The sequence below is a fragment of the Podarcis pityusensis genome (assembly GCF_964106645.2).
Source record: "Podarcis pityusensis genome assembly, chromosome: 12".
In the NCBI taxonomy this organism is placed as follows: Eukaryota; Metazoa; Chordata; class Lepidosauria; order Squamata; family Lacertidae; genus Podarcis; species Podarcis pityusensis.
The window spans coordinates 26,584,309-27,726,962 of NC_138037.1; the positions used below are offsets into that span (position 1 = coordinate 26,584,309).

General features: G+C 41.3%; 20 protein-coding genes and 7 long non-coding RNA genes across 74 annotated transcripts; 13 read left to right on the forward strand and 14 right to left on the reverse strand.

Moving 5' to 3' along the window:
* Nucleotides 1–1,166: 1,166 nt before the first annotated feature.
* Nucleotides 1,167–18,060, forward strand: PTTG1IP2 (PTTG1IP family member 2). Its single transcript, XM_080975241.1, has 7 exons — nt 1,167–1,505; nt 3,140–3,192; nt 6,550–6,658; nt 8,691–8,796; nt 9,696–9,764; nt 11,891–11,937; nt 17,053–18,060. The coding sequence occupies exons 1-7, from the start codon at nt 1,355–1,357 to the stop codon at nt 17,100–17,102; spliced, it is 585 nt and encodes a 194-aa protein (XP_080831367.1). The 5' UTR covers nt 1,167–1,354; the 3' UTR covers nt 17,103–18,060.
* A 14,536-nt stretch (nt 18,061–32,596) lies between these two features.
* Nucleotides 32,597–249,910, forward strand: CDK14 (cyclin dependent kinase 14). 5 transcript variants are annotated; one of them, XM_080975366.1, is made up of 15 exons: nt 32,597–33,256; nt 42,478–42,509; nt 101,491–101,736; nt 108,647–108,741; nt 111,114–111,193; nt 119,842–119,936; nt 130,345–130,407; nt 139,585–139,708; nt 148,943–149,063; nt 159,389–159,482; nt 167,863–167,926; nt 176,867–176,915; nt 192,319–192,458; nt 199,628–199,774; nt 235,036–235,233. In XM_080975366.1, the coding sequence occupies exons 1-14, from the start codon at nt 33,157–33,159 to the stop codon at nt 199,741–199,743; spliced, it is 1,419 nt and encodes a 472-aa protein (XP_080831492.1). In that variant the 5' UTR covers nt 32,597–33,156; the 3' UTR covers nt 199,744–199,774; nt 235,036–235,233. The 5 variants fall into 5 exon arrangements, with proteins under 5 accessions (XP_080831492.1, XP_080831491.1, XP_080831493.1 ...); XM_080975365.1 differs by lacking the exon at nt 235,036–235,233 and adding an exon at nt 245,473–249,910 and having other exon boundaries at nt 32,599–33,256; XM_080975367.1 differs by lacking the exons at nt 32,597–33,256; nt 42,478–42,509; nt 235,036–235,233 and adding exons at nt 85,744–86,189; nt 245,473–249,910.
* On the reverse strand, nt 142,520–156,638 carry LOC308459757. Its single transcript, XR_013978311.1, has 2 exons — nt 155,579–156,638; nt 142,520–142,652 (listed from the first exon to the last, which is right to left on the reverse strand). It is a non-coding gene; the product is annotated as an uncharacterized lncRNA (long non-coding RNA).
* On the reverse strand, nt 225,688–464,722 carry LOC308459755. Of its 3 annotated transcripts, XR_013978305.1 has the most exons (13): nt 464,495–464,722; nt 463,439–463,531; nt 447,809–447,965; nt 413,795–414,023; nt 395,994–396,076; nt 347,707–347,821; nt 336,633–336,786; nt 333,957–334,146; nt 316,670–316,751; nt 315,670–315,771; nt 262,296–262,439; nt 228,833–230,841; nt 225,688–228,483 (listed from the first exon to the last, which is right to left on the reverse strand). It is a non-coding gene; the product is annotated as an uncharacterized lncRNA (long non-coding RNA). The 3 variants fall into 3 exon arrangements; XR_013978307.1 differs by lacking the exons at nt 316,670–316,751; nt 447,809–447,965 and having other exon boundaries at nt 464,495–464,721; XR_013978306.1 differs by lacking the exons at nt 315,670–315,771; nt 316,670–316,751; nt 447,809–447,965 and having other exon boundaries at nt 464,495–464,721.
* On the forward strand, nt 267,893–272,032 carry FZD1 (frizzled class receptor 1). Its single transcript, XM_080975333.1, has one exon. It carries the CDS (start codon nt 268,364–268,366, stop codon nt 270,137–270,139), a length of 1,776 nt encoding a protein of 591 aa, XP_080831459.1. The 5' UTR covers nt 267,893–268,363; the 3' UTR covers nt 270,140–272,032.
* On the forward strand, nt 368,983–371,321 carry LOC308458984. The gene is made up of 2 exons (XR_013977805.1): nt 368,983–369,179; nt 369,870–371,321. It is a non-coding gene; the product is annotated as an uncharacterized lncRNA (long non-coding RNA).
* LOC308459756 lies at nt 435,157–453,655 on the forward strand. 3 transcript variants are annotated; one of them, XR_013978309.1, is made up of 5 exons: nt 435,157–435,247; nt 449,483–449,648; nt 449,749–449,875; nt 452,327–452,969; nt 453,381–453,655. It is a non-coding gene; the product is annotated as an uncharacterized lncRNA (long non-coding RNA). The 3 variants fall into 3 exon arrangements; XR_013978308.1 differs by having other exon boundaries at nt 452,327–453,655; XR_013978310.1 differs by lacking the exons at nt 452,327–452,969; nt 453,381–453,655 and adding an exon at nt 451,813–451,936.
* Nucleotides 464,723–477,366: 12,644 nt separating the features above from the next.
* Nucleotides 477,367–483,575, reverse strand: MTERF1 (mitochondrial transcription termination factor 1). Of its 10 annotated transcripts, none has more exons than XM_080975376.1 (4): nt 483,287–483,575; nt 482,320–482,446; nt 481,316–481,439; nt 477,367–478,840 (listed from the first exon to the last, which is right to left on the reverse strand). In XM_080975376.1, the coding sequence occupies exons 3-4, from the start codon at nt 481,347–481,349 to the stop codon at nt 477,621–477,623; spliced, it is 1,254 nt and encodes a 417-aa protein (XP_080831502.1). In that variant the 5' UTR covers nt 481,350–481,439; nt 482,320–482,446; nt 483,287–483,575; the 3' UTR covers nt 477,367–477,620. The 10 variants fall into 10 exon arrangements, with proteins under 10 accessions (XP_080831502.1, XP_080831500.1, XP_080831499.1 ...); XM_080975374.1 differs by having other exon boundaries at nt 483,169–483,288; XM_080975373.1 differs by lacking the exon at nt 483,287–483,575 and adding an exon at nt 482,986–483,162.
* Nucleotides 483,576–491,578: 8,003 nt separating this feature from the next.
* On the forward strand, nt 491,579–594,858 carry AKAP9 (A-kinase anchoring protein 9). 12 transcript variants are annotated; one of them, XM_080975595.1, is made up of 51 exons: nt 491,579–491,884; nt 507,375–507,629; nt 512,512–512,556; nt 517,636–517,689; nt 518,058–518,228; nt 520,499–520,654; nt 521,304–521,501; nt 522,654–525,074; nt 525,584–525,794; nt 526,782–526,861; nt 527,122–527,227; nt 528,156–528,253; nt 528,941–529,043; nt 529,706–529,904; nt 531,986–532,076; nt 532,710–532,784; nt 533,785–534,138; nt 534,774–534,998; nt 536,320–536,460; nt 536,932–537,032; nt 538,260–538,468; nt 549,628–549,854; nt 556,798–556,960; nt 561,411–561,623; nt 563,326–563,364; nt 564,841–565,073; nt 566,260–566,379; nt 568,215–568,391; nt 568,497–568,595; nt 569,583–569,735; nt 569,957–570,136; nt 572,973–574,040; nt 575,368–575,514; nt 575,918–576,379; nt 577,213–577,270; nt 577,421–577,542; nt 578,091–578,282; nt 579,581–579,769; nt 580,507–580,651; nt 582,730–582,925; nt 583,738–583,888; nt 584,720–585,388; nt 586,121–586,326; nt 588,139–588,250; nt 588,714–588,890; nt 589,923–590,123; nt 590,822–591,054; nt 591,795–591,880; nt 592,888–593,011; nt 594,010–594,149; nt 594,295–594,858. In XM_080975595.1, the coding sequence occupies exons 1-51, from the start codon at nt 491,837–491,839 to the stop codon at nt 594,336–594,338; spliced, it is 11,667 nt and encodes a 3,888-aa protein (XP_080831721.1). In that variant the 5' UTR covers nt 491,579–491,836; the 3' UTR covers nt 594,339–594,858. The 12 variants fall into 12 exon arrangements, with proteins under 12 accessions (XP_080831721.1, XP_080831725.1, XP_080831727.1 ...); XM_080975599.1 differs by having other exon boundaries at nt 517,636–517,668; XM_080975600.1 differs by lacking the exon at nt 491,579–491,884 and adding an exon at nt 506,132–506,364.
* Nucleotides 594,852–606,225, reverse strand: CYP51A1 (cytochrome P450 family 51 subfamily A member 1). Its single transcript, XM_080975620.1, has 10 exons — nt 605,972–606,225; nt 605,386–605,484; nt 604,044–604,220; nt 602,924–603,050; nt 601,625–601,799; nt 600,348–600,467; nt 599,770–599,965; nt 598,229–598,324; nt 596,648–596,816; nt 594,852–596,209 (listed from the first exon to the last, which is right to left on the reverse strand). The coding sequence occupies exons 1-10, from the start codon at nt 606,134–606,136 to the stop codon at nt 596,022–596,024; spliced, it is 1,512 nt and encodes a 503-aa protein (XP_080831746.1). The 5' UTR covers nt 606,137–606,225; the 3' UTR covers nt 594,852–596,021.
* A 1,651-nt stretch (nt 606,226–607,876) lies between these two features.
* Nucleotides 607,877–614,622, reverse strand: LRRD1 (leucine rich repeats and death domain containing 1). Of its 3 annotated transcripts, none has more exons than XM_080975618.1 (6): nt 614,524–614,622; nt 612,028–614,362; nt 610,374–610,572; nt 609,675–609,836; nt 608,649–608,769; nt 607,877–608,142 (listed from the first exon to the last, which is right to left on the reverse strand). In XM_080975618.1, exons 2-6 carry the CDS (start codon nt 614,317–614,319, stop codon nt 607,962–607,964), a joined length of 2,955 nt encoding a protein of 984 aa, XP_080831744.1. In that variant the 5' UTR covers nt 614,320–614,362; nt 614,524–614,622; the 3' UTR covers nt 607,877–607,961. The 3 variants fall into 3 exon arrangements, 2 of the variants coding, with proteins under 2 accessions (XP_080831744.1, XP_080831743.1); XR_013978349.1 differs by lacking the exon at nt 614,524–614,622 and adding an exon at nt 609,305–609,401 and having other exon boundaries at nt 608,004–608,142; nt 612,028–614,505; XM_080975617.1 differs by lacking the exon at nt 614,524–614,622 and having other exon boundaries at nt 612,028–614,501.
* A 3,776-nt stretch (nt 614,623–618,398) lies between these two features.
* KRIT1 (KRIT1 ankyrin repeat containing) lies at nt 618,399–645,884 on the reverse strand. Its single transcript, XM_080975619.1, has 17 exons — nt 645,811–645,884; nt 643,041–643,157; nt 640,384–640,543; nt 638,917–639,009; nt 637,702–637,831; nt 637,160–637,403; nt 636,593–636,708; nt 635,663–635,806; nt 633,886–634,042; nt 633,063–633,170; nt 632,097–632,253; nt 630,762–630,913; nt 630,092–630,258; nt 629,692–629,779; nt 621,825–622,031; nt 621,453–621,569; nt 618,399–619,799 (listed from the first exon to the last, which is right to left on the reverse strand). Exons 2-17 carry the CDS (start codon nt 643,140–643,142, stop codon nt 619,731–619,733), a joined length of 2,211 nt encoding a protein of 736 aa, XP_080831745.1. The 5' UTR covers nt 643,143–643,157; nt 645,811–645,884; the 3' UTR covers nt 618,399–619,730.
* A 793-nt stretch (nt 645,885–646,677) lies between these two features.
* ANKIB1 (ankyrin repeat and IBR domain containing 1) lies at nt 646,678–702,701 on the forward strand. 5 transcript variants are annotated; one of them, XM_080975612.1, is made up of 20 exons: nt 646,678–646,833; nt 666,521–666,783; nt 668,462–668,762; nt 672,254–672,436; nt 674,375–674,492; nt 674,793–675,001; nt 679,202–679,290; nt 680,390–680,534; nt 681,742–681,908; nt 683,962–684,068; nt 685,223–685,353; nt 687,311–687,445; nt 689,338–689,424; nt 689,517–689,583; nt 690,772–690,917; nt 693,355–693,533; nt 694,226–694,277; nt 698,250–698,361; nt 698,601–698,734; nt 699,143–702,701. In XM_080975612.1, the coding sequence occupies exons 2-20, from the start codon at nt 666,596–666,598 to the stop codon at nt 699,890–699,892; spliced, it is 3,300 nt and encodes a 1,099-aa protein (XP_080831738.1). In that variant the 5' UTR covers nt 646,678–646,833; nt 666,521–666,595; the 3' UTR covers nt 699,893–702,701. The 5 variants fall into 5 exon arrangements, with proteins under 5 accessions (XP_080831738.1, XP_080831742.1, XP_080831741.1 ...); XM_080975616.1 differs by having other exon boundaries at nt 698,601–698,644; XM_080975615.1 differs by having other exon boundaries at nt 698,268–698,361.
* Nucleotides 702,702–704,606: 1,905 nt separating this feature from the next.
* On the reverse strand, nt 704,607–724,771 carry LOC308459877 (protein lifeguard 1-like). Of its 4 annotated transcripts, XM_080975631.1 has the most exons (12): nt 724,633–724,771; nt 723,042–723,212; nt 721,782–721,859; nt 719,671–719,880; nt 718,143–718,221; nt 715,774–715,827; nt 715,386–715,476; nt 710,467–710,504; nt 710,287–710,374; nt 707,708–707,797; nt 706,016–706,063; nt 704,607–704,791 (listed from the first exon to the last, which is right to left on the reverse strand). In XM_080975631.1, exons 3-12 carry the CDS (start codon nt 721,783–721,785, stop codon nt 704,642–704,644), a joined length of 852 nt encoding a protein of 283 aa, XP_080831757.1. In that variant the 5' UTR covers nt 721,786–721,859; nt 723,042–723,212; nt 724,633–724,771; the 3' UTR covers nt 704,607–704,641. The 4 variants fall into 4 exon arrangements, with proteins under 4 accessions (XP_080831757.1, XP_080831756.1, XP_080831755.1 ...); XM_080975630.1 differs by lacking the exon at nt 723,042–723,212 and having other exon boundaries at nt 724,633–724,739; XM_080975629.1 differs by lacking the exons at nt 723,042–723,212; nt 724,633–724,771 and adding an exon at nt 722,340–722,404 and having other exon boundaries at nt 719,671–719,765.
* GATAD1 (GATA zinc finger domain containing 1) lies at nt 722,468–731,411 on the forward strand (the record flags this gene model as incomplete). Of its 3 annotated transcripts, XM_080975633.1 has the most annotated exons (6): nt 722,468–722,822; nt 723,794–723,871; nt 726,985–727,110; nt 727,678–727,737; nt 729,073–729,256; nt 730,905–731,411. In XM_080975633.1, 6 exons carry the CDS (start codon nt 722,676–722,678, stop codon nt 731,093–731,095), a joined length of 786 nt encoding a protein of 261 aa, XP_080831759.1. In that variant the 3' UTR covers nt 731,096–731,411. The 3 variants fall into 3 exon arrangements, with proteins under 3 accessions (XP_080831759.1, XP_080831761.1, XP_080831760.1); XM_080975635.1 differs by lacking the exon at nt 723,794–723,871; XM_080975634.1 differs by lacking the exons at nt 722,468–722,822; nt 723,794–723,871 and adding an exon at nt 725,170–725,379.
* A 1,111-nt stretch (nt 731,412–732,522) lies between these two features.
* On the reverse strand, nt 732,523–751,990 carry LOC308459874 (1-aminocyclopropane-1-carboxylate synthase-like protein 1). Of its 2 annotated transcripts, none has more exons than XM_080975622.1 (14): nt 750,381–751,990; nt 747,438–747,497; nt 746,914–746,984; nt 746,264–746,333; nt 744,511–744,577; nt 743,693–743,790; nt 742,654–742,731; nt 741,516–741,616; nt 739,593–739,679; nt 738,169–738,214; nt 737,086–737,227; nt 735,914–736,056; nt 735,048–735,201; nt 732,523–734,291 (listed from the first exon to the last, which is right to left on the reverse strand). In XM_080975622.1, the coding sequence occupies exons 1-14, from the start codon at nt 750,384–750,386 to the stop codon at nt 734,116–734,118; spliced, it is 1,299 nt and encodes a 432-aa protein (XP_080831748.1). In that variant the 5' UTR covers nt 750,387–751,990; the 3' UTR covers nt 732,523–734,115. The 2 variants fall into 2 exon arrangements, with proteins under 2 accessions (XP_080831748.1, XP_080831747.1); XM_080975621.1 differs by lacking the exon at nt 750,381–751,990 and adding an exon at nt 749,607–749,902.
* Nucleotides 751,991–756,127: 4,137 nt separating this feature from the next.
* Nucleotides 756,128–776,956, reverse strand: PEX1 (peroxisomal biogenesis factor 1). Its single transcript, XM_080975611.1, is given in 26 exon segments — nt 756,128–756,428; nt 757,800–757,930; nt 758,593–758,790; nt 759,279–759,509; nt 760,646–760,822; nt 761,420–761,523; nt 761,605–761,747; nt 761,957–762,021; nt 762,674–762,808; nt 765,061–765,227; nt 765,335–765,524; nt 765,767–765,921; nt 766,764–766,934; nt 767,875–767,971; nt 768,392–768,524; nt 769,342–769,436; nt 770,246–770,346; nt 770,718–770,835; nt 771,545–771,664; nt 772,616–773,379; nt 773,466–773,580; nt 773,805–773,888; nt 774,850–774,993; nt 776,730–776,756; nt 776,758–776,856; nt 776,858–776,956. Coding segments are annotated over 26 exon segments (3,930 nt in total). The 5' UTR covers nt 776,942–776,956; the 3' UTR covers nt 756,128–756,346.
* On the forward strand, nt 757,939–773,919 carry LOC308459881. The gene is made up of 5 exons (XR_013978350.1): nt 757,939–758,410; nt 761,139–761,375; nt 762,911–763,062; nt 772,024–772,111; nt 773,808–773,919. It is a non-coding gene; the product is annotated as an uncharacterized lncRNA (long non-coding RNA).
* Nucleotides 776,957–777,478: 522 nt separating the features above from the next.
* On the forward strand, nt 777,479–782,935 carry RBM48 (RNA binding motif protein 48). 2 transcript variants are annotated; one of them, XM_080975623.1, is made up of 5 exons: nt 777,479–777,643; nt 779,890–780,080; nt 780,297–780,442; nt 781,666–782,213; nt 782,735–782,935. In XM_080975623.1, the coding sequence occupies exons 1-5, from the start codon at nt 777,518–777,520 to the stop codon at nt 782,837–782,839; spliced, it is 1,116 nt and encodes a 371-aa protein (XP_080831749.1). In that variant the 5' UTR covers nt 777,479–777,517; the 3' UTR covers nt 782,840–782,935. The 2 variants fall into 2 exon arrangements, with proteins under 2 accessions (XP_080831749.1, XP_080831750.1); XM_080975624.1 differs by having other exon boundaries at nt 777,503–777,643; nt 779,933–780,080.
* On the reverse strand, nt 782,874–789,893 carry CLXN (calaxin). Its single transcript, XM_080975637.1, has 6 exons — nt 789,531–789,893; nt 788,091–788,246; nt 786,395–786,499; nt 785,095–785,246; nt 784,539–784,643; nt 782,874–783,222 (listed from the first exon to the last, which is right to left on the reverse strand). The coding sequence occupies exons 1-6, from the start codon at nt 789,586–789,588 to the stop codon at nt 783,172–783,174; spliced, it is 627 nt and encodes a 208-aa protein (XP_080831763.1). The 5' UTR covers nt 789,589–789,893; the 3' UTR covers nt 782,874–783,171.
* A 1,601-nt stretch (nt 789,894–791,494) lies between these two features.
* On the reverse strand, nt 791,495–805,457 carry FAM133B (family with sequence similarity 133 member B). The gene is made up of 11 exons (XM_080975636.1): nt 805,301–805,457; nt 801,894–801,991; nt 800,923–801,001; nt 799,454–799,528; nt 799,235–799,267; nt 798,717–798,785; nt 796,243–796,338; nt 795,442–795,489; nt 794,394–794,489; nt 793,930–793,974; nt 791,495–793,413 (listed from the first exon to the last, which is right to left on the reverse strand). Exons 1-11 carry the CDS (start codon nt 805,322–805,324, stop codon nt 793,327–793,329), a joined length of 750 nt encoding a protein of 249 aa, XP_080831762.1. The 5' UTR covers nt 805,325–805,457; the 3' UTR covers nt 791,495–793,326.
* Nucleotides 805,458–805,560: 103 nt separating this feature from the next.
* Nucleotides 805,561–816,418, forward strand: LOC308459882. 2 transcript variants are annotated; one of them, XR_013978351.1, is made up of 3 exons: nt 805,561–805,709; nt 807,458–807,525; nt 816,324–816,418. It is a non-coding gene; the product is annotated as an uncharacterized lncRNA (long non-coding RNA). The 2 variants fall into 2 exon arrangements; XR_013978352.1 differs by having other exon boundaries at nt 805,561–805,703.
* On the reverse strand, nt 808,978–917,864 carry CDK6 (cyclin dependent kinase 6). Of its 4 annotated transcripts, none has more exons than XM_080975625.1 (8): nt 916,770–917,864; nt 907,113–907,607; nt 885,401–885,536; nt 866,923–867,090; nt 846,772–846,881; nt 828,985–829,035; nt 821,183–821,318; nt 808,978–820,555 (listed from the first exon to the last, which is right to left on the reverse strand). In XM_080975625.1, the coding sequence occupies exons 2-8, from the start codon at nt 907,343–907,345 to the stop codon at nt 820,409–820,411; spliced, it is 981 nt and encodes a 326-aa protein (XP_080831751.1). In that variant the 5' UTR covers nt 907,346–907,607; nt 916,770–917,864; the 3' UTR covers nt 808,978–820,408. The 4 variants fall into 4 exon arrangements, with proteins under 4 accessions (XP_080831751.1, XP_080831753.1, XP_080831752.1 ...); XM_080975627.1 differs by lacking the exon at nt 916,770–917,864 and adding an exon at nt 915,544–915,767; XM_080975626.1 differs by lacking the exon at nt 916,770–917,864 and adding an exon at nt 915,423–915,531.
* Nucleotides 917,865–977,736: 59,872 nt separating this feature from the next.
* LOC308459664 (sterile alpha motif domain-containing protein 9-like) lies at nt 977,737–990,689 on the reverse strand. Of its 2 annotated transcripts, none has more exons than XM_080975222.1 (4): nt 990,562–990,689; nt 989,974–990,027; nt 984,944–985,013; nt 977,737–984,411 (listed from the first exon to the last, which is right to left on the reverse strand). In XM_080975222.1, exons 3-4 carry the CDS (start codon nt 984,955–984,957, stop codon nt 979,599–979,601), a joined length of 4,827 nt encoding a protein of 1,608 aa, XP_080831348.1. In that variant the 5' UTR covers nt 984,958–985,013; nt 989,974–990,027; nt 990,562–990,689; the 3' UTR covers nt 977,737–979,598. The 2 variants fall into 2 exon arrangements, with proteins under 2 accessions (XP_080831348.1, XP_080831347.1); XM_080975221.1 differs by having other exon boundaries at nt 984,944–985,020.
* A 6,956-nt stretch (nt 990,690–997,645) lies between these two features.
* Nucleotides 997,646–1,029,445, reverse strand: HEPACAM2 (HEPACAM family member 2). The gene is given in 11 exon segments (XM_080975656.1): nt 997,646–999,258; nt 1,000,145–1,000,254; nt 1,001,703–1,001,776; nt 1,002,750–1,002,787; nt 1,002,912–1,002,936; nt 1,003,021–1,003,146; nt 1,012,282–1,012,581; nt 1,019,730–1,020,014; nt 1,022,324–1,022,677; nt 1,028,945–1,028,989; nt 1,028,992–1,029,445. Coding segments are annotated over 11 exon segments (1,389 nt in total). The 5' UTR covers nt 1,029,014–1,029,445; the 3' UTR covers nt 997,646–999,248.
* Nucleotides 1,029,446–1,030,731: 1,286 nt separating this feature from the next.
* VPS50 (VPS50 subunit of EARP/GARPII complex) lies at nt 1,030,732–1,117,017 on the forward strand. The gene is made up of 28 exons (XM_080975640.1): nt 1,030,732–1,030,885; nt 1,034,031–1,034,099; nt 1,046,050–1,046,172; nt 1,046,457–1,046,528; nt 1,048,580–1,048,633; nt 1,049,279–1,049,349; nt 1,050,883–1,051,000; nt 1,051,087–1,051,122; nt 1,051,899–1,051,981; nt 1,056,876–1,056,918; nt 1,057,099–1,057,197; nt 1,058,951–1,059,091; nt 1,060,361–1,060,493; nt 1,061,445–1,061,536; nt 1,062,501–1,062,595; nt 1,063,654–1,063,752; nt 1,068,005–1,068,095; nt 1,069,448–1,069,624; nt 1,078,992–1,079,110; nt 1,081,202–1,081,308; nt 1,087,181–1,087,302; nt 1,089,953–1,090,033; nt 1,109,036–1,109,184; nt 1,110,222–1,110,318; nt 1,110,496–1,110,654; nt 1,112,201–1,112,322; nt 1,113,336–1,113,525; nt 1,116,292–1,117,017. The coding sequence occupies exons 1-28, from the start codon at nt 1,030,853–1,030,855 to the stop codon at nt 1,116,409–1,116,411; spliced, it is 2,895 nt and encodes a 964-aa protein (XP_080831766.1). The 5' UTR covers nt 1,030,732–1,030,852; the 3' UTR covers nt 1,116,412–1,117,017.
* A 14,513-nt stretch (nt 1,117,018–1,131,530) lies between these two features.
* LOC308460133 lies at nt 1,131,531–1,134,529 on the forward strand. 2 transcript variants are annotated; one of them, XR_013978487.1, is made up of 4 exons: nt 1,131,533–1,131,604; nt 1,131,709–1,131,886; nt 1,132,451–1,132,536; nt 1,134,457–1,134,529. It is a non-coding gene; the product is annotated as an uncharacterized lncRNA (long non-coding RNA). The 2 variants fall into 2 exon arrangements; XR_013978486.1 differs by having other exon boundaries at nt 1,131,531–1,131,886.
* The last annotated feature ends 8,125 nt before the right edge of the window (nt 1,134,530–1,142,654 follow it).

A 1,142,654-nucleotide genomic window follows, 5' to 3' on the forward strand; every position in this document is an offset into this window, starting at 1 on the left:
ATTTGTGGGAAATGATGTGTCTGTGGGGGGAACTGTTTGGTCTCAGATCTCTAAAGTACACATAAGAACTGGCATCTATGAACCAACAGGGCTAGCTCTGCACACAAAGCATGTCCTACTCATTGGTCACTGGTGTCCAAATAATATACAGTAAGCCCGCAAGTTACGTGGGAGTTACATTCAGGGAATGTGCCTAAAGCCAAAACTGTGTATAGACGAAACACATTGGGTGCTATGGTGGGTGGGATTGCCAAAGCCTTTCCCCCCTGGACATCTACCTCCTTTCCACCCTTTATTATTTATGCCAAGCGCTGAATGCGCACAAGTTACCAGTAAGTGCACGTTAAGTTGCAACTTGGAAGTTAGTCATACAGTGTTCAGTGGATTTCAAGTATGCAAGGGATTTCAGCCTTCAAAAAAACTAGTAACACTCATCCTTCAATTTTATGAAATGCATGTGGCATTTCTTGTCAATGCTTCAAAGCAGACGAGGGCTCACTGGAAAGGAAAGTGGGGGTCCCATTGCACATTTGTACTATACTGTAGCTTGAGAAGCGATGGAGAATGGATGGGATTCTTTGCTTTGTACTGTAAGCTATAGTCCAGCCCCACAATGAGACAGCGTGTGGTGTTAATGGTTAGAGCGTTGGATTATGGCCCGAGAGACCAGGGTTCAAACCCCGACTCAGACATGATGGCTCACTAGGTGAGCGTGGGCCAGCCACTGCCTTTCAGCCTAATCTACCTCACAGGGTTGCTGCGAGGATAAAATTGGGAGACACCCACGTGCACCCCCTTGAGCTCCTTAGAAGAAAAGATGGCATATAGATATAATAAACAAAATGCGTCACAGCACTCCGCACACGCGCTCCACCGGGCAACCAAAAAACAAAATGGCAGCTGAAGGATTCCGGCCCTGCAAAAGCACTTGAGAAGAGCGCCGGGGAAGGGGCGTGGCCTAGGTCGTACTGAGGACCAGATGGACAGGCCTTCTCAACCAACCACATTCGCCCGAGCCAGGGCTGGCGAAAGTATTCGACAGGTGCCCTCGGTTATCCATGACCTGTTTGGGAAAGGGGCCGCATGAGGAGGCGGGCAGAAAGGGGCGGGCCTCGACTTCCGAGGGAGGAGCGCAAAAGCACGGAAGCGGGCGGGACTCCCAGCTTCACCCTCTCTATAGGTGCCCCAGAGGGAAGTGGGCGGAGCGAGGAAATCGTGCTCGAGACTGTGCCGTTGCTCGCCCTGAGGCGGCCGGTGGGAGTGCGCTTGCGCAAGAGAAGGACCGATCTGTTCCTTAAATCACCTGAGGAGGGGAGTGGACCGGGCCGCGCAGGCCCGCCGTGAGGGGAGGAAGATGATGGAGCGGGAGACGGCCGCGCTGTCTCGGCAACCGCGGCGGCGGCCGCGGCTTTGGGCCTTCTGCCTGCCGTGCTGCTTCTTGCTGTGGTGCCGCCCAGTGACAGGGATGGAGTCCACCGCGTCGCCTTCGCCATCTCCCGCTACGCGTAAGCGAGGAGGCCCTTCTGGGCTGCCCGGGACGGGTCGTGGCGGGTGAGGGGGGGCTCTGCTCTTGCTTCCTCCCTGGTCCTGGTCTTGGTTGGAGGCGGGGCCGGAGCGGCCTCTCCTTGGGCCCTTGGAGGGCTGGGCCGTTTCCCCCGTTTGTTTACCCCCCTCCCCCATGTCGGGCACCTTCAGGTACAAGTCGCGCGTCCCTTTTGCCCTCGCGAGGAAGCCCGACGGCAACTTCCCTTTCTCTGGCTCAAAGAAGGAACTGTTAAAATGGGCAGGTGTATTATAGTGCCAGTTTCCGGGGACTGAAAGTTCCCCTTCTCGGTCTTGTTTGCACTCATCCCAACCTAGATAGCCGTTTTGGACGTACCTGCCCTGTTAACTGCTGCCCCCTGGCCTCGATTCACCCCCCAACTGCCTCCTTTATCATGATGACATCTCCTCCGACATAACTGACCGCAGGACTTGGAAGCCCATTCCCCTTTTTTCAGTGACAAATAAGGGATAATGGCTAATAGTTTAAATAACCCAGAATTGGATTGTTGTGGGTGTATTTCCACTTAATTTTGTCTCCTGTTTCCTCCCTTCCTATCTCCCACCCCGTGCCAGTGTTCTGTTTCCATGCAAGGAGGCTTATCTTCGTTGTATGAGAGACTGGTACAGCTCAAACTGTGGCTGAAGCTAGCTGATTACTTACAGACCACAAGTGAAAAACGAAAGCTGTAAATCAGAAAGATTATCCTGGGGGCACCAAATAAGTCCTTCATGAGTACCATCCAGTGCTTTTTGTCTTTAAAAATGTTTAGGGGTACTCTCATTTTCCTACTCATATTGAAATAGGTAAAGGTAAAGGGACCCCTGACCATTAGGTCCAGTTGTGGCCGACTCTGGGGTTGCAGCACTCATCTCGCTTTATTGGCCAAGGGAGCCGGCGTACAGCTTCCGGGTCATGTGGCCAGCATGACTAAGCTGCTTCTGGTGAACCAGAGCAGCACTCGGAAACATGTTTACCTTCCCGCTGGAGCGGTACCTATTTATTTACTTGCACTTTGACGTGCTTTCGAACTGCTAGGTTGGCAGGAGCAGGGACCGAGCAACGGGAGCTCACCCCGTCGCGGGGATTTGAACCGCCGACCTTCTGATCGGCAAGTCCTAGACTCTGTGGTTTAACCCACAGCGCCACCCACGTCCTTCATATTGAAATACTGCCGCTCATTGTGGCCAAACTTAGATTTACAAAATATTTAGGGGTGTGCGCCCTCTGCGTCCCCCCAGAAAAAAGTCACTGGTACCATCACACCCATGGGAGCTGAGTTGGCAGCCCCTGAAATATGCCAACCCTAGTTCTTGTCTAGATGAATATAAGGCCAGACCTAAGATTCAGTATCCTGTTTCAAAATAGGGTGAAGTGTTTTGGGTGTGTTTGTGTGGTGCTGAATGTCTTGTTGACATCTCTAAGCAGAGTTTAGACTAGTACACAAATGGGTGGAAGTTGTTTTGGAGGATTTACAGTTCTTTAATGCATTCTAAAGTGTTTTAGCATAGTTCAGATTCAAATTTCATAGCTGTCAGAAAAATAATAGATTCAATTAAGTTCTTCATTTTTCATGCAAACTTTATTCCTTTCCAGCATGTGCTGCTTTTACTCAAAAGACATGTGAAGAATGTGTAAAAAATACCAAAGTAAGTTTAGTCACTTTTATATCTGGGGGGATTTTCTAGTGATAACATAAGTGGATATTTCATGCACAGGCAGAAGAAAATGTTTTACAAGTATTTGTTGCTGCACTTCAGTAGAAAATGGAAGTCCTTATTCTCTAATGGAAATTTACTGGACAAACTCTCACACAACTGACTCATTCACCATGGAAACTGGAACCGGTTGCTATTTTTTCAGGGAGCCTTGGAAAACTGTTCTTTATTTTTTGTGCTTTTGCAAGAAACTATATGCTCAAAGTGATGTGCTCTAATACCAAGTTGCTTTACACAGTAGACTTGAAGGGGAGAGCAGTGTTGCATTCAAGTTCTTCTTTTGGGCTTCTTGCGGATATCTGAGAACAGAGCTGCATTGATAGGCATTTGATCTGATCCACCAGTCTCTTGTGTACTTAAGACATGACTTGACTTTTATAGGATAAAACAGCTCCTCTTCATTTGATAATTACAACTCATAATTCTGTGCAGAGTTCAAATGTTTAAAAATCTACTTTAAATTAGTATAGAATAGAGTTCTTAAAATTATAAACATCTGGTTTGAAAACAACATAAGCATACATTGCAGCAACTTCTCAAAGTGCATCAGTTTTAAAAAATATATATCAATGTTAACAACACAAAAGGATATCAAAACTTTCTCTAATACTGAGCAGTTTGCCAAAGTTTTTAACATAGTATGTACAAAATGGTCAGAACTGTTTGCCAAGGCTTTTAACAGATATTGTGAGCAGGGTTGTCAACAATGGTCTGTGTTTACTCAACTGCCCCAACTCAACAAGTACTTCAAGCAGCACCAATGTAGATAGGAGCTGCTGTCTATTGGATTTCAGTCTCTCACCAGGAAACCAGTCTCCCTGAAATCTAGCTGTGAGAGGTTGTATTTGCTGCTGGGCTAGAGAAAGTAAGTAGGGATTCTGTCAGTATAATGACCATTCCGCTGACCAACAATTTCCTTCCCTGAGCGGATAGATTTGATGTTGGGGCTAGTGTTTGAAAACCCCCCAACTTTGGTTCTGGGGGATTTAAACATGCATGCTGAAACCATCTTAACAAGTCCAGCTGTCATGACTATTATGGAACTATCTCAGTATACATCATAGACCCAATGTATAGAGTACCTCATACCTGCAATCTGGTTCTCACAAATGGAAGACTTGTAGATGTGTCCGGAGAAAGTACAAATCACCCTGTTGTCATCAACCAACAATTTCCTTGTAGGATTTAGGCTATTGATAGTGTTGTCACCCTGCAAGGATGGATGACTCCTTAGAATGTTCTGTAGCAAGACACTAATGGAATCTAAGGGATTCCTGAATGCTCTAGGGAAGTTTCCAGTTGGCATGGCTGATCACATCTGAGGCCCTGATCTCACTGTGGAATGGTGAGATGGGAAGGGTCATAGATTGAGTCAGTCCTGAGCGCTCTCCTATGCTTGACTTCCTGGTTTTCAGATGAGCTCTGATCAGTGAAATAGGCTGCATGACTGTTGAAGCATAAGTGGAACAAATAGTGTACCAAGTACAACTGACCACCACTGTTAAGAGTGCATGTTTGCACCTACTGAGTGGTAGTGGTGGCAGTGAAGAAGGCTTACCGTTGCATCCTCATGTGGCCATTCAGCAGAGCTTTTCCAGGCAGTGATGGTGCTAAAGGGATCCTCCCATAAGGGAGAAGGCCTTGAACCTTTAGATGCTTGCTGTGACAGATCGGCCAGGTACTTTTAGAATAGCTTGTCCATTTGTGACCGATCCTTGGGATTTATGTTTCCCCTTCTGGTTATACTTGTGGGCTCCAATATCTTCCTTCTTTGTTGAAATATATAAACCAGGTCTACTTTGTTTTGAACAAATTAAGGATTGATTGGTTTGGATATAAAGGGAGACTAGTATGATTTGTTTGAAAAAACCAAGGAGGAAGTTGGGGAGAGTAGGAATCTGAGGATTAGTCATAACTGGCCAAACCATGGCTTTCTTTTGCATGCATACCATTACCAAGTCATGAAAACTATTTTTATAAGATGTCCATTTGTTTAAATAGTACATAATTCTTTTAAATAGTACATAATTCTTCTGTATTTAATAGCAATGAATGACTTTTGTGGTAACTGCAGATAGTGTGTTAGCACTGGCCTTGTGACTGTGAGACTGTTTACATTTTAATATCCGTTTTTGAAAGTTTTCTTCACTTTCCCTAATTTGGTTATACTGTTTACATTTTAATACCCATTTTTGAACGTTTTCTTCACTTTCCCTAATTTGGTTATGTACTCTTCAGAAGTAAAGACTGATTTAGTTGTATTGGTGTGGTACAATGGTCCCATATTTTTTTTAAGCTGTAGCTCAGATAGATAATATCCCTTTGTACTCAGTAGTTGTTTTGTCCGAAAGAATAGCCTAATTGTGTTAAACCAACATCTAACCCAGTATCTACTGTCCAACTGCTCTTGGACAGTTGGACAGTAACAATTTAGAGCAAGCATCTTTGGAAACCTTTTGCTGCGCCTTTCACAGCTATAGGTTCAGCAACGGGGCAGAAAAAAGGAGCAGAGCCAGGAAGCAGTGGAAGAATAAAAGTGTAGGAGAAAGTGTTGGAAAGATAGAATGAAGTGGAGGCAAGGAATAAGATTGGGCAATAACTGCTGAACATCTTACCTCTTCTGTAAATTCCTACTAGCACATTTACACCAACATTTCATTTAAAATCTTACTGTACAGTTCTTACAATGTGAACAAAGTAACTTCTGAGCTATTGTGAAGTTACTAAAGCAACATAAATAAATATATTGTAAACACTGACAAAGTTTAGAGTAGTTATGGTAACAGAATGATGAATGACATTCACAATGCTGCAGTGTTAGTCTCGTCCTTGAGGAAACATAAGCCTGACCTTCATTTACCTGGATCATATGTGATGCTAAGTCAAACCATTGCTTAATATATGTGAATTTGAGGGTTCCCAGAGAGAAGATGGCAGCTGCTTCTGCACATCTCTCCTACTGCAACCCAATTCATGGTCTGGCTTATTGTGTCATTTGAACCCAGGAAACATTGCCATTGGGAGAGGGCACCAGGAGCAGAGGAAGAAAAGTGTTGTAGTTTCTACTAACTGTAAAACTGTCATTGGCTTCTTTTAATACCTCAAAAATTGACATAGAGGGTGTGCTTCAATCACGACCTGCTCCCCACAGAAAATGTCAAGTTACAGCTCTGTTTTAGTTTAATTTCAGAATATGTTAACTTCTCAATAAGTGTAAGATTGAGTGGTTGACTTGCATACTTCCTGATAAGACTACTTCTGTTTATTTTTCACTTTTGTTCTGCTTAGTGTCTTTGGTGCCATGTCAATTCCACTTGTATGGACTATCCTGTGAGGAAACTCATTCCACCCTCTTCGCTGTGTAAACTTACAGACGCTTATTGGGCAATTTGCTGGGGTAGGTAATGATTGTGATTGTCTTTAATTTATTGTTACTTGTAATGGAAGCCATGAAATGATGTTCATAATTTTTCATGCAATAGTACTTAACTGGAGTTCTCCTACTAGTCAACATTTCATATATGCACCATTACCTTACATGGACTATTTATAAGCTTAAAAGTAGTCTTGCACACAGCACTAATCACCATTGGATTTCCTGAAGCTTCCATTTTAATGAGACTGTTTTTCTGGGAAGTTTGTTTCTGAATTGTTTACTGCTGATCTCTGATATTGAACAGAAAAAACACAGTTCTGCTAAGTGGTAGGCTTAAGAATAAAGTCAAGTTCTCTGGATAATGTTGTCCTCTTCTGAAGTTGTCTTCTCTGATTTGCGTTCAGTTAATCAACTCACTTAGCTTGCACAATTGTTGCATTCAGTTATAATACCACATCATGGTATAATGTTATGATAATGATCTTAGTTTCCCCTCAGATGGTCACAAGAAAGTGATAGGTTGTTGCTACGTTAATTTTAGATCAGGGTGGATAAAAATCAATGTTTTTTTAAAAAAGAAATTAAAAATTGAATTTTTAAATTTAAATCAGATTTTATTAAATTTAAATCAGATTTTTAAAATAAAATGCTTTTGGAGGAAAAATCTTTCTAGAGATAGTTTTCTGTTTAAGTTACATTGTAGTCCAAAGGCTATTCATCAGGAAATAAGGATTTCTTTTAAGTTTTTCATGTGTCCTAAGACTCAGTCTTAAGGTTTTTTTTAAAACAACAACCATTTAACCACATCAGTTAACAAACATGGATACATATGCTATAATGTTATTGTTTTAGTTAAATAATCATTTCCTTAATAACAATTAAACAATTTATTTTTCTCCTTCCAATAAAGTACAGCAGAAAAGTTGTCCAAATATAAACAGTTAACTTATTAAACCTCACAATAATTTCAGAATTATCTGTCTGTGTATTTCTAATAGTAATTTTTGAGATAACTGTAAAAACTACTCTGAAAATTTATTATTCCAAAAATGAAACCTTCATCTGGTTGTAAATATTAAGATTATACCAGCAAGAATGAGTCTTTCTGTAAAAAAAAAAGAAAAGATTTAAATCAAGTCTTACTGACTAGTGATTTAAATCATGATTTAAATAGATTTGATTTAAATCACATCTGCCCTGTTTTAGATTAAGTGTAGTTTAATGAACTGCTGTTTAGCATATCATCTAAATTCTAAACAAGCCACTCCATAATCATGGTTGGAAGTTAACTTCTTTTCAAGCAAACCATAGTTAAGATTAACAACAGTTTGTTTGGTTCTGACAAAACAGCAAACCACGGTTAATCAAAATGGAAATGAAAGCTGATTTCATGGGCTGGTCCGGGAGCAGTATGGGAGCCCAAAGCTTGCTGTAGCCTATTCCCATTGTTCTAAACTATGGATTAGCCTTGCATTCAATTTCTCTTTGTTTTAAATTGTTTATATGAGGGAAGAGTTCTTACAATACTTCAGATCCACTTGTGTATAGAGGGTTATCAAAAATAAATTTCACTGTTCACAAAGCTCTGTCGTAGTACGTGAGTTCTCTTTATATGTTACATGTGTAGAAGGAATGCAGATGGGTTTTTTGCCTAACCCCATGTGGAGTTTAAGTTGAAAATATCTGATTTTGCTACCCATGTAATTCTAATTCTCTCATTTTGAAATGTGACATTTTCTTTAGTGGTTGTTTTCTATTTTCTTCCAGGATATCTGCCTAATATTGTAGAAGACATACTTGAGAATGGATAAAATTGAAATTTGGATTCCATAGCATTCCACTTGCCCTTTTAAATAAACAGACCATGTGCTAATGTTCTGACTATCTTAATATGATTAGTTTTAAGTTTAATTACCAATTTTAAGATCTTTGATATAAGAACTAACCTATTAAAATGTGCAGGTCGCTTCCCTGCATGGAGCTCTTCTCTGTTACTGTATTTCCTTCCTTTGCTAACCTTTGCATGTACTAAAATTCTGCTTTTAATTTTCAGTCAACTTTGAGGCTATGATCATCAGCATTGCAGTTGTAGCAGGCTTCCTTCTCCTCCTTATAGGATGTTGCTGCTGTTACTGCTGTCGCAGACGTCGTTCTAGAGGGTAAATGGTTTTTCTTAGTAACTTTGCTTGATTTTTCTCCCCCTGACTTCGTCACCATTTATCTATAATAAAGTTGTCCTTGAAATTAAGGGTTATACAAATGTGATTTTAAGCACCTGATTGAAAAACATACATAGTATGGTTGTCTTTGTTTACAAAAATTACAGGGATCCCCAGTACAGAATGGGTCTGCTCTACATTGAGTGTAAACTTCATGTCAGAACTGGGTTTTTTAAAAATTTAATGTACAGTTTCCTGAAGAAGGTATTATACACTTGAAACACATTGGATATCTGAAACATAAATTCCATTAAATGCACTTTCATGACATGTTGGGGCTCATTCTTTAATGTCCATTACACATTGTGTCCACTGGGTGTCAGTGTTTTTTCCTCAATATGCTCATATGAAGTAGCAGATGAAAGATCTGTCTTTTAACCTAAATCAGTTTGATATGTCTTGTTATGATGCTGGTGAGTTAAAAGCTAGAAAGTTAAAAGCTAGAAAGAACCATGTTTTGGCCTCTGATTCCTATTTCACACTTCCTCAGGTGAATTCAAGAAGGGAATCAATAATCTACCGCTAGTCAGAGAAATGGTTCCCAGTCAACTAATCCCATACTGTGATATCCAAGATCATCATTTTTATCTTGAATTACCAACACTCTTATTTATTCTACAAAATATATGACACATAAGGTGCAGTCAATGAATCATGACTTTCAAGTGTGTGTTAATGTCAGCTTCAAATTCTTCAGTATAAGATACCACTTGAGATTAATTTGTAGAGAAAATGCTGCAAATTTGTGAATGTATGGGTAAATTAACAAACATAAATTCCTCATAAACTATATATCAGAAATTATAGTTTTTTGATACAAAAAGCACTTTATTTCTTAGACGACCATCTGAAGAAGAAGAAAGATTTATCAGAGATCGGGAAGAAAAAAGAATGCAGTCACTTCAGCGGTATGTTTCAAAGCTTTTCTTTTTTAAAAAACACACCTAAATACATAAGTTTTGCTCATAGATGTCATTAAAAAAGAGTCCAGCTAGGGATATGTTTAGTATAGCCTTGCTATAAAGCTTTGTAAGCATTAATTGCAGTAGTTCACTCTTAGTATTTATTAGGCAATATGCTTGTAAGCTGGCTCCTAAGGGTTTCAATAAATGCAACTCATGATGCTAGCTAGAGGCTTTGAAACCCTAAAAATAATAATTTGATGCTTGAGGGCAGTCACCTATCTTGTACAAGTAGATATACAGGTCTGCTTCCAGACAGTGGTGGAGGAAAGGCAGCATAATAGAATGAAGCAGTATTGGGTGAGTCATCAGATCTTCTGTTTACAGCTCCAGGATAGCAAGATGTTCTGCCTTGGTGCTGATCCATTTTGTTAGCTGTTCTCCTGAGGATCTTCAAAGCTAGAGTCTATTTGTGCTATATGTGAATAGTAATCATGGTAGTATTTTATATGAAATATAAAATGAATCACACTGTTTGCCTGATAGCACCCATAGTGATGTACATTTTAAAAAAACACTTTTTAACCCCTTGCCAAATTTCTAGAACACAGAATGCAGGCAGACAGGAACAGCAATAATTTCCAGTAAGGATGTCTGATTTCTTAGTTTTCTAAGTCAAAGAGAAATTAGACTATACATATATCTAGATTGTGCAGTTACCTTATTTTTCTGTGTATAAGATGCCACCATGTATAAGATGCCCCCTATTTTTGGGGACTCCAAATTAAGAAAACACCCCTCAGAACTACCTGTGCATAAGACGAGCCTACTTTAAACCTACTTTTTTGGTTAAAAAAACAACCCTAGTCTTATACATGGAAAATACGGCATTTGCATGTTTCTTCAGAAGTATTGATTATATATTCATTTAAGAAAACATATATCCCACTTTTTAGTGCTAAAGTACCACTCAGGGTAGCTTTCAACACCTGAAAATTGCAGTTACATAAAAGAATATAAAATGACCAGAAATAAACGTTCATCAGTTAAAACTAAAGCATTAAAATCATCTGCCACATACAACAGAAGCCTGCAGGAATAAAACCGTCTTCAACAACTGGTGAAAATTAGCACTGCGTAAATCAGGCCACACTTCACAGCAGGGCTTACCATAATCTGAGTGCAACCACCGAGAAGGCCCTTTCTCTGAAACATGCTTCCACCCTAGATAGGGCACAGAGAAGCTCAGATTCTTTGAAACGGAAATTAATATTTGCAGAATTCCTCTTGGGACAGCATGGGAAGTGGACTGCACAAGCCAGACACTTTGCTCAGGCTTGCTGATACTTGTTACTGTAGTGTTATACTGCAGTTTATCATTACATGTGAACCAGCATATAGTAAGTTGGTAGGACTGTGTTTCAATAGTAGAAGCTAGTCTTGTTTCTTATCTTTGTCCCAAATTTAGGGTGGGATGCAGTCTGCATATTAGTTGGATGAAACTAAGTCCTAACTCTTTTGCACTAAGTCAGTCCCAAGAACCCTGTAAGAATCATGCAAACGATACTGCAATGTTAGTCTTTTGTAGTTTGGTTCATGCCCCTCATGTCATGTTAAATTTATTGTTGGCTTTGGACTATTGAGCAGCAGAAGATCTCCCAGCATTCCATTTAACATCAGCTGCTAAGATGATCAGTCCTGGATTTTTTTGTAGACAACCTCTGGCTAGAAGAAAAGTTGTCTAAGCTAATATAGCATCTATCTGTCTACTGAAACCTCAAAAAATCTCCTTGTGTATTGCCACAATTTAGAAGTTAATTTTCTTAGCCATTAAAAAAACCTTTCATTTTACAAGCTGTTGCGTATGTTAGAATAAGAATATGCTTATTCAGTATGCATACATCATTTATTGGAAACCCATACATTTGCCTATTACACTGTGATAGGCATTGCATCACGGTGCAACATAATACATTGATGCAGTCCTCTATCTAGAGTTTATTTTGGGGCAAGATCTGTGTTCCACTTATCTTTGTGTTCTAATGTGTAAGCAGGAGTTAATTATATTGCTTTGTCGTATTTTGCTTAAAATTACTTCAAGTATTTGTTTTTTATGTTCATAAACTTTTCAGAAAACATGAAAGAAAAGTCAAGCATGATGAGATACGGAAGAAATATGGTATGTATAATTCACATTTAACACCCCCCCCCCAATATTTAGCCCCAGTAACCTATTCTTAATCATGAACTATTTGGAAAATACATCTTCATACCTTCCCTGTCCCAAAAAAAGAGTTTGGATGCTGCTGGAACCTATTTGTTATATGGTCTCCATATTATATGTGGTTTGCAGGGTAATTTATGATAAAAATATGATGTTAAAGCAGTTTCAGTGTCTTGCTGGTCTTTCTTATAAGATGGCAAGCCGGTCTTGCAGATGCCAGACCATGGTTCTGCAGTGAATTTGGGATCTTAACTCGCCTGCAGTATATCTGCCCTTACCCTGAACATTTGCCTAAGAGACTACGTTTAATTCTTAGCTTGTCTATGGAGCACAATCCCAACACCAGATTGTGAGTTTAATATTGCAATTTTGTTGAATTTTGAATGGTGGAGGCAAGAGAGGGTGAATGAGGGAAGCAAAAGCCTTCTTTAGCCCCTAATGGTTTATAGTGTCTTGGAGGTGAGGGAAAATACAGGCAGTGGTGGGAAATACTTTTTAATTAATTTGTTAATTTTAACCCTGCCTCCAGTAGAGCCAATGATGGCATGCACATAATCCATTCTAATAACAGAATAAAACATTAAAAACACTCCATTCAAAAATTACAGTAAACAGTACCAATCAACTACAACACATTGGTACTCTGCTGTTGCCTGCAGTTATGACACAAAGCTCAAGTTTATTTGTATCATATCACAAGAGTGAGGTATATTAAAACATATATTAAAACACTCAATAGTCAAACTCTCTTTGGCTATTAACCTACAGTAACATGTTTTGTAGTATATTGCTTCACCCTCTCTAAATCAAAAGTTATAGCTGCTTGAGTGCCTAGAGAGATCATGTAGATGGAAAGGTAGTGTGAAGTATAAGTCATTTGCAGGCTTTACTGCTGTAGAGTTTTCTTTTTAGTACTTTATTTTGCTCTTAATTCTAGTATCTTATGGATATTTGAATTACATGTTGAACTAAAGTGCTTGGAACACAATCCAGCCCAAGTTTTATAGACAGCTGCATCTATGATCTAGTCTTCTAATTATTGACAAGAAGAATTTATGCCATGGTGTAAAAGAGGAGACAGCGCCATATGTACAGTGTACTGGGATAAGTGAGGTGAGTCCTGTGCCCAGGATTAGAAATCGGAATTATTTACTGTGCATACAATTAAAAGCAATCTATTAATCTACAAAAAATCCTGCATATTTCTTATTCTGCACAATTCTGCTACACCCTAGCTAATATCTATTAAAGTGTTACTTAGTCTCCCTGGCTTCTGAAAGTTCACTGGGCACTGCTCCTAAATCTGAAAATCTTCACTACTGTAAGGACTAGAAACATTGTATACCCATACTCCTTTGCTTACGCAGCATGATCACAGAATACCCATCGCTTGAATTATTAATGTAAGCAGCTCCTTTCTATATCTTTGGACAGTAAGCATTTAATTGGGATGCTTTCATCATTTTTTGAAAATTAAGCACTACTAATTGCCTAGTTAGTATCTCTAGTTGGTATCCCTTCTCCGCAACAGTGCACCTCCTGTTTAATATAGATCTGGTCCATACATCATTGCAAACTTCACTCAACAAGGGCCTAATAAAGAATGTTGCAGAAAACTGTAAATGCACTAGATCTTCCCGTCTTCAGTGGTGTGCAGAGGAGTCTTCTCATTTAAATAGGCAAGAATGAATGGAGAGTAGCAAATGCTTTGCTAACCCATCACTAAATTAAGATAATATCAGAAATGTCAGCCTTGTTTGGCTTTGAGGGAATGTCTTTTTACCCCTATTTCACCCATCAGCTTTTCTTGCTCCATTTAAATGGTAATTATAAATTTATAATGCATTGCAGGTGTTGCTCACTCTAGCCACCGTCCTTTGGGAGCACTGGAAGCAATAGAGCTTTAATAAGTGGGACTACTCGGTTTGAGTAGTTTCTTTGTTACGCGATTTGCCACTTTTTTATAAGAAACCCTGGTATGAATACAGTTTGATTGCTTAAATTATAGGTTCATGGCTAAATGAGTTTGAGCAGCATTTAAATTATTTTTCACTGTGGTAACTTTCAAAGGAAATAGATGCAATTGTCGCATACGTGCTACAATTCTGTTTGTTATGCAAGTGAAACATTACAACATTTTATGCTATGCCTTTGTTTAGATTCTGAATACTCTTTCGTATAGTAGGGGAATCAACAGAAGGTAGATCGTGGTCCACTGGTTGACCAGTGGCCAGTTTCTGGTGGACTACCCGAGTATGTGTTTCTTTATCTGTCTATTGTGAAAACTGTTCATTTATTCCTACTCTGCTTTTTGTGCTTTAGCCAGTTACTGATCTGTAAGAGGACCTGCTATAAATTTGCTCAAGCGGCTTGGCCAAAAGCTTTTTGAAGCCCACAAGCTTATTAATGTTTCAAAAAAAAAAAAAATCTAAAAGGTTGCTGGCACAGGATTTACCTTTGCATAATCCATGTTGAGTCTTCTTAAGCATTCATGGATTTGCAGTGTGTTCCTGACACCTTCTGCTTCCCCACTCTGACTAGCCACATGCTTCTCAGTCATCTGCTGCTTAGCCATATTGCCAAGGACCCAAGAAGTTCCCAAACTACATGTAGTCATGGTCAGAATGAGCCAATATAATTAGCTGGAAGTGAAACCATTTTACCTATTGTTGCTGGCTTAATGTCTGAAGGCAGAGAAAACTGAAGAAGGTCCTTTAGATACTTAGCTTCGGGCCATACTGATCTGTAGATTAGGGATGGGGAACTTATGGCCCTCCAGGTATTGTTGAACCCTAACTGCCATCTGCCCTATCCAGCATGCCCAGTTGTCAGGGAATTAATTCCTTTTTCCCTGTTAGTGGATATAGTCTCAAACAAGAACTACTTTCCAGTAGGTGAAGACCTTTCCTGACTCTTTGGAATAATTTAAGGGCAGAGTCACCTTCATACATGCTACCTTCCCTTTAGATCTGCTGTAGTTCACAACATTATTGAAAGAGAGAATCTGCCACATCAGGTGGGGCTAACCTGCGACTGGTGGGAGTTGTAGTGCAACACCATCTGAAGGGCCACAGGTTGGCCACCAGGTGCTCCATGTGATAAGGCATTGCTTATAAAGTGGATAGACACAGTTGGCACACATAGGTTGCATGATCTTCTTGCTGTTTGGTCGTTTGGGTTGTTTCTATCAGGAAGTTATTTTAAAGCTTTGTGTTTGAAGCCTGAACCATGTCCATGTTTGAATGTCGACAATTCTGTATGATAACTTTTACTGTGCATATCAGTAGATTAGATTATAATTGCTTGTTATGTGATTTTGCTACTGTTGCCTACCTGTTTGTATGTGTCACTGTATGCATCTGATTGCTGGTCAACAAATAGTCATTGAAGGGCTGGGACTCCTTTTCTCTGTGAATAATGTTCTTTAAGTGTTGGCATATCAGCCTGTCTATACAGTTTCACATTGTCTTCTGCATCTGATTACCATGTAGCTATTCACTAAGCTCATATCTTTTGTCTGCTTTCTAATGTCTGTTGCCTCTCCACCCCTAATTCTATTTTTAAAATATATTTTATTTATAATTTTTGGGTTTATACATTTCAATAATTTTACAGTCATTTTAACATTTCACAACTTGACTTCCTTCCCCTTCTTTCTGCAGTTCCTTAAATTTATTTATTCATCTACTTAAAATATATACTCTTATGAAACTGCAGGTTATTACAATAATTCAGCCATTGTTCTTATCTGTTTACAATTTGTAAATACTCAATATACTATTTCTATTATTTTATAAAAAGTTTGTTATCTTGATTTCTTACTTTTCTGGTAAGTTTTGCCATTTCTGCTTATTCCATAAGTTTTTGTATCCATTCTTCTTTTGCTGGGACTTCTTTACATTTTTGAGCAAGTAACATTCTTGCCTCCCCACCCCTACTTTTAGATTCTGTTACTTGTCTTTGTACCAGAATGTCATACTTCATAACTCCAGTGTTAAGTACTCTCATAATGACACTTCCTGTGCTGTGCTTGTGCTATGAGTGTCTTTTGTTTATATATATCAGTGTACTCTTAAAATAGATAATGTCATTGTGTGTGGACACTACATGCCAGTTTTAATTGCTTCCTTAATTGGTGAGTAATCAGGTTAGACTAGACATGATGAAACTCCTTTGTGTCTGTGGGAACTAAGCCTTGATTAAAGTTCTTGATGGATGGTGAAGTGTGATTTGAAGCCTTCCAAGTTTTAATTATCTATTTAGAATTTGCCTTCACTTTATCTTTTCGCTCAGTGGCAAGTGTTTCTGGTTTCTTAGTCTGTGTGTTGAGCTGCTTTTCATCAGGTGTTGGAGTGTTGTCTACTTTTTCTAGGTGCTGCTCATCATATTTTTCCAGTAGCGCTATTATAAATGGAGATCATATAATCCTTAAAATTGGTCTTGGCTGCATTCTGCAGAACTTCAGTACCTTTTTTGTACTTGATGTTCATCCTGACACCCAAGCGACAACCTAGTTTGTTGTGATAACATGATATTATTCTATTTGCAATTTGGAAGCAGAGTTCACTTCATCAGCTCTGCTGTGAGAGGCCATCTCCATCAGGCCTTCTCTCCCCTCAGCTGCCATCTGCGGGCAGGCATTTGATCAGGCTGCCTGAATGGGAGGGATAAGAAGCAGGGCTCATTTCATCAGCTTTGCTGGAAGTGCAGCTTCATCAGCCACCTCCTGCCTCTGAATTATGCCAGCTGGTCACTATAGGAGCAACTGTTTAGAAATTGGAGTCTGACTTTTGATTTTCCTCTTCCATCTCTGTCCCTTTTCCCTTGTGGTTTGTGGGTAGGCTTGTTTTGCTTGTATGTAAGTGACTCTGGGATCCTTTTTGGCTGAAAAGCTGGGTACAGGTGTTCTAAATAAATAAATTTTGACATGGCAGAACAGGTTCAATGTACTGGTGCAGTATATTGGGCTGTACCATCTTTGGCAACATAGCTGGTTTGCTATGTTTTAGCTACCTGGTTGAAAAATATTTTCTTAAATATGTTATTTTAATTGTCCTGCTTTTTCCCCAGGTCTCCTTCAGGATTCTGACCATCCATATAGCAGATATGAGAATGAATGAAAACGGATGCTACTGTGTCTTCTTAAAGATGGCAAAAATGTGAAGTTAATTTTCTGGTTCCAGTTTAAATCACCAAATATGTGCATAAATGCTTAATAGAAAATGGTCTTTCCCCCCTTTGTAAACAGCATTCTGTTTGTGTATGTAATTTTTTTCTAATATAGAATGCAATTGTGGTTCCTTTTCTCTCTTCCCCCATCCCCTGTTCCTTTTCTAGACCTCTTATTTAATGGAATGTGAGTTGAGTACAGAAATAACAATCATGTCATTTCCCCTAACACTCTAACCTTTATAAAACAAAGATATCATCGTCTTTTCCACATAATGCTAAATAAAGACCTCCTTTAAATCTGTGTCAAGTAAGTGTTGGCAAGTATTTGACACTACAGACATGTGTGGTATCAAGTGATGACAAATAATTACAGCCTATGCCGCTTCCAAGACTGTTAATAGAATATGAGGGGTGTATGTGAGAGTATGCTGGTGTGAAATGGCCACCTTGGGCACAGCAACCAGACCTGGATAGCTTTTGGTGTTTCTAAGTCAATCAGTACTTTCTTGCTCTGCCCCAGCTCCTTGAATGTGGGTACCTAATGGATGCAAACATATCCTTGCCTCTAGCTTTTCAAATCTCTCTCTCTCTCTCTCTCTCTCTCTCTCTCTCACACACACACACACACACACACACGCATAAACACACACACCAGTTGGATTTACAGTGGCACATATCCTCTCCCAATATCTTGCCCCATTTGGGCCTTCACTGCAGTTTGAGCAGACAACTCCATTGCCACTTAGGGAGATAAGTGCCCTGCTTAGGTGTTGGGAGAGGGTTCTGATTTGTGATCATTATAGACCAACATTTGAATGACAATGGATATTCAACAATACCTGATAGCCTTGTTCCATTTTTCCACAACATGTAGAAAGCAAATAAATTTTTCTAATGTATAAAGAACATCTGTATGTAGTGCTTTTTTCTATATATCTTCACTTCTAATAATGAACTCAAGTTGTGGATGCTGACAGGTTTGTGGCCACTGAAAACAACAGGGGAGGTATTAACATGCTTGGGAGAACCAAAGAAATTGCAGAAGTAGAACACATTGCCAAAAGGTGGCATCTACCACAAAGCAGCCCAACGAGACCTGTGCATTCTCAGTAGCCAAAGAATATTGGGCACATTTGCAAACCAGAGAAACTACCACGAGCATCACACATACAAGTATGCATTGTGACCTCTTCTATTGGCTACAATAGAATATTATTTTCAAGCATAGATTCATTGGGAAATGGCCACCTTGGGCACAGCAACCAGACCTGGATAGCTCTTGGTGTTTCTAAGTCAATCAGTACTTTCTTGCTCTGCCCCAGCTCCTTGAATGTGGGTACCTACATTTCCTGAGGGTGCATGGGAAGACCTCTAGATGCATGTGCATTCACAGGAGCCACATTGGCAGCCCCTGGGATAGGTTGTAGATCAAATATAGAAACAGAAACTAGGAAAGTGAGGAGATGAAGAGTCAAATGCCCTGCTTGGAGAGCACAGTTATCTGGAACTCTGAATAGGCACTAACCTTGGAGTGATTATATATTGCTCATTTTGTTGTAGATCCCACAAACATTGTGTTGTCCTGCTATTACACAATTAAAAATGTCTGTTGAAAGTCACATAGGTGAACTTTTGTGAAAATCAGGTGCCATTTTCTGAATCCTTGATACCCGTCCTGCATTCAGTTAGAATTATATACAAAGTGATTTGTTTTCTGTTTCCTTTTAAGCAGCTACTCTCTAGGACTATCAAATTGTGCATGGATACTGTGGGATTTTTTTGTTCAAAATTTACTTTTGTAGCTATCTGAAGCTAGATTTTTATGATTTCCCAGGGTGTTTGTTGCAGCAAAAATAATGAGTCTTCAGAATCTTAAAAACCTGCTATGGTCCATGAAAGCTTATACCATAATAAATTCATTTTTAAGGTGCCACAAGAGTTTGCTGTAGATTTGAACACTACTTGGAGCAATTTATTAGATTGTGACATGCAAATAATTTTGATATAATAAACTATATAGTACATACATTAATAATATACTTCCATGTCACTGTGCAGCAGCCTGTTTAAGCAAAGCAAGACCTCATTGCTCTGGTTTGTCAATGGCTTTTGAATTCAGATATGCTTGACAACCCACAACATAGGCTGGTTTGCAAACCAGCCTCGAACCATTGATTTGGGCCCTTGTGACTCATGCTATGTGAGATCACATAGGTTTGGAATTGAAAACAAATGGATTTGGCTTGTCATCTGAATGCAGACATAAAGGCTGAGTAATGAGTTCTCATTGGAAATCCCTTGTGAAAGTAGGTTGAATGCAATGGAAAGTTTTCTTGCCCTTTTCCAATGGTGTCTGACATGACGGCTGATCCTCTTGTGATGGTTACATCACAACCATCCTGCAAGGTAAGAGGTTACAAGAGTGCAATGATCCAGTGACTGAGCAGGGACTTCAGATTAGGTCTCCCTACTTAAAGCTGTTGTCCATTATCTCGCACTTATTCTATTTTCCCTTGAGACATTCTCTTTCATAATAGAGTGTCTTTTATATTTGCTCCTTTGTAGTTCACACATTTTCCAATTCAATGTTTATGAAATACGAAGGCTGCAATCCTCAGTATACTTACCAGAAAACAGTGTGAGTGGCTTCTTGGTAAACCAAATGGGGACACTGCACTGAAAGTACTACTGTGATGATTCACCCTTCCCCCATTCATCTCGTAGCACATAGAAATACAAAATCATGTTGCTCATCCTTCCAACTCAGCATTGTAAAAATATTTACTTTTAGGAAAGATCTTAAGGTGAGCAATAAATTTTGTTTGTCCAACAGTAACTTCAGAAAAGGCAGCATAGACGCATTTCAAGTCCTGCTATTAATATTCTGAAAAACAGTTAATATGGTGGAACAAGGGCGCAAGACAATTTTGAATCAGCGTTAATAGTGCCTGCAAGTAGATTGTCCATGAATGGTTCTCTCTGAAAAATAAGCCATATAATGAGGAGCTCATGTGTGTAAGCTGTGGTTGCATAAGCTGTTGTTGCCTGGGGAAAGAGGGGGACTTGGAAAACCCAAAGTCAGACAAAAATAGCATGTGTAATTTTGGATATAGACACAGATTTGCCTCTTGATTTTGTCATCTACTGAGTTCTAGCAGCTAGATTTATTCTACATAGATGAATGAAGTGGGAAATATCAAAACATTGGTAATTTTTAAAACGTTCCAAAACCCCCCAAAAACCTTCAAATTTGCAAGCAGCTCACTGAACATTAACCATGTAGGGCAGTTTTACAGCCCTGTCATGATCCTAGAGAGAGGTCTGCTGTTTGCATCAATGCAAACTGGGCTAAGATCTGATCCTTGCCCAGCATCAACTTTGCATCATTCCTAACAACTTAAAGACAGGTAGATAGATACCAACCACTTTAATACATACCACTGTATCAGTTAAGCTGCCCACTAATCAATTCTAGCTCTCCTAGCAATTGCACAAATAAAGTAGCAATCTAGAGTTGTCTTTACTGCAGACTAACACAAGCAAATCCAATTGCATTATTTCCCTTCTGTTGATGCATGCCAGACTATAGAAGGAATTGCAAGCTAAGAGTTTAATGAGGCTCATGGTTTTGGTGGAGGTAGTAAGTTTTTGCCCAACCTGTCACTGCACGATACTGTTCTATCCCTTAGCCCAGAAGTGGAAAACCTGTGGCCTTCCAGATACTGTATTCCAACTCCCATCAATCCCAGCCAGCATAACAAATGGTCAGGGATAATGAAAGTTATAATCCAGTAATATCTGGAGGGCTGCAAGTTTCCAGGAGGGCACATACCAATATTTACACTGAACGACTAACTTTATCAGAAACTTACATTATATATGTGTTTTTGTTGTTGTTAGGTAGCAGTTGAAGTCACCGAGTTGGAATGTATTAAAAGGTCTACCTACCATCTAGTCTACCTGCTTGCTGTGACTGCAGACTATCCAGTGGCCTGCAGGCCTGCATACCCTTAACTGCAGAGCAAAGATCACTCCATATATATTAAGTGAAGCTTCATGTTGCAAGGCAAAGGTTGCTTGCTAGCCTTTCTTTCTAACTTGGAGGAAATAACACTGCTACCCTGAATAATGTACTAAAGTGCTGGAGTGGAAAGAGGCACAATTCTTGCCATTTGATAACATCTATTTGTAGCAATCTCAACAGCTCAAAGGAAGGGGAGAAACATTTTCAAGCTCCTACCAGAGTTTGGGTGGGGGAATACTATGTCCTCCTTGGTCCCAGCGATCCCTAGCTGTGGGGCTAAAGTAGAAACTACAATATGTTGTTGAGGAGAAGCCCTTGTGGAGTTTGCCTCCTATCACTGTGGCAGGAGGGTGTTTTGCCTCAAGTGCTGAAACACACTGGACAACCCCTGATTTCAAGTTCCTCATAAAAGCTATTCTAATTTTTCTAGACTTCTTATTTGGAGCTTGTTATCTGTCACATTTAGGTCTGAACAATTTTATTTGTATGCCCTTTGTAGAATAAATCATTTTTAAAATCCCATGTTTTGCCTGCCCAAAAATGGAGTTATTGATCTTTATTACTCTTTCATTCTCAACTTGACTGGTGGGGGTGTGTGCCTATAAATAGACAAGCAACTGGTCTTCCACGATCACTGCTTACAATCCTGATCACAGTGACTGACAGTGCCTCATCTCCATCTGTTGCAGGGCAGGCCCAAGACATTTTGGCACCTGAGGCAAACCAAAAAATGATGCCCCCACCACCAGGGAAGAAGGGTTGAAGATCTCCATCAGAAATAAGGGGGGGGGGGTAAAGATCTGCATAAGGTTCTCTAGAGGGTCAGTAAAGGTCTCCATCAGGAACAAGTGGGGGAATCAAATCAACCTCACCCAGTGGTTGAAATGGGAATCAAAGACAATCATGCAGGGGAAAGGGGCCCACTCTGAATCATGTTGGCAGGTGCAGAGCCCAGGAAACCCTAGAGGGCAGCGTCTGTTGTTTCCTCCCTCGGGTGTGGAAAGAGACAAGCAGCACCTATTTACGGTTGCCTTACCTTGCCTCGAGTGGGTGAACCCTGATCTGTTGTATACACCTGATGCCTTTTTGTCCCACTTTTAGAACAAATCTAGACATCAGACACGCTTATGGGCATGAAAGTGCAAGTGAATTCCACTTTCTTTCTCCACACTTGGTTTAAAATATCTGGAGCTAGGCCAGGTCATCTCTCTCTGTAGGGAGATGGGCTTGCACTCCACTGTGGAATTATCAAACCAATATTCCCACAAAGAAAGGGGTGTGGCCTCAATGCTGGACATTCAAAACAAAGGTAGGAATTGCAATTTCCTCCTACCCTTGTTTCATACACTTTGGCCCTGCATGGAACATTAATTTTCTAAGCATCGAGTAAGCAACAGATTGGTGGTGTATTCATCATGTGAGTTGTTTTTTGTTTGTTTGTTTTAAATGATAATCTTCCCCGAAGATCAGGGCCGGCCCAATACATTATGCTCAGGATGCTGATACCCCAGCTCAGTTCTACATAACAGAAGCTGATTAGACTGCCAGTTGAACTTTGCTTCAGTGCTAGGGATGTGATTACATCCTCCGTGAACACCTGGGAGAGCATACCTGATTAAGGGCCCAGGAGGGGCCATATGGCGACAGTGAAGCCTGGCTGGGGGCTCAGGAGGAAGAGCCAGGAGTTGCTACAGCTGCCCAAGGTGGGTGCTGCACTGCCTAATGGTAGGACTGGCCTAGCCTAAGAACAATAACAATGAACCTCATTGAAAAACGTACCCAAGTGCTCTCGCTCTTTTCCTAGAACAAATAAAACTTTCTGCCGGTGACACAGATGGTCTGTGAGTCGTTGAGGAGGCAAACGTTGGCAGGCTGATAAGCTCAGAAAAATATGCTGCAATCTGGAACAAATTGTCAATTTTAAAAAAATCTAAGTTAAGGTCAGAGAAACTGCTTTGAAAAATGTTGTGATGGTAGCGTCTTACACCTATCACAATCCTCCATATATTTTATCAATGAACTGCGAGAGGTGTTGTAACAATATATCTCACATTATGCAATTGTTTCTGTGGTCTCCTAAGAGGATCCAAAGCTCAGTGAGGAGCCAGAGCTCAGACCACATGTTTGGTATGCAGAAGGTCTCAGGTTCAATTTCCAGCATCCTCCAGGTAGGGCTTGAAAGAGGCCTGTCTGAAACCCTGAAGAGCCACTTTCAGCCATTGGTAATGCTGAGCCAGATAGATTTGAGTTGGTATCAGGCATCTTCCGGTATGGTTCCAAGTCTTCCACGAAATTAAGTACCGTTAGCAATAAATCCTGATGTGGTACTTCTGGGTATCATTCTTTATGAGCTCCAGCCAAGCAGCATTTTTTGCATAAATATTTAGCTATGTGAGTCTTTGGCCGGTCAGTGCAGCTTGTTCAGGACTTGTGCAGCCCTGAAAAATAAACCCGTGGCTGCTTGGTATTTATAAGCATGGGACTTTGTAACTGTGGAAAATTTGCTCATCAAGTTCAGCTTTCCAAGGGTTGGGCCGGACCGAAAACTTTCTGAGTCAAATGGCACCATTTTGTTTGTTTCCTTTTCAAGAAATCTCACTTGGTGCTGCAAGTTAATTATACATATTTTTTAATTGATCTGTACTACTGCTCTGTCTTCTGAGATTTGTTTTTCTTTATTGTCTTAAATGAAAAAAGTTAACTGCTTGACATGTAGCTGTATATATTTTGGAATACATGAAATTTTTCTGTGTCTATTTTATAAGTATGTAAGAAATAAGAATGTCAAATGGAATGCCAAACTAGACTCCCTTCTGTGGCTCTGTGATGTCTTGTTGCCACAGTAATAGAAATTACAGCTTTTAAAAGCACAACAAAAAATTCTGACCTAGAGAGCTACAAGTAGGTCCAGATCTATGTCCATAATTTTTGGATTTCATTTAGTAGTGATGATCATCAGTAAGACTTATGACCAGACTTACTGTTCTTCAGATTCACAGTCTTGGAAAGCTTCTAGATCCATCACAGTGCAAGCAATTGTAACTATCTTCCATGGTTGAGCTACCTCCTCACAGACCAAGGGTTATTGACTATTGTTAGTTTCAGGCGGGATTCAATCACATATCAGTGAGTTCAAGCTGTGCAATTGTAGCTGAGTAGGAGGCCTTGCACAGGAAGCTCACTTCCCCCAAAGATTGGACTTTTGCGATAAGGAAAGTGATTGCCAAATGCAGGAGGAAATGTTGGGTAACACTTGCTTTGATACAGTGTCATCTAACCTCCCTGCAAACAAATCAGGATAACTGCATGATAAACAGGTTGTCTGAAAACACTCCCAGTCCAGGCAGTGTAAGCTATTATGTATTCCTTACATTTTCATCCTGCCATTCCCCTAAATTGCTCAGTATGGCATAGGTTTCTGCCCCGTCACCACTCTTGTATCTTCACAAGCGCACTGTGAGGTAGTTTGGACTGAGAGAGTGTGACTGGTCCAAAGTCACCCAGTGAACTTCACAGATGAATGGGGATTTCTAGCAGTGTCTCCCTAAGTCATAGCTCAACAGTATAGCTGTCAGGCCATGCAGAGGCGGGGCGGGGAGGCGGGCAGCTGGGTACACTTGCCCCAGGCCTCAGAGGGCAAAGCCTGCCAGATTTATGTTGTCATGCCAATAACAAGACTCCTGCCCCGGGCTTCAGATGACGTGATGTGTGTGTGTGTAGTTACACACATATCAGGCGTGCCTAAAACAGTCACTGCCTGTAGAACATTATTATTGTCCTTAGTTTCCAGCATCCACACTGGTCCTGTTTAAAGGTGTCAAACCTGTCCTTTACAACTCTGCATCTCCATAGCGGTGGACACCTTTCTTGCATGCAGCGACAATCTTTAATAAAAGCTGCTTGTTGCCCTCAATTTTACATCACCTGTGCACAAAATATAATAAACACAGCAGGCAGGGAGATAATTATAGTGGCTGCCTGATGCTTGCAGTCCTTGGTTTCCCTTGAGGTACATAGAACTCTGAACCTGATTATTTCCAAAAAGTGCTGTAAGTACTTTTGCAGGGTAGAGGGTGATAGACTGGGATTTAGTGATTAGTGGATTTTTAATTTGTTTTGGTACACCGTGTTATGTTTTGCTTTTACTCATTTTGTTGGGTGTTTTAAAAGTGCTCTGATCGTTCCTCAGCTCTCGGAATAGTCAAGCAAAGGTCATGTTTTCTTTTTATGGCACAAGAATACTCACTGGCTGCCTGGGATTTTTGCAGAAACACTCATTTTATAGAATTTTTGCTTCTCAGAGACATAGTAGATGATACAGAAATTTAATTTAAGCTTTGATCTGCTGCAAATATATATATACTGTGCTTATTTATTTGGCACTGCCTTTGAGATTACATAGCCTTTGCAGAAAGACGTGATGTGAAAACCTTATAGGAGGGAATTAAAGAGTGTAATCCACATGGAGGATCTCCTGCCCTTAGAAGTTAACAGCCTGCATATTGTGCATTACAATGGGGCTTGCAAAAGAGAATGTCCTGGTGGATATGCTCAAAGTAATTGCATTTCTTTTATCTGTTTGATTAAAATGTTTAAACAGGAGTGAGGAACCTCTGGTCCAGGACACATGTGGCTTCCCAGACCTCTCTACATGGCCTAAGGCCATACCCTGAGAATATCTTGGCTGTCTCTTAGTGCAGACCCAGGTCACTGAGCCTGAGCTTCCACAGCCTCCAACCCATGGGTAGGCAAACTAAGACCCAGGGGCCAGATCCGGCCCAATCACCTTCTAAATCCGGCCCATGGACGGTCCAGGTATCAGCGTGTTTTTACATGAGTAGAATGTGTCCTTTTATTTAAAATGCATCTCTGGGTTATTTGTGGGGCCTGCCTGGTGTTTTTACGTGAGTGGAATGTGTGCTTTTATTTAAAATGCATCTGTAGGTTATTTGTGGGGCACAGGAATTCGTTCTTTTTTCTTTTCTTTTTTTCAAAATATAGTCCGGCCCACCACAAGGTCTGAGGGACAGTGGACCGGCCCCTTGCTGAAAAAGTTTGCTGACCCCTGTTTTAATGTGTTGTAAACTGCTTGGAATTTTAAAATTAAAAATATAAAGCGGTATATAAATGCAAATAATAATAATAATAATAATAATAATACCTCTCACTCGCTCTGCTCTGCACCCTCCTTGAGAGTTTGCCAGGCTGGAATGAGAACTTGAATTGCAACACCTCTTCTTTGCCTAAGTGGACAGATGTGGACACCTGCGGGAGCCTCTGACTTTGTGTGACTGGAATGTAGCTTCCTGTACAGAGGTAAGGGACAAACTCGCTGCTCCACTCACTTTTGCATCTGGACTTGTGGTGCCAGAGGGAAGGCAGCCCCATTGCTGCCTTAAACTAATACCAAGGCAGTGTACAATAGAACAATTCCAATGAAATAGCGATTCAGAAAGAATTCAATTTGGATCCAAATGAACGATTTCCATAGGATGCATTCTGTTTGGTAAATGGGCCTCCGTGTAGCTCATAATATATAATGAGCACACACAATCAATGTCAAATTATACACAATGTCATCCATGCAATAAACTCCACAACTCGACTCCTGTAAAGTACAGAGTCTTACAGCGTAAGTTATTATATAATTGGGTGCAACTATAACATGTAAACATATCTAACAACAACAGCTTCCTGAAAAGTTTGGGGGGTGGAGAATTACCTGAGCATTACCCATGTTTTGTTTTGGCTAAGGTGCTAGTAGGAGCAGACTCCAATGGACTGATCTGGCTGTCCTCCAATGGAACAGAGCACAGTCACATTGGGATGGGTTTTCCTGAGCACAGGGAAGTAGCATGTCCTGTGTAAGCATGGTGACAACCTTGTAAGCAGTGCTATTTTTATTGAAAAAAGAGGTGTTAGAACTCGTCATGAATGCCTCCTTTGTTCTCTTATAATGGCAATGGTGCCCACCTGAGAGGTGCTGCCAGAACTGAGTTCCGGCTGAAAAAAAGCCCTGCTCATAAGACAGATCAGCATTAATACTGTATCCCTATATTGCAGATAATGGGTTGAAACTGTGTAGTGGCTGGTTTTAGGGCCACCTATGAGTGCTTGGCTTATATTTTTAACTGAGTGCTTGTAACTGACTGTCCTTTCATAAAATCACTTTCCAATGACAATATTTCTCTTTGTATAATCAAACAAACATGTTGTGTTAAACGGTATAGGGCTTGGTGAGGGTGAGACTGATAGGGACTAGTAACTTAGTTTTACACAAATCAGTCACTGGAGCATTCCTGAATATTCACTGCCTCCTGTGCTAGTGAAAGAGCTTCAGCCGCCGTCTAATTCTCAAGCCAAACAGTCTGATCTTTTCAAGGTGAGCAAACTGACATAAACGTATTTTCCTTGGCTACGGGAGAGATTTATGAAGCGTTTACACTGAGCTGTCAGGTGGAGTCCTGACAAGGTTATGCCTTCCTGATCAGGTGCTATTCTTGGCAACTCTTCCCTTCTACAAAGGATATTTCAGGGAGCCCTCATTGAACAGTCACTCATCCTGAGTACAACTGCATTCCTAATGTAATATCTTTGAGCATTAGACTCAAAGCACTTGAATATGATGAATAAATATTTAATTCTATTTATGCTACTAACTTATGCACAAGAGACGCAGTCTATATATTTGAGCAGAATCAGAATGTAGCTTTAGTACATTGCTTTGAAAATAGCGAGACCTGCATCTTTTTCTTGGCTAAGGATATAGAATATCTAGTTTCTTGCTTGGAAATGTTTTTCCAAAGAGGCCAGGAGATAGGGTGGCCAATTTCTCTACTTTACGGGGGGCGGGGGGGGGGGAGGGATCCTCTGTTTGCAGGAGTCCTCCATTAAAGGGCTGTCTGATCCAATACCAGCTTAATGATAAAGAACCCAAATAAGAGAGAGCAGGAGCCTAGGAGCTGCCCATCAACAGTTAACCTCTGGACTGAGCACACATGCTACTTGTGCAGTCTTGCCCACTATGGTGACCTGCGCTTTATTTCTATTTAAGCAATAGTAAAGGTAAAGGGACCCCTGACCATTAGGTCCAGTCGTGACCGACTCTGGGGTTGCGGCACTCATCTCGCTTTATTGGCCAAGGGAGCCAGCGTACAGATTCCGGGTCATGTGGCCAGCATGACTAAGCCACTTCTGGCGAACCAGAGCAGCGCACGGAAATGCTGTTTACCTTCCCGCCGGAGCAGTACCTATTTATCTACTTGCACTTTGACGTGCTTTCGAACTGCTAGGTTGGCAGGACTAAGCAATACTAGTTGTTTCCAAATAAGCACCTGAATGCACACATTAGCATATGCTAATTTTATTCGAATTTGCACTCATTTTGTGGTGATGCGTTTCCTCTCTTGAGCCAATGACTAAGTGACCATCGTGAGGGCTGCCTTTGAATCTCACCACAACATGGGCAACAGGACAGTGTCCTGCACCCTACCAGAGGTCTTGGCACACACAGTTTTGTCTTCCAACTCCTCATGCTTTTCCCACCCACCAGCATCCGCCACCTGAAACATCCACACCTCACTCTACCAAACAGCAGGGCCAGTGTTGCTGTGACAATGTTGCATATATGTTGAGCATTTAACTGTGTTTTTGATTGTTGCATTTTCATTTGTTCTTGTATATTGATATATGCTTGTACGTATATTGTAAATCCCTTAGAGAAGATCAGTACGAGGTTATTATTATTATTATTATTATTATTAATCTATTTGCATTTCATTGCCAACAGCTACACTGAATTGTTATGCACCACGTGGTACCAAATAGCTTTTAAAAATCTCCCACCTCTGGGCTGACCTTTTCCGAGGTCCAGTCAGGCCTCTCCTAGGAGTCTTAGTGTATTCTGAAGAGGGTCCTGTGTTTTTGCTATGCTTGATAGGCTCTTCATTTTCAGAATGAGTCATCTTGACACAGTGGCAGGGCCTGACCTCAAGGTTTGCGCCAGGAGAATTCTTCCCCGAAAGTCAGTCAAGGAGATGCTGATGTTAACAGACAGGAGGATTTTTGCAATTCTCCTCTCTCTGCTCCTCAAGTATATACAGTACTTGGAAGTTGCACTGGGCATAGAGCTTGTAGCTAATTGTTTGTCCCTTGCTATAGTATAAAAAAACCCTTTCCTTGTGAACACATTGCTTTGGGGAATGCATGAATGCTGGTCTCTTTTAGCACAGTTTGAATGTACTGTATAGACACTGACGGATTTCCACATCTCATCAAATCTATAAGCGAGATGGATAAATTTTAAGATGCATGGGGGGAGGGTTGATTGACATCAACCCTTGTGATGCCAATTTATTGTAATATACAGATAAGACCATAGGACCCAACTCCTAGGGGTTGAGGTCCCTTTGCCCCCCCCTAAAATATGTGGGGGCTGCCCCCCAAGTTTATGGTCATTGCCTTTCAAATGGTGTGTGTGCACCTTGACTTGTTTATGTGGGGTGGGGCTTACCTGCCCCCCCAATATTTTATTTAAGTTGGCACCCCTGGATAAAACATTTAATAAATCTTAGATTTCTTATGAAGTTGCAATGCTGAAATTTTCAGAAAGTAGATAAAATGAAAGCTTCTTGTCAAAGGAGGCTTTCCAGGTGTGTTGATTGCATGACCCTGACAGTCACAAGCCAAAGTCAGTCATGGGAAGACAATTGTGCCCCCATGCTGATTCCTGCTAGTCTAACAGCCAAGTAGTAAGTGTCAGAAACAGTGTAGCTGGTGCAGGCAAAAAACCCCAAACAATTGCTATACAAAATCTGGGCATCCTCTTCCTGGGTATCTCCTACCTACCCCTGCCCACAGCTCCCCACAACATTTCTGGTTTAGTGCTAACCCACAACTATGGCAAGAGAAGACTGGTCAGCAAGACAGTGCAAGCACAAAAAGTTAAATCAAAATAAACTAGGAAGCTACATTGTCAATCATTTGGGTCTGCATTCATGCAGCCAACTTATTGCTCTATAAGCTGATTCCCCTAACATTCAGACACATTTTGGGGTGATTTTGACAGGGCTGGTCCGGGATATTTTGCTCATTGGGACAAAGGACAGCTCCTTCCTTCCACACCACCTAATTTGCATATAGAAGCCAACCAAGTTGGTAGTTTATTTCATTTATTTGGACAATCTCTTTACCACTTGCTAACTAAAAAATATTTCTAAGTGGTGTACAGCAAACTAAAACAATTTTACAGAAATACACAATAAAACCATTATTAATACAAATTACTAATAAACATCTGTGTTGCTATATCTTCCCCATACCTCTCCCACAGTAAAGGTAAAAAGTTCATAAAATGATAGCCTTAGTGGCCCTACAGCTTTGGGTTTTGTTTTCTCTGCAGATATTATCATAAAGCAAGATAAGGCTGCTCTGTTTCAGTGGCATTTGGCCATTGTGGGTTATATTAATAGCATACAATTCAGTCACTCACTGTGAAACTTTAGAACAGGCTGGAGATATCAGTATATTGAGCATGTACTGTGTGGACACCTGTAAGGCCTTCAAAGGCAGCTCCTTTTCTCAACGCTGTCCAACCTTGGGAGAGCTTGTGCTGCAAACCACACGATGAGGCAAAATGCTACAGTGTCCTCTTTTTGACCTGGTGTAGGAATCTTAAGTCTTCATTATGGAGACACTCCTGACATTTACAGTGTCTGTGCCAGCGCTATAGATAACGGAGGCAGTAAACCAGTTCTGTTCTATGTTACTGTTCCAGATGCAGCTTCTCAGTCCCACTGACCTTGCCTGGCCAGCGGTGATCCTGCTGTGTCACCCAAGCCTGAATCTGGGAAAATAGGAAGCTAAGATCATAAAAACATACCCTCCAACATGTCTCTGATGAAAATAGGGATGTGCTAGACAATAATAATAATAATAATAATAATGATACACACACAAATAAATATTTTAATTAAAATAACAAACTCACTGGTTGACCTTGGACCAGTCACTATCCAACCAACCTCTTCTACAGGGGGGTGGGGAAAGAGGTGAGGGGAAGGAACCAGATGAAGTACCCTCATTGGAGAAAAGATGGTATAAAAATGTAATTAATGACATCTCAGTCTGCAGGGTGGCATGAGGTAAGCCACTATTTATTTAGCATTAGCCCCTCATACAAATATAGATACAAAATGGGAACTGCAACAAAATGTTGCAGTGAGGAATGGCCTGTTCCAGCCTGCCAGCCAGTCTCTCTCCAAATATATTCCATTCCCCTTCACCCAAGTTTTCCATTCCTCTGTCTTTCTCCTTGCTTTTGTACCCTGTGCTAGACAGATAGAGCCAAATGGTTAAAATATAATTTGTGCTGCCAGTTAAACAGCAAAGGCGAACACATTTCCCCTAGTGCAGGATACCCTCTAGATTAATTCACCTTGGCCAACTGATGTGTTAAAATTCAACACTACCTGTGTACACTTTGCCTTTTATAAGTCTTTGTTATTGCAGAAACACTTGACCCAGTGTCATGTGGACATCATAAAGCAGAAGAGGAAGTCAACTGCTTGGGCATTCATCTGTTCTGAAAAGCGAGCAGGACTTTTTGCAGAGTGACATGCCAGTTTTGGCAGAAGTTGCTGGTGCAAAAGGCCAGCCCCCACAAACTGACAGCGCTTGCCGGACCACCCATCTGCTTATATACTTCACCCTACTTTTCACCCCTGAACATACCATAAAAGCCTAATTAAATCTGTTGGGTACTTGAGCATCCTTTCCCAACCTTGGGTCCTTAGCTGTTGTTGGACTACAACTCCCATCATCCATAGCCAGCAGTGGTCAGGGACGATGGGAGTCGTAGTACATCTGGGGACCCAAAGTTGGGAGAGCCTGTCCTAGAGAGCATCCTTACCAACTCCCATCAGCCCCAGCTAGCACAGGCAGAGATGGTAGGAGTTGCCGTCGAAAACATCTGGGAGGGGACCAAGTCAAAGAAGGCGGTACTGTCTCGCCAAATTTGGCGGGGCTTCTCTTGAGAGTAAACTTGCTTAAGGCTTGCGCTGGGGGGGGGGGGCGTTTTGACTCCAAGAGGCCGCCAAGTTTCCCGCGCGCAGTTTCCTCGGGAGCAAAAGTTCCCGCCTTATATATCCAGTGAGCCTCGCGCAAAGAACGGGGCTGGTTCGGGGCCTGACGACTGAGAGAGAGAGAGAAGAAAAGAAAAGAAAAGGAGCCCAATTGCATTGTGAGGGAAAGAAAGAGAATTGAACGCTGGCGAGGGAGAGGAAGAAAACTCCCCGACGAGCCGGCGTCCCTCGCCCGGGCCAATGAGCGGCGCGCCGAGCGGGGAGCGTGGGCGGGGCGCGGGCGGCCTCCGCCTCCAGGGGAGAGAGCGAGGGCGGCCGGGAGGGAGAGAGTTGCTCTCCGGGCCGCGGCTGGAGGAGCAGCAGCTGCTCGGCTGAGGGGCGGCAGCAGCAGCCTCCCTTTTTCTGGCCGCAGCCCCTGACAGGGCTTTGCCCCTCCTCGGCGCCTTACTCCTTCCCTCCCTCCTGCTTTTCTCTCTTACCCTCCCCATTCCTGGGGTCTCTTTCTTCCCCGCAGATATAACCCCCCCCGCCCTCGCCTCCTTTCTCCACCCCTCATTGTCTCGGGGAGCGCGTCGCCCAATTCCTCGAAGGGGCGGGCGGGAGAAACTTGGCTATGGGTGAGGACGGCGAAGTAGCGGCGGCTCCGGCGCTTGCTGCGTCTCGGGGCACTTCCGCGTAAAAAGAGCGAGAGGGCGCAGCGCTTCCCCTGCTCAGCCGGACGGAGCGGGGCTTTCCCTGGGGCGCCTTGTGCGCGTGCATAGCAGCACCGGCAAGCCGCCTCCTTTCGGGCTAAGGTTGCCTCTTCTTGCCCCGCTCCCGGGCGGGCGCTGGGTGACTTTCTCGCCGCCCCCTTCTCCTCCTCCTCCTCCTCTTTCTGCGCTCTCCCAGCGGAGCCAGATGTGCGACCTGCTCGACTCGCAGCCGCCGCCCGCCGAGAAGAAGCTCAGCAGGATGAAAAAGTTGCGGCGAACTTTGTCGGAGAGTTTCGGCCGAATCGGTGGGTGAGAGCGAGCGAGTTAAGCCGGGGGATGTTAGTGGGTTAGGCTCGCTCAGCTGCGCGTAGGGCGTCTGTCATCATTATTTTTGCGAGCCTTCCCGGCTGCGAGGGGCGGCATTGCTTACGTCAACGTTTTCCCTTTTTTTTAAGGGAAATTCTCTTATTCCGAATAGGATTCCTCGCAAGAAAAGGGAAAAGTTGATAGCTATGCTTAAGCCTCGCTTGCTCTCCTTGGGTGCCCTTGCCCCGCGAGGAAGCGCTGGGGGCGGGGAGAGCTCTTATTCTGGGTCGCTTTATGCGGATGAAGTCCTCTTTTTCTCTTTTGACGCCCCTCCCGCTTTCAGTTTTTTCTGCAACATATGGTCGAATACGCAAAAGTTGCTGCTAGATCAGATTCATTCCTCCCCCCCCCCCCGCGCTCCCAAACCCAGATAACAGTCTCATTTAGAAGTGATTCCCAATTCAATGTATTTGGGCTAACAGCCCTAAAATTTATTTTTAAAAACGTCGAGTATTAATCCTCGACACGTAACAAAACTTTACTCTGTGTTGAGTATATTTTACATCATAGGTTCGATGTTCGTGTATTGGAGATAATTTAAGATTAGTTATTCCTTTGCAAACCTGAACTAAGTTCTCTTTCGTTTAGTCAAGAGTGGTTAAAAGGTGGTGCCCCTAATTCCTCCCCTTCACAAAAGTGCATTGAAAGTGGAGTAGTGATTTGTAATTCTATGCTAATTACTGTCTCTGCTGGACTTGGGAGTAGAAGTTACCGTACTCTGTATTAACTGGACCCATGCATTCAAATAGCCTTTAGTTATGGATTTCAGTGTTATGCTTTGGGAGGGAGGGAATGAATAGGATCTCGTACGTGTGCCTGATGAACCACTTAATGCACTGCATCAGCTTTTGCCAACCTGGTGCCCTCCAGATGTTTTGGCCTGCGACTCCCATCAGCCCTGGCATGGCAGCTGAGCCTGATGGGAGTTGTAAATCCAAAACATTTGGAGGACTTCAGGTCTAGTGCAGGTTGCATTACACGTGCCTGAGGTTTGCACTGAAAAAAATGTGAACGAGATGAATGTGTATCATAGTAGCATACATTCACTGCTGCTTTGATTGACTGCAGCTGTCAAGTACATATATCATGGCAAACATGGATTTGATGCATGAGATGACCCAGTTAGAACATGCCCATTATGTTGTAGAAAGAGTCAGAGTAATGTGGGTCTGAATGGTTTATAACTTGAAACTACTCATATTGTATGTAGCCTGGCTGGACCTTTCAGAGGCACCCTCCTCTCCTATTATGAGAAGGAATGAGTCACAAATGTAAGCTAATCATCCCCGAAAGATGAAGGTAACAAAGTGTGCAATGAATGAGCAGCAGTATTTGGAAATTATTTTGAGCGGTAACCTCTTTTGTGGCGGGGGGGGGGGTGCTCCTACATATCCACTATTAATATTGTTGTTATAGCAAAAGGAACCTCTCTATTTTATTAGGCCCTGTTCTGTAATTAAAAACCAAAGAGGGACATGCAATGCCACTTAATTACCTAGTTTCTGCTGGTGGAGTATAACTAAGTGGGCGCTTAGTTTTCCAGATGGCTTAACTGTAAGGGAGGCAGTTGTTGGGATTGTGAATTAGCCGAACTGTCAGGTTCTGGTCCAACTTACGGATGCAAAGTTATTTCCTTTTCCTTTAAATCTTTGCTTAATACTGTTATGAATCTACAGTGCTGCTGGCTTGCTGACTCACAAAGGACTTGCAGGCTGACACACCATTGCGAGAGCCACACATATTTTAATTTCTGTTCTTGCATCTCCCAGCCTGATTGCCAATTGGAAGTGACATAGGAATAGAAAAACGATGCCCTGTCTTCTAAACTATTCCATTCGTTTCTGTTATCTTAAATCTTGTGACGACTGTTTTACTTCACTCAGCCCCGCCTGCCACAGAGTTCTTAGTCATTTTTTCGGTATTTCTTGCTTTGTCCTGAATATCCTTTCTAGAGTAGAGAGTGTGACTGTGTGGACAAAGGGAGGGGGGGTAAGGCTCTATGCTTGTGCAAGACACTTTACAGCCCTGTCTTGAACAATTCCAAGAACTCTCCCTACGTGCGTTTACTTGGGGTGAAGTCCCACTAATTCTCAAAGTGTGTACTGTATAGGATCGCAGCACAAACCCTCAAATTCTGAGCACATTTCTCTGAGAAAATTCCCCTGAACTCGGTGGGTGCTTGCTTCCAAGTCAGCTTAGGAGATGGGAGCCTCAGGCCTTAGGGAGCACCCTGTCTACAGCCGTACACTCCTTAGCAATCCTGCATTGTTCCCTTCTTGAGTGCTTTTGCCAGGGTGCAGTGTGAGGCTGATAATGCCTCTTGCTTCCTGGGATGTGGACAACAGAGACAAGGCTGTGTGTGTGTGTGTGTGTGTGTGTGTGTAAAAACCAGCCTGTTAGAATTTTAATTCATTGCCTCTGACCACTACTGCCCCATTGGCTGCCTAGAAAGGAATGCAGCCTGCAGGCTGAAAAAGGGCTGCCCACCTCTGTTCTGAACCCGCCATCCTCATTACTTATGGCTTTACTTTATTGTTTAAAAAAACAAACCGGATAACTTAACAGGGCGATCATCTGAGAAAGTTTGCTCTGAAAAAGAGACACGCCCACTTCAGTGTGCCGTCAGCCTGATAGGGAAGCGTCTGGGATCATTCAGCAGTGTCAGAAATTAAATGTAATAAATGGGGAAGGGCTGTAGGCAGGGGTGGATTTAGGGCTGTGCAAGTGGTGTGCATGCACTGGGCGCTCAGTCTGTGCACTGGGCTTTGGGAAGGAGGTATGAGGCTCTGATAGGGTCGCAGAGTCCTTCCTCTTTCCCAGAGCCTATGTAGTGCTTTCCAAGCTTTGAGAAGGAGGTAGGAAGGTTTTAAAGGTAAAGGGACCCCTGACCATTAGGTTCAGTCATGACCGACTCTGGGGTTGTGGCGCTCATCTCGCTTAATTGGCTGAGGGAGCCGGCGTACAGCTTCCGGGTCATGTGGCCAGCATGACTAAGCCGCTTCTGGCGAACCAGAGCAGTGCACGGAAACACCGTTTACCTTCCCGCCAGAGCGGTACCTATTTATCTACTTGCACTTTGAAGTGCCTTCGAACTGCTACGTTGGCAGGAGCAGGGACCAAGCAACGGGAGCTCACCCTGTTGCGGTGATTCGAACTGCTGACCTTGTGATCGGCAAGTCCTAGGCTCTGTGGTTTAACCCACAGCGCCACCCGCGTCCCCCATGGAAGGTTTTAGGACCCTATTAAGAGCCTCACACCTCCTTCCCAAAATCAGAGAGGTCTAGAGGAAATGGAAACTGTTGCTTTAGTTGTTGTTGTTTTTGATGCACTTTTAAAAAATAAGTTGGGGTAAACAAACAGGAAGGGTGTTTCTTGGTTTCAGGTGAGATGACTACTGATAGCTTTTGAGAAATCGCAGTCTATCATTTTCTACACGCTCCTCCTACTTATATTTATATTAAAGTATTTACTTGCTGCCCACATCCATATTTCTGATGTCACTAAATAGTTCTGGGGTTTGGGGTTTTGTTTTGTTTTTTTGGCCACCTGCCTTCTTGCCTGAAATGAAACCCTAGTTACAGCTTCTTTAGGCATAGGCTAACATTTTCCTGTAAAATTGTTTCCACTTTGCCCTATTAGCAAATGCTGAACTTAAAAAAAGTATGTTTGCTAGTCATTGCAAGCAGCAGTGACTTAGAAAAGGGGTGTAAAAGGATGTCTGATAGAAATATGCAATAAGCTTCTGTTGGGATTACTTGGGGTGTATGTAATTCCTTCAAATTAAGGTAAAATATAAGCCAAACTCATATTACCTGGCAACTCTGAATGCTTAAAATATTACCTTGTTTGGGATGGCACAAGGACCTTAGACCCCTTTGTTGAAGCTACAAAGTTAGATTAGCCATAGCAAGGAAGGATTTTATTTTTATTTATTTTTTGGTAGAGGGTGAATAATGCAGTTTGAGATAACAAACATGTAAGGTACAAAACTTCATCCGAGGCCTTTTGCAGATCTGGCACAAAGCAGATAATTTGGATCCTGTTTTTCTCTCTCTGTGTTTGGCAAGTTAGCTTTCACACATTCCCAATATCCCTTGCTGTTCTGCGGCTTGCTATCCACACTCTGGGGAGACCTTGAAAAGATTGTGTCTAGGCTGCATTTTTCAGTTTCTCCCCAATCACTTCTCCCTCCTCCAGTGATGGCCATTCAGAATGGCAGGGCAGGAGGGCCAACAGAGCAAAGCCAAGCCCAGTGACAGGCAGAGCTAACTATTTCTGATTTTGCTTCTGTCCTCTTCTCCAAAGGCAACACAGGGGCTAGGGAAGAGGAAGCTGGCAGCTGGCAGCCAGTTTAGCCACCTGAACTGGTTGTTAGTAAGAAGGCAGGAAGGGGGGGTGGGATGTTTGAGACTTGTGGGGCAATGCTCTTTTTGCTCTAATGGACCGGACACCACTGCCTCTGCCCTCGTCTGCCTTTTCCCATTCTGGGCATGTGTTCAAATATTTCTGAACCTGAGTACATATACATATACATATACATATATATTCTGGGAAGAGTGCAGGAGAAAATATTTATCAACCTTATCCAGCTAGTTACTATGTTTCACAATAGGCAAGAAGGATTTTTTGGGAGAGTTTAGAGAGCAATATCAATTTTCTTTTTTGTTGTTTTGCTTTCAATGAGGTCTTGTGTAAAGCTGCTGCTGCTGCTGCTGCTGCTGCTGCTGCTGCTAACGACGACACACATATAAAAGCCAAATGTAAGTGCAGTGGTTATAGTCTCCCAGGTAACCCCCCACATTTGCTTCGTGGTGTCCTTGAGCGAATAACTTCTCCAAACTGGGCACGAGGCAGTCAGTGGTATTGCATTTATTTGGTTCGGTGCTACCCAGAAACAAAAAGTTCAGAGTTGTGCTTGGGTGAGGAGAGAGCGGAGATAGGGTTTGGTGACAAGCAACCCACTGAAATGGTAGACTGTTGACCCCACAAAATGTGCTCATGTCTGCAGGATTGACTGGCTATGTACAATGGCTATATTTACTTATCAGATTTTCCACGGTAAGAGGAAATCCCGATTAGGCCCACATGTGGACATGTGCAATGCTAGTTTCAGGATAAACTCCTGCCTAGATTCCAATATATTGTGTTAGAATCCCTGATTTGTAGCAGTTCCTTCATTCTGAAGGGGCGGGCGGATTTGAGGCTATTTCTTGAATGTATTTGGTGCACCTATCCAGATGGATGATTTGGTTACACCTGTCCTTAAATTTGTTTTAGGTGCTTTATTGCTAAGCATTTGAGAACCAGAAACCCTTGTGGATCTACTGCAAATCATCTAGCAATCTGCTAGTAGATTCTGATCTACCTTCTGCTCACCCTTTTATGCAGTTCTTAATCGCTTGATTGCATGAGCGCACTGGAAATAAAAGTAGGCTGTAACTCTTAAGTTGTGACCACTGCATTGTGTTTAGGAGTGAGGTCCATTCATTAATTATAAGAAGTTGAGAAGAGTGCAGACCTTGTAGGCCAGTGCTGTATCTTGTTTCCCACATTGGCCCAGCCAGAGATCCCCAAGAAGCCACAGGCAAGACCTAAAGCCCTCTCAGGCTGTAGCTGGTATTTATTGCCTTTAATCCTGGAAATGCCATTTATCTGACATGGCTAATAGCCATGCCTTTTTAAAGTCAGTGACCAATGGCTATTGCCCTATCTTGTTCCAGTGACTTCCATAAACGAATTGTGCATTGCGCCTGTCTGTCACCTGAATATTATTCCTGATTCAGTTTCGTTGGTGGCTAGCCTACAGTTCCAACATTACTGGATAATGAAAGAAAAAGATATATTTAAAAAAGCAACACTATTCCCTCCCTCTCTAGTTATCTTTTTTTCTCAAGTAGAGATAGGCAGCCTGTGGCTTTTGAGGCATAAGTGGCCTTGGGGGTAATTTCTTGCATTCCTTTGCTTAGTTTGCAAAGGTGGAAAATACATTGTTAGCAGGGAGGATATAAAAATGGGATTAGGAATGGGAAACAAAGGCAGAAAAATGCAGAGATAACAAAACTCACTTTTGACTCTGGTTCTTACCCTCTACTAGTATGATCCCTCCATATTCTGAGGAAATGCAGCTCATGAAAGGTTGCCCCAGGCACACTATAGACACCAATGCTGCAATCCTATTTCCTGGGAGTAAGGTTAGGATCGCACTGTAAAGGCACCCAACTACATCACTGGTTGTTTTCAGAAGTAACTCTTCTGAAAGCTTGAACATCACTTTCTTGGGCTCCTAACAAAACCCATGGAAGCTGTTTTAAGAGCATTCTGAGTAACTGCCCTACGTAAATTCTAAATATTTCAGAGACCAAATGGAATTAATTGCAGACTTCACATTCTGCTTGCACTGGGAAATTTAAGCATTTTAGGATTTGATCCAACTTTTGTGCCAGTTTGTGTCACAATCTATTTAAATATAAGCCTGTCTTCAAGGAATTCGGAGCAGCTTGTGCATAGTTCTCAGGTACGTAGTTTCCACCCAGCAATTTACAAGGCTAAACCTGCTTGGTTTCGTTAGCAGAATTGCATCACATGTTATTGGACTGGAACACTTTGCTAAGTTTGCATGGAGGTCACATTTTAAGGATGATGATATTTGGCATGGTCTTGCCTGGGGTTTGAGGGCTGATGTTCAAAATCACCCAGTGATTAAAAATGCCACTTTGCCGGGTGGGTAGTGAACACATGGTAGGTAGTGCGATTGCCCCTTCTGCATGGTTGTGCTAGGATGGAGATGTGCGGTCGTGCTTAGTAGCATAAATGCAGAAGGATAGACAGCTGCTAGAGATAGACAACAGAAGATCTGTTATCCCCTCATGAACTTGCTAATATTTTTTAGATCTTCTTCAGAGGCCCTGGTCTGGCTGCTGCCTCCTTCAATGTTTAGGTGGGTGGCAATCGGGGGCAGGGCCTCTTCTGTGGTAGCTCTGTCTCTCCAGAGGTGTCTGCCTGCGGCTTGCTCCTCTGCATTTTAGGAGCTGGTTGAAACCCATCTGACTGCATTGCTATTGCTGCTGTTTTTTAATGCAGCTTTTTGGTTTATGTTTGTTTACTTCTCTTAAGACTGCGAGTTGGTCTGGGTGCATATGTGGAGAGGCAACATGTAAATGTTTTGAATAAATGCATCCTAAAGGCATTAAAGTGTGTACATAAAAATATTTGTGTTTAAGGAACTCTTTATCTTTTGTTATGTGCGTGTGTTAAAGATCATGTATTTTGGTAGGAAGCTGGGGTGAGGGGTGAGCCAAGAGTGCAGGGGTTAGTTTAAAACTCAAGAATTTGGCTAGAAGTTCAATCAGCAAGGTGGTAACAGCTATCTTGTAAAAGCTGAGCATTTTTCTTTTGTATGCTAGTAACTTTGTTTGCTACCATCTAATTCAGCTGCTGCAAGTTAGATGTTGAGCTACAGCTGTTCTCAATTTCTCTCCTGTTTCACTCCCGTTGTCTGGGTGTTTAAACATAATGTGATTTTCTCACTCCTTGGTGATAAGAGTCTCTAAGCTGCCTTTCTGTGGAAAAAGCTATAACGTATAGCTTGAACTGCAGAAAAAAAAGATGCATTTTGATGATTTTATTGTTAAACTGTGAGCAGAATTGTCCATTTGGTCTAATGTTTTAGCTACCTAATGTTTTAGTGCTAGTTATCATACTACTACTACTACTACTACTACTACTAAAATTTGTCAATGTTAAGTTTGCAAATGGTCATAGATGCCTTTTTAGCTATACTTTTGACATTTTTTTTAAAAAAATAGAAAATTAAAAGTTAGGGTGGCCCATCCTTTACCTGCTGAGATGGAAGGAGCAAAGCAATGCAATGTGCTCATGCATGCATGACTCCACATTACCCACCCCCCGTTGCACCTTGTACCTGGGACCTGGAAATGAATCCTCCATATGTAGTCATCTTCTGTGGAATGTTCCTTCAGCCACAACATAATCTAGGCATCTTCATCTGACAGCAGATGCATCTGGTGGCTTTCCATTTACAGGGCACTACCACAGAAAAGGCCCTGCCTCTGGTCGCCTGAAGTCCAACATTCTATAATGCCTCAAAGTCCTTGTCCCTGATATAAGTTAATGGATATATTCATATAGATCAGGCATGGCCAAACTTGGCCCTCCAGCTGTTTTGGGACTACAATTCCCATCATCCTTGACTACTGGTCCTGTTAGCTAGGGATGATGGGAGTTGTAGTCCCAAAACAGCTAGAGGGCCAAGTTTGGCCATGCCTGAAGATGAAGGCAGGCTTTCACCTATCCATTAGGCAGCTACCCATTCTTCTTCCTTGTTATTAATTTTGAACCATTTATGAGTGGGCCATAAATATGGGTGTAACTTAGACTTCACCATCTGGGTGTCCTCCACATGTTTTGGGCTTCAGCTCTCATCAGCCCTAGGCCATCTCCTCTGCATTTTAGCTGCCCAACTCCATGTGGATAGAAAGAGATGGAGATAAGTTATGGGGAAGTGTGGCAATACATTAAGCAAGGTATGTTATTGTGTAATTGTTGATTTCATACAGATGGAATACATTATAAGTAAACAATGGATGGCAAGGTGTTCACAATAGGCTTATTGAACAATCAACTTCTGCCATTTCACTTGCAAGCTCCCGTAGGTCTGCTTCAATGAAAGTAGAAACGTGCAGATTCAAGTCCTGCTGAGCTAGAGGAGACAACTGAATGTTGTATTATAACTTATTAAAGGATTTTTTTTCATGCTTGCTATACAGTTCTACTAACCTATGAACATTTCAATTTTTTGAGTAAAGTGTTATGCAAGTAAATACTCAATAAATACAACACGGGCAGGCAGTCCTTTTTTGTCAAGGGCTCCGTTCCTTTGGAGGTGATCTGTTGTGAGGTGCAAACAGGCAGTGGTAGGGGCTGGAGACAAAAGTGGGCAGAACCTTCTCTTTCTTTCTGTCCTCCTTTCTTCTATTTCCTATTATTCCTTGCTCCCTATATGAAACAGGGCCTGTAGATCAGAGGTTGCCTACTTGTGAAATGCAGATAAATATTTCCTCTAATTTCGCTCCGTCCCTGGCTCTTTGCTACTGATTGAAATACAGTGCAGATAACCAGTTTTCTTTTCTTTTTTTTGCAGCCTTGAAGAAAGATGACAACGGCTTTGATGAGGTAGGTGAAATATTTCAGGCTGTTTTATTTTACTACTAAAAGTTGCAGTCGTTTACTTCACTGTCTTTCATTTCCTTTCTCTTCAGATGTAGTTTCTGACAAAAGACACTGAGATGAGTACTGGATTCCAAACAGGAATGTTTATATATTTTGCCTTCAAATGAGAAAAGCCTAGTCCAACCTTTGCCAACCTGCGTGGCCTACAGGCGTGTTGGATTGCTGCTCACATCGACTGCAGCCAGCTGATGAGAGCTTCAGTCCAAAGCACCTAGGGCTTACCTGTTTGGCCAAGGTTGGCCTAGTGGTTCTTGTTGAAAACTAACATGAGAGAGATGTGCATGTATATATATCTCCATCTCCAATTTCTCCATGTTTGTTTATTTACAACATTTTCGTGCTCCCTATCAACCAAGTCCTCTGGGTGGTTTACAGAAGTTATGAATTGGTAAAATACAGAACCGCAATCAAATAACATCAGGACAAATGTTTATATAATTTATATTAATTTATATTCCAAACTTTGCTATTCCGCCTCTAAACTTCCCGAGGAGTTTACCTCACTTGCCAGTACAAGTTTGGATCACCAAAAGATAGTTGCATATGAGTAGAGTGTCCCAAGTATTACCTTTCAATTATGCATTTGTTTGGATCATCTGTTCATATGCATGGTCTTGTATCCTCCTTTTATGAAAACGAGCAGGGATTCTTAATTTACAAATCTATGTGTTTTGCTATGAGTTCCATTTATTTTTGTTACATTTATATCCTGCCTTTCCTCTGAGGAGCTGAAGGCAACACACATGGTTCCTCCCCCTCCATTTTATACTCACAAAACCCTGTGAGGCAGAGAGGAGAAAAAGAGAGAGAGAGAGAGAGAGAGAGAGAGACTGGCACAAGACCAACCTGTGACCTTTGTAGCCAAGTCGGGATTTGAACCCACATCTTTCCAGCTATAGCCAAACTCTCTAACCCCATTAAAGAGAGAGAATATTATTCATGGGGAAAGACTTATGTTGTGAACCGCCCTGAGATCTACGGGTTTAGAGCAGTATACCAATTTAATAATTTATTTGTTTTTTAAATGCCAACACATACCTCTGGTGCTTAAAAGCTTACATGACTGCCCATATATGACCTGGCCAGGCTCAATATTCATTTACAAGGCCCTTAATAACATAGGTCCAGGATATATTGAGGACCAAATGATCCCTTATATCACTGCCCAATCACTGAGTTCCTTTGGGCAGCCTTGGATGCATAAATCGTAACAACTAGAAGCCATGCATAAAATGCTGTGAGCCCAAGACTGTGCGACTCCCTCTCAACTGAGATCAGACAGGTGCAGTTCTTGCTGAACTTGAGGTGCCATGACACAGGCTTTAAAAAAATATTATTCCAGCAGGCATAGTAAGGTTGCATTCATGTGTGTGTGTGTGTTTTATGATTACAGTGGTACCTTGGGTTAAGTACTTAATTCGTTCCGGAGGTCTGTTCTTACCCTGAAACTGTTCTTAACCTGAAGCACCACTTTAGCTAATGGGGCCTCCTGCTGCTGCCACGCCGCCGGAGCATGATTTCTGTTCTCATCCTGAAGCAAAGTCTTAACCTGAAGCACTATTTCTGGGTTAGCGGAGTCTGTAACCTGAAGCGTATGTAACCCGAGGTACCACTGTATTTTGCTGTTTTATACTGTACGGTTTGCTTTATGTACACTGCTTAGAAATGCTAACTATTAAGTGGTATATGAATGCCCTCATTACTTAAGTAGAAAACCAGAAGTTCAGTCTAAAATGAGCAGATGAAACTTGTGCTAGTTGGCAAGGAGAACTTTCAGTTGACTGGTACTGTTGGTTTGGTAAAGGTAAAGGGTACCCCTGACCATTAGGTCCAGTCATGGACGACTCTGGGGTTGCGCGCTCATTTCGCTCTATAGGCCGAGGGAGCCAGCATTTGTCTGCAGACAGCTTTCGGGTCATGTAGCCAGCATGACTAAGCCACTTCTGGCGAACCAGAGCAGTGCACAGAAACACCATTTACCTTCCTGCCAGAGCAGTACCTATTTATCTGCTTGCACTTGACATGCTTTCGAACTGCTTGGTGAGCAGGAGCTGGGACCGAACAATGGGAGCTCACCCCGTTGCAGGGATTCGAACCATTGACCTTCTGATCAGCAAGCCCTAGGCTCTGTGGTTTAGACCACAGCGCCACCTGCAAATGCGTCTATTTTTCAGTTGATATTTCTTCTCCAGAAGAAAATGCACAGCAAGGCTCAAGACTGCTGTTGGTGAATCTGATAACTTGACCTCCTCAAAAATCTGGTCCTACAGGGCATTGAACCCTTTCACTTTTCCTAATGTTGTTCCTGATGAAATGGTTAGTGACCAGTGGATAATGGGTCCCAAGACTAGGTTTGCAGAACTGTAAGAATCGTTTTAGGCAAGGCAATCTTGACTCTCTGTCTGATTTAGGACTTTAAAATTTGAGCATCTGAGCTTTGAGAGTGATGGAAAGCGAAAGTATGTGGGCATGGCTGATGTGAATGTGAAATACAAAGAAATGGAATATGGTACTCAGGAAATGAAACGTACTCAAAGATTAGGAAGTCAGTGAGTCTCTTGCTCGCTGAGCTTGTGGGTCTGGACATGTAGCTTCCCAGAAAGCACCAGAAATGGTATCTGAGCACAAGCACTATAAGTGTTTTGTTAAAAGCCTAGATCATAAATCCTACAAATAAGCTTGTATCATACTGTTCTTTTTTATTGTATTAAAACACTTTCTCTCTCTCTCTCTCTCTCTCTCTCTCTCTCCTGTGTTCTTTGTTTCCCCTCTTTCGAGGAGACTAGATAATTTCAAACAAAACTGACAGGATGTTAGAATTACTTAAAATTTCACAATACAGGAAGAAAATATTAAAACACTTCATCAACTTCTTGTCTCAGACGGAATCTTATATTTTGAAATAAACAAAAGGTTTCGGAATCTTTTTGTGATTTTTTTATTTTTTTTTTAAGAATGCACTTGATACATTTAGTAGATGCTTTCTTAGGCATGCGTTGCCAGAGTCTGTAATGCTAATTGTGTAAATAAGAGCTTCTAAAAGCTCTGTTGCTCCTACAAGTGAAGTGGAAGATAATGAGAGGAAGGAAGCGCTTTAGGTGATATTTAACCTCTGTCCTCTCTCACGAAAACCGTGGTAAAGCGAAAGCCTCTTCATTTGTTCATGATTGTATATGGGCAGGGGTGTGGAACCTTGGGCTGTGACACCAATTCAGTCTCCCATAGTTTTCTGTTTGGCCTTTGGCATTCTCCCCAGGTCACCCCTGTCACTCACCCTCCTCTGCAGCCTCCTCCAAGTTCTTTTGCATGTCTGGAATGTGTTCTTGGACTGTGATTGGGCCTTTCTACTTGCCTGGATGTGGATATATGTGCAGGGGCAGGGATGTAGACATCTCTGGCCTCTGCATGGTTGGAATACAGCCTATTGTCCAAGGGAAAGTTGCCCACTATGGGACGCGGGTGGCGCTGTGGGTTAAACCACAGAGCCTAGGACTTGTCAATCAGAAGGTCGGCAGTTCGAATCCCATGACGGGGTGAGGTCCCGTTGTTCAGTCCCAGCTCCTGCCAACCTAGCAGTTCGAAAGCACGTCAAAGTGCAAGTAGATAAATAGGTACCACTCCAGCGGGAAGGTAAACGGCGTTTCCGTGTGCTGCTCTGGTTCGCCAGAAGCGGCTTAGTCATGCTGGCCACATGATCCGGAAGCTGTATGTGGACAAACGCCGGCTCCCTCAGCCAATAAAGCGAGATGAGAGCAGCAACCCCAGAGTCGGTCATGACTGGACCTAATGGTCAGGGGTCCCTTTACCTTTTTAAGTTGCCCACTCACTTCTGCACCTGGACCCACCTACCCTGGCATACTGCCCCAGACAGTTTGCCCACAAGGGAATGCAGCCCTTGGATTGAAAAAGGCTTTCCCATCTCTGACATCTGGTATTCATTTAATGATAGTAGTAATTCGCTCCCCCAAAGTGCTTTTGAGTGTTCAAAGGGCTTCACATGGATTATTTTAGCAATCCTAATAAAGTGTGAGGTGGGTGTTTTCCTTGTGCCCATTTTGTGGAATTTTGAGGAAGACCGAGGCTGAAAGAAACAGTCACTTGGTCAAGGTCACCTAGTAAGTTCTTTGTTAAGGTGAGATTTGAACTGGCTCTTGCTGCTGCAGTCACCATCATGGTATTCTGCCAGTGCATTGGCGTCTGTTTTTGTATTTCAATGGTGTGGGTTCAGGGCATACAGGTTATGTAAGATTGGCAGCCTTGTGCCCTGTGGAAGCTGTGTAGGGTTGCTGGATCGTGCAGCAGATGATTTCAATCTGCATAGCTGTGGGTTGTCTGAGAAACTGCTTAAGATAAGTGGCAACTCTTGATAGATTATTTTGCTAAAATGGAGTGGACTGTGTGTAGAGCATAATTACTTCTCTGCTTTCTTGACATCTTCCTTTCTTGCTAATGGGTTGTATTGGAGTGGGATCTCAAACAGCTGCTTTGAATGGGGCATGCATTACAGGCTAAGGGAGGGCAAATTATGTCCCCGTCTTCCCTGCCGCCCATCAACAATAAAGCAGGCAAGGCACTAAATTAAAAGTTTTTATCTGCCAGAAGATTCTGGGAACTGTCTTTTACTTATTCTGTTCCATCTCAGGTTTATTTTGCTTTGTTTTCAAAGTGGGGTCAGGAGAACCAGTCGCAGAGACTGGCTGACCTTTGTGATGGGGGGCGGCAGCGAAATAGCTGATCTCTTAACCTCTTCAGTGGAAGGCAAGATGGGCAGCAATGAACTTTTTTTGCTGTTTCTTGCTTTATATAGTAAGCTATTGATTTTTACAGACAAACAATGCTTCATCGGTGAAAAGGAGGTCGTTCTTCTGCCCCTGTGCACCAGGATGCCGATGTAGAGATTGAGTGTGTGGGGAGGAAATCAGTGAAGTGCAAAGGGATCTGATATGAATAGGAAGCACAGATTTTAGTGCAGTGTGTAGGAAATATAAAAAAGAATGATAAATGGGCCTGCGGGGGCTGGGGGACAGTGTTAAAACACAGAGGAAAGTTCTGAGCAATTCAGCTGTCTAGGTTCTCTGGAAGTGATATGTTTGGAGTGTATAGAATTTGTCTTCCATGCATGCAAGTTTGCTATCTTGAGGGCAGGAGTGGAGTTAGTACACATGGTCTGCAGGAAGTAGTAAGTGCATAGCTTACAGGTTCCTGCAGGGCTTTAAAATTATTATTATTATTATTATTTAAAAAAGGATTTCTGAACAAGTAACCGGCTTCTAATGGTAACAGATTATATCACACTTCCTGGAAATAATGTATTGAAAGGATGTGTTGGGAGGTGATGTGCACTTTGAAGTAGTTGGTAGAAAGACAAGTTCATGGAAGTAACTTATTTTACAGTCAAGTTAAATGACTTGAAGTTACTGTAATGACTTCTCACCTGATTGTGAGAGGCTAGGTAGTATAGAAGCTTGAAAAATAAATGTCCACTTGTGGCATGAAAATACCTGTTTACTTTAATGGATACTCCATTTATGAATAGTTTTTAAACAATAAACCAATGGGTAGGGTTTCTATAGACACAGATAAATCAGACCCCACATACTGGGCATGGTATACAGTTGTACCTTGGTTGACAAACGCCTTGCGACTCAAAGGTCTTGGCTCCCGAACGCCACAAACCTGGAAGTGAGTGTTCCGATTTGTGAATGTTCTTTGGAACCCGAACATCTGAGGCGGCTTCCGATTGGCTGCAGGAGCTTCCTGCAGCCAGTCAGAAGCTGTGCTATGGTTTTCAAACATTTTGGAGGTCAAATGGACTTCCGGAACAGATTCCATTCGTCAACCAAGGTATGACTGTATAGTGGTTGACTTTTGTGCTGTCACTGTGGCCACACCCACCACTGGAATGCAGGCCCCCCCCCAGAAGGTTTCCCAAGAGTAAATGTGCTTCTCAGGCTGAAAAGCGTTAGCTATTCCGATTTACTTGGATTTACAAATGCTGCTCTCTGGTGTGGTTTGCTGTTCAGCTTAGAACTGTCTTACTAGGCTTCACTATCTCTGATTGTTTCACTATCGCAACTACCTTTGTGGGCAGAAGTAATTGCTGCTCTTCATGTTTTACAAGGTTGGAACGGAGACTGAGAGAGTGATTGCCCAAGACTGCTGAAAGGGATGTGGTGTAGCATTTGAATTTCTGAGCTCAGAAATGTGTGTCTGGCTCTCTTGATGTTGTTATATACTTACTGATCTTCTGTGTATGCCTTGACTGTTCACGTTCGCTGATAAATAATATATTCAGTTACGGAAAACAAAGGTAGGAGGTGGTAGAATACTGCAGTAAATTTAGCAGCTGTGATAACACTGTTTGCTCTGCAGTTAACAGGTTTTTGCATGACTTGCTGGAATCCAGATTGCATTACAGTATTTGCATTGTCCTGGGATTGGATTCCAGTAGCTGCAGCATTCCATGGTATGGCAGCTAGGTTCTTGGTGCTGATGTCTGAAGTGCTTAGCATACATATTTGGAAGCAAATCCCACTGGAACGTTCGACAGAACCAGCTTCAAATTGTGCTCTAAAATGCAATCTCATTCAAACCTACTATTGAGTAAACGTTGGACTAAAACTACATTTAAATCAACCAGCCTTTCTTTCATGTTAGTGTAAGGATTGTCTTGAAATCTTAGTCAGAAGAAATATAATTCTTCTTTAATGAAGATTGAACGTTCTTCGGACACAGTTGCCAGAGTTGAAGACTGGGAGATAAACCTCCTGACTTACCTTTGGAATGTCTTCACACTGAGAGCATGGTCTTTGCTAACCTGATGCCCTCTAGATGTTTTGGATTACAACTCCCATCAGTTGTGCTGGTTGGGGCTGATGGAAGTTGTAGGCCAAAATATCTGGGCGATAGGAAGGCAGAAATAGCAGCTATAAAGCCATTGTCTTGGAAGTGACGTCTTATCAATAGCTGCTAGTCATGATGGCTCTACAAACATCTGGCTTTCAGAGGCAGTCTTGTATACCCCTCAGCACTTGTTGTGTTGCTTAGAAACTATGGGAGAGGGCCATAGTCATCATGTCCTGCTGTACTGGGATCTTTCCAACAGGGCAGTTAGTGGTGAGTTATCCTGTAGAGTGGAAGAGATCTTTGCCTCTCTCCTCTTATGTACTGTTGAAACAGTGAAGGGCCACTAAAGCCTGTTGACTCTGTCTCAACATGTTTTGTCATTCTCTTGGAATACAGGCAGACAGAGAAGAGGCACCCATGTTTTCCTGGTATGAGCAGATGGTCAGATAAAGACTGTTCTACTTCTCCTTCCCCAACCTTGTATGGTACTTTCCAGGAGCAGATAACAGAATGGATGTATTTTCTCTAAAATACTAAGTGCGGTGAAACCTGATTCCCAATTGTTCCCGAGCAGAAGTTTTATCAAAATAACGTGGATCTGTTTAGGCAAAACATCACAAGGTTTTCTTCTGTCTTGTGTAAAGCAAAGGCAAGAACAGAATGAAATGTCAATAGACGCCAACTCCATCATGGGAAAACACACGGCAGATGTTGAAATGGTTTCTAAAATGTTGTAAAGTTAACAATATAGTGGAAAATCCTAAGGACTGTGGAAATGCTAGCAAGAAATAAGCTGGGATGAAGCATGGTGACCTTTTCCTTGTTTGATCAGCTGGGTTGTGTGCATATTTCTGCATGGGAAGCTAAAATGGTATCAGAGTTGCAGATGTGTCTCTGTCTCTGCCCAGTGATTTAGTGACCTCTAATAGATTCACTTGAGAAAACTCTTGGGAGCCTTCAATAGGGACCTTTTATATGCTTTTTGAAAATTGAATTTACTCACATTTCTTCCTGTTGCCTGTGCAGTCAGGGATGCATAACAAAGGGACCACAACTTTGCATAGGATTACTTTTCCCTGCAGTATCTCTTAAGTCCCAGGACAGGGCTTCCCAAACTCTGGTCTGTCTGCCACCTCTGGTCGGCAAAGCTTCATTCAGATGATCTGCGGTGCCTGGGGAGAACAGCGGGAGCTATGCATCAAATAGTCATAATTTGTAATTGTATTTTTAATTGCTTCTTTTTGTTTCTTATATTGTGTTTTAAGATGGTGTTCTGTGGAATTCAGATTTCAATACAATAAAACACAATAAAGGAAGCGATAAAAATACAATTAAAAATGACAGCATCTTGCACAGCATAAGCTAACTCTTCTGTCTGAAGAGGTGAGACTTGTGTAAAACAAGTTCTGGGGAAAAAACATTTTCAGCAGAACTCAATTGGCAGTCACTTTTTTTCAGTGAGGTCACTTGCCTCATGAAGAACAGCTTGGTTCCTGTGTGGTTTCCTGGCATCAACTGTAAGCAGGGAGCAGAGGCCTGTAGAAGCCTGCATCTGGTTGGAGGCTTGGAACCACTAAATTAAGGGCAAAATCCTTTAGTGAAAACAGATGTGGATTGATAAATTTTATTTTGTAATGGCTGCGTTCACACATGTTAAACCCTAGTTAACGTTTAACTATGGTTTAATGCAACTAACATCTTGCAGTGCAGACTAGCAGTATGTATGCTAGTGTGCACTGTTTAATAGTCCCTGTTTTGCTTCTCCACTCCAGACTTTGCCAGGAGCAACACAGCCTTGGCTTGTTGTGTCATCTGTACCCAAGCTCATGCTTCCAAACAAACCATGAACAGTAGCCAGTATTTGTTCTTGGCTTGCTTCTAATGATTTGTTTTAGGGAACGGCATTACAATAATGTGTACTAGCATGCTGCTTCTTTGCATTAAACTATAGTTAAACCATTTGCATTAAACCATTGTTTAACATTAAAGCATGTATTAATGCGACATCCAAACACACCCACTGGATGCATTGAATACGGCGGTTTGGTACTCTTGTATCTGGGTGCATAAAAAGCAAAGACAGCTGTGCTGGCCCATAAGAAATGACCCACCAAAATAAAATAAAACAGTTAGCAAGGTTTTGAGTTCCTAAGAACTGTTCTTCAGGCTAAACATTACGCAAAGCAGTGGGTGGTGAGGGCGAAAAACAAAAGAAACACAACACCATCGTGGTTGTATGTTGCAGCCATGAGGTCTGTGTTAACACACTATCTCAAGATGGAAATTGCAGATGGAGGCAGTTTGCCTAGAAAACTGTTGGCACAAGAAACTGCTGTCAAAGCTGGGTCTATCTCAATATTTAATTCTAAAGATGCTTGTATTTTGACCTCCACCCCCCAATTCCAGAATCAAGCTTTGTACAGTCTGGCTGCCTTAACATTTATTTGGAAAGAATAAATGGCAAAAGCTACAAAATGAGCTTTCTTAGGTCAGTCCAGCTCTTCTCTGTCCCCCACCCCCCCGGGCAAATGCTCCTTAGGCCCTTGGGAGGCTGTGTTGCACTAAGACCTCTGATATTTGCCAATACCATATTTGCTTTCTTATTAAAGCAAATTCCACTGGCTTCAGCCTCATCACAAATCCTCACAGCTCAAAGTATTAATCAGGATATGATAGCTGAAGGTAGCCAAACATTCTTGGACAGGCTGCGATCTCTGTCCGGCTAGATCATGCACTTTGTTCAAACTGCACCATACTAAATTGTCTCAGCAGCATAGCTGCTAAAACCAGAACAAAACGGATAACAATTGCCATGTGTGGAAAATTATTAAGGCTCCTTCCTCAGTTATGCCTGAATACCGGTGAAAATTCATTATGGTCTATAATAGGGATGTATCTGGTAGTTAAATCTCAGACTGACCATAATGGTAATACAAGCACGAATCAATTGTAAACTTTTATTTTTTTGTGGTAGTAGTTTTCCCTGAGGGAAACTGATTATTTGTATTGGGAGCTTCACAACGGGCATACAGTCGTACCTTGGAAGTTGAACGGAATCCGTTCTGGAAGTCCGTTCGACTTCCCAAATGTTCAGAAACCAAAGCGTGGCTTCTGATTGGCTGCAGGAAGCCAATCGGAAGCTGCTCCTGCAGCCAATCAGAAGCTGCGGAAGCCCTGTCAGATGTTCAGCTTCCAAAAATAGTTCACAAACTGGAACACTCACTTCTGGGTTTGCGGCGTTCAGGAGCCAAAACCATCCGATAACTAAGCTGTTTGAAAACTAAGGTATGACTGTATTTGCAATCTGGTAACTGTTGGAAAATTAATTAGGGTGCAGCAAAAGTTTCTTCAGAAGTAGTATCTTGGCTACCTCTTTGGAGGCCTTTGGAACCACTACTCCTCTTCATGTAACGCACACATAGAACCTCCTGTACTCCCTTGGCAGAGTCTAATTAAGGTGTGTGTTAAACAAATGGAGGCTGCACATCTCAAAATCCTCTCTCAATTCCTCAGGCTGTAATACCTGGAATTCTTCTGGAACACATAGGAATACCATGACCAAGTTGTGGCATCCAAGTTAAGCATTTTCAGCATTTGCCATCATATCTCACAATGATTTATTTTTATATGCATTATATTGCTAGCTGTTTCTTTCCTTATAGAAATCACTTTAGGAACTGAGACCACTACTGGGGGGGGGGGAGAGAGTTGTGCTTCAGTTGTTGTTGTTTAGTCGTTTCCGACTCTTTGTGACCCCCTGGACCAGAGCACGCCAGGCACCTCCCGCAGTTTGGTCAGGCTCATGTTTGTAGCTTCGAGAACACTGTCCAACCATCTCGTCCTCTGTCGTCCCCTTCTCCTTGTGCCCTCCATCTTTCCCAACATCAGGGTCTTTTCCAGGGAGTCTTCTCTTCTCATGAGGTGGCCAAAGTATTGGAGTCTCAGCTTCAGGATCTGTCCTTCCAGTGAGCACTCAGGGCTGATTTCCTTCAGAATGGATACGTTTGATCTTCTTGCAGTGTGCTTCAGTTAGCATACCACCATTCCTTCCACCCCGAAATCCGCATAGTTCAGTTAGTTTCCTTTATGTGCTGCTATGGCTAGGTTCAATAAGGAGCACCCCAGGGAAGTTGGTGGTAATTGCACAAAGTGTATGACCTTCCTCGAAGCTCCAGAAATACCAAATGTTCCCTTCCTTTGAAATTAAAAATCTGCCTTGTTGGCTGTGGTGTTTGCTTTGTGTTGATCTTAACGGCTGTGTGCAGTTTTCATGCTAGCTCATGCAAAAAAGGAAAAGTTTCTACTGCCAAACACTGGAGCTGGTGAAATTAGATTTCTGGGGCTCCAGATTTCAGTAATCCCCTTATGGTGGGATGGAAAGAGGCAGTGCTTGCTTATGCTTAGAGAAGGAAATAAACACGGATGCTTTTTCATAAAAGCTATTTAATCAAATCTGCCTTTGTGCTGTGAGTTCATTAAAATGTTTTGGTGCATCTTTAGATAGGAGAACTTCAAAGGCAAAATCCAATTTCTACTGCTTTACCTTTTCAGAATAATAATAATAATATTAAAAATGCTGCCTGCAGTTTCAATTATGTTTAACCTCTTGCTAGCAACACCAGGGCTGATTGTAGCGGGCACATTTGCAAACAAAGGAAACCTCCTGCGCAGTTGTGACCTTGTTTGGAAATGGATGACCATGTAAAATTGGAGCAATGTTTTAAACAGTTGCAATTAGCAGTTCTTAATGCAATGCTCCCTGACCTGGATTGCAAATGGACTTAAAACTTTGCTGAAAATCATTATCCTAAACAAGGCAGGTATAGTCTACAACTTGTGTGATTCCTCCCATGGCCCCCCTTTCTTCATTCTAATGGACATGTTGCAAGGCTTCATTTTGCTTTGAGCTGTAGCTGCCTCATATGTACATTATAATGTCCTTAATATGATTGCTGCACTATTACCTAGCTGAGCTCTCATTTTCTTCCTTTAATGATCTTGGAATATCTCTCTGCAGTAATCTAAATTTTACACAATTGTTGTAAACGTAAGTAGCAAAAGCTTTGCTGTATGGATTCTGGACTGTCAAAATCATAATTTGAACAGTTGAAATATGGCGGGGGGGGGGGAAGGAATAAAAGTTCCATAGCCTTAATTTTAATGCAAATTGACAGAACATTGCAGGGTCCTCTGGAGTGTTCATTTTTGCCTATACATTTTATAATAGCATGAGGACTTCTAGGCTGACCAGTTGGGAGGCACGGTACGTGTTAACCAGTTTTTCTGCAGAGGAAAATGTATAATCTGAAATGCTACCTATACCTCCCCCCACAACTTTGGTATTTGGGGTGCTGCCATGTATTTTCCTCAAGGGAAATGCAAAACTCTTGCCCTTGACTTTGCATTGAAGTTCACCTTGGTCTCTCAAGTCAGGTTGATAAAATTATCTGTGCTTGATCCTTTCAGATTCACAATTTAATCTGATTTCTGAAGTTAATGTAATCAGGTGGCATATAAAGTAGTGCTTTCAAAAGCTTGCTGGGTCTGGTAGCAGTTAATTCCAGGAGGTAATATTTTAATGTGGTGCTAAATTCACAGCTGCCTTCTCAAGCTTTTATTTTAAACTTTGTTTTTAAGTAAAAAAATGCAGCTTGAAATGATTCCGACCCAGGCATGGGATGGAAACAACTTTGGTTGCCTTGGTGGATGCTGGGAGCTACACAGGGGAGAGTGTGTCCCTCTTGTTTCTGCTGGACCTCTCAGCAGCTTTTGATACCATTGACTACGGAATTCTTCTGGGTTGCCTTGATAGCATGGGATTTGGAGGCACTGCTTTAAACTGTCTCTCGTTTAGGCAAACCTTTCTGGTTTAGGCAGTATGGACTTGGCATGTTTGGCTGACTTAAAATCAGGCAAGTGGCTTTCCCTGTCTCTGTGGTCCTACCAGACAATCTGCGTGTTAATTAAAGCAAAGCTTAGTCCTTACACTATACAGGAACTTCATGTAGTGTTTTGCTTTGTTTTTGTGTGTGTAGGTGTGTGTGGCTGACTTTGAATTTTGATACTAATCAGAATTCATGGTGAACTTCCACACATTAGCCCTTCACCTATGTCTTTTTTGTCTACCCACTCTCCTTTCTGACTAGTTAATTCAAGTGTTGCTCTTGATGAAGAAAAACGACCTGTTTTCTTTTAAGGATGATACAGTTGGGGTGAATATCTGTTTCTTCCTTGAAACGAACTAGCTTGGAATCCAATGGCAAACACTGAATATTATTCTTAACAAATCTGGTAGGTAAACATCATTCTGCTCTCTGTGTGTTTTTTTTAAATAAAGAGTAGTAAATAGGGATCCATGTATGATGTATTTCATGCAATATTGAAATCAGGAACAAAGCCTTTGCTGATCTTAATAGAGTTAGATTGCACCTTTAGGGTACAATTCCCCCCCACCTCCTTTTATATAGAATATAATTAAATGTAGCTCACTCTGCCTGGAAGCTGCCCAAATGCTCTGAAGAGGAGCTTTAAAAATCTGGTAGATGCATCTGTTGAGTAATCTGTGTATATGAGTGTTGTGCAGATAGATGGTGCTAATGTGTATGAGATTAGAACTGTGTGCTGGAAGTACAATGGAGATCTGTCACCCAGTAGCTCAGTGTATTTTAAAATAAATTATTTATGGGTTTAAATGTTCCTCAGCAATCTTGTGCTTAAAAAGCTTTCCAGCTGTAGCTGCCTCTCTCTCTTTGATTAACAAGTGTCTTCTCCCCATAAGCAACCACATTAGTTTGGTGCTAGCAAGGACGGATTATAAAAGTACAGCTCTCTCTTCTTCTTCTTTTGTTTCTGCAGTGTTTGTCAAGAGTGTTCGAAAGAGTGATGTAAGTAGGAGCTATACAAATTGCAGAAAGTTTGAAACAGGATATGCTGTTGGCATAAAACAGTGTAATGCTTTGTATTGCTTATTTCTTTTTTAGCTTGCTTTTTTTTTTACTCGACTGTCAAAGCAATGATAGATAAGCATGCCTGAGAAAATATTAATAAATCTGAGACAAGGTGTGTTTTATATATACACACATGAGAAACTTGTGGAATACTAGTGATCCTAAATGGACTTGCTTTGCATTGTGCTTAGTCAAAACTTGACACAGCTTACAAATGTGCAAAGGCTTGAGATGCTAGATTGGCGATCCCACAACATGGGTCAGGAATGAAGGAATTGGTGCGTAGTCTGATGATCAGAGGTTTAAGCAGGACTCCTTTCTATCACCTTCAGCTGATGCAATGGTTGTGGTTGTTCCTATAGAAGGGTAACCTGGCCACATACATGTCTGCACTATTCTGATGAGTTGTTTGGAGGTGCTGCCTTTAGGCTGCCCCCCAAAATAGTTCAGAATCTGATACTCTGGCTTTCTGTTAACTTCTGAGCAAAACTTTAAATTTTTGGGGTCAGCTCACTTTGGGAAATGCCGTGTTTCTGGGCATTTTGATAGACCCTTTCTACAGATGCTCACCTAGTCCAGTGTAAGATTTGTTGGTCAAAGGAACGGGGCTGCCTTGGTGTTGGCACCCTTGTTATGCAATTTCTTCTTTCCCAAGCGGGTTCATTGCAGTATTGGGAGCTCTGCAAAGTTGGCTCTATTCCAGTGAGTTTTGGCTGCCTAAGTTCTTCAGAATTTAACAAGACTTTCATTGGATGTGTTTGCTTCTGTTACGGATTGTTAACTGTTGTGTGATGTGCTGTTCTGATTTTACTACCTAGTGTATTATTGATTTTGCACCGCATGCTACTCCAAGGGCTTGCCTGAGCTATGCTGACAGATTGCAGAAATAAAACTTAAATAGTGGCTACCCACTGGATGCCGTGTGATCTAACCAGACATGTTGACAGCTATAAAATGCTAGGTTAGGTTTTTAGTTACAAAATTGAAACTTCTTGCAGAGAGAGAAATCTCCCCATTCTCAAGCAATCAATTACCTGGAGTTTTGTGCCTTGTAAAAAAACCCAAACAACAGTGGCACAAGTGAGTCCAGGAGGGAGGGAACAAAAAGTTGTCTAAACCCTTTCCATCGGGTTGTGTTGCAGCTCAGATCGCCCTTCCCAGACTGCCCCCCCACTCCAGCTAAGAGTGAGTAAGTGAACTGCAAAAGAGGCAGAGGAGGGTGCCACCCTTATTTCTTGATCCAAATAGGTAAAGGGACCCCTGACCGTTAGGTCCAGTCGTGGCCAACTCTGGGGTTGTGGAGCTCATCTCGCTTTATTGGCCGAGGGAGCCGGCGTACAGCTTCCGGGTCATGTGGCCAGCATGACTAAGCTACTTCTGGCAAACCAGAGCAGCGCATGGAAACACCGTTTACCTTCTCGCTGGAACGGTACCTATTTATCTACTTGCACTTTGACGTGCTTTCGAACTGCTAGGTTGGCAGGAGCAGGGACCAAGCAACGGGAGTTCACCCCGTCGCGGGGATTCGAACCTGCCGACCTTCTGATCGGCAAGTCCTAGGCTCTGTGGTTTAACCCACAGCACCACCCGCGTCCCTTGAATCCAAATAGGAGAGAGTAAAATGTTTCTCCTCCAAAGCATACACCCTTGTGGAAGTGCAGCAACTGGGCACACTTCCCCCGAGGCTTACTAAAGTGACTGATCCTTCAGTCTTCTCCCTTTAAAGCATTCTGATAGTTTCCATAGTTATCCTTATAGTGCTAATGGGAGCGGGTGGTGCTATGGTCTAAACCACTGAGCCTCTTGGGTTTGGTGATCAGAAGGTCGGCAGTTTGAATCCGCGCTACGGGGTGAGCTTCCATTGCTCTATGCCAGCTTCTGCCAACCTAGCAGTTCAAAAGCATGCCAGTGCAAGTAGATAAATAGGTACTGCTGCGGTGGGAAGCTAAATGGCGTTTCCCTGCGCTCTAGTTTCTGTCATGGTGTTCCATTGTGCCACAAGTGGGTTAGTCATGCTGGCCACATGAACCGGAAAGTTGTCTGTGGACAAACGCTGGCTTCCTCTGCTGAAGTGATGTGAGCATCGTTACTCCGTAGTCTTAACTGTCCAGGAGTCCTTTACCTACTTTTTTTTTTACCTTTGATTATAGTGCTATACTTTAAGGTCCCTTCCAGATGACCTGTTTGTTGAATGAGCATTTATTCTGCTTTGTTTGTGTAGAGGCTAGGCAACTTAATTATTTCTTTAGTTAACAAAATTTATATGCCACTTGGTTGTAACAAAGCCAAAGTGGCTTACAGGAAATATTAAAAAGATATATAAAGGTAAAGGTACCCCTGCCCGTACGGGCCAGTCGTGACCGACTCTAGGGTTGCGCGCTCATCTCGCTCAAGAGGCTGGCGCCCTCCAAAGACACTTCCGGGTCATGTGGCCAGCGTGACGAAGCTGCTCTGGCGAGCCAGCACCAGCGCAGCTCACGGAAACACCGTTTACCTTCCCGCTATAAAGCGGTACCTATTTATCTACTTGCACTTAGGGGTGCTTTTGAAGTGCTAGGTGGACAGGAGCTGGGACCGAACGACGGGAGCTCACCCCGCCGCGGGGATTCGAACCGCCGACCTTACGATCAGCAAGTCCTAGGCACTGAGGTTTTACCCACAGTGCCACCCGCGTCCCACAAAAAAAAAAGTTATATAAATAACAGTTAAAAACAAGCAGTGACGATGCTGATTGCTTGTTGAGCATTTATTTATTCCAGTTTGCTTGAGGGGAGGTTATACAATGTTGCGTTGTTGTACTACAGTTTGATCTGTTGCTTTCCTTATGGCAAAAAATCCAGGGTTTCTTTAGGAGCGGGGAGCACTATACTGCATGCTGACTTATATATATTTTTAGTGGCATCCATCTCAATAAACTTATGTGTAGATCAGAGAGATCTTAAAAAGATACGTCAGATGGTACTATAGGTTGTAGTCGCAGCAGGGCTTAGGTCAACAGCAGATGTGCATTTACTACATGGAAAGAAAAATGACTCAGTGTGAAATGTGCCATTGCTCCCTATGGTGGCCCACATGAGATGTTTAGTTTTTCTTACATTGAGGCTATTTCTATAAAGTGCTTCTTATTCTATGCAAATATAAATCAACATGTCTAGAGAGAGAAGTTCCTATAATGTAGAAGAACATGTGCCACTTTATTAAGATGCTTGAGTGCAGTACAGCTGTGTGGCAACATGTGGCAAGGGACTTGCATAGCTTCTGTGATATAATGTCATTTGGCAGCAGAACTCTAAAGGGAAGAACTTTTCTCGACAGCAAATCCAGGCATTACAAAAATAATCAAACATGCAGGTAGGAAAAAAATGACATTTGTATATTTCTGACAAGTAACACATGTGAAATGCGTAATTTAGTATTAAGGTACTGGAACATTTTATGTGTATTAATATAAGCATTGTTTTACCTTTGAACTTTTACTTTATCTTAGTTGCCAGCTAGCTAGTATTTATTGGCAAGCAGGGTGGCTGAAAGCAAACACCACTTTCCTTGCATGTTAAGTTCCTCACTTTACAGTCGTAGTAAAGCTGTTGAATAAGATTCAGTCATCTAAGTGGAATAATGCCACACATTGAAAACCTATAGTTACCACAGCAGAGTTCACCTTTTGGACCCAGGGCACCAGTTGAAAAATGGCTGCCATGTTGGGGGTGGGTGGAGCATGGCAGAACACAGAGTGCAGTCATTGCTGTTCCCTGACTCATACAGTCTTGAACTTTTCATAGGAAATCAGCTATGTCTATTTCTGGTGGTGGAGCAATTGTTATTTCTCCCATTCACACACAATGGTGCTGCTGCTCTGTATTAACAGGGAGCATTTCCTCGTACTAGGAATATTATTATTATTATTATTATTATTATTATTATTATTAAATTTAAGAATACCACACCACAGACTCTCTCTTTCACACACTCATTGTGCACATTCAGATTATAGTGGTACCTCGGGTTAAGTACTTAATTCATTCCGGAGGTCCGTTCTTAACCTGAAACTGTTCTTAACCTGAAGCACCACTTTAGCTAATGGGGCCTCCTGCTGCTGCCGTGCCGCCGGAGCATGATTTCTGTTCTCATCCTGAAGCAAAGTTCTTAACCCAAGGTACTATTTCTGGGTTAGTGGAGTCTGTAACCTGAAGCGTATGTAACCTGAAGCGTATGTATCCCGAGGTACCACTGTACAGGTACACATGCATTTCTCAATCATTCATATGCACACTTCACATTTACCCCTCTCTCACACACACAAATCCACAGACCACATATTCACACACACCCTCTCTCACTCAGACACCTACATCCACCCACCAGGTACAGCTCTCCCTCTCTTTCCATGGCTTGGTGGTGTTGAATGGTTTCTTTAAATGTAAAGGTTCATCACTGTTCCACCCGATGTGTATGTCTTTAAGGGGCCAGAGCAAGGGCCAGAGCAAGATCATGAGACCCAGCTTTACAGCTGTGAAACATAGCAGGTGCTGCTGAGTTGTATTGATTAAGCTGTGTTGGCAATTGGGTGTAGTATATAAGGAGCAGCACCTAGCTCTCCCATTACCCTGGGGGATGGGTCGGTGGTTGGGTCATGTTTGTTTGTTGATGTATTTAGTGTATAAGGAGTTTTTGTTTTTGTAATTAAAACCTTGTTTAAGTTATTTCTGAGTCCCTCTTTAATGCATGGTCTCCCCAGCAAGCTCTCTGCAGCGCTACCATAGTGCAAATAGCCAACAGGTGGGGGGGGGAGTAAAGCCCTGAAGGGATTGAGTAGGCGGTTGGTTTGTTTTTAAACTATTTTTTTATTGCTTGCTTTAGATGTAGAAAATAGAATGTGAGAAAGAAAATCCAAGCCCCCTCCCCCCCTACAACTGTGGTCATCCTGAGAACATCATATTGTTTATCCCAACAGTGTCTGAATGCTCAGCAGGCAGAAGCCATGTCCCTTTGTTGCAACATATGTAATAAAGTTTGACCAAAATGGCGTAAAACTTGTCTACAGTGTGCTCATTCCTTTTCCAGAGCGAAGTTTGTGGGTTAGTTCCCCTCCCCCCCATTAAAGCCAGATTCTATATCTGGGCAGTCCATTCCACCATGAGATTTGTAACTCTGGTTTCTCCATTGTTTAGCTGTTGTCAGCCTAGCTGCTACCATTAGATAAATGATGAGGTCCTTAGAGAGAGCAAAGTTTCAGTTTCCGAGTTGAAAATAGAAATGAGAGCAAGCTTAGGGTAGGGCAGAAGTTGTTGCTTGGTAATTTGTTCAATTTCTTGAAGTTAAACCTGAGGGCAAGAACATTGAACAAAAAATTGAGAAACTTAAGGGGGCGGGAATGAAATCTGAGGGTTATACTGTAGTTCATCCTGGGAGCACCAAATAAAGCCATAGCATCTGTGGGTGCCAGAATGGCAAACCCCATACTCCTCCTCCTCCTCCTCCACCACCACCACCACCACCACCACCATAATAATAATAATAATAATAATAATAATAATAATAATAATTTATTATTTGTACCCCGCCCATCTGGCTGGGTTTCCCCAGCCACTCTGGGTGGCTTCCACAAAGACCAAAAATATACTAATATGTCATACTTCCCTGAACTTCCCTGAACAGGGCTGCAATTACTGGTTTAATCATTACAATTTAATTTTACTTACAATTCTTTCTTAATATCTTGTTTCTTTTTTGAACTCAATGAAAGATCAACCACAGAATCAGGAGAAAGCCAGTTGTGCTGCAGGGGCTCCAGGGATCTTTCCCCCAAATGACCTTGCAAATCTTCAGTGGCCTCCAATCCTGGCCAAGGTTATTCACATGCATGGGGACTTTTGTGGCACAGTCCTCTCATGACGACTGCACCAGAATGCCTGAAGGCCTTGGTTTTTTTCCTTTGTGTTTTCTTATGGACTAGACTGCTCATTGCTTTGAGCTCAGGAAATATGGGCTGTAAGAATTTTAATTAGAAACATACACACATGTAGCTAGGTTTGTTAGGACTGTGCCGCATGGGGGGCTCAGTGACTGAGCTGGCTGCAGTATATGTAGTGTGAAAAGGTACTTCACTTGTACACCTGTCTCGTAGTGGAGGACGTTCTTTGTTCAGTATCAAAAGAGAGAATCTCTGTCTTTGTCACTTGCCCTTACAAATGACTCTTTGGCAAGCATGCTGCACTAATTCTCATATTGTTGAACTGTGCCTGTTATTTCCCCCCTCTGTATTTTGTGGGTTGTGTGCTTATTGAGACCTTATGCCTGCCAGTATTTTCCTAAATGAGATTATGTGATTTATATGTTGATGGGCATTTTTAACAGGCTGTGATTGTGTAATAAGACTCATCGTCATTGGGGGTCTAATGAAAATGAGTTAATCTCTTGTTTGCCCTCTCGTATTCAGACAATCAGACACTTGCTGCTTTTACGGTGTATTTCAATGGTGCTGATTGCGCCATAATAAGTGCCCCATCTCTGTCTTAAGCACAATGTGAAATTAGGGCATTTTAAGTAGTCTTGACTCTTCCCCCCCCCATTTGCATGACATTTGGCACTATAAAAGACAGGGTAGTGGTGTTCCATGTGTTCAGTAAAATATGGGAAAATAGGTGCTAAATTATGGCAGTTGGACTGATACAATCTCTGTCATTGATGAACAATGTGTGTGAAGAAGGCACCCATGGTGTCTGGCTTCCTTCATGGCTTATTGGAAGCTGAGGACTGTTCAGAGCTGACATAAATAATTATTCCTCTCTGGGCTTCTCCATGCAAAGGTTTTGGAAGCATCAGCCAGTATAGCTGCAGGAGTTCATAATTACGGGAGTGAAAACAGTGAGTTATTGTGAGTGTGTTGTGCCAGTTTCCAGTGGTGTTCTGCAACTACCAATTTTCTTCTCTGCATGTGTGTGTTTAGCAATGTTAGCTTTAGTGTGTCAAAGCAGAGCTGGACCAAAGCAGGCAATATCATTTAGATAAGTATAAAATGCAAGATTTTGAGAACCAGCCCTTGAGGGAATGTTTTGCTCAAGAACCAATATTATCTTATCTAGCTTGTTTCAAACCTTGCTTGTGCAGCAAGGACATAGATATACCCATTTGCAACCTTTTTTTATTTTTAGGTTTGCTGTCTTCCCAATTAAGTGGGCTGCACAGTTTCGTCTGCAAGATTTATTAAAAAAAATGTTTGTTAGTTACAGCAAGGATGTACCATGCACATAATGGTAAACCAATAATCTGGGTTTGACCCTGAAAGCGCTAATGGGTTGACAGGTTTACACGGAAGATAATCTTGAGATATTGCTCGCCTTCCTATCCAGTCTTTGATCCTCCATTGGTGATTGGGAATGGATTGTTTGTCTTAGAACTCTTTATTTACTGCTACAACTCAAAAAAGCTTTCAAAATATTTTGCGCGTAAACTTTTTGCAGGGCTGATGTTGGCAGAGTGTCTCAGGGTAATGCTCTGGGTGTTTAGTAGGCAGAATTTTTCCCCCTATGTGCCAGCTGTGTAATGGAGAGCAGCTGCTGTGCGAGGGCAAAGACATCTGCAAAACTTGCAAGCTGGCAAGAAATGTAAGGAATCTCCTGCTTTTGAACTTGTTAGGAGCTGCACCTCTGAACCTGGGTTATTGTTTGATTAGGCAATAATGTAGCTACATCAACAGTTGCTGATGAGTACAGACATTTCATTTCATAGTATGTATGTTGGTGTGTTAAGTGAATTTGGTAAAACAGAAAAAAAATCATACTACTGATTTCAGCATTTTCATTACTGCTTGTGTGCTGGATATGTGGCAGAGAGGAATGTTTTCAGTTTTGAGAACCCCCCTCAGACAGAATATATTAAGTAGGTCATATAAAATGCTTTGTTGCTAATTTTGTTTACATTTTGTGATCCTTCTGGATGAGTATTTAATGTATTGTTGTTCAGCGTTTGGTAAATTATTGCTAGAAAATCAGTTAAACCGAACTTCCTGTTTCCATTTGTTACATAATTAAAATTGAAATGTACACAGATATGAAAATAAGGAGGCTTCTGAAGAGAGCACTTGTGACCTTGGCCTGCTTGAAATGACTACTTTCATTTTGCAGCTGTCCAAACTCCATTTTGGGAGCCCAGGATAACAAATGTCAGTCTGGGTGGGTATGTGTTGTTTCCTTCTGGGTAGTCTCATATGCAATTCCATTGAGGGGCCTGTCACAGCTCTTTCTTTGGCCAGGATATTTTGGAAAGTTACATATTCTGAGTGGAGTACATTTCTTTTCTGGGATTCTCAATTTAAATATTAGCAAGTTGATCGCAATGCATGGTATTTCTAATCTGACCAGTTCTAATTGCTTCCATGCCTTAAACCAGATGTGGAAGTTTCCTTTCTTCATAAACACAGCCACGTAGAATGGTATTTTCCTTCCCCCTGGTGGAAGATCAGTGGGTTTGGTAGGGAAACAATTGCTGCTTTCCAACACTGTCATGCACTAGGTGTGTGAACAGGTCAATGGGAACAGAACTGCAGCACATCCATTTTACAAATTCATTATATGTTAATGTTTTAAAGATAATGAAATGTTAAAGATTACATTGTTAATAGGTCTACATCCTATCAGTGTTTAGCGATCTAGGTCAGGCATAGGCAAACTCAGCCCTCCAGATGTTTTGGCACTACAACTTCCATCATCCCTAGCTAACAGGACCAGTGGACAGGGATGATGGGAATTGTAGTCCCAAAACATCTGGAGGGCCGAGTTTGCCTATGTCTGATCTAGGTCTTTAGCAACATTCAATATTACTAGATACAAGAGAGCATTTTCAACAGCTATGTTCAGTGCTTTGCCATCAGCAGTTACAGAAAGTCAATTTACTTAGCATTCTTGGACCTTTAGAGTTGTCTTTGTGAAAGTGGCTCAGTTGAAAAGCAAGCCAATGTTCCACTATGCCGTAATTTTTATAGGAGTGTAAGATTCCATTTTATTAGCCCCGTACTTTTTTTTTTTACACTTGGTTAACTCCAATGAAAACCATGTCTAAATTTGAATAGTAGTTTTCAATGTAGCCAAGTTCCTCGCTACAGCCATCAAAACTAGGTCACAATTATCAAATGGAAGAACTGAGTCAAAATTTAACTATTTCATTTTAAAAGGCACAGTTTGCATACATGCATATTGTCTTTTCTCTTTCTGTCCCTCTAACACCACAGTATTTGAAGTGTATGGCCTGTATACCACATAAACTGAAACCGGTCAATAAGTAGATGCACGTGCTTCGTGGCTAGCAAGCATCACCACTAAATGATTGTTACTGTCCTAGATCAGGTATGGGGAACTCCTGGCCTTCCAGGAGACGATGGGCCGGGGATGATGGGAGTTGTAGTTCAACAACGCTTGGTGGGACAAAGTCGCCCCCTCCCCACCAGCACAAGACTATTCTGTTACCTGTATGTTTGCTCTTACTATTAAATTAAAAGTTTCTCCCCTTCTTTCATAACACTAGTAAGTTTAGAACTCTGGGGCATTCAGTGGAGCTGAATGTTGGAAGGTTCAGGACAGACAAAATAAAATATTTCTTTACCCAGTACAGCTGCGGAAACTGCTCCCCCACTAGAGGCAGCTTTGACTATCAGGTTGTATGGTTTTGAAGAGGATTAGGAAAATTGATGAAGGATAAAGCTTTCAGCAGATACTGAGTATGATGGTTACATTCTGCCTCCACTGACAGAGTGAGTATGCTTCTGTTGTGCTCAGGTCCGGCTTTTTGGCTTCCCAAAGACACCTGGTGATAACAGGATTCTGGACTAGATGTGCCTCCCCCACGAGAGGTCTGGAGAGTAGCAACATGAGAATGGGCTTTTTCTTCAGGGGCTCCCTGTTTGTGGAATGCTTTCCCCAAGGAGGTTCAGCTGGCATCTTCATTATACACCTTTAGGTGCTAGCCTTTGGATGATTGACATCCAGTGCCCTTAAAAATGTGTTGGGAAGGGGGGTATTATTGGCTTGTTATTGTTTTTATTATGTATTATGTATTTTTATATTGTGAGTTTATGTTGTGAACCGCCCTGAGATCTGTGGGTAAAAGGCAGTATACTAATAATAATAATAATAATAATAATGGGCCATGGTCTGGTCCATCAGGCTGTTACTCTCATGAACATTTTCAGTACTGAATGTAGTTTGCAGGAAACAATAGTTACTTTACTAGGATAATGCAACCATACGCAAATATAGCACAATGCAGATAGGGATGTCCAATAAAGATGATTTAGGATCGTGCATATTTGACATTTCAGACACTGTCTATAATTTTTAAGGGTTTTCAAACCATGTGTTTTAGTAGGGGATATTCTCTTGCCTGTGAGTGTACATAGCATCAGTTTAAAAATTTGTCCAGGTCAGTACAGAGTATCTTGTTCAGGTGTTTGGTTCAGGTGGGAGCAGTAGTCTTTCCTTTTGCTTCTGTGTTGGTTGCTACATTATGTATGCCTAAGAAAACATCTGGAGGTCCAAGGATTCTCCATTGCTGACTCACAGAAGGAACTTAAATGTGGAAATCTGAAACCTTATTGATAATTCTGTGTCAAGCTGTGAGAAAATGCATATATATGTTCCTTTATTTTATCATTTAAATGTGTGCTCTGCGCCTTCTTTTATAATACTAGCAGGTTTCCCCCCATCCATAATATCTAAAAGGTTATCAAGTTTTGGACTCATGTCTGAAACTGGGGATTGCTTAAAGCTTGTTTACATTCCCCCTCCTTTTTCTTTAGAAAGAGCCTCTTCTGCTATTCTGTATCCAGCATTACCTATCTCCCTGATAAAATTAGAGGGAGGATTGTCTATGTAGGATTGAGGTGGTTAATTTCAGCTGTGCACTGTCCTGTTAAGTGATTCTTACAGAGAGAAAGAATGTCACTGCTTGTCTTTTAGGGAGAAAGTGTTAATGTCCTTGTTGTTTTGTATGCCATCTGGAAGTGAAATTGATTTTCATTTGTCTTGCTGGTTCTGGTGAAGGGAAGAAATAATTGCACTACCTAATTCATCCTGTGTCTGGCAGATGCTTGAAGTGTTCCAAGTACCAGAACTGGGTTTTGCCGCTAGTATCCTTGATAAATTGCACCAAATCCTAATCTAGATTTTGTTGACCCATGTCTTTTTTGTAGTTGATTTTTTAAAGCAAAAGTAGTGGGTTGTGGTCTTTGGTCTGGACTCAGAGAGCAGTAGTTGTAAATCTCTGGTTCTGCCTTGGAAATCTTGTTCCTTCTCCTGTAAGGGTATTACAAAACAAGTGCAGCAAACCCATCAAATGCAGCCGGGCACCTGCCATGTTCACGTAAGATGCAGTTTCTCTATCCAATGCGATTCTGTGTTAAAGAGGAGCACCTGATGTATTCATCAACATTGCCTTAATGAGCTACTTTAATATATTTATGATTCATGGTATCAAAAGCTCCTCTGCACTTGCCTTTGAAAATTCATTCTGAGTTCAATATAATAACAAATAAAGTAAGCAGAATCTTTTGAGACCTATACAGTGGACCCTTGCGTTACATACCGCTCTGGATATGTAATCTTCAGGTTGTGAAAGCGGCAAACCTGGAAGTGTATTCTTCTGGGTTTCACTGCTTGCGCATGTGCAGAAGCGGCGCCTCTGGTTACGGACCCCTGAAACGAATTAAATTCGTAACCAGAGGGTCCACTGTACCATCTTTAGAAGATACACTTTCTTGTTCCATAGCCACTGGCTACCCAGATCTGCAGTGCTATTCTGTTGGGCTCTACCATCATAAGCACATCACTATTAGGAGCCTTCCGTGCAGGCAGAATGTTACTGCCTGAGGAATGTCTCATCCTAGTCATCTGATTATGTTCATTGGATCAGTTTATACATGAACTGAGAATTGATTTAATAGTCCTTCATGTTATGCTGTGTTCTACTTAGAAAAAAGGTGCCTTTTTCTACATACTCCAATGAGATCAATATATAAATAAATTTATACATATAAAACATTGATTTTGCCCTGGTGCATTATATTGATCCAAAATGAAGCAATAAGGAAAGGAATAATAATCTCCCATGTTATGAGGTAGATGAAACCCTGGGGTTATACAACAAGGATTTCTGTTTTGCTTTGGCTCAAAAAGATGCTGTAGCATTCTGCAAATCTATATTTGGAGTATTAATCATCTTCTCTAATGCAAGTAGTTCTTTGTGACTGAAGGCAGTTGGTCGAAAGTCCCTTCATGCCACAAAGCCACAGTAACTTAAATTGATCACTACTGAGAACAGTCTCTTTTGTTGATCAAGTATAGCGTAGTATTTTTGGTATTTCCCCTCTGGAAGAAACAAAGGAAGAGATAAAGCAAACACATTTGCCGGTCTCAGAAGAAATACGCTGCCTATTGCAGCACAATATTCAATTGCACAAGGTGTTTAGCAACTAGGCCTTGAAAAGCTGGTAGTGGGCCTTTCGTTTTACATATTGGAGATGGGGATTAAGAGAAGACAAATGAGAATTGTTGTTTTGATACAGATGCGGACACTGGGATGCAATCTAGAGTGCTTCTTTAGACATGTCTGAAGGTTTGTATGTGCCCAGTGGGATTTTCTTTTTTTAAAAACCCTTTCCCTCATAAACGGAAAGCTACCATGTTGTGTCACACACTTGCTTTTGAAGCTTCCTTCATTGTCAAAAGTGGCTTGCTGTTTAGCCTGGGGGGCTACTTGAGAAACATGAGCACAAAGGGCCCTAGGAAGTGCAGACCTAGTTTCCTTTATGTCTGTGTTGGAATCCACAGTCCTTTGCCTGCAACCAGTAAGGTCAGTGTAGCACAGGCTATGTTGATTTGCGTATATTCGCTCTTCAGAAGGCTGTGGGAATATATTTACATTCTTTTCTTTTGAGACTTTTTATTTGGTAAATACATTAAAATGTACTCCCAAACCTGCCATTCCTTAAAGATCTGCCATTGCACTTTGTCCTTATGATGTATTTTCCGTTCGCCAGGGACCCGTTGGCACTTTTTGAAGTTGCGTTTAATGTCTTGGAAGGCGAGGTAGGAAAAATCTCTCGGTTGCCATACCTTGAGCAACTTCACAGTTGATTAACGGAGCAGAAAATGGTGCCATTTGGAACCTGAGATTCCTTTTACTTGCCACCATGTACATTAATCGATTGATCTTTCTGCCCTATTTAATTTTATCATATAAAATAAGGGACGTAAGAAGAGCCCCATGGAGCAGACCAAAGGCGTACGTCTTCTAGCATCTTGTTTCCACAGTGGCCCACTGGATGCTTATGGGAAGTTTACAAAGAGAAAGTGAGCACATAGAACTATGTGGTCCCAGTCACAGTGAGCCCAAGGTCACCGGGGTGTGGGAAGCAGCAGTAAATACATGATAACATGTTGGGATAGGGATAGCCACAACTTTATTGATTACAGATGTCAGTAGGCTTTGGCATAAGTGTTGGGTATGTATCCTGAATCAACCATCCTGATTGCTGGTTGATTATTTCTTCAGGGGCAATCCTGGGTTACGGATCACCCTGTGATGCACATCAAATATGGGTGATCCCTCCAGTGACTCCCTAGGGCAGGAGATATTCCAAGCTGTAATGTAATCTTCTGCATGCAAATCAGAAGCTACTCTCCCAGTCCTGTAAGGAGCTCAGGAAGGCTGCTCATTCAACTTCTCCCACCCCAGTTTTCCTTGCCCAATTAGCAGCATTCTGCAGTGCCTGGTGACAACTGAGCATGCTCAGTCTTCATTGGTCTGTTTCTTTGGGCTATGCTTTTTACTCCCCCAACTCTCAGCATTTCCTCCATGCATGATGGCTCCTCTTGTTTTCCAGCAGTCCCATTTTGACTCTTGAGAGTTCATTTTGAGGTGATTTAGTCATTAATGTGTGGGAAACTATGTTCCTTTTACCCATGTTGTTGTGCTGCGATTTCATTATATATTTCAGTAGTATGAATCATATGCGCTGTTACTGGGGACTTAATGGATTCTGGAATGACTTCATTATAAGGATGCCATACAGAAAAGATGTATATTACCACCTGTCAAATTTCAGTGACTGAGTTATATCTAACAAAACATGATTTTGTATATTAAAGGTGTAAAACAAAAACGTCTTTGAACATTTCCCCCGTCTGTGAATTAATAATTCACTGAAGTCTGCCAGAGTGACACGTTCTGACAAAGAACAGCAATATTGTGCCAAATCCTGAATGACCAACTATGCTTTGAGCAAATATCCTGTTTATATGAAAGTATATTAATCAGGTGAGGATTAAAAAGACGTGCTTCTGTGTGTAACTTACTCCTAGGGCGGGGATAAATGATAAAACTTTCCACCCCAGGGCCCACTTGAGAAGGCTAAAAATTACTCAGGCCTGGCTTCCGGTTTCTGTCCCCACGCCGTGGCGACGGCTCTCTCAAAATCGGAGAGACGCACAGGCTGAAAAAAGGGGAAGGGGTTAAACTATCCCCTATAAACCTCTTGGGGTACGGGAGGTACTGACAACCCGCTGTCGCCTCAATGGCTCGTCTCCGCACGGATCACAGATCAGTGCGAGGATGGTTGGAGGCACTGGGTGCCACACACTTCACCTGATGCGAAACCCCCCCCCCCATCGCCATGGGATGCGGAGGTTCTCCTTATAATTGGGTTTTAATTGGCATTAAGAATAGGCACGTACTGGAGGACAGGGACATTATAACTGCGAACAATCAGCTGCGTGGAACTGAAGTTTGAAACTGGGAGAAGATTCTATCTTGTGCTGGAGGTGGTTGGAGGAGAGCAGGGGCTCTCTGCTATATTTTATGGAAGTTTCTGCATTTATGATTCGGCGACCCTCTCCTAATATAGAATTTTAAGATATACAAGTGAGGATGGTTTGATGTACGATGTAACATTGTGATTTAAAAGAAGATGTAAAGCTGTGTGTAGCTTGAAAGGAGTAAAGCGGGGGAGGGAGCCTGGTTGTTTTGTTTGGGTGTCACTGGGAGTTAGAGCCTACCCCCCCCCCCCCAAGACTGAAAGAGGTCGTGGATATGTTGATATCTAACCTTTTTTTGTAATTAAAAAAAGCAGCGAAAGGAAAGTGGCGTGAGGGCTTTTTGTATGTTGGAAGAGGAATGGCAGTGCCTTTCCTCTCCCTTTCCAGCTGGAGGAAGAAAGGGCAAATCTCTGGAACTTGTTGATCTGTTTGGAACTGCTTGAGCATTATGGGATGGAGCTGAGCTGGAGAAAGAAGAGGGTTTAACCTTGAAGCTGCAGCTCCGTCCCAACCAGGCTGGAACACAACAACAGTGGGAGTAAGGAGATAGCCCCAAATGCCGCAGGAAAAAGGAACACGTCAAAGAGACATATAAGGCCAAGAGACCAACAACTGACGTTCGGATGTGGCGCACAGAGGATGAAAAGGAAAAAGCTACAGGTTCCTTACTTGAAGTCTTTTTTTGAAAGTTAAATAATATAATAACACGAATAGAAATCATTAAGACTGCAGCTGTTAATTACCATATTGGCCTGAATATAAGCCTCACTTTTCCCCCAAATTCCAACCATGAAAAGTTAAAAGTGCAGCTTATATTCGTGACCTTACGGTATGCAGCCAGAAGCGCAGGGCAAACAGCGCCAGGAGCGCGTCAAAGCAGCGTCCGCCCTGTGCGTAGTCCCCCGTCCTCTCCCCCAAGGCTGGGAAGGGACACAGTGCGGCGCCCCCCGCCAAGTATGCAGCCAGTAGCAGCGAGGAATGGAGCTGCTTATATTCGGGCATTTTTTCTTTTTCCTCCTCCAATTTTAAAGGTGCGGCTTATATTCGGACCAATACGGTATGTGATAATTTTGAAATTGGCAGCCAATGCAGTCAGGGGCAGGTTCAGTGTAATAAGCTCAAGCTATCTTGCCCCAGTGAGCAACCTGGCCACTAGATTCTGCAGCAGCTGAAGTTTCCAAACAGTCTTCAGAGGCAGCCTTCAAATTGCAGTAATTTAACTTAGAAGTTAACAGAGCATAGACAACAGAAGTTAGGCTATTCCTGTCCGGATAGGGACACAGCTGGGCCACGGGGCAAAGCTGTTGGAAGGCACTCTGTGCCACCGAGGCCACCTGAGCCTTAAGTGACAGCAAAGGATGCAGAACCCCCCCCCCCCAAAAGGGACAAAGCTTTGTGTTTTCTTTGCACTCAGCTTGGAAACCAAGTGGACTACCACATCAGAGGCTATCTTATACTGAACTAGACCATGGGTCCATAGGGCTCAGTATTGTTTACACCGATGGACTGTGGCTTCCCAGGGTTTCAGGCAGCAGTCTGCCCATGTGGTCTACCAACAGGAATGTGCATCTTTTCAGGAGATGCCCTGTCCCCTTCCTGCACAAACCTTTATTTGCAGCCTCCATAAGAAGAGTGCGGTGTTTGAACCTGCTGTTATCACAACTGCTTTCTTTTGAAACATTCATTGCTGAGAGTAATTTAGCTGTATCACTTACCTGTGGCACAGTTCCTGTTGTTGTTTTAACATGTGTTTTATGCTTTGAAGAACATGTCTCAAACAAAAGCATTTGCCTTTAAAAAGAATTACATCTCCTTGCTGAAAAGAAGTTGTTTTATATTAAAGTGATGCCGTAGTTTTTCATAGGATGGGGCATCCAGTTACGTACTTCTGCCCAATGTTGATCACATCAGCTTCCTCGTACAACTTTGTACAATGAAGTATTCAGTGGGTGATCCACCCTTTTCTTTGCCCTTTCATATCCTAGTTAAACAGAACAACAGTTTCTTTTGAGGGTAGACGTATTTAGTGCTTATGCAACAAATACTTGCAATAAAGTGATATCAATCATAATGTAGTTTAGTTTCCTTGAGGACTCAAAAGCTTGTTTCACAAAACCCTTAAAGACTTGCTCTTAACTATTTTTCTTTCTATAGACATGGAAGACACAAAGGACAGACTGCATAATGTCAGTCTGTTGTGCTTTACCAAAGTGCCATTGTTGATTCTTGTGTACCTCCTACCAGAAGCTCCAGGTTGCCACCAAAATTGAGGGGACCCGGTGTACGACTTGTGTGTGTGTGTATGATGTCACATGCATTGTGTGCATGTGATGTTGCTTTGTCTGGAGGAGGCTGAGTGCTCTGGATGAACCACCCAATGAACCTCTGAGGCGTGCTGTTCACTGTTCACTGCCCCCCTCAATGTTGGGGGGGGTTTGTTCCCTTTCCAACAAATATTGAGGGTACTGAGGTGTCTTTGGCCCCCTAGAGTTGGCGTGCCTGCCTCCTCCAAAAATTAAAGAGAAAAAGATTTTTTTCTTACTATTTGGGTCAAGCAATAACCAGCTTTCTCCAGCATCTACATGCTCCTAGACTATTCATTGTTCTCTTGCATTTATTTATTATTTTATTTTAAACATATATGGAACTTAGCACAGGTTATATGGAAATTGTGTTGTATTATATATTACATTTTAAATACTTTATTCATTTATTTACATGCTAAGGTGTATGGGGTGTTAGGTGGGGGTAGTACCACTGGTGGGGACGACAACACGTGTGCTCCTTCTGGGGTAGTTTGTCCACCTTTGGTCCCGATCCTGCGTTCAGCTCTCACCTGTGGCTCCTAGAAGCTGTCAGGATGCAACAGCAGCCACACTCCAGGAATGGCTAAAGTAGGTGAGGGTAGCTGATGGCTCTCCAGTCCTTGGTGAGTTAGGGACTGCCCTGCATGCAAAGACAGGCTCTGGCTGATTGAGTGGTCAAGACCAATGGTGGGTCCAACGGTCAAGAAGGTGGATTCTCTATATGCTTTAGAGGGAAGTGAGGGGCAGATGGGGCTCATCAAACTGGGAAGGTAGCAGAAGAAAAACTCTGATCCTAAGCCTCCACTGCAATGCGGGATATCTTCAGGAGAAAAGGCTGAGGAGTTTGGCACCAGCCAAGCTGGTGCCAAATATATTCCTCTGCTTTCCATTGGACTACATCAGCAAGGCCGAGAGGGGGGTATTTGTTACGATATGGATGCAACGCAGCTGCAAACTGGTAGCTTGAAAACATCACATGATGGGAATGATGGGACTGACTGTGGGAAAGAATGTTACAGTCAGTTCACAGGGCGATGCACCGGAATTTGCTCAGAGTGTAATTTGAGACCTTCCTCTTGCGTATGTACCAGAAGTCTTTGCCACTTGCTGGAAGGAGTCTGAAGTGAATGGACATGTTTTCTGTAGTGCTGAAAAGTCAAAACAAAAGCATGTAAATAGACGTTTCTGGCTATCTCCTTTCCCTGCTAGGGAAGCAGGAGGGAGTGGGTGTGTACTTCCCACGCTGGGAAGTATCGCCTATCGAGACCTAGCCTGGATCCTGCGGGGATTGCAGCCAGGGAGGTCACCGGAGACCAAGCCGGGAGCCTGGGAGAGTTGCCAGCTTCTCCCGAAGCAGGCTTGTTTTCCAACAGTATTGTCATCTGGGCAGCCTAGGACCTCCATATACACCGCCCGGCTTGCTCCTTGAGGAGGTTACTGCAGTGCTACTAATGCAGCAGTTTGACTTCACCCTTGTAGGCACACTCCATTGTCTCCATTGCCAACAAGGTGGTGTGCATGAGTTTGCCCTTTCATTTTTCCTCTTTGTGCCTCATGTTATACCTTTCTTTTGAGTAGGTAGAGCTTAGAGGTAAGTGGGGATTTCAAATATGGTCCCTCCCCAGTTATGCTCTAAAATTTTAACCATTATGCCATGCTGGCTTAGTGTCTTTTGAAAAACCTTAACTCTGCACAAGTGTCTATAACAGAAAGAACATATTTAATAACCCTGTTAGCTGTGGAACTTCCCCTCTGCAGTTCCTAGAGCTGTCTCTGGGGGAATGTTGCAGTTCTTCAAATAGGTTATATTTTATTTCATTCTGTATTTCTGTCTTCTACATGCCACTCATCAGGATGTGTTTTTGTAGGGCGAGGCCTGAGCAACCCATTGCTGTTCATTCTAAATGCTTTTAATATTTCTATTATTTTGTACCAGCTTCCAAAACTTGCATTTTAGTTTCTGCTCAGAGCATTGAACCTTCTGGGTATATGACACCCAAGTGTGTACATACCATCAGGTTCACCTACAGAATGCTTACAGACTGTGTGTGTGAGACCTGTCCTTCAGATGACCTGTTTTATGTTCCATATACCAGTGTAAAAACTGCTGCTGAGATTTATATACCTTTTTTTGTATTACATTGCCTTTGAACATCTTTATACACCTTTCTTTGGTGCTGTGTGGCTATAAATACAGCCTAGTCTTTGAATTTCTTTGAAAGAATCTGTATGCTGTGTGGGATCTAATCTCAAAGGTGCTAGTGCCTTTGCTTCAAACCTTTTCCTTTCTGCTAGGTTTCTCTGTGTTATATCCTGGGATGTTCAAAATGGCCTTCTGCATTAATTGAATTTGATTGTTTTGGATTCAAAGTTCTTTTCATTATCCACATTCTGAAAAGAAGCAAGTTTTCTCTCTGGTCGGGGACAGAGGGTGGCGCTTGGGAGGGAATTGTCATCGCACCACTCCTTGGTGTGTGGAGTGCCTCAGGGTGCGATACTCTCCCCGATGCTTTCTAACATCTTTATGCGCCCCCTCGCCCAGCTTGTCCAGAGTTTTGGGCTGGGCTGCCATCAGTATGCTGATGACACCCAACTCTATCTGTTGATGGATGGCCATCCTGACTCGGCCCCAGACATACTGATCAGATGTTTGGAAGCTGTGGCTGGATGGTTACATGGGAGCCGGTTGAAGCTAAATCCTTCGAAGACAGAGGTCCTCTGGCTGGGACGGGACGGGACGATATGGGATTGAGGGAGCAACTCCCATCTCTTGCGGGGGTGCAATTAGTGCCAGCACCGTCCGTTAAGAGTTTGGGTGTAATCTTCGATACCTCCCTCTCTATGGAGGCGCAGATTGCAGCTATAACAAAGGCAGCATTTTTTCATCTCCGCCAAGCTAAGCAGTTGGCTCCTTACCTCTCTCGCCCTGACCTAGCCACTGTGATCCATGTGACAGTCACCTCCAGACTGGATTATTGTAGCTCGCTCTACGTGGGGCTGCCCTTGAGACTGACCCAGAAACTCCAGCGGGTGCAGAATGCCGCGGCGAGACTCCTTATGGGGTCCTCGCTGCGAGATCATATTCACCCGGTGCTATACCGGCTGCACTGGCTCCTGGTGGAGTACAGGATCAGGTTTAAGGTGCTGGTTTTAACCTTCAAAGCCCTATACGGCCTAGGACCCTCGTACCTACGGGACCGCCTCTCCTGGTATGTCCCACAGAGGAACTTATGGTCTTCAAATAAAAACATCCTGAAGGTCCCAGGTCACAGAGAGGTTAGGCTGGCCTCAACTAGAGCCAGGGCTTTTTCGGCTGCAGCTCCAATTTGGTGGAACACTCTGTTGCAAGAGACTAGGGTCCTGCAGGACTTGACATCTTTCTGCAGGGCCTGCAAGACAGAGCTGTTCCACCAGGCCTTTGGCCAGGGCACAGCCTGACTCCCTCCTTTGGCAATCTTTACAGAACTTTAGTTGCCATCAATTTGATTTTAATTAATTTTTATAATGTTTTCAGAATGTTGCACTATTTTAGTGTTGTTAGCCGCCCTGAGCCCGGCTTCAGCTGGGGAGGGCGGGATATAAATAAAATTTATTATTATTATTATTACAGCTTGCAGTAACAGGTGCTGCTTCTTTTTTGTTTACTTTGCTGGGTGTTTTTTCGGAACTCTTTTTTCGGAAGTTGGTACCAGGGGCCAAGCCCTCTCCCCACCCTCTATATTTTTGGGGTGGGAGGATGGAGGTCCCCCAGGGTCCCAAAAGCACAGAGCTGACGCCTGGGGGACTGAAGGCAGCATGCATATGCCCCAACATTCTACTGATTAAAAATCGGGACAGGGGCCTTGCCTCTGTTTCCCTGGAAGCTTCTGCCTGGCTTAGTGAGGGAAGCGTGATACTCATGTCAGGATCCCCCCCCCCCCATCTTACTTGCAAGCTGGCGCCTCTGGTTGGTACCCTGTCTTGTGCCCCAGAGTTTGGAAGAACTACAAGTAAGTTTCAGCTGCAGTTGAAAAGGCAAACAATTACCGTATTTTTCCGTGTATAAGACTAGGTCCCCCCCCCCCTAAAAAATAATGTCAAAAATTTGGGGGCATCTTATACACGGATACATCTTCCTCCATTTTCTTAAATCAGAGCCCCCCAAAATAGGGGGCGTCTTATACATGGGGGCGTCTTATAGACAGAATAATACGGCACTTAAAGGTGTTTAGTGCTGTGCAGACCCTGAGGCTCTAAAGAAGGGTAAATTATGTGTAAACTACTCTTAAACAAACAAGCAGGCAAACAAACAAACAAACAAACAAACAAACAAACAAACAAACAAACTCTAATGTCACCCCCAGATTACAAGACCAGAAAAAGCTGTAAAGACCAAGACTAATTCCAGAATTAATGTAAATCCTGAGCATTACGTGTTTTAACTGTGGAGCATAACTTTGAAAAAATGATATTTTAAATAAAAAATTTAACAAAGAGAGGAAAAAGAGAGAGGGGGAAAGTAAGGGGGGAACCACACCCATTAGTTTACATTAAAAATGCAATAACCAAATCTTAATTTAAACCTGGAAGTACATGAATATCAAGGGTTTTTTTTTTGGCCAATGCAAAGTTGATATAGATAACAACCTCTGACCAAAAAGAAAATATAACTGGGCATGCCTTGGTTGACTTTTTCTACACTATAGTTCTGTCTTCAGTAACTTGTCTAAAATAGTGAGGGTTTGGGGGAATACTTTTATTTAAAAGAAATGAGGATATAAAATTAGGTGTGCTGAAATAATCGTTTTAGGAACGACACATTTGCCCCCCCCATCTAGTGACACTTTTTGCATCTGTATGTTCCAGCAGCTTTACTATGAGTGGTCAGAAGCAGCATGTAATGTAGTGTGGCAGCGCTAGTAAAGGTAAAGGGACCCCTGACCATTAGGTCCAGTCATGGACGACTCTGGGGTTGCGGTGCTCATCTCGCTTTATTGGCCGAGGCAGCCGGCGTACAGCTTCCGGGTCATGTGGCATTACTAAGCCGCTTCTGGCGAACCAGAGCAGCGCATGGAAACACTGTTTACCTTCCCGCCAGAGAGGTACCAATTTATCTACTTGCACTTTGACGTGCTTTCGAACTGCTAGGTTGGCAGGAGCAGGGACCGAGCAACGGGAGCTCACCTTGTCGCGGGGATTCGAACCACCGACCTTCTGATCGGCAAGCCCTAGGCTCTGTGGTTTAACCCACAGTGCCACCCGCGTCCTGTGGCTGCGCTACTATTACTTATTACGTTTATGTCCCACCTTCCCTCCAAGGAGCTCGATGTGTGGCATACATAATTCTCTTCCTCCCAATTTTATCCTCATAACAACCCTTTGAGGTAGGTTAGGTTGAGAGACCCAAGTCCACCCAGTGAGTTTCATGGCTATGTTGGGATTTGAACCCCTGGTCTCCCAGGTCCTAGTTGAATGCTCTAACCACTACACCACACTGGCTCTTTTGAGAGAGAGTGGCAGTCTTCCCTACAGCACAAGCTTAGGTTTTCCTGTAAAGAGTCTCTTGCACTGCATTGCCCTTAGTTAAGTGGCCTTGCTTTTTAAAACTTGAATTTAAATATCAGTGTGGGCTTTACAAGTGTTTGGTTAATTTTTTCATCATGTAAATGTTCTGCCCAGCTGTAAACAATAATAAAGACCAGCATTTTCTGTGTCACAACTACTACATCAAAATGTTTTCCAATTGCTAAAATGACTAAATAATCAAAATATGACCAGCTATGGTGCCACCAATTTAAAAAGCATAGCCGCCTTACAGTAAAGTGAATAAATATAAGAATAATGTACACTACTAGCCTCATTTTTTTTAAAAAAGGAAACCTTGCATTATTATTCATTATTCCATCTCAAGCTTTAAAATAAGAGCATTTTTCTAGTATAGAAATTGAATGATCCCACGTTTTGTTAGGACGATTAAAAACTCATATTGGTTTTAACTTATTTTAATTTCCTATTTCTTTATCTCTCCTTTCCAAAAAAGGACAGGGACTTCTGTTCAAATAAATAACATGCGCAAGGATGGTAAACGTTGTGAACATGGTGTTCTAATCTATGTGTACACAAATAACAGGGCGTGTTGAGTGTGAGATAAAGAACTAAAAAATTGTATCTTCTCTTGAGCTGTGTATAAATAAGGTTTTTTTGTCAGTAGTCCTGAATCTAAGAAAATTTATGCCTCTCTGTTTTCTTATCAGTGGATTACTCATTTAGCCAGACACTAAGAAACAAAATGGTTCACTGCCCAGGAATGGAAAGTGGGCATCTGAATTAAGTCTGGAGAATAGAAGGCTGCAAATAGGCTGAACAGTTAAGTGTCAGTATGAAAGGGGGCTTACAGCATGAAACGTGGTTAATGCAGTATTCCACAGGGGATGGCAATTTTGCCTTGATTATTCTTGTCTAGTAATCAAATGAAGGGAGCAGCTTAAAATGAGCCTAATAAAAAACAAGGGGAAAGTTACAGATAATATTAGTTCTTACCTAGACAGGCTGTTCCGTACACCCATCTTTTTCTCTCTTACAAACGCAAACCTCATGAAGATGTCTACATAATTAGGAGCCCTGTGCAGGTGAATAGGGAATGTAAACATGAGTAACTTGTGGGCTTCCCTTTGGCATAAGTGTGGCCACTATGAGAGCAGAATGCTGGAGTCAGTGCACCTTTTGCCTGATTCTGAGAGCTTGTGTTGCCTATCAAATAAAAAAGTCATTTTTTATCTTACTTTATTTACGTAGAACTTAGACAATACAATACCTACAATACAAAAAATTACATATATGCAAACTCAACATAAACACCCCGTGCATGTTTGGCTTCCAACTCTTCTCATTGTGTTTTTTTGTAATTTGTTAATCTGTACGCATTTCATTTTTGTTATTTTCTCTGTTATCAAGATTCATTCTACAGTCATACCTCATGTTACATCCGCTTCATGTTACGTTCTCTCAGGTTACTTCCCGCGGCGACCTAGAAGTATCAGAAAGGGTTACTTTCAGGTTTCGTGCATGCGCAGAAGCGCAAAATGACGTCACGTGCATGTGCAGAAGCGGCGAATCGCAACCCGCACGTGTGCAGACGCACCGCTGTGGGTTGCGTTCTTTTCATATTGCGAATGTGCCTCCAGAACGGATCCCGTTCGCAACCAGAGGTACCACTGTACATCTGTCAGGAGAATTTCATTATCCGTGTAGTTTTTAAGGTATTCTTTAAATGTTATCCATTCCTTATTGACTTTTTGAATTGTATTTCCTCTTATTCTCCCTGTTAATTTGGCAAGATGTGAAATATTCAACCATTTTCACTAACCAGTCTGTTTTTGTGGAGATGTTGCTTTTCCAATTCTTGGCTATTAAAATTCTCGCTGCTGTGGTTGCATACATGAATAAATTTCTGGAAGCTTTCTTGATTTCCACGGACATGATTCCAAGCAGGAAGGCTTCGGGGTTGTTTTTTTTAAAGGAGCACTTAAATATATTTTTGAGTTCATTATAAAAAATGTCCCCAAACTCCCTTAACCTCTTACACTTCCACCACATGTGTATGAAGGTGCCTATTCCATTTTTACACCTCCAACATAGCTTCATAGGATTTCATAGATAACTGCTGGAATTTGTTAGTTGTTGTTTTTTAAAGGCAACAAGTTTTAGAGCAATGTCTGTGTTGGCCAATGGGTCCTCACTGCAGCGTTCCTAGCCATTAATTTAGACAAGTCTTCATTCCTCAGCTCCACAATCAGGGGCGGTACATCCCATTTCACCACTTGAGGAAGTGCCGTTTTGCCTGCTGCTGCTGCTTCTACCATCACCTACCTGCTCCTGTGACCATTTTCCCTGCCTCATTTGCCAGTAGCAGAGAAGCGGCACTGCCATCGGTGCCAATTTTCAGAAAGACTAACACACATTTTGAGTGAGATCTCAAAAGGGTGGGGGGCTTCTGCCGCCTGAAGCAGTAGCCTCATCCTGCCTAATGGCTGGGCTGGCTCTGCCTGCAATATAGGGATGTTAGTACTGCCTGGTCTTACATGTCAAAATTGCTCGGTTGATGGTCTGGTTCACATGTCATGCCAAGCCCAATCTATGGCTTAGTGCTAATATGTGGACACCTGGAAAACAGCTCACTGCTGTTTTGTTTCTCCTGGGCCCTTTTTGTTGCTCATAAAACAGTGAATAAAACAGTATAAAATAACCAAGACTAGCAAAGGCAGTGTGATTAAAAATTAGTATTTATTACTGAAACATGAAGCATTAAAATCAGCTTAACATGGGTGGTTACACTTAAGTGAAAATGCATTTTTCTTGCAAAGATGGCATCACATGTAGTTCTGACTTCTGTAAGTCTACACCTTTTTGCAATGTGAGAATGGTTGCTCCATGGAATATGTGCCATTTATGAGGAGAAAGAATAATCCTGATTTTAAGGAACTTAAAAGTATGCTGCAAACATGCATAAAGCATTTTGTTTCATTTGATGTGTTTTTTTAAAAGGATAGGAAACGGCTGGTGTGAAAACCAGGACTTTGATGTACGCTTTTAGTGTGGGGAATTATGAAATTGAGAAACGTCGTTAAAAGATGGGTACATTCAATGCAGACGAAGCTTAAGGTGTAAATGAACCTCTCTCTTTTATTGTGTCAAGTTTCTATTCATTTGTGTTTGGTCTTTATTCTTTTCTGCTGTTGAAGTGATGTGACTGCTTTAGAACTTGGAGGCCCTTGAATTTAGTCCCTGCATGAGGCCAGCAGAAAGCTAGATATAATTTGAAGAATAAAAGTCCAGTAAGATGAGCTTTTGTTAGTAGCAAATGTATTGATGCATAGTGAGAGTGAGAGGGGTGGGGGAGAGACACTCTTTAGTCTAAAACTGTGTAGGATTGTTATGAGAAGAACACTTTTGAAAGTAAAGATAACGGCAATAAAACAGATGCACGTATTTGTGAAGTTGCTACTAGTAAAAATGTGTATGGCAGATGAAACATAACCTGCAGATTTTGGAATTATTAGTTAACACATTCAGGTTGCAACCTTATGAACAGGGAGACTTGGGGATGGCAGTATGCAAAATTCATCATGTGAAAGGCTGGGCTGGATGAATCCCAAGCCGGAATTAAGATTGCCGGAAGAAATATCAACCACCTCAGATATGCAGATGACACAACCTTGATGGCAGAAAGTGAGGAGGAATTAAAGAACCTTTTAATGAGAGTGAAAGAGGAGAGCGCAAAATATAGTCTGAAGCTCAACATCAAAAAAACGAAGATCATGGCCACTGGGCCCATCACCTCCTGGCAAATAGAAGGGGAAGAAATGGAGGCAGTGAAAGATTTAACACTCAAAGGCAGCAACATTAATCTTTTAATATTTGTGTTGAACTAGGGTGACTAAATTCTTCAAAAACAATGTATATCTGTATTATCCTTTTGTGAAAGAGGCTCCCACATGATCAAGAATTTCCATGTGTAATTGATCCAACTTCTCTGCAAATCTAATACAGGTGGATTGGTAAGGATTTGTTTAGCCCTTGTTTTTCTTATAAAGTCAAACCTGGTAACTCAAACATAATCCATTCTGGAAGACCGATCGACTTCCGAAATGTTTGAGTTGTGAGGCGAGGCTTCTGATTGACTGACAGCTAGGTGTTTGCATAGCGGAAGCTGCATCGGACGTTCGAGTTCTGAGGAACGTTCTAAAACCGAAACACTTACTTCTGCATTTTTGGTGTTTGGGAACTGAAACATTCAGCAGTGGAGTCATTCGAGTTCCGAAGTTTGACTGTATTCTTTCTATTGAAAGATAAAAAGTAATGTGTATATAATTGTAAGTGCACAGAGTAAAAGAATTGGGGGGGGGGGGGGAGATAGCCCTTGTAAGGTTACGGCCCAGATGCCATTCCCTCACATTTATTTCTTTTAAAGAAAGATTCTGAAAATAGCTCTTTGAAAATAAAGTGAAAATACAAGCTTGACCTAAAGTCAGTGGAAGTTTCCAACCATCTACTGAAGAATAAGTGAGACTTATTGCTTTGGTTTTTGACTGGTGGAGTCTTAAGGGCCAATGACTCCTCATGTGTCTGCAAAATCAAAATGCAGCTAAATAAGGATTTGCTTAACTGAAGGACATGAAATTTCTTCATCTATTTCTGCTAATCTATTGCTGAATAAATAACTCTTTCTTAATTCTCCTGGCTCTTAAAGTCAAGTCAAAGGCAGTGTTAGAAACTCAGATATATAACCTACTCACCAAATGGCTCCTTAAACCTGGGTTACGATTGCCGCAATGGAATGTCTAGGTGCCTTTTTTGCAATTAAATTCATTATTATTATTATTATTATACTGCTTTTTATGTTGAAGGAAAAAAAATCTGAAAGCGGTTTGCAACACATTAAAACATGAAGTAAAACAATCCAGAAGAAAACAAATTCAAATTTCAAGAAAAATATTTTAGATCCTGCTCTTAGTGTCATTTTGCTTTCCCCATATTTATTTATTTACCTACTTAATTTATATAGCTGCCTCATAGGAAGCCAGTGTGCTGTAGTGGTTAGGGTGTCAGACTAGGACCTGGGGGATAAGGGTTCAAATCCCTTTGGATGATGATATTGAGGTGACGCTCATCAAATGCCAATGCTAGTGAAGACAGAATCAGGAAAACCTTAATAGATTGGAGGACTAGGCCCAAACTAACAAAATGCATTTCAACATTGACAAATTTAAGGTTCTATACTTAGGCAGGCAGGAAGAACCAGATGCACAAATATAAGATGGGGGACATCTGGCTTGCCAGTGGTAGGTGTGAAAGGGAGCTAAGATCACAAGCTTAACATGAGTCAGTAGTGTGATGCAGCAACAAAAAACAGCTAATGCTATTCTAGGCTGCATCAGCAGAAGTATAGTGTCCAGATCAAGGAAAGTAATAGTACCATTCTATTCTGCTTTGGTCAGACCACACCTGGAGTACTGTGTCCAGTTCTGGGCACCTCCATTTAAGAAGCATGTTGACAAGTTGGAATGTGTGCAGAGGAAGGCGACCAAGATGATCAAGGGTCTGGAAACCAAGTCTTATGAGAAACGATTTGAGGGAGCTGGGTATGTTTAGCCTGGGAAAGAGGAAGTAGCCATCTTCGAATATCTAATAGGCTCTCGCAAGCTTGTTTTCTCCTGCTCCAGAGGGCAGGATCCAAACCAGTGGACTCAAGTTACAAGAAAGGAGATTTAGACTAAACTTTCTGAGTGCAAGAGCTGTTCAACGGTGCATCAGACTCCTATGAGAGGAGGTGGACTCTCTCCCCCTGGGGGTTTTTAAGAAGAGGTTGGATGGCCATCTGTCTTGAATGCTTTAGTTGAGGTTCCTGAATTGCAAGGGATTGGATTAGATGACTCTAGAAGTCACTTCTAACTCTGCAATTCTGTGATTCTGGTTTATAACCTAATAACTCTGTTTTTCTAGGTAAGTTAGTTCATAGTGCACTTCCCTTTGAGCAGTCTCTTTTACTGGATCTTACTAGGCTTTGCAGGATATATGCTCTTGGATCAAAAGCAGAGCTCTTTTGAGGGCCTTGGCAAATCATCCTTGCAGCTGAGTTGTTAGATTGTTTAGATGTAAGGTGTTGCAGGCATAATGTTGATGGAACTGAATGCACAGTTGTAAACTAGACCAGCTTTCCCCTACATGATGTCCTCCAGATCTTTTTTGAACCCCCTTCAGCCCCAGCCGAAATGGCCAATGATCAGGGATTGTGGGAATTGATATCCAAAACATCTGGAGAGCAGCAGACTAGGGAAGACTGAGTTAGACATGTATATTGTTCAGCCTTATTGATGGCAATAATTCAATCACTTAAACATTCTGGTGTCATTGGATTTGTTATGAGGATTAGCGAGGGCATTAATTCCCCATTAATTAAAGCTGTGGGGAAGAGCCTAAATTCTCTCTCTTTAAAATGGCCAGGCTTTAATTAACCTTGTGAAGTAGTTTCATACTACAAAGTTGAGGCACTGTGAACAAATGTCATCATATTCACTTCTTCCTCCTTCTCCCCCTCACACTTGGCAATTTTATTTTATTTTCGATGCTAGGGAATAACTGAATTGACCATAATTCGTTGTATCATTTAATTATTCTTCCCCACTGCCAGCCTCTTATAAGTTGTACATACATTGGCCTCAGTTCCTTAATCTACTGAAGCTCTTCCAAGGTGTACATTTACATGCGTACCCCCCCAAAAATCCATGATGCTGCAAACCACCTAGACTGCATGTGCATAGTTACATTGGCTGCAATACTGCTGCAGAGCCTGAGTAGAGTGCCTTCCCAGGAAACTCCACAGGCAAGTCCATCACATTTTCTTTAAAAAAGCAGCAACCAAAAACCTTCCTTCCCCTATCCGTGTGCTGTTGATGGCATTTAGACGGTGAAATCTCCTTCCTTGATGATCATCAGCACCTTCCACACAGCAACTCCGCAGAGAATATCCTTCCTTGAGGGATTTCTTTGTTTTTCTGCTTATAATTTCCCCCTTTCTTAGCTGTAGTACAGCCGCACCATTTCAGCTTGCTAGTGCAGAAAGATGTTGTGAATTCAGTTGCTGAGAATGAGGCTGGCCTGCCTGCAAACACTAATTCTCCTAGAGGCATGCTAAAGAGTCGTAGGTGAATCTAACCCGATCCTTTCTACAACAAAACGGTAAGGCTGTGTTTGTTTTTAAATAAGAGATGAATTGAATTCCTGTCGTCTTACTAAACCTGAGCCCCTCGTTTATCGCATGCTTGCAACTTGAGCAGGATTCATTCTGGATGCATGCTGGGCTTCCTATTTTCTTTTAAATCCTTTAAACGCAGACTGGTGGTAAATGTTACAGCTATCTCAGAATCACTCATGAGACTATGCACTCTCCTGAGATGCTTGGGAGGGGGTGGAAATTTTCACCTTTCTCTGTGGGGAAATAGGTGGGGAAGGTTTTAAAAGCTGTGCTTCTTTCTTGCTACAGCCCTTTCTCTCTCCTAGGCTGTTTTATTAAGAGTATAAAGAGGATGCTATGCACAATTTTACTCGTATATGCTTGGCTGTGTGCCCTCCGGGATGAGTGGATGAAGGACGTGACCAATCACTTTTCCATCACTGCAAACAAGTCTGTGTCATGCTGGACCTAGACGAAATAAATGGCTTCTGTAAATTAGAGGCTTTCCTTAATGTGGAAGGGAAGGAAGGCGTGTACTTTGCTGAAATGAACCTTTAAGGAAATACCAAAACATTGTGACTGAGGTCAGCGGATTTTTTTTGGGGGGGGCACATTACCTGTGTGTTGGCTCTGTATCAGTGTTCTAAGATATTTTAAACGGCTGGATGACAGCACTGGCAGCAGTTTTTGATCTGTGGAATAATTTAGCATGTAGGTAAGCTTGAGCAGGAGCATGCTACTACGTTAAAAGAGAAACATTTTAAAACCCAGCAATGATCAGTATAAAACAGTCAGCATGCAAAGCACGCATGAACACAGTAATAGACTAGCAAATGTGTAACAGCATGAGGTGAGCCATGAACTTCATTTTATCTGATCTGTGGTGGTCCTGCCTCTCATATCGTTCTCCCATATCCATGCTAGAGTTGATTCCATTGAGTAAATTAGAGGAGCTATGCTGGCATTGAGATATATTAAAGGAACCACAGATTTAAATTCATTATTTTTTCATTGAAATGTCAAACTGAGTTTGGTCTCTTTTGACATGAAGAACACTTTCTAAATATGTGATATATTAGGAGGTGATGGGTACTACTACCTGTAGGAGCAGGGTGATGAATTTAGAGCCATATATAATAATGTAGCAACATATTAATGCTTACTTGCTCCATAGATGTCTAGCAGATATATCTCTTGATTCTCCCTGCACCTTTGCATTAGCTAGCAGAAACTCCTATTGAAATCAGTAATACTTTCTCCCAAGGAATATATAGGATCATAGATAATAAATATATCTGTAGGAGCTTTTCTCATAGAAGAGGAAATTCAGACCTGTGTGAAATGTATTGCAAATGTGTTTTTTCCTTAAATGTGAGTGACAGGGAGCTGCCTTATTTCAACATACTTGAGCCACAAATTTACATTTTGATAGGAATGGAACCTCTGTTTTCACTTTGGACAGGAAGGCTAATCTCATGAATTTGTGGCAGAATAATTACTTCTGCTATATCTGGGTTCTGAGTGATAATTTTATTTGCTTATGGTACAAGATGTCTGTGCATTCATAACATCTACTTCAAGTTTCCTTAAGATTTCAGCCAACACTATCTATTTGCATTTACTTTCGTTCATTTAAATGTGGCTTTTGGATGTTTTTAACACCTGCTTTATTATAATCAGTATTTTAAAAACTGAAAGTACTTGTAGAATGGTGGATATTGCATCTTGGCTATAGAGATGGATAGATGAATCTTCAAGGTTTTCTTGGTTTCCTGAATTATCATGGCCGATCTTAATACGCACTTGCAGGGAATAAAAACAGAATTTCATTTGCCTGAAACATTATTGGTAAATGACAGTCCTGTGAATACTGATCATGCACAAAGAAAAGGTGAAACTTGATATTGCTATCCCCACCAAAAGTTCCCACACTTATTTAACGGAAATATTCTATTGGAGGGGCAGTCCTGAATGCTCATCGCAAGTTTTCTATAGGCTGTCTAGATGTGTTCTCTTATGCAGCTATAAAAGAGCTATTGGGCTCTGATTGCTGCTAGGGTTTGTAACCAGGTCCAGATCCCGTTTCAGCCACAAAACCCATGGGTTGGTCATAGGCAAATCAGTGGCATGTTGCAGAAATACACATAAGTGTATTTAGGTAATAGGGCATGTGCTGTGCGATCATGCATGCTGTGATTTCAGAGTCTAAGTACTCAAAGGAGATTTAGAAGCATCTGTGTTTAGTTTTGCCCAGGAGAGTCAGGAGGAATTCATGTGCAATGGGAAACAGTGCGTGCAACCTCAAGACCTCATCCCTGTCTCCAAACTGCAGTTTTATCATATGTATGCACCAGCATGGGGTCCTTCGCCAGCAGCCTAACCTACCTGGTAAGACTAAGATGTCAATCTGAGCTCCTGAAGGCAGAATAGGATACAAATGGAAATTTTAATTCTTCCATGTTGTCAAAAGGAAACACTGAACATAAATTGGGTGTATCTCATCTGGGCCATAGCAACATTAAAAAACAAAACAACTATTTTCTGGTTCTCGGTCAAGCTGCAGTTCTTCAGGTCCCTCCAGTCTTTTTTCTGTTGAAATCAAGACCCTCAAGACAACTCTCTTATCCAGCTAGGAGGAGATGGTTAAAGGAAGTGAATGACATTATTAATTCTTTTAGAAAAGAGATGGTTGACCTGTTTCAATTGCACTGAAGACAACATGGGGAATGTGCACCATTGCAGATTCCATAAAGGCTGGAAGTGTTCAGTTTGTTAATGAGAACTGCATTTCTTACAACTACCTGGAGACTGTGTTTATTGGATAAATTTGTAACCTATGCAATACAAGTTCTTTTTACTTGAAAAGCAGTATTTATTTTCACCTTCCTTGACATTTGGAAATGAGACCTATCAACAAAGGGTGTTTGTATATTTATTGTGTAGATTTCCAAGCGTTGGTTTCCACCAATGTTTTCAAGCAGGAATAACCAGTAATTTAATGGTTTTTTTAAAAAATGAAGTGCATAGAATTGTGCTTGAAAGCAGGTTCAGTAGTTCCTTCCATTCCATGAGAAAGTAATGCTTTTCTTAGACCTCCTGTAGTCCAGAAAATTGATAGTGCATTGAAAAGATTTTTTTTATTGTTCTGCGGTACAAATACTCGTGCTACTCAACCTGTGTTTGACTGAAGTATAGCAACAGTGATTCATGGCATGTCAGTGGATTCCAACTCTCACAGGTAGCAGATTACTGCTTTCAAAGAGAACCTTTTTGCTGAGTGCCAGCTGGCACTGCAGTTTCTGCATGGTGTGTAGCTCTCAACACACTTTGCCCTTTGTTAACCAGTTGCGATGTGTGAGTAGTTTCGTCATCCTGGTTCTAGGTCTACAGAGCATGCACACGTGCGCGCACATACACACACTCCTGCTGTTACATATGTATGTAACACCTGCAATTAAAGGGGGGGAGGCTCTTACTGAACATGGTGAGCATACAGTGGTACCTCAGGTTACATACGCTTCAGGTTACAGACTTGGCTAACCCAGAAATAGTGCTTCAGGTTAAGAACTTTGCTTCAGGATGAGAACAGAAATTGGGCTCCGGCGGCGCAGCAGCAGCAGGAGGCCCCATTAGCTAAAGTGGTGCTTCAGGTTAAGAACAGTTTCACATTAAGTACGGACCTCCGGAACGAATTAAGTACCTTACCTGAGGTACCACTGTATATTCATTTTCAGGTCACACTTTTAAAGTGCATATTCTATCATACTGTTCAAAATTAAATATAAGTATCTTGTTGACAAATTCTTGGATAGTTTTTCTTAACCTACATTGCAAAGAAATGAAACTAATTATCTGGTTCTCATTTAACATGCCAAAGTTCCTTCTAAACAATAGTATTTCTGTTGCTTTTTAATTGCAATATACCCTCGGAACCAGCTGTTCCAAACATTCATTGCATTAAAATCAGAGTGAAGATTTGCCTGTAGACTTCATATTAGAAATGTACCCTATTGTGATGTGCTACATGACAGAAACCTGGGCTACTGCAGTTCCTCTGAGAAAACATAGCCAGAATCAGTTGACATCGTTCTATGTTCTATGATTGTGCAAGAGTTAAGAAAAATAACAGCCTCCTAAAACTTAGATGCTTGTGCTCAAATATTTAAACATATGGATGATACAAGTGTTGGGCTCTTTCCTAAGAATATGAAGTAGTTTTCCAGCTGCTTGCTTCCAGTTCCAAAAATTCACAAACTATGACTCTCCAAGTATTTAGATGGATCTCCTCTGTCATTATCTCCCCACCCATTTCCCATTAGGAAGCTCTCTTCATAGTTGCTTTTTGCAATATGCTTCTCTCAGGAATGCCTAAGCATTTATACTCCTCTGGCATTGATCATGCCTACAAAATATAAACATAATGCTGACCTGTTTAAAGAAGAATGAGGATTGCCAATAGTACTTCAAATGACACCCTTATATTGAAAGAACTGTGTAAAAGATCAATTCTTTAAAGTGTGTTGTGCCAACATGTTGTACCTGGGAGTTTGTAGCTACTTGGCAGCTCATATTTAGGTGAAAGGATTCAGAACTTTGCACATTAGGTTTTCAGCACAGCTGTTCTGACTAGTTGTGGTCATTCATCTGCTACCATGGTAGAATATTACAACTCCTAGATAGGATGCAGTTCTACCCAACAATATAAATCCCCAATAGTTTTTGAGCAGCTGGGCAGACAGCGGCCTTTCTTACAGCAGATGCAATACCCAGTTGATGCAAAACCCGGATTCTTGCTGTGGGGAACACACACACACACACACACACACACACACACACACACTGTTTAACAAATGAATGAGCTTGATATCTTGCAAGATGGTGTATGAGTTGAGCTGTGAACTTGTGCTGGCTGCAACTCAAGATACTCGACCTCTGAAGCAAATTTAGGTGCTGCTGCTATCATCCTCCTGCTAAATTTCTGCTCGTAATACTGATGTGTCATCACGAAGTGTGAGGTAACATTGCCACGAAGCCCCAAGCACTTCCTCTCTTTTAAGATATAGGCACCGACCATTTTCCACAGTTTCCATTCCTAGCCCCCGAATGTGCCAGTGGAGTGTGCATAAACATTCCTTGCCCTGTTCCGCCCTATTCCACCCCCATTCTACCCTGCCCCCATTTTGCCTCCCGTTCTGCCCCTGTTCTTTCCTCTTCCGGGTCCAAAAGGACTTGGGCATTGGTGATTTGGACATGCCTGAAATGGTTGCTGCCTCTATATAAACTGCCTACCCTGGCTGGCAGTGATTCCCTAAGCTCTTTGGCAGTGGTCTTTTCCAATATGGCTACCTTAATTGTTATAATGGAAATGGCAGGGAAGAACTTGGGACCTTCTACATGTAAAGCATTTGCTCTGCCTAGAGCGCCATGTGTTGACATCGAACTGCTTTATGTTGTTTTGCTACTCGATAGATGTTTCCTGTGAAAGGGATTATTGTCTTAGTAAATCAGTCAAGTGTGCCTTGTAGGAAACTTATCCTAAACAACAAGTGAGAAAAAGGCTTCGCTGGGTTGCAGACACAGCAGAACTGCTCCAGATGGGGACAGAACGTGCACTTCTTCTGCTTAGTTCTCCCTTTCTATGATCGGTGCTCATTTCTTGCTATGTATGATGGTGCCTGTCTATAACAGCTGGCTTTGAAAGCCTGTTCAGTGTGACATTGAAGCTGCTGTTGTTGCTGCTGTGCCCTGTGAGCTCTAGGTGTGGTCTCCGTTCTGAGCAGGATAAAAGGCGCAAGTTCCTCGCTTTATTTTATTTCAAATAATTTCTTAACAGTTCTTCATCAAAAGTTTCCAGGGCGTATTAATTGTGAGACTTGTGCCACCTGCATTTTGTTCATTTCTGTGCTTGTTTTATATCCCTAGTATACCAAGAAGCCAGCCAAGCTCTTGCAATGCAGGAGAGGATGCTTGGGGGTGTGGATGATTGTGTCTAAGGCATTTTCTATCTCTCCGTTACAAAGTGAAACCAGAAGCCGGGACCATCAGCCATGTCAGCAGGGAAATCCTCAAGAGCATTCAGGAATCCATTGGTTTCTTTAAGCCTTATGGGGCAGGCACGCTTAATGGGCCCACCATCCCTGTAGAGAGAGAGAGATCTACTTCCAGTCCAAACCTCACCAATAAGAGATCTGATCACAACAACAGGGTTACTGATGAGATTCCCATTTTCAGACCACCAACTTCTCAAGTGGTCAGAAATGCCAGGTACAGTGGTACCTCGGGTTAAGTATTTAATTCGTTCCAGAGGTCCGTTCTTAACCTGAAACTGTTCTTAACCTGAAGCACCACTTTAGCTAATGGGGCCTCCTGCTGCTGCCGCGCCACCGGAACACAATTTCTTTTCTTATCCTGAAAGCAAAGTTCTTAACCTGAGGTAATATTTCTAGGTTAGCAGAGTCTGTAACCTGAAGTGTATGTAACCTGAAGCATATGCAACTCGAGGTACCACTGTATTAGCAAATGGTATTTTGATGGCCTCATAGTGGTCATGTGGTGAGGAAGTCCTGAGCTGCCTCTTTCCAAGTGAATATTGAAGCCCCCAATAACCAACATCCTGGGTTGTCCAGCAAACACCACAGCCAGCTCAATTGCCATCTATCTTACCTTACTGGATAATCTCACTTTCAAATCCGGCCACTTATTAAGTGCATGTGAACAGGGGGTGAGTTAGGTTTCCTTCAGTTCTGCTCCATTCTGCAGTTCTCTTCTATTTGTCTTTGGGCAAGAAAAGAGAACTTTGGAATGGTGATAACTGAATTTGTGTACTTTACTCCCTGCGCATTTTCTCACTCATAATTTTGTGTGTGTGTAAAAGCTGCTCATTAGACAGCTAAGGTTCTTCCTTCATTAATTAGCTGTTTTACAAGAGTACCCCAGAATAAAAATTAAAAATGCTTCGTCTGAGAGGTCATGACTTTCTCCATGACCTCAAAATTCAGCACAATGCAATAATTTCCTATTTACATGAATTCATCACTGTGAATAGCATTAATTCCAACAACTAAAATAGGCTGGATAGACCAATGCCTTGCCAAGCTTAAAATAATTTCCTGTATTCATCATTGCAGCATATCTATTACTAAAAAGTGGTTGGAAGCAAGCAAAAATAAAGTTGTGTATAACAACTGGCCTGTGAGCGGCATATTGTAATAAAGGATATTGGAGATGAGGAAGTCTGCTTTTTGGTACACATTAGTTGAAGGTATGCATTTAATTTGGCTTTGGTTCTTTTAAGTTTTGATGATGACAGTAAAGAACAGGAAACTAAAGAGTGAAGAACATACAAGTCAAAGTAAAAAAACCATTTCTCTTGGCCTTATACAAGGAATTAAACTACTGTGAATTATATTTTCTGAACATTATATTTGGTTAAATGCAGCATCTACTGCAAAGGCATGCAAGGAATTGAATTACACAAATTTAAAATACTAGCTATTCTAGGCTGCATCAACAGAAGTATAGTGTCCAGTTTAAGGGAAGCAGTAGTCCCACTCTATTATGCAGCAGCTCCCTCCCACCAGAAGCCAAGGTTATCTAGATCACTGGTTCAGGGGATCCTGCCTGCTGCTACAGGTCCTCAACCTGTGGAGTGTTTGGTTCATCCTCTGAGGACTCCACCTCTGTTGCTAGGTCAGGGCTAGGCATGACAGGTGATGATGATAAATACTGGAGTAGAAATTCTAAACTTTTTAAAAAGTTGCAAAGAATCAGTCTGGTTTTAAGGTAACTTTGGATATCATATTAACACTGTTTCCAAAGATGACGTTTTTGGTTGGAGTGGCAGCTGAGTGCTAGCATTGGTGGCTTACCATTAAAAGGTTGTATCCAACCAAGTTATACTTGGAGTAGACCCATTGAAATTAATGAACCTAAGTTACTCATGTCCATTAATTTCAGCTTGTGTACTCAGAATATGACTAACATTGGATACAGCACATCAACTCTTTATTTCACAGTTAGAGCTTTCTGACTCCCAAAGTATTATAGGATATAATTTTACAAGAAAACAACAAATCTCTAGTGCTAATTATGAAGTGTGTTAGGAGTATGATATTTCTTATGGTCTTGCCTTGTCTATGGACTGTGAAATAGCTAAATTTATTATTAGGATCAGTTTTGGTTCACTACTCAGCCATTCATTTTGCTCTTCTTTCTCTCCCTCTCCTGGAAAAAAAATATGTTTGCTGATACCCTTTCTTGAAATGAAATTTTGCTTTCTTCGCAACAGCCTTTAGGCAGCAGCTTTTTCATCTTTCTTTTGTGCTACTTCCAGCAGACATTTGAAAGCAGGAAGATTGCATAAAGATGAGTTAAAAGCCAGTGTGTTTAAGCAATCATATTGCTGTCTCCATTGTCCCAAGGCAGCAGGCCAATTCTTGAGTACGTAAAGTAGGAGAAGGATGGCCGGCTTTGAACCTGTCTAGGACCCAAAGAAAAAATTAGACACTGGGGTGGTTGTCTTGAAAGTAGGTCACAACCCTGCAAATACTATAAATCTTCCTACTGCTGGCAGCTACACTAAACTACATATTATTAATGGAAGTTGGATGAAAGCATTAACAGGAGTGTAGAGGCTTGGGTTTAAACTGTAAAAAAAGCCCAAGAACACTAGGATCTTTTTAAACAACAACAGTCTACCTTTAAAGACCAACGATAATCAGGATTCCTGTCTGTCATGACATTGATACCGCTGCTTTTCTGTCTGCTCCATTTAATTTATAGCCAGAAGGCCTGCTCCCCAAATACGAGGACAAAACAGTAACACTATATTGTGTGTTGTGTCATCATTACCCACAGGAACTTAAAACTTTTTTTCTTCCTGATTTAGGGAGCCTCTTATGATAATTCAACAATTCCTCCATTGCAATATTTAGATCTTGGATTCTTTTCTATTAGAAATACCTAACCAACTTTGGTTAGTTTTCATTTAATGGCTCAATACTTGCTTAAATGAATCAATAGTATTATACCTTCCTGCCTGAAAATATGTTCAGATAAAGTCTGAGTTTTGAAACGCTGCCCTGCTAAAAGAGGGCCTGATACGTTACTTGAAATTGATGGTTTTGAGAAAGATGGGTGGGGGGAAATGGCCATGCTCTTAATTCATTAATCTTGTAAAATAATGCATATAATCAAACCACCCGTTGCATCACAGGCATTTCCCATTTTAGTCTACCTGTGAATGTGGCTGTGCATTGGCCTCCCGTGCTACATTCAGTATTGATGCAGTGTTGAAACGTCTGTTATAGAAATCTGCCCAGGCACTCGAGATAAGGAAACTGTACAGACACACAGTGTGTGGTGGGGAAGGGTTGTTACCCACTGGTAGAGCATCTGCTCTGCATGTGAAAGGCCATAGGTTCAATCCCTGGCATCTCCACGTATGGCTGGGTGTGAAAGCTAGTCCGGGTAGATGATACTGAGCTACATAGACCAATGATCTGACAGAGTATAAGGCAGCTTCTTATGTTCTTTCAGCTGACTGTGCTTGAGCTTCTGCACAAGGTAATTTACAGGGAGTGCCTGCAGAAGATAATGGAAAACCAGAGGAGTATTTGCTTGCAAGAGATTTGTAGTTTATAGTTCAGAAAGTAAAGAAGCATCTAGGTAGCCTGTGCCTCTTATCTCGTGTACAAGCACAGGCTGCTAAGGAATACATTCACTATCAGTGTTCCTACCATGGTACAGACACTTCAGGTTACAGACTCCGTTAACCCAGAAATAGTACCTCGGGTTAAGAACTTTGCTTCAGGATGAGAACAGAAATCGCATGGCGGCGGCGCAGCAGCAGCAGGAGGCCCCATTAGCTAAAGTGGTACCTCAGGTTAAGAACAGTTTCAGGTTAAGAACGGACCTCCGGAACTAATTAAGTTCTTAACCCACGGTACCACTGTATTTAATGACACTACACTTTCTGGAAAAGGGTTCGTTCATGTGCTCCATCTCTACTTCAGATATCAGCATATTCCTTTCAGAGTTTTAACTTTTTGACATTTAATTTCTTCTGTAGTTGTTACAGCCGTTGCTCTGCATGGAATTTGAACTAGAGGCAACCTTAATGCAATGTGTGAATGCTGCAGAGAATTGTTTGGTTTCTATGGAGATAATTCTCTCTCCTTAAAATGTAATGGTCTATCAATACATTTGCTGGGAATGCAGAGACATGCTTCAAATACCAGGAGTACAGTGAATCACCCACTACTTATTAGAGGTCTGAAAGCATCTACTGTAGTTCCATTTGGGTTGAAGCATTGCCAAAACTTGTACAAGATATTACCTGGGAGGCCCTGGGCTCTTGAGACCTGGTTCATATCTGCAGGCATAACGACTGATCAGGGAATACTGAAGTCTGGTCTATATAGCACGGGGTGGTAGAATATTTATGTATTTATTGTTTATGATTATTAATAGGATGACTATTTTAGACTGTAGTGGGGAATCACATGTTTAATTGTCCCTTTCCCAAGCAAACTTTCCCTGTAATTAGAAAACTGGCACAACTAGGAAATGGTCTGTGATAAAAAACTTGCTCTGGTATTTCTTTTCCTTGAAGAGGCTTCTATATTCATTAAAAATAGAAAATAAAAATAAAATAAAAGCCCTACGGGATCAAACAAAATGCATGTTTACTCCGGGAAGATCTCTCATTGTTGTTACCCACCAGTTTATATAATCAGAGGCATATTATAAACTGCCCTGGGAACCTGTTGAATGGTGGGATACAAATCCTTAAGCAAATAATATTGCTTCCAGCTAGAGGTCCCTTGGTTTGTGATGACCAGTGGTTCCCAGTCTGTCTGTCTGTCTGTAGCTTTACATACCATCTTGCTGTGCTCCATGGACAGCTGGCAGTTGAATGTCTGAATTTACAGTATTGCACATGAGGTAACCTTAAAGATAAATATGGGATCACTTTCTGATCCATGATGTTGCACTCTTCAAGTGGTGAAAAGGTATGTATAGTCAATCACTCTTGATTTTTGTGGAAAATATCTGACAGTATTAACGTGTGTGTGTGTGTGTGTGTGTGTGTGTGTGTGTGAGAGAGAGAGAGAGAGAGAAGGGAAATGCCCTCATAAGTGAAATCTTTTTTCTATCATAACATGTCTCTGTTCTTCTAAAGGACAAAGGGTTGAACCAAATTCCTAGACTAGGAGATAGATATACCTCATGTGGCTTTCACTTCTCATGAAATTCTGAGTCTGTCTTTCTGACTCATCAGTCATTATCTTTAGCCCTCCCTGTCCACTGTTGTTCAACATGCTAACCCAGAATCCTAGTTAGGAACCTAGAAGAGTGGAATTTATTTTTTTAAGGCGTAAAAGACCTCGTAAACTATTCTAGCCCTAAATTCCAGCAATTTCATTCTTAAATTTTTTTAATGTGCTTTCTAAGGAAAATATAATATTTATTTCAAAGCAAGATGGTTCTGTTATATATACTATAGCATGCTATGAATTTAAAAAAATTATACACAAAAATACATAACAAAGTAAAATCAGTTACCCTCCCCACTGTTCAAGAGGCTATAAATTGGTTTAATTAGCTAAGGCTAATTAATGAAAAAATTTTTCTAGTACAGCAAAAAATTACCAAAATTATATTACAGATTTTGGGGTTTTGTAATGCATTTAAGGAATGATAATGTGGACATATCACTCACCCACCTTTAATCTTTAGAGCATAGAATTTAGCCCTGAATTGCTTTGTCCTAGAAGCTGAATAAGATGTCATATGCACTTTATTAGCTCTACTTCTGAACAACTCACTCAAAGGTTTTGCAAAAGATAACACTTTGCCCTTTGAAAGTAGGCAAGATAATGTCATGTGAAAAGTTCAAAAATAGAACGTGTCATTCCTCAAATATTTTGTTTGTTCCAGACATCAGAAAAAGAATCATCTTTTTATACATGCTAGTCTTGTGACCATTTAATTGAATTGTTTTTCCAGTTCAGTTATAAAATACAGTATTGGGCTAGTTGCCCAATCCATAGTTCTACATGCAAACACAGTAGTGTTTGCAGAGCTGTATAAATGGTTGTTGCCATACATCTGTCTTGAGAGAGAACAGAAGAATGTGCCATCTTGGGTAAAGCCAAATCATCAGAGAGTTGCAGCACCTGCTGTAGCTGTAGAGACCAGTACGAGAGAGACATGTTTTATTGCAGCTTGGGCAGATGAAGGGTGTCCAGATTCACTATTAAAGATACACCATGGTGTTTCTTCTCTCTGCCTCTGTTAAATGAATTCTTATACTCTTTCACTCTTCCTGATAGGGTATCATATGTGATTTCCATGAATGCAGCATCAAGACAAGCAGCCTGCCATTGTGAAGTGGAGATCTCTGTATTGAGACTCTCTTTGTACGGATCTTGACGGCAATGAATTTTGTACACCTGCAACAGACTTTTGTGTTTGCTTTCCTGTACTGAGGTTGGCGCTCTCTTGCCCAAGGGTTGTTGGCTATGGTTTGCCATTTATACAGTTAGGCATTTATTTATTTCTTAATTCTTAAATTAAATTTAATTCTTAAATTATTGAATAACTTCATTCAGATGTTTCTGTAGAGTGGTGGTGAGACTTGGTTTAGACTTTGTCTTAGTACAAATTTTTTTAAAAAAAATAATAGTTGCAATCAACATTGGATCATGGCTGCATTTTGCATGCAAGGAGATAACATCTTGCCTAGCATATCTCATCTTAAACTATTGCTTTTGCTGAGCCAGATAAAATTGATGGCAGCAGGTATTTTACAAAGTTATTTTCAATGTGAGGGAAGATGAATTCTCTAGAGTAAATTACAATCAGGATTCAGTGCACGGCTAATCATGGCAACCTTCTGTGTACTGCCTTTATCTGTTTTAAAGTATCTAACAATTAAGTTACATTTGCAACATAAACATTATAGCTCTCCATCTCATTTTGCATATATGCAAAAGGACTACCAGCATCTGTGAAGCTGTAGGATATTATGCACACAATGTGTATATATAATCTTGTCTTTGTTATCAAATATTGATATTTGATATTTGGGTCATAGTGGCAGGTTATAGTGACAGCAAAAACCTTACCTGTGCAATATAATAATTGATTTAGGTAGCCAGGGCAAGTAATTTTTGACTCTGCTCTTGCATCAACTATCATAACTGATGCAGAGTGATATGCGCCACAAAGTTGTAGCATTCAGATTTAATGATTAGATCTTCTAGCCATTCTGGTTGTAGAATTGTGTAAGGGCCTACCACATGCATCTTGGAGTTCATTGGATCATACATATTATTTAATTGTGTCTTTGAATTCAGCTTTTATACTAGAGGCATTGTCTGGAAAGAGGTCCTTTTAGTGTTACTTTCTATCTTGCTTTTTTGCAGAATTGTATTTCAAAGTAAGCTAGCCTTATTGTTTAAACTATTTTGAATTTGAAATGTTCATTGGTATACGGATCCATTGGTTTCCTGTTACACTGGAAAGGAAGCCTTTTTGGTGAGATATAGTCTTACTATTTTGGGGAAGCATTTTATGCTTGTATTATGGATCTATAATAGTCCTCACTTCCTAGGCTTCCTCCAGCGATGAGCACCACAGGTGATGGCAATACCATTTTCAAGGACTTGCTGAACACGTTTAGGCTTTAGAAGGTAGCTAATTGCTCTGAATCCATAAGTTAATAACATACTTAATTCACAAACAACTGAAAAGTAATAGCTGTTGACTTGGTCGTTCCTTTGAATATATTGGCTTTGGAGATCATTTCACAAATGTGAAGAACAACCTGGAGATTATTTTTGCAATTCCATTTTTAAAGTATTGCATTTAATGCACGGATAAAAATGCATACCTGTGTGCTTTGGAACCGGCTCCTCATCTTCCTTTTAGGAGCTCCTACCCAGATATACAAGGAGATTCTCCTTTCTGATAATTGCAAATCTAAGAGTCCCCTCTACTTCTGTGGAGTACTATTTGGAAACTTGAGAGGTTTGGAACAACCACTCTGTGCCTAGCATATTACATTTGAAAAAAGTCTGCTGTCTGAGAACAATTGAAATAAATTGGATTTGAAGTAATAAAATCAGGATATGCACTTTGAGGAATAATGTGCTTTTAGAAAGTGTTTATACCACTAGACTTATACATGAAGGCAACACTTTGAAGTGAATTATCCCAAGGCTAGATAGAGATTCTTTCGTGCTTCAACAACAAAAAATGGTGTTGGCCCACCATTTTGTAGATACTCACTTCCCAATGAAAATAATAATTTTGTGAATAAACTACGGTACATAGTTCATGGCCTTGGGATTGGATCATAACACTTAAGGAGGTAGCAAAATTCATGCTGATTGCTGGAAAAGTAAAGACCTGAGAAATGTTGTGTGTTATTGAACTACTGAATGTTTCCTCCACTGATTCAGGGATAGGGTATGGTTTTACCAATTGGATTTTCCAAGTCTTATAGTAATTCAGCTATATACACATTGTTCTATGAAACAATTATGTAAGGCATGCTACAGTAAGATGACTTAAATTGACATAAGTCAATATGTTTAATTTGGCCTCATCTAATTTTAAACAAAAGGAAATCAATACTTTGCAGCAGATATCAGTGACTGGACAGTAAGACTTAGTGATCTGGCATTTAAGCTGATAAAGTTTACATAAGGCTTTTATCAAGACTTCCAAATCTGTACTTTCCCCTTTAATTATTATTATTAATTTATTTATATTCTGCTGTTTATTTTTATTTAAATACAACAATGTAATTTGTGCCTTTTCACAATAAGTATATTCAATGTTTTAGAATTAATGGCATTTGAATACTTATTATTATTTAATTATAAAACACTAAGGAGTCAAAGTAAATGTTACTTGGTGAAACATGATTAAAGGTGGAAAGAGTGTTCAGAAAGGATTTGCAGGTAAAAGGGAGGATGCTTAATTTCTCCTATGCCCACTCATTCTTGTCAGCATACTTCTTCAGTTTGTACCTTAACTGGGTTCTCTTCTATTATTAGAGTGTAGCTGGAAACCTTTTAGTAATTTATATGGGAGAATTGGAGGGTTGGAGATGGTTAACCATGACCCATCTGCCTGCTGCTTTTTTTGTACCATATGCATCTCATGTCCTATGTTAGTAGTACAACTGGAGCTGGAAACACAGTCTACCCCCACCCTCTGGTAATGCTTTGTTTGGTCGTGAGCAATGGTACCTTATCAAGTTATTTAATACGTATTTTTCCTTTCCTCCCTTAGATATGTGTCACAAAGATGTCTACACGGAATTGCCAAGGAATGGATTCTGTGATCAAGCCCTTGGACACAATTCCAGAAGACAAAAAAGTCAGAGTTCAAAGGACACAGAGCACTTTTGATCCATTTGAAAAGCCAAATAATCAAGTGAAGAGGGTCCATTCAGAGAACAATGCCTGCATTAACTTCAAGACTTCGTCCACTGGGAAAGAATCTCCTAAAATCAGACGACATTCCAGTCCTAGCTCTGTAAGTCCAGACATGCCATATTTATCTCAACTAAATTCTCCATCCAAGTTCCAAATGTTTTGGTGCTTTTAATAGCAATGTCACTTAAAGCGGTATGCTGAGATTGTGTGTATTTTTAAAAGAGCCCTATCTCTCTGCTTTCATTATGTGCAATTTTAGTCTTAGATAAACATGATCCAGATTGGTTCAGTATCATTATATTGTCTTCCATTGAATGAGCTGTGTTCTCAGAAGGTTGTTATCCTTGTTTTACTATCCTCTGAAACTTATGAATTCTATCCGTCTAACATAAAAAGTAAATACTAGGAAACATCTAGTTTGAGGTGTTTCTAGTTAGTTTAGAAGATTAATAGAGATTTTTTATTAAATACTGTATATACCACATTTCAATTTTGTTGGGTGGCGGGCTAGTTTATTTTAAAACTGTGTGCTACCTTTTAATCAGAAATATTTCAGAACAAAATTAAAATTAAAAACTTACTATTCTTATCAGAAGCTGGAAATTTTGTTTGGGGAACACTGGATTGGCAACACTGAACCTTTGTCAAACAGTACATTATGACCGAGCAAACATTTCTCAAATCACAATACTTTGTGAAATCACGAAGCAGACAAAGCTCTCAGAACATGTTATGCTTTCCCCATGTGGTGTATTATCTTTTTAAAGTAGTGATAAATGAAATGTCATCCTTGCTTATGACTGGTGTGCCAGCAGTTGTCCCTGAGGTGTCCTGCCAAATTATTGTGTATGAAAACGACATTTTATTTCCCACTATTGCATAAATCTCTAGTAATGTGACCTTTGAGGTAAAGAATACAAATTCCAGAAAAATGAAAATGGTACCTATTTACTTACAGGTTACTAGTCAGTTAATAACAGAATATTTTCATTTTCTCGCTGAAAGAAAAAAGTGTTTAAGGTTGACTAGTATCACTAGAGACTTTTCAGAGAGTTGTTTCTGAGCCACATTGGATAAAGGTGCCTTCACTCTCTTGCCTAAATAGCCTTTCTGTCTAGAAAAGACATCAATTTACAGGTGTCCTTAGTGTTTATTCCAGACATCACGATGTTACTGTGATATGCAAGATAGCTTGTATTTTGCACACAGTCAAAGCCAAACAGGTGATCCCATGTACTTAACTCTTCAGTTGACCAGCTGTAAAAAAAGGCTTGCATGAATAGAACACAAAAGGTTGAATTTATTTGTCCTTTACTTTCGGATTTTCTTTTTATTGCTGTGAAATTAGTTCTCTTGAGGACACAAGATCTTCAGTATTGATACTGAAATTCTTCTACAGAAGCACTGTGAGCGTGTTTATTGCTCCATGGATAATTTTATATTGAGATTTAATATCCTGTGGACATGTCATATCCCTAGACACAGTTTCAGAACTAGGTATTTTAAGCATAACATTAGCATCCTGTTACTTTATGAAAAATGAATATGAATCTAGGAGCATGTGCAAATATAACCGCTAGAAGTATTTTTTTTCACAACAAAGCATTGTTTTTCCAAACTAGGAGGGGTAAAACCCGTAAGTGGCAACTGCATTCACACAATGGCTTTAAGTAAAACTGATGGAATTTTACTGACTTTTTGTACGCCCAAAGTGATGTGGTAATCTTATTTTTTAAATTCATGTTGAATCATTGAGGGTGGATTTTAATTAGTTTGACTGACAATGCAGTACCAGGAAATTGTATTCTGAATTAATATGTGGGAAGGGAAGTTGGCAGTGTCTCTGTAGGACTAGGATCCCCACCTGCTAGTCATGTATGTAACCAAGAAATGATCTGTATGTTGCACTAGCTATAGAGATGCCAATCCAATCTACCAACGTTCCAATGCTCTTTTTTAGTGCTGTGACAAAAAATTTCCTGCATTTTTTTGACCATTCGCCATTAGTTAATGAGAAAAAAAAATATTATTAATGGGAAGAGAAAGCTTCAGAAAATTATCCAGAAGTTGTCTGGGCCTAAGGATTTCTTCACAGGGAGTCCAACCCTATCCAGAACGGATACTCCCCAACTCCTGGACATGTCAGTCATTCACTCAAATAGTCTTTGACAGTTTTCAGATGTGGGGGGTTATTGTGTTGGTTTTACTAGTCGTAATAGTTTAAGCATGTTATTTTATGTGTGTGTGTGTGTGTGATTGGACAGACTAAAAGTAAATATTTAGGCTTTAAAGGTGGGACTTTGCTGCAAGGGCCTCTGTGCAGGACCAGAAAACCCATTAACAAGACTCATATTTTTATTTGTAATTAAAAGAAATAGTAGTTCGTAATTATTTTGTATTACTTGTTACAGCCTTCTTAGTTGGAAAACTTTATGTATTTGTATTTAACAGTTGTGTCTGTAACCTTGGACACTGACATTTATCTGAGAATTTTGCAGGCAAACTAGGTTTCTTCGACCACTGGGGAAACTGACTAATTTCTCATAAGGCTGTATGGAAAATACTTTAGATGTAGACAAAAGATTAATTGAAGATAAATTAATGGTGCCATTTTTGGAATCTAAGCAGGAATGCCCTCCCCTTGAGCTTTGGAGGCTGCTGAAAGATATCCATGTCAGAAGGCGGAGGGATTCAACATTATTTTCAGTCAGATTCTTTTGTCAAATACATTTTTATTAGTTTTCCAATATTTTCAGTCAGATTCTTGCCTGTGATAGAGAACAGCCTCTGCATGCATGGCTCTTCCCTCTTTCAAATTTGGAACTGTTTTTAAAATATCTTACTGCTAAACAAACAAGCTTTTCCTACCCGCTCATTTTATGATCTCCCTGGCTGTTAAGTTATTTTCTGAAGTGAAAGGTAAAGAGATGGGGCACTTCTTTAAAAGGCTTATTATGTACTCTAATTTTAGAGTAGAAAATAAATAATAGTGTTAGTTGTAGAGATGCACAGGCACTTAAATGTTGCCTTTGTTGACAAAATAAATAGGAGCGGAGGCCCAGATTTTTACAATTGTCCTTCGTGAACTTTACCCAGTGAAGGAAGCCATTTAAAAACATTTATAAATGTTTTTAATGATACGTAAATAAAATTAAATGTGCATTTAAGCTGACACAAGGCACATGTGGGGTTTGGGGTTTGTTTGTTTTTTAATTCATTGTTTTTAAAAAGGCTTTCTGAGGTGGTGTTATTTTACCCTCTTAAGGTGTTCTAATTTGTTCTTTGAAAAGCTTAAAAATACCCCAGAGGCTGTTTCTGAGGTAAAGTGCATAGGTGTGGGGGGAGGGGAGTTTACACACAAGTGTTGTCTCCTTTGTAATGGGAAACACCGCTCATGAATTCTCAGGACATGAAGCCCCCCCTCAGCCCTTCTGTTTCAGAAGAGGTATGTGATTCAAGGGCAGGGGAATCAGCCACCATCTTGAGTTCTGTAGCAGAGGGACCAGATGCCATTTTCAGCGAGGTGTCTGAACCCCCTGTTGGAAAACCTGAGGAATGCAGTAAAGAAATCAGCGTAAGTCTAGAGTACATAAATAAGACCCAGCCCTTTCCTGGTCATTTGAAGCAACTGCTGTTCTTTCGTCCTTTAATTCAAATTACAACCACTCATTCAGAAGCCTTGCATATCCTACAAGCATGGATTGAGATATTGGGGGGGGGGGATAATTTTTGCACCCTCTTCAGCCACCTTTAAAAAAATGAGAGTTGATTAAATATTGCGTGTGTCTCCTTCTGGGTTCTTCTTAGCATTATACAGTGCTTTGTAGAAGGGCTACGTCTTACCAAGTATATTGGGTGCTGAATAATGAATTCCACAGGTCCTTAGGCCTGTTTTCCTATTTATATATATGTACCTGTTTGAAAAAGTTGCATCAGGGAATTTTTTTTGCTGTATTGAATAATGTGCAGATCAAAACAGGGATTGCTTGATAAATAATATATACAAATGGTCAAACATATACAAATGGTCATGGGAATTAAGTAGTTAATTAATCAGTTAACAATTTAAAAAGTTTGAGAAACTTGACTAACTGGTTAACATTTTCAGCTGTCAACTTTTTGATGTATACTAGTGAAAAATTACAAGCAAAGTATTTGGTTGAAAATTAAAATCTGGCTTTCACAGAATTTTCCTTTCACAGTCGCTTTCTAGTGCTCTGGAACAACATTGTTTTTTTCAAACTCTAATACGTGTTTATGAGAAAGGTAGTGAGATACCTTAGTTCATCAATCTGGTGTTTCAGGGCAGCCAATAGTAGAGAAAAAAGCAGAACAGGAGTGGGAGCCATTTCTGCTACTAAATTGTTAGCTCCCATAAAATATTTGAGCAAATAAAGCAGACTTAATTTTCAAATGTATAAACCTCTGATTTATGCCAGTGGAATTTCATGATAAAGATTATTTCAGAATTCTGGACATTTTGGAGCAGTGCTACATTTCCTGAGATTAGTCATCATTGCAAAGCAAAATACACACATAGTGGTATTTGTTGAAATAAATGTGTTTTAAGAAATGTTTGCTAAAATGCCCCTTTGCATGCTATAAAAGTGCTCTTTTTAGAGTTGATCTGCCAGTGAAAATTGATCCTTTAAAAAATGTACTGTGTCCTTCTGGTACAGGCAGCCTAGTCCTCAAAAGCATCTCCTGCCCCATGTGATTCTGTGCCTTAATGGAAAAGAAACCCACTCACTGCATTTGGAAAAATATAATGCTGTTGGGCAAATTCAACATGCTTCATGCATTGCTCATGAATCAGCTTAACTTTTAGCTAGTTATTCTCTTTTTAGAACTTTCAGCTAGTTGAAAGTAGCAATTCTTAATTTACAGGTTAACTCAAATTAATCTAGGGAGTAACCATTGAGGAACCTTGTTATCTTTGGTTCCTATTTAAATCCTGGATTATGAGTACAGGATGAGATCATCATTCTGTAACAAACATTTCTGTTATTAAAACTAAAGGGCTAAATGTCATAAGCCACAAATGACATAGTGACTACCAGGCAACCCTGTGTCTGTTCACAGGGTTGCCATTGGCTCTCAAATCCAGCATTGAGACTCACAGTGTTCAGTAGCTAATTGGCATGTGGAACAGGACCTTAAAGAAAAATATTGAGTACTTTTTTAGTATTCTGTAGCTGTTGCTAACAGTCACTGTATTTCTTAGAACTAGTCTAATATGAGTAATTTCAGTGATAGACAAATAATAAATATTTAGTTGAACAAGCCAGCGTGCTTAGCAATTGGCCAGAGTTATTTGTAAACCAGAATACCTATTTCATATACAGTGCTAAGCCAGGATTATTTGAAATGTATCCCAGGACAGAAAATAATGTAAAATGTACAAAAATCTTATGTTTTTATCTCCTCGAAAGGACATGTAAAGTGAAAGGGATAGTAGGGAGACCCAAAGGCTAATTTTAGATGCATGGGGTGGTGTACTCATCTAGTCAATTAAGAGGAAAAGACAATCATATCAAAAGTCCAATGTTTCATGATGTTTTTCTTTGACAATCGGGAGTTGCTATATTGGTTAAGATTATGTTTTACTTTAAAAGGGTTAGGCCAAGAGGGAGGAGAAGTATGGTTTGAAAATGAAAGCAAGCAGACTAGGAGTTCACCGGCAACCAATGCCCAAGCGCCCACAGAAACCTAGATTTGGCCCTGGTTTTTATGCCCACATCTTTCTAGCCTGGCAAGCAAAATGTATTATTGCAGTAGAAGAACACATTGCAGTCCGTCAAAAGCACTTCAGAAGAGTGTAGAGCAGGGCTGCTAAACCTTAGGAAGGAAATATGGCCTAGGGCAAAGTAGAGTGGCTTGGACCATAGGTTCCCTTCCCCAACTTGTCGAGAAACATTTGAAATAAATGTTTAGAAATCAATCCATGCCCAAAAACTTGGCTTTGATTCTCCGCCCCGTTAAATGTATCAAAGCTTTTTGCAATGTTCTGGTTGCCTTGAGAACGAAGGACTTCATTGTTATATGACAAGGACAGTGATGTTGAATAAGTTCCATCTAAATATGAGCACTCCAGATGATCAATGCCGATTTTAACAGTATCACTGGAGATACTGGAAAGTGTTAGTTCATACAGTATGAAATTTGGATTTGCTGCCTACTGAGCAAGTTTATAGCATTTACATATACATTGCTAAATGGCTTGTGACCCAACTATCCGATGGAATGCTTGTCCCTGTACCAGCTAACCCAGACATAGAGGTCAGCGGAGTGGGCCCTAGTCAGTGATCTTTCAACAGGGATGGGTTTCTGTAGTGGTGCCTGATTGTGGTATTCGCTTCCCCTGGTGGAGTGGTTGGTTTCTTATTTTGTTGGGCTTCTGGCGCCAGATAAAAACACATCTGTCATCAAGACCTTTGGAGGAGCTGATTAGACTACTCAGGGCTGGAGTACAGGGATTATTGTGTCTGCTGGTATGCTTCTGTTTGTTTCCCTTTTTTCACATTTTGGTTTTACTGTTTGAAATGGTTAATTTATTTGTATTTTATAATTGTAAACTGGGACACACCTAGATGAAGAGTGGTTTAGAAGTTCAATGAATAATAAAAAAAATTACTTTGGTTATGCTGTCTAGTGAATAAAGCATGCTCAATTGGACATCTTGGTACAGCTGTTCGTTAATCTCATCTTTACAGAAATTCTGCAACAAATCCAAATTTCATTCTTCTGTATGGGCTAAGTCTTTCTGACAACTCTACTGACATAGGAATACTGTTGAAATAGGCAGTGACCATCTGGAGTGCTGAGTGATATTTAAATGGATATCGTTAGACATTGCCCTTGGTACCTGACAATGTCAGGCATTAAATATCCAAAGTATAATCTCATTAGTTTTGGTAATAACAGTTGTTCTTCATAGGGTTGGCTCAACACAGTTAATGGTAGTGTGTGAGTGCTGAAAATTTTATCTCTCCGTTTCTTTTCTTACTTAGCCAACAAGTCCCAAGTTTGGAAAAGCAGACTCTTATGAAAAACTGGAAAAACTGGGAGAAGGCTCATATGCCACAGTATATAAAGGGAAAAGCAAGTAAGTACATTTTTATCATGTACATTTATGTACTTGTGATGCAGACCAGATGCTTCATAAACAATTCCACTATTTTTAAATAAAATATATTGTGAGGTAGGAGTAGCAGGTAACCATTTTGAATTGTTTTTTAGCTTGAACTTTAATGTGTTTTTAGTATGTAGAGAGAATGAAGAAGAGTATTCGATACAAGCCTCTTCCCATTTCCCATTATTGTTGTGCTAAGTGTAGGATATTACTAAGTGCAGTAATGCCAAATGAGCAATATTGGCAGGCCTGTGACCTACAGTTATGTTTTGGAAGAAAATGCTTTTAGTTTTTTGAACCATTTATATAACACTTTCAGTTCCAGTTGTGTTGTATTGGTTTCTGGCTGCAGCCCATTATTTTTCATAACTAAGAGGTTATACACAAAGTAAATTTTCAAGAGAAAAGCCAATTATTGGAAAAGTTTTATGTTAACATTATTTTATCATAGTGAGGTGTTAGGTGTGCATCTGCCCACGTATATTATGTATATACATATGTGGGCCCATTTCATGCAGCTGTTTGCCCACCCACCGAAAAAGAAGGAAAACTTTGTAAAAAAAAAGTGTCTGCACATGTCCAACTATCGGCACGTAGGGCATGCCTCAGCCTTACTTGGTGTGTGTTCTCATCTGCTTGCTTGAAATGAGACCACATGCTAAATTGCAACATGCCTTTCCAAAGCCTTTCAGACCCATAAAACATAAAGGGAGGAAGCACTGCTCCAGCATGTTTTTTACATATGGCTTCTCTTGTCAGCCTGAAGTCAATAAAGAAACAGCATGGTTCTTTCCTTTTTAAATAAAAGGTTGCAAGTCAGCGTAAGCCTTTCCTCAGCTGAAGCTGGTGGAGTTGGAGAAGTGAAGGTCCTAGACAAGAATATATGGGGACAGAGACTGGTTGTGGGGAAACAGAGGAGGAAGGCCATGGAAGTTAAGGATGAAGAATATGTGTTTCATTTGACAGGAAGCCAGCATTGGGGCCTTTGGGAAAAGCATTGTCTGGTCTGAATTAATAGGGTGATGAAAGCTTTTTGTATCAGAGTTCTAGATAGAAGTAAGAAGACAAGAACAGACAATAGAGGAAAATATTGTAGTAATCAGGGTGGGTGATGTAACATTTCAACTATACACATCTTTTGTCTTGATTATATTAATTAGTCCAAAAGATTATAAGAACTGTTATTCTTCTCAGGTTCTTTCCACTAAAGTGGCCCTACAAACAATGGCTGTTTAATAATTAAATGCTCAAGAGGTACGCATCAAGTAAACTAGTCTGGATGGTGTCTGCTTATTAAACTTCTGTCCCACCCTCCCGATGGAGCCGAGGGTGGCATTCAAGGCAACAAAACAAAGCAATTGAAAATCAAGGAATCTAAAACATTTTTTTAAAAATTAAGAACATCCAAAAACATGGAAAAAACTATTGGGAAATACTGATCAGATTACATTCCAAATAAATGTACAAGCAGATTTTAATAGGCTGTGTAGTTCATTTTCAGCATCTCAAATTATCCTTTATTGGCTGTAAGGAAATACTGTGATAGCCACATCTGCACGTTTCACAAGGCATGAGGGGATTTAGAATTGCATCAGTAGAAACAGCTGGAAAAGCAAAATCATACCACTATTGCTTTTAACTGAATCAGGTTTTTTTCAACCACCTGAAAACCTGATTGAATTCACCCCACATCCCCCAAAGGTATTTTAAAAATCTTAACAAAATTATTAGGTCAGCTCTTAATTCATAATGATAGGTCATATAAATAATAACAAAGGTCAGTCCTCAAGTTATCCATGATCAGTTGAATCTTGAAGCCTCTCTCAAATTACAGCAAAATTGTTCTATCCAAAAAGCTATGGGGAGGTGAATCATATAGCAGAGATACTCAGTGTTGTGAAGTAACCCAAACTTATTTAGAACTTATCAATCACAACTCACAGAAACATTGACAACTAGGGAGCAAGCATGTCAGCACATTTCACCCAAAAGTAACAAAAACTGCTTATAAGGGCACCTGCAAATTTTGCTTCATAATTTTTTTTTTAATGAGGACTAGAGAGACCTACAATTTAAAAAATGAAAGCTCAGAATGTGGGGCGAATGAAGGTCATCAGTTCATTACTCTAACTGTGTAAAGCATTTTATTTTAATGCTATAATTTGGGATAAATACCTGAGATAAAGATTTGATAAGTTGAATATTTCAAGGCTGCTAGTATCTTGATTTTATGGATGGCAGAAGTTGGACCAGAGAAATAGGATGTTCTGTACATAGAAAAACCTATTATTGAAATGTGCTAAACCTAATTTTGTTTGTGTAATGTTTTGTTTGCATTACTCCAGGGTAAATGGAAAGTTGGTGGCGCTAAAGGTGATTAGACTTCAAGAGGAGGAAGGCACTCCGTTTACAGCCATCAGGGAAGGTACACTTGTTTCTTTATTTACTGCTCTTGGTTTTCTCTTCCTCCTTTGTAATTGCAACATACATCTTTTCAGCTTCTTGTTGCTGGAGAACCTTGGGTTTCTCAAATTATATGGTTATGTTTCTTGTAGGAGGAGGATTGCTACTTAAAAACCAAAAGCACCCTGTTGTGTGGGAGTTGACATGAAATAAAACAAATCTGTGCATCTTTATTGCTAGCTTATATAAGAACTGGTATCAGGTGTACATGACAGTATGTATGCATTTGCGGAGGTGCAGAAATGCCAGTGGGAGTTCACATTGTTGGTTAAGAGAACTGCTTGCTGTGAAGTAGCACCCTAACTGAGAATAAATTTAACTTGGCTGCAGTCCATTAATAATAGCTCATATGTTAAGTCACACAAAAGTATTGGAAAATATATAGAAATGCACGTTTCAAGAAGCAACCTCTGAAGTAGTGTGTATTGCTAGTTAGAAGATTAAAATGTGTGTTTAGAGGGTTTTACCATACATGTTCAGGAAATGTGTCTCTAACCATGTCTATAAGATACATCCCTGTGCTTGAGAAGTAAGTCCTTCTAGAACAGGAACGCTTGAGGGAATTTAGCTCAAATGTTGCTTTAGGGTAGGGGTGGGGAACCTTTTTGGTGCCTTTTTGGAGCACTTTGAAGTCCTGATTTTGAGACTGAAAGTACCACGTGTGCCTGAATCAGCAGGCTTCAAGCTCTACCGTCTATCAGCTGTGTAGAGCTGAAGCCTACTTTCTACATGCATTGGATGCATGAGGGTTGTGCACCCAATCCGGTAGGCTTTGGTTCTGCTGCTGAACATTTTGGCACAATAAGCAAATATTGTACCTTAAAAATAGATTTATGTGTTGTGTTCTGAATCAGCAACATTCCTTCTAGGGCTCAATTTTCAGTCTGATTTGCATAGTCAATTTGATAGCTTAATAGAAGTAGTAGTCGTTTTTTGAATAGTAGGGTGCTCCACTAGTAAGCATATGTCTGTAAATTAATATACATTAAAAAGGACTTCATGCTTGGTGGCTTCCAGGACAGACATAATGTTCGGGATGTCAACATTGATTTGGTATTCTTTTTTGACCCAAAGATTAACCCAAAGATTTTTTAATTCTGACCAGCATTTTTTTCTGGTGGAATTCTAATTTGCACACCCCCCCTTTTTATAAAAAACATACATACTTGTGAATAGTCTTGTATAGCATGGGCTGTAAATTGCTTTGAGTTCATGTGGACATACTCCCAAGTAAGTGGATATAAAATATATCCACTTATAAAAATGTATATAGAAATGTAGCCTTAAATGGCTTCAGTAGATATATTTTGTTTTACAACCCTAGAAGTTCAGCCTCTTTAGGGCTTTTGTATACTAAAAGCTAAGTATCAGTATTTGTTTCCCACACTTGTTTTACAAGCTTTCTGACTCTTTCTCGCCAAAGTTCAGACAGCAAAAAGTTGCTGCAGGCTAAATAGTTATAGTTCAAGAAACTTTTCATGTTGTCTGACAAAAAAACCCAACAGCACTTGTAAGCTGAAGCTTTGAGAATAAGAAAAAATTAATGAAAAATTGCCCACTCAGAATTTCAGTGCCATCGTTAGCTTGATGATACAAATCTCATGGAAGAGTGGGGATACTAAAATTATCTTTTTCTTTTTCATCAAAATTTTAATCAGCTTCCTCATACTCTCAGGATTCCTTTCCCAACCTATTTGCCATAACCTCTTCAGAGACAAAATGCAGAATGAAAAAATGCAGTACATGACAATTATCTATGTTCTTGTAAAAATGCTTCTTTCTCAGCCTTAGATAATTCAAAACTGAATTCCACATTGTATAAACTCTGGATAGAAAACACACCAAGCTTAACCTGCAAAGTTCCAAAATACTCCTTCTAAGAACATAAATAGGTAATCACCAGTCAAAGAGGTTCATACATATTAACATGCTAAAAATCTAAACATATTTCCTGGGATACTATAACAGTGTTCAATAGATATATTCTGTCACCAATGCGACACAAATGTCAGTCACAATGAGGATAAATGATGGGGATGCAGATGAAAATAGTTTGTTGAAATTGTATCTGTTACTTAATAGCAATTATTTGTTTCAAAAGGCAGTCACAGCTTAAAATAAGATGGAATTGCATAAAATTAAATATAATTTAGCTATTTTCTGTTTCCCTTTGCTCAAACAAAACTGGTGGGTGTTGCTTTTGCATGGCTTCATAGTTAGGCTTGGAATTACTGCCTTTTTGCTTTTTCCATTAAAATTTTGCATCACTGTATAACTAGATCCAAACATCTATACAGTGGTACCTCGGGTTAAGTACTTAATTCGTTCCGGAGGTCTGTTCTTAACCTGAAACTGTTTTTAACCTGAAGCACCACTTTAGCTAAAGGTGCCTCCTGCTGCTGCTGCACCACCAGAGCACGATTTCTGTTCTCATCCTGAAGCAAAGTTCTTAACCCGAGGTACTATTTCTGGGTTAGCGGAGTCTGTAACCTGAAGCGTATGTAACCTGAGGTACCACTATATATATATATATATATATATATATATATATATATATATAATAATTAAAAATTACCTTACATAACTATTACATAGAGCCTGATTCTTAAAGGGGGCAACACATTAATGGTGTTTATTATTCGCTTATTTAGAGCATTTTTATCCCACTCTTCAACAAAAGGGCTCTCAGAGTGATGTATATACAATGGTACCTTGGGTTACATACGCTTCAGGTTACATACGCTTCATGTTAAGACTCTGCTAACCCAGAAATATTACCTCGGGTTAAGAACTTTGCTTCAGGATGGGAACAGAAATCGTGCTCTGGCGGCGCGGCAGCAGCAGGAGGCCCCCATTAGCTAAAGTGGTGCTTCAGGTTAAGAACAGTTTCACGTTAAGTACGGACCTCCGGAACGCATTAAGTACTTAACCCGAGGTACCAATGTATAATCATTCACAACAAGACCACCCCTGTCCACAGACTCACAATCTAAGTCATGACACAAAAGGGAAAATAGGTTGGGAAGGAAGAGGGAAATAGAAAATTTAGTTGCCAGTTTTTGAAGTAAAAAACTGTACTTCTTATAATAACCATCTGGAATGGAAAATATTCAGGAACTGGAGGAGCTCTAAGGAGTTAGTCTTTCAGTAGAACTGATGGAATAGTCCTGTTCCCATATATCCCATAACTGCAGGCAAATTGAATGGCAACCCCCCTCAAATAATAATATGGTTAATGATAATGATGTTGAAGTACTGGAAGGGATGCAAAACAAACATTGCTCAGGAATTGCCTTTGGCTTGATTTTGGCATATTCAGCCCTTTTGCCTTCTACCCTTCACATGTTATTTGGCATTCAATGTTGCTAAAGTGTAGGTAACCTCCAGAATATAGACTTAGCTATAATAACATAATCCTTATTGAGTGATAACGATTCCTTCAGAAGCACAGAGAAAATTGGTATTCAGCGTAGTTTTACTCAGAGTAGTTTTACTCAATTGCAATTAAGAAGAATAAATTAGTTCCATTAATTTTAGTGGGTCTTCTTGGTTGAATACCACCCAATATGTTAGTGTAATACTGTCTTTGGAATGATTGCATGAACCTGGGTAATCCAAACTTGATGCAAGACTAATTTGTTTCCTCTAACCAAGCTCCTAATTCTTGTTACAGTTCTGTGTGTAATGTGCTGTGACCTTACTGTCAAACTGCATTCATTAAGATGAAGAAGATAAGCTTTTGAAGTTGTATGAGCTTTGATTTGATGATAAGATGTGCAGTGCAAAAGTGGGAAATGCTTTTCTCTAAAAGGACAGCTGGGGTAGAGGGAAAAATTTGGATTTTTGCCAGTCTATCTTTCCATAGTTTCATTACTTTTGCAAGTGAATATTGACTTGGCTATTATTGACAATTGTAACTGCAACATGTGTTTGTGCGGGGGGGGGGGCAAGGGAGAACATGTGAACCTCCCACTTAGAGTGATGTTTAGAATGGAGAAATTGACTTCTTGCCTTTTGCTGTAACTTCTTTATTCCTCTGTTTCCTCTAGCTATCCTAACATCTAATAGCTGAAATTGTACAATATTGAAATAAACAACGACTTATCGTCCTATAGAAACATGCATCTAGATTCTAGACAAACAATAAGGGCATTCATCCCAATGTTAGATTCTTGCATCATATGCTAGAATGCTTGCTCAAAACTCTTTGGGAATTGAATTAAAATGAAGCCATCTGTTTATCTTTACATTTGCTGCAAGAACAAAAACGCCATGTCAGATTAGCATTACATAACAAGTTTGCTAATGGGGTGTACGTGTTTGTGCTGTTTTTAAACTTTGTTAAAAATAATTTATCCAGTAATATTTCATTTTACATAGCGTAGCTGTGCCTATTAAGTTGGTTTCTGTACTGCTTGTGCTTTCCAGTTTATTTCACTCTTGTTTTTTATGTGATGGAAAATATCTGTTTCTTCTACCTGTCAGCTGCAGCAGCTACCTCTGACAGAAAACTCTTGCTAAATCAGCTCATTTATAGCTTCAAAACCTAATGGGTTTGTCTCTTGAATGATTTGTGTTGAAGTTTTTCACTTGGTTTCTGAACCAGAATACCATTGGCTTGTTGTTGTTTTTGATGTAGTGAAGTTAAGAAGTAGAGCAGTGGGTCGTCAGCATATTCCTGACAACATACTCCAAACAGTGGCGTAGTGTGGGGGATGCAGGGGGGCCGGCTGCACCGGGCGCAACATCTGGGGGGGACCCGCTCGCACCTCTCTGCCCCTACTAAAATCCACGGGTTAGGGGGCGCAAATTACTTGCCTTGCCCTGGGTGCTGACAACCCACGCTACGCCACTGACTCCAAAACTCTGACCCTGCTCAGGAGCTTCATGTAGATATTAAACAGCATAGAGGATTAAATCGAACCCAGAGGAATGCAGCATTGAAGTCTCCATGGGGCTGAAGTGCACACCCCAAGCACCACCCTCTGGAAACGATAATCCAAGTAGAAGCAGAATCACTGCAAAGTAGTTCCAGCCACCCCCAACTCTGACAGTCACTCCAGAAGGGTGAAATGGAAGTACTGGTAACCATAGGAGAAAGTGATCCTGTTCTCTTAGGGTTTGCTATACAAGAGGTAAGGGGAAGCAGAATGTAGTCAGACGTGCGCTCTAGACTTGAAGAAGGTTGATTTCAAAAAGCTTAAGGTGCTCCTGGGTGAGATTCCATGGTTAGAAATACTCGAAGAAAAAGGAGTCCGAGTTGGATGGGAATTTCTTAAAGGTGAAATATTTAAGGCACAAATGCAGACAATTCCAACAAGAAAGACCTCTAGTATGAGAGTTCCCTTAGCCTAAGAATTGATATGTCCCTGATTGAAATGTCCTGTCCATGATGGACTCAACTAGGTAGCCCTTGGCAAGCCTCTGTCTGATAGGTTCACCCCATCCCCAACTGCAATGTGGATATAATAATACTGACTTGCTTGACTATATGGAATACAGATTGCACAATAATATGCTTAGAATACCGTATTTTTCTCTCTATAATACGCAGATTTTTTCTCCTAAAAAGGAAGGGGAAATGTCTGTGCGTGTTATTGAGCGAATGTGTGGTCCCTGGAGCCGAATGGCACGAGTGGAGGCAAAAATCAGGCAAAAATCAAATCGTGTCTCGGAGAAGGGAAACCTGAAAAGAGGAAGCGGCTGCTTTCCTGCATTCTGCCTTCAGGGTCTTACTGCCCACCCTCTCTGTTTCGTTGCTGTGTTTGCTCAAACGGAACAAAGAGCAGGGAAAGCCCCTCCCCTCCAGGCAAGCAGAGGGGAAAGCAGAGCGTCCTTCCTTCTAATTCCTCTCCATGTTCCGGAGGGAACAATGTTTGTGAAGGGAAGACAGATTACAGGTTCAGCTTAAAATTCTGATTTGACTTCCTGCTTTTGTTTTTGAGGACACACAGCATTCAAATATGCTTTCTTCCATTTAAAAGGATGAAATCCTTAAACAGTGTTTTGCCTGTAAATTCATGCGATCTGGAAGATTACAGTGTCTGTACCTCTTAAGGGATGGCACAGCTTAGGTTTCGCTGCTAAATAGTTCTTAATGCAGTTAAAATGCTTTCTTCTATCAAGGCAATTAAAAAAAATATATATCAGGCAGCCGGAAAACATGCAGGTGGGAGAGAGAGAGAGCACGAACTGGCTGGCTTGAGTGGGTGGGGGAAAACTTTTGCCTTCCTTTCCTCCCTCCCGTTATACCCCTCGCCTGCATTCTTAGCCAGCTGCTTCTCTGCACACCCCTCTCATGCTCCTTGTCCCTTCTGTGTTTTTCCTTCCCTCCCCACTTAAAATGTGGTTACAAAGCATGGATCCACATGGATCCTCAGGATCTTTGCATTGGGTCACCCCAAATTCATCATCAGATCACATAGCATGTCCATGGCTACAGCCTGCACCAAAAAAAATCATGCACCCACTGTTGCCTGGGGCTGCAATGGTGCAAAAACGTGGTTACAAAGCATGGCTCTACATGGATCCTCAGGATCTTTGCATTGGGTCACCCCAAATTCACCATCAGATCACATAGCATGTCCATGGCTACAGCCTGCACCAAAAAAATCACGCACCCACTGTTGCCTGGGGCTGCAATGGTGCAAAAACATGGTTACAAAGCATGGATCCATAGGGATTCTCAGGATTTTTGCATTGGGTCACCCCAAATTCACAATCAGATCACATGTCTGTGGCCGCAGCATGAAGCACAAAAATGATTCATCCACCGTTTCATTCAGAATGTTTCTTCCCTTGTTTTCCTCCTCTAAAAACGATGTGCATTTTATGGTCAGGTGCGTGTTATAGAGCGAAAAATACGGTAATTTGAAGCACTATATAAATGCTTCATTTGAATTTGTATTGATGTTGGGTTCTTTTTATAGTTGTAATCTTTTGTGTATGGCTGGCACTGAGTTTATATGGTGGAGGGTTTCCAGTAACTAATATACCGGTAGATACATAAAGTGATGAGGACAGATAATAAAAGATCAGGGGAAAGAAAGCCAGTAGACAGGCATCAGAGTGTGGTGTGCTCAGTGTGTTTAAGTTTTAATGACCTGTTTGAGGTTTTAGAGAGAAAATAACGATCACCAAGAAGAGGTAAGGGCCTGAGGTGATACTTTAACAGTGAAGAATAGAAAACTCATAAATAGGAAAGCATGCAGTTATGTTAAGCCTGTTGCCTGCTTTCTATTGAACATTTACTGGATTGATTTTATTGTACATCATTAGACATACAGTTTGAAGTGGGGTGTGCATGTGTGCGTGCATGTATGTATATGTATGGTTGGCATCCGTCTGTATCAGCAGACAATGGAAGACTGTGCCTTTGAGGGTGAAGTCAAACCGCTAGAGAGTTACAGCTCCTGCTGTGGCTGTAGAGACTGATATGGGAGAGGCATGTTTTGTTGTATCAAAGGCAGATGAAGACATCTGGTTGTGCTGATGTGTGTGTGTTTCATAAACACACACACACACCTCTCACTTCAAACTATATTATTAATCCATCCCTCAGTGTGAGACCTCCTGGAAATAATATATAGGAACATAGGAAGCTCCCTTAGACCATTGGCTCAGCTAGCTCAGTATCTGCTGCACTGACTGGCATACGAAAGCAGCAAAAGCATTTCCCCCCTTCCCCTTCCCCTTCCCCTTCCCCTTTATATAGCTGTTGTTTCTATCTTGTAATGTAAACATCGCTCTAGAAATTTTGACTTAAAGGATGGCCCTATCTTGAGCTAGGGGACAAAGTATATAAAAGAACAAGAACCAGAAACGTATTACTTGGATATGACTGTACAGTTGCACATTATTGTCTTTGGATATACATTTATATTATGAGGGATGTTGTTCGTTTTCTGATGTATGTGTGAGTTGACAAGTTACCACTGGCATTTTGGCTTCTGTAGTGACACATGGCTTGTCATGTCACATTGGTTAAATATACCATATCTTAGGAATATTAAATGTGCACATTAAATATGCATTACAGTGTGAGCATTAAATATAGATTACAGAGAAAAATAAAATATGTGCAAAACCTTTTACAGGTTTAATAGGAAAAGGTTTTTCTGTTACTTTTCCACAGACTTAATATAATTTTTATATGAAGTGACTGATTTGGATAATCCAGTGTTAAAACACTTAATAAAGTACTTGCATTATTAAGGGTTAATGTAGCAAACTGAATCAACTGATGGTATGCAGGGCAGATAATATTACATTAACATATTAAACATGTTCTAATAATACACATTAATTTATTTGAAAAAATTATTCACACAGGAGAAAAAAGTTAGAAAGAACAACATTTTCCTTTTTTTATACTTTACTCATGGGGTAGGGGGGAAGGTGAAATGCAGTGAACTCTATAATTCTGTGTGGGTTCAGGTGAAATAAGTATAGGTTGTATGTGGAGACAGATTATGCGTCATTCAGAGCACCTACAAAATATTACTAGTATTGAAATCATTTTTGGGTGACTTTATTGGTTAACTATATTTTCCTTTAATTGTTAACTATGGTTAACTATATTTTCCTTTAATTGTGCCTTTTTTCTTTCAGCTTCTCTTTTGAAGGGCCTAAAACATTCTAATATTGTGCTGCTTCATGATATTATTCACACAAAGGAGACATTGACACTGGTATTTGAGTTTGTGGTAAGTTAACATTTTTATGTACTGTGATCTAAACCAGGGCCTCAAAAAGCAAAATGGGTGCCATTTATTTAAAAAATACCCAGATTATTTAAATAATAGTTCCTTGCTGCCCATCGAGAGAGACTAGAATGTAATCTAGTGCGCTGAGTCGGGAAACCTGTGAGCCTGTCTAAATCTTGCTCCCAGTCCATCATTAAGTTTGGTTGGCTAGGATGTGGACCAGACCTTTTTAAGATCTAATTTTCAGTTCAATTGGATAAAATAGACAGAAATAGTATAATGGACAAAAATTCAAAGATGAAAAACAAAACTATAAAATAGGCACATAAAGTGAGTAGTTGCATATGACTTAAAATAACGAAGTTCATACTTACTAACTTTATCAGATTATCAAGTATAGTTCCAGATTTGCCAGGCTTGTGTTGAGTTGTCTTGAAAATGATACTTGCTATTGCTTTTGATTGTCTGCAAACATTGTATACATGAATATCGCTTCAGTGTATGTTATGAATTGTGTTAGGGCCCATGAGAAGCCAAAAGGCAGGATGTAAATATTTTAAGTAAACTGTTACAGAAGTATTGACAGTAGCAGACACTATTGTAATGTTATTGATTCTTCAGTAATTTTTGATAAGTGATAGCCTGCCAAATGATCATAGACCATTTTTATTTGAGCTTATCGGGCTCATGGCTATTGTAAGACTTAAAAGGGAATGGGAGGGAAGCAGTATACAGGATTAAATTCTCCCCAAGTGACTTTTGTTTCACCTGGCAGTTTGTATTTTAATAAGCAGTGTCAGAAAAAGTCTGAGGAATGTAATTTATACTTCATAGCATATACTCTCTAACTTGCATTTCAGCTATTAATTAAAACTTCAATTTGCACAATGTAATGATCTAATTTTGTGTGGAAAATTGCTTTGTGAAGTCTTGGATCTGAACTTCTAATTAATCATTCTGCGTTTTCCTAAGACAAACATATGGTATTTGTGTAGAACCACTTCAGCATTTAACTGGTGTATTGTAGAATGTACAGTCACAATTAACCCCAAATTTCCACAAATTGAGTTCAGGATATTATAAGAAGCAAATGAATCTCAAATAGGGTTGGTTTCTAGATAGTATGTTATGAAAAGTCCATTTACCTTGCCTATTTACATATAAATGATACATTTTAATAATACGGTTATTTCTCTGTAAAACAACTGGTGCAGAACAGTTGCAAGAATGACACTGGAGACATTGACATAGCTAAATGCTTTTGTCTAATGTATAAATAAATGGGAATTTTACTGTTATTTAATTTCAAACTGAGTAACCAATGACAAGTCATAGCTCTTAATCTTATGTAACAGTAAACACACTTTGCATAACTTTTAAATGAATAAAATGTCTTGCCGTATGTCACTGTATATCTATTGGACAGCCAAAAAGTAATAATAATTGCATAATTATCCATTGGTGCAATGTAAATGCAAATGCCTCTTGCTGGCTTCCATCCTGTGCTTATGTTTTGCTGGTAGAACAGTGAGCCTTCATTTTCTCTAGAAAAGTACATACACTGGAAGCCCTGGGTAGGCAGAAGGATGAAGAGGCAACATTTCTTTGAGACAGGAGCATTCAAAAAAGCATTTCCTGTAGCAAAGACATGTTCATGGCTACAACATCCCTTTGCATATGGCCTTTCTGCCTGTAATCAAAGGGAGACAAGCTGAGATATACCAGAGAAAATTGATGCCTCTTTTTCTCCTTTACTGATTTCTCTTCCCTGATTTTTGGCCTCCCTGAACTATCCTTTAGCTGGAAAACTGTAGTGACAAATAAAAAAGAAATGTAAAATTTCCCTATATGCTGATATAACTTATGCGAGGAATCAAACAAAAAACCCTGACTATATCTCCCCATCCTCTATAAAACTCTTTTGAATTATAGTACTTAAAATGTTTTAGCCAGGATCCTGAACAAAGAGGATCTACTTAAATCTCACTGAAGACAATGGGCTAGTTTGCATGTTGGCATTATGAGTTACTTTTGGGTTTACATGTTACCCATTCCCCATTCTCTTGTGCTGTCACTGACTTCTGATTTTATGACAAATCACAGTTTGCTCTTGGACCTGGGCAAGACAAATTATAGTTTTTGTAAATTAGCCTTGTAAGAAAGGCCACAAATACTAGGAAAACAATAAAATAGGATGGAGTAGAAATAAAGGAAATTATTTATTGTACAAAGCATTTTGGACTACTCTGGTCTTTTATCAGGGAAAGCTGCAGTTTAAAAATATATATAATTACAAAACTGAATATTATATAAACTCTTCATAAAACAATACATTAACACCATGAAGCATTCCAAAAGCAAGTTTAGAAAAAATACACCTGCCAAATAAAAGTATGAATGTTTAAACATTTTTAAGTTCTCATGGATTAATATTTTGAAAATGTAATAAATACTTGTATATACAAGTTACGAAGATGGGTTACTTAGTTAGATAGATAGAAGTTCAGTATTTTGTGGTACCATCTCCTCTTTCATTGTACTATACCAACAACTGAAACCAGATTTATCTTTCAACCCATCCTGTTTTCAAATAGCTGTGTCTTAAGATTAGGTCTTAGAAGACACACAAAAACAGTGTGTTGCTTTGAATCATTTGGAGAGGCAGTCCTTAGATAATTTGGCAAAGAATACAATTGCTACTAAACCGGCAGACAAAGTTGGGGCCATCGTGCTGGCATTTTGGATTATAAAAAAGCAGTGATAAGGATACAAATATTACAGTTCACATGATAAGAATCCTGTTCACAATATACAATGAGAAATTAGATTTCTGTTGGAAGAAGGTTTTGCCTTAGGTTATTTAATTCAGAGAGAACACGATGATTCTCTGTAGAACAAGGACTCCCTACACTGCACCGTTCTATATACTTCTTAATACCTACTGCACAGGAGATCTGTAGTTTCAGGATGTAATTCAATTTTAGAACCACTTTCTAAGAAAGAAAGATTCTTTTTGGCTCCTTTTGTGGTCCAGTTGAAATCCTATATTAGAGATTTCATGGATTTAATAATAAACTTGGAAATTTAATCAACTCAAATTATCTGTTAGTGACTTTGGATGTGTTGTAAATAAAAATATGCCCTTTTCCCTTATGGGGTATCCAAGAGCCCATATAGAGTCCTTACATAGGTTCCCTATTGGTAGGAGAAAATAACAGAGGCCAACCAGAGAATATTGAGAAGCAAAGCAGCTAGTAAGCTTGATCTTTATTGAGCTGTTGCAACAGGGTACTCCCCTCAAACGCAGGAGAGGAGGAGGACCCCCAAAAATGCTATGCAAGGGCTTATAAAGACTTTTTAAATTCCCATCCTCTAGATCAAGACCACCCCCAGAAACATTATGCATTCATCACAGAAGGGGTGTAACCTAAGGCGGTCTAAAACAGAACATTTGCATGTTGTTTTCTCCTGTCTCTTTGTTTATTTCCTGTCTGGCAGGTTACTTGATTGGATTTCTTGGGGAGCCTTGGCAGTCTTTTGTAATGATAAGGCTCACACCCTTATTCAAACACAGATTAAGACAGGATTTGTGAAGGAAGAGACAATGGGGAGGCTTTTCCATTTTTACCATGCAGAGAAACATTTGCTCAGTTTAGGAATCAAAATGGTTCCAGGTTGGCTTTCCTGTGCTGATCTATGTACGTGTGGTTATGAACGTTGCCATATATCTAAAACCATAAAATTCCTATCACAGATGTTTGCTGCAATGTAATGAGGATGAGGATGATTTTATTGTTTATATGCCACTCACCTGACTGGGTTGCCACAGCCACTATGGGCGGCTTCCAACAAATTATAAAACCACAGTAAAACACCAAATATTAAAAACTTCCCTATATAGGGCTGTCTTCAGATGTCTTCTAAAAGTTTATTTCCTTGACATCTGATGGAAGGGCGTTCCACAGAGCGAGCGTGACTAATGAGAATGATCTCAGAGCTGGATCTCAGTGTCTGGGCTGAACATTTGGGGTGGAAACATTCCTTCAGATACACAGTTTTACCAAAAGAGAAAGCAATGTAGAGCAAGTTTTAGATTTGCAAGAAAATAAATTTACTACCCCATTATATTGTAGCCCTTACAGAATTAGTTTTCTCTAGAAATTACTTGCCTTCCATCAGAAATATTACTGGCAGGAGTCAGGCACATACCCAGTTCGAAAGGTTGACCCAGGGGTGGGTGGGTGTGCAAAAATCACACCTCTCCACTCTGACTCTGAGTGGCTATTAGCCCGTCTGCACATGCCCCAGACCACCCCTCCACACAGTGGAGGTTGAGGCACGCCGGCTCCTCGGGGTTCCTCAGCAGACGAATCCAGTTGCTGGCATGGGCCATGACAGCAGCCTGCAGGTGCCCCTCCCCAGTCTGCCAGCGGCACTATTAGAAGTGTGAGTTCTCCACCCACCAGCTGGGCTCTGAGGTAAGAAAGACTGAGAGAGTGGGTAAAAGTTGCAAGAGGAGGAAAAAGGAAGGAAGGGGAGGAAGGAGGCAGAAGGGAAAGCAGCGAGCGGAGGGAGGGAAGAAGACAGGCAGGCAGACGGATTGACAGAGGAGAAAGAGAACGAGGGCTTCCAATGGCCATGGTGGAAGTCACTGGCAGAGTGTGAAAGGCAACAAAAAGCAAGTTTCTGGTCTCTCCTGGCTTTGGAGGTGCTGATACATCTCCTTGCCAAGGGTGCAAGGAAACCTAGGTGCACCTCTGCAAGGATTAGGCCTAGGGCTGTCCATTGCATCAGAACTGGCTAATATGTAAGTGGGACAATTGAGAAAAATAAGGAAGTGGGCTTAGAGGGGTACACTACAGTACAGAAACTAGGTTTTTTATATCACCTTTTTCATACCTCAGAAGTATACCTTGTAAAAAGATTTGACAAGTTTTTCAGAATTGGTAGCATAAGGCAATGTAAGCAGGGATGATGTAGTGATATTTTGAGCTTCAACATCTACCCACGGGCGGGGTAGAAAGGCATGAAAGTAAGATGATAAATATGGAATTCCCCACTCTCCCATTTTAGATGATAAGAATGAAGCAGTGATCTGGCACTTTCGGCTTGAAAAACTAGTTTGTTAAAAAGCTGTTACCAGGAGGCAAGCATTTTTCATAGGATCGAAAGAGGAAGGACCTGAAAGAGAAACAGGAGTCTCATTCTAAATGAGATAAGTAGACTAGTTCTATGTGCAGTGTTACTATAGGACAATCTGAGGATGGAGTTAGCTTAAAGTGTGTTAGTTTTGGAATCAACCCAGGGACTTTCAGCAATATGAGGCAATGCAGTTATACAAAGAATAATTTTCGCACCAGTTGTGGCATAGTTGTACTATACATGTATAAGAATCATAGAATTGTAGAGGGTCATCTAGTTCAACCTCCTGCAATGCAGAAATCTCAAGTAAAGCATCCATAACAGATGGCCATCCAACCTCTGCATGGAATCACAGAAATATATGAAGTGGGGGATATGGAAGGAATGGAATGGCAAACTTTAGTGTCACTTTTCTGCATGGAATAGTTTAGGCATTTTGGTCAGCACGAAGTCAGACATGCCCTTAATGGCTCTGTCACTTGATTTAATATCCTATTCTAGTGGGACTGAAGCTAACAGGCAACATAGCAAGATGGACTTGCCCCAGACTGGATGCTGCTACAATTCTATGTGCAAATGTTTTATGTGATATTTTGGCTATATATAGTTAAAAGGATCTGGGTAGAAGTATCATAATGCAAACAGATGGCTCAATGTTCATTCATTTATCAGTGTCATTATTTGATGGATGAGAATGCCATTCTCTTATTGTCCATATAATGGCAAAGATTCAGATAAGAGAATGATTGTCTCTTCTTGAACTTAATTCTGTTTTGGGGCTATTTGTTGGGAAAGGGGATATCCTTGTGCCCCTGAAACATGAAAATTTGAGACAGAAATCTGTCATCATTATGGGAAACTTTACAGGCCAAGGCCTTTCATTCTCTCTCTGGCTGTCTAACCCATTCCATTATAAAATACAGACTAGAGAACATCAGAGATAAAACATTTTATCTCCCCCTTCCCACCCATTACTCTTGGCTTCCTGAGTTAAAATAACATTTCTGTTCATCTTCTGTATGGAGGGATAGCAAAAATTATAGGAATTATCCTTCATTTTCAGAGAATTATGTGGTTGGTCATGATTAAGGGCAGCAAGGAAGCTGATAGGGCCAACCAAAGCTTCCTAGGATAGAGGTTACATCCACAATGAAAGGATGTTCAAAGAGTAGTGTTGACATTCAGGCCTCTAAACCTAGCTGTAACCGTTTCTGAGGACAACCTGCTATCTTCTCAGTAGTGCTCCACATTCACAAATTGCTAAATTTCTTAGGGTCTTATTGTGCATGACTCTTAAAAAGTAGGACTGGCTATGGTCAGTGCCTGAATGGGACTTGAGCTCAGCCTTGAGCTGAGGTGATGAAAGAAAGGTGAAATGCAACTATAACAAATAACTTAGCATTTTGTGTTCCTTGCTTCTGTAATTTAAAGGCAAACTTCATTAGCTAGAATTATTTTAAAAGCTTTAAAATGTTTCATATTTTGCATTCATATAAATGGTACAAGTAGATAACACTGATGTTCTTGTAAAAGAGTGGAAAGGTCAGTACCAAAATGCATAAATATTGACTAAGACTTCAATCACATGCACATTTTGAGGAGAATAAGCACCCTTGAATTCAGAAAGACTTGACTTGTTAAACAAATTTACTATAAGTTTCTATAACTATTGTGTCATTCAAATGTGTACATTTCCAAGTACATAAAAGTAATAGATAAAACAAGAAAACAATCTTTAAAAAGCAAGAAAATGATGGTTATGAATGACAATTTTAAGGGTAAGAATGGAATGCTTTTTAAAAAACGCTGTGGAATTAACATATTTAGTAGAATAAGGAATGCAAGGGACTTTCACACTGACATACTTGTGAACTTTGGACAGGTTTATACATGATGCTAAATTATAATTTAGGATTACAAGAATGAACTAATTGTATAAATACAATAATTTGGATGCTTATTTCTAGCGAATAAAATCTAAAATCTAAGTGTTTACTGAGTGATCATTTTAATACTATGATGAAGCCATATCACATCAGGGCTGAGCCAAAATTGATTTCAATCCATGCAAGGATGATGCTAAAATGTTACTGGTTAATTTAAAACACCATAATTGGATACTTTAATATTTTATGTAAATTTTAATTATTACTTTAAATTGCAATTTATTTCATAAATGAGAATGACTACAAATAATCCTAAAAATGTTGGATTCTGTCTTGTTATATTTTTACTTAGAGTAACTTCTTTGTAGAGTATGGTTGCATGCAATTGTTGCAAACATGTTACTTCAGCTATATCTTTTATTGTTCTTTGCATTGTATTGTCTGCTTAAGAATTTCTTAGTGACAATAGGGAAACTATTCTTGTCAGAAGAACCTCCGGAGCATAACTAATGTGTGCAATCTCTTTAGCAGAAAAGAATGGCTTGCAACAGTCTTGCTGCCTCAGTGAAACAATACATTCTGTCTGCTGCATGATGTCATTGCCAGAAGCTAAATAGTACAGTTTTTGTTTTAATGGAAGAGCTCTTTCACATTGCTGGTTTGACATGATGGGAATGTGGTTGGAAATGCTTCCTGTTCATTCACAGGCCCCAGGCTGTCCATGCATTTCAGCTTCAGAAATGACAGCTGAAACCAATTAGGTACAACTATGGGACAGCTAAGTCACATGTAGATTTATCATTGCTGCGAAAGAGAGGAGGAGTGAAGAATATTTCATTGAAAACATAAGTGGCTAATTAATAGTGAATGATTACTGAGTAAGAAGGAGGCTGGGTATGAGCTCCTTTTGTGAGATTTGTCCCTGAAGTAATGAAATCTAGCTATCTATATATCCAAATATCTCTCCCTCTCCCCTGCCCCTCTTTCTAAAGGTAGACATGTTTGTTTTTTATTGCAACTGTTGAACCTATACTCAATGATATATGCATTACCGTATTTTTCGCCCCATAGGACGCACCGGCCCATAGGACGCACCTAGTTTTTTTGGGGGGGAATAAAGGGGAAAAAATTTATTTCCCCCCCAGGTGTGCTGCGCTAAGCCCAAAGCTTGGGGCGTGCTGAGCTCAGCGCGCCCCAAGCTTCTGGGTGCAGGCAAGGTCTCCGCTAGCCGCGGGAGAGCCGCACGGCTCTCCCACGGCTAGCGGAGCGCTGCGCTAATCCCTAAGCTTGGGGCGTGCGGAGCTCAGCGCGCCCCAAGCTTCTGGGTGCAGGCAAGGTCTCCGCTAGCCCTGGGAGAGCTGGGTCTCCCACGGCTAGCAGATAGCTTCCTGAAGCCTGGAGAGTGAGATGGGTCAGTGCACACCGACCCCCCTCGCTCTCCAGGCTTCAGCGAAAGCCTGCATTCGCCCCATAGGACGCACACACATTTCCCCTTCATTTTTGGAGGGGAAAAAGTGCGTCCTATAGGGCGAAAAATACGGTAATTAATTATAAATAAGCATTTTCAGTATAGAGATATAGTGTCATCTAAAGGGAACTTTAGAAAACGGGTTTCAAACTCTTCATCCCCATGAACTTTTGGGGGTTGGAACTATACAGTGTGGAGAAATTGTGGCTACTGTGAAAAGCAGAGAGTCTATATCACCTTTTCATCCATCTCCATTGACAAAACAAAACAAATCCTGCTCCACTTAATTTGCTATAGTTTACAAGGGCAAGGAAGCTCTTAAGACAATAGTTATGCTGCATTATGCTATATATTTCCTTGTCATACTTGGACCATTATCTGGTAAAGTTTGGATTGGTGGCAATAATTATTGACACCCCCCCCCCAAGGGTGGAGGAACTGTTTGAATTGCCCACCCTTGGAGACTGGTGAAACCCAATGGCTTCCTAAATGTCCTGGGGCATTTTCCAGTAGAGAAAACTGTTGAAGCCCTAGTCTCACTATGGAATGGTGTGATGAAATGGGCTGTTGACACAATCACTCCCAAACATTCTCTCTAGCATTGTAGAGCCCAAGTGGCTCCTTGGTATTCTGGGAAGTATGGGTTATGAAGCAAGCTGATAAAGATAAGCTGTGGGTGATAGGCGAGGGTGTGAGTGAGGTATAAAAGTGTAGGGGAAGGGCAGTTGGCAAAGAGGTGGGTGAGCAGGCAAACAGGGAAGGAGTCTCTATTCAGTAATATCAGGAAGCAAATGATACAAACCAGGAAATGTATTGGGCGGCTTTGTAAAGGAAACAAAACATTCAAAATATTGATTGTGTTTTCTTTTTACCAATGAAACTGAAACCCAAACATGTTGGGCAGCATGGTGATAGATGTAGAATAATTAACTTGGTTTTTATTGAACGAGCAGATGAAAGTACTAAACTTCCTTTCAGTGTTTAGGCACTATTTCACAACTTACACAGAATTTCTATGAACGACATAGGTTTCTCTAGAATGGCAGTTGTTAAATCATTTCTCTTTGGAAGCAACTTCATTTATATTTAACATTAAGTAGAGCTTCTTATGTTGCCCTTAATAGCATATATATTTTTCTAGTAGAATGTAGGTTCGCAAATTTCATTCTGCATTCCAACTACTATAGGCATATCTTTCCTTTTATGGTTTTAATGTACGTACAATTTCTACTGCAGACAGGAATGTGTGACATATAAGACTACAGAGAAATATGTGATTTTGACCTCCTGTTGGAACACACATTTCACTGCAGTGCATTTAGAAATGTAAATAAGGAAATAGAGGTTTTTATAACTACAACATTGTTTTAATAGAGACTGCATTGAATGAAAAAATAATATTACAATAAGATAGTGATGAGTATGTACATAGAATAATACAATGGTAGAGTTGGAAGGGACCACAAGGATCATCTTGTCCGTCCCCCTGCATTGCAGGAATCTTTTGCCCCATGTGGGCCTTGAACCATTTGGGATGCGTCTAGTCTGCTGTAACTGTAATTGACTTTCAACACTGGAGCAGACCTATCTAGCCTATCTAGTCCAGCATCCTGTTCACACAGTGGCCACCTGGATGCCTGTGGGAAACCCTAAGCAGAACCTGAGCACAAGACCGCTCTCCCCTCCTGTGGTTTCCAGCTAGAAAATGAGATGCATTTAAGAGTTTTATAAGCAATATTATTAGCTCTATAATGAGATGGAACCTGAAGGTCATGTTAGCATAGCATGTATTCCCCTTATTTGCTGCATCTGGTGGAAATAGTGGGTTTTGAGTAGAAAATTTGTTACATTTCTGTAGCAATAGTAGTAATTAATCCCCCCTTCTTCCCTTTCTTGGATTTCTCTTTTCAAGCACACAGATTTATGTCAGTACATGGACAAACATCCTGGAGGACTTCATCCAGACAATGTGAAGGTAGGATACCACTTTCCAAATAAGCATTATTATATTAGGATTGTTTGTGGTAAGAAATGTTACAGTGATAATGCAAGCAGACTCGTAATTGAAGAAAGTAAACTGGCCCTTTAAAAATATTGCTTTTACTGCTGCTTGTAAGCTGGATGTTAGCAGGCACAGCTGACATTAGTTTTTGTTATTTGGATATGAGCTGGAAACTTGATCTGGCTACCTACTGGGAAATCAGCCAAATTATTTCAGCGTAAAGTAGAATCCAGTTAGTCAATCGTCTTAGAGACCACCCAGGTAATATTTGTTCAGCGGCCTTGCTTTTTGATTATTTTCATCAGTGAAATAATCAGAAACACACTGTATCATAGAATATATACTTCAAATTGTTAAATTTAGGATTGTGATTTATTTCTCTATGTTAGGGTCCTACATGTACGTTTTTTAAGAATGAGAAAAAGCTGTGGTCCTAACAGATTGATTGCATTATATAGATGTATTCATATTTAAATAAAAAGAAAGTGCGTGTGTGTTGTAATGCCCCAGGATTAATTTCTGCAACACAATACTTGTGGGATTTCTGGAGGCAATCAAGTGAGTTCGTGCATGTGGAAACATTAACACTGGAATATAACCCTTGTGAGAACATTCAGCATTATGCTGCAGAAATCTGTGATCCTGCTCCAGCTTATATCCCTGAATGTTACATTTATTTATTTTATTTGAGAAATTTGTACTCTGCCTTTCACTGAAGAGACCCAGGGTGATGAACAGTAACACTACAATCACAATAAACAATAAAACTTGTAAAACAAAATCGATCAGGATCATATAATTAAGGATAAATAACACCACAAAAGCAAAAATAGGGTATCATGATGCAATACATTCCTCTCCGAAAGCTTGGACCAAAAGGTGCATCTTTGCTTGTCATGACATGTAAACAGCGTGACACATCTCAGAGGGGAGTTTTCCCCCAAAGCTGCAGGGCCAGTACAGAAGAAAGCTCCCTTCTGGGCTCCGGATCACCAAGATGACTTCCTCTGCAAAACCTAACATGGACGTGTTAACATGGATATCTTAAACTGGATAATCAAGTTTTAAAATGTGTACGTGCACTTGAAGGATCACTGTGAGTGTCAGATGGTTATACAAGAGTTTTCAGCTGTCTGGCATCTCGCAATACGACCAAGACATTCTACCAAAAAAAAGTGTGCATTGCCTAAGAAATAAGTGTTGATGTGGACGCACAAGATCTTGCCTATTTTACTTTATTTTATTCCTTGTTTGTCATTGTACCACCCAGGGGAGGTAACAATAAATGTTTCAAAATAAACATTGTGCACTCCTTGTTAAAGGCCTCAAGTTGTTGTTTTTTGTAGACCTTCAGAAGATGCACTAGAAATTTATACTGATACTTTTAGTGTATTCAAGCAACACATTTTCACTTCTAGTTTGGCTACTTTGAAGATTTTTATAACCATGTCTATTTATTTTTGCGTAAAAATAAACAACGTGGTTTTTTTCTTTTGGCATTGTGTAGTAAGAACACTGAATACACAGAAACATAAACTTCCTTTATTAGTAGCCTTAGTGTCTCGGGAAAACCTCTGTTCTAATTAGGAATCCATTTTTATTTCTCATTTTCCATCTGAAAGTAATGGATTCCTCTAGGGTTTACTTGCAGAAAAATAATTGCAGGTGAAATTTCCTTCTGACATAACTGCCTTTCATCACATGTCTGCTGTAATAACTGAAACGATTCTGAGTTGTTTGCTCTTTGTATATCAATCTAATATATATAATAATAATAATAAGCATTTAAAAATACTGTAGCTTAAAAAAATTATGCTAGTTTTCTTGGTGTTCATTTTTAATAACCTCAAAACCATAACATAAATTGTTATGGGACAGATTGGAGTTTGGTTGATGCTTTGTTATACTATGCATTATAATACCATGATACACTGTAAAAACAAACAAAAAAGGGATAATAAATAAATAAATTGCTGGGTTGTACAATACACACATACTCCAATTATTACCATTTAGGTTGTGTCACCGTAGGTGTATAATAATGAAATATCTGGGCCTAGTTGAGACGTAATGGGAAAGCATTTTTCCTGCTATGTGAATAAGCGACAGCAAGCCCCTCTCCTCTTTCACACACCTGAGAAGCATCTGCTTCCATTCTTAATCAGTTCTCTTCATGGTCTGCAGTTGGGAAAAGCTTGTAATACCCTTCTGTCCTAAGATTAAAAGAGGTGAGACTGTGGTTTCCTGTTACCTCTAAACTAGGCCAGTGTGTGTATATGTAGAGAATCTTTGTACTTGTTTTTTTGAACCATTCTTTGGGCATTTCCTTTCAAAACCAAAAGCACAATTACATCATAAGAAAAGATTAAGACATCTTTGTAGAAGTGTTCCAAATGCTAGTTCCATGTTGGAAGGTAGAACGTGCATTCATGAGTGGCTACAATTAAAGAGCTCAGTTTTGGAATTAAAAAAAATTTTTTTTTTGAAAGATAAGACTTTCAACTTCTTGGTCAAGAAAAGCAGAAGCAGCATTTCAACCAGCACAGAATCCATTTGAGGGAATTTCAGCTTTCCCCTTGACTTAGGAATGGTATCGCTGTGAAACTCTTGAGGGCTGTTAGAACCTTACTTCCTAATGCATATCCATATATCTATATCTATATCTATTGAGATAGATATAAAGACATAGATATAGATATATTGCTTCCTAATATTGATCTATATATCTGTGCTGCAGCTAAGAATTGGCTAGATAGTTCATGTCAATATTTATTCATAAAACTTTTTCTATTTCTAGGATAATAGGGAAATTGCAATGAAGTTGTGAAATTTTACATAAAAAGCTTTTTTATTTGGTGAATGTTATCAAAATTCTAAAGTCCCACATGTTTCTCTGTCATGAACATTATCCTTTAACTCCGTTGCCTAAGTAATATCTGTTCTTGAAAAATGGATAAGTTAATGACCAATTTGGAAATTAACAACCAGAGTGAAAGCCTTAGGGTATTTGCCATCTTATAAATATTTATATTTTTATAGGCATAAGTAATTATGCTTGAAATTACCCAAAAGCAATGAGGGGAAATTACCCAAAAGCAATGAGTATTCAGAACAAGCGAGTAATTCATTAACATTTATTATACATCATTTTCATTTAAATAAAAAGAAGTATTTTAATATGCCTGTGTAAATACATGTGGAGTATAATCTTTCTGAGCAGCAGTTTTTCAATGTATCCTGCAATTCAAATTAATGCATTAATGGAGGTTTTACTAATATACCTGCTTGCTTTATTGTATCAAGAGTTACCCTCGCCCCCTTTGTTTAGAATGTGTATGTTTTCCTTCCTGAAATCTCCCTAAGGTATATTCATGCATAACACTGCCAAGATGATTGACACATAGCAGCACAATATGTATTGCTCTTCATATTTTGGGAGCCATAGAAGAAAAAAGAAAGTAATTGTCCTGCATAAAAAGGAATTTGGAGAATATTTAATATGCTATATACTGGGTATGCTGTATCCTGTGTGTGTGTCTTACAGTGCATGTGTAGACAGTAAAATAAACAGATGTTATTCTATACTGGTTATTCTATACATACAGTTTAACCTGTGTTTGTTAATAGACTTTAAAAATCAGATCAGTTTGAATGCATGCAGGTGAAATTCTTACATCAGCAACACACTTTTTCAGACCTACATCAATGAACAGGATTGAACAGAAATCTACGATCCATTCTGGAAATATTCATGATTCTATATGATTTCTTTATAATTTTATCCATTTACACACCTTTGAAATGTCTGTTTTTGTCTCAGAAGGTGTGATGTCTGTGGCGCATGGCTGGGTTTTTCCATTAATTACAGTGGATATACTAAACAGGATTATTTGGCATTTAATGTAGTTGATAAATTGCAGTTTTCCATTACTCTTTAGAGGGTAAGCAGGTGCAGAAAAGGGTAGGATAATGTTATGCTAAATTAAGGCTGTCTCTTTCAGATGGCATTGAGAATCGATTTTTTAAAATAAGCTTTTCTGGTGATCAGTCATCAACTAAATCATCATGATTTTACACTGATTATTTTATCTCTTCCACTTAGACATTAATGAACTATGCATGATCATTAAATAAAAATGCTTCCCCCTAAGTTTTTAAGCATAACTACCTGAATCATCCTTACAGTATATTTCCATAACTGAACCCTCATCCCTCATGATGCATATACTGTATATATGCAAGGTTTTTTTAAAAAGAAATGCGATCAAGAATTGTCTGTGCAAGTTTTTTCCCTTTAGCATTTTCATTAAATTTTGAAAGAGCCATTGATTGTGATGATGTGTGAAGGAGCCTTTTAACCTCATTGATCAAGGAGGACAGTTTCTTCCTTCTATTAACATTAAGCTAGCAGATCAGGAAGGTGTATTATTTTGCTCAGTTAATTAATCATACATCAAACATCAGCATTGTGAAGGAAGCGGGAAAGATTGATAAGCACAGTAAATAAAGGTATAAATGTGTACTTTTTGAAATATAAAGATCTTAGTGGTGTGGTCTTACTGTAGGATGTTTCCATATGGAAAAGTCCTGAAAGGAATTGGTTGGAAGGAAGCCTTTTTTGTGAAAGCAAGTGTGATATCTGTCCCTTGTAAGAATGTAGTTATGCTACAGAGTTCAAAAGCTGTAAATTCTGCCCCTGAAATGTCCACTATCTTAGAAGGCCCCAAATGCTGTTGTTCCAAGGATTGTTAACATATTTCATGTCCTTTCAAAGGCTAATTGGGCTGTAAGAATATGTTTTCCTTAAGACAAACTAGAATGCACCCTGGTCAAGTAGGGATGTGCACCTAGGTCTCTTCAGGGATGTGGTGGTAAGCTAGTTTTGTCATTGGAGATCACCACAATCATCATCGTCATTTGACACTTGGGCTAAAAATCAGTTTTTAGAAGTTGTCTATCAGAATTTGTCTTTTTATTTTTCTTTCCTTTTTTGGTGAAAGTTGGAAATGTCATCCAGCAGTTATGAATCTAGTCTTACCTCTGTGTTTGAAGGCATGTCATCCTCTTTTGGGGTATTACAGCAGCTCCACTGCTCTCTTGGCATCTGTAGGTCTAGATGTTGCTGCTAGAATGTGAACCAATGAAGTCAAATGTGACTGTTCGGTTTTCTTGGCAATTGTCCACATAAATATATGTTGAATTTGATAGCATAGTGGTCACTGTTCTGAGTCTATTCAGCAAAACTTTCATCCTGCACTGGGTCCCAGGTACCACTAAAGATTAAGCCCAGGGTCACTGCCCTCTACTTAGTTCCATGACCATCTGTTTTAGGATATAGTTTTTTTGGGGGGGGGGGCGTAAGGGTTTATGTATGTAGTGTTTAAGGTGACCACTTAACCCATCACCAAAAAGAGGACAAAATATTATAGATCTGAAAAACAAAACAAAACAGACATGCATGTTTATATGTATAGATGCACATTTAAAATTATTGTGTGCTTGCTCAGTCTTCTGTCCAGGTGCTAACTGTTAAGGGCAACTTCAAGATCCTCTGCTCTCTCTACTTATCATTCATTATCTTTAAACTTAACTTTAAATTTATAATTTATTTTACTGAGGCCTTTACATAGAGGATTCTTTCAAAGGCAAGCCTGTCCCTAATGGTGTTCCATATTAAATTTACAATTTCAGTGCTCAAACTATTTCCAGTGGCACACTTTAAAATATTAACCCACTTCCACATTTCAGTTTTCCATTTTCTGTCACCTTTCTTATGTACGCACTTACTCTGAGTATAATAAGTAAGTCTCAAAATTGTTGGAAATCTCTTAAGTCATACACTGGAGAATTTTGTAGTTTGTAGTCTGAACGAGTGGAAAGAACCTTTGCTGAGAGAGCTGATACGTCTTTATTGGAGAAATTGTTGGTTTTAATGTGTTTGCCCTTACATTTTAATCATTGCTAACACATTGATATCACACTCCATAAACCTCTAAATTGATTTGACCTTCCAATGGCACCATCGCTCCCAGGACTCATTATTGGAAAGCAGTACCTCAGTTAAAGTGTGATTGTCAAGGCAAAACAGCAAAAGCATGCTTTTTGCATGGCCATCAAGTGTGGTGTTTCAGTACTTTAGATTGTTTTACAGATTAACTAAACAGTTTGATTGCACTTCAAAATGCAACAAAGCTAACATTATGTGAATCTGTTTTTTATTTTCCCCATGATATATATCTGTTCAGCTAGACCTTTGGAGGCAATTACTGTCATTAATGTTATATAAAGTTTTTAGTTTTTTCCGCAAGCTGTATTTTATTAATGAATGGTTTAAATATGGTATATTGTTATTCAATGTTGAATGTATATGTTGAAAAGCATTATAAGATCACTATGTGTGTGATATTTGGTAGTCTAGAAATTTTGTCAATAAATATAAAAGCAAGTAGGCTTCTATATGTGATGTGTAGCATCTCTTCCAATGTTGTCTGAATTGTCTGTGTGTTTCCCTTTTTGGAACTCCTTTGACCTTCCTTTCCCTTACCAGTGGGACATCCTGATTATTTTCAGAGTTTCCCATAAAATTGTGTTGGAGGCATCCTAAGCCACTTTGTCATTGCTCTAAATACCAAACTTACTGGTGATTTGAACCTCACTTTGTCCAGGCATACCAGCGGTGCCTTACTTGAGTTCAACTCAACATTTATAAGATTTCTCACTGATGATCACACAGAAACAAGGCCACTTCACTAAATGAATAACTGGAATTTGGCAACAACATAATATTCTCACAGTATTGAAGTTAACATTAAAATGGCGGGTACAAGGTGTACAGTGGTGTATTCTAACATAACATTGTACAATATTTGTTCTATATAAATAGTGTTCCACCAAACAGGAAGTTTTGTTCGTTTGTCTTTAAATGTGTGGCTTGCCATTTTTTCAGACTGATGAAATAAAAAAAAATCTAGGTGTGACATAATTGAAATTTTACAACTTTGCTTCAGTACTGCAGAGCACTTCACATATGTACTCCTGCACAGGTGGAGTAGGTTTTTAGTGGATATGGTTAAGCTGCTTTGTGGAAAAGTTCCTCAAAAAGTGATCTATGTATAAATAAATATGGCCTATTATGTTCTCAGTCAAAAGAAACTTTGCTGATTCCTAGGATCCAGAGCAACCTCCCTGTACTGGGAAGTGAGAAAGCTATTTTTATAATGTATAATCTAAAATTTAAGATTTATACTAGCCAGCTTCATTGTTTAAAAATACAGTGTGTCAAAAATGCCACCTGAAGCGTTATTTTTTCCTAATTTATTTCTGTACTTCTTACCCTTGTATTTCCTCAGTTTCTTTCAGAAATTAACAATATACTATACATGTGAACAGGCAGAGAGGAAAGGACATTTAATTAAATATTCAGCTTCAGTAACATGACATTTCTGTACTTTCATGTTGCCCTTTGGTTTATTCAGTAATCATATTCCATAAATTCATACAGGTGCTATGTTGATAGCTACCGTATTTTTTGCCCCATAGGACGCACCGGCCCATAGGACGCACCTAGTTTTTTGGGGGGGAAATAAAGGGAAAATTTTTTATTTCCCCCCCAGGTGCGCTGCGCTAATTCCGAAGCTTGGGGTGTGCTGAGCTCAGCACGCCCCAAGTTTCTGGGTGCCGGAAAGGTCTCTGCTAGCCGCGGGAGAGCTGCGGGGCTCTCCCACGGCTAGCAGAGCGCTGCACTAATCCCGAAGCTTGGAACGTGCGGAGCTCAGTGCGCCCCAAGCTTCTGGGTGCCGGCAAGGTCTCCGCTAGCCACGGGAGAGCCGCGTGGCTCTCCCACGGCTAGCGGAGCGCTGCGCCAATCCCAAAGCTTGGGACGTGCGGAGCTCAGCACACCCCAAGCTTCGGAATTAGCGCAGTGCACCTGGGGGGAAAATAATTTTTCCCCCTTTATTCCCCCCCCCAAAAAAAACTAGGTCTCCGCTAGCCCTGGGAGAGCTGGGTCTCCCACGGCTAGCGGATAGCTTCCTGAAGCCTGGAGAGCGAGAGGGGTCGGTGCGCACCGACTCCTCTCGCTCTCCAGGCTTCAGTGAAAGCCTGCATTCGCCCCATAGGACGCACACACATTTCCCCTTCATTTTTGGAGGGGAAAAAGTGCGTCCTATAGGGAGAAAAATATGGTAATTAGGAACTACTTCATGCCGGTATATTGATTCTGAGAATTTTTAATGGTCTAATATTCCTACACAAACAAGAGGACATCACTGTTTGCAAATAGCTTAACGGCTGGGTGAAGTAAAATGTTTGTGTTATGTCTATGATATATTGCAATTATCTTGTCATGTAATAATAACTTTACGACTGTTTTTACAAAAGATTTGCTACTGAAGAGTAGCCTTAATATCTGGCATGCTGAGGTGAAATCAGTAAAAAGAAACTCACAATTTTGCCAGCATGCAAACCTAATATTTGATGTAGTTCTCTGACAAGTGACTTTCATATGAGATTTGAAATTATAAGAAAATACAAAGTGCACAGTGAGTTCCTGTATATATTAGCATACTGAGAACATATCTAATCCCACAGTTAGCCTATCTTTAGAAGTATTGTGAATAAGTTAAAATTCCCTCTTTGGTCACATTTTGAGTTTTTAAAAATAAACTCTTGTATCAAATATTTGAGAATAAAAGCCTTTGGGATTTATATATTTTTGATATCCTTTTTCACTACTTTCGTATACATTTTTTGTCCCAGCAATGTGTTCTTCTCCTTTCCTCTTCTCCATATGCTGTTGTTTTCTTTAATTAGTGACGATACACATCTGTCTTCAGGCTACCACCTAATCTCTAAGGCCATATGGGTAAACAGAATATAATTGTGGCTTGATAGGGATTGACTCTACTCTTTGTAGTTATTGTTAAGGATTGTTAAAGCAGGTGAATAGAGTTGGATGCAGGGAAATGGATGTTTCTTACCTCTACATATTAAACATTGCTTAAAAATAAATTCTGGTATTTTAAAATCACACCTGTAGCAAAGCTGCCAAGGAAGTGTTTTACCCATATGCAGACACCCTGCTTTTTTGTGAAGGAAGCCACTGCTCTGCATGCAAGTATTAATAAAAATGTTTCCCCCCCTCTCTTTCAGTTATTTTTATTTCAATTGCTGCGAGGACTTTCGTACATCCACCAGCGTTACATTTTGCACAGGGACCTGAAACCCCAAAATCTTCTGATCAGTGACACTGGGGAGTTGAAGCTGGCAGATTTTGGTAGGAAAGCTATTAATTAAAAGATTATCTTATAATGATGTGGGAAATGTTTCAGCTGTCTTACTCTTAGTCACAAGCTGACTCTGGACACAGTGATGATTGATAAAATAAAATTCATAGAAATACTTCATATCCTACTGAATGACAAGAGTATGGAAAGAAGTAACCTGTCTCAGTACTAGGTAGAAAGTTTGAAATCCTACAGTTTACAGCTGAGTACAGTTTTTCTTATTAACATGGTATTTAACTTGAAGGAAATTATTTGTTATTGCAAATAAGTAATATTTTCTCCATACAGTTATGGGCTCAGGAAGACACTGAAGCATTTTAAGCATATCTAGGATGTTTCTTGGTCGCTTCTTAATTGAAAGACTAGTCTCTAGCAACATACTTTCATGCTGTCAATGGAGTGTTGAGTCTTCCCATTATTATTTTACATTGTGTTTAATGAAAATCTGTAGTTAGATTTGGGTGGAAAAGAGAAGATAAATGTTTTTAATTGAAGTTATATTTGCTGCTCTTGGCATATATTGCTCTCATGTTTCTATTTTCTTAGAAGGTTGTTGCACAAGGATTATTGTGAAGCTATTATCCTTATTATGCACACAAGAAATAGAAATGTAAATGTAGATTTCATCAGATAGGATGTCAGTAAAGAATCTGCTTTTCTTCTGGAGAAGGCTTATTTTTTCAGAGTAATAAATATGAAATCACTAAAGACCTTTCAAACCTGAAGAGATGGCCTTCGATCTGGTATCACAAGTTTATAAAACTCAACAGTGCAACTCACAGTTTTAATTCAGTGTCCCAGGGACACTTCATCTCCTCTGAGCAAAAAAATAAAATAAATAATAATAATAATAATAATAATAAAAAAATCATACTCAAGAGCTTAGACCTTTGGAAAACCATTTTTTTTGTATTAAAAAATTACAAAATTCTCATGTTTGCTGGCATATTGTGTTGTAGCTGATGGATTTGTAAATATAGATAATAATCTCCCACCAAAGAAACAGTTCAGGGCTGTGTTTACTACCATACAGCAGCACTCTAAAATAGCATTTATGAAGATGAATCTATTTATCAAAGACAATGAAAATACAGATGGGATTTTTAATAAAATTAAAAATTGAAGAAAGCATGAGAAAAATTGAAGGCCATGTTTGGTGTGCTTTTTGGAAATAATTGTTGCACAAAGGAGAGCAGTCGTGTGTGTGTAGAATCCCATCACTGATCTACCACCAAAGTCCTGTGGGATAGGGTAGAAGATTCTGGAAGTGGTCTTTTCCTCTCTCCCTGCCCTCACTGAAGTGTTTTTATTTTCCCTGCTACTACTATGCCATCTTCAGTGATGGAGTTGTTCAGAGCCATTTGGGGAGATATGTCTGGAAAACAAAGGGACTTGGGATCCCGCAACTTGCAGCTTCCTCTGACGTGTCACCAACACGCCCCATATCTGGGCCCATCACCAGCAGAGCACCTCTGGCTGACCAGTGATTGGTAGATCTTTCCAGCACTTCAGCAAGGAAAGCTCCAGGGGTGAGCCTCCCTGCCCACCCACACCCCAACAGTGGGATGTTGGCAACTTCCATTGGCCATCCATCTGCCTTTCCCAGAAGATTAGGATTGCTTGCTAAGACAAGTGGTATTTTTCCCTTTTTATAACAAGGCAAGTTGAAATTATAAAGGTTCTTAAAATACGGCACGAGTTCTACCTGTTACACAGTTAAATGAGAAGTAAATTGAGCTGATTTGGGTGTGAATTTGATATACTTTATCTATTTCCGAAATCAAAGCTAATGTGCTGGCTGTAGCCAGCAAATAAAACTAATATTTTAAGTTACTAATCACACAGTGAAACTTGAACTGCAGAGCTAACTGCCTTTGACCTTTCTTCACATTTTTTTACATGATTGTTTATAGATTTAAAGTCTCCAGTGCTTTTACATAAGGTTGCTATTTTGGATCGTAGAGCAGATAGAGAATTATAAACATTTTTGAGATCTTTTGTTGGAATGGGGGCATGATGGAATGTTGCAGTAAAGGAAGTTGCTCATTTTTGTTTCAGTACAGTGTATTTAAAATTATGCTGAGTAAGAGGAGAATGTAAAATGCAACATGTATCCATGAAGGTAGTGGTTTTTAAAAAATAGATTACAGCATTCTTGATCCTAACAAGCTACATGACTAGTAACTTTGCAGTAAATATTTATATAAAATATGGTGTTTTCTTATGAAGCAATTTTAACAAGCCACCCCAACTGCTTTTCTGGTAGAAGTATGCATCTAATTCCAGTCACATCTGGCCATAAGTTTCATGTGGTGACTTAATATTTGTTTATTCATTCATATAAAATCTTCAGTCCTACCCTTTTGGTGCCTTTGTGCCACTCAAGGTGAGCTGCAATAATATAAAATCACAGTGCAATAAAAATATATTAAACTATAAAGAATCAAGCAATATATTAAACTATAAAGAATCAAGCAATAAAAATACATAAAATATACACCAGGTAAAACACGCATCAAAGTCAAGTTAAAAGCAACAGCTGCAGGTAAAAATGACCTTAACTGGTTAAAGCTGGCCAAAATAAAATAATAAATTAATGCACCATTAGCAAACTATTCCCGTTCCCCCCCAAAACATAAAAAACACTCCTGTTGCAATATGTCAGTGTACTTAAGAATTCCACTGGGCAAGGGTGTAGGAAGAAGGAAGTTGGACTTGGTTGTCCTGACACAAAATGATTGTTTTATTGATGTGTGTATATGAGTGTTTGTGGCTGAAGTGAGCCAAAACACGAGGGCGGCTTACATTTTCCATTGTTTATTTAGATTAATAGATTGGCTGGCTGGTATTTCTTGAGCCTGGCAATTCCCAGTTGTTCTTTCTCCTCCAGACATGTCATGTAGAGGAACAGCAACTTGTCATGCTGATAGAATTCTGATGAAAAGAAACACAGATGAGAAGGAAAAAGAGGTTGAAGCTCTGGAAGCCAGACCTGCATTTTGGATTTGTGCAGTTATTGTTGAGCACAGATGCCTGCTGTGTAGGCGCTACTTGTAACTGGTACTTTATTTTATTTTGTAAAAGATGGTTGTACTAGTTATTTTAGGCCTTGGCTGCAAGCTCAGTAGCAGTTTGTGGCTGCAAATAATATACAGGCACTTGAAAAACAGGCTCTACAAAGCAGAAGTACATCAGTGAGAAACTGGGACTGTACCCAAAGAATATTGTTGGCCTCGCTGTAATAGCTAGAAAGGGTAGAGTTTTAACATTGCCACAGATAATTTAAGCTCTGTATTTAAGAGATTTTTCTACAGTGTTCATGCTCTGCTAGTTTTCCTTTAGCCTTTTAAACTGAGATTATTTAGCAGCATCACCTTTAACCCTCAGTCAGACTTCCAGGTATGAATACAACTTGAGAAGATTTCGTAAAGCTCTTCAAACATTTCTACTGAGATGAGGAACTTGGACAGGAAGCTGTGTTAACAAAATGCCTATCTTGTATTAAGGATTGATTGATTGATTGATTGATTGATTGATTGCTGAAGGTGGTAAACACGGTTCTTCTCCCCATTTCATCCGCACAACAACCCTGTGAGCTAGGTTGGGCTAAGTAAGAGATGGTGACTGGCACAAGGTCACCCAGTGAGTTTCATGGCTGAGTGGGGATTCGAACCCTGGTCTCCCAGGTCATAGTCCAGCACTCTAACTGTTACATAATAATTCTTATATTGTATATCGCATGAGCACCTTTTCTGTTTCTGTTCTTCAGATAGTAGTAAACAAGGATCAAAACCTACACTGTGCCTTAAAATTGCAAACTAGTTCTGCTTTGAACTCCACACAGAAAAGACAATGGCCTAACCTTTTTAAAGTCAAATATCACATTCACAGCTTTCCCCTGTAATTTTTCCTTTTTAATGACAAATATGTTTCCTAAATGTTACAATGTTGATTCTTGTTACCTGATGTATTGCTCATTTTCCATATTAAGACTAAAATGGCCTTTAGTATTTCATTGCATTAGTAAAGGCCCTCTGGAGAACTAATGAACTATTACTATTACTTGATTTATTTTAGTCCAATTGTTCCCAAACTTTCACTCCAGTTGGTTATGGTCCTATGTATTTAAATAATTAGCTTCTGGCCCATATGCATTCTCCTTATTTTTTTGCCTATAATTCCTTTTGTTTCATACCCAGTCATGCTGTTACTCAACTGTTTGCAATTCAGAGTTGTCTTTAAATTATTTGTTATTACTCTGAAATACTAATCAGAATGTATTTACTGTTTCACTGCATCACACTCACATATTTGTTGCGTAATTAGCAGAAGTTATCTTCATAGAGAATATATACATGGTAACAAAGTTAGGTTCATTAAATGAAAAACTAGGAACAGGAAAGCAAAGTGAAAATCAGCCAGCTGTTAAATTGTATACATATACAATTTCATGATGATTCCAGTTTTACAATAACATTGATAGGATATTAGTTTTGCTGAGGAAGAGCGGCTTTTTAGTATTAAACTCTGTACTATAATGTGTGGTTTATATTTTAAGGACAGAATTGTTATTTAGTGGAGTTTTCAAACATTGCCTCCAGAGCAAAAGGTTGACAGAATGTATTTAAAGTATAAGAGGTGTTTTGTTTTGTTTTTTTAAAAAGTATGGTGCTATCATTGTGAATAAATTGCATGCATTTTTTAAAAAAAAATCCAAACCACTGATTTTTAGCTTCTAATTAATAATGGGGAAATATGCTGAAACACCTTGGGCCCCCCCGCAAGCGGGAAATCTCTAACCATGGTCTCCATTTAGTCTGAGCAGGAAAAGTAGCAGATTTAGAACAAGCTGGGATCCAAAATCATGGTTTGAAGATTCTAGTTTCTTCCAAAGCTGGTAACCATAGTTCTAGTTTCCTCTAAACTGGCATTAGAGGCTTCCTGGTTTGATTTCTCTTGCTGCAAAGGCGTGTCATGCATGGATTAAGTCCCATTAATATCTTAGTTTATAGAGCTGAGATAAGATTGTCAGAACATTGCCACTGTAAACTTCAGCATGTGGAACATGGGCTTTTGGTCTGAGTTTCTTCTAGCCTTGTGGTCAGTCTAACGAAGCCCACTTTATCAGGCAAGTCTGCATGTTACTCCACTCAAATTATGAATTAGTGAATTTTTGGAATTTTGAACCTCCTGAAAGAGTATTCTCCAATATAGCCCCCCTAATCAGCTGTCAATACAGTTATCGTATTCAAGCTATGCATGCTTGTATAATATAATAACACACTTTTACAGAGAGTATGTTACAGCCTCTTCTGAGTATTTAGGAATATAAATCATTTGAGAAATACAGATGTGTGGTCCTTTCTAATCTCGTGTCTTCATACAGAATGAGCCACCATTTGAAACACTTAAGTAATCAGAATTTTAAAACTGCAGTTGTGTACATCATGAGGGCGGAAGGGGATTCCACTTGATTTTTGAATCACTAGGAAATCTGGATATTAGAGATGAAAGATTCTGCTGAGTGTTGTGCCCTTTCTTGTAACATGCATCGATTGCAGCATGAATATTTGAAAATTAGTACACAAAGGTGGATGGCAAGCATTCGTAATTGATTAATTCTGAATAATGAGTATCCCTTGCATTCTGTGCTTACATTCATTAGCACAGATTAGAATCACTACTCAACATGTAAAGTTATGTTGAAGGTGTGGAGAATAGCACACATGCTTTAAACTGCATTATTTATGTTCACAAAGGACTGTTTAAAGTGATTAAGAAGAATTTAATTGGCATTAAATTATCTTGGGTATGCATTGTATGTAGAATTTATTTCATGGCAGAAGTACACAAAGCAAAACATAAACAGCACAGCTGCTTCACCTATAACTTTATCAGTTTTGTGTTGTGTTAATGATAGCCATGGCGATTAGGTGATGTGCCTTGACTTCTGACAACTGCCTCATCTTCTTACTGTCTTCTTACTGTAGAGAATTGACATGGGCAGGGTGCTGTTTTGGTGACTTTTTTTTAATCTGGCAAAAAGAGCAAGATATGAAATTCACCTTACTGGATTGTCATGAAACTATCCCTATAGATCTTCAGGCCAAAACAGAATAAGTAATAATATGCAAATATTATATGCTCACCTGGCTATCTTTCCCATTACCTTTTTACTTTATGTTCGCTTCATAAAAGTTATAATGATCGCTAATACAAGCAGCACTGACTTTTGGAAGAGCGTGTGGCTTCCTGTAGTGTAACCATGGAAACAGACAAGGAATCCTTAAACAAAGTGATCACACATGCTGTGCTAATTAATCCTGTCCTACAGCTTTTCCTCAGCTGGAGGAAGCAGTTAGATAAATTTTGCATGAGTTAGCATGTTTGGATGTACAAACAATATGAAATATGTTGCCATGTCTAGGTTATCATTCAAAAGATGGGGAAAGCCAACAGTGCTGTAACTTATCATTCATTTGTAACTTGTGCTGTGCCCCAGAAGATGTGGGGTTTTAAAAAGATTTCTGAGAGGAATAGTGTATCTTAAAGGTTGAACTGCCAGTGTTTGATGTTCTGCATAACTACTGAAGGATGCACAATTATTTTAAACATGTAGGCCCAACCTTATTATTATTAAACATGTTGTTATTAAGCATGTTGCAATGAAATAGAAGAAAAGCTTACAGTATTAAAATATAGAATCAATAAAGTAAACTTAATTGATAGCATGAAACTGATAAAACCAAGAAAAAGAAACAAAGCATAATCAGTTCTTTAGAATTCAGAACATCTCAAAGTCACATTGTATCTTTTGAAGAAGGAGCATTTTTTTAATATTTGGGGAATCACATTTGCTGCAAAAGTATTTTGTCTTTGCCTTGTTTGTTTTGACCTTAGGAAGGGTGTCAGTTTAGACATTAAGGTGTATCCCCACATTCTATCTATCCATTGATTAATGCTGGCTGTTTCCTGAGACCTTCAGTTATTTGCATGCAATATTCTGGTGGCAGCTGCTAGATAGGAAAATAATTCTATGCAGTTTTTTATTAATTCATCCATATAATTTAATAGGCTCAGCCTTTATAACTGCTGAGCAGTTACGCCTTTCTAGAATATTTCATGCTCAGTTCATCATAGAGAGCCAGTGTGGTGTACTGGTTAAGAGTGGTAGACTCATAATCTGGTGAACCGGGTTCGCGTCTCCGCTCCTCCACATGCAGCTGCTGGGTGACCTTGGGCTGGTCACACTTCTCTGAAGTCTCTCAGCCTCACTCACCTCACAGAATGTTTGTTGTGGGGGAGGAAGGGAAAGGAGATTGTTGGCTGCTTTGAGACTCCTTCGGGTAGTGATAAAGCGGGATATCAAATCCAAACTTCTGCTCTTCTTCTTCATCCTACCTGGTCATCTGCATGCTCTGGTATCTTTCTTTCTTTCTTTCTTTCTTTCTTTCTTTCTTTCTTTCTTTCTTTCTTTCTTTCTTTTTGCTATTTTCAAAACATGTTACCAGACATAGCATAAATATAAACTACAGTAGTAAAAACACATCTTCAAATTTACAGCAGATAAAGTAGCTTTCAGGTTTTTTTCTAAACAGAATTCATATTCAGCAACTGGTTCCATAAGCCTGTGCTCTTACTCTGAGAAAATAACTTTCGAATTTTCATTATGAACCACACAACACACTAAGCAGAGCATGGCAGCAAAAAGGACTGGTGAGGAGCAAAGCTACTGGGATTTCGTTCTGTATGCACACGCTTTTTGGCTTAGCATGTCATGTGAACAGGCCATTCTCCATCCCTTAAACTGGTGGCTTTTAATTTTTGTCACAATTTTTAACCATATTCTATGAAATTCTAAATCTGTACCAATACCTTCTTGTAATATAAAAGAGGGAAATTATTCCTGGAATAATTTGTATAATCTTGATCACTCTTTGCCAACTATTAAAGATCCTTTAACTTAAGATGCCAGGGGTTGAACCTGGAACCCTTTGCATGCAGGTATTTTAATTATCACAGTGCTTTTGAAATTATAGTGGCTGTGCTGCTGTTAAAATACATTTGAGCCTAGTAAATACCTTTCGAAGAGAATCACAATGACTTGGGTTGCACATCATGCTAAACCAAACCACGCTCCTGTGCCACACTGAGCTAAGCCATAATTTTACATAACATGCTGTCCAAACCCAGGCTTGTAGTTTAGCTCTCTCCAGACTAACCACAAACTATAACCAAGGTTTGTTCCGTGGCTTCAGCTTGTGGTTTGTCCAGAAGAGCTAAACCACAACCCTGGGTTCAGATCGCACACTAAGCCAAACTACGACTTATCTCAGTGTGACATAGCAGCAAAACAATCAAGGAAGAATTAAGCACTGGGATCTCTTCTGTGCTATGTCATGATTTGGCTTAGTGTGAAACAGGTCAATGTGAGCGGGGGGGGGGGGGGATTACTTCAGTTTACTTCCAAGCTGATAGTTACTCAGCCACCTCTGTTTACTATTAGAATAAAAGATTTTAGAAGGAATGATGTTGCTCTTCTCAGATATGCCTAGAGTGGAATTTTAGCTTCACAAGTCCTATGAGGTAGATTTTGCTGCAGTATAGTGACTTGCTGTTCTGTTTGTTTCATAGTTGAAAAGGAATTTGAATTATTTCATCCAAGACCAGCAGTCTTACTCTTAGCATAGAGCAGTATGTTAAATGTTCAAGGTTAAGGGCAGATGGCATATATTTTTTTTAGCAGTATGCAGATATACAGCATGTGCCTGAAGCTTTAAATGTTACTCAGTGTATGAGCTATTTAGCTCTCTGTTTAATCCACTAGTTGTCTTGAGTTACACAGGTTATGTCCCCTGCTCCAAATGCTAACATTTAAGGATTCATCTCTGAGTTTTTTATTAAATAGTAAAAAAAAATTGTGCCTAATACTTTCTCTTTTTAAACATGAAAAACTAGATCCTAAAAAACAACATGACAGCCCTATAATGACTGAAACAATAATGCAGTCATTTGATATTTCATGATCTGTAGCTTTGTTTTGTGATGTGTTGAATGATAGAAATGGATATGTTTTTTCTCTGATTAACTTAACGCATGGCCAGAAGAAACACAATCTACTTTTTTCAAGCAGACTCATATTACACATACCTTTTAAAGATCTAACATGACCTTTATTTCTTTATATGCTGATTTTCTTTGTTGTGCTTGTATTTTCTCTTTAGGACTTGCAAGAGCCAAATCTGTCCCTAGTCATACGTACTCTAATGAAGTGGTTACCCTGTGGTACAGACCTCCAGATGTCCTCTTAGGCTCAACAGAATATTCCACCTGCCTTGATATGTGGTAAGAATACAGCATGTTTACAGGATCCATATGTTCTAGCTTGCTGTGACTTTGATTTGTTAGACACACAGTGGACTTGACAAGCAAGGATTGCAATCTTGTTCATGCTGACCTAGGAATAAGTCCCATTGAACTCAGTGGAACTTATTTTGGAGTACATGTACATAGGAGTTCTCTGTAAGATAAAGCAGTACACTGTTTGTAGACTAAAGTTTCCAGATACTGTTTCTGTAAGAAACCTCTATGTTCTCTCTCCAATGGTTATCGTATCTTAGTCTCATACTTCAACCAAAAAAGGCTCTCAGATGGACTTACAGTTAAAAATAATAAAAAAATTAGATAATCCCTGCCCTCAGGTTTACAATCTAAAAGATGTAGCACAAAAGGAAAAAAAGACTGGGTAAACTCAGGTACCGGTTCTTAGAGTTAGAAACTTCTATATGACCAGCTTGGATGGGAGCAGTTTAGGTAGCTTGATTGCGTAACTCCTGCTAGGTGGCAGATGAAGAAGAAGTAGCCAAAGACAGCTGTTTACAGATGGAATAAGCCTGCTCATCTTTATTCCCTCCACTCCTGCCCCATGGAATGGCTGCTGTCAGGTCAGGTTGCAGTTGAGAAGGAGCCAAAGTTAGTTGATATCATCACAGAACGAATGGAACAGCCATGCTTCCCTTCTCCTTTATTGGTGTATATGTTTATAAGTAGTCACAGATTTCAGACAAGTAATGTGACTGCTTTCAGTCTTCCTTTACATCTTTTTTAAAAAACTGATTTCCTGGATAATTTTGCAGCACAGCAAATACTTGAAGGGAATTAGACAGAATACATGTAATCCAAGATCCAGTAACATTGGCAGGGCCAGCCCAATACATTTTTCTGCCTGAGGAAAAAGACAAAATGGTGTCTGCCTCATCCCACATATAGAAGCTGACCAGACTGGCAGATTAATCTTATTTCAGCATGGAACACAGTAGTCTAGCTCTGTCCTCCAGCGCTTTGCTGCCACTCCTTGTCCCACACCACCTTCCACCTGAGACAAGTTTCTCACTCTACCTAATGACAGGGCTGGTTGGTCCTAAACATTGGTACACAATTGTGTGAAAACAATGAGCATTAAGACAAAACAGTGTTACCTGGGACATTGAGCATATCATCAAGCAAAAACAATGCCCATTTCTAATATTTCAACTGTACAGGGATTTTTTTTTTAGTAAGTATGTAGTATGGGAATTAGTTGCACTTTGCCTCCACCTGCAGCTTCTCTGTTGGAAGGAGGGAGGATATTGGTTACACTGCCTAGCACTGGTGTGCTATCTTCTGTTCCTTCCTGATGACAGATGCTGCATCAGCTCTGTTTTCATGTGTGACTTGAGGGAAAAGGCAAAGGTCATGCTTATCTGCCCTGTGGCCAGGATCCTCCAGTGGCTTGGTTGTAGAGTAGCAGTGCCTCTCACTTTTTCCTGTAATTCAACAAAGCAAGGCATAATACCCCTTAATAATAATAATAATAATAATTTATTATTTATACCCCGCCCATCTGGCTGGGTTTCCCCAGCCACTCTGGGCGGCTTCCAAAAGAATATTAAAATACTATGATACATCAAACATTAAAAGCTTCCCTAAACAGGGCTGCCTTCAGATGTCTTCTAAAAGTCTGGTAGTTGTTGTTCTCTTTGACATCTGGTGGGAGGGCGTTCCACAGGGAGGGCGCCACTACCTTCCACCACTGGCTGAATGAAGCAGTGGCCCTTACCTGTCGAAAGAAAGGCTGAAGCATAAAGGGCAGACTTATTGCAACAGCAGTAGATCTCCCCCCCCCCCACCCATGTATAATGTAAGAGTAGAATTTAACAGCAAAAGGGTCTCATGAATGAGGGCTACTGAAGACTGGTGTGCTACTGAAGCCTACTATAAGTTACCACCTGTGTCCAGGCACTCTTATCAGAGCTGAGCATGCTTCTGGTATTCAAAGCTCATCTGAAAATAAAGGTGACTGGGAAGATAGAGTTCTGTACTCCAAAATGGCACATCTTGGTGTTAAAACTGCCCCCCGCCCCCCCCACCCCGCTTTCTACAGATAGGGTCATGGATAGCGTTTGCTGCCATCACATCTAGTTTGGCTCTAATGTTTTTGCTACTAGGAGTAGGGGGCTGTGTGTGATCCCCAGGTTCCTTAGGAGGAAGGTTCAGGATATAAATTTAATAAATAATAATTTTGAAAATTCATATTAATGGATGTGTAAATTCTGATTTTATACTCAGGAAGAAGATGCTCTTTTGGGGTGGTGTGAAAGATATTAAGGATTTAATTTGACTGTGTAGCATTATTCAGATAAAAATGATCATCAAATTAAAATTTTATTATATAAATGCAAAGGTCATGGTTCTGACAGGAATGCAGCAGTAATTTTGAAACATTAATAGAGATGCTCTAATTTAGTACAGAATTGATGTCTTTCTAATACCAAATGGAGACTTCCCCTTCAACCGCTATGTATTACTATTGCCAAGGTGAAAACTGGTCCTAGCAGGGGAACACAAAAATAATGTATTTAATAACGGTCATGAAATATTGATGTTCCCTGATGTAGGACCTTTAACACAAGTCAAAAAGATATATAAAGGGTGCTTTTCAATAAGAATGCTTTGTTCCAGATGAAAAATGAGGCAGTACTGATTGCATCTATCAAATATATGAATCCAATAAAATGACAAATAATTCATCTTCTGGAAAATACTGAGCAAATCACAAGCTGAGGTTGCAGTGAAGAGCAGACAGATCAAATAGCTGACAGATGAAAAGTCTTCCTTTTCTGAGTGTCTTTGGAGAGTAAAAGTATTATTCTGTGTTCATCTAATGTTAGCACCCAGATCTGAAACACTTCATGGAAGTGTTCATTGATTTCAACAGAATCTATTATATTGGATTCTGAAGATTATACTAATGCTACAAGTACTTCATATTTGTTGTCATAAATGTATATTGTTCCACATATAGATTGCCGTGTATACATTGTGTATTGGATGAGATTCACTCTATGCTTGGAGAATAACTGATATACCTCAGTTGGGAAATTTCTTATTGTGTCAGATTGGCTAGTGGACCTAGGCCCAGGTCATACTTTTCCTGTAGCATGTGACTACCCCCTTTAATTAGAGTTTTCTACTTTGAAAGTTTCAAGATATGGGGCACTGTACGGCTGTGAGATGTTATTTGTGAGGTTCAGGTTACAGACTCCGCTAACCCAGAAATAGTACCTCAGGTTAAGAACTTTGCTTCAGGATGAGAACAGAAATTGTGCTCTGGCGGCGCAGCGGCAGTGGGAGGCCCCATTAGCTAAAGTGGTGCTTCAGGTTAAGAACAGTTTCAGGTTAAGAACGGACCTCGGGAACGAATTAAGTTCTTAAGCCGAGGTACCACTGTACCCATTTCTGGTCATTCTCAGATTAGACCAACTGAAATTAATGGACATGATTAATTTAGGTCCCTTAATTTCAGTGGATCTACTCTGCATAGAACTTAGTTGGATACAACCCTTTGGTTTGAAATTGATTGGAATTCTTACTTTATTTAAAATATTTATAACCCATTCTTCATCATAATGTGGTATTGGAAAGTCAAAAGATTTAAAAATAATTTCCAATCCAGCCTGTAACACAGTAAAAGAACAAATAAAATAACCATAGAGTCAAAAGCAGGAGGAGCATCAAGCTTATGACAGCTGATTCAAGTCCCCATAAAGGCCTGTTGAAATAGCCCTTTAACGGATGCTGAAACTCATTAAGAGTTCGTGCCAATCGTATATAGAGTGGCAGGATATTCTGCATATGGTGCCATCACAGAATAGACCCTTTAGCTTATTGCTGCATAATAAATGTCCTTAGGCTGCAGAACAACCAAGTGGGTTTCAGCTGCTGATCTTGAAACTTGGCCAAATGTATACAGAAGAAAAGAAGCTCCTCCACGGATCTAGCTTTGTAAGTCTTTACTAACACCCTGAATTTGGCTTGGAAGCAGATTGGTAGCCAGTTCTATCAGGATCAGAGTGACATGATTCCAAAGAGCCAACCTAGTCAGCAGTCAAAGCTGCTGCATTTAGCACTGACTGAAGTTTTTGAAACAGCATCAATGACAGCCCTACATAGAATACATTACAGTGGTGCCCCGCAAGACGAATGCCTCGCAAGACGAAAAACTCGCTAGACGAAAGGGTTTTCCGTTTTTTGAGTCGTTCCGCAAGACAAATTTCCCTATGGGCTTGCTTCGCAAGACAAAACGTCTTGCGAGTTCTTGCGAGTTTGTTTCCTTTTTCTTAAAGCCGCTAAGCCGTTAATAGCCGCTAAGCCGCTAAGCCGTTAATAGCCGTGCTTCGCAAGACGAAAAAACCGCAAGACGAAGAGACTCGCGGAACGGATTAATTTCGTCTTGCGAGACACCACTGTACAAAACTCCAGTAAGAATATTAAAATTTGACCGGGGTTGTGTTGGTGTTGTATGTATGTCCATAAGGGAGGGAAATGGTGAAGGGATGAAATTTACATTGTACATTTTCATATTGCAAACATGCAAATGATAGTGTGGGGTAGGGTGGGGGAGGAAGTGACAGTACAATGCCTATAGAAAGACGGGGCTATTTTCTGTTGGTGGGAAGAAGTTTAGCTAGTAAGGGAATAAACAAAACTGCACAAAATTGCACAACATTGCTACCTAGTTCCTGGGTGGCTGGGGTTATGTGAATGTAATGTGAGTTGTTTGTATAATATGATCACTTGTATGGAAGTTTTGATAGGGAAAGAAAGCATGTCTCCCCCTCACATATTTATGCAGATCTCGGCTGGTTTTGCATAAAAAGAAAAAAAAAGTTGTCAGCTATTAGATTACAGTGACACTGTTGGATTACAGTGAAATGCTTCTAGTTATATGCCTTGATGAGTTGAAAAGGAGGCATAGGGACAAGTATTGAAATGTAATACAAATATTAACTACTGGGCAGTTTCTGGGAAGCAGGTGGCAGTGGTTGTAAGCTATTTATGCACTTCATTTGTCATTGGAGGGCATTGGGAGAGTAACCAAAAACTAATGATTCATGTACAGTATTAACATTCTCCACTTTTTTCTGCAAATAGCCACTGGCAATTTTAATAATATTAATGAAGACATACATGCATTAGTGGTTGTGGCTAGCAGTAAGAATCAATGGGGAATGTTCTGCAATTTACTACTGTCAGCATGTAGAGTGGTAATATGCTGGATGAATTGTGTGACATAAGACAGCATCAAGCATTGCTGTAGGCACAGTATTCCCCCTCCCCTTTGTTCAGGCAATTAGTATGTTTTATTTAGCATAATCTCAGGTGTAACATTTGAAAACTTGGATGTTTTATGTCAACAAATCCTGATGTTTTAATACTTTGAAGCTAAAAGACATTGGTGGGAACTAATACTTGATCTCAATTTTCCCCCCAATTTTACCTCTACTAGCACTTTCCTTCCTACAATCCTGAGCACTTGCCATGTTTCCAAGCTGGCATTTGTGACAAGGGTTGCTCTGTCTGGTTTCTGTCTTGCCTTCTCTGTCCCGTGGTAAGAAGATAGAGAGTGATATGGGAAAGACATGTTTTGTTGGGGCAGATGCACCGTAGTGTTTCTCTTCTCTGCGCTCCTCCCAAAAGTCATTCTTCCTTTGGTCATTGCTTTGGGTACGGGACTACGCATAAAGATGCACTTATATACACAGCTGCATTCAGTTCAATTCCCTGTTACGTTTGTTGGCTCTTGAAAGTGCCAGCACCACTCATCCCCAAAATTAGTTTAACACAGAAATATGTGTTAGTAATAATGGATATTTGCAAAACTTGCAAAAAAATTATTAAGTATTTCCGGTAAACAGTCAGTTAAGAAATTTATACTTGGGAAATTACTTCTTAGTCCAAAAACTAATATTTGAGCTGAGGAGATTTCTCTTTACCTTCAGTACTCACCCTAAAGAATTGCTAATCCATAAGAGGTCAGGATTTTATGATAACTATCAAGCTATTCTTAATTAAACTTCTGGAAAGATGCTGACACTGAACTCTTATCAGCTGTAATCAGCTGAATTAACTTTCAGCAGAATGATCTTCTGAGATTAGGTAGAGGCATTTTATCTCAAGAAGCATCCTTTGTTCCCAGATTTTGGATGGGCAATTAATCCTGTATTATTGAAGAACATTTTCTAAAGTCTATGAAGAAACCAGTCTCTGGTTTTTCTTCAGATCGTATAAATCTTTTGCCTTCTACTATGGCCTGAGAATATATTAAGGCCCTTTTTAAAAAAAAAGTATTTGGAATGTAAGATTGCTTAGAGTTGTATCTTTATCCTGAAGCAAACCTTTACAGAATTAAAGGTTTCCAAACAAGTGGCTTAATAGCTTTGAGTAGTGACTGTTGGGAGAGAATGCACTGTAGTCCATAGGATTTCCATCTAACTTAGCACAAGACCTGTCTATCTCAGGGCATAATTGAAGGACCTTACCTTGGACCTTAGAGACACACTGGGGATGCTGCTTGTGAACTGCCTATCAACTTCCTTAACTGAGCTGCCTGAGGTTGTCTTTAAGCATGGTGCTTGAGCTTCTCTGGATCTGTAGAACGGTTTTCTGGGAACCTCCTTGCAATGAAATTGTTTGGGAGAAAGTTAGATAGATGATGGAGGAAGACTCACAATAAATTTGGTCAAATACGGGCTAGAGGCCACTTTCAGATCTACTCTCACCTGCAGCTGCTTATTCAGTACCTTGAATTTCTTTTCAGTTTGTACAACTAGACAGTGTAAACAGGATTCTTGAATCAGTGAAGTTGTCCATATATGTGCACTTTGGGTTGTAGCCAACTAAAGTCTACTCAGATTAGACCCATTGAAATTAATGAACTAAAGTTACTTATGTCCATTATTTCAGTGAGTGAACTCTGAATATGACTGGCATTGGATACAACTCAATTCATGTTGGCTTAGAAGGCAGTGGGAGGTGGAATGACTGATTTGGTGGAAGTTGTCAACTCTTTTTGTTGCAAGGGTTCTTGTCTATTCTGCCAAAAATAGTGGAGTTCAGTAACCCACATCTTTCCAAGCCCTATCTGACTGTTTAATGGTCAGGTTTATTTTTTAACTTTCCATTGCCTACTGATCGCTCGACACTCTCCCCAACCCTGATTAACTTCAGGGGCCTTGGAAGGATGATTCAAGGTCCATGTGTCACAGCCAGTGGTTAGGGATGGTGGAAGTTGTGGTCCAACAATGTCTGGAGGGACAGCTTAACAACTCCTGCTTTAAATCTTTCGTGCCAAAGTTTCCCAACACCCCCTGCTTTAAAAAAAACCCAACAACCACTGGAGGATTTTAGAGAGTAAAATTTCACAGAAGCTAAAGTCTTTCCTCTTGTTGTTGCATCACATGACATCTTTTCTGAAACAATTTACATAAGCGTTGTTAGTAGAGAGTGCATCCTGTTGTCCAGTAGTTCCACAATCAAAATTCTCATTTAAACACCGTCCATTGTGTTGATGTTAGTTTCAGTTCCATCATTGCTGTGGTAAATGCAAGGCTTCTAGAAAATTAAGAGGAACAGTGGAACCACAGTATTAAGATAGTATGACCATATGTTCCCACCAGCACATGTAATAGGCTTAGTTATGCTTGCTGTCATGAGACAGCAAGGCACACATTTCTGCATCATATGGTTGTCACTCCAGCTTCAGTTGTTTTGTTGTTTTGTTTTTAAGGCAAGGGTTCTATTACGTTCTGCCAAAAAACAGTATTAAGATAGCTGCTTGTGATATTAGTTTGAGGTTAATTCAACAACAACAACAAAAACATTGGACAGTAGCATGTTTTAAGAGCCTGAGGATACTGCTTTCTGGCAAGTTAGGAAGGTGCAGGCAGCTATAGACAGATTTGGCACACCTCGTTTCAGGTTGCCCAGTTGTAGGGCCTTTTTGCGGGGAGATAAGTATCAAAACTTGGTTCTGGACCACTCTTTGTATGTCGGAGACATCAGTGCTATAATTGGCTATATACCTGTCAATGGAGGTTGGCAAAAAAGGTGATCCTCAAGACCACATTAACAGCATAATGAACAATCCTCCAAAATTAGGAGATTTCCCCCTTCCACTGTATTACAGTGTTGGGCTTTTAGATTTTTATTTTCTGCTATTTTTTTGTAAAGCCCCCTTGTGAAACACCAGTGATCTACTTTCAGCCAATATAGACAACATTGAAGTAGATGAGACAATGACAAGGCAACTTTCTATGTAAAGTTATTTGCCCTCTTTTAGTAAACCTTATATTTGATCACTGATCATTGAACACAGCCTGTAATGTCTGACCAGGCCTTAGGACAGGATTGGAGAACCTATGGCACTCAGGATGTTGTTGGATGTCAGCTCCAGTCAGTGTCACTAATGGTCAAGGGTGATGGGAGTTGTAATCCAGCAACAACTGGAGAACAATAGGTTCTCTACCCCTACTTTAACAACTACTTATTTTTGGCTCATCATTCAAGAAATTTGCAATCTGAATTTACATTTTCAAGAATTGCCATTTTACGAAGAGTCAGTTTACTAAATGATTCACACACAAAAACCACCTTTACATTTCTCTATCAATGAAGTTTACCATTTGACATTCATAGATATTTATAAGTTCCTAGGATCACTCTAATATTTAAAATGAATTAAATGGCCAGTGTTGGGATGCATGAACAGAATTTGAACTACCTGCTTTCAGGATACCTATGTCTGCAAGATGTCTGTCTGTCTGTCTGTCTGTCTCTCTCATATATGAATACATTATTAAATCACAGTTTAAAATATTGTCTGTGTTTGACAAAGATACATTGGGTTTAATGAAGCATTTACTGAAGTAGGTGACGAATGGCAGCTTCATCAATTCAATTCCTTCCGTATGCCCTAGCCAGTTACAGAGAATAATGTCAATCCCATTTTTTAAGCACAAGGAACGTAACTAGGGATTAGTTGTGTGCTCTTTGTCATACTTTAACAATATGCTTCTTTTCAATCTCAGATATCTTAAACAATCTTTTTTAAGACTGCAGTTGATGAAACTAGATTGTGCACTAAAATTTAGCTATATATTCTGGGTTAAAAAACAAGTCACCTATATCACTAAATGAGTTTTAATTAAAGGGCTCTTTGCCAAATGTGACTTATAAATATTCAGTTAGGATCTCTTAATTAATGAAAGCAGATTGCATGTTTTAAAGAGATGGTGTTTCACTACTTTGGCACACTTAAAATGTGTTACTTTCTAAGTATATCATTGCCATTTGAAAATACTTTTGAGAATTATTTTCATTCTAGCAATTATGTCACGAACTATTCAAATGTTGTTGGAGTACTGATATGCATATTTACTTTTGGTTGTAATGATACATATTCAGCCCACATGGAGATGTAGAAAAACTTTTAGCTGAGGCATATCTTATCCAAATGTCGAATCCTATTGTGTAAGAACATCAATGCTGAGGTCAAATCAGGAACAGTACAGTGAAACACAACACAATGCTGCTGTTATAGGTAAATAAAGTTGTGTTCAAGGATAACTATGATGGCATGCACAGCAATAATAAACATGCTGCCTCTTTTGTTGCTTTTGCTTTCATTATTTGCAAAGAGGGCATCAGAAACTATATACTCAGTGGTAAATATCTTTACTGTTCAGTGGTAAAACAGAACATGCAGACTGTGCTGTATAGTCAGAAGTAACCATCTGGTTTGTTCAGAACTAAAACTGTGGCTGGTATCTAAAGCAATGTTTTAGACATAGCCAGTGAAATTCTGACTTAGGTGTAAAAAGCAAAACAAAAACCCCTTCATACACAAACAGCTTTGAAACAGTTTACCGTGTGACATGAAAGGCTATTTGAGAAGCATCAGCACAAACCCTTTGGGCACATGTAACTGGTTGAGCAGTTCTTTGAATCATGTCCTAGGCCCTATTAGGGATTTCCTGTTTATATGTTGTGCATGTGCTCCTGTACTGCAGGGTGACTGCATTTCATTTTATTTAAGATGTTAAAAACCATGGGGTGTTTCTTCCATTGTGCAATCAAAGAAACCCCCAGAACAGCTTTTTAACATTGCAGTTCACACTGAAACAATCTGTTTTCAAAGAGACAGTTCTGAGTCAATATCAGGCATTCAATGTAATCTGTCTTACATCTTTTTGCAGCAAGGAAAAAAATCTCTTGAAAACCAATGTACAGACTGTGTATCAGTTTCTAATATGAGATTTCCCCCAAAATATTTTAAACTTCTTTCTTTCCAGGGGAGTTGGTTGTATCTTTGTCGAAATGATTCAAGGTGTTGCTGCTTTTCCAGGAATGAAAGACATTCAAGATCAACTTGAAAGAATATTTCTGGTAAGTCTCTTTCCCACTTCCCCTGCATTTGATTACTGCATGCTGACAACTGCCTCCTCTACCCAAATATAAATACCAGGAACCTTATATAAACCACACTGAAATGAATGGAGTTTCCATGGTGGAAGTGGCTGGAGCATTATGTCAGAATCCCTTGAAATCCAGAGTTTGTTTAAATTAGTCAGCCACTTCAAACAAAAATACTGTCAATAATTATCTAGCTAGATACATTGTGTGCATCATTAGAATTATCCATTTGACAGTTTCTAAAAACGGGACTACTCTGCTTAAAAAGGATTACTTCCTTCCCCCATGCTTTAGTGAATTGTGTACATGAAGTTGGTTAATCATTTTTGAAATACGTGTAGGTGTTTGGATGATATCCGAAGAGCCAAATGTTTGCCTCCTTCCTTACTTGTTTGTGTTTTGCTTGTCGGAGGCAGAAATCATTTTGGGCAGAAATGGAGAGAGAGAGAGATTGGACAAATCAGAGAGAAGGAAAGATTGGATAAATTAGTTTCCCCTTTGTTTGGCTTTTGCTGATTTGCCACAGCACTTTGGGGCAGAAACCAGGGAGGGAAGGAGCATGGACAAATCACAGATTCTAAATGTTTCCATGGGAAATAATGGAAATCATCAGCTTATTGTGAGAATGCTTGCCTAACAATTCCTGGGTTCGCATTGTGTGGAACCTGTGTGTACAAAGGTGGTTGTTTAAGATAACCAATACAAATTAATTCCTTCACAGTGAGACCATACACAGCTGTAGAGGCTGAACCAGTAGCTGCATTTCCCCTGAATTCTGAACATTACCAGCAATAATTATTTTTCCAAAAACTTGAGTTCAGACCATTATAATTTTGGTGACACTACTTGCCCCCTAGGGATAGCTCTGTATACTAAAACAGTGGTTCTCAAGTTTTTCCTTTTTTATCTACTGTGGTTCTCAATAAACTTTTTTTGATCAACACATCAGAGTATAACTCATATTTTAATAACATTTCTTAAGCATTTGCATGGTTGTCAAAACCAATACTGTGTTATAAAAATCACAGGCCACAGGCTAAGAAGCCCCCTTCAACTGGAAAACTAGTTGACTGCACCAGTGTCATATTTTGAAACTCAGAATATGAGTTTCTGAGGGATCTAAGGGTTCTGAGCCAGACCCTTGTTAGAATGGTCAGTAATCAGACTGTGATCAAAATGGTCTCCATTTCCATTATCAGAAGAAGAAAAATCAAATGCCGAGCCAAAGTAAAGATATTCTCAACTGTTCCGTAGCCTTTCCATAGGCCACCTGCATAGAGTTCATGGACCAAATGTCTGTACAGTGGTACCTCGGGTTACATACGCTTCAGGTTACAGACTCCGCTAACCCAGAAATAGTACCTTGGGTTAAGAACTTTGCTTCAGGATGAGAACAGAAATTGTGCTCTGGCGGCGCGGCGGCAGCAGGAGGCCCCATTAGCTAAAGTGGTGCTTCAGGTTAAGAACAGTTTCAGGTTAAGAATAGACCTCCGGAACGAATTAAGTACTTAACATGAGGTACCACTGTACTAGAAAAAATACCTAGTTACTCCAGTCTATGATTATGAATAAGACTTGCTCTTACACTGTTCATCTCTTCCACTGTTTTCATAAGAAGTGACGAGTACAGTGATTTGTACAATTAATAGCATCCTTATTTACATTTTCAGCTACCCTGGTTTATCTTATACTTTTTCTTTCCCTTTCAGGTCTAGATCAAACTAGATCACTCTTTCTCCCTTTTGAGTCTAGATCAAACTGAGAATGTTTCTGGTATATGGAGTATGCCAAAATAGCATGATATAATGTGATGTACATCACAGGTTTTGTTTTTTTGTTTAAAGAACGAATTTCATTGGAGGTGAATTATCAAATAAACTGTCTATAACTACTTGGTTTAATCTTTTATGAGCTCATTTACATTTGTAAATCTGGAAAAACTCTTGTTTTCACTATGACATGTTGGAGTTTAAAACACTTTGTTCTGTGGGATTGATCCAGATAACTGTTTAAGCATTATTGAGTCACCATAGTCCTGTTTAATTTAGTTTTGGCACACTTGTTTCAGCATATAAACAGAGTTGGTTTAATATTGAAAGAAATGTGAACGACTCCAATGGCCAATTAATACTTCTTTTTTCAATAGGAAGATTCACAGTGGAATCATCACTCTGTTCAAAGAACCTTGCTTTGGTTACTGTTGCTTTCTCTCTGCAATATATTGCCAGTGAAGCAGGCATCAAGGACCTTAGTGGCCCTTCTATATTTCCAGTGCCAGTAACAGTTCACTATCAGATTACCTAGTGTCAGCCAAACTCACATTAAGGTTAATTTAAAAGCACTAAAAGCACCCTGTGTGGTTGTTTATTCTTAGTGGCTTAGAAGCTATTGTTTCAGCTTAGTGTGGCCCCTCAGCTGGGGAGAAATAAGAGGCCCTGCATCTAATCTCAATTCAACATAAATGAAGAGGAATGTTACTAACACTCTCTCCACTTAGTGTCGTGAATCTGGTGGAGGAAAACCTCAATGAGGATGTAGTCTCTAGGATAAAATTTTAGAACCATAGACATAGCCAATACAGAAGGACTAAACGAAATAGAACTGTTCACTAAATAACTTGGGGAGTATGTATAAAATGTAAAAATAAAATAAGACCTGAGATGTATACGTATGCAGCATTTACACTGTGGTAATTGGTTGCAGTCTATTTGATCTTAGCATGATGAAATACAAAGCATTATGCTAAGCGTTACTCACATCTTCATTTCCTTTATTGCGCCACCAACTGTTCTTTTTTCTCTTGTTACCTGGAACAAGTGACTATCTCTATTAAAGCTGTGCATGCTAGTAAAGAGTTTTAAGAATAAATGTTACATTATTTGCTTAACTTCAACAGAGCTAAAGCAACTTAGCTATTACTGCAGGTTTTCAAAATCTTGAAGGCAAGAAAGCTTACCTTAATACATGTTTATTTGGAGAGAACAAATGAAAATTACTCAATAGATTCCCAGTGCTCACTGCAAATCAGTATATTTTTATTACAAGTTGTCAGTTTAGAAATATTCTTATGAATAAAATAAATTAAAAAAAACATGACTAATCATGGAAGAATTAAAAAGGTCACCTACTAGTCTTCCCGAGAGTGCTAATGATTTATGATTATATCCAAGCAATCATTTCAGAGAAAAATATATATTACATTGTTCCTAATGCTGAATAGGAATATGACAAGTCTTTATTCATTTTGTCAGCGGTAAGTAGTGATGGGCATTTTAAACCCAATTTGATGTGTTGTTTCTTCATTTTGATATTTTCAAGGTGAGTATTCAATAAAAGCACAGGTGTCTTTCAGGAGTTCTCTCCAAGTTTTTATTCTTGGCATATCTCTTCACTTGTTGGCATCCGTCTGTCTCGGGAGACAATGGAAGAGTGTGCCTTTGTAGGTAAAGTCAAACTGCTGGAGAGTTATAGCACCTGCTGTGACTGTAGAGACAGATGCAGAAGAGGCATGCTTTATTGCAGGTGGGGCACATGAAGGCATCCGGTTTTGCTGCGACATACATATTTAGTTTCTTCAATTTCTCTTCTGCTTTTCTTTCAAGAAGCTAAACGCCAGATTTCATGGTTCCTCCCCATTTTATCCTCACTGAAACCCTGTGAGATAGATTAGTCTGAGAGAAGGTTAATGGCCCAAGGTTTCCAGTGACTTCCATGACTAAGATGGGAAGTGACCAGGCTCTTCCCAGCCCTATCCAATAGTCACTCCGGCATCACTGCATAGCTTAGGTTTTTCATGTATGAACATTATCACATTGCTGTCCTAGGTTTGGTTGCTATAGCGCATATAATGAATGTGATTAGTTGATTCAGTCATATAGCACAATATTGAGTATAAATTAAATGTAGATTTTTTTTGCAACTGACATGCATTTCAGTGATTAAAGGCTTAATAGCGACTGTCTTCTACTGTTTTGTATTTTTTGTAGTTAGTTTACAACTAACTTCATTTATAAAATGTACTCCACAGATCCTCAATGAGTTAACATTACCTGCAATTCTGCGTAATTTCCCCTTCTACGCAGAACAAAATGTACTCTTAATACATTTTCTAGAAGGCACTACTACATTGCTAGATGTATGCCTTTCTGTCTTTTATAGTCCTGAAATTGTGCTTAAAACCTTACCAGTTTTCAACACATGTGGTTACATGTGGTTCAGTGGCTCACTTTATGAAAAAATTAACAACTGGGCATATTACCAAAATGCATATTTTATAGACTATGGCATTGGAAATGGAGCCTACTGGATTTTCTGTTCCCTTGTTATCTTGTATTAGACAAATGAATGTTTAATTACGAAGATAGAATTCCATATTGATAGAAATCTGAAATAAAAATAACCCACCATCAAGCCTGCTTATACGCAACCATTAACAGGCAGGGCTTTAAAGACTTTAAGTATCTTATTACAGCCCATCATTCTTACTGTTCTATTTCTCTCACACATATGAAAATAAGAATTTTGATGACTGAAAATAAAAAGCGTACATTATAGTAATATTTGCAGTAATAGTGTTTCATCCATAGAAATAATACCTTCCCTAGACAAAATGCAGACATGGACATTGTAAAGACTTACTAACATAATTAATCAGATGGGCAGAAATGTCATGATTTTTGCTGCTGTTTTATATGCCCTATTTATTTGTTCTACAGATGTATACAAATAATGCAGATTAGTTATCATGGATCCTTATGAAGTCATTTTTATAATTGATAGATTCTTTGCGGTGTCTCAGTTGGGTGCATTTGTGTTTGTTAGTGTGCGTGTCTTGCCAAATACCCAAGTGGGACCTTTGTAGATAGTTGTGCGTTCTCTGGAATGCTGTGCTGTAATTGTCTAGTCTCCTTGCCCCAGAATCGCAACATACTAGAATATATTTCTTGGCCTTAAATTCATTTTCTCTTCCTTCATGAATGTAAAGAATATCAAAGAGCCTGATTTATTATCTCTTATGGAAACTAATGCTTATAGTGGCAGAAATGTTCATGCATTTTCTCTCGAATATTGAGCTTGACAATAAGCTATCATATTGTGCCTTGCAAAGAGGGTTGATGAGGCATAGACGGAATTGTCACTCAAAATACTGAGTCAACATACATAATATATGCTGCTGGTAGTTACATCTGTCTCTTTTGCCTTTTTAAGCTTTTCATATAAGCCAAGAATTAATCTGAAGAATGCAATTTCTTCGTGATCTTTACTGTCACTTAAGTATCTAGTTTATGGCCTCTGTTATGCCATTGGTAAATAGAAAACAGTGATAATTCGCTGTAATTATTGCAACAATACTCATATGTTCTGTGTATAAATTTTCTAAAACAACACCTTAAAAATCACAATAAAAATTACATTGACAATAAATAACTTTCAAATCTCAACCAATTAGCACTAAAGTAACCCAGTACAGTAAACGTCTGAGGAAACAGGTTTTTAATTGACAGCAAAAGGCATAGAGTAAAGGGATTACAGTAAACTTACTGGGAGAACTTTCAAACATTGGAGAAAGCTTCTTCCAGAGGTAGAAGACATTAGTAATGGAAGCAGCATGGGGCACATTGCTATTTCTTATAAGGTTTGTTTATTTTCTTGTGGTCCTGTTCAGAACTATCTTTTGAGGAGAAAAAAACCTATTGGTCAGTTTCTTAAAGAACCTCTACAAGCACTAAATTACAGTTTTTCTTTTCATATTGTTCTCTCATTACTGCTATTCCCAACCATGTTCAAGACATTACTGCCTTTCTCGCTGGGTCTAAAGCAGTGTGAAATATTGCAGAAATTGGGGAACTACCTTTACCCAAAGAAACTGCTGTATATTTGAAGTAGTGTCATGTAAACGATTAATTGTCACAGGATTTAATTGAAGATACTCTGTGAATCCACATATGGCTGTCTGAACTTGGCTCGCTTCTTGAAGGTTGCAACTGCACATTTATTTTAAATAAATAATCTAAATTTCCATGCCCACTTTAAACTATCTTGCTTTGTTCTCCTAATTGAAGAAAATTATGGGAAGATTACTAACTGAGAGAGTTGCTGATAATCTGTAGTTTTGAAACAAATAGGTTCTTATAGAACCATAGAATTGTAGAGTTGGAAGGGACTCCAAGGGCATCTAGTCCAGCCGCCTACAATGCAGGAATTTCAGCTAAAGCATGCATGACAGATGACCATCCAACCTCTGTTTCAAAACCTCTTGTGGGAGTCCGTTCCACTGTCGAACAGCTCTTACTGTCCTGATGTTTAGCCAGAATCTACTTGATTCCATTGGTTCAATTCCCAGCCTCCAGAGCAGGAGAAAACAAGCTTTCTCCATCTTCCATGTGACAGCCCTTTAGATATTTGAAGATGGCTAACACATCTTCTTTCAGTCTCCTCTTTACCAGGCTAAACATACCCAGCTCCTTCAACCGTTCCTCATAAGGCTTGGTTTCCAAACCCTTGATCATCTTGGTTGATGCAGCCTAGAATAGCATTAGCTTCTTTTGCTGCTACATTATGTATCTCCACGCAGAGGACCTACTACTCGCTTGTTCTTCCTCTTGCCTTGAACATAGCTGAAGAAAACTTTTAAATTATTTTTGGCCTCTCTTGGTAGACTGAACTCATTCTGACCTTTGGCTCTCCTGATCTTCCTCCTGCAACTGTTGGCTAGTTGTGTATACCCTTCCTTCTTGATTTTCCCATTCTTCCATTTCTTATACATGCCCTTCTTAAATCTCAGTTCATCTGTAAGTATATGCAGCCATGCAGTATATGATTTCTTTAGATGCTTCCCATTTTTCTTTGATTTTTTTGCATTTGTGCTTTCAAATTTCACCTTTAAGAAATTCTCATCCGTCTTCGACTCCCTTCTCTTTCAGTATTTATGACAATGTGATCTCACCCAGTATGTTGAAACCAACCTTCCTTATGAAAAGCTCTTGCAATAATATGCCTTTTAAACTTTTGATAGTGCTGCACTACCCTGTGTGCCGTGCTCCCCTTCCCTCCCCCTGTTAGTTTTAGTGGTTTCCATTGTGGTGTTGTCTGATGGCATGCTACTGTAAGAATAATGTGCCTTTCTAATTTCAATTCTCTGCCTCCCTCTCCTGGTCAAAGTGAAATATTGCATGGTTGCTGTTATATACTGCAGAGTGTGTATGGGGGGGGATGCATACAACATATTTGCAATTCTTCTGTACTTTCACTTTCATGTGAGGTAGCTTTGGCTAATGTAGAGCTACTGCTGAGCAGAAATTTGGAAATTGCATTCAAACTCTACAGTCTTTGCACACTGATCACTAGCCATATCTTCCACAAACACTACTTTAATAATTATCAGACTCTTCAAGGCTACTTGCTATTATAATACCCAGTCTGTCTTTAATGTGAAAGGTGATGATTAAGGAGTAAAAGTCATGGTGTTGCTGATACATTAATATGTTTTAAAATGCAAACGTTAGGGCTTCTTTTGCAAATTAAGTAAGAAAAATATCTGTTCAGGGTAGCCATCTATTTTGTATACAAAACACAGTTCTCTGTCTGAAGGAGTTGTTTGTTTTAAGGGCTATCCTCTCCAAGTGCAGTTTAAAGATTAAAGAACTGTAAGAAGGGAGAACAGGACCATTGAAGGGACCCAAACTTTGGCAAAAAAGAAAAGAAAAAATGCAAACTGCAAATAAGGCATACTAAAAAAAGAATTTGTGGAATGTATTGCTACAAACATACAGACACATTGTGGCTTAGATGCTGAAGTCTCCCACTGCAGTGCTCCCCATGGTTATTGATGCTGATTTTGATTTCTTTAATAATGTAGTTTTCAGTGTTGAATTAATTAACAGTAAGCCTCTTTGTATCAGGTAGTACATAAATAATGACTTGGTATTCTGGTTATAAATGACCTGATGAACATGGAGTTTAAATGATTAGTTCTTGTTCTTTTGTAGTAAATCCTGAAATAGTAAATCTTTTAAAACCTTGGGCAAATCAATACATTACAGTGGTACCTCAGGTTAAGTACTTAATTCGTTCCAGAGGTACGTACTTAACCTGAAACTGTTCTTAACCTGAAGCACCACTTTAGCTAATGGGGCCTCCTGTTGCTGCCGCGCCGCCAGCACAATTTCTGTTCTCATCCTGAAGCAAAGTTCTTAACCTGAAGCTCTATTTCTGGGTTAGCGGTGTCTGTAACCTGAAGCGTATGTAACCTGAGGTACCACTGTATTCTTAAGTTAAATCAATCATAAAATATTTTACATGAAGTGGCCATCTGTATTTTAAACTAAATGTATTTGGCTCTGTTTACTTGTAGGTGCTTGGAACCCCAAATGAAGATTCATGGCCTGGAGTTCATTCTCTGCCCCATTTCAAGCCAGGTAGGTTTCAAGACCTTGCCATCCGATTTCATATTTAAATACCATTTCTATTGCGAAAATATTCTGGCATTATAAACAAAGGTGCCCTTTCAGATTTCAGCTGATGAGTATGCTGCAACCTGCTTCTAGCTATATAGGAAGCTGTTCTTGGTTTGTCTGGTTCAGTATTGTCTGCATTGATTAGCAATGATTCTCCTGGGTTTCATACAGGAATCTTTCCCAGCCTGGAGATGCCAGGGATTGACCTTGGCACCTTCTGTGTGCCCAGTAGTTGCTCTGTCACTGAGCTCTGACCCTTTCCAAGTTACTGTGTGCTTTGTCTTGGCCATTCTTTCCCCAAGCTTCAACCAGAGAAGTGAGGCTGTTTACATTACCTTCTTTCCATTCTCTCTATAGGCTTTGCTCAGGTTAGTGGTGCTACTCCCTACAGGATCTCAGGAAAGTCAACATCACCCTGTCAGTTTATAAATCCTAGTGGCAAACATCACAATTATATGCCCCTCTGAGATATCTTACTTCTGCAGAGATACCCTGGCACCGTCAGGGTGACATAGCGCTAACCTAGCCATTGGCCAGTTGGCATCTGAACTGCATACTGAAAATTTATCTCAATAAAATTGACTTGCATTTTTTAGTTTCAACTGTTCTTTGTATAAATGACGTAATGTAATGCCTGATGTCCAATCATTTACTCTCCAGAATTTCACTGGGTTTAGTTTAATGTCATCTTAGTCATTTGTTTTTATCTGAATGCCGATAACTTCCTGAAGAGGAGCCCCTGTTTTGCTGAAGACTGCGCAAACTCCCTTTATTACTAGGTACATGTGATCATGGTTTCAACTAAGCACACAGAAAGTGAAAGTTGGTATAGAATCCCACTTCCTAAGAATCTCAACCTTCTAAGTTAAAATGTTTGATAAGCTGTTATCCCTGCTCTTGTCCCTAAATATCATCTTGGAAATGTTGTAAGCCATAATACATTTTCATTTCCCTGTTTTTTTAAAAAATTCCACTCTCTTACCCACTCTCCCAATTTTGCTATAAAATTGACAGTCTTCTACACTTTATAAATATAAATTTAAAGTATTTGGTCTTCCAACCCCCTGGAAATACAAAGTAGCTAATATTTCAGAAAATATGATTTAAAAATAAATGTATAAATTTAAGAATACAAGCTGAGTTACTTTGAAAGGCACTCATTTTAGTACATTGCTAAGGCTGCTACTGTTGTTTAATTCTGTAAAAATGTGGTGGTGTTTTTCCAGTGAAGAATTTGAGTTTAGAATAGTTTACTTCAGAGGTAGTTGACTACGGCTCCCATAATTCCTTACCATTAACCATGCTGGTTGAGGCTGATAGAGTTGGAGTCCAGCAGCATCTGAAAAGCATCACAGTGGCTAGCATACTTGAAAAATGGGGTTGTTTTGCCAGTAGGTGGCAGTCAAGAAACCTTTCTGAGCTGGTTAATTCTGTTTGATTTGATTTTAATTTGTGTATATGTGTCGTGTGTTTGTAATTTTTCTTAATAGAGCGGATTCAGGGAAATAAACTGAAAAGGGAATGTTATATAGGCTATATTTTAAGATAGCCATTGTGTTAGATTTATGTTTCTCTGGTTAAATGCTATATGCTTTGCCAGTTGTGATTTAAAACACTAGCTTTAAAACACTGTACTTGGAAAGGTACAGATGATTGTCAGCTGGAAAAAGCCAGCTGAACGTTATCATTCTTTTTCTGTGAGTAATAATTTTTTAGACCTTTGTTCTTTCAAACTTGATCTAATTCTATACAAATTTGTAATCCAAAATATTATCCTTTACTAGCAATTATTATTTGTAGGCTTCATGACTTCTCAGAAGCGCCAAGTACTCTGAATTCCCTTTGGCAGAAACAAATTAGATGTGGTTGCAATAGATGTAAACATGGATGTAAACATTCTTAACAGCAAAAAGAATAGGTGGATGAGTCTGGGAGAAGTTGAACAGTCTTCACCCACAGTCCAGCAGTCTCGCCACACCTGGTGATTTTCTCTTCAATACTAGAAGTGCGTGAGGAAAGAGAGAGTGGGAAAACCTCTTTCCCAGGTTTCCATGTGATTTGGTCAAATTTGTATTTTAAATACATGGATTTGCTGCCATTATATTTGGCTGCTAGATAAGCATCTTATTGATGCTCTTAGTTTAACACTTTGGCATTAATGTGGGAGGAAAGTTGCTTGGTTCTTTTTATAAGGTTAAAAAAAATTGTTTCTGCGTTTGCTTTATAATGGAATCTAAGAACCTTAAGGCTGATTTAAACTGCATGGCTCCCACACAGAAGCTGCAAAAATCCTTTTCACACACTGACAGGTGTGATCCAAAAGAACTCACAAATGTGCTGCTTCTTCACTCGTACAGTATTTCTCTCCACATGAAATTCTGCATTCCTTTGATGATAATAGTGCCTTCATATAACAGGTAAAATGCATATTGACAAAAGCTATCAAATTGTGTGCTCACTGCACTGTAATCATGCATTTCTGCCTAGTGTGTCTATCAATGCAGAAGTTTGTCTATTTTTTTCTTCCAATTCTAATTGACTTAGGGAAAAAGTATGCAGAAAACACTGATGAAGAGAAAGTTAGCATCTGCTAAAAGGCTTTGATGTCTAAGCCTAGCTAGGTTTTCAGCAGAAAACAAGATTTTGAGCAGAAGGAAGAAAGTCATTAACAGCTACTAAGTTTAAAATGGCTGGTGACAATTAAATATCTACAACTTTTTACATTTCATTGATTATTTAATTTCTATACTGCTTAATATATTAAAAATAACTCTTAAGCAATGTATAAAAACAAATTTGACAGTTCAAAATCCATGTCATCTTAAACTATTATTAGCACCCTAATTTAAGAAACTCCCCCTGCCTTTCCATGGTGTGATTTGGTATAACATAATGTTGAGACAGTATTCCTTCCTGGGATGATTGCATAATAATCTATTCTGGGCAGAAACTGTGGCAGTACTGGCCCAAGATACAGACTGAACTGGTATCAAAGGATGTACTTACCATATTTTTCCGTGTGTAAGCCGAGCTTTTTTGACCCAAAAATAAGGTTCAAAATTTAGGCTCGTCTTATACACGGGTAGTGCTGAGGGGGAGATGCGCGAACGGTTTTTTGGCATGATCCCGTATCATAAGCAGCAATTGGCCACTTGATTGATCGGGGGGGGGGGGGGGAGATGCCATCCGCCGGAATGAAGTGCAAGCCCAAGATTGTAAGTGGCGATTGAAAGTGACGCGAGTGGTTGTGTGCTGCGTTCTGGCGGGTGAGTGATTTTCGGCATTCCCCCCAAATAATCCTCCCCGAAAGCTCAATCCCCCCCATTTTCTAAATTTTGAGGCCCCCAAAATAGGGAGCATCTTATAGACAGGGGCATCTTAGAGACAGAAAAATGCGGTATATTATTGCTGTGTCATGTTTTGCGCTCTTATACAAGTGTTTAACAAAAAGATTTTAAAGATATTTCAGAGAACTAATCCTTGCTCAAGTTCTCATCTGAGCCAAAAGCAAAACACCACAAAACCTCCCATTTTATTCAGCTTCTTGCAACCTTCCAGGCAAGATAATGAGCACTTACTCATTATTGCAGAACACAGTGCTCTTCTTTCTAGGACAAAACTATGAACATCGGTACTTTTCCTCTCTCACACTCCTTGTTGTGCTGCCTTAGGAGCCAAGCACACAAAATCAAATGGATAAAAAGCATGCTTCTGTTTCCTTCTCTGTGATATATGAGGACCAGTAGAGGGATGCTGGGATCCAGGCCCCTAAAGCAGTATGTGGGATTAATTAGTAACTTTATTAAGGAGCTGCTCTGAACAGTAAAATATCCCTGTTAGACATTTCTGGTGCAAACTGAAGTAGGAACTCAAATCAGTGAGAGAGTAGGAGATATCAGGTGAACATGGGGAAAAATAGTAGGCAAATATGCACACTTAATCAGATAAAATGTAATAAAACAAATAAATGCATGCACTGCCTCTTTTCTGCCCTGCTTTGAGCTTGTACTTTTCCTTTCCGCCCAGAGTGGCTAGGGAAACTCAGCCAGATGGGTGGGGCATAAATAAATTATTATTATTATTATTATTATTATTATTATTATTACTACTACTACTACTACTACTATTACTATTATTTCCTCAGGGTGCCTCCCCCACATTTCTTTCCCTCGGAGTCAAGGCAGTTTAGCTGTTTAGTTCATCAATGCTATTAGGCATGAGCATACTAGATAATAAATGTGCTTTCGGAAACAGCTCCAAAGTGTTATTAAAAAGTCAAAATTAATGGAATAGGTGTGTGTACCAAAAACAACACAGTTTAATAGGCTTTTTATGCTGTAGAGCAGGGGTCCTCAAACTTTTTAAACAGGAGGCCAGTTCACTGTCCCTCAAACACTGTTGGGGGCCGGACTATAGTTTGAAAAAAATATGAACGAATTCCTATGCACACTGCACATATTTTATTTGTAGTGCACAAAAAACAGGAAAAAACAATACAATATTTAAAATGAACGATTTTAATCAACATAAACTTGTAAGTATTTCAGTGGGAAGTATGGGCCTGCTTTTGGCTAATGAGATGGTCAATATCTGGTTCCATATTTCTCACTGCTAGTCACAGCACTGTCAGGACAGTCGTATACTTTTGCAAACAGTGCAGTCATTTTCCGTTTATTACAAAGGTCCTTCCTCCTCAATGGGAGGGCAGAGAGAGCTTTAGAATAACTTGCTTTCCAGAAATAATTTCCAATGCCACCCCTGAGGTCCAAGCTCGGTGCGGATCCTTCCCCATTCCAACTCTAGAACACTTACATGACTCGCAGGGAATTCTGTGAAGATCAATGGCCACCTCCAGCGCTCAGTGCAGCAGGAAGGATAGCAAGCCGGCTCTCTTTCTCTCTCCTTCCCGCTCTTCCTCAGGCAGCATCCCACTCAAGTTGGCCATGGCGATCAAAGATATCTCTCCCCTCATCCCATGAGTAACCGGGTGCAGACTCCTTGCGGCACAAACAGACCAGCAACCTCACCCCCAGCTCTGGCACTCATGCTGATCCTGGGGTTTGAGGAGCTCCCTGGCAAAGGGAGAGGCGGGGAGAGGAACCAACTTTAAAATAGCAACGCCGCTTGATCTCCCAGCCGGACTCTCCCTGCTGTTACCACCGCTGAGACCAAAGGCAGCAGGAAAGAGGCAGCCCGCCACAAGACTCCTGCTGGTGAGGAAGAGCAGCAGCGACAGCAGCAGCGGGCGAGCGCCAAGCTGGAGGTAGAAGCGGTGCAGCTGCTGCCTTCTCCCTTGGCCAGGGGTGCGAGGAGCGCTTCTTATAGGATGCTTGCCAAGGCCAGCGTTGCGAACTCTTTGCTTAAGATGGGAGGGTGGGGAAGGGAAGGGTGGAGACGGCGGTGGCCGGCACGGGTTTAGGACCCTGGCGGGCCGGAGGCAGGCCACGGAACGTACTTTGAGGACCCCTGCTGTAGAGAATGGCAAGTCAGAGAAGGTGTTTTGTTTTTAAAGAAAAGACATCAAACTTTTAAAATTTACTCCTGAAAATACATCCAGTGGTAATGGATGTATACCTGAACCTTAAATTAGGTTCTCAGGATTAGGTAAATCCAAGTTTTACATGATTTTGTTGTCACTTCTTTATTAAAGTTAGGTATTAATATTCTGAATATTATCTGGAAATCAAAATTTCATCCTGTGTTTTGGGTAACCAAATTGGAAGACTACATTTGACTCTCATAAATGCCAAATGCTGTATTTTGAATGAAAGGTTATCATGGATTTTTTTGCCTTAATATAAAAGTTACCAGTGATAAGTCAAAACACCATACAGGTATATTTATTTAAAAAAATAAAAATAAAGTAGGCCAGCAGTTGTTATCCAAAAGCTTTATTTGCCTAGAAAGTTTATGAAGTAATTTATAGGCGTCTTGGAGAGCAAGATGAGTAAATAAGGTACTCAGGAGATTTGGGGCAATAATTAGGCAACCAGAGACCATAATTGTGCTGCAAGTGATGTAGTTTGAAATTCAGGAGCAATAAAATTCTATTTTTCCTCTAAAAGGATTATTTTCTCCCCTGAGATTTGTAAATGTGGTGCTTACTGAATTGCTTTAAGAAAGGTTTAGAGCAGAGCATAAGGCTTTTAAGAATTTTGAACAGAAAAAATGCAAATAAGAGGTATGTAGTCTCATAGTTCCCAACATATTTTGGTCCATAATAAGTTTGAAATAACATTTGGGCAGCAAAATAATTTAGATTCATAAAACGGTCCATAAATTGCTCCACTTCCTGCAAAGTCCTTACATGCTACTAACTATATGTTCCAAACAATGACTGCTGTTATCCTTTTATACTGTAACAGTGGTGAAGTTGTATTCTAGCCTCCTTACATTCTAGCCTCCCTACAGCTCTCTAGCTTACTTTACACACACACACACACACACACACACACACACACACACACACATATATAATTTTATATGGTGAAGGGTGAATAAGAAATATTATAAAATTGCACCAGCCATGTGTAGTATGTGTAGTAGTAGTAGTAGTAGTAGTAGTAGTAGTCCACCAGCCCCTTCTCTCAGCCAATTTCACTTGAAACTCTTCTTACCAATCCTGGGTAATTTGCAAGCTAAGTTTGTATTCAGAACGTTCGTGGTAGGAGTGAAAGCAACTTGAAAGGGAAAGTTGCAGAGGGAAAGAGTTTTCTGTAAGTCATCTTAGAAAAAGTTGTATCCTGAAAGGTGTGGGAAATAGTACATAATAATTAAATAAATGTTAGTCCTACGCAATGTTTTCAAAAGACATTTCATTTTCTTGCAACGTGCCCATGGATCTCTCTGTCCTTTTATATCCTGAATCACAAGGGGATGGTATTTCTAATCCATATTCCCTTTACTGGGGATTCCCCTTTTTAGTCTATTGCAGGAAAAACAGCACAGCATTCTGTGGCACCTTAAAAGACTTAGCACATTTTATTGTGGTATGAGCTTTTATGAACTAGTGTCCTTTTTATTAGATGCAAGATTACAGCTGATAAGGTTATGCCTCAATAAAAAATGTTCGTCTTTTTGTTTTCATTTTAGTTTGAGTTGGAACCTGACAATATCTCTTAGTAAACCCAAAATCAGCTGGTATGGCCTTCTGTTGGTATCTAGGGACAGTCCAAAATAAAACCATACAACACACAGTTCCAGTTGGCAAGTTGGAAAGGGCAAGGAAGCAAGATTTGGCAAGAATTTCAGATATTTTCAGTTCATACTCTACACTGCATGTTTGAGAATGAAGTTAATTTTAGAGATTTTGTTTCTTGTCCAGATTTGCTCCCATTGGCACTTTAAAAAATGTTAGGGGCTTTGAGTCTTTGTTTACATTATTTTGTAAATTCTGTTTTATTTTTTCACATTTAACAAGTGAAACATTTTAGTGCTGCCACTTCCATCTGTTTTGTTACACTAAACAAAGCATATTGATTGTCACTTATGCTTCAGTATCTTTGTCAGGCTATATCGTTGATTTGTCTGTCGCTTCATCTCTTCTCTCAAACCTGCTGCTCTGTCACTGAATGTTTTTTTTCAAGCTCAGTGTACAGTAGATATAGCCAATGTGGTGCCCTCCAGATGCTGTTGGACTAAAACTCCCATCATCCCTGACCATGTTTGCTGGAACTTACGGGAGTCCAACAACATCTCGAAGGCACCATGTGGGTTATTTTCTCTCTTGTTTTTGTATCCGGCCCAGGACCCAGACATGAAGGAGGGAGAAGCTAGGCATGCTTTACTGCAGAGATAGGGAAACTCAGGCTAATAATCATGGAATAATTCCATCCCTTACTCCTGCAAAACAGGAAGAAAGTAAAATTAGTACTTCTTTCCCTTCGCTGATGGTTGAGGAATTGTGAACAATAAAGAACTTTTGTTTCTTGAGCTACTATTATGGGCAAAGGAACAAGTAATTACTGTAATTGTGGGACTGTGGTTATTCTTATCCAAGTAGAGGTTTATATGAGTTGCATACCTCCCAGCTTGTCTCTACACAAGAGCCTGTGTTTCAGTTCATTTTTCTTCCTGTTGCTGTTATAGATTACTTCATCAGGGATATGGAGCCATGAAAGAAATGCTCAAGTGGATGTGTTTGTGTACAAGAAATATAATCCGACTGTATAAAGTTTCCTGCTGTACTGTTCTTCAACCCGGCGCCCCCAGATATTGTTGGGTTAGAACTCTTTACCTGGATGGTAGCCCAATGGATTCATGGGAGTTGTAGTCCAACAATATCTGTGAACACAAGGTTGAAGAACACGGTCCTGGTTCATAATGTTATTAAACCGGATTATTGACTGGTATTTGCATTTAAGACCTCACCAGTATTAAAAAATCAGTGGTCTTCATGCACAATTCAGGGTGCTGGTTTTTCCCTATAAAGCTCTGGAAGGCTTGCAGCCAAATTTCTGAAGGACCAGAGGCTCTCCTAGGAACCTGTTTGGTTTTAAAAAATTCTCTAGGATGTCACCACAGTCAGCAGTTAATGGCAATCAGAAACAAGGCCTTTTCAGTGGTGGTTTCCAGTTGTGGAATAGTATCTCCCAGAGGCATTCAGCTGGTGCCTACATGAATAAATATTAGGCATCATGTGAATTTAATTCTATTTTCTTGAGCTTTTTTTGTTACTCCTTTTACTGTTGATGTTGCAGTTTGTTCTCAGCTTTTGGGGTAGGTGGGTGTTAAATTTAGCTTGGAAACTTGTGTTGAATAGCAGTATTAAAAATAGTTTACATTATTTTTAATGCGACTGAGCTACACAATAAGTTGTATTTGTTGTATTTATTAGACTATTTTAAGTATGTTTCCTATATAGGTTCATACAAAACAGGAGATCTTTATTTTTTGTTACAGATCGGTTTACACAGTACAGTGCAAAAAACCTTAGGCAAGCCTGGAATAAGTAAGTCTTTTATTACCATGTTCTATCAATGTTGCTGATTTCTTGCCAATTGTCCTTCCTAATTAAGAATATATATCCCTTCACATTTTGGAATATTGTGTGTATTTCATATATCAGAAGCTACCCAGATTGCTTTTTGCTTCAAATGTTAGAAGTATATTTTTGTGCTTGAGGATATACTGTAGGAAATTAACAATGCACAAAGGCAAGTTATACTGGTTATGAACCTGTAGGTTAGTTGTAGATGGGTGAGTAAGTGGATTAAGAACAGAATAACTGGAAATACTCATTTGCCTAAAGGTGATTCTGCTACTTCTAGGCTCTATTCTGGCTGACAATACAATCCATAGGCTGCATAAACTGATATACTGGGATGTATTTAGTCCCACTGTGTTCTTATTCGTATCATGGGGCAAATAAAGTCAATAATAGCATTGGATTAAAAAGTATAATTTGCATAAGGTATACATTTCTGGTAAGCTCTTACTGAAAATTATTCTGATTAAACTTAGTACCTTTTATTTCCCAATGTCCTGATATGATCACAATAAAAGCCAAAAGAATATCCTTATTAAAAATTATCTTAACATATTCCGAGCTCTTTGTGTGCCTTTGCAAAAGGATTGTTCTTCAGTTTAAATGATGTGATGAATAAATGCATGAAAGTTATCACAATAGTACAGTAGTTCAAAATGGAAAAGATTTAGTTTGCCAATTTTACATAAACATTCATGAAATATGGAAGGGATTTCCACCTTTTCTGATGCAAACATTTCAGTGTTGTATTACTGATTATGAATATCTCTGTGGATAATGATGTTTATATTAACATTTTAATTGAAAACATCCTGTTGTTGTTTTGAAATTGACTTGGTTTCAAACATTTGTCAACTGTTTGTTTAATGCATTTGTTTAAGTGCAAATAAACAGTATGAGGGCTTGGTTACATTTAGATATAGCAAGTGGGACTAGAAAAATGTTTCAGTGGGGAGTACTTCAGTTTAGTATTTCAGCTGGCCCAGCCATTTCTTCTTTTACAATGTTCCATTCTATTCTTCTTCCCCCTGGTTTTCTGTCCTCCCCCCCCCCCCACAGCCAAACAGATCCTCTGCAGTGTGTGGCCACTGTATGTCATTTGGGGGGGTGTACCTGGGTGCCCCCCCCCCGCAATTTTCCCTTGTAATCTAGGGGTTCTCTATAATATCTCTCTCCCCTGTGCATAGGTGGTGCGATTTTGGCTATGTGAAGATAGACACTCAGACAAAGAGGTTTCTATTAATATTTGTATGACTAGTCCTATGAGAAGTTCCAGTTTTATGCCCGTGAAATGTGAATTGACTCTGAAAGGTGGTAATTTCTGAAAACTGGAGAGTATACAAGGGTGAGCCTCGTTGGCAGACCTCTGGGATTTGTTTGATGAAGATGTTTGACAAGCCATGTGTCTAGCTGGACTTGGTGAAAAGGGATGCACATTTTCAAACTTGAGTTGAATTACATGAAAAAGATTTACATCCCCTTAGACCTAACAAGTTGTGCCAAACTTTCCATTTAACTGTTGAAGTTCTAAAGGAAAATATAATAGTAACTAAGATAATGTGATTGGGAGTTGGTTTTAAAATCTTTGATTTGCAGAGTTGGGGAACAAACCACAACCATGGACATTAAAGGGCAGGATGTACACAGTTATACAACACATTATTTTAATCTTTTCCTGAAATTTAAAAGGAGATTGAAACCTTTTCAGAATAAGACAAAATCAAAACTTTGCATTTGAATCTGTAGAGGAAACACTTTAATCTCCTTAAAACACTATGACTTTATGCCATGTGTTGATTTCAGCTGTGTTTTAATCAGTGTTTATCTACGGGTTGGGTTCTTAACTATAGAGTCTATATCAGTTTTTCCTCCAGGAGAAAAGGCAATACTCATATCTGTTCACCATAATCCTAGTTTAAAGTATGAATGTTCACATATGTGGATAAAAGGTATCTCTTCCTATCCAGAACCAACACTGAAGAAGCCTTGAACACCATGGGCAAAAGTCTATGTTTGCTTTGGCTTTTCATAATGAAAAGCTATTGGGGCTGATAATACAAGTGACCCATATTTTACTTGGCAGCATAAAATTGTATCCAGAGTATTAAGCTGTTAAATATATTTTATATACTTTATATATAAAACATAAAGCTGTTAGCACAACATCCAGATGTATTTAGACCTCTAACTTGTTAGGTACTGAATAATTATCTCATAGGCAGTATATAACTTGAGGTAGCTGTGTCTTTCAAACTAAATTCTGGTACCTGGCATTATGAGCTCTATTATCAGGCGATACAACAGGAATTTTCTTGTTTGCAACTGTGTCAAAATTAAAGGAACACTTTGGACACTTGGGGGAGCACTTGGGTTAGTTCAGTAGGCAACACTTTGAAAATTGCAAACAGTGAATAATCCTATTTGCCATCATTTAATGTCACTATTTTTATTTTAGTAATAAAGAATAGCCTTTCCAGCCACCCATAATCAGTTTTGTTTAATAAATACCATATAATAAGTAATTTTTAAAAATAAAATCATGATTACTTGAGATAATCATCACTTCAGAGATTATCTGTGACTTTTCTGTTGCTTGAACTCCAACTCTCAGCCTCAGCCAGCATGGGCAGTGGTCATGGATTATGGGAGTTGTAGTCTAATAACATCTAGAGAGCAATAAGTTGGCAACTCCTGTTTTAGAGCAAGTACCCCAACACATGAGAAAAGGTAGATGTGCTTACTCAAAATCTCTTTTGAACAATTCTGCATATAAAGTGATCCAGACAGATGTAAATGAAAATCATAGTCTCACATGTATGCAGAGAAATATATGGGTGTATATGGTATAGTCATTGATATTACTTAAATATATTTTATTTTTGCTCTTTAGTGTTTGCTGAGTATGTATTGTAGTCTGGACAAACCATTGTATTGAATAAACTGCAGAATAGGGACCCAGCCAAAGTCAGGACCCTCCTGTGAACTATAGAAGAGGCCGATGCCAGGAGATAGAATATCTGAGCAAGCTTCTGGGTGGAAGAGAAGGCGTGGCTTATGAAAATAGGACCAAACAATACTTTAAAAATTTGTTCTTAGTTATTCAGCACTTTAAAGTATACTGACCGCTGTGAATCAGCATATAGGACTAAGGATGTAAGAAGACATCGTTTTACCTTCCAGCTGTTTCTGTTCTGCTGCAGTTTGTCTTCTACCCAATCTGACATTAATCATCTTGGTGTCCACTGTGGTAAAATTACATAACTTAATTCATGTAAGTTTTTTCATGTCATTATGTTATTCCATTCCATTCCTTTCAGTGCAAATTGGGGGAATGTAATGAATCACATACCATTTTCAGATTGAAAGCAGCAGCAAATAGCAATAATTTTTGCTGGATTTCTTTCTGTTCTGGACATGGGGCAAATATCCAAACACAGGCAATTTCCCCTTCCATTTCCATTAGAATTCTCTGACATCCCTGCAAAGGACAGCCATTTCAACAAAGTCTGGAGGGCTGAAGTTTCCCCATTTGTGCTTTATATATTTTGACTAGCTGTCATTCAGTGAACCTTGAATTTGGGAGATTCAGACTGGGCAAAAGGAAGTACTTCACACAACACATAGTTAAACCAAGGAATTTGCTAGCACAATATGAAGTCATGGCCACCAACCTGCTTTAAAAGGAGATTCAGTAAAACTAAAGGACAATAAAGCCTCCAGCATGCCCCTGAATAAAAATTGCTGGGATCACAAGCAGGAGTGCAACTGTCTTCATGTTCTCCTTGGGATTTTCCATAACATCTGGTTGGCTGCTGTGAGAACAGAATGCTGGACTGCATGGGCCTTTGATCTGATCCAGCTGGGTGGTTCTTACGCTTTTAAGCTGAATATGCTTATCTCCTATATCACTTTATCACCATCATCACTAACAGTCTATATGTATTTTTAGCTGTCTCATCACAGCTGACGACCATCCATGCCACTTTTTTGCTGTCTTTGTTCATGACATGCTGTTGAAGATTCTTTCCCAGTTCTCCTTTTTCTATGTTTGAATGTTGTAAATTACTATTTCTTGATATCTTCCATTGAAATATCTGTTTTGATGGTTCTGAATTTTCTCTATACTGAATCTAATTTCCCCTCTTCCTCTCTATCTTCTATAGGCCTATTTGTTATATCCTTAGTGAGGTTCTGCAGTGCCTTCTACTTTAGGGTAACCATTGCTGTGAGTTCATGTACTGTTTAGATTTTTGCCAGGTTATTAATAAAGATGTTAAATAAAACTGGATAACACTAATCCCTGTAACACACAGCTGGATATTTCCCCTCTGAATCAAGAGATTCTCTTTATCTTTACCCTTCATTTATGGTTGTCAGCCAGTTTCCAGCCTGTGTGACATATCCAAGTTAATTTGAGTTATTCTGGAAAAGCAAGATTATTTAGCAACATTCTAAACATACAATTACTGGAAAAAATTGCATGAGATTCACCACTTTTTGCATGCTTTTAGCCTTGAGTTTAGATTCCCCCCTCCCCCTGCTTGTATTCTATTATTTATGTGGGGAGACCTGGCTCCTCAAAGTGGCAAAAACTACTCTTTTCAGAAAAGCAAATTAGAACAGAACCCATTGTTTGCATGACTGCAGCTTAATAATAGTCTATGAAAATCAGTCCCCCAACCATGGACAATATATTTAGAACCTAAGAAAATAATACTCCTGCTCTGTCCAATATTATTATTAATTTCCGCCCCCTTTTCATCCTAAGGTGCCAGGGTGGCTTACAACAATTAAAACACTTTAAAAACAGTTGACAGCTTACAGCCCCAGAAATACAGTGGGTCTGAAAACCACACATCTCAAAAGCTATGGTAAAAAGATGTGTCCTCAGCATTACCCAGAAGCTGTATAATGAAGGTATAAGATACACCTCTGTGGGGAGGGAATCCCACAGTTTAGGGGCTGTCCCAGAGAATGCCCTCTAGTGGTGTGCTACCACCCTGAACTTCTAAGAAAGGTGGAACAACTTTCTGCTGATCTTAATACACAATGGGGTCTGTTGTGACCTTTCTGGCATGAGCCTGGAAATGAACTGGCGACCAGTGCAGCTGTTTCAAAACAGTGGTTATATGAGCTCTAAACAGAACCACAGCCAGTAATCTGGACACTTTATTTTGGGCTCTTTGAAGTTTCCTAGTATTTTGAAGGGCAGGCCTATGTGGAGCATATTGAAATAATCTAATCTGGAGGTTACCAGAACATGGAGTACAGTGGCCAAATCATCTCTGTCCAGATGGAGTAATAGCTGGTGAACCAGATGGAGCTGGAAAATAGCAGTCCTAAACACTGAACTCATATGACAATGTTGAATCCAGGCGCACCCCCAAACTGCACACCTGCTCCTTCCAGAGGAGTGGGATTCCAACCAGGACATCTATCTCCCCACCTCCTATACATGAGAATTTAAGACACCCAATACACATGTCTTTTCAGGATTCCGCTTCAGTTTATTGGCCCACAGCCAGCCAATCACAGCATAGACACTGGTCTATGGAATAAGAGCAGAATAATCATCAATATTCCGTTTCCTATATTGATTACAATAATTTTTGTCACATATGGACCCTATTTTGACTGCCAGTACAATCCATGGCCTGTGTAAAGTGATATGCTGGGACTTCTTTAGTCTCATCAAGTTCTCATCCATATCACAGAATAAATATCCATATAATACGCAGAAGGTATACATTTTTTATACACTCCCTTACCAAAAAGGGTTCTTAAACATCTTAATAAAATATGCTGTACAATGACTTGTAGAAAATGCAAGGTTTTATGTTTATGTTTGAGCAACACTTCTAGTCAAGATCCATATGCCATCATAGTTTTCAGATCTTCTATGTACCCCTACCTTTTGGTATGATTATTTTTTTATACTGTTCACTGGTGTCCCTGTGTTTTTTTTAATAAAAAAAACAAAAACAAAAAACAATTGGGCATGTTGTTTTTGTTACTCTGTTGCAGCCTATAGGCAAGTTCGCCATTGGTTTTTAAATGTTCTTAGGTGTTCATTATCCTTTTAGGTGCTGTTAACTGTTTAAAATGTTTTACATGTGTTTTTATTTTGAATGCATTGTTTATACCTAGTTGCTTGTCACCTTGGGCTCATTTGGGAAGAAGAGTAGGATAGAAATGGATAAAGAACAGGAGTATCATTTTTAAAGTGTATAATAATTACTTTTAATAATCAGGATGTCCACTGGAGCTGCTTGATGAAATGTAAGGTTGTATTTTTACCACTGCATTGTCCATTTAGTTGTGTCCATTTACCACTGTTGTCCATTTCGTTGTGTACTATGAATAAATAAATTTACAATAGTATTGGTGCACCTGTCATTGCTGGAGGGCAGATAAGCGAGTGATTCCAAAGGGAGCTGACCTTTTTCTTTTAGGCACTGAGTCACTTTCATATCCTAAGGCACAAATTCTATGTGAAAGCTGTTATATTCCTCACTGTATTGTGCTTTAAAGTGTCTCGTTCTGTGGCCATAACATGAACCCCATAAAAATACTTAAAATCATTAAGCCTTTGTAGATAGTAACCTAATTTTTAAGATGGTTATGTAAGGTCAGTTATGGTGTGATTACATTCAGATTTAGTTTAAAGCCAAGCCTGTGGTGCAATTTTCTGATAGGTCAGTTGCCAGGTTCAAGTACGACTGTCTAAACAGTAGAGTCACCTGGCTGCACACTGTGTTTTTACAAAAAATAAATAAATAAATCTTTCAAATTAGGTATGGAGAATCATCATGACTATCAATTATAATCAGGTAGTTGACAGTCACTGCAAAATGCAATGTTTTATCTTTAATGCTGTACTGTTTTTAACACTTGATTGGGAGCCGCCCAGAGTGGCTGGGGAAACTCAGCCAGATGGGCGGGGTATAAATAATAAATTATTATTATTATTATTAATTAAATACTTGCTTCTCAGACTATTGATTCTACAGCATTTCCACATTGCAGAAATACTCGGTCATAAATTCAGTGAAACCAACCACATTTTTTGTTTGTGAATCTTAAATCCTTCAATGCATAAACCAAGATAAGATGTCAGCCATATGCCTTCTTATGCCTTTTTATTTCCCTTTAATGAGGAATCTTCAAGCCTAGAAGCAACCTACTTCAGAGTAATCTCACCAAATGCAGTACATTTGTTTATAGCCCTCAGCAGCTTTTTTTGTCCTCAGGCTGAGTTATAAAATAAATGTTGACAGCTTCCTAATTACTCTCATATCTGAAATATTTATTATCAGATTCCTTGTTGATGGCATAAGATTTTGTCAAGATGAATATTATGTTGTCTGTTCTCAGTGAAATTAGACTCCCCCTTAAGAACTAGGTTTGTAGTTTGAGCATACGCCTGAACCTGGATTCACTGCTTTAATCAGGTGGCAATGGGGGCCTGGAGTGCTTTTTTAATTGCCTATGTTGATTTGGTAGCTGTATCCCTTTCTGGGAGTCAGATACCTGGCTACTGTGGATTAGTTAGTTACCTTCAAACTGGATTTCTGCAGATAGGGACGCGGATGGCGCTGTGGTCTAAACCACTGAGCTTCTCGGGCTTGCCGATCGGAAGGTTGGCGGTTCAAATCCCTGCAACGGAGTGAGCTCCCATTGCTCTGTCCCAGCTCCTGCCAACCTAGCAGTTCGAAAGCATGCCAGTGCAAGTAGATAAATAGGTACTGCTGTGGCAGGAAGGCAAATGGTGTTTCCATGCGCTCTTTCTTTCACGGTGTTCCATTGCGCCAGAAGCGGTTAAGTCATGCTGGCCAAATTACCCGGAAAGTTGTCTGTGGACAAACACCAGCTCCCTTGGCCTGAAAGCGAGATGAGCACCTCAACCCCATAGTCGCCTTTGACTGGACTTAACCGTCCAGGGGTCCTTTACCTTTACCTTTTACTGCAATGGCTTTTGGCGACTGTGAGAGACCGCAGTGGAGATGTGGGGTACTACAACCCGCACTATGGAAGCACATTGAACTGTCCTGGTAGTGAGCACAAGCTACTGACACAATGCATTGGCACTCCACCACTGCTTCCCAGCACTTAAAGATAATAACGTGAAGTTCTCTCCTCCTATGCTGCCACTCTGTGACAGTCAGCACCAACTGGTTGCCACCACTGGTGTCTAATGACATTGCCAATTGTCCTTGAGATTTTTGAAGAGTATTTTATTGTAGCATGTTAATGCTTGGCTTTTTTTCTGGTATACTCTATTGCCAGATGTCACAGGGCCTTGCTAGCTAGTGAGCAGCCTGCAAATCTTAAATAAAATTGTATAAATAGCCTAGTCTGAACCCAATATACCTACTTCTCACTATACTATGTTCCATTACAACTCTTAAAATTACTGCATCCTATTGAGTTTGCCCATCTATGCAAAGTAGGCTGCAAGGCATGCTTCTTACTGGAGCTGAAATAAGAATGCCTTCTGGACACAGCAGAGTAGCTGTTTTTTGTGACCACGGATATGATTATAAGACTTGCATGTTGCTAACAGCTTTGAAACTTTGGGATAGATGATACAAATCAAATGAAGTGCCATGTATGTTAAATAAAGAATGCGAAGTAATAAGGAATACTCCTATTTTTCTATATCATTAAACTTTCCTCATTAGCCTGACTTGATAGCAAATAAAAGAAATAAAAAAGATTAATGTGGCAGGGACAAGAACCCCCTTCCAAGTGTGACAGACCTAAATCCCCTGCTGGAAAGATTTGTAGCTAACAATGATGAATGCTCACTGGCTGCAGTGACTGCAGAGGTTCACCCTTTTAGGGCAGAAGCTCTTGCTGGAGTTGCTGAACACACACACCAGTTCTTATTTACATTATAATGAAATTAAGAGTTTTCAAGTTCTGTATGTTAAGAAAGGAGACAGGGAATGAGATTTATGAGTTCTAATGTTTCTTTAGTAAGAGCAGAGCTGATTTTAAAGATGAAAACCTGGACAGCTCGTAACAGCAGCCACACTTTCATTTAGAGTGATTTAATAGGATAACTTTGCTAGAGACACAGCGTTTTCACCGGTAAGAAATTTAAAATCCAATGTTCTCCTTTAGTTTCTTTTGAAGACCAACAATTGAAGTTACTGAAGAGCAAATGTGTGTGCATTGGAAGGGAGGGGGGGATCTGCAGTGAATGATGTGCTAAGACTATTTCAGATATTCCTGTGGAGTTTTTATTTCCCCCTTTTTTGCTCCTCCTTGGCTCATGTCCAGTCACTGAGGAAATAAATATGTGAAGAAAGTGCACTATGGAATGGTAACTGCAGTGTTATTTCCCCCCCCCCCCCCTTTTATCATGCCCAAGATTCAGTGAAGTTGATATAAATTCACCATGCCTTCTTTAAAAAGCATAACAAAAAGGCATTCTTCCTTTAAGAGTCGGACTGTAAAAGGTGATTTTCTTTTACTCAGTTTAGTTTAAGCCTGTAAAAAGCATTAACTGAAAAATCTGATATATTTGTTAGGGCATTTATTGCATTAGTAACATATATTTTAAATTCTCAGTGAAAGGTTTATAGAGAACATAAACCTTGAAGAGTTTTTGCTCAGGATTAAAGATTCATTCTCTCTTTACTGGAGAAATAATAGCCTATAAAATGATGTTTTTAGTAATTATTTTAGCTCTGTTTATTTTTTAAAGCTGTTCTATTCAGTTTGCTGCAATGGACAAAGGAGGACTTTAAAGCCCTCTCCAGGTTAGAAGATATGTACCCTTTAATGCCTATTTATTTATTTATTGAAAAGAGCAGCTTCTAATTAAGAGAAGCCACAGTTGTAGTGTTCCATTCAAATTTTGTTCATAGCTAGCCTGCAACCTTCAAACACACTACAAATCTTGCACATTTTCCAAAAAAAATCTGTAATGGTGTAAGTAATCTTTCCCCCCTCATATGCTATAATGAATAATATTAGAAGAACTGGACTGCTGAAAGAATTAAGATAAATGACTGACTGGTGTGCAAATTGAAAGGAAGTCATTGCTGAAATCTTTCTAGATCCCAAAGTGGTGAGGGGCTGGAGGATGCTATAATTAAAGTATCTTGAAAAACACATTTTTCTCTCAGATATATTTTTTTAAATGTAAAATTTGAAATGGCATTGTTCTCACAGTCCAAATCCTTAAATGTGAACTATGTCCCTTCTTTAAGCTTTGACAAATACCACCATATTTTTGTGCTTCACAGTTCCAGTTTACACAATAAAGGCTATTCAGAAAGCATCAGGAGGAAGAGCAGCAAAATTGTGACAAATATTGACAAGAGACAAGAGAGGATATTAGTTCCCCAGCACTTTCATTTAATACATGGTTGCTTGATGTCAGAGGCTTATTTCCATATGATAGACTTTTGATTTATAGGCAGCAAGAATTGTATATTTTACCATGGTGTTCATTGTTATTTAATCACTTGAATGTACTCAAAATAGTCCATGGTCAGTGGCCAACATGATGAAACAAGCTCCTTAAGATCATGTACCAGGAAAGGTACAACAACTATCAAGAACATCATTGAATGTTACCACTTTTTAAAATGTTGTGGACTTCACACACACACACACACACACACACACACTCAATTATACATTACAAATACTTAAAACATGTGCTGAGAATCTTCCATAAGAAGATTCTTATGGAAGAATATCCGGTATCCTCTCCACAGTGGCCAGTCAGAAGCCACTCCCAGTTGCTTAGAGCATGGGGCTGATAACGCCATGATTGCAGGTTTGATTCCCGTATGGGCCAGCTACATATTCCTGCATCGCAAGGGACTGAACTCAGTGATCCTTGGGATCTCTTCCAACTCTACAATTCTATGATTCTATTAAGCCCTAAAGGAAGCCCACAAGGAAGAAATGGGGGCAATATCTCATTCTCCATTTTATTCCTGAGCAACTGTTATTCAGACGCATGCTGTGCTGATCCTGGAAGTAGTATGTATATAACCTTATCCTCCACGTCTAATCCTCTTTTACAGGCATCTAAGATACTGACCATCACCACATTTTATAGTAGAAAAGTCCTAACTACATGCTATGTCCTTCTGTATGTTCTGAATCTCACAACGGTCATTAGTTGATCCCAGGTTCTAGTATAATGAGAGGAGAATAGCGCATCTCTAGTCACTTTCCCCCACTGATAATTTTATAAATCTCCTTCATATCCCCTTTTCCTTGTGGGGCCACAATACAAAATTGGATAAGTTGTAAGTAAACTCTTTAAAAATGTGAAATACTTATTGAATAACTCCATACCAGTAACATTTACTGTTTACACTAACATAGTTAAAATACTGTGGGCTCAGAGCATCTAATAGATCAACAGAGCATGATAGTTTTATTTACTATATCTTAAACCGCTTCACAACAGTATCTCAAGGACATTCTATACTGATTTTATAATAAAAATAAACTATGGTACTAATACTGGCCCAATACATTTTGGCACTTGAGGCAAACCACAAAATTGTGCCCCTTCCCAGGAAGAAGGGGTGAGTGAATACATCAGAAACGAGGGGGAATAAAAATTTACAGGAGACCAGCAGCTCCTATTTTCCAAGAGGCCATTGTAGAGGTGGCATGAGGAGATTTGACCACCTGTGGTAGCAGCAGCAGTGGGTGATGCATTCCTTGGAGGCTGGCTCTGCTGCCCCTGTGGATCCTCACCTTGCCTCATGGGTATTCCCTGTATGGTACAATAGTTTAAGAGCTGTACCACATGGTTTCTGATTCTGCTTGAGTAAGATACTTAAAATCTTAATGGCAAAGTAGACTCTTTTTCCTAAGTGCTGAAAGCAACAGATTTTCTGAACAGGACATTGGTTGTTGTGGTAAGATGGAGATGGCTACCCTGTGGCCCTTCATCTTCCCTTGTCATTGGCCCTCCTGGCTGTGACTCATTAGTGTCGAACAATAATTGGAGTATCATAGGGTAGTATCACCTCTGGTAAGAGAACCTTTTGTTCCTAGAAACTTCTGCCATTGCTTTCTAGTTTGGACTAGTCATTTTATTTCAGTGGAGCTATGCATAGTGTACTCTTTCTGGTGGCATAATTTTACAGATTTTAGATCTTTACCTTGATGCATTCAAATTGTGCTGATACTCTAAACAGAAAACTGCTGAAGACTAAAATTCTTGGAATTGAGTATATTAGCTGGTTGCCATTCAAGTCTTCCCATTGGTATAGCTACTTTTTTGTCTCAAGCAGGGATAATGCCAAACTAAGGAAATTTTGAAGTCAGACATAGTGATATTTTGTAATTGAACAACCAGTATTTCAAAGTGTTCTGAATATGTTGCTCTGAGTTTCACCTGCAAAGGAGTGGGTTGTAGTACTTGTTGAATCAGAAAATGCTGGCATGTTGTGGGTAACCTTCAGAAGTGCTCTCCTGATTTGCTGTCAAAAATATATACAGGATTAATCTTTGTTTTTTAATCAGGCCTTGATTTTGAAAGTGAACTTGACCTCTGTCCCTCATTTAATTTAACCAGCAAAGCACCATAAGTTCAGAGGTTCAGTGCACATGCCCAAATCTTTTTTTCCCTTTGAGGGCTTCAGTAATCCTAGTCATGTTCAGCTTGACCAAGAATTGACCCTCTTTGCAATAGGAAGAAACCCAGTGTGCTCTCTATGAAATTAAATCAAATGCTTGTGATCAAGAATTTTGTAAGGGGGGGGGGGAGTAATGCAATAATAAGCCAACAGCTTATGTGATTTGCAAATTGTGTTAAGGAACAGTTGCAGTTAACTTCCAATTCAGCCAAACATGCTCTTAAGACATTTTAAATGGCATTGGTCATTTTTCAGATACCTGCAGATTAGGTTGTTCTAAAGATCATTCCGGTAGTGCTAATTACATTATTGAATGGTCACAACTGTAGTACTTGATTGTACTCATCTGTAAAAGCACTCCATTGCAATTACGCTATCATGGCCAACCACTATTGCTTTCTAATTAGTGCGGAAGCAAGTGAAGCATCAGCACTGAAGCTTACTGTATCACACATGCCAGTATAGACTGCTGAAAAATGAAACATGCTGCAGTGCCTTAGACACACAATTATATTCTATTAAATTCTACTCTGACACCAAGTAGAGCAAGGTGCATGTTAGATTCAGTAGCTAGTTTCTTTGGTGGTTTGTCAGTTTCTCAACCTTGGGAGATGTTGTTGGACTGTAACTCCCACCATTCCTGGTCATTTGTCAGGTAGGATAGAAATTGTAGCTCAAGAACATCTGAGGACACAAAGTTGAGAAAGGCAGCTCTAGAGGGTAGGACCCAAACCAACAGGTTCAAAATACAATAAATGCATTTTTGAATAATGCTGTTGTTGTTGAATAAACATTAAGAACCTTCTGACAGTGTGACCTGTTCATCAGTGGAATTGACGCCTTTGAAATTTGTATACTCTCCTTTATTAGAGACTTTTAAGCACAAGCTGAATGCTGCTTGTTCAGGGTGCTATAGCAGTGGTTTCCCTGCATTGGCAGGGGTTGGACTACTAGAGGAACTTAGAAGTCCCTTCCAGTTCTATGATGCAATGAATCAATTTTTTCCCTGATTCCACTCCCCCGTGGTTGACTTTCCTTTAGTATGCATAAAAGATCTGCTCATTTGAAATACATTGTACACATTTTATCCTTTCTATATCCATTCTGCGACAGAAGCATTACTGGTGGGAAGAAATTTGAAGACTAATCTTTTAATAAAAATGTAATTGTTTTATTTCAGCAATGAACACCTAATAGCTCTTGTTGAAAATCAGATAACTTCTGCATATAGCTTTACTAACTTATATTTGGAAATATACTTTGGTGCTTTAAAGCCATGCAGTTGAATTTGAGATGGGTGTTTGGCTTAATCCTACAAGGATACTGTGCCAAGTTACTTAGATTTATATTATAATTATTTTATGAGCCCATATATGTGGACATTTGAATATGCTTTTCTCTACCTTTGTCTGCCAACTGTGTCTTTGTGAGCAATCTATGTACTGACATTTACTAGTGCCCTTCACTCTGAAGTGTTTTCTTGTAAATGTCAAGAATAGCTGAATGGAACCATTCCCACCATTTGAATACAAATTCTTGCAGAACTGGAGTCTAGTTGGTAGGTGACACTGTGGCCTGTGTTTGTATTTCAAACTGAAAATGCAGAAAAGAACAGCAGTTGATTTTGAAATACTGTATATGTCCTCTACAACAATTCAGTTAAACTCAGTGGCACTTAATTTGTGAGTAAATATTTACAGGACCAACCTATAAATAAATTGCATTGAGATCCCATTGAAATCGACATGAAAGCTGATTATTATCCCATTTATTTTGGTGGGAACTAAGTACAATAACGTAGCCAGATTCCAACATGCAGATACAGAAACTCATGGCTTGACTGTAGCCTACATAGAAATACCAACAGATTCAAGAGCAGGCTAACAAAATGTCGGTCTGTGTCGTAAAAACCAAAACAAAAGCCTATCTTGGTGTAAAACCAATCTCATAAGAAAACTAAAATTATTTCTTGCCACATCAAGTGCAAATAGACTTACTTGAAAAGGTATTCCACAGTTTTTTCAGAATTAATGTTTATTTCACAATTTGAGAGATCGAGAGGTATGAATCTATTTTATCTGTTTCAGAGCACTGCGTTCCATAGGGTGATCTCCCATCACTTCATTGGTGGCCATAAATCAGTAGGCATCCCTCGCTTCAGGGGAAATCTGGAGCAAATAAAATGAACAGTTGGCAGGGTTTTGATGTGTTATGCTTTGGGAAAACATGATGATAGAAGAATTGGAGGGGGGGGTCTGTAAAGGTTAGGGCATTTATATGCTTTCCCCTCCATTCACCAGAAAGCACAGATGATGAGATGCCCTTCCTTTTGCAGTCAGGGTCTTCCACAAAGATTTCTGCTTAGAAATGTGAGATGTTGGGTGGGAAATGTTGAGAGGACACTGAATTTCTACAGTAACTGTAGCAGAGAGGTGAAGGTCCTTGGCTTTGTAGCATCTTGAAAGGCAAGGAGCCACTGTCTCTGCACTCTGCTTACTTCAAAAATGTCTGCTAACAACTAAAAGGACAGTAACTAAAGTGTAACGATAAATTTTAATGTTTGTAAGTACTGCCAATGGCTGTGAATAAGCCATGTAAGTTACAGCGGTGAAATTTGGCTAGGTACATGGACCTGGCTCTATATTTCTGCTTTCCTTGATATCGTTATATACGGCATAACCAGTGAGAGTAGTTTCTCTTTTTTTCTTTGTTGTCTCACTAATTTTTCTCTGCTTATGTTTAAGGCTAAGCTATGTGAATCATGCAGAGGATCTGGCCTCCAAATTACTCCAGTGTTTCCCAAAGAACAGATTGTCAGCACAGGCAGCTCTCAGCCATGAGTATTTCAGTGACCTGCCCCCACGGCTATGGGAACTAACTGACAGTGAGTATAACAAAACATCCACATAGAATAAAGGCAAGGAAGTGTGTGTGTGTGTGTGTGTGTGTGTGTGTGTGTGTGATTCTGCAGTTCAAATTCCATACTTTGCTTGACACAGGAAAAATGGACTCTCCCTTGCTATCTCTACTGTGCAGTATGTAGCTATCTATCTTTGTATTTGATTATATGTGCAGTAAAGAGAATTATTTGAAATGCCATAAAGAAAGGAAGGGAGAGGGAAATATAATTTACATATTTAGTGCTTTTTACTTCATAATATGCACCACTTTTTAACATGCTGCAGTTCACGGGACAATAATCCAGTGATATTCTCAAACATTATATATGCCAAAATAATAACAATTTAAAAAAGATTTTTGTATTTAAAAGATTGAAGAACACAAAGCACACAATTGATTAATGTGCAGGATTTAAACATATGAAAGATAAACTTGAGTTCATTTTCTTATAGCTTGAGGATGCTTTCAACATTCAAACACTGTCCTTTGTTTTTTCATTTTAAACAAAATGTATTAACGTTATTATAAGTAATATGATCCCAACAAGATGCTGCCAATTTTCTTTTTAACTAGCAAGGATTTTTATTGACTTTAGTGTTCTTAAAAAGTCATTGCAGCACATCCAGACAAAGGCATATTTACATTGGATGAGGTGGCAGGGATAATTTTACCAATATAAAATTGGTGTAAATCAATTTCACTTTCAGGTGATACTCATTTCTGCCAGCACAATGAACAAAAATGCTCTTGAGGACACATCTTTTTAACTGGTCACGTTTGCTTAGTGAATTACGTTTCTCTTTCAACCCCATTGCACTATACTATCTGGATTTCTCAGGCCCATTTGGAGAAATAACGAGGCTTGGTCAGACCTGTTGCAGTTAGATATGTGAGGGCCTGGGTGATGGAATGGACATTTCCCCCCAGAATCCTCTTTGTTCTCCCCCCCCCCCAAAAAAGGGAAAAGTGTTGGACTATGAAATGTGAAAGGGTAGATAAGCTTGTTTCAGTCTGGGTAAAACTTCAGTTTTTAGAAGTACATGATAAATATGATGACAAATATGAAAAAGTAGGAACTGGTAGTCATAGCTCAGGAAATCAGACTGATTAAATTTTATGTAGTACTCACTGAGTCTTGGTCCCTTCCCCCAATTTTCCAACTCTGTTAATGGAAATGAGTGCTTAACATTGTGGAGGACTGAAAGAAACATGGGTGGTATTCAGTGCTAGTCCTACTCATAGACCTACTGAAGCTAGTAGACTTTACCAGCTTAGGTTCATTAATTTCAATTAATTAATTTCAATGACTTAGTTGAATAGAATACATACTAATTTTCTCCTTTTTTTACTGTAATGCTGATGGTTTCTCCTGCTTTTATTGCTTTTGCCTGCTCATAAACTGGCAGAATGCTAGGTTCCTTAAATAACAACAACAACAACAACAATAATAATAATAATAATAATTTATTATTTATACCCCGCCCATCTGGCTGAGCTTCCCCAGCCACTCTGGGCAGCTCCCAATTGAGTGTTAAAAACAATACAGCATTAAATATTAAAAACTTCCCTAAACAGGGCTGCCTTCAGATGTCTTTTAAAAATAGGATAGCTGCTTATTTCCTTCACATCTGAAGGGAGGGCATTCCACAGGGTGGGCGCCACTACCAAGAAGGCCCTCTGTCTGGTTCCCTGTAACCTCACTTCTTGCAATGAGGGAACCGCCAGAAGGCCCTTGGCACTGGATCTCAGTGACCAGGCTGAATGATGGGGGTGGAGATGCTCCTTCAGGTATACTGGACCAAGGCCGTTTAGGGCTTTAAAGGTCAGCACCAACACTTTGAATCGGAAAACGTACTGGGAGCCAACATACTTTGCTCGGAAACTTACTGGGAGCCAATGCAGATCTCTCAGGACTGGTGTTATGTGGTCCTGGCGGCCACTCCCAGTCACCAGTCTAGCTGCCACATTCTGGATTAATTGCAGTTTCCAGGTCACCTTCAAAGGTAGCCCCACGTAGAGCGCATTGCAGTAGTCCAAGCGGGAGATAACTAGAGCTTGCACCACTCTGGCGAGACAGTCTGCAGGCAGGTAGGGTCTTAGCCTGCGTACCAGGTGGAGCTGGTAGACAGCCGCCCTGGACACAGAATTAACCTGCGCCTCCATGGACAGCTGTGAGTCCAAAGTGACTCCCAGGCTGCGCACCTGGTCCTCCAGGGGCACAGTTACCCAATTCAGGACCAGGGAATCCCCCACACCCGCCCGCCCCCTGTCCCCCCAAAACAGTACTTCTGTCTTGTCAGGATTCAACCTCAATTAGCCTCCATCCATCCTCCCTCTGCCTCCAGGCACTCACACAGGACCTTCACCGCCATCACTGGTTCTGATTTAAAAGAGAGGTAGAGCTGGGTGCCATCTGCATTCTGATAAACACTTCATATAGATATTAAAAAGCATGGGGGAGAGGACGGAACCCTGAGGCACCCCACAAGTGAGAGCCCAGGGGTCTGAACACTCATCCCCCAACACCACTTTCTGGTCACGGCCCAGGAGAAAGGAGCGGAACCTCCATATAACAGTGCCCCCAGCTTACCGTTCAGCAGCTTGTAGCTCTATGTGTAACAACTTCTTTTTCAAAAAGCAAATTCAATTTGTAATTAACAACTGAATAAATTTAGGAACATCTTATATTTCTAAAGCAACAAAGTGACATTCGATCTGCTAAAAAAATAAGAATTGCATATTTTGGGGTGGGGCTGGGGAACAGGAAACAAAACAGGTTCCCTCCACCATGACTTCAGTTTTTTCAGAAATTCTACATCTCTAGTTGCAAAGCTTTTTAGACATTTACAGATATAATGTGTGTGCTAAACAGCAAATATCTTGGTTTACAGAAAGTTCTGTGATCATGGAGGCATGACAATTGCTGTGAAAAACTAACTACCCGGTTCTTGTATTAACATTTGTATGCATAAGTGTGTACTTGAGAACAGCCAGCGCAACTTGTTGAAATGATATGTGTACGAAATCAGCCCTTGGGCACTGTGGAATGTGGTGCTTATGGGACCCAATTGCTCCAATAGGGAAGGGCCATGCCCATGGCTTAGTGGTAGAGCATGTGCCTTACATACAAATGTGGGAATGTTAAGGATAGTAGGAAAGGATATATTGAATAAGCATTATCCTTCCTTCACTCACGCTAGTAAGTGATGTAGCAGAGCAAATTCCCCACAATATACCGTATTTTTCGCCCTATAGGACGCACTTTTTCCCCTCCAAAAATGAAGGGGAAATGTGTGTGCGTCCTATGGGGCGAATGCAGGCTTTTGCTGAAGCCTGGAGAGCCCCACCGCCAGCCCCACAAGCTCGGGGGACAGTGGGGAGGCGCAGCGCGCCCAGGCTTAGCTTCAGCCCTGGGAGCGCGGCGCTGGGCTCCCATGGCTTGCAGAGAGCTGCATGTTCTGGGGGCTAGGGTCAGGGGAAGCTCGGGCTTCCCCCATCCCAGCCCCGCGCCTGGGGGGGGGAATAATTTTTCCCCCTTTATTCCCCCCCCCAAATTAGGTGCGTCCTATGGGCCGGTGCGTCCTATAGGGCGAAAAATACGGTAGCTGGAAGCTAGTTTGCAGATTCGTTTGAATCTCTTAGGTAAGTTTATTTCCTGGTGTCCCCTTTGATCCCACTTAAAAAAGTAAAGACACATGACTCTTTCTGAGTAAAGTAACAAAATGTTTACCCACATTTTCAGTTCATGATTTTGATCCCTGAAAGGCAGACTTTACTTGGTAGTTACACAAAGAAACTGTGAGCTTATCTCGTATGGACATGGAACTCATGGGCTGCTGGCTAAGAGCCCATGAGACAAAAAAAATGGCTGCAAGAGAGCAGCATGGCAGCAAAAGAACAGCAAGACAATAGAAAGACAAAACAGATGACCTGAGAAAATGGCTGCATGACTTGGCTCTTTTATGGAGTCAGCCAGAGGCACGCCCATCTCCCAGGTCACATGCAGTAGGAGGAAGCTCCAGTGGAACAGGAAGTTACACTGACTGGATGTCCCCCTGTCTGTGCCCACTCTAGGGAAATAAGGAATGTTGCATTTGACTGCACGAGTGGATTACATCCCACAACAAAAGCTCCCAGGTTCAGTACTGGCATCTCCAGGCGCATCTAAGAAAAACTCCTATCTGAAAGCCCAGAGAGCCACTGTCAGTCAGTGAACTAGTTAAACCAGTACTCTTGACTCAGTAAGCATGACAGCTTCCTATGTTCCCTTAACCCTGCAGCTAATCAGCTGTCATTTAATTACTTAAACACTGTTGTGTTCCTATGCCTATGTGTTCCTACGCCTCAGCCTACCTCACAGGTTTTCTATGATGGCAGTGATACACACACACACACACACACACACACACACACAGTCCATTTATGTTGCCCCTGGATACCAAAAGAGATTTTCTGGAAAATAAAGTCAGAGAAGGATCTCAGAAGTCGATGGGCTTTAGGTACTCTCAATCCCTGGCATCTCCAGGTAGGCATAGGCCTGTGTCTGAAATTCTGGAGATATGCTAGATGAACTAATAGTATGTATAAGGCAGCTTCCAATTTTCCTGTGTTCCCAAAGTGTCCTCTTAGAGATGCAGCTAAGAACTACCGGTATAAAGGATCTCATTAAGATTTAGTTTTTCTAATTCATATAAACATACTATTCTTCCCCTCCCTCCTCCAAAAAACACGCACATCTACTCTAATAGAAGCTCATATTTTCAGGAACTGAAAAATTTTCATCCAGTAATTAGACATTGCATTTTGCCTTATTTCAGACAAATGCTACATTCTTCAGCCCGCCCCAGTTTGAGGGAGTAAGTACACCCTCTTCTTGACTCATAGGGTCTTTTGCCTATTGCATGATTTAATCAGAATTTTCCAAAGTACCCAGGTGCAATTTAATGATGCTTGTTGAGAAGTCTGCTATCTTGTTGGAAGTCTAATTTGTTAGTTTATGAGTACTTAGACAACAAAAATACCAATGGTTTTTTTTTTTTGTCAATTTAAAAGATGATAACTTAATATCGCTCTACATTGGTGACATCTCAATCCTTTCTGACTGTACATTTTAGTCTAGCCAGGATTTTGATAGTCTATGAATTCTGAATTCTGTAGTAATACTTTTCAGTTAATATGGACTTATTACCCACTTGCCACTTAGTTTATCAGTTGGTGGTTAAATCCGGTTCTATCTGTGAAGTAAATGCCTACACATTATCACTGTGCAGCAGGCTGCCAACAGAGACAGTCTTGTCCTAGTCATTAACAAGCACAATGTATGCAGAACACCAGAGGGGAATTAAAACCACAAAAAATACCTCAGGGTGGTATTTTTAATATGAGAATTTAATTTGTAATTTCACAGATTAAGAATTTTGGCAGCATTAATCCTTTTATCAGCTCACAGCAGGTTATTTGCAGAAGCATAACCATAAGGCGATATTCATTGGCAGAAACACGTCTTTGCATAACGTTAAACATCAGGAGCAGTGAAACCTTTTGAAGGAGGAGAATAAAGATGAAAAATCATTATATTTTAAGGCAAGGTTTTGCTAAATGCCTCCAGTAAAATTTTTGAGTTACAGAAACACTATTTCTGTGTCTAGCAGATAATCATTATGGAGCATAAATAAAGATGCAAGAAAGGACAATCCCTGTATCAAATACTATAATTGTTTTCATTTGGTATGCATGGATAGAAATTGCCATCATATTTTTAAAAAAACAATGGAAGTTGTATATTTTGGCAAAAAAAGGGTTACACTGTGAATTGATGGAATTTTGGTGGCTAGAGCCTAGGTGATTTTGGTAACTAGGAGTGATGCTTTCTCTATGCACCTGAAAATATTTCCCACTTAAATGTTACATTAATTTTAATTGTGGGCACAGTATACCCAGTATAATACTAGTAAGGAACCACAAACATTTTTCAATGTTAAAGGTAACGATGATGACCTTTCATCGTGGAATTCATCTGCACATACACTCAGTTCCTTCTAACCCAGAGACCTTGTGAAGAACTCGGCAAGTGGGCAATCCTTTTTTATAGTTAGAGATATCCAATATGTAAATCCTGTAATGAATTTGCAAACACATTTTAGAACTGATTATTTAATGTGAACTAAGCCCATAGTCACTGGAGCCAGTGTAAACATTATGGCATTTACAACCACATTGCTAAAAAGAATCCCATCCTTTTGGTGACACTCCATAAATCAGCTGTAATGTTTACTGTGGCCACTCTTATTAATTTAATCCATGGCCTGAGGGCTGGATTTTAATGTCCAAGTTCCATGTTCCAAAGGTGGAAGTGGGTGGGGCCAGAGACTGAAGTGGGCAGAGCCAAAGAGAAAACCAAACAATAAATAAAACGGGTCAATGCAGGCCCATGCAAGCAGACAGAGAGCCCCACCCCAGTACTGAGTTGAGTGGAAATGCTGACTTTTGCTCCTAAGATCAGGCAGCATTTATCTTCTCTGCAATCTTAAGGCTGTGGCACCTCAGCATGAAGATTGTATATGTGCCTGTTGCCTTTTGCTATCAAAGGTGGTTCTACCACCTTATTAAGAACCCTGCCATTTGGGGCTTAGATTTTTTTATTTTTAGAAAGAGATTAAAAATGAAGAAACAAATAACACGGCTAGGTCCTACTCCAAGAGAATCTAAGTCAGGCAAGCACTGTTAGTAGGTCCTGAATGGCAGCAGCCAATAAAACAGAAATAGTATATTCTCTCTTATTATTGGCAGTGTAATCAGGAGCTGGTTGCATAAGGTGTCCTGAATTCTCCTCTTCTGCCTTTTCCTTATGCCACACAGGTCTTTAAGTAGCTCCTGAAAAGCAGGGGGAGGGGCTGTCCCAACAGTTCTTTCAAGCCATTAGTAAGTGTCTTTAGGGGCTGATTGCAAGAACTCCCTGGCCTGGGATGAAAGAATAGCACGGGAACTTGTCTTGTTTTCATAAGAATGTTGCATCACAATTTTCCATTAAAAAATAAGTTGCTGGCTTTTTCTTGCTTGCTTTTAAGTTTGTGGGGGGAGTGAATATCTTAGTGCCTTGAAACTTTAAAAACTTTAAAAGTTAAATGCCTGGATTCTATCTTTCCCCTGCAGTGTCTTCAATTTTTTCCGTACCTAATGTAAGATTACAAGCAGAGGGTGGAGAAAGCATGAAAGTCTTTGGAAAAAACAATATTTATGGCAAAGGTCTATCAAACATGAAGCACTGAGGAACATGTTGATTTCCCACAAATAATTCAGGTAAGAGAAGCTTGTCAAAAAGTGGTTGTTGTTTTTAAGTAAAACTTTCTCTCTCCCCCCCCCCCACTACCTTGTACAGTATGAAACCCCCTTTTTAAATGGAATAATTTATTCATCTAACTGTGGACTTTGTATGGCAAATCTGTTTCGTGGAAAAAATATGATAGAACACCCTGTGGCATTTTGAGGTCCCACAACTAGCTCTAAGCATGATTAGATTTATCCTCCCTCCCCATCCATGTCAGCGCACCTCACACATGGGAAAAGAGAGTTCCATGCTTTCCCATTACAGTGATCCTTATGACAAAATAGATCAACAGCGATTGCACAGTGTTTTTACATAGTAAAACAGCGGTAGCAGGAGAGGCAGCACCCATAGGTTCTTACGATGGTAGGCTGCTGATAGCATAAGGAGATATAATGTTGTGTGGGGAAAGGATATAAAGGCAATGTGAGGTTTATAGGAGCAGAGGACATAGTATGAAATGTTAAGGTTGGTTAAGGACTTGGTGTAACGAAATGGGCTAGGTCTCCAATAAAAATTAGTTTGAGGGGTCCTGAAGTAGGCCCATAAGAAAACTTGCAAACAGGAAACTGTCTAGAGGCTTAATGAAAATATGATCATTAAATACAGAAATCTTTGCTTGTTATGAGTTAAAATATGAGAGAGAGCACGTGGGTTTGCTTGGCAAGACTTGAGTGAGAAGTGTTGGGATAATTGCTTGCAATTGTGGAGGCTGAACATTGCAATCTTTCACCTTGACAAAAGAAGTTGATGTTGGGACACCGGCTTGTTCTGGTGCTATTGCATTCTATCAAAGATAGTTGTTCCTCATTACATAGTATCTAAACATCTGCTGCCAGGATACGCTTCAATTTCAGGGATATTGCATCCAGCACAAAAAAACCAGAGTATGTATTCTCCAGCCAGCTGATCCATTGCAGTTTCAAAGTGCTATGTGGAATGTGCCTGAATGTCAATTATTGCAATAAGACGCCTGGAATAAGGATTTGGGATACTCAGTTCTCAGATACTCATTTTACATCTTCAGTTGTTGAAGAATTAAGGATGCCCTAAAACGTACCCATGTTTCTCTAACCCAGTGTATCTAACAGCTCTTTAAACTCCTTGTGTTATGTGAATTCAATCCTTTTTTTGGTTGTTATTAGATGAGTACTGTTGGTATGCCTTCTCAAAGGTACCCAAAGTTGTCATGTTGCCACTTCCTTTTGACAATTGTCATTGTTCATAAGGGGAACGAGTTGTTGGTTTGTTCTTGTTTTTGTTGTGTATTTGGGTTTTCATTTTGTATTACTGTGTTGTACGCCACACCCCTGTAGATCACCCCTGTGATCATAGGATAAGGGTGATATACAAATTTAATAATAATAATAATAATAATAATACCACCTTCAACATTTTGGAACAAGCATTCCTGCTATCGTATCTTTTCTTACAAAAAAAGAGACTTTTGTAAACTGTTTCATACTGATAACACAGAATAACCTAGTTAAGTACATCTAATTGAAAGAGTACTTAATTCTGCTATACTCAGTTAAAAAGAAACAATTAATTGCATCATAATTGCAACAATTTCTATTGGATATACTTATTTATGAAAGTATAAATAAATCTTGCCAGCTAGTTGCAGCTCCATGAACTGTATCTGAAACTGATACCAGCACTGGGTTGTTTTCAAAGTGGTGGTGATGTAAAAGCAGTCTACAAAATAATGACAATAGCTTTCTGGAGGAATATCAGCTAGTGTAAACTGCCCCAATTATGTCACATGTTTCTCTACAGCGAAAGGTTTAAGATTCTACAGTATCAGAAATCAGGCTGCCTGGCTTGTTTACAAGTTTGTTGCCTAGTTAATTTTTACTTTTCCTCCAAGTGGCATCCGTATAGACATTTCTTCAACTTTACCTGTTCTAATATGAAACATCAACCCTTGCAAGTACATTTTAAATGTGGATGTTTGAAAGGTTTGCAAATACAACACAAAATGGTCAGAATGAATATAGGGTTTTGATGACCAAAACACCTATTTTTCTGTGATAAAGCACATTTGGAACCTGGTGTCACTAAATTACTTATATTTTCAAAATAAAAAATCCATACAGCAACTACTGCACCCAGATGGAATAAACTGCTGCTGATGGAGCTCCACACTTGCGTATGAAACCCAACAGATTTCCAAACATCAAGTCATGGTTTTTTTAAGTTGCCTAATTTGAGGTGGAGGGAATTTGATCTTAGGAACAAAGGCAATGACAAAGGAAAACTGTTGCCAAATATATGTCTATGTGATTTTTCACATATGACAGCATGCATGTTTTGTACCTGTTTTTCCCACATCCCATAGCGGGGTAGTGTTGTGTTTGAACAGGAAGCACCCTGAATTTCTACAGATGACAAGATTATCTCCTGGTAGCAGCAGCATGAATCCCTAAATAACCTTTACTTTACTTTCTGGGTCATTAAAATGACATCCTCAATGAGTATACCTAATAAAGGACAGGTTAGTAACTATTAAAAGGAGCAACTGCATGCATCTTAAAAACAATGGATAAAGTAAACACAAAGGGAATCTTGTCACTTTGTAGACTAATTGATTTATTGTGATGTAAGCTTTTATGGATTAAAGCCAAAAGCATGAAAGTTTATTTTTAGTTGGCAGATAAATATATATCCACAGACATAGAGAAAATAATAATAAAGAGTAGGACTAACAGAAAAGCAAGCAAACAAATAAAATAAAATAAAATAGAGTGGGACTAAAAGATAATCCTGCAATCTTTGATCTCCTATCTTCCATAGGTATGTTAGAAACCTAGGTTAAAACTGTCAGATACAAGCCAAAGATTGTACAGCACCCTTTATATGAAAACTCTATATAAATTAGTGTTTAATTTGTAAATAGAGGGGGGGGTGAGGGGGCTTAAGCCCATTGGAAAGCTAGACTCCTGAACCTGAAATCCTAGATGTATATAGGCAGGCAGCAATTACTCAGATGTGAGAAAAAGTCACTCTTTGAAACATGTTCAGAGGGACTCTGCTCAACCCAAGAGCTGGAGCTTTCTCCTAGCAGAATTCCACTCAAGTGATGTACTGTTGCAGGCATATTTTTGCCACTCCACAACCCCCAGTGCCATTTCCCACACTGTTCCAGAGGGTTGGTGGAGGTTGTATGGAGAGGGGAAATCAACAAAGTCACCTCACACAACAGTGGGAACCTCCACCGAATCAAAAGTCTTTGACCCTGGATCCAACCCACTAATTATTAAGTCACAGATTCCACGGTTTCTATTATTACTTCATGAATAATTATTTTTATATAGTATAGCCGTATTATGATCTCATTATAGAAACTGCATTTCTGAGCAAAGCTGTGTCTTTCAGCTTCACTGTGGAGCATAGCTGTAAACTTACAGATTTGAAAATAAGGGATCAGCAGCCTTGAAAATAAGGGACCAGCAGCCAAAATAAGGGACCTGCAGCCTCACCTATTCCAGGCACTCCAGTCTTCCTGTCCTCCTGCAGTCTGGTCAAACTCATGTTGGTAGCTTCGAGAACACTGTCCAACCAACTTTGTAACCAGAGGTTCAACTGAATAGAATCTGAATCAAATGCACCACAAGGCCTATGCAGCCTCAACTTAAGATGGCTCTCCCTGGCCTGGCTTTGCACTGCAATGTTTGCAGCAGCACGTGCAACAAAATGGCGTCCAGCATTCAAAAACCCCCTCAGCTTGCATTAACTAGCCACACACAAGGCATGCAAGCTCCACCCCCCAGTCGTTCTTAGACTTCTTATTGGGTGAGCAACACAGCCAAGCATCACAGTTGGAGCCTCCCTCCTCCCTGGCCGGCAGGGAGGGAGGGAGAGGAGCTGCTTCCTTTGAAATTTAAGGGACATCATTTAAGGGACATCTATCAATAAGGGACAGCAGTGGGACATGGCGCTGGAATAAGGGACTGTCCCTTCAAATAAGGGACACTTGACAGCTATGTTGTGGAGTTGTGTCTTTTACTTCTCCCACAGGCACTCAATGCAATTTTGAATGCAATTTCTAGATTGCATTCAAGCAATCTAGAAATTTACTTTCAGAATTCTGCCATTCTTCCTCACAAAGTGACATAAGTGTGGGCAGAGAGATTTTGTGGTTCTGCAAATAAGCTCTGTTTTCTATTATTGCTTACATTTAGTGAGCAGTATGATTATCACTATGATAGCAAAAGCACTAAAGAAGTAGCATGGTGATATCCAAACACTGGGAATGTCCTGTTAAAAGAATTTTCTTAACTGACCACTTTGCATATGTGATTAATTGTGTTTTCACAAGCTGAATTCTCCCCCCACCCCACCCCCATTCCCTCAGTAGCATTTACTAGCATGCCTGTTCACCTCTGGCTTTTGCAAACTGTGTAAGGCACTCTTCCCAGCAGTCTTGTGTAGCTACATTATTTTTGCAGGATTTCCTTTAGTCAAGCTGTGGGGGTGCCATAGTCCAGCAGTGTCTGTGTCAGAGAGTATTGAGAAGTCATTCTAATTCCTCACCTCCTTGTTTCTTTCTAACCTCTGTGCCTCATCACCGCTGAATCGCCAGGAACAGCTTAAACATTGTGTAATTTGTTCCCAATTTGACCAACACTGGGTCATAGCACTTCAGTCATTATAGTGAAGTCAGCTGCATGAACATGTTTTATTAGACTGACCCTTGGTACCAGTGACCTGCACTTCTATACTGTATTTTTAATATAATTAAACATTGTAGTCAGGCTATAGCATTTTCTCTTCTTCAGGTTCCCAAGGTTAGTGTAAAAGTAAGCATTTAGACATAGGGGGAAATAGCAATTATATACTGCAAAATGTAGTGTGTGTGTGTGTGTGTGTGTGTGTGTGTAAATTAGAGTGAGGCAAACACCACTGTATGTGTGTGCATGTACACACACACACACACACACACACACACACTGTAATTAAGAAGAACATGTATTGAACATGTATTGTACCAATCCTAATTTCTCATGCATCTTCTTTCCAAATAATGTCTACTCATGAATGTTTAATTATTTCACTAATACTGCATCTGCATTAATTGGAGCTAGTGAAAAGGCTTATGTGATATAGTTGTGGTGGGCAGCTGAAAGCAATCTGAGTCTTAGAATCCAATGACAGCAATGTTAAATGTAGCTGAAATTGTTGCATTCATTTTGTAAAATGTTAAATTAGAGAGGCGGACATAAAGCGGACTGTGAGATCCTAGATTATTTTGGCTGCTATTAGCATTTTTAGAGCCCTAATTTCAAACTGTCAGCAACATAATGCTTTCAGGGATGTTTTACTACTGTCTTTTTTGTTAGCATCAAAGGCATTAAATTGGTAGAAAATATCCTAATTACTATGCATATCAAATACAGCAATACCCTCATCTTGAATTGCAAGATTTATATTAGTTGCTGTGGTTAAATGTAATGGAAGCAAGAGGTGAAATTTCACTTTGTGTCAACCCACACAGATGTGATACCCTTATTGGGACCAATATCCTTATGTCACATGAAATTTATGCACAGTTTGCAGACCATTGCAAGGGTTTCTGCTGGCATAACCCTATGCCTTGGAATAAATTGGTGCAATTGATTGGGGAGTGCTTTTTTAACACCTTCACTCCCATAGCCCTTACCCACATGGTATTTTAGTCCCAACTGACTATTGCATATAGTCCAATGTTCAAGCATAGCCCCAGGTTCAACCTCTAGTATCATCAGTTATAGAATTGTTCTGGTACTGGAGTTAGCAAAGACTTCAGCCTGATACCTTAGAGAATTATTGTCAGAGAAAATAGTACTGAGTGTTTAAATACGGAATGCACGTGTTTGCACATGAGAAATTCATTCTCAAGCCTATATGCTATGAAGGTTAGTAAAAGGACCCCTGGATGATTAAGTCCCGTTAAAGGCGACTATGAGGTTGTGTCGCTCTTCTCGCTTCAGGCTGAGGGAACAGGCATTTGTCCGCAGACAGCTTTCTAGGTCATGTGGCCAGCATGACTAAACTGCTTCTGACACAACAGGACACCATGACGAGTGCTAGAGTGCACAGAAACGCTGTTTTACCTTCCCTCCTCGGCGGTACCAGTTTATCTACTTGTGCTGGTATGCTTTCAAACTGCTAGGTTGGCAGAAGCAGGGACAGAGCAATGGGAGTTCACCCTTTTGCAGGCGTTCATACTGCCGACCTGATTGGCAAGCCCAAGAGGCTCAGTGGTTTTAGACCACAGTGCCACCCGCTTCCATGAAGGTTAGTGGGTTGCTTGGGCAAGTCACTCTCTGGTCCAAACTGCATATGACCTTAACTGTACTATTGCCCTTGAGTGGGAGGATTCTTTTCCACAGATTGGCAGCACAGAGATACAAATGCAGATCAGAATTCTAGCATGGGGGTTAAGGGGCTTTATCTCTTTGCCCTTCATTGTGGTTCTGATCCAGATGCATCTCCCAGCTCCTGCAATTTGCATTGGAAAAAAAGAGGTCACATTCATTTCTGTGGGAGCATTTTTTCCAAAGCAACTTACAAGTATGGGCCCTCTGATCCAGGTCAGGAATGCAGTAAGGGGCAAAGTGTTAAAGCACCCCTGTTCCCAACACTGGGGACATCATCATCATCACCATCATCACCATCATTAGAATTTATATACCCGGAGGTCTTGGGGTTGTTCACAGAAGAAAATCACATTTTACAAGGGCATAGGATGTCAATCAAGGTTATAAAGGAACGTTTCTGCCTGGCATCTAAAGGTGGATAATGAAGGCGCCATGCATACTTTGCTGGGGAGTGCATTCCACAGATGGGGAGCCATTACAGGGAAGGCCCGTTCTCGTGTTTCCACCCTCTGGACCTCTTGAGGAGGAGGCACACAAAGAAGGGCCTCAGAGGATGATCTCGGGGTCCAGGGAGGTTCACATGGAAAGAGGAGATCCTTGAGTTATGCGACCCTGAGACGTTTAAGGCTTTATAGGTCAAAACCAGCACAACAGAACTGGAACTGGCTGAGGGTTGTTGCCCTCTGAACTCCCATTGAGGTATGGGCTACTGCTAAGAGAACAAAGTAGTGAGGACGTCAGAAATTACCCAGCAGCCAGTCTTGCAAGGGCCTTTACGCCAAGTGCTTGAAAAGTAGGAACAAGTAAACAGTTCTTTTGTCACTCCTATTGTAAATTCATGAGTCACAATCTTAAAGAAGATCCAAGAGAGCTGGGAGCAGGCCAAAAACATGTCTCTTGGTAGAGAAAAGCTAGATGTCAAAGAGGCTTTCCCTTCAAAAATTGACAAGCTTTTTGACATCCTCAATTGCAAGTGTATATTTTTTTCCCTCTGCCCTGAATTTGGCTGTCCTGCAGATGCTGGTTGCAAAAAGGAAGTTCACATTAACTGTACGTGCCCTAAGGAGATGAAGATCCCTATGAAGCAACTTGCTTTATTAAAGGACAGAGGAGAGAAGACTGGTTCTGTTGGACCACATCAGATTGGCTTGCTCAATCTGCCAGAGCATAACAGACAAGTCAAAAAGTGGAAGCGGCAAAAAGACTAAAGAAGGCTTGCGGAATATAAGCAGGGAAGTAAGCAGGAGGCTTCAATACCATCAAATGAAATTATTTTCACTGCTGATGAAAATGAAGAACAAATAGCTAATGGCCTTGATGGAAATGATGAATTTACATTATAAAAACCAAGTATGCATTCCACTTCCAATGAAAAGACAGAATACAACACATTAGAAATACATAATGTTGCTATGCCACGCATCAGATGTGGTGTTGGCCTGTGTGCTGGCTTGATCACTGAAGAAGAGACTTGTAGTTGATCACAATGTTCTGAAGGCAGCCCTGTTCAGGGAAGTTTTTAATATTTAATGCTGTACTGTTTTTAACACTTGATTGGGAGCCGCCCAGAGTGGCAGTGGCTGGGGAAACTCAGCCAGATGGGCGGGATATAAATAAATTGTTGTTGTTGTTGTTATTTATTATTAAAATCAAGAGGGCTCAAGAAAAAGTTATGAAATCCCTGGATTGGGTATTTGATTATCTTTGTCAGAAGAGTGAAATTGACTGCATCTTCTTTTACAGTTGCGAAGATATAACTAAAGTTATGCTGAAAGCAGACGATTCAGATCAGTAGATCCCCAGCATCATCACAGAACAGCATTTTGTGTGCAGTGAGCCAGGTAGAATAAATCTCTACCACTTCCATCTAGAGAGGCTCAAAGAGAGAAAAACTAGCTGAAGTTACTGCTAATAATCTTGTAGATTCCATAAAGAAGAAGGGCATTCATAAGAGGCTGCAGGCCATTAGAGGTGATTCTACAAATGTTAACACTGGCTGGGAGGATAGTACCATGCATTGGGTAGAGGTCAAGCTTCATTATAAGCTGATCTTGTTAGTTGTGCCCTCCACACCAATGAGTTACCCCTGTAACACTTGATCACAGTACTCAGTAGGAGTGGACAGCAACTGGACAGGTAACATTGGCAAGATTCTAGACACTGCTACAGAACTTGACATTGATCCTTCATTCACCAAACACTCAGTTGGAGAACCTCTTACTCCACTGAGTGACAGTGTCATAAAGGATTTGCCTGCTGATCAGGCATACAGGTATCAAGTCACACAGGCCATAAGGACAAGAAAGCTTCTCATGGATCTGGCCTGTCTTGAAATTGGTCCCGTGAGCCATTCAAGGTGGATAACAACTGTTTGTCACAGGTGGGTTTCAAGACATGATGCTAAAGGCAAAACCCTCAACAGCTTAAGAACAATAGTGGAATACATCATTTGCATGTACTATCTCTGCTTGTTCAACATCAGAGTAAAGCACTTGGGGGTGAAAGGCCCATAGAACTTTTCAGCTGCAAAAGAAGGCTGTATGGGATGCTGTTTTGCCACCCAGCGCTCACCATGGTATGCATTTAGCAAAATGATAATCCAGACACTCATGTGCTCAGATGACAGTGAGGAGAGGAAAGCTGGTTCCAAAAGATTGTTGACTTGAAGAGCAGAGATGATGACACACTGGGAGACCTTTCTGTACATCCAAGGAAGACACCTTCCATCAACCTCAGTGCTTTGTCCCTGTTGGAGCTGATAGTCTGGTCTGATGGAGTATATGAACCTCCTTTGCCATGTAAACTTATTACAGCAGAAGTAAAGAAGTTCATTGATGAGCTCATGCAAGTTCCACAGTGGCCCTGTTATTCTCATTCTATAGAGGTGTAGGTGAAACAAGTCACAAAGGCAGCAGGAAGGGTGCATACACACAAAACATGTGAGGGCTACATCAGAGGCCAAGAAGCAAGTAGGTGGCTGATGTCTGAGAATGAATAAAAGCAAGATTTGATGAAACTTGTTTAAATTTATTATTAGCTGATGTCATTACTTTCTGATGTTGTTTTATGATTACAAGGTAATGTTGTGAGAAACTAAGATTAGTATAGCATTACCTGACATTTTCAGAAGGTGAAATAAAAACCAGAGAGCAGTTTATGTGCTTTTTAATCAAATGTCGATTTACGAAACTAAATGTTGTCCAAGCGCAAGACCCCTCATTGAAGAAATTTGCAAAAATTAAGTTTCACGCCCTAAAATGACACACCCTACTGCTCCAGGCAACAGGAGGTGAGGGGTCGTTGACAATAGAAGGGAAGGACTTTTGGTGACAGGAATTCAAATGAGATTTTCCTTATGTTTGCTTTATGAAATATGCAGTTAAGGTTTGCTAATCTAACCATGTGGAGCTGACTAAAAGCAAAATATCCTCAATTTTGTGGATGATTGTTTTAACGGATAATACTTTGATTTAAATATATATCTTAATACAGGCTACTAGATTCTGATAGTGTTAAGATTCTTACCAGGCACAATTTGTGGAGTTTTTTTGTTTCATGTATGCTCCTGAATTTGTGTTGCAGAAGATAGAACTTTCCTTGCTCTGTGCTCACTGTATGATTAGGATAAGCAGCAGATTTCCACTGAACAATCATTTTGGTCTGCCAGTGGTCTGCCTGGACATAAAAGGCTGTTTGAGTTGAAGTGGGCTGAAGGTTTGGAATGACATTTGAATACATGGAGGACAATGTCTTAATGACAATGACTAAAAGGAGAAGCAAAAGAAATTCTAAACCATCCCATTTATCCCATAGACCGTTACCTCTTTTTTAGGATTACTGTGTCACGTGACCCATTGGCTAGGCTTTGTCTAGGGCAGGGGAAAGAGGTGGGACCACTGAAGGGGAGAAACTGAGGTTTCCAGACAAAGCTTTAGTTGTGGCACATGGCCTGTAACCTACAGAGACAGCAAAACCAACGAAAGGCATTGTCTCGAAGGCATAATCTACAGCATTTGAAAATTCAGAAATCATTTTTACTTTTTGTGGAATTCTGAAATAAAATACATTGTTAATTATAAGTCCTCTAAAACTATATGCATGGATTGTTTCTATGAACAAGAGCTTCTAAAAGAATTACAGCTAAAATATTGATACTGAGTGTAAAGAGACTGAAGCAGTCCGAGAAACAAAGAAAGCTAAATACCCTAAAGACTGACTCAGTTCAGCTGTCCAATACCAACACCCACTGAGGTTAATGGGGAATTAAACATTCCCAGTTTCAGAGGGAATCCTGCCTATTAGTGCAGAGATTTTTAAGCATGATTTTGATCAAATTGTATGACTTTGTTGTACCAGTCTATAATAGGCTCCTTCTATCTTCATATAGAAATAGAATAGTGTTAATGGTCTAATGAAGGGTAGTAGAGAGGGAGAGATTTGAAATTCAGAATCATTAATTAAAACATATTTGCACAACAAAATGTGTTTATGCATTCTTCATCTTCAGTATCTAGTGATCCTGAAACAGGCATTTGCAAAGTTTGAACAAAATTTGAGATATGTACAGAGCTTTTAAATAAACACAGGCATATCACTGGATAACCATTGTTGTTAAAAAACAGTTTTGCCTATATTAAAGCTTTCTAAACCAAAAATACGTAAGACACAATTAATGCACAAATTCTGTGCAAAAACATATTTCTGGTTGAATACAGTGTTACAGGGTAAAAATGATGTTCTTAGGATATAGTTACAGCCCTACTGCCACCAAATCCACATAATCAATTTTAGCTGCAAACATTCATTTTAACAAGCTTATAGCTCTTAATTAATTTTGAAAGAATTCTGTTTGATAAAGTAGCCTTGTGAGAATTACATATTCATGGTGGCAGAGGAAAGAAATTATTTTCATAGCTATATGGTGAAATTTACTTGTCTAGGTTTTAAAAAACAAAGCTCAGAGGTGCTGCTCTTGACATGATCTCAAGATGGAGAGAAATCAGTAATTACAGGGCCAGGCATTCAGTTCTATCCTAATTTTCCCACCAGTTTTTCAATGTTTCTGCTGCCTCTGAGACTTAAAATATTCTCATTAGGTAGCTGCAGAGGCAGCTTGCTTGCCTACTCCCTCATTCTCTCGCTGGCTTTTCCTTTCTTTCTGTTTCTTTCTTTTTTTCCTCCTGCCTTGGGAGTGACTGTGAAGATCATTTGCTGGAATGATTGGCAGGTTAGAGGATTCAATGAGATGAGTTCCTCTTAGCGCAGGTCAAAAAGGCTAGTTAGCAGGAGCTGCTGAAAAATGCCAGCAGCATTCGAAATGGGAAATGTCATGACTTCGAGGCAGGGGGTGCCACCTGGAACAGAGAGCCCCCAGCTCATTAGCAAGTTACAGGATGCACGCTTAACTGGAGGGAGCAGAGGAGGAAAGATAATGCCCAATAGGGAGAATTATTGTGAAGTGGAATTGATTTCATGTATAATTTGTTTATCACTAGAGGGGACAAATGCTGCCCATCTGACATGTGCGGAGGAGTGTGGACTGTGAATGAAGCAACTTAGCATAATCTCTAGGTTGAGCTCTGGATTTAAAGAATGCAAACTTCTTTCTTCCTAACTGTGCAAATGATCAGGTCATGTTGTATTAATTAAACCTGACATACTCTCAAATGGTTTATCTCTGCAATTGTAGCAATTCAGCAGAAGCTTGTATATATGAGTTGCATTCATTATAAAGCAGGGCAGGATTTCTGGATGTGATTTTCTCTCTACACACACCCCATTTAGCTTCTGCTGGAAGGCGAAAAAACCCCGTCTCCAACACAGACTGAATTATAAAGCAGCTCATGTTTATTTTCAGTGGGTAGGCAGACTGCATGAGATCAGAACACCATTCCTAGTTTACAATGCAATGTTATTTGAATGACTTCAAACTACCATTTCCCCCCCAAATTTAGGGTTTGGAACAGACAATTCAATTTAACCTTCCCCCATCTTGTAATACAAGCAGCTCATAAGTTATTCTTACTCATGCACAAGCACAGTGGTCTCTAAGATTTTCTGAGAATATTTTATCTTGCAAAGAACCTTCTGGGGGCCACATAGCAATGTTGAACATGGCCATAGGCAGACCAATAGACGTGATTCTTACCATTGTACAGTAGACACCATTCAACCATGCAAAATTATAGGTTTATACGGACACATCTCTCCATTCAGGCAAGCAAAAGATGACATCACACTTCAAGGACACATTCTAGTCAGGCAAAACACTCGAGGAGGGGATAGAGCAGGTCTGGGGAGGAGGTGGAGTGTGCCTCAGGTGTGTCCCTGGGGCCAAATAGAGAGCACTTGGACTAGACCTCAGGTTCCCTATTGAGTTAAGCCTACTTTAGTTGAACTCTAAAATAAATTCTACTTATTCCCTGATAGGTACATAAGATAATTGGTGTGGGAAAAAATATTTGTGCATAATATTGAATAGCAGGAAGATAATATATAGTACATGCAATGTAGGTTTCAGGCCCTCTTATTCCAAACAACACAGTATTGTCACTGACTAAAATAGGATTAGGATTGGGTGAATTTTATAAACTATAACTGAGGTTTATATACAACATGGGAGACAAGCAAACTTGCAAGTTGGCTTATCACTTGAGCTGACTAAAAGTGAAGTATTCTGATGAATACTGCCACAGAGAAGGAGTCATGGTTTGGCCTCCATCCCTGGTCACCCTTTCCTGCGCTCTGTTCCTCAACCCCAGCACAGTGAAAGAGCTGATAGAACAGATTGGAGTGGGGACTGATTCATGTAGTCTACCCCCTCAATTCTAACAAAACAGATGGTCTGTGAGAGATGAGTACTACCTCCATTTTAGGCACATATGAAGTTTATACGACTTAGATCAATACTTAATCCAGTATTTCTACTCAGACTGGCAGAAGCTTTCTGGAGTCTAAGGGAGAGGAAAGTCTTTCTCAGCCTTGCTGTCCAAATTGCTTTTAACTGGAGGTTGAATTGGACCTGGGACTTCCTGCATGAAAACATATGCTATACCAGTGAGCTGTATCACCTTGCAGAATTTCTGATCTAGAACTTTCTTAATAGCAACCTTGTACATATTAAGCGCAGTCCTGGATGCCATAGGTAGAAACAAATTGAACACAGATAAGTAGTTTCATTTGGTGAGCTGAATTGCAGAGGAGGATGAGAGTATTCCATGTCTACTCAGTAGCCGGCAGAGAACAAGTGGCAGTCCCCAGCAGACTAGCAAAAAAATTGCAGGCTATTAACTTATGTGGACTTATTTACAAGACTGCTTTATAGGGCATTAACAACTGTGAGTGAGAACTTGGCAGCAAATTAATTTATGTTGGTTCAGGACTTCATTAGTGTTTGGAGACACTGATCAATAGACACAGCTTTCTCTTGAGCATACTGTGGTGTTTGACAATAAGTGATGCCAAATGTAGGAAGATGCAAAAGAAAATGACACCACACACTACAGAGAACAGCAGAGTTCATTTTACCTCTTAAGGTAATTTGATTTCTACAGACATATTTCCCTTATGGTGCCACGCTGCTATAGTCAGCATGTAGCTGCAAGTAAAGATGACATGGTATAGATATAATATGTTGCTGACATCCGTCTGCCTCGGGAAACAATGAAGGAGTGCGCCTTTGGGGGTGAAGTTAAACTGTCAGAAGGTTGTAGCACCTGCTGTGGCTGTAGAGACCAATATGTGAGAGACGTGCTTTGTTGCAGCTGGGGCAGATGAAGGCATCCAGTTGTGCTGCTGCAGATGCACCTTGGTGTTTCTTCTCTCTGGATTTCTCCCACTGGTCATTCGTCAGCTGGTCACTGCTATGGATGCATGACCTGACTGTGTCTCCAGGTACTGCATTCGTCTGCAAAGTGTTCCCACATGGCAGGGTTGATTTTGCCAACCTTCATGTCACCTTTGCAGACACCTTTGTAATGCAGCGTCGGTCTGGCAATGGGCCTGGTGCTCCCCACATCCTTGGGGATCCTGCCATCTTCCAATCTGTGGACATGACCAAGCCAGCGTAGATGTTGCTGAGACAGGAGTGCAAACATGCTGGGAATGTGGCTGTGTCTTTGTTTGAGACTCTGTCCTCCCATGTGATACCCAAAATCTTCATGACACAGCACATGTGGAAGGCGTTGAGACGTGTTAGGGGAGGGGAACTATCTCTGGTGAGGGACACATTGTGTTCCTTCTGTGTAGGATTTGGGCAAGACCCCACAGGCAACCTCTGCCAACCTTGGCAGTAACTTTCAAACTGAAACTTCTTTAGGACTTGGTGACTGATGCACTTTTCTCTGTACAATCACTGCCCTCAGGCTTGATTCCTCAAAGCTTGGTGGCCACACCTTCCTTTGTGAAAGCTGTTTAGAAATAGATTAGTTTGCTATATAGGATTTGGGCATAATGCTTCTATTTTTTGTTCCAGGTCTTTGTCCAGCATCTTGTTGAGCTTTGTTATGTGATCCTGTACCCTCCTAAATAGCACATACACTGTATATAAAATTTCATTGTGAGTAGACATGGGTTTTGTTCCAGGATGTAAATTAGAACTGTGAGTGTTTAGCCTATGAATATATTTAATGATGGTTGAAAATTAAATTGTACAGTTAGAATATATAAAAGCAAAACATTCTAGCCAGTTAGAAATACCAAGGCTTAAGTGAGTGGATATAGAGTTTAGAGAACCATCAGACTTCTTGAAAAGCTTACAAGGCAGGTAGAGACTAGTGCATCCCAAGGTGCCAAGGTGGCAGTGTAGGAAGTAATTACTTTATTTTATTAAAATGGTCTAGCCCCACCAAAAGTGCTTACCTTGACATCTTCAATTTTATCATTTTTAGGGTCGTTCCCCCCCCCTTTTTTTACTTCAGTATAGAATCTGTGATTCATCCTTCTGACCTTTAAGAAAGGGAAGGCGGGGAGGAAATCTAAACAGTGCTGATACTTACTGTTAATAATAAGCAACCTTGATTGTGTTGGGAAATGGCTTTAATTATTTCTAAGCCAATTTGCATTCAACCACTCCTGTGCAGTTTGTTTCTGCAGTTTACTGGTCTACATCAGGAGAAGGAAAGAGGCTCGCCCTGAAGACTCATGGGCTGAGGGCAGCAAGCGGTAATCCAAAAACTCATAGGGAGGAACAAACAGCAACTCACTGCTGAAGACACTTTGAAAAAAGTACCATTGGTGATGGGTTGCTGTTTAGAATCAGGAGACATTTTCAGGGCTGCAGTATCATTCTGTCTATCAAGGAAATAAAATTGTTCTACTAGATTGCAGAAACAAGGTACACAGGAAAGTCAGGAAAGTACAACCTCATTCAGGGAAGGCTCTTGCCCACCTCCCAACACGAGAACCTGAGACACGTAACATCTCTGTCTTTTAAGGATTCATCTTCAGTTTATTGGCCCACATCCGTCCCATCACTGCCTCTAAGCACTGATCTCACACCTCAACTGTCTCTCCAGAGTCAGATGGAACAGAATGATAGAGGTGGATGTCATCTGCATATTGATGACATTTGACTCCAAATCTCCTGGTGACAGCTTCCAGAGACTTCGTATGAATGTTAAATAGCATGGGTGACAAGATCATCCTGTGGGGATACCACAAGATAATTTCCATGGTGCTGAACAGAAACCTCCCATGACTACTTTATGGAAGTGGCCCTGGAAGTATAGGAGCGGAACCACTGAACAGTGCTTGAAAAAAATCTAAAATGCATTTTTCAAGCCTAAATGCTGTGGGAAGGTATTTGTCTCTGTATCTATATGGAGTGACCACACCCACTTTTGCCTTGGCCACACCCATCACTGGCATGTGGTGCCCAGAAGGTTGACAAAGACAAAACTTTGCCATCAGGCCAGAACAGTTTCCCAACCCTTGGACTTAGGGAAATATACACTTGCTTTTTCTGCCATGATTTTCAAACCTTTGGTTTTAGCATTGAAGGGGTCAATCAACAGCACACAAAGCTGTCATATGAATGAGTGTTTCTTCTAATGATGATATTTCATTCAGCTTTGACTGTTACAAATGCTACACTCTTTTACCATCTATTTTTCTTCTTAATGGAATCTAGATGGTGAGCTTCTAATGCTGTGGTATGCCATTTACTGTTACATTGAAAATGCCTAGTGCATTTGGGAGGAAATGAAAATGTAGTAGCAGAATAGGTAGAGAGGAAGTTCCCTTTTTTTTTGGCAGATCCTAGACATCCAAGAATTGAATTTTATTTTTCAGGAGAAAATGCTTCTAACATTCTCCAATTTATACTCCAGCTTGCAACATCACTGAAGATTTTATTCCCTCTTTAGAACCAATCTTTAATTATATGTTTGTGAGGATTAAAAATAAATAAATCTGAGGGGTTTTTTGTATCTGCACAATAAAAGAAAAATAAATAAACACCCCTGAACTCTGTGGATATGTTGATCTGTTCAAACACAAGTGTTTGAAATGGCCTGGCCTGAACTCATATAATTTCCAACTAATTTTGGGTTTGGTCAGTAAGAGCAGATGGATAAGAACAAATGCATTTATCATATAAATATGTAGTAAGTTAGATACAATTTATTCCCCAACTATGCAGACAGGTTGGCTTGCCAGTCCTTTGAATATTAATACCAGTTGTTTCCTGTTCATATTCTCCACTCTGTGATACAAAACAATTATATAATGGGTAAAATTTGGCAATCTCTGCTTTTTTTTAAAGCAACCTTTCCCCCCCTCCTCCCCCCTCCTCTACGTACCTCTTTCTGTCTAGTTTCTCTGAAGGTTACCAAGGAGGAGGCCAATAATAAGAAAAAAGGGGAAAGGAGCTTAAAAAAAATGCTGTGGAAAAGAAAATTAAAAGAAAACTGGAATGAATGCTTCACTTGTTGGCTATTACCACAATTACCATACCTTAGAAAATATGCAAGGAATAGTTAATTATGACTAAATGAGCTCTTTTTAAAGTCCATGGCAGGCCCCAGGATCCAACTGTCAGTACTGTGAAACATATTGAATTGGAAGGCTGGTCTCCCTGTCAGCCAGTAGGATGGTCTGCCTGAATAAAACAGACAGTGAAAAGATATCTGGTTTAGAGTAGCCTCAGACAAGGGAAACACGTACAGCATTTGCATACTTTTCCTGCAAAGGGGTTTAATCCTAAGAAAGAAGGAGATTTCTGTATTGTCAGCCAGGGCTTTGTTCGGAATGAAGAGTAGAAGGAAATCTGATGAAGGGGTCTTTCTGAAAGCTTTGCTCTCAGCCTTGAGGTTGTCCTAGCAAAGTTATATATTTGCAGATTGTTTACATACTATTGTCTGCTTTAAGGTCTCCTATATTCAAAAGGCTCAAAGTATTCCCTTCTGCTTGCACAAAAACAGGGGTTTTGTATGGTAAAAATGACTTGCACTCCAAAGCTGAAACAAGTTCTTTTTTACTATGTATGCAAAACACCCTCATTCTCATCAGTCAAACTCAAACAACCCAAAATATTTGAAAGACTGGAAAAAGAAAGCAGAAACCACATCCTGTATCATATATCTGCTATAGAAGTCTATACTTAATATGTTTTATAGTTTGTAGCTTTTGGCAAAAATCGGCAAACTAAAATTAATCTCTCTGTGTGAGAAATGCATGTGAGAAAAACATTTTTTAAAGTTTAACTGCATTGCAACTAGAGTGCCTGGCTCCAAAATTTTAGCTGTGAAGACATTGTTCAGTTGCTTGCTGTGATTCTTAAATTAACGATACACTTTCAATATTTTGGATACCAGATTGGACAAATAACCCTTATTCTTCATATTATAATGAAATACAGTGGTGCCTCGCAAGACGAAATTAATTCGTTCCACAAGTTTTGTCTTGCGATTTTTTTCGTCTTTCGAAGCACAGTGTCGGGAAAGTTTTGGAAAAGCTTCAAAAATCACCAAAGTCTTTAAAAACCTCAAAAAAGGCTACCACACCGCATTCTATGAGTTGCTCCTTGAAGTCAAGTCGCAACTGTATTAACGGTGTTAAGAAAAAGGAAACAAACTTGCAAGACGTTTCCGTCTTGCGAAGCAAGCCCATAGCGAAAATCGTCTTGCGAAGCAGCTCAAAAAACAAAAAACCCTTTCGTCTAGCGAGTTTTTTGTCTTGCGAGGCATTCGTCTTGTGAGGTACCACTGTATAACTCAGATCCTTCCCCCACATGTACCACAAAAACTGCAAATAGTCTTAATGGTCTAAATTTTTATAGTCTGTGGCCCTCTCCATCAGATACTTTGTATTATCCTTGAATGAAGGCAATATTGCAAACAGTGAGACAAAAAAAAGGCTTGAAATGCAAGAGGTGTATGTATGTAGAGATACCTGTAAGCAAAGACTGTACTTCTTGCATATCATAAAATCATAGAATTTTAGAGTTGGAAGGGACCCCAAAGTCCATCTAGTCCAACCCCCTGCAATGCTTGAATCTCAACTAAAGCATCCATTATAAGTGATCATTCAATCTCTGCTTAAAAACCTCCAATAAAGGAAAGTCACCACCTTCCAAGGGAGGTCATTCCACAGTTCTTAGTGTCAGAAAGTTATTCCTGATGCTTAGTCAGAATTTCCTTTCTTGAATCCATTGGGTTTGGATTCTACCCTCTGGAGCAGGAAAAAACAAGCTTGCTCTATCTTTCCCATGTGACAGCCATTTGGATATTTGAAGATTGCTATTGTGCTTGGTTTCCAGACCCTTTATCACCTTGGCCACCCTCTCTGCCTATGTTCCAGCTTGTTAATATCCTTCTTAAATTGAACTGGACACAGTACTCTAGTTGTGGTCTGACCAAGGCAGAATAGAGCAGGGCTATTACTTCCCTTGAACTGGACACAAAGCACTCCCTCTCTCCATAAACTATACTGTAACTAAGATTTTAAAACTTGTTTGTTTGGTACTAGCGTTAAACACATTATTAAGCTGTTATCTAGTATTTATGTGGATTTATAATAAACATTTATATTTATGTAATAATGCTTAATACATAAGTCAGCGTAATAACAAATACAACATACATTTGGGGAGATGTTAAACATCTGTGTTTGTTTCCAGCAGCTAGTAAGTACATTTAATATAGATTAGTTTTTTTGCAGAGAGTAGTTAAAAAATATGGCTACAAACTGGTTGCTCCATTACGTGGATAAAATATATCGATTCAGTAGGGATCTTGTGTCAGGAAATAGGGTTCATAAATCTAATGAGAATGTCAATAAAAACCCAAATAATGTTTGATCTGTATTGCCTGAATTTTCAGAGGGGGTTCTACAAAATTGTTTTCTATATACCCCAGCAATAAAGAGAATGCCCTCTTGTAAATCAGCACATGCCTTTAAAGCTAGTATTCAGAAGACAGATACAAAATAGTTGGTTCTCAAGGGGGATGGGATGGCATGCCAAAATGACCCAACTTGAAACATCTGTTTTAATGGTTTGGAGAAAGCTTGTGGATGAAGTTATATTAAATGTTTGAAGAAGTAGTTAGACTAGCATCTATGGTTTGAATGATCCTTAAAAACTGTTGAGGTTTTCTTCATTATTTTTTTTGTGCAGGGCTAGAAACCTAGACATATTTACCTAGAATAAGTTCCATAGAATTCAGTGGGACTACCTTCTGAGTAGGCATGTATTGGATGGTGGTGTTAATCACTGTTTAGAAATTATCCCTTGCTAGATGAGATGAACTTTCCCCTCATCCCTAAGCACATTTTTACTGTGAGAAGCATGTCAGAATATGGGGGGACTAAATATACTTCTTTTGTTGCTGAGCTTGTCAAGCACACCACTGTGTTCTCTTTCCCACCAGGAAGGTCAAACCGCTGGGGGCCATTCTATTTTCTGACATGATCCCTACTGTCTGTCCATGCTGTCTGACAGATTGAAACAGTTGTCTGTGTCACTGTGCTTTCAATGCTTTCTAAATGCTTCATTTTCTATGAAAGAAGTAAAATATGTAAGCGACAAGAGGAGAAAATGGCAGAGGAGCCACAGCCTCTCCTATATTTTCCCATTTTTGTACTTAACCAGTCAAAACCTTACTTTTTCAGTGTCCAAGATGATGATAAATAGTTCACGTGCATTAGGTTGAGTCTTTTGAAAGATATGGTAATAAAACGATTAAATATGCAGTGTTTCAATAGTTAAAGTGAAATAGGGGGCTTCTTTTGTTCACTTACATTTCAGTTTTATATATTTTGATTTGAGGTATGTCTAAAGCCTGAAGAAATTAGTGCTGTGCTGAGCCTTGAATACTCTCTAGATAATTGAACTAATTAAATCTTTACCAACATTAACACAACTCCAGCATTCCTCGGACAGTGGTTAATTATTGCAGGAACATGGCAAGCTTCAGCTAAACAGATGAAAATAGAGTCCTGTGGAATGGTTATTGAGTTTATTCTTTATTCATCTTTTGATAAGGTTTAATTAAAACTGCCTCTCTCCATTGTGGTAAGAATGAATGTGCTTGTTTTCTTAGTGAAAGCCGAATTATTCCCTTCAACCATGGTTCAGCAATCAAAGCTGCTTCAAAGTTTTGGGTTATACTGTAGCTGTGGAGATATAATTGCTGAAACTCTCTATGAAGGCTTTATTCTTTCTTGTGTTTCTTTATTTTTATTTTTATTTAATTTACTTTCAAGAATTACAACATCCTTTTCCAGCTGCAGTTAAATTTTCCAAATGTTGATTATATATACATGGTGAAAGCTCAGAAAGGAGTAATTAAAAAACAAACATACAAAATATTTATTTAAGCTCTCCCCTGACAAAATAGTAAGAGGTCATTATTTTAAAATTGTAGTTGCAACTGGTATTTTTTTTTAACTTGGCATCATTTAAGCAAAAATCCTACACTTGTTCAGAAGCTAGACTTTAAGATAAAAAAAAATAATGACTGTGTTTTTAGTGGCAATGAAGGACAGGAATAGTGACTCTTTACATAGGCATACCAGGCAATGATTCATTTTAAAGCAAAAGTGCTAAAAGTATTGATGCCTTGCCAGTTTATAAGAAAAGCAAAACTCACTACCTCTCCAGATATGCAGCTCCATTTGCTACCCACAGATACACAACTTCATTTTTGAAAACTTATTTTATTGTGTGTTTTTCGAAAAACAGTACAATAAAGCTAATTAGATACCCAGAGGCTTTTTTCTAATGTAATTTTCTATTTTTGTAAAGATTGTTTTTCCTCCTGGATACCAAAAAAGACAAGCCCTTTGCTGTAATTATATTGAACACTTGCTAGAGAGGTTAAAAGCAACAAAAAAGGCTTTTATGGGTATGTTCGTAGCAAAAGGAAGAACAAAGAAACAGTGGGGTCACTCAGAGGAGAAGATGGTGAAATGCAAACTGGGACACAAAAAGGGCTGAACTCCTCAATGCCTTCTTTGCCTCAGTCTTCTCCGATAAAGAAAACAATGCCCGACCTGAAGAATTTGGAGCAAATGATTCAGCAGAGGAAACACAGCCCAGAATAACTAAGGAGATAGTACAAGAATACTTGGCTAGTTTAGATGTATTCAAGTCTCCAGGGCCAGATGAACTGCATCCAAGAGTATTAAAAGAACTGGCAGATGTGATCTCAGAACCACTGGCAGTCATCTTTGAGAATTCCTGGAGAACAGGTGAAGTCCCGGCAGACTGGAGGAGGGCAAATGTTGTCCCTATTTTCAAAAAGGGGAAAAGAGAGGACCCAAATAATTACCGCCCAGTCAGTCTGACATCAATACCAGGGAAGATTCTGGAGCAGATCATTAAGCAAACAGTCTGTGAGCACCTAGAAAGGAATGCTGTGATCCCCAATAGTCAGCATGGATTTCTGAAAAATAAGTCATGTCAGACTAACCTGATCTCGTTTTTTGACAGAATTACAAGCCTGGTAGATGAAGGGAACGCAATGGATGTAGCCTACCTTGATTTCAGCAAGGCATTTGACAAGGTGCCCCATGATATTCTTGTAAAGAAGCTGGTAAAATGCGGTCTTGACTATGCTACCACTCAGTGGATTTGTAACTGGCTGACTGACCGAACCCAAAGGGTGCTCATCAATGGGTCCTCTTCATCCTGGAGAAGAGTGACTAGTGGGGTGCCACACGGTTCTGTCTTGGGCCCGGTCTTATTCAACATCTTTATCAACGACTTGGATGATGGACTCAAGGGCATCCTGATCAAATTTGCAGATGACACCAAACTGGGAGGGGTGGCTAACACCCCAGAGGACAGGATCACACTTCAAAACGACCTTGACAGATTAGAGAACTGGGCAAAAACAAACAAGATGAATTTTAACAGGGAGAAATGTAAAGTATTGCACTTGGGCAAAAAAAATGAGAGGCACAAATACAAGATGGGTGACACCTGGCTTGAGAGCAGTACATGTGAAAAGGATCTAGGAGTCTTGGTTGACCACACACTTGACATGAGCCAACAGTGTGACGCGACAGCTAAAAAAGCCAATGCAATTCTGGGCTGCATCAATAGGAGTATAGCATCTAGATCAAGGGAAGTAATAGTGCCACTGTATTCTGCTCTGGTCAGACCTCACCTGGAGTACTGTGTCCAGTTCTGGGCACCACAGTTCAAGAAGGACACTGACAAACTGGAACGTGTCCAGAGTAGGGCAACCAAAATGGTCAAAGGCCTGGAAACGATGCCTTATGAGGAACGGCTCAGGGAGCTGGGCATGTTTAGCCTGGAGAAGAGGAGGTTAAGGGGTGATATGATAGCCATGTTCAAATATATCAAAGGATGTCACATAGAGGAGGGAGAAAGGTTGTTTTCTGCTGCTCCAGAGAAGCAGACACGGAGCAATGGATCCAAGCTAGAAGAAAGAAGATTCCACCTAAACATTAGGAAGAACTTCCTGACAGTAAGAGCTGTTCGACAGTGGAATTTGCTGCCAAGGAGTGTGGTGGAGTCTCCTTCTTTGGAGGTCTTTAAGCAGAGGCTTGACAACCATATGTCAGGAGTGCTCTGATGGTGTTTCCTGCTTGGCAGGGGGTTGGACTCGATGGCCCTTGTGGTCTCTTCCAATTCTATGATTCTATGATTCTATGAAAGCTATTATTAAGAAACTTACTATTCATGTCCTATTATGTCAAGATGATTTTTGATACCATGGGGGGAGGAACCATATTTCTACCTTAAAAGTGAGCAACAGAATGTGTAGATGTGCCCAACACCTGTAAGTGTGCAAGTAGTTGGTTATATGAACAGTTTGTGAATCACTGTCCATGCTAGGCTGTGGGAATCAGGCTAGAGTGAGTTAGGAGCCCAGACCTGAGAGTTAGGGCTGAAGAACAATTTGAAAAGATGGCAAACCAGAAGGCAGAACTGGTAGAATATGACAGGAGTTGGCATCAAGAAGCAGTCTGGATTGGGAGGCAAACCAAAAGGCAGGGCCAGTGGACAAGCCCAGAGTCATAAAGAACAAGGCAAGAAACAGAAGTCACACTAGAGTTTAGATAGGACTTGTTGCTTGACTAAATCACCACTGAGTCAGGAAATCCTCTTATATTCTGTCTTGCCCTTAGTAGCCAATGACCAGCCTGGGAAAGATCAGTCTGGAAAATTTGTCCCTGAGACGCTAGAGTGACACTGCTTTTCAGGAGTAGTTCCTGACAATCATACAGGTAGCCATTCCTTTGTGTGCTAACACTTCACCGGATCCTCCAAGCTGGAAGGCAAGAAGATGGGAAGTAATGCTTCTTCCTGACCCAATACTACCTTTCATGCCAGTGAGCATTCTGATAACCTGGTGTAGTGAATGCATCACCTATGATGGTTCTTGCCCTTTGGAAGTAGTTCTTCAGTATTCTGGCCCACACAAGCTCAAGTGATAGGACTATAGCATTATGTAAACTTCTAGGCACAGCATATTGGAGCTGTAATTTTGGTGCAGCAAATCTATATTCCTCTAGTGACTGACTGACTGACTATTCCTCTAGGCCTCCAAGCAGTGCGTAATGGCATTTGACTGCAGCCTTGGTCTAGTTATAAAAATTTAAATATCTGCTTCTAAACGTGTCAGGCAGCCTGATTGGAAGGTTGTCCCATCTCCAAGTCTTGTTTGTGATGTCTGAGCTTCAATGACCTATTTAGGTATGTGTGGTGTTACTGGTCCTGTGTAACCTTTTTAAGGTACACATAGGTTTTCCTAAAGGGGAAGATCATGTCTCTCACAGACTTGCATCAGGAGAAGGATGCGAGAGGGAGATAGGTTGAACACCCTCATGCTGCAGTTCTGATCTGGATCGGAGCCCTCACAACTTTCCTATAGTGCTATATTAGTTGATCATGAGCAGGTATCATGAGCAGCTTGTTACATTTCTATATTATGTGAAGCAAAATCACTGGAAAGAGAAAAGCCAAGTACAGTAAATAGAAATGTTCAGCTGGGGTAGAGGGGTTGATACTCTAATCAGTATTAGATACCCAGAGGCTTTTTTCTAATGTAATTTTCTATTTTTGTAAAGATTGTTTTTCCTCCTGGATACCAAAAAAGACAAGCCCTTTGCTGTAATTATATTGAACACTTAAACAGGGAGAAAAGAGCAGATGTAGCATTTTTTCTTGGTAAGTTCTCAGTAACCTTGCATCTTAAAGAAACCCTATTTTCTTATACTGGGGTGGGGAGGCTCTGTAGATGTATAGCTATCATAAAGAAGAAATATCCTTCCACCAGTTTTTATCCTTCTAATAGTACTGACACTAGCTCAGTTTGCGCATAATGCTAAGCCAGACCTTGACTTAGTGTAAGCATGTGGGTTCTGGAGAGGAAACCACAACTGCTTTGCTTCTTGTCTGGTCCTGCTGCTGCTGTGCTGCAGTGAGCTAAACCATGGTTTGGCTTGGCCCTGTCATCTGAAACAAGTCTGGCAAATCATGAACTGTAAGCCATGGTTTGGCTTAGCATTGCATGCGAACAGGGTCACTGGTTTCATTTGTCGTTTGTGTTGATTAATACCTGCTTGACTGATATGCCATCCTTGAGCAAAAACACTGCTGGACTGAAATTAAGAGGGAGAACTGCTGAACCATACAAGTATGTAGCTAATTCAATCAGAGAAGCATGAGAGAGGGTGAGAATGGCTAATTGTGTAGGACAGCTTTGTCATTATTTTTGCTCTGAAATGGTGGGAAGCAGCCTGGGTTTCTGATGCCATCTCTCTGGATTTGGCAACATTTGGCTTTAACCCAAAAGAGAAAATGGAGTGTATACGTTTCCAGCAGGGTCCTGTTGCTCTTGCACAGAATGGTTAACAGTGACATTAGTAGACAGAATGACCATTCCCCTAGTCTTCCTTTAAGCAGATCCTTTTAAATGTATTATTGGGTGGATGGCCCATTACTTTGGGGTGCTAACTACCTTCCCCCCCCCTTTGTTATATATACACTACATTGTTTTCACTGGAATTTCATTTCATCCCATTCCTTATTTTGTACTTATGTCCTGAATTAATTGTGTTGACCTTACCTAAAAGTGGCATGGCAGTTACAGCCCGGCATATCCATGCCGCCATCACCTAGCCTCTCCTTGCCAGGCTCCAACAGCCAACAGAAGACATAACAACTTCTCCCATTGGCTTTGGGAATTCAAATTGGCCCGTCTGCAAAATTGGCCAATTATAGGCAGGTGTGGAAGCAGGGATTCAGAAGGGTGGAGCTGATAGGGACTCCTAAAGGAGTCCTCACTGAAGGAGTCTTCACTGAGGTCCCCTCACCTGGCTTAAAGCAGACCCACCTCCTCGCCCTGCACCACAGTTGCCTTTTCGATCTCCCTCCATTCCTTAACTCATGGTTGCATCATTTCATTTGTGTGTGATATCTTGTTTGACTTTGCTATGGGTTGCTTCGGTATCAGTATTCAGTATATCACCCTCTGTTGGAAACAGCATAATACCAGGTAGATGTTTTCTGAAACTGAACCATATATATGTTTGTGTAGTGATTTTTAAATACTAAAAAGGGTCCAAGCAAGTAAATTTATAGTATATTTCAACATTGAATCCCCCCATCAAATTTACTTCAGAATTCAAGCTTATTAGGGCCCTAAGAAATATTGTTGCATAGTTGCTACAAAAAGAATGTGAAATTGGGACATGGAGCATGTGGTGTTCTTGATCATGTTAGGGCCTGTCTGCTTCATTTGCAAGCACAGCAGTTTAAAATATGTCTGTCGTAAAGCTCAGTTCTTCTCTCAAATGTAGCCTTGCATGCATCTAAGGGTTCTCCCTGCCCCCCCATGCAGTCCTTGCATGAATGTAGGTTAAGTCTGACCACCTATGCTGGATGTATATTACTATGAACATGGTTGCTATAGGCACTTGCTCCTTGAAACTCGGGACAGGCTGCATATTTCTCATGCAAGTAGCCAATATCTATGAATAAAATTAATCTATCCCACTTCACAACATATTTTTTCTTTTGAACTCCCAAACCTGGAATGCTCTGCTGCACACCAAGCAATAGACTATGCCTTTCAGATATTGTCTGTGAATTATCCCACCTCAAACTTTAGTGTTACTTCTCTGCAGAATTTGAATGTTGATGCATGTTCATAGAGGTGTTTGTGTTAAGAAGCAAGAACCTCAAGGTCTATGGCTGAGTCTTGCTCTGTGAGCTGCCTGTGTCTGTTTCTCCTGCACAGCCTTGTACATACACAGAAAGGAATGAGATTTGTAACATTAGTCCCTGCAATTGGCAGGCAGCATGGATCACCTGGACTGCCCAGAGCTGATATAAATACAGGTAAGGGATTTCTGCCCTTATCTGTTTAACAGACCAGTGCCCTCTGCCTGCTGTACTTCAGATTCATGCAAAAATCCCTTGCGCCTGCATCAAACCTTGGGACCCTAGAGCTGGAGAACATAACTATCAATAGGTTTGCATTTGGGTGTGACTTCCCATGATCCTGGAATGGCCCGATTCTTTGGACTTTTAAAAACATATATTAATTTACAAAAGCACTGTTAGCTTGCCCTTTCTGACAAGCTAGTTGCCTCCTCTTCAGTTGGTGTTTCAGCTACTAATACAAAAAGCCATCCACTGGGGGCTACCAATTGCATCTAGAGCATTGAGGGAGACGAGCGATGTTATCCCATTTTTTTCCTGCCCATATCCTCTCTTGCCACTCTTTGCAGCAGATATTGATTTACTTCTAAAACTGATTTACTTCTAAAACACCCTTCATCAGTAGAGATCCCAAAGTAGTCACAAGCTTAAAAAAACAAAACAGTAAAATAGTGTTTCAAACAGCAGCAATTCACAATAAGCCTGAGATCTTAGCAAATTTTAGTCCAGTAGTGGCCATCCATCTTTACTGGGGAAGGAAGATGGCATCAGAGGCAACCTTCAGTGGGAAATCAGTGCAGAGTTGGGTGGGGAGGTAGCTAATTGCAAGCATGTGCTTAAAAGAACATGTTTAATATAACATGTAGTTTGACCTTCTGAAGTTTACCCAGTAATACATGTGTTCATAATAACATATTCAGATTTTAGGATGCTGAATACACTAGTAACTCATATGTAATTCTTCTCGACTGATTGTACAAGAATTAGAATGCTTCAAATACAGTGTTGAACAATAAGCCCTTTTACATCTTTAACCGCTTTCAAATGTATTTTTAATCCATTAACAAACTTCCTAATACAGCATTAAATCTACATCTTCAAATAGATTTTCCTGCCTTTCACAATCTTTTGTATTCATTTTATTCCATACCTTCCATTTTTGGTTCCTTTCCTTGACCTTAGCATACAAATGTGTAATGGGAGAAAAAATGATTGACTCGCAGAACAGGGGTCTGCAGTGTAGTGATTTCATGCTCAGTTGTTGGCTAACAAGCTGCCATAGTTTCATTTAGTGAAGCCCAGTTGCAAAAGATGAAGGATTGTGTAAGGCCCAGCTGCCAAGGTTACAGAACAGACTGCTTAAAGGACTTCAAGGTTCCAAGTGTGAGGGGAATTGTCTCTGCCCAGCAGGTATGGAATAGATTTAGACAGAGTCTGTTGTGCACAAGATGCTGACTGGCCTAAGCAATTCATAAATCCCCACCAAAATTACAACATTCTCCTCCCATTTCGCTGTGTACATACTTAACCCTTGCACAGCTGTTCTGGAATAGCTTGTCTTTCAAAATAGGCATGAAATATAAAAAAGCTGCTTCTACATACTTTGTGGTAATAGGTTGAGGTAATGATCCATGATAGAACCTGGCGTAACCAAATGCATGCATGTACTACTCTACTGATATAGCTTTATACAGTGGTGCCTCGCAAGACGAAATTAATTCGTTCTGCGAGTTTTTTCGTCTTGCAAAGCACGGTTTCAATTTTTTCAAAAAAATCTTCAAAAACCTCAAAAAAGGCTACCACACCGCGTGCTATGAGTTGCTCCCCGAAGTCAAGTCGCAACTGCACCTCTTCAAGCAATGCACCCTGTATTACTGTAACGGTTTTAAGAAAAAGGAAACAAACTTGCAAGACGTTTCTGTCTTGCGAAGCAAGTCCATAGGGAAATTCGTCTCGCGAAGCAACTCAAAAAACGAAAAACTCTTTCGTCTTGCGAGTTTTTCGTCTTGAGAGGCATTCGTCTTGCGAGGTACCACTGTATTTGAAAAGAAAAAGGCATTCCTTTTAATTACCCAAATAGCTTGATAGTCAAGGGCTTCTCAAACTTTCTAAGCCCCAGGCTTGCTTGACAGGGCTAAACATTTCTGAGGCCCATGAATCATAATATGGTGGTGGAGGGGTAGAGCCAGTAATATATATAGGAGGAAATTGGCGTAATCAGTTGCTAATTACTGATATCCTTTTATATTGACAGTTAATAATTCTTGGGAAATTGTTAGATTCATTGCTAAATTTCATTGTGGCAGGGAATTCCATAGTTCAGCTTTTCTCAGGCTGAATACAGACATGCTCTCTGGAGGTATTGTGACTCAGCCTTCCCATTTTAGGCAAAATTTGCTGATTCGGAACATATCTCTCAGCCTCAGACCTGCTACCAGGTTTCAAATTTCCAGTGTTTCCAGCCTTTCTTTGTATTCTTTAGTCTTCTTTCCTCTACCACCACCTCTTTAAAAGCACATGGTGTTTTCAGCTGAAAAATCCATATCTGGGAAGATTTCAGTTAGTTATCTGCTTTTGTCATTTAAATCCAAGAGAAATATTGTTTATTTAAAATGTTTGAAAGGATTTCACAAACTTAAATCATCCATCCTTCCAATTCCTGAATTATATACTGTAATATAACTGGATGATGCAACTGGCATCTACTATTAAATTAAACATAGAGGATAGTTGAAGTAATAGGCTATTTCTATCTGTGTCAAAAAAGGTGTCATAGTGGTTAATTAAGTTGTTTTGCAGTTTTTAGCTTCAAGGTTTCTCTATGCATTTCATTAGCACTTATTATTACTTCATATACAGATCTGTCTTTAAGTAATATAGACTAAATTGTACAGTCTTTTCATATACCGTATTGGCCTGAATACAGTGGTACCTCGGGTTAAGAACTTAATTTGGTCCGTTCTTAACCTGAGGTACCACTTTAGCTAATGGGGCCTCCTGCCACCGCCGCGCAATTTCTGTTTTCATCCTGAAGCAAAGTTCTTAACCCAAGGTACTATTTCTGGGTTAGCGGAGTCTGTAACTTGAAGTGTCTGTAACCCGAGGTACCACTGTATAGGCCTCATTTTTTCCCCAAATTCCGACCATGAAAAGTGACCTTACAAAAATTGGTTTTTACGATATCTCTGCTGAAACAGACATACGGTAAAACGGAACAGGTGTGAGTGCCTGCGGAATTTTTAGAGAGCGGCTTATATTCAGGTATTGTCTTTTTTTCTTTCCCCCTCTTGAATTCTAAAGATGTGGCTTATATTCGGGCCAATACGGTAATCTTTCTCCTGCTGTGCATTAAATTCATCATAGCTGATACATTTTCCTTAATTTTGTGGAACTAGGTAACATTTTTGCTTTTATTCTGTTGTTGCCTTATAATTCCTATTCATAAGGAATTCCTGTTGTCTTCTCACTTTCCACTTCAAAATTTACTTTAGAATCATATCACTGCATTTACTAAAAAGGAAGACAGCAATATGAGGTAATAGTAATCAATGCATTCTTTCCCACAAAAATGCACTCCTTAAGGAATTATATGGTGCTTTTTATTTACTTCTTAAATTTTTCTTTCATGCTTTACATTTGTATAAGTTTACTGCATCCTAGATACTTGAGAAGTCAGCCTACTGCTCTGTTCCTTTACTGATTGCCCCGCCCCTTTTATAAGCTGCTGTGGCAACATTTCTTATCAAAGGACCTTGATGCTTGAATGTATGAAATCCCAGCTGTAGAGTTTGATACACTGAAGTAACTTCCACTTGACCAAATTCATCCTATATTTAACTCTATGGGTACAAACCTTTCTATAGGGCGTAAGTTGATTCAAGACCACAATGAGAGATAGCTGCTGATCACATTCTTCCAAATCTCAAATTTCAATCAATACTTAGAAATATTTAAAATGGGATAGTTCCTTCTCCTGGTCGTTAGATGAACAATTTGCAAATGACCCCCAGGGAAGTGATGTTCCACAATTTCCATATCATCCCTGTAGCAGAAGGCAAAACGTTGAGAGAACTGCTAAGCAAGCCCTGTGACATTAGAAGAAAACCCCAACAAAACACTCAAGCAACTTCTGTCCCCCAGCCAGGTTCCTCTGTCTTAAAATAAGAGGGCACTGAGTTACCTAACTTGGGAAGACTGTTTTCCTTCTAGTTTTACCTCAGAAATACATTCCCCTAGCATAAGGTATGTACCTCAATTCTGATGATAAAACTTTGTTCTGTACTCTAAAAAAGTAGTGAGCTAATTCCATTTTCAATGGGAGTTGACTTACAAGTGAGAAATGTGTTTGAAACTAAGGTATGAACTGGAAGTTCTAGAAAGCACCTTTCCTTACTGTCCGTATGCAAGTTGTCACTTGTCTGTATGCAAGAGGTTCCAATAATCAAGGCTGTTCCTTCCTGATAGTATTAAAAACCGGAAAACTCAAATTTCTCTTTGCCTACCCCTGAACTAAAGCATTGAAAACTTAAACTATGCTTATTATAGCATATATTTATCAATAGATTGCAAAGCAAATCTGCACTGAGAGTATAATGTGAATTGTTTTGAGATCATAATTATCGCAGGCCCCAGCATTTCTCTCTAACTTATCACACTGTCTTATCTCAAGTAATTCAGATCCTTGGAGACTCCTTTCTTCAAAGCTTTGGAGACGACTTTAGTGGGGTTAGATTGGTGAAAATGGACAGGTTTCAAAACTAAACTACATACCTCTGCTGTTACAGTTTTCTGTAATCCTTTTGGACACTAGCAGCTATAAAGCATGGGCCATGGGTGTTTCATTCTTTAGAAAGCCACGTGTCTCCCAATTCAGTCACTAAATTAAACTTTTCTGCTGACTTGTGTTTATTTAAACAGCTTTGATTAAGTAATTATACTAGTTTGGCTGTCATGGTTTCATTGGTCTCCTATAGCCCCTGGAGGGGGAAGGCAGAAAAAGACTGTTTATGGTCAGCTGGTGGTCTTGTCCAGAGCTGCTTGTACCTGCCTAACGTCAAGTACTATATTTATTAATTGAACTCTAACCTTTTCTTACCCTGAACTTTCATTATGAGCCCTTTCTTGAATGTTTTTTGCCTGTTTGCTTTAAAATATTTGTTTGTTTAAATATTTGTTATTCTCTTTACCCAAGTATTCAAAGGTGGCTTGAAGCTGCAGATTTAGAAAACGTCAGCAAACAATAAAATATATAATAGAAAGCATTAAAATAAAGGCAACAAACAAAAAACAGAATGGCAGGAATTAAAACAGAACTATAATAGCCACTAAGTATGTCTGATAAACACATAATTGATCCATAAATCCTTCAGTTTTACACATGTGAAGGTTCTGTAAACCAAAACTGATTCTGAGATATTGCTACTGCACTATCTCAATGCACAATATGTCAAATCTTTTGGATTTAAGCTGGTCTGGTCAGTACAGTGGTGCCTCGCAAGACGAAATTAATCCGTTCCGCGAGAGTCTTCGTCTAGCGGTTTTTTCGTCTTGCGAAGCAACCCTATTAGCGGCTTAACGGATTAGCGTTATTAGCGGTTTAGCAGCTATTAAAGGCTTAAAGGCTTAGGGGATTAGCTGCTAAAAGGCTATTAAAGGCTATTAAAGGCTTAGCAGATTAGATAAAGGGGGGGGAAAGCGAAAAAAAAATCTCAAGACTCGCAAGACATTTTCGTCTTGCGAAGCAAGCCCATAGGGAAATTCGTCCTGCGAAGCAACTCAAAAACGGAAAACCCTTTCGTCTAGCGGGTTTTCCGTCTTGCGAGGCATTCGTCTTGCGGGGCACCACTGTACTTCTATATGGGTGATCATGTGGGAACCCTATGTATGCTGTCTTTGAGTTTCGTTGTAGAAGGAAGGTGTGGTATTAATTAAATACGAATGCATTGCTTTGTGTAGATTTTCAAAAACATTATTAAATATGACTTAAGAAGATAAATGCCAAATCTCTTCCATTTGTCTTCATTACTTTTGCAGGTTGAATACAAACCTGCAAATAGAAGGAATCTTTGGATACAAAATCTGTATATAGATGGCATCTTCCACTTAACAGCAAATCTGTTTAACGTTTTCTTAGATCATGGGTGGATAACAGTTTTCAGCATGGGGCTGTACTCCTTTTTGGCCAAACTTTCAAGGACCACATGCCAGCTTTGTGTGAGGTCAGAGGTCAAAGTGAACCAGCCAATTAATATAATTTTTGCTTTTGTACAGTAGGCAAGCTTTCACACACACTAACAAACCCCTCTGTAGCCTCCATCCTGATGAGCAAGAGGCATTATCAGAATTCAAGGCAAAGATACTCAGGGATGGGATGTAGCCTAGGGAGAATTCCAAGAGTCATATAGAGAGACCTGGAGGGCTGCATCTGGTCCCCAGGTTTGATGCCCCCCACCCCTTCCCTAGAGCATTCCTCAAAAGTAAGAAGCTTTCCCACTTGTGCAAAAGCCTGTTGTACAAGCAGAAATATGAGAACCGTGATAGAGGACCTATTGTAGCACTGCATAACCTCTTGCAGAAGTTATTGACACAATCATTTATTAAACAATGCAAGCAACTCCCCCCCCCCCAAAAAAAACAACTTACCGTACTTATGGCTCAGTGCATCTTTTTAAAAGGCATTCACTACACTAAAAACCCAGAAGTCCTACACTTCTCAGTAGAATTTGTGAGACTCAAGGAATATGAAACCATAGTTTGTTTACCTGAAGCTAGCTAATGATCCTCTTTTGATATTTCTAAATTACTTACATTTGGGGCACAGTCTTTATGGAAGACAAACAGAATGGGGCCAATGAACACAAATTCTTAGATACCTAAAGGAGTCAAGTCTTTAAAAAAAAAGAAAAGGGGAAAAAAGACGGAACTTTTCTAGTCTCAAAACCACCTAGTGATCCGAGGTTGGTGGTCTCAAAACAAAACAAAACATTTTTGAGGAAACAGATACCAACCTGCCATAGATATACATAGAGTGAAGATGTTTTAGTTTAAAAGAACAGCAGCTGAGAAACAGTTATTTGATCCCTGCTGTTTGAGGGACAAAAGAAGAGCGTTTTTGCGATCACTCATCAGTGATCCCTGTGCAGCTTGATTCCAACAGCCGCAACAAAACCACAGATGTTATAACAACATTGCAGTAGGTGGTATTATGTTGCATAGTATGCATAGTAGTATCAGACAGATGTATTGTTCTGTTGCTTCCAGAACTATTGCCCAAGTTTGCTGCAACAGTTCAGCTAGTCTGTACATAATTTGTAAATTATGTGCCTGAGTCACCTACTCTATTTATCTGAAGTAGTGCCATAACTTGCAAGTTGTGTGTGTGCTTCACACAAACAGAAGTATGAAAACTTCCATAGGGCCCTTCTGTCAGAACTATTATAGAAGGTTGCATTATAGTGATTGTGTGTTTGTGAGAGACAGACAAAGACAGAGGACAGGATTCTACTACCTGTGTTTTGTTCAGATGTTGTGTGCACAAAATAAAAATAAGTACTCATGTCTAATGTGCAGACCAGTTACATACACACATTAACAGACCTTTTAGGGTCGTCCCCCCCAGAAAAATCAACTTTGAAATATTATGATTTGGAGTTAGGAAGAAGCACTTAACCCTTCCCTGCCTTCTGCTTCTCTGTTCCCAATTGCCCTATCCTCAAACCACCTTTTTTTACCTGTGGGTTTCAAATGCATGTTAACAGTTCTTTTTGGAAAAATTAAATAACAACACATTAAGCACTGCTTTGAAGCAAATCCATAGAACACAAATCATGTATGTATTGATTTATAGGTTTGCTGCATACAAAGCACCTGGTTTTTCTGTGACATTTTTCTCTTTCTTCCTCATAATCCCTCATACGAAGAATTATTTGATGTTGTTAGCACTTAACCTAGACTTTTTTATGAAATCGGTTGCTCAGTCAGCATGCCTGCCACCTATGTCCACACAGCCAACATATCTTTACAATATCTAGGTCCTTCTATCTGAAGGATTGTATGAAATTTTATGTTAAACGGTGGTCTGCTATCCACACATCCATTTTATTTTCTTTGAACATGGACCACAGTTAAGTGTATTGTACAACTAGGCAGCTTGATATCACTTTGATAGACACAAAGTGACCTTATATGTGCACTCCTGTGTACTCTAATCTGTGGTCTCCCATCTCCCACTCGACAGGAATTCTGAGATGTTGATGGAACCCTCCGTTTCAACAGAGCAGCTGTGCTGACCTTTAACCTTTCACACTGGTTCTGACAGCTGCCTGCCATGTGTAGAGGAAACCTCACAGACGAACATTTCTGTCCTGAAGTAAAGATTTTTAGATAAACATGCAAGCACTACTATGGATACTACTTTTAAAAATAAATAAGCTACTGAATATATAACAGCAGGATACGTTGTAGACTCTTAAAAAATATATACACACTATTGCTATCTCGTTTTCCTGAAGAACTTTTAAATAACGAAAATTATCATAAACTTAAAACTGCACACCAAATGTAACCAATCTGAAATTTATAAATTTTATTAAATGAAGTTAATTGGGCGCCGCAAATATAGGCTTATGGCATTACTGGCATATATGTCGGTGAGGTGATTCAGACACTTCTAAAGCAACTGAACTTGTGTGCAGTTTTTAAATTTTAATCCAAATAATACAACCTTTTCCCAGTTGTTGTTTTTTTTTGGGGGGGGATTAAAACACAACTTTAACCAAAAAGAAAACTGCTTTAAAAACCTTTGTTATGTGTTAAAACATGGTGACTTGAATGTCAGGTTCATCTTGCTCTTATTGAGAGTCCAGTGTTATGTGCTAATGTTTTCCTGCTGAGCTACTATTGCCTTTTTGCGCAGCTATCGTGGTATTAATATAATATACCTTCCCCATTTGTGTAGAGGTCACTATTCTGTTGCCCACTCACATTACGTCTGCTCAGATATTAACTGCTTGAGGTTTTTTTATCTCAATAAATATTCAATAGTACCTCAACAACATGAGGTACTGTTTTTTCTAAAATGAATGAATGAATGAATAAAAATACAGTAGAAGACTTTTTTTATTCATTTGTTTCTTAGCAGGAGAAGAAAGTCTCCTGGTTAAAATCACATTCTATTCAAATTCTTACCTTACCTTACAAAATAGTTGCCTCTTTTTTCTATTGGACAGTTTGACAGACTGTAATTTAGTGCTGTTAATTTTTTTGTCCATGTGTTTCCAAAAATAAAAAAAATTGGGTGGGGGGGGACCTCTCTCTCTGTGTAGGGTGTTAAGTGTTCATGTCCTTAATTAAGGCAAATGGATAATATATTTTCTACCTCTGTCCAGCTGGCAATTCTGTTAAATTGGCACATGAGTGCCTCTTTAGTTGAGTAGTGAAAACGTTTCCACCATTATAAGCCTTAAAATTCTATACTTTATAATAATGGCATCTCATGAGCTATCAACATGAAACCTGACATTACACGATCGACCTGATGAGGTCTACAAAATTTCAAACTGATCCAATGAAAATTGTTGGATTTACAGTAAGTTTAAAAGTGCTGAAATCTACACTTTTATTGGTTTAAAATTTTGGTTTGATGAAGTTCTGAGCAGCAATTCAAAGGTTATTAAGGTTTACCTGCCCCATTAAAGTCAAAGGTAGCAATTACTGGTAAAATAACTGTCAAAATACCATGGCACATGTGCATTTTACATTTTGGAGCAGAAATTTGCCTGGACTTCAGTGTCTGCACAGTGAGCCACCTAATGAATGCTATGTGCAGTTTGGCACAGTGGTTGGACAAACTTATTGGGCTCAATAGCATGTACAATTTGTGATGTTGCATAGCATCTTTACTGATCACAGGATACATTTCTTAAGGCATCTAGGGAGATTAAATTTGGAACTATTTAAAATGCAAGCATTAATGTTTTTCAATACCTGGTTAGACATTCAAGTCATTTAAGATGATACTGTGAAATACGCCACAGGGCCCACTTTCCAATACAGTGTCAAGAGACTGCATTTTCTATGTTTGTTCGATTTTAATAGTAGATGGGGTAATGATTTCATTAAGTTAGATAGTAGTGCAAGTTATACAGGAGGCTTGTTGACAAGGCTCTTGGGGTTATATCCCCCGTTGCAAACATATACTTTGCCTTCTAGAGCCTTCTTACATTGCTAGCAGCCTAACAATACACATATAGAAACTGTTTCTAAAAATGCTTCCCTTAGTACTGAAATAGGGTGTCATTTTTAAGCTTAAACTGTTACACAATTTCAAAGCAGACTTAAAGAAAAAATAATTACAATACACTGCAGAAATGTCCAGTTTGTTGTATATCAGAATGAACTACATTCCCATGCCTGTCACAGATATAACTGCTGGATGTCATTTTAACAGCACGGCTCCATTCCGCCCCCCACTCCACCCCCAGCAGATTTCCATGTAGCCTTTTAATCTGTCTCTTGTCTTTGGGTGTTTACACTTGATGCATTTAACCCAATGTTGTAGATATTCTACATATAAGGGCTTTAGGACTTGCTCAAGGGATTAACTAGCATTCTAGTGTCCTTCCTTTATCCACTTCAGTTCCTACATTCTTTTGCATCTGATACATGTTTTGACCAGATCATATTTCTCAAAATATTTAAGCCCACAGAAAGCAATTGACATAAAGAACTAAATTCTTCCATATACTTTTCTAGGCTTATTGGTTTACATTATACATTGGATTTCACAATTGAAATTTAATGTATGATTCAAAACAAATCACAATCCTTTCCGTACCAGGCAGCTCACACTGGTCAATTCTTCCTCACCTTGGCTGGTTCTCATCTTGTTAGCCAACCATGTGTCTCATTGGAGACTTCTGACCCTCTTGTGTTTTTCCAACACTTTGAAATTTCTTGATACTATCTTGTTTTGACTAAATGTTGTTTTTGCTATGTTGTTACTAAAGACACTTCTTCATCCTAAACATGTTTACTATTTCTTACTTTCAGCTGTTCACAAATGGTTATGCTTCCTCTATCTTAACTCATACCAACTGTGTCATCATCTATGTTTATATAATTTCATGTTCTTAGTTTACCTCATTAGCTTACCCAAAGGCCTCACACTAACCCTTTCCCATAGCTAGTATTTTTTCAAGTATCATTTCTATGGAGTTCCTATCAAAGTAGGTTTCTTTCTTCAAGTTTCCCCCCAATAACATGCATATGATGTATCACAAGTTAACAGCATTAGGCTGCATAGCAAGGATCTGTCATGTTGTTCTTGTTTCCCCTCAGCTCCTGGGAAAAGGAGTATGGGTTTTACAGAGCGATAGCTATCTTTAGCAAGTAGTTTAATGCAGCTCTCACAAAACAACAAATGTGGTTTGCTGTCCAAAGTTGGTAGCTGCTCGTGGCATGGGAGCAAGGAGCTATGTGTACATCTCTGAAAGTGAGGTTGACTAAGGATTGGGAAGCCACATCCTCCACTTGAAAGGCTTTGCAATAAGAATTTCCTGATCTCTTTCGTTTTCTCTAGCATTTGTGTAGATGGGCAAAGATTTTCTAGCTCCATGTAGTATATGGATAATTGTGAAGTGTATTATATACCTATTATATAAGCTTATGTTTTGGTTCCATTGACAGTGAATATCTCTAAAGTTAAGCGTGAGAGGTTTTCATTCCATTTAATAGTGTGTGTATAGTTAGTGGCTCCAGTACTTTAAGGAATTTGATTTACCGTAATTATTTTAATTGCAATGAGCTATCCTATAAAACAATACAGTAACAAGTGAACATAAAAAGTGGGTCATAAAAGTAATCTCTTCCCCCCACCCACAAGAAGTATTTTGTGCTGTAGGAACCGACATATTGCATTCCTTTATGGTTGTTTTTTTTTTAAATAAAATCTTCTCCCAACTCAGTATTACAGTCTTATTGAAAATGTATTGCTGGTCTTAGAAGAATTCTTTCTTTTGGATAGAAAATAGAAGAAAATGATTATTTTTGGCTCCTATTTGGTATTACCTTTTTCAATCCAAAAATATTTCAGTAAAGTGCAAAAAAGGCTACCTGGGCTGTGGACAAATATTGATAATAAACAACAATTAGGGTTTTCTTGTTTGAAAATAACTCTTGATTATGACATTCCCAGCTACGCTGGTTCTCTTAGATTTTCCTTCAACTTATCCTTAAGTCCTGTACTGTGTTCATTTGCCATGTTAAAAGTTGGAAAAGCCTGTCTGTAAACAATTCCATGAAGCCCTCCAGTCACTCTAATAGATAATATCCAGAGTTATATACAGTATTAGTTTCCATTGATCATTTGCAGCAAAAGTATAGTTGTACATATAATTTAAGGACTTTTCAGTGCCAGTGTAAGTGCTGTCATATGGTGGCCATCCTGGGACTGCACCACTTAATAATTCAGTTTTTTAGCTTGCAGTGCTAAAATCTTCCCTGTCCATGTAGCATTCCAGACCTAGCCTGCTTCTTGATGTTCTGTTTGTGTTTAGGGAGGCCTCTTTTTATGGGAGAGCAAGCATTCAAACTTGCAGTTCACTCATCTGCATTCTGAAGGTGTAAAATGCCAGGAGGGCTGTCTCATATGCTTTTTGTAGATCAAGTCTTTGGATAGAAGAACACTTTCTTAAGGGCCTTTCTGCACCTGTATTTTAAAGAACTACCCAAGTTTTTTCATCATCGTATATTTGCCATTCATAATATAGTACTTTTGAGAAAACATGGGTTTTCAGAATGATCCATCTGAATTGTGCTCAATGACCTATCTTCCTCCTGCCTGGAGCTATGGGGTTGTGATGTGGATGGTACAGATGCAAAAGGCGTTTGTACCCACTTCACCCAACTGAGCAGTCACTTTTTTCCCCTTTTCACTCACAGTTGCACAAAAAAGTTCATAGCTATGATAAATAGCCCTAAAAATGCAGTTAGGATGCAGATCCCCAACCGTAACCTCTGTGAGAAGCATGAAGAATCTAGGTACTAATCATGGAGGAGTAATTAAGAAAATGTAGGCATAGACCAAATTTGAAAAAATGCCACATACTATTGAAGAAATACTGTATTAATGCCCTGTTGATAATTACCATTTTTATTATTGAGGCAAGTGCAGGCAGGAGTAAATAACTAGGATTAATAGATTTTATTTCTTTAAGCTTCGGTGCATGTAATTCACTTGGGTATTTTAATAATAGAACAACAGGTAAAGCATACACTGAAATGCATTACATTCAGCACTAAGGTGGAAAATAATTGATTATGCAAAGTAGGCCTAGGTCCATGTAAAAGTTTAGGGATTTTACTTATCAAATGCATGCTGGTGTCTCAATCTTTTGGCACTTTTTAGTAACTAGAGCATGTCAAAATGTAATAATTGTTTGCTTTTTATTTTAGTACTTTCCCCCTACTTCTAAAATATATTACCTCTGCAACTTTTGAGCTATTTCTCCAAACTAAATATCCCGTGTAATTTCAAAACTAGAGTTCCTCATTTTTTTCTAGGAAAAGGTCTGTAATGCCCCGGCTGTTTAAAAAAATCTTAGTGGAACACAAAACCCACAAACCACTTTAATTGCCATTTATATAAGGCTGCACATGAAAATATCCAGGAAGGAATCTATTATACCTTTTCATTTCTCCTCTGTTAATGAAATGTGCCTTGATTCAGAACATGCTCACATATACTCCTCTCTAAAACATGACCACTTGCAAATCTACCTAAGCAGCTTTCCTAGCAGAGGTGTAGTGGGGGGCAGTGGGGCCATGGCCTCAGGCACACATTTTTGAGGGGGCACAATCAGGTGCCCCAATGACAGGCATGAAGCCCTGGCAGCTGAGGCGTGGCAGCAAGTGCTTTTTAGTGGGCAGGTGGATGGACGCAGTGGCTGAGGAGCCTGTTGGAGGCAGGTTCCATTCACCCTCCATGCGGACTTCACGTGTGCCTCCATCCCAGCTGCCCAGTCCACCAGGGGGGCACAACATTTGCCCCAACCCACGCTATACCGCTATTTCCTTGGAAATAATGGGTTTTCATTAGGAAAATATTATATCACAGTGATAGAGCACATGTTCTGCATTAAGTAGGTTCCAGGTTCAATCACTACTGTCTCCTGGGGCTGGACAAATCTGTCTGAAACTCAGAGCCACAATCAGTCAGTGTAGAGCTAGATTTGTCTGTTACAGAGCAGTGTAACTGTCTATCTGAGATCCTTGGAAGGAAAGGATAGTATATAAATGTAATAAATAGCTAAATAGTTAATACAACCTCAATTTGGGAATTGACATAGCTGTTCCTTCTTCCTTATAGGCCTCCCTCTTTTTTGCCTCTGCTGCTGGGGGAATATTCTTTGCTACGGTTCTCCCAGCTCCTCCCTCTAACAGAGAAAGGGAGGGAGGGAGGGAGAGAGAGTTCCCCAGGAAATAAGCTTACCGCAGTGTGCTACTTCTAACTACTAACTGGAAAGTCAAGAGATCACAATTTTTCCCAAACGTGCCCATGCAAAATAAGAAAAAGAAAAGCTATAATTCACTTCCTTCAATTATTACCCACTGGAACTCTATCATAATCAGTCTTAGTAACTTTCTCCCCAGTATATATTTTTTATTCAAAACTGAGCCTTACAAATTACCTCTATTTTAGTTTACGAATAGGAAGAATGGGAAAAAAGTAAGCCCGAACCTGTTTGCTTAAAATTAAACTCCAATTGAAATGTGTCCATAGTAGCTTTCTATTAATTCCTAATAAACAATGGAGCTCAATAAAATGCACGCATGGTTTAGCACAGGAACAGATTCCTTATAGCTATAAATCAAACTAGAATGGGTATTACCATCGCTAATACATCCATTAATTCAACCTCACTGTTAACGTTACTACAGCTACGAAGAAAAACTTGGCTAATAGGCAGCTGCCTGCAATGATCCTGGCCTGAGGAAAAATTGCAAAGTTGAGCTAACACTCCTTGTCTTACTGAGCACAATAGCATTTACTTTTAAATCCAGAAACAAGAAAAATGTGAGAAACCAAGGCAATATGTTTATAGTGCATTCATTTGCAGTCTGCTATGTATCAAATCATATATGTACACAAATGTACAAACAGGAATAATCTAGGTGTAGGTATAATTCATGTTGCATATGCATAAGCAGGAGGGGGAGGGGAATTTATGAGAGGCTGGCCAGGTTTAATTTGTGTCTGCTTGTATTTAGCACTTAAAGTTTCTTACATTCAGTTTGCTCAGAAGCGTGATGAAGTGCTTCTTGCTTCTGCCTCAAATCAGAAATGCATGAAGTGCAGCTGCAGAGATAATACATTCTCCCCAAAGGCTTTGGCTGAGCAAATTAGGTGTCAATGGGGTGCCTGCGCAGGCAGTACTCTCTCTAATTAGTCTCTTGAGCCTGGTTGGTGGCGAGAATAAGATGATCTAATCAATTGGTCTGTGTCTGATGGTACGTGTAAAAATCCTACCAGGCAGAGCTGTCTCCCACAGGTCACTCACCTGCACAGCAGGATTGCTCATTTTCATTTTTCATCTCTTCCATCACATGATGCTGACAGTTGGTTTTAAGAAAATTGAATTTAAAAAAAGAAAGAAAGAAAGAAATCTGGTTCATAGGGCATGTGGGTCAGAATTAAGTTGCATTATGGGTATTGGTGATCCAGGTCATTAACATGGGTAGCAGAATACAAGCATGAATTTGTTTGCCATATACATGGTTTTGTCAATAACATAAAATCTTTTTATTCTTGATTCACAAAAGATGATTTCAGTAAAAATGTAAGCAAGGAAAGAGTACTTGTTCAATGCATTCGAGGGAGTGGTAATCTATTGTTTAATATTATCAATGGAATTTACCGGTAATTGGGAATGGCACTTTGCATGCAGAAAAACAGGGCATCCTCTTCGTTATCGCTTCGCTTTTAAAAAAAAACCCATGTGATTGGAGGAACCAGTATTCTAAAGTGGTATCAAGCCAGCTGTGTGCATTGAGCCTTGAGTGTGTTCAGCATGCTAAGACACTGTGGGAGCCCTGCCGCATCCTTTTTCTCAGAATGTACCTCCAAATGGACTGCCCTTAAAAGTCATGGTGTGTATGCAAAAAGAAGCTAGCATGCCCTAAGTATTTTTTTTAATTGGGACAAATATTCTGGAAATAGTGATATCTTACCCCATGCCTTGAACTATAATTAATATTTTAAATCAAAGCTTTGTCTCACTTCTGTTCTCCTCAGACTAGCAGCAACAGTATTTTAAAGTTATTATTTGGCTTCTTTGTTCAAGTCAGAAATGGTTCTCTGATTTATGAGAGAAGCAGCTCTATATGGCACAGGATTTGTGGACAAGATGAAAACATGATTGTACTGATTCTTAAGCCCTTAAGTTGTATCCTAATCATGCTCATTTTTTCCTGTAAATATACTGTGAAGAAATCAAACCTACCCACACAACCTTTTGCGTTTCAAAATTAAAAGTGCAATTTTGTGGCAGTATGTTGTTCTACGTCAAAGGGATTTTTGAGGATCTCTGAAAGCAAGCCTTCCTTTGCTCTTGGGAAATCAGAGGTAGCAAATACTGGATTTTGCAGCAGTTGCTGTTATAAGCAAAGACGTGACCGGAGGCCATATCACCATCTGCAAAGATTCTAAGAGAAACTTTGATTTTTCCTGATCTGAAGAAAAAATAAAAATTAACTGGATTCTTTTCTAAAATAGCTTTAAAAATACTGCCGTGAAACCAAGGACTGGTCTATAATGTAAGAACGGACATTGTGTCTATAACACTTGTGCACTGAGTAAAACCCATTGTCTTGTCTCCTAGACTTTGTATTGGTTCATTCTCTCCCTCAGGCAAGTGGTTTCTCACTCTTCTGGCAATGCAAAATGTTGGATTTTTTTAAATGACGCCATAAGAATAAAGTACCATATTTACTCAAGTATAATGCACCATCAAATCTAATGTGCACCTTAATTTTCACAATGTAATTTGGCCAAAAAAGTTGAGCATTAGATTTGAGTAAATACGATAATCAGTCTCCAACTCTATTTTCTGCTAGTTCTGCACACTAGCATCAGCAAATGCTTGTTTGAAAGGATGAAATTTACCCATAGTGATTAAGAAAGCACTTCCCCACTTCCTATTTCAATTCTATGTACTTCATAAGGCACAAATTAATTCTACTGAAGGTGGCACCAACAGCACCCACTAAAAAATTTGTTAAGAGGAGTCAGTCAAACAGTTGAGCTAATCAGTCAGAAGGTATTAGGGAGGTATAGGCCGGTAAATAAACTAAAGTTAAGATATCTGAGAAACCATAAACTTGTTAATGTTTGTAAAATAAACTTGTTTTTTTGGTTCACTTTTAACAACTGACTGAACTCAGTGTTTTACCAGAGAGTAACTGGTTGGTGGCAGCGGGGAAGCGAGCACAGTGGTGGCACAGGGATCAATAGACCGTTAAATGTCCGGGGACCCTGTGTGATCGCCACAGTGGCGTCACCCAGAATCTCTGTCAGAAGCTGTTATCAGTCACTAGAACCCATTAATAAGGTGCCCTGCATTTTCTGTGCATGGAAATAGTACTCTAAAGCAAGAGTGGAGAACCTTTTCCAACCCAAGGACTTCATTGCCTTCTGGGCAAACTTCCAGGAGCCATGTGCCAGTGGTGGGTGGTCTCAGGCAAAACTGGGTGAACCATTAGCCTAGGACACATTCTAGCCGGCCAAAATTATTAGAATGCAAAGCAAGGCAAGTGAGAGGTGTGGCTGAAAAGGTGGTGTGGCCAGATAGAGAGGTCTGAAGGACCCATTCAAGCCCTATACCTGAGTTCCCCACTGCTTGCCTAAAGCATGTACAATCTAACTCCATTACTAAGTCATCACAGACACATACCCGCATACGCAAATTGGGGTCTGGGATTCAGGGCAATTTCACTACAGAGCAAATTTTGAAGGCCCAGCATACCTCTTTACTTAGGTGCAAGCTTAATTAAATTTTTTTTATTATTATTTAAATTCCTCATTCTTGGAAGTAGAGCTTCCATCTTATTTCATCATCCAACTATTCCTAACGTTACATGATATTATCTCTTTTATTCTAACAAGCCATCCTGTGTGTTAGGTTTAAGACTAAATTGCCTGCCCAAGATTATAGAGTGAGTTTCAAGACTGTTCATAGAACTCTGTTCTCCTCCCCCACATCTCTAATGTGGACCCACATACCTGGCTCCAAATCTAGAGCTGATTAAGGGAAGCTCACTTACAGGCCAGGGAGGTGGATGCGTCTTTGTAATTTCAGAAGAGCCAGCCAACTGGCGATCAACACAGCCAGTTTCTGTTGCACAACCAGTTGCTCCTGAGTTCAGTTGTTTTAGGAAGAAGGGGTGGTTGTGGATCTGCTCAAGCTATGTATTTTAGTACACACCATTCAAGGAAAACATTTAAGAGTGCCTACAGTTCAAGCCTTTCCTTCAGAATAGCTTAATATTTGAAAAAAAGGAACCCTATATTACCTTAAACCAAAATCAGGTTGCTGATACTTAAGCATTATAACAAGTTACTTTGTACTGTTATGTTCTTGGCCATGATCCTTATTGTACTTTCTGTTGCTTTTTATAGGAACTAAGATCACCAGACTGGAGGAGAACCAAAACCTAAAAAGAGAGCCAACACTATGAAGACACCATGGCCCTGCTTCCTTTCTCTCTCAGTGGTGGATTTCAGTCACAAGAAAAACAATGCTGGCAAGACCTTGTTCCCCTTCCCTCTCAGTTTATTTAAAACCTTGCACGCATTTTGATACCTTGTGATTTCAGAGACCTCTGTGAAGATTAAGCTTTTTTGCTTACTGATACATGGCATGTTCTTTCCCCCCCAGCCTTTTGTGTTGAGTTTATCTGGTTTTTCCACAGCAGCACAAAACCCTTGTGAAGATATTTATGCTTTCACCAGCAATGTCTTATTAAGACAACACATTTGGTGTTCACACTTCTTCAGTAATGTCTGTAGATAAAAGCCAGTCATGGCATGCCACAGTGTGTGTGCTCATCGAAATGTTCCACATATTTTGCAAATTGTCAGAAGGATACTTTAAGCTAAAGCAGAGCTTTCCAAGTTGGTTGTAACACAATCAGTATCTTACAACTATGCCCATTTATTACTGCTAGAGGACATCACGTTCCTTTCTTTAACCATGGCAATAAGTGCATCTTAGTCACCCTGAGTTTGGTTACTCTGCCTATGTTGCATAATTTGGCAGATTTTAAAACAGGCTTCCACTATATATATAGTATTGAGTACTTCAAATATTTGAGACCTATTTAGAAAAAAGGGGTTTTGGGGTTCTACATTTACTTTTTCCTGTAGCTTAGTTCATAATATATTCTAAAAAGTAAAATAAAAAAGATGAAGGGGGGGAAATGAGTTTACATTAGGATAAGCACTATGGTATAGAATCTGTAGTTGCTGAATGAGCCATTAAAAAGCCTAGTTTTTAATAGTAATCCGAACTCCAAATATTTGTTCTTCCAAACCAAAGCATCTTTCCAGTTATTTTTATAAGATGTTCAGATACCATTGGAAAATGCCTCTGTTACTGCATCTTCAAATGGAATTTTCCCCAATAATCGTTCAAATTTCTAAAGATTAAAGTAATTGGGAATTGAAGGGATTTCTATTCTTGTTTTGAGGGAGGATGGATGATGGAACCTATGGGAATCTTATGGACTGTAGCAGTTTCTGCCTACCATTCACCATCCCTAACATGATTAATAACACTTGTATTCTAGGAGATGGGGAGTGGGCAATCCAAAAAAATAAATTTGACATGCTTACAGTGGGGATTTCTCATCCATTTATTCCAACAAAGAAAGCATATTTGCCTTTCTAGTAAATCAGCTGCCTAAAAACACGTCTATTTTTGTAACACGTCGATTGTAGCATCTAATGCTATGTTAGAAAAAAAGGAGAAAACAGGGATATAGGACCCATTCTGTACTTTCATTTTGTAAGCCGATGTCTTGATATTGTTTGGAGTTGGCAAATTATTGATTTTGCAGAGGACTTGTTTTTAGCAAAAGGCAACAGTGGTAAATATTATTCTGTGATATTGATTCTAGTAGTTATACAATAAGTAAAATATGCACCTCCTAAATACCACCTAATTACTACTACTAAAACTCAAACCCTAAATATCTCAAACTTTGTTTCTGTATCTGTGGAAACAAATAATCACAAAATATAATAGAACACTTTGAACGTAACACAGATGCCTTAACTATGACTTGCTTTGAGTTTCGTATTCAACCTTTTGTACGTAATCTCCTTTTCCAAGTTAGGTCATATTTAGTTGGATGTTTCAAGATGAGGGTTTCTTTTAAAAAAAAAAAAAGTATCTGTGCTTGCAAAAATGTGAGGAATCTTTGAGAATGTAACAAAGGTTCAATTAGGAAAATGAGGGTAGATCTTTAGATGTAAATCTCTTGCTTTGGCAGCTTAAGGAGTGAGGGAGGCAATTACACTCCTTGTTGAGGCATCTGATGGTTTGATGTTGAGAGGAATTCTACTGAAGAGCTCTCATCTGTGGTTTAAATGCCTAGCACCTTACTGTCCTCAATTAATCAAAAGCTCAGAGCTTCTGCTTAGGTTTTGTGAATGTGCGTATGTATGCTTTCAGTGCTTCCTCTATTTAAAATAGCCATTAATGCAACTGAACATATTGGCCTATAATATTTGGTTATCAGCTATCAAAGTCTGAGAGTCAGCCCCACTCCACGCATATCACTTCAATTACATGTTTTTGGAGTGATTTCCCATGGAGGATTACATACATAAAAACACTGTGTGAAAACTGAAAATCCACACACTCCCCAAGAAGGATTTGTGGTCAGAATACTACGTCATTCCTAGATATTCCTGTTATAATCTGGCTTTTCAATTCCAGTGTTATTTTCCACTTATATCCTTTCATACAAATCATTCCAAAAGCATGCATGAGAACAATAGTTTTGGCAGAGGCCCTATATTTAGCTTCTTAAAGAAGTTACTTTTTTGTTCAAGGTGCTGAGATTCCAACAGAATTCCATGTACTTCAAGCAACTAAATTTTAAACCAGCTTGAACTTTATAGTTGTATTGGGGTGGGGAGGTAATTGTCACTGCAGTGTAAGAGGAATACACATAAGGGTTGTGTGATGGGTATGATCTGCTGTATGATCTGTGCAGTATGATCTGTATCCACATCATCAGGCTGGCCAAGAGAAAAATCCAGTGGAGTATAGTTAACCCATGCAAGTCCTCAACAAAGAGAGTAGTAATTATAAAACCATGCCCTCCTCGTTTTAGAGCATACTCCAACCCCAAAATATATTCCAATGTTCTATTTGTTTCTGCCAAGTCCCAAGGCTAGATAATTTTGTTCATAACTCCCTCTACGCCATTTTATCCCTCTAATGATTCTCTTAAGGGTCACTCAGGCAAAACCGCTAATTTCCGGAACTCTATTCTGGAGGTGTAAAGGCAATCCTGGAGAGCTTTGAACACTACATAACACAGGTTTTTAAATGTTACATCTACCTCCACCATCAGCTGCGCAAGCTTTTTCTGCATCTGAGCATTGTGCCCTTGACTGCAGCAGGAGATGGGAATCTTGCGCTCTGGGCACTCCGAAGTCCCTTGCACTGTTTCCCGTGTGTTATGAAGCCACTCTGAGCTTTGCAAGATTGCAACAAAAGCCAAAACTTGATACAGTTCCAGTCCTCCTTTCAGCTACTTGAAAAGAAACAATTCTTATTCTCATTTCCCCATGTATATAACAATTGTGGGCTGATTCATATGTTGCTGAAATGGAGGTTGTTGCTTTCCCATAATTGAATCCCGTACTTTTCCAGTAACAGTTGAATGAGCTTTATGACATGGGTAGATGTAAAGTCTACCTACAGGATCCAACTATTCCACATGATTCTGTGCTTCAAATGCATAGCCAGAGAACTAGCAATAGAGGACCAGAGGTGGGTAGAGCCACAACCGTGCTGTTTTGATAACATATAGATTGGGCCTATGTGATTGGTATTAGAAATGCGAGAGCTTTCCTTTTCCTTACAGTACTCCTGAATTGTGCCCCTTCTTGTTTTAGTGGGTTTACCAATGAGGAGACTCACAGTTCTGAAGCTGTGAAGAGCTTCAGCTTGCAGTCAACAATAAGAGTTTGCTGTAATGTTGATTTTTCTTCTCAGAGGAACCCTACCAAACATGCAGAACACCTAAACAGTGGAGTAGTATTGGCATTACTTGACTATACAGTACCCTTGGGGTTATCTTAAGAATAAAGTGGTTAAGTAGCAGTAGAAATTTTAATGCACAATGGCTAGAAAACTTTGGGGTTCAAGTCTTCCTTTCAACATTTGGAAGAGCTTTACGTAGACATTTCCTATTTATTCTGGTTTGGAAAAACCCTCACCACTCTTAGTGGTGAGGGCAATAGACCCTAAGTGTGATCTTTTATGTGTGTGCACAATGGACTACAAACTGTGTGCTCCATACAAAACATTATTTTTGTTTTTATAACCTAATAGGATAAATGGCATTTAGACTGTACAGACTGGCACCGAATATAGATGCCATATAAATAGATGTTCTGTTATTGGCCATAACTAAACCTTCTCTCTTGACATAAAGGTGTGGAGGTAATTATATTTGTTGTTGCCTTGCAATATTCTCAAAAGCAAAAACAAAGGATGCACTAAGAAATTCCCTAATCCCAGAAAACTGCCCTTCTGCAGTGCTATATTCAAAATCTTCCCTTGCTGGGGCTCTTTATATAAGGCACAAAAGTGCTCTTTTTAACAGGGGTTTGGTACTCAAACAATGTTAATATTAAATATGTATACATACATATAGCCACACAATTTAGAATGACAGCTTAGTAAGCAGTATGGTTAAGTAAATGTTACATTGTTTGTTTTCAATGTGTAATTTGTCTGTATTATGAAAGATGTAATGGTTCGTCAGGTGTTGACTGTTTTCATGTAATATTATATTGAATAAAGTATCAAAGGATTTCTATGCTTCTTGGTAGTTTTATGTACAGTTAGTACCACAATTCAAAAAATTTAAAAACGTATGGAGAACATATGAGAATGGGAAAGGAGAGCTTTTTGTTTAAGGGGTTTGAATTACTTCCATTGGCTTTATTGATAAATTTACTTTTTGAGAACAAATTGCTGCACAATATTGTCATTTGTTCATTCCCTCTGGGTTTAAACCAATGGTGGCAATGATATCTTGAATTAACAAGAAATGTCCTATTCCCCTGTGGTTATATTTCATTCAAGATACAGGACAAAAATACAAATTCAGAGGCTGTGCTTAAGGCAACCTTCTTTCTACACAGGATCAAAGTACCACCATTGGGGGGCGGGGAACCACTAACACTCTTCAAAACAATATAATTTGGTTATGTGGATATAGCTCATATTTCAAGTTGCTTCTTAGCTGTACCTCTTGCCAAGTTCAGCCTGGCTGTTACCACCAAGAAAGCTTTTGCTGTAATAGCTACTGCTCCCCAGAGGAAAGTAAAACCAGAGGGAAGGTGTTTGAGCAACCCTGTGCCACTAGGTTAATGCACAGCTTTTCAGAATAATGGCCGCCATTGTAAATCATAGCAGTGTGAACCCTACAGCAGCAAAACAGCCCGCTGCTACCAGTGGGGGGTGGTGTTATGGGCATTAGCTTTGAGAAGCTTATACTGCACAAGAGCGAGGAGGATAAAGGATACAAATCAGGAAACAACTGACAAGACTTTTTATTATTAAAAAAAAAAAAATCCAGGGCCTAGTATTTACTGTTCATTCCCCTTGTGAATAGTCGTATATATTGTCTGCAGTGAATCATGCTGAGAGTGTCAAGCACAATAGCTAAGAGCACACTAACAGTTCCACGGTTGTTCCTTCCAGTGGTGCTTGCTGAACAAGTAGAGCACACAATTGCTAAGCTCTGTTCTATTTCCAGAGAGTTAGAGAGAGATGAATTTGTGATTAATTCACAGTGCTAATATTCCTGTCTCTACAGACAGTGGGAACAGCAGCATATTTCAGAATGAAAAGCTTTCTCCTCGGCCAGTAGCCAGGGCCACAAAACACTGACAGGAAAGAGACCTTTCTCCGCATTGTCCAAACTTTGCTCCTGCTAGGTAAAATAAAGCTCTGCTTGTGCTGGACACTATCTTCTTAACCACTGATGGCCAGACCTAACACATCAAGCTTAGGAAATTTATCCTTTTTCTCCCTGTCCCAGTGACAGATATTACCATGAAGAGAAACAGCTTAGCAGTGGATTACCTTATTCCCTACTTTCAAAGCCTTGTGGAGTGAGAACAATTAGCAGGTGAAGGATGCTCAAAACTGGCTACCTCTTTGCCCATCTACCCGAGGGTCACAGAATGAATGGAAGAACTGTGTCTATAGGTGGCCATTTTAATGGCAGCAAATGCTTATGCAGTGGTTGTAAAGATAATCCGACCGCTAGCCAACCAAAGCACATTTCATGATCAGAGATGTCACTTCCTCAAGACTGTAATGGGTCAATTTTCTCTTGTTATCAGTGAAATAATTATTACACCCTGAACTTGCTGGGTGGCTTCTAAAGAGGGGTAAAGCTGGAGGCAAAATAGTAAGTAATGTCACATAGGGCTGTCATTTATTGAAATTAATTTTTTTGTTACCTTTGTGGGGTTTGAGGCTAGATCAGAGAACTCTGAGCACCTGTCATGGATTGTCTGGATGCAGAAGGGTGGTGGGAATCTCCAAGGGAAGGAGGCTCAGAGGCAGGGGATTGGTGGTGGGATGATAACGAGTGGTCAGAGGGAGAAGATGGAGAAGACTGGGAGAAGTTGTTGGAAGCTGAAGAGGTAACGGGGTTTAGTGAGGAGTAAGAGCCTGTGGCAGAGAGCAGACCAGAACCAGAGGCAGAAGAGGAGGATGGAGAGGAGTGGTGGCCAAGAAACAGCGATGCATCAGGCTGGTGAGGAAGCCAAGCTGTCTCCCCCTCCTGCTGTGACCAGCTCCCCTCCCCTGTGGTCTCCCAGAACCCAAAGAGGTATGATGAGGACAGAGCAAAAGCAGGCAAGATGATGAAAACTCAGATTGCTTGAGAAGGAACTGGGGGAGGATGGGGCTTTGCAAGTGGTGGAAAGGCGGGAACCTTCAGTCCTCACAAGTGTCTCATAGGGGCAAGTTCTACTGGGAAGAGTTGCTTGTGCTCACTAGGTCTGGCCTCCTAAGCTATCTCATTTCTTTGAATAAAGAGTTAGCTTCACTGAAGCAATATGAGTTACTGCTGACCTGCTCCTAGCACCTGCTCCTGACAGCACCTTTTGATAAGACCAAGACTGGAGCCCAGTTCAAAAGCTGTCTTGTTTGCCTAAGGCAGGGTTGGAGAACATGTAGTCCTCCAGATGTTGGGACTCCCATCTCCATCAGCCCCAGACAGCATGATCAATGGTCAGGGATGGTCGGAGCTGGATACCAAATAATCTATGGAGGATTATTATTATTTATGAGGTTTCTATACCATTCTTCATCAGAGGATCACAGGGCAGTTTACAATATAAAAGCACAAAAATACATGCCATAATAAACAATATGCACTTTCTATATTTCTTTGCCACTTTGTCTTTTCCAGTTAACACAACTTCCTAGTTCTTGTGACATTTTATCCTACTTCATTGTTGAGGTAACTGGCACACATTCAAACCATAAATAATAGCTTAGGGGATGCATTGCAACAGAACTGATTTGATTTGAGGGGGGGCAGGACTGAAATTTTGTTCTCTTTTTGCAACACCTACTTTTGTACTTTTTATTTTCTGGAAATTCTGCAAAGAGAAGGTGCTACATCGCTATCAGTATTTTGATAGTATCTTGGAACAAACCATTCTGGCTTGGAGGCCTAAAGGCAGCAATTCTTAGAATGTTTTTCCACAACCAAGACTGTGCTTCCAAGCTGGGAATTATCTCACGAAACACACACTACTTCAGAATCTAGACTGTCTTGCATTAATAGTGTGCGAACAAGCTGTGCATTCTAACAGCACCAAGAGAGACAACTGCTGATGCCCAGTCGGACATTTGGGAGCTGCCTGCTGTCTTGCATTTCCTGCTGAGAACCCTTGGGAAATATAAGGGCAGGGGAGAAAGATTTGATGTCTGAAAGAGAGAGAGAGAGGAATAGGAATGATGGCAGCTCAGAGAGATAGCAGTAAGTTGAAGGAAAGGAAGGGTAGGAGGAAATTCATCTTTGAGAAAGAAACACAAAGTTTGCAGCCGAGGAAAGTAAGAAATGTTAAAGGGTACAAGATTAATTAGCATGGAGATACTGGGACAAAAAAATTATTATAATGCACTAGTCGAGTTATCCAAGTCTACAGTCACTCAACTGCTTGATTATCCAATACTATGGAAACAAAAATGCAGAACTGTTGTGGTTGGGACGGATATTGTGTGTGTGTGTGTGTGTGTGTGTGCACTTCCCCCAAATGGTGAGAAGTTCCAGGAGCAATAATATAGAATATAAGAGGAGTTCTGATGGATCGGTTCAGTCCTATCCAACCCTACCCAGTATACAACTATGTTTCTACTCACAGCAGACCTATTGAAAATCAATTGAATTAATCTAGTCTTTTCAGTAGGTCTACACTGAGTACAACTACCACTGGATACAACCCAGAAGGAATCAGGCCCACTCCCAGTGTGTTCCTCATTCTTTCAATCCTCTGGTAGAATTCAGTGCTTTTTTAATGTAGCACCATGCAAGGGCACACATAGGGTTGGACCAAATTGGCTCCCGACAAGGCCGGTGTGTGTGTGTGTGCAAAAATTGTCACTCCTGCCCTGGCTCAGAGTGTCTAGGAGCCAGCCAGCCCGCCCATCTGGGGCTGCCCCTCCGTTACCTGGGTGGCCAGGCGAGGTGCACAGATTTCTCTGGGTGCCTCAGTGAAGGAATCCAGTCATTGGTGTGGGCTGTTGCCCTGTGGGGCCCCCTCCCTAGAAGCCCACCAGCCCTATCAGAAGAGTGAGAGCAGAGCTCAGAGGGAAGGAAGAGTCTAGGTACACTTCTGGTGGAGTGCAAAAGGCAACGAAAAGCCAAGTTTCTGGTCCAGCTTCAGAGGCGCCCATACAGCTCCTTGCCAAGGGAGCCTAGGTATGCCTCTGGAGCCATGCAGCAACAGAAGGCGGCACCACATTAAAACAAAAACACTGATTTACAGCTGAGAAGGAGAAATCAAGAGCTTTCTCCCAAACACACATCTTTGATTTCATTCTCAGTCTTATGAAAACATAAGAGCCCTGTTGGGTAAGACCCAAGGCCCCTCTAGCCCGGCATCCTATGCCCGACAAGCCAACCAGGTGCCAGTGGGACCTGGCATAAGCACAACCCGAGTGGAACAACACTCTCCCCTCTTGTGATTTTGAGCAACTGATATTCAGAGGCATACTGCCTCCTACACCAGACATAGTTTATAGCTGTCACAACAAGGAACCATTGATACCTTACACTCCATCAAGCTCATCCTCAATATTTTGCTCAAAAGAATGGAATAGACCCCCAATACTAAATTACTATTAAAAAGCAAATGTACCAGGTTTGTTTTATTGTGTGCAATGACAGTCCTGGGTTACCAGTCTTTAGTACAAGGGGTGTGGGTGGGTGTATACGTACATGTTTATTTGGCTTTGGTAAGTCTGATAATTTATAAAACAGCATTTTTAGCTATTTTTTAAAAGGCTTTTATATTATGCTGACACACAGTGATTATGCTCTTTGGATAGTTATTATATAATGTTTGTTTCTCCTCATTTTGCACTGCAAATTTAATGCAGTGGTACCTCAGGTTAAGTACTTAATTCGTTCCGGGGGTCCATTTTTAACCTGAAACTGTTCTTAACCTGAAGCACCGCTTTAGCTAATGGGGCCTCCTGCTGCTGCCGTCACGCTGCCCAAGCACGATTTCTGTTCTCATCCTGAAGCAAAGTTCTTAACCCAAGGTAATATTTCTGGGTTAGCGGAGTCTGTAACCTGAAGCGTATGTGACCTGAAGCGTATGTAACCCGAGGTACCACTGTATATTTATTGAAAAGTGGTAGTGTTGACTGACATTGATATTTACAGACGCCTGAAAAGACGCCATATTTTAATATGTCACTTACCGGTAGTTTGAGGTTCACACTCTTTTTTTTTGCTTTGTTGCTCACCAAGGTAAGGTAGGGTATAATATAAACTCAGAATTCAAAATAACATCCTAAGTCATCTTTTAAAAGCTTCCTCACAGACCAATAATGTATCTGCTTGAGAAAATTTACTTCTAAATTGAGATGCTAATATCTACAATCCTGAGAGGCCAATTGTTTTAGTTTGGAGGGATGCAAAGTCTGTTGACTTGCATCCCTTGAGAAGTTGTTCATATATTGAAGTGTTTCTTTTAACAGTAGCAAGCATTTCCCAGGCTTAGCCTGGTGTACATATAAAATAGTATACTCTGACCCAGACAAGGACAGCATCAGAGAGCATGACAATTCAGATTATAAATATGAATGAAATTATTCATATATGCATTATTTTGTTGGTCAATACAGAGTTGTGAAGCATGGGTGATATCCAACTTTAATGATACTCAAAACAAACCATTGAAAGCTGTAGAATTAAGGTACATTGATTTCAATGGGTGCTATTCAACACTGCACTCTTCCAATCATTCTGTCTGCACAAGCTTTTCAATTTGCTGAACCGAATGATTCCTCCCTCCTCCCCCTTGCATTCTTCTGGGGGTTCTCCTGAATCCCCTAGAGCCTATTTTTGGGGAAGCATGTGTGTGCACAAGAGGAAGTGGGGGAGCTCCGCTGGCAAAAGCAAAAAGTCTGTGTGGGTCTTCTGCCAACAAGGCTGGCCCAATGGGTCTACTCTAGAAGTGTGACTAACATTGAATATCACCCTGTGTTATCTTTTACTTTACTGGATATATTTCATTTTTAAAAAATTGTACATGGCTTGGAAACTGGTTATATTAAGCAGTTTGTGATTTATTTATTTTTGTAAAATGAACTATTGCTGTTGACTCTACTATTACATGTAAATGCTTCTAATCTAAAAAGGTAGCTTGGGTTTGGATCCAGAAATGCATAACTTGAAAGCCAAATGGAAACTTGGGACTAGATCCAGGCTCAGTTTTAGATGATGTTTATGGGGAAGAGCCATAGCATGTGCTTTGTCTACAGAAGGTCCTAAATTCAATTCCTGGCATCTCTAGGTAAGGCTGGATGAGAGCACAGTCTGAAATCCTGGACAGCTGCTGCCAAACAGTGCACACAATACTGAGCTAGGTAGACAAAGGTCTAATTCAGTATAAGGCAGCTTGCCAGTGTTCCTTCCTGTGCTCCTAGTTAGTTTAACTTAGTTCTCACTGTTATCATTCAGGCTTCACTTAGCCCTGATTTGCTTGTTAACTTGAAACCCAACTGATACAGGGGAAACTAATTTAATCTAACTTATTGTCCAGATGCATCCCTGTGTTTCATTGTGGAGAGGATTCTGTTTTCCCAGGAGACTGTCCACCTGGGATGGAAGAAAGGAACAGGGGGATCTATACGCATGCCAGTATCATTCCACACTAGAAAACTGAAACAGTTGTCTCTTAAGCTCTTTCATATATTTTAGGGGTGAGGTACCTTTGGCTCTCCTGATGCTGATAACCTACATTTCCCATCTGTCCCAGCTAGCAAGGCCAATAGCCAGGGACGATGGAAGTCGTAGTTCAGAAATATCTGAAGGGTCAAAGATTCCCCACATTTTGATTTGTTTATTTGTAGCATGGCAATGACACTTCCTTGTTTGGCTGTATGTTTGGCTTGCACATGCATATTTGAACCAGCTGCCCAAAAATGTGTTTCTGCTAATATTTACTTGCCAACGGGTTGTTCAGTTTGGCCATATGTACTTACAGTAAACCGTAAGAGCCATGATTTACAGCAATGGTTGTACAGGTCAAATTTCAATTACCCTGGCCTCTAACCCCAGTGTCCCACTGTTTATTCTTCTTAGCAACAGACATGACATTTTTCCTGTAGAATTTGTGGATACTACCTATTGTCAGGAAAGTTCCTCTTATAGTGCACCTAGGTCTCTTTTCTGGTGGAAATGTGAATTCATTTGAGGGGGTGGAAGTGGAGTGACATCTGCTTCTCTCACTTGCTATAAGACGGCATGTCTCAAAGCACAGGCAAAGCAGGTGGCTTGGCCCTTGCTCTCTTTAGACAATTGCAGCTTAAGGGGGGGAGCCGCAGGAGGTGCTTCCTGGAGCTCCTGCTCACTCTGCGCATCTATATGCCACTCTTCCTGAAGATATGGTTTTGCTGCAGTTTAAGTTCATTAAAATTCGTAGGCACCTATTTCTAAAAAAGACTCAAGGCATCGTGCAGTAGATTAAATTACACAAAAAAATCCATACAAGACAACAATATAAAATGATACCATAGTCACAGCATGCTACGCTACTGGATAAAAAGTATCAGGGATAATCAACTAAGGCAGGCAGAAAGCAACTCCCATATCTCATCAGGTGCTTGGGGGGAGAGGAATGTCGTTATCAAGTGCTGAAAAGCTTTTCACATATAGGAGGCCACTACTGAAAAGGCCCTTTGTCACCACTCTCTGAACCATCCTTGGAAAGGCACCTGGAAGTGGGCTTCAGGGATTGACCTAAGGTTGTAACCAGGGTCATGGTGGTAGAAGTGTTCTGTCAAGTACTGGGGTCTCAAAATGTATAGGCAGCCAGGCCAGGCCAAGTGCTACATGATCTGGTTTCTGGTTTCAGCCATCAATCTGGCCACTTGCCCTTCTGCATCAGATACAGTTTCCAAACTGCCTTCAAAGGCAACCCCATTTAAAGCTCATTACAGTAATCAAACCTGGAGCTTATATACCACACATTCTTCCTTCCCCCACCAAACTGTGAAAAATTATGGCGTTAAAGGCATAAGGGAAAGAGACTTCTTCACTGCTCTGCCTCACACAGTCTTCAAGTTTATTAAATATAATTAAGCTCGCTTTATAAAAGGGCAACATTTCAGCTCCTGAAAGTGGGGCTGACACATGTATGGGAATACATAGGCCATATGGATCTGCCTCTCCCTTTGTGCCACTCTCTTTGCATTGTTGCCTGAGACTGCGGCGGGGGGGGGGGGGGGGAGAAGTCAGCCGGAGCTGCTGAACACAAGACGGTGAAGGAAGTCGTTTCCCTAGTAACAATAACCATGTAGCAGATCTCACAACTTCTTGCCCTTTCTTATGGGATTTTGTTTTGTTGTTTGTTTGTTTTTCCTGGGTCAGACAGAGTAGAGGCAAAGGAAAAAGGAGGGGGAGAAGGAGGAGAAAAAGCCAGCTAAAAAGCATCTCTTATCAGCTTGCTTGTGAGGAAGAAAAAGTCTAGAGACTCAAACATGTCAGCTGTGTTTGCTGAAGGTGCCGTGGCTGACTTTGTTATCCTTCTTTCAAAACAAAGCAAAGCAAAAACTATTGCTGCAGACCCAGCCATCAGGTGCACCAAGGATGGGTCCAGCTCAGCAGCTTCTGGCTCACTCTTGCCTTTCCCAACCACTAATTTATGACTGCCTTCTCCAGCAGCCCTGCTGTGTCTGGTAGCCTTGCCTCCAGTTGGACAACCTGTGGCTTGGGGCTCAAGTGTCACTCTTGCCACAAACAGCAGTGCCACAAGGCAAGATGGCCGTGGTGCGGAGGTCCTTCAGGATTTGTAGCCAAGACAAACAGCCAGGCCCAGCACCCGGCACCCTAAGGCAGCTGCCAGGTCTCCAGAGCTGGCTGTTTCAGTCCCTAGCAGTGGGTTCACCTGATGCATTGTAATTTATGCATGTACCCAATACCGATGAATTGTAAGGTGAATTGTAAGGGGCACCTATTCCCCATCCCTGCCACACAGAACCCTTTGCTGCCACCCCTAATGCCATGTGAATTTATCAGCTATTTATGTGGGCCACAGGTGGGTCACGGCCTAACATTCTGTTGCCCGGCCATCCATCCTTCAGCAAGCTGTTGGTTGTAGGGAAAGATGTTAAAAGAGAAGAAGAAAGAAGAAAGAAAGGAGGAGGCATCAGAAACACAGAGAGAGGAGTCCCCACCCATAACTGGCTTCAGCCCTGCCCACAATTGGCATTTGATCCTTGACGGCGAAAAAAGGGTGCGCCGCCAGACTACCAGTACTGTATGGAACTACCTTGAGATGGGATGTAGTTGAGCTAGAAAGGGTATCTGTCCAAGGTGCTGAGTTGTATGTAGCATGGCTGCTACTCACCCACTTAGGTAGTATGGGGCTAAATGGGCAACTGGTCTAATTCACTAAACACCACTCTCTTCTTTTCTGGTTCATTGTCAGTACACTTAAAATGCGGTTCATGAATTGTTTTTCTCTCCAGATAGGGAGAGTCATACATTTGGATCTATGAATAAAAGTTTCTGTTCCGTTTTTAAGGGTAAAGATTTCTCATTGTAGGGTTTGTTTATTTATTTATTTATTTTAAAATCAATTTCCCTACTTTTCTCAGCCTCCAGGGCCTGACTATAAACAAGCTTATATTGTTGTGAAAAGACTCAGTCATCTGTCTGTATCATACGCCGGGATGTCGAGCGTTTTCTCCTTTTCTCTTGCCCTTGTTGCTTTTAATGCTGGGTTCTTTTCTCCAGCCATCCATAGTAAACACCAATTCCATTTCCATTCTATTATTTTTCTAATCAAGAGTTTGTCATGCAAAAGAAGATCTGAGGTGACTGTGTTTTCCATTATGCAAAGTATTCAACTATGATAATGGCTTTAGGACAGTTTCAGAAAGAAAAGGTGGGGGGAGGGGAGGAGTGCATGGAAAGATCCCTTCATATATATTTCCTCCCTCACATTTAAAATTCAGGCCACTGAGTTCACCCTAATTTGCCACACACATTTTCTCTAGTCTCCCCAATCTGTTCTTATTGTAAATAAAAGAATTGGCAGCTTCCAGTGAATGGGCTTCTCTTAAGTGCTTATCAAAAAAAAAAGGAGGGGGGAGGGAGGAATGTAGAAGAAGGAGAAGAGGGAAGAAAGGGATTGTAAAATGTAGTCATATTTAGTACACTCTCCGCTTCTCTTTGCTTGCACAACTAAACTCGCATTTAGTAAAATCTACAGTCAATGAATTTTACCTTTTGAGCCCAAGTTGTTTCTGCTCAGAACAAAGTAATAATAATATAAAGAAAAAATGCCAGCAAAGGAAACCTGACATTTCTTAGAAATTTTCTAGTCTGTCTTATGCCAAATCCCATAGGGACGACGGGGCTGTAAAGAATGGGAGTTTATTTTCCAAGTGCTTTGAACACGGCACTTTCATATTTTCTGGGGCAAGGTGCTTTGGCAATCTCAATAATTGTATTTTGCTATTAGTCTATCATTTGAAAATGTTGAAGATTCTGCACGCACCTGATGAGGCATGAGGATTTGCTTGCTTTTAGTTTGCATGGTAATTAATGTCCAAGCAAATGCAAAAACGACTGCCGTAAACCTGATTTCTAGGGCAACTATATATATTTTGCTAGGCCCACCTAGCAACACAGCAACCACCTCTCTGATCAGTGGGGATCACTACCAACATCTACACCACCTTGAGGTGGATTGCAATAGGCAATATATAAAAATCCTTGTAAATAAACAAAAGTAAATAAAACTCATGGTATGCATCACAGTTTATTTATCCAAGCCAAACAACAAGAAACCCCCCTCCCCTAAAATTAGAATCATAAGGGATCAAAAGCACAGAGCCATCCACAAGCCAGCCTGCCTGGTTTCCCCACCCTCCGTCTCACGTCAATCCAAACCACAGTACACCATCATGGCTGAGATTTAGAGTACTATGTCAGGCAATTTTTTTTTGTCCAGTGGAACTTTGGATATGATACTCAACCACATGGAGGGGGCTTTGGGGAGCAGCTTGTGGCATTGGGGAGGAGGGTGTCTGCCATTCAAAATGGGTAAGTAAATATCCCATTGAGCATGCCCACAACCATTGGGCGCATCTAAAGTAACTCCTTAGACATCCCAGCCAATGTGCTGCACAAGATTATTTGAAGAGTGCTGGAAAAGCCATGACCAATACAGTAAGAGAAGGTCAAATGAAGGTCAATAGTCAAATGGGCCTTTGTAATTAATCAGATCTGGAGTACGCCTTGTTTCTAAGTATCAATGAAACTCTTAAAGTTTTTTGTTTACACACACACACACACACACACACACACACACGCCACTCAAGAAAGAGGTGCCGGAACTCACCATGAACACTACCCTCATTTTCTTAGAACAACAATGGTGCCCACTTGAGAGGTGCAGGAACTCACCTGAGAGGTGCCAGAACTGAGTTCTGGTGAGTTTTAAAAAAGCTGTGTGATTGTTTGTGACTCTGGGATTTTGATTCCTTTGGGCGACAGATAGTGCTGATGTCTGTATGAGCAGAATCCATTGGAAGCAAAGATGCAACAGAGATCCAGAAAACATGTATCTCTCCACCATCACCACCTCCCACAAGGTTGCATACCTGTTTCTGGCTAATTCTAGGTAAAAAACTGTATTTGTGCAAACTTCAAAACTGCTGTTTCACACTACCACAGGGCTCCACGGCTGCAGGTAAATGGCCGTTTCCAGGAAACGTAGTTCTGGTCCTATCCTTCCTTTACACATTTCATTTACCTGCCCTGAGGTTTTAGGCTGCCCTATCCTGTATTGTTTAAAATATTTGTTTTTATTTTAAACTGTACCTGGTTTTAATCTGTATCGCTGAAAACCATTTTGGGACCTTTAGCAAAAAGGGTCTAGAGATCTAATACGTGAATAAAATAAATAAAAATGTAGTGAGAACATGTGGTGAGGATTTTCAGATCCCTGAACACTCGGTCACCATGGTCAAGCTGGCCAAACTCACAACAACAACACCTACCAAATGCTTGAGAAAACATTTAGAAAACGAAATGCCTTTATTTGGCACTGAATTATATAAGAGTCGGTCATCCTAATTTCCAGAGGCTGGGTGCCACAAATGAAAAGGCCCTGCTGCAACCTTACCTCACTATATTAATGTGCTGCATTTTTGAAATGGCCACTTATTGGCTAGCTTCTAATTCAGCACTAATTCCTGGAATCCTTGCAGAGTTCTGATATTTTTTTACTCTCTGTGAAGTATTTTAACATCCGTCACAACCAGCACAGTCCCATTGTCCACCTCACACCGACCCCCAAACAAGAAGGGAGTCAGCAGCACCTTAATTCATCTTGTTTATACATCCTCCACCTCCCCTCAAAGACAGCCCTCGATGATTGTTTTGACACAATCCTTAGAGTAGGTAGTAGAATAGAAGTATTACCTTGGCAGGCTGCAGGCCAAACTCTTGTTCAAATTCTTCTGGCTGAAAAGCTCCCCTTCTTAAACTCCACTTTTTTCAATTCATCGTCTTGAATACAGAGCTAGGCACTTCATCTCAGTGTGTAGCAAGACTTGGTCTTTGTGCCTTTAAGTCACATAAGAGAGAGAAAAAGAAAGAAGGAAAGGTGTAGGCCTTAATGATATTGTTCCATCATGCTAAGCACACACTGTAACAATCCTAGATGCTCATTTCCTTCAGACCTGAGTCAATCTAAATTACACAAAGGTTTTTCAAATCAGTCTAGATTTTGCTTTTGCTTGTAATTTTCAAATTGTCCTATCACAAACTTTTAGGGTGATCTGTAACAAAGGACAAAGTCCCTGCTCTCCACCAATCAATGTCAAGCACTTAAACAAAAAACTTATACCATTCATTAATCTTATTATGTGTCTGCTCCAACAGTAGCTGCAATGTAAAAGGTAAGGAACTGATTTGGAGACAAAATCTTTTGTACAAAGCCATCCATGACTTTATGAGCAAGTTTTGAACCCACATCCAATCTCAGTACTGTATTTATTACACTTTAGTTCTACCTTTTGTTCAAGAAACTCAGGGCATCATACATGTACCTGCCTCATTTAATCCAAACAACCCTGTAAACCTGGTTAGGGTGAGAAAAAGAGAAGGACCCAGTGAGGGTTGACTGAGTGGATTTGAAGCCACATATCCCTGGTCCAAGACTCTATCCTGCATTGGCTCTCCTTGGACCAAACTTCAGCTCTGTTTACCAGGTTTCTGTCCATTTTTAAAATATGGTGTTCCTCTTGTTTAGCAGAAGTGTTCAGAATTAATTTAGTAACCTGAATTTGTAATTCCACAAAGCAAACAAAGTGTTTCCATTGTACTATGAACAGTATAGTTAGGACCATACCAGTGTAGGATTGCCTTCCAGTACCTTGAAATTGTAGTGAGTTATAAGAAAAGTTTAAAAAGTTTATTTAACCCCAACAGTGATTAATTATTGTTGTGAACCATTTAAGAAGCCCCATGTGTGCAAACAATGTCTGGTCTCTCCCCTGTTGTGAAAATTATGTTTGCTGAGGTGGTCTAAACTCATGAGTGTTATTTTTAAAATATTCAGATATAAATCTGAAAAAGCGCTATTGTTTAAGGAAGAATTAGGTTGCTCAAAAAGCAGATTTAGAAATACCTTCCATTTGCAGGTGTTGCAACACACATGAGGCTCCTCAATAAATCATTACTTTTCCATTCATTTCAATGGGTACATACTAAAAGGAAGTAGATCATCATAAAGTTTTTTCACATATTAGAATGACTGAGGCAAACCCGCATGTGCAATGGAATTTGTGCAAATCTGATTGTATATGTATCTGATTAATTGTGGGTGCAAATTAAAAGGGGGGAATTAACAGAGCAATCATATGAATATCTACTCAGTAGTAAGCCACATGGAGCTTATTCCAGGACTACAGCTTAGCTCTTCCATTCTAAACACATCTACTAGAGAGTCTGTCCCACTGAATGTCATGAAACTTACTTTTGAGTAAACATGCATGAGATTGCTCTGTTGGAAGGAGAGCTGGCCCAAAAGAATATCAGCAATAATTACATACAATATATGTATGCTATATCTGAAAGAGATCCAGCAATCATTTAAATATATTCATTTTCTCAACATAGAATGTCCTGCACTGTGAATTTTCAAGTACCCAGGAGTTAGTGTATTACAGATTTTTTATTATTTAAAAAACCAGATAAACTAGATAGGTAATGATATGCTATTTCAAAAAGATGCCTTTCTTCCTCTATTCATTATAACTAGATGTTGGAAGTAACTTTTTTTGAATGTGGGACAGCACTGCTGGGAGAAAGGAAGTGGCCTAAATATTTAGTCTGAGATCTGTCTGTAAGACAGAAAAAAATGTTCTAGCTATTGACTGCAACAGAGTCAAAACAGAAGCTGGAAGACATTCTCTCCTAAAAGACTTGATTCCAGCTTGTTTTGTTTCTGTGCGAGACAGGCTGCAATCCTACATGCACATACCTTGGAGTAAGTGCCACTGAACTCACTAGGACTTCCGAGTGAGTAGACAACCCGAGGAACCTGTGGTGCACAAGCTACAAATTAATTTTCAAAGCAGGACGCAGAGTCCTAGGTTACTTTATCCAACTTATGTAGTAGCACATTTTACTGGGCTGTATGTTTCTGTTCAGATTTCACTCGGGAGTTGGTTTCTGTGAGCAAATGGAAAGAGTTTGAACTTAAGGGAAAGCTTATGGTGTGATGGGGAAGTAAATGAAAGTTGAAATGGAATTATGTGTAATTCCAAGGAGTGCCTTGGAAAACAGCCCACTAGGATTCCACTGTAAATGTATGAGGGTCAAAATTAAATGTGTCTTCCTGTTTGTGGAATGCTATCCCCAGGGAGGTTCATCTTCAGGCACCAGGCAAAAAACGGACCTCTTCAACCAGGCCTTTGGCTGATTGGTATTCTATGGCCTTTAAAATGTGTTTGTGGAAGGGAGCAGTTAATGTTTTAACTATTTATTTCATGCTTCTATCCTGTATTTTTATCCTGTGAGCCACCCTGAGATATTTGGATGAGTGCAGTATATAGATCTAAAAATAAATAAATGACGAGTTAGGATACAAGTTAGGAAAGTCCCAGCTTTTGGAACCATTGGAACTACCTCCCAAGGAATCTTATTTGGATCTCTCTCTTTTTGGATGAAATTGGTCCGATGGTTACAGGTTTTCTATGAGGACTAGGAGCTTCACCCCCCCCCCCTTATTTCCTTTTTATGAAAATTGGTATTTTCAGGATGCTGCTCCAGTTGTTAGTCACATGTCCTCCTCTCCTGTGGCATAACCAGTGTTTTGCTGCTATCTGGAGTCTTTGTTTAATCTCCCCAACTGTTACTGCCCAGCAGACTACACTCCCCAAACTACGTCTTCTGGCAACTGGGTGGAGTCTTGCTACAATCCGATGACTTGTTTAGGGAGGGAGATGGCTCAACTGTTTCTCTCTACACCTTGATTCATACAATTCACTACCAATTTCCAGAAGGGAAGGCTAGATCAGCAGGTGTGTTTTGATTTATGAGGCAATACATTTGGGTGGAGCAGTGAAGTTGTCAAAAGTGTGAAGTGGGAGGTTAGAAATTCCTAGGCAATAATAAGAGTGACCACCAAGTATGGCCATTGTAAATATTGTTTAGATTATGTGTGTGAAACACTAAGCTTACAAAATGATATTACACATCTATGTACTGAGAGGTGGAAGGTGGGAAAGTGACAGAGAGAGATTCTTACTACTTGCTTCTATAGGAACCAGCATTAGTATGGAAACAACCTTGATTGTGTAACACTTGTTCCCAGCCCAGCTTCTTTGCTACCAGTTGTTTTGAGTGCATCTTTTGTCCTTGGCACATCCTCCCTCCCATCCCAAAAGCCGTGGCTGCATTCGACTTGTTTATATGTTCAGTCAGCATGTGAAGGGGCTCTACATGTGTACCCCTCCCCCACTGCAAAGGTGCCACCTGATTGGCCCAGAATTCCTTCTTATGTCAAAGAGCTCATTGCCTACACAGCCCCTTCACAGGCTGGCTAAACACAAGGGCAACAAAGGGGAATGGCTCCCATAGACATGGGCAATGGTGGCATGAATTGCCTGAACCTTCCTATTGTCTCTAACAAGAACAACAACAGGAAACTCCTGATTCCAGCTAAACACAACTAAGTCCAGTGCCACCTAGTGACTAAACATAATGACAAATTATCCTCCTTGTAGCATCAGATACCTGCTGCATTAGCCTGAAGTCCCAATTCTTGCACTTATTTGTGGGTGAGGGATGTATTTTTGAAACTAAAGCTAAAACTACCTCTAATTTTTGGCCGACAGATCAAACACAGAGAGATCTCTGTCTCTCCTTCAGCTATGCATTTTTTTGCGGTTTCTGTCTAACCTCACACTTGGAAGTGATCAAACATGAGCAAGATACTATTCAGTGGGCACAGCACCACTTAACTCTAGTAAAAGTAACCTGAGTACCTTGAGTAGCTTGGGAAGTTATGCATTCATGCAGCACAGAGTTAAACTATGAGACTCATTCCCAGTCGAGGCAGTGATGGCCACCAGCTTGCATGGCTTTAAAAGAGTACTACTATATTGGGCAAATTCATGGAGGATAAGGCTTTCACTGGCTACGAGGCATGGTAGCTATGCTCTGCATCCACAGAGGTGGTAATGCAGCATTACCAATGACCAGTTACTAATGCTTCAGAATATCAGCATCTAGGAACCACAGGAGGGGATAATGCTCTTGTGCTCAGGTTTTGCTGCTGATATCCCAGAGGTATGTATGGTCACTGGGAGAACAGGATGCTGGACTCGGGCAGATCTACTATGAAACTAATGACGCTTAAGGTTCTTAATCCCGGGGGGGGGGGGGGAGAAGTTATTTTAGTCCTCATTGCTTAACATTTTTGGGTCTAATACACCCACAATTTGTGTCAAAGAATTCAAACTGGGGTGTTTTTTTGCTTTTGTTTTTTTACTGTATTTCAACAACCCCAAAGTTAGAGAGTCAGTAGTGGTGATCTGTCATGGAACAACCCTACTGAAGAAGATACCAGTGGTTACCCAGACCTTGTTGATGGTTGAGAAGTGGCCTGGTTACAGTTCAAGCTTCAAGGCCCCCAAAATGTAGATTCACTGCTGGCTGGAATAAATGGGCCACTGGAATAAAGGTTCTTCTCGTGTTCACATGTTTATTTGAAAGCCAGCCACACTCAATTCCACCCAGGTAATGGCCGACAAAAGTTGGTCCTGGTTTTTTATTTTTGTTTTATTTTGGTTTGGTCTTCAAATCCTTTGAGATATTTGCCCAATTTTACCTCCCAGCCTGACATCAGTCCCTCCAGCAATGATGTGTTTTGTAAGTTCTTGGATGGATGGATAGGTGGGTGGAGGGAGGGAACAGCTGTCATTTTAAATGTTAATTTCTGGGAAGAAACTGACTTAATGTTTGCTTCATTTTTTTAAAAAAATACATAATCGTTTCATGTCGACTTTACAAGTGTATTTAAGGGCGGGAGGCTGGGAAGAGAGCGCTGACTAAGGCGCGCCAAGAGGCCGCCTCTAAAGACTTCCCTGCGTCAGGTTACAATCATTTCAAGTGAAGAGTTTTTGGTGGCTGAGGATTTTGTCGTTTTTGTTTTATTGAAAGCTGCTCAGCAAACGAGCGTCTACCTCCAAGTTGCGATGCTCTAAAACTTTGCTCTAATTCACAAACATACGTCCTTGCCTTAAGTCTTCTCCTGCCCCCCTTTTTGTATTTTATTAAAATGCGAACCACCGAATTTTTAGGCGTAGAAAGGGGAAGAAAGCAATTGTATGCTGTCTCCTATTCATTAGCTGCTCACACAGCATATGGGTCTATTCTTCTTTTTAAGGCAAAACCCACCAAGCCTGGCCTCCTCCCCCCTCCCCCTCGTGTCCTGAAGGAGAAGTTGGAGGAGGAGCGAGGCAGGAGGGAGGGCGGAGAGAGAGAAACCGTATCGGACGACCTCCGCCTCCTCCTGCGCTTAGAAGCGGGGAGTGATGTTGGGCGACGGTCCCTGACGCAGGGAAAACTTAGGCGTCGGTTTCAAGGCTCCTCCCTTCTGGTGAAAGGCAGACTGCGGGGCGCCTGGAAACCGGTTCGAGGGAGAGAGGGCTTGAGGGATTGCCACAAATGGTCAGGCGGCAGCGGTGGCGGAGAAAGAAGAAGAAAAGGCGGCGGTAGCAGCAGCAGCAAGAGCTGGAGCTGGCGCGCTCTGCCTGGCAGGCGAGAGAGAGAGAGAGCAGAGCGCGCTGGCGGCGCGGCGGAGGGACGTGCTCGCGGGGTGGCCCTCGCCGTCCTCCTCTTCCGTGCAGCCTCCCCTGCAGGAGGCTCAAGTTTGACCTGGCAGGAGAGGAGGTGAAAGGCGGCGGCAGAAGCAGCAGCAGGAGGGACCTGGAGAGGGAGGCGGCGGCGGGAGCAGCAGCCAGAGGACCCGGCGAAGTATGGCAGAGAAGTGGACTCGGCAAGTTTGCAGCGGGGCCGAGGCGGAGAGGGGCAGCCGGGCCGGCGCTCTCTCCCCGCCGCTGCTGCTGCTACTGCTGCTGTGCACGGAGGCGCCGGTGCTTCCCGCTCTGGGGCAGCAGCAGCAGTACAACGGCGAGCGGGGCATCTCGGTGCCGGACCACGGCTACTGCCAGCCCATCACCATCCCCCTGTGCACGGACATCGCGTACAACCAGACCATCATGCCCAACTTGCTGGGCCACACCAACCAGGAGGACGCGGGCCTGGAGGTGCACCAGTTCTACCCGCTCGTCAAGGTGCAGTGCTCGGCCGAGCTCAAGTTCTTCCTGTGCTCCATGTACGCGCCCGTGTGCACCGTGCTGGAGCAGGCGCTGCCGCCCTGCCGCTCCCTGTGCGAGCGGGCGCGCCAGGGCTGCGAGGCGCTCATGAACAAGTTCGGCTTCCAGTGGCCCGACACGCTGCGCTGCGAGAAGTTCCCCGTGCACGGCGCCGAGGAGCTCTGCGTGGGCCAAAACACCTCCGAGCGCGGCACGCCCACGCCCTCGCTGGGACCCGAGTTCTGGACCAGCAACCCGCAGCTGCGGCCCGGCGGCGGCGTGGCAGGAGGCGGGGGCGGAGGGAGCCACCTGGCCGAGCGGGCGGGCAGGTTCACCTGCCCCCGGGTGCTGAAGGTGCCCTCCTACCTCAACTACCGCTTCCTGGGCGAGAAGGATTGCGGGGCGCCCTGCGAGTCCGGGCGCCCCTACGGGCTCATGTACTTCGGACAGGAGGAGCTGCGCTTCTCCCGCACCTGGATTGGCATCTGGTCGGTGCTGTGCTGCGCCTCCACCCTCTTCACAGTGCTGACCTACCTGGTGGACATGAAGCGCTTCAGCTACCCGGAGAGACCCATCATCTTCCTCTCGGGCTGCTACACGGCGGTGGCGGTGGCCTACATTGCAGGGTTCCTGCTGGAGGAGAAGGTGGTGTGCAACGAGCGCTTCTCCGACGATGGCTCGCGGACGGTGGCGCAGGGCACGAAGCGGGAAGGGTGCACCATCCTCTTCATGATGCTCTACTTCTTTGGCATGGCCAGCTCCATCTGGTGGGTGATCCTCTCCCTCACCTGGTTCCTGGCGGCTGGCATGAAGTGGGGCCACGAAGCCATCGAGGCCAACTCCCAGTACTTCCACTTGGCTGCTTGGGCTGTGCCCGCTATCAAAACCATCACCATCTTGGCTCTGGGGCAGGTGGATGGGGATGTGCTCAGTGGCGTCTGCTTTGTGGGCATCAACAATGTGGATGCCCTGCGGGGCTTTGTGCTGGCTCCTTTGTTTGTTTACTTGTTCATTGGCACTTCTTTCCTCCTGGCTGGATTTGTCTCCCTTTTCAGAATTCGGACCATCATGAAACACGACGGTACCAAGACAGAGAAGCTGGAAAAGCTGATGGTTAGGATAGGGATCTTCAGTGTCCTGTACACAGTGCCTGCCACCATAGTCATTGCCTGCTATTTTTATGAGCAAGCATTTAGGGAACAGTGGGAAAGGAGTTGGTTTGCTCAAAGCTGCAAGAGCTATGCCATCCCTTGCCCCAGTAACCACCACCATCCGCCCATGAGTCCTGACTTCACCGTCTTTATGATCAAGTATCTCATGACTTTAATTGTAGGCATCACTTCTGGCTTTTGGATCTGGTCTGGGAAAACACTCAATTCCTGGAGGAAGTTCTATAGCAGACTCACCAACAGTAAGCAAGGGGAAACTACAGTGTGAAGCTCCCACACCAACCAGAGACAGCTGGCAAAGGAACTTGCTCTCTGCTCACAGTCCCAGCCAGAAAGTAAAGGAGAGAAAGTGGTCACATAGGTGCTGTCCAAAGTCTTATGACTTTTCTCTCCAGCCCACAGGGGACTGGATGTAAAGAGGTTGGTGCTGGTGGAGAAACAGACCTTATTCCCCTTGCCCCTTGTCTTCTACTGGACTAAATTTTACTGTAAAGTTGGAAATGTGGATCTGAGGTTGTAAATAGCCTCTGTAAGATTTTGTAAGTATATTTGTATTTAAATTGCAAAGTTCTCACTTTTGTAATTATTTAGAACTTTTTTAACCAGTTTGCAGCCTTTCCTCCCTCTCTCTCTCTCTCTCTCTTTCTTTCTCTGAAGGAGAAAGAAAATCAATGTTCTTCTTTATTTTATTTGCAAAGCTGATATCATAGGAACCAAAATGAGCCCAATAGCTTTCCTTTTCTCACCTCCCACCCCACACGTCATGGTAATAGTTGCGTGTCAAGCTGCTTAGGTCCAGGATTAAGGATAACCGATTCATAATTTGACATATGTTATAAGTTGCCCCACTGATACCAGTAGAATTAATGGTTTCAGGAAAATTGTCTGGCTAGGCTGCACGGCTGACTTGATCTGCGCTGCAAGACAAATACAGACAGGGAGTGGAAAAGCCTTAACTCCCATCTCTGCTCAGCATGACCTGAAGGAATAAAGGAGCAAGCAGTTTTACCTGTTCCACCCCACCTGGGGAGGAGTATGGGAAAGGGAACTGCATGTTATTATTACCCAACTGTATTGCCTAGCCCTTGCCTAAGAAAACTTTCTCTCCACCACCAAACTCTTGGTGAGAAAGTTTCCTAAGCTCTGCCTAAAGGTGTGACCTGTTTTTAAGAAGTATGAAATTGAAAGGTTGGGAGTGATATTTTTCTCACCAGCTGCTCCTTTACACACATCTGACCATTTTAAAGAACTGTTAACTTTTCTCTTAACTTTGTTAATATATGGAATGGGCAGCCTTCTTTTTAAGCCTGTAAGAGGCAGCTTCTACTTTCTATGGAAATACAGCCATTGGTTGTAATTGTTAATCTGTAGTGAGGACGAGGTGGTGCTTTTTGATTGTGATTTTGACACTTTCTTAATAGCCTGCTCTTTTGATAGGTTTTTTGTTCTGTTTAATGAGTTTGCTGGGAGAGCCATCAGGAAAAGCGCTATTGAGCTGATTTTTACAAACCTACTCAGTATGACCAAGAAGAAGGGGGGGACACAAATCCAGTAAAAGATCTCTGCAGCTTGGATTATTCAGATTTTCACAGCATTTATAACACTGACATTTCATTTCTACATATCTTCATAACTGGTGGGTTTTAATTCCTTCTTGTTAGTAGGTGAATGAAAGGCATGGTGATTTATGCCGCCAAGAAAAATAGATTTCAGTTGAATGATAGGGTGTGAGACCCCAAAGAATCTACAAGCCTGATGTTTCAATATAGTAATTTATATGTAAAGCTAAAGGAGCCTGTGTATGATTGGTCTGTGTTCTCTCTGAACTGTTATGGCTCATATTTCCTTAACAGGCTTATACAAGATGTGTCAATTTTAACTGGCAAACACCTTTTAATATTTAATCCTTTGTATAGCAGCAGACTTGCTGCTCTTCCGATTGTTCTGTTTCAAACTTCTTTTTATATAAGCACCTGTCATAAATATTATCCATGACTTAACCTTACCCTGAAATGCATAGCTATGTGAATTTGGTATGCATTTCTTTCTGTTCACTATTGCAAGATCAACTATATTTATAGAGGAATAGAAGTTTATATATAAATATATATAAAATACATATTTTTAATTTCTTTGAAATAAATTGAGGTTTTGTACAAAATTGTCTTGTCCTTTTAACATTCTTCATAGAAATTTAAAATGCGCATCCTGTACTGTTTTAAAACTAAAGCTGTACGTGCTCCCCCCCCATCAAGCAAAACAGGCTACTCTTTTCCTTTAATTTAATCCAGTCTTTAAATGTACATAAAACAGAAAGAACTACCTTTCCAACTCTAAAATTCTATAATTCTATAATGTGATCTGTGTACAGTTAATGAGGAGTAGAGCTGATGGTATAAAACTTGTTTCTTCTGTTACAGAAGATAAAAAGCTTATAAGTGTTTATTTCTTTAAAATACAAATTTGGTGCTCTTTTGTGGCATGCTTGCTCCTTTAACACCAATATATGAAAAATTTCACACTGCTCAAATTGCTTTTAGAATTTATGTTCACAGAATATCAACTTTAGGCAATGCATTTAGAATGCTTAAGTTGGCTACAACAGTAACATGGTTAAGGGTGAAGTGCCTATTTCTGTTCTTTGTAGGGGAGAAAATATCCTCTTTCACAGTGGTTCATCAGTGATCAAAATACAGTATTTTGATCAAAATAAATCTTTTAGTCTCCTAATGAAATAGCATTTTAAATAGCATTTACTGGCTTTAGGAAATGTTATATATAACCAATAGTACTAAAAGAAAACCAAGTAAATGGCAAAGTATGTGATAACACAGTGGTACAGAACTTATAGAATATAGATCAGGATGGCACAGAAGCTTTAAAAACAGACTATATATAATTTTGCAGTAGTTTAGGAGAATAAAAATGCAAACAGTTAAAAAATACCTTAAACATTTCAGCTCAAATTATGTAAACAACCACACTTAATTTCATTTGGTATGTAGTTCTGTTCTAATCAGATCAATTTTATAGTTCTGAATACATTAGGTATTTTTAATTGAACAGTCATATTGAGTCTAAACGCATATATGATGCATGGAATGAGAGAAGGCCGGGTCCATTTACTCTAAAAGGAATGACTATTGAGGTGTCTGGACCTTAAACTTCATTATCATTGAGTGACTTTCCAGTTAATGGTATTTGCTCAGTTTTTATTCTCTTTTGCACATTTGTGTACATGCTTTTAATAATAATAATAATAAATTTTATTTATACCCCGCCCTCCCCAGCCGAAGCTGGGCTCAGGACGGCTAACAACAATCAAAATAATCCAACATTCTAAAAAACTTTCATTATAAAAATTAATTAAAATCAAATTGATGGCAACCATTAAGCAAAATTCTGTGCAGATTGCCAGAGGAGGGGGTCAGGCTGCGCCCTGAATAAAGGCCTGGTGGAACAGCTCTGTCTTACAGGCCCTGCAGAAAGATGTCAGGTCCCGCAGGGCCCTAGTCTCTTGTGACAGAGCGTTCCACCAGATTGGAGCCACGGCCGAGAAAGCCCTGGCTCTAGTTGAGGCCAGCCTAACCTCTCTGTGGCCTGGGATCTTCAGGATGTTTTATTTGCAGACTGTAAGTTCTTCTGTGGGACATGCCAGGAGAGGCGGTCCCATAGGTACGAGGGTCCTAGGCCGTATAGGGCTTTAAAGGTTAAAACCAGCACCTTAAACCTGATCCTGTACTCCACCGGGAGCCAGTGCAGCTGGTATAGTACCAGATGAATGTGATCTCGCAGCCAAGACCCCATAAGGAGTCTCGCCGCGGCATTCTGCACCCGCTGGAGTTTCTGGGTCAGTCTCAAGGGCAGCCCCACGTAGAGCGAGTTACAATAATCCAGTCTGGAGGTGACCGTCACGTGGATCACAGTGGCTAGGTCAGGGCGAGAGAGATAAGGAGCCAACTGCTTAGCTTGGTGGAGATGAAAAAATGCTGCCTTTGTTATAGCTGTAATCTGCGCCTCCGTAGAGAGGGAGGTATCGAAGATTACACCCAAACTCTTAACGGACGATGCTGGCACTAATTGCACCCCTGCAAGAGATGGGAGTTGCCCCCTCAATCCCATATCGCCCCGTCCCAGACAGAGGACCTCTGTCTTCGAAGGATTTAACTTCAACCGGCTCCCACGTAACCATCCAGCCACAGCTTCCAGACATCTGGTAAGTGTGTCTGGGGCCGAGTCAGGATGGCCATCCATCAACAGATAGAGTTGGGTGTCATCGGCATACTGATGGCAACCCAGCCCAAAACTCCGGACAAGCTGGGCGAGGGGGCGCATAAAGATGTTAAAAAGCATCGGGGAAAGAACCCTGAGGCACTCCACACACCAAGGAGTGGCACGATGACAATTCCCCCCCAAGCACCACCCTCTGTCCCCGACCAGAGAGAAACGAGCGCAGCCATTGAAGGACTGTGCCCTGGATCCCCACGTCGGCAAGGCGGTAGTCCAGGAGTTTGTGATCGACCATGTCGAAGGCTGCTGACAGGTCTAGAAGAATCAGCAGCCCCGACCCGCCTCGATCCAGCTGCCTGCGGAGATCATTTTCATGCACATCATGCCCCTCTCATGGCCTTGTTGAAGACGAAAACACAAGGCTGTCTTTCTACAACAATTCTAGGACTGAAAACAACCCCTATCTGCTTCTTTTAACACAACGGTAGCATAACCTGATTTTTTATGTAATCAATGTACTTCATACTAAATAGAGCTCAGTTGAGGCTCTGCTTTTGTTGCCCCTCTACTGACAGCCATATTACAGCAGCCTACAGTGGAGTTGGCCACTGAGCCATAACATAACTGCTCCATTTCTTCTTCCTGCTTGCAACACTGTACATAAGCTACTTCACTGTTTTGTCTTACGCTACACAGATTTGAATTTGCCACTATCCCAACAGTTTCAAACTTTCCAGTTACCATTTCATTTTCAAGCGAAACACAAGTTGAAACATTTCCATACCAGTTTATCCCTGACCCTTCCCATGCCAACAGTTATGCATTTTGATATTTGAATATGCTTACAAAAAGAGCTGATATTTTCAATTAAAAGGAAGGCCACAATCCATCTAGTGCAGCATCCACTTATTTCACTTAACATTCACCCACTTCACCAACCTGATGCTCTCCAGAAGTTTTAGACTGCAACTCACATCAGCCCTAGGCAACCCTTGCACTGATGGGAGCTGTAGTCCAAAACATCTCGAGTGCACTAGGTTGGTGAGGTCTGTCCTGTGCCTTGCTGCTGCCAACAATAAAATAGTGGCATAAGCACATGAGATGAGCTTACTGAATCAGGCCAATGATCCATCTAGTCCAGTTCTTCCAGTGGCTGGCCAGATGCGTATGGGAAGCCTGCGAGTTGGACACAAATGCAACAGCACTCTGTCCACCTGCAATTCCCAGTAACTGATATTCAGAGTCATAATGCCTCTTGACAGTGAAGGTGGAACATAGCTCTCTGATAGGCATGATTCTGTTTCCCCAGAAAGCTTCATTATGTTCAAAACAAGCATGCCAATTCCAAGGCAATAATGCTATAGACTTCCATCCCTGCATTGACGTGGGGGTTTCTTCTGAGTAAAGCTGCACAAGCCAAGTTTCATTCAAAAAACAACACTATTTTCAATGGAATCCTAAGCATGCTTACTCTGAAAAAAGCATTGTTGAACTCAATTCCGTTCAGAGGGCAATGTGGACAGATTGAGCCCCTATGCACATCTAGAGATTGGAGCAACATTAAGGGCAGGAAAGAATCAGATCCTGTTGGCCCAAGTGCCATGGGAGGATAGAGCAGAAGGCTTGCGTTCTTACCACAAGTACAAGTGACATTCAAAAACAAGGTGAAATAACAGGCTGCTATCCTATATCTACTTGAGAGTAAACTCCATTGCCCCTGACACAACTTGCTTCTATGCAGACATGACAGGACTAAGCTGCTAATTACTCTAGCACCACATCACAATTCCTAACTCTACTTTCTCCACTGGACCACTGAAGGCACCACAAATGATGAATAACAGCCACTGATTGCACTAAGGAGCACTATCTGACAGGGGTGCCCACTTGAACAAAATATTGGGAGAGCCCAAGTAAAAGCCCCACCCCACATAATTGATCATGTGATATAGCACATGCACACCATTTGAATGGCAACGCCCGTCAACTTTGGGAGGCCCCAGCTCCCTCAAATATTTTATGGGGGGAGCTGAAGGGACCTCGGCTCCTAGGAGTTGGCTCCTGTGCTATCTGAACATGCTAAGTAGCAACTTAGCATGCTTGGTTTGTCTTATAAATTAAGGGACAATTCAAATATGATGGTCACTACATGGAGGCACACTTATCCATGTAGCCACACCACTTTGCAGGTGCAATATTTAAAAAGTTCTGGTCCATGTACTGTGTAATTATATTGTGCATAGCCACAGTGGAATCCTCTATGCAAAGGTATGCAGGCTCAATGCTTTTTAATATTATGGCCAGGTTGTACAGTAGTAATACATAGTTAACTACTTCCTTCTACCTGGTTGCTGTTGAAATTAAATCAAGTATTCCAAGAAGCATGGATAAGTCGATACATTAGTGCTTTAGATTGCTGCTTTTTTGCACTTTCCCTGTAATGCTGGAAGAGAAATTTAGACTGAAATGTACAAGCTTCGGATATACAAATCTGTACATTTGCATGGGGGATGTCCCAAAAGCTGAAGCACAAAGCTTCTGTATGCAACTTCATGGTTGTCCTTACGGTGTTATAAGAGAATGGCGACTGTGGCCTTGTTCGCACGTCATGACAAACCACAGTTAATGGACGTGATAAAACATAGTAAATAGTTTACCGTGAACAGTGTATTTTTCATTGTCTCCTCCCTGCTAGCATGCAAAGGAATCAAACCACAATCCCTGGCTTAGCATTACATAAAACCCCAAGATTGTGGCTTTGTTTCACTGCCAAAAAACATTGTCTTGTTTTTCAGGAATGAAAAAAACCACAACCCCTGGTTCAGATGCAACATTAAGCCAGGGATTGCCATTTGCTTCTTCAGTGCTGGACTTTGGTATTATAGTGCCCTGTGCGAGGCCAAAATTTGGTGCACCGCCCCCCGTCCTTGCACCGTGTTCCCAAAGCTGGGTAAGGAAGCGTCGGGTTTAGGGAAGAAGGCATGAGGGCTCTGGCAGGGTCCAAGAGCCATCCCACCATCTTCCCAAAGCTGGGAAAGTGCTGCCTGGGCTTTGGGAAGGAGGCTGGTGGACTCCAGGACCTTGTCAGAGGTCAGAGTCTTGTGACTCCTCCCACCATTTTTCTTACCGGGCTTTGAGAAGGCGACCACTCGGCTCTGCACCCAATGTATGCACACTGCTTGGACAGCCCAAAATCCACCTCTGGTTTCTACTACTGTGTACTAGGAGGGGGAGTGAGGCAGATCAGAAGGTGTGGTCATAGTAAAGTATTAACCATGGTTTACTGTGACACGCAGGTAAGACAATGGAATGCACAGTGACGTGTAGCTCTTTGTTTTTATTTAAACTCCAGCATCTTCAAGGGCCTAGCTGAGGTTCCTTGCACTGTAGGAAAGTGTCACTGGTGTTTTTTTAAATGAAGGCTACATTTAATAAAATGCATCCAGTGTGCGAAATACGTGGGACTTCAAGATTCTCATAGTTCATTTCAGGACAGAATGTCTTCTACCTGATGGCCTTACTTTCACAGTCTTAGAAACATGTAACCTGGCGAGTTCAAATGCTCACTCAGCCATGAAGTTGAATGGGTGACTTAGTGCCAGTCACTAACTCTCAGCCCAACCTGACTCACAGGGTTGTTGTGAAGGTAAAATATGGCGGGGAGAACCAAGTACGCCACTTTGACACCCCTGGAGGAAAAAGTGGCAATCAATCTGACTTGTTACCCTGTGAGCTTTCATAACCTTATAAAAGGTTATTGTACATTCAGCTCACCTGATTGAAGTACTGGCAGCCACTGTCATCCTTGGAAGGGGGGGGGGGTTTGCCATAATATTTGCTTGCAAAGAAAGATACTAGCTTAAACCATAAAAAGTAATTTGATCTGTTTCAAAGACATAAATTATCTGTGAGCGAATAAACAACAACAAAAAACCACCCCAATTTTACGAAGAACAACAAGAAAAAAAAGATGCTTCATGGTAGGTGGCCTAAACGTGGTTATTCACAGCAATTTTCTCCAGTGCGATTGCTCTAAGCAGTAGAATTAAAATTATTATTGTAACAAAGAGCTACTGTGTTGGTGATAAAACCCATCAGCAATTCTGTCCAATTGCTATAAAAACAAATGGAAAGAGCAATCCACGCTCCAGGAACTTTCCGTTCATTTCAACAGGCTTCTGTAGAAGAATCATAGGATTTTATCCAGTATTAGTCCCACCCAGAGTTGAACTGTTGGAAATAATGGACATGACTAACTTAGGCCCCGTCATTTCAATTGGTCTCCTCTGAGTATAGCTTGGTTGGATGCAATCTACAGTCACAGTTGGAAGGAATCATCCCATCCAACCTAATGCTCAATGCAGTATCTGCAGTACAGGATACAATAGAGCATCCTTGATAGATGGGATGCCAAGCTTCTGTGTAAATACCTCCAGCAAAGGAGAGCCCACCACATCCTGAGACAGCTTGCTCCACTGTCTTTCTGTTAAGGATTTCCTCCTAAAGTTTTGCTGAACTTTCCCTTGCCTGCAATTTTGACCCACAGATTTAAAGCCAGTGTGGTGCAGTGGTTAGAGTGTGGACTAGGACTTGAGAGGCCAGGGTTCAAATCCCTGCTCTCCCAAGAAGTTTGCTGGGTGACCTTAGGCCAGTCACTGCCTCTCAGGGCTGTTGTAGGGATTACCTGAGGAGTGAGAGAACCGTGAGCTCCTTGGGAGAAAAAATGGAAATGGAAATTGCAGAATGCTCAAAAAGTACACATTTCCTACAAAAGAGATGCACAACTTTAGGTTCCCGAGTATGCTAAAGCGATCCAATCACTCATTCAATCAATAATAGTCTAGCCCTCTGGAGCAACAAGAAAAAGTCTGCTCTGTCACTTGTGTGACAGCCCTTCAGATATTCCAGGACTGTTTTGTGTCTCCCCTTAATGTTCTCCTTTTTCCACTAAAACTTTGCTCTTTCAACCATTCCTATTAAGACTTGGCTCCTGGGCCCTCAACAATGGGGTCACCTTCCTCTAAACATGCTCCAGGTTGCCAATGTCCTTCTCATAAAGTGGCATACAGGACTGGACTCGGTACTCCAGCTGCAGCCCCAACTAGTGCAGAATAAAGTGGAAGTGTTTTTATTTCATTATATTATTTAACAAAAATTATAATACCGCTTAATTGCAGTGAAACCTTTAAGTGGTTTACAATATAATATTCAAATAATCAAAAGCATTTGAAAACATTTAAAAATAATTAAAATGAACATCAAAAGAGATTAAAGCACATCTACATGTCTGGATAGGCTTGCCTAAGGAAAAATGATCTAAGCAGGTGCCAGAAATAAGGTGCAGTGCAGTTACAGCAAAGGCACCTGCCTATTGTCAATAGGCAGGGTGTTCCGAGTGTAAATACATTAAAAGATCAATTTATTACAACTGCAGGATAAGTATTGAGTGTCACCTGTAACTGTGCCAGCTTCCTGTGACCTGGATTTTAAACATCTACCATATTCTGCCTTAGTTACCTCTCTTCTAAAATTAAAAACAATAAAATGTTTTAACCTTTTTCATAGGCTCTAGATTAGATCATTTTCAGCTGCTGCCTTCTGTATTCCCCCCACAAAGGTATGAAATAATTTTTGAGATGATGTGGCCAGAACTGTATATATAGTATTCGAATGGTGGTGGCACCATGATTTTTTATATGTACATTTTTTTATACTGGCAGGGTTATTTTCACTCTTTCTCCTAATAACCTGTAAGCGTGGAACATGGCCTTTTACTGCTACCAGTTGACATTTTCACTGTGCTCTCTGCTGTAACCCCTAAATCTCTTTCCTGATTAGTTGCTGCCAGTTCAGATCCCATCTATCTATATATGAAGCTTGAAATCTTTTTTTCGTGCTTTGCTTTACACTTCTTTACACAGAACCTCATTTGCCTTAATTAAAACAACAACAACTTCAATAGATCCTCTTTGGAGTTCTATGCAGCCTTGAATAGCTTTGTGTCATCTGCAGACCTGGCTACCTCACTAATTGCTGGTGACACCGGATAATTTTTGAACCAATTTAACAGTCCTGGTCCCAATACAGATTATTTTATGATCCTCTTGAAAGCATATTATTATGGTAACATGCTTTGCCCATGAACATCTCAATTTTGGGGGCGGGGGGGGAGGAATGGGAGCTATGCTACATTAAGCACACATGCAGACCTGACCTCTAGGAACACAGTCCTTGGAGCGCTGCATTCACTTGCCAGCATACACAATCCTCCTATACACAGCTGATCTTGAGTTAATGCTAATCAGTACACTGTAAGCAAAGAGAGAGATTATCCAGTTGCTCAGAGTCAAATAGTGCTAAGTATTGCTGATAAAGCAGCTCTTTATGGAATGATTTTAGATTAGAAATGGGGTGGGGAGAACCATCAATAAATTTTCTCCCTGGAAAACTGGAGTGTAATCAACCAGCGTGTAAATGCTACTATAGTAACCAGACGAGGTTCTTTTTCAAGGTGAAACTGAACTGAGTTTCCAAGTCCTACAAAACATTACATGATAGCCTTAAATATGTTATTTTGGGTGTGATCTAGTCCCAGAATTATGTTGCCTGGGGACTTTAAGATTTGGGGAAAGCCTAGCTGTGCTGGAGGGATGTATCATATTGATATGCAGGCAAAACATTCCCGATATACTTGCCAAAGCTCTAACACTCTTGCTCTCAATGGTAAGGAGCACAGGGGAGGCACCCATCATTTCCACATCAGAGGCAAAGTCTCGGTGGGCAAAGGCCAGGCACATCACTTCAACCACCATTAGCCAAATGCTCATGAGCACTTATACCATCCAGAATTGCAGCCCGGATGCACAAAGCAGAGCAAACAAGGCACCATCTACAACCACAGTACTTTGCTACAACCGCCACTAAGGAGGAGGAAGAAGCATACTCACTGGCACCTCACCATCCCAGCAGGCTCCCATTCACCTACAAGCTTCATGGCAGATAGCAACACTTTCCTGTTGCAAAACATGCATGACCAGCCCAAGAAAACTTGATGCCAAAGGAAAACACCATGTGGATATATTTTTGCATCAACCAATCCACTTATGTGGAAGTAGTTGTAGCCACTCACATGGTTTATCACCTTCTAAAGCTGCCTCAATCATGCAATTAGTCACAGCTGGTACAACAGCCAGGCTAAACTTAGGAACAAATGAGATGCAATGCTATTCAGGCCATTAGCAATTGCATGGATAGCTGTAAATCACAGGGGTGGGACGGATCAGGATCCTGCAGTGGAAATAAGGGAGTTTCAATCTCCCTGCTGTGGTTTGGATTGGGGGTGCTCTACCAGCTCTTTGCATTGGACAAAAAAAAAATCTCATTGTCATAGAGAGTAGGGAAGCTTAGGGTTAAATGGTAGAAAATTGATAAAATATTTAAGATGACCCTCTGTTGCACCTCAATAACTTAGTGGCCTTTCCTGCATCCATTCCTCACCCTTCCTAAATGAGCAACCAAGGTTGACCTTTGCGAACCTTGTTTCATCCCTGCCAACATCTGGATGCAGTGTAGGCCACTGTGTCAATTTCACAAGCAAAGACTAACAGAGGCTGGGTCTTGGGCTTTACTATAGGCTCCTACTGCTCTGTATTGAGTAGGTGGTGCCTGCTAATTATCCATTGGACTATTCAGTTCTGGGTTTAACACCAGCATCAAAGCTGGGGCATTTGGGTGTCTAGGTAAGCTGTTCATTTTAGTGACTTCCCTGGGAGTGTGCCTGGGTACAGAGAATGGTAAGGACTCTCTTAAGGATACATCATGCTCCTATTTACTCATTCATTCTGTAGTTCAGGGGTAGGAAACTTGTGACCCTCCAGATATTGGACCACAGCTCCCATCAGCCCCAGCCAATGGGAATGATGGGAGTTGTAGTATAGCAATTTCTGGAGGCTCAAGTAGTTCCCCATTCCTGCACTAAAAAACACAAAGGGGGGGAAGGGGGGGAGTCCAATGTAATTCTTATCAGGCGCGTCTCTTTCTAAATTGTTCTTGGCAAATTATCCTTTTCTACATGGAAACGAATCCATGTCAAAAAAGGCATAAAACACGCACTTTGCCTTTCCCCCCTCTTGTTCTTTGGTGATGATGTTTTAGTCTTCTTAACACACTATTATTTGTCAAGCTGCTCGCAAGATCCTGGAAAATCTCCAAAATGTATGTTGAGCCAGGCGATAATAGCATAGCTTTGGCACATACACTTACAAAAGTCTGTCATCATGGCAGAATCCCCCCAAATATTTAACATGTTGATTTCCCAGAATTCGTGATTAGCAGATGGGTCCAGAGGAACAAAGCAAACATTACTCTTCCTATGAAATGGAAAGGGGTGTGTGTGTGTGAAGATTTAAAACCCTCTTAGATAATTCACCAAATCTTCATTTCACAGTGACCATATAGTCACCCCCATGTTTGAAAAGGTTGTGTGAATGTGACCACCCATACTTAGCTTGTGTCTTGAATTCCGAAGCTAACCTGTCAGATCTATTTTTAAAAGAAGCCACGTTTGTGCCTCTACAATTCCCTAACGACTGGTGTGAGTGTAAATATCCTTCCATCATATGCTGCAAAGCCGTTATTAAAATACATCTGAATACTCTTTCAAAGCTGTTTTTCCCCGCCCCTCTACAGCAGTTCTGTAAATAGTCTTTCTCTGAAGTGTTAGCATTTTATTGAAGTCGAGCTTGTATTGCTAAGGGGGATGAGAGGAGGTGCTTCTTGGGATATTAATTTTGTTGCAGCATTTTGGGTTTATTTATCATCCTGTTTATATGTCACACTTTTAGTTTATGGTTATGTTTTGCTTATTGGAACTGCCCAGAGCCCTGGAGTTAGAGACGTGCTGGACTGGTGGGCAAGTATTAATAAGGACAGAACAGCATGTAGAAGGAATCTTTTATAGTAATTCCCGTCTAAGCTATGGCTGCATACACATCACACAGAGATTTCTAGAACTGGAACTATTTCTCAGTGTGATTAATCAATCTCTTCAGTGCTTAAAAACAGTAACACCCAGATTTCAGATTAACCGAAAAGGAAATAATGTAATTTCCATTTACCGCGCAACTCATCAAATGCTGACACCATCCATTGCTATCTTTTTCAAATGAATGTATCAGAGGTTGATTGAACAGCCATACTTTGTTGGTGCTGCAAAGCGGTTGGACTGCTAACATGCACCAAACACGTACCCTCCAACATTTCTCCAATGAAAATAGAGACATCCTATTCCATAATGATAATTTTACTATTTACACCTCACACATCTTGCTGTGTTGCCCCAGACACTCTGAGCAGCTTCCAATCTATATATAAAAACATAAGGAAACATTAAATTTTTTTTTTAAAAAAAAAACACTTCCCTATACAGGATTGCCTTCAGACAGCTCAGGGGTCGGATAACTCCATACCCTCCAACATTTCTCCACTGAAAATAGGGACAACCTAAGGAAAAGTGGGACATTCCGGGGTCAAATCAGAGACTGGGATGGCTTCTCTAAATCAGAGATGCCCTTGGAAAATAGGGACCCCTGGAGGGTCTGCAAATATATAAGCAAAAATAGGCATACTTTTCCTCCAGGTGCTCTTCTCTGTGAGAGTTGGTTCCTCTGATGCTGGGAGAGGAGCGACAGACTGGGCCATGCTGGGGGTGCCTGCTTCATGCCCCCTCAAAAACCTGTGCCTGAGGCCACGACCCTCTGGCACCCCTCACACTATGCCCCTGCAGTCTGGTAAAGTCACCAGAGGAGGGCACAGAGCACAACCAGTGAAAGGCGTGGCCTATCCAGAGAACATTTGGCCTCTGAGCCTGAGGTCCCTCACTCACTTTAAGGACAAAAAAGAAGAGTATCATAAAAGCAGTAGAAAATATTAGAAACGGCCACATTCTGAATTTCAGCATCAAACGTTTATCTGAAGCTGGAACTTGATGGGTACTTTGCCCTTCTCCCTATCTAGGATTTGAGGTAGGGATGGCTAAACGGTTCCACTTGGATTTGTGCATCAAGGCCACCATGAAACGTCTTCTAATTCTTGGGTAAGTAGCAACTCAGGTCTGCTGGTGGCCACTGAAGAAGGAGCAGCTGCCATATTTATGTAATAGCACATGAATAACTTGCAGACGCTTCAATCTCCATATTACTGACCCAGACTAAGCAAATTTAATGCTTTAATTTGTTAGTTTGATTGCTCATATGGGCTTGTGCATGTGTGCAAAGGTATGCATGTATCTATATACACATATTTCTGTGCGTGTATGCATGTGTGCCCACACTCACAAACACTGGTTCACTGCAAAACATTGTGACAAACCGCAAGCATATTTTTCTGCAGCTAAAGCTTAAGCCTTATCACAGTCTGAAAATGTGGAAAATCAATTATATGGTCTGAATTATTCTTTTCTTTCTCTCTTTTCCTTTCTTAAGTGCAAGTTTCTTTTTCCTTTCAGAGTAGTGTGTGCTTCGTAACATCCGCCACTAACAAGCTGTTAGGACTTTTTGCTAAATTAATACACTGGAAGTAAGCTAAACAGAAGGCTTGTGGAATTCCAAGCATTCACTTTCTCTTCTGTTGTGGCTGCCTTTCAGCTTGGGAACCTTCCGTCCTGTTGCTATAACATCTGGACAACATTTGGGGCTGTCTCTCAAGCACACGGGGTGTGCACCGCCGGTGAATTTCAACTTTCAACATCTCCCTGCCTCTAATCTATATTTAATGTTTCATGACTGGTAGTCAGAGAAACTTCAGCTAACTACCAGGTTGGAATGAAAATGATCCTTGGGAAAACAGTCATTTTTCCCCCTCCAGCCTACGCCAGCAAAGTATCTGTGACAGAGATGCTCCTTGGAGATTTGTAGCCCATTCACTCGCAGTAATAATAATTAAGACTCATGATTACTGTGCCCGCATAATCAAAGATTGCTTCATAAAATGTACTCCCTAAGGGGACAAATTTCTCTGTTCTTAACTGGATGTCAGTCATAAGGATCAGCACCCCTAGGGATCTCCAGTCTTTTGCCTGCCCTTTTCATTACTCCGTTGTTAGCATTGTATTATTCTTCTCGATGCAAATGAGTAGGTAATCATGTGTAAATCGTGCCCTCCAGAAGGCACATGTAGCGAGTCACCCCCCCCTTAAAAAAAAACTACCACAGGGATTTCTCACATAGAACATAATTACATCTCAGCCATATGGGCTCATTTATATTCTATTACAGGTTAAGCTAATACGACTGCGAAATATGCTAAAAATACCTCAAAGTGTTATGAGTGCTGTCAAAACACTTGTCATTTCTCGCCTGCCTGTTTGATTGCTAGTGACTCTATATTTATTTAAGAATCCACAGAGCCAGGGAACCTAGGAAAACAAATTTGAGAGGCATTTTTTCATGTTGTCCAATCTGAAATCAAGACAGCTAGTCGCTGAAATGCTACATTCCCCTCCTCCTCAAGCTGTCCCACCTTTAAAACACTGGAGCAGAGCCTTCTCTCCTCCCCCCGTCCATGGGGCAGAAATCATGCCTACCCATTATTTCAGGTAAGTTGTGTCATCTGTATACTATCCTCTTTTTATTACTGGGCATTTTAAAAATAACAATAAAGCTAGCCTTCTGTAGGCTAAATACATATCTGATCCCGTGGTATTTCACCCACAAGAAAGCATCAGGGAAATTACAGGGAAATGTTAAAACATCTTGACTTTTTCTTGTCATGAAACAAGGGGGGGGGGGGAAATATTAGGCTAAAATAATTCTAGACTAACTTAGGCTGATGGATGAATATAGGCACAGTGACCGGGAAAGGGGGGGGTGATTCCCCACCCCCATCATAATGCTGGCCTGGGAAGGGAACCACAATGATTACATTATTTAAAAAAGGCCCTTTACCTTTTACAGGTCAGAAAACGTTCCATCTTGCCCAGTATTATCTGCTCCAACTGGGCCATGAGTCTCCAGGGTATAAGACTGAGGCATTTTCCATCACTTGCCATCTGATTTTTGTAAATGGTGATGCCAGCAAAATGAACTCAAGACCTTCTGCATGCCAGGAACGTGCTTTCCCTACCATGGAGCTGCAGGTCCTAATGTGGTTTCTCTTTTGTCAAGTCTAAAGATCACTGTGGGGCTGGTTTTAATGGATAGGAGAGGAAATATTAATTGCAATTTATCCCTCCAGGCACCCACGTGTGTGGGTTGAACAGTTTCAAAATCCCATCCTTGGCAGCATAAATAAAAGCTTAGGAATTAGACTGTAACACATTGTTTGGAGCAAGTCCATCTACAAAATCAGATGGTGTCCCCCTTCTTACCCCACTCAATAAGGAATCAGGTAACAACTTGTAAAGTAAGTTTAAAAAATAAGATTTACTTTTTTATAATCATGCTCTGGTCCACAAGCAAAGGCAGCGGTAAAAACTATGCAGGCAAAATATTTACAGTATAACCAGCTTCAGACATGTGCCTAAAGCTACAGCTTGGAGGCATGTTTGCATCTAACAGAAGAACAGGAAGTACTATATGCCCCTTCCTCTCCAAGAGAGGAGGAGAAATGACATCACACAGAGCCCTCTCTACAAATTGTATTTCTATGGTCTGAATATCTGCCTATCAGCAATACAGCTCTGTGGACTTACCCCCTTCTCATGCTAACTAGCAAAAATATGCATTTGTTAGGTTTGACTGCTGATCTCCCACAATCACAACAGTTGATTTTCCACATTTTTTGTGTAAATTCATTACTCTAACACTGCACCTCTCACAGGAATAGATTGCTTGAGAGAGCAATATTTTTTATACAAGTAAGCCAGCAGCTGAGCATGTTAATCAACTCTCATCCCTTGTTCATATGTTCAGCACTGAAATAGCAACAAACAGAAGTGCACCATTAGGATGAATTAGCCTGCTAGCCGCTATAAGTAGGGCCTTCTCAGTAGGGGCTCCTATCCTATGGAATTCCATTTCAAAAGATATCTGGCTGGCTCCAGATTTTTCACGAAGTTTCAAGTGTTTCCCTAGGCTTTTCTTTGACCCCCCCCCCCCCACCTTTACTGCTGCTGAAGTTTTATGGCACTTTAAAATGTATAGTGTTTAATTTTACTGATTGCTACGTTATGTTTGGCCTATTGCTTTGTATTATGTTTTGCACATGCTGTAAACTGCCCTGACATAATTTTAATGAAGGGTGGCATGCAAATATTTTAAATAAATAAATAAATAAATAAATACCAGATAGTTTGCAATGAGAACAGGGTTCTCCATTTGAGCATCCGTTTGTGCAAAATGTGCTCTGCTGGATGAGCCCAATAACCCATCTAGTCCAGTATCCTTTTCCCCACAATGGCCAACCAGATGCCTGTAGGAAGCCCTGTATATAAATATTGTACAAACACTTATATAGTCGACAACCACTTTTAAAATTCAAAGATACGAAGGTATAAATAAGCAATCTGTTCTCTCCTAACACAATAATTCCACATCTCTCTCTGTTCCATAATCAATTTGGAAGGAACTAGTGTAGCTGCACCTTGCCAACAAAGGTCCGTATAGTTAAAGCCATGGTTTTCCCAGTAGTGATGTATGGAAGTGAGAGCTGGACCATAAAGAAGGCTGATCGCCGACGAATTGATGCTTTTGAATTATGGTGCTGGAGGAGACTCTTGAGAGTCCCATGGACTGCAAGAAGATCAAACGTATCCATTCTTAAGGAAATCAGCCCTGAGTGCTCACTGGAAGGACAGATTCTGAAGCTGAGGCTCCAATACTTTGGCCACCTCATGAGAAGAGAAGACTCCCTGGAAAAGACCCTGATGTTGGGAAAGATTGAGGGCACAAGAAGAAGGGGACGACAGAGGACGAGATGGTTGGACAGTGTTCTCGAAGCTACGGACATGAGCCTGGCCAAACTGCGGGAGGCAGTGGAAGATAGGAGTGCCTGGCGTGCTCTGATCCATGGGGTCACAAAGAGTCGGACACGACTAAACGACTAAACAAAGTGTAGCTGCAGACACTCTTGTGGGTGAAGATTCACCTTCTTCCTTTGCAAAAATGCAAAGACAGAATTCAGTCATTAATGAGTAGAGTGCTGAAACCTTCACGGTGCCTAAAGAGAATAGGAATAAGCTGACACCCTATCGGCTGATCATGTTGAAAGGGGTATAATCAGGGGTGTATTTCTCTAAAGTTAATATAAAACTTGCCAGCAGATGGCGCATAAGAATATGTCATACCCTTCAATGGATCTTGAAGGGCCAATAAAGTTAGAGGTTGTTTCACATTGCAGATGACTTGTCACAGGCAGGTTTTCACATCCGAGCATAACTAGTGTGATTAACTATTTGCAAAGCAGGTGTGTGTCTCTGGGCATATGAGAACAAGAGGAATGCCAGTAGGTGGAGAGTCAAAACATTAGGAACAGAACTGGTGTAAAATGAGAGCAATAGCGCAAAAGATAACGGGAAGCCTTTTGAGACTGCGTTGCCTGGATATCATTCAAAAATTGTGGCCTATCTGGGCCAGTTTGAAAGAGACATAAGAGAATCAGGTTTGAACAACTCAGCCTATCAGTTTTATATGATGTCTATGGATGTGATGGTTAAGTTCCTTCTTATTTGTAGCTCTTCAACTGGAACAGGAATTTGATGACTTCAGACCCCTCCAAGTGTCCCTATTTTCCAGGGACAGTCCCGGATTTACAGAAGCCGTCCTGGTTTCTGATTTGATCCCAGGATGATGATGATGATAATGATAATAATGATAATAATTTATTATTTCTACCCCGCCGATCTGGCTGGGTTTCCCCAGCGACTCTGGGCGGCTTCCAACAAAAGATTAAAATACAACAGTCCATCAAACATTAAAAGCTTCCCTAAACAGGGCTGCCTTCAGATGTCTTCTAAAAGTCTGGTAGTTGTTTTTCTCTTTGACATCTGGTGGGAGGGTGTTCCACAGGGCGGGTGCCACTACTGAGAAGGCCCTCTGCTTTTCCTTATATGGATTGGGTAGTATAGAAATTTGGGAAATGAATTAATGGAATTTTATAGGCTTTGGATCCCGACAGGTGAAATTCTATTCCTATACCATGAAATCAAAATGATAATTAATTTTTTTTTAAAAATCAAGACATCACCAAGGCAAAACAAAATATGCTCCACAGGATTCTATTACCACTGTTCATTAAAGCAGCTGTAAGCATTAATATTTTCCTACAGGAATGGAGGCTGTATTTCTTCACAATCAGTCAGTCACATTGAGTAAAAAGAACATAATAATGCAGCCACTTCTATTGGTGGTGCATTCAGGGACGTTGCAATACATTTCTCAAGGGCATGCATAATAACGTCTCCAAGGAAGAATACATATATTCACTTTATATGTTACAAGTGTATCTCAGGAACAGCCCAGTCTTGAGCATAAGTAGTTTAGGACTAATTAATCAAACAAACATACATACACATAGCACTTATAGGACCTGTCACTGGATAATAAGTGCCAACAGTGCAGGGTGAGGGCTAAAAATATGTAAATTAATCCATAATACTTTACAGTAGTGGGTTTTTGTTGTGTGTTTTTTTACCATGAACGTATATAAGAGGAATCTAGATTTATCCTAGTTATCTGAATATTCAGCTAACAACTGCTTGAGAGCAGTCTATCGTTGACTTTCACTGTATAAAAGGGAAGATTCCCTTCCCCCCCCGCCATCCTTCTGGACATATTTAGAATGGAGTGTTAAAAATATACTGTGCTACAATCTTCCTTTGGGAAAAATGATTACCAGGCAGAGCTAAATAAATATTTTACATCCAATATTTTTTTTTAAAAAAAGAGGGTGTTTATATGTATTCTTATTTTTTGTGAAAGGGCTTTTTTTGTTTAAATGCACAAGAATAGAATATTAAACTGAATTCTATTCTTTGCTATGGATCATATTTTCGTGTGACCACTGACACTTTAGATCGGGGTGGGAAACCCTTTATAGCCTGATAGCTGCATTCCATTTTAGGCATTATCTGATGGTAACTGGCCCACAGTGGGTGGAACCAGGGGCAAAAAGTGAGAAGAACAATGAAATAATTGGAATTTTTTTGATTTGTTTTCACATTTGTACAACAGGCTAGTTTCTGCACACACTCACACATCCCTCTCTATTCTCCATTCACACAAGCAAGAAGCATTATTGAAATTGAAGGATACATCCCATTAAGGTATCACATAGTTCTCTTTGCAGTTCAAAGTGTATCACAATTGGCACCAAGGTGCTTTGAAGTACATTGTGTATGTGTTGTTTTAACAGAGAGCAGCTGGAACCCTTGTTTTATTTAATTCTGCTATAAGGCATATAGTAGTGAAAGGGAGAACCTTGAAAGGTGTCTGTCATAGAAATAGGGGATTCTAGGAGTGGGGTCAACAACGTTTTGGGGCTAATGGGCATGTTTGGAATTTAGAAAAGGTGCCATGGGTGCCAATCATAAAATGGCAGCCGTGGAAGGCATGTCATAATGTGAGGTGTGGCATAACACAAAATGGTCGACACATCTAAAAGAGCAGAAGAAGACACAGGACCACAATATGAAGTGGACGCACCTCACCATTAATGGGAGTGGGGGGAGACCAAATCAGCCACTTGCTCACAGAACGGAAGGATGGAGGGGGACCTATTCCTGGCATCCTGTGAAATGTGGGAATGTTTAAAGAAGAAGCTCAATGGAGGGAGGAAGAGTCAGTCCAAAGAGAAATAGTCTCTCGTGTACTGTGAATTTTTCAGGGGTTATTACTCTGATCTTTTGTAGTCACCACAGAACATAATGATGGTCAGTTTAGCACCCAGGAGTGCTGTGTTGGTAACCCCTGACTAGTATAACTTACGATGAAACTGGCTTTCTGCGTAGGTATCTGTAATTAGAATAGTGTAATCTATTATTCCTAGACTTGTTATGAACACCTCACTCATAAACACATGAAATTAAATCCCAGTGATTTAGTCAGAACTTATATGCATTTAGCTTTAGCCTACTATTTGAATACAGATAACAGTCCAGCCTTTGGGCTTTTCAAGCACCCTTTTATTTGAAGATGTCAGAAATCTTTACGAACGTTAATTACATCTCTCCAGGTAGGGAACTAATATATAGTCAGAAAATTGAAAAGTGGAGGGGGCCTGAGGATACACAGAAAGTCCTGAGTTTGCAAGAGCAAGGTGTGCTTTTCTTGTCTTATTTACCTAGCAGCAGGGCCATATTTTCAGGTTGCGCTTGATCACAAGTACAAGGCACAGGAGCTTGAACTGCATAGAGGAGGGAGTATCTGGACGAGACGCCTGACAGCCCTTGCTCAGGCTCACGATAATGAACTCAGTATCTTCTCCCTGCAGTTGTAGCTGGAGGACTGGGATCAGCAGACTGAGTTCAAATTGCATTAAAAAACCTTTTAGGGGGAAAAATATTTAGCCTCCTGGCCAGAAGACCTTTCCCTTCATCCTTTTCATGGGTTTTCTGTCTTGGATCAACTCTCCTAAGCTATTTCTGTCTTGACTTGACTTTGAAAGCTGTCACTCAGGGTCTGATCATTCTCATTAATACCTGAGAGCAAACTCTCCTTTTCTATAACTAGGTTTTTACACACAGCAAAAAGAAGTCCCCAGATCAAGCAAAGACAGGTAGCTGGTGAGGGGTGTGTGTGAAGGAATGAAGTATTTTATCCAAAACTCCAGTTTGTTGTTGTTGTTTTAAATCTTTCTGAGCACCACACAATTCATAAATAAATGAGAATACTTAAGCAGGAGATGGGCATCAGCTTGCCCCACATGAGCCTTGGCACAGTAACATTTTAAAATATGAAGTTTCAGTCACTGAGTCTTTAGTTAAGTCTGTGTTTAAGTGCAGCCTTCTAATGAGCTTCTGATATGACAGCCGTCTAAAATTATTTTTAGTATAAGCTGCATAAAACTCAGACCCACTTCTGGGTTTATATTTCAGGCTAGTGGTTTGGAAATGTGTGTAGTACAATGGAGTGGCCTGAAAAAGGTCAAAGATACTTTGTAACGTGAAAGACAAGCACCAGAAATATGAAAGCGATGATGAGACTTGCGGCACCTTCAAGTCTAACACATTTATTGTGGTATATAAGGCTAAGGGTAAATCTGAAAGCCACAACCCTTCTCTCTTTTTTTAGGGCTGTCCACTTTGACTCTTTTGCCTTGCCCATTTTCACATTAAGCCCCCAGAGGGTTTGCAATGAGGTAATATGGTCTTCAGACCATTCCTGATAGACGAGCTTTTGTAGACTAGTCTACCTAGGCTTACGTGGTAACAGGTTTGTTAGTCATTAAGGTGCTACAAGATATGGCTTCTCCTCTGGAAATTGTTGAAAGAATTACAGGATGCCTGGGTAAGAACATAGAGAAGATCCCTCCTAGATCAGGTCCATGGCCCATTTAGTCCAGCATCCCATCTCACAGTGGCCAACCAGATGCCTATGGGAAGTATGCAAGCAAGAGAAACACAACAGTACTCTTCCCACTTGTGATTCCCAGCAACTGGCACATTTTTGGGAAGCAGAACAGTGTATGCTGCTCAGAATGCGCAGAGCTAATTTATGAAGTGTTCTAAATTCCAAGCAAATTTTGGCTGAGATTTCAATATGCTAAGAGAGCATAGCTGTCAACGTTTCCCTTTTTTTAAGGGAAATTCCCTTATTCTGAATGGGATTCCTCGCAAGAAAAGGGAAAAGTTGACAGCTATGTAAGAGAGGGGATTGGTTTGGAATCCCTGCTCCGCACCCCTAGTTTTTGGCAATATTTTCTGTGCAGGTATGCTCCTAGATGTACCGTATTGGCCTGAATATAAGCCTCACTTTTCCCCCCAAAAAATTCTGACCATGAAAATTTAAAGTGCGGCTTAAACTTTACAAAAATTGGCTTTTACATTATCACTGCTGAAACATACATACGGTAAAACAGAACAGGTGTGAGTGCCTGCGGAGTTTTAAGGGAGCGGCTTATATTCAGGTATTGTCTCCCCCCCCCCCCGAATTTTAAAGGTGCAGCTTATATTCAGCTGCGGCTTATATTTGGGCCAATACGGTACATAGAAAATTTAATCCAGTCCCCTTAGGATTTCATGTGTCATGTACTAGTATGTTGTTATTCTCATTTCACAAGGCCATGAATCTGTGGCCATGGTTAGATTGAAACATAAGCTAAGAAACAGGTCCCTTAGTTAGGTGTTCTCCCTTGCCAACCACGTTCCCTCATCTCTACCACCTATGTCCCATCAGCCCCTGTGTATTCAGGATGATCCTCTGCAGTGGGGAACTGGCCCTCCTAACAGTTTCCCTGTGCAATTAGCGATGATTAGGAGGGATTCTACATTGCAAGGGGAGTGTCCATGAGTACAGCTAACTCTCTGATTCAGGCATTCAGCCCCAACATATGAAGGATGGTGAGAACATAATGGAGGAAGAAGGGCAGGCAAGTGCCCCCCTTCCCTTCCCTTCCTGTCCCTTCCCTTCCCTTCTCTCCCCTCATGCTGGAACAGGGCTAGAATTCGGAAGGGCCATGGCTCAATTGTAGAGCATCTGCCTCGCATGCAGAAGGTCCCAGCATCGCCAGGTAGATCTGGGAGAAATCCTGCTTGAAACCCTGGAGTGCTGCTGTCAGTCAGTGTAGACCAGGGTTTCCCAAACTTGGTTCTCCAGCTGTTTTTGGACTACACTTCCCATCATCCCTGCTGGCAAGTTGTAGTCCAAAAACAGCTGGAGACCCAAGTTTGGAAAACCCTGGTGTAGACAATACTGACCTAGATGGGTCGATGGTCTGACTCACGTTCCCAGTGCTGTCAGAATCCACCCTTCAAGAGCCATCTGGTGATCAGCTTGGTGGGTAATAATGGAACCATTAGCCCATCTTTCTGAATTGTATTTCTTAAACGGACAAGCCTTCCTGTTTGGCCACACAGGTGCCTCTCATTTCTTGTCCTCTTGTCAGGAAGGTATGAATTGTTTCTTCCATCCTCCTTTTTTCTTTCTGAGGATAATAAAAAGCTCTGTTGCCACCTGTCTCATGCCCACCCTTGGCAGGTCTGACGTTGATAGGTTTTGCAGAGAAGGAACTTAGGTTTATTTGCTTTTTGAGAAGCTCAGTTGCTTCTCTCCACCCCAGGCTTGCACATATTTCACTAGCTGGTGAGAGCCTGCATGCTGCTGGCTTAAAGTCAGGGCTTTAAAAAATCTCATAAAAATTTGAAATACCTATCTTTATTCAGTCTTCTCAGGAAATCTCAGCAAAGCCCTTTGTAACTGAAAATGTATTATAGCTTTTAAAAGGCACTGTGGGTAACAATTTCACATTATTATTTTTTTCCCAAGATACTCAGAAAATCACCTTATGATGCCAGTTTCAGACGAAAGGAATCTGGGCGATTGCATGGGAGCGTAATTCAAGCCTGACCCTTAATTCCTTAGCAGTTCAGTGCATACTTTAGTGGAAGCGTAATGCCAAAGCTCATTTGTTAAAATGACATCCAGTGGAAGCACTTTTATAACAAGTGGGCTAAAAGTCTGATGCTATAGAGAGTGTCTGAACTAGAGACAAAGCCATCAGGAATAACGCCTCCAAAACCCAAGCATAGGAAGTCTGCAATTCAGTGGATATATATGATTTAACACCTAAGCGAGAGTAACTGTAGTTGCTCATGTTCATCCTTTGTCTTCCTCATTCCTTTCTACTCACTGATGCTTGTTACTCTTGCCTCGTCTTTCACTCCTCTCAGCTGTTGGGTTATATTTATTTATTCTATATCCATCTATCACAGGCATAGGCAAACTCAGCCCTCCAGATGTTTTGGGACTACAGCTCCCATCATCCCTGACCACTGGTCCTGTTAGCTACAGATGATGGGAGTTGTAGTCCCAAAACATCTGGAGGGCCAGGTTTGCCCATGCCTGATCTATCATCTATCTATCTACCTATAATCTCAACTCTCCTTATCATTTAGGGTGGCTAACAGTGATTAAGACCATCTACAAAATTCAATAGTATTCCAACAACAATATAATAAAAACAGAGACAAGTGCAAACGCCTGCCTAAATGGGAAGCTTTTTTTTTTGCCATATAGCCAAACAGCGTAAGTGAGGTGTCCAACCAAGTCTTCTGAGCCTAACTATTGTCAATGGAACATATAATTTTTAAAAAATATATTTAGTTATTTAAACAATTTCTATTCCACCTTTCCTGACTGTGCACAAGATGGTTTATAATAAAACAATAGATCATAAAATATAAAACCATAAACGGAAGGCCAGAGAGAGAGAGAGAGAGAGAGAGAGACAGAGACAGAGAGGGGCAAAAGAAAGAGAATGCTTGCAGGGATGTAATAATCTTCACAAAAAGCAGTCGGTGAAGGGGCAAAGCGCAACTCTCTCTGCAAGCTTTTCTACATTCTAGGTGCCACAACTGAGAAGGCTTTCTTTCTTCCGCTTGGGTATCTAACCTCAGATGACAAGGAAATGCAGATGATGCTCCCTAATGGAAGACAGTCCTTGATCAAACCCTGATGTATTGCACTAAACTGTGATAACAGAATTATGGCTGATGGCAAAGATGGTGTTTGTCTCAGGCAGGTGATCCCTGCAGTGGCGTAGCGTGGGTTGTCAGCATCCGGGGCAAGAAAAGTAATTTGCGCCCCCTAACTGAGAGAGAGAGTGAGTGAGCCAGGTAGGGGCAGAGAGCTGCGGCCGGCCCCCCCCTGCACCCCCCACGCTACGCCACTGGATCCCTGCATGTACCATGGTATATGTACATAGCATTTTGCATATGCATAGTACATGGAATCATAAAAGAGAAGAAAAGTGATAAAGTAATACTGCTAAACAATCCACTTTGCACTGGAATCTAGTCAACATAAACTCTTGGTTGAGCCTAGAGCAGTTCTACACTCCATTAATTACAATCATGAATTATTCTTATTCCAAAGTGCTGCTCTCCTTGGATTTCCAGTGCTTCCACTTGTCCTCTGATCATGAGTCGTTTGCAACTGGACATTACTACACCCTGACAGTCCTGCAGACATACTTAGATATAAGCTGCCAAAGAACATCTCATAGCATTAATGTAATGGCATGTGAATTTGCTTGACTTGATCTTACATAATCCATTAAAATCTTCACAAATAGCATGGGCTGAATCAGACTTGCTAATAGAAATAGAGTCCTTGCTCTTGTTTCCTAGATAAATTGACTACTAATATAAACGCAGCAAGATGAGCACCCAGACCCTTTCGTGAACGCCTTACGATTGTGAAAGTGGCACGTATCATTGAGCAATGGTGTGAATTATATATAATCCAATTGAAAGTGCTGCTTGCTTCTAAACTTTGCCTTGTAATCCTGCTCAGACTGTGACTTCTTATATTTCTTGAGGATGAAGGACCGAGGGCTGTAGTGGGTGGATAGGAAATAGGTTTACGGAAGGGAGCAAGCTAATAGGTCATGAGCGTCAACATAAATTAAATGCTTTAGCAAGGTTTATTGTCATTAAGGTTCATGATTTTCATTAGAAAAAGATGTTCACTCAAACACATCTAAACTTCTGGAAACTTCAAATCACATAAGTGGGTCATGATTTTGCAGCACGGGTTTCTCTCTGCTTGTTTCATTGATTCTAGGGCATAGTTATATAACGTTTTCCAGACCACACTGTTTATACATTGATAAGGGGGAAAGGGACATAATTAATAGCTGCAGAGTTCCCTCCCTCTATTTTTAATTTGAGGGAAAGGGGTTGGGAGAAACATCCTTGCCTTGAGGTGAGAAGGCCGTGTCCTATATTTAAATAAAATTAGTCAGCTGGCAATTCATTGAACACTGACTGAGGAAGAAGAGTGTATTGAATTTTTTTATTAAACAAAAAAACCTCACTGGAGGACATAGAAAGATGAAAGGTGCAATGCACCAGGAACAGTTAAATGAAAATGTTGAGTGTGTGTGCAGCTGCTGTGAAAAAAGGTGAATTTCATGTTGGTGATCATTACCCTTTGACAGCGAAGGTATTTTGTTCTGTGGGACCCACAGAAGATCCACCTCGTTTGCTAAATTCATACTGTTCTGTTCCACTAGAAACATTGTATGCGTTTTACAATTGTAATGGTTTTATTTTTTTTTATAGTTATTGTTGCAATGAACAGCTGTTAAATTAACAGCTAAGGTCCCACTCTGGGACCTTAGCTGTTCATTAAAAAAGAATGTATATACTGCTTTGTACCATGTACGTTTCAAAGTGGCCTACAACAATACAATATACAAATTTTAAAACATAAATTAAATCTCCCAGATCTCCTTTCCCAGATAAACAGCAGGTAAGAAATAAGTAAATGAATATTCTACCTCTAGGTTGAGAGTTTGCTAGTAAACAACAGAAGGGGGCTATTTCTGCCTTGTCCTGTTTATAAGCTTCCCATAAGCATCTGGTTCACCACTGTGAGAAACAGGATGTGGGACTAGATAGGCCTTCGGCCTGATCCAGCATGACTTCCCTTATATTCTTAACATCTACTGCAACCCCTCACCCCCCCTGGAATGAGTGGAAACGGTACAAGGGCACAAATATGGTTATCTAAGGAGAGGGTGACTGGGCCTGTAACAAGTTTTCTCAGTGTGTGAAAATTCATCTAAGGGTCAAAATTAGTTCAGATGGGGAATTAGGTAGTATCTGACTGGCTCCCAGGCAAATAGGACCAGCAAAGTATGTTATGTATTTGCTCGTTGTCATTTAAACTGTTAAGACACCTGCACTGGCTTGGAACCATAATTTTAGAGTCCCTATTCAGCAATATCACAGGCAGTTTAGAGGACCTGCTTGCAAGGGAGTCTATCACTGAAGATTTGCTTAGATTCAACACTATCCAGGGACAATACATTATCTACTAAGCTACATCCATTCTGGATTGAACTTTTGTCTGACACAGGCAGCCAGTCTTTGCAAGTTCTTGGCTTTTTAAAGCTACCTGCAAAAGACCTTTCCCCCTTTCTGCATGCCCTCAACAGTGTTCCTTCTTTGGGTGGTGATGTTGTGCATGTACTAATCTTCTGAATTCAGCTGAAATATATGTGGATGCATAGTTTCTCCTTAGTGCTCCAGCTCCTGCTGTCACTCTAGCCCTAGCCCTAGCTATCAGGAAGCAGTCCCATTTATATAAGGGAACTGCATTGCAAAATGTGGAGGAATAGCAAATTTTAGAGGTTCTTGCATTGTTTTGGAAAGTGTGAAATAGGTAGGTTTGTCTTTTAATGCAAACTACATCAAATCCCTCGCCCATCCCTAGTCTGAAGGCATCTGAGGCTGCCATTGTGTTGAAGCTAAGAAAGTTTAGGTTAGTCAAAATAAAAAAAATCCTTCCAGTAGCACCTTTAAGACCAACTAAGTTAGTTCTTGGTATGAGCTTTCGTGTGCAAGCACACTTCTCAGAAGTTAGGTTAGTCAAGTCTTGGACAATGGGCTGTCTGGGAATCCCATCTATGCTGCCTTTGGTTGTGTGTGGGAGGAAAGGCTGAATATATATGTACTGAAAGCCAAACGGGAGAAAGGTGGGATATAAATACATTAAAATATTTTTAAAAATTATTTCATAAAAAATACTCTTTGTTAACCACTTTAAGCTTTTTTTAACAAACAGGCAGAGTGTACATTTTATGAAATAAATATAAAATAAAATAAATAACAGTAAAATGAATTTGTTTTAGTATCCCGCCTTGAGCTCCCTTGTGAGGAAGGGCAGGATGTAAATTTAATAAATAAATAAATAAATAAATCCATCAATTTCAGTCAAACATGCTCTCAAGTACATTTGCTCCAGATGACAACCTTGCAGGGAAATATTATTTATTTTATTTAGTCAAAAACATTCCTATGCCTTAGCAGTGATTGTGGGGGAAGGGAAGAAGGGAGTTAAATGTTTATCGAATGGCTACAGCTCATGTTTGTAGTGTCAGTGTGTACTTTATTGAAGTAGCTGCATTGAATATTCCTTGGTAAGATTGCTTGAGACAAATGCTACAATAAAATGAAATATGCACCAGGGACCAAGTGATGGCTATGCATCAACTTTTATATGGTACAGAATATTTTCCATTTTTGCTATAGGGCTTAATCAATAATACCATTTAAAAAAAAAAATCTAGATTAATTGTTTTAGTTTGGTGAAAGCTTCACTTAAAACCTTAATTTACCTATCTCAGTGCATCATTTAATCCCCGCCCCCCCCCCATGCTGACATTTGCAGTGTCAACAAGGAAAACTATTGCTGGGGGTGGTAACATATCTGTGATATAGACAGATGTGGTTTTAAGGTTCAGTGAAATTATGCTGAGAATTTCACATAAGCCAACAAGACACTTTTCTAGCTTCTTTTGCATTTGTGTAATGTCATTGACCTTGGCTACTTTGATAATCTGCAGGGTGCTTCTCTGCTCATATGAAGCTGAAAAACTGTGATGTTGAGGAAATAAAACTGGAAAGCCATATAACATAGCCATATAAACTGGAATGACATATTTTTTAATTGCTGTTTTTGACAAGGGATGCAACTAGTAGATCTGTTTCTGTCTTCCTAATCCCCACTCACCACAACTTCCTTTACTACAGCCTTCCTCAACCTGGTACTCTCCAGATGTTGTTGGAATCTAGGTCCCATCAGCCCCAGCTACCATGGTCAATGGTCAAGCATGATGGGAGTTGTAGTTCAACAACATCTGGAGGACACCAGGTTTGGGGAAGGCTGCTGTCAGAGTTGCTTCCAGATCCTAGCTCACAGAGGATCACGCTAGCCAGCGATCATTAAATAAAAGTCTTTATTGAGTTACAGTTTCCATTCTCAAGCTGCTGCGTGCAACCCTACGTCTAATGGTTAGATCGGCGAAGCTCCATCTGAGTCTCCGCCCCTTGTACACCAACTTAATATCCTAGCCTTGCTCCACCTTTTCCGCCTGACTGTTCTTCTCTGGGTCCCTCTGCCCCCCGGGGTCTCTTCCTTCCGGGATTCCTCTGACGCTGACGCTGACCCCCCTGACTCTTCTCCCTCCTTTCGGCGGGCTTTAGGACCTGGCTCCCTTTCCGGGCTGCCTACTGCGCCACCTTCCTGTGCATTTGAACTTGGCGCGCGCGCCCAACCTTCCACCTTCCGTCTGACCGTTTCTTCGCTCCCCGATGGAGGTGTGGCCACTCCTGACTCGTGCCCTCCCCCCTGTTGTGAGCTGCCAGCGCTTGATCCCTGGCGCCCTTCCTCTTCCCTGCTCTCTGGCGGTGACGCTGGTCCCGATTTCCAACTGCTCCCCTCTGAGTCCCCTCTGGCTCTATCTTCCTGGGGTGTCCCCCTAGGCTCCCCCCTTGCCCTGGCCACTGGTGCTCCTTTCTGTGAATCTTCTGATTCACTGGAAAGACTCGGAGATCTCGGGTCGTCGTCATCACTCATCTTTTCTTCTGCCTCCTCCCCCTCGCTCTCTGTTTCCTCCCTTGCCCTTGCCTCTGCTCCTGAACCCCTGACAGCTGCTTACTACAATGTATGTTTGCATGGACTCCAACATTTATACCAAATCAATCACCCTCCTATGTTTATCAGATAAACCCCAAGTGTCATTGCGACACAGAAGGTAAACATCTGGAAAAGTTCTGCTTAGTTTCATTTGTGTCTTCTTCTGAACAAGAACTATAGGAGATAAAAAAGGAAGTATGTTTTCGTTTGCTTGTTAAAGAAAAGCAGTTAGGGTTGTCATTACTGTTAGGGTTTTTCTCTTATATATATATTTCTCACCACGCAATCCCAGAATATCATTTGAATCTGCTAAAAAAAAACAGGGATGGCTATAGCTTGTGACTCTCCAGGTGTTTTTGTACTCCAGTTCCCATAAACCCAAGCCAGCATGACCAATGATCAGGAAGGATGGGAGTCGTAGTGCAAGCAGATCTAGCCAACCCTGATATTGAAGATACTTTCCTAGACTTTTACAGCAATGGAAAGATGAGATGTACTCTTAAAGAAAAGAGGGATATTTTGTTGACTTAGGTGAGTCAACAAAATCAACTTAAGCGAGTCTCACTCTCTCTGTCTCTCTCTAGCCACACGTCTGTATTGCTGTGTGCAATCACTACCTTGTTTCAAAAGTATTTGCAACTTGCAAATAATCTGTTCTGCATCATTCCTAGTTTGATTATATATAATAAATTGAAAGCCGTATATGTAAATGATTCAACAACATCCCTGGTATATCTTATGGGTTTATTGTGAAGCTCATCTTTTACTGGAACACACTTATTTGCTCCACTTTCCTCCCTCAACTTGCTTGTGATATGGTACACCCAGAGACCTCCAAAAAAACCCCACCTTTGCTTGATAACAAACTTTTTATTTTTATTTTTGTTAGGCCTCAGGAGTCTCACTTCAGAAAAGAAAATCACCACAGTTGCTTAAAACATTTCCCAACTGATGGGGGGGGGGGAATGTTAATAATTTATTGAGCCAGAATTGGCCTGTAGCTGGATCTGCAGTAGTACACAGTCACACCTTGTATGATTCTGAAGAAGCAGTGATTGAAAAAGGTCAGTCTTTATGATATAGTATGCCTGGGAACTCTGGGCAATGCATCAGAAATATAATGAACATAATACCAAAGGTCCACATATATTTGAGAAGGATGAAAATCACCACAAAGAACTTTTAGTCTGCCCTAAAAGGGCATCTCAAGTGTAAACTCTTGATATAATTTAGAGAACAGTTTTATGGCCACAAGAATTATTTTAACAACCTGAAAGAAACCACAATGCAGACCTTTTTTAAAACTTAAAATACAATATGATATATTACTGGACTGGTCTCCAATATGCAGCTGAAATTAAGAACTGGAGAGTTTGAACCTCAAACATCTCCTGTTTGGAACTTCCTGGCTAATTATGACCCGAACCAATCTCATAATTAGTCTGTAATTCCTCAGCTTGTCATTATTTCAATACCAGCCACAGCAGCAGCTCTTCCTGCTCCTTTAGTTATCCAGTCAGTTTCATTTGCACCTAAAGCTCAATGGTAGTGACAGAAGTAGTAAGAGAATCTGTTGCTATAGCCTGCAGTGGCACTGTGATCACCAAGTCCTCTCAGAAATCCTTTGACCTGCTGGATCTTTCCTAAAAACCTCAAAAACTCTGGTTAAATTCCTAGGGATCCTGGTTTCCTATACTCTGTTGCTGAAGCACTCTGGGTACCAATGAAGGCTACAACTTTCTTACTACTGCTGCTGCCAGGTAGCTTTTGGGAGCAGTTGATTATTACTACCACTACTACTACTACTAGCTTCTAACTTAACCCAAAGGTCTCCAGGTAACTTACAAGACATGAAAAACATAACCATAAATACATTATACTGTTAACAAATTAATACAAAATGCTTACAATTCAACAAAGAATTTTTCAAAAGTACCTTAAAGTATCATAAGTATTGGATAACACACCACAAGTGGATCTGGCAGCTAATCAATTGGAGCTCATGAAAAACCTTATTCCAAAACTCCTCAGTCACTGGGCAAGTCCACTACATATAGTAAACAATACCTAGCTCTCTACACCCCCTCCAACAACTATGAGTTATCCTACTCAGAGTGCAAGGAGTCAGATGTATGAATCAATGTAAAAGAATTGAACTTTCTCCCACACTCTGTTCCCCGCCCCTGAATATTACCTTACCAATATCCTGTTCCCATACCTGATGCAGACAATCAAGTGTACCAGTATATTCAGCAAGCAAAATTTTATACAGTGGTACCTTGGGTTAAGTACTTAATTTGTTCCAGAGGTCCGTTCTTAACCTGAAACTGTTCTTAACCTGAAGCACCACTAGCTAATGGGGCCTCCCGCTGCTGCTGTGCCGCCAGAACATGATTTCTGTTCTCATCCTGAAGCAAAGTTCTTAACCCGAGGTACTATTTCTGGGTTAGCGGAGTCTGTAACCTGAAGCGTACGTAACCTGAAGCATATGTAACCCGAGGTACCACTGTACATTCTAGATAAGACACTTTTGTTAGCAGATGAATGTTAATTGGCATATTCTTCAAATGGTGTCAAACAACCTAGTAGTTTGTTGTCTTACCAAAGGAACTGATGAAATATGCTGAATTTGATACATTTGCTGCCATGGATAAGGGACACTATCCAATTCACAAAGTCATTTGTTCATAATTTGCACCATATTAGGGTAAATATATCTAGCCTCAGAGCATTTCTGATGCTATCTTTGACTATGAATTCCAGCAGTTTGTTCTGTACACAGATGCTGCCCATATGCTGAAGACCACTACTGCCTGGACATATTAGTAACTGCATTTGGTGTTTGAGTTCGTTTGTATGAAGCCAGCAAATTTCAGAAGGATTTTCTGTTAGACCTACAGTAGTGGCTGCTGTTATTTTTTCTTATGTACCCTTCACCACAAGGTCCCTGAGTGGGTCACGACAATTTAAAAATATAATATGTTTGGTTAATGGCAAAGCAACCCCCAGTAAACTAAATCAGATTTTTAAAAAAATAAAGTTTAAAAGAAAAGAGGGGGATACATTTTAAAATGTTCATTTAAAAATAAAGAAATGTCAAGCCTGATCCCTCCAAGTCATCATGCATTGACTCAACATTTGCCAACCTGGTGCCCTCCAGTCATGCTACGTATGGCTGATGAAAGTTGTGGTCCAAAAGATGGGGGGCGCGCGCGCGCGGACCAGATTGGTTAATTCTGCATTAATTCATTATGTTTGAGAGTACAAAAAGATTAAAGGAAGTAGCAATGTTCACAAGGTCATATAGTCAATACAGAAAGTCATTATAAATGTCTTTTCATTTTTCACTGCTAGGTATTTTTGTTCCATGCTATGCCTGACTACAATTCTTCTAGAAAGGAAATTGGTGTGTTTTTATTACTAGAGCTAACCTATGCAAAGGCAAACAATCTGAACTTTGAGAAGGTGTCTGTTCATGTCACTTACCTATTATGGGTGCACAGTTATCAGGCAAAGACATATACGAGTGTGTGCATTCATGAATACAGAATTCTGTTCTCTTACGGATCACTGCTGGACAATCAGTATTGAGATGGCTTTCATAAAATGAGATTCTGGCAGAATCGATAGCTGCTGACACGTAATCATCACAGGACTGTCTGGAAATGTCTGGCTGTATGTAGTGTGAATTGCAAAGTGATCCAAATAAGTGATACTGAGGGCAACACACATATACCATGAAAAGTTTCAACCCCCAGAAAACTTTGGAGGACAGTAAGAAACACCAAAAAGGAGTCAGGTTGGAATGAGCCCAGTGGGCCAAAACCTGACTAGTTTTGAATTGTTTCATTTGTGCTTTAAGTGAGAATGGAAGGTGATGGACCAGGCAAAATGTTCTCACCACCAGTAGAATGCACTTGTATTGACAAAGCTCATAACTATAGCTCTGTCTACTCACACCTCTTTAGTCTGGCTTGGCAAATAAGCAAAAAATGGTCGGTATCCTTCAGAAGCTGAATTTGGCCCAGAATTTGCTGGCCATTACTGCATGGCAACAGAATCCCCAATGGAAGTTTGTTCCAGATTTTCTTTTGCAGGATGGGGGGAAAGTCAATGGAGATTCCACACAGGTTCCTTACGCAACTTGTTCTACTGGAGAACTATGTGCTGGAGCACTTGAAAGGCAACTACATCAAGCAAAAATGGTCAGGAAAAATCCATTCATCATGATTTCACTGTGTCAACAAAGATGTTAGTGTTTGATGCTGGATTTTAAATGTCATTGACAATTTGTCTTTCATTGGATACCATCTAGACGCATTCTCACTAAATCATCTGCTTTTTTAAAATTTCTTTGTAGACTTCCTTTCTTTCTCCTTGCTAATAACTCATATTAGATAATTAGGCTGCCATTTCCAGTTCAGAGCTGCTTAGTCTGTGCCAGCCTTCAGTAGCCTAGCACCATCCAGCCTACAACTCCTATCATCCCTGACAATTGGCCACACTGCCTGGGAATTGTAGTCCAAAACATCTGGAAGGTATCAGGTTGGCAAATGCTGAACTACACCTTTGCTTTACAGCAATCAGCATTCCAGGCCCACTAAGCATACTCATTCTTCTTTGGTTTGTTTTGGGCTTTCCCCCTGGTAACTGATACCTTCCTCCTGTGTCTGGATCATCTGATTTCTGTTTATATTATTATTTTTTATTGAATTTATATACTGCCCTATACCCAGAGGTCTCTGGGTGGTTCACAGAACAAAAGCAAAATATAAAAAGCACAAAATATATAATCAAAATAAAAACAACAACCCAATAATCCCCTTTCCAAAAAAACCACAACACCCCACAGTTTAAAAGGGCATAGGATGTCAATCAAATCAACCAAATATTCCCTCTGTATTCTTTCATGCCGTCTCATTATTGATCTTATTTATTTACTTTTGCTTAGATTTTCACTAAAGCAATGTTCTATTCATTGCAGAAAGCCCTGGGCCACACTGACTACTCTCACAGCCCAAGGGAAAATAAACCTAGTATATTGTGTGCCCAATATTGCATACCCACAAGAATCGACCAAATCTGGGTAACATGGACAAGAATCGACCAAATCTGGGCAACTAGAGGTCTGGCTCCAAAGATCACGAAGGCTGAAATTTGCCCAAAGACCAGCTCTGACCATAATGCGGTGAAGATGGAAATGAAATTAATGCCAACTGGATCCTTCAGATGGAGGAAGAATGACTCTTTGTTTAGGAATGATGAATTCATTAAAAAGGCCCAAAAAACTTTGAAAGACTATTTTGAGATAAATATGAACACTTCAGTGGAAAAAAGAGTAATCTGGGACGCAAGTAAAGCCGTAATGAGAGGTTTTTTGATACAACAGAACGTAATTAGGAAGAAAAGGCAAAATGAGAAAAAAGATAAAATTTTGGAAAAAATAAAGGAAGGAGAGAAGAAATTGAGGGCGAAACCAAAGTCCCAGGAGATCTTAAAAGAAATAAAGCTTTACCAAGTACAATATATGAAATTGATGAACCAGGAAATAGAATGGAAGATTAAACAGATGAGACAAAAGACATTTGAATCGGCAAATAAGTGTGGGAAACTGATGGCTTGGCAATTGAAAAAAAGACAAAAACTAAATACTATTACGAATCTGGAAGTGGAAGGAAAGAATATACAGAATCCAGTTGAAATTAGAAGGTGCTTCCAGAGGTATTTCAAACAATTATATACACAAGAAAAGCAGAATGAAATGGACATTGATAAATTCCTGGAAATAAATGGACTACAAAAAATTTCTCAAGAAAATAAATTAATGCTTGATTACAAAATAACGGATCAGGAAGTAGAAGGGGCCATTCAGAATATGCAATTAGGTAAATCTCCAGGACCGGATGGACTGACTTCTAGATATTACAGAACTTTGAAAGAATGGTTAATACAACCATTAAAGGAAGTCTGTAATGAAATATTGGAAGGGAAAAGGGCACCTGAGTCGTGGAAAGAAGCATATATTACACTTATACCAAAATCAGAGTCTGAAAAGACGCAACTCAAAAATTACCGTCCCATATCACTGCTTAATGTGGATTACAACATTTTTGCAGACATTTTGGCTAAAAGATTAAAAAAGGTCCTAACAGAAGAAATTCATAAAGACCGGGCTTTCTCCCGGGCAGGCATTTGTCTGATAATACGAGGAATATAATTAATATTCTAGAAAAGCTACAAGTGAAGATTAATACTAAAGCAGTTCTGATTTTTGTGGACGCGGAGAAAGCCTTTGACAATATTTCTTGGAGTTTTATGAAGAAGAATTTATTGGGGATGGGGTTGGTAAAGGTTTTGGAAATGGTATAGGTGCAATTTACTCAGAACAAAAGGCTAAATTAATTCTGAATAACGTAGTGACGGAAGAATTTAAGATTGAGAAAGGAACACGACAAGGTTGCCCAATCTCTCCATTGCTTTTTATTTCGGTCCTGGAGGTGCTGTTAAATATGATTAGAAGGGACCAATTGGTTAAAGGTATACAAGTGGGAGCTAAACAGTACATACTGAAAGCATTTGCAGATGATTTAGTATTGACTTTACAGGAGCCAGAATCAAGTACGAAAAGAGTATTAGAATTGATTCAAGAATTTGGTCAGGTAGCAGGTTTTAAGTTGAATAAGACGAAAACTAAAGTTTTGGAGAAAAATCTAAATGAGATTGAGAGAGAGAAGTTCCAGAAGGAGACAGGTCTGACATTGGTTAAGAAAGTGAAATATTTAGGGGTTAATATGACTGCTAAGAATGTGAATTTATTTAAGGATAATTATGAAAAATGCTGGACTGAAGTGAAAAAAGTTTTAGAAATATGGTCAAATTTGAAGCTATCGCTGCTAGGCCGAATTGCTGTGATAAAAATGAATGTATTACCAAGAATGTTATTTTTGTTTCAAACACTGCAAATTTTGGACAAAATGGACTGTTTCGAGAAGTGGCAGAGAGATATCTCCAGATTGGTCTGGCAGGGCAAGAAGCCTCGTATAAAATTTAAGATATTAACTGATGCTAAAGAAAGAGGTGGATTTGCCCTGCCAGACTTAAAACTTTATTATGAATCAGCCGCTTTTTGTTGACTGAGAGAATGGATGCTTCTTGAAAACACGGATGTTTTGGATTTGGAAGGTTTCAACAATGTATTTGGTTGGCATGCATATTTGTGGTATGATAAGGTCAAAGCACACAAAGCGTTTAAAAACCATATTGTAAGAAAAGCACTGTTTAATGTCTGGATAAGATATAAGGATTTGTTAGAAAATAAAACCCCAAGATGGCTGTCACCAATGGAAGCAAAGGCTTTGAAAAAACTCAATATGGAGGCCAAATGGCCGAAGTATTGGGAAATTTTAGAACAAGAGGGTGACAGATTAAAGATACAGAGCTTTGAAAAATTAAAAAACAGAAAAACAGAGTACAAGATTGGCTCCATTATTATCAAATAATGGAGGCATATAATTTGGATAAAAAACTAGGTTTTCAGGTGGAAAAATCAAAGCTGGAAACAGAATTGCTAGAACCTAAAGTTAAGAATTTGTCAAGAATGTATAACTTGCTGTTGAAATGGAATACTCAGGACGAAATGGTGAAATCTGCTATGATTAAATGGGCACAAGATGTTGGACATAATATTATGATGATTGACTGGGAACAGTTATGGAATACTGGTATGAAGTTTACGGCATGTAATATCTTAAAAGAGAACTTAATGAAAATGATTTACAGGTGGTACATAACACCAGTCAAGCTTGCAAAAATTTATCATTTGCCCGATAATAAATGTTGGAAATGTAATGAAACTGAAGGTACATTCTTTCACCTTTGGTGGACGTGCCCAAAGATTAAGGCATTCTGGGAGATGATCTATAATGAAATGAAAAAGGTATTTAAATATACCTTTCTAAAGAAACCAGAGGCCTTTCTCCTGGGCATGGTGGGCCAATTGGTGCCAAAGAAGGATAGATTTTTTTTCATGTATGCCACAACAGCAGCAAGAATACTTATCGCAAAGCACTGGAAGACACAAGATCTACCTACCAGGGAAGAATGGCAGATGAAGCTGATGGACTACATGGAGTTGGCGGAAATGACTGGCAGAATCCGAGACCAGGGAGAAGAGTCGGTGGAAGAAGATTGGAAAAAATTTAAAGTTTATTTACAGAAATATTGTAAAATTAATGAATGTTAGAAGGATGCTGGAATGAAGTTATATGGCTTTAGCAGAAATGTTATAAAGAATTAAGTAAAAATAGATTGTTAATGGGTCAAAGTGGAAATTTAAGGTTAATTGTGTTAAGATAAATTATAGAACAAAAATTAAGAAAGATGGAAAGGATTTGCTGAAATAGCTAATTGAACAAGAATACAAAAAAGGGAGGTGTGAGGAGGTCGATGACACAAGTAAATGAAAGGTAGAGATATAGAGATATTGGATGTGTTTTTTAAATGTTTTTGCTTTTTTGTTGTTGTTGTTCTGTTGTATTGTTTTTTTTTGGTTTTTTTCTTTATTTTTGATGTATTGTGAACTTTTTATTGTTTCTTTCTTCTTTTTTCTGTAACTATTAAACTTTTAATAAATATCTTTTAAAAAAAAAAAAATTGCATACCCACAACCAGACAAAATAATATATCTATGAAAATATGAAGGAGATTCATAGCCATTATCAGCAGGGGAAGAACTGAATTTAATTGTGAAGAGGAAATGCTTCAGTACCCTGTTTTGCTAATAATGGGACCAGTCATGCACAAGATGTTTGGTTATTGTAATCTTCATGCATGGTATTTGCACATGCATGCAGTGTGATTTTAGTATTCTGCACAGCCATGAAAAGAGCTGGGCTGTAAAGCTGACTTTTGCAAAGGACACGTCAGAATGCTGGCTTAGCCTGCATTTGGCAGAAATAAATACACTGTCTTGATTTTAAAAAGAAGTACTTTGCTGCAGTGTATCCTAACAGAAAGATTCATTGTCACAATCCAGATGGCATCGTGTGACAAAGGAGGCATGATGACTTAATCCTCTCCTATCTCTTACAGCTAACAGTTTCCGGACTTCTTTCAAAACATTTTGTAAAAGTTTTATGGAACCTTACTTTTCAATAAGTAAAATATTACAGCAAGAACCTGCATTGTTAACTACGGCTGCAGTCAGGGGTGGACTTTGGTCTCTCAAATTTCAGCAGTGCCCTGTGCAAGGCCAAAATTCAGCGACCCCCTGCCTCTCGCCTTCCATTATGCTCAATTCACTATGTCATAGCTGTGACACCCTGCAGCATTCCCTAGGCTTGGCACCCAGAGCAGTGGAATCAGTCATGTTGCCCTAAATCTACCTCTGGTGCGATTAAAAGGAGGGTGGGGTTGGGAAGAACCAAAGGCAGTCAAGCTGCCTCATCCAACACCCTGTTAGGCTCTTCTGGCAAGGCAGGAGCTGGGGGGAGGCACTCTTGTGCTCCTACAGCCTCAGTTAGTTTGTCGGTTTGTTTAAAATCAGTTCCTCACCCATAGAGAAAGTGACTGAGATGTCACTTAGACTATATGAGCGTGGTTTACCATAGATTCTGTTCCTGGCTTGTTCAATAAATAGAGTTTAAACAAACCAGAGTTCCCCGACTTTGGATGTAATAGGGAACGTGGGTTAGCTTGAAAGCGAATGTGGGAATTTGTTTTCTCCTCCTGGTGGCCAAGGAAGGAAAAAGAAGGGGGTCATGAGCATCGTTCACTGCAGGAAACTATAGCTTCCCATTATACCTCAAATGGCCAGTATGCAGATATTTGTTCTATACACTAGAACAGTAGAATTGTCAGGTGTGTAGGCAAAATGTTATTATGCCTGACCCATTAATAGAACACAGAAGATACACTAACACCCCTAAGAGACCAAAACCCAATAAAAAACAATAAGCCTTAGCAACACAGAAGTTTAGAATAATGAAAAACCATCCAGGAGGCAAACATTTGTAGTCCAGGCATTCATGTGCTTAAGATCAAAAAGCCTCTATACAGTCATTTCAAATTCAGTGCACTGTAATACTGTGTATGTTGCTAAAAACCAGAAACACTGCATTCAATAAAAGCTTGCCATGTGGGTGTATTCAGACCACCATCTCAATCACTATGTATTTTTATTTTTTTTGAGTGTTGCTAGATGTGAGGCTTACTGTGCCGTAACATGCCTGTACTTTTAAAAAAAAACACCCAGTCCAATGATTTCTCATTAAGCAGTTTGTCATTTTATCTGTGAAATCAAATTCAACAGAAATAGCAGCAGCTACTCCTGTCTAATAGCAAATGCCTTATGGACATGGAGTTCCAGATAAGCCAGGCCAGGGCCTATTGATTTCTGTGGTTTCTGCAGAAAAGAGGATTATTTAGGGGAGAAATCTTTACATGTTCAGGGATACACATGGCTGAAGGAGTCTAACGAAACTGTGGATAATTCACAGTAGTCACAGTGCAATTGTATAAGAGTGTAATAAACACAATTTCACAGTAGAGTCAATCTCTTATGTGTGTCTGACACTAGTTTTTAAAATGCTGGACAGAACCCATCTGGATGCTCTCCTGCACAGGTGCTGTTGAGCTGAATGGCAACTAAGAAACTGAGTGGCAAACTTTTATATTGTATGTTAGGTGTCAATATGATCTTATATTTTCAAAATGCCAGCCTGAAATAGCTACTAGTTACAGATAACCTACCGGTAATTATTGGAGATTATGAGGACTAGGATGATCAAGAGCTGAACCAAAGCTGATCCTTGGTGCAAATTGCTATGAACCATTGAGAAACACTTGAAATGGGTTCAATCAAATTATTATTATTATTATTATTATTATTATTATTATTATTATTCAGATGCAAGGAAAAGCATTTTATAGAACTGCCCTGATGTAGCAAATCTTTGGAAAAGTAGGATATGTGAAATATAACTGGAGTGGAAAGGATAGGACGAAATAGGGAGAGCAGGTGTGAGTCAGAAAGGCAAAAAGAGGTATCTGCTACTGGAGAAATAATAGTTTAGTGAGGTGAAACCCCCGAGATTCCCACCATGCAATTCAGCATAGTGCCTCCGGATCCTTTAATCTGGCCTTGTGAGTAGAAAAGAATAAAGGGCTTGCTCTCCAGCTATGAATGAACTCTACATAACCCATTTGGTGTTTAATAAATTCCTGCAATGTACATCATTTCCAGCACATTCACTAACTTAACACAATTTTGTCCTGCCGTGATGGGCACCTAAAGTGTTAATGTTTTAAAGAAATCATTGCTATTGCTATTGCTGCTGCTGCTGGAGTCCAGCAAGCCATGAAATATTTAAAAAGTGAAGTTTTTGTTTCCCCTGGCTGCAGAGCACAGCCCTACAGCTTTAAATATTAAAACAACAACATTTGAAGCGTTTGAAACAAGCACAAGAATTCACTGGCACTTGAATGCTCTCCTTCCACCCCCGCCCATTGCTGCCACAGAAAACTAATCCTTTTAAAATATAATCAAAAGGGATGAAGACTACTTAGGAATGCAACTGGCCAGTATGTTTTTTGCATTGAAGAAAGATGTCAAAGTGATACTCATCTAAAATGTACTCAGAATAGCAGCATTCTTACACTCATACCGCTGCAGTTGATGTAGCCACGCATATTTTGCAAAAAAAAGTGGACACAGTTTTGGAATAAATGTGGATGTTAGCTGATACATATATATGCAAATTAACAAATAATAATAATTATTTGTTCGATTTATATATACCACCCTTTATCAAAAGATCCCAGGGCAGTGTACAACACATTTTACAGAACATCAGTAATAAAAACATAATGAAAAGCATAATAACAGGCAGCATAATAAAATAATCATAATAACAGTACCCCCCCAACACGTCATAGATTATTTAATGGCCAAAGGCCTAGGTAAAGAGGAATGTTTTTGCCTGGTGCCTAAACACATGTAATGATGGCACCAGGCGAGCCTCTCTGGGGAAAGCAATAATTTAAATAGAAAGCCACAACATCCTAGTGGGAAAGACTGTGGACTTTTACATCTGCTCAGTCTGCTATTTGTGGTCAGTGGATGATAAAGCTATCAATGGTTACTAGTCATGGTGGCTGTCTTCTGCCTCCACTCTCAGAAGCAGTATGCCTTTGAACACCAGTTTCTGGGAATCACAGGTGAGGAGAGTCCTGCTGCACTCAGCTCCTACTTGCAGGCTTCCAATAGGCATCTGGTTGGCCGTGGTAGGCCTTTGGGCTGACCCAGCAGGGATCTTTTTCTGTTAACTGTTGACAGAAAACTCCCCAAACCCTGCTGCTCCTTATGGATCTTTACCTTTAAGCCAGTCTTAAGGACTGGACAGCCCTTCAAACAAGACTGTAGAATAGCAGCAAACATTGTTCACCTGCTGCTGTCTCTCCCAGTTCCACAAAGAGTTCTGCCCTGAGCAAGGCTAGAAGAGCGGGAAAGGGCCTACTGAATGGAAGCAAGATGGCATCCCATTCAAGCACTGGCTAGTGTACATCCAGTGTGAGAACCTTGTATGCCGCAAGCAGGACGGGAGCATCCCCCTGCATCATCCTGATCATATTTTCAGGTAATCCCTTGTGCTGATGTAGTTTGATTGTGTTGAATAACTCAACTATCTCCTTTCTTAAGAACACAGAAAGGTGTCTTATAAGGAGTCAGACTACTGGTCCATCTAGCTCAGTGCTGTCTACAATAAAGGGCAGTGGCTCTCCAGGATTTCAGTCAGAGGGTTTCTCCCAGCCCTACCTGGAGATGCTGGGGATTGAACCTGTGACCTTCTGCGTGCAAGGCAGATGCTCTGTCCTTGCTACATCCTACATTGGTCTAGATCTGCCACTACTACTTTCACTTTTCTCCCACCCTCAAAGCCCAATTGAAGTCAACTGTTACAGAGATTGCTGGAGCTCCATCTTTGCTAAAACCCAGTTACCAGCAATCCAGTGCCAACGACCTATGATTATGGTTTTCTCTGCAGCCAGAATGGACTCACCTTCATAACTTTTTTACTCTTCCTTTTCCCATTAGCTGTTCCATTTTGATGACTGCGTCCTGTTTCATCCCATGCTAACATGACAGTGCTACAGTCTATCTGTTATGGACGTGGTTCAGAAATGCCTTTTCTATTTTGCAGACCTACATTGTCCCCTTGATAAGAGACATGTCTTAAAATACAGGGACATCTGGCAACCTTACACTGGCGTTTTTTTCCAACTTAAAAAAAAAAAAGCATAACTCAAATTCGATTTTCTCTCTGGTTTGCATAGCTCTGAGCTAAGACACTTTGCACACATTCTGCTGATGAAATTTCTAAGCACTGCTGAATTATGAAGAGTCTCTTTTCTTCTCTTACCCACCCCCCCTGTTCATGTGCACGTGCACACCAGTCAAGAACACATTTTGGAATTGAAGGATATGAAAGCACAGACAGTTTGGGAATATTATTAGCCAGACCTCATTAATTAAATAAGACTAATGATTTATTCATAAATCCAGGACAATGAGAGGACAATGCAGTGCATTTACATTAGAGATGAGCACATACTTTGAGGAAGAATAAAAGGCTTTGAGCCATAAACATTGAAATCCTTGTTTCTAACACTTGAATGTATTGTATGGGCCATTTCCCTGCCTTATTTTATATCTCAAATGAGGAAATTGTTCCGGTAAGGAGTCTGAATGGCTGTTTCTGACCCTCTGGTATATATATAAACCTCTTAAAGAATTGCCTCCTTCTCACTTTTCATTTTTACTTGGAAAATAATTCTTAGAAACATTTAATCAAAATCAAATACAGATCCAAGAAACAAAAGACGGAACAGTATCAATATTAGGATTTCAGATATAAGCAAGCTGTCACTGGGAGTTTAATCTTAGCCAAGACTTAACTCTAGAACCAACTTATGGACTCAGCCTGAAACATGCAAGTCGAAAACCCAATATTATGATATATGTATTTCTTGCCAAAGATGATAAGCAACCTATCACTTACTAACATATGTTTCTAGACCCTGCTATTCCTAGTTTACATAATTAATATTTGGAATGGAATCAAACTATTCTATGCCAGTTCCCATTATAAGGGCAAAATATGATCACCCTCTGGGTGTAGGTTTATGTACCAGTAGGAAGGCAAAATATGATTACTTTTCAGCTAGGTTTATGTGAGCAGTGCTTTGAGTCTATGCACCACTAGATTTGACAAAGGATACTCTGTCCCTTTATGATGCCCATTACAAGCCAAAGAGGGATTCAATTCATCCTAAGGTCATTGGATTGGCCCAGGCACCCTATCAACGTCATCACTTTGCATCAGTAGAACAGCATAGCAAGGGATTTTACAGTGTTATTTGAGCCAAGTATTTGAGCATCTGAATTTGGTGGCAAGCCTTCCAGGCATGCTAGAAACCCAGGCATCTCTTAATACAAAAGAGAAGATGTGCAGCATTATATAATAATTTAATGCACAACTACCCATTTGCAGTGGTGTAGCGTGGGGGGTGCAGGGGGGGCCAGCCGCACCGGGCGCAACATCCGGGGGTTAGGGTTAGGGGGCGCAAATCCACGGGTTAGGGGGCGCAAATTACTTGCCTTGCCCCGGGTGCTGACAGCCCACGCTACGCCACTGCCCATTTGTACTTACACATTAAATGTGTTTCCCACTTTTCCAAAGCAATTTTTCAACACGTGAAATGAGTATGTGTACATGCAAAAATGAGCCTAAGTAACGCACCTGTGCGTATGTATGTATAAAGTTACTCTGATCATGTGTTATATTGAATAAGTAAATATGTTATCTTGAAACAAAGAGGTTTTTAAAGTTACAGATATGAGAATTCTTGACATTCTTTGTTTCTTAGCACATTGAATTAAATAACACCATTCTGTCAGAAGCCAGAAGCCCCCTTGTTCCCAATCTTTACTCACCCATTCTTCCCTGACAGGGAGACGCACACACCGTTTTGTGGATCGCCTCAGGTGCCGAAATGTATTGGGTCCACTCTGATCTTTGTTATCTGATTGGTGCATCTATCTGGATTCAGAAACAGGAGGGGGAAATGGGTTGGCTTTATAACCCATTTTAAGCAAATATCTGTTCAGAAGGGTGTACAGAATAAATGGAGTGGACTGTAATTTCATAAGCTCTCTCTAAATCCCAGCACAAATCTCTATTAATTATTTCTAATCCATGTAATTATGTTCAGCTCATATCTGATTTTTAAAAATTATTTTGAGCAACAAACTGCAAGCTGCCCTGCTTATGTAATTTCTTATCAGGCAATATCCAAAGAACATTTAAAAAGACAGATGAGGAACTTCTTTAAAGTAATGGAGGAAGATAAGAGTATGTTTATATATGATCAACAAAAAAGTTTTTGTGTGGGTGTGAACAAATGAATGAATATTTATGTGTGATGTATTATAGGTTGCTTGGAAACCTTTTGGTTAACAAGAGATTAACAAGTCTAATAATGGTAAAATAATAGTAATGTGTGAAAATGTATTGTGTGGGTGTTAGGTGTTCATGTGTATGAATGGGTGTGAGTTTGGGGTGCTCCTTTGCACTGTCTCAATACACTGCTTGCATGTGGTTCCTGGAAGGTCAAACTACGACCCTCAGCCTGAAAACGGTGCCCCACCCTTGCTGTAAGACTAAAATATGCATGCCTAAAGCTACCACCATTTTATTGATTCTGCTCTTATGCCTTTAACAGCAGTCAGGCACATACAAATTAAGCAGGTGGCACTTTTAATGGCATGGAGATTAGCCGTACCATCCAGCATTTTACGAATAAAAACAGGGCATGATAATATCCCAATTCCCTTACCTAGGATCATGTTCCCAAGTGTCACCCCAACAAATTGATGAAGGCTCTTTTCTCTGTGCTGTTTTTCTAAGGCTGAACAGAAAGTTGTGCGAGTTTACCTCAAAAGGTTTGACGCCGATCCCATTCCCCACCCATTCCAGTTGCTGATAGGATGGTCAGGTGCAAAAGAGGACAGGACCCCTGAGGAAATGTGAGGTAAAAATGTAATCACTAAATAATAAAAGCTCATATGCCAAAATCATTATCTAGCATTGTACATAGAGATACCATTCTGAGACTTGGCTAATGTACGTTTCTCCCACTTCATGGCCTTACAACAATCCTGCGAGGTAGGTTAAGCCGAAAGACAGAGGGTGGCTTAAGGTCACCCACTGAGCTCCTTAGCGGAGTGAAAATTACCCCACTGTACTTTGGCCACCTCATGAGAAGAGAAGACTCCCTGGAAAAGACCCTGATGTTGGGAAAGATGGAGGGAACAAGGAGAAGGGGACGACAGAGGACGAGATGGTTGGACAGTGTTCTCAAAGCTACCAGCATGAGTTTGACCAAACTGCAGGAGGCAGTGGAAGAAAGGAGTGCCTGGCGTGCTCTGGTCCAGGGGGGCACGAAGAGCTGGGCACGACTAAACGACTAAACAACAACAATAAACACAATGATTTAGACCTCAGGACTCCCATCCTCTTTATATTATATAAAGAGGCACTTATACCACATCCACTAAATAATAAAAGCTCATTATGTTATATATAGAGATGTTACTACAAAGATAGCATCCCGAGGCCTGGCTGAGGGGCTCTTGGATGTGGTATAAGTGCTGTCCCACCACCAGAGAGGGAGGCCTGCTGGAAAGAGATGGCACTTTCACTGCCAGAAGTACCATGGCATGTCCACAAAAAAACTTGAATTTAGAATATCGGTGGGTATGAGGTTTTGAGCTCACCTTATTGTTATGAGGCAGATAAGGGTTGGTACATGTGTTTTTTTCTTTCCAGTAAAACATGTCTGCAGAGCTCTACAGTCCCCAGGCTGCCTGTGCTTCCTCTTCTGAGAGGTTACCTCATGCTGGCCACCATAAATTTAAAGTCCTACCACTTTAAACACTCAAGGTTACCCGCAAAGAATTCTGGCAGCTGTTGTTTGTTAAGGGTGCTGAGAGGTGTTAGGAGACTCCAATTCCTCTCCCAGAGCTGCCGTTGGCAGAGTGGTTTAACAATCAATCCTTTCTTCTCAGGGAACTCTTGAGAATTGGAGCTCTGCGAGGGGACAGAGGCCTCGAGTCCTGACAACTCTCAGCGCCCTTAAAAAACTACAGCTCCCATAATTCTTTGGGAGAAGCCAAGACTGTTTAAAGTAGTATCACAGTACTTTAAATGTATGGTGTGAATGTGGCCTAAGTTTCCCCTTGAGCTTTACCTGTAGCATAGGCAACCCAGGAAGCCTAAAGAGTGCAGACCACTGCTGCTGAGGTGATTTGTATAATGAAATAACAGACATTCAAACAAAAACCCTCAGCCACTTCAAAAGGTGAGTGCACAACAAAAATTCCACCCCTGAAAATTTCACTGAATTTTTCACTGATTAATTTTGCATGCCGTTTTGTTTCTTCGTGAGGTTCATTCATTTAATTTCAGCAATTTATATGCCATTTAATCACTGAAGCCTGGAAGTGGTAAATATAAGAATCACAAAAATGCATATACTGGATGAAATCAGTTGCAATTAATTATGAAAACAGAAAATTGATGGATAATGGCGGGGGTGGGGACACATTGTTTTGACACAAAACTACACCCAGCCAAGCAAGCCCTGGAGCTGGTATGGCTAACTGGTTCCTATTCACTGCAATGTGAGGGGAAATAAGGGGGAAAGGCAAAGAGGGGAAGGAAAAGTCACGCTACGCATCTCAAGTAGGTCAGAATGGGTTTATGATGTGGTATTCCAGTGAATCTCCCTTACACACACACCACTACCACAATCGCAGGATTTTTAGCAATATTAATAAATATTGCTAAAAAGGTTACAATCTCTCTGCCTATCCATAATTACCCTACTAGTCATATACCCCTCCCCCTCCAACAGTGGGACCCTTTGCTCCTGCTTGATAGAAAATATAAGACAAAGAGTCCAGCAAAGAACACTAAAGCCTTTATTTTTAGGCCTGTGGTTGATAAGGAGACTAAAGCAACTTAGGTGGGGAAAACAGTGTCAACAGTTCACACAAAGTTTCTTTTCATGTTTAGGAAAAGCCAAGCAAGACTGAAACTATATAACTATGATGGGATTTTTTTAAAGAAGAAATGCACAATAAAGGCAGCCACAACCTATACCTGATACATGGAAGGTCATTTATAGGAGGTTTTGATGTATTGGAACTTGAAAACACACACACACAGACACAGACACAGACACACACACACACACACACACACACAGGCTATATTCATTCTTGCCCAAAGGCAGAGGATGGCATAGTTGCTTGGGGACTGCAATAGTAATTGCTCCTAAGAGGGAAAAGAAAACGTTCCCAATTGCCTTGAAAAGAAAGAAACATCTGAAGGACTCTTCAGGGCCATTCCAAGTTCAACTGAATGAAACCTTTAGCAAAGTGATGCTTTTATCCGAGAGTATTGCTGCAATCAACAGAAATGGACCTAGACGGAGACAAGCCAGGAGGAGAGACCGAGAGATGGCTATTGTGATGGGCATATCAGAACTGGGAGGGGAGGGGAATCAGCAAAAAACTTAAAAGAAAAGTAAAAGTAAAACACCAGGCAGTGAGTTTCTTCTCAGTTGTTCAGCATTTCTGCGCATACACTACTAGACAACAGAGGAGAAAAGTGTAACACACCATTTATTCATTCATTCTGTGGAACTGGGCTATACTGGTTATTTTGCTACATTGTTGGCTAATGTAATTGAAGTACATATAACAGAAACAGAAAGGGGAAATAAGACTTCTTCAGGGACCCATTAATTTCTTAAGGATAAAGTGTTTGAAGGTTCAAAGGCTTTGTTGAAGCTTATTTTAAATTTAAAATTTTCACTGCCAGGGGATTGATTACTATTCTTGCTTTAGCTTTATCAAACAATAAGTTGATCCCTGTCCTTTCAAAATTTTATGGTACTGCTCTTAGTATATTCAGCTAATTCTTTGTTTTATTTTTTAAAGGGAGGGCTAACTTCTTATAATTATTTCAAGGACAGAATTTATTTATTTATTTATTTATATATAAAATCCCTCTAAACTCTCAAGTTCTAAAAGCCGAGAAGCAATAAGGGTTCCTTCACATGGGGTAGATTCAATACATAGTATATTTGTGCATAGCTTTCCCTCTCTGGTACTAATTGGACTTGGACTACTGCAACACACTCTGCATGGGGCTACCTTTGAAGGTGACCCAGAAACTGCAATTAATCCAGAATGCGGCAGCTAGACTGGTGACTGGGAGTGGCCGCCGGGACTACATAACACTGGTTCTGAGAGATCTGCATTGGCTCCCAGTACGTTTCCGAGCACAATTCAAAGTGTTGGTGCTGACCTTTAAAGCCCTAAACGGCCTCGATCCTGTATACCTGAAGGAGCGTCTCCACCCCCATTGTTCAGCCCGGACACTGAGATCCTGCGCCGAGGGCCTTCTGGCGGTTCCCTCATTGCAAGAAGGAAGGTTACAGGGAACCAGACAGAGGGCCTTCTCGGTAGTGGCGCCCACCCTGTGGAACACCCTCCCTTCAGATGTGAAGGAAATAAGTAGCTATCCTATTTTTAAAAGACATCTGAAGGCAGCCCTGTTCAGGGAAGTTTTTAATATTTAACGCTGTATTGTTTTTAATACTTGATTGGGAGCCTCCCAGAGTGGCTGGGAAAACTCAGCCAGATGGGCGGGGTATAAATAATAAATTATTATTATTATTGTCAGATGCAGTGGCAGACCAAACATATCTAGATCATTTGTAATGTAATAATAATAAACTTTCCACTTGACAACCGGCAACTGAATATGTGAACTGACTCCAATGAATATATCGGGAGGGGTGGGGGGCTTCAGACATGCAAGTCATCACATGAAAAACATGATTGTGTGCACCCTGGCAGAACAAAATTTCTACCCCTTCCCTCCCACCAGTCATCATAGATTTCCAAGTGCTGCTATTTTCACACTTTTCAGCTTCAGTAAAGTCTTTTGAACATGTCCAGCAGGTTCCATATGCTCTAAGGCTTTCAGAGCAACCCCGCAAGTGTGCATATGGATGTTTTGCAGAAGAGGACAGTCCCATCCATTTCTATGGAGGAAGCAGCTCTTGTGACCTCCAGAGGAGCTCCATACCTGTATTTTGCACCTGCAGCAAGTTGTTAGATCAGACAGCCTGATCTGAATAATCTTAACGGTGACACTTCTTTCATTATTGGCTAATTGCTTTCTACTTTATCACATCTTGTATAATATGGGGTTTAACTGATAAAGTTAAGCACCAAGGTTCCGCCAGGTGAACATTAGGCATCTGCCATTAAAACGAATGAGAATGGAATGTGCTTAATCTTAGCTGGATTACACTCTAGTTAGTTATAGTTATATATGGTTAGTTATAGATATGCTCAAAAGGCTGTAATTCAGCCGTGTGATCCTATGCATGTCTATTCAGAAGGAAGGCCCACTGGGTTCAACAGGACCTACTCTCACATAGGAGTATACATGATGGCTGCTTAGAAGTTGGATCCAACCTGTCAGTTACACTTATGTCCCACTGAAATAAATGGGATTTAAGGGCAACTAAATTAGGTATGAAAATAATGACAGCTTAAAAATCTAAAAGAATGTCTGCTTTGGAATTTGCCCCTCCTCCCGGGACTAATAAACAACAAAAATCAATGAGGTTCCAAGTATATCATTGAACCAATACAAACTTACCAAAAGGACAGCCAAATAGCTTAAGTGTGTGTGTGTGTGTAGTTTTGTACTATTTTGTTGTTGTTACATTAAACTATGCAGTTGTCATTTTCTAACATTTTAATGGCTTCTGGATAAATCTTCCTAACTGAATCGCCAAATGTTCCATTAAATAAATATGCATAGAATTTTCTGGCTAATCATCTGTCATCATGAGTTGAAGCCCACAGCTGCTAAGAAAGACATCTAATTGCTGTTTCATCAGGCCTGGCTATTCTATTTACATAATTCTCTTACTGATCTTAATATAGATAGATAGATATATAAAGAAGGATGCTAACGTAATGCCTCATTAAATGTAGAAAGCTAAAGAAACATTTCTAGTCACAGCTGGTGGCTGATGCATATTTTTCTTTTCTTAAAATGTGATGGATCTTTGTGTAAATACATATATAAAGATATGTACATCCATGCATGTATATTATGCCTATATCTATGTCTATAAAATATGGGCATGTGGTATTCAAATTGAGAGCTAAATAAACTAGCTCTTTAAATGAGCAAGAGAGATAAAACATGACCAAAAGAAATTCTAATCCATGGCTTTTTCCTTTGATTTTGTGCAGTGTTTTGATTAAAGAGAATGTCAGCTGCAGATAGAATTAAATCCATAGGAATTAATATGTTTTCCTAAAAAGCATATTAATTGCCTTTCTTTTTAAAACAGAACTCTAATCACAAATTTGATAATACACCTTGTTAGTGCTCCATATGCAAATGTGTTTTAAAACAGTATTTATAGATTTTGGATTTGGGAGGTTCTCCTTAAGATCGGGAGAGATTGTTGAAAGTTTCAGTTTATCTGTAAAATTGTACTGCTAGTACTACAGCAAATATAACGGCAGTAGGAGTTAAGACTTGGGAAGGTGTTTTTTTTTATTTCAACCCCACATCCCAGGGTAAATTAGAATTGGTTTTTGTAAACCGCACTACCAGTATCAATGCTGCTTAGGATATCTGTTTCCTGAGTATCAAGAATGTGCTACAAGAGGGATGGGAAACCTGTGACTCTCAAGATGCTGTTTCAACTCCAACTTCCATCAGCCACAGACAGCATGGATAATGGTTAGGACTACAGCTTCCTCATCCCTGCCAGCTGTGGTTCATAGTGGGAGGGGGAAGCTGCACTGCATTCACTGGGACAGGAATGGGGCAGTGCAAAGTAGGGGGAGCTATGGGTTGGAGAGACACCTTCCAGTGATGCCTTGCCTCACCTCATCCCTGTTCTGATGAGCACAGAATGTTATGTTGAGGTACACAAGACCACTAAATGCCCTTCCTTGGAAACGGGCCCCATAGGTTTCAGTTAAATCTTCCTTGAAGTGGAGTATTCTTAGAACTGCAACCTGACACTAAAGTTATTACATGGAAGTCAGTTTCGTTGCAGTCAATGGAGATGGTGAACCATAGATCTAAGAAATGAGAAAAAATGTAAGTTGATAGGAGAATGGTACAGGGAGCCCAAAAAGACATGTATTACCATAGCAATGTGGCAGAATGATTTAGTATTCTAAACATGATGAAATCCTCTATTCAGTGCTCTCTTCAGTTGAGGAAACATCCTCAAGGTCATATTTCATGCATATTGCATGCATTTAGTATGCATTGTCTGATGAAATTCAGGATTTTTGTAGGCTGATGAACCCACACATTTTTTGTTTTACTTTTAACCTGTGATTCATTTCACAGATTTTGAGATATTTCCCTGCCTAGCTTCCCCCACCACACACTATCTATCTCAAAAATTAACCAGCTTTCACAAATGAAAGTTTTTGAAGGAGGAGAATATTTGTAGGGAGGTTATGTGCCACGAAATTGCTGCCCACGCTTTCCAGTGCATTTACCCATCAGTTGCCATATTGGAAAAAGTCGGATCTGAGGTGGTGAAGGGCGAAAGCAGGTTTTTTGCACAAAAGCACCAAATCAACTTCTATTACATAACGTGAATTTGCTGGTGATTGAAATTCACTTGAAAACAGCCCATAAAATGGAAGCGCCCCTTGTCTCTGAGGTGAGTACTCCTTAGGAAACCACATTTGGTCCTGGGCATCCAGTTTCTGATTCTTCCTATTTATAGAACAGAAATTGTAGGGCTGATAATAAACACTGTCAATTTTCTCAAATGGGTTCTGCTCCAAAACTTCTTTACAGATAATATTTTATAATTAAGTCTGGCACATTTATACTGGGCATTGCTACAAACTGGTTGTGTCTCTCTTACCCGACTCATTTGTTCTCACAATCTCAACCTTGTCTAGATTAATGCTGGCAGATTATTGATCAAGATGATCTGCTGGAGAAATCCCAGCTGCTGGAAAGAATCAAGGAGGCAGTAATTTGACTCTAGCAAATCATGGTTTGTTTGTTTAAGCTCTTTGCTTTTCAGTAAACAGCACTTTGTTGATTATGGCTACCTTTTACACAGCTATATTGTGGTGTGCAAAATGCTTTGACTCTCTCCCTTTCCCTCCCCACCCCACAAGTTTTGTTCATGCAATAAAATACTCTTCATGCCTGGGCTATAATTCAGTGGGTAACCATGTGCCCAAAGTGGGAGGAGAAAAAGAAGTAGGATGGTTTTGAAGGAAGTGGGATGGTTTCAAAGCAGTGATAAAAAGGAACATAAATAAGAACACGAGGAGAACGCTGTTGGAACAGACCAAAGGCATGTCTAGCTCAGCATCCTGATGTTAGAATGGTCAACCAGATTCTGATGGGGAGCCTGCAAGACGGACCTGAGTGCAACAGAACTCCCCCCCCCCACTTGTGTTCCCCTTGTATACAAAAGCATCTTGCATCTGACAGTGGAAGAAGTACAGTCATGATGCCCAGTAGCCTTAGGAAGTGGGATTCTATAATGTCTGAAAATAAGTGAGATGGTTGTAGATTAATCTGAAAACAAGCAGGGTGGTATCCCTCCCCACTATGATAACTGGTTTAAGCACATTATCTCTGTGTTGGATGACAGAATATACAACTTACAGTATATGGGAGTTTCATTCTCCTGTACAATTGGCACCAGGTGAAGACCTTATATTTCCTCAGATCTTTAATGTTTTAACAGCTTTATATTTTTGGTGCTAATCTTGCACTAATTTATTTTCCTCTTTCTTTTTTATGTGGGGTTATTGTTTTTTATTTCATACTGCTTGTGCATATGTTGGTTTTTAGATTATGTGTGTTTAGCTGATGTTTAGTATTATATGTAGTTATATGTAGTTGGTTTGTGCTGTTTGTGAACCGTAAGGGTTTTATACACATATACAACTTTTCATTGAAGTCATTGATAGCACTTTCTATTTCTCAACTGCAGGGAGCCTTAATGAGACCCAACCTACTGATTCATTTTTGGGGTAGCAAATACCTCATGTAATCTTATCACTTCCTTTCACAGTGGGAATCCATTTATATTTCCCATTGCTTAGAAACTCTGGCATCCATTTTTGGCCTCACGTAAGCCTTAAATAGAGAAGGTACCACGTAAACATCTTAGCCACTTAGAACAGCATGTGGATAAGTTTGGTGCTTCAGGGGGCGGCAAGATTTATTCTTTCTCTGCGCAAAGCATTTGGGGCTTCTGCGCTGTCCTTCAGGATTACTTTTCCATTCTGTGGGAAATTATGACATATTCAGTTCCTCCAGGTTGGTTGTTCAGGACGTTTGGGCCATGAAAGAATATCCATGTCAATCTATTAGCCCTCCTCTGGATACCCCCTATTGGGTCAACTTCAAAATGCCCAGCATGCTTCAGCTAGGAAACCAGTCCTTTAAGGTACAGGTGTCACACAGGTAGATTTGTACAACTACTCAGAGAACTGGCCTCCTTGTGATCTCAGCTACCAAAGGAAAACTTGAATAAGCCCTTTTATGCAACCATATTGCACTATTCCTCCAAAATTTTCAAAGCTACTGGATGGGGGGAGACCATTGCCCTCATTTAACATAGATAAAATGGAAGAAAAAAATGATTTATGCTTTGGGGTTTCCCAGATGTTGTGATATTGAGTACTGTAAAATTCAGGAAAAAAGCAACAAATTGTTCAACAAATAACTCTAGAGCGAAGAAGATCAAGCTTATCAGACTTTACAACATGATTTAATGTCAGTGTTAGGCAGACATCAGAAACATGCCATTAAGCTAAGCACTGATTATTCACTGATGTAAGAGCTTGCATTTAATGTCAGTGAAAGGAAACTGAAAATGTTGATGGTCTCCCTTAATATCCTGCTCTTTGTTTTATAAAATGATGCAAGCCCACTGTTTTAATTCATTAAGTGTAATGCAGAAACAAAACCGCACCATGCCGTATTAAAGCAATTAATGAATTATTCAGTTCTGTCTTATGACTTCATGTGTTAATACACACAAAGCCTCTGACCCCCTATAACATGGAGGTTTTAGTGATTAAAGAGTCATCTTGGCATAAATAGGTCAAGAAGAAGAAAAAACTCTGGAGCTTCTTTCCCCATCTAAACTATTTTCCTTAATTATAAAATGCTAGCAAAAGGAAGCAACGCAGACTCCTGAAACCCTATAAACTGCATATAGTCAGGCTCAGCATTCTTGGGATTTTCCAGATGTTGTCATGTTCAGAACTGTACAGTCAGCAGCACCCATTGCGTATTAACAACCAAGGGGTGAATCTTTAAGAGGGGGAGAAAAACTCTGAATAATTTAAAATGCCTGAGAAAGAACAAGAAAAGCGAACTCAGTTTGCCTGATATTGAAGGCAGCAAATTTTCATATTTTTCCTCCCAGTTGTCAAGAGTAGAATTATTATTAATTAAATTTCTATTCCGTCCTTCTTCCCAAAAGAGCCTAGGGCAGCAAACACCAAAGTTGTAAAATAACGCTATTAAAAGTAAAATAAAAACACATTTAAAACAACTAATAACAATTTAAAGCATCTAAAGACAATTAAAATTATCAAGAGCATCATGCTGGTCTTCTTAAAATAGGGCATGCCAGGGCTTATGTGGAACACTGCAGTTGTCCTTAATCAACACAATGCTGTATGTGAAATCAGTACCTGAAGCTAAACTAGCCTTTCTTCTCTTACTGCAGTGAAACCAGATCTCATGTTTCTCTCTTGTTGGATGTCTACTAAAAGCTGAATTTCTACAATCAATCCAGGGCAGAGCTGCTGCTGCTGCTGCTGCTGCTGCTGCTGCTGCTGCTGCTGCTTCTTCTTCTTCTTCTTCTTCTTCTTCTTCTTCTTCTTCTTCTTCTTCTTCTTTTTCTTCTTCTTCTTCTTCTTCTTCTTCTTCTTCTTCTTCTTCTTCTTCTTCCAGCCCCATGGTAGTTTAACAAGAACCACAGGAGAATCGGATGAATCCAATTCTGGGCTCTTGTACAGGCTATCTTATATGTAAAATATTCTATATCTCTGTTCAGGGATTTTTTCAGCTGGAACTCACTGGAACTCAGTTCCGGTACCTCTTTGGTGGGCACCATTGCCATTCTAAGGGAACGAGGTAAGCGTTCATGGTGAGCTCTGGCACATCTTTTTCTATAAAACTAGCACACACTCTGTTGTTCTTTAAATGTTACACTTCCATGCATATTAAGAAATGGAATGGCAGCACATTCATTAAATTGTGAGGTTCAGGATGTCACAAGTCTGCCACTAACTCTCTTTTCCAGGGATAGCATAACTAGATATTATGTGCCATAGTGATGGTTTTTCAGAAAGTTTACGTGTCAGGACGGATAGGAATATAAGCTGCTGCCAGACCACTGGTCTATCTTTTACCTCAGTATTGCCAACACTGACTGGCAGTGCCACTCCAGGGTTGCAGAAAGGAGTCTCCCAGCCCTAGCTGGAGATGTAAGAGAGTGAACCTGAGATCTTTTGCACGCGAAGCCCAGGCTTTACTACTGAGCAATCCAACACTATTAATGGATGTTTAGGTGTGCTTTGGTATGTTCCCGCTCCAGACAGCTAAAGCCCCTGTTTGACATAGAACTTGGCCACTGCACTTTATGCACTGGTAACTTCCAGATTGGATTATTGCAACATGCTTTTATGTGGGGCTGCTCCTGAATATGACTTCAGTTGCGACAAAATGCAATTGCTACAAAAGGCAAAGACCAAATAACTTCCCAGGGTTCTATTTAGAACTCACGAAACCTGTTCTAAAACAGCTATACTGGTTGCTAGTTTGTTTCCACACCCAATTCAAGGTGCTCACCTTAGTGTTTAAAGCCCTAAACAACTTAGGCCCCAAATATCTGAAAGATTGCTTCCTTCCCTACAAACCCTGGGTGAAGTGTACCTAAGAAACCATAGAATCGTAGAGATTAAGAGTCTTATTCTTTACTGATATGTGGCGCTATTCTTGTACTCTTAATAAAAGTTGTAGATATATGCTTCCTTTGGAAACAAGCAAGAACAGATCTTTAACTTTATGGACACTTTAAAGGCAGATAGGATAGGATTTTCTTTTGCATTTTATTAAACTTGCACAACTATGGCTTATGTGTTAAGATAAATTATCTTAAGAATTCATTTAAGTTTCCTGTTCTCTCTTCCGCCCTCCAGCAGCCGCTGTGCTCTCTCCTACATTAGTCAGGAAAGCCCCCAAATTTCTGGAGAGGCTTGGTTGGGGGGACGTTGTAGCGGGTTTCAAGGGGAAGAGGGGCCTGGAAACTTTCCTTCTGTGAACTTCCTTAACTTATCGTAAGCCTACATCTAGTGGTTTATACTGACAAATTCACATGTCATTACACTGAGTTCTAAATGAAAATCTGATTTTTTTGGGGGGGGGGGAATTCTTTGTCCATCACAGTACTCATTTACAGGCACATCACTTTTCACAAACACAGAATGTATCAAATAAGCCAGCGAGTCATTACTCTCTTATTCTCTTTCACGAGACATTTCATTTGAGGCAAGATAATTGCACTTTCTACTCTTCTCATTAGTAAGCCTCTGCTGATGTTGGCTATTGAATTAATGAGAACAGGTGGCATTTGGTTTTCTTTTTCTTTCTCTTCGCCACCCACCCCTTGAGCCTTTCTGAGTGTGTGTGTGTGTGTGTGTGAGAGAGAGAGAGAGAGAGAGAGAGAGAGAGAGTCAGTCTACCATTGCTTTGTTAATGGATAATCAGCTCAATTAGTAGAGACTTGACAGGTGCTATGCATGGCTAAATCACCTCCATTTCTTGTAATGAGCAGAAACACACTGTATCTCAGACGTACAAATTATATTACCAACACAAAACTAAAGTGAACAGAGTTTAAAGTGCATGATGGGTGGTGGTATATATGTACACACACACACACACACACACACACACACTTTTTCTGAGGCCCTGCATAGTCAACACCACAGTTTAAATTAAGCTGTGTACAGTGTAAATGTCAAACATAAACTCCTCACTTCACTGATACTGTAAATATTGGAACCAGAGAAGGCCCTAGTTCAGTGAATGAGCACATGCTGTGCCTGTTGACCATCTGAGATTCATTCCTTGGCATCTACAGTGGAAAGGATGTCACGTATTAAGGGCAGGAAATGAGGCCTTTGAGAAAATTGCCATTCAAGGCAGTATTTGGCTGGGTGGATCTACTTGTCGAGCTGGATTGACAGTCTATAACAGGGGTCCCCAAACTAAGGCCTGTGGGTCGGATAAGGCCCGAGGGACTTGTTTATCCAGCCCATGGCGCCTGCTCTTACCGGCGCTGCGCTGCACGGCTTCCCACTTCCGGATCGGAGGAGCACCAGAAATAGCTTGTGCACATGCACTATTTGCACATGCACAAGCTATTTCTGGTGCTCCTCCGACCCAGAAGTGCACCGGAAATAGCGTGTGCACACGCACATGGGCATGCGCTCCCCCGCCACCTGGCCCACCGCGCAATCAGCGCTGGAGACACTGGCCCGAGGTGCGGTAAGTTTGCTGACCCCTGGTCTATAAGGCAGCTTTGTACATTCATATAAATAAGTCACCAACACAGTGCCCATGAACACCACATAATCCAAAGTCACCTCTCATGGACCCACAAGGCCCTTGGCCCCTATCAGTTTTTCTTTAAACTATGGTATTTTTTAATTTTATTTTTACTGAGTGGAGATTAGTTTAAAGTGAAGAGTTTGCCTCCAGCAACCTATCTTCTGTAATTTCCCAGAATGCCTCTGTGCCCCACTTTGGCCCAGAGGAGAGCAGCAGAAGGCAAAAACTGGAGAAAGAGGAATCTGCAGCCACCTGGATGGAGAATGAGGAAAAGAGAGGAAGACTCCACCAATACCCAGGAAATCGGGGAAAGCAGTGGAAAGTGAGCAATGGGTTGGTGAATGTAACCATCTTGTGCATGGACTTCATCAGTTTGCATTCTCAATTTCATCTGTGAAATGGGTATTTTGTTGTACATTGTGAGGGCAAATATTTGGCATTAGGGGCTCAGGTCCAACCTCTGTCTTTTACTCAGTTCCTTGGGGCAAATTATTTATGCTTTATTACTAGCTAGGCTCCCACAGCAGCAGTTTTATGATGCTGCCCACAAAACGTATCAGATTTCCAAACGAAGCTACAGGCCCCAAAGGGTTAAGTAACCCTGGTATAAATATTACTAACATTATTCTATCAATATACTAAGCAAAAATAAAGCAGACTCCTTCTGGTTTTATTTTTCTGAAATTATATTCATATTTGAGTGATATGAGGGAAATTGTTATTTGGACTTTTGATTAATTGCATTTTAATAATGTGCTTTTACTGTCTTAACTGATGAACTTCTGGGCTAAGTAGTACAGATGCCTGCAGGAACATCCTGAGAAAACTAGGGGACAGGTAAGTGGGACAGAGTCAGCCAGCTAGTTCTGACTCACTTCCCAAGGTATGGTTGCATTCCACCTTCTGCAAGTGGGCAAGTTATAGCATGAGACCCTGAAGGATAAGCCAGTCTACAGAACTAAGCTCTGTAGTTGGACTTGCCTGGTAAAATATTTTTGGAGCTCTCCAACAGTTCTGTGACATAAAAGCTCACAGTACATTTCAAAGTATCTTTCCCAGATGGGTAAAATGCTAATATAACATATAACAATAAGTACTTTGGCCTGATAATTGGTACCTTGATCCTATACAAAGTCACAAAGAAGAATACAGCAGAGTCTTGCTCTTGTGATACAAGGCTATATGACAGGGATGGGAAACCTGTGTCATTGTCACACTGTCCCCCCAATGCTCTTGGACACCTATTCCCATTAGGTAGCATGACCAATGCTCAGGGATGATGGGCGTTGGAGTCAACAACATTTGAGGGCCAATATTAGTGACACCTGTGCTAGGCGGTTGTGATTATTAGGCCCAGAGGGCCATAGATTAATTGGAGGGCCACAAGTTAGCTGACTCTGGCCTACAGGGAGAGAGTCAGGCAGATAATTAATGCTACTCCATTTGCTCACTAGTCATTTGCTTGCATGCTTGGAGGGAGCAGGTTAATATCCAGCAATAGCAAAGGGAAGATGTCCAAAGGCTTGAAGTTAATAGTGGCCCACTGAAGGGATGTGGCATTTGCGCAGCGATGCTGGTCATGAAGCTGATCATGCCAACATTTAGCTCTAATATACCACAAGTGTTGACATTCCATGATTATGTCATAAGAGCCTTTGATCAGTCTTGGCCTCGATTTTAAACAGCTACTTCACGATTACACATCAAATGTGTAAGACAGTTTTTCTCTTTGTTTGATAGCTCAGTAGATAGCTCAGTAGTACCCCAACCGGCCAACACTCACTCATTCAGCTCAGTAACTCCTCCCAATTTGGGAGAAAGGAAGGATATAAATACATTTACTAATAAAAATAATTTTTCATACTGTTAAAGCTGTAACACATCACATCTTTCTCTTTCAGAACTGAAATCTCCAAAAGGTCTCTTCATATTAGCTTTGTAGTACTTGCAACACTTTTTTGGGGGGCGGTATCATTTTATTAACTGCTATCCCTACCAAGTTGATATGCATGTGTGTGTGTGTGTGTGTGTGTGTGCACATATAACAAATCTACATATATGTTTTGTGTTCTTTAACATAAAGTATTGTCTACAGGACAGATACCAATTTGGAAGAATTACACATTTAATCAGGCCACGAAACACGTGTTGTTTATTGAAGACTGAGGTGGGTTATGATAATTCACCACACACAGAGAGAGAAGGCACTTTGGTAACACTACTATTTCAGCCAGAAAGCCCAAAGGTGAAATTCTAGCACTTTCATCCACCCGACCATCAAGTCATCTAAGCAATTACTCAGTTAAAGGAAATGATGTGTAGATACTGTAGGTTGATAAAGTTAAAAGGTGGTTCATTAAAAAATATTTTTCTCCTCCAAGAAATAATCTGCATTTTGAAGTAACTCGAACACAAAGAACAGGAAGAAAGAAGGGAAATATGGGGTTTTTTATCATATCATTTCAAGTTTGATTAAGTTACAGGAAAAAGTAAATGGCATTAGAATATAAAGGAAGCTAATCTATAAAGGAAGTGGGGGGGAAGGTTAAAGAAGTCAACAGTAATTAAATGGTGATTGAAGCTGAAAGAAAATTGATCTGTGTTAGCTGAAGGCCGTTCTTCCCTTTTGGGATGTTATGCATCGGTGAAGAGGGGAAAGAAAGGTTTCTGCTGTTTTGATATGGAAATACATGTCACATCATCTTAGCTTGTGGCACTGTGACTCAGGGCTGCCATGGATTTCTGGTACACTGCTCCTAGTGTCCTATGCATGCTTGGGGGGCATTGTGTGAAGATGAGTTGCTTGAACAAAGACCTGTGAGGTCAAAAGTCATGGGAGCTTGGGAGCTTTGTATGCTGTTTTGTCTCAAGCATGGGTGAAAAAGAATCACTCTAAACTAGCAGACGGGATAAGAGCAAATCTAACAGATATCTGTCTTGGAACTATGAAACACATACAGCACTAATACAGGGGGTAAAGGTTTCTTTGTTGGTATTTTGTGGTGTCTGCAAGAATACTGGCATGATAAACTCTAGAACAATCTGGTTGTTTTCCCAAACACACTGAAGTATTTGTTTGATCCATTATGACTGAAATAGTTAGATGATTTCATTCCAAGTAAGAGCTTGGAGCACATCTGAAGAGATGTTAGGATAGAACAGACACTTACTAAAAAACATGCTTGCTAAATTATCTACCTCCATCTCATACATGCCCTTCGGGAATTGAGACAAGATAATCAGAAGAACCTTGCTAGATCATATCAAAGGGCCTCTTGTGTACAGTGGTCAGTCAGTGGACAAGTCTTGAGAACCACAAGTAGAAGGATACTCACCGAAGAGGGCTTCCAATCCCTTCCTCCTCTCTCCCATTAAAGCCAACTCTGTCCCCTGAAGAGCTTCTGAACAGTGTGGCATGAAGCAATGAGAGGTTGCTGAAGGAAAGATAAATTAACCAAAATTAGGTGAGGGCACCTTGCAGGTGCATAAGCCTTGCTCAGCAAAGGGGTGTCTGTCTGATTTTGGTCAATTTGCCCTCCCCTGATAACCCAGTGCCCCAGTCCACACCATGCATCATCTCATACTGTCAAGGAGGCTCTTTTGAGCCTCCAGACATACTTTTTGGTGCACACAGGGAGCAGTAGAAAGAGGAGGGGAAAGGAAAGCCCTCTTCCTTGAGTTTCCTTGTGTTTATGGCTCTTGGGACAAAAGACAAAAGCCACTATTTTCCCCGGCCCTTTGAACCACCACCAACCTTCACAGTTGGCTACAGCAGTACTGCGGATGCTTGTCCTTCCCTTTTTACCAGTGACACCAGTATTCCAAACTGTTTACTATGAAGTGGTCTCCTGATGGTCTTATATAAATGGCAGAAACCCAGGAAATTATTGGCAAAATTTGAGAGTATGGGAGCAGGGATGTGAAATATTGTTTATGCAGCTATGAATTGGGCTGCCTTGAAGCAATTTAGTTTTGTTTGCCAGTGCAGGGGCACAATAGAATAAAACAAAACAAAACACTGTTGTCATTCCCTCGAATGCATGGATTCAAATAGCCTGCTCAGTGCTTTCACAGTTGCACTAAGTCAGTGCAGCCTGCCATCATCAATGGTTCATGCTAGCATAATAATAATGGGAACTTTGCTCTTCTCACTCCCCAGGATCCATCCAGAAAATGCTCTCCTACTGTAAGTGCCTTTTGGAGACCAATTGGGATCTAAAGAAGCGTTTCATTCTTGAAAGAATTATTTTCATTCACAGTGAAACACTCTTGAATTTTACAGATCATCACCAAAAGTGGGGTGGGTGAGGTTTTTTTTTTTTGTTAATAGTTGGTGAAAAATGCCTAAGGAAAATGTGTCCCTAATCCTATTAGCTGACTTAATATAGAATTATTAAAAGCCTTGATATACAGGATTTAACACAATCTTTCTAGCAGGGTGTGATGTAATCTATTTTTGTTCCTCAGCTAGCAGATGGCTTACCTTTAAGTAATTTCCAATATGTTAGGAGATCAAAAGCCATCCTCTCGCCACCGAGGCAGTAATCGCTCCTCTCTGCTGGGGGTTGCTTGGTACTGTGGTGGGGATATGCAAAGGCTGCTGGCATTTCCAAACATAGAAGGCCGACATTTCTTCCGACTTTGAAGTTAATAATCCTTCAGAAGTTGAAAAACTGTGGGATTTTCAAAACGCTTTTAATGTTCTATATGCCATGCGCTAAAAGTAAATATCTGCAAGTAATCACTGAAGGCTGGCACATGGAATTATTTTACAGCACCAACCACTGTAGCCTAATGTGCTCTGTGACAGAGTAAATTGTGTTTGTTTTTTCACATTGATCGTGTTTTTAGGGAAGGAGGAAGACTCCAATCACGTTGTGTAATAAAGTGCCAAGAGTACTGTGTAGGCATACAGTCTCCACCGCAGTGTGAGCAGACTCTCTTTCAAGGAAACCTCAACAAACCTCTTTTGATACACCTTACAGCAGGGTTTTCCAAACTTGGGTCTCCAGCTGTTTTTGGACTGCAGTTCCCATCACCCCTGCTGACAAGGGATGGTGGGAATTGTTGTCCAAAAGCAGCTGGAGACCCAAGTTTGGGAAACCCTACCTTAGAATATGAAGAAGACTGAATATGCCTTGTGGGGATATAAGCTGCACATTGCCACTTCTCTGGAGACAGGCAAGGGGAATATTTCTGTATTGGTTCCAGGAGGCCTCTCAGTCACTTGTGAAACTGTGGCTATCTGCTTTTCTTAAACCAATTTGAAAAGCTAGTTAGTATTCAGACAATAGTGGTAGACTTGTTACTTCTGCTCAGTGGTAAAGCACACACAGAAGTTCAACAATTCAATTCCTGGTGTCTCCAGCTAAAAGCAGCAGGTGATGGGAGAAGACTTTCCTGAGACCCTGGAGAGCTGTTGCCAGTCAGAGTATACAATACTGGCTAGATAAACAAACAAACAAACAAACGGCTTGACTCCTGAGTCTTCTGCTTTTTCGTAAACCATATCCATGATGTGAATCTTGGGGATATGTGATCTTCATACTGGAATTGGACAATACAGAGGTCTTGTTTTGTCATCCATTTTCAATCCAACATTTACAAGTAGGATCCTCAGCAAATTTTGAAGGAGTTCTCCAGCCAGGCAGCCATGCCCTTCCCAGGATGCACCTTTCCATTTATCTCCCTCAATGATCAGTAAGTACGGTATTTCATGACCACTGAGCATATTCAGTCCTCACTGTGCTGTTCTCGAGGTTTTCCCCCTTAAGAAATCTTTCTGAAATAGGTTGCTCTGGCTGGAACTACTAGTATGGAAATGCCTTTGCAAGTAAGCTTAATTAGGGCCCCATATGCACTGCACATTTAAAGCGGTGTCTTTAAATAGTTATAGCCTCCTCCAAAGAATCCTAGGAACTATAGCTTCTTAAGGGTGCACAGTTAGGAGCCCCCTATTCCCCTCACAGAGCTATAGCTCTCAAGCGTGGTTTAACAGTCAATCCCTCTTTCCAGGAAAACCTGTGAAATACAGCTCTGAAAGGGGAATAGGAGTCTCCTATCAACTCTCAGCATCCTTCCCAGAATTCTTCAGCAGAGCCCTGATTGTGTAAAATGGCCTTATAATGCAGATAGGTCCTGAGAGAGAAGTCGCCATAGTACGGGTCAAAGACTGTGTGTGCTTCTTATTTGCAGCAAAGGAGCTTCTGCACAGCACAAAGTAGTCCAAGTTAGTCCATTGATGATCTATCTGGAGCAATAATTTCATGGAGCAGATATTCATCAGATGTGTATAAAAAAATGAGAACTGAATGGTAGATCTGCAAATAGCCCTAGGCAGCAGCCACACATTGGTCACAGCATGAAGAAAAATATGCAGAAAAAGTACAGTAAGATGGTGCACCTTCTCAAGGCCTCTTTTAGCCGAGTGAAAACAATAGCTTGTTTGATGAACATTCGAGTGGAAATTCAATTGGCCCTAGACAGTCACCACTCCTGCCACCTAGCATGTGGGCTGTTTCTAGTTCTTAATCAGTACCCAATTGCACAGACTGAGATTAAACTAAAAAAGAAAAAGAAAAGAAAAAAGGTTGCACCGTGGGCAGAGAAATTGGAGAAAAACATTTCAATGTACTTCTCCAAGAATCAGAGAAATTCTCCAAGTGTTTTTCAGGTGTAGTTGTCACAATTAGCAAAGGCGGTAAAATCCTTCCTTCCTTCCTTCCTTCCTTCCTTCCTTCCTTCCTTCCTTCCTTCCTTTCTCCGCCCCCCCCCCCCAAAGTAATTTTGTTTGGCTTTGCTGCTGCAATGCTGATGTTAAGTGGCAGTGGCAAAAACTATGCTGGCAGCCTGGCCACCAATTTGCATCCACAGTTCCCCAGACCAAGTATTTCAGGGCATTGTTTAATAAAATGTCAGCAATCATACTTCTTCTTTTTTTAAAGTGTAGAATATTCAGAAAAAAATATGGCCTTATTTTTCGAAGGGAGATGAGAAAAGGGAAAACCTCAGAAATTTTCTCAGGAAAAAAAAGCCTTACAAGAAATTTCAGTTCAACACTAGAAAGGACATAAAAATAATGGGAATGCAAAATAAAAATAGCTGGTATTGAAAGGAAATAAGCCTAGAGCACATAATGTGTAATGAAGAAGTAGCTTACCTGGCCTGATTTTTGAGATTCCTGCAAGTGACCTTTCATATATAATATGGAAGAACAGGACAATGCTAAATTTACACACAAGCCATCCATCCCATCCAAAGACATCTGGACTTGAAGGACTTGTCAGAATGAATATGAGATGAATCCTGTGTGTCTGTATATATAGAAAAAAGCATAGCACAGCAGTGACTGCACAGCACTTTCTGTATTCCTACTGTGTACAAGGCAAAGATTTTTCAGTTCATACATCATTTACAACTTGCTACAGGGATTCCACAAAGCCGGTACATACCCTTTACACAAAGAAAAGAAAAGAAAGATTCCGGAAAGAAAAGATTCTGAAAGTATGTCTGCTGAATAGGCAGTGAGTGTCAGGGGGTACCTAATGAAACGCAATGCTTGCCAAGAAACAAAATAAATAAGTAAACAATAGTGGCATTTTCACATGCTACTACATGTCCAGAAGATTTCTGCTGAAATTACTTGAAGAAAATATTGTTCCCTCACCAATCAGTGGTATCATTAGCCAGAGGGAGGAAGAGACATTGAAGGATAGATACCTCGTTTCCCACACTCCATCTCCTGATAAATAAGATCCTGTGTGTACCATTTGACCCACACCATTCAAATTGTTATTGGGAAGACACATGTCTAGACATGCTGTAACAAACATTTGATGTCTCAGAATATGGCCAGAAAAGCAAAGTCCGCTTGAGGTAGGCGGGTGGGGGAGATGCTAAAGCAGCAAAAGGTTTCTTTCTACTTAGTAGAAGTCAAAACATTTTGTGTTGCCATACAGAAATGTTTGTTTTAATGAATTCATCATTGTTATCCTTTAGATTAAATATTTATATTAAGGCCACAAAGCAAATTTCAAAAGTAAGGAAGTTAAACAAGAAAAATAACCGATTTAAGATAAAAATAAAACAAAATCAACCTCCGTGTATAACCTTTTTCATTATTACACTCACATCCCATCTTCCTTCAAGGGGGCATACATGGTTTTCCACCTCCCCATTTTTTCTTCAAAACAACTTGTGAGGTAGGTCCTTAATTCATTGACAAATTACATCAGGATGAACAACATTTAAAAATCAAAAAATGCCTTCTTCCATTGTGCTGTTAAGTTTGCTAGCTGTTCTTGGCATCGCTAGTGTTCCTTTTCTGTAAAATGGGACCAATGATGTATATGCAATTAGCTCTTCTATTTTATTTATTTACTTATGACATTTTTGGCCCTTAGGGTCTGAAAGTTTTGTCTGAGGAGAAGAGATTCAGAGAGAAAAGCAAGACTTGAGGGAATTCTGTGAGCAGAAGTCTTAAGCAAGTCAGAACAGAAAATATCCCCTTCTAAGTTTCTTCCAAAGCTCCCAACTTCCCCTTAGCACAGAAAGAGACCACACATTGGGTAAGTTTAAAACGGTTTACTTACAAATTCATGTACTTTTCCATACAATAGCAAAATTGGTAAATGTTTCTAAATTATTTGCACAGAAACACAAAGATGGCTTGCTAAAGCCACACAGTCTGGGCTTGGAGCAAGCAGCCCAGACATATTTACTAGTTGGTTACATGGTGGAAAAGAGCGAGAACAAAGAATTTGGGAACCCTCCCAATGTGACCTAGCTAAGCCAGGGAGAACAGTTTACTCTATGGTCTTAACCCCTTCATGGATTAAATAAAGTTAAGCACATTAGTTATATGAGGCTGGTTTATCCCACACAAAGCAGAGCGCTTATGCAAAATTAGTAGGTTTCCCCCCAAAAATTGGACATTTTGAGAACTAGATCTAGCTATGCTCATTCGCATGCTTTAGCTTATCCACTCAGCTAGTAAGAGAAAAAACCAGGAGATTTATCAAGGCTCTGGTGGACCACCATGCATGGCTGGAATGTTACATTCTGCTTAGCAGGTCACAAGTTGTATAGGTTTGAGTTCCTACACAGTGAACTGTTAGAAAAGGGGAAGAGGGCTTGTCACACCTAAGTGTTTAAGAAAGAGCTTGGGGAGGGGGCTTGGAGGTTCTTCTAAACCACAATGAGAGTTATAGATTCTTATTTGGAACATAAGCATAAGGAAAGAATTCTGTAGAAAGATTGTAGTGCCTCAGAACTAACAATTGGTTGTGCTACTCCTGTTCTTAATAAAACACATGGATAACTGAAACTGATTTGGCATGCCTCCTGACTACCTATAGTATTTTTCTGGGCACCACTTCTTAAAGACTTACTTCCCCCACCCCACCCCAACTTCAGGGAATTGCAATTTACTACAACTGGAGAGTTGGAGACTATAGTCATAAGCAAGTGAATAAATATTACAGTCTGGGTTCAAATGTGTCATGTATAAAATGCCTTCTTTATTTGACAGGACTCCACAGGAATCTTTATATGGTGAACCTTAAACTGAAAACACAACTGTAACTTCATCTGGGCCTGTGTCTGTTTGCACTACAATCTTATGCCTGTTTCAGAATTATTTAACCATCATGGTTCTCAGTTGTCATGATCCTGAACCCTAGAATTATGATTCTGTATAGGAGCAGAGCTGGGGAAGTTGTGGCACTCCAGATATTGTTAAACTTGAATGCCTAACAGGCCCAGCCAGCCAAGGCCGATGGTCAAGGATGATGGGAGCTGTAGTCCAGCAACATTTGTGGGGCAAGAGGTTCATGATTTGTTCATCAATGAAACTGAAAGACAGTTTTTACATGAGCTCCATGGAAGTAACATCAGAAACCTCTTTGGCTCTAGCTCAGGGACAATGGACCAGGCCAGTGGCAGCTGATCCATTACAGCAAATAGGGCACTGTCCCATCAACTTCAATCTGCCCTCAACCAGTACCACCCACCCTGTCTTTTTTCTTACAACCAATTCAGGAGGTGGCACTGCCTGTTAGCTTCTTCCTCTGAAGTCTCAGTGTTGCCCTTATAGAACTCAAAGCATTGTTGTTGTTGCTGTTTAGTCGTTTAGTCGTGTCCGACTCTTCGTGACCCCATGGACCAGAGCACGCCAGGCACTCCTGTCTTCCACTGCCTCCCGCAGTTTGGTCAAACTCATGCTGGTAGCTTCAAGAACACTATCCAACCATCTCGTCCTCTGTCGTCCCCTTCTCCTTGTGCCCTCCATATTTCCCAACATAGTGGAGATTAAATGAGGAGTGGGAGAAAAAGGAGGTATATAAATGCAATAAATAAATAAGATGGGGGCAAATCTAAAATTAGTTGACACTGTTTATCATTGGCTCTGGTTCCACCTCCTGTCTGGGCCCCTAGCTTTCTGCTGCAACAGTCACAATGGGCACTAGCAGCTACTGGACCACACCAAGGCAAGACACCAAGGAATGTGATTCTGCTGCTGACACACTTCTTTTAAAATGTCCAGCTTTTACAAAGTGTGTTTGTAACCAATATCAATGTGGCCATAAGACAAGATGTGTTTTGAAGGGTTCAGGAATTACAAAGTAAACAATAAAAATCCTTTTCTGCAGTAACTATGGTTTCTTTTAGTATTATTATCTTAGACAATCTCTCAATTTTAAAGGAGTAGGTATTGCAAATAAAGGCTTGGAAATTCTAAATCTCCCTGAACAGTGCTGTTATACATTCATGGTTTTGTTTTGTTTTTTAAAAATGGATTGTTCATATTTTAGGAGCTGTTCTGCCCTTAACAAGCAGAAAATTTATTGTGGATGGAATTTGCCCATTTATTGTGTGAAGACAAAAGTGTTTGTATGAATAAACTTTAATCAATTCTGCCTTCACTTTCAGAAATATTTGTAGGCCAGGCATCAAAGAGTGACAGCAACTATGCTTTCAAATGAGAGAAAGTGAAACAGGGTAATACGGGTAAGTTATTTTATAAAAATATAACAGGGTTTATTTCAATAGTTTCCTTTCGTGTTCTACAATAAGAGCTACATAAGATATGTGTCTTGCAAACTCTTTCATTACTCTTGGAAACTATGAAAGGAAATGCCTGAAATCAGTAATCTTATGATGGAAAACCATTAGCGCTCAAAACACTGTGTAGCCCATTGCATACTTGCCAATAAAAGCTTTGCTGCATCCAAACACTTTTTATTGTGTGGAAACCTTCCCTCATTACAAGAATGGGTCTTAGCCATCCGGACTAATTACCTCGGGTTACATACGCTTCAGATTACATACGCTTCAGGTTACAGACTCCGCTAACCCAGAAATAGTACCTCGGGTTAAGAACTTTGCTTCAGGATGAGAACAGAAATTGTGCTCTGGCGGCGCGGCGGCAGCAGGAGGCTCCATTAGCGAAAGTGGTGCTTCAGGTTAAGAACAGTTTCAGGTTAAGTACAGACCTCCGGAACGAATTAAGTTCTTAACCCGAGGTACCACTGTAGAAGGCTCTCTAATCTCATGTGAATTAAACCATTCTGGCACCTAGGTAAGAGGAGTCTACTGCTAAAGGAGGAACATTTTGTAAAAAAAAACACGCAAGTCGGATAACAATATTTAAATACGTGAGATGCAGAAAAACAGCTGGGCAGGCAGTTGGGCAGGGCTGGTCCTTCTATGAGGTGATCCTCAGACAATGGATAGTGAGAAATGACAGATTGTGCACCTCTCAAACCAGCTCACTGCCTATAGGCCTGGCCATCCCCCATCACAATTAACTGGTCACCCACCCACTGCCACTACTAGCCAGTGGCTGCCACTGCTGTCTGCCACTCTTTCCTTGCTTCTTCCACCTCCATGCCTACCTACCCATCCATCCAACTGCTTCCACAGACTGTCACTGTGCAGGGGCTCCTGGCCTTGCTCTGAGGAAGAGGTTCTCAGAGCAAGGCATTGTGGGTGAGGTTATCCGTCAAGTGCTTATGCCACCACTGATTTGCAGAGTGTTAAAATGCACAGCTTTAAAATAGAGTTTAGCATTTCCTTGCATTTTGAAGCTTAAAGAATTTTTAAATTATATATTTAAGCTGCATTTTTAAAGCTGTGGCAGCACAGGCACTCTTTGCCTCATTCAATGAGCTCTTCATCAGACTGAGACCAGGAGTGAGTTTCATTAACATGTCTCTGCAGCTAGCTGAGCAAACAGAGAAGCGGAGAGCAGGCAAAGGAAGAGAAGAACATTGAGTAGGCAAGCAGGTTGAAAGGAGGCAACAGAGGGAGGGAGGGAGGAGGAAAAAGTGGGGTGGAGGCAGCAGAGAAGGGATGGAGGTGGCTGGGTCAATCTCAGGTAGCAGAATGTCTTGTAGCAGCCCTGTGGTGGTTGGACCTTTGGACAACAGAGTAGTCCTGACTTTGCTGAAGGAGAAAAGGAAGATTGCAGCGAAAGTGAATGAATTATTTACAGATGCCTACACAGAGGAAAATGCAGGGCAGATCTTTGTACTGGCACTAACTTTCTCAGGAAAAGAGAAACTGACGCAAATGGTTGTGCCAAGGAACAAAGCTGTAGGCCTTACTGACAAATCAAAAATGAATAAATCACCAGGTCCTGATGACACCCACCCAAGAGCTCAAGCACAAAACTGATGATTTAAAAAATGCAACTCGTCTGTAATATCAACTTCCATATCTGAGGACTGGAAAGGGGCGAATGTAACACCATTTTTAAATAAGGGATTCAAATGAGATTCCAGAAATTATATAACAGTTAGCTTAACACATGTTCTAGGGAAACTAGTGGAAAATATTATTAATGGTAGAATTCTCCTTGTCACAATGCTGTATTAGACAAATTCCTGGAAGATGGGGATTATTAGTGGCCACTAGTCATTACGGTCATCAGAGGCAATATGCATCTCAGTACAGATTGAGTGTTGCAACAATAGCAAGGCAAAGGATATTGCCCTCATATCCTGATTACAGCCTTCTTATAGGCATCTGGTTGACCACTATAAGAAGAGGATGCTGGACTAGATAGGTTTTTGGTCTGATCCAGTATGGCTGTTCTTAAGTACTTAACATCTGGAGGACAGGCTACCACCAATAGCTAGTGTCCTCTATTTGGCTTGATAGGTCACAAACAGTGAAAGCTTAAAAGGCAGTCCTTTCCATGTTTCACCTAAACTGAAGGCAAATTGTGACATTGATTATCTTCATGCAAATATTGTGCAGTCATCAGTTATCTCCAATATGGTGATCACTGATCAATAAGCTATCTGATCCTGCTTTAGCCATTGTGATCTCTTGCCAGGATGCCCAACACATAATGCTTACAGCATAAGGCTCCTGCAAGTCACTGATAAACCCAATTAGAGGTTTATTGTATGAGTGTACCCCTTGTTGTTTAGTCCGCAAAACAGAAAACTGTAGCCAGGGTACATTTGTGGGAGTTCAATCTGGTGAGAGAACAGGGGGTAATTGTAAAACTTACATGTCTCATCTTTTGTGTTCTTGAGTAAAGAAGCAGCTCAAGGAAGATAAATGGGAGCTTTAGAGACAAGGTAACTGCATGGTATCAGGTCTGTGTGATTTTATGCTGCCATTTCCTCAACTTGTTGGTATCAGGTTTGCTAATTGGTGATATTTAAGTATTCTCAATGAATTATTGAAAACTCTACGAAGATATCATAATATCCACTTAGAATCATACTGCAGGATATCCTCCTCTAGGAGTTCCAAGTTTTAGTTACTAATAGAATCAGAAGATCCCTAAAACTGAACTATTTATTTTACATGCTTTGGTTCAGTACTACTATGAAGTTTTAAAGTACCTATTTTAAACTTTTTTTTTTAATTGATCATTTCATTTTTTTGTAAACCGCTTAGAGGTTTCCTTACAATGAAGCGGTATGTAAATTTCGTTGTGATTTCACTCTTACTGTCTAGGGTTTTGCAGTACGAGTTGGGAACTTTTGGTCCTCCAGATGTTGAACTACCAATCCCTTCAGCTCCAGCAAGCATGGCCAACAGCCTGGGAAGAGGGGAGTTGTAGTTCAGAAACATCTGGAGGGCCAAAGGTTCCCATATCTGCTTTATGGGGGTCTCATGCAGTGGTCTTTCCCATCACCTGCTCCCTGATGCTTTTAACTGCAGGTGCCAGGTATTGAAAGTGGGACTTTCTGCATGTGAAGCATGAGCTCTGCCACTGAGCTATAGTACTTATCCAGAATATCATTGTCCTGGAAAGCAAACCTAGACATTTACTGCATTACCTGCAACTATTTTCTTGATATTAACTCACTACTACTACTACTACTATTAGTGTTGTTGTTTTTATATAGCAGTTTAAATTTGGAAAGTGCATTTTGATCTTTATCTAATTCATCACCATGTGAGAAGGTTCTGTATTATTAACTACAAGCTGGGACTCATGAAAATTTCATGGGTGAACAGGGAAATCTGGGAATTGACTTCAGAGGATGTGTGTCTAAACTTCCCTCAAGCTATACAGTGTGTCACAGATGCCCTCGGAGATACCAGGCTACCAGAGTCCTTCCGCAACAAACACACAAAGGGGGGGGGGAAGATGGGCAAAGTTGAAGGCACCATATGTTTTACAACCATTCAGAATTAAATGAAACTGGTGCAGCTGCAATATGGCACCCTGGAACTGGCAAGCTTTTGCATTCATCTGTGCATGAAAGAGGCCAGGAATATTATTTATAGAATCAGAGCTGGAAGGTGTCTCCAAGGTCAACTAGTCCAAACTACTGCTGATGCTTGAAACCCACCAACAAAGCCACCCAGTCACTGCTAAAAACCTCTAGGGAAGAATTCAATATAGCACTAAAGTCCCTTAGCAGTGTACTAGATGTGAAGGAAATCAGCCCTGAGTGCTCACTGGAAGGACAGATCCTGAAGCTGAGGCTCCAATACTTTGGCCACCTCATGAGAAGAGGAGACTCCTTGGAAAAGACCCTGATTATGGAAAGATTGAGGGCACAAAGAGAAGGGGACGACAGAGGACGAGATGGTTGGACAGTGTTGTCGAAGCTACCAGCATGAGTTTGACCAAACTGCGGGAGGCAGTGGAAGACATGGGTGCCTGGCATGCTCTGGTCCATGGGGTCATGAAGAGTCAGACACGACTAAACGACTAAACAACAACAGATGTGCTAGCAGAATGGCTTGCACAAAAAATGGCTGCTTTCCATATGAACCTACCTAGACCCTGAGATCATCCTCTGAGGTCCTTCTTTGTGGGCTTCATCCAGAGGGTAGCAACATTAGAACAGGCTTTTTCTGCAATGGCTCCCTGTTTGTGGAATGCTCTCCCCAGGAAGGTTTGGCTGGTCCCTTCACTATACCCCTTTAGGCACCTGGCAAAAATGTTTGTCTTCAACTAAGCCTTTGGCTGATTAACATCCGATGCCCTTTTAAATGTGTTGTGTGAGGGAGGATTTTTGGTCTGGTTTTTTCTTATTTTTATTAGGTATTTTGTGTTTTTATATTGTAATTTTATGTTGTGAACTGCCTTGAGATCTACGGATGTAGGGCAGAATACAAATTTAATAAATCAATAAAATAAAAATAAGTGTGTGTGTGTGTGTGTGTGTGTACACACACACTTACACACAAAAATGAATGGAGAATATTTTTCTCTGTATTTCAGTCAGTTTGTATAATTGGATATGGGCAGCATGTAATTAATTTGCAACATTTGCATACTGTCAGTACAAAAGGATATAGTTCTCTTATTTGAATTTGCTAGCAAAATATAGGATTGGCTTTAGAAGTGCAAAACTCGTGGGGGAAAATAATCTGTTAATATTTCCGTAAATCATTTTCATGCCTTTCTTATATAATTATAAGGGGAAAGAAAGGGGGGGGGGCGCTATTCATTCCTTTAATGGAAAGGAGCCAGTCTCAAAAGCTGAATGAGCTTTTATTACTATTGTTCAGCAAAAGACAACAGATGCTGCAACTATCTTTTTTCATGCCAGACTCACAATTTAGATCCGGCAAGGGACTTCTATTGAAATTCTGGAGAGACCTCTGTTCTCAGCAGTGCTGGTGTGCTAAGATTAATATTGGAGTCCATTGGCAGGACAATTCACATTGATGCACTTGATGTGCTTTTCAAAAGCATTCATTTTAATAAAGAAATACTTATTTTACATAGCTGAGTTAGCAAGTGGTAATTAAAGGTAATCATTCTATTCATTTAGGGTTCCCCCTCCTCCTTATTCCCCACAACTGAATAATAGGACTGTTGTAAGGCAGAACATTGCCACTGCCCAACATTCTTTTGATAAAGCAATGAAGATTTAAGAAAATTCTGTGATGAAAACAAAGTTGCACTAATTCCAATCTTTCCTTTGCAGCTGTGGTCCAAATTACAGAAGTTTTCCACATACTTAAGACTGAGTCTAATTCACAGCGAGAAAGTTTACCAGTGGAATCTGAAAAATGTGTGATTTTTCTTTCAACATGGTGATTTGTATGACTATAATTATGATGACTGTGGTCTTTGGGTAAAATACTACCTTTATTGTTACCTGCACATACATGCTTGCTCTGTGCACACTCTTGCAGGGCCTTTTGTTGACCAGAAATGCAGAACTGAGAAGCCTTCAACAATATTCAGAGTAGTGTTTTATACAAATGGGCTCTAGAAATTTTCCACCCAATTTCTGGGCAGAGTAACTGAAGGAACAATTTCACTGAATTTCTTCAAGAGTGAGGGGCAGAGAAATTCTCCAAGTTTGGAGAGGATGGACTCACCATTAGCAGCTGAACTCATTTTCTCTCCTGCCCCTGCCCCCCATGTTTCAGCAGCAACAGTAACTGTGTTGGCAGTCTAGCCCACCATTTTGAATGCCCCAGATCCAACATCATTCCAGGGCACTTGGGAGGCAAGGTAGAGAGAATGGCAGATAACACCAAAAAATGTGGAGTCATTCCCTCTTTCTGAGGAACTCTGGGAATTGTAACTCTGTGAAGAGAATGGAGTCTCCAAACACCTAAAGGGTGTTATCAGCATCCTTAACAAGCTAAATTTGCCAGGATTCTTTTGGAGAAGCCAAGACTGCTTAAAGTGGTACGATACTGATTTAAATGTATAGTGCAGATGGGGCCTAAGTAAGTGCATGGAAGTGGATAGAGTCATGCACTAGAGCAGGCATAGGCAAACTCGGCCCTCCAGCTGTTTTTGGACTACAACTCCCATCATCCCTAGCTAACAGGACCAGTGGTCAGGGATGATTGGAACTGCAGTCTCAAAACAAGTGGGGGGCCGAGTTTGCCTATGCCTGCACTAGAGCAGAGGTGGGGGAACCTATTGCTCTCCAGATGTTGCTGTACTCCAACTCTAAGCATGACCTGACTACTGGCCCAGCTGGATGGTACTTGATGTGAACTGGAGTCCAACAGCATCTGCTTTAGGGGATACTTTCCCTGACATTTAGAGTCATATTTGAAATATGGTGTGGGTGTGAGACCTGTCTAAATATACCCAGTTGGGCCTCGCTGTTCGAAAATGTATTCACACAAGCTGTGAAAAAAGAACTGTTCAGACATGCCAGAGGAAACTCCCCAGTGCTGTTAACAGTTCTATAGAATAAATTCAAGTTGCTACGTTGGAGGAAGCTTATGAAGCCTTTCAAGATGAGCCCGTCTTTTGCATCAACTCGCCAGTCAGTTCCTTTCATTATCATTCAAACCCGGAAGGATCATTAGCTGAACACTTACTGGTTCACCTTCACCCTATAAGATACCACTGAATGCTATAAAGAGACAGATAGGGAACAGCTTCTTGAAACTATATCCTTTATTGTCTTTAAGTCAAGGAAGACTCTTGAAAAGAAAAGATTTTTCTGGGATTATCTTGGGAAGCTATATTTTAAAAAGAAGAAGAAGAAGCACACCTTACAGTCTCAGACATGTCGAGCAAGTCTCCAGCTAAGCTATTTTTCATTACACATTAGCAGACCAATGAAATATGTTCAAGGGAGATCACTCACATTTCTTATCCATCTAAAAGAAGGTGTCACTTAAGTAAAAAAAAAGATTCTGGAAAGTGTGTAGGGCTTATTCCTTCCTGCATTATGTTAGTAAAAATGAATATTCAAGTCAGATTTTCTTTTCAAAAATTAACATAAAAAAATGGATGGAGTAAATATTTGATCACACTAACCAAAACTTACCATCTGAAGCTATACAGTCTGGAAACAGGTCTGCCACTTCTTTTATTGTTTGTGAGAGATATGCTGTTGTCTTTTATCTTCCATAACTAGGGGCTAGTTTTCCTTTGTGTTCCCCCTGAAAAGAAAAGAAAAATATTTATTTTGCTAGAATTGACCTAGAATAATGTAGGTGAAAGTGGAGGACGAAATCCTGCCCAGTACAGAATATTGCAGAAGGGAGAATTCTGTCATAAGTAAATTCAATCCCTACAGCTATAGCAGAAAGAAGGGATACACAATGTGTTGCCCTCCAGATGTTTTTTTGACTGCAACTCCCATCACCCCTGGCCATCAGTCATGCTTGCTGGGGCTGATGGAAGCTGGATTCCAGCAACATCTGGAGGGTGCCCTGTTGGCTACATTTTCCCCAAAACAACTCCAATCAATGTAACCCTTTATAATTATAATAAAAAAATCATACTTATGATTTGCCAAAGAAGTTGGAAGAATCCCACACCAATTTCAAATAAATACAGTTCTATTGTTCAGATCTAGCTTCTGACAGATAATAGCTCCTTTCCCCAACCTCAAAGTAGGAAGGGCAAAGTATTCAACCCTCTACTTTGTGCAAATTAGAATAGTTTCAATGAATTTATGAAGATAACTAAACTGCATCAACTAAAGATAACACCCAACCACTTTGACTATAACTGCCCCTTCCCCCTTTTAAAAAAAAGGTACCATAGAAAGAATTCTACAAAAAACCTCAAGACTCTCTGTGAACCTTTTAATTGATGATTACAGCTACTGTTTAGGTTTCAGCCTGATGTGACCATGGACTAGTGGGCTCTACCAGATGGAAAGTAAACCCAACTGTTAAAAGATCTGTACCAGGTGACAAATTACCTTAGGGAGAAAGAGCTTTTGTGTTCAATAATTCACCATAGTGTCTTATAGGAAATGTGGAAAATATTTCATTTTTTCAGGTGCCTGCCCTGTTCAGTCTATTCTTCACAGTGGATATTACATTGCAATATTAGCGATTTGAACTCATCTTATGGAATGTGATTTCATTAAACCATTTGCTAGCAGAGATGGACTAATATCTCCATGACTTCAGAATCTTCTTCCTTCCTTCCTTTCTTTTACTTCTCTTCTCCAAAAACCCATGTGCAATGTTTTACTGATCTTTCATAACCAATAACATAGAAACACTACACATAACGCCCCCTTACCCAAATAATAATAATAAAAATAAATGCCCTCCCAATGGGACTTAACTCCAGGATACAGGATAGCAGTCTAAAACTATCCAAACCATTGCACATACATGGGAATGCTATTAATGTATACTTAATACATCAAGGGCAGAGCAAATTAGGATTTTGAAATGTTATTTTTTTATACTGAAGGTCAGATTAGAACTGACATGGCATTAAGAGGCAAAAAAGATGGGTGAATAATCATTTGCCCTCACAACTCTCATCTTCCAACTCCTCAATTAAATGAATAGGAGCACTACCTTAAGCAAGTTTACACAGAAGCAAATCCAACTAAATTAAAAACAATTTACTCTCCTGTAGGTGTGCAATGGATTGTAGCCTGTGCAATCTTATACATGTCTACTCATAAGAAAGTCCCATTGACTTAAATGGGGCTTATTCCGGGGAAATGGGTATCCAATTGCAACCTAAGAGTCATCTCGATGCATTTACTTTGTGTTTAATTGAATAAGGTTATGATCATAAGCACAAATCACATCCTAAGGCAGCTCAGCCATTTCAGAAATTCCTTGTGTGAGTTCACAGCATATTCAGTAGTAAAAAGTGCTCTCCGCACCCCTGCCAGTACATCTTTGTGATCCCTGGTGGTCTGCACTACAAGAGTTCACCTGACCCGGTTTAGCCAACGACAGTACATATGATCACAGTTGGAGATGGTATGAAAAGGGTATGGAACAAGCTGTGAGTGGTGCTCCTCAATTAGAGTGCCTTGAAGGTCAAACACTTCAAAAAAAAAAATATGTTCCCCTTGTGTCTACAAAAGAGTAGGGCATGCACTCTAGATCTATTATCACCAAGAAGCCAGGGCTGTGTTTTTTTTCTAAATAAAAAAAACCTATCACAATCCAATGAACTATGCTGTTGCATACATTGTTTTTGTGTGCTGCTGAAGGAATTTTGTATGCTCTGTTGCATGCATAGAGAATATCTATCCTGCAAGAGCTTTGTGCGCTAGAGATGGTTGCCATAACTACTACCATAGAAAGATGCATTGACAAATTCAGCCCTACAGTGTCTGTGGCTGGCACATTACCTTGTTGAATTATTCAATTAAATGTGATAATGAGAGCTCATTGACATCATTAAATACGCAGGTGAATAAAGAATTCACTTTGAAGTACACTATTATCTGAAGCCAATTGTGAGTGAACAAGCAATACTTCTCACTACAGGGTACAGGTTTCGGAGAAGGAAACTGCCTATGCCTACAAAAAAAGAGGGAGGAATGCTTATGAGGTTGCATTTGCTGCCATCAATTAAGAATATATCAGGTTTTAATTAGATTCTCTCTGTTTACTAAGCTTTAGTTATTGTCCGTTTTGAAGAAATAGGAGAAACAAAAGGAAATATTCTTGACAAGGTGCCAAAGCAAATCACATCTGCTATCAACTACTTGATTGCTATGTCTGGAAATATTCTATGGCAGCCTTCACCAACCTGGCGCTCTCCAGATGTTTTGGACTACAACTCCCGTTATCCCTGATAATTAACCATGGCGGGTATGGATGATAGGAACTGTAGTCCAAAACATTTGTACTCCCAGTTGGTGAAGACTGCTCTGTCCTGGCGAAGAGAACCTGGCACAGTTTGCCCTTGGGCTCTGAATGTTGTTTCACCCTTCTACAGCCACGAGCGATAATGCTTCAGAACTTGTGCTCACTCTCAGGTATAGACAGAGATTTGGTAGAGAAGTTAATCATGTCAATGCAGACAATTCTGAGCTAGCTGGACTGATGGTCTGATTTTTATCAGGCAGCTTCTGGTGCTCCTGCTACCTGGTCTTTTTAACTGGAGGTGTCAGTGTGATTGAACCTGAGATCACTGGCTCCATCTCCAGGAGACCCAGGCATCCACAATTATTTTGCTGTGGGTGCCCAGCCTCTGCCCCTGCCACGGAATTGATTTGCATCACAGGGCAATCCTAAAACCCAGTTATCAACCTTGAAGGAATCATCACCCAGCAGACAGGCTGAGTGATTCAGGACATGCACCCAATGCCTATGCCAAAACCTACTGATATCTGTAATCAACAAAGTTGTGGCCATTAGATCCCATGCTATTTGTTTTGTTATTATTTCTCATTGACACACCCCATCTCCCAATGGCCTGGGCTCACTGCACCTGGTCCTGCAAAAATTCACACCAAAATGCTGATTAAATTTCACCAATATTTTTAAAAATATATATAAACTAATAAAGAAACGTGGATAACTTAAGAGAGGAAAAATGAGATAAGCTGACGGAATCACCCATCCCTATCTTCAACACAGGCCACAGAACCACAGAGCAGCAGAATAACTTAGAGCAGGCATGGCCAAACTTGGCCCTCCAGATGTTTTAAGACTACAACTCTCATCATCCCTAGCTAACAGGACCCGTGGTCAGGGTGATAGGAATTGTAGTCCCAAAACATCTGGAGGGCCAAGCTTGGCCATGCCTGGCTTAGAGGGCACAGGTCAGGCTGTGTGGCATGCAGAACTCTGTTCTACAACATACTACTGCCTCTGTCTGCCTCACTCCCAGTACCTAACACCTGAGGCAGCTGCCTCAACTCTGTCTGATGGTAGGGCTACACAGTCCTGGAAAATAGATATATTGGCCTCGTTTGTATATGATAAACTATAATAAAGAATAATATTTTTTTTTTATTTATACCCCGCCCTTCCCGGTTCAGAAAACCGGGCTCGGGGCAGCTAACAACAAATTTAAAACACTTAATTGTAGAAGCAGCATAAAATACAGTATAAAAACATGAATAACAATAAAATTCAAAGTTCAGAAATCAATTTGGGGGAAATCCATCTAATAAGAGTTAGATAATCACCAGGGCTAGTCCTACAAGTGAACAGACAGGTTGCTTTCTCTGGGAAGAGATGATTTGCCTCCTAGGGAAGAGCAGTCTTTTATTGGAGAAAGCAAAGCCTCTCTGCTGCTTACTGTAAAGCTAGGTGAACTGGCTACTGAACAGGAGGGGGACTTAAGATATATGCACGGTGACTATAACCTGTGAATCAGCTCTAAATTCAGAGATGCAAATCAAATGCATGAGCTAATTTGGAACTGAAATAGGGAAGCATTTGACTCAGTACAGAGTCTGGGCTATGCCATGCTTCAATAAAATGTGTCAATAAAAGGACACAAGCATCAATGTGCAGTAATTTATTTCTCCTTGAGAATCAAGTATGATGTATGGAACCCTGAATGAGTCACAGTTACTATCCACTTAGTTCTCCTCCAGGATTTTCACAGCTGTACAGCACCCCATGTACAGTGCTGAGCCTCGAGATTCAAACTATTTATATGTGTTTGTAGCTGGGGGGGGGGATAGTGCCATCTGTCGCTAATGTGACATTTTGAGTCCAAGGAGAGTAAAATTCAAGGTGTGAAATTTTAAGTTAGTGGAGAAGACTGTGTTGAAATTTCTATTTCAATGGATGGGTAGATAAATTAGATTTAGTTTAAACTGGTTCTGTTGAAACTGTTGCTGAAATAACCTACTTCCTCACTCAGTATGCACCGGGATAGAGTATGCAATAATATGGAAACTATTGGGATGTCCCACTGTGCATACAGAAGGTTATAAGATAAAAGTGGCTAGAATTAACTAGAGTCTTCACATTCAATCTTCATCGGCACTTGTATTCTCAGACAGATGTTTTTATGCAGCTCGTGAGACTTAGATACAGATGTAAACATTTAGATGTAGTATGTAACATATTTCTTTGTCATATATTATAGAAAAAACACTCGTGATATTGGCTAGAGAGGTCCCAATGTACAGGAAGGAGCTGCTGTATTCTGAATTACTCTGCAAAAATACCTTAATTCTTTCCATAAAATCTGTACTAAAGAAGCACTGCAGATGGTTCTACCATGATGATTCTTTGTAGAACTAAAAGGAGGGGAGAGAGAGAGACTCTCGGTGTTTCAAAGTGCCTTGCCCCACTCTGTGGCTTAGGAACTCCAAGGGACCTTGCTGGATGGCCCATAGGAGCTAGATATAAAAGTTTTCTGGAGGGGATTGCTAGGCACTAGTTCTACAGGCTTTGCGGCTACTATGAAATGTAAAGATGCTGAATATTTTTAACTGGTCTTTTGATAAGACGCTCACTTTTTGATCTATTTTAAAGGAACTGTTAACGTTATACTGCAGCAATTTTATCTCTTCTATTACCCACACCTCCCTCAGATGGGGCATATGGAGAAGGACCATAGATGCAGAACGCAGGGTCTGGGTGGGTTCATGTGGGGAGAGAAGGTCCTTGAGGTCTTGATGTTCTGAGCTGCCTGAGGCTTTATAGGCAGAAAGCAGCACTTTGAATTGGATCCAGAAACTAACTGATAGCCAAGCCAGTTGTGCCAGAATTGGTGTTATGTGCTTAGGCTAAATCTAGCCTAAGACCATCTTGCCCTAGTGAGCAAACAGTTTTCAAAGGCATCCCCATGTGTAACACACTGCCATAATCTAACCTAGAGGTAACCAGAGTTTAGACAACAGATATTAGGCTATTCCTGTCCAGGCAGCAGCTTATCTGGGCCCCCAGTCAAAGCTTATGGAAGGCACTTTGCACTAATGAATTAACAAGATCCTCAATTGAAAGTAAACGGACCCAGAAGTAAGTGGACCCCCTCCAAAGCTATGCACTTGTTGCTTCAGGGGGAGCGCAAGCCCATCCAGAACAGGTCATGTCCCAGTCCATCCAGTCCATTATTGAGGCCAGACATTAGTCTACTTCAGGGTTTCCCAAACTTGGGTCTCTAGCTGTTTTTGGACTACAGTTCCCATCATCCCTGACCACTAGTCCTGCTAGTTAGGTATGATGGGAGTTGTTGTCCAACGACAGCTGGAGACCTAAGTTTGGGAAACACTGATCTAGTTAGTACATCCACTGCCACACCTGCAGATGTGAAAGAAAAACAGAGCTGTGTATCATCAGTATACTGCTGACAGCACACTTCAAAATACTGAATGACCTCACTCAGTGGTCTCATGGAGATAAAATTGAACTCTGTGGCACCCCACACCAAAGTTTCCACAGAGCCAAACATAACTTTTTGAACATGGTCATGTAGAACTGGAATTATCGCAAAGCAGTGGCATCTACTCAGACAGCTGCTCCAGAAGAATACCATGGTTGATGGTATTGAAAGCCACTGAAAGATCGGGGGGGGGGGGCACAAGGACACAATGCCCAGCTGTCTCTTCTGACAAAGGTCATCATACAGGGTAGCAAAGGCAGTATCCATACCAAAATTGTACCTAAGCCGATCTAGAAAATTGGTTTCATCCAAGAGAGTCTGTCCCCATGCCTTTAATTTTAAAGATTGCCATGGCCTTGATGGCAAGACAACATTTTATAGAGGATGAAAGCGAATATCATATTTATTGCTCATTTCTTCAAGGTGCCATAGCATTTTTGTGTGCACAATTCTCTGTTGTCCATATTGTAACTTTTTTTTAAATTATATTTTTATTGGTTTACAAATACAAAAAACAAAATTGTACATTTCAGCTTCTTAATTACATCTTAATTCCATTTTTGACTTCCCTCAATTTGTCTGAGCTTCCTTCATTTTATCACTTTTAACACATTCCTACCCCTTGTTATTAAAACTATTAGATTCAATTCATTATTTTTACTTATTGTTACATTTTCACATCATAGAGCTTCTTTAAAACTTACAAACGTAATCTGGTTATCACTTAGTTTTTGCAAATATTGAATAAACTTCTCCCAATCTTCTGTAAATCTTTGATCTCGTCGATTCCGGATCCTTCCTGTCATTCTGTCCAATTCCGCATAGTCCATCATTTTAGTTCTCCATTCTTCTATCGTAGGCAGCTCCTCTTGCTTCCATTTCTGAGCCATGTCCATATTGTAACTTTTGATGGTTAAACTGAATCACAACTGCTCCATTTGAGAAATACTGTGCAAAGCATTACATTTTGTTATTTGAAATTTCATATGTACTTCTGGACTTTGGCAAATCAAAGAGCTGAAGTTTATGCTGTGAGAGAATCACAGAATTGTAGCACAGGAAGGGACTGCAAGGGTCATCTTGTCCAACCCCCAGGAATCCTTTGCCTAAAGACATATGCACACACTTAGACACCATTGTTGCAATGCTGAGTGAGCAACATTTCACTGAGGTTAATCTCAAAAGAATCTTGTGGTATTTTCACAACTGTGCTAAAGTCACCGATTCCATATAATTGCCCATTAAACATGCCTAACTGTGCACCTGAAGCTTAGAATTTACATTATGGATTTTGTTCTTAGTGGCAGCTGCAATCAGGGATATAATTTGCCAACAAATTGCAAACAGAGGGGCAGGGGCGGGGGCAGAGATCAAAGTGTTTTGTTTGTCTTTTAATTGTACCTCCACTCAGCATTTCCAAACTGAGCCAGAGTAGATTTCTCCTTCTTTTGTAAGGGGTTAACGTTTTCATTTCAACAGTGCTGAATACTTACAAGGAAAGGTTGAAATTTCCCAAGGGATGAAAATCCTGTTTTGCACAACCAGCTTTAATCAGACAAACCACACAACAACCACCCTTCAGTGAGTGCAGTTTGCCACACCAAATGAAGCAACTGGCCTCCTTCCCCCAACTGCAAAAAAATCATTGTTTCAAAGAGCCTGAAGGAGTTAAACCAGCAGCTGAGGTACTAGCTCAGCCTTCATCAGCCTGGGGCATGGGATTACTGGGCTTTCGGTTGCCCTGTACTTGTCTGTATTAGCAGAGACTTTCAATTTAGAGAGTGACCTGATGTCAGACATTCTAATCCACCCAACAGGAACTGTCATGTCTACCTCACCTGGTTGAGCCTCGCTACATAAGCAGATTAGACAGCTGTCATGCACCAACTAGATAGCTCCTCAGACAGAAAGAAATGGCACACTAAACAAAGTCTGAAAGACGCTCACAGTGTATTAGTATTATGTATAGAGACACGCCTGGCCTTCACTGATTCGCTCACAAAGGGTGTCCAAATGGTTAAATTAGTTCTACAATAGACAGGAAGCTGAAAAGCAAAATATTCATAGTCCAAAACATCCTGGCTTTAAAAAAAAAAAAGCTGAAAATTTTGAATTTTTTGTCTCACATCTGAACAATATTGTGCAAACTCTCTCATTCATGCCATTTCAGCCAGACCGTAGCCAGAACAGGACAAAACTGGACACATATATGAGAGTGGAGATTTGCCACGGCAGCCAGCCAGGTTTTGAAATGGGACTGCAAACACACAGGGATGCAACGGCTGCCCCTTGATACATTTCAACAGCAATCAAATTAGAGGAAATAGGCACTCCCAGCGATAGCAGAATTATAAACATTTTTACTGAAGCAAACTGTACAAGAAGCATGTATATAAACTGTTATCAATAGAAATAAATTCCAGCATATAAACAGAGGGGCAACATACAACTCCAGGTACGTTTTAGTAGTTTTATGAGTTCTGGACAGCATACAGCATTGCAGTGGTACATACTGCAAGACAGTATACAACAGCACCTCCAATCAGTGGTGTAGTGGAAGGGGAATTTGGGGGAATGTGCAGTGGGACATTTTTCACATCAAAAGTGATGACATAATTCACTAGAGTGCCTGTGAAATTTATGGTCCCTCCTTATTCTGGCAAGCGAATAAAGTGATAATAAGTTTCAAAGCAAGTATGAGAATCCATTTGGTTTGCATTTCTTAAAATTCTCCTTTGGAGCAATACTATGACAGCTACGTAACAGCAGGTTCCTGGTTTTCAAAATTTACCACTACACCTGTGTCTCTAATCTTCATATAATCCATTCACCCAAGGTTTCTTTCTTTTCTACTGATCTGTAACTAGAGTCCTATCTAAAACCTCAAAAGGAAAAAGAGAAGTCTGGGTAAATGGATGCTGTCACTGGTCCAGAGACTGTAAAACTGTAAGAAGAGTTTTGAGATCAGGAAATTCTGGATATCAATCTTTACTAATCAAAGAAAAAACTGAATATTCAAAAGAAACATATTTAGACCAATGAAACATGCAGTAGTAAGCATGTAAAGAAGGAAACATTATAAAGAGGACTATATAAATGGCACCATTTCTCAGGCTCATGTATTCCTTCCTTCTCTTCCTCCTCTCATGTGCTTAAATTCCCTCTGTCATTGTCAGGACTTGGCCACGGGCTGGACAAACCAGAAAGTGAGACTGAGGAACAAGCCAGAAGTCAAGCCTGAAGAATAGCCTGTTAGCAAATTCACTTAAGTAACACATAGCTCAGAGAGAAAAGAAATCCTAATAGCACTTTATTGAGGAACCTGAACAGAGTGTATAATTTGAGGAGAAAGGAAAAGTGAGGTTTTGTCTTTCTTAGCAGGGAGACAGTCACCAAAGCTACAGAGGAAAACTCCCTTAGTACTACGCAGCCAATCAGGGCACAAACTGCCTCAGCAAACACCACACCACTCTGCCTGGTTCCTAAATAACACCTCCACCCCATTGCCCTCTTGGCTAGATGACGTAACACTAACAAAATTAACCCTTAAATTATGGGATAATCTTGGCTATTACCTTTCCAGCATAACCAAGGGTACAACAACACATCAGGAGTCAGGAAGACTATGTTATGCAAGCAAGACCCAACAGGAAAGGAAAGCCCTCTTATACTCATTCCTGCCAGGTCAGAATCCAACGGCCATCTTGAATGGACAGAGTCAGCTCGAGGTTACTTCACTCAGAAACTGTCATCTGCAGTTCAGTTCAGGACATTCAACAGCTACATACAGATCCCAAGTTGCTACTGACGGTCACTTCCTATTGCTTTGTTTTTTGCAGATTGAGCAAAATATAGTTCGTGCTAACCCACAGTTTGTCTCAAAATCAAATTCAGAATCCCATTTCAAATTGTGAGTCTACTTTCTTGCAGCCATTTTGAAACAAAGAAGTGTTGACAAAAAGTTGCCTGACAGTAAGCAGGGAGACCCATGCATGTAGCTGGCACAGATCCGCAGTGCTTGAAAAGAACTGTATAAAACTGTTGGAAACAGAAGCCAAACTTGAAAAAGACTAGGACTTACAAGACAGACAATCAGACAGACTTTGCGCAGGAAGTGGTTATGGGCAGGCAGGAGCAAAGCAGAGGAGTGTCCAAACGGTGGCACAGGAAGACAGTAAACATATTGGTAGGCTCAGATACAGGGAAAAAAACTTCAGAAACCTATTATTTACTATGGGTCATTCCACATACCCAAACCAGTGTGGCGAGATGAGAGTTGAGCTGTTCCATATGCTGAAGCATTTATGTGATTTCCCCCCTGCTCAGCTAAAAACTTACTTTATATTTAGTGTGCAACCACCAAGTGTTCAATGTTCGCCCTATATTAAAAGCACTCCACCAAATGCCAAGCCTTGTAGTGCTGAAAAGTTACTGATTTTCAAAATATTACAAATTTCCAAATATATACCTTATTTTCTTTGTCTGGAGCTAATAAGTAATGCGAGGCAAATGATTATATCTGTGCAGGGAAACTGCAGAATGAAATTTTCTCACTGAAGCAGTCAGTGAGTCTAGACAGCTGTGTGTTTGTTGTTTTTTTTCCCTCTGCTTGCAACAGAGGGTTTGTTGCCTCAAGGTCTGTGTTACTGGCTCAGTTAAGCATGCTCCAAAGCTTTTGGACCACTGTATATGTGCCGTAATCCCAAACAGGGAAACTTAATTACTGAGAACCGTGATCTGAATGGAAAAAGAAAACAACAGTTGGAAAACAGCCTACAGCAAAATTCATTACCTGTGGATTCGTTGTTAATGTCCTAGCAAATGTGTGCTGCTTAATATTTTATCTCCAGCTACTGCAGTTCCCTTTGCAAGCCCCAGAGAAAATGTGGCATTTCCCCATCAAACTTCCAATATTTTGCATCTAAAGAACAAAGGAATTAGGAACTCCATGGAAACTCATATTTTCTTGCTCTGACCTTTTGTGATAACTGATACACCACAAGACTTGAGTTTTGGAGGTTAAAATTTACAGCTGCCCTTTCCCATCTTTGAGAAGCACAAAGCAAATGATTTTTGTCTGTGCTGAGGTAAACAAATGCTACTTATGTAGGAAAGGCTTATTGATTTGGCAAGGCCTGGGCCTTTGTTCTGTTACCTGAGTCAAATGAAGGTTGAAGGATATCATCTATTCTGCCTTGTTTTTAATAAAAACAACCATTTTTTAATTAAGGCTGCAGCTTTAAAAGCTTATGCTAGGCTTCAGCATGACTTCTCCAGAGTGAGGAATTTTAAGAGAGCCACTTCCTGTTTCTGGTGAGTCCCTAGTTGAAAGCTTAACCAGCAGGAACAGCAGCAGGAAATTATGAACAATCTTGTTAAATTTCCCACAATGCCTCAGAGTGCCCGATGTATTGTTGCTCAAAGAGACTCTGAGACATTTAAATAGCAGCTCTTGGCATAGAGACCCAGGGCAGATGTAAAGTTTAGTGTGCCCTTCCAGGGCAATGGGACCCCAACAGCCAATCAAGAGTACTGTGTTTTGACACTAGGCCTCAGAAAAGACCTGGCTTGGGACTCCTGTGTTCCAGGTCACATTTGGTTATTTCTGGCCAGCTATGTTATAAACATAACGCGGGTGGCACTGTGGGTTAAACCACAGAGCCTAGGACTTGCCGATCAGAAGGTCGGCAGTTCGAATCCCCCTGATGGGGTGAGCTCCCATTGCTCGGTCCCTGCTCCTGCCAACCTAGCAGTTCAAAAGCACATCAAGTGCAAATAGATAAATAGGAACCGTTCTGGCGGGAAGGTAAATGGCGTTTCTGTGCGCTGCTCTGGTTTGCCAGAAGCGGCTTAGTCATGCTGGCCACATGACCCGGAAGCTGTACACCGGCTCCCTCGGCCAATAAAGCGAGATGAGCGCCGCAACCCCAGAGTCGGTCACGACTGGACCTAATGGTCAGGGGTCCCTTTACCTTTACTTATGTTATAAAACATTAAACAGTATGTACTGGTTTTGCATGCCCAGGGCACAAATCCGAATTTGCTTGATATTTTTTTTAACGGTTAGTGTCCTACTCATCATTTATTTGTTAGTACATTTTTATCCCCCTGTTACACCAAAGAGCTAAAGATGGCATGCACGGTTCTTCTGCTCTGCATTTTATCCTCATAGCAGCCCTGGTGACTTTGAATGACAGATCCAAGGTCACTCAGTGACTTACATGGCTGAAGAGATCTTTGTCTCTCCTAGACTCGGCATCATTAGACAGATTTTGTTTGACTCCCACTTTCCACTAGTCCCAGCCAGTATGAGTTGCAATCCAACACGGGTTTGGGCATAATGTTCAACTTTAATGTAGGGGCCACAGGTTTCCCTATCCTGTACTACAGAGATTCTATTGATTTATAGAAACAATTTAAAACTACCTTTTGGACCCGGTGGTTCACAACAATAAAAATACAACCCTCATGCGGTGAAAACTGAGAACCATAAAATCACTTTAAAAATAAACAAACAAAACCCAGCAATGTTGACATACAGTTAAGGACCATTAAAAGCTTGGGGGGGGGGGGAATAGTCTTGACTGTTCACCCAAAAACAGAGGGGCCAGTTGAACACCTCTTGAGAGGGTACTACCACAGAGAAGGCCCTATTTTATACTCATGTTACCTTTGGCACCAGAACACAGAGCAGAGCCTGGAATTTCCTTTCAGACTTTCACAGCACCCCATGGTATGAAAACTATAATGAAAACAAAACTCAAATCATTTAACACAATAAATATATAAGAGCAGCATAGTCAAGGAGAAGAACAGAAAGCTCCATTAATGAAAGACCCTTATAAATTACATTAATGTTGAACATTATGCCCCAAAGTGGAGGAGGGAGAGAAGGAGGCACAGTGGTCGTGCATACTGCCTTTACCCCAACACTGCCATGTGCACTTGTCCCATATGCTCTGCCCCCAATGAGTGTTGATCATGCATGCAAGCTTTTTTGTAACATCTACACATTGTCAGCTTCAAAATGCCAGCCTGTATTCCCCCCGCCCTCATTTAATCCAGATTTACCCTTTCAAGGGAAAATCTGATGAGTCATAAAAGACTTGTTGCCAATGACACATTTTCAATATCTGGATGTGCATTGGGAATGTTAAGCTCCTGCTTAGAAGCACCCAGAGTAATGTTAAAACGTCATGGTACATTAAAACAAAACATTAACATCTCTTCTACCTTCTATGGTTTACTTTGCTGGGGCTGCTTCTTGCCTTTCGGACGATAAAAAAATATACTTCCCCAAATCTTTATGCTCTTGAATCATTTTGATCTATTCCTCTTTCTAATGTACAGAAGGCCCTTTTGAATGCAGCTACTTCCAAGAATCTGTTTATGTGGGCCACTTTGTTTTTTAAAAGATGCAGATAAAATTGTGTTTGGTGTTGTTAAGCAGCCTGCTGCAGGGCAAGTGGCTGAACTACATGAGCTGTGGGAGTTCTATCCTAGAATGTGATACCTGAACTGAAGCTGGTTTTCTATAAGGAGGACAAGGGGAAAATAATAATCAGCTGGGCCAGTACTGGGAAAATGGCCAGGCAAGCATTGCCTAGGGGTAAGTAGCCAATCCAGGCAGTGCTGAATTATATCACTGTACTATTAATGCAACTCTGCAGGTTCTTTGTTATCTCCTCTTCTAGATCACTCATATTCATTTAGCTTGTATCCCAGTGGTTCAAAAACTGCTTTCCAATTATGGCACCAGATAATAGCACACAGTTCTCAATGCAGCCCCTTCAGCTTTTTTCATTCCTATGAACTATGCCAGGTGAATTTCAGACAATATATGGGGGTAGAATAAATACACATTTATATGTTTAAAAAACTTATATCCCACTTTTCACCACATGTCTCAAAGTGGCTTAAAAAAGTTAAAGGACCCCTGACAGTAAAGTCCAGTCGCAGACGACTCTGGGGTTGCGGTGCTCATCTCGCTTTACAAGGCAAAGGAGCCGGCGTTTTTCTGGGTCATGTGGCCAGCATGACTAAGCCGCTTCTGGTGCAACGGAACACCGAAACCAGAGCAGCACACGAAACGCCATTTACCTTCCCGCTGGAGCGGTACCTGTTTATCTACTTGCACTTTTTGGTGTGCTTTCGAACTGCTAGGTTGGCAGGAGCTGGGACCAAGCAACGGGAGCTCACCCCGTCATGGGGATTCGAACCACCAACCTTCTGACTGGCAAGCCCAAGAGGCTCAGTGGCTTAGACCACAGCGCCTTCGTCCTCCAAAGTGGCTTACAGAAACAATAAAAATAAAAATTACAGAATTAAATGCACAAATTAAAACATAAGAGAAAAGAGCATTCAAACAGCATTCATGGCCCAAAGGGTTTCTGAAATAAAAATGTTTTGACCTGGTGCCTAAAACTTGGGAAGGATGGTGCCTAGAACTTGATATCTAATGGTTTTTAAAACAATCTCATAACTATCCAGGGGTTTTAAAGAGAACAGGTTTCAGGTTTCTTTTCTAACAGCAAAGGGAGCACACTAGACCTGACCCATAAAGTGAAAAAAGGCTTCAGGTGAAAGGGAGGAAAGGGTGAGGTCAGAGAAAACTAATTTTCTTAAATCTGATCATCATACAATATATTGTCTCCCTCCCAGCAGTCAGAACGCCTGGATTTTCTGTCATTTGATAGCAGTAAGGAGAATTGGATGACTTCATTTCTTTAGCACAAGTCTGGCCTAGGAAGGAAATACACAGATAAATAACCCATGGAATTAATTTGTTCTCCCATTTTACTCTTTCTCACTCTTCTCTGCCTGATACTCAGCAAAATTGTTGCTTTCCTGACTGGTTATCCAACCAGAAACATATACACACACACTTGTGTGTATTCACCTTCTGTAGCTATTAAAGATCCCACAAGCTTGCCCCAGGCGGCTGATTGTATAATTTGTCAGATGAATGGCACCAACTCTCTTAAGGGCAGTGCACTCGCCTATCTGCCATGGATGGCAATAAATCTCTCCCAGCATCATCAGTCCTCAGGTGGACTTCATCGGATGTAGACATCTTATCAGCTGAGCACAGCCTCTCCTAATGGTGTGATAAATATTCCAGCCTCCGAGTATCACTATCAAGAGATTTAAATCAGACCTAGTACTTATTGCTGCTATTACTACAGAGTTAATGCCAATGACTCTTTCACTTATCTCTTTAACCAGAGATGGTGAATAGCCTTTTTATGTCTCCACTCCTGGTCACTGAAAGCAAAATTCATACAGAAATGGCCTCCTCATGAGCTCAGTGCTGAAATTTCTCAGGTGGGATACAAAGAGTAGTTTATACCATTTTTTAGATGCGAGTTTCCACGATGAGACCATTTCTAAAAATAAAAATAGCGTCTTTTTTCAGACTATCAGGACTAAACAACGAGAGCACACTATCACATGCACCAACAGTAATTAGGTAAGTAAGTAAATCTTTTTCAGTCTGCAAAGTATTTTGCAGTGAAAAAAAATGCTTCTTGTATTATCCCTCTAACATAGGTCATTAACATAAATTCCTTATGGGGGGGAAATCAAGATATTGTGTTGCAATGAATGATCTATAGTAATGCTGAAAAGAGAATGTGTAAGAACCAAACTAGATATGAAGTTTATCACCTACTTGGCAGTGCATACCTGCTTTTTTAATTCAATAGCAAGCGTGGGGAAGGGACATGGAGTAGAGGTACTGGGCAGGGGACTTCAACCCTTTTGTCGCTCTTGCAGTCCTGATTGGAATTGTCCCACCCCGGCCTTGCTATTTACAATGGGAGGAAAGCTCAGAGGTAAGTGGGGACAATTCCAATCAGGTCCAAGGCAAGGACAAATCTAAAGTTCATTCTTTATCACCAGCCCTGCATTTTCCACAGCTCTTTACGTTTTCTGCTCTGAGCTCCTGTTCTAAAAACCAGGAATAGCTTGTCTAACTCTTCCAGCACACACACACCCCCCACTTCCATTACGTCTGTAGCATCTGATTTTAATCACAGACACTTCGTGCACTTCCAGTTTTAGAAATGGTTTTATTTTATTATTTTTCACACTTACAAATGACATAATGGAACTTTAACCTGCTTATAATATGGTTGAAAAACTGCTCAGTTGTACATCTCTAAGAACTTGCAAGACTCCAGCTAAAAGTACAGAGAACATAAAGGACAATGAGCTGATTTAAGTTGAGTTACCATTCAATAAGTAATAGAACTGCTGTATGATGTTATTTCCATTTGAGCCCTGAGACCAAAAGCTCCATTCTCGGTCATGCTTTAATATATAATAAAATTTAAGGTGGAGTAAAGCCACTGGGTGAAACTGGGACATGATGGCTTCCATTTTTAGGGCTTGGCTGGAGGCTCTTGGTCTCTGTGCCACACTATTTTGTCACATGCTTCTCGGGCCAAGTTTCCCAGTGGTGGAAAATGAATACAAGTCCTTTTTCTTCTTAATTTAGTTCCTGCGGTCATGTCATTTTGATTTAAGAAAGAATATAAGGTTCTTCCTTATATTCTTTCTTAAATCTTAAATACTTGTTTATAAATCAGTTGTTTCACTTTGTGATAAGGGCTGTCTTTGTTAATGTGACTCTACAGGATCACACCATTTGACTATTAGAGTTTCCAGCTGACCCAAAGAGGAAAATAAGAAAGTGTCACATGGATATCATGAGTATTGGAACTAATCCAAGACACTAAGGGTACATTCAGACATGGGAATTGTTGCATTAGTTTTCTTGGTTATAATGCTAGTGCTTCTTGTCCTGGTTTCTAACATTTCTGTCATACTGCATTATGGAACTGTGACTCTTTGATCAATATACCGCCATGTCATCCTAAAATTAATTCCTAACAATGGACATGGTGTGACACAACAGTAGATGCCATTGGACATCTACATTGACTTTAAGAAAGCCGACTTCATAAAACTTAGGGAAGTGCTGGGTGAGATCCCATGGACAGTAATACTAAAAGGAAAGGGAGTTCATGATGGCTGGGAGTTTGTTAAGAGGGAGATAGTAAAAGCACAACTTCAGGCAATACCAATGAGACGGAAACATGGAAGGTGCCTAAAGAAGCCAGGATGGCTATCTAAAGAACTTTTAACTGAGTTAAGATTTAAAAAGGATGTGTACAAAAAATGGAAAAGGGGGGAAACCACCAAAGAGGAATTCAAACAAATAGCCAGCACGTGTAGACACAAAGTCAGAAAAGCTAAAGCACAGAATGAACTCAGGCTTGCTAGAGAGGTTAAAAGCAACAAAAAAGGCTTTTATGGGTATGTTCGTAGCAAAAGGAAGAACAAAGAAACAGTGGGGTCACTCAGAGGAGAAGATGGTGAAATGCAAACAGGGGACACAGAAAGGGCTGAACTCCTCAATGCCTTCTTTGCCTCAGTCTTCTCCGATAAAGAAAACAATGCCCGACCTGAAGAATTTGGAGCAAATGATTCAGCAGAGGAAACACAGCCCAGAATAACTAAGGAGATAGTACAAGAATACTTGGCTAGTTTAGATGTATTCAAGTCTCCAGGGCCAGATGAACTGCATCCAAGAGTATTAAAAGAACTGGCAGATGTGATCTCAGAACCACTGGCAGTCATCTTTGAGAATTCCTGGAGAACAGGCGAAGTCCCGGCAGACTGGAGGAGGGCAAATGTTGTCCCTATTTTCAAAAAGGGGAAAAGAGAGGACCCAAATAATTACCGCCCAGTCAGTCTGACATCAATACCAGGGAAGATTCTGGAGCAGATCATTAAGCAAACAGTCTGTGAGCACCTAGAAAGGAATGCTGTGATCACCAATAGTCAGCATGGATTTCTGAAAAATAAGTCATGTCAGACTAACCTGATCTTGTTTTTGGACAGAATTACAAGTCTGGTAGATGAAGGGAACGCAGTGGATGTAGCCTACCTTGATTTCAGCAAGGCATTTGACAAGGTGCCCCATGATATTCTTGTAAAGAAGCTGGTAAAATGCGGTCTTGACTATGCTACCACTCAGTGGATTTGTAACTGGCTGACTGACCGAACCCAAAGGGTGCTCATCAATGGTTCCTCTTCATCCTGGAGAAGAGTGACTAGTGGGGTGCCACAGGGTTCTGTCTTGGGCCCAGTCTTATTCAACATGTTTATCAACGACTTGGATGATGGACTCAAGGGCATCCTGATCAAATTTGCAGATGACACCAAACTGGGAGGTGTGGCTAACACCCCAGAGGACAGGATCACACTTCAAAAAGACCTTGACAGATTAGAGAACTGGGCAAAAACAAGCAAGATGAATTTTAACAGGGAGAAATGTAAAGTATTGCACTTGGGCAAAAAAAAATGAGAGGCACAAATACAAGATGGGTGACACCTGGCTTGAGAGCAGTACATGTGAAAAGGATCTAGGAGTCTTGGCTGACCACAAACTTGACATGAGCCAACAGTGTGACACAGCAGCTAAAAAAGCCAATGCAATTCTGGGCCTCATCAATAGGAGTATAGCATCTAGATCAAGGGAAGTAATAGTGCCACTGTATTCTGCTCTGGTCAGACCTCACCTGGAGTACTGTGTCCAGTTCTGGGCACCACAGTTCAAGAAGGACACTGACAAACTGGAACGTGTCCAGAGGAAGGCAACCAAAATGGTCAAAGGCCTGGAAACGATGCCTTATGAGGAACGGCTAAGGGAGCTGGGCATGTTTAGCCTGGAGAAGAGGAGGTTAAGGGGTGATATGATAGCCATGTTCAAATATATAAAAGGATGTCACATAGAGGAGGGAGAAAGGTTGTTTTCTGCTGCTCCAGAGAAGCGGACACAGAGCAATGGATCTAAACTACAAGAAAGAAGATTCCACCTAAACATTAGGAAGAACTTCCTGACAGCAAGAGCTGTTCGACAGTGGAATTTGCTGCCAAGGAGTGTGGTGGAGTCTCCTTCTTTGGAGGTCTTTAAGCAGAGGCTTGACAACCATATGTCAGGAGTGCTCTGATGGTGTTTCCTGCTTGGCAGGGGGTTGGACTCGATGGCCCTTGTGGTCTCTTCCAACTCTATGATTCTATGATTCTATGATTCTATGACATATTGCCACTGTTTATGTACATGCATGTTTCTGTTCCCCCTTGATTCACCCATGAAAATGGCAGGAAAGAACTGCATATGCTGGAATACTGCCTTAAATTTCGTCACATGACATGATGCATGAAAACTCTAGGGAAATTACAGCAGAAGCCTCCTGTGATTTCCCCTGTTTAAAGGTAAAGGGACCCCTGACCATTAGGTCCAGTAGTGGCCGACTCTGGGGTTGTGGCGCTCATCTCGCTTTATTGGCCGAGGGAGCCGGCGTACAGCTTCTGCGTCATGTGGCCAGCATGACTAAGCTGCTTCTGGCAAACCAGAGCAGCACACAGAAACGCCGTTGACCTTCCTGCCGGAGCGGTACCTATTTATCTACTTGCACTTTGATGTGCTTTCGAACTGCTAGGTTGGCAGGAGCAGGGACCGAGCAACGGGAGCTCACCCCGTCACGGGGATTCAAACCACCGACCTTCTGATAGGCAAGTCCTATGCTCTGTTGTTTAACTCACAGCGCCACCCACATCCCCTTTCCCCTGTTTACAGGGTTGCAAATAGATGTGTTGTTGTTTTTTCTTCTGGAAGCAATTAACACATAAATGAGCACTAAAATTTCACTAGATTTCCACAAGTGTATAGCTCAAGGTAAAGCTTAATGAAGTTGGTTTTTTTTAAAGCCACTCTATTCAGGCTTTCCCTGGTAGTTGAAAAGTTTTGTTTTTTTCATATTGCATTGCTCAGTGCCTTGATTAGTCAGTGCTTTTTTTCTTAAAAAATGTTTAGGGGTACTCTCATTTTGACTCAAGAAAACCACCATTTTATAGTTCAAATCGGGGAAAATAAATACAGTATGGACAAAAGTACAAATCCTGAGTCCCCCCAGAAAAACACACTAGATTTAGTATTTTACTATATCTCTCAAGTGTTAGCTGTGATTTTACAACTACATTTCTTTTCTTGTAAAAGACCTAGACTTTTTTTTTTTAGTTATATGTCATATTAATTCCATAAATGTAAAAATAATGGAGTGATGAAGCTAATACCATATCTAAAATCATGTATATTCTAATTATAAGTTTCTAAAAACCTTTAAACTGGACTCTTAAAAACATGGAATTGATAATATGAATATACTTCCAGTATTTATCATCAATATTATGTGCAGCAGAATTTATTCCCTATCAACCTGTACAGAGATGGCCTGCTGCATTTTTCAAGTGAGCAACAAAAAACATGTATTTTTCCTTCTTGCTTCTTTCTCTCCAACCCCCACCTAGTGCAGACACACATATGCTGCAATGTGGGATTTGAGAAAGTGTTTTTTTGAGCCTATCAGGAACACAGAGTGGGTGTTCCCGCTACCGCCTCCTGTCCATTTGGTTTTCTTCCATCCTTTCTTCTCTGGCCTAATTTCTGCTTTGAATTTAAACTGCACACTTGCAGCCAGATTTTCCGCACCAAGTACCGTCTAATATAATTCTGTGGTTCTGCCAATTCGAGTATAGCACATCACCAACTGAAACTCCCTCAGCGCTGCCAGACTTCCATCCAGCACGAAGCTATTGCCAAGCCTTGACAGCGTTGGAACCTCAGTTAGGCCTCAACTCCTCTACAAAATATCACTGCTGAGATACTGGATCGTTCATACTGTCTGCTACCAATGTGCACAGTGCCATCATTTTAATGCTTTACAAATATGGTCTTACGAAATGGGTGTCTTTAAATTTTTGCCAAGTTTGGGGGGGGGGGTTTGTTCAAAGATCTTATATATCTCTTAGGTTATCACCCTCTACAACTTTACGTGGGAATAAGCTTTATTGAAAGCACTGAGACCTATTTGCATTGCAGAGTTCTAGTCACTTATTTTAAGAAAATGTTATAAAGATTTGACTAGCAAATATGCAGAGAATGAAATATGCAGAGAACATAATCCAAGCAAGAACAGAATTGCTTAAAACTGTTTAAAACTCTATACCTGTACCTGTATTAATATTGCTTAATTTACACATGAGTTTTGTCTCATTTCACTATCTTCAATATCACACATGGTCAACTGGATTAGCTGCAGGGCTTTCAAGATAATAGTGCCAAAGCATTGAAATACCTTCCCTGTCGAAGATTCAGCACAGGTTTGCTCTTTGATATATTTTAGACACAAAGTGAAACTGTTTTTGTTTTCAGAGGCTTTTAAGGTTTAGTTCTGCTGCTGCATTTAACAGGATTTTAAATTAATTGCTTTTAATTTGTTACACAGGCAGCAACCATTTTGCACGTGACTGCTGACATGCATGTTGTTTTTTGGCCCTGGAAGGGGGCGAAACAGGGCAGAACAGGGCAGGGGCAGAACGGGCTTATGTGTGACCACTGATGCAAGCAATGACCCCGGTGCAAATGGGGAGCTGCCTATACTCATAAACTTTTGTGTGTGTGTGAAAATACAGTTTATTTTTATTTTGCTGCACTGAACTTTTTTCTTGCGACTTGCTCTGTGACCACAAAAGCAAAGTAAAAAAATATTGACTAAAATTGGGTTTTTTTCCCCAATGTTAGGCAGATCAGTGTACATGATTTAGTTGGCTATTGCCCAATAAAAATCTACCAGAAACAAGCCCCATTACCAGATGCAGCTTAGTGAAAAGCTTTGGCTAGCATAGCATTGAAAGGACAGTGGAGAGATGACAAGATCTTAAATAGTCTTCCCCCAATCTTCTGCCCTCTAGGTGTTTTGGACTATAGTTCTCATCAATCCCAGCCAGCATTTCTAGCTAATTTGCATCTGAAGTTCATGCCAATGTCTTTCTCTTCCCTCCCATTTGCAGGAAATGTGTGTTGTCTTCCTAAAGAACGGAGCTAGGACTAAGATGGATCTTTGCAATGCTCCAGTTCCTGCACCTTAGTACCTTACTAATGAGATCCCTGGCCTATAAAGGGACTCTAATGCAGGGCTGGGGAACATTTGCTGGATGGGGAACATTTGCCAAATGTTGCTGGACTGGGCCTGATGGAAGTCCACAACTGGAGGGCCACAAAGAGGTAGCAGGGTACCGTGAAACAAGAGGTTAGCCAATAACTCAGGGAAAGAATTGAACCTTATCCAAGAAGGAACTGGAAAGTGAGTAATATGCATTCACAGCAAAAGGTCACAAGAGAACAGCCAATATGAGTCCAGGCTTTGTAATGGGAAGCTGAGTCACCTGCAACTTAAAAGTTTGTTTTTAATAATGTAAGGGATAGATGCAGTTTTATCATTAAATTTCTGATATGTTCTCATTTGAGATTTCATACTTTTTTACAATTTCTCATCGTCACCTAATAGTGAATGTAGGAAATGGAAATGTTCAAAAAGCTGGAAAAAAGAATACAATAGTTTCCCTTTGTACAAGTGAGTGTCTTGATTGTTCTCAGGCATGTTAGCAAATGTAATGTGTGAACAAGAAAACATTGTATAAAGTTCACAGCAATACCTTGGATGCCACTGTTTTTCTACCTACCACATTTATAGAAAAGACTGCAAATACTGTATTCATCACCAGTTCAGGCATTGCATTTGTTCACATGAATGTATACAATACCCGGGACTGTCTGAATATACAAAAAGAGCATTCTTTTATACTGCTACAGGCACTCATTATTTCAAACACTTTTGTTTACCTCTTATTCTTTTACAAATATGGGAGCTGGGACAAAATTGACCAGAGATTCTTACAAAGAAGTACAACATAGAAGTACTGCCATAGCCAATGGACAACAATTATGGAAGTTGTGGTCCATAACATCTGGAGGGCACCATATTAGGTACCTGTAACAGATAGCAGAACATGTATACTTTGTATGTTTGTCCCTGGTTCTAGCAAGGTAAAACAGAAGGAGTTTATTCTATTTATAGTTACATCCCAGTCAGTGTAAGGTAACGTTTTTTGGTAACAATGATTTAACTTTAAAACATTGTTACAATATAACTTTACCTCACAAAATTATGGTCTCTCCACAATCTTCCTCTTTATTTTTCAGCAGACATACGCACTAGTAGAATGTTTGGGGGTCATATTTGAATCACCCCCGAACCTTTGCGGTAGACTTTTGATTAAAGGGGACAGTCTTTTTTACCATTGTCAGAGACTTTTAATTTGTCTTTCTTGCCTCCCTTTGCCTTCATCTCTCTCCTAAGATTAAAGCTTTCTATTATAAACATAATTCTTATAAAAGATAAGACTCTCTCCAGTATATCTTTATTAATCCTAGCTAAGATAACATTTTGGAAGCAGACAGGGGGGAAAAAGATTTATAAAGAGAGAGAGAGAAGACAGTTGCAGATCAGCACAGCAGGGACAGAGACTGATACACTGTGGGAAACTGTTAACAAAGAACTCTTAAGTTAAAAGTTACCTTACAAGTGAAATTTTACAATAACGTATGTTAGCCCAACACTCCTTTATGCTTCTTTGAGAGTGCATGTGCCTATGCGAATATTTCCCTTTTCATCCATTATGTAAATCTGTCTTTGGATTTTTCAAATTATATTATCTAGGCCAAATGAATAAAATTTTATACTTGAAGTACCCCATTGGAATCAATAGATGGAAAAAGTCAGAACTCCATTGCATTTTGTATAGTATCAAAGGATGTTTGAAGCTTGGGACATTCTCCCCCCTACTTTTACACCATGGTCCAGAAAACTCTTCAACTATGCACGCCTACCTATGCCAAACTTTTCAAACCAGAACACATCCATCTTTCAAAAATTGCAATTCTCTGGATTTTTTTAATGTAGTTTTCCTACCACAAAATGTGAACAAGAGTGAATAGCTTAATAAAAATCAATGTAAAAACTACATTATATTAGTGGGAATGTGCTTGCAAAATGGATTATATTAGGCAAACACATAGAAATAGAAATATATTTGGAGAAATGTGCACTAAACTGCAAACATGCGGACTTTGTTTTTAACAGAAAAAAATGATGTGAAAATGGAATGGAATAAACTTAGGTTGGGAAAATTAGAAACTCACAAGAAACTGTAACTGGAAGATTTATCCATCTCTATTCAATCCTTAATTCATTTATGTAGTAGATACACCTAAACTTTATTATGCCATGTGTCCGTCAAATGACATAGAGAGCCTCCCTGCCATTCATTCTTGCCGGCTATTGGAACTAGCATGAAGGCACTTCACATAATTTTATAGTCACACATGTTGGGAAGCTAATAAATGTTATGGCAGCACCATGTAGAAGTGGTTTGTAGCATCTTCTGTATTGTATTTGTTCAGATTGTATTTATTAAATCACACACACAAACTTGCTCCCAAAGTAGCTACAAAAAACAAATCAGTGAAACAGCGCTTTAAAACACACACACATTTTAAAACAATCAAATATCCTCACATCTATCAATTTCTAGGTTACCAGGAGCGTTGTATTTCAGCCATCAAATGTCTGGATGAACAGAAATATTTTAAAGTCTGCTGAATATTAATCATGAGAGTGACAGATCCACCTCACCAGAGAGAACATGCGATCAATAAGGTCCTGTTGTTAGTCAGGACCAACCAAGCAACACCCAATGGGGCCACCACCAAGGCATTCCCTGCCAACCAAAAGATCTGAGGTGGTTGATATATTAGTTTAGGTACTTATGTCCAAAACCATTATATAACTGTATACTAGTCCTACCACCTTAAATAGGGCCCAGTAGCTCACTAGCAGCCAGTGCAGCACTTTCAGGACCAGGATGCAGAGTCCTGCTCTATTCACCAACCTAGCAGCATTAATTCACCACAAGCTGCAGCTTCCAGACCATCTTCAAGGGCAGCCTCACACAGAGTACACTGCAGTAGTCCAGAAAGGCTGCACAAGGGGACTACAAGAAGTCAAACATTTCCCATGAAAGAGCTTACAAACACAGCTCAAGAACTAGGTCTTACAGTATTCTTAGATGCAGTGGGGCAAGAGGATGTCCTATATTTCTGCATTCATATTATTATTTTCTATTCTGCACTTTATATTATATGTTCAACAGGCCTGTCTTTTTTATGGTAATTGTTATGCTTTGTATACGGAATCCAGAGAACTGTAGTTTACTCATTACAGAGATACAACTACCAGGACCCTTAATATGCTCCAGTTCCCAGGATTCTCTGGAGGGACATTTGCTTTAAACTGCCTGAGGAAGCCACCCCTGGACCAATCGTAAGTAAGACGGCAGGCAGGTGCGGGCTGGCTGACAGCCCTCTGAGGTCAGTGGAGCAGTTCCCTTTTTGCCCTAATAGGCCAGCCTCCACTGCTTGCAGACATATCTTGAGTGACTCACAAACTATTATGATTCTACCACTAGATGACTGGAATAACATGCAGACCTGAATAATGTCCCTGGAACGCTGTCAGGGAACTGCCATCGGAGCTAGGGGTGGAGGGAAGGCTCCAAAGGGATGCCGGAGAGGGTCCCAGTAGGGAGAGAGGCAGCCCGTCGGCTGGGGAAGGAAATCAGCGTAACACCAGTAGAGAAGGGGGGCAGATGGGGGAATCGGAGAGGAGGCTCCAAGACTCCTCGCCGGAGACCAGCGGAGAGAGTACGGGTCCTCCGCTGCCCACACCCTCCCTGCGCAGAAGGCTTCCGCGCAGGGAGACTAGGCGGAGACTAGGCGTCAAAGAACTTTTGTGCTGGAAGAAGTTTAAGAAACGCCCACTGACGGATTCTGCCAGCGACTGAGACAGCCACGGAGCTAGAGGCTGTCCGGTCGGAAAGGGTTCAACCAGGTAACCTAGCCAGGAGTGGCGGCAACTTACGCACGAGCAACCCCTAAACCCATTACAAATGCTATGTGCAGTTTTGCCACCACAGCAACCTGAAATAAATGTGGTTTATGGGATTATTCCATTTGTAGAATTGCTTCATGTGCTTAGGCAAAACAAATCTGCATTTTGGGGCTAGCCCTTCTGAGGTAGAACACAATTGCCCATCCAGCCAAAATTAAGCACTTTAATTCCCATGATTTCAGTAGGAAGCTAATTCATGTGCTTACACCATTCCCATTGTTATCAACAGGTTTAAATATGCTTAATCTGCCTGAATCGTGCCCCATGTGTTTTTGGCAGGAGTAAAGAAATTATAAATAAATAAAACTCATTTATTTTCATAATGAAAGTACTGAGATAATTAAATAATTCCAGGAGTAATGAAACCTGCTTGATCTGCACTAATCGTGTTGGGCACAACATGCTCTAATCTACACCACAAGCAAAGATTGTAGATACTGTTACATGTTAATACCTAAATTAATCCTCCTTATTGAAGGATAAGATTCCTAGGGAATTTGCTTAATTCATTACTTTAAATTATTCTGGCTTCTCTAGGGGATAGCAATAAATGTGGTTGGTAGACTCCCATCCTTTCATTCCAGTGGGAAGCCATTAAACATTAAATAGTATGATGTTACCCCCAATTGAAATTATTTTAGTTTTGAAAATAAAATTACAAACACAAACTCATCATTAAAAGGTTGGACAAAAAGAATAGTCACTGCTGCAGGAGAAAGAGTATCTTCAAATGGACAGATAAAATCCAGTTTTGAGAACAGATCAGGACAAACATTTTCTTCTTATCTTGTAACTGAAGCAATGAGATTTCATGATCTTGGTGGTGCTTTCCTTTCAAGAAGTGCATATAAATCAGTGAGATTAAACAGTTTGAACTACGTACGTTGGAATATATGTACTTGGGACTCAATCAGGTCCCCATGTGAACAGACAGCAGTGCTAAGGAGACAGCGATAGTATGTCTGATGCAGAGAAGGCAAAAAAACAACAACCAAAAAACCCACACCAAAGCCCTGTAGGGAAAGGACTTGTCCTGCATGAAATGAATTAGAAGTTTCTGCATCTGGAAATACATGGCAATGAATCATAAAAGTAGGGACATCTCGAACACATCATCTAAATGCCCAAGGAACCACGCATCCCTCCTGTTGCATCTTTCCTGTCCACACTTATAAAGAAATTGAGCTGCTGTTTCATTTTTTTCTATCCTTAATGCAGTGGCAGCTGTTGTGGCATGGAACCATCAGCTGGAAGGGGCAGGCAGGGGGCACAGCAGTACAAGGGCAGTGTGGGTGCATCAGTGAGAGCACTGCATTGGCTCTGCCAGTGGGTCCACACAGCCCTGACCTTGCTGCTATCCTGCCTCACCCTGTCCAGGCAAACTGCAACACCACCAGTGTCAGAAGGGTGGTTGCACCACCACACCTTAATAGATTTTTCTATGGTAAAAGAATACAATGGTACCTCAGGTTACAAATGCTTTGGGTTACAAACTCCACTAACCCGAAAGTAGTACCTCAGATTCCGAACTTTCCCCCAGGATGAGAACGGAAATCGTGCGCCGCCGGCACAGTGGCAGTGGGAGGCCCCCTTAGCAAAAGCGCGCCTCAGGTTAAGAACAGTTTCGGGTTAAGAACGGACCTCCAGAATGAATTAAGTTCATAACCAGAGGTACCACTGTAGACAGCTGCAACACTGGGAAAATGGGAAGCTTCCTTATAGTGAGTCAGATCATTGGTCCATCTAGTTCAGTATTGTCAGCACAGACTGGCAGGGGCTCTCCAGGGTTTCGTCCAGGAGTCTTTCCCAAACCTACATGGAGATGCCAGGAATTGAATATGGAACCTTCTGCATGCCAAGGAGGTGTTCAATACCACCTATTTGTTTATTTATACGGACTATGGCCCAAACAGGAAGGGAGAAGGAGTAGCATTATATTGAAAGTATGTGTAGAGAACCATGACCTGGAGCATGGAAGGCCGATTGAGAGTATAAGGGTAAAAATTGTAGGCGAGGGAAACAACAGTGACCTTACTGCTATAGATCTCCAAGCCAGACTGAAGACTTGGATGATACCTTCCAAGAGTAGATTGCCAAACATTCAAAAAAGAGAGATACAGTGGTCATGGGAGACTTCAGCTACCCCAATAGCTGTTGGAATTTGCACTCTACGAAGAATGCAATGTCCAACAAATTCCTCCGTTGCCTCACTGACAATTTCATCTCCCAGAAGGTGGAAGAAGCAACAAGAGGGTTATCTGCCTTGCACCTAGTCCTCACCAACAGGGAGGAAATGATCGAAAAGTGGAATCATAGAATCACAGAATTGTAGAGATGGAAGGGGCCAGGAAGGTCATCTAGTTCAACCCAATGCAATGCAGGGATCTTTTGCTCCTGCTCTACTGATTTATCCCAGGAAATGCTGGGATTCTTGGGAGGAAGTGATGATGTCCTCTTGGTTTCATTATACAGAGGCAAGGGAAAGCTGAGTGTAGTCGGACATGCAATCTAAACTTTAAGAAGGCTGATTTCAAAAAGCTTGAGGAACTACTGGATAAGATCCCATAGTCAAACAAATTCAAAGAGAAGGGAGTCCAATATGGATGGGAGTTTCTTAAAGGTGAAATATTGAAGGCACAAAGGCAGACAATTCAAACAAGAAAGAAAAAGTGGGAGGCATCTAAAGAAACCAGTGTGACTGCATAAGGAGCTTACAGATGAACTAAGATTTAAGGACATGTATAAGAAACAGAAAAGGGAAATCATGAAGGAAGAGTATACATTAGTAGCCGATAGTTGCAGAAGGAAGGTCAGACAGGCCAAAGCTCAGAATGAGCTCAGGCTTGCAAGAGAGGTTAAAAATAATTTTTAAAGGTTTCTTTGGCTATGTTCAAAGCAAAAGGAAGAACAAGCAAGTAGTAGATGCTCTGCATGGAGAAGATGGAGCAATGCTACTGGATGACAGTGAGAAGGTGGAACTAACTACTCAACACCTACTTTGCCTCTGTTTCCACCCAAAAGGAAAGCAGTCCCCAACCTGGTGATAACAGAATAAACAATACAAGGGAACTATAGCCAAAGATAAGAAGAGAGCTGGCAAGGGAACACCCAGCTACTTTAAATGAATTCAAATCTCCAGGGCCTGATGAGCTGCACCCAAGGATGTTAAAGGAACTTGTGGGTGAAATCTCAGAGCCTCTGTCTATAATCTTTGAGATTTCTTTGAGAACAGGGTGAGGTCCCTGCAGACTGGAGGCAGGCATATGCTGTCCCCATCATCGAGAGAGTGAAATTTGTCACACTGTACAGTAGTACCTTGGAAGTCAAACGGAATCTATTCCGGAAGTCCATTCGACTTCTAAAACGTTCAGAAACCAAGGCACGGCTTCTGATTGACTGCAGGAAGCTCCTGCAGCCAATTGGAAGCCACAGAAGCCGCATCGGGCGTTCAGGTTCAAAAGAACGTTTGCAAACCAGAACACTCACTTCCGGGATGGCTGTGTTCAGGAGCCAAAACTTTCAACTTGCAGGGCATTCGGTATCCAAGGTACAACTTGTATAGCAGTGTTCTCAAAAGGGGTAAAACTACTTCCACACTTATGGACTGAGAATGAGGTGACTGCCTTAAGCAGCAGATGGTGGGAAGAAACAATGACAGCCCCCTGGCTGTTCCTCCATAGCTCTCCAGGCATTCCAGAACTGTGTATGCCACACAGCCTATCCTAGGCCTGCCTCAGGTGCAGTGACGATGTTGTGCCATTTAGTGCTGAAGCAAAATTAAGTTGCTACTCTAATTGGCTTCTGTGCATGGAATGGGAAGAGACACCATCTTGTACTGCATCACAGGCATTAAAATGTCTTGAGCCAGCCCTGCAAGGTAGAACCTTTCGATAGGCAAGAATGCTATGAACTATTGCTTAGGGGGCCAAATGACTGAAGACCTTTCTAATATATGTAGAGGAAATGGAAGCAAATTAAAGCGTACAGAAGACTACATAGGGAAATAGTAAACATTCTATAGTCATGTTAAAGTATAATGCATCTTTGCTGTTTATTTTATGAAAATAATAGAAACTATATACTATATATATATTTTAAAAAGAAATTAAATTCAGACAGACAAGTCCTTTTGCCTGTTAATAAGGTATAGATCATGTTATCCAATGATTAATTACAATATATCATCACTAATAGATCCCTAAAATTATATGCTATGAACATAAAACAAGGGTGTGTTGTGTTGGGGGAACATTAAGGTATTTTAACCTCATGTATTAACAGTATTCATTTCTATTCACATATGAGATCAGAATTCTCTGCAGTTCTTGTTCATGATTGATCTTTGCAGCATGCATAGATTTCAAGCTGCTGAAATCTATTATTGGCTCTAATTAGAACCAGCCTTTTATAATTGCTCAGTGGGGCTGTTTGCTTATTCATATAAAAAACACCACCATTCTCCACAAACAAGCTTAGAGCAACCTCAGTGATTGGAGATATTTCTGTTAGAAACACTGATTTTCAGAGTACTTTTAAGAAATCATATTCTAAATTGTATTCCGTGGATTTTCCTTCCAATTTGATTGTGATCTAACCAACAGAGGAGAGGCAACCATGAACATTTCCCACAATCAGCACATTATTCTGGTCCGGAAATCCCTCTGCTTATTCTGTCCTAGCCGTGTTGTATCATAGTCCTCAGCCACCCTCAGGGTAATTTCAAGATTTTTCCCAGAGATAACAGTTTGAGATTCATTGTTACTACTTCCTGGCCATATGACTCTTATAGGAATCAGATTCGCCATAGTCGGAGAACTGTATTTCATTTCCAGCATAATCTAATTAAACCAGCAAGTGTGTTGACCAATAAAAATAGTGAAAACATATGGCTCTTAGCTTAGAATGACATTACATTGAACTTATTTGGTTCAACACATCTGTGGGAGACTCTTATCTCACTGTAAAAGAAAGATGTTTATATAGCAGTCATCTTAAATGCATTCACATCCCCCCTTTTTTGTTTAATATAGTTGCCAGTTTGTTACAGCCACTCTTATATACAGGCTGCTATATTCTTGTATTCTCAGAAATATTCCAGAATACTGCCAGCCTCATAGTCTGATCCCATGCTCTGTTGTGGTGTCAGCTGAGCAGAGCAACAGGCACACAAAAATGTAGTGCTGGTACAAAGGCATGAAAAAATAGAGTTGTCATTTCATTCATTTTTCTCTTGAATGTCAGTGGATAATCTTGTTTTTAAGTGATTATTACTTTTAGTATTTTGATATTGGCTTAATGGATATCTTGGGTTATATCCAATGTTAGTCATCCTCAGAGTTAACCATTAAAATTCACAGACATAATTAATGTAAAATCTTTAATTTCAATGGGGCTACTCATAGTAAAAACTTGTTTTGATTCATTCATTCTTAAAGCAACAATCAATTTATTATGGTCACAAGCCAGAAATACAGACATATGCATTTGTTATGAATTATGTCTCAGGTTTTTTTTAAATTTGCTTTAAAATCTCAGGTTTTCTCTAATTTGCTTTGGGACTTCCTGCAACTGTGGGAAGCAATGGATAAATTTAACTAATTTAGTTAATTTAATGGTGCAATCCTAGTCCCACTAACCTGGAAATAAACCTCAATTAATTCAATAAGACTTTCCCCTGAGTAGACATATTTAGGCCTGCACTATACGTTCTCCTACATCTCCCCTTTAGTGATGGTTTACTGTTGTCTTCCACCTTTTTGATTTACAAAAGTTAGGAACTAGCAAAACTGACACAACAGGCAGTGGAGGGAGGGAGGAAAGACATGGGAGGGGGAGAAAGGGATGGAAGGAGCCGTATATCAGGTTCCACATATCAAGTTGTAAAATGTGACATCAACTGACTTGCCAGTGCATCAAATACCAACATCCCTGTAGGCAATGTGTGTTCTATGCCTGTTGTGGATGGAATAATGCATTATAATTCATTTGGTCTTGGGGCTATTCTGCAATATTCAGAAATGTGTGCTTGATGGGGCTATACTCCATCAAGAACATATTCCAAGATTGCCTGCCCTCCTCAAAATGCTGCCTGAGCCAGAACAAAAGCCACCCATCTACCCCAAAGTGAATGTATATAATACCCAAAACAGGTCAAGTTATTTTGGCACTGAAGGCAGAAAAGTTCAGAAGCACCTCTCCCTGGAAGTAAAGAAAAAACCCCCACACACAATAGTAAAATTAGATAGATAACTTTTTTTTGCAACTTCATTATACCCCAAATCAGCAGCTTGCCTCACGCATGCTTAATTGTAAGGCTAGCTCTGGCAGCTTGGTAGGGATGGGGGGGGGGGGACTAAGATTAACAAAACCATGATGTTTCCGTATTACAGTCGTACCTTGGAAGTCGAACAGAATCCATTCTGGAAGTCCGTTCAACTTCCAAAACATTTGGAAACCAAAGCGTGGCTTCTGATTGGCTGCAGGAAGCTCTTACCCACGCTCCCAATGCAACCATGCAGTATTTAAAAAATCATGCCAATGCCAAAGTAGTGGAAGGAATGCAACTCCCCGCAAACCCCATAGATGGCATTTTAGTGGGGGCCAAGTGGCAGTGCCACTCTTCAATGTGAGCCAATCTCAGTTCCCAGGCACAGTACCCTCCTGCCACTTTAATTTCCTCCAAATGCAATTCCTCAACCAGGGTTGCTCAACACATAAACATAGATCTAGTTTCCAGTATAAACCTCTTTTTGAATCTCATTCATTGGAAATTATTTTCCCCTGAATTTAAAATGCTAGCCTTTCCCCTGACACACATACTTCTCATACCTGCCAAGTGCCCCATTTTAAGTGGGGTGGCCCCTCTTTCTCTGAAGGCAGCGCAGGCTCTGCCTTTGTATTGGGTTGCCCCGATCTCACGTGGCCTGAGGATGGCAACTGTGGAAGCAGCTCCTGGGGCGATAGCAGCATTCCCTTCCCCACCAACATGGCACCCTTCCAGGACTACAGCTCCCATCAACCCTCAAAAGAGGGAAGCTAAGGTAAGGTGGGTGGTGGGCAGAGGCAGTGGCAAGCGAGCAGCGGTGGACGGGCGGTGGCGGCAAGTGAGTGAGTGGGCACTCAAAGGGGGTGGCAGGATGATGCTGGGGGGGAGGGCGATCACATTTTGCCCTACCAAAATATTGGAGGGTATGAGTTCTGTTTACAGACCACAGTTTTCAAAACACAGAGGAGAAAATGGATGCATTTAAAGGATCATTATTTCACATAAAAGGCGGCTGCGCTGCTGGCTCGATACACTAATGAATGGACAAGCAGCCTGCCACCTCCTCCCAGAACATTTCCTGTCAGTTTTAACAGCTTCATGATGACAGACAGATATTTAGTATGGGGAGTTTCCCCCATCGGTGCACCTCCATGCTGGGAAGAGTTGTGCCACTTGACTTGCTGCCCATCACGTAGCTGTTTGACAGCACTGAAATCCTGCCAGAACGAGTTGGCAACCCTCCTGATATATGGCAGGGGAGAAACAGGGAAAGAAATATACGTATTGGGTGGGAGCTCTGAGAAGGCAACTTATTAAACACGCAAAATCCCAATTAAAGTACCACTGTCTGCACGCAGAGCATACATTCTTGCCAGTTAAAAATAGTTAACAGGCATAGAGTGAGCACACGCAGAGCAAGGAGATATGCCCAACTGAGTAGATCAGTTTATATATTTTAATCCTTCTTAAAACAGGTTTATCTTCCAAAAGAGTCACTCATGCCTTCTTCTTTCCCATGATTTAGCAACCAGAGAGCCTACAGACCCACTGTGCTTAGAAGGGGGCTCTCATTTTTATTTCTAACATTTTTATTTCTAACAAGTCTTCCAGCAGATTTGGAACATTATTCAAGTATAATTTGTATTTGAACTTTACCGTCTTTGATAATGAACACATCTGGGATGAAATTTCAAATCTTGAGTAGCAGTGAAGAGAGCCTTCAAGATCTTTAAGCACAGAGAAAGGCAGATTTGTTGCCTGTAGCATCTGAGAAAAAGTCTATTGATCACTAGCACTTGATATACCCTGACCTAGACTTCCACGAACATGCCAGTGAATAGCTAGTGTTCGTGCATGTCCAAGACATCCCATCTTTTTGAAATGGGGAAGTTCAGCATGAGAGGGGTCTTTAAGCTGCAAGTCCAATTAAAACAAATGTTGAACACCTTGTGTGTGAGGGAACAACAAACACACACAGTAAATTACTGGACCCATGGGCAAGATCCCATCCCACAGTGAGTCTACATCTTTACTGTCATTATCACCAGCTGCTACAGTTCTTCTTCCACCTTCTAGCTTGCTAGCCAGGTGATGAACCAGCAGCCTTGACACCTACTGCTCCTCCTTCTCCACGCCACCATTGTCTGGGCAAGAATGAGAAATGAGCCAGTTGCAGTGGTGAACAAAAAGGAGCAGGGGTGGTTTTTTAAATCAATGGGCCCTCTGCTGGCATATGTTTGAATATATGAAATTATAAATTGGGGACACACAAGAAATGAGGGAGGAGGTAAACAACTGGGAAATGCCTCCTATAGCATAACAGCTGAAATTGCTAATCTCCAGGTCTAGGTGGGCAGTGTTTTGCTCACTGAAGCTCAGCAGCTTAGCATTGGAGCACATTTGCCTTATAGCTATGACTGTTGTGGTTCAGAGTTAAATGAGCAAACAAAGTTCTTAACCTGAAGCACTATTTCTGGGTTAGCAGAGTCTGTAACCTGAAACGTATGTAACCTGAAGCGTATGTAACCCGAGGTACCACTGTACCTCCTTCTACACTAGTATGGGATAGATGGGCTGAAAAATAGGTCAGTGGTATACAGCTCATTGTATACATTCCATAACTCGTTTTTTACCCCATTCTATATACAATATGCTAGTTCAACCTTCTTTGCAAATGAGCAAGTCCTTGGAAGGATAATTTCCTGTCCAGACTCCAGGATACTACAATCTGCTAGGGACTTTAAGCAGGTTGATTTACACACACACAGAGGTCCCCACCCTCAGATGACCACCTGTGGCTCCTGGAGGGCAATAAATATGCTCAGTCCTCACCAAACTATCCCCCTGACCTTTAAAATTTCTGAACAAATCTTTTTCTGCACACTTGGGGACTCCCCGAGTATACAGAAATCACTGCTTTGTCTATGGGTGGTCTTGTCTTGTCTATGGGTGCTCACATTTGGTATCAGAAGAAACAAGTTGGGGAGTTGCAAGGAATTGTTTGGGGGCAGAGAGGGAAATAACATATTGCAAGACTGCTGAGCTCCTGAGCTAGATGAGCAGTTTATCTAATCCTGAACCTTAGCAGCCTTCATGCTGTCACGCAGTTGCTCTGTCCTGACTGTTCAAGGCTAAGTGAGTAGGAAAAACATGTGTATCTGGCATGGACCTAAATAATATAGAGTGGGGTGGGTGATGTATGCTCACTTTGTTCTCCCTGCTGTGTATGGAAAATTTGGACAAGAGAAAGCCCATATTCTCAGACCCAAGTTTCATTGCTTTTTACAGAGCACTACTAGGGCTCTAACTCTTTCACAGCTTAAAGAGTCCTTGGAGGAGTTGTTTATTAACATCAGTTGAAGCACTTTTTATATACAGTGCAGTATTCCTAATTAATTCCTGCCTTTCTTCTAGCCTCAAAATAGACAGAGCCCTTAAAAGCTTATAGTAGTCTGGATTCATGCATAGGAGTGGGGTGGGGGTTAGCATCAAGAAATGTGCACCTAGAAATTCCCTTGTTTAGGATACAATAATCTGTTAGGGGATTCAATATTTATTTATTATTTCATAAAATTTATACACCGCTTGATGGTAAGAAACAACAACCTCACAGTGGTTTTCAGAAGATAAAACAGTAGAAGCAAGAAGAATTTACAACATACAAAACATACAAAAAATTAAAATACTAATACAGATTAACATTACCTCATCTTTCTAAGCATCTGTCTAAACGGCTTGTCTAAATGGGAATGTTTTTAGCAGGCGCCAAAAAGAGTACAGTGAAGGTGCCTGCTTGATCTCAATAGGCAAGGAGTTCCAAAGTTAGGCGCTACCACACTTAATAATCAAGCGCTTACAAATGAAGAACAAGTATTATGTGGCACCTATAGTAGTGCCAATTACACTGACTGAAGCGGTTGAGTGGGCACGTGTGGGCTTAGGCAATATCGTAGGTAAGCTGGTCCCACATTGTTAAGGGTTTTATACACTAATAGTAACACCTTGAACCCGGCCCAGTAGCAAATCGGTAACTAGTGCAGATCTCTGGGCACAGGTGTTGCATTTTGACAAGGCCTCACTCCTGTCAGCAATCATGCTGCAGCATTTTACACTAGCTGCAGCTTCCGGATCAAGTGTGAGGGAAGCCCCACATAGAGCCAATTTCTGCCACTCCTCAAGATGACACCTTTAATGTTTAGTGCCTCCTGATTCGGACAATAAGACATGCCATTGGTGTTGTGTGTGTGTGTGTTTCCCCCTTTTTAGAAATACAGTGGTACCTTGGGTTACATATGCTTCAGGTTACAGACTCCGCTAAACCAGAAATAGTGCTTCAGGTTAAGAACTTTGCTTCAGGATAAGAACAGAAATTGGGCTCTGGCGGCGCGGCAGCAGCAGGAGGCCCCATTAGCTAAAGTGGTGCTTCAGGTTAAGAACAGTTTCAGGTTAAGAACAGACCTCCAGAACGAATTAAGTACTTAACCTGAGGTACCACTGTATATATAGTACATGTACCATATTTTTCTGTGTATAAGACGAGATCAGTCCCCCCCCCCCCAATTTTTAAAGTGTAAAACCATGGGCCAACTTACACATGGAATGTAGCAATTAAATATAGAAAAAAATACCGTAACCATAGGGGCAGGGTGCACCACTGGGCCTCCATCGCCTGTCTGCCTCCTCCCACTCAGCCCGCCTTACAGCTGGTGGGGAGGCAGCGGGTGGTCTGTTTAGTGTGCACAGAGCAGGCCCTGCTCATCCTATACATGGGGGCGTCCAATACATGGGAAAATACAGTACTTGGGCAATCTCCCAAGTATGCAAAACACACTAACTTGTATGTGGAGGGCCCTGATTTGCTCTCTAGCTGATTGGTACAGGACCATAAAGTTAGATATTAAAAGGAATGTTGTTGACAATGATGATTCCCTTAGCATGTGTGCAGTCCTACTATACTGTATTGTTTACTTAGATATATCTCACTGAGGAATCTTTTTCAGGTGTTCTCTGCCATATGATACAATACCTACTGAATTACATGGCAGCTTCTTCATATTTTGAGAGCTGTGTGTTTGGGTGTGTGTTTATTTTTTCCACAAAAAGCCTCCATACATTAAACATAACCCCCTTCCCTCATGAGAATAAAGTATAGACATGAGCCAAATATGCCCTGCCTTAACGGGACATGCATTGTTGGGAGGGTGCATGTCAGATGCAGATTCTGATATGTATGTTATAAAAGCCTATCATATTTCCACAAAACCATTTTCTATTTGCCGCCCATTCCGTGCTTTGAACGGTGTAATAAACCATTTGTCTCCAAGCAGACGACTGCAAATTATCCAAACCCTTTCAATTTCAAGTAGTCAATAGGTGAACTGCAACCAGTAGAGATGTAATCTCTACTTTATGCATAAGGGCCTTCTGTTGTTCACCCTTCAAAATGGTTAACAAGGTAAGTTGTGATGTACGGAGCGTTTTGTAATCAAGCTTCTTCTTTGAAAGACTGCAGTCCAAAATGTATTAACAAAAGTACATAGGCTGCACAGTCCCAATACACCCACAACCCCTCCAGCACAGTGTGGGTGCACAGACCTGATTACATTCTTAACATTTAAGAAATACTATAGGTTTTGAAGGGAAGAATACCGCAAATAAAAGACTCCAGCACAAAAACATGTAATACTCACCATTCTTTTTTCACCAGTGACCCAACTGGACAATCTTCAACAATCAATGCAATTAGTGGCATTTCATACTTATTTTATTTCAATTATGTTTGCTTTAATCATGTTTATTTTATAACTGAAAGAATAAGGAAACAATTCTTATCCCTATATAAGTATTATGGCTTGATTTTTGTAGCCATTGGCAAAGACATAATTGAAATCAGTGGGGCGGTGCTGGGGCTTAGTAGAACATAGTTCATGCTGTTATTCTGTATAAATCTGTCTTGAAACAAATTTCCTCTTCTGGCAGTTGAACTGTTTACTCTTCCCTCAGGAGGGAAAATGTCTTTCCTTGGCCTCTAGGTTGGATCTTTGCCAGGCTAATAGATGTGTTTAAATGGTGATAAAAAATTCCCTGTTTGGAGAATTTTAACTGAGGGAATCATATCCTGAGGGAGTTTTGACTGAGAAAATCATATTCTTCTGTATCAAGGTATACAATCTTCAAAATGATTAGCACACTGTGATTTGATCCAAGAGGATGTGGTAATTCAACAACCCATTCAGCAGGGATTTGTGTTTGGAGCCAAAATGGAAATAAGTGGGCAATGCCATTTACTTCAAAGCATTAAAAAATGCATGGACTACTTATGGACAGAACTACATACTGAAATAATTTACCCATAGAACAACAATAATGGAGGCAGCAGCAGTGGGGCTTCTGCTCGTTCATCACATACCTCTCTTTTTATGCAGTAAAATAAAAATCCTAGAGTGGTTTCAGATACTGTATTACGGAGAAAAGTAGGGAAGACTCCAATGCAGCAACAAGATGAGAAAAACATCTAAGGTACAGTCAATTTTCCTCAGTGGGGCTTAGACTGTGGGGCTGCGTCATACGGCAGGGCCTCCTCAGTGACATTACGTCAGCGGAGGAACTCCCTCCCCATGGAGATTTGGTTAGCCTCTACAATAATGTTCAGGAGACAAATTAAATTGCATTTATTTCAGCTGACCTTCAGCACATTTTTATTCCCCACATACATATGTCTTCCAGCTTCCTGGCTTGTAGAACCTACTTGTAAAAGGAAACATTCACTCTCATTTTGCTCCCTATAATATACATGGGCATGTTTCACTAAATGTAATATACTCATGTTTATGGAAAATATATTTGTAATAACCACCCTCAGTTTTTCCTTCCTATTTAGTTTGTAGTGCTGGGAATTAACCACGCAAGGAAGGCCATCCATGCAGTAAGGTGAAAGGTCCTACTGATGCATAGCTGGGTGATTTAGCATCCAAGCATTACCATACCCCTCAACTGTCCAAATTAATTTGGAGCATCCTGTTTTGGGGGGCTGTGCTCTCACGCAAGAGCACGGCACCCCAAAACATGCGAGATTGATCTTGTCCAAGAGCACAGTGCCCCAAAACATGCACTTTTGGGCTCCATGCTCTTGCACAGGAATACATCCTGGAAGACGCATGTCCTGGTTTTCATCCTTGACATGTTGGAAGGTATGCGGAAGGTATGCATTACTTTTGACAAAGAAACTTTGTTCATGGTGGATGGTGTGCACCTTTCAGCAGAAGGAAACAAAATCTGGCAGACAGACCCAGTGGAGGGCCTGAAGTATTGGTTGCAGGTGTGAGGGGTTTGACGGTGAGCCCATTTGGGTTAGGTTGGCAGTTTGGGCATTGGGTAAACCAGGCATGACCAAACTTGGCCCTCCAGATGTTTTGGGACAACTCCCATCATCCCAAGCTAACAGGACCAGTGGTCAGGGATGATGGGAATTGTAGTCCCAAAACATCTGGAGGGCCAAGTTTGGCCATGCCTGGGGTGAACCTTAGTCTTGGAAGGAGGTGAGGTTGTAGTCTCTGCCTCCAGATGATAGGGACATCTGAAGAGGAGCTGCTTCTGTCCATACGACCAGGTGGGAGCTTGGGCCACAGCACTTGTCAAAGTAGCAATCCCTGCAGGGTCCCCCGAATTGATTTAAGTCATAGGACTCCCTCACTGTAAGGTTGATCCAGATTCACTTCTGGCAGGCAGGTCAGAAGTCAATAGTTATGCCCGATACCTTTGCCAAACCTCTTACAGATACAACTAATAGAGTTTGGGTCTTATTTGACCCAATAAGCTGTGTTGTGTTTAGTTCTTCCTATCCAGTTGAGGGGCGGTGGGGGTGTGAGCCTTGGCTCCCATGTCTTTGCTTACATGAGAGACCCTTATCCACAACAAACTTTCTAGATTTCCAAAGCACAAAAAGACTGACAAAATATGTTTGCCATCAAGATAAAAGGCTCCAAGGACTGGCTTATTTCTATTATACTCAGTTAACCATTTCCCCAGAACCCTGTTTTCAAATACAGAAACCTTCCAACTTTAAGAAATATTGGTCTAGTTCTGCACTTATGGGTGAGGAAAGAGACTGAGGAAAATCTTGTTTGTTTTTTAAGAAAAAATTATCTACTTAATAAATTAAAAGCAATTATTTAGAACAAATTCACCTAAAATAAAGCGCCAAAATAGTTTCAGCAAGGTGTTCACAAAACTATGTGCAATTCCAATTCCTGAACAACAACAACAACGATAAAAATAATAGATGTGATAAGCAGTGGTTGGTTGCAAGAGCTATATCTGGGTCCAGATAAGTTCATAGAGGGTAGCTGAAATTTTGTCTGAGTGGACACAAAGCATTCAGCTACTGAAGGAAAAGAGGGCAGGCCAAGCCATATTTATAGCATTTCCCCTGCTGCTCACAGAGAAATAAGCTCCAAAGGGAAATGGTTTCCCACCTCTCTGGCTAGAAGGAGGAAAAGTGGTGATGTGTAAGGGGAAGCAGCAACACAGGGGGAAAAGGTGAGGACAAGATGATATTGGCACAGGGTGACTCTTTTGATGCACGGACATTAGCTATACATATTGGTTCAATAAAAAGTCACAGTTGCGCAATTTATGTGGTTCTACAGATCAGGGGAAACTTGCGTATCTTCTTACCCAACCATACAAAATACTGGCATTTCTCTCTGTCAGCTATAATATTCATCACAGCATATGACTATTCTGTGTACAATGTTCTTATTAAATAATACATAATATTATATATATATATATATATATATATATATATATAAAATATATAAAATAAAGAACTGAAACACTCTTCAGGAAGATGTGTATAATACACCAAGCTGCAACTATACTGAACTGACATGTATAACTAGTGCCAGGATGAGGCACTGCCTGGGAATTCCACATATGCCCCCATGACAGAAGAAAGACAGGAGACAAGGGTGTTCAATTCAAAACAAAAAATAAGTTTGTCTCTTTTCATTCAAGATGTAGCAACCATTTTTATAACCTGGTCTTTGCCTTCATCAACATCTTTTCCTTAAAACTGATTAGATACCCAATCCTATGCATTGCATATGTGAATATGTCGATTTCAGTTTCTCTCCCATTTTATTTTTTTTCCAGTTCAGTTCTCTGCATTTTTACACCAGTTTGTTCATTTACAAGAAAAAGTCCTCATCAGCATCTTTCATGTGAATTTCTCCTTCTATGCACATTTTTATGTGCTATTTTTGCCTAGTTGTCACAAAGCAATTCCTGCTAATATAATTCATTTCTATATTTTATTTTCACTAATATGTGCATTTAGTTGAACACTTTTCCCATAGTAAATACATTTTTGTACACATTACATGGCCTTGCAAATTTCGGATCAGTGCTAATTTGAAGGATAACTGTGTTTGGGTTCACATATTGTTCTGGGAAATACAAATCGTTAAGCTTGCCTTCAAATGCAAACTGAATCTTCCCCATTCTTCCTTTGGAGTTAATCTCATTGCAGTCTGTTGAGTTTACTTCTCACCCAACAGGCATGGAATTGGGCTGCCAATCCTCCGCCCCACCTCAAGCCAAATAAGTGGACTGAGCTCCATCTATGGCAGCCAGAAATGGGAGCTCCATTTTTTGATGTGACACAGGCTTTGTATTCAGAAATGCTTTTGTTTGTTTGTTAATTAGGACTAACAGAGTTGAGATGTTAAGGAAGAAACCTCTCACAAACATATATTGGTTATACATTTAGTAATCTATTTTCTGTTGGTAGCAATATACTGGAGCCAGCACTGAGAAAAGTCAGAAAAGGCTTTTGGAACTCTAGAACTGGAAGTGTTTGGGTTTCTAATATATATATCTATTCCAGTGTTCAATGAGAGAGAACATAACAAAGTAAAAATTTCAGCTGCACTCTGAAAGGAAAAACTATACTGAGGGAGGGATGAGTGACAGAAATAAGTTGGGGGAGGTGGCAGCTTAATAACGCCCCTGCTGTTTTATCAATATGGCTAAAATAGAGTGGAAGAATCATGTGGTGACAATTTAGAGAGAGAAAGTAAAGGATCCTAGTCACTTTGTTATTGTTGTTGCTGCTGCTCCCACGACTGCTGTAACAGCCAGTAGACAAACAAAGCTTTTCCCACCACTATCTCCATACTAGGGGAAAAAACACTGCATCTACTAAATTTCAGCCATTTAAGCTGGTCTTTAAGACATGAGAGCATTTAAGAAAGCTGCCTTATACTTAATCTGAGCACCTAGTTCAATATTGTCTTCCATGACTGGCAGCAGTTCTCCAGGGTTTCAAGCAGGAGTCTTTCCCAGCCCTGCCTGGAGATCCGAGGGATTGAACCTGAGACCTTCTGCATGCAAAGCAGATGTTCACTGTGGAGCTATGGCCTTTCTTCACTAACAAAGTCACCAGCAAGGCAGACAACCATAAATGGGTGTGTGAAAAAGGGGTGTGTGGTAAACTCCATGGAAGTACAGTGGTACCTTGGGTTAAGTACTTAATTCGTTCCGGAGGTCCGTTCTTAACTGAAACTGTTCTTAACCTGAAGCACCACTTTAGCTAATGGGGCCTCCTGCTGCTGCTGCGCCACCAGAGCCCATATCTGTTCTCATCCTGAAGCAAAGTTCTTAACCCGAGGTACTATTTCTGGATTAGCGGAGTCTGTAACCTGAAGCGTCTGTAACCTGAAGCGTATGAACCCGAGGTACCACTGTACATAGAAGGCTTACAGAATATGAGGAAGTTTAAGCAACTGCAACCAAGTTTGGGTCCCCTTGTGCCTATTCTATGTCCAGTTTGACATGCTGAAATTTGTCACATTGTGTAGCAGTGCTCCTGAGAGAGGTAAAGCTGCTATCAAGCCAAAGAATTAATACCAGGAATGTATAGGGAGCTGCATCCCATTGCATGACAGCCGAGAAAATGCACCAGTGAGTTTCCTTTATTTCATCTGTGTAACATTCATCTACTTTAAGCAGACTTTAAGCAGGCGCCATTTATATGTAGCACAACCTCTGTTCTAATCCCTGTGTATTAGTAAAGTTAACTGCCGTTCACTCGGCACCGCTGTTTGCACAGCTGGAAATGTCGGATAGAATGAGTTCATCCTTTCTACAATGAGCTTAAACCTACAACCCAGCAGTGTCTGTCTTGTTTACACCTACCACCATGTTGCATTGTTCACATAAGCGTGACTTGTTTTAATGATGTCGGTGTAACACCGCAGGTGCCTAAATGCCAATAAACCTTGGCTCACTGTTAAACCAAAAAGTCATCATTCAGAATGGATAATGTTAAGCCTTTGAGAAAGATATTGAGCACGGTGCTCCTGCGCATAACAGTTAATGATGCATAACATTAAAATATCTGTATTTCCACATCTGAAAGGACCACAGATTCTGTTTGGTGAAAAGCATGTTTCTGTTGACATAATAAACAGGAACCTCAGAACTGAACATGCTGTTATTTTCTTGACAACAACAACAACAACAACAAAAAAGGAAAACTAAAAATATTCTAGAGATTTAAAAATATCACTCAGTGATTTGTTGAAATCATATTCAGCAGCATCTGACCCCAGTTTTGCTTGCTGATAAATGAAATTCTGAGCATGACTTTATTTTAAGACTCATTGCTAAATATGTACATTCCTTGCCTTGGGCAGTGCAAGAGGCAGTTCCATGAACAGCTCAGTTCTATGGATCAATGTTTAGTTTAGCACCACAATTAACTCTGGAGCTCAAATGCAAAATTATATTCCCGGTAAGAATGGCTGGGGCATGTAGGCCAGAAGGCGAGAACCTGTGTCTCTCCAGTTGTGGTTGGACTACAACTCCAATAATCCCTGGTCATGATGGCTGGGGCTGATGGTAGTTGGAGTTCAACAGCATCCAGGGGGGCAACAGTTCCTCACTTTGGCCTGAATCTAGGCTGTGTCCTGCTTGCCAGGGCACTCGTCCTCACTTGCTAAATTCATGCTGGTCTCTACCATAAGCGGATTTAGGGCAGCATGACTGCTTCTGCTGCACTGAGCACCAATCCTAGGGGGTGCCACAGGGAGCCAAAACTATGATGTGGTAAATTGGGAAGAATGGAAGTGGGGGTGGGGACACAAAATGTGTCCTCACACAGGATGCTACAGAATTTGAAAGACCAAAGTCCGCCCCAGTGCCCACAAATGTAATTCATAGCAAGCTCCCTTATATCAGGTCAGAATATTTTCCCATTTAGATCAGTACTGTACTACCTAATCTGAACTGCAATGGCTCTCCAGGCAATGGATTTTCATATCACCTGCTACATTGTCCTTTTAAATGGAGAGGCCCAAACCTAAACCAGGAAATATCTACATGGAAAACATCTGCTTTACTGATCTGTTGTCCTTACCCAGTTCATATGATCTAGAATGCCCATGGTATGTAGCAAAGGATGGCAGACAGCCTGCTATCTCTTAATTCCTACCTACCTATTACACCGCTGTTCCTTGACTCAGTGGGCACATTTCTCAATCTTTTTTAAAAATCCAAAGGCGGCGTGTTAAATTGTGACTGGAAGACAACAGGAAGCAAGTCACAGCAAATGCTAGAGGGAAACGGTAATACATTCTTGGAAAATGCACCAATCACAAGCCAGAGCAACTGAAGTTTCTACTAGCTATCTAGGGCAGCCCCACACTGTGCACATTACAGTAGTCTAGCTTCAAGGTAACTGTGTGTGGAGAGAATGTCTGTGCTGCCCATGTAATGGACCTTTTGAAACCCTCATAGGTCAGGAAATGTTTCTACTTTAACGGTTGTTGCAAAATTAAAATACCATTAGCCTATGCAGCATATACGGTATATTTCAGAATAGAATTATAGAGACTAGGGAAAGGCTTTTGCTTCTTATAACTCAGAGACTTGCATCCCAAGCCCCTTTTGTGACAATTTCCATACATTCATGTATCATTTTATGGGGGGGGGACATTTGTGTCCTGAGCGTACTTCTAATACCGGTATGTAAAATTCCTTTATTCTATAACTGCACAGGGAGTGTGTCATATGGTTTTTCAGCATGCCTGCAATTAAATGTAAAGTGTTCACAATATTTTAATGCTTCATAGTTGTGGAAGAGGCATAAGAAAATGGTCTGTGGGGATCCTATATTCGCATTTGAAATTTTTTTTTTACTTTCAGGCCTGGTCAGGCTTTATGACTGGTGCATTTTGGAGAATGCAGCGTTCAAGCACTACGCTTTATAATGATTTCTCCTTATGCTATTTATCTCACTTTTCCAGTTGCAGCGCATTTATCCTCACACAGGCAGGAGCATGACAGGAGAGGAAAGAAGACGTCAAAAGCGATTCTGCCAAACTAGGGAATAAGGATTCTCTCCTCTCTCTCTCCTTCCCCCCTCACTTGAATGACATTTTTAAGAAAAAGCATAGAAATATTAGCATTCCAATGCAAATTAGACTGTTCATAGCTTTCTGTGCTAAACTGGATCATTTTTTTCTGTTGGGGAAAACTATTCATGAAGAAACTCAGGGAAAGAATGCTCACCATTGGTTTTCTCCTTTGCAACACTACATTCCTTTAAAGTACCCAAATAATATTTTAGCCAGTTTCCTGTTTTACAGTGCAACCACAACCATGTCTACTCATAAATAAGTCCTATCGCATTACCTTTTACCACTTACTTTTTTTTATGCCAACCACAACACAGTAGGTTTTCTCATAACAACTAATTTTTGCTGGCTTGTTGCATCTTTAAGGTGTTGCATCTTTAAGGCAATCCTAACACTACTTAGCTGGGAGCAGTGCTATTTTTTCTGGAAAAAGCAGTGCCAGCACTCACCATGAACACCTCCCCTGTTCTCTTAGAATGGCAATGGCGCTGGTGTTCAAATAGGGCATCAGAAATATAAACTAAGGGCATTCATGGATGACTTAGTTACCACCAGCCCCAGCAAACACTGCCAATTGCAAGGGATGATGAGAGCTGTAGTTCAGCAACATCTGGAGGGCCAGAGGTTCCCCATGCTTGTGCTAGAATTGAAAGAATTGTGGGTTTCTGTACTTTTGCTAAAGGTTTCAACAACAATAATAGTCCCCTGAAAAACATGTGCTATATTAGTCATAAGTATCTGTCATACTGGAACTCTACTGTAAAATGTCAATATTAGTTGTTTAAATGATGCGTTATTACAAGTACTGTATCATCTCCTAAAGCAGTAATTGTCCTCATCTAAGCACTGTTAACACTTGCCTTGTTTTGCAATTTTTATTTGTTTAAATTTTTTGTAACTTGGTTTGTTAAACTGGCTCCTTGGAATATTGTGCTTATTACTGCGTAAATTCAAGTGTATCAGTTCAGGTTACTTTCAGGCATGGCATCTTTCTTTGGTGGTTTCCCTGCCTGTTATGGTGGGTTTATAAACGTTCACTCCAGGAATACTCTTGACAATGACAATACGTCTTCCCAGATGTAGATTTTGTACCGCTTTGATATAAACCTGCTGAGAATCCTTTAAGACTATGTCTTTTGTCAGAACCACTAACTATGAAAGAGTCCCTGCTTTCTCCATAAAAAAAGAAAGAAAGATACAATGGGATTTTTCACAACTTTCTCCCTATGGAAGGTTTTGTTCTTTAAATATTCAGACAGATTTTTGCTTCCTAACCTATTCTCCAGAGGTGTAGATATTTGCCATTTACTTCAGAATGAGAACAAGCAAGACCTTTTGACATGCATAGTTGTTCCAGGACTAGAGCTTATGACAAAATGTATTTTTAGAAAATCTAAATGTTATCTTAGTAAAGAGAGAGAGAGAGTATTAAAAACGTGAAGCGAGCTTTTGGTCCCTGTCCGATTGCAGTGACTTCTGCAGTCTTAATATGATATATTATATTATGTATCTATTGTATTAGGAGGGTCCATAGCTGGAGATGCCAGGGACTGAACCTGGCGCTTAACAACTTGGGTCCAGGATACTTCAAGGACTGCCTAATCTTGTATATCTCTGCCTGATCACTGAGGTATTTGGGGAGTCACTGTTAGTGCCCGCCCTCCATGGTTCAGATACAAAGCTAGTATCCAACAGTTGTTGTGTGTTCAGTGTTGCGGGTCCAATTTTGTGGAACTCCCTTCCAGTTGAGATCAGACAGGCTGTTGAGCTTTTGGTACACATGGAAGACTTTGATTTATTCCTGCAAGCCTTTTAGCTGAAGTTCAATTTTATCATGTTAACCAATTTTTACCTTTTATGTGTTTTATTTCATGTACACCAGCTGGGGATGATTGTACTCAAGTGGTATATAACTTGTTTAAGCAAACAAATTTAAATAACAGGCTTAGTGCTCACCCACAAAGCAGACTCTGCCCCTACCTTCCTTACTCTGCGGTAGATGGGGACTGCATTCTGATGGACCTATGTAGGGCCATTGGCTCAAGGCAGCTTGCTGAGTTTATTTAGCAAATGGTCCTGGTGTGGCTTGAACTGTTTTGCACGTAGGCTCTCATACGAAATTAATAGAATTGATTAGCTACAGTATCTGACGGCTCAGGTTCATGCTAAGCAGGAGAAATGTATAATATTCTAAAAGTCAAAATCCTGAAATGTCACTTCACCACTCTGAGACCAAATAATCTATTCACCGCATTAAGTAGATTGTACAGTGAGCAGCATGATAAGCCGACTTCGTTGTTAGCACAGTAATGAAAGCAACAGACCATGACAAGGTTAATCCCTACCATTAGGAGTTACTCTAACACACCTTGTTGATGGTAATAAAGCCTCTGCACTGTAGTTTATTAAGCCTTTTATAAAATAAATGCTTAGCTCTCACCCAAATGTTACCATTGCTGCTCAGTCTCTTTGCAACAGGAGGCCTTCAGGGAGTCTCGGGATCATCCAGCCCAGTCCTAAGTACTGGAAATTAAAACACAACAGTGATTTGTGCTGTTCAAAACATGGACTTTCTTCATTCCTGGGAAGTATGGTAGGGCTGCTTCCACATTAGGGCCCTTAACCACTGCTGAGACATTGCTTCCCTATAATCGGAAGGAGAATGGAAATGTCCCAGCGTTTAATATAGCTGTATATTATGCCGTAACATGAGAGACTTATTGGCAAAGAACCTTCTATAATATTTATTCAGAAATAAGGCCTGTTCAGCAAAGGTTAGCCAAGCCAAGATGGTTCTATGTTACTTCCAGTGGCCACTGTGAGAATAGGATACTGGACTAGATGGGCCTTGGATCTGAAGCAACAGGGCTCTTATTATGCTATCTTTAATTTGAAGCTGCCATTAATTTGAAGCAGCTACAGGAGAGCTATGAGATTCAAGTGAGGGTCAGATGCCTTGTCAATCCCAGCAGGTATATAAGAGGACGACCCGGCCTGTGGCCTGCCCAGCTTTCTACAGCTTTAGCCCTTCCCCCAGTACGTCACACAACCATGCACCCAGGAATGAAAAGAACAGTCAAAGTGCCCATGTGGACTAACCCTAACTCTTAGTAATCTGCTCTTCCCTAGAATTTCCCTGTACTTTGTACTCTCAGTGATATCATGCTTCTAACACACATTACAGTCATACCTCGGGTTACAGACACTTCAGGTTGCATTTTTTTGGGTTGCGGACCACCGAAACCCGGAAGTAGCAGAACGGGTGTTGTTGTTGTTGTTGTTGTTTAGTCGTTTAGTCGTGTCCGACTCGTCGTGACCCCATGGACCAGAGCACGCCAGGCACTTCTGTCTTCCACTGCCTCCCGCAGTTTGGTCAGACTCATGTCTAGCTTAGAAGACACTATCCAACCATCTCGTCCTCTGTCGTCCCCTTCTCCTTGTGCCCTCCATCTTTCCCAACATCAGGGTCTTTTCCAGGGAGTCTTCTCTTCTCATGAGGTGGCCAAACTATTGGAGCCTCAGCTTCACGATCTGTCCTTCCAGTGAGCACTCAGGGCTGATTTCCTTAAGAATGGATAGGTTTCATCTTCTTGCAGTCCATGGGACTCTCAAGAGTCTCCTCCAGCACCATAATTCAAAAGCATCAATTCTTCGGCGATCAGCCTTCTTTATGGTCCAGCTCTCACTTCCTTTATGGTCCAGCTCTCACTACTGGGAAAACCATAGCTTTTACTATACGGACCTTTGTTGGCAAGGTGATGTCTCTACTTTTTAAGATGCTGTCTAGGTTTGTCATTGCTTTCCTCCCAAGAAGCAGGCGTCTCTTAATTTCGTGGCTGCTGTCACCATCTGCAGTGATCATGGAGCCCAAGAAAGTAAAATCTCTCACTGCCTCCATTTCTTCTCCTTCTATTTGCCGGGAGGTGATGGGACCAGTGGCCATGATCTTCTTTTTTTGCTGTTGAGCTTCAGACCATATTTTGCACTCTCCTCTTTCACCCTCAATAAAAGGTTCTTTAATTCCTCCTCACTTTCTGCCATCAAGGTTGTGTCATCTGCATATCTGAGGTTGTTGATATTTCTTCCAGCAATCTTAATTCCGGCTAGGGATTCATCCAGCCCAGCCTTTCGCATGATGAATTCTACATATAAGTTAAATAAGCAGGGAGACAAAATACAGCCTTGTCGTACTCCTTTCCCAATTTTGAACCAATCAGTTGTTCCATATCCAGTTCTAACTGTAGCTTCTTGTCCCACACAGAGATTTCTCAGGAGACAGATGAGGTGATCAGGCACTCCCATTTCTTTTAGAACTTGCCATAGTTTGCTATGGTCGACACAGACGAAGGCTTTTGCATAGTCAATGAAGCAGAAGTAGATGTCTTTCTGGAATTCTCTAGCTTTCTCCATAATCCAGTGCATGTTTGCAATTTGGTCTCTGGTTCCTCTGCCTCTTCTAAATCCAGCTTGCACTTCTGGGAGTTCTCGGTCCACATACTGCTTGAGCCTTCCTTGTAGAATTTTAAGCATAACCTTGCCAGCGTGTGAAATGAGTGCAATTGTGCGGTAGTTGAGTATTCTTTAGCACTGCCCTTCTTTGGGATTGGGATGTAGACTGACCTTCTCCAATCCTCTGGCCACTGCTGAGTTTTCCAAACTTGCTGGCATATTGAGTGTAGCACCTTAACAGCATCATCTTTTAAAATTTTAAATAGTTCAGCTGGAATACCATCACTTCCACTGGCCTTGTTATTTGCAGTGCTTTCTAAGGCCCATTTGACTTCACTCTCCAGGATGTCTGGCTCAAGGTCAGCAACCCCACTACCTGGGGTGTAAGAGACATCCATATCTTTCTGGTATAATTCCTCTGTGTATTCTTGCCACCTCTTCTTGATGTCTTCTGCTTCTGTTAGGTCCTTACCACTTTTGTCCTTTATTATGGTAATCTTTGAACGAAATGTTCCTTTCATATCTCCAATTTTCTTGAACAGATCTCTGGTTCTTCCCATTCTGTTGTTTTCCTCTATTTCTTTGCATTGCTCGTTTAAGAAGGCCTTCTTATCTCTCCTTGCTATTTTTTGGAAATCTGCATTCAATTTCCTGTATCTTTCTCTATCTCCCTCGCATTTTGCTTGCCTTCTCTCCCCCGCTATTTGTAAGGCCTCATTGGACAGCCACTTTGCTTTTTTGCATTTCCTTTTCATTGGGATGGTTTTCGTTGCTGCCTCCTGTATAATGTTGCGATCCTCCATCCATAGTTCTTCAGGCACTCTGTCCAGCAAATCTAAATCCTTAAACCTGTTCCTCACTTCCACTGTGTATTCATAAGGGATTTGATTTAGATTGTATCTTACCGGCCCAGTGGTTTTTCCTACTTTCTTCAGTTTAAGCTTGAATTTTGCTTTAAGAAGCTCATGATCTGAGCCACAGTCAGCTCCAGGTCTTGTTTTTGCTGACTGTATTGAGCTTCTCCATCTTTGGCTGCAGAGAATATAATCAATCTGATTTCGATGCTGCCCATCTGGTGATGTCCACGTGTAGAGTCGTCTCTTGTGTTGTTGGAAAAGCGTGTTTGTGATGACCAGCTTGTTCTCTTGACAGAACTCTATTAGCCTTTGCCCTGCTTCATTTTGCTCTCCAAGGCCAAACTTGCCAGTTGTTCCTTATATCTCTTGATTCCCTACTTTAGCATTCCAATCCCCTATAATGAGAAGAACATCCTTCTTTGGTGTCACTTCTATAAGGTGTTGTAAGTCTTCATAGAATTGGTCAATTTCAGTTTCTTCGGCACCAGTAGTTGGTGCATAAACTTGGATTACTGTGATGTTAAAAGGTCTGCCTTGGATTCGTATCGAGATCATTCTATCATTTTTGAGATTGCATCCCAGTACTGCTTTTGCCACTGTTTTGTTGACTATGAGGGCCACTCCATTTCTTTTGCGGGTTTCTTGCCCACAGTAGTAGATATGATGGTCATCCGAACTGAACTCGCCCATTCCCGTCCATTTTAGTTCACTGATGCCCAGGATGTCAATATTTATTCTTGCCATCTCATTTTTGACCACATCCAACTTACCCAGGTTCATGGTTCTTACATTCCAGGTTCCTATGCAATATTTTTCTTTACAGCATTGGACTTTCCTTTCGCTTCCAGGCATATCCGCAACTGAACGTCCTTTCGGTTTTAGCCCAGCCACTTCATCAGCTCTGGATCTACTTGTACTCGTCCTCCGCTCTTCCCCAGTAGCATGTTGGACGCCTTCCGACCTGAGGGGCTCATCTTCCAGCGTCATAACTTTTATATGCCTGTTGTCTTTGTCCATGGAGAGCCAGTGTGGTGTAGTGGTTAAGAGCGGTAGTCTCGTAATCTGGGGAACCCGGTTTGAGTCTCCGCTCTTCCACATGCAGCTGCTGGGTGACCTTGGGCCAGTCACACTTCTTTGAAATCTCTCAGCCCCACTCACCTCACAGAGTGTTTGTTGTGGGGGAGGAAGGGAAAGGAGAATGTTAGCCGCTTTGAGACTCCTTAAAGGGAGTGAAAGGCGGGATATCAAATCCAAACTCCTCCTCTTCTTCTTCTTCTTCTTCTTCTTCTTCTTCTTCTTCTTTTCTTGGCAGGGATACTGGAGTGGCTTGCCGGTTCCTCCTCCAGGTGGATCACGTTTGGTCAAAACTCTCCACTATGACCTGTTCATCTTGGGTGCCCTGCTTGGCATAGTTCATAGCTTCTCTGAGTTCTTCAAGCCCCTTCGCCACGGCAAGGCAGTGATCCATGAAGGGGAGCAGAACAGGTACTTCCCGTTAAATAGCGCTTTGCACATGCACAGACGTGCCGAAACGCAACTGCCCAGCATGGAAGACTTGTGTATAGTACACAGATCTGAAAGGGCCACAAAGGGTAAACGACCCAAAAGGTATGCTGAAGAGTTTGCTACAACAGTCATAGCAGATACAGCTGTTGTTACTAACTCAGAGAAGGTTTGGGAACCTTCAAGCTTCCAAGAAGTCCAAAGTTTAACCTCAGAGGATGCTGAGCCATGGTTAAATGCCATGAAGGCTGAACTTGATTCCTTAGAGAGGAACAAGACTTGGGAACTAGTTCCAGGCCTGCCCAGGCCACAAAAGGTTTACAAAGTTCAGTTATTGCAAAAGTTTTTCAGTGTTAATTTTATGCATGTTTTAAAATCACCATGGTATTTAACAATAATATCTTATATCCTTTAGAGGAGAAATCGTGAATTGTAGAATTTTAAATACCCATCATCATCCTTGGCTTCACTCAATTTTGTTTATAACACACTTCCATTTTCTTCTAGTTGTGAGGGTGGGGGATGGGGAGGGGCCTCACAAGTGGAGTAGCCTAGGACCTCTCTGCATCTAAATCCGGCCCTGGTTGTGAGCTACTCAGATTCACATTGCTGTAGCAGGAAGGGTCGCCTAGACATAGTTCTGTATGAATCAGCTTAAATATAGATCAGATTCCCTTAAAACATCCTGCCAAGTAGCAAGAAGCCTCTGGCTATAATAGATTTTCTGCTGATTTACACCTGCCTAAATTGAAAGTTGAATCAGGCCTTCCTCTCAAATTGTTATCTAAAAGATCTCATGAAAAATTGACTGATAGCATATCTTCCCAGCCCAAGATGTGGTAAGATATAGCAAATACATAGAAACAAGATACTAATTTGCATAAATGCCCACCATTTCATGCAAGGCACTGTAAGCATTTCATATTCAAACCAGCAAGCAGAGGGTTGATAGCAAATGCAAGCAATTATCAAGGGTCCTCAAGGGCAGTCATGGTTTGGGTTTTCCTGGTTTAAAAACAAACACACACGCAAAAAACTTTCCTTTCTTGATTTAGGCTTCACTGTTTCTGCCTGGGAAATTGTTATGCAGGACTTGAGGAGCTGTTGAAAATTTCATGACATTTGTACTTGAAAGGCATTAAAGGTAACAGCATAGGTTTCCGAACATACCTTGGATTAAAACCCATTAGTGTCACAGCATACGTATGATTCATACAGGACTATATTCTAGTGCCTTGTATGATTCATGGCATACTTACTTGTGGCAACATGCAGAGCAGTTAATTACTGTTTTGCAGCAGTGTGTGTGTGTGTGTGTGTGTGTGTGTGTGTGACACTGATTTTTAGAAAAGGATTTAGGAGCTGTGAGACAGCCAGGTGTGTCCCCCCTTTTTTTCCTGAACAACTCTAATGTATCCAGAAGGAATACACTTGAAAAGTATCCATAATGAGTATTTATTTAGATGTATTTAAAACACACACACCATAATTTCCCTTTCTGTTTTAAAGCTGCACATGTAGGTCTGAGGCATAGCTTTTTTATTATTATTCCTACAACAAGACTTCAATTGTCTGTACATTTGGAAACAATTACCCTGTTTCGTGTGGTAATATTCCGAGGCTATCCCCAGCGTAATTTGAATATCCTATTGGCCGTTTGCAGGGGATTGCACTGAATAAAGGTTTGAGTCACTACAGAATGCTTGAATATTATAATGGAATATCTTTATATATCTACTGCAGATGAGGTAAATGTTTGTTGTAGTCTTATGGGACTTGAATCCCAACTGCAGACTTACCATTGATGAGTGTAACGTAAGGACTAGCCAGATACATAAAGATGTTCTACCTCCACTGTCGGAGGCAGTATGTCTCTGAACAGGTAAAAGGTAAAGGTAAAGGACCATTGGACGGTTAAGTCCAGACAAACTTGACTATGGGGTGCGGCACTCATCTCGCTTCAGGCCAAGGGAGCCAGCGTTTGTCCTCAGCTTTCCGGGTCATGTGACCAGCATGACTAAATCGCTACTGGCGCAACAGAACACCATGGTAAGTGCCAGCATGCACGGAAATGCCGTTTACCTTTCCGCTGCAGCAGTACCTATTTATCTACTTGCGCTGGTATACTTTTGAACTGCTAAATTGGCAGAAGCTGGGACAGAGCAACGGGAGCTCACCCCGTCACACTGAACTTGAACTGTAGACCTTGCAACTGGCAAGTCCAAGAGGCTCAGTGGTTTAGACCACAGTGCTGCCCGCTCTGAATGCCAGTTGCTGGAAATCACAAGCAGGGAGAATGCTGTTGTGCTCAAGTCCTGCTTACGGACTTCCTACAGATGCTGGGCTACATGATCCATTGCCATGATCCCACAAGTTCTTATGCTCTTATGAGTAGTTCACATGTCAACTGTACATGTGGCCAACTGCTTTTTTTTTTTTTTTTTGCTCATGTATAAGACAAGGGAGAATGCAGCATGGCATAAACAATATTTTTTATGCAACATGGAGCAACAGTGTGCAAAATCACATTTTGCACTCATGATGAGAGACAGGTCAGATGAACCACTGATGTGCAGAATACAATCTAGGCTGAAAAAAATAACTAACTCCATGTGCAGCACCTACAACAGTAGCTTTAACTTATATTAGCTCATAGATCACATGTTCAATCATTTACAAGACCAGGAGCTACAGGAAGTTCCAAAATGTTATTACCTTGTGGTGGGGAAAATGTGGTATATGGAACCGTTTACTATAATTGGGATCTTTGCTGTATTTGTAAGCAGGAAGAATCCTGGTTGTGTGTTATGGTGATGTAAACTCAGTGGCCTCCTTCAGATGTCATACTAAACTATAGCAAGATGCCCAAACATGGCCAATATGTGCAGTAGCTAGCTAAGAATTTGTTCAAAATGCAAACTCCCACTGTCCCTGACCCTAGCCAATGCACATTCATCTTCTGTACACAACATATACATGTACATGTTCCAAAATATAGATTGTGTGAAATGCACCCACACATGTGCAATTTTTATAAGTGATGGGTCAGTACAGATGAACATGTGAAGGTTGCGAGTGATGACAGCAGGTTCAGTTCTGACCCCCTTCCTATCCACTTACTGGTTGTCTGAAGAGTGCTTTTGCCTATGGTTAAGAGGTTTGTTGTGTGGAGTCCATGCATTTAAAAATGATTCTGTTGAAATTGTTGCTCCATTTTAAACATTATCCATCTTCCCAAAGTTTCAGTCGGTGATTAGTGAAGTCACAAACACACACCATCCAACAGCAATTTAACTAGATAGCATTGTAACTTCACCATCTAATTCATTCAATTAAACAAAACTTTCAAGCATTGGTTGCATCTGTCCAAAATGTCCGGTATCTCACAGTATCAAGTCCTACAGCAGGTTATGATGAGACTTTTGGAAAGCTGAAGTATAATGTTGGTGCAGTGAAAAGGCTAAACTGAGGTTCAGTTGCACAAGTTTGCTAGCTCACAGATGAGGATTGTCAATCATAGTGGTGCCCTGAGCAGTCTCTTTCAAAAATGGGAAACATAAATATCTGGGCTTGAAGGGCAAAACGGAGGTGTTGAATTTTCAGAACTTGATAGGAAATGCATTTTAAGTGCTCAGCCTCTTACTCAGCAAAGTAAACAGCTAGCAGATGCCACTCTTTCCAGGTGGTCTAACATCTAGCAATTAGCCAAACCCCCTTTCCCCTTTTAATATAAAGCTGATACTCAGAAACTACATACAGATGTGACCTCATGCAAAAGTAAAGGCCTGACTATTCAGATTTAGACAAGAGGCCACCAGTTGAGTTGCTGGTGCTGCTACCTTGAAATATACAGGTCAAATGAGTCGTATAGTATAGGGGACTGCCTTATATGAGGTCAGTTTACCATGCATTTAGCCTAATATTGATTGCTCACCTGTCCAGTAATGGTCTTCCATATGAAACACCTGCTTTACATGCAGAAGGCCACAGGAACAATCCTGGGCATCTCCAGACAATGTGGGGAAAGACATATTTTTGAAATGGAGGGTCACTATCAGTCAGTGTAGACCAGGAATGAGAAAACTGTAGCCCTCCAGATGTTGGTGGACCTCAGCTCCCATCAGTCCCAGCCATCTTGGTCAGGGAAGCTCACAGTTGTAGTCCAAAGGCTCCCCATTTCTGGTATAAACAATACTGTGCTAGATGAATTGGTATTATCAAAAAATATGTCCCTATTGCATATTATTTTAACTGGAAAAGCTAGTGGTTGAACTTAGGACCTTTTGCATGCACATCATGTTCTTTGCCACTGATTTTTGGCCCCTCCCCATGAACTGGTCCAGCTATCCCATGTTACTAACTGAGGGAGGAAAGAAGATAAAGTGGTTCCTGAACTGTAGAAGACTTGTAAAGATGTGGCCTTTACCCCAGAGATTTAGTTTAGACAATTTCATGCCTTGAAAACATTCATCACATGTTGGAAGCAAGATGGCAACTGAAATAAAAGTCATGTTCCATGTAAGATCAGTCTCAGAAAATTGGTAAACAGGAGACTTTTTTACAGAAAGCTTCCATGTACTTAACTCACAGTACTGGGTTTCCAAGTTAGAATCTTTCCATGCTAGAATTTTCCTAGTTATAATCCAACACTTGTGGCTATGCTATACTGCAGAGCAGCCACTACACTGTACTGGCATAGGATAAGCTGGCATTACCTGAAACTTAGTTGCTTATTTCTACCTAGGAAATCCTTGTTCCACGGTTCATTTTTGGAACATGTATTTCTCAAGGCTGAAATACTTGTTTTTATCAACTGTTGGAATTTACTCCCTTCCTTCCTTCAGTTTCACAGCAAGTCTTGCCTGAGGCAGCTCGTGTAGCTGACTCTTCCAGTTACCTTCTGACTTTGTCCTGGCACTATCAGCCCAAGATTTATGATTAATGGGTATCTGGAAACATAAAAATAAGAAAAATGTCCCCCTCCCCATACATCATTTCATCATCTTGTATCAAGACGAACTTGTTATTGTAACCTGTCCATCCCCAAAGCGCCAGCCTGATAACAAAATACTATTCCCCCCCCCCTTTAACAATAAATTATCTACTTCTAATTTCATTCAAGCATCCACAATGATGCTATTGCCAGACCTTCCATAAGTCTGTACTCAGGATCAAACCACACATTATGTTAATGTGATTTCTGTGAAATAAATTGAAGGTGCCCTGTTTCATAACTTAGATATCCACCCCAAGTATGTAGGGGCACATGGGAAACAGGGTTTAGCACATACCCCCAATCTCACAGTCCCAATGAGAATTGCCTGTGAAGTTGTTCTTTGGTTCCATGGAACAGGAACATAAGTGATCATGCCAAAGTGCATCATTCTCTTCTCACAGTGACCACCAGATGCCTCCAGGAAGCCCACAAGCAGGACCTGAATGTAACAGCTCCCTCCCCACTTGTGAATCCCAGCAACTGGTTTCAGAAGCAATGTCATGGCTCCTGTAGAACCATCCAGGACCTATAGCAAGATCTGTCGCAGAAGGAAAGGGATTCATAGGTCAGAGGTGAGGAGAACCCAAGCAAGGTGTTTCCAACCCTTTGTTGTTGGACATCACAGAAGAAGAGGGGGAACCACACCCCAGATATGAAACTGAGCAAATTATCCAGACTTCAATCTTTAATGGAGAATGAAACATACTGTCAGGGGTTCAGGGACAGAGGCACAGGGTAGGCAGGAGATGGAGAGCGATGGGGATGAATCCCAGGACAGCGAGGAAGAGGATGACAATGACTCAAGAGATTCCATGAGTCTTTCCAGCGAATCAGAGGATTCCCAGAAGGGGGCGCCGGTGGTCAAGGCCAGGGGAGCCCCAGGGGGGACGTGTCAGGAGCAGGGGGCCAGCGGGGGATCCCAAAGTGGCAGCTGGGCGTCAGGACCAGCCTCCCCGCCAGAGTGCAGCGAAGGGGGTGGAGGTTTCAGTGTATCAGGGGAAGCGGCTCCGGCAGCAGAGAAAGGAGGGAGGTCGGAGCAAGCCTCCCTCCCGGAAGGGGAGGGGAGTAGTGAAGGGAGTAGTGTAGCTGTTAAAAGGAAGGTTAGAGGTTGGGCGCGCGCGCCAAGTTCAAATGTAGAGGCGCGCGGAAGTACAGGGAGCCCGGAGGAGGGGCCAGGTCCCAAAGCCCGCAGGAGGGGGCAAGAGCAGTCTGATTCCGCGTCAGAGGAATCCAGGAGGGGCGAAACCCCAGCGGGCAGAAAGACCCTGCGGAAAAGGAAAGAGAGAAAGAGGTGGAGCAGCGCAAGCCTCTTAAACTGGTGCAGGGGAGGGACGGATTCAGAGGGGACTTCAGCGGTCTAAGCCTAGCAGACGTAGGGCTGCGCGCCTCGGATGTGAAGCAAACAATGAACTGCAATAAACACTTTTGTATATAAGAAGAGATAGGCGTTGGTCTTTTGTGAGCTGAGACTTGAGGCAGCCCTGACAGTAAGTCCCCTCTCACAAACCGCAAAAAATTTTTTTTTGCAAAGCTCACGAAGTTTGGCAAACATGACTACTGAGGAGCAGATAACGACCCTGCAAAACGCAGTCGCTGAACTCTCCGTTGCAGTACGGGTCTCTCAGAAGACAGTTGCCGAAGCAGAAGCGCGATGCCAGGATCTGCAAGCCAGGTGGGATCAGGCGTGCAAAGAGGGGTTCCCGGGGTCCAGATCAGAGGGAATCGGACTCGGACGGAGGGGGGGCAATTTAGTAGCCCACTTCGATGGGAACCTGAAGCATTATCCCAATTTCAGAGCAGACGTCGTATACGCGCTGCATTTGCTTCGAAAAGACTTCAAAGATGAGGAGGAGAAAGTAGGCTTTATTGTGTCCCATTTGCATGGGGAAGCTAGAACCTGGTTACGCAATTTGTGGCGCGAAGATGGTCTTGCCCGCAGGGACTCTGACGAATTTATCAAAGCCATGGACGCTTGCTTCCAATCTACCGTTGACGTTGATGTGGCGCACCAGGAGATGCATGGATTGCGGCAGGGCAAGGCTACAGTGCGTCAGTACCATTCTCGCTTTTTTGCATTGCTGAATGTGCTGGGCTGGGAAAAGGACTCCCTGGCAGTGAGAGACTTGTTCTGGGAGGGGCTTCATGGCTCAGTAAAAGATGAGCTGGCTAGGGGAGACAGACCTCAAACCCTAGCAGACGTCGTGCAGAGGGCACTCACTATAGGGGTGCGCCACGAAGAACGCCCTTGGCACAGTGAGGAGGGGCGTCACGTCCGCCCACCAGCTAGAGCGCCTCCTTTTCTTCCCAGGGACCTGGGACGTACAAATCCCTCGCCTATGCTGAAGGGAGGGGAGGAACCAATGGAGCTGGGTGGTGCAAAGGCTCAGACAGCTGCCGGAGCCTCAGCGTCCGGAGCAGTCAAGGCGAAGCCTCCTAGAGGGACCAGGAAGTGTTACATCTGTGACAGTGCACAGCACATGGTTAAAGAGTGTCCCCAGAGGCTTCAGAAGCACACTGCAGCCTTAGCAACAGTAACAGGGGAAGCGTTCCAAGGAGAACAGTTTCAGGGAAACGAGAATGCCTGGCTGGAAGCAGAGATGCTGGGGCTCCGCCAGGCAAGTCAGTGAAGCAGTCCCCAGCGCTTTTGCAGCCTACAGACCCCTTACCACCCAAGCCAGTGGTGCAGCTCACTGCTACTCTCCAGCTACCTAATGGACTCACCCTGGAAGTCCCCATTACGATTGACTCAGGGAGCAACGCAGACTTCGTGGGGATGCAGTTCATCAAGCAGCATCGCATAGCGCTACTACCAGCCACGCTGCCTCTGAACGTCGTCACGGTAGATGGCAGGAAGTTGCTGGGTGGGCAAGTGGTACAACAGACGCCACCCATGCTGCTGAAAATTGGGAATCATCGCGAGGTCATCAGTTTCAATGTCACCCAACTGTCAGACACGCCTATAGTGTTAGGCATGAGTTGGCTGGATAGACACAGCCCATCATTAGCGTGGTACCAGCGGCAGCTCACCTTTGGCTCGTCCTACTGCGCACAACATTGCATCCAGACCGGCCAGGAGGAGGAGGGCCAGGAGGAAGGGCAACAGTTGCATCTAGGCATGGTGCAGGCAGTACCCCACAAGTACAAGGGGTTTTTGGAGGTCTTCTGCGAAAAGGAAGCTGACCAATTACCACCCCACCGGCCCTACGACTGTGCAATTGACCTCTTACCAGGGGCGACGCTACCGACTGCGAAGCTGTATTCCATGTCTGAAGATGAGATGCAGGAACTCAGGGAGTTCATAGATCACAATTTGAAGCGGGGATTCATCCAAGAATCCAAGGCAGTGGGGGGCAGTCCTGTGTTTTTCGTGAAGAAGAAAGACACGCCCCAAAAACGGCTCATTGTGGACTATAGGGCCATAAACTCGATGACAAAGCCCAAGGCCTTCCCCATGCCCAAGACTGACGACCTGCTCGCGACGGTGAGGAAGGGGAGGATCTTCACCAAGTTGGATCTACGCGGAGCATACAATCTAATACGCATGAGGGAAGGTGACGAGTGGAAGACGGCCATGTTCACGCCGCTGGGCACCTATGAATACAGAGTTATGCCGTTTGGTCTCCAAAATGGCTCCCACTGTTTCCAAGCATTCATGCACCACGTGCTAGCAGGACTCCTCTACAAGAAGTGCGTATGCTTCCTCGACGACATTCTGATCTTCTCAGAATCGCAGGAGACTCACGAGAGAGACGTAAAGGAGGTCCTGCAGAGGCTACGGGAGCACAGACTCTACGCCAAACTGGAGAAGTGCCAGTTCGATGTGACGGAGGTGGATTTCCTGGGCTACCGGCTGTCCGACAAGGGACTAGCCATGGACAGCGCCAAAGTCCGCGCGGTGTTGGACTGGAATAGCCCGCGCAATCGGAAGGAGGTCCAGAGGTTTGTCGGCTTCGCCAACTTTTACCGCAAGTTCATCAGGGGTTTCGCGAAAGAGACGGCAGCTATCACGGACACCCTCAGTTCCAAGAAGAAAAAGTTCACCTGGACGGACCAGGCGGAGCAGTCCTTCAGGAGACTTAAGAGTCTCTTCGCGTCCGAAGACCAGCTGCTACACGTGAATCCCGGCAGGCCCATGCGGGTTGAGACTGACGCATCTGACAGAGCAGTGGGGGCCGTCCTCTTGCAGGAAGATCCGCAAGGGAACTGGAGGCCCTGCGCTTTCTATTCCCGGAAGCTCAGCAAGTCGGAACAGAACTACACCATCTGGGACAGGGAGTTGTTGGCCATCCACGCGGCTTTCAAGGCGTGGCGGCACTTCCTCATCGGAGCCAAGCACACCGTGCAGGTCCGCACGGACCACAAGAACCTAGAGTATTGGCGCACGGCGAAGCTCCAGAGCCAGAGGCACATGAGATGGGCGGAGTTCTTTGCGGATTTCGATTTCCGGATAGAGTATATCCCGGGAGACAACAACGTCATAGCGGATGCGCTCTCCAGGAAACTGCAGTATCTCGAGGAAGCGGCACCAGTGGCAGCCAGGCACATTTTCGCACCGCAAGCGTGGGCGTGCGCTTCCGCCGCCGTGGACCTGGACGCGGTACGACGCGCGCTACAGACGGATCCGTTCGCACAATCCAAGATGGAGGAGGTGCGAAGAGGGACAGCAAAGGACGGCGAATTCCAGATACGCGACGGCCTGCTGACCCGCAAAGGTGCTCTCTACGTGCCGGGAGACGATCTCCGCGCGAAGGTTTTACAGCAGTTACACGACGCACCCAGCGCGGGTCACTTCGGCAAAGAAAAGACGGCGGACTTAGTAGCCAGAGACTTTTGGTGGCCCCAGATGCGGGGAGAGGTCGCGGATTACGTCGCCAGGTGTGACACTTGTCAGAGGTCCAAGCCAGTGCACAAGAAGCCAGCGGGATTTCTGGAACCGCTGGAGACGCCACTACAGCCGTGGGAAAGGGTGGCGCTGGACTTTGTTACTGATCTGCCCAGTTCGCGGGGCAAGACGGCGGTGCTTGTGGTTGTAGATCTGTTCACCAAGATGGCGCACTTCATTCCTTGCGCAAAGGTGGCAACAGCGGAACAGACCGCCAAGCTGTTCATAGACCACGTGTTCCGGGTGCACGGCTTACCACGGTCCATCCTGTCCGACCGGGGTCGCCAATTCATTTCCAGTTTCTGGCAGAAACTCCCGGGCATCCTGAATGTCAAGATCAACTTAGCGTCGGCGAGACACCCGCAAACCAACGGCCAAGCGGAGAGGGTCAACGCCATCATGCAGCAGTACCTGCGATGTTACGCCAATCAAAAGCCTGCAACTTGGGTGGACTACTTACCGATGGCCGAGTTTGCCTACAAAAACACGAAGCACGCGTCAACGGGGGTGACACCGTTCTTCGCCAACAATGGGCGACATCCCAGAACCTTCCCGGCGTTGGAGACAACGACGCAGGGGGAGTCGCAGGGAGCTGAGCATTTAGCAGCAGAATTGCAGGAGGTCCACGAGGAGTTACGACAGCACTTGGAACTAGCTAAACACGCCTACAAAGTGCAGGCAGACAGGCACAGGAGGGCAGGAGAAGACATCCAGGTGGGGGACTGGGTATGGTTAGCAGCCCAGGCGGTGCCGGCCAAGTCGTTAGCTAAGAAGAAGCTAGGACACAAACAGCTAGGGCCATACCAAGTTGAGGGCAGGATCAATCCCGTAGCTTTTCGGTTGATCCTCCCAGAAGATTCCCGAATGCACCCGGTCTTTCATAGGTCGGTGCTTACACCCTACAAGGCCCCACACAGATTTCAGGAGCCAGGGACGGCACCAGACCCACGTAGAAAGTCACCAGGGGGGGGAAGTCACCGAGGACCCCGACACTCAACGAGGTCACGGAAATTCTGGACTCGAGATGGGGGGAGGAGGGAGTGGAATACCTCCTCGCCAGGGAAGGTACCCCGGCCAGCGCCAACAGTTGGGTGCCAGATTATGCTCTGGAGGAACCTCTTCTTAAAGACGAGTTCCATGCACTCTTCCCACACAGGCCCATGCCAGCGGAGTATTTTGACGACTGGCTTTTTACGCCCACACTTTCAGGCAGCACCTTCCGGGGGTTCTCCTCCGCAGAGGAGACCACGCCGGAATCAAGCCCTCCAAGGGGATCGTGCTCGGGGGTGGACACGGACCGCTCTTATTGGTGGGACGATCAACCAGAAGTGGGGTGGCGAAGGGGGCCTTGGCAAGCAGCATCGCCTGAAGTAACAGGGGGAGGGAAGGGTTTGGATGTGTTGGGGGAGGACCCCGGTTTCGAGCACTCATACACTGAACTGGAAGCAGAGGAGATCGACATCGACGAACTGTATCCAGCATCTATCCCCGCTACAACGGAGCTCCCGGAACCTGCGCCCGAGCAGCGGGAGGGGGGAAGGGGGGGCTTCGAGGGGGGGATGGATGTCAGGGGTTCAGGGACAGAGGCACAGGGTAGGCAGGAGATGGAGAGCGATGGGGATGAATCCCAGGACAGCGAGGAAGAGGATGACAATGACTCAAGAGATTCCATGAGTCTTTCCAGCGAATCAGAGGATTCCCAGAAGGGGGCGCCGGTGGTCAAGGCCAGGGGAGCCCCAGGGGGGACGTGTCAGGAGCAGGGGGCCAGCGGGGGATCCCAAAGTGGCAGCTGGGCGTCAGGACCAGCCTCCCTGCCAGAGTGCAGCGAAGGGGGTGGAGGTTTCAGTGTATCAGGGGAAGCGGCTCCGGCAGCAGAGAAAGGAGGGAGGTCGGAGCAAGCCTCCCTCCCGGAAGCGGAGGGGAGTAGTGAAGGGAGTAGTGTAGCTGTTAAAAGGAAGGTTAGAGGTTGGGCGCGCGCGCCAAGTTCAAATGTAGAGGCGCGCGGAAGTACAGGGAGCCCGGAGGAGGGGCCAGGTCCCAAAGCCCGCAGGAGGGGGCAAGAGCAGTCTGATTCCGCGTCAGAGGAATCCAGGAGGGGCGAAACCCCAGCGGGCAGAAAGACCCTGCGGAAAAGGAAAGAGAGAAAGAGGTGGAGCAGCGCAAGCCTCTTAAACTGGTGCAGGGGAGGGACGGATTCAGAGGGGACTTCAGCGGTCTAAGCCTAGCAGACGTAGGGCTGCGCGCCTCGGATGTGAAGCAAACAATGAACTGCAATAAACACTTTTGTATATAAGAAGAGATAGGCGTTGGTCTTTTGTGAGCTGAGACTTGAGGCAGCCCTGACACATACATTTTGAAAAGTTTTTTTTTTTTTAATAAGGCTGAAAACCACATCTAAATGTGGGGAAATATTAGCTGTAATTGTGTTACAAGTTTGAGGGCATGGGCTGTATACTGAGACTGTTCAAATTCCTGGATCCAGCAAATGTTAAAATTTAAACAAGGATTCAAATTCCTGAAATAGCCAGGCTAGGTTCTTGGTGAAATAATGGCCTAAATATGGGTTGTTGAGGTAACAAAGCAAGTAGCTCTGTGCCAGAAAACAAACGTGTAGGTCCCAATCCCTCAAATGGCTGGTACTTAGAAAGACAAGGGACAGAGGTGAGAGTTGTTTGAGCTAGAAGCTAGAAGCTGGAAGCAGGCTGAGAAGCCAGAGAGATAGAGCAATGCCTGATTTCTGTTAGAATCCAAGACTGTGGCTATGGAAGAAGCAAGATTCTCTTGAGGAGTTAATGCTGTGAACCCCTCCATGGTAGGTTTAGACTGTGTGTGTATGTGTGAATAAACCATATAGAATTGTGTCCACTGTACCCCATTCCGAAGGAAGCATGAACCCTGTGTAAGCGCCTAGAACCCCTGGAATCTCACACTACTTAGAGATTCGGATGGCGTGCAACAATAGTGAAAAAGTGGGAACCAAGAAACATTCACTTAGTTCTGCCACATTTTAAAATCACAATGAACTTGTCATATACTAGGCACACCAACCCATGCAGAGACATCTTGTTCCATTTTTCAAAAATCCAATAGCTCAAAACCTATTGCAAATGTCTAACAGCTTTGTCTCCTATATAAAATGAAATATGTATCACAAAATAGAACATATGATGCTTCAAGACTCATTCCCTTGCATAACCCTCTTTTGCCACCATAAATGGTTATCAAATTCCCTTTCAAGACAGGAGCTTCTTCAGGGCAAATGTCAATGATTCAGAAAGACTGTGCTAGAAATACTGGAAGGTTGACATGACAGGTTCTTAATCCCATCACTTCATATAACTTCCAGTGATCTCAGTGGAGGTGCGGCCATTGATCAGTTGGAAATTGTTTGATCCAGGAACAGAGCCAAGTCAAATGAACCCCATGAACAGGCTGTGTGGAGGCGCTGGGAAGAAGACTGAGTTTAAAGGGCACAAAAATTATGGGATACCTTCCCTAGTGAGGCCCACCATGTGTTGTCTTTGTTGACCTTTTGAAGTTTAATTAAAACTCACCTGTTCTGCTAGGCAGTTGAGAAGATCAGCAGAGATCTAAGATTTCAATGTTGTTGCAGTTGTGTTTAGTGTTGCTGCAGTTGTCTAGTAGTTTTATTGCAGTGTTCTTGGGATATTTTACTCTCCCTCTCTTTCTTTAGGGACAATTGAGTCATGAAGCCAGATTTGGTGACACAGTCTAGGTTCCAATAAAAATTTAGCATTTGTACAGTAATTACCAGCATAAAGCCTATGGAGGGAAGAGAAATCAAAAGTATGTAATTAACATTACAATGTTTCATTAACACACAATAATTCCTCTGCAGGTCATACAATTCACATGCATATTTTATTAAATTGCACACAATTTTTTTATATGTATCTGACCCTCATCCTCCTGCATGCTTTGAAGATAGAAAGCCAGTGGTATAGCCTATAAGTTTAAAGACATTTAGAAAGAATTGTGGAGTTAAAAGGTACTTTTGATGTTTGTTCTTTCTTTTCTATCACAAGGGCATTCAATACAGCAAAGGAACGTAAGTAGAAAACATTAAGGCTGAAGAAATTTCCATGGCAATCATTCTCATTTAACCCTTTCCAATCATTTAATATAAAGGGCTGGTAGACAGCTATTTGTTTATTAAGGATATAAAAGCAGCAATATGAATTTCCCCATCTCATTGCCAACAGATTCTCTGTGTGATGCTCTGGTTCATTTTAATGAGGATTATATCATACTCCGAGAATAGGTCTCTTCAGCTGTTAACTAGATGGAGCCAGATGTATGCTATTGCCTTCCACAATCCTTGCTAGTGTTTCTGATCAAAGAGGAGAGCAATTAACACTGCCAAGCCTCCCAAGCTCTTTTGTCCAAATGACCTTTTCATAATAAATGTCCTTGCTCCCAATGATTCATGCAACTAGTCTGGAAGAGTTGTCCATGGAAATAACAGGATAGATTGTGCAGGAATGACTTGGGACGTGGGCTCTGATCATCAGTGGAGCCTCCAGGTTTGGAGAGAGACTTCTTTGGGCAAGATTCATGTAACACCCTCTGCCTCAATAAGGAAGGTCCACAGCTCAGTGGCAGAGCATCTTCTCTATCCAGAAGGTCCCAGGTTCAATCCCTGGTATCTCCAGGTAGGACTGGGAATGCCCTGTTTCTACCAATCAGTGTAGACAATACTAAGTTACAATGGTGTATCTATATCTACATCTATATCTTTCAACATCTATCTATCTCAAATGTCATCTTAAAAAGCAGAGACATCACCTTGCCGACAAAAATCCATATAGTTAAAGCTATGGTTTTCCCAGTAGTAATGTATGGAAGTGAGAGCTGGACCATAAAGAAGGCTGATCACTGAAGAATTGATGCAGATACCAGCTCTGAGACTGTTTTCTGTTTGTAAGTGCTGCTAACTCATTATTTTAAGCACTGCGTAAGTATTTGCTCTATGGACATTGTATTCTGCCTAGTTTAACCTTAAGAAAATTCGCAAACAGCCATCCCGAACAATCTCTGTGTGCATGTACTGTGTAATCGAGTTAAGCTTTCTAAAGCTTTAGGAACACTATCAGTTCCTCGTAATGATAATTTTATTTTTTTAAAAAAATATCAGCAGCAGAGATTCAAAACCTTTGTTAAACCCTTGGTAAACACATGCACAAGGATTGACCGCCAAATACAATGTTATAGCAGCCCCAGTATGTACAGCGAACCTCCTTCACCATCGGTAATGCAGTCATTGAAAAGTTAACATCTGTGGCTTAATTATTATTTGAATTTTAATGAAGAAGATGAAGTAAATCACTCAGCTTAGCTGCTCGCTTTTTGAAGCAAACTGAGTTCCTGGAAGATAAGAGTGAGATTGTGCTTGTTCAACAGCTTGGCAATACTTGAAGGGGGAGGGTAAAATACAGGTTTGATGGAATTTAGAACAATTCTACTGCTAATAAAAAAAAAGTGGAGGATAGTCGTAATTCCTGAATATGAGTTTCAGGCTTAATGAGTTTAGCTTAGTTTTTGCAATGAAGCTTTAATGCAGTTAGACAAAATACCTGCCTATGTACACATGGCCAAAATCAGCTCCCGGGAAACTAAACATAGAGCTAATGTAAACTATTTCTGTGCTCTATGCATTCCTTTAAAACTCAACAATCACTTAGCTAGCTGGCAGAATATGTGGAAGCAGGGAATATGTACTTTGAATGCTAATCCTATAAATCAAGGATGAGGATCCTGTGGCCATGCAGATGTGGGACTAGAACTTTCATCTTTCATGACTAGCAGGTATGCTGGCTGGGGTTTTTTGGGAGATGGAATCAATTAACATCTGGAGGGCCACATCTCTGCTGTAGGAGATGCTGAGCAAGCACCTTTCAGGCTCTGATCTTTGCTGCTACAGCTCCTGAACACACCACCACCACTGAAGCCCTGGGCCAGATATTTTCGGTACTGCAGCTTAGAAGTGGCAAGAGCGGTTGTTAAAAATGGAGGGAAGCAGTGCAAGGATGCATGTGGGAAGCAGAGAACCAGGTCAGATGCAGAACCCAGAAAAGGAAAGGGTGTGAGGGGGAATCACATTGTGGACTCACTCGCATCTGACTTTTATGTACTGGGGGTGGGGAGAACCAGAGTGAAACCTGATCTGCTCCCCTCTGCGGCCCCGCCCACCCACTATGGCTGAATTGGCCCAATATTCAAATAGTTTGGTGGTGGGAAAGCCCATGATTCCAAGCAGCTGTCCTGGGGAGTCCCAACTGCTGGCCACATAGACTCAGCGTGGCTCCCATGGGATCTTGCTGTGAGGGGCCGCAACAGCCATTCACCCCATACTGGGTAAACAGCCATCTAGGCACATCTGAACTACTGGCCCCTTTTGTTTAATACGACTAACAGAAAATCTCCAGAGCCACAGGCAGAGGAGGCAGAGGTTTCTTCCGTCAGCTACTATCTGGCTGTTTTAAGTGGAAATGTCAGGGATTGAATTTAGAGCTCTTCTGCATACAAAGTATGTACTCTGCCACAGAGCTATGCCCTATCTCTTGACTTGGTGAGGTGAAGTAAAGGCCATGTTTAGAAGCTTGGCGGCTATACAGAGGAATTTCCCATCCTGCATTCATCACCCAATTGCCATGATTGCCACGTGCTCAGGGAATACATATTGGTCCAGACCAGCTCGTGTACTGTGACCATGCACTTCTTTTCATCATGTGAATGTTCCCTTTGAGCATGGCCTGCATATGAAAATAACTCAGTTACAGCATACAAAGGTTCACCAACAAAGAATTCCTTCTAATCCCGCTGAGCCAAAAAATATAGTTGGGGAAACTCATAATTTCTGCCAGCTTTCCTTCCTTCCTTTCTGTTTTTGTTGGAGCTTTGATCCTTCTGGCTATCTAAATTTCACACAGAATACATTAGATATCTTTTTGTTTGTTTCAAATATCTTTGAAGGAATTGGTACTATGCTGGAACAACTTGCCAATAATATCAAGCAAGCAAGCAAAATAAAAGATAAGAAAGAGATGGCGAAGTTGGCAGGTACCTGGGTAGTAAATGGGTTGCTGACGTGGCACATATTTAAGACAAAATGTTGACTTATGCCGCAGAAAATAGAATAAGGTACAATTAGAAAATATTTCAGGGATTTCTTCTTGATATATGCCAGACACCTCCAAACTCGGCCCTCCAGATGTTTTGGGACTACAATTCCCATCATCCCTGACCACTGGTCCTGTAGCTAGGGATGATGGGAGTTGTAGTCCCAAAACATCTGGAGGGCTGAGTTTGGGGATGCCTGATATATGTTAAGCCTGAGTTCGAAGGAGTGTTGCCTTCACCTGTGTGGGTTGTCTTCCCTTTGTCACACAGAAGCAGACATCTAAAACAGCAATTACAGTATAAGCAACAGTCAGTTCTTTGTAAAGAGTGGAGAAAACACCCAGTCTTCCCTCCAGGCAACCCCAAACTCCGCCCTCCAGATGTTTTGGGACTACAATTCCCATCATCCCTGACCACTGGTCCTGTAGCTAGGGATGATGGGAGCTGTAGTGCCAAAACATCTGTAGGGCCGGGTTTAGGGGTGCCTTCTCTACACAGAATAGAAGGCAGAAGGATTAGCAAGCTGAACCCATATTCTAATCCTAAAGTTACTACATAACAATCAGGATGTCAGGGTGCTGTTGGCGGCTACTGGCTGCCTGCCCAGTAAAGCAGAGAGACAGGGGGGAAAGCGAGCTTTTCAGTTCCTTTTTATTATTAGAATTTCCAGGACAAAATTCCATCCACACTGTTCATCATCCGACGTAGCCTCGAGTGAAGCTCCACCTCCCCTTCTCTGTACTTCCCTATTCATCACAGTCCTCCTCCCTCTGACAGCGGCTACTAAGTGCCACCCACCTTTGAGCCCTCTTCTCTGCTATTCACAGCAAGGGAACGGGTTCTGGGAAACTCTCCACCGGCAGTGTGTCAGTCAGCTGCTGCTCAGGCTCTGTCTGTTCAATGCTACCTGGTTCCTGCTCCTCATCTTCCATTATTTCCCAACTTCTTCCCTCTTCTTCTTCTGGGGTGTGACCTGTACCCAAACCCCTCCTCTAGATCGATACTATCTTCCCCTTCCTTCTATCTGGAAGGATCCTGGGGAGGTGACCTCCACCATTCCTCTTTATCTGCCCAGTCCCTGACATCAGAATGTGTAAGAGCTTTTAAGGTTCAGGAGACGTATTCAAAGACACCTTCCCATGTATTTCCTTAAGTTGAGTACCTATTTCATTATTTACTTTAAAGGCCCTTCCTTCTCTCCCCCCCCCCCCATGTATGCATAGTTAGCTATTCGTATTTATTAATTTTATTAACATTTAATAGCAATTACCCACTGTTATAATCAGTATAGATGCCACTGCCTCCCCTGTTCTGTTGTCTTAAACCATCCTGCAGTCTTTCCCAAGCCTTGACTTTAAGAACAGCAGAAGCAGCTGGAAAGGGAAAAGAGGAGTTCAGGGTTTTATTAATTTTTAATTATGATTATGTGTCTTTGTTTTTCAGCTTGATCCTTTTACATGGTTTTGTATGTGTTGTGGTATTTTATGACTTGCTGTTATTTTAATTTATTACAGTATAGTAATTATTTATTGTAATTGTTAAGATTGAGTTTCTGTTTAATTATTATTTGCTCTTATTTTGAGAGTTAATTTTATTGTGTACTATTATATTCTAATGGATTACTGAGTATTACTTTATTTGATATATGTTGTTTCTTTTAAAGTTATGTTTTTATTAGTGACTTTTTTGTATTGGATCAGATTGTTGTAAGGTGTGTTTGATCTTTGTTGCATACTTTGTTGTATCTTCAGCTTGTAAACTGAGAAAGGCAGTATACAAATTAAAAGTGAAATGAAATGTTCCCTGGTATAGGGCTGGTCAGAAGTCATGTTGCAATAGGAGGCATTTCAACTCATAAAGAGTCTGCTTTCCATTTCTTTTCTCATACTGAAATTCACAAAAACCCTTTAGATCTTTTTGTTTTTCTAATGTTTCTGGGGTGTCGTGTTTTAAAGGTAACATTCTAGGTAGCCTTGGCAGCCTCCTATATTTTTGCTTGCTTGTTTAAATTTATATTCAAACCTTGGTCCAAAGCAGGCCCTCAGATGTTAAATTCATCTGAATGTCAGGTGTCAAATTTTATGAAATACTGAATATAAAAACTACTAAATACAGTCAAATATTAACAGCCAAATATCAGATACTGAAATCATTGCATAGCAAATAATTTTCAGTTATTTAAAATACCCTGTGTCTCAGTAATTTTGATTGTAATTCTGATTGGTTTCAACCAATTTCCCAATCTTCAGTTTACTGCTATAGTAAATTGAACATGCAGAATTATGTTTTCTGCAGAGAACACTTCTTTTCCTGAATATTAATCATCAATGAGATTTTGTCTTTTTAATAAAAAGAAATCCCTTCCTTAATAATGTTTAAAGTGCATTGCTCTTGCAGAACTCTATCATTCCACAGAATGGCCACAAAGGTTTATAAAAAGTGCAAAATATAAATATTTGGGTTTCAATATTTTGATTTCCTGTTCAATTTCAATGTAGCTGTGAACCAAACCATCTACAGTCAAAGAGAAAACAGAACTGGAGTTTGCTGATATTACAGTGTGCCAGGAACAGAAGCTGTTATTGCACGTCTGAAGAATTTTTATATCCCTCTGATAGTTTGTACACCATCTGAATTTTATTAAATTCTCTTTGACCAACCTAGAGCCAAGGTTGGCTTATATATGCAGAGAATCTCAGTGCTAATAAAATAGCTTTTAATGAGGCACAGATGAAAATCAAATGATTGCATAGAGACCTGAAAGACATTTTGGCAAAGTATTTATTATTAACATTGATTGGCAAAATAACTAAGATTTGAGCTAAGAAATTGCAGTCTGCAGTATCTCCAGGTTGCAGTCAGAATATTGACTGACTGTCTTGTGTCAAGGCATTCATAACCCAAGCCTCAGTATTCAGTCTCCTGTATCATGCCATAACTCTAAGCCAAGAGTAACATCCTGGCTCAGTTCTCTGTGCAAAACACAGTAGGAGGTCAGCATTAAAACTGTATGATGAATTTGGCTTTATGTATAATGTCACACTAGTAAAAATTTAGTATTTGGTGGGCTTATTAAACAGTGAGTGTATCACAAGCCAGACACATATATCATCTAATTCAGTCCTCAACATTTCAGAGTTGTGTCTCCCCGTTGCAGAAAAGAAAATACTACTTCATAACAGTTACACTTATAACTAAATACTTTTCCAAACTGAATTTTAAGGTGTGCACATAAGTCTGGTTTCAGTAGGAAACTGTCAGAACCAATGTAGAATTAAACTTGATTTTTAAAACCATGAAGTACATTCAAAAGGCAACTTTAAAAGCCATAGGTCAACAAAATGCATAAATTGCCTTGAGGTGGTGGTTTTGAAGGCATTAATAAATTAATAGTGGTGGTAATGTTGCCCTTATTTGAAATGAATTTGTCCAGCTCTGCTCACTACTCTGAGCAAATCCCACAGGGCTGATTCATATCTCTACCCAACCAAAGGTCTGGTCTCTGCCTCACCACACACACAAAAACAACACATGAAATGAAGACTTAATGTGCACTTTGTGTGACTGTTCCCCTCTCAACAAAGGGGAGTAAGATCAGGCCTATGTACATATGGTAGCATTTTACTTTATATCAGGTGTGGAGAACCTTTGACCTTCCAGATATTGCTAAACTACAACTGCTATAATCAAGGCTTGTTGGGACTGCTGGGAGTTGTAGTTCAGCAACATCTGGAAGGTCAAAGGTTTCCCACCCCTGCTTTGTATACAGTGGTGCCTTGCAAGACGAAAAGAATCCGTTCCGCGAGTCTCTTCGTCTTGCGGGTTTTTTCGTCTTGCGAAGCAAGCCCATTAGAGGTTTAGCGGCTTAGCGCTACAGTATTAGGGGCTTAGCCGGCTTAAAGATCAGCTGATAAGCGGCTTAACGATCAGCTGATAAGCGGCTTAGCATCAGCTGTTAAGCGGCTTAAAGATCAGCTGATAAGCGGCTTAGCATCAGCTGTTAAGCGGCTTAAAGATCAGCTGATAAGCGGCTTAGCCATCAGCTGTTAAGCGGCTTAAAGATCAGCTGATAAGCGGCTTAGCATCAGCTGTTAAGCGGTTTAAAGATCAGCTGATAAGCGGCTTAGCCATCAGCTGATAAGCGGTTTAGCGGCTTGGGAAAAAGGGGGGGGAGGAAAAAAACCCCGCAGGAACTCGCAAGACATTTTCGTCTTGCGAAGCAAGCACATAGGAAATTCGTTTTGCGAAGCACCTCCAAAACGGAAAACCCTTTCGTCTAGCGGGTTTTCCGTCTTGCGAGGCATTCGTCTTGCGGGGCACCACTGTATATGCTGAAGTATCACTCCTCCACTGTGCAAAAAAAAGGATCAATGGTCTGTGTGTGTGTGTGTGTGTGTGTGTGTGTGTGTGTGATATTTGTGGATCACTACCTCATCCAAGAAATGTGCTTTAGTTCTGCAGTGTAAACATGTCATAGCTCAGAGGGATCTCTTATTGGCTACCTCCAAAAAGTGGCCTTTACAGCTTTGCCAGTCTGCTGTCTATCTTCCTCTTAATGGCTACACACCTCCTCAAATATGATTAGATTCAGGGCAAATTTAACAGTGGTACAGTATCTGTTTTGAGCGTAGGAGTTCCTAGGTTTAATTATCAGTATTTCCAGGTAAGGTGAGAATGTCCCATGTCTAAAACTATAGAGAGCTGCTGCTCTGTGTGGACAGCACTGAACTAGATGGAAGAAGGTAGCTTCCTAGATTCCTAATACTTTCAATTTTTGGGGGGGGGGGTGAGTATCTTACCCAGTGGAAACATAAACACTTTTAAAATATGGATTTAATTAGAATGGACTTTTTTACTTGGTGTGTGTATGCTGCCATGATACTAAACTAAGTTTGTAGTTTCCCATTAGGTATGGGTGAAATAAGTCCAAAATCATCATGGAATGGTTTCAGAGATTTGCAGAAGACAAAAAAATAAAAATGACCTTTACAACTGTCATTGGAACATTTTTTTTTTCTTAAATCAGAAGAGCAAGCTCTGACTTTGCCTCTGACAAAAATCAGCAGCAGCAGTGGCTTAAGCCAATACCCTCGAGGGCCAGGATTTGTGGATGCCTCCACAATCCTGACTAAGAACAGCAGGAGGTAGAACAGAATGTAGCTGAATGGTGCCAGCAACCACCTGGTGGGCTGGACTCAGCTGCCTCACTTGGCAGAAAGATCAAGGATTGAAGAGTAGGAGGGAGACAAGAATCCATTGCAGAGAGAGGAAGGAAAATAAATGTCAGGGGTATATGCAAGGAAAAGAAACCAAAGGCAGAGTGATATTTCACGGAGCAAAACACTTTCAATAAAAAAGCTAGTGTTCTTTTCCAAGCCATGGCAACAGCAATGCAAGAACACCCCAAGCAGGATGTTCATAGCTGAAGATTCAGCCCTGACAAAGTATAGTCAGGTGAGGCAAATAGGGCTATGTCCCTGTTTCAGCAGAGCAAAGCAAACACAAGCAAGGCAAGGCAGAGCCAAGTCAAGGTTCAGGCAGGGTAGGAATTGAGGATACAGACAGCACTCTGGACAGCTCTATGGAGCATGCAGGCTGCAGCCTCATAGGAGCAAGGCTCAAATGTTGCTTCAGCAGCAGACAACTCCACCCTGAGCCTTCAATAGAGCTCCAGCTGGGTGGCTAATTCCACCTTCGATGACAGAAGCTTCTTCCATTAAAGACTATCTTGGCTGTGAGTCCTGGAAAATTTGCCCCCTGCCTTGCAGGTATTTTTTCACCTGGCCTGGGAGGGCAGAGCCTTGATTGATTCCAGCTACAAAAGCTGAGGCTACATATGAGGCCAGAGACCAACTTGGCTGTCTATTGGTGTAGACCTAGGTCATTGAGCCTGAGCCATCACCTGCCATGAACCACCACTGGCAGGACTGGAAACAACAGCAGCAGTTACATTCTAGGCTTATGATCATATTTTATTCTTTTGCTAATTATGATGTTTTAAATGTGCATTTTATTTTGACTTCTTTAATATTTTTTTTAAAGTTTACAGTTTTTTGTTAACTTTACTAAGTTTAATGTGCATTCTGTAGTTGACTTTTGCAATGTTTTACTTTGAAATATTTAAGATAACATTTTAGTTTCTTGTTAACTTTGTTTCTTTGAATGTATACTTTATAGTTGACTTTTTTCAGTAATTGTCAGGGGTTCAGGAGCAGAGGCAAGGGCAAGGGAGGAAACAGAGAGCGAGGGGGAGGAGGCAGAAGAAAAGATGAGTGATGACGACGACCCGAGATCTCCGAGTCTTTCCAGTGAATCAGAAGATTCACAGAAAGGAGCACCAGTGGCCAGGGCAAGGGGGGAGCCTAGGGGGACACCCCAGGAAGATAGAGCCAGAGGGGACTCAGAGGGGAGCAGTTGGAAATCAGGACCAGCGTCACCGCCAGAGAGCAGGGAAGAGGAAGGGCGCCAGGGATCAAGCGCTGGCAGCTCACAACAGGGGGGAGGGCACGAGTCAGGAGTGGCCACACCTCCATCGGGGAGCGAAGAAACGGTCAGACGGAAGGTGGAAGGTTGGGCGCGCGTGCCAAGTTCAAATGCACAGGAAGGTGGCGCAGTAGGCAGCCCGGAAAGGGAGCCAGGTCCTAAAGCCCGCCGAAAGGAGGGAGAAGAGTCAGGGGGGTCAGCGTCAGCGTCAGAGGAATCCCGGAAGGAAGAGACCCCGGGGGGGCAGAGGGACCCAGAGAAGAACAGTCAGGCGGAAAAGGTGGAGCAAGGCTAGGATATTAAGTTGGTGTACAAGGGGCGGAGACTCAGATGGAGCTTCGCCGATCTAACCATGAGACGTAGAGTTGCACGCAGCAGCTTGAGAATGGAAACTGTAACTCAATAAAGACTTTTATTTAATGATCGCTGGCTAGCGTGATCCTCTGTGAGCTAGGATCTGGAAGCAGCTCTGACAGTAAGCTCCATCTCTGCCTGTGGGCATCTACGTCCTCGCGGAGAGGAGAGAAAGCGGGTGCCTACTAGCGAGCTCACGAACGGCAGACAACATGACGGCCGAACAGCAGATAGTGGAACTCAGAGAAGCAGTGACACGACTGAATGCCGAGGCTCTTGCATCCAGGAAGAGAGAGGAGGACGCAGCTGCCGCCTACAGGGATCTCCAGGTCAGGTTGGAAGTGCTTACGAAGCAAGGGCAACTGACACCCAAACCGGAGGGGATTGGGTTGGGGAGACGAACAGGCGGTCTGGTCTCTCACTTCGATGGGAATTTGCAACAGTACCCCAACTTTAGAGCAGATGTAATGTGTGCACTGCAACTGCTGAACAAAGACTTTAGAGATGAGCAAGAGAAGGTGGGATTCATCATGTCCCATTTGCATGGAGATGCTAAAGCATGGCTGCGCAATTTGTGGAGAGATAAGGATCCGGCGCTCCAAAATGCGGATGCCTTTATTAAAGCGATGGATGGGTGCTTTTTATCAAGCATTGACGTGGATCTTGCTCGGCAGGAGATACATGGACTGAAGCAAGGGAGGGCCAGCGTAAGGCAGTACCATGCCCGCTTTTTCGCTTTGGTCAGTGCCCTGGAATGGGACAGAGATTCGGCTCCTGTAAGAGACCTGTTTTGGGAGGGATTGCACGGCTCGGTTAAAGATGAAATTGCGAGGGGGGAGAGACCCCGGACCACGCAGGAGATCGTTCAGAGGGCGCTGGCGGTGGGGGTGCGGCTGGAAGGACGTCCGTGGAGCAGGGACGAAGGGCGTGGAGGGCGCGAACCAGCCAGGGGCTCCTCCTTCCTTCCCAGAGAAGCAGCGCGTGCGCAATCCACGCCTCCGCCAGGAGGAGGAGCGGAACCTATGGAGGTTGGAGGTGCAAGGGCTCAGTCAGCAGCCAGAGCCCTAGCACCGGCAGCAGTGAAAGCGAAGCCTCCTAGAGGGAACAGGAAGTGTTACATCTGCGATGATCCACAGCATATGGCGAAAGAGTGTCCCCAGAGGCTCCACAAGCACACTGCAGCCTCAGCAATGGTAACTGCAGCAACGCAGCAAGGACAACCACAGCAGGGAAACGAAGGAGTCTGGTTGGAGGAAGAGGCACTGGGGCCCAGCCAGACGTGTCAGTGAAGCAGTCCCCAGAGATTTTACAGCCCATGGACCCCCTCCCGCCCAAACCGGTAGTGAAGCTCACCGCGTCGCTCCAGCTGCCCAATGGAATCACCATGGACGTGCCAATCACCATTGACTCCGGAAGCAATGCGGACTTTATAGGGCAGGACTTTGTCGACCGGCACGCTATACAGTTGCTGCCTGCCACGCTGCCCCTGCAGGTTGTCACGGTGGATGGCAGGGAGCTGCTAGGGGGGCAAGTGGTGAAGCAGACGCCACCAATGGTGATGCGACTTGGGAATCACAGGGAAATCATCAGCTTCAATGTCACTCAACTATCGGACACGCCCATTGTATTGGGCATGAGTTGGCTGGACAAGCACAGCCCGACGCTGGCTTGGTACCAGAGGCAGCTGACCTTCGGCTCTTCCTTTTGCGCTGAACACTGCATCGTGCCCAGGCAGGAAGGAGGGGAAGAGGAGTCACAGCTGCAGCTAGGCACGCTGCAAGCGGTTCCCCACAAGTACGCAGAATTTTTGGAGGTTTTCTGCGAGAAAGAGGCAGACAGGCTACCCCCCCACAGACCATATGACTGCAAAATTGACCTGCTGCCGGGGGCGGCGCTGCCCAAAGGGAAGCTGTATTCCATGTCTGAGGACGAACTGCAGGAACTCAAAGAGTTCATAGATCATAATTTGGAGCGCGGTTTCATCCGAGAGTCCAAGGCAGCGGGGGGCAGTCCGGTATTCTTTGTTAAGAAGCGGGACACGCCCCAAAAAAGACTTGTAGTGGACTTTCGCATCTTGAACAGTGTGACCAAGCCATCGGACTTCCCCATGCCCCGAATCGACGACCTCCTCGCAAAGGTACGGAAGGGCAGAGTGTTCACCAAGTTGGACCTGCGAGGGGCATACAACCTCATTCGCATGCGGGAGGGAGATGAGTGGAAGACAGCCATGTTCACGCCCCTGGGCACCTACGAATATAGAGTTATGCCTTTTGGATTGCAAAATGGCTCCCACGTTTTTCAAGCTTTCATGCATCACGTGTTGGCGGGGCTCCTCTACAAGACGTGCGTCTGTTTCTTGGATGACATCCTGATCTTTTCGGAATCGCAGCAGGAGCATGACAGACACGTCAAGGAAGTGCTGAGCAGGCTACAGCAACATAGGCTTTACGCCAAGCTGGAGAAGTGCCAATTCGACGTGACCAAGGTGGATTTCCTGGGCTACAAGTTGTCTGATAAAGGGCTCGCCATGGACAGCGCCAAGGTCCGAGCAGTGTTGGATTGGAAAAGCCCACGCAACCGGAAGGAGGTCCAACGGTTTGTCGGCTTCGCGAACTTCTATCGCAAGTTTATCAAAGGCTTTGCGATGCAGACAGCGGCCATCACGGACACGCTCAGCTCCAAGAAAAAGAAGTTCATCTGGACAGAGCAGGCGGAGCAGTCCTTTCAGGCACTCAAGCGTCTCTTCGCGTCGGAAGAGCAGCTGCTTCATGTCAACCCCAGCAGGCCGATGAGGGTGGAGACAGACGCTTCGGACAGAGCCGTGGGAGCAGTCCTGCTGCAGAAAGACCCGCAGGGGGTTTGGAGGCCGGGAGCGTTTTACTCAAGGAAGCTCAGCAAGTCCGAACAGAACTACACCATCTGGGACAGGGAGTTGCTGGCCATTCATGCAGCGTTCAAAGCGTGGAGGCACTTCCTGATCGGCGCCAAGCACACGGTGCAGGTCTGCACGGACCACAAGAATCTAGAGCACTGGCGCACGGCACAGTTCCTGAACCAGAGGCAGATACGTTGGGCTGAGTTCTTTGCGAATTTCGACTTCCGAATAGAGTATGTCCCGGGGGACACCAACATCATGGCGGATGCTCTCTCCCGTAAGCCACAGTATCTGGAGGAGGCAACGCCAGCGGCCGCCATGCACATCTTCGCACCGACAGTGTGGGCGTGCGCGGCGGCAACAGTTGACCTGGATGCGGTGCGACGAGCGTTGCAGGATGACTCCTTCGCGCAAGCAAAGATGGCAGAGGTGCACAGGGGCACGGCAGCGACCGACGAGTTCCAGCTGCGAGATGGTTTGCTCATCCGTAAAGGGGCCATCTACGTGCCGGGAGACAAACTTCGCGCCAAGGTACTGCAGCAGCTGCACGACGCGCCCACTGCCGGGCACTTTGGCAAGGAGAAGACGGTGGAATTAGTAGCCAGAGACTTCTGGTGGCCCGGAATGAGAGGGGAAGTCGCGGACTACGTGGCGAGGTGTGACACCTGCCAGAGGGCCAAACCAGTGCACAGACCGCCGGCCGGACTGCTGGAACCGCTGCAAACTCCGTTCGAGCCATGGGAGAGAGTGGCCCTGGACTTTGTCACGGATCTGCCCAGCTCGAGGGGCAAGACGGCTGTGCTGGTGGTGGTGGATTTGTTCTCCAAGATGGCACATTTCATTCCGTGTGCGAAGGTGGCCACGGCGGAACAAACCGCCAAACTGTTCATAGACCACGTGTTCAAGGTTCACGGTCTGCCGCGGTCTATTCTGTCCGACCGAGGGCGACAGTTCATCTCAAACTTCTGGCAGAGGCTGATGGGCTTCCTGAACGTCAAGATCAACCTGGCGTCGGCTAGACACCCGCAGACCAACGGGCAAGCGGAGCGGGTCAATGCCATCATGCAGCAGTACCTGAGATGTTATGCGAATCAACAGCCTGCGACGTGGGTGGATTACCTGCCTCTCGCCGAGTTCGCCTACAACAACACGAAGCACGTGTCCACGGGGGTCACGCCGTTCTTCGCCAACAACGGGAGGCACCCTAGAACCTTCCCGGGACTGGAAAGAATGGGGGAAGGGGAGCCGCAGACAGCAGATGCGTTCGCGTCGGAGTTGCAGGAGGTCCACGATCAGCTGCGGCGGCACCTGGAGCTGGCTAAACACGCATACAAGGTACAAGCGGACAAACACAGAAGGGTTGGCGAAGAGATCCATGTGGGAGACTGGGTCTGGTTAGCAGCCCACGCAGTGCCGGCCAGGTCGTTGGCGAAGAAGAAACTAGGGCATAAACAACTGGGGCCCTACCAAGTCGACGAACAGGTCAACCCGGTGGCTTTCAGGCTGGCTCTTCCGGAGGGTTCCAGAATGCATCCGGTGTTCCACAGATCGGTGCTCACTCCCTACAAGGCACCTCACAGGTTTCAGGAACCAGGAACGGCACCGGGTCCGCTCCGAGAGAGAACCGGGCAAGGGGGAGTGGCACAGGAGGAGCGCATCAACGAAGTCACGGAGATTTTGGACTCCAGATGGGGGGAAGAGGGGGTAGAATACCTTCTCGCCAAGGAGGGCACCCCGGCCAGTGCCAACAGCTGGGTGCCGGGCTACGCTTTAGACGAACCTCTGCTCAAAGAAGAGTTTCATGCCCTCTTCCCACATAGGCCAATGCCAGCAGACTTTTTCGACGACTGGCCTTTCACGCCCACGCTTTCAGCCAGCACGTTCCGGGGGTTCGACTCGGACGAGGAACCGACACGAGACGCCCGTTCCCCAGAGGGGTCACCCTCGGGATCTGCTTCAGAACCCTCGTATTGGTGGGATGATCGACCAGAGGAGCAGTTCCGCAGAAGGTGGCTGAAGGGTCCAGGACGAGCAACGTCTCCAGAAGGCAACGAGGGAGAGACGGACATGGACGTTTTCGGGGACGACCCGGGTTTCGAGCACGGCGGCACAGAGATGGAAGCGGAGGTGACCGTCGTCAACGAGAGCAGGGAGGAAGAACCGGAAGACTTCGGATGGCGGCCCGCCACGGGAAGCGAACTGTATCCGACATTCGTCCCCCTGACACGGCAGCACCCAGATCCCGCACCGGAAGGAGGGGAGGGGGGAAGAGGGGGCTTCGAGGGGGGGATGGATGTCAGGGGTTCAGGAGCAGAGGCAAGGGCAAGGGAGGAAACAGAGAGCGAGGGGGAGGAGGCAGAAGAAAAGATGAGTGATGACGACGACCCGAGATCTCCGAGTCTTTCCAGTGAATCAGAAGATTCACAGAAAGGAGCACCAGTGGCCAGGGCAAGGGGGGAGCCTAGGGGGACACCCCAGGAAGATAGAGCCAGAGGGGACTCAGAGGGGAGCAGTTGGAAATCAGGACCAGCGTCACCGCCAGAGAGCAGGGAAGAGGAAGGGCGCCAGGGATCAAGCGCTGGCAGCTCACAACAGGGGGGAGGGCACGAGTCAGGAGTGGCCACACCTCCATCGGGGAGCGAAGAAACGGTCAGACGGAAGGTGGAAGGTTGGGCGCGCGTGCCAAGTTCAAATGCACAGGAAGGTGGCGCAGTAGGCAGCCCGGAAAGGGAGCCAGGTCCTAAAGCCCGCCGAAAGGAGGGAGAAGAGTCAGGGGGGTCAGCGTCAGAGGAATCCCGGAAGGAAGAGACCCCGGGGGGCAGAGGGACCCAGAGAAGAACAGTCAGGCGGAAAAGGTGGAGCAAGGCTAGGATATTAAGTTGGTGTACAAGGGGCGGAGACTCAGATGGAGCTTCGCCGATCTAACCATGAGACGTAGAGTTGCACGCAGCAGCTTGAGAATGGAAACTGTAACTCAATAAAGACTTTTATTTAATGATCGCTGGCTAGCGTGATCCTCTGTGAGCTAGGATCTGGAAGCAGCTCTGACAGTAATGTTTTGCTGGATTGCTTTATTTGAGGTTTTAATGTGTTGTAAACCACTCTGAGATTTATTGTTAATATAAAGCGGTATAGAAATGAAATGAATAATAATTTAACAGACATTGACTCCAACATCCGCTCAAGTCCTCTGGTGTGGCAGCCTTGGGATCTGGCAATGCAAACTCCATGGACTAGAGTGGTGAGGGCAAAATAGGCTCATCATGTGCCAGTGGTTCAGATATAGTGGAGACTGGTTCTGAGAGCAATCTCCTCTGAATCCATGGCCTCATCCCACAAACATCATAAGAAGCACTGTCCTAAAGTCATATATAAGAAAGTGGAATATATGTGGGTGGAGGGGTTATTAGCAATATCTAAACCCAAGAACATTTTTGTATTATAATTTGCTGTTTGAGAATGTTTATACAACACAGTATTGGACATGTGGTTTGTTATGCCTGTTTTCAAAAGAGCCATGCAACGGTTCCTGCAAAAGATTAGGTGTCAAAACAAAATAGTACTTTGGCCTAGGGTTCCTCAGTACCACTTTACAGATCAGGCTTCCTCAACCTCAGCCCTACAGATGTTTTTGGCCTGCAACTCACATGATCCCTAGCTAGCAGGACCAGTGGTCAGGGATGATGGGAATTGTAGTCTCAAAACATCTGGAGGGCCGAGGTTGAGGAAGTCTGTATTAGATCGTAGTAAAACCCATGAGAAAGGAATATATGTTTGTTTTTTAAACTGCATATTAAAATCAGATTAATTACCAAAATGTTTGTTATTTGAAAATACACATTACAGCAACAGACCACAATGACTCATGGCCAAGATAAGAAGTATATGTCAAACAATTCAGACAGAAAACTGGCTCACAATTAGTTAATCTAAATGAGCATTTTAGTCTCTTTCTCTCTCTCTCCCTCTCTCTCTCTCTCTCTCTCTCTCTCTCTCTCACACACACACACACACATACATATTCAGGCATCAAGGATTTTCATATCGCTTTTTTAAACTTTTCACCCCAAATGCTAGTATTAAAGAAATTCAATAGGGCATGAAGATATTAAACATCTACTCAAATAACAGGAGAGCCTAGATCTGGAACAGTTGCTCCACAGTTCTAAGACTGGGAGATGAACGCCACTGGTTTCAATAGAAACTCGAGTTTAAAATGACATTGTATGTTTGACGGTTGGGAATGTTGCCCTGTAGCAGTCTCAGAGCAGTGTGATTGTGCTAAATTGCCAAGCTGCTGTGGGTAGCTTACAGATGGTTTGCATTCATTCAGCATTTCCTCTCAACTGGGGGTTTACATTGTCATAGAAAACCTTATATTCTTTTACCCACCACTCTGCCAATGCAAATATACTCTCCTGTAATTTGGACGAACAAGTCTAATAACCAGTTTATCTTTGGTCATCTGTAGGATGGAAGGCTGGTGCGAATGTGCATACCCCTGGACAGCTTTTCTTTTAAAATAAAGGGAATGCCAATACTTGCATCTTTTGCATTCCTTTTCTCCTACAATGATACTTGATGGGTTTGTGGTATTGGGGAAGGGGTGCTGGCATGAATTCTCATAAAACTGATTAGATGGGTGAGTGGGGGATGAGAGTCGAAAAAGAAAGACAAAACCTCATTGGGTCTAGGGAACCTTTTTTAACCTGCTCTCTGTTTAATACAGGCAAAACCCAACTAACTGCAATTTATTTCTGTACTAGCAGCCTTGTACCCAGCGTTGCTCAGGAATTCTAAGAAACCAAAAAAATCGGGGCAGTTTTGAAAGGTTCCGCCTGTCATCTTGCTTCATCTAATTGTATCCAAATGTAGACAAAACCATGCTTCTTGATCTCAAAAATCACCATGCAATATTTGGTTACAAAAACTTAAGACATATCCAAATCCATAGGGTAGTATTCAACTAAGTTCTTCTCAAGAGTAGGCTGACACAGCTCCATTAATTTCAATGTGTTTGCTCTAAAGAAGTGTTAGTTGACTGTAATCCATAGAGAAGAGTCAAACAACTTTCCAATGTATATCAGATTCAGTTGTGTGTTAGTGCTTTCCATCTGTACTAGATTCTCTTATCTTTAGGGTTTCCCCCCTAAATATATTAAGGTTTTCATCTGATGTAAAATAGAAATAGTGCATTCCATCAGTAATTATGACCATTGCATCAGTCACTATTTCCATAAATACATCAGCTGGGCAGTATAGTCAACCCCATAGGGTTGTTGTTGTTGCTGCTGTTGCTGTTGTTGCTGTTGTTAAATCTATATCCTGTCTTTCCTCACGTAATGATCCCAGGTGGATTAGAATTAATTATTTAAGAACCACTAAATAATAACAACATTTTAAACCCTAAACATTAAAATTCACAGTAGACATTACCAACAGCTGTTCTTCCAATAGTAAACCAACCTCAGCTCATAACCTCACCTCCCCATGTCCTGTCCCTGCCAAAAGCATTTTTAACTGGTGCCTAATAGTGCACAGAGTTTGTATGAATCACATTTGAGGGTGGGGCTTTTCAGGAGCATGGAGCCATCAATGAGAAAGTCCTTCCCCAGGTCAATGAACAGCATACTTCATCCAGGGATGGAATCACAAGGATGTGAAATGGTAGATGTGGAATTCACTGATTTTGAATATGCTTCTTGTGCAAATAAGCTACAGTCCTGAACACCCTTGTTAGGAAGCCACATTGAACTACATAGGTTTTGTCTCTGAATTAACATACTTGGGATTAGTCAGTAAATTTTATACTCCTCCTTAAAGCAAGATAGCATGTAGCTCAGTTTGTAGTTCCTACATGGCTTTTGGAAATCATTTCTAAAGATTTAGGTTCCAATAAGTAACTGCAGTTATAATGTTTACTTTCTGCTACAGAGTGCCATATGTAGGGCTATTGTTCATATATGAAGAGTTGAGCTGAGTACGGCACTAGAAGTGAGACAAGCAAGAGAAGTTAAACACATCAGATTGGAGAAATGGGCATGAACCATGTCTGAAAACTGAGAAACATGGCAAGCAAAACAGCATTTCAGATTGGGCCAACTTTCTCAATATTCAAAAACAATTACTTAAGAATGGGTAAACATAAATAAAGGGCACGTATTCAGATTTCACATCCCCCATATAGTTCATAACTGGATTTCATTCTACATGTAAAACATGCTCAATCCATGCTGTGAGCTTGAAATCTGAAACTTATAGCAGTAAAGCTTTTCAGTGTAAGTACAGATCGATTGATAGCCCTTTATCTTCTGCTGTGACTAATGATAAGCCCAATGAGATTTCACACTAATCTGCAGGTTGCATTGTTCACTTTGTCACTCATAAATATTTTTGCTTACTATAACTTGAGGAACAACCATTCATTCTCAACATAACCAGTGCAGACCAAAAATAGACTCAGCAAACAAGTCTTCATATTATAATCATCAGCATTGTTTGGGTTTGTGAAATTTTTAAGAGTATGTTAAATGATATGATTCCTTTCAACAGTATTGGTTTTAATATCTATTTCATGGGTAGTGTTTATTTTGTACCATATGCCGTGCTTATTTTTCTAGAAAAGTAGGCGCCGGTACTCACCATAAAGTTGTTACAGGGTCACACTTTTTAACCAAAAAAAGAAAAAGAAAAAAAGAGGTGCATGAAGTTGTTCCCACACAGCAAATATTTGTTTTAATTTGGGGAGCAAAATTCCAACATGCACCCCCCACCCTGCCTGCTGACTGAAGTTGTATGATCAAGGAACCGGAATTTGTGCAGACCAGGCCTAAGCCAAAAGACTTCATGGAAGTGACCCAAACCACAATAAACTTAGCCTCACATGATGCAGCTGCCTACAGTGTATCATTTTCTTCCTTCCCTGTATAACCAATTCAGAGACTACTGTATTATGCCTCTTGCCTAGCTAAAATGTTAGTACTGTATTATCAGCATCCCAACTTTGGGATGCTGTCCCCAAATAGGCTTCATTGCTGACTGCTGCACCAGGCTAAGGCATTCTTATTTGTCCAAATATTTAAATTTTAGCCCTGCTTTGCAGTTTTTTCATCAATAGTTTTTGCCTCTCAATTTGTTATTCATTATGAAGGTCATGGTTTTTTATTGTATTTGCACACCATTTTGGAATTCATGGATGAAGGGGATAGAGGGTGGTTTATATATTTTTCAAATAAATATATAACATATTCAGTTTTCCTGAATCTGAACGAACTTGCCCACTGCTTCTGCCTTGCTGTGATGACCGCTCCCCGCTTAAAACGGGGGGCGCCCTTTGCGTGGACGCGTGCAGCCCTTAGATCTGGAGTGGCCCCAACAGCATAGGCTTGGCTTTGCCTTCCCTCAGGTGTGATACCTGGAGGTCTCCGCCTACCTCAGTCAGTTGTCCAATCCCACCTGGGGGAAGCGTTGCCAAGGAGACCAGGCCAGGTAGGGGAGGGATTACCTATGTTCTGCACAGCAGAGAATGTCAAGGAAAACCAGAAACATCATATTAGAAAACTTTCAGGCAATTATGCCATTGCAAAGGTATCTATATACCTGGTAGTTGTTGTTGTTATTGTTGTTTTTGGTAGTGATGAATCCAGTCTTGGAGAGGAATGACCATTGGGATTTTCATAAATGAACCATGCATTTCAAGGCCGAAGTTTTAATTATAATTGCCCATTTACAAAGAACCATACTATGCTCTACTATAGCTTTCCAACTTTGGAATGCAAACCATTGGTGCCTATTGTTTTTCAGCCACAATAAATGAGGGCTTCACAGGAAGAAAACAGTTCCCCTTATCTGCTAAAGGCTGGCCTGCAGCATGTAACTATCAGCTGCTAGCATCACAGGGACTGGGAGGTAACCAATAGAATGTGTGAGGAGAGATTAGAATGAATTGTTGACGTTGGTTTTGCCTCATAAACGACAGTCTCTTGCATTTGCAAGTTGGCTGTTTGTTACATTTCTTTTTCCTTCAAAGGCAGTTTTGTCTTATCTGATGCTGAAACTCTTCCATGCAGCTTTGACCGCAGAAGCACGCAAGAAAGAAATCGGCTGGAAATTTGTTCATGTCTACCTCTATGCTTGACATTTCTTCGCTGATAAGGTAGAGCTAAATATTGACTTTTTGGTTAAGTTCAGATTAGCTGTCTGGTCTACGAGCATTGATCGTAACCCATTATCTTTTTCCCATTTTGGGCCTCTGAGCTCAGCTGCCAAAAATGAGAGACAAAGGAATGGCAGGAAGAAAATTAATGTGCAGTAAAGATATCACTTTACTAGACAAAGCCACAATTACTGTTGACCTTTGATTTTATTTCCTGTCCATCTTGCATTCCAATAAAGTAATTCATATTTGCCTTGGCTTTCCTTTTCCCAAAGAAAACAATTTCTCTTCTGTCTACATGACAAGAAACCCTCTGCTGTTAATGCTGTTTGATAATAAATACAGGTGCTACCATAAGTACGCAGAATTAATGTGCAGTGCTTGCTGGTGTAAGCTTCAGTCTGTTGCTTTACTCTAACCCTATAAGAAGACTTAAGGACTTGGCCTGAAGGGGGAAAGAAGTAAGGGAAGAAGGAAAGCAAATAATGTTATTATATTGCCTTGCAGAAAGTCTTTGACAAGTTCCCAAGAGACTTCCGAGGAAATGAAACATCTGGAGTTGTGATGTCCACCCTGACATGGATTAGAGCAGTTTCAGACACTGTAGAGGGGTTAAATGAATGTGAATGAGGAGAGACTAGCACTGCCATTTAGACCCTTGTCTTCTTTCATGCCAAACCTTCTTAAAGAGAAAAGGAAAGGATACATGGTTGCTTCCAGGTAACCTGTTTAAATTCGCATTCATCTTGATTTGTTTACACAGTATGTGGGGAGTTCAGATGTCCGCCATTTTTGAGAGTTTTTTCTGATTTTTGTGTGTGCAGGGATGTTGTTTGTTTGTTTGTTTGTTTGTTTGTTTTATCTGTGTGTGTGTGTGTGTGTGTGTGTGTGTGTGTTTGTTTTATTTTGTTACCGGAAAATCCGAGGGCTCCCTTGGACAAATGAAGACACCGACCAGGGCAATACAGAGCAAAACAGCAGCCAGTAGGCTTGGTCTTTATTGAAGAAAGACTGTCGCGACAGGGCTCCCACCGTCCACGAGGTGAAGCAAGATGGAAGCCCGGAACAATGGGAGACCCCAACTTTTATTAACCACTAATCCCCTTGACTACACCCCCAGAATTACATCATATATACATCATGACTTTATTAAAGAACAGGAGGAGTCGAGGAGGAGCTACCCAGGTAATCCGAGTATCCTGACACCCGGCAGGGACCACCTCTCCCCCTCCCCATATGAGTCATTTCCATAAACAAAGGAATGAGCGAAGTCTTCCTGCCCCCTGAGGGGAATCCGGTCAGGGTCCTTTGTCGGAGTCTGTATTGAATACACTACCGTATGCAGTTTATTGTGTTCCTGATAGCATTTCGTCTGAGCCCTTCCCGATGGTTATCAAGGTTGCCCCGCCATCCGGAGAAGGGCCGTTGTGTACGTGACTGCGCGGTTCAAGGCTTATGGCCGATCAATCCCAGCTCACCCCCCTTTGATAGTCCTTGTAGTATGCAGTGAAATAAAAGTGGTCCGGTGAAAATCCATGGTACGGCTGATTTTTGGTGAATTTGTAAGGAATATAGTCACTGAAGTTCAAAGTACTTTCCTCTTTCGGAAACAACTTGCAACATTTTGATTAGATCAGTCATGGTCCATTGAACTCGGAAACAATGAATTGGGAGCTGTCAAAAGGTGAGGGAACAGACGCTCGCAGCCTGCAGTACCAGCGTGGCCGCCACAAGGGGCGCTGTTCGATAATGCTGATTGGTTGAGGCGGCCGCTGTTTAGCCTAGAGTTCGGTCGTCCGGTCTACTCTCAATAAAGATAGAGCGGCGCGGAGCGCTAAATAGAGTGTTGTCAATGCAGCGCTTCCTTATTTACGGAAGGCTTTTAAGAGATGGCCCTCTAAAGAGACATCTCTAGGGTCAGGGAGGGGAGATGCGTGTGTGTGTGTGAATGTGGTGCTTGTGCGATACAAGTGTTAATGGAAGGGGGGGGGTGGTTTCCGGCGACAGTTCCCCCCTTCGGAGATAAGATTGCGAAGGCAGGGAAGCCGCGCAATCCTTTTCTCCGCACAAATCAATAAAAGTTTGACATGCCATACCTAGAATCCAGGTTCTGGAAGTCCTTTAAGGGCCCCATTTCGATGGGGTTCGTCTGGGTTCCTGATGCCGGTGGTCTGTAGGTGATAGTCGACCGCGAGCGAGGGGTTGGAAGGCAAGAGTCGCAAGCTTGACAGCACATCGGGAAGCAGTGGATCGCGCAGCAGAAAACAGCAATACAGATTGTCAGAGTAATGAGGACCAAAAGTCCGTTCCCTAGGAGTTGTTTTATCCAGCCAGACCCAGGTAGCCAGCTCCACAACTGGGTATCGGAGAGTCCTTCATGTTGGATGTCTTTAAGTCCGTCCGTTAGTTTATGGATGTTGTTAAGATGCCCGGTAATATTAAGGGTTTGATCAGATACGTGTGTGCAGCATTCAGTCCCGACAAGGGCACAAACGCCTCCAGTCGAGGCGAGAACGTAGTCCAAAGCAAGGCGGTTCTGTATCGAAGTCTGCCTGACTTCCGTTAACTCTGTCAGGATAGCTTGGGTAGCCGCATTGGACTCCTCCATGAAATTTAACAGGATGTCCGTTAACTTAAGGATATCGACGTGGTTGGAGCCGGCCCCATATGCGGGAAAGAGAGCCCGACCATAAGTTTCACTATTGGCTGCTACGTCGGAGAGTTGTGACAAGTCTTTTGCCCTCTTATTGCGCCTCCTTCCGGAGGGTAGATCTTGGGTGACCCGGACTCCAGGCAAGATTAGACCGAGATAACAAGTGCCGCGGGAGTGGGGGCTGGCCCATACATAGCCGCGGTGGCCGCAAACCCAGAACAACCCCTGTAGGCACGAGTCTATACGCCCGGTGAGGAAGGTACGGAAGAAACACTGGGAGACCGGGGAGGGGCTCCAGGAGTTGGGTAAGGTCATAACGCGTTTCCATGCGGACATCAAGCTGGGTTGGATAGAGGGGTTACCTTGGTGCCACAGGGTGATCCTCCCGTTTAGAGCAATGTCAATGGTGTACTTACAGGTGCTGTCGCCGATGACCTTGTCGTTCCCGCTGAATTTCCGGCAAAGGTCGCCTGTTGTGGGTCCGGTTAGGTAGATGTACTGGTGTGTCAGATTCACCGCAGTCAGGTTCCAGGATTGCACATTAGCAGAGAGATGTTGTTGTAGGGTGAGAGGTACTCCAAGAAATGGTATGCCACTGTAGAGGTGTGAGGGGGCATTGGCGCAGATCCAGCACTCTTTGGTTGCTGTCTGTTTTGCAATTTGAGAGATCAGTTTTACGTAGGTGTTGGAATGCCAAGTGGACAGAAAGTCATTATTTTGAGGGTTTTCGGATATTGACAGTTCCCCCCTTTGTCGAGGTGCAGTACCGGGGGGGTGAAGGGGGTCTTGACGGAGTAGGTAGGTGAGGTTTGTGGTGAGGCCCCCGCACCTTTGGGGTCCGGTAGTGTCCCATTCTGCCGGAGGCATAACGGAGTAATGCCAGCCCTCGAGGTACGCTTTCCCGTCCCAAGCGGAGGCGAGTCCGATGTCCCAGACGCAGCAGTACCTCCGGAGGCAAACTCCTTGTAGGATGGTTTGGCGGGGAGCGGAGTCTACTCGTTGGCAGTAGAATCCATGAATTAGGTGGTCTGTGGGGTGATTCCGGTCAGTGTAAACTGAGTCACCACCCCCGTTGTCTATAAGTGTCCAGTTCAGAGTTTGTTCGAGTGTGCCATCAGAAAAGAGTACGTAAGATCCATTGAGGCAGTGGGCTCTGTACCAAGGGCCATCTGTGGTGAGGGTGAGTCTGCCAAGTGGAGTGTAGGAGGGCGAGCGAATAAAAAGTTCCCAGTTTTGGTGAGTAGCGAGGGTCGGTAGTATGGAATGTCGAAGGAGAACGCGGGTTTCGGGTAGGCAGAAGTCAAAATCTCCTAGGCGGTCTGGTGTCCCTCTTTTCACCATATCAACGATTCCAAAGTCCAGATATTTGTATTCAGTTTGTAATCCAGGGCATGAGATGTGAGTGGTTATGGTGTGTTGAGAAAGGGCAGATGTGATAGAGAGGATGAGGAAGGTGGGTACAGTTGTTGTCATTGTGAATAGCGTTGTGAAGTGGAGCTGTCAAACAGTGGAGTTGTCAAACGTGGAGCTGTCAAACTGCCGAGCTGTCAAATGTGGAGCTGTCAAACTGCCGAGCTGTCAAATGTGGAGCTGTCAAACTGCCGAGCTGTCAAATGTGGAGCTGTCAAACTGCGTGTGTTTTACGGAGTTTGAGACGAATTGGGGGTTGCTCGTCCTGATTGGCTGCCGGGATGATTTCGGAGGTCCAAGTGGTTGACGAATGTGGTGGGTCCGGTCCGGTCTGTTGGGCTCGATTCGTGCCCTGATCTGGTCCGGTCTGTTGGGCTCGATTCGTGCCCCGATCTGGTCCGGTCTGTTGGGCTCGATTCGTGCCCCGATCTGGTCCGGTCTGTTGGGCTCGATTCGTGCCCCGATCTGGTCCGGTCTGTTGGTCGTCCTCTGTATCGGTATCGCTGTCTGGCGGTCGGTCTGGGGTGCAGTATGGTGGGTCGTCAGAGGGAGGCTCGGGTGGCGAAGCGGGTTTGCAGCGGGTGTGATGTAACCAGGCTGTCTTCTCTGCTACCTTAACGGAAGTTGGAGTGGTTAAAAGTACTTGGTAAGGGCCCTCCCAAGTGGGCTGTAGGGGTACCTTATGGTAAGTTTTCGCTAGTATCCAATCGCCTGGTTGGTACGGGTGGATGTTTTCATCTAGAGGAATATTTTGACCTGAGGCTGCGTATCTGTGAAGATCAATGAGTTGTTTTTGGAGTTGTATTACGTATCTAGTTAACTCTGACTCGCCCACCTCTAGTTCTGATGTTGGAAACTGGGTGTTATATACTGGGGAAGGCCGTCCGAATAGTAGTTCGTAGGGAGATAGTTTGAGATTTCCGCGGGGGCATGCTCTTAAGTTATGGAGGACTAATGGAAGGGCATTTACCCATTTGATGCCGGATTCTTTGCAAAGTTTTCCCAGCTGAGATTTAAGCTGCTGGTTCATTCTTTCGACTTGTCCGGAGGAAGGAGGATGGTATGGGGTATGTAATTTCCATTTGATTCCGAGGGCAGTAGCAATTTGTTGGATTATATCTGATGTGAAATGTGAACCCCTGTCGCTGTCTATGTGCCTGGGAACCCCAAAGCGAGGTATGATTTCTTGTATCAGAATTTTTGCAACAATGTGCGCAGTTGCTCTGCGAGTAGGGAAACATTCTACCCACCCAGTCAACTGGTCTATGATTACTAAAGCATGTTTGTAGGCTTGGCACGGGGGTAGGTCTATGAAATCTATTTGAAGGCTTTCGAATGGGACAAAAGCCCATGGTCTGGCCCCTGGCGGGCATCTGGCGGTATGTTTTGGGTTAAAACTCTGGCAAGTATGACAATTCTTTACGGCTGCCTTAGCGGCCAGTGTAAGACCTGGGGCATACCAGCAGCGTTGCATCGTGTCGATAAGTTTCTCCCTTCCCCAGTGGGTACGTTGATGGAGAACTCTCAAATGTTTAGGTACCCATAGCTTGGGCATTATGAGTCTTTTATCCGGATAATACCAAATGCCATTTTCCAAGTGAGCCCCTTGTTCTTCCCATACTTTAACTTCTTCTGGGGTTGCAGTCTGGTACATCTCAGTAAAATTTATATCGGATAGAACCTGTGGTCCCTGGAACTCATTGTCTGTGGAGAGGGGCTCGAGGGCTGCTTCTTGTGCTGCGCTGTCGGCACTTCGGTTCCCAGTTGAGACCGGGTCCCTGCCTTTCGTATGTGCCTTGCAGTGTACTACTGCAATAGCCTCAGGGAGATGGATGGAGTTCATAAGGCGCTGTACTAGGGATGCGTGTGCGATTTGGGTACCTGCAGCAGTCAGAAACCCTCTCTGTAACCAGATTTGTCCGGTGGCATGCACCAACCCGAAACAATACTTAGAATCTGTGTAGATAGTGATCCTCTTGCCAGCCCCTAGTTCGCAAGCTCTGATCAAAGCGATAAGTTCAGCCGCTTGTGCGCTGTATTTTGGATTGACAGGTCGTGCTTCTAGAATGTCACTATGAGTAACTACGGCGTACCCACTTTTCCGTTGCCCTCCCACAACTTTGGAGCTCCCATCAGTGTATAAGATGAGGTCAGGGTTCGTTAAAGGGAGGTAATCGAGGTCTTCTCTGGGTTTTTCGAGGTGACGAACTATTTGAGAGCAGTCATGATGCGGTGTGCCATCGTCGGGGAGGGGCAGAAGGGTCGCGGGATTCAGGGAGTTTACTCTCTTGATGGTGACGTTGGACGGACTGAGGAGAATGGCTTCGTATTTGTTTAGGCGTTGTATCGTGAATCGTTGGCACCCTTGTAAGCTAAGTAAGGTAGCTACAGCGTGGGGAACGTTCACAGTTAAGTCGTGTCCCAGGACTGTTTCTTGCGCCTTTTCTAAAAGTTGGGCTGCCGCTGCTACAGCTCTCAAGCATCCCACGTTTCCCAGTACTGTAGTGTCAAGTTGAAGGCTGTAATAAGCCACAGGCCTGTTCCTCCCCTGGAACGGTTGGGTAAGGACACCCGAAGCTACTCCCTTGTTCTCATGTACATACAAAGAGAAGGGTAGTCTATAGTCAGGGAGTCCGAGGGCGGGCGAGGATTTTAGTTCTCTTTTAATAGATTCAAAGGCTTCGAGTGCCTCAGCGGACCATTGTAGTTGGTCTGGGGAGTTATCATGTGTCATTGCTGTAAGGGGGCGGGCGAATTCTCCATAGCGGGGGATCCACGCCCGGCAGAATCCGCTCATCCCTATGAATCCCCGGAGCTGCCTTTTTGTTTTAGGTAAGGGTAGTTTTGTTATTGCCTCAATTCGATCCGTAGTTAAAGCGCGGGTGCCCTCTCCCAGTATGTGACCAAGGTACTTGACCTCCTTTTTGCAATATTGTATCTTTTTCGGGGATACCTTATGTCCCTTGTGTGCTAGTATGTTTAGGAGAGTTATGGTGTCATTTTTGCAGGATTCTAGGTCACGCCCACAGAGTAGGATGTCGTCTACGTAGAGCCTCAGAGCAGAGCCTCCTGGCAGGGTCACATCTGCTAAATCTTGATGTAGTATGGACGAAAAAATTGCTGGGGATTCTACATACCCTTGGGGTAACCGGGTCCACGTTAGTTGCCCTGTTTGCCAAGTGAAGGCGAAGAGGAATTGGCTTTCGGGATGTACGGGGATGCTGAAGAAGGCAGAGCATAGATCTATGACAGAGTACACCACAGTTCCCTCCGGAATGGTGCTGAGGAGATGGTGGGGGTTGGCAACGACGGCATGCCTCGGAATAACAAAAGAGTTGATGAGTCGAAGATCCTGTACCAAGCGCCATTTAACTGGATTGGTATTAGGCTTCTTGACGGGAAGTAGGGGGGTATTGCAAGGGGAGGCACATGGGACTAGAACTCCCATTCTCAAGAATTCGTCGATCATCGGGGTGAGTCCTTCAATCGCCTCTGGGGGAAGCGGGTATTGTTTAGTGCAAGGGAAGGGCAAATCGTGCCTGTAGTTTACTTTCACCGGGGTTGCAGATTTTAAAAGTCCTACCGAGGTGGATTCGGTTCCCCATAAGGAAGGGGAGACATTGTGTATGAGTTCGGGCGGAAGATCAATGTTGGTATTTTGGGCTTCCTGTAGAACTCCTTGGAAATTAAAGATGGACTCATTCGGCATGTGTAAATAAATACCTTCCTGACCACATTGTATGGTGGCATTTAATTTGCAGAGCAGATCCCTCCCCAAGAGGTTGACGGGGCTAGAAGTTAGCAGGAAAGTGTGTTTTACGGATAGAGGTCCAACGGAGACATTTGCGGGTTTAGAAAGAGGACAACTCCGAGGAATTCCGTCCAGTCCCATTACAGTTCTGGTCTCTTCCCCGGGGGCTAAATGGCTGTTCGTGAGGGTGGAGTATGTGGCTCCGGTATCCAAAAGGCAATTATAGGATTGCCCATCAATTTGCATAGTGCAGATGGGATCGGAAGAAGACAGTTGTAAAACCGGGCAGAGGAAAGAAAAGGAGGCGGGATCTGCTTCTGATTGTCAATGCGGTTGGTATTCGTCCATTACCATTTCATGGGCTGTATTAATGGTGCGGGTGGCTGTTTTAAAGGGATTCTGAGGATCTGGAGTGGGGTTCCTGGGTCTTGGTTGTGGAGGGGGAGGACCCGCACGATATTGCGTCTGGGTCATGGGTTGAGGGTGTCCATATGGGAAGTTCGATTCCCTGGGTTTCGGGTGTAGGGGTTCCTGATAATCTGGTCTGTAAGTTGTAAAGTCTCTATAGTCAGGCCTAGGAATTTCTGGTAGGAGGGGGCAAAATCTTCTTATGTGCCCTACTTCCTCGCAATTGTAACAAACGCGCCGGTCTCGAGAGTCGGGTCCCTTTGGTTTGCTTTTGTCTTTGTAAGGGGGAGCCGCTCCTGCATAAGCTAACACTCGCGGAGAGTCGGGCTTCTGATCTTTCTTCCTCCGCTCGTCTCTGGAATTAAAGACTGACTTGGCGATGGAAAGAATTTCGGTTATAGTCTTTCCGTCGTAACCCAGGTGTGAGTTTAGGGCTTTCCTTATATCTGCAGTTGCTTGGTCCTTGAAGAAGCCTTTAACTATGACTTCATGTTGAGGACTCTCCGGGTCTATCCCGCCCCAGGTTTTGATAGCAGAGACTAAGCGGGTGTAATAGTCGGACGGGTGTTCTTCAGACCCTTGGAGGACAGCTTGGACTTTTGTCCAGTTTACAGTTCGCTGACCAGCAGCTTTGATTCCATCTAAGATGGCCTTTTTGAAAATTTTTAAGCCCCATATGCCGTTGTCTGTGTTATAGTCCCAGTCAGGGTCATTAAGTATCATCTGTGCGGTCAGTGGGGTCATCGAGGCGGGACGATTTGGTTGGTAGCCTTCTCGGGTTAGAGCCTCCCCCGCCTTTGCTAGTATTTCTCTCTTTTCTGCCTCGTTAAAGAGGGCCCCAAGTAACATATGCACATCTGCCCATGTAGGGTTATGAGTAGAGAAAATGGTGGCCACCTGGCGGTGGCATTTGTCAGGGTCGTCCCTTAAAGAGGGCATCTTATCGGACCAATTCATCAAATCCGAAGTAAGGAAGGGCTGATGAGTAAAAACCATGCGAGGTGGGTCTCCTGCCCTGACTGGGGGTATGGGTAGTGCTCGCAGAGGGAAAGCGCCTTCTATTTCCCCGTTCTGCAGATTATCTCTGTTCCTAGTTCTGCTGGAGACGGGTCCCTCTCTTTCTCCGTTTAAAAGTTGCCCGTTAAGTAAGGGTCCGAGATCCAAGTCTACTTGGTTTTCCCCTAAGATGGGTGTGCTTAAGGATGGGTCGGGCAGTGAGGCATTCGGTATGTTTTGAGAAGGGGCAGCAGCGGGTGGGTTTATGACGCTTCCTGTCGGTCCCGCACCCCCTTCACCAGATCCTGTTCTGTTCCCCGTCCCGGGTTCTGGCAGTCGGGGAGCCCGTGGTTCGGGGTAATAGAAGGGAACGAGAGTCCTATCCAATTGTTCTTCTTGGGCTCTAATCTCGTCATATGGAGGGGGTCTGGTTGGTTTTAAAACAGCCATCTGACGGACAACTTGGGACTGCTGCCGGTGAAATAGTTCGCGGGCTTCAACGAAAATATTTAGGTAGTATAGTTGTCGGGGCTTCTCGTCGGCTAAATGGGACTTAAGTGCTTGCATTCTTATGAGGTTAAAGGAACCATGAGGCGGCCATTGGGAAGGTGGTTCCAGGTGGTGGGTAAGAGCGACCCACGAGATGTTACAGAGGTCCCTCAGTTTGGATTTTGAGAGTCCCCTTCTCCCTCTCAACTCCTTCCAATTGAGGAGGACAAATTGCAGAGGGGTATCGGAGTCCTCTTCAGAGCGGCAAGGCTTCCTCGAAGCCTTGTCGCCAGGAGGAGTCCAGTCAGAGTATTGGGAAGCGTGGGCTCCCATTACTCTATTCTACAAGAACGGGGTTTTGCGGACGATGTGCACTACAGACAAGAAGACGGACAGACGAGGGGAAAACACAAAGACAAGGGGAGAAGATAAAAAAATAGTGTTCTTTCAGTAATTTAGGTACCTCAATTTATTCCTACTGAACTTAATCCTGCCTGCTATCGAACCATAACTAACCTATCATCAATAATTCTCAAACATCAACCTTGAACTCACGGGTCTCTCTCTCTACCCGATGCACAAACAAAATCCTCAAATTCTACTGCAGTACTGCCTCTACAACTGGTCCTAGTGTGGGGCCCCAATCCGTGAGCCACCCCTTCTACCCTCCACGACAGCCTCCTGCCTAGCCTTTGAGACTAAGTTCGGAACCCCTACTGGACGCTCGCGCAATGCAGTGCCAGATCAAGGTCCGAGAAATTGAGAGTTTGGAAAGGAAACAAACGACCTTGCGTTCTCACGTACCCGGGTCATCCCTAACAAAGGTCGCCGGGCAGGAGGGGCGGCTTCGTTTGCATAATTAGACGAGAAAGAGAGAGAGAGAGAGATGTTTGGACGGACGCCTCTGGACGACTCCGATAGAGGAACGTCAGAGAAAAAGACAATAAAGGGCCACGCTTCCCCGGACTCAATTCCAAGACGGGAAACGGGGGAGAAAAGGACAGATAGGTTAAGGCGTACCCGGACGACTCCGAGGGGTGACGCCGGAAAACAGCAAAAGTACCACAATTTCCCCGGACACACTCCGCGTAAGAAATTGAGGGGAGAGACAGAGAAAGGTGTTGACGTTCCTAGACGACTCCGAGGGGTAACGTCAGACAGTAAAGCTCCGCGATTTCCCTGGCCACTTTCCGAAAGGGGAGAATCGGGGTAGAAAAGGACAGAATTTTTTGAACGTACCCGGACGACTCCGAGGGGTAACGTCAGAAATGAAAGAAGGAAAGTCTGGCTGTCGTGGGGACACTGCTTCTCCAACCCCCCCTCCCAATGTGTTTTACTTCAAACCATACTCACGTTCGAAGATGTCCCCCGCAGATCCCGGGATCCTTTTCTTTTAGCCGGCTTTACCTCGCCTTTGCTCTCCCTGGTCGGGCTTCCGGTGACGGTTGATTACCGCCCGCAAAGAAGAGGCAAGGAGAGGAAGGAGGATTCCTGGGCTAAGGTTGCCCAGCGGCGCCCGATCCCCTCTATCTCCCCCCTCACCTTCGCAGGAGAACCAAGTGTCCCAGAGCACGGTCGCCAATACTGTTACCGGAAAATCCGAGGGCTCCCTTGGACAAATGAAGACACCGACCAGGGCAATACAGAGCAAAACAGCAGCCAGTAGGCTTGGTCTTTATTGAAGAAAGACTGTCGCGACAGGGCTCCCACCGTCCACGAGGTGAAGCAAGATGGAAGCCCGGAACAATGGGAGACCCCAACTTTTATTAACCACTAATCCCCTTGACTACACCCCCAGAATTACATCATATATACATCATGACTTTATTAAAGAACAGGAGGAGTCGAGGAGGAGCTACCCAGGTAATCCGAGTATCCTGACACCCGGCAGGGACCACCTCTCCCCCTCCCCATATGAGTCATTTCCATAAACAAAGGAATGAGCGAAGTCTTCCTGCCCCCTGAGGGGAATCCGGTCAGGGTCCTTTGTCGGAGTCTGTATTGAATACACTACCGTATGCAGTTTATTGTGTTCCTGATAGCATTTCGTCTGAGCCCTTCCCGATGGTTATCAAGGTTGCCCCGCCATCCGGAGAAGGGCCGTTGTGTACGTGACTGCGCGGTTCAAGGCTTATGGCCGATCAATCCCAGCTCACCCCCCTTTGATAGTCCTTGTAGTATGCAGTGAAATAAAAGTGGTCCGGTGAAAATCCATGGTACGGCTGATTTTTGGTGAATTTGTAAGGAATATAGTCACTGAAGTTCAAAGTACTTTCCTCTTTCGGAAACAACTTGCAACATTTTGATTAGATCAGTCATGGTCCATTGAACTCGGAAACAATGAATTGGGAGCTGTCAAAAGGTGAGGGAACAGACGCTCGCAGCCTGCAGTACCAGCGTGGCCGCCACAAGGGGCGCTGTTCGATAATGCTGATTGGTTGAGGCGGCCGCTGTTTAGCCTAGAGTTCGGTCGTCCGGTCTACTCTCAATAAAGATAGAGCGGCGCGGAGCGCTAAATAGAGTGTTGTCAATGCAGCGCTTCCTTATTTACGGAAGGCTTTTAAGAGATGGCCCTCTAAAGAGACATCTCTAGGGTCAGGGAGGGGAGATGCGTGTGTGTGTGTGAATGTGGTGCTTGTGCGATACAAGTGTTAATGGAAGGGGGGGGGTGGTTTCCGGCGACAATTTCATGCCCTTCTTCCCAAAGGAGCCCAGTGGAAAACATTAGACAACTTCGTGTCTAATAGCAATTACTATTCCATACTTTCCAAGGCATTTTCCTGTCAATTTTTAAATTGTATAAATTCCATTGGGGGGGACACTGAATAAACTGAATAAACTCAAATGGCACAACCTGCTTTTGCTGGTATGCAATTAAATCCCACCAGGAATTCGCAACCGTCTGGAGGTGGTCCATGTCAGTTCTTCTCATGTCCACACCAGTTCCTCTACAGCCAATGAAGTAAGATCATTCCCTCCGTCAAGCTCAAAGTGAAGGAAGTGGCAGTGAGCTGGCAGAAGTCCAAACAACAGAGTCACCATTGTGCTTGTTGTCATTATGTATACACAAATAGCTAGCATAGCACGAGAGAATCAATTCAACATGTTGGGTATTCTCTCAAGACCACTTGTTAGATAATAACATAAGGAGATTAAACAGTCATCAACACCTCCTCTCTTTTTTGGTCTCAACCTGTAATTAAATAATATCTACCCTGCATTGTAAAATGTGGTTCCTTGCCGATGAAAGAAGCACATTAAGACACTGTCAAAAGTATGTTCAAATACTTTCCCCTGGAAGATGTTAAGGATTCCCAAAGCTCATTCAAGTTTAACACTCTCTCCACCCTCAAGGTCTCTTCTATTGCCATGTATTGTGCATAGCACAGAACATGCTTTTTGTGGGGGGGGGCACACCTCTCCTATTTGTATTTATATTCCAAATTATATTCCAGTGCAAAAGATCTACAGGGTGGAAATGTTATATGGTGCACGTTCTATTCCCCTGCAGAAGGATATTCTAAGCTTAACACAGTTCAACAGGTATTTGTACTGAAGAACTGACCAGATTCCCCAGCCACATGGATAATAAACTCCTACCTGTACTGTACACTGAATGGAGGAGGATCCACTATGTTCCATCTGGCAACTAATATGCCACCAGCAAAAGCTCTTATCCTCCACAGACTTTTTTCTTTTGGTCATAGAACTATAGAATTGTAGGGATGAAAGGGGACACAAGGATCATCTCATCTGACTCCCTGCAATGCAGGAAATTTTCACCCAACGTGGGGCTCAAACCCACGACCCTGGAATTAAGAGTCTCATGCTCTGCAGACAGAGCTACCAGTTTCACTAATACAAGAGACATGCTGTTTTCTTGGAGGGGGGGAGTGGTCTTTTCACAGCTCACTGTTTTACAAGCCCAGGAGGCAGGAAGCAGTAACAGGCCTACTGCTGGCTGGGAGATGGGCATTCAGTTTAGCCTCCCCAGTCCTTTTCTGCTGCACCTGCAGAACAGCAGCCTACTGGAGGAGCCAAAAGGTTTGGCCAACTAGACCTATCTATGAAGCACAAGAACTTGCCATGGCTATAGCTGGTTTCCAGGAATGATGCTTATTTATCCAGAATGACATTGGGTCACTGCCAGCAAGCCAGCCCCAATACAGGTGACGCTAAAGGGGGTGTGACCCTTTGGAGTGTGATGTGGGCATGGGCATTACAGGATGAGCTTGTTCCCAGGTGAGAGACTGGAGCAGCACTGGGAGGGTAGAGGTTGTGAAACAGGTGGAATACTGTGTCTATGGTGAAAGCATATCCAGTGCTTTCACCATAGACACAGTGCGATTGGTGACTATTTGTTGATTTTTCTATTTTATGTCATTTTGATTGATTGTACTGATTGAACTTTTATTGTATATTCATTTGTACTAATATTTTTGGGAGTCTTTGGACAAAAAAAAGCAATGGCATAAACACAACAGAACATTTAGCTTTTGTTTATGACACTGGGGGTTTTTTTATGCAGGTGTCAAGGAAGAAGTGTATTTTAAATGTGAGTTGTAACTTTCATGTCAACGTCAGCAGGCTGGATCCAGAGACACTTTTCCAATCTGAAGGTCTTTTTCCAGTGGAGGCAGCAGTCATCCCAAGGAGATGACATACTTTCCTCCAATGAAAGATATTCCATTGTAGTAAGTTTCTCTGGATCCAACCCAATGCCAACATTTATATTGTGTTGATTTTTGTAGGTGTGTGCAAAAATAAATTCAAAGTTGTTGTTGTTTAAAAAAGAATGAACATATTTTAAGAACCCTGCAACTGCTTTCTACAGCAAGTTTTGAGGAAACCAATGCTGCATTTGAGAAAGAAATTCCCTGGCCTGGGAAAAATGTTTTCCTACCCAAATGAAATTCCAAGGGTAAGTCTGTAAAAGCCAGCATTTTTCTACCGCTGGTTTTCTAACGTGTGTTTTGTTGCTTTTGTATGTTTTTAGTAGTTTGCCTTTTTAAAATCCTATAATAAGTAATGTAGCTATAAAGCTTAGAACACTATATTTGTATCTGTCATTTTAAAATAATCACCTTCTTCCAGTTGTATGGAAATGCCAAGCTGCTGCTAACATGTCAGAACACTCCAGTTTATAATAGCCTATTTACAGGCTTATATCTTAAACAATAATTCTATCTTCTTTACCACCACCTCACTCATCTTTGAAACTTTAGGAGAAAGAATAATTCATTTACAGAAATGCTCACCCCTATTTCTTTCTTTTTTTAAAAGGAAGGATTCCCAAATCCCATTCAATTCCTTTTGGAGGAAGTTAGCATGTGCTTCAGTTTCCCACAGAAATCAATGGAACTTAAGTATGCTTAACACTGGTCAAATGATATTCTACTTAAAGTTTGTAGCTACAAAGCTAACACAGTTTTCATCACTTAGTATTTCATAGACTCAACAAAGTTTATTGATATTGTTACCTAGTGGTTCCACTTTTTCTTGCATTCTTTCTTGGTCCTTTTGGATGTTTTATATTATTGTCAAACTTTTGGGTCAATTTCAATACTTGACAACTTTCAATTAATCTCCAATTTTTGCTTTAAAAGCTTTTTTCTTTATATTGTATCTTCATGCATTAAATGATGTGCTATATGAGGAATGTTTTCTGTAGACTAATCTAAAACATAACTCAGTTTAACTCAGTGAAACAAAGGTTGCTTCAAAATTATGTTTACTGAGTATTCATCCTGATTTTCTGCAACACCGTTTACAGGGAGGCTATACAAGATTGCCAAATACTGAGCATTTGTTTGTGTTTTCGGGGAAGTTATACAATGTTGTGACAATCACTTGTTATCCCTTTACATGGCATTTCCCCATCACTTTCCTTACTTCAAAAAGTCCATGTCCTTTTTGTGTGCCACTTTTGTCAAATCCACTTTGCTGATATGCAAGTGAATTCCACCCACTCTATAGCAAGTCTGGAAGTTTCCTCAGCATCCTACTCTATGAATGCTTATTCCAAAAGTAAGTCCTTTATTAAGCCTGCAACCCAATACACAAAAAAATCCCCTATGTATCTACCTTCCATACCCATGCTGGTTTGCTGCCTCCTTAACACTTCTGGGTCATCATTTGAAGCCAAGCAGGCTCACTTTTCATTCTTCTCCAGATGTGACAGTCAAAACACACTCAGAACATCCAAAGATTAGAAACCATAACAACTTATCTGGCCCCACAAAATCACATGCCAAAACTATTGTTTACGCAGAATTGGAGGTGGAAAAGATACTTGGTATCTGCAGTGAATAATATTATCATGTTCAAACTGCAGTTCTCTGCCCAATTTGTGTAATTATAAGGGTGGGGGACTCAAAATCCTGTAAAATATGAAGGCAAGCCTCAAAAGGAAATCCTTTTAAAACTGTATGACCATTTTTTTACTAGTTCTATTACTGCACAATTCATTAGTTGCACAGCTAATCAGCAGGAGCCATGTATTTTGATTAACTCATCATGATGTACCAGTTATATAAACAGGAAATGGCAATAGATTACATCACTGTGGATATTGCCTAGAGGATTACTTTTAATTCCAGAATTCTTGCAAAATTCAGCTTTCAAAATACAGATAACACACTACACACTATGTGGTCTTGGCTAAGGGTTGTTCATGTGTTCCCAATCACATCCAAATTTTAAGAGGTGTAGCAATCAAGATTGCATTTTTATCCAAAGTGAAGGAAGCAATTATATGCCCTTCTTCAGCGACAATCCCAAACAGATTTGCATATGCTGCCTATGCTTGAATGGTTGCAGACTGATTAGACCAGCCTTCCATCCTCCATATTGTTTTAGATGCAACTCCATCAGGCTCCGACAGTATGCTTGCAAACACTGCAGTTGATGGGAATTATAGCTCAAAACATCTGAAGGGAACCAAGCTGGGCAAAGCTAGAATAGACAGTGTTAGCCTAATAAACACAATTCATAGAAGAAATTTAATTGATTTATTTCATAAAATTTATGGTATACACTGCTTGGCTGTAAAACAACAACCTCAAAGCAATTTACAAAAGATACAAGGAAAATTAAGAAAAAAATTACAACCCTACTTTAAAACATACAAAAGTTAAAATACTAAAAGAGATTAAGATTGCCCCAACTTTCTAAGTATCTGGAGAGATTATGTTTGATATGGTAATTGAATCCGCAGTCACCAACCAACCATGCCGCTGTCATCATTTCACCCTAATCCCTCCCACGAATCCTGCCATTTTATTTGCAATAAGTTTAAACTCCTTTCTCTCCTCCTGCCCCAGTTCAGCACCATATCTCCTACTATTTGTTATCTTATGTCTTTATCCTTTAGATCTGTTATGCATACCTGCTTATATGCTGCACACTGCTACAACTCTCTGGATCCTTCAATTTAATCTCCCTATCTTGTCTCTTAGCCGCTCCTTTATCATGGTGCCACCTTCATGTTACAGATGAAAATGACAGGAGGTCAGCACCAGAGACCAGACTCTCTGAATGCCATACTGAATTTTAAACTGGCAACTTGATTGTGTTCCTTTAGAAACACATCTTAGCCTTTGGAAAGAAAAGAAAAATACGGAGAGGTATCTGCTATATGAAATCCTAACAGTATGCCCACTTTCGAGAAAGTTCCTTTGAAGGAGTCAAATGCATACCATAAAATAGTTATTTCATCAGGTGTGTGGAGTTTTTTGGACGGAGAAATCTCTCTCTTTCAATCATCCTCTCCCCTATTTATATATTTTTTTAAATGATAGGGAGTTGTGAAGTCTGTTGTCTCCAATGCAAGTGATCTCATTTAAATACATATGCCTTTGCCTTGCATTGTGTGAGCAGCCATGGAGTCCCTGTCCCTGCAAAGCCTGGCCATCTGGGGTATATGAATAAATGGACACCACAATGGTCAGGGATTAAAAGGCCACAACTTTATTGATTTCAGAGGTAGGTAAATCTTTGGCATAGGCCCTGGGCATGTATCCCTCTCAGCCTCCTAGTGGAGGGTCTGAAGCATGACAGGGTCTGCTTGGGGGAAGAAGGGGCCATCACAAAACTCAGGTTTACATGAATGGCCCAACCCTAAGCACTGGGGAAGCTCTATGACCTGCTTCTTGCTCTATGAACAGAGACTTCAAGACCCCTCTAACAGGGTACCCTATAAATGCCACCGCTGGAAGGGGGACGAGTCACCTCTTCACCCCCAAAGGTTAGGAGATAGACTAAGGATTCCGCCCAAGGCCTAAACCGCCAAAACTAGTGCTACAGTGAAGACAAAACCTGCAGCACAAGGAAAATTCCTTCCTGGCTCCGAATATAGCAGCCATCCAAAGACCATAGCAAAGCCCGCTGAGCTGGAAAGAAAAAGGGTGTTAAAAGAACAACAGCAGTGCCTAGGAATGGACCTGAGGGAAGACTGCATCCCTAAGGTCTGCTCCCAAAACCCCACCCTCCAAACCACCACAGAAAGGCCAGTTTGAATGGTGGGCTTGGTGGAGGCCCACGCACCTCCGTGGCAGCCAGGGAGGAGCGGCAATGGCCACTTGTAAAATGGCGAGGCTCTGCGGGGAGAGGAGGCGTTGTGGTGGGCCGCAACTACCACTCACCATGGAGAGAGGTAAGCGGCCATTTCTCACTATATCATATGTGTATCTCCACACATTTTGAATAGTATCTCTACACATTTTGAATAGCTGTACTCTCATTTGCATCTCCTCCTTTTGGTGGGAATTAGAGGCAGAAAACATGAATAGGATTCTCACATAAGGTAATTAGAACTCGGGACAAAGGCTTTTATAAGCATTCTGGATGTGCTGGGGGGAATTAAAGTGCTGAGCAGATTTTCAAACTATGCCCCACTCTCAGCTCACAGTCCTCCTTTTCTTCCCTTTGGTTTTGCTATAAGTTTTTGACCAGCTTAAAGGTATGCAAATATGATTGTCCCTGAAATGAAAGTGTGTTTTTCTGTGTGTGTGTGTGTTCCCTCCTTCATGCATTTTCAGTGTTTTCTGCAGTCCTCAAAGCACTAGCGGCGATTGCTTTAGGGATGTTGAAAAGTTTACAGTGAAATAAACACACTGACTATCCAGCCTAATCAGGATTTTATTGGCTCACAGGCCTTTTACAATCCTGGCAGAGTGCTGCAAAAAGGAAGAAAGGCAGCAGTTCAAAACACAATACATTTAAAAGCAATACAGTATGAGAGTTTTATTTATGACCTCCTGATCCCAGGGAAAGCATGCAGTACAGATCCTGTGTGGTTTAGCAGTCATCTCATGGGACCAGGAAGCTAGAAAAACTCTGCACTGGCTCTAATGCAGCCAGAAAGTATCTGAAAGAAAGCTGCCACGTTAACCAAGGTAGGTGGCCTGGGCAGTAGAAAATTTAAGTATTTAAAATAGAAAGACATGAAGAAACAAGAGCAGTGGAAGAGTGGAAGAAAGCCATGGTGTTTCAGAACAGAGGCAAGGTAATAAAGGCTTTGTGCCCTCAAAATTACTAATTTTTTTCCTACTTGTTTATGCTACCTTTGAAGAAGAAAGTGTCCCCAAGACTGTTCACAGATACTAAAACAAAAATTTCAAAATGAATAAGCAAAATAATTTGAAACAAATTCCAATCAGGTAGCCAATTATGACTCAACCCAAGAGAAAGAAACACATCACCAAGAAAAGCAGGAAACAGCTTTACATAAAATCTGCATGTGTTAATTTATATAGATGCAAATGTAGACATAATTGTTGTAGTTTAAATATAAATACCATATCCATCACCATAGTGGGGATGTCTAACCAGGTGACCTGTGTTGTACTCATTCTGCTGGACTTGGACTAGAGTGTTCTTCAAACAGGTAGCCCTTCAAATGGAGGACTGGGCTCTGTAAAGTACAACACAGGGCCAGTCTCAAGTGGGAACAAATCAAAAACATATTTCCATTTGATTCCAATTCTCAAAGTTCTGAAGGAGTAAGAAACAATTTTATCCGTCTATTTTATGTTTTAAAGAGAACAAAGATGAACATAAGCAAACCTCTGAAGGGAATGCAGTTTACAGCTGTAAGAGCCATCGCTGAAAAGGCCCTGCTCCAAATGGAAACCAATTTTGGTTCTCAGATAGATCACACTTGGAGCAGAGTTTTTGGATACCAAGGAACGAGAGATTAATTTGGGGCACTTACTGGAAATCAGTTTTGTCACCTCTTCCTCCCCAAACCCCGAGACAATGAGCCCAGCCACCTTTTACTCACAGTCGCATAAGCACTACACTACAGCATGGCCATAAACTTGTACGTTCAACCACTGAAATATACACCCAATATGTAGCAATGGAGATTTATGTTACTGCTTTATGAATGAACACTGTGTTTTATGAATGGACTCTGTATTTTGTGAATTACCTAATAACCACCAATAGGGAGCTCTAGAATCTGACAGCTAACCAATTGGGTACTACCAAAGAGCGACCCCTATTGCTGAAAGCAGGTGACCAGCAGGGAATGCTTCAGCTCAGCCTTTGCACTGTTGACTGAACACCCCCTGCTGTGCAGATAATGGAAAAAGCTCATAAACTGCATCCCTTCTGGCATCCTGGCCAACTCCATTATGCTGGTGTAAACCCTGGTGCACCAGAAGCACAGAATAGCAGCAAATAAAATCTGCTCATACCTCAGCAACTAATAAGACATGTCAACCAGTTCTTCCAAAGTCTTCCTAAATTATAAAGCTCCAAAATACAGGCCAAAAGAGAGCAGGTCTGGGAAGAGTGAGGCATACAATGGGCAGCACCAGTGAAAATGCCCTGCTCCATGTAACCCCTGCCCTGTCATTTGATAGAGTGCCCACTTGCCCTCCTTCTTGACATGGAATGCTCTCAATTGGAGTCTCCAGGTTCTAGTTGGTTAATTGGTTTGGCAACTACAGGAGAGCTATGATATTCAAGTGAGGGTGGTCAGATGCCTTGTCAATCCCTCCCCCCCCCCGTTTTTTTAAATTCATTTTATAACACAACTAAACAACACAAACAGAAAAACAATCAATACAAACAAATTCTTGTCTTATCCTATTTTTTCTAAACATTGTTAGGTGAGCTTCCTCAAGTCCCCCCATCTGATTTTCATTTTATGAGATGCCTTGTCAATCCCAGCAGGTATATAAGAGAACAACCCAGCCTGCCCCCAGTACGTCACACAACCATGCACCCAAGAATGAAAAGAACAGTCAAAGTGCCCATGTGGACTAACCCTAACTCTTAGTAATCTGTTCTTCCCTAGAATTTCCGTGTACTTTGTACTCTCAGTGATATCATGCTTCTAATACACAGTACACCTAGGCTGCAATCCTATATTGAAAGTCTCACTGAGCTCAGAGTAACTTAGTTCTGTGTAAGATTGCACTGTAAGTGTCAATCAGTGTCCATTTTTAATGGCAGGCACCAAACCCCTTAGGAAACAGAGAGGATGCCAGTGGCAACTTTAGCTGCCCTTACAAATAAAACAAGAGCACAATCAAATCTAAAGTGACATCACAAGAACCATCCAGATAATTTCCCTTTCAGACGTTTCAGTAAAGGGCTGCAATAAAGACAATAATTATCTAAGAGTAGGAAATGGAGCAGACATAACCCATCTTTCATTCCAGTCTGAAGGCTGCAATTTCGTGGTTGTATTCCATTCCTAATGCCATGCATTGACTATTAGCAGATTTCCTTTGCAGACTGGATAGAAGTGGATGTGTTTCAAAGAGGCTTCAGGAATGTCCCATATTCCTGGTAGCAATTTTTAGAAGCCTGCTCTTTTGAGCGACTGGCCTTTGAATGTCTTTAAAACAAGACCTGTCAAACAATCTGTGCTAGATCAGTTAAGTGAGTTATAGGGCTGAATGGAATGGTTGGAGACAGACTGCTTGCCCAGAGCCCTTGATCCAGTGCAAGGAAATCAATATCCTGCTCAATATTTGGTAGAGGCATCTTCAAATATGAGTGCTTTTTACACATGACGACATCTTCTCAAGTGGACCAGATATAAAGCGGTTACACGAAGAATCCTGGAGTGTGATCCTGCACTGAACAGATCACTTCGATTGCCCAAGTACAACATACTTCTCCTGGCTTGGCACAGCAGATATCATTGACAGTTTTCACCAGCATTCCATATACAGTGGTACCTCGGGTTACATACGCTTCAGGTTACATACGCTTCAGGTTACAGACTCCGCTAACCCAGAAATAGTACCTCGGGTTAAGAACTTTGCTTCAGGATGAGAACAGAAACTGTGCTCCGGAGGCGCGGCAGCAGTGGGAGGCCCCATTAGCTAAAGTGGTGCTTCAGATTAAGAACAGTTTCAGGTTAAGTACGGACCTCCGGAACGAATTAAGTACTTAACCCGAGGTACCACTGTAGATCTGAACAACAGCTGCAACACCTTGCAATTTCATGCTTACATTGAATCCCAAAGGAAAGTCTCCAGAGACCTGACAAGTACCTGTGGAATTTTATGGCTTTTTGAGCGCAGTCCTATGCATGAAGTAGGAATGGGAAATAAATTTGATTTGGTTCACATTTAAAGGTGAACCTACCTAATTTGCATGTTCTGAAACAAGAAGCGAATTAACATACAACTATCCTTCAAAATTCACACTTCTCCAACTTTTGCAACTCAGATCTCCAGCCAACAGAAGCAGCCAAGATGCTATGTTATAGTCTCCCAGTCCCACCCTCTGAAACAAATCCTGCAGGTAGAAGTGGTATAAACCACTGAGCCTCTTGGACTTGCCAAGATAAGGTCAGCGGTTCAAATCCGCACAACGGTGTGTCCCAGCTTCTACCAACCTAGCAGTTTGAAAGCATACCAATGAAAGTAGATAAATAGGTACTGCTGCAGCAGGGAAGTAAACAATGTTTCAGTGCACTCGGGCATGCATCACCGTGTGCCAGTAGCTTTAATTTGCTGAAATGAGCTCCACCTCTGTCACTGAGCTGCTGTGATGTCTTGGAACGTTCATAAACATTCTAATGCTTAGTGTCATCAATAAGCTATCAACACAAAGGGCCTAGGAATAAAAGGTATGAAGTTCTATGGACAGGAAGGTAGGAATGACTGGGTGTGTTGAATTTCAAAGGTGAGCTATCATTTCTTAGGAGTGTTTTATGCATCACTTTCTGGTGACTGCATTGTTATAGGAAAGCATGCTTCTTAGTGCTGTGAAAGATGAGAAAAGCTGAGTTTAGAATACAACTCTCAGTGAATTTTCACAGCTTTCTACTTATTATTCTCTTTACCAAGGTACAGTAAAGGTTGCAATATTAAACAGTGGGTACATGGTAGTGGCAGAGAAATACAACATCCCATCCCTTTGACTACACAGAGTAGTCAAAGGGGCTTTTATGGGACTTGTTAGCATCCATGACACAATTTATTTAACCCGCCCTTTATTTGTATTATTTTTTCCATAGTCAGTTGCACAAAATCAAATTAGAAGAAGCAGTGTCCTTAACTAATCATTGATTCCTATGGTGCCCTCATTGGCTATCTAACACCCACACAGAAGACACTGGCAGCTCTTTGATACATAATTGATATGGCTATTGAAGATCATACGCAATATAAGGGATTTTTTTTTCAAAGTTTTAGGCTTATATGTAGCCAAGGTTCTCTTCTGTATTGAATTTCCTCCTAAGCTGTGATCCATTCAAGCTGCCCTTTTCATACCGCTGAAAGCAGATTTGATTAATATGATTTGTCTGTGTGTGTATGTGAAAATATGAGACGATTAAGGAGTGGTGATGTGGGGAGCCCATGCCCTTTCTCAACATGACATTCTCTAGCATTATATGGAAGACTGTAGAGTCCTCCAATCTTTATAGTTTTCCTACTTTCTGCATCTGAAGTGGGGGTGGGATCTATTATCGGGGGGGGGGTTCATTTTTTTTTATTTCTTATTACTGTTCCACTATCGTGTCCAGGTCAACAAATCCACAGCTGCCTATTGATTTCACTCAGTAACAAGACAGGAAAGGCCAGGTTTCAAGGAATGGTTTGCAGATTGGCTTTTCTTTGTGTGAGAAGCTTTCTTGTGAGGACCCCTTAGAAAAAATAAATTAAGATTGCACAGATGTCCTCTGTGCTCAGTGAAGCAAAATACCAAGTCAATAAATTTATAGCCTGACACTTCTGGTAACCAGCTTCTGTCTCCATATACTGCCAGTCATGGAAACAATCTTCAGAAAAAAACTGGTGGTATGGTGGGAAATAGTTCAGTATTAGTTCAATAGTGTTTTCATCTAGTTCACTGACCTTTTATGCAGCTTGTAATTAGAATGAACGTGTGGATATGGAGGCCCACATCATAGGAAATAGGGCTGCAGCCACATTTCAAATTATTTATCCTCCAAACTGTGGTTTAGAGGGCTAGAGAAAAGCCCCATTCTTATGTGCATCCTCCTTTCATATGCTCCAGGTAATAGAAAAATTTCTCAATTGTGCAAGCCATTGAATCCTAATTGACAATATGGTGTTTGTGTGAGCTGTTCAAAATTAGGCTGTAAACCTCTGTTTATACCAATGCATGCGCACAGAGAGACAATAAGTAATTTTCTTAATCAACTTTTGTGTATGTCCACATTTGATACCATCTAGTAAAAATATGCTTCTAAAGATGTAAATAGAGCGCTGCAGGATCAGGTCAAAGACCCATCTAGTTCAACATCCTTTTCTCATAATGGCCAACTAGATGCCTACAGCATTCTTCTCACTTGTGATTCCCTAACTACTGGCATTAAGAGGCATATTGCTTCTGACAACAGAGGTGGAACTTAGCCATCATGGTGGGTAGCCACTGATAGTCTTGTTCTCCCTGAATTTGCCTCATCCTCTTTTGGGCCATTACTACACATGTAGTGGGGGAAAACTCCATAGCTTAATTATATGCAGTGTGAAGAAGTACTTTATTTTGTCTGCTCTAAATAGAAGTGCAATGATCGATTACTTACTTACTTACTTACTTACTTAAAATATTATAGTCCTATCCAGGCAGGGAGACCCATTTCTCTTTTAACTACTAGTGATTCTAGCATATTGTAGGAAGCTGCCATACAGATATACACTAAGGGACATTTGCAATACTACTGCAATAAAAACATTGTTTAGAAACTTTTAAATGTGTTGTTGGGTGAAGCAGGGGTTATTTGTTGGTTTTCGTTCTTGTTTTTATTATGTATTTTGTGTTTTTTATCTTGTATTTGTGAACTGCCCTGAGATCTATGGAGTATACAAAATAAATAAATAAATAAATAAATAAATAAATATTCTAATTGTCATATCAATAAATTTTAACCTACATAAGTTAACACGGCACTGTTTGTAGCTCAAGCTGGCATTTGCATGTCATGTTCAGAGAATGAGAAATCTGTGAATGTGGCTTATTAAGCAATGTGTAGCTGTAGAATGGGACGCGGGTGGCGCAGTGGGTTAAACCACAGAGCCTAGGACTTGCCAATCAGAAGGTCGGCAGTTCGAATCCCCACGACGGGGTGAGCTCCCGTTGCTCGGTCCCTGCTCCTGCCAACCTAGCAGTTCGAAAGCACATCAAAGTGCAAGTAGGTACCGCTCCGGCGGAAAGGTAAACGGTGTTTCCATGCGTTGCTCTGGTTCACCAGAAGCGGCTTAGTCATGCTGGCCAGATGACCCGGAAGCTGTACGCCGGCTCCCTCGGCCAATAAAGCGAGATGAGCGCCGCAACCCCAGAGTCGGTCACGACTGGACCTAATGGTCAAGGGTCCCCTTACCTTTACCTTTAGCCTTAGAATGCAGTTCAATAAAAATCCACTCAACAGAATTAACAATGAGCTCAAAGCAATGTATTTATGACAGACACTGGGCACATTCAGACAAAACACTGGCTGTTAACAATGGCTATTGCACAACCTCTGTGCTAGTACACACAACCCAAGCACTTCTGATTTGTTCTTCCCTTCCTCCCAGCCAGGAAACAAACCATGGAGTGGCTGGCTTGCTTGTGTTACATCTGAACCAGAGCACATGATTTATTTTTCTGCTGGGAAAAAGGGAGGAGCAATACTTTGATTCCTAAACATGAGTGCCGCTTCAGTTGTAATACAGTGATACCTTGGTCTACAACCATAATCTGTTCCGGAGGTCCGGTTGTAAACCAAAACAAGTTGTAACCCAAAGTGTGCTTTCACCAATGGGGCCTCCCCAAAAAATATGGGTTGTAATCCCCCCCCAAAATGGGTTGTAATCCAAAAAAAGGGACACACACTTCAGGGTTTGATGTGGTTGTAATCCAAAACAGTTGCAAACCAAGGTGCCACTGTACTAAGTCAGTCACTAGCTTCGCCACTAAGTAGGAAGGAAGGAGCGAAGGAGGAATGTGCAGATTGTGCACCCTGATTATAGCGATTAGGTCCAAATGCAGCTAAATTTACAGTCCTTATTTTGACTACAGGAGATAAGGACTAATATTTGTAACCATGTTAACTACCATCACAGACTTTCAAAGATTATATATATTAAGAAATATATTTTAAAATCAGCTATTATGCATATGGAACTACTGTATTGGTATTAATTTCAGCATGAGAGATTCTATATTTTGTTATATATCCTCTTCACTTTCGATGGAAGAAAAGTCATGATATGATGCCACCTTCTGGGTGAAATGAGAAGAAAAACTGTTTTTTCCCCTGCATCTTCATCTGATTTTAAACCTGGAATCTAGATTTAGCCAGATAAATATTTGAAATTTTGCCTCGTCATTTAAAATAGTATTTTGATAGATTTGTTAACGTGTACATGCACACAAAAATCGTAATTATGATAATACTAGGTTTTTTAATAGACTGCATTATTGCTAGCTATGATCTTTTAATTAAATGATATAACAAAATACGTTCTCCATAAAACATTTTTCCTGTTTCAAAGGCTTAACAATAATTCCTATAAATTCCAGAGTGATTACTGAGTATGAGTTCCACATTTTTACTTAGACAACATAAAATATAACTTTCTTCTGAATTCTCTCTCAAAATGTGCTAGAGTAGAAGGGCATGTGGGGGGGTTGGGGGGTACATGTGTAATTAATGCAGCGAGCACCTACATACCACATACGTACTGTGTGACCACCCTGTGGAGCCCCTTTCAATGCAAATTGAGAAGACCTGTCCCTTATATCATCTGCATTGCAAGAAGATTAGGAGAATGTTCAATTTCCGTGCAAGAACATAGACACAGAAGAACTGGCCATTTGTAGCTTTAAGGAACAGGTCCCATTCTTCCTTGCTATTAACTAACTTCTAAACACTCAGATTTCCCAACTGATAAGGTTTTCTGGACAGAAACACTAGATTCACTAGATACTTTGCCCTGCAAAAACTATCAAGCAAACAACAATGAATCAGAATGATAGATTAAAAATAAAAATCACACTACATGCGTGGATTGGATTACAAATGGTAGGATGTCTATGTGATCAACAACTCCCCCCGTCCTCAGTGGCCACTGTTAATAACATACTGTAATTTTCATGGTCTATACTTTCTGTATTTCTTTTCCTTCTGACCTCATTGTTTACAATCCCTCTCCCAAACATGTATCTGCAACTCAGGACAACACTTCATGCATCTGATGACATGGACAGCAGCCCACAAAAGCATACGGCATAATAAATTTGTTAGTCTTTAAAGTAGTTAGTCTTGAGTGGTTATTCAACTTGAAGTGATGTCCATATTTCTGACTCTGTCTATGATTTGACCAAACTCAGCTTTTTATCTAGTAACCCACCATTGATTTTTACTGTTATATGTTATTCTGTATAAAAATTCTATTATAAACACAAAAAAACCCACAAAGTCGCTTTGTTGCTTTTGCAATAATCTTAACACAGCTTCCCCTCCGGAAAGTATTCCTGCGGGGGATTCCTTCAATTTGGAATTGTTTTTTTGAGATGGCATAATCACATGCTGTAGATTCTGTAAAGTTTGTAAAAAGTGCTTTTGCGAAAGTCTCATAAAGTTACATGGGGTTTGCTACGCTCATTCACTCCCACCGAATCATAGTTCAGCTCAGCTGAAGAAAACACGGCCATTTAGTTTTCCAGATAGGCTGGGAATGGTTTCAATTACCTGATGTTGCGGTTCAATCCATCAGTATAACACTAAACACATCAAGGCTAGTCATGCCAGTAAAACAGTGGAATGTTTATGGGGAATTCAAGATTATGCTGCTATATTCTCTCCATGTAGCTGGCCATAGCCCTGTGCAAAATTGGGGGGGGGGGATACAAGTGTTTGGCCGCAGGAATCTACAAAAACTTAAATAAAAGAGGGAGGAAAGTCTAAGATTATGATAATATTTTTAAATTGTGTACAGTTTATTATATAGTTCCAGTCATATCAACATTATGTAAGGGAATACTCGGCTGGTTTTGTTTTTACCTTTATTCCAAGCCTGCCATACTGAATTATTATCACAAGGAATGTTGTAGACCTTCCATGTTTCTTCGTGTACTTTTATGGGCCTGTAGCAGTCTGAAGAAAAGAACATACATTGTGTTATATTGAGCTCTTACGTTATGAGGACTAATTTGTAAACTGATGACCCCTTCTCATGATATGGCCACCACACAGATATCGCTTGAAACTCCATTACAGTACAACTGAAATTTTATTTCCTTTCATTTTGCATGACTAATAGCTTGGCAGCTGCGAGTGCAAGACATATGTTCCTAGTGTGAGGGATTGTTTAGCTTGTTACGCCTGCAACTGTTCCCTGAATTTGTTTCCAGAAGACAATAATGAAAGGAAACTCAGCCAGATGTGTACATATATGCCACTAGTGTTACAGCTCCTCTGCATTTACCCTGGCCAACTCCACTTGCCTTCTGAACACAGAACAGCATTTCATGGTTTACTTTCATGCAAATATCTGAAGGAATTGGGAATCAAATACAGTACAGTGGTACCTCAGGCTAAGAACTTAATTCGTTCTGGAGGTCCGTTCTTAACCTGAAACCTCTTAACCTGAGGTACCACTTTAGCTAATGGGGCCTCCCACTGTCGCTGTGCTGCCGGCGTGCAATTTCTGTTCTCATCCTGAGGTAAAGTTCTTAACCCAAGGTACTATTTCTGGGTTAGCGGAGTCTGTAACCTGAAGTGTCTGTAACCCGAGGTACCACTGTACCTCAAATGAGGGAACAGCCATATGAATCCACCAGTTTGTCCTCAATAAAGCTAGGGATTATTCTACAGTACTTGCAGAGCTTTAAACTTCAGGTGGCCTGTAGTTTATACTTCCTCTTTGCTTCCCCTGTGTTAAATTTATTGAAGTACTGTTTATTTAAAGCATTTGTAACCCAGGCTTCAGCTAAAAAGGCTCCCAGAACAGCCTGCCCACAATCTAAAAAACACGACACGATGGAAAAGGGACAGAGAGGAAAGGGGGGTGGAATCAAACTCAGGCTCCAGTTGTTAAACAGTTGTTCTTATAATGACCAGCTTGTGTGATTCAGGAGTAAGAGGTGCCTGATAGAGCTGGGGTTTTAGCAAAAATAAGATAGGATTAACCCTGCTTTCTATTTCTCCCACTGATGCAGTGTGACAAAATGGCTGCTCCCAGGTGACAGTTGTAAGGAGAGGAGGCCTGGTGGAGCTTCTTCTGGATAGAATAAGCTGTGCTTTCCATCTCTCCCACTGGAGGAACGGAATCCATCAATAAATACATTTTATTTTTTTTTTAGTAACATTGTAATCTTAGTTATGTCTGCTTAGATTTAAGTACAGTGGTACCTCTGGTTACGTACTTAATTCGTTCCGGAGGTCTGTCCTTAAACTGAAACTGTTCTTAACCTGAAGCTCGACTTTAGCTAATGGGGCCTCCCGCTGCTGCTGTGCCGCCGCTGCGTGATTTCTGTTCTCATCCTGAAGCAAAGTTCTTAACCCGAGGTACTATTTCTGGGTTATCGGAGTCTGTAACCTGAAGCGTATGTAACCCGAGGTACCACTGTAAATCCCATTCATTCAGTGGGGCTGAATCCCCACAGAATGTATATAGCAGGAGTTCCCAAACCAGTTTGCAAGCTTCATTCGGGTGCTCTGTGGTGTGTCTGTAAAAATGCACTTAAAAATCATATAGCATCTAGGACATCATAGCCACAACTGGCAGAAAAATAAAAACCCTTTTAAGTGCTCTGTTGGGGTGAGGTGGGAGTTTGGGGGACTATGGTGCAGGATTACATTCTAAATATGTTATTTTCTGTAATATGTTATGACAGCAAGCACAAGGCTAGCCAACCACTGGCTGATTCATTTTCCCCAACAATACTTCTGTATTCTTGACCAGTTATCCTGAATTTTTCTCCAGTCATCCTTTCCAGTCTTCAATATGTAACACAGATAACATCAGACACAATAAGACTATTCATTTATGTTTTGCTCAACGGGGGGGGGGGGGGGAATCAACAAAGATGTGTGTATATATTCCTCAAAAAAGCCATTACACAATTTTTAGTTGAAAAGAAATATTAAAGGAAAACTGGAATGGGTGGTCATATGGAAAAGAATCTAGTCCTCAGTCAATATGAACAAAGAGAAAAAGGAAAATGTGATATCTAAGGTGAGGGTCCTAACCAGCCAGTCAGCTCCTTGCACACTTCAGGCCTAGTCTGCCTAAATAATTACTTGTATCTTTCGTCAGCCTGCCTTAGCAGGGCCTCTTGGAGTTGCCCAAGGACCCCTACAATGTTTGCGGGACTTGCTACTTGACACCGCCTGCTTCCCCTTCAAGCCCTATGCCCTCATAGACCTGGGCAGGGTCACAGCCAAGCATAGTTATGGTTTTTAAACTAGCTGAAATAAATGACCTCAATCCAGAAAATCTAGCAAAGGCCCAAGTAACTACTTTAGAAATCCATGTCAGCTAGACATGACTAAGCCCCAATCTATTGTTTTCAATGGGACACAAGGCTGTTGATGGGGGGGGCGGGGTTCCCGTCAGGGCAAAAAACAGCTTCAGGGTGGGTGTTATTTTCTTTGGGGCAACACCTTTCACCATGCCATTGCCTGATACAGCTGCCTTCTCTCCCTCCTTCTTTGCCTCATTCTCTTTTTTCTAACCTATCTGTTGGTTTAATTTGGTAAAAGGAAAATGATATGTGGTTAAAATAAAAAGGAGAAGCCTGGATTCCTAGATTCAGGTTTGGAGCAAGTGTTCTTTGGTGAGGAAACCCCAGCAGAGATTAAAAATTACAAAATATGCAGCAAAGCAGAGCATGGAACTATAGGCTGTTTGACCTTTAAAATACAATACCCCCTTCTAAGTTTCTTCCAAAGTTCCACACTTCCCTTAGCATATTTGGTAACTTTAAAATGGTTTACTTACAAGCTCTTCAAAGGACAGATTCATGTGCTTTTTCCACATTGCTGCAAGAAAAGACAGGCAGTATAACTTAGGTTTCAAAATGGTAAATGTTTCTAAATTATTTGTATAGAAACACAAAAATGGTTTGCTTAAGCTATGCAGTCTAAGCTTGGAGCATCCACCTTAGGCCTCCTTACTGGTAGGATTCACAGGGTGGAATGGGAGAACAAAGAGTTTGTTAATCCTTACTCCCAAAGTGAGGGGAATCTGTCTGCATCCTAAATTGATGTTCTACCAATGAGTTATAGCTTTCCCCCAAGGATGAAAAAAATGCTTAGAGGGGAAGAGCATATGATAATGTTCATGTTTTCAATGTTCCTAGGACCGTTTCTTTGGACTGAACTTTCAGGGAAGGCAATTATTTAATTTTACAGCTAGCACCAAACATATAAGCTATGGAAAGACATGTTTATTGCATCTCCGAACATTGGATTATTGTTTCGTTTCAATGCTTCTTGACACAAAAATGACAATCAATTTTATCTTCAAAGTTTGCCCTACAGTGCCCTCAAAGTTATAGCATTAGTTGAATACCAGCCAAGATGTTCGGAGAAGCAGTAATTCACGGAATCAGCACATTTAAATTATTAATGGAACACGTAAGCTGGAAAGATCTGCAAATAAACTGTTACTCTGCCCTAAGGAAGTTAGATTGGCTTCAACCAGAGCCAGGGCCTTTTCAACTCTGGCTCCGGCCTGGTGGAACGCTCTGCCTCATGAGACCAGGGCCCTGCAGGATCTGATTTCTTTCCGCAGGGCCTGTAAGACAGAGTTGTTCCGCCTGGCCTTTGGCTTGGAGCCAATTTGATTCCCTCCCTCCCTCTCTTTTTTCTTTTCCTTCTCCTCCTGCGATGAGGCTACATTTTAATATTTTAATGTTCCATTATTTTAATGTTGTATTTTATTTTTGTTTTTAAGTTGTAATCATTCATCTTGTTTTTATTATTGCTTGTAAGCCGCTCTGAGCCCGGCCTTGGCTGGGGAGGGCGGGGTATAAATAAAAATTATTATTATTATTATTATTATTATTATTATTACTCTGAGAATCAAATGAATCGCTCACAACTATGAAGGAACAAGAGGGTTGAAAAATACACAATAAGTCAAAGTACCATGAGCAAAGGGACTTGGGGATTCAGGTCAGGTCATCGAGTTCAACTACAAACCATTCTTTGTCTTTTATTCTGAGTATGATTCCTGGTAGGGTCTTTAACATTTCAACAATGACACCATCTCTCTCTCTCTCTCTCTCTCTCTCTCTCTCTCTCCCTCTCTCTCTCTCTCTCTCTCACACACACACACACACACCCTTGTAAGACTCTCTTTAGTAATCTATGAATTCTGGTAATGCCTTTAAATGGAAGTGATATTTCAAGGCAAGTTATTTACTGTCCAATTACAACACAGCTGTGATGCTCACAGTGCCATAGACAAAATGAAAGGAATGAGAATTTAAAACGGGGTGGGGCAGGGAGACCTGTGGCCGTCCCAATGTTGCTGCTCCTATCATTCCTGATCATTGGCCATTCTGGCTGGGGGGAAATGGGAGTTGGAGTCCAGCAACATCTGGAGAGCCGCAGGTTATCCACCCCAGATTTAGAATAATATCACAGCACCATTATATGCTGTTTATTCAGAGACACATCCCACTGGGTTCAGTGGGACTTAAACCAGAGTACAGTATGTGTATCTAGGATACAGCTTTTCCTCATGCTTTTCCATCATAAAGTTCTGAACTATGGCTCTCCCTCCAGTTCTGCTTCTAGTTCACTTCCTGGCATAGGCTTTGACGTGAGTCAAACTTTCAGAAAAGGTACAATGGGAAAGTCCTAATAGGATCACCACTGCAGCAAGTGTGTTTGGATACTCCCAACATCAAAGAAGCAGCGTGTCGTGACCATACATATGCTTTCTCCCTAAATCTGTATCAGCCCTCAAATCACAGGTGTCTCAAGGCTTCGTTACACGCAAGATTATTTCCTTCACACATATCGTTCCCACGAAAGAAATTGCATAAATCAAGCATGTCCAAAGTCCGGCCTGGGGGCCACTTGCGGCCCCCGGGCTGGTTTCAAACAGGCCCCCCAGGCAATTTTGAAAAAGCAATCTCTTGCGGCCCCCGAGTGCCTGCCCACCAAATCCAAATAAGTCCGACTACAAGGCTTCACTAGGGAGGCAGACAAGGTGGATGTGCTACTGGTGGTGCTGGGAAGTTGAAAGTGCATGCGCTTACTTGCCATTAGAACGTTTGTTTACCAATGCTTATATGATTGGTTAGAACGTGCCTTGTAACATAAAAAGTGTTAAACCCAATACAAAACAAAGTGGCACTAATAAAGAAAAGTTCTAGGGTGGCAACAGAAAGCAAACTAAAAATGCTTTTGCAGTTCATCAAAACTATCCAGCAATATCAAGTTATAGGAAAACTGGTGCTATAACAGTAATCCTTCTAGCTGGTTAATTGGTTTGGCAGCTACAGGAGAGCTATGAGATTCAGGTGAGAGTTGTGAGATGCCTTGTCAATCCCAGCAGGTACAGCGGGTTACACACGCTTCAGGTTACAATACATAACACATATGCTTCAGGTTTCAGACTCCGCTAACCCAGAAATAGTACCTCGGGTTAAGAACTTTGCTTCAGGATGAGAACAGAAATCGTGCAGCGGCAGGAGGCCCCATTAGCTAAAGTGGTGCTTCAGGTTAAGAACAGTTTCAGATTAAGAACAGACCCCCAGAACGAATTAAGTTCTTAACCTGAGGTACCACTGTATATAAGAGGATGACCCAGCCTGCCCAGGCCTCCGGCCTGCGCCTGTCTGTCAAGCCGTGTGTCTCGAATAGCTCCCTGAGTGTGTTTATAGTCGCTCTAGTGGACACGGTTGAGGTTGGCACCATCTCAAGCCACTTGGACTTAGAGTCAACCACTATTAGGAAGTGTTGGCCCTGAAAAGGCCCCTCGAAATCCACGTGCAACCAGGGCCATGGGGACTGTGTGGACTCCCAGGATTGTACTGGTGCCTTGGGTGGATCTGGCAGGGAGACCTGGTAGGGCTCGCAACGTTTCACCCAGCCCTCTATATACGCATCTATGCCTGGCCACCACACATAGGTACGGGCCAATGCCTTCATCCGGATGATCCCTGGGTGAGTCACGTGCAGCCCTTCTAAGACCCTTTTTCTTAACGGGGGGGGGGGGGCTCCTAAAAAAAAGCTCAACAACTTTGGCCAGCCCTCACGCATGCTCACTTCATCAAATCTGGCCCTCTTTGAAAAAAGTTTGGACACCACTGAGGTAGATGATCTGAGCTAACACAGATACATAAGGGCCCTCTAGTGGTACAAAACCAGAGAGAGGAGGCTCTAATTTAAACAATGATAGCAGGAACATTTAGAGCACTGGGGCAGAGACTGAACATTAGTTCTCTATACACATACATACCATTTCTGCTGCAGTTGGAGCCTTTAGAAACTGCACCAGAATATGTGATAAAGGGGGTGAGCATGTGAAAGGTTATCTGCTGCAGGATGTGTTCTGCCCTAGGGAAAATGAAAGCCCCTTGTTTCCACAGTGGGCAAGTATATTTCTGCAGCCACCTCTCTCTCTCTCTCTCTCTCTCTCTCTCTCTCTCTCTCTCTCACACACACACACACACACACACACACACACCTCTCAAAGCAGCAGAAACATCCAGAGTTGGCCCTACTATTAAGCTGAATGAGGCAGCTGCCTCAGGCGGCAAATGTGGCGAGATAGGGGATGTGTACAGTTCATGCCACATGACCACCTAAGCTAGCCCGCTGCCCTCAGGAACTATGTAAGATGCTGTCCCATTACCAGTTTTGAAGTAAAATTCAACAGCCGTCTGGCTGGCTTTTCTACATGGACTGTAGAAGGAACTACCAAAATGCCTTGGGCTGGTCCTGTGGGGCACAGGGGTAGAAACTGAACATCAGCACACACACTCTCTTTCTGTTGGAGTACTTGTGCTAGAACAGTGGGGCATGAATCATATGCTGTGTGGTTTGCTGGAGCTGTCCCCCTGACACTGGTGCCACCAATACTTGGATGGGCCTGGGATATGGCAAGGCAACAGCAAGGTTAGTGCCACATGGGTTCATCAACAGGAGTGTCGCCAAGCAATCTGACACATTTGCTGGTACATCCACACAGCCCCAACCTCACCCCCAGCCTGGCTATATGCTACCAGACACCCCACTATAACTGCGATAAATCTGGTTGCTATTTCCTGTACTTAGCACTCTTATGACCTGGCTGCCAGTAAATATTTATTAATATTCATACCTGACTGCACTTTTCATTTCTGACTGGGGCTTATGCATGGAGAAGGGGATTTGTTTCCACAATACATTGCATTGTGGATAAAATAAAGGAGCTGCAATAGTATATGTGATATTTTATTGTGTAAATCCTTAGCTTCTAGTATCAATCATATCAGCTTTAAATTAAAAAGTTCCAGAGAACTGTTAAACCTGAAAATAAGCTTGCTTTGGAGGGCAAGGGAATCTTTGATCGCTCCAGTGTTCTGACATTCTGCATTTAATTTAGTGCGGATAAATTAAATTTTTGCCAAGCTGCATATTTCAACAGCACAATTTTTCTTGAATTTTTAGGGCAAATTATTTTGTGATAAAGTGTTTGCAGGAAGCTACATATCACTGTGAAGGAGATCCCGATATGGTCAGGATTTATTATTAAAAGGCCAGTATGAGATCTTTTAAAGATGCTGAAAGGGCTGGAGGCAGAATGATGCCCCCCTTGCTTTCTGTTGTCAGTTAAAAGTTTGTTTGCCAATACTGAAATAAACCCTCAAAGCCTGAGGCGTGGGGCAATGGCACCCATTGCTTTGCAAAATCCATCACTTTTGCTGAATGTATGCTGTTCTGTTCCATTTGGAACGGTTTTGTGTGTTTTGTAATTCTGTAACCTGCCCTGGAATCTTGTGGTGAATGGTGGGTAAAAAAAAATACTACAAATAAATATTACTTAAATGCAACTGAAATTTATTATCTAGAAGTCCGACAGATTATAGCGAGCAAGAATAGTGATGAATGATATACTCTAAGACAAATGCCAACAGGATTCTCTCTGAAAGCAAATTACGTATTTTCAAGTTCGTTTTCAAGATCAGGAGCGTCAATGAGTCAGAAGAGGAGGGAATAGACAGCCTTCTTTAATCTTCATTTGGTCTATATTGCCGGATATCTGCAAAACCATCTCGCATAGACAATGCAGAAGTCAGGAAAACTCACGGTCTGTGTAAAAGGCATGCTGCGTAATCTCGAGATACCAGATGTGCTTTCAATTCATCAAAACCATGGCAAATTGACTCTCTGACAAAACAACAAGTGCAGATGTGTTCTTAATCGCCCAAGACTGGCTTGTCTTCAATCATCCAGCATGGATTCTGCATGGATTCCACACTAACTTTATCTCTTCAGCAAAGACAGCAGCAGGGCATTTTTCATAGGTTCAGAGTGTGTAGCTTGGGATTTGTTTACGTTCCAGTTCCTTTGATCTTCCAGCTGCTCCCTGTTCCTTTACTGAATCTCCACAAATTTTCTTTACATACCTGTTTTCACTGTGGAGACTTACTGGCATGAGAAATTTCTCTGCGTGGATCTCTCTCACAGAACACATTGAGCCTGTACATTGGAACAAACAGCATCAATCAGCTGTGTGATCCAAGTTTTAACAATTTTCTTTCCGTGTTGTGTATTTCCTTTTACAAAATAAGTTAATTTTACAGTTATGGCTGTTTTTACTTAATAATAATAATAATATTTTATTTGTATCCCGCCCTCCCCGGCTGAGGCCAGGCTCAGAGCGGCTAACATCATAAAAAAACACACAATATGCATAAAAACAGGCATCAATTAATTAAAATACATCTTAAAATTAATTCAGACAAGTTAAAATCTGGGCAGGTGGCAATTATCAGGTTGGAAATGAGAGTGGTTAATACTTGCCAGGACCAACTGTTTCCACTGATCATACAAGGACCTGTGAGCGGGTTGAGGGCCTCCTTCTGGCTTGTTTTATGCAAAACAAAGTCAAACTGCATCCTGCCCAAAGGCCTGGTGGAACAGCTGTCTTACAGGCCCTGAGGAAAGATGTCAAATCCCGCAGGGCCCTGGTCTCTTGTGGGAGAGCGTTCCACCAGGCCGGGGCCACGGCTGAAAAGGCCCTGGCTCTAGTCGAGGCCAGTCTAATTTCCCTGGGTCCCTAAAAATAACAGCACTGGCAAAGGACATGTTGGGGACTAGCAAGATGTTGACAATTCTGACTCAGGAGAGGGGATAAGTGGTTTGTGGGAACCTGTACCAGCCAGGAGGCAAGAATCAGAGGTATGGGAAGCTTCAGAGCTGGTGGAAGAGGCACACCAGGCAAATGAAGGGCCAAGTGCTTCCTCACCCTCTCCTGAACCACTATCTCCCAGAACCAGGAGAGAACTGAAGAGGGTGGAGCAGAGGCAGTTTCCACATGGGCATTGTCTCAGGCTGAGTGCATGCAGGCCTTTGGGGGAAGGTACATAAACTGGTGGAGGGGAAGTGGTCCCCTGTTGCTGCAACTGCCCCATAATTGAATACCTGGGAATACCTGCCTAGATGCTACACAGGTGTAAGTATTCAGAACTATAGAAGTGGCTGTAAATGTTATCTTTGACAATTAAGACTACAGTACAACTCCCATCAGTCCCAGCCAGGAAAGTATTTTTTTTTAAATTTTTTACAGTAACTGGGCAAGTTTCCTGGTTAGGGAGACTGGATGTCCTGAATGGTCAAGGGAATAATTGCTTGCAGCCAAACTAAGTATGCAGAGATTTTTGAAATGCAATTTGGTTCAGAAATAGAGGAGTGATAGAGAAGTATTTCCCCCCCTGCTCTGCTGTGATTCGGAGGAAAGATGGGGCAGAAAATTTTCTGTGGAAAACATTCCATTTTCAGATATAAATCACCCTAATTAGCATAGGACTCACGGCTAAAATGGCCACTGTTTCTTTAATGCGAATAAAGCTGGGTCAGCATGACTCAGCGGCCTGCACCAAGTTGTATATATAAGTGAGAAATGTTAGTTTGTTGCTGAGGCTGGAGGTTGGGTTGGTTGGTTAGTGCTGGTGTGTATAGTTATTCAGTCGTGTTTTGCACAAGGACTTTTAAGAAGAAAACTCTGCAAGGATATTCTCGTGGACTCTTTTTGTGCCGACAAGGGTCCGAGGACCAGGCTGAGGAGACAAAGGGAGGTCAGAACCCTTTCCTTCTTTTTTTTTGCTTTTTACAAACACTGACAAGGACAAGTTTCCAGAAAAGTTAGCAATTCAAAATTTTCAAGAAAACTGCCACCACTTAGGCATCACTTCTTCCAACTCTTCTCTGCCAGGAGTTGTACAAAGTGCCAGCACAGCAAGCACTTTCAGCTAACAAATTTACTTCTTCCATCTACTGAAAGCTCTAGAAATGCAAACTTTATGAAATGTGTCAGCAGTGAATTCCATGATGGCAAAAACAAAATAGTTAGAGGACTCTTTATATAGCTATAGCTATGGCAATTCCAGCCGGTGGCAGATGTCCTTGTCTCATGACTCTTCCAAGTGGGTTTTTTTAAAAAAAATATTATTTTTAAGGAACATATGGTGCACACCACAAAATAAATGTGTGGGGGTTTTTTTTCCTAGGGGGAGGTGAAAGCCTCCAGTGGTTTGATTATTACAAAGACTACCAAAAAATAAGTTTTACCTTTGTTAGAGGGGGGCAACCCTGTGCAAACCTTTGTTAGGGTCGAAGCTGTGTTTTGTGTTGTCTCCTTCCATCACCTCAGAAACAAACATGAATAATTAGCATATTTAAAAGAGAGACCATATGCCCAGGATTCCTGCTCTTGGCTTTCAGCTTCATAGCTCCAGCTCTTAACGTTGTTCACTCCTCTGAGGCACTAGCAATTGGATATACCGTAATCCCCTTCTGTGTGTTCCTTGTTGCTGCCAATCTCCGCTCCCTATAGAACCTTCACAGTTCATTTCCTTCTGGCAAAAGCGGTTCACATTTATTGCTTCTGTAGCTCTGTAGTCCTTATTTAGGAACAGAGGAAAATAAGAAACTGCCAGTCCTGGGAACATCTGCATGTAAAGCAGATGCCCTACCAATGAACTATGGTCTTTCCTCAAAATTACAGGAAGCCTTAAATAAAAGACTTATGTGCCGCTTTTGAGGATAAACTCTTTCAAAATGGCATGCCATAAAACACTTAAACACAGCTCTGTTTGTACTTCCCTGTTTAGTGTGCCCTTGGTGGCACACTCAGGTTTGCCTGATGTTTGAAATGGTCCCAGAGCAGCAGTCTAAGAGCTGTAATAAAGTAGTATTAGTCTAGAACTATCCAATGCCTACAATAGCCCTGTGGTTACACTTCCATGCAGAGGGCAGGAAAAGTGGGCAGTCATGTGCTCCCTAACAGCTCGACATGAAAGGTTGCGATGACCTAGGAGTAAGCTCTACTGAACACTTGCTCACTTCTGAATTAAGAATGAATAGATTTGTGCTGGGTTCAGCTGTAACACAAAACCATTTGATTAGCTAACCACACTTTGTTTTAATGTCTGACCCGCACCTGAGCCAGCACAGAAATTGTGGTTTGATGGGAACAAAATAGGAACAGAAACCAGTTTGAAGCTGTTTTACATAACACTGTACCAAATGAGGTTTGCCATTTTGTCTCAACTCACAGGCCACTGACAATCCAGATAGGTCCTTTGTACCATGGAGATGGGAGTCAACTTGCGAAGCAAAGCGCTGGGCAGATAGAAAACAAAGATATACGACTCCAAACCATAGTTTTCCTGTTGTACGTCTGTAACTTATATTAGTACATATGCTTCAGGTTACAGACTCCGCTAACCCAGAAATATTACCTCGGGTTAAGAACTTTGCTTGAGGATGAGAACAGAAATCGTGCAGCAGCAGCGCAGCGGCAGTAGGAGGCCCCGTTAGCTAAAGAGGTGCTTCAGGTTAAGAACAGTTTCAGGTTAAGAACAGACCTCCAAAACGAATTAAGTTCTTAACCCGAGGTACCACTGTCAGGGAACTGGAGTCAGAGAAGGAGGAGGGAATGGGAACTTACCGGGAGAAGGTCCCTTTAATAAGCAGCTGTTCGTCTTCGGACGAGAGAGAAGACAAAGGGGGGGTCAGAGGGAAGTGAATCTGAGAGAGAGGAGGTACTTCCTGGGCCAAGCACCTCTTGTCAGAGAGGAAGAAGGGGGGTTGGGCTTAGACGTTGGCTATGCTGGCCCAAAGGCGGAAGGAAGCCAGTCGGGACAACTGACCGACCATGATGAAGTCACATTTTTTAACTGCTTGTACATAGCTTCAAAGAGGCAATAAATCTTGTAAATATGGCTGGATTCCCGGACTCTTATCTTCGCTAAGCACTCTCAACTCCCTGCCTGACAACCACTGTACAAACCATGGGTTTAGGGTACAGCTCAACCCATCCAAGGAACTTTCTACACATAAATTGTCTTCTAAGAAACTGAAATACAAGTTGTTGTCTTTAAAAAAAAAAAAGCATTGTGAATACATAAATGTATTTAAAATACCAATACACATTGCTTTGCAGTTCCTATAATTATCACACAACAATCACTAAGTCAACATTTACGTCACTCAAGAATTTGACTCGCCATCTCCTTTGAAGTCCTCTAAATGTCGAATCCATGTTTTACAGATTAAGTTTAAAAAAACAAAACTTCACATGACAAATTTCTCATAAGCAAGCAACTCCCCTGCAGAGAAAGAAAACTATGTACATTTTTTTCTAAGGAAAAAACAGTATGAGGACCTCTCTAAGGATTCCAGGGGAGAAGAGTGTCTAAGATTAGCTCACTATGATTTGTCTGATGCATCCTGTTTCAAACAAACTTCTGTTTCTTCAAGGATACAATACGAGTTCTAATCACCCACAGGAATATAATTGCTTAGAATTTATAGTCAAAAGGGTTGTTTAAAAAAAGCTTAATAGATTATTTTTTACCACTAATGGCCAACACATATTATTCCTGACTGTTTTTGCAGCAGGGTGCATACTTCATACATACCAGTAATTAGCAGCAGTAAATTGTAGGGTGAATTATTCCCCAAAGACTTCCATCCTTTCATCTTGTGGATGTTTTAACCACAAGAGAGCTTGCCCTTTCTAGCTGTCAATTAGTCATATATATTTTTTCCACTTGATAGCTATTGCCACCATATATCATCTTCATTTTAACATAGTAACTGTCAAAAGAAGTTCTGGGTTCAACTGATAAAATTTTTCATGGAAATTTCAGTTAATGGGTGGGCTGAATGTAAAGTTGTTGTTTTTTAAATTATTTAATTAAATCATGCTCCTCCCTTATAAATTACGTTCCCCCCAAAGACTCTTTTTATCGTCCCATTGATTTATTATTTTAATTCACTCTAAATACCAAAAAGAAAATAGCTGCTATTCTGCCTACCATGTTTCAGTTTCATTTTTGTTCCGTATAAAAATTTACAGTTCCTTAAGTGGCCATCAAAGGCAAGGGGGGTGGGGGGTGGAATTACATAGAAAAGCAACATTCATTTTAAGTTTAACCTGAGCCAAGAAATACATAGGCAACTTAATACAATGCTCCATTTAAAAGAGCAGGAAAGAAGCACAATAAATAGTAAAACATACATTCAGCAAAATCAAGTAATAGTGCTTCATTGCTACTGCATCATTTCAGCTATCAGGTTAGAAGGCTCCATGTTTAAATAAATCAGTGTAGAAATGTAGCATATCAGGGAGCATATGTAAAGATATTCCTAGATTTGAAGCGCATCCATTCACCAGATCCTATTAAAACCAACACTTTTGAAAATTCAGAATAGCCACAAATAGTTATTAATTCAAAAAAAAGTACTGCAAGGCTAAATTATGTTTAACCTCAATTCCATTTATTTATTTCTTCCGTTTTGCTTTCTGTTTCTTTGGTCACATAAGGCAATTAAAAAAATATTTATTATGTACATTGTACAGGCAGCAACCATTTTGCACCTGGGTGCAATTTCTGGCCCCTACACGGGTTGGTGGAGCATGCATAAGAAGTCCATTTGCCTCCATTAACCCCCCATGCCCCCATTTGCCCTCTTCTGGGTCCCAAAAGACCCATGCATTGGTGGTTGCACATCAATTAGAGCCGTGCAAAATTGTTGCTGCCTGTAACTTTTCCAGTTTTGCTTCAAATCGTTGTTTACTTAACGCAAGAATTCCAATCCCATGGATTTGAAAGTTATAGCCTAGCTTTCCCAGCTCATCAATACGGTTACTTATAGTTTTGATGCTTTTGTCCAGAACTAGAGGACTTTTCAGTATTAGATTAATGTTAATATTTGCCTGCAAGAGGCAATCTATTTTATCATTCAGGTTCTGTGGAGAAAGGTATAGAATGCGAAGGTGCTTAAGGACAAACATATCTGCCTCTAGTTCAGTGCACCCATGAGACAACAGCTTCTCTTTCACGTTTGCAAGTGTCTTTTTTAGGTATTCATTAGAGAGATCCAGAACATCACCTCCTTGCCCATGCAACAGCGTTAGAAATTCCTTATTGCTCAGACTTAAAGATGACTGCAGAAACTGAACGTTTGCTTTCACTTGCTTGCTGCTCCGTAAGAGGATAAAGACATTTTTAGAAATTATCTGTTTTACAAAGTCATCTGGCTTTTCTCCACCTAGATCTAAATAGATGTCATTCAAGAGGCTTATCATTTGTTTATTGAGCTCTATACTGTTAGAAAACACCCTTGGAACTCTGGTCAGCATGTTGCCAAGATCCTTAGAAGTCAGCCCAATAGAACAAAATAAGGTAATGTTCTTCTGCATGTTTTCATTATTCCCAGAACGGAAAAAGGATTCAGGGGAACGTTTCAGGATTGTTACAATTTCCATGTCGGTCATCAAAATGCTTCGCCAAATTTCCCAGCGTTCTTTCAGAGACTGGTGTGAGCGAGTGATGGCACGTGGATAACGTGAGATTATACTGGCAATGGCTTCTCTGTTAGCCCCTTTTCCTTGCAAAAAAATCTTCAGGCCATCTTCATTGGTGATCTGCCTCTTGAGAACACCAGGCTGTCGTTTTCTTACCATTTTGACATCCACGCCCATACCAGCCAGATTTTTCACTAAAATGTTGTTCTCCTTGTCCAATTCATCACTGGAGCTATCAATCTTAAGGCAAAGAAACCTGGTGGAATCCCCTCTGAATATAATGTCTGTAGACAACTTGATAAGCCAAGGTAAATTCATGTTGAAAAGCAGTTTATTTTTCATGTTCACCAGCCCTCTCATTGCGATGCTAACCAGGCACTGCAAATCTCTGAATAAAATTGTACTTCCAGTCAGTTCAGAATCTTTAAATAAGAGACAAGGAGAGAGAATTATAATAAACTGTAAGGAAGCATTCATGAACAACCTGTTCATAACTTAATTTGTTTAACACATTTTAAAAAGATTCGGATTCATTGTAAGAATGAATTAAATGTTAGCAATCCCCTTCTAGATGGGTTATTATTTTTTGTGTGGAGTGCCTATTGTATGGGTTAGAAATGTCTGACACACACTCCTTGGTGGAATGAAGGAGTACCAGAGAGGGGCACATGAAATTCCACCCATCAATTTGCATTTCTTAGTACAGAAAGTATTGATCTGATGTATAGCGATCTCTCCTATTCTGATTAATTCAAGAGAGTTCTAAAAGGCTTTCTTTCTATGTGAAAGAAAGAGGTAGGTTTTTGTTTGGGTTATATTCCTTCTGGGAAGCTGAGTACAGCTGGTTTAAACTGGTTGTTATCTTTCTGTCAAGGTTGTGCTGACTATAATAGTAAGACCAGGAGGAGCCTGGGTCACACTTACATTCTCTTTCTGTCCCTTTGTTCTGGTGTTCTGTATGCTATAGAGTTAAGGCTTAGTCTTATAAGCTTGTAAGTTTTTTTGTAAGTGCTACAACTGGAATCTTTTTATGGACTGTGCCAATCCTGAATATATTGGGTTTGTGACCATTATGCTCATTTGCCTTCAGTAGCAGGTAAAGCTCAAGTACAATTGCCTGTGGTCTATTTTTTGGAATCTCTGCTACATGTTTAACTTTTTTCCTCCCCAGTGGAAGAAGCTGGGCGACACCTTGGGTGAGTCATAGGTGAGAGATAGCAACCTGGGCGAGAGCCAGATTGCTATCTAGGAGAGTACATCTGTGGATAGATGGATGCTACATGGTTCTGTCAGTGTCTCCTGGTATTTTTGCAGTACATTTTAGTAGAGTGGATAAAGTCTTAGCGGTTTGATGACAGAGAGGGAAAAACTGTAAAGAATGGGTGGGTGGTGCATGTATACATACGTATTGGTGGATGAGTTGAGGGTGTGGGAATTAGAAAGGGATGAGTACTGGGTGCTGTATGATTTGTGTTTACATAGTTTGAGTGATTTGGGTAGGGAAATTAGTTGGGAGTAGGCACAGGATATAGCTTGGCGTGAAGAATATGTGAATGCTGAATATTGTGAGTGAGGATGCGCCTTAGCAAGAGGCTGAGGGAAGACGGAAGGGATGGTATTCCTATCAAGGTAGTTATGAGGAAGAAGGTATGGATGGAATTGGGTGAGGTCCAGATGGCTGCAGACTGTGCCCCTTTCCAACCTTCCATCCACCTTAAAGCAACTTAGTGGCCCAGCTACTGAGTAAGTTAAGAAGTTTTCAAACTGTGCTACTCTGTTTTTGCTTTTGAAGGACTTTATTGTTTCATCCAGTGTTGTAACTTTATCAGTTTCATTGTTTGTTTAATTGTGTGCATATATATTTTATCCTGTAAACCGCTTAGAGGCTGTTCTCATACAACTTCAGAATGATTATACCTGTCTTGGCGATAAATACTAGCCACACAATTATTATTTTTTAGTAGCCTTCTAGTATTTGAGCAAAGGTAGTGGAGGTTTATTTAAAAAATAAATATAGTGAAATAAACAGTAAATTACATTCGTCCTAACAAACCAGACTAAGGGCACAGTCCTAACTCCATTACTAATGGGAATTCTTAGTAAAATGGTTCAGATTTAAGTGTATATAAAATTGCAGCCATAAAGTAATACAGTGGAACCTTGGTTCTCGAACTTAATCCACTCTGGGAAGAAGAAGAAGAGTTTGGACTTGATATCCTGCCTTTCACTACCCTTTAAGGAGTCTCAAAGCGGCTCACATTCTCCTTTCCCTTCCTCCCCCACAACAAACACTCTGTGAGGTGAGTGAGGCTGAGAGACTTCAGAGAAGTGTGACTAGCCCAAGGTCACCCAGCAGCTGCATGTGGAGGAGCGGAGACACGAACCCGGTTCACCAGATTACGAGTCCACTGCTCTTAACCACTACACCACACTGGGAGTCTGTTCAACTCCTGGTGCAGCTTCCGATTGGCTGCGGGAGTTTCCTGCACTCAAGCAGAAGCCGTGTTGGACATTCGGCTTCCAAAAAATGTTCAAAAATCAGAACACTTACTTCCAGGTTTTCAGTGTTCGGGAGCCAAAACGTACAAGTACCAAGGCATTCGAAAACCAAGGTACGAATGTATACAATATTGTATACAATATTAGTCGTGTTAAGAGTAAACCCACTGGAAACAATGGACATAAGTAACAAAGGGTCTATGGTGCACTCACACTAATGAGATACTTTTAATGAGAAGCAGAGACGACAAGCAGTTTCCTCTCTCTTTTGCATCCTCCCAAAGTGTTCTGCTGTAGTTCACTGCAGATGCACAATTCACACCAGCAAAGGAGTCACGGATTATACATGAGTACGTACCCCCACATTTGGATGCTGGGAAAGACTCTAGCCAACCAACCGTGCGGTGTCCTGACTGCTTGTCCCAATTGCATAGCACTCTCTGTTCATAATCAGGAGCTCACATGTTGGGCTTCATTTTCACACAATACATGTGTGGCGTTTGCCTGTTCTTTTGGAAATGTCTGTACAGGGGAAGAGAAAGGGTTAATAGGTAGACCAATAGAAAAGCCAGAGGCAGAGCCTACATGTTTTTAAAAGGCTTAGCCAGAGGTTTTAGCCAGTTGGGAAAGCAGTTGGAAGACAGATGGAAATAGAGAGAGTTAGTGCAGTTGGTTCTTCTGTGAGGGGAGGTAGAAGAGTTAGAGACAGGATAAAATAAGACTAAGAGGGTAAAGTGTAACAGCATTTTGAATGCATTTAAAATTTATTTGTGTTTGCAATAACTACAGTTATTGTTAACTTGAGAACCCAGCTGAGACTAAGTGATTTACCGGGGAGAACCTGGCTGGTGGCAGATTAGTGGTGTATGGGTCAATAGTCCGTGAAACGACCGGGGGCTCCGTACGAAAGCCACAACATGCTTGCTGGAAGGAGGGTAAAATAAATGATGTTGTGGGTGAGACTAAATGCATAGCCTTGATCCTCACTCTATACTATTAATTCTGTGGTGGTCATATCAGTAGACTGGTTTCTATAAAGTGTGATGCATTAAACTGAGTGGCTACCAGAAAGGAATGTTTTGTTGCGTTCTAAATTGTTGACTTTGCATGCTTTTATATTACGATATCACGTTATAAATGTACTAGGTTACCAGTAATCAATAAGTTTAATTAATACTATTACTAATTGGCACTTTAAGGGCAAGATAAACAATATTCAGATATATTAAAATAAATTCCTTAAATTGGAGTTTAGTGGTAGAGCACATGCTTTGGCACAAAAGGTCATGACTCCCTGCATGTGGAAACAGGGCTGCAAAAGATTGGCTGTGACTCTGGAGACGCTCTGCTGAATACTGTAATGAACTAAATGACCAATGGTCCAACTCTGTATGACAGCTACCTTCCTAAACTGCTTCCTCTGAGGAAAGGCATCATTCCCAAACACTAGGTCTTCACCTCATTTACAGCCAGGTTCTGTACATGAGCGTGGCCGGGGATGGGGGGTGAGGGACAGGAGAGGCAGCCCCCTAAATCAAGTAAAGAAAGAAAAACATTTAACTGACCAATTGCATCGCAGTTAACTCAGTTTCTCCCCACCCCAGCATAATACCTGCCCTCCCCTACAATAAATCCTGGCTACGCCCATGGTTCTGTATACGTTAACTCAGAAATAAAACCCGGCTTTATTTGGTTACAATTTACAGTACAAAGAGGCAACAGCAGATTTGGGGGCGCGGGGTGAAGCCGCGGGCGTGCACAGACATCTTCCCTCCAAAAAACAGCTTGCCTCTCACCCCATTGCTGAGACCCTGGGGTGACCTGTAAGAAAGGCATTTTTTCCACAAACAAACGGGAAAATGGGGGTTTCACTTTTGAGTAGACATGAATGTGCAGGACTGCGCTGTCGCGGCGAAATCGGAAACAGGAAAACAAGCCTGAGCCCTAGGTTTGCTTAATGAAATATCAGCTCCCTCGAAATCAACAGCATTTTAATTTACTGCACGGATGGGAGTTTTAGTTTCCTTCAAAAATTTAGCATGAAATACACATTGCCCCTGAAGCGAACCTCCTTTTCTCTTCTTCCCCTCTGCCACCGCCTTCCCTATTTACTAGCCTCAGCTTTGCTAGCCTTGAGCCACTAAAATCCTGCTTCCCAAAATTTAATCTTCGCGTTCTATGTCTGAGAAACTTTTAAAGGCGTTACAGACAACGCACAAGAGTGGGTTGCAGATACTAGCGCGTTGCTCACCGCCGGCATTTGTGCGCTTCCTTCCTTGGGGAGGCGTGGAAAGTTGCAAACGGAAAAAGCAGAAAGCGGAAAAAGAGCACGCGCGTGCAGGAGGGGAAAAGCGCGATGGGTGTTTTACTTTTTTAGTGCTGCCATCTAGCAGAGAGGCCTCGACCTGCCTTCCTTTTGCCGAAAAAGCGAACTACCAGGAGATGGCGGTATTAGATCAGATTCACACGTTCTTTGTTTCACGGTGTTCTCACTACTTGCTACAGGAAAAAGTAGTGACAAATTAACGCGTTCCTTTCTAATTTGTCATTAGAATCTGTTGATAATTTCGGCCTTCTGAGGTACTGCTTTGGGGCAAAGGAGCTGCTGCTGCTTTTTTAATTTGTCTGTTGGTTGATTGATTGATTAATCTGTTCTATGCAATGGAATGTGCATTGGTCTCCCCAAGTCAGTCTCATTATGATGTGTGCATGTTTCAGCGTTTCCGTGTGCTGCTCTGGTTCACCACATGACCACATGCTGGCCACATGACCCGGAAGCTGTAGGCCTGCTCCCTCGACCAATAAAGCGAGATGAGCGCCGCAACCCCAGAGTCATCCGCGACTGGTCAGGGGTCCCTTTACCTTTATGTTTGGGTTCAGAGGCATCATTATCATTATCATTATTATATTTGTACCCCACTCATCTGACTGGGTTGCCCCAGCCACTCTGGGCGGCTTCCAGCATCTACAAAACCATAATAAAACATTAAAAACTTCCCTATACAGGGCTGCCTTTAGATGTATTTATTCTAAAGGTTGTCTAGTTACTCATCTCCTTGACATTTGATAGGAGGGTATTCTGCAGGGTGGGCACCACTACCGAGAAGGCCCTCTGCCTGGTTCTCTGTAACTTCACTTCTCGCAGCGAGGGAACCACCAGAAGACTTTGAATGCCAATTCCTGATGACAACAGCAGGAGTGCCTCTGCGCTCATGTCTAGTTTATGTGCTCTGTGGGAAAATTTGACTGGACAGAACTCAAGTCCAGCAGCGCTCTTCTTATGTTCTTTAGTTGTCTGCTGTATGTAGAGGAAGTTTTTGTACACAACAGCATACAGTCAACTGGGACCTGTAATCTGAAGTGGTTTGGTCACAAGTTTACCACTGCAAGGTCCAAGACTGGAGAATTAAGCAGATAAGGAATCAAACATATAAGTAAGTTTGGTATTGTCATGACTACCCACCAGATCTTTTCAGAAATTTATGTGGCAAGTTTTGAACAGGACAGAATACAGTATTGTGGAATCCAACAGAGAATGGGGGAAGGATTTGATTAGCAATCAGTTGTTTTCGGGAACATTCTAGAAAGGAAGAAGCAGAACCACATCGCCTGGCTGTTACCCTGCAGTTACTGCTGTCAATTTGCCAACATGTGATAGTCCACAATATCAAATATAGATAAAAGATCTGATAGGATGAATAGCATACTGTGCTCCATATCAGTTTCTATGCATGGATTATTCATAAGGGTTACAGGCACATATTCACAATAGCATATTCAAATTTGAAGTGATAATTGCACGGGAGGTATCAAATAAACAGCCTTAAAATACTACAGTATGTAATGAAGCATTGCTGTCTTGTCAAGACAAACAAATAAAAATCCTAAACACTATTGATTATTTTTTCCTGTTGCATGAAGCATTGCTCTTTTGCCACACTCCATATGATGCTTTAGTTGTTCCTGATTAGCTGCAAGAAATACAATCAACAGCAAGATGATCCAGACTAATATTCGGATTTTAGCCCTTTCCCATACTCACCCATCCCTGAAGCCTCAGCATGGCTAACAACTAGAAGCAGCTAATAATGCAACTGTTAGGATTTTAATCAATAAAAAAGGCAGCACTAAATAACCACAGTCATCCCTAGGCAAATAATTCTTACTCAGACATAAATATCACCTGCTTCTGTTTTCTTCGTAGAAGATATTCAGACTACTTTTTCGGACCTTCGGATAATATTCAAGGATGAGGAGTAAACAGAGGGCAAGATATAGACTTGGGCACTTGGACCCTTAGATTTGTTTTTCTTAGTCATCATTTCCATGCTGCAAGATAAACAGCTTTGAAAGCTAAGGTTTAGCTTCAAAAGGGTCAAAGGGAAAAAGTAAAAAAATGTGACTGAGCTAATGCATAGCCCTTGCATGAGCCTACGCTTCTCTATTGAGCCAGGCCAAAATTCCAAACTACCTGTGATAACAGAGCCATACATATTACTGAATATCTTATGTTTAATGTTTTGTACATGATTGGAAATATATTAGCTAGGGAAGCAGGGTCAGCTAATTAATTACCAACTGCAGCCTTTCTTCAAGTGTATATCGTCTTTGATATATTACACTTGCAAAATAAATAATTCATCTCACAAACTTTCTCAGTTGTAGGAAGCCTTAATCTTCTTTCCAGTTAAAGTGCTGGTACCAGCTGAACAGCAAAACTACAGCATTATTGAATGTTTAATTAAAAGATAAGGCACAATCAAATATGTCCAAAAAAAGATATGTAGAGCTTACGATCTGTCAAACTATAAGCTGCACAACTCTAGGATCCAGGGCACAAAGGGACTTTTCTTCAGGGGGTATGTATTATTGCAATATTACAAGACACCTATGCTTCATGCTTTATTTATAAGTGATTATCTTGATCTCTTTACAACAGGAGTGTGATGTGATGATATGTTGGTTGCTTAGGAAACAAGACAGCGTGTGAATTGTGCATGCATGTATATAGAAGGCATTATAAACTTGTTTATATGTGGCTATAAATATGCATATGAGTGCATGTAGCATACATACTTGTGAGTGTGCATTTATTTGTATGAATTTTTCAGTGAGTTTCTCATTTACTTGTCATCTGATACATATTGCAGCATCTTGTAAATAAAAGGTTCCTTAGAATAATACTAATTTTGATTTACAGAGCAATATAAAATGTTCAATGACAATCAAATAACCAGAGGACAAGAGCAGTTTCCATTGTATAACATGAGCTGCCTAGTATTCAGAGGTGTAATAATGTTTTAAAGGGCCTTCCCCAAACAATCATGTTATGTTTTTAATCTGAATAGTGCATTCAGAAAGATAGTGCAATCAGAATACACAGATAAAACCAAGTACTAACTATTCAAGACTGCAGTCTTGATTATTATTTTTGGTACCTTCTTCTCCGTTTTCTACTTTATTTCCTCAAAGCACCCTTTTATGAGATTAAACATGAACAATTCTGTCTTCTTTCATTAAAATCTCAGTCTCCCCTCCTAGCCATTTAGTTCTCGTTCCCAATCTATAAAGTCTTTTTGTTCCTCTTGCAGCAGAATCTGCAATACAATACTCCCGTCAAGCGTAGGAATAAATAGTGCTGAAGAACAGAACTGAAGGATATATTGGAAACTGAAGGCAACACTGGAAATTTGGTACAAACTAAAGAGTCATAGCTAATGACAGCATTGTAGCTGAATGCACCTTCCATGATTTGCATGAACAAAACTGGAATGTATATGCCTTGATCAGTGAAAGACCAGTCAGTGAATGGTTATGAAGGGTGGCCAATACAAAAGAGGAAAGGGCTCCTGTCTCTTTAATAGTTGAGTGGGAGAGGGAATTTCAGCTTGCCATGCCCTGTCCTCTTTTGCATCTAATAATACCCTGTGCTGCACCTTGCGATAGAAGAGGTGCTTTGGGCCATCTTTTTTGGTTCTTCTAAAAGAGAACCTAATACTGCTGTTGCATTTTCAAGATAATCCATACAACTGTGACTAACAGGAAGGCAGTTATTTGTTTGCTTGTTTAATTAGAGCTCCCAAGTCTCTGGATTTTAATCACAAGTCCAGATGAAAGGCTTATAAAAGTTCGTCAAAGGCTGCATGCATTCCGCGGGTTCCGTGTTGCTGAGTCGACACCTGGTATAGCTTAAGGATGAGACTGTCTGTCTGTTCGCTTAAGCAGAATATTTAAGGTCAGTAAGGCAAACACACTCTGTATTTCAGCAGACGCATATGCTCCCCCACCAGAATCTTTTTGCCCTATTAACCCCATTTTGGAGCACAATTCTTCTTCGCCACACATAGTGTATACTACCTAAAGGCATTCCTTGTTGCTCCCATGGCAACAGATAAGACCACAGCATACTGCAATACTCAGATGCAAAGCTATGCTTGGCTCTGTTGCGGGATGAATTACAGAGGATAGTTCAGCAAAACAGGGAAAGAACTCATGTAATAAACTGTGGTGAGTGCATAAGAATAAACTATTCTCCACCTCACCCCCACAATGTTAATAGCAACACTTTATACTTATTTTTAATATATTATCTGACAGCTGGACATTGAAATCACTATCCACTATCTTACTATCTTACAAAGGCAAGATGAAAAACGCCTACTGCCTTTAATGGAAATAGGAGTAGACCCTGATCAAATAACGCCTCAGGCACAGACACTCTGCAAATATAGGTATCTCTTTCATTTTCACATTGCTTCAAATATTTTATTCACAGATCTCTTTGCAATTTTTCTTCCTGACAGGCTTTAATCCCATTGATAGGTCACAAGGGTAAAGATGCATATCCTGGAGATAAAAGTCTTGTTTCTTTCTGTCCAGCACACTTAAGGCTGAAGAACCATATTTACAAGATACCTGCACATTTTCATTCTTGTGTTTGATATTATCACTTATAGTTAATTTTGGTTTTGCCATTTATGAGATCAAGTGACAATGTGAACCAAGTATAATGTTAACACTGACTGAATACATATTCTCTCTCTGTGTGTGTGTGTGTGTGTAACTCTGGCCGAGATGCATGCCACTAATATGAAACAGAAATGGATTACTCTGTTGTCCTTGTGGGCACAACTGTGTGATGCAATTTCAGCAAGAAAAATAAATATGTGAAATAGGCCTTTAGGGGAAATTAACATTAATGAAAATTAATTTGTCAGAACAGATGGCCAATGAAGCCACGGTATCAGGATGATCAGAAGGCAGGGAAATTTGCTACTCCTTAATGGAGTCTGGTGCTATGAGGTGTTTCTTGTTGCCTTATTCCACATCTATCATTGCTATGCAATCCATAGCTATCATAGCCTTAGATATTCATGACATGTGAAAATGCACATGGCCTCATTTGCAGCATCACTAACTCCTTTCTCACAAAAAAATCTGCCGACAACAGCATTATCCTTGAAGGTATTTCCTGATCTGTAGATGTAATTGACTCAGACTTAATTCCCTAGCTATCCTCCTGTGCTCTCTAGAAGGATCACACTTCTTATGTGATATTAGGAGCTAACTATTTTCAAAGTCAGTATAATTAAGTAAATATATTATGAAACAATCCAGTTTTTTAAATGCCTTTGTCCTTTCTAACCTATCATAGGAAATCAAATGAAAATATTTTGAGAGAAGGCATTTCATGTTGTACCTTTGTAACCCAACATTATTCCTTAAAACAAACTAAAAGTGTGCCAAGCAACAATAACTTAATATAATTAGTAATCGGGTGGTTTAAGAAGACTTGCTTCAGAATACGGTTGATGGCAGCCATGGGTAAAGTGTTGCACGTGAGCCCCATCATATATAAATTCATGTATTGAATGAACCAACTCATTTGTATGCCATAAGCCCACCTGCTTAGGCAATTGGTTAATAGTATGCTAACTGTACTCATGAATGGGGTCATTCACATGAGGCATGATGGTGAGTAAATGAGTGAACAGCAGGCACCAGCTAGAGAGAGCAAGTGAACAGGTGAGCACTCACTGAATGAGTAACCGGACAGGTGCCTTTATATCTATGTATCTTTTCCTCTTTCCCACTTAAGCCTTGGTTCATGTTGTGCTAAGAAAATGATGGCTTAGTTTACAGTTCTGCTGGGCAGCTCTACATCAGTATCAGGGGAAGGGCAATTTTTGCTCTGGAATGCCCACATGCTTGTTGTTCTTGCCAAATCATAGCTTAGCAAACTATGCCAAACCATGTGCAACTCTGGTCAGCAAGTGGTCTACAGCCACAGAATGAATAATAATAATAATAATAATAATAATTATTATTATTATTATTATTTATATCCCGCCCTCCCCAGCTGAAGCCAGGCTCAGGGCAGCTAACAATAAAATAATACAACATTCTAAAATCCTTTCATTATAAAATTAATTCAAATCAAATTGATGGCAACCATTGGGCTAGAGTTCTGTGAAGATTGCCAAAGGAGGGAGTCAGGCTGTGCCCTAGCCAAAGGCCTGGTGGAACAGCTCTGTCTTGCAGGCCCTGTGGAAAGAAGTCAAGTCCCGCAGGGCCCTAGTCTCTTGTGACAGAACGTTCCACCAGATCGGAGCCACAGCTGAAAAAGCCCTGGCTCTAGTTGAGGCCAGCCTAACCTCTCTGGGGCCTGGGACCTTCAAGATGTTTTTGTTTGAAGACCGTAAGTTCCTCTGTGGGACATACCAGGAGAGGCGGTCCCGTAGATACGAGGGTCCTAGGCTGTATAGGGCTTTAAAGGTTAAAACCAGCACCTTAAACCTGATCCTGTACTCCACCGGGAGCCAGTGCAGCTGGTATAGCACTGGATGAATGTGATCTCGCAGCGAGGACCCCATAAGGAGTCTCGCCGCGGCATTCTGCACCTGCTGGAGTTTCTGGGTCAGTCTCAAGGGCAGCCCCACGTAGAGCAAGTTACAATAATCCAGTCTGGAGGTGACCATCGCGTGGATCACAGTGGCTAGGTCAGGGCGAGAGAGGTAAGGGGCCAACTGCTTAGCTTGGCGGAGATGAAAAAATGCCGCCTTTGTTATAGCTGCAATCTGCGCCTCCGTGGAAAGGGAGGTGTCGAAGATTACACCCAAACTCTTAACGGACGGTGCTGGCACTAACTGCGTCCCCGCAAGAGATGGGAGTTGCCCCCCCAATCCCATATCATCCCGTCATATAGTTGGATAATGATCTTATTTAAAAATGTGGGAAGCCAGCCATTTTGTCTGGGGGTTCTGCTACTCATTCATAATAATAATAATATTATTATTAATAATAATAATAATTTATACCCTGCTCATTTTGCCCAGCCACTCTGGGCAGCTTCCAACAAAATATTAAAAATACAATAAAACATCAGACATGAAAAACTTCTCTAAACAGGGACCTTCACCCACAAAGTCTTGCTCTGATGCCACTACTTACAATGAGTCTGTTGTAAGGTTCTCCAGATCCCAGTCAAACTATCTACAACAGGCCCCCCCAAAACTTGGCCCTCCAGATGTGTTCGGACTACAATTCCCATCATCCCTGACCACTGGTCCTGTTAGCTAGGGATGATGGGAGTTGTAGTCCCAAAACATCTGGAGGGCTGAGTTTGGGGATGCCCGATCTACAACTTTGTTTGGCTCAAGCAGGTGCCTCTCTGAAAGGGATAGAAAGCAGGGTCTGAGAAAGAAGGGTCAGGTACAGAGATGGAGACATTTGATTCAGTTCACATTCAGAGGTGACATTACCCAGTTTGCACTTTCCTAAACACAACATAAAACTGCACGCAGACATTCTTCAAACTCAGTGTTCTTTAAATTTTGCAATTTAGTTATCCAGTCAAGAAATGTGTACAAAAATGGATATGCTAGGGTAAAGTGTGTGTATAAATGAAAGTATATTTGTGAAAGTAACACAGGTATTAGACAAAATTGCACACAAAAACGTTTATATTAAGGTAAATTTGCACTAAAGTGCTGATGGAGTTTCATGAGAACTTTTAGAGGAAACATTTCCAAACTGATGTGGAAATGTGGAGAACTGTACTTCAGATTAGGAAAATGAGAAACTGAGAAACCAAAGCTGACCGATTTTGTCCATCACTTAGAGTAACCCCTATGCTTGATTTCTAAAAATGCGTGATGGCCTCCGCCCAGACTAAAATGACAAGTCTCCACTAGTTTTAACAGCTGCGTAGAAGAGGGAATTTCAGCTACATCTACCAAATTTCTCCCAACTGCACAAAGGTTAAAAAGGCAGGAGCCATGTTTCTCCTTTGCAACAGGGCACCTTTCTCGTTTCAGTCTGGCTTGCAAGTCACGCCATTTAGCCTGGACGAGTTGCGCCACAGCTGTGGATGGGGGGGGCGCGTTCAACGCACTCTGTGCATGTTCAGAGGCGCCCACATCTTCGAGATCCAACAGGTGTCCAAGCGGCAGCTTCCAACCAGTCGCTTCCGCGGAACTGAGCTCTTTAACTCAGAAAGAAAGCCCGCCTTAAAACCCTAACGGCTTGCGAAAGGGCCAAGAGTCGGGAAGCCTGCACTATGGCAACCACTTCCCGCCCTGGGACGCGCGACGCCGCGGGAGAAGCAACTCCCTCGAGGTGGTCGCTTTCTGGCAGCTCGGTGGGAAGGAGGAGGCGGAGAAGGAGGCGGTGGCAGCGGCGGCGCGGACGTCACTTTCCCCGGCCGCATGTTTACGTGGAGATGAAGATGGCGGCGCCGGTGGATACGCCACGGAGTCCCGGGTCGCCGTAGCGCCCTGAGCGCGTCCGGGGTGCCAGAGGAACCGGGGAGGAGGAGCCGCAGAGGGGAGCCGTCCCCTTTGGGCGCCTGGGGGGCGAGCGGCCCCCTTCGCCTTTCCGCCTGGCGCGCAGTAACGCTGTTGTCTCTCCGCGCAGGGGCCATGGAGGACGAGGAGAGGCAGAAGAAGCTGGAGGCCGGCAAAGCGAAGGTGAGAAGGGGCGGGAAGGCGCTGGGCAGCAGCGGGCCAAGTCCGACCCCGGGGGGCTGCCGTCGGGGGAAATGCGTGGCCGCCTCCCGGCTGGATTTAACGGGTGAGAGGAGGTGAAGCTTGCCGGGCCCGCCCCTCTGCCCGCTGTCATGCGCTGCGGACTGAGCGGAATATTAAAGCTCCTCCGGGGGAGAATCGTGCGCCTCCGAGGCGGGCCCTGGCATCCTTCCCGAGCTGCGTTTTTCTTTGTTTGCCGCTTCTCTTTGTGTATGTGCGCGCGCCCTGCGCGGCGTCGATCGCCGCGGGTTTGCTCTTGCTTTTTTATTTTTATTTTTTAACCCACCCTCCCCTTCTTTAAAATGTAGGACCCAGCTCGGAGGAGCCTCCTTCCGATTTGTATGTGTAGTAATGCGATTGGCTCGTGACAGCTGTTGCTGGACAGAAGCGGCCACATGCCTGGAAAATGCCACAGGTGCCAAGGAGGAAGGGCTGTGTGTGGCTCTTCTCGTGCCGGATCAGCTGGTCCAAGGGGAGGAAGGGACGTCCCAGGCTTGGCTTGGCTTGAATTAATTGCTGCAGGTGTTTAGATGTCGCTTTTCGAATGCATATTCCGGAGGCCTAGTGATATTAAATCAGAAGTACAATAAAGAAAGATGCACGCACACATACTTGAAAACGCTGTAGACGAAAAGCAGTAGAGTCCAAAATCGAAGAAGATAAACTAAGACTTCATGCATGTTCCTGACATGTGTAACCAGCTATCGGTCATTTGTGCACCAATCACTACCTCTATCCCACATTCGTGTAAAGAAGTGGTGTGGAGCTGACATTTGTACACCTGATTTCTCTGATGGTTCAACTGCAGTAGATGGTTGGAATCTAGCCTGTGTCATGTTTGGTGGTGGGATAAATAAACTCAACGAATAAGTGACATTTGAAATAATAATCAACCCTTAAGGTTTTTTCTGCAGCTTTCATTAGTTATAGCTGAAAAGGGACGTTTCTATGTGTAAAGTGCTTGCTAGTTTGATCTTTATAATGTTTTTGACTTGCATAGTGCTCTAAAACAAGGTATTTTTTTTATCCTTGCAATAAGTACATCACTATTTATCATAATGTAAAAATACATAAAAAGGAGGAGACATGTTTGGTTTATTCTGACCGCTTGTGTTAGGGCTAGAAACATAATGACTTGCCGAAGTTCCGTTAATGAGCTCTTGGGCTGCAATAATTTGAATTTTAAACCTCACCTCTTAAAATCTGGAGATGTGCATTAAAAAATGGAATAAGTCTCATTTTTATTATATCCTTAGCACCATGATAGATAGGATTTTTTGGTGCTAATGGGTAACTAATTTGCATTAAACAGATAAAGCAACTCAAATTGCCTTCACACCATGCTTATAAATAATGTAGCACAATAGAGCTAGTCTGTCACGCTGTAAATCAGGCTACCAATTAATCCGTGAAAGGCCAGCTCTTAATCTGTGAAAGGCCAAAGTGAACAATTTATCCCAAGTAACAGAATTTGGAAAGAAAATAGATTTGGATAATGTTAACATTTGCAGTAGTTTTGATATAGAGTACCTAATCTAGAGACCCCATCAATGGTGAAACTCCATTTGACACCTCTGAGTATAAAGAACATATTTGTTTATTAATCTAAGAAATGAATTCATTGCTCTTCAGCCAAAACTTTCAAAATGGACTACAAAAAGTTGAAAACAAATCATAAATATCTAGGTAAAATACACTAAACCAAGAGATTAAGCAGCAATAAAATCTTTTAAAATCAACTAATTTAAAATACCCCCCCTCCCCAAATCAGTAGATACAGAGAGATAGGGTCTGCAACAAGCAAACCTCCTTGGAACTATTGATCAGGGTTCCTCTCCTCGCCTAATCTTTTACTTGTGTTTAACTTACACATCAAATTTCTATACTGTTTCGAAAGTCAGGCAAGCTTTTTATTTAAATTCAGGTTGGAGGAAGAAGCTGATAGAGAAGTTCCCCAAAATATTATTTTCTCTATTCTGCATGCTATATTTTCATTTTCTGTAGGAGAACAGAGAGGCAAATGGGTGAGAAGATTGTGATAGTCCTAATGCCCTCCAGTTGTTTTGGACTACATCTCCCATCATCCCTGATCATTAGCCATTGGCTGGGGCTGACTCCCAACTATATCTGGAGGACACCAGGTTGAGGAAGGCTGCTCCAGAGCTCTTCCAGCTCTGGCAGGAAGGCTTAGATAAAGCCTGTCTTGACTTATCCTTTGTCCCTCCTAGATTCTTCCTTTCTTGGCATCAACACTGGAGGAGACGTGGATAGTAAGCACCCAGTTTCTCCTTCTGCTCCACCTTGTTTCCCAAAAGTACAACAAAGATAGAAGCTTGCTTCTCAGTCTCCTACCCACATCTGTCATATATAATGTGGCAAGCAGCACATTCTGGTGATCATTTACTAGCTTCTTACAAGAAGTCATCATAGGGGCTTCAACGCATCTTGCCACTCATTTGAATGAATGCATACAAAGCTCCTTAAAGTGGCTATGCATGTTTAGAACAAAACAAGTAGACCGCAAAAGATCTCCTGCAAATATATACGCCATAACACATGAACATATAAACACAACACAAAGTAATTGGGGAACCATCATAAGAAGTAATCAGCTAGCCAAGCATAAAGAGAAGGGGGGAAATTAACCTATAATGTATCTCCATAAAGCCCCATGAGTTGTTTGAGGAAGCCAATCATGCTCTTTGACAAAAACAACAAAAGCATTTCACATGAAATAATAATTAATAATTTATTAATTATTTATACCCCACCCACCTGGCTGAGTTTTCCCAGCCACTTTTTTCTCCTTGGATTTTCCACCGCACCCCCAAAAATTGACAAGTAAGTTTTTCCATAAGGGCCAGCAACTAAATCTGTAATATCACTCTTTCATCAAATCAGCTGTTACTAATGTCCAATTTCAGGCAGATTTTCTTTCTTGACTGGCCTAATGAAGCACTAAAGATCTGTCTTCATAAAGTATCCTGACAGCATATATTGTGATCACAGATGATTGCTGTATAAGAAATGTGTAAAAACACATCCCCTTACAACACAGTCCTATATATCCCTGCTCAGAAGTAAGCCCCCCACTGCCTTAGGTGAGTGAGTGTGAGATTGCAGCATTAAAGACTTTGGCTGAACCATATTTGCGTTGTGTGTCTTATGTAGGATCACAAGTAAAAAAGGTTAGACAAGATTTCCAAATTCTTCCTGTAGGAGACAGTATTGTAAGGTCAATCTAGCAGGATTACTCGATGTCACATGTTCTTCCACCTTTCTGGGGAGTGATGTGGACTCTTGAAAGAGATTATAGGTGAGCTGCAGGGCTTCCTTCTGCCCTGACAGATCTGTGTGCGGTAAATTTTGTTGCTGCGTCTGACAGATTGCAAACTTGTACTTGATAAAGAGGTATGCATTATGAGGAACTTTGGGACAGTTCAGCTGTGTTCAGGATACAATGATCTAAGTGATCACTGTGCAGAACCAAGCAAAACATGAGAATTTCTACAATCTTTTGTCTGTGTAATGGTGTCGGTGGGTCCTTCCCCTTTCTATTTGGTTACAGAGAAATAGAGAACCATAGAATATTTGCAAGAATGAACTTGATGGCAGAGCCTTGCCTTACTGCACCATTAAGATACCTCATCAGTTATTTTTATTGTTGTTCTTCTGTGCTGGCTAACTTCTAGAATAGTCAGAATCCATCCCCACCCCCACCCCCCAATATATATTCACACACTTGTAGTTTTACTACCTTAGAATTCAGCAGTTGCTCCTTACAGGCTGATTATTTATTTCATGGACTATTTATTAAGCTGGTTTTCATTTCCCAAATCAATGTATTTTCTTATTTTCTGTTCCCTGCCATCTGTAAAGACAAGTGCAAGGCTGCAGTGATCATCTGTCTTCTTCCTCCCCTTTGTTCCTGTACTAATCCTCATTCCCATGCAAAGGTGTGTCTCCCTTTCACTGATCACTGCGTTAAGAGTCTAGCACAACCAGCTGCTGACTGGGCAAACCATCACCAGCAGTTACCTTTATTATTCAAGCCCTGCCAAGTCTTCTGCAGAAGCAGTGACATTCCAAGAAATGAACAGGCAGCTTTAATTAAGCGTTTGGACTTATTATGCATATGGCATATAGGGAGGTCTACATCTCCAAACAATACCAATGGGGAGGGGGCGGTGAATAGTAATCTTGTTTGTAGAACAAAGAAAGGGGCTTGCATGTCTCTGAATCGTAGTAGTGAATAACTACAGCCGATGTAATAGCTGAAATCGCAGCACTTGCTCTGTTGTTTGGTGCACTAAAGAAATACAAGAATTTCTTGGTTGTAAACTTCCTATTTTCTTAGAAAGCATATTTCTGGTAGGTGCAGGAAAAAGAAATATCTGATTTTTTTGTAATAAACCGTGAGTTGGTTTGGACTAAATCCTAGTTTGGTGAGAATGAGCCTTCTCTCTCTCTCTCTCTCTCTCTCTCTCTCTCTCTCTCTCTCTCTCTCTCCCCTCTCCCTCTCCCTCTCCCTCCCTCTCTCTCCCTCCCCCCCCCTTGTGTGAGTCTTCCTTACCACCAGTACAGCTGCAAGGATAAGTTCAGATTATTTTGCTTCAGTTTTTGATTAACCTGAACTTGCCATGCTGTCTGAACCTGGACAAACTGTGGGTAATCTTAACTATGGTTAGTGGAAAGAAGCCGGCTCCAAACCATAGTTAAAAGCTGCATTGTTTCCACTAACTGTTAATCATCTTGGGCCTTAGGTTACATGATTGACTTGCAGTAAATTTAAAATGGGAGTGTTAACTTCTGACTTCATTGGGGCCCTGCTGGAGAAGGAAAGGGGAGCAAGAACTGTGAGAGTCTGAGTGGAGTCTAGGCTTTTTCTCATAATGCTAAAAAGAAAAAAGAGGCTTGCAGCCATGGTTTGTTCTATACTTGAAGGTCAGTATTAGTGAAGGTGCAAGCATGTGCAGATTAAGACGAGCCCCATGGTGTGTTCAGTAAGGTTTACTTCCAAGTAAGAGGTCATAGAATTACATTGCAGTTGAGCAATTCTATACACTTCTAAGTTCCTTCTTCTGCCATGGCAAATGCAGTAGTGAAAAAATATTTTTGGATCATAGAAATTGTACCTTACACTCATCTCCCCAGTGGATGAATCCCAGGCATGAAGAATGTGTCTGAAGACATATCTTCAGTGGCTTACACAAACCTGTGACCTAGAGCTGAAAAGCTCTATATCCTATTTCCAATCACTTAAGCTATCCTCTTCTACAGTAATTTCTTTTTAGTGCTCATAGATTGGAAGAGACTAGTAATCCTGTGTTGGTTTATAAGTAAAACCCACATTTAGACACAGAGATTTCTACTTTAGTGGGAGTTGTTTTGTCAAATCCTGCTCCCTTCAATATTTTTTACTAATACGGGCTATGAATGCTTTAAATATATAAGTTAGTATACACAGGTCAGCCAAAGAAATTATTCTTATCTTTCTGATTTTATTTCATATAACTGTTTAAACGAAATTAACCTTGTTTTTTCTTCGTAATTTTTGTCCTAGTAATCACATCAAAAATAGTTAAATGTCTTGAACTAATCTTATGCACAAGAGCAACAACAAAGTATACACTATTAAAATATGTTGGTACTAATATAAAACAAAACAGTACAATGTAAATTCTAATTTAGATGTCATCACCAAGATATTCTTTCTACTAATTATGCCTGTAAATAAAGGTTTTTTTTCTGTGCAAATTAAAACATTGGGATCATTTAATGAATTTAGGAGAATTTATACTTTGTCAGCATGATGTTTAAGGTTAAATCTGTATCACACAGTGTCAGTATTAACAATTTCATTCTTAAGCTGGGTGAAAATGTAGGAAAATAGGACATCTACACAAAAGGTAAAGGGAGCTGTGTTACAAGAAAAGAATCAAAATCTGTACAGTGGTATCTTGGGTTACACACGCTTCAGGTTACATACACTTCAGGTTACAGACTCTGCTATCCCAGAAATAGTGCTTCAGGTTAAGAACTTTGCTTCAGGATGAGAACAGAAATCGTGCTCCGGCAGCGCAGCAGAAGCAGGAGGCCCCATTAGCTAAAGTGGTGCTTCAGGTTAAGAACAGTTTCAGGTTAAGAACGGACCACCGGAACGAATTAAGTACTTAACCCGAGGTACCAGTGTACTAGGACAATACCTTTATTAGGCCAACACACATGCCTTCAGAGATTGTGATGCTTCTCATTCCCAGGAAACCTCCCTGCAGTCTGATAATTGCCGAACACCGAAAGAACCTCCTCTTCCATTCCATTTCAAAACTGTAACCAGATGCAAACTTCATAGCTTCAACATCAGCTGTCAACCAAAATTTTGTGCTGCTTTGGTTGACCTCATAAAAGTACAGTCGTACCTCTGCTTACATATCCCTCCGGTTACGTAAACTTTGGGAAACGTAAGCAGCAAACCCGGAAGTATATTTAAGTTTTTGCCGTGCGCGCATGCGCAGAAGCGGTACTTCGGTTGCGAAAACTTTGGAATACGGCTGGACCTCCAGAACGGATCCTGTTCGCAACTGGAGGTACCACTGTATCTCCCTAATAGCAAGCTTGAAAGACATCTACACACCTTATTATGGCATTATTTGCTGGAATAATTGGATTTCATTTGTGCACGTGGCACCATTTGCTTTCCCCCTTTTCAAAAATCAAACCCAAAGAAAGCATAACAATTGCAAAACTTCATTTACTATGGGTTAAGCAAGATTAAATGCAGCAGAAATTACTTACGAGTCAAATGTGCATAGCATTGATGTATTATATTAAATCAGAAAACTAAGGTCCTTATTTATTTGTTTCAGCAATTTTTACCTAGTCTTGACCCCAAAGGGCTCCTAGAGCAGCTTTCTTAAATTCCATAATAAATGCTTAACACATACGTGTCATGTCATAATGTCCCTGAGTTTCTGTATCTACACCTTTTGACATGAAATTAAGAAATTCTTAAATTATAATGTTAAGAGTTATTCTTATAGCACATCTTTGGTAAAAGTAGGAGTTGACTGTTCATGTAAGTCTTACTGCAGAATTGGCTAAACTGTGGCTCACCAGATGTTGTTGGAATCCAATTCACATCTGCTGTTGTCATAGTTGGGGGTGATGGGGATTGCAACCCAGCAACAACTGGAAGGCCACAGGATAGCCATCACTAGTTTACTGGCTGATTCCAAAGGTTGGGCCAGTTTTGACACTATTGGTCTCCTTTTCAAAAGGCCAAAACTCCATTTTGGGAATGTGCTATACACTGTGCAGTAGGGATAAATAGGTGTTTCCGGTTTTATAGGAGTATAAACCCTCAGAGAAACCAAAGAAGCTTGAAATGTCTAGAAGACTAAGAAGGCCGTTGGCACTTTCAGGCTGTTGACCATCAGTAACTTTCATTTTTTATTATTCCTCTTTTTAAAAAATCAAGAAACTGAGGCCCTAAGAGCAGCAGGAGTTTACTGAAAAGAGCCACAGAATCCCCATGTTGCTATCTGTAGCTGTTGCCTTTTTCCCCACCCAAACCCATTTCTGCCACTTCTGTTCTTAAAATGTGTCTGGTTAGGGAATGGATGTGGAGGAGCCACTGAAAGCATTAAAATATATCAAGGTAATGTTCCTTTTCAATTTTCTTGAATGTTCTTCATTTTCCCCTAAGATAAGGCCATTATTCATATTCAAAAACTGTTCCTTTGAGACTGTTGGTCTCTTACAGTAGTTAATAGATTTATTCTTTGGATAAAGAATCAAGGTCTTAAATCAAGTCTGGACTTCTTCAGTCATCTAATATGTACGGAGTGATTGGTATGTACTGCTTGGAGATTGCAGCAACTGTTGCAGTTCTTGCATACATTTGCTTGTTTATAATTGGCTCCTATATGGAAAACACAGATGGTGTAGACTCTGGCTTTCCATATGTTTTTGGTTAGAGCAAATTATGTTTAGTAATTTTAAATTCTTATTTAATTATGTGAGCTGGAACTATTTTTGTAATAGGTGTCCAGGTTTGTTTGTTGTTGTTGGGTTTTTGGGGTTTTTTTTGCGTATTTAATAGATTTATAGCTTTCATTTCCACTATTTAGGTCTTTAAAGTGGCTCACACACATAGTTGAATACCTGAAGAAGTGTGCATGCACACGAAAGCTCATACCAATAGCAAACTTAGTTGGTCTCTAAGGTGCTACTGGAAGGATTTTTTTTATTATTTTGTTTCGACTACGACAGACCAACACGGCTACCTACCTGTAAATAGTTGAATAAAGTTTACCGTCTCGGCATGAGGCTGGCTTCCTCGTGTAGGTCTTCCACTTGACAACAAAGCATGGATTGCTATTGTTGAGAAAATGCAATTTTCATTCTTAATTTTCCATTCTCCACCCAACCCAAAATAGTCAGCATTTTGTGCCAGCTGGGCATGCTCAGTTTTTATTGGGTGGTTTTGTGGAGTTAGCAGTTTTTCTATATTAAAAAGTGCTTTTGAAATCTCAGGGTTGCCCCAAGTTGGAGAATTGAATTCGCTATTAGTCTATTCACATGGGACACTGCAACTAAATGCTTCAGATATGTATGTTGGCAGGGGCAGAGCTTTCAAAGCCAAGAGACTTCCTGGAGCAAGTGAGCAGGATGGTGCTGGCTGGTGAATGAACGGGGAGGTGCCCTTTTGTCTCAGTTCCTCCATTCTCCATTTCCAGCCACTTCTATTCTCCCTCTCACCCAGCTTTTACTTATAGTTGTGGAGCAGAACTGGAATTAGAATGCAGGATGATTGGTTAATCTGGAAGCCCTGTGGCCTTCTCATATTGATATTCATCAGTTCATAGAAATGTCTACAGTTTGTGTCGTTTCTTTAAAAAAAACAAACAACTTAAGCATGCAATGGTACTATTTTCTTTGGTCTCAGTTGAATAAATCTAATAATTTGTGAGCTGCATTTTTATAATTTGCTACCATACTAACCATACCATCCCTATTTTGCAGGGGTAGGGAATGTCTGGCCACCCAGATGTTGTTGTACTGCAACTCACTTCAGCACTAGCCTACATGACCAATGGTGGGAGTTGTTGTTCAGCAACATCTGGAGGACCATATGCTCCCCAACCCTATTCTGGAGGAGCTTCCAACAGATGGAACATCTGTATATCCAAACCATAGTTTTGTATGCAATGTTTGTTCTATTCATTTATTTAAAGTTGTGAGAACAGAGCACATAAAAAGCAGCATTAATAATAATCATGGTTCATTAACCAATTAGTTAGAAATTGCAGGAATATTCGGAGCAAACAGAAATGCATCAATTGTATCATCACCAATCTGTGATGAAGTGGTACATCTTTCTCCTTAATCTAAAATACATAATAAATTAGACAGATAAGCATGCTAAGTCACTTAGGATTCTCCTCTGTCCTCACAATAAAAGGATTTGCTCCAACGAATATTTTGCTGATTCTCAAGGATTTGGATTAGTCTACAAGAGAACAGAAAACCTGTGGCAGAGATGCATGGCATAGTGTATTCAGATGCTACAAAACAGGATTAAGAGGATTTCAGCAATTTAATTTTTCTTCCCCTTCTGAACCCAAGTCACCCTCTTATAAACTCCTTCCAAAATATGCTGTACACACTTTATCATAGCCCTTTGTAGTTCAAGATTACAGTATATGAGTTTAAATTCCAGATTTGGCAGGGTGTACCAAGCCAAAACATCATAAGACTGCCTAGGAAGGGGGAGAAACATTTTATATAACCGAAAGAGTAATCCAATCATTTGTTTCTAGCAACAAATTTCTATGATATCTGCTGAATCCTTATTTTATAATTTCTCAAAATGCTAGTTTGGGGGGAGTTCTCACATTAAAACATTTTATCTATTATTAGCAGAAAAAGACTGCTCCAGGAGCAGTGTTTTAATTGTAGTTTTAATTGCAGCTCAGGACAGCACTAGCCTAGGGTTGCCATACGTCCAGGAACTCCTGGACATGTCCTCTTTTGGGGGTCCTACATGCCCATTCGGGGAGAATTTCACCTTTTAAAGTGAATATCTTAGATTTTGGGTTTAAATTTTTTGTGTGTGTGCACAGACAGGCTGCTTGGGCTCAGTGGCTCTAAAAAAGCTCAACAATTTTTTATCTCTGGATTTTTACCTCTTGAAACATGGCAACCCTACACTAGCCTGTTTTCCAGTCAAGCGCTGCCTAACACCCATGAAGATTCACCACTTCCAACATCTCTGTATACTTATGCTGGAATAGGAAGTGGAGACTCACCTTGCATGAGAGCCTGAACTGAATTGCTAATAAAATGACATGCATTCAGGACCATCTTCTCCCAGGTATACCCAGCTTCTTGTGATATTCTGGAAAGGCTTTGCTTCATTTCTAATTAGCTAGGGCATTGCAAGGGATGCTCACTTTTATTTTGTGGTTCCTGCATTGTAGAATTCAATTAGAGTTCCCCTTTCAAGTCCATAATTGTAGATTTTTAGGTTGCAATAGAGGATTCTTTTTATACTGGCATTTTAGGTGCAACATGATTTTGATTTTTTAGCTCTCTTGAAATTAAACCAGTACACTTCTCCTTTGCATCTTCTTCACTGCTCTGTGTGTGGGCATTTCCTTATGTTGACTCTCTGGCCATTATAGCACGTGACACTAAACTGTGGATCAGCACTTCTCCCACCTCGCACACAGACAGGAGAAGGACTTTGGCAGAGTAGGAGAAGGACTTTGGCAGAGTTTAGTTTCACTTTCATAGAATCCCAGTCTAGCAATATGAACCAGAGAACATAGCTAAAAATAAGCACTGGTTATCTTAACAAGCCAGCTTTATAATTCATGGTTTGAAGTAAGCATGTTACAAAGCTTATCTATCACAGTTCATTTTAAAACACTATCCCTGGTTTGAACGTAATGCTAGGCTGGGATTTTGTGAAAGTGGAAGTAAACTTCCAAACTGTGTGGAAGGAGCAGTGGATGGAGTGTGTGAGCCTGGTGCTTTGCATAGGCTTGTTCAGGCTCATCCACATAGCACCAAACCATGGTTCAGCATTATGTGCAAATGTGGCCTCACTCTCCCTGTCAGCAGTGGAGTACAACTGGTGCACAATGGGGAATGTAGTAATCTAACTAGATTGAGCCCAAACTTTTAAAAAATGCTAATTGACTTTAAAATAGCTAACTTACAGCGTTATATATTTTTTTGTAATGCTCTAGAAATATTACCCTACTGATGGGAGTGTTGGAAACACCAGTATAAGATATGTCTAACAGAGGAAGGGGAAGAGGGGAGAGAATGCAGCTGAAGGACCTTTTCCTGTTCTGCCCATTAGATTCCAAAGGCAATTATCCAGTGCTTGAATAAATCATTGATACTTGGTTATATGAGCACCGATGCAGATAAATAATTCTATTGTTGTTGGCTTAAACATACGGCATGCTATCAGGCTAACAATTTACTCCTGCTCATTTGCATTTGAGGAATAAGGTTGTGTACACTCCTATTTAACCTGCTGCCAGTGAACTCCCACTGCCGCGTTGGGAAGCAGGGTCCACACGACATTAGCCACAATCCATATCTATCCAGTATCTGTCCTGTTGTTTCCCATAAAATAATGGGGTTTTTATGTGTTTTTCCACAAACCAGCTTTGATCTGAATTGAGAAAATGAACGGGTCTAGCCAGTAATGTATACACAGACATAGTTTGTGTTGCTGTGGAAGCAAACTATCAACCCCATGCTGAATGGAAACTGGACGCTGCTCAAGCAGGGGCTTAAAGTGGTTAAATGTCCAGCAGATGAGTCGTGCCAACTGGACTTGCACCTGTTCCTCACAGCAGACATGAAGTGAAATAATTGCCCAAGCAGTGCTAGGACTGTGAGTAATTTTTCTTGTGACAAGAAGCTGGCATACTTAGTGACATTTCTGATTAACCTGGTGTGTGCCACGTTATAAATTGTGACACGTTATATTCAATATATCACTATTTGTATTGATTCATGCACATTGCAAACATCTTTCATATTTAGTCTAATAACATTTTAACGTCTTGGTGATATTTGCTCTTTATGCATTGTGGAATATTATTAATAATCGATTCGTAAGGCTGAATTAAATTGATTGCTCTTCATATGACCAAGTAGCACCATTCTTTGGGATACAATTTAGCTTCACTGAATTCATTTAAATTTTAATTCCTACTCAGATGCTCTTGAATTGTGTATGTGGAAAGGCAGTGAGGTCACACACACCATCCCTCAAACCTGGACTTTCCTCTGTTGAGTAGAAAGATCTGAAGGGGGATTGTAACTGCATTTGGCTGAACACTGTTACTGGCCTCCCTGCAATCAGGAACGCTTCATGATCGAGGCTTCTAATAGTCAAGGACTCTGCATTCAGCTAAACATACTGACAATACCCTCCTAGACCTTCCTGCTCAGCGTGGGATGGGTTGGGTGGAAGGGATGAGGCCAGTGTGTGCAGGTCCTGCAGCCCCTCCTGAGAAACTATTTAAGAACACCTGAATAGTGCTGTAATATAGAAAAAACATCAGTAAAAGAAATATCATTTTAGGCATGTCCAGTTGATTCATGACCACTGGCAGGCGGGTCATTTTGAACCCAGAAGACGGAGGAATGAGACAAGGGTGAGATGGAATGGGGTGGAGCAGGCTTATGCGCACTCCACTGACACATATCTTGACCTGGAACACAACCCCCATGGAAACGGAGAGTTGCCTGTACTTGACATATTAGAAATTCGTACCAACGATGCAACTCCTCTACAAATTGTAATACATGCATTTTTAGTTGTTTATACTTTTTTCTTCTGACTAAAACTCAGTTGGTGAGACTTGAGAAAGCAGAATGCAATCTAAATATATGAAGATTCATAGGAGATTTGATAATCGCTTTAGCGTCTGAATAGTGTTGTGTAATTAAAATCAAATACATAGTGTCTTTTGATTCTGATATTATTCCATAATGGAATATATTACTGTTCTACTAAGTTCTTTTACTTAAACGGTTAAGATGTAGTTAAATTGATGTTCATGTAGTCTTGGGTCCAAAAAGCTTGCTTTTTAGGCATGCCCAGTCAGATTTTTCACTCTCTCCCCCTTTAAGCCACAGGCCTTTGCATCATATGGCAAACTGCTCCTGCATATCCCCTCAGTTTTAGAAATGGTTTATCATGTGGCATGAAGAACTGCTGTTTGTGAAACATAATCCTGCAGCTCATTTGGGCACATGGAACTAGTTGTGCAGTTCACTGGCTCCCAGCCACTGTAAACGTTTGAGAAACATCTTTGAGAAGGGTCTTTTACAGGATCTCCTTTGTTGACAAGCACCGAATATTTCATCAACATGATACATTTCCCTGTTCTTTTTTGACATACATATAACCATGCTCATACATCATTTAATGATAAACTGATTTAAAAAACAATATCTTTTCAGATGTGATGTGTGAAACAAATGCCACACATTCAAAATTTTATAGTTTCTGACCAAAAACCATTATGGTCACTCATCAAAGTATTCAATGAGTAAGAAGCCACTCCTCCCTCCTTTGTTTCTGTTCATTGATTGCAGTTACGGAATATATTTCTGTATGGACAAAAAAACCACACTGTAATCCATAGGATTTTTTAATGCATGTAAGTGGGCAGATTTGCAGCTTTAAGTAAGTGTTGTATGTCAATATGGGCTGTGTAAAAGGCTAATGGAGCTGAAAGCCATTCTTTCCTCTGCTAAGAAGATAAGGCTCTTGCGCTTTCTATTGTTTACCTGAAATTGATGGGGATAGCAACAAATTAATTGGATAGTTGGAGAATCTCTAGTCAGTGTGAGGTGTTGCATTTTGTTTTGTTTTGTTAGGATACTAATTAAATATTTACTTTCCTATTTTTTTAAAAAAGTTTGCTAATTTAAAAGTGGAAAAGGCTATGTTAATTGGGTAAGCTAATTAAGCAGCCAAAGGAGAGCAGGAGGGAGGCAAGTGCTAAATACGTAGGTGAACATTTTTGGCTCAGCAAATCTCAAGGTCCTTCTGTGAGTGGAGCAGGAGCAGGAGCCATATGCCTGGTTGTCAGCAGTCTCATTGAGATCCAGAGACTGCAAAGTCCTGCTGGGGAAATGAAATATCTGTACTTGAAGGACAAAAGTAGCTACATGCTGTGGCTGATTTGCAAGTACTGTTTCTCTTTTGCTAGTGGTATTTGCTGCTAGTTTGAGGTTGGCTGATATTTGGAAGAAACAGCTCATGTTCCAGCATACAGCAACTGGGATCTTTTTTTGTCAAAAGTCTGAATCCTTTTTTTTTTTTTTTTTTATTCACTTGGGTGTTGCGAAGAGCTTGAATGGAGGCCTGGCTTTCTGGACTGGTGAATATCATGAGCACAGCATTCTTGTATTGTATAATCTGCTAATATTGATTCTTGATACCTGTTTTACAAAAGGAGCAATACTTTTGCATTTGTTAATATATGAAATAGGTGTTTGCTTCTCTGTGTTCTTTTATTGCATACAAAATAACATGTTTTGTCACAAAAAAGGCTTCTTAAGGAACAAAAATGGATGTTGAATAGTTCATGGGGTTTTTAATATTTAATGCAAAGTAGGAAATTTGTTATTTTCCTACTAGAGCCTATATTTGGTTCCTGCTAAGAAAAATGTATTGTATTGGTTTAGTTGTGAAAATCCATTTCTATCTCATTAAAAGTGTTAAGCTGTGCAAAAGGTATTGACTTACAGTATTTGAATAGCTTACGTACTAATTGGTTTTCAGCTGTTCTTTGTCTGACTCACCTGCGACTTTATGTTCATAGGCATGTTTTGCTACAAGGTAGGGTGTCTGGTCAATTTCTTGCTGCCTTCTGTGACACTATTATGGGATTCCCTTTGATGCTCTGAATTAAGAGGGACTTTATTATTTTAACATTATGACCTGTTTTTAAAAGTTGCAGTTTAAACTAACAAAATGGCTTCCTAGGATGTTACTAAGTTGATTAATAAAAGCTGTGAGTTTGTGGAAAGGGAGTGCAAAGCAAAAGAACATCACATGCTTTAAAGGCTCAATATACTTTTAAATGCAAGTTTACTGGTTTTTAGTTTTTTCTAAGTAGGTACGTCACTTGCTAGTGTGAAGTCTGCAAGTTATATATATTCATCTGATCGTGCTTCATGTTGATGTGCTGATCATATTACACATTGCAGTTGTGATGATGATTTCATACTTTCTATCCAGAGATACTGTAGTATGTAGAACGTTATAACATTGAGCTTTGTTTTCACCTGCAATGATTCTGAAGGTTTATGTAGAGCACTACTAATCAGTGTCATTTGCAATAAAGAAGAAAACTTTCACTCTAACAGGATTTTCTTTTGTGTTCAGCTTGCACAGTTTAGACAAAGGAAAGCACACTCTGATGGGCAGCATGCACCCAAGAAGCAGAAGAAAAAGAAAAAGGTATCAAACACCAAAGATGAAGAATCGGTACAAGAAGGTCTGGATATTGACCAGTCTCAAGGAGAAGATGCATCCCCACACAGCTGTCAAAGAGGAGCAGCTGCTGCATCTGACTTTGCCATTGTGAGGACTTTGCACAGTGATGAATTGATCAAGCATGATCAAATATATACCACAGAAGTAAGTGTTTTTTGAGATTAGAAAAACTTATTTTTATTACCATGCATTTTAAAGTCAGAATGAGAAAGCTACCTCTCTGTTCCACAGTAATGGTCAGTGGTGAAACTTTGCATTTGAATGTGTTCATTAATGTAGTTTCCCATGCACATTTAAAAAACTACAAAAACTATTTGTAAAACTAATATTTTTCCGTACTTACAATTATAAATAAATTTCTAATCTAATTTGTAAGGGAGGGAAACTGAATGGTTTATGAAGTGCTGATAAATAATCTGCATTTTATTAGATGGAAAATAACATTAGAGCGTAAAAGCATGTAACTGTTTGAAGATTATTCCATGACCTATGCAAAAGAATAATTGATCATAGACTAGTTTGGTATTTGGGGTTCCATTTGTAGTGTTTCATGGTCATATCCTCCAACATCCTCAGTCCCAAAACTGGGACTTGTATCTTCCCATGTGAGATTATCTAGCCCAAAAGACATACTTTTTTCAGGGTGAGATACTTGTACAAAGTCACGCAAGATCATGACACCCAAGATGGTCACCGTGCTCTCGCGTGAAGAAATTGGATGTCCTGTTTTGTCCTGGGCAATTCCAGGGTATGCATTGTTATTCATTTGAAATGATGCTGGTAGGCAGGCAGTCTGCTTGCTGTATAAAATATCTCTCACAAGGCCTCTATAGATCATGAAGGTGTATGCAAAAACTCCTCCACCAATGTACTTGTGTAAGAGGCAAAGAAGGCTGTCTATATACGTGGAAAGTCAAGCAGTCAGCCAAGTAACTAGTTACCAGGAATATAACTAAATATAAACTTTAGATGATAACGCTCCATCATGTTGTCCTCATATTCAGGTTTTTCATAGTAGTCTTTGAGGATGATGACATTGAGATACGCAGATTCTCATTAATGTAAGTTTGAATATGAAATTTCCAATTCTCATGAAGCATAGGCACTATGTGAAGATCTGCTGCTGTCTAGGTTGCCAGTCAGGTAACACATCTATTAATTTTCATCTATGCTTTGCTCGGTCTATAATGATAGAATTCCTGGAGCAGACTGCCACTTATATCACATGAATTATGAGTTTTAGAATATTTCAAATATGGTCATTCAGATTATTACTTCATGATAATTGTGCAAGCTAAGAATGCTTGTGCTAATTCTTCAAGAAGTGTTGCTACTATAAAGTGTAATTTGCACTCATTCATTTTTATTTTCTGATTTTCACTTTAGAACTTGTCTCCACTGTCAAATATTGTAATCATTCACTTAACATCCTTTGAGATGCTATATATAGGGAAATTTAGTACCTCTTCAGGAAAGTGTTTGAGAGTATTATCAGTGTTCTCATCTATCAGTACAGTGATATGAGTTGACCTCAAGGAGCTCTTCTGTATAATCTTTTTGAGATGAAGCAAATTCCAATGTCACAGTCTGGGAAATTGAGAGACATGCAAAGGATGTTCTGGGCTGATGTTTGGGTTTGCGAATGGATGTGAAACTAGGTCTCTTAAAAGAAAGGAATAATGTAGCACAGCTTGTGTTCTTTTGGACTGTCTCATCCAACCAAATAAGCAGACAACTCAGTGACAACTCTGTACCAAGAGTTTGGGCATGTTCAATCTCCCCATATGAACCAACAGACCCTGCAGTCATCATCTGAGGCCCTTTGTGTGCCTCCATGAGAGGTCTGGAGGGTGGGAACACAAGAACAGGCCTTTTCTGTGGTGGCTCCCCACTCAGGGAGGCTTCTTCCCAGGGAGGCTTGCCTGGTGCTTTTGTTACATATCTTTAGGTGCCAGACAGAAATAATGATGATAATCAGTGGAACTTCTAACTCTCTTTACTTGAACAGGGAAGTTTGGTTTGCTTCATGGAACTCAAGGAGTAGGAAAAAAACAAAAGAACAGAAGTAATGAAAAGCACTGATATATCAGGCCCATGCAGTATGTGTTTTATTTACACCACAGTAAAACAGAATGGGAAGAAAGCCTCAGATAGCTAGATTTCCTTGAGTAATGTAGTGGACTGGCACCTTATATGTACAGGACATACCTAACCATGCATGTATTAGATGACTGCATGATAATATCCTTTCAAAATATACTTTTACATTTTTACATCTCTGAGTAATTGTTCTTACTTACCATAAGGCTACAGAGGTAGGACAAAGTGAACATTTTTTAAAAAGGAAAAATGATATGCAAAAAGTTGGTTTGGTTTTAGTAAATCTGTAAAATGAAGATTTGCAAGGCAGTCTTTGGGATTTGCCTGTTCTTTCACCCTATCAGTATTCTGTAAAGCTCAAATCAAGAGGACACAAAAAGGGATTATATTGTTTTCTTCTTTTAAATATCCAGTTGTTACTTGCCTCATTTCTAGAAAGGAGTTTCCTCTTGAGTTAGCACACTTGGGCACACAGTTGTTTGGATCTCAATCTCTGTGTTTATCTAATGGAATAAATCTGATTTGATCTGTTTGGCTAGGGTTTTAATGTTCAGTTATATTTCTTGGCAGAGCAAATAACTAGTTGTAGCCAAGCATTATGCCTGAAAGTTGACCTATTTTATTTTTTTAGAACATTTAAAACCAATAACGTGGTTCTCTGTGCAGTCTTGCAATTAGGTTCTATGCTTGTACAGAATGTCCTCAGAAAGTTGTAATGTTTTGCTTAGGGAGCTGGCACTCTCATGTAGAGAAAATACTGTATACATGCCCCCAAGAGATGGGGTAAGTGCCTTTTTGCTCACTTATTTTTGGACTGTCTTACAACCAACATTGCTGAGAACTTTCTTGAAGAGTTTTTTTTTGGGGGGTTCTTCAAATTCCTAGCTTGCCAGCATTCCTTGTAGTCAGGGAGACCTGTTCATAACTTTCTAGGTTCTGTGGTGTATCTATTTTCTATTTTCTCAAAATTATTTCACTCTTTCCACCTGGCTATGCACTTTAAAAAAAAAAATCTGAGATGGCCTACACAAAGAACATAGATCTCTAATTATGTAGGAATGAAGTTTAGCAGTTGTCTCTGTAATAGCCTTAGTGAGTGAGTGGAATGAAACTACTTCTGAGGCTTTAAGACCAGCTTCTGCTCATTATGACTCCTGCTCACTTACCATAATTTACTTTTTGGCATTTCTAAGATGGGTTTCCTCACAGCAAAAATTAAAATAAAATAAAATCCGAAAACAATACAAATGCAGCATAAAAATAAATGGCAGCAGAGGGAAGCTGTGGTGCCAGTGTTAATTTCAGTAACCAAAACGGAGCTGATCATCAAAGAAAATAAGGACACTTTGCACAGCAATTGGTTCTTTTTGCAGTTTTAATGCATGGGAGGAGCCACTGGAGTTGGACAAGGACCTGTTCCTTGTGGCTATCTAGCAGAGGGGGGTTTGACTGGCTGGGTCCAGAGCATGGGCAATGCTTCATTGCATGATGGGATGTTCCCTGCTGCCTTAGAAGAGTTGGTAGTGTGACCACTCCTCAAGAAATTGATCCTGGGTGCCTTGCATTGGAATAACTGCAAATATCCCCCTTTTGGAGAAGGTAGTGAAGAGAATTGTGGTGGGGCAGCTAGCTACAAGCATTCTTGGGTGTCACAGATTATTTAGATCCATTTCCAATCTGGGTTCAGGCCTTGCCATAGAACTCAGATGACCCATGGTCACCCTGATGGTTGCCCTAAAACGGTGGCCCTTTGCAGAAAGAAGGATGGGGATGTGACCTTGCTCCTACTTCTTGTGCTCTCTACAGCTTTCAGTACCGATAGCCATGCCATTCTCCTGGACTGGCTCCATGGACCGGGAACTGGGGGCACCTAAGGGACTGTGAGTCGAGGAAGTAGCATTGGGAGAGTTCTTTTCAACTGCCTAGAAGTTATGATGTGGCATGCCGCAGAGCACATTCGTTCCCAATGACTATACCGTTGGGAATGGTCATTAGGAGTTGGGGAGCAAAGTACCATCAATACATAGATGACACTCATCTCTGTTTCTCTATCACATCTGAATCAGGAGAAGCCATGGGGGCCCTGGGTCACAGTGGTGGGGTGGATGAGGGAACGTAAATTGAGACTGAATCCTGGCAAGATGGAGGTGTCGTGAATGGTACCCGTGTGTAAGAAATTTGTCAATTGCTTATTCTGGACAGGGATGCATTTCCTTTGAAGTAGCAGGAGCAGATAGAGTTTTGGAGGTGTTTTGGATTCAGCTTTGTTATTGGAGGCCCAGATAGCCTCAGTGGCTAGAAGCACCTTCTACCAGCTTCTCCTGGCATGACAGCTATGACCATTCCTGGACTGGGAGAGCTTGACCACAACAATTTAGGCACTGGTGACTGACTTTGTGGGGATGTGTAGGGGTGTGTGTGTGTGTGTGTGTGTGTAGACACACACATACACATGTGCCAGTTCCAAATGGTGTGTGGATTTGGAAGAATCAGTGGAACAAAACAACTAATTGCTATAATCACCATTTAATTAGAGCCTATGCAACATATTTTTCTCAGAGAGCAACAAAGGTCTGTGTACCCAGTTGTCTTCAGATTTGGTATCCCTACTGTAAAGGACCTTAATTTTTGTACAGAACATTGTTAATTCTAGGTGCTCTTAGCAGTAATAAATGGTGCTTGTTTATGCCTCTTGAAGTAATGACTGTTGCAGTTCCTCTCATGTGTTTTGAGTACTGCAGAGTGAAAGGGAAGGATAAAGATTTGGTGCCCCTGGCTGGGGGGGAATTTCTCTTGAGAGGCAGTGGTGTTTGTTATGCTTTTCACTCCATTTGAAATACCTTTTGGAATCATATAACTAAAAGGATTCGGTTGTTTGAAATGGGTGTGTTTATTTTTGTCCTTTTATTTTTTTATCTTCTTTTAGCTGGAAAGTGAGATTTCCACTACAGCGGATGATTATAGCTCTGAGGTAAGAGCAAAATTAATGCTTCCTGTGCTGCAGTGGGTTTTCATACTTGACTGTTTTTCTGTTTAAAGACAACAGTAAAATATTTAGTAACATTTTGTATTTTTTAGATGTTGTAAATGATACATTAATGTTTGCTGAGAGAAAGTGAGTCATGTAAAATATTTATAAATGAAATGTAATGGTTGTGCTTTTTAAGTTCTATGTTGTGCAGGTATGGTGGGTATGTAAAAATAAGAAATTAGAACCATGCTGAAATTTGAAAGGGAAATGTTTGTATCACAGCTTGTCGGTTACTGTTGCAACCTGTTACTTTATTATACTTTTTAGTGTTCTGGATATATCATTATTTCCTTTCTATAGCAGATTAAATGCCAAGGTGAGTAAGCTAAAATTATTAACAGGAAAGTTTTTTGGTGAGAAAATGTCTATGAAGGAAACACTCAGCATGAGCAAGACTGTAGTGCCAATATTTATTTGCAAACTTGGTCAGCAACTCTCTTCAGTTGCCCATGGAAAAGTCTGTCTGTGTTCAGTACATAGATACAGAGAAATGTAATGTTTCTTATCTCTATAACTATAGTTAAGAGATTAGAATGGGTTGTGGGCTTGCACATTCCCTCCCATCATCTCTTGCTAACCATGATGTAGTGTCACAGCTGCAATGATGCTTCTAGTTTTGTACATATCTTAGGTATTTTATGTATAATGAGCTTCTGATTTATTTAAGTTAAATATATTTAGTTATGACTAGCAAATGAACTATTTTCACTTAACAGCTATTACTTCTGTCTTGTTTCATGTACATACCATGCATATTAAGTGAGAAATATACAGGCTGTGTGTCTGCCTGTGGCAAGCACCAGCAGAGAATAGCAGTGGCTGTCCCATTGTCAAAGAGGCTTTATTATGTCTCTGTTGTAGCAGTAGTCTAGCGCCTGTACTGGCTTGGTGCCAGTACGCCATTGCTTGGAAGAAGCCCTAGGCAAGTCCAGACTATGGAAGATTGCTCCCAAACAACTAAATCAAGTGGAGTAAAAAATCCAGATATTGTCACAGAACACTTAGCAGGAGTAGAAAACTCCTATTAATTATTGCAATTTGATGGTGAACACAAATGTGTAGTTCAAACACGTGTAGTTTTACAGCTAAGGTTTGCAGAGGATACTTGTTCCAAAGTTTATAATCTTAATAATAGCAACTCCATCCCAGCTCCCTAGATCTGCTTCCTCTACTCCCAGATCTATCTCCAATACAAGGTGTGCTTGAAGACTATATATTTATGTTTTTACAATTCCCAGAACCTGAATATTTTTTGTAAATGGCAGAGATTTAAGAAAACCCATGCCTGTGCATGTGTTAATAAAGTTTGCAGGATTTCACATTATACTAAATCTTTCCCCCTATACTAGTATTCGTTTACAGAATGTGCTACCATCCTATAAACCGGGGTGGAAAACCTATGGCCTTGCAGTTGTTGCTGAACACTTAACTTCCATCAGTCCCAGCCTGCTTAACCAATAGTCGATTATGAAAGCTGTAGTCTAGCCAGATCTGGAAGACTACTGGTTTCCCATCTCTGCTATAGAACTATAAAATAGGATAATGGTTAAAAAAAAAGTTTATCTTCCCATTTTCCTTGTGTTGTTAGCCCTAAGCCAGTGAATTGTTACAGCGTTCCTGTTCATTTGTTAGCTGTCTGCAGGAAGCCTCCAGAACACAAGCCACCCCAAAGCTAACAAAAAGAAAAAACCCCAGCCGTATTTCCAATATCGGCTACTTATAAAGTTTGATTTAGGCTGCAATTCTATGCCCACTTAACTTGGATTAAGTCCTACTGAACTCGGTGAGGTTTATTTATGAGTAGACATGTATAGAATTGCACTGTTTGACAGTTGCATACCTTGAACGGTTTTGTGTTTGCAATGGAAAAACGCAAAAGTGAATACATATTTGTACTGAGTTCATATTGCCATTGTAACATAACAGGTGATTCCACCCCCCTGATAAATTATTACTACTATATGGTTTTAGCGGATCCTGCCTGGGAGAATCTAGAATGACAGCAGCTGACATTTTTTAAAGGAAAATATTATCTGCTTAAATCACCACCTTTAGCAAAACTGTCCGCCACTTTTAATAACATTAAGCTTTTGCTTAATTACTTGAGTCATGACAAATGTAAAATAATTATTGGAGCCCATGCCTGTGACCAAATAACCCAGCAAGAGTGGAATAGCATTTGTGAGTTTCCTAGAGAGAATCATTTGGAGAATTTACAGCTTCAAGTAAGACTTTTACTGTATTGACATGGGACTAGTTGCCGTTTAAAACTGTGGTATGCTTTCAGAATTTTAGGAGATTGATACATTTTTGGGGCCAGTTATTTACTTAATTTAAAGTAAAAATGTGATACTGACCTCTTGTGGTAGAAGGTGTTACAGTTGTACCTTGGAAGCTGGATGGAATCTGTTACAGAAGTCCGTTCGACTTCCAAAATCTTTGGAAACTAAGGTGCAGCTTCTGATTGGCTGCAGGAAGGTCCTGCAGCAAATTGGAAGCTGAGCCAGACATTTGGGTTCCAAATAACATTCACAAACCGGAATACTCACTTCCGGGTTTGCAGCGTTCGGGAGCCAAAATGTTTGACTCGCAAGGCGTTCATCAACCAAGATACGACTGTACTATATTTCATACGTTGAATTGTTTTGTTGCTTTTAAGTCTTGAGCATATATTGTATGCTGGATGATATGGTTGCCATATGTCCGGAATTTCCTGAACATATCCAGAATACTGTAGTCAGAAGCAGCATCCGGATGGAAATGGGGGGGGGGGGTGTCCAGGAAAATCCAAATGTATGGCAACCCATGTTGGCAGTGTCTTTTTTGCCACCTTCCTTAAAAATAGCTCAAAAACATCAATTTTTTGTGATTTTGCCATAAAAGCGAAACAACTTTGCTCGCTCCCCCCCCCCAAAAAAAGCTTAACAAATTTTGTGTTGGATTTTCACTTTTTGAAACATGGCAACCCTATATAAAGGAAATATGTTTCAAGCACATTTGCCATAAACTTTTAACTTTCTGTTGTGCATCTATAAGACACACGCTGAGAATTACATAGCAGGCTGAGAATTACATAGCAGGCTGAGAATTACATAGCAGGCTTCCACATGGATAGGTAGTGATAGTTTAGGAGGGCTATGGGATCCTAGGTACCCACATTGGAGTTTAGGACGACTTTTGTATCCAGAGGCCCCATCTGAACTATACATTTAAAGCAGCATTATACCACTTTAAGCTTTCATGGCTCCCCAGCCCCAAATAATCCTGGGAACCATAGTTTGTTAAGGGTGCTAAGAGTTATTAGGAGACCTCCTCTTTCCTTTCACTGAGCAACAGTTCCAGAGTTAGCACATGGGACAAGTTTCAAGCACCCTCCTACACAGGCGGAAAGTGCTTCTTGAACTCTTGAGAAGAGGAAGAGGCAAAAATGCCTCCCAGAGGCATCACTTTGCAGTGCATGGTAGCCCACTCTGGATAACCTCAATATTGGGACAAGTTTCTTCATGGAAACATAGCATCTACTTGCACTGGTCTGGATCCCAACCGCCCTGAGACCTGCGGGTATAGGGCGGTATATAAATTCAATAAACAATAATAATAATATAAGATGGACCTAGGGTAATATGAGAGGATAGAATTCACATATGAGATGAAAAGGATGGGGAATGTCGTATGCTCTGTCCTGATAGGGAATTCATTTATATATTGTACCTTGGAGGGTTTTTTAGAATTGGTTTCTGCACATGCTGCAAAAGGTTTAATGCTTTAATATTTAATTCAAACCACCAGTTTATTTTCAGTAGCGCTTAATAATTCACATGCTTTCTGTGTGCCTTTACACCGTGGCGAAAATTGTTGAGTTAAAACAAAGTTTTAAGTTGGAACGAGATGACCTGGAATAATAACGGAGTAGTTCAGCAGACAAATTCTGCAGCTCTTTTTATTGAGCAGTAATGTTAATGACTTCTGTGTTTTGCTGTTCAGTGCTGTAAGCATAGACATTAGATTGCAGGTTCCTATATTTTAATAGTGTTCTATTCCTCAGCCCAGAGTCTGGCTTTCTGGGAGTGAATTACTTATTTATTTACTTACTTAGCTTTTATTTATTTGTAACATTTATACACCGCTTGATTGTAGAAAAAAACTCAAAGTGGTTTACTAAAAAGGTAAAACAATGAAATTATCACTTAAAATTTTACAGCAAAAAGTTAAAACAACAAAAGACTGTAACAAATTGAAACTCTCATCAACTTTCTAAACATCTGTGTAGGTTTGTCTAAATAAGAATGTTTTAGCGGGTGCCAAAAAGAATACAGTGAAGGTGCTTCATATCAGTAGTGTTGAGGGTGCTAAGATCCCCCCCATATACAATATTTTATGGGAATCTTGAGCAAATCATGGCAGAGGATTCTTTTCAAAATCATGTCACTTAAAATTTAGATATTTGGCCCTTTCATGCCCCTTCATTCTCATAAGGCAATAGAATTAACTCCCACTGAAACACCAAAAATACATTGATAACTCACTTCTGCCAGCTTTTAAAGTCTGTCTTTTGGTGTATGTATATTACAGAAACTTTGATCTATTTTCTGCTGATATGCACATCTTACTTCTGGACAGCATATTAATATCATATCTTTTAAAATAAAAAGGTGCTACATGGCAAATTGGTATGTAAATCTGAACACTGTGGATTTGGAACCCTATAAATATACAAACTGTTTATCTGAACTGGTTCAGATTTTTGTATGGAAAACATGCCATGGAAAACAGCAGTGTTCTTTGTTATATCTTACTGTCCGAAAAGCTATGGACTTACTGGCTATATTTGCATAATTTGAGGGAGGCATAAAATGTAATCAGGCAAAGCTAGAATCTGAGGCTGTAATCCTGTGTATGTTTGCTGAGGAATAAGCCCCTTTGAATTCCATGGGACTTAATTGTGAGTAAATATGTGCAGGGTTGCATTGTAAGTTACAATTTAAATTTATAATGCATCTAGAAATTCTTTTTATACAGGTAAATGGTTGCAGTTTTTTGACAAGAACAGAGGTACCTGCAGACTTTATTAGGGTATAGTATTTAAAATTAAATCATGGCACTCAATACTAAACACACTTGATGCTTTGCATTGGGGAATGTATCAGGATTGCTAACAGAAATTCATTTTCTTGCATGCCATAAAAGTTTACTACCTTATGTAGTTTATATATGTATGCTATTGCTTCTTCAGTAATCTTTGGAAGACAAAATTCAGTTTATAACTGATGTCACAGCAGTACTGTATTGTTACTGCTCTTCTGGAGCAAATTATACTAACAAAACAGGTTTCCATAGCAATGTGCTAAAGTGCTATCTGATGAGAAGAAATGTTTTAAGTATCCTCACCTTGAACAAATTTTATAAAATGCTGAGACGCTAAGGAACTTGGATTGGTTTAGGAAGAAGAATTTGGATTTGGAGAGAATTATTCTGAGCTTGGGATACAGCATTCTATAGCACGACTGGACATGATGGAGAATGAATTGGCTGGAAAACAGCAAGAGATTGAAGAGCTAAACAGAGAGCTAGAAGAAATGAGGGCAGCATATGGTACAGAAGGATTGCAACAGGTATAATTACCTTACGTTGCTTTCTGCATGCTTTGTGGCCATACACACAGTCCTTCAGTATTGCTTGTCATAATTCAAAGGCATTGAATGTGAGAGAGAAGAATGTCAGTGGTGTCCATGTTCATTATCATTTTGCTTTATGAAAGAATACCATATGTCGTAACGCTTTCTATCTCTTTTGGTTTTGTGTTCATGAGTTTTGCTCTTGGCTCTGTGAGTTATAGCAGTAGAAACATTGACCCTCTATTGAAAAGACATGGGGTCGCGTCCCCCCCCCTTGCAGCCTATTTCTGTGTTTTTATTTTTAAAAAGGACAATGCCAAAATAGCACTTGTTCCTTCTATTAAACAAGAAGAACCTTGTTACCCGAGTTGTACTACAAACAGAATGAAATCACCTGCCTAGTTCTTAAGTAAGGAAAATGACTGCTAAAATTGTGTCTGCACCACATTATTAAAAGTTCTATGTATGTAATGTGTATATGTGACCATAGTCCACATTGATTTCTCATCTGTCCCTGCCCACGGTAAAGATGGGGGTGACAATGGGAACAGCATGGCTGAGCAATCTGCCCAGTCATGGAATTTTTGTGCAACCGTACTGGAACAAGATTTCAGCCATTTAGATAATTTACCTGTGTGTCAATGGGCAATGTACACATGTGCATCTGATTTATAGATGCAGATGTATAGAGTGGCTGGGGCAACCCAGTCATACGGGCGGTGTACAAAACATAATTTATTATAAATTATTATTTGGCCTTTGGCCTGGTGCTTCTGTGCATCAGCTGACAGAGGACAGTGCCAACTGCAAACCAAACAAAATCCGGAGGGGAAGTTCTAAATATGTTGAAGAAAAATATTGTGTCTATTTGCAAACCCACTCCATTCCTAAAAATAGTTTTCATAATGTGTTTTGAGTGTGACAAGTCTTTATTAGTGGCAGTAGTCACTACTTGTTTCCCGAGTGAGGAGCTTCTTTATATTAGGGAGAGTGCTTTACAGTCCAAGCTTTCTGTGCAACCCCTTTCCCTTTGTATCCCCCATAATCCCATCCAAAAAACTATTCCAGAAAGTGTAGAGATAACCTGATGCAGCAAGGAGCAGTGGAAGAGGAACCAGGAAATGGGGAGTGTATTCAAGCACTTGGGAGGTGACACATGATTCTTCAGCTCTTGGCCATTGTTTGTTCTGATAGGCCAGATAATTCTTATTCTTACCAAGCATCTGGTTTTTAAAAAATACCTTAAATCAAGGAAATGGTATGTGCTGCCTTGGCCCCATTGGAACCAAAAGGTGGGATAAATATTTGATTAAATAAAAATTAATAAATGAACAGCTCTAGTTGTTTCCTGCATTTAATTGAAGCTGCTTTTGGGCCAGATAAATTTAGCTTAGTATTGTACCTTGGGCAAAACTGTCAGTTTTTCATGTTAGCTTGTCTTGTTTTTCCTTTGATACTTTGCTGTTTAGATTGTATGCGTGAGCATTCATTTGTGCTTTGCATTGTACAATTGTACATGGAGATTATTTGGATAGGTTGTGAGCTTTTTGCTTGGTTCTGCAATCTTGAGTTATAGGAAATCTCTGAAAGGATTTCACATTTGCAGATTTTTTTTCTAAGAATAGTTTTTAATGAATGAAAAAATATCTAGATTTTCAAAACACTGTGTACTGCTGTGCTAATTACGGTACTTATCTTAGATGCTCCTTTAGACTGTACAACCTTTTACCAGTTTGACTCTAAATCTTACATTGAAGTGTAAGCTCCATCAAGTTTGACAGGAGGAGAGAGGCTTTGGATCTCTCCTGGAGAAGGTTCCAGTCCTTTCCCAAATCCATTACTGTTCAGTCGCCGTTACCTTCATCACTGAGGTCACTGGAACTGGCAGAGCAAAGGGTTGCAACAAGGTCTGCTTTATTTCTGCAATTCTGATGGATGTCCAGTTTTTATTAAACAGATACCGGTAGTTCCAAAATCTTCCTCTGGGGAAAAGCTTTAGAATGGGGGATGGGAGAGTTCAGTTTAAGCCTCTTTAAGAATAGAACTTTTAAAGGACCATCAAATATTGGTACAGAATCAGATATTCACCTTTTAAAGTGTTAATTAGGGAAACAATATTCCTAGTGAATAAATATGTATTCTTTTACACAATTGTACTTGGAAAGCTAGGCTGGAAACACCAGGAGCAGAATGTATCTTTTAGTGTTTCTCCAGAATAGCTGCTGCTGATACGAACCATGTTAATATTACAATTTCACCTCCTTTAGTTACAAGAATTTGAGGCTGCTATCAAAAAAAGAGATGACATTATCACACAGCTCACTGCTAATCTGCAACAAGCAAGGAAAGAAAAGGATGAAACAATGAGGGAATTTTTGGAATTGACTGAACAGAGTCAAAAACTGCAAATTCAGTTTCAACATGTAAGTTATTGGTAACAAAATTTATTAGCCTTGAAGGCAGTGCCAAAATACGTACACGGCAGCCTGTCTCCTCTTCCATTGGGAAGTCCTGCTTCTGAAGGATCAGTATGATATATTGATGTCTCCCACTGCCCACCCCCCACACTGTGCAGGGATTAGTCCCAGTGAATAAAGTGGGACTTACTTCAGTGCAAACTGTTTGCAATTCTGTTAAAGCTAATAAATTTTGTGGGCTTATTTATGAGGTTGTTCTGAAGGTGTGGCCAATAAATTGGCTTGCCTCATCACACTACAGGTTAACTGCTACAGCTTGGCTTATACTTTTTGTTCCTTGTAATTTGGGCACTACGGAAAGAGAATGTATATCTGACATAATGCAACCTTTCTTGGGACAAATAATTTTGTCTCATTCCATCCAAGACAGTTTGCTTCACAAAAACAACCCACAAAAATACAGTGGCAGAAAGGCTGAGCGGGCCCATATTGTACTGCAGGCTTGCAGAGAGTAACAACATTAATTCTCTAGAATACAATGCATGTGCTGCTTTAATGGAAAAGAAATGAAGAATGCTAATTGGCTCCAACCACCATATAATTTGATAATTGTTATTCAAGCAGTTGATCTTTAATAAGTAATTCTGTGTATAAGTTGCAGGCAAGTGAAGCTTTAAGGAACACTAGTCATAGCAGCACAGCTGCTGACTTACTGCAAGCAAAACAGCAGATCCTTGCATATCAGCAACAGCTAGAAGAACAGGAGCAGCTATTGAAGAATTATCAAGTGAAAAATGAAGACTTTGAACTGCAAGTTTCCCTTCTGCAACAGAGAGTCACTGCCTTCGAAACGGTATATTTCTCATTAAGTTTGTGTTTTTTAGAGGCATGTGGTGATGGTTGAAAAGAGATATAATCTCTTTGCCTCAAGTGTATAGGATTATCTAATTGTTACAGCATGCAAACACAGGAACACACTACATATTTGTGTGAGTGTTATGAAAAAGTGCTTCCTTTTAGAATGATTGAAAATATTGTTCTAAACCGCTGTGATATATTTCTATGGTACTGTGGTATATAAATATGTTGCAAACTAAATAAACAAATTAAATATATGCAGCCTCAAAAAAACTGAAATGAATTTGGACCTCTTAGAATATCATATATGGAAGATACATTGATGCTATATAAACGGTCAAGAATTTATCAGTTCTTATGCAAAATTTAAATAATTAACAACCATCAAAGCCAGTGTTGAACTAGATTTTCATGTTTTTGTGTCTTTTTGTAATATATTAATAATACATGTTGTTTGTGTGTGTGGGGATCTTATAAGATAGATGTGATGGGTATAGTCATGCTAGTTAAATTGTGTGTCACTCCCGATTACATATAAAAAAGGATGGTGGGGACCAAAGGGAGTCTAATGTTTACATTTAAATGGTTGTGTGGGTAGCTGAACCTTCCTCCACCTTACTTTCACACCTCAGATACTATCACTACTGCTATTTTTCCTTCTCCTCCTTCTGCTCCCACTCCCAATCTGTTCACCATAAGATTCCTAACGTGGGTCATTTCCCGTATGCTTGTTCTTAATATTTATTGGTCATTTTCCTCACAAAAGTGACCCAGAGTGAGTTATCAAAACAAGTTGGGAGATGATTCAGGGAAAGGATACTGCTCATTTCTCTCATTTCTCTTTTCCTGAAGTAAATATTAGATTATCTCCCCACCACCATCCACCCAGCACACAATGGGACAGGCACATGAACAGTTTAAGTTTAAGCTTTAAGTTAGATTTGATAACGTAAAGTAAAAAGAAGCACATTGTACATACGGTAGGCATCTATTTAAAATAGTGTGTATATGCTTTGGAAATCACTCTATATGCTGTCATCAGAACATGCAGAAAATGGGCCATACCACTTGAAATTGTTTTGTTTTTATAAAGCAGTAAGTCAAATATGGGAATTCAAGAAATCGAAGCAATTTATTTCTATTACAGGAAAAATGCAAAACAGATGAAGATTTTACTAAGAGGAAACTACGGGAAAAGGAAACAGCTATTGAAGAATTGGAGGCAAAAATTTTAGAAGAGGAAGAAAATATATTTATTCTTCAGAAAAAACTGTCAGCTGCTGAGAAATCACTTGAAGAAGTAAAAGAAGAGATCTTGCAAAAGAATCAAGAGATACAGAATGTGAGAGTAGAATTAAGCAGCTCTAAACAAAAGGAAAGGCAATGTTCTGATGAAATAAAGCAATTAATGGGAACTGTGGAAGAGCTACAAAAACGATATCACAAAGATAGCCAGCATGACAATGATATTGTAGAAAGAATGGAACTTGAAGCACAACGGAGACTTGCAGACCTCAGAGCAGAATTGGAGGAAGTTCATGGGCAGCAGATTGTACAGATGAAGCAAGAGTTGGTTAGAGAACATACAATGGAGATTGAAAAGATTCTTGCCCAACAAAAAGCAGATATGGAGAGAACGTTGAGTTTACACTCTGGTAATACTAATGAAGACCAGATGCATTTAATGAATATTGCAATTAACGAGTTGAATCTCATGCTTCAGGAAGCTACTTACCAGAAAGAAAAGGTGAGGCAAGATTTATCACAACAGCTTGAAATATTATCCTCAGAGAAGTCTGCTCTGCAAAATAAAGTTGAAGATCTTTGTCAAGAGTTGGACTTTGCAAGAGAGCAAATTCAGAGAGCCAAGCAGACCATAAATGAGAGAGAATCAAAGTTACATGAAGTAGACCAGTTACAAATCACTACCGCAGAACTAAAAGCACAACTTGCTGCTGCATCTGAGATCAGGGAAGAATTAGAAGAGAAACATGAGGCAGAAGTTACAAATTACAAAATAAAACTTGAAATGCTAGAAAGAGAAAAGGATGCAGTTTTGGGCAGGATGGCTGAATCTCAAGAAGCTGAACTAGAGAGACTGAGGACTCATCTTTTGTTCAGCCATGAAGAAGAGTTATCAAAACTTAGAGATGATCTACAGCAAGAGCACAGAATAAACACTGAAAATCTTAAAGATAATATGATTATGCAATCTAAACAGCAGTTGGATGACTTACAAAATGAAATGAGCAAAAAGATGGAAGCTATGCAATTTGAAAATGAAAACTTAATAGCAAAGCAGAATGAGCTCACGTTAGAAATATCAAGGCTAAAAGATTTGCAGGAGTCTATTGTAAATTCTAAATCTGAAGAAATGATGCTTCAGATCCAAGACCTCCAAAAAGAGATAGAAGTGCTTAGACTAGGAGAAAAAGAAAAGGGTACACTTGAGCAGGAAGTTCAGGTGTTGCAGCTGAAAACAGAATTATTAGAAAAGCAAATGAAAGAACGAGAAGATAGTCTTCAAGAAAAATGTACCTTACTTGAAACACAAAACAATTTTCTTGAAGACAAAATCAATGCTCTGAAAGAGAAGCTAAAGAAGTATGCTATTAAGAATACAGAAGAAAGCTTCCCTGATGGCATTAGTTCCGAGTCAGAAGAATTTGATTTGCAAAACAGAATAGACAATCTGATAGCAGAAAATGAGAAACTTGTAAAACAAGATATTGAACTTAAAGAAGAGATTGAGAGGCTACAGAATTCCTTTTCATTTGCTGAGCATAATTACCAGGAACTCCAAAAAACCCATGCTTCTCTACTAAAGGTAAAATTGGATTTAGAAGAGAGCAAGGACAAGCGAGAAGCAGAATATGAAGCCAAGCTCCGGGCTTTGACAGAAGAGATCCAACATTTACAAGGAGATACATCAGTTGTACTGAAAAGTCAAAGTACGATTGTTTGTGGTAAGAGAGAGAAGATCCTAAGATCAGAAACATTTGATGTTGAGGAGGTTGTTGAAAAAGACACAACAGAGCTTATGGAAAAGCTTGAGGTCACTCAGCGTGAGAAGCTAGAACTTTCACTGAGACTTTCTGATCTTTCTGAACAATTGAAATTAAAGAGTAGTCAGATATGCCAATTAAATGAAGAAGTTAGATCTCTAAAACAAGATAAAGAGCACATGTCAGTGAAATGTAAAGAACTAGAAGTGCTAGTTAGCCACAGACTGGAAGAGAATATGAACTCATGTGAACATGAGACAAAATACCCCAATGGGGGGCTACAGACAGGCCACCCCAGAGTTTGTGAACACACAGGCTTTGTTCCTGATTCATACAAAGACTATGACAAAGCTATAAGAGAGGAGAAACTGATCGCAAACCAGAGTGTGGTCCATCATGTTCCAGTGGAAGAGACAATTGAACTTTCAATATCAGAGCCAGAATCACTGTTGGATAACTTTCACCAAATGAACGATGGGCTAGCAGGAGGCTCTTCATGTTTGAACCATTTGCAAAGTGAAAGCGAGCTTCAGGAGCAGTTGGATATGCTGAAATCTGAACAGGTATTTATGGTAACCCACACAATTAACATTTCCGCTATGCTATGCTCAGCAGCTAATATGTCTCCGTGTAATCCTATGCATATTTACCCATAAAAAAGTCCTACTGAACTCATTAAAAAGAGTGGCTGTGCTTTGAAATTGAGAACGTTCCCTCTAAATCAATCCAGTCACTAGAAGGACTAGTAAAGAGTCAGCATTTTCTGGCAAACGTTACAGCCTTGGGGATAAGTGTGATTTGAATTTTTGCAAAGGAAACATGGTTTCTTAGTATGGTACATAGTGAACAACTGGGGCAGAGAAGTTGGGCAGGGAGCGGAAGAGATGTGGCAATGTTTAGTGAGAACTTTGGTATTCAGGGTTTTTTTTATTTTGCATGATTGATTGAAGTCTTGTAAAATAAGCTCAAATGCTGATTTGCCGACGTTTTGATGCTACGTTTAAAGCCATTGATTTACAGAATAGAAAAAAAAGTTTATTAATACCCTCATACGATGCCCATCTCTACTTAGAGCGATTTAAAACTGCAGATGGAAGCCCAGCGCATTTGCCTGTCTTTGGTTTACTCGGCTCACGTGGACCAAGTGCGCGAATGCATGGAAAATGAAAAAGAGAATGCGCTTTCTGCTCTTAAAGAAGAGCTCCAGTCCCATCATGCACAAGAACTGAATGAACTTACGAAAAACCAACTAGATCTTCAGAACGTTAAAAATCAAAACTTAGGTAAAGTGGTGAAGCGGAGGAAAATTCTTTTTGAAGTTTTAAATATGAGGCAGTATTTTTTGTATTAGTAGTTCGTTTTAGTTTGGCAGCAGTAGACCATTGCATACATTTTTATGGTGCTCATGATGTAGTGTATAAAGCAGGTTTTGGTGTCTTATTTTAATTTTGTGATTTCTGATTTAACATTTGTATCTGGTTTATTTGTTTATTTTTTAAAATAGTTTTTTATTAAATTTTCCATTTTAACAATCCAATCAAATCACATTAAATATTCCAAATTATAAATACATATTATATAGTCCAAATATTCTGCCAAATTATAAATTTTTATTGGGACTTCCCAGGCTTCAAGTTGGGGGGGGGGGGCTCTGATCATCTCATATCTCTACTGCCTTGAGTTTCCAATAGTTCCTTTAAATCTTCCTGTCGTTAACCTTCCTAACATTTGTATCTGGTTTAAACAGTTTGGACCTTAAAAAGCAATGCTATAGTTTGTTTGTTTATTACATAAGATGCTAAGGTATACAAATGCAGAACTCTGACTCCTAATCTGAGGCAGGCATTTGGTTTAGCAAATTCCAACCAGCAGATTATCTCAAGATTTTACTTTGTGTAAAGTGGTTGGTTTATTCTTTCTGCTTCCTCTCATGAGTGAGAAAGATTATCATGTGGGATTTGGTTGCTCCTTAGGAAATGCCAAACTTCAGAAGAAGTAGCTAGGTGTCCAATGTTGAGAGGCTTCAATTCATTTCCTGCCTTTGCTTGGAGGCATCTCTATGTTTCTTTGACCCTCCACTGTTGTCTTCTAATTTCACTGGTTGGTGACTGTAATAAATCATTCAACTGGTTGCTCTGCTTTGTATTTTAAATTTTATTATAGCGTACAGATAAAACAGACCCAAATATCTGTCTTTATTGTCTCCCTTTCTCAAAATGTTGGAAAGCATTCTAAAATAAATAATTTTCAGTGATGGTTTATCTTCACAGATGAAGGCGGCCAGTCTCCATGGGTGCATCTAGAAAGGCTTAGCAAAACAGTAGCTGAAGAATGTTCTAAGCTCACTCAGGTGAGAAGCATTTTACCACAGGATACTTGCAAATCCTGTGTTCTTTCATCTATTAAAATTAAACCAAAAGTTCCTTTATTGTGTGCACTTGTGGATCCCTACATCTCACATGAGAACGATATAGGCGAATCTCTTAGGATTGTTGAATTGTGGATCTACCTCTTGCTAAATTGTTATAATGGTTTTATTGACCTCGTCCTGTTTGCTTGATACAGTCAGATGCAATAGGAATATGTTTAACTTTCTTCCTTTGTTTATAGTCCCTTTGCAGCGTTCAACTTGAAAATGTTTCACCTGCTGTTGAATCTGGTGCTGGGGAGAGAGAACAATCGAACTCAGTGTTAATATCAAGAGCAGAAGCCCAAGGTAACAAAAAACACAAATCTTAATTTTATAGCCCTGTCTTTTATCTCCTTGGTAGCAGTTGTAAACATAGAAATGCTGTTTTTATCTGAGGAGCAACTTGGAGCTGAAGCTAGCACTGGCTGGAACATAGCAAGGCTGGGAAAGCTAGAGAAATCTCTTTACCAGAGTTCAGCATGGCAGTGGATGGCACAGGAGCAATTGGAGCAGTGATATTCTGGCAGAATGTTAGCTTTCTAGACTGGATTCAGGAAGCCTTGGAGGCCATAGCTGTGGGCAAAGGGGCTAGAAAGAGGCTTGAGACGTCTAAAGGGAGACTCAACACAGCGGACTTAGGAAAGGGTTCCGTGACCATGAGAATTCTACAGCAATTTAAAAATTGTTATGGTCCAATGGGAAAAGTAAGCAGCTTGACTCCATGGTAAAATACTTGGGGTGAATCATCAGAGCTGCTTGAGAGAATAAAAAAGAGAGGTGAAACTGAACCAAGCTCACTGGAAAAGAGGGGATATTAGAATTGGAGGGACAGAAGTCTGAGCTGCAGGACCAACAGCACGGTCATGGGAATATTTTTTTTAAAGTCTCTTTAACATTTAGCAAGTAACTGAAACCAAGTCCAAGATTTTGCTCCATAATACTTTAAAACCTAACAGGGACAGTAAAAACAAAAAATGATATTTAGGAAACAATTTAATGGCTATGGTGTGCTGGGATTATTTCCCCTTTGCAATAAGTTGCTTGTAGAAAATATGCCACATTTGGCTGATTAAAGAGGAGAAAAATCATCATCTGTGGCAAGGTAAAAAGGATATACTACATTTCCCAAGAACATAGCAGTAGAATGCTGTTTAATGTAATGTTTGTAGAAAGAAAAGAAATGAATACACAAGAGCAACACAATAATTGTGTTTAATTCATTCTCTGCCTTTAGCTTTGCAAGGAACCCTGCAAATTCTTCTGAGCAAGATAACGGAAGAGTATCACAGATTACTGGACTATCATTCAAAGTTTGTGAAAGACAGAAAAAAGGTAGGTTGCTTTTTGCTTGTATCCTAGACAGAATTAAGGAGCGAGCCGCTTTTCTGAGTTACACATGCATAACACTGCATTGTAAATATCACTGATGGTAAGGGAAGTACTTATTCCCATAGTGCATAGTTAAACTATGGCACTTGCTTCCAGTGGTGATGGTCACCAGCTTGGATGGCTTTAAGGAGAATGAAACAAGGCAATTAATGGCTAATGCTGATGAATGCTACATTATATTTCCGTTTATGGGAGGCAGTATGCCTCTGTATACCAGGTGCTGTGAACCACCTGGGGAAATGTGTTGTTGCACACAGGTGCTGCTTGCGGGATTCTCACAGGAATCTGGTTGACAACTGACAACAGGCTGCTGAGCTAGATGCATCTTCTCTTATGTTATTTAAGGATAGAATATATATTTTTGGAAAGTCAATGAGGCTTACTTCTGAGTATACATGCATAGAAATGAAGGCACCCAAGACTGTTGACATAATAACTTAAGCACAACCAAAGAGCTATGAGTTAGATTTATATACATTTCAGTGGCAATATAGTTTTATCACAACTTCGAAACTGTCCACATTTATGCAGAATTCAGCAGGATATACAAAAAGTAAAATGTTAGCAGCAATTTTAGAAAGAAAGTTAATGTTCCATGTCTCCCATTTGGTTCTATTTAATTTTCTCCAGCTTGAAGAGCAAGAGGCATCATTTGCAGAATACAATGGAAAAGAAAGCAACTGTCTTCAACAGAGTGTAGAATGTTTACCTACTCTGTCACAGGATCTTGCTGGTAAAGATATACATTTAAAGTCAAATTAGAAGTTCTGTGTAATATAAGCAAACAAATCCATTTAAGTCGGTTACAAAGCCACAGACCCTTCCCATATTGGGCAAATCTCAAAATGTACATGGGGTGGGGGGAACATTGAAGAAATTCTAGAGTGAATAAACTTAGCTAGTGCTTTGGGGGTGTGGAATGAAAAAATAACGCTGACAACTCATGTGAAATATGGAGGTACCATTTTGATCTGGGTACTGCATGTATGCTAGTTGAGGAGCAAGAATGGGGAGAAAAGAAAGCTCTCCCCACAACTGAAGACAAGGGGCCACTTTCTTCTGAAGGTACCTATGTACAACTTGAACTGACCTGAATCTGGGCTTGATTCAGTATCTTTCTACCTTTAGAACATGCCCTGACACTGCTGGTAGTGCTGGCCCATCTTGATGAAGGCCCCACTCAGTTATAATTGTCGGGTTGAGAATCCTGAAAGTCGGATGCTTGTGAGAAACTCACGTGAATTCCTAAACCCTTTGGAGTGATTGCTAGTACCGCCCCAAACAAATTGTATTCATTGTAAAAGGAAATGTTGCTCTGATATCATTGCTTCCCCACCTCCCCACCCCGGTTGATGATATGTTTAGAATTATTGTTTATGATTTGTTCATACATAGATCTTAAAGTGAGGTCACCCTGTTGGGAAGACATGGATAACTTTAAAACTCGACTTGAAGAACAACATGCTCAGGAAGTGAAGCGCCTCAGATCATATTTCCATCAGCAGTTGAAAGAAACTGAGGAAAGATATACTGCAGAGATAGTCCACTTACAAAGCAGACTCCAAGATGCCAGTGTGGCTTCCGATTGCTTCAGGTACCTATGATTCTGGCTTTCCCCTTTTTTCAACAACAAAAGCTACAACAGAGATCACACAAGCAATTTTGTTCCATAGCTAAAAATGAGTTTGCTCCCCACCACCATTTTGGTATATGACGGGGGCGTTTTGCTTTCTCCTCAAGGATTTTCCCATTTGCAACCATATAGTTTTATAAGCAAAAGAAAATGTGATGGTTTCTTCACCTGTATAGGAACAGTGAACAGAGACTGCTGTTGGGAGAATGACGGTGCAGGTTGCCCCCACCACTTCAGACCATGGTTTCTGAATGATTTGTGAAGGGGTGTGTGCCATGACGTGGTTTGTAGAACAAAAGTTTTGCAGGCAGAAAGTCCTAGTTCAGTCTCTGGCATCTCCTGTCTGAAACTCTGCAACCCTTCAATACCACTGCTGAGGACTTGGAAACAACTGGAATCAGATAAACCCAAACTCTGAAAAGTAAATCTTTCCAGTCTAAGATGCACTCAATATCATATTACTATGGTTATTATTTTAAATTTCTTGCCCACCCTTCATCATGAGGTCCTACAGGCCAGGTTACAATTTAAAACTATGATATTCAAATCAGTTTCTAGTAGATTAGGAATAGAATTCCCAGGGGTCCAGGAACATCCTATTCAGGGAAACTACAGGGACATAGAACACTGTTGAACACCAAGGCAGAACATTAGTACATCAAATTCAATGTTGTGCAATGCAAATTGAACACAAATTGTTGTAACCTGCCCTGTGGGACCTAATGGTGAAGGATGGGTAAGAAATTTAAAATAATGATGATGATGATAGTAATAATAATATGATATTGAAAGTCTGGGTTTATCTGACTCCACTTGTTTTCAAATCCTCAGCAGTGGTATTGCTTAGCCTGAGAATCAAGAAGGTACAAGAACATGAGGGAGATAATCATGGTTTCCCTGCTCCACAAAACAGCTGATAACCAGAACAAGTACAATGCCATTACTATCATTGTTGCATGTTGATCATAGAGAACAGGAGCACTGGGGGAAATTTTAAATATCACTCCTACCCAGACTCTAAGCCTTTAAGAACTGCAGAGTGATAATGAATGAGGCATGAGAGAGATCATCTGCTGCAGGGTGAGTCCTGGCCCTGGGGAAATTGAAAACACCTGGTTTCCAGCTTCCGCAGGTTCTAGAGAAACAGGAGGAACATAAAAGCACAAGGGATGGGGCTGAATATCAACAACAAACGCCAGTCCCTCCCTCGTGTGTCTTTGCTGCTTGAGCACTAAAGAGCTGTGGCAGAGAGTGTGCATGTGAGAGATCATCTGCAAAGCAGAATGCAGCAGTTGAGATAGCAGGGAAAACCTTCATACTATCAAGCCCCTGGTCTTCTCTAGGTGCCGCAGTATGAGACAAGGATGAGGGTACCATGTACTATTTTAGCATGAAGGGAGGAGATGAGGCAAATATACTAGTGCGCCTCTTCCCGGTAAGAAAGGGGGAATCGGTTTGGTTAACTGGAGGTGCCCTGACAAGCATGAGAGCAGCTTGTTTATAAGGTCCCAACCAGTGTGCTTTTAGGTTTTGGAAACTCCCAGACTTGATACAGATCACCCTTCTGCTATCTTTCAGTGAAAATGTTTAGATACCTCTGACATTTATGTTCTATAGTTGTAAGAAATACAGCTGCCTTTTCATGTACAGTCGTACCTTGGAAGTCAAATGGAATGTGTTCTGGAAGTCTGTTCGACTTCCAAAACGTTTGGAAACCAAATTGCTCCTGCAGCCAATCAGAAGCCATGGAAGCCCCGTCGGATGTTCGGCTTCCGAAAATAGTTTGCAAACCGCAACAGTCACTTCCGGGTTTGCAGCGTTCAGGAGCCAAAATGTTCGAGAACTCAGCTGTTTGAAAACCAAGGTACGACTGTACTTGCCACTTTTGAGAAACAATGGTGATTATGTTATCTATTAATATTGGATTGCTTTGGAAAGTTTCATTGTATCTGTGACTCTGATGGGTGTTTTCTTTTAACAATGGACACATCTTAGGAGAGGAAATGTCATCTAGTGCTTCACCTTTTAAAATTTCTTTTTAGTATTTCTGTGGAATCACAGGAAAATGAAGTTAAGCAGAATGGGAAGAACACCAAAAGTAGTCGTCAACAATGTACAGAAAACCCAGAAGAGGTACGGTACTGTAGATTACTCTGGATTTTTTTTTCAGCATACTTTTTAGTGTTTACAAATAAGAGATCCTCATCAACATAAACCACACACAAAACTTGTAAACAGATTTCATCTGGGATAACTGATTTGCAGTGATCGAACTACCTTTAGCATTATTTAAGTAGATTTGGGCCTCTTGAGCAAATGATAACACTGTAAAGTGATTCCATACTTGGTCAGGAGATTCTCCTCACTCTTAACAACTTCTATTTGATTCCGAGATAGAACACTCAGCATGTGTTTCAAAAGGGTAATGTGCTGTGTTAATTCTGCTGCAGCAAAAAAACAGGGCTTTGTGGTATGGGCTGTTATTACCTACAATATGAGATGCAGGATGAGTCACTGCTGAGCCCCTACAAAAACCTGTGCTTTAGCCAGTAAAAGAGCTGCTATTATATTACTTGTAGAAATCAGTGTTGTATACAACTTTGAAAGTCTATGCCTGGCCATCACCTTGCTTCACGCTGAAGGCATAGTTTATAATATGTACAGTTAACCTTTTAGAATAGTCTAAAGTGATTTTCTTTTTTTAAAAAAAATCTTTAAAAATGAATACATTTCCTGTTTCTGTTTTTTTTTTTAATGTATATATAGCTCACTAATGACATTGCTGTTACTGAATTTCTGGAAGAACAGTACCAAGAAAAATTACTACAAGAAGTAGCAAAGGTACCATCTTTCTAGGGCAATATATTGGGGCTTAATTCAGAATCATGCGAAAACATGGTTAAGGAAGGTTTACTATAGTTTGGCATTACATCTAAACTGACAGACAGTGTATATAGGCCAACCAGAGAGCCAGCTGCCTGTAAATACAGGAGTGCTGAGCAAACAAGACTGACAAACAGTGTAAAGCATCATTTGTGTGGTAGTTTCAAACAGGGTTGGGGAACTTAAGGCTGGGGGGTGGGTTGTCAAATGAATCCCTTCAAGCCTTTCTATTCCACACTTGAGAGTCTCCCAGGGCCATACCCCTCATCAGCCCTGCACTCTCATCACAGCCTTTTGCCTAGCTTGAATGTCTCCTTGAACTGTGATGCCTCGATGAAGGAAGGAGTGATGGTAGTGGGTGATGGAGTGTAGAAACCTCTGGTTTTTGGGTGGCTGAAATGTAGCCAACTGTCCAGACATAAGAGTACCTCCATTACTTCACCCAGATTTGCCTCTGTGTCAGCTGACCACTGGCATGTGATTCCCTGTGCCCCACAAGTTGTCCGTGAGGAAATGCAGCTTCATGGTCTTGAAAACTTTCTCCAGACCTGATTCAGACTGTAGTTTGGCTTCTCAACTATGGTTAGCACAGATCATGGTTTGGTATAAACTGAACTGAGTCAAGAAGTACTCCTGTCAGTGCTGTGTGCATTGTGGAATATTTTGAGGAGTACGTCTTGCCTTGTAAGCAAGTCCTTATATAGATATTGCCCTTTGTACCACTTCAGCATTCCTTTAGTTAATTCCTGTTAAACCATGTATATTTCTGCCATTTATCAAATGTCACAAATGATTAAAAATAAAAATCATTTGTTTTGTTGAATACGTGTTTTAATATGTATAATGCAAGCTTAATTTTACGCTGTCACTGATGGAGGGAATGTATCATACATTGATCTATATGAAAATCTAAAGTAGCTCCTCTCTTTCTCTCACTCTCGATTTGTTATTTATTAAGGTGGTGGTAACCATGAGCGTTGAGTTTGCACAGAAAAATGAACTAGCAAGGATTGCAAATCTAAAGGAAGAAGAAATGTTATCGGTAGTACCAATAGAAACTCAGCAAGAAAATAATTTCACTAGAAAGGAATGTCTTGAAAAATTCGATAGTGCTTCTCTTCTCATTTCGATGCCTAATTATGAAGAATCCAAATCACTTAGCAGAGAGATCAGTGAAGAATGTGATGAAATTTCATCACTTGAAGGACAATTTCAACCTGATGTTAAGCCTGCTAAAACATTTGGATTACACAACTTTGATTCAACAATCTCTTCCTTAAATGATAGAGAGCTTATGCAGAATTCATCTCTGGTAAATACAATCAAACATATTTCAAAAAAATTACTTTGAAAATCATAATTTGGTGAATTTTCTTTGTTCCCAGTGCATGGTTAGCAAACCACTCATTCTGTTGTGAACAATAATGCTTGAGAATGGGGGTAGGGTGGATATCCTGTAATTGTGGTGGTTGATATTCAGCTTGTATAGTTCAAACCAGGCTTCCTCAACTTTGGCCCTCCAGATGTTTTTTTGGCCTACAACTCCCATGATCCCTAGGTAGCAGGACCAGTGGTCAGGGATGCTGGGAATTGTAGTCTTAAAAATCTGGAGGGCCAAGGTTGAGGAAGCCTGGTTCAAACAAAATAATGCAAAAAAGGACATAAAAGACTAAAAGTTCACTAAGGTTGCAATCCTGCATGCTTATTTTGGAGTAAGTTTTCTTGAACTTGATGGTGCTTACTTTAAGTATATATCTATAGGACTGCACTGTAAATAACATTTTATTACCATAAATGTTCTTATTAGCAAAGCATGGCTTTAAACTTCTTGAGTTTTAAAATCTGATGTTGGTGGTATACAGGTAATGTAAGGTACATCTATGTAAGATAAAAATTTTACTTCATGGAACTCATGCCATTTTTAATACTTGCCAACAAAAATTACAGATTCAAAATGAAGTTTCAACCTCCAGCATAGTATCTTCAAGTCAGAGATCATTGTATGAAGAGCGTTTGGAAGATATGCGTCAAGAGCTTGTCCGTCAGCATCAGGAACATCAGCAGGCAACAGAAATATTGAAACAGGGTCACATGAAACAGATGGAGCTGCAGAAAGAAAACCAAGAGATCCTCCTAGCAGAGCTTGATAGGCTTAAAGTACAGTTAGCAGAGGTAATGTGAGCCTTGAGACAGGAAAGATCTGGAAATATGGGCAACCCCCCCCCCCAAAAAAAAAACCTTCCCCTGCCCATGGTTTTCTATAAGACTTATGACATGCACAAACAGATGCATATTGTCGAAATAAATTAAAAAATTGTCCAGTAGAACCTTAGAGACCAACTAAGTTTGTTCTGGGTATAAGCTTTCGTGTGCATGCATACTTCTTCAGGTGGTATCTAAAGAATATGCTACTGGACAATTTTTAAATTTATTTCGACTGCTTCAGACCAACACGGCTACCTACCTGAATCTAGATGCATATTGTGTGAAGGATACATTTTTCACTTGTTTGGCTTGAAATTTGCTTTATTACTTCTTTTTAAAAAAATACAGATAAATTGAGTAGCTTTCTTGTCACTACCAATGCGGTATTGGCAATTCTCATAAACTCAAAGAGCCTTGGGGATATTTCATGAATTGAACAGTGGTCCTTGCCTTTTACAAGCATCAGTTCTGCTGCTGCTGCTGCTGCACTGTACTGAACCTAAGTCATGATTTGGTTTGGTTTGTCATCCGAATCCAGGCTCATGGTTTAGCTCTCTCTAGGCAACCCGTGAACAGAAATTCAATAGATGTCTTTGATATGAGAATGAAAAGATTCTACATTTTGCCTGAGATTAAATAATACCACCCCATAAGGAATGCAAATAAAGGGGTGTTTGTGTCAATCTTATGGCAGAATTGATTAAGCAGAATGAATACATTTTGTTTGCCAATATATGTTAAAAACTCTGTGTATGTACAGAGAGAGAAAGAAAGAAAGAAAGAGAGAGAGAGAGAGAGAGAGAGAGAGAGAGAGAGAGATTCTATCCAGACTTGCATTCAGTGGAGATTTATTTGCATAGAGGAAGGGGAGCTGGGTTTCCCCCCCAATTTCTCCTTTGCCCTTGCAGCCACCTGGAAAGCTATTCCAGAGGGCTACAGAACCCTCAAGAACAGCATAGAAGGTGGATGCAAGGGAAAGGAATAATGGGCAAAAATCACTGTGGTCCTCCTGCAGCTGAGAGTTTCTGCTGGGTCTCCGTTCTTCCATGAATGTAAGTCCAGCGCGCGTGCACACACACACACACACACACACACACTACTGAACTGTTTATCTTAGTGTCCTAATTTTAGACTGGGTTTTCTCTTTAATCCTGTGACCAAAGTGAACAGAATTTTTAACGGTGTCATATCTGGGACCCAGCCTTACGATTGTCAGATACAGTATATATCTGATTTCTTTTGTGGTATTTCTAATATGTTAGTGGTGTGCTCTTCTTTTTTTTTTTAGAGTGACACACTGGATAGTGAAAGCATCATCACAGAAAGAGAACAAATGCTTTTAGAGGAACTAGAAGCACTAAAGGAGCAGCTCCTGGCAGGGAGAGAGAAGCTACCCTGTGAGCTAAAAAACAGTGGTACTCAGACACAGGTAGTGTAGACTTTGGCTGTCTTTAGAAGCTGTGGAATGTAAATGAAGTAGCCTTGCTATTGTTGCTCTTTTCAGCACAGGACATTTTCCTATTAGGTATCAGATTTACTTAAATGGGGTTTGATTAAACAAGAAGGTGGGGCATAGGCAGCTGACATGATATTGAAAGCAGACTCTAATTTTAATGTTGCTGTAGTAACGCCCAACAAGGAACTAAGAAACTGTTTACTTAGCACAACAAACTTGATTCTTATAGGCTGTGACTAAACTATTTCAATCTGTAGCTTGAGGTATCTGATAACAGGATAGTTAACTATTACTTAAATCTATATAAAGCTTGTGGATTATGGTGTGGGGTTTTTCCCCCTCCCGTTTTTATAACATGACTGTGAAGCAGAAAAGCATGCTGATTCCAATATGACGGGATTTTTGTATCTTTTTTCCTCTCTGCCATTGCCAAAACTTACCCAGGGTGAAAATGTAAGTCAAAATGAATCCAAAGAGGAAATTGGTGAAGGTGAAGGTGAAGGAAAGCATGAAGAAACTTCTCCGGATATCCTTTCCAAAGAAAGGTATTCTGTTAAGAAGACTGAGATATTTCAGCCTGAGAAACTTTATGCTAACAGCTGGAAGAAATTGCATAACTTTGAGCCTGATAGGTCAATGTCAATGATATGTTAGCAATTTGCTAGCAGTCAAGCTATGTAATGTGACTACAGATCTGTAGATGTTTTCATCTCAAGGCATTGCTTGACTAAAATGAGCCTGGATTGGATCCTTGTCTCTTTTTACTTTGAATGCTTACACATTAAAAACTCAGGGTGGGGTGTTAAAATTTAATTACTGAATTAAATAAGTAGCTGTATTATCACTGGAATTTGTAATGATTGTTAGTGCCTTTTGCCACATCTATGGCTGTGTACTATATGCGAAACTGATTTGTCCATATGCATTAAGCTCCATGATATTATTATACCTTTATTCTAACTTACATTTACAGTTTGGTTTTTCGTAACAGTGATTTTGCTGGTTGACAGATACAAGCTGTGTGATTACAATAAAAAGAACCATGTAATGTTGCTTGTGGTTTTCTCTGCACAATTCTCAAAGTGGTTTAAAAGTCAATCCCTCTTCCTGAGGAAATCTCAGAACCCTTATACTACAGTTCTCATGGCTCTTTAGGACAAGCTGGGACTATTTAAAGTGGTGTAATGTTACTTTAAATCTATAGTGCAGATGGGGCCTTGGTTCTGAGCAAACATGTCCCCAAAGGTGCCCCAAAAATCTCTTAAACATGCATAGGTTGGTGCTCAAAAGATCAGTTCTATGCATGATTATTTGGGGTAGGCTCCATTTAACATAGTGGAACTTAATATACACAGGATCAAGCAACAGAAAAGATTTTTTTTTTATCCATCAAAATACTGTAAGAGCCCTCCTGGATCAGATCAAAGTTTCATCTCATCCAACATCCTGTTCTCCTTGGGAGTTGGAATCATTGAGTATGCTAGTAAACCCTTTTCTTATTGCACTACCTGGGGGAGTCATTTAGTTCTGATGTTCCCTTATCCATGGCTTTGAGTCATTAACTTTATTCATGTGGAAGTAAGTGGTATTTGGTTCAGTTTGAGTTAATACGCCAGTCACTCAACTTTCTACCATTTGTTGCTTATTTAGATTTCGTTAAGTTTTGTCTGCATCTTTAAACCCTGCATCCAATATTTCTGTTACCGTTGTGTAACATGTAATTCTCAATGCACAAATTTTGATTGCGTTCGCTTTCCATTTTCTGTTTCCAGATGTGCCTTGCAGAAAGCCAATAACAGACTGCTGAAGATTCTGTTGGAAGTTGTGAAGACTACTGTAGCTGTAGAAGAAACAATTGGCCGCCATGTTGTAGGACTTCTGGATCGCTCATCTAAATGTCAGTTGCCTTTTAAAAGTGTTGCATGGGAGACCAGAGCTGAGGATTCCACAAAACCAAGCATCTGTGTGGCATACGAAACAGGTACTTGCAATGAGGCCATGCTCTGTTGCTTTTATGTGGAAGCTATTCGGAATCTGTACTGCCAACAACAGGTGTGTTAAGGGAACTCTAAAATTTGGCTCTAAAACTAATTCTGTAATAAGAAACTGAAAACTGAGTTTGGATTTATATAGTTTAGGGCTTTAATTTTTAATTGGATCTTTTCCATGGAATGGAGTGGGCTCCATGATGCCATTGGTTCCATGGGATGTAAATTTCTAAGAACTTAATAGTACCTTGCTGGTTCAGGCCAGTAGTCCATCTCTTCCAGTATCTTCTTCTCACAATGGCCAGCCAGAAGCCTGTGGGAAATCCACAACAGGATCCAAACACAAGAGCATTCTCCCCTTCTGTGGTTTCCAGCAGCTGGTATTCAGAAGCATCACTGCCACCAACTGGGGATGTAGAACACAGCTCTACGTTGAAGGATATGCTTTTGTAGGTCCCAGACAAAGACAGGGAGCTGAATAAACAAAACCCACTACCCCGCTGTGAGAATATTGATATTTGGCAGAAAATGTGTGTGTGTGTGTGTGTGTGTGTGTGTGTGTGTGTGTGTGTTTGAAGTAGTGTGCTTGAACAATATGTTGATTGACGCTCAACATTTTTAATTCTGCAGCAGGTAGACAATTAACTGGTATCAGGCAACAACTACATCTTAGTACAAGCTTGATGACAACTCCAATCATAGCTGTCAACTTTCCCCTTTTTTTTAAGGGAAGTTCCCTTATTCCAAATAGGATTCCTTGCAAGAAAAGTTGACAGCTATGACTCCAATGTGTCTCTTCTGTAAGCAGCAGCAATCTCAAAGTTTGTGTGGAGAGCTTCATTTGCTCAGCTTAGTTTCAAGTAGACAGGACATTATGTTCATCCGTTAATATGGCAACCTGGCTTATCACAGTTTCTTGACCTATTCCATTCCATTGTAAAGATGATATTTCTGCATCAGTGAGGTTCTCCACATACTTCTTTGTTGAATTAGCAATAAATAAATAAATAAGTAAAATAGAAAACTGAATGTATATTTGGGCATCAGATGATTATTCATTCCTGATTACCAGTGCTTGAAACTACCAGGGCTAATTTTAGACATAACACTAAATGCTAGTTAACAAGACCATGGAAGAAAGGGAATAATTTGTGCAGAAGAGGGAGTGTTCCAGGTCATAGCACACTCCCAGTCTCTTAACCATAATTAACAATACTGCAACCAAATGAGACCTTAGTAATGGCTAATCAAACAGTCAAAATAAAACAAGCACACACATTACCAGAAGATGGGAGCACCAGTAGGTCTTAGAACTTTAGAACATGTATCCTTGTCTATATTTACTATGGTACTGTAAACATACAGAGATTGGGAGTTAATGTTAAGCGATAGAGTATCCTTTGTTACACTTCATTAAAATTTCTTGTGTGAGCATTGTCAGAGATGGAACACTGTAATATGTTGACCAGCGGTCTTACCTCATTCTTAGTTTTACATTATGAGTGCTTTTACAGGGCCACTAAGGAAATGTTCCTACCTACATTATTACTGAAACAAAGTGAAGTGTGTTGAAAAAATGCTTCTGGAAATGAACTTGAATGCTTGGCTGCCGAATATTGAAGCTAAAACGTCTTACAATTTTAATTAAATGTTTTCTATGTAACTCATGCCGATGAGATTTACAAAATACGATGAAATAGGACTTATGAAAAATGCCAATGAAGCAATTCCCAGAGGTTTTTTTCCCTATTTAATAGCCTTTTTAAAAGCCTGGGACTGCTGTGGAATAGGTAGACTGGAGGTTGCCAGCTAAATGTATGAATCTTACTCCTGAGGTATGCAGCAGTCCTCTTGAAGTTTAGGTGTTTGCAAATTGCTTTGGGGTTCTCTTGTTGTTAACACTATCTCTGTTCTATGGCATTTCTACATTATTTAGTCTTCCTGTGCAAACGAGAAAGATCATGTTGTCTTTTGCTCTGTTGTTTATCCTTCTTCTCTCCACTCAGTGTGGTCTGCTTGCTCATGTGGCAGAATGGTGATAGGAAATTTGCACGTTGTGCCTGGTTTCCTAGTGGCAGACTGACCTAGTGCCTCTGGGATATATCAATAGGCCACCAAGAATGGAGGTGTGGGAAGAGATTGTGTAATCAAGAAGAAAAACTCAAAAGCCTTTTTTTAAAAAAGAAAAAGGATACTAGGACATTGGAAGAGGGTGACATGGAAAGTTTTTCAGAGAAGGCTCTAACACATTTGTGAGGATTCAGTTTCATTTTCCTCAAAAACCCCTGGCTGACCAGCTTTCCTTGTACATAGTGTTTGGAGATGGGGTGACTCTGTATTTTTGATTGGTGTTGCATTGAGAAGAACTGTATATGTTTGGTATGAGAGTTTGAGTAGGTAGATTTAGGCAGATTTAGGTCTGCAAGATTTTTTTGGTAGGGTGGGGTTGGGAGGAAGAGTAGGAATCTCTCCATTGTCTATTTTACCTGCCTGTGCCTCTCCATCCCCTTTCCCTAACCCCATAGGGATCGGCAAGGTTTACCTCGCTTGGGCCAGTTCACTCCAGCAGAGATTACCCCGTGGGCCGGATCACGCGCACACACGATTTCCGGCGTCTGCGCAGATGCGATTTCCGGTGCCGTGGAAGTGAGTCCCCGCGCTGTGCTGTGCCAGTTTAGCCCAGCACGCGGGGACTCGAGCGGGTGGCTTGGTTCAGGGGAGGCTTGGGGGCTGGTTAAACAACCCCCCGTGGGCTGCTTGTGGCCCATGGGCCTCAGGTTGCCAACCCGTGCCACAGCAGGTCAGCGATGGCTTCCAGCCACCTCCAAAGCCTCTTAAGTGTGTTGCATTTGTTTCAACCGTTGTTTTGCTTAATTAACCTGACAGGACTCCCCAGCAGATTTCTTTCTCTGGGCTGAGGAACAGAATAAGTGTTAGATAGTTTCTACCCATCCCTTTCCTCTGCTGCTTTTCATAGCTACTACTCTAAGGACAATGACTGTGAAACCGCAAAGACTTTGCAGTTCACCTTGTTGGTACCACTGGAAGCTAAAACTCAAAGAGCATGGTGTAAGTAATGCTGAGGTTGCATGCTTGTCTCTAACCAGAAATCACTGCAAACAGATGCTTGTGACAACAGGGGAATGAATGGAACATTATCTGGATTTTCAAAAGCAAATTAGTGCTGGAATTGAATCTCTGTAGTCTGACTACAGTGGAGAGACTCTTGTGTGAATAAAGAAGAAAATGTTTAGTATTGCTTAGTATGGATGAATGGTTGTTGAAGTTAGGGGAGAAAAAATATTGCTGGCATTTGTTAATATTAATTACTTTTTGTGTGGAAGACAAAATGAATGAACCTGAGACATTTGGGTCTGAAGATTGGGGAAGTATTGCCTAGCAGAAGGTAAAACAGCTGATGTCATCCTAGAGTGAATATTTTATATTTTTTATCTATATAAAACTGACAGACAGAACATCAGAAGTCCTTTTTATCTATTTTTCTTTTTTCCTTTCCCCGTTTTTTCTTCTATTCTTTTTTATATTCTTCCTTCTCTCTTTTTTCCTCTTTTGTTTTCCTTGGTGTCCTCTATTCTGGGAAATTATTGGAATTATACAGACATGAAGGTGATGGTTGGTTGGTGAATGACCCAGAGTGAGAGGCAGGGAAGGGAAGATCTTCCAAGGTGGGAGACAGGGAGAAGAGCAGGGATAGGCAACCTGGTACCCCTTCTAGTTGTTGGTAGTACCTTAACTACTGGTCATGCTTGCTGTGGTTGATGGGAGTTGTAGTACAACAACTTCCAGCCCTGGACTCCCCATGTCTCATCTATGTTGGCCCTCAGTCAGTCATTTGTTGTAATTCTGCTCTTTTACAAGACTCTACTTGCCTTCTTCAACTTGTACTAACTTGTCTCAGTATTTAAAAATAAACACTGATGAACCTTGTCATACTGATTTATAGAGTATAGAATTTAATGACATGACATTTTGTTCACTACCGGTTTCAGCACGAAGGCTTCTAATTTTTTTTTAATTATTATTATTATACTTGCCCTTTGTCACAAGATCCTAGGGTAAGTTATAACAATAAAATATACAATTATAAAAACGAATAAATCTGTTACAGCCATAAAACAAAAAAGTGAGAAAAAACACACAATTTAAAACAATTTCATATATGCCCTTATCACATGGCTCACTCAGTAGAGCCTGAGACTCTGGATCAGGCACTTCCAACTCCCAAGACACTGTGATCTACTCATAGTTGATTGACCTGTTGAGTATGCATGGACTAGATGATCCTCATGGTGCCTCCCAGCTCTAAATTCTATGATACTATGATTCTGTGTAAAACAATACAAACTTTTAAAAACAATTCCATGTATGCAAATAGTTAAAATAGTTCCAGTACAGATGTAGACTGGGATCTCCACTTAAAAGGCTTGTTGAAAGAGTATGGTCTTCTGGAGGCACCAAAAGGACAATAGAGACAGACTGTCTAATATGTGACCAGGGAGGGGGGCAGATTCCAAAGGGTAGGTGCCATGACACTAAATGAATTTTAAACAAGAGTTATGCTAAAGTAGTGGATATATATTTAAGGCTCTGATTTAATGATATATATTTTAAGATTAGAAAAATTGTGTTAGCCATAGTTGGTCTCACCAGATTACAAAGCTTGGTTAAGGAAAAGCAAAAGGCAAGTAAAAGCTTCCAATTCCTCCTGGCCATGTGGGAGTAAAAGAGTCTTGTGACTTGACCATGACACTTGTGGTTGGTGCTTATTACACCAAACCATGGTTTATTGTGATGGACAAACACAGCCAGTATATGTTATAAGAAATGGTTTGGAATATTAAGTTAAATGCTGTTTCCTTGAATTGGCCAACTACCGTATTTTTCGCTCCATAGGGCGCACCGGACCATAGGGCGCACCTAGTTTTGGGAGGCGGAAAACAAGAAAAACTTATTCTGAACCCCAGAAGCCAGAACAGCAAGAGAGATCTGGCTTCTGGGATACCGTGTGGCTGTTCTGGCTTCTGGGATAACCGTGCCAAGCCTCTTCAGGGCAGCGGGATGAAGGCTCCCCCTGCCCGAAGAGGCTGCGCAGGGCTAAAGCAGAAGCCAGGACAGGCGCGTCGCTGAAGGGGCGCTGCGCCTTCTCTCTCTGCGCAGAGAGGGAGAAGGCGCAGCGCCCTTCAGTGAAGCTGGAGAAGGAACAGAAGGAGACCCTTCTGTTCCTCCTCCGGCTTCGCTGGACAGGTGCGTCGCTGCGAAGCAGGAGAAGGAACAGAAGGAGACCTTCTGTTCCTCCTCGGGCTTCGCTGGACAGGCGCGCCGCTCAAGGGGTGCTGCGCCTTCTCTCTCTCTGCGCAGCGCCTCTCCTTCACAGGAGAGGTGCCGCGCAGGGAGGGAGAAGGCGCAGCGCCCTTCAGCGAAGCTGGAGAAGGAACAGAAGGAGACCCTTCTGTTCCTCCTCGGGCTTCGCTGGACAGGCGTGCCGCTCAAGGGGTGCTGCGCCTTCTCTCTCTCTGCGCAGCGCCTCTCCTTCACAGGAGAGGTGCCGCGCAGGGAGGGAGAAGGCGCAGCGCCCTTCAGCGAAGCTGGAGAAGGAACAGAAGGAGACCCTTCTGTTCCTCCTCGGGCTTCGCTGCACAGGCGCGCCGCTCAAGGGGCGCTGCGCCTTCTCCCTCTCTGCGCAGCACCTCTCCTGTGAAGGAGAGGCGCTGCGCGGAGAGAGAGAAGGCACAGCGCCCCTTCAGCGAAGCCGGCTTCCAGGTCAGGCACCTCGCCGCGAAGCCGAGGAGCCTGCATTCGCTCCATAGGATGCACACACATTTCCCCTTCATTTTTGGAGGGGGAAAAGTGCATCCTATAGAGCGAAAAATACGGTATGTCAGCTGAACTCACATAGTTAAATACATTGGTTCCTATAAAATACCCTCTCAATTTTAAATGATACATAAGGCCAAAATACACATTTGGTGATAAATTGAGATAGCACAGCTGACTGGAATTTAGTAAGCAACTCTATATAAGGAATATATCTAAGTCGTTCATTCTTTTGGTGTAGTATGTCAACCAAGCTAAAAAAATAAATCCCAGTAGATTTGGGGGTTTAATGTTAAAGATGGTTATATAATCAAGGACTTGCTGTGCCTGCAAATAATTTTCTACCACTGTGCTTGTGCAATAGTACAGAACTCCATGTGGTATTATACAAGAATGCTATCTGGTCTGGAACTGAAGACTTTTTCAGATAAGACAAAATTCCAATGCAGAAAGTGCCTCCATGTAAAACTAGGACACCCCGAAAGTTGAGCTTTTTTTAGGAAGACCCCCAAATTGGGTAAAATACCAGTAAAACATAGAATATAAGTCATATGCAGGTTACCATGATTTGTGTTGGTGCACCTACACAAACATTTGCTATGTAACCATATTGTATTCATTCTTAACTATTGATATTTATTGCAGATCAATGCAAAATTGTTTGTTCAGAAGCAATCTTAGACTTTCTGAAGGGGCTTACACCAGTGTTGCTGCCTGTTATGTATTCAGTGGTCTGTGTTTGCTTGAGCTTGAGTCTGGACTAAGGAATCTGAGCCTCTGTGTTCTGATTTGAGTCATGATATCCAATCACAGAACAATTTAGGATTTGGGCCTCTGCCATTGGCCCTTAATCTCTGAGTTATGATTCACAGCTTGAAAGTTTAGATAGTCAATCACGTTGGGAGTGGGAGTGGCCCAGGCCTTCAGAAATGTATAGAAGCAGTTGCTTTGCCCCTGTTGTCGAGTTCTGTTAGTTCAATAAAGGTTGGAATAACTTTGGAATATGTCCAGGCCTGGCCAGGTTAATGTGCCATGACTCTGCTTTCTAGAGGCACGGATGAATAAGAGGAAATGAGTAGTGCTGTTAAGATGGCAGCAGCATAAAAGTTACTGCACAGGAAGAGAGAAATCTCAAGCTTTTACAAAAATTGTGAGATTAATTAAATCTGCATCAAAATACAAAGAAATGCCCTCTCATATAAAACATTAGTTGTTAGGAATTGCGGATTTAAAACATAAGTCTTTAATCTTAAAAATTGATCTTAAGATGCAATCATATATTTAGCATAATCTGTCACTTCATGCTTTGTTTGGTTTTATGTAACTCATTGAGATGCTTCTTTGAGAGGGTGTGTGAATGAAGGCCTTCTTTTGGACTCTTCAAGGAAGGATTGCTTTTGGGTGTGGTCAGCAACTATAGATGGGTAAAGAAACAGCCTTCTTCATCACTGGTGTAGGGGGAAGCTGTATGTGTAAGCCAGAGGAAAGTAGACAAAACGTATATGTTGCAAAACTATTTTGAATTCGTGACAGGTAAATAAATTGGAAAGTTTAGATAGCATAAGAACAGGATAGACGGAATGGCAAGGGAAAGTTTGGGATTTGGCTATGTCTGAGCGCCAAACGCAACACAGAAAGGATCATTTTTGATAGTTTATATATGGGGACCATACCTTATGTAAATAGAAGTGACATTAATGTAAGACGTCCAGCAACTCATTCTTATTTATAAAGAGCTTATGTCATGGACGGCTGAAGCCTTCACGATGCATTCAATGATTCAGTTATTTTACAGTGTCCCTATTCAGCTTTTCCTTTGTGAATGATAAAAGCTTGTAACACTTCACAGTTTCATTGGAATCAGTGTTATTCTCCCACAAACTAGCTAAATATTATATATAAAAAAGAATAGAGTAGTTGGCCATCCAACATGCATTATTCAGGTTTAATGTTGTTAGTGCAGTGGATTAGAATGTGCATTATGAACAGTTAGGAATGGAAGGTAGTTTCTGGTGTTGAACCACCTAAAATGGCATCCTTGACTCACAGCTCCTGTGAACTAGCAACCAGAATCAAACTGCAAAGGTGTGGAGGAGTGGGAAGTTGTTTTAGGTCTGTTGTCATACTGACACTTTCCCTGTTCACACCAAGGCGTTCACTCCACTGTTGCTATTCAGCCTCCACTTGCATAGGCTTGCCAGAAACTGAGGCAAAGTCTACATCTCAGCCCCATAAGTATAGCCTGAGGTGAACCAAAGGAAATAATCCTTCCCTCTGTGTTGGCACCACTGTGTGCTACCAGATGGAGGAACAAGCATGATTGTATGAGCTCTTGGCCAGAGATGAGCATCCCACCATTGGCTGAGCTTCCATTAGGACAGGGCATAAACGGGTCCCATCTAATCACAGGAGCTGCCCCCCATACCAATTGTCACAATCTTAGAGCTGTTTGGTTAATAAATAGCTAGAGCCAACACAAGGCTTTAGAAACGTAACTTCAGAATATTTGTAATCCTTTCACAGCCCCTCAGCCACTGGAATACATAAGGAAGATTTACTTCATAATTGTACGTATAAACACTTGAAAAAACATGAGCTGCTTAAAACAAAGGCTAAGTCAGCACAAAACCTGCTGATTTGATGCATGAAAACCTCATAGACCTTAAGAAGTTCAAATGTTCTTGCACATTTGTGTAATTCTATGAAAATAGCATCCTGTATTCTAAAGTAGCTTACTGAAGCACAATACATCCAGCCATACAAGCTCAGCAAAAATTTCCTGTCAGGACTTAGATTATAGGGTATGGTAGATTAATGTGAACTACATGCATTTTCCCTGCAAGGATAAGTTTAAATGTTTTTTGGTTAGCAACAGTTTTAAAATCTCATGTTACTTAAGGGGGGTCAGAAAAGCAAGCAAACCTACAGTCTGCAACCTAAATGACAAGGGTGCATTTCTGTTTCCATGAAAAGCATGATATAGCTGGAAGACAAGAGTTAAACTGGCAATGGAGTCAGCTTTGCTGAACTGCATGGCACTGCTAGACTCTTAACCCACAGCCATTCCTCAGGTCTACAGATACTTGATGCACCTTCTGAAGTTATTGCCCTACCCAGAAGGACTAATAGTGAGGACGCATGGCCAAAGCTGCAAGCTTGGGTGCCCTATTTCCTGGGTCAAAGGGGGCATTGTGCAATGGCATGCAGTGTAATGAAGTTGTGGATTGGGCCAGAGTAATATATACCCATTGGACTTTGCACATAGCTTAGAATACGCAGTAACTAATATATCTTTGTAATTGACTGTATCTTTTCTGTAGCTCTGCTTACTGTACTCCAGGTTCTTATTTGTCAGAAGCTAAGCAGGGTCTCTTACCTGGTCAGTACTTAAAGATGGGTGAACTTCAAAGAGCATCCGTTGCGTCCGTAAGTGGTGTCAGTGGCTCAGTACGGGGTTATGCTTCCCCCGACTCAGCCTTAACCAATGTATTAACATTGACCAAACAGTATCCTGGATGTGCATCTCAAAGGTCCTTTCTACTCTGAGGATATTAAAGCTCCTGCAGTAAATACGCTTTGACACCAGGAGGCCCTTCACCTCCTGATGGAATAGTAACACTTTGCATATTGTAAAAAGGGTGAGCGGTTAAGTCTGTAGAAAGTGTTTTTTTTTTTGTTTTTTTTTTAAAGAAGGGTTTGGAAAGTTTTTAAACTCTTCCTTTCTCCAAATCCATCCTAAATGTTGCGCAATGAGTTGGCCGAAAACATTTGCCAGCAAATCCCTAAGGGAACTGCACGCTGATGGCTCTGAGTTTGAATCCTGCAGGGCATGTAAAGTGCTTTGACATCCTGTGCAGATGAAAGGTGCCATGTGAATGTAAACTTGACACTCATCCAGCTATTCATTCCATTCATATAAAAACTATGTTATTTTATTTTTGTTCATGGAGTGTTGCAGTTTTACGGAATTTTACGTTGGCCTTACGAAAACTATAAAAGGAGATATGTAACAGTAATTCATATTAAGGAAAATATTTCATAGATGTTATAAAAAGTGGTACACCAAGGCTCTGAAAGCCTAAGCAAGATGTGTTGGTGGTGCCTACTGCAATTTATGTCGACTAGTTCACTAAAGAGGAAAGGGCACTATAAAATTATTCCTATATAGACCTCTTGCCATGGTCCTGATTCAGACAGAGCTGAGAAAACTGCAGTCCTAAAGGCCTGAGAGAGTGTGCCTGTGCGTTTCCTTCTTGTCTCTTCCTACCCAGCTGCCTCCAGTTCTTCTTTTAATGGCAGGTTCACATTGCAACCTAATGGAGAAATTGTGCTTTAGTCCTAGATTATTATTGATGACATGAAATCATAGTTTATTAATTTAAGATGACTCTTACATCTGAACCAGGACTTCCTTTTTGCTGCTTTGGACATGAAAGCTCTTGCAAAACTGCTGCTGCTGGCTTCATTACTGACAGTGGATTTTAATTTTAAACTGGAAAATACTGATCAAAACTGAGATGCGAGTAAAAGGCAACACTGGGTAAACACAGAGGCAGGGTGCTGTTTTGTTTTGTTTTAATTTACACTAGTGGTGGAGACAATATATTTCGTTTGCTGGGAAATCTAAGAGAGTAGACTTCCCAGGAGGAGACTTAAGGAGAGATAAAGTTGGCCCCAAGCAGGCCAGTTGAGAGCAGGAATAATTTTTTCCCAACCCATATATCCCTCCATAGAATTGCAGCCCACTTGGTATATCTTTTTAAACAAACAAACAAACAAACACAAAAACAAACCCTGATGTCGACATGAATAGTTCCCTGATTTAATTACCCAATAGTAATTTATTAAGGGCATAATCTGAATGTTATGGCTCAAAGTGGTACTGAAGTGCAGTCTGCTTACATTCTATATGCTTGCAATGTGCAGCTGCTTATTCCAAACTGGGACACACTAACAGAAGCCAATAAGATTAGTTTCCAGTTACATACCCGCTATAAGAGGAATAGACTATAGCATGCTACAAAAATATTTTTCTTCTGTTAGTATCTCCTTTTCTATTGCCTGTTTCTGCTTGCTAACATTCTCTCTACCTTATTTGTGTAACTTTTAGTGCAAAATGTATTTTTTGTTGTTGCTGTGATGTCCTGCTTTTACAGTGTAAGTATGGCCATATATTATTATATATGTGTATTTGTACTATTTATTTGATCATAATTCATTCTGTATATATATGAACCCGTTTTACCATTTTTAATACCAAAAAGCTTTACAAGACACCATTATTCATACTATTATCATTATTATTATTTTTGTGTAGAAAAGGCATCGTCTTCGTATCATGGCAGCGATGTAGAAGGTGATGGCCCTAGCATGTGGTCAGAAGTCACAGATGAAGGCCTTGAACTCTCACAGTACCTCACGGAGCATGGCTTTGCTGGAGTGGAAGTAGACCCCAAAAACGAAGAGCTGGTTTTAAATATCAGTTCTCGACTTCAGGCAGCTGTTGAAAAACTTCTGGAAACAATAAATGAAACCACCAATCAGGTAGCACTCCTTAATTATATTCTTAGTAGATTATTGAGGAGCGGGTTGCAAAACACTATTGGAGACAGTTACAGATGGGTAGCCGTGTTGGTCTGCCATAGTCGAAATAAAAAAATTCCTTTCTGTAGCACCTTAAAGACCAACTAAGTTAGTTCTTGGTATAAGCTTTCGTGTGCATGCACACTTCTTCAGATACACTGAAACAGAAGTTACCAGATCCTTCTATATATTGAGAAGGTGGGGAGGGGTATTACTTAGAAGGGTGGTGGGAATCGGAGATTGGCAAGTGTTGCATAGTTTTCTTGCATATTCAGTGGGATACGTGGATTGTAGAGGGTTCTTAATTCTAAGACCCTTGGGTATAATGTCCAGGTTCTTGCATTTAGTAAGAAAGAAGATATCAGTCTGTACCTGTGCAAGTTTCTTGGTGAGGTTGATGGACTTCCATTTCATGCGGCTCAATGTGGTGCCTTCCATGGTTCCAGTTACAGATGGGTAGCCGTGTTGGTCTGCCATAGTCGAAATAAAAAAATTCCTTTCTGTAGCACCTTAAATTCCCACCACCCTTCTAAGTAATACCCCTCCCCACCTTCTCAATATATAGAAGGATCTGGTAACTTCTGTTTCAGTGTATCTGAAGAAGTGTGCATGCACACGAAAGCTTATACCAAGAACTAACTTAGTTGGTCTTTAAGGTGCTACAGAAAGGATTTTTTTTATTTCGACTATGGCAGACCAACACGGCTACCCATCTGTAACTGGAACCATGGAAGGCACCACATTGAGCCGCATGAAATGGAAGTCCATCAACCTCACCAAGAAACTTGCACAGGTACAGACTGATATCTTCTTTCTTACTAAATGCAAGAACCTGGACATTATACCCAAGGGTCTTAGAATTAAGAACCCTCTACAATCCACGTATCCCACTGAATATGCAAGAAAACTATGCAACACTTTGCCAATCTCCGATTCCCACCACCCTTCTAAGTAATACCCCTCCCCACCTTCTCAATATATAGAAGGATCTGGTAACTTCTGTTTCAGTGTATCTGAAGAAGTGTGCATGCACACGAAAGCTTATACCAAGAACTAACTTAGTTGGTCTTTAAGGTGCTACAGAAAGGAATTTTTTTATTTCGACTATTGGAGACAGTATAGGTTTTGAAAATCTTCTCCCTTTGCATATCATTGCAACCTCCATTCCCCCTTCTCCTTACAACTTGTCCCAACCACACCTTCTCCCTTAGACCTCCTCCCACCCTCTGCTTATACTCCCTGCCTCGCACTGACATGGTTGCCTTGGCCTTGGCCTTGGCTGCAGAAGTTGAGGAGCAGGGAAGTGGTAAGATGGTTGTTCGACAGCTCCCCTGTGCTGTCCCGACTTTTCCTCAGTGGCCTGCTTAGGGTTCCCACCTGCCTCTGCTTACTTCCTTCTCTACTCCAATGCTGCTGAGGCCAAAACAGCAATATCAGTGGGCAGTGGCGTGGTTCCTGGGGAGAATGGTTGTTGGGGAGCTGCCCTGGCTTTTCCTCTGTGGCTTCCCTAGGCTACCTGATACCTGTGTTGATCAACTGGGCCACCTGCTCACCTGCACTGTCACCTGCCTGTTCACTCACTTGTGTGGGCTGCCCCATCTCCATCCTCATCCGCCAACACTGCTTTTCCTTCTTCACGTTGTAGTTCACAGAGCCATCTGTTGCTGGCCATGGAAACCACAGCATGATGACATCCTTATATATTATATAGTACTGTAGAATAGTTTTAGAAAAGTAAGCATTAGTATCTCTTAAAAAGGTATCTATAGCCCTGATACCTGTTTATCTGTTGAGCCAGGTGTATTGATTTTCCACCTCCATCTCCCCTTCTGGTGGTGGTACATCTACAATAGTATATGATTTTTCGGAGATTGTGGTAAGTTTTTCAGATTTTTTGAAGTCTCTGTTATGATTTCAGAGGTTTCTTTCATTTAAATGCTTAAATGTATTTAAGACAATGACGTAAACAGTTCAAAGTTGTGATAAGCTAAATCAAATTGTTTGAAAGTTGTTTCTTTGGTTGCCATGACTTTGATCATTCCTTCCTATGGAGTGCAGATATTTCTCATTCTGTGGATTTAAACTCTTATAGGCTGGTGTGTGTATCAATTAGTTGAAGGGCCAATTCTTTTGGTACAGGGAAGCTGTGCACAAATATTGTCTAGTACCCCAACGTGAGGAAGTAATTGGATTCCTTCAGACCTATACCATCGGTGCCCTCAAAGTGTGGAATGTGTAGTTGTTCCCAGTTTCAACTAGTGTTTATACAGTTCTTATTATTTCCAGAAAGATAGGTGTATGCCAGTGTAACTTGCAATAGGATTTCATTTGCAATGCAGTTTTTTCAGTGTTGGCTTTCCTAGAAAGGAAATACTTCATTTTAAAAACTAGTGAATCGTAGGATCCTAACGTTGCTTCATTGGAATTGTTTCAACCTGCTTATCCTACTGGAAGCCTTTTATCTTTCCATCTCAATATTTTTCTGCAATATTTTGAGTCATCGCACCTAGGTGTTTACCCATCTCTTCTCCCTCCTCCTCAAATACTTGGAACTTTTAGAATGGTGCCATGAATGTGCACACCAAGTTTGAATCTGGTTTTTCAGTGCTGAATATTTCCCTTTCAAAAATGGTCCCTATCAAAAAGGTCAGTTTTTAACCTGAAACCTCGAACGACTTTTGGAAAAAGCAATAAATTGTAGCATGCATAGTTTTAGTGTTCAAAGAAGAAATCACATTTCTTGCATTCCTCAAAATGGTCCCACATTTGAACTTGGAACTTGCATCATAGTATTATAGCCTCAGTCTGTTAAATGCATTTGAAACGAATCTCAGTGCTCAAATGAGAGCTCTTCCATCCTTCTTAGAAACAGGTGAATGGATCAGATACAGCTTTGAATTTGAAATGTACTATTCTATTTCATACCTGTCTATCAAGTTTAATTTTGTCAACCTAGTTTCTCAAGACTCTCTTCCAAGAGAACAAGCAGAAAATGCCCAGCAAGTTAAATGAAAGATTTATTTTCTAATGGACAATAAGTGCATCATTTCACAACTTGTCTCTCCAAAGGATGTAATCAAAATCTTATTCTCCTTTCTATCTTCTCTCATCTCCCCCAAACTTCCAAAGGAACTATGTTGTGATGATAAGGTGATCTTTGTGCCAAAAAAATCTAGAAACAGTATGAATTTGGCCTCGCACATTGATCCCAATAGAAAGAGAAACCTTGCTAGGAGTTTTTTTCAGGCTGTCAACATTAAAGATCTGGAGATGCAACTGTATTTTAGAAATGTTCTTTTTTACAAAGCATTGAAAATAGTCTTTTAGTCTTGAAGCTATTGTTTTATTCCCTTACGAATACAGCTTCTCTGCTCTGACTTGGATTTTGAATCTTGTCGGGCAAGGTTTACTGGGGTGTGCTAATTCAAATTCCATCGGCTTGTGTACCTGCAGTAAAGAAATTAAGCCACTCCCATTGTCCTGACCTCTTCCTCAACAGAGGCATTGAGAGAGAGAGAGCCTTTCACTTTGCACGGTGAAGTTTTATCTAACGTCAGGAGAATTCTTTCAAGAAAGTAATCAAAGCCAAATAGTGTGCCACTTTTTGTATTTTTGACCTCACTGTAGCAGGTGTTTTGTTTTGTTTTTTTCAATTGACAATTGCTGCAATTTTTTTGCTGTAATGGATTGATTAACTGCCTGTTGCTTGTCGTTACATGGTCTAATAATGAAGATACCTTGTTCCCTCAATGAAAGCCTGCCTCACATTACTAATTCTTTTTGTTTAAAATACCTTTTCAAGTTTGGTTCTGAGGGGAAAAGTCGTAGTTCAGTGAAGTCTGCAAATGTTGACACTTTCTTTTCTTCTCAAGTTGATATTTACTTGGGCTTCTCCTTACTTGCGGGTTACTTATCCGGATGTGAACTGATAGTTCCTGGCTCTCTGCAGCAGTCAGACAACTGGTGAACTTCTCTGCAATTTTTTGTCAGTATATCAAAACCTTTCATAGCTAAGGCAAATAGCCCTATCTGATGAGCGAAGGCAGCAACGTTATTCTCGAATGGATTCCTACCGTACATATTGGGCATCAAATCTATTCAGTGGCTTGAAGTCAGAAAAAAGCGAGGAAGAAGATACATATGAAGTTGAATCTCGTGTGCCTTTACCATATCCTTTTCCTTTCACCGAAGAGTTGGATGAAAATAACTCTGTAGTTGTCAATACTTCAATTTTTCATTTTAGGCGCAGGAAAAATGAGCATAGAGTAAGAGTTGTTTCAAAAATTTCTTTGCCTACACCCCCTTATTCAGTAAGTATGAAAGAACCTGAAGGAATTTAAATCTTGCTGTACACGTGTGTGTGTGTGTGTGTGTGTTACATGCTGGCAGAAATGGTAACGGGAAAGTTTTTAACTATATGCTGTACTTGATAATATTTTTGTATCTAAAGCAGTTTTTTATTTTGTAAACAAAGTTAATGGAACTTTTTTCTTAAATTATTGACACTACAGTAGAATTGAATTCAGCATTCAGTGCCAGTATTGACATTATAGCAGGCGCAGATGTAACATATTTGTAGGTATCTGTTATTTTAGTGCTTACCACTTACATCTAAGATATGATAGCAGTGTATCTGAGCCACGTAGTATATCTAGCTATTATTTATTTGATTTTATGTGATTCCCCCCCTCCATGCCTTTTAGTAAAATATATTTGCAAAGTAGCAAAAAGCATACTTTATTAATATAAGGACCGTTTCCAATGAATGTATGGTTCTGTTTGCACCCAAAGCTGAATGTAGCATTGTTATAATACATAATAGGAAGCACATGACAAAATGAAGATCAAATGCCCACATTGGGCAATGTGTTGCAAGTGCTGCTTTAGTAGTGAATAGTTTAATTTGGCCATGCTTCAGTGTAGAGTGGAGAAACAGAAAGTAATGGAAATACTAATGTCCCTTTCTAATAAGATATATCAAATGCATACTTAAACTAAGATGCAATAGTATATTCTGTAAAATGCACCTGTGAATTTTCAATAATGCTAAGTATAGTTATCTGCCATGTAATCAAAGCATAGAGAAATCTTTAGTACAATTTAAATAACCTTTAGGAATATTATTTTGTGTTTTGGCACAATGTGCTGACTGAGGCTTTGTGCATACTATGCATTTGAAGCACATTTCAAGCACGTGTCTCCACGTCCCCCAAATCAACTAGAGTTTCCAGGATTTTGGGGGGGAACTCCTGTGCTTTAAATGTATGATATGTACACAGACTTAGGTGACTTGAGACCTGTACTGTGAGGTGTACTTCTGTCTCTCTATATATATTGGTATAGTTTTGCTGCCTTTAGATTTAGCGATGGGGCTGGGATACCTAAATAACATTTCTCTCCTTCCCTGGGATGGTGGTGGAGGAAACTAGAAGTTCTCCATGAGTGCAGCTGTCATCATCCAGACAGCAGTTATTTGGATTTTGAGAGCCCTTCCACACAGCCAAGCCACATTGCTGGGTGAGAAAAAAATTAACCCCAAGTATATAGTGCTGCAGGAAGCTTTAGCATTAGAACTCTGTTTGCATGGGTTGCTTGACATTTTGCTTGCTGGCCCATGTCTTCATTGTTAACCAGCAACAACCACCTTAGCTTTGTTAACGCTAAAACAGTTGATAAAAATAGAAGAGCTTTTTTTTCCTGATAAAGCCATGCTCTATGAGGAATATAGTATTACAAGACACATAATATGTGAACACATTCACCATACTTATAAAAACATGGGTGTGGGTTCTTTCCTTCCCTGCAGTTAAACAAATATGTGTTTTGTCATTTTGTAATTTGAGTAGCACGTGAAATGTCAGCAGCCTTACCTGCCCTTAACAGCTAGACTCTGAACTTTTTCACATGTTAAACTGAGCTAAGAATTTTGTTTTTTTACAAATTCTAAGTAAAGTCATGCTATATCCTTACTTACTTTAAGCACATGGCTTGAAAAATATTGTTTCCCCCAAGTCTCTATTGTGATTCTGGTCTGATAATTACAGCAGGTGGTTCTTCATCATTTCTCAAAGATTTATTCAAAAGAGACAGGCAGGATTTTTGACTCAGAGCTATTGGTTTTTGAGATGAATTGCTTTGGGGGGGGGGCAAATGAACTTTTTCAATGTTTGTTTTTTAAAATTATGTCAGTTAAGTAGGTGACATTTCCACAAATTAAACAATGGATGGAAAATATACAATGGGAAACAACATCTCCCTTCAAGTACTAATTCATATGTGTTTAAGAGCTTTAGAAGCTAATGAACCTTGCCTATAGGGTTGTTTCTGCTTCATTGTGGTTCTCCGACCTTTGATCTGAGGGAGTTGCACAGTAAATATTACCCTGTAGTATGTCTTGTTGTATTAATTGAGCATGGTGGAAAACACCAAAGTTTCTTATGAAGTAGAGTTATTATTTGCAACATGAAATCCGTTGCTCCACATTCCTTTTCAACCCTCCTAATTAGGAACTGTCGTATAAAATTTGTAGCAAAAGATAATATGTGTAGTATGCGCTGAGGATTCCATTACGTTCTGGAAAGTTTGTAATGAACATTAAAATGAGCCTCTCATAAGTTGACGTAAGCTAGGAAGTGTCAAGTTCCGGCACTTGGACACGGATATGGTCATGTGACACTGATTCATTATACTGCGGTGTGCAGGTATTTACTTATCTTACTGACCATATTGTGTAAGGCCAATAAACCTCTAATTTAGAAGTCTGTAGAAATGAATGAAAGGGCCCAATCCTTTCCAGATTATTTATCGTTCCACAACAATTTCAAGTTTCCAGTATAAGACCTGGGTAAACAGTTATTTGTTTAAACCATCACACATTAACCTTTTTCATTCTCTTATCACACAGCTTGAACATGCTAAAGTTACACAGACAGAATTGATGCGAGAGTCCTTTAAACAGGAACAAGAAGCCACTGAATTGCTCAGATGCCAGGAGGAATTGCAAGAGCGACTTGATGGAGAGGTTAAAGCTAGAGAGCAGTTGGCTTTGGAGCTTAGCAAAGCAGAGAGTAAGTAACGATTCATCTGCTGTATAAGGATTTAAATGTTTAAGGCATCACAAATCCTTTCTCTTCGTTATGTCAGTGTTTGCAGTATTTGCATTCTTCACCCAAAAAATGCCAGAATCGTAGAGCAACTCATTTAGTGATCTCTTGAATCCATGTCAAATTTTCAGGTAGTTATGGATAAATTATCCTTCTTTTTCAGCAATAGAGAAAAGGAAGGTGCAAGCAAATAGAAAACAAAATTAATTCATACCTCTCTGAGAGAAAGGAAAGCAGCCACAATGCGAAACAGACAGACAGAGAGCAGAAATGAAGAATAAAATAAAAAATGAGTATCTTGTGCAAAGGTTAGGGGAAAATAAGGGGGAGAGGAATTTCAGAATCTTCTGCAATGTATAATCTAACCTCTTTCTTTTCAACCTGTGCTTCAAGTTAAACTACATTAAAGGTTATATCCTAAGACCATCATTATCATTCATTTGTTCTGTAATGGACAGCAGCAGTGTCTTGAGCATTTATTGATGAGAAAATTGCAAAATGAGGGTTTTCATGGTTGGTTCAACTCTGGCGTATTTTATAGACGACGCTTTCATCATTGTGAATATTCTCAATTTGCATGCCACCAGTAGGAGTAATGAGCTCTTTACTCATAATATCACATTTTTTGTATGATTCAGAATCTGTTAAACCTGTATAACAGGATGTCCGTTGCCATAGAAACCTATCACCATTGTACTCGTTCTTTCAATAGACATTAGTGCAGGGTAAGACACAGATTATTTGTGAAAAGTTCTGTTTACTGAGCAAGGCATAAAGGCAAGATTCAAAAACTAGGGCTCAACTTAAACAACTTTTTTGTTAACTAATTATAAAAAAATTAAATACAAGGAAAGTCATGTTATAGCTGGTGGATGGCCTCTGTTTTACAGCACTTCAACGTTTCAGCCAGCTCTCCTTTGAAATGCATATGATCCTAGATTTTGAATGAGCCTTTGAATTAATCAACAGGTGTTTGAGTCATGGGTCAATGATTTAGTTGATAAATCAAAGAGCCAGAATTTGGCAGCACTGAACCATTCACAGAAATCATCATATGAACCTGTCCTTTAATAGGCTGTACATTGGCATTTAATAAATAAATTCTGACTGATACAAAAATAGATTACTTACATTGTACTAAAAGCCAAAGAAATTATTTTAATTTTTGGATAATTGTGCTTTGCTTCTTAAAAAAATTGATGTTTAGAATTGTTCTTTAAAAGTATTCTTGTGTTGCTTATTGGCTGCTTTCAGCAGCACAAAAAACCAAACAAACTGTGTGTTAAAGCTGCAGTCCTAAACATATTTACTAGAAAATAAGATTAATTGAACTCAGTAGGACTTGCTTCTGAGTAAACGTTGATAGGATGGTGCTAGAAATAACTTTACTTCAGACTATTTATTAACAACAAAGCAAACAACAGTATTCATCAAGCTTGCAAAATTTGTCAAAAGAAATCTGTGGAACTGCATTTTACCTTAAGATAAACACTACTTTCTAATGAGGGTTTGTGATTTACTAATGTGCCCTTGGGCAGTTCTCATGAAATTGAGTGCCATATTTTTTTTTTAAAGATCTGATTCATGACTGCTTCTTGGGAGCAGTATTTACAATCTCTGACATTACAGCAGCCAACTCCTTTAAATTCTGGTTTTGTCACCTTGATTTTCAAAAAAAGGCAGATTTAAGTTACTGCAAACTTTCTTGTTTGGTAGAATTCCAATGATGAATGTGCACTCATACAAAAAATTGTCCAAATTATGGCCTTCTGTCCTGTCATAAAGATTTAAAACCCTCTTTACATGTTAAGTAGTGTCTACAGCTCTAAAGTATGTGCACATGTACACAATCCTGCTTCACATAGTAATAATAATAATACCTTTATTATCATTGTACAACCTGTATACAATAAAATTAATTGAGCTCCCCCCCAAATACTCAATCTCTTATCGAACAACACACCACCTCGCAAGTCAATTTCACTATGTTATTTTCTGTTCAACAGCCAAACAGCCCACGGATAGAAGCTATTTTTTAGCCAGTTGGTATGGCTGTTTATACATCTATATCTCCTGCCCGAGGGTAGAAGATTAAAGAGGTGATGGCCGGGGTGTGAGTCATCCCTGATAATTTTTCTTGTTCTCCTAAGGCAACAATCCCTTGCGATGTCATCTAGCGGACTCAAGGGACAGCCCATGATATCATGTGTTGTATTCACCACCCTCTGTAGAGACTTTCTGTCCGCGGCTGTCAGGCCAGCATACTACACTGTGATACAATATGAAAGGACACTTTCTATTGTGGACCAGTAAAAGGAGTTGATCAGTTGTTGTTTAACTTTATTCTTTCGCAAGACCCTGAGGAAATGGAGTCTCTGTTGGGCCTTTCTGACCACCTGAGTTATGTTGAATAGTATCGAATGGTTTTGTTAATAAAAACACCCATTTCACCACATGTCCTATGACGTGTCCAGTTTGCTTTTAATATGGTAATATCATCCTAGGACAAGTAACCAGATGCATAAGCTGTACATTGGTATATCAGTTTGGCTGACATAGGCTGGTAGATCCTGGTGCCACTGTTACTTAAAGAGCAAGTTTATAGGCTTTCAGAAAGTAAATAAAAAGATTGGGATTCAAAGACGGGCCCAACTTGTTTCATGTACCTAGCATCAACACTCCCACCCCACCACTACCATCAAAAAGCATATCTGTTGTAAAATGAGAGAGAGAGAGAGAGAGAGAGAGAGAGAGAGAGAGAGAGAGAGAGAGAAGCAAAGGTTGATTTGAGTTGGGGATCAGCTTTTTAAAAGGAAAATATCCACCAGACTAGTATAGCTCCTTGGACATAACTAAAGTATTCCTTTGAATCCTAACCAAGTACAGGAATTCAAATTCTCTCATGTTTACAAGAAATCTAACTCAGGACAGTAGAAAATTCAGTGGGACTAAAGTGTGGGAAAGGGCAAATAATGCTGCAAAGTACTTGGAATGTTTAGCTCTTGTGTTGGTGAAGAGGCAATAAAGTTCTTTAGGTTTGTGTTCCCTCAAAATACCAAGGCTTGCCAAACATGCTTTTTTATGCATAACATACTAAATGGGCTTTCATCTGAGTTAGGTTTTGGTGTGGTACATTATCTACATGTCCATAAATCTTCACGTTATCATTTTAAGGGACTGCTGGCATTGTAGTCTCATAATTCAGGTTTGTTCAACTATGAAACAACCAACTTAACATGTGAAGACTTGTTGAAGTACCTTTTTATTGATGCATCTAATCTGGGAGCTCATAAATCAACAAATCTTATGCTGGGGAAAATTCAGTGGTTCAAAAAACCCCACATTGGCCTAATTTGCAGTAGTGATGCATTAAACTCTGGCAGGTGACTAATTTCTGGTTAATTATATTTTCCTAAGAATAATAATAGATTCAGTATAAGCATATTGTTAATTATTGTCCCTTTTGAGAACATTGCATTTATCATAACTACACGGGCCCGAGTCACACGTTATACTAAAGAAACCTTGCCCTCGCATGGTAGTTTGGAGCGGAACAGTGACCGCTGTTCAGTGAAACGCTAAGCCAGGAATTGTGATTTGTTGCTCCCGCCAGGGGGGATGTGAAGTGGGAGCTATCTGTGCATTCTTGTGTGAATGCAGCCATTGTGTTTGCAACAGGCATTGTAAGGTGTTTGAGACGAAGCCCATTTTGTTGTATACAATATGCAAAACCTTTGAAATAATTAATTAAAGGCATTTACTATTTTTTTTAATTCTGTTAAAACAGCTGGAAAATTAAACGTGTATTTTTAAAAAAATTATGAACAGTTAACAAGTGGGTTAGTAGAATTCATACCATTTTAAGACCTACCTATTTTTATGTCTATGAAGTTTTAATACATAATTTCAGAAAAAAATTATTAGTAAACATTCATCACCCCCCAAACACTTTACAGATAAATGAACACCTTGAAGCAACTTTTATTAGTATGTAGTTATGCCCACTAACATAGTAGGGTTCTTTGGAATTTATTGAATTTAAGATCTTTAGGCCTGTTCCGATGGTGTGTTGAATCCCATCATCACCTATGAATGTGTGAACATGACAGTCAAATACACACATGCACACATTTCACTCAGACATGCATGCAGACATACAGTCATGTTGCCACCCCATAAAGAAGCTGTCTCACAAATTTAATTAAATATATGGCACTTTGGGAATGTGAAACTGAAACTGAAGGCAAAAAATATTCTAGGTTCAATCACATAGGATAAAGCTCTTCCACTTATTTCAACAGCTGTTGACATTCTGGTCAGAGTTGTCAACATGTTTTCTAAAACTTTTCTTTTCTTTGAAATATATGCTTGGAAATCACTGTGGTTAATTTCAGTATTTTTCTTGTTCCTAAAGATCTTATTGATGGCTATGCAGATGAAAAATCACTTCTGGAAGAGCAAATCCAGGAAAAAACAGATGCAATAGACCATCTTGAGCAAGAGCTACTCTGTACAGGTAACAAATTACAGGAACTAGAGGCTGAGAGACAGCAGCTTCAAGAAGAGAAGGAGTTACTCTTCAGACAAAAGGATGCTATGAAAGCTGATGCAGGACCAGTAGAACAACGTATGTATTCCCCTCAGTCTTCCAAAGATCTTATCTGGTTTTACCAGTTACTATTTAGTAGATTTTTCACTTCACTTTTGTAAAATTGGTTGGGAGGGTATGTCTTCCTATCAGGTCAGCTGACTTCTGTGCAACAGTACCTTACCTTCTTCGCAAAAGGTTTTGAGAAACATGAAAAATTCACCAGTTTGCCTTAAGCAGAGAACAAGGGCACCATGCTAAGATGCCTGTAGAAATAATTTTTTTAAAAATAGTATTGGTGGGACTAAATCCATCTTGAAACACACACACATATATCAATAGATGCCACCTTCCCACTGAGAGAACAATCCAAACTCTTATTATCGCAATATCAGCTTTCAGTCTCTTTAACAACCCAACTCCTCACCCCAAAGGATTCATGTACCTTTTCTTAGTAACATTTCCAAAAGGATGAAGGCATTTACAATCAGATAGGGAAGCTGAATTGAATCTTCCCCAGGTGAAAACACATGGGTTTATGGTTAGGCCCACTAACATACATAAGGAATATTGGGATGCAATCATGGAATCATATAAGTGTAGAGTTGCAAAGAACCCCAAGGGTAATCTAGTCCAACCCAATCAGAATGTTGTTTCAGCTAAAATATATTAGTTATGTTTTCAGCTGCCTCTTCCTTCAAGATACTCAGAACAACATTTTACCTTTTAAATTCTGTGAAATAGGGTAGCCTAAATTGTTGTATTTACCTAAGGCCACCTAGTGAGCTGAGATGGGCTTTCCTTTACCTAAACCCAACGTTGTAACTATAACACCACAATGTTTATGAGCCTTAATGCATTTGTCCAAAAAATAGAATATTTAAATGTAACTGGAGAAATACGTATAGATTTTGAAGAGTGTTCCAATTCACTAGATGATTGCTAGAAACTGATACGTAGGAAGATTGTGTATAAGTTGATTTTTATATAAAAATACTCATACTGTCTCTTTTCCCCCCCACAAAGAAATTGCTCAGGAAGCAAAACCCCTAATTTTTTTAATTTTGTATTCTGTTGTGCCTACCTTTTTGCTGGATAGCTTCTAAAAAGAAGACACAAAGCTTGTTGAATGTGCTTAAGTGTTTGTTCCACTAATATTTGCCTTCATAAAGCAAATTAATGTTTTAATCCTCTTTTCCCCCAGTAAGAGACATCTTATTGAAACAGTGTTTATTGTAAAGAGTACATTGACATGCTAAAGGTCTTCACTTAAGAATATCATCTCTATTCTATAAGGAGCATGTGAAGTTTTAGATTTTTTTTAAAAATTCCGAAGAAGCAATAATGATCAAAAGAGGTAGTTGTGAGTTAATTACGTTTGAATAAACGTATCATGTAAAACTATTAAGATTAGGACATTGCAATAATCTAGTAATTGCAATAATCTAGTAATCAGTACATTTAATAGCAGGTATATTACCTGAGCTTTTCAGTGGAACATCTATAGTGTTTTCACGAAACTTTGTAGAAAAATAAATGGATATTCCACATTAAAATAGTAGGAAAACATTTAACTATTGTACTTAACAGATTAATGACACATTTCTTGCATCATCGGGCATTTTCACTGAACTCAGCATTCTGTCTTCAACTTCATTTTTCTTATACAGTATTACACCTTAAGAAAGCTGTAGATGGCATGTGAATTACTTTGCTTCTTGTTTTTTTTCTGTTCTCCTAGGCCTAGTAGATGCTGCAGTCGATGCAGCTTCCCAAGCAGGTGTGTTTGTATATTGCATGGCCAATCTTTCATTGGGTGGCAGATTTAACAGCTACTGACACTTGCTAATCATGGTCTCTCTTTGGGCTTTCAGCTTACTGACATTAACTTTTACTGGGCTGCAGCTTTGATACTGTGTTTCATACTCACAACTTTCTTTTTAACAGTTGCTCACAATTTCTAAGTGCAATACATTAGTAAAGTGAAACAGATTCATTTAATAACCATCATCTTAGTCGATTAGTTTGCGAGCACAGGTAGTAGTAATACTTTGCTTTTAAAACTGCAAATACATTGGTTGATAATACTTTTACCAAATATGACTTCTGTATTGACATACGATGTTTAAGCAAGCAAGCATGATGTAAGATGATGGTCCCCAAATATTCTGTATTGTGTAATGCAAAATGGCCACTATCTGGTGACTTTTTCCCCCTTTTTCTTTCATTTATATGATAAAAGATCCTTATCCATAAATCCATTACTCTGCAATATTCCTCGTTTAAAAAATCAACAAGCATTTTGTGATTGCAGTATCTGTATCTGTTATACTGGTGAATCACATTATAAAGCGTTTATCCTGATATTATTTTTGGCTATACAAAATGTTAGGAAATGTGTGCATGATGAGCCCAATTCAGTGGGAGTTGACTAAGCATCTCCCCTCTGTGTATTGGAAGCCTTAGCTCTGCTGGGAAGAGATCACAATGCGCCTCCTGTTCACGTTAATGTAGCCCAAATCCCAGAAGGAGTGTTGCCGACACAGAAAGCATCAGTGTCACCAGATAGTCCAATAAGGCCTCCAACATCCAATGTGACTGGAGTGGCATTGGAAGGCAATCTGTTCCAGTAGGCCACTGTAGGCCGTAAATATGCTAGCATTTCCCCACATCGTGAAAAGCATTTTTTTTAAAATGAAGGGCAGGGGACGGGGGAAGTAAGGTGTTTAAACACAACACCGATGACAGAAAATCTCCGTTGCAGGTAAGAAATTTCCTTCGCTGTCCTTTCTATAACTCACCAGGTGAAGGTCTATAGTGTTTTCACATTTAAACGTTGTATGTGCCATTTCATGGACCATTTTTTTTGTTAACTTGGATCAGTCCTACTGGATGAGAAGACAGTTGGGTTTTAATGCCATCATACATTTTCCCCAGTACTGAATGAAATATATGCAGTTATGATTTGTTACGGTGACCCATGTACATGATTAATCCTTAAAATTGGTGTGTCCTAAAGTAAACTGAGAGTGTTTCAGCTTTCATTCTGGGGTTTTGTATGACTTTTTTGTGATATCTTCCTTCCATACCTCCCTCTTTTTATTGAGAGATACCACATAATTCTGGTAAAACCCAAACCTATTTCCATCCTTTATTATACTATAGCATGAATACATTGTTTTGGGAGTGAATTTGTTCTGATAGGCTGAGTTAACTATTCCTATCCGAAACAACAACTGATGCCTTTATAAAACAGAGTTGCTGGCGGAAACAGAAAAGCTCATGAAGGAAAAAATAGAGGTGCAGCGGCAAGCAGAAAAAGAATATGACTACCTTCACAAGCAGGTGAAGGCACTGGAAAGTGATATAGAGGAGCAGGTCAGCCGATATTTGGAACTGGAGCATGAAAAAAATGCAGAACTGATGGATCTAAGGCAACAAAACCAAGCTCTGGAAAAACAGCTTGAGAAAACAAAAAAATTTCTAGATGTAAGTAAGAGATGGGTTGCAAATCCTGCTAGCCATATATGACAGAATTTTTTAAAAGTGGGAGAGAGACAAAAAGGCCATACTCTAATTTAGTTAATACTGCACATTAAAAAAGCTTTCTGTGCGTTTTTACATTTTGATGCAGATTACTTTTTTTTTTTTTAAATGCACATTAAAAATGTAGGTGTTCTTAAAAGGAATGAAGAACAATGTTGATCACAATTTCAGAATTTAAAATTTGTTAAATGCAGACTTGATAATAAAAAAAATTTATTTCGGACCTTGAAAAATACTTTAGGAAAGCATATAGCCACACCCTGACATCTTATGAAACAATGTGTGAGATAAGATGGTTATATTTTAGAGATGTATTTTTCCAGACATGATGAGTAATAGAGAATCATTAGTCATAGTACAGTGGAACCTTGGGTTGCGGACGTAATCTGTGACGGAGGCACGCCCGCAACCTGCAGCGTTCGCATCCTGAAGCGTTCTGGTCCTTCCGGGTTTCCCACGGTCCGTAACCCAAAAACACGTAACCTGAAGCGTCCATAACATGAGGTATGACTGTATTCTAGAGATGGCCCCAAGCGTTTGTGTATTTATTAAGGTGGCCCATTTGAGTTGATATCTAAAGAGCAGCCTAGAGTACAAGCAAGCACATTAAGCTCTGTGCCAGAAAAAGAATTGCCAGTGCTTTGTCAAGCATCTACAATATTTAGGTTCTGCCTTGGCTGTCTGCAATGGCACTATACTGTATATAAAAATGTATTGCTATCAGCCCTGCCACAAATGTATATAGACAGTAAGGCGTGTGCCAAATATCTACCCGCTTTCTTGGGCCCAGTGCTTGTCACATTTTCATAGTCATAAAGAAGATAAGCCATCTGACTACAGTACTTTGATAAAACATCAGTGGTTATGTTCCAACTAGAAAGTTGATTTTCTGTGGACTTCTGCTATTTACTGGTAACAGATGTTTTAATGTGTGTGTGTGTGTGTGTGCGCGCGCGTGCGTGTGTGTGTGTGTGTGTTATTGATAAAAGTAGAAGCACTGTGGTATCATTACATTCATTTTGGAAATTTTGTTTAGTTTTAAGTAAAATTGAAAACAAGATACCATGAGTTAATTTTGAAGTTCATTTGAACATGTTTGCCATAAGAAATATAATGGTTACATTTTCAGGAACAGGCGATTGATAGGGAGCATGAGAGAGATGTTTTCCAGCAAGAGATTGTGAAACTGGAGCAGCAGCTTAAGATTCCCCAGAGGTTTCAGCCAGTCAATGAACACCAAAACAGAGAGGTAAGATACAGGTTTGTTGGTTTGTTTTACCATAAGTACATAAACTGAAATGTTGAAAATGTACAAAAATATAGTCCTCTGTTTGGACAACTGTCCAAGGTTTCATAATCCTTTGTTTATGACCATGGACAAGTATCATGACTGCATGTTCCTCTGTCACCCTTCCTACTTCCCAATTGCATGCCAGCTTTGGCACAAAGATCTGGTCTCGCAGTAAGCCAGAGTACTTTGTTATAGTCAAACTGGGGAATTCTGTCTTAATGTCAGTTAACAAACCAGAAAAATAAGATTTGAATTAAGCTAAAGGCTGCAATCCTTCACATATTTACTTTGAACAAATAAGGTCTGTTGCATGCAATTGGGCTACACATTATTATAACCACTTATTTGTAGAATTAATAGCCAAAACCATAGTTTTTTTTCAGGTGTGGTTTTTAGTTCATTTATTTCCTAATGGTAGTCCCAATGCAGTCAGTCAACACACTTGACAAAATCAAAGTAAGTTCCAAAGGCTGTATGCAAAGTAGGTTGGAGCAGAGGCTCTGTGGGATTCACTGGGAAGATTGAATAGATGATTTGTATTTACTGAACAGGGATAATGAAAGGGAAAACTTAGAATTTTGTAAATTTGCTTTTTATCATTAATACAGAAAGATATGCATCTTTTGTGGTTGTTTATCTTTCTTTCTTGAATTAGGGCAGTGTTTTTTCCATGTGGCAGGCATAGCTGACATAGTTTTAATTTGTGACACATTCCAGGGGTGAAGCGTGTTCACCTGTTTCAATAAAAACAAAATATTTTGAAGCATGTTTAAAGACTTTCATTGAAGCATAAGCTTTTGTGAACTAGAGCCCACTTTGTCAGCTAACACCACAGAGAGACTGATAAAGTGGGGGAAGTGCAAACCGTGGACCCAAAGGTCTATGGGTACAACTGCAGCACAAGCATCCTGGTGCTTGCCAGATGTTTTGCACTATAGCTGCGACTAGCCCCAGCAATGGGACTAATCTACAGAGTTATAGCAGTATCTTGGCAAAGGTGGTTCTACGATTCGTGTAAAATAATCACAGCAACCATATCATATCAGGAAGTAATCGTGGTTTTGCACTCTAGTGTTCTTTCCTCCCTGCAACTCTGTCTGCCTGCCATCCTGCCTGTGTCTGTCTATATGTTTGTCCATACATCAGTCTCTAATCTGGAAGAAGTTGCAGATAACCCTTCATTCATCAGATGAAATACTCCACCTGTGAAAGTTGAAATACATCTTTTAAGAGTTCAACAACTCACTCTTGGGTTTTGTTTAATTTGTGTTTGTGAAACAACATCCTTTTTAATTTGGCAGGCTTGAGCTTCTGCGTAATTTCTGTCTCTTGTACATACAGTTTGAACTGGTAGCTGTCCACCCACTGGGGAGTGTTTTGTTAATTGGTTTTCACTTGCTATCTTTCTTTGGCCAATTACTACTTCTTTCTCAATGAGGTCTTTCTGGCTGCCTCATAACTGAACATTCCATTTCAGTATGCGTGGCGGCCAACATCCTCTCTTTCCTCTCAATGTGATTTCTCTTGAGTCTTCCATCTTACTTGCCTTTATTCTCTTGGCTTCTGGTTAGTAAGTAGCTCCTTGTACCTAAATACTTCAGAGACTGAAAGCTTTCTTCTTACTTCCTGCCTCTTTTTCTCCTATGCAATTTAACTCGGTTAACGTTATAGTAAATTTGTGTTTGAACTTATGACCTACATTAGCATACATCTTCTGGAGCCTTCATCAAAAGAGTTCTTCATCCTTAATATTTCAAGAGGTTTGAAATATCGTTCCTGCCTATTGTCACCAGGTTGAGCAGTTAACAAATCACCTCAAAGAAAAAACAGACAAATGCAGTGAGCTTTTGCTCTCTAAGGAGCAACTTCAGAGAGATGTGCAAGAACGGAATGAAGAAATTGAGAAATTAGAGTGCAGAATCAGAGAACTGGAACAAGCTTTAATGATCAGTGCAGACAGTTTGCAAAAGGTATTTTTTTGTGGACAATGTTTTATATATTTATTATCAACAAGAACATTCAGTTATTTAATTGTGAATTAAAGAGATGTGATAGCTAATATCCTTACTTTAAAGGTGGAGAAGCAGTTTGGCTCTACAACAATAAGGGGAGAATTGCCCCTTGAAGCACAGTTACAGGCTGAGCAAGAAGCTGTAGACAGGAAAGAAAAAGAGGTAGAGTATCCCTTTCAATTATGCAGATAAGTTAATACTTCATATAATTCATTTCAGTCCAACTTCACAGGATGCAGAGTATGCAGAGGGTCAGAATAGTCACATGGCTCCACTGTATGAGCCTGGCTTTCTTCTGCGGGCCAGACATGTGGCCTAGATGAAACTGCCCCCCCCCCCCCGAGTGGAGGTAAGAGGAGCAAAGAGAGCCACATACCACATTCATGGCAAATGTATATGCGACCACATAGCTTGGGAGCCCCAAGGCAAAGGCAGGGCCATGGTATGGTATGGCTGCTGCTGCTTAGATATAAGCCAGCTCAAATGTTGCTTAGCTCATTGTGGAGGGGAATGATGTCTGGAAGAGGCCAGCACATGCCCTTTTCCAGACCCTGTGACACAACTTGTGGTCTCCCCATACCCAGCCACCTGGTCAGTTTGGATACTTTTAGCCTAGGAGATCACAGTTGCCTCTTAAAAAACCTGAGTCATCTACAGGTTATACAGCTTCACCACCAGACTTGATGGGTGTTTAGTATTACTATTGTGCCGCTCTGCAGTGTTCTCTAGCCACAAAGTGCAATGCACCATCCTGATATAATAGTGGGCGCCCATTTAAAATCTCAGGGTGCTGAATCACTGTGCCCTCAGCCACAGACAAATAGCCCCACCAGCTCTTGTAGGTCCTTTGTCACCTTCCTGAAGGAACAACATCTCTGGAATAATCTTCAGGATGTGTGTAGCCATTGTATATCTAGTGCTATATTGAGAATGGGGGAATAGAAGAAATGAGCTAGCATCCATCCATAATTCTCCCTGTTCATTGTAAAATTGAGTATTTTTTTAAAAGACTTTAGAATTAGAAATTAAATACAAACATTTGTTTCTGAAAATAAGTATGGTCGTAAGATTGCAGAATGGTTTTTTATTTTTATGGTTTTTGCTTGTTTAAAAGACGTTATCCCTTTGACACTTACCTTGGGTATATAGATCATAAATCTTGAAGAACAATTAGAGCAGTTTCGCGAGGAACTAGAAAACAAAAACGAAGAAGTACAACAGTTGCACATGCAATTAGAAATCCAGCACAAAGAGTCCACTACAAGACAACAAGAACTTGAGCAAGAGAATAAATTTTTCAAGGTAATTATCTGGAAAGGAAATCCGGTATTTCCCACCCATCTTCTTCTCTTGAATGAACACATCTGCAAATCATGAGTTTTTAAAACTTTTAATGCATAACATCCTGGTTTCTTCTTTTTTAAAAAGAATATATTAATATATATCTGTATATTCATCTTGTAAATGGAAAAGAATGAGAGAAACACAAGTTACATTATTTGCCGCTGTTTTTTTGTCTGTAGGAGGATATGGAAAAAATGGGACTAGCTATCCAGAAACCTGAAGATACTTCTATAAAGGGTCATCATGCAATTGCTGGAAAATTTGTGCAGATCATACAGGAAAAGGAACAGGAAATAAATGAACTTCATGAACAAATTTCAAAACTGCAACAGCAACTTGAAATTACAACAGATAACAAAGTACATGGTTTTGGGAATCTTTTGTGGGAGCCTCTCTTTTCATTGTGAGATGTAAAATCAAGACTTCCGTATAAACCAAACAGTTTAAGATGTTAGAACGTGGGTTAGGCCACACTGCATTTAGAAATCCATGTCCTGATTTTCAAAATACAGTTCTCATGGATTCTGCTTTCTCTTGATATATTTATTGAAATCTTAATTTCTGTGTAGTGGTAGATAATTGTGCAATTTTAGTCACAATTCCTCTGTAGGATAACTGGAGCAATATAAACATACATAATCTGAGTAGTGATTATCAGGATGCTAATGAAATGTATCATCTCCAGTACAAGTATTTATACAATGGGTTGTACTCTAATGCCATCTGCTGGATTTTGCCTAATTTCTGCCAGAGGTTTGCAGAAAAAATACGTTTTATAACTGAAATTGTGATTCTAGAAAGTTGCTGAATTCTTCTTGCAAACTTAGGATAGAGTGTCAGTGTATATTTTACAGCAAAGCACAAAAGGCAGACCAGTTTTTAATAGTTTTCAGAGTGCTGATGCCAGTTACTGTGAAACAAAGTGCTTCGAAAAGCAAAATCTAGTGAGTCATAATATTTCTCTGTTCCAAGTTATAATAGTATTCCTGCTATTTTCAGGTTTTCAAAAGAGAAACTTGTTCTGGATCTTCCCTCCCCTCCTCCTTTCAATTTCAGGATCCCATATTTCTGTTCCTTTCATGACTACATGCCTAAAATCACTACTGTTGCTACTCATTTAGATATGTTACTTGTTCTTCAAGTTATGTAGCAAGTCCTCCACACAGCCTCCTTTGTATTAGCAATAGAGAGAATTCACTAGCTTTATTTATATGTCTTTTCAGGAATTGCTATATCTTTTGGAAAGAGGAAGACAATTATTTGTAGTGCTTCCCATAAATCCTGTGACTTTATCTTGTATCATTAAGATGTAAAATATCTAGAGCTTCTGAGTTTTCTGGTTCCATCTAGTTGTTGTTTTTTTGTATTTCTTTTAATTTTAAGATTTTTGTGGTGGCTAATAAATGCTTTCTGCATCCTTTTGCTGAGAAAGCAAAAAGAAAGAGTTTTACTAGGTGAGGCCAAAGTCCATCCAAAACTCTATTCTTGAAGTTGTTATAAATCAATCACTGTCATCTATTCAAAGCCAATATTTCAGCTATTCTACATTGGTCTTTTGAATCCATTCTATTTATACTTCTCTTTCTGTTTCTACCTTTCAATTCCTAGCATTGAAACTCTTCCTGAGGTTTCTAAAGCACACCTTCCCCATGTAGCTACTTCTGTCTTCCTCTAAATTATTTGTCTGAATAATTTGAATCTTCTTACTTGGTCTTTACACCTTTCCCTCTTTCTAAACAGATTTCTTTTAGATAAAATTCTGGAACATTCCTTGTATGGTTGGCAACTTATCTCTTGGATCATTTTGCCTTCTTCATAATAATACACCAGTGAAATAATATGCTTTATTATTTTTATTTCTTCTGCTACTTCATAGTGTCCTTCCCCGCCCCCTTACAAAATCTCTTACATCTGTATAGTTGCCACTGTTTTGTAAAGTCATGATTTCACAGCTTTTGAATAGTCACCGGTTCTTTTTTCTCTCAGTCAAATGGCTACTAGCCACAGTGGCTATGTTCTCTCTCACTATCAGAGGCAGTATGCATCTGAATGCATGTCAGGAATCACAAGTGGAGATAGTGCTATGGGCTTCCCATAGGCATCTGGTTGGCCACTGAGAGAACAGGATGCTGGACTAGGTGGGCTTTTGACCTAACCCAACATGGCTCTTCTTACGTTGTTAAATGTATCCCACCTTTAAAAAAAATAAAAAAGATATGAGGCGTTGATTGTATGAGTTTCTCTTTTTTCCAACCATATAGAGTCGTACCTTGGTTTTCGAACAGCTTTGTTTTTGAACGTTTTGGCTCCCGAATGCCACAAACCCGGAAGTGACTGTTCTGGTTTGTGAACTATTTTTGGAAGCCAAACGTCCCATGGGGCTTCCACGGTTTCCGATTGGCTGCAAGAGCTTCCTGAAGCCAATCAGAAGCTGCAGTTTGATTTCCATACGTTTTGGAAGTCAAACGGACTTCTGGAACGGGTTCCGTTTGACTTCCAAGGTACGACTGTACTTAGATAATATAGCAACTTCATCAGTGTAGGAAGATGTGGAAATTACCCTATGATTCTGTAACTTAGGAGACCAATCAGGCTCCTTACTTATTCATTTTTTTGTTGTATGTTTGGACTGTGGAAAATAATGTTAAGTTCTAGTAACTAGGGATATAACAGTGGTTTTGTCGAAATAACCAGCACTCTGGAGAGTTCTTTTTTGCAAATGGCAAATGGGAGTTCAGTAACTAGAATGAAGCTGAGGAGCTGAGATATAGGAATAGTTCTGGCAGAGAAAATATCAGTTGAATTAGAGTTACACAAATTACTCTCTAAGCTGCTTGTATATCTGCAGACATAATTGATCAAAAAGCACTATGAAGCGACTTGGTCCTGCATATAGTCCCTTTGAACACAGTGAATTTTATATTCCCCAGTGAATTTTATATTTTCCAGAACTTGAAACATTTAAGTGGAAAATACTATGAAGTTTATGTTTGGACAAACCAAAATTCTTAAATAACTCTCAGAAACATTTGGTTCTTAAAACTTCCATGCGAAGGTAGATTGATTGGCACTATGCAATCAATCATATATTGATAATATTAGGAGTTGTTTATGTAAGCAAGTTGTTGGAATCAATTCCAGAACTGTCTACCTCTTTTGGATAATTAAATATTTTTTATTTCTTTGACCACCTAGGTGATTGAGGGCAAAAATGAGCACATAAGGGAACTGGAGGCCCAAATAGAATATTTAAAGAGCGATCAGGAACGTGTGAAGCAAAACAGCGAACAGGAACTTGAGCAGCTAAATGACGTTATTGAAAAACTCCAGCAGGAGTTGGCAAATATTGAGCACAAAGTACCGCTGGACTTTTCTTTGACTCAGGAAGATGCAGATAACTTAAAATACCAGCTTGATATCGTGTTGGCAGAAAAGGAAGCTTTGGTGAAACAAGTGGAAAATAAAGATGTAGAGGTTTCTGTCATGAAGAATGAACTTGAGGAAACAAAATTAAAGATGAGCAAGTTGGAGAAAGAAGTAGATGCACTGAAGAAAGAACATGAGAAAAATGAAGGAATACACAGAAACATGCAGATGGACAGTGGTGTGGCAGAAATACGAGGATCAAGCCAACTGAAAACTGAAAGTCAGAAGAAAACTAAAATGTTAAAAAATGAAACCCCTCTTGGCTATGAGGAGGAAAATGCCAAAGATTCTTCCAGCACAAAGTTGCAGCAGCTTCAAGAGGCTTTGGAGGAAAAGGATTCAGAGCTAAAGAAACATGGCAATCAGCTCACGGATTTAAAAGAGCAAGCCCAGGCTGAGTCAGCGGTGCTTAAACAGAAAATAACAGAGCTGGAAGAAACGCTTGAGCAGAAAGTTGCTGCAGCCCTTGTGAGTCAAGCTCAGCTGAAAGCAGTTCTGGAGCAAAGTAAACTTCTCCAAGAAATGCAGGTGGTTTCAGGAGACGCCTTAGAAGCTATAAAAACTATTTCAGCGGAGAAAGGAAACAGCAAGCCTGGAGAAGATGCAGGTTCTATATTATCTTCATTATCCAACAAACTTTTGGAAATGGAGAGCCAGCTGGCAGGTGCACAGAGCAGCCTGGAGCTAGAAAAAGCAAAGGTGGAAATTGCACAGAAGGAAGCAAAGGAGAAGGAAGAGAGACTTGCTGAACTTCACCAGCTACTAGCAGAAGTAGAAGAAAAGCACAAAAAGGAGAAAGCAAAGAGTTCTAAGCAAGAAAAAACGCTTACTGCTCAGGTTTGTGTGGCCCGAAAATATCTGCTCATTCTTCTTTTATGGAGTAGGTGACTTTTCACAAAATATGGGTGAGGTGATGTTGGAAAACACCATATACATGACCAGAAATGTTTCTGCAATAGTTCATCAAGTCTCCTTGCACAGTGGGCAACAGATTTCTCAGTTGTAAGGAAACTTGTATCTTTTCGCTTTGCTTATCATGAACTATTGCCGGTTCTATCAGATTATAATAATACTAGCTGCATAACTGTGCAAGGTAGAAAGAAGCACCTTCCCATCAATATACTTCAGTAAATTCTAAAAGGTCACCCAATTAAGTATTACTGTTTCTGAGGATGGATTCCAAAGACCATGTGTGAACCTCTACCCTCCTGCTGGAAATACTTTGGTTTCCTTTTGTGCAGTCTGCAGGTTGGAGTGGGAAGGAGCTGCTTACCTGGTTTCCCAGTACCTGGGTCTCTTGCTAGTTTCTGAGATGGGGAGGGAGCAAGGCAGTGGGGAAGTTGGTGCATTGCAGGCAAGTGGTGGGAGTTCCAGATTGACGGTGCTGCATCACCTGCTATATGCCAGCATCCCTGCTGCCCGCCAGTAACTGGCAGTGACCCCAGCATTGGGACGCAAGGTAAGCAGTACAGCCCCACCCTGCTCTGCCCACCAACTGCTACTGCTTGTGCCTTTCAAATAACCGCTGCTGAAAATGAGTAGACATTTTCTCTTGCTGATTCAATGCAAGTAGCTTCAGACAAGTTGTAGCACACTCAAAGAAGCACTTTGCTCGGCATGGGCTCTTGGAATCGTAGCTTTAGGTTATTCCATTTAATGCCATACTGTTGTGCTCTAAGTGCTAAAGGTAATACTGGCCTGGTATGCATGATGTGGTAAGTCAGGCTTCCTCAACCTCGGCTCTCCAAATGTTTTTGGCCTACAACTCCCATGATCCCTAACTAACAGGACCAGTGGTCAGGGATGATGGGAATTGTAGTATTAAAACATCTGGAGGGCCGAGGTTGAGGAAGCCTGTGGTAAGCTGTGACTCGCCATGACCTGCTGAATATGCACACTAGGCCAATATCTGTATTGTAGTACTCAGTGGCCTTTTCAAATGCTTCAATGGACTTCTTTAATGACCCAGAGCGCTTCAGAGACACCACATCTTAGCTGCATGGTCCTGATTTCATTGGTTAGCAACCTAATGAACTACTTAAAGCTTTGTTGCACAGCTTATGTCACAAGGAATCATGATATCAGGGTTGTAGTAGCAAATAAGCAAAACATGCCTGGGCTTATAGTCACAAAATTGGGGTTTTTTTTGTACATTGCTGTGCAGGTGGCTAAAGAATTGAGTGAAAACGAAGAAAGAAATATACTGTCTGATGATCCTGAACTAGAGAGAATCAGAGCTGAGTCTGTTGCTGCTAAGGAAGAGCTTAATAGTTACAGAGAAAAGGCAGAAAAACTTAATGAGCAGTTAATGGTAAGAACTGAACATTGCCATAATTATTTCATTTTGAGCTAATGATTGCTTGCAATATTTTCATAAAAGACTGTTTGGTTGAAGGGTGGTATTCTTATTCTTATATCAATTTGCATGATGTTTTTCCACATAAATGTGCCCAAAGCTACCTATGGGGTTTTTAAATTAAACAATTTAAGGAACTTTACCATTTTATGTTTGTACAACTTCTATTTCTGAAAATGTCCGTGTTTAACTTACAGTTGAATTCCCTTGTTTGTTTTTGTGAGTTACATTGTAATGGCCACTGGCTGCCAACAATAAAAATCTGACTTTTTGACCACTTTTAAACCACTTCAGATGTTTTAAACTCGATGCTTTGAAAAAGGTATTTGAAACACCTGTAATTCTGATCCATTTCTAGGTAAAAGAAACAAGTTTACTTCGTCTCGAAGAAGATCTAAGGCAAACCAAAGATAAGCTGGCTGAGGCAGAAGAGAAAATTGAAAATTATGTAAGAAAGGAAAAGTGCGTTGAAAAGTTAGAGGGTGTTTGTATCAATAGAAGTGATGCATCATGTCAGACTGACAAAGCCCTGCACATCAACAGCTGCAACCAAACTTCACAGCTCCTTGTGAAAAATGAGGAAATTCAGATTGATTTACAGAATGGGTGTTCTGCAGAGGAAGTTGCAGAAATCATAAAAGAATTCAGTGAAAAAATTGACAAAATGCAGGAGCTACATGCTGCTGAGATCATGGATATGGAGACCCGGCATATCTCGGAATCGGATGCACTAAAAAGAGAGCAGTTTATTGTAGTGCAGGAATTAACGGAGGAATGTAACACTTTGAAGGATGTCATAGAAGCCCTGAGAGATAAAGAGGTGTGTATTATCAATAATGTCACAACACTTCCATTTTCAATAAGAGGGTTTGCAGGGTGCCTACAAGGGAGTTGCACCAGTCATAGCATCATGGAGTTCTATCACTATCAGATAAATTTCCGTAGTTTCTCATCAGTCCAGGGGAATCCAGTGATAATGTGGGAAGAATGCCCAACCTTTTTCTTGCAGGCTTCCATAGATGGTGCAGATGGTGATGTTCTTTTTGTGGCACTCATGGCTATTAGAAGTGAGCACATGTGGTGCTTCTGAAACTAGCACTCTTCATAGGAAATAGCTGCCTTATTGAGGGTTCCCTGGGGATTAATAGGGATAAGAGGAGAGGGAGGGTATAAGGAAAGGGGTCTGGGAGGGCTTTGAAAGGGTTTATGATAGGACTTGGCATCTGGAGGCCCTTGGGGAACAAATCTGCCCTTGTTGGGGGAATACTGATTAGTTCTCCAATATCTTTTTATAGAAAGGTTGTGGATGTGGACATGAATTGGATTCCCATAGAAGTGCTGGTCAGGGATTTAATGGAATCAACATTTTAAAGTGGGCCTCAAATACTTTTTCCTCTAAATTTCAGTGGCTGGTATAAATTGCAGAGATGTTATAAATTGTTGAAAGCAAGCTGAATTTAAGCTGGGAAGGTTGGTTGCTTTTGTGCTGACCTTGTAAATGATAATGAAGTGTGGTTGTATTTAAAACAACAACAACAACTAGTAGTTGTGCTGGTTGCTTTTGTTATTGTTTTCTTTAAAAAGCAGTTCATCCGTTTATTACAGTGAACTCAATCTTGATCTTTAGATTTATTTATTTATTTTGAATTTTAGGGGATCCCTGGCATAGCACAACCCTCATCTTCTAATGCTAGAGATGGATGCTCCAGTGGTAAGAGAGCAATGTTTTTTCTCTGCATGCAGATTCAATTCCCACTATCTCCAAATATGGTTGAGAATGTCTCCTGTCTCTTGCTGCATTTGGCAGTATTTCCCTTTCCAGAAGCCATGTTGATTTGTCCCAATGATTTGCCTGTTTTAGACTCTAGTTCAGACTGGAGCCAAGGAGCATATCTTGTACCAAGCCAAGGATCAGATGCTGTATCAGAAGGAATAGGAGATGAAGGTGAAGAATCAACAGATATTCTTCCAAAGGGAATAAAGGTAAACAAGGGGATTTTACACCAGTATAATCTGGAATCCATTGCAACAACTATTACAGAGATTAGAGGGGAGATGTAGAAACAGAAAAACATGCATACTGTTTGAGGAGCCAACATTTCCTCTTTGTTATAGTCATTGCTCTGGGCCAATTTGAGCATTATGAGGAGAAAATTACAATCTTTCACTTCCATTTTTATATAAATCACAATTCCGCCTTACTTCCAAATTTGAGGTTGTTGGTTTTTTGTTTTTTTTAAAAAAACTATGGTTTCAAAGCAAGTCATAAACTCAAAAAGTAGGGCAAAATGAGGCTCTTTGGGTTATTGAAAAGTGATAGCTTCCAATCTTGTCTTTACAGCCATGAAGGTAGGGAGAGAGTGTTCAAGCCCAAGGCACGTGCAAGTTTGAGCACTTAGGGGGACAGTGGCTCCCCATTGTCTTTGGACTGCCCCTTTATCTTTGCATGGCTGATTTGATATGATGTGCTCAGAATGGTAAACAACAAACAGCATGATTTTATAACAGCTTTTGGCTTCTTTTTTTAACAGGGATTGCTAAGAGCTATTCATCGGGAAGGTGAACAGATTATCTCTCTCTCAGAATCTCCTTATAAGGAAAGTAACGTACATTCTCTTAAACAAGGTCCAGAATTTTGGCTAGAAGAACGTAAGGCTTTCTTGGGCACTGTTTCATCTTTGAAGGATGTAATTGCAAAAATGCAGATTCACAGGGACACTGAGGTAATTATAACCGCAAAACTGCTTAGTCTTCATGGTTCGTACTAGATGCCTTTTTCTTTACATAGGTTAATGTGAAATATTTGTTGTGCATTCTTTGATAGAAGAGGGCTATGAAGGGCGAAAAATTGACTGCAAGTAAATTTAAGTTCCTTGCTAAATCGCATGCAAGTTATTTTTAAGTTTGGCCATTCCAAGCAGAGATAAGAAACTGATCTAATTCTTGCCATATGTAAATCAATCCTATACAGGTCAACTTAGTAGTGACTCTCAATGTGTTCAGTGGGACTTACTCCTAGGAAGGTGTATATAGAATTACAGCCCAAGTCATGCAAGCTCCAGAGAACTTGTACACACTCAGCATGACCTCTGATTTTTCTGCTTTGAACAGTAACCTACCAAAATCACAAGCAGCTTTTCAGATACCTTTGATTCAAAAGTGGCTTTGAAGACTTTGAAGGCAGAAGGGCCAATACCTAAATAACAAAAAGTAAAGACTGGCCAGTCATATACAAAAGCAATCAAACTGAGAATGTGGTCATATTCTTTGTTACATTTTTAGTTGGATTTAATTATTATTTTAATTAAGCAAAGGGCAAAAGGCTCAAGAATGACAAGGTTTAATGCAGAATCCAGCACAATAGTACTCCTAAAATGAAGGGGAGGTTGCAATATGGCTCACCTTCCCTGGCCCTCTAAGCAAAACTAAACCCAACAACAACTATATTGAGAGTTTACTCAGCTTCTCAGTTGTTTACAAAAACTGGACCTAGCACTCACACATATTATTGGAGGCATCAGGCCCCAGTTGTCACACTTAACACACTGAAGTGGAGTTGTCTCCAGATTCCAAATGTTCTTCTACAACATGTACCACAAGCTTTACTCCAGTTACCACCACAGCTAGCCCAGAATCTGTTCCAGCAATTTGGGCCACCTCAAAACATGTATGCAGCTTCTTTGAGTATTACTGATGACCACATTCTTATTGTGATGAAATGGAGATTGAAAATCTTGTACCTGGCACAAATGAGTAGCAACAAAATATGTTGAAATTAACTCTCCAGGAAGGCAACAATGAGTTGCATTCAGGCAATTGGCGCTGAATAAATGGTAAGCTATTTCCTCTTAGAAAAACAGCGCTCTTCAGTATCCCTCAAAAAAGCACAGGTATTGATTCCCAGTAGTATTTAAATATATTTAAATAGTATGCATAAGTTAAAAGTCAGATCAGTGAAAGTTAACAACAAAAAAGTTTGACGTGATGATATGACTACTTAATTGCATTCATGCCTTTGTAGTTTTATGCAGGATCTGAATCTTCTGAAGGTGTCTCAGACTGGCGAGCTGAACTTCTGTATGCTGTTCAACAAGTGTTTCAAAAAGAAAAGGACGTTCTTCTAGCAGCGTTTCAAATGGAGTTGGCTGAAATGGGCATTAGAGATGTAATGGAGATCGTGGATCAGTTGGAAAAGAGACTTCAAGAACAGGTAAGACTTACTCATGTATGGCAAAAATTGTGATTCTCTCTTGACAAACTTTTAAATTACTGTATTAAACTACAGAAGCTCTTCACATTGTGGTTTTAAATCCTAGCAATTGTCTTGCCTGTTGCTCCACAGTCTTGCCTGTCAATCCAGTGTCCAAAAGCATATCGGGGAAACAATTTATATACTGCTTCATCTGCCTTCCATGTTGCTAAGGTTGTTCCCAAAGAGTCAACTTTGAACTTCCTCCAAAACTGTAGTTTATAAACTTTTTCCATCTTTGACTGCAAACCTATACCTTTGTACCCCCTAAGCTCCATTGAAACTTACTTCTGGGTAGATATATATATAATTGCACTGCAACAGGAATATTTCCTTCACTTAAAAATGTAAATTGAAAAGCATTCTATAAAGATGTAGTGTCATGCTATTGTGATACCACAATGCTTTTATTTTATAGAAATACAGTTTAAGAAAAGTAGAAGACTTGTTATTGAAGATCACCACACAGAAATGATAAAACTATAAACATTAATAGTTATTACTGCTCCCTTGATGAAATCCTGCATGTTTTGCATTATGTGCTCTTCAGTGGCAAACACAATGTTCTGTATAAAATGCTTGAGATGACAATAACTTGCTAAATTGTGATTACTGAAGACACATTTTAGATAATAATCTGGGTTATTGCTCACTCATTTGGTGTTATTGTTCGTTCTTTTGTTTCTAATTGATAACAGCACATATTTCAGAGAACTGCTGTGGACTGCATTCAGAATGCGGATAGAAGAAGTCTATTAATGGAAATCAATTTATTGCGTGCTCAGCTGAACAACAGAAGAACTGATCTAAGGGGAGAACTAGAAATGGAGCCAAAATGTCACGGTAATTTATATGACTCTGTGCTGCTGTGTATGCTTATATATTCATGAAGGTAAAGGGACCCCTGACCGTTAGGTCCAGTCGTGAACGACTCTGGGGTTGCAGCGCTCATCTCGCTTTAGTGGCCAAGGGAGCCGGCGTACAGCTTCTGGGTCATGTGGCCACCATTTATCATCCCGCCAGAGCAGTACCTATTTATCTACTTGCACTTTGACGTGCTTTCAAACTGCTAGGTTGGCAGGAGCAGGGACCGAGCAACGGGAGCTCACCCCGTCGCAGGGATTTGAACCGCCGACCTTCTGATCGGCAAGCCCTAGGCTGAGTGGTTTAACCCACAGCGCCACCCGCGTCCCTTATATATTCATAAACATCTGCTAATAGATGGAGCCGTTGTTCTTATCTGAAAGGTGTTTCTACTTGGGTGTTAGGATGTCAAGTGGGATTTGGTTCCCCCTACAGTTGAATGCAAGCAAAGCCTTCCAAGGAAGTTGACTCTCCCTCCCTTGAAACCTCAGTTCTTTTTCTGGCCAAGCTAAGGAGGACCCTAGAGAAAAAAATGGGAGATAGGAAAACCAGACATAGACAAATGGATAAAAAGACAGTTACAAGTCTCCTTGTTGGACATGCCAGTTTCCCACTCATTGGTGGATGTATGGCATCCGAAGTGCTGTTAATTTTCTCCTCTGAACTGGGAGGCAGCAATGAACTTTGAAAGAGATTTCCACAGTCTCTTTGCCTACTTCAGGAGGCATGGCTAAACCAAAAATCGCCTCTTCTCTTGAACTGGTTATTTTGAAAGGACTGGTATGGATGGCAATGACAAAAGGACTATCTATAATTACACTTCATGGCTGATGGCATGGTTTTACTTGGCACCCTGGTAGTTTCTAGCTAACTCTGCTGATATATGAGACAAGAAAGCAGGTTTTATTTGCTTGTGTATATATTTACTAAGGCAGAATGGGGGTGACTTATTGGGGGAAATTCCACGTTAGATAACTGGGTGGGAACTCCTCAAACCAAGAAGTCTCTTCAGAAGAAGCAGACTATAAAACAACTTCAGGAGTTAAGGCTTTGAGAATTTCTCCTCCGTTTGCTTGTCTGCCTGAAAAGAGTGGGAAGAAGTCTTGCAGTTTTAGCTCCCTCCCTTCTGTATCTTGCTTGTCTGCTGCCATTCCCTCCACTGGCCAGGAGCCGTATTGCTTCTTCCAACTCTATTCAACCAGAGCCGCCACCTGCTGTCATCACTTCTAATGTGGGACAAGTTTGGGCCATGCACACAGTTGCCACCGCTCTGAACTGCACCTGCAAGATAGTAGTTGGAGCTCTGTATTTCAAGTGCCATTGGGTCTACCTCATTAGGCACCTTCTCCCTCATTCTACGTCTCGACCTCTGCAACACTCGATAATCTGGATGACAGACTCTGAAGCACACATGTCTTGGAGGTGGGTGAGGTGGTGCTTTTCCCCAAAGCCTTTCCCATCTTTGAAGGCTGCTTGCCTAAATGAAGAGGCACAAGGAAAAGCAGAGAATAGACAACAGACTGAGGGGAGGGCAAAATAAATCTGATATTTGTTTGTGACTAAGAGCAGTTCTGAGGCAAGCACAGAGACAGTCACACTAACTAAATAAATCTAACATACTGATAGGTAAACAGTCACAATACAGTACTGTTTGCCAAAAAGCTTGAGGAAGGAGAAGACTGAAGATGAGAGAGGTATGTCAAGGGTCTGTTCTGAGTGAAGGCATGAAAGGAACTGGCTTCAAGGGAGGGCGAGTCCACAACTTCCTGTGAAGTTACATTATTTCCTGCCTTTGAGCAATAAGGGGAGCCAAATCCCTCTTGGCAACATCCCAAAGCCATGGAAGAACTGTCTCTTCCTTTTCCTTCAGGCTAGTGCTGTCTTTCTTGACATATATGTGTTTGTACCTGTTTCTTTGCTACCATTTGCTGAAATCAAACGTGTTTTATAAATGATATATTGGACTTGCTACAGCCATTTGCTCAAGGTGTTTTTTTCGATCATAAAGGATGAGTGTGTACAGTCAGTTACTTATTGTTTGACTGCATATTCTCTAGAATTGTTGGGGTACAACATGGAGGTGCAAATGGAGCTCAGTAATATAAAGGACAAAGCAGCTGAGGTTCAGGAGCAGCTGAATTCTGAGAGGGTGATGGTTGCAGAACTGAAGAATGAACTTGGACAGACTAAACTGGAACTGGAAACAACACTGAAAGCCCAGCATAAGCACTTAAGAGATCTGGAAGCCATCAGGTGAGGTTCTCAGTGGTGGGGTCCTATAGTAAATCTGAAGTTTAATGTCGATATAAATTATATATCCATAATTTTTCATACAAAGTCAGTTTGACTTCTCTGGTTTTTAATTATAGAAAAAAACCAATGGCCTCAAACTGTAATAGCTATAATAGCTAATGTGGTATGGGGTTGGTTATTTTAAGCTGTTTAATTACTTAATTCAGGGCTTATTCACACTGAGCTTTCTACTCTTTCCAGGCACAGTCTGTGCTTTAAAGCTCCATGTTTTAGCATCCTTTTCTTATTTTATTTTCTTTATTTCTTTTTGCTCCAGAGCTTTGCCTGCGAAAACCTACTCTTTTAAAAGTCAATCAGAGAAAATAGCAATCCATGGATACCTGAATTAACGCTTGCTCTGATTGACCACTAAAGATCGGGTTTACATGGGGAAACATCTGGGGCAAAAAACAAAAAAAAAACCTTGAAAGAGGGGCAAAAGGTAAGGGTGGATAATCCCTTAGATTGACTTGCCTCATTTTGCTGACGCTTAAGAAAAAATATTCTACAAGGAACAACATGTTAACTCCACAAACATGGAGGGTCGGGATGATGTCGAATTAGTGGGCAAGGAAGGATTCAGTACTTCCTAAACAAATGTCCACCCCCCCTCATTACTATTAGGAGGCAAATATGAAGTTGAGAACCTAATGTTTCCCTTTTAACATGTAGTTTCACACTCAAGTGTCCACACACATGTGAATAATTTATCCTGTCCTAGTTACTTTCTTGAAAAAGGTTTATAAAGGCAACCTTGTCTTGACTTTTGTCAGAAATGAACTTAAGGGGAAAGCAGCTGAATTAGATTTGCTCAAAGACACCATGGCAAGTGAACAGAAGAAATCAAGAGAGCTTCAGTGGGCGTTGGAGAAAGAAAGGGCTAAAATAGAACGCAGTGAAGAAAGAGGAAAAGAAGAGCTTGAGGTAACAGTTCTTGACCCTTAAAACATTGTGAGCATGTGGAATGTAGTTATACAGAGCTATAGATTTTATCTAACTAAATAATGATGCAGCAAGCAAGGTGTGGATGTAGAAGCAGTGCGCTGACTGACAGTGTGTGACAGTGTGTGTTTCAGTACCTGAAGCCATATGTTCATCCTTTTAGGGACATGAGAAGCAGTCTTACGCAAAGTCGGACTTTTTATTTGTCCATCTAATTCAGTATTGTCCACTCTAACTAGCAGTAGCTGTTTAGAGTGTCAGGCAGAGGTCTTTTACATTACTACATCTGAGCCATTTAACTGGTGATGCCTGGAAGTAAGCCTGTGATACAAGGAATGTGTTCCAGCATGCTAGTCTCTCCCATGATGGACCGTATACTTCTAATAAGTATGTGAACTATTCCTCCTCCTCTTCCTTTGTACCAAGTTTAAATCTACTCGGCTGCCAAATGATGCCTGAGGTTTTTTGATATGCCAGTAGGTGGGAGTCTGAATCCCTTCAAGTTGTCAGAAATAAATTTACATTTCAGCACATTCTCAATAGGCACCCAAAAGACAGCAGAGGACTTTCTTCTTTTAACAAGACTTTTAAGCTGAGATATTTGCAGGTCTGCATCTGTAATATGTACCTTAATCCTTTTTATTGGAGTCAAGGGAAAAAAATATATTTAATGAAGAGACTCCAGCATTAGGTTAAGCCCTGCATTAGAATCACATCTAGTAAGATCTTCAGCCCCAGTAGTGTCAACATTCATGTTGTATTTTCAGATTCATTCAGACAGTTGTGTATCATTTTCTTTTTTCCTTTTGGAAGGATTTGAAATATTCCCTTGAAAATGAGAAACAAAAAGTTGCAGAACTGAGTAATCTTTTGGAGCTGGAGAGAGAGCTGTCAACTGATTTGCAAAAGAAGATCCAGTCCCAAGAAACCTTGAATGCAGCCCAGTTGTCCCAGGAGCGCAGCTGTAACTCTGAGCTTCAGGTACTCCTGGAATCTGAGAGATTCAGGGTTCTTGAGATAAACAGTGCACTAGAAAGGGAGAAAGAGTTGTGTGCCCAGCTTCAGGCAGCTGACCAGAAAAGTCAGGATGGAACTCTTACACCAGCTGAAGAATTACTCCAGGATCTGCAAAAACAACTGGACGAAAAGCATGACTGTATAGTTGCCCTGGTTAGCGAAACTGAGAAATATAAATTGGAAGTTGTGCAATTGAAACAACAGATGGAAAAGGAGAGGCAGGTGCAAAGAAAAGCTCTACAGACTGAGCAAGATGCTAACATCCTGGCACAGAAAAAAGTACACGAATTGGAATCCAAGGTAGAAGATCTTCAGTGGCAGCTTGGGGAGAAGAGACAACAGGTTCATCAGCTGCAATGTGAGGAAAAGAAATTGCAAGAAACAATCCAAGAATTGCAGCAAAGAGAACAGAGAGAAGAGCCCGGAGTAAAAGTGGAAAAAGCAGTATGTCAGAATCTAAATGAGGTATGGTAGCTTTTAGAACATAAAGTTCAAAATTGCAAGTGATTTTAATTGCCCGATAAAATTTGTAATTTCTAGATCATTGAGTCTTAACTTCATGAATCAAAATTGCTTTTAATTGGGGGGAGTGAAGGACAATTGAAAGCAAAATTTTAGGTATTTCATTAAGCTCTCCTAGCATTTGTCAAAAATTGCTATTGCGAATGCTAATAAATTTCATTAAGATAATTCATGCTCTGCCCTTCCATTGTGCTCAGGGCAGCTTACAAGAAGTTTAAATCTACTAAAAAGGGGGAAAGAAAAGACCAATAAAAACCAGCAACAGTTACAGATAACAATAGCTCAAAAATAAGTAGGATCATTTTTAAAAACAGCACCTAAAGGTTTGTGAGGTGCTTAACTTCATCTAAGCCAGTTATACAGTGGTCAAGGATATTTCATATATTGTTATGTAGCTAATGTCCTTGTACATGTTGTATAACTATTTGAAAATTATTTTCTAAATAGCCTTGCGTCATGAAGTATGCAGCTTGAAGCTACTAATAGTTGGGTTGTGTTTTTTTAATGCAGCCTTTATTTAAATGAAATCACCATTTATTCTTTGTAATTATGCAACTTGGTATCTTTTAATGTTACATGTCTAAAATAGTCCTATCAGTCCTTTCATTTAATTCAATAATAGGATTTTGTACTAGATATGGAAATTCAATCTCCCCCCCCCCTTTGCATGTACAGACTACTAGGGATACATCTAATGAGCGAACCAGAAAGTGGGTTTTCCAGCAGAAAATTGGAGGAGTTGAAACAAAAGAATTGTCCTATTCTGCCCTAGTTGGCATGGGAGATGCTACCAAGGAATCTCAAGATCTGCAGATGATTGGACAGAAGCTTATAATTGTGTCTTCCACATTGAAACATCTGGCTAACAAAGCTGCCCAAAGGTTAGAGTGATTTCTTGCTACTGACAATAACTGGATGTTCAGAAACCAATGACTCAGCTTACCCTTTTATTGTTAAGGTGGTTGGCTCTTTTATATTAGCAGCATGCCACATTTGGGGGGATGTGGACTTTAATTGACTGTGTTCACCTTGGGACAAAAATCCTCCCCTTGCTTCAGAAGGAGATAACATGCTTTTCTGATTGACATCAGAAAAGCACTATCCTTTTGGGATTAGGTCATTCTGAATGTAAACTTTGGCTACCTACCAATGCCAAAATGTATGAATCACTTGCTTAAATACGAGGAGGTAAAATATTTTGTTGACTGAGGTGAAGCAGCCCATCCCAAGATGCACAGAGTCGTACGTTTTATTCACAGGAGTCCCACTGAAATAAATAAACATGACTAAGTTGGGTCCATTAGTTTCAATAGATCTCCTTTGAGTACAACTTAGCTGAATACAGTCATACTTTGGTTCACAAACACCTTGCGAGTCAAACGTTTTGGCTCCCAAACGCCACAAACCTGGAAGTGAGTGTTCCGGTTTGCGAACATTATTTGGAACCCTAATGTCGGACGTGGCTCCCGCAACTTCCAGTTGAGTGCAAGAAGCTCCTGCAACCAATCAGAAGCCGTGCCTTGGTTTTTGAACATTTTTGGAGGTCAAATGGACTTGTGCCACTAAATTCCAGGAGTAATAACTTTAAAAGTAACAGTTTTCTTCCCTTTCATGATGTCCCAAATAAACTGCCTGAGCTGAAGCGGTTTGTGCAGAAGCAGACCATTATGGGTCCTTATAGCCCAGGGTGGTTTACCATGGCAGGCAATGACTCTCTGGATTTCATGCAGAAATCATATCCTGTGTTGCTGTCCCATATGCTTTAACTGGAGATGATGGGGATCAAAACCAGGAATGGGACACAGGTGGAGCTGTGGTCTAAACCACTGAGCCTCTTGGGCTTGCTGATTGGCAGGTTGGTGGTTCGAATCCCCACAGTGGAGTGAGCTCCTGTTGCTCTGTCCCAGCTCCTGCCAACCTCGCAGTTCGAAAGCACGCTAGTGCAAGTAGATAAATAGGTACTGCTGTGGCAGGAAGGTAAACAGTGTTTCCATGCACTCTGGTTTCTGTCACGATGTTCCGTTGTGCCAGAAATGGTTTAGTCATGCTGGCCACATGACCCAGAAAGCTGTCTGCGGACAAACACCGGCTCCCTTGGCCTGAAAGCAAGATGAGTGCCGCAACCTCATTGTCGCCATTGACTGGACTTAACTGTCCAGGGGTCCTTTATCCTTTTAATATAAGGATAAAGGACCTAATCCAGCCCACCAGTTAATTTAATTCGGTCCCTGTGGCAATCTCCTGGGGTAAAACCCTAAAAAAAGCTCAATAACTTTGGTTGGCCCTTACACTTGTTCACTTCATCAAATTTGGCCCTCTTTGAAAAAAATTTGGACACCCCTGGTATAAGTTAAAGAACAGCTTTCCAGGAGAAAATGACATAAATTCTTGAATAAAAGTTTAAATCTTCAGGACAATGATGTAGACCATGAAGATGCCATAGCGTTTAGCCACAGTTTAGATTTGCATTAATTTTGTATTAATTTTGCATTAGATTTGTATTAATTTTATATTATTTTATAATATTTTATATATATTATAATTTTATATAATTTTAATATTTATATTAAAGAATTCTGAAAGCTAGGCTTCATAAATGAAAACTAGGTACCAGTTCTTGCATTATGCTACATTTATACCTATATGCATACTGTTACTCTACCTAAATTAACAGTTGTTTTTATTTATTCCAGATTACCATTTGAAAAAGCAGATGATGAAGGCTTTGTTGGAATACAAAATAACATTGAAGAAGTTATCTTGCAGTTACAAATCCTGTCTGGCTTGCCCAACCTGGAAGCAGAGGTGAGAGAAATTAGCACTTATTCAAGACGTTTCTGATACAAAATGTCATAAGTATGTATGCCTGATAAATTAACATGTGTGTATTCAAAACATGCTACATTTTCTGTGAATTCTGTACACATCATTCTGTGGACATAGGTCCTGTTGAATTCTGATGAAACTCAGTTTACCCTAGTATGGGACTCTATCCATTTAAAATTATTATTAATTTATTTAAAATATTTCTTCCTGCCTTTCTGACTAAATACGGGAAGCTCAAGGTGGCTCCCAAGAGAGCAAAATTTAGCAAAATAATAAAATAGGTATATTTATCTGTTTTATTTTGTTACATTGTTTCATGAAAGTTTTTCCAAAGTTGATTTAAAGAACAATTGTGGGCACTCTTCCTGATCTTGTAGCATTTAAAAAAAAATTCTCGGGAGCCAAACTGATCTACTTGAAAACTACTTGTTTTTCTATCTAGATAAGTTCAGACTTGCCATCCTCTGCTTCATTGACTGAAAGATTACTAAAACAGAATGCTGAATTGACTGGGTTTGTCAGCAGACTGAGCGAGGAGAAGAACAATTTGAGAAATGCAGTCATGAAACTGGAGGAGGAGCTTAGACGATACCAGCAGAGAGGGCCGTGTGGAGACTCGGTATGTTTCTACCTAATTTGAATATAAATAGTCCTTCAGTTCACCTTAAGTACTCGTCCAGATGGACTGAGTCATACATCTCTTAAGCTGAGTGCATTGGTGTTAACTTGCACATTTTTAAACGCATGTTTTCCCAAATTTGGGTCTCCAGCTGTTTTTGGACTACAGTTCCCATCATCCCTGACCTGCTAGCTAGGGATGATGGGAGTTGTAGTCCAACAACAGATGGAGACCCAAGTATGGGAAACCCTGCCCTACTGGAATCAAGACCCATCTCATCACAGGGATGCCTGTTAGCTCTTCCTCTAGGTCACTCCCTTCCGTTGCTACCTGACCTCTGGGCATAGCACCCAGCTTTGTTCCCTCAATGGCTGGGACTGAATAACTTCACCATCCCTGCCCTTACCTTCTCCCATTTCTCCTGTGTCTCCTATATTCTGCTGTCTGGCAGCTGGCCATACTCCTATCTTTCTCAGACCGTATCATTAAGAGTCCCCTATAGGATTTGAAGCCCTTCTGCCTTGCCTCGGGCAACAAGGTCCATGGAAATGAACCAGATCAACATTTACAATGGCTGCTTTCTTTCCCCCACCCACCTCTTGCTTGGCTGTGTTTCGATGGGCACCAAATGACAGCGACCAGCTGAGAAGCCCTCTTGCGTTCTCTCTGCACTCATTAGCTGGCTGGTAAACAATGATTAGGATCCTAGCAGTTTTAGGAAGCTTGCCCTGTACTGAGTCAGACAGTTGGTCTGTATAGCTCATGAGTTTTGTCTATACCTACTAGCAATACCTTCAGGATTTCAGGCAGGGTTCTTTCCCTGTCCTACTTGGAGATGCTCGGGGATTGAGCATCGAGACTTTTTGCGCACAAAGCAAGATGCTGTACCACCGAGCTACTGTCTTTTGCTGGAGGCGAGATTTAAACTTTTACTCCCCTCCTAGAGCTGAGGAAGGTTCCTCCCTTGAAATTGGTGTTTGCCTTGTTGGTACTAGTGGACTTAATTCTGCATTTCTTCTGAAATTTCACAAGACTTTCAGGCTGTCGCTGAACAATGGAGGCAGTGTCGATACTCTCCTTTCTTCTGAAAGAGAGCTCTGGAACAAAGAGAAATTGATTCTGCAACAGTCCCTGAAGCAGGCCGAAGCAGAGCTGGCCAAACTGAGGGCAGAATTAAGGAATGAGGCTTTTCTGAGAGAACTGGGGTCAGATTCAGAAAATGCTGCTTTAAAGGTAAGAGGCCTTTCATCGCCTGTTGTTTGGACATTTTGTTCTATTGTTAAGAATATTACTTGATTTTTTTCTTCTTGCATTAATCTGAGGCAAAATGCTTATTATTGCATTTATATCCCACCTTTTCTCCAAGAAGCTCAAGGTGGCCTTCATCATTCTCCCACTCGCCATGTTATCCTTGTAACAACTCTGTGCGGTAGCTTAGGCTGACAGACTGTGACTGGCCCAAACTCAATTCAAGGCTGAGTGGAGATTTGAGCCCTGGCCTGTCACATCCTAGTCTGTTTAACACCTTTCCTTTCCTTTCTTTTGTTTTTCTTCCGATTTTTCCTTCGGATAAATGAAAGGAAAAGGCCAACATTCTGCACTTGGTTGAAGTTCAGAGGAAGAAGATCCTGCATGCAAGTGGAGCCTTTTTCCTTTGCCAGTTAAGGTTGAAGTTGCAGCTCCTCATACTGCAATACTAACTTAAGGAGCTGCATGGGTAGTGGACAGGGCTGGGGAAGCTGTGGCCCTCCAGAGATTGCTGCTCCTATCATCTCTGACCATTGGCCATGCTGGCTGCGGCTGGTGAGAGTTGTAGTCCAACAAAATTCCCCATTCCTGGGATAGGTGGAAAGAATGACCTCCATTCGGACATCAGACATAACAAAGAGTGTTATTTATTAATACATTATTTTATTTCCTTTCCTTTCTAGAGAATTTATGGCAGATACCTGAGAGCAGAGAGCTTTCGGAAGGCTCTCATATACCAGAAGAAATATTTGCTGCTCTTATTGGGTGGGTTTCAGGAGTGTGAAGACGCCACCTTATCCCTCCTTGCCAGAATGGGTGGGCAGCCTTCCTACACAGACCTAGAGGTGATCACCCGCCGTTCAAAGAGTTTCACTCGGTTCCGCTCAGCAGTTAGAGTATTAATCGCAATTTCAAGGTATGATACAGGACATTTGTTTTGTATAAAGTGAACCAAATACATGACCTGCATGTGTAAAGAAATAAAATGATGTAAGTAGGCGTCCACTCCATTTAAATCTGAGCCCCTGTGTCACTGCAAAGTTACGTATCATGGACGGAAAACAAATCAAGAGATTCTATGGCATGTGTTCTACTCGCAGTACCTAAGAAAACATGATTCATTTTTCTCTCCTGAATGTCACTAATTTTACAACTTATTATTTAGTTTATCTATGTTTATATTCACAAAAAACAAGCCTACATTATTTTTTAAATGTATTACAAAAGCAGTGTTGGGGTACAGTGCTGTGGTCCCTGGAAGTTCATCCCGAGGGACCTATGATCTTTCTCTGAAAGCAGAGAAGGAACTCCATTCCTGGAGGCCTCTTCATTGTGGCTGCAGGAACCTTTGTGGCTGTCTCTTCTCCAAAGCTGATCAGGGAGACAGGCCAAGAGGCGGCTTTGAATCCTCAGCTCTCCTGATAAGTGAAAGCACAGCCCCCCTCCCTTTGACCCTGGGTGGCATGAGATTGACAGCGCTCCAGATTTGGCACTTCTTTCCCACTGCCATTGGTTTGCTCTGCCCAGCAAGTTGCATTAGCTGATTTAGAGATTGGCTATGTAAGACTGTTTCATGTATCTATGGAGAATTCTAATCCTGTTGTTTGCATCAGAAATGTTTAGACAAGTCTTTCTTTGTTCATTTTCAAATTGCAGAATGAAGTTTCTAGTTCGTCGATGGCACCGAGTAACTGGTTATAGTTTAACAGGCATCAACAGAGATGGTTTTAGCCAGAACACAGGTAAATAATTTTTGACAGATTCCCTTTTAAGGTCTGGCAGTCCTAGAGACCAGTGTCTCATTTTTTAAGTTTAGCAATGAGATAAACTTTTCCAATGATTTGGTTTTTGAGGGACATTTTCCCCCATCCAGAGAAGAGTGTGTGTATGTCTGCCATGCATATATAAGGATAGCTTTCTTGAAATCATTTGTTGGTGGTTCTCAGGTGATCTTAAAGTGATCACACCAGTGTTACCATGGCCATCTTTTGGAGAGAGAGGAAATAAAAAGATGCAAAGTAGCACGTTTTTAAAATTCTGTGCTGAGAATACAAACCCGAGCCAAGTCACACATTCACACAGTGGATGGGGAAGCTGATGAGGTATCAGAGCCCTCAATACTATCTCCACAAAGTGCCGCATACTTTGATTCCATTGTAGTCAGAGCTTAGTGCTTAAGCAAACTTAAACAAGTGCCTATACCATTTGCTTTCGTCTACTATTCTGTGACCATCAGAGGTTTGCCTTCTGCACTACTAGATATTTAACTGGCCTATGCTTTTCTTCTAACTTGCAAAACCAGACATTGTGGCTTTAAATAGGCAATAAAATGCAATCATGTAGCATGAAAAGAAGAATTATTGGAGATTATCCTGACACTCAAATTTCTGTATTTTGTGAAAAGAGTCCAGTGTTGATTTAAGAAGAGAGTTTTGAACACTGTATTTGAATGCTCAGAACCAGCAAGCAAAGCCCAGAAATTATACTTTGACCTCTTTGGAAAGGCTCAGCTTCTGGGTTGTAAATTAAACAAAACTTTGCGGGTTTAAGGTGATACTTCTAAGCCCTCATGGCTACAGCATAGGCTTGAATGGTGACAGCATGATTTGTAAACAAGGCCACCCGTTTCAATGATTTTCACCCATAAGCTACAAGAAACAAGTTCATTAAATGCTGCTGGTGTACAGAAATGGGAGTCTTTAATTTGCTGCTTCTCTTTAGCAGAAAGTTAATTTGTTTGTTTACATAGGTAATGACCTGCGACCTGATTCCTTCCCTGGTGGTCTGGAGCTCTTTGGAGAACATAGGCATTCATCTTACAGATCTAGATCAGAGCTGGAATCACTTAGATCTCCTCTAAGCTATCAGCATAGGTAAATATCAGTGTTTGTTCTTTTCTTGCATGTCTGTGATGGGCTGCTGAAGCAAATTAGCATGTAGCTTCTATTTTCAGAGGTACTGGGGACAAAACAAGCTAAGAGAGGCTGTCATCTTTATGCCATGTTTTGTGAACTTTGCTGGAAACAGAATGCTGGATCCTAACTTGACCAAGGAAGCCATTCCTTAGGCTGCCATGCATATATAAGGATATAAGGATGAATACTGGCTTACAAGGAGAGAAAATGCCAAAAATGCATGTCCCTTTCTCAAACACTAGAACTGGGTGGAGGGGTTTCAACCAACAAAATGTATTGGTAGTAGAATCAGAGCAATTGAACATATGCTCCCTTGCACCACATAATCAATGAATGGATTTACCTACCACATACTGTGGCAAGGGCCAGTGACTTCCATAGCTTTTAAAAGGGATCAGACAAATTCATAAATGGAATCTACACACCCCATAAAAGTCTGTGCACATTTTCAGTACCAGATGCAGGAAGGCAGAATTGACCTTTGCATCCTGCTTATGGACTTCCTGGTGGCATGCCATTGGCTACAGTTGGAAACGGGATGGCTGGCTAGTTGGACCTTTGATCTGATCAACCTAATACTCCGTGTCAAATTTTAGATTGGAAGCTCCTTGGAGAGGGAGCTGCCCTCTTGTACTCTTGTTATTTTACATAGCATCGTCAGAGTGCCTGGTGCTTCACAGCCAGCAGGGAAGTTATTACGGCTTTTACAGAAGGATCAGCATAAATACCTGAGGGTTGTATATTGACATACCCATTGCACTTGTTTGGCGTAGTTTCTGTATCATATCTTTGTATCTTATATCTTATATCTTCTGTATCATATCTTTGTATATCTTTGTATCTCAGTAATTATCAACAGAGTTTTGCTTATTTTGCAGTATTTGCCGCATTCTAGAACCTGAAGGCACTTTACAGCACCAACTGACATCTTTTGTTGCTTATCTCTCCATTCTAAGGTACCAGGGCATCCACACCGATTTAAGCCCAGTCTCCCTCGCATGTTCTCAGCTGCAGAATTATGATCCTGACAGGGCTTTAACAGATTATATCAACCGCCTGGAGGCTCTACAGAGGCGGCTTGGCAGTGTACAGTCAGGTAAACGTTCTTTTCTAATTATTGCGCTCCAGTTTGTATTTCTGTAAACAACTGCTGTTCACATCAATCATTGTGTTAATTTCAGGAAGTCTGTAATTGTCAAAGCCGCACCACACCCACTAATGTGTTTCATTTTGGTCCACAGCACCTGCTTCATACACTCAACTGCATTCTGGTATCAGAAGATAATCCTTGTGACCTATTTCACCGCTGGTAGTGATATCAGATGAAATGCCTTTTGCAACTCTGCTGCTGCTGCTGCTGTGCTTTTCGTATGTGTATATTGTGGGACCAACATGAACACAGCTCAATGATTGTATGCAGTTCACCTTGCTGGCATCTTCACCAAGACTGGAACTTATGTATATAGGCACTTTTTGTGGACATTTGAAACCGATCATTAAATTTCATGTATATTTGTGGAATGCTAATTTAAACAATTAAATTATTTAAAGTGTATTTATCAGGCGGTTTGAGAGGTTGAAATGTTTATGTCTTGAGATTGCCGAGTGTGTAGCTCCCAAGCGTGCACAACAGTTTCTGATGAGGCTATAAGTGAAGGACTTTTCATGATTTTATCCTATTTGCTACTGGCACTGCAGAGAAAAAAATATCACCTGTAGAGACCTATTTTTGTAAAGGTAGAAGTTTTGAATTTTATGGGTATTTTGTCAAAGTACTGAAATAAAGATGATTTCATCCTTTTAAATGTGTGACACGTGTTCAAAATTTATTTTGAAACTTTAGGCCTGCTGAAAAAAAAACAGTCTTCTGACTAGCTACAATAAGAGTGTTTTTAAGGCGCTACAACATTTTTATTGTTACAGGCGGTTCCCCATTTACACAGGGGTTATTTTCCGGGCCCCCACATGCATACATGAAAATGTGCAAAATGGAGAGCACCCTGGAGAGTCATCCTTGCTCAGGAGACCTGCCCCAGTGGTCTCCTCGTGAGTCGGAGGGGAAGCGTCTTACCTACGCATCACCTGCCCGCCCAGCTTGTGTGTGCACGATCATGCACAAATAGAATATGGGGAGTTGCTTGTGCATTTGTGAGAAATGGGGAAGGGGGAGAATGTCTGGTTCTCAGGTGTGAACAAGTCACCTGGTTGTTCCTCTGTTCTACTCTCGGTCCATACTGAGGGCACTACACCCATGAGAGCCTTCGGCTTTCTTCCAAAACTGCTTGCACACCAACATTTTATAGATAAGACACCGTGTAAGTAAAAATGTCCTGTGCTAGTCACATAAGATTAATACTTTAGATCTTTATCATAAGTATTAATCTCAACCCGATTGCCTAACTGTAAATTACATTAAAGTTGTCATTTTGGCATTGCCCAATTTAAAAACAAAGGGTTGTATCCAGTGCTTTGCAAGTGGAACTCTGCCACAGGCAGAAAGTCACCTCTGGAAAACAATAACATCTATGATCTACAGCTCTCATGATTAGTCATCTTTGGCTTAATCAGCATTCCACTAGACCAGGTTTTTTCACAAGTTTAAGTGAAACTACTGGAGTCAATGAAGCAGGATCCTATTTTTTTATCCCAACATTTTAAAGAAACCAAAATACATTCTCATTAATCCATTTACATTTTTAAAAACTGTGGTATTTCTAAACCTACCAAAGATTAATAGTTTTCTTTTAAAAGGCACATATATTAGAACACATTCACATTACAGAATCAGAAGTACAGGATAAGAAATGATAGAAACATAAAAAGCAAACATCCCACCCCCCACTTAGTACTCCCAATAGCACAAACTTTCCACACTTCTTCACAATACTATAGGCTAGGAACAGCCACTTTTTTTAACTGTCTTCACATAACTTGTACAGAAATGTCCCTGCAGTTCAGCTGCAAGAAGCTATGTTGTGCTGTTTGATCTCCTTTTGTATCTAATGATAGGGTTAGTGGGTGTATGGATCATAGTTGTATAATTTATGGTAGGGAAATAACCGTCCACCAAATCAAATTCATACAAACGCAGAAGCGTTGACCAAATTGTCTTAATTTGAATATAAGCAAAGTTCTCTCCAATACAACGATGACGACCTAAAAGAAAATTAAAAGTGTCTTTATTTTACGTTTGCAAACATTCTTGTACCACCAAGAAATTAGATCTGTATAAGGGAGCAATCCTAAACTCCCGGGGGGGGGGGTGAAGGGCCACAGGATGCCTCAAAACTGGATGCCTGCAAACAAAACCCACCCAAGGTCTGCTTCATGGGAACAAAAATAGGTTGCTGTGGGAGAGGCTTTAACCTGTTGGAACCTCAGTTACTGTTTATTAGCCAAGTGCCTGCATTTTCAAGAGATTAGCTAGAGACACTGGTACTCCACTTTTCAAAACATGAGGGCCGACACAGGTGTCCAGTCCATGCTGCAAATTAATTTTAAAAATTAAAGTCTTTTGCTTGTTTGTTTTTAAATGACTGAAGGTGGCAATGATTGTATCCCTTATTTGGAGAACATCTACTACAACCAACTTACCAGCACCAAACGGCACATACGCAAACTTCTCTTTAGCTGCGGGGTTATCCTGGAGATAACGCTCTGGTTTGAAATCTACATTTTCTGTCCAACAATCCTTAAGTCTCTGATTGACAGTGGGAGATACACAGACTTGATGACCAGGTGGAATTGTATACCCAGCAACTGTCTAAAAGCAAGAAAACACTTTTATCAAGTGTACATTCAAATCCAACCCATCAAAAGTTTGGATAGTTGATTCACTAATACTATTCATGTACCACTCATATCATCAATGTATTATCACTATCCTAGCTAAAGGAATTTCTCTGTTTGCTCAAGTTGTGGGACATCCAGCCTCCTATAACCAATATGCTTAAGTCTAATTAATGCATGAAGGGGTTAAGACCATAGCTTAAGCTGTCCTGCTTGGCTTAGCTAGGTCACTCCCCCTCTTACCTTGGGAGGAAGGGATCAAGCCTTTGTTCTTTCCATTCCAGCATGTGAACTCTACCAATAAGGAAGTCTAAGCTAGATGCTCCAAGCTCAGACCACATGGCTTAAGCCAGCCACCTTGGTGTGTCTATACCAAATAATTTAGAAACACCACTTGAGAACCTAAGTTTTACTACCCCCTATTCTGACTACTGTATGGAAAAGCATATGAATCTGTCTATTGAAGAGTTTATTAGTAAACCATTTTTTATTTACCAAATGTCTAGTCTTTTTCTGTGTTAAGGGAAGTGGGGAACTTTGGAAGCAACTTAGAATGGAACTGCTGGAAATAATTTAAGGCAAGCAGCAGTCCTGAACTCCTGGAAGAGCAGCAGAGAGGCTATAGGATAGCACAGGGTTTCTTCTCTGCAGTCAGAAAGGGAGGTCCAGCACTAGAGTCCTCCTTGTGGGAGTTAAAAGCTCCACCATAGCCACTCCTCTGCTGTTAGTGCTCCAAGGATGGTATCGAATGGAAAGGGGGCATGTTGTGGAAACCCTTAGTTCCTCTTTTCCTTAGAAGTCTTCAAACCAGCCACAACCCTACTCCCGCCCTCAAGCTGATGTAGTCTATTCTCTTTGGGAGGGAGATTATTCCCACCCCCACCTTCCACCCTGGCCGGTGTAAACACAGCAGGGCTTTGGAAGTAAGCATTAACTCATCTGCCATAAACTCCCTTCTTCAACCCCGCCTCCAAGGACTACTTTGCCATGTATTAAGTTTTAGGTACTACAACAACCTCATATATAACTGTGTCTGCCCAGTTACTTAAACTGATTGTATCATTTACAAGGGGGGGAATCAAGAGGTTAGAACTATTCTACCTTTTGTACTGTTATTTGTCAATAAAAGTAATGTTTGCAACTTCATATTGCTTTTGGAGCGTACTCTTCTGGTCAGTAGTGGCACCTTGACATCACTGCTACCTAGTTAGAAGGGGTGAGGTCAGAGTCACATTTCACCAGCAGGAGTATCGCTGGCTCCTCTTCTCTGCTGCCCAGAGAAGCAGCAATGCCAGGAAGGTGGCTCTGCCCCACCACACATTCCACTTACCACCTCATCAAGATATTATTTCTGCTTTAACATATCGCTGAAACAAAGATTCGTACTTGGGGAGTTTTAGCCATCCTCATCATAGTCATTATAGGAGGTCGAAGTCTTAATGTTTCTTTCAAGCAAAGTTCCAAGAAAGTCATATCTTTGAGCTACGAAAGAGTAAAAACAAACCTTGTTGGTTTTGTGCATATCTATACGGATAACATCCTTTAGTGAAAGAACCATAATTTAGCATAGAGCTAAACAGCAGATCGTTATCTTCCAGCAGAACTAAAGCAATTTAAAACATGTTTTCCTCTATGTAATTGGAGAAAAAGAAACTACGTGTTTGCGTGTAATTTTACATTAGCATCCACAATACTGCTCAATCTTAACTCTGGTCCAAACTAACTCTCATTACACCTAGAGTTATAGAATTGTTGGAAGGGACCTTAAAGGTCATCCTAGAACTTAAACCCATGACCCTAAGATTAAGAGTCACATGCTTTTACTGACTGAGCTAGGGCAAGGGTAGGAACCTCTCTAGCCCAGCGGGCCAGATAATTATCTTCACTCATCCTTATTCTGGCCGATGGCAAATGAGCTCTTCTGCTTGCTACTTTACACAAGGCTTTCAAGGGGGTTCCTGAAGATCTGAGAAGCAGCTGATTGTCAGATGTTTGGAAACTCCATTCAAAGCACTGTGGAAAATAGCACTTTTGTAAATGGCTTTGCAGATGTTGTCAATCAGTCTTGCCTGCAAGCTCCCTTTCAGCCATGACTCACCTTTACCTGCCCCACACCTGGCATCATATATTACATGCAGGGCAGGTGGACATGGCTTCGCCAAATAGGAAGGCCCACCAATTTGGGCCCCCCCCCCAATTTAGGGGATTTAACTTCACTCATAATTAAAAACCAAGAACTAAAAAGCCCTCTGAAAACCTGTTCTCTCAACTAATTCCACCTAAACATTTAAGGAACTTGCCATAACCAGACACTGGAGAGACCTATCAGGAGTCAGCATGGACCAATGGTACCAAATAGTATGGGAAACAGCCCTACTATAAAAATTAACCAATAAACTGAAACTGACACAGGGACAAACAGAAGAAGATGCCTTTACCCCGGTATGGCTCCCCTTTATCACATACACAGCCCAACAAGACAATGACAATAATCCACCAACAGCATACAAATCAATATGGCTAACCTGATCCAAAACCCACCCCACTCACACATGAAAACAAAGATCACCACAGCCAATCACAAACAAACAACCACACTCTAGGCCAACCCCAACCTCTCTCACCACCAAAGGAACACAAGTGAACAACACAAGCAACGCTGACACCAAACCCTACATACATTAAGCATAATAGAAACATCGCCACTCGACCCCACCCCCACCCATCTTCCCTCCCTCCACCCCTTTTTTTTTTCTCCCCCTAATGTCTCGACAAATGAAACGGATTTGTAAAAATGTTACATGGAAAAAATACGAGAGACATTACACTTACTTCTGTAAAACAATAAAATCTTTAAAAAAAAACATTTAAGGAACTTGCATGCATTCACACAGAAATGCTTAAAAGGAATTACAGAACCTACAAACCTGGTCATAGCTTAATGGAGGCAAGTCTTCCCCACACACTGCTTTTTGCTCCCCATAACATCGCTCCTGGATTGATTTATCTCTAGCCAAAAAGAAGCCAAGCCAAGTGCTTGTAGTCGAAGATGTGTGCTGACCTGCCAACAGCAGCCCGATAAGCATCCCAGCAATTTCATCATCTGATAGGTAACGGCCATCTCTAGATTTTAAAAACAGACAACACAGGTCATATGTGCCACTTGAACAAGGAAGTCAAAAAACAGATTTCATAGACACAATCCTCTGGGTGGCTGCTGTTTTCCATTTCTGCTAAAACAAATTCAGATTAATTCAAGCAAAATACATAGAATCATTTCAGGATTGCTAGGACAATTTATTAGAAATATTCATACTGTGTCCTTCCACTGTATTTGCAGTGAGGGGCAGGGTTGGCACTGCAAAAAAGCCTGCTCTACTTCGCATAAGTCAGGCTACTAGTTGCTCTGCTGCTATTTTATCTTCCTGAATAAAAAGTTGTTGGAAACTCAGAGCTGAAAAGACCTTCCTGGAACTAACAGCAACATTTTTGCTACATCACGTACTTGTAGGTAACATCCAGCAGTGTTTGAAGCATATCGTCCTCTCTTGGCAAAGACTTCCGTCGTTTCTGAATTATTTCGTAAAAAATGGACTTTATCTTATTGTGGGCTCTATCTCTGCGCCTGAAATTAAAACAATCCATGTAAGTAACAGCATGTTTAGAAGGGAAAAAAATTAATCTACAGGGTTTGAATTCTACATATCAGTTTCCAATTTCAACACGCATGCATGTTGCCTGCATTGCTCCTTAAAAGGCTGTATCAATTTACACAAACTTAAAAAACTAGATTGGCCCTTCAATTCTATACAAGAGTGTACTTACTGAGAGGCTAATGCATGCGTAGGCAAACTAAGGCCCAGGGGCCAGATCCGGCCCAATCGCTTTCTAAATCCGGCCTGTGGACGGTCCGGGAATCAGCGTTTTTTTACATGAGTAGAATGTGTGCTTTTATTTAAAATGCATCTCTGGGTTATTAGTGGGGCATAGGAATTTGTTCATTTTTCCCCCAAAATATAGTCTGGCCCCCCACAAGGTCTGAGGGACAGTGGGCCGGCCCCCTGCTGAAAAAGTTTGCTGACCCCTGGGCTAATGTGATACTCCTACCTGAAAGGTGGGACTTTCTTTCAATATCTGACAAACTGGCATGCTGAGAAACAATCCACATTCTAATCTGTACTTCATAGTCTAGCACCAACAGTAATGGAGGCTTTGTTTTGGTTTAAAGGGAGATTGCTCCCTTCTCATGCTGGTATTTCCCCTTTTGAAAACCAGGGCAATACTGGCATAGAAAACAGTGGAATCTGGCGGTCCTCCATGGGCTGGCAAGGGGCTGCACTGAAGCGGCTCCCACACCACATAAAGAGCAAAGAGGTCCTTAAGCAGGACTGACTCATACGTAGAATGTTGTGGCTATGGATTCGAAAATAAATGCTGTGAAACCAAATTAATATTTAAGCTAAATACTAAGTGTTCTGTTTTAGCAGCACTCAGTAAATAAACAAAACATCAAGAAGTATAGTAGCGTAAACTGGAATTGAACTGAAACATTAGTGAAGTTAAATATCTCAGGTTACAGCACAACATAATTAATGTTAATCCCTGCTCCATCCTGAAGTACAACATCACTAAGACCAATTTAACTGACAGGGTTGTTATGATGGTGTAACAAAGGAAAGAGAACTGCATAGAAAGCCCATAACTCCTTATGGAGGGCAGGATGAAATGTATAGAATGCATATTTGATTAACTCAATTCTCTGCTCATCAAGTTTCTCAGTACCTGAAGCTGGGCAAAGGCAGCCAGCCTGGCAAAAGCCAAGCTGCATGAGAAAATCCCCCATCCAAATCAGCATAGAGCTGTGCTACCTTCTCGTCAAGAACGCTTCTTATCTCCTTCCCATGTAAACAGTGACTTGCTGTCAAAATTATTAGTTCTGAAAGTGCTGTAAACAAGTCTGTGCATAGAGAGAAAGAGTACATTAATGGGAATTCAGTAAATCAGAGGAAGAATTCAGGTTTACCATCAAAATGAACCTCAAAAATAAATGAACACAGTCCATTTTCGCCATGTGTGGCAGAAGCTACTGTTTCTAGACACTGCAAATGGTTTTTACATGGAAAATAAAATAAAGTAAAAGGCAGCCCTAAAAGTACCTTGTAACCCTGTTACCTTGTGAGTATCTTACCTTTGTCTGTGGGAGAGGTTGTGTGACAGAATTTACTGCAGATTTCTTTTTAAAAAATATATTGTAAGGAATGGGCCAGACGAAATGTGCTGAAGCCAGATTTAGAGTTATCCATCCCACAGGGTTATAAAATCCCATCTAACTTGAGAGCCTACAACCTAGAAATTTCAGACCCATGAACTACCGGTAAATCCATTCCTGACCACATGCTTTAATGAAATGTGCCATCAGGTTGTTTGAACAGAACTGGTTGCATGTGTATTTTCAGTCCTACATAGGGATGAAATAGCTCAAACTGGATGAAAACATCACACAAGGCTCACATTAACCCTAGAATAGGTTCTGAAAGTACTCCCTTTTCTTTCTTCTTTGTGTTTTATTTAGATCAGTTTTTGGCCTTGATAAAAAGATATTTGATATTAATCTCTGTATTCTTTTTCAAATTTCAATAAAACATTTTTTTTAAAAAAATATGAAAGTATACCCTTCAAACAATCATCTCAGGTCATTATAACAAGGAGGAAAAAGCAAAAACAGTTATCCATCATGATGGAGCCAATGAGTAGCCATTCACTACAATTTTTACTCAAGCAGCGTACATAGGGAAAAGCAGGAGGCAAACCTTCCAAACTCCTTTTCAATACCAGCGCCAAAGCCTTATGCAAAAATAGGTCTGGAACTGAGCACATAGTGTTATTTTTCCTGCCCTTTTTATTTCATTATTTGTTGCCCATAAGATAGCAACTGGGTGTTTTATTTGCCCTGAAGTTGTTGATAAAGGATTCTATACACCTAAGAAGTTACAAATAATTGATTGCAATTGGATACACCAACGCTTGTTCCAGAATGACCCGGTTCAAATAGAAGCACAACATTTCAAACTATATACTTACTTTTTTCTCCACTTTCCCCCCAAGTTTTAAAATATTCCATAGTTTCTTTTTCAATTATTGGTATATGGCTTTTAAACTGGCTTATGTTCAGCCCGGTTTTAAGCATCTTCTTCTGTTCCAGAAATACCTTTAAAAAGCAAAGAATGCTTTATTTACAAAATATTCAACTTGTATGTTTTAGGCATGAACTAGCGAAAAGGTAAGGACTTGTTTGCCACTAATTTTAGTAGGAGAAAGTAAGGCACACATGCTCCACTTTCTTCCCACATCAGAATCAGTTTCACTTTGGCATTTTGTGCCAATAATACATTATAGAACTAATTGCAAAGATGGCAATTTTCCAGGACATAATAAGACAGACTGTGAAGCATTTATGTATGCACAAAAAACCCGTTTTGATCCAAACCTTTTTTTATATAAAATGCCTTCAGGCTAATAACTTCTTTCTGAAGTGAACCGTAAGTTAAACCAGGCATAGGCAAACTTGGCCCGCCGGATATTTTTGGGACTAAAATTCCCATCATCCCTGACCACTGATCCTGTTAGCTAGGGATGATGGGAGTTGTAGTCCCAAAAACATCTGGAGGGTCGAGTTTGCTATGCTTGAGTTAAACTATAAAGTAATACAATGCACCCTGATAGAGTGTATCAGCAGTTCTGGAGTGGGTATTCAGCTATAAAATTGTACTATCTACTATTTCATCTTCTGTCATTAGTTTGGCTAATTGTATTAGACTGAATATGGCAGCAATACTTATGAGTAATTGAAGCTAACTCTGTTGTTTTGTTATTGCAACAACTTGCTGTGTTCTATATGTAACATGAAAGTACAGTCATACCTCATGTTACGTGCACTTCATGTTACGTTCTTTCAGGTTACATCCCGTGGCGACCCGGAAGTAGAGGAAAGGGTTACTTCCGGGTTTCGCCGCTTGTGCATGCGCAGACGCGCAAAATGATGTCACATGCATGCGCAGAAGCGGCAAATCGCAATCTGCGTGTTCGCAGACGCACCGCTGCGGGTTGCGTTCTTTTCATGTTGCGAACGGGCCTCTGGAACGGATCCTGTTCGCAACCAGAGGTACCACTGTAAATAAACTGAAATGGAAATAACACATACTGGGTTGGGTACATCATAAGCTACTCCCTTGCCAAAGACAGGTGTGGTTAGCCGTGAATACACATCTTCTGCATTCAAGTCTTCATTTTTACTGTTGAACAGAAGAGCAGCAGCATCACTACCCAGGAGATATGTAAACGTCTTCCCCACCATTGTGAAGCTAAATACAGGACCGTACTGTGGAAACAAACCAAGAAGGTAGGAAATGAAGGGGCAGGGAACAGAAGCATACAAGAATGTGACTTTATTATCATACAGCAAAGATAGTGAGAATTTTCACTGAAATCCATAAAATGTATAGTAACTGCTTTAAAAAACATAAATGGCTGTATACAAGAAGCAAAAACGAAAACAAAAATGCATCTACCTGGACATCTACTGTGTCTAGGCTGCAACCTTAGGCACAATATATGGTAGCTGTATCACAAGGTAATTGGGAGGATAAAATCAGAGTAGGATTACACAATGCTTTGAGCTTCTTGGAAGGCAGAATATATATATGTATGTATGTAAATACTTCCAAGTAAACATACTTAGACTTGAATTGCACATAATGTTTAAACTTGTTCAAGTAGACAGATGGGCAATGGCCAGACAAAGTAGACAATGACCAGGGATTCACCAGGCCCACCCAATTATAATTCTACCCTACTCTTCTTCCCATAGATTCTACCCTACTCTTCTACCCTACTCTTCTTCCTATAGAAAAAGTTATACTAACCACACATAGATTATTTGCATCTGTTCATTTCATTTAATATCCAAGGTTATTCATAAACCCAATGAAACCAGTACTTAGATTCCTTATATCAATACCCCAAGCATGACTTAGTTGGATATTACCCTATGGTAGCTTTGCTGTTGAAAAGCGTGTTGCTGTTAACCACATCCCTGTTCACTCACTTACTACTAATGTGAATATTGATTTAACTTACTGTTATTTTAGTTAAGATTTTGGGCAGACCATTATTATCACTCTGCACCAAATATTAGTCTCAATAGGCTAATATACTCAAATGCATAACCAATCATGAGAAGAACTCAGATCTCGAACATCCACAGAAATCCCACACAAGATGAGGTGAAGAAGCCACTTGGAGGAGGATTTAGGAGCTGATACAGAGAAAGCACTTAAACTGCATTCTAAAATCTTCTTCTAAAACAGCTTTTCTTTTCTTTTTAAGTAGCATCAAGGTTCTCATATTTGCATGGGATGCATTGCTAGCCTATGAGACTTCAGTCTTGGAATTTCATTCAGCTAAATATTTGAGCTCAAGGATTCTGAATAATTGTGTTACTTTGGAGCCCTAATAATTATACCGCAAAATGATTATAGACTCACTTTTTCATAGGCGTTTTCCAAGAATTCGATAGGATTCTTCCCAAATGTAATTGCATGTCCCAAAAAGGGGACGTTCGACGAAATGTAAGGTGGGTAATTCTGAAGAAGAAGAAGAAGAAAGCCTTTTGTTATATAGTTTAGCAAAAAGCAGCTCTCACTAAACTGTTTTCAGCACCGCGATCTAACCAACTGAGCTAACCGGCTAGGCTGGCTCTAAAAAAAAGGATGACAGATATGGATGGGAATCAAACAACAGCACGGCCCCTATGAATGTTTTCACCTACACGCATTTATAGACATTAAAGAAATGCCGAGCATCCGGGCTCTTTACTCTGATTTCTTTACTCCAGATTTCTTCTCTGGAAACAAAACAAAGGCGTTTGAGGAAGGGGGATTTTTGCACACGCACAGAGTGCCCTTGTTCCTTCTTTGGCTGCCCATTCCAAGGCGGCGGCTGCCTGTGCTTGGATGCACCTGCTGCAAGGACCCGCCGTTTCCCCTCCCGCTGCCCAGGTTTGCTGCCACCCCAAACTATCCGCACGGGTCCAAGTTCTGCCCACCCAATGCCGCCCCCGCCGCGACCCACCTGGCCGGCGCTGGGCTGCTTCTTCTGCCGGGAGCCGAGCTGCAGCAAATATCCCAAGCCGAGGGCGAAAGCGGAGGCGGCCAGCAAGAGGGAGAGCGGGCTGCCAGCAGCCGCCTTCTCCAGCAGGGAGTAGCCCGTTTCCAGCAAGCTCGGCGCCGCCATCATCCTCCCGGCTCTGAGGCACACAGGACCAGGACCGACGGGGACTCGGACGCCGAGAGAAGCCGGGCGGAGGGGCGTGGCCTATCCTCCGCCGGCGGGAGCTGGGCCGATCTCTGCCCATCTGACGCACGCGGCGCGGAGGCCAATCGGCAAGCGCGCCGCCACAGGGTGACCGTGTCGGCGGCGCAGCGGTTGGAGGAGGCGGACGCTGAGGCGCCCTGAGGTAGGGTGAGGCGGGAGTCTTCCCAAACTATCTCCCATAATAATCACAACCCCATGATAAGAGGTCGGGGTGTTGCACCTGTGGAGAAAAGGAGACGGAGCCATGCTTAGTAGCCAAAAGGGCACACGCGGAGGAGCCACCCGGGTGGCTTATTTCATCTGCAGTCCTGATAAACCTTTCGTCTCCATCCTGTGAGAAGCTTCTATTGATTATTTCTTTATATATCCAGTCTCTGTTAAGCAGACAGAAGCAGACCAGGCTGTGGTTTTTCTTCTTCTCCAGACCACCGTGTTTCTGTTCTGTTATCATGCACAGTGCCACAGCATACAGGAAAATAAAAAGCTTTTAGCATCAAGGTCTATAGAGCTCCTAGACGCAAGAGTCAAACTCTATGCAGTAAAGAACCAGGTCAGTTCCTCTGACATGACTTAGGATGTTTGGGAGAAAATAATGGGAACAGTTCAGAGGCACAGTGGCAAAGATGTTCTTCTGATACAGCCTGTGGTGCAAAGAAATAACCTTACCCAGTAATTTTAAAAGATCTTCATGTACTTATAAAGCTTGCGTTTCACATACATTACTTTGACAAACTTGAAATGTAGCCTTATGAGGCTTTGCCCTCGGGTGGGAAAAATATTGCACCCGGGAAAGGGAAGTGGGAGTCAACAGGCACTCAAGGAATAGTTTCGGAGAAAAAGCTTTATTTCTACCATCCATGAACTGGTAGAAGGAGCAAGTGTGATAAGTCACAAACAAGCACGGGTTCACAGTCATTTGCACAGAGCATATATTCCCCTTCCAGTTCCCTCCCCTTTCTCCTCCTTTTCCAGGAGTCCTGCCCAATGATGTGTTTCCTGAGCATGAACAGAAAGCTCCTGTCTTGGGAAAGGGGGGGTGAGAAGCCAAGGGAGGTGGCCAAGCCGTGCGTTCAGCATGTTCAAAGATGTTGCAACTAGAGTGAGATAAAAGTCAGTTCTCAGGCCTGAGTATTCTTGGCATTAACAGAGTCTATTCATTAGCCGTTTTGAAACTCTCTTGTACTGATAAAAGAATAACATTTTGCCTTGCAACAGCAGAGCAAATGAGCAGATGCTTAGCTGCTGAGAAAATGATTTTGAAAAGCTTTGAGAAGCTTTGAGCCTGCTTTAGGGGGGGGCCTTCGGGCCTAGGTGGGGTCACCTGTCCTCACCTTCCTTCAGCACAACGCTGTTATGCTTTCGGTACTGATCAGTTTATGTTTATTTATTAACTTTCACCCAGAGCAACCTAGACTTCTTGTAACTCCTACATCTTTTTAGCCTGGTTATTTAACGTAACATGCTGCTATTATTTTCTGCTGTATACATGTCATGAATGGGTTTTGCTTTGTACTTGGTGACCGATACCCATTATTTGTTGTTTGTGTTGTTTCGTGTGTGTGTGTAAGTAATAAAAAACATGAGAGGAAAATTAATTTTAAAAGCCTGGTTGGAATCAGAGTTAACTGAAAGCAGCAATAGCAATTCATTGAACACAGTAAATTACTGACTCCTGACAAGGTAGTTTTATTCAGCTTATCTTATGTGCCCAAGCAACAGAACTGAAAATACCAATATTATTTGCTCTTTAGAACTTTACCAGTCTTGAACAGAGTTTTAAAGATTTCACTTTGTTGGTCAGGTAATACAGGCCAGCCATAGTTAGTATTCTGATCAACTGGTCTGTCATGGCTGCTGGAGACAGGTTTTGATTTGCAGTTTTCCAGTGGTTCAATGCCTGAGTAACTTTTTCTTCCAACAAAAGAGTCCTAATAGAAAAAATATACAGAGAAGATGCTTAAACTCCTTCACACAGCAATCCTAACTTTGGGTCACGTGGCCTTGGGGATGATGGTGGCATCCACAACCCTGCTGGCTCCTGCAGGTCAGGGTGAAAGGTGGGCAGTCAAGAGTTTTCAGAGAGTGTGCTGTGCCAGCTCAAGATGGCTACAGCAGAGGGGACCAAACTGGACCCCTCACTTGTCAGTGGGCCAGATTAGGTTCCAGAAAATCCTTGTGTGGCCGTGCTCTGCCCTCACCCAAAAAACCCCAGAGGGGGGCAGCAGCATGCTTAACTCCCAAGCAGTCTGCACCATTAGTGGCTACAGTCTTCCACCCAAACCGAACACTTTCCAGGAGCATGAATTGGGGGTTAGGATTGCTCCCTTAAACGGGGAGGTGTATCAATTAAGCTACAAAACATAAAACATAAAAACCAGATGGATGAAATTAGCAGAACCTGTTCCAAGAAAAGAAAAAATTACGTATCACTAACCTGTCAGTTTCTATTGTTTTGATTACAATACTGTTAAGCTGGAGTTTTTGACAAAAAAATTCAAAATGTTCAAATGCGATATTGCTAGCAATGGTCTTCAGAACTTTCTCCAAGATTTTTTCTAAAACAAGCAGATCATAAACTTTACAGAACAGCAGTTTCATATGATGTTATGCACGAATCCAAGGAACTTTACTCTTCTAACAACTGGTGGCAGTGTTAATTATATACTTTGATGGGCAGGGAGGATAGAGCCAAAATGCTGGGGTTTTTTAACATACCTGGAAATGTGTAGAGATAGCTAGCAGTTTGTATAGGTGGGAAACCTGTAACATTCTAGAGGTTGCTGGATTCCAACTATTAGCCCTGCACTCCCACCAGCATGATCAAGGTTAATGGGAGTTGTACTCCAAAACAGCTGGAGGGCCACAGACACCTACCCCTGGTTTATTAACTGTAACAGACAAAACTTTAGGTGGATGCGTAGGGAAATTGGATGAGGCCATCTTTTTTGTTAATGCTTGACATTTAACTTCCCTGCATGCACCCACCGCCTGCTTCTGCTGCTCTGGAATATGAGGGAGTGAAGAAAAGATAGAGACCTCATGGTATGGAGAAGCAAGGAAAGGGCAGGCAACAAGCTATATTTCACTTACGTGACCTGGATAGGCAGTGGACAAGATGAGCTGATGGACCACCTTGGGAAGGGACTTACTGAGAGCTGCAGAGTGAAGCTGGCTGTTTTGTGCATTTCTGAGAATAGAATGGAAGGTGATCTGGACCCTGTTAGAACAGACATGCCACAGAACAAGGATGGACAGTGAAGTCTAAGAATTCCAGGATCTCAGGAGGCCTGGACAGACATGTCTTTCTATATTTTGCTCAGGGTATCAGAATACCTTAAGGTGGGCCATGCTGGTTGAGGCTGGTGGGAGCTGCAGTTCAGCAACATCTGGAGGGCCACAGGTTCCCCATCCCTGATCTAAGATCCCTAGTGATGCTGTGAGAAACTTATTTTAAACTTACCATCTCTTTCATCAGCGCTTTCTAAGTAGCGTGTTATGGGGAGCAGTTGCTTGGCTTTACAGACTTCCAGCGGAGGTCTAATCAGAGTATTTTCATCAAAATTTATATCCTTCAGTTCCAGAAGAAGGTGCAGATCGCTAGGCAAATGTAGCATTTTATTTTCTGGCAAAATAAATGGATAATGTTTGCATTATGTTAATCTGGAGCATTTCTGGACACAAACAGGCAACTGTCCCACTTTATAGATAGTACCATTAGCAACTTATGTAAAAGGGTTGTCTCTTTAGGAAGCACCTGGAGGACAACATCTTGGATGTACACAATCTTCAGGCACAGCTACCACAAAAAAAAACATGTTTTCAAGGTGCATGTTTTCTCTTCAAGAAAGTCATAATTTTATAACTTTCCTTCTCATTTTTGTTCTCATCTGCTCTGGCCTGGAAGACCATAACAGGAGCAGAATGCTAGAGTCCTTCAGTTGTACTCCTGCAACTCCTGCATGTAGGTTGATACATAGAGAATGGAATAACACATGCAGCTGGATGCCATGTGTTCCAGTTGAGGAAGCCGTTTGTGTACTCACTATACCTGATCTGGGAGTGGAAACTTATTTTTGCGCAGGTACTGCTGACATTGGAACTGGGACTATAGCATTTTATGCCTGAATTTTCTTATGACATTAAACATTTAAATCCTTACCTTTGAGATTCAGGCATTGTAAGTTATGGAGTGTTGAAAAATTCAGTGGAAGCTTTTTTAACCAGTTGTTATTCGCTATTAAAGTAACCAAACTTTTTATTTCCCCTAAGCCTTCTGGAATTTCTTGTAATTCGTTATGAGATACATCAAGTACTTTTAGGCTGGTCAGCTTTGATAGTTCTTCTGAAAGTGATTTTAACTGGGGATAAAAAGTACAAAAGAGTTAAGCAACACACATTTATACAGAGAGGCTGTTTATATTATTGGGGAAGGGCCATAGCTCAGTGGCAGAACACATCTTTGTATGCAGAAAGGTCCCAAGGTCACTCCTAGCACTTATTTTTAATTTTATTAAATTTCTATACCGCCCTTCATCCAAGGATCAGAGAGCAGTTTACAATATAAAAACACAAGGATATGCAATGTAGCATTTCCAGGTAGGGCTGGGAGGGGCTGCCTAAAATCCTGGAGAGATGCTGTCTATTAGTGTGGATGTTACTGAGCTGGATGGAACAAGAGTCTGAGTTGTTATAATGCAGCTTCCTATGTTCCTATAACTCAAGCCCACAGTGGGCACTGCATGTCTAGTGTGTCAGGTAGATCAGTGCTGGGAAAGTTCATTTAAAAAAAGAAACTAGTACTAGTTCAAGTTCAACATGTCCAAAGAGGAAGTAATTCCAGTTCTCATTTGTCCCTTTACAAAATGAATTAGTTCAGTTCGCGTTCAATTCACAGTTTGATTCAAGTTCATCAAAACGATCACCATTTAAAAAAACCCAGCATTCAGAATGTTACGATCTGCTCTGCTGAAGTATAAAATATACTTGAGAAGACTAAGAAAATACCACAATGTACACACAGTGGAATGTGAATTGTTTAATTTATTTCCCCAACAATTATGGTCTTTAATCTTAAAGCCCTGCAAAGTCTAAAGAGGAAAATACACATGTAATATAATGTACCTGAAGATGAGCTGGAACTTGTTGAAAGTAAGCAATTACAGGAACTATTTTCAGGGGTAGTTCAGCGATTTTAAACTAATTCAGTGAACTTGGTGAAACTGAACTTGCTCATTCTAACCACTGAGGTAGATATGCAAACTAAGTTCTGGTCAAAGGATGGAACTGTATAATAGCCACCCAGACCAGCAACATAAACTAAAGGTTTCAGGAATATGGTTTGAATAATAAGGGAAGTAGCCCTGGTGCTAATCCCTGCTACAGATTTAATTTCCTTGGCCCCCAGTTTCCTTAGCTCCTCAGGACTTTGTTGCTCTGCCTTGGTCCAACATGGAACCATGTCCCCCAAAAAACGTTTTCCTGAATTACTTTTGCATAGGGTAACAACAGGCGATAGCTTTTATGAGACCTGAAAATGACTTGAAAGAGGCATTACTTCTCATGGATTCATTCTGTCGCTTTAGCTTTGTTGCCTCCAGTCAAGGATTTTTATTTTTTTACAAGTATGTAAGCAATACAAACACATCTGAAACCTGGGTTTACTCAAAGACAAATGTAGGTTGAGTGTGCACAGCTTGAATGCAGGCTGTGATGAGTCTGAAAAACACATGATGAGTGTAAACTTTGTTACAAAGGACTGGTATACAGTACAAAGTTATATATAACACAAACTTATATTTTAAATGCCATCTTACCTTCAATCCACTTTTTTGGCACAATATTAATTTCTGTAGTGATGAAAGCTGACATATTTCATTTGGAAATGATGCAAACTGGTTGTTTGACAGATTTAAGTCTTTTAGTTCTTGCATTTGACTAATATCTGAAGGAATGACCTGTATCTTATTTTCTGAAAGATCAAGTACCTTAAGCCAATTTAGCACACACAACTCCCTGGGAAACAAAACGAATCTGTTATGGTGTAACAGCAGAACCCGAAGAGACCTCATTTTTTGAACATTTATTGGAACACTACTTATTTGATTGTTACTTAGGTCTAAGTAGCTTAATTTGGTAAGAGTGCACAAGTATATGTAAAATGAGGGCAGTTTATTCTTACTAAAATTTAAATGCTGCAGGTTTTTAATTAATGAAATTTCAGTTGTTATTTCTGAAATATAATTTTGGCTGATATTTAGGTGTTTAAGAGCAGTTAGTGCACACAGTCCAACTGGAAACAAGGACAGCTTGTTGCAACTCAAATCAATTCTAGTAAGTTCTGTACAGCCTTTTATTTCAACAGGGATGTACATTAAAGCATTTCCTGATATTTCTAAAACTGAAAGGTCTTTAAAGTATGCTATTTGTTCGTCTAAGAAGATCAGTTTATTTCTGCTTATGTAGAGTTCTCTCAGACATTTTAATTTGTACAGATTGGGAGGAAAGATTTTCAGCTGATTATCACTTAGGTTCAGATATTCCAGTTTAGTACACCTGCAAATATTTTCTGTAATATTTTGGAAGAAATTTTTTGCAAGACTGAGTTCCCGAAGCTTTTGTAAATTCTCCACTTTATTAGATAGACTTTCCAACTGGTTATCATCCAGTCTCAGTTTTTCTATATTTATCAGTTGAAAGAGCTGTACAGGCAAAAATATAAGCTTGTTGTTATTTAGCGAAAGTTCTTTCAAATTTTTGAGTTCTTTAATTTCTTTTGGTAAACTCTGGATTTGATTATCTGACATACTGAGTTTATATAGATTTGGAAGGTAACAGAGAGCCTTTGGGAATATAGACATTTTATTGGAATTTAAGTACAGCATATGCAAACTTTTCATGGTAGTCATGGTGTCTGGCAGAGTTACTTTATTTCCACTAAGATCCAAAATTTCTAATTTTTCAAGTTTTTCCAAAGCAGCAGGAAACGTTTCAATGTTGTTATATCTTAATAAAAGACACTTAAGTCTTGAAAGTTTCGAAATTCCATCAGGGAGGTATGATATTTGGTTATGACTGAGATTTAAAGTTCTAAGACTTTGAAGTAGGGAAATTTCAGTAGGTAAAGATGTTAAGTGATTTCTTTCTATGGATAATATTTCCAGGCTTGTAAACAATCTTATGTCTCTTGGTATGGTTTTGATTTCATTATTGTTTAAATGCAAATACTTTAACATTTGAATGTCAAAAAGCCCTGAAGGAATTTCAAGCAGCCCTTTAGCATTTAGCTGAACGGTGCCGTCATCAATCATTTCAGACAGCCTCTCTGCTAATCCCATTTCAGGTATCGTAGCATTCTCAAAAGATTGTAATAAACTTCTCCTAGCTCGCCCTTCAAAAAAAGATGAAGGGATTTCACTTAATCCTTCAGCATACAGATAAGCAAGAAGTTCAGCATTAATTGTGTCAGGCGTCAAAATTCCCTCTAGCTTTTTAAGCATTTGCAGTTTCTCTGTGGAACGTGAAATAACCTTTTCAGAAATCTCTAAAGAGCTTTCCATGATTTGTTCAATGAGACTCTCCTTGGATACACATGGCTTTTCGTCAGCGGAAATGCTTGTGGACGAAATTATACCTGATTGTAATGCATCTGGTTTCAAATCTGCTTCTGGGGATGGTTTTTTAAGTGTAGTGTCATCAGGACTAGATTCACTCTGATTTCCATCAACTGGACTTGGTAAATCTTCAGTTGCATCAAGATTTTCTAACAATTCCATTATGGCATTTTCAGAAATCACCGGAGAGATTTCAAATACTCCCTCTGGACTTATATTGACCGACTGCTCCACATTTTCTCCCTCTGGACTTAAATTGGCCGACTGCTCCACATTTTCTGCCTCTGGACTTATATTAGGGGGCTGCTCCCCCTCATTTTCTCCCTCTGGACTTATATTGGGGGGCTGCTCCCCCTCATTTTCTCCCTCTGGACTTATATTGGGGGGCTGCTCCCCCTCATTTTCTCCCTCTAGATTTGTGTTGGGGGGCTGCTCCTCTTCATTTGCTCCCTCTGGACTTATATTGGGGGGCTGCTCTTCTTCCCCCCCAGACATGATTGAAGATTTATTCTGGAAAGTATGTGCTCATTCCAGTCTTCTATAGAAAAAGGAAACAGAAACAACAGACAACAGCATGAAAAATGTGCAGTGAATTTAAATATTAAACAATTGAGGTCAAGCAGGATTGATGAAATTGTCATATAAAGCGGCAATGTTTGCGAAACAAATGAGTTAGAAAACATTCCCTTCCTATCTCACCTCTCAGAATTCCCAACTGCCGCTGCGTTTCAAGTGGATGTTCCGTCCCAGCATAATCCTGATTGGCCCATTTCTCTCCTCACACTGAAAAGCAATTCAGCAAGTTCAGTTATGCTTAAGTGTGGCAGATATTTACAATACAGTTTTGCCACTTGTGGGCATAATTGAGAGGATTACCAATTTGGCCAGATCTAAGGAGAAGGGCCACTCAGATGTTGTTGGACTTCAACTCCCATAAGCTGCAGCCAATAAGGCCAGTTGTCAGGAATGATGGAAGCTGTAGTCAACCCAGCAATCTCTGGAGGGCTACAGGCTCCCTACTGCTGCTCCATATATTTCTTCTGCTTTGCTAGCCCACTAAAATTACCTTGGTAGGTGTTGTAGACTTTCAGCACAGTAATAATCCAGGTATTCTGAAAGACTAGCTCAGCCTTATGCTCAGCCTCCATATATTTTGGGCTACAGTCTCATCAGCTGCTACCAGCTTGGCCAATGCTCAGGGATGATGGGAGCTGTTGTCCAAAACATCTGGCGGTTAAGAGAAATGGAACTAAATGCTTATTTGTGCAACAGAAATGTGGATCACATTGTCTCCAGGATGCTTTAGCATTTTTGGCTTCTTCAGTTTTACAACCTTGTGAGGTAGGCCAGTCTTGTGCTTAATCACAGTTAGCTCCACTATGATCTAACCTTGGTTAAGATTTCAAAGTTTCCCTGAAATCATGCTTTTAATACGTGAAGTTCTGCTTCTGAGATAATCAGCAAGGTCTGTTGTTCAGTGTAGACACAAACTGCCATAACTGGGATTAGCTCAGTGCAGGTGCAGTCCTTAATTGTGGCTGCTGTGGTTTCATTTCTTCTGCAGCCACTCTTAAAGGTAAAGGACCCCTGACAGTTAAGTCCAGTTGTGAACGATTCTGGGGTTGTGGCGCTCATCTCTCTTTACTGGCCTAGGGAGCCAACGTTTGTCCGCAGACAGTTTTACCGAGTCATGTGGCCAGCATGACTAAGCAGCTTCTGGCAAAACCAGAGCAGCGCACGGAAATGCAGTTTACCTTCCCACTGGAGTGGTACCTATTTATCTACTTGCACTTTGACGTGCTTTCGAACTGCTAGGTTGGCAGGAGCAGGGACCGAGCAATGGGAGCTCACCCCGTCGCGGGGATTCGAACCGCTGACCTTCCGATCAGCAAGCCCTAGGCACAATGGTTTAGACCACAGCGCCACCCGCAGCCACTCTTACATTATACAATAGTTAACCAAAGTGAGTAAGAAAATGTCTGAAGGGAGACAGAGTGTCTTATGAAAAGCTGCTATGAATTAATGGCTCGGTAGAAATTTGAAGTTTTGCATGTCCAGATCATCCTGATTCATGGTTTGACTGCATATATGAAGAGAGCAAGGCATGCTAAATATAGGGAGCACAAGTTTATAATACTTTCTATATTGCATGCATTAGATATCTTAAATTAGGAAGCAGTAAATAGCTGTCAGTTGAATTTTAAGAACTCAGCCAGGATATTATTCCATTAAATTTATTTGAGAATAAATAAGAAAATTCTAATCAAGTAGCTAAAGTTAAACATTACCAGGGCGCGCATTCTCTCTCTCTCTCTCTCTCTCTCTCTCTCTCACACACACACACAAACACACACACACACACACACACACACACACAAACAGAGAGAGAAAGAGTCTGTAGCACTGTAGTTTCCTGGTTCTCAAATGAATGCAGGACAACAAAAATGAGTAACAGCTCATTTAGTTGGAGATATAAATAGGGAGGCCTGCTTCCATACACACATTCACATTTAGCTGCTTGTTACGTTTGCTGCTCGAGTCCCATTTGAATAATTGTGTGCTGAAGTTAAGTCTTTCAACATTTTTGAAGTTAAGAAATAAGAGGATAATTGTTTGTAAGTACATGCATTTTAGAATACACAAGAGATATTGTAAATATCCATATATTTTCAGACAAGCCAACCCAAATATAATACAAAAATGTATGGCTATATATTCAGTGGCACATTGAGATTAATTCCATGTTTTAGTCTGATTCCAGTCATTTAATGAGATATGTTTTTAAATCCTCCTCTCCCTTCCTAGTCTGACAATGTAGATGCTGAAATAATAATAATAATAATAATAATAATAATAATAATAATAATAGTCTAGTAGCACCTCATAGACCAACTAAGTTTGTTCTGGTGTAAGCTTTTGTGTGCATGCACACTTCTTTAGATACACAGATCTGTGTATCTGAAGAATTGTGCATGCACATGAAAGCTTATACCAGAACAAACTTAGTTGGTCTATGAGGTGCTACTAGACAAGTTTTTTTTATTTTTTTATTTTGACTGCGTCAGACCAACACAGCTACCTACCTGAATGTATATGTTGTTACCCAGACCCCAAGGGTTAAACTAGGAGGTAAACGTGATTCTGGGATTCTGTTAAAGCAGCCAGGAAGTGCTTCAAGGGTGCAAGGGGAGAGCCGCACTCAAAATTGCTTTCACACAGCTAAGATATGGGAAAGTGGACCTATGGGCACTTGTAAGGATAACCACTACCCTGGTTACCCATTGACACTTGATCTATGTATTGTAATTTTCATAGCAGAGACACAAATCTGAGTGGTATCGTGTATGATTCCCAGGTGGTAAATTGGGTCAGACTTGAGTGGCAAGGCTTGATGGAAGAACTTGTGGCTCAGCTGATGAACTAACCACTAGAGAATACACGTTCTCTGGGCTGTGGTTCTCAGCAACTACACTGTAACTCACAAGGGTTGTGGCCAATGCAATTTGACCTAATGTTATTGGAATGAGTCGCTGGAGCATCTGTGACTTCCTTTAGTTTGGTGGAGCTAGGCAAACGTCTTTGCTACTCAAGTCCCAGGGGTGCATTAGCATCAGGCAGGAATTTAAGGTTGGAAGGAGTAAGCATACCACCAATCATCAGTATAGCTCAGGATTTTTGAGCTACAGCCAGTTTTGCTAGATGTGTGATAGGCACATCACCAAGGCTAGGTGCAGAAACCCCTCATCCTCTGTCTTGTCATTCACCTTCCTGTGGTTTTTTCTAGCAAGGCTTAATGGAAGTCTTTTCTTCAGAAGCACAAGTAACTGTGCTATCCATCATATGGGCTGGTCATTAGGACTACTGTGTCCAAGCCTTATGTTGCACTGCTGAAAGATGGCGATTCAATAAAGCTGTGATCTATTCTCACAACTCAGCATGTTGGCCTCTGTTATCCCTCCCCTACTCTTCACAGCTGTCAAATAAGAACCCTGCTGCATCAAGCCAGTGGACAACCTAGTCCGGCATCCTATTCTTACAGTAGCCTACCAAGATGCCCCAGATCTGAGTGCAAGAGCATTATCACAAGCAGCTGATCAATGAAACTTCCATTAAAAAAAAAAAAACTGGGACCAAAGAAGATGCTTTATATGAGGTCAGAATATTTATCTTCCAGAGTACTGTCAGAAAAGACACTGACTAGCAGTGGCTTTCCAGGTCTTACGCAGGGATCCTTCACTTCACCTGTGACCCAATCCTTTTAACTAGAGATGCCAGGGACTGAACCTGGGACCTTCTGTATGGAAAGTATGTTCTGTGCCACAGAACTATGGCCCCTCCACTCTGTTTGGATTACAACCAAAGATTTTACTCAGGCATGAAACAAATAGGAATGCCGTGAATGAAAATGACAGGCTCAGAAGGATTCTTATGAAAGGCTAGTTTTGTAGGAAATTGCCCAGATGAATACTAACAAAAGCATGGAAACGAACAGGCCTACTATCACTAATAATGGTATAGTCAAACAGACTTTTTCTTTTCATTTTAAATAAAAATCACACACTAGTTTTCACAAGTCTTTGTACAAAGAATATATTATTTAAAAAACTGTACTTCATAAACATAACAATAAATTAGCAAAACAATTATTTCAGAAGTATAAAAAGGCAACAAAGTACACACCACTTTAGATTTCATTCAACAAAGTTCTTCCTGTGGTGCAGCTAACTAAATTATGCTTAAAGAAGATGTTGTTGTTTAGTCGTTTAGTCGTGTCCGACTCTTCGTGACCCCATGGACCAGAGCACGCCAGGCATGAAGAAGATACACCGAAATAAATGGACTTGAGTTAATCATGTCCATTTAGTTCAATGGATGGACTGTTTGACCGAGCTAGATCTAACCCCCTGACTCTTTCCATGCAATATTCTAAATATATAATAAGATGTTGTTTTTAATCAAATTAAGTTCTAAACAAAGGGGTAATAAAGAAAGCAAAGTTTTTTGTTGTGTTGGTGCGTTTTTTTTAAATCAGGCTAGGGAAGTTGCTGGCTTTCTCTTCTGGCTACAGCTATTTGCACTGGATTGAATGCTGCTCTAGAGGTCCCGAGATCTTGTTACTTTTGGGGAGTTTAATTACAGTATAGCCACTTGTTACTAGGCTGACTACTAAAGGTTATTTTGCAAGTTTCACTACATTCCTCCAATTATGCTCTACTGCAATAGTTCACACATGCCATGACAGAATAATGCAGTAAAACCTGCAAAGCAATCTTCTGTTGGGTAGCAGAGGTGCAAAATCTTATTTATTGCCTATTTTAAAGAAGAATACAGTATCTTGGAAGCTGAACGGAATCCATTCTGGAAGTCCGTTCGAATTCCAAAACGTTCAAAAACCAAAGCGTGGCTTCTGATTGGCTGCATGAAGATCCTGCGGCCAATCAGAAGCTATGGAAGCCCCGTCGGATGTTCAGCTTCCAAAAATAGTTCGCAAACCGGAGCAGTCACTTCCAGGTTTGCAGCGTTCGGGAGCCAAAACGTTCAAAAACTAAGCTGTTCGAAAACCAAGGTTCAGCTGTATAGACTTACAGTGCAATCCTATGCAAGTTTACTCAGAAGTAAGTCCTATTGTGTCCAATGGGCCTTACATCCTATTGTGTTTTCAACTACTGTTGGTTATATGCACATTTTTTCTTGATGCATGTTATGGTTTTTAAAATAAACCCCCCAACATTATTATAAAAATAACAGATATATTCTATTTTACAAATAAACAAATAAACTCCTGTATGAAGTCCAATAGAGAGCATATTTCATCCTGTACAATTCATATACATGCAAGGCTTTTATTTACAGAAACAAAAAAATGTGCTTAATGTAGCTAATTGCATAATCATTCTCCATTTATTTCAGTTACTTCTTTCACTGGGAACCAGCTGGCTGCTTAATTTCATCAGCAATTTTACAACAAGTCCCGCCTGCAAACAGAAAAAACAAATCAGGGTCATATGACGTATTCTATCTAGTACTTTGTGAGTGGAAGCCCATCCCTGCCCCTCTTCCCCACGCCAGTTCTCTGCATCCCAAAAAACCTGCTGGAGGATAGGAAACATTTGGGAAATTCCTGGGATGTGGCATGGGAGCTGCAGTGAGAAGAACTCAAAGGATTGTTTTCGGAATTGCAGCCTTAAATGCTCAGTGCACAGTCAGAACTTCATGTGTTATGTTACTTTTTAGAGCTGGAAGTAATTTTTTTTATTGGTCTGCATCCAATGTTGTGAGCAGGTCTGTTTGTATGAGGAGGCTTTCTCATCAGCATCTCCACCCTCCACTTACCCTCTTGAGAAACCTGGGGAGTGGCTGGGAAAACCCAGCCAGATGGGTGGGGTATAAATAAGAAAGTTATTATTACTATTATTACCTCTCATGTAGGTCAAGGAACCTAGGACATCATGGGAGTGGGGAATTGCCAAAAACTGGGCAGAAGCAGCTTGTGCAACCTATGCACCTTCTAATTTGGGATACTTCCCTGTTCTATCTAGCGAATTCTTTTGACTATTTGTGTAAGAACTCATGTCTCTTTGACCTTTACCCTTTTTATAGGAGACACCAGAATCTCATCTCAATTTAATATAGTATAACCATTTAAATATGATGAAAAACCTTAACCTTAGTCCACAGCGCAGGTGGAAAGAATAACTTTGGTTCAGAAATCTGCTTTTATAGAATATTAGTCAAATCAGCCTTCCCCAACCTGGTGCCCTCTCAATGTTTTGGACTACAATTGCCATCCTCCCCTGCTGGCCTGGAATGATGGAAGCTGTAGCCCATGGCATCTGAAGGGCACCAGGTTCGGGAAGATGGCCCAAGCTATATTGTGAGACAAGGATAAATAACATTTACAAATAGAGATAACTGCTTGTTAGTGTTGAAAATGTATGCTCCGTGGACTATAAAGAGTGTAAACTAGTTCTAAGCACAGATTTTTAGGCCTCTATGGCAGACATTGAATATTTTTTTAACAGCTGAGTAGTGTTACTTGTTCATCTGCCTAAATCAAACTATTGTGCAGAACTACTGTGTTTCTTTAAACCAATGCTAGTCCAATCAACAGTATTATTCTCCAATATTAGGTAAAGATAAAGGACCCCTGGACAGTTAAGTCCAGTCAAAGGTGACTATGGGGTGTGGCACTCATCTTGCTTTTCAGGCTGAGGGAGCAAATGTTTGTCCACAGACAGATTTCTGGGTCTTGTGACCAGCATGACTAAACCGCTACTGGCAAAGGAACGTGACAAGTGCCAGAGTGCATGGAAATGCCGTTTACCTTCCTGCCACAGCAGTACCTATTTATCTACTTGTGCTGGTATGCTTTCAAGCTGCTAGGTTGGCAGAAGCTGAGACAGAGCAACGGGAGCTCACCCCGTTGCGTGGATTTGAACTGCCAACCTTCTGATCGGCAAGCCCAAGAGGCTCAAGTGGTGTAGACCACAGCGCCACCTATGTCCCCTCTCCAAAACTAACAGCAATTGATATCTGTCCTAAAATGTAATTGTTAGGCATGCACAGCACCAGGGAAAAAATTGGGGGGTGGGGAGGTGAGGAATGTGTGAATTCAGTAGTTTGCTTACCTGCTTGGTATGGACTATAAAGCTCATTTTGTTTTCCAGACTATGTATTTGAAAACAGCTGTCTCCATCTCCCAGCTGCCACATAAAGCAACCGTATCTTAAAGATATGAGCAATGCCTGTCAATATAAAGGAAACAAGCTGAAAAGCCAACATTATCTATAAATTTGACACTAAATAAAAGTGCTTTCCTCAGTAAGCTACATATGTGCTCACTGTCTGACATATTCTGTTATGAATTACAAAAAAATGAAATACTACTATGTTAAATAGATTAACAATATTATTGACATATGCTGTATGGAATATGCACATTTTAGGCATTATGTTCACAGATAGTGTTAAGGCTCAAAACTGAAAAACAAAGACTGTACCTTTGTTTCCATATTGAGAAGGTGCAATCCTTTGACATTTACACCTACATACACTCTGATGACTTTATGATTGCTTGAGCTTGCTTTTGTGAATACTTGTCCTGTGAAAAAAGCAGCCCCATAGGTAGGAATCTCCCAGCAGGTCTGCAAAAACATGCGCTGCAGGTGATGCATCTCTTTACTAACGCCTTCACTGGTACTGAGATTCTGCAAATACAAGTTGACATACCCACAAAAGTTGAGATTTTAACTTCTACAGTCATACCTCATGTTACAGACGCTTCAGGTTACATGTTTTTTGGTTGCGTACTGCGGGAAACCTGGAAGTACAGTGGTACCTCGGGTTAAGTACTTAATTCGTTCCGGAGGTCCATTCTTAACCTGAAGCTGTTCTTAACCTGAAGCACCACTTTAGCTAATGGGGCCTCCTGCTGCCGCCACGCTGCTGGAGCACAATTTCTGTTCTCATCCTAAAGCAAAGTTCTTAACCTGAGGTAAAAATTTTGGGTTAGCGGAGTCTGTAACCTGAAGTGTATGTAACCTGAAGCGTATGTAACCTGAGGTACCACTGTACTGGAACGGGCTACTTCCGGGTTTCGCCGCTTGCGCCTGCCAGAAGCGCTAAATCGCCTGCGCAGGTGCGGCGCTTCAGGATGCAAACGCTGCGGGCTGCGGACGCCACGGATTATGTCCGTAACCAGAGGTTCCACTGTATTTGGATCCAGTATGGGGCTATCTGTTTAGCCCATTTTAGTGTTGGCTAAGTTTTAAAATCTTCCTGGATGTTTTTAACTGTGTATTGACAAAATGTACTTTTTTCTGACTGACGGTCGAATAAAAATGATGATGATGATGTATTTGGATCCAGATTCTTTGCACAAGGTGAAATGGCAGAAATACTTGGGACTTCCGGGACGCCGCGGCCACGGGAAGGAGCGCGAGGCAACTCGTCTGAGGAGCCTCGAACAGCGTGGGGGTCTTAGAGGGGTCACGAAGGCTCCGTGAACCCCTAAACCACAGGTGGAATATCCTGTTGGCCATAACACCCAGCAAGGCTGCGTGTGCTCGCCTGTGTTGCCGGCGTTTAACAAGGCTGGAGCCGCAGCGAGAAGGGGAAATATCAGACTCCATGCTGTGAAGCCTCAGGCTCCGAGTGAAAGCGGCGGACCTCCGACAACAGAGGAAAAGCTGGGAAATAGTTCTAAAGCTTTGATGAAAGCAGAGGAGGGAGAACATTGGAAAACAATCAAACAATCAAAGTAAAAGCAAAAGGAATGTTGAATGAAGTACCCAGCGGAGAAGTAATTAAAGACAAAAGAAGGAGGAATTCACTACTGGCGGTAAGAATGATAAAGGAGTAAAGCGAAAAGCTGGCAGACGTGAATGAAAGAGCAAGAAAGTAACCGCTAGCGAGGGGAAGGAATATCCTCGGTAATAAAGTACATTTTACAAAGTACAAAGTACAAAGAGTTGGAAGCAAGGTAATATTGAGTTTTCTTTTTTTTTGATTGAGAGACTCTTTACCGGGTTTGAGAGGAGGAAAGGAGGTTTCTGGGGCACTTGGTTGATGCTTTAACTGACAGGTTTTTTGAGGACGTTATTGTTAACAACAACTTTTTTTGTTTGAAGTGGGTGGAAGAAAGCCTGGGTCTTCCCCAGACCTTAATGCTGGTTTTATGTTAGTGACTTCCCTATGGGTATAAAAAAGGGAGGAGGAAGCCATTTCGAGACTTAACTTGGCTTTGTTACCCGCCATTTCATCTTGTCCTTGATCTACTACGCCTCTGCATGTATTTGAGATTTAAAGGGACATGCGCCAAAAGCCAAATAGGAGAATTTAAACCAGCATAAAGAACACTTCCTGAAGAACCTCCAAGTCTCCAGTAAAGGAAAATTTTTGGTGACGCCAGACCTCTATAATACCACCCTCTAAGAGGACAAAGACTGTAAAAGGTAAAGATTGTAAAACTTTGTGTATAGCCTGATGTGTGATGACTAATATCTGCTATTATACCCCAACGCCAGACCCGGTAACTTATTAATCCATCAGAGACTATCGGTGATCCTGTGCCTCATCCCTTTTTGAATAACATTAGTGTGGTGGACCCCAAGACCTTTCAAGCCTACAAAATGACAAACGGTGCAAAAAAAGGCGTGGCAACACCAGCGGAAAGGAGGTCGTCGAGGCAAGAGGATGCTAAGGAAAGTAAAGAAATTAAAGACTATAGCAGTCTGATGGCCGAAATAAGGAAAGAATTCAAAAATAATGAACAATATATTGAGAGAAAATTACTTGAGGTACAGGACACTTTGGATAAGAAATTGGAGGGAGTGGTGGGGGAATTGACAGGAAAAGTTAAAGATTTATCAGTAAGAACTAAGGTTTTGGAAGATTCAATGAAAAAGGTGCAAAAAGATACGAAAACTAGTAAGAAGGAGGTGGATAGAATTAGAGTAGCAGTTAAAGAGATAGAAAGAGTGCAGGAAGAGTTGTTGGACAATATGGCTATGACGCAAATGAGACAAAATCAAACCAACCTAAAACTGAGGGGTGTACCAGAGACCCCAAATGAGAATATTAGATCTAAAATGATAAAAGAGCTGGCAACTTGGTTAAATAAGAGCGAGGAGGAGATAAACTGTCATTTAGTAAATGTTTTTCGAATAAGACCAAAATTAGACAGAACCAGAAAGAAAAAGCTGCCAGGTGATGTAATTGTCATGTTCAACACTTTGGAAATAAGAAATGAAATACTGCAACAGAACCACATAAAAAGGTTATATATTGGAGGAAGCCCAATTATTATCTTTAGAGAAATTCCTTCGAGATTTCTTCGAAGGAGAGAGCCATACAAAAAATTAACAAACCAATTGAAGAAGAATGGGATATTGTATAGATGGGAGTTTCCCGAAGGCGTTTCATTCTACTTTAAGGAAAAAAGGTTTAAATTAAGCACCAGTATTGAACTCCAAAAATTTGCGAGGAGATACGAGAAGGACCTGGGAAAAGTTGAAGGGGAGGTGGAAAGGGAGGAACGACAGAGAGACGAGGAGGGTGAAGGGAGTGAAGAAGAAGAAAAAGAGGAGAGCTTAACAGGAGAAGGAGAAGAACAAGAGGAGGAAAGCAAGGAACAGTAGTCTCTATTTAATCTAGTTAAATTAGCTAGAATAGTTTAATAGATGGCTTTAAAAACAATAAGCTGGAATGTAAACGGTTTGAATAATAAAAATAAGAGGAACCAGATTGCACATGTATTGTTGAAAAAGAATTGGGATTTAATTTGTCTTCAAGAAACGCATGTTATAGGAAAACACAAGAGAGTATTAAGTAATAAGAGATTGGGACTGGACTTTGTGACCTCCGACAAGGTTAAGAAAAGAGGGGTAGTAATTTATATAAAGGAAAAATATGACCCGCAATTACTGTACAAAGATGAACATGGGAGAATAGTGGTGGTACAGATGGTGTTTCATGGAGAAAAAATAGTTGTGGTTGGAATATACGCCCCGAATGAGAAAAAATCAGCTTTCTTTTTGGAATTAGATAACATACTAATGGAATGGATGGACCAGAAAATGATATTGATGGGAGATTTTAATGGGGTGGTGACGCCGAATATGGATAGATTAACAAAAAGACAAGATGGGAAAGAAGGTAAACTACCACGATCTTTCTTCGACATGGTAAATAATTTGGGATTGACGGATGTCTGGAGGTTTAAAAACCCTACTGTAAAACAATTCACTTTTTTTTCAAATCCGAATCAGAGCTGGGGGAGGATAGACAGTATTTGGGTCTCGAGGGAATTGGTACAGAATTTAATTAAGTCTGAAATTTGGCCCCGAACTTTATCTGATCATAGTGCGGTTTCCATGGAGTTAAAAGGTAGAGAGGTTAAAACAGCCAGATGGAGAATGAATGAATATTTATTTAATGATCAAAGGATAGTAAATAAGGCTATAGAAACAATTGAAGAATACTTTAGGTGGAATTTAAATGGAGAAACTTCCATAGAGACGGTGTGGGACGCAGGAAAAGCGGTCATGAGGGGTTTTTTGATTCAGAAAAATACCCAATTAAGAAAAGAAAAAGAAAAAAAGAAAGAGCAGATTTTAACACAGATTATGGAAAATGAAAGAAAATTAACTGTTAACCCTAGTGAAGAAAGTTTAAAACAGAACTTAAAAATACTACAAGCTAAATTTGCTACAATAATTAACCAAGAGATAGAGTGGAAAATTAAGAGGATGAATCAAAAGAACTTTGAGTCCGCAAATAAGATAGGGAAATATCTAGCGTGGCAGTTGAGAGAAAGGAAGAAGTTGAGTACGATCAGTAAAATAAAAGAAGGAGATATGATTATGGAAGAACCAAAAGAAATAAAAAGAATATTCCAAAGATATTATAAGGATTTGTACAAAAGAGGAGAGGAAACAGAACAAGAAATAGATCAATTTCTGCAAAAACACCATCTGGAACAAATTGTAGAAGATGAAAGAGCAGCACTAGAGGAGAAAATAACACAGGAAGAGATAAAAAAGGCTATTAAAAAGATGAAAGCTGAGAAGGCGCCGGGACCGGACGGCCTTCCGGCCAAATATTATAAAATATTAATTAACCAAATATCACCAGTGCTGGGAGAGGTTATGAACAATATATTGAGAGAAGGAAAGATACCTAATACCTGGAAGGAAGCCTATGTTATATTGATCCCTAAAAAAGAGGTGGACACTATGGAAGTAAAGAACTATAGGCCAATCTCATTATTAAATAATGATTATAAGCTATTTGCAGACATAATGGCGGAAAGATTAAAGAAGGTCTTGATTAATAAAATTCATGGTGATCAAACAGGATTTCTCCCAGGGAGACAATTACGGGATAATGTAAGGAATTTGATTGACATTATTGAATACCTGGACATGAAAATAGACAGAAAAGCCGCACTGGTTTTCATAGACGCCGAAAAGGCATTTGACAATGTTTCCTGGAACTTCCTAAAGAAGGTTTTGGAAAGGATGGGAATTGGCGAAAAATTTAGAAGAGGCATAGAAGCAATATACAAAGAACAGAAAGCAAAGCTGGTGATAAATAATAATACAACAGAATATTTTAACATTTATAAAGGGACCAGACAAGGTTGCCCCCTGTCCCCCTTATTATTTATTGTAATTTTGGAAGTACTTAATAAGAGACTGAGGGAGGCAACAGAAGTGAAAGGAATTAGAGTAGGAAAGAAGGAATTCAAAATTAAAGCCTTTGCCGACGATATTGTTCTGACTTTGGAAGATCCACAAGATAGTGTAAAAGAAGCATTACAAAAAATTGAGGAATTTGGAGAGGTGGCAGGTTTTAAGGTAAACAAGAATAAAACTAAAATGCTGGTTAAAAATCTAACTAAGGAAGAAACGAAAGATCTAGAACAAAAAGTGGAAATCATGGTGGTGAAAAAAGTGAAATATTTGGGAGTGTGGATCACGGCAAAAAACATAAACCTATATAAAGATAATTACGAAGTTACATGGAAAAAAATAAAGAAAGATCTGGAAATATGGGGGAGGATGAAATTCTCCTTTTTAGGGAAGATAGCAGTGGTTAAAATGAACGTTTTGCCGAGGATGTTGTTTTTATTTCAAACTCTTCCAGTTATTAAAGGTTTAAAACAATGTAAAGAATGGCAGAGAACCCTGATGAAATTCATCTGGCAGGGGAAAAGACCAAGGATTAAACTGAAAATACTAACTGATAAAAAGGAAAGAGGAGGTTTTGCTCTCCCAGATCTGAGCCTATATTATGAAGCAGCGTGCCTACTTTGGCTAAAAGATTGGATAAAATTGGAGAACAGAGACCTACTAGATTTAGAAGGTTTCAATAATCGGTATGGGTGGCACGCATATCTCTGGTACGAGAAGGTGAAAGTCCACAGGGCCTTCTTAAACCATATTTTCAGGGGACCAATATATCAGGTCTGGGAAAGAAATAAGAACCTTCTCGAAAGAAAAACACCATGGTGGATTTCACCAGTAGAGGTCTTAACAATAAAAAAAAACAACATGGAAGGGAAGACAGCCACCTACGAAGATTTGGTAAGAAAATCAGAACAAGGGCTTAAACTTAAACCGTATGAGGAAATAAAGGATCAATTCACCGGTTGGCTACAATATCATCAGGTGAATGATATGTTAAAACAAGATAAAAGAAAAATGGGCTTCGAGGACAAGAAATCAAAATTCAATATAGAAATAATAGAAGGCAAAAACAAAACATTGTCTAAATTATATGACATATTACTGGAATGGCATACAAAAGACGAGGAAGTCAAAGAGGCAATGATTAAATGGGCAATTGACTTCGGTTATAACATCGAGTTTGAAAAGTGGTTGAAATTGTGGAATAGAGATATTAAATTTACGGCCTGTACGAGTTTGAGAGAAAATGTTTGGAAAATGCTCTATAGATGGTATCTTACGCCGGCAAAATTGGCTAAAATCTATAGATCAGAAAATAAGACATGCTGGAAATGTGGTGAAGTGGAGGGAGACCTCTACCATATGTGGTGGCAATGCAACAAGGTGAAGGTTTTTTGGGAAGCAATTTATAATGAACTTAAAAAAGTTTTTAAATATACTTTTCCCAAGAGACCTGAGGCCTTTTTGCTGGGAATAATGGGTAAGGAAATAAAAAATGAAGATAAAAAAATATTTCTCTATGCCACCACAGCCGCAAGAATTATGCTGGCACAAAACTGGAAAATAGAAACTATTCCTAACATAAGTGACTGGCAGGTCAAAATGATCAACTATGCCGAGCTAGATAGATTAACAGGCAGAATACGAGACCAAGACGACCAGAAATTTCAAAAAAATTGGAGTAAATTTTGGAATTATATTGGAACGGATATATAGGAGGAACTGGCGGTATTAGAAAAACTTTATCAGCTAATAACTATAAACTTTAATAAACTAATTACGCAATCCGAGATTTATTTGATACTTACCAAAAGGGTGAAGGGAAGTCAAAGGCTAAGGAGAGCCTAATGGTTATATTATTATTTTTTGTATGATTGTATGTTTCCTTTTTGTATAGTATGAAAATAGGATGAATAATTTATGTTAAAATGTTTATTTTTGTATTTGTTAGTTCTTTTTTCTTTTTTTTTTTCTTTTTTTGTACAAATTCTGAATAAAAATTTACTTGCTAAAAAAAGAAATGGCAGAAATACTTTGCTTAAGGATACTCTGATATGAATACATACAAGATGGAAAGAAATTCATAACCATGCTGTTGACTTCAATAAGAATTTTTTTTTGTGGGGGTGGGGGAGATCAGGAAGTTAAATTTCATTTAGCATTTCTGCTAAACCTGGGTTCATGGTTTGATTCTCCAAAATAATCCAGTACCCCTTAGTTTGTTTGGACAGAAACAAACCCTTAGCCCAGGTTCAAACATAGTGCTATGCCAAACCAAATCTCAGTTCCCCAGCAGCGTATTACCAGTGGAGAGGAAGCAATGGCTTCATATTACACCAGAGCTTATTTTAACAATAGTTTAATGTGGCACACAAAGCTGGTCACCGATAGCAATGACTCAAAAATTAGCCGTTAGACCTCTTGGTTGGCATTTTATTTTTGTTGCCCTAACATTTCCAGAAAATAAAGGACATTTTAAATTATTAATGGTGAGAGTCAATTTTACTGTATATAGCCAAAGGCCTTTACAATGGACGACAGAGAATAAAAGGAAAACTTTCATCTAAAATCACACAACGTAACCTGTAGCAGTTTACAATATAAAAAGAAATTAACAACATTAAAATTTACGATCGGAGTGCTTTCAGGTTTTCTGACATGTTGCTCAATATCGTACCTTGTATTCATGAAGTATTCGATTTGTCCAGTGAGGTGCCTTGCTTTTTAATTTGGTGATTGGCACTATAGATTTTAAGTTTTCTTCACTGTAAATAAAAACCAAACACGTTTAACCACTTTTATAATATTGAACAGATAAAAAACAAAATCTGTTTGCCCTTTTATCAACAGTTCATGCATGCAAATAGGCTATAATGCACATTATAGCATTCTGATGATCCATCTTGCTGCTCAGGTGATTGGTTAAGTCACCTTTAACTGTATTGGTTATCTATGTAGAAGCGAGGGAGCCCAGAATCAGCCAACATCTCCAATCATGAAGTAGTCTTTTAGACTCTCTTATTTGAATATCTTCATTTTAAAACAAAAAGCATATCAATATTTTAAAATCCACTCACTTTAGGAAGCCTTGCTTGTGCTTTTTACTTTCATAATTTCCATAGACTATTTGCAGCAGCAGACTTGCAAGTGTTATCAGCTTGGCATCAGGTGACGTATAGAAACCCTTTAATAAATTGTACCTGGCCTCATCAAATAGGATAAGAATAGCCAGTGGATCCTCAATCTATAGCATAGAAAATAAAATGTGTCTATATTAAAAATGAAAACACCATTAGTTCTTATTTGGTTTGCTCAGTAGCAAAGCAATTATTGTAGTTATTTAAATTTTAAGTTCAAGTTGGTTATTTAAAACAAAATAAATTTAAAATAATGTTTAAAAGCTTGAACATTAAAAACGCTACATCACAGCTCAGATCTAGCTGCCCACTTAACAACAACAACAATTATACCCCGCCCATCTGGCTGGGTTTCCCCAGTCACTCTATTTATCATAAATGGCCTTCAGATGCTGTTGAGACTACAACTCCCATCACTCCCAGCCAGCATGGTCAGCAGTTGGGGATGATGGGAGTTGTAGTCCAGCAAAATATGAAGAGCTTCCCTTGGCCAAGCTGTATTATCTGGAGAATTGAGAAGAACAAACTAAGTGAAATCATTATACTGGACTCTGTCTAGAGATTCAGGCGTTGAACCTGAATTTGATATAGCAGAACATAAAATGCCAACCTTTTTTTCCAGCTCTAAAGGAAGTCTTACATCCCTCCTCAGGAAAAGCTGTGGGGTCTCCCTTTGAGGATCCAGGTTTGTCAGTTCAGTGAGTATTTCCGTCCAGTCGCGAACGTGCTGCAGAGGCTTATGATACGGTTTCAGCTGGAGATCTATACAACAAAAGCTCTTTAATTTAAATAAATGCAAACAAGACAATGTCTCAGTGTGCGTATCAAGTATGTGTGAATGCTGTACAGTACCGAGTATGTTTTGAAAGAAGGCAGGATTATAAAAGCAAAATGTCATAAATAGCAATGTTACATATTTCCTATTGTCCTTTGGCAACTGTTGAAGTTCTTTCAACAATCTTACATGGATTCCCCCCTGCAGCTGATATCTGTATTGAACTTGAATGGCATGCACACACATTTTTATACATGTGATTGCTCCACATGTGTCTTTATTGTATTGTATTGCTTTGGGATGTCTCTTGTTACAGTGGTACCTTGGGTTACAGATGCTTCAGGTTACGCGGTTTCGGGTTGCACACTGTGCCGAACCCGGAAGTACCGGAATGGGTTACTTCCGGGTTTTGGTGCTTTGCACATGCGCAGAAGCGCCAAATCACGACCCGCGCATGCGCAGACACAGCGCTGCGGGTTGCGAACGTGCCTCCTGCACAGATCACGTTCACAACCCGAGGTTCCACTGTATTTATGAAGCACATAAAACAACAAGTCTCTGCCAACCATGCAAATACAATGTGGTCTACACCAGTTACCAGTGTCCTAGAAAAATGGATGCACTTAACAAAAAGTGCAAAAGTCAGCTTTTTGTCAGAAAAGGCAGAAACACTAAGAGCTCAGTCCTTTTGTTAGCTTCAGCTAATATACCAGCTACAATCGTAGCTAGAGGCATAGTTTGCTACTGGTGTTCAGGTGAACTATTTAAACTATTATAATGCATTATACTTGGATCTGTCTTTAAAAGTAGTTTTGAAACCACAGCTGGTCCAAAAGTTGGGCTGCAAGATTATTAACTATGACTGGAAGTTTTGATCATATTATGCCACTGCTTTGTCAGCTGCACAGGCTCCCACTTGAGTTTCTGGATCCAATTTAAAGTTCTGTTCGTAAACTTTGAAGCTCTTAAAGGCTTGGGAGCAAGTCACGTGAAAGACTGCTTTCTTCAGAACCTGTTCCAAAGGAGGAGGGAGGCTGCTAGGGAGAGAGGATGGACAACCTCCGGCGCATGGGCCAAATTAGGCCTGGAAGTGCCCCTGTTTTTTTGCCTGAAAGACTGTTCTTCCCCATCCACCCCACACGAGATGTCATCAAGATACCAATTACTTACTAAGATTTTCAGAACAGATCCAAATAGTGAAATACTGTTGTGTCTCTTGAGAAAGACGCATTCCTTCCATTATCTGTTGCACAGTGGTGTTGTTTCCATGTTTCAACTCCACAGAGCGGTAAGACCCATCCATTCGATAAATTCGTACCTTCTCATACTAGAGGACATAAATGAAAACAGCAAATACTGAAACCTTGCCTGGTCCTGGTAGCAAGCCAAAATTTGTGGGTGCCAGTACCTTGCCCCCCTTCAGTGGAAAAAGGGGCAATATTAGTGTCTAAGCATCCCTGAAATGAGACACATGGTCAAGGGTGATCCACTTCTCCAGGTACAAGCTCGGGAGAAGGGTCAGAGATCTTCTGTGTCAAGCTCTGCTTCCGAGGCCCATTCCAGCACAGATGACATATGGGAGCTCATTCAAATGGCATGCTGAACTGGAATTTCGAGACTTGCACTATTGCAAGTTGTTCTGCTGCGCAAGAATTTATTGATTATAGAAAGTCCATTAAAATAACTCTGGGAAGAAAATATTTGAGAAGGTCTGTGGTGTTAACAAATTAGATTAAAATGGAAATAATAAATTCTACTCAGCAGCATCTTATGTTTATGGGCTTGCCATAACACCATGTCACTACACATGAGATAAATGTAGGTTGCAGAGGGATTGTGCTGTGCAGGCTGGCAATGAGGTCGGGGCAGCACAGACTCACCAGCAAAGCTTGCCCCTGCCACTATACCCATACAGCCTCAACCTCACCACTGTCCTGCCCCATCATGGTAAAGAGCAGCAATGCATCTATCAGCAATGCGTCTATCTATGGCACTGCCCCACCACACCGACTGCTCCTGGATTAATGCTTCCTTTTGAGATATATATATATATACAAACAAACAAATACAATAACCAGTAAACACTTCCTTTTGCTTTTAAGGACCTTTTCTAAAATCTGAAAGGTCATTGCATACTTGTTTGTTTGCGGCCTCTTTCAGCAAGTTGGCTGTTTTTGCCCACTCATTTTGTTTGTTCTCTTCACAGACATTCAGTGGGGTTCTTCCTTGTTGATCAGTGATGTGCTACAAACAGAAACAATACGAGATTTAAAACACAGCTTTCTGAATGCAACATAGCAACCTGTCTTATGCTGTGTTAGGCCACTGGTCCACCTGGCTCAGCACTGCTTACACAATGACTGGCAGGGGCCATCCAATGTTTCAGACACAAACCTTTCTTTCAAAGGCTTTCAAAAACCCTGGGACCTTTTGCATGCAAATCGTGTGCTCCACTATTAAGCTACAGCCCCTCAAGTAAAGGCTGCAACATCCACCACCCCCTTCTTGGAAAGTACCCTTCACTTATCAGTTGGCATGACTCCACTTCTGAACTGTGTTTTCCAATCCTACCACCAAATAACAGAATCATGCCTATGATTAGGAAATTACGGTTTAAAAGCACTTCCAGATGCAGTGTTCTGTGGGGTGTTCAATGCTCTGAATTAGAGAGCACCACTTGTCTTAAACATTTTCAGGGTACTGTTCAAAGTGCTGACCACGGTGCCAATTCTTCCTAGCGCAAACTGCAATGATAGGAATTACTTCTTTGCAATAGGAATTACTTCTCTGAAGTATTTACTCTTGTGTTTCCTGCTCCACAATACTGTCATTCCTTGGACTGACTTCAAGAAACATCTTAATTGTTTTTATTCTTTTGCAAATGGAAGTATGAGCCACTGTTCAAAAGCAGAATTTAATTGTATAAGAAACCATGATTGAAATTACAAATACATCTTACTCTATCAATTTCTGGATGGTTTAGGAGAATCTGTACAATTTCGGCATGCCCACCCCCAGCAGCAAAGTGAAGAGGCGAGCTGAGCTGTCCATTGAGCAAGTTTGGATTGCATTTTCCTTTCTCTAACAACATTCGAGTAGCTTCAACTTTACCATACCTACAGAGAGAACAAATGCAAATAAAGGTAAGCTTGCATATAATAATAATAATAATAATAATTTATTATTTATACCCCGCCCATCTGGCTGGGTTTCCCCAGCCACTCTGGGCGGCTTCCAAAAGAATATTAAAATACTATGATACATCAAACATTAAAAGCTTCCCTAAACATATGGTCTATGAAATGGTTCCAAAGACACATGTAAGAAACCGCACTTACTTGTTAATTATTTTAGTTCAGTCTAAGTGTCTGAAACACTACCACCATTCTGGAATGAATTCATGCCCCACAAAAATAATTAGTATTGCAATTTAATGAAATTCACTTAGTTCTGGGAGAAGTTACTATTCTAAAATAAGTAATTCAATTCATTTTTTTCAAATAATCTAAGAATATATGAGGGTTTCCCCAAAAAATATTTTACATACATTTTTAAATTAGCAACTGCTAAGTACATTTTTTTGCAGAAAGCCTCTCTTACAGCAGTGGTGCTTTTCATTAAAGCTGGCCCTAGCCACTTAACTGGATTGCCAGTTTCTACAGCATTTGCAAAGTTACTACAAAGTCTGGGTTACCTTTGAGCTGCCAGAACCCACTTTCACACTGACCCAATTTGCACCTAATACTAAGCCAAAAGCCATAGCTTAGCACAAATGAACAAACATGGGTGCTCAGAAGAAGAAACAGTGCCACTTTGCTTCTTCCCTGGTCTTGCTGTTGTAGCACTACTTGCAACTAAGTTATGGTTTGGCATATATCTGAATCTGCAGCTAAAGTATGGTTTAGCTTATGTCTGAATCTGGACTTGTGGTTTCTCCTGCTCCTAATAAACCACAAGTTATAACCAAGGTGTGTTCTGCCTGCAGTTCATCTAGGAGAGACAAACCACAACCCTGGGTTCGGACATAATACCAAGCCAAACAATAGCTAAGCTGTGGGTAGTGCAACAGTGGCAGGCCTGGGGGAAGAATTTGACAGTCTCAGCCTTCACTCGTTCATGCTAAACCATGGTTTGGCTTAACATTACATGTAAGCCAGGCAACTAATGTGCAATAATTATTAGAAATTAGCAAAATGTCCATCTTTTTGATGGGGGCAGTCTATGTGCATGCAGGGAAGACTTCTGAGGGACAGTGATACATCAAACTACGCTTTTCCATGAGTTTCAGTGGAATCTAGGCCTTCCACTACAGGAAATGGAGAGTGGCTTTGTTCCCAACCATAAAGTTTCCTCAAGTTCAGCCTGATTAATCTACATGTGGTAAATGGCAGCCATTCAGTTAAATGTGAAAAAAATAACTGCAATTCATTTCAATGGGGGTCCTATGATCCTAGCATCTACAGTGAGCTTCACATTTTGCCCTTTCCCAAGTCTGTGCTACACTACGGATGGTTTACTTTGCCCTCCAAAGCTCAGAGACACTGAGAAGTGAGCAAATCCTCAGCTGCGGAGCCACACCCTTCACCCACATAGCTGCATTCTATTTCTCAGCTATGTTTGAGCATGACAAAAGCTTGAACACACAGACACACACATAAGCACGAAGACACAAACAGATGGTTTTAATTATGAACAATTCCCTGTTTTGGACTTCAATGCAAGAGTACTCTGCTCACCAGCATGCATAATGGATGGGTGCCCAATGATCACTGTCCAGCTGGTTGACTGAAAAGTTTTCATTGAGAAGTTGACTCAATAACTCAGAATCTCCTTCACAAGCACTGCGATGAAGAGGGAAATCATCAACCCACTGACGTTCCCTGTGGGGTGGGGAGGGAATTAAGATATGATATTTCAGTCACGTTATCTTTCAGATATTTCAGTCATGTTACTGCTTCATCAAAAGCATCCTGTTGCTTTGATCTGAAGAGAAAAGGCACGAGACAGTTAAGGAGTTGGTTTTCCTCCCACTAATGCAATGCGGGGTGGGGGTGGGGCTGCATTTCAAACCTATTTCTACTTTACAGTCTTAGGACACCGACTGGATATTTCACTTTTAAGAGCCAACACACTTTGAGGGGAAGTTAAAAGGCTGCTCTTAGCTTCGACTGTGGTCGTTGCCACTACCCTCTCCAGCAAGGGACCTGAGATCATTACAGAACTTATGCAAACTTACTTTAAGTGACGGTTACATACCCTGAGTATCTAAGAAAAATTGGCAAATTCTGAATGCACCCACCTCAGTATTGGAACTGCAAATGGCAAAAAACCAAATGAAAATGGGGAAAGCACCAGGGCCAGATGGACTTACTGCAGTTTATTATAAAAAGTCACTGGATATTTTAAAGTTTGTAAAATGTTTTATTTTGAAATGTAAAATGGAAAGCTTAATAAAAATTATTACTAAAAAAAAGAACTCATGCAAACTTACGAAGGAGTATACTCTACTGAACATAATGGGATTTACTTATGAGTAAACATATTTAGGATTGCCATCATCCACTCTGGAAGCAATAATGCCTATACAGTTTTTAAATAAATAAAAAAGGGTTTGGGCTTCAGGGGACAATTCTTTTATAAAGAAATGAATAAAAATAACACGGTACTTGTCTTCCATGACACTGCTCATGCTGCGTTGCCACTTTTCACGTTTTGGAATCTGTATTTTTGAATAGTCTGGGGCTCCAAGTCCAAAGTATGGATTTATAACCACTTTGTCGACCTGGAAATACCATATAATGAAGAAGAAGAAAAAGGCTCAAAGTACACCCTAATGAACATTAAAAATCTAACACTCTTACCATATATACTTGAGTATAAGCTGACTTTTTCAGCACATTTTTTATACTCGAGTGAGGTGGGTGGCGGTGGAGGGATGAGCAGCCCGAAAGGAGCCCTTTCTCGCCGCTGGTCCAGCTGCTGCCGCCTGCCTCTCGCAAGGGCAGGCGCAGAGGTGGCGGCAGAGGGACAAGCGGCCCGAAAGGAGCCCTTTCGGGCTGCTTGTTCTTCCTCCTCCGCTGCTGCCACCACCAGGTTTGTGGTGTGGTGAACCGGCTTATACACAAGTCAATAAGTTTTCCCAGTTTTTTGTGCTAAAATTAGGTGCCTTGGCTTATATTCGGGATGGCTTATACTCGAGTATATATGGTAAATTAATAATGATCTCCTCTTACCCTATTGGTATACTGAAGATCTGAGCCAAATAAAGGGTTGTAGATGCACATGTCTGCCTTCTCAAGTGCCAGCATTTTACTCTTGATTTCCAATGCTGTGTATCCCATATGAAGTGAGCTCTCTGTCTGCCCAGATTCAACAGCGTATGCAGGGTTTGTGACATTTGTTTTAATCCGCTCCAAGGGAGATGGTCTGAATAAAGCGGGGATTGAATGGGATTGTGAATGCCGTTCTTCTAACCACCTGCAGAACACAGTGGGCAAAAATGTTTTAGCATTGTTGCTTTTATTGAAGATTAGTAAATAATTAGTACAGCATAACGTAAACACATACCCATAGTAAGTAAGCCTTTAGAGAGATACACTGATACAAACACTTAAGAACAAGTGCTTAGGACCTGCAACTTTTTTTAAAAAAAGTAAAACATGATCTGTCTTGAAATATTATGGTATGTAAAGTGTTAAGAATATTTTAAAATATTTAATTATTTAGCGTCATTTTCTTTTTATAGACTCAAGGAGTTCTGTTAAAAATGTCTTACTTATCCAAGTAAATTAACATTCTAGCTGTTACTGTAGCAAAGTGAGTACTGGATTCACTGCAGACCCTCATGATGTCTTGTAAGCAGTAGAAAACTGGACATCCAGGACTGTAGGCATATTTTGTATTATCTACAAAGGAGAAGATACTTTTTAAAACAAAAAGGCTGAACAAATCTCATTTATTCTATTACGCAATTTTGGCCTGATAACATTACATTTTGATCTTATATTCCTATGTCCCACAAATTAAATTCCCAAGGCTGCATCTCATTATTACATTCAACAAAGTACATTACCGTATTTTTCGCTCTATAGGGCGCACCGGACCATAGGGCGCACCTAGTTTTTTTGGGGGGGGGGCGGGGATAAAGAAATATCTTGCCGGGCTCCCAAGGCTTGCGGATATCTGCCCGAAGCCTGGGGTGCGCTGCGCAGCGCTCCCTGGGCTTCAGGATGCAGGCTGCTATCCGCAAGCCTTGGGAGCCCAGTGGGAACTCCCGCCAGGCTCCCAGGGCTTGCGGATATCTGCCCAAAGCCCAGAGATAGCTTCCTGAAGCCTGGAGAGCGAGAGGGGTCGGTGCACACCGACCCCTCTCGCTCTCCAGGCTTCAGCGAAAGCCTGCATTCGCTCCATAGGACACACACACATTTCCCCTTCACTTTTGGAGGGGGAAAAGTGTGTCCTATAGAACGAAAAATACGGTATTTTGTTTCTGGAAAAATGCAATTTTCTCCCAATGTAGGTTGCAGTGTAACCTTGTTGAAAATGATGTTCCGAGAGCATTACGGCCTCAATTCTATTCCCACTAACCTGAGAGTAATCCCCACTGAATTCAATGAGGCTTGCATCTGTGAATACATGCATAGGATGGTACTGATGGGCACAGACTGAATATAATTTGTGATTTAATCAGCAGTAAGCAACCCAACTCTGAGGCCTGACAAACACCAGTGCCTGATGCAGCTTGCCACAATCCTTTCTCTCCCTTTCCCGCTCCTCAACTGATTATCCTCTCTCATCCTCATAAATAAAATGTTTTCCCCCTTTCATTTTGTAAAAGAAGTTCCATTTCTTAAAAGCATTCAAGTGTAGCCCTGAGTGGAACTGGATGGTGTGAAATCGTAGGATTGTGCGATTCATGTACATTTTAAAGAAAAAGATATTAACATTTGCTAATTATGTGCAGCTTTAATGTTAACATTTTAATTTTTACCTTTGACTACTGTTGGTACAACAAAAAGGGATGCATCCTTGCCTGTCTTCTCGCCATCAAGAGGGAAAGTCTTCATTAACAGAACTCGTTTTCCTGTATACAATAATAATCCTTTAATAATTAAATGGTTGAAATTATCCTCCTGTTTCTCATCTGTCTTTCTTGATAACACGCACTGGTCCCACTCTTCTGGATTGGAGATTCTGGGGTACTATCAGCCCTGGCAATTCTCCTGAATTCTCAAGCTGTTGCTGTGACCAAGATTAACGTTCACTAGTTTGGGCTGTTATCAATCAAGACCTGTCACTGCTGGCATAATAGCCAGGCGACTGTGATCCATGCAGTGGGCTGTATCCAACTAAATTATACTCAGTGTAAGACTCATTGAAATTAAATGGACCTACGTTAGCCATGCTCATTCATTTTAATGGGCAGGATTCAACTGAACTGTTGCATGCATGGGACTTACTCTCCCCCTCATGGTCCTTAAATTGGCTCTGGAGGGTTGGAGAAAACCCCAGAACAGGTATAGAAGGCTGGCTGGTGGGAGGAGAGGGAGGGAGGGAAAGTCCCACTGCTTGAGGTGACTTAGTTTCCTGCACACATATTCCACTGAGTGATACATTGAATTCTATCCCCATAGGTGCATTATGAGTACAACTAACATTGGATTTAACCCTTTGTTAACTGTTAGGCTACAATAGCACACTCTATATGGGGCTGCCTTTGAAGATGGCTTGGAAGCTTCAATTAGTGCAGCCACCCATTTAAGTTTTCCTCTGCTCTTTCCAGGTGTGATTTAAAGCTCCATGTTTGAGCACCCTGGTGTGTTTTTTTGCTTCAGAATTTGCCTTGCAAAAACCCACTCTTTAAAGCTGAATTGCAGCAAGCATCAATCTGTGGAAAACCCAAACTGACATTTGCTCCAATTCAGCTTTAAAATAGTAGGTTTTGAGGCAAGGGGAACCACACTCAGACATGGAGCAAGCATTAAAGTGTGGATCTCTGCCTGGAAAGAGTTGGTCAAAGGTAAGTGTGGATAAGCTCTAATAGGAGGGAACTGGAGGGTGCTCATTACACCTGGAATATAACAACTGCAGTGACACCCAGTTAGTTTCAAGGCACAGTACAAAGTACTGATTTTAATTTTTAAATGACCTAGGCTCCAGTTGACCGAGTAAGCACCCTTTTCTGTACCTGTCTCCCCATACTGGGGAGACTTCAAATAAGTGCTTGCTCCAACTTTCTCTTCTTTCTAAGAATTGATTGGCATAGACAAGGAGCAGGCTTTTCTACTACCAGAGCTCTTCTTTCAGAACCTCTCCTTTAGCCGGATAAGAACTTTCTTAACTTCGAAAAATAAGTAAAAATCTTCATATTATGACAAGCATTATGGAGAATAATGAAGATTGTTGTTTTAGCTGTACTGACTGTCATTGGTTATCAAGCAGAAACAGCCATCCTTACCTTTAATACCTTGATTTCCCGGTGAAATTGGTTTGGTGGTTTCTAGTATATAATCCAAGATCTTTTGGGATATATCACCGCCTCCTTGAATTTTAGTTTCCAACAACATTTTTCTTCTTTTTTTCTTGTGTCCTTCGATGGGAACTTCAAGCAACAAAATCTGATGAATATCAAGGTAAACATTAGTTAATACAAAGATCTGTATTTTGAAAGAATAATAGCACTGTCTAAACAGAGGCTGCCCTTGCACTCATATACTTAGAATGAGATATACCAATGTGCAAGCTTTACTTTTTAGGCAATGTCATGTTGGTATGAGATGTAGATAATGGTAAAAAAAAATGTTTAGGCTCATGATGCAATTTTTTTTTGTATTCAAAATACTGTAAGGTCCATTTCTGCATTGAATTTCCTGAATAAAAAGAAATATCAGGAAGCTTAAAAAAAATCTGTACAATATTTAAATTGTGTCTCCAAACAAGATCCTTTATGGATGTACCACAGAATTACCTGCTGCTATTTTGGAAATAAAAAGGGATAAATAGGTACCGCTCCGGCGGGAAGGTAAACGGCATTTCTGTGCGCTGCTCTGGTTCGCCAGAAGCGGCTTAGTCATACTGGCCACATGTCATACTGGCCATATTGGCTGTACGCCAATAAAGCGAGATGAGTGCCGCAACTCCAGAGTTGGCTATGACTGGACCAAATGGTCAGGGGTCCCTTTACCTTTACCTTTATTTTGGAAATACAGTATTATTTCATTATTCTTTGACCACATGCATTTCAATAACATAATTTTGTTTTTTGTATTATTAAGTCATTACTTATTCTGATGCAAATTCATGTATTTGCTTAAGCTTTTGAATTTCAAAATCCCTCTGTACAAAATGAAAATGTTCACAATCACAATTAACATGCTATTGCATTCATTGAATGGCTATTTAATAAATAAAGCATTAAGAGAGACTGGTGAAAATTCAAAATATGAGGAATTTAATGAAATTATTCTGTAAAATAAGCCCATACCTTCTTAATGTTGAAAGAGAACTGGGAGAAAGGAAATTTGCTCTGCATATTTCAAGACATTTACTCTAGACTAGTTGATTATCTTAAATGTGCTGCGGCAAGCTTTCACCTTGTGTGCTTCCCCCTCTCCCCTTCTATGGGTCAATTCTGTATCCAGGGCAGCTGTCTACCAACTCCACCTGGTACGCAGGCTGAGACCCTACCTGCCCGCGGACTGTCTCGCCAGAGTGGTGCATGCTCTAGTTATCTCCCGCTTGGACTACTGCAACGCACTCTACGTGGGGCTACCTTTGAAGGTGACCCGGAAACTACAATTAATCCAGAATGCGGCAGCTAGACTGGTGACTGGGGGCGGCCGCCAAGACCACATAACACCGGTCTTGAAAGACCTACATTGGCTCCCAGTACGTTTCCGACACAATTGGTGTTGACCTTTAAAGCCCTAAACGGCCTCGGCCCAGTATACCTGAAGGAGCGTCTCCACCCCCATCATTCTGCCCGGACGCTGAGGTCCAGCGCCGAGGGCCTTCTGGCGGTTCCCTCATTGCGAGAAGCAAAGCTACAGGGAACCAGGCAGAGGGCCTTCTCGGTAGTGGCGCCCGCCCTGTGGAACGCCCTCCCATCAGATGTCAAAGCGATAAATAACTACCTGACATTTAGAAGGCATCTTAAGGCAGCCCTGTTCAGGGAAGCTTTTAATCTGTGATATTTTACTGTATTTTTTGTTTCTATGGAAGCCGCCCAGAGTGGCTGGGGAAACCCAGCCAGATGGGCAGGGTACAAATAATAAATTATTATTATTATTATTATTATTATTATTATTATGCAGCTGGAGCAGAGATGTTTGCAAGCTTTTGCTTTTGTGGTTGGTTAACTGTGGTTTGTTATGTTGCCTGGATCAACAAACTCAGTTAACTATAACTCTGTTGAGCATAACATGAATGTTGACTGTGTGAATGCCACATAATTTGCTCTGTGATAATCTTTTATTGGTAACAATTTTGCTAGCTTGCTTAACACATAACAACAAAATAGAATTTAAGCAATATTACTACACATCCTTCTGTTAGGGTGTTTTGTAACTGCATCACTTCCCCACAATATTCTGAGCAGTATCTCTGAGATATTAAGCAGCAGTATGTACATTGTACATACTGTACATTGTAGCTGTACATTGTGGTTATTGTAACAATTGAGAAATATTTAATAGCAACTTACATGGTGACAGAATCACCCTGCACCTATCATATGATGGCATTAAAAGGCAAAAGTGAAATGATGAAATGGGGCTATGAGGAACTATTTTCTTACGCAGAGGATACGTTGCTATAGGAAATTCAATCACTAACGTCAGATTACTTCCTGAGTTTCTGTCTGTACCTAGGACTAGGATGTTATTCTCACTGATGCTACACCTTAATTTATACGTTGTTTTAAATGTATTCATGGGAGAAGGGTTAGTGTTTTGTTTCAATTATGTATTTTGTGTTTTTATTTTTATGTTGTGAGCCACCCTGTAATCCTTGGATGAAGAGCAGTATACAAATTTTAACAACAACAATTTCCTACAATAAAAAACCCTCCCATTTAATGCATTTTCAACACTTCCTAACAAATAATAATGATTTTACCTCATATGATTTAGCACGATATTCACGAGAATTCAGGCTTGCAGCGTTCTTTGGACGGATTACAGCTACATATGCTTCAGTTATTACCTCTGGGTTGCCCATGGTTTGTTAATATATCTATTTTAGTGAGAAAATAATCAGAAACCAAAGATTTTATCTGAGAAAACAAGTTTTTTTTTAAAGGAAACAACCGCCACAGATGTTGTCCCCAATTCAAAGTATGCTAGTAATTTTCTTTCTCTCCCTCTCTATCCTCCCTGAATAAAGAAAGGAAATCTTCATTTTGCTTTGAGCATTTTGAGGACTGTCCTGAAAATTCAAAATAATTTATAATGAAGCCACTGCTTAAATATCTTTGTAGAAATAGAAACAATAAGCATAATTTTAAGTAGCTTACAAAGAAATGGCAAACATTGTGACACTAAAAACATCTTCACTAAAACAGCAAGGACAGTACAAGCACAGGCCTGCTGATCAGGAACTACACATGCAACAACAACCTCTGTGTGTGGTTTCTGAGGCTAGATCTGTATTCAGCTTTGAAGGTTTGTAGTTTGCAATGACTGATTGGGATCTGGGTGCACATAGCTTGAGAGATTACATAGCTCTCAGTTTTGACAGTGTCAGTCAGCTGGGGTGCGGGGAGAAGGGACTGAACCCAGACCTCTTTCTCTGTCAGGATATAGGGGGCAGGAAGAGCTTGGATTCAAACATCCCACAACTTCAAGTAAGTAGTATGCTATCAAAGCTCATAACACTGGCTGTCTGTTAGAAGGCCAGGGGCACAAAACACTCTGCTGCACTGTGTGAATTTATTGTTTTTGCAGATTTTAAATTGGGATCATGCCATGGAACTTAAAATTTCATTGAAATCCAAACAAATGACTTTCATGTAACGTGTGTTTGGTAACAGGATCTAAATTGAGACTGTTGAGATCTTGAGACTAACTAAAGTGGTAAATGTAAACATTTTTATATACAGGATGTAGCATTTCTCGTATCAACAATAAACACTGTCAGTCCAAGTGCAAAACTGTATCTACACCTTAATTTCTAAATCTGCCTTCACCTTTCTCTTTAAACTGAGAAACTACCTTAAATTTCATGAGGACTTCATGTGAAAACTTATAATCAAAAACTGCAGGTCAAACAGCATCAGGTATTTTTTCATCAACATTATAAGTGTGAAATTTGTAAAGATTGTATGGTGACAAACAGTTCAATCCACAGCCCATTTAAACTGAGCATTAATCCTAAACAGAGAAACTTTGGGCACAGTCACCACTAGCCACTTGGCAAAACCAAGCAGCTGCCATAGATAATCCAAACATATCCCTAATTCACCTTCTGGGTCTTTATGAGATTAGTAATAAAGGAGGATTAAGGACTGGGAAAGTCAGCAAAATGAATCCTATTGCAGGAATAGGAGCAGGGATCTTATGGGAGAGGCAGCATTGAAAATGTATTGTTTGGGGTTGGCCGATGACATTCTGTGCTCATGGGCAAAGGACAAGATGCTGCCCCCTTCCTGTTCCATATACAGAAGCAGACTGAACTGCCAGTTGATTGTTACTTCAACATGGATAGCATCTTCTACAGCACTTAGTAGCAGGCTAGTTTAGGAAGGCTAGAATAGCCAGTGCAACATGCACAGCTCTGTCCTCCAACAGAAGGGAATGTGGAATGGCTAAGGGAAAACAGCTAAAGGAGTGCCCACCCACTTATGTCCCAGCACCTGCCACCTAAGGCAGTCACCTTGTTCTGCCTAATGGTAGGACCGGCCCTGAGAAAAACAAATGCAAAGGTTCAACCCAGATTCCCACATACATACACATCTGGCCATACCCTTATATGTTAATTATTCTGGGATAATTACCATTCCATGATTTCATGTCACTCCATTGGTAAGAATGCGCTAAAATATAATCAAATCTCATCCTTTTATCACCTTAATAGTGAATACAATGTATGTCTGATACTCAGAATTGCTCTGTGAAATAATGCCAGTCCTGGTCCCATGTTCAGAATCATTACTTTGGAATAATAATAATAATAATAGATAATAATTTTATTATTTATACTGCACCCCATATGGCTGGGTTTCCCCAGCTACTCTGGGCAGCTTACAGAACATATAAAAACACAGTAAAACATCAAACATTAAAAAGTTCCCAAAATAATAATAATTCTGATGCCAATGGAAGCCATGCATTGTCAAGAACCATTTAACTTCCTTAGTTATGGGTTGGACAGACTGGTAACGGCTGAGTAAGTGCCACCAACCTGTGCATGTTTGTGAATGACATTATTGCATTCATCAGACTCCAATGGTAAAAGATTTGCAGACCGACACCCCACCCCTGTTAAACTGCTGCAGCAAAATAAATAAATGGGTATTGTGGTACATTAAAAGATTTGTTGCGCCATAAGCTTCCACAGACAATAGCTCTAACCCACAAAAACTTATAGTGCAATAAATCTCCCAATCTGTTAAAACTGCCCAATAAACCCTAATTTCCTGTCCTTTAGACTCCCAAGTAGATCAGCTTTGTTTCAGCGGTACCACTTTAAGGCTGCTGCGGGTGTGGGTTCCCATATTTGAATAAATAGCTCAACCTAAGAAAAGAACAACAATAATAAAAATTAAGACTTCCTGACTTTCAGGACGAAGGGTCCAGTCCAGCTTTTCATCCTGGGCGGACCGCTTTCCTATCTGCAAGACGCATTTTGTTTCTCCCGGAGGAGAGCATTCCCACAGGCAGTCCCTCACCTGCAACCTGGCCCCGGTGCAGCAGGGGTCCTTTACCACGGAACGCAGCCGGTGGCTCTCAAGATTCCCCGGAGAGCGGACGAATCTGAGGCAGAGAGAATTACTTAGGCGCGGGGGAAGAAGGAGACGACGCCGACTCCGAATTGTGGAGCGTCGACGACTTTTTTTTGTGGGGGGGGGGAGCCTCGCTTTTCCTTACCGCCGCGCAGCCTTGAAAGGGGTCTCTTCCTCCGTGGAGTAAGATTGCGCATCGCCCTCGTTGCCCCACCCCGGGGTTCCTCCCTCGTTCTCCTCCGGGGCTCCGCCCAGCTTCCCTCCCCCGTGAGCCGGCAGCAGATCCGCTTCCCGTGCGGCTCCGAGCGCCGATAAGGTTCCGGGTCGGAGGCCCGACCGCTTGTTGCCGCCGCTGTGTTGTTGGCCGCCGGAGGAGGAGGAGCAGCAGCACCACCACCACCACCAGCAGCAGCAGCCTCGGCTTTCACCCTTCTCCTCCTCCTCCTTCTTCGTGTGGAGATGCCGCAGCTGCCCCGAGATGCCTGGGCTTGAGACGCCGGGGCCGTGAGGGGAGCGGGCCTCTCGCGAGGTCTGGAGCGCGAAAGGCTTCTCTGAAGGGCCCTGCGAGACGCGGTGCAGCAGCCGGACGGACAGAGAAGCTTTTCGGGAGAGTTCCGCCGCCGAAGCCGAACAAAGGGGGTTGAGAACGGCGCGCGAGCCGAGAGAAAGGCGGGCGGGGGGGCTTGCCAGCGCTCGCCCTCGCGCACGCGCACCCCTCTCACAGCCACCCGGCTCGGGTCTCTAGCGGGGGGCGCCTTTCCGTACCTCTGAGGGGAAGAGGGGGTTGAACGGCCGCTTCTGGCCCCGCTGCCCCTCGCGGGCTTGTCGGGGGGACGAGGAGAGGAGCGGGGAAGCGGAGCGGCGGCGCCTTAAGAGGGAAAGGGGCAGCGGATAACTACTCCCAGCCGTCGCCGGGCGGATGGATGGAGGCACCGGCAAGCCGGCGAGGAGTGACCCTGTGAGGAACCGGTGAGTCGTGTGTGTGTGTTTATGTTGCCACGGGGAGGGTCCCTTTCGTGACACTCTAGTTTCTGGGTGCTTAAATAATTATATATATATATATATATATATATATATATAATCTCGAGGGAGCGGCGGGGCTTAACAATCGAATGGCACCCCAAAAAATAAAATTAAAAAGAGGGTTTCAGTCAGGCTTCGGTTTCCCTTTTGCTTTGGTGAGGGTGTGTAAAGGGGAGTTGCACGTAACTTGACATCGTCCTTCGGGAAGGGGGTCGAGGGCATCCGCAGAAATGTGCCTTTCGGGATGTGTGGGGCTGTTTGGGGAGACAAGGGTGGCCGGCGCCAAACCCAGTTCAGGAGGTTTGGCTTTGACTAGAGAGCGGGCGGGGGCTTCGTTTAATACCACCATAATAGCTCTCCATATTTGGAAATCCCGAGTTGTTAATGGTTGGGTGGGTTTGTTGCCTCTTCTCTCATCCTGCCCCAACCCTCTTAATGTATGTTTATGGGTAAGATCGGGTTGGTGGTGATGGTGGTTTTTTTTTACATTTTTCATTCAGATTCACCGTTAAGTCCTGCGGTGCCCGGCCCTCCTTTTCAGCACACTGAAATTATAGGCAGGAGACAGATTTCTGGAGCAAATAGCGCTGAGTACAAGGGTGTGGCCGTGTGTGTATGTGTGTGTGTGTGTGTGTGTGTATATATATATAATGAATAAGAGACAGATGCACAAAATTAGATTACACATCCGGGTTTACTACTAGGCATTCAGATAGTTTATAAACAGTGAAGGCCACTTAATGTCATCAGCAGGGATCAATTGGCAAAGTTTTTTTCTGGCCTGTACCACTTCATGTAGCTAGTGTGGTTGCGTTTTTTGAATGTTTTCCGTGGAGAGAAAGATCCCTGCTTTTAGACAATTAACCTGGTAGGAAATGGATTCTGACTAGTCTTCTCTTTGCTGGGTTTTCCCTCCCACGCTAGAAAGTCATTATGGAGGGGAGGGGCGGTATTCAAACAAACACACACAGCCACAACAGGAAGTGGTACAGGCCAGAAAAATCTTCTTTGTTTAATTCAGTTGATAGTACAAGCAGAATAGAATACAAATTGCAGTCAGGATCACTTGACAATGTAAGGCTTATCATTAACGTGTTAGAGCCTAGTCATATGTTACACGTGCATATGTAACAAAAGGCTAGCAGCTGCTTTTCCTAAAAAGAAACAGCATTGGGAGGGGGATCCGGACCAGCGATGCAGTAGATGGGTGTGAGGGGAAGGATGAAACATCTTTCCACTGCTTCTATATTTGAAATCCCTCTTCCAAAGCTGCTTTTCTTTACGACAAGCAGCCACCTGGTTTTTGTTACGGATCTGTGTCATGTGTAGTTAGAACCTTGCTTTTGAAACAATTAGAAGGACTTTGTAACATAATTGGTGATTTTATGAAGCAGGGTACATGGTAAACCTCAGCTAACTTTTCCTTATAAGAGAATATAATTAATTGGACAAGGACTGCTTAGATCTTGGGACAGATTTTTTGGAAGATGTTCCACTTCTGGAAAAGTTGCAGTCTGATTTTAAAATCAAAGCCAAACAATAACTCTGCAGAAGTTATCTGTAAAATCTCTGTAAGTAGAGATTTTAGGAGGCATGCACATTCTTTTGAGGTGGAATGTAGTATTTACTTGAGGAATTGTGGGACATTGCACTGCTTGTACACAATCAATTCAGTTGGTAGAAAATGTGCATGATAGTACTGCAATGCATGTATACAATTCCCTTGAGGGTTAAACCACCATGCCCCCGCAACAACCCTAACCTAGTACCCTTGGACAGCCTCTCTGGTGCCCACTAAGCCCCTCCCCCATGCCCCCTTTTTTTTTGTAAATTTGAGTTTTTTTGGTTGGGAGGTGTTGACTGATTTTTTGGTCTGTTTTGTTTGATGGGGGTTTAGGTGTTTTGGCTGGGACAGGGTTCTTCTCATCAGCAGTTCATCTTCTGTGAAATGGGGGGGGGGTTTGGGTACTAGTGACAATTTCTTAATTTCCACAGTAGCCCCTGGTTCCAGAGTGGTTGAACCCCTTGTGTAGCTTCACCATATAGTATATGAAGAAATCACTTGCATTCATCTTGTTTGTTTCCTTTGGCTTCAAAGCAAATGACTTTGAATTTAAACATTCAGTACAGTGGTACCTCTGGTTACGTACTTAATTTGTTCTGGAGGTCTGTTCTTAACCTGAAACTGTTCTTAACCTGAAGCACCACTTTAGCCAATGGGGCCTCCTGCTGCCGCTGCACGATTTCTGTTCTCATCCTGAAGCAAAGTTCTTAACCCGAGGTACTACTTCTGGGTTAGCGGAGTCTGTAACCTGAAGCATATGTAACCCGAGGTACCACTGTACATTAAAGTAGGACTCTGGAAAAGTGTGGCTTTCCATATGCTGCTTGATTCCAACGCCTATCAGGCCCAGCCTACACCACCAATAGTCAGGAATGGGTGTTGTACGCCAGCATCTGGAGGGCCACAGGCTTCCCATCTCTGGTTTAACAGAAACTTTCAGCTAAATTTGCTATTGGAAAATTTCCATTTGATATAGGTCAATTGTGTAATGTCTCTCTGCCAGTAGATAAACAACTACTTGCATGTTGTTCTTTTCAAAGTGGAATATTAGTCTAATTTACTTTTGTACAAAGGAATTCATTCTTACATACTATTTCTTGCTTAATTGTGAACGGTAAAATGTGTAATATAAATAAATATTTAAAATGAAAATTATCTCATTCTTAACTATTATTGCCTGTTTTAAGATATTACATTGTACAGAAGGTGAAAAGTCATTCTATAGGGAATACTTTCTATGCCTGCCCCACAAAGGCTATGTCTTAATCTTTTAGGCTTTAAGGTACAACAGAACTCATTGTTTTTACTATAGCAGACTAATATAACTTCCCCTCTGGAATTTGATATAATAAAGCTTATTAAGAAGTTGTCACATTAATATTTATTCCAATATATTGTCCTGACTACATGGGAGAAAGTGAAGCAAGCCATTTTGTATAGCGCATGTGTCTATTTCCCCCCACCTAGTTTCACTTAGTAATGTGTTACTTTTAACTCATCCGATCCCTGAAAGTCCATTGTGAGTGATTCTAATGTATTACCATCTTTTTTTAAAAAAAATAAAAATCCCTTGGTCTATAAAGATACATATTCATCTATAACCATTAAAATTTTGTCTATCTGCATCATTCTGTTTATCTGTGTTAAGAAACACTGAGAGACGCTGGTACTTAATAGGTACAACTTTCCCCTTCAATAGTCTGTAGGGATAGATAATTAGCAAAGCAATTGGAATTCAGAGGGTCTGAATTACCCAGTTCATACACTTGGGAGAATCTTCTCTATTACAGAAGTCAGTCATATGACACAGCATGCTCTCAGACAGGGTATTGTTTAGAGTAGAAGCACATGAGTATAGCGCAATACTTCTGACAAATACAGCTTACTTGTGGTAATATAGCTCAGCTGTGAACATTCTGGTATGGAGAAAGCTGATAACTTTCTTTTTCTATAATTGTAAGCTGAACTACTGAACTCTGATCATTTGTGCTAACTATTATGAATGCATCACTTAGCATTTTTTTACAATATCTAATTTAATACAACTACAGTACTGAAGACCTAAAACTTACTGTATTTCTAGTACTTCTAGAATGCTGACATATTCAAGCAGATCTTCTGGCTATCAGCTTTTGGTCAAGTTAAGTGTCTTTCCAAAGGATAAACGGTGCGACAGGTGAGGCTATGGCCCTCCAATTGTTGTACAACTCTCTGGCCATTGGGCATGCAGACCTAGGCTGGTGGAAATTGTAGTCCAAAATATCTGGAGGGCATGAGGTTGAGGGAAGGCTGAATGATACTATTAATTTGTTCTAAATTTGATATGATTGTACTAAAGGTAAATTTATAAGATGATATTTTAAGCCTTTAATGCTTTCTCTGTGGTGCAGTCTGGATTAGTATAAGTTAAGCCTTCATTAATACTGAAGATAAATTTCTTTATAGAATTGCTATTTGTTCTGTGTAGTGCTTTGTGTATTGAGGGTTGTTTTTGTTTCTAGAAGCCGCCTAATATCACTCAATTGAAAAATGATTTGAGTACCTTATCAGGTCATGTAAAATATATATAATAAGGTGTGGGCTATTAGACTGGCATAATTCTGTATTGTAGACTTGCCGGTTTGAGAACTAGTATTTGATAGTAACAGAAAACAGAACTGTTCTAATGGTAGAAACCTGGTCCAAGAGAAGATTGTACTTCTCACATGTTTAACAGGATACCAACCCAAAGAAAAAAGAACCTAGGAAACTGCCTTATACTGTATTGAGTCAGACCATTGATCCATCTAGTATTGGCTACAGTGACTGCCAGTAGCTCATCAGGGCTTCAGACAGGATTGTTTCCCAACCCTACCTGGAGATGCCAGAGATTGAACATGAGACTTTCTGTATTCAAGGCAGATGCTCTACCACTGAGCTATCATTGTTCCCCACAGCAAATGCAATTGGCAGTGGTAGTCCTGATTCCTGGATACTTGTGCTACCTATCTTTTAAAAATATCTTTGCATCTGGGACGTGGGCAAAATTCACATATGGGGGGGGTTGTTTCTTTAAAAAGAACCTGAGGGCAAAGTGCTTCTGAAGAAACACACAACAAATACAGAGGACCTTTCCTTTGGGAAGGGAAAGCTCCCTTGCTTTTATGGGAAATGAGAAATTTGCCCTATGTCTTGTTTTCAGCATACCTGCTTATGATGCAGATGGTTCCAACTTATATTGTGCTTCTTTAGAGGTGACCTTGTTGAGCAATCGGTTTGACTGAGCAGGGAGAAGTTCACACTCAAGTTCTCTTGCACACACTGGGAGGCCTACATATACAGTGGATCCCCCTGATACAAACTTAATTTGCCCCGGGGGTCCGTACTTACCCCAAAAAGTCCATATCCAGAGGACCACTTCTACGCGCACGCGTGGCGCGATAGAGCGCTTCAAAGCATGCGCGCAGGGCGAAACCCAGAAGTATACCTGAAGGTAACGTAACCCGAGGTACCACTGTACAGTCTTTCTATATGCAACATGCATTTAGTGGTGCAAACTACTTTCATAATTTCCAAGTGGCAAACTGTGTACAGTGTGTTTGTATTTGTAGCACTAAGCTTTCACAGTGAACCACCACCAGAAATTAAGTCACTAACTACATGTGGTGCTTGAAGTATATATGTACACTATGACAGCTCATCACATACATACTCATAGAAGAAACTGTTCAGTTAGAATTTCTGGCTTCGGCAAAATTCAGGAATCCAATCAGCTCATAACTATAGACACATGCATTTGATTACTGCGTATGTTTACTTGTATAATGTTGCTTCTTGAACCATGATATTTTCAGAGATGTCTGTACTTGAACAGCATGTGGTCAGTAAAAGTAGTTGGACTGTGTGATTTAATCAGGGAGAGAGCAGAAACTTTCTGGAGAAAGTTGTAGCGCAAGGAGTGCCTGCATGCAAGTATAAATAAGTATTGGATGATACAATAAAAAGAAATGCTGCCTTTTGCCTAAAAACATTCTTGATTATATGGAATCATAGTCAACCAATAATTGATCAGTATCCTATCTTAGCTCCTTTGGCATTTTGCTATAGATATCTTTTAAGATATCTTACTTTTAATAGGAAAGTAGATCCAAAGGAGTTAAGTTGTCCTAGATCGTGCATCTCTTGTGTAATAATGAAACAGCAGTTCATAGTCTTAACTCTTTCCATGTGTCTGGTATTTCTTCCCTATTTTGGGGTTGGCATCTATGTCTATATACAATTTTAGTTGGCTAGAAAGAATATGCCTCTCCTACCCACCTTGTCTCCTATGCTGATTACTACAGTACTTTCCCGTGTGTGAATGACTGGTTGTGAAATTGCTCAAAGAAGGAAACAAAGTTGCTTCCCTGCTTTCTTTGAGAGTGGTCTACTCAGCTACACTCCTGTCCTTACTTTCCATTTGGCTTCCAACATTCAATCTCCTGTATATTTGGCAACTCAGTAGTTTGGAGCTTTGCATTTAGAAGGAACCTCCTGCCTCACTTACAGCACTTGATAAGGCTTCCTGCCTAGTGATGAGCCAAATAAGTGAGGTGAGTGAAAGAACATATTCAGAATTTGCTTTTAATACCCCCATTCCATGAGTGCTATTAAATCTTCATTTCTTGGGTATCTGAGTTCTATAATGGGAAGGAAACAAATGGCAGTAATAACTTCCTCGTGCTATGAAAGCATTGAATAGCATCATTAGGTGTATAATCATTGACTAAAGAGGCTTGTACAGATAAACATAAGCATCCATTTCCACTAACTCAGAATGCGTTCACTCCAATACCATCAGTTTCCACTGCAGTAAGTGCCCCCTTCATTTCCTCCAAAATTTGCTGCCAGGACAAATCCTTGTTGTGAATGTTCTGTTACTCCTTGGTATCTGGAATGCTTGTCTGGAAAATCCCAGGCACCTGGGTACCTGATATATCACCAGCTAAACATCATGATATATCAATTTCTGAAATAAGGAAGGAATTACGTAGAGGCGAACAGGACAATGTCCTGGGAACTGCTACAACTTAAGGGTCTAAAACTGATAAATGAAGATATTATCAATCACCTCATGGTCACTTTCAGCAGCAGGCAAGCCCAAATGCATCTAAATGAGACTTTTGGTTTTGGGCTTGGCTACCAAAGTACGCAGGTGGTGCTGTGGGTTAAACCACAGAGCCTAGGGCTTGCCGATCAGAGGGTCGGCGGTTCGAATCCCCGCGATGGAGTGAGCTCCCATTGCTTGGTCCCTGCTCCTGCCAACCTAGCAGTTCGAAAGTACATCAAAGTGCAAGTAGGTAAATAGGTACCTCCAGCGGGAAGGTAAACAGCTTTTCCGTGTGCTGCTCTGGTTCGCCAGAAGCGGCTTAGTCATGCTGGCCACATGTACACCGGCTCCCTCGGCCAATAAAGCGAGATGAGCGCCACAACCCCAGAGTCGTGCGCGACTGGACCTAATGGTCAGGGGTCCTTTTACCTTTTACCAAAGTACAGTGATGAGTCATAGTGAATACAAATAATCTGGGACTGCCAGCAGACCTATTAGGCGGCAGCAGAATCAACAACGGCAGGGGGAGGCAGAAGCAACAGCAGCCTGGCAGTAGTGGCACAATAATCAGCAGCCTGCAAAGCCTCATCATGGCAGAAGCAGCGGCAGTCTGCGAGGCCTTGTTGTGGTGGCGGCAGTAGTGGTGGCCTGCAAGTGGTGGCCTGCTTAGCAGGTGCTTAGCAGTTAGTAACGTATCTGTACAAAGGCGATTTTCAATTATTTAAAATAAATCCTCTTTAGAGCTACTTGGAAATGCTTCCTTATATGTGAGACTGCTGTCTTCTGAAGGGAGAATACTGCAGCCAGTAGCTCGGTTCCACCACTATTCTTAACTTCCCCAGTGACACTGCTTGGCAACTGCAACAGAGACTTGATGTTAATGCTTGCTGGGGAATGTATATTGTGGTTGCTTAGTAGCTCAAATCTTTCCTCCACCTCCTGGGCCCAACAAAGTAGCTAAGTCATCTTTGCTGTTTGAAGACAAGTATTTTCTAATTATCAGTTGTCTTTAATTATCCTATTTATATGGTAACAGTTGTGATTTGCATTGGATCATGCAATATTCATGTATTTCAGTTGAAATCTTGTAATGTGTGTGATAAATGCAGGTATATGGAATGTTCATTATTTTAGTCCTGGACATGTGTATGGGAAATGTTTATATAGTTATGTTGGTATGATTCTAATATTGTAATACTAAGAAAGCATGTTGATCTTGATTACATTTTTAAGATTACTGGTGATGGTTGTTCAGTGTATATGTGAAGGAGCGTCTCCACCTCCATCGTCTAGCCTAGACACTGAGATTCAGCTCCAAAAGCCTTCTGGCAGTTCCCCCACTGCAAGAAGTGAAGTTACAGGGAACCAGGCAGAGGGTCTTCTCAGTAGTGGGGCCAACCTTTGGAATGCCCTCCCATCAGATAGCAAACAGATAAATAACTATATGGCTTTTAGAAGATGTCGGAAGGCAACTCTGTACAGATGGGCAGCATATAAATAATAAAATTATTATTATTTATTATTTGATTTAGGTAACATATAGTACAAATATATAATGTGCTCAGATCAACTTCTGACAGATTTCCTCCAAGCATTTCTCCTTTAGAGAAGGTAATTGGCTATGGGAGACATTGCCAAGGTTTTCAGCTATCTAGAAATAAAAACCAAAAGATCTCCATTGCCTTATGAATTGCTGGAGCAGCTGCCAGCTGAACTCCCAAGTCTCTGGCTTTGCAACTTCAGCTCATCATCCCTCTTGATCACCCATGCCCTTTAATCCAAGTAACAAAGCCCAGGTGAGCTAAACAATGTGGGAGGAGGCAATAGGCAGCTCTTGAGGGTGTCCAGAGACTAGTATATATATTCAGTGATTAAGTCTATTTAATTGGAGTATGGAAAGAAAAGAGAAATGAGTGTATGCACAATCGAAAGACAAAAGCAAAACACTGAACCACAATATTGGTCTATCTTGTCTCGTGTTGGGGTTCCTGTGGCAGTCTAGATGTAGCTGAACTAACACTTGCATCATTCCTGACCATTGGCCATAGTGATTAAGGCTGTTGGGTGTTGAGGTCAATAGCATCTGGAGGGCTATGGGTTCCCCATCTCAGATTTAGTCAACCGAATATACCCAGGACTTGCACACCTAGGGCTATTGCAGCTGGTCTCCTGTGGAAATGTTTATGGGCATATTCCATATTTTATGCTGTTTAATCAGGGTGATCCAATCCAAATCTTAATCTTGGGGGTCATGATTGACAGCTGGAAAGCAAGGAATTCTCTCAGGAACAGGAAATTAGCTAACACAAGGGATCGCCTCTATAAAATAAGAAGTTAAGCTTTGCCTACCATGCAGCAAAGTGAAGTCAAGTGGATGATGGCTTATTTGTGGCAGGCCACATGAGAATCATAGAATTGTAGAGTTGGAAGGGACACCAAAGGATCATCTAGTGAAGTCCATGAAATCTGCTATTACAGCCAACTTTCTGGACGATGTAAAGTATCACCCAAGGTCATTTTAGGAAGTCATGAAATTTATTGTGTCTGAGCTGGAAAACTGATCACCAGCTATCATTGGTGCAAAGAGGGACCAATGGTGCTATATGTGAAAAGAAAAGGTTGGTTCACTTCTTGGCTTAAAAGTATAATTGTTTGACATTGGCTTATTGATTGGCATAATGTTGTAAAATAGAGTAAGGACTACATTTTGGGTTGTATCTTATATTTAGTCATGCTCAGAGTGGACCCATTGAAATACCGTATTTTTCGCCCTATAGGACGCACTTTTTCCCCTCCAAAAATTAAGGGGAAATGTGTGTGCGTCCTATGGGGCGAATGCAGGCTTTCGCTGAAGCCTGGAGAGCGAGAGGGGTCGGTGCGCACTGACCCCTCTCGCTCTCCAGGCTTCAGGAAAGCCCCACCGCCAGCCCCGCAAGCTGGGGGGACAGCGGGGAGGCGCAGCGCGCCATCCCGCTGTCCTTTGGAGGCTGGCAGCAGGGAGAAGCCTGCTTCTCCCCGCCGCCAGCCCCGCAAGCTCGGGGGACAGCGGGGAGGCGCAGCACGCCATCCCGCTGTCCCCCGACCTGGTTTGGAGACTGGCGGCGGGAAAAGCCCGCTTCTCCCTGCCGCCAGCCCCACAAGCTCGGGGATAGCGGGGAGGCGCAACGCGCCCAGGCTTAGCTTCAGCCGTGGGAGCCCGGCGCTGGGCTCCCACGGCTTGCGGGGAGCTGCATGTTCTGGGGGCTGGGGTCGGGGGAAGCTCGGGCTTCCCCCGTCCCAGCCCCGTGCCTGGGGGGGAAATAAATTTTTCCCCTTTATTTCCCCCCCAAAAAATTAGGTGCGTCCTATAGGGCGAAAAATACGGTAAATGGACATTAATGAACTTAGGTTCATGCATTTCAGTGGGTCTACTCTGAGTAAAACTTAGTTGCCTGCAACCCTTTGACCTGGAGCTGTTTAGCCAACATAATCTACATGTAAAAAAATCAGAAGTTTATTGTGTCAGAAAAAGGTCTGCGAGGAAAAATACCTGATAGTTGTTGAGATTTTCATATGGGCTGCGTAGGAATATGAGATACTTAGAGACTTTTTCTTCTCAGAAGGAAGTATAAGAATCAGCTTTGAGAAAGACTGTACTTGGACTCCTTCCCTCAAATTCTTAAATATCTCTAAGACTTCAGATTGTTTATAAATAATCATGGACTTTGGATAGATAGCAATGCTTTCTTTTAAAATTGTGTTCTTCACTTTGTAGTTCTTTTAATATTTTGAAATGGTGTCTTTCATTTGTATTTGACTTATGCTTTGAAATGAAGTGTCTTTAAGTGGCATGTGCTGGTTAAATTGCTTCATTGTTAAAGGAATATAAATGAATGTCTTTAGGAGAGCAATAATATCTGTTTGCCTAGTAGCATTTATAAAATTATCATAATGCTAATTCTTGGAAAGTATAACACAACCAGGGTTTTTTTCTAATCACATGCTGTAATTAGATATATCTTTTGATCCTTCATGGAAAGTATAAATGGATTTCTGTACTTCTCCTGGGCTTTTTTATTGAGAAAAAATAGTATTCATGGCTAAGATGTGCACAGTTGTCAAAACCAAAGATCTGCAAGCACAATGGTACTAACAGATCTTCATTTCAGTTGTTCTCCCATTGTTAAGACACTAGAACTTGGGGTCATCCGTTGGAGCTGAATGGTGAGAAATACAAGGAAGAAAAATGGGAACACTTTTTTGCATAGTACATAGTTAAAACTAAGGAAAACACTGACACAGGATATGCTCATAGCTTCCAACTTACATGGGTTTAAAGGAGAGTAGAAAAATTCATGGGCGAGGAAGACTGTCAGTGGCTGCTAGGCATGATACTTACATGATACTTAGAGGATCCATGGAACCATGCCACTGAACACCAGTTCCAGGGAATAAAAGGGAGAGATGACTATGAGCTTCTTGTAGGCATTGGGTTGTCCAGTGAGAGAAGCAGGATGCTGGACTAAATAGCCATTCAGTAATACTATATAATTTGGCTTGACTTAAATTGACACTTACTACCTAGTAACACCATCCCAAATTAATCCCTGCCCTTGTTAAATTAAAGACTAGCATGTTTCTCTTTACTTTAGCTCTATGCCTACCCAGGAACCTTTGTGTTTTGTTTCAACTTCAGGATACATCTAGGTTACAAGGCAGGCTTTCTGAGAAAAGAAAACCCTTCTTCTGATGTCATGGTAAAAGCAAATGATTCATCATGGGTGGCCTGTCCTCCTGTCAAAATGGTATTTGGGGTTGGGGACATTCAGGATCTGGCCTATTGGTTGGATCTAGCTCCCTGTCCCTCGTTTAGAAGTGTTTATATAAACATGCCCTTAAAGATGTGGATTCTTAGTATCCATGTCATTCTTTTCTCCTTCAGCTATTCCTTCCTTTACCCGTGCCTGCCTTATGCTTCCCTTTGCAAAGTTTATTATGAGTGATAGGTTAACTACCCCTATTTTCCATAATCTAATCAGCATGTTTTGATAATCTTCTTCCTGGTTTGCATCTTCCATTCCATAGACATATCTTCTCCTTCCTGTGTCTTTATTTACTTCTGCATGAAATCTGCTTTAAGACTAGTTCTTTGAACCAAATATATTTAGATTGCTTCTACAACATTATATATTGAAAATTCCAGATTTTTTTATTGTATTAATGATTTGGGCTTGTAATAATAATTAAAGAAACACTTGTAGCACAATTCATAGGTAAGTGACACAGCTGAATCTAAATAATTTATACATTAAAGTAGAATCAACAAATGTTTGGGTAATGCATTCAGGTAGCAGTTCTAGTTTGCAGTCTGAGCATGTCATCTCCACAGCTGGTTGTTCACACAGCCAAGCCAGCAACTACTATAGGTCTTCGCTAGCAGACGCTTGTCTGATAAACATCACCATGTCTCTACAGATTGTCACTGGTGGCTATGCTGGGAATATTAGCTTCCATTACTCATGCCTGCATGCCTTTACCAGGCCAACAGTCTATGGCTTGTATCCAGTGTTTGTCCTACCCAGAGTAAACCCATTGAAATTAATGAACCTAGGGTCAGCAGTGTAGCATTCGTTGACTGGCTATCTGGTGCTGTTGTATTGTCACACTGGCCCTGATATCTCTGACTGACTTGAACACAAAGCCAGTAAGAAGAACTCTGTTCTAAAATAGGGTGGGATGTGTTGAAGCGCTTCATTGAACAGGAGCAAAATGGCACAAAACTATTACTTTTGAAGAATATTTCAGGTCCATGAAAGCTCCTGTTTAACGCTGAGAATTGTTGTTCATGAAAATTCCCAGTAAAGACTTGAGCTGAGTGCATCAGCATGGTAAATTTATCTGCTGTTCCACACAAGTATGATATAAAAGTTACTGGGAACTATTCCCCAGTGATTGGATTAAGGAAAATTTGTAGATCAGATGCACATGATTTACCTTAATGTATAATGGAGTTTAAATAATTTTCCTATCCCCAGGCTTTCTTCAAATCACAATTCTTTCCTAGAGTTTTTTATTTACTAACAAAAATTTTGTTTGAGATTTGTCTTGTACCACTGCAGGATGAGGTTGACGGAAATGTTATTATTATGGACCGACTTCCGGTGGAGCGCGGAACCCGCTACAGGCGAGGGTTTTTTCCGGTGGGAAAGCCCTGGCTTTTTTAGCCGAAAAAGGAGGTTTTTAGGGCGCAAAAACCTCTGGTTGTACCTCTGGAGGGTGTCTAGGGGTTCAGGTTCCCGGCGGTGCCTAAAAAGCTGCCCGTCCGGCCGCCAGGTAGCCTCCGTAAAAAGAGGTGAAGAGTGCGGCGGAACGAGCAGCAGGCGATCGGGCGGCCATAGCAGCGGCTAATAAGCGAAGCCCCGAGCCTGTGGGAGATAGCGCTCCGCTCTCAAAATAAAGAAATTCGGATGCAGAACATCTAAAATTGCTGGAATTGACGAGCAGTAAGAGCAAGGAAGTCTCCGAATTAAAAAGAGAAGAGCTCGAGTTCAGCGGACGTCTGGCTTCATTTAAAGACACAGGTTGTATGCAGAGCCTAAAATGAAAGTAAGTTGCCGCTAGCGGCTACTATTATCGTCTCCCCTGTAACAATTTAACTTTCTCCAGAAGAAAGAAGAGAAGGGAGGACTTTAAAAAGGGGAGCAGAAAATTTTTACGAATGAAGTGTGATCTCAGCGTCAGTGAAGCAGTGGAAAGACAAAGAGGACTATTCTATTACATCTCTGTGACTCTGTGAGTGCATTTCCACGCTAAGAAACCTCTGACGCCATATTGGGCTAAGAAGGACTCCTGATGTTATAATAAGTGACTTTATAAGATATTTGGTTTTACCTTTTTTTTCTTAAAGAAGGTGGTTTTTGGTGGTTTGTTTAACATCTTTTTCATCTGTTCTCTATCTTTGTTAGGAACTTTAAATTAGTGAAAATTGGACTTTAAAGAGAACTGTTGGAGTAGGGAAGCCATTTAAGAACTACTCTAAAATTTGGTAAGGTTGGACTCCCTCTAGTGGTTCAAATCAAGCATTATTATTTAAAGTAAGAAACCTCCGTAGAGGTAATCTAAGACTGTGAAAGAAAGAAAAATCGTCTTTAAGAAATCTCTTCAACTCCTAACGGAAAATCCTCCAGGAATTATTTACTATAGAAACCCATTTCTAAGGGACAAATTTGCTTATAAGGGATAAATAAAATAAATATAGATAATTACAGATAGTTTGGAATTTGGAATGTGGAACTTGAACATATTGGAAATTACAATTTGACTTTATATTCACTATCTTTGTCTTCTGGAGTTTGGACTTTATATTCTCTACATCTGTCCTCTGGAGTACTTTTGGACTACCAATTTAAAGATAATTGTTTTTGGAGCTCTTATAGACCCTCAAATCAGAGACAGCTTAATAAATGTTCTGACTGGATTAGCCCGAACGGGGGCAAGAAGAATACAGCTTCTTCAACCTGTGGAGGACGAGACAAAATCTAAATATATGATTTTGAAGGTGAACTGTTAAAAAATCTGTAAATCATAACCCTTCTTTCCTTTAAGTTAGTATTGTAAGTTTTTGATGGACATTTCATTGATATTTAATGATAATAGTAATTGTTAATAGTTGGGAATTGTCTAGAAACTGTATAGTTTAATTTTTTGATATCTGATATTTGATAGTTGAGGAAATGTCGCATACACAAAAAAAGGGGGTAGAGGGGGGGACCCCAACAGATAGAAGAGCTTCAAAACAGGAAACAGATTTCAGAACAGAAATATTGAAGATGTTTGCAGAAATTAAACAGAGCGAAAAAAATTTGGAGACAAAATTAGAACAGGTGGATAATAAAATTGGGAAAATGGATAAAAAGATTGAGGAGACAGTTAGTGAATTAAAAGGGCAGATTAAAGAGGTTTCAAAGAGAGTGGACGAAGGACTTAAAAAGACAAAACATGAAATGAGAGAGATGAAACGGGAAGAAGAGAAGATGAAAAAGGAGATTGCAGATTTAAACAAAATACAGGAAGAAATAAAAGACTCTATCGCAATGAATGAACTAAAACAGAGAGAAGTGAATTTGAGATTGAGGCAAGTACCGGAAATACAAAATGAAAATATAAAAGAAAGATTGGTAAAAGAAATTGCGCAGTGGATGGAGTTATCGGAGGAAGAAGTGGCAAAAACAGTACAAAATGCATTCAGAATGAAAATAAGATCAAGAACAGTAAAGAAATTCCCAGGTGATTGCTTAATAACATTTAAAGATAGAGAGATGAGGAATCAGATTTTGCAAAGGAATAGAGAGAAGAGATTATATATTGATGGGAATTATATAATTATCTTTAAAGATATTCCAATAAGGTTGTTGAAACGAAGAGAAGCTTATAAACCACTGGTGCAACTGCTTAAGAAAAATAAGATCGATTTTAGATGGGAATTTCCGGAAGGAGTCTCATTTTTTTATAAAGGGGTAAAAAGAAGATTAACTAGTCCGGAGGAAATTGGAAAATTTACAAGGAGATATAAAGAGCTCCAAGGGGGAGAGGAAGAGGCTAAAGGGGCAGAAGGAGGATTAAACTTAAGGGAGGAATTCGAATTAAGAGAAGAAGAAGAAGAAGAACACGTTGGAAGAGAATCAGAAGAAGAGGAAGAAGACGAAGAAGGAGAAGAGATAGAAAGACTATAAGGTAAAACTCAAATCTAAACAGTGATAAGAAGAATGACGTTAAAACTATGGAACTGGAACGTGAATGGGATGAATGATAAGAAAAAACGGAACAAGATCGAACATATGTTAAAAAAGAAAAATTTAGACATCATATGTTTACAAGAAACGCACGTGATTAAAAAGCACAGGAAAATTTTGATAAATAAAAGGTTAGGGAATGAATTTATATCCTCGAATAAAGAGAAAAAAAGAGGTGTTGTATTATATATTAAAAATAAAATTGAATCTCACCAATTATTTAAGGATGAAGAAGGCAGAATCATAATGGTTCAAATTAAGTGGCAAGGTGAAAAATTGATAATCGTTGGGATCTACTCACCAAACGGGAACAAGACGGAATTCTTCAGATTATTAGAGGAGAAATTATTTGAATATATGGACCAAAAAATCATAATAATGGGGGATATGAACGGTGTGGTTTCAATAGAAATGGACAGATTGAGAAGAACGAAGAATAAAGAAGGGAAATTACCTAAAACATTCTTTTCGATGACAAAGAATTGTAACTTAGTAGATATTTGGAGGCTCAGACATCCCCTAGAGAAGCAATTCACATACCACTCAGAGTCGAACCAATCAATGTCAAGAATAGATCAAATATGGGTATCAAATGAGCTAACTCCAAGAATTCAAAAAATTGAAATACAGGCTAAGGTGATTTCGGACCATAACCCAATAGAAATGGAGCTAAAAGGTTTTGAAGAGCGAACTTTTAGGTGGAGGTTGAATGATAACATATGGGACGACCAAAAGTTCGTCGAAAAAGCACAAAAAAATCTAGATAATTACTTCAGAGATAATATGGATAAAGGGACAAAAACGAGTGTGGTGTGGGATGCAAGTAAGGCAGTGATGAGGGGCCTCTTTATTCAGCAGAATGTATGGAAAAGAAACAACAAAGAAAAAAAGACAAAAGAGATCTTAGAACAGATTATGAATAAGGAACAAAAATTGATAAAAAAACCTAACAATGAGAAGATACTACAGGAAATTAAGATTCTCCAAACCCAATTTGCGATGTTAATAAATAAAGAGGTTGAATGGAATATCAAAAGGCTAAGACAAAAAAACTTTGAGTTTGCCAATAAATCAGGAAAATGGTTGGCCTGGCAGGCTAAGAAAAGGAAAGAACAAAGTACAATTAATAAAATTGAGGTAAATGGAGAAGAAATAACAGACCCGAAAGAAATTAGGAAAAGATTTTTAGATTTTTACAGACAACTATATAAGAATAAAGAAAAGAATAACAAGAAGAAAATAGAAAGATATTTGAAAGAGAAGATGGTGAGAAAGATCCCAACAGATCAAAGGGAACAACTGAATGCCCCAATATGTAAAGAGGAAGTAGAAGAAGTCATAAAAGAATTAAAAAGAGGGAAAACACCAGGTCCGGATGGACTTACATCTAGCTATTATAAAGAGATGAGAGATACGTTGATGGCCCCGTTGGTAGAAGTAATGAACAACATTTTAAAAGAAAAGGACATTCCAGGAACATGGAAAGAGGCATTTATTACAATAATACCAAAACAAGATTCGGACTTAACCCAAATTAAGAATTATAGACCTATCTCGTTACTGAACACAGATTATAAGATCTTCACAGGAATCCTAGCTAAGAGATTAAAAAAGATATTAGTAAAAATCATACATAAAGACCAAGAAGGTTTCCTACCGGGCAGACAACTAAGGAACAATATAAGAAATATAGTCAATGTTATTGAATATTTGTCCGATAGGTGTGATAAACCAGCAAGTTTAATATTCGTAGATGCAGAGAAAGCCTTCGATAATGTGATCTGGGAATTTATGTTGAAAAATTTGGAGGCTATGGAAGTGGGTCATGAATTTTTTAATGGTATCGAAGCAATCTATACAGAACAGAAAGCTAGGTTGATTATAAATAACATCATCACGGAAGATATTAAAATATCTAAAGGAACAAGGCAGGGTTGTCCGCTTTCGCCATTGCTATTTATAGTGGTCCTGGAAGTTTTATTAAATGCAATAAGACAAAATAAGCAAATCAAAGGGGTGACATTAGGCATAAATGAATATAAAGTTAAGGCCTTCGCGGATGACGTGGTTGTGACTCTGGAAGAACCTATAGAAAGTACAAAAGAAATTTTGGATGAGATGGAACAATTTGGAAAATTAGCAGGATTTAGACTGAATAAGAGGAAGACCAAAATGCTAGTTAAAAATATGGACCAAGATAAAATTGAATTATTAAAACAACAAACGGAGATAGAGGTAGTCAAAAAGGTTAAATACTTGGGAATTTGGCTCTCGGATAAGAATATAGATTTATACCAATATAATTATATCCCTATGTGGAAAGGAATAAAGAGGGATTTAGAGGTTTGGAATAGATTGAAACTATCACTATGGGGAAGAATATCAATGGTAAAAATGATGGTGCTTCCTAAGTTGTTATTTTTATTTCAAACTTTACCCATATTAAAAGGTACAAAAATTTTCGGGGAATGGCAAAAGGCGATTTCAAGATATGTCTGGGAAGGAAAGAAGCCTAGAATTAAATTTAAGTTATTGACAGATGCAAAGGAGAGAGGAGGCTTCGCACTACCAGACATGAGATTGTATTATGAGGCAGCATGCCTGTGCTGGTTAAAAGAATGGGTAAAATTGGAAAACAAAGAATTATTAGATTTGGAAGGGTTTAATAACAAATTTGGGTGGCACGCGTACCTATGGTGTGACAAAAAGAGAGTACATAAGGGATTTGGAAATCACATTTTTAGAGGAGCACTAATAGAGGTTTGGGATAGATATAAAAATATACTAGAACCAAAAGTCCCACATTGGCTATCCCCGTTAGAAATAATGTGTGTTAAGAAAACTAACATGAGAGGAAAGTGGGGAACATATGGAGAAATGGTTACCAATGAAGGAGGGAAGTGGAAAATGAAATCATACGACCAAGTTAAAGCATTAACATATGATTGGCTACACTACTTCCAGATAAACGAAATGTTTAAAAAAGAGTTGAAGGAAAGGGGGTATGCAGAAAAAGAATCAACCTTCCAAAAGGAAATAATAAATAACGAATTTAAAAATCTATCAAAGATGTATAAAATAATGTTAGAGTGGCACACGAAAGATGAGGAGGTGAAGTCAGTGATGGTACAGTGGGCAAGGGACTTAGGATATAATATTCAACTGGAGGATTGGGAAAGGTTGTGGAAAGAGAACATAAAATTTACGGCCTGCACGTTATTGAAGGAAAATATGATGAAAATGCTCTACAGATGGTACCTGTCACCTGTAAGATTGGCAAAGATGTATAAGGTAGATAACAAATGCTGGAAATGTAAATGCAAAGAAGGGACATTCTTCCACCAGTGGTGGGAATGTAAGAAAGTAAAAAGCTTCTGGGATGAGATCTATAATGAGATGAAGAAGATGTTAAAGTATACCTTTGTGAAAAGGCCAGAGGCTTTTTTATTAGGTGTTGTAGGGAAGGACATTAGAAGGAAAGATTGCAAACTTTTCCAGTATGCTGTAACAGCTGCCAGAATCGTATTGGCTCAGAGGTGGAAGCAGGAGGAAATTCCAAGGGTAGAAGAGTGGAGAGCAAAATTAATAGAATATGCAGAACTGGACAAATTAACAGGGAAAATCAGATACACTAAAGACCAAAAATTTATAAAGGACTGGGAGAAATTTGTGTGTTATCTGGAAAATAACTATGGTGCAAATACAACGCTGGCGGGTTTTAAAGAGGCTCTGTAAAGAATTTATGAATATTGTTTAATAGAAATAATGAGGGAAGGGAGGTGTAAATGGCAATATGGAAGAATGGAATGTGTACCAAAAGGATAACTATGAAAGAATGTCAGTGACGTTGAAGGAAGTCTAAAATGGATATGATTTGTTGTATAATGGATAAAATGTATTATGAGTTGGAATTCAATAAAATCATAAAAGCAAAAAAAAAAAAAAAAAAAAAAAAAGAAATGTTATTATTATGCAGTTTCCACTAATTTGGGTCCAAAGTGTATATCTGGAAATGTTTTACCAAGTTTATGTAGTAAAGATGTTAATGGTTTTACAGAGCACAAGTTAAAACTATGTAGAACTAGATAGTTGAAGGAATCTTAGTGTTTTCAAATAAGGACAGTATAAATGCTTCTTAGATTGTAATTTGCCTAAAGGGTTGATTAATTTTAGGCAAATTCCTAGTATAGCTTCTTCAACCCAATTTGCAATGCTATTTGCTTGTTTCAGAATTTAAAAGATGTTGCTGACCTCCACACCAAGTGTTTGAAGGGGAGCAGAAGAAGCACCCCCACTAAGAACAACATGGGAAATACAACTACTAAATTCCGCAAAGCACTTATAAATGGAGATGAAAATTTGGCCTGCCAAATATATGAGAGCAACCCTCAACTAAAAGAATCTCTGGACCCTAATATTTCTTATGGAGAACCCTACCAGCATAACACTCCATTACATTATGCAGCCAGGCATGGGATGAACCGAATATTGGGGTGAGTATTGTTGCTTTGTTCATAGTGTTTCTAGATGTGCTAAGTGACATATGTGCTTTGATATCATCATAATCTAATGTAGTACTACCGTTTGATGTACAAGTTCAATATTTTGCCATGGATAACCTCTTTACACTAGCTCCAGTTCCAATGTGCACATATGCTCCAGAATAGTTCTAAGATGAGGGCATGCATGTTTGATTTCTTATCCTCATAGCCCTAAAAGGTTGCTGCAGACCTTGGTGGTATTTACTTTCAGCTCAGGAGTTGCTCTACATAGGCCAATGTTGAAAAGAACATAACTCTGCTTCTTTCTTTTCTATAGAAAAGTCGGAGTTAGTACAAGAACACTGTATTGTGCAAATGTTTGTAAAATAAAGAATGCAGGGATATGATGCTTGCTCTACTTGCAATTATGAGAAAGGGGTGAAGCTTTCATCTTTAAGTGGTGGAAGGCAGCACTTCAAGAGCTGCAATGTATCTGCTGTGCCAAATATTTGGAAAAGAGAGGAAAGGTAGTTTTTTAAAGCAGCAATCCTCTCTTTCTGGAATTGCAGTTGATCTTCCCTGTGGCAGATGCTTCTGGAACAAACAAGATCTAATTAAACCAGACTGGTTATTAAATAATATAAATTCTTCAGTGTATGCCTTATAGTGTATGGCCCTTTGGTTTAACATTTTTTATTACACATAAATTCTATTTGTGGCTACCAGGAAGCTACAGGCTATTAATATTATCAGGAATATCTTAAGAAAACAGCTTCCTGTATTTATAAACACTGGTACAGAGCAGTTTAAAACAAAGATACACATCATCCTGATTCAGTGAGTCATAAAGCAATATTAGATTATTCAGTATATTATCAAATAGTCATTACAGGGCTGCATTTTTAAATGACAATATGAGAAGATCTAATATAATAACGCCAACAACATTGAGTAGGATTTCTGCCAGGCTTCATCAAATAGGATGTATTGGAAACAAGGAAAGTCTTCCGGCTACAGAATAGCCCATTCATTTAAAAGTTTGCAGATGAGAAGATGCCTCTCTTTTGCATTTGTATTAGAAGTATGATAAATGTATTAGAAGTACTGTTTTGGCCTGAATATAAACCACACTTTTCCCCCAAATTCTGACCGTGAAAAATTAAAGTACAGCTTAAATTTGTGACCTAACCAAAATGGGCTTTTACAATATCGCTGCTGAAACAGACATACAGTAAAACATAATAGGTGTGAGTGCCTGTGGAATTTTAAGGGAGTGGTTTATATTCGAGTATTGTCTTTTTTTCCCCCCTTGAATTTTAAAGGTGCAGCTTATTTTCGGGTCAATACAGTATTTATAAATGTATTAGAAGTATGATAAATACTTTTAGTGGGGCAGGGGAGCTGAAAAAAAATTCACATCTGGCAACCAATGTACATGGGCAGATGAGTCTAAAAAGCCCAGGACACAAGTTTCCATGGCCCTCTAGTAGCTATGGTGGTTCACTTACCAGAAGTGATTATTTAGCGTTAACTCTGGAAGTGTATATTTGATTCTGACCAAAGTAAGCCTCCTAGGAGATTTCCAGTTTATATATGATTTTCCTCAATCTTTACTGTACCTTTATTTCCCATGTCATTATAAAAATCTGCTTCTTATTTACTGCTTTATTTCTTTACTTTCTCTGTATAGAACTTTTCTTTTTGTAAGAGATGGCAACCCAAATAAAAGAAATGTGCACAATGAGACCTCTATGCACTTGCTTTGCATGGGGCCTCAGATTATGATATCGGACGGAGCTCTTCAGCCTCGATTGACACGGCCCTTTGAAGATGATTTCAGAAGAGCAGATTGTCTGCAGATGATCCTGAAATGGAAAGGAGCAAAACTTGACCAAGGAGAATATGAAAGAGCAGCCATTGACGCTGTTGATAATAAAAGAAATACACCTTTGCACTATGCTGCTGCCTCAGGAATGAAGACCTGTGTAGAGGTAAGATTCATATAAATAGTAATCAAAGTAATGATGGAGCATACACTTGTTTCAAAAAACTGAAGCTCTACTTTAAGGGCATTTAATATTGTATCTAAAAATATATAAATGGCAAAAAGAAGTGACATCTTATTCAGTGCGTACTGAATAAATTTATTATATTTATATCCTTACTTTCTTCCATGGTGAAACGTAAGGCAGTGTACATTGTATTCCCTGATGGTGATTCATTCATGCACTGACCAGATCCTGTGCATGTGCCAGTACCAGTTATTATACTAAAAAAAACAACCCCACCTCCTATTTATTCTTCTTTTTTATCACTTGCTTTGGGGAGTATTGCTTTTGAATGTTGTGTTTAAGTGCAAACTGTTAAATTCCCAGTGAGACAAACTATAGTATATTTGAAATTTATTGTATATTCCAGTTAATTGGCTGTTCTTAATACAGAGTTGCACACCAAAAAAAATGCTTAGTCTTCCATAGCAGCAGTTTGCAAATATTTTATTAAAGGGAATAACATTTTTTTCATATTTGACCTTGTCCTGTTGCTGACCTGAAAGTTATCTCCTTGAGTCCCTTGAACTTCAAACATAAGTAGCACTCGCTGCTTGAAAATGTAATAGTCCATTTGTGTATTGAAAGAAGGTTCACCATGGTATATTCACCAGAGCTATTTGCAGGGCAGCTGCTTAAAGAATTGCTCAAGTTACATTCCTTCCAGGTGCTGCCACCCACTTGATCTGTTTTTTAGGCTTGCCTTAATTTGTCAGTGGAATCTTGCAGAGTGACCAGTCAAGTTCTATACACTTGCATAGGTACTATGACACAAACAGCTGCTGCTGTTGATGCAAACTCTTCCTTACTTTCTTGCCAGTGTTTATTTGCAGGAAAGCCAGACACAGTGTTGTGCCAGTCAGTGATAGATCAGAAAGACCTTTGAATTGTCACAAAAGGACTTGTAGGGGCTGTTCCCTTGCAATGCTGGGAAAGGAGCAATTGCTGTCAGAAGCTGTTGTACTGGAAATTGTAGTGTATGCTCAGTTTGACGGACCATCTGCCTGATCTATTGCCAGAATTACCATCATGGAAACAGGCTGTTAAATTAGTTTAACATGGGCTTTGAAATACTAGTTCATATCAACTTAATACCAATTTACAACTTTCACCAAATAAGCTTCTAGCACTTATAAAACCGTTTAAAATTGTTTTAAGTATATATGTATAAACATTTAAAAATAAAATGACACTTTGTACTAATCCCAATTTAAAAAGAAGTTTGCTCTTTCATAAATTCACCATAAATTCATATGGTTGAGGAGCAGCAGATAGTATCTTCTGGGAGCAAGATGTTCTACGCAAATGCCTCATCACATGGTGGGGAATTGTATGAGCCAGGGTTATCAATGGACTTGTAACAGAATGGAAAACTAAAGATGTGTAAGATAATAAAGGGGAGAAATTGGAAACCAGGGGTGGGGTGGGGGGAAGTCTAGAAGGGATGAATAAGTAAGTAATTTGGATGCTAAATTGTTAAATTATTGAAAATTGAAAATAAAATATGGGGGGGGGGGAGAAAAAAAGAATTGCATGAGCCAAGCCTCCATGCAATCAGAATCAGAATTCATTCATCTGGAGCGGCTGGTCTAGTTTGCCTATAATGCTGAACTAGGATACAGCTGAGATCCAGCACCAAGGGCCTTCTGGTAGTTCCCACACTGCGAGAAGTAAAGTTACAGGGAACCAGGCAGAGTGCCTTATACCACAGAGTGGTCCCACCCATCAGATGTCAAAGAGATGAGTAATTAAATATATTTTAGGAGACATCTGAAGGCAGCCCTGTATAGGGCTTTTTAAGGTTTAATGTTTTACCATGTTTTTATATATATGTACACGAACCTCTGTCTCCAATAAGTCCCCTCTCCTCCCATATGGCTAGGAGAAATAAGAAATAACAACCCATAATTCAGTTTCACTTTCCGAAACTTGACTTGTGGTTTAAAATATTATAGCAATTGCAGACAAGCCAGCTTCAAACCATGGGTTGTGAAGATGACTTGCTTAACATCCTCTAATTTATTTTAAAGCAAAATTTCTTGTTTGTATGTAATGACATGACAAAAATCTGGGAATGCAGATATGAATCCTGATTTTGTCCTTCTCCTAACTATGTGGGAAGACAAGAGAGTACTCAGGCACAAGCCATCATTCAGGCTCATGCACATAATACAAAATATGGTTTAGCATTATGTGTGAACCAGCCCACTAATTCACATTAGACGTTTTCTGTGTTTTGGGTGGAAAGGAATTGTAATACTTATCCACTACACAAAACTCTGCACTTGACTTGAGGAATGTAAGAAACTGGGGCATGGTGAACATAACTCCCAGACTATCTGAGAAAAGTCTATGAATATTGACAGCACGTTACTGTGTTCTAATCCTTGAATAGCTCTTGGCTGTTTCTCCACTAATTGTAATGTGCCTGTTTTTATTGGAGAGGAAGGGGAAGTATAAATACATGTTTTCAAAATCATGAAGGTTTGATTGTCAAGTGAAAAAGAGACATTTTTGAAATCTTTTAGAATTAGCATATTGATAAACAGTTCTTTGTATGCATAATTTCTTTCTATTACAGTCAAATTAGCCCTTTCAAAGCAGACCTGCATTTTACTAATGTTTGGCCAACATTCTCAAGCTGGGTTGATTTCTTTATATCAGTGCTGTTGCTTTATATCTAGAAAAAGAATATTCTCAATGATTCCCTCCCCAAAGTGAACAGCTTGAAAAGAGAGCAGGAAAGGGACTAATGTTCATGTGTGTGATAGGAACAGAATTTGGGGAGATTGCCATTTTTGCCTAAGACAGGAAAATACACACAGATGCCCCATATCTGAAAATTACAGAAAAAATAAATAATGTGCATGAAATCTTGTAGGCTCAGTGATCTAATTCTAAACTCTGATGCCATGTGCAGAGTTGCCATTCAAAAGGGTTTTTGTGTGTGTGTATCAGCAATCAGTTGTTGCTTCAATATGCTTGTCTTTTGTGAATGAGTAAAAACATGTTTAATGGTGGAACATTAACCTAGTATTTATATTGTGGAATTTTTAGTTGTTGATCTTTTCAAATATTTCTAAACTTTAAGTGTTCGCTAAAGGATAACAATCTCACTACGTGCCCTCCTTTATTCTGAGGGGTGTCTATATTTCTGTTGAAAAGGAACTTGGCCAAAGTTATACTCTGAGTAGACCCATTGAAATTAATGGACATAACAAACCTAGTTTCAGTTATTTCAGTGGATCTACTCTGAGTTATACTTTGTTGGATGCAACCTATAATCTTCCCTGGGTTCACATGTCTGGTTTAGTTCTCTTTGTTCAGCATTCTTCCATTCTGCATAAATTGTTGGCGACAAATTTCGACTGAAAAAGAATTTCCAAGGATCTGTATTAAAATTAGCTCTTAAAATGGTTTGCATTAACTTGCAGCTTCTGGTAAAACATGGTGGAGACTTGTTTGCTGAAAATGAAAATAAAGATACTCCATGTGACTGTGCAGAGAAGCAACACCATAAAGAATTGGCACTCAATTTAGAATCCCAGATGGTGTTCTCACGAGATCCTGAAGCTGAAAGCATTGAAGCAGAATATGCTGCTTTGGACAAAAGAGAGGTAAAATAAAATTAGTAATTGGTTACTCTGACTGGAGATGTGCATACTTGGGAAAAGGAATAATATATCAAAGTAAAGTAAAGGTAAAGGTACCCCTGCCCGTACGGGCCAGTCTTGACAGACTCTAGGGTTGTGCGCTCATCTCACTCTATAGGCCGGGAGCCAGCGCTGTCCGCAGACACTTCCGGGTCACGTGGCCAGCGTGACAAGCTGCATCTGGCGAGCCAGCGCAGCACACGGAATGCCGTTTACCTTCCTGCTGGTAAGCGGTCCCTATTTATCTACTTGCACCCGGGGGTGCTTTCGAACTGCTAGGTTGGCAGGCGCTGGGACCGAACGACGGGAGCGCACCCCACCGCGGGGATTCGAACTGCCGACCATGCGATCGGCAAGTCCTAGGCGCTGAGGTTTTACCCACAGCGCCACCCGCGTCCCTATATATCAAAGTAGTTTTTATCTAAAGCTCTTGAGTTGTTCCTGTTTATAGGGATGAGTATTTTCAAGAATATAGGGAGCTACTTTTTACCAGCTCCTTTTTTATTCATCCATTTGGGCTAGTATTGTCTGCTCTGATTAGCAATAGCTTATTTGTACAGCAGAGCTCTTTTACAGTACCTGGCACATCATATTTTTTTAAGCTGGAGATGCAGAGATTGAACCTGATACCTTCTGTATACCAAGCATGTGTTTTACACCCTTAAAATTGTTTAAACAGTTTGAAACAGCTGTAGAACACATATGTAGGAAGAGATACTATTGAAAATTTCTCAGCTTCATTGAGGCAAAAAAGCTGTTGGAAGGTTTATGTTGTTTGATCCAGAAAATTAGAGGAGATAATAGGCTTTCAGAAGTTGATGGCTTATAAACCTTCAAACTTCATCTCCAGCCTTAAACTAACAAACCGAAGGGTTTATCAGTCTGTGAGCCACAACTCAGTTCTTTGCAGTTTAGGAAACTTCATGCAAATCAATCATATCAGCAAAAAGCCTCTTTATACTAGTAGGTTGGAGCAGGTCAGGCAGTACTTTCTGATATCTGTAATGGCTTTTTGGACAGGCTGGATTCCTAGTATAAGGGATTGGGAAACCTTTTTGCTTTCACTTCTAACTATGTACTGCCTTTCCCTCCCAACTCCATTCTCCTTTTGCCTTACCTGGAGATTGAACTGATAGCTTCCTCCATCCTGCTTCCTTCATCATGACAAAAAGGAATGACTGAACATGAGATCCTGCAGTATTCGAAGTTCGAAGATTATTTGATTTTTCAGTTGGAGGAGGTCTTGCATCCAAATAACTGCACAATCTCCTGTTCAGTTGTTTACTTTATCACATAATGATTGGAAAAGAGCACAGAAATCCAAAACTCAGTTCCATTCTTTCCCACGGAAAAATCCAGGGAGGATAACTTTTAAAAACAGACCCTATGCTTTTTTATATACGAGTATCAAATTTAAGATGTAACTAAACCCAATAGAAGCACTGTAAAATCCTATTTATTTCAGTAACAAAGTTATGCATCTCTCAGTGTCTCATTCAAATTGCATAGCTACCTTGGGCAAGATTTTTTTTTAGTTTATAAAAGACTAATACATACGCTTGTTAAGTGGGAACCTGGTTAGCATTAAATGTAGTCTATGCATGTGCTAATGTGACAGAACCTTCCCTCCACCATTCTGATCCCATCCTGTGAAGCAATTCTTGTTGACTGTTGAGACAATGTGTAAGGAAAGTGTTCTCTAATATATACATGGGCTGACGTGATTTAGGGTTTGTCAAAATAAGCACTTCAGATTGCCCCAAGAGTTATAAGAAGCCAGTACACACGAGAACAATATTACGAGAACAACCAGGGGCCCATCACTGTCAATAGGAAAGGTGCCACTTTCTAAATTAAAGACTTATTTCTACTGCTACTTTGCTTTTCTGTTTCCTTTCACAGCCGTATGAAGGACTAAGACCTCAGGACCTGCGAAGGCTCAAAGATATGCTGATAGTAGAATCTGCTGACATGCTTCAGGCTCCATTGTTTACTGCAGAAGCTCTGCTGCGAGCCCATGGTAATAAGGAAACTATATAACATTCAGCCAATTTTAATAACAAATCTTGACCAAATGTATTAACATTTCCTATATGTAAATATGTGCTTTTGTAACAAAAAGAATAGTGTACTATAAATGAAAACGGATAGACTGTCAGGAACCTTGGCCAGGAATGATGGGATCAACAGCCTCTGGATGGCCACAGGTTGGCTATCTCTATTCTGCAGTGATTTTAATCATAAATATAATCATAAGCAGACACATCATCACCAAATCATTTCCATGTTCCTTTTTAACACTTTCTGGTTTTATTTTAAGACTGGGACAGGGAGAAGTTACTTGAAGCTTGGATGTCTAATCCTGAGAACTGCTGCCAACGTTCAGGTGTTCAGATGCCAACTCCACCTCCTAGTGGGTATAATGCCTGGGACACACTTCCTTCACCAAGAACTCCTCGGACAACTCGCTCTTCTATCACCTCCCCAGATGAAATCAGCCTCTCGCCAGGGGACATTGAGACAACTATGGTATGAAGGGTGATCTATATTGGTGTGGGAGTGTGTGTGTGCGCATCCCCCAAAAATGTTTAATTCTAGTGATAACTTACTGCTTCTGGAACAAGAATATATTTTGTGTAAATAATTGTTATAAAGAAATTGGTTGGAAGTTTAAAAGTTGCACTCCTGCAACATTTCTGGACTGCCAAAAAATCTTTTACTGATTTTTCAGCAATATGATTTTTCCAGCATATAAAAGAATCAGATGTTGATTTTCCTGGATATGTTTTGTTAAATTTGGTATTTTGCACTCTTGTCTACAAGAGCACATTTTTTCCTACTGATTTGTGTTTTCAGGTAGTTTGAAGGGTATTGTGCTCACACTGTGAAGCAAGATGACTCCTTATTGGTGGTAGAAGGTTCCATTCCACTTTGTCCAGAACTAGGTTGCTATCAACCTTCTCCACATATGGTTTGCCTTTTTTGCATTAAGTCCCACCTTCTCCTTTGGTGGCAGCATTAGTTTTCTGATGACCATTACAGCAGCTTGGCAAGCCAAGGAGTCAATCCCTTTTCAAGTGATTTTATGGCCCTCTGTTCTTAATGCTAGAGGCAAAGCCTTCTCCTTCCCATAAGTGTGGACTTCCATTAGATAACAATAATAATACTAGGCAAAAAATCAACTGACCAATACTTGAGTAAACATATGCACAAAAGTATCCTATGAAGGCCTACTTTTGCTATGTATAGTGTATCACTCAACATACTCAGTTTAAAACAATTTAAAAATGTACTCAATTATTGCCATCAGTAAGAGTATGGCTATGATCCAAAGAGCTATTAAGCACTCCCAAGAGCTTACATATGTCTTTCTAAAACATCTTTTCTTTCAACTGCAATCTCATTGCCATATCAGAAACTTTTAAAAAATGCATTAGTTTCAAATATGGTTTGCAACATTGCATGACGGGTGCTGTTTGAGAAATAGAAGCTCCTCAAACCTCTATTAGACATGCAGAAACAGTATTGGTGTGCCTAGGATCCCAGCCTGTACTGTGAAGAGAGGGAAAGAGAGAGGTGCCAGAAAGGAAATCTTCATTTAGCAATTTTAAAATGACATTGGATTAACTGTCTCTTTGTGCTCTCCACATCTATGTGAACGACTGTGTAAAGGATCTTGTTCCATCGCTGGTGGAACCACTGTAAGATAGTTGAGAGATGACAGTTTGTGTAAGAAATTGAAGTTGTTAAGTTATTGTGCATTTTGTAGCTCAGATTGCATGAAATTATATAAAGTGTGTGTTGGAAAATTGAAATTGCTGCAGTGTGTTGTGTGGAAATTTCTAGATTTTTCACTTCTGTTATATTTTGTTTCTTAAGCATACTTAAACTCTCTCTGCCCTGCTTCCTGTCATTTTCCCCAACTTAGGAAACAACATTCTCTTTGTCTGCATTTTAAAGGTCAACCCACTAATACCCAGATAGATTATACGGAACCTCACTATGTAGGTTTGTTTGCACCAGTCTATAAGATCAACACAGCTTTAATATACGAAAGGTCTTTTATAATTATTGGAAAAGCTCTTTTGAAAAACAGTCTCTCTTTTTTAAAGATTCTACAGCAGTAACTGCAGCTGGAACAGATTTGTGCGCAATGATCAAGATACTTCTTTTTTTAAAAAAAGAAAAGAGTAGACTAGGTTGTTTCAATATTTACTTTGTTGTCATAGTTAGATTGTCATTTATCTGATTTTAACCTAATTATTTAAATGAGGCACCACAAGGATTTTATTGTATGTGTGTGTGTTATAGCATATATGTTCTGTATCGCTATTATTAATGTACAGTGAAGGTTTTGTACCACCCCTACTGAAATGGGAGGAAAAGTTAGGAGATGTTGTTGGCAAATGTTATCCTTTGTGTTGAACTGAGGACCAAACTAAATGCGATATTATATTTGTCCTTGCATTTTATGTACAGGTTTTTAAAAATGCAAATAGCAGCAGCTGGTGAGAGGTGATAATTCCTGGGAACAAAGCAGGCATGCAGGGATAATTTAACCCTTTCTCCCCGGATGTGGACCTGAGGGGGGAAATCCCTCTGAAACTGGTGTATGCTTTGGAGGAAATTACCCGTTGATGTCAATGAAGGAACTGACACCCCCCTTCCCGCCCAATAGGGATTTTCCTCAGTACAGCAGCGGCAGGAAAGGCTTAAATTATCGCTCCACACCTACTATGTTTCCAGTAATTATCAGCTTCTCCAGCTGATGCTATTTATATATTTTTTTACAGGGGCACAAAAGGGTAGCCTATAAACGTTCCTATAAATAAAAGATGTGTTTAATATTGCTCGCGTGAGCTGACTTGTAAAAGAATGATTCATATAGAGTTGCTATTTCTCACCTTCACAAATCAGACATCATTATCTGCATATTTAATACAGATTCCCGCCCCCCAACCTGTGATTGACTCGTGTTCGGCTGCTTATATGTGTGGCCCCAGGAAATAAATAGATTAAGCCAAGAAATGGTGGGAAAGAGCTGGAGAGCCCTTGTGGCTCAAGAGGAGACCCTCCACAGAGCCCAAAAAAGACTTCAGTGAGGGTGGAGGAAGCTCCAAAGAAACCAGAGGCACAGCGGAACTTTGTTTAGGCTGCTCAGCCTCCCTTCCCAGCAGCTGATGCCAGTATCCTCCAGCTTCCAGCCAGCCCCAGAGCTTCAACTCTAGTTGAAGAAAGAGAGCTGGAGAACAGGAAAAAGGGGCATTTAGAGGGTGCTCCCCACTTAACACGGTGGTGACACAGATGGTGTCTGATTTGTGGAGGTGAAAAATAGCAACTCTATATATGAATCAGCTCACAAGAGCAATGCTAAACACATCTTTGCATTTATTTTATTTATAGGAACGTTTATATGCTGTCCTTTCATGCCACTGTGTGTGTGTATCTTATCAGCTGGGGGTAAATTAGCAGTAACATAACACAAATTGTTTGGGGAACATTCTCCTTCCACATGCTAAATTCTAGTGTATTTGGGGGTAATAAAATCCATTTGGGTTGTTTCAGAAGAATGGCAAATAAGTTTACTTCTCTGAATCAGTTTGTTTGAAAAAATGAATCAGTTTGATTGAGAAAATGATGGGACCATTCTGTGGCAAGGCCCGAGACCAACATGCCAGTGGTGGGCAGGGCCAAAAGCAGAAGTGGGTGGAGCAGGAAATGTTAATTTACATTCTAGCAAGGCAATAACGCACAATGAGGGTGGAAAACAGTGTTTGTGGGAGATGTGGCGTGTGGAGAAGAGTTATCTATTGGGAGAGTGTGTGACTTGGTGAGAAACTTGAGAGCCAATAGAGAGTCCTGGAGGACTGTGTTGGGCCCCTGGGCATGAGGTTCCCCATTCCTGATCTGTGGTGCAGTAGATTGTGATATTGCCATAGCAGAGAAACTCGGCCGCCAGCTGAACATTATAAGAAAACAAGGTGTCAGGTGACTTTTTTGCAGTATGGAATACTTCTATTGCTTATAGTAACAAAAGCAATTTTGTGATATTGCCCCCTACACTCCTTTTTCAAATCGGAGGGGGCGGGGATTCTTGGGATATTTTATATTCCAATGTTTCCTTGGTTTCCAAAAATAAAACTCTGGACACTTGAATTTTGTTTGTCCCTGTACATTACATGGGCTCTGATGACAAAAAACAACAACAACCACTCCACATGCGAAATTCAGTTGGTAGTCGTGAGATTCTTTTTTCATTCCAGGCACTTTCTGTGCACAGAAATAAAAATATAAATGGTAAGTGATTGAAATTTGAGGACATTGCTTATTGCTTTTTGGGTGACAGTATTCTAGATTCAAAGACCATGTTGCAGGTCTTTTTCTGAGTAAGTTCTGCAACAAAAAATGCACTGCAGGTGTAATTTTACTCCCAGACATCTAGGTTTGGATTAATATGCCTTAATTACCTGATTTCCAAGTAGTGCTTTATTTCTGAACAAATATGAGGTGTAAGTGACTAACCAATGGATATTTTTGTTATGTTGACAATTGTCCAACTTGGCATCTTGGCATCACAAGTGATCAATTAACTTAAAAAAAAACACAAAACACTTTTCTAAAACATACTGTTTAAGTTTTTTTTTTTTTTTTAAAGAACTACAGGTTAATCATCCCTATTATATAGTATTTGAAATATTTTTTAAAATAATTTTATTCTTTTATCTACAGTGTGAAATTTGCATGTGTAACATTTCTGTATTTGAAGACCCAGTGGATATGCCTTGTGGACATGAGTTCTGTAGAGCATGCTGGGAAGCGTAAGTATATATTTAGGCATTTTTATATAAAAATTGTCTCTACTTGGGGGGAAATTATCCTACTTAGTAAACTAGTAGTAACATGTCTTGATTTATTTTTAATGTTGGTTTGTTCATGTCCCTAGGATTCTATTCCAAAGACAATTTAATTTCCATTTTAGATGCTGGCTGTCGTTAAAAATTAGAGTTGCCCCAGAATGGAAACATTTTAAAAAATTAAGCAAAGATTGTTTGTCTTCTGTCTTTGCTCTAGTATGAGCCTGAAGTAGATTTGAAGCTTATGAAATATTAAAGCTTCTGGGCACGAAGCGGGGAATGTGGAAGTCACAGTATTTACTATGATGATGTCTGTTCCAACCCAACAATTCTATGATTTTGTGATGCGCCTCAGAACCACTTTCTGGGACATTTTGCCGTCCTTGCAGGACCAGTTCTGTTTCTGTAATCCAAAGGATCCTAAGGAGTTGACTGTCCCTTATAAAGTCTGACTTAGCTGAGAAAAGAAGCCTAAGAGGAAAATCTGGACATAAAGTTATCTGGCCATGAGATGCTGTTATCTTGTATTATTAAAGTTAAACATAATGCAGTTCCATCATGCATGTGGGGAGAGTTTCTTTGGACAGAAACCCTATCCACATTAGCATGGGGAGATTATCTAAGTCACAGCTACTAAGTCAGTTTCTATTCTAGTTTTTCCTTGAGACAAAAACTGCAGACACACAGTTCATTCTGTCAGCTTTCCCTGACCAAAATGTTCCACTTCTTAATGTGATATGGTACTTTTTGACTCATGCTACGCACCCCACACAAATCAGTAAAGGGCTGCTAAAAGTAAACCCTTTCAATATATTTTAGATCATTCCTTTTGATACTCCACTGTGTGCCCACATGCTCAGAGGCTTCCCTGTTCTGTTCAGTATTGTAGAATGCCCTGTGAGTTGCTGACTCAGAGCCTTCCGGAATACCTTGCAGAGCTTGTAAGGTAGTCATAATCTCTCTTTACTTACCTGTGAGGTTTAGGCATTAATAGGTTGATTTTTGCTCCCTAAGTTTGGTGGAGTTAATATTTCCTGCTCAAACCTGATGAACATTTTAACAGATTTTTGAATATGAAGATTCAAGAGGGTGAAGCCCACAATATTTTTTGCCCAGCGTATGATTGCTTCCAGCTTGTTCCAGTGGAGATCATCGAAAGTGTGGTTTCCAAGGAGATGGATAAACGTTACCTACAATTTGACATTAAGGTAAACTGCCAGCGGCATGTGTCTAAAGTATCCGTCTGAGCTGATTATTCTGACGTCATTAAAAATACTCTTAGAAAGAAATGCATCTAGTAGTATAGACAACTATTTCAAGAAATATTATGATTTGTTTTTTGTTTTGTTAAATACAAATTATAACAAATGTTTTCCTGATAGCTGTTGCCCAAAGTGATGGTAGCTTAATGGGAGAAAGGTCACACTTTCACTTAGCCGCTATCTTTATTCAAGCCGAAAAGATCCTGACCCAGTAAAAAGAAAGAAAGAAAAAAGTATGAACTATTGCAAACCTTTTTCATGAGTCAACACACCTCTTAAATGTACCAGTTGTGGCTCCTCATATGGTTAAACAGTTTGTAATTTTTTCAACCCACCACATCTGACACTTCAGTCACATTGCATCTAAGTACTACAAGTAGTTTTCCCATCAGTATTCAGCCCCAATTGAGATATAGTTATATTGCTCTCCATATCTAAATTTATTCCCCAATTCTACATGTTACAATCTTACTAGGAAGAGTTAGGCCCTCACAGTGCACCAGTGCCTGTAACTTAATGCTCTACTAATTTCCTATTTGGAGGTGGTGGGTGGAGAGAAAAGTAGGTGGGAACAGGAATCTCCCCCCCCCCCCCGCACCAAGACCTCGCTCTCCGCCTTTCAGACATTCCTTATTAATTTGTAGATTGTGCCGGATCGAGCTTTGTAAGCTTTTGCATAAAAAATACATGAATGTTCCAAATGGAGTTCTTTGGCTAAGCTTTATATGTTGCTATAGCAAATAACTAAAATTGTATAATGGATAAAATGATTATCTTTTATAGCTATTTTAAGGCCTTGTTGTTGTTCGTGACCCCGTGGACCAGAGCACGCCAGGCACTCCTGTCTTCCACTGCCTCCCGCAGTTTGGTCAGACTCATATTTGTGGCTTCGAGAACACTGTCCAGCCATCTCATCCTCTGTCGTCCCCTTCTCCTTGTGCCCTCCATCTTTCCCAACATCAGGGTCTTTTCCAGGGAGTCTTCTCTTCTCATGAGGTGGCCAAAGTATTGGAGCCTCAGCTTCATGATCTGTCCTTTTAAGGCCTACACCTGTTCTAAACTGCAGAGTTTTACACCATCAAATTGAGCTTTGTATCACTTAGAAGGTCCTGATTGAAAATGGCAACTAATTTCTATCTCCTTTTGTTTTCAGGCCTTTGTTGAAAATAATCCTTCTATTAAATGGTGTCCTACACCAGCTTGTGAGAGAGCGGTCAGGCTAACAAGGCAAGGGTCAAATACAACAGGTTCAGAAGCACTTAGTTTCCCATTGCTAAGAGCTCCCGCTGTGGACTGTGGGAAAGGGCATCTCTTCTGCTGGTTAGTAATGCTTTCTTGTACATGATTTAAACATGATTGCTGATCTTTTAAAAAAATTGAAACAGTGCCGTACAGTCCATGTACGAGCATTAAAATAATTACCATTTGTGGGAAATTCATCTTTGGTTTCATGTAGATCTTTGTGCTCACATTGTGAAATCCTATTCTGAATTTTTCATTTCTCTCTTCATATTCAGACTCTTAAGCCAATAAGTATTTTATCTGCTCAAAAGCATCTTTTGGTCTTTTAAAATTCAAGATTACATTGATTGGGGGTATAAATCTTTTGCAAAAAGAGTATAGTTAAGTTAAATAATAATGGAATATAAGCAAATTGATCCTCTCAGGGTGAGCTAAGTATACATAGTCCTGCTTTTCGGGGCGGGGTGTGGATAATTTTTTGCTCTGCGTATATGAGATATATATTTATATATAGACTTCTATTCTAACATAAATTCAGAGGTGAAGGAGCACTCAAAGCTGCTTTTTTTTATTTCTAATGTGACAGAATGTTATATTTTCCTTTCTACATTTTTTTTCCTTTTCGCTCTGGCGTTTGTGGCGTTTCACTTAACAAAAAGCATTTTAGAAAATTCTTCATCATTAGATCTAGAGAAAATTCCTTGCATCTTGCACTATATCAGGCTCCTCCATAAACCTATAATTCTGAAATGATGCTATTTTTAGTTGTTCTGTTTTTTGTATGTTGGATGTGTGGCAGATGTCTGAAGCTATTTTGCTGTATTTCCCGTAAAAAAAAGCGAGTCGTGACCAATCTGGAAATCATATTGACACATCTACACCCAGGCACCATCTGGAAATGATGCATCTTCTGCTCCAGAAATTTGATTGCTTCTTTGAAAACTAGAAACAATAATGAAATAAGCTCATGGGGTTGTCCTCTGTAGAAATTTCAGTTCCTGATATTAGTCCCTATTCAATTAAAGGGCAGGTGGAGTAGAGATGATATATTCAGTGACTGTCCCTATTTTTGACAAATGCATGTTCTCAGTCAGAAAATAGTGCTTAAGTGACATTTACCCTAGTTACAGAAGACACTTCCTTTTTAAGCTGTTAAAGGTTGTGACAGATATTCTGTTATCTTTATAAAGCACTTCAACAATTTATAACGTTATTGCAATAATAATGCCAGAGCCCTTTCAAAAACCCTCCATCTCTTGTCCAGCTTGAAATTTCCTGTTAGGCAGTACACATGGTGATATTCTAGGGACAGCCTCCCATCTGATATAGTGTGGCCTAGTGTCAAAGCGAGATTGAGTCAAAATGCCTATTTCTGACCATTGCAATGCCTCTCCTCCCAGCATTTGCAGCCCTAAAATGTCTGAGTCACTAGCCTACTTTTAAGTACATCTTCCTGTGCCAGCTGGAGTCTGGAAGGAGACCGACTGCTGTCTTCCTTCAGCTCTGCATGGATCTCTAAAGCGTCTAAGAAATTAAAAATGACAGAATGCTGCATGAGAGATCCTCACATTCTGCCACTATGAAGTGTTTGAGGAAAAGGTAAACATACATAGTAATGTTGTTCTACACATACACATGACTCAGAAAGCCTTGAGCAGGACTTGAGAATCCTGATTCATAGTGGTTTGGTCTGTATTCATAAAAGAATGCAACTCTGTATGAGAGAGAAAGAGACAGAAGAGAGTACTGTTAATATAAATCAATACTCAACTCAAGACTTAGTGGATTGCTAAATCGAATCATAACTACAATCAACAGTTTAAGTTACATAAGGGAGACCTCAAAGTGCACTTTGCAATTATGCACCTAAATTCTACTGCAAGTTATTGAGGTTTATATATTTTATGTCATTTATGCCTTGGGGTATTGTTTCTGATTTGTTCTTCTGTATTGCTATCAGCTTTGGAATACCTAGTCATGTTAGCAAAACATATTATCTGATTTTTTTTCTTCCTGAATTAAGAACTAGTATTCTTGAATCCACAGTTAATAATAATAATAATAATAATAATAATAATAATAATAATAAGTTTAATCTTCAGCTTATTAAAGCCTTGGATCAATTTTTCAGGGAGTGTTTAGGTGAAGCACATGAACCCTGTGACTGTGAAACATGGAAGAACTGGCTGCAGAAGATAACAGAAATGAAACCGGAAGAGCGTAAGAATGGCCATTATGGTATTTTTGTTAATTTGTAGAAATTCTGTGTTATTATTTATTACAGTATATTAAATTATGATTTGCACAATGGGCAGCTTGGCCTCCTAAGAGGAGTGTGGACAAGAGTAAGGGTTATAGCTCAGTGGTAGCACAACTGCTTTGTGTGCAGAAGGTCTGAGGTTCAATCCCTGTTATCCCCAGTCTGAAACTCTGGAGAGCCATTGCTCATTTGCATGGGAAATGGTGAGCTAGATAGACCCATAGTCTGTCTCCTAAGTCAGATGATGTAAGTGATGTAGAGAAACTGTAGTTTCTCAAACCTGCCTAAAATGAAATGGCATTAATAATGCACAGGTAAACAGCAAAGAATTTCAACTGAATTTTGACAAGTTGGACAGAGTTCCCTGTTGTGTATAGTTGTACATTTCCATCTTTGGGGAAGCTGAGCTTCAAAACTGAGAGCATGGAGTTTAAGTTTTTGAGAATGTAGACTTAAAATCCATAGTCACACCAAACAACATTCTTTACGCAGACCTCTGACACTTGACCTATTCCTGTGATTGTAATTTATTATAAACTGTTTCTAATGTTGTATTTTAAATTGTTGTGATCTGCCCTGGGACATTAGGGTAAAGGGCAGGTGTTTAATAATAACGATGAAATAAACATGATGTAGACTTGGTTGATTAGGGTACAAGTAATTTCTAAGAAATTGAGGGAATTTAAAAATAAAATGTAAGGGGAATGCAACATTTCAACTACTACTTATTAATCTGCAAAATATAGTGTTCCTTTCTGGGAGTTGCAGTGATTAGTACGCTTTAATTTTGTGGGATGTTTTATGGAAATAACAGCTTGTTTATAATTAGTGGGCAAATTTATAAAGAGATATTGCAAAAGCTGGCAGTGAAAATGTGTGTGCATCTAACCTTTGGACTGTGCATTATTTTTAGCATTTGTTGTGGATATTTGTAGTACCAGTCCCATAACACTGCTTTATGAAGAAATTTGAAAATCTTTTTCACCCTATAATAAGTGCTCAGGATGAGTTACAGTGTATTTAAAAATAGCCTAATTACATACTCGGAAAATTTAGAAAATGCAATGATGAACTTGCTATTAACACACTGTTACATGTACAAAACCTTAACGTTGTTTTTTCTTTTTCACAGTTGTGGGCGTTAGTGAGGCTTATGAAGATGCTGCCAACTGCTTATGGTTACTCACAAATTCTAAACCATGTGCCAATTGCAAATCCCCAATTCAGAAGAACGAAGGCTGCAATCATATGCAGTGTGCAAAAGTAAGCAAAGAGTCAAAATAATGCTACAGTTCATATAAATATAAGTAGAAATGTTTACTTCATGCAATGTCTTAAAAAGTCCACAATATCCACTCTGGTGATCAGTATTTTGTTTGTTTTTCTCATTAAATTTTATTGAAGCTTTTTCATAAAACAACACAATAAAAACAAACTAATCTAATAAAGAGAAAAAGAAAATGCAGAGTCTTCTCTCAAAGGTAGATCTTAAACCTTGTCTCACACAGAAAGGGGTGGCCCTTCCAGCTCTCACCTTGGGAGCTTCCCTTTCTTCTCCCAGCCTCCTGCTGATCAGTATTTTGCTTTAACAAAAGAACTGCCTTTGTGTTGATTGCTCGATGGTGTGAGAAAGTAGTTTTTCTTGCAGTCTTCACTTTTTTTAACAGGTAACATCCATAGCACCCTCAGTTCTTTTTGACAAGAAGCATTATCTGATGTATTAATTTATCTATTTCGGGTTGTATCCCATGTTAGTCATACTCAGAGTAGACCCACTGAAATTCATGTACCCAAGTTAATTTAAGTAGGTCTACTCTCAGTAAAACTTAGTTGGCTACGAACCTTCATTATTAAATTCCTATCATGCACAAACAGAGATGTTTCAAGCAGCTAACAAAAACAGATCTAAAAATTATATAATCATTTAAAATTCAGCAATATAACAAAATAGCATACATCATTAAAACAGCATATAAACCAGAGCTGCCATAATTTTTAAAAAATGCATTGCAGTCTAATCAGCAGTAAATTTGGAAAACCTGTTGAAAAAGATATGTCTTTGGATGTTGAAGGCAATGGAAGGCACAAGAGATTCTCATCATCTTAAAGAACTGGCTGATTCATTTGAGAGGAGGTAGTCCTTCAAGTATACTAGACTCGGGTATATAGGGCTTTAAAAGTGCAGGCATACCTCAGAGATACCGCTGGTTCGAATATCACAATAAAGTGAGTCACATAATTTATTTGGTTTCCCAGTACACATAAAAGTTATGTTTACACTATACTGTAGTCTTTTAAGCCAGGCCCACTAGCTGCAGGGGCAGTAGGGGAAAAATCCAGCTGCAGCCCTTTGAAGCGGACAGGCTGCCTGCAGCTACAACTGCGTCCTCATAAAGAACAATATCTGCAGAGCATAGTAAAGTGAAATGAAACAAAACGAGGCATTCCCGTAATGATTAACACCTAAAATTGCACTTGGAAACCAACAAGCATCCACTGCCTCTGATACTGTTGCATATGTAGTTGCAGAATCCCAATATTTGGCACTGGTCAAGATTTTGGCTACAGCAGTCTGCGCTAACAGAACTGTATGCAGCCCACTTAACCATAGAACTATGGGGGTTGCATTGAGATAATCCTCTGAATCAATGTTCCACTTAGGGTCAAGCTAGACATGGAGTTTTAATTGTGTGAATGCAGTTAACAGACACATTTTTTGTTATGTAAATAGCAGACATGGAGAAACCAATGCCAATAGGTAAAGGTAAAGGGACCCCTGACCATTCGGTCCAGTCGTGGCCGACTCTGGGGTTGCGGCGCTCATCTCGCTTTATTGGCCGAGGGAGCCAGCGTACAGCTTCCAGGTCATGTGGCCAGCATGACTAAGCCGCTTCTGGCGAACCAGAGCAGCGCACAGAAACGCCGTTTACCTTCCCGCTGGAGCGGTACCTATTTATCTACTTGCACTTTGACATGCTTTCGAACTGCTAGGTTGGCAGGAGCAGGGACCGAGCAACGGGAGCTCACCCCGTCACGGGGATTCAAACCGCCGACCTTCTAATCTGCAAGTCCTAGGCTCTGTGGTTTAACCCACAGCGCCACCCGCGTCCCTTTGAATAACTGATGAAAACACAAATTGTTGTTTTTAACATTCTAGGTCGCCTTTCAAATCTTTTAACAGGGTTGGTTTAAGAAATTGGCTCTCTTTTTCCTTTTCAAGTGTAAATATGACTTCTGTTGGATTTGCCTTGAAGAATGGAAGAAGCATAGTTCTTCCACTGGAGGTTATTACAGATGTACTCGCTATGAAGTCATTCAACATGTAGAGGAACAGTCCAAGGAAATGACAGCAGAGGTAAGAAGCTAACAAATACTGAGGAGATACAGAAGGGTAATTATCTTTGCCTTTCTTCTTAAGCTTTTTAATTTGTGCAATTCATTTGATTTTTAAACTTCAGGTATTTCACTGCTAACCAGAGTAGGTCCAAAAATATGTTCACCTTGGCCGTCACACCTCCCTCTTCTAGCATTCATTTCTCATCTCCAACTTCACACTGTGCTTCAGAAAGACTTGGAAGCACAGCATAAAGTTGGACATAAACTCCACTTCTCCCCTGAGCCTGAAATTTGCACAAGAGGCAGAGGGTGTCATTTACTCTACTTTGGAGACAATGCAATCCTGTGCATGCTTATTTAGAAAATGGTAAATCACATTGTGTTCACTGGAGCTTTCTGCCAGAAACATATACAGTGGTACCTTGGTTCTCAAACTTAATCCATTCCGAAGGTCTGTTCCAAAACTAAGGTGCGCTTTTTCATAGAAAGTAACGCAAAATGGATTAATCCATTCCAGACTTTTAAAAACAACCCCTAAAACAGCAATTTAACACAAGACCATTGATCCATAAAATGAAAGCAGTAAACAATGTACTGCAGTCACACAATCAATCAATCAGTAGCTAAACTGGGTTCCACACAGTCACAAGAGCAAAACAAAAAAGCTGCAAAAACAAAAACGCAAAATAAATAGCAAAAACTGACAGACCTCAGCGTAACACTCAAAATGGAAGTGTGGCACTCAAAAAGGAAGCATAACACTCAAAACGGAGCACGTTCAGCTTCTGAAAAAAGTTTGCAAACCAGAGCACTTACTTCTGGGTTTGCAGTTTTGGGGTTCCAAGTTGTTTGAGTACCAAGGTGTTTGAGAACCAAGGTTCCACTGTACATAGGATTGGAACCTGTTTTCTAAAGTACAGCACAAGGTCCTATCAACCATCAATGGTTTCGTTATATAGTAAAATTCATGTTAAATTGCTGTTTTAGGAGTTGTTTTTAAAAGTCTGGAATGGATTAATCCATTTTGCATTACTTTCTATGGGAAAGCACACTTTGCTTTTGGAACGCTTTGGTTTTGGAATGGACTTCCGGAATGGGTTAAGTTTGAGAACCAAGGTACCACTGTACCAGGAAATGCCTAAGAAGCTTCCTAAAGTTTGGAACCCTTTGTGGTTTTTTAAAAAAATGTTTAGGTCTGCTTCACACTTTCTGGCTCCCATCCCATTACAGCCTTGGTAGCATAAGGATTTGTAGTTCAACATGCAAAGCCAGCAAATATATCTACCATTGCTTCACTACAGAGCTGCGTACATGGCCACTGCAATTTCCCTGGTTAGGGAACCATCTTTTAGTGCCACTGTGATAATGCATATTGCAGTGGTCCTTTATACAACTCCCACGTGGAGCCACCAGTGTATGTACTTGATGCCCCTGTATAGGTGTGACCTAGCTGCAAGGCTGCTGGTAGCTCAACAGGCTCCCAAGAGCTTGATGTACTTCAAGAAAGCAGCATCTTCACCTCACCAATACCTTGCATGCCCCTGCTATGAAACTTCTGAGGGCTGCCTCAGAATGGCAGAAGGAGGGGGTGCACAAGGAAAAGCAGCGGAAAGGGGCTGGGTGGAATGTTACCCACCAAAGGATACAACGTAAGGCAGAAAAAAACTGGCTTAGGAGTTTGACTTAATAACGCCAAAGTGCAGTTTGACTTGTGAGATGTGTTAAGGTCTATTTCCAGCTGGCTGATTTGTTCATACAGTATTCATCACTATGCTGCTTGTGAATAAAGCTCTATTATTCACATTTTAAATGGTTGATTGCCCATTTCCCTTTGCTCATAAATGTTACATTAAGATAAAACTAGCAAGTCGTTAATTTTTTTTATCTTTCTTTCCCGTAATTATTTTCTAGGCTGAAAAGAAACACAAACGATTTCAAGAACTTGATAGATTTATGCACTATTACACAAGGTTTAAGAACCATGAGCTCAGTTATCAAGTACGGTTGGAAATAGTTCTATAAAATTATTTTCCAGCTTTATTAGTTCAAAACAGTGTTTTTCACTTTTTAAAATTTTATCTTACTTTTAGTTAGAACAGCGCCTTCTAAAAACAGCCAAAGAAAAGATGGAACAACTGAGTAGAGCTCTTAGTGGACGTAAGTGTGCTGAGTTTATGTGATACATTCGGGTGCTCAGAATAATGTGTGTACACCAAAGCCTTTCAAAATACAATTGATTTCTGGCCACTGCTTTTGTCCTTATCAAACTGAGCATTTGTGTGGCTTGATTTACTTTGATTAATGGGTGAACAAACAATATATTGCAGTATATGACATGTGCTTTATGTCTTCTAATCTAAATAAAGATATATTTTCTGCAATACCAGCTAGTATCTTCCCCAATCTACTTGTCATACAGTTCCTCTCTGATACCAATCTGTTGCTTCCTTTTCTTCATTTATCTGTGCTGATGCTGAAAAGCAACAAGAAACTTTAGTTTCATGTAGGATTTCTTCTCTTGGGGAGTTAGTTCCTACCCAGCTTTTCCATCCTTGGCTATTCAGATCTGTCTCTTCTCTTGCACACATTCTGATTTTAGTAGATGGTGTTCTATATGACATGGTTTTTCTCCTGTGAGTATAAATTGTCCTCACATGGGACTGCAACTGCCCCCAGCAATTGAAGGCAGGAACACAGAAGCTTCAGAGAACTTTCTGCATCTTACCCAGGGATCAGCAACCTTTTTCAGCTGTGGGCCAGTCCACCGTCCCTCAGACCATGTGGTGGGCCAGACTATATTTTTTTTGGGGGGGGATGAACAAATTCCTATGCCCCACAAATAACCCAGAGATGCATTTTAAATAAAAGGACACATTCTACTCATGTAAAAACATGCTGATTCCTAGACCGCCTGTGAGCCGGATTGAGAAGGCGATTGGGCCACATCCGGCCCCTGGGCCTTAGGTTGCCTACCCCTGATCTTACTTCATCTGAAGCCCTAAATTCCTTCCTGCATTTGCTTGAAGTGGTCTTTAGAGTGCACTGTCCATCTTCTCTGTGTGCTCATGCTTGTATTTTGTAATTTCAGTGGGACTTCAATGTGAATTTCTTTTAATTTGGACTAATGTGACTATGCCGTCTTGTGAATGCAGAAATCTGAATGCAGTCAAACAATGGACATAGAGCTTTTTCTGTTGAAATCTAGATTAGGATTTGAAAAACAATTTTGATTTTGCACAAAACATTATACTCTGTTTAGAATAAGTTCTGCTGTAGCTGAAATAGTTATCACATCAGCAAATGGGAAACAAAATACTCTTTGCAATGCCTGGATTTCTCTTGCAGCTGAAGGAGGTTGTCCAGATACCACATTCATTGAAGATGCAGTACAAGAACTCCTCAAAACTCGTCGCATCCTGAAGTGTTCTTACCCATATGGATTCTTTCTAGAGCCAAAAAGCACAAAAAAAGAAATATTCGAACTTATGCAGGTAAAGGAGGCCCTTGTGTTAGTGGCTTCTGTGCTTAATTTTTTACAGCTGACTAGTTGTATATATTGAATTGATATTTTCTAGTAATTCTTACTTGCTTCCCAGTAACTTCCTCTAGATTTGTATTCTTAAGAGCACAACTCAAAGTTTAAGCAGATATGTACTGTATCCTATTGGCTTCAATGAAGAAGTGTTAGGGTGAAATGCTATGCATACTTACCTGGGAGTAAGTTTTATTGAACTTACTTGGGTTTCTTTTTGAGTGGGTATGTATCGGATTGTACTATTAAGCAGATGTTCTATTCTCCCATGGAAATCAAGGATCCTTAAAAGTGCCTTTAGTGTGTCATATTGTTGTTATCCGTTTTAGAAGTCGTAAGACTGTGTACCAATGAACAACAAAATATTTGGTCTTAGTGTAATGTGTGCTAAAAATGTCCTGCTCTAATTCCTCTCATTCTTCTGAGCAGAGATGGCATAGATAGGATGTCTGGCAGGCATTAAAATTTTATGGACCCCTTCTGGAAGTTCAACTCCCCCCCCCTTCTCTCTCTCTCTCTCTCTCTCTCTCTCTCTCTCTCTCTTTCTCTCTCTCTCTCTCTCTCTCTCTCTCTCTCTCTCTCTCTCTCTGTGTGTGTGTGTGTGTGTGTGTGTGTGTGTCGTGATCTTACCACTCTGGGAAGAAAGCCAGAGATCCATTCTGACTTGTTGGCTTAGGACACCTAGAGCAGATGCTGCAAAACTCAAAAGCTTCTTCCCAATTTACTTTCAGGTTTGCTCCACTTGATAAGGAGCTACTTCAGTGATCTTTTTTTCCAAAAACAACCCACTTTAGTGTATTGTCAGGGTGGTGACCAGGGCAGCCTTCTCCTTTACAAAGCTCTTAAACAATTGAGGCTCCCTTTGGGCAGTACACATTGCTGCAATTGCGTACTCTGTGACTGTAGATGTCACTTGAGGTCCACTTAGTGGTTGAAGGCAAAATCGCTGCTCAGAAGAGAAGGGCCCTTCACAGGGGCCACCCAGCTTTGGAACCCAGTTTTTTATTTTGCCTTCACCAAATTGCTTCCCGTTCTACCCTTTGCAACTCTGTATTTGGTTCAGGCTTTGAGTTTAGCTCTTAATAATTTCTTTGTGTGCCTGTCCTGTTCAAAAATAGTTTTACATTTCCCCCCTACGCTCTGCCAGCCTCAGCTGCAGAGGGAAAAACTACTTTTTCTCCTAGCCCTCATGATAGGGCAGAACTACTTCAAAGCATCCCAGGCTACCCAAGCAGGACCCTGTCGTCTCTGATCTTATTCTGGATGAGGATGAATGGAGAGGGGAATGTGAGGTGGAGGAACCTGACTATTATCATCTCTTTCAGTACTTTCACTATCTGCTCCTCCTGTGTAAATTGGTGGTGGCTCTGGATCTGATGCCCACCCCTTCAACTTCCAGGGCAGCTGCTTTATGTCTGAACTTTTTGCCCAAGACCAGAGTGGTAAAATTAACTGTGTTAATTAACACTGTAACTGAGTTGGATACACAAAAGGCATGTGGCCATTGCCAATAAGTATGATGTGTCGAAGCCTTCAATCATGGCTTGGGCTGCCTGAGTCTGCTTTCTGCATTCATGGTACAGTTTGCCTGAGCTTTTTAGTCATTACTGTTATTTTTTATTTAGAAGATGGTATTATTGCTTGTTAGTTAGTGTTGGCTGTCACTCTCCTCTGTTCTGTTTCTACTTCCTTGGCTTGTCATAATAGAAAATTGAAGGAGTTTTGAGGATTCTCTTTTGAGAAGTAATTCTGCCTTTGACCACTAGGTGGTGGTCAAGTCCCACTTGGGGGTCACCTCTCTACATGCATAGAAATCCTGTTTCCAGGCAAGAACCCAAATGGTCTTTTCTGCCACCCTGTTAGTTAGCCACCTGTATGCAATTCTCTCCCAAAATTGATTCAGCTTAGGCAAGTCCCACTGTTTCCTGGCTTACTCCTGCAGGCCAGCCAGAGAACAGAACATTGGGCATTTACCATTAATGTTCCTTCCAGGGGTTATACAGGAGGAAGCCAGTTCCATCACTGACTCAGGTAGGTAGGTGAGTGCGTCATCTTTCATTCAGTTAAAACTCATCGGTCCTTACATCCTTGTATTCCAGCCATGCTCCCTAAGGAGGGAATTTTATTTTTCTTCAGACTTTTTCTTTCAGGCTGAACATTTTATGCTCCAAGTCCAGCTTGGTTATGAGCAGAACTAGGGTAGAGCCTCAGGAATCAGAATAACTATGCAATGGATCACTATGCAATGTGATCCACCCTGTACTAGGCACCATTAACCCATTTTTCCCTGGTTTGTTCTTTCTTGACCCCATGGAAATAACATGCACAGCAAGTATCCAGAGTTATGGTTTCTCGTCCTGTAAAGAATTTACATGAGTATTTATTTTCTGATATAGACAGATCTTGAGATGGTCACTGAGGATCTTGCTCAGAAGGTGAACAGGCCTTACCTTCGTACTCCGCGTCATAAAATTATCCGTGCAGCCTGCCTTGTACAGCAGAAGCGGCAAGAGTTCTTGGCCTCTGTGGCCCGAGGAGTTGCTCCTGCAGATTCTCCAGAAGCTCCAAGGCGCAGGTAACCTAACAATAACAAAGATCTGTATGGCCAAAGAGGTTCACCTGGCAGCCACTCGGCTTGGTAAGCCTACCTTAAAAACTCTTCTGCTTAGCCTTCAAGTTGTAGTGCAGGTAGTCCTGGTAGGTTTGCTTTGCAGAATTCATTTTTAAAAATCTATTATTGATGCTTCACCACTTCCCACCTAACAGTTTTAAAGGGGCAGCGGTGGGGGTGTGGTGGGGACACAGACATGTGCTTGTGGCCAGAATTGTAACAAGGGAAAGATTTATACATCTTCTAGCTGGACAGAGGTGTGTATGTGCAGTGCTGCTCCTCTGAAATAAAATGCAGGAATAACTTTTTAAAAACACCTCAGCTTACTCTTGTAAGCTTCTGGCTGGCAAAAGTTTTTTTCTTGACTGCTGAACTTTTTACATGGATATAGTAGCATTGTCGGTAACAAGGACTAGCAAGTTCCCCATGGCGTTTGAGAAAGGATGCTCCAGCTGCACTGCACAAAAGGAGATGGTTTTGAGGGAAGGATACAAATGTTAACACCATTGCCCTTGAAGTAAAATTCCAGAAAGGTTGCACAGGACAGCCCTTGAAGCTGATCAAATGAACACATTCATTTTTGTACTCAGTTTGTTGGAGGGGGGGTGTTCACAATTTATTCTAGTATTCTTTAACAAAGTCTGTTTAATTTATAGCTTTGCTGGTGGAACATGGGATTGGGAATATTTAGGATTTGCATCCCCCGAGGTAATTTTTTGCCACTTTTAATTAAAATGTGTATTATTATGGAAATTAAGATGGAATTTCACTTTGCATGATTAGCTTCCTGATGTTGTTGCAAACTGCACCAAGGTTTACAAGGTCTGGATGAGCTTTCTATTTTTGCTGCTTTACAATAGAAGGAAATATATTTAATTTTATATCTCGTGGTAGATATACAAGGTGGCTTACAACGTGGCACCCTAATCCTCTAGCTCTGCTTCAGCTGTGTCCCAGCAAACAGTGTGACAGCTGTCTCAGCTAAAGTAGCATTCTATCTACACCTGTTTGATATGGGAGAGGCATCTTGCTCCATGCTCCTGGTATGCCCCACAGAGGACCTTAAGGTCCATGAATAATCATAGTTTAGAGGCCCCAGGCCCTAAGGAAGTTAGATTATTCTCCACCAGGGCCAGGGCCTTCTCAGTGATGGCTCCGACCTGGTGGAATGCTGTGTCATGAGACCAGGGCCCTGCAGGATTTAACCTCCTTCCGCAGGGCCTGTAAGACACAGCTATTCTGCCTGGCTTTCAACTTGAACTTAGCCTGATCTTTTATTCCCCTTCCTTCCCTCCCCGTCCCCTTTTTATGAAGATTATCTGCTCTGGGATCCCACAGCTAATTCTCCCCTGGTCTCCATGCTGGCCCAAACAGGACTAATTTAGCCAGCTAGCCCTCGTGGTCATCTAATGTTTATTGGATGGATTTCCCCCCTAAATTGATTTTTCAATTCTGAATTTATCGTTATTCACGTTTTATACCATATTTTATGCTATTTTTGTTGCATCAATTAAGTGTTTTAAATTTGTTGTTAGCCGCCCTGAGCCCGGTTTTTGAACCGGGAAGGGGGGGTAAAAATAAAATTATTATTACTATTATTATTATTCCTCCTAAGGGAAGGTCCTACACTCCTCCTCCTCATTGCCAAGGGACTAACCCATGAATAAAGTTTCCATGGGCCTAGAGGATCCATGCCAGTTCTGTAAGACGAAATACCTTTCTGTTCCTCATTCTGAGTTGGCTCTTTAATCAAGGCCAGCGATCAGTAATGATCTATATTACTCTGGTGCTGGCACCCTGTTTTTAATTTCCCTCCCTTTTTCTTTCCTCCTAGCTGTATGTATTTAAGCATCTTCCATTTCAGGGAAATGCAAATGTATGTGAGTGCAGGCTTGTACTTGTAGTGAGACACAGGCATCTAACCAGAGATGCATATCTCTTTAGTTTAAATTTTGTACAAAATTTGTCATCAGATGCAAAACACACCAGGAAGAAATAAGTATACTACTTAAAACCACACCAGATTGATCTGAATAGGTTAATTTTACATTTTGTTCCTTTTGCAGCCTCTGTTCCTGCCTCAAGTATGAAAATCCCTGAGTTAGATAGGTTTTCTAGTGTGTGATGTTTGGGTTTTTTTGTAAGATCCACACATTTCTGCATATTTCCTTTTCTATTGTTGCCGAACAGCAGTATGCTTGCAAGAATATAGCTTGCTTCTTATAGGCAAATGAACTTGCTTGCTTTTCCCAGTTCATCCTATAATACTTGGTTCCCAATAATTCCCAATAATTATGAAAATGACCCCTAAAAATCCTAGCCCCATTGAATTCCATAGGACTTCTTTTTTTTATCAAATATGTCTTTATTTCATTTTGTTACATAAGTAGAGAAAGCAGATACAAACCTGAAAAAGGACAAATAGAACAAGAAAAATTATAAAAGAAATAACACAATAAAAGAGAAAATTAAATGATGCAGTGGAGCTACAGATACCTAGCACCCACACACCTTATTGGAGAAAACACCTGCAAACTAAAATTGTAAAATGTCATACATACCAAGAATCATGGGCAATCGCTGTCCTGTCTCAAAAAATCTAGCTGTGAAAGTGGAGCTCTTCTAATCGAGTAAGAGAGACCACCAGATACCCTCAAACTTCGCATTTTTAGTAAGACCTTTAATAAATCTTAACATGACCTGTCTTTTCCACAGTAACAGTACACTGAGGTGGCATTCTTACTGAGTTTTCTAGTGAACACTGGAAAACGCTCTCTTGCTTTATTTGGCATTAAAAACTCTGACATGTTGTGCTTAGCTTCAATCTCATCTGCCATTTTGTTGTTCATTCAAAAAATGTAGCAATGCTTTTATCCCAGTCTGTTTCTTGTTAATGCCTGTTGGTTTTCAACAAGAATCTCCCAGTTCTGCAAAGAGGAACTTAGTTCACACAAGACAGGGGGGGACATGGCAGGAAAGCATGCTTAAGTACAGTTATACATTCTGTTTAGCCATGATTCTTAACAATTGATTTTCTTGGATAATTTAATGAAACATATTTCAGCAAAGTGTATTCTTGATAGATGCTTTGCAGCTACTTTGAGCAGCTGTGAGAAAGCTACATGTTGATATAGAAAAGTAAATCTTTGAATTGGTGCAAGGCTATACTCTTTGAATTCTTTTTGAAAATAAATTCACCAGGCACAGGATTATTGCATATTAGACTACTTTACTGGGCAAAAATTAGCTAAAGTAAATAGACTTGGCCTTCTTTTTTTAAGGCAATGTTTTGGCTGATGTATAAAACTCATATATCAGTGTTGAAACTATGTAAATAGCTTTTCAGAATTACTGAAAACCTAACAGTTCAGCCCCACAGAAGTAAGTCCTATTGAATTCAGAAGGGCTTACTTTCAGGTAAATGGGGATAGACTTGCAGCCTAAATATGCTAACATTTAAGTCCATTGCTGCATTAATCCTAGTTATGCAGTCCTTATTTATTTATTTATTTATTTATTTATTTATTTAATTAAAAAAACAGGTTCAAGACTTGGCTTTAAAATTAGCCTTGATTGCTCCATTCCTGAAGCTTGCGAGAAACTTCCTTTTTTGTTTTCCTATTACAAAGTTGTAGTACAGTGGTGCCCCGCAAGACGAAAAACTCGCTAGACGAAAGGGTTTTTCGTTTTTTGAGCTGCTTCGCAAGACGATTTTCCCTATGGGCTTGCTTCGCAAGACGGAAACGTCTTGCAAGTTTGTTTCCTTTTTCTTAACACCGTTAATACAGTTGCGACTTGACTTCGAGGAGCAACTCATAGAACGCGTGTGGTAGCCTTTTTTGAGGTTTTTAAAGACTTTGGTGATTTTTGAAGCTTTTCCAAAACTTTCCCGACACCGTGCTTCGCAAGACAAAAAAAATCGCAAGACGACAAAACTCGCGGAACGTCTTGCGAGGCACCACTGTATTTGATATCTGAAAGCACTGATATTGCCACAAACCGTTTTGCCCATAACGGAAACAATTTTTTATTTATCCAGCTTGTTAGATCAAAGCAGTGATAACCAATAGAGAACATGAGCATCTGATTAACACATAATAATTCCCTGTACTGTACTTTTTACTGTACTTTATTGATAAGCACCCTTTTCCATTACATAAATCTTGTTTTCTATACTAGCCTCTTATACCCACGCCTAACTTTATAAAACACCCTAAGTGCATCCTTAACATTTTAAGCATTGCTGAAATGGATGCAGATAAGCCAGTGTTTTTGCCTGAGGATGAGCCATGTGGTATTATAATGTTAGGCAATTGTAAAATTCATCAATATAATACACAAACTTTTTGGGGAAAGCAATTAAACACTAAGTATAAAAATGTATAAATATTTTATATAAGATAAATATGCCTTGGTATTCTTGCAGTAAGATTTGCAAGCAGTTCAGCAGCAGCTTTATATAGTCTTGTTAGTTTAATTTAGTAGTTTGTGTAATCTGTCCAATTTTTCTTTTGAAAAAGCTTGCATGGTATAGGCTGCTATTTACTTTTATGAAAACAAGTGATTTTATAATGCATAAAATCACAGGCACTCTTTTTTTTTTCTTTAAATGTGCTGTTTGTTATGCCCAAAACTATTATTGCATGCTCCCCTGTATTTTGTAACGTTTGGTTTATGCAGGAATATGCTGAATTTCAGTATCGGAGGAGGCACAGACAGCGTCGACGTGGAGACATGCACAGCCTGCTTAGTAATGCTCCAGATCCCGATGACCCTAGTGAAAGCACATTAGGTGAGACTTGTATAGAAGTTCTCTTTACTTTTTTGCTAGCGATATTCCTTCTTTTTAAAGAGGAATTCTGTATAATTGTAGATTGTAGTTTATTTTCAATGAAGCAATTTGTTAGTGTTTGATTAGCAAGCCTTAAATGCCAAAATAAATCATGTGTAGCCTAACTGAATGTGGTTTGGAGTATCTGGTGACGAGATTTCTCAGTAAAATTAAGGGATAAACTTTCTTTTCTTGAACAGATACTCAAGAACCAGGTAGTAACAGAAGACATGGTAATTCCATGGTGAGTTCAGCTTCCATGAGTATTCTTCACAGCTCTTCTCTTCATGACTATACTCCTGTTAGTCACTCTGAAAACCAAGATTCTCTGCAGGTATATTCCTTTGTGACTTTCCCTTTTCTTTTCTTTTCTTTTCTTTTTTCTTTTCTTTCCTGTATCTGTATCTTGCATGCCTCTGCTTTTAGTTAGCTAATTTGTCAGCTAACTCTGGTTGTCAATAATTTGAACACCTAAGCTCCTAAACAGGTTTAATTGGAAGTACCATGAATTTATATGGGACTTGTGTCTGAGTTAGCATCTTTTGGACATTAGTCTCACACCAAAAAAATTACCTTAATTTAAGTATTATGAAATTGTATTCTCTTGAATGCATAATTTCTTCTTGGAAATTGGAAGCTATTTAGGGGGAAAACGCTGCTCTAAGTAAATGATTGTAGATGTGTGCATATAGATATAAATATATTGCATTTATTCTGAAAATTATTCTAATCTCTCTCTTAGGCTTTAAGCTCCTTGGATGAAGATGACCCAAACATTCTGCTTGCTATTCAGTTATCATTGCAAGAATCTGGTTTAGTTATTGATGAAACCAGAGACTTTCTAACCAATGAAGCTTCCTTAGGAGCAATAGGTACTTCATTGCCTACAAGGCTGGACTCTGGTCCCATAAGTATAGATAATCCACGAGCTGCTCTAAGTAGCTCTGAACTTCTAGAACTTGGTGATAGTCTGATGAAACTAAGTGCAGATAGTGATCCATTTTCAACTGACCATCTTAGTTCTCACACCTTCAGTGATGCAAGAAGTGGCCTGTATTCAACATCTAGTGAAGCTGATTCAAGTAGCCAAGATCCTAATATAAATGAAAATCTCCTTGGGAACATTATGGCCTGGTTCCATGACATGAATCCTCAAAGTATTGCACTCATTCCTTCAGCAAGTACGGAAACTGATGATGATTCACAGCAACCCAGTACTGAAGAGGGGTCATTGGAGCAACCACATGTTCCTGATGCAAGACAGGACCCTCTGGAGGAGCATGCACTTTTTGAGGATTCGCTCAAAAATGAAGGTAGAAGCACCCAGACAGAAGAGAGTGGTGCTGTTGGGAATGTTATTACAGGAGAAGCAGTACCACCAAGTGGGGACTCAGCTGGGGAGGCAGCTAGCCAAGTGGATGCTTCAGGAGATGTTTCAAGTCAAATATCTCAGAGCTCAACTGAGTGGAATGAACATGTACATTTGGTGTGAACACAAACAAGCCTGAACACAGAAATTGATTATGGAGCCAAAATGGCTAGGCAGTTGCCAGCGGTACACTATGTGGAGTAAGCATTCTGGAGACTTTGGCCCACATAAGCAGAGCTTGGTTGTTTATCCGTGGTGTGGAGATGGAATATATAGGAATTCCCTTTAAGTTCTTTACGATGGTTATGTGAACCTTTCAGGGAATTTCCATTGCATTTGACAGTGTTCTGTTCACTTTGAAGAGAGAGAAATAGTTTGTACTCCACATTCCTAATACAATGCAGCATCTATTTAGCCTTAGGCTGGTGATCCTTAACTTGAAAGTGTGGATTAAAGGCTCACTGAGCATTTGAATTATTGATTCTACAAAACCATTCTCTCCTCTTTCCCCCTTATTTGAATTGTCTTCTAACAAACCAGTGTTTAGCAGTATTTTTTATACCTTGCTTTTTCATTGCCTTTCCCCAACTAATCTTTAACCTGCAGTGTGAATTGAGGTATACGAATACTTCTCTTCAGTGCTGCTTCACAAACCAAGGAGTGGATATTCTTTTCTAAGTAAAATTGTTTTTTTTTTAATGTCTATTTACAGTACAGATGTGCCAAACTGTAAATAGCAAACAACTTCAACACAAAAAGTATGCAGTATTGCTGTTTTAAAGCGCACCTATAATTATTAGTGATAGAAGGACCACTTGAAAGAAATGCTTTTCCAAATTTAACTGGCAGTTATTGCCATGGTGACTGCATTAACATAAGCTGTACCTTAAGTTAATTAAGCCTAATACTACTGTTAAGAACAGTTATTTTAAATAGTTGATTTAGCAGCAGCTATGCTGTATTGAAAAGACACTTTAATGAAGTGCAATCATATGCCTTTTGTTTTCATAATTAACAATACATTTTATGCACAGTGCAGTTGCTTTTAATGATAATTATAAAATAAAGAAGTTTGAAATTTCTTGACATTAGAGGCAGTCCCACAATAAAGATTTAATAATACATATTACATGCAACATGTTACCGTGCCTTTGCCGAACTCAAATAGATAGTTGCCACAGTTGAATGAGTAGTTATCTGTTCTGGAGTTACTATGCTATGAAGTGCAAAAGCCTCCATAAAAACCACTCATGGCCTTGCCTTTCCGGTAAATAATGACATAGCGTAAAATTCCTCCCTACGCAGGTGTGGTGCTAACACATAGAAGGATCCCCATACAAATCAGCTGAGCCCCATTTCCCCCTCCCAGCATGCATGCCATGGCAGTTCAGGCTGCACCAGATCTGTGTGTGCTTCATCTATCTCCAGCCAAGCCCTCCTGCTCAATACAGTTCAAGTTGTGCGATCTGACTTCTGCATCTTGAGCAGAGAGAGCCTGAGAGTGGAACAGGGCAAGTGTGCCACCAGGGCATGCATTCTGAAAGGGAGGGGAGAAAAGGGGTTCTTTAGAAAAACCCCTCTGTGCAGATCCCTCTATGCAGACACTGTGCCGACACTGGGAAGTATCATACCCTAAATGCTCAAAAGTTTTTATATAAATAATGAAAACACTACTGTGTATTCTTTCAATTGCACAATATTTGTTTGGTGTGTGGTTGCTGTTTAATGTAAAAGGAAGAAAAAAAATTCCTTCCCTAGTGGTGTCCTACTGTGAAGAAAATTCTTGTTGAGATTGGCTTAAAAGCATCAAGACCTCATTGTAAGTTACAGTGATGCAGTTTGTAATTTTAACTAGAAGAAATTGTTTAAATTGCTGTTTTGCTTGCATATAATCGAATCCTAGGATAACACAAGGAAAATAGGTGAAATGTTCCATTTTTATGTTTGACGATATGAGAGATCTGCTGATGTCTGATATAAAGGTTTCTCGCTACTGACTGTGTATAGTAAAGTATTATGATGGGAAATAAGGTTGTATGTATATTGATTACTGTGAGTTACAAGAAAAAGTATTTTAACTCTTTCATTTAAAGATTACTGTTGGAATCTTGCAGTCCCTGTGGCTCATAATACTAAATAACTACATATTAATTATTTACTCCAAAATTAAAAAAATAAATCTGTTTCTTCTAGAAGTTTATTTAGAAGGAATAGTTCGCTGCTCTGTTCACTGTATTCTGTAGATCCATTACATTTTCTAGCTTGGCTTCTAACTGCCCTATCCCGAAGGTATTGATGTTGAACCTATTTTCAGCCTTGAGAAACTATTTAAACAGCTGTCTGGTATAAAATCTTCTTAACCAAAAATAGGACCTGAAGATTCTATCCTCATTAATTGGTTTTAAACTGAAATTAATTTGAGACGCACATACAGCATCCTTGAGTTATAATTTCCAAATAGGACAATCCTCACACAGATTTTGTGTATTGCATTAAGATGTCTTGCAAAGCTAAGAGAAGATATGTACAAGTGCTCTCTGTGACGAATAGTGAAGTTTGTGGGTTCTGGTTTTACTGTAATTTGGTTTAGATTGTGCAGTATACACCATTGTTCCTGTGTTGACTTTATTCTGAGCATGAAATTTAGCATATTAAATTTGTATTTTCTTGGTACTTATTTAAATTTAAGACCACCCCAGTAATTGAATTTGCAATTCAGAAAGAAAGTTTGGCAAGCCTATTTTGTAAACCAATTAATTTTGTAATGTAAAAATAATAATCTTGAAAATGCTATTTGCACTTTCATAGTCTATACTTGATACATTCCCACTTTATATACAGTAGGATATTACAACCATGTAGATGTTTGGCCAAATGAATGCTGTTAATAATATGTAAAATTCTTTGATTAAACATTTATTACTTAATCTAATTTCATTTTGTCTCATTAATTTTAATTCTCTTTAACAAATAGTGGATTGGAGCCAAAGAACTGGGAATAGAAAGAAAATAACATCTGGTCCTATTCTGCAAGCGTTGTACATTGCTACTAAACCAATCTAATAAAGCAATCAATATGCTTGCACAAGCTCTTGTGGAAGAGCATCTGTTGATTTAGTTTCACTTAAGTACTTTTGGATCCAACCTACTATTATGTATTTAAAGTGTCATGTAACATTAAGTAAGTACTGTGTGCAGAGATACTTAAAAAGTTAATAAGGAACCAAGGTATCTACCCAAGTAGCTGAACTGCATGGAGTTTTAAATAATTGGGTTATTTGATATAGTTAACTTTAAAGCTATGGAAAGGGGAAATTATGGGGGGGGGGGGCGGTGTAAAGACAAAGAAGTCCAGTACATCAGTAGGTTTATACAGCTCACTAATCTGGTTAGCTTGATTCTGTTGATACAAGGGGGAGCTGATATGGTCGTTGCTTAATAGTTTACATATTGAACAGAATGTCTAAGTAGACACATCCCTGATCTAGCTAGGAATCAGGATAGCAAAAATACATAAAGAAATAGCTGCTACATGCACAGTTCTCCAACCTGTTCAAAGTTCAAAAATATCACCAATCAGCTGTTCAGGATGGGAATCGGGACTGGATTTAGTCCTCACTTTTCCCTCATCACCAAAAAGTTGGTTAATTAGAACTAGCGAGAACAACTGGCCCAATGTGTAGAGCCCTTCTGTTCAGAGCTTTATGTGCTGCATTCTCAAGTGGGCATTAGGGCACCACCAATGCAAATTGTAGACCTCTATTCTTGAAAATGGGATGTGGGTGGCGCTGTGCTCTAAACCACTGAGCCATGGGCTTGCCAATCAAAAGGTCGGCGGGTCAGATCACCGCAACGGGGTGAGCTCCCATTGCTGGGCCCCAGCTCCTGCCAACCTAGCAGTTCAAAAGCACCCCAAAAAGTGCAAGTAGATTAATAGGTACCGCTCTGGCAGGAAGGTAAACGGCATTTCTGTGTGCTGCTCTGGTGTTGGTGTTCTGTTGTGCCAGAAGCGGCTTAGTCACGCTGGCCACATGACCCAGAAAAACTGACTGCGGAGCAGACAAACGCCAGCTCCCTTGGCCTGTAAAGCGAGATGAGCGCCACAACTCCAGAGTCATTCACAACTGGACTTAACTGTTAGGGGTCCCTTTACCTTTTACCCTTGAAAAGCCAAAGGGGGACTGCCCTCTACAGGAAAAGGATCCCACATCCAAAAAAAGGATGACGTTTTCTGCCTCTTCAAGTGATAACAGTACCCACCTGCTGGTATCCTAGTACCCACTCAGTAACACCCTTCAATGGTACCTTCCATTTCCAGGTTTTCTCTCCAAAACAGCATCCCTGGCTACAGAGAATGCTCATTGGCCTGTTTCAGGTTTTCCCCATTTGGGGTTTCTGGTGGTGTGGTAGAAATATGCTTAATCCCAGCCTGCCACCACAACTCCATTTTCAATAAGGGGCCCTGAGTACCTGCAAATCCTGAGGTTGCCCAGAGCCTGATGGTACATCTCTTGTGCATTGGTGTTTCAGTTTTGGCTACGTAAGTATGAGCATAGGAATAGTCAAATTGGACTTTAATAGGTTCATATTCAATTTTGAAGTTGATCTGTGTCTTTGAGGAGAAGGTCTTTGAGTACTTCATACAAAATTTTGATATCCCATTTAAAATGTACATGCAAGAAATTTAGTGAATTTATACCCTTAAATAAACATTTACCTATTGCTCACTCTTAAAAAAATGTTGTTTAGCTAGCCGATAGTTTTGCTTCCTCAACATATTTCATGATGGTTTTAAAACAACCCCCCCCCAAAGGCAATGCTCTTCAGACTCTTAGGCTACTTCTAAAACAATCCCCTTTATTTATGTGCTTCTCACTTCCTCCAGCCAACAAATTGCAATAAAAATAAAAAGAAAGAAAAGATGTCAATGTAGATGTTCAGTACTGCAAAAATATACTCATTAGGATTCAGACGATACTGGTCCCTCTTTCCGAGCATTAGTTGTGTGTCCACCAACAGATACTTTTTAAAAAAGAAAAAAAAGTCAGTGTATGCTGTCATTTTTATTTTTTTATCCTAAATAACGGCTCTCTTGAAAGCAAATACCTAGCAGAATAGTACACATTGTTAACCTACTTCTCATTGTATCCCCCTAGCCAGTTTCTGATCTTCCTGTATGGGAAAGATGGGTCTCCTTATTAATGTCTTATCTAGGAATAATAGAAGCCACTTCAAGTTACAGAAGTCATTGTTGGCATTTAAAAAAAAAGAAGTGAAATTAGCATGTAGAGTGTGTTTGCTCATAATATAGGATTGGATCCCGGAATGAATTAGTTGAACCCGTCCTGTTGAAATCAGTAGGACAAGTTGGTAAAGATTTTAATGGGACCTAAATGTGATTCACTTAGTTTGTATCCATTCCACTGTTTGCAACGTTATAAACATGAAAGTAAAATCCCACCCATACATATGTTTTAAAATCTGAAACTTTTTGCTCACTGGCTTTTTATCTTGGATATCTCTGATATCACTGTACCTCCAAAACAGGGATCAATTTCATTCTAGAAACTCAAGACAGTTTATTTTGGCATTAAGTGTTTAAGATCTGATTTCAATTAAAGATTCTTCAGTAAACACCATTTTTAACAAACTAATAGATACATAACCATCCACACCTTGTGGCCCTGTTCAGATATCGTTTGAACCATGGTTTATATGACAGTAAGCAATCAGGCTTGAATATTTTCCTTCCCCTCCCCTTTGCATATGAGAAGAGGGGGAAAGAGTGAAATATTCTGTTTTCACTTTAAAACAAACGCTGCTTCCTTGTTACATATCAATTTGGAACTGTGGCTTTTACTCACTAGTTAAACAAGGACCAAAACATGCCTTCAATTTCAAACGTGGATAGAACAAACTTTGGTTCTCTGCTTTTATACACAATAGGGAACTGCAGTCTGGTCTAAAGTGAAAGCTTTCACTCTCTTCTCATAAACAAATGAGAACAGAATAGGAGCAGACAAGAATGAGGCTCACCTCAAGTCATTTCCTATAATTTAACCGATTTAGCATCTGAACCATGGTCCCCAGAGTCTTGTCGTCAACTCAGTGATTCAGAGGAAAATCAGTCACAAATATAGCTTCCCCACCCCGGTCATAGTTAATGCTATGAGTAAAAGTAAGATTTTTGTTTCTCACATACAGAGCATCTCAGTCGATTCAGCCTTCAGTTCCTTTAAGACTTACTATGCTAAAAATTAGTGTTCCAACGGCAGCATGTATTATTCGTAACCACTGCAAATACAGAGCTTACAGTTAGCAGTATGCAAAACCAAGAAAACCGATTAGCACATTGGTATTCACACTGTTACTGTGAAATAGGAAAATGCTAGTAGCAGCAGATGCCAGGGTTGTCAAGGCTGGCACAGAACACAGAGCAAGGTACAGACCCTCTTATTTTGCAAGTGGGTGGGTATCAAGAGTGAATACGTGAAGGCATGTGCCACCTGAGGCAAACAGGAAGGGGTCAAGCCACCACACCTGCCCACAAAATCTGACTGGTGTTATTCAGCTGCGGCAGCTTCCAGCGAGATCTCACTGAACTCTCGCGAGATCTCACCAGAATCTGCAGCAGCAGCTGTACAACTCCGCCAGGGGTGGGCAGCACATCTGCAGGGGAACCACCCCATGAGACTCCTCTGCACAAAGTGGCTGCTTTTGATTTGCCTCATGGTTGGGCAGGCCCTGCGTCTGTGCTTGCTAGTTTCCTGCATGGATTCTCTGTCCTGGGACAAAGACCATTTCAGGCCTATCCAGTGGGCCATTCAACCTCACCAGAGACTGAAGGAAACTTCATCTAATTTCATATGGCCCTTGGCCTAATTTCAACAGCATTCCGCAAGAAATCTGTTCATATCTTTGGCAGGAGCCACCTATCCTTCACCTTGTAAACCGCTGGGTGAAGAAAGGAAGGATGGAAGAAATATGGTCCCTCCCAGCAGTCTTTGTCTTTGTATTTTTCCCCAAGGCTTTCCCCAACATAGAATCATATTACATTGCCAGCCAAGTCTGCCACATAATCCCATATATTTTAGAAGACGAAACACTGGGTCCATTTGGAGAAAGACACCACTGAAAACACCCCACAACAGCATACCCATCTCTCCAAAACAAAATAAAGAGAATCCCCACAACACTAATCAGGTTCATACAGTGCATGGTAGAAAAAAGTAGGCAAACTGTCCCCAGCCCCACTAACATCCCCCCCCCCCCCAGCTCACCACCCACTATTCCAACACACAGCACAAAACCTCCAAACCAACGGTCTACACCGTCTAAAAGACTTCGACAAAGGAACTTCAACAAAGATAAGCCGACACAAGAAATACAAACTAAGGGACACCCGAATTCCCTGGCTAATGCACTAGCTGAAGTTTCTGAACCGTCTTTGGAGGCTGCCCTATGTGTAACACATTGCTGTAATCTCACGTAGAGGTTACCAGAGCATAGACAGCGGAGGTTAGGCTATCCCTGACCAGATAAGGGTGCAGCAGCCTGAGGGTGATGAACACAGAAATGGAGAACTGAGACGGAAAGGGAATTCCTCCAGAGGAAGGTAGGAAATAAATGAGGGAAGAGCTGCCTACTTCCCCAGAAAGGATTGTGATTCTCACATTCAGGCACAATGTGGACCAAGATCCTACCTGAAGACCCTTCCAAGGTAAGAACAAAGCCTGATTGGGCAGAATCAAAAGAACTTGCAGTATAATTCGGAGGGAAAGTCTAGCGCACAAGAATTAAGGTACCTGAGTCATCTTTAAACTTTGGTGAGAGGGGAACCAATACCGGGAAAGAGGAGAACGAAACAAGTTTGGAGGGGATGCAGACAATAAAACACAAAGGGGTTATTTACTTCAAAAAGTAAAATGTTTTACTTACCATTGATTGCAGGATAGCACAAAGACATCCATAAATAAGCAAGACCAAATACAAAATTAGCAGTATTCCTGATGTGATCGTAAGGTCACACTAAAGAAAAAGAAGAGAGGTATGAGCACTTCCTGCCATGCAGATATGATAAGAACAGAAATTTGTGAATGGGGAGGTTCTCCACCCAACCCATAGAATAGACAGTCACCAAGGAATTTTCAGGTGTTAATACATTTTCTTACCCTATCTGCAAAGTATCTCAAGCTCAATACTTATTTGTACTGTATAACATTATTCTTGTTTATAAAACCCAGTAAAAAAAACTTTGAAACATTGAAAAAACACACCAAAGTGTTTGGAATAAGGGAGCACATTCCAACAGCGGAAAAATCCCTCTGTTTCAGAACTCTGTTGATGCTTTACCAGAAGGAAATATCATCTGAAGGATATATCTTAATTTTATCACTTAGGAGGAGAATCTTGTGGGAAATCAAATAAATTTTAACATGGCATACACACGATTACTATTAATATGCCAGTGTCTAGAGAAGATGAAGTAGCCATACATAATATAGTAAATCAGAAAACTACTTTTAAGAGCCAATGCACTTAAAATTACATCTAGCCTTTCAGTGTTACGAGATACAAAATACAGAGAACCATATTATCTGATCAAATTTGATTTCCTGAACCGCAACAAGGTCAGATAACCACAGGAAAATGAACTGCAAGCAATTTTTTCTGTCTTTCTTTCACAACTGAAATTTGGCCTCTTCTGTTGGCCCTTTCCACAATTTAAGAAGGATATTGACAAGGTGGAACATGCTGGAACATTTGGCCCTTTCCACAATTTAAGAAGGATATTGACAAGCTGGAACATGTGCAGAGGAGGGTGACCAAGATGACTAAGAGTTTGGAAACCTAAACATATGGGGAACGTTTAAGGGAGTTGGGCAGTTGAGAAGAAAGAGGAGATATGATAGCCATCTTTACATATCTTAAAGGGTTGTCATATGCAAGATAGCACCAACTTGTTTTGTACCGCTCTGGAGGTAGGACCCAAACCAATGGATTCAAGTTGCAAGAAAGGAGATTCTGACTAAACTTCACAAAGAAATTTCTAATTAAACAGAACAGGCTCCCACGAGAGGTGGTGGACTCTCCTTCTTTGGATGTTTTTAAGCAGAATTTGGAAGGAATCTGTCATGGATGCTTTAGTAGGGATTTCTGCATTGCAGAGGCGTTGGATATTTGGAGAGCCTTACAACTCTACAATTTTATGATTCTATGTGAGCATTAGCTATAACTCTAATAAATATAAGAATGTATGTATCCAAAATCTTACTAATGGAGCAATTAATAAACTCATTTAGACCACATATAAGCAGCTATGCTGTGGCATACAAACAATTACAGTGGTACCTCCAGCTGCGGATGGGATCCGTTCTCTGGTCGGATCCCGAGGTTTCTGAAACTGGAGGGACCGCTTCTGTGCACACACACGCTGCGGTAGAGCAATAACACAGAAATATACTTCTGGGTTTGCCGCTTACGTATCCCGAAGTTTACGTAACCGGAAAGATACGTAAGAGGAACGATTGTATACTCTAGCATCACTATTATGCTTTTGTCAACATACCAACACAGAAATTAATAAATATATACATACAGCGCTTTTTTCTGAGGGGATGCAGGGGTACGCATACCCCTAAATATTTTGTGAATCTAAGTTTGGCCACATTGAGGGGCAGTATTTCAATATGAGTAGGAAAATGAGAGGACCCTAACATATTTTTTAGAAAAAAGCACTACACACACACACACACACACACACACACACACACACACACTGTAGCCAAGACCGTTGTACATCATCAAACAAGCTTGCTTGTCAAGAAAAAATAAAACAAATAGTGAGAGAAATAAAAAAGAAATGCAAAATGGCTTATGAAAGAGAAAAAGGGCAGTACTGTCTAGCAAAGGAAAAGAAAAGAAAAACTAAAGTACAGTGACCAGATTAAAAGAAAATATATCATTTACAGTGTCGTTCCAAAAATTTAAAAACAAAGCACTTCCCAATAAATTTGTTTAATTATTATGTATAGCATTTCTCTCATATTTATGCTTTACCATTAAAATAGTATTTCAGGTTTTCCTTAACCAATCTGTTACAGTAGGGGGAGCTTTTATTTTTCAATTTTTGTGCAATACACTGTTTTGCTGTTGTTAGTAGTGTAGTAATCAGCTGTAAATCGGTATTAATTTACTTCAGAATAAAGAATCAAAAGGAGAGTTATTTTAGGATTTCTTGGAACATCATAGCCTCTACTTGACTCACAAATATTTTAATATGGGCTGTAGACAAAAAAATAAATACATTCAATGACCACTGATATATATCGACAAGAATGATATATGTTCCTAGGTGTCAATTTGTGTTACTGATCTTTCTCAGTATTCTTTCATTATGCCAAAATATCACACACTGATGACATTTTTCAGATGACAGAGCAAACCAATTTTTAATTCTGAATTAGCGATTAATTTATCAAACAGTGGGTCAAGACAGTTAAGAAATGATTGCTTACTTTTTTCTGAAGAGTAAAAGCGGCAAGTCCAAATGTCACAGACGCAGTGGCACCAACTGACCACATAACTGCATCAGCATCAAAGAAACTAAATGCCAAGGAAAGATAACTGTTAATGTGAAACGTGATATGCCTAATTACACCAGTACAGTCAATTCAATTTATTGATCAACTACTTACGCTGCAATTGATCCAAGCAACATACCCTCACAAATTGTCTAAAAATAAAAAAATATAAATAATTATATGCAAGTGGAAACACATTATTATTATAGCATAACATCCTCTCCATTTATTCAGCCTAGGAGGTTCTCCAATAGTGTACAGAATTCAGTGTATAGAATTCCCCTACCTTGCTTTTCCCAACCAACAAACCTAGACGCTTAATAGGGGATCCATCTGGGGATGGGGTTGTTATTGTAATAGTTGCTGTAGCAACTTTGTAAAATGACGCCACATAAAACTGAAGAGTATAACAAAGGAACTTTTAATACGGTGTGGGTTTTGCTACAACTTATCCCAAAACAGTTATCTTAGTTTTCAGTTTTGTATTGGTGCTGCTCAGAAACCCTTCATTCCATGCACCAGTTCATAAAACAACTTTGGTTCCTACTAACCTTGCAGTTAACTTCATACAGTAGCACAGTGCCTCAGCAATTTCCAGTCCAGAGGGCAATCCCATCTGCAGAAGCCGTGAACTAAATCCGGCTGATTTAAACGTAATTTACTTCTAAGTACGTGTCTTTAGAAGGGAATGTTAGTCTTCTCTGAAAGATGTTTCTTACTGGGAATTAGGATGCACTCAAGTGGGATTACGTTCTTCCTATTGCTCAAAAGCAGAAAATGCTGTTGCACCAAAGGAAGTTGTCTAGTTCTCCTCCCCTGAAATCTGTGCTTGCATCTGTCTATGCTGCCAACGCTAAATGTAAGACAAAAACATCATTTCAGCTTTTACTTTTCCCTGTCAAAGGGGAATAGAACCTGACAAATATCTTACCACAGTACTTTGCTAGAAAACCCATGATGCAACCCAGTGCAGGGTGACCTAAATACTGTTGAGTACCTGTTGCAATAGTTAGGGAAATAGAAGTTAATGTGAATCACCTGTACCTTAGTCAATACAGTAGGCAGGCAATCAGCTTTGGCAGAAACTCTTAAGAGTAATTGAATGCTTAAATGGGAGGAACTTGTGTTACTTATATTTGCCTTTGGAAGCCAGAGCTAAGGAAGCCCTGTGAAGCTTCTGCCATTGGGGAAAGGACTATATGCTTCCGTAGGATCTACAGAAGCTAAGGAGAGCTTCTGCTACTGTCTTGATGCTTTCTATGTGTTTGCTCACTTAAGCAACAAAGAAAATTAAGTAAACACCCTAAAGTTTCCTGACTATGCACCTGAAGTACAATCTGACTGCTGGAATAGATTTATGTGCTCCCTATCCTGCAATCAGAGGTAAAATAACATTCATAATGGACAACAATGAATTTGGGTAACAACTCAATACTATAAAATTGTCAAGTTATCTGTGAAAGAAGCATCTCCAGCTAGGTGAAAGAAAACTTCTCAAACTTTTGTGCACTGCAGGAACCTGTGCAGCACCAGCAATCTCAACATTTAAACTGCTGCATAAAGGGACTGATGAGACTGGCAAAAAGTTGGAGGATTCTTCTCCCCCTTAATTAGGAGACATAGAAAGAAGCACCTTCCTGTCCTGGATTCTATTTTTTTAAAAAGTCTTCAAAAACTCTCCAAAAGGACTACCTGTCAAAGAAAGGAATAAAAGTAAGATTATATTACATTTAAAGTATACATTACATTTATTACTGAACTGCCAATCTGTTGGCAGAAAAACAGAATAGCATCTAATTTTGTATCTATCATCCTGTGCAAATCTTAAATCATATTACCTTTTTTTTAAAAAAACAGAGAATTAAGCCCTACTGAAGGTGCATATTCTAGATGTTCCTTAAACCCATGAACTGGGCTCAGCTGGTTAGAGTGTGGTGCTGATAACACCAAGGTGGCAAGTTTGATTCCTGTATGGGATCCTGCAGGGGACTGGACTAGATAATCCTCAGGGTCCCTTCCAACTCTACAATTCTATGAAATCCTGATAAAAATAGGAGAGGTAAGGGCAAAAATGAGCTTCATTAAACAATATTGCTGAAATAAGTTCCTCTAAATCTGACCCATCGCTCCATTATCCATCCTCAATATCCTGATGGATACAATAGGCTGTAAGTCTGCAAATTGTATATGATGAAGTCTGGCTAGTTTCAATTGGGAAGGGGAAGCCCAAATTTGTGCTTGACCTCTAGCCACAGGGTAAGAATTCATATGAGCCCCTGCGGTACAACTTAAATTCAGGGCTCCCTTGGGAAACAACTGACTTTGCCATGTGGGATTACTTTGGCTTTAATGTAGATGCATTCTGAATGGCAGGCTGACAAAACAGCAAGTTAAGCTGACAGATCAGAAAGCAAAACTTCTTCTGCTTAAGTATATCTGCATCAAGCTTAACAGAGCAGAGGTAGAAAGTTGATGCCCGGTAAAGGTAAAAGGGCCCCTAGACGGTTAAGTCCAGTCAAAGGCAACAATGGGGTTGTGGCGCTCATCTCACTTTCAGGCCAAGAGCGCAAGCATTTGTCCGCAGACAGCTTCAGGGTCATGTGGCCAGCATGACTAAGCCCCTTCTGGTGAAACCAGAGCAGCACACAGAAACGCTCTTTACCTTCCCACCGGAGCGGTACCTATTTCTCTACTTGCACTGGCGTGCTTTCGAACTGCCAGGTTGGCAGGAGCTGGGACAGAACAACGAGAGCTCACCCCATCGCGGGGATTTGAATCGCCAACCTTCTGATCGGGAAGCCCAAGAGGCTCAGTGGTGCCCAGTATCAATACATTGGTCTTGGGGTGATGATTCATCAAAACCCCAAAAATCTGCCCCAAGGAAGAAGCAGAATTGAACAATACTTACAGGGCTAGAGCTGGTTCAAGCCCCTCTTCCTCTTCTGATAACCCCTCCTAATATCTCTGTCCTGCTAATGCCTGGTGGAAACTAAGAACAGGTGTTCTGTGGAGTCCCGCTGCAGACTCTGGTTTGCCCATCTACCAGGTCTTTTGCATACCAGATCCAATGGTGGCACTGCAGCAGTGACTGTGGAGATGTGATCAGGCCTCTGGGAGTCTGGAACCTCTGCCTTCTCCTGCCTGCGCCTCTTTTGCTACAGCAGGACCATTTAGGCCGTGTCTGGAATGTCACTATTGGACTCAAAATGATGGCCATGATCATGTGCACCCAAGTGGATGAGAGGCAGCCAGTTGAAAACATCTGCTTTTCACTCTGGCAATGTACACTCTCATGCTCGCAGAGCAGGAAGCCAGGGAGGGAGGCACACTGCTTTAGAGGCACACTTTTTTTGAGGCATTTGACTTATTACCTAATTATGCTTACTATGAAAGGCAGCAATGAGAGACAGAGAAAAAGAGATGGGAAAGGTAAGCAGACAGCTGAAAAACAGACCCCCCCTTTTTTCTTATTTTCCTTTAATAAAAACAAACTTAACAATAAGAACACCAAATGGGAGAACACCGATAGAAGACACTGTTTAAACTGGCAGGCCCTGGGGAAATAACACAAGTTGAAAGGCAAAAACCACTTCAGATCAGGGTAGTCCAAATAAATATATTAATTGTGTATATTAAATAATATTAACTATATTGCAAGCACTTTAATTTACGATGTGGACATTTAATTCAGTGTGTGGCCCACGGGTTCTGTGTCGAAGTACTCTTTCAGCCCACTTGGTCTGAGAAATAGAACCGGCCTGCATTAGAAGCAGTAGCCAAGGGAACAGGGAATGCTGGGATGGGCTGCTTTGAGTGAAGGCAGAAAACAAAACTGATACTTCAAGGGACGGGGGGGGGGGGTGCTGGACATCTTCCTTTGGAGTAACAATGTCTCCTGCCTTTGAGCACTAGAAGGAACACAATTGACTTGGATGCATCCTAATTCCCAAGAGAGAATCACAGTTTTACAGCCCAATGCAATGGAACAGCTGGGCTGCAATGTGACTCTAGCCCAGAGCTTTCCAAACTTTTTAAGTCAATGGGCTTGTTTAGAAATTTGAGAAAATGATGCAGGGGTGCCAGTCACAAAATGGCTATGGTGCAGTGCATAGCATAGCAAAAGGTGGCCATTACCTCTGAAAGAGTAGAAAAACAGATAGGCCAACAAAATGGTGCAGACAAGCCTCACCCAGAAGTCCTCCCCTATCAACGGTAAGCCAAATTCTAGATTGCACAACATGTAACAGGTTGAGAGACAGCCTGTCTGGGGCAACAATGTTACAATTTGTACAATAAACCAGGGTCCCTAGTTGTGGGGGACTTTCATATAACTGATAGCCTTAACTCTAATTAATTCATGAAGCAGTCGAGACCATAGAGTAAGTTGTCCTGCCAGGCTTAGCTAGGTCCTTCTCCATCACCTTGGGAGGAATAGCTATCAAGCCTTTGTTCTTCCCATTCAACCATGTGAACCCTACCAGTAAGGATGTCTAAGCTGAATGCTCCAAGACTTAAGCAAGCAATGTTTGTGTTTCTATACAAATAATTTAGAAATATTTACCACTTTAGAATCTAAGTTTTACTACCTGTCTTTTCTGAAAGGTGCATGACAAAGCACACGATTCAGACTTTTGGAAAGTTTGTAAGTAAACCATTTTAAACTTACCAAATGTGTGGTTGCTTTCTGTGCTAAGGGAAGTACTGAACTTTGCAGGGGATATTTTAAAGGTCTAACAGCCTATATCCCCACACTATACTTTGATTTATATTTTGTGATTTAAAATCTCTGCTGAGGCTCTTACCAAAGAGTACTTGCCCCAAACCTGGATCTTGTCATCCAGGGATTTCTCCTTTTTATTCTTTACCGTATCTATTCTTTTCCCTTTTACCAAATTCAAACAACAAAATGTTGTTAGACTGCAACTGCTATAATCCCTGGCCATTTACTAAACTGGCTGGGTATGATGGGAGCTGTAGTCTAATAACTTATGGGAATCCAAGGTTTAAGAACACTGCCTTCAAAAAATACTTACAAATATTAACAACATAATGACGTCCAGTGGAAATCGCCTGCGGGCTTGATCACAGCAGGCTATTGTAATAGCCAGCAACATGATTAATGGTCTAAAAACAAAACAAAAGCAAATGTTACAGTTTTGCATGGTAAAATGCTCTAATTGCTACTGAAGAGCTTAAATTAAGTTACAAGAGAAATTAACTTAAAACTGCATATTTTCTTGAAACCATGTTGATGTATATAGATGTTCAATCTGTTTGTATACATAATTGATACTACAAATAACATTTTTCCTTGTTTACATACACTGATTTTATAAAACATGTTTGTAAAAAAAAATACTCTATTGTAATTATTAAGAGATTAGATTTGATTTAATTGGAAGCTACATGCACTATACTTACAACATGGTATAGCAAAACCATGGGCGTCTTCGTACCCATATTTTAAGGTATTTCCTGGCCAAAAAAACAAGCAAAAAGCAGTTACAGAAAGGATCCCAATGCAGAGAACTGGTAGTTTATTTATTATTTATTCTAACACACAATTTCTACACTCACGATATTTCATAAAAGCATTTAAAACAAAGCTAAAACATAATATATTTGATATAAGACATATATCAAATTAGAAGCAACCTTATTCAATGATATTATAGTCTAAATCAGGCATAGGCAAACTCGGCCCTCCAGATGTTTTGGGACTACAACTCCCATTGTCCCTAGCTAACAGGACCAGTGGTCAGGGATGATGGGAGTTGTAGTCCCAAAACATCTGGAGGGCCGAGTCTGCCTATGCCTGGTCTAAATAGTTCTCCTTTCAATGTGACTATTCCATAAGCACTAATTTCTATGAAAGGTTGGGGGCTTTCAATACACAGCTCTCCTGACCTGGGCTCAGGGGTGGCACGTCCCGTTTGACTGCTTGAGACAAAGCAGGAAGTGCTTCTCTGACAGAGGCGGCAGAGGTGAGAGGAATGCCTGCGAGGATATAGCCTTGGGGACTTCCACCAGCTGCTTCACTGGACCTCAGGGTGAGGCTGAATGATACACATTTCTTTTTGTGATATGTTATGGCTAGAGACACTCAGCACTAATATATTGTTATGTGCCACCCCAATCTCCAGAGCAGTGAGAGATTCCAGGGGTTCCTAGCACACTTTACCCAGGGTCCGTGTTTCCTTTTGGAAATGAGGCACAATGGAGACTGTGGTGTCTTTATGATATAGGATTTATTCACACACATATGCAACCTGAGCCTATGATGGAGGGGTTCCCAGCATTAGCACTTCCAAAGGTTCTTGCTTTTCCCATAACTGCAGCAGTCTTGTATTTAAACAGACCCCAGCCATGGCTCTAACTCTCAGCAGCTTGCTGTGTTGAACAGACTGCAATTTTTCTCTCCTAGGTCAAATTCCAGCCACTCCAATCCTAAACTCTACTCTCTATTGCCTTCCAAAATGAAGTCTGAGCAGAGGGAGGGCCTTACCATCTGGCACAGCCTTTGCCTTCCTTATGACATTCCTAATGGCTCATTACCTTCCCTTTGATTTTGGTTAATTGCTCATCTCCCAGGCAATTTCCTGAATTTAGGAAGGTGATTTGGCCTGTACTTTAAGATTTTATTAATCCTGTGTCTGGCAACTTTAACACTCTGTGCACTGATTATATTCTAACACCTATTAGGAATTTTGGGAATTTTGGCACCCACAATTCATAACAATATATTTTATTAGAAAACTGATACACTGCTTTCTTCAAAGAAAGCAGTAACTCCTGTAAATATCCCTGTTAATAAAAAGATGTCACAACACTTTATTGGTTAACCACAGTGCAGGAGAACGAGGGGGGGGCGGGCTTTATGAAATCCATAAGTTCAGCCCTTTAGCCAAACCCCTCTAGCTCCCCTGTAATTCAAGAACTAAACATGGCTGGATCTGGACAGCCAGCCAAACAAAGGAATACAGAACCAGAGAGCAGGCTGCCCTTCTCAGCCAGGCTTGTAGTCACAGAAAGATCTGACAAACAGATCAAGGCAGCTGGGTGAGGTGGGATGGGACTGAACAGAAGTACCATATTTTTTGCTCTATAAGACTCACTTTTTCCCTCCTAAAAAGTAAAGGGAAATGTGTGTGCGTCTTATGGAGCGAATGCAGGCTGCACAGCTATCCCAGAAGCCAGAACAGCAAGAGGGATCGCTGCTTTCACTGCGCAGCAATCCCTCTTGCTGTTCTGGCTTCTGAGATTCAGAATATTTTTTTCTTGTTTTCCTCCTCCAAAAACTAGGTGCGTCTTGTGGTCTGGTGCGTCTTATAGAGCGAAAAATACGGTAGATGGTAAAATCATGGCTGCCATGTAGCCAGTGTGATGTAGTGGTTAAGAGCGGTAGTCTCGTAATCTGGGGAACCGGGTTCGCGCCTCCGCTCCTCCACATGCAGCTGCTGGGTGACCTTGGGCCAGTCATACTTCTTTGAAGTCTCTCAGCCCCACTTACCTCACAGAGTGTTTGTTGTGGGGGAGGAAGGGAAAAGGAGATTGTTAGCCGCTTTGAGACTCCTTAAAGGGAGTGAAAGGCGGGATATCAAATCCAAACTCTTCTTCTTCTTCTTCTCTTAACATAATAGCTGGGGGCATCATAAAAGGTATGGAATACCTCCCCCCCCCCCATAGAAGCAGTGGTTAAGATACCAAGTTTTGCCACAATAGAACAAACATGCAGCTCACCATGTTGCATCTGAAATCAATCAAAACTGTGATTACTTAGCTATACTTACCAGTAGACGAACGTGCAAATTATACCAAGGGTCAAGCCCAGCTGAAGTGTAGACATAAGATATAATTTCCTGTAGAAAACTAGGGAAATGGTACAGGTTATATGGGGTGGGGAGAAGAATGGATTAATCCATGGGTGTAGCCAGGATTTTTGTTAGACTTTGTTGGGGGGGAGCAGAACCAACGTGATTGGTCAGTTAGTTAAGTACTGTATTTATATTGTTTTACTTGATTATTGTTTTAATTGATCGGGGGGGGGAGCAGGTGACCCCCTGACCCCCCCAGCTACGCCCATGGATTAACCTAATCTGGTTTTGATAAGGAAGGAACCCAGAAGACAATGCAGCTATTTTAATGGCTTGTCTGGCTGTTTTTAAATATTTTATTAACATTTGCATGCTTTCCCATTACTTCTCAATAAGTATCTGAAAGATTTTCAAAACTCCAAAGTAAGTATTTATTTAGGGGTTTTTTTATAATCCCAGATATTAAAAACACTACTCCAAGGAGACCAAAGCTACACGTTCTGTTTTTACTAAGTTAAGGAGTCTGTATGCATCTGGAATTATACATGCAGTATTAATCATTTATGAATGGGCAACAATTACAACTAAATGTAGCAGTGAAACCCAGGATTAACTACCTCTGTGCTGAACATGGACTCAAGCCCTTCCTACCTATACAAATATATTGTATTAAAGAGAGCAATCCAAAATCCCAGCCAGGAACAGCAGATCAACAACTGCATCCAAAGTATTGCCACTTGTGCCAGCTAGAATGGAAAAGGGTGGGAGGGGGCAGTGATTGCCTACTTTTGCAGGCTGCAAATAAGGCCCCTTTCTGGGAAATGGACTAGCTTTAGAGGCAGTAGCTCGATCAACCGTTCCTATAGCACCCTGTCTGGGGGGGCTTATCATAGAATTGTAGAGTTGGCAGGGACCCTGTGGGTCATTTAGTCCAACCCCATGCAATGCAGGAATATAAACTAAAGCAAAATGATGCAGACTTCTACCTTATCCTAATCCAGTGCAGATCAGGGGTTAACACGACTGTTCTTACCTTTAAAAAAATCTATTCCAAAAGAATCGGTTCCTCAGCATCAACTATGTTGTACCAGCCACTGGTCTTGACCACTTCAAGTTAAATTTTCAACTAAAATTCCCATTATGCAAATTGCATTGAAATAGTAAAATTCAAAGTATTTTTTCCAGTACAATAAAAACCTACACAGATCTGTTATCTGTTTAAGAATCTCCTATTAAAGGGCCTAATCATTTCCATTTCTAACATATTACTGCAGTTTAGCATCCTTACTGTTTTTTAAGTGTTCAGTTAAGTTTACCAGAATCTATTATTGAAATATCTATTACCTTAGAATGCCAATTCTAATCTAAAGGGGAGAAAAGCAAAAGGGATCTATTATTAGAATGAAATATATTCTATACCTGACCAACAATGCAAGCAATTACTTTGCGCTCCTTCCTGTACTCTCTCATCGGAAGTCCTTGGACAGAAACTGTTGTCACTTACCTGTGCAGACAGCTCTGTCAGAAAATGGACCTTCTTCCTCAACGGCTGTCATGGGTCGCCGTCTTTTATGTGATGACCGTGCACCTCTTGGACGCCTGTGTTGTGACCGAGATGATTTTGCTCTTCTTACTTTTGTTGGATGCTCCTCGAGAACAGGGGAAGGTTCTTCGACAGTACTTTCCTGATTACTAGAAGGTGGAGGTTCTGTCTCTGCAAGCAGTATTACTGAGTTTGTAACTTGTGGAGAATCTTCACCAGAATGTTGGTATTTGAGGCATAATATGCCTCCACAAAAAGCTTACTGGTAGATTATTCTCCATCTTGGATAAATATATTCGAGTTACACCTTCAGATTAATACCAAGAAACCTTCTAGTCAGTGCTTTTTGCAGGTGAAGCACAATGCCAAGCTCCTTTACTTTGAATTCAATAGGGCTTGTTCTCTAATAAATGTGTTGAGGATGATAGTCTTAAAAATAGAAGAAAGCTGTAGAAAAGCACTGGGAAATATGTGGCCTTCCAGATGTTTGACTCCCATTGGCCATTTTGGCTGGGTGTTGGAGTCCAACAATGTCCGGAGGGTCACAAATTCCTCACCTGCTTTAGAACGAAGTGGTGACATAGGGGGTGACAACTTTCCTTTATATTATTGTTAAAATACCAGCGCCACTGAGAGGACTACCATAAAAGAAACTACAGGAAAATACTGTTGAACAAAATGTATATCCTTCATTTTTAGTGCACTCTTATATTGTTTTGGGGACCACCTAGAGGACTTTGTTGAATAAACCAACTATGAACCTAGAGAACAGTGGCTAGAAGTACTTCCTTGTTGATCAGGCAAGAACAAAGGGCCAGGTTCCTGATATTTATTTCTTACCTAACCATTTGAATGTGCTTGCCTATCAAAAAGCTCAACCACAAACACCACTCCCTGCTGCCTGAAAGTGTCTGCAAGCCCTGTGTGCATTTAGGTCCATAGGGCTCATCACCTAGAGTCTATCCTCAGTTCCTGATATATGCCTGGTATATTCCAGGTCAGCATCCTCTGACATCTGCCCATAACATGACAGTGGTACCTCGGGTTAAGAACTTAATTTGTTCTGGAGGTCTTAACCTGAAACTGTTCTTAACCTGAGGTACCACTTTAGCTAATGGGGCCTCCCGCTGCCGCCATGCTGCTACCACACAATCTCTGTTCTCATCCTGAAGCAAAGTTCTTAACCTGAGGTACTATTTCTGGGTTAGCGGAGTCTGTAACCTGAAGCATCTGTAACCTGAGGTACCACTGTATATCTAAGACTCCTACTCCTTTCACCACAATACCTTGCAGACAGGTATTGGGATAGTAGTGGGAAGATAGCCAGCTATCAAAGCTGTTCACCTCTCAAGGAACTAACCCAGCCTTGCATGCTGTGTTTGCCCTCAGACTGTATTGGCTGTCATGGTTCAGCCAAGTCAGGTCCTGCTCCCATAGCTGCCCAAAATCTGTGTGGAAGTCTGGAACTCAGCCCATATATAGGTGTTTATCCTCTTTATAGGTGTTTCCACAGCCCAAGGGTGTATAGCAAGTTATTAAAAGAGCCTCCCTTTCTCTCAATGGGTCACAGTCTTCTACACACTATATATATATATATATATATATATATATATATATATAGTTGTGACAAAAATTAAGACTACAGAAACTATGCACTGCTTATATCTTGTTCTAAAGGATACTCCAAGGAAGATGAAAAAAAAAAATCCCCAAGTCAATCTGGACAGCATGAAAAAAATAATTCCTGGTTTCCCATAGCATGACCAACTATAAACTGAGATAATCCTGAAACGAAGGAGGGTAGGCTTCATCACCTGCCTGCACAGAATGAAGCCAAACTGATTTGGGAGAAGCCATCTATAGGCATCCCAGTCCCACAAACCTCACTGTCAAATCTCGTAAGGGCTGGAAATCCAGATCTCACAAGATCTTGGGCTCATGCTCTTGTGACCCCCATGACTGGCTATGACATCTATGAAGATCTCCCAGAAACATGGCTAACTGGGAGGGACTGTCAGCCATCTCCTCCAGACTTTCTTACATATTTCCCTTATCACTACTATTAGACTTACCCATTTTTGCACTTTAGATCGCAACACCCTTGCGCAATAGCCTTGTGTAACCACTTCTCATTCAGAGGGCTTCTGAAGCTAAGGGATTAAGGTAATGAAGAAGAATAAAACTTTTTATCGAGTTAAAAATATGTTCTCTATTTACATAAATTGTTCCATAGAACTATATTTCTATAATTAGTTTTTTTAGGCTTTCCTATGGAGCCCCTGCATTAAAACTGATCTAAAATGGCTCTCCAAGGAATATCCTTCCTTGTCATCTAAAACTTATCTAAATCCAAATCCAAATAGTTAGAGAAGAGACTGATCCAAAATATGGCAACTTGTCATTAGAGGTAAAGGTACCACTACTGTTAAGTAGTTTACTTTCTAATAATGAACAAAAGGGAAGAAAAAAGCTTTGCAGGCAAGAGGTGACATAACTGGGCTCCTGAGCCCCACAGGGGTGCCATATAAAGTTGGTTAAGTAGTTGGTCAGGGAAGCTGTGGACTCAAAAAGGTTGAAAACCTCTGCTTTAATGGACTGTCAGTATTAAAAGGTAAGGCAGCATTACCCACCAAAGATATAAAATAATACTCTGTGATAACTTAGTAAGGAAACTATGGCAACAAGGCATCCAGAAGTTTCAAGAAACAGAATTCTAAAAGTGACAGTTGGCAAAAGAGAGCTCAAGAGGATAGCACAAGAATAGATGAGAGGGGGACAAGACTGGCCCCTTTCACCACTTGCTATGGCCATACCCCTGTGACCCCATGTTAATTCATTTTTTAAAAAATTCAAAACATTTTTCAGCATCCCCCTCATCCAAATGAGCTCTAAGGCAGTTTACAATAGGCATTGGAGTGGGGAAACTGTCTCTAATTTTTCCAGTTGTCTACATTAATGTACAGAGTATGGGAAACAAGAAAGGCAAATTTGAGCTCTTAATACAGGATCTAACAGGCATTATGGAAACCTGGTGGGGTGAGACTCATGACTGGAATATAAAAACTGAAGGGTATAACCTATTCAAAAGGAATAGACCAAAAGGAAAGGGAAGGGTATGTACACTTGTGAAGAGATACGTAACTTGGAGCATGGAAGGCAGATTGAGAGTATAAGGGTAAAAATGATAGAACATCAGTGACCTTACTGTGTGTGTCTGCCATAGACCTCCAGGCCAGAATGAAGGCTTGGATGATACCTTCCTAGAGTAGATTACCAAAGATTCAAAAAAGGAGAGATATAGTAGTCATGGGAGACTTCAACTTCCCTGATACCTGTTGGAACTCAAACTCTGCCAAAAATGTAAGGTCCGACAAGTTCCTCCATTGCTTCACTGCTAATTTGATGTCCCAGAAGGTGGAAGAAGTAACAAGCATATCATCTATCTTGGACCAGGTCCTTACCACCAGGGATGAACTGATTGATGAAGTAGAAGTACTGGGAACCTTGGGAGGAAGTAATCACAGGTTTCATTATACAGAGGCAATGGAAAGCTGGGTGTAGTCAGACTTCTACTCAGGACTTTAAGAAGGCTGATTTCAAAATGTTTAAGGAACTACTGGGTGAGATCCCATGGTCAGAAATACTCAAAGAGAAGGAAATCCAAAATGGATGGGAGTTTCTTAAAGGTGAAATATTGAAGGCAGAAATGCAGACAATTCCAACAAGAAATAAAAGTGGGAGGCAACTAAAGAAACCAGTGTGGCTGCATAAGGAATTTACAGATGAGTTGAGATTTAAGGTCTATAAGAAAAAGGGAAAAGGGGAAATCATGAAGGAAGAGTATATAGGAGTAGCCAACAGCTGCAGGAGGAAAGGCAGGCAGGCTAAAAAGCTCAGAATGAGCTCAGGCTTGCAAGAGAGGTTAAAAACAATTTTTAAAAATGGTTTCTTCAGCTATGCTCAAAGCAAGAGGCAAAAGAAGCAAGTACTAGGTCCTCTGCAAGGAGAAGACAGAGAAATGCTATTAGGTGACAGAGAGTAGGAACTGCCCAACACCTACTTTGTCTCTGTCTTCACCCAAAAGGAAAGCAGTGCCCAACCTGATGATAACAGAATAAACAATGCAAGGAGGGAGCTGCAGCCCAAGATAGGAAAAGCGGTGGTAAGGGAACACCTAGCTACCTTTTAGTAAGCATAATACACATTCAAGATGACTTACTTCATTTTAAGTAACTATTTTTGTTTCATTTTATGTACTTTATTACTTCCCTTCATACTCTTTTTTGTGGGTGAATTTAGAGTTTATGAAAAATATTGGATTGACAACCTTGGATTCTGAAGGTCATTATTGAGCTACACAACAGTACGAGTTTTCAGTTCTGTCCTTAAAGCAGATACCATAGGTGCCAGAGGGAGGGGTATTATTGGTTGTGATGGCATCTTCCTTATTTCAGTTTTGTAGGTTGCTTTATACATTTTCACTGCAGTCTTTGGGTCCTTGTGATGGTATGGTAGGAGGTGCAGGAGACCTCCAATTCAGAGTGAACACTATTAGAAGGCAATTAACTTGTAGCTGTTGGTTTTAGTGATTAGTAATGTTGTTTTTAGTTCTGTGTAACATGTATTTTATATTGTAAACTGCTCTGTTTATTACGGAAGAGGAATGGAGCCTACAAACATAAATCCCCATGTTTTATACACACACACCCCCAGCAAAATCTTGTCCTTAACTTTCTTCAGCTGCTTTCTTGTGATAGGTACAAGTTTCCCTAAGAAATTTTTAGAAATACAGCTATAGCCTTCTATGCAGCATTTTGTCTTCCATCTACCCACCAGCACCTCAATAAACTGACGGGGGGGGGGTGCATTTCTGAGTAAACAAGTCCAGGATTCAGATGGCCCATAAATTTAGTATAATTTCACCTGCTGCTTTTCGAGGCCGGCCTTTATCACATCCCTGTCCCGTTGTTGAGCATTTTTAATATACTGCTCCAACTGTATGCATACTATATTATTTGCCCCCTACTTTATAACGTCCCTAGGCTAGACGAGGTTAGCCAGTTATCCTTGGGCCCGAGGACGAGAAAGGGCTAGTCTCGTGTCTGCTCGGTTGACTACAGCCGACCTCAAGGGCCACTCGAGGCATTGGGGCTCCCGAAAAAGACCACGATATACCGCCCGTGTGTTCCCCGCAAAACCGGCCACCTCGCCCTGGGTCGCCAGTCGGCCTGAGGGCGGGAAGCCCCGGCTTTCCTCGTTTGTCTCTCCCCCTCAGGCCATGCAGCCTAGTGGGCAGCCAGCAGAGGGCAGAGGCCCCTCTTTTGCGGCGCTTCCCTTCCCGGCCGCTCTGCTCTCCCCCCCGCCGCTTCCTCAGCCGCTCCGCTTCCACGCACAACATCCGTCGTGGCGAGCGGGCTCGCAGCCGGAGGCCGAGCGAGCGAGCGGTCCCCCGGCGCCAAGATGCCGCTGGGCCTGAAGCCGACGTGCAGCGTGTGCCGCACCACCTCCTCGTCCATGTGGAAGAAAGGCGGCCAGGGCGAGATCCTTTGCAACAACTGCACGGGCCGCCCGGGGCCTCCCGGGTCCGCGGGAGCCGCCTACGCCACCACCTCGGCGGCTGCGCAGCACAGCAACGGCGGCAGCGGCGGAGGGAGCGGCGGCGGGAAGCAGGTGAGGCCAGTTTCGGGCTGCGGCGGGTCCCTTGAGCGCTCTTGGGGAGCAGGGCCCGCCGCTGGAGCAAGTGGGCCTCCTCGGTCGCCCTTCTTGAGCTGGCGCGGCCAAGCCACCCTCCCCAGAAGAGGCCATTGAACAAAAGGAGGGAGAGCTCAGTCTAAAGAGCATCCCCACTGAAGCAGGGGGTTGGACTAGATGACCCCCGTGGTCCCTCCCAGCGATACAATTCTAGGTCTAGGTCAGCTGTGTGACATCGGACCTCCGTGGGTCACGTCGCGCTCTTTTCGTTCTGCTTCAGATCTCTTTTCCGTTCTCCCCGGCGCCGCCCAGCTCTTCAAGTTAATAGGCATTGCAAGGATAAAAGCTCAACAACTTTCAACCTTACGGTGCACATTCAAACTTAACCTGATCTGAGTTGTGCCTCTAACTCAGGGGTGGGGATTCCCTTCTTGGCCAGCCTTCCGAGGGGTTACATGCCAGTGGCGGGTGCAGGCAAAAGTGGGTGGTGCAACTAGTGCACATGCTACCTATGTGTCGGGAGTGGGAATGTGTTTGGGTTGTTGGAAGTGAATGGTGATTAGATAAGAGTTCGAAAGGGAGTTTGAATGCTGTTGGGAGGCAGTTGAGAAGTGAGTTGGGTTTTGGGAAGTGGGTGGTTAATTGGAGTGAGAGTTGGAAACGGAGAGTTTTGATGGTAGCAGGGTTGGTTTACTAGAGCAGGATCAGTATTGTTAACTAGCTACGTTTTTATAGAGAAAAAAGTAACAAATGATACCATATGCTTCTGAACCCTGTGATCATCAAACCCTTATTTCTGTTTTTTTAATAAGTGCTGTATTGCACCACATGCCTCTTGACTGGTTATGTTAGAAATGAGAACTATTCATAATATTATGTCTGGTGTGGAAACAAGAAGGAAACTTCAGAAGTACCTATCAGAAACCCAGTTTTCTTACAAAGAATGCTGCGGTGGTACAGGGGAGCTGAGGGGAGTGCCAGAACACCACATAGCTTAGGCATGACACTAGCCTACTCTCAGATAATTCTATATTGGTTTGCAGCCTTAGGCTGAGATCCCGGGCTCACTTATCTGAGAATGTCCCATTGAATATAGTGGGAATTTTGAGTAAACATGCATAGGACTGCACTGTAAATTCTGCTATGATTTGAAATTATTTCCGAGTTGCTGAAACACTCTAGATTGATACCCATTCTTTCATTGTATAATGTGTTAGTTTTATGATGTTAGCCGCCCTGAGCCCAGCTCCGGCTGGGGAGGGTGAGGTACAATATATATATATTTTTTAAAAAATTATTATTATTATTATTAGCTGTCCTGCAGAAAAATTTTTGAACAGTGTTTAAGCACTTGAAACAAAAATATTTCTGTTGAAATTAGCGGCATGTACTTTTTTAGTAAATGTGTTTAGAATAGGTGTTTCATCTCTTTCTGGCCTGGGGCAAGTGGGTCCTACTATGTCCCCCCGCCCTATGAATAACTATATATATATATATATATATATATATATATATATGTCTTGTTGTATATTTGATCATGTATATACTAATGAATTCCCACTATTTCTTACTTTTGTACACTAGAGTAAGCAAGAAATTCACAGAAGATCTGCTCGATTAAGAAACACAAAATACAAGTCTGCTCCAGCTGCTGAAAAGAAAGTTTCCACTAAAGGAAAAGGGAGAAGGCATATTTTTAAGTTAAAAAATGTAAGGTGATTATGGACTCCAGCTACAGTTGAGCACTTTCTAAATTAAAGCAGTGTGGCAGGTGCTGTACTAAAAAATAGTAAGGTTTACAAAAGGCTGCACCAAATATAAATATTTTCCTACATGCTTATAAAATTATATACAACTTTGCTACATTAGTATTGCTTTCCTGAAGAACCATAAGTATTTAACACATAAGACTATGCACATTATTGCATTGAAATATATGTTTTTAGTATGCTTCAGGTCATACTTGTTGAGCATAATGTGCGAAATGACTCTTGAGCAATGTCTTAAGAGACTTTTTTTTCATTTGTGTATAATATCAATATTCTATGCATTTCTGAATGTGAAATGCTTCCTGGTTAAAACATGTAACAAATATAGATGCATTTTGTCAAAGCTTACTGATAATGAAGGTATTAATTTCTTGATGCTTTCATATATAGTGGTCCAAAGATTATCAATTTTTCATCCAAATCTCATTTACAAAAAATGCATTATATTTTAATTTTGACACTGTTACGTTATTTGTGCAGTTTAATCATTATAACCTTCCTTTTTCAGCCCATCAAAGCTCCAGAGTCTGTAGCTACCATTATTACAGCAGAATCTATCTTCCATAAGGTATGTTATTAGAAGTTTATGAACATAGGAGTGTTTCAAAAGTTAATAAATATTTAAATGAGTACTTGGTAAGAAAATTTATTGGACTGTGACTCAGACATACAGTATGTATTTAGTGTTTTTGCAGTAGCACTATAAATCTGCACTGTAATTTGCAATTTTTCCTGTACATTGTTACTGAAGTTTCCTAAACGTATAACTTGCTAAGGATGCTAGCATGTTCATGACTGAACTGAGACTTTCTGATGTAGTTCATACTCTTCAAGAGCAAAGTAGCTGATATTTTCAAATTGAAAAACTCCATTAGTTACTATCAGATCGTTTGCTATGACATAGCTTGAAACTGTTATATATTTATTTATGTTACTGTATTGAAACTCTAACTTACTTATTTGGAGCAGCTTGACAGCCATTTTATCAATATCCTTATCTGTCTCTAAAAAGAAATGAAATTATGTTTTTATTTATTTTAACATATTTATGTGCTTTTAAACCCTTAAATCAGCACTATTGGCATAGAAGTGCATACTAAAACTCCAAACAGCCAAATTTTAGGGGAAGGAGAAAAATGATGCAGGCACATTGTTTCAGTCCTGTTTGTTGTCAGGGAACACTGAAATTGCCCTTAAACTTAGTACTGTAGCCTCACTGAAGGAAAAATGCAAATATGGCTTTCTGCAACTGCAACGTGGGGGAAACGGATAATGTACATAGACCAGCTGGGGACCAACAAGGGAAGAAGGATAAGAGCCTGGGGAGTGGTGGTGGGACAACGATGAGGGAGAAGACTGGGAAGAGGAGGGGTTAGAAGCTGAGGAGGTAACAGGGCTTTGTGAGCTGGGAGAACCTGTGGAAGTTCAGAATCCGAGTCAGAGGCTGAAGCCGAAGCCGAAGCTGGCAAGTGGGAGGATGGAGGCCAATAGAGATGAGGCAGGCTGGTGAAGGGTCAAGGGTGTGCCCCCGTCCTGCTGCAACAAGCTCCCCTTCTCCCAGAACTAGAAGAGGGTTGAAACAGGCAGAGTGGCAACAGACTTCATGGAGGTGTAGCCTCCAATTGCTTGGGGAAAGCCCTGGAGAGGAGGGGACTTAGATGGTTGTGGGGAGGCAGGGACTTCCAGTCTTGGCAATTGATTTAATGGGGTAAGACCTACTGGGGATGAGCTGTTGTACTTGTTAGGCCTGACACTCAACAAGAACAGTATCTTCACAGACTTGGTTAATAACAAGTTATCTCTGGTGTGACTACTGGCCAGCTCACTCTGTGACACCAAAGCAGAAACTATTATCAGTTTAGCTTTTTAAAAAATTAATTCTAATGATCTATATCTTTTCTAGGGAGTTTACTATCAGATTGGAGATGTTGTTTCAGTGATTGATGAGCAGGATGGTAAAACATACTATGCTCAGATTAGAGGGTTTATTCAAGACCAATACTGCGAAAAAAGTGCAGCTTTAACATGGCTCATTCCTACTGCAGCTAGCCCCAAAGACTGTTTTGACCCTGCAACTTACATAATAGGTAAGTTCCAAGGCCCAAAATGTTAAAATTCTACCTGTCCTGACAAAGCAGAAAGTGCTACATGTGATACAACTCCAGAGTCCTAGATTTCTTTTTATCCTGTAGTACAAGCTAGTTAAGCAGCATTGCCTTTAGACTTGCTCATGAATTGCAATTCTGGCAGAGATGTATATTTGTGTTGGAAATGAAGTTCAGAGTTGTATATTTGACAGCAACATGTTCTCCTGGGAAGCGTGCTGATGTTGGAGTGTCTTTATCGGTTTAAATCAGTAGTGCCACTAGATAAAACTGTCTCCTAGCTACTTTCAGTGGAAAGAAGTTGCTATGGACACACAAGGTCCTCTACACGTGAACCTTCTCTTCTTAGGCCCAAAGAAACTGGGCTGGAGGGCAACATGCCTGCTACAGAGATGCAGCATGCTGAATGCATGACCCTCTTCCATCCTCATCAATAGTATGGTTACTGTCAGCGCTGCCTCAGGTCCTAGCTCACAGAGGACCAACGCCAGTTGCTCTTTATAAACAAAAGTCTTTATTGTGGTTCATTGTTGGTTTGACATCCGTGGCGCGCAGCGCTACGTCTGAGTCCTTAGACCGGCGAAGCTCCGTCTGACTCCTCCCCTCCCCTACACCAGTTCAAGACCCGAGCTTTGCTCCACCTCTTCCTCTCCTCCTTCTGCTCCTTTCTCCTCCGGGTCCTCCTGTCCTCTGGGGTTACCTCCTTCCTACTTTCTTCGGAGGCGGATTCTTCTGACTCCTCCCCACCCTTCCGGCGGGCTTTAGGACCTGGCTCCCAATCCGGGTTTTCTGCTGGCCCGCGCGCCTCCACATTTGAACTTGGCGCGCGCGCCCAGCCGCCTACTTTCCTCCTAACGGCTACACTGCTCCCCTCACTGCTTTCTCCTTCAGGGAGGCTGGCCGGACCTGCTCTTCCCTCCGCCCCCCCACTCTCTGACGGAGGCGTGGTCAGTCCAGCCTCACTCTCTCCTCCTGCAGGAGGCTCTTGTTTTAATCCTTGGGATTCTTCCCCCCCGCTACGCTCTGGTGGGGAAGCTACCCCTGATTTCCAGCTGCCGCTTGGAGACTCCCCACTGGCCCCCCTTGCCCTGCCTCTGGGGGCCCCCTTCTGGGAATCCTCTGATTCGCTGGAGAGACTCATGGAATCTCTCTGATCACTGGCATACCCTCCTGAGCTCCCCTCAGATTGTTCCCCTTCGCTCTCCATCTCCTCCTTCCCCTGTGGCTGAGCCCATGACAGTTACACAGCCTCAAGCTGTGCAAGTCCTTCCTTTCCTCTGCTGTTTGTTAGTAGTGTTGTTATTGATCTGAAACCAGCTGAAATTATTTCCTAGGAGGAGCAAGATACCAGGTATCCTTGTGTTGCTGCATTTTATACAATTCTGTGTTTTGCCCTTACTTTGGAGGATGGAGGACTTCATATTAGATTCTCCCATCTAATGTCTTTTGGAGAACACTGCAGGCCCAGCTTGCATAGCTTTATTTCCTGCATAGAGCTATATCCATGCTGGGGAAAGAACCTGTCTTGCTAGTGATACTTAATGAGAAATATGACAATGGCCAACTGGGTGTACCATAAAGCTCCAAGTGGGGGGATAACCAACTAACTTTTTCATTTTTTTTATTTAAGGGCCAGAAGAAGATCTTCCAAGAAAAATTGAGTACTTAGAGTTTGTTTGTCATGCGCCTTCAGAATATTTCAAATCTCAGTCATCTCCTTTCCCTACCATTCCTACTAGACCAGAAAAAGGTTATATCTGGACTCACGTTGGACCTACCCCAGCAATTTCTATCAAGGAAACTGTTGCCAGCAGCTTGTAGTGTGTCTTGCTCTTGAGAGACTCCTTTTTATGTATATTAATTTTCACAAATGTTTATGTTTTAGTATATCCAGCTAGGCCTATGAGTGACTTTTATTTATTATTTAAATTTGGGTGCCTTTTTCAAAATCAAAATTTCTTCACGTTATTTGAAACTTGTTTTTCTTCTCTTCTGTCAAAAGTAACTTCTCACATGCTTGTTGAGTCTAGTGAGAAGCTGTACATTTTGTATTTGTTAGTATTGCTTTATACAAAAATAAAGTTATTGACTACCTTTCTTCACAAAAAAAGCCTGTTGTTACTATCACTGTGAAAAACTTGTGTATCTGTGTGTTCATTTACAAAAACCATTGCATCTAGTAAATAGATTTTAAGTTCAGTTACTGTAATGATGGGAAGGCATAATTGCAGGTGTTCATTTCCTCCCCACTCCAAATTACTATATGCCAGGGATGGGGAACTTGCGGTTGTTATAGTACAACATACATGGAGTCCTACTCCTATCAGCCGCAACCAGCATGGCCAGTGGTCAGGGCTAATGGGAGTTTTAGTTCAACATCATCTGGATTGTCGCAAGATCCCTATCCTTGTTCTTTGCCCAAATAAACAAATTTTACTACAGGATTATGCTGTTAATTTTCTGAAACTACAAGAGTTTCAACTGAGCAGACTTTTAAATAGCTGCTTGCCAAAGGTTCATAAGAATTGTCTTATTGTGTGCCAGGTAAGATGTAAAGGGAGTAAACACTGTTAAGAGAGGGGGCAGGTACAGCCACATTGAAATGTCCACTTCTAAATAAATCTTCATTGGAGAGAGGGTATTCTACCCACCACTAGTTGCTGTTATCCTTTTCCTGCGAAAGATGCTTAAGCGTATGTTTGCTAGGCTATATATATTCTCTTAAAATTATCATGGATCTGGTTCAGTCTAGCTTCAGACTTCCATTTGACCCCAAAACTACTAGGATGACCTATGCTAGCACAACAATATAGTGATCCACACAATTCTCCTTGGCTTCTCAGTAATACCATCAACCATGGTATCATTTTTACACCCACTAGTTAGTGTAGGAACTGGTGGCTCCATGCTTCAAGTGAGTCCATTCCTATGTAGCTGAGCAGGCCACTTCAGAACATAGTTTGGGAGCAGGGAACTACTGCCCCATAATACTTGCACTTTCATGCTTAGCAATTCTATCTTTGGGGGCCTTTCAACACCCACCCAAGGAAGCTACTGCATGCAATATACTGATGACACCTAGCTCTACTTTCCCTTTCAGTAACAGATAAAATGGTGGAAAATGTTGTGTCTAAAGTCCATATTACATCACTTTAGAATGTATGTGGAAGATGATTGATAAATAACAATAAACTGAACCACAGTCCAAACAAAATAGAAATTTGGTTGATAACTGATCCATCTGGAAAACCTGTTCTAGGCAAGTGGTACTCCCTCTTAAGTATCAGGTTTGCAGCCTGGATTTGCTGTTAGATCTGGTGCAAGCTCTAGGCATCTATGCAACACTTCCTTAAAATTTCAGGCTCATTTCCCAACTGCAGTTGGGATCTACCTTTCCTCTATCCAAGGTGTAACACCTACAGAAAAAATAGGCAGGCTTATTGCTGTACTGCACTAGAGCCAAAGTAAATTCTGCTCTTGTCCTTGCGCAGCTGAAGTAGGACAAACATTGGGCAACAGCAGTTGTGGCTTCAGGTACTAACCAAAATCCTAGTTCTATTCTGGCCTGTAATTTAATTTTAAACTGCAGCAATAAAAAAATCCAGGGTTTTCTTTTATATAATCACAATGATTTAAAAGCTAGTAGCTGTGAAAGCAGCCCACCTCATTGGTGACAACGTGTGTAAACTGTATTGGATCTTAAATTATACAAATATCCTCGCTCCTTTCCCAGTCAGCACAACCAAGCATATGTTTTTTAAAAAATATTTATGTTAAGAGTGCAAAACTGATCAGAGAGTGCAATGATTTTGCAAGAATGATATGCAACAGCAAAATGTATAAATAAACCCTTTTCAGCAACAGAATGAAAACAAGATTTAGACACTTTCTTAGAAAGCAGTTACAGTGATAATACCCATATAGAAAACCCAAGCTTCTTTGTTTTAGATTACTTCCTGTGCATTATAAAAACAGTCTGCAAGTTGGCAACTAGTTATCAACAGCCAATTATCAACTGAGTCAACATTTTCTAATGTATTTACATTCAAAGTATATAGCTTATGTCCAGTGGACCAATGTTTAGAATCATAGAATTGTAGAGTTGGGATCCTGAAGATCATCTAAGTCCAGCTCCCCGCAATGCAGGAATATGCAACCATTCCACACAGTGATTGAACATACAACCTTGGTGTTATCAGTGCCACACTCTAACCAACTGAGCTATCCATTGCCCTGTATGAACCAAGAGATATATGCAAGATAATGTGCAAGATTCAGCTCTATTCTGCAGTTTGTCCATGTTCAAAGCATCAGTCACATGCTTGACCTGAACATGAATGAAATTCAAATACTTGAAAATAAGATGGTGGCGTGACCTAATTTGAATTCTATAAAGGGGGAGAGGAGGAGGAGAGTGGCCTAGTTTCAACTCTGTGCATATAGCTTAAGCATGGTCAGTATTACAGTATCCTGGGGACAAATGGGAGGTGCTGAACCTCTCCCTCCTCCAATGATGCTTCCCTTGCACCTTTCCCACCTATTTTTGTCCTAACAGGGGTTACCTTTAGCCTTGAAATTCCTCTAGGGGAAAAACAGCTGGTAGAAGTCACTGTTGCATCTAATTTGGCCCATAGTGTTCTGAGGAACAGAACTAAGTGTTCCAATGAGGAAAATATAGGACAGAAAGTCTGCCAGGTTGCAAATAAGTAGAATCTCCATAGTCAAATTAGTAACCATAGGTTACAACAAAATGTTAATGCCTGCCATACTAAACAAAACAAAGGGGAGTCAGAGTTACAGTAAATATAAATATGCCATGCTTTGTTTTAGCATTCAGGTTCTTAGAAGACAGCTATTTTCTTCAAGTGTGAATATCCTTCTGAGACATCATCCACTGATGTATTTATGTAGTTGGCTGAAGTTTCATCATCTAATTCAATATGCTCATTTTCTTCATGAGATGAAGCTATAGGTTCATCTATTTTATCACGTAGCATTTGCTGAAGTCTCTGAATACCTACAAAAAGGAAGCAACATAAACATTTTAAAGACATAAGATATTTCCTAAATGTCTGCTTGTATGCAGTACAGAACATATTGTAAGGCTGTATATATTCCTTGATGGCTTGAAAGTCTATGACAGTGCATATAGCTGAGTGAAGGATGAGAAAGGAGAAAGAGATCAGATAATAATAATAATTTTTATTTATACCCCGCCCTCCCCAGCCAAGGCCGGGCTCAGGGCGGCTAACAAGCAATAATAAAAACAAGTTGAATGAATACAACTTAAAAACAAGATTAAAATACAACATTAAAATATTGAAACATTAAAATATTAAAATGCAGCCTCATCACAGGAGGAGAAAGAAAAAAGAAAGAGGGGGAGGGAATCAAATTGGCTCCAAGCCAAAGGCCAGGTGGAACAACTCTGTCTTACAGGTCCTGCGGAAAGAAATCAGATCCTGCAGGGCCCTGGTCTCATGAGGCAGAGCATTCCACCAGGCCGGAGCCAGTGTTGAAAAGGCCCTGGCTCTGGTTGAAGCTAATCTAACTTCCTTAGGGCCTGGGACCACTAGGGTGTTGTTATTTATGGACCTTGAGGCTCTCCGTGGGGCATACCGGGAGAGGCGGTCCCATAGGTACGAGTGTCATAGGCCGTGAAGGGCTTTAAAGGTTAAAACCAACACCTTAAATCCTGTACTCCACCAGGAGCCAGTGCGGCTTCAAGGGCAGCCCCGCGTAGAGCGAACCCTTTTATAGAATTGAAACTTACACAAGTAGATTCTGTCTATAGAATCTGAGAAGACCAGCCTAAACCATCCAGGTTCATAACAGCAAAAGGCTTTCCCAGGACTAATGAGCAGCTTTTCACCAAGAATTTTCCACCATAAATCCATTTCAGCTTCAAATGTCTGTGACTTTAAGAACTAAGAGAAAACAAAAATACATGTTAACTAAATGCCACATTAGCGAACAAAGCAGTTGACCTCCCCACTCTCAAAAGAACCAAAAGATCAGGTTTATCAAAGCATCTCTTGAGTTAAATTGAAGCCTTGGTGCTCTATTATTTTTCTTGCTTAGCCAATTACTCAAAATATTATTTAGGGCCAGATGCTGCACCATTTATTTATTGTTTGGCATGTTATGATTTAATTCAGTGGTTTTCAACCAGTGTGCTACAGCATGCTGGGGCACCTTAAATGATGGTCAGGTGTACTGCAGGGAGCACCAGCCTCCATCCCTCCTTCCTCTGATGGTTTAGGACCTTAACTATGTCCAAAATTAACGAAAAGTACTTTTTTCAAAAGCCTCTTTTAAGGGTGCAGGGTGGGGAGCTCCAAGGTCTTGTCTTATCAATAATGAAAACCTGGTGCACTTTGAGACTGTGCACGTACAAGGGGCAGGGGACTGGTCCAGTCGCAGACAAGAAGTGCCGGATAGCACTGTGATGATGCATTCTTCCGACTGGGTTTGCTCATAAGCCTATGACCTCTCAATGTCTCACTGGGAGGGGCAGGTCCTATTTTGAATACAAAGCCCGGCAGGAAGGAAGGAGCTCACAAGACCAGCCACAATACAGCCAATTGTATTTATATCCTTTAATCCACCCTCCCTGAGCCCTCCAGGTCCTCCACGTACTTTTCTGAAGTCAGCCCACACATATAATCCTCCTGAGCTTTTTAAAACAGGTATTCCCATCTCTGCAAGACCATCCACAAGAATGTTCTGTGCTTCCTTAAGTCTTCTTTTATTGGTTGGGAAAAACACATTATCTAGCCATTCTGCCAAAATAAGAGAACAAATCAGACCACACTGTTCCCCCCCCCCCTTTGTATTATTCAGTCTTAGTAGTACTTTGACAAATTAAGGAGTGGGGAACATTGGGAACAGCAGGCACTCTGTTAAAGGGATCCTGCATGGCAAATGTAAAGTGTAAAAAGTAGCTTATGTGATTAAGAGAGTTTTTGTTTGCAGTATTATGAAGTTAAGAAAATTCTTATTCCAGGTCAGACTATTTGTTCATCCAGCCCAGCACTGTCTACTGTAACTGGCAGTAGTTTTCAAGGAGAGAGGCGTTTCACATCACCAGCTAAACGAGTTAACTAATCTGGAAATTCTGTTTTGCTGGCATCAGTCCTAATAGTTAATGATGGCAAGGTAACTACAGGCAAGCCAAAGCAAGATGAGACAGGTCCTGTACAGAACTTGTTCCCTGGTTGCTCAGATGGTAAAGGTAAAGGTAAAGGGACCCCTGACCATTAGGTTCAGTTGTGACCGACTCTGGGGTTGCGGCGCTCATCTCGCTTTATTGGCCGAGGGAGCCGGCGTACAGCTTCCGGGTCATGTGGCCAGCATGACTAAGCAGCTTGTGGCGAACCAGAGCAGCGCACGGAAATGCCGTTTAGCTTCCTGCCGCAGTGGTATCTATTTATCTACTTGCACTTTGATGTGCTTTCGAACTGCTAGGTTGGCAAGAGCAGGGACTGAGCAACGGGAGCTCACCCCGTCGTGGGGATTCAAACCACCGACCTTCTGATCGGCAAGTCCTAGGCTCTGTGGTTTAACCCATAGTGCACCAATTCAGCCACTTTACACCAACTTCAACAATATATCTAATAAATAAAAATGAATGTAGTTCATAAATAATTTGAAACTGAGGAATAAAGCTGGCTAGATCATGGTTTAGCCAGGCACAGTGAAAAAAACAGAGCTGGATTTTTCTGGTCTGCAGTAACTACATAGTGTGAGGACTGGTGTTCATTACTTGGAATCAGGGCCATGTGTGTTTGTGCACTTTCAAGTTTGCTAACCTCTGTCACGAAGGAACTGGCTGAGAACATATTGCACTGGTCCAGGACAACCATGGAAAACAGCCAGCTGATTAACTGCTTTCCTGACCTCATGATTTCTGGTGTATAATACTCCAACTCTGATGCCACACATGCCAAAATCCTTGAAAGGGAAGGGGGGAAAGTTTGTAATTAAAAAAGTCTCTCTAAAATGTTAATTCATACACAAAGCTCATTTCTATCCAAATTAGCATTATCCAATGAAGGCTAAATAATTTCTGATTCTTGTAATAAAATATAATTTCTCAAGTTTCAAAGCACTTAACATTCTATACAAAATGTTTTAAAGTCCATTTACGTATTAAGAAACAAAAGCAGAATAACTGATTTGATTTGCATAAAGTATTTCATTAGGTTAGAATTTTTGGCTGAAACCCATATGATGATCCCTGAAGTCTAGTTTTAGATTTCCAGTGTGGTAGAACAAGTGAAATTATAAACAATATGTGGCACTTGCATCCACAAAGGGTCCTGGCTGTTTACAGCCAACCTTGCTTGGCCCTCTCAAACCCCCTATTTTTGTAGCAAGCAAGGAACCTGTCACTGGTTGCTAGAGTTAACCAAATCAACATGTAGTTGCAGCTCCCACATGGTGAGAGGTTATAAATGGATATTCTGCAGCCTAAGCAATCAGAAGCCACCCTAAGGGTGCAATTTATTTATTTTGGAGTAGAATTTACATTGAAATAAACATCCATAAGGTTTGCACTGCACTGCAAGTCATATCCTAAACTATGGAAGAGCATAAAGTAATTCATAGTCTACTGGCCAGCTTCTGGTGAGCCACCTAGTTGCCGGATAGTTCTTGGGATAGTTGCAAATGATACTGAGTTTATAACAGAATACCATCTTCCACTAATGGATAGACCCGCTGTACAACTGTGGCAGAGGCAAACATTATAATCCATGATTACACTGTAGGTTTTAAGTTCTGACATACAAGATTTCTTTGGAACAATGCATTGGGTAGATGAAAGAATTTGACAGTTTCAAGAATTCAAGTACATTTTGAAGAAATATTGATAACAACTATTTCTAACCTACCTTACTAAATCCCCACATAAAGTGTGTCCGGTCTGGATCTGGTAAACTAAAGAGAAAGATTTCAAGATAATTAATGTCTTACATTTATTTGGGGTGGGGAAATCAACACTTTTCAATCGTAAGGACAATGGCAATTTACCCTGACCCAGCAAAATATTGGAGCTATAGAAATCCACAGAACAGACAGCACATGTTCTGTGCTCTCCACAGAAATGAATGCGAATCCCTGTGTGCATGTGCATTGAAGTACATACAGAAATCTGGATCAAGGAAGTTCTAATTATGTTCTATTTATTTTTTATGTTTTCACCCCAACCTTCCTCCAAAGGAGCCCAAGATGGAGGGCACTGGATGGCAGTCTCCCCCCCATCCACGCTAAAGAAGGTATAATTTACTTGCCACATGAAGGAATACAGTCAATAGTCCCGCTTCTTCAGCATGTGGACAACAGGGTGCAGATGTATTTCGCCATAATTTTATACTTTCCTGCTACCCCTGTGATGGCTGCAGCCCTGCTGCGCTGGGCACATTACTTGCAAAGCAGGCTCTCTCTTACTTCACCAATGACCAGTTGCTACTCAGCTCCATCCCACTCTCCTCAAAGCATGCAACATATGTAAAAGTCCAGAAAGGAACTTGACACTAGATACTTCCAAGTGAGACATGGAAGAATTTTGGCTTGCACTAAGTGACCTAACACGTTACAGCATGCATGCACACCGGGCAGAGTTACAACAGACTTGTATGAGGAGCCCCTGGCATGCAGAGGAAGCATAATAGCCACAATAGTAAAGGTAAAGGGACCCCTGACCATTAGGTCCAGTCGTGGCCGACTCTGGGGTTGTGGCGCTCATCTCGCTTTACTGGCCGAGGGAGCCGGTGTACATGTGGCCAGCATGACTAAGCCGCTTCTGGCGAACCAGAGCAGCACACGGAAAAGCCGTTTACCTTCCCGCTGGAGGTACCTATTTACCTACTTGCACTTTGATCTACTTTCGAACTGCTAGGTTGGCAGGAGCAGAGACCGAGCAACGGGAGCTCACCCCGTCACGGACATTCGAACCGCCGACCTTCTGATCAGCAAGCCCTAGGCTCTGTGGTTTAACCCACAGCGCCACCCGCATCACTACAATAGTAGTTAGCATTAAATTCACATATGAGCAATGGTCTGCTTAGTCCTAAATCAATTGACATGTAGGATTTTGTCGGAGAATGGCAAGACAAAAAAGTCTACCAACCCTTGAAAATCATACATATGCTACCACATCACCAATACAGTAATTACTTTGAAATAATAATTTATGCATACAGTAACTGGTAGATTATGTGTGCATATATAAACAAGCAGAAGAGATTTGCTATGTTACTCAACTAAAAAGCTGACATTATTTTTTTCTAAAAAAGCAACAGGAAGGTACACTCACCTCTCCAAGCTAAGAATGCTTGTGAATGTGGTATCTCCATATACAGACAGCATATAAATTTCATCCATTATTACATGTAATTTATGTCTATGTAAAGAAAGACACACACATAAGTCATTAAAGTTTATATATATATATATATATATATATATATATATATATACACATTCATTACTGCAATTGCTGCTTAGCAAATTCCTTAGAAAGCTGCATATTCTGTACTCAATCCAGTTGTTATCATTATTAATTAAATATGTTTACTGCCCTTCTTCCAAAGTTTAAAGGGAAGTTCACAAAATAAAAATACAAAATGAAAACATAAAATACATAATAAAACAAAAACAAAAGCAACCAATAACTCTCATCCCACAGACACATTTAAAAGGCCATAGAATGTTAATCAGCCAAATGCCTGGCTGAAGAGAAGCGTTTTTGCCTGGCACCCGATGATATGTGATGAAGGTCCCAGGCGAGCCTCCTTGGGGAGAGCATTCCACAAACGGAGCCACTGCAGAAAAGTGTTTCAGTGTTGCCACCCTCCAACCCTCTTGTGGAGGAGGCACCGAAAATACTGCTACTTAATATAAAGCAAAATGTTTTTAAAAACTGAATAGTGATATATAAAAGCGGGAAGTTAAGAACCAAGTATCCATATGTAATATATTGCACAATTAAGATATAAAGACCAGAAAACACACACCACACAGCTTATTATATATGCATGCACAAGCCAGAAAACACATCAAACTGAATTCTTATTCCCAATATTAGCAGGCATTCAGAAGTATGTGACTGACAGAAAGATGCTTAAATATCACAAAAGTATAAGTAACCAATTAAAGTGTTTTTTTTTTTTGTAAAAAATTAAAAACATCAGATTCTTAGTTTTCACCTTCAGACGCAGACTGCATCCCCAAGTCTCATGCAGTGTCATGCTGAAGTGAAAAGAATTGTGCCATGTTTTGAGGCTTACTAAATATCTAATAACCACTTTAGTTAGAATCATAGAGTTGGAAAGGACCACAAGGGTCATGTGGCCCAACTCACTGCTATGCAGGAATCTTTTGCCTAACATGGGGCTCAAGTCCACGACCCTAAGATGAAGAGTCTAATGTTCTACTGACTGAGCTAGTTGTTACCTTCATTAGAAATAAGCCACATGTAAAAAAATTAGCCCATTTCATGTAGATTGGTGGGAAGGGCAGGTATGCTAGAAAATGGAACAAGCAAGGAGGATGGAGTCCTTACGCGGATAAACTAAGGAGGAGGAAGGGTCACTGAACATAGTGAGACTTATGTCCAAGTAAGTGTACATAGGATTTCAGAGTAAGCATTACAAGAATGTGGCCAAGGATAAAAAATAGACATTAGGTGGAAGTATGAGAAAATGTATTGAAATTTAAAGGAAACATTAGGGATCCTTCTTTGAGAAAGATAAAAATAATTTATTAATTCATGTTCCATATAGAATTCTACAGACTGGACGGACAAGTTACAGATTACAATAATGCTTCATTTCATAAATTGGTTCAAACTTACTTTTCAAATCAACGTATGTATCCATATTAAACACTCTTACCACTACTTATTTTGGTAATTACCAGTTCTCATATTTATGACATATGTTTTAAAGAATCAATATAGTCAGGCTTTACGCATACAGGAAAAAAATTTTAGCGGCACGTAAAGCCATCTCCACCATAGTTATACGTTCAGAAACGAAGTTTGCCAATTTAAGAATTCTAATGTTTTTCAACGCTACTAATAACCATAGATGACTATTACCATAAATGAATTTTCTGAACAAACCTTCTTATGGCCAGATGCCAAATGAACTAAGGAAATTACCAAAATAACTTTCAAAACTAACATACTGCATCATAGAAAATTAAAAGCCCAAACAAATAGCGCTAGGACCCAAACCTGTGTGCAAAGTCTAGACATTCTTTCAGTAACTGTGCTGGGTAAATGTCCCCTAATGGATTGTGAGGGTTGATCAGGATTAAAGCTCTGACTCTGATGCCCTGAAAAAAGAAAAACTGATAGTCGGGGACGCCATCATGACCTCAAACAAAGGAGTAGCGAGTCTGCAAAATTGCCATCCTTTCATAAAGTGCCAAGTATTGAAGTTTCTTCACTGAATATGAGCATACATATTCCTTTATAACCCTAAAACATATCCCAGTATCACATTTTCATGGCATCACATTTCATTTTCATCACAGCATGGCATTTTGTTATTTAGTTATGATTTTAAATTTCATCTGCTATAATTCAAATGACTTAATTTACAAAACTATAGATTTGATGTAATACATTAAATGATTGTTTTCTTGAAGAAATGTATATATAACACCAGTGTATAGAAAGACTGTAAAACTAGGATTCTTTTTAAACTAATGTTACTAAAACATGTTTAAATGGAAATATATTCAGGTAGGAAATAAAATTTCTTATGACCAAATTATTATGTAAATTCTGTAATTTCAGCGTAACTAAAACATACAGGGTTAGGTCTAGACTGTCATGCTTAGAGCAGACCTACTGAAATTAGTAGTACTTACATTAGTCATGACTAACTTAAGTCTTGTCGATTTTGATGGGTCTACTCCAAGCATGACAGTTGAATCCCATTCACTATTTTCAGTACATTTTCTCCTGTGAAAAGATTCTGTCACCTAGTAGCTTCAAGCTACTTAAGGAAAAAACCAAGAAACAAAAGCAGAAAAGATGAACTACTTTGAAAATCAAGGGAAGTAACTAAAGCAGTTTGTAAAAGGTAAGTATTAAGTTTAATATGAATTGCTCCATTTATTACTTGCAAATATTTTAATGGGCTCACATAAGAACAGGAAATATATAATTTAGGATTCTAGTTTCATTCTTGAAAACGATACATTAGAATGACATGACAATCTGCTTTTGGGCAATTTGTGCACATGAAAAGAAAAAGGAGATTTATCAATTTACATTTCTAATAGGATATATTTCACTGGAAAGTTGATAAGGAAGTATTGAACCGAAAGCACAATAGTTGGAGTTCGGTACAAAATATTCCTACCTGTTCTATGGCTCTCTGATGTGCAGTTTCTAATTTTTCAATAGTTAACTGAAATGGTTGACTTTCTTCATTAGTCACCTGCATAAACATTTCAAAAGGTGTTCAAAGACAGAAATTCAGTAAAACAATGCAATCTGCTCAGAATACCTATTTATTTTCACAAAGTGTTGGTGCTGACCTTTAAAGCCATAAACGGTCTTGGTCTTCTGCCTGTTCCCTTGCTGTGAGAAGTGAAGTTACAGGGAACCAGGCAGAGGGCCTTCTCAGTAGTGGCACCCGCCCTGCGGAACGCCCTCCCACCAGATGTCAAAGAGAAAAACAGCTACCAGACTTTTAGAAGACATCTGAAGGCAGCCCTGTTTAGGGAAGCTTTTGATGTTTAATAGACTATTGTATTTTAATATTCTGTTGGAAGCCACCCAGAGTGGCTGGGGAAACTCAGCCAGATGGACGGGGTATAAATAAATAATAATAATAATAATAATAAATTTAATTTGAGGGGGGAAACAGCAAAATGCACAAGCAAGTTATGGTGGATGTGGCTTAAACAGTGATGGAGCTTTCATTTTCTTGTTTGTTGGGATGAACTCAATGCAGACACTCCCTTTTCAACTTGTTCTGGTGGAGGTAAAAGGGAGTTCAAAAAACTCTACGGTTCTTTGAGGATGCTTGGATCAAGGGCAGTGGTGACATTATGTCATCCCAGGAAACTGTTACTCTCTGAAAATGATGATTAATGGATAGACACACACACACACACACACACACACACACACACTAAAAAGACTGAGTAAAACAGTCAAGACTTCTGTAGGACAGTTTGTTGCCACCTCTGCTATATACACACTTGTGTATGAGACAACATCCATAGTAAACTTATTTGCCAAAACATATAGCACAGTCATACAAGAAGGGACATGTCTACAGTTTGGTTTCCATAGTCAATAGTTGTTTTGTTGCTTGGGCTTTATATAATTGTGTTCATTCATAGACAACATATCAGTATTTATAAGAAAGGGAATATTTAGTAAATATTTACCTCACTGAACAAGGGCACATGGACAGGTTGCATTCCACCATACAGCCACATTTTGGAGTTTATTCCACCATAATATGGGGTAGGAATCAGATACCCATCTATAAAAAGAATAAATAATGGAGGTTTACTTTCTTTTTAAACAAAGTATTTTACTAGTTTGTTAAAAAACAGTGATAAATTATTTTGCCTTCATCTTACACACATCTTCAGACTACTACTTTCAAAATCTTTGTACATAATCACTGTGCTGCCAGAATAGGAAAAAAAAACATTGTGTGAACCACTTGCAGGTCTGTGCTATTCCTAAATGAATACGCTTACTAGCATACTAAAAAAAGTGACACAAATTTCATAGTAGAGGTTTTATCCCATTCCACATATAATTTTATTGTCATTAACCAATTGTTAAGACTCTGCTATAATATATATGGCTACTTAGAAAGGGGGGTGCAGACCAATAGTTTCATTCTGCTAGTATGTACTTCACATAATTTAAACTATTTTTAGCTTACTCAAAGGGCACATAAAATAAAGCAATGAAGCAGTTCATTTTCTACATGATTTAGCCCAGGCTTCCTCAACCTTGGCCCTCCAGATGTTTTGAGACTACAATTCCCATCATCCCTGACCACTGGTCCTGTTAGCTAGGGATCATGGGAGTTGTAGGCCAAAAACATCTGGAGGGCCAAGGTTGAGGAAGCCTGATTTAGCCATTATCAGCAGAGTGAACAAGATTTTATACGTTCTTTAAGATGTTCAGGCACTAATTACCACTAAATAACTGCTACAATATGTGATACATATTCATGCCCCCTTACCTCCAGGATCACACAACACAGTTGAAAGTGTAGCAAAGACGGCACAGCAGCCATTCAAAACTACAAACTAGAAACAGAAGACAAAATAGCAAGATACAATTAACAAAACTACAAAAGCAGCTAGATTTATTTTAAGAAATTAAAGACAAGTCTAAGGCAAGGATATCATATACAAATGTCAACAACTCAAACCAAATTTAAAAATGAACCACTGTAACTTCAAAACAACCAACCCTTAATTCCTCTTGTATATTTGAATTCTATTGGCTGGTATCCAATCAGTCATTGAAAAGTTTTGTTGAGCTATAATGTAATTGAAATTATGGGTTCAATGGTCTATTATATATGATATAAACACAGACCAACAGAATATCCATTAATTATGTACCATTTAGTAGCTCTGATTTCCAAGTGGTTGCCTAGGTGTATGTCCCTGGCAATGACCATCTAAGATGGCATTGGAGTGAGTAGGGTATGTTGTTTGCAGAGTCAATGTCTGAGAAGAGTGCTATGTCTGACCTCCTCGTTTTACAGAAATAATCCAAGCACTAAGTTTAGCAATCTGCCACTTTTTAGAAGTGTAAAGAAGGAAAGTGTATATAAGTCAATTGATTTCAGTGGATCTATTCTGAGTATGACTTAGTTCAAGGGTGGGGAACCTCTAGCCCGTTGGCTTTATTAGGCCTGGCATGGGTCCTGATTTGGCCCATAAGGCCATTTCCCCCAAATCATGCTCACCTGCTCCACACCTGATACCATGTGATATCAGCTGTGCAGCAGCCAATCAAAAAATGGGACGCTTAAAATGCACTCCTGTTGTTGGCAAGGGAGGCTGGCTTTCACTGTCAATCAGCTGACATTTCATGACCGTGCTAGAGGAATCCTCACCAGAGGGGGGCCTGGTACTCCCTGGAGGGAATCGCACAGACATTCAGGTGGGGTCAGACAGCACCAAGGCTGAAGCAGGACTATCAGGCAATGCCACATCCCAGCAGCTGCTGTATCCTATATATAGAGGGTTGAGAGGCAGAAGCTGAGTCATCTCCAACTCTCAGAGAGCACTGACAGATGAAAGGGCAGGACCAAGCAGTCCACCTGACAGCCAATACCTCCTTGAGAATGATAAGTTACTTGTGAGGAGCTGCTTCCTCATGAGTAGACCCAACACTACTGAGAGTTCAATAGCTGAGAGATCAACAGCAGTGCCTACCTAGGGTGGGGCTTAGCAGGCTCTTGGATAAAAGCCTTCAGTCGCTTGGAAAAGCTACAGAAATAATGTCCTTATTCTAGCTTCTTGCTGAAACTGTGCAATGAGCCTCTATGCGTGGTGTTTTGAAGTCCTGACGATCATCATCTGAGGGCAGTGTGATATCAGGTGATTGACATGTGGGTAGTAAAATGTAAGTGGTAGGGGAAGTAAGAATTTGGTTCATTAGCTGAATATTAGATATCACCCAATATTTTCAAACGATTTGCCTTTGTATCTGAATGTATCAAAGTTGAGTGTCATTATTTGAAGACAAATGGGTATCTTAAGCAAAGTTATGAGCGCTCCCTCTGATAAATTTCTATTAGGTACTGGCTTTAACATAAAATTCTATCTGCAATAACAACCTGATACATTCTCAGTGTTGCAGAGTTTCCAAAATGATTTAAAAGTAGTAACTTTTGCTATACCCTCATTTCAGATCTTATGAAAGATTCAGCAAAGTTTCACAAAATTAAAGGAAAGGAAAGCAACGTGGTTCCTTACATGATCTGGATCTAGTGCTGTTGGAGCTTTTGCATATTCCGTAAGAAACTTTGCAATTTCTTCTCTAAAACTAAAGTTTAAAATTAACACAGTCAGAAAATTTGCATCAACATATTCATATATAATGTTAGTTCTGGAACAACTTTAACTTATTCTTTTTATTAAATTCAATTGAAATTTTGCTACTGATTTCTTTAGAAGCAGGATTGCACAGAACTTATTTTAAAAGTAAACATATGTAGAGGATCACATTTTTAAAAATGCCCCATTTTTGAAACTTGATTTTGGACTGAGTCCAGAAATCTGAATTCTAGAACTATCAAACAACACTGTAAATTGAGGGAAGCAATACCAAACAATTGCATGAAAGAACATTCATTTACGTACCATTGAACCTATTTCTATTAAATGTGTTCAAACAACAAGTAGACATTTATGCAGTGTTATAAGCAGTCTCCAAGCACTAACAGTACTGCCTCAAAAGAAAATACGTCTGTAAGCCACAACCATTTATTTTAAGAGGACCTCTATAGAATAGCTTAAATATCCTGCACAATGTCAATTTTAGTTTTTGAAATGTTTAACTGGAACTAGAAAAACAGGTAGCTGTTATAAAAAAATAGATTGAAATGCTAAGCAAATTTTGTTACCTTTTAATGCCTTGTGTATCTGAATACTGAAGTAAGTGTGGTTCCACATAAGCCATGTCAGGTTTTACGAGCTGTCATTTTTTAAAAAAGAGACAATTAAAGTTTTTAATTATATGAAAGGTAGTTAGATTCACACATTGCTATTTATATTTCCCACAGTTTATCAAAATTTTTCAAGTTAAGCTGTCTTAGCTGATCTTGGATGAAAACCAACCCATTTCTCAGAGCTGGGCCTGATTTTGGCTCCTCAGCTGCACTAGCCTGGAGCCGGAACAGCAAAAGGTATCACAGTCTCTCCTCACTTTCTGTCCTGGTTGGAGTAAGCCAACAAGGTTTAAAATGCAGGGGCCGATTTGCCACTCTGACCTGTTGGCCCAGTCCAGGGCTTGCACGCTGCATGGGTAATGTTATTAAACATAGTGCTTGATTATTCATAAGAAATGATCATGGCCACTAATTAGTACTACCTACTGATCACAATTTCAGAACTAGGTTGCACAGTTCATGTGGGAAGCCAAACTTACCCTTTCCTGTATTAAATCAAAGCAAAGCTTGTTCTCACTTGTTCCAAAATTCAAAATGCCCTGAAAATAGAAATGACATTTTAGATAGCCACCACCACTAATGGTAGGGTTGTTTTTTTAAAAAAAAAATTTCTGTTTACTTTTTGCATGGACCCTCCAGTCAGAAAACTAAACCTAGTGTCTAAAGGTCAGTATGAAAATAAACTGCCACCATTATATATTTTTTCCACTATATAAACAAAGGAGCAACAATTTCATACTCTCTTTAAGGCACCTTCCTATGTTCCCAACTTAACCACCATTTCTGCTTCTTAAGGACTGAAGTCTTCTAGACATAGATTAACTCCACATTTTAATATATGTACAACCACTTTGTTTTAAAAAACAGGTCTCTGGAAAGGACAAGACTCTCTTACATAAGAGTACAGAAAGCAACTATGTTCACACTCAGCTGTTCTACTGATCAGACTGCAGAAGTTGGAAGCAGCAGCACCAACAACATATTTCTAGTAAGGAGATTTCAGGTCAGGGGATAATGTAACTGTCCCATGCTGGAACAAACCAGATTGAACTACTTCTGCTTGGACCCAGCTGGTACTTTGCCATTGGAGCCTAGACTGAAAAGCAGCAGTACAATTTCTGCTGCCACAACTTCTCCCCCTCTCCTCCAAAGTATCCCCTCTGCTACATCGTATGCAATGAACTGCATCCTTTGCTCCTGAAGGCTGTTGCAAAACTCTGACACAAGGTTTGGAAACTTCATATCTGCACAGTCTTTAAGATTGCCTCATTTCCACACCTTCTTCCATACAGTGTTTTATTACCACACCTCTTTCTCCACATCTCCTTGTTTTTTCTGCAACCCTCACACACATCATTTCCAAGTGTTTCTGCTCCCCTTAACCTTTCTTCCATGCCCCCCTCCTCCACAGCACAACCATTGGTGCTCAGCTTTCGGTATTCATTCTTGTGTTGGATGGGGGTGGGGGTTTCACATTGTTAGCTGACTTTTTGGATTAACACTTTTAGTGTATTTTTTAGTCTTAGATTCGGGACTCCCTTTTGGCTGTGTGAAGTGATAGAAGTTTAATAAAATAAACCAAGCCATTTCTTCACTCAGACTCAAAACTTCTCATCTCCATCTCCATTCTACTTCACCTCATCTTCCCACTATCCCCAACCAAAGGAGTGTCAAATGCCAACTTGAATAAAAAAAAAATTGGGGGGGGGGGGGGGAGGTAAGCCCTGGCCTGTGTAATTGACACACACACACACACACACCATTTGAAAGGCAGTGCCCATCAACTTTGCCCCCCCCCCAATATTTTATTGGGGGGGGGGAGAGACTTTGGCCTCTAGGATTTGGCTTCTATGAGTCCAGCCAAGCTTCTCTTTCTGGTCCTCCAGACTTTCCCCCATCATACACCCCTCAGCAGTTACACTTCACACCCTCCTTGACTGCTTTTGCCTGGCTAGAACATCTCCTTCAACTCTGATAATGCCTGCTGCTTGCATGAGTGTAGGAAATGTGTATGAGTGTGGATGGAAATTACCGGTAGTTTATTATTATTACTGTTGTTGTTGTTATTTACTGATTAAAGCTCAAATTTACATCAGTTGCCCCACCCACTTATGCCTCCGACCCCATTCACCATACTTCCCCATAATAAGTGGTAGATCATGGGCTTTGCATGCGGAAGGTCGCAGGTTCAATCCCCAGCATCTGCGGGTAGGGCTGGGAGAGACTCCTACCCCAAACTCCAGGGAGCTGCTGCCTGTCAGTGCTGACAATACTGAGCTTGACAGACTCAACGGCCTGTCTCTATATAAGGCAATTTCGGATGAATGCGGGCGTTGGGCTGGAAAAGGTTGCCCTACCACAATACCTTTCCATTTAAAAAACCCACCCACCCACAAAAGCCTCTGTTCTCACACTCTTGTCACAGGCACTTGACTTGACTCACCCATGGCTCCATGTTTTATATCCTGCGCCCTATTTCCTTAATACACTAGCAGAGAAGTCCGTCCCCCCCCGCACACGTCCTGCCCCACCAGCGGCTTCTTCTACACCCCCCTTGCAAAAACCACCAACTCTCTCTCTCTCTCTCTCTCTCTCTCTCTCTCTCTCTCTCTCTCTCTCACACACACACACACACACACACACCCTACCTGAGGGTTGTGAGCGGCGTCGAACGGATCTCGCACGTACATGTCGAAGCCCTTCTGCAGCAGCCCCTTTGCGCTGCCGGCAATGCCGGCTCCCCGAGCTGAAAGCCCTGGATCAGGCGCCGCCGCCGCCTCGCCGTCCGCCATGGTGCCGCCGCGCGCGGGGAAATCTGCAGTCCGCCCGCGGCCGCCTTGCGCTGAGGGAGCGGAAGGAAAAGAGGCAGCGAGATGCGAAGGGAAGAGCAGCGAATGCCGGGAAGGGGCGGCGAAGACGTGCCTCCTCAGCCGGAGGAATTGAAGGATGCGCTTTTGGGGAGCCGGTAATATAGTGGTGTGCCCATGCAGATCACCAATTGGTCAGTCACAGGCGGAGCCACAGGCGGGCGGAGGACACGCACACACACGCAAACACACACAAGTGCCCCCTCAAAAAAGCAAGGAGCTCACCCCCACTTGCCCCTCCTCATTTCTGAACTCCTTTTTATCATTTTTATTACATTTTCTGTTTTACTGTTTAGAATACTCATTTAAACATCATTAAAATATCAGTGACCTCCCTTCTTCTCTTTCCATGGTTCATTTTGCATGTGGTAAACTCCTGCATATTTTACATAAACTAAACCATTCAGTATTCGATTATTACATCCATCCAAACTTACTTGCACTTATTTGATTTATCTTAATGCTGCCAACATTTTTCATTTCTGAACTCCTGTCATTATACTGTGTTTTTTCTTTCTTTCTCTAGAACTATAATTTGCCCCTCCTGTGACTCACCCCCATCTCTCCATGGGATCCAGAAGCTGAGCTGGTGACGGTGACCAGGGCTGCAGTTTTCCCCTCAGAGGACTGACTAGATGGGGATTTGTCTTATTTCTCTTTTGGAGCTGTTAAAAGCCCTCTTCAGGCAATATCGCCTAGACAAGGAGTGGGGATGTGTCTTTAGCCCAGCCCCCTGAAGTAAAGCAACCCAGTTACCATAATCTGCCGAGGTTTTATGGGAGGGTAGTACCTCTGGTGGGGGACACATGTGCTCCTTCGGTTGTAGTTTGTCCACCTTTGTTCCCCCATCCTGCACTCAGCTTCCACCTGTGGTTCTTAGAAGATGTCAGCGTGTGACAGCAGCCACATCCCAAGAACAGTAAACTGGCTGGCTAAACCAGGCGAGGGCAGCTGATGAGTCTTTAAACCTCAGTGACTTAGGGACTTCCCCTGCATGCAAAGACAGGCTCTGGCCAATTGAGCGGATAGGACTAATAGTGGGTCCAACAGTCAAGAAGGCGTGTGCCATAGAGGGAAGTGAGGGGCAGATGGGGCTCGCCAACCTGGGAAGGTAGCCCACCGAGAAGGAGGAAAACTCTGAACCTAAACCTCCGCTTTGTGGGATATTTTTGGGAGAAGAAAGTGCTAAGGAGTAAATCCTACAGAAATCCGGAGTGGAGTCCCTAAGGCGGTTGGATGGCACCTTGTACACTGCCTTCTGGCAACTCCTGCAGCCAAGCAGGTGCCCAACATATTGCTCTGCTTTCCTTTGGGCCACACCAGAGAGGCTGAGAATGGGGTCTTGTCATCTGGGCAGCCTAGGGCCTCCATACACATTGCGTAGGCTTGCACCCAAAGGAGGTCACTTCAGTGCTGCTAATGCAGTGGTTTGACTTCACCCCCAAGAGACACCCTCCATTGTCCCTCAAGACAAAAGGGAGCCAACAACTGAGAATGGGAATAGTGTAATTCATAGTCCATGTTTTATGTCTGTCTGCCAGTATGAGTAATTGTTAATGCAAAAGTCCATCCCACCTGCCTTCAGTTCCTGATCAATATAAAAGGTTTGTAGAGAATAGTATTTTTTGGTTGGTTACTTCGGTGTGTTTGTTTCTTTCCTGCTGCCTGTTTTGTCGTTAATATTAATTGCATTTATATATCACCTTTTTCTCCAGGTTCTCTTCCTTCTCATTTAATCTCCACAATAACCCTGCGAGGTAGGTTAGTCTGAGAGGCAGTGACTGGCCCAAGGTCACCCAGTGACCTTCCTGGCTAAGTATAGCACTCAGGCTTTTCTTTACATGCTTCACTCAGCAGAATGAACACCTCAAGTTCCTGACCTACTGCCTTGGATTGGTAATGATGAATTTTATTCTCACTCAAGATGCTAGGGAACTTAGAACACGTGTTTTACAACTAGGTGGATTGGAGGAAGCAGTTAGGTGGCGGCTTGGGACCAAACTGCCTAAAAGTGTGCCTTATCCATTATCAACTAGGTGGAGGGGCAGGATATAAACTCAATAAATAAATCCATCTCAGATCCTACAAGTGGCAGGTAAGGCCTTGGTGCTGTACTAGTGGGGAGTACCCACTTGATATTGTCCTTTTCTATGGTGGTTTCCCATTTGTGAGATGTGTCTACAGTGGTGCCTCGCAAGACGAAAAGAATCCGTTCCGTGAGTCTCTTCGTCTTAGCGGTTTAGCGGATTAGCGCTACAGTATTAGCGGCTTAGCGGGCTTAGCGGATCAGCTGATAAGCGGCTTAGCGATCAGCTGTTAAGCAGCTTAACGATCAGCTGATAAGCAGCTTAACGATCAGCTGTTAAGCGGCTTAGCGACCAGCTGTTAAGCGGCTTAGCCGATCAGCTGATAAGCGGTTTAGCGGCTTGGGAAAAAGGGGGGGGGAAGGAAAAAAACCCCGCAGGAACTCGCAAGACATTTTCGTCTTGCGAAGCAAGCACATAGGAAATTCGTTTTGCGAAGCACCTCCAAAACGGAAAACCCTTTCGTCTAGCGGGTTTTCTGTCTTGCGAGGCATTCGTCTTGCGGGGCACCACTGTATTAAAAAATAGGACACTAAACCGGCATAAGAGCCTAAGAGCCTTATTTCACTTTCTCAGAAAGAGAGTTTTACAGACAACTGTTGTCAGGTCAGAGCCATTTTTCTTTTATGTTAAAGCAAATTGAAATAGACAATATTATACAATAGAAGCTAGGTCCAGACAACAATGCTGCAACTGTTAATTCCTCTTCTCAAATTGTATTCATAACTGACGTGCATAAGATTGCTCTGCTTACTCAGAAGTAAGATCCACTGAGACTTACTCCTGGGCAACGGTGTAAGATGGTTGTTGCTACCTTGAGTAAATTGGGTTAACAGAAAATAAAATGGTTACTTTTCAGATAACTGTATGCATGCATCTAAAACTGTGAATTATACCAATTCTGATTGTTCTTGTGTTTTTCATACTGCTCCACATCAAATAGAGAACATTTATTTATGGCAGAAGTACACAAGTTAAAGTGAATACCCTGTAAACAAAAACCAGCGCAATATTCTGGTTACATATTTACTCTACTGTAAATGGAAAAAAACCTGTGACTGAAATTTTCCCAGACATAATTTATGGGCAGCTCATCTATCCCTCAATGTGACTGTGTCTACCCGTGTTCACTCTCTCTCAAGGAATCTTAAGATCTATTCCAGCTGGAGCAAGCCGCTGATTTGCTTTGCGAGGTCAGTCAAGGATAATTGCTATGTGTAAACAGACATCTATCCTACAGACAGACTGTTATCTAATAGCAAGCTAATACCATATAATGCTTGCATAATAGCCTAGGAAACATTATGCTAGGAAAAGTCATAGGAGTTCGGAAAGAATCTACCCTGTGAAAAGAAAAGATACCATATTCTTATCGGTACATAAAAACACTTGTTAACACAAAAAAGTATCAAATCACTTTTTCTTCAAACATTTATTGAGAGCAGCTTTCTAGATTTGTTTGCTTCTGTCTTCAGTTTGGATTAGGAACTTGATCTGATAACAATATAATCAAAGCAGAAAACAGCTTTCCGTTACTTTAGGTACTTGTATGCTAATACTGCATGGAAGTTTCTCTGAATGAAGAAGCATGCAGTCACATTTTTCTTTAAAAGTGAAATATTAACATAAAGTACCCTCTTCTTGGCATTTTGATAAAAGCTGTAAAAAAGATCATGCGCTGTATTTTTATATTGTAAACAGCACTGTGATCCTACGATGAAGGGTGGTATAGAAATTTAATAAACAACACATATTATTGCTGTTTTTTATTTTTTTATTGTATTGTTGTTGTTCCCATAATCAGAGAATAACTAAACACAACATATAGTGGGTGTCAATAAATTAAGGTTTATTCAGAGTAGATCTATTTAAAGTAATGAATGTGTTAGGTCTACTTTAAGTAAAAATTGTTTGAATAGCACCCAGTGCCTTCAAACCTGAATCCTCCTAAGTAACATATTTCCAATAAAATATACTTCAGCTAGTATTTAGGAATTGGTCAATGACTGACAGTTGTGTAAAATAAATCTGACAAAACTGCATCATCAGCTGTTCTTCAGATTTATTAATGACTGAATAAAATGTGACTGGGGTATATTTCTTCTCATGGGAACATCTCATGCTACAGCCAATTGTGACTAAGGTACTATAATTTGATGTAGCTGAGACTGCAGTATGTATCTAGTTTTTTCGAAAACAGTTACACTGCTGGCTGATCCATTCACCTAGCTTACCCTCTGGAAAAATGTTAAGGGATTGGGGGGGGGGGGAGGTAAGATCCGTCCTGCCACCTGGGTGTGTTACAGGCATGCAAGTCCCGAAGGTGACTGGGTCTTGAAGCAACATCCCAACATCCCTTAAGTGTATGTCCAAGTGGGGAACACAGAGCTCATCCCTGATTACCCCTGGGATGGATCCTGCCCAATGCCCCAACCACCACAGGAGGGCCCATCTTACCCCTTGCCAAACAAAGGCAGCTATAATTGATCTTAACAAGCCAGGTTAAGATCCTGTAGTCAGATGTCATTGCAGAATGCTGTTTTCAGCTACAAGAAGTGGAAACTAAGTTACTGTCATTTGATAGATTTAAGACCATCGTAGGTTACTACATTTTAGAAGCAGTTATATGGCATTATGTAAATTAAACACTTGCTGATACTGCCAGACATGGTTACAGTATATATACTGGTTCATATGACAGTTTGGGTTACATCAAAGGAAGGTCCTGATGCTACTACTATTCAGAATAGTTTGACACCTGCTTATTGCTAAAATGGTAATTCCAGATACTAATCCACAAAGTGCAAATTTGAGAGTTTATATGCTTCTAAAACCATTATTTTCTGAAATAATTATGGGAAGGTTACTCAAGGTCTGTTGGATAGGTCAACTGAGAAGACCATCTGACAACTCATATGCTGTTAGGTCAGTGAAAGGAAATGTATCTTGAGTTGTCAGCAGGTACAGTCTGAAATAAATACTGAGAAACTGAATTAAGGTTTTAACATACCACATCGGCAGAGTGTGATACTATGATACTGAGATGAATTCTGATATTTGCAGAGGAGGGCAGCCAAGATGATAAAGGCTCTGGAAACCAAGTCTTATGAGGAATGCTTGAGGGAGTTGGGTATATTTAGCCTGGAAAAGAGGAGACTGAGAGGAGATATGGTAGCCATCTTCAAATATCTAAAGGGCTGTGGCATGGAAGGTGGAGCAAGCTTGTTTTTTTCCTGCTCTGGAGGCTAGAACCTGAACCAATGGATTCAAGTCATAAGGAGATTCCTACTAAACATCAAGAAGAACTTTTTGACAGTAAGAGCTGTTTGATGATGCAATTCCCTCGGGAGGTTGGATGGCCATCTCTTAGGGATTCTTTAGCTGTGATTGCTGCATTACAGGGGGTTTGACTAGATGATTCCTGGGGGAACTTCCAACTCTACAATTCTATGATTAGTGGTGTCTGCCAGTCTGGGGCTGATGGGAGCTGTAGTAAAAAACATATGGAAGAAACCAGGTTGGCAAAGATCAGCAATAAACAGAAGTAATTGGCTCCCTATTTACAAAAAGATACTGTCTCTGTTTACATATGTGGAGCTACAACAACTATTGCTGTCCCAAGGGACACTGACACCACAACCATTCTTTTTGAATGTCTAAAAGACTAAATATAAACTGTTAATCCTTTAGAGATTGTATGAAATGAAAACCAGGGCACCTCCCACAGGCCACATTGAAGACATATCAGTGTCATGGGGAAAATGGGAACAATCTGATAAATATTTTAAGCACGTGAAGCTGAACTAGGTTGCAGAACAGTGTTAGATGGCAGCTTAAAATTCTTTGTAAATTCTGGAAACAAATAATGGGATCCTCTCATCTGTACAACAACATGCCTAAGAGTAGATAAATCCAACTAAATTGGTAGCATCATCTTGCAAAGCACCTTCTCCCTAGCAAGGTGGTCACACTGGGTGCTACCCCAAGAATACATGATGCACATCTCCTTTTCCTCTTGAAGATAATGGTAACTTAATTCTGATACTGATGCTATAAGCCTACTATGAACAGGAAGGGTGAATATGACTTCATACAGTTTTATATTTAGTTTTGGTGTGGTGGCTATCAGAAATGAAGCCAGCTAAAGCTCTAGGCAGTCCAAGATGATAGCTTAATCTAAATAGGAAATTAAAACAACTTAAAACACAAGGCAGCCAATAATATCTCAAATATTTTATTATAGGTTTGTAAGAGGACATAATCTGAAAACTAAAATTATGTAAAACAGTTTTGCAACAATTAATTTCAAAAAAATCTATTATTTTTCATCTCAGCATTAACATACCCGCAGGTATATATTTTAATATGATTTAATAATGAAATACTTTACTTTAAAAATTATTTTGGGATAATCACCATAAACGCATTAAACAGCAATTAAGCTAATGTCACTTTTTGTCCTGGTTTGAAACTTGCTCCACTGGGCCCTTTCCTCTTTGGATTGCGAAAATTATCGTAGCTAAAAAACAACAATAGTAGTGCATTACCACCAGAACTATGCTTTGTAAGAAAAAGTATTCAGGTGAAATCTAAAGAAGGCCAAACTCATAAGTAAAACCAGAAATACCTAAGAGGCTTCTTTGGCATAAACATTTAAAAGTAGAAGTTAACGTTTTTATTAGCATTATTCAACTCCTTCTTCCCCATTCAGGAAAACTTAACAAGCAATAAACAAATCCATTATAGTTAAATAAGAATTTTAAAGTAATAACAATCAGAGCAAATAACCTGTAACTAAGAAAATGTTTAACGTCCACAGAAAACTTTTTTACAACATTTGTTAACAATCACTGGCAAGCTTTGGCAGACTTCTCTTGGAAGCAGAAGCAGCTAGCAAGCCAATGTGGCGTAGTGGTTAGTGCTGAACTAGGACCTGGGAGATCAGGGTTCAAGTTCCCACTTGGCCGTGGAGCTTACTGGGTGACCTTGGGCCAGTCACTGTCTCTCAGTCTAACCTACCTCTCAGGGTTGTTGTGGGGGATAAATGAGGAGAACTGTGTATGCCACCCCAAGCTCCTCAGAGGAAAAAAGATGTGATATAAATGCAATCAGTCAGTCAGTCAGTCAGTCAGTCAGTCAACAGTACAAATTGCTGCCACTACTAAGGGCAACTGAGGGAGATGATAAGCATATTCCTGGATGTCACAATGAGGAACTGGAAGCAGGAGCTGTGAGGCTGGAATCATACAGCAGCACAGCTGCTGGCAGGTCAACATGACCATGACTTCAATAATCATCCCTGCTTAAAAAGGTATTTCAAACATTTTACAGTGATAGCAAATGGTGCTCACACTGACGGGATATAATTTCAAGCAATTTCCCCTCCCTCTTGCAGCCCCACACTTCAAATCTGTTTCAGAGGTTCCTCCAGCACTACCTTCCCCAAGCAGATTTTTTTTGGGGGGAGCCTCCCCTTTCCGCTGATGGAAGTCTTCTGCCAGTGGACAGAACAACACTGGATACAACATTTAGGGCCCACCATTGAAAAGGAATTTAAAAGAAATTTCATATGCATTTGATAGAAAATCTCCAGCCATTTTAGACGAGTGCCTATCAGTAATCTGTAAGATAATAAAACTTATGTTTCAGGCTTTGGTAGCACAGCCTCTAGGGCTCCATGTATATACCAGCTTCTTTCTCATACAATTTCACTGAAACCTCTCGCCACACTACACTTCAGTAAAGTCTTCAGGATGTGTAGACACCTTAAGACAGAAAATGGTATCTGTGTGGCAATAGACTAATAACAGCAACTGTTCCAGAACATGTGTGAGCATATTTTTAATATTAATAAATAATTTGTGTGATTTCCTTGACACAAGGTACTTACAGTTCAGTAAAATTATTCCAGTCGTCTTGACTAATAGATGGCTTTGTGTTTCCAAGTGCAGTCATCAGGTGAAGCTGAGTAATGCTTAAAGTGTTCTTGCTGGGTACTGATGATGGAGGCGTGACTTCCTCCTGAAAAAAAAAATTACATTAAGGGAAAGTACTATAAAATACTGTATTTCACTCCCTGAAATTGACAATGGCCCAGTTCATAAGTTGGGGCTAACTTCGATTTGCAGTAACCATAGACTAGAGACCAGACTACAGTGTATACACTTATGTATACAGGCAAACCATGATTTAAGCTGTGCTTTTTCTTCCCTGCCTTCCCCAATATGCTATCCTTTCTGCAGGTAAATTGGCATGTGTTGCTTGGTTACTATTGTTTGGCAACCCTATGCAGTGTGTGTGTGTTGGGGGGGGGGAGATAGTGAAGTCTAGGAACCTCCAGCACAACTGACAACAGGCCAATTATGCAGAGATCCCCACTCCATGGCATGGTGACCTGAAGAAGAAGTGCAACAAGTGTAATCACGGTTTCTCAATCAGAAAATAATACCAAACCACAGTTTGCAGAAACCAATCTGGATGTCTTGACTAACCATAGTTAAGGTCTGTAATCTATAGTTTGATGTATGTCTTAACTGAGCCAGTGAGTTTGTCTGAATGCTTCAGGACATTCTCTGAGGCTATGTTTCTTTTGAAATAGCAAAACTTTGCAGTAGTTACTATTACTACTTCTACAACAGAACATTTCTAAAGATCAAAAGAATTAACAAAAAAGTCTTCCATACCCCGTTTTTGCTTCTGTAGTTGGCCTTGATAGCATTGATTTCAGCCCTGAGTTGCTCTATCTGTTCTTGATTAAGTTCTTGATAACCTTCCTGTAAGGCTGTTCTTAGAATTGGGGGCTGATAGGATACTAAATCCTTCAGAGAGATGCTAGCTAAATCATGATTTATGGAGTTTGGTCCCGAGAAACACTGAGAACTCTGTAGAGACAAGTGGGTGGGTGGTGTAACATAATACCATTATTATTATAGTCAGCAATTTTGTGGTTACAGTTACTAATATTTCAGTAATGTTTTTCACAACAACAGTTACATTACCAAAATTATTTATCAAACAATATAAGCTTTAGGAAGTATTATGTTGATCAGATAACTTATTAGTAATATGAAAGTTTAAGTATGAGTATGTTTCATTTCTAAATACTGCACATTCATAGGGGATTCTCCCTTGATCAATTCTCATGGGGGTGGGACAGGTTCTCATTGTTTTCCCAAAAAGAAAAGGACTTGTTGCTGCTTTTGGTCAAGGAAGAATGAGTTCATATTTCAAGTTTATGTTACTCAGAATTTATATCTTTCACCCAGTACTGACATAGATTGAATTAGCACTGTTTTTCCCCAATTACATTTAGATGCTAGAATGTTTCCTCTGACTTTACAGCATCAATTAAGCAAAAGCAGCCAGCTACCATTTCTGAAGCAGTTCCATTGCCGAGCTCTGATTCATAGGAGCTGCCAAAGTAAAGACGATAGATGTTGGACCTTGGATCTTCTGGAAGCAGCTCACACATCTCAAGAGAAACTAGAGATTGCTCCAAGCCTCCTTCTCCATCTCCAGCAGAATCATCTGATCCACTGCTTTGATTTAAGAAAACCATCGATGATAGACTCAGATCGCTATCTGAGCTAGAACCTATTTCCTGCGGATGGAAATTAACAAAATTAGAATTTCCAACTCCGTAGCACTTCCCTCATTCTGGATGTCTGTGTGGCTCTTTATCTTCTGGTCTTCTGGCAGGGAAGAGCTAGCAGTGTGCTGAAGTTAGCCGTGTGCTCAGGACTGCAATACATCAAGGACCATGGCTCACCATATGAACAACTCAGGACCCTCATCACCTGAGGCCCTTCTTCGTGTGCCTGCCCCACAATAAGTTGGGAAGGTGGCAACACAAGAATGGGTCTCTTCTGTGGTGGCTCCCTGTTTGTGGAATGCTCTCCTTAGGGAGGCTGATCTGGTGCTTTCATTACATATCTTTAAGCACCAGGCAGAAACATTCTTCTTCTCTCAGGTTTTTGGCTAATTAAACAATATGTGGCCTTTTAAACCATGGGGGTTATTGTTTTGTTTATTATGTTATGTGTTTTTGTGTTTTTTAAATTGTAAACTGCCCTGTGATCCTTGGTATGTAAATTTGCTGTTCAAATAAAAGCAGTCATAAATCCTTAGGCATGCTAAAATTCAGATCTTTGGATCTCATTGTACAACAATATCACAATCAAATTGCTGCACATCACCATAACATTTCTAGGCACCACTCCTGAAAAGCCAAATTACAGTAATTGGAATATTAAGTATTTTAGTGCCCAGGTTACCAGTTTCAGATTGTGGCCAAGCTACTGGACTTCCTGCACTTTAAGATCTGCTTCAGTGTCTCCCCTGGTATGCCCATCCCCTAGATTGCTAAGCTGAGTGGCCACAAGGGAAAGAATCTTCCCATGGACCTGCATCGAATTTCTATGTCTCAGGATTTCCAGAACGCCATGAAAAACTATCTTTCTCAACTGGCCTTCCATGCATGATGGTTTGGTTGAGTTGCATTATTTTTGGCTCTGTTAAAAAAAAAAAGAATGTTGATGAGTTTTAGTTTTAAGTCTGAAATTTTATATTACTTTATTTCCTTTGGATATTTGGAATGCAAGTCATTTGGGATTTGTTATTTGCCTGGAAAAGCAGCCTATAATTATTAGTGAGAAATAATTTTACCATTCAAAAATGTTATGGGTAGCAAACTCTTAAGGATTTTTAAGGAAATCCTTTAAATTTCAGTGCACTTACCTGGGGCAAAGTTGAACCAAAATTAGCATGCACGGCCTCCAATTGTGCATTATACAGTAAAGCTTTTAGGTCTGCTCCTGTGAAATGTTCTGTTTTTTCTGCCAAATGCTGAAAATCCACATCATGTGCCAGAGGGAGAGAATGACTCAGTGCTCTTAAAATTTCCAATCGGGAAGCCTAAGGAAATTAGAAGTAACCCTGTTAATAAAATACTGATTTCTTGCCCTTAGACAGTACTTAATGTTTTGTTTTTTAGTCTTCCATGTATTTTTCCAATAAGGAAAAGGGCACTGGAGAAGCTAAAACAACATGTGGGAAGGACCCAGTGATGTAAATATTATTTTGAATTTTCTATACATTTTCAAGCATCTCTTCTCAACCATAAGGACTTGCAAACTTGCTTTTTATAATAGCACGATGAGATTCTTTGGAAGCCAGATTCTGTACCCACTACCACATTCTGATCTCTTTTTTTTTTTAAACACACCTGTAGATCATAGAATACACACACCAATGCCTACAGACGACAGCATCAAAGCTAAGATGAGAAAGGCCTGAGAGAAATCATTAGACTATGCAAAATCATTGCCTTGACATAGAATTCTACCACCACCAATCTAATGAAAAAATAAAATAGAATCAAACTTGAATCTGTTTCAAAACGACTTCATCTTATGTTCATGGAAACTCAGCCATCAATATCATGGAATGGACATTAATCCACATAGAAGTGAGTCTTCCTTTCAATATTTGGTACAGTGTTTTGTTTCTTACCTGATCAGGATGTGGACAATACAGACACTTATCCAATCGGCCTGGTCTCAACAGAGCAGGGTCAATCAAATCAGGGCGACTAGTGGCCGCTAGTACATAAACTCCTTAGAAAAAGAAAGTGACTTTATTAATAAAATGCCACCTTAACCTTTTCCTGGAAGAAACAGAGATGATTTGATCATTACCTTCTAAGCCTTCTACTCCATCTAGTTGAGTCAGCAGTTGATTAACAACACGGTCAGTTACACCAGTGTTATCATGACCTCTTCGAGGAGCGAGGGAATCAAATTCATCAAAGAAAAGTATGCAAGGCTTGGCTGCCTGTGCTCTGCAATAAATACAACACAATTAGGACAAAAGGAATAAACTGACCCTGCCAAGATTGGACATGTGATATCAGCAAGTCTTGTTATTTCACACCTCCCCAACATACACTTACTAAGCCTGTTTCTTCTCCACATTACAAATCCAGCATCTATTTTCAGCACTACTTACAAAAACAGAATCTATCAGCAACACCATAAATCTGGATCTAACCTGTTAAATACATCTCGAACTGCTTGTTCACTTGCTCCAATGTATTTGCTGAGCAGTTCTGGTCCCTGTAAAAAAAAAAGAGAGAAAGAGAAGAATACTCTCTGCAACCTGAGCTATTTAATTAATCAATACTTATAAAGTAAAGTGTATAAACTGTGGCATAACATACTGTAATAAAGTACTGTTTGGGCTATGGCAATTACAGACAGTTTAAAAACATTACAAAACATAGGTTTCCAAAGGAACATACCTTGAACATTAGACTGGTCCAGTAGTTTCTACTTATGATCTACAATACTGGGATCACATTAACACTGCTTATTAAAGAGCGGGCAGGAGGGGGAGGGGGAGAACAAACACACAGAAGGACAGAAAGGAATTGAAACCCATTAAGTAGTGCGCCCAAAAAAAATCTATGGCAAAAATGAAGCTACTTTGCCCAAGGGTTTAAGGTTGCTGTTTGGACTGTATTGATTTGGACTGTAAAAAATTGGACTATTTTCTTTAGGTTAAATACCATGGGTCATAATCCAGATATGTTCATATGCCATATTTATGTGTGCATCACAAACACAAAAAATTACTAAAACATATGAAAGCTTCTGAAAGACAAACTGTAGCATATAATTTTTATCACCTTATTGGATTCTGACTTATGGAACACATCTTAGTATTTTCAGTTACTGCAATAAATTCTGAAAAATCTCACATTCTTACCTTGATGCTGATAAAATTCATTCCACTTTCTCGGGCAACTACACCTGCTAACAAAGTTTTCCCTGTTCCTGGAGCCCCATATAGTAAGATTCCTCTTCTTTGTCGTATGGGCAGGTTTGCAAATAATTCTGGATACTGAAAACATATGAAGTCTTTAGAAATTGCGTCTGCTTTAAAAAGTATATGAGGTTTAAGAACCTCTGAGCAGGGTAGCTAAGTGTGAAAAATTGGATTCAGCCTACAGTATGCTGAAGAGGCCAGAGATCATCTTGGAAGTCTCTTAGTGCAGACAGAGGTCATGGATCCTGAGCTTCCATAACCACCACCCACTAAGAACCACCATTGGCAGGACTGGCAGCAGCAGCAGCAGATATGTTCTATGCTTATTGGTAATGTTTTATTATCTTGCTAATGACGCTGCTTTAAATGTGCATTTTATATTGGACTTTCTTTAGCAATGTTTTCTTTTGAAATGTTTAAGATTATTATTTTTTGTTAACTTTGCTGTGTTAAATGTGCACTATGTCATTGACCTCTTTTGTAATGTTTTGTTTGAAACCTTTAAGGTAGTATTTTAATATCCTGTTAATTACGTTGCTTTGAGTGTATACTTGCTTTTCTTCAGTAATGTTTTAAATCAGAAATGCTTTATTCTGGATTGTTTTCTTTGATGCGTCAATGCAGATTGTAAATCGCTTTGAGATTTTTTTTCTTTAAAAATATTACCATAAGTGGTATAGAAATGAAATGAATAATAATAATAATTCATAACCCTAACCCTATTATTATTCATGTAGTTCCATGATTACTATTATGATATGCTCCATAATATCAATTTTGGCAAAATCCATCTGTGGTGGAACCAATGAGTCACCATAACATCTCTATGCTTATTTTGAAATGCGACTAAATGCATCTATATATAGACTAACATTTGCATGAGTGTTTTATCAGCCACAGGTGTTGGGTGTTTTTCTGCATTTCCAGGCTTCAGTTTAGTCTGCTGGGGCATGAGCATTACGAAACAGTCCAATAATGATCAAAGAGCCATATGCATATTATTGATATAAAGGTAAAGGTACCCCTGACCGTTAGGTCCAGTTGCGGACGACTCTGGGGTTGCGGCACTCATCTCGCTTTACTGGCTGAGGAAGCCGGCGTTTGTCCGCAGACAGTTTTTCCGGGTCATGTGGCCAGCATGACTAAGCCGCTTCTGGCAAAACCAGAGCAGCGCAAGGAAACGCCGTTTACCTTTCCACCGGAGCGGTACCTATTTATCTACTTGCACTTTGACGTGCTTTCAAACTGCTAGGTTGGCAGGAGCTGGGACTGAACAACGGGAACTCACCCCGTCACAGGGATTCGAACTGCCGACCTTCTGATCAGCAAGCCCAAGAGGCTCAGTGGTGCCCAGTATCAATACATTGGTCTTGGGGTGGTGATTCATCAAAGCCCAAAAAATCTGCCCCACAATACCACCTGCGTCTCTATTTTTGTCTATTATTTATATAGACAAAAACAAAACACACAGAGTTTTATTTCTGTGGTCTTGTTCATAACTACTTCAAATGTGGTGTGTACGGATCTCTGCACATATAGTGGTATACCTTCTCTACCTCATATTGTCATGTTGGCTATAAAAAGAAATAGTCTGCATTCAAAGAGTCCAAAGAATGCCCCATAAAATGGGAACTTTTTTTAAAAAAAAGATTGCATGGACTTGGCACACATAAAAAGTATGCATTTTTTCACCATGCCTGATGCAAGGCAGCTGAAGATAAGGAAAATACACCCCTAGCAGCCACTGATGAAGAGGGGTGCCATTATTAACCTGGCCTCCTGGGAGCAGCACCACTGCTATGTACCAGAACGTAGAAGGGCAAGGCAGGGTGATGCGGGACACCCGTATGGCTTCACTGATGTGCCCACGCTGCCCTGCACTGTCCCTGGGCCTGGCTGTCATGCTGCTTACAGGATGCCAGGTCTGTAGCACCGCTGCTCCCTGCTGGCAACTCTGGATAACTGCCTCCAACACTGTGCATAGTCATTCAATTATCTGAGGTAGATAAGCCACCCAGGCTTCTTCGTGAACCTTCCTGCCTTAATAATCCTCAGCTGTTGCATCTTCATTCTTTCCTCAGCTCTGCGCATAACCGTCAGGGATGATCTTCTAGTTTATGCCCTTTAACATACCGTTGCTGAGAAGCTGTAACGTTCTCCTCTCCAGCTTCTGCAAACTTACATATGAATGAGAAATGGCTGTACTATGGGTGCATATTTGTCCATTTTGGTTTAAGAAGCTGTCACCCCCTCAAGCCAGAACCATCAAAGGTCTGTGTTCCTACAAACACCTACCAATGACAGACACAACTGTAAGAGAAAAGTACCTTGGCAGGCAATTGGATAGTATCTATAAGCACTTGCTGTATCTCCTTGAGACCACCAATTCTATCCCAGCCAAACTCCTGAGGCTTATGGAGGTTAACGTTTCTCAAAGATGTTGGAGTAAAACCTTCTAAAGCTTTTTGGAAGTCTGATGTTGACAGAATCAAATCTGTTAAAATGGATAAACACATTCACTTTATGATTTTTTTACACCGAAATATTACATTATATTATACACACTTTTTTCTGAATACTTCATAAAATTATTATACATACCTTCTTTTTTACACGTTCCTTTGGTAGAAACACATGAGTGTACAGCACGTTCAACTAACATTGTCAGATCTCTAGCTACAAATCCTTCTGTTTCCTTTGCAATTAGATGGAGATCAAGATTACAAAACTTGTCTATATTGGAGTCAAGTTTATTTTTTATTATGGAATGAAGTATTTCACATCTTTGTCCCTGGAAAAAAAAATACAGCAAATTTATCTGTAGCCTAACTTCAAAGAATTGAAGAAAAATAGGCAGACTGGCCAAATTTCAAATTAATTAAAAGGGACAGATTCTGAAGAAATAATAAAATGCAGATCTGTGCATTCAACATACAATATCACATTTTATACCGAGATCTTAAACAAAATTACTGGGAATTAGATTGCATGGTTTTAAGATGCTTTGATTAAAACATAATTTATTGCTTTTACCTGATTTGGAGCCTGGATATGTTGGAAACTCTGAAATATGTGAATTCCTTGAGCAGAAATCATGGAAGAATGTAGTGACTGTTCAGATAGGCTTGTGGCAATGAGTGCGATCAAACTGTGCATGGAAATAACTTCTTTTATCATATCTGTCAAAACTAGAAACAGAAATACAAATCAATTCAAACTTCATGGATTGATGGCCATATAAAATAGCAGCTACCTCTCAATTTTAGTGTTACAGAAACAGCATCTTCTTTTATTTCAGTGCATTGTCTGTTCCAATAAAGTTCCAGAAGCTTGTAATTTTGTTGGTATCAGCTGTTAATAACCTAACAAAGCACATTCCCACACTGTATCCAGAAGTATTACAGCACAAGCATATACTTATCTACTCATAAGTAAGTCCCCTGGAATTCAATGGGTTTACTTCCATATAAAGAATTACAGCTTTAATATAAAAGAGCAAATCATAACCTTAACCATAACACTGTACCAAATGCTGAATATATTGTTTATAACCTGCAAATACACATACACTATGTAGAGTTGTGCTAATTACTAAGATTATGCAAGTGCTGGATTATGCTGTTTCTTTCAGAAACATTCAAAAGCTAAAGATCAATATTACTTGGGCCAGGGCACATTCCCAGAGGTGGCTATTCTTTTTAGCATGGGGACTGCATGGCAGCAGTGGGTGTAGCAAAAAGAACAGCCATGGCCATTGCATACTCTTTCACACACATATCAAAGCACATCTAAAAACAAGCAACAGAGCTCCCCATTCTGCAGTTGATCCGTTCAGATCAAGAGGAGAAGGGAATGTGGTTTTCTCCACATTGCGTGGAAAATTCATTTCAAAGTTTAAAATATTGCTAGCTTTCATGAAGCTATGAACAACACATTGTGATTTATTCAGGACCTTGTCATTTATTCAGATGTTTCCAATCACAGGACAGTTAAAGCAAAAACAACTCAGTAATGGTTGGTAAACCATTACCATGAGCAAGGCGAGTACTCTGGACAGCTTCAGGACTGTTCTCATGCTCCGGAGCAAGGGGTACTCCAACTATGTGATCAAGGTCATCTAGCAAAACAACAGATGGTTGTTTCCATCCTGCCTCTAGAAAAACTTCTTCCAGTTTTTTCCGTATGTTTTCTAATCTCTTTCCTGAAAAACAAATATAGTGATTAGAACGACACAGAAGAAAAATGTGCAAACTTCCAATACAATTTATGATTTGGCAAGATTATGCGTCAGAGACTAGCTTGTATTTGACTTTTTCATTATACCAAGAGGTCTTAAAACTACCCTATTGTGGATCTCCTTTAAGATATTTCCTATCTTCTATCTGCTGAACATATAAGGAAAGCTGGTGCAGAATAATATAATTCCCTCTGCTGCCATAAACTCACAGAATGGTCACAGGCAAGCCATTCTCTCAGCCTCAGTCCTCCATCAGCAACATGTGATGCTGCTGTATGCTTCATATACAGACAATATTCTTGATGCTGCTTTTGAAAGAGATTTTGTAAAACAGGAAGGTTCTGGCTCCTACCTGCTTATGTGACCAATCTAATAACAGCAAGGCGTAAAATGTGAATATTAAACCAGTGGGGAGGACACAGAGTTTGGGCATAAAACCCAAGTTCAAACCTACTGGGTCGCTACAGACAAGACACATTTTCAGTATAGCCCAAACTCTTACCAGTTGTTGCTATGATTAACAAAAACACTAGGAATAGTATTTATTTATTATAAATATTATAATAGTTGCTTTTCTCACAAAATGACCCAAAGCAACTTACATTAAAACCAAATAAAGAACTTCCAATAAAAATCTAAAAACAAAGCTGAACAGATAAAACAGATCAGGACTTGCTGATCTCACCCAACTAAAAGGGGCCACAATGCTGCCATTAAGAAAAAAGTACTCACCTGGTGCCCAAAAACAGATAAGGGTGGTGCTAGGCATGTCTCCCTGGGTAGAGCAGATCACAAGCTGAGAGTCACCACTGAAAAGGTCTGATCTAATTAACTTGGTAACTTACCCTTTTAGTTTAATTGTATTCTGAAAATCCTACAAGAAGGGAGACGGTTGTACCCATACCTCTTAAAGCTTTGCAGTCAACTACTTCCACGTGGGCATCCAGTCTATCAAATGCTTCTTTGCAGATGGCTTTTGCTAAAGTTGTCTTGCCACTTCCCTGTAAAATAAATCAGGGCTAAAAACTCCTAAAATAATACCCAGATTGAAAAACTATCAAAGTTTGCTACTATGGTTTTCTGTTTCTGTAATATTTAACCTGGTGGTGTAAAATCATGCAGATTCAATGCAATCTGTTCAAATCTACCAGAGCCAATGTTTATTTATAGCCCTTGGAAAAACAAAGCGTGTATGTGTGCATGCACATGCACAATTTGCTTTCTTCCCCTCTCTAGGGGTAAGGGGAAAGTGATCCAAGGGTGGAGGGAGAGAAGCATGCAGCTGGAGGAATCTCCATGGCACTCTCTCAAAATTCTAAATGTACTCACACGCTCAGAAAGATTGACAACCACTTGAATTGGACTAATGATAAAACCCAGAATTTATTGGGTGCTAAAACAAAGAAATGTAAAAGTTTTACCTTTGCTCCAGTAATCAGAATACCTCCACTGCATAGTCCTGCAGATATGGGAGCTAGCTTTTGAGACAGTGGTCGTTTCAAAAGGCTGTGAGATACATGCTTCAAAGAAGATACTGCTAAATTATCAACTCCTCTGCAAAGGAAATGTTAACAGAATTGAGTGCCTTCTCATTGTACTGTAGTCAAATTAAATCATATAAAATTAAAAGCTTGGCTATTTTAGAGTACTCTCTGTCTCGATTATTTATAGAACTGTAGCCAATGACCCAGTTGCAATATTTGCTACTGTACTGCACACACTGGTGGCAACTGCAGAATAATGTCTGCCATCAAGTATGTCAAACATTCATTTTGCAAAAAGTTTCCACGTATGTGAAGAAATAATCCTGCATACGACTGCACTATTTGCTGCACCCCATTGTATGTGTGTTCAGATAGACCAACCACACCAGCAAAACCTGTATTAGAGGGCACAGGTGTGCCAAATACTTGCCCAATTTCTGAGTCATGTGATTAGAAGAAGAAGAAGAGTTTGGATTTGATATCCCGCCTTTCACTCCCCTTCAGGAGTCTCAAAGCGGCTAACATTCTCCTTTCCCTTCCTCCCCCACAACAAACACTCTGTGAGGTGAGTGGGGCTGAGAGACTTCAAAGAAGTGTGACTGGCCCAAGGTCACCCAGCAGCTGCATGTGGAGGAGCGGAGACGCGAACCCGGTTCCCCAGATTAAGAGACTACCGCTCTTAACCACTACACCACGCTGGCTCTCTATATGTGATTAGAACTATATGTGTGTTTAAATCTTGGGCTAATCTAATGTTCTCTTTAGCTACGACGTTACTGACATCTAAAATGCTTCATATTTATATTACACATTTATTATTTATTTTTGCACAGCTTTTAATTGTTGATTTTTTTATTTTAATTTGTGATAGTATTAAAATGTCTCACCCTAAACAGTTCAGACCAAACCATGGAAGAAGTTGCTCACAAGAAGATTGTGCACCACTGCCATTGGCTACTGAGGTCATAGGATGTACCAGAACCTACACAAAAGAAGACAGTCACTATTTAGACGTGAGGGTGTCTTTTTAGAACATGCTGTGGGGGGGATGGGTAGAGAAATACTGAATACATACTCCAATAAAATTCAGAATGGGATTTTACTGTAAGAGATCACATAGAAGAAACTTGTCTCCCAAGAAGCTCAGGATCGTAGTGGGTTTGTCCTTTGGATAAATAGCCATAAACAATTTTTAAAAAGTATCTAATTACTACACTACATTTAAAATACCAAGTGATTTTCAGATTTCCTTGTATTCCAAATCCATCCAGACTCTATGGCAGCCTTCCCCAACCCAATACTCTCCAGAAGTTTTGAACTACAACTCCCAGCAGTCCCATTCAGCATGGCCAATGGTCAAGGGCAGTGGGACCTGTCGTCCAAAACATCTGGTTGGTTAGTAGAAGCAGGAAAGCTGCTGTACAGTTTTCACTCCATCAATTCTACAATGAAAATTAAAGTTGTCATTACAGTATAGAAAACTGAAAATTAGAAAACAATAAACACACTTCAAAAATCAGGAAGTGAGAGAACTACAAGCTTGCTTTGGAAGATGGGGGCAGGTTGCTGCAAAACCTTTCCTTAATCTTCTTAAGGGAACTTGAATTTATCATCCAATGATGTTCATTGTGACTGAATTTATGTACAGATTATCATAAGAGTCTCCTCTCCTGCAATGCTTCATGTACAATGAGTCAAAAACCAAAACAAATACAAAAGATACCCTAATAAACAGAATTGCACTGTTGATATAATTTAAGTTATTGGATACCTGAAATAAGTGATATTTACTTGCATATTTGTCTTCTGCAACAAGCTGGGACTCAGGATGTAAGTATTTTTTGCCTTCTCCTCTTCAGAAGTAATGACACTGAGAACAAAGTCCTCCATACCTTTCAAAACATAATGGACACATCAATTTGCTTCTGATACAAAATAGTAAATTTTAATACCTTGTAGATCTTGTATTATACACTGGTAAACCCTAGCTCATGCAAAAGTGTTTCAATGTGTATGTAAGTATTTTTGTGGCTAATTACTTTGATTCACTGGCAAAGACCCATTTAATGGTTGACCATAGCTGAGAATATGGATCTTTATTTATTGAGAGCACCTTTATTTAAATACAATAGTTAAGTAACATATTGAAAAGACAATGATGAATAACTCATGATTTTAATTGATTTTTTTAAAAAAATCAAATATATTTTCATAATTGGGTAGAAATATATTCACAATCACTGCTAAGGGCAGTTCAGCTTACCATCTTTAAGAGCTAATTGTATATCATTCGTGCCTGCTATTAGCAAAGGAAGTTTGCTATAATCCTCTATCCACAAATTAAAGGCATTTTTAATTTCATCGTCACTGATATCTTTATTCTAAAATGAAGGATGAGAAGCATTGTTAGTTCAGTAAATATTCCTAACACTTTCACACAACAGACATTTGCTCATTCAAGTATACAAGGGTCAGAAGTGCTAAGAACTGAGGCAAGTCATTATCTGAGGATTTACTAATGGCCCCAGTTTTATCCAAAATATGATTACCTTCTTTATTATTTCCTAAGGAAAAATCTATACTGAAAAAAAAGTTTAAATATTTGATTTGATAGTGTTCAAGCTCTTAATTGTATCTACAATAACCATTTTTGTTCACTTGTCTAAATCAGGGGTTAGTAACCTTTTTCAGCCGTGGGCTGGTCCACAGTCCCTCAGACCATGTGGTGGGCCGGACTATATTTTGAAAAAAATAATAATGAACTAATTCCTATGCCCCACAAATAACCCAGAGATGCATTTTAAATAAAAGGACACATTCTACTCATGTAAAAACATGCTGATTCCCGGACCATCTAAGGGCTGGATTTAGAAGGTGATTGGGCCACATCCGGCCCCCGGGCTTTAGGTTGCCAACCCCTGGTCTAAATAAACTCCTTATATTCTTATGAAGAACTGGTAATCATAGGTTGATAATGTCTTTGGAAAAAATTGTCTCAAATAATAGCATAATGCAATATGAATTTCACCAACTTGTAAAGACACATGGAAGCAGCTTAACAAATAATTACAGTCAAGAATGCAAACTCACTAAAGATTTTTTGGGATACAATCTAATAGATGATGGAATTTTAGGATCCAAGTTCACTGATGTGATTCTGACAGCTGAATGCATTTCTATGTGTAGTCTCCCTCTCAACCCTTCTGGTATCTGAAATAAAGTTAAGAAAAAAAAGAAATATGAAAGAATAAATGCTGAAGACTATTCTACACATTTCACACTTCAAAGGTATATCCACCAGGGTTGTACTCAGAGTTTGTATAACTTAAGAATGACTTAATTTTTTAAGATTTCAAATGTACCTGAAGATTTCAAATACCCTGACTGTCCATCAAATGTAATTTAAGACTCCTCAGTTTCAGTTAGTAAGGGAGTATAACAACTTCAATTAAATGGTTTGAAACTGTATGTTGGGCTCCACCCAGAGTGGCTGGGGCAACCCAGTCAGATGGGTGAGGTACAAATAAATTATGAATTATTATTATTGTTGTTGTTGTTATTATTTTCAGAATAGATCCTATTGAAGTTAATGGAACTATTATAAGACAACTATTGTGGCTTGGAGATGGTACCACTGTGATCCCAAGGATAAAAAAGGTAAAGGTAAAGGTAGCCCCTGCCCGTACGGGCCAGTCGTGACCGACTCTCGGGTTGTGCGCCCATCTCGCTTAAGAGGCCGGGGGCCAGCGCTGTCCGGAGACACTTCCGGGTCACGTGGCCAGCGTGACGAAGCTGCTCTGGCGAGCCTGCACCAGCGCAGCACACGGAAACGCCGTTTACCTTCCCGCTATAAAGCGGTACCTATTTATCTACTTGCACTTAAGAGTGCTTTCGAACTGCTAGGTGGGCAGGAGCTGGGACCGAACGATGGGAGCTCACCCTGCCGCGGGGATTCGAACCGCCGACCATACGATCGGCAAGTCCTAGGTGCTGAGGTTTTACTCACAGCGCCACCCGCGTCCCTATGTCTTTATAAATAATCCACTATAATCTGTAGATCTTATTTCCAAGTAACCATTTAAAAAGATGTAATATTAAGCAACGATTCAACACTTGACTTAAAATCTTTAATCTTCTGTAGGCTTCTGAAATTGGACTAACCCAAACTCTTCCGACATGCAGTTGTTCCATGTTGTTATTACATATTATAGCACTCTTTAGATCCTCAAATCCATTCCATATTATTTGTACAATAGATATCTCATTGGATTCTTGACTTTTACTAGGGCTGGATTGCTTTTTGTCTTCTCCATTGATCATCTGTTTTTCTTTCTTTGACATTACATTCTGCTTTGACTCTTGATGCTGCTGTCTTGGAGAGAGCAGTGTAGTGATTTTCCCGTAAGACACTTTAATATTAGCTTCTAAAGCAGGGAATTCTAGATTCCATGGAAATACATGAATGGCGTTGCATTTCTGAAATGTACATGTTGCCAATGTATTTTGCACACTGGGGGGCTGAATCTGGCATACTCTGAAAACAGAATCCATGTGAATCAAGTTTAGCAGCCCATCTTTGGCAGCATTCAGTTCACCTGTGTCACGAGAAGCCTCCTGTTCTTTGTCAGAGGAGAAAATGTTCCCAATTAAATTCCATATGTTTGGCAGGACACTTGCAGTTAATGACGCCTTTGCATCTGGCTTAGGCTCTTGGACTCCCGTATTTAAATTAGTTTCTTTGGCACATGATTCCTTAGTTGTTGCTCTTGGATCCAACATGGTTTTAGGAACATTGTCCTGTAAGATGTCACTTTTTGTGGAAGGCAGCATGGTGGAACTTCCTTCATACTGACGTACTTTGGGGCGTATGAAAAGCTCTGTACGAGCTTCCAGTCTCCCGTAAACAGCAGCAGGTTTTAGAGTAACTGGAATTAAAGAGGGGCAAGTTAATACATATGCCACCTTACAATTATTCCTGCAAAGTTGTAGGAAGACTTGCATGAACACTTACCAATCTGGATATAAATACAAGTGTGTTGTTCTACCCACACTGGGAAGACAGCTTTGGGAAACACTATTCGAATTTGGTCAAGAAGATGGCTTTCAAGTGAGAAAGCATGCAGCTCCTACAATACATTGCAGAATGTTAGAAAACATTTCATATTAGAACTCATTTGTGTTTCATAATGAAATTTGTATACTAAACTGGATCTGAACCAAGGAAAACAACAAGAGGAAACACTCAGAAAAAAACAGTAGAAGGTGGGGGGAGTGGGAGAGGACAGGAATGAAGAACACCACCCTGTTTAAAAGCATTAAGAGAGCTAAATAATTTAAATTTCTGTATTACCAGAATCTCCCAATCATCGGCTGAGAGGGGTTCCACTTCTACTTGCTGACAGGACAAGACTTGAGAACAGGGCTCGAGGAAGATCTGCCAGACAATAAACCTTTTTGAAAAAATACTCTCAATATATTTACATAAACAATGCAGTGGAGATGAAGTGAGTCATGGAGTTGCTGACAATGGGGGTGAACCACAAGCACTTGAATGTAACCAAATTGCATTATAAGTTTTTCACCATTTATTGTTCAGCAGTGTTGCTTGCTCCCCTTGGAAAATCAACAAACTATTTCCCAGCCTTCCTTTAAAAAGCAGTTTGTGACTTGGTTCAGGACATTGTCAAATGCTAAAAGGTTGGATAGAAGACACTTTTACATGTTCACGTTCATGCATCAATCAACTCACTAAATATGAACAAATCACCCTTATACAGAACAGCTGTAATTCATGCATGGAAGCAGCTCTCAACATCATTATATATTTCTTGATTAGGTCCTGTAGAAATAAGTGCATGCTGTGCCAGGCAAGGTAAGGGGAATCTCAGCTTTTAGAACCAGGGGTTGTGTACATAAGCTTTCAAACAAGTACTTTCAGTTCTGATAAACTTTTGGGGAGAGGGAAGGCTGATTCCAGTCACTGCTGTTTCCCATCACAGATCGTAGTTTTGCCACAGATCGTGGCAAAACTAACAGTACTCTCCATCTGTCATTGAGATCTTTGCACACAGCTGCCTTTGCACAGCTGAATACAAATAACCTGAAACTGGGGCCTGCATATTTTGCAGATACAAGGAAACAAAAATGTACAAATGAATAGAAGCCATAGAAAAAGACTCATTTCCAAAGTTACTTGCTCTATATTTTTGTCCCATTTTCAATGTTACCCTAAATGTTAAACACCAGCTCCTGCAATTCAGGTTTGCTGAACCCTTATTTACTAAAAAGAATTTTGACATTACTCAGTAGACAGATGGAGACCAATGATTATGAAATATATTTGCCTAGTTTAATATTCTAGTCCAGGCAAGAAAATAAAAGTCAACATTCCAAACCTGTTGCCCATCTTTGATGCCAAGTTTCTCTGCAAGTTGTCTGTTCATTTCTACAAAATTTCCAGCATGCTGACCACAATGTCTGATTTCTGTCCAGCCCAAGAAAACAGGCTGATTGCCCCAAGAAGCTTTCACAGCTTGATCCTGTTAATGCCACAGAAAACAGATAGATGTCAAATAGCATAGCAGCCTGTAGTACCCATAATTCTTTTTCCAGTTATCTATTATGTGAGTGTGCAAATAGCATCAAGAATTATTCAGCAAAGGGGAAGTTTATGTAACACATTTCTGTACAGAATTCTTATCTACAGGATACTGTATTAATCTTGTAGAAAACATACATTATTTGGAACACTAATGTGATTAGTGTGTCTTTCACGTTCGAGCAAATAAGTAAATGCAAGAGCTGTTCGACAGTGGAACAGACTTCCATGACAGCTGGCGGACTCTCCTTCCTTGGAGATTTTTAAGAGGTTGTATGGCTATCTGTCATGTATGATTTAGTTGAGATTCCTGCATTGCAGGGGGTTGGACTAGATGACCCTCAGGGTACCTTCCACCTGTGCAATTCTATGATAAAAAATTGATTTTTGGGGAATGCTAATGAAATTAGTGCAGTCCTGTGTTTGATTGGATGCATGTGCAGAGCTTTTCTATGAATGGGCTCCCTCATCTACTTCAATTGAGAAAATGACCCATGTCTCCAAAGAGATGTCTACAGTCAGATACCTCTACTGAAACAAATGGAAGAATTGCTGTGCTTGGTGGAGTTCCACAAACTCTGAAGCCTTTGTACCCAAACTGCTGAACCAGGCCAACAGTCTTGCCGTTTGTACACAATTTGGTCATACTCATCCTGTAGAAATTCCAAATGCTTTTCAGCCCTTATTTCATACGAACATGTACATTTTATACAAGGATTCACAACACGAATATAGTGCAATGGCAAAACAACTAACAATGCTGCAGCAGCTTAACAGGCAGGTGTTAATGACAAGAGAACATTGTGAAACTGTGCCTTCATCTACAAAGATGTATGTACAGTTCAATTCAGGGGTGGGGAACATGAGACTCTGCCTAATTTTATGCAAGCGGGAGGTGACTGGAGGAAAGAAGTGTGGATGGAGTGGCAGGAAGAGAGGGAGATAAAATGGACAGAGTGATGGAGTGGGGGAACCCTCTGCAAGTAAACAGTTCAGACCTCTGGCAAGGGTAATATATATTGGGAAGAAAGATGCTACAGAGGCCACTAACAGGCAACAGTGAAGCCTAACAAGCCATGAATCAAGGGTGTACCACTAAAAGTGCATTTGTTACTTATATATTTTTTGGCTACTATTGATTTTAATAACCTTTTAAACTGTTTTTATTGAGAACATTTGTTTAGACACAGAAAGCATATTTTTGTTCCTTTATGAAGCAAGCAGAGAAATTCAATAAATTGAGTTTTTAATTAATTTCAATGTCAGTAGTCCATTTCAAGAATATCTGCAAGATGGAATGGAAAAATCACTTCACATAATTCTTCTTTGCACTAAAGTTAAGAGTTTGTTCCACTAGTGTTACCAGGACCCTTACAGAAGAGCATCTCCTAATTTGATGCAGTAGCTGCGGTACCCTATACAGTATAAGGTAAAGCGGGGAGAGGATTCAACTCTCGTGCGCATGTCTGTGAAAGAGAGCAACAGTGTCAGATATGGGACACCTGTTCCTTCACGAACTGTGGGAAGCTAAAGGATGGCAGGTTCTCTCACGCCTAAAAGCTGCAGTGGCGACATAATGAGCGTGACATAACAAGAACCTTTAATTTTGTATCCTTCTACCTTCTGCCCTGCGAATAAAGTCTCTCACGGGCCCCATTGTATCCTGAACCCATTCACCTGAGAACCACACCCCATAGCGCCAAGATGCTGGAGGGCAAACAGGATTCCCCCGAGCCCCCCATTCCCCACTGCTGCCATAGCAACGGGACGTCAGGACGCTGGCAAGGCTGACGAGAAAGAAAGGGGGCGACTGAACGTCGCCAGAAGACGACGAGGAGAGCAAACGTGTGAACGAGACGGCTGCCCACGTTACCATAGCGACATGACATTGGGGGGGGAAGGCTGGCTGAGGAGATAGAAAAGGCCCTCAGAAAAACGAGCCAGGGCGAATTCCCATGATCCTCTCTGCCCGGATAAAGCCGCCCTCCCCCGCGTTCCTGTACCTGCTGCAGACGGAGGCTGGAAGCCAGCCCAGGCGGCAGGTGCAGGAAGCAGTCCCGGGCGCCGCTCAAGGAGACGCTCGCCGTGGCTGCCCCGGGGCCTCCCACCCCCCACATGGCAGGCGCCGGCCCTGCGACCGCGCAGAGCCCAGTGCGGCTCGCGCTAAGGGCCGCAGGACATGTACTTGCTGCTGCTGCCGCTGCTGCTGTTCCTTCCTGCTTCTCGAGCGGCCCACCCTCTTTGCCCGCTCGCTGTGATTGGCTGAAGCGGTTCGGCCCCTTGTTTTGTTTCCTGGCTCGGTTCAACTTTCACCCCCTTACCTCAGCCTTCCAATGAGAGCGCGTTACCTGATTTAGCTCTACCGGATTGGTTGTTTTTGTGGGAGGGGGGCGGGGAGACGGCGGGAGGAAGACGAGTGGCGTTTGGAATGTGCGACAGGAGCGGGCGAGGCGGGTGACGGGAAGATGGCGGCGGCCGGTAACCAGAGCGGCGGAGGCGAAGTCGGCGGCGTCTATCAGCACCACGCGCAGCAATCGATCTGTGCCTCGCGCGCCAAATATCGCGAGGGGCGCAGGCCACGCGCGGTGAAGGTAAAGCGGGGGCGGGGAGGACTCGGGCCCGCCTGCCTGCGTGTGTTTGCGCATCTCCCTTCCCCTTGTCTTCTGGCATCTTCCTCTGGAAGGCGGTATGCTAACACAAGTGACCGACAAAAATCAGTTGGAAACAGTGGGAGATCTCTAAGCGGCTGCAGGCAATCTAGGGGGGCGCATTGGGTGCTAGTTGACATGACTGGACTTTGTTGAAATAAACGCAAGCCCCATAACTACACCGCAAATAAAGCAAGGGATGGATCCTGAGAAAGTCAACGAACCACGTTGACAGGAGGAAATGGCCCGCCGAATGAGACCGAATTCCCTTCAGCATCTTGTTGAAAGCAGTAATGCTTCTGAATACCAGTTGCTGGAAGCCACAGGAGGGGACGAGTGCTCTTTGTGATCGAATCCTGCGTGTGGGTTTCTCACAGGCATCTGGTTGGTCAACTGAACAGGATGCTGGACCAGATGGGCCGCTGGCCAGATCCAGCAGGCTCTTGTTATTTTCGTATGTTTCTTCTAATGTCCAGCCGAATGCTCATGAGAGCCGCGAGAAAGGCATGCAGCTTTTCCTCCTCCAGTGACTGCTGTTTATTGATATACAGTCAAATGAATCAATTTATTTTGGTCACTGACCAGAGTGCTTATTGATATACAGTGCTGCCTCTTGAGTGTGGAGGCTCCAATTAGTTCTCATGGCTAAATGAAGAAGACACCCATACAGTTGTTTTCTGTGAAATTGTCTAATCTCCTTTTCAAGGGAACTAGGGGGTAATTCCAGCTCCCTTATAGATTATGCTGGTGATTGGCCACCTTCTGTAGTAGCCCCTACTTTGGAATTCTTAGTGTATAGCAAATAGTTTGCTTTATGAAAATACTTCTTTGCCAGAAGAGCGATTTGTTACTTGCAGTTTGGCTGTCTTTCTTAGAAGCAATTGTGTACTGTTAGGATTATTTTCTTCAATTGTCAAATATAAATTCAAGTATAGGTGATGCTGTTTCTCCCTACATAGATCATTCTATATCCGTATATGATGAATAAACTGTAGCAAATGCAGTTCTCCAAACTGAGGGATTGGCATGTATTTGTTGAGATGTTTTATTGTACTTTTATGCTGAGGTTGGATGTAAGCTCACTTCAGTGTCACATTTTCCTAGTATTCTAGGAACTCTCAACTGTAAGACGTTACTAAATTATCCTAATTATGCATTATTGCTTAAGAAAATAAGTATCATCTTGGATCAGAAAAAGGTACAGCATTCTTTCAAAGAATCTCTGCACCAGATATCCATTGATATTCCCCCACTATAACTTGTTTCGGTGTTGCAAAAAATGCCACACACATGCACAAAAGTTAGAAGAACCTAAGTGCCCTACTGGATTAAAGGTAAAGGACCCCTGACAGTTAAGTCCAGTCACGAACAACTCTGGGGTTGCGGCGCTCATCTCGCTTTACTGGTCGAGGGAGCTGACGTTTGTCCACAGACAGTTTATCCGGGTCATGTGGCCAGCATGACTAAGCCACTTCTGGTGAAACCAGAGCAGCATACGGAAACGCCATTTACCTTCCCGCCAGAGCAGTACCTATTTATCTACTTGCACTTTGATGTGCTTTTGAACTGCTAGGTTGGCAGGAGCTTGGACTGAGCAATGGGAGCTCACCCTGTTGCGGGGATTCGAACCGCCGACCTTCCGATCGGCAAGCCCTATGCTCAGTCGTTTAGACCACAGCGTCACCCGCAGTTCAGCATCCTGGCTGCTCCCCACAGTTGCCAACCAATTATGCCTATGGGAAGTCCAAAAGCAGCATATATGATCTATAAGGTGACATATAACCATCATGACCTTTGTAATTCTGTAGTTGGTGAAATATTTTCAATTTCTGGATGCACAAGGGCCATCCTAAGGGTACTTACCAAGTAATTAGTTTATTAAAATACCTATTTATTTACATCATTTGTATGCTGACCGATAACTAACATTTGCTCAAATATTATATAACCAATTTAGCTAAAAATTTAGGCTTGTTCTTAGCATCTTGGCCACAGTTGGCAACCATTATTAAATGATCACGCTCTGCTTCTCCTGTATAGTGCTCATACTAACTGAATTGCTTTACATTAGAGCTGTCTATGGACGATTGAGTTCAGAATAGTATAACACTTAAAAAGCATATTTTAACAAGCAAGTACTTGAGATTGTAACTGAGACAAAAAGTATTAATGTGGCTATGGTTTTTCAGGTTTACACTATCAACTTAGAATCTCGATATTTGTTAATACAAGGTGTGCCTGCCCTGGGTGTTATGAAGGAATTAGTTGAGCAGTTTGCATTGTATGGAACCATTGAAGAATATAACCCACTAGATGACTATCCAGCAGAAGAGTTTACAGAGGTTTACCTGATCAAGTTCCAAAAAATACAGAGTGCAAGGTATTTGTAATTTTTCAAAAATAGCCCATCTTCCTTTCCCCCATGACCCATAGTAACTCAGTGTTGAATTTTTTGTTAAGTAATATTTGTGTGTAAGTTAAATGGATTTTTGTGATGCCATAACTGAACTTTGTTTTAGGATCAAACAGATTTTAAAATGTTTGCTGCTGTAACTGGATAGTGTTTAATGTCTGACTTAACTTTCATCTTTGTTAGGATAGCCAAAAGAAAACTGGATGAACGGAGTTTCTTTGGTAGTTTGCTGCATGTGTGCTATGCTCCAGAATTTGAGACTATACAGGAGACTAGAGAGAAACTACAAGACAGGAGGAAGTATATAGCAAAAGCAACTAGTAGCAAAGGTTTGTGTCTGTATACTTCTCTAAAATTAAATGTCTTGGGTTTGTATGCTTAGTTAAATTTGAATTCATTCTGTATTACTCCACATCCACCACAGTATGCTATGCTACAAGGAAAGAGTAGAGGCAAACAACATAACCAGTGCCAGAGATATATGCAGGATGCAGTTTGAATAATAGTTTATTAAAAATCCTATGCCTTTAACGGATGTATAAAGCTGTAAGACTACAAGCATACTAGCCACCAGTCTGACAGAACTATTGCTCAATTGTCATATATAAAATATAAAGGAAACCCTATCCACTGGCTACTTAGTCTAGTAGAAAAATGTTTTGACTCTCTTGTACTTAGCCATTATTATGATTTAATTTATATCCTACTCTTCCTCCTAAAGAGTGTAGGGTGGCAAGCACCAACTTTATAAAACAAACCTGGCTCTTTCATTGTGATTTGTTCCAGGGTAAACTCAGGGCCAAACTAATGTGATATTTAACATACCTTTGCATTTAACATGAACTTTTTTGAACTGTAAATTGGTGCCATATGCCTCTTCCCAAACAAGCAGGATTAGGTCCACAACAGGTGGAAAGTTTAAACAGTTTTTCTCCTTGCAGTGTTTGTGGCAACACCTCTACTTTGGGAGGAACATTTCCATTTTGCCAATGAATTTTTTTGAGAATTAGCATAGTAGTTAAAACTAGTACAGTGGTACCTCGGGTTAAGTACTTAATTCGTTCCGGAGGTCCGTTCTTAACCTGAAACTGTTCTTAACCTGAAGCATCACTTTAGCTAATGGAGCCTCCTGCTGCTGCTGGAGCACGATTTCTGTTCTCATCCTGAAGTAAAGTTCTTAACCGGAGGTATTATTTCTGGGTTAGCGGAGTCTGTAACCTGAAGCATATGTAACCCGAGGTACCACTGTACTTGTCAACTCTAAAATATGAACGTTGAATTGTGCCTCCAGTGGCACAGTGGGTCAGTGCATCTGGCTGTGAACCAGAAGGTTGGTGGTTTGAGCCCATCCAGAGTCGCTGTGAGCAGGATTTCGGCATTGCAGAGGGTTTGACTAAATGACCCTTGGGAACCCTTCTAACTCCTATGATTCTAATACAAATGCCAGTATTAAAGTCAAATTATTCCATTGTAGCGCAGTTGTACTCAAAAGTATTTTTGTGTAAAAATATTAGGTAGTCAAAATGTTAACTGCTTGTGTTTTATGTTTAAGATCAACTGCAAGCAAAGAATTCCAATACAAGTTTTCAGAAGGCTGTGCAGCTAGATGCTTCTGGATCTTGTACATCTCAGGCAGCCACTAGTAACTGGAATCAATCTGTACATCTTGGTGATCCTCAGCAATCATCCTACTATGAATTGCCACTGAGAAGCGTAACATCTCCTTTAGGACAGCAATGTCAGAGTATGTTAGCAGCACCTCGGAATGTTAGTGACTGTGCTGAAGCAACTGAGTGTTCAGGCCAGAGGATAATAATGGCTCAGGGCTTGCAACAAGGAGTTCACAATACATTAACCCACTGCAACCCACAAAGAAAGGTTCCTTGTACTAATGGACTTGGCAGATTTATGCCTCGAACAACTCAGCTGCAGGAACGAAAGAGGAGACGAGATGAAGACAACAAACTTGCCCTTTTTGGAAAAGACATTAATAGTGAAGAAATAATTATTGGTCCAAGGTTACCAGAAACACCTAAAATAGACATGGAGGATGAGTCCTTGAACACCTCAGCAAACTTGATTCGTAATAAACTAAAGGAGGTATGCTATATTTTCAAAATCTGTGGTCTGTAGTTCTGAAATTGGATAGCAGTTGTTTATTTAAGGTGATAAGCTGCCCTTCTATGTCTTATGTTGATTTCTTAAGCATAGCTACTTGGGAGAGGAATGAAGGACAAAGGTGCCTCATATTCTTCTTGCATTAGAGAACTTTCATTTAAATGTTAATACTGTGCAGCTTAAGGGAAGGTTTGTAAAGTTGACTATTTGTGTTACTAGCTTGCTGGCATTTCTGTTATGGCTGTAGATTGGTCTAAAAATTATTAGCAAAAACAATGTTTCTTTGTATCCTAGGGGACCTCCTTTATTTTGGTTCTAAAAATAGTGACACAATTTGTAGGGTGAAATGTAAATCGAGAAATAGCTACAAGTCATTAGAAAATTTGCTTATTTGACTCCCTGCTGTACAGCTAGTTCAGTTAACTGTCTGAAAGATCTAGCTAGAGTAACTGCTTAATGAATAATTAAAATGTACTAAGTTTAGTTTCCTCTTTCCATATTAGGTTGTGGTTCCTGTTCAGACTCCAGTTCAAACTCCAGATCTGTCTGGTGGAATATCAGTGAATAGTCAAGCAAAGCCAACATTAAAGCAAAGACGACGAATATAGTTCTTACTAGAAAGTATAGCTTGATCTGGCAGAATTAAAGTATTTTTGTACATTTTATTTAATAAACTTAGCAATTATGCTAAAATTCAACTAAAATGTATGTTGTTCCATTGTTTTTGTAGTCCTTATGAATGTATTGCTTTACAAGAGTGTAGACACATCAAAATATTTTCCATTAATGTCTTACTGGTTTTTCTAGCCAGTATACTGAAATGAAGGCATTATGAAAATAGAGGAAAAGGTATAGAGAAAAATATTTCTGACTTGCCTTTACAAAAAGATTAATGGTATCCTTTTCAAGGACATTTACATAGTATAAGTCATTTGTAGAGCTACAGATCGGGACTATCTTGGAATGCTTGTGATTCAAATGCCATTCTGCACTGTAAAGTAAAATGAGAATGTTTTTTAAAATAAGTATTTAATATATGATTAGTCTTACACAATATAAAATACCTCTGAAGCTTAAAATATTAACACTATACTTTAACAGTAAAATTTTAATACTTTTCTCTTATATCAAGGAATCTTTATTATGGCCTATGCCCAGTGGGATTTCTGCTCCTTCCAGTGTGAACAGCAAACTCCCATGTCATATCACAACTTGTTCTCGAGGTGCCCATCAATTAAAAAAAACAAACCAGTTTTTTCGTGTTACTTGGGAGTTTCTGGGCTTGTGTTTCTCAAAACACCCATACCAAACTTCTTTCTATCCTGATTTTTCACACTTAAAAAAAAAAAAAATACTGTATTTTGAAATGTAGCCCTATGCCATGGCCAAGTATGACCCCCAAGGCACCTAAACAGAAAGGTGTTAACAGTGTTTGCAAACTGTTAAACAGTTTGTAGAAATGTGAACATGTTCTTCAGGCTCCATACAACTTCCTCCGGGACAGCATTTATTAAGTTTTTATATAAGTACAGTGTGGTATTTTTGGGGGAAATTGGAGGCATTTGTGTTTCTTTTGAATCACTTTGCCCAGAGGCCAGCAGTAGTCCCAAACTGCAAACTTGGTTCTTTGGGGGGAGTGCAACCTTATCAAGAACTAGTTGTAGACTTCCATCCATGGTGGTTAGCATCCCACCCTCAACGCCTCTGAGAATCATTGTCACCACAGCTACATTCCACCTATGTCAAACCTGGTCAGCTAAACCACCCAGAATGACACTATGGTTTATGATATTGCAAGCCTCTGAGGTTGCAGAGAACTGATAAAGCTGTGTCTCCCCCCCCCCCCCATATTCAGAAGAACGAAGGCTGTTCTTCCCAAAACCAGGAAGAAAAACTGTTTGGAATGGATCTAAATAACAGCGTTATCCAGTACTGCCTGGAGTTGTCCAGCTGTCACATGCACCACCACCTTGCCCAAGAATAGAATATTTAAAACAAGGTGGTAGTTCTCCCAAGAAAATTGGTTATTTAAAAGGGGATCCTACTACTGCGTCTTCAAGGGCAGCAGGAACCAAATCATCTCAAGGAGACATTCACTACCTCTACAAACCCAGCGCATGTCTGGCGGATCTCAATAACCAGGAAAGGCAACAATCAAGCAAATGCCTAATAAACAGTTTCTCCAAGCAGATTGTGTCAGCATATTGCACAAGATGAAAAGGATCCGTAACAACATGACTAGGCAGCCCACAAACTTCACCTCCCTCTGATTGTATCAACTCTGGCATTTATAGATTTCATAAATACCTTTATATCAGGTAAGCATGGTCCAAATGCTTCTAAAAGGAGGTTTTCATCTCTCACAGCGTTTTCGAAATCCGCATAAGAGAGTTTGCCGTCATGGTCATAGTCCTGCAAAAGCAGGTATTTTTAGTTAATTCAGTTGCATTTAGGATGCACGTACATTTAACTGAGAGTAAGCCTCACTGAACCCAATGGGCTTACTTTGAGTAGAGATACAAATGTACTGTCAGCTTGCTAGCATAGTATAATGAAATGCTTTTGGCTACTATTGTATATGTTTCTCTGCCTTGCTGATGCCTTTAGAAGTACTTTGCTCCTATTCTTGCAAGCACTTTAACCTGGTATTGCCAGTTAGTATAGTCAGGAGATGGTCTGCTGAATTATCTTTTTAGGTATTCTTGAGAGAGATTGAATCAATTTGTGCTTCTTTTTCGTCTGTAAAAATGTGGGTGCAGAGCTTCTCTTACCATAAACCAATAGTTCATATGAGCACATTATAGATACAAGCACAAAAGCTACAAAAGCATGAGAAACTATATATTTACATTACAATACTTGCCATTTTCTTCAAAGTTATTTCTACTAAATCTTTAATTCCTTCATCAGGATCTTCTTCCGATGGCTGCTTTAGCAGGCTGTTCTTCAGCATATGAAACATTTCCTCCCGTGAAATATATCCATCACTGTTCATGTCATAGACCTCAAAACAATCTTTGGAAAGGACAAATGATTTAATGGAAAGCAGGCATACATATCAAATAAAGCACTTTTACATAATGAGAGAGCTTAGCTGATACTAAATTATATACAAAGTAAGTAAACCAAGAACTGCTCTGTTGAAGCCAATTTTTTTGAATTCCCCCCCTCCCCCAAATAAGATGCTGCATATTTATAGTCAAATATCATAACCCTATCCCTATGTTGGCTTTAAATCAACCTAACTCTATACACTCCCAAGCTAGACACTTACTTCCTGTTTATTCATACATTTACTTTTCTTTTTCATTTCCTGCAGGACCACCTACCTTTTGTGAAATATATGTGTGTGTGTGTGTGTGTGTGTGTGTGAATATGAAGTGGATCCTAAGACTGATAACAGGAAACATTATATCTATGTGCCTTATATATTCAGACGCAATACCAGATTTTGGAAAGCAAATTCTTTGAAAACAAACTCAGTATTACGATAGACTGGCCATTCCCAAAATGATATATACTCTATAGTAGTGCAGGCAGTATAGTTTGTGATAGAATACATGACAGCAAGTACTTTGTAAAAACAGTTGCAGAAGGAGTGGCTATAAGAGAGGCCTTCTCATTCTTATCTAAAGGATCTAAACTACAAACTAGGATGGTTCATAAGATCTGGGTTCACAGTCAGGGAATTTTGTAGTGTAGGAATTAAACAGAGACGATATGGGTTCAAATCTCTATTCAAAAACAAAATGTCTCAATATTTCCCCCCATTGATTTAAAGGATTGATTCTTATTGTTTTGTTGTACTGTGTTCTCTTGAGAATTTGTTATGATGCAAATAACAACATTGTGAAGCAATGTTGGTTCACAGCTGGAAAATGGATCATCATATAAACTAAATTAAACTTAGGGCCTGTCCTAAGTTTAATTTGGCCTCATCTACTTACAGGGTTTTCAACAGTAAAAGCACAAGACTGATGAACCACATATGCCACCTGAGCACTTCGAAAGAAAGGGAGGATAAAAATGTAGTAAAATGAGTGATGAAACATTCCTATTTTTAAAAGTAAATCGCTCGCATACTTTAGCAATACACTTGTCATTTAAATTGTCTTAGATTTGAAGACTAGCGTAAAAACCTGCTAATGGTACGGAAACCTTACATTTTATTTTTTCCTCCAGTGTCCCCCGAAGAAATATTGATAAACCTTCTACCCATTCTGTTACACTGACACAGCTGTCATTGTCTTTATCAAAAGCACGGAACACTGAAGAAGAAAAGTTATGGTATATTTCAAAATACTGTAAATTATTTGCAGCAAAGTAATCGCTCACCCAATGTATTTGTGTCTTACAAACTATATGGTTCAAATACACAAGAACTCCTTTAGAAATTTCAAATCAATTCTTCATCCACAAGTTCTTTGGACCCAGAGGAACTTTAGATTTGTAGCTCTCAAAAAAACAGCTTCCCCTTTCATATAGCTACTTGTATTTGAAACGGAGAGGTTTTTCAAAAGCAGCTTCTGATGTGGCATACAGAGGAGGGGAGGGGGTCTTTCGTTCAAAAGAAAAACGAATCCTACAGGGCCCGTGACCTCTTTGTAAACCTAAAGTAGCATTTGGATCCAAGTCGTAATGCTGGAACAATTCTGTGTCACCAAGTGGGAGTTTTAAAAACACAGTTATGTAATTTAGTAACCATAGCTTCTGATGACATTTTAACAGATGTAGTGTACTTTACACTTTAACTGCTACTCATCTAAATTGCCTCATTAGAGCAACAGAAATGTACTTGTCATGCTACACAATGCTGCACAGAGCAAGGACTTAGACAAACACTGACTACTGCTCAAAATGAGTTAGTATAATGTGTCTAATGCAAATGTCTTCACCATTCTATGCCAATAAACTGATATTGGGGAAAGATTGCTACTCTGAACAGACATTTTTAACAAACTAGAAAAAGCTGAATTATTGCAAGTTAATGTTTGGAGAAACAGTTAAGAACTATAACTTGAAGCAATTGTTCTTGAGCTTGCGTTTCCATCCTTCCATTTCTTTTTCTTTGTGTGCCATATCTTTTTGAATTGTGAGGTTTGGCTTAGTACCAATTTCTTTTAAATAGCTCTTATGGTTTTGTTGGCTAAAGGGCAGGGTATAAATGCCTTATGCTGCTGGCAACCATCTGTCTCAGGAGACAATGGAGGAATGTGCCTTTGGAGGTAAAGTCAAACTGTTGGAAGGTTACAGTGCCCGCTGTGGCTATAGAGACCATTACGGGAGAGACACTGTCCAGAAAGATCAACTCCTCTCTTCCCTCCCCGCCAAACTAGACTCGAAATAAGTTAGAATATTCTTTGTAACCCTAATTGTTGGAGTGGGGGTGGGGAATGTGCATGCGAGTGGCAGTGGAGCATGCAAGCATGCACAATTGCAGTGAATGTGAAGCATGTGTGCATCAATGACTGCAGTGTATGTTGTGCCCACAATAGCTTCTCAGACTCCCAAATGTTCCCCCACTGTCCCAAAAAGGATGGTGGTCCCCGAGCTACATAGCAACTTGTATAGCAATACTTGTATTGGTGCCATTTTTGAGTTGCTCAAAAACCACATTATAAATGGCAAACACAAACAGTACTCCCAGTACCTACCTATTACTCATGCGTATTCATGGGCTGTTATTAGTAACAAACAGTAAAGCATTTAATGTAATACCAGAACAATTATTATCATGTGTCCTATTGATGTTGTGAATAACCATAGGGTACTGGAATAGAAATGTTTTCAAAACTATGTGAGATGCTATTTTAATAGATGTTTTACATATATCACAATTTTGCAAGAATGTAATCTCACCTCTGTCCATAATCATGTCATCTGTCATACCAAATGTGACATGCAGGATATTTCGAAATGAGTTACGATCCAAACCAACAGCAGCATGCCGGTCGCTGGGTTCCACCCCCAAGTTGTTGAAAAGCTTTATGAGACATTCCACTTCAAATTTATTGACTATGAAATAAAATAGAAGTTATGGCAATAAGCAAGTGGTAAAAAAGGAAAAATCTCCACAATATTTATAGCCTGCTCTGGTATGCTTTCCCCAGGAAGTCTTGTCCAGAGTGGAATCCTTTTGGCATCAGATACAGACCTTTTTATTTGCTCAGGCCTCTTTGACATTGCAGATCTTTCTGAGTAGGCATGTCTAGGATTGTGCTGTATATCTTCATAACAATAGTACATTTATTGAAATGGGTTCAGTCACAACCTGGTCTTTAACATGGTTTTGAAATTTAGTTACATCTCTTGGGTAGCTGCAATGTGGCAGACAAACTTTTTTTATACACACACAAACACACTAACAATTCTACCCCACTTTCCTTCCCAAAGGAGATATTGAAAGCAGGTAACAAAACATAACAAAACCCCCACATTACCTCTTAAAAAACTAAATATATACCAAACACAATCCAAGAGGGGGAAAAAAGCATTAAAGATAGGGGTTAAAAATAGGGTTCTCAGAGCCAAAATATAAAAAAGCCATAAAACGGAAAGCTTGTTTAAAAAGAAAAGGCTTCAGACACCAGGGGAATTGAGCTGAAAGAGAAATAGGATCTAACCTTGCAAGACAAGACATTCTGCCTACAGGGCACTGTGTTGTCACCTAACACATCTCAAAAAGCAAGAGAGCACATTCACCTGGGAGGAGACCCATGTAGATATGGTGACAAATTAAAAAGAACAGCACACAATGGGCATTGGAAAACATGGGCTCCTCTGAGCAACCAAAGGAATACACTGGATTTCTAGCTCGATGGTGGAATCCTGTGCATGTCTACTCAGAAGTTATCAATTGGGAAAACACCCACGGTAGGATTGCAACCTGAAAAAGAAATTTTGGGGTTGCTGAATGCTGCCTTTCTTGGGAGTTGCTGAAACTGGCTTACCAGCCAATGTTGAGGGCCATATCCTACACAGCTAAAACTATGTGTGGACCTTGGGCCCCGTGTATGCTTTCATTATTGCATTTCTACGCTGCCTTCCTCTGTGGAGCTCAGCGGGGCCCTGCTTTATCCGCTCAACAACACCCCTGTGGGGTAGGTTAGGTCATGCAAGCTACCTCACAGGGCGCACCCACGAACACGCGTGTCAACCCGGGGCTCCCTGGTGGCCTCGCTCCGACGCCTGAACGACTGACCGCGTGTAAAAAGCGTAAGGGCAAATGCTGCGGGGACAGCCATTTTTTAAATTTTTTTTTGGCGGGAGTGGGGAAGGGAAGGCCCGCCTGCCACTCACAGTGCCTCGCGGTTCTGCACAGAGACTCGGCGAGCTTCTGCTGCTTCTTCCTGTTCATCTCGGGTCTCCTCGGGCGACCGCGGACGCCACAAGTCGCCACGCGGTGGCCGTGGCAACGGAGGCTCCGCCCGGCCGGCCGCTCCCGACGCGGGAGGCGCAATGGAAGGCGGCGGTCGCTCCCTCTTTGCCAGACGCTTTTAAGGCTCTCTTTAGGCTGGCAACGTTTGCGGCCCTGGGGCTCGCCCTTCCCTCAGTCACTCTGCTCCTTGTTTGTGGCGTTTTTAGGGTCCGAAGTGAACCAAGGAGGAAAAGCCCGAGGCAAGGAAACTCAGGGCGGAAGGCGGGCTTGGTTTGGTTACCGTGGGGACCATGGATACTGAATAAAAGAAACTGGAGGAGGGAGACTATATGGGACGGCATATATAGCGCCAGACCGACATCCCCGCCCCAGTCCCGTCCCACTGAATTGTATGGGGCTAGGATTAAGCTGTAATTAAGACAAAAAAGAGAGCAAGTAACTTATTTGTCCTTGGAGCCAGCTCCTCCCACCATTCTTTCTACTTGGCTGTTGTCAAAATGCTGCATGTTTCAATGATGCTTTCATGTGCAAGGATCCCCAGGTCCAAATTCTCACCTGTAACTCACCTGTAACAATTCGCTTTCCACCGATATCTAAAGCTGTTGTGAGCCTAGGTGTGACGCAGCATGATTTTGGCCAGATGTATTGGGCTCATTTTTAGTTTGCAAGTTTTGGGAACGCACCTTGCAGTATAGAGTCTAGAACTGTGGTTCCCAAGGTGGGGCGCACACCCCACAGGACGGCAAGTTGATTTTAAAGGGGGGAAATTAGAGAATGAGTTATTAACAGTGAATGGCCTTTTAGGCGTTCTCTATGTGAATAGGACTTCACTTTTTGAATAATAATAATTATATGTCACGGGGGGGGTGCTTCAGGATTTTAGAGATGCTTAGGTGGGGCATGGCCAAAAAAAGGTTGGGAACCACTGGTCTAGAATCTCTGTTCATCCTGCCCTATGGCTAGAAGTGGTAAGCAAACACTGTTTTTCAAGGAAGCTGTGCAGTATTATGGTTATCTTCAAAGAATTCAATGATAAACTTGCAAGTAAACCTCATGCTACACATAGTTATCTGAAAAGTAATCTATGCATAGCCTACACCAGTTTTAGACAGCCCAAGATCACTTTACGTATGTATGACTTTGAGTCAAAAGGAACTTAGGATTTCCCACAAGATAGTACACCCCACCATAGTACTGGATGCCTTCTTGACAGCAATTTGCTTTTTTTAAAAAAACTTCTGCACCACAAGAAACTGGTGGGAGGAGGTATCCAACCTTGAGACCCACTGCTTTTCTCCGTGTTCTGCCATAATAATTTGAAAAGGCTAACAGGCTTTCTGAGAACAATAGTAACAATTTACTTTCTATCTTTGCAGTGACCCAAATTAATACAGTGGAAGCTCGGGTTGCGGACGTAATCCATGATGAAGGCACGTCCGCAACCTGCAGCATTCGTAACCTGCAGTGCCATGTCTGCGCACGTGCGTGACGCGATTTGGCACTTCTGCGCATAGTGCGATTTAGTGCTTCTGCGCATATGTGAGCGGCAAAACCCAGAAGTAACCCTTTCTGGTACTTCCAGGTTTCCCGTTGTCCGTAACCTGGAAACGCATAACCCGAAGCATCTGTAACCCGAGGTATCACTGTATTTTTCTGCTCATCTGCTTAACAAGCAGCTGAGGAAGGAAGCATTACTCAATCTCAGGGCTGGTCCCTATGGAGAGGCAAATTTATATAGCTCATTGCGGCTATTCCTGTTACCATAGCATGCATATGATGCTACACTTTATTTCTGAAAAAAATAATACAGTTGTTTGGACACACTCTGTCTCTCCCTATTTCCGGTCCACCTGTCTGACACACACAGAGACAATGCAGAAATGAATAATTTTTTCAAACATTATCTTTACTAAGTGTCTGGCAGTAATTTTGAATACCAAGACATAGTTGCATAACAGGTCTGCCACGGAACTTGTGTAGAGTAAAATCAGCTTCAATATGAAGCTGTTTGATATCATCCCCTCAGCTTTTTACATGCTAAATATCTTCAGCAAGTGTGCATTTAAAACATAGGCATGGATGCAATAAAAATCTGTAAGTAATGCTGCATGTGAAACATAATTAATTTTTTAAAAAATCCCATCGATTACAACTGTATTTCTCTATTGGTTAATTTAAAAATGGGACAAAATCATGCAGAACATTAATTCTAAATACCTTAATGACAACACAAATAATAATAATAAATGCAACAGTGTTTGCTGGGGGGGGGGGGAGAAATCAATTAACTCAATGCCACCTCAAATAATGTTAAGTACTCAGTATTCTTTTGATTCAACAGGGGTAAAATCCTCACTTTTGGGGCGTCAGCTATGCCACATTAGGCTGGAGTTAGGACCAGACTAGGTGGGACCAGACAAATCACATTTGTTGTTCACATGCCTGTTCATGCATAAAGAGGCAGGGAGAGGAGGGTAGGGTCTTTTTTAAACAGCAAAAGTTGGGGGTAGCCTCTCTTCCCACCCACCCCACCCTCCTGTGTCACCTCTCCAAGTTTTGTTGCTCTATGCACCGTTCCCCTGGCTCAGCTCCAATACCAGAAGTGAGCTAGACTAGGGGGGAACAACGAAGCAGAAATGAGAAGGCTGCCACATTTCAGCTCTCCTCAGTCACATGTGCTTTTTGTTATAAAAATTAGACACTCCACACCATTATACGTGAATGGGGTGGCCATGTAAATTAACAAAAGCGACTGTCCCCAATCGCATCTAGCTTTTCCATAACCAGTACAACTGCTCTTCTGCGGGTCCTATTTACTTTTCACAAGGAAAGGTCTTCTTGGTGGAATCTACCCCATATTCAGAAAGAAAAATGGCTACTTAAAGTACCCTTGGAAGCACAGCAACAGCATCAGCAAACACTGGTGCTGCTTGCAAGGATTCAAAATAAGCTGTCTGATCCAAGAGAACACAAACATCCAGGCCCCCCCACTTAAAAAAAAAGAGAGCAAAATTATGATACATACACACAAACTGACATTTGTACAGGTTACTGACACATTCCTGTTTCAAAAAATGGCAACAGTAGTAATGAAATGTCACAGGAGTTGCTATGCTGTGTTCATCTTTGATAATGAATTTTGCATATTTGTAAAAAAATATAATGAAAATTTAAATTTAACCACTCGTTCAAAAATAAAAACACCCAAATTCATTGTTTGCTTTATGGGAAGAGGTGCACAGGCAGGGTGTCCCGTCCATAAGGGCTGGCCCAGTCATTACAGTAAACGGCTGATCTACATGCACAGTTGTTTATGTGTGTGAATCGGGGCCTTCCATTAATTGCAGGGGGACCCATGGGTGCAGGGTGCACATACAAAGACCCTGGAATGGGCAAACCCTTTTCTTGTACCAACCCTATTTTGCACTGCTGTTACATCATTAAACCATGTGCAGGGCTTATTTTAAAACATTTAACGCCAGTCACCGGGGCCGAGGGGAGTGGGAAATACTACATATATTTAAGCATCAGGCAACAACAATGGCTATTTCCAGCCCAACTGCACTGGGCAAACTGAAAGTTTAGAATATTGTTAATACACAAGAGAACTCATGCAGTTTGGTAAAGTTTTGTCGTAATTTTCACAGTTGCAGTTCTCTCTAGTCTCATTGCACTTTTGATAAGAAGGTGTTGGGGGGAAGAGAGTCTTGACTGAAGTTATTCTGAGTAAGAGCTTGAGCTGGCTGTCTTCTTTTTTTTCTTTTTGCCATGTTTCTTGTGCTTCTTCCGTTTTTTTGTTTTATCCTTTAAGAAAATGTAAAATATCATGAATGCAGTCAATTCACTCAAATATAGGCCCCGACTAAGCATAATCTTTCAAAGGAAAGATTAACCAAAGCTATTCTGAAATTAAATTAAACCAAATAGAGAGTAACACCTACTAAGCAAAACCGTGTTTGAGGCCCTAGTGTCAAACCTGGGCATATCAAATAAGTTTGAGAAAAATCTAGCTAAAAATCCAGGCGATGTTGTTTGGAAACCTTTCGCCAAGCAAGCACAGTTGGCAGCACTGTCTTTAATGATCTGATTCAATGCAAATTCATTGTTTAGGTCCTTATTTCTGTGCCATATACAAAGTCAGGATAAGTAGGATATAAAGCAATGCAGCCAGTCAGGTGATTGCCACCCTCAGCGCATTTGGGAGAAAGGGGAGGGATGTAAATTTAATCAATCAATAAAATTCTGCTTTCATTTATGCCAGTCTGAAATTTAAAATCAGTTTTTGTTGGAAGTTATTTGACAAGCAGGAAAATTGCTTACATTTTTCTCTTTTTCTTCACTGGTTTTCTTCTTTTTTGCTGGTACCTACATGGAGAGGAGCAGAGTAATATTTTCAAATATGCTGAAATACACATACAACAGCAAAATACCCATATTGTCTAGTACTGCTGTGGAGAAATAACATTTCCTGTTCTCTCAAATATGCAGAAATCTTCATTTTTCCCAACTATAAAGTCTGCTATCCTGTACACAGCTTCACAATTCTTACTTTTTTTCAGGTATGGTGTGTGTGTGGCAATTAAAAAGCAACCACAGAGGCCCATACTAGGAACATCCAGATGGGAAGGATGTCCTGCTCATATGATTTATTCATTCACATTCACCTGGAATGGCACATATGGCAAAATGGCTCCCATATCTCTGAAGGGACAAGTTGAACAGGATGTTTATTTGTTGAATTCCTTTGTTTTTACATTAGCTTTTGGCTTTATAGGCATACCAACCTCCTCTGTGTGTTCTGAGTCTGATGAGGACTCTGTCGATAACATGCCATCCCCACGATCTGCTTTTTTTCTTTTCCTTTCAAGGCTTTTGGTATCCTATGAAAGATAAAAGCCACATTTTGTGTACTGAACAATCAGAGGAATATACAGTGGTACCTCGGGTTACAAACATTTTGGGTTACAGACTCCGCTAACCTGGAAGTAGTACCTTGGGTTAAGAACTTTACCTCAGGATGAGAACAGAAATCGCACGGTGGCAGCGGGAGGCCCCATTAGCTAAAGTGGTACCTCAGGTTAAGAACGGTTTCAGGTTAAGAACAGACCTCTGCAACGAATTAAGTTTGTAACCAGAGGTACCACTGTATTACGAACAACTGGCTTAAAATTTATGCACCAGTGTTTGCATTTGAACATTTATTCAAGGGCAACGAGACTTCAAGCTAAAAATTAAAAGTTAAAAACAGAGGACAAAATGCATTCATGTATTCATAGCAGTGACCAGAGGAGAAATGACTGCTAGGAGGAATGCAGAGAGAAGAAGCGCCATGGTACATCTGCAGCAGCACAACTGGACACCTTTGTCTGCCCCAGCTGCAACAAAACATGTCTCTTCCATATCGGTCTACAGCCCCAGGATGAGCTGCAACCTTCTAACAGCTTGGCTTCACCCCCAAAGGCGCATTTCTCTATTGTCTCTGAGACAGACAGATGCTAGGCAGTATAAGAAACCTGAAAGTTGCTTTATACAAATAAAGGTGCATACTAACTAGCCATTTTGATAAGTAATGGCAGAAATTCACTGACAAGAAGCGAGAATTGCACCACGATTTTCACAAACAGCCCAGCCCATTAGAACGCTCATTGACATTCATGGTTCAGAAATGTTTGCCCTGTTTGTCAAAGTCTTATTTCCAACAGTGAAAGAAGCACTTATGAAAATCTGGATAATCAAATTCCAGCTGACAAGTACTCTGAATAGAGACCCTGAGCTTCTACATGAATCCTAAGAGTTGAGGTAGTTGTTTTACAATTTATGAAAGTATTTTACCTTTTCTCTTTCATAGTCTTCCTTTGCCCTTTTATTTTTTAAGCTGTCCTAAATAAAGAGATGAAAAGTAGTTATGGTATAAAAGATAGTAGTTACGGTATAAAAGATAGCCCTTGTGCTGTCAGTGGTTATAAAATCAATGCTACCTGAAGTCTAAACATTTCCTTTGATAAGAAATATGCTTATTGCACAGTTAACAATTTATTGGTACTCTGGAAGATGGATGCTCATAACAAAGCTTCCAGTCATGCAGAAACAGCTGCTGTATTATTCTTACAATACAGGCTAAGGCTGTTCTTAGTTGGCCAGCAACTACATTTGCCAGTAGGTGAATCTAGACAAAAGGACAGAAGGGAACAGCGCACTCCCTGTGACATGCTATCACACACCCACGACGCGCCACCCACCCACTTCTAACTGATCTTGGAAATATCACTCTATGGAAAACAAAAACCAGGGATATTAAGATACTGCATCTGATGAAGCGGAATCAAGTCCACAAATATTACTATTTTTGCCATCATGAACTATTTGTCTTTAAGGTGCCATGAGATTCTATGAAGTTTTAAGGTATCTTCAGTAGCAATGTGTATGGCGGGGCAGTAGGATCTCCCACCAATCCGCTTCTCTCGCCAGTGCCACCACATGGCACCATCTTCACTGCTACTCCACCCCAGCACCGTCCAGGTTAACAGTAGCAATGCCACCAAGTGTTGGGTGGTGGGCTCTGTACCACTACTCACACCGCTGCTGGGTATCTTAGGAAAATGTCAAGGTGACTAATACAATAGGACACTTTACCTTGCCGTCCGAGTCAGAATCTGAACTAGAGTTTTCAGACGATTTCCGTGAGGAGCGGTGCTTCTTCTTTCTTCTCTTTTTCCCTTGTTTCTTATCCTAGCCACAAATATTTTAAGAAAACGGTTTGATTTTTGTTCATGGCAAATCGTTATCTAAGCATTGAGCTTGGATCATTTTGGCATCTACTGTACTGCTACACAAGGATGGCTGAAGCTTACACAGGCAACTTGATTTTTTAGTCATCAAGATTAAATCCAACGGCTTTCTTTGTCCAACCAAACACTACAGTTCTTGCTTTGTTGACTCAAGTTTAAACATCCAGAAGGTCATTAGTGTAATTTTTCAGTGAAAAATTAAAAGGGCAGATGCAGCCCATAAAAGTACACTGACAGCTGCATAAACACCTGTCTAAAGTCCCATTGAGTTGAATGGGGATTTGCTCCCAGATAAGTGGATATAATATTGTATCTATAGTATCAGTACAAAAAGATACATATTCAGCTCAGACTAACTTGAACTATTAATGTACTAATTATTGCAGCTCAGCTAGTTTGGATCCTGTTTTTCTTACTTTGCAAAACCTTGAAGGGTTCTGCTGGAACCCTTACCAGAGACTTTCCTCAGCACAGTGATTTGATGTTTTGTCTACTAATGCTAATCATTTTATTGTTGTTCTGATTGCTGTTTTTTTATATTTTGTTGGATCACTTGTCTCTGGAAACCATGGAGTGGATTGGTCTCAGTTTCCATTCAGAGTGCTTAAGCTTTTAAAACTCCCTTGATGCCTTTTTGCATTTCTCTTTGTTGAACAACAACACTGAACGCATTGTTTTGGCCAAGGGCTCGCTTTGTACATCACAATTCTACTCTGTGACAAGCCAAACTGAGGCCAGAATTACACTTTGCGTGGCCATCTTGTGTACTGAAGAGCTCAACAACCAGTTCTTTTCTGCCAGGGAGCACGAGGAGGAGGTGATCTGCAAAGAAGAAGCTGGAAGCAGAGGAGAGGGTGCCTACCCCTCAACATCTTTCCACTAAGATTCCTCCAACCTACTTTTCACACAGCTGGGTAGCGATACCCACATTTCTATCTTATACAGGACTGGAACCTAGGTTAGGGGGGAAAGCAGGTTGCAGGAGACAAACAGCAGGTGGAGAAAGGTAAACATCCACTCCAGTAAATTGCCTTCTCTTCTGCAAATTACTCCACCTGATGCCACTTTGCAGACAAGAAGCAGTCACTGGGGCTTTAATACATGAGATGGCTGCCTAATACACAGTTTTGGCCTGCACAGTGTTAATTAGGACACAGCCGTTTAAGCTTTTGCAGCACTCCATCTTGCCATCTTCAGAAGAACAATGCATGCTAAACATTTAATCCTGCAACAATGCTCAGAGCACATTACATTTAGGCACACCAATACTTTAAGGGCCCTCAACAACTTAATCAATGCACTGCCTCGAGGTAACATTTTCATCTCTTCCACACACAGAATGTTCATTTTTGCTGGCTGTTTATTTAACAGCCTGTTTCTGCTCTTCCATGTAAAAATAACATAAGTAGTTTTGAATTGGGGAAAAAAGCAAGAAGTCTCTTACTCCCACATGCTAAACGCAATAGTCATTCCCTTTGAAGGAGCACCACAGACATTTTACTGACTTTATCGAGCTGCAGCTCCCTCTCCTCACCTCTGATGGGCGAGTTTTCAAAGCCTCTACCATGTTATCTAGTTGAGATGAACTTGGAGAAGACTAAGGAAGGAAGGACTTGGGAGAGTCAATAGAAGACCCTCCCCAAAGATGAGAGCCTTTACATGGATGAAATAGATGAGATCTACTTCTGAATAATGGCTGGGAGCCCACAATCTATGCATGGCGACAACTGAGCTTCTTCCTCCTAACAGCAGCCTAACCCGAAATTCAGGAGCTTGTTAAGTATCCTGACACTCCTTTCCTATGGGTATGGTTATCTGTAGGTTTTCATTAACAGATTGGACTACCTTTTCCTTCCTCTGTTCAAATGTGCAAGAGCCTGCAATATAGCAGAGGCTTCCGTGTGAGGGAGGGGAAGGGAAAGAGGCAAAATTATTGATTTTCTGCTTTCCACTGCAGCCCCCACTCCCATTCCTTCAATGCAGTTCCAGATGGTCTGGAGCCGGTTTCCAGGGGGCTGCAGGAGACATGGTCAGAAATCCTTCCACCACCCAGCCACTTGTACCAGCAGGAGCATCCCATATGTAGTATCCCATGTACAAGAACTCAATCCAAGCCAATGTACTTAGGATGAGGGTGTAGAAGACTTGAAAAAAAACCTGTTCCTGACAAGGTTGCCTTCCTCCTGATCAAAATGACACACACTGGAGTTTTTATTTTCCCCTACATTCGAATGCAAACATATTAAAATAATTGAGATAAAAAGGGGGAACTGGCACAATTTCACAGAAAGGGACAGTTTCAGTTAACAGCATTCTTACCTCATCTTCAAAATCAGAAGAACTACTGGAAGAATCAGAGCTTGATGAGGAAGAGGAAGATGGAGACAACTTGACCAAAGACAACAAAACGTAAATTTGTGAGATGCAGAATTTGTTAGATAAATGCAAAAATGAACAGCCCAAGAAGATGGCCCCTACAATTACTCTCTTGACTGCCAAACACTGATATTAGGATACATTCTTTAAATAAAGATGCGTCATTTGGGTTTAAAGCCAAGATGAGGTATTAACAACACATAAAACAGCTTTCAAAAACATTTTTTCTCCTTAAACCAGCTTTCCTGTACACTGGAACTCCAGATACTGCTGGACAAATGCCCATAATCCCCAGCCAGCGAAGCTAATTGTCAGGGGTGATGAGATAGGTATATGATCTAAAAACACCTGGGGACCCAAGGTTGGAAAAGAATGCCTTGCACCTGTGTACTTAACTCCCTTAAGTTAAAATGTAGATCAACTTGTACATTGGGGAAAAACACCCTGAAATCTTTGCTCACCCTACTGGATTTCTTCTTCTCCTTTTTCTTCTTCTAAAAGGAAATAAATGAATCTAGAATTAGTATGTCCATGTGTGTGTGTCACTGATGAAGTTAAGGTTCTACATTCAGTGATGTGTTCTTTGGTAGGAGTTGCATTGCCGCACTGCCAAACAGCAAAGGCTATCCAGAGATCCAGACCCCATTGCCCTTGAATAAATATGCTAAAAAATGTTTTACCTCTTTCTTCCGTGAAGTGCTCTCACTTCCACTTAACAATTTCTCCCGGTGTTTTTCGAGTTCTTTTTTCCAGTTCTGAAAAAAAGCGTTGGATGTAATCAGTTGTAATTTCACGCAGAGCAGGCAGTCAGCTTCTCCCTTCAACAAATAAAACTCAAAGCCATGGATATGCAAAGGCTATTGATGGAGAATTTCCAGGGAAAGCTCTGTTAAGACTTGCTGGAAGAACTACACAGAATCCTCTGGGACATTTATTGTGGTTGAAGCTTCCATGGAGCAGGGTCTGCTAGATGAAGTGGTCTCGAGTCCATGAAAGCGTGGGCCACAATACATTTGTTAAGGTGCAATCCTAGACACATCTGTTCAGGAGTAAGTCTCATTTAGTTCACTGGGACTTACAGGTATAGGGTACCCACATGCCTGAGTGGAAGTCCTAATGAACTCAACAGGAGTTATGCCTGAGTAGATGTGCACAGAATTACACTCTTAGTCTTTGAGATGCCACAAGAGGCTTTGTCATTTAAAATGGTATGGTATGTCAGGCCTTGAATTTTTTTCCTAAAAAAACCACAAATATGATTAAAAAAAAGCATAACAAAATAGTAAGACCTTAAAAAAAACCCTAACTAACCATAAAGCAACAAAAATAACCAGCATTTTCTCCTAACAATATCAACAATACTAGCATTATATAAAGGGGTTGGGGCAGTCTGGAGAATATTCAGCCTTTCTCTCTCCTGAACATTTTTCTTAAAAAGTTGCTCTCACAAACTTTTAAAGCTATATTATTAAGAACTTGGAGAAAGTTACATAGCGTTCCACCCATCCTAAGAAATGCTGAACATCTAAATCCCTTGGTGTCACTAATAAGTCTTCATTCTCTAAAAGGTCATTATTCTAGTGTAAAAAACAAGGCTTTGTCCTCACATACTGGGCTACAGCGGCTGTTCCTACGAATGCGTACCTATAAGTGCTATGTCTCCCTTTGCTCTTCCCTTTCTCCTCAGTTTTTAAGGCTTCTGGCAAGAATTTTATGTTTGCTGGTAGTGATCGCTCCTTCGTGGGCACTATGTTCCCGTAGCACAATGGCTCCTAATAGCTTTGTCAGAGTTATCTGAATACATTTCAAAGGTATTTCAAGGTCTGACAGAGCTTTCCATTTTAGCTCTTGCTGAGCAGAACAATCTGCAGTTTTCACAGTGGAAGCTTGCAAAATGGAGGCCTTACAAATTAGATGTTATCATTTCCTGGGGAGGGGGAAACAGCATTTAGCAATAATATTGGATTGGCAAGGGATGAGATAAGCAACAGTTTCTATCACTCTGCTACAGTTTTAAAGTAATACAGTAAAAGGGCAGGCAGATGGCTGGGGTGGGATAACAAGACAATTTCATTATGCTTCTGAGAGTAGAGCAGGAGGGGGGGAAATCTAAGTAATCTATCTACATAAAGTTAAACCAATAACAAACCTCATTCATCCTTTCTTCAAATTCTGCTAAGGCTTTGGAACCCTTCTTCTTCTTTTCTAGTTGTTCTTTTACTTCTTCCCTTTAACGCAAACAAAACAATATAAAGCCCTGATTTATGAAAATCTTCAAGGCAGCCAGTTGTTAATTCACCATATCTGATACAACAGGATTGGACCCTAGTTAAGTTAACTTAAGGAAGTTGATGACCCCTGAAAATCTTCTCCAGAAGGTAGTGTTGGTGGGGAGGAAATCCTGAAAAAATATGGGATGGGGCACTGTGAATGACAGGAGGGAGGTGGCCATGGGAAAGTTACCTTTCATGAATTTCCTTATGTTAACTTATGTTATGATCCAAGCTATCTATCTATCTATCTATCTATCTATCTAGTCTGGGCAACTGCCTTCAAGACAAAACCTACTGAGGCTACTTAGATCATACACCTCCAAACTCTGCCCTCTACATGTTTTTGGGACTACAATTCCCATCATCCCTGACCACTGGTTCTGTTAGCCAGGGATGATGGGAGTTGTAGTTCCAAGACATCTAGAGGGCAGAGTTTGGGGATGTATGACTTAGATGCAAGTAATTATTCCGCAGGATTCACTTGGCCTATTATTGGCTGCACTGGCATGTGATAATAAACTACACTTTGTCCCTGCTCCTCTTTTGGTACGACCACAATAAGGAGCTTGGGAGCATTTGCTTCTACCTTCAACTAACTGTAGTCTGTTGTTATGTCTGAACCAAAACAAACTGTGATTACTCTAAACTTTAGTCTGTCTGAAAAAGTTGTTTTCGTAGTTAACATACTTGAATTGTTTGGATAAACCATAGTTAAAACCAACATAACACTTGGCTAAGGTTAAGAGTTAAATGAAAACCAGGTGATAGCCTTCGGAACTGAAGTCCCATTCTCCTTCATAACACAAGGGCTCTGGAAAAGGAGGGAAGTCATAATGGCCATACATACCATGTTGGTCTTGGTCTGTTCAAATAGTCTTGTATGGTAGGTCCTGAAGATGGAGCAGGACCTCGTGATCTAGCCATTGCTATGGGATTCATATAAGCCTAAAAGATTACAAAGCGATAAATTCAAAGTCATTCCACTTTGCTGACATTAAAATAGCACGCCAAGCTCCTATTTATAGAGAGAAATGAAAGCATTTTTAAATTAAACAACAACAACAGTCTTCTTCAGGCACCTAGCAGATTCTTAGAAGACAAGTGCACAGTCTTCCTTATGGGTTGATTTTGCTGTTTTATCTTTTGTAAACCACATACAGAGTTGTTGTTGTTTTACAACCAAGCAGTGTTTAAGTTTTATGGAAATAAAATAAATAAATAAATATTTAAAGGTGACAACCACACCATACATTTGAAGCATATTTAAAGCACATGACTTCCCCCAAAGAATCCTGGGAACTTTAGTTTACCCTCACAGAGCTACAATTTCCTTAACAAACTACAGTGCCCAGGATTCTTGGGGGGGGGGGAGAGACACGTGCTTTAAGTTGACTTTAAATATATGCTGTGGCAGTGACAAAATTCTGAGGGGGGAACCAATGCTTTATTTTCCAAGTCCAGTTGCTCTCTGACTATCAAAGAGTGTTGATTTTTAAATGGAACACATAACAAGCACTAAATAGTCATTCATTTTGCCTTTTCTCTCTCTAGTCTCATTTTCTGGCAGAAGCTGTGTACACTCAGCCTCTGGAAATCATTCTGTTCAAGAAACACTGGCACACAATCAAGGCTGTAGAAATTAGTGATAATATTTATAGCCTGGGCAAATTTTGAGAGCACCATACAACTCAGTAGCACTGAACATTTGGCCCACAGAAGTCCCTTATTTATCCTCACAAGAAGCTGTAATATAGGTCTTTATTATTCTCATCATGGAAAGGTTCTAACTTGCTTTAGGCTACTGAAGGACAGACTGGCTTGGTTCAGACATAACCTAGTTTTATTCTCTGCCCCCTGCAATGCTCCATTCTCCTCTCCCCTTCCCTGCTCCTTTCACTCTTGCCCCGTAAGTCAATACTTGAAGGGTTTTTAAAACCACAATTTCACATTACATCCAAACTGTGGAAAACTGTGATTGAAGGAACCCTGTAAGTATTTAATTATGGTACAAAAGAGAAGGAGAAGGGATGAGGAAGTGTTCTGACACAAAGCTAATTCTGAGTTTGGTTTACTACAAGAATGGACAGGTTTCAAGCTTGCAGGATCTACTGGATCATGCCTCAACAACAGAACATCTGCTTTGCACGCAAAAGGTCCTAAGTTTAATCCCTGGCATCTCCAGGCCGGGCAGAGAGAGACTCCTGCCTGAAACCTGGAGAGTCACTGCCGATCAGTGTAGACAAAACTGAGCTACATGGACCAAAGGTCTGAATTGGAATAACACAGTTTCCTAGGATTTCTACTTCATTTTTTGCTAGTGCCACCAACTGGATCATGGTACAAAAGACCTTACACTAAGAATTAAAGAATTCTGAGCCAGCCCAAGAATTGATTTTGAGTACCAGAACAAAAATAACCCTGAAACTTTCTTTATTTCAGCAATATAATTTTGAGTTACCTCAGCAGCAGGTATTCTTCACCATTTTCTGGTTTAAGTTTTACAGCCCCAATGACAAGCCCTTCCAGTGGTTCTCAACCTGTGGGTCCCCAGATGTTGTTGAACTACAACTCCCATCATCCCTGAGCTCTGACTTTGCTAGCTAGGGGTGATGGGACTTGTAGTCCCAAAACATCTGGGGACCCACAGGTTGAGAAAGGCTGCCAGAGTTTTTGCATTTGGACAGTGCCTAACTTGTACAAAATGAGAAATCAATTGAGATTGCCATGTTCTTACTATGCCCCAAATCACATATATAGCTTTAACACAACCCCTTAAGGGATAATAAATAAATAAATAAATAAATAAATAAATAAATAAAATAATATCATGAGCACAAATAATAAAAAATGCACAGTAAGGAGGATGTCTGGAGGGGGCCTTAGTTACTTGCATCTAACAACTTCTAGAGGTCTGTACAAGTAAGGTCCCCTCCAGACATTCTCTTTACTGTGCATTTATTATTATTTGTGCTCATGATGATACCCTACTTTCAACATTCTTTGCATATGCAATAGCTTTGGGGTAGACATAATGCTTCATTTCCAAATAGCGCACCTCCCTTGCTTCCTTGTTGAAATCCTGTAATTTTTTTATACCACAAGTGTTCCAGTGTGTTTGTTGCCTGCTTTTGTTGCACTATAGTGCAAGAGTGCTTCTCCAGATGGTAATAAAGCAGTAACAGTGGGGAAGCATTTCCAAACAGCTAATGAAGTGGAATGATGTGCTGATGGCCTTGTATAAATCCCCCACAAATACACCTTATTGTGTCAATGACAGGTTTCAGAATACTGTACACCTGCCAACAAAAAAAACACCAAAAAAACAACAACCTGGAGGGGGCCTTTCAGCATCAAATCTCAGAAAGAAACCTTAGCTTGCTTACAGCTATCTGCCTTTACCCAACAAAGGAATTCTATTTAGCAGAGATCACTAAAACCTCCTTCCTCCCCAGGCACTTCAGAACATTTCTATGCTAATGCACAAAGTGCGACCGTTCACATTTCCAATCTGTGCTAATAGCAATGAATGGCCTTGGTACAACTTGAATACAATTATTATTTCTTTGCTTAGGACAGCTGCAGATATCATTTAGTCACTCCTGCTTTGCCTTTAGGTTTACTTGGCCAGCCTCAAAACATCAAAACCCTATACCCATATGGTGAAAAAGCACACCAAAGAAAGCACCGGAATTACGTATTCAAACAGGATCACAAAAGTGGAAGTGAAAAAAATCGGAGGGACTAAGAAAAAGGGTCGCAATCCTTAAAGCAAAGTCGCAAAATGCCCTGTACGGTTAAGTTCCTGCCACATTGCAATTAGATCTGCCCGCCCAACAGATCCCCTGGCTGCCACCTGCTACTTGCAGGAGGAAATCATGTTTTTTTAACCTACGTACTTCGGAGACACTCCAAGTCCAATGGGGCGCAGAAAGGTCCCACGATCCCCATTAGGGTATAAATATATAAATATATATATATTAATGACCGCCTCCCCATCCCGGGGGGTGGAGAAAGAAAGACCTGCCGTGTGCATGTCTGGCACAGTCCATCCCAACATCAGGTCCCCCCCCCCAAGAAACTTCTCAGGTGATCGCCAAACCATAACAACCTCCCTCCCCTCCGCCCTGCACCCCAAGTCTTTCACTCCCGGGTCCAGCATCTCCACCCAGCCCAGGAGGAGCCGCCGTGGGGCCTCCTTCCAAAGCCTCGCCGCCCCCAAGAGGCCTCCCCTCCAGCGCGGCGCGACTTACTCACCACCCGGTTATCCCTTTTGCCCATGGCGTGCAAAGAAACCTGCGGCGCCCGGCGCTCGGTCAGAACCGCACCGGCCTAGCTGAGCTCCCTTTCTCCGCTACCCGTCAAGTTGTTGGTTTTTTTTTCTTAACCATCGAAACGCTACCGAGCATGCTCAGTGGCATCCGAGCATGCTCAGTGGCAGACCTCGAAGCGCCCGTGCCCTTCCTTCCTTGCCCACACTCGGGAGTCGGGTTGCAAAAGCGCGCTGCTGGGAATGGGTGGACGAGTTCGGCGCGTCTGAATGAGGGACTTGGGAGGCTGGCGGGTCGCGCCGCAGCAGGAATTGCTCGCCCGCTTGCACTTGTGAGCAAAGACCGATTCTGCAAGCAAAAACAGCAGTCTGGTTTGAAAAGGGGTGTCTGTAAAGGTGCATCAAAAGAGCCTCAGATTGAGGCAGGGTCAGGCTGCGTCACATTTACCTTTCGTCAGAAAGAACTACCGGTAACTGCAAGGGAGGGGATGGGGGGGCGGGCGTGGGAGAAAGGGAGCATGAAGGAAAAAAATATATGGAATAATGCAACTGCTTAAGGGAGAGGAGGAAACACACTCTCCGCCCTATCCGCTTCAGGTGTTCCTCGCCCCCTACCCATGCCTCATGCACGTGATTGTGTCCATACCCCAATACAGGGAACGAAACTGGGTGCTGTCGTCAGGATACATCTCCAGGTCTTGGAAAAAACACACTCCCTGTTGCAGCGTCTGGGGGGAAGAGGTTCAGAGGGCCTGCAGTGACTGCCGAGCAAGCCAGCGGGGGGGTCTTCCCTTAAGAGGGTCCCAGGCTACATAGGCCAGCCTTTTCCCAACCTGCTGCTCTCCCCATGTTTTAGGCTAGAGCAGGGGTCAGCAAACTTTTTCAGCAGGGGGCCGGTCCACTGTCCCTCAGACCTTGTGGAGGGCCGGACTATATTTTGGAAAAAATATATATGAATTCCTATGCCCCACAAATAACCCAGAGATGCATTTTAAATAAAAGGACACATTCTACTCAAGTAAAAACATGCTGATTCCCGGACAGTCCGCGGGCTGGATTTAGAAGGCGATTGGGCCAGATCCGGCCCCTGGGCCTTAGTTTGCCTACCAGTGGGCTAGGCTCATGTCAGTCGCAGCCCGCAGGCCCCTCTGGAGGCTGCAAGCTTAGCAATACTGTATGCATGGAGTAAAAAGTACAGCCAGAGGAATGATTTGGAAGCTGCAAACTGCAAATTGGCAGGGGACAAGGATGTCTGCAGAGACGAGTAAAATAAGTAGGGCCTATCAAAGGCAGCCTTTGCTGCCTGAGCCAAATGAAAAGATGATGCCTCTCTGCCCCCCCCCCCTTTCCATATGGGAAAAAACAAAACTGATCAGATTGACAGTTTGAATCTTACTTCAAAACTGACAACAGAAGTGTTTTTCCACTGCCTCTGAGGAAAACAGACTAGCTTAGGGCACCTACAGTAGGCCACAATCCCTCTAACATCTTGGGCACAGCCACACCATGACTTTAAATCTCTGTGATACCACTTTAAATAGTCAGGGCTTCCCCCAAAGAATTCTGTGCTGAGAGTTGTTGGGGGTCCCCAGTTTCCCCACAGAACTACAGTTCTCTGAGTTCCCTGTGAATTGGATCGCTGTGAGGGGAATAGGGGTCTCCTAACAACTCTCAGCACCCTTAAAAAACTACAGCTCCCAGAAATGTTTGAGAGGAATCCATGGCTATCCAAGTGGTGTCAGATAGATTTAAATGTATGGTGTGTGTGTGTGCCTGCTCACCACCATTTTATATTGGCCATCCAAATCAGTATGAATGTTCATTGCAATATAACCAGTGCTTTTCTTCTAGGGAAAAAAGTGCCGGTACTGTGTACCCTTGAGTACCCCCGGAAAAAAGCACTGCATTCATCCCATAAACAAATCAGAATGAATGCTCAGTAAACACTGGGTGTAGTATAAACACTGTGAAAGCTTTGCACGCTCAAATTGGGATGAATGCTGAACAAACAGGTGGTCTGGAGGAGTCCATAGTGTATTATGTATACCCGACTGCTACTGTTTGTAACTCTTTGATGTAACTGGATATTGGAAAACTAGAACATATAAAAGGAGTATGAGATATATCATGATGATGTTTTTCAGTGTATGTGCAGTGACCCAAAGAAGATCAGAACAAGCTCAGTGAGAAGCACAAACCATTTTAACCAGCAGCGAGTAAGCACACGGAATCCACACATTTTTGAAAAGAAAACTGTAGTCCGGGTAGGCTTGAGAGTGTCAAGGGAAATTGATTTTAAAACCAGATGTGGCTGAAGTACTAAGTATGAACAGTGAGCTCATATTATGTTGCTAGGTAAGGAGTGGGGCATGTCAAGCACGAGGGAAGCCTTTCTAACTGGCTTTTCTCTCTTCAGGTCGTGTCCCTCACAGGCCTTCCTTGAATGCTTTTGTCAGCCTGGAATGTGTCCTTAAAATGTGATAATACATATTGCTTTCCTGAATGGAAGGTGAAGGAGTGTGTGTGTGTGTGTGTGTGTGTGTGTGTGTGTTCAAACCTCTGGCCTTTACAGGGATGGAATGTAGTCTACTGTACAAAGGAAAGTCATATCCACTGCTGTACCCATTTTTGTCTCTGGTCTCTCCTTCCACTGGCATGCGGCCTCCAGAAAGTTGCTTATGAGGGATGCAGGCCTCAGGCTGAAAAAGGCTCCCTCCTGCTGAAAGTCACGCAGCTTTCAGTTAGTTAAACATTTAACTGTGTGGGATGAAATCGTACATGGGAGTTTTACATACAGTGCCTTGGCTAGGATAGTCTACTTATTCATGTCAATTGCTACAGTTCCACTGACTCATATCTAATGGTTTGCATTAGCTGCAGCAGCACAAAGACGTGAGCTGTTGCACATGAAATAAGCTTGGCACATGAAAACAACTGTCAGGCTCTGCCTGCTTGCAATTGAAAAGCATTAGCTGGCAATTATTTCTCCACACGTTGCACCGAGAATCTCAAGTTTAACCTTTCCATCTTTAAGATTTTTCTCAGGAGGCTGTGAATAACTCTCACAAGGAGACACATGCCGGCTTTGTGTCCTCCCCATTGTACCCCATGCACTGTTGAATTAGTGCAGAGGCTCATAGGGTCACTCACTTCATTTGTTTACACAAGATGAGCACCAGGCTCACAATTTTTAAAGTGGTGCTCACCCTTGTTCAGATCATATTCTAAAATTATCTAGGTGAGGGCCAGGGAACCTGTGGTTCTCCAGATGTTTTCAAGTGGAGGTAGGATGGCCATCTGTCATGGATGCTTCAGTTGAGATTCCTGCATTGCAGGGGAAGGACTAGATGATCCTCTGGGGTCACTTCCAACTCTACAATTCTATTTTGCTGGACTATGGCTCCCATCATCCCTGACCATCAGGCATGCTGGCTGAGGCTGATGGGAATTGGAGTCCAGCAAGTTCACCATACTTGCATCTAGATTCTGGTGTTTCCCCCCCCCCCCCCAGCTGTCAGGAAATTTCTCTGATTTATTTTAAGAGATACTATGTTGAAGACCACATTTATATTACATTGCTTTTAGTTTAGACAGATTGCACTAAAGTTGATAGGGAGCATCTACTAGTGAAAAATAACAATAATAATAAATCACAGGAACCAGGTGATGTTAATCTGTTTTTTTTTAAAACACCATATCATTGTACACCAAGGCTTTTATAAATTCACAGGTATTTCAGATTTTAAAACAGCATCCCTTACAAAAAGATGTCTCTCAGAATATGATGAGTCCCTGCTGCATTGCAGAGTTACAGGAAATTATTCAGGGCATCAAGTTCAAAGTACACTTAATATTTGTTTGAGAATGACCCAAAAACTCCCATTTTGACACTTGCTAGTTTAACACCCCCCCTTAATTTACAATGATTAGTATCTTGGTAAAGAATATCACAAAAATAAAGATAAAGCCATTTAACAGCAAATCTCACCATAATATGTTCCCCCAACCATTCGCCTATACAAGGATACACATAATGAATCAATATTTTGGTAGGCATGAACTCTTGCAACTAAGCCTAAACCATGAAAACGGTACTTTTGAAATACAGACTTTTATATCCAGATGCCAATATTTACTTCTAACTCTGTGGCTTTCATTTATGGTTCAACAATTAGGTTGCCAGCATTTTAATCAGCGGCTTGATCTACAAGCATTAGCCAGTGATAATGTTCATCTCAGTGATGAGAAAGGGGTCATTTGCTGTTTTCAGCAAATAATGCCACTAATAAAGAAACGGGAGCAGGCTAGTCAAAGCTTTTGTGGTAAGCTGGCAATCCTATCAATAAACACAGAATACTTTGTAAGCCATAGTTAAGAGAACATAACAAGAGCCTGGTGGATCAGGCCAGTGGCCCATTTAGTCCAGCATCCTTTTCCCACAGGTGCCTGTGGGAAGCCTGTAAGCAGGATCCAAGCACAACGGCCCTTTCTCCTTCTGTTACAAAAACCTTTATGTACAATGATACCTAAGGCTTACTCTAACGACAAGAAATCAGTGAAACGGCTTTAGGTATCCGTCACTGACTAGTTTCTAGTGACAATGTCAAACCAAAACACAGAAAATAAATCAAGCTCTTTTCTTCTAATTTTAATTTCCAGCACGATCCTTTTCCACTCTACTGTTCTACATGTACATTTCGCTTTACCAAAACTTTCAAGTTTACATACATTTTAAAAAAACAAAACAAACAAATGAGACCTAAAAAATACTACGTCCAATAAGCTTTCTCTCTTCAGTTGCAAAATGCAAATATTATACTATGCGGCTCACTCAGATTATGTACTTTATATCCTGTCTAACATTTAGTCCCTACAATCAGATTAGCAGCTTGCATATCTAAAACATTTTAAGGCAACCTATATTGTAAAAGCACAGACCTTCTACACTTGCAGCTACTGACACATTCTCTAAAAAGGCTAGTAATATACTACACTTGTTTTTTACTCTGAGAAGCCAATAGTAGTATCCGTTTTAGTATAGAAAAGCACACATCAATTAAAATAGTAATCATTTACATTGCAGATAAAATAACTTGGATATAAATGTCCATCTTTTCAACAAATGTTGACCCCAACAATTGGGTCCAAGTGCTGTTACTAACCATGTGTCCTCACTGCATCAGTCAGTTACGAACCAGGAACCTGAGACTGCAAACACTCCCTTGCAATTGTAAACACACTTATTCCCAAGTAAATCTCATTGGTTTCAATGGAAGATGTTGAACAGCAACTATGCTTAGGGTCGAGACCCTGAAACTGTCGTCTTGAAATGACTTGCACTGCAATGATCCTGTAGAAAAGTCAGTTGACTTCAAGAAATGTAAATGAAACTACTCGGGGATAAATGGGTTGAAGATTGATATTTTATTCTATTCTTGTAACAGCCCAAGCCAGCTGAGCTAGAGGAATTGACTTTAGTAGGATGATTTGTAGCCCCGTCACCAATATTTGCACTGGCATATCTGTCTGCAAAAATGGATACAGCTGCATTTTGTATCATGGTACTTGGGATGCTCAATCAACAAGATTTATTTGGAACAGTAAGTTTTAGGATCACTCCATTAGTCTAACTGAAGCATGGGAACTCTACATGCACACATACTCTTATCAGTATGGGATAATAGGATAGCCCAGTGCTGCTCCCATCTATTCAAGTGAATGGGGGGATCCATTTACATGGGAGCTCTGCTTACACATCTGAGCACCCAGAGTTTAGAACCAGGGGACACGGTCCATAATCTAAAGACCTGCGTGTGCAGAACCTTCCCGTTCTCTTCCATGAAGGGATCCATGCATGGACAGGAGATTCTTGTCGTGTACAGAGTGATCTCCTTGTGCTTAGATGTGAAACTCCATGACCATGACGTTCTAGACTTCCATTAGAACCATTGGATTAAGGCTATTGCATAGAAGTTAAATCCCACTGATTACGATGGAGCTGTACTTGAGACCACAGCTGAAACCAACTGAAACATTTAGCTTAACTGCAGGCTACAAATTATACCGCCCTTGTATATTTGCATGTTCAGGCCCTAGGACTGAAGGAATATTAACTTGTGAGGAAATAAAAATACATGACTAAATAATAATAATAATAATAATAATAATAATAATAATAACTACTCAATGGCACATGTACAAATGAAAACGTGTTTTGATTCTAAGAGAATGCACCATATTCCCCACATTCTGGATTTCAAGTTATAAAACAGGTCTTTGAAGCGATGATTTTTACATATATATATATAATATTATATGAATGCTCAGGTTCTCAGGAGGGCAAATTCTGCCCCAGGCACCAACCTTCTGTGTTTACACAGTGAACCCACAGACACACAGCCTTTCACACAACTCTCTTTAACAGGAGGGGGGATATTATAACAGGGTCTAAACAGCAGGCGGCTGAGGTGGAATGCAGGTGTTCCCCACCATATACGCTATTCTGACATCAATATGTGGCAAAAGCAAAGGTGTAATGGCTGAAGGGGAAGGCATTTTAGGTAGACCACTACAATATGGCGTTGAGGGACACAGTGTGAGATGCAGAGTCAAGGAGAACAGATTATTACCGATGGCTCTTCAGGAAGGACACGCCAAATATGTGGAGAAAATGGGGGCCTCAGTTGGTATTTGATCTTGCTAAGGTGAACACATCATTCAAAAATAAAAAGCAGTACTGGATCAGAAGAATAAAAAGTGGAGAAACTGTGACCTTCCACATGTTGCTGGACAAATGCGAGTTGGAGCCTGACAACATCTGGAGAGCAACCCCTGTCCTAGTAGATCTAAAGAGCATGGGAAAATGCAAGCCCCCCGCCATATAAATTCAGCCCTCCTGAATGGTACTATGTGATTACCAGTCAGTGGCAACAGGATTTGTAAGGAGGCCACTTTGCAGGGTGGCGAGTCATGGTCGTGGCCTCTCTGCTGCTGACTCCACCGTCAAAGTGGCTTAGGCAGGGCTTTAAGTGCTTTCCTTTTTAGCTAGGAGAACAATTTGTTGGGAACTTACAAAGGTGCCTTATTCTGCTTCAGACCATTAGCCCATCTAGCTCAGGATGGTCTACTCTGGCAGGCAGCTGCTCAGGCAGACTCTTTCTTGTTCAACCACCTACGGTTCTTTCAAATGAAGATACCCGAGACTGAATTTGAGACCTTCTGCATGCAATGTGTTGCCTCTACTGCTGCACCAATACTCATTTTGCTGTATATCAGAACCTACCAGGGTATACTGTTAGCATCTGGGCTCTGAACAAGGTGTGGAGGGGTGGGAGCCTCTGGCCCTCCAGATATTGTTGCACTTGAACTCCAATCAGTCCCAGCCAGCATGGCCAATAGTTAGGAAAGCAACATCTGGAGGGTGACAGGTTCCTTTCCCTCGCTCCAGGGAAAACAGGATTTCCTCCTGCAAATGCAAAAACCAGGTTAATGAGAGAACTGAACACCTTATGTGTTTCAGGTTTGACCTGAAATGGCTTTGGACAAGCTCATTCTAAAGTGCCTTATGAAAACGCTTGAAATGCTGAACAGCACCAGTCAAGACTATTCATTGGTATCTTCCATTAACTTATACATTGTGCTAGACACAGTGCAAGTAGGTTTAAAAACATAACCTACAGGTGAGCCTAATCATGCTTACTCCCAGGTGAGGGAGGGTTAGAACTGCAGCCTTAATCTAGGATGCCATTATGCTTTTACAGCGAGGAAAAACGAACCACTCTGTATGAAAGTTCCAACACACAAATTGTATTAATATGGAAGTGTCCCTGGGTTTTGATTCCATGTTGTGAAATACTTTTAAAGTTATCATGTCGCACCGTGCAAGAAAGGTAAATTGCTATGGAATTACTATTGTTACTAGATCCAGAGCTTATATAAAAAAATAGTTTGAACAAGTCATGCCCATGGATTCAGTCTCTTTTTACCATACGGTTTTTGCATTTATTGTCTTAGAAATACAGCTGCTCTGCAGGTTCTTAGGCAGACTCTTTCCTTGTTCAACCACCTATGATTCTTTCAAATGAAGATACCCAAGACTGAATTTGGGACCTTCTGCATGCAGTACAGAAATACAGTCTTTTTCCCATTAGCACCACAATTTCCCATAGCCTTAGCATCCGTTAATCATTAGCTTTCAAAACGTACTAAAATCCTGCTCTATCCTAATGAAGGTTTACCCAAGGTTTTTGCTTACTTGGCTACTTTTAAGTTTTTATAAATGAGTTCCTCCAAAGTTATATGGAGTTCTTGTACGCTTGCTTGGACATGCATGGCTCCCCTCGCTCCTACTTTACCTCTTCTGCTAATTGTCAAGAATTAACTGAACTCATTTCCCAAAGTGTGCATTGGTGCCCCTTGTGGCCACCCATTGGAAGTGATAGAAATCATGTTTGGAGACACAGCACCCCTCTGCTTGCAAGAGATGCCGTATGTATCGAGCTAACTGCTGGATAAATCCCCTCGAGGAAAAGCAACCCAAATGCATTGGGAACAAGTGATTAAGTAATAAATGCAGCTTGTCTGCACAATACCTTGTGTGTTTCTCATTATTGTACTTGGGGAAGGGCTATAGCTCAGTGGTGGAGCGTCTGCTTTGTTCCAGTCCCCAGCGTCTCCCAAGGATGGCTGGAACAGACCGTTGTCTGAAATGCATAAAGGCACTGCTGAGTCAGTGTAGGCAATACAGAGCTGGCTGCACCAATGGTCTGACTCAGTATAAGGCAGCTGTCCATGCTGGTGACCCTCCTTTCCTTGCTCTTGTGGTGAGCCAATTTTTCTCTTCCAAGGTTCCAGCATGGGTCCTTGCAGGCAGCCCATCAGTTCCTCCTAACCCTCATTGCTTTCAGTTGCTTCCTGGTCAGGGCTCTCTTTGATGTGACAACAACCAAATTCTGGCTCTGCTATGTGGCTTTGTAGCTCTCCTCCTAAAGCAATTTTTGTCACTATTCTTGGGTCTCTCTGCCTGCCAGTCTTCTAGCTTCCTCATCTGCCTGCCTTTCTTTTTACTTGTTGCTCCTACCCAATCTTGCCCAGTGAACTGTTCCCCAAACTATGCTCAGCTATACCTCTGCTGTGCTACATTTCTATGGCTCTTGCTTTCTACATTCTGCCTAGGCCCTCCTATGGGATTTGCCCCGGTGCACCATCACAACTCTAGCCTCGGTCATGATGGGACTTCTACTTTCATTTGCCCACATGCTTGGCTACCCATAGCTCAGTACTAACAGGACTTGCACAATACTGTTTTTGCATAAACAGGTTATATAATTTCCCTGCACGACCTCCATGCACTTTTCTACATTATGTTGTTCACAATATAAATACTAAGAGGCGTGGCTTCGTGCTAGTGTGAGGAACATTTTTTTAAACACCCTGATCCTAAGCACAGTACTTGGAGGGGTTTCAGTGGGTTGTAGTTGTGCTTAGGATTAAAGTGCTTGACCAAATTCAGTAGCAGGAATAGCAAGTGACCACTACAGAGCAAAATCTCAAAAAAGTGTGAGGATTTACCTCTCCTGAAGTCATCACAAAGCCAGCAGTTCTCATTGATTCATAAAAGAGGACCTTTGCAATTGTCTGAACACCATTGGTTCAGAGCAAATGAATAAAAATGGCAAAAAGGTACATTGCTGGGAATTTGCAACTTAAGCATTCATGGACTAGAACCTGTAATCGGAGGGTACCCCAAGAATAGTCTTTCCCCTACATTTTGATAAAAATGGGTTGGACAGAAGTAGCCATTTTGCGAAGAGCCCTTTGCTGACAATGAAAGCTTGGAATGTTATATGCTAGGAAACTGCTGAACCTCACTGAACTGCTGATTCTCACTGAACCACACATTTGCAAGCATTTGTGGCAATATGCTGAACAATATTATGAACAAGGGAAGTTGGCAACATTGGGCAGAATGCAGAGGGAACGAGAAACACAAGCACAGAGTTATGTGCTAAAATCTTATTACTCACCCATTCTCTAGGTATACCTACTGTGGACAATGTTCCGTGCCTTCCAAAGCTCTGGTCTCAACATTGTATCTCTACAGATATAGAATACCTGAAATTATGTCCCAATACCAGTCAATGAAATTGAGCGGGGTGGGATGGAATTAATTAACACCCTGTCCAAAAGCAGAATATGAGAGAACATCTGACAGAAAGTACTGGTAGAGAATTTCTAATCCACATGTTGTACTAGCGAATCTCATCCAAACTTCAGTTCAAACAGAACAATACTAATTAGAAAGGTTTCACATAGCAGACACCGCAAAAGCACTGCATGCTTTTGTATTCACTTTCATTTAACACAGCAAACACAGTTAAAATGCCTAACCTTTTAAAGCATAATGTGCATTTTATGACCGGTATGTATCTATATAGAAGTCCTGATAATGTTTGTAAGTTTGCAGGGAGACGTTATCTTTTAACTAGAAGACTATCACAGCATATCTAATTATTCCACCCTTTAAAATAGGTATTGTTTCTAGCAGCCAAGAGATCTGTCCTTTGTACAAATAAAACATTATTCTAAAACAAGTATCTCATATAAATATAGAAATGGAGCACAATACATTAGGCAACATGACAATAGATTTTGGCAAATGAAAATGCAGGTGGACAATCCAAACAAGGCTGATCTATGATACCAAACAAAGCAAAGGGCCAGTCTGTGACTTCTGCTAACCCAAGCAGCTGAACTAATTGATATGAGAGCTTCAAGGTATTACCTTCCAATGGTGCAGAGGATGTTGGTGTACAGTACAACATATCCTAGGGCTTTATGCCTCGGATTGCACACTGCACATGCTTAAGTAGTCAGAGCCTGTGTTGACCTATCCCACCTGCATGGCAAATGGCAAGAACCATGTAGCTGATGCAATATCCCACAAAATTCATTGAATGGTCTGGGTTCACAGGGATGTCCTATCCTGCAAAGTATTTTTTTCCCCCACAGAAGACTCCTCCTGAACACCCGTTTTGGTGCTCTAGATCCCAATCCAGAGAGCTGTGTTTGGTGGGCTTGGCGTGTACAGCAAGGGCTGATTCTTTTCCATCTCATCACAACTGCCTGAAAAACTGATCCTCAGACACCAGGGAACCGTCCAATGCAGCATAAGGAAATGCTGCCTGAAGTGGAAAAAGCAAGGGGCCCCACTGGTCACCCCAAGCCCTTGTGCGTTCTAGAGGGGCTCTCTGGATTGGGGCCAAAGATTTTAACTGGAGGCAGGAGAGCTTCCTATGCAGAGGTGCCCTAAGCATTTATAGTTCCATTCCTGTGCTGAATGAACAGATATGCACAAAGTTACATATCCTAAAGCTTACAGAGGTCCATAACTTATATTTTGTGGCACCTGGTGTTGCGGGGGGGGGGGGGGAGAGACACACTTTAAAGGGGACAGTCAAACAAAAATATAAGCAGCTGAATGACAGGATTAATATACCAGTAACCGGGAGTACACTGGGAAGTATGAAAAGGTTCCTTCTCTAATCAGCGACCCAGGAAACAGCTTTATACCAGGTCAGGCTATTTGTCTATTTAGCCTGCTCCCATCTGTGTTGGCTGGCAGTGCTCTCCAGAGTTGCCAGAGACTTAACCAGAGACTTTCCATATGGGAAGATCGTGCTCTGTCCCTGAGCTGTGGTGTCTCCCCAATCCTCTCCTGGGCAGCTTGGTTACACCTCAAACACGGCAGCAATTTGGGTAGATTAGAAAGAGACTGAGGTTGGCGACTGGTCACGCAAGGTGCTTTTGCATCTATGAACTGTGAGATGGTGGGACCTGGCATGACCTAAAGTCATGACGTCGCTCTGCCCTGTGACTACCATAAATCAACTATCAGCAGGTTAAGTTTTAGTGACATGCTGTTATGGGTACTATGACAAATGGTTGATTTCAGCTTCTGGAAATTAACTTTTAGATGTGTTGTTAAGTGGCAGAAAACTTTCATAGCATAGCATTCTTTTTTTTTACAGTGCACCCCCAATAGTCCTTCCCAGATGCAGGTGTACTTCAATTACGGAAAAATTACAGGTCCTGGAAAGTGCTAATTTAGGCTGTATGCAGATAACATTTTTTTCAGAGATAAGAAAAACAGTATCATAGAAATAGTGGCATTGATTGATTTTTGTAAAAGGTCTTTTGATCATAGACCTTTGGCTTATAGGAACATAAAAAAGGGATGCTTCCTTCAAAATTCTGGAAATGTGCACCACCTAGTGGCAGCACTCAGAATAATTCCACACCTCGCCAATTGCATCAGTGGGGCATATGAAAGGATAGTTTGGTCCTGTGAGCTTAATTTTTTATAGTTCTGAATGCCATCTGTATGGGGCAGGGTGTGATCAGGCCTACAGTGGGGATTTTTTTTACCCCTTTACTCTTGCAATGTGATATTGAGTAAAATCAAAACCCCACCACACAGTTGTTGTTTGTGTCAATGGCACCGTCCCTTGTGCCCGAAAAAGCAACGGGGGCCGGGAGGGCAATTTTAGTCAGGATCACACCATGGGATGTTGGTGGTAGAAAAGGGTCATCCCCTCCCCTTGCTCTGACTGGGCATCTACGTGCCCACTACTTAAAAGACTAGGAAAATTAAGCATGCAAAGTGAAGCTACACACTGCACCTAAAGCAAACCTTTTGTGCCATGCGATGCTCAGGGCACACCCAAAAGAAAGCTTTCACTATACTTCATTTGAGGCTTTAGGGCAAAGGATGAGCAGCAGCACCTGGGGGGAAAGTCCACCGCGTTGGAGAACTTTTGCACACCAACATCCTTCCATTTCCCTGCTGCTGCATGGAGAATGCACCAGAAAATGTTGAAGGAATCTCCTACAAGTGAACATGCAAGGACAAAAGAGAGTGGCTGATACAGTTCAGGGCCAAATTACAAGTGACCTTACCAGCATAGTTCTGCCCTTGAGTATAGGTCCTCATTTCCAGTGCTGGCCTCCCTATTCTGATTGGCAACCAAGCATGGGGCTAGTGGGCTTTAACCCTATGTGCTCTCATTCTGATCTGGAAGGGGCTTCCCTGCACTTGTAATTTGCATTACAAAGAAAGGTCCCATTTAAACAGATTTGGTGTTTGTGTGTGGGGGGGGGAAGAGCCCCACTCCAGATTGGTAATGCAAAGGGTTAAAGCCACCTGTCCCCATGCTAGGGGTCTAATACTGGTCAGCCTGTCCCCTGGGAGAAAATTGCACCCAAGGACAGAACTACCCAATTGTCCCATAGAGTTCGACCCCCAGTAAATTGAAACGACAAAAACAAAAACAAAAGGATGGGTTAGCACAGCAATAATTATTGTGTGTGTTAACAGTACTAGCCATCAGTTATTTCCAACAGCACCTATCCCTCTGGTTGTTGCTGTTGTTACAGCTGTAACACATTTGGGCAGTATTTCCCTAGAGTTACATCTGGATCACTACAGTAGAACCAGGCTAGGAGTACATCTTTCTCTCGTGGATTAAAAATATTTCATCAAAACCATACTACAAAAATAAATTTTCTTTTTAAAATTCTATTTTTTTTAAAAAACAAAAACCCTTAAAACTAAAATATATACAAAATTTAATGTAACATTTAAAGTATCTGTGATAAGGCAGCTAGGTGAATTACTGAATAAAGCTGGCTGGCATGTTTGGCAGAGAAAGCAGAGCAAAGCGATCAATCTAAACGGTGATTCAGAAGGGCTCCTCCTGCTTCACGGTGTAGAAAAATAAAATATCCTAAATTACATGAAATGTAAAGGATCTGAGGTTGATATGCAGGGACAATTCATGCACTCCAGTGCCTGAGGTTTATTGTGGGTGGGGCGTTCAGTGTTTGTATGTTAAGCAATGCTGTAGCGAGCACTTGCCTCCTAACAACACAATCCTATGCATGCTTCCTCGGAAGTCAGTCCTATTGTGCTCACTGTAGCTTACTCCCAGGAAAAAGCACACAGGACTGCATCCTTGCACTATAACCCTATACCTGTCAGTTCAAAAGTAAGTCCCATTGAGTTCAATGAATCTTACTTCCAGGTAAGTGACAATAGGATTGTGAAGTCAGATTTGTTCTCCAAAGACAGGGAAAACATTTCAGCATGTGCTTTTCATTGTTCGCTGAAAATAATATGGAGGTAATACTAAAGGAACACTTGGTTTTTCGTATACCCATTTAAACATGTTAACTGGGCATGATAGATGTTGGAAATGTATCACTGCTGAAGATGTACAGCAGTATCATGAAAGGATGAATAAAGAAGTTACACTTTGCGATGACTGACATAATAACGTCAGCAGACTAGAGAAGTGATCCTTACATTCTTTTTTTTTAAAGAAACCCCACTTTTTCCCTTTTCCATATGTGCACAATCTTGTTAATAATACCCTTGTGCATTAAGCTAGAGACACAAGTTATTATGAGTAGCAACAAAATGCTGTAATTATCATCTCATGTTTCCTATCAGGGAAGGACATTCCTGTGTGATTACAATAGCCAGATGTGTTTGTACACATTTCTCTTAACTGCAGGCTGTATAGAGGTTCAGTATTTTCAATGTCATTCTTTCAAATATTGCTTTTAAGGAAGTAATTTTCTGAAATCATTTTTTTAAGCAAAGCAAACAGACTATCACCGTTAACTCCAAAGGAGTACCAAATCAGACTTCAGCACCTAGACACCGAGGTTAAGTCAGGTTTTGGTAGTGAGACTGGATTTCTCTAATCCACGACGGCACCATTCAATGTAAGGAAGAAGAAAATGGCAGCAAAAACTGGTCAGCAGCTTCTCTTCACCTGGTGATCCTCAGGTCAACTAAACAAACATCAAGCCACAGAGGGAGTCATTGGAAACCTTGACTCTTGCATTTGCTTTGATGAAGGCAACTTGGTCATTTTCCGAGGACAAGCAGGTCATCATCCCGAAAAAGCACTCAGACAACGCATAGAGCCTCTGGGGAATAACCTTCAGTCAGACAGCTATGGTTTTTTTACCCTCAACGGTGACCTTATCATCTACATTTTGTTCATCTGTAAGTTGGACCTCAAGCAGCCTTATGGTGTAGTCATCTCAGTGGAGTTTTGAAGGGATGACAAATCAGAGTCTGTATTCTCCTTGCATTTCTCCAGATCATGAAAATAAGGGTGAGATAAGGCATCGTAAGCTGATATTCTCTTTGTGGGGTTGAATGCCAAACATTTCTGTATGTAGGGAAAATGAGACAATTACAAATTAGAAAGCACTGTGGAGTCTGAGACAACAGCAAGGCTCATCTTATGATACTGTCCCTTAAAAGCTTAGCAAAGAATGGCAGCAGTTTGTTTATTAAAGGAAAATAATGGGAAAACTGAGGTTTTGTGTCCTTGCTTCCAACCCAGCCACAATACACCATGAGGGAGAGAAAAAAACCTATAATTATTAATATCCAAAATGAGCAGGAAAGATTTTAACACACTTCATTTATGGATATTTTTAAAAAGATATAATCAGAGGTTCTGAAATTTGCACCCATCATCACTACTCCTATTAATTTCATATACAGTGGTACCTCGGGTTACAGACGCTTCAGGTTACAGACTCTGCTAACCCAGAAATAGTACCTCAGGTTAAGAACTCTGCTTCAGGATGAGAACAGAAATCGTGCGATGGCAGCGTGGCAGGCCCCATTAGCTAAAGTGGTACCTCAGGTTAAGAGCAATTTCAGAACCTCCAGAACGAATTAAGTTCTTAACCCCAGGTACCACTGTATAAAGCATATTGCTTTTTGTTTGGGTCACGTGATACTGGCAGCAGCTAGTTTCTAAAGCTTCAGTGGAGCAGACACTTACAAGCAGCAAGTCTTTGCCTAGTTCGTCAATATCTGTTACGAAAAGCTCAATGGGCTGCGGATCTCTAGCAGGAAAAGCATTCCTTGGGAGGGCAACGTCACTGGGCCAGTCCTCTTCTTTGGGAAGCCCAATTGCACTGTGCAAGGAAGAAAGGAAGAAAGAATCAGGCATTTAACTCCAAGAAAAGCACCACTACTTCCTGCTTCATTCACACCCCTGCACTTCTTTTTCACTATCTGATGACATATCTCACCCACTTGAAAAATGCACTTTGTGCCACACCCTGGCACTATCCCTCTAAAGCACACTTCCCCCAAACTGGTGCCATCGCTGATGCAGCTGATGCTAATCATGTGAGATCTCGCACACTCAGCAAGACCTCACACGATTTCAGCTGACGCCGGCACTGCTTCTGCGCTGAAGCAGGTGGGGTGGGTGTCCGCAGGGCTGTTGCCTTGGGGGCTTCTGCTGCCTGAAGCAGCTGATTCAGTCTGCCTAGTGGCTGAGCCAGCTGTGCTCCCCAAAATCCTCCACCCCTCCACTCCCAAAGTTAAAAAAGCAAAAGCCAATTAGAATTCAATGGGGATCACTCCAAAGCTAGTGGGTTAGGACTGCAACCAGAAAAACCTCAATGTATCAGGATATATCAGAGTTTACTTATTATCACTGTTCTTATTTTTCAGTGGCATTGCAGCTTATGGCCACATAAGGGGAAACATACAGGTGTCTGTACCCAAAGAGATTAGAATCAAAAACAGACAATGTTGAAAAGCAACTGAGAGAGCGAAGAATGGGAGATCCTTGCCTGGGAATGTAGGCAAATGCAGTTATACATACTGTACCTAAAAGTTTGACTGCAGCTGGGAATTATGTGGACAAGGCAGAAGGTTTAAAAAACAGGGCTGCAGGCAGAAAGCAAGGGAAGTAGGGATCCCTGATGGATGCCTCATTGAGATATTCAGCTGTCATTTCATACCAGATTATAAGCAAAACTGGCATTTGCAATTGGGTTTAGTATTCCTTTGAGGCACAAAGCCACGTGGAAGGCCGGGAAACAAGAAGGAAATGTGTGTGTTGCGCCACAAGGTGGCAGCACTGCTCTAGTTTCCCAGGAACCGTTCTTTTAGTGAGCATGTCTAGTGAAGCTGTTACTGTATCTCAAGGTGCAGGATTCTGCAGGGGTCAGGAGTGCTGATTTTGGCTATCCAATAACCACAAGGCACAGGACAACTTTGCAGATCCCTCCTAGTGCTGAAGACCACCCATAAGCAGGTTGATTTTGTTGTGACCGTTGTGCAAACTCATGAGACTTGCATGCATGGTTTACTATCAAATTAAACGTACAGTCAGAAATAAAAAAAATAGCTTTCAACTTCCTCTGTTGCAACTGTCTTTATCATAGCAGCTTTATTTATGTCAGTTTTTTTAAAAAAATTCAAACCTACACTAATGCAGAAATTTCCTCGTGATATTTAAAATTGCTCCACGATGTAATATAAAAACATCCCAGGATAGCGCATAACATCAACTGAATGTCCTTATAACAGGATTAGCTGAGAGGCAAAAGAAGCACAGGGAAAAAACCAGAGGATACAAAACACACTGGATGCTGGTATCTTATTAAAGCCCAGCCCAGATGAGAGAGGCTGCCTGGGAGGCACAGGTGAACTGCTGGGAGGTTTTGAACAGGATATAAGTGAAAATAAGTAAAAATGAAATCAATATGAAATGAAACAAAACTATAACCACAATTAATGAGAGAGGAAAGGTTGTATTCAATGCATTTTCCCCACCAGAAATGTCACAAATAGTTTACAATGGTCCAACTCAGAGTAGATCCTTTAAAATCCATAGGCACAGATAACAGTAGGTATTTCATTATTTTTATTTCATTATTTTATTTATTGAATTTATATACCACCCTGTCAGGGCAGTCTACAGAAAAAAAATATTCTCTGAATAAAACTTAATTGAATACAACCCTAATACTTTATCAGTTTATTATTTTATTTTACAGTAGAGGTTGAGCAGGTTTAGCATATAAAGGCTTAGGTATTTGCATATACATTAACTGTGGACGCCTAGTGATGACATTATTTATTATTTGTTTTCTTCTTCCCTCTCCATTCTTCTTTTGTATTGTATTTCACATTCCTATTAAGATTTGAGTTTTTGGACGGGGACTGTCCTGTCTTTTTTTCATTCATTCATTCTCTCTCTCTCTCTCTTACACACACACACACACACACACAAACAGTAAGTGCCTAACAATAAGAATACTTATTATTATTAGCATGTATTCATCATGTATTTTTTTTAGGTGTCTGACAGTGAGTTACTTCAGCTTCCCACAACTGCTGTTTTTCATTATCACACTCCCAGGACTGACATACATGATGGCAGCTACATGCATGTATCCCCGAAGTGTGGGGCAATACAAGATTATGCAGTCAGCATATAGATAGCATGCTGTAAAGTTTCCTACAGATACACAAAACACATGACCTAACTGCAATTCATGTAAATATATATGACTCAACACTTTGAGAACTAGTTACAAATAAATAAAGAATATAGCAGTAAATAGTGATGACGAGTGATGTGGGCAGGACACCTTTCCAGCGCTTACTTCTCCACAGAAAAATTCCATGTTTCATAAGTTCATTAGTCACAATGAATGGTTGTCAAATGCAAATACAGTATAAAGTGAGGTTGGCCATTTCTAATTATTTTGCTATGCTTACTAAATGCAAGTAACATCAACATACTAAATCAGAATATACTCTAGGGGATCTGATAATTTTTTCTGATGCAAACTGAACATTTTCCCATGCAAATTTCCCTATACAAATTATCCTAATGTGCATTCTAATTTCCCACTCAAATTATCCCAGAAAACCAACATCACTGATGATGTCAACACCTATTGCAATGGAAATTGCTTCCAGTCGAATGTGCTCAGGACTGCAGTCCTGGTATTTTTACAACACTTTTCCTAGGTGCTCAACACATTTGGTTGTTCAGCTGCCCTTCTGCCCATGTATGAGAAAAATAAACAAAAGGTATGGGAAAGCAGCAGATGTATGGAGGGATGGTCCTTCATCACAGCAGGAAGTTGGGTCAGATAGCCTTTTGGTCCAGCCCAGCCCTAGGATTCTATAATCCCAAATGAACTTTACAATTACCCTGGGAATTACAGCGACAACTCCTACTTGCTACCTCTTGAACTACTTGGTGCACTTCCCTTGGTTCTATAAGCAACATCACAAAAAGAGCAATGAGAGGCGAGGCAGAAATGGCTCTCGCTTAAAACGTTGCAGGAAACTGTAGGGCAAGGAGTTGAAACAGCACAGACAGCATTACACAACAGTTTGTCTCGAGGAGGTGGATATATACAACCAAAGTGGAAGCTCTGTTTCCTCTCACATATCCCATTGCAAAGAGAAAGGAGTTGCTTCTTACCTTATGCTTTGCTTTATCTCTTTTTATGCATTGCACCTGTGTAAGCATAGTATTTCCATGGATAACATACTCCAGGGATGGGCAGGCTTTAGACTTGCAGAATCTACTTTTCCCCCCTAGAATCCCAACCAGACTTGAGTGCTAAAAGCACTTAGAATTAAATTATTCGGAGTCCAGAAATTTGTTTTGAGCACCAGAACTGAATCAAAGGCACAGTCCTTCTGTACAGAATTCTATTCCTGCCCCCTCTCTTTAGAAAGCGTTGTCGCCATTACTATTTACTTATTTAAAAGGTTTCTGCTCTGCCCTTGATTAAAATGATCCCAGAGTGAGGTACAATATATAAAAGGAATGCATAATCAAACCTAGGTTATATAAATCAATATAACATTAAAACATCAACATCAATATTTGTTAAACAGCTCCGATTCCGGAACCCTTGTCAACATACTTCAAAGCACCCAGAGATCTACCACTTAGAGCCTGATCTATCTTCTGCCCATTCCTGGTCCTACTCCAGTCCGCAGAAAACAAATCGTGATGTATGTGCCCACTCGGAGATGCAAGCAGCATCTTTGTGCTATCAATTAGATTTTTGGGACTGCCAGTTGTGGAAACAGGAAAGTGCTACTAAGCTTATTCTGAAGCAAGAGAAATGCTAGAAATAGTAAAGTACAGCTGGAACAGAGACTTGGACATTTCCTTGCCGCTGCAAGAAGACTTGCAATAATGAATGTCTTGTGGCTGCTCAAGTTGGCATAGCATTTTCTCTTTCGGATTCATGGGGAAATTCTTTTCCACACAGGTAATTGCACCCACTAGAAACAAATAGAAAAAGCTGTTTTCTGGCTGCTCAGCCATGTCCTGGCTCATTTCCCCCACCAGAAATGTCATAAATAATTTGTATTCTTTATTTTTTTTTAAAAGGATTGCAGCCATGCTTCTTATGCCATGAAAAAACGCACAGTGCACATATCAAAGCATTCTTTATCTAGTAAAGCCATATATAAATGAACTGAAGGGATCATTCCCAGCGCCAAAAAGACCAAACCACTGAGGGCTGACTTTTTCTAGACTGCGCAGGAAAAGCTATTCAGGGGCATGACAAATTAGCCATGCTGATGAGTCATATACAGCGGGGCAGAGCACACAGGAAATGGAAGCCAACTTGGTAAAGACAAAAACCAGCTATTGAAATCTTGTTGTCCAAAATAAAAATCTCCAGAAACAGATATGATACAGTTTTAAAATGGGCAGTGATAAGTTTGGCAAAAGCACTGTTTGACTCTTTTCTAAAAAGCTCTTTGAAAAAGTGGCTTTTCAGAACTGAATAAATTGGTCTGGAGAAAATAAGATTTCCTTTCCTTGCCATGATCTTCCAAAGGTGTAAGGAACCTTTGGCTCGCTAGATGTTTCTGAATTACAATTCCCATCACCCCTGGGTATTGGCCATGCTTGCCTAGGGCTGACGGGAGTTGTAGTTCAGCTGCCCAACCATATGCCCATGGGAAGCCAAAAAGCCAACAACAAAAGGCCATAAGTGTCCCAGCATTCTTCCATTTGTATACTCCAGCAACAAGCATCCAGAAGCATGCTGCCTATAGTACTGGAGGTAAAATCTAGCCATCATGACCAGCAGCCATTGGTAGCCTTAAAAGGTAAAGGTACCTTGGGTACTCTGGGGTTGTGCACTCATCTTGTTCTATAGGCCGAGGGAGCCGGCGTTTGTCTGCAGACAGCTTCCGGGTCACTTGGCCAGCATGACTAAGCCGCTTCTGGCGAACCAGAGCAGCACATGGAACTGCTGTTTACCTTCCCGCCGGAGCGGTACCTATTTATCTACTTGCACTTGATGTGCTTTCGAACTGCTAGGTGGGCAGGAGCTGGGACTGAGCGACGGGAGCTCACCCTGTTGCGGGGATTCGAACTGCCGACCTTCTGATCCGCAAGTGGTCTGTGGTTTAGACCACAGCACCACCCGCATCCATTAGTAGCGTTATCCCCCTGCAAATCTGAAGCCATTCAAGCTGGTTACTGTCACTATATCTTGCAGCAGCTGCTTTCCATAGTTTAGCCATGTACTAGATGAAAAGAATGTCCTTTTATCTGTCTTGAATGTTCTAACATGCAGCTTTGTTGAATGGACCCCGGGTTCTACTATTATGAGCTCTCTAGCCAATTCCTCAATACCATGCATTGTTTTATGCTAAATAAATAATCAATAAATTCAGATATCTCCTATTATGTCCCCCTTTACTTACCTTTCTCTAAACTAAAGCGCCCCAACATACTGTAGCCTTCCCAACATACTGGAATATTGCTGACAGAATATACAGAATATGGCTAAAATAAAAATGTTACTAAACTGTCAACAGTAAGAAATAAAAAATGTAAAACTGAGGTTGGGAAGAATATGAGCACAGTAAAGAGCAGGAGCTTTTTCTCCCTTTCACCCTCTTTCTTCAATGCATTCAGTGGGCATCTACCAATCTGATGCATGCTGTAGAAGTCTGCTGCATGTGTGGATCCGGAGCATTTATGTTTTAACTTTTAAAATATCCTGTGTTTATGTTACGTATGGGCCACTCTTTTTTATTTTTAAAGGTTTGCGGTGATATATCGCCACCCTGGGCTCTTTTGGGAGGAAAGGTGGGATATCAATTTAATAACAAACAAACAAATCCCCAACAAGCCAGGCTTCCTTGCTTGATGGTCAAAAACAACCATTGGTCATGTTGCCTGGGCTGGTGCACATTCTAGTAAGAAAGACTACATAAAAATGAGCATAAGAAACGGAAAGGAGGGAACGAAGAAGTAAAAGTCAGTGCTTAGAGGCTTGCACACTAATGCCTAGCAGCAGCTTAAGCTCCCTATTAATACAGTGTTTGTTTTTATTCTCCATCCTGAGTTTGCCAAGCATCACTTCTTTACCGTTCATGTCTGCATTTCATGCATGCAGCCGCTCTTCAAGACTGATGACCTATGCTATCCCTAGCTTGGTCATTCTTCCACAGCTGAAGAAAGGGTTTCCTAAAAAGTGTGTTAAAAAGGCATCGGGAAGTCTTTCTTTTCATTTCTGCAGGTTGTTGTGCCAAACAACCGAGAACTCTAAGTAGCGGACTAGAGCAGAAGCTACTTGCCACTCAATCCCAATTTTTAAAACACTATACTGACTTAACTAGGGGAAACAAATAGAATTAGGATTTTAAAATATGTATAATAAAGTCCCATTTTGACTACAATGGTATCAAGCAGCGGACCACTGCAGTGCCAAAGGTGATTAATTTAATTTAATTATTAAAATTGTATCTTGCCCTTTCTCCCAAAGGAGCCCAGAATTTCTATTATTCAATAGGAGCAATCCTCCGTAAACTGTCCCAAGACTGGGTACTCCAAACTATTATCTGCACATAAAGCAGTGATGGGGAACCTGTAGCCTTCCAGATGTACTCGGACTCTTCACTTTCCCAACCCCTGACTACTGGTCAGGCTGGCTAGGACTGATAGGAACTGGAGTCCAGCAACTTCTGGATGGCCGTAAGTTTCTCATCCCTTACATAATGTATGCACAGGAGACGGCCTGGCTACAAGGGATGAAGGACCAGCCAGTATGCAGCCACCCATCTACCCATCTTTGCAGGCAAATTGGCTCACATCAATTTAAGTGTGGAGACGGGGGAATTGCCTTCAGGTTTACAATCTAAAAAGGCAAGGAACACAAGGTAAGGAGAATGGATGGGAAAGGAAGAGAAAGGAGACCACATCACAGCTATGCCATAGTATGAAACAAAAGCAAAGAGATTTGATGGATGATCCAGTGCTGCCTCTGCATAGCAGGTTAGGGTACACCTAGAAAAGAAATACACTATACAAAAATTCCTGAAATTGTAAGGCACTAGGTGGAAGCCTTGCCACTTTCTGAATTTAAAAAGCAAGAAGACTCAATACAATTGTAGGATGAACATTTGATTCCAGAATTGTGGCACTTCTCATGGAACACAGAAATGGAAGAGACTGCTAACATGTTTGTTCTTAAAAAAATGAAATAATAGAATTTCACTAAGTGGGGAGGGGGATTTGCATTGCTGTCACCAACATCATTAAAGACAATAGGCAACAGACGCTGGTAACATTCCTGTAGTGACATTCTATAGAGCAGTCAATCTGAAGAAAGGGATTTGCCCCTCCTATAAAATATGGCATAACTAGTGCTTGGAAAGTAAGATAGAAGTTTTATTTAGAAGGGCCGTATCTGGACTCGGTAACAGATGAATGATTCCTGTGCACTTATTGCACTAAAAATTAATTATGTGAAAAAAATGCAGGAAGCTATTACTTACTCAAAGATTTTTCCTAGCTGATCAACATCCGAGTTTCCACGAAAAAGTGCCCTGAAAAGAAAAACAGAAACACCTTCTGTAATTGAAGTATTTTTTTTAAACATCCTTCATCTAGCTTTCCTATGTATTTCCCAGTTTTGGCTGCTTTAGCTTCTTCAGTGTCTGACCAACCAAAAGAACACATTTTGAAATCCATCCAACATATGCTAGCTGCGGGGTTTGTTGGACCCTTCTGACAGTTCAGTTGCTTCCCACCACTTGGAGACTGTAAAAATCAATGCTCACTGAGAGAGAAAAAGCTGGTTGTTAGAATCTACTCTTCCCAAACCATTTCCAACATAATATTTTTCTCCCAAGTGAGAGCTGAAAAGTCTTTTTAAAAAGAATCTCTATGTGTGTCTCATAAGACTAAAACAAATGCTTTGGGTTTAATAGTGCCACTGACAGCAACTCCATAAGTTGTGCATTTGAAATGAGTAGAGCTACATTCCATGTACAAGCCAATATGAGGGCTATTCCTTATCCAAACAATAGAAACAAAATTAATTGTGAATATGAGGAACCTATTTATGTCTTCTGCAACAAGGAAGCCACATGCATTAAAGGTAGAAAGCCTATTTTTGCAAGCCTTATACTTAGTTCCTTAAGAATGACTCATCCTGAGCCAGGCATGAGTATCAAAGCATTTTCAACAGATTAACTCATTGGAAACCACCTCACAGCATGACAAAATCCACCAAGTATGTACAATAGGAAAGGGAAACTAGTGTTTAGGAGAAAAACAAGACCTCCCATTTCTAATCCAAATACACTACGGAGAGCCACGTGGGACCCTCTAGAACTGCCAATACAGCAGCCTCAAATTCTGGGCTGGAAGCCAGAGATGAAAACCAAGAGAAATAACTTTCAAACACAAATATCTGGATTCTGTCACTGTTAGTACAGTATAGCCAGCTAAGATGGTAGCTACCTCTCGTGATGTTCTTACTTTCTCCACAATCCAGCATCAAATATTTTCGAAAGAGCGTTGCAAATTCACTCATATCACCCAATTAAAATGTCTGCTTGTGGTCATCAACCTTCCAATATTTTTGTCACCTTCAAGGAAATGACAGGAACTCCATAACAGCAATCTTTTTTTTTAAACCCACCACAGTCCAATGACTATGTAAGCAACTCACTACACAATTGTAAGATGGAAGAATTTATAACATTTTTATTGAGGAACAACTGCTTTAATTTGCCAAGATGTGTGTGGTTCTATTCTGTGGTCTGTAAAAAAACAACAACCATGTTACTAAGAGGGTGAATTAGACAGGCAGCAGTGGGGTTGGCTTTTCTCTATTTTTATTTCCCCCTCCCTCCGTGAACAGCCGTCTGATCTGGATATTCTCACCCCAGGACCAGAGGTCTCAATACTGCTTGCCTTGGTTCCTGGCCCACCGCCAGACACCCTGCCAATCACCCCCAGGGCCACAGGATTAGAGGAGGTGACACTCCAGGCAGGAGCTTCAATGCCACCAGCAAAGTTCTCAACTAGCTACTTGAGAGGTGGGAGAAGCATGTGTAAGTCAAGTCCTGACAAAGAACCAGGAAGGGGTGGAACCTCCAGCTCCTCTGATAAGCTCTCAGTCTGAACAGGTTTATTACTGAAGCAGTAGCTCCAAGCTCAACCTTCCTGAACTGTGGAAACCAACAGCAACACAATGAGGAATGATGGTAATATGACAACTGAAACAAACCAAACCAAACCAAACCAAACCAAAACAGAACAGAACAAAACAACAAAACACAGTTTTCTTAACTAGCTCTGAGGAAGACATCTTTGGGATCAGCTGCTACCTGACCTTAAACTGGTAATGCCTAGAATTGAACCTGGAACATTCTGCATGCAAAGCATGGGCTCTACCATTGAGCTATGGCCCCCCTCTACTGGATCAGTCTAGCCTCCATAAAAACAGTGTTAAAATTGAATATTTAAAACTGAAACCTCCCATTATGGGGAGGAACCACCAAGCAGAAACAGATGTACCAGACAAGGGGAAATCATATTTTCCCAGCAAACTGCAGCTTATATCCTGGGAACATGTGATTTCCCTAGAACTGATACGCTTACTGAATGCGGGTGTCTGGATCTTCCACAAAATTAAATAATGACAGCACAATGTCAAATACCCTAGTTTGCTTTCCAGTAGTAGGTCTTTGTGTTTTGACCCCAGGGAGTCCAAATGGCAGGCAAGGAACTAGCAGATGTCACAGCCCCAAAGTGAGATAATCTCACAAAATCCCTCTCTAATGTTGCTTGGGCTCTCCTCAGTTCTGTTTTTGTGCTGTACACAAAAATGCAAAAAATGCAAAAGTTGGAAAGCACCCTGCAGAATACCTGTAAATAATAATTGGCTGAAATGTGAGGGATTGCTTTGAAAATAAAATCCTCAATATTTTCAGCATATTGAGATACAGCCTCGTTTTTACAGCTCTAACCAACCATGGGGAATTTTTTTCACAAGCCACAGCTGACAGCACTGCATAATTTGGACCCACTTTGAGTTACTTTTAGTCAAATGCAAGCTCCTGTAATGAGCTCCGCTTGGCTCCTGGCTGTCTCTCTGTGAGCATGAAACTTCTCAGTGTGGTCAGATACTTCTTCCTCTTCTTTCCTTTCAGTTACTATGTCTGTGCAAGTGGATGTGAGACCCAGTGCAGGAGGAAGTTCATCTGAATGTCGCTATTAAGCATGATTACAAGCAAACGTTATTTCCTTACCAAAAATAAAAAAGAATGACTCGGCCACAGCTAGATGGGGGGAAATTTCTATTGAATGTGTGCTTACTTCTAGAAATAGGCCTACCATTTTGTAGGTGTCAATATGAGTTTAATCTGAAATGGCACAAAAAATTACCACAACATCCAGCACACTGAAATGGCAGGAATTTGATAGTGCTAAGTTTGCATCTGAGCCCAATGTGACCAAGTCCAATTGCAGTAGAGCACAAAGCTGGAAAGTATCATAGAATTACGGTTAGAAGAGACCCTCAAGGATACAACCCCTTGCAATGCAGGAATCACAACTGAAGAATCCCTGCCAGGTGGTCATTCAACCTCTGTTTAAAAACCACTAATGAAGTTCACCACTCCACCACCTCCCAAGCTGGTTTCTTGCTTCTAATGTCTTTAAAGATTTTTGGTTTTGGTGGTGGTTATGTTTTCAGTGATGTGCTTCCAAAAGTCAAATGCACAAGGCCTGCTAACCAAATCCCATTAGGTAAATTTCCTTGGCAGACATGGCTATTGGCACAACCCTGGCTGTAAGGCATAAAAGTATAGGTAAACAGCCAAAACAACCTTCTCAATGCCAGGACCCTTCTTATAGATTGTGGAACATTATGCTATCACCCAGAAATGAAGTATTATATATCTGTTACAGATAAATGTTCAAACAGCAGAAACTGTCTATGATCCCATTTGCATCTGGAGAATGTCTGAAATTATGGACTACACATAGCCTAGTGTAGGTCTGCACTTTGGACATTCAACAGATGCATGAACAATTGTCACCCTTCCTTTGGATTGGCTACAGCCTTCACATGTTACTGCAAACGTTTAAAAACATTCACTGTTAAGATATACACTTTATGTTTGCCTTTCCCCCTACATATACATATATAAGCGGAAGTAGAGTTTATAGCAGATGAGCTGTTGCTGGAACAGGAAAGAGTTGTCTGAGATACTATTATCCAGAATAAAGTGAATGTTGATACATACCCATGAGGCATACATGCACAATGTCTTTCTGAAGCATGATTTATAAATAATAACAACATAGTGCATAGTTCAGAAAGCTACCTCAGCCATATGTAAAAAAGCTTGGAAGTATCCAGTGGGATTCTTGATCCTTCCCTGTGAGTTTCAAGAGAGGTCTACAGAATGGCTTCAAGCTCAAGAAATACAAGACTCACTGGGGCACAAAGTGGAGTTATTACTGAGTTATTTCCATAAAAAAACAGATATTGGAGCCATTTAATAATGGGAGGTGGTTGGAAGATACATTCCAAATCAGGGATGAACCATGCTGCCTGGAGCTGATGAGAGGTGGAGTTCCATAGCCTCTGGAGGGTACTATGTTAGGACTCGTCCATGCTTCTGCTTGTCCTGTGCCTAGAACCACTTGTCCCGTGCTTTCTAGGCATGGTTCCAAGTAGTTTTTCCCTTCCCCCACTGCTTTCCCCCAAGAAACCTGCTCTTTAGCGCTAAATCAGAATCAACAGCAATCTGCTGAAAACTCAATTTCCATTTGTTTTGATTCAGCACTAAACCACAGGTTTACTCCGGGGAAAGTGGTGGGGCAATTGTGGGTGTGGATGAGCCCCTAGTTACATCTGGACATCTGGACCTAATTTTACTACACAAAAAGCTGCAGATCTGCAAAGGCTCTGGTTTCAAGATTAAACCTCTTCATGAGACCCACATACTCAAAGGACTGTCTTGCCACACATGCTCCATATGAGGCTATACATCTATTAAGATGGGGGTGGTAGCCCTGAGCACTGTCTGATCATTACAACTGTAGCTAGGGGAAAGGCTTTTTCTATGTGGAGTGTCAGACCGTGGAATGCACTGAGGTAAGAAAGCCTGTTTTTTGGAAGATTTTGGAAAGGGTGCAATACATTTTTATGTCAACAGACAAGTGACTGACTGTGATTCTTAGTGGCTATTCTGGCTCAGCTGTGTTCTATTTAATTTTAGTTTTGCTCTTTGATTTATACTGTTCTCATGCATATAGTTTGTATTCTTTCTTGAGCACTCTGAGCTGTTGAAAAAAGTGGCTTATAAAAAAAATAGAGACAGACAGACAGACAGAAAGGTTGATTCACATGGTCAGATGTGAATCAAATCCGTCTCACTGGGTCACTCCAGTGTTTTGTTTGGCTTGTTCTTAGTTCAATTTATACTGTGGTGTGCTAGAAAATGTACAAACCTCACTGCATGCTGACTGGTAAGTGGAGAAGCTAATGCAGCAATCAAACGACGGCTTTACCGGGCATCCATTTTATAAGGAAACATTGGGGTTCTTAGCTCTCATTCTGCCATTTGCAAAGGGTCATATGATTTGTTCTAGAGAGATCAGTGTGGGAAGCTGGGAGGTGACAAAGAATACAGACACTGTATTTTTATGTCAACCCTTTCAGTAGGTAATGAACCTTGAAACAAGATAAGGAATCCATGAAGATTATAGTCAAGTCTGCTTAGATTCCGCTTCCCTTCTAAGGGGGAAAAACTTTTTTTAAAAAAAAAATCAAAGAGTGAGATTACACACCTTGGCCATTATCCAAATGAGCTATTTACATGCGCGATAAGGAATCTTGTAAAGCTGAAACTTGCTTTGTAGTTTTACTGGTGCAGCTCCTAGAGGCCGATGCAAAAAACTGTGATTCGGTTTTCAAATCTTGTTTGCCTTTTCACCAGGTAATACGGAAAAGAAGGCTCTAGCTGCACCTGTGGTTCCCTTACAAGTATGCAATGACTCTTCGGCGTTACGACCTCATTGGGAAGGGATGGGGAACATGTGGTTCTCTGGATGTTGTTGAACCCCAGCTCCCATCATCCGTGACCATGGGCCCTACCGGCTGGACTCCAACAACATGTGGAAGACCGCAGGTCCCCCATCCCAGTCACAGAGTGCTTAACTGTGCTACTCGGTCGTAGCAAAGCAACTAAGAGTCTTGATGAGCAGTTTGTGCCAAACTGTGTTAATCCCTACATTAGTTAGGACTGTTTGTTCTTTTGGTCTTACAGAGATGAGCAAAATTTTAAAGGTTTGGAACTTTTCACAAAGAAGAACTTCACTTTACTATGTAGCGCTTCTTTTACCAGCTGACACTCCACAAACTCTGGCTGGGCAGAGAAGTCCAGAATTCTAAGAATTAGCTGGAAACAACAACAACAACAACAACAACAACAACAACAACAACAACAACATTAGAGGTTCCTTTTGGATGGTTAGAGGAAAAAGAAGCACAATTAAAACAGAAACAATTCAGAAATGAAACGTAATGTAAAATTCTACAGATGATCAAAGTATGACATCCATTCTAATTCAATATGTTAGCCAATGTGGCTACTCACCAGATGTTGTGGACTATAACTTGTGTTAGCCCAAGAAACTACTATCTTATTTTTGGGTTCTCCTATTTCACTTGCAATCTGATCATGGGTAAGGACCACTTAACATCAGCATTAAGTGAATATGATGACAGCTGTTTTCTTCTTTCACTTGGAAAATGTGCTGTACATCACCCAATGATTCTCAGATAAGCATGTGAACTGCTTCTTTTGAAAACAGGGCCAGTCCAAGACATTTTGCTACATAATGCAAAGGGCATGAAGGTGCCTCCCGTTCCATGCGCAAAGGCCAATGTTATTTCAAAACTGGCAATGGGACAGCATTCAGTTTATCTGAATGGTCATTTGTGGAAAGGGATCTGGAATGACCATTTCATAAATTTAAGTCTTTAACCACTGATCAGTTCACTGATCAAAACATACTTGTAACAGCAAAAGAGGGGGTGCCAATTTACTATGGAGGGGCAGTTGAATAGGAGGCTGTCAGAGTGATGTATAGTCCCACCAGTTGTATATTAAGACCATTCATTTCTAACATACTAGAATGTTTTTTATTTAAAAACACCTAGTTCTACCTTCCAAGTTTGAGACATATTTGCTTTGGGCCTCACCAACTGAAAATATTTCTAATCAGACTGCTATGATGGGAAACCTTTGAACAGCAAATGTTTAATGCCAGTAGGTCAGTTTCTCATGGAATAAACTTTGCTTAACCAAACATACTCCTACTTGTATCAGCTGAAAGCCTTTGCACACATGAATGAAAGCATGAAGGAAGTTAACTCTTACCTACTTGAGGCCTTTCTAACACCAGAGCAAAAAGCAAATAGAAAAAAAAGAAACAAAAGCAGTCAACTTATTGGTTACCTCAAATGTTACAAGTACCTTGTAGAAGAACAATTAATACCATCTTCTGTTTCTATCACTAAAACACCGGTGTTTGTAAAATAGAATTAAAAACTGTGCTAAATGCTTTATAAGCAGCAATGAATCATGGATTAAGCCACGCATGCTGGGACAATGCAACACAGAATCTTTGGGGAAAGGTTTCAAACTCCCCAGGGCATTCCCAGACCTACTCAGAGATGCCTGGGATTGAACCTGGGACCTTCAGCATGAAAAGCAGATGCTCTACCACTGAACTATGGTCCTTCACCTTTAAAGGCAGATGTTGTCCATGTAACCCTTTAAAAAACCAAAATGGTCTCTTGGGTTTGTCTACTGTACTTTTTATTAGGGGGCTGAGAATGCCCTTTTGCTGCCAGAAACACACAGAATCCAACTGGTCTAGCAACAGAATCTTAATTGTATGCTGGTAATGGGGTAGCATCCTCCATCAACAGCATTGATCTTTCCTTATTCTCTACCACTTCCTTTTAAAAATATATGAATTTTGCCACGAAACAAAAATAATGTAACCTAATTTAAACAGGCATAGCTTGAGTAACAGTGTGAATGCCGGATTCGGTTTTCCACTGATGTACATTTTTAATTTGCCCAGCTTGTTGATCAAGGTATACTTGGTACCACCTCTGTGGCTTATATCAAGCGATAATTAATGGCTCACAGTGTGGCCTGCACTTATAGTTAAAAACCAGATAAAGCGAACGTTTGAAATTATATCTAATGGAACATGGGCGATTAGCAAAGGGCTTCAGAAGAAGGTTAGACTTTCAAAACAATAAAAGCATCGGAAACCGTTACAACACTAAATACCATGCTATTATGCAGCACAAGGTGAAATTTCAACTTTTATACCAGCTGTCTGGGTTTTGGCATAAAAGCCATGAAAGCAAGATGAGGTAAAATATATAATTTGGAGCAGCTGCTTTGCCTTATCAAAGCTTACTAAACACGTGCAGAAGAAATTAAGAGCTCTCGTGACAGCAGACAGAAAATTGATATTTTGTACATAGTATATACCATAGTGATTTGAGCTCAAAACAATACAATATACAGTATTCAGCAGGAAGGACTAGGCAAATGTGTTGAGTTCATCCAGTTTGGCTGCTCTGATTTAACTAAATCAGTTTGTTTGACAAAATTACATGGAGTCTGATTTCACATCAAAATTATGAAGTACTTTGTTATTGTCTTATATTGAAACATGCATACAGGCAGTGACAATTTTGCACACATCCTGTGGGACCCAGAAGGGGGCAGAACAGGGCAGGCTTATGCATGCTCCATTGATGGGGGGGGCAGGTAGGAATGGAACCCCCACGCAAAATGGTCACTGCCGCCTGTACGTGCTTTTAAAAATACTCCTTAGATATACCTGAAGTGCCTCAAGAAATAATGAGTTAAAGGGGGAAAAGAATGTTAAGTTATTTACATGCCTCTATATGTATTTGAAAAGCCAAGTGATTTTCATCTAAGGGCTAAATAGGAGCCACCTGTTTTCAAGATGCAACTTCATCCTTCCCATTCTCTTTTCCATATGCCTTCGATCTGCTGGCTGTTGCTTTTCTTTTAAGCCTGAGCACAAGGCATTGTTGTGAGTGTTAACTAATGTGTCAGGCACTCTGAAATTAATGCATAATGATGATCTCAATATATAGGCAGTTTTATTTGTGAGACGCACAGCAAGATAAGAATAGCTCGTCACTGAGTATTAACATACATTCTGACCTGGTCATGATGACCAGCTTGCTGTCATGGAAAAGGGAAAAAACTGCTCCAGACAACTATGTCTGGATAATAGTCTATTATCATGGAGCTCAAGCACACCATGGTAAGATAATTGGTCAATGCAAGAAATTCTGAACCCGAGAATCCCCAATGTGTCCAGCCTCTCTATGAGGACCTTGAGTGAAGGTGAGCCCAACACCCCTCAATGTAATTGGTTCCATTCTTGAACTGCTCTTGCCATCAATAAATTTCTCCTAAGGTTCAACCAATCTACCCTCTAAGAAGGTTAAATGAGTCCTCTGGATTAGGCCAATGGCCCATCTAGTCCTGCTCTCATAGTGTCCAACCCAATGTCTACGGGAAGCCCAGAAGCAGGACGTGAGTGCAACAGCACGCTCCCAACTTGCGATTGCCAGCCACTGGCATTCAGAGGCAGAACACAGCTATCATGGCTAGTAGCTTAAGCCCATAGAATGATGAACTTAAGTCCACATATCTAGTCATGAACTATGGATCAGCAGAAAACAAAACATATGCCCTATGGGGAAAGGTTATAGCTCAGTAGCAGAGCACATGTAAATAAGTGGCATTTCCAGGTAGGCTTGGAACAGTCTCCATGCCTGAGTTCCTGGAGAAACACTGCCAGTAAGTGTAGACAATACGTACTGTGATAGATGGATCAATAGTTTGACTCAGTAAAAGGGAGCTTCCTATATCACTCTTCTGAAACATTCCATTTCTGTCCTCTTTTCCCGACCACCTGCCCCCAGCTGCTTTGGAATATTGTGAGTTACTCCTAGATTCCGCAAAAGGGTCTGCAATAACACTGATCTACAGACTATAAAATGTTCTCACAGTCCCTCTGGCTGAAACGATGTGGCGTCTACAGAGGTAGCCAGTATCAAAGGAGCTGTGATGTGCTTATGAACTGGAAAAAATATATAATTCTTTAAATGTCTAAACAGCATCAGATCCCACACTGTGCTCCCTCTCATTCCCTTTGAGCAAATCTGGCTCAGGATTGTAATTACTTGGTACAAGATGGCAAAATATTTCAGAGTTGTGTTATGTTTTTGCCTCGGCTGTCAATGTCCCGCTGTCCTATCTTTTTTCAGATATCTATTTGATTTTCCACTTGCCTGAATGTCTATTAACCTTATGCTTTAAAATAATTTTAAAATGAATAAAACAAAAAGCCTTGATGAGCACAGAGGGAGTTGCTAAGACAAATCTGATAAAGGGGGGCAACTAGTAGATAGATTTATACCTATAAATATAAAATTGCCTCTTTTAACCTATGTAAACAACTTTTTTTGTTTAGAAAAACTAAACACAAAGGTGCATTTTGAAATATCTTCAGTTTGAATTAAATGATCCCAAAGTGGGAAGAATATTCTGCACTCCTGTCTGGAATTTGAAACTATTTTGTTGGCAGCTTCTTGTAAACTGGAGAACCATATATACATTTTCATTACTATACAGGATAAAGTAAGATGTTTCTTAATCAGCTCAAACTAGCATATAGATATAGATCTATATAGATATAGATATGATGGACGAAATTATTTCCCTAAGAGCTGGGTCTCTGACCTTTTAGATTTCATCTTCAAACAGTCTCAGATGTCAGCATGACATACAAAGTGTCAAAATATACAAAGCTTTATCTTTTTAAGTAGGTTAGATTTCACTCCAAACCTAAGCACATTCATTGATTTTAGTGAAGTTTGCAGATTCTAAGCAAGTGTAGTTAAGACTGCAGACTTATTTTCATTTGTTATTTTCAATATAACTTCCTTCAACAAAACAACAGCTCTTAATGTACACAACAAATTTATCTCTTCAGAAAGGTACACTTTCTCAAAAGATCTTAATAGAATCTAACAGTGCAATCCTACACACATTTACTCAAATGTAAGTTCCACTGAATTCCTTGGGACACACTACCAGGTAAGTGGGTATAAGATTGCAGCCACATATAAAGGAACTGAACTCAATGGGTGAAACGGCCATTCTCCCATGAAGCTGCCATTCATTCCAATAGAATTTGTGCAGAGTAACTTCCTAGCGGATTGCCTTAAATCTATACTTAACAAACAACCAATTGGAGCTTTGAAAACAAAAATCTTATTTACAAAGATCAAGGCTATCAGTTGAGGATTTTGTTTGTTCGTTTGTTCATTAAATTTGTATACTGCCCTTCATCCACAGGGTAGTTCACAACATAAAAATACAAGCTAAAATTAACAAAATACATAAAAAGAACAAGACCAAAAACAAAACAAATGAATAAACCCCCTTTGCTCCCCACTTCTCGCAAACACATTTATTTATTTATTTATTTATTTATTTATTTATTTATTTAAGCTCTCCTGCTCTCACAAAAGGTTTGATGCTGCATCATTTCTAGCAAATGCTGCCTTTGTGCTTAGCAACACAACTGAATTCTGTCACTGCTTTGCGTTTGTTTAAAATATTTCTCTCTCTCTCTCTCTCTCTCTCAAAAAAACACACCCTGTCTGCCAAGCTGGCGTTCCCCCTCCCCTCTTCGCTTTTGTTAGGGCAAGTAACAGTTTTTGGTTTTTATGGTTTATCAACGGTTTCCTTTGCCCATCATATCTACTATTGTGACAAAGCCTGGCATGATTGGGAGCTTGAAGAAAAAAACCACAACTGAATAAGCCTGGCATCCACTTCAACACCCCTCTCCAACCACAGACAGATACAGTTACTGGATTTGACTAACGGTTATCAATCAGCTCAACTGTAGGCCCTTGGGAAGATAACAAGCCAAAAAACAGAAGGAAGAAGGAAACTAATACGAAATATTTTTCAGTTGTTTATATAATGAAATGGAATTATTAGCCTCATGGAACTCTTTTCTAACTCCTAAATGTTTCACACAATAGATCTGGTTCCTCAGGGGAGCACCACACATTATGACAGCTATAGGAAGTGTTAGTGTTTCCTGCAAATACATAAAATGTGGACATCATATATATGCATACACATATCTTTAATCACCCATTCACCTGCATCTAAGAAACCTTGTTGAACTAAGCTGTTTAGAAGGTAACATTGTCCACACATAACAGATTTGCTGAGGGAAGCACCAGTTTAAGACCAAGACAGCAACAATCATTATACAATCTAATTGTATTTAAATGTTTATTGCTAAGAATGAGAGCATATCCCGCAGACATATCAGACGTGCAATTCTGAAGGAAGAACAAGAGTAGACCAATGAGTTGAAGCAAAAATAACGCAAGACGAAAGGGTGCACTTTTCCCAAACATGCTCAAATGGAAATAGGACAGATTCAAACAAACAGTTGAAGAGATTAAGCCCCATGGGATGATTTATTTGGGAAGATGACTGTTTGACCCATCACAGACATATGACAAGAGGTTTACCACCTGTTGGTTCACCACCCCACGGTTTATGAGGTGGTGAACTAAAGCTTGGCCATGTGCTATGCCAGAGTATTCACATGAAAAGTAAACATGACCGAGACACAACTCTCATGGTGCCTTCACCACCTCAGCCAACACCAAACTTTTCAGCTGAAGCTGCCCCTTCATCCCAATGATTTCACTGCAGCTTACTTAAGTTTATATATTTATCTATTTCATTTATGAAGCACTTCCCATAAACCATCCTGAAGTAATTTAACAATAAAATCATCAACAGTGAATCATATAAAAACACAGTTTGTAGGCAACTGTGGATTAGAGAGCAGGCTGAAAGATCTTCACTTAAACAAGACAATCCCTCACTTGAAAGAGAATGATCTTCAATAGGCAGCCAAAAAATAAAATAAAAATAAAGACAGTGTCCCTCTGGTATATGGTGTGAGAAAGGTCTAAAGGACAGGCGCTGCCACACTAAAAGTCCAGTTCCAACATTTTATGGAATGGCCTTCATGGTGAGGTGGTATCTGCAGGAGACCCTCTTCTGCAGAGCACAGGAATTGATTTGATCTAGAAGGGATAGGACAGTATTTTAGGTATCCTGGATCCAAGCTGCATAAGGGTGAATTTAGCTTGGTAGTTAATTGACAGGCATTTCAAGTTTTTCAGCAATGACAGAACCTGATGGTGACATTCTGCCCCTGTGAGTAGATGAGCCACTTCATTTTGCACTAGCTGCAGTTTCTGGGACACCTTATGGGTAGCCCCACAAAGAAAGCATCAATTTAACCTAAGTTAAATGCACTTAGGTGTGAGGTATAATTTTTGTAGTGAAACACAAGACAAAAGTTGTACTGTGTTTTTACTCTTTTTTAGCTCTGGGCAACCCAGTCAGATGTGTGGCATATAAATAATAAAATATTATAATTATCATTCCTGGAGCTAAGAAAAAGAACAAAATAATGTCCCAATTTATCTTATTGGTTTTTGTAAAATATGCATAGCAGAAAAATGTAAATACAAGGGGATCCCACCATTTTCCTATTAATTCAGAGAAAAAGTGGCCATTTTAATATTCTAAATCATTATCTATACTGACTTCAGATCTCATTTTACTACTACTGACCCAAAATCCCTTGTAACTGAGTTGGACCTGGTGCTATCCATTTTCAAAACTATTTTAGTAAAAGTAAGAAAAATTTAACCAAGAGATGTTTCTAAATGTTCAGTACAGTATAGATTATCTACTCTAGAAGAGCAACCCTTCTCCTGAGAAACATCTAGATCCTATTTTTTTCTGTGTTTAAGCTCATCCCCCAACCCTTTGTTCTATCTTTCATGGGCATATAGATGCATTGGAGGCTTCTAGTACTTTCAAGCTAGTCCTGGTCTGAATTTTAATTCATCACCGGACAGGTGGCTAGCCTATTAGATTGGTTATTTCAGCTTTTCTTCTGGAGTCTTGGACTCATACCATCAAGGCTGAATGAACACAGGCCTCTAATTTAACCCAGTGACCTCTCAATGTAACAGAATAACAATGACAGCTTGAATCATGCTTCCTTACCAGACAAAAGGGCAGCAAGGCATACAGGTCTGCTGAAAAGCGATATTTTTTTATTCCAAGTCTTTGCCCCAGGATGCACAAACAGAGCTAAAAGCAAGGTGTTTCAATTTCAGAAATATAACTTGAATGCAGCAGAAATTTAATGTTTTCTGGATAGCTTACGGAGACACATTTGTCCGTTAGCATCCAATATATCAAAATAGCGTGGGCTTCATATAAAAGCATATATGAGGTTCCTTGGTTATTGCTATGACATTGACTAATATCAGCCGGTCACCAAGCTCCTACTATTCCCAAACCTTTACGAGTTATGATAAATAAACTAGTCTGGGAAATTAGGCTCTGAGAAATTGGCAGCACAAACTTGCTACGCTAGAGTATTTCTGTCATGGTGTATGCCGAAAGTAACATACATAGCAGCCCATCTATGTGTAAGGAGGAGGCCTGCACACCTGGCTTCACCTGGAGGAGCTCTACAGAAATGCTGACAGATTGGGGGGGCACGTCAGCAACATGTGCCAGTTATGGGGTGAGGCCACACCACCTTCTCATGCATTCTTTCAGTTCATGTGGTAGTCATCTCACCAAAGAAAAGCAGCATGGGCCTTCCTGATTGGCTGAGCAAGGCTTAATTCCAAGACCCTGACCTTTTGTTCAATGCCTAGTCAATGGAGTACAGTAGAACCTCAAGTTGTGGACGTAATCCATCCCGGAGGCACGTCTGCAACTTGAAGCATTTGCATCCAGAAGCACCGCATCTGCGAATGCGCATGGTGCGATTTAGCGCTTCTGAGCATGCGCGAGCGGCAAACCCAGAAGTAACCCATTCTGGTACTTCTGGGTTGCTGCAGGACGCAACTTGAAAAGACATAGCCTAGAGAGGACGCAACATGAGGCATGACTGTATTTCTTTCCCCAGTTTCTAATTCTCCCTGCATACCTTTGCCTTCTCCTCTCCTCCAGTCTCTTCTCATATCAAGCTTCTCTTTGCCTCGTTCCCATTCCTGCTTCTGATTGCCTTCTTGGAAACCTGCTTTTCAGCTCTGCGAGTTCTCTCTCCTCATTGGCCCTACATTCCCTAAAACCAAGGGTGTGGTGCCTCTGGCCTGGTGGCCCTCAAGGCCTCTCTATCTGGCCCTCAGGACTGTCCCCAGGCCACACCCTCTCCTCAGATACACCAGTCACCAGGTATACTTCACACCTTCCTTGAGTGTTTATGCCTGTCTGGCTAGAGGTATTTGTTGCTTTACCCACTTTTGCTTCAGGCCCCGCCCACCACAGACATGTGACCTCCAGACAGTTACCCAGATGGAAATGCACCCCCTGGTCTGTTACTTTAAAAAAAAAAAAAAAGTGGTATTTTTTGCCTGAGGTGGACACAATGCAGTTCTGGAGTTTGAACATTTAGCATTAAGGAAACATTAAAATGGCTTGCAAAAGGTGGCAAAACAGCAAAGTCTCTCATGCATTGGCCCTCTTGAGTATACGCAGTTCTACAGAAATTCTTATCCCACCAAAATGGCTTCAACAGCAGCATACCAAACAGTGGGAAAGTACAGAAGAACAAAGCCACACCTGAAATCCTTTAAATAATGTGTACAATGAGGAGATGAGAAAAAGGAAGTATAAGTCACCATGATAATAAAACAAACAAATTCAGTTTGTTTCAATGTTGACCCAACAGGCAAACTTCCATCCTAAAATAACTAGTCAAAAGCAGCTCACGATAAAGCTAACAGAAGTAAGAGTTGCATTTAAATAGCCACTTCAGAAACAATCCATGGGTGTTTGCAAAACTTCACAGTTTATTGATACTAAGACTATAATATTGCAAGCTTTTTGTTTTTGTTTTCTTGCAACGTGCCTTTAGAGAAATAACACATCTTAGGCCATAGCTATTGCAAAACTATATAAATACAACAAACCGAGTTGAAAATATTCAACGCGGTACTGTGACAATGTCTGTATATCAAATAGTTAACAATGAAGTTGTAGATTACCAGGGTATGAACGTGGTTGGTAGCTGCCCAGTCAACTGCACTTCTATTTATTTCAACCATTTTCTCCTTGGTTTTAAGACCAGGATCGTAAAACTATTTCTGGAAGCTCCAGAAGATAGCCTATTTTTATCTAACTCTGTTTCACATACAAACATTTGCACTCAAGCCTACTTGAGAAATCAGAGTTTTACTTTATTTTTAAAAAAAGGAAAGCAGACTATTCCTAAATTAATCTTACAAATGTTGAATCAATTATTGAGTTAATCAGATTGATTCACCAAAAATATTTTGATCAACTAAAGAGGTACCATCAATTAATCAGATAACATATTTTTTTTAAAAAATGATCATTATTTTTAATATAAAGTTTTTAAAAAGTACAGATGGCAACAACCAAGAAACATTTACTCTCCTCTCACTCAAATGAGTGAATGCTCCTTTTAAGATGGTACCTGCTGCAGCAAACAATAACAAAAGGATTCCTCCCCCAAAATTACAGTTTTATTCACATGCAACATATGGTCAATGATCACTATCACCTGTGAGGTGTTATGTACTAGCATTTGTGGAAAGGACTTTACTTGTGCTAGACTGCACTGTGCTCAGACTTGGCTGGCAGTTGTTTTCAGTGGGCTTAACCCTAGCAGATTCGTAGTAAGAACAGATGAAAGTTTCCCCAAGCAGATGCAGAGTGTATTTTTTCCACTACAGAGTAATTAAAGAGCCACTATATATTTTAAAAAAGGGAATGTTGCCTAATCAAAAGTTGGGGTTTCCAATCAAAAGAGAGCCCTGCCATTTCTTTTTCAAGATATTAAAAATTTTGTTCCATGCAGGGAAAAACGACCTTCAATATTCTTTCTAGAGTTCTACAAAGGTCCTCTTTATCAACATCTCAGCAATCTAGATTTACATATACCAAGAACAAATCAATGGGCAGGAACAATGCTATAACAGAACAAAAACTTTAAAACAGATCTTCAAATCTCGGGGCTGGAACCAGGTTTGATAGGGCAGTGGGCCCCCTGCTTTGCTGCTGCCACTGCCCACTGCCCCACCTATTCCCCCTGCCACTACCACACGTCTTGCCTCCTCCCCCTCCACTTCACCTTCCCCGCCTTGTTTTGCTGCCATATTTGTGTCAGCTGCAATGGTGTTTTCTCTCCCTCTTCCCTGCCTTGCAGGCATCCTGGGTGAAGCAGCTTGGAGTTTCTGTGCCGTTGTTGAGGCTAGAAATGTTTAAGATTAGAAAAAGCGTAGTTCTAACAACCTTTCTAGCCACTGCGGCAAACCACTCTCCTGACCACCTCACCCAGAATGCCTCACTCTGATAAAACACCCTTTAGCCCTCCTTTATAGACACTAAAGCAAGGCATGGAGCCTCAATGAGCAGGTAGGCAATGAGCAACAATAATGAGAACTTGCCAAGTATCATGAGTTACCGTATTTTTCGCTCTATAAGACGCACCAGACGATAAGACGCACCTAGTTTTTGGAGGAGGAGAACAAGAAAAAAAATATTTTGAATCCCAGAAGCCAGAACAGCAAGTGGGATCTGGCTTCTGGGATAGCCTCTTGCTGTTCTGGCTTCTGCGATAGCCGCCCGAAGCCTCTCCAGGGCAGCGGGATGAAGGCTCCCCGCTGCCCTGCGGAGGCTTCGCGCCGCTAAGCCAGCGCTCCCTCTCGCTGTTCTGGCTTCTGGGATAGCCGTGCAGCCCGCACTCACTCCATAAGACGCATACACATTTCCCCTTACTTTTTAGGAGGGAAAAAGTGTGTCTTATAGAGCGAAAACTATGGTAAGCTAGTCCACTGCCTGAAACCCTCATGGCTGCATTCACCACCATCTTCTTTATTCCCAACATGTGCTTGTCAGGTACGGGGCCCACAGGCAGTGAATATGAGGAAGACAGACATGGCCGTAGCAGCCTAACCCAGCACATCTCTTTACAAATGGGCTTTACAAATGTAAAGATTTTAAAATGGGATGCCAGCAACAGCTGTGGCAAATCCTTAGCATTTGTCCCACCATGATTAAAAAAATTAAAGCATTTCTTACTTTCGACGGAACATTTCTGCAAATATGCAGCCAACGCTCCAAAGATCGACTGGCGTTGCATAACTGGATTGAAGCAAAACTTCAGGAGCTCTGTACCATAGAGTGACAACCTGCAAAACAAAAAACAGAGTGGGATTCAGCAAAATGAATATATCTGAAAGAATATGTGTGATAATTACTAGGAGAAGGAAAAGACTCATTTGCTTTACCGTCCTGGGCTACTGGCTAAAACAAAAATGCATTGCTGGACTGGAGACTTTCAGTGGCTTGTAGCTCTTTCATTTTTATAAGTGCGGAGGTCTAGGTGCTGTTGATTTATTTTATATATTTCAAAAAACATTTTTATACTGCTTTATATTGCATGTATCCAAAGCCGTTTACAAATATAAAAACATACAAAACCAGCAAAACAAAACTATACAGTAATTACAAAATTTAAATGAAAATACCATCTCAAGCAATATTGCCCCGTGACAGACAAGTTAATACTGGTGAGGACAGACTTGGGTGAACAGATATGTTTTTAGTTTTCTGGGCAGTTAAAATTAAAACAACATTGTTATAAATTTATAAATGGAAGAACTTGGAAATAAAGTTTGTTATAGTTGTGAGATATACCAACACTTAAAGCTACTAGGGTGAAAAGGAAACTATTATCGGAGCTTTAGAGAATGTACTGCTAAGATTTAGAAATGAATGCTAAAAGCAGCCTTCTTATTATAATAATGACATGAGCTTTCTGGAAGACTCCTCCTCTCACCCACATCAGCTTAATTTGCTGGTCAGACCCACCTGAAATCAGAATAAACATACAGAACATATATAAAATGGACATGTTGAAGGGATAAATGAGGGGAGTTCAAGGATATTTACACAAGTGGTCAAATTGGTTAAAAGCCCTTTCAGCACTTTGATCTTACAACATCTGTTTTAGGAACAATTCAATAAATTAAGGGCAAAAGAAAGCTGAGACTGTTGAACTTTTGACATAAATGACCATCTAAACTGGTGTTGCAACAGCAGGATGGTGTAACTATAATCCCATTCGCTTTCTGAGCTTGGAAGGTGTTAAATTAGTGATTCTTTAGGATGATTCAAATGACTCTTTCATGCATGAGGCTGCTTGGTAAACTTGTGTTAGCTCTCTGAGCAGGCACACTGCCACTGATCCACAGCATTCAGCTTTTGTCAAATGACTGAAGTGGTGTTACACATTGGAGCGGTGTCTGTGCCCACAACTGGTTCACACTAGGGATGGGAGAGAAATTCAGCCCAGTTCACTTTTAAATGCACACCTACCTAATTCGCCCCCCCCCCCGAAACAAAATGCAAACCAAAAGGCAGCCATTCCAAAATTCACACTTCTCCAAATTTTGCAATGCACTTCTCCAGCTTAGCAAAGTGTACAAAACCCCATATACTAAGGTAAATTGTACATAAAAATGCATATATTCATGAAATACAAAATACAAAAATACATTATAATGTATTAGCAAAATTGCATAAAAATGTGTATTTGGGAACGGACGGACACTGAAATGCTGAAGTTCCAAGAGGAATTTTGCTTAAAAGAAATCACAAACTGATGTGGAAATCTGGAGAATTGAACTTCGGGCTGGAAAAACAAGAAACTGGGAGGAACCAAAACTGACAGATTTGCTTATCTCCTTATAGTTTGCCTATTCCCTTTATTGTTTTCAGGGAAGAAGCAGAAAAAATTGTGTCCCTTTCTTCACGAATGGGACAATGTGAATGAATGTTATACTAGTTGATGTATCACAAACTTTTGTGACAGTCATGCTGCACCCCTTTTCTTTGAGAGGAAGGCCACACAGTAAGCAGATACACTTTGACTACTTTCTTCTTGTTAGCATATACAGTCGTACCTTGGTTGTCGAAGGCCTTGGCACTCATACATTCCGGCTCCTGAACGATCGAAACCCGGAAGTGAGTGTTCCGGTTTTCAAACGTTCTTTGGAAAGCCGAACGTCCAATGCTGCTTCTGCTATTGTTTCCGGCGCGCCTGCACAATCGGGAGCCCATTGGAAGCCGCGCTTGGTTTCTGAAAATTTCGGAAGTAGAATGGACTTCTGGAACGCATTCTGTTCTAAAACCAAGGTATCACTGTATGTATTTTCGAATGTGTTTCTTTTTAAAGAAAAGGGGGGAAGGTGCAGCTGTGATTTCTGTTCCTACAATCTTCCCACGTTATTGTCACAACACTCATGTGAGTTACAATCATGTCCCAGTTGTATAGTATTCCATCTATGCAAACAGATTCCATGGGAGGGGTGTGTGTGTCTTGCGGCAGAGAGCAGCCATGATAATGTTCGCAGTACTGAAGAAGAAAAACATTCAAAAGCAAGGTTGGGGGCCCTCAGGCCCACAAGCTGAGTGTGGCTCTCTAGCAGACCAGGTAGATTCCTGAGAGCTAAATAGGCTCTATCTAGGCACCTCCCCTCTACCTCGTCAGGCCATATTCCCAGAATGCACCACTCACTGGTCCTGTTTCACATCCTCAGTTCTGGCTGGATGGAATGCATCCTTGAACTGTGATAATTTTAAAACAGTTCACAAAACGCGATGTGAACGGTGAAGTTGTGTAGTTTTTTACCAGTGATGGCATGGGCACCAGCCTTAAGATGCCAAAGACATTTGCACACCTTCATTCCACACAGCAATTCTTGTTGCCAGCATGAATCTTTGCGGGGGGGGGGGAGCATTTCCCAGAAACCAGCAGCGGCGTAGCGTGGGTTGTCAGCACCCGGGGCAAGGCAAGTAATTTGCGCCCCCTAACCCCTAACCTGCCGCCGCTGCCAGCTTCTTCTTGCTGCTGCCTGGTCTGGTCTGGTGTGGTTCTCTCCTGCGCTCAGCGCTGCGCTGGGCGGCCACTGCACTGTCCCTCCCCCAGATAGTCCCTCGCTCTCTCTCCGCACTGCACGCCTGGCACCCACCCACTCCACAGTGGGCGGCGACCCAGCGGCTCGGCTCGGATTCGCACAGCCAGCACTGCAGTGAGAGAGAGTGAGTGAGCCAGGTAGGGGCAGAGAGCTGCGAGTGCGAGCGTGCCCCCCCAGATGTTGCGCCCGGCCCCCCCTGCACCCCCCACGCTACGCCACTGGAAACCAGTGCTGCAATTTGAATGTCAGGATATGTAATTTCCTTTCTTTTAGAAGCATTACCTCAAAAGAGATAAAACCCTGGAAAGGCCTTGCATTGCAAGCTTGCTCTTCCTTGTATTTTATATATTTAAATACATGTTATAAGGTGGGTAATGAATTAGAGAAGCGGGGAGGCAAAAATTATTCATTTGGAAATTGCACACAATTTTTACAGGGAAAGAGCAGGTTGCATTTCAATTATCAGATTTGCCGTGCTTCAGTGTAATTTTTCAGTGTGGAGGGGTCTCTCAGGGTGTGTAATCTGTATGTTAAGAATGGTAAAATGTTTCCGCTTGCCTTCAAGGAACTTGCATGCAAAGAATAACCACAGGATATTTTTCTCACTTAAAAAAACAACAACCCCAAACAACTCAGAGTGATGCAATGAATCTGCAGTGACTGATTCATGAAGACCATTTCCCTCTGCCTTATCCCTTTTTCACCAGAGAAACCAAATAAATATTTGCAGACATTCCATTCACAGAAACAGATAAGCAGAAATGGAAATTATTCTGAAGGCAGGATATGGTGAGCTCAACACCAGAGCAGAACTTCCTCTTCTGCATTGGTTTTATTTCTATTTTTCACTTACAAAAGTGTTTGCTTAGGTAAGCCAGAAAAGAGGTATGTTTCATCTCTAAAAGAAAACAACGGCATTGCATCATTATGCAATAATGCATGTCCTAGCACTCAGTGCCCCTGAGTTCTAGGACATGCTGAAGGAAGGACAAACCAGGTGCCCTCCTAAGAATAAGATTTGTTTTTAAATAGTAATACAGTTGTACCTTGGATCTCAAATGCCTTGGCTCCCGAACAAATTGGCTCCCCAACGATCAAAACCCGGAAGTGAGTGTTCCAGTTTTTGAACGATTTTTGGAAGCCGAACGTTCGATGGGGCCTCTGTGGCTTCCTATTGGCTGCAGGAGCTTCCTGCAGCCAATCAAAAGCTGCGCTTTGGTTTTCAAACGTTTTGAAAGTGGAACGGACTTCCGGAACGGATTTCGTTCGACTTCCAAGGTACCACAGTACAGACTTAACTATACAGGTAAGCCAGAGCCAAACAGCAAGGTTGACAATAGCACAATCCTATACCTAGATGCTCAATGGAGCTTATTCCCTAAGTAGAGGTGTTTAGTATAGCAGCCTAAAGGTGCAATCTAGTTCTGCTGGAGTCAGTAGAAACTCTCTTATTAGCTTCTTAGGATCTCAGCTGCAATCAAAATGGTTAATCAATTTTTTTCTGTGCCTTCCCTCTGTGGTACGAGTTTGCATTGTTACATAAACCCAAAGCTTTAGGCTTTAACATTACCCAAAACAGAGTGTTGACGTACCTGGTTAGCATGTTTAATTCATCACATGATTCCATTTAACTTCATGGTTAGATTAGAGAGAGAATAATGCAAAAGTGTGACACCAGGCATTTGGCATTGAAAAGAGTATTTGGGGAATACCTCCATTTAATGTACGACAATTTCATATATCACAAACATAAAAAATAAAAGCAAATCAAAAGGATTTCCTCATATAGTTATCCAGTTGTTCCACAACTGCTAATCAACAACTGATCTACCAAATCATGATCATGGTGCTGATAATACCAAGGGTTGCAGGTCTGATCCTGTATGGGACAGCTGCATATTCCTGCCCTCCAGAGGTTTGGACTAGATGATTCTAAGTGTCCCTTCCAACTCTGCAATTCTATAATTCTTTATGATTCCTCTATGATGCAATTATCTTGCTGGTTTTTTTAACAAATGAAAGGGCTCTATACAAAGAATAAGATCAAAACAAAGAACAGAGGCGTGGATTCTTTCTTGGTTTACACTTCTTCCTTCACTGATGTGTTTTGTTAATGCTGTACCTGCTTTCATGTTATGAGAAGATAGCACTGTAAGACTTTGTACGCTCAAAAGGAACATTTTGTGTCTTGTCAACTGCTCTTGACCTTTAGGGAGGATAATGCATTCATGCAGTTAGTCTATATGGTTTGGGGCTCTTTGAAGAATGAATTCATTCATAAAGATAGCCTTGTACATAAACTAGACTCTAGTCCAATGCTGTGCCTGCAGGGAACCTGTGGCTCTTCAGATGTTGTAGGATTAAAGGTCTCATCAGCCTAGTCAGTATGCCCAATGGTCAATGATAATAGCGGGTGGGGGCACATCAGCATCAATAGACACCTGGCATCTTGCTAATCTCAAATTCAATTATACTTCTATTTGAGAAAAGATGATTTGCAAGGGTTTGTAAGACAGCAATCCTAAACATTCTTACTAGGGGGAAAGTATCATTAAACTCAGCAGTATTTATCTGAACAACCATGTTCAGATTTTCACTAATAGGACTAAAATTACTATACTTGACAGTTTGCTTTTCCCACCTCTCTGGGATATGGAAAACCTTTATATTTCCTTAACTGTTCCTTGCACCATCTTCACCACAGCAACTAAGTTCTAGGACTTTTTAACAAAACTAAAATAATTGTTTCTGTACTTGGTAACTTTCACTCCAAACAATGTTATTAGAAAGGATATTTTCTAATTATTAGTTTGTGAAGGCAATCCCACCCCTGACATTACTTTTGATTGAATGGGGCATAAATTACTTTTAAGGTTCAGTGTGTGAGAATTATTTTTTCAACTGTATTTTCTTATTGTCTTCCACAGCACTTCCAATTTAATAAGCACAGCTTTATGTGTTGCATTAGAACATCTGAATCTTGAAAAGGAAAGAAAAATTGAACAGCTATGAGAGTTAAATATAAGAACTATTTGTTTCCTTTGATGGTTTAACCAAAACACTAATCAGAACTTTATGCTACATTTCTAGGAAGAACCACATCCCTAGAATGTTGGTGCTGTTCTAAAGTATTTCTAGGTATCTCAATGCACATGAACATGTGTATATATAAACACTAGCGGAAGGCACTTCATCTCGATATAGTGATTTTTTTCATCAACTCTCATGCATTACGGACGTGTATGCAATTGTTACTAGACAGAATTGCAGTTTAAATTTTCTAACCAAGCCCTGATTACATAAGTAAGACTACCAGTATATTTCAAAGCTTGTATTGCACTCATTTCTAGAAAATCTAACCATTTTTAATAGGAATGCATTTTTAAAAATATATGTATAAAAATTAGAAAGCCCGTTAAGCAACTATATATAGTTCATTCACGTTTCTTTCTTTTCTGTGGTGTGGAATTGCCATGATAACTCTTCCTAGCAGAGAGGTTACTTCTTGAGGTCTTCATGAGAAAGGGAACACTATGGGAAATTTGAGGGGAGAAGTATGCATTCAAATAGCTTTCACAGTTTACTCTGCATAAGGCAAGTATATTTACCTTGGCATTCCTTGCAATCCATGGTATGCGGTGTAATGGATAGTATTAGGTTAGTAATACTGACTTCATCTAGATGGTGAACTGGGGCAGGTCACAATATAGTGAAGTTAGGGGTGGCCAGATGCAAAACAGGAGATGGCATTCCCTATTTTACACAAGTAGCCAAGGGGCAGGTGCCCTGCTCTTTTTTTTTTTTTTTTTTTTTGCATCTGGCCACCCTAAAGCCCACATAGCACTGGTCACCAAAGATTTCTCTTGCTAGAACCAAGAGCGAGCAAGCAGAGAGGATCAAGTACACTGGTTGGCCAAAGCACAGCTAGGCCTCACTTCCTCATGTTTATTCTTGACCACACAAGCTTCATTTGTGAGGGATGCCATCTCTGTTGCCTTTTCAGCACATACTGAAGACAGGCCTTTTAAAATAGACATATTCTGTATTGAAATTGTTGTTAGATGTTTGATCGCTTGTGTGTTTGATGCCATGTGTTCCTTTGGAAGGAAAGACAGGATATAAATCTAATCAAATTTAATCACCATCTTCTGCATCTTCAGCTAGAATTTCCTTTTTCTTTTTTTAAAAACCCATACTCTTGTGATTTAACAGTAGACTGATCTACAGACATTGGTAGATGATAATGCATTCTATCTAAAGCCACAGAAGCAGGCCAACACATTTATTTCTGGTCCACTGTCAAGCCTATCTGAAGCTGTAACACCCACAGTCAACTGTTAGATACCACATACTAATTCCAAGCATGCCTTAGAGACCTTATTGGTTGCTCTTCTAAGTATTTTGGAAAGTGGTTTGTCTGTCTGTGCATCCAGATGCTTCTTGAGATATTATCAGCATATGTGGCATGACAGTTCCCAAAGATGGAGGAGCTGGTTTTTGCCTATGTTTGAATACTGTTTAACACCATTTCGAATCAAGATGATAGACCTAAAAGTTCCAAACTGAACCAACAGTCGCCAAATTTAGCAGAATGGTTCCCAAGATTGAGAAGCACAACTGAGGGGTCATGCACAGCCATATAAACTATCAAACCACACTATTCATTTACAAACAAACAAACAAGTTTTAAAATTAACAGATCAACAAAGACAATGAACAAATTATGAGGGAAAAGTTGGAATCCTAAAATTTAAAAACCCACAAGATTCACTTCCTGACTCCCCAAATTTTAGTCAAATCATAGCTTCCCTCTAGTCTTTTAAAAACTGTAACAGACAAAAATTGGATTAAATTAGTTTTAATATGGCATTGATGTGCTAGAAATTTGGAAAATGAATAAAAATTAATTGGCAAAAAAGTAGAAACAGTAACAGGGGCCATCACAAAAAGTAAGGGGCCAGGCCACATCTGGCCTTCCTTCTAATTAAAATCCTGAAGAAGTTTTCCATCACAGCTTCTGATATGTCTAAAATCCAAGTTGCAACCATTGTACTTGAAATTAAAACCTGTTTAGCTACGTCCGGAACAGGCTTGTTTATTATGCATTTCGGAAAAGCACCTTCTCTTCACATGCTGAAGGGTCAATGACAAAAAGGCAATGCCAAAGAAAGTTCAAGGTAATAAGCGCTTTCATGTTTCTAGTTCTCATGTCCGAGAGCATAACATCCAGCTAAAGGGCAGCAAGATAAGAATGATATTGCTAGTTACTAACAAACACCAGATAAAAAGGGCTCTTATGGCTACTGATAAAGTGACAGCATTCTACACATTCCTCCAAGTTGAGGAAGTTTTCGAGAAAGGCAGCTATGTTACATGCGAAGCACCACGAAACAAGCCTATCTCTGTGCTTTCAAATTCCAGCATAGCGATGGCACATTTCTCTCCCTTTCCCCCACAACCCCATCTCTTCCCCTGGAACAGAAGTGTTCTTAGGACATGCAGAAATAACTCTGGTGTGTTGCAGTTTCCATTAAAACCTGTAACCATGTATGCTGGCAGGACAGAGGAGTTCTTTAGAGCGCCCTGGCTGCAAGCCAATGTTTACAATCCCCTGGGTGGGAAATGCAGGGTCAAAGGCTCTTGATGGCAGGCTCCACAAGCCTTTGCTGTTGCCGCCAATGACCTTCTGCCTCTGTTTTCAAAGTAGCTCCCCTGTTAACCCTTTGGAGACTGTGGGCACAAGAGCTTTAGGAAGGAAATGCCTTCCCGTGGAAGCACAGTTGCCCCCTTCCGGGCATAAACCTGTCAGGCTGTGGCAGCTGTGGAATGCTGGGATAACAGCAGACTCCCAGCAGACTACCAGGGTCACAGGAGAGAGCTCCCTTTCTCTCCTCCCAAAAGGTCACTCCAGCCAGAGGTAGATGGGCAACACACTCCCTCCCCCCCCCCCTTTGCCACAAAGCGTGAAGGTTCTCCCAAGAGCAAACAATGGACTTTAGATTACAGGGTTGTGAAACAGCATATTGAGTCTGCAGGAGAGAAGGAAGCATCCAATTTAGGAAGAAATGCTTTCTTCCTGCCTAGCCAATGAGCACTGCTGGAACTGGTGGTGGTGATTCCTCCTCCTGGCATATTCTCACTAAAGGAATTGGTCTTGAAATTAAAGACAGACTGAAGCAAAAAGGGAGGATTCAACACAGAGAGGAGTTAGGTGCACCTCACAGATTTCAGTTTCTCCTTTTTTGGATAAGCAAAGCAGAGCAAACAAGTCACCCTTCTATTCCCAGTTTGCCTTACACATCTGCTGATTGCTTTCCTCAAACGTTTATGAAATTTTACTTGCTAACCAAACTTGCTGCATATTCTGCAACCTTTCCCAACTACAAAACTTGATGGGCACATTAATTTATAAAGCAATCTAACTTCTATAACCTCCATGCTGTGGCTTCCTCCCCTACAACCCCCCTGCATGTACGGCTGCAAGGGTTGCCAATGTTTGGCTGCATTGAGTTTTCCTATAATTTAAACTTCCAAGCCAGCTACAGCTTCACCTGTTAGATGCCTGCCTGTCATGCTGCTCTTAAAGATATTTGAAGCCCTGCAAGGAAAAGACTGGCATTCTTTACCTCTGCTTGGCTCTTCCCCCTTCCCAACTTCTACAGCCCACTTTCCCAATGGTGTTTCATCATTCAAGGTTAGCATAGGGGTATGAAAGGAAGAAATGAAATGAAATGAAATGAAAGGCAGTCAGGCTTAGCAGGCAAGCACTTGCAAAAACAGCCGTTCCTTGCAACAATCTAGATGGGACAGGACCAACACCTTGTGATACTTGTTTGTGATTTCAACCACCCAAGTAAGTAACATCTCATAATCACGAAGCCTACTTTTCCAAAATGTTTTGCCCATTACCTTTCCTTGGTGACAGCCAGAGTTTTGGTATGGAGGTTGCTGGCTAAATGCTCAGGTGGCTGATGTTTCTTCAGTGGGAGCTGATATAGAAAGAGAGCCGGTGAGGTGTAGAGGTCAGAGTGTGGACTAGGACCTGAGAGACCAGAGTTCAAATCCCCACTCAACCATGAAGCTCATTGGGTAGTCCTGGGCCTGTCACAGTCTCTCAGACTAACCTACCCCAAAGGGTTGCTGTGAGGATAAAATGGAGGGGCAGAGGAGAACCATACATTCCACCTTAAGCTCCCTGGAGGAAATGTGGGCTATTAATATAATAATAAACAAAATAACCAGAAATGACTCAGGAGCGTCGGAAGCGTTTCACAGAGCGGACAATGAGCTGACCTCATCTTTGCATATTATGTTCCTGTTTTCTCTTCCTTCTCCCTGCTTTATTTTGTACAAGCCTTTTGGACTGTAAGTAATTCTATATTTTTTTCTTTTCTTTTTTCTAAATTTTATGTACACTGCAATGTTAAGAGTTTTAACATTTTACAATTAGGGTTTAGGAAAATACCCACAATCCTGAGAGAGAAAATGAGAAGATCTGACAGCTCTGATTTGGGCAAACTATCATCTAAGGTGTCTGAACTGGGTGCCATAGACCAGAAAAGGCTGGCAGAGCAATCCTATGCAGTAAGCCCCTCTCAATATAGAAAGACTTTAAAAAAAGGTAAAGGACCGATGACAGTTAAGTCCAATCACAAACAACTCTGGGGTTGCAGCGCTCATGTCGCTTTACTGGCCGAGGGAGCTGACATTTGTCCGCAGACAGTTTTTCTGGGTCATGTGGCCAGCATGACTAAGCCGCTTCTGGTGAAACCAGAGCAGCGCACGGAAACACCATTTACCTTCCTGCCGGAGCGGTACCTATTTATCTACTTACTTGTGAGCAAACCTGCGTAGATTTTCACTGCTACTATGATGGAAACAGGAAACTACAGGCACTCAAGGAATGTAGGAACGTAAGAAGCTGTCCTTTATATGGAGTCAGACCATTAGATCCATCCCTGCTCAGTATTGTCTACACAGACAGGCAGCTACTCTCCAGGGTTTCAGACGGGAATCTCTCCCACTTCTACCTGGCAGATGCTGTAACCTAGGACTTTCTAAATGCAAGGCAGATGCTCCACCACTAAGCTACAAACATTCTCCAACAGTAGTTCTTAAAAGGCAGCCCCCTACGCAGCATGGCAAGCAGAATGAAAAGGAGGGGGCTCTCAAAAAGCAGTATGTGTTACAGTATGGGAGTCTCCCATTCAAAGGGCGGAGTTTACAACAATTATACAGGGATGCTGAAGCTCCTTGGCAATGCCTAAAGCAGCTCCTTGGATCCTAGCCTGACTTCTGAGAGCCGGATACTCCTGGAGGCTACTAAATCTGGCAACTTTAACATGCAGTCCGAGGCGTAGGTCGATGACGTCTTTACGCCTACGCATTTTATATGGTACCCTTAAGACTCTTAACCTTTGGTTTCTGTTCTTTCAATTTCCCTGGTTTTTTTGTTGTTGTTTTTTTGCAGTTTAACAGCGTATTTTGAATTAGTTGTTGTGGTTTCCTTCAGCATCTTCCCCACAACAACAGCAAATCATTTTGGCTCCCAGTTTTCTTGCTATGATTACTGGCAGGGGTGGTGGTGATAGGGCTATTGTGAATAATCACTCAGCATACTGTAAAACTTCCCTGTTTAAGAAAGAGTCAATTGCTTAATGATTAGGAATAAAGAACAGAGCAGAAAAGGTTATATCAGTTTCTTCACTTCCTATTTTTATCCCAAGCAACTATGTTAAGTCACTGGTCTTTTCATTACATCAGCTAGCTCTAAATTCTTTCACTTCATTGATGGGTTTTAAAAAGGCAGCATTCATTGCATCTGTGTGTCCCCTAAAGGCAGCTGTTGCTGTGAAGTCTTGCATTTTTTGCATCTGCCCCCAACCCTTAATATTATACAAATATCAAAACACCCCAAGCAGCTCCAGGTGTCCCTTTACCAAATTTTTCATGTGCCACAGACGGTCTTTTATCAATTGCAACAAAATCTATCTATCTCTATATATACATGCAGCTAACAACTGATGTGCTCCATACACAGCATATAGTTAACACTGCACAACTGAAGCCAAAATATACACAGCTAAAAGGAATGTTACAGGGGGCCTCTCTCTTACCGAACAAAGCAGTCTCAGTTTGGCTCTTTTTCTCTAGCACTACCACATCCGCACATCGTTAGCTGGAAAATTCCAGATATATGCTGTAATTTTTTGTGCTTCCCCCCTGCTCTTCAATGTCCAGATGCCATTACCCCACCCCTCCCCTCCCCTCCTTCCTTATCTGTCCCTGCTAGTTTGGTTCTTTGCCAGCTGTGGTCAACAATTAATACAACCAAAGTTTTTTGGGGGGTGGGAATAGAGAGGTGGAAATAGAGAACACCCCTTGGCAACTGGCACGGCCTCACAGGAAATACCAAATAAAAACTTTTATTATGTATTGTTTAACCATTTTGTTTGCCTGTAGGCCACCCTGCTATTGGTGCAATTTAGCAAAGCATGCTCCGTCTGGATGAGCTGCGCGCAGACTCTTTGTTTCCAGAATCTGTCACGCACAATCATTGCTTCAGCATGTGGCCTACTAAAGAAAGCGGAGAAGCAGCATGGCAGGCCTCCAGCCCCCCGAGTTCCTTTTCATTAGCCAACTAGTGACCAAATGTTAAAACGGATGAGTAACCTTTTAATATTCATGTAATTAATTTACTTTCCTCCCTTTAATTATGGAAGTCCTGACATGAAAAGCCATGGGGGGAAAGCACCAGCAGCAAAGGACCAGAGGGGAGGGGACTGAGGGAGCTCTCTCTGCACCCCTCCCCACCCTGCACCTCCATCCGCTTGCTCTTTGGGATACGGAATGGACCACAGATTGCCATTATGCATGGCTGCAAGCAGAGCTAAACAGTAGGGGAAATTCCAGGGCTTATAAATATGTCTGTAACATTCTCTTGAATGTATTAATTAGTCTGGTATTTTAAATAGATTCCCCCCCTCCCCCCATGTTTCCCCTCCCCCATGCTCCAGATATAATAGCAATGGGAGATTAAAAACTCTTTTCATCAACATGCAATTACAACATATACTTCCTCTTCTTAATCAGCCGGCTAATCTACTGACGCATACAGCCATTCCCTCTCCCCCAGGATCCAACAACAAACCAGGCTCACTTTTCATTCGCTTCACTTGCTACTAAGCTATGACTGATGTGTAAAACCAGTTAGTATGACAATCCCACGCCGTTTTCTGGACACTTGAGCAATTGCTGTAGTTTCCAAATCCCCCACTGTTAAGGCCATGCAATATGGGCATAACGCTAGTAGTATTACTACAAAATATACGTGTAAAGTTTGTTCTTGGCTTACTGAATGTGGCTAGTTTGAAGGAAACAAATCACAAGCCTAGGTTTAGGCAACATGACAAGCCAGACCATTACACATTTCCCAGTAGCAGAAGGAGCAGTGGTGGTCCAATATTTCAGTAACAGCCACCACCAGCCCGCTGCTTGCTCACATTAAACCATGGTTTATTTTAACTATGCTTTAAAGTGACATGCAAACCAGGTCAGAGTAACTAGTATTATTTTATTAGTCCTATTTTGTTTTTGTCTCTCCCTGCCCTACCTGGAGATGCCAGGGATTGAACCTGAAACCTTTTGCATGCGAGGCAAACACTCTACCACTGAGCTACAGCCCTTCCCACTGTCTGTGCCATCCTATGTAGTTCATATACTTCAGATACATCAAAACCACCAGAATTGTTCATGCAATGAACAGAAATTTGAAATCTAAATCACAGAGCTAAAAGAAGACCCCATATTTCACACATGCACAGAAAGGGGATGGGAATGCAGCAACATCAATGTGAAAGACAGGAGCAAAGTGCACAAACAATGGAAATTTTTTCACGGGTTCCCACTTGTCTTTACCTATTAGGAATGTCTTGTGGTTGGCTTTAAAAAAAAACATTGAGATGGAAAAGTTCCTTGTTGGACACCTACCTTCAGTAATACGTAGAACAAAGGTATGTCACCTGTGACATTAATTGCTAATCCAGGCTATAATATTTCACATATTCACTGGGAAAGAATTTCAGCTATGCAATAAACCAAGCAGCAGGGATATAAAAAGAAAATCGAATGCCTTATGATCAATTAAGAAACTGAATACACTCCCCCCCCCCAACACACACCTAGGCTAAAGGAACCTGGATGCCAAAGAGAGATTCAAGGAGACAAAACATTTAAATTTAGGGCTACCATGGCAAATCAATACTCCATTCCTTCTCCTCTCGTGCCTGTGATTATTAAGGTTTTCCTTTTAAAACTGCACCACTTCCTCCTCTCTTCTGAGTGGCCAAATGCTCTGTATATTCAAATCTATGCCTAAGCACTGGTGCAGGTATGGAGGTCAGACTATGCATATGTAAATGTCATTTGTAGTGATTTCAACAACAACAAAAATCAGTGGGAACTTTCCTAGATCTCAATCCAGCTGGTGATATCCCTATGTAGAAAGATGATTCTACAATCTGATTAGTTTAAATCAGAAATAGAAAAGGGCCTTGTAGGGGAAAGCACTCTAGTTGTCGGGATCTGAAAGCATTGGGGAGTTGTGGTAAGATGCCCATATCCAGTCTAAGTCAAATGATCACTATGGTTGTCCAACAATAACCCAAATAACATTTAGAAAGGATGGGAAAGGCAAGAACAGCTATTGGTTTGCAGTCTTCTACTGTGCTTGTAGCTTTCAGAAAGTTACTACATTGAGAATGGTTGCAAATATACAATCTGTTCAACGCTAAGCTTCCTTGGTGAGTTACAGATAGGTAGCCGTGTTGGTCTGCCATAGTTACAGATAGGTAGCCGTGTTGGTCTGTGTATCTGAAGAAGTGTGCTTGCACACGAAAGCTCATACCAAGAACTAACTTAGTTGGTCTTAAAGGTGCTACTGGAAGGATTTTTTTTATTCTTCCTTGGTGAGGCAGGTTTGCTTGCTCTTGGCAACTATGTCAACCTTTGTATGGTAAATGCTGGTGTTACAAAATGAAAGGCAATTCAGGAAGCTCAGATAAAGTTCAGGTAATGTTTACACTGGTTATAAAAATCTGGAAACAATGCAGAGATTCAAAAGAAGCATTCTTTGCTGCTGTTTCTGTTTTGCTTTGTTTTAATACGGCCTTTAAACTTGGCCAAAGGTAAACTCTACCCTAACTCTTGACTTGTACCAAGCTAAAACCATCTTATGTTAATATACCACAGTTCGCTTTCTTGACTAAAACTAAAAGACCAACAATAAAAAAATTCTTTAAATATATTAGGAACAGGAAACCGGCTAAGGGAGGCAGTTGGCCCTTTGGACAACAAGGTGTCAACGGTGTCCAAAAGGGGGGAAAGGAGACTGAAGAGAAGCTGAATGAATCCTTTGTGTCTGTCTTCAATGTAGAAGATGTAGGGTGGAAGTTTAATGTGAATTAACATATGCATTAGGGGAAATAACTATTTATCAAAGTATTCAGTATATATTTTATTTTCTCACTCTTTTGATATTTAGAATGTTTACTTAGGAAGATCCCTTCAGGATAATTGTCTGAAACAGTAAATTAATTTCTGCAGATTCTTGCATCATATGACTCCTAATCTATACAGCTGAAGGGCTTTGGGATGTCTCAGAGTTCTGTTGCTAGTGCTGCAAAACGAAGTAGATCTGTATTTTTCTAAGAACTTCTGTATACCACAGCTTCAGTGAGAGAGCATACATTTTGCAGGTTCAATCCCTGGTATCTCTAGGTAGGGATGGGGAAGACTCCTGCCTGAACCACCTCTACAGAGCTGTGGTCTGACTTGAAATAAGGCTGCTTCCTATGGTCCGGATTCTCATATTTTTATTTATTTATTACATTTTCATACTGCCCTATGCACGTAGACCTCAAGGCGGTTCACAACATAAAATTACAATATAAAAAACACAAAATGCATAATAAAAATAAGAACAGAAACAAACCAATAATCCCCCTTCCACAGCACATTTAAAAGGGCATTGGACGTCAATCAGCCAAAGACCTGGTTAAAGAGGAACGTTTTTGCCTGGTGCCTAAAGGTGTATAATGAAGGCCAGAGGAACCTTCCTGGGGAGAGCATTCCACAAAAGGGGGTGGAAATAATAATAATAATAATAATAATAATAATAATAATAATTAGTTTTCAATTTTTATTTCCAAATATAAATATAAATCACGTCTTGATTATATCAAGACAATAATGCTATATATGGCTTTTTAATTCCACAGTTTTGATGTGAAACATTTAGCTTTACACAGTGCGCAGGACTCTCCAAAGCCTTCCCATTCCTAATGGCATTAATTGCAAACTGAGCTTTCTTTCACAGTCTAGTAGAAACTAGCTTTCTGGAACTAGGATCTGTACAGACTTTGGTCCATTTAACAAGGTCAGACTGTTTATTCTCGACCAAATTCTTTCCCACTGTAAAAAGGTACTTTTAAATGCCACATTCCATAGCCAGTGCCAGTAAGTCACTGAAGCATATTTTCCCACAAGAACTGATACGATGGATGGGACTATACTTATTTAAAATTTCTACCGTTCGAATTACATAAGGTAAAGATAGCTTGTAATGAAACAAATTGTTTAAAACTATCCATGCCTTTGTTGCATTGAAGTTTCAGATTGGGTATTCGTTAACCATAGCAGTGCCATACAAATACAGCAAATGGTATATCTTCAGTAAAGGAGAGTGAAATCACACATGAGACGAAAAATACAGTTGAATAGACATATATTAACTATATATGTTAATATATGAACTCTACTGCTGATTATATGAACCTGATTGTATACTGCTGATCTTAGGAATCTGAGAAGCCTCCAAATATAACTGGACACCAACACCCAGCTGTCCCAGCCAGTGTGACCACTGATCAGGGATGATAAATAGTTTTAGTCCAGCAACATCTGGAGGGCCATAGCTTCTCTGATTTATTAATAAGAGTAAACTTGCAGAATATGTAGATGGTTCAGCGTATGGCCTGAAGGCACGTGAGGCCAACACCTTGTTGAAGCTATGCAAGACAGGGTCTGGTCAGTATTCGGATAGGTTAAGAACCTGGGAACCACATACACCCCCAACCGAGTTCCACAATGGCACAATATGAATGTATAAAAATAAATAAATAAAAGGCTATCCCTTTAATTATGCTGGTGACCCTTTCTGGCAGGGTACTTGTTCCATAACAGGCTGACTGAGGCTGATGTCAGTTGTAGTTCAACAATATCAGGAGTGCCAAAGGCTCCCCATTCTTGGAATAAAACAGCATGTAAACCAAACTGTCATTGAAACAAACATCTGATTATATCAACATTGTGGCTTTAAATAAACTGGGTAAACTGGGCTGTACCTTATCCCCCCCCCCCCAAAATAAATAAATTACTTAGCTCACTGCATTCATTGCAATTTTTGGTGCCGTTTCTACTATACCCCCTGAATGAAGCAACCTATCATGTCCATTTGTACCATATCAAGTCAAGCCATCGGTCTATCCTGTGTAGCACAATCAAATCCAATTGGCAGAAGCTCTCCAAAGATTTGAACAGTTCCCGCCTCTTCTAATCAAAGCTTTCCCAAGAGCCAGCACCAACACTTGCAGAACAGTTTAACTCCACATGACACTGAAAACTTGTCCCCATTGTTCTGCTTCTGAGAACAAGCCCAGATGTTCAACATAGGACTATCAATTGCTCAGATTTCCTAGCTCCGGGACTGGTATTCTCTACATAAACATGTGTCGATTTATTCTGAGGCTTCCATTCATTTATCAGAGGAAGCATCAAGGGATTACAAATGACAAAAATATGCCCAGAAGGTTTACCTGCCAAAAGAATGCTTTACTATTTGGGAAGTAATCATTGCAGCTAAAATACTTTGAAGTTATCGGTTTGCAGCACCCAGTCAACTAGGCTGGATCAGTTCTTTATGCTGCCTTACTTTCACGGTTCTTTCTGTTCCACTAGACGAGTTCCTTTGTAGTCAGAGAATGAGGATGTATCTTCGGAAAGAACTGATACTTCAAGAAATAATTCTTTATCTGGCCTCAATATACTGCACCGCTGTAGGAAATGACAGAGAGTTCACATGTCGACTGATCATAATGATAACCCTGACAGGGGACTTTCTATAACTTCATTATGTGCACAGCTCCTAGAACATGAGGTACTCAGTCCTGTATAGAAACATCTGTTAAGTGACTCACAAATTGTTCACTCTCGAGGTGAAGAACAGAAGCGAAGACTCTAAACTCTGGGGAGAAGAGTTTTGGTTAAACATTAGAAAGAGCTTCCTGATGATTTAGATAAGCTCAGCAATGTGAAGCAGTGTGGACAGTTTGAACAGATATCTGCAAGGGAACCATTAGCTGGAAAATGATAATGATTTAGAGCAGGAGGTTGGACTAGATGACCTATTAGGTGCTACCAACAGTTCTACTACACTATGAATGGAGATTGTATGCATCGGCTGTGTCAATGTGCAACTAAACCACAGGATCCACGTGGCACACAGGAGTCCTCGTAAGGTTTGGAGCAGTGTCAGCAGTGTAATGTTCTATATCATTGTTCCCAAATGCTGTTGGAAGTCTGGATGCAAGTCAGCTGGCTGAGAGAGGTTTGCATGGGTTAAAAGAGATAAGATTTCCAGCTTCCTATCTCTGTACCTTTATCTCTATGCAGACCACTTTAGCTCTTTGATGACCAGCAAGTCTTAGGTTGCATCCTGTTTACAATTTCCTGCTCCTCCTCACACACTTTCTCTGGACCTTGAGGCAAGTGGTCAGTTTGGATTTGTCTTCTGAGAATAAAGGGACAAGCATAGCTTTCTTCATTTCTCCAACCAGATAGGCAGCTAGGACCACAGAATGCTTTCCTATCAAGAGTGTACTTCCTTTAATAAACATAAGCTTTCTTATTTTATACCAAAGCCTTAGTCTGAATACCTTTCAACTAAAGGTATGCTCCAAGCAAGGGTTCATTTAACTAAAGTCAACTTCTGCTGCAGCAGACAAACTCCACATGCCAACATATATACCTGGACCTGACCTTGTTTATTTAAGAAGCAGACTGTAGCTATAAGCTAGGGGTATTCTTTATCATTTGCATATAGTGTTAAGGCCACTTCTATAATAAGACCCTGCCATATGGGATGTCCAGGAAGGACTGTAGCTCAGTGATGAAGCATCTCCTTTGCATGCATGAGGTAGGGTGAGGAGAGAATCCCAGTTTGAAATCCAGGAGAGCCACTGCCAATGAGTTAGATGGGCTAATGGTGTGACTCAGTATAGGGCAGCTTTCATATGTTCCTTTGTGCCTCTGGAGCTGCCCTTTAAGATTACTAGGAAGCTTAAGCTTCAGATCTGCCACAAATTCTCTTGCACATTTTAGAACTGTAAGGTTTGCTTGAGAGGCAGGTGGGGTTTTTTGCTCATGCTTGGAGAGCACAATCTTTTTTAAAAAACTGACAGTGGGACACATAGTGGACCCCGTTTATATTTTTAAATTCTTGTTTGACTAATATGATGATCCAAATATCACCACAAGACCAAGGAAATAATATCTTATCATCTCACATTTTTCCTACTCCAATGCCATAAACAAATGGCAATTGACTGATGCACAACCAGGTTACAAGCAGTCATGTAAACAAGCCCATGGTGCCATATTTATTTTTCTCCCTCTTGTGCACTCTACTCACATCGCCTGCTGATCAAAGCAGCAACTGCTACATTATCTTTTAAGAAACTTGTAGGCGTCCTTCTAAGCACTATCAAGATGTGATTCAGAAGGGGAGGAAAAATGCCAACTGTACTATACCTCCTGTGTAATGTGCAGTCGCTGCATATTAAAAGTTTAATGAAGTAGGAAAAGATTAAAAAAGCATAATATTCAGGGAAGTCCACCTTTGTATATCGTCTTGGAATGTCAATCAGGCTTTGATTCTTTGTACACTGGACTTTTCATGAACTTACTTCCACGGAAACAAGTACAGGACTGAGCAGTCAGATTCAGCGATTTGTAGGAATAATTTACCACCCTGCAGTAATGGCAATCGCTTCAGATAAAGTTCAACTGTAACGCTTCTCAAATAGTAACACCTATCTTTTGCTTTATTTAGTTGTTCTAAAATAACGACCAAAGAACATCTATGCAAAACTAAATCCTGAAATTAGATTTAAAGAAAGAACACATTGAAACTTACCACAGATGTAAGAGCCATTTGAAAACTGTAGATCCTTGCAAGGCCAAAGTCGGCTAATTTTATCTGCCCATTGCTGGTGACTAGAATGTTTTGCGGTTTCAGATCACGGTGGACCACTCTGTGCGAATGCAGAAAATCAAGCCCTCGTAGGAGTTGAAACATCATGTCCTAAGGGTAAGCAATTGAGAGCTTTGATGAGAAACAAAGTATGTCATTTTTGCACAGCTTAAATATATAGACAGGGCACCCTATATACAGTATACACTTAGGGTATATATACACTAAGTAAGCCCCATTTAAGGTAGTGAGACTTACTCCTGAGTAAACATGCACATGGTTCTGATAAGTGTACCTATGCCTGTGTACCTAGATACACAAACAGCCCTCTTAATGCACATTTGCCTTAATGCACATCATTATTATTATTATTATTATTATCATCATCATCACCACCATCATCATCATCATTTCTGGGTGGGGTATAAATAATAAATTATTATTATTAAATTATTATTATTATATGTTTGCAGTAAAGTGCTGCAATGGGGAGCCTTGTGTATTCATGGAGGCTTTCCACGGAATGAAGACCTTGGAAGATCAAGAGTCCCATTCATATGGGAAACATCTAGATACACAAAGCTTCCTGCTGCAGAAATTTGCTGTAAACACATAAAGTGCCCAGAGGACTCACACAGCTTCAGGGGCTCCCCCTCCTCTCCCGTAGTCCCACTCTACCTATGTTCCCTCTTTGGGCCTGAAGAGGGTTTCTGTCAATAGGTAGAAAATCTGAGCTATCTTGAAGAGATGTGTTTATATTAGGTTGGATCCACCCAAAGCTAGCTGCACTTAGGTCTCATTTAAATCAATAGGAATTACATGAGTAAGACTAACTTTTCATATAGGGTGGATTATGTGCAAGCTGATAAACATAGGTCTGTATGTTATTATTTTCACAACAAAAATAGGCTGTTAACATTTGACAATTAAAAGCATGTAGTTAGTAAATAATATATTATTTATACACCATTCTTCTACTCAAAGCACCCAGAACAGTTTTTTAAGATGAGGAATCATAAAACCAAAAAGATTTATTAAAAACCTGATGCAAATTTCTTGAGAGCAGTGCCTTGAAAAGGTGGCGTCTCCTGTATTCACACCTGCAGAGTTCACAAGACTTAAACGCAAGGGTGACAGGGGTGTTTGGCACAGTCACAAGAGCTTTGACCTGCAAGCTCTCAAGGCTTTTGAGCCTCCTTAACCAATTTCACATTCGAAATGCATTAATCCAAGAGTGTGGAACCTGCGGTCTTTCAGATGCTGTTGCAGTAGAACTCCAATCATCCCTGGCCACTGAGTGTGCCAGCTGCGGCTGATGGGAGTCCAGCATCTGGAGTCACAGGATTCCCACATCTGCCTTAATCCAACATGATAATTTACACACAAGACATTTAATTGCTCAACCGAAGGGTTGAGTTTTGTAGCTTTTTTTTTAAAAAAAAATGAATCGGATCACTATAATGACCAATAAATATTAAAATCTGAACCAAAGCAACACAGAATATTCACAGATATTTGGTGATCATGTTTACTGCTTCTGTCTTTTACATGTTCAAATGCATACAAATGGGGGGAAATGCACCTGTTTTGTCACCTGTACCATTCCATGAGTCTCCATCTACAATTCTACATTTTAGTTTCTTTTCATAACACTAAAAATGTGATGGTTGGCAGGTGAAAGACCCTGTGTGAGAGGCAGAGAAAGGAAGATATCCCAGGATAGGAAACTGGGAGAAGAAAGGAAAGCTCCCAGATGAGAGCTCGGAGAGTTGTACGAGACAAAGGTTAACTATGCCAAGGTCATTCTGAATACTAATTTCTACATATTCTATTTCCACATGAATTGTTGTGGGCATGGTGATATAAGCTCACCAATCTCACACAGTGAAAAATTCTTATGAATTCACTTTTGACAGTTGACAGGGTATGTTAAGGAGCTAGTTCTCAAGCTTTACCCTTGATACTGTTTCCAGGAAAATATACTGGCAACTCCAAACTGATGAGATAAAAAAAAGGAGAACATGGTGATGATCTTACCATGCCAAAATTGAATGTGAGCATCAGCCATGATATGGCATACTATCTTCATCCTACCAGATTACTACCAGGCCATTCACCAAAAGATTTTAGTGAATCTTTCTTAAGCCTGCTGAAAGGAAATTTAGGAATCTCCTAGTTACTTATCATTTCCAGAGGTTTTCCTGAATAATAAATACTTGTTTTAAACCAGTAAATGTGATCATGAGAACTATACATTTATTAAAGCTCCTGATTAAGTAGTACTGCAAACAGGCACATTTCTGGGAATGAAATACAGAGTAGTGTGTTTTTATTGGCCGTGCATCTCGAGCTAACCCACTCAGTATTCTGTATCCTGTCTACTGATTCAGAACTACAGCTCACAGGCTGCAATCCTACGTACACTTACCTAGGAGTAAGTCACACTGAACTAATGGGACTAGTTCTGAACAGACACACATAGGATTGCCGTCAGTCATTGATTTGGCTCTATACAGCTGAAATTAACACCTCAATGAAGGGTTAAAGTATGGCAGATGTTGATAGCAGGCTCTCCTCACCAACAGGAAAGACACATGGCTATGGGGCCCAGATCTGGGTTTCTCTTTCCTAACAGCTGTTTGTGGACAGCAGCTAATTGTATCCACTTGTTTAACCTCAGGGATAATGTCTAGAGGGGACAAAGTGCCACAAGCACACTTTTTTCAACGGTCATTTCCTCTCTGGTGTAACTTGCATGACAGCATGTGACAAGCAGAAATTAATGGTGGCACTGCTGTGCCAATACCTCTTGAATTGCTTTGACAGTGGCTGCAGGCTGCCTGCTTGGCCACCCAGCCAAGACCTCACATGAAACATGGCAAGGGGCCCACAGCTCTATTCACTAACAAGACAGCTGGTCAGTGATTAGGAAGCTGAAACAATGCACCAAGGGGGGAGGGAAAAAAACACTTGCAAGCAGCTTCAGATCAGGAGATCAAGTTTACTCAAATAAGAGCATCTGAATGTTTCACCACCTCCTTACTCTGCATATTAAGGTTGACTACGGTGACACAAATTTCGTAAGACAACTCCAGCAGAAATTCAACGAGGCATTTGAATTATGAAAATAGACTTGTGGACTGATCTTAGTCGCAGTATACTTACCCATGTGCAAACCTTACAACCTTCTTATATGGAACACCTTTCTGTGAAGTCTAACTTGCTCAGACCAGAGGTTCTCAAACTCTGCAATCTAAGACCTAGAAGAATCTGCTTAGGGCTGCCCTACTATTATGACAGTTACATTCAAGATAGGTTGTTATGGGCAAGTACACATTTGTGGCCATAACGGTGGGAGGTGGTCCCTTGGGCTTGGGCTGAACTTATTTTTTTCAGGGATTAGGTTCCTGGGAAACTGAGAAAGGTCATGCAATAAAACAGCTTGCTCTTCACTGTCCCTGAATCAAGTAATTTAGAGTTGACTGGGAGAAGTTAAGTAACCACTGTTTCTACAAAACCACACCTACTTCCCATGAGTCCATGCTAAAGCCACATGATGGAGGGGTGAAGATGAACCTTGTCCACAAATGCGTTCTGGTAACTTTTTGCTCCCTGGTACCACACATTTCTCCCAATGTATGGACCAGAGGAAGAGTTCTCTGTTCTTCCTCTGCCCATCCCATTACGAGAGGAAAACAGGTGGGCCAGAAAGCAGGAGCAAAGCTAATTTTTTCTCTGGATCAACTCCTTGGAAAGTATGGGGGAAGAAACATCATAGTGGGGAAGAGGGAGTCTGCCACATTGGAATACTTTGTGGAGCTCAGTGGAGAACACTTGCTTTTCATGGAGAAGGTTCTAGGCTCAATATCCGACATCTCTAGGTAGGGCTTAGAAGAGCCACTGCCAGCCAGTGTAGAGTTGACAATACTGAGCTAACTGGACCAAAGGTCTGGCTTGGTATAAGGCAGTTGACTTTATATGACGTTGATATATCCACTGTATCAAAAATCTAAAAGATTTTTCACAGTTCTGCCAGTCTAACTAGGAATGAACATGGGACCTTCTGTATGCTGCCCCACTGAACTGTGGGACCTCCCCAAGAAATATAGAGGGTAAATTTGTCAAGGGTAAGCTTGGTAAGAGAAACAGGAATCCAACTAGCAAGTTTTTTTTCGAGCGAGGAGGAAGTTGTGGCAAATATAAACTGCCCTGTGATCCTCAGATGAAGGGTGGTATAGAAATGTATTAAATGTATTAAATAAATAATACATTTCCAGACGTAGAATAAGTGTTAAGGTCAGTATACTGCACCAACTTTCAACACAACTTTCAAATTCAGAAGAAAAAAGCGCAAAATAATTTGAGCTTGCCCTAGGAACTGATCAATAGAATGAAACCTTAAAAGATGAAAAAAGCAAGTTTCCAAACAATATATTATTTTCAAAATAAAATACCATTGTGCCAAAGAAATCTTGATGGTGGTAAGCAATTGGGGCTTTCTCCCGCTATGAATGAAGCTCACGCAGAATGAATTCAGAGGGTTAATTTAGATATTGCTCAGTTCAGCAAACAACTTTAAACAAACTGAAGTGCCTCTGCTACACCAGGGCCTAAGTAACCTTTCATTTACTCATGCCAATTAAAGGGGGGGGGGGACCCCAACAACAACCCACCAATCAGAGAACCCACCACACTAAAGTATGCACTGTTGCAAAATGCCACTCAATGAATTGGAAGCAAACTGGAAAGCAAATGAAAGAGGCTAGGAATCACCATCAAAAGAGTGCTGTTCTCTTTTGTGCCTTAGATATACTAAACAGTATTATTTACTGTGTGCCCTGCAAACTAGTGAGCAGCTGGGTGTAACACATTTCCATGCCATGTAACCTCTCCTTATGCAGAACCAGAAGAAAAGAGATCTCTCTGCTATGCCGTTCCGGTGGCAAAAGGAAAAGACAAGATGATGACTTTCCAGCTCATTGCACTTTTATAACATTCTCATCAATCACTGTGAGGTGGGTCTTTCTTGTTCTTGCTGGAGAAATTCTCTTGGTTTGCTGTTCACAATGCAGAATGACTTCACTAAACAGCTCATCAGGGTCACCTTCATCAATTTCGTGTGTGGGGAGAACCCATAAAATTTAAGGCCTCCGGTTTGTTGCATGAGGGTCCACTTACTTAATTTTGATTGCAGGCTTGTGGCTTCAAGTTTTTCTCAAGCTGCGTCTGCGCTGAAAAACCTCGCCACAGCTCGTATTCAGGGACTATGTGGACCTGTGCTTTTGCAATTGTACTGCCTAAGCGCAAGTGCTAAAATTCACCATCCTGAATAATTTTATCTCTCTTCCTTTAAAACAAAAATAAAAATGCCCTTTGCTAGCTCTGAAGAAGGAAAATGCGAACAAGTATAAACTGATGCATGAAGGGGCAAAAAAACTTTATTTCACGTATAGGTGGTGACCATTTAGGTAAGTCCAATTCACACGTGATCACCGATTCATGGGTCCTTTTGGATCTGGAAGAAGACAGAATGGGGATGAAACAGGGCATGCTTATATGCACTCTGCGGGGGCCGGGAACAGAATCCCCACGTGAAATGGTCGCTTGCTTGCTCATGGGGGTCTGAACTGGCAGTGACTGGCCAGGACCAAGACCTTGGGTTGTAGTGGATAGCTCAATGAAGATGCCGACCCATTGTGCGGCAGGAGTGAAAAAAAGCAAATTCCATGCTAGGAAACACTATGCAAGAACTGAAAATAAAAAATGTACTCAAAATGATCAAGGGGATGGAGAAACCTCCCTATTTGGAAAGGTTTCCGCATTTGAGGCTTTTCATTTTAGAGAAAAGGCGAGGAAGAGGCAATATGACTAGAACTCCTGGGCACCCAAAGAATCTGGAAGTTGGAAGAGTCAGGACAGACAAAAGAAGCACTTATTCAGGCAGCGCTCAGCTAACAGAGGAACTCGCTCCCACAGGAATCAGTCATGGCTACCAACTTGGATAATAATAATAATAATAATAATAATAATAATAATAATTTATTATTTATACCCCGCCCATCTGGCTGGGTTTCCCCAGCCACTCTGGGCGGCTTCCAAAAGAATATTAAAATACTATGATACATCAAACATTAAAAGCTTCCCTAAACAGGGCTGCCTTCAGATGTCTTCTAAAAGTCTGGTAGTTGTTGTTCTCTTTGACATCTGGTGGGAGGGCGTTCCACAGGGAGGGCGCCACTACCGAGAAGGCCCTCTGCCTGGTTCCCTGTAACTTGGCTTCTCGCAGTGAGGGAACCGCCAGAAGGCCCTCGGTGCTGGACCTCAGTGTCCGGGTAGAACGATGGAGGTGGAGACGCTCCTTCAGGTATACTGGACCGAGGCCGTTTAGGGCTTTAAAGGTCAGCACCAACACTTTGAATTGTGCTCGGAAACGTACTGGGAGCCAATGTAGGTCTTTCAAGACCGGTGTTATATGGTCTCGGCGGCTGTTCCCAGTCACCAGTCTGGCTGCTGCATTCTGGATTAGTTGTAGTTTCCGGGTCACCTTCAAAGGTAGCCCCACGTAGAGCGCATTGCAGTAGTCCAAGCGGGAGATAACCAGAGCATGCACCACTCTGGCGAGGCAGTCCGCGGGCAGATAGGGTCTCAACCTACGTACCAGATGGAGCTGGTACACAGCTGCCCTGGACACGGATTTAACCTGTGCCTCCATGGACAGCTGTGAGTCCAAAATGACTCCCAGGCTGCGCACCTGGTCCTTCAGGGGCACGGTTACCCCATTCAGGACCAGGGAATCCCCCACACCTGCCCGCCTCCTGTCCCCCAGAAACAGTACTTCTGTCTTGTCAGGATTCAACCTCAATCTGTTTGCCGCCATCCATCCTCCAACCGCCTCCAGACACTCACACAGGACCTTCACCGCCTTCACTGGTTCTGATTTAAAGGAGAGGTAGAGCTGGGTGTCATCTGCATACTGATGAACACCCAGTCCAAACCCCCTGATGATCTCTCCCAGCGGCTTCATATAGATATTAAAAAGCATGGGGGAGAGGACAGAACCCTGAGGCACCCCACAAGTGAGAGCCCAAGGGTCTGAACATTCATCCCCCACCACCACTTTCTGAACACGGCCCAGGAGGAAGGAGCGGAACCACTGTATGACAGTGCCCCCAGCTCCCAGCCCCTCAAGACGGTCCAGAAGGATGTTATGGTCGATGGTATCAAACGCCGCTGAGAGATCCAGCAGAACTAGGAAACAGCTCTCACCTTTGTCCCTAGCCCGCCGGAGATCATCAACCAGTGCAACCAAGGCAGTTTCAGTCCCGTGATGAGGCCTGAATCCCGATTGGAAGGGATCCAAATGGTCCGCTTCTTCCAGGCGTGCCTGGAGTTGTTCAGCAACCACTCGCTCAATCACCTTGCCCAAGAATGGAAGATTTGAGACTGGGCGATAGTTGGCCATCGTGGCCGCATCTAAAGATGGTTTTTTAAGAAGCGGTTTAATAACCGCCTCTTTCAGCGGGTCTGGGAAGGCTCCCTCACGGAGGGAAGCATTCACCACCCCACGAAGCCCATCGCCCAGCCCTTCCCGGCTAGCTTTTATAAGCCAGGATGGGCAAGGATCAAGGAGACAGGTGGTTGGTTTCACTCGTCCAAGCAGCCTGTCCACATCCTCGGAGGTAACAGATTGGAATTGATCCCACACAATTTGACTAGACAGGACTCTAGCACTCCCCCGCCCCGGCCCTGCTCCCACGGTGGCGTCTACCTCTTCCCGAATCTGAGCGACTTTATCTGCAAAAAACTTTGCAAAATCATTGCAGGAGATCATGTGGCCCGTATTGGGCCCCGATGTAGCAGGTGGTTCCGCTAAATTGCGGACCACCTGAAAAAGTCTCCTGCTGCTGTTTTCTGCAGATGCAATAGAGGCGGCGAAGAAAGCCTTCTTCGCCGCCGCTACCGCCACTTGGTAGGCTCGACACTGAGCTCTAACCTGTGTCCGGTCAGCTTCAGAATGGGTCATCCGCCACCGGCGCTCTAGCCGTCTCAACGATTGTTTCATTGCCCTCAGATTCGTGGAAAACCACGGGGCCATCCGGGCTCCATGCAATCGGAGAGGGCGCTTCGGAGCCAAACAGTCAATAGCCCTGGTTAACTCCACATTCCAGCGGGCCACCAGGGAATCAGCTGAAAGGCCATCAACATGGGATAAAGCATCCCCTACCGCTCTCTGGAAACCATTTGGATCCATTAAGTGGCGGGGGCGGACCATCCGAATCGGTCCCACCTCCCTGCAGAGGGGAAGGGTCGCGGAGAAGTCAAGTTGCACCAGGAAGTGGTCTGACCATGGCACTTCTTTTGTTTCGCTTTTACTTAGTGTCAGAACACCAACATCCATGGAGGTAAACACCAGGTCCAAGGCATGTCCGTGGCTATGGGTTGGGCCAAACTTATTCAGGGACAGCCCCATGGAGGCCATGCTTTCCACGAAGTCCCGAGCGGCCCCTTGTAAGGTCGTGTCGGCATGGATGTTAAAATCCCCTAGGACAACCAAACTAGGTGTCTCCAGGAGAACATCCGCCACGACCTGAAGCAGCTCGGGCAGGGAATCCTTGGTGCAGCGGGGAGGTCGGTACACCAAAAGGAATCCTGTACTGCCCCTATTGCCCAACTTCCAGAACATGCACTCAGAGAACTGGGTCTTCCCAATAGGATGCCTGGTGCAAACTAATGACTTCCTAAAAATCACTGCAACCCCCCCTCCCCGCCCACAGGGCCTGGGTTGCTGTGCATAAGAGAAACCTGGTGGACAAGCAGCGGCAAGAACAGGCCCACCTGCTTCATCCAACCAAGTCTCTGTTACACAAGCCAGGTCAAATCCTCCATCCATGATCACGTCATGGATGGCAGTGGTCTTATGAATCATTGACCTGGCATTGCACAGCAGCACCTTCAGGCTATGTGGGTATCCCTTGCTGATTCTAGTATCCGTCCGGACAGGACCAGACCCGGAGGCAGGGATAGTCCTCAGACAACGACTAAACCTGCCTCCTCTGTAATGACATGGTCTGGTCTTAGCGTAACTCCTCCTCCTACCCGTGATCACTGAGATCGGTTGTCCCAGCGCATCCCCCTCCGTGGAACATACCCCAGCCATTTTGTTGGCTGGGACCCACTCCCCGGCAGCCCTGACCCTTCCCCTTAAGAACAAAATAAGACCTTAAAACAATAAAAAACCCCAGAAAACAAAAAAACAATACAAATGAAAAACTATAAAAATTACAAATCCATTAAAATCAAACAAATTCCCAACTAAACATCCATCCCACCCCCATCCCCGTCCCCGCATATACAAAAAAATGAAAGGAAAAGGAACATTTTAAAACAAACTCTGCGCCCCTCCGGATCCCCCTGGGTCGCAGCAGCAGTGACAACAACCGTCCCTGTGAGGCCTGTCAGGCCCCGCCCTGGGCCAGGTGGTGAGTGGCAGGAAGGAGCAGGGCCCTCAGACACTCACACAGGAGAGTCCTCCTGGGCAGCAGAACGCAGCAGATGGCTTTGGACAAATTTGTGGAGGATAAGGCTATCAACATCTACTAGCCATGATGGCTGTGCTCTGTCTCTGCATCGGAGGCAGTGATGCTGGGTCTGACCCAGCAGGGTTATTATATTCATTGTCCACTTGGCTCAGTACTGCCTACAATAACTGGTAGTGGCGCTCCAGGATTTCATGCAGGAGACTTCCCCAGCCAGAGGTTGAACCTGGAAACTTTTGCATGCAAAGCAGATGCTCTACTACTGACCGACAGTCTTTCCATTAACTTAAAAGTAGAAGCACAAGTAGAGCACAAGTAAAGAAACACATGATAGGAAAGCAGGTTAGCCAATGATGAAAATGATGAAAAACTCAAAATACAATTGCCACCTGTTCTCATGAACTAACAATTTCTTTCTGACTATTCAGATATTTTTTGGATGCTCCAGAAAGAGACTGGGTTTGCTTTTGTTACAACCTTCCCAGGAAGTATGCTACCCTTTGCAGTTTTTGTTTACTGCAGCCAACAGGACGTCTTTGCTCTTCTAGAGGTACATTATGGCCTGTGCACATCAAATCAGTAAAAGTTCCATGATCATACAGAAAAAAATGAGGCCAGTTTGCAAAATCCATGCAATTCACCACTGCAGGCCAAAATTGGCACTGCTTCGCCTGGAGAACTTTGGATCATAATCCAAAAACGTAATTTACTGCTTTGTGTGCTTTGGAAGGGATTACTACAACACAGCTGTAGTAATCACCCAGCCCACTGTGAATGCGACAATATGAGTGGGCTGGTTTTGGAGATGGGAGAGGTCTGAGTCTAGCCTTGTTGGTCCTGCCCTTTGCCCCTGATCTCCTCTGCTGCCTTGCAAGCTCATACCAACAGATTTGAGAACTTTGGAACCAGAACTTACACATGAATAGAGCTGCACTGGCCATTGTGGATTAATGCAAAAGTGCCTTGCACAGCAGTTTCAGAGCTTTGGAAATCAGCCCAGCCAAACCATCTTCCTCCAGGCTAATATTCTGCACTATATATGTGTGTTGAGGACTATATCCAATAACATGTCTGGTTTGGAGCTGGTTGTCTGCATAACTAAGCTACTCGGGACTAGCCTTTCCCAAGGGAATTCTCAGGGCATTGTGCTCCCTGAAGCTTTCTCAGGCTGCAAGATAAACTGGAAGATGTGCAAGTCCACCCTGGCTGACTAACAAATTTGAGAAGATGGCATACAGCAAGTTGCTCTCCACCTGCCTTATGAGACTCAGGCGGAGATGGAGGATTACACGTTAACAGGTCAAGTTTGGAACATTTGTGCATCCAAACTTTGGGACCTCTAGATCAACTGGCCTGAACTCCTTCCCAGTCCTATGCCTTGAGGGGTTTTTTAACTTAGATGCTGAGCTTGAACCTGGGGCATCTTGCACGTAAATCATTATTTTTTCTTTCCAATTGTTAGGTACTGAGTGCTGATACTTATGTAACCAAAATGGCACCACCTTTGACCAGACACTGAGATCCAGCTCTGAGGGCTTTCTGGCAGTTTCATCATTGTGAAAAGTGAGGTTACAGGGAACCAGGCAGAGGGCCTTCTCTGTAGTCACGCCTGCCCTGTTGAACGCTCTTCTGTCAGATGTTAAGGAAATAAACAACTATCTGACGTTTAGAAGACATCTGACATAGGGGAGTTTTTAATGTTTGATGTTTTGTTGTGTTTGATGTTTTAATTTGTTGGAAGCTGCCCAGAGTGGTTGAGGTAACCCAGTGCAGGCCTGCAGGAACCCCAAGTTTTGCAGAAGTACAACAAATCCTTTTTTTAAAAAGAAAAGAAACCCAAAAGAGGCCAATGGAGACTGATCATGCTTCGTGGTCATGGAATGCTGGATGTGTGTAAAAAACGGAGGGGAGGAGGAACATCCACCTTTAACTGAGTTGCAAGGTTCAGAAGATTCTCAAATAATGTTGTGCTTTAGATTTCCCTGATCAACTATAACCTATGACCCAATTCATATCCTTACATCACTGGTAGAGAGCCAAAGCAGTGTGACTCCACCTATACCATCTTGGTAATGTATGAAGTGTGTCATGTGGACGGGGGCCGTGCCCCTGCAGGCCAGCAAACCTGGTGTGGGGATTATTCATGTGTCTAGCCCTATCACCATGACCCACTTCCACTAGCTCTTTTCACACTACAGCCCTGCTACCTTGTTTTCACATTAGCCCTACACCATGGAAGACCTGTGCAGAGAAGGCTCCAGTGTTACCAGGGCAGCATGAGAGCAGCCATGCCTCAGATGGTAATATATGAACTGGGTCTTACTGTGTTTGCACCGCCTTTTGATGTTCTTGTCCTTGTTCCTCATTGTCAATTCCGATCTTCCTTGCAAATATCTTTCCTTCAGTGCTGACGGAAAGCCCCCTTGGCCACAACTATGTGATTTCTGTTCCTTGCACAGCACCTTGCAGAATCTTGGTATCAAACACCCTTGCAAAAGTATGAGTTCAAATGTGGATGTGGCATTGCTGGCTGCAAAGCCGCCTCTCTATCTGCTGCTCCTCTTTTGCTGAAACTGCACCACTACGCAGTCAAGTCTGCTATGTACCTTCCTTGATATGTGGGGAAGGAAGAGGAACTTAAAGGAATCCCATCCTCCTGGTGCCAGGGCATTGGTTTTAATCATGGTGGTAACTCAGCAAAGAACACCCGAAGATAATAAAACACATATTTAGAGATGGTTTGACTTCCCACAAGTCTTTTTTTTCCTTTCAACATCTCCTGTTTTAGTCTGTGTTGCTTCTCATTGAATGACAGGCCTGTGTAAGTCATACTTCAGTAATCTGAAGCATATGGCTCGTAGCTCACTGTTGTTTTTCTTATAGTTTCAGAATTAGTCTTTCCAATTTAAAATACATGAAAGACATCTGTATGCTCTTTCATTAAACTCCTTTTTATATTTATAACATCCTATGCATTCTTTTGGAATGTTTTCTATTGAACTGTGGAGTCCAGGCTTGGGCGGCAGCTATTTCCTTTGTATCACAGAGGGAGGGGTGCTATTAGAATAGATCTCCATCTCTCTTTTACACACACAACACAATATATTCTTTGCTTATCCAAACAGGGATGTCTTGGGTTAATTTCAAACGAAATAATATTTTATGTGGATTCATACTTCAGCCCACACACCCTCTCATTCCAACAGCTCTCTGACCCCCACTTCCACCCCCCCACCTCCCTCCTGCAATAAAAATGGATGGAAAACTCCTTGGAATCTCCATTAATGGCTGTAACATAACATTCTGAAGCCTTTTGAGATTTCTAAATTGCAGCTGCACAGCAGAACTGTCCTACTGCAAAACAAATGGTATGTATTTTGTCTGCCGAATTTATTGCACCAAGTACGCTGAGATGGATTACATATAGCATCAGCTATGTTGGTCAAAATGGCATTCAGTGCTAGTCAAAATGTAAATCTAGGGCACATTTCATGTGAAAAGGAATAAGAGCAATTTTTCGGGAGTAAGTGAAATAAAATACTTGGAACATATTAACAATATTCTTGAGTCTATGCATTTATGCGAGCATATCTACCTGTATACCATCAAAATGTCCATTTAACACCAATCCACTACCTTTTTTTTGTGGGGGGTACAGTGCTAACAAAGCTAAGCATTTTTGTGCTACTTCAGTATTACAGTGGGGGCACTGGATTTCTGATGCAATTTAACTAAGGCAAGGTTGTCATGCCGTTTGGCTAAATTAAAATCTCAGCTCTATACATGTTGGCCTGGATTGCACACACAGACACACAAACACTCCACTCGTGTGCATTCCACTTGTGTGCAACAGCATTTACGTGTGCTGCTGCCAAATGCACAATTTTTTTGGAACCAAGAAATGGTGCCAAGAGAGCCACGAAAAGAGCAGGAGAGAACTGGAGGGAAACAGCTTGCGTGGTCGCTCCAAGTGTCTTGCCACCCTCCCTCCCTCACCCTCCTTGGCTTTTTTCTTCCTGCCAGTATGGAGGGGGGACTCCATGCCTCTGACCACCCACCTGCCCATTCTTCCCTCGCTTGTGGCCATTTTGTTCGTCTTCCTTGCCACCCCACAAGCATGCAGCCACGTTATTTCTTGGGGATGGGGGAGAAACTAGATAAAGGGAACTGTCTCCATAAACTTCCAAGACTAACAGGGAGAGCACCAAGAGGCTCCACAGTGGTGATGGGCACTGGGAGCCACTGACCCACCATTCAACTTTCCGATCACTGGAGGCAGGCAGGGCAGGTGGGTGCACATGTGCAAGGGCACATCACCACCCGGGGAATGCAAGTGGGATGGGTGGGATCTGCCGAGAGAGATACGCTTCCCAGCCTCTCTCAACAGTGCCCTTCCCACTTTATGCGATTTCCCATATATGCATGGAGTCTGGGAATGTAATGTCTGTGTAAGTAGGGAGATGCCTTTAACGCTAAACAATGATTTAGCATTACGCGCAGAAGCCTGTATGAGACTGAGCAAAGCCTCTTCCTTCCACAATATTCAGTTTCACTTTCGTCATGTATAAATCAGGAATCACAGCTTACAATAAACTCCATTTAGTTGCAAAACAAGCCAACTTCAAATCATGGGTTATGAAGCTGTCATGCTTAACAAACCAGAGTTTATTTTAAATCACGATGATATTGATCCAGTCACTACCCCCCCCCCAAAAAAAAACCTAACAGCAGATCTGTACCTCCAGAAAAATCATTTGATTCTATGGTCCTGAGAGTACAGCACTTTAGAGAGAAGATGTGACAAGTGCATGTTTGACTAAAAATCCCTGCCCCTGAAATATTCATAGAATCAGAGTCATCTAGTCCAACTCCCTGCAATGTAATAGTATTATGACAAGAAAGACTCTATGTGTAGTCTGGAGAGCTGGCCCTATCATTAGGCAGAATGAAGAAGCTATCTCAGATGACAGATCTTGGGACGGGAAGTGGCAGTAAGGTGTGCAGAGCTGTGTGGTTTCCCTAAATTGGCCCGCGGCCCTCAGAGGCAGTATGAATATTGTCCTATTGACAGTGTTGCCAGTGTTAATGTCAAGAGTTGACAGCCAGTCTGGTTGCCTTCTGTACACTGCATGTGGAATTGGAGAGGGATACTATCTTGTCCTTTGACATAGGGAGCAAAAAAAAACTTTGGATGGCTCTGGTACGGAGTTTAAATATATAGGGGAAGCATTCAAATATTTAGCCTCTGACCTTCCTGCCTTCTGGAGTAATGCAATTCCAGGAGGGCTATACTATATGCTCCCCCTGCCCAAATGTGTGGATATCTCTTAGATTCTGTAATATCAGATCCACTTTACTGAAGTGAAAATAATCTTATCAGGTAAGTATCAAAAGGATTAAGCACCCAAACAGTACATCTCTGTTATTTCACTCATGTCTTCATTCGTAGTTTTCTGTTTGCTGGCAGCAACACTCTAACTTTCCCATAATGTGTACTTTGTTTGAGTTTATTTTAAAAATGGGGAAAACTCTCAAAATAAAGGCAGTTCTATGTGTACTGATTTGAAACCTGAGGAACCAGAAACTGGACTGGCACGCTGGTTATCAGAAATGGTGACGAAGAGAGAGGGAAAAGTTGTGAAAATGTGTGCAAACGTAGGAAGAAACAAAGTGGAGAATCTCTGTTCTGTATATGTGGTTCTTTGGTGTTGTTGTCTTCAAAGAATGAGAACCAAAGTTAAGCACCTCCACATCTGTCTGATTTCAATAGGAGAGTTAAGTATATTCTTTACTTAACTGTTTATATACTTGGGGGGGGGGGAAATGATGAAATTCATAACTGGAAAATATGCTTGCTTATAGCCTCTAAAAGAGCTTGCATGGAATTGAAAAGAAACAATGACTGTCCCAGGATATTGCTATTTTTTTTTTGTAAGTGCAAGGATTTCATTTTTTTTCACATATGGAAATTGCATTATTCCTGACTGATCATTAAAGGTTTTTGCGAAGACACAAAAAATGAGTTACATAATATGGTATCCTTGATTTCAGAATCCTATAGCTTCTTACTAATCTGCAAATAGCTCTCACAGGTCCTTAATGATGTCTTGTGCTTGATTCTGAAATTTTGATTTGACAAACCTATGGAATATAAGTGGAGATTTCCCATGCACCCCCTGCAGACAGGAGGTGAAGGTATTTTCAAATTAGCATATGATCACCACAACTATGTGGGTTAAATTATGCAAGGCTGTTTGGTGCAGGCTCTCATCTTGGAGAAGGTTGGTGACAATTTGATCTCATTAACTTAAGTATCACTGATTTCAGTAAAATTCACTTCCTATTAAGCCTATAAGTAGGATTGAATGCTAACAATCCAATGCGGTTTACAGGCAACTCCCATTTTAGGTGTGAGAAATATGTGTGCGATTGCGCACAGCAACGAACCTGGAAGTGACCAGAAACGTCATAAAGACATCACTGAAAGGGCAGAACAGGGGTGGAAAGGGGTGTTTGCAAGATTTTTCAGTGGGTTTCTGATTTCATGCAAGCACACAATGACCCAGAACGCAACCCCCATGTAAACTGGGGGCTGCCTGTACTTGGAACAAAGTCTTATTTATTTCAGTGGGGCTTATTTCCACTTAAAACTACACAGGACTGTAGCTTTAGCATGCCAGAAAAGGACTTTGTTGCTCCTGCAAAGTGTCAACCAGATTGTTGGCACTTAATTAAGCAGCAGTAGAATTAAAAGTAAAAATAGAATTAGTAACACAACACATTCACTATGTTTTTCAAATAGGCAAATGTAAAATATCCATGTACTTTTCAAGAAATAATGATTTTTATATTTATATACAATGACTTCACTTTTTGCTAAATTCTAGCAATGCTCATGATTTTAAAACTCTGGGGTTCCTCAGCTTTTGTTTATTTCACTGTTATTTATATATATCTGTCCTGGAGTTTTTCACCTTGTGCATTGTGCCAATACTCAAATATGATCAACTGATTATGAGCATCAGTGACAGATGGCAAATGGCTCTTGCCTTAACACTGAAAACTGACATTCTCAGAGAAGCCAGATCTTCACAGTAATTGATTCTTTGTCATGCAATGATGTCATGCGTTGCCTGTTTTATGGACAGAATGGAAAATGCAAAGCATACAGAATGGGCAACAGACGCGCAGTCCATTCCACTTAGACTGTGCAAACCTCACAATGGACAGCTGCCGAAATGGGGTAAAATATGGCAAGCATTCTTTAGAGCTGGCAATAACTAGCAGCCTGGTCCCATGCCCTATTGCACAGTTATAGTGGAGCACAGCATCCACCACTGAGTATATCATTAAAGATAGTACCCATTGCTCAAACATGGCATGCTGGCTTTACTTTTTTATAGCAGATGTATATGTAATGACCCTATCTAGTAGATGTCAAAGGATTTCCAATTTGTTTCCAGATACAATTCAAGGTCCTAGGCTTTGACTTATGAAGTTCTAAGTGACCTATAATCAGTGTCTGAAGGATGTTCTCTTCTATATGAACATGCCCATTCTTTAAGATCTCAAGTCCTACCCTGAGCATTCTTATCTTCAGAGGCTGAGTTGTACCTGGGGCAGGGCCTTTTTTGTAGTGGCACCCCCTCCTATGGCGAGCCCCCCTGAATAAATATTCGCCTAGTGCCTACTTTTTATCATTTAGACACTGAGTGATGCCTGTTTTTTCTCTCAAGCTTTTGGTTAAGGACATGATAATTTGTTGCTGGCAGCTCTTGTGTATTCATCGTTTCAGTGTATTTCTTATATTAACTGCAAGCCACCATGAGCATTTTGCAGAAAGATTAAAATATTTAAAATATATGAATCAAATAAAAAAAAAAACCATGCCTGCCCAAGTGATAGCATCAAGCCTTTATACCCAGCCAGATGGGTGGGGTATAAATAATAAATTTATTATTACTATCTGCCTCTTATACTGGACAAAACTGGACAGGCTCTTTCTGCCTTCCAGCTATCTAATAGACTTATCAAAAACACATAAACACGAGTCACAGGAATGGAATGTGGAATGCACTAAAATACAGTACAGGAATATTCTGGATAGCAAATAAATAACAAAATCATATAAAGATATGAAGCTGCTTGACCTTGAGTCAGACCATTGCTCCATATAGTTTACTATTGGGGACAATAGGATTAGCTAACATTGTGTTCTCCAGATATCGCTGGACTACATTTCCATGACCAAAGATCTGGTATGATGAAAATTGCAGACCACCAACATATGAATGATAGCACTTTGGCTACCCCAATCAACTGGCAGCAACTTTCCAAAAAGCAGTTCCCTGCTCTTTCTGGACCTACCTGAGATGCCATTGGGCTTCTGTCTACAAAACATGAGCTCTACTGCTGAGCTATGGTACTTTACTAGAGGCTGATAATAAATACAGAGGTCCAGTTCGGATGTGAACCATGGTTTGTTGGTACAAGCACAAGCAATGGGAAGCCTCAGGCTCATAAACACTTTTCTCCCCTTTCCCCATATGTACCCAGCCTTTAGATAAAAGGGGGGGATGACTAGAAGCTTCTGATTCTGATTTACAACAAACTGTAGTTTGTGATTTTAGATGCACTGCAAACTGGTTTATTCAAACCACTTGTTCTCAACCCAGGAGCTGAAACTATGATGAAGAGCATTTTTTATAATTAATTATAAATTATTTTTATAAGAACCAATGCCTCTGAATTTGAGAGAGAAGTAATTGATTTAATCTCCTCTAAATCAGATAGAAGTCTTCCTGAAAACGCTTCCGCTTTATGTTTGTCTTTAGCATATTATTCCATAAAATTATGTACAAACCTCCCCTACCCTTCTTTGATACCTTTATAGTTTCACTAGGCACACCAGGCTCTGGAACTTTATTCAAATAAGTGGTCAAGTCTTGATCAACATGTTCAAACACCAGTGTTAGTTTCGTCTCTCGGTCTGTTCGGGATGCTGTGCATACATCGAACAACCTAAGAAAGGGAAAAAACACATAAATGCTAAGTAAATGGGTGGAAACCAGCAAAAGATTAGTGTTAGAAACTGAGATATGAAAACTAGGATCTAAATGGCACCTTAAACCTAGATTAGGGGCACAAAACCAAATGTCTAGGCATATTTTTTTTTTTTAATAATACAAAGCTGAAAATGAATGAACTGCAGCTAAAATATTATATTCATTTTTCACATTGTCTTGTCCTTCCCCTGCCCACCCCTTAATATTCTTAAGAGGGTCTCTTCTCCAGTCTTCGGAGTAGCTGGCAGTTGGAAGGCATAAAAAGGTCCTCTCATCCTTCAACTCTGCAGTTTTAATATGAAATCTTAGCCACAGTACAGCACCCAGAGCTCAGAAGCTTCTCACACTAATGATATTCCCTGTCACAAAATGCGCCTAGAGTTTCGAACACTGCAAAGGAGTCCTTTGAAATAACTTTCATTTATTATGAAACATGACATGCAGAAAGATCCTGATGAATCTGGGTACCAAACACACAGATATCTACCAAGAGGTATTCTGAGGCATACGGCCACTGATTCTGGAAGCAGAATCTTCTTCTTTGGTGATCACTCATAGCAGAGTAAGATTGTCTTCCAAGAACACGGTCTTAACAGTGAGTCTGTAAGTGACTGTGGAGGCCAATTCTGGATCTACATGTCCTTCCACAGTGGAAGCACAAATTACCTTCAGAGTCTTTTGTTGACCACCAGCATTACGCTTTCCATTTTAAAGTTCAGAATAGAGTAGTTGCTTTGGAAGATGATAATCAGGCAAGTTCCCCTGCATTCCCAAGTTATAGGTAAAAAATTTTCGGAGACACCGTTGCTGAAATCTTTCAAGGATTTGAAGATGGCGCTTATAAGTGGTCCATGTTTCACAAGCATACAGTAAGCTTGGTAGTACAATAGCTTTGTAAACAAGCATTTTGGTTTCCCTGCAAATGTTCTGGTTCTCAAACATTCTGCACTTCAATTGGGAGAAGGCTGCACTCGCAGAGCTCAGGCAATACTAGATTTCAACATCAATGTTGGCCCTTGTGGAAAGATAACTGCTGAGGTAGGAGAAGTGATTGACACTTTCCAACATTACACCATTGAGTTGGATTTGTGGCGATGCAGAGGGGTTGTTTTGTGCTTGTTGGTGCAGCACTTTGGTGTTTTGGATGTTGAGTGACAGGCCAAGCTTTTTTGTAAGATTCTGCAAAAGCTTACACATTGTCATCAGCATACTGAAGCTCTATGACGGAAGTTACGGTAACCTTACTCTTTGCTTTCAGCATACTCAGATTAAAGATCTTTCCATCTGTTCGATATATGATTTCTACTCCGGTGGGAAGTTTCCCTTTGACAGATGAAATTGATGGACTATATGGAATTGGCGGAAATGACTGGCAGAATCCGTGACCAGGGAGAAGAGTCGGTGGAAGAAGATTGGAAGAAATTTAAAGATTATTTACAGAAATATTGCAAAATTAAAGAATGTTAGAGGGATGATGGATTGAAATTAAGTGGCTTCTAGCTGTACAGGCTTTAAAGTTATATATAGATCAAGATTAAGGATTAGGATTAATAAGGTTAAAAGAATGGAAAATTGGCTTTTAATAGGTAAAAATTTAATGTTATAATATATTAAGATTAAGGATTGGGATTAAAAAGGAGGGAAAGGAATTGCTGGACAAACAAATTGAATTGGAATACAAAAGAGGGAGGTATGAGGAGGTCCAGGAAATAAGTAGATCTAAAAGTAGTGATGAAAAGATGGAATTGGTTTTAACTGTTTTTTCTTTTTTCTTTTTGTATTTTGTATTGTGTATTTTTATTATTATTTTTAAACTCTTTTTTTTTTATTGATGTGGTTTTTTTATGTGAAACTTTAATAAATATCATTAAAAAAAAAAAAAGTTTCCCTTTGACAAAGTGTAGGATCATGGCAATGAAAATAATAGAGTTGGATGAATGCAGCCATTGCGACTAGCAGCCACTGAGCCTTATCCTCCCTGAATTTGTCTAATCCCCTTTTAACGCAATCCAAGACAACAGCCATCACTACATATTGTAGGAGACAATGACATAGTTTAACTGACTGCTATGTAAAGAAGTAGTTTTGTGTGTTCCACTATTCAGTTTCATTGAATGACCACACATATATCCATCCACTTTATCCACATCATGTATAATATTATGCACCTTTATCATGTCCCTCTTTACTAATTTCTCCCCCCATCCAAATACTGTAGGCTTTCCTCATAGGGGAGTTGTTGCTCCAGGTCCTTGAGCACTTTGCTTCTCTGTACAGCTATTGGTATGTTCAAAGGGAAAGGGAGGTGTGTCAAGCAGTTTGCCCCCATCATCACCCTTTCCAAGAAGCATAAACTATGGAGAAAGGGAAGATCCAGTGAAAGTAGCAATTTACTTTTCCAAACTCGGTACATACTACACAGCTGAATCTGCCCTAGACGTGCACTCTTTCTAGGCTCCACTTTCAACTGCTTCCTACCAACTTTAATTTCTCTCTTGAAGATACCATCTGCCCCTTGTAAGTAAGTTGTGTATTCTATAATACTAGACAGGTCACAATGCAGTTAAGAAAAATATAGTTAAGAAAAATGCTTTGCCTTTGTCTAGAACTTTTTCATCTTCAGATATCAAAGGAAGTTTGCAAATTGGGTAAGCATTAATATCCCAAAGAACAAAGAGCCGAACCAACCTGTAAGTGGAAGCACAGTAATCTTTCAGTTAAGATTCTGATCTGCCATTTCAGAGATTACCTGGGCTAAGCAGAGAAGCCCCAATTAACCCAGAGCTGAATGGGGCTTGCACTAGCTTACAGGCTTCAGCCAAATTCATTTTCAAGTTAAAGGAAAATTGGAAGATGAGTTCCTGAAGTACTTCTACCTTGCAGTAGACAAAGAGTCGCCAGAGAAATAACTATAGGATGAATTTAAATATCTGTTAATTTTTTTAAAGCAATGTAGTATTTTTATTGTACAGATGATGCTTTATAACATGGTATCTTCTAGCAAATCCAGTGAGAGATGTTAGTCTTCAGCGAAGCTAACCCAGGTAACTTGATGAATGACAGGAACATAGTTGCACTACATATATTTAAAAAGTACAGAAAAAGAACTGGTATAGAATAATGGCTTGCAATTATACTGGGTTTGTCCATGTGTCTGTCTAGATGTAGCAGTAGCTAGATTACCGGTGAATGTAGCTGCTCACGCAAAATGCCTACTTGTGAATTCACTGTAGTTTTGGAGGAGGCGACTCATGGAACTGTGGTGGAGCAGAAACAATCCATGCATGAACTCTCCCTTCCAGCATGAAACTGTTTACATGACTCAGTGACCATCACCATGCAAAAGGTCCATTGCATCTTCTCTGCCATGGCTTATGTATTATCTGGCCTTGGAAACTAGTGCAGTAAAAGTAGATATGTGTCTACCGCTACAGTCACAAAAATGAATTATGCAGCCTTTACCAAATCCATTTTATAAAAATTCTAATACATTAGGCATCTCTTTGAAATTGAGAAGTAGTAGGTTCATCATGCAAAGAGAAAACCCCACACACTGAGAAATAAAGGTACCGACCCATTCTGTCTCACCCTATCAGTAAATCTATACAAATTCTAAGTGGCCTAGAACAGTTTCAAATCTTGTGTCCTTGCCCATAGTATAAATATGCCAATTTAAAGTTATTTCTTTATCAGTCTTTCATGCAACAAAAACCTTCCTCAAACACAAGGACAGGTTCCAGTTGTGTACTTGTGGTGGCGTTTTCCTACATAGGTAAAACCGCCCGTTTTCAAGGATCAAAATAAGAATAGGCAAATTCATGGAGGGAAAAAGGACTTTGAGTCATGATGGCTATGTGCCATGTCTGGTATCAGAGGCAGTATGTCTCTGAACACTATTTGCTGGGGATCATGAGCAAGAGGCTGCTACTGTGCTCATGCCTTTTGTCTGATCCTGCAGAGATCTTCTTAGATTCAGTTAGGTAAGGAACATGGACGGAGTGCCTTTGCATAGCAGGACCACTATGGGCTGAAGTCACTAGTTAAATTTAAATTCCCTGAAATTTGTCAGGAGTTAATAATTTGCAATATATTTATATAAATCATGTATCACAGTAAACAGAGGAGCCAGGCAGGTATGAGATCTGAACATAAACATTGGAAAATATTTCCAACTGTATGTTTCTGTTAAACAACATTTACTTAATTTTTAAACACCTTTTTTGCCAAGTATTTAATACATTGGCAAAGCTACTCTTTCACCTAATGCAGTATTTTTAAAAAGATTCCTCTGTGTAGAATGTGAACACCATCAATATTCTGCACATTTCTTCTAGAGGTCAATCAAATGCTTACGGCTGCCAGGTCCCTTGGCTGTAAAGGGTTTTACACCTCTGGCTCCTGACTGTATAGTGCTAGTGATTTGGGGGTTGGTGGCACTGTTACTGTTTTCATTCATTAATTTTTGTTGTGCATTCTGTTTCATCATATAAAGTTGTCATGATGAATTATCTTGGGAAATACACAACTGGAAAAGTAGTATAAGTTTAATTAATAAGTAACATTAAACTACAATATGTTTTAACATCTTGGTCAAGTTACTTGGCTTGATATTATTATTCTACCCATGTCCATGGCAAGCAAGTGGAGGATGATTCGTTCTGGCCAAGTTTCTGTGGCTGGGTTCTTTTAGTGACTGATCAACCTCCCTGTCAAACTGAGTATTTTGAGTACTCACTGCAGAATCTGAGTGCGTAGGACAGGCTAAAAATCCAAGGGCACAATCCACCAGGGTCCCCTCTGGTGCAGAGAGCACTGCTAAGGAACAGGACTTCAATGAGATCTGCGTGAGATAATTCCCCGGTATATTTGTATGCACATAGCAAACAAATATGGAGTAGAACTCAAGAGTTGTTCCAAAGCTTATTTGAAATCCAAATATTTATTTTACTTTCTGGAAAGTGTGAGGAGGGACTTTTAATATATTTGTTTTGTTACATTTTTAATCCAATTCATCAGAAATAAATAATGGGCCACTTTCCCCAAAGTCTCAGAGAAATAAATACGTTTTTCACTGTCCATGGAAAGAATGTGATTGGGGGCAGGTGGCAGCAGCCACAATTCAGTGGGGAGGGAATTCATGACTGGGATTCCAAAACTGCCCTGGAGAAAGTTACCACCAGACAGGCCATGCTACCAGGTTGCAGAATGTTGGCAACCAGAATTTGTTCATAAATTCTATGAGACACTTTGAAAGCACAAATATTATACATATCAATATTTCATTATATCAAACAATTGGTATCAAGGGATTAATAATAATAATAATTTATATGCAGCCCATCTGTCTGGGTTGCCCCAGCCACTCTGGGCAGCTTCTAACAAAGTATAAAACCACACTAAAACATCAAACAATAAAAACTTCCCATTACAGCTATCTGCTTTATTTTAATTTTTTTTTTTTTACTGAACTGTATAATATATTTTTTAAACAAAATGTGGGTATCTGCCTTGATATTTTGAGAGCCAAATAATACAATGCCATACCTTAGGAATACCATTTAAAGCTACCCACATGTGAATCTGTTGGAACAAGTTTGTCAATTCAAACTGTCAGGTTCTGAGTACAAGAGGACTGTTATAATTGTGTACAGTCGTACCTTGGATCCTGAACTCCCTGGAACTTGGACGTTTTGGCTCCCAAATGTCGCAAACATGGAAGTGATTGTTCTGGTTTGCGAACGTTCTTTTGGAACCCGAACATCCGACGGCGCTTCTGCGGATTCTGCTTCCTGCAGCCAATCAGAAGCCGCAATTTGATTTTTCAACATTTTGTAAGTCAAATGGACTTCTGGAACGGATTCCGTTCGACTTCCAAGGTACGTCTGTACACTGAATCTGCGGGGGGGGGGGCAGGATAATTTCCACTGGTGCCCAATGAACGTGTTTTAAAAACTAAAGAATGTAAGGTAAGTCAGCTGGATCAGGTCAACAGCCCACCTAGTCCAGCATCCTGTTCTCACAGTGGCTGACCAGATGCCTGTGGGAAGTCTGCAAGCTGGACATGAGTGCAAGAGCACTCTGCCCACCTGTGATTCCCACCAACTGGTATTCAGAGTCATAATGCCTCTGTATATGTACCTACATGTGTTCTCTACATATATTCAGAACAACATCTAGAAGACTTTAGATATGCATATCTAAAGCATGGCTTCTAATTGCATTTATACAGAGCATATGCAGGTATCGTTTGTTTGTACATGAATAGGCTCTTTTAATAGTGATGCTGAATGGGGAGGAGAGGGGAGGGGTAGCAGGTGTGACTCCACTTCCCAAGTGCATGCATTCAGTGTACAATATTGTAACATATTCAAAATCCTAACTCCCTCTGTTCAAGACAAAGGAATGCACACCTGCAGATCTTCTGAATATCTTTTTCTTGACAAAGGGCTTATGTGGAGCTCAAAGACTCTCAGTAGGGCTACCTAGTGTTCCACAACCAAGATAAAATTATATAATTTGTTTTAATACAGTTTAAGCTGCAACACTATGCCCTCTTTCTCAGCAATACAATCTGGGTCAATGGAGAGCAACGTGCATCAGGTTGTTAGTCTCATAGAATTCAACAAGTTCATTTAAATCAAAGTACTTAATCCCAACCAGGATGTAGATTGGAAGGTAAAACAATTAAAGCTTGGTCTTGTCATTTTGGAATTATGCACACATTAGGCTTTTGTTCTCATTTACTCCAGAGTACTAGCCATCAGCATCTGTACACAGCAAAATAGAGTTCTCAATTACTTCAAGCCTCTCCTTAGAAATAAGTGTGTAGCTACCTAATTACAAATGGAGTTGTTGGTTCTACATACAGCAACAGGGCAACATGTACACAAACCCTGAAGTTTCTCTCCTTCACAAAACACATCAGTGTATCTCCCAGGCATTAATTCCCTAGGACAAATATATGGTGTAGGTTAGCCAATCACAAATATAGCCAGCAACTGTTCCCATAGACATAGAAGCACTTCTAGCAGCTGCATTAGTGGGAGTTGTTACATGCCAATATCCATGGTTAACCAGTTCACACAATATGGTTATCCATGGGAGTGCCAACCTGTGCGTGCAACCATTGTATACAATTTGTGTGCAAAGAAGCTATGTGTACACAATCCTAAGACTATATTATGGATTTAGCTGTATTAACATAAATGCCCTCTCCCAAGGGAACTATAGTTCTAGGGATCATTTAGCACAACACTCTGTCCAAAGTACACTTGCTAGGATTCTCCGGGAGATACCAGATTTAAAACTGGTTTAAAACTGTAGTAGGTATACCCAGTGTCAGCACCTCTGAATTAACAATAGTGGGAAGAACATTCTGAAGATCTAGAAATATTTTGAAGACAGTAAACTGAACAAGTACCCTTTACCCTTCTGTCCCTAATTGAGCATAAATATCTACAACTTCAGCCACAAATGCTATCTAAACTAAGCACCTTTAAGCAGAACATGTATTAGGCCTTAATACTACAAAACAACTTCTAGAAATGTCTCTGCCAAATATTTCTGGAAGAAGCAGACAACACCATGAGAAACACCCTCTTGCTTGGGTAAGAATTCTTTATTACAAACTGTATCCTTTTTATATCCACTGTGAAAATCATACAGATGTGTTTCCATAACAGTTGCCTACTATGTTAAGAATAATGAGTTACTCAGAAGTACTTCTGGGTTCCCCCTCCTACCCACCCATTTTCTGCTTATTATAACTTTGTAACAAGCCAGAACATGTGAAAAACTTGCTTCAAAAGGCTACATTATGTGCAGGTATAATAAAGAGAAATGCATCCAAATTAATACAAGATTTGCCTACTGAATGCCGTAAATACAACCTATTGTATGTTTTCATTCTTTACAACGATTAAAATTAAGAAAGGCAAGAGAAACATCAAGGAGAAATGTCGGGTTCCCAGCTGCAGTCCCTCTTCCTCTCTCCCTTTCTACCTGCCCCTTTGCCATTTCCTTGGCAGTGGCAAGGAATTATCAGCATTACCAATAAGGCATCACCTGTGGCCTCAAGTTTTTAGGAGTCTAAAGATCTCTGGAGGGAAAGAAAGGCTCTGTGCAAAAATGCACCCAGTCTGTTCCAGAAACAATTCATCAGGCAGGTAAGGAAGAGTTGTGGCAACTTCCTAGCAGGTGGGCAGCTGCTGCTTACGGGGAGGGATAGAGGTAGGCGGCTCGTTGGTGCAGTGCAAATGCACTGGTGGAGTCAGTCTGGCACTCCTGCCAGTGTGTCTGCACTAGGCTGACCTTTCTTGCCCCTCTTCCTCCCCTTAAGCAGTAGCAATATACCTGCCAGGAAACTAGCATACCAGGTCCATCCCACCTGACCAGATGCTTCTGGCCTCCTCTCTCTTGTTTTTCAACTTCATGTGGTACTGGTGGCTGTTTTTGAGACAAAACTATTTGCATGCCACTGAACTAAAACAATATTCTGGGGAAACTGATCTGTACATCCCGGGTAAGTCACATCATACAGTGGTTTTGAGACTGCACTACTTCAGACTGTAGATGAGGGACTGCTTGCCTGAATACCCCCTATGTAAACAAACAAACAAACAAAAACCCAATCTTCCTGCATATGGAATATAAGAAAATCAGGAGGAAGTCTGGGGTAGAGCTATTTTTGCATGGCCAGCAAGATGTTGATTTAGTGGACCATTTAAACACGCAGTACCTCACTTGACACAGAACAGTATCAGAAACTTGGTAATGTGCAGAACAGCTCTGAGCCAATTCTCACATGTATGTTCATCACCCTACCTGCAGAACCAAGAAATGACTTGCACTGATGAACAAACCATCAGTCTATTTACCACACAGGAGTTTCAGACCATCCAGACCATATCCCAGTGGTGTCACGTTCACACATTCAGCTGCTAGTCATCAACTGCTGAGTAATCAAATGATGAGAACGCAATAGGTATGCATGAAGGCATGAACAAGGTAATATACAGGTGATGGCACCACACCAGCAAGGAAGTTGTTATATTGCATCTTATTGGGCAATGTAAGAGGGTTCATAGGATGAGGTCTGGACAGATTATACTCTTTGTTTTATTCCTATGTCAGCGTGCACACAAGCGAGTTCTTTTGAAAATGAAGTAAACAGCTCAGGATCAAGGCCAACCCAGTAAGGTCAGTCTGGGCAATCTTTCAGTACACAGTTTTGCCTTTGGGCATCTCCACAGTACTGATTCCTCTAGCCCTAGACTTTTTTTGAGGTGTCATTGTCCTGACTGCCAAATTCTACCGTGGTTTGGGGATGGAGACAAATGTCTGGTAGGGACTAGGCTGAAACCACCAAACTAATTTTCACTTCCACAGCTTGTGCCCAAGAGTTATAAAGGCCAGTGCCTCATTAACACACCATGTCACCAGCCCTGTAAAAGGTCTCATTGTTAGGCATCAAGGAAACAGCACCCAATAATGTGTTCTTTCCATCCCTCCCTCCTTGCTTTTTCAGTACATCACTCTTTCCCAGACATGCCAACCCTTCTTAATCATTTTTGTCTGGAGGTATATTTCTTTCTTTCTTTCTTTTTAATAGTTTAAGGAGAAGCATGCCTAGTGAGATGTCACTATAGCCAACATTTTATCCTAGGAGGCAGCTGGACCTATTCAATGAACAGTAATAATTACAGCACGCATCTACTTTTCTGCTCAGATGTCTTCTTCAATTGATTGACCGGGCACAAACTGTGAATCAAGGGATGTCTGAGGAATTCATTCTTTGCAAATTCTTATATGAAATGACTCGACCCACGCTTCCCAGTTAATGCATGGATCAGAAATTAGCTATCCTAAAGATTTCATATATCTCCAAATGTTATCAGCAGTTATAAACCAATAAAAATACACATTTAAATACTCGTTTTGAGAGAAAATATACAGTATATACATATTTAAATATTGAGTTTCGGATAAGATGAATTCACAGCGCAATTCTGTATTTTTCAACTCAAAAGTTAAGTACAGCTGAGTTCACTGGGGAGAGTCTCAAGGGAAGAATGAGAAACCTTTCTGCCCGGCCTGCGATTCCTCACCCCTTGAGTTATGACTTCTTTAAGAAAGATGACTTTTGAGGACAAAGAGCTGGTACTACAGGGAAATTCTAGGAACCAGGCATAAGCCCCTGCAAAGAACAGTGGGCAGGATCATTTAAGACTACGGTCCTATACATACTCACCAGGAACTGGAAGTAAGTCCCACTGAAATAACTGGGACGTACTTCTGAGTAGACATGCCTCACTGAACTGTGAGGCAGCAGACCTTTAGGTAACTGAGGGGGGTAGAGTTGGAAGAATGAAGAAAATGGGGCAAGATATGCACTGAAGGGCTTTTGATATTCACAGATGAGTTATGGCTGGCACAGCCATCTATAAGGCAGCTAGGCAAAGCCTCCATACTTGGAAGGCACTTCAATAGATATCAATAAACATTACATCCTATTTAAGATTGACAGTGGCAAGCAAGTTTTATTGTATCTTAAGTGAGAGCTTAATTTGCAGCTTGTTTCAAAAAGCCATGGCTTAGTGAAGTGATGAAATGTTGTCTCAAAGGGTAGGAGCAAAACCATGGTTGCTAATGAGGGAATATCTAGTCTCAGAAGCATTATTAATGCACAAGAAAAATTAAATTCTATGGCAGCTTTTGATTATGTACTGTAATCAAAATAAAACTTTTGCACAGAATCACTAGCATTGCTTGGAAGAATGTGAAAAGAATAAAATTTATTTTGCATTGTTAACTGATAAAATAATTTGTTTTTCTTATGGAAGCACTGAACTACAGAAAGGATAATACTTAATTTGTAAAATAGAGTCAAATAAGGAAACTTCCAATGATGAATGTGTCGTTCTGAATATCCTGAAGAAGCAACTCTTTACCCTGTCCTTTAACACTTGGCAGATTTTTAGGAAACACCCTGTTATCCCAATTGTAAATTGTTTTAACTGATTTTAATATTGTATATTTATACTGCCCTGGGCGGACCAAAAATCCAATAAATTAATAACTCAAAGTCTCTAACAAGGCTACAGCAGATATAACGCTGCCCTCCCAACTTTGTAACCTTGCTGTCAAATACAGAATTACTTTTTTTGCAATTGCGATAATTTTCTGAAACATATTAAAATCACTTCTACATGATAAACCATTTTAATCACAAATGTGCAGTATGTCCACCCTCTGCATCTTTTGTTGACTTTTTTAAAAAATAGCGCTTCCTAATTTCCCATAATTTATTTCTTTAATCTCAAACTCTTCCTCCTCCAGTTCACTAAATTCATTTCATTTGGAAATAAAATCAGGCAACTACTCTCTGATAGTTAATCATATATATGGGGATTAAATAAAATAAACTGCCTTTTAATCTTGCTTTTTAAAAGTAAATTTTGAAGTGAGATTTCTGATGCAGTGCTTTGACAACCGGGCTATCCAACAAAAAGGTAGGAAAGAGTGTGAATTTACACTCTCTCTCTCTCTCTCTCTGTGTGTGTGTGCGCGTGTGTTTATCTTCCCACAATTTTTAATTTCAAATTTTGAAGTGAAGAATTACAAAATATCTCTGCTCTTGTTGGAACTTTCAAACTGATCTTAATTTGCCCTAGAGAAAGTACATTTGTTAACTTAATCTGCTTTCTGAAAGTTTTTTTTTAAAAAGCAGGGTTTAGTGTAGACTTAAAATAAAATAAAAACTCCACTTAAACTGTTCTATCATTTAGTTCATTTGTGTCACTTTCTGTAATTTCCCCCAATATCTTATTACCAGTAAGTACTTTCCCAACTCCTACTGCCAGGCAAAAATGAAAGCACTATTAGTTAAGAAATGATTGAGGTGGCTTGCTCTAATCAAATTAAACCAGCCAAATGTTCCTTTCAAAGGTAACTGTCTACTCAGCAGCTGTATGCAAACTACCAGATCAAATGTGGAAGGGGGGGAATAAAGATGCAAAATCCTCCCCTCTCTTTCCACAACTCCCATTTACACTATAAGTCTAGCTTGAAAGATTGAGAGAAACAAAACCCATGTGCAGGGAAATGCATTCACACAACACTTGAAGAAGAAATGTGCTAGTCTGGGAAACATTAAAGCTGACACAGCCGGTAGATATCATGATAATTCTGAGAGGGGAATTCCTCAGAAATATTAAACAGTAACAGATACTTTGAGTCATTACCCAAGTTTCATCTGTAGAGTTTCATCTACATATGTTAAAACTACCCAATACTTAATGGCAAGAACATATATATATCCCATTTTAAAACAAGTCTTTTCATTCTGCTGAGGTTAGATTAACAAGATTCAAATAAAGTGATAATGACTCATTTTATATCTTACATAAACAAACATGGGGAATGCCTACAACAACACCAAAATCTGTTTTCTTTTCCTATTGTTCTCTTTTCAGCAGCCCCACCTTCTCTAGGAATTATAGAATTGTATTATAAAGCTAAAAATGACTATTTAAAACTGTGTGACTTTCTGATCATAACCTACATGCACACTTGGTTATATTAGTCAGGTTCCTTCCCAAATTAGTTGACTCAGTTTTTCAGTGGAAACTCCAGGATCAACAAAAGAGTTTACAAGAATTAAAGGTCTACGTGTGCCCTTTAACTTTTATTAGAAATGACTTCTGCTGTGGTAACTTCACTGACAATGACAAGTGAACATTTATTTATTAAAATTTATATACCACTTCACTGTAAGAAAAATAATCCACTGTTCACTCGGAGTAGCCCTTTGGGGTCCCAGAGGTCTCAGATGTCCCTTCCCCATCACCTGCTACCTGATTACTGCATCTGAATAAGGCAGGTATTGATCTGGTAACTTCTGCGTGCAAAGCTTCTGCTCTGCCACTGAGATTAGGTCCCTTTCGGTTTAGGTCTGATCCCCTAAAATCCAATTCCCAGCCCATACCAAGCTGGTCATATTCATTTACTATCATGCAGAGGGCTCATGATAAATCCTGTCCCTGGAAATTGTCAGAAAATAATACTTTCTGTAGCATGATAAAAATGGGATTCTGTGCTCTTCTGTTACTTGGCACAGATCTGGCAGTCCAACATAAGATGGTGTATGATAATTTGGGAAATATATATTTATCTCTTCTAAAATCAGGAAAATATGTGTGTGTTGCCAAGTACACTAATATATGTAAAAGTCTCACTGGCTTTGTTCTCATATAATGGTAAACCATAGTTAATAGTTAATAGTTTACTGTGAATCCCTAGCTCTTGGTCACTTGTTTCCATCCTACTGTTCAACCATGGAACAGACTCCCATGAGAGGTGGTGGACTCTCTTTGCTTTGAGGTTTATAAACAGAGGCTGGGTGGCCATCTTTCATATATGGTCTAGCTGAAATTCTTGCATTTCAGGGAGTTGGACGAGATGACCTTCAGATGCCTTCCAACTCTACAATTCTATTATATTATGCTCATGCTCAGAGAAAATAAACAATGACCCTTGGCTTAGCATTATGTCTGAACCAGGCTTCTGGTTGCTTTTACTCCCAAAGAACCAGGATCTATAGCCAAGGTTTGCTCTTGCCTTAATCATGGTTTGTCGGAGCAAAACAAACCACAATCTCTGGTTCAGCTGTAATGGCAAGCAAGGGATTGTATTTTTTTTCCTCTGCACACTAGCAAAGAGGAGACAAAACAGCCTTGAAAGGTGTGTTAACAGCAAATAACAATTAGCTATGATTTACCCTGACATGCAAACTAGACCAATGAAGACATTGGCACCAATTCACTTGTAAACACTGTATAGCAGAAATGATCTTAATATCAATGTAGTTATTTATATTTATTTGTATGCAGCTAATATGTCAGTCTCCCACTTTTATGAAAAACTTATTGTAAGTCAGGAACTATGGCAGTTAATTGAGAAGCATTTTGAGTTTTGGCCATATGAATATTTCCTTTTAAAACCTTTTTCTCAGAGGAAAACTTAAAACCACACTACACCATTCTCCATGGAAACTGACAAAACATTTTTTCCTATAAATAGCAAGTGCTTTTCAGCTCAAATGTATAGCACTTCAAAATGTTACCAATGCTTATTTCATTACAACATTATTGCTATTATAATATGGAACATATTTATTGAATAATTTATCTAAGCAAAGGAATGTCTTCTTTCGGTTCAGGAAAACGCTATATATTAATTACATATGACTCTTGTGCCTTTCTAAGCCCATATGTATAATATTTTAAAACCACTTGTTCATCATTGCATCAAAATGTGTAGAGTTTACATAGAGAACACAAAGTAAAGCACACATATGTTTTGCTGACAAATGGAGTTCTAAAAAATGCACCAAGAGTAATGATCCTTCTTAATTCTAAGAAAGCTTGCTAGCCATTTGGGAGGCACTACAGTCCTATAGTGATACAGACAGATGTTCCTGCACACAGCAGTGTCAAATTTCTTTTACTGTAAATGACCATCCTAAATACCTGTCAGGGAACTGCCATTAGTGCCGGAGGGAGAGAGCAAAATCCAGAGGGATTCTGAAGAGCATCCCGGGATTGGGAGAGGCAGCCCATCTTCTGGGGAAGAGAATCAGCGTAGCACCAGTGGAGAAGGGGGGCAGATGGGGGAAGCGGCGAGGCGGTCCCATGACTCCTTGCCGGGGACGAGCGGGGAGAGTAGAGCTCCTCCGCTGCCTACGCCCTCCTTGCGCAGAAGGCTTTCGCGCAGAGAAAGTAGGAGGAGACTAGGCGTCAAAGAGCTTCTTTGCTGGAAGAAGTTTAAGAAACGCCCACTGACGGATTCTGACAGCGATTGAGACAGCCACGGGTGAGTGGCTGTCCGGACAGAAAAGGTTCACTCAGGCAATCCAGCCAGGTGTTTGCACCGGCTTACGCATGAGCAACCCCTAGAACCATTACAATACCCTTAAACCCAAAAAGATAAAAGGCTCTGATTTGCTACTCTTTCTTGGGCTATGTCAAGGAATTTACTGTCCTGGACTGCCTGTATATATTATGGGAATGTAAAACAGGCAAAAGGTAAAGGTAAAGGACTCCTGGACGGTTAAGTCCAGTCAAAAGCATCTATGGGGTATAGCGCTCATCTCGCTTTCAGGCCAAGGGAGCTGGTGTTTGTCCACAGACAGCTTTCCGGGTCTTGTGGCCAGCATGACTAAACCGCTTCTGGTGCCAACGGGACACAGTGACGGAAGCCTGAGAGCACAGAAATGCCGTTTACCTTCCTGCCACAGCGGTACCTATTTATCTACTTGCACTGGCATGCTTTCAAACTGCTAAGTTGGCAGAAGCTGGGATAGAGCAACGGGAGCTCACCCCATCGTGTGGATTTGAACCGTGGGCTTTCCAGTCGGAAAGCCCAAGAGGCTCATTGCTTTGTTGCAACTTATTTAGGGAGTATAAGGTTAACTAGCTATGTATTCAGGCATCTGCTATTGTATGTGTGCAGGACACAACAACTATCCTTGAGGTAGGGGAGAAAGTTTCTTTGCGCAAGCATAAATCCTTGCCCTAATGGAACAATTTACCTACTGCTACATTAGATACAACCCAATAGAATTATCATTATAATATAAATGCCCATGCTCACTGCTGTCCATTTAACATGTGGAAGAAACATTGCCTGTATGAAAGCAGTTGTCTTCAAAAGGCACAAGATCACATGAAAGAACTGCTTTGGATCCAAGATGACAGTGAAACCTTGCTATGGGGTCTTATGAACAACACTGAATTGGCATAAAAATCAGTCCACGTGTGCTACAACAGCAACCATAAGGAATTCAAAGTTCAACAGCTGTGCAGGCAGGGGTAGGAAAACCTACCACAGTAACAATTAACTTCAAAAAAGAGAACACCACAAAATGCAGACATTAGTTAGAAGATAATTAAAGGGACAGACAAAAAACAGCCATGCCACTTAAGATGCTCACAACAAATGTCTTTCTCCTAATGTTAAAAGACAAAAGGCAATCCCAGAAGGAGCCATCATGGCTAAATTTTAAGAGGTCAATAATGTTATTCTGTTTGTTTGTTTGTTTGTTTGTTTGTTTGTTTACACTGTTCAACTAACTAGACTTCCACAGCAGCTTTAATTGCCGTTCAAGGTATTCTGATCAAGGCTCCAGGCAGAAAGAAGAAATACTGTCAGCTTCTTCCCCATGCAGCAAGGGTGCTAACTACCATCTAAAAAGGGATGTCAAATATTGGTTAGGAATATAAATGATGAGCTTGGAAGTCCCTAGTGCAAATGTCAGCTCAGCTGCTGTCTCTTAGACTTAGCCTCAGGCGGTCTACAGTAAGGGAATAATTATGGTGACCATACAGAGTTGTTGCGATAATTATATGTGAACTGCTTTGAGCACTTAGGAAAATCTCTCTCTAGCTCTCCATAAATATATAAATAATACACATATTTGGGAGGCAGAGAAAACACTTATCTTCATATCTTCATGTCTTCTGTGCTCTTCCAATTATGCTTTATGTAATTTTCTGTTTATTGTTTGGTGCCTGATTCTTCACAGAACATCCTCTAAAGATCAAATGAGAGCCTTCAAGAATCCCTGCTAATCTACATCACAAGGGTCATCACTTTTGAGTGCGCCTCCTGAACAGTCCCTTTTTTGGGTAATTTTTTTGGTGTGTGTTATTATTTCATGTATTTAAAACAGAAATGAATGGTACCTATTGAGTCCTGAGGGGGTTGGCACATTAACCTATCAGGCACCAGCAACACCTAACCTCAAAGCAAAACTTTAACCAGTATGTATGCCAAGACCTGCCCACCTATTTCAGAAGTCTGGTGTGGCTTGACAGGAACAGTGAGAGAGGTTGTGTCATCATTCAGACAAAGCCATACCGCAAGGCAGCTTTGTCAACCTGGCACCCTCCAGATGGTTTAGACTGCAACTCCCTTCAGCTTTAGGTTGTGAAAGCTTCTGTATGGTCATCACACCACATGGAAAGTGGTTGGTGATGATAGTGAGAGGCCATCATTGGATGGGGGAGGTCCAACCATGTTGCTGGCACACCTGACAGGAAACAATATGGTTCACAAGAGCTCTGTAAAACCATTTTCTTCAGCTCCTGTGGCATCTTTTTGGAAAGTTACACAAAGAATAGGAGCAATACTTTTTGGCCTCCCTAGAGGTTGTACTCCCATGTTTTAGGAGACATCATTAGTAATACAATATCTCATGTAGTCTGATTCATGATTTTGGAGCTGAAGCTAATTTTCCGAAATTGGTGCCTTGGGAGTTAACAAACAAAAAAAGAAAAAGTTAGGTTGTTTTCCCAAAAAAGAAATTGTGCACCGAGTGTTTTTGTGAGCTTAGAAATCACTGCTTCCATCACACATAACTAATTTTACTAGAAATAGCTACATATACCAGCATTTCGGGCTGCTTCCTAAGCAACAAGCACAGAGCTCAGATTACTCCATTCTAGTATGGCTTTTTTGTGTACCCAAAGCTTAGAGAATAACTCCTCAAAACATTTAACACAATATTTCTAGGAGAAAACAAAGTTCCAAGAATCAAGTGGGCGGGAAACTACAAACATAGGTATTATCTGCCTATAGAATTTGAAGACACTGAACGCTTTAAACTTTCAGTGACTACCTTTAATTGAAATGCAAATTACGATTTTTGTTATGACCTATGGTCCAAACAAATAAATTCTCCATTGAAAATGTAGCAATTTAGCTTAAAATATCCCAGTTCTGAGTCATATTCTATAAATGCAGATTCTAGTATATGCAAGCTAATGGAGCTGAATGCAACAAGTATAATCAGAAGAATTCTTACAGATGCATTACAGCAGGAAATACTCCTAATTTTACACACAGGAATTTCCTGAATCCAATATGTCATTTATTCCTGGCAAAGTCTCTCCTTTGTCTACGTATACTTCATGTTTTCCGCAAGCAGAGCAGCAGTAACTTACATAACTAAAGGACATATTTGTGCCAGATTTATCTACTGTGCACAATAAAGGCTAATTAAGCATTTCATCTTCTCATTTGAACTCTGGGCTGGATACACTAAGTTTATCTTACTAAATACATTTGAAATGTCAAGATTCTTAAAAAACAAAACACAGTAAGATGTGCTTATGTCCATGGTATGCCAAACAGACATTTAGACAAAAGACTGATTGGTTTTCTATGTAGGGGAAAGGTGAAACACAGAACATTTACACCCGGACAATTCTTTCCAAGGGAGCTCATAGTGCTCTAAACTGCAGATTCTGTTGCGAATGTTTCTAGGGTCAGATTGATTACGTAAGGCTGCTTATGTTCTGCACGTACCTAGACAATAGTGTTTGGCATTTAGGAAAGCTATATGAAAGAGCATTTCTTCAAGATCCTGCGCAGAGAGCTTTATTAGTCCTGCTACCTGAGGCTCTTCCAGGAATTAAAACGTGGGAGGGAGTTCGTTCTGTGCTTTATCTTGGTGAAGTGATCTTGTTGATGTAGTTAACATCTGTAGTCCAAAGCTCCATGATGTGCACAGGGACCTGGGGACGCAGCACTTTCACCCCAGCAGGGCCATCAGATTGAGGATTATGGCAAGGACATGGAGACTCAGGCCTCATTTGATTATTTGAAAAGGCAATCTGGTACAGTGGTGCCTCGCAAGACGAAATTAATCCGTTTCGTGAGTCTCTTCGTCTAGCGGTTTTTTCGTCTTGTGAAGCAACCCTATTAGCGGCTTAGCGGATTAGCGGTTTAGCGGCTATTAAAGGCTTAGCGGCTTAGCTGCTAAAAGGCTCTTAGCGGTTTAGCGGCTTAGAAAAAGGGGGGGGAGCGAAAAAAAATCTCAAGACTCGCAAGACATTTTCGTCTTGCGAAGCAAGCCCATAGGGAAATTCGTCCTGCGAAGCGCATCGAAAAACGGAAAACCCTTTCGTCTAGCGGGTTTTCCATCTTGCGAGGCATTCGTCTTGTGGGGCACCACTGTATTTAAGTTAATGGCTAAAATCTAAAAGATATATAACAAAATAAGAGGATTATAAAGTTATCTAAAATAAGAGAACACCCAAAACTTAGTTGGATACTATGCTATATGATCCAAACAGGGTTGCCCAAAATTGGGTCTCCAGCAGTTTTTTGACTACAACTCCCATCATGCCTAGCTAGCAGGGCCAGTGGCCAGGAATGATGGGACCTGTTGTACAAAATAACAGCTGGAGACCCAAGTTTGGGAAACCCTGATCTAAAGATATGGAAGAAAGAGGGTAATAGAGAATGACACAAGTTGTTGCAATATGTTTTCTCTTCTTTATTTTATTGTTATTGAAGATTAATGATACAACCCTGAGATACCTCCTCACAAATAGGCCTCATAATCAATTAGTTTTAAGATGATGGGCCTTCTAAACTTTGTTTTAGAAGAAATAAACATTCAGCCTTCTAAACTATTACAATATTAATTTGACTGAACGTTGGTCATTTATTTTGTATTTTATGATTTTATTTTTTAAGACGTTTCAATTATTTTTTGTATGCCACCATAATATTTTTGGTGATTCAAAGGTATTACTATAAATAAATTGTATGAGGTCACTGTACAAGGCCTTTAAATATGTCAATTTTACAGTTTCTGGGTAGTTCAAGAATAAATGGTATTACAAATAACCAACAGAGTTTGTTAGGAGGAAGTCATATGAGACCAACACAGTTTCTTTATTTAAATAAAGAAGTGGTTTAGTAGAAAAAGATGCTAATCATATTTGGATTTCAGGAAGACTTTTAACTTCCTACAAAAGCTTGATATATATGAGTATAAGATAGATGAACACTTAGTTTAAAACTGCACTCAGAGAGTAATAATTAACAGGTTTTAACTAGATTGTACTCTACTGAAATCAATGGAGTTTGATCAGCAGCAGTACTGGGTGGGATGAAATTTTCTTTTGCGCAAAATAATCCCATCCACCATCTTAAACAAACTACAGTTTACCCAGTCTTCCTAATGACAAGACAGATCTTTCACTGCATCTAAAAAAGGCAGAAAATAAGGGTTTTCAAATCTACTTGACTTTGCACATATAAAATTACTTTGTAAACACAAATGTTACTGTTTATCTTAATGGATTCCAAAATAAGACACTCAATGTGAAGATTTATTATGGATTAATTATATACTTCAGAATTGCTTAGAAGATGTCACAAAAACTCCCAAGCCTGATTCTTTCCAAATTCTATCATGATTCTTGGTATGTACGGGCACGATTTTCTATGATTAATCACCATTCAGACTTGAACCTCACATTATCACATATCTAACATGTTACTCATCTGAAGAAATGTATGATTAAAAGTACTGAGACTACACCCATGAAAGTGGTCAACGAGTCCTGTTCCCCAGCTATCACAATTACCAGCAAGAACACAATGAAAATAATGTAGATTTGAACACACAAGACTGTCTGGTTGCTGACAGGCAGCCTTGCACTGTTTTGAACAAAACTAAACTAAAGTTGTCATGTATCAGAGCAGCAATAATGAAAATAAGTCAGTTCTATTTTCTGACTTCTCCCACAATCAACCAACTTCAGAGTGATGAAGGACAAGAATTGCTGACAGAAATGGGTCTACCTTTGTGGACTAACAAGTAATGGCTCCTTTGGGAGGAAGGACGGAGTATGAATTTATTTTTAAAAATTAAAAAGTAATGTACTTCCAGGCCACATACAACTGAATTCTATAACATCTGTCAATCAATAGAGGTTCTGTTTCACTAGATGGCTTGTGTCCAACATACCTGCCAGACCACCACCTATCCCATGACCGACCATGATTTTAAGGTATGCCTTAGACTGATCCTTAGGCACACTGAGACATGAAGGGCAAGTCTGAGCATCTTTTGGAAATGTTTTTTTTAAATCAGGCAGAGTTAAGGTTGCAGCTGAGCAAGATTTCAACCTTTAATATTTTTATTTACATGTTCATTTTGAATTTTACATATTACTTTTAACATTTTAAGCATTAGAAAGCTACTTAACCAAGAACAAATTCTGAGCTTTCTAAAACTGCAGAATTGTCCTGCCTAGCATAAAAGATTCTTATTGCCACATAGGCAGTGTTTAGTAGCACTAAAATAGCACCAGCTTTTACTAGGCACAACTAATACCCAGGACAAAAGAGCTTCTCTCTTTCTATTCTTCCTTTTTTGTGCTGAAAAAGACCACAGCTTACATGTGGCTCCATGCCCATCCACTCAAATACTTAAGTCACACACCTATGCCTCTGGAGATGGATGTTTGAATGCGTGGGAGGCAGAGCTCAAGAAAAGGTGGGTTAGGCAGGTTGGCAAAACATACACTTGAGCAAACTTCAAATTCATTTCAGACAACTATTCTTGTGCTCAATCAAGCCACATACCCCAAACATGATGCTCAGAACACCCAAACTGCGTAACTGGGATACAGTTGGCCATATGCCTTTCCACCGCCCCCCACACCTTCCTCACCTGACCACGTTGGGATGCTCAAATGTTTCCAGATGCTTCAATACAGCCACCTCACGTATGGTGGAAAGTGGCATCCCCTCTTCGCTTGTCTGCACCCGCACCCTCTTCAGTGCTACAAAACGTCCACCATTCTTCAGGTCCCGGGCCTTGAACACCTTCCCATAGGCTCCTTCACCAATCTCAGCTACACATTCGTATTGTTGATCAGCTAGGGTCATGCTGTCCTTCTCCATGGTGACACCGCTTTCCTTCTTCCCCAGTTTCTTTCTGTGGTGTTTCAGGTGCTGTGGCTGTTGCCCTTGTTCCCTATGTGCAAATCAGTCCTTAGTTGTTATTGGAACAGGGTGTCCAGATATTTTAACAGATGGACCAGCCTGCAGGATGGTTCTTGCACCCTTCCAGAACTGTAGTAATGCTCACGTGAGCCTTCTTGCTTAGCCAGTGGCAATTATCTGGTAGTCTTTGGAATCATTATCTTTGTAAAGCTAATGAGATCTAAGGGACAAAAAAACAACCACCAAAGAGAACATAATTAGTATTAGGAGTATCTCTCCACCGGCTTCCATAATAGAATATGGCCATTAAACACTCTGTCTGCACATTTAGTTGGCATATGTAATACAACTGGCTTGCACACATTTAAGTGAAATGAGCCCTTTAAACAGTGCAATTACAAGAGGCAATGGGATGCAGATCAAGGGGACAGAATATTTGTGCTCTGTGAACTGAATTAAGTTAAATGTTACACTTGGACTTTATTATAAAAATTAAGAAATGTGCATTCTGCAGTTCATTCAGAATAATTTAGTCTGGTTCCAGAAATAAACAACCATCATTAAAAACATGGCAGGTAAAGCAGCAGCAGATTAAAAAACAAGCACAGCAAAATGGCAGAAAACTCACAAATCAAAGGCACATTGAAACAAACAAGTATTCCATAGATAGCAAAAAAAATGAAAAGAGAGATAGCCGGTCAGATCTCCATAGGAATTTATTCCACAGTCTTGGTGCACCAATTAAAACACCCTGTCAGGAGTGCCTGCTTGTCTGATCTCAAGTAAGAAACTGGCATGTTATTTAAAACAACTGGTAGTGTTAGGCAGGTTTGGGGAGGTATGTGTGTCTCATTAGGTCTTCATCTGATAATAGAAGACATAAAGAATCCTAGACATATTTTTGTGCTTCAGTAGATGCAACTGCCTGCTAACAAATTGTTCTCTTGCAATTAAGTTTTTAAAAAAGTTTTTCCATGTTGTACAATGCTATGCTAGGGAGAAATTCCCATCCTTGCCCTAAACCTGTGGGTTGGCTGAACGGCACAGAAAGTATTGCATGGCTAGGAGGCAACTAAACATGCTTGTCTGGATAAGCGGTAGTTCCTGGTTCCATAAAGATAAACCATGGCTACCTGAAAATGGAAGCAAATGTTTCTAACCTCCTCCACGCAGGTAAATCTAGATGGGGAGCGATGATGTACAAGTTCAAGGCTAACTGGGGTTTGCTGTTATAACTGAATTCACAGACAACCAACAAAGCACAGTTAGGGTCGCTGCTCTGCCTCGGGGGACTGTCCAGCAATGACCAGAACACCAAGTCAGGGGCTACAGTGCTACCAGCTAAGGAGCCAGACAAAGTTCCTAGGACTAAGCCAGATGTTGGTGATCAGATCATTAAACCTGGTAAACAGGTGCCCACTGAAAGAGCTCCCCAAAGCATCTGGTCTGAGGAACCAAGTGCCCCCCACAGTATCACACAAGACCAATGGTGCAATATATTTTTGGTGGTTCAAAAACATTCTTATATTAATAAACATGCCAAGTGGGAGGCCATGGAAAGCAGGAGAAGTGTCTGTCTTCATGCTAGAGTTGGCCCTTTAAGAGACTCTGTTTTCCACAAGGGGACAATGACCTTTTATCCACACTCTCTGTATCCAAGCAGATTTTTTCAAGGAAAGCTCTGGGGTGAAAAAAAGAGTACTTAGACACAGAGCTTTAAAGCGTGGGCCTGTGCCTGGAAAGCATGGGGCAAAATTTTAAGTGTTGATAAGCCCTTAGCTAAGATGGAGTGGACTGCTGCTTCCAACCCTTGTTGGATGGAGGAGTTGCTCACTAGGAGCTATCCGTGGTGCTGCAACAACCAACCTGTGTTGCTGTCTTTCCCAATGGACACCTCCCAAGTTCTGACCAGATAGAAAATTAAACAGGCAAGCACCACTAAACCATGGTTTGCCTATTATATGCCTGGAAGTTGAAACCAAAATGTGGGTTTCCTGCTACATCTAAGCCAAGTCACAAACACAAATCAGCAATAAATATACAAAAATATATTCAATACACCAGGAAAAACAACGGCACAAGCTGTACCCTTAAAACCCCAAAGGTTTGATGAAATAAATTTTTTTTAAAGTCCACCTAGCCTTTAACAAACAAAGAGAAAGACCTCTTGGAATTCAGGTCCAGGGTCACTACAGAAAAAAGAAAACAAACCTGTTTCTTGTGAAATACAACCTACCATCCAGAATAGACAGAACCTGGATGGCTTCATCTGCAGGTTTCAATTCTCAAGGGACAACACATGGAATAAGACACTTCCTGGGATAATCAGAATACTGTGTTTTAGGGCTTTATAGGGCAAAACCGTCACCTTAAATTGGGCTAAGAAACAAATTGGTAGCTGCCTAGTGCCTCATGCCAGCTAAAGGTACTGAAACATCTTCAAGTGTAGACCCATGTAATCTAATCAGCAAGTCGGTATAACATGCATGACAAGTGTCCAGATCCACCAACATGTACTCAGACTAAATAGAAAGGAGCTAGGCTTAGATTTAGTCTGAGACCATTTCAGCAACTGCTTGCACAGCTGTAAGTACTTGACAAAATCTTTAGGACACATGGCTCACAATGACCATGAGTACTTAAATTCTGAATGTGCATTATTAACTAGCCGGATATAAAGTTTCATTTTCTGAATCATGCAATTGATTTTTCATTGCTGATATAATACTCATCCCATTTTGTGAGCTACTCACAAAAGGCTGTACCAGTAAAGCCTGAGTTTTACATTAATATTATGCTCTTTCAGATTAGGTAATATATAATCGCTGTAGTTCCATTTATTGGATTGAAAACTGAATATAATAATTTGTTAATTTTATCATTTGTGGCTAAAAATGGAGCACAATCCAAGCAACGTTAAGCACAGTTAACTCCTACTGCTTTAAGTGGGAGAAATTTAATCATGGCAGAGTGCTTAACATTCCCACTGCAGCCTGCAAAACTTTTAATGCTGTATCTTGCCCTATTATGATAAACATTCAGTAATCCTTTTTGGATCCTCCTCTGGATTCATCTAAAAAATAATAAATTGTTTTTATGTAAACCACTCAGAGATTTTTATATATATTAAGTGGTATATTTTTTATACAAATACATTTAAAAACTTGTTAATGCATATTTGGATGAGGACTGGATCATTTCTAAATGAAAAAATATGATAAAATTATGGAAGCCAGATAGTAGTACAGATAGATAGATTTCTGTTCTTTCTCGTCCCTCAACCAAATTAAGAGAAGGAAAAATGAAAACCAAGAGGTCACTTTGCTTGACCAAAGTAATCCAGCAAAGCTGTGGCAACAGCAGGCCAAGTCTCTTATCTCTTAATTTAAGAGTTGTTATGCAAGATCAATGCTTAATTATGACTAGCTCCAGCAAATCCATCTTTCAAGTAATGAATAGCAACAAATTTGCCTACATACAGATCACAACTTTCCTTTATTTTCAAATACTAATGATTAACCAAAGCATAACCAAGTATCAAATATTATTCATAACAGCCAATCTTAATCTTATCATGAAGGAGCCATTTTGAAAAACAATTATTTGCATTCATTTTTAATGTAGCAATTCTCAGACTGTTGGCAACAGATTACAATGGCCAACATTTTACAAATAAATTAAAAAACAGAAATCGAAGCAGTCAGGTTTGGAAGACAAATTAGACAAAGCTAATGAAGGATGGCAATAAAACCACAACTTAGAAAAATATATACAGCAAGACTTTAGCATTATGTTTCCAATGTTCTTGGGTTATGCAGCTGAGTTTTTTTCATCCAGTATATATCTGCCTCTCCCGTTTTGCTTCTGGGCTCTTAGAACCCAATAGCCTCTAAGACCATGGGTAAGCTTTCCCCCTGGTTTTCCCCAACACTGGCCTTGCCTTTCACCTCCCTACCAGAATTCTCTGCTTCTGGATCTACTAACTGGTGTGTCCCTTGTCCTTCAGCTACTTTTCCTCTAATCTTGTTTTCACTCTTTTCTCCATACAGCCTTCCTCGCATATCTGCTTGCCTTTGTCATTTGTGCTAAATTACACAGCTTTCTTTTTAAGTACTGTACGACTTCGCAAGTCTGTATTTCACACAAGTTTCTCCTTCCCTCAACCTTCTACACCCTCCATCCAGTCTACCCTACCTTCTGGGCTCTCTGACTTTTTGCCTTCTTCTATTATTGGTTCTCTTCTCATTTTGTTACCTTCCCACCTTTCACCTTCCCCTCCTAGCACCCATGAGTTGCCAAAAGATCCTGCCTCCATGTAATGGATATGGTCTTCCTTCCCCCTAGTGTAGGCTTTCATTTCCCATATTTTAAGCTCAACTGACAGCACTTGGTTGCTGACAACTTCTTGAACAATTCAAAGGTTTATGAAGAGTCCATGACATTGCAGCAGCTTATCCAATAGCTAAATGGCACATTTTAGCTGATGAGGAGGATCAAGTTAAAATCAAGTGTGTCTTCTTTGGAACTTTAGGTAAAACACTCAAATTTATATCATAGAACTATCTCTGTCCTGATTTTAGCTTCAAGTAAATTCATAGCACTTTTATTTTAATCAACAGAATAGATGTTTCATTATTCCTTCCAATTTTGATGATATGGAGCTCCTGCCACCCTCCATTTGTTGTATGTAGACACCTACTGTGTAAATGCCACATGTTCTACCAAAAACAATTCTGGGAATTGTAATTTTATGAGCTTCTGAGAATTTTGGTTACAGGTCTTTAGGCTTCCACTAACTTCACTGAACTAAAATTCACAGAATTCTTGGAAATAAGAATGATCAAGTTTATAATGTGGACATGCCCTGCCATGCCTTGTTCTATAGAGATGTCATCAGTGTGCTAGAAGGGGAAGATTAAAACTAGAACTGTGATTCTACATATCCTTTTCTAAGAAAGAACCCTAAGGAAAACAGTGGGATGCTTCTGAGTAAACATGCATAGAATTGGGCTACAAGTGTCACAAACTGGGCAGGGACAGAAACATAGAAGAAGAACTCTTCATGTCCAGTTCAACTACTTTTTCAAAATATATTCCAGAACAGGGTGAGGCATATGTTAAATTTTCACAAGGCCATACTAAGAGCATTTTGTGAATTGTATGAAGCATCCATCTGTACCATGAGATGAAAGGGAACTTGGTGAAGTGAAGGAAGGTTAAGAATAAGAACATAAGAAGAGCCTGCTAGACCAAGCCAATGGCTCATCTAGTCCAGCTTTCTGTTCTCACAATGGGCAATCAGATGCCTGCAGGAAGCCTGCAAATAAGACAGGAGTGCAACAGCACTCAGCCCACCTTCCATTCTCAGCAAGTGGTAATGAGAGGCAAGATGCCTCTGACAGAGGATGCAGAACATAGCCATCATGGTTAGTAGCACCTACTAGAACTACAACAATGTTAACTGATATGAAGCTAGATGAAGATGCAAACAGTTCTAAGAACTAGGCAGATGCTACGCATTGTGAAATGAGTAGAAAACAGGACTCCTTATGGAACTCCAGTAAGGCACAGAATGTATGTAACAGTGGTTTAACATGTTGTAGAATGGACATATATGCTCATTAGAGAACTCAACTGAATGAACCAGATTATTGGGTAGTTCTCCCATTACACAAACAGCATGACAGTTGCCACTTATCAGTGCCCACATTTTAGACTTGTTCACATACTGGTTTGTGGTAGGGATAACTATTATCTCTGGAGAAACCACATTGTTTCTTTCTGGTGCTCACAATATTTTGCTTACGGATGTTTGTGATAACGTTAGTGGTGTCAATGTCTGAAACTCTTATACCCAAATGGCTGTGACCATTCAGCGGCAAGGAAGATGCCATACGAGAAAGACAAGAGATAAGTAACAATTACCAATTGCTGTCTACTCTTAGACATAAAGATCAATGTGAACAAAAACACTTAGCAAGACAGGACGATTACCATAAAATACCCGCATGTTTAGGTGTTTGCTTCAACATTTTCCTTCTCTCTTCCCAGTACAATATTAATGAGTAGTAATAGTTCTGTCTGGAGCATGGCTAATACCTCATCTATATGTCATTCACCTGTTAGTGACAGCATAAGAAGGCATACTCTATATTCTCTATATTTCAAAAGCTCACTTAGTAGAAAATTACTAATCACTTTCACCAACTTTTTTATCCAAACTAAAACAACTGCATTCAGGTTGGATTTATTTAGAAAAATCATATTTGCATTTACTCACCAATTCTCACACATGGATGAGAACCAGCACACAGCATAAATGCATTTATTGAAATAACTGAGATCTTTATCCTAGTTGGTACCTATACTGAATTGATTTTATGTATGTTCTGTTGTTGTTTTAAAATGTATATGTATGTGTGTGTGTGTGTGTGTGTATGCGTGGTTTCATACATGCAATTGTTTTAACTTTTTATATATGTTTGCGAAGCAATTCATACATTAAGTAATTTGTCTTCCTCATCATCTTGGCAGTGAAGTCAAGCATGTTTTAAATTGTGTTGGGAACAAAACTGTTATTATTCTGAAAACTGGTCTTTGGAATCCTTAAATAGTGGTAAAGAGGACGGCATGCTAATTTTAGTCTTCACAGGTAACCAGAACAGATCAACACAAAATTAAGACTTTTTCTGTGGTAACTATAGACACTGTATTTCTGTTCTGAAATACAGTTATTTAACATAATTTTTTAAAACCTTCAATTGTGTGATATAGTTCTTATTTTGACATTTTATTTTAGCCCTACTTTATCACTTCTGTTTGGGGGATAGGAAGCTGCCTTATGCCAGGTCAAAATACTTCTCCAACTAGCCCAATATTGCCTACTTTGGCAGGCAGCAACTTTCCAGAGTCTCAAGCAGAAGAGTCTGCTACCTCTTTTTAAAACTTGAGACGCCAGAGATTGAATCTGGAACTTTCCACATAAAAAGCATGTGCACTACCACTGGGCTATGGACCTCTGTGAAAATAGTTTTCTTGCATTTCACATGTACGTGTAATTTCATTTTTAGTAACATATTGCGTTCTATATGACATTCGAAGACCATGTAACTGTGTGTGCACACATATGTTCGACCTCTGGCTGAGTTCTATTACCTGAGCTTCAGAAACATCTGAGTAACAATGACAACAGTTATTCTAGAGTAACTGCTCTATGGCAGCCTTAGAGCAATCTCACATGCAGCATGTGTAAAAGCACCTTTGAGCCTATATTTTGTTATTTGTCTAAATGCATCCATGTTTCTAAGGTGGATGCAAAACAGAAGCCTTTTTCAACCTGAATGCACATTCTTGCCAAAGTACACTTTACATCTGCATCACACGTGAAAGAAAAAACAAAAAACCCCAACTCAAGACTTAGATATGAAAATTATTTTTAGAGCATATGCCAGAAACAACGAATAACTGAGTACTGTCAGCAGCAGAGCTTAAATTTGAAATGGTAGGTGTACACTTCACATTATGCCTTCCTTGAGCCAGTTCAGGCATTATAGCGGCCAGCTAACCAGTTAGTAACTGCTCAGAGAAATAAGTCCAGTCATGTGAACAAGGTACCATCTAGCAAAGGCAGATCACAGTGGCTGCTTACATTATTCCCACCCCTCCAATTTATGCTATGACCACCTGTGCCATTTTCAGATAGGAAGGCCAAAGAAATTTATGCTATGACCACCTGTGCCATTTTCAGATAGGAAGGCCAAAGAAAGAAAAAAACAACCTGTTGAGCAGTAACATTTTGACAACCCATCCCATAAACCTTTGGCGTATTGTGGCTATTTTATAGTGAGGCACAGGTACCCATGTGCAAGTTAAACGCCTCTCTCTCTCTCTCTCTCTCTCTCTCTCTGTTATTCCCAAGTTATTTATTTATATTTATATCCCACTTTTCCTCCCACCACGGAACTTTCCATGCTGCCTCCTATCGAGGACACCGCTTTAGCTTCCAACCAAGGTTGGCTGCTGCCTCGTGTATTACCTTCACACCATGCCCTGCTGGGCTTGAAATTGAGGTCCCGGCATTCTGACACGCACAGATACACACACACACACACACACACACACCATTTAAAAATTAAAAATTAAAATTAAAAAAAAACCTGAGGTGGACAAAACGAATAGCGCCGCGTGCCCAGCAAAGCGAAAAGTGGCGACTGCAGAGGCGGCCGGTGGGGAGGGGAAGGGGAAAAGCTCCACGTGCCCCCGAGCGAGCGAAGAAGAGGATCCTCTGAGGGAAGCGCCTTGTCAGCCAATAGAAAGAGAGAACGGCCCGGGGGAGGGCGGGGCCGCTGGGTGCCTCTGGGATGGAGGTCGCCCCCAACCGACCAGGCGGCCTCTGCCTGCGTGTCTGTGTGAGGTCGGGAACGCGGGGCGCGCGGGGAGAGCGGGGGGGGGGGAGCTGCGTGTGGGGGGTCGCCAGGGGGCGGGGCCTGCGGCTACACCGCCGCGCCTGCCTGCCAGCCTGAGGCGAGGGAGCCCGCAAGCCCCGGAGAAGACTCGCTGCAAGGGAGGTGCGCGAGAAGCCGCTACCGGAGGCTGCAAACGGGCCCCGTGGAAAGTTACCGGTCTCTTATAAGAAACGCACATCCTGGTGCGGGTCGGGGGGGGTGTTTCGTTACTTTCCTCCCTCCGAGCTCCTTTTCGAGCTCGGTTAACATCGCAACTTGCCCAAGTCACATGAAGAATGCATGCGCGAGCCTGGTGCCCTGCGTGCTCGCCCGACCGCCTTGCAATTGCACGGCAAAGGCGGGCGAGCCCCTCTTCCCTAAACATTTCGCACTGCAACGCCCCCCCCCCAAATAACTGGAGGAATCGGGAGGGGTGGGGGTGGCCGAGTATGCGTGATAATCGATTTCCACAAGAACAACGCCTCCCCGGGCGGCCGGGCGGGCAGCCCCCACCCCCAAAATACTCAGACCAGGATCAAGACTCTCCAGAATGCCCGCATGAGTCCTCATTCACCCACCCACATCCATGCATGCGCGCACACACACACACAGCCGCCCTTCGTGGCATTTCATAGAAAACGTGCTCGAGGACCACCCCAAAGCAGCTCCCTTATACAGCATGCACGCAATGGGAGAAAGACAGAATAAGTTTTTTCCTCTCCGGGATGGGTGGGTGGGCTCGATCCGGCACAATCTGCAAATTAATAAGGAATGTCTGAAAGGCGGAGAGCGAGATCTTGGGGTGGGGGGGGTGGGGAGGAAAAGATTCCTGTTCCCACCCACTTCTCTCTCCACCCCCCCACCCCCAAATAGGAAATTAGTGGAGCATTAAGTTACAGGGTCTACCCAGGAGAGCACATGGACACTTTCCAAAGTACCTGATATTGCTCTGGAACTGCCTCGGTCTTCAGAGGAAAACTCCCACCTAAAGTGATCTCCAGGAGAGCTGGGCTTTAAAAAAAAAAAAAAAAGGAAAAAGGGAGGGGGTGAAAGAATGAAAAAGAAAAGAAAACAAGAAAAGATGGGGGAGAGATTTCCCTCCCCCTCTTTTTTCCTTAAATAACCAGCATTTCATAAGAATGATGGGTCCAAGCAGCGGCACCGAACCGGATTCGAAGCGTTCACATGGTGATGGTGGCTGAGGTTGCAGGCTCAGGTCTCAGCAGGCACCGTGGCGGGGCCACACAGGTAGTCGAAGCTTCTCCTCTGGGGCTCTGCCTCTGCCCTGAGTTCGCATCTTCCTGCAAGCGGTAGGGCAGGCTGCACCTTAATGCACAGAGGATCTCGCCTCCTCCCCCCTCCCTTGGGGGGGGGGAGAAGAAGGAGAGAGAGAGGCTTGTGCTAACTATTCTGGGGCTGATCAAAGCCTTGCAGCGATCAGTCTCCCGAGAGTGCGGGGCTCTTACACCAGCTCTCCACGCTGCCTGCCTGCTGCCACTCTTTTCCTGCCGCCGCTTCTCCTCTCTCTTTCTCTCTCTCTCTCTGCTCCTGTGCTCAGTCTGTGCTCAGTCTGGGAGTAGCAGCAGCAGCAGGAGTAGAAGAGTTTCCCCCCACCTCGCCTCCACTTTTTCCCCCCTCCGTTTCCCACGCTGGCTGAATGTGACTTGACCCCGTTTCAAAAAAGTTTGACATAGTGCTTCAACATTTCCGCATTCCTCCCCGACTACAAAGGCAGCGGCCGCCTCCTTCTGCTTTCTGTCTCTGCTCTCTGTCTTCACACTCAATGAAATCCTTCATGTGCTCGCTGCCAAAAGCAGTCACATACCGCAAGGGTCGCAGCAGCCAGCGCAACGGCCAGGAGCAGGCGCCCCGGGGCAGGGGCAGCCCGGGGGGAAGAGGAGGCAGGCAGCCCTCCGCCGCGGGGAGGAGCGCGGGCGGAGGTAGCCCGACACGCTTGCGCTGCTCGCTGTGCTCGGGGCTGCGCAAATGCAAAAAACACGTTATTTATTGTCATTATTATTCCCTGGTGCTCGGGGCTGTACAGGCGCGATCATGCTATTACTGCTATATTATTAGTAATATTACTACCGTGTTCAGTGCTGTACAACTGACAAAATTAATAATAATAATAATACATCATTATTATTATTATTATTATATTACATTATTATATTATATTATTATTTCAAAGTACCTTGTACAGCACAAATATTATTGTTGCTGCTTCAGTGCAAATATTGCTGCTCTTAGTATTATTAGTCCCCAGTGCTCAGGGCTGTACAAATGCAAACATATTTATTATTATTATCATCATTGCTTGTGGGAGCTTGGTGCTGTGCAAATGTGAAAATATTACTATTCATTTATTATAATTGCTACCAAGTGCTCAGCGCTGGACAATGATTATCATTACTGCTCCGGAGTGCTCTGTGTGGTACAAATGCAAAAATAAATAAATGATTGTTGTTGCTGTCATGGTTAGCATATATTATAATCATCACTAGTATTAATTTGGTTCCTTTAGTATTAATTTGATGGTCATGGTTGCTGTGAAAATAGTTTGCTATTATGAAGCAGGGACTTTCAGGCTCAACTCACATCTCACCTCAGATATTAACTCATTAGGTGCCCCAGATTCCACCAATCTGCAATATGGGGATAATTAATATTGACCTATGTATGGCTGCTGTAAGGATTTTTGAAATAATGTATGTGGAAACTCTATGAATGCATTCCATTTTTTTCTTTATTGCGGATGCACATAATCCACCCCATAAATCAGCCTCCAGCGTATTCTAATGATATTGATAGTAACCACAACAATTACCATTCTGGGGGAAATAGAAAGACAGAACAATCCTATTGTATACACTTATTTGGAAGTAAGCCCTAATTACCTCAGTAGCACTTTCTTCTGAGTAAACATGCATAGGGTCATGCTGTATAGTTGCAATCCTGTAGACTTACTTAAGAGTAAATCCCAATGAGCTCCATGAGGCATATTTTCAAATAAACATGCATAAAATTGGGAAACATAATAGTATGTGGATACAATCTGGAAAATATTTTATTCCCAGGTGAATAATGGAACAGGTAAGTAGTCTTTATATTCCTATTCTGGGGCATAGGAACTCTTTCATGGCCAGCTTGTTCATGCAAGGGGAAAGGAAAGAAATTTGTTTCTTGAAGCGACAGTTTGCATGCAAATGAAATACTTCTGCCTGCTGTCTTTCACCATGTAATAATAAGAATAAAAAAAGAATAAACATGGATTTCTGTATTTAAATAGGCTCTGAACTGCCGATACAAACATTTCTGATTCTCCCAAAATAATTTTTGGAACCAAGAAATTAATGTAACTTATTTGGAGAGCTGCAAAAACAGAGATAAAGTTCCATGCAGGAAAACAGCACTTAAAACACGTGACATTGCACAATGAGTTTTGGTGCTGCAACATGAGAACAAATAGAGCCATGTGCACTTTTTCATGTTACAATATATACATAAAGTATTTCCCCATGCAGGAAAACTGTCCTGTGGGTGTAGAATGCCACAGATGTGATTCACTGCAGAGGCTAGAAGACATAATGCATGTCCTACAATTATGTAAAAAATAATAATTATGTACTAAAGTTTTTGCATCATTTTTGAAGCATTGTAGGAGATACGTTGGCGGTGGTAGAACCTGAAGGGCCATCCAGAGCCAAGTACAAAATAGTAGCTAAGACAAGGATGAGGAAACTCTGGCCACCATAAGCTGTTGGACTCCAACTGCCACCACCCCTGACAATTGGCTGGGGCGACCCAGTCAGATGGGCAGCATATTATTATTATTATTATTATTATTATTATTATTATTATGGCTGGTGAGAGGTTGAGTCCAACAACATCTGAATGACATCACATTCTCTAACCCTAATTATACTGTGCCAAGTTCTTAAAACCAGAAATAAACATTTTGAATGACAGAGGTGGTGATATTATATTAAATTTGTTATTAATGTACATAAAAAACCCAAAACCGAACTGAATCTTTATAGAATAATAATCCAAGCGATCCAACCGTTACACATTAAAATCGATTTCAGTAGTTTTATTTGAACAAAAAAACCCCAACCTCATAAAAATAGACTGATGCTCTTGCAAAATTATGCTGCTTGTTAAGGCATAAAGTGAGCTTTGGATGTATAACGACAATGATCCACTGATGCCCCAAATATTCGTGAAACTACAGTTCTGACCCTTGAGAACCACCATGGTTTAGTGGTAGAGAATATACTACATATGTGGAAGGTCCCAAGTTCAATCCTTGATATCTCTAGTTAGAGGACCAGGTAGCAGGTGGTTTTATTTACTTATTTTTGCTTTTATATTTCACATTTCCTCCAAGGTGTTCAAGATGGCATACATGGCAGCTTCCCCTCTCCATGTAGACAATGCTTGACTGATGGATTTGGTATAAGGCAGCTACCTAGGTTCCTAACTCGGTAAATGATGTTTGCAATTCATTTATGGAAAATCACCTTGAGGAGGCAATTAACTGGATAACAGACGTGCCAACCATAACCTTCAGTTGTTGCTTATAAGCTCCCAGAGGCATCTTTGGCTAGTGGTAGAGAAAACAAGAGGCTGGAATCCACCTCTGTGCGCAAGCAGAAAGCACTTCCATACATGCACAGGGATGTTTCCTTTGACATGTTCCATTGGGTGATGCTCTGGGGAAAGCCCAGCTGTGGGGGTGGGGGTGTTCACATTGCTGCAGCTGGGAGGGAGAGGTCCCTGCGCACAACCACGATACTGGAATGCTTTGAAATTCTAGACTAGATGGATCTTTTAAATACTAAACAAGATAGAGTAGAATGGATCCAGAATAGCTGTTTTCATGTTCTTACAAGGTCTAGGGGCATCATTTGGGGGAGGGAGCCATAGTTCAGTGGTGGAGCATCTGCTTTTCTACAGAAGATTCCTGTTTCAATCCTTCTGCATTACTGGGAAGGGTTGGGTAAGACTCCTGTTTGAAATCCTGGAAGTTTATTGCCAATCATTGCAAACAGTACTGAGCTTCATAAACCAGTGATTTAACTCAGTATAGTAGTTTCCTTAGTTAATCTCCACATTGTTTATAACACAACCATAGGTGCATAACACATTCCTTGCATAAACATGATTTCCAGTCCTGTATGCACCACACACATATTTTTTTAAATTCATTTTCACTTCAGTGTTCTATGTAAACCTCACAGCTCAACACTACACTTCACTGGGGAGCAAGGAATCTTCTGCCATGTGTCTCTTTTCTTATAGCCTTCCGTGTCCCACAATCAACCTCCACCCCACTCGTCAGTTTAATAGTTGGGTTATTTATTGGATACTCTCAAATTTATTTATTTTTAAATAGGGTGTTACTGTACTCTAAACTGTTTTGTAGCATTATGCTTCTAAATCAAAGCAGCATGTCAACAGCAGGCAGTGCTCTCGGAAGTCCCCGTGACTTAAATCCTATTTAATAATAGTAGTTAAGAATCTTTTGGCCAAGTTGCCAAACAAAAAGAGGTTCATTGTGAGCACAGGAAGGTGTGTTTTCCACATGTAAAGCCTTCCATCTGCATTCCAGCGAGTATACTGTCATCCTGTATGTGGCAATAGACATCTAACTCCCATTAACACCAGCCGACTTTCCCTTGCATGGAGATAATAATACATCCCTTAAGGCTTTTCTTTAATACCTTTTAATCCATCTGGTAAATGCAATCCATATATGTGAAAACTGAATCTATGGAAAAAGAACTGAGGATGCAGAAACGAATTGTAAAGGCATCCCAAGTACAAAAATAAATTGTATATTATATATAGAATGCTATAAAAACCTGTGACCATCTGGGTGGGTGATTCAGTAATTATATAATACCTATTAATGATGTCCATCAAGGCTTCATTATGAAGACCACCAACATAAGAGTTGACAGGGCACTAAAGGGCAACAGCACAGTCAAGAAATGAAATTCATGTTGTCAAATCATAGAAAGGGGGCTTCTGATTCAAAGATGCTGATGCACCGAAATGTAATACACACAGGTGGTTCCATCTGCACAAACTCTTGAGATGTAGACAGAGAGGTCAAAGATGGATGCTGTGTGCAACTGTGTTTGGAAGTAGCTTCTGGACATTGCCTCTGAGTTCAAAATAAATGTACTGTGCATTGCTGAGGTAGGTGGGTGGCCCTTCTGAGTTTGCATTTGCAAGTTCTTGGACATTTGGAGCAGTCATTGAACCCTACAGAAGTTTCTCACTTGTAGTAAAAGGCAATATAATGGTTCCAGGACCAGCCCAAGTAATTTCGATGCTTGAGGCAGAGCAGCAAATGCCTGCCCCCAACCCACTAGCCAAGATGCATAGTAATAAGGCTAAAGTTATCATAGCACCTAAGGAAAATAACAAACAATCTACAAACAGCTCTCCTCCCCTGAGAGTAAAAAGCAAATAGCAAGAAATTAAATAACTTCATGACATCCCAGATCAGTTGCCTGAAGGCAGTTTCCTCAATCTGCCCAACAGTAGGACCTGCCTATTATCAGTTCCCCAGCTTTTTTGGTGGGGGGGGGGGTACGTGACAGGATGAGATCCATGACGTGGAGTTGGCTAGAAGCTTAGGTAGAACGTAAATGCTAAGGCTACAGGAGCAAGGACTTCAGCGTACTCCTGGATTCAACAACTGTTTTTCCAGGTCCAGCTGGTTCACCAGCTACGACCACTTTGGGACAGAAATGACTTGGCCACTGTACTCCGCCAACTTCCAGATTGGATTATTACAATGTGCTGAATCTGCCCTTGAAGATGACTCAGAAACCTCAACAGATCTGAAATGCCCCAGCTAGACTACTGGCTGGGGCTCCATTTAAATATAATATACTCCATGTTTTAAAATTGCTGCATTGGTTGCCCGTTCACATCTGGTGCCAATTCAAGGTGCTCACATTACTGTATAAAGCTTTAAACAATTTAGGCTCCAGATATCCAAAAGACTGCCTCCTTCCTTAGAGATCAGCAGATTACTAACTGCCTTCAAAAGCTCAAGGTGGTGATGGCTCAGGAGAGTATTCTTAGTAGCAGCCCCAAAGTAGTGAAACTCCTCCCTCCATAGGTGTCTTCACTTTATAGTTTTAAAGTGAATGATACAGCTTTTTACCCAGGCCTTTGACAGCTGAGACGTGCTATATTTTTAGGACCCGCTCAATTTTTGTGATTGTTAAGTTGTGTAAACTGTTTTTAATGTTGTATGTTTAAGAGTTGCGACCCACCCTGGGACCTTAAGGTGAAGGCGGAGGGGTGATAAATAAAACCATCATCATTATTAACAAAAACAATGGTCCAGGAAATCTCTTCTTGTGGGTAGCAGAGAGCACGGGAAGTCCATGTAGAATTAGGAACCGCTGATGTAGACCATTTCACCAACAATTGCTGGCTGAGTTCAAGATCAACAAAGAGTCTTGTGGGACCATAAAAGCTACAAAATAAATGTTATTTGTAACTGATGGCTTTCAAAGCTCACCTTGAATGGGGGGCAAGAGGGAACAAAGGAGGAGGGGGAGGCACTACTGGATTCCTTTTCTAGCAACCTCATGGCTAAACAGTCTATTTTGGGATCCTATACCCTCCAACATTTCTCTGATGGAAATAGGGACATCTTTTCCATAATGATAATTTTACTATTTATACCCCACACATCTGATTGGGTGGCCCCAGCACTCTGGACAGCTTCCAACATATAAAAACATAATAAAGCATTAAACAGTAAAAAAAAACACCAACCTTCCCTATACAGGATTGCCTTCAGATGGCTCAGGGGTTGGATAACTCCATACCTTCCAACATTTCTCCAATGAAAGCAGAAGGAAAATTGGGACAGGATGGCTTTTCTAAATCAGGGACGTCCCTGGAAAATAGCTGACTTTCTTACTGCCATAGCCTAGAAATAATCCCTCCCTCTCTGCACACACTCCTTGGGAGTTGCTTCTTTATGCAGGGGAGGGAAAGAAAACTTTGTCATCTAAACCCACAGTACCTGTTAAGTTGTGGGTGAACATATCAGACAACACAGCGATTCTTCAAACAGCTCTTGTTTATTCACAGGCCAGAACAGAACTGAACCGAAGGGTTCAGCCAGCCTGCTTATATAGAGCTCCAGTACAACGTAACTGTAACAACTTTCTGTAACTATCCAATCACTGAACGTCACTTTCGATCCCTTATTTGCATATGTGGACCTGAACTATCTACAATATCCCCCTGCTGGCCCAGGGTGAGAACTTCAGTACATAACAGTACCCAAACATATATGGAATGAACAACTGCCTCCTACTTCGCTACATATCTGCCTGTAATAATTTTCTGTTATTTTTGCATAATTGTCTAGTAATGAACTGGTGGAATGAGAATAACTCTTAGGGAAGAGATGTTGTTCTCCCCCTTAGAAAAAACGAGTTGGAGATATTTAGAATTTTCCTTCAATATATGGTTTATTAGATGTCTCAACAGCAAAAACTCAGTCTCAATCCACTTTCAAATTCACTTTCATGAAACAGGCTATTTATGCTGCGTGTTTAATGACATGATGACAATCTCCTGAATTTTATGGCAGGAAGGTAATATATACTTAACATAGAAATTTTTACAGTCAGATGTTTGACTTCATCTATGGGCTACTTATCTACAATCACAGACATCAAATGCACATGGCATGAATGTCCATGCATTTTAATATTATATTCCTGCTCTTTGGAACAGACAGACAACACAAATAGACTATGAAAGCACCTTCAGTGATGAAGAGACTTAAACTTCAGTGGTGGAAACTTAGCTCTCTGTCCCCAGTTATTCCATAAACCGAAGCCCTTACTGCCCTCTCTACATTTGAGTAGGTGAATCTATCTATTTCAGTTTCTTATCTTTCCAGTTTCCAGTTCTCCACATTAGTTTGCAATTTAAAAGGAAGCTCCTAATGAAAATTCATACACATTTTTGTGTGTTCCCCCCCAGTATACACATTTGTGTATGCAATTTTGCTTAATATACACATTTTTGCCATGTACTTTCACCTACTATTTCACCTACTTACGTTAGTTCCACAAATATATGCATTCTTATGTACACTTTAGTATATGCATGGGGGGGGGGCGGAGAGAACTGCATTGTGAAATTCAGAGGAGGGCAAATTTCAAAAGATGCCTGTTTTGATTCACATATTGTTTCAAAAATTGTGAATTAGGTATAATTTTTTAAGGGTAAACTGAATCCAATCCCCCCTGTCTCTAGCCAGTACACTATTTAAAGCAACTTCTGAATACTTATTTGGACATATGGAGAGCATATACTGACATACATCCCGCTATCACAATTTAATCCCAATTTACATTTCCTAAGGAAAATCTATTGCTAGTAACTCATTTGCAATATCTGAATGACGCTTTACAATATTAACCCCCTCACCTTGCAGTGGTACCATGAGGGCAGGACATGGGAGCATAAATCAAGGGTTCTACTTAGTAAAATGAACAGGTTGGTCCCCCAATTTAACAATGTTTTGAAGTGAGTGAAGCAATATACATTACTCTATAAAGAGTGGTGAGAGAGAGAGAGAGACTAAAACCATTGTGTAGCATCTAAAATTACTAAATCGCACCTCTGTAAATCAAGCCTCTATCCAGTTTCCAATGAAAACAACAATGGCTGATTTTTGCTCTTCTTCAGGCTTCATCCACACCAACATTTAAAGTACTATTATACCACTTGAACAGTTCTGAAGTATCTCAGGAAATGTAGTTTGGGTGCTGAGAGTTCTTAGAGCTACAATTCTCAAAGCTCCCCAAGAAGAGGGATTGTTTGTTAAACAACTCTGCATACCTTAGCTTTCTGAGGGGAATAAGGGTCTCCTAACAACTCACAGCATCCTTAACCAACTACAGTTGCCAGGGGTTTTTTGGGGGGATGGAGGGGAGCCATGACTATTTAAACTAGTTTGATACTGCTTTAAATATACAGTGCAGATGTGACCTGAGTGTTGTCACCCTACTTTGGCTTCAGCATTCTGTTTTGAAAGGGTTCTCTTAAGGATTTGGTTTGCAAAAATAAATACAAGATCAAAATGAGGAATAGCACGAAGAACAATTCAGTCTCAAACCAATTTATTAACATAAATTAAATATGGGCTCCCAAAGGATTTACATGTCAGTGTGCGAGGGCAGAGTTTGGAACACTGCCCTCTCAAACAAACATTTAATCTGTAGTAACCCAGTCCTTGAACGCTCTTAGCCTTTATGAGTAACCATACTACTTTAACACCTGCCACTTAGAACATGATATCATTGCAGTTAACTGCTAAATGACAGGTGTTCCTGCATCTCTCGCTTTCCTTGCTTAGGATACAATGAAAACTTATAAATTTGCAGGGTGTGGAGGTGGAATTACTATCATGGCCTTTAACTGTTCCAAACCAATCTGTGTGTTTTTTCAAACTCTGCTCCACAGACCTCTCAGGGTTTACCAAGGTTCCATGATGGTAAAATCTGGTATGGGATATAGTGTTCCAGCTTGTCAGCCATCACTAATCTTCTCTCACATTGTACAGTTAGCAGAAGAACAGCGAACGAACTCTTCTGGCCCTGCTTAGGGGCGCATGCCTCTCACTCACATATTCATTCATTTCCTTACTACACTTAAACACCGAATTTTTCGCACCATAACACTCACTTTTTTCCTCCTAGAAAGTAAGGGGAAATGTCTGTGCGTGTTACGGAGCGAATGCCTACGGATGGCGGGGGGATCTGCTGCAGTCGTGAGCAGAGGATCCATGGTTCACCTTCCTTCCTTCCTCCGTGGCTCGCTTTGAAACAGCAAAGCGGGAGAAGAGCTGCTGAGTGGGGAGGAGCAAAGCGGGAGAGGAGAGGAGAGGAGCCGCTTACACTCATGTAAGCGGCTCCTGTCCGGTTGGCTCCTTTGGAGCAAGCAGGCTCTCTGTCCCTCTCTCCTCCCCACTCGCTAAATAGCAGCAAAGTTTTTCGCAAGCAGGCTCTCTGTCCCTCGCTCCTCCCCACTCGCTAAATAGCAGCAAAGTTTTTCACAAGCAGGCTCTCTGTCCCTCTCTCTTCCCCACTCGCTAAATAGCAGCAAAGTTTTTCGCAAGCAGGCTCTCTGTCCCTCTCTCCTCCCCACTCCTCCTATAAGAGCCTTCTCCTCTTATACCCCTCTTCTGCATTATTAACAGCATCCTTCTCCACCCACCCCACGCGTTTCCTTGTCCCTTGAGCGCTTTTCCTTCCCTCCCCACTTAAAACGTGGTTACAAAGCACGGATCGACATGCATCCTCAGGATTTTTGCCCTGGGTCACCCCAAATTCACCATTAGATCACATAGCATGTCCATGGCTACAGCTTGCACCAAAAAAACCCCGCACCCACTGTTGCCTGGGGCTGCAGTGGTGCAAAAACGTGGTTACAAAGCACGCATCCACATGGATCCTCAGGATTTTTGCATTGGGCTACCCCAAACTCACCGCCAGATCACATGTCTGTGGCCACAGCATGAACCACAAAAATCATACATCCACTGTTTCGTTTAGAATATTTTTTTTCTTGTTTTCCTCCTCTAAAAACTATGTGCGTGTTATGGTCGGGTGCGTGTTATGGTGCGAAAAATACGGCATATTCTGCCAAAGTATTTGAGGTAGCTTTCGTTTTATAAGTTTGCAGTTGTAAAGGGCATGATTCCAAAGGAAAACAGAACTGGGAAGAAAAAGGAACAGAATCCTATCCAGGTATATAAACCCTGTCATGGTGTTGAAGAAAGTAAGAAAATAACACAAGGATCAGGTGGAATGGTCACAGCAGAGGCATCCTGGGAAGGGAGGAGCCAAATGGCAATAGCTGAGCCAATGGAGAGGCCCTTGCTTTCCTTCAAATGGAGCCAGGTAGAATGGATGCTGAAGCAGACAGTTCTCAGAGGGGCGGGGCCACACAGTAGCAGGTCCTTGGTGAGCTGATGTCTGGTGTAGCTAGGTAGAATGAAGACTATTGGTTTGGGGCTGTTCTCAGGGTTGACATGCATGATTCACTTAATACTGGGAATTTAGATTTAGGAGACTCGAGCCAGTGTTGCAAGTTCTAATTTCTGTTTCTTTACCAAAGTGTCTTAAAATGTTTCTACTACATACAAATGTTTAGAAAATGTCCATGTTTTGCTCGAATCAGAAATGTGTGCTCCTACTGTTGTCATATTATGCTTACAATAAGAGTCACCAATAAACCAGTGGGTCAAAGGCAGCTTATAAATTTGGGGTTAGAGCACATTAAGCTCCAAATATGATTTATAAACATCCCATTTGGCGATGTTGCGGGGGGGGGGGGGAGGAATGTCCTTGGGTGGTGATTCTTTTGTTTCCTCTTATATTTTAAGCACTCACATCCTTTTCAAGTATGATACATCTCTCCTAGTTTATCCTTGATTTTGAAAATCACACAAAAGTTCAGGGGTAGTTACTGTGAAACCAACAGAACTATACATACACATAAACATTATTTAAATCATATATACCAATAATGAGTTCAATTATTTGAGTACATATCCTTACATAGCCTAAACAGCAACATTCACAAACAAGAGGGAGGTAACTGTATGCTCATTAAAACCCTAAAGTTTTGCAGCTTTTTTTAAAAAAGCGGGGTTGAGAAACTAATGAAGAAACTAGTCTTCCTAACAAATGAATTAGCACAGAGCATAATTAATGGAGATGGAATGATGACTGTCTCAAGAGATGGGAAATGGAAATCCAAGGTGGACAGGGAACAGAATGGAGTTTCCCACAAGGAAGTATGTCTGATGGGCTGGAACACTGAATAGTAGCATCATACATTGCAACATTCTGTTGCAGGTCTCACATTTATTTTATTTTTTTATTGTCCTGCTCCATAGGTTTCCTTTCCGGTAGCCTCCAATTCCACAGGCTGAGCAGGCCTATGCCCACAATTCTGTAAGATCTGGTACTTCTACCTCATTGGTTGGGGCCTGATGTGCGTTAACCTAGGAGATTGATGTTCAAATCTTCATTTGGCCACAAGGCTCACTGAATTACCTTGGACTAGCCACTTTCAGCCTAACCTACTCCACCGTGTTGTTGTGAAAATGATTATATACACAGGGAGAACATATATAAACGTCTTGAGTTCCTTGGAAAAAGAGCGGAATATAAATGTAATAAGGAATCGGCACCCAACAGATGAAGGTCAATAATGGGCATAATCTGAGTAGTTGGCAAATGTGATTTTAACTGAAAAATCATGTCAATGCCTCCAAATATGGAGGCAAATCCTGCCTGTTTGTTTGTTTTTTTTATCTTGTGCTGCTAGGCGATCTTAGGGATGAAATCTGCTTTGGTCAAATAGTAAGCAAATCCATCTTCCTAACCTGCAGGAGAACTTTTGTCCTCCTCCGAATTGTCAAATGGCGACAAAGACATCCTACTAGTTGGCTTCCAGACTGCTTGTCTCCTGCTGTGAGGAACTGAAATCCATGCTGTCAGTCCAGTGGGGGGATTCCAAACACAATGATGGCAAGAGGAGACATTGGTTGACAAAACGTGAGGGCTACCTCTCTGCCGAGAAAACCATGAAATAGAGGCTGAAAGGGACTTTTCTCTCTCTTCAGCTCCTTCTCCATCCTGGCCCCCAATGCCTAACTAACTATGCACTATAGAGGAGGGGAAAATGCTTACAGTTTAAATGAGAGTCTCTCCCAAGCATTAAATGGTTGTCAGCCACTATTCTTTCATTTTAAGATGTGCATATTCCTGAGTTCAATGTACTGGGAGGGAGTTCAAGAGGGGGTAAAGACCCACCTGCAGTTGATAAGAGCCTTATTACCTCCCCCACACCGCAAAATATCACTTTGCGTTCCATTATTCAAAGCTCTTTCTATACCCTGACTAATTATTCAAGCATTGTATTGGTCTAATAATTGCGTGCTATAAGAACCCTACTCCAAAACCTCTTGTTTATTATCTACACCACAGCAAATATTCTAGCAGGCAAACAGGAAATATACAAAGGGACTGTTCAGGTTTCCCTTTTGCAATCGCTCTCTGTATTCCCATGTATATTTCCAGGAACATTGGAAGCTGCCTTACATTGGGTCAGACCACTGGTTCATCTAGCTCCTTATTGTTTGCTGAAGCTCTCCAGGATTTCAGACGGGATATTTCCAGCCCTATCTGGAGCTGCCAGGGACTGAACCTGAGGCCTTCTGGATGCAAAGCAGCTGCCCTATGACTTTTCATATGTGTCACATATTGCCACAAATCACTTCAAAGTGGCAACTCTGCCAGCAATAAAGGAGATTTTCTGATGCCCAATGTGACCATGTCCTTCCAATTAATGAGCAAATTCTGCATAAGCTGATTAGATTCCTCGATGTCTCTCGCGGTTTCTAATGCAAGATGTTAACCAGGTGCCCCCATTCAGTCAGTTTGACATCTCACAGGCTTGATCATATCTTATTACTCTGGCTATCACATGGCCATTTCTGCTAATTAGGTAACATTTTAGGGGATTATAAACGTTTGGGAAGGCATGGTGGGCATTCCCTACCCTCCAGTTTCTATTTGGTGCTATTTAGAGAAACAAGGGAAGAAAATCTACCACAATACATGCACCTTCAGATTGCTAACGATAAATGCAATAACCATAACTCTTTCTCAAAGCTAACAGGTGTACAATCCCAGAATGGATCTGTGTTTACTTTTAGGAACACCTGCTGATTTCTATTTTTTATTTAATCCTTTAATTAATGTTTAGAACAGATACGTCTTTTGTGCATTTCCTTGGCTTCTTAATTTCTTTAATCATATGCTCAAAGCACATGTAAATCCAGAGAAGCTTCGTATCTGCCAGCTTTGTAGTTATTGTTTTATCATTTCTCCTTATCTTTACAAGTTAGATGGTGTTTCATTGCACTTTCAACTGTATTCCTGCATCTGCGCTAAGGGTGGCTGATTAGGCGGTGCCAAAACTTGCATGTGTCCTTTAAAATACAAAACAAATAAATAAAAATCAGGTTATTTTTTTCACTGCAGACAAATTTCTGTTTTCAGAACAGCTGCTAGTTTAATGATATGTTAGGAGTACCTTTGATTCTTTATATAAATTACTCCCATTTCGAGGCTCAAATGGCTTCCTTAGAGACCAATTGCATTTTCTAAACCACTGAATGAGCTCTTTATAACAGGTAAGGTGATATTCAGTCGTTATTATTCGGCAGATTCCTGCTAGCTTGAAAGCATGCAAAATTTTGAGCCACACAAAACTCTTGAATCAAGGAAAGCTAGAGAACATGTGGGCACTGCTGGGCACCACAATCTGGAGCCCAAGTTGGTGCCCCTGGACGCTGGCAACTGCCAGGTGATCCCATTCACCATTATGACCTGAAAAATGCATCTAGTTTCTGTCGATCAAATTTTCACCAAGAAGGGTGCGGAACCTTAGTCTTGGGAGGCAGATGTGACCTCCAGGCCTCACTGTCCTGTCCTTGGGATTCTCCTCAGGCCATACCCTTCCCAGACACACAAACTTTCCCAAGTCACACCTTCTGGTTTGCACCCTCCTCATGTGTTTTTGCGTGGCTCTAGTGTTTCTGAGATAATGCTTCATGCTTGCCTGGATAGAGAGGGGCATGTGTAGAAATGAGCCTACGGTGCAAAGGTAAAGTTAGCATTCATTTCTCTGCCCACATTTGCTTCTGGCCCCTGTGAGGCTTTTCCCAGAAGGGAATGTGGTCCTTCAGCTGAAAAAGCTTATCCACTGCTGTGTTAAAGGTACCAGAGAAGGCTGAACTGGCTGAGCAGAGAGAATAGCTGGAAATCCAATATACTGAGCATTGCACAGTTTTGATAAGGCCATCTTGTTTCTAAATATTCACCATGATGCATCAATAGAATGCTTTTGGTTCATAGGTATGGGTTGAAAAAAAGCTGATGCACTAACAAATGTCATTATACCAACACTATAATTCCAGAACTGTTCTTTTCCAACACATTCATTACAAAGTTTATGAGCAAAACATCATCGCTGGTTTCCTTTTTAATATTTTTTTAAAGGTATTGAGCATTTAGGAAATGGTTATACTGAATCATCCAAGCACTTCGACCATAGCAAAAATGAAAGAAATTGACTGCACTGCACTTTGCAAAAGCAACACGTGTTTCCGAGACTAGTGTTATTTCAACATTTTATGGATTGTCATGAAAATGCGAATTGTGACATGGAACATGAGAAATTTAAGACTTTATGGGTTAACCCCCACAAACCTAATTGAAAACTCCCTATAAGATGTTAAAATGTATGTCTGTAGCTTGAGTTAAAATAAGGATACAATTATTTCTGGCTGCTCAGTTTGGTTTTGTAGAAATTAACAATTTAAAACATTGCAGATATATATTATATCCATATATGCTGTGTTTGTTTGGGCTGTCAGCTGCTGTTCTGTAAATGTATCAAACATTACAAGGAATTAGAGGGTCATTATATGCATCTTTATGTGATGGAGAGATGCCTGACTTAAGCAGTCAGTAGTGTGCCCACTCCTGAAAAAAACAAAAAACACCTGAATCCTAGGGTTTATAAGTACCACCCAGTTTCAAATACAGTGAAACCTCTACTTACAACCATAATCTGTTCCGGAGGTCTGGTCATAACTAGAAATGTACATAAGTAGAGGTGCACTTTTCCATAGAAAGTAATGGAAAAGTGAATTGTTCCATTCTAGACATAGCTGTCAAGCGTCCCTTATTTGAGGGGACAGTCCCTTATTCCAGCGCCATGTCCCGCTGCTGTCCTTATTGATGGATGTCCCTTAAATGTCCCTTAAATGATGTCCCTTAAATTTCAAAGGAAGCAGCTCCTCTCCCTCCCTGCTGGGGGGTGGAGCTTGCATGCCTTGTGCTGATCAAATCGGCTGTGTTGCCTGGGGACTCGCCTTTGCTCAGCGCTTCCCAGCGGAGAGGTGACAGTGGTTTTCCTTGAGGCTTTGTTTGGCTGCTGGCTGGGCTTTCTGCCTTCGGCTCAGAGGGGCTCAGAAGTTGAACATACCTGTGCTGAGTGCTCGGATCAGAATCAGATGGATACGTCATTGACGGCCCACCCACCCTTGCCGGTGAAAAGGTCTGTCTGGAGCGGGGGCACATGATGGAGGGAAAGGAAAGGAGATCTCATGGGAAGGGGTTACAAAAGTTGATTGGACAGTGTTCTCGAAGCTACCAGCATGAGTTTGACCAGACTGCAGGAGGACAGGAAGACTGGAGTGCCTGGAACAGGTGAGGCTGCAGGTCCCTTATTTTCAAGGGTGCTGGTCCCTTATTTTCAAGGGTGCTGGTCCCTTATTTTCAAATCTGTAAGTTGACAGCTATTTCTAGACGATGAAAAACACCCCCTAAAACAGCAATTTAACGTGGATTTTACTCTCCAACGAGACCATAGATCCATAAACTTAAGGCAATAATCAAAGTACTGTACTATAAAATAAATAAGACAGTATTGTAGATGAAAAGAATTAACTTTTTTTTCTTACGTGCACTGAGGGTGGGTGGGCTTACCTGGCTACAAGCTGGGGGTGGGGCAAGGGTCAGTAAAGAGCTGATTTACTTCGGCCAGGGTCACTTGTTTTTCTTGCCAGGCCAGGTTCTTCTCTGGACTTCCTCAGGTTAGTTCCTCGGCAGGGTTTGGGGCTGCACTGTGTCCTGCTGTGCCTCTTGCAGGCAGCACCTCTTCCATAGCTTCGAGGGTGGGATGGGGGCCTCTCCCCAGCAGCAGAGGCCTCAGCGCTGCCCTGCAGCCGGCGGGGTGATCTCCGGGCTGCTGGCAAAGCCTCTGTTCGTATCTAGAGGAAGGTTCATAAGTCGAAGCACCTACTGAAGGTCGTAACTGGAATCGTACGTAAGTAGAACCGTACGTAAGTCGAGGTTCCACTGGACCCCTTTTGGGGGGTAAGGTGGGGCAGTGGGTGGTGGCTGAGCAGTTACCACAATTCCTGGAGGAGACAAATTACTTGGATCTCTTTCAGTTTGGGTTCAGGCACGGTTTGGACGGGTCAGACCCCTATTCAATTTCTGGCGACTACTGCAGACTTTTCAACTCCATCGAGCATTGTAACTGAAGCTTGATTTTTGTAGTTTTAACTGCTTTTTATTTGTTGCATTGTATCTTTGTAAACCGCTAAATACTATTATAGTTAAGTGGTATATAAATCGCTTAAATAAAATGACACATATTCTCTTTGTTTTGTATCAACTGTTAGAGGCTCCCCTGTTGTTGTTTTTTTAAAAAGCAAGCTATATATATGTCTACTAAGAAGTAAGTTCCATTAAGTTCAATGGGGATTATTCCCAGGTAAGTGGGAATATGATTGCAGGCTACTGCAGTCAGCAGCAGAGGAAGCTGCTTAGGTGCCTGGGGCGGCACGGCCAGGGGCGGGACAAGCTGCCCATGGGGTTGGGGGTGAGGGCGAGGCCTCCAGAGTCTGCCTGCCTCCTGCCACTCAGCTGTCCTACAGCTGGGAGGGGGGCAGACCGTTTTGGCAGCGCAGAACCCAGGAGAGATGCGTGGCTTGGGTGCGCTGCAGGCCCCATGGTGAGTGGTGCCCGGCATTTTGTCATCCCCCTCAGGGGTGACACCCAGGGCAGCCCGCTCCCACCGCACCCCCTTCCCGCGCCCCTGACTGCAGTTAGTCCTAAACTTCTGTGACAAGGAAATGCAGCAAAGGAATTCTGTCTTTGTTCAGGTTTCACTGATGTGCCATTTCTTGACTAGAGTTCACACAAGCATGTTCCTTAGTCAGTAATAACAGTATCAGGGTGGTGTCTTGTATTGTGTAAATGAGCCACCACAGATGAGACTTCAGACAGAACTTTCACAACCCTTCACATAATTTCACACACAATGATTTTCAGTAAGTTCCTACATGTTGATATGTGTCATCAATTGCAGAGAGATGAAAGCCCCTTTCAGGCATTACATAAGTACGTGGATGGAGAGTGAAGGAGTGGAAATAGCATGGGGTGCACTCAGCCTCCATGCATTTATGATAAGCTCCAAAATTAACTCCAATGCATTTGACTATATGTATGTGCATAGGACTTTGTGAGACTGGCAAATCAGTTTTTTTCTTTCTTTCAGGGTTCTCAAATCACCTGGAGAAGTACCAAGCATCTACAGCTGCATGCACATTACATCTTTTGAGCTCCAGTGCCGAGGGCCTTCTGGCAGATCCCTCACTGTGAGAAGTGAAGTTACAGGGAACCAGGCAGAGGGTCTTCTCGGTAGTGGCACCCACCCTGTGGAACGCCCTCCCACCAGATGTCAAAGAGAAAAACAACTACCAGACTTTTAGAAGACATCTGAAGGCAGCCCTGTTTAGGGAAGCTTTTAATGTTTAATAGACTATTGTATTTTAATTTAGTTCCTCTCATTCTCCCTACATCTGCACTTACAACTCATTGTATTCAATGCACTTAGGAATGATTGGTTAAAGGCCAGAAGTATCTCTGAATGCTTATGTGAATGGAATTCTATAACATCTAATCAAGACCTTCAAGGTATATGGGTTGGGGTAGTTCTGTGTCTACGTCTGAATGAATGGAAGTGGCAGTCGTGCTCCTGGTGTTCCAGATGGAGCAGTAGGCCAACCAAGCAATCATGGTTATATGCTGGTAGGTAGAGCAATGACCAGCAGGAGGGCTGTCCAGCCATCTCAAGGAGGTCAACACAAAATCTGAGGCCTACATGCTTAGCAGCAATGGAGCTGGTTTGTAAAGTTATTACACCAGCAGCAGCTGAGGGTTTATTCTACATATGATGTATTCACTGCGATCTTATGGACTGCCCTTCATTGAATAGATCATAGGGCAGTTCACAAAGCATCACATCAAAAATTGCCTATCAGTAAAGACCAATATACAAATTTTTAAAACCGACAGCAACAGAACTGAAACTTCAAATCTGAAAAATACAACAGCAGTACATTATAGCAAAAATATTAAATAAAGCACTCAACTTTCACCCAAGACAGTGAACAAATGCATTTTGACCCGGTGTTGGAAGCCTGAGAGTGTCAGGAAGGGCCAGTTGTACCTCCAAGGGGTGTGGAATTCCGTGATTAGGGCACCACTACAGAGAAGGCCCTATTTCACCACACAGCAAGTTGTACCCACTGAATACCACCCCCCAGCTGATTTCAGGGCCCAGGCCAGTTGATATGAAAGGAGGTTCCATCAAGTACATGGTTGGGCACTATTCAGAACCCCTGGCCTACCTGGCAGCAAGTCAGTATGTCAAGTCCAAAGTCCAAATCCAGGGGCCAAACCACACAAGCAAAGTCCAAGGTGAAGAAACGCAATCCAAGTAGCCAAGTGTGAAGGCCAGCTGTCAGGATACAGTGTACTGTCAAACCCAAAGCACAGTCCCAGAGAGGTCCAGGCGCATCCAGGCCAAGGCCCATCAACATGGGCAGTAGAGCAGACACAGCACCTCACCTCTGCTTCCCTTTTGTACTTTGCCTGCTGATTGCAGCAACTGGGCTTGATGAGGTATATATGACCTTCACCTGTACCAAGCCTACTCCAGCAGAGGAATCACACCCACCCTTCCTGGTATAGATGGGTCTTACTGCTCTGGTTCCTGTTCACTGACTTCCATCCCTTCACCATTCTCTGTCACCCCTGTAAGTACTTCCTCCCCCATGCCCTACTTGCCCCAGTGTGTCCCAGTCACCCCTTGCTGGGATCTTCTTCCTCCTCCCCTTCATCCTGCCAGTTCATGGCAGGCACTAAGTCATTCAAATGGCTGTGTGTGTGTGTGTGTGTGTGTGTTTCAATGGCATGTTGGTGTGGTTCTAATGAAACATTGTGAGCCCCTTAGAGAGTTGTCAAACACAATTCTCTGCATGTTTACTCAGAAGTAGACCTGACTGTGTTGGGTGGAGTGTACTCCCTTGTAAATGAAGCAATGCGGTAAATAGAGGGGTCAGTGCGTTGAGTATCTGTGCCACGAGTTTAGCACTCAGGACAAAGACTAGAGGCTGACTATCAAAGTATTTAAATTTTATACTGTGGGTTGGCTCTAGACTTAGAGTCCTATTTAGAGTAGACCCACTGAAAATCAACAGGACTTAAGACAGTTATGATTAACTTAAGCCCCATTGATTTCAATGGGTCTTCTCTAAATTCTGGATCCAAGCTATTATATGTATTACAGCCTGATTAAGGAAGAAAGGCTAAAAATAACATGTAATTATCTGCTTGTTATTTCTAGACACCCAAACTGCAGAGGTTTTGTCCGGGCTAAGCAGATTATCTTTGCTTTTCCCCTCTGGAATGCATGTAAAACGGTTCTTGGGTGGGCCCTGTTCTTCAGGACCGTCTCCAGTGCAAAATTCCCTGCAGCCCGGTCACTTGCCTTCCAAAATCAACAGTCAAAATGTCCTTTTATTCCATACCATCTCCACCTAGTCCTTCACAGGCTCTGAATGCCATTCTGTACACAAAGGTCTCCTTGAGTAAAGAAACTCCACCTGGATTGCCACATCCCAAAAAGGGGATGCAGTCTAAAACACCTAGGAGATTTCTGCAAACAGCAAAACCATTCCAACTTAATCTTTGATGCAATGCTTGGAATGCAAGAAGCCACTATGATGCCTCTTGTCTGTGTCTCGCAGAATCCTTTCTTTTCTCTGAGAAAAGCAGACCCTGGGAACTAGGCCAGATGCCTGCCACTTACTCTAAATTGATTAGACACTTTGCGATTAAAACCCCTCAAAACAGCAACACCGGGATGTGGCCGTGTTCACACCCAGGCACAGAATACTGTATCACATTGTTTTCTTATCTCTGATTCGTTAATATGCATCCTCCACCATCCATGTCCACCCATTTCTGCTTAGAAGGCAAAATCAATAAGTGCACCCTCTTCGCCAAGTATTTACAAAGGTTCCCTTCTATGTTTGTGGTTATTTAAAATTCTGGATTAAGAGGCAAGGTCTTTGGGGTTGGGGGGTTGGACATGATCCAGCTCCTGGCAAGGTACAGAGACTAGTTTCATGCCCAGTACTGAAGACTAGGTTCTTCAAAGTAGTGCTCTTCAACTTCTGATCTCCAAATAACATTTGACTACAACTCCCATCATCCCCAACCACCTTAACCTGAGAACCCATGGTCAAAGAACACTGCTCTAAAGAACTGCTTCTTCCCATGTAAATCTGCCCAATGAAGAACAATCGGAGAGGCATTCCTCTGGTTCTGAACATCAGAACTATTGTTGGTTGGGATGCTGGAGACAGCCTTCTCATTGGCTCAGACTAGGCTGTGGAAATCCCTGCCTAGGGAGACCTGTCCCCTAACTTTGCTGGTTTTGCTTTTACCAACCCATCTTGTTATTTTGACAGGCATTTGGCCCATCAAACTGTTGATGTCCCCTTAATGCCTCCTGAGTTTTCTGTGACACTTTTGCTGCGATTCCCATCTTAAGTGGTCTATGTAGATCATTTTCTATACGTTTGATTGATTGTCTTTAAATTTTACACTGGAGTGTTTCTTTTGAAACAGAAAGACAGGAAATAAATTTCCAAATCAATAAAAATCTATATACACTGATATGGGACGCGGGTGGCACTATGGGTTAAACCACAGAGCCTAGGACTAGGTGATCAGAAGGTCGGCGGTTCGAATCCCCGCGACGGGTTGAGCTCCCGTTGCTCAGTCCCTGCTCCTGCCAACCTAGCAGTTTGAAAGCACGTCAAAGTGCAAGTAGATAAATAGGTACCACTCCGGCGGGAAGGTAAACGGTGTTTCCATGTGCTGCTCTGGTTCATCAGAAGCAGCTTAGTCATGCTGGCCACATGACCCGGAAGCTGTACGCCGGCTCCCTCGGCCAATAAAGCGAGATGAGCACCGCAACCCCAGAGTTGGCCACAACTGGACCTAATGGTCAGGGGTCCCTTTACCTTTATATACGCTGATACCAGGAAGGAACAACTGTGTGTATCTGCCTGGATCCAGTTCCATGACACAGTCACCCACCCAAATGCCTTGGAACATTAGCATAGTATAATAGGTAGTGTGTTGGACTAGGGTCCTGTCCTACTTGCTGCACTCCAGATTCAGATTCATTGCATCCATAGGAATTTGCATTCCATGAGCCAGACCATTGATCAGTCTAGTTCAGGGGTTTGTCTACACTGACTGGCAGAGGCTCTCCAAGGTTCCAAGTAGGGAGTATCTACCAGCCTTTATCTACCAGATGCTGAAGACTGAACCTGGGACCTTCTGCATGAAAAGCAGATGCTCTGCCACTGAGCTATGGCCCTTCCCAAGCACACTTTGATTGCCATGAGGACTCCTTGTATTTCCGTTGTCCCTAAATAGTGCCTACTCACTGTTACATCACTACATCAAAGGGTTATTAAAGGAATTGGACAAACATTCCTTAGTCAACTGTGAAGCATTTCTGTGGCTGGAAAAAAACGTGTTTGAATGAAAAGGAACATAGCCTTAATTTACACATCAACAAGTAAAACAGGTTTTTGTCCGGATTCACTGTGGCATTTATTACTTCAGCAGTAACTGATACTCCAACTGTCACAGTATTGTATTGTCACAGCTGTGAGGATGTGGTAATACTGGGTGACAACTAACTGCCCTTTTCCCCCTCTCCAGTTTTCACTTTTTATAATGTTGCTGTGCGAATGGATTTGTGTACATGACTGGAAAAACAACACATCTGTATTCAAAACGTGGCTGCATTTGTCTCTTGAGGTGCGTCAAACCTCTTTGGTTGTTTTTACTGCAAGTGACTGACACAGCTACCTCTCTGGACAGTTTATATTTTTCAAAAGCAGTGTCTTTTTTTTTAAGAGTAGGTCAAACATGCAAGCAGTTACCTTGGTTCCAACGAAAAATAAGAATGTATGTATAAATAATACTGCACAAGTAATGAGACTTCCAGATAGGTATCAGTGAGGAAATAATGACTCATGCTCGGAGGCGCTGGTCTTCAAACTGCTTTGCTGGCACAAGATCCATCACTGCAACCTTAGGAAGCAAGAAAACAGGTCCTTAAAAAAATCTGCAGTGGTTTCAACAGGCCCACAACCCACCTATTAACTGGTCACAATAAATTCGCTCCCTCCAACCAACACTCTGCAAGGATCAGATTATGGATAGCCTCATTGTGGATACTGTCCAAGTTGTGAGAGGTGAAGCAAGCACTGCGACAGAAAGGCAGAGCCAAGAAACACTCCAAAACCAGGAAGGCCTTATTGCTCATCCAGCATCGCAGCCAAAACAGGAAGCCTTTTCTATGTCTCAGAGAGCCCAATGGCCAGCCTGGGTGGGTGGAGCCAGTCCAGGGCTGGAGCATGTTAGCTCACCACATGGGGCAGCTGTATACAGAAGAGAATATTTCCTGGGACATAGAAGGGGTGAAAGGCTCCCATCTTACCCTGTGGCACATGGCCAGGTACATGGGAGCTGTACTTTTGTATGGGGAACTGGAGGAGAGGCATGGTGAACTGCCACAAGATCTTTGGGTGAAGGGTGATATAAATAATAATAATAATAATAATAATAATAGGTGGTTAATGAAACTGAGCCTGGCCACTGTTGGAGCCGACTCATGCGTTCTGAAAAAAAATATGCTCACGTTTCTCCTATCAAGATTTTGGAAATTTTGGCATTGGAAAGACTTTGGTGTTTATATGGCAAAATATATCTATTCAGGAGCATCACCATTAATGCAGACTCAACTTCAAATTCAGGAAAAGCTTAATAATAATACCTGATACACTTGGCTACAATCCCACCAAATACAGCACTTCTTATCAATATCCAAAGTCAAGAAGCAGGCTATTGGGCCATTGACTAGGTTTTGAAAGTATAACACAACAAAAATACATTATTGAACAAGTGAGATTGGACAAATAACTGGCCGACCACTTAAGCCAGATCCTCCATCTTTGGAGCAGGGAAAGCTGATTTGCACAAGGAACTCTTGGAATTTTTCTTTGTTGCAGCCAAAATAACCACTGGTAAACATTAAATAACTTGATGGAGAAGTGGTACCAACAATTATGGCTGATTGCACTAATGGAAAAATTATTAAAGCAGAAGAAGCTGAATGACAGTCAAAGACTGTTCTTAATGAAAGCTGGCATTATTGTTATTATTATGTGTTTATTTATAACCTGCCTTTTTCCCTCACAGGACTCAAGGAAGCTTACAAATAAAAACAGGAAGCACTGAAAAAACCGGAAAAAACCCATCATTAAAAAATAATTAGACACTGGTAAAGTCAAAACTATTTGCATATATAAAATCTGCTTTAAAAATACAAATAATTACAATAAAAACAGCACGCCACCAGCCCTTTAATTAAAAGCGGTCAGTTCTCAAAAGCCTGTTAGAACAAAAAAGTCTTCATCTGCCTGCAAGGAGGGAGCCAGTCTAGCTTCTCTGGGAAGGATGTTCCATAGTCTGAGATCAGCCACGAAGAAGGCCATCTTCTGCGTTCCCACAAAGCATGTCTGTGAGGGTCATGGGACCTCCCCCAAGATCTCAAAATCTGGACAGGTTCATATAAGGGAATATGTTATTTCAGATATCTTGGACCTAAGCCATATTGCTTTTGCTTTATTGCATATATTTCACATGAAGAACATGGTTGACAGTCTACATCAACACATGGTGAGGACATTTTTAGTTGACTTTATTCATTGTTAAGTGATAGGACTGTGTTGCTCCGTTTCATGTAGAGAAGTTTATATTCTTGAACGACTGATTGTCTTGAAATGGTATCCATTCATTCTGTTTTGTTTGTTATTGTTATCTAAGGAAAAATTAAATTACACACACACAGCGCTTTTTTCTGGGGGGACGCAGGGGGACGCATAGCCCTAAACATTTTGTGAATCTAATGGGTGAAGAAACTAAAAAAAATATTAAATTTTAGTTTCTTCTCTAGCACGGTGAATTGTCAGTTCCTTTGAATAGCATGATGAATCATCGGTTCCATTGCTACCCCCTATGGCGGCCTGTCATGGTGTTTCCTGACTCTCAAACTGAAGCGAGCACTTAATGTGTGAAGTAGGAATTGGAATCTAGCATGTTGATTGATCAGTTCGTTGTTACCGCCTCTGATGGGGGCTTTATTTCCTTTCCCAGTGTTTCCTGAGTCTCAGACGGAAGTGAGCATTTAATGTGTGAAGCAGTGTGGAATGTGGATGTATGGTGGTTATTTCTACCAATTTGAACTATAAAATGGTGATTTTCTTGAGTCAAAATGAGATTACCCCTAAACATTTTTTTAGAAAAAGCACTGCACCCACACACCCACACCCACACACCCCTACCTACCTGCCACAGTTGCATCTTTAAATGTTTCCCCTTGTGAAAATATCCCTGCTTGTGGAAAGCTGGCATACCAAGGACAAGCTGATCTTAGTTTGATAGGCATGCAAATGTACAATTTCCTCACCTGCGATCTGAAGTGGTTCCACCGCAGGAGAAAAAGGATCAGCCTAGTAACAAAGTGTTATGTAAACAACCACAGGAGATTACACAAATTATGAAATTGTTTTATTGAGGAATCATGAAACATGGATTGTTTTGATATGGCAAGATTTTGCCTGAGAATCACAGACTGAGCTGTGTGATAAAGTGACAATAAAACCTGTCATAAAAGCATATTTTGACAAGAGTTTTAGTGTTTGATTATTCTGCAGTTGCCTCCATACTTTGTTTGCCTTGGGTTTAGAACTGCTGCTTGCAGCATTAATGGGATTATTTTATTGCCTTATTGCTGTATATTTATTGGTATTTTGTTGTAAACTGCCCTGAGTGCGAATGTAGAAGAGTGGGTTATCATCACTATCATTATTTTTATTTAAAAGATCTGATCATGCTTTTGCGATAAGGCGACGCTGCAGGAAAGCTGTGCCTTGACAGGAGAAATTCCATTAAAAGGGTGCAGCAGGGAAGGGCAACTCACCTGAGGATATATAGACAAAACAGTATGACTGGGTTTCAGTATTAGAGTCGGAAGTTCCAAAAAGTGCAGTAAGGTGGTACAGAGTTGAAAGCAGAAGATGGATTTTAATAGCCAGGTTTAGGTTTAACATGAGAGAGTCGTCACAAAATGAAATTATGGTGCCAGCTCCATGCAGGAGTTATTTAGCAATCCCATGTTGTTACACCTGTTGACTAAACATCTGTTTGTTTGGTTGATTGCCAGCGAATAACCCGGGATGATCAATTGATGTTTCACCATTGGGAGCTAATGATAGGAGGCTTTTGATAGTTAGGCAACTCTCTCTCTCTCTCTCTCATTTTTGGAATGCAACACCCATTGGAGCTTGAAGGCAGCAGCCTTCTTCCAGCTAAGGGAAGGAAAGAGGGATAGAGGTGCAATAATCGTGTTTCACAGCACTCGTGTGTGTGTGTGTGTGTGTGTGTGTGTGTGTGTGTTCGTTCCCCTCCTGCTTCCTACAGTGAAAGACCTGCCCCCTACAGGAAGTGGGACGGAAACGCAAGTTTGCAGCTCTATTTCTGTACAGCTGTTGGCAGACAACTCTGCTAGTGTCCAGATCAGGCATAACTATTATCGACACAAGGCAAGAGGCAATTCCCAGATGTGCTCCCCAGCTTCCTCTGCCTATCTTGTAGAGCAAACTCTATAATACACTGGCCACAAACAGCTGGCTTCCTGCAGGAGCAGCCCCATGGGCAAAGTGACCAATGAGTAAAAACTCACCCATCCACCTACAGCAATCATAAAACCTCCCACCAACTTTCACCACCCGCATTTCCACCCTCCATGGAAGCGTATAGGTTTTGTAAACCGATGTTCTTTTTGGGGTGTCATTCAGATGCTGTTGGACTCCAATTCCCATCAGCCCCAGTGAGCATGGCCAATGTTCAGGGATAATGGGTGTTGTAGTATAAAAACTGGACTGCAATGAGAAGTTCTGAGAGGCAGCTCTGTGATGTTTCGTTCCTTTGGATGATATAGAACCGGAGACAAATTTGTGGTTTTTGTAACATTTGCTTTAATTAAAAATGCAAAACATAGTGGAGGCCAACAGACAGCTTGTTCAGATCCACCCTGCAAAAACTCAGTTTGTTCTGTGTGCTTCTTTTCTTTGAAACTGCGAGTTTCTTTTTACAATCATGAACCCCTGCCGCCAATATCTGGACCAGGCATAGGCAAACTTGGCCCTCCAGGTGCTTTGGGACTACAATTCCCATCATCCCTGACCACTGGTCCTGTGAACTAGGGACGATGGGAGTTGTAGTCCCAAAACATCTGGAGGGCCGAGTTTGCCTATTTCACACAATCTCTGTTTTTTATGATTATGGAGAGCATTTTTCAACATTTATTTTAAAGCAAAGGTAATTGGACCCCGATCCCCTGTTTTCCTTCCAACGCTGCTAGTACTCTGCCCCAAAGGAGGCAGTCAAAGAACTGTAAACTCAGCTGCAGCTCTGATGCCTCAGCTTCAGTCTGGACTGCCCAGACAGGATAGGCATCCCAGAAGGCAATTCACCACCCTTAAGTGCTGGTGCTGAAGATGGACCATGAGCACAGGTGCTCTCTGGGGCAGGCCATGACCTGATTTCCTCCCACAATGAGAAAATTCTACCTGTGATTTGGAAAGCGAGCTGTGAGTTGAACCCTGGCCAACCCATGCTCCAAGTGTGGCGATATGTGACCGCATGGGCTCAGTGTGGCATGTGCAGTGAGCATCACTGCATGGAAAGAACGTGGAAGTTAAAAAAGCAGAAGTTAATTGTTATGTATTGAGTTGAATAGGATTCAGAATGCAGCAGTCTGATTGGTCCTAGAACAATAGGATTCAGAATGCAGCAGTCTGATTGGTCCTAGAACAATAGGATCCAGAATGCAGCAGTCTGGTTGGTCCTAGAACAATAGGATTCAGACTGCAGCAGTCTGGTTGGTCCTAGAACAATAGGATTCAGAATGGAGCAGTCTGATTGGTCCTAGAACAATAGGATCCAGAATGCAGCAGTCTGATTGGTCCACAGGAGCCACCCAATCCAGCTCCAGGTGGAAGTGAATCTGCAACCTGATTGGCCTACAGGGGAATCCTGGAACTAGCTAATCACGTGGGGCCCATTGTGTAAATAATGTATATAAAGCAGACATCCGGGGGGGACTTCCATTCCTCCTCACCACTATGAGCTGAATAAAGAACATGAAATCCACTCTTGACTTCGAGTGAAATATTTCATTAATAAACACTTTGAGTGTCTTCTTTTATATTGTGCTAATGAACTCCTCCCTCCTGCTCCAAGCTGGAGGATATGGCGCCTGACGTTTCCGGGGCTGAAGACATGTCGTCCTGCCCCACCTTCCTTTCTGCTACCATGGATGGAACCAGCACATGTGCCTCAGAGGCTGGGGGAAAAGGGCGACTTCCCTGCTATGAAACATGCAGGAACAGAGAACAGAAGCTCAAAGTACGGGGTGCACAGAGCCTGTTCCCGCCGTTCCCACAATTAAAGTGAAATCCATCCTTGCAACAAGTGCATGCCTGGAGGTGCCTGGGCTTGGCTAGGGAGAGGTGGATCGCTGTGCTGCTGCTGTGTGTCATGATGAAGGAGTTGTGAGAACCTCTTGCAGCGTGCACCCACCCCCCAAAGGAGTGTTACCAATCCCCCAGTGTTAAATGGAATGTGTACTTACAATGTCTACGCTTAGAGGTCCCCAGGCCTAGAGAGAGGGAGTGCCCTGGTGAGGCTGGGTGGGAGAAGGAAGATGCACTTGAAATCCCACTCCAGTCCATTTTTGGACTGGTTCAGACGTGGGGGTGGGTATTTGGGTTTTCCGCAGATTCCCTTTCGCTTCAGTTCTGCAGCAGGCAGAGAAGCAGCAGGAAGAAAAACAAAATACTGCATCAATTCAAAATACTAGAAATCCCGTGACAAATGAAAGTGTGGATGGGTCCATAGACACACAGTGTTTTGTGAAAGGTTAAGTCGGAATGACGAGAACAATCACACTGTGTTTGTACCCGCAGATTCCTGATCGGAGGTCATTTCAGTATAGCTACCCCTGCAATAGCCTCTTGCAAATGCAGGGGAAGTGAGCCACATACAAGACCCTGTTTCTGCATGCACTCAGTTCTGCATAACACTCACTTCTTATGGACCATTGTCTACAATTACGCTATCAAGTTCAGGAAGGAAATAACATCACAGGCAGATGTCATTTTAAAACTAAAGCGCTTTATGTCAGATGATGTTTGTTTGTTTTTCCTATCCCATTTCTCAACCTGAGTTTTTGAGGTGGTTCACGGCAATATCTTAAATAGTAACTGAACAGCAGCAAAACACGGCAACAACAAAGCACACTCACAGAAATGCATCCAAACCCAGGAAGGAAAAACATTGGAAGTCCCAAGTTCTATTCTGTGAAGAGCTGTGTGCTTAACTGGTGCCTAAAAGCCATCAAGGAAGGTCCTAAGCAGAGGGCATTCCACAACTGAGGTGCCACAACTGAAAAGGCCCTGGTTTAGTTGCCACCTAATTCCTAAACTGGTGCTGTTTTAGCAGGGCCTCCAAAGAAGATATAACTAAGCAAGTTCATATGGCAGCAGGCTGTCTTAATTGCCTAGATTCCAAGGTTTTTTTAGGTTCATCCAGCATAATTAGGTGCATTATACACAAAGAAACTCTATAGAAAAACCTGTGACATCTCCAAACCTCCAACTATGGATGCAAAGGGCCTTCAGTGCTGTGGGGTTCTCTTGTCTTCAGAACAAGAACCTTGGTGGGCTCTTTATTTGGATGTATTCGGAACTCTTCTCATCACTAGAGCCCTTTTTGATATCTGTTTTCTTAAGCAGTCTTGCTTCTGTCATCAGGTGTGCATGTAGCCTCTTCCTTCCTTCACTTAATCCAGGCTTCCTCAACCTTGGCCCTCCAGATGTTTTTGGCTTACAACTCCCATGATCCCTAGCTAGCAGGGCCAGTGGTCAGGGATGATGGGAATTGTAGTCTCAAAACATCTGGAGGGGTGAGGTTGAGGAAGCCTGATTAATCCTTTCATTTTATTTGTATGCTTCTTTTGGATTGCGGCTTACAATACTGAAATATACTCAGAGTCGCAAAGTGATTTCATGCTCTTTATTCAGCTCATAGTGGTGAGGAGGAATGAATAATTGTCCCCTCACAGTATCTGCTTTATATACATTATTTACACAATGGGCTGCACATGATTGGCTAATTCTGGAATTCTACTGTAAGCCAATCAGGTTGTGGATTCACTTCTATCTGGAGCAGGATTGGGTGGTTCCTGCCAACCAATCATACTGCTGCATTGTTCTAGGACCAATCAGACTGCTGCATTCTGAATCCTATTGTTCTAGGACCAATCAGACTGCTGCCTTTTGGATCCTATTGTTCTAGGACCAATCAGACTGCTACAGTTTGGATCCTATTCAACTCAGTACATAACACCCCTCCCCTCTAAGTTCCAGTCCTGCCCGGGAGGTCGCATTCATAGTCCTCAAGGTATGCCGGCGGCCTACGTGTGCGTTGTGGCCTGGGGTGTTCCCTGGTCCGGGCTCCGGGTTCTGGCTCGTGTTCCAAGGATGCTGGCTGTGATGCGGCTGTTTGGTCTGGTGCAACCGGCTCGCTCAGTCGTGGTTCTGGTTCCGGTGTCCTTTCGGCCTCACGGGTCCTCTCTGTATTTACTGATTCTGCCTCTCCTGCTGGCCCCTCCTGCTCTATGGGCCTCACTGCCCCGCTGTTCCCTTGGGACTCCTCTGACCTGTCCTCCTCCTGGTTTTCTCCCGGGAATCGTCGCCGTATCTGGTCGCAGTGGCGGCGCCAGCATTGCCCCCCATCCGTTAGCACCTCGTACGACACGGGGCCAGTGACCCTGGTGATTGTGGCGGGTACCCATGCTGGGCCTGCCCCAAAATTCTTTGCGTACACTGGGTCCTGGGCCTCGAAGGTCCGGGGGTTCCTGCCTTCCCCCACCACTACCTCATCCTGAGCTCTATCGGGGTGAAGGCGGTCCAATCTGATTGCAAGGCGCCGACCCATTAGTAGTTCAGCGGGGCTCCGGCCAGTCGTTGAGCTGGGGGTGCTGTGCTGTGCTAGAAGGAATGTGGCAAGGCGGTACTCCCAGTCCCCTTGCGTCATGCGGCGAAGGGTGTCCTTGGTGGTCCGCACCATGCGTTCTGCTTGGCCATTGGTGGCAGGGTGGAACGGCGCCGAACGGATGTGGCGGATGGCGTTCTGCGCTGTGAAGGTTTGGAATTCTCCTGACGTAAATGCAGTCCCGTTGTCTGAGACGAGAGTGTCAGGGAGCCCGTGGGTTGCAAACAGCCTGCGTAGTACCCGGATGGCTGCGGACGTGGAAGTGGACGGTACCAGTGCGACTTCCAGCCATTTGGTGTAGGAGTCCACCACTATGAAGAATGTTTTCCCCTGAAAGGGGCCAGCGAAATCCACATGCAGGCGTGACCATGGTGCTCGGGCGGACTCCCAGGACTGGACTGGGGCCCTTGGGGGATCTGGGCGGGATTCTTGGCAGGCCTGGCAGTGTTTGACCCAGGCCTCTATCTCTCCATCGATCCCCGGCCACCACACATAACTCCTGGCAAGGGCCTTCATTCTTACTACCCCTGGATGTGTCTCGTGTAGGGCTGTGAGGACCCTTTTGCAGAGGGGCTGGGGAACAACGACTCTGCTTCCCCATAACAGGCACCCCTTGTGGGCCGACAGTTCATGTTTGCGGGTTGTGTAGCCGGCGAATTCTGGCCCGGGGCTGCTGCTGGGCCATCCCCTCCACACCCAGTCCAGGACCCGGGAGATGACCCTATCTTTCTTGGAATGGTGTGCAACTTCTTGTGCCTGAATGGGGCGGTCGGGAAGCAGCTCCAGGCTCATAACCTCTTGTGCAGGTGCTGGGTCAGGGCCTGTTTCCGGTAGTGGTAGCCTGCTGAGGGCGTCCGCATGGCCCATCGCCTTCCCAGGTCGGTGAATCAGTGCATACTGGTAGCTGGCAAGGAAAATTGACCACCTGAGGACGCGAGGAGACAGCACTTGGGGGGTCTGCTTTTCGGGGGCAAACAAGCCAAGCAACGGCTTGTGGTCAGTCACCACGGTGAAGGGCCGCCCGTACAAGAAATCATGGAATTTTTTTACTCCCTTTACGATTGCCAGACCCTCCTTGTCGATTTGCGAGTAGTTCCGCTCGGTTGTGTTGAGTGTCTGGGAAAAGTACGCCACCGGTACCTCTCTTCCATCCGGGAGTTGGTGCCCCAGGACAGCTCCAATGCCATAGGGTGAGGCGTCGCATGCTAGCACCACCGGCAGCCTCTCGTCGAAGTGTGCCAAGACCGAGTTTGAGACAAGCAAGTCCTTGACTGCCTGGAATGCGGCCTCCTGGCGCTGGCCCCACACCCAAGGGGCCCGCTTGTCCAGGAGTCTGTGTAGGGGCTCCGCTACCGCCGCCTTGTGGGGAAGGAAGGAATGGTAAAAGTTCAATAGTCCCAAGAAGGCCTGAAGTTCAGTCTTGCTCTTGGGCGCTGGGGCATCACAAATGGCCCGTACCTTGTCCCCAGTCGGGTGGACCCCTTCTGCGTCCACCATAAATCCCAGAAAGTCCACCTGAGGCACTCCTAGTAGACATTTTTCCCGCTTCACCTTGAGACCCGCCGTCTGGAAACGGTGCAGAACGGTGCGGAGGCGGTCCTCAAACTCCTCTGGTGTGGGGCCGGCAATCAACACATCATCGAAGAAGGGGGTGACGCCAGGAATCCCTTTAAGGAGAGAGTCCATTATATTCTGGAATATGCCTGGTGCCACGCTGACACCGAATTGCAGCCGCTTTACCCTGAACGCTCCTCTGTGCGTCACAATCGTCTGTGCCTCTGCTGTGGCCTCATCTACTGGCAGCTGTTGATATGCTTGGGCCAAGTCCAGCTTGCCAAAAATTTTCGACCCAGCCAGGGTGGCAAGGACATGGCTGACCACTGGCACTGGGTATGCGTGGGCCGTGAGGGCCTTGTTTATGGTACATTTGTAGTCTGCGCAGATGCGGACCGAACCATTAGGCTTGACGGGTGTGACGATTGGGGTTTCCCAGGGAGCATTAGGCACCGGCTCCAGCACTCCTTGCTCTACGAGTCGGTCCAATTCCTCGTCTATACGGGGTTTCAAGGCGAACGGGACCCGGCGGGCCTTGAGCCTGACCGGTCGTACTGCGGGGTCAAGCTGTAGCGCAATGGGGGGGCCCGTATACTGTCCCAATTTCCCATCGAAAACCCCTGGAAATTCCTTGCATATGGCGTCCACGTCCACTTGTAAGCTAGTGTGGTTCACCCCGGTGACAGCTAGCCCCAGTGGTCCAAACCATGCCAATCCCAGTAAGCTAATGTAGGGGCCCTTGACCACAAGCAAGTCCAGTTGCCGCGTCCGCCCTCGGTATTGCACCCTGAAGGTCCCCACCCCCATTGTGGGGACCTTACGTTTCTGGAAGTCCCGGAGGGTGAATGGGGCCGGCCTGAGTTTGGGACCCCCAGTGGGACACAGTTTCCTTAAGGTCCTTGCCGAGATTATGGATAGAGTTGAACCCGTGTCAAGCTCCATGCGGCATGGGGCCCCCTCTATCTGTACCTCTACATAAATTTTCTCTACGTTGGGGTGGGGCAACTGGTATACCTGGAAGTCCGTGAGCTCCGTCGAGTTGCCTTGGTGCGTTGGGCCCCGGGACCTGGGGCTCTTGGATTGGTCATCTGATGCCTGGTGTCGGGTGGGCCGAGCCCGACACACCCAGGCGATGTGTCCCGATTTTCTGCACTGCCTGCACTCTGCGTTGCGGAAACGGCAGGTCCTCCTCTCGTGACTCTCCCCGCAGCTTGCGCAGTTCCCTCCTTCTCGTCGAGGCAGCTGTGGTCTGTGCGCTGCTTGAGTGCGCTGCTGTACTCGGTGCACCTCCTCCCTGTCGGATCCTGAGTCGTCGGTGAGGTCTTCATGGTGGACCCTCGGTTGGGATGGTAGGCTCGGCCGTGCCTCTTGGGTCGACCTCTCGGCAGCTTCTGTTGCCAGGGCCTCCTCCAGAGCGACCTGGAACGTTAGGTCCTTCTTAGCGTAGAGGCGTCGTTGCAGCTTCTCATCCTTCAGGCCACCGACGAGGCGGTCACGAAGCATGTTCTCCAGCTCTGAGAAGTTGCAGAACCGGGCGGCTTGGCGGAGAGAGGTCACAAACCCAGTTATGGTTTCCCCAGGGGCTTGCCGCTTTGCGTAGAAGGCATTTCGACGAGCCACCACTGAGGGCTGCGGCGAAAAGTGCCCCTTCAGCTGTTCCATTATTGTTTTGTATGGAACAGTAGCGACGTCTTCAGGCGCAAGGAGAGCCCGGGCGATTTCAAACGTCTCCTCTCCGCAGACGCTGAAGAATATCGCCCTCTTCTTGGCGTCTTCTTCGTCGGTGACCCCTTTGGCTTCTAGGAGGAAGGTGAAACGGGAGGCGTACGCTTCCCAGTCTCCAGATGCTGGGTTGAATGGCGAGAAGCTGCTGTTGGCTGCCATTCTGAGTTCCTTGTGCCCCGGAGCTGAAGCCTGGATACACGGTGCGAGGCAGCGGTGCGGCAGTTGGCGGTGCTGCGGTGCTGTGTGTGGCAGTCAGCTCAGCGGGATCCCACCTTCGTCGCCTGTGAAATATACTCAGAGTCGCAAAGTGATTTCATGCTCTTTATTCAGCTCATAGTGGTGAGGAGGAATGAATAATTGTCCCCTCACAGTATCTGCTTTATATACATTATTTACACAATGGGCTGCACATGATTGGCTAATTCTGGAATTCTACTGTAAGCCAATCAGGTTGTGGATTCACTTCTATCTGGAGCAGGATTGGGTGGTTCCTGCCAACCAATCATACTGCTGCATTGTTCTAGGACCAATCAGACTGCTGCATTCTGAATCCTATTGTTCTAGGGCCAATCAGACTGCTGCCTTTTGGATCCTATTGTTCTAGGACCAATCAGACTGCTACAGTTTGGATCCTATTCAACTCAGTACATAACAAATACAGAAAGATTTATAGAATTACAAACATAACAAAAGTAGTCATAAACAGTAAATGAGACACATCAAAAGTATACAACAAAACGGAACCATTTCCACGTAAATAATAAACCACAATGAGATCTAAAAACGATGACACAAAAAATTAATATCAATAACAGCAACAACCCCCCTAAACAATACTCGAACCCAAGAGTCTGCTCAGCAGCCTCAGCTTTTGTAGCTGGAGTCAGTCAGGGCCCCTCTCAGGGGTCAGCAAGGCAGGAAGCAGGTCTTCCAGGACTTCTCAGCCAAGATGGTCCCACCTTGTCTCACCACTGTGGCAGCTAGCCGCGGAAATGCTGCCTTTTCCCTTCCTTTCACACGGTGTTCCAAATTGCTGTGTCAGGGTTTGCCCATCGCTTTGCTCTTTTCTTTTTCAGTGATGACTCCTCTGTTTTTGCTCTTCTCTAAATGTGCCACCACCACACCTTCATCTTCCAGCTGGTCAAGGTGGTCCTTTGGGGAAGGGCCATAGCTTAGTAGATCATCTGCTTTGCCTGCAGAAGGCCCCAGGTTCTCTCCAGGTTCTCTCCAGGTAGAGCTGGCAAGTCCATGTAAGGTAAGGTAGGATAAGATAAAGGACCCCTGGACAGTTAAGTCCAGTCAAAGGCGACTATGGGGTGCGGTGCTCATCTCAGCTTTCAGGCTGAGGGAGCCAGCGTTTGTCCACAGACTGCTTTCCGGGTCATGGGGCCAGCATGACTAAGCCGCTTCTGGCGTAACGGACAGAAGCCAGAGCACACAGTAGCACTGTTTACCTTCCTGCAGCAGCAGTACCTATTTATCTACTTGCACTGGCATTCTTTCAAACTGATAGGTTGGCAGAAGCTGGGACAGAGCAACGGGAGCTCAACCCATCATGGGGATTTGAACCGCCGACCACCTAATCAGCAATTCCAAGAGGCTCCATGGTTGAGACTATAGTGCCACCTGCTCCCTCACGCAAGTCCATGTAGACAATATAGTGGTACCTCGGGTTAAGAACTTAATTTGTTCTGGAGGTCTGTTCTTAACCTGAAACTGTTCTTAATCTGAGGTACCACTTTAGCTAATGGGGCCTCCTGCTGCCGCCGCGCCACCGCTGCACAATTTCTGTTTTCATCCTGAGGTAAAGTTCTTAACCTGAGGTACTATTTCTGGGTTAGCGAAGTTTGTAACCTGAAGCGTGTGTAACCCGAGGTACCACTGTACTGAGTGAGATGGACCAGTGGTCTGACTTGGTTTAAAGCAGCTTCCTACAGACCTATGATACAGAGTTTCTTCTCCAGCGGGGTTATCCTGCCCAGTTTGCTCGGCTCACCTCTGCAGATGACCATTGGATTGACAACATGAGTGGGGAGCTGCTGCTGCTGCACCAGCCACTCCTGACACTATCCATGAAAATCTATGAGACCAGAGACTAGCATTAACTGTCAGGATATATGTGTTTCTTCTCATTGTCCAGGAAAATTTATTTTTAACTACTGGAATGGATATAATATGTAGTATAGGAAATTTGGGATGTATTTAGCAAATGCCTTTTGCAGCAGCAAAGGGGCTGAAGCTGTTGATGCTTACTTTATTTCCTGAAGTAATAATTTTTAACAATGTGTTCCATCTCTGGATGACACCAGCATATTTATAGTGTTGCTCATTTAGGGGAAATAAGACTCATGAGAATCGTTTTGAATCTGGCTTCCAGAACGTTTGCCAATATTTTGAAGTCTACAGAGCCATTATATTAAAGCCAAAAGTTATTAGTTGCCGTGATTATCTGGTTTAGAAGAACAAGTACTACCTTTGTGCTGGAGACTTGGAATATATTGGTCCGAGCCAGGAGCTGTATTTGCTTTGCTTTGTTTTAAGGAATGGCTATTAATATTTGTTTGCATTTTTTGATTGATGCTTTCATTTATTTCCATGAAATTTGTGTTAATGACATGGACAGATTGCTTCAGTGTTAACATCAAGGCAAGTCTCTGTACAGGAAGCCCAGGGTCCAACTTGACCAAATGACTAGGAGTGCCCTCAAATGCAATAGACCTGGCTTACCACTTTTTGAAGTGACATTACTATCTGTCCCTGAAAGAGCAATAGCTCCAGAGTCTACAATTACCTAAGTGCACTGTGGAGACCTAAGCTACATGTTTCAAAAATCCAAATTCTACAGCCTTTTCTACAACTCCCATCAGACCCAGTCAGCATGGATATGGTGTAGTCCAAAATATCTTTAAGGCACTAGATTGGGGAAGGATGCATTAGACAGAAACAACTGATTGGCAGTGCAAAACTTTGGCAGGCACCAACAGTATTGAAAGTGGGATTGCATGTAACCACCCCAACAACATCACAAGCACGAAGAATCACAAATGCAGAATTAAAAGGAGGGGCCCAAAGTTCTTCAGCAGCTGGAATAAGGGATTACCTTGGAAAGAATAATTTGATTTTTTTTTAAAGGGAGCTTTTGGAAAGAAACCACCTGTCTTTTCTGGCAAGACATGAGATTCAACTGCAAAAATAACCCAGCTTTAATTATTTCAACTGAGTGGGCTAGCAGCAACCCATAATTCTTTTCATAATTGGAGAAAAAATGTAACTTTTTTTTTTTTACATCATCAGAGTGTTGCTTTGGATACAAATTCAAACATAAATAGCTTGGGTGAAATTCAACTAAATTTTGCTCAGACCTGTTGAAATAAGTGGTGGGTTTGCTGGATCATCCACACATCATTCTGCTTTATTAGTTCTGTGATGCTCCACCAGCGTTAATTGTATTATTGCCAACTGGAGAGGCATTCTTGCACTATAGCACTACAAAAGTGAAACACAAGCCAGAATATTTGTGGAATAAAAAGCTATGGGATTTTTAAAAGTTTTTACAGGATGCGCACTGATGGGAAGCAAAGTAGTGTGTCCACTTTTGCAGGCGCAAACAATATTGAAAGTGGAAACACATATAACCACCCTAATACCATCATGAATACAAATGATCACAAACGTCTGGATAGGTCCAGTGCCTCTGATACTAATACGTCATCTTTTCTTTTCTTTTTTTGTTCCTGGCTGGCTAATTGCAAAGGGTCTTGTAGCCTATTGGTAGGGGGGATCTGACTTTGACTACAAAAGATGCTGAAACTGGGGGAGGCGATTCCCTCATGCTTGGAAGCAGCTTATTCGGTGTAAAAAACAAAAGAAAAAGGGAACTGTATTGTAATTATGTCATCTAATAATACACTCTTTAAAAGTTTTAAGTGAGTCACATGTCTCCACCATTCTATCCAGCTCCTTAAATATAGCTATTTGGTTTGGCTTTGGGGCAAAAAAAGTCAGCCAAGATGGTGTTGTTAACATCTAAAGATTTCTTCAGCACAGCATTAGCAGCAGGGACTCAGTAGGAACATACACTATACTTAGATATCACAGAGATTAGCAGTTTTGCTGCACCATCTCAATTCATCTGGTTAACAGAGAATAATAAAAATTTGTGTGTGTAAGAAGCTGCACAATAAGGTCAGCATCCTAACTTATCAAGGATTCATAAATGTCTATCGTAGCTCTTTGAATGTGTTCATAGTTCATACTGTCATTCTTTCTACTTTGGATGTTCAGCGTGTCAGTGCCATAGCTTATGTACCAGCTATGCAGCAGGGTTGGGGGACTGGAAGGAAGAAGAAGAGGAAGAGTTTGGATTTGATACCCCGCCTTTCACTCCCTTTAAGGAGTCTCAAAGCGGCTAACATTCTCCTTTCCCTTCCTCCCCCACAACAAACACTCTGTGAGGTGAGTGGGGCTGAGAGACTTCAAAGAAGTGTGACTAGCCCAAGGTCACCCAGCAGCTGCATATGGAGGAGCGGAGATGCGAACCCGGTTCCCCAGATTATGAGACTACCGTTCTTAACCACTACACCACACTGGCTCTCAGAAATGGGTTCTCTCAGAAATGGGTTCTGAAGAGGAAAGCCTCTGCACTGCAACCTTTCGTTGCAGCTCCAGCATATCTTTCCTATTTCTGTTCTATAGGAACTTGGTGGAAACAGAATTCTCAAGATTGCCTCCTTCATTGCAACTGTCCATTCCTCGCCATTCTTTTTATCTAATGCCAGCCTCTGAAGCAGAAATATTTCAGAAGGAAATGCGGCATGGAAGCTCGATTGCAGCCCCTAGGAATATCTTCCATGCAACGTAATTAGAAATGGACTGCAAAAGTATGAATTGCTGGGGAAATAATTATCTGAAACACTTTGAAGCACCGTTAGAGAAGCAAAACCTTCTTATCAGTAAGTGGCATGAGCACAAGTTTAAGGATACTAATAATAGCATTACTTTTCCTCTTCTGGAGTAAAAATTACCTTAATGTATTTTAGCAACCCCCTTTTCATTTATATGCCGGTGCTGCTGTCCATTTTATGCTTGCGATTTAGATATTTCACTTTAGGGTACCCAAATGCTACATGTGGTTCAGAAACTGAAGTTACTACAGAATGCAAATGCAGGTCTTTTCACTGGGGGGACACACACTGCAAACATATACTATATTATCCACCCGTTGGATGCCAGTTCATTTCCAAGCCCAATTCAAGGTGTTGGTGTTGACCAATAAAGTTCTGCATCCCTTGAGTCCCTGGTATCAAAAAGAATACCTAGTCCCATCCATCTGTTGCCATGTTGCAAGGTCATCTGCTAAACTGTCAACACTCTCTGCAGGTCCTCCCTCCCTCCAGCCATCAGGTGGGTACTAAGGAGGTGCCCTTTTGACTATGACACTCCCTTTGTAGAATTCCTTCCCTATAAAGGGAATAAAGAATGAAGTAGATACCTGGTGTCTACTTCATTCTTTATAACGCTTGCTTGGTTTTGGGGACAAAGCCTTCAAACTAAGTTCTTATTCTTAGAGTCTTCTCCTCCAAGGCCTTTCAGATCCTTCTTTGACTTATTATATGCTGTTAGTTTTATTTGCATTTTTTTTTAAAGTACTTTTAGTGTAATCTGCCCTGAGATAATGTTTTTCAAATGATGGGCAGCATGTAAATAAACAAGCAATCCCCAAATAAAATTATTCTTAGATTTGTCCAACTTATTCAATAGATGCTTCAGTTTCTTCTTGATCACTGTTTTCTCAGCGACATAACAAGTTTTCATTCCTAGTGTCTGTGTATTAAGAAAGAAAGCTGCGTGTACACAACAGCACAGTAATTACACAAAGACAGCATGAAATAATTATGTGAGGTCTTAAAAATTCTCATAGTATTGGTTTCAAGAGTGTTTTGTATGCCTGACACGTATTGAGAATCAAAACAATATGCCAGCCGAAATGGGACGGCCCTGTACTGAGAAATCGGTTCTCCCCACCCCCCACCCCGGTTTTATGCTATTAAAATGTGTAATAAAAGGTTTCCCCCCTTGCTTTAATGAAAGCCAAATGTCAGCAACAGTAATTAGAATGTTTGCAGTGAAGTAAGGTTTTAGATCTTCAGCACAGCGATGCCCTTCAGGTTTTGATTAATTATGGCCAAGCCACACAAGAGGCTGTTCCTAGAACCACCCACTGGAAAATCCTAGAAGCATCTTCCATGGTCCTCCTGCTTACATTCCTTTCTTATAAATTGCATACATATTATAGGGGAAATAACCTCTGTTGGGGCAAAATGTGTCTTACATGATATAGAAATAAGAGAAGTATAAAACAAAGATCTGTTTCAGACTGTGAGGGAAGTTTTGATTTCTGCTTTACTTTTTTTGTGCAGGGGAGAGAAGCCTTCTCCACTTATTTTGTTTCCAAGAACAGCTTCAGTATCCAACAGCTGGTCCTGGAAAACTTAGTTTTAATTTCACTATACCTAGAACCCTTGCAAAGGTTCCAAAGAGCAGGGGAGAAACTGAGAAGTTTCCTCCTGCCTTTGTAGCAAGTGGAGGGAAGTCCCTTTAATGGTTGAGGTGAAACTGATAACAGGTTAAAAATTCCTTTCCAGGTTTCATGTCTTATCTTTGCAGCATTTGAGATGGGGACTAGAGAATGCACCGCATCATGTTTAAACTCAAAGAACAGGCTGTAAAGAGCAGCTGTGAAACAGCCCCCCCCCCCAAGTCCTTTACAGCTAGCGGACCTCCAGAAGACCTATTGAGTGAGCATACATCTTGATACATCCTGAACAAAGCCTATGTGGAAGTTTGATTATATCCAGACTTTCCTGAGCATTTATTCCAATTTATTTGTGCAGTGGTTATACAACAATGAGCATTCATCATGAATTCATCCTCCTTTGCTTGTGGGATGTTTATACACCCTCCCATTAGTAATTTGTTCACCCCTAACACTTTCCAAATTGCAAAAAGTGGTTGTTTCCCCCCCAAGGTGGATTTGTTGTGCTAAGGTGACATAGCCTTTTTATATACATTAAGTACCAAGTTAAGATCATAAAGAAGGCTGATCGCCGAAGAATTGATGCTTTTGAATTATGATGCTGGAGGAGACTCTTGAGAGTCCCATGGACTGCAAGAAGATCAAACCTATCCATTCTTAAGGAAATCAGCCCTGAGTGCTCACTGGAAGGACCGATCCTGAAGCTGAGGCTCCAATACTTTGGCCACCTCATGAGAAGAGAAGACTCCCTGGAAAAGACCCTGGTGTTGGGAAAGATTGAGGGCACAAGGAGAAGGGGACGACAGAGAACAAGATGGTTGGATAGTGTTCTCGAAGCTACCAGCATGAGTTTGACCAAACTGCGGGAGGCAGTGGAAGACAGAAGTGCCTGGCGTGCTCTGGTCCATGGGGTCACGAAGAGTCGGACACGACTAAACGACTAAATAACAACACAACAACAAGTACCAAATTGAATCTCCTTCAACATAGTGACACCCCTAGTTGGGGGAAACCTCCTCACTGAGGATTTATTTTTTAAAAAACAAAAACCTGAGTTGGGAAAAGTGAAATTGTAGAGGTGAAATTGTAGAAACCTTTGTCAATTTCACAGCTTTTCTTAGCAGACTTTGCACCCAGTTTGCAGAACTTAAGTCAGATGATACACATTATCTCAGAAGTGAAACTGCTAAGGCTGGTTTAGGAGGAGACTTTCCAAAGTAAAGATGAAACTGATGGGAGTTTCAAATTCCTTGCCAATTTAATCATTACACTGAACTAGAGGTAGGCAGAAAGCCTACCCATCTCACTGCTGCTCCTTGCCAACTTTGTACACAAATCCCCAAGTTTTTCAACTATGTGATGTATAGTCTATTCTGCTTTGGTCAAACTTCACTTGAAGGGCTGCGTTCAATTCTGAGGGCCCGTTTAAGAAGAGTACTCTTCATCAGGGCATCCCGGTTTTGGGAGCCATGGATGCGTTTTGAGGCTCCATGATCTCATGCAGAGTCATATCCCAGATCCTAAGGTAAAAATGTTAGAGGGTTTGCAGAACATAATCAGTAGTATATGTATCTCTTGTTCACATAAAGCATGTTCCTCTTACTTTAAAGGAAGAAATGATCACAGAAATGTTCCCAAACATTTTTTGGGCCATTGCCCCCTTGGTTTCATAAACGCATCCCCAGTGGGCCCTACCCTACCCTATGAAAATCATTATTCAGAATTATGGTTTGCACGACCTACTAAGGAAGATAATAACTCAATAAAATTCAAAACAGTAACATTTAATTGCATGTGTATTCAAAATGCAATTAAAACTATAATTAATTCAACAAAATTGATGAACTTGGTCCAGTGACATCAACTTCTAAAAGTCTGATCGTCAGTTACAGCTCCAGCACCCTCCTGACACCCCCTTGCCTCTAAGTGCCCCCTCTAGCTAATCCCACCCCCCAACCTTCACATATTCATGTGCCGGGAGATGGCTTTACCAGTTACGACGTCTATGATACACAACAACATATTTTAAAAACCAAGGATTCCAACAAGAAAAAAAAGCCACCCTGAAACGTAAAGACAAGCCAAATGCTGCAACCAAAATCTGCTTGTACTTTCAAGAATCTGATTTAGCAACAGCTTGAGTGGAGCAGATCCAAAGGTTACACCATCTGCTGGGCCTCAAATCCAAGATTAAGCTTGTAGGCCTGTCAGCCAAGAAGACACGATTAATTCTTAGCTTCATGACACAAAAAATGTTAAAGTGGGAGTATTTTTGTTTTGTTTTGTTTTGCTAACTTCACGTCCAGAAATGTTTTCCTCTTAACGTAAGTCTTCTAAGCTCTGATGGGGCTGCATGATATTTACTGCCTGTCAAAAGTGTCAGTTATATTCTTGCAGACCTTAGCACTGGCAGGAACAGCATAGAAAATACTGGGATGCCCCATGGCATCATGGCTGGAAAAAAAAAATTACTGTATAAAATGCCAACGACAAGGTCTTTACTTGTCTATAAGGCTCTGGGCTGAGGTGTCGCCTAGCCAATTTGGTATAACTAGGTGGTGTTGTTACAGTGGCGGAAGGGGGAAGGCATTTATGCAACAAAAAGAGCTTTAAAAGAAAAGCCCTCTTCCTTTCACCTCAATCCATAAATCAAAGCAAAGAGGAGAACATGAACAAGAATTGGCAGTTGCTATTAATACGTTGGTTTTCCCCCAGAGATAACTGCACAGGGCCATATTTAAGAACGGTATATAATATTAGGCAATTAAAGAAAGCAGTGTTGGGCAAGTAACAAAACATCCTTAACTGTGAGCAAAATGCAAGAAGGGGTGTTTTTAAAGTATGTTATTGTCTTTCCTCACATGTGAGGCGGGGGGGTGTGTCTTATTGTCTGATGAGGGGCTGGAGGTTGCATACTTGACCCTGCAGTCCTCTCCCCGCCCCCCGTTATTTTGCATTCTAATGCTATACTTGCATGTAGTACATCACAATTACTCTCTCTGTGGGATTGTAGGTGAAAACATTTTAAGAAGAAATAGGAAATTGAGAAAGATGTGTATATGGTTGGGAACTGAAGGTGAGGAGAGGAACAATGCCATGGACCATATCTCAAGACTACAAGTATCTTGTGATTGTGTGATTTCCCATATGCATGAGTCCGATCCAGATCCAATGTAATCTGTGGCCCAATTGCAGCTGGAATCCAATACGGGAATGACTTTCAGTTAGCCTCATATCTTAGGAATTTGTCCGTACCCACCTATCGGCGTTTATTTACCAAAGCTAGATTAAATGTATTTCCATCGGAAGTTCTTAATGGTAGGCTGAGAAGCATCCCCTACCAGAATAGGCTTTGTTTATGTTCCCAGGGCGTCGATTGCACGAGCCATATCCTACTCCATTGTGGGCAGTATGAGCAAGCAAGGGATCAACTGATCAAACCCTTACTAGCAAATTTGCCGGGAAAATCTGAAGCCTCCCATATTAAATACCTTCTGGAGGATAGGTCAAATGATATTACACTGACCGTGGCAAAGTTTCTTTCGGAGGTTGCAAGAAACAAAAACCATCACACTCTAGACATAACAAAATGACTACCTCGGTCTCTTTTGCCTGTTGTTTCGTTGTTTTAACTATATCTTGTTTTGAAACTGTTTTGTGGGTCTATGGACTGCAATAAAGATATTTGATTTGATATGCATGAGTCTTGTTTATATGGTCTACCAATCTGCACTATTAGCAAAGCACTTTTCTGCCTTTTTTGTTCTGTTTTGTTCACTCCCTACTGGACACAGCTGACACGTTGTTTACAGGTGAACCTAATGGCAACATTACCCTCAGCATTTGTTGGAGACTGGAGGGTTGTACGAACTGGCCGTCTAGCTAGATACCTCACAAGAAGCATTGCTATCAAATTTAACCCTTGCCCCCTTTTAATTTGCCTGCTTAGAATCCTTGGTACCCTTAACATTCCTTTCTTAAAGAAATCCATGTGTTGAAATCTGCAATCTTCTGATCAAAATAAAGGTTAATAGTACTTAAATGGAGTTAAACAGATTGGAAATGTGTATTCTCTGATTCACTGCAAAAACAAAAATAGGGGGAACAGTAAGGAAATAGGAAGGTGACAATAGGCAGATGTAAAAATAATAATGACAAACACGATGAAACAGATGTTCATATTGTAAGAGTATGCTGCTTCTTTCATTTGCTGTTTTATTTTAAGGATTTATAATTTTTTGCATTCTTTCTCAGTAACGTTCTCCATATACACTCCTCAAAAAGACATCTACATCTCTCTTTCCTCTTCAGTTTATTTAATTTAGGACTTCCACCCTTTGATGAGGAGCAGCATTTGATTTTTATTTCTCCACATTTTGTTTTGGTCTGAGGAAAAAGGGAAGTAGAAGTTTAAAAAGTAAAAGAGAAACTCCATGAAATTTTATCAAGCATGAAATGGCGTTTAAGCAAAACAGGCGGATTGCTGAAGCAAATGCTTCAGTTAGGAAGGAAATGCCATTGACTTTATTACAGCTGCCTAATGTTTTCCACGAACTGCAGAAAATAATTCATTGTATCTTAGTGACCTACAATAACAGCTGACTGCTTGCACTTGGTGGAAATGTGATTTGTGCCTACATTTTTTTCTTTTTTAACTATTTCAAGTTTCAGCATTTGGGCCTGCAGAGTTTCAGGAATTCCCTTTGCATTTAGTGAGAAGACTTGGTGTGAACCATTTGGCTGAGAATTGGCCTTTGGTGAACAAGACTGTGTATTTCAATGCAACGTTCTTTTTGCTGACTTGGGAATATCTCGGTGTGGTCTCGTTTTGTTGCACCTTTTGCAATGCACTGGAAATGTACCCTTTTTCTTTTCTGTACCACCATATTGTTGTATCCTCCACTTAACTGTGCAGTATTTGTAATGCAGCATTTCTAGAAAACACACACACACACACACACACACACATATGCATAATAAGTCAAAAGTATCATAGTGCACTGATATTCTGTGAAGTTCAAGTAAATACACCCAGAGTGTCTCAGTCTGGCAAACAGGTATCAAACAGAACAAGACATGCGTGACATAAGCATCATGTGAATGCAAGAAGAGCCTGCTGGATCAGGCTAATGGTCCATCTAGTCCAGCTTCCTGTTCTCACAGTGGCCAACCCAGATGCCTTTGAGAAACCTCCATGAAGAACATGAATGCAACAACACTCTGCCTGCCTGACTACATTATTACATGAGCACTGTTCCACAGCATTTGATATTTTCATTTACATACATTCATTCGATATAAGATGGGTTTATGAAGGAATTCTATATCCTCCCACCACGCTGACGAAGAATTCTACGAAACAGTAGTCAATATCTGGAATCACTGTTCAGTGTTGGACATCATATTTGCTGAATACACAAAGCTTCACAGCTTGTCTTTCATTGTACGAAGTCTGGTACCTCACTTCATTTAAAAATTTTCAGAGAATTTGAGACTAAAGATTTCATTTTGTACTTGTTATGGTTTGAAGGGATTCTATAAAGATTGTCTATTGCGTATGTACATGGTCATCGTGTTGCCTAGACATTGCTGACGTTCTCTTTGCAACACAGGGGTTTGCTTGGTTACTACTTACTACCTGCAACTCCCAGCAACTTATATTCAGAGCCATGCTGGCTGTGATGGTGGACCTAGAACCTAGTGGCTAGAGTCATCATTGACAGCCCTGTCCTCCACTGAGTTTAATCCCCCTCTTAAAGCCACCCAAGCTGGTGGCCATCATTGCCTCCTAAGGGAGCAGGTTCCATAATTTAACTAGGTGCTCCATGAAGAAGTACAGTACTTCCTTTCATCTGTTCTGGATCTGCCAACAATCAGCTTCCATAGATGCCCACAGGTTCTAGTTATGAGAAAAGGAGAAAAACTCGGTATGTGAGGCAGCATGCACACCATACATATTATTAGGAAGGTTGTGTGGCACACACACCCCAATCTCTGCCGAGCAGTAGCAAGATCCCAGGGGTTCCAGGAGCTCACTCAGGGTTGCATTTGCATTGGGAATCAAGACATGATGGGGACTGCTGTGTTTTTTAAGAAGTATTGTTTACACTGAAAGCTTTCAATGGAGGAAAGTGCAGAGTTTACAGCGTTCACATCTCAACAGGGGCTTGTCCCTCCCAGAGCAGTGCAGCATTGGAGTTCAAGGCATCCTACACACCGTTCCTGTGCCCCTGTCCCAGCCTGTCAATATGGTTCTGACCCGCATGGTCTCTGCCTTGAATTCTGCCCCTTCCTTTCTCCTTACCAAGAACCTTTGCTAAGCAGGTCCTTCTCTTCTCCAAAAGTCTCTGTTTTAAAAGAGACACATTTTTTGCTGTGTGGCAAAACACACACACACACACACACAAACACACACACACACACTGCCCCCCCCCCCCGGTAATCTTGGCAACCCTCGTTTTTTGCACAGATCCAAGGAATCTTTCTTTGATGTGTTGATGACTGACCATTGTTTCTCAGTGGCTTGCACTCCGCTAGCCCAGCCTGGCTAGTTTGCATAGGGTAAACCCAGGAATTTCCGTGTTTGGCAGAGTTCAGGAGAACTGCTGCAGCTGCTTGTACTTTCCCTTCAATACCCGCCCCCCCCCCCCCCCGGTATTAGTAAAATTACTAACATTCACTAACTTCCTAGAATTATGAGCACCTTTGCACCCCCAGACTCTGGCACCCCAGATCTATAACAATATAAAGCACATGTAAAACACATGACCTCTGTCAAAAAATACCAGAAATTGTAGGGGTTGGGTGTTGGGAATTGTAGCTCTGTGAGGGGTAAAGTACAGTTCCCAGGATTCTTTGGGGGAAAGTCATGTGCTTTAAATGAATGCTGTGTGACCTCCATGTGCAGCAATAGTGTATATTCAATAACGAACGTAGAAAGCAACCAAATAAATGTCTACCACATGTAATAAGGGGATGACAAAAGCACCTTAAAGACACAACAATTGTAGCACTTTTGTAAAGCCAGAGTTCAAAATAATAAACTATATACTGGGCTGTATTTTCTTGGGTAGAGAATCACACCCTTAGGAGGGCTCACTACAATAGTATATCATTGTTTTACACTTAGCTGCTTGTTGTACATATTCACCATGTGTTACAAATTACCAGTGGTATGACGGCAATTGCTTGGAATGGGAATTTCATTTATTATGTGTCCCTGTTGGGGACTAAGCACAAAACAGGAACCCCAGAAATGTTTTCTGCAGTCTTAAATGTATTGAGCAGAGTGGGGAACTTGTGGCCCTCCAGTTGCTGCTTGACATCCCATGATAGAAATAATAGAATTGTAGAGTTGAAAGGGATCCTGACGATCATCTAGTCCAACCCCCTACAATGCAGGAATATGCAGCTGTCCCTTATGGGGATTGAACCTGCAACCTTGGCATTATCAGCACCATGCTCTAACCAACTAAGCTATCCAGGCTGACCCCTGACCGTTGGCTATTCTGATGGGAGTTGGAGCCCATTAACATCTGGAGGACTGATCTGTACAATGGTTTGCAATACTTGTGGCGTAATTAATAAATAAATAAATAAATAAATAAATAAATATAAAATATAATATAATATAATATAAAAACCGCACGGAGGGCGACAGGTTCCTCACTCCTAGTTAGACTAATAGGGTTCCATTGAGTTCAGTGAGACTACTCTGATGTCTCATCTGTCTCCTGAGAAATCTCTATGTGGGACAAGAAGCTACAGTTAGAACTGGATATGGAACAACTGATTGGTTCAAAATTGGGAAAGGAGTACGGCAAGGCTGTATATTGTCTCCCTGCTTATTTAACTTATATGCAGAATTCATCATGCGAAAGACTGGACTGGATGAATCCCAAACCAGAATTAAGATTGCCGGAAGAAATATCAACAACCTCAGATATGCAGATGACACAACCCTGATGGCAGAAAGCGAGGAGGAATTAAAGAACCTTTTAATGGGGGTGAAAGAGGAGAGTGCAAAATATGGTCTGAAGCTCAACATAAAAAAACTAAGATCATGGGCACTGGTCCCATCACCTCCTGGCAAATAGAAGGGGAAGAAATGGAGGCAGTGAGAGATTTTACTTTCTTGGGTTCCATGATCACTGCAGATGGTGACTGCAGGCACGAAATTAAAAAACGCCTGCTTCTTGGGAGAAAAGCAATGACAAACCTAGACAGCATCTTAAAAAGCAGAGACATCGCCTTGCCGATAAAAGTCTGTATTGTTAAAGCTATGGTTTTCCCAGCAGTGATGTATGGAAGTAAGAGCTGGACCATAAAGAAGGCTGATCGCCGAAGAATTGATGCTTTTGAATTATGGTGCTGGAGGAGACTCTTGAGAGTCCCATGGACTGCAAGAAGATCAAATCTATCCATTCTTAAGGAAATCAGCCCTGAGTGCTTACTGGAAGGACAGATCCTGAAGCTGAGGCTCCAATACTTTGGCCACCTCGTGAGAAGAGAAGACTCCCTGGAAAAGACCCTGATGCTGGGAAAGATTGAGGGCATGAGGAGAAGGGGACGACAGAGGATGAGATGGCTGGACAGTGTTCTCGAAGCTACCAACATGAGTTTGACCAAACTGCGGGAGGCAGTGGAAGACAGGAGTGCCTGGCGTGCTCTGGTCGATGGGGTCATGAAGAGTCGGACACAACTAAATGACTAAACAACAACACTCTGATGTAGAAGAGCTGAAGTGTAAAACCCAAAATGATTTCCAGAATGGAAAAAAAAGGAGAAGTGCCATCTCATTCTCTTTTGGCTCAATAAATGCTAACCATCACACTAAGTATCTTGGAAGAAGTCTTTTATCTACCCTTATATGGAATGCAGGCCAACAATGGAAAATCTCTAGATAAGGAATGCGTCATGCCACACTAAGCTTATGTAGTACAAAGTTTAGCTTAGAAAAAGCATAATAGGCAATCCTCTTTTTCCCTCCTGCTTAATATGAAAGGAAATCACAAGGCCTGTGGATTTAAGGTGGATGCATGTGAATTTAATGCCCACGAAAAAACTGTTGATTTGTGGTATGTGAATTTTTAACACTGCAAAAAGAAGCGAACGTCAACACTCCCAATTTTTTCACTTTCACATTCTTCAATGAATTATACAGGCATACAGGAATGCAAGGCTTGCTATACATGTTCAGACCATCTTGTCTTCAGTCATGTACCCAACAGTAGCCAGAATCAGATTCTTTTGAATGTAAAACACCCACCAATGACTATTATGCAATTGCATGCCTCGTTCACAGCCATATTTAGTTGTTGGCTTCTCTCCAGAAGCATTTGTGTTGAAGGTGGAGATGCCCTAAAAGAGTTTATACTAGTCGAGTTAAACAGAAGACATTTCTGTGATTCATAGACAAATAGTTAAACCCTTTCAATGAACAAATCCTATCAAGCTACTGGGCCTTGGGAGTCTTGTAGTAGCAGGTTCCATGCATCTTAAGAAACCACATTTTCCCCCATTGATATGAAGCTTCCACACCACAACAGAGAGCTAATCCTAATCATGTCTACTCCGAAGGAAATCCTGCTATATTCAGTGGGGCTTTCCCCCAAGTAAGTGGAGGAAGGATTGCTTCCTCAGTCTCTAGAATTAAACAAAAGCCACAATCCAAAGCACACACATAATCCAGAGTCCCTTTCAGACATTTTCCAAGCATACAGTAGATGTGTGGAGCTGGGTGTAGTGAGACCATTCATGCTGTCCCCATCCCTCATTCTCTGCTGACCCCACCCCAATCGTCGGCCATAAGTCTGAAAGGGTAAACTAAATGCATGTACAGCTCTACACACATAGGCACCCACTTTCAGTCTTTGGGCTCTATGCAGAGAAGTCAGAGGTGAGTGGCAGCCCTGCTCATGCTCCTCCACATATTCACTCTATTTTAATTTATTTATGAAATCAGAATTTAGTTACAAATCTCTTCTGGAATGTGTCTCTGTGTGTGTCTGTGTAGGCACCAATAGTTCAACAGGGAGGGGGCCTGGAAGGGAGTTTCATAAAGTTGGGCCCACAATACTGAACACACAGCTCCTGGTGGAGAGGAGCCATGCATCCAAGCCATGGGGGACCAGCAACCGTGAGTCCTTCAAAGATCTGAGTGATTGGGCAGGGTTATAAAGGAGTGAGTGGTTCTGGAGGTATCTTGGACCCACACTGTTAAGGGTCTTGTAATTTGATACAAGAACAATATGTGCAGAAAAGGTCTGAAGGGTTTCTTCGTCTTCTGGTAAACAATGCTGTTTCCTGCAATGCAATTTAGAGATGCTTATCAGTGCCCTACATCAACGTTGTTTTTCTTCCCAAACTTGCTGTGCAGGGCACCTTGTATGGATTCCCTGCATACTACAGGGGGATTGTAAGGTTCACGATCAGTTCACATGGAGTACTAGCTGGGAGACATGGGCACTTCACCTTCCACCCTATGTGAAGCAAGAGGCAGAACCTACCTGTGAACTGCGAGCAAGTCTCTTTCAGGAATGCTTTCCCTCCATTCTCAGTGCAGATATCTTCCATGATACTGTATGTTTCTAAGGTACCCAAGGTGTACCAGAAGACAGTGTGAAAATATCTGCATTAGACAGCTTAAGGACCAACTGATTTCTTATATCCTTTTCCAATCAATGAGGTCTTTGGGGGAACCATTGTTAGTTGTTCCACATGGCTCATATCCACAAGGAGCCACACATCCAGTATTGTGGGCTTAATGTTGTGAAAACTCCCTCCCAGCTGAGACCAGCCAGGCCCCCTCCCTGTTGAACTTTTGGCATTTAATGAAAACTTATTTTATTTCAGCAGACATTTAAAGTTAAGCACAAGGAGAAGGGGACGACAGAGGACAAGATGGTTGGATAGTGTTCTCGAAGCTACCAGCATGAGTTTGACCAAACTGCGGGAGGCAGTGGAAGACAGGAGTGCCTGGCGTGCTCTGGTCCATGGGGTCACGAAGAGTCGGACACGACTAAACGACTAAACAACAACAAATTTCTGATTTTATGGTTATTTCTAATTGATTTTTTTTTACTGCATTTCTTTTTTAATCACACACTGGACACCACTTAAAAATGATTAAGTTATATATAAATTGTTGAAATAAAAGGATAGGGACAGGCTGTGGGCAAAGTAGATAAGAATTCCTAACTAATCTTCTCAGCAACGTTTGATTTTGAGTTCTTGATATCTGAAAACATGCAAAATCTTTCTATCGTTCTTTGTTTGTTTGTTTGTTTTGATCAGCATGTGTGACACAGCTATCTTGGTACGAAACCATTTATGATTAATGCCAAATCCCTAGCACTGGTTGATACTTCTTCTTTGAGCTACTTCCTGTTCCACTTCATAGTTTGACACTGTCATTGCTGTTAAAGCTGCACCTGAACAAGATTATTATATATCAGCTTCTATCATGTCTACTTTGTCCCTTGTTGGTGCAAAGCACTTTCTTAGAACTGAGCTATGAGCCATCTGCTCCCTTGCCGAGAGTCTGATGCTGGCTGTTAAATTTCTCCAGTACCAGTGCAGAGAAGTTTACCATACTTTGATGACAGTCAAAAGGCAGGACATTTCTGCCAAAAGGAATTTCAAAAAGTTGTGGCTTTAGAACCGCAAACTATCTCTCAGAAGGCTGCCTTTTATGTGGAGCAAAGGTTTAATGCTTAATCACCTGCCAGTGAGCATAGTATCTAAATATTGTCTACCACACCGGTATATGACAGTCCCTTATTTATATTTGGACTGTATCCATGCAGACATTCCTGGAACGGTTATAGGCAGTGGTTATTTTCTCTTTATTTCATATAAAAGACTGCTCTGTATATATATCTTGCTGGAATTTGTGCAGGAAAACGATCCCTAGAATGGTGAGACAGCTCAGCTGCAAATTGATCCTGAACCAGTTCCAGAGTTTCCACAACACTAAGCGCTGGAGCCAGGCGAGAGTCCAGAGAAGAATCTTTGCTTATGACTGGCCAGGAAGCCCAGCCGCAGCCATTAAAAAAAATAAATGTAAATTAAATGCATTCCAGTGGTTGGCATCTCAGCCCATGCTTGCCAGGCACACCCACTCTGTGGCTCTGGGTACTGGCTGCAGTTCTAGAACATAGTGAGGATAAGGCCAAATAACCACTAACCATAGAAGTCGGAGCCAAGTTACCGTATATGGTCAAGTGCCAATTTGCTTGTGCTCCTGAAATATGGCATTTTACATAGGAATTGTTCTTATTTATGCAATCCAAACAACCTCTTGCAGAGATATGTTCATATTTGTCAATGCAGCATACCGTGTGTGTGTGTGTGTGTGTGTGTGTGTGTGGAGGTGGGGGGTTGATGGAAGCAAAGCTACTTGTGCAGACAAGCAGGCACACCTTATAGCACTTTAAAGGATCTATAACTTCAGTTCATGTCTTCCTCCTTTCAAAAAAAAAGACAACTCTTCGAGGAAGTTCCACACACCGGGGTCGTGATCCAAATCAGTTTTCGAAAGAAATGTTTACAGAGTTTTCCTACAGTTTTCCAATGAATGCATTACTGTAATTTCTCAGAAATTCTGTATTGGAGCTGTTTCCCCCACCCTTATATCTTTGAGCCCCCCTCAGTTTTGTTATGCTTCAATTTGCCCACATTCCCATTTAAAAATAATAATGAGGTTTTTTATCCTACTCTCACAAGCGCTTCCTTGCCGCTCCTAGATCTGCATTGTCTGCAGATTAGATTACTTTGTTGCCCACTCTTTCACATTTATGAAAGCTTGGGCATCGCTGGACCCAGCAAAACACAGCTGGCACGGACACTGGGAAAAGATCCCACATCCAGCTGCAGCATATAGCTTGGCTTACTTGTTTGAGCCATCTGTTTAAAACATTAGCTGTCCCCATCTGTCTGTAGCTATACACATTTAAGAGAATTATGTGAGGCTGTCCAAGGAATTGTTCACAACAACTAAGGTAAGTCTTAATAATAATAATAATAATAATAATAATAATAATAATATTTATACCCCACCCATCAGGCTGGTTTTCCCCAGCCACTCTGGGCAGCTTACAGCACATTAAAAAATTGTAAAACATTAGTCATTAAAATTTTCCTGATACAGGGTTGCCTTACCAGAAAGAAGTCATCTCATCCATTCACAACCTGTTTGGGGTTAGTTGCTCTTTTTTTAAAAGATATAGAAATGGATATAAGAAAATGAATCCCCTCTCAAATCTGCCTGGTTAAGAGGACCTCATGATAAAGCTGGACTTGTTGATCTCAGATGCCCCTACACCTCCGAAAAGATTGAGCATTTGGTCTAATTCAGGGGTGCCAACCTTTTGGGGCCAGGCGTCACTTTTGGAATTTTGAAAAGTGTTGGGGGCACCAGTCACAAAATAACTGTTATATGTAGCATAACACATAATGGCTGCCATGGGTGTATGGCATAACACAAACTTCTAAAAGAGACGAAAAAGGAATACAAAATGGTGTGTGCATCTCTCTCTCCCCCTCCCATCTTGTGCATTGTGATTTTCTTGAGGGAATCTTTTACCAATACCTTTTGCAGGTGTCATAAGAGGCTGTTCTGGCCCCATGGGCACCAGGTTGGTGACGCTGGTCTCATCTTTCCAGATGGTATTTAGGATCATCCTATATCCACTTAAGCTACTTTTTTTAAAAAAGAGGGGAAATGTGCTATAATTCTGCAAAGCATGAATACATACTTAGATTTCTTAACTATTAAGGCATGACTAATATGTGTTAAGTTATGCCAGGCATGCATTGCTAGATCAGATCAAGATCTACCAATCCAGCATTATTTGCAAAAAAAATCTCCACAATCAGCTGACATTACTTCTTTGCTAGAAATTGGCCAGCAAGCTAGTTGTTGACCACAGTCTCTGTTTTAATCATTCCCATTATAGGTGGCCTCAACTGAAATTTTACTTGTGTGGGTAGGTGGACATCTGCTGCCTTTAGAAAAATAAACCCCATGGAACAGAAAAATCCTACACAACCTGAGAAAGCAAGCCCAGCTCTCTGGGTAACCCCATTTTGCCTGGATGAGCCCTTTCGCTCATTATTCAAACCTTTCACAGGCTGCAAAATAGGCCAAATCACCTCTTGCCTCATGGGATGCCATAAAAATGATACTTTTGGCCATAAAGTCTTGAGCAATGGTAAGTGGAGTACAACTAAGGAGCCTCCTGCTATGCCACCAACAACAGAATAAATCCTCCATGTTTCTTTAATACCTAGCCAATGAAAGAGGGGACACATGTCCCCACAGGATTGCCACACCTGCCGTATCTAGCAGTTTGGCACAGGAGGATCCTTGCAGTTTTAACAGTGCTACCACAGGAGGCAGCGAAGGGAGCAATGCCCACACAAGGTGGCTTTCATCATATAAATATATTAAACTGCCATATATCTATATATTTAATCACCATAAAATTCATGGGGGGTAAAAAGAATACCAGTATGCACACATACACTTGATCAAATGACCAAGAAGCAATACCAGTAAATACCAGAATACCAGTAAAGTTACAGTACTTAGCCCGGGATAGTATGATGACAGCAAATGTAATCCTGTGTGTTGTGGGAGGCCTATAATCTTATTCAGAAAAAAAAAAAAAATCCCCAAACCTGGGCTGGACACCATTATGAGCAAAAAGGCCAAGATGGTAGCTATCCTACAAAATAAATAGGCATTAAGACGGGCCTCCAGACGTTTTGAGACTACAATTCCCATCATCCCTGACCACTGGTCCTGCTAGCTAGGGATCATGGGAGTTGTAGGCGAAAAACATCTGGAGAGGCGAGGTTGAGGAAGCCTGCATTAAGTAATACAAGTCTGAGGAGAAGTGAAGCTGTTGTGTGCCTCTGTTGCTTAAAATTCAGGAAGGAAATTTAGGAAGATCGCCTTAAAACCAGGATTTCTTAATTTCAACCAGTTGCACCTAATGAGTGGCAGTTTCCCCTCATAACCAGTGCTACAAACTTCCAACTCAGACCAAGCCTCCAGTGAGAAGCTCTCCAAAGATGTTTCTCCTGATATTCCCTCAGGCAAGGGTAAGTCCCTACAGCTGAGCCCAGCTGCATTCCTCTCATGGCTGAGATCGCTGGCAGTCCCACTAGTGAGGAAACACAGCTGTGGTAATTCCAGTCTTCAACAGAGAACATGTTAACCCTTGATTAGACTCAACACCTTGCTGAGGGGAAAAGGGACCCTTACTACTTGGCTTCTCAATAGTTTGACACCTTGTATTTATTTGCTGAAGTATTTGCCTGTCTCTTCAGATTCCTGGTGAAAGCATGTTCTTCAAAAATAGCTCTAGGCCACATGTCTGCAACAGTTCCTTCCTGCAGCGGAACAGAGCTGCAAAAGAGGCCAGATCGGCTGTACCTTTAATAGTTATGCAGAAGCTGGATTTTCTGCAGGTGTACTTACACCATTGCTAAAGGTACAGGAGCCCTGTCCTCCTTGATGTGCATCTGCCCAGCCTGTTTAGCTGTGGCCTCTTTTGTTTTCTGGGGCTTCCTGCTGTTTACAGCCAGTGCCAGATTTATGTATAAGCTAAACAAACTACAGCTTAGAGCCCCACTCTCTTGGGTCCCCCCCAAAAAATTGAAAGAAAAAACCCTGGATGTACATTTCCAAAATATAAGATAAAAAACAAATAAAATAAAACCTACATACAGCAACAGTGTTTTGTGTTGCATAGGCTCCTATAATGTAAACAATGGGCCCCACCTGCTGGCCTGCTCGCTAAAATATCACAATTACTTTGATAAAATACATATTTTGTTATTTGCAAATGGCTTTAGATACCTACTAGGTCCATAAATTACCATATAGCATATATTCAACACAAAAAAGTGACAATTTGTTGTTGACAAAGGACAGCTGGACATATAAAGGGCCCCATTACCTTCAGTAGCTTAGGGCCTCATCAAACCTAAATCCAGCCCTGTCTACAGCTGTAGATATTCAGCACAATAAGCCTGCAGCTTACGCACATGTAACTTGTGCACATTCAGCTTTATGCTCTTGGCAAAAAAATGAAAAGAAATTAAAAAGGGGTGGAGTTCTGGGGGGGAAATGACTTTAGCAGTTCCACCTGCCATTGCACCCAATGTGTTTTGACTATACACGGTTTTGGTTTTAGGCGCAATCCCTGGAACATAACCCCAGTGTAAATTGTGGGCTTACTGTATGGTATGATGAGTTGAAGCTGAAGAACTTTATTTTCTGCTGAAACTCCAAAGCCTCTCTGATCAGCACCACCTTGTGGTCCCTGGGCTTATTCACAGCAGAAGTTACTCTGAAGAAGGAACGTGTCCTGTTTTTGTTTGTTATATCTTCTGGAGTCTTCAAGTAGCTGAGATATTACAGTTAAATTGCAGTGCAGAATGGCCATGGTTGGCAACAGAGAATAATTTTACAGATTCAGCACTTTGCATTATCTAAAGCAAACTGTTTTTCTTTTGAATCAGTTTAACTTTCTTTTTTGAGTGGACATATATTCTTCTGTTCTGAGGTTATAAGATCCTCGACCTTTTCATCATGCAACTAGCATGAATGATCACATGACTGAGAATGAGTGACAGGGCCTTCTCAGTGGTGGTGCTTCTTAGCCTTCCTTTTCTGTTATCTTTCAGACAGAAACAGAATACATTTTTGTTTAAGCACATCGATAATGCATAGTTCTACTGCAGTTGTAGCCATTTTAATTGCTGCTTTTTGGGTTTTTAATTCTCTGGTTTCAATATTGTATGCTTATTCTTCAATAGTTTCATTTAAGCACTTTTCTCTTTAGACATTATAACCCAACCCCACAGGTAGCATTTTGTAAGGTTGAGCAGTATTAAAACTGCACCCTGTCTCCATTGCCTTTTAGGAACTGGAGGGGAGAGCTGGAGCATTGTGGAGGCCCATTGGGCAGTTTAGAACTTGGAAAATTGGGAAATGGAGTTGGGAAAACCAGTTGATGAGGGAGGTTTGAGGAAGAGACATATGATAGCTGATGCCAAATACCCAGTTATCCTATAACTCCTTGTTGGTGAAGATTAGGAGGTTGCTGTTGACTGGGTTAGACTAAGAGGCTACTCTTTGTAAACGTCTTTCCACAAAAAGGTTACACCATCATTTTTTGTTTGCTTGTCTGGTTTTTAATAATAATAATAATAATAATAATAATAATAATAATAATAATAATTTATTATTTATACCCCGCCCATCTGGCTGGGTTTCCTGAGCCACTCTGGGTGGCTTCCACAAAAACCAAAAATACACTAAAATATCACACATTAAAAACTTCCCTGAACAGGGCTGCCTTAAGGTGTCTTCTTAATGTCAGGTAGTTGTTTATCGCTTTGACATCTGATGGGAGGGCGTTCCACAGGGAGGGCGCCACTACCGAGAAGGCCCTCTGCCTGGTTCCCTGTAGCTTTGCTTCTCGCAATGAGGGAACCGCCAGAAGGCCCTCGGCGCTGGACCTCAGCGTCCGGGCAGAACGATGGGGGTGGAGACGCTCCTTCAGGTATACTGGGCCGAGGCCGTTTAGGGCTTTAAAGGTCAACATCAGCACTTTGAATTGTGCTCGGAAACATACTGGGAGCCAATGTAGGTCTTTCAAGACCGGTGTTATGTGGTCTCAGCGGCCGCCCCCAGTCACCAGTCTAGCTGCAGCATTCTGGATCAGTTGTAGTTTCCGGGTCACCTTCAAAGGTAGCCCCACGTAGAGCGCATTGCAGTAGTCCAAGCGGGAGATAACTAGAGCATGCACCACTCTGGCGAGACAGTCCGCGGGCAGGTAGGGTCTCAGCCTGCGTACCAGGTGGAGTTGGTAGACAGCTGCCCTGGATACAGAATTGACCTGCGCCTCCATGGACAGCTGTGAGTCCAAAATGAATCCCAGGCTGTGCACCTGGTCCTTCAGGGGCACAATTACCCCATTCAGAGTAAACTATCCAAGCAGCCAGAAGTACAACTGGAGGAGCTTTGGGGTTAGAGGCAGATTGTTCCCAACAGTTGGGCATGTTATAAGGTTTTTTTGGCTGGGGTGGAGGTTTACAGAATTTGGCTTTAAAAGCCATTTAGAGGATGGTGTAAGTCTCTCGAGTCTTTAAAAACTGTCATCAGGCACATTTAAGACCCCAGTGAAATATAATAATACCCTTTTAATAAACAATATTTGTTATTAGTTCATCCTGTGGCTAGTGTTGGTGTGTATATCCCATCTAAGTCTATCTCAATTCAAAGCTTCTAGAAGGCTTTAATAAGGGAATAGTGCCATTGGAAATGGGTCACATTGAGGAGCTCTGAGTTATGTGGCAAGGAGTTACATAGTGCAAATACCTAAACTTGTGTTTATAAAAAGTGAGTTGAGATAAAGGGAACCAATTTACCTATAGGTATAGTAGCAGAGGGATTTGTATTTCCCCATACTGTACACAGAAATCGAGAGATGTTAAGGGATGAAGAAAGACGCCCTGTTTCCCCTCCCCAAACAAAGTATTTGAACTATATGCTCAATTTACTGCAGCCTGTTTTGTTATTGAAGATTCAGTGACCCTTGCTCATTAGATTATGATTATACAGATCTATTTTAGAATGCATTTACATGAGAATATAAAACACTAAGAGTCCAGCAAATGGCTTTATGCAGGTTTAGTCTGGATGACCCTTGAAGTTATGATTCTATGAAGACATATATGAACATGGTTAACAAGAAAGAAAAGTGACTGAAATATTAAAAATGCCATAAATAATAGTGTAATACTGACACCTACAGGATAGGTGTCATTACCTAGGTGTTTGCTGCATTGGACAGAGTGGCGGTCTAAACCTATACACGTTTATTCACCAATATTAAGTTGTCCGCAAAGGCTTTTAGTTTGAAGGACTGTTTTCCCAGTAATATCCCTTTAATTTCTTCTTCCCTTCTTATTTCCGAATTTAGTATTTCTAGTGTTAGTGTAAATAATAGAGGAGAGAGGGGGCAGCCTTGCCTTGTTCCTTTTTCTATAAAGAAATGAATTGTTTTTTCATTGTTTATGATTAAGCTGGCTTTTTCATAAATGGCTTTTATACCCCTATAGCATTCTCTCATTTCAGATAAGTTGATAACCTTTTTTAGGAATTACCAAGATAGATTATTTGATAACCTATACAACGTTTATTCAGATGCTAGCCCTACTATAGGCAGTGGATTTACATACACCCCCCATACGTGAAACATTGAAGCCTTAGATGGCAAAAGCTGCCCAAAGAGGCCAAATCTATTTTGGAGGAGCAACATTATCTGCCAGAATAAGAGATGTGAGCAATGTCTGGATTAATACAAGTGAGCTTTAGTCCTCATATTAGTTCAGTTTGTAATATATGCAGGTATGTCTATCAATCTATGATTGGGTTTATATAAGAAAAGGCGTTTAAAAAAAAACAGGGCAGGGGGGCAAATGGTGGAGAAGAATGTTACTTGCAACCAAATGTTGCAATGTGTTCAAAAATTCCAGCCACTCCATTCCATTCTCTCTTCCCTCTGGTTTCTTCCAGTAGTCAGTCACAAGTTAAATTCTGTGTCCATTGACCATGCTCAGTCCTCACTGGGCTGTTTTGTGCCTCTTCTTAAGGTTCGCCTGCACCCAAAAGATATTTGTACTACTTTTACATGCCTCTTATGTGTGAATGGTGCTGTTTTGGCTACATGAGGATCAGCACTTAGATAATGAGTTTGCTAATAGTATAGTATATGGGATAATTAGGGAATGACAATTCTCAATTTTGTTTCCTCTCAGTTTCTAATTTTTCTAGTCTTAAATTCACTCCACATTTCTGCATCAGCTTGTGAATTTTTTTTAATGCAAATTCATCAGAATTTTAGTGCAAATTTCTCCCAATATACACAGTTTGGTATGCAGTTTTGCATGATGTCGACATTTTTAAAAGCAATTTCCCCAGTATAATGCATTTGATATGTTATTTTCACACTTTCCCCGATATGCACATTTATGAATACAGTACATTATTTGGCAGAAGAACTACAGCACAAAATTCAGAGAAGTACAAATTACAAATGACAACTATGTTTCAGTTCATGCATGGTTTTGGAAACTACAAATTAGATAGGTTCACATTAAAATCCTAATCATATTGAATTTCTCCCACTCTCCTATGGGTGGTACAGCTCTGCCATTCAGCTTATACCAATTTAGGATTTATCTTCATCCCTTAATTATCCCTATCAAATACCTTTCCATTTTCCTTTGGTAATATCCAAGGAAATATATTCTGTGACATTCCTGGTCAGGTGAACCAGTGCTGAACTTCTCTTTGTTGTCCTGGGACACTCCATTCTCTTATAGGCTTTCCGTGTTCACGGTTCAGGTGACCCCCAAATATTTCATTAATCCAGCAGATTATAATATAAAAATCAGACCACCAAGATCAAATTCTTATTTTATATAGATAGATAGATAGATAGATAGATAGATGATAGATATAATACTATTGATGAATGGAATGTTATTTCTTACAACAAAAGAGAACAAAATTTAAATGCTATTTACCCTTTTTTTCTCTGCTTCCTCTTCAAAAGTAAACTAAGTAGGTACCAACCAACAATAAAATTAATAATTAAAAAAGTGAACAGAAAAGCAGAAAACATAAGAAGCAAGCAGATAAATAGCATAGCCAAACAGAAAAAGAAAAGCTGTTCTGAATATACATGCACTGGATTGTGTTGTAAATTAGCTGCATTTAAATCAGGGAGACTTAAATCATGACTAAGTTTGGATCCAATACAATAGAGAGGAACACAGGAAAGGGGGGGGAAATAACAGACTTACAAAATGAAGTACAAGACAGAAATTAACTAAACTGACTGCAGAAGCCTCTTATGTCGACTCAGTCAGGGTTGGTTTTGTGAAAAATATACTTTGTCTTTGCAATGGGACACGTGACATACAAGATGCTTAAAGCAAAGATAATGAAATTGCCATATGCTGTGCAACAGGTTGTGGTATAATCAAATCATATTATATTCATGAATTGGTTATTTGGACTGGCAGAAGGGAATATCCAATTATTAGTTAGCAAAATCTACCAGCCCAGTTAGCAGTCAACTCCTCCCTCTTCCTCTGCAAAGATAAACTAAAATGACCTTTATTAGAAAAATATTTTTGCCTATGTATGTCTATGGCAGGGATGGGGAACCTGTGGCCCTCTAGATATTGTTGGACTCCAATTCCCATCAACTCCAGCCAGCATGGTAAATTGCCAGGGATGATAGGGGCTGTAGTCTAACAACATCTGTAGGGCCAAAGGTGCGTCATCCCTGGCTTTTATGCTTAAAGCTCAATCATTCTAATATAAAGCTTCTATTGCCCAAGGAAGTGACATTGGTTCAGCTATTGCCCCATCTGGCTGTACTACAGATTGAGGAGACATCCTTGTCCTTCAGGGCAAAGAGGAGGAAAAAGGGTTGTATCTACAGCCAACCACAATCAAATATATCCATTGAAATTATTAACTTGGGGTCATCAAATTCAACAAGTCTGTTCTGAGTAAAATTTAGTTGGATACAACCAAATACTATATCTGGTGTTAGGATAAAATGCCATGTGTCTCTTGCTGCTATAGACAAAGGAGAGGTCAAATTAAATTTACAGTGCTGTACAACAGAATGTATTTTCAAAGAGGGTTAAATAATTTCTATGTCACAGGCTATCAAGCCTCCAATGGAAAACCCCAAGTAAAAAGATACTCTTTCTACACTCCGACCGCTCTTCAGCTGGCCTAAGAAAACAGGCCATGCTGGTATTCTAATGTCTTCATCAATACCGTAATCAACATAGACGATATTATCTTCAGCCTTCCCATTCAGCCGAAGCAAAAGATGTTTGGCGTCCTCTGTTTTCCATATCTCTCCAGTCTGCCACAGGGAACTCAGCTCATCATTCATCTTTTGCCTTGACTTGCCCCTACTCTTAGCAGTAACAGACTGATCAATTTTTCCTTTGTGAATAAATTTGCTCAGATTGCTTCCTTTTCCAAGGTAGAAAAATGCTATAGGTTGTTTGGATCGGCACATTTGCCAGTACTGCCTATTAAATGCCTTCTTCAAAGAATTGATATATTTTCCCATTTGTTTGGAATCTTTATCTAATTGCTTTTGATTTTCAGGCCAGAATAATAAAGAAGCCAAGAAGTATGGTTCTGCAAATCGATAATCTAGACCTACTGACTGTAAAATTGTTCTAAGCTGTTCTTTCAGTTCTAGAAAAGATGGTACCATCTTGGATTTTGGATTGAGGCAATGAAGAACAATGTTGGCCAAGATAAAATTCAGTTTGTACCTCTGCAAAGATTTGCTAGAGCTCTGATCAAGCAAAAGTGTATACTGTTTCACTACGTCCTCAATTTTGCTTATAGCGTTTTCATGATTGCTGAGATGTTCCAAAATTCCAGAAAACTTGTCAGCTTTGGAAGCTTCTAAACTCTTCTTGTAATTTTCCACCTGCAAAGATGAACTCAGTTTTGAGTTCATTAGCCAGTCTGAATCAGAGTGGCAAAATGTTTCGGCATACTTGTTGAAAACTTCTTGTACCTTTCTCCGTATTTTGAGCTCCACAATTTCTTTTTCAGGATTTTTTGGCTTCAAAAAAACAAAGTAGTTCTCAAAAAAATCAAATGCTTTTTTCAAATTTGTGTGCAGATTACTTAGATAACTAGCATATTCTTCCAGTGTCAATCTGTATTCTTCATTCTCTGTATCACCCGGGACTTTTGGAATACCCCCATTTCCTGACAAAAACTGTATTATGTGTTTTCTAGAGAGTTCATCTTTTTTGTTGAACAGAGGTATGGATTCAATCATTTCTATAGCATATAGACCAGTTTCTATTTCTCCAAGGTAACCAGATGTATTATATGTTTCATATTTTCTCTTATATTTTATACTCTGAAAATATTCCTTTTCACTGTCTATATTTTCTGTTTGTTCTTGAGATTCTTTAAATGCCTCTGAGGCACACTTTGCAAGATTCAACAAACGTTTCAGAATTTCAACAGTTATAGATTTCTCTGCATTTTCTTCTAGGCAATGCTTTATTTCACTTTTATAAACTTGACCCAAAGTGTCTGATATATATGAGTTGTTAGGGGCACCTTTTTTAGCTTTTCTAGCCCACTCTAGTGCACGATTAAAGTTTTTCTCCTTGATGTAGAAATGCCTTGCTAAGGCTTGGCTGATAAATACATTTTGACTAAATCTGCAGGTTGCCTCAGTCAACACCCTTTCAACTTCAACACTCCTCTCTTCTTTTTGAATTGCTTCGATTAATGGAGAAAACAAAGTGTCTGCATCATCTCCATGTTCCTTTCGGTGCCTTATAAGCAGCATGCTTTGAACATCCTGCTGAAGTTTGTCTCTCCCTATGCCCATGTCATAAAATAAATTCTCTCTTAACAACAAGAGTGTAATCTTACTTTTTGTTAGTTTGTAAGTTTGTTTAAATTCCTCTAAGCATTGTCCAGCAATCAATGAATGACTAATACGTACCCCTTTGTATCGCCCACGTTCTTGCACTTCAGTCTGTATTATAATGTTGGAGCAGTTTCCCATCTTGTCATCCAGGTTTTCTGTACCCCAGTAAGCCTTTTTAGTACTTATTCCCAAAAATTCCTCGCATTGTGATACTGAAATCGTGGACTCAGTGACGTAAGAATTTAACAGTGCCAGAAAGGAAATAAGTTGAGCTTGCTTACTGCTAACATCCAAACCTTTTAGAGTGTTCTTAACTACATTCTCTATGTACTGCTGGTCAAAATTTCTTTTCATAATCATAAATGAGTAAAAATCTTCAGGATGATCATACTGCTCTTCAATTTCTTTCAGTTTTTCCTCAAAAGCCCTTTGTTCTTTCGGACTTAGTTTTTGTTTCAGTGCAATACTGTTCAAGCTGTTGCTTTTTGAGCTTTCCCCAGGATTCTGGGATCTCATGCAATTTAAGATTATAACTATAGGATTTTCATATTGAATACCCTTTTCTGCTATGACAGACTGCATAGCATGCTGTAGAAGGTAAACATTTTCTTGCTCTTCAAAGTCATCTACAAGTAGCAGTACTGGCAAATAATCAAACTTGTTTGATGTCCCATATGTCAGTAATGTGGTCAATTGTGTTGCAATTTCTGCAAAATCAACTGTTTTATTTTTCAGAACGGCACATCTAAATTTCTTTCTCAGTTCCCAGAGAATATGCATGGCTAAAGTAGTACCACCACAACCCGGATGATGATAAAGGTTGATAATTTTTGTGGGTGACTGTTTAGGAGACTGAGATCCTCTTTCAATCAGATCTTCAAGCGTTTCATATGCATCCCGTTTAATAAAAGGTAAACAGTAGTTTTCAGAGGAGAAATAGAAATTCCACCAAGACACTTTCCCACCACGATAAAAATGCTCTTCTTGGGATTTTTTAAATTCATAAAATTTTTCTTTGTTTTTCTCAATTTCTGTGTCCTTGCATTCATTTTCACATAGTATTTCCAGTGCAGTCATAAAGTCTTCTTCTTTCTTTGAGAGAATTGTAAAGGAACCCCCCTTTGATGGCAAAAGTCTCTGAGAAGTTTGGGTCACTGATTTTAGTTTTTGGATAGTACCATTCACCATTGGTAGGCTCAATTGAGATATGCACCTATCTGCTAGTGTGTCTGATTCAATAAATCTGGCTCGCAGGAGATCTCTCCAGCAAGGGTATGTTTGTGCCCCAATACATATACACAGCATATCATCAAGTCCATTAAGTTCTTGATAAAAAGCACAGAAAGCTTCTATCATGGGATCACCTGGATCCTCCACTTTCGACAGCATGAGAAACACCACCAAAAATTTTCCTCTTTGCATTATATCTGGATGGGATAGAAATGAGATCAGTTTCCTAACCTCAGCTGCCTTCTGCTGCTGCCAGAGTTTAGGACTCAAGGGTTGATATGCTTCACTGTTCAAGTCTGACCTACCGTTGCAGAAAATCCAACTTGGCTGCTGATAGAGATTAAGTTCTTCAATTGTTTCAGAAGTTGAATTCCCAGGCTTCTGGTATTGCTTTGGAAAATGAAGGTTTGCAGCTCTGTCTTCTCTGAATGCTTTGACAACACCATTGCTTGCTGATTCCGGATCAAACTCTAGAACAGCAAATAACTTTATTTCCTGCAAGAAGTTTATATGCTGTGTCTGATGTGGATGACATTTGTTTGTGACTAAAATATACCAGTCATAATGGGAGTTATCTAGTAAGTCTCTGTTGCCTGTGAGCAAGCTCACCAGCTTACGACCTTCCCCATCTATATTCCTCCTTTTTTCTCCATGTTTTTCCTCAGCTTCTTTTCTGTCCTCTGCTAATTTCTCCAGTTTGACCAAAAATGATTTATGTTCTGTTTTATCATTAGATTTTAAGAGGTTTTTGGAAGATGCACCATCTCTTATAAACAAACATGGATCCCATTTTTTAGTCTTAAAACTGTAGTTCTTAGTAGGGAAATATTTAGATAGGCAACTAGAGTACTTTGGAACCACATCAACTTCAATAACAAATGTTTCTGATGGGATGCTGTTTTGTTGCAATACTTCCACAAACCTAGGTTTCCTAATGCAATCTTTTGCAACACCAATGACAGCATCTCCAAAGTATTTGTTTATTAACTCAAAATAGCTAATATATTTCTCTTTATTTTGAACTTTTACTCCAATAATTTCTCCATGTGGCTTGTCCCGGACTCCCAAGTGGATAGTACCATTGGTGCGAGAGTTCATGCATGCTGCAGCAAATCTGAAAACCTCATTGCAAAATTTCATCTTCATATCCTCCTCTGTTGCATTTTCTGTATTTGTAAAGAGTTTAAATTCATGGACTGGATCAATAAGATTGAGGGGACCTGTTTCAGGTATATGAAGGACATAATGTTGAATATAACGATGGCTAATGTGAAACTCATCAAAAGGGTAGGGTAGACAAGTTTGTCTAGTTGGAAGCTGGTTATTTCCATTTCCTTGGTGAGCCATATCTTTTCTTGTTTCTTCAAGTACAGATTCTGGTGGCTCAGTGGATTTAGATCTTGCAAACGCTGGCGACGCATCAGCACCGGCTGAATTCTCTTTGCCATTTTCTTTCATTGCACCTGCATCTTCACTTTTAATTGAAGAGTCAGTATCAAAAGGCCTTGCGCTACATTCTTGCCCAGAAGAATTGCTAGGGCTTTCACCTGGAACATCCTTTTTTCCCAGTGCTTGCATTATTTGGCAAGCTGGGCCATGGGTTATACCCATTTCTGTGAGGTCTTGCTTGGTTAAAATCTTCAAAATGGCGCCTGACACATCTTGATGAAGAAGGGTGTCGCCATGTTTCTCCTCAAGCTTAAGTTCATTTATCACCCATTGTTTTACGTGTTCCTTAGTCCAGTCCTCAATTTTTTCAGGCAAATCTAGCTGGTTGCTTTTCTTGATATTTTTAGCCCTTTTAAGAAAAAAAAAAGCAATACACCGTGTTAATGAAAACAAACCTTTTCTTTCTACACTACATTCAACATTTTGCAAACACCCCTTCATCTGCATCAGTGTTATTTAACTTTGATTCTCTTCATGTGAATGGACTATACTGCCCATCATCCTGTTGGAAATGAATAGAGTTGTCCAATCTTTAGCGACCCAAGGTCAAAGAACACTGTTCTACACAATCCTGTCCTATGTCTTGCACCACACATCTAAAAAGATTTAAATGGATAGGCTTCTATTTAGTGGGAAGGAAGTTTACATTTTGGAGATCAAACTCAGATTTTTCAGTGAAGTTAATTTGAAAATCCTGATGTTTAAATCTCGTTATAACAAAGGGTTGCCATATTTCAAAAAGTGGAAATACAGACACAAAAGTTGTTGAGCTTTTTTGAGCAAAGTTTATGAGTTATGTCCAGGAAATTTCAGACATATGGCAACCCTATATAACCTCCCAAATCACTTGCTATATTTTTGTTCATTTTAATTCAGCTTACCTTTTCTTCCCCATATTTGAGTTCTTCTGTCAGTGTGCTGTCTAGTTGGTCTTCCTTATTAAAATGACATCTGAAAGCTGGAATACCCAAACCAAGAAACATTTACTCATTTTCAAATAGCTGCTGTATAATTTAATCAGGAAGAAATAATACAACATATAGAAGATAATCAAACCCTTACTTTATGTGGCTTAGGAATATGTCCATCCACTTCCACATTAATTAAAAATAAAATAAACTTCCTATGTTTACATGGGCCTTCCACTGATTTGTCATTTACCACTAATGGAATGTTAGTGAAAAAAGGTGAGATGTGAGAAAATAATGAATCAGAAGACAGGAAAAGGTAGAGATCTAGAGGAATCAAAAATACTGCATCTCATAGTTAGAAGTCACTTGCTTTCTTTTGCTTAATTTTATTTTTGCTGAACTCCATTTCCCCCCAATATATTTTTGTTTGGTCCAAGTCCTTTGGAGCCCAGCTTGCCTTTTTGCCTTCTTTGTTTTAGAGAAGGGATTTCTTGCTTTGAGCATATTCCACCCTCAGATTTGTTCTTAGCCATTTTCTCTGAGTCAGCCTTTTGAGGCCAGATATTTGACTCATTCTGTGCTATAAATAAATGCATTTTTATTTTACATTCTGTTTATTCCCTTGCATGGCTTAGACCATTCCAATTTTAAACATTTTCCCTCAATTTTTACCTGAAATGATTTCCCATTTGGACCATTCTGGGTCCCCTATACACTAGATCAGAGGTTCTCAACCCTTGACCAACTACATTCTTTCTGTGGTTCCCCTGTGGAATACTTGGCAAAAACTTGTGTTGTTTCATCATTTAGCGGTTTTGCCTATGATTTTTTTCAAGGCTTAAAATTTAAGCAGTAGAGCTTTGAAAAGGCATTTTAAAAATAATGAGTCATTTATTGCCCTGCTAAATGTTGCTTTTGTAAGTTGGGGAAAGATGAAAACAAATTTTCTTAATAATAATAATAATAAAATTTGGAAAAAATATACCAAATATAATTCACTATTTTGCAGCAGCCAACATACTTTACAATTCTTAATCTAAATTTGGTCATTCTCGCAACCATCTTGTGATGGTTCAGAGCAGGGACAGTGGAGAGTGGACTTGCTGCAGGCTGCTCAGTCAGTTTCATGAAAATTGATTCCAGGAGTCTTGTATTCAGACTACACATTGCCCACTTCCCTATACCATACTGTGACCTAGAGCACAGATTGCAACCACTATGGTGTGCCGATCGGAAGAAGCGCAGTTTGAATCCCCATGATGGAGTGAGCTCCCTTTGCTCTGTCCCAGGTCCTGCCAACCTAGCAGTTCGAAAGCACACCAGTGCAAGTAGATAAATAGGTACTGCTTCAGTGGGAAGGTAAACGGCGTTTCTGTGCACTCTGGTTTCCGTCACGGTGTTCCGTTGTGCCAGAAGCGGTTTAGTCATGCTGGCCACATGACCTGGAAAGCTGTTTGTGTACAAACGCCGGCTCCCTCCGCCTGAAAGCAAGATGAGCATCGCTACTCCATAGTCGCCTTTGATTGGACTTAACCGTCCAGGGGTCTTTTACCTTTTTACTTTGGAGAAGATACGAAACAGGCTTCTAATGGAGTCCAAAATGCTAGAAAATCACTCTCACTCTCTCCTCCCTTTCCTCCCCCCCCCATTTTTTTTTTAAAATGTGAACCACCTTCTCGGTTGTCATTTTTGGGCATTATATCTGCAAAGATGGAAGTAATTTCCTCCCCAGAAATCCTGCAGCAATTTCCAATCAGAAAAGTGCACTTTGAAAAGCGGAAAAACATCTCAAACCAAAGGGATGCTTTTGCATTCTCCCTTCCCTCACTGATTGTTCTCAAAATTGTGGGGCGCAGCCTGGGCCCCTTAGAGTTGGTGATGCACCAACCCTAAACTCTCCCAGACAACTTCCAACTTGAGCATGATCTACCCACATGTGACCACACAGACATGCGGTGCCTGGCACTGGCGGAGGAACGGGGGTGCAGAGGGAGCGGACCGCCCCCAGCACCACTATTCTGGTAGGGTGCCATTGCGGTGCCCCCGACACACACCGTGCACCCTCTGCATGCCGGGCACCACGCCCCCACAGGCAGCACGTCACGCCCAGAGAATGTGCGCCACACCCCTGCAGGCGATGTGTCACACGCCTGGGGTGCTTGCCACGCCTCCAGGTTGCGCCAGCCACGCCCCTGTCTGCTCTCTGCCCCCGGTAATGAAGCATGCAGCTTCACCACTGGTGCCTGGAACCTGGAAGTGGGGAGCACCCTGGAGAGTCCTAGTGGCTTGCGAGAAGACGCTCCCCAGAGGCTGAAGAGGACATCCCCTCATAAGCCACTAGGGCTCTCCAGGGTGCTCCTCACTTGTGTACATTTCACTGATGCATGTGGGGGCTTGGAATGTGACCCCTGCATAAGCTGGCTGTAGTAGCCTTTTTTTATCTAACCACAAAGCCATGTCTCCCTCTCCCAGTATTTTGCTTCCAGTGGAGGGCAGTTACATAGTTTTATCTCTGGGGAGCCGGGATCTAAGGCATTAGCCATGGCCCACTGGCTGAGGATCATTGCACTAGATAATAAAATTGTAGATCCTAGGTTCCATCTTTCTCAATTTCCCCCATTAGTCTGCAGAAACCATAGTTCTTTGGATCCCTGCTTGGATTGGTAGCTACAACCTCCCACCCCAATGTTTAAGCTATAAGACTGGGAATTCAGTAAGCTTTTAACTTGGTGGAAATTTTGGGAAGATATAATTTAGGGCTTAGTAAGATACATTTGCTTTGGGTAGCTGTTTGGCTATTTATTTTTATTTTCCAATATTTCACTTATTGCAGAGTTTACATTTCCATCATTTCTGTACATTTAAAAAAAATCAAAAAATAATAATTGTTGATCTGACTCAAGTGCTTTGTGGGATGGAGGGGTGCTGCTATACTAGTTTTCCAACAGGTGGGTTGCTATTGCATACCAGGAAGGGAGGAGGGTGAGGTGGCAAGGAGGGCGATACAGAGCGATGAACTGGCAGAAGCACTAGTCTGGCCCTGCTGGTGCATTTGCACTTGCATGTGTCTCAGCCCATTCTGACATTCATTCACACGTTCATCTGGCATATTGTGTTCCGCTGCAATTAATCTATTTTGCACAAGTCTTTCTTCTTCTGCTATGTGGAAATGTAATCTCTAATGTGGAAATACACACCTCATACTTCACAATAGACATGCATATTTTAGCCATCTATGGATATTTACAAATCAGCTGCCTTGCCTGTGTGATCTCTTTCAACGTTAACAAATTTCCAGAGGAGCAATCCTGGTATTCTGTGGCAAAACGAACCAAGTGCCTTGCAGCACCTTAACGACAAAGTTGATGAAGTAGCTAACAAGTAATCACAAAGCTGCTATGGCTAAAATTCAAAGCGTTTCTAGTCAGCACCTTAGTTCTCGAACGAAATCCGTTCCGGAAGTCCGTTCAACTTCCAAAAACTTTTGAAAACCAAGGTGCGGCTTCTGATTGCTTGCAGGAGCTTCCTGCACTCAAGCGGAAGCCGTGGAAGCAGGGTCAGATATTTGGGTTCCAAAGAACATTCACAAACCGGAACACTCACTTCTGGGTTTGTGGCGTTTGGGAGCCAAACGTTTGAGTTGCAAGGCTTTTGACAACCAAGGTACAACTGTACTCTTAGGGTGCAATCCTAAACCCACTGACGTACAGTGGTACCTCTGGATACGAACAGGATCCGTTCCGGAGCACCATTCGCATCCAGAGCAGAACGCAACCCGCGTCTGTGCATCTGCGTGTGCACGGATCGCAATTCGCCGCTTCCGCGCATGCGCGTGAAGTCATTTTGAGTGTCTGCACATGCGGCGAAACCTGGAAGTAACCCGTTCCATTACTTCCGGGTCGCCGCGGAGCACAACCCGAAAACGCTCAACCCGAAGCCACTTCAACCCGAGGCATGACTATATGTCTAACTTTTTCAATAACAGTTAGAAAATCTGACACATGGGACTGTATGATGTCACATCCTCTAAACTTTTGTGGCAGGAGAAAGAACTTCTTACGTTGCTATTGTGAATTAGAGTTACAGAATACATCGTACCAAGCATTCACACGGTCCTCCGAAGCTTTTAAAGAGTAAGTAAAAGAGAGGGAGAGAAAATGGTTGATAAAGTGCTCATTTGTTTCCCAGTTTAAGGACCTTCACTGGGTTGCTGAAGGTTGAGTTTTGGTCTGACCGACAAGCTATGTTTGCTCTGGGTGTGTGTGAACACCACACCAAAGCTGTTTTGTTTAAGTGCATTAAGGTGCACCACACCTATCGAAAACTCTCAGCTTCTCATACCAATATGTGTGGATTGGCTACATCCCAAAAATAGACCGATATTGGACATTAGTATTCAGAGATCCTGACTAAAAAGGTTCAAATCTCACATAACTCCAGTCTCTCACTCTCACATACATCTCTCTGCCTCTCTCTGCCCCTATACAGGCAAAAGAAGTCGCTGCTATTCTCCCTCCAACTTGGCTGCCAGCCTGACACCCATTGCCGCCAATGACGTTTTTCGCCCTGGTGGTGAGTTGGTATCCTTGCCTCATGCAGTTCTGGGTGACTTGGGTCAATTGGCCAGTCACAATATGTAGCACCTAACCAGAGATAAGTACACCATAGACAGTGTGGTTTAGCAGTTAGAGTGGTGGACTGGGACAGAGGAGACCCAGGTTCATATCCCCACTCAGCTACGAATCTCACTAGGTGATTTTGAGTCAGTCACTATCTCAGAGCCTGACCCACCTCACAGGGCTGTTGTGAATATAAAATGTGGGGGTGCAGGGGCAGGGGAAACAATGTATGGATTTGTAATAGATCCTATTAAAAAAACATTTCCACCCATTAACAAATATTAATTGTGACTGCAAGGCTTACATGGGAGAAAACTGAACTTCATAGAACTTACTTCTGAGTAGACATACATAGAATTGCACTCAGAGATTAATGCTTACCGTTATCTTGAAGTGCTCAGGCTTTCCAACTATTTTAACTGAAGAGCTGCAGTTCTGGGAAACGAAACAAAAACGAAAGCAATTATGGGTGTGACACTTTCCATCTCAACTCTGTATGTTTTTCACCAATTTAATTTATCATTTTTTTACTTTGTTTTGCACTGCTCAGACTATTCCTTATTTTAAAAGTGAAAAGGGTGTTTTAAAAATACTTGGAAACTACTTAATTAATTTTCAGAAGGGGAGAAAAATGCAGGCAGCTATCTAGCTCTATTACAGAGGGAGAAAACAATTTTAAAAATCCACAGTTACTTGAATACTTAATACTTTTTCTGAACCCCAAAGTTTTCAGTTTGGTTTCTTAGAACTAATTTAATAAAAGTTAGACATAATACTGAGTTGCTGCAATAAGTATTTATCCTATAAAACACAATTATCCTATAAAAGAACTCTTTTACAAAGACAGTCCGATGCCCCATAAATTTATTTCCATATAGTACAAAGGATACAATCATTTTAATATCACTTTTCTCTGGCTTTTGAGGAAGTATATCTTATCAGTCTTCATCTCTATAATAAATCACTTACCAAGATAGTTATGCAGACTCCATGCCACAAATGCTGGATAAATACATTTTGTTCAGTCAGAGAAACCCAAATATCTCTGTTCTTGGTTCTTCTGTTAGTTGCTTCTTCTGTTAGTTGCTTCTTCTGTTAGTTGCTTCTTCTGTTAGTTGCAAGAGACAAGCACATCTACAAAATCACTTTGCAAGGCACTAAGAAGCAGGGTTTTTTTTGCCAACTCCTGTCACATGATCTGCAAGTAGCAACGAGGCAAGTTGGCTTAAAAACAACAAAAAACCACTTCCTCAACCATTGTTATTCACTGCGTAATATGTACAGTAACACCCATTGAAAACATCACATAAGTACCAGATAATTTGACTGACTAATCTTTGAAAGCTTCTGATATGGGGTATGTGTTTCTATCTCTGAAATCAATATAATGTTAGGGATACATGTATGAACTTTTATGGCTCAAGCTCATCCACATTCTAAGACCATGCAGGCACAACAAGGGATCATTTTCAAGATACCACATCTATGTCAGGAGCTTTTCAGATGCAGATAGAAATTTATATTTATTTATCATTTTAGATAATCTAAAGATGAGAGAATCTCTCACCTTCAGTTTGTTTTCTCATTTCCCCCATCTTAAGTTCAGTTCCCCACATTTCCACATCAGCTTTTGTATTTACTTATTTTTTAAAGTCATTTTGAAAATTCATCAGAATTTCTCTTAATGTGCACGTTTGTATGCAATTTTGCCTAATATACACATTTTTGCAAAGCATTTTCCCCAATAGAAGACGTCTGTATGTTATTTTTGCTAATAGATGTGTGGTCCATGGGGCTGGGGGGGGGACCCGGGCTTCCTTGCCAGCCCCGACCTGCTATCTGGGGCTGGGGGAAAGCAGCGCTTCCCCCCACCGCCAGCCCCACAAGCTCGGTGGCAGCGGGAAGGCTGTGCGCATCTTTTGCGCTGCTCCCCAACCTGGTCTTTGAGGCTGGCGGTGAGGGAAAGCAGCGCTTCCCCCCACCGCCAGCCCCACAAGCTCAGGGGGGGCAGCGCAAAGGCTGCGCGCAGCCTTCCCTGCCGCTTCGCTGAAGGGGCGCTGCGCAGAGAGGGGAGAATTTTTTTTTTGTTCTCCCCCTCTAAAACAAGGTGCGTCCTATGGTTGGGTGCGTCCTATAGAGCGAAAAATACGGTATATTCTTTTTTGTACACATTACTTGGCTGGAAAACTTCACTGCAAAATTCAGAGAAGTGTAAATTTCGAAGGGTGCCTATGTTTCAGTTTGTGTGTTGTTTTGGAAAGTGTGAACAAAGCAAATTCTCTTTTAAATGCAAACGTAATCAATTCCGCCCCCCCATCCCTATTTATTACACAAACTTCTTGAGTGTTTTCCAGCTAAAACCAAGCTCTCAAAGTGACCTTTGACATACAGTTTTTAAATAGCTGAATAAAACTACTATAAAATACAGATCAAAGCAATAATGCAAGACAAATAGTAAAATTAAACAGACTGCAGCACAAACTCACATGACTGATTGGCTGCAAAAAGCTTCTGCGAGTCCTTTCCCCTGACCATGGAGTGAATGTCACAAAGGGTGTTGTTGGGAAATTGGTGCTGCCCCATGCTCTCACTACCCTACATCTGAGAAAGTAGGAATACAGAGCAAAGTCACAAGGCTGGCTGGTGGCAAGACTGGCCAAAGGCAACCAGTATACCTGAAGGAGCATCTCCACCTCCATCGTTCAGCCCGGACACTGAGGTCCAGCGCCAAGGGCCTTCTGGCGGTTCCCTCACTGCGAGAACTGAAGTTACAGGGAACCAGGCAGGGGGTCTTCTCGGCAGTGGCGCTTGCCCAATGGAACGCCCTCCTATTAGATGTCAAAGAAATAAACAACCAGCTTACTTTTAGAAGACATCTGAAGGCAGCCCTGTCTAGGGAAGCTTTTAATGTTTGATGTTTTATCGTGTTTTAATAATCTGTTGGAAGCTGCCCAGAGTTGCTGGGGAAACCCCGCCAGATGGGCAGGGTATAAATAGCAAACCTCATCATCATCATCATCATCATCATCAATACCTCTAAATAAGTCCCTTGCTCCAACAACTGTTGAGAGCACATTGAGGCCTTTTAAGCCCTCTCTCCAGACTACTTCCTCGGGACGCCATCCCCATGTAGAATAACCTTAAAGGGGCGGCCTGTTAAAGACTGGCATTCCCCCTCTGCTGCATGGTCACCCTCATGGTGCACTCCCTGCGCCACTGGACTGACGTGTAATAATAATAATAATAATATTAAACCCTGCCCATCTGGCTGGGTTTCTCCAGCCACTATGGGCGGCTTCCAACAAAAAAACTAAAATACAATAACCTATTAAACACTAAAAGCTTCCCTAAACAGGACTGCCTTCAGATGTCTTCTGAAACTTTGGTAGTTATTTTTCTCTTTGACATCTGGTGGGAGAGCGTTCCACAGGGTGGGTGCCACTACCGAGAAAGCCCTCTGCCTGGTTCCCTGTAACTTGGCTTCACGTAGCGAGGGAACCCGCAGAAGGCCCTCGGAGGTGGACCTCAGTGTCCGGGCAGAACGATGGGGGTGGAGACGTTCCTTCAGGTATACTGGACCGAGGCTGTTTAGGGCTTTAAAGGTCAGCGTCAACACTTTGAATTGTGCTTGGAAACATACTGGGAGCCAGTGTAGGTCTTTCAAGACCGGTGTTATATGGTCTCGGCGGCCGCTCCCAGCCACCAGTCTAGCTGCCGTGTAGTGGGAGGCATCTGGTTCCTAAGGGGAAGGTGCCTGTGAGGGTCTGGGTTCTGGCCCTACAAAGCCTGGTGTTTGGGGAGGATCCCTGGGGGCTACTGTCCCCAAGCATCAGATGCAATGATCTCCCAGTCTTCAGCTCTGAGCCATGTACCTGACCTGCAGCCTCCAACTCTGTCAAGATTGCAGCTACCCCACCACAGCATGTGCCACCTGTGGCAGCTGCCCACACTGCTTAGCGGTAGGGTTCATTCTTCCAGAGGCAATGTAATCCAAAATTGGACCCAACAGAGGCTTGACTTATACTCAGTGGATTGGTTAACTGTTAATCACATTAAACATATTAGCTCGGTGTGTGTGTGTGTGGAATGTTTAGGAACCTGTATATGTCAGTATATGTCTACAGGTTAAAGCAAGTATGCATGAATTATCATTTCCTGAAACAGAAAGGGATACACGTGTAAATATTTGCCAATAACAGAGGCCACATTGACTGATATGAGGTGATCTGTTAAGTACTTGGGTCCCAAATCATTTAAGAGTTTATATGTCAGCATTGACATCTTAAATTGAGCTTGATAACCAGTAGGTAGCCAGTGCAGATCCTGCAGAATAGGTATTATATGACAATAATAATAATAATAATAATAATAATAATAATAATAATATTTATACCCCGCCCATGATGGCGAAGGTGGTTCTGTTAGATTGCGAACCATCTGAAAGAGTCTCCTGCCGCTGTTTTCTGCAGATGCCATAGAGGGGGCGAAGAAAGTCCTCTTCGCCATCACTTCACCACTTGGTAGCCTCGACGTTAAGCTCTAAACCGTTTCCGGTCCGATTCAGAATGAATTTTCTGCCACTGGCGCTCTAGCCGTCTCAGTGATTGTTTCATCACCCACAGCTCTGGGGAAAACTACAGGGCTCCATGCAATCGGAGAGGGTGCTTCAGAGCCAGTCAATAGCCCTGGTTAACTCTGCATTCCAGCAGGACACCAGGGAATCAGCTGAAAGGCCATCAACATGGGATAAAACATCCCCTACCAATCTTTGGAAACCATTTGGATCCATTAAATGGCAGGGCGGACCATCTGAATCGGTCTCACCTCCCAGCAGAGGGGAAGGGTCGTGGAGAAGTCCAGTTGCACCAGGAAGCAATCCGACCATGGCACTTCTTTTGTTTCACTTTTACTTAGTGTCAGATCACCCATTTCCATAGAGGTAAACACCAGGTCTAAGGCATGTCCGTGACTATGAGTTGGGCCAAACTTATTCAGGGACAGCCCCATGGAGGCCATGCTTTCCACAAAGTCCTGAGCGGCCCCTTGTAAGGGCGTGTCAGCATGGATGCTAAAATCCCCTAGGAAAACCAAACTAGGTATCTCCAGGAAAACATCCGCCACAATCTAAAGCAGCTCGGGCAGAGAATCTTTGGTGCAGCGGGGAGGTCGGTACACCAAAAGGAATCCTGTACTGCCCCTATTGCCCAGCTTCCAGAACATGCACTCAGAAAACTGGGTCTTCCCAATAGGATGCCTGGTGTCAGCTAATGACTTCCTTAGAAATCACTGCAACCCCCCCCCCCCCGCTTGCTGCCCATATAACCTGGGTCGCTGTGCATAATAGAAACCTGGTGGACAAGGAGCGGCGAGAACAGGCCCATCTGCTTCATCCAACCAAGTCTCTGTTACACATGTTAGGTCAAGTCCTCCATCAACGATCAAGTCGTGGATGGCAGTGGTCTTATGAATCATTGACCTGGCATTGCACAGCAGCACCTTCAGGTCATGTGGGTCTTCATTGCTGATTCCAGTATCCTTCCAGTCAAGACCAGACCCAGAGGCAGGGATAGTCCTCAAACAACAACTCAACCTGCCTCCTCGTTAATGACATGGTCTGGTCTTAGCATAGCTCCTTCTCCTGCCCGTGATCACTGAGATCTGGTGTCCCAGTGCATCCCCCCCATGGAACCTGCCCCAGCCATTCTGTTGGCTGGGGCCCACTCCCAGGCAGCCCTAACCCTCTCCCCTTCAGAACAGAGTATGTTCTACAAACTATACAATAAACCAATAAAACAGTAGCAGTTAATTAAAAAAAGAAAAACGAACAAAAAATTACAGTTATACTAAAATTAAACTGATCCCAAGCTGTTTATCCCACGCCCAAAAGAACAAAACAAACACAAAAACAAAATTTAAAATACCACAGATTAAAAACTATTTTAAAACATTTAGGACTCACAGCAGGGCAATGTCCCTCCAGCCTCTCAGGAGTCTCTTATGCTGAGCAGGGTGAGTCTGCTCCCCGCCTCCTAGTCCAGGGGCAAAGGGCCTTGCAGGGAGTGGACTTCACACTCACAGCAGGGCACAGAGAAACCTGTGAACTCTTTTGTCTGCTGCATTCTGCATTAGTGGAAGTTTCTGGATTGTCTTCAAGGGTAGCCAGCCCTACATAGAGTGCATTAGAGTAAGCTAAATGCAAGGTTGCAAGAGTGGATATTACTATAGTAAGGCTATCCTAATCCAGGAGTGGCCATTGCTGATGAATCGGTCATTTGTTGCTAAGTCAGTCTTTTCAGCTTCTGAGTGCTGTCAAAATGTTATCCTGACCTGTTTTCGTGTCATGGAAGATTAAGTGGGTTTAAAATGTACTTTCTGTTTATTCACGGCATACCTTTGTGCATTCATTTTAATTCTGGGTGTTGGTTTTCTGAAATCATATCATCATAACCTGTTCATATACTTGGTTTCGTTTCTGTGGAAATCAAAACTCAAGAGTTGTTTCATTTTCTAACGAGCTGTGATAACATTTCCCATTTTATACAATAACTGGGGGTCTGCCCTGCACAGATCCTTTCAACCTTGGGCACTGGAGGTTGAAAGAACATGGTAAGTTATTTTTCTGAAAAAAACACCAGGAGAGCCTGCTGAATGACGCCGATGGCCCTTTATGGTCCAGCCCCCTATTCTCACAGCGGCCAACCAGATACTTGTAGGGAATCCCTCGAGCAGGATCTGAGCACAAGAGTGTTCTCCCCTCCTGTGGTTTCCAGCAGCTGTGGAGGCAGTGCATAGCCATTATGACTAGTAACCATTGAAAGCCGTCTTTGTGAATTTGTCCAATCCTCTTTAAAGCCATAATAATAATAATAATAATAATAATAATAATTATTATTTATTTATACCCCGCCCATCTGGCTGGGTTTCCCAGCCACTCTGGGCGGCTTCCAACAAAACACTAAAATACAGTAACCTATTAAACATTAAAAGCTTCCCTAAACAGGGCTGCCTTCAGATGTCTTCTAAAAGTTTGGTAGTTATTTTTCTCTTTGACATCTGGTGGGAGTGCGTTCCACAGGGCGGGCGCCACTACCGAGAAGGCCCTCTGCCTGGTTCCTTGTAACTTGGTTTCTTGCAGTGAGGGAACCGCCAGAAGGCCCTCGGCGCTGGACCTCAGTGTCCGGGCAGAGCGATGGAGGTGGAGACACTCCTTCAGGTATACTGGGCCGAAGCCATTTAGGGCTTTAAAGGTCAGCCCCAACACTTTGAATTGTGCTCAGAAAAGTACTGAGAGCCAGTGTAGGTCTTTCAAGACCGGTGTTATATGGTCTCAGCTGCTCCCAGTCACCAGTCTAGCTGCCGCATTCTGGATTAGCTGTAGTTCACCTTCAAAGGTAGCCCCACACAGAGCACATTGCAGTAGTCCAAGCAAGAGATAACTAGAGCATGCACCACTCTGGCGAGACAGTTTGCAGGCAGGTAGGGTCTCAGCTAGCATACCAGATAGAGCTGATAAACAGCTACCCTGGACACAGAATTGAACTGTGCCTCCATGGACAGCTGTGAGTCCAGAATGACTCCCAGGCTGTGCACCTGGTCCTTCAGGGGCACAATTACCTCATTCAGGACCAGGGAGTCCTCCACACCCGCCCGCCTCTTGTCCCCCCAAAACAGTACTTCTGTCTTGTCAGGATTCAACCTCAATCTGTTAGCTGCCATCCAAGTAGGTGGACATTGCTGTCTCCTGTGGGAGCAAGTTCCAAAGTTTAACAATATGCTGTGTGAAGAAGTACTTTCTTATATCTGTTCTGAATCTTCCAACATTCAGTTTCATTGGATGGCCATGAATTCAAGTGTTCATGCCATGCCATGCCAGGCATAATTTTATAAACTTCTATCGTGTTGCCTCTTACATGCAGCTTATAGGGTTTTCTGTTTTAACACTGGCATGCTGGAGTAGTGTATCAATCCTACCAGAGCACATAACATGAAGAAAAACCAAAGCAACGAAAGTTATCCAGTTCACAGAAAAGAAAACAAAGAGGTCCAAACAGTTGTGATTATTTTAACTAGAGTGCCAAGCAACCACCTGTGTGGTTTCAAGCAAGGCAGTAAAAGAATCCCTTTTTAAAATTCAAAATCTCATCAAATTTATTACATAAATTCATCATAACATATTAAACTTGTTACATATTGAATTCAACATGTGCTTTAACAATATTGAACATCACAAAAGTATCTGATTGTCACTGCAAATTTTAATTAAACTTTCAGCAAAACCCATCCAGATTCTGTCTATAATAAAGTTTTGGGTGTTTGTTTTTCTCTCATTAGTACCACATTTTGGCTGCATTTAGATATCTTCTCTGGGTGTGCGGACTCTGGTGTGGCTGCAGGAGGCAGATAAGAAGTTTCTGCTACCATTTTAGTTTAACTGTCATTGAACTCCTACAGTTTCCAAATTCCTTCTTGCGGCCATGGCAGAAGAGAACAGAGATGCACAAGCTTCTTAATATTTTTAATTTTAATTTGTCTAGTGTGTACTGTTCTTGCAGTAGTTACCATATAGGGGAATGATTTTTTTCGTCTCTGCAAAATCATGTTTTTGGTGAAGAGGCACAGTAACAAAGGGGAGAATTTATTTGGGGGCTTGAACTCACACCCCATCTCTGAATCGCACTGAGGGTCAGAACAGACTCCAGATTATTCCTACAGTAGCTGCATCTCCCCTTGACCCAGATCAGAACTGTGGTGAAGAAAAAGAGTTAAAGTCTCTTCCTTCCATGTGAGGGTACTGGGGGGGCGGGGCTATGACTGCTATTTACTTTATAAAAAGATTCTAAAATATGGATTAGTAATTACATAAATAATGTCATGCCTGCTTTTGTCCCTGTTTGTAGCCTTGGGCAAATCACCTTTCTTCTCCTATCCCAGGTTTCTCCATGGCTAATACGTAGGGCTTCCAAGATGGAAGGGAAGATATGGCTGAGAATGGTTTAGGGTTAGGATGAAAAGGATTTGTAGTACCTTCTCCTTTAGGAGGCCCTAGCCATCACTGAATACATATACATACGCACATACATACATATTTACAGTTTTGAAATATAGCAGTCGCAGCGAATCACTTTATACATTATTTCAGTTGCAATGTTCACTTAATGCAATGTTCACTGACTTTAGAAAAAGCAGGTATTTGCTAACAAACACCTATCATGCTGCTAACATATACTTATTTATCGTTATTTACAGTACAGGCTGATGTAAAATCTTAAGGGCACATTCATCTTAGTGTTCTTTTTTAAAAAAACAAAAACAAAAAAAGCATTAGAGATCCTTCTCATTGGGCACAGATGGCAGCAATCCAATATTTTAGAATACAGTAATGGAATAGCCAACACTTAGACATTTCATTGTTGGATTTGTAACTTTTACAGTCTAAATTGTAATCAGCAGCTGTAAGCAATATATAATTTAAACAAGGCTAATATATATATATATATATATATATATATATAACATTAGAAATGTGCAAAGAAGCTTATTAAACTTGAGATGGCATTGTCATTAGAAGGGACAGGTCGATCCTTTCCCATGCTGTGGCATTTGTTGCTTCTTCTATTTCCAAAAACAGATTTCATCCCTATGCTTTCATTTTCTTTTCATGTGCCTCTAGGAGGAAAAAAAAAATCAAACTCATATTGAGTCACAGTTCCTGGTTGAGAAGACTGTGTGTAGAGCTTTTAAACTTCATTCCATAAACAATACCAACAAATTCCAGAGGGGCAGTGTGTTGCAGCAAAACAAACACCACAAAGCGATGTCTTAAGATATCACAGGATATCCTCATTGCAAACATTTCCTTAAGCATTGCAAACTGTTAAGTAGGGTGGGGTGTAGCGGACAGAATGTTGCACACTCAAGTCATGCATACGCAGAATATAAATGTGATAAAGTCCTCCGTGCTGTAAGCTTATAGCATGACACAGATGAAGTAATGTTTGGAGAGGTAAAAAACCAAACCCAAACCCACCATTTGTAAAATATATGTAAGAGAGAGCTCTCTGGAATGAAAATCACTGTCATCCAGATGTTTCTTCATATTTTCTGCTAAATTTTATTTACTGTAATTCTTAACAATTCCCAGAATGGAAACCATTTTAGTGAGTCTGTGTTAGTTGTGTCTGATGAAATGGATTATAGTCCATTAAAGCATATGCCATAATAAATTTGTTAGTCTTTAAGGCACCACAAGACTTTGTTATAATTCTGATGGTTTTGATTATTCTGATTTTTGTATTTCCCTTCTTGGAAATACCCAATGGCATTAAAACACCAGGCTATATGTTTTTTAATAGATTGATTGACTGATATAAAATAAAATCATGATTAACAGATTACCATTATTATAATATTGGAATTATTGTGAAAACAATAAATATTGGGGGTGGGTGGGACAATTTTTGTCCTTGTTCAGGGCACCATATTACTAAAGTCCACCCCTGCCAGGCAGTCTCATTGTGCAACCTGGTTGACAAATTAGGTTTGCGCAACTTACTCTTGACGTTCTTGATATTGTTCAGGAATATGCCGAATAACCTCATAAACTGTTCCATTAAATTCCTGGCCTTGTGCAGCATCAGAGACAGAAACTGACCAACTTGACACCTGAAAGGAGGAAATAATGGTTTTCTCTGAGCAAGACAGACGAAACTAACATGGACGCCTAAAACAGAGCCAGTGAGATGTAGGCCTTATTTGCACAAGAGGGTCAACCAATCAATGGCTTATGGTCTCCTAGAGAGGAATTTGTACCCATTTTGTTCCTCTCCGGCCCTTATAGCACAGGACAGTGTGGTGCAGCAGCTGCTAAGCCAATGTTTGGCTTAATGCAGGCTTCCTCAGCCTCTAGATGTTTTTGGCTTACAACTCCCATGATCCCTAGCTAGCAGGACCAGTGGTCAGGGGTGATGGGAATTGTAGTCTCAAAACATCTGGAGGGCCAAGGTTGAGGAAGCCTGGCTTAATGTATTGTCTGGCAATAGATTGTAGTGAGGGAGGACAGGCCTTATTTATTTATTCAAAAAATACATATCCCGTTTTTTCACCATTTAAATCTCAAAGTGGCAAAAGGTGACAAAAATATACAACATGCCAAGCTTAAGACATAAATTTAAAATCTCAGAAATTTAAACAAGAACATGAGAAAAGAAATTATCAGAAAAGCATTTATAATGCAAATAACATCCTGAAATATGATTTTTAACTAGGCATTTGAAGCTCCACAGGGCCAATGCCTGTCTGACGTCTAGTGGGAGGGAGTTGGGTCACAGCTTCATGTTGACATGAATTGGCCTTTCGAAAGCTGGCGATTCTGTTCCCGGATCTAGACTGGCCTCTGATCTAACATCCTTTTTGAGCAGGATGAATTCTGGTCTGTGCACATTTAGGGAACCTGCAGTTTCTCAGTGTGACTTGAAGTTCATAAGATTGAGGAAGTAGAATGAAGAAGAAACAACAAAGGTCCTGTGTGTGGTGTGGGCATCCGTTCATTTATTTTTTGGGCAAGGTGGGTTTTCATCTATACACATTAAGGCACTCTGTAGCATTTAGGTATTTAATTATTTCATTGGTACCCTCCCTTTCTTCCAAGTATCTTAAGGCAGCACGTATTATTTCTTCCTCCATTTTATCTTCGCAAAAAAACACACCACCCCATTGTGAAACAGGCTAGGGTGAGAGAAGGAAACTGGCCCTACGGCAGCCAGTGAGCTTTATAGCTCTGTGGGGATATGAACATGAATCTCCGGAGTCCTAGTCCAAAACTCCTACCACCACGTCAGACTGGCTTTATAGTGTAGCTCTTCAGTGCCACTAAAAGCTCAGATTTGGGAAGTGGTTATCACATTCAGAATGAAGAAGTAACAATGAAAGACACAGAGTGTAACAAAAGAGTCAGATTCAGAGTTGCTAAAATGAACCGCCTTCCTTCTTTATGAATATATCTATATTTCTGTTTTTGGAAGCCTTTAAACCAAGGGCTATTTCTGTTTTGTAATATTGCCGGCAAAATGGCTTTTCATGGCTATCCATGCTGCAGAGATATAAGCACTTACCCTTGAAATTCCTGCAGCGTCAGGAAAGGCAACAAATTCATATATTCCAAAATCATCCAGCGCGTTTTCATGCCCTAAAAGTGCCGATATTTAAATAAAGAGAAAGTAATTATTATGGACAATTGTGTTCCACCTCAGGTTCAGTATGAGAGTGTGTGATTTGCAGAAGTGGGGTGCCATTTTGGCACCCTAGAGGACCACCCCATGGGCCAACTTTGGCAGGTGGTTGTAACCACTCACCTGTCGATAATCTGACATCGTAATAACTGGGAGCAGGATTAAACTTTCTGTTCCTCAGATAAAGAACAGGAGGCTAAATTCTGCTCTCTGCAGGAGTTGACTATACCTACCAGTTCATCCTCCCCAAACAGGCAAAACACCCACACACACTCTTAACAAACAAAAAAAGACAGATGCTAAAAATCAAGCAAGCCCTGCTCAAAGCAGGCAATCCTTGGCAGGCACCAAATGGGGTTTCTAAGGGCAACATGGTGCCCATGGGCTCCACATTGGGGATTCCAGATGAGTGTTTTCCTTTATGGCGAAAATTGGAGGTTCATGGTGCAATTTAGATGAGAAAAGCAGCAAGTAACCCCCAACTCCCAATTGTAGCGCTATCCCACTGCAATTTGCTCCCCCTTCCTTCCAAGATACAGTGGTACCTCGCAAGACGAATGCCTCGCAAGACGAAAAACGCGCAAGACGAAAGAGTTTTTCGTTTTTTGAGTTGCTTCGCAAGACGAATTTCCCTATGGGCTTGCTTCGCAAGATGAAAAACGAAAACGTCTTGCAAGTTTGTTTCCTTTTTCCTAAAACCGTTAATACCCTATGGGAAACCGTGCTTCGCAAGACGAAAAATTCACAAGACGAAAAAACTCGCAGAACGAATTAATTTCGTCTTGCGAGGCACCACTGTACTGCTTTTAAGAAAAGACTTGGAAACCTAATCATTATCTAACTTGTCGTTTGGCTGCCCTCCTCTCTTTGATTCTTTTGAAAGCTTCTAAAGTGGTCTATTTCCATTTAACTCTTTATATCATATATTACCTGAAATAGTTTGTGCTTTTCTGTAATCTGCTTCAGGCCTGAAACATTAAACAGAAATACAATTATTTCAAATTCAGCGCAGAATCGTAGGCAGCAAAAAGATGCTGCGTCCCCCCTTCTTTTAAAAGCTTCGTGTAGACAAATGATAATTAAGTTTTCTACCTGGTCTGCAGCTTCTGCTGTAGAACTGAAAAAGAGACAAAGAACAATCAACCCTTTTTGTTATGATTTACAGAAGCTTTGAATTTATTCCGGCGTTAATTTAACATACCTTTATGAGGCTGGAATCTTTTCCATAACGCTAGAAGGAACATTGATACTATCAAAAATAAGGAAATTCCACATATTATTCCTAGTGGAGACAAATATTTTTCTCTTTGAGCCAGCTGCTCCAGTCCTGCGTCAGAGAAGAACAGAAGTTGATATTTGATTTGCACTTATCATTCTGGCCAGGCCTATAATGAAAAACATTGCACACAGCAGTGCTTTGGAGCTAGAGCACCAACACTGGTTCAAATAGTGCAAATATCCCCGGAATTGCTTCTTCCATTCTAGTATCTGCATGCCACCAGTGGAAAATAATTCTTAAATATGATTTAACTGGCCCTGAAACTTATCGTTTCTTCTTCTGACTTTACTTGAGTTGCAGAGAAGAGCAGAAAATTACTGAAGTTCTTTATTTGGCCTGGTCTCTGGGTGAATCAAGTTCAAGAGTTTGTGGGTAATGTGATGACAGTAGGAACAAATGCGTTCTGTGAACATGTACACGGGGCCATGATGGTTGCTGCCCATTGGGGTTGGCCAGTGTGGCGTTCATACGGAGCCCCCGGTCGTCTCACAGACTATTGACCCGTACACCACTAATCCACTGCCACCAACCAGGTCCTCCCCGGTAAATCACTTAGTCTCAGTCAGGTTCTTAAGTTAACAAAGAAGAGTGTAGTTTATTGCAAACACAAATAAACTTTAACTGCATTCAAAACGTTGTTACTCTTTACCTTCTTACTCTTATTTTATCCTGTCTCTATCTCTTCTACTTCCCCTCACACAAGAACCAACTGCACTAACTGTCTCTATACAGTGGTACCTTGGGTTAAGTATTTAATTTGTTCTGGAGGTCCGTTCTTAACCTGAAACTGTTCTTAACCTGAAGCACCACTTTAGCTAATGGGGCCTCCTGCTGCTGCCGCACCGCCGGAGCACGATTTCTGTTCTCATCCTGAAGCAAAGTTCTTAACCCGAGGTACTATTTCTGGGTTAGCAGAGTCTGTAACCTGAAGCCTATGTAACCTGAAGTGTGTGTAACCCGAGGTTCCACTGTATTTCCAACTGTCTGCCAACTGTTTTCCCAACTGCCTTTCCCAACCAACTAAAACCAACCAATCCAAACCTTGGGCTAAGCTCTTTTATAAACAGGTAGGCTCCGCCTCTGGCTTTTCTATTGGTCTACCTATTAACTCTTTCTCTCCCCCTGTACAGACATTTTAAAAAAGAATGGGCAAATGCCACATCCAGGCAGAAGGCAGAGAGGAGTTGCCAATTGGAGGTGGAGCCAGAGCCAATGACAACTAATTCTAGTCCCCTGCCCCCCCCATATCCCTGAGCAGTTCTACAATGGCAGCCCTGACATTAAGGAGGAGGAACCTGAAAGGCAAGGTCACCCCCTAGCATGTAAAAAGGTAGGCAGGCTGGGAACTGGCTGAAGACAGAGAGGCTGGTGAGGCAGTGTCCCATTTGACCAAATTTGCTTAGCCTCCACTGGCGTGGAGCGAAGCTGTTCTGGGGAACACCAACAAACACCTTACATCAAGGACCACAGCTATTTTGAGATCAGTTTTGGTAAGAGTTGCATAGCCTTAACTTTCTTCATTCTACTCTTTGTTCAGTTGTGGCATTTGCACATTCAAAATGTGCAGCAGCAAATTTGCTGCCCACTTCCTGCTGCACGTTCTCTCTCTGCTGTTTTCCCTGAAGCAAAGGATTTATGGGATATTTATTTAGCTTATTTGTGCATTTGGATTTTAAATGGTTGAAGTTTTTAAATTTTAGAGGCTTAATTTATGTTTTTGCACATTGCATATTTTATTGTTGTCAGTTGCTTTGACACCTACATGGTGGAAAGTGGGGTTCAGATTTTTAAATAAGGAGTGCATTCATGGTGAAATATGAAGGGGGGGAGAGACTAGACGTCACTGCAACTGATACTGTGCAGATAAATGTGCTTAGGCATATGCCTTAATTTGCATATAATCAGGCTGCCACTGTCAGTCAGCAGTAACGAGACCCAAACTGTGAAATCAAATGTAATGGCTTTTTAGATGAAATATAATTTGTAGACAGTTTCCTTTTTGGCAGTGTCAATTCACAAGATGGATACTGGATTTGCTTTCGTTCTGGGTTAAGCCAGGAATGGAAATAGGCTATTTTCTACAAACCTGTTATGCTCTGCTTTCATTATTTTAAAACATCTTTTCACCTTTCAATGTTGGAACTGTTCCTCATGGGTTGCACTTGCTGTGGCTGCATGCGGCCGCTAGAGGGCACTCACACCTCATTCTCATTACTTCAGTTCTGGCTTCGCTTGTATGACAAGCGAAAATTCGTAGTAACATCTTAGAACTGCCCCAGAGTGTCTTGTCGAGGGCACACCTCCCTCCTTCAAATCTCCAACCTCCTAACTTCCCTTGCTTTGGCACTGGGGGCAACCACCAGCCTAGGAGAAAGCCAGCCCAGATTATCTGAGATCTGGATCCACGTTTGCCAGCTGCCTTGCAGGCTGTTGCAGTGCGATGCACCCTTCAAAATGAATGCACCCGCGACAGCTTTGTGACGCTTACCTAACAATGCAGCTGATGTTGCTTCCTTTGCTGCTTTTCATATCTAACAGCTGTTGGCACAGTTGGGGAGTGTCGTGGGTTACACAGAGAAGATGGGTTTGTTTAAGAAAAAAAATGTGTGTTTCTTCAGTCCAGTTATCTATTTGAAGTTGTTAGATACTTCGGTTCATAGTTTAGCTAAACATTATACTTTCAGATAGGATTTGCTTTATGCTTCATTTATATTTTCACTGGAGCTGTTTGGCAGTTCAGACTTAAAAAGTATTATTTGTTAAGTTAGAAGAGTTGGATAAGTAGGTTAACTGATTATATTCCTTCATGCAAGGAAATCTACTTACCAGGTAGGAGACCAAGTTAACTATATATTTATCGGCACCTTCCTAGAATTTCAGCCCACTTCTTATAGGGGTTGCCATATTTCAGACATTTTCCCGATTTCCACCCAGACACTGCTGCTGACTGCAGTATTCCGGATATGTCTGGGAAAATCCGGACGTATGCCAACCCTAATTTCTTATCATGCTCACTTCACATGTATCTTCCTTAGGGACAGATGAATCTGCTCATTTCAGTTTCTAATTTGTCCAATCTTAAATTCCTAGTTTTCCACATTTCCACATCAGTTTCTGAATTTATTTCAAGAAGTCATTATGAAAATTGACCAGCATTTTAGTACGAATTTCTATTCATGTGCACAATTTTGCATGCAACCTTGCCTAATAAACACATTTTCCCAAAGCATATTTCCTCTTATATTTATATTTCTCCTAATATAATGCATTTTTGTATGCATTTTCAGCAATATATCCATTTTTATGCACATTTCACCTCAATATATGCATTTTTGTTCACATGTACCCTTCCCCCCACCCCATAGAATTACAGCTCCCAGGAGACAGGTAAATAGCATTAAACCATGTTGACAACACCCACATCACCCACAATACATTGAGGCACAGAGATGAGACAAATGTTACTTCTGTGGACATAGGAATTTTCAAGTAAAAATTGAACTGTAACTCAGAGCACATGTTCAGCATCACATCTGATTCATTATCTCCCTTTAGCTTTTTTGATATATGGAATGATGCCACACCCTAAAGACTGTTGACTGGCGCATGGGGGAAATCAGGAAGAACCCTGGCACATGACATTTTTAAAAATCTTTGCAAAATCAGTGTTTTTATTGTGTGTGTGTGGGGGGGGGGAGTAATGTGAAATGTGTCATCAAGTTAAACATATACCAGACACACTAGATTAAGAATAAAGGGTGTGTCTTGGATGTAGGTCACTTCCACTTTTGCTTTGTTAAATATTGTTATTCCTACCAGCAATTCAACACTGACACTTTTCAGACATTTACTGCTTATGTTTCTCTGCTTCTAGCCATATTTTTGTGTGAAGTGCTACATTTATATCCCGTATTTTCTCCAAGGAGCTGATCCCACCCCCATATTATTCTTGCAATGGTCCTGTGATGTAGGTTATGCTGAGTCATAGTCTGCTTGGAGGACCCAAGGGGAGGAGAGGTTGTGATGTCACAGATACTGGCTAGTCAGCGCAGTGCCCTGTTGTTTTTGCTGCATAACCTCAGAACCAGTTTTCCCTGAGCTAGACTCTGGACAGGAATCAGTATGAATGTTAACAACATGAAGAATGCAGTTTTAGACTGCAGCATCTGCTCCCACCCCCTTTTCTTCTTTCTTTCTTTCTTTCTTTCTCTTTCTTTCTTTCTATCTATCTAAAAAAAACTTTTTATGTGTATCTGTACATACCCCAAATATATTATGTGCTATCTTATGATGTGCACAGCTTTTGTAGCATGAGTCGGCCCTTTGCCAAGTGCCAGTTCATGTCATATTTGTCTCTCAGAGTGTCTGTTTTTAGTTAAATATATATAATCCCATATCTCACTATGAGCAAATAAGAGGGAGATAAGCTGTAGCCATGGCTTCGCAAAATTGCAAACGAATTTGAGCAACTACTCTTAGTAACGGTACAATGATATGCCCTAGAATAAATAAAAGACTTCCATTTTTGGCACTGATAATAGGGTCGAGAAACTTTACAACAATCCGAGAGTAGCCAGCATCCAGATTGAGTGCGGCCATACTCCAGGAGAAGCTGTAGAAAATTAATGCGCAACTGCACATCTGACCCCCCCCCCCAATTCTTCAGGGATAATGTGGAATGGAGGAACCCTCCTGTGGAGGGTCACATGAGCTCTAGATGTGAAGGCAGTGGTGGCATACAGACAACCTGCTAATTGAGCATTCATCCTGATTCATTTGCCCAAAATTTGTGGGGAGGTTAGACGACATCAGGGACGCGGGTGGCGCTGTGGGTTAAACCCACAGAGCCTAGGACTTGACGATCAAAAGGTCGGCGGTTCGAATCCCCGTGATGGGGTGAGCTCCCATTGCTTGGCCCCTGCTCCTGCCAACCTAGCAGTTCGAAAGCACATCAAAGTGCAAGTAGATAAATAGGCACCGCTCTGGCGGGAAGGTGAACGGCATTTCTGTGCGCTGCTCTGGTTCGCCAGAAGCGGCTTAGTCATGCTGGCCACATGACCTGGAAGCTGTACGCCGGCTCCATCGGCCAATAAAGCGAGATGAGCGCCGCAACCCCAGAGTCAGCCACGACTGGACCTAGTGGTCAGGGGTCCCTTTACCTTTACCTAGATGACATCAGCTATTTATCGAGCGTTCATTCCAATTTGTTTACAGGGAGTTTATGCCATGTTGCCTCAAAGCAAAGGTCACCCCACACTTTCTAGTGCATTTCTCCATCGCTTTCTTTATCACAATAAACAAAGTTCCTTTTTTTTTGAGGGGGAGGGAAGTGGGTTTTGTTGCACATGAGCTACCAATCAACTTCATTTTAACCTGAATTTGCTGGTATGTGATTGAATCCCACCCCAAAATAGCAACAGTCTGGAAGTGTCCCCTTAGTTCATCTCCCTGCAGGAGAAATCTCAAGATCTCATGTTGTGTGGGCCACCTGGAAGAAGGCCCTTGCCCCTCTGGCCATTTTGCCACTCAAAATTCCTCCTACTGCTTTCACACACAGGGGAAATACATAGGGATATCCACATCTTCCTACTCTCCATAGATTTCCCTTCCATATGTAGAAGAGAAGAAAATCGGTGTGTGTGTGAATTTTGAGAGGAAAACAGCCCCGAAGGGAAAGTGTTAAGCAACATTCTCCCCTGCCTCCAGCCCACCCTTCCTCCATTGAAACTGACAGTTGCCAATGGCGGCATTAGGAAGGGGGAAGCCAGGAGGAAGACATACACAGTTACACTTTCTGTCTACTTTGGGAGCTTTAGTTCAGAGAGAAGCATTGGCCTATTACTGGGGAAAAGTGGCCCTCATAGATAGTCAGTCTTCTTCTTCCACTCTTCTGGTGTAATGTGCAAAGTTAATACAGTGATCAACTGGCTCCCAGAGATCTGAATCCACCTAAGACTTCTGCAGATAACCTGGTGACTCCATGTGTTTTAAATCTTTTGCATATACAACCCACCACACGTTTCCTTGTTCAGTATTTTCTAAATGGAGCTTCAATTCCTTAGTTCAGGAAAGTTGCACTTGAGATCGGTCATAAGACTGACAGTTATAAATACTTCTCTAAGCAGAAGCACAAGCCACCGTGGTACGGGGTATATATTCCTATGTGCTTCCTATATTTATGAATAATTTATTTTAGTCATTTGAGGCCTCGCTTTGCAAGATAAGGAACCATAAACTGTTGCCTCCTTTTACAAGTCTGCTAATATTGACACCATAGAAACCAATAACACCATTAGTCACAAACTGTAAAACTCCGAAGGTCACGAGTTAGACATTACAGAACTCATTGTTAATTGTGATTTATATCCTTAGACAAAATATGCTTATTAATTTCTTTTCTGAAATTATGTACCTTCATTCTGAAGGTACATAAACTGGTTGAGGGGACGTGGCCGCCAGTTGCTGCAACTGCTCCGTAGAGTCCAGAGCTATAGAAGCGACTGTGCTATATTTGACAACAACTACCTGCCATGTGCATTCCTTTGGCTGGGAAGCATCCTTAACATCAAAGCATCCTTTGGTGACATCTCTGAAGTTCCTGTCTGGCTCGCCATCCCCTCTGCTCCTATGGCCCTGGTGGGGTGGGGTGGATCTGAGAGCTGCCAGGTACTCAGGCAGCCGGTGTAGGAACCTCTGGTCCCAAGGCAGGAAAGTCTAGGTCTGATTGCTCCTCAGGACCATTAGCAGCAGGGAGATTCTCCAAATTTCCTTGCTTCTCATCTGAGGAGACCTTAGATTTGAGGTCTGGGGCAGGACTGAACCTTGACACCTACTTTCTGTTATAATGTGGGGAACATTTGGCCCTCCAGGTGTTACTGAGCTACAGCTCCCTCCTCTCTGGTATGTATGGCTAAGTATGGTCTCCTCAGGCGAAGTCCAAGGGGAGATGAATACTCCAGCAGATCTCCATGGTGATCCAGTGATCCTAAGGAGCCATCAAGCCTGGGCATGCCTGCCTCAATTTAAAAACCCTTTTAGAAAGATCCTTAGCCCCACCCCCTGATTTGTTTCAGGGATGGATCTGGTTTGGGCAGGTACAGGATGAATAATCCTGATCTGGGGGCTACATATTGGGGCCACAGACAGATCAGGGGGTCCCTGCAAAATCCCAGTGAAATCCTCTCTAACCAGTGCAGTTAAAACTCTCTAACACAAACTAGATTGGCTATCTTGCCACAAGTTCCTGCTGGTTTCTTCTTTATTTTCATAGCACTTATAAGCAACAAATATTGGTCTGATGTGAAACAAAACCAATGATATGTAATTGTATATATGAGCTCGGTTTTTAAATAGTATGAGTTAACTAAGATATGATTGGCAATATATTCTTAAATGTGTAAATAGAAAATAGAAAATGTGCAGTTCTGCATTTTGCAGGTTTTCTTAGCTTTTCAGATCTTACCATAAACTGTAATATTGGTGCTTTTATTATCCTATTCAATTGAGTCCTATTTTACTTCCATGAATAGGAAATATGTAATTTTACGCAACGCAAAACCTTTGATTATGTTTTTCTTTCCAGGCGTCATTTAAAAAAACCTGAATAGGTTTCACTGTAAAATTGTAACCTATTTTCCTTTCAGTGTGTTTGAAAACACAGAACTTTCATCTGTGATTATATTAAATCCCTTTGTACAATAGGCAGCTGCTGACCATATTTATCTTAAGCATAAAGGCTCAGGTCTTTGTGTTGTCAAAGCCAAACAAGCTTGTGAAATGCCCTGTAAGGCAACATCTGAATAACTTGAGTTTACATTAATGTAATGGCTATGTGAAAAAGATATATATTTAATAACAGGGCAGCATGTAAGAGTTATCCTCCTTCTAACAAATATTTTTTTCTATATAAAAAATGGGGGGCAGGGAAGGAGACGGAACTTGTGCAATTTCACACAATGCATTTTAAACATTTATTAACTAATTAACAAAGAAAAAATATTTCTGTAACTATACAGATCAGCTATAATCTGATAGGAAAAAAATTACCTTAGCAGTTTTGTTGTTTAAAGCACCATATGGGTCAACTTTGGAGTAATCCCCTTGGGGTCAATGGGACTCTCTCCCTCCCGGGTAATCGTGCATAGTATTGTAGCCTTGTTGATTCTAATTTATTTATCCGCTTATATCCCACTAGAAAAGCAGATTACATGGATCTCATTTGGTCTCTCTCTGAGATACTAGTAAGTTCCACATCCTCCAAACATCAATAAGGTTCATTGAGTGCTCCTAGTGCAAGAATGGGGAACTTCCAGCTCTCCATACATTGTTGGACTACAGGTCCCATCAGCCTTAGCTAGCATGGCCTTTGAACAGGGATCCTGGGAGCTGGAGTCCAACAACACCTGGAGAGCCACAAATCCCCCACTCCTATCCTAGACCATTCACTGTGTCAAATAGTACAAAAGAAGAGGTTGCTTGATTTATCAATGCTGCCTATATTTAGGCTTCTGGAGTATGAATGGGAAACTCTTAAGTCTCCTCATGATCTGGATAGGCGTATACGAATAACTGCATTAAGCTACTGTGATGTTCAAGGGCCGGCATGTAGTTACACTGCAGCAGTCATGGGCAGGTAGAGTAACAGCAATGTTGGCTCTACTGTTTCCTCGTCAACTTTGGCTCAAGTGTTTCATTCACAGTTGAATTACCTAACATACCACTTGCCTCTATGCCAGGAACAGAACGTGTATTAAAGGCCAACAACTCTAGTTTGGATAAGGAGTGGAGAAAAGAGCAAAATTTCAGAGATCACCCTTGAGTTCTTCCTATATAGGTTCCCTTTCATGTCATTCTTCAGTAAGTAAATATAGTTATATTGATTGATCCTACAACATAAATTAGTCAGTGTTGTTTCGTGTGCTAAAGATGCCGAACCTTTCATAAAGGGCATCTCTATGCTATAAACTTTGGTCTCATTTGTACCTATTGAATTACAATGCTCTCCTCTACGGAAACCACAAAATTTCACTTCTCAGGACCCCTTTGGTAATAGGGAACTATGATTAAACAAGTTTGGTGAGGCTTTCCCTTCTGTCTCTAAGATATTGGCTGGCTGAGTTTTCTGACAGTGGCTTGGAAGTTTTGTACAAACTTGTAGGTTGACATGTGAGCATTCATTCTTACCTTTTGGCATCATAATCACAAATATGTGTGTTTCTTTCCACTTCCCAGTCTTGTTGTTGAGAGCTCTGCACCTGTATTCTTCTGTTTTCTGCATCACCTTCTCAGATACAACTTCCAGGGACCTTCCGTACTTAATGAGGCGCGTGGAGTTGTCAGCCCTCTGGGTCCATGAATAAAAAATATTTGGTGGATTGGAATCTGCTGAGCAGTAAAGCTGGACTGCTTCCCCTTTGTTAAACGTAAAATAATCCCCTAACTTCTGGCCGTTGTCAGAATTTATGGTAAGTCCATAGGGCCCATCTGTGTGAATATAACAATTAAAGAGAGAGAATATAAACTCAACAGAGAAACATGACAAATGACTGCTGTTATGTCAGATCTTCCAACTGCAATATTTCTCTTTCACATGCTGTTATTTCTAGCTGTATCTTAAATCCATATAAAGAAGATCTTTGTATTCATTGCATTTTAAACTTTTTTCCCATTCTGAGTCCTCCTTTGTATGAACCGCTAAACTGTGATTTAGTTTTATGATGATGAGCCACAGTGAGACCCTGGCTTTCAACCACCCCTTCTCTCCTCGGTGGAGGCTGTGAGGAAGAGAGCAGACATTTCTGATTAGCCATAGTTTAGCTTTACCGCCTAACCCTAAACTGTTAAACTATGGTTTGTTGAAACAATACAGCTTCTTAAGCCATAAATTGAAACTGTACTGTTTCAAATTAAGATGGAAAATGCGCCTCCCCACAAATGTAGCTATTAACAGGAAAAAAGACCTACGAAAAGCTACTTCTATTGGCGTACTTAATGTCATATCTAGGTTGGACTGTATTCCACCCAGACAATAACATAGCTCTCATAAGGGGTTGCTTCCAAGCCAAATCCAAAAAACGAGGGCATTTTTTTCTCTCTAAAAAGTATTGACTTACCATAAGCATGTGTACAAATCAGGACTACTGTCACATTCAAATTGCAAAACTCTTTCTTTCAATCATCCTGACTGCTCTGGTTTCAGCCCCCAGGGTGCCAGGGAGATGTGACCTGAATTCCATCTACCAAGGAAACTTCACTGCCCATTAAACAAGCATGTTTCGCTACAACACTATAGCAAAGCTGGGATAAATGGCAATTTCTTCATTTTACACAATACAACAGTGGATCTAAAACCACGAAAACTTGTATGAACCTTGCACAGGGTGAAACAAAGGGTGAAACTCCTCTATTTACATATCAAGGTAAATTACATAAGATGTCTATTTACAGGGGGAGGAGAGAGATAAATTAGTTCTGGAATAACTCTAGGGTAAATAGAGTTTATAGTGCGTGCATCTGGGTTTTTATTTACTGAACAATTGCGCTGTAGACCCAGGAGATGCACCCTAGCCAATCAACCAAGGATTCCTTACTTCTTCATATGACTCTCTCTTCCAGAGGCACCAGCTTGTGAAGGCGATTGCGGAGGGTGGGGAAACGTTGTGTGTGTGACGTCAGGACATTGGGAGGAGCTGGGGTCGGAGCCAAATGCAGCAGTTGCACAGTTTCAATGACTGCTCCTCTGCCTCCTCTTGGTGCCACCACCAGTGGGAGGTTGCTTCGACCCTCATTCCCCTCCACGGCAGGAGGAGGAGGAGGAGGAGAAGCCGGCCACTGGAGCAGCAACATTGGGGGCAGCCTCCCCCCAAAATATAGGGGCCCCCAAAAGGGCTTAGCCCCCTGGAGCTGGCATGCCTGCTGTCTTCAAAGGGCAAACATGAGCTGATGAGGCCATATGTATCAAAGTAACCATATTGTCAGGGACTGTGGCTGAACTGAAAACAACCTGAGATTGGTTTGGAGCTTATGACCGGGTGCACTTAAGCTTCGGAGCCTTCTTTGGGCACAGGAGGAAATGAGGATATGCAAAAGGGGCTCCTGAAATTGGCAGGATGTCTGCAGCTTCTGGATTTGCTGAGTTTGGTATAAATACAAGCAACCCAACATCCTTTCCTGGTCCAACCTGCTCAATCTCAGGTATCAGATAGGAACAAGAGGGCATTTGTTCTCCAGTCACCCTGGATCTTCAGGGAGGAATGAAGCCAGCACATGTATGTGCTTGCACACAGGTGTACAGACAGCTAGGTAAAAGGTAAAGGACCCCTGGATGGTTAAGTCCAGTCAAAGGCAACTATGGGGTTGCGGCGCTCATCTCGCTTCAGGCCAAGAGAGCCGGCGTTTGTCCACAGACAGCTTTCCGGGTCATGTGGCCAGCATGACTAAACCACTTCCGGTACAATAGAACACTGTGATGGAAACCAGAGCGCACAGAAACACCGTTTACCTTCCCACCACAGCGATACCTATTTATCTACTTGTACTGGTGTGCTTTCCAACTGCTAGGTTGGCAGGAGCAGGGACAGAGCAATAGGAGCTCACCCTGTCATGGGGATTCGGAAGATCAGCAAGCCCAAGAGGCTCAGTGGTTTAGACTACAGCGCCATCTGCATGAGCTAGAGAAAGGGTTAGTCACCACCAGGAAAAGGGAGAGTGTGGTAGAACAGGGTGCTACCATGGGGTCACCATCTTACAGCAAACGTACTGCTATCTGTGTAAGGGGGAAAGTTGCTCCTCCTTCCTGCCTCATCTTGTGCAGTGTAGAAAGAGATAACTTTTGCAAGATCTGCTATTTTGTGGGCAGTTCCAGAACTCAAAGAAAGTAAAGCCCAGGTTGCCTGCTGAACTAAAACAAATGCCTCATCACACTTGCTGCACAATTTAATCTACACATGCATTGTTTCTGCTTTTTCTTTATAAAATGGTTTTGCACGGTTACCAACATGGAGCCAATGGCTAGCAAGGGAAAAGGTCTTCCTGTAATAGCACAGAGGCCACCCTTACCTGAAGTGATCTCATCTACCAAATTCTCCTTTCAAGTCATATAATTCAATATGAACTTTATCATTAGCACAGTAAAAAAACAACCCCTGTTTGCCAGCTACCAGTTCTCCCAATAAGAAGCCAGTCCTGGCTCCAGGGTCCCACATATACCATATGCCATTGCTGCCAGGAGAATTGCAGTAATAATAAAGGTCACTCACAGTAAATACTTGCCATCTGCTCAGAAACAAGATGGATAACAGTTTCGTGGTGACAGGAGCCAATTGGTCATGTTCCCACTGAGACGTAAATCGTTGCTAAGAAGTGGTGATTTATTATTTTACAAGTCATTTAGTAAATAGCATTTACGGAGTCAAAAGGAAAGGTTCCCTCTTTGGAGAACGGCATCGGAAAAGCGGTAGCCCTGCCACAGAAGAATGATTCTGAAAATGTCCTTTAAAAGCTAGAAGTATTTCATCTAAAAATAAAATAAAATGTTTTTAGAAGATTAAATAAAAATAAAAATCAGTACTACTCCTGGTCTGATTGGTTTGTCTGCTAATTGCAAAACAAATGTAAAGGTAAAGGGACCTCTAACCATTACGTCCAGTCTTGGCCGACTCTGGGGTTGCGGTGCTCATCTCGCTTTATTGGCCAAGAGAGCCGGCGTACAGCTTCCGGGTCATGTGGCCAACATGACTAATGCTTCTAGCGAACCAGAGCAGTGCACAGAAACGCTGTTTACCTTCCCACCGGAGTGGTACCTATTTATCTACTTGCACTTTGACGTGCTTTCGAACTGTTAGGTTGGCAGGAGCAGGGACCGAGCAACGGGAGCTCACCCCTTCGCAGGGATTCGAACCGCTGACCTTCTGATCGGCAAGCCCTAGGCTCTGTGGTTTAACCCACAGCGCCACCTGCAAAACAAATGTACTAAAAGCCAATTGCACTTTCATACGGAAATCGCTTAGGGCAAAACTAGGAAGGACAGATTGGCCTTCGTGACCAAATACTGCATAGCCAAAGCTAAATAGAAAGTTCACGTTGGTGCTCAACACTGTTACAAAATACCCATTATGGAAAGCCTCAAATTAGCACCAATGGTTGTAATAGTAATGGACACTGCAGTGTGAAGCATGGTATCAAGTTTTATACCACTTTGAAAGTTCTAGCTCCGCCCTCCACAAATCCTGGGAACTGCAGATTGAGCTACAATTCCCAGAATCCTTAACAAACTATGGTTCCCAGGATTCTCAGGGGGAAGAAGTCGTAAATGGCATGGATGTGGCTAGGATGAAAAGAAGAATTCAGTCAATCCAAAGCCCATCATATATACGGGATGCTTATGACTCATTCAGAGATGCGACAGGAGGAGGAGCCATGGAGTCTGGCAAAAGCTAGTTGGTGCTGACCTTTAAAGCCCTAAACGGCTTCAGTACAGTATACCTGAAGGAGCGTCTCTACCCCCATTACTCAGCCCAGACACTGAGGTCCTCCTCTGAGGGTCTTCTGCTGGTTCCCTCACTGTGAGAAGCGAGTTACAGAGAACCAGGCAAAGAGCCTTCTCAGTAGTGGCACCCGTCCTGTGGAATGCCTTTCCTTCAAATGTCAAGGAGATAAAGTATTACACAACTTTTAGAAGACATCTGAAGGCAGCCCTGTATTGGGTAGTTTTAAATGCTTGATGTGTTTAGTATGTTTTCAGATATGCTGTAAGCTGCCCAGAGTGGCTGGGGAAACCCAGCCAGATGGGCAAGGTATAAATAATAAAATTTATTTTTATTCCTATTATTAGTTGACCTGTGGTATTAGGAAGCCCATGGCGATGGCCAGGTAAACTTAGGGCCAGGAAGGATGAGTGAGGAGGTGCTGCCAGGATTTCACATACTAATTTCATAATATCCAGTAATATCTGAGGGTGGTCCCGAGAAGAACACTATTAATATCTTCCAAAGTTTTATGACTAGAAGTACTTGATCTGGATCCATTTAAACATTCAGATTTGTTTAGGTCTACCTACAAAATGGCTTTCTGAAGGCCTGTTCGCCTTGTTGCTGAATATGAACAAAAGGGTCCGTTTACTGGTGTTTTAAATGATCCATGGTTATAGCCTGCTGTTATAGGTTGTCTGTGGTGATGGTACCTTCACCAAAACAGTTCTTCATATCTGTCAAACTAATGAATGGTGTCCAAAGGAAAACATCAGCTGCTAGCTCCTTACCCTATGTAAGGAGGGTAAGGAGGAGCTCCTTACCCTCCTTACCCTATGTTTACAAGAAGAATTTTGGAGGATTTCTCGAACTACCTGTGGTGAGAGCACAGGTGCATTGAGTAATTTTTCAGTTATTATTTCCAAAATTGTTATATTTAAATTCATTTCTAATCGTATTTGCAGATTAGGCAATCCCACTATGTGTAATGGCCACCATTTTACATCAACATGACTGTTAATTCTTCACAGCAACTTGATTTTTATGGGCAGTGAGTGAGTTTATTATATTTATGGTTATACTTCTGCTTAGAATGTTTATCAATCAGGTATTAGTGTGTATTTTAATTTTATATGTAGTTGCATCACACCATTTAGGCATATTAGCTAAGAGACAAAATTCATTGTGACAAATTGTTGGGATGCTTTATTGAACCACCAAAGGAGACCAGTATGGTTGAACTGTATTTGGTCTTTGGTACAGATTATTGTTTCTTTACTTTTGTATTAAAGTGGTTTAGATCTCCTCAAATGAGCAGTAATTGTTCACATAGTTCTCACTTCTGTCCCTGCCCATTTTGTTGCTAGTGTTTGGTTTTGGGCTTTATACACCTTAGTTTTGGTTCCTGTAAATGGCATTTCCATATTTTGGCTCATAAGGCAATTCTTCTCTTGGAAGTATACCCACCATGTTTTCTCAACTTCCATCATTTCATCTCTAAACCCCATATTTACTTAATGTCACCAGTTTTTGACATGCTTCCAACACCTTCCGAGTCAACAAAGCTTCTTTCAAGAGTGGATCAAGTAAACCAGTTTGCTTACAGCTTGGTTAAACAAAGTTATCCTTTATCTTGTCGGTCAAATCATTCCAGTTTCCAAAATACTGCATATAATTAACACATATAACTAACCTAGCATGGAACAGCCATAATTTTGATCTAGTTTCTAGTTGTATCCATTCAGATGGGTGACATTTTGTTGGGAGCTGCCCAGTATGGCTGGAGCAACCCAGTCAGATGGATGGCTTATTATTATTATTATTATTATTATTATTATTATTATTATTTTTATTATCTGCATGGACAAAGAGACAGGTGAAACATTGGTTTTCTAACCATTCTGTACTTCAATTCCCTTTAGACTTACCTGGAACAGGCCTTCTGTCATAATGAGAAGGTGCCATCATGAGAGCTCGATGGAAGTTTACTATGGTCTAAAAGGCAGACTAGGGTTTGCATTCAGATGGGAGGAATATTGTATTAGTTTCCCCGATTATACATGCTAGTGCTTCTGTCCTGTTTTCTAACATTCCTTTCACACTACAGTACCTGTTGTGCTATGGAAATGTAACTTTTTGACCACTATACAAGCATATTGTGTTAAATTTCATTCACACCTGTGGGTACAGTGTGACTCAACAGTGAACGCTGTTGGACAACGTTGCTACTCCCCTACTTTTTCTGCACATGTGTGATTCTGTTCCTCAGTGATTCACTCATGAACATGGTTGGAAAGAACTGTATGCTGCTATACTGCCCCAAATATTGACACTTTACTCCTATAATTTTCTGGGTTAGTGGAGGAAACAGAATAAACTTCTATGTGAATGCAGCCCAGGGCTGCAGACAACCATGGTTCAAACCGTCACTCAGTCACAAAGGTTATGGGCTGCGGATAGCCACTCTCTCTTAGTCTAGCCTACCTCACAGGGCTGATGTGAGGTTAAAAGGGGAGGGTGAGTGTCATGTATATGACCTTCAGCTGCTTGGAGAATACTGCATGTGGGATATAAATGTGCCAGCTAGACTGGTGACTGGCAGCAGCTGCCGAGACCACATAACACCGGTCTTGAAAGACCTACATTGGCTCCCAGTACGTTTCCGAGCACAATTCAAAGTGTTGGTGCTGACCTTTAAAGCCCTAAATGGCCTCGGTCCAGTATATCTGAAGGAGCGTCTCCACCCCCATCGTTCTACCCGGATACTGAGGTCCAGCACCGAGGGCCTTCTGGCGGTTCCCTCACTGTGAGAAGACAAGTTACAGGGAACCAGGCAGAGGGCCTTCTCGGTAGTGGCGCCCTCCCTGTGGAATGCCCTCCCACCAGATGTCAAAGAGAACAACAACTACCAGACTTTTAGAAGACTTTTTAGAAGACTTTTAGAAGGCAGCCCTGATTAGGGAAGCTTTTAATGTTTGATGTATTATGGTATTTTAATGTTTTGGGCGGGGTATAAATAAAAAAAATATTATTATTATTATAAACAAATAATCTAATGGCAAAGAGCTACTATTTGTCCACTATCACTCTTAATTCCCCCCCCCACATCATTCTCTCAATTCAGCTACCATATGCAACATATGGTCTCCATTATATGCTACTCACAATATATAGTTGGCACGATCACATCACTCTCCATTGCACTGACTGGGTTTTCTGCTAAACAGCTGTAATTCCCAATGGCTTCTTTGACGACAGGGACAATCCGAAGCGTGCTGTTGTTTGCTGACAAGGAATAGATAGTGCCAGCTTCAATGGGATTTCCATTTTTCAACCACTGATAAGTGACCCGTGTGCCTTCCTCCACAGTGCAGTTCAAAGTAATGTTCCCACTGTTCTCCACGACTCCAGCAAAGGGTTCAATGTATATGACTGGCTTTGTGACAGGAACTGCAATATAAAAGATCTTTGAAGTTAGGATCCATGTATTTTAACCAAGGAGTGGGTAACCTTTGGCCCTCTAGATGTTGCTAGAACCCCCTTCCCAGAGTCCCCTGGCAGCATGGCCAATGGGTTTGCAATTTATTTGCGGAATAATTTAGGAACTGGGGGGAAACTGCCTGACTTCCCTCCACCCATATGGCGGCACTGGTGGGGGGAGCACACTGCACCGGGTACCATTTGGGGAAAGGGTGCCATCGCAGCTGCCCTCCGAAAGTGCACCACACCATCCCAGGATGTGCACCACATGCCATGCAACCTCGGGATGTGCGCCAGCCATGCCCCCGCCTGTTCTCTGCTCCGGGGGGCTGCAGCGTGTTGCTCCGCCACTGTGGGGGGGGGGAATACCACATGAGGGGAGTCCTGGGGCCAGGTGGGCTAATCCCAAACCTGCCACTAACAAGCACCACAGGTGTGCTCCCTGCATACATTGTGGAAATTTGTGCAGCCCCACCTCCCACTGCAGCAGGTGGCAGAAATGCTTCCAAGAGATCCCTGCATTCACACAATGTGGGAAAGCGCTCTCCCTGGGTATAAATGTATGCAAGTACAACTCCTCTGTGTGTGTGTGTGTGTGTGTGTGTGTGTGTGTGTGTGTGTGTGGACTTTAGCCCTATCAGAGTCCCCTTCCTTGTATGGGAGAGCTTTGCCCATATCCATTAGTAGCTGGGCAGAGCCATTTCACTCTGTCTGAACACACTTTTCCCGATGGCAAAGCATTTCTGACATTTGCACCAGTAAATGTGGCCACCATGCACAACAGCAAGGAGTGGGCGAATCTATCTTTTTCGGTTTCTCTCATTTTTTCAATCTATGTTCAGTATTCCACATCAGTGAGCAGTGCTTCAAAATCCACATGAAAATTCACCAGCATTTTGCTGCAAATTTCTCCTAATCTATGTTTCTTCGTGTGTGATTTTGTCTAATATACTTTTTGTGTGTGTGAAGTGTAATTTCCCTGCGATTCAAGGTACCCATGTCCAAGCCCTTTTTGTTCTGGTGCTTTCCCTGTGAAAACCTGCTCTTTGAAGCTCAGTCGGAGCAAACATCAATCTGTGGTAAACCCAAATTGACATTTGCTCCAATTCAGCTTTAAAGAGCAGGAGGAGGAAAAGAACAACAACAACTGCACACTCAGACACGAAGCATTAAAACGTGGCCTTTTGCCAGGAAAGAGCGGTGCAAAAAGTAAGGGTGGATAAGCCCAAAGTCTGCCATATAAAGTAAAATAGTGGGAATGAGCTAGTTAAGTGTCTGAGGTGGTAGAATGAATGGTACGATTTCATACACCTGGGGTGTGTGTGTGTGTGTGTGTGTGTGTGTGTGTGTGTGTGTAATATTGCTGAATGCTGTCCTGTGAATTCCTGCCCCCCCCCCAAATACAACATTAATTGCAGAAGATTAGAACCTTTTCCACTGATGTACAGAGTTCCCCATTTCTCCTTTCAGGAATTCTTCCCCTTGTGGGTAACATTTAAAACAGCACTTTCATATTTGCAGTCCAACTTGTCACAGTCTGTTCAGCAAGATAAAGCTTTCGGCCATCTTATTCTGCTTACCTGTAACAGAACAAGGCCTCATCCAGGTATGTGCCTTAAAGCTCTGTGTCTGAGCGCTTTGTTGTTGTCGTCCTGGGTGCTTTCCCTTCAAAAACCAGCTCTCTACTGCTGAATCAGAGCAAACACCAATCCACGGAAAACCTGAATTGCCATTTGTTCCGAGTCAAAGAGTGGGATTTCTGGGGGAAAGTGGCAGTGAGGGAGGAAGTGCTTAGACACAGAGTAGTCCTGTATCTAGAAAGTATGGAAAGGTTAAGTGTGGATGAGCCCTTAGCCAGGATCCAACTTATGGAATCCTGGTGTGATTCAAAACACCTCTGCTGGAATTAAGACCAAATAGCAGGCTTACCATAGTTGCAGTTGCATTTGGGGAATCTGGGCTCAACAAAACATGCTGTAGAAGATAAGGATCTCCTGCACAATCTCGGTTGTTGGTGGGGCATGCTCTGTCGCTGCCCGTATGCGTACCTCCCTCCCTGCCACTGGTACCCCAGGCTCTGGCGGGGCTTGCTATGCTGGTACTAGAAGGGCCCACAGAAAAGAGTTAAATAGCCCCCTTCCTCAGAGCACAGTGTGCTGCCAATTGTACCCTCAATGGCTGCTATTAATACATTTTTAAACCCTCATAGGAGATGGCCACAGAACGTCTGTGCAGCATTCTGGTTGAACCTTTAGATTCCAACATTTTATATTACTTACCATCCACGGTAACTTGAACCTTTGCACTTGCAGGTATTGTTCGGTTTCCATCGATATTGATTTTGATAATATAATTGCCTTCATCGCTGAAGTTCAGAGATCTTATCTGCAAGGATGCATTTGGAGGCTTAAGTGCAATTTTGTGCCTATATTCCAAGTCTGGAACTACTGAGTGATTTACCAAGCAGCCAATCAGAAATATGGGGGTTGTTGGTGGCTTCTCAAACAGCCATATTATCTGGATATTGGAAACTGTAATGTTGAAATTGTAGTCAACTGGGAGAGTGAGGGACTGCCCTTTAATACCACGGATGGTATGTGATGGGACTGTCAACTTCAAGGCAGAACAAATACCTGCAGGGGGAAAGAAATTTTGAAAATGAGAAAAGATTATAATTTGCAATGCAAATAGGCCACAAACAATGGTTGCGTGTCGGGGACCCCCAAGACACCCCTGGATAAAAACACATCATTTTTGTTTTTGTTTTTGGCATAATTTTGGCCACAACTTTATTGAATTACAGTATGTGAGTGGTGGCTTAGGCATTGGTTAACGACTATCTTGGAAGTAGGAACAGAACTAATAACCACACCCGTGCGGAAGTCAGTAAGGGTAAGCAATTTTGGGGAGAGAATAAAGCTGGGTGCCAGGCTCTCACCTTTCCCCAAATGCTCCCAGGGGCTCTTGCGTGGCCCTAGCCCTTTGTCAGGGATACGGACAAAAGCATGGCGAGCCCCTGAATTCCTTTAACGGAATACCCTTGCAGCAGCAGCATTGGAAGGGCAGGCACAGCCAACCACATCCCCTCCACCAACTAAAAATTAACCAATGCCTAAATGCAACCTTACAAGTTGTGACAATTTGCTGTGCAGTAGGCAAAACCCAAATGGCACCAGCCAATCAGCCAAATGGTAAAATTCCTACCAGGCCCCTGCTCCAAAGCAGACAACCCCGTGACAGGCATAGCAAGGTCAGTGCAAACAAACCCTAAATAAAGGGAGGGTGGGCGGGTGATCCGATGTGCGCAGCGAAAAGAGGAAGCTCAACACTGCACACAGGGACCTATATAGCACCCCTGTCAATCAAATAAAATTGCAACAATAAATTTCCCCCAGCAACATTGGAGGTGCCCCATCAAATTCGTGGCCATCCAGCAACAGGGGATGTCATGGTTGCTCCCACCGCAACATGTGCTCTCCATGAAGGAGAACCTGCTTTGCTTTATGCGCCACTGCGGCAAGAGGCAGCCCATCTCAAAAGCTTTCTGGGAGTAAAATTAGTATGTCAAATTTTAAATAACTTTGGAATCTTCTTGATGTCAGCATTTCTTACTTCAACTCTTCACCCCATGTTTAAACACAGCAATTTATTTTATCATTTACTACCTAATAAGCCTGCTATAGCCAGAATACATGGAAATACAATGAGAAGGAACCATGGCCTGTAGCAACCATTTATATGATCATCCTGACACTTAAGACTTATTCACTCATTGCTCATATTTCAGCCTGGTTCATGGGTAGGCTGCTACCACGATCCCTTGGAGCAAGACCAGCAGTTCACATTAAGATTTACAGGCATCTGTGTGTCGCTACTTCCACACTGGAAATTTACTCTGGAATAAACATGCTTTGCTCATTCACTTTTTTTTTACAGTGCATTGACGTGATGTTTTTGCCTTTTGGTTTCTGTTCCCACCCATCCCGATTCAAAAAAGATTCCTTAAAAAAAAAAAAATCCTTAATAGGCAATAAGGGCTAATAATTTCTTTTAAGCACAAACTCTGTATTCTACTTATCTGATTTGCATTTTTTGCTGTTGTAATTTTACTGTATTATGGAAATTTTTTAATTTAAATTTTTTTTAAAAAAATCCTGTGTAATTTCTCCAGGTATATATGGTCTATGGCATGGCTCTTCCTGCATAAAGTCATTTCCTTCCATACGGTCTGTCATACACTCTATTATTTTAACTCTTCCCTTTCTGAGTAGCATTGTCTCTATATCCATTTATTTTCTCTCCGCGCCCCCTTCAACTGCAGAAGGTAGGGAAATGTGGCCAGGGGACGGGGGCAGGGAATACTATTTAATCTTATCCCCAACTAAAAGTGATCCTGATGAATAATGCCCCTGTGTGTCACATGGGAGCTGGGGAAAGGGGACCTGCCCATTTAAATGGAAGCTTAGTTGCTATTCCAAGCCAGCTGAAAGCAGGACAATGGCTGGGTGCTTCTATCAAGTCCATGTATGAAAGTACCCTGTGTACGCCTGCCTCTTGGGAAGTCGATACAGGACTGCAGAATATGGGCCAATAATATATACAACCATAACATACGTTTCTATGTAGCTTCTCTTGCTTGTGAAACCTGCCCTGTTTACAGACATGGAAAACGTCCAAGCAAAAAAACACCTGAAAAGGAACCCTTTTGTTTTTGCTGTCAGAAAGGGTGGAGTTGCCTCCAGGGGATGTAAATTTGTTCTGTATGAATATGACCTGATGATTTATTCAGGTATAATCACTATGGGAGAACTTCTGCAAAGCCAGAAGGAAGCAGGAATTAAGGAAGTTGCTGATATACAACAAATCCTCCTTGTTTGGTCTGTTTATTTGCTATGGGAACAGTGTTGGGATTTAAAATTTGGTCCAAGTATCACCTCAGAGGCAACCTTGTGAGCTGCGCTGGGAAGGAAGGTAAACTGTCTCAAAATAATAAGAAAAATACAAGTACAAATATTTAATTAGTGCCTGGCACGATCGTGTTTTAACTAGATACCGCCGATAACTAAGCCCATTTGCAGCACTGCATGAACTAAGAAAGAGTTGAGCTGTCTTAGTTCCGTGTATTTCTGTGGACTTTTCTCTGGTAATTGATTTCAGAGGTTCCAGCTCAGTTCTTATAACGGACACAAGGCTGTAATCCTGAGCTAAACACACTCACTAGCAAATAACATTGAACTCAAGTGGAATTGCTTCTGAGGAAAGCCGCTGAAAATTGCTAGCTAAGAAAGATTGATTGCCTGCCATTGTTCAAAGACCCCTAGTCCCCTCTCAGAACTACAATTCCCAGAGTTCCCTGGGACTGTTAAAACACTCTGAGAATTTTAACCATCTCAGCACTAGATCTCCCAGAATTCTTTGGGAGAAGCTACGGCTGTCAAAGTTGTATAAGAGCACTTAAAATGTATGGTGTGAAGGTGGCCTGAGTATGAACATTTCTGGAGTGCAATAGCACCAGCTTCTCTCTCCACCGTTTTTTAAAAAAATCATAAGTTTAATACAGCTGCAGTTGCTCTACTAAAGCTTCATTTGTTTCCACAAACCACAGGAACACCAGAATCCTGAACAGGAAATATAAAATAGTGAAATTAATTCAGCTCATTGTCAAAGGCACCCTAGTACTATAGAGTGACAAAAGCGGGACCAAAAATCCCAAACACCATTTGTAGTATGAAACGTTACAGGATTTCAGCAAGGAGCTACAGACCATGCACAGATTGCTGCAGACGCTGTGTGAACCGTGACTGTCCAGATCATTTTGAAGGCTCAAATAGACTTGAATGAGGGAGTGTGTTTGACCACCCCATACCATCAATAGCACAAATTCATCCTGAGTGCACATTTGAAAAATCATCTAGAGAAGTCCAGGGTGAAACTGATCAAAGCCAGAGAGGTCAGATTTCAAAATCATGGAAGGGAGGTTAACTTTAAATCTGCCTCCAGCCCCCAAAAGTCAAGAGTTGGCAGATCTGTTGAACACAACCATGTTTCACTCTTGAAAGGCTACCGTTTCATCCTTAGTGTATTATTCCTTCCAGACAAAGGAGGATTTCTGTGACCAGGTGTTATTTTACAGTCATTCCCTCTGCACAAGGAACGTAGTCCTGTGCATCTTCTGTATAGCTGGTGTAAAACAGGAGTGGAGACAACAGGCAATAAGCTTTCTAAGCAAACCACTCCCTTCCTTGGCTCAGGTTATCTCTTCAAGGCAGTTTATGTGTATTGGATATAAACAGGCTAGGCTTCTCCAAAGTGACCTCCAACTAGAGCGTAGGCTGCATTTTGCTTCTATATCCGGCTTTAAGTATTAGTAAGCACAACACCACCCTTGTTGACTGGAAACATCCTGCAGCCTTTTCTGTTTAAATAAAAACTGTGACATCATATTTTGAGTTTAATGCATAAACTTAAGATCTCCGTGGGAAGATTTCCTTTCCTTTTTCAAAAATAAGTACAGGTCGCATTCTGATCCTAAAAGCTTAATTCTCTAGTGCGGTGCTTTTTTTTCCTTAAAAAAATGTTTTAGGGGTACTCTCATTTTGACTCAAGAAAATCACCATTTTAGAGTTCAAATCGGGAAAAGTAAATACAGTAAATGGACAAAAGTACAAAGATTTACAAAATGTTTAGGGGTATGCGTACCCCTGCCTTCCCCCCAGAAAAAAAGCCCTGTCTTATGAGCATATAGTTCCAAGCCAAGTAAAGCAGAATGCTTTACCATTAGAATGGTAGTGTTTTACAGTACAATCCTACACGCAACTGCTCAGAAGCCGCACTAAGTTCAGTCTTGCTTCCATTTTCCACAGGACACAATTTAACAGCAGCAGTAAATCAGCTCTTCATTAATAGAGCCAGGAATTCAAACGCTCTGTACCAGTCTCTGTATAAGAAAATACCTGGTAAGCAACAGTGTTGCTCCATAGCATATCTAGGGGATGAGCCTGCCTAAATCACACCTTTAAGATCCACCTCCCCCCCCCCCCCGAAAGGAAATTTGGTGACTTTTTAGCCACCCCTGATTTAGCAGCTCTGCTTTTTAGTGATGGGCAGCTGCATCTTCCTGTATTCTATCTGTAGTTTTCTGCACACATTTCAAAATTCTGGTTTTAACCCATAAAGCCCCTGAAATAATTGAAACAATCTCCTATTCCCATCTGACCCTGAGCCCCTCTCCTCTTTATCATCTGTGCACTGGTTTAAAGGATCTTATACTGAACCTTGGTGGTAGTAAAAACCCCAGTCGTTTGTACTTTAATTCAGGATAAAGTAAAGAACCTGTGCATGGCTGAAAATGGATGGGTGGTGGGACAATTTTGCACAAGGTGGGTTCAGCTAGGGTGAGGTGTTTGCTGACAGTTGAGCTAAGAGGGCAGAAACCTTGATCAATCAGAATTATGTCCTCTTCTTTTTCTCCTAACTCCAGTGAAGACTGATGTTTCTTATTCTGATACGCTCCATAAAAAGGCGGCCACTTTCCATATTTTTCTACAATTTTTCCCCACCAGTTTTTTGTGTGTGGCAGCAACCATTTCCCCATCTGCAATGCCTGGAATAATGTTTGGTCTGGGGCATTATGGAGGATGCAAAATGGTGGGCAGGCTGGTGTTGCTTCTTGAGCGGCAGCAACAAAACAAAACTTGGGAAGGGGGACTTGTTGTGCCATGGGCCACTGTCACAGCAAATGGTAAGCCTGAGGAACTGTTGGAGATCCCCGCCCCCCTACAAAAAATTGTGAGATGGTTTCACTCCAGTTTCTCTGTCCACAAAGTAGAGAATTCTCATTGTCATTTGTGCACAGCTCTCGTTATTTGGAAGAAGTTTATAAAAGTTTATAAAACTGAGAATTTTGGTGGCATGGTAAGCTTCCTCTCCTCCTGCTCCCTGTTCTACATCTAGTACAACACATATTGGACGTGAAATCAAGTAAATTATTACAAATCATAGTAAGATAAAATGTGCTAAATGTGTCATCTTTTGAAACCAAAACATCACAAATGGGATCAAATTTGCAGATATTAATGGACTACATCAGACCTCACATGAAAAATGAAAGTAAAAAGCCAATTTAATCACAATGTATAAAAGTACATAAAATAGCCATAAAATTTATTTCATTCACAAGCACTGCAACTTTTTAACAGTTCATTAATAATGATAATAAATGTTTCTCCTAGGGAAACATATACATCTTGCTGAATGCCCATCTTACTAATTTTTGTGTGTGGTGTTTTATGAAAAGCCATTCATTTTTAATGCTAAGTATACTTTTCTTTATACAAAAACCATAATGTCTTAGGCAGAAGGATCTATTGATAATATTGGGCCATTACATATGGAAAACTGAAAAGGAAACAACCTTATTTGCATGACGTATTTTTCAAAAAGGCAGTGAGAATAATTGATACCTCAAATTTTCCTGCTGCTTTTCTAAGGCTCTACGAAAGATTCTGTATTACAGAACAGCCCTATATATGCACACTCAGAAGTAAGATCCACTGCATTCAGTGGGGCTTACTCCCAGGTAAGTGGGTGTAGGATTGCAGCCTTCCAGAGTGAAAACACCAAGATTGTCCCAACACTACCCACTGCAGTTAGTACCTACCTACCTACCTACCTACCTACCTACCCTTCTATCTATTTCCAGTTTTTCTGTACAAATCATATATGTTTGTAGGATTAAAAAAAAATCCACATGGTTTGAAAACTGACAGTTCCTGGTTGTTTCATAATGGTAAAGTTACTAAAGCTAAAAACATTCAAAAGTATGGAACTGAAACAAAACCTTACACCTGGATTAAAGACATATTAGAATAAGAAGAAGAAGAAGAAATTTGAGATCTTACCTAAAAGCAGAACACAGATTTTGCATTGCAAGTCACAAAATGTGGTGCTAAAGGGCTCCATGAAAGCATCCTGTCTCATGCAAGCAGCCCTTTCTTTCTGGTGTGCATGTGAAGCCAGAGTTTGGTCCAGCAGCCGTGGGCCTTATTTGCTAGGGAAATCAGCAGTGAGTTTATCCGCCCCTACCCTGGCTTGCCTTAGGTGATTTGAATATGTGTATACAAAAGGCAGAGGGAGTGGGAACACCTGTTGGATTAGTGTTCGACATCTTCATTGCCTGTGACCCTAAGTTCCCCGCTCCGGTTATATTCACAGCAAACACAGAGCATGATAAATGGGGCATACAGAATGAATCACTCAACACTGATAAAAAATAAATGAGCCCAGAGCGGCACGCAGGTTACATTCACCTTCCTACAGCTGACAGCTAAACAGCTACCTGGAGGAATAACGTTTTGACTTGTGCATGCTCGTAAGTGTTAGAAATGGAAGTGTTTTGCCAGTTAGCTAGCTTATTCTGTTCAGAAATGGTCAGACATAATTGTTCCCCACGATATTATATAATAAACCTGCATGAAATCAGTTCTTAGTCCCAAAGGGGCTGTGTGTGTGCGTGTGCAAAAAGTATTCCTTTTAAACACATACTATGGTTCATCCCTGTGCCAGCTCTGGGACATCATATTCGCTATAATATTAGATAATAAATGTTTTAGATTGGTTGTTAGCCCAAAGGGGGACCATGGAAGATTAATGTTAAAATATATGTGCCTCTTTCTATATTATTATAGTTATCCTTGCACAAAGGATTCTTGCCAGGCCCTACAACTTCTACCCGGACAGTCTACTCAACATGCAAGATCTCCTTTGGGACCGTCAAGCCTAAAGTCAAGGGATATCGGCTCTGAACAAAGTACTATAGCAGGAATAAAAGAAGAAATGTCCTTTTGGCCGGCGGGAGGCGCCGTTGCTTTGCACGGCAAGCCCAGCACCTTTGCGCTTCGCTGTGCCCGTCTCCCTCGCCCTCCGCCGCAACCTCAGAATTACAAGTTTGCGTGTTTGCTTTGGTCTCTCACGAGGCGGAAGTGACAGCTGTCAACCCACCAAAAATGGAGTGATTTGGGATTTAACGGTAGCTGTGATTGAGTCAGCCATCCCCCACCAAAGCGCAGCAGCAGCAAAGGAGTTCACCATTTTTCTAACGCAATTTTATGCGATTTTATCTAAGAAAAGCAAGACTTTGACGTGAAACTGCATTCTGGATTAGGGTTGGGAGGAATCAGAGTGAGTAATTTAAACAGATTTGCTGCAGTCTGAAGTTTGGGTTTTATGTACAGGGAATTTGTTACTCCAAGGCAACCCAATCTCAGCTCCATCTCTGACCCGAAATATTAAACATGATAAATATTAAACATTTCAGGGCCCCCATCCAAATAGGAGGATAGTGGAGTTTGTTGCCAGAAGCAAGGCATTTTAATACGTTTAAACGAGAAAACAAACAAGCCCTGCTGCCCAGCTGCATCTACTAAAATCCCGATTGTTTTCTAGGGTCACCATTCATTTAACGTCGGGGGACGGAGACAGCCAGGAAGAAACCAGGAAGTTCCGTCTCCATGTATCAGATTGCCCCTCTAACTGTTTCTATCTCTATGCAGCTTCCTCCCGCCTGGAACGTCTACTCTTCGAGGTGAGCGGAGAGACGTCCCGCTGAGCGTGATGGGAGTTGTAGTGTATCTTACGTTTTCAGGTCCAGAGTGTGGGAAGGAGCGTGTCCTTCCTGGACTACCGATCCCATAATGCAACAGGAAAGCGAAAGAGCGTATCACGTGATGTACAAAATGGCTTCCCTGTGTCGGAGGGAGCGGAGCGCGATGGGTGACAGGGGCTTGTGAAGCGGCCGGCGCTGCGTTGCCATGCAGAAGATCAAGTCTCTGATGACCCGACAGGTACCGCCGGGAGGGCAAGCGGGTCGGGTAGCGGAGGTTTTGCACGGGCGGCGAGGAAGGTGCGGCAAAGAGCGGAGCCGGCGGTGCCAAGGGCGGGTGGTGGGAGGGTCCCCGCGTCGTGGGAGGGTGGTCTTTGCGGTTGTAGGACAAGGCCAGAATCCCCGCAACTGAAAGGAAGGCTTTGGACGCAGGCGGCATTCGGGTGATAGGAATAAGCGGCAGGGTGGCCATGTGAATGTGTCGCATAAAGAAAGACACGGGAAACCATTACAATACACGCGCCACAATTTCTGTGCGTGTTTTCTCCTCTGCAGGGAATCCTGTTGTCTTTTTAATTGGACTTGCCCATAAGGTGGTAGCCTCATTGGATTGTTGTGATGAATTTTCCTAGGGAAATTTCAGTGTGGGGGAGGGCAGGAATTCACAAGCATACAAGTGTCGAGTTTTCTTAGGGCTTCCGAGAGGGCAGGGGATCTTATCCAGTAAGGATGAACAGGGATGGGAACTTGCCATGCATTGGCGTTGTATCCATTGCAAGTCACATCCAGGGTAGATTGAAGAGCATGATGACTAAGGCCCTTCAGTTTCAAGTGGGTCTATGTCTGCTTTGAGTAAAAAATAGCTAGGTACTCTCCATTGCTTTCTTTTTGGCGAGAAGGATTTCTGAATGAATGGGACACATTGTGGGAAGGAGTTGGTGAATGAAGGAGATAGGCATGGGCTTTCCTGAAAGAAAGGGGGAGCTACCGCCTTCTGGGCTGTCCACATTTTTTCCTTAATGCATGCTTCCCAAATCCTTAGGCTTAGGGACTGACCTGGTCTTCAGATACATTTTCTGTTATCCATGTGGACCGTGGGTTTGTCAGTTTGAGGTTTTCTCCCATCCATTGAATTCTGTGGGTGATGTAATGGTATTGGTGTTTGGGAGCCATATGTACTTGTTAATTTCTTTTTCTGTGCTTGATGACAGAAGGAGCCATATGTTATCTGTGCAAGTAAAGCTGCCTTTAAGACCTACCAAGCTGGTGAACTCATATAATGAGGTTGTAGGTTTTCTGGGGAAGTGTAGCACAGAATGGGGAAACAGAGATGACAGTAATCTTTGTAAAACAGATGCTATTGTTTTTATGGTAATTTGTTTCATATGAGGTAGGTTTTCTATAAAAGCACAATAAACATAAGAGGAAATCTCTTCTCTGGAGTGTGTGTGGACTGGGCTACATTGATCAACTTGCAAAATGTAATGCTCTGAAGGGATTGCTACTGCCCAATGATTTGTTCCCGGAAAGATCCCAGTTGAAAAAGAATAGAGCTATGCTTGCTTGGAGAAGCATGAGAGAAACATGTGGAATATCTCTGTGTGTCCACTCCTGATTTTGCTATTAAAGGGATGACATAGTATGTCCTCAGTACTTCAATGAATTAGGCTGCTCTCATTTTGTTTCTCAAAGTATATTGCTTTTCATATATATTTTAAATATATATATTAAATTTAAATACTATGGAGTTAGACAATAGAATTTATTTCAGTAAATGTTGTTTCTTTGTTCCTTGGGATCGGCCATTACTATATCTATTTTGTTAATGATTTGCTTTACACAGGCATCCCAAAACAATTTGCAATATAATAAAAACATATATAAAACAGTTAAACTGTGGAATATATAAAACAATTAAATTTACAGTTTAAAGCAATTATAGCACATAAGATCTTTTCAGATTCAATACAGATACCAGCTGGCATCAAGAAGGTTCCATGATTTAGAAGGTTTGTTGAAAAAGGAGCATATTTAGCAGGTGCTCAGTATGAGAATATAGATAATATAATGTATATAGAGAATATAATGAGAATAGGCAATAGAGAATATAATGGGATTTACAAAGGGTAGGTGTTGCCACACTAAAGGACATAGTGCAGAATGGACCCCCTAACAGAATGGTATCTGCAGAACACAGTGATTGGTATGTAGTGGGTGGGACAATTTTTTAGGTATTCAGGACTTAAACTGTATAGGGCCTTGTGCACCAGTACCATCACTTTGAATCTCGCCCAGTAACTTATTGGCAGCCAGTGCCATGTAGAAAGCATTTTGTCTTTTTTACACTTGTTATACCATTAGCTGCCTGATTAGGACAACAGAGCCCACTGTGTTTTCAAATAACTTTCAGATTCAATATTGTTAAAGGTATGACCTGGTACCATACATAGTCACTCTTTTCAGGAAATTGCAGAATCATGGAATTGTACAGTTAGAAGGGACTCCAAGAGCCCTCTAGTCTGACGACTGCAATGCAGGGCAGGAATCACAAATTGCAGTGGTTGAGGTCCAACTGTTCACAACTGGGATCTGAAGCCGGGGATGTGTGGTAAGGTGGCTTTCAGCCGCAGGGGAGGAGCAATACGGATGGGTTGTGGCAACCTTCTTCTGCCCCGAAAATGGACTAGTGGGACTGATAGAATGAAAATGGGGAGCTCCAGATTGGAAGCAGAGGGGAAAACAAATCAGACGCTCGTTTGACCCAGAGCTGCTGGAAGCAGGGAATGCCGCAGCACTGAACTCAGGTGAATCATAGAACTGTAGATGAGAAAGGGACCTCAAGGGGCATCAAGCCCAACCCCCGTAGTGCAGGAATCAAGTTATTTTCCTGCACAGTGCCAGCAAAGCAACCTTCATAAGCCTAGTGCCCACTGGTTGTTTGACCACCAGTCCCAGCTAGAATGGCTGTGCTGGCAGGGGCTGATGTGAGTTGTAGTCCAAAATGTTCAGAGGGCATCAGGTTGGCAATGGCTGCAATAAATGGCTGACACACACATTCTCCTGCAAACTTATTTGTGGGTAATAATAATAATAATAATAATAATATATTTTTATTTATACCCCGCCCTCCCTGGCCAGAGCCGGGCTCAGGGTGGCTAACACCAGTAAAATTACAGTAAAAACCTAATAGGGGGGGGAAAAACCAATTTAAAATACAGATTAAAATGCAATTTAAAATGCAGCCTCATTTTAAAAGTAGCCCATGAATCAAAACCATAAGGGGAGGGAAACATAAGGGTCAGACTGAGTCCAAACCAAAGCATTTCTGAAGTATTTCTGTGGAGGTTGCGGGCTGTATTACATAAGCTGTCTTTTCCTCCCTTAAGGGTCTGAAAAGTCCTCAGGAGAGTATTCATGATCTGAGCCCCCTGGAGAACTTCAGAATTCCAAGCAAGGTATGGTATATATATATATAGTAGGTACTGTGAGCTATCATAGTTTCTGTCATTTTTTGTGCTCTTGTACTTGTGAATTGCTCCTTATTCAAACTGCAAAGTTAACTTATCACATTAATTGTTTGCAGTGGTGGCCTGTGGGCAGAATCTAGCCTGTGGAAGGCTGCTAGCAGGCCCTGGTGTGCTTTGTGAGTCTTGGTTGTGTTTCCCACCATTTTGAAGTAAGGCCCTGCTATTGCCTGTTGCATTCTTTCTGATCGGTTTCATGCCAACTGAGCTCAGCAAGAGCTAAACTGGGGTGGAAAAGAGGAAGCAAACAGGGAGAATCGTGTGGTTTCTGGGCAACCATTCAAAGTCTCTCTTCTCGCTTCTGGGCTAGCAGGAAGTATTAGAAGATGTTTGGGTAGTTGGCCCTTATCCCTTCTTCCCCCTTGCCTTTTTTCCATTGTCTACACTATGGGGTATATCTCTGGTGGGTTGTGTAAGCCAGAGAAAAAAGTTTCCCTATTAACTTAAAGGATGCATTTTTTAGTCACTGGTAGCCTCTTTGAACTGTATGTGCTTTATTTCTTATAATATTTCAGCAAAAGACACCTCTTTCAATTCAAGAGATGGGGTTTTGCTGTTGTCATTGTTTTGTGGTTCTCTTGGGCTTTGTTTGTGTCATTGTGTTGATGAGCAGTGAGCTTTCTTTAAAAAGAGATGTCCTTTAAACCGAGGACAGCGTATTCTCAGTTCTTTTTTGTGTGTGCTCTGCTCTGCCTCAGAGCTTGCAACAAACCACACCATACACTTGATGAATGAATAAACCTTCTGCCTCACAATACTGAGATCATTAGTGTATAGTCTTCTTCCATCCCCCACATTGAGAGATTATGGGATGGATAGGATTTTCTTTGTTTTGGCATCCAGTTGGGTGACACTCTGTCTTTTAAGCATCAGGGGAAGATTGCTTTATTTGCTCAGACCTTTTGGAGCTCCAGTTTTTAGATCTTGATCTTTTGATTCTGTATTATGCAGAGGCTGCTTAGTGCTCCTAGTCTCTGAATCTTTGATATTTATTTTTATTCTTATGTGAGTTGCTTAGAAGGTCCATGGATTATTGTGTGCGATACAAGTCTGTGCAGTCAATACAAATAGATCCCAGATTCTAGTTTTGATTTTTTGTGTGGGAGGAACAGAGGTTTCTCCTTTGCTTTATTCAATTGCTGTTTATTCCAGGGTGTGTGTGTGTGTGCAGTTTTACTTCTCAAATACCGTATTTTTTGCTCTATAAGACTCACCTTTTCCCTCCTAAAAAGTAAGGGGAAATGTGTGTGCGTCCTATGGAGCGAATGCATGCTGTACAGCTATCCCAGAAGCCAGAACAGCAAGAGGGATTGCTGCTTTCACTGCGCAGCGATCCCTCTTGCTGTTCTGGCTTCTGAGATTCAGAATATTTTTTTTCTTGTTTTCCTCCTTCAAAAACTAGGTACGTCTTATGGTCTGGTACGTCTTATAGAGCGAAAAATACGGTAATTTTTTATTTGGTTTTACAAAATTAAAGTTATAATAATACCACAACACATCCACAATTAAAAGATTCCTCTGAATCGTTGGACTTCCCACCTTCCCCTGCATGGTTTCTGTTGTTAAACGTTTTCTACTGCATCTTTTTTTCAATAATCCCTATTTTTTTATGACTCCTTTATGACCCTATCTCTTGTTACATGACAAGTGTTATTGGAATCCTGTTAGTGTTTTCAACTGCTTACAGTGGTCTCCAAGATAAATGATAACATTTTCCCATTCTTTATTAAAGTTTTGATCTTCCTGGTTCCTGAGCTTTCCGGTCAGTTTTGCCATTTCATCATAGTCCAACAATTTAATTTGCCATTCTTCTCTGGTAGGGACTTTATCTTCTTTCCATTATTGGGCTGTGTGTGCAGTTTTCTAGCCAGTCATGCCCCCTTCCAGAATACTCCACTGTTTTTCCATCTCCCAACAGGCACTCTGCATTCTGTGGTCACTTAGCACGATCAGTTCCCCTCCGCCTTCAACGTTTTTGTTTGTTTGTTTCTGTTTCTGTGAAAAGGATTCTTCCAAGCATGTTGATACGTCCTTTTTGATTCTCAGTGGGTCTGTTTTGGCTACAGCCCTGTTGGCACTCACCACCCATGTTGGCACTTAGAAGAATATGCAGTTTCTTCTGCTGTACCGTTGTGTGAGAGAATCTTCATGCCTGCCTGTGCAGAAATGAATACCTGAGTGAGCAAAGAGGGACACAGTTCAGTGGAAGGGTACATGGTGTGCCATGCATATTCAAGGTCTCATGTTCACTCTCCAGCAAAAGGTAGCTCTGTCTGAAATCTTGGGAAGCTGCTGTGAATTTTAATGAGCAGTAATGCGGTAGATGAACCACTGCCCTGACTGGGTATAATTTCTAAGTAGTCTGCGACTCCTTTAAAAAGGACACTCTTTCCTGAAACCAACAAACATTTACCAGATTATGCAGAATTTTGCTGGATCGCAACAACTTGGCTTTTGCTGTCACCAGTTTTGATCTAGTATAAGTCTCATATGTAGACTGTACATTTGTTTCAGATATTTTTACCTGCTTCTCGTTTTTTGTTTTTTTTTTAAAAGGCTCCCAAAGCATTGTGCAACAATCGGGAATAAGAAAAGGCCTTGCCCTCAGGTTTAGTAGCTAAAATACATGATGTGAAAGGCAAAAGGATTGGGAGGGAGGAGGAAAAAACTAAACTCAGCCACTGCTTCTAATTACAGTGTTCTTATTAGTGTTCTTTCCTGCAGGGAGGGCCAAAGCATACTCCCTGCAGCTAGTCCTTCTCTTGCTGATGGATGGAGCTAGGTTGGTCTCCCCATTTTTCACATTGTTTTCCTGTTTTTTTTTCTTTATGTCTTTTGGCGTACAGATGCTATAGAGCCTGAGATGACCACACATTAAAATGTCATCATGATATCATGATCAAAAATGAGCTAAATCCTCTTTGGACTGTAGTAATTTGGGGCAGTGTATAAAGACCACAATTGTATTAATGGCTTCAGCCAGAAAAGAGAGAACCTTAACAGAAAAGAAGAGGACTTTCCAAGAAAGCTTGAGCAAGAGTTTTTACTGTCTTTAATCTTCAAGGAATGGGAAGGACCTCCAGATGCTGCTAAAACTACAACTCCCATCATGTCTGATCTTTTTGAAAAGAAGGGCCATAGCAAAGTAATAGAGTATCTGCTTTGTAGATTCAATCTCCAGCATCTTCAGGTAGAACTGGGAGAGATATCCCTGCCTGAAATCCCGGAGAGCTTCTGCCAGTCAGTGTAGACAGTACTGAGCCAGATGGCCCAACGGTTTGACTCCTAGGTTCTGTGCCCCATTGGCCAGAGTCCACCAGCAGAAGGCAACTCCTCTCCAGCTCCTTGAATGTACACACAAATATCTTCCCCCTGCATTGCTGGGCCACTGTGTCCTTAACTTGTGATGGTGATGGTGGCTGATTAGAATAGGGAGCATAATGTTTGTTACCATCCATTTGCACAAGAATGCTGCTTAGGCTTTATCACACATTTGTTGTAGCAACTCATTAATGTTCAAAGGACAGCTGGAGGCAGGTTGAGGAAGTAGCCTGGCGAAGCCACCTGAACCCTTTGTTTTGTTGTTCCTTCATGCTAGTTAGGAATGTGGTTTGGGTAGTTGGGCTATGTTTGTTGTGTGGCCTTTAGTTAAAGAGGATGAGGCATGCTGAATTAAAAAAGAAACTCTAGAGGCTGTCCAGATTTAAAATCAACTTCCTTCCTTCCTTCCTTCCTTCCTTCCTCAGTGTTTCATACCTTTAATTTCAAAATTCTGCCTTGCTCATCATTGGGTGATCTATTTTCCCCATCTACTTTTTTGTATGTGTGGGAGTGGTTTATCTATCACTTTTTATGTTATAGGATTGGACATCCTTTGTGGGGTTGTTTTTTTTTTAATGCACAGGACTGGATTGACAGGAAAATGTGTTAACTTAATCACCTGTTGGTTCTTGCTTTGGAGGACTTTAGTTTTTTTTTAATTCAGAAAACCACAAGTCTTCTGGCCATACCAACAACGTCCTCCTGGGCAGAATGTGCAGACATCACTAATCCACCCAGATGGTATCACCACTTCAAGCAAGTGTTCTTGTCTGTAAATCACAGTTTCCCAGCAGTTGGATTGCTAATTGTAGTTGATGGGGGGAAAGCCTCAGCTATTCTTGCTTCAGCAAACATGACACCTGTTAATTCTTTTCTTTTCATGGGTTTCAGGAGTGTTGTGGTGGTTGTTTTTGTACCAGTCAAATAGTATCCATGGCAGGTTCACCGAGTCCACACTGTCTGTTGGACAATACTGACATCTTAGGATCTGTGAAGTCCATAGGCTTTCTGTGCAGAGAAAGCTGTTTTGAAAGGAGAATTATCAGCAAGTTGCCTGCAGAGTTTTGGAATTTGATCTCATATGATACCTCTCTTTGAATGGGCTTAAAAGACACACCCACATTTATACTGTCGGTTTTAATTGTGCGTTTTTTGAGTACACTGGTTTTAATAGGACCATGTGATGCTGGGAATTCCTTTTCGTAGCTTGCACTGGTTTTAGTTATATTCTGCACTTGAAATTGTTATGGTATGGTGTTGTTCTTTATGGGGTTTAAAAATCGTATTGTGATGAAAAACTCCTTTGTAAAACTCATGTTTGAGTTTTAAACAAAAAATCAGTAAAAACTGTTGCCACCAGCTTCCGACATCTTTGCTTACTGCTAACTCTTTTACCAAAAACAGGTACAGTGGTGCCTCTCAAGACGAAATTAATTCGTTCCGTGAGTTTTTTCATCTAGCGAATTTTTCGTCTTGCGAAGCACGAAATCCCATAGGAATGCATTGAAATTCAATTAATGCGTTCCTATGGTCAAAAAAAGTCCAAACAAAGCCAAATTTGGTACAACAAGAGTTTATTAAGTGCTGTTTAAAGTCACACATACTGTAAAGAGCATTTCACAAACTGAAGGAACAATAAATTAAGTTTCTAAACATGACAGAAAAACATTTAAAAATCAACAAAGTGTACAGTACATTTTCTAAGACTCTGGGGGACAACTCGAAGAAGGTTCCTCTTCCACTCTTTGCTTCTTGCTGAAGAACCCCGTCCTCAACTGTTCCCCCAGCCACCCATCACACAGAAATTCAAATCCAGATTTTTTTTTAAAAAAACAGCAGAGTGGCCCAATGGTCACAGAAAATCATAAAAATGCAGAAAAAAACCACACAAGCTTCCAGATTCTTGCAAACCCCTCCCCAACACCAAGTCCTTGAATTCCAAACACCCCAACCCAAAATCCAAAACCCCAAAAAAAGTTTTAAAAGTTTAAAAGAAGTTTTGGAAAAGCTTCAAAAATCACCAAAGTCTTCAAAAACCTCAAAAAAGGCTACCACACCGCGTTCTATGAGTTGCTCCTCGAAGTCAAGTCGCAACTGTATTAACGGTGTTAAGAAAAAGGAAACAAACTTGCAAGACGTTTTCGTTTTTCGTCTTGCGAAACAAGCCCATAGGGAAATTTGTCTTGCGAAGCAGCTCAAAAAACGGAAAACCCTTTTGTCTAGCAAGTTTTTTGTCTTGCGAGGCATTTGTCTTGCGGGGCACCACTGTATGGGCAAACTTTTGCCCCTCCAGATGTTGCTGACCTGCAGCTTCCATCAGCTCCAGCAAGCATGGCCAATAATTAGAGGTAGTGGGAATTGTAGTTCAGGAAAATCTGGAGGCCTCTCTGTGTACCCAAGGAAGCTGGTGGTCAGAATCCCTGAGGATTGTTAATTAAATGCTTGCAGAGTTCGTTTAGATCAGAGGCAGCCCTGTAAATCATAATGACTGTTTTGTTTACCTGCTCACCCATGAGGGTGTTAATATGTTGAGACATGAAAAAGCTAGTAATTAACACAGCAAAAAAAGTGAGTCACTTTCATGAGTAGGCTGGGGACTGCGGAGGTAATTCAGTAGGATGGAAATCCACAATGGTGCTTTGAGGCTGAGCAGGAACGCGGGTGGCGCTCTGGGTTAAACCACAGAGGCTAGGACTTGCCGATCAGAAGGTCTGCGGTTCGAATCCCCGCGATGGGGTGAGTTCCCGTTGCTCAGTCCCTGCTCCTGCCAACCTAGCAGTTCGAAAGCACGTCAAAGTGCAAGTAGATAAATAGGTACCGCTCCGGCGGGAAGGTAAATGGCGTTTCCGTGCACTGCTCTGGTTCGCCAGAAGTGGCTTAGTCATGCTGGCCACCTGACCCGGAAGCTGTACGCCGGCTCTCTCGGCCAGTAAAGCGAGATGAGTGCCGCAACCCCAGAGTCGGCCATGACTGGACTCAATGGTCAGGGGTCCCTTTACCTTTAGGAACGCAGCAGAAGGCATATCTGTGCCATTGTTGATGGATCAGTCTTCTAGGATAATTTCATACCTTCCTTACTGAAAGGCTTGGTTTATGCTTGGGACTGTGTAGACTCCCCATTATTTTACCTATCCATCTTCAGAGCAGAGATGGGGAACAGGGATGCAGGGATCTTGTGCCCAACCTGGGGCTCAAACCCACAACCCTAAGTAAGAGTCACAACTCCTATAATTTATGACTTTTGGCCATGCCGACTGCGGCTGATGGGAACTGGAGAGCAAGAACACTGTTCTCCCAGCCCTGATGTAGAGAAAGGTCAGGTGCATCCAGCAGTGTTCACAGCAGTTTGTGCAACTGTGTGCATTCTCACAATTCTGAAGTTGCACACCATTCCACTACCCCAAGATCTCTATTGCAAAGGCAAAACAACTCTAAGGGACTTATAAATGAAGAGGATCTCTGTTACGGTACATGTGGATACAGAAGGGGCTTCTGAGAATGGGACGAGGTAGCCCTGATGGTTCTTGAAGTGACACACAATTTGGGGGTTGCCTGTCCCTGAAAACATTGCCAAGCTCCAATAGCTTGAGGGCATTGACTAACAGGGTCACTCGGTTGGACCTGGTGAATTATTCTGGTGTGATCCAGTGTACCATTTTTTAAAAAAATTGTGCCTGTGTTGACTTTCTAATCCCTAGGTTTATTAGGAAGCCCACAAGAATACCACACTTATTGTTTGGGTCATAATGCTGTTACCTCAGAAGGCAGATATTTTCCACTCTCCCCAGCTCTCTCTCTCTTAGGAAGAAAAACAACTTATTGTCATTGCACGTTTTATTGTTCATGTCTCCCTTTGAAGGCATCAAATATTTTTTGTTAACATGTTTTAACATGTTTATATTAAATCTAGATTTCTTTTTAAACTAAAGGGGGAAAAATACTTTTAAAACACATAAAATCTAAATCTAATTAATAGTAAAAAACAAAAAACAAAATCCACCATAAAACAAATTTCTATCCACCTCTGTCACTGGTGGATACATTTCATTAGCCACTATGCTAAATAGATATGTGTTAGATTCTGAAGAACCCCTGGGTGATAATTGGTTGGTTTTAGAAGGTGGCATTTTTGGTATCCTTTTGCCAGAATCAAGTGGATTTATTCATGGGCCATTGTTAAATTTGGGGGCACTTGTAGGATCTGTGGTCCATGGATTTTCACTCCACCAGATTTTTGAAAAATATATTAGGAGTTGATACCGTGGAGCTATGTAGAAGCTTCCGTTCTGCGAAGTTGAACATCACCTTTGCTTTGTGTTAAGAAACCAAAATATTAGCATTGCTTTTTGAAATTGCAATTTCATAGATCGTCCGCAAGATGGCACATTAATATAACTAATTGAGACAGCCAAAGTCTGAACCTGCACTCAGAATGTTTCAGAGGAGTATGTGTGTTTAATTCCTAAACTTTAGATGATGCATAAAAAATAGATTCACATACCAGTTGGCAATTATATGAATTTGCTCTCTTGTTTTTATGTCTAGCGATGTGTAGTTGAATCAAAAGCACTTCTAAATCTTAACTCCTCCGCAATCAAGTTAAGCCCCCATTTCTTTGCAAATTCACCACTTGAATAGTTATAGTTCATTTAATTGTCCTCCTGGGCAATTTGCTGCTCACTGTTTTCAGGGAGGGCGGACCATCCTGCTTGGCCCCATTTTTCTATTCTCCTCTGCCCCTCATGCTTCTTATCTTTCCCTCCTTCTGCTAAGACCAGCCTCTCAGTCTTGACTCTGGTAGGCAGCATGAGAAAAGAGAGGTGCCTTCATGTTTTCTGACCAAGGATCAGGGAGAGGAGAAAATGAGATGTGTCAACATCCTTCCATTCAGCAAAGAACATGTCTGGTTTCCTGGGTCTTTAGAAATAACTTCTGAGCTGTTTTGGCACAAGGAAAGTTTTCTTGTTCCTGGGATTTAGAAATGTAGTTTCCCCTGTTTAATCTTATTGAGGTATCTCCTGCAGATAGTACCCCAAGACTCTCTATGGTATAAGAGAACATGTTGTTAGGCCAATACCGTGAACTCTGTTCTTTGCGCTAACATCAACGCACAAGGCTGCAAAGCAGGCAGTTGCATCTGCAGTTGGTCTGCAGTTAAGACTTCAGTCTCAGGTGGGAAGTGAAAGGATTCAAACAGGAAAGAGAAAGAGAAATTGTATAAGCGCAGTCTCCAACAACAGGAAAGTTACATTGGCATTGGACCTTGGTGGCCCAATTTATTATGATGGATAGATGGGTGTACAAGCATTTTCGTTTAAAAAATAGCAATGCCTTTGCACCCACTTGTTAACAGTAGGGAGAGAGATTATTTTGGGTATGGAGGTGTTTTGTTTTGCTGCTTTGGACAGAGCTGCATTTTCCATAACACCCGATGCCAGTGTTTGTTTTAGTGGGAGCAGACCATTTGTGAGTTTGTACACTGCTTTTTTCCTTCTTTCCCTCCCGTTGTGAATCCCCTGCTTTACAAAATCCCCTGCTTTAGAAAAAGTAGCAGCATGTAAACATTGTTCAAGTCCTCTTTTATTGTTCCTTTTAGCTTCTCTTTTCTGTTCAGTTAAGGATCCAATTGACTCTGTAATTCGCTCTTTATATTTTTGACTTCCTATATAGGAGTCTTGTAATACATAGAATGGTCACGCCTTTCCATTTTGGTGCAAATGTTCAGGTTTTAGTGGCCCAGTTCGTGTTTAACTTCCATGTGTAATTTAGTGTGAATGCGCAAATGGGCATATTCTCAGAGAGGAGATTGCGTCTGCCTTTTTCCTCTGGTTCTGCTGCCACCATGCTATTTTTTGAGGCCGTTAATAGGACAAACCTTAACTGCAGCTTAGGTTCAGATATAAGGCTAAGTGAAACCATGACTTGGCTTACCGTATCATCACAGTAGCAAGAGAAAAATCAGACACAATCTTGATGCATGCCAGGACAAAATAAATAAATCTTAATTTCACATCTACTCTCATGGGATCTGAACTGGTGGTGACTGACCAGGAATGAGACCTTGGGGTTATAGTGGATAGCTTGATGCAGATGTTGACTCAGTGTTCAGCAGCTGCAAAAAAGGAGGCAAATTCCATGCTAGGGATGGAAATTCCATTAGGAAAGGAACTGAAAATAAAACTGCCAATATAATGCCGTTATAGGGTGTGTCTGCATTTGGAATACTGTGTACTGGCCAACTCACTTCAAAAAGAATATGGTGAAGTTGGAAAAAGTTCAGAATAGGGCAACCAAAATGACCAAGGAGATGGAGCCTCTCTCCCCTGTGGTTTGCTTAGTGTTACATGTGAACTGATCGTTGTGCGATTGCTGCTTTCTGTCTATTTCTTGATTGGTTTCTCTTTGGTTAAGCTGTTAATTAGTCATGCACGATGAGCTCAAGTTGAGAAATTAATGGAATAGCTTTTAGAGCAGTCAAATTAATGTTTTATGCAATCGTACTGTGATGATTAGACTAGAGAAAATCTTATTTTTTATTTCAGGCAGAGGTCTATTAAATATTCAGGTACTGTTAATTAAATCTGAGATGTTGTAGAACTATTATTCTGTTTTCAAGTAACATGTTGGATGTGTTCTGCAGCTGTGTGAAATTGAAAAGTGACAAATTAAATATCTCTGTGTCTCATAAAATATATTAAAACTATCCGCTAGCAACTTTACTGTTCCTCGGTGTAGAGGCTGCCATACTAATGAATATATAATTGTATGTGTAGGTGCACGGCCACATAATGATAGTGTTGGGAGCTGCCGAAATCGGCCCTCCATGTTCTGCTGGAAGATTAGCAGAATATCCCACTGTTTCATTTTGCCTTAATAGAGCAGGTCTGTTTTTCTTAGGACAACAGAGAACAGCAAATGTAGGCCCCCCTTTTCCCCCCTTTTCTATTCATCATCATCATCATCATCATCATCAAACCTTTATTGGCATCACATACAAACATTCAGAATAAATAGGCCAGTGCGATCTCATCGCCATTTCAACAGTACAGTCATTTGCCAAAGGGAAGAAGAGGCGAGCAATCTATTTCATCTCTGTGGGTCTCCAGCAAGGGCAGGATCCTGTAGCATACTTCGGTGACAAAAAAAAATCAAATAGAGGAACTTAGCTACTGTCTTGGTGAGCTCCTGGTCTCTCCCCTGTAATAAGAAGCGTATAACCTCTGTCTCTGGTTTCCATGTTGGAATACATAGAAGGTCTAGAAATTGTTGGCGGAGATCATCATACATTTTACATTTAAGGGCCATGTGAGCTAGAGTTTCCACCAGGTGGGCATCGCATGGGCAGATCCTGTCTCCTTCTGCCATACCCGCAAACCTACCCCAAAGGAGGTTAGAAGGATTAGAATTGAACCTAGCCAGTGAAAAAGCCCTTCTTTCTTGCGGGTTAGGCAAAAATTGTAAATAATTGAGGTTAAATTCCTGCGCCCAAGAGAGTCAAAAATAAAGAGGGGAACATGTTTTTCCCGCAGCTGAGATTAGTTCCTGGCGATCTATGTCCCACAGCCTAGTTTTTAACCATGGCCTTGGCGATTGGGAAAGCTGCGGCGCCCAGGAGATCCTCTGAAAGTCCGAGTTGCCGTATCTTTGTGCAAAACGGTTGTAGCCCTGGGGAAGGGAAGGAGTCTGACAGAACTTTGCTAAGTAAAGTATCTTTACTTATCTTTACAAATGTTTAGCCAGCGTAAAAGAAAACTCATCCAGGTAACTGTCTCTAGCTTATGTTGGCCTCCCTCTAAACACAGGGCTGCGTAAGGTACGCAGCGTGGGACAGCGAAAATCTTTTTTTCCTTTGCTATTAGAAGGGGGGCAAGATTGGTTTGGGACAACCTGTGGCTTAGGTGGTCGATGGTGCCACCTCAAGTTTCACTTGTTTGGTCTGGCAACCATTTAGAGAGTGTGTGAGAGACATTTGTCCCGTGTCCTGGTGAAGTGGGGACACGTTGCTTCTGGGTCTGCCTCTGAGGAACCTCAACTGTCAGTGCTTGAACTTTGGAAGGCCTGAAGGGAAACCCGGTTTCCTCCAGTGGCAGTGACAGATTTGCTCACAAACTAAGCAAGCTACATTTTAGGGCCTCAGATTGTGAGGCACCTCTTAATGCAGAACAGTTTAACTTTCAGGTTTTGCATAATTGGTTAAAAATGATAGAATGATACGTGCTGTGTGTGTGTGTGTGTGTGTGTGTAATGCTATGAGGCCTAAACTTGATATGCTTTAGGGTTGTGACATGTCTTAATCTGGTCGTAATTTGCCAGTAGGTGTAGTGAAGGTTTACAGAATAACATTCTGCATTGTGAGAGAAAGGTAGCGACATTTCGCCAAGACAAAGTGTCGAAAAGTGTTTCTTTATTCAAAACATAAGAAAATACAGTTCCTATTTGCTGCATACCTAATCCTCTGTCCTAGTTTGTATTGCGAATATCCTTTGGAAGGCTAAATTGCGTTGGCGGCACATCACTGTCCAATGTATAACACTTTATTTGAACCTATTGTGTGTTTAAGGAGGAACTTAGAGAGCTCCGGGAACAACCAACTGATCCTCAAGCTCAGCAAGAATTAATTAACAGCATTGAAGAAGTCTATTTTTCCAGTGATTCCTTTGACATTGTTAAGTATGAGCTGGAGGTAAGAGAATTATTTAGATTAGAATGACAAAGATTTCTGATGTACACACACATGCTGGGCTTCATAGTACTGAATCTGCTTTTGTTTTTTGTTTTAACGTTCAAAATAAATTTATCTGTCCTTTTGTTGTTTTGGTAGAACGCCTCCAAAGCCCACTAACACCCATGGTGGTGATTCTGGGTGTGTGTTGTCCCAGTGCTCATTGGGCCTTTTAAATAATTCTCCAATTGTGTGATGTTTATATCAGGGGATTTAACTGGATTTTATTTATGCTTTACCTGCAGAAGCTGCCTCCTGTTCTTAGTCTTCAAGAACTGGAAGAATACAGAGACAAACTAAAGCAACAGCAAGCTGCTGTGAGTCGGAACTGCTTTCTCTCCCCTCCTCTCCAGTCCCTTCAATGAGATCTACATAAACTTCTCTTTTTTTTGTTGGAACTGAAAAAATAGATATGGCTTTAACACAACCTCTGAAAACAATGCCACATATTTCGGTGCAGACCTGCAAATTTAAATTGAGGCAAGGGCCACTGTCTACCACTTTTCTATCCGAGTTTAGCTGCTGTCTGGTCCTTAGCTTGTGCTCCAATCCTTTCTCTCTTTCCTCCTTCTTCAGATACTCTTATGTGTCCCTCCTTGCTTCAAGGGCAGCCTCTAGTGGCCTTGTGCTTTGGGAATTTCGTGGGGGAGAGCTTTCGGTCTATATCATAGCATGGGACCGCCTTCTTCAACCTGGTGTCTTCCAGAGGTTCTTCAACTCCAACTCCCATAATTCCAGACCATTGGCCATGTTGAACGGGAGTTTGGAAGTTGAAGAATATATGGTGCACACCAGGTTGAGAAATGTTGGCGTAGGCCCGGCATGCAGAAGATTCCATAGTCAATCCCTAGCATGCCCAGTTGAAAGAGAGCTCAGATAACTGTTGCCTGTGGTATAAGGGCTAGTAATCTTGCTTGATATAAGACAGCTTTGTGTGTTTTTATGTTGAAGCAAAATCTAAAAATCAGGGTGGGAGAAGGCAGACTCTGATTGCGTTGCACTTTGTTTCTATGGGGTTGGATCCAGACTTCTCAACGGTAGTGGTCCACATATGGGACACTCCTGTTGGAGAAATGGTGGCAGGGTAATGTGACTTTTGCTGATTTCCCATCCCACTTTCCATGCCCCCTAAAAATCTGTTCTGGAAAGACGGGGGTCCCTTCATCTGGCACGCGGGGGCAACAGGAGAAAGGAGGAATCAGGAATTTGCCTCCACGCCACCTTTCCTCCATTGCGAACCTCCTTTGGCTCTCCCTTCCACAAAGGGCAGCAATCCTATCGTTCACAGAAGGGCAATCTCTGGATCCAACTTCTGGTGTAGTATGAACAATTGTTTTTCACATGGTTCCTTGACTGGTCGGGGTGGGGAACCTTTTGGATGTTGCTAAACTACACATCCCATCAGCCCCAGCAAGCATGACCAATGATGTGGGATGATGAGGTTTGTAGTTCATCAACATCTGGAGGGTCAATCCGAACTAGCCAGTTCGGATTAGCTAGTTATTCTGCATCTCTTACAGGTTTGCGCTTGGCTTGCTTGGGTGGACTAGTTTATGTTATTTAAGGCATCCATTGAATTGTGCAAGCATGGGACACACACAAACACACACACACACACACACACACACACACGGGGGAAGAGAGATTCCAGTTCTCTTGAGGATGCATATTATAATCTGAATGGTATGGGCAAATTTGCAGATGTTAATGCTTTTTAAGGCAAAGAATCCAGTGTCGTGACTTGTGTGTCTCTTCTAGTACCACAGATGATGGCTTAACTACGCTTATTTTGTTCCTTGCTGGCTGAGTACCAGGTGCACTCACATTGCATTTACTGGAACTCAGAAGTAGTGGAAAGAGGGGAAAAAACATACAGTGCATTAAAAGAAAAGTAATAAATTAACATTGGTACACAAATAGTCATTGCTGCATTCCGTAAATTGCTTTTAGGATGGCATCTCTGCCACAAATGTGGATTTATTTAAATCTCTTTTATAGATGAATCATATATGATTATGCATTAATGACAAGGTAAAATGACTATATTAAGCTTCATTGTTGTATGTCTCTCAATTTTTATTCAAGAGTATCTTTCAATTTGAAATGGGGTGGGAGGTTAATTTACATTCTGCTACTGGTTTCCAATGAGAGCCTGTAAGTTCTCATGTATTTGCTTTATATATGGCCATCATTTTTGGAGTGTTTATCATTTTTTACATGCGAATATTTTAATGTAGATATAATCTAATGTTGTGGAGGACTTACTGAAATTTTTTGAAGAGGTTCTAAGTGCTTTCTGTCAACCTGTTCTTTTAATATAGTACCCTGCTTATATCTGCTGCTTCGTAATTTGAATGTTTTTTTTAAGGTATCTAAAAAAGTTGCAGACTTGATACTTGAAAAACAACCTTCATATGTCAAGGTAAATTAATGAAATCCACTGTGTGCTTGTTTATTATTTTTAAGTAAGTGAGGAGAGTGCGGCTGCACTCAGGACCTGGCTGTGGTCTTCCTGTAGGCATATGGCTGCCACTATGAGACCAGGATGCTGCCCTGTGCTGGGCTATTGGCCTGATCCAGCAGCCCTATTTTCTTATTTTCCTGTCTCATGAACTTAATATATTATTTATGGTTTCTGAAAAAGCAAATGCTGAATTTTGTCATTTAGAGATTTCCAGTATGACCAAAAAAATAAAAATAAAAATGGATCCCAAACTGTGCAGTTTGAAATGTGATTTTATTTTCAGAATGACAAGTCTATAAATTGTAGAGCTTAACTCCACGGAGGTCATAATCTTTCAAAGCTTCAATGTAAGCCAAATGCTTTATGTGTGTGCAGAATTGTACTGTGAGTCATCTTGCTGCATACATGGACCTAAACCAAGACATTATACCAATACACAGCTCTTTACTTACTATGATGTTCAATTTTTATTTTAACTTTTTTTTTTAAAAAAAGAATGGACTGAATGTAAATTAAGAGTACATTTTGTAAGAGGGCGTCTCCTTTTAAGCCAATTGCTTTGTATCCTTGGAGAAATAAATTGCTGCTTTTGTCTTTCTGCAGGAGCTTGAACGAGTTACATCCTTACAGACTAGCCTCCAATTAGCTGCTGTTATTTGCACAAATGGAAGACGGTATAGTGCACCCTTTTACTGATGCTTGATTTGCTTTACAAAATGAAAAAAAGTATCATTTTAAAGTAGTTTTCTAGCCGCCTTTACTTTTGCTGCTACTTTCCTTTAGCTATATATTTCAGGTTTAGACAAAAATAGGCAATTTAAAACTTCACCTCTTGCGAATGTCTTTATTGGCTACATTTATTAGCTACAAGCTAGTAAACATTTTTGCAGGCTAGTAACTTCTGTGTGCTTACTTACAAGGCTGACATTATGCCAGATCAAAGTTAATCGTCCTTAACCCTGTTTTGGTGTGATATCTGAATCAAGAGTTTGCCTCAGTTTGGATCCACTCCAATCTGGGTTCAGACCTAGGTATTGAACGGAAACAGCCTTTATTACCCTGATGGGTGATATACCAGAGAATGCATGGGAGGGAATGTTAGTGTTGTCCTGGACATCTCAGTAGCTTTTGATACCACTGTATGCTTCTGGGGTGGGTTTAGGTGGGCACTGTTTTATGGCGACTCTTCCTTCATAAATAGTTATTCTCAAAGGACAGTGTTAGGTGACGTTTCCTCCACATGTGGCCATTGGACTGCCTTTGGAGACTTTTTGAAAATAGTGTTTAAAGCTGGTTCAGAACATGGTTGCCATCACCCTGATGGGACGGAGACATTCAGATTCTGTAACACACTTACTGGACCAGCTGCAGGTGCCTATCAGAACCCAATTTTAAGGTTTTGATTTGGGCTCAAGCTATTTTGTTGACCATTAGCACCATACTAGTTGCCCACACATTGTGATCAAAAACAGATGCTCTCCTCATATGTCCACCTCCTAGATCAGTGAGATTAGTGGCCACAAGGCAGGGGATCTTTTGTGGTAGCTCTGTTGCTTCAGATCTCTCAGCCAATTGATCTGTTCTGGTTTCCCATGCTTCAAGCCTTTCAGAAAGCCCTAAAGCAGGCTTCCTCAAACTTGGCCCTCCAGACGTTTTTGGCCTACAACTCCCATGATCCCTAGCTAGCAGGACAAGTGGTCAGGGATGATGGGAATTTTAGTCTCAAAACATCTGGAGGGCCGAGTTTGAGGAAACCTGCCCTAAAGACATACCTTTTCTGAGTAGCTGATTCATTATTGAGGTTTTACAGTCTGTATTGTGGTTTGTCATTGGTATGAAAAGTGTGTTAATTGGCTGGCTGAGGGTTTTTATTGGGTATTCTTTGTGTGGGGAGTGATTTGATGATATGTTGCAAGCCTCCTTGGATGGGCAGTGAGTGGAAAGGTGGCCTGGAATTAGTATAAATAAAGCAATATTTTGCAAATATTGTTTGAAGGGTGTGTGAAGAGATTCCTTTGCCTTTGGAGCAGATGTGTGCGTGCATATGTGTGTGTTTTATAATTTCTCTGCATTGTTTATTAGTACTGGTCTTTGCTTTAGAACACAGACTTAGCATAGCATTGCTCATTTTTATACACAAGCCTTATTGTATTCCATGAGAGTTACTCTTTCATTATGAAAAAAAATATATTATTTGACTTCTGCAGACATCTGAGCACAGCAAAAGAGGGTTTTACTCAAGCCAGCTTGGGCCTCCTTGCCAATCAACGAAAACGCCAGTTGCTGATGGGGCTGCTAAAATCTCTGAGAACGATAAAAACCCTGGTAAGAGCAGAGTTTCACGTTTTTAACTATAGAAATCATTTCTCTAGTGTTCTGTGCAGTGACCTCTCCCTCCTTTTAATTTCCAGCAACAAACTGATGTCCGCTTAAGTGAAATGTTGGAGGTAAGAATATAACCTGACTATAATTTAATTGTAATTGAAGGGAACATCTTTTTGTTCACATGCATTCTCACTGTATTAGGGGCTGCCATCTTGGCCCATCTGTGGGCTATAACTCCCTTTGAAGAGCGAGGCCAGGCCTTGGCTGCTCTTGTATGCTCTTGTGTTGCATCAGCTGTGTTAATTGTTATGCCTACTTTTAAGAAGAACCAATCACAGATTAGGCTTACGTGGGAGAGAGGTGAAATTGTTACTATTTTATAAATGTTTGGCAGCCTCCTGGGTTGTGGACTTACCCCTCCTGTGTCTGAAGGTCAATAGTTTGTGCTTTGGTAACCACCCACAGCAAGCCATAGAACTCTATAGTTGGAAGGGACCCCGAGGGTCATCTAGTCCAACCCCTGCAGTGCAGGATAGAATCACAGAATCATAATGGGGAGGGACCCCGAGGGTCATCTAGTCCAACCCCTGCAGTGCAGGATAGAATCACAGAATCATAATGGGAAGGGACCTTGAGGGTCATCTGGTCCAACCCCCTGCAGTGCAGGGACCTTTTTGCCCGAAATGGGGCTTGAACCCATGACCTTTGAGATTAAGAGCCTCATGCTCTACCAAATGAGCTATACTGTTGGCTTGCAAAGACTGGAAACATCAAGCACAGCTATCTTGAGCAGATCAGAGAGCCTTCTCTCAGGAAATGCAGTGATTGCAGGTTTTTTTCTTTAATAAACTCAATGTCAGTGTTGTTGAGTTCTTATTCTACGTCTTATTTCCCACAGGAGGAGGATTACCCTGGGGCTATCCAGCTCTGCCTGGAATGCCAGAAAGCAGCTAGCACTTTCAAACACTACAGTTGCATCAGGTAACGCAACAGGCGTCTTCCAGAGTTGATTTTTGTCCTTCAGGCACACAGGGACAATGAAGGAGCGTGCGATTCTTTAGGGAACGCCTCACAAATTATAATTTACTGGGCCCCAGCACTGGAGATTAATTTTCCATCTTGAAAAAACAAGTTTTGGTGTATGTGTGTGTGGTGTTTGTTTTTAAAAGGCCTGTAAAGTGCAATTAACTTTCTGTATAATTTCCTGACTTGCTGCACATAGTGGCTGCTCATAATGAAAGTGCCACATGGCTGAACGGTTTTGCAAGGTAGCACTTTCTTTTTAACATGAACTGATTGCCACTGAAGGCTAAAAAGTGGTGCTGTATATTGTGTTCATTTTGGTATCTGTGTACAGCTGCAATCCCAAATGCATATAATCTGGATGCAGTTGGATTTGCATCTGAGGCTGCATACACACCGTAAATTTAAAACACATTTAAAGCAATGGATTCAGTGCAGGATCCAGATTTAGTACTGATCTGGGCCCACAGATTGTGTGTGTGTGTGTGTGTGTGTGTGTGTGTCTGTGCATATGTGTGTACCAGCCCTAGAATCTAACAAATTACACTATCTCTTTCCAAATCTTAGTACTTTTTGGTTTCTAAGAATCCCCGGGCTTTCCAGTAGAAAGTTGCTCATCTGTTGGCTGTGCATATGGCCACCTCTTAATCTATCATAATTAAATTTTGCATGATGATTCCTAAGATAAGGGAGCAGGGAAGTGCTGGGAGGTGGCAGTGCTTAGAAGTGCTGTTTCCCAGCTTCCTAGGGGTTCTGATTGCTGGTGCTGGATAGAATGTTTTTGGAGCCACCACAAAATGTTAGGGCTCAGCGTTGGTATGAGAGAGCTGCAAATGTTCATCCAAGTGACAAGAGGTGGGCATAGTCTGGGCAACAATTGTGCGGCTGTGCCAAATGCTTCTTGCATATTTACAAATAAAAATTCTTAGCCGATTACCTTGGCACACCATTAATCTTTTGTACCTCTGTGTACATGTGTCTGTATTTAACAATGGTTATTCAATGGTATTCAATTAATGCTCAGCAGCCTTATTAATCTTGCAGACATTCAAATGCGTAAAACTATACATCATTGATGGGTTTGCTAGTGACATTTGTATATTGATGCTGCTTAATTATTGAACAGGTGTTCAGTTTCATTGCATTGTACTTCAGGTTAGCAGGAGAAATGAAAAATATTGGCAGAGTCAAAAGTACAAGTCAGTCCACTGAGAAAAGCCCCAGTTTAGCTAATTAAGTGGAGAAGAGAGGCCAGAATCCTGCCCCTTCCAGTTCCTTGTCTGGCCCAACTGCCAATCAGGCTATAGGACTCCTTTTGCAGTGTCTGGTTGCTGATGGAAAGGGGGAAAAAGGCCCTTAAGCTCTGGCCTTCTCTCATCCATCTATATTTTATATTTATTTCTTATGGAGCAATCTAAACTTCTCCCTCCCAGTCTACTGGGGCTTTACAGAGCTACAGCACTTCCACACAGGTGGGGTGAAGGAAGCAGATCACAGTGCTGTGATCAGGCCTGAATTGGGCTTGATGCCATCGCAGAACCCAATGAATCTTGGGCCACCTCAGTCCCACCCCATGAAAGCCCTGTTTGGGAGATTTCTGCTGGAAGAGTATCACGTTGACAGCACTTTCGGCCATCCATTAGACAGGAGAAGGGGGAGCTCCACGCTAGCAGAGTGATGCTGCTGTTATTTTGCAGGTAGTAGCAGATGGATGCCTCTGCCCGGCCCAATCCTGCTCTGCTGGCTACATCTTTCAATAGATTTTCTATTGCAAAAATGAGAAAAGCAGAATATAAGAATAAATTTAAAAAATGAAATCAGTTAAGTTAAACAATATTATTATAAATATGTTGTCTCGGACATGTCTCTCAAAGTGTGTTGTGATTTATTTATTCTTTAAGTAAATACTGAAATTAGATATATCCATATTTGGAGTTTCTTTAATATTCTTGATTGTACTTTTTGCTGCTTTTTCCCTGCTGGCATGATATTGCTCCCTTTTGTTTCATGCCAGATTAAGGCAGGCAAGGATACAAACAGGGCCCTCTTAATATGCCTTAATTAATTGGCTGAATAAAATGAATGCCATGAATTAACGTGTTGGCACAGTTAATTGCGTCTTTGAAAGATCAAATTGTTATGCCCACGGATTGTTATATTTCATTATGTCATGTGTTATGGATTTGAGCTGTGCGCCGTGGAATTCTGTCAATTTGCTCTTGATATGAACAAAGCGAATTTGAGGTATATCACTCCCCTTCGCTATAATACACGATGCACCAAAGAAACAATTTGTGTGGAAAATAATCAGCTCTAGGTGGAATGAATTATTCTCACAGGGTCTATATGTGAAAAGCCCGGTGTGGGAAAGAGTGGCAAGAACAAAAGGAGGCTTGTAAAATTAGCCTTCTTATCTTTTGTTCCTCCTCCTGACTATATTTTCCCCACTATCAGAGATGGATCAAGTATTTTTTTAAAAAAATAATTTTTGGATTGTATATATTTTGTATCTGAAATGGATACTGCATTCTGGTTGTACTATGCCAGAAGCAGAGGAAATGAATGTGTCTCCCGTGGCTTTCACCATGCCTGCACGCAGCAAATACTCAGATATGTGTCCTGCAGTCCTCGTGTGATGGCGAAGGGTACCTTTCCCTTAGTGGGGTGGGGGGTGTGCCAGCCATAGTCACTGGCAGCATGCAACAACACTGATAGACTATTTCTGGCATGGTTTGTATCCTGTATGAATTCAAGGCCCAACCCAGCCTTTCAGGAAGTTACAGGGCCGTAAAGGTAAAGGGACCCCTGACCATTAGGTCCAGTCGCAGACGACTCTGGGGTTGCGGCTCTCATCTCGCTTTACTGGCCGAGGGAGCCGGCGTACAGCTTCCGGGTCATGTGGCCAGCATGACTAAGCCGCTTCTGGCAAACCAGAGCAGCGCACGGAAATGCCGTTTACCTTCCCGCCAGAGCGGTACCTATTTATCTACTTGCACTTTGACATGCTTTCAAACTGCTAGGTTGGCAGGAGCAGGGACCGAGCAACGGGAGCTCACCCCGTCGCAGGGATTCGAACCGTCGACCTTCTGATCGGCAAGTCCTAGGCTCTGTGGTTTAACCCACAGTGCCACCTGCGTCCTTTTCAGGGCCATAGTAGGGAAGAAAACCTACGTCTCAGAGCTCCATCTGCTTACCTTTCAAAGGCGCCTCTCCTCCCTCTGGTGCGCCAACATTGCTTGAAGGTTTTTGCATTCCAGTGCCATTCCTCCCTGGAGCATGAGAACGAAGACCTCCTCTAACAGTAGTGCCGCGCCATAGGCAGAAGAAGTGCCTTTGTAAGGTAAAGCATGTAAGACCACGGAAGACCATCTAGCAGCAAAGTCTCATCAGAGGGAAAAGAGGTGTATGATTTTGCCAGGGGCTGGCACCAGACATGGTGCTGTGACACGTTAAGTGTGTCGGCTGCAGCGTGTAGATGTGTCATGCGAATGCTCTCCATGCTCCTCCTTGAGCTGGAAAGGGATTAGTTTAACCTCTGGTTTGCTAGTAAAACTGAATCACTGTGTCATGAAATGATGCAAGTCTAAAAAGTGTGTCACCAACGTGAAATGTTTGGAAAGCTCTGAGCTCGAGGATAAGGCTCTCTTCTACCCTCCAGTGTTGGAGGCATCATACCTCTGAATATCAGTTGCTGGCAATCACGAGTGAAGAGAGTGCTGTTCAACTCTGGTATCATAGGTGCCTGGTTAATTGGCTGCTGTGAGAATTGGATGCTTGGCTAGAGGGGCCTTTGGCCTCATCCAGCAAGGTTCTTCTTACTGTGCAGTATTGATATATGTAGCACATTATGGTGCTGCTTTAAGACGTTTCTTTGGGGGTGGGTTGTCTTGTAAAATATTGAATGACCATCCAGGATTTCTCATTGTACCTTTTCTCATTAATTCATGCATGTAACAAATTAACCGAAAAGTGCAATGTACAGAGCACAAGTATTAAAATTCAGCATAAAATTCAGCATGCACGCTTTAAAAAGACATCCATACTTTGGTTGCTTTTGCTGTTTAAACCACCTATAAAATACACAGTGCTCATTAACCGCGAGGCATCATTTCAGTGCATGTGGCTTAGTTGTGCTGCAAAATTAAGCTATTTTGCAATGCCTTCCTTAGCGCATCATTGTGATCATGAAGCTTATAGTGGGGGGGGGGGAGAGAGAAATAACTGGGTTTTATAATAATACTGTAATTATTTCCTTTCCCTGATTTAGTTTTGTCATGCAATGCAAGTCTAGATGCGAGGAAAATTGCAATCTGGAAAATCCATCAGCTTTTGGTAGATTTCTGTTCAGGGTCTGAGCAAATGTCAAAATTTTGTCACAGAATGAAAGATTCTAAGATTCAGAGATGATTCTTGGAGGTTGCATGGGACATACAGTTAGTAGGCTTTTTCATTTGAAACAGTTTCATGTGTTTTATAATTGCAATAGCTTTATTTGTTTCTAAAGCTGCATGTTTTATTATTGTAAGTAGTTCTGGGACCATAAGGTGAAGGGTGGGTAAGAAATCTTATATAAAAATAAATAAGCTGCTCACTTGAGCACGGACGCTTCTGTGTCTAATGGCCTACAGAGATGATTTGAGGATAATAGATCTCTTTTAGAGATGTGGTTTTGGCGGGTGGCGGGGTGTGTGTCTCTTCAGTCATCTTACAGCATTGCTGGCAGAAACTCTATTCTATAAAAGATCTGCCCAATTGCACTGATGTACCACAACATTCATCACAGCCCGAAACACTTGTATAACTTGTTGGCTTAGTTCTAAATGATCTAATGTTGGACTTCATTGTTTCGCAGTGAATTGAATTCAAAACTACAGGACACTTTGGAGCAAATTGAGGTGAGAATGCAGTCTATTGATTTTTTTGACAGAGTGAATACCTAAGGGGCACTTTATCTGTTCAGATGATTATATTGCATTTTGCTTTTTTATGATACATGAATGTCTCCATATAAATCATATCTTTTCAATCTGTATAGCTATTTCATTTTACTGAATATTCATGACTTGACATTTTAGGAGCAGTTAGATGTCGCGCTTTCCAAAATCTGCAAGAACTTTGACATCAGCCACTATACCAAGGTGCAGCAGGCTTACAGACTACTTGGGAAAACGCAGGTGAGCATTCCCTGTTTGTTGTTACGTCTTGCTTATGAAGCAGGCTAGCTTGTCTTAACCATGTGAGCTATCTGCTTTGGTGGCGAAAAATGCTTATAATGTAGAAACAACCAAAATGGTCAAATACATTCTCTGCAAACTCAGTACTATCTAACAGATTATAGGCAGGTTGCTTCTGTCAATAGACACTAGTGATGGAATACATACAGACCCTGGGAATAAATAAAATAAAAACACGACTGAAAGAAAATCAGTTCTTATTAAATGATTACTCCCTTAGTGCGCTCATCCCTGGTTTGTTCAGCAGTTGAACCACCCAGGATGGATGCCTTGCACATGCACATATCTTGCTGTTAATTGTAGCTAGCATTGCATCCAGTGTTCCCTAGTTGGAAATATAAACGTTTATGGCACATGCTCACTAGTTCTCTGGCTGGCAGACAGAATATATCTGGGCAAGAATGCTCAGGGTGTCTTGTGTTGGCAACCAAGCCTGGCTGGCTTTTGCTCAGTGGCAGGTTTGCCAATCACCTACTGCACATTTATTCTTTTCCTTCACTCCATTTCTTGGGTCTGCTTTCCTTAAAGGACCTCTCCATTTGTTGAACCCTGTTTTGGGGGAAAGTATGATAATTGTGTGTTTGACTAGACCACAAGAGGATTTACTGTTCTCTAGTGTCACATTTGCAATAATCTTTTATAGTCCATTCATTTCCTTATCTACGGCTCATCTGATTTCCAGCTGCATTATTAAGCCTTGGGTGTTTTCTTTTGTAAGGCTTATAGGCCCATGCCTCTCACATACAAACAGCCCACTAAAAGGGTACTTTTCAAAATTACACCCGCTCTGCCGCTTCCAGGTCCAGCGTTACTCCTTCTCTTTACATTTTGTTTCAGCGGAGGCTGTGTGTTATTTATTTATTTATTATTTCGTTGGTTCTTGGGCTAAGAGGAAGAGAAGATTTATATTTCCGCTGATCAATAATAAGAGCAATTAAAATTTGCAATAAGCAAAAACAAACTCACAACTAAAATTTTGCCCTGCAAAACAAACAGACTGCAAAGCAGAAACAGGTTATAGCTCGGGTTAAAACCACACTAAGTCACAATAACCCAAAACACTATTAAAATCCTGGCGGAATATAAAAGATATTCACTGATGCCAAAAAGGTGGCAGGCCAGCCTCTCTGCAGAGGCTGTTTCATAGTCTGGTGGTGCCACCACAATAAAGGCCCTCCTCCTCTCCTTTGTAGCCTCACTTTGCTTGGTGGGGGACACCCATGCCAGGGCCTCTGTTAATAAGAATTAGGTAGACGTGGCGGGGGGGGGGGGAGGTGATCTTTCTTTTAATCAGGTCCCAAACCATTTAAAACTAGCAGTTTAAATGGATCTTGGGAGATTACTGGGGGCCAGTGCAGCTGGTAAAGCGTTGCTCAGTCCTGGTTAATAGTCTTGTGGCTCTGTTTCGAACCAACCACAGTTTCTGAGCCATTTTTAAAGGCAATCCTACATACAATACAATGCGATAGCCTAAAAGTTACTAGAGTATGGGCAAATGTGTCTAAGTTATCTCCAACCAAGTATGGTCATTGCTGGCTTATCACCTGAAGCTGAAAAAGTCACTAAGTGCCACGGAAGCTACTTGAGTGTCAGAAGGCTGTTGCCTAGAATTACAGTCTGTGACTTAAGGAACAGGAACATGGAACTGGCTTTCCATTATGCATTAATGACTCTCCCCATCCTTTCTCTTCAGACAGCCATGGACCAACTGCACATGCACTTTACTCAAGCCATTCACAACACTGTATTCCAAGTTGTTCTCGGTTACGTGGAGCTGTGTGCGGGAAACACAGACACCAAGTTTCAGAAGCTTCAGTACAAGGACCTGTGCATGGTACGTAGTCGTATAAAGGCTTGGGACATTTTGTGTTTGCATGTATAGGCCACATTTGAAGAAAAAAAAATGGCAAGGAATTTCTAGCAACTGATACTCAGAAGCATATTGTATCTCACCATGAAGGTAGAACATAGTCATCAGGATTAGTAGCCAATGGGAGCGTTTTAAATGCTTCGTTGTAGTGGGGGATTTGGTGGGGGTGGGGATCATGGCTGGAAGGGAAGAGTTAACCCTTCCTTTCCTGTGCACTGACCCACCCTGGAAATGGCCCTTCTGCACAGCAATTAGTTGGGGGAAAAGTCAATGGGAGCTTTTAAGCTTTTAAGAAAACCTAATGGATGAGTGGGGGAGGGACCCCCTGGGGGCAGTGGGTGGGGAGATTTTATCAAATACTTTTTTTCTCTAGACTTGGGTAGCTCTGCTGCATGAATGCATCTCATCCATTAAAAACTGTGTGAGAAGAATATTGTGGTGTGAATTCACTCTTAGCAGCCTTTCCATGAAAAGAGTGGTTTATATACCAAATCAGCATCCTAGCTTATTTGGACACTTCAAAATAATTCTTTCTTTCACTGAAGTGTTTAAAACGTTGCAGCTCCTTAATTTATTTAGCTTTATTGGCAGGACTGGAAGAACACTTCAAGTTTTTGAGTGCCAAAAACCATGGCGTTTTTAAATCAATGGTGTATTTAAAGCCCTGTTAATTGTTATGTACAATCTCTTGGCAAATTGGAAGTGTTCTGGAATGCGTTTAGGCTCTTCTGCCTCTTAACCAATACAAAATTAACTAATACTTTAAACTAAATTATTGGCATGTGCACTTGCCCATTTCGTTTGTTACTGAAAGCGAACAGTTTTTTGTTTTATTTGCTGTCCATGTGGCATTCCACAGCTTGAAAGGGGGAAAGTGTGTGTGTGTGTTTAAAAAAATCTAGGGGATGGGGTGGTTTCCCTCATTCTGTATTATTCTTTTCATTGTGTGTGACATCTTCTACTACTACTACTAATAATAATAATATAATAATAATAGTAATAATAATAATAATTTATTTATACCCTGCCCATCTGAGTCTCCCCAGCCACTCTGGACGGCTCCCAATCAAATGTTAAAAACAGTACAGCATTTAAAAACAGTACAGCATATATGCCATATTGTACAGATGTTGTATGTGTGTATTTGTCATATTCCTTCTGCATACAAATTTTGCATTTGACAAAACTTAGAATGAAGAAAAACATCACAGATCTTGCTTGTATGTTCCTTAGCACATTACGTCAGACAGTTACATTCCTTGCCTTGCTGACCTCTGCAAAGCCCTGTGGGAGGTTATGCTCAGTTACTACCGAACCATGGAGTGGCATGAAAAATACGATCACGGTGAACCTCCTTCGTCTTCTGGTAGGAACTGGTTATGCTATCTGAATGTATTATCTGAATAAAATATGTATTTTGAGTTAGTTTCAGAATGTGAAAAATGTAGTCGGAGCTGTATGAACAATAGGACAAAAGCTCTTCCAATATCCATCAGGGAAACAGTAAGATTTGGAATAAGGAACCTGTATAAAATGCTATTTATGATTTTTTTTTGTAAATGAAAATTGTTAGGCACAGTTGATCTCTCTCTCTCTCAACCTACTATTTCAGGAGCTTGAGGGATTTTGCAGTTGTTACTTAATCAAGCATTATAATAGTGAATATCTAGCCTGTGTGAACACTCTGAAACTGAAATCCTAAACAAAAGTTTTAGCGAGTAATCCTCCTGGAGAAAATGAGAATTACATCTGAACAGTGCTATTTTTCTAGAAAAAGAGGTGCCGGAACTCACCACAAACACCTTCCTTGTTCTCTTAGAATGGCAATGGTTTCTACCTGAGAGGTGCCGGAACTGAGTTCCAGTGAGTTCCGGCTGAAAATAAGCCCTGCTTCTGAGTAAGCACACAAAAGGATTGTGCGGCACACCTTATTAGAGCATTATTCTTATTATTACTACTTTTTATGCCTTTGCTATGGAGGAACCATGTGCTGGGGGTGGTGGGACATTGTGGGTGTGGTGCATGCTGAGTGGGCCTGCTATCATCGCCTCACTGCCCAGATCAGCCAGTCTTGGTTAATGCTCTTCATTTTAGGTCAGTGTGGCGGCATTGTCTCTGCCACATTATGGGATTTGGGGTGTGGGCTTGCTATTATTGTCGTGGAGTATGAAGTGAGCCTAAAGGATGTGAAATTTTGTCTCACATTAAAATAAAGCACGCGCGCACACACACACACACACACACACTCACACACACAGACACAGTGAATCCCCCTTCCTTGTCAGCTTACATGTAAAACACATACATTATTTTCCAGATGGAAGCAATGTCATGGGTGCTGAAGAGACCAATTTTGACCGCAGCTACGTGAAAAAGAAATTGGAACATGGACTTTCGCGAATATGGCAGGTTCGTTTTAAATTGGCAAAATGCTTTCCACCCCCAGCAAATGCTCATTTTTGAAAAACATTAATTGGACTTTTAGGAAAGAATGTAAACCCCCCCCCCCCCCATTATCTCTGGTTGTTCATAGTATCAGAGAAAAATAGGTTCGTTTCTGTCGCATGCTTTCATGTTCTTAAAATTGAGTTTAAAGAGCATGAAATGATGAAAACGTCAATTTCTCTTGAATGGACAGTACATAGAACATTCTTTGGGAAAGAATGTTTCTCTTGTTGATTCTTTTGTTGCACTCCATTTCCCACTGCCTCCCTCTGGTTTTCTGTTTCCCCCACCCCAAACAGTACCTCTCCAAACCTTAGGATTCCCCAAGCCTCATGACACCTCCCCTCTTGTTCATGGATGTTTTGCCTTATAAAATGTAGTGGTAGCAATGTGATTGCAAAACCAGTTAGATGCAGACTATGTTATATATGGAGGCTGCAAGTTCTTCACAAATTAGAAGTAACTTTGAATAAACAACTTTAACCCACTCCTCAAGTGTTGGTTATTTGATTTGTTTAGATCCAGGACTGAGTATCCCTCGAAAGGTTTCAGCCATTTATCATAGGTAGCAAATACATCAAATGCTATGATGGCATCTGCTTCATCATAGAGTTGGAAGAGAGCTCAAGGGCCATCTTAACCATGCTATATCCCCAGTAGGTGGGTGTCCAACCTTCTAAGGCAATCTGCTCCACTGTTGAACAGTGCATAGTGTCAAGAAGTTGTACCAAACATTTAATCTAAATCCCTTTTCTTATCCTTTGAACCTGTGGGATTTGGGCCTATGCTCTGGAGCAGCAGAAACAAATTTGCTCTGTCATCTATGTGACAACTCTTCAGATCCTTGAAGACGGCTATCATATTGCCTCTTAACCATATCTTCCGTAGGCTAAACATACCCAATTTCAATACGTTTGCTTTTCTGCAGGATGTCCAGCTGAAAGTGAAGACCTATTTGCTTGGCACAGACATGTCTAACTTCAAATACGATGACTTCATCTTTGTCCTGGATATTGTCAGCAGGTATTTTCAGGGGCCATTTGTTCTGATAAAGAGACAAAGTGGAAGTTGACACAATGAAGCTTTTTGTGTGTGCGTTGAATTCTAAGAATGTTTTTCAAATATTGTTTGGTTGCGGCAGCAGCATAAGTCATAGCATGGCTGTTTCTTCACTTCTGTGCTATTTAAAATTGCTTCACTGATTAACTGGACTGGTTTTTCCAACATCTGAGTCATTCTTGGTGTACTTTAAACCAGCCTAGTCCAAAAACCTCTGGCGGGCGCTAGGTTAGGAAATGCTGAAATAAACTTATGTACATTGCTTTACTTTGAGGAAACTGCATCGGCTTTATGTTCCAAATATTCTGATTTAAATCAGACCACTATGTTTTAGGAGAATCAAATGCCTTAATGTGCATCGGAGCAATCTTAGTGTCTACTAGCATTAGTTCTCATCTGCACCAGACCAGTAGGAGTCTTAACTGCATGCCTTTCTTTGAGGATCCTTCACCATTTTATGTTTAATCTGCTGAGAAAATTGTGAAAGTTCCTTTACAGAAATAAAGCTTCCAGAGTTGAAGGAATGAGGGTTGGGGAAGTATGGTGATAAAACAGGCTGAAGTGTTAGCTGTTGTTAGTAATTAGAATGCTGAACTAACTGAATCACAGAATTTATTCTCCAGAGAACAGTAGCTGAAATTGTATGCCTTGCTTAATTTAAGGTTGCCTTGAAATGTTAATTTTGATAAGTAATACGAATGCCCTCCAAAGTGTGTATCATTCACCCTGATAAGTGCTTCCATTTTTCCTCCTTGGGAGTAAGAGTGATGATGAATAATCCAATCCATGTTTGGAGTGCAGAACTCCAGCGTTCTAGATATTTTCAATTGCTTGTGTAGAAATCTCCCTTGCCTTTGGTTTTCTGCTTTATACAGACAGATGGCCCACAGTATGAAAAGAGGATGCAGGCCGTTCTCTGTGGGCTTCTCTTTCAACAGTGCCTACCTGAAGCCCAACCTGTAGTTGAAATGAATAATCTAATTCTTGACTTGAATGTATAATCAGAAAATCCTCTTCTGTAGGCTGATGCAGGTTGGTGAAGAGTTTTGTGGCAGCAAGTCGGAGGTTTTGCAAGAATCCATTAGAAAACAAAGTGTGAATTATTTCAAGAACTATCACAGGTAAGAGCTACAATAGTAGGCTAGTTGTTGTAGGAGGTCGACGTCCCTTTCAGGTTTTCAAGTCGTTAAGTGCAGACCATAAATGCAAAACATTTTTATGTTTGCAAAATAATGCTCTGTATGAAATGTTTAAATTTTATCAATGTTCTTTCTCAAAACTTTATTTTACAAGGTGCATAGTACAGTAAGCCTGCAACTGAAGTGGGGGTTTGCATTCCATAAGGTAAAGGTAAAAGGTAAAGGGACCCCATCGCGCCTAAAGCCAAGATCATGTATAGTCAAAATGCATTGGGCTCATTGGCAGGTCGGATTGCCAAAGTCATTTTTCTCAGAACTCCACCATCTATTGATCTATCTATTTATCTATCTATTTGCCACACACATAAAGTTGAATGCAAACAAGTTAAATGTGTGCAAGTTACGGGCTTGCTGTAGTTTACTTCAATGCATTGGTGTTATGGGGACATATTTTTAGTAACATTTCCCATAAATTCCTGTCGCGTGCCTGGTTCCCAGCTACTGTTTTCACTACATAGTAGCAAGGCTAGATTTGCCACAGGGACAGAGGAAGATGCCTTATACCAGGGCAGGCTGTTTGACCACCTGTGCACCTGTGTTGTCTAATCCAGCTGGCAGGAGCACCTCAGGGTCTCAGGTGGAGGTCTTCCATGTCACCTGCTCTTTGATTCTTTTAACTCAGGCGTGGGGAACCTTTGGCCCTCCAGATGTTGCTGAATGGAAACAATTCCCATCAGCCCAAGCCACCATGGCCAGTGGCCAGGAATGATGAGAATGGTACTTCAGCAACTCCAGAGGGCCACAGGTTTCCTACACCTACAACTGGACTCAACTGGGGACTTTCTTCATTTGGTCTGCCATTTGAGCTATTGTCTACTGCAGGGAGAGCTAGCACTGTGCCCTCCAGGTGTCCGTGAACTCCTAGCTCACATAATCTCTTGATTGTTGCCCATGTCGGCTGGGGCTGATGGGAACTGAAGTCCAACAACATCTGGAGGGCACCACATTGTGTACCGTGGTCTACTTTAAACATGTCACAGCTTAAATCTCTAAATGCTTGCTTCAGAGAATATTGCCTTGTATTTTCAAACACATAACAGAAAATATAGGGAGAATATTGTGACTGTTGAACATACAGGGTTTGGCAATTGCTGCCAAAAGGTAATTTTAAAATATTTATCATTGTTTTTGCATAGCCTATTGAGGAAGAAACTTGATCCATTTCAGTGCTTTTACCTACTGGGTAATAATTTGGACTGACGGTGATTGTTGCGTACTGATGTTGAATGGGTGCTGTAGAGATTTGATTGGCGAATGTTGTCTACAAAGCCCTTTGAAGACGTAGCAATTTCCATTGGACTGTAAAAATATTGTATGTGTATTAGAGCCTGAATCACCTAAAGCTTCCAGGAGTTTTAGGCTTTTGACTTCAAGTGGATACGGCTCTTACTCCTCATTGTGTGCTTTAATTAAGAACCGTTAGATACTTTTGTAGATGCATTAGTTCATAAGACCCAGCTGGTAGCTCTTTAAAGAGCATTGTCTTCCATGTGTTCATCTTGACATATGTAGACAGGTGGGCTATAGATACAGTGATTCTATCAAAAAGCTGTAATATAGAGTTGCCATTAAGAACATTGATTTATATAATCTATGACATAGACTGAATGTATTAAGCAATTTTATTGGGAAGTAGCATTATTTTTGAGAATAAGTGTTTGAGTGCTGGGGGTGATAATTGACAACCTTACTCATAAAGGACCTTTCAGGTAAGAGTGGCTCAGGGATTCAGAAGGAAGGAACTGGTAGATTTGCCTCTGCGATTTGGGAACTCAAGTAATACATGCCTCTTGGAAACAGAGCATGCCTTGTTGCTGAGTCTACACTCATTCTTGATCATACATTACTGGAAACACATGTGTACACATATCACCAGCTGAAGTGTGATTTCTCCAGATCTTGGACCTAGGTTTGTGGCACACCATGGGAATGTTGTCTTGCATAGTGGTTAGAAAGGGGCAAGTCCCATTTTGGATTAAAACAGAGGTTGCATTTATTACAATATAAATCTCTTACATTAAATCGCTTTTTGGAATAGAAGGCCACTTACAAAGCATAAAAATAGTAAACCAGTGAATAATATATGCAAGGAGTTCATAGGCATTGCTCTGCCTAGACCAACAGATTGACTTCTGGAAAGACAGAGAGTGAGAAGCAGAAGAGCTGAAAAGGTCATAATGCTCTGTTTCAAAACACAGAGTTAGAATAGGAACAAACTTCCTGGGATTCAGAGTGATGAAGATTATTAGAGCTGTTATCTTGTTGGCCACCCAAACAAAGCCTCTTCTAGATACCTGTTGAATTGCACTTGTTGATTGATGGACAGCTTCTATAGTTCTTGATAAAAAGACATGTGTTATGTCATACCCTTTGAAAATTAAGTTCCCCTTCCCCACCCTTTTTAGCCAAATGAGAAGGATATCAATTAGCTCAGAGCACATTTCTCCTTGCAATATGCGAACAGTGGTGAACATATTAGCAAAGCTTATGCTGTTTCATTTAAGCAGTGTTTTTTATCGATTGCCTGGAAAGCACTGCCAATTAATTTTTCTTTTTAAGACTCAAGACTTTTGGTTTTTAAAGCTTTGATCTTGTCTGAGAATATTTCATTGCCGCCAATTCCCCCCCCCCCCCATTTTTCTTGAATTCTTGGCATGACTGTTTCGATCTGAGGAAAAAGAACTTCTGGAAACTGAACAAAATGTGCATTTGTGCTTTTGCATCATACAAAGGAAATATAGAGAACTGTGGCTTTTAATCTGGTTTTGTAAGAGACTGGCTAGGTTTGCATGCTTTCTGGGTGACAACGTTCCTGAGTGAAACACGGGACTCATGCATTCCCCTCCCCTCCTTCTGTACAGGTGGAAGGAAGACTTCTACCAAGTTTATTTTCATTTTCAAAGAATCTCATGTTTAGCATTGTGACACATGAACTGTGGATTGTGCTTTTACAGGAAGTAATAGCTAGTTGCTAAGTGAGCCAGCTTCAAATAATAATAATAATAATAATAATAATAATAATAATAATAATAAAATTTTATTTATATCCCACCCTCCCCAGCCAAAGCCGGGCTCAGAGCGGCTAACAACAGTAAAATAATACAGCATTCAAAAATTAATTCATTTTAAAATAATGAGTTATAGAGCTGACTTGTTTAACGATTTCTTGTTGTAAAACCACAATTCCCAATTTGTGCATAATTCTATGATGAGATTTTTTGAAAACAAAACTAAACTTGACAGGTTTAACATTGCAGGTGAAAATGACCAGTGAATACATATATCCACCTGTCTGTGGACTGTCCATGGATTGGCATGGGGAATCTGTTCATTCGCGCTGCGCCATTTTCCCCCATGTGCCATTCCATCCCCCCTCCATACTGCGGCGGTGCTTCTTCCTGCCCTGCCTAGAGGAGGAAGGGGGCTGGGCTGAGCTGGCTGAGTGTTACGCTGAGGTCTGTCTGTTTTTGCTATTTATTTTGCGTTTTTGTTTTTGCGGCTCTTTTTGTTTTGTTTTCGTGACTGTGTGGAAACCAGTTCAGATACTGATTGATTGATTGATTGATTGTGTGACTGCAGTACATTGTTTATTGCTTTCATTTTATGGATCAATGGTCTCATTTGATAATAAAATTCATGTTAAATTGCTATTTTAGGGTTGTGTTTTTAAAGTCTGGTAAGGATTAGTCCGTTTTGCATTACTTTCTATGGGAAAGCTTGCCTTGGTTTTGCAATGCTTTTGGTTTTGGAACAGGCTTCTGGAACGGATTAAGTTTGAGAACCAAGGTACCACTGTACTAAATTTTCCCGGTTCTGACCGTTGGTACACAATTTGCATATTTTTATTGCAGAGGATCTACTACTCTGTTCGTCACTACCCAGGGAGGGCTTGTTTAGGTATTTCCTTTTTTTGTTGTTGCTTAAGCTTCATGGAAACATGGATAGGAAACAGTTTATCTCACCCCTCAGTCCTTTCCTTCTCATTTGGCTCCTATGTGGCTGCAAGAGATCCATTTTGGAGAACCATGTAGTAGAGACGTGATTAGCTCATCAACGGAGGATCATTAAAGAATAGCAGAATTTGATTTAATGGAACTGCAGCTAGGTTGTTAATTTCTCAATATAGTTGATTTGTTACACCCTTTGCCTTTGCTGACACTAAACTTTGTTTTAGAACCCGCCTCGAAGAACTGCGAATGTTCTTGGAGAACGAGACGTGGGAGCTTTGTCCTGTGAAATCAAGCTTCAGCATATTACAGCTTCATGTAAGTCCTAGCCATGTTAAAAAGCAGGAATGGGATGAATACTTAACATAAATGGTTAAGGCTACTTTGGCCAAGACTGTTGAAGGATTTGCTGCTATCTTGACTTTCGCTGTACATTTGCTGTGACTGTGTTGTGCTAGGGAAACAAAACACAGCGTGGTGATACCTTAAAGCACCGTATGCATTTTGTATTCAGAATAGGAAGGACCAAATTTTAAAAGAAGTTCTTGGATGTGCGAGGTGTTTTTCACTTGCCAATAAGCTCTTTTGCACCTTGTGCTGTAAATCCAAATGCGATGGTTTGCTTTTGCTACAGATTTTATGCATTGTCTTGCACAAATGGAAGCATGACAGCTGTTGTGGAGCCTGCCTGTTAACAGCAGTGTGTGAACTTAGGGCAAGGTATATATGTGGGAGTGGTCTTTTTGTTAACTGGATTCAGCCCTTCTGCTGCCTTTGGACATCATTCCAAGCAATTGTTTTGTTTGATAAGAACAAGCTGCAGTGAACCTTGCATGTATTCCTCCTTTAGTGTGACTGTGAGGACTGGAAGTTATCACTTCTGATGGAACTTAGCACAGTTCAGCATGTTATATAAACTTAAACTATGTGTAATGTTAGCTATGGTTTTTTTAAACAAGCAAGCTTCATAGCCAGTGTTTTGAATTTGGCTTGTTTAAGATGAACCACAGTTAAGGTGAACCATAGTTTGTCAAGTCTGGATGATGGGACAAGCTGTGATCAAACTGGAAGCAAAAGCTTCCAAACTTGCAGTTGCAGGGGAGCAATATAGGGAACATGAGGGTAACAGTGGCTCGTTCTTGTTATGCTAAACAATGGTTTTGCATGATGTCCAAACAGAGTCTTGAATCAGCATTTGTGCATCCCATTCTATTTCCAGCATTTAAGATAGTGATAAAACCAGATGCTATGATAAAAAGAAAACTTGTTAAAATTCACTATTAGCAGCCATTTATATTGATTGATTTTTAAGCAGCTGTAAATGCAGAGGCATTGTAATTCTCATAATTTGCTTTTTAAAAAGTCTGCCGTAACGTAATTCATCACGATGCTTCACTAATGAATTTAATATGTGTTTTGAAAGTCTTTCATTTCCAAGCTGCAGGGGGTGTTTTGCCTGAAGTAATTGGGCAAGTGTGTTAGAATTAGACAAGCATCAAATTAATGGTTACATTTGCAGTCTTTAAAAATGAAATGAAATGAAAGAAGGAAAGCCATGTTAGCTGAAAGGCAAACACCACAGTGCTTGTCAAGAAACCGCTCCTTTATTATGTGGATCAATATTTAAACTGCATGACAGAGCCTATATATCACCTGTTTTGTGTTAATAGGAATTTAAGTTCATGGCACAGTCCCGTTCCCCTTCTGTGTCGCCAAGCAAGCAGCCTGCTTCAGAAATAGAAAGAACCATAACTTTGTTTGAGCAGTACTGTAATGGAGGGAATCCCTTTGAAATCCAAGCCAACAACAGAGATGACGAGACTGAGGATGTGCTGGCTTCCAATGGGGTAAGGGAACGCTCTGATGAGCTCTTAGTATTATGTGAGACATGGTATTTCTAACCAGTTAATTTTCAAAATGGAGGTTGCAAAGTAATAATCCTTCAAACAGGGAATTCCCTGTCGAAATGCTTGGTGTTACTGTCGAAATCTTGATTCAGGACAGCTCAGTTGATAGAGCACGAGAATCTCAAATGTAAGGATTGTGAGTTCGAGCCCCACATTGGGCAAAAAGATTCCTGCATATCAGAGGGTCGGACTGGGTGACCCTTGTGGTCCCTTCCAACTTTACAAGTCTATGGTTCCATGTTGGGAATCATAGCATCCTGGTTACTTAACACAAATGCTCCTAGACGCACCTGCCCACCTGTAAGAACCCAGTTAGAACCTTGGTCTATGAGGGAGATTGGGGTGACAAAATAGCAGAGCAGTGGCCTCTCAGGACTATTGGGGGGGGGGGCTATCTTCCAGGACAGACTGGATTCACTCTGTAATGCAAACTCCAGGTCGGGAGTGGGTCATTACTAAATCTGTTGAAACTTGCATTCAGTTGATTAGATAATTTACTTGTGCTTTGGTTGACCTAGACTCTCTGTATAAAATTAAAAACACATTTCTCCTCCTCTGTGGTACACAGGATTTGTATACCTGTTCACCGGTGAACACTTCGTGCCCCTGATGAAGTGAGCTCTGATTCATGAAAGCTTATGTCACAATGACTTTGTTAGGCTTTAGGGCTGCATAAGACTCTCTGTTGTTATTGCTGCTACAGACTAAAAAACTGGCCTGTCTGGAATCCTGCCCGGTTTACATATGCATCTTGTCTAAAGCAGCCGATAGCTGAAGGGCAAATGAGCCTCTGCCACACAAATCCCATGTTGTTGTTTAGTCGTGTCCGACTCTTCGTGACCCCATGGACCAGAGCACGCCAGGCACTCCTGTCTTCCACTGCCTCCCGCAGTTTAGTCAAACTCATGCTGGTAGCTTCGAGAACACTGTCCAACCATCTCGTCTGTCGTCCCCTTCTCCTTGTGCCCACAATCTTTCCCAACATCAGGGTCTTTTCCAGGGAGTCTTCTCTTCTCATGAGGTGGCCGAAGTATTGGAGCCTCAGCTTCAGCAAATCCCATAGTGGTGGTTTAATTTTTTTCTTGTACAGTTCCTAATGAAATTAATGTTCAGATTCATGGTCACTGTCAAGGATTGGCCTTTCTGTTGCTACAATGCGAGTCGCGTTGTGTTTTCCTATAAGTAACTGATTGGTCCTCCTATCATCACAGAACTGACACATTCTCAGATCGCTAGGGGGCGCAATGATCACATATACCAGCAACTGGCTATGACTTTCTGTAAGTTGTAGTATATATTTTCTGCAACCTTGTTTTGGATTGCCCATGGTAATACTGAGTTCTATTTATTATGGAGGCTGACATATGTAGTTCTGCAAGGCTTGCTGTTTCACCTTGTTTTGGTTAGTACTTGCTGTGGTGCATCCCCACTCTCCAGGATCTGGATAATTAGTGAATTATCAGGCTGTCATGAAAATGAATTTGTACAGGGCTCTTTCTTTCTTTCTTTCTTTCTTTCTTTCTTTCTTTCTTTCTGTTTTGTGTTCTCTGTGACACTTGGGATACAGAACGTTCTGTGAGGAAGGAACTAGAACGCTGAAGAAAAGGAGTTATATGCATGTGTCAGAGTTGCTTCCAGATCCTAGCTCACAGAGGATCACGCTAGCCAGCGATCATTAAATAAAAGTCTTTATTGAGTTACAGTTTCCATTCTCAAGCTGCTGCGTGCAACCCTACGTCTAATGGTTAGATCGGCGCAGCTCCATCTGAGTCTCCGCCCCTTGTACACCAACTTAATATCCTAGCCTTGCTCCACCTTTTCCGCCTGACTGTTCTTCTCTGGGTCCCTCTGCCCCCCGGGGTCTCTTCCTTCCGGGATTCCTCTGACGCTGACGCTGACCCCCCTGACTCTTCTCCCTCCTTTCGGCGGGCTTTAGGACCTGGCTCCCTTTCCGGGCTGCCTACTGCGCCACCTTCCTGTGCATTTGAACTTGTCGCGCGCGCCCAACCTTCCACCTTCCGTCTGACCGTTTCTTCGCTCCCCGATGGAGGTGTGGCCACTCCTGACTCGTGCCCTCCCCCCTGTTGTGAGCTGCCAGCGCTTGATCCCTGGCGCCCTTCCTCTTCCCTGCTCTCTGGCGGTGACGCTGGTCCCGATTTCCAACTGCTCCCCTCTGAGTCCCCTCTGGCTCTATCTTCCTGGGGTGTCCCCCTAGGCTCCCCCCTTGCCCTGGCCACTGGTGCTCCTTTCTGTGAATCTTCTGATTCACTGGAAAGACTCGGAGATCTCGGGTCGTCGTCATCACTCATCTTTTCTTCTGCCTCCTCCCCCTCGCTCTCTGTTTCCTCCCTTGCCCTTGCCTCTGCTCCTGAACCCCTGACATCCATCCCCCCCTCGAAGCCCCCTCTTCCCCCCTCCCCTCCTTCCGGTGCGGGATCTGGGTGCTGCTGTGTCAGGGGGACGAATGTCGGATACAGTTCGCTTCCCGTGGCGGGCCGCCATCCGAAGTCTTCCGGTTCTTCCTCCCTGCTCTCGTTGACGACGGTCACCTCCGCTTCCATCTCTGTGCCGCCGTGCTCGAAACCCGGGTCGTCCCCGAAAACGTCCATGTCCATCTCTCCCTCGTTGCCTTCTGGAGACGTTGCTCGTCCTGGACCCTCCAGCCACCTTCTGCGGAACTGCTCCTCTGGTCGATCATCCCACCAATACGAGGGTTCTGAAGCAGATCCCGAGGGTGACCCCTCCGGGGAACGGGCGTCTCGTGTCGGTTCCTCGTCCGAGTCGAACCCCCGGAACGTGCTGGCTGAAAGCGTGGGCGTGAAAAGCCAGTCGTCGAAAAAGTCTGCTGGCATTGGCCTGTGTGGGAAGAGGGCATGAAACTCTTCTTTGAGCAGAGGTTCGTCTAAAGCGTAGCCCGGCACCCAGCTGTTGGCACTGGCCGGGGTGCCCTCCTTGGCGAGAAGGTATTCTACCCCCTCTTCCCCCCATCTGGAGTCCAAAATCTCCGTGACTTCGTTGATGCGCTCCTCCTGTGCCACTCCCCCTTGCCCGGTTCTCTCTCGGAGCGGACCCGGTGCCGTTCCTGGTTCCTGAAACCTGTGAGGTGCCTTGTAGGGAGTGAGCACCGATCTGTGGAACACCGGATGCATTCTGGAACCCTCCGGAAGAGCCAGCCTGAAAGCCACCGGGTTGACCTGTTCTTCGACTTGGTAGGGCCCCAGTTGTTTATGCCCTAGTTTCTTCTTCGCCAACGACCTGGCCGGCACTGGGTGGGCTGCTAACCAGACCCAGTCTCCCACATGGATCTCTTCGCCAACCCTTCTGTGTTTGTCCGCTTGTACCTTGTATGCGTGTTTAGCCAGCTCCAGGTGCCGCCGCAGCTGATCGTGGACCTCCTGCAACTCCGACGCGAACGCATCTGCTGTCTGCGGCTCCCCCTCCCCCATTCTTTCCAGTCCCGGGAAGGTTCTGGGGTGCCTCCCGTTGTTGGCGAAGAACGGCGTGACCCCCGTGGACACGTGCTTCGTGTTGTTGTAGGCGAACTCGGCGAGAGGCAGGTAATCCACCCACGTCGCAGGCTGTTGATTCGCATAACATCTCAGGTACTGCTGCATGATGGCATTGACCCGCTCCGCTTGCCCGTTGGTCTGCGGGTGTCTAGCCGACGCCAGGTTGATCTTGACGTTCAGGAAGCCCATCAGCCTCTGCCAGAAGTTCGAGATGAACTGTCGCCCTCGGTCGGACAGAATAGACCGCGGCAGACCGTGAACCTTGAACACGTGGTCTATGAACAGTTTGGCGGTTTGTTCCGCCGTGGCTACCTTCGCACACGGAATGAAATGTGCCATCTTGGAGAACAAGTCCACCACCACCAGCACAGCCGTCTTGCCCCTCGAGCTGGGCAGATCCGTGACAAAGTCCAGGGCCACTCTCTCCCATGGTTCGAACGGAGTTTGCAGCGGTTCCAGCAGTCCGGCCGGCGGTCTGTGCACTGGTTTGGCCCTCTGGCAGGTGTCACACCTCGCCACGTAGTCCGCGACTTCCCCTCTCATTCCGGGCCACCAGAAGTCTCTGGCTACTAATTCCACCGTCTTCTCCTTGCCAAAGTGCCCGGCAGTGGGCGCGTCGTGCAGCTGCTGCAGTACCTTGGCGCGAAGTTCGTCTCCCGGCACGTAGATGGCCCCTTTGCGGATGAGCAAACCATCTCGCAGCTGGAACTCGTCGGTCGCTGCCGTGCCCCTGTGCACCTCTGCCATCTTTGCTTGCGCGAAGGAGTCATCCTGCAACGCTCGTCGCACCGCATCCAGGTCAACTGTTGCCGCCGCGCACGCCCACACTGTCGGTGCGAAGATGTGCATGGCGGCCGCTGGCGTTGCCTCCTCCAGATACTGTGGCTTACGGGAGAGAGCATCCGCCATGATGTTGGTGTCCCCCGGGACATATTCTATTCGGAAGTCGAAATTCGCAAAGAACTCAGCCCAACGTATCTGCCTCTGGTTCAGGAACTGTGCCGTGCGCCAGTGCTCTAGATTCTTGTGGTCCGTGCAGACCTGCACCGTGTGCTTGGCGCCGATCAGGAAGTGCCTCCACGCTTTGAACGCTGCATGAATGGCCAGCAACTCCCTGTCCCAGATGGTGTAGTTCTGTTCGGACTTGCTGAGCTTCCTTGAGTAAAACGCTCCCGGCCTCCAAACCCCCTGCGGGTCTTTCTGCAGCAGGACTGCTCCCACGGCTCTGTCTGAAGCGTCTGTCTCCACCCTCATCGGCCTGCTGGGGTTGACATGAAGCAGCTGCTCTTCCGACGCGAAGAGACGCTTGAGTGCCTGAAAGGACTGCTCCGCCTGCTCTGTCCAGATGAACTTCTTTTTCTTGGAGCTGAGCGTGTCCGTGATGGCCGCTGTCTGCATCGCAAAGCCTTTGATAAACTTGCGATAGAAGTTCGCGAAGCCGACAAACCGTTGGACCTCCTTCCGGTTGCGTGGGCTTTTCCAATCCAACACTGCTCGGACCTTGGCGCTGTCCATGGCGAGCCCTTTATCAGACAACTTGTAGCCCAGGAAATCCACCTCGGTCACGTCGAATTGGCACTTCTCCAGCTTGGCGTAAAGCCTATGTTGCTGTAGCCTGCTCAGCACTTCCTTGACGTGTCTGTCATGCTCCTGCTGCGATTCCGAAAAGATCAGGATGTCATCCAAGAAACAGACGCACGTCTTGTAGAGGAGCCCCGCCAACACGTGATGCATGAAAGCTTGAAAAACGTGGGAGCCATTTTGCAATCCAAAAGGCATAACTCTATATTCGTAGGTGCCCAGGGGCATGAACATGGCTGTCTTCCACTCATCTCCTTCCCGCATGCGAATGAGGTTGTATGCCCCTCGCAGGTCCAACTTGGTGAACACTCTGCCCTTCCGTACCTTTGCGAGGAGGTCGTCGATTCGGGGCATGGGGAAGTCCGATGGCTTGGTCACACTGTTCAAGATGCGAAAGTCCACTACAAGTCTTTTTTGGGGCGTGTCCCTCTTCTTAACAAAGAATACCGGACTGCCCCCCGCTGCCTTGGACTCTCGGATGAAACCGCGCTCCAAATTATGATCTATGAACTCTTTGAGTTCCTGCAGTTCGTCCTCAGACATGGAATACAGCTTCCCTTTGGGCAGCGCCGCCCCCGGCAGCAGGTCAATTTTGCAGTCATATGGTCTGTGGGGGGGTAGCCTGTCTGCCTCCTTCTCGCAGAAAACCTCCAAAAATTCTGCGTACTTGTGGGGAACCGCTTGCAGCGTGCCTAGCTGCAGCTGTGACTCCTCTTCCTCTCCTTCCTGCCTGGGCACGATGCAGTGTTCAGCGCAAAAGGAAGAGCCGAAGGTCAGCTGCCTCTGGTACCAAGCCAGCGTCGGGCTGTGCTTGTCCAGCCAACTCATGCCCAATACAATGGGCGTGTCCGATAGTTGAGTGACATTGAAGCTGATGATTTCCCTGTGATTCCCAAGTCGCAAAACCATTGGTGGCGTCTGCTTCACCACTTGCCCCCCTAGCAGCTCCCTGCCATCCACCGTGACAACCTGCAGGGGCAGCGTGGCAGGCAGCAACTGTATAGCGTGCCGGTCGACAAAGTCCTGCCCTATAAAGTCCGCATTGCTTCCGGAGTCAATGGTGATTGGCACGTCCATGGTGATTCCATTGGGCAGCTGGAGCGACGCGGTGAGCCTCACTACCGGTTTGGGCGGGAGGGGGTCCATGGGCTGTAAAATCTCTGGGGACTGCTTCACTGACACGTCTGGCTGGGCCCCAGTGCCTCTTCCAACCAGACTCCGTCGTTTCCCTGCTGTGGTTGTCCTTGCTGCGTTGCTGCAGTTACCATTGCTGAGGCTGCAGTGTGCTTGTGGAGCCTCTGGGGACACTCTTTCGCCATATGCTGTGGATCATCGCAGATGTAACACTTCCTGTTCCCTCTAGGAGGCTTCGCTTTCACTGCTGCCGGTGCTAGGGCTCTGGCTGCTGACTGAGCCCTTGCACCTCCAACCTCCATAGGTTCCGCTCCTCCTCCTGGCGGAGGCGTGGATTGCGCACGCGCTGCTTCTCTGGGAAGGAAGGAGGAGCCCCTGGCTGGTTCGCGCCCTCCACGCCCTTCGCCACTGCTCCACGGACGTCCTTCCAGCCGCACCCCCACCGCCAGCGCCCTCTGAACGATCTCCTGCGTGGTCCGGGGTCTCTCCCCCCTCGCAATTTCATCTTTAACCGAGCCGTGCAATCCCTCCCAAAACAGGTCTCTTACAGGAGCCGAATCTCTGTCCCATTCCAGAGCACTGACCAAAGCGAAAAAGCGGGCATGGTACTGCCTTACGCTGGCCCTCCCTTGCTTCAGTCCATGTATCTGCTGCCGAGCAAGATCCACGTCAATGCTTGACAAAAAGCACCCATCCATCGCTTTAATAAAGGCATCCGCGTTTTGGAGCGCCGGATCCTTATCTCTCCACAAATTGCGCAGCCATGCTTTAGCATCTCCATGCAAATGGGACATGATGAATCCCACCTTCTCTTGCTCATCTCTAAAGTCTTTGTTCAGCAGTTGCAGTGCACACATTACATCTGCTCTAAAGTTGGGGTACTGTTGCAAATTCCCATCGAAGTGAGAGACCAAACCGCCTGTTCGTCTCCCCAACCCAATCCCCTCCGGTTTGGGTGTCAGTTGCCCTTGCTTCGTAAGCACTTCCAACCTGACCTGGAGATCCCTGTAGGCGGCAGCTGCGTCCTCCTCTCTCTTCCTGGATGCAAGAGCCTCGGCATTCAGGCGCGACACTGCTTCTCTGAGTTCCACTATCTGCTGTTCGGCCGTCATGTTGTCTGCCGTTCGTGAGCTCGCTAGTAGGCACCCGCTTTCTCTCCTCTCCGCGAGGCTGTAGATGCCCACAATTCATGAGATGGAGCTTACTGTCAGAGTTGCTTCCAGATCCTAGCTCACAGAGGATCACGCTAGCCAGCGATCATTAAATAAAAGTCTTTATTGAGTTACAGTTTCCATTCTCAAGCTGCTGCGTGCAACCCTACGTCTAATGGTTAGATCGGCGCAGCTCCATCTGAGTCTCCGCCCCTTGTACACCAACTTAATATCCTAGCCTTGCTCCACCTTTTCCGCCTGACTGTTCTTCTCTGGGTCCCTCTGCCCCCCGGGGTCTCTTCCTTCCGGGATTCCTCTGACGCTGACGCTGACCCCCCTGACTCTTCTCCCTCCTTTCGGCGGGCTTTAGGACCTGGCTCCCTTTCCGGGCTGCCTACTGCGCCACCTTCCTGTGCATTTGAACTTGTCGCGCGCGCCCAACCTTCCACCTTCCGTCTGACCGTTTCTTCGCTCCCCGATGGAGGTGTGGCCACTCCTGACTCGTGCCCTCCCCCCTGTTGTGAGCTGCCAGCGCTTGATCCCTGGCGCCCTTCCTCTTCCCTGCTCTCTGGCGGTGACGCTGGTCCCGATTTCCAACTGCTCCCCTCTGAGTCCCCTCTGGCTCTATCTTCCTGGGGTGTCCCCCTAGGCTCCCCCCTTGCCCTGGCCACTGGTGCTCCTTTCTGTGAATCTTCTGATTCACTGGAAAGACTCGGAGATCTCGGGTCGTCGTCATCACTCATCTTTTCTTCTGCCTCCTCCCCCTCGCTCTCTGTTTCCTCCCTTGCCCTTGCCTCTGCTCCTGAACCCCTGACAGCATGTTTCCTCAAATTTGGTTGGGCAGTTGTTAGATCTGCAGACATTAAAAAATGAGTTTTATTAATCTGACATGTCGCTTTAATTTCTTGGGCAGCACTTAGCAAATATTTTAAATTATGGTGGTTTGCAATTATCATTTTGCAGCCTCTTATATTCGGATCAAATGTTTAGTTGCATTGTTTCTCTTACTTAACTGAAAGCTGCTGTTGGTAGTGGTTCAGTGTTCAGCATTTTTCTTTCAAACAATTTATCACAATTATTCTTGTTTTGCTTAGATTTCTCGTCTGTCCCACCCTGTGGCTCATTCAATGCAGTGGGCCCGCCACTTACGTGAGGGGTCAGTTCCAGGGGCCCACCTGTAAAGTCAAAATCGCGCAAAGTCAGGAACCCCTACCCCCATGAGGCAGAAGGCTGCTTACCGGGGTCTAGGGAGGTCGTGAGAGGGACCCATGATATTCCATGGGTTTTCCCGTGACCTTCCCAGACTGCGGTAAGTGAGGAGGCACCTTTCTTACCGGCCTCTAGGACGCTCTCAGAGCCCTCACGCCCCCTCCCTAGAGTCCGGTAAGGAAGGCACCGCCAGGCTTGCGGGGCTTAGGGAAGATGGCGGGAGGGCTCTGGAATGCAGTCAGAGTCCTCCTCTATTCCCAAAGCCTGTAAGAAGAACCCACTGGGACCCAGTATGTGTGTGGGGTGGGTGTGTGAATAAATGGGGAGCAGAGAACAGTAGGTTTTCCCAGCTCTCCATTTAGTTATTTAATCCCCCACAATTGTAAGGTTACAATTGTGTAAATAAAATGAGTGCAAGTTTCAGGCTGTCTGTCTGTCTGTCTGTCTATCTATCTATCTAGAACTGAATCTGACTAGTCCAGATATTATTTGCTGTGTAAAAAACCTATAGTACTGTAGTTGTCTTATTTGAAGAAGAAGTTGTTTTTGTCTGGTGAGCAAGGTATCTGCCATTCACTAGGGGAAGAATGACAGGAACAGTATCTTAACTTCAGACAACATTGCTCCGTGTACGGAATTAAAGTCTAAGGACCACTGAGGCGTTTTATGTGCCTTCTGAGTTATTGCACAGGAGCTGAAAGCGCTTATGGTTTATTTTGATAGTATGAATCGGATGAGCAGGAAAAGAGTGCCTATCAAGAGTATGACAGCGATAGCGACGTTCCTGAAGAACTGAAGAGAGACTATGTTGATGAACAGACTGGAGATGCCCCGGTAAAAAGGTACCTTGAACACACATTTCTTAACTTATTTTTTCTGACATGCTTAAGCATAAACATATATACTGTCAACTCATCCTTAGTGGGACTTCGAAAGCCCCCCCGCCCCCGCATATCTTAAGGTAACTCTTTCTACATCCATTTGTCTAGCGAGGCACACTCCCTACCTGCTGCTCCCACCATGCTTGTACGTGCCAGACATGTGCCACGAAAGCCCCTGCGTAGTGCAGAGCATTCTGGGTCCATGTTCTAGGATGCCGCCTGTTTAAAAGCAAGGATGCGTCATCTGTGATGCTTGTGTTGTTTTTGGACTCCAGCTCCCATCAGCCTCAGCCAGCCTGGCCAGTTGTCAGGGATGATGGGAGTTGGAGTCCAGCAGCATCTGGGATAGCCACAGGATAGCCATCCTTGGTTTAAAGAGAGAATTGCCTAAGCCTGTTAGTTGTTAACCATGTACCTGTGTAAACTGAGCATGCATGTTAAAGGACAGGAAGCAAGCAAGCTTCTACAGCTGCTCTTGGCAGTGATGGGCAAGTGATGGTTAAGCAAAACTTGCCTGCTATTACTGGTCTTCTCACTAGGCAACCCTTGATAGTCAACTGAGGAACTCCGGAACACCGTTTGGAAAACCACTATTTGACGTTCATGCTTTTTATCAGCCACCTTGGACGTTTTTAAACTGTTACAGGAAAAAGCCCCACATCTGGTTGTGACCTGCATTAGTTCTGAAGGTGGTGGTGGTACCCAAAGCAGAGCATCTGACTATGTCTAGAGAGCAGCCAGGTTCATATAGGAGCAGGCAGTCCTTCTCCCAGCAATGGCCACCAGCTTGGATGGGTTTAAAAAAATAATTCATGGAGGATAAAAGGTTGTCAAAGGCTCCTAAATCTGATATCTTTGTGTTCTACCGCCACTGTCGGAGGGAGTATGCGTCTGAATTTCAATTGCTTGGAAACTGCAGGAGGCGAGAGCACTGTTGTACTCAGGTCCAGCTTGCTGGTTTTCCATAGGCATCTGGGTTGGCCACTGTGAAAGCAGGATGCTGAACAGGTGGGCCACTCACCTGATCCAATAGGGCTCTTCTGATGTTCTTAGATTAGAGAAGGTGGAAATCTAAAATGGATGGAAGCTGCACAACTCCGTTTAGCATCTTACAAGGCAGATTAGTAACAACGTGGAGGCAAATGAATGCTACTTTGGGAATGAGAAAATAGATCTTAGCAAATGGAGCGTTACAGCTTTTACATCCATATGATCTTCATAGTTAAAAAGTCAGCAATAGCTTTGCTTGGCCTTTGTAGCTTTGATAATTATTCCATGAAGAAATTAAAATGCTGCACGCTCCTGCTAAAATAAAGCCATTTATCATTTTAAGCGCTTGGGCTAAGACCTTTTTTTTCATCCTTTTGTTAATTGGCAAAATTGAAATTAGGCATGACTTCAGTATGACTTAATTACTAAGGGTACGAGGTGATAAATGTATTCCTGTTGTAGAAGATAGATAAACAGGTGTGGAAGCCGGAGGCTACTAGGAAGCGATACTCTGTTCCGACTAAAGGAGCCATCTCTTATTTTATTCTCTCAAAATGAAAGTAACATTTTACCTAACTCCCAATACTTCTTAATTCCAGTCAAAGCCTTGCCATTATTGGGCCAGCCATATCCACCCCGAATGCAAACTTTTCAGAAGGATGCTTAAGCCGCTTCATTTCTAGTTCTGGGCTAGAGAACTTGTTTTAGTAGGGCTGCATTTCCTTCTGGGCAGCTTTCCAAGGGCCACATGGCAGTGTGTTCACTTACAAAACATTACTATGCTCTGCTCCTTTAGTGGCAAGAACAAAATATAAACGGAACATTAGCTTCCCCATCTGCGCAGTGGCGTAGCGTGGGTTGTCAGCACCCAGGGCAAGGCAAGTAATTTGCGCCCCCTAACCCGTGGATTTGCGTCCCCTAACCCGTGGATTTGCGCCCCCTAACCCTAACCCCCAGATGTTGCGCCCGGTGCGGCCGGGCCCCCCTGCACCCCCCACGCTATGCCACTGCATCTGCGTGGTCCATGTCTGTGCACTTATACCTAATAATTTTTCTACCTAGTATTTCTCGAGAAACTTTGAGAAGCAGGAAGCGATCAGATTATTGCCTCAGTAAGGTGAACGCTCCCATTTTGACCAACACTACACTGAATGTAATAAGACTTGTTGGTAAGTGAAATTGTTTCTTTCTTTCTTAATACAACCTGCATGTTTTATCAGTGTGTGTGTGTTTTATATTTAGAATTCCCTGGCTTATAAAACTCTATAGCAGGAGTGTCATGGTCTCATCTTTGAATAGTTCTGAGTTTGTTGCCGCTCCTGTTGCTGTTATATTTTTGTTACCCAAAAATACAAAAATTACGAGGTGAAACAAAATGATAAAAGATTGCAAGATAATTTATCGTGAAGAGATTCTGCAGTATATTTACAAAAGAAAAGCACGACAAAAGCACACCAGGAGGGGAGAAATAGTAATAACTATTAATTCAAAGAATGGAATATGCTTCATTTCAAAAAGGCTTCATGAAAATATTCCCATTTAGTAATCCACCACATTATCTTACAACGTTTTCACAGGTGTGTGCAATCAGTCCCTAGCTATTCTTTAATGTAATTAACTGGGGGTTCTCAGGCAGTCGATGCCTCCTTATAGTTTTCCACTTTTTCCACCACCCTTTTTAGCTTCATTATCTCTCAACTGCTCCCATATTTTAGCTGGTTTTCTGTAGTCTTTCAAGTGTCTGGCATAGAATATCCACGCTGCTTGGAGTATATCTAGTACGTGTTCAACTTTCTTTATTTTCCTAAGAGGCGACATGATAGAAGTGTATAAAATTATAGAGTATAGAGAAAGTGGAGAGAGTGCAGTCCCCTCCCCATCCCTTATAATAATAGAACTCAAGTACATCCCATGGATTCAGGACAGACAAAAAGGAAAAAAGTACTTCTTTGCACAGAGCCTAGATCAGTGCTGGCCAAACTTGGCCCTCCAGCTGTTTTGGGACTACAACTCCCATCATCCCTAGCTAACAGGTCCAGTGGCCAGGGATGATGGGAATTGTAGTCCCAAAAGAGCTGGAGGGCCGAGTTTGGCCATCACTAGCGTAGATAAACTATGGAATTCTTTCCCACAAGAAGCGATGATGGTTGCCAACTCAGGTGGCTTCAATCAGGGGTGCCAAGTTGAATAAAATATGGGGCCTAGGCAGGTAAGTCCCGCCCCACATAACCACATAATTGATCACACAGACACCATTTGAATGGCAATGCCCATCAACTTTGGGGGGAAGCCCCCTCAAATGTTTTATTTGGGGGGCCGAAGGGACCCTGGCCCCTAGGAGTTGGCTCCTATGGCTTCAGTAGAAGATTAGACAAGTTCATGGAGGGTGCCTACAAACCCTCGTGCCTGTATGCTGTCTCCATACCCGATGCAGTGTGCTTCTGAGCAGCAGTTGCTGGAATCAGATGGGAGAGCAGGTCCTGCTTTCAGGCTTCCCATAGGCATCTGTTTGGCCACTGTGAGAACAAGATGATGGGCTAGACAGGCCACTGGCCTGAGCTAGCAGAGCTCTTCTTATGTTCTTATGGATGTAAGGTTTTATTTAACAGGCGGCGATGTGTCAGACATGCTGTAATTTGGTTACAACGCCCACTACTTAATGTTAGCTAGGATACAAACCTTGGAGAATACTTGTACTGAGCCAACGTGTGTGCCCACAAATGTCCTTTTCCACTGACTGGTGTAACAGAAAGTCCTTCGGTGTTTGTGGGCTTTTTATTGCCTTTTACGATGCTTAGAACAAAAAGTTATCACACGAAGTCATTACCTTAATCTACAATGTAGGTAAATGGATTTTCATCTGATGGACACGAGGGAATGTAATTGAATTGTGTTGTGTGGAACCTCATTTCCATGCATCCTTGCCAGCAATCTTGTTCTCCCCATGCTGTTACCTGAAACTTCGTTAGACTCTGGGAAAACATTGCCTTTGTGAACATGACCTAATGGCATAAGCTGCCGCACTCTGAGCTCTTCTGGGATGCTGCAGTAATAATTTGATAAATATTGCTCAATATTTCTTGGCCAAATGCATGGTATCTTTCTCTGAACTAATAAGACTGTTGACACATCTGGTTGAAGAATATGCAGAATTGCCGTCTAAAAATCTAAGCGGGCACTTCATTCTTTACGGAGTTTAGATGAATTTGGCAAAGATTATGTTGTTCATTAGTTACAAGCCAGAAATGTGAGGAACGATTTCTGTGCCCGAACTCCCAGTTCTTTGGTGGTTCTTTATTTCCCTCCTTCATAGCTTCTTTAAAGGATATCCCTAGCTAGGTTGGCCATTATGGGGTAGAACTTTGTGCCATATTCCAGTGTTTTTAGGGAATATTGAAAGAATGCATTATCTAAAGCACAGATGATAAAGTGTTGGCTCTCAGATCTATGACCCAGAGCTTGGAAGGCAGATAGAAAGTATATGGGTAAAAATTGTGATAGAGGGAAACATCAGTGACCATACTGTGTGTGTCTGCTATGGATCTCCAAGTCAGACTGAAGACTTGGATGATGCCTTCCTGGAGCAGAATACCAAACATTCAAAAAGGAGAAATATAGTAGTCATGGGAGACTTCAACTGAGTTTTGTAAGCAGAGGTTGGATGGCCATCTGTTATCTTTAGTTGAGATTCCTTCATTGTAGGGTGTTGAACTAGATGACTCTCAGGGTCTCTACAATTCTTTGATTCTATCCCTGAACTTTATATGCCTTAATAGGCTCTTTGGACTGCAGCCATGGTTTTATAAACAGGTACCTAAATAATGAATAGTGGATATGCAAAAGTTACTTGTTGAAACTAACCCTACCATGAAAGATTTTGCTATGTCAGTGTTCTAAAGGCGGGGGAAGGGGTTAAAAATGCTTTCCCCTATTCTGTATTTGTTAATTACTAATTGGCATGTCCGTTGTGCTTTTGTTGCACAAAAAGTCTTGTAGAATCTATATATCCTTTCAATAACCCTGTGAGACACATTAGGGTGAGAAATTGTAAAAGTGGGCTTTTCATGCATTATCCAACTCCAGCATGAAAGGATATTTCTAGCTGAAGATATGCAAAGAGTAAAAATCATGGATATCCTTTAAAAAAAAGAAGAAGCATGAAAAAGGCAGTGAACACTGACTTAGAAATCTGGGATGCTTTGAGGTTTTTAAAAACTGCTTTGAGCTTTTGTGTTTTTTGGTTGTTGTTTTTACAATCAAGCAGTAAATTGTATGCAATGAAAATAAATAAATCTTGCATGGGCTACTGCGATTTTTCTTGAAGCTATATTGCAATTTACAAACACCTTGAGTAACACCTCTAAGATACTACTATGTGGTTCATTATGTGTTCTGCTGCTTAATTTCTCACACAAAACTTAAAGCAGAAATACATTTCTGTTATCTCTTTTTCTGCCAGACTTTAAGGGCAGACTTGGATGACTCCTCCATAATCTATTTGAGATAAGGTTAATGTGAGCTATCCCCCCCCCCCTTTGTGGTTCCAGCTTGTGAGAGCTGGAAAAGACGTCTTGCAGTGAACCATCGTGTAATGGAAATTTTAACTGTGATAATCATAACTGTAGGATTCTATGCTATGTAAGAATTACCCACGGCCATGTAAATCCTGTTGCTGTGAGAGCCTATCATGAAATCATTCTAAACGCATCCATAAACACTTGACAAATTATATAATAAACCGAAAACATAAAAGTTGCAGGCTTTTAAATATTAAAAAGTAACTCACCCCATATAGTTTTGCCTGGAAGTCTTAATATCACACTTGTTTTAGAATCCAGATTGCCAAGAAATATGTGCCAATGGCAAACAATTTGTCAAAAAAGCATGTAGTTGATTGCATCTTTGTAAAAGTCTGGTTTCACTGCAAGTGCTGCTCATAATGTTCTTCCCTTCCCTTCTGGTTATTCTAGGGGATTTGGGGGGGGGGCACACTCTGCTGATGGTCCTGTTGGTGACTTTTCTGGTGATTCCTTTTCAAAATACCTGTTTAGTGCAAAGGGAAAAAAAGGTTGTCTACTAGGTTTATAGGAGAGATTTTAAAAATTGGCATTATCTTATGGAAGGAATGAAGAAGAAATGTTCCTGGAGCCTGAACAGTGTCAAGATGCAGAATGATGTAGTGATAGAGAAATGTTCTTGGCATCTAAGGGAGAAAAGATTTTACAGGGGCAAGATTTAGGGAAGAGTTCCTTGTCTTCCTCATAGACTCTTAAGTCCTATCTTCTAGCCTTTCTGTTAAGTAGATGTTCTTATTGAAAGAGAGGTTTGGAAAATCCAGGCCCGTGGGATTATCTTGGGTGTTATTGGAATCGTTGACATACATATCAGTTACCAACAGCTTCAGATGTTGTTTCTCTCCATAAATGTGATCGGTAACATTGGGACTGCTCCCAGGTGCAAGGATGGGCAAGCCCAGAGAAAAAGGGAGAATGAGCCGAATTTTAGGAAATGTTCACGACTACTAAGTCTTAGAAGGATGTTTGTAATCTAGGAACATAAAATCATTAAGGCATTTCATTGCCTTAACAGTTTTCATTGCAGATTTAATGGGCTAGTGCAATGTGTTATAATAAATGAGATGCTGCCTTAAGCTAAAAACGGTGGTACGGTATTTTTTCCATAAAGGTGCTTAAACTTTCAGGGTTCTGATTTTGCAAGGTTGATTATCATTTTCTCTATTTCTGATGTCCAGGCTGTGATTGCCACTTTTTATGTAGGTGCCACCCACATCCAAGAGGAGAGGTATTAGCAGACCTTTGTAATTTGCAGAAGTGCAGAACAACAATAGCAGCAGTATTAGAAATAAAACCTAAGTGGGGGAACCACAAAACAGCCCAGTGAGAATTGAGAGTGCTCCATGGCTCTTGAATGCTGTCTGATGGCTGAGGGACTGGAATCCAGAGCAGGGAAGTGCTTCACACTGCCAACACTTTGGTTGTCCTACCTCTGCCAGGTTCCAACATTCCACCACACATCTAGGCTGTGCACACAACTGTACTTTTAAAGCACTTTGAAAGCACATCCTTCCTGAAAAAGAATCCTAGGAACTGTAGTTTGTGAAAGGTACTGGGAATTGTAGCTCTCGTGAGGAGTAAATTACAGTTCCTGTGATTCTTTGGGTGAGGGGAATGTGCTTTAAAAGTTTGGCCTGTACGCAGCCTAAATATGATCAAGAATCGGAACCTAGAATGGAGTGAAGAAGTTGGGAAGAAGCTTAACTGTTTATAACCAGGGACAATGAGGAGAAGGAATAAGGTTTAGCTCGGAGCTTCCCAAACTGTGTGTCGCGACACATTAGTGTGTTGGCTGCAGTGTTTAGGTGCATCGTGGAAACAGTGGGAGACCTTCACGCTCCAGCAGGCGGGGGCGTGGCTGGTGCACGTCCCGGGGGGCATGGCACGTGTCCCAGGGGTGTGATGCACCGCCTGTGGGGGCATGGCGCCCAGCGCAGGGGGTAGGGCAGCGATGGCACCCCACCGGGATTGTGTTGCCAGGGGTGGTGTGCTCCCCCTGCCCCCTCTCCCTCCACCAGTGCATGGAAATGCTCCCCAGGGCTGGAAAGGGGTTAGTTTAACCTCCAGTTTGCTAGTAAAACTGAATTATTGTGTCGCAAAATGATGCATGTCTAAAATGTGTGTCACCCACATGAAAAGTTTGGAAAGCTCTGGTAGAGCTCCTAACCTATGGTGACCTTTGCTTTCAGTTATGTTAGGAAATAGCTGCTATTCTATCCAAATTCGGGGGGGGGGGGCAATATTGCAGAATGGGCAGGCCCAGCATGGATCATTTATTGTATTTTCATGGGATGCACACAGACACTCCGTCCTCTAGCATCCGCTCGCACTCACCTTGCCAATCACCAGTACAGTATGGGTATTTCACTAATAATAAGTACGTATGTATAAAAGCTAGTTTGACATCAGCGTACAAACGTGGCATGGAAAGTTGAACTTTTTGTGGTGTTCTTTTTTGTCTTTGAAGGCAAATACATGCAGATGATGAACATCTTGAAGCCAATTGCATTTGATGTGATCCACTTCATGTCCCAGCTTTTTGACTACTACATGTATGCAATATATATGTTTTTTGGCCGAAATGACACGGTAAGTAAATATTGCCGTTTAATCAGCATGTGTGCATGCATGGTGAAGGGGAATAGTATAAGGGGGTAGTGATAGCTGGAATATTAATTTGCAATTCTAGAAGTATAAATGGTATAAGGTCTGTGCGAGGGTTTACACCTATCTCTGCTTCCCAGATGTCATAGAGAAAGAAATGTTGTTATGAGGAAACAATCTGATGATTACGGAAAAATTGGTTTCTGGTTTGTGATATTGTGAGAGAGAAGATGGGGGTTTCGCTGGAATAATTCATTTTGTTCAGCTAATTGCTTTTCAGATATGATGTTCCTTTAACTTGTGGGCTCTCTCAATATGTCATAACAAGACCAAGGAAAGAAACCCTCATAAAAAACCCAAAACAACAACAACCCTACACAAGCTTGCCCACAGGCAGACTAATAAGAGGAATTTGGATGAGACATGCAGGGTAGTGGCTGTGTGGTAAAAATAAGGACTGAGTAAGCTTCAGTTCCAATGGAGATCAATGGCATGTGAGTGCCAAATGGTACTGGGATATGCTGCTGCTTTGCTTACAGTGACTGAAAGAGTATAAAGGAGGGATGGGGCTCCTCAAGGTCTCTTGCTCCTTTTAAGATAACACTAGGAGAAGAATATAGGGAGGTGCCCACTCTGCCCTTCAAATCTGAAGGCACCTCGCAGCATTGAGAAACTGGGTGTTAAATAGCTGGATACATTTCACACATGCCACAGATCATTTGTTTATTCATTTATAACTTGCAAATCTGAAAGGTATGTTCAGAATATTAGTACTAAGGAACAATATTTTCCATGTTGCAAGAATCCCAGAAGCAATGCAAATACTAGAATCAAGTGCCCCACGAGCTTTAACAGGATGGGATCCTAAATCAGTCATTTATTTGCTTGACAGATCCACACATGGTTCCAAATTGTCTAGGGCTGTTCTTTTGGCAGGAGTAATAACATTGAGATTTGGTTGTTTACAGAGATGAACAGCAAATTGTTTTTTTAACACTGACTTGATTTTCATTGGCTGTTTCTGCTGCTCTTTCTTTAATCCCCCCCCCCCTTTGCACCTCCTGTTTGCATTTTAAAGCTTTTACCCAGTTCTACACTTTCCACATCTAGCAGAGAACAACAAAGTGCTAGGCAGGTAAATGCGCAAGAGTTGGATTTTTGAACATTGTGTTTCCTACTGTAGTGTTCCTTATTGTTTGGCTTTTTGAAGAGCAGTTCCCATGGGAAACATACAGCTTATGAAAAGGGTCTGTGAATTTAATTTAGCCTTCTTGTAAAGATGATATGATAATCTATCATCTCTGAAGACCTCAAACAACTTTGACAACAACAACAATAATAATGTATGTCCTTTAGGTCAGTAGAATAATATAATGATAGAATTGTAGTGTTGGAGGGGACCCTGAGGGCCCTAGAGTGCAACCCCCCCCCCCCAATAAGCTGCCTGTGTTGGGGATACCATTGAGTAGGGTCAACCCCACTAAATTGAAAAGGAAATGTTTTTGAACCTTTGAAGACCAAAGACATTAATAATTTTATTGTAAACTTCTCTAAATGAAAGTCTGTCATCTCAGCCCGCACACTGCAGATGTGTGTGCTATAAAGAAACGCAGATTGCCTTAAGTGTTCTTCCATATTCAGTTGCCCGTGTAACAGTGGCACGCTATTTAAAATATTCAGCCTTTTCCATCATCCAAGCCCATTTGTTTACTTCAAGCCACTTACCCAGTGGGACATAAGTGGGAGTAACTTGGCCAATGCACAGGTACATTAGCTTGAGTGGCTTTTGAATGATAGTTAAGGTCTGTTCTGTTGAATCCAAAGCAAAGGAGTGTCTTCCTGAACTGACAAATGTATTCCTGGTGTGAAACACATACCCATATTTTGACAATATGGTTGAAGTCGACCCTTGAAATGCATGTATGTTTCTTAGTTCTCACGCTATAGTTTTGTCAACTGAGCAGCTCTGTCTGGGTCTCTTATAATTCCCACTGAATTTAAAATGTGGTAAGTTGCAACAGGATGAGCTAGTATAATTCATTCCTCTAATGGAATGGCTTTGCGTCTTTGTGAACCATGACACTGGAACATTTTCTGCTTGATTCATAATCACAAATGTTTGTGTAGGTGTAACTTCACTGAATCTTTTCAAAAGGAAATCTTCCTTATGTAACTTAGAGCACGAAGGTAATTGCTACTAAGTAGCAAGTACAGTTCTTCATTCTGATTTACATTAAATTTGTTCTTCATGTGGCAAAGGTGTCTGGTGCCATTGGACGCCATTCTCAGAAAGAATACAAAGCACATGGCTTCCCAAAGTGCAATATAAAGTATTCTGGGAAAAAAATTATCCCCTAATACAGTGGATAATTCATGTGTCCAGTATGAGTTGTGTGTGGTCGTTCTAGTGTATGAAACTTAGTTTTTCTTTGTATATGAGTGCAGTGTTGAGTGTGTTGCTGCTGCCTTCCCTCCCCATCCCACCTCTTTTTCCATTTTTTATTTTGATTGAAATACCATGTCATGCTGAGCTTTTATCCAGTGTGGCAATTGAATGTAGGCAAATGGGAAAATTCCTTTGGATTATTTGTATGCTATCCAAATTGTGTTGCTTAGAATTCCCTCTCACTTCCAGTTTGAAACGACAGGACTGGGACTCAGCAGCAGCCGGCTTCGAACCACACTCAACAGAATACAGGAGAGCCTGATTGATCTGGTAAGTTGTAGGACTTTGAGTAATTGAAATGGAAGAGTAATAGGAATTGCATTGGTTGCTGTACCAGATGTACACCATCCTGAGTAATTGCACTAAATCCATGTTAGATTACAACAACACATGGTTTGTGGAGATGGCTCTGAAGACGGTTTGGTAACTTCAGCTGGTGCAGAGTTCAGCAGCCAGGAAGACGGCTTGAGCATATTACACCAATCCTGGCTTGACTGCCCTGGCTGCCAGTTAGGCCCTCTTGTTGGTTCCTCTTGACCCATACCACTGGGTGATCCACAATAATGAAGAAACTTGGAAACTTGGCAAAGTTGATGCCTGTATATATTTCAGAAACAGCATGAGACTGTCTGCGGTGAAGCGGTGGTGGTTGAAAACTTACAATGATAATTGGGATTTTATCCTATATTTCATACCCCTACCTCAGCAAAGCCATCAAGATGATTTTTAAAGATGGAAAGCTTAAAAAAAAAATGCATTCAACAAGATTTTCCTTTTAGGAATCACTGCCTGTTTTCTCACAGCAGTTGCATTACCTGTGAATCCTTCTGTCTCAACAGTCCTCCAGAAGATGCCCATCCTTTGGGGCCTAAGGTTTCAGCAATCGTCCACAGCACCTTTAGTGATTATAAGCCTGGAGAGACCAAACATGAGACAGTTCAGTTCTCGCTCTCTGTGCTTCACGATGTGATATCCACATTCATTGGTATCAGTGATGTGAAATAAAGCCTAATGACTTCAACTCGGGTGCCTTCACAGAATCACATTAGTAGGAACCATCAGTCCAGAGGTTTTTTTCTGTTTCCAGTTTCCCACGCTGTTACAGAAAGCCCCTGACCCCCTGGAACAACTGTGTGTGTATGGGGGGGGGGTGTGGAACTCCAGCGGCCCCTGGAGCATGGAGTGCTGCAGGAGCAATTGATGGAAATTGCCTCTCCCCCCCTTTCTCCAGTAGAGAATCACAGGCATTTGTTCCAAACTCAGTGCAGTATGTTTTATTAATAATAGAAGGTCTGGTCTCAAGTGTGATTATAAAAGCTGTATGTTACAGTGCTAAAATGGCTACCCAAAAGTCAGTCTAACCACTTTTGCCTTACCATGTATCTCTCGTCCTCTGAGAGCATGTTAGCTGCCAGTGGAAATATTTGATAGATGTTGATTTATTTGTTTGTGTGCCTTTTTTATAGCCAAACACCAACATAATTTGGCTGTTGTTGTTTTTAGCTAAGACATTATTCACACCACCATGATACACTGCATCTCTTTTATGTCAGCAGCTGGTATAAATGGGTCTCCTCCTTCCAGGAAGAATTGAATCTACTGTATAAGAACCACGGTTTATCCTGTCAACTGTTGAAAGAACGTAAAAGCACATATCCCTAATAAGTAATGTGGTACCAATTCTGTGTTCATATTCTGCAATGGAATTAACTAGGCAGGTTAAATTTGAAATACTTTATTGTCACTTGTACAACTTGTATACAGTGAGATTACACGAGCACCCTCCACTCAGCTCTCTTAGACTTAATTCCCCTCGTTTACTGAGGCACACCCACCAAACCCGAAAGTCAGTTGCTCTGTTGTTATCTTTTCATTTAGCAGCCTAACAGCCCATGGATAGAAGCTGTTCTTTACGCTGTTGGTGAGATTAATCATGCTTCTATATCTTCTGCCTGAGGGCAGGAGATCAAGAAAGTGCCGGCCAGGGTGAGAATCATCCCTGAGAATTTTCCTCACTCTCCTGAGGCAGCGTTCTTCCACTATTTCATCCAGTGGATTCACGGGACAGCCCATAATATCTTATGCTGTATTCACCACCCTCTGTAGGCACTTCCTATCAGATGATGTCAAACCAGCATACCACACCCTGATACAGTATGAAAGGACACTTTCTATTGTTGACCGGTAGAAGATCATCAGATGTTGATTGACATTGTTCTTCCTCAAGACTCTGAGGAGATGGAGTCTCTGTTGGGCTTTCTTAACCACCTGGGTTGTATTTATTTTCCAAGTAAGGTCTTCACTGAGATAAACTCCTAGGAATTTAAAGGAGTTTATCTCAGTGAAGACCTTACTTGGAAAATAAATACAACCCAGGTGGTTAAGAAATGAAGCTCCTTCTGGAAGGGGAAACCGCAAATGCAACAGATCAATAAAACCAGGCAAATGCTTCTTTCCTCAATAGAGAGGTTGACAAATTATTTACCAGCTCTGGTGCACTGGAGCAAACAGCTTTCAATAGAATGGTACTAGGGAACAGAACAAGTTCCTGGTTCAAGCACCATAGAGCTGCTGGCAACCTTGGTTTGGTTTTATCTGTATTAATTGGGAGATCATTTTGATATAGTTCCCCCCCCATGGGTGTGGTTTCATAATAAACCCAGGTATGGACAGACGCATATAGAAAACACATTGGAATTGGAAAACCAAGGTGGATTCTCCAGGAAGGATATGTAACCATGTATGCTAGATTCCTGATAGCTCCTGCTCACAGATATCTTCTGTGAAACCCATGTGATAAAAGTGCTTTGTAAAGCACCACAAGAATCCATAAACTTCTGTATGGGGGAAGCTGTGGCTTCCTTTTTCCGGAGAGGGTTCTGTGTTTAATCCCTGGTGTCTCTATTCAAGTAACTTTGGTTATGTGAGCAAAGTTTCCTTCCATTTCATCCCACATTTTCTGGGGGGTGATCACCTTCACTATGCATGCTGATTCATTACCCCCACCCCTTCCAAAACTGAGCTTGGTAACAGCCACCTGATGGGAGTTGTAGCTCAGTACATCTGGAGGGCAGTAGGTTGTGGAAGGCTGGTCTAAAAGGTACTCACCAAGGTGATTGTTTTTTTACTTCCCACAGTATATTTAATCTATATATTGTGTTTCAGCCTAGGTACAGTTTTATTTCTGAGACCGAACAAAAATGAGAGCAGTTAATATGTAAGCGGAGGAGCTTGTCAGAGCAATGGGATTTCCAAGGGTAGAAACAGAAAAATGGACCTTAGTTTTTTTCCATATGTGAGAGAAAATCTTATTTGTTTTTCATTTAGTTTGTTTTTCACTACAGTGAACTTATGCTGTACATGCTTAATGGGGGGGAACTACTCTTACGAGATCAGAATTCAAAACCTTTTCCCATAAAGTCTAAAGGAAATGAAAGATCAGAAAACCTATCAAAATTGACAGTGCTCAAATTTAAGAATCCAGAGCTGCTAACTAGATCCGTCTTAAACCTGGGTGAGTAAAAATGTCTTAAGTAGTGACGGATGTTCATCAGGGATGTGGCTGTTCATGCCACCTGGGCAAGGGAATTTTCAAAACCAAGACATTACTACAGAGAAGGCTTTGTCTCACATCCCTACACAATGAACCACATTTGCCAAGGAGTAACAAGTTGGACTATCAAGCCATTCCTGAAGTATTTGATGCTATATTTCTCCATGTGTACACTGTACATGTGGGGGTGGGCGGGGGGGGGTGAGTCTGTCTTCCCTGTTCCCAGTTTCTGTGTGCTCTCCAGCACTGGCATTTGCATGTTCAGCAGACCATCAGGAAACAGAGTCTATGTGCACCTGTAGGTTCTCCCTTCTGACAGTTTCCTGAATGCAGCAGTGTTGAGGGTAGCAGAAGGCTTAATGACCCCATTCGCACATAATGGTCAGCAAAACCATGGCTTAGGGGGAGCCAAGCACATATGCAGGTTCCTGCATTGAAGGTGGTAAGTTCTGAGGTCCTCCCTTGGTCCTGCTGCCACCACAGCATCTATGACTAAGCCATGACTTGGCTTACTGTTGCATCTATACCCAGGCAGCTCATGGCTTGTTTGCTTCAGATAAACTTTGAGTGGTAAACTAAAAATAATATTTGGTTTATTGGCTTGTGGTTTTTGTTTGGAGCGAAACAAAGCACAAGTCTGAGTCTGGGTGTAGTGCTAGCTCAGAGTAGCACAGCTCCAACAGGACTGGGGGAGCTTTGCTCCAGAAGTCTGCTTGTTCAACCTAAGCCATGGTTTGGCATAGCGTCAAGTTAGAATTGGGTCACTGAATGCTTGACTATGGCATTTATAAGTTTTCCTAGTAAATTCTAGGGACGCGGGTGGTGCTGTGGGTTAAACCACAGAGCTTAGGACTTGCCGATCAGAAGGTCGGCAGTTCAAATCCCCGCGATGGGGTGAGCTCCCGTTGCTCGGTCCCTGCTCCTGCCAACCTAGCAGTTCGAAAGCACGTCAAAGTGCAAGTAGATCAATAGGTATCACTCCGGTGGGAAGCTAAACGGCGTTTCCGTGCGCTGCTCTGGTTTGCCAGAAGCGGCTTAGTCATGCTGGCCACATGACCCGGAAGCTGTACGCCAGCTCCCTCAGCCAATAAAGCGAGATGAGCACCACAACCCCAGAGTCTGCCACGACTAGACCTAATGGTCAGGGGTCCCTTTACCTTTACCTTAGTAGATTCTAAGCTGTTCTCTGTAGTAGATTTTTTAAAAACCAGAAAGTTACTACTGACACTTTACAACTCTCTAGGAAAGATTTGTGCATATAAAATGCCGTGATCCTTTATTCTTTCTATTCCTTAATTTTCTGAGAAATCTTGCCTTGGCAATGACGTCTAGCTATTACCTTTTTGACCAACTGTATTTTGGATGGCTTCCTTCTCAGTGTTGACTGTGAATTGCTCCATTAACTTTAATAAGACTAATTTTGCTTTTAAGTTAGGCAAATTCTTGATCAATTTTGTCAGTGGCAAAAAAGTAATGAGTTGCATCAAACAAAAGCAATTTTGGATCCTGTTACATTTAGATTTGAGGGAGTCTGGCATACTCTCTATGAATTAAGGTCATCTGTTCGCAGGAAAAGGATTGAGAATTTAATTCTAAATACAGATAATGATAAGGGGGGCTAATTCTTTTAATGCACCTTCTAAAAAAGTGGAAAATAGGTAATTAAACCACCTCTGGCGTCACTTCACCTCTTAAGCTGTTCATCTGAATATCTGAATATCTTCTTCCCTCTCCCACATTGGAGAAAGACTTCAGTTTTTTATTTCAGTTTTAATTTCATACTCACATTTCAGCATGAGATCCCAGGACAGGTTATAGCAATTAAAAACTACAACACTGAAACTATTTAAAACAAGTTATAGTCACAAAGATAGGGTGGATCTGAAAAAATATGTATCTCGGGTGTCAGAGGCTAGGGACATTTAATAGAGGTGCCAGAAGCATCTCTGGGGAGCGAATTTCACAGCTTATGGGCTACCACAGAGAGTTCCCCCTCCTGAGACACCAACTTGAACTACTATGGGCAGTAGAACTACCAAGAGTCCTTCTACCCAGGGGGTCTGAAGGGAAGGAGGTGGTATTTTCAGATATGGAGGGGCTAAATTATTTAGAGTTTGAACCCCCAAATGAGCACCTGGAAATTGACCTGGAAACTAACTGGCAACCATTAGTTGCATCAGTAATATAGCTGCTACATTTTGAACTAGGTGAAGCTTCCGAGTCAGAAGGAGCAGCCAACGTTTTTTAGTAGCAGATTCCAGAAATGTAAATGGCAGCTTGATGATCAAGTAATGTATCAAGTCCAGTCATTTAGATATTTGAGTTTTATATTGAACAATTGGTTCTCCTAGAAACAGCAGCAACTGTTTAAACACCAATTTGTCAGTTTCCAAAAAAATACTTAGCAAAGAATGACAACTGGAGATCATTGTGTTGAAGATTTTTTGTCTTAGTTCAGTTATTCCATGAGGCCAAGCTCTGGAGAAATGGCCAAAATCTCATTTGGAAATCTTGCAGGGTGAACTTTTGAGGGGGAAAGTAGGACATATCTGCTGTTCTCGGAGCTAAACTTGGGATGCCATCTATCGCAACCAGAGTTGAAAATAAGTTAAATGGATGGTAACATCCTTTCAAGCTATGCCGGATAGAAAATGAAGGGTGGAGTGCTGGGCACAGAGATGTCAAAATAAACTGGCAATTGTAACTGTTGAAGGGTTTTTGGTGTTAGGCCATTCATTGTTGTGACCTGACGGAATGGGTTTCTGGCAGTGATGTCCACAAACATAGTTATGGCTATGAATAGCATGTATTTCTTGTGGTGATGTTGCAAGTTTAAGAAAGATCACATCAGGGCACATTACCTTCAAATACTAACCTTCCTTATGTAGGCCTTTTATGGATTTTAAGTAAGACCATAGTAGATACAGTGGTACCTCGGGTTACAAATACTTCGGGTTACAGACTCCGCTAACCCGGAAGTAGTACCTCGGGTTAAGAACTTTGCCCCAGGATGAGAACAGAAATCGCGTGCCAGTGACATAGCGGCAGCAGGAGGCCCCATTAGCTAAAGTGGTACCTCAGGTTAAGAACAGACCTCCGGAACAAATTAAGTTCATTAGCAGAGGTACCACTGTATCTTGAAGGGATGACTGCTGGTATTCCAATGCAGGAGTGAAAATGTTTGTTGTTGTTGTTGTTGCTGCAGCCAAATCAAATATACTACTAATTACTTTATTTATTTTACCCATTATATGTCGATCCATTGAAAAAATCTGGTTGCCTGTTCTGTCTCAGTATTTGAGTTAAACACCACAAGGTGCTGTGATTGAGATACTAAGAATAAATTGGTTTTATAACTTACGTGGTGGTGTTTGTACCAAATGTGTTCCCCCACAAACTAATTATTTGTACCAAATGTGTTCCCCCACAAACTAATTATTTGAGCTTAATTGATTAGCATATGTAGCCATCATGACGGATACGAATTTTTCATTACATTTTAAATTTCATTTTAATCATGGTCAGTTGTATTGATTTTAGCATATAGTAGAGCGCTTGATGGGTTAGTCTATCTGCAAGTACTTTGGTGTTCAAAAGAAAGGCAGAGTGTTGTGCTCCTCCTAGTTTCAATATCTCTGGTTTATAAAGATAATTGAAAGCTCCTCTATACTGGGACTTCCGGGTCAGCGCCATCGGTGAATGGTGGAGTTCCTCCGTCCGGAGGAACGGGCTCCGTGGAAACTGGGTCTTCCCGCCGCGGCGAAGGTGGGGACCCGCTAGAAATCCCAGGCGGAGGAAGCCTGGGAACGTGGGGTTCGGCAGGGCACCAGGAGCGCCTCCCTACTCGCAGGGAATCCCATTTAGGGGCTCCGGAGCGAAGTGGGGTGAGAAGCGCGGTGCTGCAAACTGACTGCTACTTTCACGGAGTGAAGCCGCACAGCCATTGCCGGAGAGCGCTGACCTTTTCCTGTCGACAATTGGACTTAAAATAAGTACCCGTGAGTAGAAACGGAAAATTGGATCAAGAAATTTCTTAATTTGGTAACGAAGCGGGAAGGTTCAAAACAGGAAGTCTGCCTTCCACTTTTTGTATATAGACTAAAGCAAAAACTTTGTAAGCTAAAGCCTGGAAAGCTGTCAAAAAAGTCTAAATTTTCTTCATTTAGAATTACTGAAACCCCCTTGGAAGCAGGAGAAGGGGGGGGGATTTTGTTCAACCCTAGCAGGAGAGGGAGTGAAGAAGGATAAGTTTCCACCGTCTCTAACCTGGGAACGGGGTGTCAGAGACAGAAATTGTTGGAGAGGTTCATTGACTGTGAATGGGATATTTTGACAGATAGCTAAAGAAGAGAAACAAGCTGATTCCAATGTTACATTTTGCATCCTAAAGAAACAAAATATCTGAAAAATATCTGAAAAACGAAAGTAATTTTCCTTTGTTGGACTTGCCAAAAAAAAAGAAAAAAGGATACAAATAGAAATTGCCTCCTCTAGAGGGAGCTTGTCAAATTGTTGCTGCAGTACACTTGAGGGCTCAACAGATGTGAGATTAAGACCGCGGGAACAGGCTTTTCTGACCTTGACTACAGATGAGTTGGAAGGAAGACGGGGTGCTTGCCTTATGTAAGACAAGTGTCCTGCTGGAACAGATGCATGAGAAGATGGACTTGATGAATGAGAAAATGGATTTGACTGTTGCAGTTAATAACTGTGGGCAAACAGGGAATGTTGATACAGAAATTATCCAGGGACCAACTCATGAATCTGTACTGACTGGGCAAGTGCAGAAGATAATGTAGGAGGATGCGGTTGCACCCCAAATAATAAAAATGGAGAGTCCCGAGGCCCTACAGGAGTATGAGCCGCTGTCATTGAAGATTGAAGTTGGAGTGGGCCAGGGGAAGTCTGGAGTTGAGGAGGTTCCCAACGTTGGAGAGACCTTGGAATATGCTTTTAAATACTTTTTGGACTATATTGAGGATTGTGGGGAGTGGGACTGTGGGGAATGGGCGGGTTTGATGAAGGGAGATGGAGACAATTCTGGCTTGGAACCCCCCAGAGGCCTACCCCTCAATGAGAAAGGAAAGAAACTAAGAAAGAGACCAACAAAAGACAAGAAAAAGGGCAAGTATAAACAAGAAGAAGAAGAATTGCAGAAGGGACATGGAAGAGACTTAAGGGCCTCGGACATAAGGCTTCCAGGTTGATGGACTAGATGGAATGGACAGTAAGGACTGACACGATCCGAGACCAGGAAGAAGGGACGTTGGATGAAGATTGGAAGAAAATTTATAAAGAAAATTTTCTAATTGGGGAATTGGCTAAAAATTACAGTGGTGCCTCACAAGACGAAATTAATTCGTTCCGCGAGTTTTTTCGTCTAGCGAATTTTTCGTCTTGCGAAGCACGAAATCCCATAGGAATGCATTGAAATTCAATTAATGCGTTCCTATGGTCAAAAAAAGTCCAAACAAAGCCAAATTTGTTACAACAAGAGTTTATTAAGTGCTCTTTAAAGTCACACATACTGTAAAGAGCATTTCAAAAACTGAAGGAACAATAAATTAAGTTTCTAAACATGACAGAAAAACATTTAAAAATTAACAAAGTGTACAGTACATTTTCTAAGACTCTGGGGGACAACTCAAAGAAGGTTCCTCTTCCACTCTTTGCTTCTTGCTGAAGAACCCCCTCCTCAACTGTTCCCCCAGCCACCCACCACACAGAAATTCAAATACAGAATTTTTTTTAAAAAACAGCAGAGTGGCCCAATGGTCACAGAAAATCATAAAAATGCAGAAAAAAACCACACAAGCTTCCAGATTCTTGCAAACCCCTCCTCAACTGTTCCTCCAGCCACCCACCACACAGAAATTCAAATCCAGAATTTTTTTTAAAAAAACAGCAGAGTGGCCCAATGGTCACAGAAAATCATAAAAATGCAGGAAAAAAACAACACAAGCTTCCAGATTCTTGCAAACCCCTCCCCAACACCAAGTCCTTGAATTCCAAACACCCCAACCCAAAATCCAAAAATCCCAAAAAAAGTTTTAAAAGTTTAAAGTTTTGGAAAAGCTTCAAAAATCACCAAAGACTTCAAAAACCTCAAAAAAGGCTACCATACGAGTTGCTCCTCGAAGTCAAGTCGCAACTGTATTAACGGTGTTAAGAAAAAGGAAACAAACTTGCAAGACTGTTTCGTTTTTCGTCTTGCGAAGCAAGCCCATAGGGAAATTCATCTTGCGAAGCAGCTCAAAAAACGGAAAACCCTTTCGTCTAGCGAGTTTTTTGTCTTGCGAGGCATTCGTTTTGCGGGGCACCACTGTAATGAATATTAGGGAATGTTGGAATGAAACTATATGACTTTAGCAGAAATGATATCAGGAGTAATGTATATTTGATAACTAAGGTTCAAGCTTTAAGGTGTTTTAGGGTAAGATAAGGTTAAATTAATTAAGGTAATGTGAATAATAGAATATGGGGAAAGATGGAAAGGATTTGTTAATTATTAGATTAAATTAGGTTAGGATGAATTTTTTAACAAAAATTGAGAAAGATGGAAAGAATTTGCTGAAATAACTAATTAAACTAGAATACAAAAAGGGAGGTGTGAGGAAGTCAATGAAACAAGCAAATGGAAGTTTTAGATATGTAAGTTGGGATTTGTGTTGTTTTCTTTTTTCTTTTTATCTTTTTGTTGTATTGTTGTATTGGTTTTTGTGTTTTTTTTCTTTTTGTCTATTATAGTGTTTTTCAATGTTTTTTTTTAAATGTTTTTCTTCTTATAATTCTGAAAACTACTAATAAATATTATTATTATTTTTAAAAAAGAAAGCTCCTCTATACTGAGACCATTTGCCAAGCCAGCTCAGTGTTGCCCACGTTGACTGGTTGCGGCTCTCCAGCATTTTGGACAGGGGTCTCTCCCACCCCTACCTAGAGACGCTGGGGTTTGAACCTGGGACCTTCTGTGTTCAGGACAGATGCTCTGCTAATGGCCTTTCCCTTTATGAAGCAGAGCCAGGAAGGACTTCTGCTTGAGACTTTTGAGCAGCATTAGAGCCAGGAGGGTGCTGCCCTGCCAACTGCAGTCTGCCCTCAAGCAGCCTCTGCCTACCTGCCTTCTTATTACAACCGCTCTACGGGGTGGGACTGGCAGTTAGCTTCTTCCTCCTTAGCGCTCAGTTCAGTGTTGCCTTTGTAGAACTCAACAGGGAGGAGGCAAAGCTAGAATTAGTCAGCTCCCCAGTCATTTGGCTCTGGTGCCACCTACTGTTGGCCTCCCTGCTTTCCACCCCACCAGTGTCAGTGAACACCAGCCGCCATTGCCTTTTAGAACTGTTCTAGTTAGAGTAAACAGTACTGTACTAGACTATCTAACGGTTTGACTCGGTTTTAGGTACTGTCATACGTTGCAATGGCAATGGGAGAATTTGAACCCAGACTGATTATGTGGCCTTTATTTTACCCACCAGGTTTGTTTTGTGTGTTAAATTGGACACTAGTCAGGATATAGGTAAAAAGCTCTTGCTATTCCCAGTTGTGTCTTCAAACTCAGGCCATATTGTTCTCAGTGGAGTCCTTATGAAACCGTATCTTTTTTCTTTCTCATCGATTGTTTTACATTAAACTGAAAGACAACTTTTAGGACTGATAGTAGAAAAAGGGCACATTTGGTTTTGCAAAATTGTTCTTGCCCAGGGGAAGCATTGGTTAGTAAATAAAGCTTTAATTAACATCATCCATCACCATGAAGGGTGAGATATTAGTTCCTGTACTTGTGCTTGTATATTTTGATGGTTCTGCACTGAAGTGCATGCAGATAATTCCTTTGAGGAGGCAGATGTAAATTTTTAGATTTTCAAGGCTGAATATAATTAGACTTTAGAAAAGTAGCAGTCTCCTTTTCCTATTTAGCGGGAAGAATTGTAGAAGAGTAATGTATATCTTTTGTCATCTACTTGGCAAAACAGGAAGTGGACTAATGAAAACTTTGTGTTATTGTTTCATTGACTAATACTTAGCTGCTAGTATGTACCTTTGAACTTTTGGGGACTGACTTCTGAGTGAAGTTTCAGAAGATTGTGCTACTCATTATTATTTTTATGGCTAGTTTTATGTGCCAGTTGAATATGACCCTAGTTTTATGGATTTATTAAGGTAGAATTTTCTTTGACTTCCAGGAACCTTAAAAGAATTCTCAGTTCTCATGTAACCTTAAATAGGTTACAGTGGTGCCTCGCAAGACGAAATTAATTCGTTCCGCAAGTCTCTTCGTCTTGCGAGTTTTTCGTCTTGCGATGCACGGTTTCCCATAGGAATGCATTGAAAATCAATTAATGCGTTCCTAGGGAAACCGCCTTCAGACCAGGTCCGGGGACAGTCTGTCCCCGGACCTCTTCTGAAGGCTGGGGGGGGGGGGGGACAAGGGCTTTTCTTCCCACCCCCAGCATTTTAAAAAACCCCGGGACAGCGGAGGACTTCTCTGCTGTCCGGGCGATCTTAAAATGCTGGCGGGCGGCATTTTAAAATCGCCCCGGGACAGCGGAGGACTTCTCCGCTGTCCGGGGCGATTTAAAAGCCCCTGGGAAGGCGGGCAGGGGGGACAAAGACTTTCGCCCCCCGCCCGCCTTCAGAAGGTGTTCCCGCCCCCCGCCCCGCTTCGGAGCAGCGTTCCGAAGTGGGGCGGCTGGGGCAGGTGTTCCCGCCCCCCCCGCCCTGCTTCGGAACAGCGTTCCGAAGTGGGGCGGCTGGGGCAGGTGTTCCCGCCCCCCCGCCCCGCTTCGGAACAGCGTTCCGAAGTGGGGCGGCTGGGGCAGGTGTTCCCGCCCCCCCGCCCCGCTTCGGAGCACCGGGAGAAGCGATCTCCCCACAGCCCCTTGCTTCAAAAGAGGTCCGGGGGCAGCGGGGAAGAAGCGCTGCGCTTCCCGCTGCCCCCGGACCTCTTTTGAAGCAAGGGGCTGCGGGGAGATCGTGATCTCCCCACCGCCCCTTGCTTCAAAAGAGGTCCGGGGACAGCGGGAAGCGCTTCGCGCTGCCCCCGGACCTCTTTTGAAGCAAGGGGCTGCGGGGAGATCGCTGTCCCCGGACCTCTTTTGAAGCAAGGGGCGGTGGGGAGAAGCGATCTCCCCGCAGCCCCTTGCTTCAAAAGAGGTCCGGGGGCAGCGGGAAGCGCTTCCCGCTGTCCCTGGACCTGGGGCTGCGGGGAGAAGATCGCTTCTCCCCGCCGCCCCTTGCTTCAAAAGAGAAGACCCGCTGTCCCCGGGGCAAGCTTCGTTTTGCGAAGCAAGCCCATAGGGAAATTCGTCTTGCGAGGCAACTCAAAAACGAAAAAACCTTTCGTTTTGCGAGTTTTTCGTCTCGCGAGGCGTTCGTCTTGCGGGGTACCACTGTACTGCATTCTCTGGTATAAGTCAGAGAAAACCCACATTATGAATTCTTACTCCAAGAGTTTGTAGAAGTTGCTGAATATTTCTCCCGGGCTTTACGACTGGGAGATATAAAAGGAAAGTAGTGGTTGTTGTCATTTAGAAACACTTCATTACAAGAAACATTAGGATAGGAGTTTAAAGATGATTGCTGCAAAATGGTGTAAGGTGTGTGTGTGTGTGTGTGTGAAGTCTGCCTCGCTGTAGAAGCTCCATCAGAAAACTAGCTGCTGTCCTCACTACTAATTAATAAAAATGCTATGTCGGTTGCAAGATAAAACTTAGGTATAAAAGGAGAATTCCAAAATCCAAGTTTGAGACAAGTACTCTTTGGTGAGAACCCCAGCAGAGATTTAAAATCACCAAATTATTGATATAGGAACTCAAGAGTGGCTTGTAAGAGCCATGTGGTCCTGAACTGGAGCAGCCATCTCAGATCTCCTCACACTTTCAGCTTCTCAGGTAGAATGAAGGGGAACAAGGTCTTGATTACCTAGTCTCTCTTAAGGTGAGCTAAGCCTGGCAGGACAGCTTACTCTATGGCACAACCCCTTCCTTCATGCATTAATTAAACATGTTGGTTATATGAGGCTGGTTATCCCACAAAAGCTTGTCTCAAGCTGTTGAACCCAAACTTATTAGAAGGAATCTTTCATATTAACATTCATCTGTGTAATTCAGTGCGAGTGGAGGCCTGCTACCTTAAAAAAGAACCCTGGGAAATGTAGGATGTGGACACATAACTTGAGTGACCCAAACTCAAGTGGATTTATATACTTGGAATCTCAAGTGGATTTATATACTTGGAATCCAGTTTGTGAGACCAGTAGTTGGCTCAACTTGCATCTCAGTTATTTTCAGTATGGTTGAGTAGATTAACAATTTCTATCTCAGGTGAGTCCAGTAATCTGTCTGGGCCTCCACTGTTAGGTTTTATTTTTTGTGAATGGTTATTTCCAGAATTCTTGGATTTTACCACTTGTTTCACAATGTATGTTAAAGAAAGATGGCATCATATTCCTATATGGGGTGTGTGTGTGTGTGTGTGTGTAGTACAAATACTGCTAAACGTGAAAAGGAGCTCTTCATCAAGTTTGTTCCTGTGGCCAGTGGTGAAAATTACATACTCCAAAATCCTTTGTAACGTACCAGTCAATGATCTGTCTACCTCCTTTCTCATTACAAGGAGTGATACGGTACAAAAGCTGGTTACAGATAGGTAGCCGTGTTGGTCTGCCATAGTCAAAATAAAAAAAAATCCTTCCAGTAGCACCTTTAAGACCAACTAAGTTAGTTCTTGGTATGAGCTTTCGTGTGCAAGCACACTTCTTCAGATACACAGTATCTGAAGAAAGAAAGGTACAAAAGCTGCTGAGACTTGATGCTTTTTCAACCTGAATGGCACCTGTAAACCTGACAGTTGCTCAAAGGTCCTTCTTGTTTTCCTGCTCAATGAAGGAGAAAATGAAAGAAGGAAATGTCACTCTTTTGAAAGTGGGAAACACTTGAGACAGAAAATCTCCCCCACCTCATTTTTTGTGTGTTTTTTAAAGGCACAAATGCTAGCTGTATAATGAAAGGCTTTTTGCAACGCCTACTTGCTTTTTGCTATCTCAAAAGTAAAAACCTTTCTCAGTGTATTGTAGAAGCATGGAATGATACCCTAAAGAAGCAAAAAGTCATTAAGGGTCAGGCAGTCTGTATATGTCCTCGACATATTGGGTCAATGGGTTATGTTTGTTCAGGAATTTTATGTCTCTGGATGCTAGAAGCCTGCCTTTGTTCTTTTCTTACTCTATATCAAATCAATTTGTCACTTTGGAGCACTGTTGCTTGGACTGCACTGAATGTTCTCCTCTTTCAGTTGGGGGGGGGGTCAAAAGCTTGCTTTCAGAGGACCAATATACTCCTTGAAAGAATCCTAAATTCTGTGGATGTTAATCTCCTCTCCCCCCACCCGCCCCGTATTTTTCACTCCCATTGCTCTGCTGCTATTCTGGCAACTCCTCCCATCCACACACCATATTGCCATCACCTTCTGTTAGTCACATGAGCAATCCTAATCCCAACTCATCATAAATAGGACGATTTTATGACACTACATAGCCAATGAGATCTGGCTACGTGCTGATGTCACTGAAGACAGACTAAGCCATTAACCTCAATCCCAATAGATGGACACTTTTGCATCATTTCAATACAGCCATAAAAAATACTGAGAGCGGGGGCTTTTCAATGCTGGTGAAAATATCCACGAACAGTTGGGTGCTCTGATTTAATGTAGTTTATTTGCCACTGTCTTCTTGACACATCTATGGCTTTAAAATTGCAAAACTGCTGTATCCCAAGCAAAGCAGACCTTTGGAAAGTTCGTTTTTCATCACAATCCTTGTACAGTGGTACCTCAGGTTAAGTACTTAATTCATTCCGGAGTTCTGTACTTAACCTGAAACTGTTCTTAACCTGAAGCACCATTTTAGCTAATGGGGCCTCCTGCTGCCGCCGTGCCGCCGGAGCATGATTTCTGTTCTCATCCTGAAGCAAAGTTCTTAACCTGAAGCACTATTTCTGGGTTAGCGGAGTGTGTAACCTGAAGCGTATGTAACCTGAGGTACCACTGTATGGTTAGATTGAAAGCCCTGTCTTCATGAATGCTATGCAACCTCTTCTTTATTCATGCTGCCATGGGTGGCTTGAATGGCATTCTGCGCTGCATGGGGCTTCTTCAACTGATGTAGTGCCTGCATTCTGCCCACCAACAGTAAATTAGGACAGGAGCAGCAAAGTTGGCATTTCTCTGGGTAGCAGAGCCTCATTCAGAGCAGCCCTTGGTGCAAGGAAGGGCCCTGCAGAGAGGGGAGGGAGATGCCTGGCTTTCCTATCAATGCAGCCCAAGAGAACCTTGCCGGAAAATAATTGAACATTACCTGTTGTGCTCTAGCAAGTCTTTTCCCATGGACAACACAGGCAAGAAGACATAGGCATCTCGAAGAAACTGGGCAGACCTTGAAGTCATCTTAGTAGCTGAGAATTCTCCACTGAATTGTGGCCAGTCCCCAGAGACAAAATGGTTGCGGGATGTCTTCGGGAGAAGAAAAGGCTCAGGGGTAAAGTAAACCCTGCTCACATCCGGAGAAGAGTCCCTAAGGTGGTTGGATGGTGCCTTGTACACCTCCTTCTGGCAACTCCTGCAGCCCAGCTGGTGCCAAACATATTGCTCTGCTTCCTTTGGACCACATCAGTGAGGCCAAGAGGACCTCCGTGCACACTGCCCACGCTTGCGCCCTCAGAAGGTCACTTTGGTGCTGCTAACACAGCGGTTTGACTTCACCTCTGGAGGCGCCCTCCATTGTCTCTCGAGACAGACAGATGCCGACAACAGCAAGATTGAGCTGCTCATTCTGATACAAAGTTTCAGAGTTTAGGAGAAGGGCCATAGACTTAGTGGTAGAACATCTTTTTTATGCAGAAGGTCCTAGGGTCAATCCCAGATAGGACTGGGAAGCAACCCTTCATGAAATTCTGCAGAGCCGCTTCCAATCAGTATATCAACTAAATAGAGAGCTGTAAGGCAGCTTCCTAGGTTCCTGAGATAGGTGGGTCAAGCAGGGAAAATTGGAGGTGTTTCAAGAATCCTTTTGGGTTTCTAATGGAAGATACCTTAGTGAAATCAAATATTAACAAAAGAAGGTTATATACGACAGTGGGACACTCAAGACAGCCCTGCAATGCAAATTGAGAGGAGTTGGGTGAAGTTGATAGGAAAGGCTAACATGCCAATTCTTTTCCACAATCCAAGCACATGCTACAGTCTCTGTTGTGAGGGGTGGGGGGGGGGGGTAAAAAAGTAGCCCACACTGCCATTTGGAACAGTCCCACTTGCAGCATCTGAATTCGCCACAGGTAAAATGGCCCACTTTAAATTTTAGTTTTAATACATTATTCCAGTCATCACACACTTGTTCCTCAGTGTAATTTGAAGCAGCCAATAGACTGAAGGTCAAAATTGTAATTCTGGTCATGGAGAATCATATCAAAGAAATTGGTTTTTTTAAAGAATTTCAATCTTCTATTTCTTTGTTTCATAATGGATTTTCATTTTTTCTTTTTAAATGCCTTTGTTATGCATTAGAAGTCAAAAAATTATTGTGCTGTGATTTGTTGCTCACTCGAAAGGTGTTTCACTCATGAACTACATTTCACTTTTAATTTATAAATAGGTTTCTGGCTTAAAAGTTTACTGATGTGGAATAGACAGAGTTGTCTTTGAGCTCAAACTGCTTGGCCTGCTTCTCACAGTAACAACCCCTTTGACCCAAACACCTTGTTTGTTTGTTATTCTCCTTGCAAACTCTTGATGTCTTATTCTTTAATGTTGTTTTTATAGGGCACAGCTTTCCATCTTTTTCATGTGCAGGGGAGACAACAGCACAGCAATGCATTTGATGAGGTGCTTGCTGTAATATAAATACTTTGACAAAGTGTGGTTGTTAAGAGAAGGTGCACATATTTGATGACTGAAGAAAAGTCTGGACGTTAAAAACATTTAGATCTTCAGGTCCATTTACTGTTGTTGCAAATCTGCAGAGTTTTGCTTGGTTTGCAAGATTTTACTTCATTGATGCTAGAGGGTATCCCTGTGTTTTAGTACTTGGTGTCTTAAGTTTTGCACTAGCATATGCCATTGCTTGCTTAGTGGCACTAGTATTCAGCTGTTAGAACTATGCCATCCACAGGCAGCATTGGGAATAAGATCTCACCTCTTCCATTTTTACCATCACTCTGCCCCTCCCTGTAGGGTCCCCAAATGTCGCTGGTACTTTATCCCTGTTTTTGAAATGTGGTTAGTAGATTGGCCACTTGGTGAAACTCTAATCACATTCTCACTTATGACAAAGTGAAATAACTCACAGATGACCACACAAATAAGTAGCGGCTACAATGCTTTTTTCTGGGGGGGGGGGCGCAGGGGGACGCATACACCTAAACATTTTGTGAATCTTTGTACTTTTGTCCATTTACTGTATTTATTTTTCCCGATTTGAACTATAAAATGGTGGTTTTCTTGAGTCAAAGTGAGAGTACCTATAAACATTATTTTAGAAAAAAAGCACTGAGCGGCTATATCCTCCACTCATCGATGTATTTCACTGTAGAAATTCAATGGGAGTTTGAAGTATAGTGAGATGAGCTGTCCAAAGAAAACGTTGTTTGTTTGTTTTAAAAAAGAAACCCATTGAGCTAGTGCAGGCAATTGTAACTTTAAACAGCTATTTGAATCCCAGCCTCAGTCATTCTGTGTAATCAAAATAGTGGTTGAAATATGTATCTGCTTGACACCTGCTATACAGTAGTGTACCTAGAAAATAGACCCTCTTGGAGCTTTAAATATGATCTAGGTTTCCATTTTATTGTGGATGTGGACAGAAAATGACTTTATCAAAACTTACTATGCTGTAAATCATTCAGATTAATTTTTGGGTTATATATCCCTGTTCCAAATACTGCGAGAGAGCATTATTTATTTGTTGCCCATGTTTCTCTTTCCTCTAATCTTGGTGGTTTCATATAACTTACTTATAGTAATTGATTCTTTCCTAAAACTTTGTGCATTTTATTTGCTTGGAGCGACAAGAAACCCACAGAGAATTCTAGTACATGATGAATCTCTTTCGCTGTGAGGGATGAATGCATTCCAGTCAGGTTTCTCTTCTAGGTAGTCATTTGAATAACATGAAGGTGAGGCTTCATCAGAAACAGACTTCCCTGCTGAACAAAGCCAGAAGGCCATTGCTTTTAAAAAAACACCCCCCCAAACCCCACATTTTTGTGTATATATGCAGTGTTTATGAGATTTAACAAAATCATAGCTTGATAAATGGATTCCTCGATTAACAACACAAAACAGCTGCAGGGTTGAAGGTGAGTAGTATAAAGTTCCTGAATGAACACGTTCATTTTGCTACCCTTGAGGACAAAGAGCTGTCTTATTAATTATGCTTCTCAAATCTCAGGCTTCCCGGCCTTTAGAAGCCCATTGAAGTGTGTGGGTTCTTGTGGTCAGTTTATCTGCCTCCTGGATTCTTAAATTTCAGCAATAGCATGGTTTAGTCCCCAGAGAACCCTGTGTTTCAGCTGGATTTCAGCTAGATAGAAACAAGACGTGCCAGTTTCCGTTGCCTGAATACCTTAGGCTGTGTTCATCATGTTTCAATAACTCTGATGCCTGTCTTCCTTGCTTTCCTTCCTCCCTCCCTCCCTCCCTCCCTCTCTCTCCCATACCCTATGCAGGAGGTCTCCTCAGATGCCGCTGGAACGCTGACTGCTGTTGAAGAAAGAAAGGAAAAGGTTCCAACCCCCCATCTCAGCCACCTTGTCGTCTTGACATCAGGCAGCACTTTATATGGCTTGGCAGAGAGAGTGGTCGCCACAGAATCCTTGTGCGTTGACTGTCAATCCGTGTTTCTTTCTAATTATTACGATGGACACTTGCAGATTAGTTTTTAGATTCATCCTCCAATTGTTGAACTGCTTCAAGTGGGGTCTTCGTGGTATTAACTTTCTGTCATTGGCTATGACACTTTGTGCACGATAAGAGCATAAATCGCTTGGGGTTAAACGAGGGATTCATGGTTCAGACTATACTAATATATCCTGAATCCCATACTTCTCTGTCTGTGGTGATGCTTAAAATGGATGCATTCCCAGCTTTTCTGCATCCTTTTGACTTAAAAATGTATCTTATTTTTAAGATCAATATTAGAGCAACTCTTTTGGCCCACTGGGTAGGGGTGGACCGCAGCCTCCTGAGAGTGCCACTCCATATCAGACAACATACTTGCCTGAACTTCCCCAGCTATATTCAGTTGCCTGGTTGCACTGCCAACTGCTTTCTTTCACTGTGTTCTGTTGTTTACATTTTTGTCTGTGTTCGTGCTCATAGCAAACGGAGCATTTTAATTCAGAAATCATTTGTTATCACTTTGTAACAGAGACAAAGCGTTGGCGCCACTGGGAGATTTCTTACAGAGATATGTGGTTCGTAAAATTAGTGAGCAAGAGCGGAAAAAATTGAGCCCCCTAGCCTCGGCCTCCCTAGTCTAGCATCCTCTTTGCGTCAGGGGCAAACCAGGTCCTTAAGAGATAGCCACGTGCAGGACGCAGAAGGCCTCTCTTGCTGTTGTTCCCTAGCAATTACTATTTGGAAGCATATTATCTCTGAAGATGGGTGGGGGGTGTTCATATGGCTATCATGACTAACAGCCACTGGTCAGCTTATGCTTCATGAATTTGACTAATTCCCTTTTAAAGCCGTTAAAGCTAGAAGTCATCACAAAAGATATTGGGAGTTGCATCTGCAGGATACGACGTAGACAGGGATCTGGTCCAAAAGGCTCTTGTATTATCTTCTGGAGGCAATAACTTTTTCTAATATTTGTACCGAGGTCACAATGGATTTTTCTCTTTTGTTTCTCAGAGTGTTTTTAGCTGAGCAGTTTGAGTTCCTCCAGTCTCATCTTGATGCTGTAATGCCTCCAGCCAAGAAACCTTTTCTTCAGCAGTTCTACTCGCAGGTCAGGATTCTGCACACATCCACTGTTTTTATTTTTTAAGGGTGGAGTTCATTGATTTCTCCTGAATGGCTATATCACCTGCATGACACAGTGATGTGTTGTGCAGTTTATCTGAAGTTTTCCTGTACCATAGGAAGAAAATGCTGTTAATTACACCAGATTCTCCTTGTGTTCCAGACGGTTTCAACAGCCAGTGAACTCCGTAAGCCTATATACTGGATTGTAGCTGCTAAAGCAATTGATTATGAACAGATGCTGCTGCTAATGGCAAATGTGAAATGGGATGTGAAAGAAATCATGTCACAACACAACATTTATGTAGATTCTCTTTTAAAGGTGAGTATCTCTTTTCTTGCATTGGATTTTAATGACCTAACAAAGACAGAAATCATTTCTGTTGGTGCCTTCTTATATATCCTGTGCAACACATTCTCAGCTGGATGTTTTGCTCTAACCAATTTTTTGTTGGCGTTGCTAGAGCTAAAAATATTTGTTTTCCCATTATTAAAGCTGAAGACTTGTGGGTAGCTTGCCAGCAGTGAGAGTAGGAGACCTGCTGGAGTTCAATTCGGTTCATGAGTTGGTATATATCATTAACAAAGAGCATTATGGGACTCTCTTAGCTGGAAATATGAAAAGCCTGTCACAAGAGACCACAAATATAGAAGGAAAGCCAAGCTTAATTTAATTAATTGTTGGTGGTGCCAGAATCTGGTCAGATTGACCTTGAGGAGTAATCGTCTGCAATTACCTTCCCTCTTTTCGTTTCCATTATGAGTTTTATGTCTATCTGCTAAAGACTATCTGCGTTCCCAGACGTACCTGTAAGCATTAGTCCTTCACTAGTACAATCATAAGCAGAAGTAAGTCCCACTTCACTTGCAAGTGAGTGTGCATAGGATGGTAGCCTTTGTCTTCTGTTGTCCTTACATTTCCTGGACAAGAATAACCGACTTGGGGATATGTGAATTAATTTTATCCAATCACCAAATTATATATTTTTATGAATTCCATTTGTAGGCTACTATTCCGTACTAATTCTTCCCAGTTTTAATCCTTAATTGAGACTAACTTTTTCCTTAGTAACTCACACTTCACGCAGGCCGACTATAATAAAAATATGTTTAGTGTGTGTTGCATGTAGTGCATTTTATGAGTTTATATTTGTATTCTTTAGGGATGGACAAATCCTGCCAATTCTGATTCAGTAATAAGTTGAATTTACTGGATTGGAAACTCCATATCCATGTTTGTGAAGTATCATTGGAGCTGTAGATCCCATGAGCTGTGTGGTCTAGGATACTCCCACATATGTGCAGGATATCACAGCATGAGCCAGGTTCTTGCCACACACCCAGCTGGACTATTTAATTGCTCCAAAACTATGGAAGCTACAGTATGAAAAGTGGTGGCATGCCCTGGAGTGCACTAGAAGCATCAGCACATACTAGCCTAGGTTGAGTTAGGTAAGCCTCCATGCAGAAAGCTCCAGGTTCAAACCCTGGCATCACCAGTTAAAGTATCAGGTGACATGAAAGAGACCCTGCAAAGCCTTCTGCCAATCAGAGCAGACCTAGCTGGACCAATGGGCTGACCAAGGATAAAGTAGCAGCGTGAACACACTTCATGCCATATGAACATTCCCCATGTTCCAAAAGCAAATCTTAATTGAGCTACAGAATTTTAGATGATAAGGGAGTTTAGTGGCAACCCTCATGATAACCATAAATGAGATGAAGTATAATCCATTTTCTCTCCATTTTGTATCATTGTGATTTGTGCCTCCCTTTGCTCCCTCTATATAAATGAGTTTTCGTGTCTAGATAGGTATGTTTTGTATGTATTGCCACCACTGACTAATATTCCCTTTATGTTTTATTAGGAATTTGAACACTTTAACAGGCAGCTGAATGAGGTTTCTAAGAGAGTTCGTATTCCATTGCCAGTGTCAAATATTCTTTGGGAGCATTGTATACGACTAGCTAATAGAACTATTGTAGAAGGGTAAGTGGATTATGACACCTTTTCTAACTTTTTTGTGGGTCCCTCTCCTTGCCTTGTAGCACATGGTTCAATCCTGCTCTTTTCTTGTAAAACCTTAAAATTTGGATGATGTGAGCTAATTAATCAGAGAAGCTTGGACTGTGTGGACCCTGCTTTAGCCTTGAGTTGGATCAAGGATGGGGAATCTTCAGGCCTCCTATATGTTGTGGATCTCTAACTCTCATCACATCCAGCCAGCATAGCCAGTGGTCAAGGATGAAGGGAGTTGAAGTCCAACAACATCTGGAGGGCCAAGGGTCCCCATTCCTTGGGAAGATCGTCTCCAGGTTATATCTCAAGTTCTGCAGTGATCACACCACATGTGTCCATCAGCTGCCTTGCATAGGAGTCATGAGGAATAGAATTCTTGAACTGAGCTTGAGCACAGAGCCACGGTGCATGTGTAACAATATTATTTATTAGGGGAAACCTTTCCTTGCTCACTTCATTACTGGGTCAGAACAGCTGCTACGGCACCTCAAGGTTCTTAGGAACATAGTAATCACACAATTGGCCCATCTAGCTCAGTCCAGCAGTGGCTCTCCAGGGTTTCTGACAGCACCATTCCCAGCCCTACCTGCAGATGCCAGGGGTTCACCTGGGAATGTCTGCAAGCAAGGCAGATGCTCTCCTACTAAGCTACAACCCCTCCAACATCAATTTAACCAAGAGAATTTATCACTGCAGAAGTATTAATATCACTTTGGGCTGTTTAGGTGCACCCCATACTTGTTCCCTAGATTCAAATTCAGACCATTCATTTTCCAAACCAATTGCCATCTTGAAGGGCAAGAGAAGAGTATTCACAAGTGACGTGAGAGTTGTCCCTTTAGTCCTCTGTAAATACATCAGTCTCCAATAGCAGCTTGATATCCTTACTGCATTCTGCGGCAATTTGCCCACAAAGATGAGGATGTCAGAGTAGTTACCGCGCAACCACGACTGCACACTTATCTGTTGCTTGTCTGTCTTAGTTACGCAAATGTCAAAAAGTGTAGCAACGAGGGGCGTGCCTTGATGCAACTGGACTTTCAGCAATTTTTAATGAAGCTGGAGAAACTCACGGATATTAGACCTATTCCGGATAAGGAATTTGTTGAAACCTACATCAAGGCTTATTATTTGACTGAAAATGACATGGAACGCTGGATCAAGGAGCACAGGGTAAGACATGGATTTTTAGTTCCTCTCATTGGGTAGGAATTGTGGGGAATATCCTTGAGGCAACAGTGGAGGCCATGTAATTTAAGCAGAGGTGGCTGGCAAGGAAAGCGATAAACTTGCTCTCCTCCCCATCCACTTGGTCTGAAGTCACTTGCCCCATGATAAAAAGGCCCGTGAGAGAAAGAGAGAGAGAGAGAGAGAGAGAGAGAATAAGCACTAGGCTTATTTCCCTCATGTCATTATAATCACATGAGGGAGAATAGGGGGGCACACTGGCAAGCCTCACCCTCCTCAGACGCATTACAGGCCCCATATTGAGAGCTGAAGGGCATTTGATTGGAGCTAGGAGCCTCTACTATTTGTCACAGCAAATGTTGGAAATCATATGGGGATCCCTGGTTTAGAAAAAATGTGCTGGGGACGACGACTTCCCAGCACTTTCTTGCCAGTGTTTGTAATCACATGAGAGGGAAGATTTCCAAATAGGGTTTAAATCTTTCAAGGAAGGGTATAGGCTCCCAGGCTGATATGAGTCCCTAAAGAAGGGTCTGACAACTGAAATGGGTTGGGCTCATTTCAAGAAGCTATTTTCCTAGCATAATGGAGGTGCGTGTCTCTCCCCCCACCCCCTATCCTGGCTTCTGTGTTTTTCCCTTTCTTTTTGATTGGTGCTTTTCCATTCTGTAACAGTCTGTTCCCTGTACTGCTTCCTTTCTGCTTAATATACTAAGTTTAGAAGGCCCATTAGGAACAGTTCTTGATTATTTCTGTGGTTGGTTGCATCATTAAGGAATTGACCCATAACTTTGGCGTTGTTGTATAAGAAAGCAATGAGAATAATACATCAGTCAGAAAAACAACTGCTTTCTCATTTTCTGGTTATTTATCCTATAACTATTTTTATACCTTGTTTTACTATACACATGAAAGCTTATAGATATTAAACTATTAAATCAATTTATTTTAGAATCATGAAAGTTAGAATAGATCACTGTAAGCCTGTAGATTCATAAACTGCCCTGGGAACTTAATTACATGGGTGGTATGTAAATGCAGTACTGAATAAATTAAGGGACTAAAATGTTCTCCAAGTACCTTCCATAAAAAGCAATCTCTCTTCTCTTACTTGTAGGTTTAGGATTTATCAGATCTAAACAATATCCATGAGGCCACGGCTGTTAAGTTCTTTGGGTGCGCTAATGCAGTCCTACCTTGGAAGTTGAACAGAATCTTTTCTGGAAGTCTGTTCGACTTCCTAAATGTTTGACTTCCAAACCACGGCTTCTGACTGGCTGCAGGAAGCTCCTGCAGCCAATCAGAAGCCGCGGAAGCCGTGTCGGACGTCCAGCTTCTGAAAGAATGTTCAAAAACTGGAACAATCGCTTCCATATCTATATGCTAGGTTGTCCAAGGCTGGCCTAAGTAGACATAAATGAGCCCCAATCATGTTATGCTCTATTGATGATGCGCTACAATTGCAGCACAATAGCTGTGAGTTCGTAAGAGATTCTGGGTGGTAATAGGCTGGGAAGGAGTCCATATGCTTGCACCGAAGGAAACCTGGAAACAAAGTGAATTGGATGTGTCAGAGCTGTGCTTAACTTTTCTCACTCAACGAGACATCTGAGGCACACAGTGCGCAAACCCACCAAAGGTCACCAATTAATCATCCAGAGCAAAAGGGGGAAAAAATGTCTTGGCAGATTATTTTCTTTTAACATTGGATAATAACTCCCTACCTAGCTCCCAGCGACTTCTTCCACAAATCTTGTTTCAGCCTCTTTTCTTTATCCATCCAAATAGTCTGCTTTGGAACTTATATAGCTCTACTAAATGTGAGCCTTTTTAAAAAGTGCTATTTTTGTACACTCCTCATTCTGAGACTATTGCAACTTCTAAACAGTGAAGTTAGAATCCTAGTTATTCTCACCATACATTGGTTGGAACGGTGCATGGTTGCATTTTTATTATTATTTTTAAAAACTTGCAAATGTTGCACTGAGTCAGTAATCCTGGATTGCTCTCAATCTGGCTAGACATTTACTTTTCTTGGATGAGCGTAAACCCACTTTAAGAGCATTTCCACCCTTCTCCCTTACCCAAGAGAAATGTTAAAAGCTTTACCTCTGTTAAATAATCACTCAAATGTTCTGGCAGTGTCTAAAGCAAGAGAGAGCTCTGTTTAAACAGGCAGCTGTGCCCTGGCACATTTCTGTGTTTTTGTAAGAGTTAACAATTATCCTTCTTAAAACACTATTTAAGAAATGTGTTCATCTTTTGATCAGGTACAATATTGCTGAATTCCCCCCCCCCTCAAATCCTTTTAGGTAAAGCTAAATTGGAACTGTGAGCAGAAGCACTAAAAACAGATTTGCCGAAACAGTGTTGTTTTCTTAGTATCTGCTTTCATGGTTGTTTTCAGTCTTAGCCAGTTTCGCATATTTTTCCCCGAAGAATGGAAAATAAATTTTAAGTGCCTTAAGATGTTTAAATATTCACAGAACTGCATCCCATCCAACGCTTGACTAAAACTGTAAGCATTTCCCCGTGATAATCTGCCGTACTTGTTGCAAAACACCCTTCTAAGCTTCACAACCACAAATAATAGCCACATGTGTGGCTTTGAATATTTCTTCAGAAAGTGACAAGTTCTGCCTTGGTGCATTTTCTTCCTTTTCTTTTTCTTTTAGCAATACGTTTCTTATTTTCTGGGCAGTGTCATTCCGCTTGCTTGAAACTAAAATGTGATTTGCTTTCTTTGCCCAGGAGTATTCTGCCAAGCAGTTGACTAATCTGGTGAATGTTTGTCTGGGGACCCACATCAACAAAAAAGCACGACAAAAACTGTTAGCGGCTATCGACGACATTGATAGGCCTAAAAGATAATAGGAGAGAGATTGCAGGGTTTTTGTTTTGTTTTTTTAACCAATGAAGAGAACGAGGGTATCTCTAATGGACTACTGATGGAATTTGGTTAAATTTGGAAAATGTGTGCCGTATTCCTATTGACTTTGAAGGCACTTTGAATCAGTGCGGTGGGCTTTTCAAATGCAATTTTTATACTATCTTTTCTGTTTCTTCAGTTGTCAGGAAGGCACTGTTGTACCATTTTGGCTGTATATTTTCCTTAATTGTGTACTATATGGCTAATCAAAATTAGAAGGAAACAAGCTGAGATATTAATATATTTAGTTGGTGTTTTTTTGTGGGGGGTTTTTTGTGTCTTTTTGTAAAAGGGCTGCTAATGCAGTAGTTCACCCTTCTTTGCTCAGAAGGCGGTTATGAACCCATATAAAGAGAACTTTGTTCAGAGTCTTCAGATTATGAAATGTGCATGTCCTTTAAGAGTGTGCATCAGCAAAATATTACTGTAATGTTTAAGCTCATTGCCTTTTTATTTCCTTGCAAATGTAAGTTCATTTCAGAATGAAATCTGTCTTGTCAAAGGAATTGACCACAAATTATGGGAAAGTAATAAATACTGTACACTAATGCATGGGCTTGTGGAATCTCTTTCTAGTAGCTTACTTTTTTCCACCCTTCATCATGGATGATCTCAAGGGGGGGGGGGGCGGGTTGCAGCATTTAAAATTACATAAATAGCATTTAAACAACAATACTCGGAACGTACAGAATCAATCCATTGTCCCCATACCATTGCACAGATCCGTGTTCCCAGATTATTCAAATGCCGAGAAGAAAAGGAAGGTGACAATGCCAGCTGGATCCCAAAGGGTTGTCATTCCACCATCAAGACGCCATTGCTGACACTCCAGGGTGTGTGAGATCCCAGGATCCCGCTCAGTAATAGAATTTCAAGAAGGAGATCCAAGCATTACTTTATGCTCCCCAGGAAACTCTACTGCTTAGGGGATAAATCTTTTCAGCAGCACATATAAAATCTGAGACTCAATATATTTTAAAAAAAGTATCCATCCTCATATTAAAACTTCTGTGGGCAATGATTTTGAGCTCTGCCGTCTTCATCTATCCAATGGCCACGTGAAGAGTTCATACAGGGGGTGAAGCAGAGCTTTGGTGAATCCATAACATTTATCTGGAATTCAAGGAAGAAAGTGACTAGTGAGGAATAGACCTCACTTTCTCTTGGCAAAATTGCCCTCGCAAAGCAGATTCTTTTTCTCAGCTCCAGCACAATGCATTTCATGCAGAGCGAACAACTGAACCAAAGAAAGGAAATAAAATAATGATTGGATCCGTGAAAAATAAAGTTTGCCTTGAATTTGGACCTCTGGATATTAATGTTGCCATTAGAGATGGACATCTGTCTGTGCTTTTATGTACCTTGAGGGCTGCTGCTCACATTGAGTGATGCTTGAAATAATTCACTTTCTTGGCTCATTGCATACTGCAATTGTATTCCTGTTCGTATCAAGAAGGCAGCACTTTTTCTTATAGCAGTGCTTGTTTCAATATAATGTGGTACCTGTTATCAATTTCTATAAAGGAGAAACCATTTATTAAACTGCTGTGGGCCAGTGAATAGTAACAACACCCCCCTGCCCACAATGTGCATTAATATTCCTCTCCAAGCAAGTAATAATGCTATTTTTCATAGCTAGAGGACTCTCTAGGGCAGGGGTCTGCAACCTTTAAGACAAAAAGAGCCACTTGGACCCGTTTCCGAAGAAAAACAACAACTGGGAGCCGCAAAACAAGCCAAATGTAAATAACCACACATTCTTCCCCTTCCCCCATTCTCTCTCTTTTCCCTGAGTCTATTTCAGATAGCAAAGAGGGGTATGGTACTTCTCATATCCATTTTTTGCAAAGCACCATGTGCATAGAGGGCATTATACAAATCAATACATAGAAAAGTGTCTGTCCCTTCAGTTCAACTCCCTCTCTTTTTACTAACAGCACATATCCATTCCTTCTGCTGGTGCAACTTTCTCATCATTTCTACATAGCAGCATTTATAAACCAGTGCCAGAGAAACTGGGTGAAAGGAAGGTGAGAGGGAAGAGATATGAATATTTATGTGTGTATATGTATACATACATACACCTACACAATTACAGGTTTGAAGCCAACTTAAAATAAAAAGAGCTGGTAAGCAAAGGAATCTGTGGTGCTTTCCATGGGATCCGGGGACATGTCAGCTAATACTCTTTCCTTTCTTCTTCATTTGCTTGTCTCTGCAGCAAATCTCGAGGGGGAAGGGAGAAGGGCAGGAATTGCATAGGCACGAGAGAACGGGGGAAATCCCGCATGCAGGATTTTGGTGCCTAACAGCCCCCCCCCTCTGCAATTGCTCTCGTGCTCCCCCGCCTCTCTCTGAGGCCGAGATGCTGCATCACGGCACCTGCTGGCTACCTCTGGACCCCCTCCTCGTCACTGACATAATTCACCCCTTCCTCCCTGACAGGGAGGGCGGGCCCATTTTGTGGTTCACCTCAGGTGCTCTCCCTCAACTCGGCGGCCACTCAGAAGCAAGGCACAGAAAAGGATCCCGAAGCACCTCCGCCACCCCTCACACACACACACAAACACACACACACAAAAACCCCGCCCCGCCATTTCCCTTGAGCGCGCGCTCTCTTTCTCCCTCGCCTCAGGTGAGGCAGAACTTCCCTCTGGCGGCAGAAGCAGCAGCAGCCCTTCTCCGGCCGCCGCCACCTCCTCCTCCATCCCAGCAGCCGCCGCCTCTTGAGCTCCGCTGCCGCCACCGCCTTGCTTTGCCCGGCTCGGCTGCCCAGCTCCATCCCCCTCCTCTTTCTGGCGCTTCTGCTTTTCTGCTCAGGGTCCCCGAGGATCTGCGGAGCTGCGGCAAAGGTGTAAGAGCCGCATGCGGCTCCGGAGCCGCGGGTTGACGACCCCTGCTCTAGGGACACAGCTTATCAACAGGTTGTAAACAGCAGCATATGGGAATATTTAAGAGTTAGAGTTTGGCAGAAGCAGACATCAAATCACTAACCAAATACCAAGTTTACTGGGCTACAAGACATGTACGTGTGTGTGTGTGTGTGTGTGTGTGTGTGTGTGTGTGTGTAACCTGCAATAACATCTGCTTTATGTTTCTTAGCCTTGTTGTATATCTCTAAACAGCAGGTGTGGAGAAGCTGTGGCCCTATAGAGATTTGACTACATCACCTCTGATCGTTTACTATGCTGGCTGGGGTTGATGGAAAAGACGTCAGCCTACATAGGAGCAAACTCCTAGGGACTGAGGTCCCATTGCCCCCCCCCAAAAAAAAATATTTGAGGGGGCCAGCCACCACCACCCCAGTTGATGGGCATTGCCATGCAAATGGTATCCGCCACGTCTTGTGATCAATTATGTGGGGCAAGGCTTACCTGCCCCATCCCCAATCTTTTATTCAAGTTGGCACCGCTGTCAGCCTATAACATTCTTCCATGCCAGTCCATGTGTTGGTTGGGTTTGCCAAAGCAGCATATTGGTTCAGCGTGTGACTTACGAACTGGAATGTTCCTGTTTTTCCACTTCCACTGCACCACACATTCGGTCGAGCTACTTCAGCATCTGTCGTCGTGGGAATAATACGGACTTACTTTGTAGCCTTTCCTTAATGATTACTGGCCTAATTTAGATGAAACTCGCTTCGGAATAAAGGCAGGAGGAGAGCATCACATCAGTGGCACAGCTGTTAGGCAAAGAAGGCACATAGATTCAGATCGGCTGCCAAACTCTTGCAAGTGAGTAGAAAGAATGAAGGGGGGTTCCTGAATTTAACTCTATTTCACTAAGAGGCTTGGGGCTGTCAAAAATGTAGGTGTGCTGCAGCAGGAAAAAAATAATGCCCTAATCAGTTTTTATTGAGAATCTTGGACGTTTTCCCCTCAATGAAAGAGCTTCCGTAAAGTTCATGGGAACAATAGGGGAAGGGCCTTAGCTCAGTGACAGCGCATCTGTTTTGCATGCAAAAGCCCCCATATTCAATTCCTGGCATCCCCCGGTAGCACTTGGAAATGTCTTGGAGCTAACCCCCCCCCCATTGATCTTCCCTTCTACTACACCACTAATGAGGGGACGCGAGTGGCACTGTGTGTTAAAACCACAGAGCCTAGGACTTACCGATCAGAAGGTCCGTGGTTTGAATCCCTGTGACGGGGTGAGCTCCCGTTGCTCAGTCCCTGCTCCTACCAACTTAGCAGTTTGAAAGCACGACAAAGTGCAAGTAGATAAATAGGTACCGCTCCAGCGGGAAGGTAAACGGCTCTGGTTCACCAGAAGCGGCTTAGTCATGCTGGCCACATGACCCGGAAGCTGTACGCCGGCTCCCTTGGCCAATAAAGTGAGATGAGCGCCGCAACCCCAGAGTCGGCCAGGACTGGACCTAATGGTCAGGGGGCCCTTTACCTTTACTTTTTACACCACTAACGGAGCGAAGGACGAAAAGGACAGGAATTCTGGTCATATCTACTTCTGAGTGAATATGCTTAGGAATAGGCACTATGTGGTTGCTTTTTGTTGTTGCAATTTCTTTGGTGTGTTTGCCTGCCGGCTTAAAATTGAGCTGTGGCTCATTTCAACTTCTTTTCACTTGTTCTCTATTATTATTATTATTATTATTATTATTATTATTATTATTATGTAAGGATAGAAATAACATCACCTCTGTGAATTAGCTTGACCGCTGAGTTGCTCCATGGTCTTCAGCTGCCAACACTGGCTGGTATGTTTAAGGTAAGCCAAATGATTCAACTGCTGCCAAAACTTTTTTTTGCGGTTCTTTCTTCAAGCTAGCAGAACTGTCAGTAGAAATATCTTTCTTTGAACTGTAGATTTTGGAGAACCACCCCCACTATACATATATATATTCAAGCTGTTTGCAAAGTCCTTTTTCTGGGAACTGGTTTATTTATTTTAGGGCCTTAATATTGATTGGCATTGTATGGCAGCCAGTGTATTTGGCCATAATTCTGTGAAAAGTACATACACAAGAACATATGTTGATCAGGTCTATTTGGCAGTGGTGACGATTTGGATCTTGTTACAGGAGGCACTAAGGCTATAATTTGGTTTTACTCTCTGACGTTACAGTGCTCAAAATCTATACACATCTTGAAAACAAAAGGCCTATATTTAACCAGCATTACCCAACACGGATGAAGTAGAGGTGGATGGGATCTGCCACCTTGAGAATTCGAAAACATTCAACTGATGAGTTGGGATCTGCATGCTCTTCTGAATAATTGTTCAGACCAGTGCTTTTTTCTAAAAAAATATTTTTGGGGGTACTCTAATTTTCCTACTCATATTGAAATACTGCCCCTCAATGAAGCCAAACCTAGATTCACAAAATGTTTAGGGGTACGTGTACCCCTGCCTCCCCCCAGAAAAAAAAGCACTGGTTCAGATTGGTGAGTTTCCACCTTGGAGCCAGTTGCCAACCTCCCCTTCTTGGGCAAGGCTCTTAAGCAGGTAGTTGTGGACCAGATCCAGGCGCTCTTGGAGGAAACTTACTTTCTAGAGCCACTGCAACTGGGGTTTAGGCTCACTTTTCCCACAGAAACTGCTTTGGTTGCCCTGTATGTTGACCTCTGTCGGGAGGGGGGGGGGAATGTGTCCTTGTTAATGCTCCTCAGTGTCAGTGTCTCAACAACGGTATCCTTCTAGAGTGGCTGTCCGAGTTAGGGGTGGGTGGCATCACTTTCCAGTGCTTCCATTCTTATGTGGATGGTCATTTCCAGAGGGTGGGGCAAGATGGTTTGAGCATATAATCCACTGCACCACATATTTGGTCGAGCTACTTCAGCATGCCACTGAAGGGGCCTTTTCTGTGGTGGCTCCCTGCTTGTGGAATGCTATCCCCAGGGAGCCATCATTACGTATCTTTTTCGTGCCAGGCAAAAAAATTCCTCTTCTCCCAGGCATTTGGCTAATTAAACAATTGATGGCCTTTTAAATTGTGTACGGGGGAACAGGGTCTGTGTTAGGTATTTGTGTGTTTTTATATTGTAAATCCATGGATGAAGCATGGTATAGAAAATTAATTAATTAATGATGATGATTTGCAGGACCTATTCTAGGCAACGTGTCGAGTGTACAGACGTCAAAGCTGCCTTCTGCAGAGATCAGCTGCCCTATTGAACTGCTCACAGAGAATTCTGATGTACAGCTGGTCCAGCAGAGTGGAACTTGCCACTCATCAGCTGATGGGCAGTGATTTCAAAGCGGCTTTCTGCACAGATTGGCTGCTGATGGGGTTTGGCCAGCTCAGCAAAGTGCAAAGCATAGGGCTGGCAAAGCTGCTTTCTGCCAGGATCAACTGTGCAATTGAATTCAGCTGATGGCCAGTTACTTCAATCCTCCTTTTATGCAGGGATTAGTTGGATGATCTAGTTGCCCATGGGAAACCTGGTCACACAGCTGATCCAGAAGTGTGTCTGCCTGTCCAACACCTGACACCTGGGGCTGGTTGGCCCTGGTTGAGGAAAATGGCCTTGTCTGCCTGACCGCCCGTCCCTCCACCTTATCCTTTAAAACAATTGCCACAGGCTAACACGTTCAGAAGTTGAAATTACTTCCTCTGGCCCTCTGACTTTGGCATTTGTGCTCAGTTAATCTGGCTCAATGAGCAACAGAATTGCTCAGAATTAAGTAGATGGCTCAAGCGGATTCAAATGTCTGGTGTGCATGTCCTCATTTCATCAGGGCTAATTTTTGCATTAGCTGCATCTTAAAGAAGCGAATTATCTGCATTATTATAACCATCTTCCTGAGCCCTAATGAATCACTGTCAGGGTTTGAATTGGGTTTTTTTAAAAAGCCAGATGCTCTGCCAGCATGGAATCAACAGGATCGGCCGAAAGTCTGAAGGGAAAAGGGAAAAAGGAACTCAGTTCATGGCTGCATCCAGGAGAGGTTGAGGGGTCCTCCCATCACAAATGTTGTTCCAGACTCAGAACACTTACACCTCCATCACCTCTGACTGGAACCAACACCAGGAAGGCACATTCCGGAACATTTTGGGCTGCCTTTTTGGAAAAGATTCATCTCTTTCAGGCAGGACCTGAAACATCTCATCGCTTCCACAGATTTTCATTCTTTACTTCGTGTAAATCATGCCCATCTAAGTGCAGGTAAACAACAAGAGAAGCAGAAGTACTCTGAAAAGCGCAAAAGGGAAACACACACACACACACTTTAAGATAAATCCTTTTGAAAATGAAAAACAATAAACCCTAACTCTTTCAACAATAATTGAGGTGGGTATGATTGTAAGGTCATTTTCCGAATGGCATATGTAGTGTCTCCCTCTGCTCCTCTCGAAAAACCACAGCTCTGAATGATTATATGTGATTGAGAGAAGCTGTTCGTGCCGCGTCGTCGGATGAAAATGGCCAATTTGCTTTGGGCCACGTGGGGGGAGGTTTAAATTTTTGCCTTGCTATTACATGTTCCAAGAGCAGGGTAACCTGAAGTCTGACAAATTTCTTTTATTTTGTTGCCTAAAAATGTACATCAGCTCATGGACAGAGTAGGGGGAGGGGGGGGGGAGAATGAATCTATGATAAAATGTATTTTTCAGATGATGATGATGAAATTCACCTCTCTTCTTTCTTTCACTTCTAATTAATTTAGCAATAGCAAAATCAGGTTTTCAACCAGTCCGGAATTCAGTTTGGGTGCATCTTTATCTTCCGTAACAAATAATTAAAGATTATTTTAAACTGATACCCCACTTGGGACTCAGTAAAGCTTCTACCCCTCCTAAAGACTTTATTTTTTTATTTAAAACACACACACACACACACACACACACACAAATCCCTGTGAGGCTAAAATGGGAGGAATCATTTTCCAGTATCCCTTTGCAACTTGCTTCTCTTCACCATTTTATGTCCAGGCTAAACAAACCCAGCTTCTTCAACTTTCCTCACAGGTCTTGCTCCCTCCAAACCCTTTTCACCCTTCTCTTGGCATATCCCACTTTGCCAGTGAGTTAATTTTATTGTAACCCGGCAGTACACAGTGCCAGTTCAGGAGGACCCTCAATGCCACCCCCATGCCGCTGAACACAATGAGATGGCCTTTGGAGTAAGGTATTTATTGGCACTTTGCTTCCAATCTCAGATTTTTTCCCCAGTGCTGGATCTACGATTTTTTTTGCCAAAGGAGGCAAAAGTCTGCACTGATGCCTCCCTCTCCTGCAAGTTCATATCTGCCCTGCCGCTACCCGCAGAAGAAGCGGGCAAAAAGTTTCCTTCTCTGGGGCCAGCAGGGGACAAACAAAAGTTTTTTTCCACTCCCAGTTTCCTTCTGATGGATAATGAAGGGCAGAAAATCACCACAGAGGGACACAGGTTCGTGTCCCCTCACACACCGTGAAGAAGATGCCTTAAGGCAAATCCTCAAATGACTAACTTCCTTATATCTGAATTATAAGCTCTGCTATTACACCGTTCTGTGGCAGCCTCCTAAACCTGCTGCCTAACAGAGGTTTGGGACTATAACTCCCATCAGCCACACTAAGCTGAAGCTGTTGGGAGTTGTAGTCCAATGCAAATTCTTTGGGACACCTAGTTGGAGAAGGCTGTTCTACCCAGGGCAGCTTGCGGGGAGAATGCTGTAGAGTGCCCTGCCTAACGTGATGCATTGGGCTTGTTTTTCATTAAAGACAAGGACCCTCTCTGTGGTTTCAGTGTGCCTGTGGAATGCCTTCCCTCTGAGGGGCAGCTGGGTGGAGCTTGGATAACAGCTGCTGGGAATTGCAAGTGGAAAGAGCCTTGTTGCGCCCGGGTCCTGCTTGGGGGAGTTCCATAGGTATCTGCATTGTGAGAACAGGATGCTGGACTAGATAGGACTTTGGCCAGATCCAGCTGGACTCTTTATGTGCTCGCATAGCTGACGCTGACCTTATTGACTTTTTGATACCGGATTAAAACACATCTCTTTTCCCAGGTTTATGTTTGGGCTTTGATGTAACACTGCCTTTTGCTGACTGAGGATCCGCCTGTACTAAAATTAAGACAAGTGCTTTTTGTGTGTGTCAGGGAACTGCCATCAGTGCCGGAGGGAGAGAACAAAATCCAGAGGGATTCCGGAGAGCGTCCCGGGATTGGGAGAGACAGCCCATCTTCTGGGGAAGAGAATCAGCGTAGCACCAGTGGAGAAGGGGGGCAGGTGGGGGAAGCGGTGAGGCGGTCCCATGACTCCTTGCCGGGGACCAGCAGGGAGAGTAGAGCTCCTCCGCTGCCTACGCCCTCCTTGCGCAGAAGGCTTTCGCGCAGAGAAAGTAGGAGGAGACTAGGCGTCAAAGAGCTTCTTTGCTGGAAGAAGTTTAAGAAACGCCCACTGACGGATTCTGACAGCGATTGAGACATGTCGGAGCCAGCCGTGACAAAGTGGCGAAGTTTAGCATAAAATTATGACACAGAGAGCCAGCAATATTTTCATGATGGTAGGAGCAGCTCCCTTTCCTCCCTCTCCTCCTGCAGCCTTTTTTATTATCCTTTGTCCTCTCTCCAGCCGCATGGCTGTTTTCCAATGTCTCACGTTACCTCATCCGGTCAAGGCTTTTATTGCCCCCAACACCTTATAAGGTCAATCACTGCCCAGAGGAAACACAGCTCCAATACATTCCAATACATTGTAAAGCTCAGAGTGCTGGTCAGCCGAGGTCAGGGGGCACCCTGCAATATTACAAGCCTTTACCGTGGCTTTATGACTCCCACATGCCCTCTTTCTTTATTTTATATCAGAGTCAATACGTGATAAGCGACTCTTTGACACCGGAAGCGGCCTGCGGACTGGAGAACCATGCAGTACATATAGAAATTAAATAAGGAATACAACACAAATAATGCAAATACAACACAAAATAATGCAAATAGCTACTATAATGATCACTAAAATCCGGAAGCCAAGAATATAAGAATTCTGATTCCAAGCTGCATGGTAGGCTTCCTGTAAGAGAACAAGAGCTATTAAAAGTGAAATTCAATGTATATTGACAGTTTGGATATATGCCCCATGATTCTTTCCCCTCCTTAATTTGAAGATAACAAAAAGTTTGCTTAGGGGATATAATATTAGTAAATTGAAAAGATCCATTGACAGGCACACCATGAAGCATTATGCCTGAATGACTGGCATACACACCCAACATTTAGAAGCATGGAATAAACTGGCAAACATAATCATATCTTGTACAAAAATATCATCCCTCCATATCTTATGATAATTTTCTCCCCTAAAAGTCTTATTCAACAACGCTGTTCTTCTAGTTCGAAAGTGGCTGAGCCGTGGATACTGCCAGCCAGAGTAGGAAGCTGACGACAGCTGCTTGCCAGCCGATGAGGTGAAATATGGTGGTTTCAACTGGACTGGTCGTCTGCTTCTCTTCCTTGTATAACGGTGCAGCAAAGGATGGCAAGGCAAATGGTTAGGAAGGCAAACACTGCCAGATGCAGTTCGTGTGCAGCACCTCTAGGTGGCGCATGCGGAAAGGTTTCAATGCTTCACTCACAAAATGTTGACAAAGTGTAGGGGAGTTCCGCATGCCTTGAGGCAGGACAACCCACTGATATCGCTGGGTGGGCTGCGAATTGTGATATACTGGCAATGTAAAAGCAAACCGTTCCCTGTCTGCTGGAGCCAGTGGGATGAAGATGGTTCAATGTGGCCGAAAGTCAATTGTTCAGAAATAAGCTGTTCAGAGATAGCTGGTGCCGCTGCTGCGGATTTTTCTTTTGGTAGAGGCCACTGTTCTACCCCCACTGGGGTATCGGTGATCCTGGTTTGCCACACTGGAAACAAGTTGTATCAGTGGCTACAGGCTGGTTTTCATTTAGCACTGCTGCCAGCAGATGAGCCTTGTGGCTGGCTGTTCCGACAGACTGACAAATGCGAAGCATGGCTGCTGTGTCTGTGGCAGGATTGTGTATTATCGGTCGTAACGCAACCTTACAATCCTCATTGGCATTTTCAAAGGCCAATTGTTTGATAATTATTTGTTTGGCTTCAGGATTTTCAATTTGGCGACTCACTGCTGTAAGCAGCCTGTCCATAAAGGAAGAATATGATTCTCTTGCCTCTTGCCTGATTGAACCCCACCTTGACTGAATACTGGTGGGTTCTGGGATTTTTCTCATTGCTTGTTTAGCAGCAAGAGCAGTGTCCCTCAATAAGATTTGCAGCAGTGTGGTTTGCACTGAAGCTTGAGCGAAGGGACCACGCCCCAACATGGCATCTAAGACGTCTGCGAGGGTAACATTTGGATTATTTCCTCTGACTTGTTGTAACAAGGCTGGAGCATAAGCATGGCAGGCAGTTTCCCATTCGTGGGCAAACAAAACACCAGCTGATGGGGGCAACACTGTATGGGCCAAAAGCTTTATGTCCTCTGGAACCAAGAGCTGGGCTAATGTGGCTTCTAAAAGCGCCTGCGTATATGGGGCTTGGAGTCCATTGGCCTTTACTGACTGTTGCAGCTCTCTCAGAATCTTAAAGTCAAAAGGTTGGTGTTGGGCTTGGGTGCCTGCCGGGGCACCAGCAGGGGGCACAATAACAGGGAATGCCATAGTATCCTGAATTAAGGAAGAGGCAAGGACTGCACGTTGAAAAGGTTCTGGTTCTGGTTCTGCCGCTGAAAGATTAGGATCGTTGCCAGCCAGACCACGGTATTTTTGCAGGATTGGGTCCTCAGGTAAGGAACTGTAGTCTGGAGGTTTGGGGTCTGGAGCTGCTGGCAAGGCGAGTATTGGAACAGACTCTAACACAGCAGGCTGAATTAAAGAAGCTGAAGGTTGTGTTGGCAATGCAGCCATGGATATATTTTTTGGTGATAAAGAGTCCATGGCGTAACGAACCTTGCACCATGCATTTAGAATCCGAACACTTATGCTGGGGTGCCCATGAAAATGTTCCCCGATCTTGTCCCAAAGTTTTAATTCCCAAGTCCCATCTGCAGGAAACCAGGGGGAACGCTCTTCGATAGCCAGAATGAGCTGTATTAAATCACCCTCAGGAACTTCCAATTCATTGGAGGAGAGGAGAAATTTTAAGTCTTTTAAAAATTTCTGTTGGGGAGCAGACAAAGAGCTGCCCATTTTTCTAAAATCAATATAAATAAGGGATCGGAACTCACCGGGATCTTTTTAAGATGATTAGCGCTTGAAGCCCTTTCCGGGCGTAGTGAGCCGATGATATCCTTTGCTAGGATCGATAAACCTCACACGGTTTCCTTTTAAAACCTCAGTCTGCCTCAGACTGTTTTCTTTAAGTTGCCTCTTCTTAGTCCTCAGACGTATTCTTTTATTCAGCCTCACACGGGGCACCACTTGTCGGAGCCAGCCGTGACAAAGTGGCGAAGTTTAGCATAAAATTATGACACAGAGAGCCAGCAATATTTTCATGGTGGTAGGAGCAGCTCCCTTTCCTCCCTCTCCTCCTGCAGCCTTTTTTATTATCCTTTGTCCTCTCTCCAGCCGCATGGCTGTTTTCCAATGTCTCACGTTACCTCATCCGGTCAAGGCTTTTATTGCCCCCAACACCTTATAAGGTCAATTACTGCCCAGAGGAAACACAGCTCCAATACATTCCAATACATTGTAAAGCTCAGAGTGCTGGTCAGCCGAGGTCAGGGGGCACCCTGCAATATTACAAGCCTTTACCGTGGCTTTATGACTCCCACAGAGACAGCCACGGGTGAGTGGCTGTCTGCACAGAAAAGGTTCACTCAGGCAATCCAGCCAGGTGTTTGCACCGGCTTACGCACGAGCAACCCCTAGAACCATTACAGTGTGTGTGACAATATTCATTACTGGAGAGTATTGGTGCCTCTTTTTCTGCTGCCCATGTCAGCCATTTTCTACTGTCACCGATGGCACTTTTATCAAATAATGAGTACCGGCACCTCATTTTTTACCAGAAGAAAAAGAAAAGCACTGACTTAAAATGTTTAAATCATGGTTTTCATTTTTAAAAAATTGATTTTGGTACATTTGATTGTTTTATTCCTGTTATGATGGAACTCATCCTGGTATTGATGATTGATTGAAGGACATGCTAGGAATCAGCCGAATGAATTTCTCCACACACCCACACATAGCTTGTTCCATTTTCCTGCAATTTTATCTTGTCACAGGGAGCCTTTCTTTTAAAAGGATGCTAAAATGCCACACTGTGAGATGGAATCCTTTGGAACACACCCTATGAATGTTAGCTGGAGACATGAATGCCTGGTGTCTGCCTAACAATGCCACAAACATTATTATATTCCCTCTCCAACTTTTCATGCTTCTCTCTCTTTCTCACCATCTCATTTCATTTTGTTCTCTCGTTCTTTACCTCTTCTATCTATTCCCTTTTTCATTTATCCCAGTGATATAATCTGATATTGTTTTGTATGTGTGTGTGTGTGTGTGTGTGTGTGTGTGTGTGTGTGTGTGTGTCCTCAATGTGGCACACCACTTTGGCTGAAATACAATACAGTCCTTGCACGTCGTGGAGAGATCTGCTGCGTTCTGAGGCAGGTGAGACAGAGCACATTTTCACAGCCCAGCTATCCACAAAGTCTTATTCTATCAGCACTTGAAACAGCCTGGCTGGAGATAGTTCTAAGTCACTCCTGTTATTCCTCCTTTCCCGTCCCCTACTTTGTCTCTTTCAAAAGTTTGTGCTGGCTGTGATTTTGGAAGGGTTGCTCTGAGGCTGGAAGACCAGGCTCTCTTTTCTCAGCAGCATTGCACACAGTGGGTAGTTTGAAGAAGATTATGCCTTAAAGAGTAGAATAAAACGCTGCACTTAAAAGAGTTCAGGAGATGAACCACCTTGTACTCGGTTCAGGTGCTAAGCGTGCTTTGCTTTGATACCGGCATTTCAGCTGAATTTTCTTTCAGTGAGACTCGGAACTGGAGGATTTACACTAGGCAATTCTTAAGACTACAGTTCCCACCCAGTGAAGTGAAAAAGCAGCACAATGGGACCTGACTGGTACCCACAAATAATCTACTAAAGGGAAGACCTAGATGAGAAAATTTTGTGGTCTATAACTTCTGACTAAAGCCACTCAGATGTATCATTCACAATCTATAAGAGGGATAGAGAACTGATACCCGTCCATGTGTCATTGGTGTGGGAATGTTCAGGGATGCAGGAGAGGATATATTGTCTGATTATATCCTTATCCAACTTGTGTCAACAAGTTCCCCAATTTCAGCAGAGTAAAACATTCCCCTTTATTTTAAGTTCACAATGGCAGCATTTGCTCAGGCTCACTAAAGCCTCTATAATAACTATTCTGGTAATTTCCCCTTATTCCCTCATAAAATAGACGACACAGTCTTTTACAAAAGTATAATAAGAGTTTACTCACATTCTATTCACAATCAGACCCCAGAAGGCAGACTTAAGCTTAATGAAGTAACATACACTTGGAATCTATCTTATAGGAAGACAGTCCCTTTGTCCTCTCTTGGCTGGGAGCCAAGAGTGCATCTTTCTCTCAGTAGATGTTGCTTCTTCGATGCATGTGGTGAAAGAGAGAGAGATGGCTGCCCTGCCCTGTCCTTTTGTCATTACCTGCACAGGTGAGGCCACACCCACCTCTAGTCACATGTAGAAGAAGTCTGTCCCAGCCCAGAGGAAAACAGGAAGTTTACCTGCTGGCTGGACAAACATCCCTCCCCATGTGTAAACATGTTCACTCTAGGAAGGTTGTACTTGACTGCTCTTGTGTTTCACATCCCACAATTGGACTACAGCTTTCATCATCCCTGACCATTGGTCATGCTGATGGAGTTGAAGTCCAACAATAGGAAGGAATTTCTGATCTACAGCTCATATTGGACAATGACACTTGCCTCTCACAGGCCTTGAGTGGTAGGCCTCTTGGTGCTTACAGACAGTCCCCAAACTTAAAGCAGTCACTCAATCAGCAACAACAGGGCAGATAACAAAGACATAAAGACAGGGACCAGGCCCTGCAACAAACCCATATGTCAACTTTCCCCATGTCTACTCAGGCTTACCTGTTAGTACCTAAACAATAGGCCTCTTCAGCTGTTCCTCTGACCTAGGAATACAATATCTGAGGGAAAGGAAGCAGGGATGAGTGTGCTAGCTCTGACCTCATCCCCACCACCTTCGGTGAGCTGAAGAATGACTGTGTAATATAAGGGATATACATGGAAAATTAGAGTTGTGCATTGTGCACAGAGTCTACATGAGTACATGCGATCTCCCTACTTCAGGCAATCTGCCTTCAAGTCTTGGAAGAGTAACAGTAATGAAGATGGGCAGAATTTGCACACCTGATGAGTGGAACATCTCATAATGTGATGGAAGTGCTCTCCAGGTAGTGGTATGCACTGAACACACCTGCTGGGCATGGTGTTCTGCAATGCAGAAGCAGCATCTCTTGGGGATAAGGTAACACACGGACAGCAATCCCTTGGTTTCTTGTATCTCTTTCCATGCTACTCACCAGGAGACTATAAACATAGGCACACTGTCTCTGTGATTCACTGTCTGAGAATTACAATCCTATGAGTACAAGAGGCTGAACAATCTGCACTTCATTCTACACATGTATGTACATAGAGATCTGGCATCATCACTGTAAAGCCAATGGAAGATTTCCCAGGGAGTCTTCTAGTTATTGGAGTCTCCCAATAAGTTGATTCTGCCAGAGTAGTATATAATTGAAATTGCTAGAATTGTGCCAGTGGAAGCTTCTCATTCAAGGGCTGCTGAGATGGAGGATGTGAGCACTAGTTTCCGTTTAATGCTCTCCTAGTCCCTCTGCTCCCCAGACTCCCGCTATGGTACATGTCAAATTATTATCTACATATAAATGGACATATATCCATTAACACTAATTCTCTTCCTGCCCTCCGCCCTATTTTTCCATATATTTATTTGGCTGTACTCTCAGTAAATAAACCACAGAACATTAAAATGTATTATTTCCTTCTAATCCTGGTCTGGTCCCAGATCTTGTTGGATCTCAAAAGATGGAAATATGACGGAAGACTCTAGTGGAACTGAGGGTGGCAAGGGAACCCCAATCAGAACAGAAGGTACGAGATTATTGGTCTAAGTGGCTGCTATAGTTCTTGAATGAAATAAGGACATCACACATAGTTAAGGTGCAGTTATATTTGGACTAGCTAAGACCGTCCTAACCCTGGGTCTCCAGATGTTGTTGGACTACAACTACCATCAGCCTCATGGCCAATGATCAAGAATGATGAGAATTATAGCTCACCAACAAATGGATGTCGTACTACTTCCCTATGGTCCTTTCCCAGGTGGAAAAGGCATGGACCACCATTTTGTTTGGTTTCTGCTTAGCAATAACAGCTGATCACACTCCACATCTCCAGTTCAGCAGGTCCCCTTAACACCAACATATAGGGTAAACAGAGAGAGAGAGAGAGCTGTGCATTTCATCAGCATTTTGCAGACCAGATGTTTATAGCCAACCAGAAGAAAAGTCTAAATGAAATATGCACCACATAAACAACACATGTTACATGCTACGCACATTACTCATAATGCGAAGCCCAGTAAATGAAAAAATTAAGGTGCAGGAATCATGTAATGTCAGTGTTCTAAACATGAAGTAAAGCACAGAGGCCACAAACGAAATTGAATTTGGAACACACTGAAAATGATTCCCTCTGTCTTACGACATTATCACTTTAGCACTGTCAATGTGCTGTTTGTGGTTTGAACCAAAAGGTATTTTTAGCAAAATATAGATATATCTGTCTTTTGCTGTGTCCCCCCCACTGCCCCCGCCGAAGTTTCCCTTCACAAATGAATCAATTCTTCCACTGTAGCAGAACAGAGAAAACCTTTGAGATGGCTCTGGAAAAAAATGCACTCGTTGGCAAGAGGATGCAGAAGCAAACAAAATGACCGGGGGGGGGGGGGGAATCTTAGTAACTCATTATGCCAGCAATCCATTTTTCCAACCAAAGCCTCCCATTGGCTTTAATAAGGCTGCCCTGTGATGATTGTCACTTTCAGAAAGCTGAAATTCACAACCCAAACATCCAAATCGACCATTTCCCACATCTTGATGAAAATAAGTCTAGCACAGGCTTCACAATTTTCCATTTGAACTGTAAGCACATTATTTGGATTCTGCAAGTCTAATGAACTTACTTCCATACAAATGTGGAAAGACAAGTTTATATTGGTCCATATACCGTATTTTTCGCTCTATAAGATGCACTTCCCCCCTCTTAAAAAGTAAGGGGAAATGTGTGTGCGTCTTATGGAGCAAATGAAGGTGGGAGGCTCTGCTCAGCGCTCCCTTTAAAGAGCCGCGTGGAGCCCTTCTCCCTCCTCGGGGAAAAGCCCCCACACCCCACACGCTCTTTAAAGGGAGAGCCATAGCCGCGTGTAGCCTCTTCCGGGCAACAGGAGCCTTCATCCCGCTGCCAGGGAGAGGCTGTGCATGGCTATCCCACAAGCCAGGGAGCTGAACTGCGATCCCGCTTGCTGTCCTGGCTTCTGGGATTCAGAATATTTTTTTTCTTGTTTTCCTCCTCCAAAAACTAGGTGCGTCTTATGGTCTGGTGCGTCTTCTACAGCAAAAAATATGGGTAAACCTGTGGGGAAAGGTTGCACCATTTGGGATGTTTTAGTTTAGAGAAAAAGTTTAAATTTTAAAGTAAGTCCATCATGTGGCATATCATATTAAAGCCCATGAAGTTCTGAAGGGATTGGTGTTTTTACTTTTGATGTATCTCAATGCTGGCCTGAGCCTTTAAGGTTTATCTGTAGCCTGACAAAGCCAAAAGGGTTGTGTGTGTTTTTTGGAAATTTCAAACCCTCATAGCTCAAAAATGTGATGAGATGAAAAACTAAAATTTTAGATTTCAACTTCTATTGGAAGGCAATTAACATAGTTACTGACATAAATCATAAAACTTACATAATTTCACCACAATGGGTAGTGAGACGAATAATGTAGTTTTTGATGGCAGATGACCTGCAGCAGAACAGAACCAACACAACATCTGACAAATACAGAGTAGAAGAGAAAATGATGCCTTCACAGTAAGAGTCAAAGACCCACTTTTCAATATAGTAAGATTATATCTCACCTGTGGGTGAAATCTAAATTACATCTTGTCCTCAAGGCAATCACTGTAAGTTTGTTAGTAGCCCACAATGGGTGCAGAGCTATTGCAATTAGATAAATAAGCTAATACAACTCATGAGTCATGAATTCTGACACTTAGAATTTATAGGTTAAGGGATTACTGATAATTTGGCCATGAATTTTTAATTGCATCGACAGGTCCTCCAGTTGCCATAATTAAAAGCGTTCTCTCCCTGCTTTAGCCAAATAATTGCTGCAAGGACCATTGATTGTGGTTATGTCCACTGCCCAGCTGATTCCTGGACGTGCTGTCGTAGGACCAACATGAAGAACAGAACGGTTCCTGCCATTGTTATATGCACACATGACTTTTCTGAACAACTGTGTTTCACAGCAACTGCTTGAGAGATGAGGTCACGCAGTTGAAAGTAGTGAATCGTGCAAAACAAATGCAGATGGCTGCAGTCATGGTTTATAGTCTCTTGCAACTTAATTTGAAGTGTTCACCCGTTGGGGAGCCTTTTGTTATTTGAAAAAGGTTTAACTGCAAATGATAAGACATGCGATCGTAATCCATGGAGATGGGTGTGGAATGTCTCAGTGCTAAGGGATGACTGGTTGAGCGAACAAAATGGAAGACGATGAGTTTGTACATAGAGAGAAAACATTATCTAGAGCAGCCTTTCCCAACCTTGGCTTCCCAGGTTGGTTGGATTATGATTCACTTCATTCCAGCCCAATGGCCATGCTGGTTGTACTTCAACCACAAATGGGGACCCAAGGTTGGGAAAGGTTGATGTGGAACAAGAATTGATCTAGAGCAAGAATAGGCCCCTTTGAGCCTGAGGGTCACATTTACCCTTGGGCAACCCTTTGGAGATGGGCACATGATAGCAGTGGGTGTGGCTAAAAGTGGGTGTATTCTCACACACTCTTTCTCAAACACAGAGGCACACAAGCCCCACCCTCCTCCTGAGCTGCACCCCCTGGATTGCTTTGGAGACAGACCCAGGGCAGGGGGCGGTGTTCTCAGGTTGGTAGAAGCAGGACACATGGCCTGATCTGGGGCCCAGCGGTCACAAATAGAGGCCACAGGGTGGAATAATCCTACTCATATTACTATACCAAACTGGCTCCGATTTTTCTATAGCTGGATCTCTCTAGTACTGTTAGTACATATCATGAAATTATTTATTGTTACTTTTTTTCAGCCACATATTATCTTCTCTTATCAATCTTTTATTGTATAGAAACCATGTCGGGATTATTATGATAAAAACAGTACATAAGAGCATCTAATAAGGAAACAATACATAGTGTGTCCATTTTTTATTCCCCCCCCCACTACTGCCAAAATTGGTGGGGTCTTGGGGCGCCCAAAAGCTTCGTTGGAGGGTCCAGATCAGGCCAGAATTTATCTACCTCTACATAGATGATAAAAAGGTAAGGCATGATTCTGGACTCATCTATATTTTATATTCAAAGCAGTATCACTTTAAACAGCCATGGTGTCATGAACTGGCGGGACACCGAGGAAGGTGAAGAGGATCCTAGCGAGGGGTGTAGCCAGGATTGGTACACACTGGGACAAGCTGAAGATGGGGAAGGGAAGGCAGGGGGCTTAGGAGGTACTCAGTGGACATCAGAGAATGTCAAAGGGGCAGTAGACCCATCACCAGAAGTGGAGGTGCAGGTGCTCCCTTCTCTGACAACATGATGGCCTCTGAGGCGTTGTGAACAGCAGGAAGTGCACTTTAAGAGACTGAGGCAAGCAAGAGAGCCCAGCCCAGCTTACTATCAGGTGAAGATCATGGGACTCGTTAGGTCCAGGAAGAGGCTTGTGGTCACTCAGCTAGATTGAGCTCAGGGCAGGTGAGGATCACATGCTTCGTTAAGGCGAGAGGCACAGCATCTCAGCTGGAGCAAGCTCAGGTGCCTCAGACAAGATTGGGAGGGAGGGGGGAAGCAAAGCAAGGCAAAGATTCTTTGTCTGTTCAACTTCTACACTTGATGGACTACGACTTCACTGTTTCGGGAGCTCCACTAGACTGTGACCCTGGGATTCCAACACTGGATCTTCTTTAGAGACAGGAATCTGGCCTTAAGGTTTGACTTTGAATCTTCCTCATTGTATTGCACCTGAATCTGTGTTTGACCATTGGACTGTATGACTCATTGTTTTTTATTGTCCCTCACCCCTACTCTTTAATCAATTATTGTTTTCATCTGTAAGCTGCCTTGGGTCCCATCGGGGATATATATATAAACTAAAACTAAAACTGACTTCAGGAGCTGTCATGTTGACGGTTTGGTTGCCAGATGGCTTTTGTGGCCTGTGAAAAGTACTAAGCTCTGTTCAAACTGTTATAGCACTCTTCCATTCGGGTGTTGCACATTTTGAGACAGCTTGGCAGAAAGATATTAACACTTATTGAGAAGGCTGTGAAGGTGGCAAGGCAAGGTTTTGCTTTTTGAATTTGTGGTGTTAGATCATACTCCTTGTGTGGCATAAAAAGGGCAGAGGCAGATAACATGGGCAAATGATGTGTGTGTGTGTGTGTGTGTGTGTGTGTGTGTGTTGTATGCCCTTCAGGATAGAATTCTTATTTTGATTGTGCACAGTGCCATGTTCACTGATGGTCCTACGTAAATAAATGCTAATAGCAATAATAACAAATCAGTTGCTCGGTTTACATAAAATAAGTATGTGTCCCTTTCCTTTCAACACATGTTGCAAGATTGTCTTGGCATCTAAATTTATAGAGAACATCATCTCGAACCACACATTAATGAATATCTATGAAAAAAGAATAAAAAGTGGTATCTTATCCAATAATTCTCCATTCCTGTGAGGGTAGGAATCAATAGAAAAATAATGGAATATATATTGGATGCAGGGGATGTGTGGAGCTGCTCAGCATATTCTCAGAGGCATAAGTGTTTGTGCCCTGGCTTTATCTACTGCTGTGATAAGGTCCAGTGTTTGCATTCTGCTATCAGTAAAGGGAAGGAACAGATGGGGAAGTCCGTAGTGGCACCAGGCTTTGCTTGCCATACACATATGTTTCAGGCAGAAGGAAAAGCTTGAAAGAGGAAAGTGGATCCTTGTACAGCACCAGAAATAATGCAGGGCCAATGCTGTCGTGTCTGCCTAGCGCTCCAACAAAGGATGAGATGCACTGTGCCAAACTCTCTGACCTCAGAGCTATTGTGTTTGCCAGTGCTCAGTGTAGCAGCAGGGAGAATCCGCCCCTACCCAGTGTGGTTTGACTTCCAATTTTAGCACAAGTCCCAATTTGCATCTGCAGCCTGCATCAGATTAGATGACTTTGGCAATCAAACTTTGCAGGCGGCTACTGGGAGAAGCGAGAACAACACCGGTCCCTGCTTTGACCCTTGTTTATTCATTGAAAACATTTGCGTCACTCAAAACATTTTGAGTCTTGCCTTTCGACCCAAAGGTCTCCAAAGTGATTTGCAAAATAAAACATGAAATAGAAACTGCAGCCAGGCGGCACAAGTCATTCACGATGGAACCATGCAATAGGATGAAAAGGGGAGCCTGCTGGTTCAGACCAAAGGTCGATGGAGTCCAGCAACCTATTCTCACTGTGGTCAATCAGATGAATGCCTGTGGGAAGCAGAACTAGAGCGCAAGATCACTCTCCTCACCTGAGATTCCCAGTGACTCTTATCTGAAGGCACACTGCCTGCGACCATGTAGGTAGAAGATGGCAATCGGCCATTGAAGAAGAGAAGAAGAGTTTGGATTTGATATCCTGCTTTATCACTACACAAAGGAGTCTCAAAGTGGCTAACATTCTCCTTTCCCTCCCCCCCCAACAAACACTCTGGGGCTGAGAGACTTCAGAGAAGTGAGACTAGCCCAAGGTCACCCAGCAGCTGCATGTGGAGGAGCGGGGAAGCGAACCCGGTTCACCAGAGTATGAGACTACCGCTCTTAACCACTACACCACACTGGCTCTCCTTTGACTGACATCCTCCATGCCATTAAATGACTGAATGGGCTGCATTGGTGTGAGCCTCCTTACCTGGGAGACCATTATTTCAATGTGGCTACTCTGAGCGTGACAGAGCGATATTTTAAAGGAAAGTGTTGTTCATAAATATTTAAATAATAAAAACAAGGATTTGTATATTCATATGTTCAGCTCCAGCTCCAAGTTTCCCATGATTTAGACCAGGGGTGGGGAATCTGGGGCCTCTATATGTTGTGAGTCTCCAGTGATCAGCAGTGGGAGCTTGTAGTCCGACAGTGTTTGAAAGGACACAAACCTTTAAGCTGTGTCTGTTTAAGAAACTCTTCGGGTGTCCCACAGACTGTAAGAATTTTGCAGGATGGATTCAAGCCCATATTGCTGTAGGTTTGTGTAGTTAAAATGAATTAAAGGGTTCTGTCACCTTCATGCCACCTTCATGCAACAAATCCACTTTAAGTAAGAATAGGACTTTCTGTGATTCTTTTGGAAAGTGACACAGGGAAATGCATTGAAAAGTGTGTGGGTGATTAATGATTAACAGGAAGGCAAATCAGGATGAAGGCTCAGTATCATATAAATGCCCGGCAAACAAATCAGAACAAATGGTTAATACAGACTGGATATAACCCAGGCTTCCTCAACCTCGGCCCTCCAGATGTTTTGAGACTACAATTCCCAGCATCCCTGACCACTGGTCCTGCTAGCTAGGGATCATGGGAGTTGTAAGCCAAAAACATCTGGAGGGCTGAGGTTGAGGAAGCCCGAATAACCTAACATCCATGTAAGCTTTGTGTAAGCAGAGCAAGATGAATATTCAATAAATAAGTTTTCTGCAGGACCCTCGATAGCATATACCGTATTTTTTGCACCATAACACTCACTTTTTTCCTCCTAAAAAGTAAGGGGAAATGTCTGTGCGTGTTATGGAGGGAATGCCTACAGGTGGCATGCCTACGGATTTTCCTCCTCTAAAAACTACGTGCGTGTTATGGTCGGGTGCGTGTTATAGAGCGAAAAATACGGTAATTTTACTCCCCGTTTTTCCTTATTGTTCTGAGGAAGGGACTGAATAAATGGTGGGTGTTTGATTTCTCAGTGAGAGGACCTGCCATACCATTGCCCTGAGCTGGATTTCCTACGTGCCCCCATCCCATGGCTGCTTTATCTGAAGAAAGAGTGGTCAAGTTTCAAGCATGCTTTGAAAGAAAATATGTGTAAAGTAGTTTTTATAATGTGGGAGTGTGGGACACAACTTAAACAGATCAATTTAAAAGTTTCTGGTTGGACACTTCTTCTGATTAGCCACTATGATATAGATGCAAAAAGAAAGAAACTTCTGAGCTAGATGATGCCCATTCCATCTTGTTCACTTCACTGGATTTCAGTCTGGAAAGTATAGCTTTAATATAGCTTGTGCAACCAGACAAAATCAGCTTTTCAATCCACAAGGAAATTCTCTACCTTCCTCCCACAAAAGTGTCAATTTATGGCACAAAGGTTTTAGAACTTGATCATGCTGTTACAAATTCCCTGACTTCTGAGTTTCAAACTAGATTGAAAATTTAATAAATGAAGCAAGTGATGAAACCTGCAAAATAATTCATCGTAAGAGGTAGTCAACATTGTTATTGATACAACATCCATATTTAGTACATTCGTTTCCTTTGTGAGCGGTTCTCACATTTCTAACATTATTATATTTAGCAGCACAATCCAGTTTGGCTATACATTATTCTATTTTTAGTTTTGCTGATGAAAAGCAAGGCAACTTTATGTCAGTTTCTGAATAATATTTGAATAAGCAGCTGTTTAGGGTAGCAGAAATGAAAATCGGCAAGGAGCACTTGTTTCCTTTTTTAGATATTAGGACTAGAATACTGAAGGCATGAAATCAATACCTTCCTTTTCTTACTTGATACCATAGGACAGGGTTGGAGAACCTCTGGTGTGTGGGTCCTAATTTGGCCCCCCAGGCTGTTTCCCCCAAACCACACACACCTGACACCGTATGTTGCCACTCTGCCCCTGTTGGGAAGGCAGTTCTGCAGTTCTGCCCTACTACATGGGTGCTACAGTTTGGTGGTATCAACTCCTAGAGCATTCATCATGTATCATAATGTGGTTGGGGGGGTTGCAGGTCTGATTTTTAGACCACATAACAGCTTGAATGAGAGCTGTCACTCAGGGTGGGGGTGGGGTCCACAGGTTTCGCATCATTGGTTCATGCAATAGGAAGTTTATGTTTAAAAATTATATATTTTTTCTTGTTCTGCCATTGGAAGCTACTTTACCAACAAAGCAGCCCCTCAATATTTTTTGAATAAGTAAATATATATATGAGGCAGAACAATTGACAAAACTTCAATATTTGGTAGTTGGCATTCTGACTTTAAAAGTTGCAAAAGAATTCTCTTGATCAAAACCAACTGAGATTTGCTTTATCCCCTCTGAGCAGTTAAGTACGTTAAAAGTTCTTGGTCCCTTCAAAATGCCATGCAAAAATGAAATTAGTAATGATTTGTCTGTTATTGCCATTCCAACCTTGAGAAATTTATTTATTTAGGGAACGAATATTTGCTAGAGTATGCAGTTCTGCAATATTGCTTGCTTCTTTCCGGCTGATTATTACACAGAATTTCTCCCACAAACAATAGGCGGTATATGTTGCTTCTACTTCTCATTTCACTTAATAGATTTTGACGGTAAAAGGGTGGATGCATTTTAACATTGTGAAGCTTCATAAAAATTTCTGTGTGCTCTGAATTCAGCTCTTGTGGGGCAACTCAGAAAGGCGGGTTGCTTGCTGTATTTTGGTGAGGCAGCCAGCAATGTGTTGGCCGGAGTCAGGTGCAGGATTGATACTGGACTAGGAAGGCTGTCCATATTCTTCTCCGCTACACCATTTAAGACCTTGACCTGAGTCCAGGCCAAGTGCAAAGATGCAGATGCTGTTGACACAGGATGCTGGTAACAACATCAGTTTCTGTTTGGTGCCCTAGCCTAGGAGGAGACTACTGAGACTGTAATGACATTGCCAGAAAGCCCAGTCTCCAGAGATGGAGTGCACTAGGACAGATGACTCCAGGCCACTTAGAGCAATATTGAAATCATTATTGCTTCAGTACAGAGACTAAACTTTTTTGGTCATCTGCTTGAGGATTAGGTATTGGACCTGGACCAGAGGATGAGCTGTGTTTTGCAATTTTAGAAGCTATGTGACTTGGCAGCTCAGCTTTTTTGCTTTTTTTCACATGGTCTGTGGTATTTTGTGTAGTGACTTTGCAGTTGTTTTTATTGATTAGTTTAGTGATGATCTATTGTAATTGCTGGGAGTGATTTTCTGTTAAATTCTGATCTGTTGATGGTTTGAGAATTAATTTTGTCATTTAATATTCTATATTGTTAGCCGCCCTGAGCCCGGCTTTGGCTGGGGAGGGCGGGATATAAATAAAATTTATTATTATTATTATTATTATTATTATTATTATTTGAATTGGATTACTGAATATTACTTTAATTGGTTTAAGTTGTTTATGTTGATTGTCATATTTTCCATTATGACTTGTTTTGTGTTGGATCGGATTGTTATAGGATGTGTATTCTTTTGTTGTATATTTTGCCTTCTGTTTACAATGCAGAAAGGCGGTATACAAATTATAAATGCAGATGAAAAGAAACATACTACAGAGGCGCAATGCAACTATTTCTATACCTTGTTCTGAGGTGTGTTTTTTTAACCATGGCTCTATTTCTCTCTACTATGTACCTACAATCATTCTAAAAGCTATTCAAATAGATGCAGATTCAACAGCATACAAAGCTTGTTATCAGTTATGTTTGTTTTGGTATTGCAAGCAGGTATATTTTGATGGAATCCCAGCAACCTGGTTTGTTGAGACATATAAAAAACATGTCAGCTTCCTCAAGATGGTGGGGTTGGAAGTGGGGATGAGTATGTTAGCTCTACTCCCTTGTTGCCATTCTGTTTACCCTCCCTGAGTTGGAGGCCAACCTTGCAAGGTGGGGATATTGCTGTACTTTGAGAGGCTCCCTGACCATTTTGAAACCTTGGTTCCAA

Coding starts and splice junctions, on each gene's coding strand:
- PTTG1IP2 (XM_080975241.1), top strand. CDS start 1,355: ATGATGGAGCGGGAGACGGCCGCGCTGTCTCGGCAACCGCGGCGGCGG. Junction 6,659..8,690: donor TTATTGGGCAATTTGCTGGG/GTAGGTAATGAT, acceptor TTTAATTTTCAG/TCAACTTTGAGGCTATGATC. Junction 8,797..9,695: donor CGCAGACGTCGTTCTAGAGG/GTAAATGGTTTT, acceptor TTTATTTCTTAG/ACGACCATCTGAAGAAGAAG.
- CDK14 (XM_080975366.1), top strand. CDS start 33,157: ATGTGCGACCTGCTCGACTCGCAGCCGCCGCCCGCCGAGAAGAAGCTC. Junction 108,742..111,113: donor GTATATAAAGGGAAAAGCAA/GTAAGTACATTT, acceptor GCATTACTCCAG/GGTAAATGGAAAGTTGGTGG. Junction 176,916..192,318: donor CTTAGGCAAGCCTGGAATAA/GTAAGTCTTTTA, acceptor CTTATGTTTAAG/GCTAAGCTATGTGAATCATG.
- FZD1 (XM_080975333.1), top strand. CDS start 268,364: ATGGCAGAGAAGTGGACTCGGCAAGTTTGCAGCGGGGCCGAGGCGGAG.
- MTERF1 (XM_080975378.1), bottom strand. CDS start 481,349: ATGCAATTGGGACAAGCAGTCAGGACACCGCACG. Junction 478,841..481,315: donor AGCAGTCAGGACACCGCACG/GTTGGTTGGCTA, acceptor TCTTATTTAAAG/ATTCTGAACTGACTGGAAGT.
- AKAP9 (XM_080975595.1), top strand. CDS start 491,837: ATGGAGGACGAGGAGAGGCAGAAGAAGCTGGAGGCCGGCAAAGCGAAG. Junction 534,999..536,319: donor TTAAAGTACAGTTAGCAGAG/GTAATGTGAGCC, acceptor TTTTTTTTTTAG/AGTGACACACTGGATAGTGA. Junction 561,624..563,325: donor TGCAGGACCAGTAGAACAAC/GTATGTATTCCC, acceptor CTGTTCTCCTAG/GCCTAGTAGATGCTGCAGTC.
- CYP51A1 (XM_080975620.1), bottom strand. CDS start 606,136: ATGATGGCGGCGCCGAGCTTGCTGGAAACGGGCTACTCCCTGCTGGAG. Junction 605,485..605,971: donor AGCAGCCCAGCGCCGGCCAG/GTGGGTCGCGGC, acceptor CTTCTTCTTCAG/AATTACCCACCTTACATTTC. Junction 604,221..605,385: donor TGGAAAACGCCTATGAAAAA/GTGAGTCTATAA, acceptor TTGTTTCCACAG/TACGGTCCTGTATTTAGCTT.
- LRRD1 (XM_080975618.1), bottom strand. CDS start 614,319: ATGTCTGGGGGGGAAGAAGAGCAGCCCCCCAATATAAGTCCAGAGGGA. Junction 608,770..609,674: donor AAGCGCTGATGAAAGAGATG/GTAAGTTTAAAA, acceptor TGCTTGTTTTAG/AAAAAATCTTGGAGAAAGTT. Junction 608,143..608,648: donor AAAACAATAGAAACTGACAG/GTTAGTGATACG, acceptor TTTTTCTATTAG/GACTCTTTTGTTGGAAGAAA.
- KRIT1 (XM_080975619.1), bottom strand. CDS start 643,142: ATGGGCAACCCAGAGGTAATAACTGAAGCATATGTAGCTGTAATCCGT. Junction 639,010..640,383: donor GGGAAATCAAGGTATTAAAG/GTAAGGATGGCT, acceptor TATTGTATACAG/GAAAACGAGTTCTGTTAATG. Junction 630,259..630,761: donor CTTTAGAGCTGGAAAAAAAG/GTTGGCATTTTA, acceptor TCTATGCTATAG/ATTGAGGATCCACTGGCTAT.
- ANKIB1 (XM_080975612.1), top strand. CDS start 666,596: ATGGGAAATACAACTACTAAATTCCGCAAAGCACTTATAAATGGAGAT. Junction 680,535..681,741: donor ACCTACAATTTGACATTAAG/GTAAACTGCCAG, acceptor TTTTGTTTTCAG/GCCTTTGTTGAAAATAATCC. Junction 698,735..699,142: donor AAAACCAAGATTCTCTGCAG/GTATATTCCTTT, acceptor TCTCTCTCTTAG/GCTTTAAGCTCCTTGGATGA.
- LOC308459877 (XM_080975629.1), bottom strand. CDS start 722,398: ATGCCTTGTTGCCATAGTTTCCTTACTAAGTTATCACAGAGTATTATT. Junction 719,766..721,781: donor GATCTAAAGTGCAAAAATGG/GTAAGTCTAATA, acceptor GTCACAACACAG/GCGTCCAAGAGGTGCACGGT. Junction 707,798..710,286: donor CTTTTACTCTTCAGAAAAAA/GTAAGCAATCAT, acceptor CTTTTTCTTTAG/TGTGACCTTACGATCACATC.
- LOC308459874 (XM_080975621.1), bottom strand. CDS start 749,750: ATGGCGGACGGCGAGGCGGCGGCGGCGCCTGATCCAGGGCTTTCAGCT. Junction 747,498..749,606: donor ACGCCGCTCACAACCCTCAG/GTAGGGTGTGTG, acceptor TTCTATTTTCAG/GGCATTTTGAATTTTGGAAC. Junction 735,202..735,913: donor TGTGGGCTGACTTCAGAAAA/GTACGTGGAGGA, acceptor GTTTTCTCTTAG/TTCTTAAAGTCACAGACATT.
- RBM48 (XM_080975623.1), top strand. CDS start 777,518: ATGGCGGCGGCCGGTAACCAGAGCGGCGGAGGCGAAGTCGGCGGCGTC. Junction 780,443..781,665: donor AAAAGCAACTAGTAGCAAAG/GTTTGTGTCTGT, acceptor TTTATGTTTAAG/ATCAACTGCAAGCAAAGAAT. Junction 782,214..782,734: donor TTCGTAATAAACTAAAGGAG/GTATGCTATATT, acceptor TTTCCATATTAG/GTTGTGGTTCCTGTTCAGAC.
- CLXN (XM_080975637.1), bottom strand. CDS start 789,588: ATGAACAGGAAGAAGCAGCAGAAGCTCGCCGAGTCTCTGTGCAGAACC. Junction 784,644..785,094: donor AAATAACTTTGAAGAAAATG/GCAAGTATTGTA, acceptor CTGCTTTTGCAG/GACTATGACCATGACGGCAA. Junction 783,223..784,538: donor CATGCTTACCTGATATAAAG/GTATTTATGAAA, acceptor TTTACTTTACAG/TGCAGAATGGCATTTGAATC.
- FAM133B (XM_080975636.1), bottom strand. CDS start 805,324: ATGGGCAAAAGGGATAACCGGGTG. Junction 796,339..798,716: donor CTTCTGATTTTGAAGATGAG/GTAAGAATGCTG, acceptor ATTTGTGGCTAG/GATAAGAAACAAGGGAAAAA. Junction 793,975..794,393: donor ACTCAGAACACACAGAGGAG/GTTGGTATGCCT, acceptor CTCTCCATGTAG/GTACCAGCAAAAAAGAAGAA.
- CDK6 (XM_080975625.1), bottom strand. CDS start 907,345: ATGGAGAAGGACAGCATGACCCTAGCTGATCAACAATACGAATGTGTA. Junction 885,537..907,112: donor GAGCATCCCAACGTGGTCAG/GTGAGGAAGGTG, acceptor TCCCTTTCTTAG/GTTGTTCGATGTATGCACAG. Junction 820,556..821,182: donor TAGGCAAAGACTTGCTGCTT/GTAAGTGTCTGC, acceptor CCCTACATACAG/AAATGTTTGGCATTCAACCC.
- VPS50 (XM_080975640.1), top strand. CDS start 1,030,853: ATGCAGAAGATCAAGTCTCTGATGACCCGACAG. Junction 1,061,537..1,062,500: donor GACTTTCGCGAATATGGCAG/GTTCGTTTTAAA, acceptor GCTTTTCTGCAG/GATGTCCAGCTGAAAGTGAA. Junction 1,068,096..1,069,447: donor TCAGCATATTACAGCTTCAT/GTAAGTCCTAGC, acceptor TTGTGTTAATAG/GAATTTAAGTTCATGGCACA.